Genomic DNA, 1,130,368 nt, shown 5'->3' with positions numbered 1-1,130,368 from the left:
GGCTGAGCTGGGCACCAGAGCCCTGGCCCCAGAACCTGACGTCACTGTTGCTCACGCCCCAGCCAAGACAGCTATCCTGGGCAAGCTCATTCAGCTTTTTAAAGAAGAATCCTGCTGATTTTTTTAATGAATTGAAGAAATTAATTATAGGCTTGGGATCTGTTAGGTTTATTTTTAGAAATCCAGGCTCTCAGACGCAAATAGCTCTTCGTTCTGGATGGCAAACTGAGGTGCTTGAGCTCCCAGTGGTGGGGGAGGAGGGAGAGGGGAGGAGGAGGAGGAGGAGGAGGAGGAGGAAGAAGGACTGCAGGAGGGAGGAGCAGGGGAGTTGCAGGGAAAGAGCTTGGGCAGCTGGCACAGGTGGCCGCCAGCCTCCATTCCTGCTTTCCCCAGACCTGAATTAAAGCAAACACCTGGATACAATGCCTGGCCTGGGCCACGTGCTGGGTGCAGCAGGATCAGGCAGGTGAAGACCTGTCCTCCTGCAACTGACATTTCAGCAGTGGGCAGAGGACAGGCAGACTCAGCATAGCACGCAGGGGAGTCCCAGCCGTCCTGCGGTGGGCCAGAGCCACAGGACAGGATGCACACAGAGACGGCACACGCCACGCCATAGCAACATGGCAGCTGCACATCAGGCTTCCCTCTTTGCATTGATTCAGCAAACATTTATGGAGCACCAACTGTGTACTTGATTCTCTGCTAGGCATTGAGGATGCATCTAGGAGCAGGATGCGAAGGTTGGAGCTTGCCGTCTGTGGAGAGAGGAGGAACAGGAAGGGGAGGTGGGAATAGTGCAGGAGGTGTGCAGGTGGGCAGGAGACCGACCTCCGCTCTGCCTGTGCCTCTGCCATGACTGTAGCAGAGGGCATGGGAGAGTGGCTTCACTGGTGCACACTGGTCCTGAGCATTGGGCAGCCACATTGGGGTTGTGAAGCAGCAGAGATCAGAAAGGCCCCAAGGCTGCACTGTCTGACCCAGGCCTGTCTGCCTGAGGAGGGAGCTTGCTGGATGGCCCTGTTCCTGTGTGTCCCAGGGACACTCTCTGTGATGTAGGCATGTGGTGGCAACTTTGCTTGCCCGTCCAGCAGGGAAAATTCTGCTGGAGGCGGAGGTCTGGGTGGGCTGTGCGTATGGGTCAGCAACGGAGCCCCTCCTGCTAGGCTGGCCACAGCCTCCCACCCCCCATCTCTCCTCCAACTGCAGCTGGGCATGCCAGCCACTAAGTGCCGGCCACATGCAGAGCCCAGAACAGCCGGCTGGCTGTGAGCTGCCTGTTCACAGGATATCTTGGCACTGTGCTTGCTCCTGGTGGCCGCCAGCCAGGCTGATGCAAAGCTGGGCATGGGGAGGGGACTCCCCATAGGTGCAGGCAGCCGGCGTGCACACGCAGGCTCACCACTCGCACCCACCCACCCCGGCCGTGCAGCCCCCACCCCTGCTGACCCCATCCCACCTCTGCCGTGCAGTGCAAGGTTCGGGAGCTGGAAGAGAAATGCCGGACGCAGAGTGAGCAGTTCAGCCGGCTGTCCCGGGACCTGGAGAAGTTCCGGCAGCAGGCTGGGAAGATTGACCTGCTGGGCAGCTCGGTGGCCTCGCTGGACATCCCCTTGGCCCCTGGCAAGCCTTTTCCACAGTTCATGAATGGACTAGCTGCCTCCATTGGCAGAGGTGAGCGCTGGACCTCCCTGGGCCCTGGGTGGTAGGAAAAGGATGCCTGGCAGCCAGTGGCACTGGGGGAGGCTGTGACAACAGCTGGCCATGGGTGCAAGGACCCCACATGGGGTGGACTGGCTTCGTGCCCAACGCTGAAGGGCATGAACTGTATGCCTATGCCAGCTTCTCTTTCTCCTTTCCTTTTCCTTCCTCCTCTGCTCCCCCTTCTTCTCTTTTCTCCCTTCCCCCTTCTCCCCTCCCCCTCCTGTCCCCCTCCCCCTACTCCCCTCCCCCTCCTGTCCCCCTCCCCCTTCTCCTTCTCTCCTCTCTTCTTCCTCTTCCTTCCTCTCCTCCTCTTTCCCTCCCTCTCTCTGTGTTGAATCCTGGGATCTTGTACATACTAGGCAGATGCTCTGCACTGAGCCACACCCCAGCCCAGCGTGGTCCATGTCCTGTGTCCATTCATCCATCCCAGGGCACTCTGTCCGGCTCTGCCAGGGTGGGGCCGGGAGGACGTGCAGGCAGATGCTGAGTGTTCAACCAGGGTTCCTCCGCCTCTTGCATGAGGTGGTGTCGGCCTGGAGGTGGTGGGCGATCAAGTCTGGGGTGTGAGCCCCAGAGGGACAGTCGTAAGCAGGCCCCCTGACAAGAGGGTCAGGTCCGGGGCCAAGGGGCAGGGAAATGCCCTCAGGCAGAATCCTCCCTGGAAACCTGGAAACCTGGGAGCATCCCCTCCCCCACACTGCCCTGACTGGCCAGCTTTCCTGTAGGGACGGGAACTGGGGTGTTTCCGTGAGATCCCAGGCCAAGCTGCTGGACACTGGCTGCTCTGTTTTCTGGAGCACACACATCCCAAAGCCCTGGAGTCAAGGAAGCATGCGCCTGGGAACCAGCCCCTAATCTCACCCTCTCACCAAGTAGCATGGCAGTGGAGACCTGCCGGCTGTGCCCCTGCGCCCGAGAGAATTCCTAAGGTCTGTACAAGCTGAGAGGCTGCACGGTGACAGCGCTGTGCCCCGCTGGGGCGGCACCAGTCAGCACAGGCTGAGTTCTACTGCATTGACAACCCACCCCAACCTCTGGGGCCTACAGCAGCTCAGGGCTCCGGGTCACTGTGTGCATGTCCAGCTCGGGTCAGGCAGCTGGTTCTGTACCGTCGTGCAGGAGCACCCGAGTCTCCTCTTAGTGTTCCCTGCGTCCCTGCAGGCGGGGCACAGCCTCCCCAGGGGTGTGAGAGCCTCTCCCACTCACTCACCTGCCGGGGCCGTGCTCCCCATGGCCAGGCAGAGGGGCAGTGCAGGGTCCTGCAAAGCGCCCTGCTTCTGGCTCTTCCCCGAGCCTTCTGGGGCCAGTGACCTTGTCCTGCTGTCTGCCAGGCCCCGCTATAGGCATGCAGAGTGGTGGGTGTCCGCATGCAGAGCCTCCTCCCTGGCCGTGGGGTCCCAGCAGGGAGAGCTGGGGCAGGGCGAGGGCAGGGCGGCCAGGGCGGCTCTGCACCAGCACCCTGTCCTGGGTGCCTTCTGCCTGTCACCTGACCGGCGGAGCTTCAGGCTCTGCCAGGGAGACTTCTGTGGCTGCCTTTCCTGGGGCGCTTCGCACGTGGCTTTGGGTCACTTCCTGTTCCCCAGTCCTCACTCAGGTCATGTGAGCAGTCCCCATGGTGTGGCAGGAGAGGCTGGCCAAGCCAGCAGAGCACACCCCGCCCTTGTGCTGGCAGGGACCCTGGGGAAGGGGAACGGTTGCCTCTGGGCTTCACCTCTGGATCTGTCTGAAGTACCCAGCGTGATGGGACACCCAGGCCAGCATGGGTCAGGGCTCAGTCCCCCTTCCAAGCAACCAGGATGGGGCTCCGCAGCCCCGCTGCCCGGCAGGTGGGCCAGGCCATCATCATTTCACTCCAGCAGGGCTCTTGTCAACGGCGTTTCTCAGCGGACAACCTGACCCTTTGGCCAGTTAGGACTCTAGGTCATAGTGACACAGCAAAAACTAACCTGCACCAAGTTGTCCTCTGTGGCTTCAGGTACAGCTTGATTCAGGGGCTCTAGTCACGTCACCAGGGTCCAGTCTCTGTCCCCACGAGTAGGCTCTGTTCCCACGCAAGCTTTCCCGCTCCTGGTGGCAGAAGGGCTGCAGCATCCCGGAGCCCCCCAGCCTCTCAATCCTCAGCCGAGGAAAGGGAAACCCTTTGCGCCAGGGGCTCCCAGGAGAGCCCTCTGATCGGATCTCCCCATCCCCAAGCCACACCCCTCACCACCAACTCCCGGGACTGGGTGGGTCGGAGCCAGGGGTGGGGCCAGACCAGCCCTGCTGGATGCCAAGCCGAGGCCTAAGAGGAAGGTACCTGGGAAGCACATGGCCAACACGCTTCTCTCATCTTGTCTCTTCCCCGCCATGCCCATGTGGGGCCAGGTCACGAGAGCGCTGCTGGACACTACCCTGTGGTTGGTGACTACTCCCCGCTGTCTGGGGGCAAGCCGGAGCTGCTGTCCACCAACCCCAGCTTCCTATCACCGTCGGGTAGCCCAAGATGCAGATTTGAGTCAGACGTGAGTCCTCCTGCAGGGACACCTGGCCTCGGGCCTCTGGGTTGGAGGACGTGGGGGCCCCGCCTGGTCCGTCCAGCCATCCTCCTCCTGCCTTCCCCTGGGTCCTTCCTCACGCCAGGTGACCCTGGAGCCCGTCGTCACTGATGGCTAGGTGTGGGCATGTGAGGTCCACTGTGGTGGGGTGCCCGGCCTCCAGTCAGTGTGGAGGACAGCTCATAGGGAGAGTGTGTGGATTGCACAGCCAGGCCAAGACCCAGCCATGGGGCAGGAGGGAACTGTCCACCCAGAGAAGGACCAGCTCAGAGAGCGCTGGGGCGTGTGTTCATGAGCAGTCCAGATGGGCCGGACTGGCCCTGGGCAGCGGGCAGTGGTTTGAGGCCTCAGGCACCAGGATAGCAGGGTGATGTGGCCCCGCTGCTTCCACATGGAGAGGGTGTTTCCCGGAGGCAAGGAGCGGGATCGCTGTGGAGGGCCACCTGGTGCCCAGTCTCCCAGCCTGAGGAAGGACGCGCCCCTCCTGCCCCCAGGGCTGTTGTAGCAGGTGTCTTCTGGGGGACAGCTGGGGGAGTAGGATTGCAGGACAGGGCCCACCCCTGCCCTCCCTGTCACCTCCTTGGGCACCACCAGATGGAGGTGCCACCTCTAGAGTCCCCGGGGCAGAGGGCAGAGTGGCCTTCGACTGCGCTCCAGCGAGCCAACCCGGCCAGCGTGGCCAGTGTTGCCGCTGGGTCTGCAGCGTTGCCTCGGGACTTTCCTGGGGTTGGGCTTGGGTTCTGTGTAGACGTCCATCCCGGGGAGCGCACAGTGGGGACCCGCTTCATTTCTGGGCTCACGCACAAGGCTGAGGACCTGGGGCTGCCCATCGAGGATGTCCAGTCTGGGCCCATTTTTCCAAAAGCCCATGGCAGCTGCCCAGGGGTTCCTGGGTGTCACGGCACGAAGGGCGAGGCCTGCGGCCCCTAACTGGCTCCTCTCCGACAGATGGATAATGAACGGAACTCCAACACCTCGAAGCAGAGATACTCGGGCAAGGTCCACCTGTGTGTCGCCCGCTACAGGTAAGAGCGAGCTTCTCCCTGTGCCCGGTGTGCGGGCTGCTCTGGGAGGACGGCGATGGGCAGAGCAAGGGCTGGATGGGCAAGCGGGTCCCCAGCACTACTGTCAGTTGTGACACAGACCCGGGGCTACCCCTGGCTCAGAGGCGGCCCTCTGTTCTGGAGGCCAGCAGTCGGGAGTCAGGGTGTCTGCAGGGCCATGGCCTCCAGCCTCCAGACAGGGTACCCTGTGTGCCTCTGCCAGCCTCAGGCCCAGGACTCCAGCTCCTGCCTCGCCTTCACATGTGGCCACCCACAGCAGGAACTGTAGTCCAGGCCCCACTGACCGCCTCCCGGCACCCTGCCCAGGTCCAGGCTGCACCCTGCCGAGGTCACAGCCTCTCAGCGCCTCTCTCCAGGGCCTTCGGCCTTCCCGCCCCACAAGCCAGGGGCAGTGAGCTGCCTGGAGGGAGCCTTGTGTCTGGGGGGAGGGCTTGCTGCTCCCACGCTGCTGCCTGACCTCAGCCCCCAGGGCCCAGCAGGCGGGCGCGCAGGGACCCGTGTCGGCCCCCCTCCTGCAGGCCCACGCGCCCAGCGGTCCTCTCTCCGGCCCAGGCTGTGCCTGAGGCCGCCCTGGGCCTCTGACTCCCATCCCAGGCAGACACCGCTGTCCTGGTGGTGTGGGCGGCCTGAGCCCCCAGCCCGCGTCTGCGCGGGAGCCTGAGCTCAGGGGCAGGTGTCCAGCCCCGGGCCCTGGCCCTTGCCCGCGGATCCCCAGCGCCCGCTGCCTCCTCCAGCCAGGGCTTTTCCAGCCACCCTGGTGCTGAGCTTGGCCTCCTCCTCTGCCGGTGGCAACCCTCTGACTTCAGGGCAGGCCCATCCCCGAGGTGGGACCCCAGGAGCTCCCGCTGCCCTCCTGCCACACAGACTCCAAGGTCGAGGCCACGGCGTGAGCGGAGGCTGCTGAGCGCCAGGGCCGCGGTCGGGAAGAAGGCCGCGTTTCCAAGTTCTCTGCTTCCTAGTCACTGAAGAAGTGGCTTTGAGGGCCGGTGTGGGACTTGCCCCCGTGGCAGGCGGGGTGCTCTCTCCCTCCAGTCAGCAGGCTGCCCGGGAGTCCCCACGCTCCAGAGGGGCCTGGCCTCCCGCTGCCACCATCTCCTCCCTCCCACAGGGCTGCCTCCGCGTCCCTGTCCCCTTCAACCCAGGATGGCCCACAGCAGGGCGACTCCAACAGCCCAGGGCCTTCCCCACCCAAAATCCACCACTGTCAGGGCAGCCACCACTGTCTTCAGGCCCAGGAAAGGGCTCGCTGCCTCAGTGCCTTGGTGCCTGCTGCTCCCTCCCCAGGAGTCCTGGAGCCACCCCCGTCACCCCGTGGGGAGGCCGAGTCCTTCCTTGTGCAGCCACACCGTCACGCTGGCGGATAACCTGCACGGACGTCGGGCTCTGACGGCCAGGGACAGACGCGAGGGCCAGCAGGCCCCAGAACCGGCTCCCCCGCCACTGCTCAGTAGGCTGGGCCGTGGGCCAGGAGCGGCCCCTCACTGCGCCTTAGAAAGCCGGACGGGGCCTCTGTTTTCCTCACTGACACGCGTGGGCACCAGTCCACCCTCGTGCGCCAGGAGCCGCTGCACCGCATGGCGCTGCTGGCGTGAGTCAGGGTGAGGCTCGATCCCCAGCGGTAGCCACGTGCTCGTGCTCGCTCGTCGAGGTCTTTCCTGTTGCTGAGTTAGCCTTCGAGTAGGAAGCGCCAGGGCAGCTCAGTTTGACTCACGGTGGCCACGACTTTGATGTCACCCGCTGTGTGTTGAGGACCTGAGAACGTGGCACTCCCACTTCTGGGCTGGGCCAGGAGGGGACATTGGTGTGACTGGCAGGGCACTTTGGTAGTCACACCAGGACTGGAACAATACCCAGACCTTTAATCCAACAAATTGAGATCCTAGGATCTGTCTGTAGGAGGAGATGGGAGAGGCATGCGCAGCAGGGTTAGCAGGCACGCTAGATGTCGTCGTGGGAAGGTAGAGGACACACCAACACCCAGCCTCAGGGAACTGGCCAGGGGAAGCCTGCTAGCCGTTCGGTGGAGTACTACACATCCACTAACCGGGACCATGCTCTGGTCCTGCTCCGCGAGGTGGAAATGCACTGTGCATCGCGAGGGGAAGAACGAATGGATCGCTAAGTGCACGTCTGACACGGCCTGCCTGAGCGTGGCCACGTGTATCTAGATCTTTGTTTGCTCATTAATTTGGAGGTGCGTAGTCGTGGTGGAGGGCAGATGTGCCGCGTCAGGATCCATCGCCATGTTTGCGTCCTCAGATGAGGAGCCCTGGGTGCCATCCAGCTTCGCCACCCTCCCCCGGCACGTGGACGAGCCTGTGCACCTGCCCTGGGGTGCGGGCTGTGCCCTCGGGGACGGGCAGGACTGTGAGCTGTACCCTGTGTTTCTCCTGCAGCTACAACCCCTTCGACGGGCCCAATGAAAATCCGGAGGCCGAGCTGCCACTCACGGCGGGAAAGTACCTCTACGTGTACGGGGACATGGACGAGGACGGGTTCTACGAAGGTCTCTGTTGGCACCAGGCCACTGGGGGAGCCTGGCCAACCCACCCAGGCCTGCAGGTCCCGGTGTGCGCGGGCTGCCCAGCCGTAGCTCCATCCCTGCCGAGCAGAGTCCTCGGTCCCCTTCCCGACGGAAAGGCTGAGTGGTCTCCAGCTTCCTCCCCAGGAGAGCCTGGTGCTGGTGCTGAGCATGGTGCTTTACCATGCTCGTCTGGGAAGAGCCTCTGGCAACCGCAGGCCCACCCAGGGTTGATGGGCCCTCCACCACTGTGGTCCTGGGTACCCCTAGGGGGCAGGTCCAGGGCCCCCGAGCACACAGAGCGGGCGGACAGGAAGTGGCACCATCGCCTGGGGCATGTGTCCTCCCTTCTTCCCAAGTCCCCGTGGGTGCTCCTGGTGCCCAACCGCGTGGTGCTGTGGGCAGTCGCTGCACCGTGCCCGCAGGCATGCCAAGGGCAGGCCACCCTGCTCAGGATGGGCAGGCCCCACTGCGTTCCACCCGGATGGGTCGGATCTGCGGTTGTGGAACCTGTGGACACAGAGGCTGACTGTGCCCCCAGGATCTCTCCTCCTCATCCTCCTGCCCCAGCCTCTGGGCCCCAGGCTGCGTCCTCCAGCAGGCCAGAGCCGTCCAGGTGGCCTCACTAGGAGTGGCTCCCAGCACCTGCAGAGAGCAGGCCCACGACCCAAGGCTGTCACTGTGCTGGCGTCTGGCCCCCTCCTGCCTGATTTCTCCCTTTCATGCGCTCCCCCTCCAGTTTGGGGTCAGGCGCTGTGAGCTGTCCACCCAAAGGGTGTCACCTATTTGGCTTGGGGCCACGCACAGGACACCCCATAGTTCCATGAGCAGCTCTCTCTGGTAGACATGAGCCTCTCCAGCACAAGTCCTGATCTGCCCACTGCCGGCAGAGATGGGCCTGGGCATGGCCGGCCCTGGGCAGGGTTCCCCAGAGCTGATAGGAGCACCTGGGCTCATTTCTGGGTGCTCATTTGCAGGAGGTTAAGCTGTCAGTGGACGTCATGAGCACTAGCCCAGCAGGCAGTGACCCCTTTGCTGTGGACTGACTGTGAGGCAGTGCTGTGGCTCTGGAGGCCCCTGAGTTGCACCCCAGTGTGGACACACACTCCCAGCCCTGTCGCTGCATGCCCAGTGGTCACATGAGCGCTCCAGAGGCCTGGCTCAAAGCAGGTTGCAAAACGCAGGGATCCATGGTCAGGGAGACAGTGGATCTTGCTTTTCCTCTGTGCCTCAGTTTCCTCTGCTGCAGAATGACAATGGTCAGAGTGTGTACTCCTTAGGGTAGCTGTGAGGATAAGTGAGGTGACATATATCAAGTACTTGTAAGTGTGCCTGGCCCAAAGTAGTTGCTCAATAAATGTTCACTGTCACCACCAATTATAATCATCATCATCATGACCGTCTCCACCACCATCACCACCACCGCCATCACCATCATCATCAAACTATCACCATCACCATCTCCATCATCATCACCACCATCACCACCAATTATAATCATCACCATCATCACCATCTCCATCTCCACCGCCACCACCACCATCATCATCATCATCATCACTATCACTGTCATACCATCACTCTCAACACCATCACCAACATCACTATCACCATCATCACCATCTCTATCACCATCACTATCACCAACATTATCACTGTCACCAACATTATCACTGTCACCATCAGCATCTCCGTCACCTTAACATCTTTACTACCACCACCACCACCACCATCATCCTCACATCACCAACATTGTCACTATCACCATCGTACCATCACTATCTACACCATCACCAACATCACCATCATCATCACCATCTCCACCACCATCACCACGACCACCATCATCATCACTATTACCACTATCACTATCAGCGTTTCCATCACCTTAAACATCTTTACTACCACCACCATCATCATTATCATCACTATCACCATCTCTATCATCACCACCACCACCACCACCACCACCACCATGTCCACCATCATTTCCATTACCATCATCATTACCTTCCACCCATGTCAAAATAAGGGTATTTCATAGTCTGTCCTCAAGGGAAAGTGTTGTTTACCTTGGGAGCCACACCCTAGGTCAGGGGCAGACACAGAGAATCCAGGTGCATGGAACAGTCGTCATGCTTTCCCCAGGCCCTGTGACCCGTCCCCTGAGGCAGGAGGTCTTCTGGAAGCAGAATCCTAGACTCCCTGGTCACGTGACTCTGGATGGTGCCCTGTGATGGCTTGGGGGACACAGTACTCTGGGCTGCGAGATTGCCCAGGCTTCCTCCTCTTCAACCCCCTCCTCAAACTTGTCTGGTTCCAGGCCTCTGCTGTGAGCGGACTTTTGAGCTGCTGATGAAAAAGTTAGATTGCTGCACAAAATAAGGAGAATACAAAAGTACTCTGTGGCTTTTTTTTTTTTTTTGCCACTCAATTTTGAGGTGGCTCTGACACCAAGACCATCACTTCACTTCAGTAAATGAACAGGTGGGAACTCACTACCTGTTGCAGGAGCAGGAATCAACCTTGGATTCCTGCTCACACGATCGTCAGGAGTAGGAGGGTCCACTTCCTCAGTCACCCAAAGCCATGGCTTCTATCATTTGATCAGTCGTTGAGCAGATATTCGCTGAGCCCCTACTGGGCACCAGGTGTCACTCCAGAGCAGGCCCCAGGTCCCTGTCCCCACGGGGAGTCAACATACATGCCCAGATGAATGGACATCGTAGCCAGATTTCAGTGAGCCTCATGGAGAAAACTGGACTTCATGGTGGAGCTTGCTGTAGATGAGGGAGTTCCTGTGGGGCAGGAGTGGTGTGTGCCGTGCACCTCGGGGCCCAGGGGCACAGTGCTGATAACTGTCCTTGCACCCCACAGGGGAGCTCCTGGACGGGCAGAGGGGTCTGGTGCCCTCCAACTTTGTGGATTTTGTCCAGGACAATGAGTCGCGGTTGGCGAGCACCTTGGGGACTGAGCAGGACCAGAACTTCATCAACCATTCCAGCCTCAGCCTGGAGAGCGAGAACATTCTTGACCTCCACTCCCCGACTCACACAGACTCGGGCCTTACTGACAGCGGCGGGGGGACGCTGGACGTGAACATCGATGACATTGGAGAAGACATCGTGCCTTACCCTAGAAAAATCACCCTTATCAAACAGCTTGCCAAAAGTGTCATTGTGGGCTGGGAGCCCCCGGCCGTGCCACCCGGCTGGGGGACAGTGAGCAGCTATAACGTCCTGGTGGACAAGGAGACACGGGTGAGCCTGGCGCTGGGCAGCAGAACCAAGGCCCTGATCGAGAAGCTCAACACGGCGGCCTGCACCTACCGCATCTCCGTGCAGTGCATCACCAGCCGGGGCAGCTCGGATGAGCTGCAGTGCACCCTGCTGGTGGGCAAGGATGTGGCCGTGGCCCCGTCCCACCTGCGGGTGGACGACATCACGCAGATCTCCGCCCGGCTCTCCTGGCTGCCCACCAACAGCAACTACAGCCATGTCATCTTCCTCAATGAGGAGGAGTTCGACATCGTCAGGGCCGCGCGGTACAAGTACCAGTTCCTCAACCTCAGGCCCAACATGGCCTACAAGGTCAAGGTCCTGGCCAAGCCCCACCAGATGCCCTGGCAGCTGCCGCTGGAGCAGCGGGAGAAGAAGGAGGCCTTCGTGGAGTTCTCCACGCTGCCCGCAGGTGAGCCACATCCTCCCTGACCGTGGGGTGCTGCAGAGTCCATGTGGCCTCCGCGCCAAGCCGACTGCAGGCACGTGCTGATCCAGGAGGGGACTCACTCAGGGCCCCGCCAGGGACTTCTTCCTCGCCTCGAGCCAGAGGCCGGTCCCAGTCAGGAGGAGGCCAGGAGTGGCCCTCCACCCTGTGCCCACCCCAGGTGGCCTGGGCAGAGTCTGGAGGGAGGGCCCGCTCCCATCCATGGGGCTCCTTCTTTCTCCTGGACTCAAGTAGGCGCATGTGGCCGGGTTGCAGTGCCCTGAGGGTCGTCACGGAAGCCGCCTGGTTCTGGCTGGCTGCACCGTGCCCCGTGGGCTGCGGACAGGGAGCTGGGCGACTGCCATGAGAGCTGGCGGCGGTGGGCACAGGAGGCCTCCCAGGCAGGCGGCAGCCCCACACCCAGGCCAGGGGAGGCCTGCGGGGCAGAGGTCGGTCCACAAACAGGCTGGAGCGGTTTTGCCTGAGGCTCCTGGCTGGCCAGGCTTGGGGGGTCCTGCGGCCTCGCCTGTGAACATGAACTCCTTCCTTTCCTCAGCATCACCTTTCCAGCCTCAGGCCAGGCGGGTGGGCGTGCCAGAGGGCGTGTGGGCGTGTCTGAGGGCATGTGGGCGTGTCTGAGGGCGGGAGGGCGAGGGCAGCCCCTCATGCTCCATGACCAGCTCATGTCCCCCGGCTGCCAGGGCCAGAGTAACGGGGACGAGGAGCCCCCTTTCCATTGGTGCCCTGGGACATCTCACGGCCAGTACTTGGGGAGGAACGAGCCCTCTGGGGAGACGGAGTGAGCGCCCTCCGCAGTCGGGGCAGGGCCGGGAGGGGCCAGGGACGTAGAGTGTCCGGCGCAGAGATGTGTGGCAGGCACGTTCTGGAGGACTGGAGGAGGCCGGGTGGAGTAGCCATGGGGCGTCCAGTGTCTGGGGAGAGGTTGGCCCTGGAGAAGGTCCAGTTGGAGTAGGTGATGGCGTCCAGCGTCTGGGGAGAGGGCGGCTGGGACAGCCAAAGGAAGTCACATTCCCAGAAGTCATGGAGACCAGGAGAGCCCGTGCTTTAGAGTCCAGTACAGGGCTGGAGGCCCGAGGGCCAAGAACACCCAGGCAGGAGGTATGCTGGGTGAGGCCACCCTCACAGGGGCCACCGCTGTTGAGTCACTGACCTGCAGGAGCGAGGTCACCAGCTCCCTGGGCCCACAACAGCCCAGCCCCATTAAGCTAGTGTCCACCTTCACCGGCCCTCCCAGGCCTGGTCATTGGGCCTTTCTAGTGCAGCCAAGGAACCAAATTTTAAATTTTATCTAAATTCTAATAAATGTGAACACCAGGTGCTGCTCCGGCTACCACCTGGCAGCATAGGTCTAGGTCAGGACATGAGCTGAGCCCAGAGGTGGGAGGTCTGGTGCTTCCAAGGGGACGTGGGCAGAGCAGTCTAGTGGGGGAGCGCGGAATCCACAGCAGAGGCCAGACTCGAGCTGTGTAACTCCGGGCCTGTGCTTTACCTCTCTGTGCCTCACAACCCTCTCCGTGAAGCGGGGCCAAGAGCAGTAACAACCTTATTGACTTTTCGACTGAGGAATCGGGAGGTGGGGGGAGGTGATTCCTTGACCTGGACAGGCTAGCTCCAAGGGTGGGATTCAGGATTTCTGCGGGGTTATTGGGGAGAAGAGGTCTGCTTGTTCTGTTTAGATACCCATGACGTCTTGAGTGGGTAGCAGCACTGGTCCTCCACAGCCCACTGGGTCCTGTGTGCCCACTGGCCGTGCTGCTGATCCAGGTGGACGGTCCAGGGCAGGCATGGGGTCTGTGCGCGGGTGCCCAGGCGGGTCCTCCCGTTCTGCAAGCTGTTTCTGCTGGCTTGAGCTCTGTCGTGCGCATGCACTTGAGGAGACTGTGTGGGCGGAGTCCACTCACCCCAGGTGACCATTCTCTTTAGCCCCCCAGGAGAAGAATGGCCCAACCCACACACCACGGAAACCCCACCAGGAAGCCTGGCCAAGGGCGGATTTAAGAGAGGTCCAGCCCCTCCTCTGGCAGGGTGAAAGAGGGCCAGCTGGCTCTAGTGCTGAGCTCTGCTCAGCCCTTGGGATGCGTTATCCAGGTCTTCTGCTGGTGGTAGAATGGACCCAGGCCTTGCACTTGCTAGCAAGCACCCTGCCACTGAGCCACTCTCTAGCCCTTTCCTTAAAACACAATTTGATTTTGAAGTAGGGCCTTGCAAAGTCACCGAGGCTGGCCTTGAACTTGGATCCTCCTGCCTCAGCCTCCCCAGTAGCTGGGATTACAGGTATGGCTGCTGTGCTGGCTGCATTTTTATATGTAGCTGAATGAGACTTGCTGGAATTTTGTTGTGGAGGCTTCCATTTGTTTCCGTGGAGTTGCTGGTCTACCTGGGGCATCTTATGAGGGCTTTGGTTTCAGTACCAGGGCTGTGCTGGACTCACGTGGGTTGGCAGAATCCCGTCATTTGCTTACATCTGGTGTTTTAGTAGTATCGGTATTATTTTGTATTTGATAGAATGCACCAGTGAAACCAGCTAGATCTGGTGTTTTTTTTTGTGGAAATGTCTTATGTTCCAAGTTTGAGTTACTTAACAGGGTTACTCAGGTCTTTTGCTCCCCATCTACCAGTTTTGGGTGTGTTTCAAAGAATCTCTGCATTTCCTCTGGCTGGTGTGTTTAACCCTCATGAACTGGTCCCACTCTCAGGACCTGTCCTTGAACTCTCTCTGGAATGTGTGGTGAGGTTTCCTCTCCTCCTGGGTCACACCTGTCCCGTGTTCCTGATTCCATCAGTGCGTTCAACACCGGATCTTCTGCTCAGCGAGTTTTCTGTTTCTCATGATTTTATACTCATTGCTTTCCATCCAGTCCCTCTTTCCATGTTTCCTACGGATCCTGGGTTGAACGGGCTTTTATTCTGCGAGAAGTTCTCTGACCATGGCTGAAAACCATCCTTTTCCAACCTGGGGCTCTGAACTAATGAGTGCCATCCGTATTCCCAGGCGCCGTGTGCGGCTGTTCCTCCTGCTACCCTTCCGTTTAAAGTATGCGCTGGTTTCCCGCGTCAGGCCTCACAATGCTGTCTACTCGGTTTCTAAAGCTTGGAGGGTTACAAAGAAGCTATGTGATGATCATCAGCTTCTAACTTAATTGTTTTAGGATCAAGTACTCGGGATGGGCCCTCTCTTGACGTGACCGAGCGGTGTTGAGGGCCTGCTCTGGTGCCCAGATGAAGCTGGAGAGGTCTCAGCTCAGAGCTGGTGCAGTTGGGTGGCAGATCATGTTATCTGGCAAGCTCTCCAGCTCTTCCGCCCGGCCTGGCATTGGTCGGCGGCTGCATCCGCTCTTGAGAGCGACTGCCTGCTTGTCCTGGGTTTCCTGGGCTTCGCTCCACACCCTCTGGAGCTCCATCTTTAGTGGGAAGCCCGTTTGAAGCTGTGAGGTCTCCCGAGGACGGGCTCCTTTCTGGTGACGAAGCATCCCTGGTCACTCTGGCGTTGCTGCCTGTCTCGAAGTCTGTCGTGTCATATCCTGCGGTCTCTGGGCTTTCTTATGCTTGGTGTTTATGTGTATCTTTTCCTAACCATCACTTCCAGTTCTTCGTTGCTTTATATTTTAAGTGCATCTGTTATAAAGAGGCCGTGGTTGGGTCTTGTCCTTATGGCCCCATCTCTGCCTTTCCATGGGAGTGTTTGGTCCTTCACCTTTAGTGTGACCACGGATGAGCTTCATTGACCATCCTGCTCTGTTTTCCATGGTCTGTTCTTTTTGGGGTGACTGAGTAATTTTGATATTCCATTGTCTTTCCTCATTTGACTAATTGGGAAATAACACATTGTACATTTTTTTTTAAAGATCGCATTACGGAATGTAGCATGAACACTGAGCCTATTATAAGTTACCTTAAATTAATAACTGCAGAAGACATGTTTGGGTAACCCTAAGATGGCGGCTGGCGTTGAGCTAAGAGGTGGTGCATAATTAATGTTAACACGGTGTGATCTACTTTTGCCTGATTAGTTAATGTCTCCTCTGTGCTAGTGGTCAACAGATAGTCCTCATTCTTTCTTGATTGGTACCGAGGGGCGTGCTTCAATTGTGCTAATCCTAAGCTGATTGGCTGCCTTAGGTATATAAGACACACCTATAGGAAGCACCGGGAATAACTGGATAAGCAGCTAGCAAAGAGGATAAGCAACGGTTAAGCAGCACCTCTGAATGATGGCAGAACGCAGGTTGCAGATTGCAGAACGGAGAAGCAAAGCCACACCTCTAGATAGCAGAGTGAAGAATGCAGAATGTAGGATGCACCTTTAAGAATAAGCAGCAGAACTAAGAATATATAGATCTCTGAAAGTGTAGTCTCTCTCTTAAGCAAAGTCTCTCTTTCTTTAGGCAAAGCCTCTCTCTCTTTCTCTCTCTCTCTCTACCTCTCTACCTCTCTCCTCTCAAAGCCTTTCTTCCTCTATAGGCTGGGGAACAGGTGAACAAGCAAGAAAGCAGCCCACTAAAGAGAAATATCATAGAAGTAGCTCAGTTTCCAGTCCACCTCCGATAAATACCCGCACAATTGTTGCTTCAGGCGGTAACAAATTGCCGCGGGCGGCGACAAATAACATACCATTGTTTATCATGAAGAAGAGACCAGCAGGAAGGACAGCTGACTGAACTCAGGAACGGTGAAGGCCAACAACAGTGGAACAGCGTTCTCCAAGTGCTGAAAGAAAAAAGCTCTGATTCCCATCCAGAGAAAATGTGTGTTAAAATCAAGATCAAAACATGTGCCGTTTTAAATGAATTCAAGCATACTGTAAGAAATCCTAAAGGAAATGCTTCTTATGGTTTGGATCTAGAAACGTCTACTGAGAGGCTTGTGCTTTGAAAACACGATCCCGTGCAGAGGGGTTCGGAGTGGAGCTTTTAGGCGATGGCCCGAGAGGAGGCCGAACCTCATCACAGAAGGGTGTGGTGGAGGAAAGCTGCTCTGCTCCTGGCAGCCAGGAAGCAGAGAGCGCAAGGAGCGGGGACGGGTGTAACACCCCAGCTGCACCAGTCACACCCGCCTGCCTACAGGCACCACCCAGTCGGTGGCTCCTTAAGATGATTAGTCCATCAAAAGTGCTGATCCCCGGGGAGGCCGCCCCTCTCGCCTCTGAAACCTCTGAAACCGTGAGCCCCAAGTAAATATTTCCTCCTGGAAGTGAATTCTTGCCGGGCATTTTTGTGACAGCCACGAGCAGCTGACTGAAACGACAACATCATAACTCCAAGTGCCTCTTTTCTTTTGTCATTGTTTTTATACGTTTTGCTTTTACACATAAGCCCCTCGATACACTGCAGTGATTTCTTATTTAAATGCTTACTTGTCTTTGAAGAATTTGAGAAAAGGGTTGTATGTTTTGTTTATGTCGCGCTTTTTAATCTCTTTTTCTAGGTCCACATTTTCATCCGATATTGTTTCTTTTTGGCCCTGAAGCATTTCCTTTAGGATTTCTTACAGTATGCTTGAATTCATTTAAACGGCACGTTTTGATCTTGATTTTAACACACATTCTCTCTGGATGGGAATCAGAGCTTTTTTCTTTCAGCACTTGGAGAACGCTGTTCCACTGTTGTTGGCCTTCACCGTTCCTGTGTTCAGTCAGCTGTCCTTCCTGCTGGTCCCTTCTTAATATTTTTAAGATTTTCTTCCCCTATCTTTGATGTTCTGATGTTCTCATGCTTTTATTTTATTTACCATTTAAAAAATCAATGTAGATTTAGGGGTCTCAGGTAGTAGTTTGCTTCAAAATTTCAACATATTTTTGCTGTTTTTTTTTCTGCCTTACTCCATTTCTCGTTGTGAAACCCTGATGCACACAAGTCAGATTGTTTGAAGTTGTCTTATAGATCTGTGATTATCACTGTTACATTTTCTTCATCGTGTTTCAGTTAGGGTGATTCTTTTTATCTGTCTTCAAGTTCATGGATTCTTTCCTTTGCAGTATTCAATCTGCTGCTGTTGAGACCATCAAATCAGTTTTCTGTTTGTATGTTTAGTGACTTTACCTTTCTAGGATTTTCATTTTGTTCTTTTTTAGTTTTCTTATTACTCTTTGATTTTCTATTTATTTATCCATTATACCCATCCATCTTTTCCTGTACATTCTTTAACTTTTTGCAATAATTATTTTAATGAATTTTCTGATTTGCTAATTGCAACATCAGAGTCATCATGGGATAGCTTCATCTGACTCTTTTTTTTTTTTTTTGGACCAGCAATCGAACCCAAGGGTGCTTAATCACAGACCCACATCCCCAGCTCTTTTATTAAAAAATTTATTTTGAGACAGGGTCTCATAAATTTGCTTAGGGCCTCTCTAAGTTGCTGGGGCTGACTTTAAACTTGGGATCCTCCTACCTTAGAGGAGGAGGGATTACAGGTGTGTGTTGTCATGCCCAGAAGGACTATTTTTTTCTCTTGATTATGTATCACATTTTTCTATTTCTTTGCTTGCTAGACATTTTCATTATGAACTGGATATGGTAGGTTACACATTATAGAGACCCTATATTCTACAATTTTCTTACAGAAGTGGAAATTTATTCTAATAGTGAAATTACTTGTGGCATATCTAGATCCTGTGAATGCTTGTTTTAGGCTTTATTTGGGGATTTGTGACCCTTAGTCCTGGGGCATGATCCCAACTGAAAGGTGTGGTGTGGCCCTTCTGGGGTTCCAAAGGGAAGTTCAGTCTCCTCTAGTTACACAGGACTTGAACTCCACTTTTGTGCCTAGGACTGGAGGCAGTTGAAATGCGTGCTTCATCCTTTAACTTGCGAGCTATTTTCTCCCTGTTTCCTGGCGTCCTGTCTTTCTGTGTGTGTACAATTTAGGAATCAACTACTCGTTTGAGAGGGTGGGTATAAGGCTTTGGGTTTCATCCTTCATTGGGTCTCTCCGTTCTCTGGGGTTTTTCTCCCACGTTCCCGTCTCCTGAGTCCACCCTGAGCACTCACTTCTAACTCCACAGTCCAGCACGATCCCTGCTCTCTAGTCGGGTTCTGTCCCTCTACAGATCACCTGGCCAGGGCCCTCAGGAAAAGGGCCAGTTAGGAAGGGACTGCCTCGTGGTTCCCCTCTGAGGGTCAGCTCACGTGGCCTCTCCTGTCTCTGTCCCCAGCATAAGGCAAGCGCTGGACGTGTTTGTGAGACTTGGGGGGCACTTGGTTCTCTCTCCACTGAGACGGGCTGCTCTCTCACTGCTGGGTTTTGTTTTGTTTTTCCATTTTTAAACAAGTAAAGGCCATTAACTCAACTCCAATAGGACCCCTGGTGCGTCTCAACCACGAATGCCACCCAGTCAGGTGGACGTAGGTTGGGGAAGTTAGGGAATGCTGTGTCCTGTTGTTGTCCCCAGAGCCCTGCCGAGGGCTCGTCCCAGGTGGATTGGAGACCCAGAGATCTGCCCCACACTCAGAGTGGTGCCCGGTGGCTCATGGGGAGGGGAGGCAGACTGTACTGAAGGACCACAGAGCAGGCAGTGGTCAGCAGGGACCAGTGACCCCCTGGAAGAGAACAGCCTTGGCTTCCGTGGCTCCCACCTTGGTTGGTTGGAAAGATCCACTGACTGACAACCATCAAAATAAGTCATCTGACTAAAAGGATTATTCCTCCTGGAAAGATCTCCCACTTCTGATTTGAGTCCTCAAATCACGAGGACATGTGAGGCAGCTGCTGCCGTGGCCAGCGTGTGGGCAGCACTCACTGAGCCGGGGACTGGTGGACCAGCTTCCCGTGCAGATGGACTCAGACCTCAATTCCTAGGGCTGGTTGTGCTAAGGAGGACACGCGCCTGATCCTCAGAGGCTCGACAAGGCGGAGGTGACTGCTTTCCTGTCGCAGCCTAAGGCAGACTCCTGTCCCTCTTCCCTGGTGGCCCAAGGCCAGGCGTGGCCACTGTGGCTCCAATGTTCCCAGTGCATCCCCCAAGTTGCTCCAGAGTCCTTCCCACTGCTGCGAGCAGACAGGGAGAGAGGATGGAGATTCACGTGCAGAGGGGTCTTCATGGGGGGGTTGGTCACTTCTGCCCACCTTCCAATGGCCATGGTGCCTGACTAGAGCAAAGCAGTGACAAGGGTGTCTCGGTGAACATGACCCCCAGCCCTGCAGGTACTATCTGGTGTCCATTTCACAGGTCAGGTAGTGGAAAGAAAGGAAGGCTAAGAAGTCCATGGACACGCTAGTGACTGGCAGATCCATGGTCCTGGCCCAGGCCTTGGGCCTCTGAGTCCTTCTCCTCCGGGCACCTCCCACGTCCAGCCGGTTTCTAGGGGGTGCAGTCTGTTCAGCGGGGAGTGAGGGGCAGTGGGAGCGGAGGCTTGGCCTGCCAGTCATGTCCTGCGCTGTCCAGGGAGGAGGGGTTTCTGCTTCCGATGGCGAGGGGGTCCTAGAGACCCCGGCACAGCAGAGCCCGGTGCATCGCACAAGCAGGCCACAGGTGGTGCTGGCAGGAAGGAGTCCACGTCCAGCACTTGACAGCAGCAGGACTTGCTGAGCCTTAAGTCCTCACATGCAGAAACAGCAAGACAGCTGGGAGGACTGGGCGACGTGAAGCATTCAGAGTGAGTGGCGGATGGTGGCGTGGACATGTTCCCCGGGAGGCGGCCAGCACGCTCCTGCCCAGGCCACAGCTGCTGGGCATCAGCCAGGCCCTGCCTCACAGGCCCCGAGGTCACAAGCACTCCTTCCACAGTGAAGCCCCCTGCACTTTCACACAGCCTGGGGAGGGGGCTCCCTGTGGGGGGCAGCGGGGAACCGCAGGGCCATGCTGACCAGTGGCCCATTTGTCAGCCAAGACACCTCTTGAAGACTGACAAGTGCGGCTCATGTGTGGACACGAGGGGAGGCCTGTTGGCCTGGCCACTGGGGAACCTGCCGAGCTGGACTCAGCTGACAATGCCCTGGAACTCAGGGCTCTGGGTCTTGCCCACCATAGTGCAGGAGAGGGACATGGAAAGGCTTCTAGTGCTGCTTCTGAGCCTGAGGAAGAGAGAGAAGGAGAGGGAGAGAGGGAGGGAGAGAGGGAGGGAGAGAGGGAGGGAGAGGGAGAGAGGGAGGGAGAGGGAGAGAGGGAGAGAGAGGGAGGGAAAGAGAGGGAGAGAGAGAGAGGGGGGGAGAGAGAGGGAGGGAGAGAGGAGAGGGAGAGGGAGGGAGGGAGAGGGAGGGAGGGAGAGAGAGAGAGGAGAGGGAGAGGGAGAGAGAGGGGGGGGAGAGAGAGGGAGAGAGGAGAGGGAGAGGGAGAGAGGAGAGGGGGGAGGGAGAGGGAGAGAGGAGAGGGAGAGGGAGAGAGGAGAGGGAGAGGGAGAGAAGAGAGGGAGAGAGAGGGAGAGAGGAGAGGGAGGGAGAGAGAGAGAGGAGAGGGAGAGAGGAGAGGGAGAGAGGAGAGGGAGAGAAGAGAGGGAGAGGGAGAGGGAGAGAGGAGAGGGAGGGAGAGAGGAGAGGGAGGGAGAGGGAGAGAGGAGAGGGAGGGAGAGGGAGAGAGGAGAGGGAGGGAGAGGGAGAGAGGAGAGGGAGGGAGAGGGAGAGAGGAGAGGGAGGGAGAGGGAGAGAGGAGAGGGAGGGAGAGGGAGAGAGGAGAGGGAGGGAGAGGGAGAGAGGGGAGGGAGAGAGAGGGAGAGAGGAGAGGGAGGGAGAGGGAGAGAGGAGAGGGAAGGAGAGAGGAGAGGGAGAGAGGAGAGGGACAGGGAAAGAGGGAGAGGGAGAGAGAGGAGAGGGAGAGGGAGGGAGAGGGAGAGAGGAGAGGGGAGAGAGGAGAGGGAGAGAGGAGAGGGACAGGGAGAGGGAGAGGGAGAGAGGAGAGGGAGAGAGGAGAGGGAAAGTGAGCGGGGGGATGAGGGGGGAGACGAGGAGTTTGGAGAGGGAGAGAGGAGGAGAGAGGAGGGGAGAGGAGTGAGAGAGGGAGGGACAGGGAGAAGAGAGGGGAGAGGGCGAGATAGGAGAGGGAGAGGGAGAGGTGAGAGCAGGAGAGGAGAGGAGGAGAGAGGAGAGCGGGAGGGATGGAGAGAGGAGAGGAGGTGAGAGGATGAGGGAGAGAGGAGAGGGAGGAGAGGGAGAGGAGGAGGTCAGAGGAGGAGAGGGAACGAGAGGAGAGGGAGGGAGAGGGAGAGAGGAGAGGAGGAGAGGGGAGAGGAGAGGAGGAGAGAGGAGAGGAGAGGTAGGGAGAGGGAGAGAGGAGAGGGAGGGAGAGAGGAGAGAGGAGAGGGAGATGGAGAGAGGAGAGGAAGAGAGGAGAGGGAGGGAGAGAGGAGAGAGGAGAGGGAGATGGAGAGAGGAGAGGAAGAGAGGAGAGGGAGGGGAGGGAGAGAGGAGAGGGAGGGAGAGGAAGAGAGGAGAGGGAGAGGGAGAGAGGAGAGGGAGGGAGAGAGGAGAGAGGAGAGGGAGATGGAGAGAGGAGAGGAAGAGAGGAGAGGGAGGGACAGGGAGAGAGGAGAGGGACAGGGAGAGAGGAGAGGGAGAGAGGGAGGGAGAGGGAGGCGGGCAGATGGACGGAGGGTGAGGGCCAGGGAGAGGGAGCAGAGGGGAGCCTTGTCTTCTGCTCAGGTCCCCGAACCCCTCCAGTCAGCTGCCTCCCAGTCAGGTCTCCTGGGCTCCATCCCTGCAGGGCCTGGGCAGCTGAGGAGGGGCAGGTCCTGCAGACAGAGCAGGGTCTCACCCGGAGGCTGAGCACTGCAGCTGGAGCAGAGGAGCCGTGTGTCCTCTCTGCACACTTGACCAGGCGTGGTCTGTTTACAGGTGAGACGGGTGGAGTGCGTAGTGGCCCTGTCGGGCTGCGCCCTGAACGCGTCTGTGCCCTTCTTTCCCTCCCAGGCCCTCCAGCACCCCCCCAGGATGTCACTGTCCAGGCGGGGGCCACCACAGCCACGGTCCAGGTCTCCTGGAAGCCACCTGTGCTCACTCCCACTGGACTGTCCAACGGGGCGAACGTCACCGGCTATGGCGTGTACGCCAAGGGGCAGAGGGTGAGTTCACTGGGGGCTCCCCCAGCAGGTCCAGCTCAGTGCGGGGGCCCCTCCTGGAGGGGACACTTGGGAGTGTCCTCTGCCCCCAGGACCCTCAAGCACTGTCGGACACCTCGGCACCTCCAGCGCCCTGCCACCCGTCAGCGCTCGGCATGCCCAGTCCGCGCAGCCCCTTCCGCGGGCCCACTTCTCCCCACGCAGTGTTCAGACGCCGCCTCTCAGGCCTCCCGGTCCTTACCTGGCTCACCAGTGTGGACAGATGGGTGCTTGGCAGGCTGACACTGAGGCCAAGGGCTGGCGCCTCTCTGAAAAGCTAGCAGGACTGACACCCAGGCCGTGACCTGAGCAGCAGATGTGTCCTGGCGCAGGGGAGGGGACCAGGGCCCCGCGACGGGGGAAGGCCTGAGAGACCTGTCCTCTGAGCTCCACTGTCAGGGGAGGACCCATGGGCCTGACGGGCGTGGCCTGGCGTGAGGGCCGAGTCCGTCCCCCCACAGCTGCCCCACGGGACCCCAGCCCTGCCCAGGCAGGCTCCTGCAGGGGAGGTCCTGCCTCCTGCAGCTGGGGGTGGCCGAGCTGGACACGGTAGCCCCATCTTTGCCACATGTCTGCCGGGGAACAGCTACTCTCTGTGCAGGGAGAGGGTTACAGGGGTCAGGGTGGCCTCTGAACTGGCCTTCTGTGTCTGCAGGTGGCCGAAGTCATCTTCCCGACGGCGGACGGCACCACGGTGGAGCTGGTGCGCCTGCGGAGCCTGGAGGCTCAGGCCGTGACCGTGCGGACCCTCTCTGCCCAGGGCGAGTCGGTGGACTCCGTGGGCGCTGCCATCCCCCTCGACCTCCTGGTGCCTCCTAGCCCCCACCCGAGAACTGTACCCCCACCGAAGCCATTACCAAGTGCCCCCGAAACCAAAGACAAGCGCCCAGGCCCCCACACCACAGGGGAGGAGCCCTGGGCACAGAGCCGGGCGCCTGCCCCGCTGCACGGGCACACACTGGAGCCCCCGGACATGCCAGGCACTGGCCCCGGGAGGCGGTCCCCTTCGCCCAGCCGCATCCTCCCGCAGCCGCAGGGGGTACCAGTGCCCACCACCGTCGCCAAGGCCATGGCCCGCGAGGCGGCACAGAGGGTGGCCGAGAGCAGCAGGGTACGTGAGGGCTTCCCTGCCGGCTGGTCCCTCTGCTCCAGGGCCCCTGCCCAGGAGGAAGAAAGCACGTGGCCCCTGCACACCCAGAGCCATGGCCACAGGTGCAGGAGAGGGTGCCACGGTCAGCCGTCACCCTCTGGGGTGTCCGGGCCTGACCCTGAATTACAATGTGTTTTGCTTCTGCAAATATGTAGCCTGGAACCCCTGAGGTGCTGGGCACCTGCCTGTCTTAGGAGGCGCCTGTGGAAAGTCCAGAAACAGGCCTGATTTGGGGGGGCCTCGAGCTGTCCACTGGACACCAGCAGGGCCTGTCTCCCTGGACTGGGCATGGCCATGGCTCACATCAGAGTCCCACTGCCATGTGTGTCTGAATGCACACCGCACACCACACGTCTCTGCGTCCAGCGTGCATGCACACACACCTGCATTCAGCCGTGCAGACACGCCCGCGCTCTTGTAGGGGTGCTCTAGGCTGGGGGTGGGGCGCGTGGGCCGAGGCTGGTCTGTGCCCCAGACGATATGCTCCATGAGACGTGAAGGGTCAGGCGTCAGCCTCCTCGGGCAGTGGACCTGGAGCTGCGCTGGCCGGTCTCCTTCCCCGAGTCTCTTGGGTGCCACCTGCCAGGATCCTGGTGTTTGGGGTGACCCCAATTTCCCTTTCAAGGAGGCAGGAGGGCCATGGGCAGGTGTGGGCACTCCAGGGGGCCTGTGTGACCCTGGTTCGCTGGTGTTAGGGCTGGGACATGCCTCCTGTACCCACCTCTGGGCTGGGCAAGGCCAGGGAACTGAGGAAGGGCCACCCCCGAGGTCAGAACCCAGCATCGCAGGTGTGCAGGAAGAGCACTTCCAACGACACCCGCCCAGGAGGCAGCCTCGCCCGCAGCGGTGCCCTGGCCTCGGGCGCACTGGGCATCGACTGTCCCATGGCCTCTCCTAAGTTCAAGGCTGCTGACACCTCGAGAACTAGGCCTGAACTGGAGCTGGCTGAGCGATCCCCCAGGGCGCAGCCTCGGGGCTCCGGGCTGCAGAGCGGGAGCCTCCTGAGCGGGACTTCTGGGCAAGGCTCTGGGGGTCAGGGTGGCTCCCTCGTCCCAGCCCGAGCCCAGCTCTGCGTCCATGGGGCCTGCAACAACCTCCAGGCTGCTTGCAGACCGTGTCCTGGCTCACACTAAAGCCAGTGGGGTGACCAGTGGACACAGGGGTTCTCGCTGGGTGCAGCCACCCCAGCAGAGGGAGAGGTGACTCGGCCCGGCTGGGTCCGGGGAGACGGGGCGGGTCCCTCCCACAGTCCTCGAGGGCTTGTCTGCAGGCTGCTGCGGGGCCTGGTGCCTGGCAGGCGTGTCCCTGGCTCCCACCTGACCAGCCCCAGCCCATCTCTGCCCCCTTCTCTTTCCAAGCTAGAGAAAAGGAGCCTTCTCCCCGAGAGGAGCAGCGTGGGACGCTGCGCCAGCTCGGACGAGGAGGACGGGCTGGCCTCCCCCGAGCTCAGGCGGCGGGGCGCCTCCGTGGACGACTTCCTGCGGGGCTCCGAGCTCGGCAAGCCGGTGAGTCTGGGCCGGCCGCTGGGGCCACTGGGGTTTGGCGTTTGAGTCAGCGGTGGCCTGGTGTGGACAGCCTCACTCCAGGACATTCCAAAAGCCTGACCGGAAGGCCTCCCCACCCTGCCCTGCCCATGCTGGAACCTGGTCCTGGGCAGTTTCCTGGGTCAGGGCAGGGCTGGACTGGGCACTGCCTGGTCTCGATTTAGACAAACCCTACCCTTTGTGCTTGCTTCTGTCAGTTGGGCCACGTTTGCTGGACATCTGCTCTGTGCTGGGCATGACGGGAGAGGAGAAAACAGCACCTGGTACCCCTGCCCCGAGCGGGGCCTGGCAGGTTTACCTCCAGCGTCCGCTCGTGCGCTCTTGATCAGAATTCCCCGAAAGGTGTGAGGAGCCAGCCCCAGACGACAGGGAGGAGTGGGAACAGCTAATAGCCCAAGAGCCCCAGCTGGGTGCCCCACACACTCGGAGACCGGGGCCCAGGACCGTCACGTCACGGCCGCAGCGAGGCAGACAGCAAGGGCGCCGTGTCCACGGCCCAGCCTGGGGCTCGCTGCTGGCCACGGCTCCCGGTGTCAGCCAGTCACCAGCTTCTCCCCTTGAGTCTTCATGACACTGAAATTCCACTTGCGTTCGTTTAAGCAGAAGGAACAGAATGCCCAATAATGACGAAGGCAATAGACGTCTAGTCACAGCGCATTGCAGGGAGTCAGTGCAGCAGGACGCACGGCTCAGGTGCAAGGGGCTTTGGGGCCCGGCTCTTCATGCTCTTGACCCTTCTCCTGTGGCTACAAAGTAGCTGCCACAGCTCAATAATCACACCCTCATATGGTGACACCTCAAGGAGGAAGGAAAGCATAGACGGAAAGCAGACTTCCCACTACATCTTGCCGCATGGACTGAGGTCACAGGCCCTCCACCAGAGGACCAGTATCCTAGGAGCAGCTTGCCAGGGATGATCTGCTCCCTTGGGGCTGGGATACTGGTACTCAACAGGGGAGAGTTAGACTTCCTAACGACCAATGCACTGACCTGCCAGAGCCACCAGCTAGGTGACTCGCACCGACTTATCACAGACCTGGAGGCTGGAGGTCCAAGATCAAGGTGCCAGCCGAGCTGCTCCCCTGAGGCCTCCTCGTCCTCTCCTCATGTCCCCGCAGAGCCTTTTCCAGTACCTCTTCCTCTTCTCTTAAGGACAGCAGTCAGATGGCCTCCAGACCTTGTTTGAGCCTCATCACCTCCTCAGATACACCACTGGTGGTTGGGGTCTGCACTTGTGGGTTTGGGGCCCCCAGTCAGGCCACACGAGGGCATGCCATGGGCGTCTGCCACTGCTGTGCACTCTGTAGGTCTGTGTGCACTTCGCGTGGCAGTGTGGCACACCACAACCTGGAAGCCAGTGCCACTTCCACCCCACATGCAGGGACACCAGAGCCCAAGGCCCAGTGTCTCTGTTCAAGGCCACGAGCTGGCCCTGGCAGAGCTGGTCTGCACGTCCCTACACACCGTGACTCTCCACCCACCTGAGTTGTCACACCCACTAGCATCCACTCAGCAAAACATAGGGGGCCCACCTCACTGCTGACCAGCGTGGCCACCATGGGGGGCCCGAGCCCTCAAAGTACAGCAGGAAACCCGGCTGGACTTCCCTTCCGTGAGACGAGCTGTGGATTCGACTGGGTTTTGATTCCAGCTTAGGTGGTGTGAATTTAAGTGGCCACGCCCATGCCGGCTCCGTCATCCATAGCTGCTCTGGGCCTGTTCTCATGGGTAAGGGTAGAAGCCTGGCAGACCCTGGCTTTCACCTCCTTTCCTGGCCGACCAGGGCGGGGAGGCCACGGCCCACAGGTTCCTAGTGTTTCTTCAGATGTCTTTTCCTTCCCTTTTCAACAAAGAGCGCGGTTCCCAGACTCTGGCTGAAGTCTAGTTGCCTTGCTTCATGTGGTCTTGACCACAGGGCAGGTGACCCTCATTTTCCATTTACAGCCGAGAGCTAAAGTTCTCTTTGAAAAGAACATTCAAGCACGTGTCCCTTCAAGGACACAGTAGTGAATCACATGGTGGCACGGGGCAGGTTGGGCCTGCAGCCGACGGGGACGGCGGCAGGGATGTGCCCTCTGCGTTGCAGAGGCTCCGAGGATGGCAGAGGCCCATCTGTAAGGGAGACGTGGCTGCAGGGAGGCCCCCGTGGCCACCGTGAGTGGCTGCCAGTGCTGCTGAATCTAAGTGCCCCTGAACTGGAAGACACGCCCATCCACCCTCCTGCGCTGTCCCCAGGCTCCGCCCATCAGCCTAGCCTCTATCGCTGCCTCTATCGCTATCGGGGGGCCACTGGGGCCCAGGCCTGTGCGGCTCTCTCCTGGCGGGCTGGACCGCCGGGCTGTGGGGCACCTGCCTAAGCCCCCAGTGATGTCTCCAGCTGTACACACCCCCGGGCGGCCCCCAGACAACCCCCCGCTGGACACTGATCAGCGTGCGGCCTGGCCCCTACGGTGGGCAGAGCTGCAACCTCCGGAGCCAGCCTTTGTCCAGCCAGTGGGTTGGAAAGGCGGATGGACCCACGAGTGCTGAGCGTGTGCTGTGAGCCACGTGGGCTCCGGCCGGGCCGGGGCCAGGTCTCTCCCCTCCTGCCAGGGCTGGGGTCGCCTCCCACGTGGCTTGGGTGGCTGTCCACGCCCAGCCTCTCCCCCACCTCGAAGGCGCAGCACCTGACAAACCCCTGCAGCCACGGCTGCGAGCTCCGTGATGTGACGGGGGACCTGGGCCAGCTGCGGGGGCCCACCCGTAAGCCTCCCCTTCTCTGGCCTGCAGCCCCACTGTTGCCATGGAGAAGAGTACCACACGGAGAGCAGCCGCGGCTCGGACCTCTCGGACATCATGGAGGAGGACGAGGAGGAGCTGTGCTCTGAGATGCAGCTGGAGGCCGGCGGCCGGCGGCGGCCCAGCGGCACCTCCCACAATGCTCTCAAGGTGAGTGGCTGGCGGAGGGGACACGGCGCCCTACCGCAGTCCCCACCGCGCCACCTGGTCCCTTGCTGGGGCTGCCGGGCTGGCTCCCCAGGCCCTCGCCCTGCAGCCCGAGCCGGGGTTGGACTTGCTTCTCACTATTGAATCTGCAGCCGGGAGGCACCTGTAGCTCCCACCCCTTTGCCAAAGGTCTGGGTACAGCGCCTGGGGCACCCATGCTGGACCAGGAGTGGAACTGGGAGCAAGAGCAGCCTCTGGGTCAGAACCAGAGGGCAGGGGCAGCTGCTGGGGCTGTGCACAGTGTTGCAAGGGCAGGATCAGGCGGGTCCGTGTGGAGTCCAGGGAAGGGCCGGCATGGGGGACAATCCCGGGTCTGTCACAGAAGACCCTGAGGGAGGACAGACTGGAGGCTCCGCTAGGAGGGAGCGCAGACCCCTCCTGCAACGAAGCCATGGGAGGGGCTGGAGGGGGCTAGTCCGTGGAGAGTCCACCCGTGACGCTCAGGAGCCAGCAGGAGACCCGTCTGCCCTGCCTGGGGAGGTGTTTGCCGCCGCCGCCGCCTTTACTGGGCCCCAAGCCCAGCCCGTGCACTGTGTCCGCTGGGCAGTGCAGGTAGAAGGCCTTGTGCATGGGGCCCCCAGGAGAGGCAGGGAAGGCGTGGCCCACACCCTAGCACTTCCCGAGCAGCAGCTTTGGGACCACTGGGCCTTAAGAACAGAAGGGCCTTGCAGAGCCTCCGGCCGCCTTCGCCTGGGCGCACGGCCTGTGTGTTGAGCAGTGGTCAGAAGGCGGCTCCAACCCAGTGGCCAACTTGCCACCTTCCTGTGTAGACAAGGCTAAGACCCCGGCAAAGGTCCCCTGGGGTGTCCTGGCGCCAAAGAACCCGCCAGGCCCCTGTGCAACTCCTGCATGGTGGTGGCCTATACTGTTCCCAGCAGCCCAGCCCCAGGGGGCACCTGGAGCAGGAGTCATGGTGGCTGGGTGCCCAGTCCAGTGTCCCACACGCCCCAGGGCAGCTTCCGGGAGCACCCGAGGCGGCCGGGAGGTGTGCCCCTCCTTTGGGTGGCAGAGGATGCTGGGGGGCTTCTCCCCTCTGGAGGTCACCAGAGAGCCAGCAAGGCCCTCGCAGAGCCACAGCTCAGGTGCAGGGTGGTCACGGTGGCCGGAGGGGCAGGTGGCCGCAGCCTTGCTGCATGTGCCCACTCAGTGACTGGACTCCTAAAAAATTTTGGATTTCTGGATTCTGTTTGGAAACTGCCAGACACAGGTGGAGATCTGGACACTGGGCTCACGTTCCCACATGGCAGCAACTGGCTGCCACCAAGCCAGGTTGCCTGATGAGATCAGGCCTGGGTCTGTCCCCGGCCTGAGCCCTGCTTGCTCATCCGGTCCCCGCTGGCCCTGGAAAGCACTGGGCAACCCTCCCTGTGCTCCAGGTGGCCCCTCACCCTGCTGTTGGTCACAGGCCTATGGCATTAGCAATGGAGAGAAGCAGAGGCCCCCTGCCCGCCTGGCATGCAGTGGTGCCAAGCACAGTAGGCCCTACACCAGGAAAACCCTCTGCACCGAGCTTGAGGAGCCCACAGCCCAGTGGTCTCGGGCCTCACCTAAGCCCCCAGAGTCCTACAGTAGGGGAGACAAGGGTCCTGTGGCAGGGCCAGGTGAGCGACCAGCAGAGAGGTGGGTAGAAGTGTCCTCCAGCAGCAGGGCCGTCCAGCAGCAGGAGGCGGGGGCCATTCCCAGCAGAAGGAAGGGAAGTCGTGCCGACAGGGGGCCCGAGCCCCGTGAGTGCTTGGGAAGCAGCCCCTGGGTGTGGGGCTGCAGCAGAGCCAGAGGCCTGTCCTCTGCAGTGACAGCCTGAGGCTGCAGCGGGCCCTTCTCTAGCCACAGGCAGGGCGCAAGCCTCCGGAGCCTGGCCTCACACGGCTTTTGCTTGAGCTGCGGCGGTTGGGGCTGTGATTCAGCAGCCAGGAGCCGTGGTGCACTGTGTGCCCAGCCCAGCCGACTCTGGTGGGCTCGGCACCCGTGGTGGCCTCCTGGGTCTTCAAGGATGCAGCTGCGGGCAGCAGGCACAGGTCTGCTGGCACTCTGGGCACCCACCGTGTGGAGCACTGCTCGGGGCTGGGTGTCCCTGCCACCTCCCTCCTGGTTCACCCACATGGCCTCGGCTCCTGACGGCTCGCCGACTGTCCCATGCGCTGTCCCACTGTGGCTGGGCGTGGACACTCCGTCTGCTGCGCTCCAGAGCCTGCGGGCGTGCGGCCCCCACCTGGCCAAGACTAACTGTGTATTTTCTCTCCCTTGGCCTCGCCCATGGTTGCTGTGGCGACTCACACCCGCCCGTAGGAGTGCTATAAGCCTAGGAGCCCGGAAGGCGCCTCCCGGGGACAACCTGAGGTCCCCCCGCAGCCCCACCGCAGTAAGCGGCTTTGCAGTATCCCCGAGGTAGCCGAGGAGGACACAGACCACTGGGAGCCGCTGCTCAGGCAGGGCTCCGGCACCGCCAGGGCCAGGGCGCTGCTGGCTGTGCTGCCCGGGCAGGCGGTCCCGCAGGCCTCCTGGCCCCCTGCCAAGCACAGAGCCCCTGGGGCCCACCTGGAGGACCTCCTGGAAGACAGAGGCTGTCGGCCCAGCCGCTGGGCCACCAGGAGCCCGGACAGCGGCCTGGACTGTGGCAGTGAGGAGGAGGAACCGCGGTCCAGCTTCAGGAGCTCCCCGGCCCAGGGCTGCCCGGGCCCCCACCACTGTCCCTGCAGGAGAGGCCTGAGGCCCCTGCTGGCCCGGCGGCGGACACTGACCCGGCAGAGCAGCATAGAAGAGGACTTTGGGGAACAGGTGGAGCCCAGGGACAACAGCAGGAGCAGTGACGCGCCCCCCCGCCCGGAGCGGTCCGTGCCCAGGCAGCACGGCTGGGACGAGGCCGCCGAGCAGCGAGACTCGCGGGGCGTCTGGAGGAAGGGCGTGGCCGTGCCCGACAGCAGGGCGGCTGTCCAGCAGGCACAGCCTCCTCCCAGAGTGGCCGATGGCCCCGTGGTGTGTGAAGTGAACTCTTTCCACACGCGCTTGCCAAACCAATCCCTGATCATTCTTCCGTTGGCTTTTCGCTTGGTTCTGATTTGGGGTGTCCATCCTGGGGTCTCTCGCAGTGCTCCTTGGTTTTCCCTGCACCTTTGATTTGTTGATTCCCATCGCTTCCGATGCTTGGCCATGCCGGAGATTTCTTTGCTTTGCTTTAGAGTAACGATTCCTCCCCGGAATCAGAGATGATCACGGCTGTGATTACAAGGACAACTGAATCTAAATTTTAATTAAGGGTTAGCTGAACGATGAGCGTCCCAACGTCTGCACATTTTTTTTCTAAAATGGACTTGTTTAGGACTCCCCATCTTGCTGAAGGATTTTTTGAGGGGGGTGTGTTTTAGTTGTTTTTTGGCCTTCATCCATGATTTTTTGTAAACGGAGAACAGCTATTGAAGCAACTCATTTCTGCATATTGTTTTCAAGTTTTACTTTGCTTTGTCCCTCTGGGTCCACCGGTTCCAGAACTAATTTTCCATTACTAGCCATGGACGCGTCCCCTGCCTGGTGGCCTGGCTTGCTCGTTGGCTTTCTGGGTCAGGGGTACATTCAGGGCCTCGTCCGTCTCCGTCACGTCCATTCAGGGCATTCCCTCCCACTGGGCATGCGGTGGGCCATCAGCACAGTGCCAGGCTGGGTCTGGGCCCCACACGGGGTGCCCACACCTGGCTCTGCGGCAGCAAGGCGTGGGCCGCCCCTGCCCCCACCCCCAGAGGCCTCGCTGGGCTGGGCTTGCTGAGCTTCCCTCTGACCCCCAGCGTGGAGGTGGGCTTCCCTGCGAAGGGAACCTCTGGGGGACAGCCCAGAACCAGGTCAGTCTTCAGACGGGGGCCGACCTGGCCGTGAGTTTCCAATCCTGGCAACAGAAGTCTCCGCCCGAGATTCGGAGCCTCACTTGCTACGTCTACCCAGGTGGGACGTTGGAACCACAGAGCTTTCCCACTGGTGTGGCAGCCGGGCGCAGGCGCGTGGAGGCCGGCCTCCGGAGAGCCACCGTCACGTGGTCTGACACACTGGCTCAGCGGCAGTAGCAGCAACGAGGACCCCACCCACAGCTCATTTTTGCCCCCGCCCCACTGTGGTGCTTCAGACGCGACTCTGGTGCAGGAGAGAGGCCTGTGGCCAGGCTGCTTCCTCCCGGCCATTCAGCTAACCTTTCAGTTAAAAGCTAAGTTTAGTTGCCTTTAGAGCTTCTGCTTCCGATTTGACTATTTGGCTAACTGCTCTCTCCCTCCCATGCCGGTGAGACTGACCACCTTTCTGTTTTGTCTCCAGATTCTAGGAAACCCAGCGTCTGCTGGACGGGTGGACAGGGCGGATCACGTGGGTCGGAGGTTTTCCCACGGTGGCGCTGGTCCTCAGAGGCCCCGGCCGACGGTAGCGCCATCTCTCGGTTAGTGACTGGGGCTGTCTCTCTCTCTGCCCACCACACACCGACTGCTGTCTTCCATCTGAGCGTTTCACACGCTATTTAGGGACAGCATTTTCAACTAGACACAGCAAACCACAGTCACCCATGGCGTGGAGGAGGTAGGAAGGGCACCTCGGGGCAGCAAGCCCCCGCAGTGCTCTCGGCACTCCTGCTGGCCTCTCCCTGCCTCCAACAGGTTTTCCAAGTGGCCTTGGAGGGACCGTGGGCAGCGGCTCTCAGGACACTCGGGGCCAAGGCCGGGACAGAGGAAGAGCAGGCGGTGGTGCGTGCCACACTCCTGTAGAGGCGCCCGCAGGGGAGAGAGGCCTGGGTTCCCAGACGTGCTGGCAGTGGGCAAGAGGTCGGGAGAAGAGGCCCGCGAGGCCACGTGTGCTCCCGCCTCCCCAGGCTGCGCCCCTCCCTGCCAGGCCTCCCACCCTCCTGACTCCCCCTGGGTGGTCTCCATATACATGTGCTCCAGGGCAGAGGGCCAGAGGAGGGGTCCTCACTGCCCAGGGAGCGAGGGGCCTGGCTCTTCCTCCAGCCCGTTCACTGGGCTCTCTTCCCGTGGAGGTACCATGATGATCTTTGGTCCAGGGTGTGGGCTTGCTTAGAGGAAAAGAGGACGTTTGGTGAAGGCCGCATGACAGGCCTTCGGTATTCTGTTCCCCAAAATCAAAGCCCGTGAACACCGTGCGTCCGCCTCGGCCTACGTGACGCCTCACGACCCCGAGCCATCCGATCAGCACATGGGTGCTCCACATGGCGGGGACGGCTCTGGGGAGCACTGAGGCAGCCTGGTTCCCTGTGCGTTTGCTCCTTGAGCGAGTTGTGCGGACCTGTCCGGAAAGGGCTGAGACAGCCCTCCTAAGCACCAGGCGCCTGCCGAGCTGTCTGCAGTGCTCCCTGCGACCCTCCCGTTCTGCCGTGCTCCCCGTGGCTGGCCGCTGAGCCGTGGGTGAGGTGGGGAGCATGCCGTGTCCATGTGCAAAGAGGGTCAACACAGCTTTGCAGAGGACCGCTTCCGCCAATGTCCCCCCAGGAGGAAGGGAAATGCCTGGGCTGCTCACTGGAGGACGCCCTCCAGGACAGCGGTCATCCCCCTGCAGGGCGGACGCACCAGCTGGTGAGGTTCTAGCCCTGGTCTCACATACCAGGGACAGAGGCCCGGTTCCTCCCAGGGCAGGTGGGCCATGCCCACTCCATCCAGGCTGGACCAGCTGCTAGCGGTGCTTCACCCCTGTCCAGTGGCCACTGAGGATGCCAAGGCCTCCTGGTCAGTCCCAGCCCTGGAGAGCCAAGGCCCAGGGTATGTCCAGGGAGGCCACCAGTCTCCCGTCTAGCCAGTTCTACAACACCAGGGCTCCCTCTCTCAAGACCTGCCACGCGGTCACATCGTGCTGATGATCTCGGGCCCAGGTCCCACCCGCCTCCCAGGAACAGACAGAGGGTCGGCGCGGTGGTCCTGCCGCCAGGCAAGAGCCTTCCGTGGAGAGGAGTCTCCTCGCTGGATTCTGTGCCCCATGCCTCCCGGCTGTGGCGGCCATACTTCCTCGCCAGTGAGTCTCTGGCCTCCCCGATTTGAGGGGCTGCACTCCTGTGCAGGCAGAAGCGGGCCGTGGGCACCTCCTGAGGCCGACTCAGCCCCGACCCCTGGGCTTCCCACCGGGTCATGCCACACAAACTCCATTCAAGGTACAGAAGCACAGCAGGTGATGGGCAGCACGTGCTGGCCAGTCCATGGCCAGTCCTGCCCCACGGGCAGCTTCTGCAGCTGCAGCTGTGCCCGCAGACCCCCTAGCTCTGCGTGAAGGTTCCTCCGTAAACCCAGTGGCTGTTGCCAGCTCTGCACCAGCCTCCGGTAGCGGGCGGGACGGGGCTGGGCCACCACCCACTGGGTGCCGGTTTGGGCTCACGTTTAGTTCAGAACCAGCAGAAAAGTATTGCTGGGTTTTCAATTTGACGGATCAACAGTCAAAACAACGTGAAGAACTTACTAACACGAGTTAAAAGAGAACAAAACAACTAAACAAAAACAGTGACAAAGCACAGATCACCTGGGGCCCCTCGGGCCCGTGTGGAACCGAGGGCACGGCTCACTGCATCTGAGGTCTGGGCTCCCTGCGCCCCCGGGCATTCTAGTTTTAAACCCAGTCTTTTTGCTGGGGAAGAATTCCGCTCACTTGGTCACCTCCCTGTCCCACTCCCTCATCAGAGGTTGGGGACAGCAGTTGGCCAGTTGTTCCCAACCCTCCCTCCCGGCAGCTGATCTGAGGCCGCCTCACGCACTGGTGATCGGGACAGCCTTGGCCCCAGGGCCCTGTCTCCCTGTGAATCTGTATCCAACCGTAAACGCTGCCACAGGTCCCCACAGGTCCCCACAGCCAGCCCTCGGTCACCCAGCCGCAGGAGCATGTGAGGCCTCCCTGTCCTCAGCAGTTCAGTGACAGCGCTGATGCTCGGCTGGAGGTGGCTTGGCAACAGGGATGCCCTAGGTCATGCGCAAGCCAGCCCATGCTGCGGACCCGAGCACTGTGGATTCCCGTGTTGCAGGCGGTCATGGGCCAGCTCCCTGCAGTGGACAACTGCATACCCAGTGACCTCTAGCGGGACAGCACACGCAGTGTTTCAGAAAGGGTCGGATCTAAGAGCTGGGAGGTGGGCAGAGTGGAACCCCGTTGGGCTGGGAAATCGGCCCGTCACCACACTGGGGACCGACTTGCTGTCCACTCAGATAAGTGAGCAGCTGGGTTCCCACGTGGAGCTCTGGCCGAGACCTGCACGCGTTGTGAACTGCCACGCTCCAGCCTCGTGGCCTGTGGAGCCCACGGCCCTGCGAGGGGCAGTGCTGTGGCTCTGCAGGGGCTGCGCCTGGGGGCCGAGCACCTGCTCTGGCGGTCCACTCTGGTGGACCCTGTTCTCACTGCTCCAGCTCCAGGGCACTGGCCAGGGCGAGGGAGGTTGGGTGCTACCAGCCGGTCACGTATCTGGAGATCTCCAGGTCCCTTTTTGTCTCCAGTTGGGTCAGTGTTTGTAAAGGCACAGGAGCCAGGGCCCAGCCACCCCTGTGACAAGCCCATGCCACGGGTGACTGCCGTTCTGAGTTGCAGGGCAGTCACTGGCCTCTGTTGACCCCATGTGCTCCAGACGAGTTCGCCGGGCACGACCGCCTCTCTCCAGACTTCTACGAGGAGTCGGAGACCGACCCTGGAGCCGAGGAGCCCCCGGCCCGCATCTTCGTGGCTCTGTTTGACTACGACCCGCTCACCATGTCCCCGAATCCCGACGCTGCGGAGGAGGAGCTTCCCTTCAAGGAAGGACAGATCATCAAGGTGGGAAGGCTGCCCGCAGAGAGGAGTGCTGCTCAGGCAGGGGCGGCTCACGGCCGGGGTCTGCCCGGAGCAGCCATGAGCCTGCCAGCCCTGGGCGGCGGCCCTTGGGCCTTTCGGGCCTGTGGCAGGCAGCCTTGCATGCCGTGTGTGGCAGTGTACACGGGGGTGTTCCAGGCCACCCCGGGCCGGGCGCTGGTTTGAGCCCGCGTTTAGTTTAAATGACGTTCAAAACCAGAAGAAAATTCTCACTGGGGCTACTGGATTGACTGACGAAGCGACGTGCAGCACTTTCTACGACTTGCTGCTGGTGGCCCCCAGCACACCTGCCTTCTGTGGCCTGTGAGCTCTGGATTCCTCAGCCTGGTGCTGCTGGGAAGCTTCAGGCTGGACATTTAGACAGTGCGAGCAGATGGGTAGGTGGGCGGATGGGCAAGCCCTGCCGAGAGCAGAGGCTGGGCCCCGGACCCTGCCCCCAGCACCGCAGACGCCATGTGCTGCTGCCTGGTCCCCTGTCCAGCCTGCTGCTCGGGAGATGGGGAGGAGCTGGGCGCACTTGCGGTTGGACCCCGCCATGGAGAGGGAGGGCCTCGCTGTCAGTCAGACCGCCTCAGAGGCGGCCAGGAGGCCTGGCGCCTGGCTCCATCTCCCCATCCTCGCTCACAGAGGGCCCCTGTGCACGCTTCAGCGCCCACTTCCTGGGGCTCTGCGAGCCGTCCGGAGCCTGGCGGGGACGCTGGCTCTGGAGCCCAGGTCACGGGGAGGGCCCACATGCTCCCACAGCCCGCGTGTGGGGTCTGCGTAGGAGACATGGTGCTTTGAGAGCGTCTTTTATGTTTGACGGGGTAGGACTCCGCTGCACGTGGGCTGACGTCTTCCTGGCCAGCCCGGCACAGTGCCTGGTTTCCTACGGCTCCAGGTGTACGGCGATAAAGATGCTGACGGGTTCTACCGCGGGGAAACCTGCGCCCGGCTCGGCCTCATCCCCTGCAACATGGTCTCAGAGATCCACGCGGACGACGAGGAGATGACCGACCAGCTGCTGAGACAAGGCTTCCTCCCCCTGAGCACACCCGTGGAGAAAGTAGGTGAGCTGGGCTCCCCAGGGCAGACGCGTGGCCTTCGGCACTGACTTTCCTCGGGCGAAACTCGCTCTGCAGACCAGGGCTGCTATCACGCTGCCTGCTCCAGGGACACACTTGTGCAAACACAGGTGGTCTCCTGGAGGGAGGAGCTGCGACCCTGCCTGCGGCCCTCCGCCCCCGGGCACATCGGGACTGTGCCTGCAGCCTGCTCGGGACCTGAGGGACTCCTGAGCTGACGGGCCATGTTGGAAGCAGATGGGCAGCTTCCCTGGGGTGTGCATTTCTAAGGCTGGCCAGGCCTCTCGTCCTCAGCTGGGTCTGCTCCTCCCAAGGCTGGGGGCGCCTGCCCGTCCGTGTGGCACACCATGCTCCTCCCCTTCACCCGAGCCAGCCCGCAGCAGCCTGAGGCGTGGGCAACGCACCACGACCCTCCCCAGCCCTCGCCGAGAGGGCCTCCGCTGGCGCTTTGGCACGGAAGGCCTGTTTTGTACCATCTGTGTTTAAGGTCTGAAACGTGACAGCTTCCAAATTAACTTCTTCATCAGACTTCAGACACGAAAGCTGAAGGTTCACAGATCATACGGGTTTTAAGGATGATCCCAAAGTAAAAGAAACAGCTTCCGCCTCCTTGGCATTAGTGAACTCGTGGTCCAGGGGTCACACCTGGGAGTTGAGGCTGCGCGTGAACGTGAGGCCTGGGCCCGGCTCCCTCTTGCTGTCCTGGTCTTCCCTGGCCCCTGCCCCAGCCTCCCAGAGCCAGCCCAGCAGGCACGCCATGGAGGGACCTGCCTCGGTCCGTGGCATCGCGAGGGTGGAAGTCTCCTTGTTGTGTTCCACCCTCCCACATGCCGCCAGGCAAGGGACGCAAGCCAAGGTGTGCCCTGGTCCGGGGACACCGGCGAAGCCACCCCGGCAGGACGGCTGCTGCTAACTTGGTTTTGCTGTCGTGGCCACAGACAAGCAGCAACTTGGGCTCGGGGGTCGTCCCCAGAGCAGCCCTCAAACCTTCCCTCGCCTGTGGGCCTCCCCACCCTGAGCTGGCCACACCACTTAGCTGCTGCCCAAGAGCGGCCCTGCCAGGAGAACACCCCTAGAGCAGGACCGGGGTGCCACGCTGGCACGCCTGCTGAGGACAGCGCTGGGGCCGTGCCCGGGCGCTGAGCTGGTGGAGGGCGTGGGCACATGAGCTGGTGCCACGCTGGGGCCACCACCAGCTAGAGTGACCTCCCGACACTCAGGGTACTGAGCTCGCGCCTGTTATGAGGTGCCATCTAAATAGCCTCCTCTTCCCTGTGGTTTGCAGAGAGAGGTAGAAGAAGCGGCAGGCGGCGCTCCGTGTCCACAAGAAGAGTGGTGGCTCTCTACGACTACGACCCCAGGGAGAGCTCGCCCAACGTGGACGTCGAGGTAGGGCCTGCGCCCGTACCCAGGGGAGCCGCCTGCCCCCAACAGGGTGCCAGCCACCGCAAGCAGGGCACCCGAGTCAGAGCCAAGGGAAGCCATAATCTCCCAGGGAAAACATGGAAGCCCCACAGACAAGGCAGACCCATGGCCACAGCAGACCCATGGACAAGGCAGCCCCATGGCCACGGCAGACCCCAGAGACAAGGCAGCCCCGTGGCCACGGCAGACCCAGAGACAAGGCAGCCCCGTGGCCACGGCAGACCCAGGGACAAGGCAGCCCCGTGGCCACGGCAGACCCAGGGACAAGGCAGCCCCGTGGCCACGGCAGACCCAGGGACAAGGCAGCCCCGTGGCCACGGCAGACCCAGGGACGAGGCAGCCTTGTGGCCACGGCAGACCCCAGAGACAAGGCATCCTCGTGGCCATGGCAGACCCAGGGACAAGGCAGCCCCATGGCCACGGCAGACCCTAGGGACAAGGCAGCCCCCATGGCCACAGCAGACCCCAGAGACAAGGCAGCCTCGTGGCCACAGCAGACCCAGAGACAAGGCAGCCCCCATGGCCACAGCAGACCCAGAGACAAGGCAGTCCCCATGGCCACGGCAGACCCCAGAGACAAGGCAGATTCCATAGCCTTAGTACCCCCACTAGACACAGTAGCCCCCCTAGACACACTTTGGCCTCTGTGGCCAAAACATTCTCTCATGACCCCATACCCTAGTAGTCCCCAGGGACAGAGCAGACCCCAGCAGCCACGGCTTCAGTGGCCCCTGCTCAACTGTGGTCTGAGAAATTTCAGGGTGAAGGATGCACAGCGACAGCGCTGTTCTCAGCGTGGGCCGACTTCCCGAGGCCCTGCGCTGGCCCTGCCGGACACAGCCTGCCGTGTGCCACTGGCCCTGTGCTGCTGAGGGACCACACTCAGTCACCACTCCCTGTAATTCCTCGGTCACAGTGCCGAGCGGCACACTGAACGTCACCACAGGTGGGCGCGTCGGCAGAGCCGGCCTGGGTGGGCCTGTGGCGTTGCAGCCCTGGCACTGGCCGGAGGCGCAGGAGTGGAGGACTGCTCTGCTCGACACACCCAGCCCTGGACCCACGTCTCCCTGGGCCACCACAGGTAGCAGTTTGGGGTGCATGTCCACAGTGAGGTGTTGTTCTTCAGGAGAGAGAGAAAAGTCAAAGTCCGTGTGTCCGCTGAGCCCAAGCCAAGCCCCCTGACAGCAGAGTCCATGGGACAGGGTGGCGGGGGTCCCCGCTTGGTGAAAACAGTGGAGGCCCTGGTCTTCCCAGGCTTACGGCAGGGGTCCTGCGCCCCATGGGCACGACTCGGTTCCTCGTTCTCCTGTTTAGAAGTGGAATCTCGATGGGTTGGTTAGTTTTTGGTAGCCTCCACTGGCTCGTCCCTCGTCTCCGTTTCCATGGTCTGAACGTGGGGGACGGTGGTTTCCCGAGGACAGGGGCCTGTGTTCAGCATGCCTGCCTCTGGGCCGACACACAGCAGGCACCGAGTTCCCAGCACCTTGGAGCGGGAGTCTTAGTGCTCAGCCAGGGCATATCTGTGTGGCTACCCTCGCTCTCAGAATAGCCCCCACGAGGCCAGGCCTCGGTGTCCAGGTGGCCAGCTTGAAAGCTGCATCACCAGTGGACAATGAAGCACTCTTGAAGCTCGTCCAGGAATAAAGCCCTGCCAGCATTTCTTTCTAGGTGGACATCATCCTGAGGTGTAGAACTTTCTAGAAGGCTGCGGGCTTTGTACCTGGCTTCCTCGTGTGATTGAAGCACAGTTCTCAGATCACCAAGAGCTTGTTTTCAAAAACAACTTCTTGTAACAAAATGCTGTGCACTTTATGTTCTCTCTACAGGCTGAACTTACATTTTGCACTGGAGATATCATTACTGTTTTTGGTGAAATCGATGAAGACGGATTTTATTATGTAAGTGTCTCAAACATCCAGAAGCACCATCTCATTTGTTTTGTGCGTTTTTTAAGGTTTGCCTCTGCCCTTTCTCCTAAGACCATCACTCTTAAGCAATATGTTTAGGTTAGCATTACTACAAGCTAGAGAGTCTGCCTAGCTTGCTTGCTATTTCTTCTGAGTTGCAATAATACAGAAAGTTGGTTCATCGCTTCTTTTTTGGTTAATAATGGTGTTTTCTGCATAGCTGAACTATAGACAAAATAAATGCATTCATATTCTGACATTTTAAAATTGCCATCATCCAAATAGTTACATAATAATTTAATGTTCTAGACTATTTCATAGGTGATAAAGTAATTTTCGTATATGGAAGGTAAGAAACAAGCAAGAAAGAACTCAATAGACAGAAAAAATCCCAGAGACTCTGCACTCCCCCGCACCTGCAGCTGAGGGTGGGCAGTCCAGAATCCCCGGGACCTCTCCAAACACCCCCACGCTACCTCACGTACTGGGCTCCTTCCTTCTCTGGCCCTGTGGCTATTTCTCTAATATTCCCCAGGGAGAGAAGGAAGGGATGCTGGGGGAGGGGACGCCTCACCTGATTGAGCCCATGGTCACCTAGGGGTATGTGGTTATTTTTAAAGCACTGGATTTGATTTTCTGGCATTTTCTTCAGAAGTTGTTTGTGTTCCAGAAATGATACTGATCTGTGTTCTCTGGAATCTCTTTGCTGTGGCTTTTATTTTCAGGATTATTCTAGAGTTACTAATTGAGCTGGAGGGCTTCCCTCTTCTTTTTTCCTGGGCTGTGAAACAGATTAAATGATTTTTGGAATTACTATTAGTGGAAGGTTATTAGACTCTGCTTAAAGACCTCCTAGGTTCACTATCTTTTGACAATGTATTTGCACAGTTTTCATTTGCTTGAATGGTTATCTTGAGTCAGTTTTTAAGAAGCTGCACACCTGTATGAAAACATATCTTCCATCTAGGTTTTCAAACACGTGCACAGACTGGACCAGTAGGTGGCCTGTTGCTGTCCACTGGGTACTTGCACGGACAGGAGCTTTTCACCTGAAGGCAGCAGGCCAACCCCTTTGCGTCACTCCCTGCGTCTTGTGAGGAAGCAGAACTCCATGTTGTTGAGACCATTCTTTTTAACATAGGGTCTTACTATGTTGTCCAGGCTGGCCTCTAACACTTGGGCTCAAGCCATCCTCCTGCCTCAGCCTCCTCAGTGCTGGGCCACACACCTGCTAGGGACCAGACGATTCTGAACTGGGTTTGGGCACTTGCAGGACAGGCTGGTGGTTGGAGGGACTAGGAGAGGTGACCATGGCCTCCCAACCCTGTGTCCTTGTGCCCAGCACGCAGCTGGGCACATACATACATGTGTGAGTAGAAAGGCCTGGAAGGATGGATGCCAACCAATCCGGGCAGCAAGCTGAGGTGGTGCTGGCGGACGCCTTCCTTCCCTGCTTGTCAGAATCTCATGGTGTGGGAGGGCCAGCCTGAGCCTGGCCCCTGCCCTTCCTGCTCCCAAGGTCACGTCCTCTGTTGGTCAGTGTTCCAGAGCTGTGGGACACTGAGTCCTCCCAGGGGGTGCTGGGGTCAGCCAGGCTGGAGGGTCACTGGAGAACCTGCTTGGCCGCTCCTGCTCTCCAGCGAATCCAGATCCCTGCGGGGATGGCCTGTCCTTGAGCCCTTGAGCTCTGCTGAGGCTGCTCCTGTGACAGGCACCCTGACCAGGGTAGACCCACCATGCTGCTCTGCTGTGTCCAGGGGGAGCTCAATGGGCAGAAGGGCCTGGTGCCTTCCAACTTCCTGGAAGAAGTGCCTGAGGACGTGGAAGTCTACCTCTCTGACGCCCCGTCCCCCTACTCTCAAGACGCGCCCCCGCGCGCCAAGGCAAAAAGGGTAAGCCGCCCCCCGTAGCCTCTCAGGCCCCGCCCCTGCCGAGTGCCCAGGTCGAGCTGGCACCGCTGTTTCTGATCCTGGGCTGGAAAGCATACGCCCTGGATTTTTTCCCTCCTGCCCTTCCATGGGGGTCACGCCTACCAATGCTTGGTTCTAAACCTTCTCTCACACAAAAGACCCTGACCTGGACCCCCAGGACCACCCTGCCCCACACGACAGGTGCACATGTCAGTTGCTGGAGCGAGGCTGGGCAGGGACGGTCACCCGCCCGCTTAGGAGCCCAGGCCTCCTAGGGAGGGCCGAGGCCTCTGCAGCGCATTCGCTCAGAGGCCACGTTCACCTCTAGTGTCTCATCTTTACTTTACGCCATCACCGCAAGTTCTTATCTGTCATGTTTTACGTCTATATCTTTATTTCTTCGTCATCTGCTTGGACACCGAAGAAGAGCGTTCATTTCACACCCTAATCAGGCATGTAGCCTTCACGTAAGTGAGCAGCTGGAGACCCTAGAGATGCCGACTTAAGCTACCTAACGGACCAGTGCGGTAGACTTAAGCTCCACTGTGGCCTAGAGAGGAGAGAAATATGTCTCAAAGCCCTGGACCTAGCACTAGGCACCCTCGGCCTCAGTTCAAACAGCTGAATCCGTAGTGAGACGCATCAGCTTTAACGATCATTTCCTGCTATTTTCATTTCGAGCATTTGAAAGGCCGACCTTGGGAACATATTTCTTACGAGCCGATTGATTGTTTACATAAGTTCCAGCGTCTGCTCTTACTCAGAGCTGCGTATTGCATTGTTAGCCACCCCTGGAAAAGCACAAGCTATCCGATATGTTTACTGTAGAAGGTTTTTCCTAAAAACAAAAACAAAAAGCACCTATAGTTCAAGGTCAAGTAGAGGAGCAGTGCACAGAGGGGAGGTGTGGGCACTGGCCCGCGTGCTAGCACCCCACCTCCACCTGAGGAGCAAGCATCCGCACAAATGCGGCCAGGCCTGGGTACTAATGCAATAGTGCGCAGCTCAGAGGGTTGCACTGGGCGCAGGAGACGGTGACTTCAGGTGTGCTTTGGGATGCATCCCTAGGTGTTTTCCGCTAGGACTAGACCTTGATTCTGAATCCAAGCAAGCTTGAAGCCCTTGGCCTGTCCTCTTGCTGCTGCACAGTGGGGCCCACTTAGTGGTGGGTTTGCTCTGGGGGTAGGGAACAGGGCGGTGACAGAGTCACGCAAGCCGGGCTCGCACCAGCTGCAAAAGACACCAGGCGAAGTGGCCGCCTGTGCGGTGGAGCAGAGCCCACTCTCCACGGTGCTCTCCTGAGCACCTGGAGCATCCACACAGCAGAGTGCCGCAGCCTAGACGGGGTGGAGCAGCGCCCTCGTGTGCAAATGGCAGAAGCATGAACAAGGGCCTTCGAGCTTTCTTCGATTGTAATTAAGGTTCATTTTAGTTTTTTTTCTTTCAACCTGTGTGCCATCTCCAATCTTTCTACAGTATTCTAACTAACCCAAGAACATCCCCAACATCATCAGGGTTTTCTATAACTAAGTAGTTTTCAAATGCACCCAAATTCCCTGTAAGAACTTTTGCTTTTAAGACAACTGATGGGTCCTTGGCCAACGTGGCTATCAATCTGATTTAAGTGACTTCCCTGCTTTTAGTCTGAACTTACCGTCAATTATGAGCCAGCTTTGTTTGCCAAAGCGGTGGCCACCCCTCTCCAGTGCAGACGGAGAGCTGACCCCAGCCAGGCCCTGGCGGGTGCTCGGGGAGCGGGCGCCTGCTGCTCTGGGCACGTGCAGGCTAAAGCAGCGGCGGGAGCCGGGGCGCGCGCGGTACCGAGTGGATTGCTGTTGTTGGCCTCACACACTCAAACTGTCACAATGTACCTACTAGGTTCCTCCTGAGGGTTCAGGGACAGCAAGGAGAGCTCCATCCCCCACAGCCCATCTCCATTCGGGGTCACCTGCGCCATCTATGGGTTCTGGTAGTCCTGGGAGAGGCAGGGAAATGTCCTCAAGAAAGAAAAGGGGGCTGCTTTCCAAAGGCAAGAGGCTGCTGGCAAAGCTGGGCGCGGCGAAATGACTCCTGTGCTTCTGGACAAAGGCCACGTCCCCGTGGTCTTCCTTAATTCCAAACTAGGGCTCTCACAACTCAAGCACTTCCTAAAGCCCAACCTCCTCCCGACACCAGTAGAGAAGAGCTCTTGTTCCACCACCACCCTAAGCCGCCGCAGGAGCAGAGGGGCGGTGGTCCCCTTCCCTGCCAGCGCGGCTGAGCTTGGTCTGGCCCAGTCTGGCTCAGGAGGTGGGCGGGTGTCCTGCTGCCAAGCAGGGCCCGGGCTCCGGGCGCCTCCTCCCCACCCGTAACCCCAGCCCTGTGCGTTTGCCTCCCACCCGGCCCCCCAAGCCCCCGCGCCGGCTCGCTCCGCGTCTGCCTTACGAATGCACGTGGTCTGTACCGTCTAATAAAGCAGTGTGTGCCGGTATCGTTGTCGTTCCTGGTCTGCACCCCACCGCCCCCGGCAGCCAGCCCCACAGCTGCGCAGCTTCAGGCCCTGTCCCCGTCTTTCCAAGCCAGCCGGCAAACACAGATGTTCACTAGCGAGCATTCAAAACAGCCAGGGCGGGCAGTAGCTGCCTGGTAAAGCCCAGTGCCCACATTGGCTTCCACGTTACGTGGTGTGGCACGTTCCTGCTACTCCCATTACTCGTCAAAGGCCACACCCCACACTCGACAAGGAACAGCACACACAGCTCCCACGTCACGCTGTCCACACAGAAACAGGCCCATCCCGCCTGCCGGGACCCGTCCTGGGCCACCTCCATGTGGCATTTCCAGACTCCCCGTTGCTGGCAGATGTATTTGATGGCCACTCTTTTGTAACCCTTGTCCTCTTGTAGATGGTTTTTACTCTTTATACAGACTTTGACTGCCTTTCTTTTGTAACTGATGGAAGGTTTATAAACGAATGACCGAGCTCTCCCCGTGGTGTCTTCAAAACAATCTTGTAAACTGTAACTTAAGTGTGTAGATTAAAAAGAAATTGCTCCACGTGTGGTTACATACTGTGTGGGTGTGTGCATGTGTACAGCTAGTGTAAAATATTTTCTAGAAATAAAATTTGTTATTTTGTACGATGCTGTCGACCGTCTGTGCTGAACGCTTTCTACCTCGGCGGGACAGGTGAAGTCCTTGCTCCTACACACTCGAGATGCACTCTCCAACCTCACCTTTTCTGGGACTCTTTGAAGGTAACGTTAGCCTACGTTTGGGGGTCCCCCGGCAAAAGCACGGTGTCAGTGATCCTGGCAGGGGTGCGCCAGGGCCGCCAGCATGGACGTGGGAGAAACGCTCATGTCGACAGGTGTCCCCGCTCCCGATGGCCACTCTGGGACACAGGAGCTGTCAGGGCAGAGCTCCATCAACTGAACCCAGTAACACTCGACTTCCCAAGTATACACAATGTCCCCAAGAGCCTTATTTTAAAATGTTCCAGATACCAGGAATGGTTTGAATTAAGAGCTGAAACCAAGAAGCTGCAGCCAGACCAGAGCTGCGTGGTTCCAATGCAGTGAGGCTGCGCCTGGCACGCCCGGAGGCCACAGGGTCGCACGTCTGCCTGCACCTTCTGCGTGGCTGGAGGTGCTAGGAGGCTCCACATGGTTTCTGCCCGTCACCCACGCAGCCAGGACGTGTTTCTCCAAATCGCTTGGCAGTATTTTCAAATCCCCCAATGTCCAAGCAAGCAGTCAGGCCCATGTCCCAGGAGCATGACTTCCCTCTCTATAGTGACGGGGGGCACCAGTTTCCTGTGCAGGGCACAGAACGGGCTCAATCCCTTGCTCGTCCTCCTGTGACCCGAAGTCACAAGACGGTGGAAACCCCTGTGCCAGCTGGGTGTCCTGTTGCCGGGAGCCCGACCTGCACCAAGGGCACTGGAAGGAGCAGGCGGCCGGGTGCTGCCACAGTAGCCGTGCCCCACAGGCCATTCAGAATACCCTGCCGTTCCTGCCCCAACTTCAGAGAGACAATTTTCACTGGATGACCAACAGGTATTCAAAGTTCTCAGTTTTGACTTTCCTGTCTACGTTCAAGATAATAAACTGCCCCCAAATTCATTCAGAGTTACTGGGAACTGAACCCAGGGCTTCCTGCATGCCAGGCAGGTGCTCCACTACTGAGTTAAAATGTCACTTTGAGCCAGGGCCTAGGTCACCCAGGCTGGCCTCCAATCTGTCTTCCTGCCCAGCCCGTCACTGGGATCACAGGCACACACCACTGTAGCCTGCTCCCCAAATTTCACTTATCATCCACAGCTTTTCTATTCTATTGCTAATATGTTCAAATTGTTCCCTTATCGACTCAATACTCTTTCTCCATCGGTGTTCTGAAGAGTTGTTATAGTTAAAAATAAAAAAATCAAAAGAGAAAACAGCCCCAATAGACCATCCACTCCGAATCTTCTCGTCTATCTGCTCATCTCCTGGGGCTCTGAGTGAGCAAGGAGGCTGGCAGAGGAGGACTTGGTCCTGGGGAGTTCTGGTACCTAAGGGAAGCCTGCCAGTGGGCTGGCGGCCAGGCCCAGACCTCGGCCCAGGGTGGAGGGAAGCAGCCCTCTGCTGGCTGTGCTGGAAGCCCCGCCAACCTCAAGAGGAGGAAGGCACTCTCTGAACATCCTCAGGTTTGAAACAAGGCCCGTTCTGTGTGCAGCGCAGTTCCCGGTGCGGGCTGCTGGTGTGCTCCCTCATGGGCCACTGCCTGTAGCTGCACCAGGGATGACGGGGGCCTGGGTCACCAGGACAAGGTCTTATGACAAAAGCTACATGTCTGAAGAAAAACAGCAAGTCAAGTGTGCAAGTAAAATTCACATAAAAATGCAAAATAAATGCAGCCGTGTGTACAGCCCTCCCTGGAGGTGAACTCCTGAGCCGAGTCCAGGTGGAGATTTCTACCTGCTGTCCTCCTAAAGCCCCGTCCAAGCACGCCAGCTCCGAGCTGGGAAGTAGCTAGTGCAGTCCCACCTCACTGGCCGAGGCGACTCTGCACTCCCCGCTGAAGCAGGATCTGAATGTGAATCTCTCTAGACAGGACACAAGCCCCCAGATGGGGAGACCTCCCACCTCTGTGGTGTCCCCATGTGGCCACCCGACTCTCTAGACAGGATGAGTGTGTGTGACCTTTGACTGAAACTCACGTCTAGGAATCCAACTTAAGGCAAGAAGGGATCAGGCAGGCATTTAAAGCCCAAGAACCCGATCTGAACGTTAATTACAACAGGTGACCATTAAATCAACAGACACCCAGGGGCAGCCTCGTCAGAACACAAGCCACGGAGCTGACCGGCTCCAAGTGCCTGCACATCTGTCCCTCCCCCTGGCAGCAGAGCCCCTTCTCCATGGCCTGCTGCCATAGCTGGGGTGCCCTCATCCAGTCTGGGTGGTTGGTGTCAGCTGGCCCGACTCAGTTTGCAGACTGTTTAGAAAAACGTGTATGTCGATAAAGCACAAGGCTGCCTCGTCCTCGTGGACAGGGCGGAGGAGAGCCGTGCTCTGGATGGCAGGTGACGGCCATCTTCAGAACAGCTGCTCCAACTCTCCAGCAAGACACGGGGGACCAGGTGGCAGTCTCCGGCTCCTCTTCCTCTGGGTGTGCTTAAGGAGCCAGCGACACTCGCCATGGCACACTGCCATTCCCTGCCCGGGGGGCAGTGGCTGCATGGAGGATCGTGTCCTCCCTGACCACCCGCCTCTCAGCAAGCACTTCTTTACCTGGCCAGCCTCCAGCCCTGGACAGGGTGGGCAGGGGGGAGGGAGCCCCTCGTTTGGAGGTGCAGTGCCTCCGGGAGCTTCGCGGGAGGGGTAGGGGCAGGCTGGGGAGCGCGGGGCACCTGTTGGGCACGGTCTCCACTGAAGGCGCCTGGGCTGTGCAGGAGGGCCACTGGGAAGGAAGGGGGTGCTGGGGACACCTGCTGTGTCCCAGGTAAGTGCTGTGGGGAGCAGGCGCGGAGGACTCTGGTCAGCAGAGGAAGGCCAGCAGCAGGCCAAGCCCAAGGCGCAGGCCCTGTGGGCGACAGATGTGAGGTGAGAGGAGCAAGGCGGGAGGACAGAGGAGCCTAGTGCCAGGACAGCTGCTCTTGAAGGGTGGGATGCAGGAGGCAGCGACAGTATCTCCACGTCCAAGAGAACGAGAAGCCAATGGGCAGCGGTAGCCTCAGCAGCACACCAGCCACCTGGCCCCTCTACCTGCAGCTCTGCTTTCTGTGGTCCAGAGACATGAGATGGAAAATTCCAGAAGCAAACAACTTCTATCACAGTATACTGTTGCACTGGGCAGGGGCGCGAAAGAGTCCCATTTCTGAATAGTGAAATCACGGCTTTTGTTCCCCTTTGTAATTTCAGAAATTTCTGCAGTGAAATGTTACTTCTATAACAAGTAAGTTAAAGAAGCCTTGCCAGAAACTAAGCAGCTCAACAAAGGTCAGGTGAATCTCAAGCCACCTGGGGTAGGTCTCCAGGACCCCACGGGTGTCAGGTACCTGGGGCGTGTTTGGGCACAGGTGAGTGGCAGGCGCCCTGCCTCTGGGCTGTCCCACCGACCACCGAGGGCAGGTCTCTGCGCTGGGCACCAGAATGTGGCTTCTGTGTCCAGAGTGGGCACATCCCACACTCACGGTCCACACGAGTCAGATGCTCAATCTTCAAAACCCCCAACAGAGGGGCTCTCAGATTCAAATGTTAAAGTGTCCATTTGACACTCAAGAAAACAAAATCACAAGCCAGAAACTGGGAGGAAACCACCTAGCAGAAGCCCCTCCTGGCACCCGGCCTGTGCTCCCGCCTCTGTGGAGTCTCCCAGAGGAGCAAAGACGTGTCCACAATAAACCCGAACAGAAGCTGCCCAGTCTGTGGCGAAGCCCCGAGCCTGAGGTGTCCAATGCCCACCCACGGGTGGGGAGCGAACAGCAAGGCACCCGCAGGATGGGTCACCACTTGGCCCACAGCCCAGCAGCAGCCCACACAACACATGGCGACCTTGGGGAAGGCAGGGGACAGGCTGGGGCGCGGGGGTCCAGGTGGCGAGGTCCTTCACGAGGAGTACGCAGGGGCCTTGTGTGCACGGGAGGGCCGGGGCATCTCCTACCACTGTGTGTGGCAGGTACCCGCTGTTCGCCAAACTCATCGGGTCAGGGTCATTTATATACGTAAGATAAACCTCAACTCAGGTGACCTTAAGCCAAGGTGACAGCAGGTCACCTGGGTAAGAGAACGGAGCCAACGTGGCCAAGGTTCCCGGCAGTGGCCAAAGAGAAAGCGCAGGAACAGCAGCCAAACTGCGCCCCTCTGGGCAGAGGTGGCGAGCCACTGCAGCTTGGCCCGGGGCTCAGGCCTCGCGGGCAGGAAGACGGACGGGCCAGGTGGAGAACAACTGCACAGAAGCCACAGGCCAGGGTGGAGACAGGAGGGACGGGCACCTGGGGCCTGCCTTTCCTGCCCACTGCCTGGCGTCCCTGTGAGACTCTGTCCAGGTGTTCCCAGGCTGAGGTGCTCACCTGGCGAGTACTATGCAGCCAGGATTCAGGACCACGGTGGTGATGGAGCCCTCGGGGGCCATGGAAGGAGCACCAGGGGCTGGCGGGCTGCCTGGGTGGCATTCCTACACCAGGCGTTGCCTCTGCCCTGGGGAGACAGCAGGGAGCAGAGCGCACCTGTCGCTGTAGTGGCCCCAGGACAGGCTGGGGGAGGGTCCCGGGTCAGGCAGGCAGCGAGGTTGGGAGGACAGAGGCCAACTGGGGGTGTCTGTGGGCCATCTGCACAGGTGGGCCCGGGAGGCCACACTGCGTGGGAGCACGGGCCGTGTGCGAGGCCACAGGCAGGCGTCCTGCAGCAGCCAGGTCAGTGGCCACAGGGCCTCCTATGCCCATTCTCCTGAGCGAGGTGGGATGCCACCGTGGGATGCAGGCAGACGTGTGGCTCTGCCCACGTGGGCAGAGTGGGGAGGCGGGAGCAAGCCCAGCCAGGGCTCCTTGAGCTGGTGAGCAGCCAGTGGCAACGGTGGCTTGCGGGTGAGCGGGAACCAGCTGCCTGAGGACGGGGAGGAGCCCAGGGATGGCTGCAGTCTGGCCTGAAGGTCACAGGGCGACAGCTCCGGGGTGCCAAGCTGGCGCAGATCTGCAGAAGTCACAGTCTCCAGCGCGACAGGCCCAGGCACCGAGGCGGCTGGGTGCTGTGTGCCTCTGCAGGGTCCTGCGGGGCCAGACTCTACGAGCACAAGGGATCCAGGGGCCGACCTGCCTTCCTACCCCACCACGGGGGCATCCTCCTCCTGAGGACCGAGACTCCCACTTCCACGTGAGCACCACGTTGTCACCTCATGCAGGAAGGCCACCAGGGTCCAACCAAAGTCAAGACAAGAGGGACAGGAGCCAGGTCGTGCTGCCATCTTCCCCACCGTGTCTGTCCAGGGAAGCCCTGGCTCTAGGTCTGGCTAGAGCTGGCCGTGGTGCCCAGGAGGCGGCGGCCACCCACACCCCTGGCTGAAGACCCCGGGCCCATTCTGCCTCTTGCACCCACATCTTCTCTGATACCGTGAGGAACCACGGCCATTGTTTCCAGAAATGTCCCCACCAGTTTGTCCTGGGTCTAAAGACGGAGCTGTTGCCCCTGTGGAAGAACATCGCATCACCTGAGAACGGGAGCTTAACACTCAAGCTGCTGACTAGCCGTAAGTAAGCCAAAAATCAGCACCCGAGTTCATTCCTGCAGTGATAGGACTAGAATCCCCTCCTTAGCAGCGGCCTGAGGACCTTTCACCGCGGAGCTGGCCCCAGCCGCCTCCTGGAGCTTCCTCCTGTGTCCGTCTCCAACGCTCGAGGAAGCTGGTCCTAGCCCACCACAGTGCAAACGGCAGTCACCAGCTTTCCTGACAAAGGAAGAGAAGTGTTTCCCAGGGCCCGTCAACGCGACCGAATCCTGGAGGCACCAACGCAGGAGACCCAGCCAGTGTGGTCCTGACGAGCACTCACTGAGCCTGAGCCACGAGTGGACCTAGGCCAGGCCCACGCGGCACCTGCCGTGTCTGTGGTGGTCCCCGACCTACGCTCTGTTTTATGTCTCCTCTTTGCAAAGGTTGCTGGGAAGAACTACCAACACAAGGATGTACACACTGGCTGGCCCCACCCCGGCCTGCAGCTGCCACCTGCTCCTGGTGTGCAAAGCAGTGGTGTCCTGTGCGCCACGGCCTCTCCCGCCGTCCAGAGGCAACAGAAGAACACGCTCCCCAGACAAAAGCGGCACTCCTGCTCAACTAGGATGGCGAGCACTTTTATTTTACAACAAGTAGCGTGATGTCCTGGTTGCAAAATGAAAAGTAGTCATATGGATACAGAACTTCACTACGACCCTCTTCTGCTAATGAGCTTTAAAATATTTCTTTGGATGAAAATTTAAAATTTTCCAACTTTTTTTTAACCCCCATATTACCCAACTCCAAAAAGAAAAAAAAAAAATAAGCATGTTTAATCTGCGTAGGTCACTCAATGGTAGCTTTTATCTTTAAAACATGAGACGTCAGAAACCCCAGTAAAACCTACCTAGACTGTACTTAGTACCCTGACTCATGCTTCTGTCCTCCCTTGGGTTCAAAACAAATATTTCAAAAATAAAGCTAACACTGGTTCACAGGTAGCACCTGGTCACTCCCGAGAGTGCTCCAAGCACGCCCACCCTTAGAGAAAGTCTGCCGACCATACAAGGTGCTTTATCCACATTTTTTTGAAACAAATCAGACTTTTGAGAAGATAAAATATAAAATCTTAATTTTTACCTATAAAATAAAGAAAAATTTAAATAGCAATGCTAGAAATAAAACTCTAGATTTTCTAACTCCCTTCTCAAGTTTCATCTAGAAAAATAACATCTTAAAAAAAAAAAAAAAAAAAAAAAAGTAAAAGCTTAAAACCCCAGAGTTGCAGCGGGAAGCGCGTCGGCCGCGTCAGAGGTAGTAGAGGCGGTTGGAGAGCGAGAGGTTGGGCTCCCTGTGGATGCTCTGGCCCACCAGGAAGGCCAGCTTGTGTGCATACTGGCAGGGTGCAGGCACGCGGATGACCCCCTGTGGCGGGGACAGACGCCGTCACCGGGCTGCTGCTCTGGCTGTGCCCTGCCTGGGAGCCTGCCCGCCCAGCCCACCAACCCTGATGCTCACCGGCCAGTTGTAGTAGATGTGGCAGAGCTTGTAGGTCAGCCGCTGGATGTGGTCAGGCTTCAGACCGCTGCTGTCGTAGATGACGTTGTAGTGTGTTGGGGACACGCTCCCGCTCCTCACAGCCTGGCTCACGATGAAGAAGTCATACCTGGAGGCAGGAAACGCCAGCAAGGCTGCCGTCTTTGCAAGCCAACGGAGCAGCGGCCACGTTCTTATCCCAAGAGATCCTGCCAACTCACACGACTGGATGGCGCCAGCCCCAGCAGCGGCCCTGAAGCCCAGCAGCAGGCCACCATGGGAAGGCCGTTCAGGGCGCAACTTCCTGAGCATCTCCAAGACGCCCGGCGCGGCGGGGAAGCGGAGGGCTGGTGGCAGGGCTGCTACTTCCCAGACACCATTTACCTGGGACCGTTCCTCTCTGGCTGTCCCCACGACTATTTAACAAAACTACACCTAATTTTAACCATGAAGAACTTAGAGTGCAGTTTAGGAGGAGCGTGTGAAGGACTGTAAGCAGAACTGGCGCAAGGCCAAGTGAGAAACAAAACCAAGCAAGTGTGGGAAGTCGACGTCAGGCGCTTCCACATCTGCCATCAATGACGTCATCCAGACCTGTGGTCTGACTGGACGGTGACGGAGGAAGGCTCTGCGATGGCATGCATCCTCCAGCCAGAGGCACCGGAAGGTGGGCGCGATCCGCCACAGACCGTCTGGGCTAGGAGGGGGTCGGAAACGCTGCGGCTCCCACCCGGGAGCAGAGCAAGGTTCAGCCTGAGCTCCTCTCTGAGCAAGTTCTGTTCCGAGTGCCGTCAACAGAGGCCAGAGTCCAGCCAAGGTGCCCATCACGTGTGCCCAATGGCACCAGCAGGCCGAGGGTCTGAGCCCTGTGTGGTGCAGCGCATGGAGCGTGGCCTCCTCCAGGCCCACCTGAATTTCCCTGCCTACTCGGGCTTCAGCCTCAGAGCCGTTGGGCTAGAAAACAGGGCCGTTGGCAGGGCTGCAGAGGAGCCTGTGGGAATCTACCAGCCAGGTCAGCCTCAGCCTGACTCTGCTGCCTGATGAGGCCCCTCTGATAGGGTGGCATCCTCCTGAACCACCCACAGCACCTGCCTGAGAAGGGCACGCCCGAGACATTTCAAAGTAAAAGCCATCCGCTGTCACGTTAGAGTCTACTAGATCGAACAAAATCTCTATCACCACCGGTCCATTATTGGTCCAGGCGGAATCAACATCCCTTACTCAAAATACCTGGGGCTAGAAATGCACCTGATTTTGGGTTCCAAGATTTTGTTGGGACTTTACCAGCTGAATGCCTCTCATTCAGGCTTTGGGATACCCAGCAGTAAGGGTCATGCCTCTACCCAAGGTCCACACAGCAGGGTTCCATGCTGTGCGAACTGCACCCGGCCTGGCTTCATCCAGGTCAGGGCTGCCTTCTTTAGGACCGCTTTGAACGCTGCCTGGAAAAGCAGAATCCTTCCCCTCCCCTCCCGTAAGGGCTGCCACCAGCAAGCACACGGCTGCTTGTGGGTACACTTCCCGGGGAGACAGACTTCACCAAAAACGAACGCCGCTCTGGACCTGCCAGTGGGCCTGCCCCGCAGTCTCGGGTCCCGCCGGCTGCCGCGGCCTCATGCACAGCATGGCTGTGACACGCCACACCCTTCCCCTCTGTACCGGCTCGGGCGAGCCCTTTGACCTTCAGGAACTGCACACATCACGTTATCTAGGGGTTCTTGTCCTTAAACTGTTTATTTGGTTAATGCCACAGATCACGCTATGGGCTGGGTGCAGGTGTCCCCCGAAACCTCATGGGTGGCTCCGCAGGGACGCTCAGAGGTGAAGTGACTGCAGGATTCCTCCATTGACGGGCTAATAATTTGAAAGGACCGCTGCGGGCAGGCGGGGTGTGGTGGAGGCGGCCAGTGGGGCACACCCCTGGGGACTGGCTCTTGTCCCTCTGCTTCCCAGTTGCCCTCCTCTGCCATGATGCACTGCCTCACCCGGGGCCCGGAGCAATGGAGCCAGCCAACTACCAACTGAGCCTCTGAAAACGTGAGCCAGGGTAAAACTTCTCCCCCAAGTTGCTGTTGAGCACTCTGCTCACAGTGATGCACAGCTAACATGGAGCAATGCTGCCCCAAGGAAGCAGGCGCAGAGGACCGCACGCAGGTCCAACACTGGGGAGCCCCAGCCCCGCTGCAAACGTCGGACCAGGCTACCTCAAGAGCAGGCGTCTGTGGGAGGACAAAAGCATGACCTGGTCCAGTGGTGGGACCCAACCCACACCCCAAAGAGGCAGAGCGGCCCAGAGCACTCACCACTCAGGGCGGGTGACCTCCACGTCGATGACCGTCCCTGGGAGTGGGTTCTGAAGTCTTCCCCCAGACTGGGCGAAAAACCTGGCATTCACGCGCTTCTTGACCACGATCACCGTCAGCCTGGGGCTTTGGGGTGGACACAATCACAATTAGTGCGTCCTACTTCCAGGGCACTCCCTTGTGACGGACATGTCCCTTGCCCATCTTCCTCTGGACAGGACCGGGAACCAGAGGTGGATGCAGGTGGAAGCAGGCAGCACGGTGTGCCTGGGACTGAGCGCAGGCAGATGAGGTGCCAGTGGACCTGCCACGTCCAGCGGATCGCGGGGCCCAGAGGACGTTCTGCCTTGGGCACTTCCTACTGTGTGGAAGACACCCTGGTGCTGGCGCCTCTGGCGGCAACTCATTCGAGCAGCCTCAAGTCTCAGCTCTCAGTCTTCAAGACCACTAGCCCTCAGCACGCCGGGGCACGGGTGTCGCAGGTGCTCTGGTCACTGCTGCAGAGTCCTCACACTCCTGCCCGCAGCGGGCCACACGGAGCACCCAGGCCCAGAAGCCTCCCTGTGCCGAGGGGACACCACTGGCTGGATCACCACCTGAGGACCAACCCTGCCACGTGAGCCTGGCCTGGCCCGAGAGGACCCCGTACACGCAGTCCATGCAGGAGTGAAAGGTCACGCGGGCACAGAACGCGGCTGTACCTCGCAGCGTTGGCGAGCGCAGGACGGAGGGCGAGTGCGCGTCTCTGGGGCCTGGACACCTGCAGCTTCCACGCTGCGGGCTGACAGGGTGCTCGGCACAAGCACCAGGAGCACCCAACTCCCCAGCTGCAGTTTCTCCAGTGAGAGGCAAGCAGTGAAGGAGTCCCCAGCTCCCTGGGGCATGCACAAGCCCCGCAAGAGAACTGCTCGTCCAAGTCAGACCTGACCGAGTTTCGTCACAGCAGCGGGTGAGCAGGACACTGAGAACCACCACCTGTGCCCACAGAGCTCTGCGACTACCTGGTCCTGCCCTGCTGTGGTGGCTCTGCACACAGCACCAGGCCCAGTGAGTGCCGTGTGCTGAGAAGCTGTGGCCCATCTCAGCCCTCGAGCCTGTCCACCCTCGAACCTGGCTGAGAGCAGGGTCTGTGGTGACTGGGACAAGTCAGAAAGGGACCCTGAGGACTTGAGCCCCCAAATAAGCACTCGGCTCAGCAGCTAGCATGTGGGTGAGTGACGTCAGGCATGTGACGCTACAGTTCAGGAAGCGTGGAACCAGATCCAGGTCGGGCGACTGCTGACATGTCATCAGACCCTCCTGTCACTGACAGAAGGCCGGAATTGACACTCCCCCTAAATGGCAGATGTCGTGGTTCCAAAGCGTACGCGAGAGCCTGACAGACTGTTTCTCAAAGTGAGAAGCGACCCCAGAGGCTATCTTCCTTTCATACACAGGTGTGAAGCTCTTTCCTGGAAGAGCTGTCTACGTTTTGTGAGCTCACGGGCTCTGTGGCAGCTGGGCTGCCCTCCCGTCCTGCCCACAGGGCGATATTCGTCTCCGGAGTGCCCTCCACTGTGGCCTCTCCAGCACCTTCCATGGCAACTCCAGGGCAGTGCCCAGTGTGCTAGTCCCAGCAGAGACCTGTGCCCGTGAGCCAGGACAGGGGAGCCACGCACTCCCAGCAGGCTGCACAGAGCGCCTGAGGAAGCGCCCGTGTGGCAGTTACTTATCTTTGCCTGGGGCAACACGGTTTCAGACAAAAGGGGCAACTCTGCCAGAGCAGCGCTGGACTGGTGGCATGCTTACTTGTAGCCTCGACCCACGGACTTGAGGCAGTCCAGGAACTGTGGGACCTCGTAGTTGACCAGGGTCTTCAGCTGGCCGTCGCCCACACCGTCCCGGTACACGATGATGCGGCTGGGCATGTACTCGTTGCAGCTGTTCCAGGCCCGCAGAGCCGCTGCAGGCAAGCAGGGAGCCTCAGGAGCTGGGCGGGAAACGCACCCCTGCACAGCCCGGGGCCACTGCTTGAGGACAGAACATGGGCGCGAGGCCTACCTTGCAGGCACACCTTGAGCCCGTCCACCAGCTCCTGTCCCCGGTCTTGGAAGACACAGCGCGAGAACCAGCTGTTTAGGGACAAGTGAGAACTACCATTGCAGCTTCTCCCTCTCACAGCTGCTCCGTGGCACTTGTTCTCAGGGAGTGGCACGTCTGCCACCTCCTAAGGGGACCTCCTAAGGTCTCCTTATATATGCATAGGTGGCAAGTCACCCCTCCAGTTAGAAATCAACCACGCAATCCCCATGCAGGGGAGAAATCAGGAAATAAGCCAGAAATCCCGGACGTGCTGAGGCTCACCCTGGCCACTCCCAGGGCACACTGCTGCCCTGTCCTGAGAAGCCACCCACGGGAGGTCCTGCGCCAGGGACGCTCACAGCGACCCCTCCTGACACCCCTCCTGATACTCAGGAGGGCACCGAGGGCAAGTCTATGGAAACGCGCGAGTGGTAGGCCCTCCCCACGCTGGGACTGTGAAGTCACAGCCCAGTGGCCAGTCAGCATGGCTGAGCACAAGAGTTCTGAGAGGCCACCTTCAGTGAGACACGTGCAAGCCAGAACGTCTGAGCATGGCATGGAGGGCAGCAGAGGGCAGGCGCCGCCCGTTCCTTCCCCCACTGAGAGACGACCAGGAGGAAACAGCACGCATGCGGCCGTGGTGCAGCCCAACTCAGGCTCGCTCACCTGTCCTGTCCAAGTAACCCTCCTTGTGGCGACCAGGGCCTCACTCACCGGGTCATCCCTTCGTTGATGCTGGCCACAAATCCTGCAATTGACCTTCGTCCAGCTGTGGTGTCATGGTAACAATCGATGCCAACTATCATCGCCAGCTTCAGCTTTAACATGAACAGCGCGGCGTTAGAAACAACCAAACATCGCAGCACGGAGAAATGCCCACTTCGCACCTCACCCACAACTCACTGGCATGTCCACCCTCCAGAGCTCGCCGCCCATCTTGCAGTTCATCTGCAGGGCAATCTTGGTGGCGATGGCCATGACCGTCTGCTGCTTGCCCAGAGTCCGGGCCACCACGCACTGGCTCGGGGTGGGGCAGTCTGTACATAAGTACTTCTTAATGGCATCGTATTTGTCCTTCCGATTACTTGACAAAAGACAGACGACCTAGAAACAAGGAGACCGCCTCGTCACAAACAGCCCAGAAGCCTGAGGTCAGGCCTGAGGCCGCACAGGACAGCAGGCTCATCCGCGGCTGTGAAGGCCACCTGCGCAGCCTGCTGGGCCTCTGCGAGGGGCTCATCAGCACGACCCAACGGCGTCCAGGCCTGCGTGTTGCTCCCAGCTGAGCGATGGTGCCGATACAGGGCAGAGCTTGCAAAGCCACCGGCGTGGCTACTGGTGGAACACGCTCAGACGCACGCCCCGAGCCAGGCAGCTCCAGGACCTGCCGGGAGGGCTCGGGACGGTGCACGCCGTGAGCGCTCCCAGGCAGTCAGTCTACTCCTCCAGCTGGTCTAGGACCATGGCTCGCCACCCTGAAAGCTCCAGTTCGTCCGACCCAGGCAGGAGCCTTCCTGGAAGTCTGTGGGCTGTTCTGAGGCCAAAGTGAAGCACCACATCTCAATCCCCCGCCCAAGTTCTGGGCTGAATCCAGCTGGGGAGCTCGCTTGTCTCCTCAGCACAGATCCCAGACCTGGTTTTCCTAGTCCTGCAAAGGTGCCGCCTGCCAGGCACTCGATCCTCCAGGTGACACACTCTCACATGCCCGTGGCACCCAAGGACGAAGCAAAGGGCTGACAGCCACGCAGAGGATGCCCCACTCCTGCGCCAGGGGCCCACCGGGCCTCAGGTGAGCACCCCAGGTCTCATGCTGCCAGTTGCTGGTGGCAACCTACAGTCTTGGCAGACACAGGGCAACCTTGTGGGATGGTATCACCAAACTGCTATGGTGGCCACTGAGTTCACAGATCTGACCAGAAAGTAACAGCCACTGACCAACTAGATCCTGCATGGCAGCCACTGCCAGAGGGCCTGCAGCAGCTGCCTCGGACTTGACAAGGCAGGGACCCAGCAAGACGATGGGCACACCATGCCAGGTGGAGGAGCCCTTGGTTCGAGGGACCTTCTGAAAAGAGTACAGGACACCCCTCCCAGGCCTGGGCACACGTGTGGAACTCCTCAGGGGGCCACCGCCTCCCGCCTCCCCTCCTGTTCTGGGGGGCAGGGGTCCAGTCCCCGACACAAGCCTGCTTCCCACAGGGGTCAGGTGCCTGGACTGAGACACAGCCTGGCGTTTATGAAGGCCATGCTCTCCGTGCCGAACAAGCAAGAAACCCACACAGCATCCATCGCCACAGAACTTCTGGGGGCAGGGGACACGGGCAGAGAGAACTTGCTGCAGATTTCTAAGCCAAATATTTAACAGAAAACATACAGGTAAGAGAATAGTGTGTCTGGGTGTGTGTGCAAGTGGGTGAGCCACAGGCAAGGAGTCCCACCCAAGACAGGCCACAGTGCAAAGACGGAGATGTCCACAGCCAGAGGACCCTCTGCAGTGTACGCCAGCGCCTGCAGCCCAGTGCCTCCGTGGCCTACGGTCTTCCAGCCAGGAAGCGGGATGATTTGCCTTTTCGTGGGACTTGGAGACAAGAAGCACAAGCAGGCTGCACTGAGTGAGTGGGCCCGGCTGGCTGGCACCTGGGGGCTCTCAGTCAATGCAGGACAGGCCACTGTGGGCACTGCCTCCAGTGCTTTCAGAGGTAGAAATGCCACCCAGGCACTTGCCAGGGTCATGCCCGTGGCCGGGTCAGGCATGTGTGTGGGGGAGTCCAAACCCAGAGCTCATGCTGATGGACCCTGTTACAGATGGCAACAGAAGCAGGAAAGCCAACACTGGTCTTAAGGGCCCCACGTCCACACCGAGGCAGGGCCTCCCCGGTCAGTCCTCTGCACTCCGGAGCATAACCCGTGCTGAGGCCACACCACTCAGGAGCCTGACCAAGGACTGCTCCGCACCTTTCCAGGTCACCCCAAGTGCTGGTCACCGGCCACGGGCAGGTGGGCAGGACGCTCAAACCAAGACCAAGGTGGCGCAGCTCAGGAGTCGGCCCGAGTGCCCTCCATGCCCTGGTGGCCTCGAGGTTGCCCACTTTCGGGACCTCTAGGAGCTGCAGGCCGCCCCTCGCAGCCCCGCCCTGTGCTGCGTAGCTCTGCTGCCACTGGTGCCCAACAACGCAGCCAGCTGGCTTTGGGTCTCTTCCAAATCTTCTACGACGACGGAGGCCTCTGAGTTGGAATCAGCTCAAGACGGCCTGCTTCCCTCCTCCCCTCCTGGCCTCCCAAAGCACGGGCCACATTCCCAGGCGCACAGCTCAACGAGCCTCGCTCGGCCGACATGTGGAGGGAAGGGCATGTTTCGTGGCTCGCCTGGGGCCCAGTGCTAACGCCTGGAGGCGGAGCGCCAAGCTCCAGGACTCTGACCTCACTGGAACACGCCCCTTCCAGAGCCCCCGGGGCCCCTCGGCCACTTACTATCTGAGTATCTGACGTGACCTTTTGCTGCAAGACCCGCAGGTAGGACTCGGTTCTATCATCCACTTCAATCCTGCAGTGGAAGCACACAGGCCGACATTCAGAGGAGGAAACACAGGCACCACGCACACACGCGTCCTACAGGCTGCAACTCGCCACACATCTCTGCAGGTGAAATAAAATGCCCAGGACGCCTGGAGGCCTGAGGCTGCCACATGGAAGCAGGTGGAGCCTGAGCGACACCCGTCCCTGGGTGTGCACCCAGGAGCCTCGGGCGTCAACATCGCAGCGAGCTCTGGGCCCACGCCTTCGGTGACGACTCATCACTCTGGGTGGACGTGACGTGACCCCTTACATGATTGCCTTTTTCATCTGTATGCCCATGGCCGGCGTCACTTTGAACAGATTTTGTATCAGTGAGTTGGCGGCTTCGTAGTTCCTCCGCGTGTAGATGAGCAGCCAGTTGTCCAGGGGCTTGACACTGATCAGCGGGGCACCCCTAGTTTCTTTGGACCAGTCTGCAAACTGTGGATTGTAGTCAAACTAGAAGAAAGTTCAGAGATGCTGTGAGCCTGCTGTATACTCTCCCAGGGACAACCAGAAAGTCCTCGTGATTCTGCCACAGCCACTGTGACCCTCAGGCCACCATGCTTGAGCTTCAGTCTGCAGTAGAGGAAAAGCCCCATGGCCCGGAGGACAGTGGCACCTGTCTCAAGTGACCCATGTGCCTTGTGAGCTCCCCAGGCACTGCCCGGGCCTCAGGGGAACTTGCTGCCTTCTCTGCCAAGGACAGGCGTTTTCCTAGTGAAGAACACTCAAAGGCAGGACTTGAAACTCACCCTACCCGAGTGCCCACACTGAAAGCACTCAACACAAGAGCTGCCAGCTGGCAGGGCAGCAGTGGCCTGGGGCCACGCTTGAGGGGAATGCCCTGCGCCTTCCACTGCCCTGCCTGCTCCCCAGGGTCCTTGCAGAGGGACACATCTTTACACGGTTTCTATAAGGGACACCAGAAACTACTGCATCTGCTTTTCCGTTAACTGAGAACACCATTCCCTGCTGCATCAGACAGCAGGAAGGGTGGAGTTGGCCATAAAAAGATTAAAACCTTTTGGAATTTATAATACTTTGATTATATAAAAATCCTCTGGAATACTTGCTTTGCTTTCTGAAGGTGAAAGGCACCACAGTATGTGTGTCTCCAGACAAACCGTCCACACAAAGTCAGATAGATCTGGACTGTTCCATGTGAAAAGTGGCCTCAGGGGTGGACCACGTGAATCCAGCCAGGTGACACTACTGTTCTGCACCTTGACCAAGTAGCTGGGGTCACTAGAGAAACAGCCAAGTCCCCTGAGGCCAGGTCCCAGGGCTGTTGAGTGCTCTGGAGCATGCAGGTTGGAACACTTGGGCAGCTGGTGACTGCCCACCAGAGGGCCAGTTTGGCACTCAGGTTGTGCCTGCTGGCTTCACTGGTCTGTCCCGAGTCCCACTTGGCCCACCACTTTAAAAACTGCCTTACTGTTTTTCCACCCTGGTGAATCTTCTCAGCTTGCAAAATTCGTCCCGAGAAAGACAGTAAGTTGGAGTCGAAGCTCAGGCCCCAGTCTCGAAGCTCCCTCTGCACATTGTCATCTCTGCGGAGGGAAAGTAAGCTCCTGCTGACCTGAGTGGACAAGCAGAGCGCAGCCAGGGCTGCCTCGGCCTATGTCGCGCAGGGCAAGCTCCTTGCCCTCCGTTCGGAACCCTGAGGCCCTAGCCCTGCTGCTCAGAGCAAGCCCTGCCTGGAGCACAGATCTGCCCCGCCCCCTCCGCCGCCCCTGTCCCCAACAGGATCAAGGTGGGAGGCTTGCTCAGGAGAAGCCAGGCAGCCCTAACCCTGGGGACAGGCAGCGGCCGCCCCAGGCACCTACTTGTGGATGTAGTCGATGAGGCGGCCCACCTCCCGCTGCCGCTGCTCCGGGGTCAGCCGCGTGTGCACCGCCAGGTCCTTCATCACGTTGAAGTCGTTCCGCATCTTGTCCGTGAGACCTGCACACCAAGGTGGAGGTGAACTTCCTGCGCTGAGCCCCGCAGCAGGGTGGACATGGGGGTGCCCAGGAGGGGAACCACCCACCTCAAGGGGGTTTCGAAGAGGGCAGCAGGTGAAGGAGCCTGGGCAGCCTACCTGTGAGGTAGCAGAGTTCCGGGATGAGCATGGCGGGGCCGGGCAGCGTGCCCCCGGGGCCCCTTCTCCTCTTGGGTTGGCTGACCAGGACTGGCTGCTTCAGGTCGGTGATCTCCTGGTTATACTGCTGCTCGGGACAGGAAGCAGGGAGGTGTTCATGTAAGCAACAGAAAGCAGGTCACGCGGTGCCAGAGGTGCGACTCTGGCTTAATTAAGGGCACAGCCAAGGGCAAGTGGGGGTGGCTTCCAACACAGCCTGAGCACATGCTTCTAGCGCTCCTGGGACTAAGCACCTCCCCTCTCCCCTCAAACTCGAGTTGGCCAGACAGCAGTTCTGAGCTCAGCGGAGTGGACAGGCAGTGCCTGGTGGTCACAGGACACCCTGGTGGGAGTCTTCAGGAGCGCACGGGAGGAGCCCTAGCACTCAGGTGCTTCTCAGGCTTCCAGTGGAGAGTCGATCCCTGGCTCCAGCTTGTGAAGGAACAAAGCACTGCTGCGCACAACTCCTAGCTGCACAGTCGGCATGCAGTGCTCTGGCCCGGCCTGCCTGGCCCCCCAGGCCCTCCAGGAGTTTAGGCAGCTCCTTCCTTTCATGCCCGAGTCCCCACATCTTTAATATATAGCTTCGTTCAGAATCCATTCTCATGAAAAATCCACACATCCCACTGAGCAGCCCTGACTGTCCTCAGCGGCCCAGAGGCACGTCCCCGGCCTCATTCCTGACTGAAGCGACCAGGTTCTGCTGGCCCCACTGCACCCGACACCTGAAGCACAGCCTCACTTCGTTTCAGATTCCTGGCCATGACAACTGTCCAAGGCCCCCTCTCTGCTGCTCCAGTGTCCTCTAGACTTTCTTTCTCCCCAAGTCCACCACTCACCACTGCACTGCATGTCCACAAAGTCTCAAGGCCCTATCAGGCATCCCACTTGGCCCTGTCAGTCAACCCTGCTGGCAAGAGCAACCCCAGCCCAAGTCAACGGAAGCTGAACCCAGGGTCAGCGCCAGGGCCAAGCAGGCAGAGCACAGCAGGAGCGACCTGGCAGAGCCTGTGGTCAGCAAGCGGGTGGGGACCAGTCCTGAGGACCAGGCAGCAGGAAGGGCCTCCTCACCCCTAGAAGGGGGATGCCAGAGTGAAACTGCCTGGGAGCAGCGGCAGCAGTGGCTGTGGCTGAGCCCGCAGCTAGGGAAGGGGGACACGGTCACAGGGAAGAGGCCTCCCGCAGTACCAGGGCACAGGTGCAGAGGTGGGGTGGCCCTCTGCAGCACTGGGTATGACCAGAGTCCCTGCGGGGGCACAGTCCCTGCACACGTCAAGCGGGAGTGGGGCGGCACGCGGCTGCTTGGGCAGACCTTGTGCAGCGCCTGAGACACCTGGACACTTTGGACAAGCAGGCAGCTTAGTGCAGACGCACCTGGGCTGGGCCAGACAGGGCAAGGACCCCACCTGCGGCCCGCGAGGGTGACCACCTGGGGTGCCCCCAGGGGACACAGCAGCAGTGCTGGCATGCAGAAAGCCATCCGCTGATGGTGCTGTGGTGCAGCACACGTCCCCCTGGTCTCACTTCAGGTGGGCACCTGCTTTCCAGGGGCTGGATGTACACTTGCTGCTGACATGCCCCGACCATTCCCGTCCCTGACAGTGACCAGTGAAAGGCACAGCCCAGTCCTCTCAGCCACCTCTGACCATGAGGATCCACATGAGTGCAGCTAGGACTTCTCAGAAAGCCCTGCCCTCCCCAGGCCCTGAGCTCTGGTCACAGTAGGCAGCTGGAGACCATTCCAAGGCCACTGGTCACGCACCTTCCAAGCAAGACACACGAGAGCTTGTGTGCCCAGACTTTCAGGAACAGAAAATATTCTAGTGACGGTACAAAGCAAAGTCTGCTTTAGCACTTTAGAGACAAGTTTTCAGGCACCAACCAATAGCACTCTAGAGACACCTCCCTGTACTTTTAACAGTAATCAGCAGCAGGCGGCCCTCCGCAGGTCAGAGCGAGCTACTGCTTGCAGCACTCCCGTGGGAACACTTCTCTGCCCACCAGCTGTCTTTCCTGCTGCAGGCACGATCGTGACCATGCCAACACTACCCCACTTCATAAGGCTGCATCAGGAGATCTCCCAGAGACCTGAAAGGCTCATTTGAACCTTGTCCACATGCGAATCCAAAGCTAATTAGCACAGCTGGTGCCAGGGTGGACCAGCTGTCACCCCTGGGCCCCAGGTGAAGCTGGTTCAAGTGCTGGCTACAGCGTGCAGGATCCAAGCAGGACATCTGCCATTCGTGCCTCTCCCATGCCCAAGTTCCGCCACGGTCTTTCCTTCTGCTGGAGAAAGGAAGCCGGGTGGGGTGCTTCCCATCAGAGCACCACACTGCCTAGTGAAGGAGGCGTGGTGTGCACGGTGACGGGTGGCCGGTGACGGGGCCGCGGGGCTGCATACCTTTCGGTAGTACTCCAGGAAGCTGACCTCCGAGCCATCTGCCTTCTTGAAGGTGCTCTTTGGGTTCTGATCCCAGTCGATATCGTCCACCCTGTACGTCTTGTTATTGTACCTGTGGGATGAGCACGGAGGGTGGGCGTTCGGCAGACCAGACAGCCTGCTTCTCTAGCACTGCCAGGCTCCTGGTGGCCTTACCCAGACAGGGGACAAGTCCCCCTTCTCCCCCGTCCCCACTCGCCCTCAAGCGCTGCAGGCCTAGAAGGCCACGTGCCTGAGACTCGCACAAGGGTCCTTCTGTGCTGCAGGAGCAGCCTTACTTGGTCAGGACGATCAGCCCTATCAGCTCTTTGGACACTTGTTCTTGGAACTTGTGCTCCTCCGTCTGGTGGTAGAGGTTGAACATGAAGTCCAGCACGGTCTCGCTGCGCAGCACCTTGTGGCTGACATCTGTGCACAGCATGATGTTGTTCTCGTACTGCAGGATGGAAGTGGTGAAGCCAGGCCAGATCACCAACCTGCCGAGGACAGCGCGGTCACGGCGGCCTGCACGCCAGCGCCCTCCCGGCTTAAGCCGGGTTCCCAGGTTCCGAAGAAGCCTGTCTCTCCAAGGCTTCAGCAGCGCCACGTGCTAGTGATGGCGATCTCTAGGTTCCATTTCAGGAACGCTGATCAGGTGCGTCTTTACACTGGCCCATCTGCTGGAAGTGCCTACGTCACCACAACCCGACCCACCAGGACCATAGCCGTGACAGCACGGTCACTTCCACCTGGGGACTGCGTCACCTGAGGGCAGAGCACACGCCCAGTGCAGGACGGGCACTTAAGCTCTCCAGTGAGATGAATGCCACGTTCGTGTCCTTAGGTCCAGGTGCTCCTGGGGCGTCCTAGGCACGCCAAGTTACGTGTCCCCCAACACGATGTGCACCCTTACAGATCTTTTCAGACAGACGCCACTCAGTCTGTGCAGAGAAACGTGGGGCTTTCCACGTCATACAAACCTATGATTTGGAATATCAATCGGGTCACTTGGGTTGTAATAGTTCCGTCCAATTTGTTGCAAATTCATGATTTTCAAGAGCCTGGAAGTAGAAAGTGAGAGTTGGAGAAGCGAGGATGGACGAGCTCCTGGCGAGCCTGGGAAGTGCACGCTGCTCTGGGGGGACTGGCATGCTCTCATGTGCCTGGGACCCCACTGGACGAGCTGGGAAGTGCACGCTGCTCTGGGGGGACTGGCATGCTCTCGTGTGCCTGGGACCCCACGGCAGGGTCCTAATGCTTTAGACTGGGGAAAGATCCCAGGACACATGGATTGTGTGAATTCACATCTGCATGTCCATCAGCTAAGTGTCACTGGGAGCCAGCTGTGGTGGTTCACGTGCATGCAGGCCTCAGCAGCGGAAGCCTGAAGTCAGGATGCTGACCACACAGACCTCTGCAGAACTCTGCCACCCTCGATTAGAAACCAATGACAATTCAAAACAGGGGAGATTTCTACGAGCAACTTTAAAAGTTATTAAAAATCCCATTTGTTAAATTACAAATAGCCCATTATTCTCATGCCAACTTCAGCCTTTCAGATTGCTCTTCACCCAAAAAATAAAATCTCTGCAGCATGTCCTTATTTTGGATTTGGAAAATACAGCATGCACACCAAAGACAAAATAAGGAGCACACCGTCATCTCTTGCCACGGGAAGCTGTGTGGAGAGGCCTCACCCAGCCTCTGCCAACCAGAGCCCACCAGGAAAGGGTGAGCCCTGCCCAGCACAGGCTCAGGCAGTCAAGGACCCAACGTTGACACCAACCGGGAAATGCAAGGCAAAGGACTGGCTTGAAGCAAATAAATTGCACATGGTAAACCACAGAGATCCAGGTTTAACCCTGGGAATACTGTAATCAGTCACTCAGGACATTAAATCAGGTGCAGATCAGAACCTAGAACTTTGGAGGTCTTGACATATTTTTCATATACATTTCTTCAAATGCTCTAATCATTCAACTATCCTCTCAAAAGGACAGAACTCTAAAAACACATTTTTTTTGTTCTCTGCTTATTTGTTCTAATTAGTTACATGATATCATAAAAACACATTATTTTAAAAACTACCTGAAGTGACATATTTGTTCTCAGTCTGTTCTCACGTTTCCCACATCTGGGACAATGGGATGAAACAGTTAAACTCATGACAGCTCAGAGACGCTGCTCATCCCAAAGTGGCAAAACCCAGGTAACCAGGCACACGTACTCCCTGCACACTTCTTCCAGCTTTCCTGTGTGCTTTAAATCCTTTTTTGTAAATCACTGAAAAAAGTTTATTAACACTCACCTCCTAAAAATGATGTTATAAAACTGCAGACAGGTCGGTGATGTGGGCGGGAGCTCATTGGTCAGCGTGATGGTGATCCGGACATGCTCTCCGTTTCGGGTTTGGCTGAACACTTCTGTGACCTGCAGCCAACCGGGTGGGACATACAGCTTCTAATTCTTAAGGACACCAAGCCTGGGTACGTAGTGCCTCTGTAATAAGGCAACCCTACAGTAGCCACTGATGGACTGATTGACCATAGTACCAGGGACAAGCCCATGGCCTCATGTGCATGCCAGGCAAATACTTCACCGCTGAGCTCACACAACCCCAGCCCTAAAAAGTACACTTGTGAATGGAACGTTTAGAAAATGGCTAGGAGGAAGTGTGACTGGGAGCCCCATCACAATTTGCTGCAGTCCTTTAGTTTTTGGTGGACAACAGACAGGAGACCCCCAGGGTCTCTACAGAAGCCCCTATCTCCCTCTCCCCACCCAGACATGTGAAATAACCTTGTGCTGTAGTCTTTTAGGTAAAAATAATATTGTTCCATCAAAAGCATGACACCTTCCAATGAGATCTTCATGCTGGAAGAGGAGTGCGGAGCGGAGCCTCCTGGCCTCCATCAGCGGGTTGTAGTCGATGTGGTACTGGTATAGGGCCCACTGGGGACGGGAGGTCAGCCGGAAGTGGTTGGTGCTCAGTCTCACTATGATGCCCGAGGACCCTGCAGAGCCAGCCACACTCGGTTATCCCAAGTCCAGGGCATCCTGCCCAGGAACCCAGCCTTCTGAGACCAGCGTTGGGAGCAGTAGCTTCCAATTCCAGAAGCCTGGACTTGGCACCACCATCCTACGTGTTCGGGAACAAAACCTCCCTGGACCCAGGGATTCAATCAGAGCTGCCCAGCTGTCTCTAAGGCACGGGGCTGGAGGGGACCTAGGTTCCACCTAATGCAGTAACATGGCGTACGGTCCAGGACGCCCCAGCTACTGTATCAAAGCTGAGGACCTTGCACCAACAGTGAGACAGTGCTTCCATTCGCTGCCTTGTGCCTGGACGGTGGCCTCCTCAAATGGTCTGGCAACGCACCTGTCCGGGACTCCTCGACATGGCCCCTTCTGCAGTGTTCTCCCTACGCACCTGTCTGGGAATCCTCGACATGGCCCCTTCTGCAGTGTTCTCCCTACGCACCTGTCTTGGACTCCTTGACATGGTCCAGGTTCTGTCTGGTGTTCACACCGAGATCGTGAAAGTCTCTGCGCCGCCCTCCTCTCTCTGCCAAGGACAGCTCCTGAAACCCAGCTGATATCTGGAGCTCTTGAAGAGAGGAGAGGGAAGATGGCACACCCGGACACCGACGGTCAGATGTGCCTGCGTCTGACGACGTGCCTTCCCACTGACGCCTGGACGCACACCTCTGCGAGGAGCCCGGGCCGTCCTGGGGGCCCAACACTGGCCTCCCCTGCCGCCTGTCATGCTGCACGGAGCCATGGCTCTAAATCTAGAGCCTGGGCTGGAGCACCCACATACAACCTGTGATGTGTACCTGCTCGCCAGGAACGTGGACCTGCTCTTATGGGGCAGAGCTATGCTAAAGTCGGCCGGCTCTGATGCGATCGCTAAAAATCACTAAGCACACTGATGACTGATTTGACATTTAATCCTTCTGCCATCACCACTGTGGCCTTGCAAGTCTACTATACTCTTTGTTTTCAAGGAGAAAAGAAATTTGGTGCGCCCAACCCACTCAGGCTATGCAGAGATCCTTCTGGAGCCTGTGGGAGCTGCCAGAGCAGCAGCTACCAGGGCCAGCACCACACGCGCGGCTCCAGGCTCCCTTACGCTCCCACCTGCAGGCTTGGCTGTGGCTCCTGCTGCTCCTCTCTGCCGTCCTCGGCCAACCAAGTCCCCCTCTGCTGGTGGCTGCTGAGGCCTCTGCTGAATGTACCCTGGCTGCTGACTCTGCTTATATACAAAAAAGGAACCACTCTTAAGAGTTCCAGGACCAGTCCTTAACCCAGTCCCAGCCATTCAAACACCACCTACCTACGTTAGTAACCAAGTGTTTTTAAAAAGAAACACCTTTAAGGAAAGTCAAGGTTGAGAACCAGTTTCTTGGTTGTGCTCAGTTCTCGGCTTCCTCCCAGAACAAAGCTTTTTTGGGTATTTATTGGTTGGGGATCAGACCCAGGGCCTCCGAGGTACTAGGCAAGGGCTCTACCACTGACCTATACTGCAGCCCAAGCTGGCCAATGGTCTCTAAGGACCTTCTGAGACGGAAAGGATCAGTGCTCACCGTGGCTGCCCCTACGTGCTGTGCTGTCTCCTGACCACGGGCCCTGCCCCGGGCTCGGGCTCTGGCTCGACCAGTCATCTTCTCTGGAGAGAAAATAATTGTGAAGACAACGATCAACATACCTAAACATGGCTGGCTGTTTTCTACATCACCTTACACTTAAGACCCTAAATAAGCTCCCGGGTAATGGCACAGGCTTGCCTCTTTCTTGAGGCAAGACCCACTCCTACGTCCTGCAAGGTGGCCTGGGTACTGCACCAGGTGGGAGGGGCGAGTGGAAACGCGTCCGAAGAAGGCTGTTTCCAAGAGAATGACCGGACAGGCTCGGGAGGGGCAGTGTCCCAAGCACGGGGTGATGCCGTGGGCTGCGGGTGCTCCACTGGAGTACTCACACCCTGGTATGGTCTGCCACCACCTGGCGTTTGCGGCGTGTTTCCAGCAAGCCCCTGGGCTCCTCCTCCTGCACACCTGCTGCAAGCCAGGTGCCGTCTAAACTGAGCACACCCACACCAAACCCTTTTCCTCCTCATCTGCGTCCCACTCCTGCAAGGACGTGGCACCCTTTGTCTCCCAGAAGTGACAGGTCTGCATTTCTAAGCTGCTCCTCCAGCTGCACTCATGCTGGCTAAGAGCTGCTGTGGGCAGGCGACCAGGTGTGGGATGCATCACCCGCTCACCCCCACGGAGAAGGCACAGCACCAGAGCTCCAGCAGCAGATGGGTGCCTGTGAGCAGAGCACACACTAAGGCATCAGTTCCCACGCGGGTTACACAAGGCAACCCGAGCAGAGGCCAGCACATTGCAACTAGGACCGAATCTCGCTCTAGGCGCTTAGCTGCACTCACAACACGCACATGCTCAACTCACACGCTGCGAACAGCCCCTCCTCCAACGGCCTCCATCAAGCCTCTGGTCCCCTACACCATGGCTCACTCTGCCTTTCTAAACCAGAAGAGTCTGGCTCAACCCTGAAGCAGGAGCTCAGAGGCGACCCTCCCACACCTTCCTCAAGGTGCGTCCACCTGCTGCAGCAGCCACATCACCTCACGCTACCCAGCTTCCCATTCATCCCTCACACCCACCTCCACACAGGGGGCTCACCATAATTTGGTCCTCCTCACCTAGTCCACCTGGCAATAGTCACACAAAACACCTCTTAAAGAAACCCACACCAAACCAGCAATGAATTGAACTGCCCTCTCAGTAGGGAATACTCTTCAACAGGACAGCAGTCCTCAAAGTGGTCTGACTGGCCATGTCTGCAACTTGCTGGAGACATGAACTGTGTGTGTGTTCCCGATTCCAGCCTGAGCTGGAACCCTTTGCACAGGTCCAAGCATGAGCAGCGCCACACAAGTGTGCCGTGTCCAGCTTACCCGGGGAACTTCAGGTTTTCAGCTTGGTCCCCTCTCGACTACAAGGGTGGTCCAGTCTGGATGCTGGTGTAGTCACTCCTAAGGAAAGAAGTCTGCTTCCAACAACCACACTAGCTAGAGCACATTTATGTCAAAATGATTTCTATCTGGCAATGTGACTTTAATTTAGAAACAAGAGGCACACAGAAAACACCACTGCGGTAGGTGCTTAAAAATAGTCACACGGGTAGTTTTGTTACTTTTTTGCCACAATAAAAAAGGACAACAGAAATGCTGCTGTAGCTAGTTTTGGACTCCACCACCAGTGGAATGAGAAAGCACAGCAAACCCTCCGGTCCAGCCACACAGCCTCCCGCTTTGTCCCCCTACACTCCACCCTGCGCTCACCGGCTCACCCGGGAAGCCTCCTGCCTCCCAGAATGTTCTAAGGTCACCCCAGCAGGGTCCCCTTTATGCCAATACTTTTCTACTTTCCAGCTCTCCTGACCCCCAGTCCCAATAAACCATAAACTCCAGGAGAGCAAAGCCTTCCCTTGCACTCCTTTGCCTCCCTAGCCTAACAAGGAGTCAGGACCACGCAGCTGCGTTGGATAACCCAGTGTGGAAGCACCCACAACCTCGCCGGCACGGTCCGCTGCCTAGCTCAGGCCCACTGTAGTTTCGCCCTATCCCCAGGGTGGGTTCCTCAACCCCCTCAGGATGGCGACGGAACAAAGGGCAGGTGCAGAGCCCCACGGGGTTCAGACAGAACAGGTGGTGACAGGGGAGCAGGTAGAGAGGGGTCGGACGAGGGGCAGGTGGAGGTGGGCGCACAGGGAGAGGCAGGGTGCAGGTGGGGGTGCTGGCACTGGGAAAGGCGGGGAGGGCGCAGGTGGTGCTGTGGGTGAAGCCACGGTGAGGGCACAGGGAGAGGCGGTGCAGTAAGGTGGCGGGCGACCAAGGCGGTGGCATGGGTGCGGCGCGGAGACCCGCCCGCCCGCGGCCCGCCTGCCTCGCTGGGTGAGACGCCGGCCGCAGGCTCTGGGCGCCGGGTCCGCGGCCGCCTCGCCGCCGGGCGCGCAGCCGGAGGAGCAGGGCGCCTGGGGAGCGCGCCGCCTCGCACCTGCCGGGCCGCACCGCCAACAGCCGCAACGGCCCGATCCCTCCGCCGCCTCGCGCCGGGGCAGCCTCGCTGGGGACCCCGGGCTGCGCGGCGCCGCCCTCCTTTTCGGCGGACGGACACGGCCTGGAGCGAGCCGGCGGCGCACGCACGTGACTCTCGAGCCAACGGCGCGGCGCGCGCCGCGCCCTGATTGGCTGCCGCGCGGGTGGCGGTTTCCCGGGGCGGGGCTACTGGACCCGCCCGGCCCCGGGCCGAGCCGCGGCGCACGTGCCGCCCTGCTTGGGCGTGGAGGTTGGGCGCAGGTGGGCCGCGGGCGGGCGCCCTGTGGTCCAAGGGTGGACTGGAGCTTGGGCTGGCCCTTGAAATCACGGGCTGCGTCGTCCATCAGAAACGGGGACGTTTGTCCTCAAGGAAAACAAAACCGCAGTGTGCGCCCAGGGTGCCCGGAGGCGTGTCCCTAAAAACAGCTCTCCAGATCCTCGAGGTGTGGGTCGGGTGCGTGCAGGCTGCCCAGCACCCAGTGCGCACGTACCTGCCGCAGGATCACCTGGAGGGCTGGGACGCTATTGAGCGGAATCCCTCAGGTGGGACTCGCTAAGGGCCTGAGCAGTTGCAGGTGAGCTGGAAGAAGCTAGTCCGGATCCACCCTGAGCGAGGTGCCCTCCTCACTGAGGCAGAACCATTCCAGTGAAATCTTGTAAAACAGAGCAAGCTTGTCACACTAAGTGGGGCTGGTGTTAATTAACCTCGCTAGTTAGCTTAACTACGGAAGGAGCATAGGAGGAAGTACTGGTTGAGTATTCCTTCTCCAAAATGCTGGCAAACAGAAATGTTTTGGATTTGAAATTGGGGGTGGGGAGTGATTTTGGAATGTTGGCACACAAATTATGAGAGATTTTGGTGATGTCGCCCAAATCTAAACACAAAAGTCATTTGTGTTTCACATTCACCTTATACACAGGCAGAAGGTAGTTTTGTACAGTAATTTTGGTGTACCTGCCTTTTGTCTGTGACCTGTCTCGTGAGGTCAGGTGTGCAATTTCACACTTGTGCCATGTCAGTGTTCAAAAGATTTGGATTTTGGCTATTTTGGATCTGGGGTTTTCAGATGAGGGATGCTCGGTCTTTGTAAAAATATGATCTCCTCTGTGGACTTGTTTTAAAGCCGCATTCATGCTGCATATATACTGTTTTACATGTATACTTAAGTGTGTGTGTGTGCATGGGTTTGGTCTGGGGAGTGCCAAGGGCTCCCTATTCTACAGGCTCCTTGGGAACCTAAAGGGGATGGACTAGATTTCAGTCGATGCCCACTCTAGACTGAGTGTAAAACTTGCTGGATGAACTTTGAAAACTACAAGTTCCCAGATAATCCTGATGTGGTAGGTTTGGGATGGAAGCTAGGAATTTTCTTTTTAAAAGTGATGCTCTGAGCATTCTTATACTCAGAGAATTCTGAGACATTTGGGGCAGGATCTGAGATCCTGGAGTCATTCACACTTAGATAAATGATGAGAAAAGGCAAGACACTTGAAGCCAGGAGCAATTTGAAAAGAAAAAAAAATGGTTTCACAGGTGTTTTCACTTTTCGGATACTGAAAGGCACCATTTGGAATAAATACCATATGAAGATGAACTTTTCCAGGAAGGACTAAGTGTTGGTGAAGATTTCTATAAGCTGGCCAGCAGATGGGGCAATAGAACAAGAAATGGATCAGGGGTAAACCAGCTCTTTTCCCTCTGTTTATTTTTTCTACATGCCTTAAGTCCTTGCAACTACTAAAGACATAGTACTTGTGTGAAATGGCACCAGAGCGTTTGTGTGTGATCTAAAGATGCAAAAAGTGCATACATAGCAGGCCTTAGGAAAGACCACTGTGTCTCCTGGTGGTGCAAACATCATGTCTCACAAAGATCACTCAGCATTTAGAAAGAAAAACTAGAGAGAAATTGGGAAGACATTGTGGCTTAAATTCTTTTTTAGTATATAAAAAAAATAACAGAATAGAACCCTAGCAGCATCAATTACTGGGCACAACTGTGTTTTCGCCTGGAAATTAAACATGCATACAGCTTCTTCCCCAGCTGGGTGAGCAGAGTGCTCGTAGGGTCGTGAGTGTGGGCAGGGGTTGGTGGGAGATGCTTCAGGAGATGAGGATGCTGGAGTCCTGAAGGAGGGGTGGGTATTGGAGGGCATTCCTAGGGGTTCCCGGCATGACCGCACTCCATGGTTGAAGCAGGCATGTAGTGTCTTGGGATCTGCATGTGATGTGTCACAGTAGGAGCACGTGGCGCAGGTTGGGTGACAGGTGAGAGAAAGACCAGGTTCTAGAAGTTGACCAAGAATAAAGAAGCATCCAAACTGCTGAGCCCGCCTCTCTGGTGCTGTGAATGCACTCTGCCCTCTAGTGGACAAAGAGGAGAAGGGACCCAGCCCTTGGAGGGGAGGGCAGGTGACTGCATGGCCTTCACTGGCTCCTGGCACAGGGAGCCAGGCCTCGGCTTGCTAAGTGTACATTACTTCATTGGGTCATAGGTCATCTTTTAAATTTTTGAATGAGGTGAATGGCTGAATTCGGTCTGTGACCCCTCTCCCCACTCCAAGTCTAGCTGTCCTAGGAGCAGCAAGACCCTGGCACAGTCCCTGCTCATCTGTACTCTCCTAGTCATGACCACTTCCCACACCCTGGAGGCCGCTTCCAGGCCTTCACAATCTCCAGAGCCCTGACCTAGGCCACCCCGCTGCTGTCCCCTCCCTGAGAACACGGAAGCTGTTGTCAGGAGCTGCCGTGCCATCTGCCCTGGCACCCTGAGCCCCTCATCTATGCTCTAGACCCTTCCGCTCCCTCAAAGGTGTTCAGGCCTCCCTGAGTTCTCAGCCCCTCCTCCACTGGGGCTGCTCCTTGCCCATCAACACTGTGTGCGTGGCTGTCGTCATCTTAACAGGAGAACCAAGTCTGAGGCATCTGTCCATGCACGCTCATCACAGCACTGTTGCAAGTGCAAGCTTCCCCGTGTCCACTGCCTGGTGAAGGGGCGAGCAGAACCTGGCACTGCCACACAAGAACATCACAGCCCTAAGGAGGCAAGACACTCTGACCCAGGCTCAGCATGGGCAGACCTGAGGCGATCAGGCCGCATGAAAGAAGCCAGCCACAGGTGGCCCAGATCCAGGGGTCCCACTTACAAGAGGTGCCCAGAATGGTCAGATTCAGGAGACAGGAGAATGGAGGTGGTCAGGGCTGGAGGAGGGGCATGGGTCATTGTTTAGTGGGGACAGTTTTGGCTGCACAATGAAGCGCTCTGGAGATGGTGGAGGTGATGGTACCCGCGCTGCTCACTTAGCACTGATTACAACGGCAAACTCGGTGAATCTCTTAACACGATAAGGAAGACAACAAAACCGAATCAAAAACCCTCTCGCCACTCCTTTCCCCTCCGAGTCCTTCTGGAAAGAACGTCCGCTAAGCCCCAGCTCCTCGTTCTCGGCCTCCTGCAGTCTGGTCTGGAGCCCTGCAGAGGCCCTCCTGGGCCCCGGGAGCTCGGTCTCCAAGCCCGGAGCCCACCTTGCGCACTGGGCCTCTGGCGGCTCTCCCGGCTGCACCCCGCGCACGCCGCGCCCTGCGCCTCCGGTGCTGGGTCCTTCTTCCAGCTCCGCGCCCCTCTCCTGCTCTCTCCCTGACGCTGGTGCCCCAAGGCAGAGGTGCAGGTCGGCATCCCCGGAGCCCCGGCCCGCCCTAACCCACTGCGGAGGCCCCGGCCTGCGCCCGCGGCCGCCGTCCGGGTCCTGCCTGGAGGCCCGGCCAGGGTGCAGCCCACGCCTCTTCTCCTCCGCCTGGCTCGCCCACTGCCGGAATCCGGTGTCCTCAAGTCCGCCCCTGGCCGGGTCAGCTCCGGGCTGGGTCCGCTGTCTGCTCCGTCCGCAGTCACTCCTCAGACGTGCTGGTGCCCCAGCCCAGCAGGCGCTCCAGACCCGGGCAGAGGCGGCCACAGGAGGCGCGGGAGTCACTGCTCGCGAAGCTGGTTTTACTGAGAATGGGGAGGTAGGCCGGGCGGTTCCTGGCAGAGCCTCTCCCTGCGTTCCCCAGGGCCCGTCGGGTTCCATCGCCAGCACTGCCAAGGAGAAGGGGGAAGACATGCAGGGGAAAGAACCAGTCACGCTGATTTTCTGTTGGCGTGTGGTGTTCACTTGTGATCCCAGTTACTTGGGAGGCTGAAGCAGGAGGACTGCAAGTTGGCCTCAGCAATTTAGTGACACCCTGTCTCAAAATGTGTGGGTCATTAGGAAACCAGGAAGAGACGGTGGCTCCCTGCCCTGACTTTGAAGTGTGTGATACCCAGGCCCACACCTGCCAACCAAGTTGTGTGAGGGGACCTGATCTGCAGTGAAGCCAGACAGCCAGCCTTTGCACCCTCACAGCTGAAGACCCCTGGGTACAGAGGCTGTGGTGCTCACCCTGGGGTGTGGGCCAGGTCCCCCAGGAGCCAGTTGAATACTGGAGCCCCTGGGCCTGAGAGACTGCACCTGAGGCCACCTGAGGCCATGTGGGACCAGTGTCTCCACTTTCTACAGGCTGGGTGGGCGAGTCTGATGACAGTCAGCTCAGGCGGAACTCTGCTGAACATGGCCCAACTGCACTTTCAGAGGACAGCCCTTGATGCAGAACTGACATTCAGAACTTGGTTGGAGACACATCCAGTCTGCACGAACATGTGACCTATGTTGGTATACTTCAAGGGCAACTGTTTTAAGGCAAACAAGTACCCTAAAATCAGTGTTTTTGTTTTCTTTATCCATCACACTCATTGGTCTTTATGATTGTGTCCTTCCTTCATGGACGAGGTTGCATTGACCCTGGAGGTGGAGGGGTGTCACGTGGTGTGGTGAGCAGAGTTTAGGCTTAGCATGAGATGAACCTTGAACTGAGTCTATGAAATCGGTTGGTTATTTTTATTTCTGGGTTTTGTCTTGAGATCAGTATATTTTAACCCTTAGAAAGGTGGAGGCTGAGACAGCTCTGCAGAAGCCCACCTGGGGGTGCATCCATCTGTTCTGCATGGACAGAACGGCAGTCAACACTACTTCCCAACCCACCCAGCCTCATGTGTTGAGAAGCAGCTGAGAGCCACTTCAGCCAGCTTCAGCCTGGGGTGGTTCCAGCCGGCAGCTGTCGGAGCTACACAGAAAGGGGGTGTTCACAGCCCCCAGCCTGGCTGTTTCTAAGGGTAAAAAGTAGCCCAAGATGAAGCAGAAAGGACAGGTATACACCGGCAGTGATCATCCATCCTCCTCCGCTGCTTTGACCACCTTGGTGAAGAAGACTTTCATTATTTACTAAGACTATTCCTTCCTTCTTTCTTTTTTTGATGTTCTTGCTGTTCTGATCGTTCCCTGGATATATACAAATTTGTTTCTTTTTTCTCATTTTAACAACAGTAATTTTCCTTGTTTTTTGAGGGTTGTGGTTTTTGTTTTTATATTTTTGTTTTGTTTTTCTTTGTTTCTCTTTCCTTTCCTCCCCAACTAATAGCTAAATTATCTTGTTCTCTCTTTCTGCCTTTCCTTTGTTGTTTTTCTGTAGCGCTTGCTACATCTCTCCTGCATTTTCTTTTCTCTTGACTGTGTTTTTACCTTTGGTTTATATAACTCCTGCCCCCCCGCCATTCATGCGGTTGTAGTCATTACTGCTCTGGACGGCAGAGCAGACACTGCTGTTTATTTTAATGCCAGATCTAGTTCATAGTTATTTGTCGTTTTGACCATTCCTGTGTTTGTGGTGATCCATGATGCAGGAGTCATGGGGGGCAGTGGGTATTTATTTTAAGGCGGTGTGTTGTTATTTATTTTAAGGCTGTGTTCGGTTATTGCTCTTGTTTGTTTCCCCTTTTGCTGTGAGGTTTTGGGAACCTACAGGGACACTACAAGTTCATAAGGTAGAAACTCTACAGCTGAGCTAAACCTAGCCAGAGATGGCACATCTTGATCCACACACAAATTAACCACATACACTCAAACTTCAACTATACTTTGATACAAAGAATAGAAGAGACACCCCCCCCCCAAACTAGCAATCAAGACCCAAGTAGAAACATCTGGTAGGGGGAGTCCTTTAAGTCCTACTCATGGACATTCACTGCTTCAGCAAAAACCTGATTAACACAAAGACCATGGATACCACATCTATGAGGGATCTCAGACCACTCTGGGAAACTTTAGCAACTGAGGACTGCCCTAAAAATGGCTCACACATAAGAGTGGAAGAGAAGTCCATCTCAACAGATGCGTAAAACTCAACACAGGAATACAAAAAACAAAAAAATAGGGAACATGACACCACCTAACGTTCATAATTCACCAGAAACTGACTCCAAAGACATTGAAGTGGATGAAATACCAGATAAAGAATTCAACAAGAATGATTATAAAAATGATCAGTGAATTCCAAGATAATTAAGGAAGTCAGTACAGGATAGGAATGAGAAATTCAATAAGGTGATAGAGATATTGTAAAGGAACCAAACAGTTATATTAGAAATGAAAGACAAATCAAAATGTTTAGTTGAAAGTCTCTCTAATGGAGTAGACCATGTTGAAGACAGATTTCAGAGCAGGGAGACAAATGTTCAGGCCAGCCTTGAACATTAAGATGATATTAAAGAAAAGAAAATAGTAACCATGACCAGAATATACAAGAACTCTGGAACATTAAGAGAACAAATTTAAGAATCACTTGAATTGAAGAGTGTTGTGAGACCCAGGTTAATGGCATGGATAATCTTTTCAGGGAAATTATAGAAGAATTTTTTCTTTTAGAAATGAGAATGAGAAGGACATCCAGATACAGGAAACATTCAGAACCCCAAATAGATACAAAAGATACAAAAAGAACCTCTGCATGACACACAATTACAATGCCTAACATAAAGAACATGATAAAAATTGAAAAGCCTCAAGAGAAAAATGTTAGGACATATTTAGAGGCAAGCCAATCAGAATTACTTCTGATTTCTCTGCACAAATTCTAAAATTCAGAAGGACATGGAATGAGGTGTCCCAAGCCCTGAAAGAAAATAACTGTCAACCAAGATTGCTGTATCTAGCAAAGCTAATGTTTAGAATCAAAGGGGAAATAAAAAATCATGCAAATGCAGAAACTAAAAGAATTCATGACTACTAATCCAGCACTACAAAACATACTTTAAGAAGTAGCTCACACAGAAGAAATAAAAAGCAAACCCCAAAACTTTAAGCAAATGAGAAACATTTGAAGAGTAGCTAAGCAAATGAGAAACAGGTCCAATTAAACATTGTAGAAAATCAAAATGGCAGGAATTCATAAAACTTCTTTCTATAATAACACTGAGTATAAATAATCTCAACTCTCCAATTAAAAAAAGACATAGGCTGGCAGAATGGATTTGAAAATAAGAACCAACTATATATTGTTTGTAAGAGACTCATCTTACAGGCAGAACCAGTCACAGGCTGAAAATGAAAGGATGGAAATTGATACCAAGCAAATAGATTCTGAAAACAAGCAGTAGTAGCTACTCTCATATCCAACATAGTGAACTTCAAGCTAAAATTAATCAGAAAAGGCACAGAAGATCACTTCATACTGGTAAACGGAATAATACAACAAGAATATGCAATGATAGTACATATGTATGCCCCAAATGTTGATGCACACAATTATATAAAACAGACCTTACTCAGATTAAAGACTCAGATAGATCCCAGTACGATAATCCTGGCTGATTTCAACACACCTCTCTCACCAATAAATAGGTCATCCAAAGATAATGTCAGTAAAGACCTTTCAGATCTTAGAAATATTATAAATCAAATGGACTTAATAGACACCTGTAGACGATTTCATCTAACAACAGTTGAATACACTTTCTTTTCAGAAGCTCATGGAATCTTCTCCAAAATAGACCTTTTTTTTAGGCCAGAAAATAACTCTTAGCCTATACGAGAGAGAGAGTTCTTTGCAATTTATTAGATCATAAACAAATGAAATTAGAAATTAATACCAACGAATCCTACAGAAACTATTTAAACACGTGAAGATTGACCAATACATTTTTGAATGATGAATGGATGATAGAAGAAATTATGGAGAAATTTAAAAATTCTTAGAATCAAGTGACAATTGTGAAACAATATATCAGAAAGTCTGGATCACTATGAAGGCAGACCTCAGAGGAAAGTTCATAGTGATGAGTGCTTACATAAGAAAATCAGGAAGATCTCAAATAACCTAATGATGCATCTCAAGCTCCTGGAAAAACAAGAACAAACCAATTCCAAAGCCAGTAAGAAGAAAGAAATAATTAAGATCAGAGCCAAAATCGAAGTAATTGAGAATAAAAAACAATACAAAGGATCAATGAAACAAAGAGTTAATTCTTTGAAAAGGTAGATTAATAAACACTTAGACAAACTAACCAAGAGAAAAAGAGAGAAGAACCAAATTAATAAAATAAGAGATGAAAAAGGAGAAATCAACACAGACACCCCAGAAATCCAGAGGAGCAATAAGGACTATTTTGAAAACTTATATGCCAATAAATTGGAAAACCAAAAAGAAATGGATACATTTCTAGACATAGAAAACCTAAACAGATTAATAGCTACCAGTGAGAGAGAAGTAGTAATCAAAGTCTTCCAACCAAGAAAAGCCCAGAACCAGATGGATTCTGTGCTAAATTTTACAAAACCTTTAAGGAAGAGCTAATGCCAATGCTCCTCAAATTATTCCATGAAGTATAAAGATATGGGACACTTCCAAATACATTCTGTGAAGTCAGTATCATACTCATATCAAAACCAGATATGCACATATCAAGGAAAGTTATAGATCAATATACCTGATGAACTTAGATGCAAAAATCATCAATAAAATATTAACAAATCATATGAAACAACCTATTAAGAAGACTGTACAGCATGACCAAGTTGGTTTTATCCCAGGCATGCAAGGATGATTTAACATACACTAATCAATAAATGTAATTTGTCACACAAGTACGATTAAAGGTAAAAATCAATCATCTCAATAGATGCAGAGAAAACCTTTCACAATGTTGAACACCCATTCATGATAAAAACACCAAAGAAACTAGGAATAGAAGAAATATACCTCAACATCCTAAGGGCTGTGTACCACAAACCCAAAACCCACATCCTAGTGAATGGGGTAAAACTGAAACCATTTCCTTTAGAATGTGGATACAAATCAGTATGTTCACTCCTATGTAATATAGTGTTAAAAAAATTTTATCCAGAACAATTACACAGGAGAAAGAAATAAAAGAGATAAAAATAGGAAATGAAGAAGTCAAATTATCACTGTTTGCAGATGAAATTCCAAAAAGCTGCACTAGAAGACCATTAGAGCTCATAAATAAATTCAGCAAAGTAGCAGGTTACAAAAGCAACATACAAAAGTCAATGCTGTTCTGTACACCCATAATGAATCTGCTGAGGAAGAATTCAGGGAAAAAGTCCTATTCACGATGATCTCAAACAAAATAAAATACCTAGGAATAATCTAACCAAGGAGGTCAAAGACCTCTACAATGAAATCTATAGAACATTGAAGAAATAAATTGAAGAAGACACAAGAAGATTGAAAGGCCTCCCGTGTTCATGGATAGGCAGAATTAATATTCTTAAAATGTCTCTACTACCAAAAACAATATATGATACTAGGCAATCCCCACCAAAATACAAATGCATTCTCCATGGAGCTAGAAACAGCGGTCCTAAAACCCATTTGGAAGAATAAAAGACCCAGAATAGCAAAGCAATTCAAAGCCAGGAAAGCAGTGTTGGGGCATCACAACACCTGACTTGGAATCGTACCACAGAGCTAGAGTAACGAGAACGGATGACCCTGGCATGAACACAGACACAGACGGACCCACACACCCACAGCCATCTGATCCGTACAACACGGCCAAAAGCATTCGCTGCAGAGAAGACAGCCTCTTGAAGAAGCCCTGGGAAAACTGGTTATCCACGTGTAGAAGAATGAAACTGGATCTTACCTCTCACCCTGCACAAAAAACAACTCAAAATGGATCAAAGACCTGGGAATTAGAACAGCAACTTGAACCCCTGGAAGAAACTGTAGGCTCCCTCACTCCAGCAAACAGACACAGGCAATGACTTTCTCAACAGGACCCCCAAAATTTCAGGAAATGACACCCAGAGTTAACTACGGAACCGCATCAAATTAAAAAGCTTCTGCACAGCAAAGGAGACAATCAGGAATGTGAGGAGAGAAACTACAGAATGGGAGAAAGGTCTTTGCTAGTTACTCTTCTGACAGAGGATTCATTTCCAGAATATATAGAGAATTCAAGAAACTTAACACCAAAAAGCAAAGACATGTGACCCATTAATAAATGGGCAAATGAACTGAACAGAGACTTCTCAAGAGAAGACCAATAATTCCAACCTCGGGGTTGTCATAAAAGTTAAATGAGACATGACACGTAGGACACCTATAACTAGTCCAAGATGGTCGTAGGTGCTCGGTAATCTCCGGTGTGGAGCTAAGCATGGGCCTGCAAACCCGAGTTTACACACAGCCAGAGTCACGTTGGACGTCTTCCTTCTAATGGACTCGAAGCCCGTTCGTCTGGTAAGCGACGCGGCTGGGACACTCCCTGGGTTAGGTTTCGTTAATGAGAATGAGATAATGCAATCTTAATTGGGTTGAAGTTTATCTTTTGCACTTCAAGGGGTTTCAGATGCAAATCAATGTGCTGAGCAAGAATGCGGAGACTGACTTAACCTACTTAGAGAAAGCCCGCTTGCAAGTAACCTGCCTGTGTCCTGCACAGGAAGCCCTGATGGCCAGCGGCTCTCGACCCCGAGGTGGCCTGTTTGCACACTCATGGTAGCTTATCCCGTTGCCTTGGAGTCTTGAAATCAGTCAAACTGCTTCTTTGAGAAAACATTCCAAAAATCAAACCCGATCCGTACTTTATGCCTTTAAAACACTCAAGATCCATAGTGATGCCGTAGACCGTTTGGGAAACAGCGGGACGCGTCCGTCCTTTCAAGAAGCCAGGCTCCCGGGCTCTGTGCTCTCCTGGCCGCGGTGGGTGCTCAGGCCTGTGGGCCACTCCTCTCTTCACACGGTGGTTGTGCTGCGCGACTTTTCAGCTTCCATTTCAAAGACTCGCGCTCCGTGGGTTCACCCAGGGCGGAGAAGCCGTCTCCTGCTGGATTGGAAGCGGCACTCCCGTGGCGTGCGGCCTCCCCTTCCTCTTGGAACGTGGCGAGCCTCGGTTCACAGAGGCCTGGTGTGCAGTCCCAGGGAACGGCGCGTCGTTGTGGCTCCTCGTGAGCTGCGGGCTGCTTTTCTGAAGCAGTGGGTCGCTCACGTTTGCCATATCCAAGCAAACGTGGCCCTCCCACAGCCTCCCGAACGGCCCGGGGCATCACCCTTCCGCAAGAGGTCGAGGACCCCGGGACAGAAACCAGAGTGGCCCGTGAAGGGCAGGGGCCAGACCTGAGCTGGCCAGAGGAGGGGCCGTCCTTGCTGGGAAGAGCTGTGGGAGGGTCACGTCTCAGTTACCTTACAGGTGGGAGCTGTCGTGATTAGATCAGATTTTGTCCTGGGGAGAGGTTCACGTTATCTGAAAGCTTACACGGAAAAATAAATGACGGCAGGTAGGAAACAGGGCCCCGGGGACAAGTGTGTGGCTCCCCAGCAGCTCGGAGACTTGCTTCCGCAGCCCCAGACCCCCCCGGCAGAGGTGGAAGCCAAGGGGCAGAGGAGAGGAGCAGGCCAGGGAGGGCTTCCCCTGGTTCCTGGGAACGAGGCAGAGTCTTTACCTGAGCGGCCGCTGCCACCAGTGCAGTGTCCAGGGAAAGCCACTATGCTTTAGCCTCCACTGCACTGAGGCCGAGTGGTGGCGGATCGCCGGTTCACATACAAATAAAGATGCAAACACTCAAGGGAAGCTTGGGAGAAGATAAATCGAAATCACTGATCAAGTCGGTTTTTCTGAGCTAGACAACCTAGAAACTCTACGAGAAAAGACAAATCTACTTAGAAAGCTAAGGTACAGGTACCTCACATAAAGTGTGTGAACAAGAAATGCTTTGGGGACAAGATCTGGAACATAGCCACGGGGCTCAGGCCCACGACACACAAGCCCTCGACCCAGCACGGCAGCAGAGCAGATGTTTCAGGGAGGACGAGAAAGACTGGCCGGGAAGACAGCCACCACCCCAGCAGTGGGTGGGGTTCAGAAGACGGCAGCATCAGGGACAGAAGTGGACCACGGGAGGACACACAGACCAGATCCAGAACTGCCAGTCAGAGCACAGCGGCCTTTCTACACACGGAAGCCAGATGCCAGGGACTCCCACCCGGATGGCTGCCACCAGCTCGTCCAGCATGGGATGGAGTAGAGACATCTGGGGTGCGGGAGGAGTCCATGTGCTGCTTCCCCTTCCCAGAAAGCCATGGAATGAGTTGCACCAAGTGAATTCAGGAATCGAGCATAGGCGGAGAAGGCTTCCAGCCAGGACACCAGCTAACGGACGTTCCCGGCGACAGCTGATGGGTCTCCTGTGCCGGTGGTCAGACAGCAGCAAGCCTCCCTTGGAGCTCACTGTCCTTGCACAAGCCCATCACTAGCCAGGGGTGACACATCCCTGAGATCAGTGAGGGCAGGTCAGGAAGGAGGAAGAGGACCTCAGACGCTGGTCGGGTGCCCCCCTGTGACAACATGTTTACATGTGTGTGTGCGTGTGTCAGCCTCCAGGTCTTACACGTGTGTATGTTGGCCTCCAGGTCTTACACGTGTGTGTGTGCGTGTGTTGGCCTCCGGGTCTTACACGTGTGTGTGTGTGTGTGTGTGTGTGTGTGTGTCGGCCTCCAGGTCTTACATGTGTGTGTGTGCGTGTGTTGGCCTCCAGGTCTTACACGTGTGTGTGTGTGTGTGTGTGTGTGTTGGCCTCCAGGTCTTACATGTGTGTGTGTGCATGTGTTGGCCTCCAGGTCTTACACGTGTGTGTGTGTGTGTGTGTGTCGGCCTCCAGGTCTTACACGTGTGTGTGTGTCGTCCTCCAGGTCTTACACAGCTTATGTCCACCTGGCCTCAGGAGGGGCTCTGCCCACCTGGCCGTTGTCCTTTCCACATGTTGGTTCATGCTGCTCTCTCTTCTAGAGAAGACGGGGTGGCCTAATCAGGTGGGTGGGCTGCAGTCCCGCAGGCAGAGGCCGCCCACTTCTGTCTTCGGGGCCCTGGGGTCCTAGTCAGACTGGCCGGGCGAGGAAATGAGGTCAGGCTCCGGAGCTGGGAAGACAGCAGTGGCGCCCTCTATGGGCAGGTGCCCGGTCCTCTGTGTACAGAGTCCCCAGGAGGACCATAAAACTGCTGGCCCACCCAGCATGGGCACGGGGCACGTGTCTTTCTATGCACCAGCAACGAACCAACCAAAAGCCAAAATCAAGACAGCAAACCCAATACAACAGCAGCAAAATGGTAGCCTGATCAGTAACGAGCTCACAAGTCATTCACAAAGCTCAGGTCTGAGAACTACCAAGTGCTGAGAAGAAATCAAGGAAGGCCTGAGACGGAAGTGGGCCAGTGTTCACGTACCAGGAGACCTCGCCCCGGAAGGCTCCGGGCTGAGCCACGGATCCAGCGCCCGCCCATCTGGACGCAGCTGTCGGCTACACAGAAAGGGACAAGCTGACCCGAAAGTCACAGGGCCACACAGGAGACCCAGCATGGCCAAGAGGGTCTCAAAAAATCAGAGCCAGGTGGGCGGCCTCATTTCCGAGTTCAAACCTTGCTACGCAGCGACGGCCACGAAGGCATCGTGGTCCTGGCACAGAGAGGGACGCAGCCAACAAAGTCACGCCGAGAATTCAGCTACCAGCCCTCACACTTGGGGCCAAGCGGTTTTTGACAAGCGTGCCAAGGCAATTTGATTTTTAAAACAGATTTAGTTTTTGAAACAAACGACCGACCGTGGAACGACTGGAAGGAGGCTGGACGGCGGCTTCCTACCACATATGGAAAGGGACTCTGAATGGGTCCCACCGCGCTGTAACAGCTGCGCCCTCAGACGCCTTAGAACACAGGCGCGGGCTTCCTGGCCGTGGGGTGAGCAACGGTTTTTAGATCTGGCAACAGAAACGCGAGCAGTAAGAATGAAGGACAACCGGGACATCATCAAAGTCTCAATGGTGCTTCACTGGCGCTGACGTCATCGTCCTGTGCCTGAGGACAGAACGGGAGAGAGTGTTCACAGGCACGTTTCTGGCTGTGGTCGCAGCTGGAACATGTAGGGAGCTCTTCCAGCTCAGCAGTCAAAACCCCGCGGGCTCGGGCAGCAGCCCTGCGCAGGGACAGAAGACCAGCGCACGGCAGACCAGCCACCACGGGCCCCGGCAGAGCCGCGTGAAGGGGAGTCCAGCCCCAGCTCCAGTGAGGGCGCTGCCCACCCTGGGAAGGTCGAGCTTCCGCAGGAGCGTGGACGGCTGGCCCCCCACGCGCTGCCGGGGGAGTGAGACCCAGCGGGACCACCCGGAGGTCCCTCATTGGCAGACAGAGGGTGAGCGGCCCAGTAACTCCGTGCCCAGGGCCACACCCGAGCCAGAAGCCGCACCCCACAAAGCTGCTGAGTGACGTGTCAGACGGCCGCGTGGGCAACGCTCACGAGGGGAGATGACCCGGCCGACCCACCCGACAGCCAACTATGCAGATCCACTCAGCGGAATTTCCTCCAGCAAGACGGGAAACAAATGCTCCTGGACCTCCGAAGGCCGAGGAGGCTGGACCCTTACCAGAGACCCCGACCTGGGCAGCGTCCAGCACAGGCATCTGCAGAGGCAGAAATGAGGCTGGGAAGGCCTAGAGCTGGGGGCAGAGGCGCTGTGGAGACTGCGGCACTTGCAGGTGCCTTGGGGTGGCGTTCCCAGGATACTGAGTGTGTCAGAGCCAATGCTTCACCCTCAAGTCGCGAGCTCATGGGTGATGGTGTGAGGGCTTCGTGGGTGATGGTGTGAGGGCTTCGTGGGTGATGGTGTGAGGGCCTCATGGGTGATGGTGTGAGGGCCTCACGGGTGATGGTGTGAGGGCTCGTGGGTGATGGTGTGAGGGCTTCGTGGGTGATGGTGTGAGGGCCTCATGGGTGATGGTGTGAAGGCTTCGTAGGTGATGGTGTGAGGGCCTCATGGGTGATGGTGTGAGGGCTTCGTGGGTGATGGTGTGAGAGCTTCGTGGTTGATGGTGTGAGGGCTTCGTGGCTGATGGTGTGAGGGCTTCGTAGGTGATGGTGTGAGGGCCTCATGGGTGATGGTGTGAGAGCTTCGTGGGTGATGGTGTGAGGGCTTCGGGGGTGATGGTGTGAGGGCTTCGTGGCTGATGGTGTGAGGGCTTCGTGGGTGATGGTGTGAGGGCTTCGGGGGTGATGGTGCGAGGGCCTCATGGGTGATGGTGTGAGGGCTTCGTGGGTGATGGTGTGAGGGCTTCGTGGTTGATGGTGCGAGGGCCTCATGGGTGATGGTGTGAGGGCTTCGTGGTTGATGGTGTGAGGGCTTCGTGGGTGATGGTGTGAAGGCTTCGTGGGTGATGGTGTGAGGGCTTCGGGGGTGATGGTGTGAGAGCTTCGTGGTTGATGGTGTGAGGGCTTCGTGGGTGATGGTGTGAGGGCTTCGTGGTTGATGGTGTGAGGGCTTCGTGGGTGGTGGTGTGAGGGCTTCGTGGTTGATGGTGTGAGGGCTTCGTGGTTGATGGTGTGAGGGCTTCGTGGTTGATGGTGTGAGGGCTTCGTGGGTGATGGTGTGAGGGCTTCGTGGGTGGTGGCGTGAGAGCTTCGTGGTTGATGGTGTGAGGGCTTCGTGGGTGGTGGTGTGAGGGCTTCGTGGTTGGTGGTGTGAGGGCTTCGTGGGTGGTGGTGTGAGGGCTTCGGGGGTGATGGTGTGAGGGCTTCGGGGGTGATGGTGTGAGGGCCTCGTGGGTGATGGTGTGAGGGCCTCGGGGGTGATGGTGCGAGGGCCTCGGGGGTGATGGTGCGAGGGCCTCGGGGGTGATGGTGCGAGGGCCTCATGGGTGATGGTGCGAGGGCCTCGTGGGTGATGGTGCGAGGGCCTCATGGGTGATGGTGTGAGGGCTTCGTGGTTGATGGTGTGAGGGCTTCGTGGGTGATGGTGTGAAGGCTTCGTGGGTGATGGTGTGAGGGCTTCGGGGGTGATGGTGTGAGGGCTTCGTGGTTGATGGTGTGAGGGCTTCGTGGGTGATGGTGTGAGGGCTTCGTGGTTGATGGTGTGAGGGCTTCGTGGGTGATGGTGTGAGGGCTTCGTGGTTGATGGTGTGAGGGCTTCATGGGTGGTGGTGTGAGGGCTTCGGGGGTGGTGGTGTGAGGGCTTCGTGGGTGGTGGTGTGAGGGCTTCGTGGGTGGTGGTGTGAGGGCTTCGTGGGTGATGGTGTGAGGGCCTCGGGGGTGATGGTGCGAGGGCCTCATGGGTGATGGTGTGAGGGCTTCGGGGGTGATGGTGTGAGGGCTTCGTGGGTGATGGTGTGAGGGCTTCGTGGTTGATGGTGTGAGGGCTTCGTGGGTGGTGTTGTGAGGGCTTCGGGGGTGATGGTGTGAGGGCTTCGTGGGTGGTGGTGCGAGGGCCTCATGGGTGATGGTGTGAGGGCTTCGGGGGTGATGGTGTGAGGGCTTCGTGGGTGATGGTGTGAGGGCTTCGTGGTTGATGGTGTGAGGGCTTCGTGGGTGGTGTTGTGAGGGCTTCGGGGGTGATGGTGTGAGGGCTTCGTGGGTGATGGTGTGAGGGCTTCGTGGTTGATGGTGTGAGGGCCTCGTGGGTGATGGTGTGAGGGCCTCATGGGTGATGGTGTGAGGGCTTCGTGGTTGATGGTGTGAGGGCTTCGTGGTTGATGGTGTGAGGGCTTCGTGGTTGATGGTGTGAGGGCCTCGTGGGTGATGGTGTGAGGGCCTCATGGGTGATGGTGTGAGGGCCTCATGGGTGATGGTGTGAGGGCCTCGTGGGTGATGGTGTGAGGGCCTCATGGGTGGTGTTGTGAGGGCTTCGTCGTTGATGGTGTGAGGGCTTCGTGGTTGATGGTGTGAGGGCTTCGTGGTTGATGGTGTGAGGGCCTCGTGGGTGATGGTGTGAGGGCCTCATGGGTGATGGTGTGAGGGCTTCGTGGTTGATGGTGTGAGGGCTTCGTGGTTGATGGTGCGAGGGCCTCATGGGTGATGGTGTGAGGGCTTCGTGGGTGATGGTGTGAGGGCTTCGTGGTTGATGGTGTGAGGGCCTCATGGGTGATGGTGTGAGGGCCTCGTGGGTGATGGTGTGAGGGCTTTGTGGGTGATGGTGTGAGGGCTCATGGGTGATGGTGTGAGGGCTTCGGGGGTGATGGTGTGAGGGCTTCGTGGGTGATGGTGTGAGGGCTTCGTGGGTGATGGTGTGAGGGCTTTGTGGTTGATGGTGTGAGGGCTTCGTGGTTGATGGTGTGAGGGCTTCGTGGTTGATGGTGTGAGGGCTCATGGGTGATGGTGTGAGGGCTTCGGGGGTGATGGTGTGAGGGCTTCATGGTTGATGGTGTGAGGGCTTCGTGGGTGATGGTGTGAGGGCTTCGTGGTTGATGGTGTGAGGGCTTCGTGGGTGATGGTGTGAGGGCTTCGTGGGTGGTGGTGTGAGAGCTTTGTGGTTGATGGTGTGAGGGCTTCGTGGTTGATGGTGTGAGGGCTTCGTGGGTGGTGGTGTGAGAGCTTCGTGGTTGATGGTGTGAGGGCTTCGTGGGTGGTGGTGTGAGGGCTTCGTGGTTGATGGTGTGAGGGCTTCGTGGGTGGTGGTGTGAGGGCTTCGTGGTTGATGGTGTGAGGGCTTCGTGGTTGATGGTGTGAGGGCTTCGTGGTTGATGGTGTGAGGGCTTCGTGGGTGATGGTGTGAGGGCTTCGTGGGTGGTGGTGTGAGAGCTTCGTGGTTGATGGTGTGAGGGCTTCGTGGGTGGTGGTGTGAGGGCTTCGTGGTTGATGGTGTGAGGGCTTCGTGGGTGGTGGTGTGAGGGCTTCAGGGGTGATGGTGTGAGGGCTTCGTGGGTGATGGTGTGAGGGCCTCGTGGGTGATGGTGTGAGGGCCTCGGGGGTGATGGTGCAAGGGCCTCGGGGGTGATGGTGCGAGGGCCTCGGGGGTGATGGTGCGAGGGCCTCATGGGTGATGGTGCGAGGGCCTCGTGGGTGATGGTGCGAGGGCCTCATGGGTGATGGTGTGAGGGCTTCGTGGGTGATGGTGTGAGGGCTTCGGGGGTGATGGTGTGAGGGCTTCGTGGTTGATGGTGTGAGGGCTTCGTGGGTGATGGTGTGAGGGCTTTGTGGTTGATGGTGTGAGGGCTTCGTGGTTGATGGTGTGAGGGCTTCGTGGGTGGTGGTGTGAGGGCTCATGGGTGATGGTGTGAGGGCTTCGGGGGTGATGGTGTGAGGGCTTCGTGGTTGATGGTGTGAGGGCTTCGTGGGTGATGGTGTGAGGGGTTCGTGGGTGGTGGTGTGAGAGCTTCGTGGGTGATGGTGTGAGGGCTTCGTGGCTGATGGTGTGAGGGCTTCGTGGGTGATGGTGTGAGGGCTTCGGGGGTGATGGTGCGAGGGCCTCATGGGTGATGGTGTGAGGGCTTCGTGGGTGATGGTGTGAGGGCTTCATGGTTGATGGTGTGAGGGCTTCGTGGGTGATGGTGTGAGGGCTTCATGGTTGATGGTGTGAGGGCTTCGTGGGTGATGGTGTGAGGGCTTTGTGGGTGGTGGTGTGATAGCTTCGTGGGTGATGGTGTGAGGGCTGCGTGGCTGATGGTGTGAGGGCTTCGTGGGTGATGGTGTGAGGGCTTCGGGGGTGATGGTGCGAGGGCCTCATGGGTGATGGTGTGAGGGCTTCGTGGGTGATGGTGTGAGGGCTTCGTGGTTGATGGTGCGAGGGCCTCATGGGTGATGGTGTGAGGGCTTCGTGGGTGATGGTGCGAGGGCCTCATGGGTGATGGTGTGAGGGCTTCGTGGTTGATGGTGTGAGGGCTTCGTGGGTGATGGTGTGAAGGCTTCGTGGGTGATGGTGTGAGGGCTTCGGGGGTGATGGTGTGAGGGCTTCGTGGTTGATGGTGTGAGGGCTTCGTGGGTGATGGTGTGAAGGCTTCGTGGGTGATGGTGTGAGGGCTTCGGGGGTGATGGTGTGAGGGCTTCGTGGTTGATGGTGTGAGGGCTTCGTGGGTGATGGTGTGAGGGCTTCGTGGTTGATGGTGTGAGGGCTTCGTGGTTGATGGTGTGAGGGCTTCGTGGGTGATGGTGTGAGGGCTTTGTGGTTGATGGTGTGAGGGCTTCGGGGGTGATGTTGTGAGGTTTCATGGGCGATGGTTCGAGAGCTTCCTGGGCGATGGTTTGCGGGCTCGTGGATGATGGTGCGAGGGCTTGACCAGCCGTCAGGAATCCTGAGCGGGTGAGAGCAGAGGGCGAGCTCTGCCAAGAGACGCTGAGCAGCCTCCCACGCCTTCGCCGCCCCCATGGTCCTGCGGATCGGCATCCCACCTCCGCAGCGCAGCTCTGAGGACGCCCCACTCTGGTGGACCACGGAGAGACGCGTGGGGGGCGGGGCCTGGGTTCCATCTCAGCGTCACAAAAAGGAAACGAACGAAGAACTCACTTTTCCATCCAGGAGAAGCGTGTGACGTCCCGCCAACGGTCCCTGCTGCTCTTGGGGCAGCACTCTGGGTCCTGTGCGGCTCCTCTGAGGTCCTCCCTTCATCCCCGCCGGCCCTCAGGGCACCGCCTGCTCTGGCCTCTGCCTGGCTTCCCCGCAGCTCCCTGCTCACCTGGTCTTTGTGGCCTCAGGGCTGCTGTGAGTTTCCTTCCCTCTGCTGGACCCTTGCCTGCCCCCAGGTCCCCTCAAGCCGGGTGACACCACTGGCTGGCCGTAAGCCCCAGTCCTGGCCCAGCCCCAGCCCACCTGAGCGTCAGTGCTGGACGCAGTTCCTGGGCCTCGGTGTCCCCACGTCCCACCTCGCGCCTTCTCTGCACCAGGTGCCCTGCCCAGTCTCTAGGGTGTCAGGTGGTCCTGACGCACCTGAGAGGAAGCACCGTCTCGCCCCTGCCCAACGGCGAGGAGCTGGCTCAGAGGGCACACGCTTGGCCTTCCACGGTGTGAGTCTGGGCTCCCGTGCGCTTGGGGTGCACGCTCCCGATTCCGAGTGAAGAGTCTGAAGAGGGCGCGTGGCTGCCTGTCTGAGCCCGAACCCCGCAAGCACGTCAGCACAACGCCACTGCCAGAGGAGTCGAAGCTCACAGTCATTCCCAGGAGCAACACGCGGGCCTCAAGCACACTCCCCGCCCAGCGGCCTCACACCCGGGCTCCTGTGAGGAGCACCGATGCTCCCCATGGCGGCCTTTCCCCCGCGTGCTCCTGTGATTTGCGTCAGGTCCACTTCTTTTCTTGGCGATCCTTTGGTTTCCCAAGGAGATTCGATACACTGAGGAAACATAGTCCTGAACACCAGGTTGGCCGCGGCCGAGGGTCAGGCAACTCGTGCTGCTCAAGTCTGGCCCTCAGAACTTACCACAAGGGCCCCAAGCGTGCGTCCCTCTCCAGGTGGAAGCGCAAGGAGCAGCCAGGACAGGCGAGTGCGGCCACCGAGCGCCCACCAGGCGGAGGAAGTGGGCGTGAGTCCTGGTGTCTCGGAGCCACCCACGCGGTCATCGAGGAACCACCCGGGGGTCCCTGTCCATCGTCAGAGAAAAGGGCTCCCACGGCTGTTGGCAAAGCTCCTGCAAGCAGTCATCCCGGCCTGCTCTCGGGCCCACCTCTCCCCTTCCCGCCTCTCCCACCTCGCGGCTCTCTCCTGTCCCTCCTGTGTCCCCGTGCACACGTTTGGAAGCAGAGCCTCATGTGCCTCGTGTGCCTCGTGTGCCTGCGCGTGCGCCTGTCACAGGCTACGAGCCTGCAGATGCTCTGGATTGAGGCGACATTAGTCACTTGGTATTTTCCCCTTTGTGCATTTTATATCCTTTGAGTTTTGTAGACAGACTTTCCTTTTAAAGTGATTAAAATGAGAGCTTCTTTCATCTTAGAAACAGGCTCCGCCTGCCACACAGGTGGAGTCTGCGGGCCAGGCCCGCTGGGTCCAGTGTTCCTTGTGAGGGCAGGGACCATCCCCCAAGTCACAGCCTCTGGGAACCTCTGGAGGCATGACCTGCCCGGGCCCAGCTGGCCAAGAGCAGGCGGGATGTCCCACCTTGACTTCTGGCCCCAGGCCCTCAAGGAGCATGGACGTGGGACCTGAGGGGCGTCCAGCACAGAGCTTGCCCCGGGCATCTTCCCCACCGTGGGGAGTTTTATTATGTTTTATTACGGGGAGTTTTATTATGGCCCAGGGAGCCTGCAGGGGCTCACAGGGTAAAGCAACATAAATATGATTTGAGAATCATCTGAGCTCGGCTTTGTTGGGAAGACAAACAGGATTATCAAGGCCCTTTGCAATGTTGTTTAAATGCCCTGCGAGGGGGAGGGGAGGAGAGAGGCGAGCTGATGAGAGCCAGACCTGCCCACTGCAGCAGGCTGCTCGAAGGCCGGGGTGCCCAGGGGCCCCGAGCAGGGCTGCAGCCGCAGACGTGGACCATCTCTGCTTGAACCCACTGGAGGGTGTCTCCTGGCTGCTCCCCTGCACAGGAACCACAGACTGGGCAGCACGTGGGCCACCTGTCCCCACGCCGGGCAGCCATGCCTTGGGGGAGGCCCACACATCCAGTAATCTTCTCTTCAGTTTTCGCTTGCCTGGGCAGCTTTGGTGGGGAAGCAGAGCTGCCGTGTGGCCTCGCCATGCATCCTGCATGCCACCACCATGCGTGTGCCGTGAACACGTGCCTAACTCGAGGGTCCGCGACAGCGGCCCTGGAGTCTGTGCCTTGGCAGGGCGGGGTGGGTGTGCTCAGCGTGGTTCCCAGGACTCCTGCCGAAGCCCCAGGAACTTCTGCAACCTGCTGCCTCGTACGGAACTTCCCCAGACCGGCCATGGCTCCCTGCGTGGGCTCCTGCAGGGAGCAAAAGCCGGAGCTCTGGAGGCCTGGCTCTGAGGCCTTCCCCAAGCCTGGGCCTCAGTGTGTGGGGGGTGCTCAGCGTGACCCCTTGCCATCCGCTCCCATGGTTGCATAAGCCACTTCCTGCGTGTCCTCTCTGAATGGATGGGACAGTGCAAAGGGCAGCAGACACCCGGGTGTTTCCAAAGGCACATCCGATGTCCAGCGGGGGAGGCGGGAGGTGGGCGGCTGCGATGCTGGGGACCTCGGAGGAGCGGCCGGGCTGCAGAGGGCTCCGCGGCTCGCCGTTCCCCGCTGCTGTAGGCTGCGCCTGCTGGACAGCACCTCGGGCTGACTGTGCAGTGAGACCCAGGCCCACCTGCAGCCCAGGGCGTGAGGGGGAAGGTGGTCCCAGGGCTCCGGGCCCAGGAGCCACGATTTAGGGTCGCAGAGTCTTTACGTGCTGCCGAATCAAGAGGTGTCTTGACGCAGCCTGGTCCCGTGACAGGGCCAGGGTGACGGGTGTTGGAGCTGCAGTCCGGTCTGCACTTGATTCCTCCCGGGGACCACAGCCCTGTGCTCCGTCTGTTCCAAGAGACCTTGAGCCAGAGCCTTCGTTTCTGAGGAGAGCAAAGTGTGAAGCCGCAGGGAGGCCAGGGACGGGAAGGGACTGCTCCTGGCGACCTGAGACGGAGCAGTCTTCCTCCCAGAGGAGCTTCAAGGAGAACTTCTGCCTTTCAGTGACGATAGGTCTGCAGCAGTTGCTGGGCCTGGTGTGGTGGCCTCGCACCCGAAAACGGGTGGACTCGGGGTGCCAGGCCTGGCTGCCAAGCCCTTGCCTTCGTTCTCTCTGTCCTCACGTCCACAGGGTCAGTGTCCTGTGACTAGCTAGAGAATGGCCACCCGAGGGCACACAGAGACTGTCACTCACTCAAGGCCGCACGCCAGGGAGGCTTCACGTGGAACCCTGTCCCTCCGTCTCAGCGCCAGCTACGCCTTCTGACTCCCCTCGTCCCCTGGCTTAGTTTACGCTGCGTGTCGGGCAGTAAAACTCAGGTGACAGGCCAACGGACGCACGAAGCTGGGTGAAGGCAGGGGCTCGCTGGACGAGGCAGCCGCGCGTCAGCTCAGACCGCGGGCTGGCGCCCCGTGGGGAAGAGCCTTACACTAAATGCTCAACACCAGGCCACCAGATGCCGCTCTGGCCCGCGGCGTCCCGGCGAGGCGCCGCGTTCTGGGCAGTGTCGGGAGTGTCGCTGAGTCTGTTCTCCCAGCGCCGCCTCTGAAACCCGGTGCTCACCCCTCCGGTGCCGTGGGACGGCCCCCCAGGCAGCCGCAGGCCTGGAGCCGTCCTCGTAAGAGCAGGAAGCACCCCGAGCCACAGTCAGGATGAAAGAATCGACCCACCCTCAGATCTCAGCTGTGAAGTCACAAGGCACGGCCACTCTGGTCACAGGAAAAGGAAGGTGACTGGGGCTGCGGCTGGTGGCGGAGACGCCCGCTTCCGTCCTCGGGGCTCCTGTTGGGGAAACGCTTCTTGCTGCTGGAGACAAATCTCAGCGTCCTGAAACACCGGTTTTGTCATTTTCAAAAACCCGAGAGGTGACTCGGGTCCCGCGCTGAGGTTTAAAGGTCGCTTTCCTAGCTGCCGTGCTGCTTTGCGCACTGGCGTTTGGACTGGCCGGATTCCGGGCACTCCTTACTTAAAAGAAAGGGGGTCCTGAGAACAATAGGGGCGTGTGAGCCCACAGGGTGCAGAACAGCGCGGCCTGTGCGGGTCGAGGGGAGGGAGGGTGGGATCCAGCCTCGGGACAGGCTTCGCCCCCGGGAAGGGTTGGCGGGGCCAGGATGAGGGACGTGTCAGGACTGGAGCCACGTGTGGCTTTGGTCTTTGCTGCGTCCCAGACCTGAGCTTTTGGGGGTTTGTTCAGTTCCTAAGCCTCCACGCTGCTGAGAGCATGGGCCCCAGCTGGACCCGCATGTGGGCCGCCTGTCCAGGGAGCGTCTCCAGGCTCCACCAGCGTGCTGGTCTCACTGTCGCGGGTGCAAGGGGCACTCAGGAGCTGGGAAGACCCAGGGTCAGCGTGCTGCACACTGTGCTGGTCGGAGCAGGTGCAGCTGATCTGCTGGGGAAGAACAGAGGCAGGCAGGGACAAGCAGGTGCCGAGCAGCTCCAGCAACCCTTGGTCATGCTGCACCTGACCTCTGTCCTGCTCTCTCCCAGCCGCCACGGCTCACCGCGGGTCGTAACGTGGAGGGCGAGCCTTGTTAGCTGGCGAGGCAGGTTTATAGGGCTGGCCGCTAACCCCAGGGTGACACAAATCCACGCTGTGCTCCTGCGGCCTCGGAACACAGGGGCACCTGTCCTGGAGGCCGATGTGCCCCTGGAGTGCCAGGGACACAGGCAGGCCTGGACGGGAAGAGGTGGACCTGTCTTCTCTCAAGGCTTGCGGTGGGTCTGGGAGCTGGGGAGGAGGGCTCTTCCAAGATCCCCGAGGGAGGCTCAGGGTGTGCAGATGGCTGCAGGCGCAGCCCCCACCGAGCGGGACCCTGGGGAGGGGCTTGCAGGACGAGTGCATGCGGTGAGGAGGGCTCAGGCGTGGGGAGGACGTCCCAGCAAGCCCGAGGCGATGGCAGGCCTGGGACCTCGGGCTCTTGCGGAGACACCCAGGAGCTCCAGGTTCCCTTCCTGTGCAGGGAGTCTCAAGGGTATCGAAGGCGACGGCGACGGAGCCTGGACCCTGTTCTCACACCAAACGCAGCCCGGCTCTCGGTCACTTTGCTCTGGAAGAGAGAAGTCTATCTTAGCCACTGCTCTCCGTGCTCCTGGGGCCTGCCGGGCTCCCGTGAGCTCACCAGGAGTGCACGCAGGGAGGGCCCAGGCGGCAGTGCTGGGCGAGGGGCAGGTTGCCCCTGGCCGGCAGCAGGGAGCCTCACCCCGTGGCCCAGGAAAGCAGAGGACTCCCAAAGGTGGCCAGATAGGAGTGCTGAGGAGCCAGCCAGGGCTCCGCGTGGAGCAGGGCAGGGTGGGAGTAGAGGCCTGAGGTGCCCAGAGGGAGCTGGGCTGCTCCGTCTCATGGCAGGGAGCCTGCAGGTGCGCGGCACGGAGGGTGCGGGCGTGGTCCCAGCTGTGAGGCCATGTCTTGGGTGTGAGTGTGAGTGTGTGAGTGTGTGTGTGTGTGTGTGTGTGTGCACAGCAATGAGGTTTGGCTATGGCTGTGGCTGTGAGTTCATCTCATGTGTATGTGTGAGTGTGAGTGTGTGAGTGTGAGTGTGTGCACAGCACTGAGGTGTCAGCTATGGCTCCAGCCATGATTCCATCTCTCGAGTGTGTGTGTGAATGTGTGTGTGAGTGTGTGTGTGTGTGTGTGCACAGCACTGAGGTGTCAGCTGTGGCTCCAGCCATGATTCCATCCCTTGAGTGTGTGTGTGAGTGTGAGTGTGTGAGTGTGAGTGTGGTTGTGTGTGCGCACAGCACTGAGGTGTCAGCTGTGGCTCCAGCCATGATTCCATCTCTTGAGTGTGAGTGTGTGTGAGTGTGTGTGTGTGTGTGTGCGCGCGCACACACAGCACTGAGGTGTTGGCTGTGGCTCCAGTCATGATTCCATCTCTTGAGTGTGAGTGTGTGTGCGTGTGTGTGCACAGCACTGAGGTGTCAGCTGTGACTCCAGCCGTGATTCCATCTCTTGAGTGTGAGTGTGAGTGTGAGTCTGAGTGTGTGTGTGTGTGAGTGTGAGTGTGTGTGCATGTGTGTGCACAGCACTGAGGTGTCAGCTGTGGCTCCAGCCGTGAGTCCATCTCTTGAGTGTGAGTGTGAGTCTGAGTGTGTGTGTGTGCACAGCACCGAGGTTCGGCTGTGACCCAGCTGTGGACCGGGAAGCGTGGGCATTGCACGGACCACCCGGGGGTCTGGGAGAGCGGCCCCTTCTCCCGTGGGCCTTGGAGAACCACCCGGGCAGCCTCGGGGTTCTGAGACCGCCGTGCGCCAGGCTCTGCCCTCAGCAGCTGACCGTTTGGCCCTGGGCCTGGCCCACCAACCTGGGGAGGTGACATGGATGAGGCGTGTCCCTCCAAGGCCCCTCTCGCTTGTCCTGGCCCAGGAGCTCAGGGTGGCCCTTTGGAGACAGGGTCTTGTGGCGGTCACCGGTTGAGACAAGGTCATCACCCAGCCGACTGGTGTCCTTGAAGAAGGGAGAGACCTGGGTGCTGCCGGGCGCACAGGGAGAATGTGAAGAAGGCAGAGACCCAGGTGATGGGTGAGCGAAGGAGGCCTGGGCTGCTCTCCCTCACGGCCCTGGGAGGAGCCACCCGACCGACACCTGGACTTGGACTCCGGCCTCCAGGCACAGGACAACGCCTTCCTCAAGCTGCCCAGTTGTGACACTTCATTATGGCAGCCCTAGGAATCTAATCCAAGGGGGTGGTTACTGCCCCTTCGCAGTCACAGAGAGGCTATGTGATCTGCTTTGGTCACACAGCAAGTGGGAAGACCAGGCTTTGTCCCAGGGCAGCAGGAAGCCCTTCATTGTGGAACTCCTGGGAAGCCGCTGCAGGCTATCGAGGGAGAGCAGGGCTCTGGGCCAGCCTCAGGTTGGGGTGGTTCTGCTGTCCCAAGGTTTCCAGGAACAGATGCTGTAGTCCGAGACGCTGGGTAGGAAAGCTCAGTGATCAGGCCAGAAGCCCGGGCGGCAGAGGGTCGGGGAGAAACACAGGACTGTGTGGAGCTGGAACGTCACCAGGACTTGAAAACTCGTGGTGTAGACGCATGGAAAAAGATGGGATCCTCCCCAGCTTGTTTTACGCAGCCAGCCTGACCCTCATTCCAAGAGCTGACAGTTCAAGGAGGAGAATAGGGATCATTCTGCCTTGCAATTAGAGAACTCTCAAATCAAATTCAAATCAAATTCAGCTAGAAAATCAAATTCAGTGCTACGCTGAAAAGATAAGGCAGCAGGCCAGTTGAGGCCCATCTTGGGAATGCCAGGGTAGCTCGCTGTTCAGAAACCGCTGGCAGGATTCATCCCGTGAGTGGGCTCAGGGAGGTCAGCTCCAACTGGAGGCGTTGGGACAACAAAGTGAGGTGGCCCTGAAATAGCATTTGCCTAACCTCGAGGCGACTCCAAACAGCAGATCCACGTGTGCCCAGGGGAACCAGCACCAAGGGTCTTAAATATTACTGTGCACATCTGATCATCTTCCAGCTACGGGAGAAGGTGGGAAGCAGAGCAAGAGGTGCTGGCAGTGAGGATGAGCAGGATGTTCTGTCCAATTCCAGGAGTCTTGGTTCTGGAGTGGGGAAGCTGGTCCTGCCCCCTGACCCAGCACAGGCGTCTGCCTCAGCCGCACACACAACACGCGGGTTCTCAGGGGCCTTGGACACTGGTCCTGCCCAAGCCCAGACTCGGATGCTGTGTGCCCTGGAATCCTGCCCACACTGCACCAGCTATGCACCTGGCCACTGGCTTGGCTCACCTGGAACCCAGAGGTGGCTTCCTGCTGGCCCAGCAATGGCAGATGCCCTGGCCTGAGCAAATCAGGGACTTCTCTGCTTGTAAGCACATCCTCTCCCGTGGGGTCCAGGCCAAGCCCAGGAGAGCCTCTTTCTTGCCTGTTCTCTCCCATCCTAGGGCCCCCCACATTTGAAAGTTAGTTTTTATCATTGTTAACAATTCTTCATATTAAACCTTCCTTGTTTAAATCTCTGTGCCGTATCTGTCTCTTATCGTACCCAAACTAGAACAGCAAGTAGTGTGTTTTTAAAAAGAATAAAAGGAAAAGGCTTGTAAACTGTGTTGCATAGGTGTACGAATGCAACTTATATTTAGTAAAATGCATTCAAAACTCAAAATCAAATATACACGTGTTGTGTGCCACTGAGCATTCTGCTCATATACATGTATACTTGCTGTCAAGGCAGAGGGCGTGGGCCTGGGCCTGGCCAGACTAGAACGGGCACACCAATGCCAATCAGGGTTTTTAATGACTTGTTCAGAGACAGCTAGAACAAGAGTAATTCATTTAAACCTCTCTAACTTTCTCTAAGCACATGGTAGGTGGTTTAAATAGGTAAAAGTAAACAACAACGCCACAGAGAAACTAGAACACACCCTGACCCAGGTCCACTTGGCATTGCTATGGCAAAGAATCCCCTTCCGAGGATGGAAGGGGTCGCCCTTATGAGGAGTTGGGAAGCCGTATTCAGGACCACGTAGGTGCTCAGGCCTGCCACAGACTCACGGGGCACCGAGGGCAGATTGAGACGCACGTGGCAAACTTGGAGCCGTACCCTGATAACGGCTCAGCATCTCAAACGTGGGGATCTGTTGTGCCAGGGGAGGAGTGGGCAGCAGGCAGAGAGCTGCACAAGAGACAGCGACATTCAGACACACAGCAGAGCTGGGGACGGGGCCAACACAGGGCTCACGCACGATCACAGACTGTGGGAGGTGCTGGACGATCAGGGTCCCCGTGGGGTGCGGGGCTCTACGTGTCAAAGATCTTCAGAATCGCAAACCTTTGAGGTGCGAATCCTGCTGTGGGGACCTGGGGGCAAGGAAGTGGCCCCGGGACCCACGAACAGGAGTTCTGTACAGTGCCAGCAGACGGAGGCTACGTGAGGACAGAGATGGCCACAGTAACTGCAGAAGCCATGCGGCTCCTCCGGGTGGAAAAGTACTCGCAGACAGAAGGAAGCCCACGCCTGGTGCCAGCAGCCTCGGCCACGCCGTCCAGGCCTCGAGCATGCGGGCGGCGGGGCTCCCCCGGGCCCTGGGTCCTCCTGGGATGACCTTTCTGGGGAGCCCTTGCAGGCTGTCCACACCCACGTCACGCTCTTGCCTTGACCCAGGGGGCAGCAGATGTCAGACCCTCCTCCTTCAGAAGTCACCCCGCCTCCTGGGAGTGGCAGCCAGACCCTGTCACAGGATTGTGGGATGCGTAGCCTTCCCCAGACTCAATGAGCGTGGCAGAAGGTGCCGGCACATGGAGAGCGTTGGCGGGGGTCTCCCAGAGGAATGTGGTCACCTGGGTGATGGTAAGAAAGCCGCCAGGCAGGCAGGCAGGCGGGGTGGGAAGGGCTGGGGACTCAGCCCTGGGGGAAGGGCGCACAGGCTTGCGGGCCCAAGCCGCCGTCCAGAGACTCGGATTCTGCAAAGCAAACTTGGATCTGGGACTGTCACTGGAGTGTGCAGCCAGGCTGCAGGGCCCTTCTGGGTCTCGGAGACGGAATGGGAACGGCATTTCTCCACCCAGGATCATCTTGTTCTGAGCAGATGAGGTCAGCAATCGGCTTTGAATCAATCAGGACCAGCAGGAGGAGCCTCACCAGGGGTCCAGGGAGGATGTTCTAACCCAGGGATCCCCGTAAGGTGGGCCCAGCCAGGGAGCAGCAAGAGGGGTTGAGGCCCCACGTGAAGAGCACCGTGGGCAGGCCTCCATCCCCAGGCCTGCCGCAGAGAGATGTGGTCAGCCGCAGGGGGCGGGCAGCCCTGGGCACGCTTGCTCAGCAGGGACTCCTGGTGGCGGGGCAGGCCAGACCCTGGGGTGCACTGGAGGAGGGGTATGGAGAAGGCCCCGACCCCAGTCCCCTGCCCTCCACCTCCGTGGACTGATCCCACGGGAACAGAGCCACGGAGCCTGGGCAGGCCTGAGGTGGGAGCTGCATCTGCCCCAAGTGGGGGCCACACATCTCAGAAACAGGGGCTTCGCAGATGGAGGCGAGTTGCCTTCGACTGAGGTCCAGTCCACGGGACAGGAGGCTGCATCTCCAGACCACATATCTGATAGGAGGAGCATATCCAGGACATGTGAGGGGCCAAATCCAAGGCCTGGTGCCCCATAAGCAGAGCGGGGAGCCTGCAGAGAGGCACCAAGGGACCACGGAGACAAAGGTCGTGGTGAGGCAGCTCCAGGTGGAGGCAGCAAGGACAGCCAGCGGCCAATCCAGACCAAAGCAAAAAGGAAGGGCTTCACCAGGGCCTTGGCCAGAGCCTGTCCTGCCAATGCCTCGGTCAGACCTGTGGCCTCCAAAGTGGCTGTAAAGCCACCTGGTTGGTAGTAATTAGTCTCAGCAGCCCTAGGGCCGTGGGGGGATGCCCTGGCGTCACCCTCCCAGGCACACTGAAGGGCTCTGAGGGAGGGCGGGAAGGGTGGAGGACACCCAGAGAGCCGTCTTCTTGTAGCAGTGGAGGCCGGACGGTTTGCTGCAAAGGGCTGAGAGTGACAGAAACTAACTCTGGCCAACTTAAGGAAGAGGCACTGAAAGGGAGCTTGCAGCATTGCAGGAAAGAGTGGAAAATGATGCTCAGAGCTCAGACACAGGACCGCAGGGGTCCACCCTGGAGCAGGAACCCTGGGGCCAGAACTTTTAGCAAGGGACCCAGAATAGCCAACATGATCTTGTAAAAGAATGACATATTTAGAGGACTCCCATTTCCCAATTTCGAAATGTATTACAAAGCTGCAGTCATCAAAACAGCAAGGCATTGGCATTACCTAGACAGACAGCCCGAGGGAATGCGCTGGGAAAATGAGCTGTCACATGTAAAGTCAGCGAGTGAGCTCTCCACAGGTGCCAAGACAGTTCCAAGGGGAAGAACAGTCTTCCACATGGGCGAGAGACAGCTGGACACACACGTGACAGAGTGAAGTGGAATCCCTACCTCACGCCATGCCACACAAAACTGACCACAGGACGCAGACACAATTACAGACTCAGAGACTCACAGAAGAAGTAAGTCTTGACCACCTCGGAGAATGGGTGGCTTCCTGATATGACACGCAAGCTCAAGGGGTAGAGAAAAAATAGATAAATTTGTTTACACCCAAAATTTTAAAAGATATTGTGTTTCAAAATATACTGTAAAGAAAGTGGAAAGCCAGGCTGGGTTTGGGCTCAGTGGTAGAGCACTTGCCTATAATGTGAGTGAGGCTCTTGGTTCAATCCTCAGCACCACGTAAAAATAAATCTATAAAAAAAAAGGTATTATGTCCATGTACTTAAAAAATAAATTTTTAATTAAAAAAAGTGGAAAGTTGATCTGTAAAACTGAAGGATGCATTTGTAAGTCATATATCTGATAAAAGAATTATATGTAGGACGTATAAAATACCCTTACAATTCTTCAATTAAAAAACACAGCATTTGAAAATGGACAAAGGGTTCGAACAGACATTCTACACAGGCCAATAGGTACATTAAAAGATTCCCGACATGTGAGTCACTAACCAAAACCAGGATCAGTTTTATCTCAACCCTCTAGAATGTGTCTAAGGAAAAGACAGACAATAGCAAGTGTTGGCAAGGCTGGGTGAGTTGGAAGCTCACACAGCCTCTGATGATGAATTGGCGGGGCCACTGGGAAGACAGAGGGTTAGGCTCACCAAGAGCTTTGTTACCATACCACCCTGCAACTCGACATCTAGCTAGACGCCCAGGAGGACTGCAGGCATGTGCCCGCTTAAAAATGTGCCCCAAATGTCCACAGTAACCCTAAAGAGGAAACAACCCGAATGTTCATCAATGGACTAGTGAATAAGCAGGAGTGGTACATCGTACAATGGGTCACTATTCAGCCTTAAAAAGGGACAGAATGCATGTCCACAATATGGACAGGCTTTGAAAGCCAACTGCCAAGTATGGGAAGCCAGGCCCAAGAGACTGGGTGTAGCCTGGTCCCATTCATGCCAGCCGCCTTCAACAGGCAGATCCCCAGGCACGGGGAGAGCAGGCCCGCAGGGACCGTGCAGCACCAGCTATGTGCGTGGTGTCTTTCCAGGGTGGTGAGCACGTCCTCAGACGGGAGCTGGTGATGGCCATGGACACAGGCCCCCCGAGCTGCAGGCACCGGAGGATGGGAGTTGTGGTATGGAGACATAGATCAATGGGTTCACTCCAAAACCTCCAGCCCTTTGAAAACAGCTCATGTCCTTGCGATCTCGCCCAGATCCCTGTACTTAGTGAGATCATCTGCAGGTCCCGGAATCTCCGGGGAGGATCGACTTGCACCCTGGTGCTGGGCCTCACCGGTTTGGATTCACGTTGGGTCGCTTGTGCTGATTTTCCCTTGGGTGCCGTGGGGGGAGGGGGACTCCCTCTCACTACGGTGACGTTTCTTCATGTCACATTGACAGAAACACAAGCGTTGTTTGAAAACCAATGACGCTGTCTGATTCTGTCCTCTGTGACTATGTCCTCACGCCTCAACTCGTTATCAGCTCTCAGCAAAGAAAGGACGTATTTTTGTTTGTGAACTTCAAAGGCTCTTTTTAGAGAGTTTTATGCCGCGCACAGGCTATCCATCTTTTTTAATACCTCTGGCTGGGAATCGATCGTCTAACGTGATCTATAACATCACGTGGCATAATAAAGATCCGATCTCTGGCTCTGCAGAGGGGGATGAAAAATTTGTCACCACAGACAGCTATTTGTCAAAAGAACACAAATTAAGAACAAAAACCTGCGTGTCTCTCAAATGCACGGCTCGCGTGGGGTGGAGGGCAAGCGCCCTGGCGGGAGCTGTCCTCCTGGCTGGGACCACGGAGCCGCAGTCCACAGCGGCGCGAGCTCGCAGAGCTGGTCAAGTGTGGACATCCCTGTGGGCGCGTCAGGACTTTTGAAGTGGCATAGATTCCAAAGCCTGGTCAGTCGTGTCTGTGGTCACTGTGGAGGTTGCAGGAAGAAGGCGACCACCTCCCTCTCTAGGAGCCAGATACTCGTGACCCCTGGAGCCCAGGTGCCCGTGGGCCCTGCCCCTCAGGGCTCCGTCTGCCCGCCTTCCGGGGAGAAGACGCGCTTCCCGCTCTCCCTGTGCTGAGCCACGCGTCCTGCTGGTGAGGGCCGAGCTCGGCTGTGGGCGGGTGATGTAGTCCAGGGTGGGAGCTTTGGACACGGTTCCCAGCATGGCGAGAGACAGGAGGCCTCGCGCACCAGCAGGACCTGTGTTTGAGGGAGAATGGAGACCAGAGGAAGCAGGGAGGGCTCTGTGGTTTTGGATGGTGTGGCCAGGGAGGGTCACACGGAGGTGACACCAGAGGAAGGCCTGCTGGGCAGCGTAACCACAGGGGGCACGAGGGCCCAGTCCAGCAGGGAAAGAGCAGAGACATCAGGCTGTGCCCTGTGTGTTGAGAAAGGAGAAGGGCCCGGGCGGCTGGGGGCAGAGGCTGCTGAGGGCCTTGGAGTCGGAGGAGGGGGCTGGGGTGGAGGGCTGCCACCCTGCCACCCTGGCGCTGAGCGTGTCCCAGGGTCTGTCCTCCGGTTCTGAGTATCTCCCCTAAGGCAAAGGGGGCAGTGGACACCTGTCCCTGAATGCCCCGTTCCCCAAACCCAGCCACGTCAGGGAACGGCGAGAGCAGGCCTGGCTGGAAGGTCCGTGCGCCGTCTTGAAGGGCACAGGCTGGCTGTGTGCCGGGAGCCGGGCAGCTGGTCTCATCTGTGGACAGCTACTTTCTGGCTCGTGCACCAGGACAACTGCTCCTTGGGATGCTGGTCAGACAAGCAGACTCAGCTGGTGCTGACGGCGTCCCTGCCTCTGCTGCCTGACTCTCACACCCCTACATGGGGAGGGGCACAGAGTGGAGGGCCCTGGATAGGATGGAGCCGCTCCTCCAGCCACCACTGGGCCGAGCACCAGGAGGGAGAGGAGAGCTGTCACCACGAGCTCTGCTCGGAGCAGTGCTGACCTCTCAGGAGCTTTTCCCAGTGACCGACCGTCTGCCCTGCTGCCTCCAGGCACTTTCCTTGGCCTGTCTGCAACCTAGCCCACTGCCCTGGCACACCTGGGCGTGGGCGGATGCTCTCTTAGTAGGAGTGGCCTGGAAATGGCAGGGCACCCAGACCCCCAGTTGTCCCCTTTGGTGGCCAAAGAGGTTCCTCCGGGACCAGCATCCCTGCCCCTCAGGCAGCACAGGTGGAGGTGGAGGTGGAGCTGGGTGCCCAGGGCTGTCACATGTCCCCCGTCTTGTCTTTCGCCTAGAACTGCAGCCTACGTGTGGGAAGGTCAGGGCCCAGCCCAGGGGAGAAGGTCTGCAGGGGCCTGCTGTGCGTCTGTCCTGGGAAGTGCTGGAAAACGCGGACCCCACTTTGGCTTGGACAGAGCCGGCTGCCCCATGGGGTGCTGACCACCACAGAACTGTCACGCCAGCAGGGAACCGTGACTGGCAGGGAGGAGAAAGCCCCCTGAGCGCAGCCGACTCCCAGGAGCCGTGTCCCAGAGCCCAGAGGCCTCAAGCGCCTCCTGGGGAGCCAGGAAATTAATATTGTGGGTCACGACCAGCACTTCTTACGAAAAGCGAAGTAAACAGAACAGATCAGAGTGCAGGGCAGCCGCGTCCCTCTGCCAGGCGGGGCTGGCGGTCACAGGCAGGGTGCTGCCAGACACGTTTCTGACTGCTCCTGAGGTCAGAAGGGTTTGGAAAAGGCCGATTCGATGGGTGAGGCCCGTGCGCAGGGCAGGGGAGACCCTGGGCTGGGCCCACTGCAGGTCTGGGCCCGAGCTGGAAGCGTGTTGGGTGGAGACGTAAGCGAACCTTCTCGGGGAAATCCCGGGGAGTGGGTTTCACTGCGAGTGTGTCATTTTGCCTGAGCACCCCTCCCCACCTCACGGTAACTGAAAAGAACAGGCTGCAGGGAGAGCCGTTGGCCCAGGCGTGCAGGAGGTCCCAGCAGGAGGAGAAAGTTCTAGAGACCTTCCCTGTGTGGCAAGGGGCTACCAGGAGCGATGAGATGGCGTCCTGGGACTCGGGGACGGGCTTCCAGGGGTTCTCACCTCAGGGTGCTGACTGCTGGCGTGGGCGTGCTCAGCAGCGGGCGCCACCCCGCCTGCCCTGGGTTCTGTGCCTGTGCGTGTCACCCGCACCACAGGGGGGCCCGTGGTGGCTGCCTCTGCCCTGAGCGCCTGGGGACCTCTGGTCTTCACCCCTGAGTGACGAGGTGGCTGTGTGGGAGCTTTCATCTCGCATCAGGCTCTGCGAGCCACCCAGACGCGACTGAAGACTCAGGTGCACACGCTCCACTCCGCACGGAAACACCAGGTCCCCTCACCCGAGGGGCTGGGGCGTCTGAGTGGTTCCGTATCCACAGGGGCCCTGGCACCCGAGCCCACAGGTCCAGGGGACAACATAATGGCACAAGATGAAGGCCGTCAGTGACAGAAGTAATAAATAAGTTCAATCAACTAAACATTAACTAGCAAACAAGTCCGAGAGGCTAACGATTGGGTTTTAAAGACCGAGTCCTGGTCTTTCCTTCCTGGGACCTGGGTGCCAACCTGGAACTGCCAGGCTGCTGCCCTGGGTGGCAGGAGGAACAGCCAGGGCCGCAGCTGCCTTGGGATCAACCTGCGGCACCTTGCTGGCTGGAGGCTCCCTCCTCCCACCTCTGAAACCGTCCCGGCCTTGCCCTGCATGGAGTCGGGGGTCCTTGTCGGGCGGCAGCTGTTGCATGGCTGTGGTGGCCGGGCCAGACTCTGACCTGGTCTCGCCTGCTCGTCTCTTCACTACCCGGCTGAGCTCTGAGCCGTCAGCACGTCACAGGCTGAGTTTGGTCCCAGTTGAAATGTCATTGGAAAACCACTCTGGCTTGGTCTTGGGAGGTGGCCTCAGTGTGTCCTCCAGTCGGCAAGGTCTGCCCCGAGAGCCATGACCCAGGCCCAGGGTTTCCTGCCAGATGTCCACGGGCCTCAGGGAACACGGAACAGAAGACAGCACACCCGGATGCAGCTGAGACAGCCGCAGAGGACTGGCTCCCACGGCTGATCTGCGTGCGGACTGAGTTCAACAGCAAGACGGGTCCAGCTTCCCTTGGCGGGGCTGCTCCCTCTTAGGGGTCTTCAATGCTATCGGCAGCTAGTGAACCAGCCCCAGGCCTTACAGGTCTGAACAGCAGCTCACGTGACCTCTGCTCGGGCAGGGCTTGGGGACAGCTCTTCTCTGCCCGGTGGTGTCAGCTGAGCTGCTTGCCCGGGCCAGAAGGTCTTATTGTGTGGTGGGCAGCTCAGCCAGGCTGGGAGCTGGGCGCGGGCCTCTCCACGCGGGCCTCTCTGCAGTCTGCTCTCGCTTCCCGAGAACACAGCGGCCGAGGTGCAGACACAGCCTCCAGAGAGACAGGAGGCAGACGCCAGAGTCACTCCCGGCATGTGCTGCTGGCCGCGGTCACAGGACCACTGTCAAGACATGGGTCCTTGCCTCTTCCTAAAAACAGTTTGGTTCATGACGTACAAGACAGAAAATTCACCCTTTTAATTATAAATCCAGTCGAGTGTCAGTGTATTTACACGATGGTGCGACCATCACTACTCTCTAATTCCAACATATTTTTATTATCCCTCAGAGAATCCTGTCCCCCGCCACCCCCGACGCTGCCGCAGGGACCAGCCTTGAGAACCTGGTGCCCAGGGGAAGAAGACGCACTGATCCCGTGTCTGCAAGCGTCTAGAATATGCGCGCACACAGTCTCAGGAGGTAGAAAGCAGTTTCCAGGGGCTGGAGGGTGTTGTGGTTTAGATATGAGGTGTCCCCCAGAGCACGGGTGTGACATCATGCAAGAGCGTTCAGAGGTGGCATGGTTGGATGGGGAAAGCTGTGACTGAGCTGGTGGATTAATCCACTGAGCGGGGTTAACTGGGTGGTACCCACGCCAGGCGAGCTGTGCTGGAGGAGGTGGGTCACAGGGGCATGTCTTTGTGGCTGACATTTTGTCCTTGCTGAGCAGAGTTCCCTCTCCGCTTCCTGGCCGCCATGAGCTGAGCCGATTTCCACCATCGTGTCCTGCCTCACCTCAGGCCCAGAGCTATGGAGCCAGCCAAGCATGGACTGAGCCTCTAAAACCCCGAGCTATTACAAACATTCCCTCCTCTAAATTGTCCTTTTTGGGTCTTTCGGTCACAGGGATGAGAGTCTAACTAAAACAGAGGGAAAGAGCGTCCAGTCCTGCTTTGCTCCTCGTGGCCGAATAGCCCTCGGTTGCCCGGATGTGGCCCGTGGTGCTCCGCGCTCACCAGGGGTGGACGCTTGTGTGTTCCGCGCTGTGCTGTGGTGAATGCTGCGGCTGTGAACCTCCAGGCCCACGTTTTTGTGTGGCTGCAGATCTTCAGCTCTCTGGGGTACGCGTACCTGGAGAAGTGGCTGCTGATTTAGGCGATAGCTCTGTTCAAGGTTTCCAGGAACTGAGGCACTGCTTCCCAAAGTGGCCGCATACCCTGTAATCCCACCAGCAACGGGTGGAGCCTCTGACTCCTCTAGGGGCCCGTGTTTATGGTCAGTCTTTTTGATCACAGACACTCAAATGGGTATAAAATAGGGTCTCCTTGTCTCATAGTGGTTTTGATTTTGATTTCCCCTGGGCAGGAAGGGTGTGGCTGGAGGAAGTGGGCCGGGGGCGGGCTATCTTCCGGCTGTTTGTCCCTGGGGAACGAATCTCCATGTTTAAGGGTGCTGAGCATCTTTCCAAGTGCTTATGGACCACGTTTGCACCTTTGAGGAAATGTCTCCTCAGAGCCTATGGCCATTTCTTAACTGGCTTCCTCATCCTTCATTGTGGAAGGGCGTGAGACGCCGTGTGTTCTAGACACCGCCCTGCTCCTTAGCTCTGCCTATGCAGGGGCACGGTCAGTGCCAGAGAAGCTGCAGGGAGCAAGACGCCTCCCCCCTGTGGACTGTGCACTGTCCCTGAGAGCCTGTGTCCGCCAGGGGCGCTTCCGTCCGGCAGAGCTGGTCCTGGGACCCTGCTTCCGTTGTCTCCCAGGAGCCGTCAGGAGCACCAGCACAGCGAAGCTCCTGAGTCCTGTGGTCCTGCACCCGCGTCGGAGCTCTGAGCCGCAGCTCGGGCCGCCTCTGGGCCCCCGGGTGCGCATCCCCTTGCTCCACAGGGCCTCGGTGCTCGGGGGCAGCGGCTCTGCAGGGGCCATCCCTTGCTTGTGGCCGTGGCGCCCCCCGCCTTGGGTCACCGTTTCCTGATTGAAGTCCCAAGATGAAGCACCTGCCATGGGCTCTGCTGTGATCCTCAATCCTGGCTCGGTCACGTACGGCCAGTCACTCCACCCACCCAGCCATCGCTCCCCTCTCAGGGCTCGGTCTGCACAGAGGCATCCCTGTGGTACGCACAGTAGGTGTGAGCTCCCTGCGTGGCACCGGCCTGGATCTGGCTGCTGCGCCCAGCCCTGGGGCAGCATCTGGTGCACTGTGGGCTCAGTAAACGCAGGTCAAGTTCATGAACGATTCCTAACTCCAGAAAGAGGCTATCTACTGAGCCGTCAGAAGAAGGGACATCCCTCAACAGGGGGACCCGCCCAGAGTCACCCCTGGAGCTGGCACCCCTAGGGCGAGGGCACGCTGGAGCCCCCCACAGGATACTCTCCAGGTCACATGACGCCTCTGGCTGGACTTCTTACTCATGACCAGAAAAAAGAGACCTCTTCATGGGCCCTGTGCTGGTCTGCCCAGGTGCTGTTCAGAAAGCAGAGACTGGGCCTCAGCGGTAGCAGCTCACGCCTCAGTTCTGGGGTGCCAGCTGGTTCTGCCCCGTGAGGGCTGCCTCCCAGCTGGCACAAAGATGCCTCCCACTGTGAATCCCCACAGGGAGGGCGTCTCTGGCCTCTTCTGCTGAGGATGCTAACCCCCCCGTGGACCCCACCCTGGTGACCTCATCCAGAGGCGCCCCTCCTGGCATCCACACAGGGAGCTGGGCTGCAGCAGAGGGGGCAGTGGGTCCCCAGCAGGCTCTCTCCACCTTTGGGGGTGCCGGCGAGCAGCACGTTCCAGCCTCCTTGCCCTCGTCCTCCTGTGTGACGGGATCGGTCCTCTGGATGCCCCGGCTGCTCTGGGGCAGGAGGCATCCGATCAAATGACAGGTCCCTGCAGCTCGCGGGCTATGAGGCTGGTGTGGAGGCAGTGGCCCTGGCGAGGGAGGCAACAGGCCGGCTGTTCACGGCCCACTCCTGAGTCTCCTGCAGAACAGATTGGCCGTGAAGCCCTTAAAGGCATGGGCACTTCCGTGAGAGCAGAGATTCTCTACTTCTCACGTGTCAGCCCTTTGGAAAACCTGAATATTTTTAATTGTTCACTTTGCTTTCCTTGAGGGAAAAAAAAAAAAAAAAAAAAAAGCTCTTTCTTTTTAATCCTCTGGGCCAAAACCCAAAGATTTGTGTCCCCCTCCAAGTGGGTTATTCCGTGGGCTCATCTGAAAGGCTAAGCCTTTGATCATGTCCAAGTTCAGGGTGTGACTGTCCACCAGGCAGGGAGAGGGCAGAGAGGACATGCCCTCCAGCACTCCCAGGTGCCAGTCAGGCGTCTTAACTGCAAGCAACAGAAAGCCACCTGGCCGATTTAGTCAGGGAAAGGTGATTGGCTAACCCACGGACAGGACGTGGAGGGGTGGTCACCAAGGCTGGGCAGGGGAGGGAGTGCCCATGGATGCTGGAGGGCAGCAGCCATGAGGTGCTTGTTGTCACCAAACGGCCATGACGGCACAGTCCGTGTGACGTGTATTTCCCCACGATTTAAAATAAACCACTGCACAGACGTCAAGCTTTGGGACGGCCGTGTGAGGCTCTGCTTCCCGTGCAGGCGTGAGGCAAGCCTGGCTGTGGCAGGGCCTGCACACCCCGGCGCCCTGCCCGTCTCCGTCAGGTGGACTTGGAGCCATCCCCAGAATCTCAGAGTCTCTGTGCTGCACCTCTAGCTACAGACCAAAACCTGGCGGGGCTGCCTCTGCGTGTTGGAGCCTGGGTCCCCTGCCTGCAGCCAGCACCAGGGGAGAGCAGACGAGGGTCTGCAAACCAGCCTCTCTAGAGGCCTGCCGCAAAAAGTGGGATGTTCCTTAGAGCGAATGGGGTCAGATGCAGCACTAGACTGTGCTGGTCATCGGTGCTGTGCACCCAGTACATCCACCTCCCTTCTCCCACAGGGCACAGGCAGGTGGGCTTCCTGCTCTCTGGTCAATGAAGGATGGGTGGAGTGGCTGGAGAAACTACTGGTCAGGAGCGTTGAGCCCAGTGTGTGTTTCCCTGGGTTTTCTTCCCTCTGACCAGTAAGCCGGCTCCGCCTGTCCCAGAATGCCTGCAGCTAATTCCCAATGACTCTGACACAAATGAGATATAAACTGTTTTCTTGTAAGCTTCTGACTTTGGGGGCTTACTTGTTACTGCGGCATAACCTGGACCATCTTGACCAACACGGGCCCAGAAGAATCATGGTGTTTGCTGAACACAGTCTAAGCTTCCAGTTAGTTGGAGAACTGCTAAGAATAATCTTTTGCTGGTAAAGAAATGTCAACTGAGCAATTTGTCACTTCTAGTTATTGCAAATGATTCATGTGGTGTTCCACAGGAGTAATAAGAGTAGCATTTTAATGATCGTCTTCCCAAATTAGGATGCGGAGGATGTGAGACTGACATACTGTTTTCAGTAAAGACTTGCTCTGTGTTTTTGTGACATGATGACCACCTGTACCCAGCAATGGTGCTTGCAAGGCATCTGGGGGGTGATCCCTGCAGACCAGAGTAATCGTGCTTGCTCTTCAAGCTGGGTCGCTGGGGAGGGCTCACCACTGCCATCCTGGGAGTTCACAACAGCTCCTCCTTTAGCTGTCCGTGTGGTGTGTCTCCTGGACACAGGTCATGGGAGGCCCTGCACCTGCAGGCAGCCCTGTGCATTGTGGGTGCAGGACACCATCCTCCTTCACTTTCCATCCTTCCCGTTTCCAGGTCCAGGAGGACAGGCTGCCTCTGATGTGCAGCCCCAGAGGACGTGAAGGAGAAGCTGAGAGTCTTATCACAGTGCTCTAGCGTCCGGGTTCTGCTCCCCGCTCCCCGACGGGGAGGCTGAGACAGGAGCACCCCGTGGACAGCTCTGGAGGCAGGTGCCCATCAGAGCAGGGCTGCTGCTCAGGCCCCCGGGAACCCGGGTGCGCTGCACGGTGTACTCACGTGTGTGTGCGTGCTTTGTTGACAGGGACAAGGTCTCCGTGTGCACCTGGACTCGCCTGCAGAGCACTGGCGCGGAGGCCAGGGACCCTGTGAACCATGCGCACAGACACGGAGACCCTGAGCACTGCACTGCTTGTTCTTCACACCTCCAGGCCCGTCTCACAGTAGTGGACACTTAGGTCCACTGTGCCTGGACATAAGGGCTTGGTGAGGACAGCTCAGATGGCATCATGGCTATGAGAATGGCCACATGGCTTGGTGGCTGAGCCAGTGCCTGAGCCAGTGTCTGGTCCAAGTCCCAGCTCGACCACCCAGGAGCCACGTGACCAAAGGGCCAGGAACCGACCCCCCAGTGCTTCCGAATCCTCATCGTGAAACGCATGAGGACTTCCAACAGCCAAGCGTTCTTCCAGATCCCTGGCTTTTCTGGGCCTAAGTCCTCACGGCACTGGCAACTGCACTCTGCACAGTAGGAGGGGTTTCTTAGCTCTGTACCCAGGCCGCAGCGCACACACACGTGACCCCATTTAGCCATGTGGCCGCTTGGCACTGCCCCGGCTTCCCAGCTGAGGGGTTTCCACGAGCAGGTGGCGGCTCCATAACAGTGCTGCCCAGCCTGTGGGAAAATGCAGAAAGGCGCCCACAGAACCAGCCACATGTGCACCCGGGAGCCCAGGTCCTCCTCCAGCCCCGTCTCTGCCTCATCTGAACGCACCCTGCGTTCTTTCTCCCTCTGGATAGCAGAGGGGCCTCTGTGCCTCCCACGGAGACCCTCGCTCTTGTCAGCCAGGGTCAGGGTGGCGACCTTGGTGCCTGGACGTTTCAGCCAGTGGCCGGTCTGGCCTGAGGCTCTCTCTGGGGTTCTGGAGACACAGGCCATCTTGGAGGCCCTGATGCCCTGGGAAAGTCTAGCTGCCAGCAGGTTGTGCCAGTCCAACAAGTTTGACTCTTGTTTACACAGACGTTTATCACCGGGGAGCATTCTTTACAGATAGGACGGTCTAATTGCAAAACAGGGCTTTACCGAGCCCCGTAGATGCTAATCATGGGAAATCTGTCTTCGCCTTCTGTGGTGCTGGGGTCTGAGCCCCGGGCCTCGGGCACGCTGGTTGAGAGCTGGACCACTGAGCTCTAGCCCCAGCCCAACAATCGGAAATTCGGCAGTCTGAGTATTTTACGTTATTTCTGTGGCTTGGTAATATTGGTAACATCACAAATAATCTCTACGATCACCTTGAAATTCTTAGAGTGTAGGAAACATTCAGCCAGAGCAAGACACCCCTCCCTGACACACACGTATGGCGTATGCCTCAGCCACGTCACGCATGTCCATCTCGGAGTGCTGGGCAGCTGCTGGTACCGCCTCCGTTTCTTACTTTTGAGGGTTGACACCTGGGGCTGTGTTTGAGAAAAGCCCGGAAGACACAGTGTGTCTGTGGCACCCTCTCCCCAGTGGGCTCCCGACACCTGAGGACAGCTGAGACGGTCTACTCCCAGGTGATGACCTCACAGGCTCCGGCTACCGCAGCAGAGCACTGGTCCCCAGCAAAGCCCAGCAAGGGAAAAAAAAACCACCCCTCACCCCTCACTCTTTCCTCCCCTGGCCCCTTCACGAGGAGATGCTGGGAACTTTCTAGATTAGATGGCTCTTGTCAAGAATTCTACAAATTGCCCACAAGTAGACATACAAGATCTTCTCTTGAGAGGCTACCTCGATGTTTTAAAGAATTTACTTCCAGAAATGCATCCAACCCTTTTGCGGTAGAACCCATTTCTAAATGGAAGCTTCATCACGGAAGAGGTCAGAAGGAGCCACAGGGGTTAAAAGCTGTCGTGGAGTTCTGCAGAGAAATAGGCGTCTGTGTTCTGCAGAAACAGAAAGAAAATGGCCCGTTTTCCCCCAAACACTGCTGCACAGAGCTTCCAACTCTCAGAAGATGGCACAGGCTAGCTGAGCACATGGTCAACGCCACCCCCGAGGTGGGACCAGAGCATCCTCCCCTCTCTGCAGTCCCTCAGTTCATCGTAATTTTTGGATGCCTGGGCTCACTGAACTGTAGCTGCTGCCTCTTGGGGCAGTCTCGGGGCCTGCCCAGGGCACTAGAGAGCAGTCTGCTTTCCAGCCCACAGTAACCCGTCCCCCTTGAGGACTGGGCCGTCCCCCGTCTTGATCCTGGCCTACTTCAGAAGGCTTCTCCAGCTTCCAGTAGTGCACAGACTTCATCCAACCAGAAACAACCCAGGCGGCCTGGGGTCAGGGAAGGGGAAGCTCTGCAGAAAGGGCCCCTTTACCTGCAAGTGATGAGCGTCCAGTGCACAGACCTCAGGTCGTCAACTCCCACTTTCACACTGTGTAGGTCCACAGGACACCACTGGCTCCCACTGGCCACTTCTCCTGTACTGGAAGATGCCTGTGAGCCCTGCTAAGCCAGCATCCCCACCCACAAGCAGAGCCCAGGCCTGGCTTCTGGCTTCTAGGTCCTTGGCTTGCTCCTGACGTCACATTAGGAAATAGAGCTGTGGGTGCTTTTCTGCTGAGCACATCCACTTGGCCGCGCTCTTTTAAATAAGGAAGTAACACAGGGAAACACGAGGGATTGGAGCCCTGGTTCTTCCCGTGGAGGCCGCTGGGCGTCCGTTTTCTTACATCAGCATCAAGATCCATGCTGGCCTGCCCTCGGCACATGCTTCTTCAGCCTGCAGAGAGGGAGGCCGTGCCCAGAGGAGCCCAGAGTAGCTGGCCACAAGCAGGACAGAAGGCCCCTGGAGGGAGGCCTTGCCCAGTGGAGCCCAGAGTAGCTGGCCACAAGCAGGACAGAAGGCCCCTGGCCTTGCCCGATTCTGGCTCCCCGTTCTTCTCTGTTTATGCCCCAGGCCCAGCGTTTCCTCCCAGGAGAAACCCGGCAGTGTGCGCAGACACCGTGGGCAGTCCCAGCTCGAGGCGGGCCTGTGGGTGTCTGGCGTGTGGACTGGCGATAGCCCGATGGACTCCTGCAGCACAGAGGACGAGCCCGTGTCAGAGTGGTGTTCCGAAACGTGAACGGCCCACCGTTGAGGAACCTGGCTTGCGCCTGACGCCCATCTCAGGGGACCTCTTTGAACCTCGATCTCTTTGAATCTGAGATCTACCAAGGACTCACTCAAGCCCTGACCAGCCCTGTAAGCCCCCTCTGAAGCCCGACGGTGGCTCTCATGTCCTTCCCACCGCAGAGACCAGGCGACCCTGTGCCCTTACTGAGGCCACAGACTACGTGGTCGGTCTCACTCTCAATGTACCTTGAAGCCCCCAGGAGGGAGTGACCCTCGCTGTGTGATCAGTGAGGCCAGGCTAAGGTCCCTGCTCGCCCTCGCTATCCTGAGTGGCTGGGGTGCCAACATCACGTCACCTGACGGAAGTGCAGAACCCCCACCCTCACACACCTCCCACGGGCTCTGAGTGCGGGATGCCTCAGAGTCCCAGCGATTCCTGTGTCCTAAACTGGGGGAGCGCCATCGTGGGGGGCAGACCCCGCCCTCCGCCACCAGCTCCAGCCCGCCAGGTGGCCTCTGTCTGTGTGCCTGGCCTGAACGTAGTAGGTACACGGCAAGTATTCGTATGCCCGGTGGGTGAGATATTTCATGTCAGTTGATTTTTTTTTTCCATAGCAAATAAACCCCAGGTCCTCCCTTCAGAGTGAGGGACAGGGTCCAGGGAAGCACTGTTCCCGCCAGCCTCGTTTAGGCGCGGATGAGCCTCCACGGGCAGCCGCAGGTCTAGCTTATGACCTTCACTTCCGTTTCTGACGGAGGCCAGGACGGAGGCCCGCACTGTGCGGGATGGGGGAAGACACTCCACAGAATTCCTGAGCGCGGATCGTCATCGCCCCCGTGGGGGCATTTGTTCAGGGGTCTCCGCGTCAGGGGAGTAGACGTGGACGTGGACCTTGTGGTGAGACGGCCTGTGCTTCCAAATGTGCCGAGGCGTGAGGAGGAAGGGGACTGACCAGCCCAGAACTCTCCCTGTATCTTCCGTCTTGAAGCAGCGGGCGGCGGGCCATCTGGTCATCAAGCTGTCCCCTCTCCTCAGACGGTTTTCAAAGCTCTTGGACTGACCTTATCTTCACTTTCTGGGGGAAGAAATTGAGGATGTGATGTGGCCTCGCTCTGAGGATCCCCGAGCTGAAGCCCTGACCCTCCGCCCCAGGAATCCTCTGGAACCCGCTCCCCTCCTCCCGGACAAAACCAGCTTCCAGCAGCTTCCTGTGCATGCAGCTCCCCGTCCACACTCCCACATCATCCAGGCTGGGGAGGCAAGGGGAGCACGGGCTGCGGAGGGGAGGAGGGATCCCCGTCTGTCCTCCGTCCTGGATCACATCTGAGAGCAGCCTGAGCGTTGGTTAAACAAGTTGAAAGAAAACCTGCCCGTTAGGTGCTATTCAAAACAAAAATGCTGGGGGCGGGATCAGCAGAGACCCAGTCCTGCACCCGGCCCCCCACCCCCACCCAAGGGGCCAGCGGCCTGGGGGAGGGGCTGGGCGGGGCGCAGACTTGAAAAGGGAAGCCCAGCCTCTGCCGCTTCGCGGAGCGAGGAGGGCTCCCCCCTGCAGGGCAGTTGATGAATAGTCCCCAGCCTCAAGCTGGGCCGTCTGCAGCGCTGGGAGGCCAGGCGACTAATCCAGGCCGGCTCAGCCACTCTGAAGGCAAATGAGGGGCCCTTTCCACCCAGCCCAAGGGGAGGATTAGAAAGGGCGTTCAAAGCCCCAGAATGTCTCACTCCTCCTTTCTTTCTTCCTCCCCCCTTTATGTTTTAAAGGGGCCAGAAATATGGTTGGTTATTATCTCAAGTTATTGCTACAAAGAATTTCGAAATTAAAAGATAAGCATGCTGAGGAAGCTCAGTAATTTTCATAAAAGGGGACTTAAAACAGATGTGCCCTCTCTAATCGGAGCATGCTTGAAAAAAATAGGAATGCGTTTTTAGCATAGCAGGGGAAAGTCACATGGGTCCACATTTGTCTCAGACTGTTCCTGGGTGTGGCCACCCCTGGGCACTGCAGCCCCGATGCGTTAGCTCCACCACAAATGGCCAGCAAATGCTTTCATCTCCCCGGCCTGGGCAGGGGACCGCGCTGCATGCCAGATCTTTGAGCGACTAGATAATTTCATTTTTAAAAAATTTGTTGAGCAATTTGCCACTCAGAACATGCCGATGTGCCAGAGACCGCTGGCGGTATCTGTGCAGAAATCCAGGTATTTGTCCACAGCGCGGCCCTGTCTGCCTCTCTGCTGGGGTGTTCCATGTTACCTCCTCTTGGTCACGGGCAGGCTCACCTTGAGGCGCTGTGTGCTCTGGATTTTGGTTGTGGAGGCGGCAGCCACGACTTCAGCCCCAGTCCCTTCACTCACCAGTTCTGGGTCATTTCTGACCAAAGCTGGAGGGTTCTCTCATCCTTAGCCGCTCAGTGCAGAGGACATGGAAGGGGCCCATCCTTGGGTCCAGAAGAGGAGAAGCTCAAGGCCACCAGACCTGCTTTGGGGCTTAGGACCAGTCCAGGAGGCCTCCGCCTGACCTCCAGAGGCCCGACGCACCCAGCAGAGGTACTGCCTCCCATCCCGTCCCGAGATTCTGCGGCGTGATTGCTCCTGTTTTTCGCAAGACCCCTCAGTCATTTTTTCCTTTTTTGGAGGAGGCCCTGGGGATTGAACCCACGGCCTCCTGCCCGCTGGGCACTGGCTCTGCCACTGAGCCACAGGCAGCCCCGTAACCTCACGCGAGACCCTTCCCCACAGAGAGCTGCCAGCCACCCCCAGCTCCGTGTGGCCTCAGTGGACACCCGTGAGCATCTAGGGCTTTCCTCAGAGGGAAGCCTTCTTCCTTTCTCTCTGCCATGTTTTAATTTGGAAAATCAGTCTGCTTGGTTGTAGAGTAGGAGTCACAGCATCTCGGGCTCCTGGGGACTCCTGGGGGCTCCCTCGGTCCCCTGCTTTCCCACCTGCTGCGTCCAGACCTCCAGACCCGACACTCCTCTGCAGAGGGCGTGAAGGCCGCAGGCGCCCGGGAGGCTGTGGGGTGGTCTGTGTTTGTGTTCGCATGTGAGTCGATCACCTGGGCATCTGTATTCCTCCTTCCTAATCTGTGTTTTAACACTTAAAATACAGTGACCGTCTTAAGCAGGCAGAACCTGCACAGGTAGCAAATCCAAAAGGTTCCAGGTGAAGAGTAAGCTGCAATTTCACCCCAGAACGCTCACCTCAGGCCTCTCGGGGGTCTCCTTGCAGAGATCATCTTGTCTACACAAGAAGACGCCTATCTGTCCATCTTAGGCATGTCCTACCAGTTCCTCCAATAGGGTCATGGGACAGCGGACACCACAGCACCCCTACCTTTAGTCCTGCAGATTTTATCAAGCCGTACTCTGAAACTGTCAGTTTTAGAAATTGTCTTGAACCTTCGAAGGCTTGCAGAGGTGATACAGCAACTGGAGCTTGTAATAAAATTTCTGAGTGCTACCTAGGATGCAGGACCAGAAGTCCACGTCCACCTCTGTCTTGATCACACCAGGGTTCTCTTCCCGAGGTGGTGGCTGTCAACACGACTCCTTACCATATTCACTATTCTTTCAAGAACAGACCACCCAGGACCGTGAAGCCACCCTGCGTGGTACTGTGAGGGTAAGACAAGCCACACGCAGCTGTCCCAACCCAGAGGACACACAGCACTAAGAACCAAGCCCACGTGGACTATGGCCTCTGGGAGCTAATGACTTGTCTGTGGCTTGGTTTTCTGTCCCAAGTTTTCTCCCCGGGGTTCGGTGGGTCTCCCTCCCTCTTCCCAACACCCCTGCGGGTCAGCGGTGGGAGCCGTCCCGTTTGGGGACACGAAGCTCAGCGTGGTGCGTCGTGGTGCTGCTCCTCGCAGGCACGGTTCTCTGAGTCTGTGTGATCTCGCAGTTTAATCCCACTGACCCGCCTCTGTTTCCTAACTGACCTGCAGTGTAACAGCCAGGAGAGCCGGGGTGCCTCTGGGTGTCGCCAGCGGTTGGCACGACGCCCACTTCTTAGGCAAGCACGGTGTGCCAGTACTGTTGGCTTGTTGTCTTTGTTCCTCACGGCGAGGAACGGGACAGCGCTAACATTCCCCACTGGGGCGGAGGAGACTGGCACTGGGAGTCAGGGCGTGGCCCGCGCTTGAACCAACCCGCAGCCGGATGGAGCCCAGGCGTCCGTGCCACCCGGGCAGTGAAGCTGCTCCGCATGGCGTAGAGGAGACGCACCACCCTGTCTGTCCAGACCCAGAGGACACACTATGCTTAGAACCGACCCTGAGGTGGACTACGGCCTCCGGGCGCGATGATGTGTGGACGCAGGTTCTCCCGTCGCGGCAGAGGCGCCAGCCTGGGGGGTGTTGAGGGAGGGAAGCCTGGGTATGCGGAAACAGGGCCTCATTGGTTCCTTCTTGACTTTGCCAAAATGAGACGGTGTCCTGAAAATAACGCCTGCTCATCTGAGAGAACAGCAGGAGCCACCGGGACAGGGCTCGGGCGGTCTTCTGGGCAGGCAGGCCGCATCCAGAGCAGGCCCCACTCCACACTCCCTTCCCAGTCATCGATTGGAAGGAAGGGGAGAGGTGTGACGCTCTGGCCTTGCACCGTGCGGCGGGGCTGGAGGTAGCACAGCCGTCTTCCCACCCAGAGGCCGGTTCCAAGACCCCAGCGAGGACCAGGCCTCTGCGTGTTGTGGTTTTTCCTGCACTTGCAATCCCACGGCAGAGCTCGGCCTACAGAGGAGAGGAACCACAAACCGACGGAGCACAGGAGACCCTGACACTAACTGCCACGGAGGCCGTGGCCGGCCTCTCCATTCACTGTACCGCGCTCAGCCTCACCTTCCTGGGGTGTGAGAGGATGTGGCCTGTGTGGAGGTGAGTGAGGCCAAGGACCCTGGCATCAGGACGCAGGTCAGACCCCTTCCTAAGAGCTTCTGAACACAAGCTCTGTGACTCCACGACAGAGCGCCTGATAACCAGGTGGCTGCCAAGTGACCGACCGGAGGACAGCATACACGGTGTGGACACCCTGGGCAGAGGGGCTCACGTCCTGGGTGGGAAGGAGAGGAAGGGCACGTGATCTCGTCACACGGATGCAGGGTGGTATGTAACTTGAAACACATGGAGTGCTTATTTCTGGAATTTTCCATATACTGTTTTCAAACTGTGGCTGTCTCTGAGTAACAGGAACCATACTTGGCAAAACCCATTAGAGGGAGGACTGTGTATGGGTTTCTGAGCACGGCGGATGACGATGCAGCGTCCATGGTTACTGCTGTCACTAGGGGGACGTGCTAACACCCTGGTACATCAATGTCCATCACTACTTTTGAACTGACCCAGGGGCTATGTGTTTTTACCTGCTTGCTCCAAATGCAAACCATTTGTTAGTGGTTTTTCTAAAAATTCACATAGCTGAGGAACTTGACCGTTCAGGGGGCTCCGAGCCAGGGGTCCTTAAAGGGAGAACAACTTTTGTGTTTCTCTTGCACTGCTCCTCTGCATGAATATATGTTGATGATAATATTCGATCATTGTTTGGCCCGAAATATCTATTTCTTGTTCTCTCGTCTGCCCAACACCACGAAAAGAATGTAAGGTTTGAACCATATACCACTGTCTCCTGAACAAGGCAGCCCTGGTCCTGCTCTGAGAGATTGGTGTCCTCTGTGTAGAGTAAGAGCCGTCCACAAATCTCAAGGTCTATCCCTTCGAGGACTGGGGTCACTTATTCTCTCTGTGCACACCTTTACCAAATCTTGTACAGACTTCAAGCAGTCTCTGCGCGTGATCACGGAAACCAGGAAGGCTCTCCGTAGCTTAGATGACTCGTGGCTTATGGTTAACTCCATACCCAAGTTATGTAATGCGGAAGATGAAATGTCTTTTGATCCTGTTGATCTGCTGTGTAGATGGCTTTCTAACAGCTGCTGCTGAGGACGATCAACTTCATAAATCAAGGTGAGCGTGCTGTGCCAAGGACGGAGAAAAGAAAGGAAACCAGCGCCCACTTCCAGCTCTTAGCTGCTCCGTCTCCAGCGAGGCCATTAACATCTGTGAACCTGTGTTCCTGCCTGTAAGCAGAACAGCCTTTCTCTAACTTCCAAGACTCGGAGGGTGAAATGGGGTGCCCGTGAAATCTCGGCAACAGGAAAGCTTCTCCTGGGAGAACGGTGTTCTAATTAGTGCATGAAGGTCCCTCGGGTCGTTCATAAAGCCGATTCCTGTCCTCCCAGGGCCCCACCGCATCCACATTGCCTCGACACTTGCGGAGTGAGACAGCCACATCCGGGGGAGGCTGCCGAGCGCTGTTGTTCCCAGTGGATGCTCCTGGGCTTCAGCAGGACCTGGACAGTCAGATGGACGGTCTTCTACCTGGCAGACCGAGGCCCTGGGTCCAAGCAGTGTGTCCCAAGGGTGGACCCAGGAACACAGCCCCAGCAGCCACCCACTCTGGAATGGGGAGCTCTGTTGTGTCCACAGCAACCACCCCGCTCTGCCCAGCGCCAGCAATGAGACTCCTGCAGGTGCAGATTGCCAAAGCACAGTGCCTTCTCTCCCCACGTAAGGAGGCCTGGCCGCGAGATCTGGCCTTCAAGACCGTAACCCTGTCCCTAAACATGGAAATTCCTGATGGGTATTGTGCATTAGGATTTGGTGGGGGATGGGTGGGGGATGGGAAAGGCGCTTTCACTTACCCATGTGATTTGTAAATCTCTTCCCTGGTCCCCGGGTTGCAGCTGGGGGGCATTTTTAGGTTCATGATTTAAATTCTGAGCAATTCACACCATTTAGTAGACTCAGTCATCGCTGCACGTCATTCTTGCTCCATGGCTTAGTGATTGCTTGAGTGGTCGGTCAGTGTTTGGCTGCTGAGTGTGGCTGGCTGCGATTGGCTTGGCGATCGCTCACAGATCACACTAACTCTACACTCTGATCTTCGTCACTCAAAACAGGCTGTAAAGCAAGCTTCATTTATGGAGGCTCTGACCCTCCGGCCAGGAGTGTGTGCATGCTGTGAGCCAAGAGGTGACCGCTTAGGACCTTCACAGATTCCAGCCATCGACCGTCCCCAGCACAAAGGGAATAGCGTCAGAAATGAGTTTAAATAGCTTAGAGTGATACTATCATGTATGCCTCTGAATGTGTGTAGAGCTAAGGTTCTTAAAAAAATTTTCAAGCATGACTTTGAAAAGAAATGAAAACTCCTATACTAGAAATCTCCCGGTTCAATTAAGTGTTTTATTATTCATGGTGAGCCCATGCTGGCAGCACGAGGACGGGTATCATTCGAGCAGAAAGGTTCATAGACATTTTGAAAGTCCAATTTCCCTTTTGCTATAATGGTGGGCATTAAGAAACTGGATCCGTACTGAGCCGGGATGGTTGGAGAGGTGAACCTGAGCCAGGTTATGCCAATAATTGCCAGCCCCCCAGGATTCCAGCTCAGAAATTTTTGTATGTTCTCAGGAGACAAAAATGAGTGATCATCAAAGGCAGAAGAACCCAGCAGGACTGTCATGAGCCCGGAGTTACAACTTAGACATGCAATAGAAAATACCATCCGCACCTCTCCAGTGCATCGCTGTAGTAATTAAAAACTTGATCCCTGCTGTTTTATCATCTCATTAGCAATGGGGCACAAGACTTTTATCCTTGTTTGTCAGGAATCAAACATACCAGAGGAACTCTGATTATAAATTGATGAAAGTAAAGTTAAACTTTTAAATAAGAGAAGTGACTGTTCACTATGTTTTTTTAAAGCTGATTAAAGAGATCTATTTTTTTTCCTATAAAAGCAATATCTCTGTCCGGCCCAGAAGTGTGGAGGTCATCTCCAGGATCGCTACACGCCATGCATTCCGCAAAGGGGGTTTGCTTTGTACGCCGCTCTGATGTAAAATAAATACCAGGTCTGAGAAACTTCCCGCGAGCGCGACGCAGAGCGCGGCCTCCTTTTCCAGGCTTTGGGTGAAGTTGAAACACCTCCGCCTCCCAGTCCTGGGGCGGAGGTGGCTTTGACTCAGGGCGGCTGGCCAGCCCACGTGGAAACCTGGGCGAGCTTTCTGCTCACTGAATAGCGGGGGCAGGTGAGCCACCTGGGCCTCCCCAGGCAGCTAATTTCTCCAGCATTGGTTTAAGAACATGCTTTTCTTTGGGTGCAGAGAATGCTGTGCATGTGGGCGCAGGGCGTCCTGTGGCTGCGTCAGCCGCACACCTGGAGACCGGGCAGCCCAGAGTGGAGGAAGGGGCCACGGTGAGGCCTCCACAGAAACGACTGCCGCCCGTGTCACCCAAGCCTCCTGTGTGCCGTGTGCCCCGTGCTGGGAGGGACAAGGCTGAGCTCCAGCTCTCCAGCAACTTTCTTCTCTCTGAGCCCAAGGAAGACGGTGGCCGAGGTGCCTGAGGAATGTCTGTCAAGGCGACTTCACGAGCAGACAAATGTAGAAAGGGAGCACTCGCCCTCGGCACCCCGATGTCTGGCTGGGCCAGCCCTGTGGGCATCCTGGACGTGGGAGGGTGTCAGCAGCATCCCTGGCTCTTCCCACCAGAGCCTGCAGCCCCCAGTGGTGATGCTGAAAATGTGTTCAGACAGGGCCAGGCGCCGCGGGACCCCAGATCGCCCCCGCTGGAAGGCCCCGCAGGAAATGTCCACAGCATACCACCCCCCACACACGTGGAGCATGGACCTGGTGGAAAAGGACTGAATTCCGAGCTGATAGAAAGGTAGCTCCTGTCCTGGGTGAGGGGAGGGACCCTCTCACCCTTTCAGCTCCTGTGTCCTGTCACTCCCAATCGGGAAACAGGCGCTCTGAGGCTGGGAGAGCCACGGCCACCCTGTGTTACAGGTTTGGGTTTATAGTGTTTACTCTGCCTACCCCTTGGGCAGCTGCCCTCAGGGGCCCATGTCCTGTCCGGCCACTCAGGGACAGCGCGAGTGGCAGAGCTAGGAAAGCCGTTCTCCTGCCTCAAGACTCAACGCTGCTGCCAACCTACAGAAGCACCGTGAGGTGACAGCGCCAGGTCTGGCGTGGACCAGCCGCGGTGTCCTTTCAAGGTCACAAATGCCCACTGCCAGGCTCTGAGCCAGCCTGCTGTGGCGGGAACGGTGGGGACAGAGCCAGGACAGAGCCCTGCCACAGACGGCAGCCAGGATGTTGGCAGCAGGTTCATCCTGAAGCCACTGACCCAGCATGGGAAGAAGACGGGACCACGGCCCCTCAGCCACCAGGCGCCCCAGGTCTCCTGAGGTGCCTTCCTGGGACGGTTTCAACAAGGACCAAAGTCCGCTGCTCCTGAAGCTGCAGGAAATGACAGGCGACTCGAAATCCACCCTGAACACAGCTTGTCCGCAGGAGGGTCACACGGCCTTTCTCCTAGACGATTTTTGGACGTTTAGTGCTACATGCTCATCAGACTCTTGATAACGTGAAGATCAGACATGTCAAACGTCCTAACAGAACGCGGGCCTGAATATTCTGCGACATGAAGCTCAGCAGAGGATGACAGCCGAATCCGCCGCGCAAGTCGCAGGGCTTGTGGGAAATGTGGGGTCAGGCGTCCCCCGAACCCTCGCCAGTGACGCGGCACAGAGCCGGAAACCCTGGAGAGGCGGGTGGCTTGGCGCAGGCCGCCAGGTCCACAGGGAGCACGGCAGCTCACCCGAGCGAGCCTTGCGGTCTGACCCTGGGGGCCTGGGAGGGCACCACGGCGCGTGGGCACCAGGGAGTGGTTGAGAGCAGAAGAGTGGATTTGCGTGAAGAAGGACGTGGCTCCTCTGGGCGAGGAGCACACCCACTGGTGTGGCTCTGTGGAGGGACCTCGGCCCCGAGACGAGGCCAACAGGGATGCCCATTCAGGATGCCTTGTCCCATGGAACCTGGCAGAGGCCAGTGAAGAACCCTAGCCGGTCCCTCCCACCTCAGGACAGAGGGCGGTTGGGTCTCCCTCACCCTCCCGGGGCCCCACTGCCAGGTCAAGGCTCCTGCCCCGTCCAGCTCGCCCTCCACTAACCCAGGGCTCGGCCCTCAGTTCCTGGCCCCTGGTGGCTCCGCACCTTGGGGCCCGCCCCCTGCAGGTGCCGGCCTCTGGGTCTGCAGGCCGCACCTGCCCTGGTGTCCTCCTGCTCTGGTCACTGTCCCAGTCCTGCGCACTCACTGGGCCCCTCCCGTCAGCGGCAGCCGCCTGTCTTCCTGGGTTGGCACCAGCCCTGTTCTGCCCTCTCCCTGTCCCCGCACCTGTGGGCGTTCTTCTCCCGTCAGCCTCTAAATGACGGCCACTGGATCTTGATAACTGACCCAGGCTGTGGTTGTCGCTACTGGCACCAGAGCTACACCCGGCGTGCCCAGGAATCTGCTAGGCGAGCTGTGTTCTTCCCTGTCACCCTCTGCCAACGCGACGCACCCCTCTCCACCGCCTGGAGGCCACTGCTCTTCAGAATGGCCTCTGTTCTTCAACCAGACCCGCCTGCCTCTCACTGGAGGCTACTCCACACTTAGTCCTGGTTGGCTACTCCACACTTAGTCCTGGTTTCCCGCTACGGCTGCAGGAAATCGTCCCAAACCCCCAACAGGATGCCCGGCATGGCCTGGGGTACCCAGTGCTTTCCTGCAAGAATGTAATGGAGGGTCCTCTCGTCCCTCAGGCCCATTCATGCACGTGGGCCCCATTGTATTGTTAGCCTCACGAGAAAAGGGACCTGCCCACGGCAGGTTCTCTACAAGCCCCTGTTGAGAACATGAAAGAGGGAGCCGCTGGGATTTCCAGCCAGCCCGCTGACCCTCAGCCCTGTGCCTCGTGTTTCCAAGGGTGCGAGGACCTTCCGAGGCAGAAGCTCCAGGGTTCGGGGCTCTGTGTGGAGCAGCTGGCCGGGGCTCACAGCTCAGCCTCAGGCTCACAGGAGAGTTTGCTCAATGGCTTCACATTTCAGACTTGTGTCCTTGGAGCTCGTGATGAGACTCCCTGATGGTGTGGCTCTGGTCAGCTGTTGAAGTGCGTCTACCTGGGAGGCTTGTTTCTGGAACCTCTAATCAGTTGAGTTTCTTCAAAGGTTAAGCAGGAGCAAGCTAACCTATCCGTCTTACGAAGGACTTCTCCATTTAGAGAGAATACTTCGCAGAGTCCGTTTTTGGCCAAAAAACCCAAACAAAAACCCACCCATTTTTCAGGTATTAAAAATCATTAAAATGTGGCACTAAGGTGGGACAGGTGGGCTATTTGGGTAGTTTAGTCAATGAGCGCTTTCTTGTAAAAGCGGTGGTGTGCGGTGCCTGTGGCCCGGGGAGGTCTGGTGGGGGAGTCCCGGGGCCCCCCAGGCTGGCCTGGCTTCTGTCCACAGGGAACAGAGCTGTTCCGTGACTGTGACTGTGCACTGTGTCGGAGAGTCTGCACCAGTACCTGAACAGAGGACGCATTCAGCACTGCCCAGAGCTGCCCTGAGTCCAGCACCAGCCCACGCGCTCCTGGTGGCAGAAAGTGGAGTCGTGACTTCCTTTGAAATGCTGGACCATTTCCTGTGATCCCCTGACTTCAAGCCCCACCCTCTGCTGCTCCTTTAACGCTGGATCCCTCTATACCTGGGCGAGGACGCGTCTTCACCTGCTCGGCGTCTCCCCCAGGAGACATGTCCACAGCAACACCCTTGCAGTCACAGGATGTGATTCTGTAACACAGTGACCAGAGTGGGCAACAGGACACAGGACTTTAAATCAATTCTCAGACCTCCATACCTGTGAGAAGAAAAAATGAAATAAAATGAAACCATCTCTATTTGGAAACATAGGTGGTGGGGTGAGTAGAGGAATTTATAACTAAATAAACCCAAGGATAAAGGTCTTCCTGTCAGTTGTTCTGCATTCCAAGAAACTTTCTCATGCAAAACTGTAGGCCAGTCACTAACACTAGGTAGAGGGAGAGTTGTACTAAAACTAAACCCTTATGAGGCTGCATTTTAAAAAATTTCATCTTCTTTTTTTTTATTTAAAAACTTTGAATTTTATTTGTCATAATGAGTTGTACGTGACAGCAGAATGCATTTATGCATTTTGATAGATTGTACATAAATGAAGTGTAATCTCTCATTTTTCTGACTATACCTATTGCAGGATCACATCGGTCATGTTTCTGATATAATGACCATGAAGGATCTCCCGCTTGCTCCAAAAATTGGTGTATTTGGTAAAACAATGAAATTGTTTAGTTGAAAACTTTCATTTTCCTATCCAACCTCCTCACTCATCACTCCACACTGTGATGAGAAGACTGATCTCTGATTTAACATAATTAAGTAAAGGTTTTGCTGCTGTAACAAAGAGACCACAGGATGGGTTGGCTCAGGCAAGAGGCCAGGCAAGAGCTCCACAGGGGCCAGAGAGGTGATGTGGAGTGGACACAGGCCTCCCGTCCTGGGCAGAGCTGGCCGGGGCAGCAGGGAGAGCTGGGTATGGTCTCCAGCTGGGAGCCTGCCCCAGGTCTGCTCCACATACCATGCACACTTTCATGTGGTACAAGCTGGCCCCCTTTTAGAGGAAATAATACTTTGCATTTGTGATCCTTACTCTTAAAGCTGTGACCCACGTGGTTCAGGCTCAACTGCCAGTGACCACCAACGTTTGTTCTTCCACTCACTGACTCACTCACCTGTTCCCCAGACGTTATCTGGCCACTGGGAGGAGCTGAGGGACAGAGCATGCAGGACCTCCAACCAGGAAGTGCCTGGAGGTCGCAGGATCCAGGAGGGCTAGTGATGGGGAGCAGGAGGGGAAGACGTCGAGAAGGAGCGGGTGGCCAGACTCAGGGCCCCAGCTCCCCCCACAGAGCAGAACTTTGCTCTGCTGGCCATGGACATCTGTGATAATGCGCATGGGCAGGTCCTCATGTGACTTGCCTGTTGACTTGGAAGACCTGCAGGTGCAGAGTGATCAGTGAGGAACCAACTGGGACCTTCTGGGAGGAGAGCCCTGGAGGGTTCCAGCCCCCGACCCACTGGCGGGGGCGGCCCCGCAGGCAGCACCAGCCTTACACCGCCTGCCCTTGCTCCAGGCCTGCCTGTGCTTCTCTGAGCTGCCCTGTTTGTTCTCTACACAGGTGGGCTGTTGAGAAAGTCACTGGGCCCATGCGTGCGATAGTCAGCCAAATCCCGCGGCATCCCTCTCTTTAAAGGCTTGTTGGAAAGGCTGCCATTCCTGCTTCCTCATCCGCTGTGCTCGACAGATGCAATGGCTGTCAGTGACAATGACAGCAATTGGCAGCACATACTGAGCCCTCAGCATGCCGGTGCTCATTTGCCTTCGGGGAGCCCCGGAGACGGTCATGGTCCCCATTAACCTGGCGGGAGCAGCAGCCTTCAGCCGCTAGCAGCTTGCCAGGCTCCACAGAGGAAGGCCCCTGAGCCAGGTCCATCAGGCTGGGGGATGATGCACACAGAGGGCAGAAGCCCTGAATCACAGAGGCCGTGAGCTCAGGGCTATTCTGGGACAGTGGGAACACTGGACCCTCAGTCCCTTACTTGGGGTGTGAAAAAAGTGACCCAGTAAGAATGGGGAGCAGCCTCCCTGACAGGGCAAAGGCACATGGCACCTGCCTCCTGGCCTCGCTCTCCTTCCTTGATTGACGGCCTCCTCCTAAGGTGGCAGGACACTGAGGTCAACCTACCATTCAGCTCTCGGGTGAGCCAGGTGCTCAGGGCCCTCTGCTCTGCTCTGCCCAGTCCTCTGTGCTTGCCAGACGGGACTCCCGGCCTCACCAGCCGGCCTCACCAGCCTGCAGAGCCCAGAGCCCTGCCACTCCCACCAATTAGCTTTGCTTCAGGATAAACAGCGGCTCCCTTGAAGGAAACTCGTCCTCCCAAAGCACAGCAGGGCACGCCCCGAGCCCCAAGCAGGTGAGAGATTCCTGGCGTGGGCGCTGTGCCTGAACAGTGGACGGTCACTTTCTTTCCTGCAAATTTCATCCTTACGGAGACCGCCAGGAGCCCAGATGCCGCGTCAGGACGGGGCGACGGCACAGGGGCGGAAAGCGGAGAGAGCACAGGAACAATGATCCTATTCTCCACGCTCGTGGGGCAGAGGTTTCTCTCTCTCTCTCTCTCTCTCTCTCTCTCTCTCTCTCTCTCTCTCTCTCTCTCTCTCTCTTTTTTTGTAGCTGTTCCAATCTGAGAGAAACAGGCCACAGCGCTGCGTGCTGGCTGAGCCGGTCTCTAAGGGCCACACGCACGACGCCCGGCATCTTTTACGTGGCATGTCCCCTGTCAGTGAGCGCCCGACCCTTGTGCTTTCTTTGTTTAAAAGCAAAAAAAGCTCCTACTTAAGCAAAAGTCAACCGCAGCCTGGTACTGTGCCAACAATATTAACCAGCTTCTCCTCGGAGCCTTTGAAGTTGGCGGGGGGCCCACGCTCGTGGTGCAAGGAAAGAAGGATACTTTAAGTGATTCCTTTTCATCCCTTTAACTTAATGAAAGATTAATGGCCTTGTTATTTTTGTTTCTGCTCCTTTTTTCCCTTTAATTTCCACCCCCCTCCCTTGTTGAAATGGAAAATCCTTCCCCATAATGGTTTTCTGGATCAGTGGGTTTTGTGAATGTAACTCCTACCCCTTCACCACCATCTGCAAACTGGGCCAACGACTCCAGTCCCAGCCCTCCAGGTGTCTCCCAAGGAGGGGCTCTCGGTGAGCCAGCAGGTGGGTGGCGGCCAGGGGGACTGGGTTTATGCAAACACAGCCCCTCCTTGGACGTGGGCTGGGAAGCCTTGGCAGAGGCCTGTCCTCGGCTCCCTTCCCAAGCCAGCTCTTCTCCTGTCTTCCTACACAATTCAATGGCAACTCCCACTGTACCTGCCCCAGAGGTGGGTGCCTTTCTCCGTTCCCGCCCGCGCCCCTCCCACACCCGTGTTCAGCCCATCCACAGAACCTGCACTGCCAACCTCCCTGGGGCAGGCAGAAGAGCCTTCCCCTCACGTCCACTCCCGTGCCCCGGGCAAGGGATGGCCGGAGCTCGGCTCTGCCTTCTTCCTCTCCTGTCCTCCTGGCTTTCTTACTCTGCAGCCTGGTGACCTTTCTAAAATTAGGGTCACGCCACCCTAGTCTGAAGGTGGCTCCTTTGGCTCTCCTAGGAGAAAGTCTTGACTCCCCAGGGGCCTGCGGGGCCCGCGGGGCTGGTCCCTGCCACGCTGCCCCCTCCCCGTGGTCCCTGCTGCTTTGCTCCTCAACCTCCCCAGGAACCAGCCCTGCGGGAGATTGGGGGCCCCCAGGGACACCCCTCTACCCGACCTCTGGTGCCCAGGTCACTGTCTCCCTGCACCCACTTTCTTCCCTTCAAAACATTCATCTCTGTCTGAATGTGCGTGCTTCTGGGATCCGGCCCCTACAGGAAGGCAAGCCCGTGGAAGCGGTCACTCGCTCCGAGCTGTCCAGCTGCTGGCGCTGAGAGCCCACTCTGCCAGGCGTCTGCTGGGTGGAGAGGCCCGGCCGGGGGCAGGACGACATCCCTTGGCCTTCCTGGCTGCTCTGATACTAAGGCACCCACATATTGTAAACTCCGTTCAACAGCAGAGCCCCAGAGGACGCCAGAAATGGTCTCAACTGTTTGGCCAGCGGGGTCAGCAGGGTCAGGGAAGTGGATATCCTTGTGAGAACATAAAGGACATATTTTGCGTGTGATCACAGGTCCCAGGTTCGCCCAGGTGGACATAGTTGTGCATTTACTTTGTACCTGGCCAGTTTCTGCAGACTTAGAGGCTGGCATCCATGAGACCCAGCAGAACAGCCCAGAGATGATGCCTCTGGGGCTCACTGGCGACACCTCTTAGCTCATCACTGCAGGCGGCAAGCCAGCACATTCGCTCGTGAGCTCTGTGTCAGGTAAGCTCTGTGAGCCCACAGCCTCTCCAGCACACCTGCCCGGGGGGCCCCGCCCAGGACCCCAGGTGGTTGGAGTGCGTCGTGGTGCCGACCTTTTCCCTCGGGTGCATCTCCTATTTTGTGGGTGCCTTCTGTAGGGAGCTGTCCTCCCCAGGGTGTTTAAAATCCTCCTCCTGGGCTAAGAACGTGTCTTGATCGCCCCAGCTTAAGAGTGTGGCCCATGCCTGTCGATTAGGAGCTCTTCCATTGGAAAGAAGAAATCCTGCAACTCCGAGCGACACCATCTCAGTGGAGTTGACGTGCACAGGCGAAGCTCAGCCACGCGGCTCCTGTGTGGCGGCAGCTGCTGGTCACGTGACTGTGTCACATACGTGCGGTGGAACAGTGTCTGCAACAGCCTGGCTTTGCCCAGATTCCTGCCTCCTCAATGATCCTCTTGTCTTGGCCAATTGTTTGCTGTCGAAAATCCTTAACTCCATTGAAAACGCTGGATCGCCAGTCCTTTGGCTCCCTAACTCTAGCTTGCGATTTCCAGGCCCGCGTTCAGTGTTTCATAGCAGACACGCCTGTCAGTCACTCCGGGACCAGAGTCTTGGATGCGAACACCTGACGGAGATTGTCCTAAGAAAGGGCTATCGCCTTGTTCCCCACCAGACGACAGATGGCATGTGTGTGCCTCAGCCCACCCTGGGAGATGCACCCAATGCCTGTGTTAGACACACTCCCTTCCTTAATAACGCAAGTTGATTTCAGACCAGGAATCACAGTCGTCTAATGCTTACTATGAAAATTAAACGAACTTTTCTGCCATTACACCAAGCAGCCAGCTTAATAAATCAGTAATGAAAAAGAATAATTTATTATGGCTTGTGAATTCTGACAGCTCTAAAAAGATGTCCTTCCTCTTCCCCCAAAGGGAGAATGGAATTTTCTTTTTACCTTCAATGCACTGGCATTAAGCATAATTTTTCTGTCTGTAGGACTTGACTGTGGAAGAGGAGAAGGGATTAGATTCTTACATCACAACCCATTTTGAGCAATTACAATCCACAAGTGATCCGTTTCATCCCTCTCCCCCAGGGCCAGGAGACAGACTCTCCCGGCCTCGGTTCCCGTGTCCGCACTGCTGTGAGCTCCTGGGTAGCTGGGGCTCTGGGCTGGGGCTCCACCCATCTCCAGTGCCGTGAGGGCCTGGCCTGGTCGCACAGGGAAGCTCTGCCAATCGAGTGTCATTGGGACGTGGACGCGTTGCAGCCCCGTGGCCTTCGTGCGCTGGAGAGTGAATAAGCATCCTGCTCTGTATGAGGCCACACCACCGCTCACCACGGGGCCTGTCTGCACCACATCAGTTCCCAGCAGTTCTCAGCCCAGGGCAGGGTGCAGAGCAGTTGGTGCATAGAGACCAGGAGGCCGAGAGTGGCCTCAGCGGGAGCCTTGTAGAGTCAGGTTGGACATTAAGTTACACAAATTCAGAATTAAATAAAATATCCACAAACTGAGGTTTAAAAACACAGAGTCCCACTTCCTGATTATCCTATCCCACTTCCCGTGAAGGACAGATCCTCGAGATTCCGTGCACCACGTTCACAGGGAGGACAACCCCCACGGAGAACTGCGGTGTCTCTCTGCAGCCTACCCAGGGACCCATGGAGAGGGCGCGTGCTAGCAGCCAGGTTGGTACGTTTGCTGTTGTTTTGCTCTTTCCCTGAAAAGCTGGCTGATGAACTTTGGCTGGCACACCACTAGCGCGGAGGCAGAGAGAGGCCTCTGCTTATAACTTATAACTGTGTGAGGTCAGCACTTGCATCTGAGCCCAGTAAAATCATTTATTTATTTCAGCCATCTGTCCCCCAGTTCCCAGAACAGAAGACTGAGTCAGCAACAGAGAGGTGGCTTCTGCTCTTGGAGAGCTGGCCTGACCGTGTGTTAGGTCCCCAGGTCTGACCCAAAGGCCAGTGTGTTAGAGCGCTCAGAGCCACATTAGGGTGGACGGCCATGGAAGACGCCCAGCGCCCTGACCCGGGTGCTCGATGACACAGCACAGATAGAGCTTGCTTCTTGGTGCTCACCCACGTGTGATCCGCAGCCCACCCTCGGCTCCAGACGTGCGCTCTATGAGAGCAGAGACTTTGACAGGACGTATTATTCTTTTAATGTTTTGCTGGACTTGGTCTGCACACATTTTGTCTATGAGATTTGTATTTGTATTTGTATGTAAGTTTGGCTCATGACTTTTTTGGGCAAAAGACTTTGCAATTGTCGTGTTTTCTTGATGACACCTTAGCAATCGGAAATGTTCTGTGGCCTCTGGCTTTAAATTCATTTGTCTAAAGTTAACATTGTTTTCTTCTCAGGCCTTTTATTTCAAAATGTTTCTCACTGATGTGTCTTTTGTGAGTAGCAGGTAGCTGTGCTACTCTTGGAGTGGACCTTTTGTAGGGGAATCAGCTACATAGCATTACATCACAATGTCACTACCTACGCGGGATACTTTCTGTTGTACTTTTTGTTTATTTTCCATACCTCCTTCTTTTTTTAAAAATCAGTAGAGCTAGGCAAGGTTTATTTATTCCATTTACTCAAAAAAATCCTTCGGCAGTTATACATTTTATAAATTCTTTCTGAGAAGCACTTTACATTTTTAATCATATTCAATGCTGTGCTTCGGTTAATGTCTGATAGTAACAACGAAGCAAGACTCCGCATGCTCTCCTGTCCCCCACACGTCAGCTGGCTGCCCTTGCTGTGGCGCCCCTGGAGTGGCCACCAGGGCGGGAGGGAGGGAGGAACAACGGCTCCCTCCCTCTTTCCATCAGACACCTTGCTTGGAAACACCCAACTGGTTTTAACAACATTTAAATAATCTCTCTACTTATTTCTCATGGAGAGCGAGCCTTAAAATAGATATTATAATCTGTTTCCAAGCTGAGGGAATTACGGCCTGGGGACATTAACTCCTTGTGTGAAGACACCCTCTGGGTAAGGAGAAAAGCTAAGGCTGGTGTGTCCCTCAGTTTTTGTCACCGTCACAAAGCACCGGCGGTAACTAGCTCATGAAGAGGAAGGGTTTGCTCTGGCTGGGTTTGGGAGGCACCCGACTGGCCCCGTTGCTGGGGGCCTGTGTCAAGGCAGCACGGCCTGGCCGGGGACGTGGCTGAGCAGACTTTCACATCACGTGTCAGAGAGCACAGTCCCCTTGGAGGGCACCCGTGACCTGAGGCTCCTCACCGGGCCCACCTGTGAAATTTGCCCACCTCCCACTGAAGCACCTGAGGACCAAGACTCCAGCAACGGACCTGGGGACATTCAACTCCTGAACGGGAGCAGCGGACTCCTCAGGTCTGAGCCCTTTTCTCACCCTGAGCACCGTCTGGCGACTGCATTACTCCCCCCCCCCGAGGGAGCCGCTGTCAAGAAGCTTAGAGTCACATTCAGGTAGTTCTGATGATTTTATTAATTAGCCCCTTCAAAAAATGTCCATTGAGTCTCCATAGGACACCAGACACCATGGCCAGTTCCAGACACAGAAATAAATACAGAGCAGTCCCTGCCATTAGCACGTCCAGCCTTGCAGACGTGGGAGCCCTCTTTCGCCGGGCAGTCCTGGCTGGGGCGGCTCTGCCTCCAGGTGGTGCCTGTGCCTGCTGGTCAGCAGGAAGCCCGGCCTCACACACACCTCTGCGTCTTCTCAGCAATGCTGCAGGAGGCTCCCCGGGGACCCCCAACCCGGACGACACGTGGAGAGGCTCGGCTGCTCTTCTAGACTGTTCTGGGGCCAGGGTGGTCTTCCGTCCAGCTGTGTCCTCTGGGCAGGGTGAAAAGCTGGTGAGAGGAACACCAGCCCCTGTGGGCGCCCAGATCCCTCTGCTGCTACTATTCCTGGAGACCAGGAACCCCCCTCAGCATCCCCCGCGGATGGTGACAGCCACGAGGATCCTTATCCGAGACAATCTCTTCCGCCGCGTCTGCCAAGTGGCTGTTTTCGTGGTTTCTTTTAAATGTGAGGATTCATTTAAAACAAGTCTCACCTGCCCGGCTCGGCGCCTTTTGGACATCTGAGTGTGTGCACGTACCTTAAACTCCCTGAACTCTACCTCCCTCCTCTGAAGGGTCCTCAGCTCACAGTGTGGTCTGGAGCTCAGCGAGGTCTGTGACGCCCTCAGCACGTGCGTGGTCGATGGCGAGCGTTCCGTCGGGGTGGCCGCCAGCGCCGAGATAGCAGCACTACTGCACGTTCCATGTCGGCTGTCTTGGAATTCAATCTTGGGTGATTCCGTGCGTGAAGGAAGAAGATTCCGTGGTACTGGCCTAAAGTGAACAGCGAGGCTGCTCACAAGGGGGACCGGTGCCTGGAGTGGAAGATGTCCCTAAAGGACACCCCAGGACACTGAGGGACGGCAGCCTGCCTTGCTCCCGGCTGCTCAGAGCCAACACCTGCGGGACCTCCCGGAGAGAGGGACCTGCCCCTTTCCTCAGCGGAGACAGCCGGAGCTAGGAATCCCTCCCCTGGAGCTGCGTAAGTCAGGGAGTGCAGACCAGCCAGTCCCCAGGAATGCCAGGTCTGGGAGCAGGGGGTGGGCTGTTGCTGGGGGCTTAAGTCTTGTCAGCACTCTGAGAAGTGGAAGGCCCGGGATGGAGTTTGGTTTTGTAAGAGCGAGATCCCAGCGGCTCGGCGCTCCCCGGAGGGCGTGCTTCCCAGCTTCCGGCTGCAGGGGTCTCAGCAACTCGTTGGCAGCATCCCTGTTTCTAGGGCCTGCTTGCCAACACAGCCCTGGCAGGGCCACCTCTAAGGGAAACAGCAGGGGGAAGACTGGACCCTGAGCTGAAGACCGTGTCCAGCCCTGTGTCTCCTGAGCCGTCCTCCCGTCTCTGGTCTATGAAATAGGGGAATGACCACGTCTTATTTGGAAAGAGGCCTTTGCCGAGGTAGCAGGATTGAGGCCTCACCGGTCAGGATGAGCCCATTCCAGTGACTGGTTTCCTCGTAAGAAGAAGAGAATTTGGGTGCAAAGACCCCCGGACCCTGAAGGCAGAGGGTGGAGCCTCAAGTCCAGCAGCCAGGACCACCAAGGGCAGCCCTGGAGCAAGGCTGGACAGGCTCTGTCTCACCTCCAGAACCCAGCCCGTGGCTCTGCAGGTTTGGACTCCTCTGTGCTGCAAGAATACGTGTCTGCTTTCAGCCACAGTCTGTTCTGCGGCGCCTCGTCCAGCAACCGCAGGGAACCAACCGCGTGGCCAACGGCCCCACGAGGTGTCTTGGTGAGGGTCGATTCAGAGCCTGGTCCCCATTGCAGCTCCCAGTCGACACCAAGGGGCCTCGGGCACCTCTGGGGGTTCTGAGTCTCAGGGTCCTGGTCTGAAAGCAGGAGGAATCTCCACCTCCGCCTGCCGTAGTGTGTAGAGCAGTGAGTAAGAGAGGAATGGAGTTTGGTTCCGACAAGTGGATTTTATTCTTGCGTTGCACACTCAACTCTACGTTCCTAAAAATAGCAAGTCACAAGTGCATTGAAGAGTCACTCCCTTGTTCACCTAGAGTCCGATCACCATGGACTTGCTCAATGCAACGTCTCTTAGCCAAGAAGCCAGTCAGCAAGACCAGGGGATTCTTCTCAGCCGTAGCCTCTCTCAGCTCCTCGGATGTCTTTGGATGTCCTCGGGTGTCCAACAAGCTGGAGGCTGGGTGGCAGTCTTCACCGCAGGAGAGGTGGTCATTCATCTGGCCTCGGTGACAATGGTCAATCAGCAATCAGTGATGGAGTGGACAGCAGCTGGGGCAGTCAAGAGACAGAGCAACGTGGAGTCCTCTGGTCACAGTGCTGCTGACAGTTTGCTCCCGAAGTCCAGGGGTTTAAGTAGCGATTTCAGCCCAGTCATGCTCTGGTCCTCATGATAAAGACCAGAACACGACTAGACTAGGAGCCGCCACTCAAATCATAGGTAAAGGTCCATGTTGGCATTGTTCAGGAGTGTCATCCCGCCACACAGCAAGTTTGTCACCAGACGCCTGTTATGATTTTAGTTTTACAAGTCCAGGCAGATACCAAATGCAGCTTATTATTACTGCATAGCACACGACTATAGCAATTCCTTGTCTCATTACATAGGGAGGGTTCCCTGGGGGAGGGCGGGAATGGAGTCCTGCGGAGGAGGCCACTGCTGGGACTCTCACATAGGAGAGGGGTCTCCTGCATTTGGTTTCCCCCGCGTTTGCTATCTGGGGCCGTCACAGGACCCCCCGGCAGTAATCACTGTGACTCTGAGGCGCCCTTCTGTGTGTGACCAGGACATCGTGCAGGTCACCAGGCCGCTCCTCCAGGGAGAGGAAACGCGCAGGCAGGGGCTGAGGGAGGCCGCCTCCTCGCTGTGGCCCCGTCTGGCCCCTGCCGTGAGGCCCCTCGTAGGAACAGACCTAAGCGTCTCTCCCAGACTCCAGCTGGAGGGAGGGCTGGCCCCAGCCCGAGCCAGCAGGAGTGGAAGCCCCCGTCCCAGACGCGGAGAGCGGGTCTGTGGCGCACCTGAACCCTCAGAGGCCGCTGCTGCCTCCCTGCAGAGGAAGGAGCCGCCCGGATAAACCGGCATTGGCAGGATGCCATCCTCTGGAGGGGCCCGGGGGCCGGGGGGCCCGGGCTTGGAGGCTCTGCGTCCCAGTCAGGTGCATCAGACGGCGAGAACCCACCTCAAGCTGGCCTTGGAAATCAACGGGGAGGTGGTCGGCGGGCTCCAAAGCCCGGGTCCCCGCCTCCCCCAGCTGTGCCTCCTTGAGGGGAGCGGAGGGCAGAGGAGCAGGGACACTCCTTGGTCTTCCTCCAGCCGCTGTGGTGCTCAGCTCACAGAAGTCCTCAGACTTCTTCTCTCACCCTAAGAAAAGGACCGTCTGATCTATCGCCACCATCACGCTGTGGATCAATCCGACTTACGAAGCACAAGCGCGTCCATTCAGCAGGTGCTGACTGAGCACCTGCCTTGTGACAGGCTCCGCGGCCTCCCTGAGGACACGGTGCAGCGAGACACAGATGCCAGCTTCCAGAGCTGACCTCCCAGCGGTAGACAGAGGCCCCAGCCCAGATCCACGGCAGACGGGCAGCTTGCCAGGCAGAGGAGAGCCAGGGACTGCGGGGTCAAGGCAGGATTCTGGGCTATGGGTGCAGAAGAGGCCTCGCGGGAAGGTGAGGCTGGAGCAGAGTGTAGGACGCAAAGGGCAGAGCGGGAGGGATCCAGAGAAGAGTGTTACTGAGGAGGAGGCAGCGTGTGCAGAGGCCCCGGCTCGCCTCACTCGAGGATGGACGGGGACAAGACCAGAATCAGCACAGGAAAGCAGGAGGCCAGGCCCAAGGGGCAGGAAGAGGACGGGGAGAACCTGGAGCCTGGCCAGGAAGGGCATTGGCTGAGCTGGGGGAGGTTACTGGACAGGATGGAGCAGACAAGAGATGGGAGGGGACTGGGGTACCTATGGGGTCACCATGGCTGCCATGGAATGGGGGAGTCAGTAAGAGGAGGGGTAGCGAGGCCAGGCGGCAGGCTGCTGCAGGGACGCGGGGCGCATGGGGCCTGGCGGCCGCAGAGCAAGCAAGGTGGACTCCCGCGTCAGGTCGGCCTGTGGCGAGTGGTCCTAACACGCGGTGAGTTGAACGTGGCTGCGGGGTTCCTGTGGACGCCCCAAGCCAGTCCACCTGCAGCCCAGGAAGGTGGGGCTTCCGGCCACTTGTTGGTTGAAGAAGGGAACAGAGCTGTAGGCCAGCCCTGAGGACCAGAGTGACCGAAAAGACACACAGGCCCGTGTCCTCCGGAAGCAGGTGCTCGGATTTGCCTCGGGGCCCAAGGCCACCCCAAGTCCCCCGTGCATCCGCTGGCCCTGACCTCTGCAGTAACCCTTCTGTCTCCTGATCCCGGAGGAGGAAAAAGGGGTCCAGGACCTGAAGGGACGTCCCTCCCAGGCGTCTGTGCATGTTAACGTCCATGTTCACTCCAGACCCAGGCTGAGACCACTGCCTGCTTCATGAGGAAGTCATGGGGGTCGCTGCCACTGAGGGAGAGCCCTGAGAGGCTCACAGGCGCCCAGGTGCGGCATGGCCAGCGAGCTCTGGGCTTCTGCTCACCTCTCCTCCCAGACCGGCTTTGGCCAGGGGATCGCATGCCGCCCCTGAGGAGGGGCTGTGCAGGAGCTTCTCTTTGCAGCCCCGCCTAACTTCACGGTAACGGGCACACACCACCACACATCCTGCAGCTCGGCCTGAGGTTTTGATACATGCGTGGGTTGCCTGATGCGCAAATCTGAGCAGTCAGCAGATCCAGCACGTTGGAGGCTTTAGCGTTTCTCTGTGGCGAGACCATTCGGAGTCCTCTCTTCTGGCTCTTTTGAAAACTTGACACCTCGTTGGCGACCGTCATCACCCACCATGATGCAGACCATGGTACTTGACCCTCCTATCCACCTGGAATCTGGAACTCAGGAGCCTGTTGATCAACCTCCCCCTCCTGTTATGGCTCCAGCCAGTGTCTGCCTGAGGCCTCAGGGATAAAGGTCTGGTGCCCAGCATGGTGCCAGGGAGTCAAGGCCTCACAGTAGGTCCTCAGGTCGTGGTGTGCACCCCCAAGGCACTTCCTGGGACCCTCTGCTACAATCGCTCTTTACCCCCTCACTGAAGATGTGGATATTCACTCACCATGTGCTCCTGCCAAAGGCCCAGAGCAACAGGGACTGGCCAATACTGTACTGGCCCCTCCAGAACTGTGAGCTGAACTAAACCTTTTCTCTTCACAAGTCAGTTTCCTGAGGCATTTTGTTACAGCAACATGGGCTGACTGACACATCATCTCTCCCTCCTGTCCACTCTGCTCAGTCTGTGGTAACCATCATTCGCTCTCAGACTTTACTGTTTTCCTACTCTGTGTGAGTGAGATCATGTGCTTTTTGTCCTTCCATGCCTGGCTTGTTCCACACTGCACATCCCATGTTTTCAAACAAGAACTCCTGGACTTTTCAGCTCTCACCCCCTGCATCATCCACACACGCACCCTGTATGGAAAGGCTCTGTGCAGATGGCATATGAAACTCGGCCAGATCATGAGCCCAGACCGGGGCATCCTGAGCCCCAACAGCTCCTGCATTTGGTGAAAATGTGGCTTTTGCAAAATGGGCTTTGTCCCCGGCAGCATCTGGGGTCTGCCTGACGAATGAGATCTCCCAGGTGGGTTTTCTGTGGGTCTGCCTCCGTGGGAAGGGCTTGTCTCCTTCCCGACTCCTTCCACAGCCCCTGGTTTCCGTGGAACATGGTGGGGGTCTCATGGCACGGGGCCCTCTGTTCTCACCCTGTGGCTCTGTGAAGCCTCACAGTGGCCCTTGCCTGCCCTCGTGCCTTGTGCCCTGGGGGCCGGCCCTTCTCCTCTGGCTCATGTTCCACCCTCTCTTTCCGTGGGGCACCCAGTCTTTCCCGTGCCTTTCAGGGGTGGGTGTGGGTCAGGATGCAAGGCTCTTCCCAAGATGTCCCAGCCGGAGGGGGCAGGCAGGGAGGAGCCGGAAGAGAGCCTGCGTCCTTCTCACTTTCCAAGTTGGAAAACATCTTACCGGCAAAGTTAATGGAAGAGGCAAAACATTTAAGAAAGAATAAAGACGGGCCATGTGCTTTCTCCAAAGAGAGAAAAAATAGTGATCACACTCACACATGCACACACCAAACACAGACGCGCTCACAGACACACGCACACACAGACACATATGCATACACACACACACATACACACAGATGCTCTCATAAACACACACATGCACACAGACACCCACGCATACACACTCACACATGCGCACGCAGACACGCTTGCACACACAGGCACAGACATGCACACACAGACGAGTGTGCACACAGGCATTCCCTGACACACCTCTGGCCTTCTGTGGCCAAACGCAGTCTAACCCAGGGCCAGCCTGCTGATTTCCGGGAGTGCTTGATGCTGCTGAGCCTCTTGCTCTTGGAGCTTCCTCTCCTGGATTTCCAGGTCACTGTCCTTCCTCCTGTCCACGTGTCCTTCTCCAGCTCCTCTGGCCCCAGGAGTCCCCGAGGTCCTGGAGAGTGTGCCATGTGTTCCCAAAGCCCCACCCACACTGAGCTTGGCTCAGCTCCAGCCAGGCCCCCTGCACAGAGGTGGCTTCCCAGGCAGGCCCTGAACACGGGCCTGTCTTCAGCACCTGGGAAGCACAGGTCTTCAGTCAAGTTCACCACATGCCCGCGGTCCACGCCCGGCTCCTCTCCTGGACTGGTGACTTCCTCTCCCCAGTCCTGACCTCTGTCCCGGGTGTCAGGTCTTGTCTGCCCCTCCCTGGACCTGGCTCAGCTTCTTACCTGGACTATTTTAGACATCTGACAATCCTCCAGGTAGTCATTTATCCTCCTGCCAGTCGATCTTTTGTTCCAGAAGCACGTCCCGAATCCTCAGGGAGAACTTTTCATAAGTATATACCAAGCATTTCCAAATGCGCCATCTCCTTTAGCCCTCCAATAAGCTGTCAAGGTCTGCATTCTCGAACCTTTCCATTTCACACTAAGACCAGGGAAGCCTCTTGCCCAGGGCCCATAGCTAGTCCCAGAAAGGCCCCAATTAATATTCACGCATTTCTTCATTCTTATTTATTTACATTCACAGATTGTTTCTATTTATACTTCTATTCCCAGAGCTGTTTGTATATTGATTTAAATGAAGAATTCTTCCTTCACTGATGGAGCTGTTTAAATTTTACATTCATATTTGATATTAACAGCTCTTGCCCTGTGCACCAGGAAACCAGACTCATCAAATGTGTTCCTGTGATGGTGCTTCTGATCAAGACAAAACACCTTAAATAAATAAGTTGTCTGGAGACCAGAAACACACGCAGCACAGTAGTTAGTAGTTCTCTGCTACTGTGGGATGTTGCCAGAGGGTCACATGTGCTCACGCATGCATACATACGTGCATCTGTGATGTGCGCCACACACACACACACACATGCACACACACCATCACGTGCACGCACATACCTATGCATACACACACCTCACACACATATTTATTCACACAAGTGCACATACCTCACACCTATGCACACCTACCAGTATACACACATACACATGCATGGCATTGCACACACACATATTTATTCACACGGCACACATGTGCACACACACACACACTCCATCACACATGCACACCCATGCAGACACACACCACACATGTCCATGCTTCTGTATACACGTGCACACAACCACATGCCTCTCCTTCTACCTCTCTGTATGTGCTGCTCTATCCGTGTGCATACAGTGGGTGCCCGTCTTCACATCCCCCTGGCTGAGGGGTCTGTTCCTAACATTCCAAGGGTGTTGTCTAACGGTACACAATCGGGAATCACGGCTTTTCAGAAGCACAGACGTTTGTGGAATACATTAGCTGTGTTTGCATGTTCTAAGGAAGTTTGTCTTTGTGGTATGTATTTTACACGTCTTTCTGGTATGTAGTACATTGACAGCATGGTATAGACACAGAAAATCACATTAAGACAATGTATTGCCTAAGGAAAAATCACAACCCAAACCTGCAGCTGCATCGGACGGAGAAAGAGACCCTTTCCCCTGCTGTCCAGGCGGCTGGAGTCCAGGCACAGCCCTGCCCGACTCTGGAAGTCACAGCAGGGTCTTGTGATAATGGCTTCCTGGCTCTCCTTTGTAGTTTTATCACCCAAGTGTGCGTCTCTAAACACTGCGGTGTGGTTGGGTCCATTGTAATGTGACTCTCAACTGGCATATTGCGACCTCATCCCTTTTCCTTCTCTGCGTCATTTGCTTGTTGAGAAAGATGTGTGGGCTGGTTTCCTGAGAGCGGTCTCTCCCGAGGTGCCCTGACCCACAGCTGGGCTCTTCACTTCCTTGTGGTCCTCGTGTCCTTGGTGGTGGGTGTGCTCCTTGGAGCGTGGACAGCTCCTGGGCCCCTTTTCCTGGATGTCCATTGGCAGCAGTGGGTCTCAGCTTGGAGCTGCCCCTGCAAGATGGTTTTCGGGGTTGACTGGGGCTACTCAGGGGGCCTTCCTGGTCTCATCTGCTGGCCTAGCTGTGCTTCACCTAGGGCCGTGCATTCAGCTCTTTCTCTTTGCTACTGATGCTCAGAGTAATTCATGAGCTCAGCATTCAAAGGAGCAGTTGTTTGGGGAGCATCCTGGTGGCTTCACAGATTTAAATGCTTCCCGCTTGCTTCCGTTCCCGGGGGTTCCTGTTCTTGCTGATGCTCGGCTTCCCTCACCTGGCTGGTGGAATCCCGGCTGTTGGCGCTGCGGGGTTGCTCACTGACTCTGGGGGACTCTGGTAACTCCTCACGGGAAGTGTGGCAAGTGCTCCAGACCCATCCCACGCCGTCCAAACCCATACCTGGGACCTGCCTTCGTCCGTTTCTAAAAAAAAAAAAAAAAATCCTGTTTTCTTATTTCTGTGTTTCCACTTTATGTCGCTGGAAATAGTTCTAGATCACAGTCTGCATGCTGGGGCCGCCTGTTCCTAGCATCTGGGGTGAATTCTAGGCCTCTCCAGCAGGTGCAGCTAAGAAACACAGGTTTCCGTGCTTAGATCTGTAAAGAAAAGTGTCTTGCGGGTCTCGTGTGTTCTTCCAGCCCTGCTTCGGATGGCAGGAACGGCCGTTTTCCATTCTGCGCTGGGTCAATGGTCTCCCACACTGACGCCGCTGGGCTCCAGGTCACGGTGTGCAACCCTGCTGACCTGGGATCGCACCGCCGCGTCTGCTTGGTTCCACACCACCCAGGTCTGTTGAACCGTTCCAGAATAACACTAATGAGAGTCTGAAGCTTTGCCTGTGGCGCCCCGTCTGCTCTTGTTTTTGATAGCTGTCCTCTGCTGGGTCGGGATCCACAGGGATCACATGCTGGGCTGACCTCAAGCTCTCCTGATCACCCACCTGCAGGGCTGGCCCCGCCCCCCAGCAGCAGGCCTTTGGTGGTCCTGCCTCCGTGAGGCTCCTGACCCATAGACTCCCAGGAGGGACCCTGAGGAGCTACGTTCCCGGATTTCCTACAAGCTGCTGTAGAAGTCAGTTGAGCTGGATATAAAATCCCTGGATTACGTGTTCTGTTCTTGAACAGCAGAAATGTTGGGATTTCAAAGTTTTATGACCCTTTGATTTTCTTTTATAAGTGACTTAGTATTTGTGGGTGCATCCTCAAAGTAGCTCACTCTTCGGGAGAGTAGTCTTGTTGTTCTGCGTCGGGTTTCTGAAGCACGGGACGCGTCCCTTCCATTGATAGCGTCAGTCTTGAATCCCAGGAAATGGTGATGAATGATGATCACAGTATTTACTCTCCTCCCTTCCCTGGGGACTTCGATTTTAGTTCATTACATCTGCTTTGCCCATCGGCTCGTGTGTCACTTGCTCCAAAAGCGTTTTTGAATTTGTTCCTTCACGTCAGGAACGTCTGCTCTTTCACCCTTGTGTCTCTTAGGACCTTCCCTCGTGCTCATTTGCTCCTGTGCCTCTTCCATGTGCCTTTCATTTCTAAGATAAAAATACCTTTATTTTGCAGTATTTCCTGCCTGCTGCCCGCCCTCTCATTTGGAGTTTTTCTGATGTTGAGTTATATTTTTCTTTTTGTCTTGTATTTTTAAAAAAGAACATTGCGGACGATAGATGGATAGATGATACGTGGATAAATGGCAGATGATAGATACAAGCAGATAAGAGGACAGAGACTCAGGCAGGTAAACAGGTGCAGACAGATACTCATGCACGTGAGTATGTGTGTCCGTACACACTCTCCAAATAGAGAGCGAGACGTGCACATGGTGTAGTTCTTCTGTTGCTTTGTTTTGCTCTGGGCTCTGGGGATTAACCCAGGGGTGCTCTGTCACTGAGCTACATCCTCTTGTTTCCATTTTATTTTGAGGCAGGGTCTCACCAGCCAAGAACTTGGGATCTCCCTGCCTCAGCCTCCCAAGCTGCTGGGATCACAGGTGTGCCCCACCTTGCCCAGCAGGACGAAGTGTGCTTTTGATCTGCCACTGGAAATAAAGAAAAATCGGCCCCCTTGGTTCCTCAAGTTTATCGCAGGCGTGTTGTTGAGGTGGGGATGGAGGAAGGGCAGGGAGAGGAAGTGGACTTTCAGGAGAAAGCTGGCGTTGGCATTAGCGGGGCGGGGAGAGACTCCAGGAAGGTGTCTGAGGTTGCTGTGGGAGAAAGGAATGATTCGGACATTAAAAATTTCTGAAATAAACATCCAACAGCAAGTCCAGGAGATAGAACCCATGGGAACTCGGGCGCAGGGCAGAACACCAAGAGACAAGGGGGAGCCGGCCTGAGGCCTTCTCTCTGCGGCTCAGGGTCCAGGTCCTGGGTGCAGCTGGGTCCCCCGTGGGCTCTGCAGGCAAAGCAGTGATGACCACAGCACAGACGCTACTGGAGAGACGGCCCAGGTTTAGACTTCCTGGTCAACAGGGGGTGACGTGCCCGAAGTCAGAGTGGGTGTTGACGTGACAGGGGGCGAAGGCCACTGGGAGGACCGGTCCAGAGTCGCGCGGTGCCTTCCACCTGCAGACCGCTGCGAATGACCCCGCGGGGTGCACAGACTCGCGTTCAACACCCTTGGGAACACACCCAGAGGCGGACCTGCTGGATGCCATGGTGCCTCCGAGGGGCTGTCCCACTGCTCCTGGGGGTCCTGGAGGTCAGTCGTGGTGCCCAGGGCTCCACGTCCTCACCAGCACCACCCTTTCCTTCCTGCCAGCTGTCCTGGGGGCTGGAGACCGTGAACATGCTGTGACCTTCACAGCTCTGACAGTAAACGTCCTCGCTGGCCATCCTATGGCACCAGGCGAGGGCAGCCTTGCTGGTGCCCAGGAGACCCTTAGAATGTGGCTGCTGCATCCAGGGAGGGAGGCCCGGGGCTCTGCCTGTCGTGGCCTTGGGGCGGCCGTGGCGGGACCTGACCTGACCGTTCACGAGGAGGCCCTTCACCATGAGGAGGTGACTCTAGGAGAGCAGGGCGTGAGGAACCCAGCTGGGGACACGTCCCCTGCGAGGCGGCTGTGGGCACGTCCTGCTGGCCTTGCAGTGGCCGAGTGACCCACTCCCGGAAGAGGAGGATGGCGCTTCCTTTGGGAGGAAGGAGGTGGTCGGTCCTCTCAGGCAATGGCAGTTTTCATGGTGGGGACAGAGCAGATGGTGGGGGCTCATGTGCTGATGGCGGGTCCCCAGCGTGGTGCCTGCTCGGAGGAGGGGCCTCGTGCCCAGGCCTGCCCTCTTGCTCTCTTGCCTTCTGGCCACGAGGGGAGCAGGTCTGCTCTGCCTGAACTGCCTACTGTGACCATGCAGCAGCCCCACCAAGACGCTGAGAGCCACGAGCCACCTGCCCTGGCCTGGACCCTCCGAACCCCAGGCCACACAGCCTCTGCCCGTGGGTGGAGGGTCGGCTCCGGTGTCGGCCGGGGCAGGGAGCTTTCCAGGAGCTTGCCGGGCTGTGGGGCCAGGCCTCCCGCCAGGCGCCTTTCTCCACGGCCCCTGCCAGCCACGTCTGTGCCGGAGGCTGCCCATGTTCACACCGTGGGCAGCAGAGGCCTGTGGGGCCTCCCAGGCAGACACAGGGCTGAGACAGGCTTTCAGAGCGTCAGAGAGTTTCTTGCCCACAGCCCTGGGATCCAGAATCAGCAGTGGACCCAGCAGCCAGCAGAGGCCAGCGTGGACCTTTGGGGACACATAGATACAAACGATAGCACGTTCTGGTCTGCCATGACTGGAGATGACCTGTAGCTTCATGTTCCGAAGTTGAAGGACACTTGACCCTCTCATGCTCTTCCCTCTCATGGGGAGTCATTTCTGTAGAAATGGGAAGCGTCCTAGGAGGACAGAAGATGCCACCCTCCTGTTGTCCTCTAGGTGGCAAGGGGTCCCCTTTTGGCCCGTGTGCTGTTGTGTTTGAGTCCCTGTCACAGCCTCGTGTCCCAGGTGGTCTGAGGATGTGACTGAGCACGAAGTCGGGCCCAGTCCTCCCTCCCCTGCTGTTCTCCTCCTCTGACCTCCGAGGCTTCTGCAGCCTCTGCGAGTTCCCACTGTGCAGAGCCTCTGGCCAGGCGGGCAGTCACACTGGGTCAGGGCCGGGCCGCCGTGCAGAATTCAGGAGAGAAATCCAGCACAGAGAGCTTGGCGGCTCTAACCTGCACAGCCAGCGTTCCCAGGCGGCTGTAGAATAATCATCAGGGTAATGCAGCTTTCAAAAAAAGAAAAAAAGGAAAAGTGGCATCATTAGCGCAGGGATTTTGTTACCTTTGTTTGAAAACGGTGAGTCGGCGGACACAGCCCTTTCTTCAACGCCATCTGTGTCCAGGAGCGGAGAACGGGCTCCCCGCGCGGGAGGCTCCTGCTTCTGAGGGCCTGGTCTCTAGCCCTGGGATCCAGCTCTTCATCTCGAAAGCCCTTCAGACTTGAGCCAGGGCGTCTGCCCTCCGTTACAGCCCAGAGCAGGGTTTCTGAAGTAATTGTGCAGCTGTGGCCATTTTCCCCTCTCAAGCATTTTCCTCGTGACCAGCATCTTTGAAGTGGGCAGCAGGACGGTGCCAGAGAGGGCCGCCGCCTCCCAGGGCTGGCTGCAGGGCTGGCCGTGGCAGAGCTGGGGACCGTGCCTACTCTGACCTGCCAACAATGGTCCCTGGGTCGCTGCATTGTGTGCTGGCCCGGCAGACGGGCCTGGGGAACGGCAGGGCCTCGGCCATGTGGTCACCAGTCGCTGCTGGGGTGGACCGGGGGGTGGAGAGCGAGGCAGGCTGGCGGTGAAGGAATCCCACCCACCCCACGTCCCAGGTGGAAGCCATCTTACAATGGTTCCCCAGAGCTCTGCGACGTGAGGGGTGTTGTTCAAAACCGAGCGCCAGAAGAGAAGGGAGGAAATTAATAGCATCTCCCGAAGCTGGAGTTCTGAAGGGCACAGACGAGTGTGGCGACACCCTGCTGCTGTTATTTCTTTCTTTGTGTTTAAAAAAAAAAAAAAATTCTCTCCTGACTTTGAAAGTAGCTCCTGCTTTTTTTTTTTTTTTTTTTTTTTTAAAAGGGGGGAAAAATCAAAGCCCAGCAACCATTTCTTTCTGACAATGGAGAGCGTTTTCCCCGGGTGCTCGGCCCATCCGGAGCAGGCTGCTGTGCTGCGGAACTGCAGCAGGCAGGGCTGTTCCCACCGCAGAACTGCGGGCAGCCAGGGAAGAGCGCCCATCTGCAGTGGACTCCGAAGCCGCCTCCCTCCCCGGGGCCCACATCCCCGCCCACCCGGAGACCCGCTGCACCTGGAGACCCTGCTGCAGGCATTCCACAGGCGAAAGCAAAAGACCCGGGGTGCGGGGTGACCCAGGTGCTGCACGGCTTCTGTTTGGCACACGCACAGTCTTGGCTGGGCTCTTGTCCACCTGGCATGCCAAGGACAAAAGCTCAAAGGAAAGGAGCCCCCGTCCCAGCCGACTACCTGGCTGCGCTGCCCTCACCTGCTGGCCAGCACCAGGACCAGGCTGGCTACTCCGCATGTGCTACCACTAGCAAGCCTTCTTCTCATGACGATTTAGAGAGCCGCGTGTTAGCAGGTTGTCCCGAGTTCTACGGAAGAGCCGAGTGGGTGGCCACGTGCAGGGCCTGGCAGGGATGCGGGGAAGACATCCACCCAGAGCCTCTCCCGAGGTTGCAGCCCCCGCTGCTGAAGGGCCACCCCTGCCCCTCTCCTGGGCCTGGGTCCGCAGGGCTAGGTCCAAGCTGCCAGTGTGTGATCACTGTCGGGCTTTCTCTGCAGGTTGGGGAGCACACAGGAGGTGAGCACCGACGTGACCGTGACCACAGGTGCGCTCCCGGGGCAGGCCGCAGCCACGTTGCTGGACGGCAGGCGCACTGGTGGGCAGGCCCTGCTCTCCTCCCCACACTCAGCACCACGCCCAGCCCCAATCCTGTATTTTTACCTCTGCAAGAGGAGATCTGCAGGCAGGAGGCACTCACTTCCACGAGCTGCCTAAAGATGGGATCTGAAGAGTTGAGGGTCCAGAAGAGAGATCGCACCAGGCAGTGCTGGAGGCCGTTAGCCGAGATGGACTCGTAGTGCGGTCAGGGAGGATCAGGAACTCGTGGAGGGGAGGGACCCTCCTGCACGCCCTCCTCAACACACACACACGTCTGCACTCCTGTGTACACACCACTGATACATGTGCACACGCACGTGCATACACATGTGAGCACCATGCACACGTGAGTGCCGGCACGTGCACACATGAGGTTTACACATGCACACAACTCTCTGCCCACATACACCCTGTCATTCAGGTGCGCTTGAGTACACGATGCGCACGTAGGCACACACACACACTCATGGAGGTGCACGCAGGTGTACAAACATGCACTCACACAGACACATGCATGCTCCTGACCTTGACCATTTCATGTCCTGATCTAGGGCTCCCACCCACTTCCTGCTCTTCGGGGGTGCGTTGGACGGGGGAGAGTGAAGGACCAGGTACTGGCCGGGAAACTGTCCCTTCCGTTCACCCTCCATTTTAGAGACGTGACTGACCCTCTCGGGGGTGGGGGTTGGCCTGGACGCTGGAGGCCGGGCCATCAGGGCTCAGAAGGGAGCTGCCAGCTGCCCTCTTATGTGGTTTATCTGTGTTTTAAATAAAAGATTGAATCAGAGCTGACGTTTCTGAAGAGCAGCCTGATAAATTATTAAGCAAAAGAAAGTCCTTCCACTAACCACCATGATTTCTTCACCAGCCAATTTCGTTTTTTTTAAATCTCCGAAAGATCTTGTCTCTCCCGTCCTCGTGCTAGGTTTCTAGAACTGTTGAGAAGGGACGCTGCCTTCTCCTTTGGGGGGCACCTGCGGCAGGCTCCCAGCCGGAGGGCGGCCTCCGCGTCCGCTCCACTCCGTGTCACGGCCCTCTCCCCAGAATTTCCCCTGTGCTTTCGTTTTAATCTTCCTCCTTGAAAGGAAGGAATGATCTCTGTGCTCAGACGGCGTTCCTGACGCCCCCAGCTGAGAGCGAGTGATTATTCCCACTCCACGGTGGCTTTGATAAGGTTCGAGGGCTGCTGTTGGCACCGCCGCCGGCCTTTGTTCCACTGAAGTTATTTTCCTCCTTAGGAAATGGAGACCGGTGGCGGGACGACACCAGCCAGGGAGGGAGACACCGACAAGTTATCAACCTCTAAGAGCCACGGCCAGGAGGAACCAGGGCTCCCGACAGACGGTCGGAGGGGAGCAGAGACCTCCACGCTGGACCGGGCCTTGGAGAGGGGCAGGGGTGTGGTGCCCCGGGGGCTCCGGAGTCTCCGGCAGCTTCCTGGGCTCCACACTGGGCACACAAGCTGGTTTACACTGGTGGCGTCTGAACTGGGAAGGACCAGAAGCTTTCCTGCTGGGCAGGCAGAGGCAGCCGTCCTGGGAGCCTGGCCAGGCAGGTTCTGGGGCTGGACGACCAGCCCCCAGGAGGCCCGAGAGCGGCCTTTGGAGACCAGGCCTTGGCATAGGTAAAAAAGGCCAAGTGAGGTTGACAGGGTGGTCCCGCTGCAGAACAGTGTCCCTGTAAGAAGGGAGGTCGGGACACGGACACACGGGGAAGACCACCCGTGGACACAGGAGGAGGTACATCTGCAAGCCGAGGAGAGGGGCCTCAGGAGGAACCCGCCCGGCAACACTGCCCTTGCAGCCTCCCCGTCTCCAGACCGTGGGAAAGTGGATTTCTGTCGTCCGAGCCAAGGGGTCCACGGGGCTCTGCTGCGGCACATGCAGTTGACGGGCATGGCAGGCGACCAGGAGAATTTAACTTCAAAAGTTTCTTCCACTTTAAAAACTATAAAGGACCTTCCACACCCCGCCCCCCAGGGTCCTCATTTCGCTTTTCCACTTTGGGTGTAAAATAATGGCTGACACGCAGTCCAGGACCAACCAAAGCAGCCGCCGCACCTCCAGGGAAGGAAACCCCCAGGCCCAGGGGCCCAAGGACCAGGGCAGGGGCTCCCGTGCTAGGCTTGCCCTGCGCTGGGTGTCAGGACCTCCCGGGCAGGAGCAGAAGGCCTGAAGACAGAGGAGGCAGGCCCAGCGCTCGCCACCTCTGCCTGGCTGGCAAGCCGGGGTTGGGGCACCGGGCAGCCCCGCCTCCCCGGCCAGCGCCTGATGGGATGGGGTTCCCAGCCTCTTCTCCCCGCGCCCTGGCTGCTCAGCACCCACTTGCTCTTCCCTCTGATTCCGATCCTGCCACGGGCACTGGTAGAATTAGAGCACTGATAAGAAAAACTGGGCCAGGATTTAAATTAATGCTTTTAGACAAATATCCGTTCCATCTCCAATTCTGATGCTAATTACATTTGTGGATCAAAGACCGTGCGCTAAAGTTTTGCTTTTGAAAAACAGGAAGAGATTTACTTTCTTGTTTGATATTTCCATGGGACTTGATGGGGGTGGCTGGCGGGGGTGGAGGACAGGGAACCTGGGAAGGCCGGCCTCTTCCTGCTGCTCCGGGAGGCCTGGGAGCGGGGGGGGGGGGGGGGGGGGGGGGGGGGTCTGGAAACAGCCCTTGGAGGCTGGGACTCTGGCTCCCTGGGCTCCTTCATCCCTTGCCCCTGAGCCCAAGGCGGGGGGGTGGGGGTGGGAAAGAGGGCTCGGGACGCACATGGGAGAAGCCGTGGGAAGCTTGAGTGCGTGTTACCGAGGGAGAGACGCCAGGTCAGAGAGGCCACGGGCTGCGAGACCCGTCTCTGTGACATTCTGGAGAAGAGCCAGCTGTGCCGACAGTGCAGGATCAGTGGTTGCCAGCGGCTGGGGAGGGCCCCGTGCCCAGGTGGAGGCTGCAGTCCTGTAAAGGTGGGCGTGTGACAATCAAACACCTGCAAACCCACCGGGAGCCGGCCCCCATGAGCCAGGGACCTGGGGGACTGTGAGGCCGTGGCGTGGGTTCCGGGCAGCAGGCACTGCCTGGCCGGCACGTTGGCAGCGGGGGGCTGTGTGCATGCTCAGGCAATCTCTCTCCCTTCCTCTAAGTTTTTCTGTGACCCTAAAAACAAGAAAAAGGAAAAAGCCTATTTGAAAGGGGAAGAGAAGGGCTGATGGGATCCCCAGACCTAGGCAAAGCTGCTTAGGGCTGAGACTGCGGTCCACAGCCAGCACAGGGTGTGGGGGGCGGTGTGGAGGGGAGCCAGGTGAGGCCGCAGTGGGCGGGGAGGAGGCCTTGCCAGCCAGCAGGGCGTGCAGGGCAGGAGAGGGGAGGCAGTCAGACAGAAAGCCCCAGAGGCCGGCTTCTGAAATCAGGCTGGGTGGCATTGGAGTCAGGAAGGAGGGGAGTCGGGAGAGGCTGGGGGAGAAGAGTTGCAGGAGCGATGGGCAGCGCTCTCCCTGGCACAGGCCGCCCTCCTGCCTCCCGCTCCCAACTCCACTCCACCCAGCATGCCTGTGTCTACCCGCAGGGAGCCACGGAGGGCGGCAGGCGTGTGCGTGCGTGCCTGGGTTTACTCGATTCTATCTTCCCCGCCTCCCTTCTCCTGGCCTCACTGCCAGCCAGATAGATCATTCCTGACTCATCCGTTCGTTGGGTGGATAGTCACGGGGCAACTTAGAGGGCAGGTGGACACTGAGCAAGTAGGCCAGCAAACACCCACCAAAGGTAGACCCCGTGGTAAGGATAAACGCGGCGACAGGGTCGTTCCAGGGGGTTGGCAGGAGGTGCCCCTGGAACCAAGGCCGAGACAGTCTCCCCAGGAAGATCGGGGGCCCATGTGCTCCAGACAAGGGATGGAGCAGGGCAAGACCAGGGCTGGGATGCCAGGGGACACACCCAAGAGCCCCCAGCCAGAGCCTAGAGCAACGAGCACGAGGTCACAGGAGATGGGGCAGGGCCACCCTGACACTCAGGCCAGGTTCCACAGGAGTGGCCGGGTCCTGGCGAGGGAGGGGCTTGCCTTTCACCCTGTGCAGAAAGCCGTGGGGCACGCAGCTGAGATCCGGCTGTGGACAGCCTCCTTCCCAGAGGGGAGCTCAGCAGCCTGACTGGGTGGAAGCAGTGTCAAATACATGCAGGGGGGCCTGGAGCCCTCTTCCCGTCCCTGAGGCAGCCTGGGTTCCCAGGACAGTCAGTGGCTGGGCTCCAACCTGATGCTTTTACTGGCACGAGACGTCCTGCGTCCCTTTGAGATCTAGGGATCCTTGGCTCCAGGCGCCTGCAGGTTGCTGAGCACACCCGGCGCAATCAGAGATGTCAGTGGGTGGGCCCCAGTCCTGCACCCTGGTGGCCTTTGGGAGATGACAGGTAGGCCCTGGGGTGACTAGAAGTTTCCATTGCTGATTGATGGGGAGGTAAGATCCGCTCATCCTGAGCATCCTTCCTGGCGCAGAGGGCCACCAGCTGCCCACCACCAAGTCTTCCTGACCTCTCCCTCCTCCGCCTTTCCTCGACATGACAGAGAGGGCATCCTTCCTCTGCTGCCCAGGGCCCCCTGCTCCACCAGATCCTCTCCCTCCCTGGGGACAAGCCCTGGGGGACTGCTGAGCATCCCTTGTCTTGCACAGGCCGTGGTGGCTGCCTGAGTGCTGCCTCTCCACGGGGCTGCGTGGGCTCAGGCGCCATCGGCCTGCCGTCCACGCAGCTGCCCATCATCCACCCTTCAGTCCACTTGTCCGGCTGCACCACTGTTCACACATTGAGCAGATCTCAGGACACTGGTCACTTCCATGATGCCCAAGCCAGTGGTCACCCTGAGTCTGCATCTCACTTGAGAGTCCAGCGACTTTCAGATGCTCCTCCTTTTCCAATGCTCTCTGCCTCCTGTCTCCTGGCCACTGCTGCCCTGTGCCTCGCTGGGCTCCCCTGACCCACCAGGTCTCTCTGGACGAGGCTGGTTATCCAGTGGCGTTGGTGTGTCCTGGGCAACCTCTGCAACCCGATGGAGCACCCTGCAGGTTGAGATCTGGCCCTCTTCCTGAACTGAACGCGCAGACGACGTTTGCCCCAGCTGCCCACTTAGCCCCTGTGGCCGCTGAGTCCAGGCTCCACCGCCTCCTGCTGGACTCCAGTCCCAGCCTCCTGAGACGTCTCCCTATTCCCCACGTGGCCCTATTTCCGGTCTTCTCTCCCAGGACCAGCTGGGATCCCCATTGGCTTCCCGCTGTTCAAGAATGTGATGCCCCCCTGCTGTGCCCACACTGTGGGGCCTCAGGTTGCCCCTTGCCTCCTGAGGCACGGCTCAGCTACCACACAGAGTCCGGTCAGCCTGGCCACGTAGCACACCTGCTTCCCCAGGCAGGGCCCCCAGCCGCTGCCTGCACGCTGGAATAGAACTTTCCAGAATGTTTTGACATCTCCTCCCCCTGAGGCTCTAACTCACTTCCTCTGAGAGGCCCTTTCCAGACACCCCAGAGAGCCTGTCCTGCCCTGCCATGGAGGCCTCTCCTGCACTGCTCACTCAGAGTGTGTTGGGTCCTTGGGGAACATGCCCGTGTGCGGTGGTGGCATGGAGCCCCCCCCCGTCCTCCCTGGCCCCGGTGGGCTCCTGAACCAGCAGGAGCGGTAGGAGCACCTCTCTGCCTCTGCTTCTCCACACACTCCCTGGTTGCTTCTCTAGGGGGAGCAGCTTGTGCCTCTACCAGCCACTCAACAAAAACCAGCCAGCAAACCTTCAGGAGATCTGGCAAGTGCTGCCAGGCGGTACGGATTAAGAGATAAGATCGGCCTTTCCCTCCGCCCGGGGCTCACAGTCAGGCTGGGAAAACAGACGCCCGGGCAGGTAAACCTGCCACCGAGAGGCAGCCAGCGTAATTCACCCAGGCTGGGGCGGGGTCCCTGCTGCTTTGGACGGTAGAAGGAGGAGGGGGACTTGGGACCCCAGTCGGCCCAGGTGCGTGGCAGAGGAGGTGCCAGCCCCGGGATGGGCGTGCAGGAGGGTGAGGCCCCGATCAGACTTGTCAGCCGTGGTGCCTGCAGGACATCCAGGTGGAGAGCACAGCAGACGCTCAGAGACCTGAACCCGAGCCCCAGGAACAGGCCAGGGCGCAGCTGCGGAATGAGGCCAGGAGCCGAGGCTGGAGCCCCGGGGACACGGCCTCTCGAGAGCATTCTTTCAACTTCAGAATACATTAAGTTGGGGGGATGCTGCTCAGAAGGTTCAGAGCCCCCCGCCCCCCCGTGACTGCATGCGTCAACTTGTAACAGGAAAGAGGAGCGAACCAACCAAAGCCCAGGGACCCACGAGCTCCCGACCAGGCCGGGACCAGACGGCAGCCTGCGGGGCCCTCGCTGGCTCTGCCTTTGCCTTTGTGTTCCTTCGAGGCACAGGGATTGGGATCCGATCCTCTCCAGCGTTCCCGCTCCACAGTCATCACAACTGGACCACAGAAAGGCACCTCCCAGACGCGTCCCCTCTCCTCCGTGGCCCTTGGAGCAAGGTCCCCCTTCAGTGGCAGCCCCAGGCACTCTGCAGCTCCGAAACCCACAGCAGGAAGTGACGGAAAGCAGTGGGGCTCCGGAGCGGCGGGACAGATTCGCACTCCATTCCCGTCACTCTGGCTGTGTCCACTTGGCCCAGCGGACCCCCTCCCACGGGCCGCGTCGTCCCGGGATGGGAGCTGGGCTCCATCGGTTCACGCTGTCCCCACTCCCCTTTCTCCTACGAACATACACGCCCACCATGGCCACCCTGTGTGTCTTCATGCGCCACAGCCAGGGAGACCAGGACCCGCACAGCGCCGCGTGGTCCCCGGACTCAGGAGCCCCACACGCCAGGCGCCCAGGGCAGCATCAGCCCCGTGCCCTCCACCTTTCCTGCCCCTGAGAAAACAAGCAGGTGCTGCTCCTGGGGACTCGCAGTCTTGGCGCTCGCAGGTGGCTTCTGTGTCCTTGCTGTAGATCTCCGCGTACTGAGAGCTCCCGCAGATGACCCCCAGGACGCGAGAGGGGGCACATAGTTCTATTCCGAGGCTCGCGGGGTAAACATGTCGAAGGTGCGGCGCTCTGCCCCCCTCGACCACGTGGCTCCTTCCCCAACTCCACGGACCCCAGCACGTCCTCTGGAAAACACAGCTTGTGGGCAGGAGACCGTGAGCTTCCTCAAGAAGAGAGCGAAGGCCGAGATGGCTCCTGGCTCCGATGAGGGAGGGAGGGAGTCATTTCAGACCGCAGGTCCTGGAAACAGAGACGACAGCTGTGCAACTGAGTGCCAGGCGGTGGGCATGCCGAGCGCCGTAGGGTGGAAGAGGCCAGGCCCAGACCACAGTCGTGTGAGCGGGTTGCCCCAGGGCTGGAGAGTGCGCGAGGTCCTTCTTGACCAGAACTCAAGGACGGGGTCCAGTGGAAAGGGCACAAGAGGAGGTAGGACCTACCATTCCCCTCATCTCCTCTCCAAGCCCCCGTAAGGGACCGAGGCAGGCGCTCAGGTTTGCAAAGGGAAGAGAACAGCCATTTCATCTGGGAGGATGTTGTAGCCACACAGGGAAGATCCATCAAGATAAATATGACCACACCTGTCACTCCACAAATACACTCCCTTAAGCAAGTAAAAGCAATCTGCAAGTGAACAGCTCAGGGCTAGTAAGGCACACAGAGCTCAGGGACCTGTGGAGTTGAGGGCTTGGATGTTGGACATTCCTAGAGAGTGGACGTGAACTTCCCAGCCCAACAAGGCTGCAAGATCTCCAGCCACCCCTTCTGCATTCCATGCCTTCCACCCACGAGGAAAAGACAGACTATGCAGCTACCTTCAAAGCAGACCTCATAGAAGCAGCCGCTGCCTGTCCGCCTACATCTGAGTGGTCAGGAATAGTCACAGGGCACCCCTTGCTGCCCACGGACTGGGAAGCAAACTGTTCTGGTCAGCCAGTGCTGCCCAGGACGTGTATTCAAGGACGTGCTGCTGCGTCTGGCCAGGGGGCTCGGTGACTCTTTACAGAGCAGAGCCCGGGCTTCACCCGCACAGCAGATCCTGTGGGTTAATGTCTGTCAACCATAGGAGAAAAACTCAGAGGGGTGTCAGTAATGACCTGCAGTTGCGGGGAGCCTCTCTTCCTAGAGGGAGCCCACGGGGCCAGTGAGAAGCAGCACGGGGCAGAACACTAGCTTTTGACACTCCTTGACCCAATGTCCCGGCGTTGAACGCAATGTCACCTGCATCGCAACAGGAGGGCCGTCCAACACTGCGCTCCTGGGGAGGAAGGCCCCAGCTCTCTCCAAGAGGCCAAAGTGAGTCCCAGGAAGCCCGTCATCCAACCGCGGTTTACAGAAAGCAGAGAAAAGCATGACAGGGCACCTCTGGAGGCAAGCCGGGGAGACGCCTCGGGACGCAGGAATCTGTCTTCTCCCCAAATACTGAGGCCAGAGAAGGGGGCGTGGGGGTCTCGCGGGGAACAGATCCCGGAGCAGCCCAGCCCATCTCTGCGAGGGAACTCTGTGCTCCTGACTCAGCCCAGCAAGTGGGAAACCAAAAGGTAAAACGCAGACACACCACCTGACTGCAGCCCTTCTGCAAGGCCACCGGAGGCCACGAGCTGTGACTGATTTTTTTCTTTTTGCAGTTGGAGATTTCGGGCCCCAGGCTGATGCTGCACCACGGGGCTCCGCCCCCGTGACTCCTCTTTTCATCTTCCCTCTGACTCGCTCCTTCTCTATGAAGCTGGGGCTCTCATGATCCCATTCACCTTCCTGAATCAAAATGTTCTACAATAAATAAACATAAACAAATTAAGTTACAAGACAAAAGCTACTTTCTTTTTCCGAGTGGGGACCTCCAGACAGAGCCTCTGGTCGTAGGTGGGGCTTGAGCCCAAGGTGGACGGTTCTTGCCCATGAATGGCATCAGGAGGCCTTTGACACACACTGGAGGGATGGTCGAAGGTTCTCTGTTGCTGCTGGTGGTTAAGCGGAGAAGAGCCCGGGTCCAGCCCGGTCTCCTGGCTGGCCTCCTTCCACGGTCTCCTTCAGGGAAATGTTGGCAAGTTAAGAAGTCCCCAGTACAAGCCCAGATAGGTGATTGACCTGTAGAATGGTCTGACACGCGCACTGAGGAAATGGCAGAAAAGGAGCTGGGCCAGGAGGAGGGGCAGAGGAGGCTGTGGTTTTTAATTTCTTTTAGTTGTAAATGGACATGATGCCTTTATTTTACTTATTTATATTTATGTGATGCTGAGGATTGAACCCAGTGACTCACCTGTGCCAGGCAAGTGCTGTACCACTGAGCCACAACCCCGACCCCAAGACTGATTTTTTTGAAACAGGAAATTAACAGAGTATCTAACACTGACATAATAAGATACGCTAAGACGGGATTTTAAAAATGGAAATGGACTAGAAGAAGTAGCTAAAATAATTCAGTGTGCTTTCTTTTGAGAGCAGAGATGGAGCAGGGGTGTGATAAACGGCACTGGAAATATTTTTAAAATTATAAGCACTGGGTAAGCACTGTAAGTTATATGTATGTTTTATGCAACTCCAAACTTCACTTTAAATAAAGTGATAGCAGTAACAAAGAAGAATAGAGGGTGGTTAAGTCTGTCACGAGAGGAAAATTCCTAGTCTGCAAATGCTTTTATCAATAAAGTGAGCGAAACAAATAAATAAAATATTTAACTTAATAAATGAATAAAAATCCAAGAAATTAATGAATAAAACAAAGAGAAGTCAGGCACAGTGGTGCACACTTTTAATCCTAGTGACTCTGGAGGCTGAGGCTTCCACAAGAATCTCAAGTTCAAAACCAGCCTCAGCAACTTAGCAATACCCTGTCTCAAAATTAAAAATAAAAAGAGCTGGGGATGTGACTCAGTGGTAGAGCGACCCTGGGTTTAATCCCTGGTACCAAAAAAAAAAAAAAAAAAAGGCTCATTGGATAGAAAAAAATTAAGGAACTGAATTGATCTATGAATTTGGATAGATGTGATAAGGTAGATAAACTACTTGGCAAACCAGAGAGAGAGAGAAAATACCAAATTTTTCAGTGATATAATAAGAAAGACACTTAGAGGTATGGAGGAGATTTTAAAGACAGCGTGGAATGACCTCTCCTGCCTGTAGATGCTTGTTATCCGGGTGAAAGCCAGAGTTAAGAGCCAGCAGTGGGATGAGCCTGACCTGACATTCTTGCAAATATATATCTCACAGTCAATCTCACCATCACGTGTAGCCACAAGACTCTAATTAAAACAAAAACGACTCTGAGCAGATAGCAGAAAGATCCATAGAGCAGAGCAAGGGAATGGGGGGGGATACTCTACTGGAGACTGAATCAGAGCAAATTCTATTCTGTGCTTTCATAATTATGTCAAAATGAATCCTAACATTAAATGTAACTTAAAAAAATACAAAGGAACCAACAATGAAAAGGTAGAATCTGAATGGATGGTAATGATATGGTAGAAAATACAAGGCTGTCCAAATGGCACCACTGACCCCGGTAGAAGCAGGTAAGTCCCGTGTGACTTCAACTATTTTGAAGTCTAGGGCAAGAAACTAGGAGACTTTCTAGTACATTCTTTAAGAGTCATACAATCCTGACACCAAAACCCAATAAATAGAGCAATATGTATATTTTTAAAAATAAAAGTATAAATCCAAGCTATTATTAAAAATTTAATAGAGAAAAAAAATCTTTCCCTTTAAAATTTATTTGTTTACCATTCAGTTGGATTTTTTTTTTAATTGTTGGATTTCTTAGTGCCTTTAATATATTAAAAACAGAGAGTTCCAAAAGCTCTTGAGCAACTGAGACTCCCTGGGCAAACTTGCTAACGTGTCTGCCTCCAGAAGTAACCCTTAAGTATGATCTAATAAAGTCTGAGCATCTGAATTGACAAATAGCCCAGATAATTTTGATTCAGGTAGAAACAGGGTGCTAATGAGCCCTGTAACTCTGTAAGAGGAGAATTTATGACGTGGTACTTCCCAGAGCAAGGGAGCGAACGACCTGCGTCAGAGCTCCCATTAACTAACACCTCCAGAATCGCGGGGCTTGACAAACTGTTTAAGAAATACTAGTGAAACGCAACCGCTTTGCAAATAATAATCAGTAACATTCAAACTTCACAACCGGCAAAGTACAGCCATCAGTGCGTTAAAGGACCATGTGCCATAACAAAATCGCTCTTACTCCCAAACTAAAGGATGAATTGACACCAAGAAGGCTATTGACCAAATCAGTTAGTAAGCACCTTTTGTTATCCTCTGTCCATTAACCAGTCACCTCAAAACACGTATTCCTCGGAGTTTCTACTGGGTAATTTGGAGTTTGGCCAAGTGACTGCAGCTGGGAGTGTCCCTACCTCAGCCAGCCCTGGTCAGGGCTGCGCATTGAAGGCTTCCAAGATGGCGCCTCGTGTGGCTCTAGGCAGATGGCCTCACCCGGGCCATGTGGATCTACGGGGCTCTGAGGGTCTTCCCCACATGGCTACTGAGGCTCCCAAGTACGTAACTCAAGATGCACGGTGTGGCCTCACTTGGGAGGTCTCACTCCCTATTCCCTACATAAGTGAAGGAAGATCGGGTGCCTGTCAGTCATCCAACATATGGCCACTGCAGTATCCACCTCCGCTTCTGCTGCCATATGCTGCTCTCCTCCATGAAGACGAACGGCCCGCATAGCAAGCCTGCAGGGTGCTGGGATGGATCCTGGGGCAGGCTGCTCAGGTACCCTCCAAGAAGGGCCCCTTGCTGGGGGGCTGGGGCACCCTTAGCTGAGAGCTCTCAGCCCTTCAGGCCAGCACAGACCCAGCTGCAGGGCCTCTCGGCCCTAGGGCAGCCCACGTCCCAGGACCTAGGCGCCAATCCGTGAGGGACTCTAAAGACCCATGTGATTCAGTCCACATGGGACAGCCGTGGGAGGGGAGCTCCCTGTGGGTTCTGCCCACTCCCCATCCTGTCCTCCTCTCTGGAGGCTCATCACCAGCGTGCCTCCAACAGAGCGCACCCTGCCCCTCAACTTGGCCTTGCTGTCAGCCTCTGGGAGGCCACCCTGCAATGCTTTAATAAGCATTAAGATTTTAAGCCTTTTAATTATCTAACACTTACACAGCATTTACTAGGGGCAGGGTCCTGTCCTGTGAGCTCAAAAACAGCAGCTTCCTCCCTCAGCCGTGCAGAATGGAGCTGTGCTGGGGGGCGGCACACTTTTCCAGGGCTTGGGTGTGATCCGTGGTAGAGGCTGGCTTAGCCCATGTGAGGCCCCGGGTTCCATCCACTGCACCGTGCAACGTGAAAGGTAAATATGGCTTCATTCCAATGCCTCCCTCCCAAGCCGGCCTGGCCAAACACACCTTTGCCAGCCAGCTCTCTTTCATCACCCTGACTTTGCAGCCCAGGGCATGCTGGGTGGGAGAAGGGACGTCCCAGGAGCTGAAGGTGAGTCAGGTCCTGGACCCACTCTTCCTGTCTGTCAGCCGGAGTGGGCTGGGAGGGGGCTCACAGAGCACCGAGCACTGAAGAGGGGCTGGGGCAGCTGGAGGAGGTGCCAGAACCTAGCGGAGAACCCTGTGCTGACCGGCCCGTCTTGAGATGAGACCTGGAGTAGGTGGTGATCTTCCCTAAGCGTCCAGGTGTGAGCATGCTGCAGGCCTCAGGGTGCCCTCCTCCCTCACCAACTGGCCCACAACTTGCCAGGGGCGTCCACAGCCCAAAGCCCCCGTTCAGAGGCCTCAGCCCTCTCTGATCCAGACGTGGACACTGGACCGGACAGGGTCACACCTGCTCCCCCTGCGGCAGGAGCTGCCCAGTGATGTCCCTGGACACCACAGTGAGCTGTGAGAAGGAGGCTTTCTGCGAATTCTGGGGAAAGGCCCTTTTCTTTAGGCAGTGGGGATCCAGTCCCCCGCCTTGCACGTTCTACATACCTGCTGTGCCTCCGAGCCACCTGCCAGGCCCAGGCCCACGCCTTCCTGCCACCTGTGGAGCTCAGGGCCTCAGAGCCGGGGCTGGGTGTCCTCCTCTTCCCACAGCCTGCGAGGCCTCCAGGCAGACACAACAGCCGAGAAGCAAGAGACCAAGGATGGCCACACTCTGACTCTGACCTCCACAGACGCTCCAGCCGGGGCTACCTCTGCCCTGTGCCTCCAGGCACTGGGAACCCCTGCGGCCTAGGCCAAGTAGTGGGGAGGAAGCGGCCACTTTGACAGGAGACCACGTCCAGTTCGCTCTTCTGAGCAGTAGCTGGCGGTCCCTGGCACCTTGGCACAGGGCTGTCGTCAGCTCCGAGTTGAATCCTTCCCCATAAACGTCTGTGTCAGTGACCGCGGTCTCCACAGCCCTGACCAGCAGGACCCTGTGCCGCGGAACCCACAGGCCTTCCTGCACATGCTGGCCCTGCCCTGCGTTGAGTTAGTGTTCAGGCGAGGCCAGCGTGTGATTGGGACCCCGCTTCATTACAGACCCTGGAACCGCAGAGGGGAGGAGCCGAGCGGATGAGGAGGCCAGGAGAGCAAGTGGGGCTCAGGGTGCGGGGGGGGGGGGGGGGGGGGGCTGGAAGGCAGGGCCATGAGTCCTGCTCAGCGGCAGGTCCCGGGACCCTGGTGGGTGCTCAGGAATACTTACCAAGTAAGTGGCCAACAGAACCACCAGCTACGCCACACCTGCAGGCTGGCAGTCCAGCGCAGGTCTCACTGGGCTCAGTTCAGGATTCCTGTGTCTGCCTTTCTGTCTGGGGACTCTGGAGGAAATTCTCCTAGGCCTTCCCGGCTCCTGGAGACCTGCGGAATTCCCTGGGTTTCGGGCCCTCCCCCTTCAGTGCTGGCCATTGCTCATGATATTCTGCGGCTCCACCTCCCTCCAGCTCTCCCCGTCTCTCTGCCCTTCTTCCAAGGAAGGACCCTGGGATCACAGGGGACCACCCAGATAACCCAGGACAATTGCCCTGTTAGGTTGAATAATTTGCCCCCTTGGTTTTTCCCGTGGCCTCGATTCCCCTTTGCTGTGTGACCTGATGTCCCCAGGTTCTGTTCTGTAGGACACCCAGGAGGGTGGCTATTTCGTTGTTCTGCTGACCACAGGTGAAGTTCTGGGCAGTGGATGCCTGTGTGGAACGCGTCAGGAGCTGCAGCACTGATGAGACTTACGATGCATGTCCTGCCGGTTGCTCTCTCCTTCAGGCATGTGTGAACCCTATAGCCAGGGTCAGCGGAAGGTTCTAGACCGGGACCCTCGTCAGCAGACAGGTGAGGAGCAGAAGCCCTCGAGGGGAAACCACACGAGGAGAGGAGGGATCGGGCGCCTTGCTTGTGCCTCCTGAGCTGCTTGGGTTTGAAGGTACCCTGTGGCTGCCCTCCTGAGCCTGCTCCAGGTCGGCAGGTATGGCAGCAGCGGCTCTGGAGCTGAGGTCATCGCCAAGCTGTCATGCACCGTCACTTCTCCCGACTCCCAGCCCGGCTTGGGGCTTGAGGCTTTCCCAGGGTCTCTGAGGTTTGATTTTCTATCTGGGACAGGGACCATGTCAGGGGCTCTGCCAAGGGGATGCAGGGCTGGAGCTGCGTCCTGGCAGGGGGGTCCCAGAGTCACGGGGTCTGACGGAGGGGCAGAGGGCAGGGCCCGGGGTGGCCAAGGCTGCAGGTACCAGGAGGTCGCCATGGTGATGGCAGGGGAGCAGGAGGTTTTGAGCTGGATGTTGGGGCACGTGAGTGCCTGCAGATGCTCGGGAGGTGGCCCAGCCCCACCCTCCCAGCTCTAGCCCACAAGGCTATGTTGTACCATCCCCCTTCCCTCTCTGTGATCTGTAGCCCCCCCACTCAGTCCCTGTCGACCACTGACATCCTGGGAGCTGGCCCCAGCTTCCTGTCTGACCGTGGTCAGTCGAGTCCCCAGCTCGTGGCCACCCACAGCCTCAGAACAGGCACTTACTTGAAAATGGTTTTTGCAGATGTGCTTAGATAAATGGAGATGAGCTCGTACTGGATCAGGGTGGACCCTGAATCCAATGTGCTGGTGTCCTTTACAGAAGCGGAGAGACAGACACACAGCAGAGAAGGGACTCGGAGGCCAAGGCAGGGGTCTGCAATCCGAGGAGCCTCCGGGAGGAGCAGACCTGCCCACACCTGTGCAGAGCCCTGGCCTCCACCCCGTGAGAGGCAGGGCTGTGCAGCTGTGTAAGCATCCCATCACTATGTTCTGTTACAGCGTCTGCAGGTGACTGATACGCTCTAGGTCCCATGGCTGACTGTAACCCTCAGAGCCAGAAACATCCAGGCGTGCCCTCAGCCCCAGCCTGACTGACCTGCCCCCTGTACTCCACTGGACATGACCTTTGCTTCACCTGGACCTGCACGTGGGGTCACCTTGGTCTTCACGGTGATCAGATCTCACCTCGGAGAGCGTGTACCTGTCCTCCCAGGCTCGCTTGCTCTCCAAGTATAACGCTCTGTCCCTCCGTGAAGTTTTGGACCAACGGCCCAGGCCTGTCCTGCCCATGGGCTCTGAAGGGTCTCCTTCCAGCTTTCCTGGCCTTGATCTCTGTGGCCACACGCTTGCCACTCCTGAGCTCTGACTCTGCAGAGCGGCGTGGAGGTTGGGGGGAGCAGGGATCATCGTGCGGAACACGAAAGGAAGGAGCCCCTCCCCAAGGCCACAGTGCACGGGAAGCCGGGCGCTGAGGGTTCTCGGTTCAGAACGTGCCAGGAGGGGCCTGGACGACATCGACAAGCACCTTGACCCGTTGGTTCTGTCCATTTCCTTCCCTGTGTGGGGGAGGGTGGTGGCCCTGGATGTCTAAGCGGCATGACGGCGTCACGCCCTTCTCGGAGCACAGACCACGCTGCACCTCACCACGTACGCCCTCTTAGCTGGAGTGAGGACGGCCTTCCTCAGAAGCACCCCTGGACCTTGGCACGGCTCTTGCCAGCCAGACCTGCTCAGTGAACCCAAGCTCTGCATCCGGGGCTGCTGCCACCTTCCTGGCCTCAGGGTACCTGCCCTCTCTGGCCTCGTCCAGGTAGGATGGGGCAGTGCAGCAGCGTGGAGTCTCACCCTCACGGTGGTCACTGCTGCACACTCCGGCGGGGCTGGCTTCCCAGTGGCAGCTGTCCTTCCCTCACTCACCCCTGGGTCCACCGGGTGGCACCTGTTAGACGCCGCATGATGCTCCCTTACTCCTTCCTACCTCTGCCCTTCCCTCCTGCTAAGCAGCCATCCCTGGTTCCAGCCCCACTGGCCCCCACCGGGACTAGGAAGGCCCAGGGCTTTGCCGTCCCATGGTGCCTTGCTGGTGTCCCGCAGCCTGCTCTTCTGTGATGGAAGGGTGGCAGACTACCCCTCCGAGCCCTCTCTAAGAGGTGGCCGTCTTACCCCCCTGCCCCTGCCTCTCTGTTCCCCAGGGGAAGTACGGAGCTGCCCGTGCCCAGCAGAGAGCCCCACGTGTGAGGGCATCCACATGCACACAGAGGAAATGGACGTTTCTTGCTGCGCCTTTGACCAGACCAAGGCTCAGCCTCACTCGCCCCGGGAGCCTCTGTCCCGCCCTCTCTGAGCGTCAGGGCGGTCAGCACGCAGAGGTCTGTGCTCCACAGAAGGCACTGCGATCAGCGCCAGGTTTTGCTGCCCGCAGGTCACCAGCTTCCTCTTCCCACAGGGCTGTTTATGCCGTTGGACGGTCGGCACTCAGAGAGACCCTTCCCCACACCTGAGCCGACCGGCCCTCATCCACCCTCTCCGCGGCTTTGATCCCTTTAGGATCCTGAGCGAGCACTTCAAGAGCGCACTATAACATCAGAAGTGCCTCCAGCTTTCAAGGCCCAGCGAGCCTCACGCAGCGACCTGAGGGTAAAAGGCGGCCACCCTCGGGTGGCTCCGCCCACCGCGTTTTCCCAGCCTGCAGTTGGAGTGGGGAAGTCAATGGCAGAGACCCCTGACTGAGCCGGGAAGCCCCTTCGCTTTTGCAGGCATTAAGTCACCCGCTCTCCTCTGCCGTGCATTGGAACTGAGGTTCTGTGTCCTGGCAGCTTTGGGACACCGTGGGAAGCTGACGGTGGCTGGTGGGGTTGAGGGCAGGAGTGGGATGGGCAGGGGTACTTCAAGGTGCCGAGCTTCAGTTTTGCAGGAGGAGAGCTCTGGGGTGGCCGGTGGCAGCAGCGTGACCGTGTCCACACTGCTGAGCCACTCACTGAACACGGTCAACATGGAGGATTTTATATGACACACATTTTTACCACGATTAAGAAAAACCCTGCTGTTGGTGATGCTGTGCGTGTAACAGAAGCCAGGGAACCCAAAGGTCACTTCCACCCAGAGCTCTAAGTCGCTCCTCGTCATGGGGGCAGTCGAGAGGGGGACAAACGCCTGAGGCCAGCGTTTCTCAAAGCGTGGCCGAATCCGAGAACTGGCCCTGCCTGGGCTCTGTCTGCTCACCTCCAGGCCCTGCCCAGACCCGGGACTCAGACCTTGGCCGGGGCTCGGCATCCTGTTTTAACCTGGCCCCTGGGGATACTGAGGCCCACTCACGCTGGGCCCTGTCTCTCTCAGAGCAGCACCAGTGTCTCGTGGCCCCCGTGGACTGGCCTCTCCAGTCCTGCAGGGAGGGCGGCTGCCAGCCCTGCGTCTAGATGCTCAGGAATGTGAGCAGCAAGCAGCACAGAGGCCTCGCTGTGCACCAGCCCTGGTCCAGCTTCCTCGCGGGCCTGCACCAGTCTCCCGTGGTGCTGCCCCAAGGCTCAGCGTGGGCAAGGCCCAGGTGCCCCAAGCCTGAGGCTGCTCCAGTCACACAGGCAGCGCCTCCAGGGTTGCACTTGAGCCAGTTCGGGCAGGTCTACCCCAGGGCTCAGATGGGGCGGGTTCCTCCAGGGAGCAGGACTCACCTTCTGTCCAAACAGATTTACAGGAAAGCACTTGTCCCAGAGAGTCGGGATCTGTCTGTGTCGTCCTAGGTGAACTTCCCCTGGCCTCTTGCTGCAGGGTCTTCAGGCCTGTCTGCCTCCTGTGTGGCCCCGAGTCTGCTCAGGGTCTCAGTCCTGGCAGGTGGGCAAGGACCCTTCCCAGGGGCTCTTACAGGCCAGGCCTCACACTGCCGCCACACACACACGCACACTGACACACAGACACAGTCACACACCCACTCACATGCACACTCACACACAGACACACACACACAGGCACACCAACACACATGCACACTCACACACAGACACGCACACAGGCACACCCACACACATGCACACCCAAACACATACACACTCACACAGACACACTCATCCACAAATGCACTCACACACATGAACACTCACGCACATGCACACTCATGCACAGGCAAACCCACACAGACACACCCACACACAAGCATAGTCAAACACAGGCACACACAGAGGCACACTCATACACAGGCACACTCACATGCAGGCACACTCACACATGGACACACTCACACATGGACACATTCAACACACATGCACACTCACCCACAAATGCACTCGCACACATGCACACCAGGCCCTGCTCCGCCCACTCACGCACACTCATGCACAGGCAAACCCACACAGACACAATCAAACACAGGCACACACACAGGCACACTCACACACATGCACACTCACACAGAACCGTATTAGTCGCCACTAACATTAGGAGGTAAGTAACCTGCAGGGCCTGGTTGGGCAGAGGGACAGACAGGAGGCAGGGGGAACCGCAGGGAGGGTCTGCTGTGCGTGGTGGTGCCCTGAGTGCATCTCCTCCCCTTTTGCAGCCTGGGGTCCACCTGCCCCGCTGCAGAGCTTTTGGGATCACTTGCGTCCTTCAGGAACACAGGCGCTTCAGGACCAGTGCTCGTGCAGGTGAGCCCTGCTCTCCAACGCTCTGCTCCTTGCTCCTGCCGCCTGGTGGGTGTCCCGGGACCTCTCTGCGTGGGTCTGGAGCCTTCCTGAGTGAGCAGCCGCGGGTGCCCGCCTGGCTCCTTCCTAACTTCGCAGGCTGCGAGGGGCACCCTGGTCCTCTCACCTTTGTGCACAGTTACTCCTGGAGGTCCAGGACCGCGGCCCTGTGGGCGGCCCCGCTTGACCCCAGGTGTCTGCCATGGAGCACGGTGTGCCGGTCCTTCAGGTGGAACGCGAGTCCACCCGGTAATCTTATCACTGATTGCCTGAGAGAGAATGTGGCAAGGATTTCCACGGTTCCAGTGCGGACATGAGTCATCTGCTCGTGACATTTAACAAAGAGCACACGTCAGCCTTCCCACTGCTGAGGATTATTTTTAATGGCAGCGTGAAGTGGAGAGGGGTCTTGATTGGAAACTTTTAGAGGTAGCGGGTACAGGGACCTGGGGACTCAGGAGGTCCCTGGTGGCACTGGGAATGGAAACCAGGACAAGGGACAAACATGCTTGAAAGAACCTTCCTCTAGGGCCTCCTAAAGCTGCAGCTCAGCCCAGAAGGCTACAGTCACTCCTCGAGAGTCAGGGGCTGCAGAGGCAGCAGGAGCGTTCGAAGACAGCGGCAGGGTCCCTGCCACCAGAGAGCTGGTCCCCAGCTTTCTCTGGTCTCCAGCTTTCTCTGGTCCCCAGCTTTCTCTGGCCTCCAGCTTTCTCTGGTCCCCAGCTTTCTCTGGTCTCCAGCTTTCTCTGGTCCCCAGCTTTCTCTGGTCTCCAGCTTTCTCTGGTCCCCAGTTTTCTCTGGTCTAAAGCTTTCTCTGGTCCCCAGCTTTCTCTGGTCTCCAGCTTTCTCTGGTCTCCAGCTTTCTCTGGTCCCCAGCTTTCTCTGGTCCCCAGCTTTCTCTGGTCTCCAGCTTTCTCTGGTCCCCAGCTTTCTCTGGTCTCCAGCTTTCTCTGGTCTCCACTTTCTCTGGTCCCCAGCTTTCTCTGGTCTCCAGCTTTCTCTGGTCCCCAGCTTTCTCTGGTCTCCACTTTCTCTGGTCCCCAGCTTTCTCTGGTCCCCAGCTTTCTCTGGTCTCCAGCTTTCTCTGGTCTCCAGCTTTCTCTGGTCTCCACTTTCTCTGGTCCCCAGCTTTCTCTGGTCTCCAGCTTTCTCTGGTCTCCAGCTTTCTCTGGTCCCCAGCTTTCTCTGGTCTCCAGCTTTCTCTGGTCCCCAGCTTTCTCTGGTCTCCACTTTCTCTGGTCCCCAGCTTTCTCTGGTCCCCAGCTTTCTCTGGTCTCCAGCTTTCTCTGGTCCCCAGCTTTCTCTGGTCTCCAGCTTTCTCTGGTCCCCAGCTTTCTCTGGTCTCCAGCTTTCTCTGGTCCCCAGCTTTCTCTGGTCTCCAGCTTTCTCTGGTCCCCAGCTTTCTCTGGTCTCCAGCTTTCTCTGGTCCCCAGCTTTCTCTGGTCTCCACTTTCTCTGGTCCCCAGCTTTCTCTGGTCTCCACTTTCTCTGGTCCCCAGCTTTCTCTGGTCCCCAGCTTTCTTTGAGTTGCTAACGGGTGAGTTTCTTTGGGCGTCAGCCTCCTGGCCCTGCTATAGAGGACGCCCTGCCTCTTCTGAGACTCCCCTTCGCCTGGTGCTCCACTTCCTCTTTCTCAGGTCTAACGCGCCGGGCCCAGGGCCCCGCACCTCGCCAGCTGAAGCTGCCTTTCTCCGAGGAGCCGCGCAGCAGGCTCAGCTCGGGAGCGGGCAGTGCCGCCTGACTTCCCAGCACCCAGTGAGGCAGGACGTGCCCCCTGCTCCTCGTGTCCAGAAGGCCAGCTGCACTCCAGATGCACCCGTGGCTTCTCCCTCCTGGATGCTGATGGACATCCTCCAGCTCCAGGGCTGTCCGTGAGCGTGCCTGGGAGGGGCCCAGGAAGTGGGTCAGGACGGAGGCGCTGCTGCCCCCACCCCCGGACTCACTGGCAGAAATAGTTCTGAAGATCTGAGGAGCAGCTGGCAGGGCAGGACCTCTCCTGCTCCGCCCAGACCGGGCGCAGGTTCCAGCCCTGGCTCTGCAGGGTCTGGGCTGCCGTGGGCTGGCCTCTGCGTGGCGTCGCTCTCCAAATGCTGTGTGGTCACTCTGAGCTGGGATACAAGAGGTTGGCTGCACCAGCCTTGGGCCTGTAGATACACCAGGCCCCGGGGCCCAGAGACCAAGTAAGGAGATCCGAACAAGTCAAGCCCAGTGACCCAATGGAAATCCTCTTGTCCACGGAGGAAACTTCTAGAGGGTTCTCGTTTTACCAGATCACCCAGTTTTCGCTAGTTACTCCTGATAGTCAGCACCTTTAGGGCTGGGACACGGCTCAGAGGTAGCCGGTTTGCCTAGCATGCACCAGGCCCTGGTTTAACCCTCCAGCAGCACCGCGGATAATTAAAACTGAACAAGTCCCTAGAACGGGGGAGAGACGGGAATGTCCTGGGTGGCTCTGCTCGCTCACCCCAGAGCGTGAACAGGATGGCAGGTGTGTGAGGGGCACATGCTGTGTGGCAGGCAGGGCCGAGCCGCTCGCCTGAGACTCCTGTCCCGTAAAGCCTCTCTGGAGGTCGGGCCTTTATTGTTCTATGACTGCACCCAAATCAGACCCAAGGAGATTTAAAAATGTTTTAAAGTAAAAATGAAAGGTTCTCAGATAGTGAACTGAGTCTCCTGGAGCCCCAAGCCGGCATGCGGGCGGCCAGGCCGGTTGGCACTCCCTCCCTCCCTCCCTCCTTCCCTCCCAGGAGCACAGCGTCCATCTGTCCGGAGCCCTGCTGTGTGCAGTGTGGACTGGAGGAGGCAGGAACCCAGGCGGCCGCCTCCTGTTCAGCCAGAGCACAAGGGGGCTGTGAGATCCCAGAACCAGGCTCTTCACACGGACATTTCCCTTTTGGAAACATAGTTATTTTGCATTTTAAAATGTTTGCTAGCATGCAATGATGTCATTATTTTCTAAACAAATATTTTAAAAACTCTAAGTGTTAATTCTCACCAGATATGTGATGTGACCAACATGAAGAAGAATTTCCTGGGGTCCCAGCCATTCCTAAGACTAATGCTTTCCCAAGCGGCCCCGGGAGCACCGCACTCTGTTTTCTGTGGCCTCTGCCTCCCCACATGCACACACACAGAGATGCACACAGGCACGTAGACACAGGTACACACACACACACACACTACAGACACACAGGCACACCCGATGGAACACGCATGTGCACACACGTGCACACGCGTGCAGGACGGGTCCTTCCTGGCTTTCTCCCTTGCGGCAGGAGGTGGTCTCCTCCCAGAGGGTCCATGCAGTGCCGCGGTGCAGACAGCCAGCCTTATGGTGAAGCCAGAGTCCAGTGCTTCAGAGACACAGCTACTCCAGCAGACCCGCCTGCCCCATTATGACCCTTCCTGCCCCTGCCTTGGTCCAGGTGAGCCGTGGGGAGGAGCCATGGAGACCACCCCACAGCTGCCTGTGTTTCCCTGTGCCCAGCCTCCTACTCAGTGTCGGCAGCCCTGGGACCCTCCAGTCTCCCAGCCTGAGCAAGAAGATGGAGCAGAGAAAGGCCGTCACCAGCACTTTGCCTACAGGGAACAGCTGTCCCTGAGCCACCCCGGACTGGGCACCATGCCGAGGGAGGTGTGCTCTCCAGGACAGAGCACAGGAGTCACCTCGAAAGCTTAACTAAGCACCTTGGTTGTGTGAAAGTAGAAACACAGCTTCCAAACGTCTCCCATAAGCCAGAAACAGACGCTTCAACAGCAGCCGTGGGATGGCAATCGAAGATGCTCAGGATCAAAACTCACTGGACGTGCACCAAGCGGCTGTCATGGGAAGGGTCGCTGCCCAGAAGCAGTTCCTGAAGCATGGGAGGAAAACAGCAGGTTGACAAAGAGACCACTGAATCAAGAGCTGAGCTAGGGTAACGAGTGGTCCAAGGAAATCCACACCAGGTGCTCACACTCCAAGGGCGGAGCGGACGTGGCGCAATAAGTGCAGGGCAAAGGAGGATCCAAAGTAGGGCAAGAGAGGGAAATCACAGGGACAGAAACCAATCAGCAACGAAAAGAACCGAGACGATTGATTTCTAAACATATTTGACGAACACACACACTTGCCTGCATTTTTCAAATAACGTATGAAACCAGGAGGAAATCCAAAACATCTTGGAGTCACACAACAAAGAACTCAAGTAGATTTGCATGTTCTTTAGGAAGGATTAGTCTACTAAATTCTCAGCACTGCCCGTGAACTAATAAGCAGAATACCTTCTAATGTCAAATTCCCATGGCATCGTTACCTGGCAAAGCGTTGACCTTCAAACACCTGCCCAAGGATGACAGAAATACGGGAAGGGAGAACACGGAGGAGGACCGCCCTCACTTTCCCCAGGGTCTCCACCAGAGTCGAGGATGGAGCAGCTGCCAGGCAAAGTTGCTGAGTGAATAAAGCAGAACTCGAATCAGCAAATAAGTCGGAGCTTCCACCAAGCCGCACCCACTGAGACTGCGTCACCCACGCAGGGAGCCAGACCGTGACTTAGGTATGCACATGGTTTGTTTATGTGCAAAAAATGTCAAACTATGTGGGAGAATGATGTCAGAATGATAGGCTGATTATTTGGAGAAAATTCAAGCTGTATATGCAACGACTACCCCAAAAGATTTTGCAAAAAATATTCCAATGGTAAAAAAGTAAAACCGTTACAGTCTTAGAAAAGCATTTAGGCACTAGGGGACTTCATATATTGACATGGGAACACACTGATCGATTTAACTTCATTGAAATTCACATTAAAGTACCGTCTCCATAAACCCTTGGTCAGTGCTGGGGACGCAGCTCCGGGGAGGAGTGTTGCCTGGCATGTGCCAGGGGCTGTGATTGAGCAAAATGAAATGAACATGGGGGCCCCCAACGCTGGGAAGAGTGGGGGAACCGTTTTGGGGGCCAGCGGGAGGCTCAGGACGGCCTCCCAGGAGGCCGCACGGCCAAGCAGGCATTTGAAGCCACCTGACAGGCTGCTGGTGCTCAGACCCCAGGACCTCGCGGCAGCACTGGGGACCATCCCAGCTCACGGCAGCTGCATGGCTGGAGAAGAAGTAAATAAAAGCCAACTGAAAGCAGCAAGCCTCTTCCAGCCAGGGGCCGACTCGATGGAGGGCGGAAGTCGTTTGGTGGAATAAATGAAAGTCATTTAGACTCATGATATATAAACCCTCAGTAGTTGGCACAAAATAGGGTTCAAAATATGTAATATCGGGTGGAAGATGGTAGAAGAGAATGCTAATGAGATCCCAGAGTGGGGACAGCTGTCGGCCTGCGTGTCTGTCCACCATGTAGAAGTGGCCAGGGTGGTGGGCTCCCTCTGCCTGATTTCTAACTGGAAGAAGAGACACTGAAACCAATGCCTTCTTTTCTCACCCTTGTCTTGGCTGAGGTCCTGGAGGTGGTACGGCTCTGAGGAACATTACCTAGGTCCTGCTGGGCCCTGGGGACCTGAGAGACCGGTGGTCAGTGCTCCTCTCCATTGGACGGGTCGGCTGAGGGGAGTGCAGAAAGCAGAGCCCAGTGGAGGCAGCTGCTGGGCCCTGAGGTCCTCCAGGACGGGGCTGTGGCACAACCTTCTTTAGAAGAAGCATGGAGGAAGCTCCTTAGCCGGCGGCGCTCGGCGAGCTGCGGAGATGCTCCACCAGGGCCTTCCTGGGCTCCAGGGAACTCAAGTCCTCCGCAGGGTGTGGGGGCTGCCAGTGGAAGGTGGGAAGGCCCTTCAGCCTCTCTGGCAGACAGAGGAGGCTTGATCCAGTCCAAGCCTGCCTTCCAAGAAGAAGCGGGCAACCCTGGAATTCTGCTTACGGGACTCCCGCCCAAGGAAAGCATCAGGGACGAGCAGAAGGGTTCCCTCACGTGAGGATGAAAACTACCACCTCATTTTAAAAAATTATGAACAAAGCAAACTCACACAGAAATGGAAGGATGGTTATCTGTGGGTGAAAGAATTTGGGGGATTTTTATGGTTTTATTTTCTCTACATTTAAAAAAATTGCTTTCTACAGAATAAAAACCTGCAGTGCAAGTAGCTTAACATGTATTTCAAAGTAGTCTATCCTTTAATTCTGCTTAATTGGTTTTCCTTCTTTTCTTTTCTCCTCTCCCCTCCCCTCCCCTCTCCTCTCCTCCCCTCCCCTCCCCTCTCCTCCCCTCCCCTCCCCTCTCCTCCCCTCCCCTCCCCTCCCCTCCTCTCCCCTCCCCTCCTCTCCTCTCCCCTCCCCTCCTCTCCCCTCCCCTCCTCTCTTCTCTTCTTTCTCCCCCCAGGACTCCGGGTGAGGTGAGTTGCTGGGCTGCCACTTATGCAGGTGCATTAACTGAAGACAAGATAGGGTTTCACGGGTTCCCACTGGACTGTCCATTTAGCTCCCAGGGCAGTGATGGGGAGCCTGGGTGGCACCCATAGACCTTGTGGGGCACAGAGTCTATCTGCTCCTCACCTCCTTTTCATCTAAGCCAGTGGTTCTCACACTGCCGTGGCTCGCGGCTCAGTGTCTTCAAGTGCTCATTACAGATGCTCAGCCCTGTCCTGTCCGGGGAGCTGGCTCTGCGACCAGCTAGGCCGAGGCTCTAACCAGGTCCCAAGCTGGCCCAGACCACGCTGTGGAGCCACAGGCCCAGATCATCCGGGGCATGGCCGCAGAAAGACCCAGCAGCCCTGGAGGTGTGCACAGAGAGTCACCAGTGCAGGGCGTAAGAAAGCTGTTCCGACTTTTGCCCCAACAAAGGGAGAAGAGAAAGCAAACGCGCAACCGCCGGGGCCCAGGACAGGCCCCTGGGCTCCCTTCTGATGAGCCGTCTCAGGTGCAGAGGCTTGCAGAGCGCTGCCACCGAGGATGCGGGCCACCCCGCCAAACCCTCGGGAGGAAGGCGGCTGAAGGGTCAGACGGGCGCTCCAGCGAGGCCCGGCTGCTCCTGAGGCTGCCTTGGAAATACCAACTTCTTAAAAATAGATTCTGGCAGCTGTGCCCTTCCGGCATCCTGAGCAGTTGCCAGCTGGCCAGGCGGGGGGCGGCCGTCAGAAGAGACCTCTCCCGTGCCTCACACGGTCGGGGCCTGTCTCTACTGACTGGGCCCCAGCCAGGCGTTTCCCGGGCCTCCTGCGTACCCCTCAGTGCCAGTGCTGGTCATTCTGGGGGCTCATCTGCCTTCCCTTCCTGGGAAAAGAGCAACCGGCCTTGGGGGGCCATCCATTGTGCTTCCCTTTGAGGAGACCCCAAGGATTCCCATCTTCCACTCAACCCGGATGACATCACCGTGGCTTGGCCGACAGCAGAGTCTCATCGGGATTCCCCAGCCACTGATATAAGGCACTGAGGGCAGCAGGACTCCTGTGGCACACAGTCCAGGGTGTGGAAGGAGACTGCGTGGTGCCTGGCCCCAGGTCTGGCCTCCAACCTCCTGCTGTCCGCCTCCCTGAGTGCCCTGGGCTAAAGATGTCTGGACGCTCCTTCCTGTTGGGCATTCTCAACCTGTCAGCACGGAAGCAGCTTTGAAGCCCTCAGGACTTAGCTGTCCCTGCCCTCACATCCCTGTCCCTGATTTCCTGGGCTCAGGATGATCAGGTGTCCACTGGGACAGCTCTGTAGCCTCTACAGGCATTGGCACTGAAGGTCCTGGACCCGGAGCAGAGAGGACCTGAGGCTGGCAGCCAAGTTCTGGTGAGCAGTTGCTGGAATCTGAGGTCAGCGTTCCAACAGGGACGGCGCAGCTGCTTCTGTCCATCCTGGACGCCTGAGTCAGCGTAGGAGTCAAGCCCTGGAGGGGCCGGGGCAACACCTGGCCCCTGGGTTCTTTGGACTCTGCGACACGCCTCCCCGGGCTCTCCGAGAGGCAGCCCACCTCCAGGACGCCTGTAGCTGGCCCTCCTGCCATCCTGGTGGCCTTCCCCGGGAGCAGGACCGGAGAAGGCCCGTGCAACCTCACAGGAACATGTGTGCGACTCCTGGTGTGGCCAGGGGTAAGGGACATGGCCGGCCGGTCGGCCAGCCCCAGGCAGGCTCGCGGGGCTGAGACGAGGTGGTGCAAGTTGGCGTGTGGCCTGGGCAGAGGCTGGAGGACAGCTGGGTGAGAGCAGTGGTGGCCAGCATCGCACCCCTGGCCCTGGACAGGACCAACAAGGAGGGCTCGAGGGGGAGCGGGGGCTGGGAAGGCAGCGGCTGTGCGTGGCTAGCGGCTGTGGCTGAGGCCCTGTTCTGAACCCACGCCTGTGGGTCCCACAACCTGTGAGGCCAGTCTTCCTAGAGGCCAGTCCTCCTCCTAGAGGCCAGACCTCCTCCTAGAGGCCAATAACCCTCCTAGAGGCCAGTCCTCCTAGAGGCCTGTCTCCCTCCTAGATACCTGTCCCCCTCCTAGAGACCTGTCCTCCTCCTAGAGGCCAGTCCCTCTCCTAAAGGCCAGTCCACCTCCTAAAGACCTGTCCTCCTCCTAGAGACCTGCCCCCTCCTAGAGGCCAGTCCCTCTCCTAGAGACCTGCCCCCTCCTAGAGGCCAGTCCCCCTCCTAGAGACCTGCCCCCTCCTAGAGGCCAGTCCCCCTCCTAGAGACCTGCCCCCTCCTACAGTTCAGTCCCCCTCCTAGAGGCCAGTACACCTCCTGGAGGCCAGTCCCCCTCCTAGAGACCTGTCCTCCTCCTAGAGACCTGTCCCCCTCCTAGAGGCCAGTCCCCCTCCTAGAGGCCAGTCCTCCTCCTAGAGACCTTTTCCTTTCCTAGAGACCTGTCCCCTCCTAGAGGCCAGTCCTCCTCCAAGAGGCCTTCTTTTACCAGTGAGCCACAGAACTGCTCTTCACCCTGCCAGAGGCCATGCAGGTGCCCAGAGGAAGCCTGTCCACGTCCCTCGTCACCTAAAGCCTGCTTCATTGGGTGGGTGGGGAATGTATGCGTGTCCGTGAGCTGCGGGGGCAAAGGACCACCAACCGGGTGCCTTAAAACACCAGAGTCATCCTCCCACTGTCCTGGGGACCTGAGCTTGAAGCCAGGGGATCCCCAGGGCCTCACTCCCTCTGGAGGCTGGGGGATGCGCTCCTGGTGGCTCCGGCGCTTGTCGCTGGCACACCAGCCTCCGCCGCAGCCTGGGCACCTCATTCCCTTGGTAGGAGTCCTCCCTCTCCAGTCCTGGCTGGAGCGCCCCCACCCCAGGTGATACCATCCAGGATCCTTCCCTAGGATGGCTGCAAAGACCCCATTCCACACATCTGGGGCACAGCCGCAGAGCCGGTGGGGCCTGGGCATGTCTGCAGGGCCAGTGTTGGGACTGGGCCGGCTCTGGGTGCTGACCCCGACAGGGCTGTCTCATTCAGTGTTTTGCAGAAGAAATAAATGAGTCACGAGAATCCCAGGAAGGACTGCAATGGGGAGAGGCAGCCGAGGGGTGGGCCTCCGCCCAGCAGGGGAAGCCGGGTGGAGGCCGGCAGGATGCCAGCACCCTTCAGGGAGCTGTGTGGCCTGTCTTCTGCAGGACACCCTGGGAAGAGCGAGGCTGGCCTGGGGGCTGAGGGACAGCTAAGGGGAGAACCTGGCCTCCCCCAGCGGACACTGTCTCAAAGGAGAGGGTTTCCTCCTCTCCTGACCTGTAAAGTCTCTGCACTGACACTGCTGTCCACTGACCAGGCCTACCTTCCACCTGGCAGATGTTCCACCCTGAAGGGAAGAAGGGGAAGGAGAGGAAGGAGGGGAGGGGAGAGAGGGGAGGGAGGGAGGGGGGAGAGGGGAGGGGAGGGGAGAGAGGGGGGAGAGAGGGGAGGGGAAGGGAGGGAGGGGAGGGAGGGGAGAGAGAGGAAGGAGGGGAGGGAGGGGAGGGGACAGAGGGGGGAGAGAGGGAAGGGAGGGGAGGGGAGGGGAAGGAGAGGAAGGAGGGAGGGGAGGGAGAGGAAGGAGGGGAGGGGGGGAGAGGGGAGGGAGGAGAGGGGAGAGAGGGGAGGGAAGGAGGGAGGGAGGGGAGGGAGAGGAAGGAGGGGGGGAGAGGGGAGGGGAGAGAGGGGAGGGAAGGAGGAGGGGACGGGAAGGAGAGGAAGGAGGGGAGGGGAGGGAGAGGAAGGAGGGGAGGGAGGGGAGGGAGGGGAAGGGAGAGAGGGGAGGGAGGGAGGGGGGAGAGGGGAGGGAGGGAGGGGGGAGAGGGCAGGGGAGGGGAGGGAGGAGAGAAGGGAGGGGAAGGAGAGGAAGGAGGGGAGGGAGAGGAAGGGGGGGGAGAGGGGAGGGGAGAGAGGGGAGGGAGGGAGGGGAGCAGAGGGGAGGGGAGGGAGGGAGGGGAGGAGAGGGGAGGGAGGGAGGGGAGCAGAGGGGAGGGGAGGGGAGGGAGGAGAGAGGGGAGGGGAAGGAGAGGAAGGAGGGAGGGGAGGAGAGGGACTCTGCTGACGCCCAGGCCTCTCAGCAGACCGTGTCCAGCTCCAGGGCAGTCGTTGGTGGGAAACCCGACAGGCCAAGGCAGGTGCCTTAGGCCTCGGTCCCTCTTGGCTTCTAGAAGAGCCCTGTTCTTGCCCCTCTGTCTTATCGTGGGCATTGCTGTCTAATAAAAATAAACCTGCTTTTTTCCCGAGGGCCAGGGAGAGGAAGGCCAGGCCGTGGGAGCTCACACTGCCGTTGCTGCCCCGTGGCCCAGGCACAGAGCCTCTTTCTTTGCTCTTGAGGTTCCTGGCTCCCCACTCTGCCTCTCCTCTAAACTGGGACACAGAATTCCTCGGGGGGCTGGAGGGCCTGTCTATCCGATGCTCAGAGACCTCGCGGCACCACAGGGTTCCTCTCCCGGCAAGCCAGCAGCAGACCTTCAAGAACCCTCCGTGGGGGTGAATTAAGGAGCCCAATCCACTCGCCAGAGCTCCACAGGAGCAGGTGGCCGTCCGCAGAGGTGCTGGCTGTGTGTCCCCAGTTCCACGTGCCGACGCTCTATCATAAGGGTAGTGCCGGGGCGTGGACCGCGGGGGTGCCGAGGTCAGGATGGGTCAGTGCCCTTGTGAGGAGAGACAGGAGTGGGCCCCTCTCCACAGCAGCGCTGAGGAGCCGCCCTGCGGGCAGTGGGCACTCGAGAGGAGAGAAGCGGCCACAGGAGGGAGTCAGGACCCGCTCAGGACTCCCGTCCACTATTGCAGCACGGGTGGACGAAGACAGGGGTTCATCTGGAGAGAACCAAACCAGGAAGTCGAGAAGGAGGCGAGAGTGCCTTCCACAGAGCCCAGGTGCCAGGCTGCGGTGCTCAGGAAGGGCTGGTATAGGGCCAGCTCCCTGCAGAAAGGACAATAGCCAGCGGGAGCCGGGTTCAGGGAAGGAGACCCCAGAGAGGGTCACCGGAGCACAGTGGAATGCTCCCGCCCCATCGCCCGTCTCCGGCCGCTGGGTCCTCCCATGGACCAAAGCCGCCCCAAGGAGGCTGAGGGGCCCTGGAGATCACAGGTCTGCCTCCCGGAGTGGGCAGGGCAGGGAAGGCCGCCCTGGAAGGCACAGAGAGGAGCTGCACAAGCCCCCTCGGCCCCCTGGAGCCAGCGGAGGAGTTGGCGATGGACCTGGTCCCGCCCCTTCTTCCTTCACTCATGGTAACACAGGGACATCCAGTCGGTACTAAATAACCGCCTGCCACTGCCTGGCTGAGCCGGCAGCATGCTCACCCATGCCCTCTGCACTGGTGCAGCCGAGGAGTGCCGCAGACCGACGCGCGCGGCTCAGGGTTCTGCAGATGGGCTCCACAGTCAATGCCAGCCTCAGACACGCAGAAAGCTTCCTGCTCTGGTGACAGACTCGTTCCTGGAATAACAAGCTCACTCTGGTGACAGCGCCATCAGTCCATTCATGAGCACGAAGCCCCCGTGGCCATCGCCTCCTCCCGTCAGTCCCCTCCTAGTGCTGCTGCGCTGGGGACCAAGTTTCCAACACACACTCCAGAGCAGGACCCAGCACCGCACCCCTGTGAGCAGGAGCTAGAAACGACGACCAGAAATAGAGGCCACCAAGACACGTGTCCATCTCCAGCAGCGCTGCCGCGGAAGGTGGTTCAGAGGGACAGTTTCTGCCTCTGCTGTGGTCGGGGGGGCAGCCACATACCCTGTAGGTGGTGTCGCCGAAGATGTGTTCCTGTGGTCAGTGCCACTGTCCAGAGGTGGACATGGACTGTCTGGTGCAGCCACTTGGGGAGCTCTGCTGCTCAACTGTGGTCCTTCTGTGACTCAAGGAACCCCGAAGCACACGGAGACCGTAGGTGCTCCCAACCCCGCTTCCCACAGCTCTGGGGGCCCATCTGCAGTAATGATGGGCTCCTGAGTTTTTCTTAACAGACATCTTGGTCCCGGATCATGGGACAGTCCCCTAGCAGCGTGGACCTGAGCTGAAGGGCCCACATCTCTAATTCCCTGTCCATGCCCAGGATTCTGTGGCCTCTCCTGGGTCCAGGGCCGCCAGAGACTCTGCTGTCCCTGCGCTGGGATAGGTGCAGGCCACCATTGCCACAGTTGCTGGGACAGGTCCTCTGACGGAGCCCTGGATGTAATGAGCCTCGGAGTTCCTGGACTCTTAATCTAAATAAGAAACATACTGAGGACCATGAAAGCCACAGTCCTCGCTTTGAAATCTCAATTAAAACCAACACAGAACCAGAGTCGCGCGGCGTGCCCGTGCAGGACCATCTCCCAGAGAGAAAATGAAAAAAAAAGAAAGAAAGAAACTTGAACCTTAAATTAGAACCACCCTGTCTGCCATCCCTCCACCGCTTCTTTAAAATTAAATAAATCTCGCGAAGCAGGGACGGGGCACCGAGAGAGGACACAGGTACGCCCGCCATCTCCGCATCATTTTTCAAACGATTTCGGTCCTGGCAAGATGCCAAAGCGTGTTTTGACACGACCCGCCCCCTCGAGTCACAGCCTCTGTGGATCTGCAAGGAAATCTAACCCGTATGTTTCTGATTCCTTCACACTGAACTCATCCAGTGTCGCCACGTAAGAGCCATTTGAAGTGCGGGCCCTTTGAGGCCTCTTTTACGAGGCCTTTTAAACTTGCCTCCCCTTGGAAACAGGAAGCCAGGTTTTCCAGGAGTAAACAAACTCAGCCCATAGAAAGTGCCCCTCGTCGGTCGGTCGGGTGGCCTGGAGACCAGACCCTGAGCCTCCATGGCTCCCAGCCCGTCAGCCCATCTGGGGAAACCGCTCCCGGGAAGCAGCCTCTTCCAGGAGAAGGTCCTCATGCTAGAAATCAGCACACGGCCGAGGACAGGGACGGGCAGTCCTGACGGATGGGGATGCTCTGTTCTTCCTGGGCATCGGGCGGCGGGGAGAGGACGCCCCGACCTCTGCCCTCTCTGGGGAGCTCGCTGGCACCCCGCCCTGGGGTCTTTCCACTCCTCTGATGGAACCCGGTGGGCTCTGACTCTGGCTGTCAAAGGCACCTGGCGGACACAGGCCTGGGCTCTCCTCTCCGTCTCCGGTGCTGGCTCTGGGACTGACCACTGAGGAGACCCTGGAGGATGGGTCCCACATGCTACGGGGACAGACATGAAGGGACACCGACAGGAGGCCAGATACGTGAACAGAGGAAGAAGTGAAGTGGACCCCTGCCCCAGGCCCAGCCATCACCCAGGTGGCCGGGACGGTGCCCAGCCAACTGCGCCAGAATTCCCAGCTCACCAAATCACCATCAAAACCAAAGGCTTCTCTCAGGAGCCTGAGCGTGGGGGTCTCTGCTGTGGGACAGATTAGCGGGACACCCTGGGCCAAGCCCTGGCCCTGGCAGGTCCTGCAACTGTGCCTGCCCCCGCGGGCTGCAAGGAAGAGGAGACCTACCAGGCTGAACCCCAGAGGACCTGTGGCCAGAGAGGCGTGTAGCTGCCATCTGGCGCTGTTTCCTTCACGGTTCAGGATGTCACCATGGTTTGGATTGGATTTTCCTTCCTTTTTATCTGAAGGGCAGGGATTGAGCCCATGGTCCCTTGCATGCCAGGCAGGTGCCCTCTGGCTCAGATTTTCTGAACTCCCTGCTCCTCCCGTCAGGCCGGGCACCTCACAACAGCCCGACTGGCAGAGGCACCACAATCCCGACACCCCAGCCGCGAGGCCCGAGCAGGAAAGTGTCCTTGCCCAGCCGGTGCTGGGGGCTGGACTCGCCCGACAGCTGCACGTCAGGAGACGGAGGGGTGGGGTGGGGTGGCGTACCCCACACCACACAGGTCCCTGGACAGAAGAGGGAGACATGGGCTCCAGCTGGCGGCCAGCACATGCGGCTGGTGGAACTGGTGTGCAGAGCACGTGTCGCTCTGAGTGAGGCCGGCAGCCCTCTGGGCTCTGCCTGACTCCCTGGGGGACCGGGAACGAGGGACATGCCCCTGGAAAGTCGCCCATCAGAACTCAACCCGCAGGAGGCCAGGCTCAGGAGGTCAGCTGCATTCGCCGTCCATCACCCGTTCCAGGGACGAACCAGGGAGATGAGAAGCCTGGAGACCCTCCACCGCGTGGGGACAGATGGGCTTGTTAGGCACAGAGGCCACGAATACACCTACCAGGTGGCAGAGGCTTGGGAGGGATAAGTCACAGGTCAGACGCCCAAAACAGGCATCGGACGGAGCCCAGGACCAGCTCCCGACAGAGGAGCCAGCTGGGGCGACCGACCATTGCCACCCTATCAGCCACCTGTCCGTCTGTCACCGATCATTTTCCATCGTATCACCACCTGCCCTCTACCCCTCGCCTACCATCCACCTATGATCTATTTGTGTTCCTAAGGTGGATCATCCAGGTATCGTTGATTTATCATCCTGCTATCTGTCCTTCTATGCTCCACGCACCTCTCTGCCTACCTAGAGTCTATTTATCACGCTGCCACCTCTCCTCTTTCTATCTATTCACTTCCAAAAACCAAAACGCTGAGAGTTTTAATAAGAAGGTAAAGATTATTCATGATCCCAGCAGATGCCCACGGCCACTCTAAACTCTTTACGTCTTCCCGAGAACATAGACACGTTCCCGGGAACACAGGAGGCCCTGCGTCGCCAGCCTCGCAGCCTGCTTTGTCAGTCAACAACAGGGCAACCTCGGCATGCCTCACTGCAGATCCGTCCGGGCACAGCACGCGCAGAAAGCGTGCACCCGTCCCTGACCAGGAGGGCCACGCGGGTCTGCCTGGCTCAGTGCCGCCCGCCTGCTGGGTGGGGAGTGTGGCCCGTGTCCTGGTTGACAACGGTCTCCTGACTGCCTGGTGCTGAGCGTAGGACCCACCACCAGTCACGTGAACGGGCAGCTCGCAGGTGGCATGTTCAGGAGGTGGAACTGGGATCGCCGGCCCAAGGTCACGCATGCCGCAAAGGGCTTGCGCCCTGTGGCCACCCTCCGGAGAGGGCGCCCACTCCATGCCTCGTGGTGTGGTGAGGGAGCCCGAGTCCCACCCTGGAGCCAGCTGAGCCTGGCAGGACCAAGTGCTGGTGTGCTGGGTGGCCTTCGGCTGTCATAGGGCAGGAGCAGCCCTCCCCAGGGTGACAGGTCCTCGGTGTCCCTGGGATTCATGTGGCCTGTTCATGGACCTGGACAAGGAATGACAGTTTTTGCCTTTTGATTTTCTTTATGGGGATCAAGCATTTTTATTTTTAATCGGCTGATTTTAGGCCTTACAGAACTTTACGTCTTCGCAGAGCCCGATCGCGAGTCCCTAGAACGGCTAGGTGGAGCAGACCTTCCGACATCTTCCCAAAACACTCCCAGCCATTTCTTCCTTTTCCATGAGAGAGCGAGACAAACGTTTCCCCAGCGGGCTGCCATTTTTAATTAAAGTGTTTTCCGCGTGGGAGGTGCATTTGGACGGAAGTCGTGAGGGGGGATCCACTTTTGCTCTCCCCCGTTCTGAAAGGACGCTCAGCACTGTGATCGGAGAACCCACCCTTCCTTACTAACGCAAACGGCCTCCAGAAGCACCTGGGTCGACCTTGGCTCGCTGGCTCCCCCGCCTGTTTCCACGCCTGCCCTGTGATGCTCCCGCGACTCTCAGGAGGAGAGTGGGCTCCGCAGTCTCAACCTCCTGTCCTCATCACAGTGACAGGATCTGGGTGCGTGTGTGTGTGTGTGTGTGCACGCATGCACGCGCGCGCTATTTGATCCAGTTTGAGGGATTTAGTACCCTTTTGGGGACCTCCCCAGACACAGGCTTTGCAACAGGCTTACTACACTTAGGAAGTAATCGGGCCACCTGGTCCCAGGCACAAGGTGTGATTTTCCGGTCTTCTGAACCCGTCCCTCGGCTCCTCTGGGACACGGTGACGCGGGTCTGAAGGGCCGGCACGCCCCTCTGGTCTGCTTCTAGGCTGCTGTGCTCCTGTGGGCACCGCAGGCGCCGGCCGTTACTTTCTTCCCATTTTCCAGCTCTGCTGGTACAGACGGCGGCTGCTGACTTTGTCCTGGATTCCCATCAAACGCTCCTTGGTGCTTTTCTCGGCTGATCCTTTCACTCCCGTCTGCTGCAAGGAACCGGTTTCCAGTGGCCTCGACGGCTCTTTTCTCTTACTTTAGTGTCCAGCACGTCCAGCGTAACATCCAACAGTGACAGACAGCCCTGCTGGGCCTTAGTGAAACTGCCCTTTGTGCCCATTAGCATGGGCCATGTTGGCCTGGCTGTCCAGGGTCCCTAGGGCGACGCCCTTGGTGGACATTCTTGGAGAACGGAGCCACCCGCAGCCCCTTCCTTATGAGAACTGAGCCCAAGGCAGCCTGCTCTGGGGACATGGGCAGGAAGAAGCCAAGTTATTTGGCCAAAAGTTTGAAGGATCCAGAAAGATCCGGGAAGTACATGGTACTCAACTTCAAATGTACAAGGGGCTTGGAAAGTGAATTCGACTTGCAGTAAACACACAGCAAAACAAACAGAAAATAGTCACAGGAAGCAGAGTCCAACTCAAAGCGAGAAAGATATTTTTGATTGAGAGCCAGTACAATACAGGACACCCACTTGGATGGGGCCTGACACACGCTCATGTAATTATGGTCAAAGACAGAGCAGAGGAGTTTAAACTTCTGGTGGATGGCCAGTTCAATCTGTTCACACGGGACCAGGAGAAACCACAGCACAGGGATCACCTGGGAGCCTGGTACAAATGTAGACTCTCGGATCCTACCCAGATCCACCTGCACTTTAGCAAGGTCCTCCAATGAATCACATGCACAGTGAAACTTGGGGAGCACTGGATTAACTGACTGTGTCAGATATACTTTTTAAGTGTCACAGGACACCTAACCTGCTGATGCTCAGGAAATACAGGCAGTTAATTACCTTGCATAACAAGAAGCCTAGAGGTGCAAAAGCTTAATGAAGTCATCGTAAAGTTGCTGTTTCCAGTTTTGTGTCCGTCATCTCAGAGATTGGGATTATTGCCTCATGGTCACAAAACAGTTGCAGCAGCTCCACAGATGACTTTCACATTCCATGCAGGGAAAAGACGGCCTTCCTCACATCAGTCTTTTCCTAGGCCTTCCCTCCTGCCATCTGCTCAGCCCCATTCTACTGTCCCCCTCAGGAAGAATCACCTCCCACCTCACTGACCAGATCAAGGGGCATGTGCATCCCTTATGCAAAGATTATCTTGCTTGGCAATTTTTGTTTATCCCAAGGACATGTGCAAAGCTTTAGACTGGGAAAAAGTACAGCCATCAGAGGGCAGAGGTGCTGGAAAGTAAAGACGATGTGTGTTCAGCTTGCTTGAGGCCTCTTTCCTCTCTCCTGATTTTTCTCCCAGTGCTCTCTGCTCGCCCAGGGGGAGTGCCCAACACTCGGTCACCACCGCAGCCCCGGGTCTTGCTGAGCAGAAGCAGTTGTGATGGTGTTTCCTTTCCACAGAAGGAAAGCTCTGCACTGACCTCCTCTATCCAACGGCCTGTGTTGCGTCCACCCTGACCGGTAGAGGACAGCAGATCAGAATCCCGGACTTGCCCTACCTGGTGTTTCCTGCCCTCGATGCCAGGTTTGGAGAGGAGGTTGGAGCTGCTCCTGACTTAATGGCCCTTTAAGAAATGCCGAGCTGCGGCGGACCCTCTCCCGCCAGCCTCCTGCCACAGGCTCCGTCCAAGGCCTGGCTGACTCCTTACCCTGGGGGCAGAGGACGGGCAGCCTTGCAGACAAGGATGCTGCTCCAAGTCAGCCAAGCCCGGGTTGTCGGAGAGGGGACATGGAGGTGGGCAGGCGGGGCTGCCCTGGCCCCTGAGCTCCACTGCCTGCCATGGGCTGCCCGGGCCTGGGGCAGCGGCACCTCTCCGGCCGGTGACCCTGAGCTTCTGCCTGAAACGCTTGGCACGCAGCTGGTGCAAACTCTGAGGGGTCTCCCTGCAAGTACACGGTCCCCGTGGTGCCCTGGAGAGCACAGAGCGGGTCTGCAGCAGCCCTGCCTGGCCTCTGGGACAGAGGCGGGCGTGGCATAGGACTGTGTGGGACAGGGACACCACGGGCCCTGGAGGAGAGCCCGGGGCCCCTGGGTATGTTTTTAATTGAAAACGTCCTACAGTGATAAGGCACAGCGTGTCCACTCTCGGGAAGTCCCACGGGACTGCACGGACAGTGTGTCGGATCAGACGCTGTCATTTTCCTAGGGACGTCCCCGGTGACGGCAGCTCACCTCGGCAACTGAAACCCGTTCCTTGCAGATTTCAAACGCCACCTTCCCTCCTCCCTCCAGCTTGGCCTTCACACTCTTAATAAAACATGAAAAAGCCCCCGCACCACGTCGCCCGAGCGTGTCCCCCGCTTCCCGAAGTCTGACCGCTTTTCCTCATCTCCATATTACAGCCACGCAGGCCGTTTGCGGGGAGAGGCGTCTGCACGTGAGGTCTGACTTCCCAGGAAGTCGGCTGTGATGTGCTCGTGTTCAAAGGGAACGGCCGAGGGTCTTCCCCGCCGCGGAGGCCGGGCCTGCCTTTTAGACTTGAAAGGTCCGTGGGCATTCTCTGAAAGCGAGCACGCATCGGGAAAGTGCTTCTGCACCAGAAAGCCCAGCCTCTTCAGAGATCCGGCCTCATTAGCGCCGTGGGCTTGGCTTTCTTGGGGGGACGATAAACATAAGAGTAGCAGAAGCGTATTGATCATGTGCTGGAGGCCAAGCGGCCGCCCCGGGCTTTATGCAGGTGACGTCACGGGTCTCACCCAGGTGCCCGGGCACCGCGAGGGCTGGCGGTCACAGGTGCAGACTGAGAACAACTGCGCCTGCAATAATGGCTCTATAAGCACCATGCCCACCTCCTAGGTGAAGACCGGGCAGGAGCGAGCCGGGGCCTGCCCACGGTCAGCACGGGGTAGCCCCTGATCCACTGCCACGGGGCCTCGGCGGGTGGGACGGATTTCCAGCCCTGACCTACATTCCACCCCATGCCCTGTAAGCGTGAGGCCAGCTTTGGCGTTGGTCTGGTTCTCGGCTGTGCTTGCTCTCAGTTGCCCCACGGACTTCCCGGCCTTTCTCCCCTCTCCCGGTTCTGAAGCAGCCTCTGCAGGGTGCTGGTCGAGGGCCACGCACCAGCCTGGAGCCGGCTTCGACCTGGCTCGGTGACCCAGGGCTGGGCATGGCAGGCAGAGGGAAGAGTCCTCCTCACTCTCTCTGCAAGAAGGGGCTTGCAGCGCTGGGGTCCTCCTGGGTCAGGCCTTTTGACGTCAGAGGAGACCCTGGACGCCATCTTCCTCTATCCTCTTAATGGACAAGTGAGACCAGAGCCCAGGTGGTTGGGGACTGCTCTTCATGGCACCTTCAAAGTCTGCCTGACCCTTCTTTCTGCTGCCTCCATCCCCTGCACCTGGAGAGGGCCTACCGGGTCCCCCACCTACAGCCCTGATCTTGTCTCCACCCAGGCCCACCTGCAGGCCAGCTCGCTCCACACGCAGGAACCAGCCCCGCCCTGTGATGCTCCCTGGCCTCCCCCAGCTCCCTCGAGGCCAGACCTGGGTTGGCTCTGCCTCCTAAGCCTGGTCCTCTACCTGCAGGTACCCTGCACAGCCCTGAGGAGGAAGCACGCAGCCCCTTCTGGCACTGGCTGGGTGGTCTCTGCCCCAGCCATGTGACCTTGAGGGGCAAGGGCAGAGCTGCTGCAGAGATAAAGTGACCCCACGCACATCAGGCCCCCCAGAGGCAGGAGGGCGGGGAGGTCAGAGCCACAGCCCAAGGTGGCCCTCTTGGGTTCCCGGCTTGCTGCCCTGTGACCTTGGCAAAGGGGCTGCACTTCATGTGCTCCAAATTCCCCATCCCTAACAGGAAGATGAGAACAGTGCCACCAGCTTTGGCCGAGGACAGAGTGAGCACCACAAAGTCCTAGTTTGCACATTCCCTCATTTGCGTCCTGGACAACTACTTGCTGAACTGGGGGTCCTGCTCTGGCTGGCTCCTATCCTGGCTTCACTTTGACTTACTGTGTGACCCTAGGAAATTACTTAACCTCTCTGCGCATCAGGGTCCTTGCACGTGCAGTGAACTGACAGGAGAGTGCGTGGCACACAGCTGTGCTGTGGCTACCTGTGATCACTGCTGCCCGTACTGTGGTTATAGTCCCGGCACATGCAATGTGCTCTGCTCTGTGCGGGGCACACATGCCAGGCCCAGTCCACGGTGGAGGCCACATTCCCTGCCATAACCCTGCTCCAGCTGGCACAGCCCCCGCCGCTCCCCGGCCTCTCCAGGAGGTGCCATGAGGGCACCCAGGCTGAGTCTGTGCCTTGCTTGCGTTTCCGGCCACAGTGTGACTTCCCTGACTCAGAGGTCAGCAGAGGGTGTGCTGTGTGGGTCCCTTTGCCAGGCTGCCAGTGCTTGAGGCCACGGTTCCCAGCCCTGGCGCAGCCAAGGCCGCGGCGGGCTGCCGGGTAAATGCTGCAGATGGCTGCGTGACCTTGGGCAGTCACCTTCTCTGGCTGCTTCTAACCATGATGTCACCACTTACACCTCTGGGCTGAGTGGAGTCTGAGGACAGCAGAGTGCGGTGGTGTTCTGCTTTGGTTTTCTAACATTTGAGCCCTAGTGAGGCTTCTCCTAAAATGCAGGGTCTGCTGTGATCTCAGGTCAGATTTCAGCTCAGCTCGGCCCGTAGGAGGGGAGGGAGCTGGAAGCAGCGTTTGAAGTGCGTCAGCTGCCCCTTCTCTGGTCCCTGTTAGACCAGCCCCAGGTTGGCAGCGCTCGGCGGCGGCATCTGTAAACAAGACCACCTTGGCTTCTGGGGTTGAACCACCGAGGCCTTATCCAAGCTGCTGAACGGGTCTGCCTTGGAATGGATGTTCAAAGCCTGTGCACCTGAGCGTGGGAAGATCTGAAGTGGCTGGGGACCCTGTAATTTCAGAACCCAGTGGCTTTGGCGAGCCGTCCTGCCTGCAGGCTCTCGGCAGCACCTCCTAGGTTATCTTTCTGGATCTGGCGAAACCTCTGCAGCATACATGCCGTTTTCCCTTGAGAGTTGCCAAGAAGGAACATTACTTGCATGCACACGCAGACACGGTGATTTTTCTGCTCCACACGTAGTGTCGGGGTCAGGATGGGAACGAGCAACAGTTTTTTACTCATGGACATTTTTAACAACTGTTTCCACTCTTGGTCCCCTGGAAGTTGTCCTGGGCTTTGGACTCACTCGCTGTGCCTGCCTGGTGGGCGTTTTCAGTTTCTGGAGCTTGATCCCAAACCTGCTCCAGCATCCTCCTGAAGCAGCCCCCACCCCATCTGGGCCTTGCTGATGGGGACAGGGTGGTCTTCTGTCACCAGGCCCTGTTCCTAATGCGCTTCAGGACGTGGCCCAGGCTGCTTCAGCTTCTGCCCAGCTTCGCAGTGCCTAGTTAGTGCTCAAAGATCTCAAGGGCTCCTGCCCAGGTCCAAGATGTGAGCCAAGATATGAGCCTACAGAGAGCTGGGGGTTTTCTGCGGCTGTCCCAGTGCACGAGGGCTGGAGCGTGCCCTTGGGTCCTTCTGGTAAGAACCTGGGACCAGCCCTGCCCTGCCAGCAGAATGCGGGCCTGCTCCAGCTTTTCAGTTGCCAAGCTCTCCTGGTAAACACCGGGAGGACTGACCCAAGCTGCCCCACAACGCCCTGCTGCCAGGCCATCCTGTCCAGATGGGAGTTTGTGCCCTTGTCCCCGTGGCCCAGAGCGGCTGTGAGGTGACCTGCTTCAGACTGAGGTACACAGCTCTGTCCAGGTGCAAACCGACCCCAGCAGGTCAACGGAACACCACGGGCAAAGACCTCGTGGGAGGCCAGTCCAGGCTCATGGGCACACGGGAGCTTGGCAGGCAAGGCTGTCCTTGAGGACGTGTGTCACAATGGAAGACCCATGTTCAGCCACCTGCATGAAAAGCTTCTGAAACTCGGCCTGAGCAATTCTGTCAACCTTGGAGATAACCAGGAATCTCCAGCTATCGGGGCACACTCAGAACGTGCCTAAAAAAGTAGAGGGAGAAAGTTTTCTGTTCTCACCCCACAGAGAAGGTAAAGCTCACCAGGCACAGGGACTACTAGCAGCAAACTAAAGAACGTCTTTTATTTTTAATAAAATAGTGGAGCATGAAAAATCTCATATATTACAGATATACACCGGCAGGAACCCCCCTTCCCTGGCTTGGTAAAGAGAAAGCACTAGACAAAGTTTTGTCTTTGCTGCCTAATGCTGCTTGATCTATTCATGGGAATCATTTGTTTAACAATAGAAAGAGTCAATAAGCCCTTTGGGTACTTTTGAATGATCCTCCTCCTCCTCCCCCCTCCTTTCCACAAATTAGTCCAAACGTGTATAACATTGGCTTGGTTTCCATTAAAAAGCCACAAAATGTAATGCTAAAGGGTTTCCAGGGCCCAGCCCCTTAGTTCTTTGTTAGGAGATTTCTTTTGTTGTCTTTAAGTACAGCAAAATACTTGTTTTTCTTTTTATTTTCATGGAAAGAGAAAAAAAAATTGTATTGCACATCTTTGGATCCACAAGTTAGGTTTGGGGGAGGTTTCTGTCTTGGAAAAAGACCTTCCATGAAGCTGGAGACTGGAGTCTATTTTAAGGGACTCCAAAGCCACCCGAGTATAAAGACTGGTCAGGGTCCTTCCTCTGCACAGGTCTTGTGTCCCACACACAACCTCACTGGGGGTGGGCCTCCTCTTTAATCTGTAAAAAGAAGTTGTCTGGCCTCTCCTTTATACGTGGGTCGCAAAGCCAGCTCCAGCACACAGATGCGCATTTGTGGAAGGATCTGAACAAAAGTTTTCTGAGGGCTGAATCAAGGACTTTACCACCAATTAGTTACACCGGAGGCTACTGAACTGAGGAGCGCCCTTCACTGAGAAACAGAACAAAACAAAACCCCTGAAGTACATTTTTACTTTCAGTGTGTCCTGGTATCCTGAATTTCGGGGTTAAAAACTTTCCATTTATTTGCATTTTTTTAAAAAAAATCCCTTTTATTTAAAAAACCAACCAGCCAAAACCAGAAACTGCACCCTGTTTGGGTCCTGCCTGCCCGCCCGCCCGCCGGGTCCTCCCCGGGCCCTTTATACACAGGCAGGAGGCTGGGCCGGGATCTCGTATTTCCCAAGATGAGGTTTCTGGGGGTGCTGAGCTTTTTTGTAAATCCCAGCACTGGCAATGACGCTGGCCGGTTTCCTGCGGCTCTTCCTCTTCAATCTGCGGCTGCAGACCTGCTGCCAAGACTGTAGCGTCTTGGAAGTCCAGATCCACACTCCACTGGTGATGCCCACCACCAGCAGCATGGAGACCTTCACCATGAAGATCTCCACGGCGGGAATGGAGGCGGCCATCAGGCAGTCCAGCGCCTTGGTCTGGTTGTTCATCCTGCACTTGTGCTGGGAGGCCAGCATCTTCCAGTAATCCATGTTGAGGCGCTCGTACAAGTAGCAGGCGATCACACAGGTGGCCGGCACGGTGTAGAGCACGGAGAAGACGCCGATCCTCACCATGAGCTTCTCCAGCTTGTCGGTGTTCTCTCCGCCCGTCTTCATCACCCTCCGGATGTGGAACAGGGCCACAAAGCCCGAGAGGATGAAGGATGTGCCGATGATGAGGTAGCAAGCCAGGGGGACCAGCACGAAGCCAGTGAGGGCATTGACGTCCATGCTGCCCACGTAGCACACCCCGGTGAGCTCGTCCCCGGCCACCCTGCGCATCACCAGGATCAGGATGGTTTTCACCGCTGGGATGGCCCAGGCCGCCAGGTGGAAGTAGCTGCTGTGGGCCTCAATGGCCTCGTGGCCCCACTTCTTGCCAGCTGCCAGGAACCAGGTGAGCGTGAGGACCACCCACCACAGTGAGCTGGCCATGCCGAAGTAGTAGAGCACCAGGAAGACCAGCGTGCAGCCGGTGCTCTCCAGTCCCTCCTGAATCACGTAGAGCTGCCCGCTATCCCTGTCGCAGGCGATGCTCTCTGCCCCCGCGAAGAGGCGGATGATGTAGCCCACCGAGTAGACGCAGTAGCACATGGAGAGGAAGATGATGGGGCGCTCGGGGTACCGGAAGCGGGCCGGGTCGATGAGGAACGTGAGCACCGTGAAGGCGCTGGAAAAGAAGCACAGCACCGACCAGACTGCCAGCCAGACCACCGCGAAGCGCTTGTCGGCGCGGCTCCAGTACACGTCCACGCCCGGCGCGCAGAGCGGCGCGCACGAGGCGCTCTTCTCCACGTGATGGAACTTGCCGGGGTTGTCGCAGCCGGCGCGCCCGGAGCCCCCGTCTCTCAGCTGGTGCTCCTGCGCGCTGTGGGGCCGCTGGGGCCTGAAGAGCGGCGGGAACATGCCGGAGCCCCGGCTGGGCTCCTCGGAGCCGTTGTTGGGCGCCTCCATGCACAGGTAGTTGGGGTCGTTCTTGTTGGGGAGTTTGCTGCAGTCCAGGGAGTCGGGCCACTTGAAGTTGAACTGCTCCATGATGGGCGAGCACTTGAGCCGGGCCTGCTCGCACATGACCCGGCAGGCGGGGATGGGCGTGGAGACCTGCTCGGTGCACATTGGCGCATAGAGCGAGCACAGGAAGAAGCGGAGGTGGCCATGGCAGCCGTACTCCACCAGCGGCGCAAATTCGTGCAGCTGGATGGCCGCCTCACGCTGGTTTTCGTGGCCCATCAGGTTGGGCATGCGGGTCATGTTGTAGCCAATGTCCTTGCACATCGGGATCTCTATAGGCTGGCACTTGCTGTCGCCAGGTCGCTCCATGTCCATGGAGCTGATGGCGGCGCACGAACCCATCACCTGCAGCACCAACCACAAGCAGGGACGCGGGCGCTGCATGGTGGCGTCCGAGGTGCCCTCGCGGGAAAGTCCGCGCCCCTCAGAGTCGCCGCTCCGGGGCACGGGCTGCTGGCCCGGGCTCAGCGCCCCTGCTCTGGCTCCCGCCCATGCCCGCCCAGCCTGGCCCGAGCGCTGCGCACAGCGCCCCCGGCCGTACTCTCCGCGCCTGGCCTCCGCGGAGCCGGGTCGGCGGGGGAGGGGAACAAAGTTTGCAAACAATACCGGGAAGCGAGAGAAGCAGCCGGAGCTCTCCGAACGCCGCCCCGCGCGGGCTGCAACTCACTGCCGCGGCAAACTTTGGCCTCTTCTTGGCGCGCCCGGCCCGCGCGTCCGAAGAGGGCGGGCGGCGCGGGCGCACGGTGACCGGGCCAGCTCGCGGCGCCCTGCGGCCCGGCAGCTCCTCCCTCCCTGCGCCGGCCTCGCCGGGCCCAGCCAGCAGCTGTTGCGAGGTTTGTGTCCCGGGATGAGAAGACTGGCAAAAAGGCAAAGGGGAAAAAAGCCGAGCGGTGACAGGCCCCGCCCCCAGGCCGCCGCCCCGCCCCTCCGCTGCTTTGCATGAGAAAGCCGAGCGCCCCGGGCACCTCCGCGCGCCGCCCCGCCGCCCGCCCGGGCCCCGCGGGGGCCGAGCCCCCAGCCGCCGCGCCCGCCCGGCGCACCCGGCCCGGCGCGCGGAGCCCTGCGCGCGGAGCCCTGCCCGGAGGTCCCGCCCGCTCTCCGCCCTCTCTCTGCCGGACTCCCAACTTTGCCTCCCGCCGCGTTCTCTGCCTGCGTCCCCTTCCCCGGGGGCGGGGAATGGGCCCTCGGGATTGTCGCGGGCACCCCAAGGACCGCCGAGGTTACGGGAAGTTCGGGGACCGGCGGGAGCCGGGGTGGGGGTGGTCCGCGGCAGGGGGTCGGGGGTGCATCCTCCCCTACTTTTATGGTGGGTCCCAGGCGGAGGGAGCTTTCAGAGAGAGGTGGGATTTGCGTTTTATGGCTTAGGCCATAAAGCGGCCCCTAGGCTTGTAAACCTGCCCGCATCTTCACGAGACCGGGGTTGCCAGCCTGGGGCGCGGGGCTTCGGCTCCGGGGAGGGGTTTGCTTTGAAATTTCTAATAGGCGAGCGAAGGGGAGGGGGAGGGGACCTGGGAATCCAGATTTTAGGGCCGCTCATCCGAGGTCGCCTCGAAGAAGGCGGAGGGGAGGGAGGGGAAGCCAGGGCCGTGGGACTTGACTCACAGTGACCCGCCCGCCCGGGCGGCAGACTCGAGGGCCTCGATCCGGGCAGGGCTGGCGGTTTCTCAAGGCGGCTGAGTTTATTTATTATAGGAAGTCATTCGCTCCTCGGTGTTTATATTATTTGGCGAGTGGTTCGCCCGGCCCGGAGAGACGTCAAGAGGATGGCGGGTGAGCTGTACGGAGCCGGTTCCGGCCGGGACCCGGCGCGCGGAGCCCAAGGCGGAGGCGCGCAAGGGTGGTTCTTCCAGAGAGAGGAGCGGCGGCGTCCCCTCCTCCCGCTTTTGCCTCCCCGTCCTTCGGTTTGGGCCAGTTTGTGCTAACGACACTCCGGACACAACGTCCCCGTTCCCCGCGCATAGGGCGTGCGCGATGAGCATCCACCCCAAGCCCAGGGTGCCCAAGAGTACACCAGATGCTTCGCCTCCTCCTGCACTAAAGCTTGGATAGACATCCCCCAGGGGGTGGCCGGCTCTCTCCCCTAACACGCCCTGGAGGTCCAGTCTTTGAAGTGCTTCCGGAAACCCCCCACCCCGCCCCGACCAGGATTTGGTTCATCGCCACCTGCAGAGGGGTAGTTGGAGGACTCGGTGGAGACGCACCCAGCCTTCTGTCCCTCCCGCGCCCCCGAGGCTCACTCGGGTAGTGTGGGGTGTGCGCAGTCTCGGCTGGGAACCGGTGCCCGGGGCTGATCCTGCAGCTTTCCGCAGCGTGGGAGGAGCTGGGTGGGCGGACCCCGCGGGGGTCGCCGCGATTCGGCCAGCTGCCTCCAGGAAGCGCCCGGGGAGGGCGCAAAGCCCGCCAGGCACCCCTCCCGCCTGCCCAGCCTGTCAGCAGTGGCAGGACCCGGGCACTTCCTCCAAGAGGATAGGCTCCTAATTAAAACAAGGCGTGCACTTGTACATATGCAGGAAACTTGGGCGCTTTCATTCATTCCTCAGACCTATGAAGCTGTGGCTTGCTCAGGGTTCCAGAATTGCAGGCAGGTGTTCATGCCCCATCGCCCGCCGAGCCCTTGGCCCCGGTGCCCTGATGTCACGGAGGCGCTTGGGGAGCTGGGGTGGAGGGCGAGTGGCCCAGAGGTAGAAGCCAGTGCCTGGCAACTGCCCCGTCCCGCTGTGTGGGTTCCCCAGGAAGAGCGCATGTGTTCAGAACACTCTGCCATTTTAAGACGAGAGTTGGCTCAGATTTTTTATTTAGTAGTGAGCTAGTTTCAAAACCTTTTAAGTTAGAAAAGATTCATTGGACCTCACGTGGCTTTTCTAGAATTTTCCTTGCAGAGGGTCTTCCTGCTCCAGTTGGAGGGGAAGAGTCAAGTCCTGGGAGCCGGAGTGGCTCTTTGTGAGGATGCCTCCTAATTGATCCTTTATGTGCTATTTTTATTCCGCCATGTTCAGACCCATTATTTTAGCCGCTCGGATCCCTTTCTTCTCTTCTGTTTTATAAAAATGTCTGTAGAAGCTCTTGGTTCTGCCCAGCAGAGATGGAAACCAACAAAATAGACACTATTATCGAAAAATGGGGACTCTGAGAAATCAGCAACTGGGAGATAACTCTGTAACTAATAAATGAAAAGGGCTTTTGATGGCTCCAGCTGAAAAGATATTTTATTTTATTTTTTTTTTCCTGTGTGTGGGATTTGAGATGTGTGACTCCGAGGAGCAGCCGGGTCCCCTGCTGCTCAGCCCTGGCTGCTACCGGCCCCCCTCTGGTAACTGTTATGGAGAATTGGGAGGAATTTTATGGCTGTCTTTCCCCTCAGCTCTTTTTTCTTTTGTCTTCTTTGAAGAATGACTTTAGACATTTTATTTACATATTTAACCATGGATGAAAGAGGGACAAGAAAGCATGGGGGCTGTCGTGGGAATAGTGATATGTTTAAATTAATGGAAATCTTATTAGGCCTCTAAAAATTTGAGCAAAGGTTTTTAATGAAACTTTATAATTAAACATGATTTCAAATAATGTGCAGGGGCAAGGAATATCTTTTGCTCCCATCCCCTAAAAATATATATATATATATACATTGCAGAAAGCTACCCCTGAGCCTTGTGTGCCTCTGAGTTTCCCAAGTGTGCACCAGGGAAAGTGAGAGACTTTTGCAAGAGACTATTTCAAGAGTCCGGCAGTGTCTTGAACAGGAGCTACCTGTTTTTTTGGAGGAGGAGGAGCGTTGAAAGAGAGGCCCAGATTCAACCCGTTTAAACTGGCAGAGTCAAAAGTATAAAGTACTTGGACACGGGTATTCCTGACAATCAAAGTTGTATCTTTGCTCACTCTGTAATAGTCAATGGAAATTATAAGCCCTGCTTGAGGTTTTCTAAAATGGGATTAGAGAAAACCCCAATAATCTCTTTAAGATAAAAAGTACTGGGACATTCAGCAATAAAGAGGAATTAAACCCTGAGCTTAGCATGGTACACGCTAATTGCAGGAGTAAACTCGCGGGGTATGAGCAGAGGTTAGAAAAAGAAATAACATCCAGCGGGGCTTCCCCCGACCCCCGCAGCCCTGGAGAATGGTCTTTCTTGGCACTTTCTGGCCTGGCGATTGGGTTGTCTTCTCCTGTCATCTTTAGGCAGGTACCTTTGCTGCATGTCCTTAGAATGGGGTCAGCAATGTGTGTGCTAACGATCGCCTGGCACACAGGGGCATGGTGGCACTGGGCATTTTCCCTGACCACATGTTAAGTTTCTCCAGAAACTTATCAGATCGATAACGTGCGTGGAAAGTTCAAATGCTGCTCCCCCCCCCCCGCCCCCGCCCCGAGCGCGGGGTTCTGCTGCCTGGTAGTGGGACTTGGCGGAAACCACCAGAAAGGCGGTTGCAGGCCCAGCGAATTCAACAGGCACAAGTTTTAATCACACCTAAAAAACGCTCCTGGTAAGATGTTGCAGTGGGGGGGGGGGACAAGAAACAAACAAACCCCGCATCGCACCGTAAAATGGATGAGCAGAGCGGCCCAGGCTGCTGCAGAACAATTTAGGCTGCTATTTTAAGGCCACTTCCCTTGAAATGTGGATTGAAATATTACCAAAGGTTCCATGGGGTGCATTAGTGTGAATTGCAAATCAGAGCATTTCTTTAATCCTCTTTCAAGGCCCGGCCTTGGCTCGCTGGCGTCCACGGGCTCCCTACTGCTTCTGGTGCAGAAGGGACCATTCACGGGGGCAGCTTCTCTCCTCTATTCCCACACTCCAAAAAACAACACCGCAGACAGACACCCTCCAACTAAATTAGATTAGACTGCTTCTCTTCCACAGTGCATTAGCCTCTTCACTGCCTGAGCTGCGCTGTTCAGCTCCTCCTCCTTTAAAGACACAGCGCTTCTTTTCCGGCAGCAATTGCAACAACGACAAACAGGACCGAGAAAAAAAAAAAAAAGAAAAGAAAAGAAAAGAAAGGGATAAAGCACTCAGATCTAAGTGCCTTCAAAGCACAAGGACGTTATCTGTTTAAAACAGAAAGACCAGGTGGGTGTTTGCTCTGGAACACAAACAAATGGATCCTCAACAAGCTGGACCCTGTGAAAAGCTTGTAACTAGTACTCCAGAATGCAGCTCCAGCGGACAGCCTGCTAGAGGTACATGCCCATCATCTGCCTTTAAGCTGCCCTCTGGGCCACCATTGTCCTGCTTCTGTCCCCCTCCTCAGCTGCTCAGGCACTGGGTTCACTGCCCAGCATTCCATCTGTTTCTTTCTGCTTTACTCCTGGGCTCTGGGATCTTTCCTTCCTGTCCTCAGATGTGGGTCACCAGCAGAGGGAAGTGGAGCCCCTGGGCCCTGAACAGAGAGGGGGGAGGCCAGCATCAGACAGGGACACTGTCCCTTCAGGGACAGCCTCCAGAGCCTGGCCCTGCCTCAAGCAGGAGGAACCAAGCCCCTGCAGCCCCACCCCTGTGGGTGGGTGCTGGTTGGGAGCCCCCTCCGCCACGGTCACATGACCTCTGCCGGGCGACTTTCAGTGTCTGTGCCTCAGTGATTTCACCTGAAAATGGGACCAGCTGGGCCCCCACCTCACGGGGCAAGTCAGGGACCCTGGGGGGACACGCCCGGGGCTCAGTGGAGCAGGCTCTATGGTGAAGGAGCAGTGAGGGGAGGCAGCTGCGTGGTGCGGGAGCCGGCAGGGTTGGGCCACAGGGACAGAGGCTGAGCATCCCGAGAGCGGAGGGTAACTGAGCAGAGCTGGGGCGACGTGGGCCAGGCTGCCTGGGCTCTGCCATGAAATGAGAATCCTGACTCACTGACCATGAAGCAGGCGAGGGAAGGCCCCACCACAGACAGGACCCAGGCCCTGGGCGTCCTGGCTACAGCCCCAGGCCCAGGGCTGCGGTGGGCCAGGCTCCAAGCTCCTCTCCCCACAGCCTGCCTCTCACCTGCAGGCACACAGGAACATTTGTAGCTAACCTGGACTTCAGAAAGGGTCCCATCTGGGTGACCTGTCATGGTGTCCAGCCATGGCAGGATCAGGCCATGGCTGTGGCCTCTCCTGCATTCTCCTGGATACTTTGGGTCACTGGTGTGTTTGGAAAGGACCATTTAGCATCAGAAATAGTGGGGAGAGGTGTGTTGGTTTACCTCTGGCCTCAGCTGTGTGACCTCAGATAAGGCACTTAACCTGTCTGTTTCTTGTGCTATAAAATGAAGATAATAACAACTCTCTTGTGAGCTTTGGGGTAGAAGCAAGACAACTCTTCTCAGTGCTTAGAACCACACAGCTCGCTAGCTCTGTGGGAGCGACTGGTCCGCAAACGTTGCCTTTCCTTCCTTAAGTTCTTCATTTGTCTCCACTGGCCAGAAGGGAGCTGGTTCACAGCAGCATCTCTGGCAAGTCTTTTCTTCCTGTGACACCGAGGGGCCTTCCTGGGTATCCTCAGCCCTAGAGAAACGCAGTACTGATTCCTGGGCCACCGCACGGTCCCCAGCGGTCAGCTGCAGCGCCCACCGGCCCCTCGTGGCCTCGGCCTGTTCTCTAGTCCCCGCCCTCGGTCTCTGCCGCGCATTTCCTAGCGGGAGGGCCGCCTCCGTTCGTGTGGCCCTCTGCTCCGTCTCCCTTCTCCCAGCAGCAGCCCCGAGTTGGAAGGGCAGTCATGTCCACAGCAGGACCTGGGCAGGCCCGGCTCCAGCCCCTGCAGCGACTGGACCAGCGAGGCTGGAAGCAGCACCGGTCCGCTCAGCCTCCGGCGCCGCGCCCTCTGGGCCCGCGCATGCGCAGCACATGCGTGGGCCAGCTCTGCGGAGGGGCGAGGGTGGCCGGGGCCCCTTCTGCTCGTCCTCCCAGCGCGCTGGCCACTGCTCCAGGCAGCTCGCGCGGCACACCCTCAGTTTATGTCGCATTTGCAACGTGTTCGTGTCCACTCCTCGTCCCCCGAGTCTGTCCCACAACCACCCGCTCCTGGCAAGCGCTGGCCGCAGCCCAGGGAGGGTCCGCGGGCTGTGGTTTTCGCTCTGGAGGGAGGACGGCCAGCGGAGGGCACCAGGGACGCAGGGGCTGTGGTCAGGGCGGGGCGCCCTGGAAGGTGCGGGAGGAAAGAGCCGCAAGGGCAGGTCTGCGAACCTTCTGGAACGGCTGCCCGGAGGGGTCCCCAGAGGCCAGCCCTGAGCAGCCCGGTGCCCTGGGGTGCTTGAGGAAGGACAGCGACGGCTGGACTAAGTGCAGGAGGGACAGTGTGCCCAAGCAGGTGTGGAAGATGAGTTCGCAGAGGTCGGGAGAGCACACCAGGCCTCACAGGCTCACTTTACTCTGAGTGAAATGGGGAGCTGTGCGGGGTTCTGGAGAGATGTGGGCCGTCATCTGACTTGGATCTTCCCAGGATCGCTCTGGCCACCGTGTGGAGGACAGGTGGCAGTGGTCAAGGGCACACCTGAGACCCGCTGAGGGACGCCATGGTGCTGGGGGGACAGACTGGGGACTGGGACCTCAGAGGTGGAGCAGGCTGTGGACAGAGGGGCTGGACTCTGTGAGACACCCAGGAAGCAAGCCCTGCCTGCTGGGCCCGCGGCTCCTGCAGAGACCTCACGCCTCTGGTCCATCCGGATGGTTCCGAGAGGTTGGGCATGCATGCGGCCTCCACTGGAGAGCAGGCAGCACTGGCCTCCGTCCACCAAGACCTGCAGGTGGCTTCATGTGGACGCCTTCGGAGTTCTAGGTGGGACGGCCTCGGCTGGGTGGGGGGCCTCGGGTTGGCTGAACAATGAGGCGTCTCCCTGCACAGGGACACAGGGACAGAGGCCCAGAGCTCCTACGAACAGCTGCCGCCGCTGAGCTCCCAGCTCCCAGCTCCAGGTCCCACAGGGGCGCCCACATGCCATCCCCGGGCTCAGGAAGGTGATCTCACTGGGGAAGGGCCAGGTGTGTGTCTGCATGTCGAGGATCTGGGGGTGACACCACTTTGCATTATCTACGCGGGCCTGAGTCCAATGACAGGCATCGCCGTGACAGAAAGGTGGACGGAGGTCGGAGAGAGAGAGGAGAGCCCACGTGGAGAGACAGGTGTGACCGGGCCCAGCTGGGGCAGCTGGAGCCACCGGGAGCAGCAGGGGCAGGAGGACCCAGGGACACCGCGCAGCCTGGAGGGCACCTTGGTTCTAGGTTTCTGGCTTTGGGAGCGTGAGAGGACACATTCTGTTGCTCGTTTTGTCTGGCCGCAGGCCCTGAGGTCCTGGGCCCCCTTCTGCGCCAGGACTCAGGCCCGGGGAGTGGCACCCAGGTCTCCCGTCCCTCTGCTTCACCAGCCACAGCCTGGGCTTCCTGAGGTGGGACCCAGCGCCATCCTCTGTTCCCAGAGATGGTGCTCCACGCTTCCTCAGAGCTCCCGGTGCCGTGCCTGCACTGGTCGACGCCGGGCTGGCTGGGAGTGCGCAGTGCCCCTCCTGGTTGCGCTCCCTGAGGATGCGTGGTGGCTCGGCCCAGGAGGGCTTCCTCTGTGCCCTCAGCTGTCGACAGCATGCAGGGTGGCGTCCACACAGAAGGTTCTGGGTGGTACCTTCATGAGGGCCCATGGCCGGGAGGTGCGGGTGGGCAGCAGGGAGGGAGGAAGTGGGAGCCGCTCCTGCCGGGCTCTGGCCCAGGAGGCTTCTTACTTCCTCTGCCTTGATCCACCCCGTGCAGCGGAGCCCTCACCACCCCACACCACGCACGGGAAGCTGAGGTTGCCGAGGTCAGAGAGGCCGCTCAGGGGACAGGCCCAGAGCTCCAGCAGGCCCGAGGCTGCTCCTGCTGCCTCCAGCACCCGACAGAGGCAGGAGCCAGAGCTGGAGGAGGGCACCAGGGCAGGGCAGGGGCCAGTCCTTGGGACAGGGCCGCCCGCCTGTGCTCACGCGCCCCCTGACTCACAGCGGCCCCCCTAAGTGAGATGCTGCGGCTGAGTTTGCTGGGGCAGGGGCGGAGCCAGGACCTGCAGGCAAGTCGGGGCCACGGCCTGGAGCAGACGGTGGGAACAGAGACACCGCGAGCCCCAGGGGAACAGCTGCCAGGCAGAGAGCCGAGCAGTGTGACCCTCGGCATTAGGCTTCAGCTTGACCCGGCTGCGGTCCCCGGGTCTTCAATCGGACATGCCTGTGGGTACCCCTGGGATGGACATCTCTAGCTGGCCAGCCTTACGTACAGGAGACCATTCTTGAAACTGGGCACCCACTGGTGAGGCAGAGCTCAGCCTCGCAGAGATGGAGGCTGTGCCCGGTGACTGCCAGGACTTGAGACCTGCCAGCTGCCCCACGGCACGGTGGTCCTACTGTGTGTCCCGACGGCTCCTGCCTCTGCACAGACCCTACTTACACAGGGTCGAGAGGCTGGGGTGAGGTGGGTAGGTTCCAGGTGCAGACGCACATCACAGGGGTCAGGGCCCCGTTTGGTGGGTGGGTGGCTTGCACAAAGTACCCAGCTATGAGGGGCGAGGGCGCTGCCACTCCTGATCCCTGTGCCCTGCAACGGCCCTGCCCTGGCCCTCTTCTACTTGGCACAGACCCTTGACACCAGTTCTGCCCAACTGTGGCCCTCAGAGGTCCCCCTCCTGCAGAGGCCACTCCAGTGGCTGCGCATCAGGTCTTCCGAGCGTGTTCCCGTGACACAGCTGTGTGTCCTTGTGGGCTCCTGACAGCATCCGCAGCAAGAGCTGACCGCGCTCTGCCCCGGCACCCGCGACTGTTGGCTCTGGCTAGTGCTTTGTGTGTTTGTCAGCTGACGCCTCATAGTTGTTGGAGTTACCGGGCTGATGCGCTACTGGGATTGGTGTACACGTCATGCAGTGGGGAGCATTTCCATCATATCGAGTGCTCCCCGCTCCTTTGTGATAAGACCATTCAGAAGCCCTGCTCTGTTTTGAAACACACTCGACATTATCGCTGACTGCTGTCACCTGCCGTGTGACAACATCTGCACTTCTTCCCATCTGATTGTCAGGTTGCCCTCACGGCCCCGCTGGCTCCTCCTCCCTCGCCCCTGCCTTCCCCAGTGATACCTGCTCTTCTAGCCTCCGCTTCTATCACTGTATATCGTTGACATATTAGTTAGGGATCTTGTTCATAAGTGACAAAACTCAACTCACACTGTGTCCGGGAGTATAAAGGGTAGAGCATCAGGCAAGGCTGGATTCAGGAGTTCAGACGCCACACAAGTAGTTTGCTGGCTTCCTCTGCGTGGTCTTCTCCAAGCCTTTCCCACAACTGGGCGAAGGAGGCCCCAGCAACCCCCAGATGAGAGCCTCACCTGGAAATCAGCAGTGAGAAGGAACTTTGCCACGGGGTTCAGCAGAATTCTTGGGGAGCAGCGTGAGTGACCCCGTTTGGCTCCTTGGCTCCCTGCACACCAGGCGCCGTGGCAGAACCCATTCTGGCTGCCCAGGTCACAGTCTCGGGCCTTGGCCGTGTGGGCTGGGGCGTGTGTGTGAGGGGGGCATGCACTGAACCTAATGCGCACCCTATGGAATGTCTCAGAAGGACGAGGGACGCCATCGCTGGCAGGAGGAAAGGGATTCTAAGGAAAGCATCGTGGTCATCACCACTCACCACGTTAGTGATCATGGGTATTAAGGCAAGTTTTGAATCTCTGCCCAGGTTGGTGTCTGGACAGCGTCCCTCGTGGGGAAACACCCGAGTTAAGATCTGAAGGACAGAAACCCCGAGTGGTAGATGGTCAAGCCCAGGAAACCACGAGGAGGCAGCTAGCTAACCTCCCAGGACCCAGGGACAGCTGGCCGGCACCCTGTGCTCCTGGGAGTGCATCTGGGAAGGACGCCCAGCCTCGCCACAGGACTTGGATGGGCCCTCATCCCTCAGCTCCTGGAGGACATGTCACCCTGGAGTGGCTGTCCCCACGCCCTGTCCCAGTGGCCGCCTCCATCCCCACCAGGCCCCTCTGCCCTCGGCCCTGCTGGACCAGCTTCACAGCCCCCATCTGAACTTGGCCCCTTCTGGGTTTCCAGGAAACCTGTGCGTGGAGGGACAGCCCCGGCGCCCAGGACCCATCAAGCACCTTCACAGCTGCCGTGACACGGGGCAGGCCCGGGTGCCGAGGGCTGGCCCCTGGAGGCTTCCCGGCCCACCTCCACGCCAGCCGGGCTGCCTGCCAAGGAGCACGCCTCAGTGCTGAGTGCGTGGTTGGCTGCTGGGCCCTGTGGCACCAGTGGGGCGCCGTTCACCATGGACTTGGTCTGCTGGGGTTGAAATCCTCTGACATTTAAAAGAATTACTTTGAAACTGGGGAGTGGAGCACCCCCAGCTTTGTCACGGTGCACCCGCCAGGTTTGCTCCGTCCCTGTTCACGTCGTTCGCGGCTACTTATGGGCAGCCCGTGGGTGCACTCGCCTGGCTGTCCGCCCTGGGCCACCAGCGGCCTGCAGCGAGACGCTCTGTGTCAATCCTCTGGTCCTGGTGCCCGGATCAGAGCACAGGAAACACCCCTGCACCGCCCTGTCTGACGGGAGGGTGTCCTGCTCACCAGCCGGTAGGGAACAAGCTTGGGTCACAGAGGCGGGTCCAGGGTGGTGTCCCCAGCGCCTCCTAAGGTCACGGAATGGTTCTGCCACTCCGAGGTGGTCCCGCAGTCCTGATCTCCAGAATCTCCTGGGACGGCTTGGACCTGGTCCTTCAGGCAGCAGGAAGAGGGAGCAGATGTCCCTGTCACCCAGGGCCTGGGGCCTGAAGTGTCCTCTGCAGATCATGCTGTGCTGCCCTTCCGTGCAGCACGTCAAGAGTGCAAAGCGTGTGGCCACGAGGCCTCGCAGCCTACAGCCTCATCAGAAGCCATCGGATCTGCACGGTGCTACCGCCTCATGAAACCTGTCGCCAAGGGTGGACCCTCAGGGCCCAGTGGACACACACGCAAACGCCCAAAATGCGGAAGGCGGGTGCCTGGCTGGAGGACCTGAGGCCTGGCTCTGTGGCGCCCGCCCACGCACTCAGTTCCAGCCTCTCGGTGGAGAGGGTGCTCTCACGGAGTCTGAGCACCTGTGGAACTTCCTGGCTCCGGTTCAGTCACGTCTTCCCAGCAGCAAGTGACCCCAGCAAGCGGCTCAGCCCACAGCCCTGTGGTTACCAAAGAGGCGGTTTCCTGGTGTCCCACTGCCTACCTCCGCCACTCAGACAAGAGGACCAGGGTGGTGAGCTTTGAAAGGACCGTCCTCCTGCTGGAGACGAGACGGGGGACTGGGTGAGGGAGCGTTTCTGGCCTGAGCACCGCGTGCAGTGGCTGGGGTCTGAGGGGCCGTCCCGCCATGCTGGCCGCAGCCCCAGGGCCCCTGCGCATCTGAAACAGGACAGCACTACAGAGGTGTGCCTGGGTTTCTGAGACCGTCGCGCTATAATAATCTTTTTCTGGTTAAGTATTGAAATTACATTTTGGCTTATGGGGTTAGATAAAGTAGGTTATCATCATTATTTTGCATATTTCTTTTTGTTTTTTAAAAAGTTACTCTAAGGTTGGGCGCAGTGGCGACTCCAGAGGCTGAGGCAGGAGGATCACGAGTTCAAAGCCAGGCTCAGCAACTTCGAGAGGCCCTGAGCGACTCAGTGAGGCCTTGGCTGGAAATGAAACATAGAAAGGACTGGGGTGTGGCTCAGGGGTTAAGTGTCCCTGGGTCCAACCCCCAGCACCAAGAAACAAATAAACAAATAAAAAGAAAAGAAAAGAGAGTCGCCGCCACAGCACTCCGTCACCCGCCGCGAGCCTGGCTCTGCGTCCCCCCGGGACGGCGCCAGTCAGGACGGCGGGCTTGCCGCTCCTCACAGGTTTCCTTTGCTCCATGCCGTGTTTTAAGCGGGAACCGTAGTGGACTTTGAATCAGCCCCGTGTCCAACGGGAGAATCAGAGCTTTGGGGTTGTCGAGGGCTCTCGGATCTGGCCGGGGCCTGGCTGAGGCGCGCAGGGTGCCCCTGCTGGACTTCGGCCTCCAGTCCTGCCTGGCCTCACTGCTGTCCTCCTCCCTTTCATGGCCTGCAGGGCCTCTGGGCAAAGAGGGCCATGTGAGGCCCACGCCCTGGCCGTAGGAATGTCTCCAGTCATGCGGGCCACCCCTGCAGGAGGTCAGATGCCAGGGCAAGGTCACTGGGGCAAGGGCCCCGTTACCGCCCTGAGAAGGCCTCTGCCTTGGTTTCCTGCATGAAGCCCGCGTGATTATGCGGATGCGCAGGAGTCGCAGGCTGGATGGCTGATGCAAAGCCGGGAAGAAGCCCGGAGCAGCACCTGCGGTTTTCCTGCCCCAGCTGAGTGCAGCCGGCCCCCTGGTGAGGCGGGTGTGCCACGGGCATGGGAAGCAGCCTGCCTGGTTCCCATGGGCCAGGGGATGTGCCAGGGGCCGTGCCAGGGGCTGTGCCAGGCCTGAGTGTCGTCCCCCAGGAAGCCAAGGGGTGGCGGGAGGAGCCCCACCCCAGCCCGGGGCCTGCGCACAGCTGGACCTGCATCCTGGCTGGGCCCTGTGCTGCCCCGCTGGGCGTAACTAGTGCTCTGTCCTCAGCCCTCTCTTTGAGGTCCCCACTCAGGAGTACTCCCAGCACTGCCGGAGGCCAGGCAGGGTCCTGTGGGCCCAGAGCCATTCAGCTCCCCCCAGAGGGGAAGGGGCCTGCCCAGTGGGACCTTCTGTGAGGGGAGGAGCCTGACGGGAGCCCAGGCTGCCCTGGCACGTCCACTGGGCACCCTTTTGAGGGCAGAGTGGGAAGGCAGGGTGACCTCTCCCTCTGCTGCTTCTCCTGCTATGGCCGCTTTCTGCCCGGAGCCTGTGGGCAGCACGGGGGGCTTGGGTATCCTGAGGCTGACCCTGTCCCTTGTGCCTGAGATCAGCACAGCCCAAAGCAGGTGGAGCACAGAAGGGACTGAAGTGCCCACTCACCATTGAGAGAGGCTGGGGACCTCCCTGCCTCCATCCAGAGGAGCCCCAGGATGCTGCAGTGCTTGCCCTGGGCTGAGATCAAGGCCAGAAGGCAGAAGGCAGGACCTGCTGCAGGTGGGCTGGGAGGGGCAGCTGGCCCACGGCACTGACGGGAACTCTCCCTGCCTTCTTGGTCCTTTCAGAGGCTGGCATGTCTGTGGAGCCAGGCCAGTGCTGGGCGGTCACAGGCTCAATGGAGCCAGGCCGGTGCTGGGCGGTCACAGGCTCAATGGACAGTGGGGCAAGGACGCAGCGAGCAGAGTAGCCAGCTCTGCTCACAGACGTGAGCTCTACGTCCCCCAGCCCTGCGACTCCAGGAGGTGGACCCCCAACCACTGCCCCATCTGACGGCCCAGAAGACTGAGGACGGGCAGGCCAAGTGGCCTGAGCTTCTGCTGGGCAAGGCCGGAGCAGCTGTGCAGCCTCGCCAGAGCCCCATCTGCCGCGGTCTGGGCTCCCGGGGGAGGAGCCCCGAAGGGACCAGGCAGCTTCAGGTGGCAGGAGAAAGGTGGCTCGGGCAGTGTCTGGGCACCTGAGAGCTCACTGGGCCTCAGCGGACGCTGGGACTGGACTCTCCTGATCCCTCGGGGTCCAGAAAGGAGGTGCCAGGAAGGAGGTGGACGGCTTCCCTGCCTCTGCCACCCAGGGCCACTGGGGCCTTGGCCCTCCTGCCTGGTGGATGCAGCTTCACTGGCAGGTGGCCTCAGGGCGCTGGCCAAGGCCACACTGAAGGTCTGATGATGTCAGCAGGAACAGGACCCAGGGTGCCGGGCCGCCCTCCTGGGCCCCCAGGTCCCTCACGCCTGGCTCCGCCCCGCGGTCCTGCGTGTGGACGTCTGAAGGGGCGAGTGCTTCAGGGGTCCTGCCCCGCGGCTCCTGGGTCCACAGGCACAGGCGTGGCTCAGGGCCCTGGCCTCCCTCTGACCACGGGGGGAACGTGTGCTCACTGCAGGAAGCAGGAGGCCCAGGCGGAGCGAGCGTGGGGTGCGCCTTCCACAGCCTGGCTTGCCCTTCACTTTGGGAGTCGTGAGAATCCCTTCCTGGAAGGTCCAGTGTAGGAAGGTCGCTGTGGCTGCTGTCAGCTTCCCACACGTCATAGATTTTAATGGATCCCCTACTATTGGACATTTAGATAATTTCCAATTATTTTTTTTTGCTTCTTAGTTTCGTTTTCTATTTCCTTATCACAGGACATTTTAGAAAAGCAGTCCAGCTTTGGTTTTGGTTTTGTTCCCCTGTAATGCTGGGCCACTGGGGTTCCTGGTCGTACAGCAGGAGGTTGACTTTTGGTTTCTGGTTTGTTGCACACCCAAAAAATCCCCATTCCAAGTCTCAGTTTAGGGTGCGGAATGCAAGCTAGCTGTTCATCCAGTTTTTGGGTTGGGCTCAGAATGTGGGAACGGGTGGGCTCCATGCCATCGAAGTTCCATCTGGATGGACAGGTTTCCAGAGGTGATGTGAGGTGGAACAGAGAGGTGGAGACACTTACCCAAAGGCACACAGTACAGTGTGCCCAGAATCTTTCCTCCCCCAGCCTGTGGCTTTGACACATGTTCTCTCGTCCCAGGGAAAGCCTGCAGCCAGGTCTCTGACCTGCACATCATCCCTCTGGCGTGTCTGGAGAGTCTTGGGCATTCCGGAGCTCCCCGGGGCCACTGTCAGGAGAGCTTGCTCCACCTGCAAAGTCCTTTGCACCTGCAGCTGAGGCTTTGCAGCTCTTACAGTTCCACTGGCGGGAGGAACTCGGCACTCAGCCTCTTTATGCCTCTCATTTACACCTGCCACCTGGAAGAGGCTGCCCGCAGACTGGGAGGACTGTCTCGGAAGACCTCCCTCCATTCCCACAGACACGTCTGAGACCCGAGTTCAGCAGATGTGACTGGAACCTGCAGAGCCCGAGGGACTGGGGGGTGCAGGGACAGGTGCTTCCCTGGTGTTCAGGGGCCTCCTCGTGAGGATTACGGGGTTGTTTGGTGGGAAACGTCCCTTCCTGGGGTGGGGCAGGCATGGGGGCAGGCACAAAAGGGTCTGGAAGGGTTTTCTGGGTGGTCTGAATGCTGGGACAGGGCGGGGAAGCACGGAGCTGCCAGGAGGACTCAGGAGGGTCAGGGACGTCCATGGTGCTGGACCCTGGGCCCGGCTGGGTGGCAGAGTCTTGGGCTGGGGTCACCCATCTCCACTGCCCCCAGTCTCCCCTCTGATGTTCTGAGCTGGCCCCAGCACTGGATGGACAGCCAGCCTGTTCCTGTCTCCATTGCTCTGCACCCTGCTGCCAGCGTAGGCCTGGCCACACGACCTTTCCCATGTGCTGGCTCCACAACCCTGCGTGAGCTGGACAGCCCGTCCGCCCTCTGTCCCTCACCTGAGAGGACAGCTGGGTGCCCACTAGGCCAGCTGTGGTGCCATGGGGTAAGCACATCCTGGCCTCCTGCTCCACATGGTCTGTTTCAGATGCAGTTGTGTTGGCAAGTCAGGGAAGGAGGTGGCCCTGGAGCTGTGTGCTTCCTGGGTCAGCAAGGCCTGCACAGGGGAAAGCAGGTCTCCTAGGAGAGGGCTGCTGCACAGAAAGCCTGCATGCACAGGTGGGCCAGGTCCTCTGGAGAGATCACTGTCTGTCTGCCATCCATCCGTCAACCTAACCATCCATCCACCTGTACATCCATCCACCCGTCTATCCATCCATCCACCTGTCTATCCATCCACCCGTCCATCCATCCTCTATCTTTCCATCATCTATCTACCCGTCTATACATGATCTCTTATCTGTCAACCTATGTGTCTATCTCCATGTCTCCATGTCTCTGCACAACTGTCTTTGTACCTTTCTATCTACATGGCTGCCTAGATATCTTCTACCACTTACCTACATCTCTGTACCAACCCTCCATCCATGTCTACCTCTCTACATATCATTTCTCTATGCAGACATCTTTCTACCTGTCAATCATCTATTGGTCCGTATACTTACCCATCTTTCCACCTATCTATGATTTATCTATGTCTCTATTTTCTCATCTTTAGTGACCTGTCAGTCATCTACCTGTCCACATACCCACTTACCTATCTGCATGTCTGTCCGTATCCATGCCCACAGCATCGTGTGCATGTCTGCCCTGGCACCTGTTCTCTGGAGATCCATGCCTGGGACAGGCAGGTGGCAGTGGGGAGCAGTGAGTGCCTGGCACCATGTCCAGGCACCAGGAGGCTTTGAAAAATGACAAGGGAGGGGGATGACTGCTCAGGGTAAAATTGGGAACATGTTGAAATTTCTTTTCCTCCTGGTCAGCCACACTGGGTTCTGAAACTGAGCCCAGGGCAGGCAGAGCCCCTGAGACGTGGCTGTCCAGGGGAGGGTATCCGTCCTGCAGCCGGGTCCACAGGGAGCCTCCGCTCAGCCCTCCCTTTCTGCTTTCACGCCCAAGCTGGGATACGTCAAAGCAGAGTCGACGGCTCAGCGCCAAAGTTCCAGCAAGCCCTGTTTCTCCAAGACCCTGAAGCAGGTCGCATCCCTACCCAGCACCGTCCCATTCCCTGAGACACGTCCAGGCCAGGACCCACCGTGGGTCTCCGGGTGCCAGAGCCCGCTGGTGGCTGGCCTGCTCTACACCTCCTATGACTAATGGCCAGGGCCATGGAGCGTTTGAATCACCCGCAGAAACACCTCTGTCACTGGGTTCTGCGTTGGCCTGGGCCTGGCACCCGGCCCAGGGAAAGCTGGTTTTCAGAGTGGGCGTGCCAGGAAGCTCTCGGGTACGGCTTGCTGCCTGCCAGCGGGCCAGGTAAAGGCGTAGCTGCCCCTTTTGAATAGCACTGCCCCACATCCAGTTCCTGTCACATTCACTGCTGGCCCTGCTGAGAGGTTGGGTCCTGGCTGGGAGGCTGTCCCAGCCACAGCTACGCCCTGGCCCACAGACTGCTTCACGGTGCTGACACCCAAGCGTGCTGCCCCTCGGGAACCTGCCTTGGGCACCTGCTCTTGGGGAGCTGTTCCTCGTTGCCTGTAGGTTTCTGCCAGCAAGAGACTCTGTGCGTCTGACTCGGGATCACGGCCTGAAGGCTTTGCGGACGTGAAGAGGGCCAAGCAGCACCGTTTGCACAGGTCCATTTTGAGGCATCTGAGCTGGGTCCCTTCAGAGCCAAGAATCCTCCTTGTTCAGGGGGAGACCCCTCCCTAATTTTATCTGACAAATTCATTAGTCCCCTTGGGCTGCTGTACAGAGCACCAGCAAGTAACTGGCCCCACGGAAGGTCATTCTCCCAGCATGCCCAGGACGGTCTGGAGTGGAGGCCTGGCAGGCCCCCCGACGCCTGGGAGGAGCGCGGCTGCTCGTCCTCGTCTTGCTGGTTGTGGCCTTCCTTGTCTTGTGGCCCCATGGCTCCCGTCTCTGCCTGCATCTTCACCGGCCTCCTCCCTGCGTATCTCGGCCACTCTTCCTCTCGAGATTGGCTCGAGCGCCTCTGAACCAGGCCTGCTTTGGGACTTCAATAGACCTTTCAGGAACAGCGTTCAGCCCAACACTCAACCGCGTCTCACCCCCAGGTGACAAGGCAGGCTCCGTACTCCAGTTGAAAACCCGGACAAGAAGCACAGGCGCAGACGGCAAGGAAGATGGGTCCTGGGCCACGACGCCTGCGGGCCCGGTGGGAGCACACAGGTGGGGGGCGCCCTGGGCCAACAGTGGCCGTCCTGAGAGGCACGCTCCTGCCTCCACCATCTGGAGACACTTGGGACGAAGCACACACAGGCTGATACGTGACAGCTGCCTCCCATCCTGGGGCGGGGATGGCGCGGGCAGGCCTTGCGTGGGCAGCAGCCGGCTGGCCGAGCAGAAGCTGTGGCCCCTCCCACAGCAGCTGGACCAGGAGCGAGGTGACCTCATGTGTGTGTTTGGTGACCGAAAGGAACTCCAGAACTTCAGGGGGACTGAGGACTTGTAGGCAGGGTGAACTTGGAAGGTCATTTTGGTTTTCTTCTGACTCATAATAACAGGGAAACTGAGGGTGACCTGGTGGGGGTTCCAGAACCTTCTGTCATCAGAATAATGGACCCCCAAAGACCCTGATCTTCAGGGTCTGGGAATTCGTTTCCTCGGGGCTGGAAGGACTTCACAGAGGCACAGAGGGATGAGATCTGCATCCCATCGGCCTGACTCCACATCCTTAGAGTTGAGAAATTTGGAGGTGATTACAGATTCGTAAAACATAATACAGATCCCACCACCCTTCGCCCAGCGTCCGCAATGACACCACCCGTGGGCCAGGCTGTGACACAGCGTCACACCCACCACTGTGCTCCTCCTCCTCCTTTCCTCCCCAGGATACCACACTGACTTCTGTGTCCTCCAGAAAGGTAGCTCTGTTCCAACTTTGAGTCTGAGGTCAACCTGTCTGGGTTTAGTGACGTCCATCATGCAGAAAGCTGCTGTAGAAAGCCTGCCATGGGGCTGAGCCAGTCACCCCACAGACGCTTTGGTTTCACAGATGCTTTGCTATCTGGGTCTCATCCACTCATGTCTGAGGCAGGCTGAATGTCACAAAATGGCTGCGACACCACCACTCACCTCACATGCTCTTCCATCGTGGGACCCTCCCATCAAGAGGAGGTGCATGTGGCCCTTGAACTCGAGGGGGCTTGTGCCTGGAGGAAATGAATTGCCAGGCATCTGAGGATAAGGCAAAAACAGCGAAGCAGCTTTCCCCCGGTTCTCTTCAAGTGCTCACCCTGGAATCCTGCCGCCATGCTGTGAGGAAGCCCAAGCCAACCCGCATGGACTGGCCACGTGGAGAGGCCACAGAAAGGTGGGGTGGGGTGGCCCACAGCCAGCTGAGGCCCAACCCACAAAAGACAGCAGCAACCACAAGACACATGAGTCAAAGCCCTCCAGGGGACCCAGCTGCCAGCCACTGAGTCACCATGGTGACAATCCAACCTGGCTGTGCCCTGTTCAAATCCTTGTCCCATAGAGAGCCCACGCACATCACAAGACGGTCATTTTCTGCCATTTACTTGGCGTATTTTCTTAGCTAGTGTAGGAGCTGGAACCTACAGTGTGCCAGACACCACACTCTTGGTGAGAGTCAGGGGATACAGTGGTGGGTGGGACCAGGTGCAGGCCATGCCCTCTGGTGCCCCCATTCCAGTGACCACAGGGGCCCATGGGTTGTCAGAGCTCCGGTCCTCCTCATGCCAGCATGTGCTTTCCTTTCTGTTTTATTTTATTTTTAAAAGAGGAGGGAATTTGGACTCCGTCCTCTTGGGGCTTTGATGCTCTTGCCAAGTGAGTTAGCCAGGAGTATTTCGACAAGCTGTGCCAAGGCAGTGTCGCCTCAGCAGAATCGCCGTGACTCACTTTCTGCTTTGCGCTGAAGGACCGTGTCCCCTGGTGCATGTGTGGCCCTCGGTTCTGCCGGGTCTGACCTGGAGCGAGCTCTGGGGGCTAGGCCCTCTTCTCTGAGGTCCTTGGGGCGCCGCACCTTTGGAGCCAATTCTGAGCCTCTGAATAAGGCCTCAGGGTGGCAGGGCCAGCATGAGCCCCTGATGGTGGGAAGGAGGGAGTTGGCTTGGGTGACAGTCTCAGAACCTGCTGTGGAGGTGGACGGCAAGGGGCGAGGGACCGGCCTCACTAGCCGCCAGCCTTGCCTGGGACCCCTCTCTCTCCTGCCCCGCAGAGGCCCTACCCACTCTGTTCTTAGCGCCCTCCCAGAAGCCAGTTGGGGATGGCAGTGGCAGATGGAAAAAGCCGATTATTTCCCTGGTTTAAGGCCAAGACCCGGGTTTGCAAACTCTAGGAAAACAAACACAAGGGCCAATGTTCCCAGTCCCAGCAGGACAGAGAGCAATCAGGAGGGATTCCAAGAGGGCAGCCGCGGCATGGAGACGGCAGAGGCAGAGGCCGAGGAAGACCCAGGGTCAACAGCCCGCGTCTGGACCCCAGAGCCTTTCCCGTGGGAACCAGGGACGAGTAGTCCTAGTCTCGGGAGGGCACTGAGCAGCAGAGTGGGAGTCACTGGAGGGTCCTTTGTGCAACCACTGCTCCACCAAGGACCACAGCGCTGGAGCACTGCACTCCAGTACCACTGTGGCAGGTGCTCCCTCCGACCCTCGGAGTCCTTTTCCCCTCTTCCAGCAACAGAATCCTAAAGGTCCTGAGGAACCTCCCCTCCCCACCAGACGCCACCACTGGCTGCAGGCAGAGTCACGTGAGTCAGGTCTGGCCAATCAGACGCTGTGCCTTCTGGGCCGCAGTGATTGGTTCGGGGATAGGCACGTGGCCCCATCCTGGCCAATAGCCTCAGGCTGAGCACTGGGTTCGTACAGGCGGGAAGGGCTCTTTCCCGGGCTGGCGGCCTGGAAGGCGCAGCGAGGATCCCGCAGCGGGGACCCGTGGGACAACCCCCGGCGGGACACGCTCCGCGGGGACCCTGCGCGCAGGAGAGTGCGGTGGTGCAGAGGCGAGCGGCACCCCCGCCCGAGGGCAGCGGCCAGACCCGGCCTGCCCGCGAGGCCAGCGTGGCGCGCCTCCTAACGGCCTTGGCGGTGGGTCGCCGTCTGAGGGCGGGAAGGCCCCGGCGGAAGCCTGTCCGTCCCGGGAGTGGCAGGAGGCGCCTCGAGGCAGCCCTCCCACCGCCGCGGAAGCCCAAGCGGCACCGCAGCCCGGGCGCTCACGGCCCAGGGCCTGCGCACAGGCGTGCGGAGCAGACTGGAGCTCCCAGGGCCATTCCGTGCGCATTGCGGGGCACCTGGCCTCCAGAGGCCCGGGCAACCCTGGACCCCATCCCCTTCCTCCAGTGTCAGAGACTCCGGCTCCCATCTCTGCCCTCCCGTCTCCTGGTGCTTCTGCTGAGAGTGGCTCTATCCAACTTACAGCACTTCCAGGGTCAGACCCGCAGGATGGTCACTGACGGTCATCAGGATGCAGAGTGCCGGGTCAAGAGTGGGCGCAGCTTCCAGGGTTTAGCATTTGGAACGGGGCGGGGAGGGAGGCTGACTGCCTGCCAGCTGCGGTCCTGTGATTAACAAGCTGGCCGATATTGTGGGTCTGCTGTGCACTGTGCTACGGGTGGAGAGCTCACGCAGTTGGTAAAGTTTAAAAGAAACATTCCAGAAAGCTTGATGCCACCTTGGCTCCTTAGGAGGGTCCCATGCTGACTCCCACCTGGGACTGAAGTGCTTGCCTGCTCCATGGTGGCCTTGAGCTCCAGGTGACAGACAAAACAAGAGTGCCTTGTCTGCCTCCATTCCAGTCCACTCCAGTGTCACTGTCCTAAGGACGTTTGATGTCCTCTCTGGTTTAGTCTGAGGTCAGTGCTTCACAGACAGCAAGTGTCCAGCGACTGCCCAGCCAGCCAGGCCCAACTTGTGAAGGAGGTGATGCCCAGAACCTGTGAACCTGTGGTGCCCAGAGGCGATGCTCTGTGCTTCCCAAGCCTGGGGCATACAGGCTGGCACCTGGTCTTGGGACTGAACGGTGCTTTCAGAACTTCAGACCCCACAGAGGAAGTCCTCCCTGAGGCCAGAACCACGGAGAGGCCACGTGGGAGTCACCAGCCTATGACCCTAGCAGAGCCACCTTCCAGCCAGGTGTGAGAGAGGCCACCTGCCCTGCAGAACAGACCTTCCCAAAGGTAAGCCCAGCCTCTCCAGCGGGAGCTGGGAGTCCTGCTGCAGACAGGCAGGACGGGAAAATGTTGGTTTCTAGCTGCTGAATTTGGTGATCATTTGCTCACATCAACCGACGACCTGCACACTAGGGTTTAGATGTATGTGTGACGTGTGCGTGTGTGCAGGTGCGTGCATTAAGTCAGGAGTTGCGGGGAGTTTTCATTTTTAACTCCATGGACAACAGCACACCCAGAGCCTGCTGTAAGAAGGCAGCGAATGGGTCCTAGGAACTTGGACTTAACTTCTCACGGAGTCTAAGACCCCACTGTTCTGCTATTCCATGTCACCTCAGACTAAACCGTGACAGGTCCCCTCAGCTTGAGAGATGTCAAAATACAAAGAATATGTGTCTTAGAACTAGTGAAAACTAATTTTAGTTTAGAATTTACTCACCAGAGTCCAAAGATTCACATGCACCAGTGATCCCTGGGGGAGCCCTGGACAGTCCTGGTGCCCTCCAGGCCTGTCATTGCACACCTTCAGTGGCCATGGCGGCCCCACTGCCCACTGCTGTCTGCTCTGACTCACGGCTCACCTATTTGGGTTTCCTCCTCTGCCAGATGACCTGATGGTAGCGCTTGCTCCCTGGGGCTGCAGGGAGGGTGAGGTAGGAGGAGGCTCCAGCCCTTTGCACTTTGCCTGGAGCCCGCAGTGCGCAGGAAGTGTAACCATGGCAACAAAGATGCGTTTCCCAGTGGGTGTTTCTTGTCCAAGCTGAACTGTCCTGGGTGAGGCTGGGCAAACACCCTGCCTCACCTTCATAATCACCTTCTGGCCAGGGGGCTCTTCATAATCTTGGCCAGGTCTATGGAGGGACAGTGCTGTGGTCTGAATGTCTGTGTCCCTCCAAAACCTGGTGTTGTGCCATTTATGAACCGGAAAGTGGGCCCTCAGCACACACCGAATCTGCCTTGATCGGAGACTCTCCAGCCCTCAGAGCTGTGCAAATGCGTCTTGTTCTTTCTAAGCCACCCAGCCCCTGGGAGTTCCCGTCTGCACCCAAACAGACTCAGACTCAGTTTGTGGCCCTCCCCTCTGTTTTGCCTTTTGCCTCCTGGTTCTCTCCTGCTTCCCTGCTCTGTTCTCTGCCTTAAGTAGGTATTGTTAAACTCAGTTGGTGAGTGACTTAGAAATGGCTTCTCAAGACCAAGGTAGAGTTAGAGGTCATTTTCCATGAGGGCATGTCATCATGTTTGCTTTGCACTGTCCCCAATTACTCAGGCATGAAAGCCCAGACCCCTCACAACTCTGCAAGCTTCTTAAGACTACTGGATGACCTTCAACTGGCCCAGGACAGTGGAACATTCTAGAAGCACAGTGTCACTTGAGTGTAAGGAATGGTCTGCTGGCATGGCGAAACTGGACCCAGGTGATGGGAAGGCTTGGCAATAAACATGAGTTGAACTTCCTGTTAGAAAGTGGAGTGTTTGAAGTAGAGCCTAATTTAATATTTGTGACAGTGTGAAGAGCAGACACTGATTGTCCTGATGTGCAGAGGTGGCAGCAGACCCACAGTGTGACATGAGAGAACACACGTGACAGCACCTGGTGAGCGCCGTCATGGTTTTTGAGGTCATTATCACTGCTGTGGAGTTCTTTCTTCTACCACCCAGATTCCAGCTACCCAGAGGTCTCCTGGGAACACACACAGGGAACCCCGTGGGTGGTCTGGCTGTGCCCACCTGTTCTCCAGATTTTTCTTGATGGCTCCCAGTCTCCTGGAGCAGACTGAATGCCCTTCTACCATGTCCTACTGGGAAAGGCAGCTACAGAATTCTGCCTTAATAGATTTGTATCAGAATTTGGGGCCTTATTGTCCCCATTCAGAAAAAGCTCTGATTTAAAAATCTCTGTTCCTTCGTGTTAACATGCCACCACAAAGGCCGTGGCCATAGGGTCCGTTTCAATTTTGCAAGCAAACCCTGCTCATCAATGCCCAGGCTGCCACGTTTCCACTTTGGGCAAGAGCTCCCCACTCATGGGCTTTGGCCCTGTAAGTTAATTGACTCCCCATGGTCTGTTCCAAAGGCGTTCTTGGAATATGGATGGGTGTTTTAAAAGTTAAAGGTTTCTCTTTCTAAGATGGAGATGAAATGCATGAGCATGAAACCATGGCGCTCAGCAGGCTGGCCCCTCTGCTGCCCTCCAAGCCCTGGGCTCAGGATGCTTCCTTGGCTGTGGACTCCATGTGGACGAGCCACGGGACAGTGACCTTGCCTTCCTGCTGTGGAGGCTCACTGCCTTTTGCATGGACTGTCTCTCATTTCTTCCTGTGACTGGGCACACTACACCCATGTCCATCTGCCTGTCCCTGGCACTGGGCTGCCCCCCAGACATCACATATAAGAAGGGAGATCACATACTGCTGTGGGCTTGGGGGGGGTCCTCTGCAGACCTGCTTTCTCACCCCCATCCCCAAGGAGGCTCTGATCCACCCATGTTTTGGGGACTCAGTTCCTGCTTTCCCAGCTGACCACGGGATCTGCTGGTGAACCCAAGACAGGTCCCAAGAGGCGTCTGCAGATGCAGAGACCCAGGATGCCCCTCGGGTCTTTCTGCCCCGGGAATAGCTTTGTGCTTCAGGGGCAGCTGCAGTAGCAGGTCCTGCCCCTTGTGACTGCTTATCCCGAGCTCCAGGGCTGAGGCCAGGTCAGCCCCAGGGTAACTTGTCTTGGGCTGCTCCCAGATGCACAGGAGCCAGGGAGGGGGCAAACTCGAGACAGCACTGCAGAGGCAGGGGCAGTGCAGGGCGCTGGGCGCTGAGCGGAAGCTAGGGCACCTTTCAGGGCCCATCTGGAGGAGCAACGCCATCAACATAGCCTGGGCACGTTCGAGACTTTGCAGTGTCAGAATTTATTGAGAACCACAGTGAATTCACAGCCTACATCACTTTCATCCTCACAGTCCACCAGTAATGCTGGTGGTCCCTTGGCATCATAACCAAGGCGATTACTAGCTCTGCTCCCTTCCAGTCTTAGTATCTATAGCGCTCAAGTCACATGTCATATTTGACACAATGGTAGACAGGTTTCAGAGAGACTGAGAAGAGTCAGGGCAGGGCTGTGTTCGCTGTGCCAAGAGCTCAGGCAGAGACAGTCTAAGGCAGAGTCAGGGAGTCACTGGGGGCCCTGTGGCATGTGACGTCAAGGACCGGAGAAGCCACCTGAGCTGATGCTCAGGACAGAGTTGAATGTTCATCTCTGTGGAAATTATCCTGTGCAAGGCTGTGATGGAAGACCAGGTGACAGGGTCAGGGTACTGCCATGCCCAGTCTTGGGAGGTTCTTTTCAAGGGTCTTAGGTAAGGGGTTTCATCTGGTGAGATTCATCTGGTAAGCTCCTGCTTCTGATGCTTCTGAAATAATTTGGGATGCCCCCGTGTCCAGATGCTCCTGAGCATGAGTAAGTCCTTTATCAGCTTGTGCCTTGTGGGGCTGGACAGATAGTGGTAGTTCATGTGTTCAAACAAGGTGAGAAACCACCTACCTTAGCACCTGTGCTGACATGGAGTAGCTCATGGCAGACTTCTGCACAAAAGTGAGTAACTAAGGGTTAGGCACAGCCTGAGAGCTGCTGTCCTACACACCATGAAGCCACTCAGGGCAGGCACAGCCTGAGAGCTGCTGTCCTACACACCATGGAGCCACTCAGGGCAGGCACAGCCTGAGAGCTGCTGTCCTACACACCAGGAGCCACTCAGGGCAGGCACAGCCTGAGAGCTGCTGTCCTACACCATGGAGTCACTCAGGGCAGGCACAGCCTGAGAGCTGCTGTCCTACACCATGGGGTCACTCAGGGCAGGCACAGCCTGAGGGCTGCTGTCCTGCACACCATGGAGTCACTCAGGACGGGCACAGCCTGAAAGCATGGAGTCACTCAGGGCAGGCCCAGCCTGAGAGCTGCTGTTCTACACCATGGAGTCACTAGGGCAGGCCCAGCCTGAGAGCTGCTGTTCTACACCATGGAGTCACTCAGGGCAGGCACAGCCTGAGAGCTGCTGTTCTACACCATGGAGTCTCTAGGGCAGGCACAGCCTGAGAGCTGCTGTTCTACACCATGGAGTCACTCAGGGCAGGCACAGCCTGAGAGCTGCTGTTCTGCACTGTGGAGTCTCTCAGGGCAGGCACAGCCTGAGAGCTGCTGTCCTACACCATGGAGTCACTCAGGGCAGGCACAGCCTGAGGGCTGCTGTCCTGCACACCATGGAGTCACTCAGGACGGGCACAGCCTGAGAGCATGGAGTCACTCAGGGCAGGCCCAGCCTGAGAGCTGCTGTTCTACACCATGGAGTCACTCAGGGCAGGCACAGCCTGAGAGCTGCTGTTCTACACCATGGAGTCTCTCAGGGCAGGCACAGCCTGAGAGCTGCTGTTCTACACCATGGAGTCTCTAGGGCAGGCACAGCCTGAGAGCTGCTGTTCTACACCATGGAGTCACTCAGGGCAGGCACAGCCTGAGAGCTGCTGTTCTGCACCGTGGAGTCTCTCAGGGCAGGCACAGCCTGAGAGCTGCTGTCCTACACCATGGAGTCTCTAGGGCAGGCACAGCCTGAGAGCTGCTGTCCTACACACCATGGAGTCACTCAGGGCAGGCACAGCCTGAGAGCTGCTGTTCTACACCATGGAGTCTCTAGGGCAGGCACAGCCTGAGAGCTGCTGTCCTACACCATGGAGTCACTCAGGGCAGGCACAGCCTGAGAGCTGCTGTCCTACACACCATGGAGTCACTCAGGGCAGGCGCAGCCTGAGAGCTGCTGTTCTACACCATGGAGTCTCTAGGGCAGGCACAGCCTGAGAGCTGCTGTCCTACACCATGGAGTCACTCAGGGCAGGCACAGCCTGAGAGCTGCTGTCCTACACACCATGGAGCCACTCAGGGATGGCACAGCCTGAGAGCTGCTGTTCTACACCATGGAGTCACTAGGGCAGGCACAGCCTGAGAGCTGCTGTCCTACACACCATGGAGCCACTCAGGGATGGCACAGCCTGAGAGCTGCTGTTCTACACCATGGAGTCACTAGGGCAGGCACAGCCTGAGAGCTGCTGTTCTACACCATGGAGTCACTAGGGCAGGCTAGCCTGCTCTCCGAACATACCTTGTGTGCAGTGGTTTTCTGGGCTTAGGGTGCCTGTCATGTTCCTCCTGATTGGTCTGCCAGGCCTCAAAGACACACAGAGGGCTCCTTTGGGGCCCCTTTTGGTAGGAGCCCTCCGTCCGCATTTCTAAGCCCCAGCCCACGCTCCCCACAGTCATTTGGTGGCAAGTTCTGTCTTGTGATTTTTAAGTGAAAATGAGAGAAACAGTTTGTCAACAGCCTGGAATTCTTTTTATCTCCTCACCTCCTCCTTAATCGCTTTGGGGGAGTTTATTTCTTTGTGCATCTGGGGGTGCTGGCTCTCATTTCCTCCAGCCAAGTGAGAATAAGACATTAGTTTTTGCCAAAACTCGCTGTGGGAGCTGCCAGAAGGACACATCGGAAATCCGTGCTGAAGAAACTCTTGGGAAACATGCAACAGTCCAAGGGAAGCATGGCCGGGCCAGGGTACTTTCCTCCAGCTTCACCCTCAAGCCGGGGCCTTCTCTCACTCCCACCTGGCATCCTCTCCCCCAGTGCTGCTAGAGGGAGGGTGTCTACGGGCACCTGCTGGAGCGCCAGCCAGGGCTGTGAAGAGCGTGTGGGAAGCAGGGTCGGGCGGTGTGTGGGCGGACAAGTTTGGATGGGCTTCTGTCTGGGTGGCCTGGTACAGTGTCAGGGCTCCCAGGACAGTGATTCTCATTTGCAGGGTCCAGAGGTAGGAGCCGCTGCCCACTTTCCACAGAACGCAGGACCCTCATGCCCAACTGCTGACCAGCATCATGACCTAGTGGGTAGGGGCCCTGGGCACCAGTGTCTCCTGGCTGCTACAAACACAACCACACAAGTGCGTGCCTAAAACAGCACACTTCCTTCACAGTGCTAGCTGGCAGGCTGGAATGAGCTTGGAGGCAGGGCAGGTTCTTCTGGGGTCCTGTGTATGACCCCATCCTTGAGCCACTCTGACCTCCTGCTTCTGTGTTGATACAGTCCAAGAAAGTCTCCCATCTGTAGGCCATGTGAATCTGGATCTCCAGGACAAGGACAGGGACCTCAGACTCAAAACCTCATGGACAATAGCCCATCAGAGAGGGGATGCTTCCCTCAGTGGGAACTTGCCCCTGCAGCCTTGGCTGGGGGCAGCCTTGGGTGTCCAGGACAAGGGTGGTGGCCATGGAGCTAGTGTCTGTCCCAGTGCAGTTCCACGGCCCCACAGGGCCTTTCTCAGGGGGCGCTGTCTTGGGGGGTCTCACTTGCTCTGAAGGAATCGTCCAGCAAATGCTGTTAAGGCGCCCACAAGAAACCATGTTGGCTTCGCAGGAGGACGAGGCTTCTGAAGCGTGAACACCTCACTTCCAGAGGCGGGAGTCCCTGGCTGGAGCTGAGGCTGATTGGAAAACAGCAGTTTTCTTCAGGGGGAAAAAAAAACCCAGCAAAGCAACCCTACTAGGCTAGCCACGGCCTGGGCAGGCAGGGCCACCGTCCTGGGACTCGTGCTGTGCTTCAGACATGCCAGAGGACCCCGGGAATCTCCTGCGACGCTGAGGAAGGCCTGCCACAGCCCCCACCACTCTCTGCCTGAGGCCAACAGTGCCCCAGCCCTTCTGGAACACTCTCTGTAGCCATGGAGACCCGGACCCCTGGTGGGCTGGTTCAGAGCCCCTCCCTCCCCCTCCTGCCCCCACCTGCCACCAGATTGATGCCAGAAAAGACTCCTCCGCAAAGGAGGTCACCCTGAACGGGCCAGAGGAGAAGCCCCCGTGGCCAGGCTGCGCGCTCAGCCTCCGGGAATGGGAACGTCTACGGCAGGTTCATAGCCGTCTCAACAGCACAGTCGCACAGGATGAGATGTGTGGTGGGCGGTCTTCCCACAGGCCAGAGCTCTGTGGGTCAGATCATGCAGCCAGTGGCTCCGGACCCCCATGCTGGCAGGCCTTCTCGCCGAGGACCAATTCTCGAGAAACCCGGTGTTCTGTGTTGGCCGAGGTCATTCCAAGTCCCCTGCTTCTTGAGTTCAGAGAATTGAAGCGTGGGAGTGTGCAGCCCCTTCCAGACCCCACGCTGTCTTCCAGTAGACTTCGTGGACTTCAGAGGGCAAAGCGCCCTGGCCTCCCTGCCTCCCAGAGCAGGTCCTAGACCCCGTGGCACCTGCCTCTCCACATGGCCCTGTGGTGCCCGCAGGGTGGCAGCAGGACAAAAGTGCAGTGACCCTGGACCACAGGGCCAAGGCCCTCAGGGGCCTCCGCTTCAGGGTCAGAAGCCCCTGCAGGGGCTGGAGGGCTCTGCTGGCCTGTGCACCAGCCCAGCAGGTGAGCTGGGCTCTTTCTGGCCTTGGGAGGCCAGCTGCTGAGAGGCAGCCCAACCCATTGACTGCTGTTCTTTAAAGCCATGAGCCTCTCACGGGTCAGTGTGGAGGAGGAGCCCACACAGCCGGGGTGGAGAGGGAGCAGATGGGCACAACTCTTCTGGACAACTTGGCCCAAGCTCTGCCTGCCCAGGGCAAGAGCAGTGGTGCCCTCCAGCCATGGGGCTACCCAGTGGTGTCAGCTGGGGTCCCTGACAGTCAGCTGTGCCCAGGAGTCCAGCAGAGTCCACTCTGGAGCTGGACTCACAGTTGACAGCCCTCCCCTGCCCCTGCCAGGGAACCTCCCCTTAGTGATGGCCTGTCTCCAGGGACCTCTGTGCGGGGTCTGAAGTCAGCCCCTCTCGGAGACAGGCAGGCCAGACTCTGGCTGCTGAACTCGGATTAAAGTGGGGCCTTGTCCTGAGGGACTCTCCTGCCCAGCAAGTGGATTCTGCCTCTGCCCCAGCTGGACCCATCCTGTGACCCCTGAACGTGGACCCAGTCTGCAACACTTGCCGATCAAGACCGCGGAGACCGTGCAAAGACTTGGAACTCATGCCTGAAGGCCTCCGATCCTATTAGAAAGTGACGTGGGCTGAGGGGAGCTCATACCGTATCATGTTTTATTCCATTTAGACTCAAACTGTGTAGGGTTGGAATCGTCTGGCCCTGAATAGCAGGGTTTGCTCAGCCACGGGGTCAGACGCAGCTACCCAGGGTCTGGCCATGGCAGGAGAGCGTGGGAACTGGAGGGAGGGGATCCAGAGGCTGCCAGCCCACCACTGCCCCAAGCACCAACACTGACCGTTCCGTGTCCTTGTTCCAGGGGACAGGCCCGATTACTGCCCCAACTTTGTAGAAAAGGAAACAGACCCAGAGAGCTTGAGAAATATGCTCAGAGCTGCAGTGTGAATGGCGGCCAGTTTTCAGCCAGGAGTCCACCTCTGAAGCTGTAAGTCCTGTCCTCCTTTAGCTGTGACAGGGTCACACCCAGCAGGTACATCCACACTGGAAAACTACTAAGTAGAAATACGCTGATATAATTCACTACAGCCAGACGGCAGACCAGCCAAGGTGCCATTGACTGATGAGTGTGTGAGAAACACAAGCACCAAGGAGCCCACAGACGTGAGGGACACGCGCACCACGGAGCATCACAGACGTGAGGGACACGCGCACCACGGAGCGTCACAGACGTGAGGGACACGCGCACCACGGAGCGTCACAGACATGAGGGACACGCGCACCACGGAGCGTCACAGACGTGAGGGACACGCGCACCACGGAGCCCACAGACGTGAGGGACACACGCACCACGGAGCGTCACAGACGTGAGGGACACGCACACCACGGAGTGTCACAGACGTGAGGGACAGGAGCACCACGGAGCCCACAGATGTGAGGGACACGCGCACCACGGAGCGTCACAGACGTGAGGGACACACGCACCATGGAGCATCACAGATGTGAGGGACAGGAGCACCACGGAGTGTCACAGACGTGAGGGACACGTGCACCACGGAGCCCCACAGACGTGAGGGACACACGCACCACGGAGCGTCACAGACGTGAGGGACACACGCACCATGGAGCATCACAGACGTGAGGGACAGGAGCACCACGGAGCCCACAGACGTGAGGGACACACGCACCACGGAGCCCCACAGACGTGAGGGACACACGCACCACGGAGCATCACAGACGTGAGGGACACGTGCACCACGGAGCCCCACAGACGTGAGGGACACATGCACCACGGAGCGTCACAGACGTGAGGGACACGAGCACCACGGAGCGTCACAGACGTGAGGGACACGAGCACCACGGAGCCCCACAGACGTGAGGGACACACCACGGAGCGTCACAGATGTGAGGGACACGAGCACCACGGAGCCCCACAGACGTGAGGGACACGCGCACCACGGAGCGTCACAGACGTGAGGGACACGAGCACCACGGAGCCCCACAGACATGAGGCACACGAGCACCACGGAGCCCCACAGACGTGAGGGACACACGCACCACGGAGCGTCACAGACGTGAGGGACACGAGCACCACGGAGCGTCACAGACGTGAGGGACACACACACCACGGAGCCCACAGACGTGAGGCACACGAGCACCACGGAGCGTCACAGACGTGAGGGACACACGCACCACAGAGCGTCACAGACGTGAGGCACACGAGCACCACGGAGCCCCACAGACGTGAGGGACACCAGCACCACAGAGTGTCACAGACGTGAGGGACACGAGCACCACGGAGCGTCACAGACGTGAGGGACACACACACCACGGAGCCCACAGACATGAGGCACACAAGCACCACGGAGGCCCACAGATGTGAGGGACACCAGCACCAGAGAGTGTCACAGACGTGAGGGACACGAGCACCACGGAGCGTCACAGACGTGAGGGACACGAGCACCATGGAGCATCACAGACGTGAGGCACACGAGCACCACGGAGCCCCACAGACGTGAGGGACACACGCACCACGGAGCCCACAGACGTGAGGCACACGAGCACCACGGAGCCCCACAGACGTGAGGGACACACGCACCACGGAGCCCACAGACGTGAGGCACACGAGCACCACGGAGCGTCACAGACGTGAGGGACACGAGCACCACGGAGCGTCACAGACGTGAGGGACACACACACCACGGAGTCCCACTCGGCCATAGAGAAGAAATAAATCGTGGCATTTGCAGGAAAATGGAAACTTGAGGCCACAATGTCAAGCAACATAAACCAAACTCAGAAGGTCAAGGGTGTAAGAACCCAGAAGCCACTCTAGACACGGGAACTCACATAAGAGAGTTTATTAAGAAAACAGGCAGAGCGTCTCCCGCAGGGTGAGAGAGAAATAGAGGAAAAGAGAGAAGGAGCAAGAGCGCGTGTGCAAAAGAGAGCGTGAAAGCCAGGAGGAGAGAGCGTGAAAGCCAGGAGGAGAGAGAGTGGCTGGGAGCCATTCTTAAGCAGTGGAGTTCCACAGGCTGACACAGGCCACTAATGGAGAAGGAGACTCAGGCCGACTGATGAACCACAGCCAGCCAGGATGTTCACCGACAAGCTAGGCTGTAAGTTGGGAGGCGGGGAAATGGCTGCAGCGTCAGGGGTGGAGGAGCAGCTTTACGTTACATTACATTCCCCCGTTTTTGTTTTATAAGAAGATCTTTTGCTCTCCAGGTCTCTCCCCCTTACCTCTCTTTCCTGCCTACGTGACTAGGCCTGGTTTTGCAGGTGAGATTAAAAAGTAAGAAGTAGATGGGGCAGGGGGAGGGCCAAAGTGATTCAGCCAGGCGCGGGCCCAGGGGGCACCAGTTAGCAGCTCCTGGCCTGCAGTCCTTGATAAGGGCAGGGGCGTTTGGTGATCAATGGGCTCCGGAGATCCTTGACATTCCATTATCCCAGGGGCAGTCTCCAACTTCCAGACTTCCAGAGGCAGATGGATTTTGTGGACTTCATTTCCTGGATTTGACTGATCCCCCATCTCTACACTAACTGCCTGTCTCCAATTCTGGCTTCATTCACCCCGCTAATTTTAGGAACTCCTTTGCTGTAGGGAGAGGGGGGTGATGACCGCTCTGGCTGCTTCAACCTGGAAGAGGGCAGCATGGGGCAAGCAGTTTGGAGTTCCCTTTTTAGAAATCGGGTCAATCGAGGGGTCCATGGTAGAAGTCTGGCTGGGGAAGAGCAGGTTGTAAAGGCATCTGGGGTGGGTGCTTCTATGAGAGAAGAACAAAAAGACATGAGTACTGAAATGAGATTAGTACAAGATAAATGTTGCAGCATCTGGAACATGCCAACGCATATCATAAAGATGACAGAAGTCAGTAATCCCTCACCAGGGGGTGGAAGAACTGAGAAATTTTTCCCCTAACAAGGCCTAACAAAGGCTGGAGAGGACAAGGCCTTTATTTTGTGAACTTTAACATTGTCCAGGTTATATCCGACAAGTGTACTAACAGTATTTGTCGTCTCTTTCCTGTTGAAGAAAAGTCCTAGAAAAAAATTGATGTTAGACATTTTATAAACATCAACATTTTATTAGTTTGACCACCTAGAGACTTGTGAGTTAATTTTAAAGATGTTTTACTTTTATTAATTTACCCAATTTAAATTGAACCTTTTTAAATCATGTGAATTAAAAGTATTTGGATCCATTCTTTAAATTTCAGTTTTATGTGTGCTTATATTTAGTTGCACACAGACAGACAACATATAATACGAAAGCAAAGGCCTTATAACGTTTATCTCCATGGCAATGTAACAGATATTCAAAAATAACTCGAGTTGGATAAAAAGAACTGATCAAAAATCATTAACCTAGGTATGTAGGATCCAACTTGTGAGCTCAAAAAATGTAGCATTTAAGAAAAACAAGAGTCCTAGGCCATTAATTATAGCAGGAGTGAGTGAGAAAGAGGAGGGCAGAGAGAAGGGGTGAGAGGGAGAGACAGAGTGTTCTGTGTTGCAGCCCAGGAGAAATTTAAAATGGACATTTTTTAAATTCAATCTCAGGTTGGTTCCTTGCTGAGCCAGCTGCAGTCTACATTCCAATGAGGCTTCAACAAGGCTAGGACGGGGAATTGCCTAGGTTTTTTAAACTTTTTCCTGGTTGGGAATCAGGTCAGGTTTGGATGCAGAAAGTTAGGAAACATTATCTCCCACTACTTTTGAGGAATGGGGCAGCTATATCAGACTCCTTACTGCGACATGCCATTGACAGTTGGGCTGGTTAGGGCTTATCCCTCCACACCAGCCACCTCCTGTGGGGTGAATATGTGCCATGGGACCTTGTGGCAGGAGGACTGGGTGGGCTGGGCAAGAGAATGGAAGCAGAAACAGAACAGGGCAAAGATGAAGAAGCAGCGGCTGGAAGGGCCTCTGCCGCGGTGGACCAGTATGGGGGTGGTAGATTAGCTGAGTTGAAGTCAGAGGAGGAGGAGGGATTAAGAGGGGGAGAAGAAGCCAAAAGGAGGCGTTCGAGTTTGCAGAAAGAGCAAAGAAGCACAAGAAAGGAAAGACTTGAAGATAAGGACTCCCTTTCCGTCTGCCCACTCGCTCACAGAAGCCGTGTGCCATTACGAGGCCATTTTGGATTGATTATCTAAGGGGCATTGTGGCCAAATATCATTACACGAATGAATAAGTTTTGATGGCTTTCAGCCGGGGTCAGGCGAAGGGGTTCAAGATTGTCCAGTAGACACCCCAGGGGTGAATCTGCCAGAACGGAGGACCCAGATCCCATGGTGGAGACTCATACAGCCGAGCCAGTGTCCAGGGTGTCCTGAGGTCACAGACTAGTGGGCTGGAGACGAGAAGGCAGCACATGATGGGGTCGTCACACAAGCATCAGTGTGTGCCGGGCAAAAGCCGAGAGAGTTGAGGACCTGACATCAGGGTTTGCGAGAGCGAGAGCGAGTGCAAAGAGGAGCCTCAACCCTGAGAGAGAATCTCCACCATAAAATCAGGAACCCACCGTCAGATAAGGCCAACGAAGGGGGCAGCCGTACCTGCAAACGTCGTGGCTGGGGGAGCCCCGGTCCTCAACCGCCTCAGGGTGCCGGACGGTCAGCGGTCGCGTCTCAGGTCAGCGGGGGAGCGTTGAAGCCGACCCAGGGGATGACTCCAATCTGAAGGCCGGTGGTGGATGTGGAGAGTGTCCGGGCGAAGGGACAGTGAGCCCAGCGTCTGGGGGTCTGGGCGCCGGATGGGAGTCCTCCCACCTAAGCAGCAGTAGAAGAGCCCCTCCGAGTCACAGCACCAGTGAGGGCAGGCAGAGACACGCCGGGCGCGGGAGCTCGCGCAGGAGGGTTCACCAAGCACCAGGCAGAGCGTCTCCCCGCGGGGTGAGAGGGAAGGAGAGGGAGCGCGTGTGCAAGAGAGAAAGCCAGGAGGAGAGCGAGTGGCGGGGGCCGTTCTTGAGCCGTGGAATTCTGCGGGCTCACGGGACCAGTGACTGAGAAGGAGACTCGCAGGCTGACTGATGAGCCCCGCCAGCCAGGATGTTCACAGACTGACAAGCTGTGAGCTGTAAGAACTGTAGGCTGTAAGTTGGGAGGCGGGACATGGCTGCGGCATAAAGGGCAGGGGAACTATATTATGTTACAAAGGGTCACAAGTTTTCTCTCATGTGGAAAATAAGGAGGAAAAAGGAAAAGGTGGGGGTGTCTCATGAACACGGAAGGGAGCTCAGAGAGTAGAGGAGGCCCGGGGTTGGGAGGGAGGAGGGAAATGCCAGGAGAGTGACATTGCCAATCACGTGTACAGATGCCAGATACAGAAAATGCGCCGGTCACAAAATCACGGGAGCGAGTCAGCCACCCAACTGCCAGTGCCCTCTCTCAGTGACCCAGCTCCTCTCCGCTCTACTTGTCTGCCTAGGGGTCCTGCTGGCTGTGAGCTACTGCCAGCTGCCCTGCCCAGCATCTCAGGAGCACATCCCATCGCATGTCACTAGCCCCGGGAAGGTCCAGGTTAAAGGGTTGAAGTCAGCGGGCGTAGTGGGCACACCTGTAATCCCAGCAACTCGGGAGGCCGAGGTAGGAGGATGGTAAGTGTGAGGCCAGCCTCAGCATGTGAGTGAGGCCGTGTGGTCCCAGACTCTGCGGCGTGCCCTCTGTGTCACCGCTGCTCCTCTGTACAAGTCTGACGGTGCCACCTGGAGAAGTCACATCTGGGGCCTGGTGTGGACGCCCGGCTGCAGCCTCTCCCTTTCTGGGTGAGCCTTCACCCTCTAGCTGATCCCGGCCCTGAGCTGAGCCCTTCCTGGTCCTCATCCTGCCCGCAGACAGCGCTCTTGGGGAGGCCCGTGGAGGATAGGGAGGACCTCGCTCAGAGCCCGTGTGGCCACCACTGGGCTGCTGGGCACAGCTTCCCCTCCCTCCGCCTGTTCTCAGGTCTCCAGCGGCGCCCAGCCTCCCACCTGGGCGCAGCCCCTGTGTGCAGCCTGTGGCACAGCAGGCTTGGGGGCTGTGGAGGTCCTGGGTGGAGGCCCTGTGTGGGTGTGGGCTGGCCCTGCAGGGCACACGGCCGGGGCTGGGGCTGTGCAGGGAACGCAGGCACGCCTGTCTTCCCAAGTCTCTCCAAGCGGCTCTGTGGTGTGGGCTCAGGGAACCCAGGCTTCCTGGGTGTAGTTCACAGACTCAAGGGGACATCCCAGGGACAGCAGTAGAGGCCGCGTGGTCTTCTGTGACTTCTTTGAGGTCATGAGGTGCCACTTCTGCCAGGCTTCCCTAGAGAGCAAGCACACCCTGGACCCAGGGCAGGGCATTGCTTTAGGATGCAGGGTGGAGGTAGGTCACCAGTCAGAGGGAGGGTGGGCTTTGCAGTGTCACGGTTCCCAAGGGGGGCAGCAGCCACCCTGCAGGCCTCACGGCTGTGCAGGGTGTCAGGAGGCAGAGCCTCTGTGGTGGCCAAGGAGCAGGGCCGCGATCAGACTCGGACTCTGCCAGGTGGTCAGCATCTCCAAGTGCAGCGCGAGGCCGGCCCTGCTGGGCTGGTCCCTGACCAGTAACTTGGGGCAGTGTACGGGGCCTGAGTGCGAGAGGCATAGGGAGGAGACTGGGTGCTGGGTAACTGGAGAGAGGCCTCGGGGGCTCTGCTCTCCAGGCACGGCTCGCCCTGGGCCCAGCCCTCAAGTCAGGGAGGCCCCGTGTCAGAGCAGCAGAACAGAGCGAGCAGAGCAGCCCACCTCTGATGGGGAGCCTGGTTGCTGGAGGCGCTGGGTGGCCATTGCTGGAACACGGTCTGCCCAGCCATTGACCCCAAGGGCAGTCAGTGACAGGCATCTGCTCCCGGGCTCCGGCTCTGCTTCCCAGGAGGCCAGCTGGGGCAGGACAACTGAGCTGTGGACGGGAGAGGCGGGGTAGGCTGCGATCCCCAGACCCAGGGTGACTCGTGCCGAACCCAGGCAGCCCCGTGGCCTGTGCAGGCCTGGATTGCAGAGTGGGTCACTTGGCCAACCCTGAAACGGGTGGGGCAGCGTTCAGGGCGTCAGCTGCTCCAGGGCCAAGGAGGGCACGGAGGCCGAGCATCGCTAGGCTAGTAAGAGTGCTAAGTGGACAGAAGGACAGTCCTGGCCCCTTGCCCTTGGAAGCTGGGTACCGGGTGCCTGGGTAGCCATCGTCAAAAGATGTGCTCTGCAGAGACACTTGGGGTCACTGGCCTCTCCTTGTGCACTTCCCTGGTGTGAAGACTTGGGACACGCAACACCTGCCCCCAAGCGTCACAGGGTCAACAGAGGCAAGAGGGCTGCGGGCGGCTGTGAGTGTGCAGTCTGTTCAGGTTCTTTGCAAAGGTGGGCGCCTCACCAGCTCGGTCATCAAAGTCCCAAGCTTGACCTTGTGCACCCCGAAGAACTGTCCACCTTCAAGTGAATTTCAGTGCGGTGGTCAGCCTCAGGTCCTGAAGAAGAGAGCCACCCAGGGACACTGTCCACCTGTTGAGCTGCTGATGGGATCGAAGCAGCTGCCTCCATTGGGACTTGACAATGTCAAGTCTTAACGACTGACCATCTCCAGCTCTGTCTTCCTCCCTCTGTCCTTCCTGAACGCAGGGCCACAAGGACCCGCGGGTGCCTCATCTCCAACAGCGTGCAATGGCTAGAAAAAAATCAAACAACCTTGCAGAGCCCAAAGCAGAGGGAAAACCCCGGCGGCCCCTGCCTGTCCATCTGTCAGCCTGGGGGTGCAGAGTGGGCGTTCAGAGGGAGGACTCGGTGGCTGCTTCTCCCGAGCAGGGGCTCCGTGCTGGGTCTCTGGGAGCTGGTAGAGTGCCCCTTAGCAGCAGCAGAGGGTGAGGATGGGCTCTGGGCTGGTCGCCGGGGGGAGAGGGCTCCTGAAACACAAGTTGAAGTAGGAAATGGCGGCTGCCGTCAAGCCCACACACCAGCAGAGGCCGAGCCGGAAGGACTCCCTTTAGTTCTGCAGCGCGTGGGACGGGCGCCTGAGGACAGAGGAGAGCCGGGGAGACGTTCGTCTCGGGGTCCTCGCCTGCTGTGACCTCAGGCAGCACTGTTGACCTGAACGTCTGCCCTGAATTGGGCTCTTCCTTCTCTTTTTGGTTGCCAGTGGGCAGAGAGGAGTTCTTCCAGGGGCATGAGAGGCAGAGGCAGCTGTGTCTGCAGCTGGTTTGGAAATAACATTTAAAACTGCTGTGCTGGTGGGTGAGGGGCGGGCAGTGGTGGTGGCAGGGACAGTGGTGGGCATGGGTGCGTGCTATGCGAGCCACCTTCACTGGGGTTGAAAGTGTTTAAGTGTGCGAGGTAGAGTCCTGTGAGCAGCCGGTGCCGCGGCCACACCTCCCAGAAGCGGCTGTCCATGTCCTATGTCGTAACGCTGGCCGCTCAGCTCAGCAGCTTTGAGAACACCACGTCACGGGCATGCATGTCATGTGCCAATGGAGTTTTCATATGGTCTGTGGCCTCAGAACGCAGGCTGAGGCTCGCTCCTCAATGTCACAGGAGCGAGAGGCGGTAGAACCTCTCAGAGGTCGGGTGATTCAGTCACTGTGCGGACCCCCCTCAGAAGGGACTCAGACCAGACTCAGCGGGAGTGAAGCACATCTCGAGGTAGTCAACAAAACCTCTTTTCTTTATAACTTCCCAGCCTCGGGCATTTGTCATAGCAGCACAGAATGCACTGAGACATGTGCCTCTGTGACCCAGGATGGTGGAGGAAGGCCTGTGCACTGGAGTCCTAGTTAGAGGATTCTGACGTCTGCATCCTGCACGACGTGCCCAGAGCAGCTAGGTGGATGGACAGGGGCTCACTTCTAGTGTCGCGAGAGAGGCTGAGGGTCTTGTCGTCGCCTTCACTTTGCAGACGTTGCATGAATTGTGCAGAAAGCACCTGCTGGCCGCCCCCCACGAGGAAGGGGCTGGGGTTGGCCCGCAGCTCCCATCTTGGTTCTGCTGCTCGTTGGCCATGGCCTTGGGAGGTTCTCTCCTGGACCTTCAGCATATTCTCTTTCATCAAAACCAGTTAAACCAGCCAGAGACCACTCGAGCTGGTGTGGGACTTCAGGCAGGCCAGCGGGTGAAGGGCGTGTCTGCCCTGGGCTGCGGGACGTGGCCGGCGCTGCTGTGTCTGCTGTGCTCTCCACTCGGCCCAGACCTGCCTCTCATGGCTCCTCGGCCCCCACGGAGGTGTTGCCGCTCCCACTTCTCTGCCTCAAGTCAGACCAGGCCTGCAGCCCCTCGGGTCCAGTGCCTGATGTCCAGCACGAGGTGCCCCGGCCCAACTGGGGTGCAGTGCCCCTCCTGTCAGTCAGCTGCTGTCAGAAGGGGGCTCCGTGGTGTCTGAGCGTGGTGAGAGGCAGCTGCCTGCTGCCACCACATGGCACAAGAGAGGGAGGCTGGACCCATGTCCCTGTTGGTGACGGTCACAGCCTCTGTTCCTTCCAGCTGTAAAATCCAACACTGGGCAACACCTACCTCGCAGGGCTCATGAGAGTGCCCATCAGAAGGCCGGGTGTGGCTCAGGGCAACAGAGCAGTGACTAGCCACCCTCAGAGTCAAGTTCTGATCCGGCCGCCATGGAGCACCTGGGTCCGCGTGTCCTGTGCAGTCCTCCGGTTATCTGTTATGAATGACAGCCGACTCCAGAACGTGGTGCACCAGGCCCCGGGGCAGGGTGGGGCTGCCTCTCAGCTCCGCGCAGCCTCAGCTGGTGGCCCCAGTCCTGGTGGATCCACCCCGACGCCCCTCACCTGGGAAGTGCGCTGTAGTGCCTGCTGGTCGGGAGCCCCGCTGGACTGCAGTTGGGGGCCTGTGCTCCCCCACCAGCCCTCTCTGCCAAGCTCCGCAGCTGCCCGTGGCCTGGTGTCCCAGGCCAGGTAAGAGACCCCGTGAACGCTGCCGGTCTCTTGTCTGCTTGTGATGTCCAGCCCGTCACCAGTGTCAGCTCATATTCAAGGGAAAGGGAATTTCATCGAGTCTCTCATGGATGCCCGAGCTGCGCTCTGGAATGCCGATTCGGGAGGGCTGAGCAGGCTTCTGGCAGCAGCAACGAGCAGACCACCTTTTGGAAAAGGACTGCATGCATCTGGTGCCGGAGCCACCAGCACCAAGGAACGTGCGGTGAGGGTCCGTCTTCTCTCACCCACCCCAGCCGCGCCAGTGCCTCCTCAGAAGCGACCGGATGCCCCTTCCTCCCCTCGGAATTTGTGGAGATACTTTAGGCACATACATGCAAGTGTTTCATGGGACCGGATGCCTACGTATGAAGAATGAACATGTCTGGAACTTGCGCGTGGCACCTGTGTGACCCGTGTGCTGTGTTGGTCTCCTCTATGGAACAGACGTGTGTCCCTCCCAGTCAGCCTCCTCAGAGAGACGACCAACAGGACCTGCGCACACCCAGCAGTGTGGCAGGGTCCAGCACCTGGCCGCCTCCTCTGTGATGCCACTCAGCATCCAAGGACAACACCTGGAGTGAGGTGGGCTGGCCCGCTGTCCGAGTCGGGCCCTTCAGGTGAGCATTGAGGGCAGAGGCCCCTGGGAGGGTCGACGTTGGCAAAAGCCCAGAGAAGGCTGAGCGTGTGTCACAGAAGCCTTCGTCTCTGCCACAGAGCATTTCAGTCGCAGGCCACGATAAACCACGGAAAGCTACTTTATGTGCCACGGTCACCCCTGAACTGGCAGAATGTCCCCACCCCATTTAATCTAAAGACAGAATCCATCAAAAACACCTGACAGCATCCAGATGCCTTGAATCCACTGTGAAATATCTCGAGGTCTCAGAGCAATTTAATGCCCTATGCAAGTAAAATAAATTGTGTACAAATAATTCAATAAGCCCAGGGAAGTGGGGGGAACATTAAGCATGTCACAGATGGCACCTCCGGGCAGTTCATCAAAGCAAGTTTCGTAATGTAACGAAATCCTCTTGCGTCCCGCACAAAGGCCTTCCTGTGTGATCCCTTAATACCCCGCTTAGCGCTTTCTGGGGACCTGGCTCCTGGTGCCGGAGCTGCTTCCAAGCATTAGCTAATCAGTCATCAAAGGTGCTTTTCATGCAGGCAGGCAGCCCTTGGAGTCCTCGCTTGGCCACCCCAGAAGTGGCCGTGGAAGTGAGGGACTCTCCCAAGGTCAAGGGCAAAGGTCACAGAGGGGTCCCAGCGGAGGGGGTCCTGGTTTCCTCTGCTCCCGACATGGCTGACGCTGTGGCCTCTGCTCAGCCAGCTGGCTGCAGGAAAGGAGTCCCAGGAAGCGGGCAGCTACCCTCAGGGCTTAGCTGCATCTGGGACAGTGATGTGTTCACCAAAACACAGCTGCGAGGTCACCGTGGCTCCCTGCCCTGGCTCTGTGGACGCACCCCTGCAGGAGGTGCAGCGGAGCCAGCCCCTGCCTGTCCCCCGCCTGGTGTGGGTGAGCTTAGCCACACCTCCCATGGCATCGTGGGAAGAGAGAGCAGGGGCCAGGGGGGGACCTCTGGCAGGCACAGGCAACCCAGGGGGGCCCATTGTCCATCACGGGGAGCCAGGAGGGGCCAAGCCCTCCCACCTGATGCAGAGGAGGGCACATGCCCGACCCCTCCCCAAACTCAGGCCAGTCCTGATGAAAGGCCTCAGACCCCCCGGCCCGGGCACTAGCTGGGCATTCCAGCCAGCACTTCTGAAATGCCACAGGGCACCAGCTGGGGAGGTGCGGGAATGACCCAGGGCCAGGGGCCGTGGCAGTGCCGGCTCCCCACAGGACCCTGGGGCAGGAAAGATGCCCATGGGAAGGCAGCGGCCTGGAGCAGAAGTGAGAAGGAGACGGAGGTCCTGGGACCCAGGCGGCCTCTCCTGTCAGCTCTGACAGAGATCTAGTGCGCGTGGGAGGCCAGGGAAGGGTTGTCACCTGACAGTGACAGTGACGGGGACCCTGAGCAGGCAGCCCCCACCTGGAGGGCACCTGCACAAGGACCAGGTGGCCTCTGAGTGGACATCCTGGCCTCTGCCTCCAGTGCCACTCAGGCTTCACCCGGGCACCAGGGGCCCGGGCACCAGGGCAGACCGCGGCCTGTGTGGAGAGCCTCCACGGTTTTTATCTCGGGTGGCGTAGGGAGGGCTGGTTTGTCTGGCTCTGGGCTTGACTCTCGGAACGAGCGCACAGGTTCATCCTGCACTCGCTGTTTGAAGGACGTCCACACGGAGACGGGGTCGCAGGGCTCTCCTGGCCCGCTGGACGGCAAACAGGAGCCTGTGACGAGCCAGTGCTGCTGAAGGAGTGTGCAAGGGACTCTCGTCCAGCGCTGGTGGGGGTGAGCTGGGAAGCACCTGGGGAGGCCCTGGTGACGTCCACACTGAGCAGAGGGTGCCCCGAGCTGACCCTGTGGGCGTGGGATCTGGGCGCCTGGCTGCTTGGTGGAGGCTAGACAAGTGCTCTGTCTGGGTGTGGCCGTGTTCCCTGGGTGCGGAACCCTGAGGACCTGGAGTGCGAGACAGTCAGGGTCTCTACGCTTCTCTGTGTGCTGCACTTTAATCAGAAGTCAAAAATAAAGGTGCCCAGATCTGAGCATGCGTCCACTGTCCTGCTCGCCACACAGGAACAGAGCACAGGGCTCTGCCTGCTGTCTGAGCTCAGCCGGACATTAGTACCCCTTGAAATTATTTATATGTTCTTCAAAAAGGCTGTGACTAAAGTCAGGAATTTTTATGACTGTGATACCTTTACAGTACTAGATTTAAAACTCAATATATTTTGTTAATTTCTTCAATTGGGTGAACAAAGTATACAACATAATTATCAAGTTGTGTTTTTGTTTTGTTTTGTTTTGCTTTGTTTACTTCTTATTTGCAAAGACTTTTTAAAAATCCCTGGAATTTAAATAATTAGTGATCAGGTTAGGATAAAAGCAAAAAGCGATCTAAGTTAACCAGGTCACTGAGCTGACCTGGGAGAACACATGGTAGGATCACAGATGCTGCATTTTCTGGATCCAGCATAAAGGTGAGGGGGAAGCGGAAAGGGCACTGGGCTGAGCAGCAGCCAGCAGCCCAGCTAGGACCAGCCAGGGCTGCTGCAGGATCAGCACCTGGGGTCTCCTCTGGCGCAAGCCCAGGGCCACACTGGGAACCCTTCACCAGTGCCCAGCCCAGGTTGGACTGGACACTGACACCCAAAGTATTTGCATAAAACCTATAGGATTGTCCGGGACCGAACTCGTGGTCCCGAGCATCAGGGTCACGCACGAACCCCTGCGCAGGAAAGCCACCGACCTCTGACCCCTGCCCCAGCAGGCCCTGCTCCCTCCCCACCCCAAAGCCGAGCATGGCCTTTATCTCTGCTGCTCTTTGATAAAGCAAAGTCTCCTCTGATTTCTTTGTGTTTCTTCTGTGTCGCACAAGCCTTTTACATTATTAATAAAAGTTTCGAATTCAGTTACTTTGCTCTTGAATATGAAAGGTTCTCTTTGGGGGACTTTGAAACACGAAGATGCAAACTCTCCATTAAGGCACTTAGAGATGAGGCCTCCTGCTCATCCTCCTTTGAACACCCAGAGGTTTTAAAAAGCAAGCCCGCCCACGGGATCCAGAGTTGTATTTGCACTAAAAGAGAACACCAGAGATGGCCTGAGAGCGCCCGTTGTAGCGTGGGGTAATTAAAAGTTTACTTTCTGTACACGGTTGCCATGGGAGCTGTGTCTGGTCACATGCCTGAAAAGTCACAGAGGCCACTGGGAATACATCCAGGCAGCCAAAACCCATCTGGGGAGGTGTCTCTAAGAACGTGTGGCCTGAAAGGGGCGGGCGGAGGTGGGAGGAGGCTCAGGCGCAAGGCCTCCAGAGAGTTCCTTCCACCTGGGCCGCTTTGCCTGGCGGCAAACTGGGAAGGATCTCTGACTTCCGTAAGTGCAAGTCTAGAGCTGCAGATGGCCCTGCTGCCCGAGGGAGCGTCCACACTCAGCATTCACCAGAGACACGCTGTCCCAGGCCCAGTGGGATGGTGCTGCCCCGTGCACGCAGGTGCAGGGTGCACGGCAGGTGCTCTGAGGCTGGCAGGATGGATTCTAACCTGGGAACCGCAGTCAGGCTGACTCTGGCCCAAAAGGCCTTTCCCATGACTTTCCACCAAAGGCCAGATGGACAGTAGCTCTTACTTGGTTCCCTGCAGTGCCTGGCTGTGCTCCTCATGTTGTGGGCGGCTTCTATTTTGAGAGTCTTAAACAAGGTAGCGTCTGTAGCCCCCTGTCTGATGAGTCTGTCCAGCTGCCACAGCCTGGGAGCCACACCAGAGGGTGAAATCCTCACCCCATGGGAAGTCATGAGGAGGTGGGACCTTGGGAGGTGACGAGGTCACAAGGGTGGAATCCTTGGCAATGGGATCAGCACCCTGAGGACACTGCCACCTGCCACCTGGGGGCATTCCCAGAACTCCAGGCTCCACCCTCATCTCTGGTTAGCCCCGGACTGGGGAACTGTCTCCTTTTGCGTACCCAGGTGGCCTGTGTGCCCCGTCAGAGTGCCTGGGCCCAGGCTGCCCAGCCCTTGTCTGGACTGCCTCCCCTCAAGGCTGCTCTGCCTTCTGCTCCTTGACAGAAGCTCCTCCAGCTTTAGCCAGGGACCCACCTGGATGTGAGGCCCTCACTCAGCAGGCGGGAGTCTGCTCAGGAGAGTCTGGGGACCCGCCTGAGGCTGCAGGGCCAGGCAGGGCACGTGGAGACCCAGGTTGCACCTGAACTGGTTCTACTTGAGGCCTGACAAAGCCCTGCCTTCTTGAGTCGAGTGCCTTCAGGAAGAGCTTGGCCAACGCCAGGTGCAAAAACCATTTGAGTGTTTTATGGGGCGCCAACAGGGGCAATCAGAGCCCAGACAAGCTACGTGGAGGGTACTGCCAACACTCTAGGCCAATCAGAGCAAATGATAGACTTTTACTCAACCCAACAATCAGAGATCTTTGCAGGAGTCTTTAATTACCTCGTAAACCACTGACCATCCAAGCCCCAAGCAGTCCGCGGCTCAGAGCCTGTTGTCTGTGCGCCCATTCCGGCTTCCGAGCGTGGCCCTCTGATCCTTGCTGATTCGGGGCCTGAATCACCCCTGCTGCTCTGTGCGCAGTTTTGCCAGCATGGCCTCCTCCAGAACCCAGCACCCCAAGAATCTGTCCTTGCCCAGGCATGGTGTCAGCCATCTCAGCACCCCTGGAGGCAGGACAGGCCCCTGGAGCCAGCACCCTGAGGCTGCAGCTCAGAAGCACTGCATCATCTCCGAGGCCAGCGTGGAGAGACAGACTGGACTCCAGGTCCTCCTCGCTGGCCCTGGCCGGCTGCAGGGCGTGCTGGCAGAACGGCCCCATGGCAACAGCAGCTCTCTGAGAAACCCTTGTGCAGAACCAGCCGAGTGTGCCCTGGCATGGGCTGAGCTGAACTAAGGGGTCTCTGGGGCTCTGTGCTCAGTGTGGCAGGAACCTGACTCACCTTGTCAGAGGTGGCCCACTCACAGGCTCCTGAGTGCAGGTGGTGGCTGGAGGGGACTGCAGGGGCTGAGGCTGGTGCCCACAGAAGGGCAGCCTGCAGCCCCCAGTCCACTCGCAGATGGGCAGGAGGGTGTGGTCCTCCCATAGAACCACAGCTGCAGGTGACTGTGGCAACTCTAGGCTGAGCAACTGCTATCGATGCAGTGTGTCAATTTCAGTGGTTTAAGACTGGCTCAGCCCTCTCCTGACTTCCTAAAAACTGCACCCCACATTGGCTGTCTCTCTGTCACCTCTTGTTCTGTGCCTGGGCAGCCTCTGAGCTCCAGACCTGCACCAGCTCCAGGTGGGTTCTCCAGAGGCCAGCCAGTCTTCCTGCAGGCCCGCCCAGGCCAGGGACCAGGCACAGAGCGTTCCTGACGCTGAGTTACCAGGAGACAAGGCTCTGCTTCTCAGATCCTGCTGCTGACTGACGATCCAGGGACCCTGTCCTTCCGCTCCTGTGTTCAGGTCAAAGGAGACAGTGGCACTCAGAGGCAGAAGGTACTCTGTCCCACCCGTGGCTGTGCTAGATCCACTCTTGTCTCTTGTGCTAACTGGACCCCCAGGGTTCCCAGCCAGAGCTCACAAGGACACCACTGACCCTCCTAAGGCACCTTCTCCCTGCCCCATCTGGGGGGAGATGGCAAAGGCACCACCTGCCCATCCCCCCAGGAGTCCCAGCACCTAGAAGCTTCCTGGTGCCTCTGTAGGCCCTTGCAGAACAGTTGCTACCCCATGAACGAAGGGCTCCTTGTATATTTGGAAAAGAAAACTTGAGGATGCTCTTAATGTTCTGAGCAAGCAGAGGCCTGAGTCTGGGCCCCTGGACCCCAGGACAAACTAGGGCAGGTGTTGCTGGGCAGGGTGGGAGTGTTTGTGGACCTACCTCATTGAAAGGCCTGACATCAGAGGCCCCTACCACACCCCAGCTGCCAAGGGTAACGAGTTGCCCTTCTTCACATTTCAGGTAATACTTCCACCCAAAGCAACAGCGCCCAAGTGTTTGGAAATGGTTCCCCTGCCCGAGGGACCCCTGGAGTATGGAAAGATTTTGGTATCTACGTAGTTGTTTAGTTACTACTGTTGCTACAGTTATGTAAAAGTTAAGACACTAAGCTTGGCAGAATTCACATGGAGAACGCAGATGATTTGTGAATGCACCCCAGGGGATGCGCTTGGGGATCAGTTATGGATCAGAGGACCTGGTGGGGTGTGGTGGGGAGGGCAGCAGGGGGCTGCGCTGCTAATGGCTCCCACCCCCTCTGCCTGCAGTGAGCCTGAGCCCTGGTGCACTCCTGGGTGCCAGGCCCTGCTGGGTGTGTCTTCAACATTAGTTCCTCTGCTCTCAGCCCCGGGGCCTTCCTGCTGTTACCATCCTGTGTGGTTCACAGAGAGACTGAGACTTGGAGGGCCAGTGATTGACCAAGGTGCAGAGTTAGCAAGTGAGGCCTGGATTCAGCTCAGAGCCAGGACTTGGCTGACCAAGGAGGGAAGAGCTGAGCCTCCCGTGGCCCTTCAGGAAAACATGCGGCGAGCTCCAGTGTGGTCAGGAGGCAGAATTCAGTTTCCCAGGAAAGCGGGCCAGGGTTGGGTTTTGTTCTTGCTTTTAACTCAGGGCACACGCTGGGTTTGCACGTACACTTGGAGCGTCATGTCAGGAAGACGAACAAACGGCCTCTCTCCAGAAGAGAACGTGCCCGTGTTCATGGGTGTTTCCTCCCGTGTAAGAATCCCCTAGTTCTGCATCTGCCTGCACCATCTGATTCTAACAGACCTCTTTCAAAGATGGTATGAATCTGAGCTCCCCAGACACTGCAGAACGCCCTCTGCCATCTTACCAGCCACCTTGATCAAAGACTTGGGTGCATCCTGGGCAGCAGGCCCTGGCGCGGTTGCATTCCACGCACTGTGAGACTCAGGTGCTCGCTTTTGAGGATGTCGGTTGGCAGAATTAGTGTCCCCACATGAGCTACGATAGACAGGGACTTTAAAAAACTGACGATGCTTTACCTTTAGTACAAAATATGAGTCACGTAAGAACCTATGACACTGAAAAGCTTGCAGCGGCAGTGGCAGCGGCCGTGCACACGGACGCAGAGGGAAGCAGGATGGCGTTCAGCGCAGCAGACGCCTCTCTCGCTGTGCTCCTCCTTTGAAGTGAAGGCCACCTCTGTGCTGGGCGTAGCGCAATATTGGGGACCGCTGTGTGCTTGACCATCACAAGAGGGGTGCTACAACTTGTGGCCCGCAGCTCCAGTGCCGTCCACGGCATCACCACAGTCCCTGGTGGTGACCGACTCTGGACGGAACCCCCAAGGAAGCAGGCTGCTGGCCTCCCTCCTCCCACGCTGTACCTAAAACGCTGGGTGATCATCATCGTGGGTTGAAATTGTGCTCGCAGGCTTGGGGTTCGTTTGAAGGTGGGCTTGGTGTGGGGTCAGATGGTCAGAAACAGGTCTTCTCTAACCATCTGCATCCTGCTGGAGAGGACTGTCCCTCATGGCCTCACTTACACTTCTGTGGCTCTCCACGGTCGGTCCATCAGCCCCTGGGCCAGTGTGCGCTGCGTCCTGCGGCCCTGCCTAACCAGACCTGTGGACTGCAGTTACGGCTCTGACGGGCAGAGGTGGAAACCCGCCATGTGGACCTGGGAGCCAGGCCCGCCAGGCCGTGGTCAGAGTTCTGGCTCTCCTCCTGTGCCACCCCTCACGGGCCCCTCCATGGGCACCCCACTCACATACCTGAGCTCCCTTCTCCCTCCTTGGTGGCTGGATGCCCACGCCCAAGGGGCCAGGATAGCCAGAGGGTGGACTATCACTGACGCGCCTCGTGAAGAAAACAGAAAGGGTTTTCCTCCGTCAGGTGCAGGAGCCAGTCATGCCGCAAGCTGTGGACTTCGGAGCCACTTCTTTTTGCTCCTATTTTGAAAAAGGAAAGTTTTAATGTGGGAGATTTTGCGTGGCTTGAAGCTTGCCGTCTCATCGCTGCAGGACACGCTTCAGTGGTGTGAAAGCGCGCTCGGGGCGCTGCACAGCTTCCCGTCCGCCCATCCCCAGGATGGAAGCCCGTCCCCATGACACGCGTCCCCTGCTCAGCCCCCGTCAGTGACCCCACTCTGCTTCCTGTCTCCATGACCGGGACGACAGCAGGTCCCTGGTGTGGCACTAAACAGCGTGGCCTCTTTGCAACTCGCTTATTCTACTGATCATCTTGTTGCCAAGGTCTGCCCCTGGGGTGGCCGGTGGCCGAATCTCCACCCTCTTCTTAAGGCTGAATGGTGCCCAGGTCCAGGAGCACAGCCCGTTTGTGAATCTGTGGCTCCGTGTCGGCGGATGCTTGGCTGGCTCCGGGCTGCTGTGCACAAGGCTGGCTCAGACCTCTGCTTCCGTTGGGGTGCAGGTCTGGGGGAGCCCTGGGTCCTGTGGCCTTCTGCTGCTAAGGCACTGCCATTCCTGTGCCTGCGGGTATCTGCAGCCTGTGGGGTGTGGGCCCTGGGGTCACCTGGGCTCAGAGCCCACTTCACTGTGGGGGACGTGGTGGCCCGAACAGGCTCCCGGCCTCCCTGCCTCTGTGGCCTCAGCCAGGAAACGGGTTTTACCAGTGCTAAGTCTGGGTTGAGCCGAGCCTGCCCTGTTTGCTCCCTGAGGGGGGGCCCTTACTTTCTCCCATTTTGGAGTCTGGGGCATAACGTCACCAGGTATGAGTTTTGGGAAGGTGAATGTGTGTTTATAGGAGGTGAGCTTTATTAGGTGTGAGACCCAGTGAGTCTGAAACTACGTGCCCCGCATCTCTCCAGACGAGGAGCATCTCATCATTCCAGAAACTTCCACTTCTGGTTTCAATCGAGGCACCTCCGCCCCTGCAGCTGGCGCCCTGTCCTCTGTCCCAGAAGGTCAGGGAGTGAGTGGTAGGGGTGTGCAGCTGCGTCTGGCCGGGTTCTCAGGAGTGTTCCTGGGGTTCCTCCACCAGAGGAGCGAGCTGGTACTCAGCCCCCGGTAAACAGGAGCACACAGGAATGTGGCCATCCTGCAGCGGGCTGCACGGCGAGCTGCTGCTGGCTGCTCTGTGGCCTCCCTGGGAAGCTGTGTCTGGGGATCTGGGGTGGCTCCAGCTTGGGGCCACCGTGGCCCCCTGTGCTAGTCTGTGGCGTGGGCTTTCCTTTCTCTTGGGGTCACGCCCAGGGGAGGAATCGAGGACTTGCGTGGCCGCTTCTGTTTGACTTTTAAAGAACATACACTCAGTGTAATTTCCAGGCCTGGCGAGCAGTCTCTCGGAGTGGCTCCTGGGGGCTGCATCGTGTCCCCCCCATCTCCTCACGTGGAAGCCCTGATTCCCAGCACCTGGGGGTGCCAACGCCGGGGCCAGGGGCTTCACAGAGGCAGTCAGGGTAGAAGATGGCTTTGCACTCGGGCCTGACCCTAGCTGACGTGTCCGTATCCACGAGGAGATTAGGACACAAACACCCAGGTGCAGACACAGGGGTCCCGGGAGGCCCTGGGACCTCCGCACTGTCCCTCGCCCGCCGTGGGTCCTGGCCACAGCAGCCCTGGCCAAGCAGAACCGTGGACTTTCTCCTGCACTGCAGTGTGTGGAGCTCCGGGCTCTGGGCTAGTGCCCGGGCCAGGCCCGTCCCGCCAGGCTGGTGTCCGGGCGCTGCCTCCCTGGGCTCCTCCCTTTCTTTCCTTTTGTCTATGATGATGTTTGAGGGAAACTTCACATTGCAGGAAATTCACCATTTAGAAGTGTTCAGTGTGGTTCTTCAACGTTCTCATCACCCAGAGGGGAAGGCACCCACGGAACGCCCGACCCCGCCGCCCAGCCCTGCAGCCGGGCTGCTGCTCTGCAGATGCACTTTCTCTGAACGTATACCAAAGTGCCCACTGGTGTCTGGTTCTCTTGCAGCCCAGTGCCGTCATTTGGTTCCCTTTGGCTGCTATGAGGAGCAGCCGCCTTTTAATTTGCAGTCCTCTGGTGACTAGTGATGCTGAGTAGCTGTTCACAGGCCTCCCAGGCCAGGTGTCAGCTGTGCAGCCTTGGCCAGGTCCCTTCACCTCTCTGAGCCTCAGGGTTCTCATCATGTTTGCAGAGATGCCCTCCTACCCTGCAGGGTTATTAGAGGGCAAATGAGGGACGCCCCTGGAGAGCCTGGCACTCAGATGCCAGCTGCCCGGTGGATGTGCGGCTGATTGCTACCTTCTCTTTGAGCCATGCAGAACTTGGTGGAAACTCTGGGATGTGTTTAAAGGGTCTCCTGTGCAGGCCTGGGCTCAGGGCAGTGGTTTGGAAGCTGGGATCAGGAGCTCATGGGCCCCTGTAAATCAGGCTCAAGATGGACAGGGCACCTATAGGGGCTGGGGGCGAGGGGAGGCTTCCCAGGCCTGGGTCTCTAGCAAACTCGGCTCCACCCACTGTTGCTCCCCCCCACCCCCCGCTGTGATCAAAACTGCTGCCCAGATCAAAGGTGGGGGCCGGGATGTGCTGAGCTGCAAGGAGTTGAAAGAAGGTGCTAAATACAGCATCCAGGGGCTCCTCCTTCCCCCTGCTGGGTGGGGGAAGCAGGAACAATAGCTGCCCCTGCTGCGCTGGACACCAGGGGCTTGGTTTTGATTCAAGCAGCCAGTCGCCTTCCGCAGGGCCACAGGGTCCCCAGTCTGAAACGGAAGCAGGGGGCACTTCCTTGCTGGACACACCGTCCTGTCCTGGGCTCTGGAACAATCCAGGGATGGAGTCAGCACTGCTGGGAATAAAAAGGGGGGACTCTAACCACTGCTTCTCAGCCCTAAGGGCGTCCATCAGCGAATATCCTACTTGAACTTGGTAGACCAGCAGGCGGCTTCCACGGGGCTGGTCATGTGCTGAGTCCTGGTTGCCTGGATGGGTTCACCTGCGAGAATTCTTCACGCTGTGCAGGTGGACACGGAAAGTCTCATCCGAGTCAAGGCCATGCACATGCAGCCTGCTCTCTCCTAAATGCAGTCAGCTCAAGGTCCACGTGTGCAGACACGCAGGCCCTGCCTCGTCACCAGCTTGTCTCCAGACTCCAGGTCTCCAGGCCTCTGGGCTGCTGGGCTGCTGCAACTAAATGGTTCCACCCAGGCAGGGGCTGAGGATGGCCCCCGGAAAGTTGTAGGGCTTCCGCAGCCCCTGATAGCTTCCTGCCAGTGAGCAGCCAGGACGGACGTGAGGCAGTTGGAAGGCCTAGTCACCTCTCCAGGGCTTTGATCTTACTCGAGGAGAGCTCCAGTCTGTCCCCGGCAATCTCTGCAGTCGGGACATGAAAGGAGAGGCAGCAGAGCAGGAGCAGGGCAGGAAGCACACGGCCAGCCTGCGCGCTGAGCTGGGGCCTGGCTGCTGCATGCCACAGCCTCCGGAAGCTTCCTTCCCTGTCCTCTCCAGATGAGGCCGGAACACCCAGGCTCTGGTGTGGCTGCAAACGCCCGGGTCCCTCCTGGGGGCAGTGGGGTCCTTTCCCAGCCCTTAGTCATGTAATAATGGGAAGCTCGGGGCCCGGGGCTCTTCCTACCAGCTGCAGACTGGGCACGTGAGGAAGAGCATGGAGGCCGGGAGCACCTGAGCCCTGGGCTGCCCCGGGCTTGGCCTCCTCTCCTCCTGTCGTGCCCACACTCTGCTCCTCGGCTGGGAGCGTGGCTTGGAAGTGCATCTGTTTCTCTGCCGGGCTGGGAGGCTGTGGAAGGTCCCATCCATGGGCACCACTTCACTGCTGAGCCACAGTATCCAAGGCTGCCCAACACACCAGGCCCCCCGAAGAGCCCCTGGGTCTGAGCAGCTCTTCTTGTCACCTCCAAGTGGGCGACATCCTAGACTTGGGTGGGGTTGCATGTGCGCCCAGCTTCCGATGTCCCCTTCCCCTAGCAGGGGACAGGAGGCCTGAGTGCTCCTGGACATTCTAGGGGACCAAGGGCAGTTTCTACTGCCCCTGCAGGAGAGGAGTCTCATTTACCCTTGCTTCCTCTCCCACGTCGGCCCCTCTCTGAGCAGCTGACCAGCAGCTCAGGGTCACGGAGGGCTCTGTGCCGGCCGTTCTGGGCAGACCCTGGCCTCCCTGCTGCAGCTGCAGGAGCAGGCGACCTCAGGGGGCACTTCACAGTGAGGACACCATGATCTCCGACGAAACCTCGGGTCACACAGCTGGGAAGTGAGGGGCCAGAACAGGGGCCTTGGATCTGGCTGAGTCACAGGAGGAGGGACGGCTCCCAGGGTGGGCACCCCTGCCCGCGCCCAGACTCAGGAGGACGCCCTGACTTTCTGCAGCCATCCCGTGGCAGGAGCCAGCTCCCTGCGCTGCCCGCCCCCCGGCAGAGTGCAGGAGCAGAGCCTGTGGGCAGCGACCGCCCCCCAGGGCCCTGCCCCGCCCCCCTCAGGCTCTGGAGGCCAGGGCCACACTGTCAATCTGGAGGTCGACAACCTCTCGCCGGAAGCGCCTCCGGTGGTCCAGGTTGGACACGCCATGCTCTTGGCTGCCCAGCCCCCCTGGACACTTGCACACTGATCCGAAAGATCTCTAGCCTCTGAGTCACTTCCCCAGGACAGCACCTCAGGCTTTCAGAGTCCTTTTCCCTGTGGCTGGGTCACAGGCAGGTGCCCACGTCAACACACCCCTCGAGGAGTGACGGCTGGTCGGGGGCCTGGGGGACAGTGCTGTGGTTCCAGGGTTCCCGGTGCCCGCAGCTCCAGCTAGAGGACCCTGGGAGCTGCTGCTCTGGGCCGCCCAGCGGGCATTGTTCTGGGAAGCTTGGCTTCAGGCCTGCCTTCCTGCCTGTGGATGTTCTAGGGGTTCCTGGACGTCCTGTCAGTGACCGCTTGCTGCCTGCCCGGCCAGCACCCGTCTGTCGCCGAGCTGAGAAGGCTGGTCGAGATGCCCCCAGCATGCCTGCCGTCCTCGGGGCCCCGGCTCTTCCTCCCCATCCCAGGTGGTTCCCGGGTCTTTCCCAGGAAGCGGGAGCCAGCTCTGCATACAGGCCGCATCCCCGCAGTCCCGTGCTTGGGCCGCTGGCCTCCCAGCTCATGCTGCAGCAGAGTGCACCCCCCCCCCCTCAAGCCACCCTACTGCTCTTGGCCCTGCCATGCAGGAATCTGGAGTGCCAGCCAGGACGGGCGCCTCAGGGGTCGATGGTAAGGAGGTCATTCCAGGGCATGGGACACATGCAGATGTGGACCCAGTTCCTTAGGAGGCACCGATCCGTGTCCCTCGCAGCGATGTTCCCTACAGACTGGCACCACCCGATGCCGTCACAGACACGTGCCCACACACGTGACTTGTACATGCCCACGCACTGCATGCAGGCCCACACATGTTATTTCCACACACATACGTGTATTCACACACACATGCTCCTTGCATGTGAGCACACACATGCTGTGTAGAACATATTTCACTCAGGAGAGGACTGGTCATAACGCACGACCATACACTAAACATGTGCACTTAACACATGATCCAGAAGCATCCTCTCCTCTGTGGGGAGAAAGTGAGAAGACGCTTGTCTTACAATCTCGTGGGGTTGAATCAGAGACTTACACCAGTTTTGGAAATTCCTTGCAGGCGTAAATAGCAACACTACACAAGTACCGGTGCGTATTTATTTCTCGTCTGCCGGACTTTACCAGGCCAACCGAGAACTTTCTCTAAAAGCAAAAGCCACTCACGAAGGTCTCACAGGAAATGAGGCGTGGGCACCACCCGAGCTTCTCCGTTGGTGACAGTGCTGCTCACGGGTAGTAAGACATGCTGTGCCCAGGGTCCTCGCAGATCCTGACTTGCTGTCTGCCTCACAGACCAGAAGCCCAAGGCTCGGAGAGAGCCAGGGCTTTGCCCAGCGCCGAGCCTGGCTGCCAGGCAGGCTTTAGACCAGCCAGGTGCCTTCTTTCTACGCGGGGCCTGTCCTTGTTGCGCGCAGGCCTCGGGCTGCACAGGGTGACTAGCTCAGGGCCGGTGCCTTTTCATAGGTGGATTCTAAAACAAGGGTGTTCTGACGTGACCCTTGGAAGTTCCTGGTTTTCAAAAAGGTAAAAGGAAGGGAATCCATCATGCACCTTCTGCTTCTGAATGGCATCTTTGGCAAAGTTTCACGCCACACTTCACAACTCCCATCCCTGTCCCCCTCCAGCAGTCCCTGCAGAGTCCTGCTGGGCAGGAGCGCTGTCCTGGGGCAGCCCTGTTCACGCTCAGTGTGGACAGCACTTCTGACCGCGGGTGAAGGAGGCCCGAGGAGGGCCACTCACTGTGGCCAGCCAGCCAGGAGGGACCCCGGAGGAGTCGGGAGCCCTGGGTGAGGGGTCTCTAGCTCGCCTTCGTGCTGTGGTTTCCGGCCTGCCCGTCCCTGTGGCATCTGGGGGGTTGTGTCTTTGGCAGGAAAGATGAAGTGCCCTGCACCCCCACGAAGGGTTTGATTGGCACCAGAGTTGGAGCCCAGTGATGTGTGCAAAACTCATTATTGCATCTGGGCCCGGAATGCTGCGGGCCAGCCGCCCCTTTCTCTGACTTTCCCACACATTTCCAAAGGGCCTCTGTGTCTCTGTGTTGCCGTCAGCTCCCAGTGGAGCCAAGTTTCCAGAGTGATGTTTTTTTCGTGACCTCAAGGGCCAGGGAAAAGGTGTGCAAGTCCTTTGCCCTCTGTTATCTCTGGATTCAGGAAAATCAGGGGCCCAGAGTTGGGGAGGGAAAGCGGAATGCTCAGCAGTGACAATGACCCTGCTCACTGGGATTTTCTAGAATTCGGGACCAGCTGGGGAGGAGGAGAGCACATGGAAGGGACAACCCAACGGTCCCTGTACTTGCTGCTCTTAGGGTTGCCTGTCCACATTGCAAGTGACCCACCACAGGCGATCCTGGAGAGGCCAACCGTGCTAATTCTGGAAGTTGTTCGAGTTCTGCTCATGCACTGAGTGTGGTGCAGGGCGGCTCCTTGATGCAAGTGGGCCTGAAGGTTCATCTTCACTCTTCTCTGTGGAGCAAGGGGACACCTGTATTCAGGTCCCCAAGACACTGCTCACCCACATTTTGGTAAAAGCTCAAGATAGAGCGAGCTCTTGTAACGAGCAGACCACAGAACCCACAGCACAACTCTGAGCTCTGTGTCTCCTTCATGCAACAGTCTGTCCCAGCAGCAAGTGGGGTGCTGTGCCCCACGCGGGCCTGAGGCACCCAGGCTCGGCAAGGCTCATCCCCTGGGGCACCGGCATTCCAGGAAGCAGAGGGGTGCACGGGCATGAGAAGGTTCAAGGGGGTGTTTGTGGGCCAGGTCTGGTCACTTCTGCTGGCCAGGGCTCAGAACAGGGCTAACTCGCATCTTACCGCACAGGGGGCTGGGCAGCGCAGCCGTCCACAGGCAGGCGGAGGTGGGGAGGACCTCCGAACCAGTCTCTTCAGGAATTCCCCCACAGCGCTCAGCCCTGTGAGTCCACATGCCAGCTGCCCCGCCTCCGCGGACCCAGGCGTGGGCATGTGATTCAAACCCGGCCAGACCGACTTCTTTTCCCATGACTTTTAAATTTGAGTGGCATTTGCCAGGACAGATTAAAATAACAGGGATTTAAGCAGATTATTCCCAGGGGCAGTGGGTGAGGCGTGGAGGCTTGCTGCTGCAGAGCCCCCTGGGAGACACCTTTGTGCCAGCCTGGCTGCCCGCCTCCCGCCCCCAGGGGAGCTCTCTCAGATGGTTCCTGTCCACGAGCTTCCAGGTTTAATTAGACCAAGATGTTGCCATGAGCAGCAAGCCAAGAATGCTCCTGACACGGGGGTGAGCGCAGGATCCGGCTGACCCGCTGGGAGCTACGTCATGCCGACAGAAAGGGGGCCACACCACATCTCAGTGTGGTCACCCCCAAGTTCCCTCTGGGCCTTCCTTGTTGGCAGTCTCGGAGGCCTTGGAATAGGGTTTGTAGGTTGCCGAATTCTCCTGGGGCAGACAGGATCTTTGGCTTCAGACATGAATGGCGCAGGGATCAGGTGTAACCTGTGGTGTGTCCCTGAAGTATCTTGTGTCTGCATGGTGACAAATGGCCCCATGCACTTATGATTCTGTGAGGAGTGAGCATGAGGAGCGGGCCAGACACCCCAGAGAGCTCCGGTGTCGCACCAACACGAGATGTCCTTACTCTGAATAAACCCAGTAGGAGACACTAACAAGGGTCAGTCAGGACTTGACTCAGCAGGCACGCAATCAGAATCAAAACACAGTCAGCTCTGAGGTGGACAGGCATCCTAGGGCCAGGGCCAGTTAGTTGAGACCGACTCAGGGTGGCCAGGACACTGGGGGGCTGCTGGATGCTGGGCTGTGGGCCAGATCTGTCCTCAGTGTTCCACTTACAGGCTTTGGAGTTTGAAAAATTGGTGAATTTTAAAAACCAAGAACTTTCAACCAAACCTTCTGACTTTCTGTCCCACCCCCCAAGCAATCCGAGGTGCCACTATGCCACTTGCTGCCTAGCGCGCGTCCTGGCAGAGGCCGGGACAGCGCCCGCCCTCTGCGAACATTTGCGTGATGAGGTCTCTGGGAGGCATTTGCAGGGTGGTCCCTCTCGGGGGCTCTGAGCCCATAAGAGGCGGGACACTGTCAGCCCCCCGGACACCAACTGAACCTGCCCCACCTGCTCCTGCTTGAGGCTCACTGGCTCTCCTGGCCCCTGTCCTCCAGTGCATGGGAGGCCACGGTAGGCAGGCGGCTGGGAAGAGCACGACTGGGCGTAATTACCACCTGGAGCCAAATTGTTCTTAATGGGCTTCCCAGCCCCCCACGCCCACCCGCTCCCCGGGGAGGCCTGCCCACCTCCGGGCCGTGGCCTGTGCTGTGCTGGCGAGGACCGGGCTGTGCTGCTCACCGCCAGGATAAGCATCAGGGAGGTGCCCGGGTTTCTACTGTTCCCAGGGGCCCTCCTGGGCAGCCCAACAGGAAAGCAAAGGCGATTCAGGCTGATGTGGGACGGTTCTCCAGGGCGAGGCCACTTTGCCTGTGAGCCGGCTTCTGAGCAGTGCGCACGGCGGGCCACCTGGACAGCGCCCCTGAGGGCAGCTCCCGGAGGCGCGGGGTCCTTCTGCCCCCTTTCTCTCACTTCTGTAAGTGAGTTTCTGAAGCCAAGGGTATTTGTTGTCGAGAGCAGTTGCAGCTGCCCCCGAGCTCGCTCCTGACTCCGCGTCGGGGCTTCTGCCCTTTCTGCCTATGCTTCCTGCTGACCACTGGCAGCCTTGGAGCCACCCCCTGCCCAAGGGCACGAGGTGCTGAGAGCGGGCCGTCCCACCCACGGAGCAGAGGCACAACTCCAGGGACCGCGGGGCCACCGCCCAGGACATCGTCCTCCTGCCCAGGAGCCTGGTAGTTGGGAGCAGACTGTGATAAAGGACGGTGGGGGTCAGGTGCCCCAGCCCTGACCCACGAGTGGACGACTGGGTGGGGCTCCCAGGAGCAGGCCCCTGGGGTGTAGGCTGTGCCTTTGACCTTGGACTTGGACTTCTGACACGTGGCGACAGGATGCAGCCGCCTCCCAGCCTCGAGGACAAAGGCACGGTGAGCTTGGTGGCATAAGGAGGAACCATCCGTCTGGCCTCGCGGGAGCAGCGCTGGGAGAGTGGATCCCGAGGGATGGGGCAGAACTGGTGCTCAGGCCTAGCCCCTTCCTCCTGTCTGGTCCAACTCCGCCGGAGGACAGATCCCGGAGTGCGCGGTACAGGCCCTGCTGCTTTCTGCCCTGAATTTGGCCCAGGTGGTCATAAGCGGGCTGCTGAGGCCCCCGCCCTAGGTCTGGAACCCTCAGCTGGAGGCCCGGCCGGAATGAGACCGGAGGTGCCCCGGCAGCCTGTGCTGCCCTCTGCACGGGGAAGTCACAGGCCTGTGGTTTAAGGGTGGGAGACGATGACCCGTCCCTGATGGGAGGCCGAGAGCTGCGTTCTGCTGCTTGACTGCCCCCTCCCCCAGCCCTGGCTTCTCCCTCCTTGGGGTGCAGCTGTGGGGTCACTGGGACTCGGCCCTGCGCTCTGCTGGCCCTGCGCCCTCTGCCTGCCCTCCCGTGTGGCGGCAGAGTGCAGGGGGTCCTGGCTCCTGGAGCTGGGTGGCTCTGGGTAGGCACGAGTGTCCCGCTGTCCCCCGAGGAGCAGCCCACACCGGCGTCTCTGCCGCTGTCTCTCTGTGGACTCATCCCCACCCCACTTTTCTCGTTTTCCCTGTGCCTGCTGGAGGGACCTCTGCCAGCCACTGTGGGCACACCTCTTCCCACCCCTGTGACCTCCCGGAACATCTCCAGCCCCGGTGTACACACATGGAAATGGGGACTTGCCAGGGGCGCGTGACAGCACGGGCAGGCTGGACACTGCCTGCGGTCAGCGTGTCCACGGGGCGTCTGCCATCTTACCACCAGGTTGTCCCTCTTCCCTGTGCAGTTCACACCCTGCAGATCTTTCTTCTCCCTGATCAAGATTCAGTGGTGAGGGTCTTTTGAGAGTATTGTCCAGACCTGTTTAGTCCAGGGGCAGGACAAATGGACAAGGGGTTCAGAAAGCAGACGCCTACAGGAAGTCTGGAGACTGCTCCAATGGTCTGTAACAACGACCCAGGCCAGGCCGGGCGTGGCGCGCTCTCTCTGCTCAAAGGGAAGAGCAAACGGATGCGTCCTTGCTGGGCAAAAGCGGGGGGTCGCGGAGCAGCGTCCAGCCTGGGAGTCTCTGGGGACTGCCCTCTGTCTCCAGCCAGGTCCCAGTGCCCCGCTGTGCGCACAAGACCAGCCCTGGCTTCCTGGAGCCGCAGTGAGCTTTCAGTCACACACCAACAGGCAGGTAGGGACTTCCAGGACAAGGAGACAGGAGGAATCAGACCAAGCTGTTTCCAGCCAAGGTTTCCAGAAGGAGACCATATCACCTGCACCAGCAGGAACCAGGCCGGGAAGTGCCTACAAAGCACCTCACTCCCTGGTGTGCGGGGTCCCGGGCTTCTCAAGAAAGCTGAGGCGTTGACAGCCCCTCATCCGCTCCCGCTGGCCGGCCACGGAGCCCCTTCAGAGTGGCACAGGCATGAGGCTGTGCTGCCCCTCCTCCCAGGCAGGGCCCAGATGAGCACTGGTCTCACCCCTCTCCCTGGACAGCCTGTGGACCCGGGCGCGAGTCCCCAGCCCCGACAGTGGCCCTTCACGCTCACGCTGCCCCTCCCCAGGTCCTCCGCGTCCATGCCCCAGGCTCTGACGTAGGAGGCCTCTCTGCTGCTTCCACAGTGGTTTGTTCCCACACCGCTAAGGGTTCCGAGTGGTGGACAACCACATGCCAGAGAGCCTGAGACTGCTTCCAGCCCAGCAGGTGGCCTCCCTGGACCGGCCACAGTGCCGCATCTCAGGAGGAGCTGTGCCCACTTGCATCCTCTGGGCTTCCACAGCCCTTCCCCACCCAGTAGAAGAAGGTCACTCGCTGGCCTTTCCCCATGTCTCTTGGATCTTGGTCCCTTGGTAACATGGACTCAGCTCCCTAAGCAGTTTCTGTGCTTTCCCAACACACCTGTCCCAAGTCCCTCTGCTCTTGCTCTCTCTGGTGACATGGACTCTGCTCCCTGAACGGTCTTCCATGCTTTCCCAATACACCTGTCCCATGTCCCTCTGCTCTTGCTCTCTCTGGTGACATGGACTCTGCTCCCTGAACGGTCTTCCATGCTTTCCCAATACACCTGTCCACTGTCCCTCTGCTCTTGCTCTCTCTGGTGACATGGACTCTGCTCCCTGAACGGTCTTCCATGCTTTCCCAATACACCTGTCCACTGTCCCTCTGCTCTTGCTCTCTCTGGTGACATGGACTCTGCTCCCTGAACGGTCTTCCATGCTTTCCCAATACACCTGTCCACTGTCCCTCGGCTCTTGGTCCGTCTGGTAGCATGGACTCCGCTCCCTAAGCAGTCTCTAGAGCTTTCCCAATACACCTGGGCGTCTTTGACAGCCCCTCTTCAAGTCGTGGAAGGGAGTGCCTATCCCTTCAATGTGGCCTGTACTGGGCCACGTGCTTGTAGGACAAGAGGGACGGTGGGGGTTTGTGGCATCTGAGAGCAGGTCACCCATGCCAGGGCAGAGACCTTGCTATCTTTCTTGGATCCATCACAGTGAAGAAACCAGGTGCCACGTCATGAGGATACTCCGGCAGGTCCTTGGAGAAGCCCAGGTGGCAAGGTGCCTTCTGGTCACAGCCTTGTGAGTATTCCATCTTGGGGACACGCCTTCCACCCCCTGCTGTGGCCCAGTCTTGGCCAACCTCACAAGAGAAGCTGGTCCGGGACTGAACTCCTACACAGCTGTGGCTCCCGGATTCCTGGCTCACAGAAGCCAGCCTGTCACTTGGTTTTGGGGTACCCATTTGTGACTCAGCAGTGGATAACCACACAAGACGTCCACTCTGTGGACGCCCATGTTGGTGACTGCTCAATTTCCTGACACTCCTTCCTTTGCTGTGTCCGCCACACGTTTGTCCCCTGGGTCCTTAGCCACTGAAATGGGCTCCATGGAGCTCTCAGCACCGTGCCAGCGTGCGGTGGGTCTCAGGCCACAGTGGACCATCTTCACGCCAGGGTTGGTCCCCGGGCCGGCCGGGTGGCAGGGCCGTGTCCCCAGGACTATGCTGGTGGAGTGTGCCCGGCGGGCCGAGCTCCTCCTGCCAGGCTGCAGCCACCCCCAGGGCTCACGCTCAGGTCCCCGCCACCTCCACAGGGAGCCCGTACTGTCCTCCCCCTGCTGGGCTGCCGGGTGGACGCCCATCATCGCTGCTCCTTTCTCTGGTCCTGTGAGGACTCGCGCTCCTGTGGGACACCAGCGTTTTCTCGGGTGGCCGCGTCACGTTTGCACCCAGGACCTGTGGACGTGCTGACGGATGTGCAGAGGGCAGGGTCCTGGGACGCAGGGGACCAGGAGGGTGGAGGTCATCCGCTCTCCCGTCCACCCTCCCGTCCGTCCTCCTGCACCTGCGGCCATGGGGAAGCGCGAGGCTCCAGAGTGAAGGCGTCTGGGTGTCCTCTCGTGTCCGGCACCGAGCTGGACGCTCTCGGTCGCCGTGTTGGGTTTCTGTGCTGTCTTCACTCACTCCCGGCGGGAACCGGGGAGAGCCCTGTGGAGGCTGGGTGTGCTCCCCACAGGCGAGTCTGTAGAGGTGCCCCAACCCTCGTGAGGTGCCTGGTGCACAGTGGGCTCTCAGGGTGCTCCACGTGGCGAGTTCTCACTGTCGTCCCCGTCCACCAGCCTCCCGCTGACCCTTGGTGGCGCTCCTAGGTCCCCAGAGAGCAGGGCCTTCCCTCTTGGCCCTCAGCTCCCTGCATGCCAGGCCGGCCACCTGAATCCCGCACAGAGCTTCAACATCGGGTGCAGCAGTGGGGAGGTGGGATGGCGCTGGCCTCATGTCCACTCCAGCCGCTTCTCTCATGTCCAGCCCTGGAAGCCCCAGCCCCACATCCGGGAGTCTAGTGGGTACCATGAGCATTTTCTAGCCCTCCCGGGTCAACAGCTGTGCGAGGGCAGGAGGGGCGGTGGCCCGGCGTCCGTTGCCTGCCCTGGAAGGGACTGAGATCTCTAGACCTGCTGGAGCTTCCTGCTCAGCGGCCCTTGGGCTCTGCCCACAGGTGAGCTGGCCATGGTGGCTGGAAGCAGAAAGCTGGGCTGCAGCTGGCCCAGGTGGCCATGGGGCAGAGGCGTTGCAGCCCTTCCGAGGCTCACAGGCAGGCGGTGCCCCGCGGGCCGGCCCAGCAGGGCGTCCCCCGTGGGTCTGCAAGTGTGCACACCAGCCGGGATCCTGGCTCGCTCCCGTTGGGTCTGGAAACCTGGCCCAGCAGGGCGTCCCCCGTGGGTCTGCAAGTGTGCATGCCAGCCAGGATCCCGCGCTTGCTCCCGTTGGGTCTGGAAACCTGGGCAGACCCCCAGCTGGTTGGAACCAGACGCCCAGCAGGTGGAGGCACCAGAGACCCCTGAAAAGGCCATGTCAGCCAGGTGTGCCCCTGGGCAGGCGCAACTCACTGCCAGGAGACCAGGGGCCCAGATGGCCCCAGGGCCTGTGCACTGCCCAGAGCCCTCCCTGGTGGAGGGGGCCTGACCTACCCCTTGTACACTCCTGGAGGAGAGGGGAGACAGGCCACAGAGCAAGGCCACCCCATGCTGGCACTGCCTCTGCAGAAGGGAGGGTCCTGACGGAGGACACCCATCTACAGCTCTTATCCTTGAAGTACCTGTACTACCCTGTGCAGGTATAGGTATGTGCATGTCCACAGACTTGTGTGCAGGTACAGGTGTGTGCAGGTATATACAGGTACAGGCATGTGCAGGTGTGTGCAGGTGCAGGTGTGTGCAGGTGTCTGCAGGTACAGGTGTGTGCAGATGCATGCCCATAGACTTGTGTGCAGGTGTGTGCATGCCCATAGACTCATGTGCAGGTGTGTGCAGGTACAGGTATGTGCAGGTATGTGCAGGTACAGGTGTGTGCAGGTGTGCAGATGTGTGCATGTCCACAGACTCATGTGCAGGTGTATGCAGTTACAGGTGTGTGCAGGAGTGTTCATGTCCTCAGACTTGTGTGCAAGTGCGTACAGGTACTGGTGTGTGCAGGTGTGTGCATGTCCTCAGACTTATGTGCAGGTGTGTGCATGTACAGGCATGTGCAGGTGTGTGCATGTCCACAGACTTGTGTGCAGGAGTGTGCATGTCCATAGACTTGTGTGCAGGTGTGTACAGGTACAGGTGTGTGCAGGTACAGGTGTGTGCAGGTGTGTGCGTGTCCACAGACTTGTGTGCAGGTGTGTGCATATCCATAGACTTGTGTGCAGGTGTGCACAGGTACATGCATGTGCAGGTGTGTGCATGTCCTCAGACTCGTGTGCAGGTGTGTGTGCACAGGTGTGTGGTGAGGGGAACATACGGAGGATGCCAGCATCTGGCTCAGCAGACACAGCCCAGGGTGCACTCTGCATGGCCTCCTGTGCCCAGCGGCCCTCCCTGAGGTCCACGTGGAGCCAGAAGTCCTGTGTTCCTTCTTGCTGTGTCCCAACTAGGCCACTTCCATGCTGTGTGACCCTGGCGGGTTTCCTAACCTGTCTGTGCCCTGACTTCTCCACCAGCCTCCTAAGGTGGTCACGGCACCTGCCTGGAGGGGGGCCAGGAGAGGCCTGTGCAGCCGGGTCCTGGTCCCCCGGGTCCTTGCTGCCTGGGCGCCCTGCGGTGGCCGTGGTAGAGGGCCCGCGAGGCGCTGCTGGCGCTGTGCCCTGGCCCTGGCCCCAGCTCCTGTCCTCCGCCCCGGGTCCCCTCCATCCAGAGGAGCCGTGTCCTCCCTCCCTGGCCTCATGCCTCCCCGCCATCCCCGGGCCCTTCCCTCATCCTCAGCGGCTCCCGTCTCACACGCGAGGTTCCCGGGCAGCTGCCCTGTCCGGTCGCCCTCCAGCAGGCACTTGAGGGAGCACCTGCCGCGTGCCGGGGTCGGCGCACCGCGTGGAGGCTGCGGGTCGCCCGTCCTTGCCGAGCTCCTGCTCGGGTGCTGCCCCCGCTGGGCAGGAGAGCAGAGGGAATCGCTTGGCCACACTCGGACTCCAAAGCGTCCACATTACCACGTCCGCAAGGGTCTCTTGCGGCCCAGCCACGCCCCCACGCGCAGGCTCACCTGTGGCTGCGTCCACCACGCGAGGGCAGAGTGGAGTCCCAGCAGAGCCCGCATGGTCTGCGAGGCCCGCAGTGTCGGCCACTGCAGCTGGAGCAGGGGTTGCCATAGCCCGAGGCGTCGGGCACACAGCACAGGAAGTAAAGAAACCTGACTGCCGGACCGTCTGGCCTCAGAAGCCAGTCGGGGGAGGACAGAGGCAGGCCACATGGACACCAGCAAGGGGCAGCCAGTCCAGTGGCAGCCAGCAGTGAGGGGAAGGTGAGGTGCAGGTCATGGCAACCTTAAATTCAGTGGCCAGCAGAGCCCCGCTGGGGACCCGGAGGTGCCACTGATGCAGACCTTGCGGAGGACACTTCCCTGGAGGTGGGAGAGAGGCACCAAGCCCTGCAGGGCGGCCAGGGCCTGAGGGGACAGGAGGCCTCCTGCTGGGAGAGACCCGGCCAAGCCCAGGCCCAGGGCAGGGAGAGGGGTCAGGGTGAGGTCCTGGGGCACTGTAGGGGCCGAGCTGCCCTCTGAGGTCACTGGGAAGCCACTGGAGGCTTTGGAAAAGCCGTTTCCTCAGGTGCGAGTCACACAACTGACCACTTGAGAGTGAGGATTGGTGGGTCTAGCACGAGCAGGGGCCGCCCAACCCGCCCTCGGGTGCCAGTGCGCCTCACCCACGGGAGCCGGGGCCCTGGCAGCCCTGCCCACGCCCTCCTGACACCCTCACTCACCCAGGGGCTTCCGAGGGACGCCGCCTCTCCGCGGTCACAGGACACCTGGCTTCCGTGGCTCTTCTCCCTCACGGCTGTCTTCCTCACATCTGTGCTGCCTGCATCCTTACGACCTCTCGGCACCCTCGCAGGGCGCGCCACGTCCTGTGGACCCTCTGATGAACTTGGGCCATGTCCCCTGGTGCCTGCACCAGAGCATTTGGGGCAGAGAGTCCACAACTTCTGAGGTGCGTTCTAGCAGGTGCCCTGGGGCTGCGGCCCTGGACTAAGAGGGTGGCCAGGAGGGCCGGAGCCCAGGGCAGGGACCCCTCGGCTGCACCAGGCAGGGCCAAGAGGGCCGGAGCCCGGGGCAGGGACCCCTCGGCTGCACCAGGCAGGGCCAGGAGGGCCGGAGCCCAGGGGCAGAGACCCCACGGCTGCACCAGGCAGGGCCAGGAGGGCCGGAGCCCGGGGCAGAGACCCCGCGGCTGCACCAGGCAGGGCCAAGAGGGCCGGAGCCCGGGGGCAGAGACCCCACAGCTGCACCAGGCAGGGCCAGGAGGGCCGGAGCCCGGGGCAGGGACCCCGCAGCTGCACCAGGCAGGGCCAGGAGGGCCGGAGCCCGGGGGCAGAGACCCCACGGCTGCACCAGGCAGGGCCAGGAGGGGCGGGGGCAGCCCGAGCGTCCTCCATGTGAGGAGGCCTGGGAGGCTGGTCAGCCATTCTGAGGTGAGGCCACATGGCTGGAAGGGCTGGGGCGCTGTCTGCTCTGAGCTGGGCACAGGCAGGCAGGAGGTCCTCAGGGGCAGACGGTGAGTTCACCCAGGACGTGTGGCCTGGAGGGACACCTTGCAGCTGTCATGATGGACACAACACTGACCCTGAGTCCAGGGAGAAAACCCCGTCCTGACCCAGGGCTGCGCCGGGCTTCCGGGAGCACAGCAGGCTGCCCCGAGCGTCTCGGGTGTGTGGACGCCACTGAAACACGCTACCCGTTGTCGCAGACCCGGGTCGGAGCGGCCCTGCCCAGGCCAGGCGGGCTCGGCCGCCAGCTCCACGGCACCCAAACTGGCCCCGTCCCCAAGGCTGCCCGCTGGGCTCCAGTCACAGCAGACGCGCCTCAGGCTGTGTGCCTCAGCCAGGTGACCACCTGCCACGCGTCTGAACACCAGCCCTGCCACGCGGTCGCTAGGAGCCTGGGGGAGCAGGGAGAGAGCAGCAAGGTCAGGCTCTGACCCTGAGCCCGGCGGCGCTCAGCGACCAGGCCAGGCCAGGGCTGCCGTGCCCTGCGGGTGCCCAGGACGGGAGCTGGCCACAAGGTGCCGTGGGAGGCCGAGCTGGCCTGGGCTTCATGGTCCTGGGATCCCAGCTAGGAAGGGAGGAGGGGCAGGTTGGCAGGGTAGAGAGGCCTGGCCAGCAGGGTGGAGCAGGACATCCAGCGGAAGCCGGCTGAGGGGCCGGCCAGGGACGGCAGTGCGGCCTGGTGGGCGTGAACTCACTCTGGGTTCTGGGAGGGCTGATGACCTGTGGCTTCAGTGTCCCTCAGCAGGGTCCTCTCCCCTGCATTTGGGAGGGACATAGCTCGGGAGGAAGGATGGAGACGTGAGGGCTGGAGCCACGGAGACGGGGAAGAGCCATGTGACCTCCAGCCAGGAGGAGCGCGGGCCTGAGCTCCCGTGGACACCCCGGTCACTGAGCCTGGGGAGACTGGGCATCAGTCAGGGCTCAGCACCGGAGCAGAGGCACCAGTGGTGCAGTGGAGGGGTAGAACCCCGGGATCCGGTGCTCATGACGCAGAAGGCCTGGGCCCCAGCACTGCAGAACCGGCCCCTCTGCACCCTGAGGGCTGCTCTACCACCTTGGCCACCACCAGGGCCAGCGGGACCCACACCCTCAAAGGCCGGCTCTGGGCTCTGGGCTTATGTCCACTGTGAACAGCAGGCCCCGTGCATGCTCAGGACGCCCCCCACGAGCCACTTTTGACCTCTGAATCTGTAGGCCTGATTTAAAACGGCGAGGGCCACAGCAGCGCCTCACGGGCGAGGCAGGTCACGTAAGCACAGTGCCCCGGCCTGCATCAACAGGGACCTGGCACCTCGTGCATGGCCGCAGACTTCTCAGCAGAACAGGCTCCGCCTGTGATCCGCTTTTCCTCCAGTGAACCGGTGTTGGGGCGGGTGTGTTGGTGCCTGCGTTCATGAGGGGTGACGACAAGGATGCCTGACGCGCATGGCTGCTCTGCCCTCGGCACGGCACCGTGTGATTCACCATGTTATTCGTGCAGACAGTGTAATGTTACCACCCTGCGTTGTGCTCAGAAAGGTGCCTTGTGCAGTGTGCAACCTGCTCAGCTGTACTCTAAGGCCTTGAATGCAGAAGTTCAATGGGATACACACAGGGGCAGATGCTGCCCTGCAGGCCCTCAGGTTAAAGAGCAAGCACATGGCCCTGGGGCAGGTAGTGGGGTGGCCACGTGGACAAGGTGGCCCTTACCCTAGCCTCTGGTCAGGCAGGTGGAGCCTGAGAGTTGAGGGGTGGACATGCCAAGCTGGGAAAGGACACAGAGGGGACTCCTGTGGAACAGTGTCCCCAGGGCTGAGTCTCAGCTGTGGGGCTCTGGCTGTCACTGTGGCACCAGGGGCCAGGATATGAAGCTGGTGCCCCTTTCCAGTGGCAGGTGGGAGCCACAGCAGGTGTGGGGGTGGTCCACGCTGCAGAACAGCACCTCGGCGAGGCCTGGGATGGCTGGTCCCCAGCCTGCCAAGCCCCCAGGACTGGTGTCTCCAGGTGCTGAGGCCAAGAGGAAGCTCAGTCAGGGGCCTCACTGCGGAGTGGTCGGGTCCATGTGGCCCAGCGCGGGTGTCAGGCAGCGGCCGGACAGCGTCTTTTTCCCTGAGCACCTGGTGCCCTTGGTGTGGCCCCCGTCACCTGGGGACACTCCTGGGAGGGTTCCAAGGGGCCACGTGCCCCTCTGGCCCCTCCCCACAGTGTTTGGGGCTGGCCAGGGTCAGCGCACCGCTGCCCGCTCCTGGCTGCTTCAGCGGGAGGCTGGACGTTCCCATCCCCCAGGCCTAGTGTGGAATGAAGTTCGGACAGTGGTCGCTGGACCAGCCCAGGGCAGTGTGCCCTGCTGCAGGGCGGGGGTGGAGGCCTGGGGTCTGCGCTGGGCCTGGGGGTCTGCGGGACCCCAGCCCGAGGAGCGGCCCCTGGGAAGTATCTTGCTGCCCCGCGCCCCCTGCTGGCCACTGGAGAAGCTGCCTGTCCCGGTGGAGCTCACTCTGGACCGGTTTCTGCCCCACCAGGGGGCGTGGGGTGGAGAAGACTCGGTGCCAGGAGGGAATTCAATCCGCAGGCCGCTTCTGGGATCTCACCCAAACCAGACGGGTAAAACGTAAACTGGGCTCCCGTCGTGTTTGAAGGGACCACGTGGAACTCCCGTCCAGCCAGGACCACGGAAGCAGTGGCTGCAGTGTCCCCTGGTGGCCCCTCCTGGAGCAGGCCAGTGTGGTCCGGCTGCCAGGCGCGGGCGGCGTGGCGGTCCCTCCCGGGCTGGGCTGCGCTGCCCGCTCCCTCCCGCAGGAGCCACTTGGAGCCTTGATAGCTGCGCCCGCCGGCCCCTCCCCCGCGGGAGCGTCGGCGCCCGGTGACGACCTCACGCTTTACAGCTCCTGCCGGTCCCATGAGCACAGGAGATTTTCCCAAATGGCCCCAGTTTAAAAAGAGCGGTGGAGACGTCACATGCCCGTCTGGCGAGATGCAGGACGTACCAGGACCGGCTGGGCTGGTGGACGGCAGGCCGCCAGGGCGGGGGCTCCAGCAGGAGGGCCGCCCGTCCTGCTGTCCGGCTGCCAGGTCCAGGTGGGAGAGGAGGGGACACTCCTGTCGGGTGGGAGCCAGAGGCTGCCGGGCTGTGCTCAGCAGCTGCCACCGTGGGCTGGAAAGGTCAGCTCTTCACAGGGGCCGGTCAGTTGTCACCAGGGGTCGACTTCAAATGAGCTCACGGGACTTCACGGATAGGAGGGGGAGCCGGTCAGGGGAGCCAGTGGGCCGTGGGGTGTCAAGTGGAGCCCACTCAGGAAGCCGGGCCCTGCCCCTGCGACTCTTCTGTGTGTCTACCGTGTCCAGAACGAAACCCACAGACGAACCAGCCACAGAGCACCTTTGGTTTCCTAAGTCAGAAGCAAGCTGGGCCGGCTGCCCACGGCCTGCAGTCCAGGCTGTGTCCTGCCTCAGGGCCGCCCGGCCTGGGAAGAGCAGCCCTGGAGGACCTGGGCAGGGCTGGTGGCCTGGTGCCCACACAGGACAGGCAGGCTCAACACCCCCTCTCCCCTCCAAGGAGGACCAGGACAGAGATTGCCTTTCAGACTGTCCGCTCAGGCCAAAGCGCCTCCTGGGGGTGAAGTTCAAAGCGAGCCGGGCGGGCTCTGTCTGGGGCCCTATTTGGCATGGGGATTTGAGCGGATTACCAGGCCCTTGTCAGGCAGGCGCGGGTACCAGGGCCTCAGGTGCAGGCGGCCTTTGATAAACACCAGCTCTTTGGGGCCCAAACAAACTGAGGACAAGCCAGCTGGGCTTCCCGGGAGGGGGCCGGGAGGGGGCTGACCCTTTCTTTCCAGTCTTAGGAAAACAAATACTTGATATTCCAAAGGCTGAGTAAACTCATTAAAGGGATCTTGGACTTCCCGCCTTTGCTCTGGGATGGAGGCTTCTGTCCAGCTCTGGGAGCAGGAGGCCTGGGGCGGCCCTGGCCCTCCGGAGCAGAGGTGGCTCTCCCAGGCCTGGCTGCTCCCCCCTCTGAGCCACCAGGGCTGCTCGCTCCTGCCCCGCCTGCCCCACGCCCCCTTCCAGGCCATCTGACACTGACCTGAGCGGACCATCCCTCACTTTCCCGCCTCTGGCCACAGAGGGGCACGGGGCCCTGTGGGCCCTGTGGGCAGGGGCCCTGTGGGCAGTGGGCAGCATGTTGCTGGGAGATGCGGACATGGCCTTGCTGAGCACATGCTCAGACCTTCTCTTTCTCCCGAAGGTGCCGCTTCCCTGGCCTCTGATCCTACAGACCTGGCAGCTCAAATAGCAGAAAGGGCGGCCGTCCTTCCTCTGCACAGGCACAAATGTCCTGTGGGGCCCCTGTCATCCCGGGACAGGCCTGACTTAACCTGGTAGCCTTGACTTAACACAGCCGCCTCTCCAGAGACCCGGGGTCCGCGTGCTCTCGCGTTCCAAGGTGCTGGGCTGGGCGCAGCCTTGAAGGTGGGACACCGGCTCAGCCTACAGAGGGGGTCGCTCGCCAGGTGGCCAGACAGTGGCCTGGCCAGGATGCAGCCTGGCACTGCCTCCAGAGCCTCCCTGGCCACTGGGCCCCGTGGCTTCGCAGGAGCCTGGACAAGCTCCCTGCTCTTCACAGCTCTCACTGGCAGCCCAGGCCTCCACACGGGTCTGTCGCTGGCCCCACACGCATTCCTGTTGGCTCCTGCTCACATTCCCAGCCTCCTCCAGCCTCCTCCGGCCTTCTCAGCTCACCAAGTAGATTCGCCTTTAAAGATGGGCTTGGGTCCCACAGGAGCCCTTCAGTGGGCATTCACAAGTGCCAGCAGCAGTTTTGAGGACCAGCAGATGCCTCATGCAGATGGGCCACACGCATAAGCAGAACACAGACCCGCCAAGGGCCTGTTGCCCACAAGTGCAGATGCCCTCCGGAGGGCTTACTGGAGGAGGAGGCAGGGTGGAGTCAGGGCTGCACGTTCCAATGCCTACAGTGCCCTACGGGTGAGGTGGACAAGGCACAGCCGAGCAAGGAGCATGGGGCCCCCAGAAATTACGGCCTCTGCTGAGCCTCGGCCACGTGCTGCTCGCAGACAGTCAGGCGTCTCGCAGTCGTGGCCTTCGGTGGGCATGAGGTCCCTCGGCTTCCAGGTGTGGACAGGTGGTGGGCCGTGCAAAGTGCCCGTCAGCCAGCATGTCCGGCAGGCCGGGTTGCGACATGAAGTCTGGGCAGAGCTGGCTGGGTGAGACCCAGGAGTGGCAGGCTGTGCTGGAGGGAGGTCTCAGCCTGGTCCTCCACACACTCGCCCCCTTCCGCAGGGTTCCTTCTAGATGCCAGCTGTGTTCAGAGCCGTGTGTGCCACTGCATGCCTGCACACGTGGACACACGTGTGCTGTGTGCAGTGCCTGTGTACATACATGCATGCTTGTCCAGGAGTGTGCTCATATCTGCACATGTGTATGCCACACGCCTAGGTGTGTGTGTGTGCCTGTGTGCACGTGTGTGTGTGTGCAGTGTGCTCACATGTGGGTGTGCCTGTGTGTGAGCATATGCACGTGAACATGCTGGCAGCATGCGTGCATGCAGGTGCATGTGTGTGGACATGTGCACATTCATTGTGACTGCATGTGTTTGCAGGTCTGTGTGTGGACATGTGCACAGACAGCCTGTGTGTATGTAGGTACTTGTGTGGACACGTGCACACTCAGTCAGCCTGTGTGTGTGCAGGTGTGTATGTGGCCGTGTGCACAGACAGCCTGTGTGCAGGTGCGTGTGTGGACGTGTGCACACTGAGCCATCCTGTGTGTGTGCAGGTGTGTGTGTGGACGTGTGCACACTCACTCAAAGGCATGTGTGTGTGTACATTCATGCGTGGGCTGTGCTGTGCCTGCCTGTGTTCCTGTGCACGAGTGTGTGCGTGCATGTTCGTGGGTGGTCACTCTCACGGGGTGTCCGGGCGTGCTTGGCCATGTGTAGAGGGTCTTTCAGCCTCACCTCTGGGAGGCGGGACCCATCCTTCCTGGGCAGCACCCGTGCAGTGTGGGTGGATGGAGGGAGCCGGGTGAGGAGGCTTGAGGACAGGGGGCCAACGGGGACACCAAGATTAGAGGGGCTTGCAGGGCTCACGTGGGGCACAGCGCAGCAGGCATTCTGCCTGCCGACCCCGGGAGGAGGGGTGAGCTGGGAGTGGAGTCAGGAAGGCCCTGCGCCCGCCGGGCCGGTCTCCTGTGGAGTCCAGTGCCAGCTTCCAGGCCCTCAGTGCAGCGCCGCCCTCTGGTGGCCGCAGGGGGACACTGCAGGCTGCCCTTGGGCGTCTCTCCTCGGGTCTGCCCAGAGCATCTGCCCTGTGCTGAGTGCTTTCCCGGGGAACTGGGGCACCTTCTGGGAAAGGTACTGACCCACATCTGCCTGTCTGCATGTTTGTGGTTTCGGGTTTCGGAGCCCAGAACAGGCGCAGAGGCACCTAGCCAGCAGGGACTCTGCACCCAGCTGGGCCAGCTCACAGCCGCCCAGCCAGGAGCCCAGGGTCGCAGCCCAGGCCTGAGGGCGCAGCTCTGTGTCCCGGGTCACAGTGCGTCTGGACTGCTGGGCTCAGGGCCAGGCTCGGTCACCTTCGGACAGCCCTGCAGTCGCTCTCGCGGCCTTGTGCACAGGTGAGCAATCCGACTCGCGGAGACTGAGCTGCGGGGCCGGGTGGTCAGGAGGCCATCCCCGCACGGCTGGCCCTGTGCTTGGCAGCCTCAGCCGCCTCCATCAGCCTCGCTCCAGACCCTCGTCTCCTTCAGCCTAATTTCTGCCACTGCCCGTGAGCTGCTGGACCCAGAGATGGGCAGGAGGATGGAGACTTGGGCCTGGGTCTGGCCCCACGTGTTGCTGGAAGACGTTTAGTGACAGGTTCTCTGGGGGAACCTGCATGTGACACGTCACACACGCACACAGGGATGTGTCCACACACAATCGATTTTGGGGACACAGACCGTGTGGCACAAAGAGTAACCAAACACAGCATCCTGTTTACTGCAAACTCGGGCCTCATGGGCCCTTCCTGGTGGCTTTTGCTAAGCCCGCATCCTCCCCGCATCCTCCGCCATCCTCAGGGGCCGATGGGCGGGAGTTGCTGGGATGATGTCCTCTGGGGCCCCACCCAGGTTCCTTAGCAAGGCTAGCCTCGCCCGGCCTCCATGGTGGATGCTGCCAGGCTGCTCCTGGGACGGGAGCACCAAGCCCTGCCAGGGACCCACCTAGGGCAGGGGAGGGGCTGGGTGCTTTATGAGCTGCCCCGGGACCCACCCTCGAGCTGGCCCAGCACCAGCCCTGCCCCTGCTGCCTCCTTTCCCTCCACTCCCAGCACACGCTGCCCTTCCTCCCCGGGATCCTCCCGAGTCCACTCTGGGGGCTGATTTGGAAGTCGCTTTGGCTCAAAGGTTGACAGGAGGCACAATCAGAGGCCCTCCTGGGGGTGGACAGGCTCAACCCAAGGGAGGCAGCTTGTCTGCAGCCAGGGAAACTGACCTCCTCTCTGGGGAAACCTGACCTTCCCTGCTAGTGGCCCCCTGGCTTAAAGGTCAGTCTGTCTCTGCCTATGCCTGGCCCCAGGCCAAGGTCCTTGTCTCACACCTGTCCCCCTCAGTTCCTTGAGCTCGTCACACTCCATCCAACCACAGGACTTTTGCATGTGCCATGCCACCTGCCTGTCGGATCTCCCCGTCCTCACAGGCAGCTTCCCCTGGGTTTAGACTCAACACAGTCCCCACTGGGCCCCCCTGGCCAGGTCCTCTAGTCCCCATTCCCTCACTGGACGGGACAGGGAGGGCACGACGCAGCCCTCGGGAGCTCCCTCTGCTTGGTATTCGTTCTGCTCTGGGTTGCAAGGTGGGCGCCAGCTGGTCATCATGTCCTTCCAGCACCTGGTGCTGGTTGTGCAGGACCTCTGGCTATCTGGACACCTGGGACCCCCGCCATCTCTGCCACTCACTGTGGAACCTGCTGCCAGCTGCTGCTAGGCCAAAGTGTCCTGTGGCTGCCGGAGCTGTTTCTCCATGTTGGCCACTGTCAGGGAGTGCCCACGGACAGCAGCCTCTGACCCCAAGTCCTCGGTCCCCTGCTCCACCATGCCCCAGCCCCCGAGCCCCTTCCTGCGCTCAGCAGAGTCCCCAGGCAGGGAGGCCATTGCTGACCTCCGGGCCTCTCTCTCTGCCTGAGTCTGTGGTGCAGCCAGGTGGCATGTCCCTCCAGGTGCTCAGCACCCCGGGCCTCACTGAGCCAGTTCCCGGCGGGGGCCTGACATACTGCCCGCCTCCAAGCCTGCATGTCCAGGGATGCTCATTACCTCCCCAAGGTTGCTGCGTGCTCACGGGACGGGAGGAAAGGCCCCCAGGCCCTGCGTCACGACCCATCGCTCCTCCGGAGGGGAGGGCCTTGTCCTCCACACACTGGCCGGCAGGTGGGGAGAGGCCAGCGGAGGCCTACTGCTCTGCGGGTCCCTCTCAGTGAGCCTTGGAGCCTCATCCCAACCAAGTCCCTCCGCAGGATGGACGGGTCAGGGGGGCCGAATCCAGGTCACCACCAGTTCACAGCACCCGCGGCCTCCCTGCGGGAGCTGGGCGCCCACCCCACTGCCCTGTGCCCCATGGTGACCCAGAGCCTGGGCCAGGACTGTCTTTGCCTTGCTCCTCTAGTGACCTGCTCTCCCTGGGCTTGGAGGGGGCTCAGTAGCCAACTCCTCTGCCTCTGTATTTTGGGTGGAAATTGGTCATGATCCTGTCCATCAGGAGGTGGTTGAGGAGCCCCCCAGCCGGGCCGGGAGTTGGCAGGACGGTGGGCCAGACAGGCGTGATGTTCTTAGATGCCACCCTCTCAGGCAGGAGAGGAATGACAAGATGTGAGCATGTGCAGGAGACTGATCCAGGGGCGGGGCACACTGGGAGGAGCAGGCCACCAGAGTGACCACTGACTAGTGAGGTCCAGATGAGCCCTGCAGAGAGCTGGCCGCTCTTTCAGGGGAGAATAGAGGAAGCCTCACTTCTGTTCACTGCCCTCTTGACTTGGAGAGGTGCATCAGCTAGTTTGTTACTATTTCAAAATGCCTGAATTAATCAACTTACAAAGAAAAAAAGGTTTATTTCACTTCAAAATTCTGGAGATTCCATTCCTGACCACTTGACCCTGTAGCTTTGGGCCTATGGTGAGGCAGCACTACAGGGGGCGGGGGGACCAGGTGCTAGGAAAAAAACCCCTCCTCATGGCCAGGAAGCAGAGAGAAAGAGGAAGAGACAAGGGTCCCACAGTCCCCCTCAACAGCATGCCCCCAAGGATCTAAAGACTCCCTCCAGGCCCCGCCTTGTAGAGGCTCCACCCCCTCACAATAGCGCCATCCTGAGGACTAAGTCTTTAGCACGTGGGCTTTTGCTGGACATTTACGAAGTCAACTCAAGTACCCATGAAACAAAACGGCACGTCCACTCTTCCGTAGCACCAGGGACTCGTACTGTCTTTTCAATGAAAGAGAGAACCGTCTGGGACCCCAGAGAGTCTCGACGGGCTTGCAGCCTAAGGAGCCGAGGATCGGCCGCAGCCCTGCAGCTCACCAAGCCGAGGCTGTGGCAGGCAAGGGAAGAGACGCTCCCAGGGGCGGCCCGAGCGCAGGGTGCCACTGTCTCCCATGTCACCGTGTCCTTCCGTGATGAGGAGGCGACACACGCTGCAGAGGCTGGGTTGGGCGCTTGGCCTCAGGTGCACGAGGGCGAGGCTTCTTTCCAAATGCAGGTGAGGGGGCTGGAGGGGCCACAGCGTCCCCTGCGACGGTGCTCCTGCCTAGCAGCCCCTGCATCCCTCTAGCGAGGAGGCTCCATGAGGAAGGTCAGGGGCGAGTGTCCTAGGGATCCAAGTGGGACCAATGGATCACAGACACGGAGGCCCAGGGCTTCCGAGGGACATGGCCAGCCAGTGCTGCCCCTCCTTCTGAGGGAGCCGTGGACCTGGGGGCCACTCAGTGCTGCCCCCTCTGTGGTCAGTGGGCCACCTGATTCCACCTTGTAGCCACAGCAGTGCTGCTGGACCCAGACCTGCCCACTTAGAACTTCCACGGGAAGGGACAGTGACGGCCCAAGTGTAGACAGTTGATAGAAGCCGAGCAGCCAGGCCACGGAGACTCCATCCTCCAGGAGTTAAAGCCACATCTCCACTGGAATTACAGCAGATCCCACGAAGCTTGGCTACTCAGGGAGGGGTCCGGAGGGGTGTCTCACTTCCAGAGAGGGTGCAGCTGCCCAGGAACAAAGTCAGCAAAAAACCCCCGAGTGCAACTGGGTCCTAGTGACTCTGAGCACCTTGATCCAGCCACAGCTGAGGCCACTACCCCGGACTACCTGTCCTTAGCCTTCCTTTTTCTCGAGGGGCTTGTGTATGTGGTTTCTCTCTCTTGCAACTGAACTGTCCTTGAATACCTGGAAAAAGTAAGCACCTGGACTGTGAGCCCCGCAAAGGAAGATGATGTCCACCTAAAGCAAGCAGGACGACTGACGCCATCTGACTTCCTCCTGGAGATGATTTCTTGATCAGGTGATACCTCAGCCCGTGCGCCTGGTTTTAGCAGGAGAGAGAAGGAATTTGGGATGAGCCAGGGACACTCATTGAAGCTGCTCCTGCTCCTGTTCCCTTCAAATCTCATCAAGGACACGGAGCACGCTGGTCTGACACTGAGAGCTACATACACAGTCCAGGAGCTCCGGACCAGCTGGATATGGGGTCAGGACAAAAACACCATCAAAATCATCGGGAGTCCTTGATCCACCAAATTTAGAAAATGCACCAACGGGCTGCAGTTCAGGCCAGAGAGCTCCAGTGCCTGGTGACCCCAGGGCTCCTGGGAGCAGCAGGGGCTGCAGAACTTCCCGGAAGTGCCTAGGCCACAGCCGCTGCCCATGGATCCCGGATCCATCAGAAATATGTTGGGGAACAAAAAATCTCCTCACTGTACATGAGTTTAAGGTCATTTTAAGGTGGATGACTAGGGAGACATTTTGCAATCAAGATCCTGTGCTCTCTAACTTTGCCAGAAATCTGCATGCTATCATTGTTAGTTAATCTGCTAACCAAGAAAGATGGTAAAACTGCAGAGCCAAGAAGGAAAAGCACGTTGGTTTCAGAATTCTGTTAGAACCAGTCTGTTATACAATGCTAGCAAAATTGCCCAGCCCCTGTCTGCCATCGACCAGGAGGCTGATTTGTTGATTTGTTGCTGCAGTTACAAACCCGCTCTCATGGACAAACCCAGGTGGTCTACTGTTTTTCCAAGCACTTTGTTAGAGGACCTCCTTAACCGCCTTTTCAGGGAAGCGCACCTTACGTGGGTCCCTGGCTCCAGCCGTGCTGCATGGCTTCAGCTTGGTGCAGGGCTGGATCCACGAGGTGGCGGCTCCCAGGTTAGAGTCGTGGGCTGGTGGATCCATGGAGATCCACAGAGGGTGCACTTCCCCCTTTAGTGACCAGGTAGAGTTTCTTATGATGATCATTCCATACAGCATAATCTTGTAAGTGAAGATCTCCAAGTTCAGGGGCCTGGGGTTGAAGTGAGGAAGCCACTCAGCAAAGGAACCAGATTCAACAACGGTGCAAAAAAATCCACGACACACAAAATGCCAAATTCGAGAAAGATGCTGCTGCTGGGACCCACTGGAGAGGGAAAAACAACAAAAACACCTCCAAACCCTGCTGCTGGGCACATCCCAGGGCAAGCGATTAGAAACTGCAACAGTTTTCACCTGCGTGTGATTGAGGCCACGGCTGGTCTAGGAACTGGCACCTGCGCGCCTGTTCCGAGAACGGCCACCAGAGGGCAGCACCAATACGCGAGCCGCAGGCTCGGTGACTGACGTCTCTGAAGAGATGCCGGCCGGCTTCCCTGGCAGCTCGCGGGGGTGGATGGAAACGTGGTGCCATCGCCCCGTTCTCCCACAGCAGTAAGCTCGAACCCGTTTCACTTACGACTATTTCACAGTTATTCTGGTGCTTGTGCGCCACGCTTGGTGCCGGTAATTAATGTAAACACGAAATGCTCGGCGCTGTGCGTGCAGCCCCGTCTCTGGCTCTGCCTGTGCTGTGTGGTCTACGGCCTGTTGATTCCCTGCAGAGAAAACCCGAACCTGGCGTGGAACCCGCCCCCTGCTGCAGCGGTCCCTGCCGCTGACTCCACTCCTGGGGAGGCGGAAGGGACTAGTTTTCGTGTTGGCTCCGAGCCTTCTGCAGCCAGGGGCGCACAGGGCGGCTCGGGGAGACAGGGAGGGGACGCCCGCCCACAGCCACCTGCGCACCCTGTGGCTCCCCTCTGAGGCCTGGCGGTAGGTGTTGGCTGACACTGGCTGCTCCCTGTCCACTGCGGGGCATCCTGAGCTGCCCCGGGGCTTCTCCCTAGTGCTCTTGCTCTAGGATCCTGGAGGCAGGTGGGCTCTGCGGCTGGAGAAGAGCCTGTGGCTGCGGAGAGAGTGGTTTTTTCTTTGTGTTTTTTTTTTTTTTTTTTTTTTTTGTTTGTTTGTTTGTTTTGTTTTGTTTTGTACTCTGGATTGAACTCAGGGGCACTCGACCTCTGAGCCACCTCCCCAGGCTATTTTGTATTTTACTTAGAGACAGGGTCTCACTGAGTTTAGTGCCTCGCTTTTGCTGAGGCTGACTTTGAACTGGTAATCCTCCTGTCTCAGCCTCCAGAGTCACTGGGATTACAGGTGTGAACCACCAGGCCCAGCAAGAGTGAGGCTTTTGCCTGAAGAAGCCACAGCTGCCCAGGTGGTGAAGAGTAGGGGGGACACCTCAGTGGGCAGTTGGTGGGGGATCTGCAAAACTGGCTTTGTGAGGGCAACAGTGTGGGCAGCAACCTTGCGGAGAACTGCAAGATGAAAGTTGCCGCCATCAGGACGGTGGGTTCCAGGTCCCCGGGCCCCCAGCCCCTGCAAGCAGGAGGAGTGGGTGGGTTCCAGGCCTCCAGGCCCCCAGCCCCTGCAAGCAGGAGGAGTGGGTCGTTCCAGGTCCCCAGGCCCCCAGCCTGTGCAAGCAGGAGGAGTGGGTGGTTCCAGGTCCCCAGGCCCCCAGCCCCTGCAAGCAGGAGGAGGGCAGAGGCAGGGCTGCTTCTTGGGTCTGCAAAATGTGGCTCGGGTTTTTTCCCAGTGCAGGTGAAGCCAGGAAGAGTTCTGGGTGGGAAAGTGATAAAAGCCCATGGATTTTCGAGAGGCCTTGCAGGCTGCTGGCGGGGGGGGGGGGGGGGGGGGGGGGCAGCCACCAGATGGGACAGCGCCTCAGGAGATCAGGCGCACACGGGGTCTCCACGCCTCACAGTCCAGTAGCCAGAGCTCACGCCCTCTGTGCACCTGGGACTCAGGTGCAGGGCCCCTGCCACCTGGTCTTCCTTCCATGGCTGCTCTTCCTCTACTGCTGTCCCCTGCTCTCCAAGGCCCCAGGCAGCCGTGACGGCTAATCCCCGTGTTGGCTGGGGTCAAGAGGTGCCAAGGTGGTGTCTGCGAGGCATTTCCAGGGTGGGTGGCTTTGAGTCAGAGGACTCGGGCCAGCAGACCCTCCCACCCCCACGCCACTAAGAGCCCAGTGAGCAAAGGCAGAAAGGCGGGCTGGGCTCTCGGCCTGACGGCTTGGGCCAGGCATCCGTCGCCTCTGCCCAGGCCGCAGGCTGGAGCCCACGCCTCTGGCTCCCTGGTTCTCAGGCCTTCAGGCTTGGATTGGAGAACGCCGCAGCCCTCCCGGGCCTCCACGGTGACGGGAGCCAGCTCCTCACCGTCCCCTCTCCCCTCCCTCTCTCCCTCGGTTCTGTCCCCTGGAAAGCCCTCCATTACAACAGCTCGCCGACCAGGCCAGGGCACAGGGTCCTGGGCTGCTTCCTACCCAGCTGTCCCACAGGTCTGTGGCCTAACCTGACCCTTTGACCTCGCTCGCAGGCCTCGCTGCCCTGTGACTGGGAGGTGCCGTCCTCAGGGAAGAGTTGACTTCACGTTGACAAGTTAGCATGGGGGGACGCTCTGATGGATGGTGCGGCTCTCCTTCCCAGACGTCCTCGCTCTCCCTCCCAGGCAGGTAGGCACCGGCCCCTCGCAGCTGAAGAGGAAGACTGGAACGTGCCGGGGTGGGACTTTCAAGAGCCCAAGCCTCAGGTTACAGGGACGTCAAGGAAGGAAGGGGAAAAATAGCCACAGCCCCACCCCCACAGAGGAGAGAGGCTCCCCGGCTGTGGGGAGGCAGACCCTGTGCTGGGCAGAGGCCACTCAAGCTCCTCAGGAGTGACCCCCTTAATCTCTACACCATGAGCTCGGGGGACCTGGCCAGGCTCTCTTGGGCAATGCCAGGTACCGGCACAGAGACGCCATGCCAGCCATCCTCCCCAGCATGGGCCAGGATTTGGGAGTGACATCCATCAGTGCCCAGCGACTTGGCTCAGTGTGCCCAGCCACCTCATGTGTCAATCACAATCAAGGGGCACTTACTCCGGGGAGCTGGGCTCCAGGACAGCAGAGCCACAGTGGGAGGAGAGCCCCCAATCCAGACCCTGGGGCCAAAGGGAGCCATTGGCCATCTCCCTGTGGTGAGGGCCATCAGCAGCCTCCCACCCGCCAGTTACTAGCCTTCCCTGAATATCAGGTGTTGAGGGAGGATCCTGGGAACAGGCGGAGTCAGGAGTCGTAGGAGCGTGAGGAGCAGAGCACAGGGCTCCGCATGTCCCCAGTGTGGAGCTGGACACGCACAGATCCAGATGGACATGAATGGCCAAGCAGAGGCACCCCTGAGTGACTGGAGTTGGTCACCTGGACCTCTGGCAGCAAGTGCCCTCCGTGGACCATCCGGACCTGCAGATCCGTAAGTCACTCCTGCATGGCCGTGGCTTTCTTCGAATCAGAGCTGCGGTAGCCGGAAGGACGGTGGAGGGCTGTCCGGGGACCCGGAGGACTCTTCCCAGGGGACGCTAGTTTTCCGCTACAGCACAGTTTTTCTATCCAGGCAATGAGAGAGTCAGCGTTGGATCAGTGACCCCACATGACGTGCTTACAGCTGATTCTACGTCACTCTCTGCAAGGAGCTTGTCTGTGGCAGGCCCTCAGGGAGCAGGGACAGCAGAAAAGGGAAGGACACATGAGCAGCGGTCATTTGTTACCAAGACGAGGAAGCCAGGGGTCCGGGGGGTTTTCACAGCAGGAGCAGATCAGGAAAGGGGGGAAGCCACTTGCTCCCCGTGCTGCCTGGAGACACTGCAGAGCAGTCGCCTGAGAAGCACCATGGGTCCCCACCACGTGTGCCACCATCCCCTACGGGGAGGACGTGCTAGTGCCCCTGCATGGCAGCTGGCTTGGGGGGCCTGGGGGCCTGTGACCACCCTGACGTGCTGGGTTCTTCAGGAGGACTTACCAATGAGCAGCCCGCCTGCTGGCACCCATTTCAGATGTGAGTTTTGATCAGCATAGGCTCCTGAGTAACCACGGCAACCATTAAGGCCCAGGAGACCCTCACCCCACTGTTCCTGCCTCTCTCCCTCCCCCTGCTGCGGAGACCCCCCCCCCCCCGTTCTCTGCCCCCATGGACTGGATCTTCCTTTTGCAGAACTTTACACTTTGGGAATCAAAGAACCTGTGATTTTCTTTTGCTCTGTCCTCTTTCGCTGCAGGAAAGGCTCTGGGTGGTCAGGTTGGCGTCTGTGACTTCCTCCTTCTCAGGAGGTGCTTGGGGTGGACGACTCTGGTGCTGCCCTAGCTGGGAGCCTGCTGAAGCTGAGGCTCAGTGGGCTGCTGTCCTCACTGTGGGCCTGCTGCTGGGCGTCCCTCAGCCCCCGAGCTCCGCGGCTCTCTGGGAGGCGCCATCTGCCTGGAGGAGCTCCCGCTGCGCTGCCTGGTGCTCGGCTCACTACCCCGGGAGTGGGACCCGCAGTCACTCTAACTTCGTGTAGGGCCGAGCCACCCGCACAACAGACCTGTTCTGGGAAGACCAGGCCCGCGTTTTACAAGCTCAGGGCATTATTTCACCCAGAGTCAGCATCGGGGCTGCTGATGGATTGTCCTGGCATTTCTGAGCGTGGACGTCCCCAAGCTCCAGAGACAGCTCTGCAGGAAGGATGAGCCCCACCGGCTCTGGCCAGATGGTTCCCCGTTCGCCTCTTGCAGGTGGCTTATCGAACGAGGGCTGTATTTTCAAGTCTCGGGAGGCACGATGACACCAGAGGCCAAATGGCTTCAAATGCGTTGTTATCAGAGGCAGAGATGAGCAGTCCGACACCCCAACTTCTGTGGGGCGGGCTTACGCTGGGTCACCCTCCCCGAAGTGATTGACAGGCGACCGCTGGAGGGGCACCCCCGTACCCCAGGCACAGGCTCCCGGCTCAGCCTCCGAAGACGCACTGCTCTGCAAGGCCGAGAAGTGTCGCCCGAAATCATTTTTATTTTTGGTCTCCTGCTGTGGTTTGCGTGAGCAGAAGATCCAAACCACCTCCTGGCTTTGATCTATGAACTCAGTGGAATTCCCAGGAAATCATCCATCAAGGAAACGACACCGTATTTCACTGTCCAATCATCACAGATTTTACACTATGATTTTTTCTTTTTACAAAAATGTGGAGTGTGACCATTCTGTGAAGCATTTAAACAAAATGTGCCAATATTACTTAAAAATCATTTATTACCAAACTGCCTGATGAAAGATTAGGATGCGTGGAATGTGTGTGAGTACACATTCACTCAGTGGTGATGATCAATGATCAGGAGGGAACCCTCTTCAGAAGTTCACGGAAGAGTATCTCAGACCACTGCAGGAGAGCGAGGGTCCAGGCGGTGACTGCAGGAAGAGAAGCCCTGGACCAAGGCGTGACCGTGCCCAGGCCTGGTCTAGGTGGTGCTTCTGTGGCAGGCTTCAATTTCCTTTAGGTTATGAATCAAAAACAAACGAAATCCCAGGGAGCAGTTTCTTTCATAATCTCACAATCTCTTCTTACAAATGTTATTAGTTTTTGTAGGTGAATCTTGCAAACTTTGCACATTATGCTTTAAGTATTTGCAATTTTATTAATTACGTTTCAGGAGTGTGCTCGATGGCACAGTTCAATGGAATAGTCTTGTGTTTAAAGACGACTGTTTTCTGAGCTTTTAACCTACGTAAGTAACTGGGCACTGTGGTCTTCACAGAGGACAGCAGCTCAAGTCCTCTCAGACACCCACGTCACGTGACGAGGTTGAAACGTCAACCTTGAAACTCTCAAGTCTGGAGCAGAGCCCTGAATCCCACACACCGGCACGTTTCCGGCTGGGATTGCAAGTCTGATCCGCAGAGACACAGGACCACGCAATTGTTCTCATAAGTAGCACAAACCTAACACTGTGGTTCCACCACTTCATCGTTCCACGTTTAATTGCCAGTCTTCCTAAGGCTGAGCGGCACTTCCACGCCATGGAAACAGTGACGTGGAGGATGAACTTGGACTCATCTCCCGGCCTCTGAGTCATGAAGTGGCATTCACAGGTGCAAAGGGAGGCCTCTGCGTGGCCCGGAGAGACGCCTGTGCTGCCTACCCTGGGCCCTAGGCCACACCTCTGAGGGGTCTCCTGGGTCCTCTTCCCTGGATTCCAGTCACCTCTTCACCCAAGGGCAGCCTGGGGCTGCAGCTACCATGTCCGTCCAGAGTGCTTCATCTGGAGACCCAGGGTCACCACCCTGATTCCTACTCCATTGGGCTTTCACATCTGCCTGTCAGGAGCTTCCCTGACCCCACAGAAGCAGCACCTGGCCCTGCTCACACAGGCGGGCAGGACTCTGGACGCTCAGGCTACCCGAGGGAAAGCAGAGGGGCAGGCGGCTTCTCTTCCCGCCTGCCCCGCTGAGGTTCCCGCCTGCCCCCTGCCCAGGAGGGGAAGCTGACCCATTGCTCAATGCAAGGCATGGACATTTGGTTTTATTCCTAGTGAGTGCCTCAGAAAGTGCTTCCCTGGCTGGCCAGCCTTCCCCCTCCCCCTCCCCTCCCCCTTCCCCTTCCCCTTCCCTCCCCTCCGTCCCTCCTCCCCTCCTGCTATTCCATGGAGCTCAGTCAGTGAAATCACAACTCTTTTTCATCCCAACTAAGAACAAATATTATCCATCATAATATTAGAAACAGAACTCTGTGTATGTCCTTGTCCTTGTAGTTCCTGTAACCCATCCGACCCACTCCCGGCCAGGGTGCCCACTCTGGAAGGCCCCTGCTCAGATCTCTGTCCGATGCAAGGCCTCAGCCTGGCCCCAGCCACCCTCGGTCCAAGCTGGGCTCCGTGCCCAGCACCGTGGCAGCTGGCCCAGGTGATTCTTGATAGAGGGCTGTCTTCTGCCTCGTGGGATCAGTAGCTTCCCGGTCTGCATCCTTCGGAGGCTGACAGCAGATCCGACCCATCTGGCTGCCTCCAGACCTGTCCACTGTCCCTGGTGGGAGGGCTTCTGTGCGGGAGGACAAGCGCTGCTCCCTGCTCGGCCCGCCCGTCTGCCCTGCACACGCCCCTGGCTGGGTTTGCAGCCAGTGCGCCCCGGCTGCTCCTGTGCATCTCTCCATTTCCTCTTTCCTCCTCGAGAACGTGAACTCGCCCCTCTGGGAAGCCGTCCCTGGCACCGTCAGGAACACTGGGGGATTCTTTTGGGGACACAGTAGCACCTGTTCCTCCCCTGGTGGGGACTCTGCCTATCCTGTGGGATCCAACGGTTGGCTTCTCCAGGATCAGTCTCTGAGCCCCTCCACCCGCCTCTGGGACCAGGAAGCCGAGCCACAGGGCTGGGGAGAAGGATCCTGCACCGTCTGAAATGAGTCCCGTTCCGGAAAATTCTCCCAACCTCTTCACCCTCATTCCCAGTGGCAGGGACGTCAACGAGAACCTGTTTTCTTTGCCCATCATCTTGGCACCGAGCAAAGATCAGTAAGGGCCTGGGCTGACGGGGGTGGACAAGCCTGCGTCTGTCCAGGTGTTCTCAACGGCTACGATGTTTTGGAAGACTGATTTTATTCACTCTTGGTCCCAGAAATCCTATTCCTAGGAATTTATAGTACGGATAGCTTTGAAAATGACCGGGGACATTCTCTGCAGCTTTGCTCAAGGTAGCAAATTATGGGAAGCTCCCCAGATATCCATCAGTGAGACCAGATCACGGGCACGTGTGCGCAGGGGCACGCTCTGCAGTCATGAAGGACGAGACGGCTCGGTTGTGCTCAAGACCCTCCGGGAACAGCCCTCCGTCACCAGGGCGTGTGTGCCGTGCTGGGCTATGACTTGTCTTGGGAAGGGGAGCTCTGTGCACAAAACTTAGCAGACCCAGGACGTTCCTAGGGTCCCTGTAGAACCTGGGACTGGAGTTGCCACTGCGGGAACACCCACGGAGCGCTGGGAGAAGGGACTTCCTTTCCGTCCACTGTTTAAACAGACTGTTTTTACACGAGGGGCTGGCGCCAGTTTCTAGAAGATTATTTCTTCCAATCTTGCCCGGGGATATTCACTCTCCCAGACAAACTTCATTCATCCGTGTTGATGTCTGAAGTTTGAAATCGTATTTTGTGACCTGGGTCAAATGATAATTTGCAAAATTTTGTTCCATGCAAATTAGTTTGAGACTTGCATTTGCTGAGGGTCGGTTTCCTCTGATGCCACGAAGCTGATTAGGGCCCCTTTGAAAAAGTGTGTTCATTTATTTTAATTGACCAATAAAAAAGTCACTCAGTACACTGTGACCACAGAGCGGATGACGCCTTCACTGGTCCTTTCTCTGAGCTGCGAGTGTGTGAAGGAGCCCTTGCTGAGAGGCCCAGCGCGGGACACACCTTTCTGGGAGAGGTTGGATTGAGCACAGTCTCCCGAGGCCCTGAAGCCTGATTTCCATTGCCAATGACACTTGGGGTCCTGCCTTTACCCATCATCTGTTTTGGGGCTCCACCCTTGTGCGTGGCTCTGTGGCCTTCCTGCTGACCATGCGCCCCTCTGGTCATCCAGGGGCCTGGATCCTCCCTCCCCACCTAGGAGGCCAGCAGGCAGCCCTGGACGGGTGCTCACACAGATCTTGCATGAGCGCAGGCAGGGTGGGGGCCTCAGTGGTGGGAGGCTGCTGGGACACCCCTGCTGGCGCAGCCCCTCCATCCTCGCCTCCTGGCGTCCCGAAGCCCTGGCTCTTTCGCAGCCCACCAACGTGTGGATCTCCAAGTCCTTCCTGAACGTCGTTGGCTACGTCCCCAGAGCCCGTGTCTGTCACCAGAACCCGGAACGCAGGGATGATGCCTTGGGCTGGAGTCACAGCAGAGCGGAGGCAGCAGCAGGGGGCTCTGCAGGGCACCGGGGCTGGTTAGTCCCGCGACGGCCGCGGTGGTCACCAGGCTCCTGGCACCTCAGCTCCGCAGCGAGGCGCAGACTGCAGGCCCTTCCACACCGACGCTTGGCCGGGGCGTCCTGCTGCCCATCTCGGCAGATCCCTCGTCACCGGGTGAACGACTTTCCTGTCCTTCATGACCACCGTGGAGCACGGCACTGGGTCAGACGCTGCTCGCATGAGCGTTCCCTGCTTCCCGGAGCCGCCCCGGCGCTCCGTGGGTCGGCCACACCTGGGAGGGCTCTGGCAGACAAGTAGGCTCTCTCAGACTCACGGCCACCTCTCAGTCCTCACAAGTCCGCAGGAGGCCGTCACTGGTTCTCAGCCAGCGACGGACGCTGAGCTGCCTCCAGGTCGCCCAAGGTCGTTGGGTCTGGCAGCTGGGATGTGAGCCCCCCGGGGCAGCCTCGGAAGGGGTCCCCGCGGTGGGATGTGAGCTGGGTCCGCACTGCAGACGGGTTCGCTTGGCTCATGTGGAGTGTAGGCAATTCTCACTCCAATATGTGCAAATCAGAGATTCTCAACTGAAAATCAATTTCCAGCTTCTTTGAAAATTGGAATGATCTGGCACTTTCTGTGCATGTTGCCCAAGAAGCTGGGTCTCAGCTGCTCCCTGAGCATGGCCCAGGCCCAGCATGCCGGTGGTCTCCCTGGAACCAGGCCCGGCTCAGCACCATCACTGGGCTTCCTCGACACCTCTTATGATAAGGACTTCTTTACCTCCATGACCCCGTCAAAGCTGAGACCCAGCTGCAGTCCAAGAGAGCCGGCTGCTGGGAGAAAAGGGACAGCACCTCCTGTGCAAGGGAGCCCGTTCCCGGCGCTTCAGGTGCCATCCAGGGTCTGTGTGCAAAAACACCTGGCCCTGCGTTACCTTACGTTGCTTGCCTGGCTCCTGCGGGCACTCGCCTCTCATCCTAACTGTGACCCCTTTGACTTAGTCACTAATGGAAAGGGGTGGCTTTGGAAGAGGGAAAGAGTGGGAGAGGCATTTTACGACTTACCAGCCTTTGAGGACAGATTTCTTCTCAGCAGAGGGCACAATGAATGGTCGAACCCCTGGCAGAGAGACAAGCTGCCAGTCATCATGGAAAACCCAGCAGTCACTGATGCCGACGGTCAAGACCTGGAGAACCCTGTAGGATATGTTGGGTGAAGACTGTCACACGGGATGGTGATGGCGATGGTGGTGGTGGTGACGGTGATGGTGGTGATGGTGATGGCGATGGTGAGGGTGGTGGTGGTGGTGGTGACGGTGACAGTGATGGTGATGGTCATGATGATGGTGGTGATGGTGATGGTGGTGATGGTGGTGGTGATGGTGGTGGTGATGGTGGTGGTGGTGGTGGTGATGGTGGTGGTGATGGTCATGATGATGGTGGTGGTGATGGTGGTGATGGTGGTGGTGGTGGTGATGGTGGTGATGGTGGTGATGATGGTGATGTTGGTGATAATGGTGACGATAGTGATACTGTGATTTGATGGTGGTAGTGGAGATGATAGTGATAACGCTGATAGTGATGGTGGTGATGGTGACGACGGTGGTGATGATGGTAGTGGAGATCTACCAGGAGCTCTGTCTGGCCTCTGGTTTTCCTTGGTATTGTTACAGTGTGACCTGTTCGTTTGCCCCATTGACATGGTTGGCGTGGAGCTCATGCTGGATATTGTCTTCTTCGATCAGAAGAACAAAGCCAGTTGTAACGAGCAATAATCATCTCTAGATTGATTATTTTCCAGGGGTGCACTGATGCCAAGCTGGCCTCAGGGGAAGCACATTGTGCCCCCAGAGAAGCACAGGAGGAGAGGGCGGGACAGAAGGATTCTGGTCAGTGACGTAGCCCACAGCTCTTGTGCTGTAGGAAACGTGGGGAGGAACCACAGGACCCCAGCGATGGAACGTTCACAGTCCAGTTGTGCCAGGGCAGTGGGGCAGGTTGCCGAGCCACCAGGGAAGACTCCGGAGAAGGGAAGTGATATCAAAGGACTTGAGAAACCTCTCTGAGCTTCAGTGTAGTGGGGACAACAGTGTCACCTCACAGGTAGACTCAGGTCCAGCAGTGGCAGGCTAGATTCACGCGTCACCAGACATTCCAGGGGTGACAGGCAGGACAGGCCCCCTGCTCTGCGTGACCCCTCAGCGCCTCAGAAGGAGCTCCTCAGTCCCTGCAGTGCCTCATCGGGGTGGCTGCAGGAGCACGTCCCTCTCCGTGCCTCCGGTCCCTGGTTCCTGCGGGGAGGGGGGAGAAGTTTGGCTGGGAAGCAGCGCACTGGGGTTTGCTAGGTTTGCTCTGCTCCTGCCTGAGCGGCATCCAGCGAGCAGCTGTCCTCACGAGCTGGAGAGACAGCAGCTCCTGACAGCCACACCTGCCGCACCCTCGTTCCCAGCCAGTGTCCTCCAGATGGTGTGATCGGGACTTTCTGGCCTGACTTCCTCCCTCCCCCTTACCCTGGCTAGGGTCTGGGTTTTGGGAAACAGAAAGGGGCACTCAGGGACATGGTGTTTTCTGTCCCACTCATCTTTACGGGTAACATGGGATGAGCACCTGCTGCATCAAGTTGGCCCATGGCCTCCCACCGGCTTCCTCTGCCATGGTTTTGGCCGCTAGCTGTGGTCACAGGGCACACAGAGCAGGACAGGCGTCTTCCAACAAGAGGCACTGAAGCAGAGTGGGGAAGTGCACACGTTCTGGCCTTGGGTTCACATTCTTCATCCTCTGGTGGCCTTAAGTGAGTCATCAGCCTCTCTGAGCTTCAGCTCATCTGTGGAGCGGGGACAAGTGTCACCTCACTGTGCTACAGGTAGATTTGGGGCCTTGACATGAGCACAGTGCTCAGAACATTCCTAACATACTGAGCACCAGGGAAGGGTTGGTACCATGCCAGCCTGGCAACGTGCAGCCAGGCCACGCCAAGATGCTCGCGCATGAGACTGAAGTTTAGCTTTGGGAGGCTTAGCTCAAAACAGGTGGGAAATTCTCCAGTGGTGCTTTAGTCCAGTTAGATGGCGAAATTACCGCACTCGGGACGTATTGGGTTAAATAAAACGCTCAATCAAGATGACGCCCACCTGTTTATATTTACTTTTGTAAACGCTGGTGATGGAAGAGTCCCTCTCGACTCTGCGGTTTGCGAGGTACTCCTATCAGGCAGGGCTGCCGCCAGCAGGGCAGAAGGCCTTGGTGCCAGGCTGGCTTGTGTCCAGGGAAACTTGGGAGCGTGGTGTGGGGCTCCTCAGGGAGCGTTCCTGAGGGCCACCTCGTCACCGGTAGGGGATTCTTGTGACCCTCACGGGAAGCAGGGAGGCCTCAGACCTGGGAGTTGTGTGCACCTGCGCTCGGTGAGAGCCAACGTGGTGGAAGGACGTGACAAGGTAACCCTGACGGCCTCTTTACTGCTGCCGTGATTGTCACTTGGTCCTCACAGTTGTAGTCTGCGATGTCCTTGTCCTGCCCAGAGAGCCGTCTGCAGAGCAGGTCTGAGTGATGGGCGGCTGCAGTACCCACGAAGGCCACACGGGGGTGCCGTCGCACCGCGGCTCTGCCTCCAGCGCCTGCCTGCACCTGCGCAGGTGCCTCTCTTGGCCTTCTTTCCCCAGCTCCTTTGCCTTGGCCTGACCTTGAAGTGTCCTTGTCCTTCAAGGTGCCACCCTGTCCCTTCTTTCCCTCCTTTCCTCTCCCCATGCCCACCCCCTAGCAGTTCATTTCAGGATCTGAGGGCCACAGATGCAGGACCCTTGGCAGAATCCAGCACGCTCAGCTCTTTCCTGTGTCCTGCCTGCCGCTGCCCTGGGAGGAGCCCATTCGGCACTGCTGAGCCTGCACGTCGTGTCCTGGTTGGTGTCTCTCCCCTGAGCCAGGCTGGAGAACGTGGCAAGCTCACTGTTGATTTTTATGTGGTTTGCACCGCGATGGATTCGAGGTGCCCACCGTGCTGTGATCTGACGTGCAACCAGGCGAGCCGGGGGCCCCGTCCTTTGCACTGGATCTGAAGGTGTCTCTCTGGTGTGACTCACGTTTACGATCAAGGGACTAAAGTCAAGGGATCGCCTGGACAACATGGTCCAGTCATTGAAGGCCTCAGGAACACCAGCGGAGGCTCCCGGGGAGGAGTCCACCTCAGGGCGGCACCACAGGACTCCTGCCCGGCTTCCAGAGACCGCAGTCTGCCCACGGTCGGTGCGTCCTTCCACAGTTGGGTGGTCCACTCCCAGGATCAGTCTCCCCCCTCCCATTACCTCTCTACCTCAGTCCGTCACCTGTCTGTCCATCATCTGTACATCAATCATGTCACTCCATCCACCACCCATCTAGCCGCTGTCAACTATCCCCCATCCTCTCTCTCCACTCCTTTCTCTCTGTCTCACCACACGAGTCCTCGCGGTTCCCCTCTCTGCAGAGCCCTGGTGGACAGAGGGATGTTGCCACTCTCCCCCAGGAACCCGTGTGATCAGGACGCTGAGCCACGTTGCTCGCTGTTGGCAAACCGGCCCTGGCCCCTTGGAAGAGGATTTTGAAGGAGGTGTGTCAGTTTAAACCCGCCTGCACGAGGCGCTTTCCTGCAGGGATTCAGGTTGTTTGTGGTAAATTCTGCACAGGCTTTAAGGACTGGTGGAGGCCCCCAGGTGGGCAGCAGGTACCGGATTGGCCCACTCCCTCAGCTCCTGGCTGTCAGCAGACAGGTGCTCTGGGAGGCCGCAGGGGCCTGCGGCCAAGCTCAAGGGCAGACGTGGGGGGCACCCCCTCTGCCTTGGTGCTGCCCCCGATGGGCTGGCCGTCTGTCCTCTGTGACTGGACCCCTTCCGGCCGTGCCACGAGTCTCACCGGGTGCTGCTCCCAAGGCTAATCCCGGTGGTGGGAGCGGCTTTCTGAGCACAGATGTCCTCGCACCCGGCGTCCCCTGCGCTGCGGGGGGCGAGGTGCAGGCTGTGCACGGGGGAGCACCTTGTGTTCTTCTGCTATTTGAACGTTCGCCTCCTCCCAGCTCTGCCGCAGCTCTGGCTGGAACAGCTTGGGGAAGCGTCTCCCAGCTCTGGGGTCCACATTCTCTTACCCGGATCCCTACCTCGGACGAGTGCCCCCAAGTGTTTTGTTGGACGTATCAGGCAATGTCCATCAGACATGGCCTCTGATGCTTTGCTTGATACGTTTTAAATCCTGTCAAGTGGCCCGTCCCTCACGTTAAGCACCGTCAGTGTCTCTTTGTAGGAAGTGCTGTGGGGTGTTGGCGGGGCCTGAGGGCGTGCCTGTGTGGCAGGGGCTCACCTGGTCCAGACCCACCACGGGCCTGTGTGGCAGAGGCTCGGCCTGGTCCAGACCCACCAGGGGCCTGTGTGGCAGGGGCTCACCTGGTCTAGACTCACCACGGGCCTGTGTGGCAGGGGCTCACCTGGTCCAGACCCACCAGGGGCCTGTGTGGCAGGGGCTCGGCCTGGTTCAGACCCACCAGGGGCCTGTGTGGCAGGGGCTCACCTGGTCCAGACCCACCATGGGCCTGTGTGGCAGGGGCTCGGCCTGGTCCAGACCCTCCAGGGGCCTGTGTGGCAGGGGCTCACCTGGTCCAGACCCACCATGGGCCTGTGTGGCAGGGGCTCGGCCTGGTCCAGACCCTCCAGGGGCCTGTGTGGCAGGGGCTCACCTGGTCCAGACCCACCATGGGCCTGTGTGGCAGGGGCTCACCTGGTCCAGACCCACCACGGGCCTGTGTGGCAGGGGCTCGGCCTGGTCCGGACCCACCACGGGCCTGTGTGGCAGGGGCTCACCTGGTCCAGACCCACCACGGGCCTGTGTGGCAGGGGCTCGGCCTGGTCCAGACCCACCAGGGGCCTGTGTGGCAGGGGCTCGGCCTGGTCCAGACCCACCAGGGGCCTGTGTGGCAGGGGCTCGGCCTGGTCCAGACCCACCAGGGTCCTGTGTGGCAGGGGCTCAGCCTGGTCCAGACGGGCTCCTTGGGCGGCTCTGCCGCGTCCCCTTCCCTCCTGCAGACAGAACGCCTGCTGCTGTCCCGAGTGTTCTGGGGAGGCGGCGACGGCTGGCCAGCCGCCCATCCTGCAAAGCCTATTTATCGCACACAGATGCAGGAAGTCGAGTTGATGAGCTTGGCTGGGAAGGCGGCGGTGGGAGCCGTCTCAGCACCACAAAAGGGAGAAAATGAAGCTTTCTTCCCCAAGAAAGGGCGCTGATTGGACTGTCTGTGGACGGCTAGTGCTGCTGCCAAGTGACGCCGAGCCTGGCGAGCAAGGGAGGGGCCGGGCCGTCTGGGACACGTGGCTGTGGGCTTCGCGCAGCCCGCGCCAGCCCTGGTCCTTGCTGAGTCCAGGGGAGCGTGGGTGGGTGTGGGCGGGCCGGGGGACCCCAGAGGCAGAATGAACCCCCCACCTTCCCACCAGGTCCTGCTGGAGCCTGGGGACTCGTGTGCCACGGGGATGGAAGGTACTGGCCCTGGGTCCCCGCAGCCGCCATGTCTCGCGCATGCGACTGTCCGATTCAGAAGCAAAAACAATCAAACTGGCTTAGGAAAATGCCCCTGGATGCCGGGTGCACCACCCTGCAAGGGCCAGGCTCCTCTGCTGGCCACAGCCCAGGTGGCCTCTTCACACGCACTGCAGTGGCTGCGGGGACCGGAGGCTGCTGGGCCAGCCAGGGCCCCGTGCTCACGTTCGAGCCAGGACTGTGCAAACATCTCGGCGCCTCAGGGGACAGTGCCTCCAAGGGAAACTGGGTGCTCTGTTTTCATTTGGGGATAGCGAACGAGCTACCCAAGCCAGTGCTTCCGAGAGGCTCAGGAGCAGTCCCGGAGCTAGCGGAGACGGCAGAACCGGGGCAGGACCGCAGGCCCCTCCATCCTGGACCTGCTGGCAAGACTGCGAGGGTGTCATGAGCAGCCCCAGAGGAGTACTGGGTGGAAGAGAGCCTTTCCCGCGAGCCCCAGGCTGGGGCGGTGGCCGGCTGGCACGGTGCTGGTGACAAGGATCTGGGACGCTGCCTGGGTTCCTAGGTGCCCAGAGCGCCTTCAGCCCCAGGTTTCTCTGGAAACTGCTCGGGTGGCTGCAGGTTCCAGTTCCCAGCGTCTCTAACAGGGTCTGACTCTGCTGGGGTTGGGGTCTTGAGGACCCCCAGCTGGTGCCAGTCTGTGGCAACATGGGAACTCTCCCCAGGGGTCCTGGGAGCCCGGGCCTGCCTTCTGCCGGGGACATCTCACCCTCTCACACTGGACCCAGCAAAGGGTGTTTTGAAATTGGGTTCTCCTGCAAGAGGCGAGCCGGGGCTCCAGGGCCTCTCCAGGCGGCCAGGGCTTAGTCGCTTCGTGGTGCTTCCAAGCGATCACGAGGGGGCCGCTCCTGCGGGAACGACCGAGCTTCCGCGGCACTCCAAGGGGCAGAGCAGGGCGCCTCCCCGGGTGGCATTGGCCCCCCATCCTCTGAAGCTGTTTTTGAGGTGCTGGGCACGGGACCCACGTGCCTCCCCTGGACGTTCCGTGTTGCCTGACCCTCCTCCCAGGCTGGCCAGAGGTCCTGAGAGGTCCTGTTTCCTGTGTTCCTGCTCGGGTCAGTGTCTCCTCCGCAGTCCCTGCGACCCGAGTCGCATGGCCCCAGCCCTTCTTGGCCGACTTCTTCAAGGGTGCTCTGTCCACGGGGCTGCCTGTGGACAGCTGCGAGGGAGCAGCAGCAGGTTGGCCTGCTCAGGGTGCCCGGCCGAGCCTGGTGCACACGGTGGGAGGAGCGCCATCACACAGGGAGGAGGGAGACAGGCCAGCAGGGAGCAGCCATCCCGCGTGGGCAGGGAGGGGCAGACTCACGACAACACTGTGTGTGTCCACAGCTGGAGACAGTGCCGTGGGGAGGAGCCGTCTGCGTGTCAGGGCTCGGATAGAAACGGCACATCCACGGGGCACTTGAGCCTCTGCATAGGACGTAGGTACAGCAGGGACCCTGCTGGGGTAGCGACAGACCTGGCCGCCCAGAGAGAGGGGCTGGTACCAGCCAGGCCTGGGCTTGTGCGGCAGAGGGGAGGGGTCAGCCGTGTGGAGAGTGGCAGCCTTCTCCGCGGGCTGAGGGGTGGTGCCCTGGGGAGGGAGCGTGGGGGTCTCCCCCTCCCCGATCACCCCCACACCACAGCTCTGCCTTGTAGTCCAGGAGGCAGGACCCACCCTCAGGCCCACTTACGAGGCTCCCAGGGGTGAGGAGCCGCGACTTCCAGCCTTGCTTGCTGGTGTCGTCTTTGGGGTTGACACCAAGCAGCCCGAGGCAGCGTGCAGTCAAGCCCTGCACTCTCCTGCCTCTGAGGCACACGTAGCCCCCTGTGCACATCAGTGTGCCCGGCCAGGCTGGGGCACTGTCCACCCTGATGCCTGCTGCCCAGAGCAGGCAGAGAGCTCACTCCTGCTGTGTGTGAACCAGAAGGTGCCTTCGCTCTTCCTGTGCAAAGCGAGTGGAGATCTACCAACCCCCAAACAGGCCACGTCCCTCAGGATGTGCCCACTGTCCAGCTGCTTCCTACGAGTGGCTTGATGACCACTGGCTGCCTTCTTTTTCTTATGTTCAAGTGCAAACCCCTCCGAGCTTCAGCTGTGGTCCATACTGGCCACAAGTCATCTTCCACAGCTTTGTCTCTGAAGATCACAGCACTGACCACTCTAGTGAGCGACGACCAGGAAACCACCAGCCCTGGGAGCTGGTCTGCCTGCTGAGGACCGGGGAGGGGAGCAGCCAAGGGGGAGAACCCCTAGGGGGTTGAGAATAGAACAGAACAATCCACAGAACAGAGGCCCAGAAAGACACGCACCCTGGTGATAATTATTTTGAATCTGGGATGGACACTCCCTGGTCTTCAGTTACCTGAGCTCATAAACTAGCTTGTGGGTTGGCCAGGTTGGGCTGGGTTTTGTCAGTTAAAATCGAAAGTGTGAACAGTAGAGTGAAACAGCCATTATTACCTCATGTGCATGTATCACTGCATGACCCGTGTGACCCTGCAACCTGTGCAACCAGGGCACGGGGGATCGCCCCATCGATGTGTGATTTATCAGAACGTGTGAATGCATTTTATTCTGCTGTCATGTACAACTCATTGGAACAAATATAAAAATCTAAAAATCTGAAAGTATCACATCTTGCTGGACGTTCTTGGGTGTGGGGACAGCTGTTGTCATGTATGTCCTGAGAGAGGTCCCAGCAGAGGGCAGAGCCTGGCAGAGAGTGCAGACTGAGGGTGGGAAGACAGGCCCAAGCCACCCACAGATGCCCAGCCCTCGGCGGTCCTGGAGGGCACCTGAGCTCATACATGATTGTTCCTTGGAAGGTTGTGCAGCATGGAGGTCCTACCTGGGCGGAGGAGAGCAGGTGCCTGAGGAAGGAAGAGCGTCTCCTGTGGCCCTGCCAGGCTGAGCTCCCACACAGGGTGGGGCAGCTCCAAAACGCCTGGGAGGTGGATCCCAGCACCAGGACCAGACTCGCTCCTCGTTGACATGGGTTCTGGAACTGCTGGAGCCAGCTCGTGTCTGCTGCTCTGACCTCTGAAGGTCCACTCATGAGTAAAGCCTGGTGCAGGGCAGCTTCCTGCATCTCAGAGGCCCATGACTGCCCCACACAGGTCACCTCTTACAATCCTCGCGGGACTCCACAAGGCGAGGGTCACTCTCACCTCCGCGAGCAGACGAGGAATCTGAGGTGCAGGAGGACGTTCCTGGTGGAGGCACTTCACAAGGACGTGGGCCTCTACGTCACACAAAAGGCATTTTCTCCTGGCTGTTTTTCATGTTCAAGGTTGACGATTTTACTAATATTTCCATTTTCAGAATTGGGAAGAGGAGACGCTGGGGGACACATCCCACCCTGCTTCACAGCATTAGAGGTATCTTCCCACAGACTGAAGAGGCAGGAGCTTCGGCCATGGGCTTAACATGAGGTCAAGGCAGGAATGAACTCACCCAAACCCTCGCCAGGGATCTGCACACACCAACCACTGGGAGAACCCAGGGGAAGGCAGAGGCCAGGGGTGAAGTTCTGCGCATTGGCAATGGATGGCTGAGAGGCGGATCTTTTCTCCCATCACCCCCAGTTCTGCAGGCTTCTGCCTGGCCAGCAGGGAGCCCCAGACAAAGCTCAGGCAGGGAGGAGAGCTAGGTTCCAGGAGCTGATGGGGAGCAGGGAGCAGGGCAGGCTGAAGCATCTGCTCTCGGGCACCCAGTCCTGTGCTTGTGTCCTGCCCCTTGTTTCTTTGTGACATCTGTGTTTTGACTTCTTTCTGCACACCTAATTTCTCCCTGTCAACATTAACCATCTCCTCAGTCATTCCAAGGCCAACAAAGCAGACCCTCTTCCCTCCATCATGAAGCTCCGTGGGAGGAAATTCATTGGCGGAGCTATACCCAGGTGCCCAGGGGTTTGGTCCACATGAAAAACGATGGCTGGGTGTGAGGACAGATTCGAGGACGGGGAAGGAGAGCCAGTGTTCAGAAGAAAGGGGCAATGTTCTTAGACAAGGGCAATCGCTTGGTAGATGGAAGTCTACATCCACATTGCAGCTTCTGTAGGGCAGGCTGCTTTGTGGGGGCGGGTGGCAGTGGATAGCTAGTGCCTGACTTTCCTGTCCTTCCGCCCTTCTCCCAGCAGGAGGACTTGTTTACGTCATGGAATTCACCCCTTCTCTCTCCCGCTTATCCGTTCAGGGCACTGGATGGGGCCAGCACCGCTCTGTTCCAGGAGTGGTCATGTGACTCACCCTTATCAATTAGAGCCCCCATTCCTCTAAGGACAGCAGCTGGTTCAGGGACAGGCCTGCAATCCATCAGAACCAAGGACAGTGAGTGGATCTAGGATTTGCTTGTCTTACTCCTATGGAAATACCTAGTCTTACATTTCTTACCACACTGCACTCACCTCTCCCAGACTTAAGCTGGGTGGCTTTTCAGTTGGAGCTATTGTCTGCCATCTTGTCACCATGTAGAAATGAAGGCCAAGTGGGGACGGGGGGTTGTAAGACCTACAGGACTGAGTCCTGGTGACATTGTGGGTGCTCCTGGATCAAGTGGCTCTTGAAGCCAACCTTCCCTGTGCTTTTCATTAATAGGCCTAATGAAGTTTGAACTGCTTTCAGTCTTTATATCTATGTAACAAAAAGGGTTCTGTGATTCAGCTTTTTAAAGACGTTGACTAGTTCACCTCACACTTACTGAGCAGGCCTGAATCTGTACCTCTGATCACATTCGCTCTCCTTGATAATCCTGTAAGTTGTTTTATTTGACCTTTCAACAGATGTGGGAATGGGGCTCTGGGGAGTCAGGTCCTCTATCTTGTTCCCATTCGATCACTCTGTCGTGCATGCCCACTATTTCTAGTCTGTATAAATCCTAATGTGTTGTCCTCGTTTAAATGTGACTTTCATGAAATGGCTCCTTGACACTGCACATAATGATCCATGCCTGGAAGAGCAAAATGTGTGTGTGTGTGTGTGTGTGTGTGTGTGTGCGCGCGCAGGGGAACTGATTGCAGATTGGCATTTCTCCGATCTCTGATTTGAAAATGTCCATTTTCATCTTCAGCATTGATTCAGCTGTTCATATCAAGTGGCTTTCAAGGGGGAAAACTGGGGCCGTGCTGAAGTCCCTCTCTGGGGTCAACACAGGTGCAGGGCTTGGATCAGTGAGGCACAGAGGAGCCTCGGAGGGGCGGGGGGATGGTGGGGACATGGACTTCCTCCCCACTGTCCCTGCCAGCGGCTGGCTGTCCCACCTCGGGTTTAGTAGGTTCCCCTGGTGCAAAGTCTTCCCCTGCTCGTCAGCAGCTCGTGACCCCAGCTCTGACCTTGAAGGGCCCCACAGAGGCTGCGCTCCATCGCCTGCCGCTGGGTGCAGGGTGGGGGCCGGCGGGCAGCACCTGGGGCCCGGGCTTCTTTCTGCCTCACTCACCCCTCCGTCCGCGTTCATGGTGGTTTTCTCCTTCAGCAGATCCGACTTGCTCAGAGAAGCAAAGCCAGACGCTGGGACTAAACGGGAGGATGGGGCCAGCGCGCAGGGAGCTGTCCAGCCTCCACAAGGAAGTGACTCACCACCGTGGAGAGGTGAGTGAAGGAGGTGGGGGCGGCGAAGTCCCGCTGGACGGGTGGGGAGGGCGGGCACAGCTCCTGGATCCAGGAGGAACTTGGGGCTCTGGGTTGTGGCCAGGCAGGGGGAGGAGACCCCCAACTTCCCTTCCCTCCAAACCCTCAGGCTCCTGCGGCGACTGCGCTGGACAAACCTGACGGAACGCCAGAGGCTTCGGCCATTAGACCACAGCTTCCCACGGACCCAGGTGGGTGGAGAAGGGCGAGGGGGGACGCCGAGCAGAGGGACACAGCAGCGAGGGCTGGTGTTGGTGTCACCCGCCAGTCATGGCTGGAAGGACGCAGGGGCGCAGCCTGTCACCTGGAGGCGTCTGGACCAGTGTCACTTTCAGGGCCATTTTTGGGGTCCTGAGGGCCCCTGTGACCCACCGTGAGGCCACCTTTTGGTTACGAGGACAGACATGGAGGAATTCTCTGAGGTCTTTCAGACCTATTTTCAAACATGCAATTAAAAAATTGAAATAACTCCCAGACTCTACTTATAAATTAAGAAGTCTCATCAAAATCATATGAATTTTAATATTTAATGATATTAATTTAATACGTAAGTGCTTCGGTCCGACTTTGCCAGGAGACAGAGAACCTTCCCCCCTTCAGAAAGGCTCTGGGGCGGGCGGCGGGCGGGGGCAGCCTGAGAGCCCCGCGGCCGAGCCCGTCAGGGCGGAATCCCCAGGTCCTGAGCGATGAGGCCTGAGGGGGCCGGGGGCGCACAGCCCCACCTTCCCCGCTAGAGGACACAAACTGGGATGGCAGCCACTCTCGTGTGACCGAGGTGATGCTAGGACGCAGGCAGGGCCCTCATCCTGGTGACGGAGCCGCATCAAGAGGAGCAGGGGCCTGGAGGTGGCCGTGGGCTCGGCTGCTCGCAGGCAGCTGCTGGGGGCTCAGGAGGGTGGTTTCTGTTTATTCGTGAAGCCATTTGTACCTGGGTGCCCCCTGAAGCGTGGAGCATCCCTGTGGTGAGGGCTCTGGCCACCGCGCTGCCCTCCTGGTGCCCCTGCTTCCCACTGCAGGTGGCGCAGTCCCCTCCAGCCTCGGCACAGGCTGGGCGCCTGCCACCCGGGGCGTCGAGTCTCCGTCAGAGGCCATGATTCAGGTGGGTGGCTCGTAGGCCACCCCAGGCCTCCCTGACTTCCAAGGCCCATGGACTTTGCAAGGTGGACCTTACTGTGTGACGTGGCTCTGGCTTTCCTGGGTGAAGCCTCTGGACAGAGGGCAGGTTTAGGGCCTCTGGCCTGGTTCCTGGCGCGAGCTTAGCAGCAGCCCCTGGTTTTCTCTGGATGCCCCTGGCGCCCTCCAGCGCTCAGAGCAGCCCAGGCGGGGAGCGCAGCCCGCGGGAGGGCGCCTTCCTGTCTCCGCCCGTGTGGCCTGAGCAGGGCCCGGTGGGTTCTACTGGTTATTAGGAAGGCGAGGGGATGAGCCCACCCTCGCACCTGTCCACCTCGCACCTGTCCACCTCGCACCTGTCCACCTCGCACCTGTCCACCTTGCACCTGTCCACCTCGCACCTGTCCATCCCGCACAGACTCCGCCCACCCTCGGCGATTCCCAGTGGGGTGCTCAGGGTGTCTCCCGGGACCTCGGGTTTGCAAAGGCTCTGGGGTCCTTCGGGTGTAGCCCTCCCAGCATCTCCAGGGGCTTCCGCCTCCTTCACAGAGGAACGGAGCCATGCCGGCCGGTCCTGTGGTGCCCCACGCCTGTGAGCCCAGCGCCTCGCCTGGCCTCTCCCATGTCCCTGGTGGCCTGGGCTCTCCCTGCAGGCACACCTCCTGCTGGGGCGCAGAGAGCGAGGTGGCGGTTGTCTCCTGGCCGTCCCCAGCCTTCCTCCTCCACATCTTCTCATGGGTGTGTGACCATGACTAGGCCTCCTTCCCATCGCTCATGGGTTGAACAGTGTCCCCAGACCCCAAAGATGTCCTGTCCCACGCCTGGCCCCTGTGGACATGGCCAGAGGCACACAGGGTCTGCCCAGAGGTCACTGGGTTGAGGAGTGGTTGGGTGGCCCTATGCAGGGTCACTGCTGTCCTCACAAAGGCGCCAATCTGGTCACGGGGCAGAGGCAGGTGGATGGGAGACAGCGTGAAGATACGGGCTGGACATCATCCAAAGCTGGGATGCTCCATCCATCCGGAAGCCGGGGAGGCCTGGGCCAGCTGCTGGACGCAGCTCTGCCCACACAGGCCCTCAGACCTGTGGCCTCTGGGATGGAGCCGTAAGTTCTGCTCTCCAAGCCCCGCGGCCCGACCCAGGAGTCTTCCTAGGAAGAGGGAAACTGGCGTCCTCTTCCCCACTGCCCGGTCCCTCCCGCGATGCTGTCCTGCGGTGACTGGCTCTCTCCCCTGTTTGCAGCTGCTGTTCTGAGGCCTCCCCTCTTGGGTCCCATCAGGGCGGCCAGCGCAGGGCTGCCACCTCCCTTCCCAGAGTCCAGCCCAGGGAAGGCCTGGGGAAGGAGCAGTGTCCATGGAGTCCTGCGGGGAGTGAGGCAGGGGACTGAGGGTGGACAGGGAGGACCCTCTGGGCATGGGATGCCGGCCTTCGCACAGTGCCTGGGGCTCAGGGGCTGACCGCACAGTCCCGCTCCCGTGCACGCTCCCGCGTCCAGCGCCGGCATCCCCACACCCCTGTGCCACGCTCCCCCGGCAGGGCCCACCCTGGGGCTTTCTATGGGCCGCCCTGCTGCAGGGACCCATGTGCTCTGGGCCTGGCCGGCTCTCCTCCCTGGCCTCTTCCCTGCTGTGGCTCAGGCTGGATTTCCAGGGAGCCTCCCAGAGCCTGAGGAGGGACGGCCACCCCTGTGCTTCCCTCCCACCCCATGGCTCCTCTCTTCCTCTCCTGGCCATTCATTTGTCCCCTACGGTCTCATGAAAGAAAATGGCAAAGAGGACAGGGCAGCCTCCTGGGGAGAAGGGAGTTTCAGGTCAACACCAAGCGCCACTTCCTGACTCAGCACAACTGCGTCTCCTCTTTACGGCGGTTTTCCATCCGCGCTGGTGTGGCTTTACCAGCCCACATAACGGGAAAGCACTCCCGCGCCCCATAGAACCGGACGTTATTGACGTTCCAGGGTTTCAATGTGGCGGGTGGACGCATACTGATCATCACAGAGCTGTTCACGGGGACGGGAAGCAGGTTAATTTCAGGTCCTGGGATGACTCTGGGCAGACGTGGGTGTGGAGCTCAGTTGCTGGCCCGGAGACACTGGGGGGACCTTAGGTGACCCCCTGGATGCAAAGGCAGAGCGAGGTGGGGAGGTTGGTTCTCAAGGGACCTGTCGTGGACCCACCTGCGTCCTCGGGGAGTCTGGTGGCAGAGAAGTGGCGTGTGTATCTTTGGGTAAGAGTCCACTCTGTGTAGTTTTGCCGATGCATTGTGAAGGGAAACCACAGAAGCAAGGGCCAGAGAGGGAAGCAGGGTGGGGAAGGACTTAGTTTAGTGGTTCTCAGCCCCAGCCACGCCGGGGAAGCGTGGAGCAGAGTTCCGAGATCAGGATCGCACGGCATCCGGTCCCGGGGACTTTGCTCCTGTTCTTTTGTGGTGGTGCCTGGAATCTGAGTTTTTAAAGACTCTCTGGGTCATTTTGATGCATATTCTCCAAGTCGAGAGACAGAGACCGACCTTTCCCAAGGAGACACCAAACGTCCAGGCCCACACCGGTCTCTGCATTCCTGGGTAAGGTCCAGATCCTGTCCAGTGAGATTAGGTGGACACCACGCAATCCGTCCCAGGCTTGGACCTCCAGGATGTTTTGAAAGTTGCTCCCGCCCCCCTTCTCACTATTGGTCCATGCTTGGAAGCCTGGAAGCCGTATGCTCTGTAGGAAGCAACTTGGACCAGAACCCAATGTGGAGGACATCTGTCCCTGGACCTGGTGGCTTACACTAGATTGTGATGTGCGTCCCCAACACAGGTGCTTTGTGTTTAGCCCCTTGTCTGTGGTAGCAGCATTAACTGAGACCAGGCTTGAAGGGGAGAAGAACTGGGTGTGTATCCAAAGTCCTTCTTCACTGCGTGTAAGGGCCCGTCTGCGCTGCTGTGGTTAGGGGGGCAACCCCAGCCTAACACTGGTCTTCACGTGTGACATCCACCACGAGAACCTCATTCTGCTGGGTGGCGAGGAGTCCCAGATGCAGGGCGGGCAGAGGGAGGAATGAGCCCCTCTGATCCTAGGCGGTGCTGTGTGTCTGCGATCACCAGATCTCGGTTCAGATCCTGCCTCGGGCTGGCTCGTGGTGCCTGCCTCTCCCTGAGCCTGTTCATGGAAACAAGGATAACAAGCTCAGCCGCTGGCAGGATCGCCGTGAGAAGGACACAGGACAGTCACGTAGAGTGCCCTGTGCAGGGTTTGGTTGTTGGTGCTCATCGTTCTAGTTCAGAGTGATGGGGGCCCAGGGAGGCTGACCGTTTGTGTCCTGCTTGGGTCTGGCACATTGGGGCGGAGCTCTTGGGAAACCCCCATGGCTTCCCAACACACCTCAGCAGGCACCGGTTTGTCTTTGCTGCTGGCCCTGATGTGGCCGGCTACAGCTGGCTGGCTCAATCTGCCCCCAGACAAAGGCTCCGTCCATCCACAGCATCTAGCCATCCAGGTCTGTCCGTCAAGAGACATGTCCGTGGAGCCTGCGTGCGTTGCGGGTGATCAACAGTTTGGCTAATGATGGCAATTCTAGACTCCAGCTCTGGCATCTACATTTCTCTGTGGTCCCAGGATGAGCGTTTTCCATCTGCGAGATCAGTCATCCCAGGAAGCAGCCAGACGTGCAAAGGCACATTCTCCATCACGCTCGGCCTGCTCAAGGTTCTCTGGGAAAGCCACGCGAGTGTGTGGATTCGGGCACACACACAGTCCTGAGGGCACTCGAGGGTCACCCTGGACAGTCTGGTTGGGCTTTTTGGCCTCGTCGCTTGTGGGAGATATTTAGATGTGGAAAACAGTCTTGTTTCTGTTGTTTTCCCTGTTTCACCCTTTGCTCAACGCTGTCTGCATCGTCAGTTAAATTCGTCGGTCTGAACCAGAAAGGTCGTTTCTACTTTGAGAACACAGAACAGCCACCGCACACAGCTTTGTGGATTTCCCATGTGAACACTCAGTTAGTCCCACACCTTTATTGAGAAATGTATTGTTGAAATGTTATTGCTACTTTGACTTAGAGGGATAGAGTCCCACCTCTGGGAGGAAAACGAAAGAAACCGTGAATTTTGAAGGGTACTCAGGAAAAAAATATTCTTTAAGTGTTTGGATAGATTGGGTTGGAAACTTTAAAAAGTTAGTGTTATTCACGTTTATAGGATGGACTCATAAAAGGGGGCAATTGGCATATTAGCAAGAAATTTAAGTCAAATACTTTTGAAATATAGGGTAGCAGACCCACACCTACAAGAACCAATGAGGCCAGGTAAGTGGGTTAAACTGACAGGGCTTTGGCAGTAGGGAGTGGTGTGTCTGTGGTGAATTAGAAAGCGCATCTCCAGAGGGGGCGCTGTTTCCTCAGGTGCAGCCAATTGTTTCCCAGGGGAAGAACCTGCCCGGCTCCATCGTCCGGTCTATGAGAGGACCTAGGGCTTTCATGTGAAATCTCCCATTTTTTAAGATATTGCAAATAAAAACAGAGTGACTACATCGTGTGGAACAATGGGATATGTTTGTGAGCTGGAGCTGGTCTTTGAGTACTTATGTATGTAGAGAAGGCTTAAACATTGACTACTTCTGGGAGAAACGGTATTTATAAGACAAAGGAAGATTCATTTGCTTGTCCCTTGTCTGCCTCCATGATGGCAGAGACAATGAAGGCGGTGCTGGTGATGATGGAGATGATGGTGAGGTTGGTAGAGGGATGGTGGTGGTGACGGTGATGATGGTGATGGTGATGGTGATGAAGACGGTGGTATTGGTGACAGTGATGGTGGTGGTGATGGTGATGGTGATGGTGGTGATGATGGTGGTGATGGTGGTGATGGTGGTGATGGTGATGATGGTGGTGATGAGGATGGTGGTATTGGTGATGGTGATGGTGGTGATGGTGATGGTGGTGATGGTGGTGGTGATGGTGATGGTGGTGATAGTGATGGTGGTGGTGATGGTGATGGTGGTGGTGATAGTGGTGGTGATGGTGGTGGTGATGGTGAGGGTGGTGATAGTGATGGTGGTGATGATGATGGTGGTATTGGTGATGATGGTGGTATTGGTGATGGTGGTGGTGGTGATGGAGACAGATAACTGTGAAGATACAGTTAATGCTAGTGAGGGAGATGGTGATGAGCTTCTGCTCCCAGCCTGTTGCAAGTGGCAGCACTTCTATCACCAAATTCCCAGACACTCCTCTTCCCCCACACGCTCTCCTTAGGTCATAGGACAATGTGGAGGGCCATCTACCCTACTGCACATTGTCAAACACGTCTACATTCTCTGCCTCCAGAATGAGAAAATGGAAGCTTGGTGAAATCTTTAGGGTCACAAATGGAAAATAAAACACAATTCTGGACCCCAGTTCTCTGGCGTCTCAGTCCCGTTCCTTCCTGTGATCCCTTGCTGCCTCCTCCTCCTCCTCACCCATCTTCCCAAACAGTTCTCTGAGCAGCTGGGAAGATCCTCATCATCTTCCTCTGTTCGTCCCTGGTTCCGGGCACACTCCTGCCAGTACCGAAGTCTTTTCTGAGCGCCTTGGCCATGGTTTAAAGTGTGGCTGACCTGACCCCAAGAGGAGCTGTGACCTCACCAAGAACAGTGCTTTCAGCGACTTCAGGGTTCAAAGCCCCAGCTGGGACCATCCCACATGTGGGGAAAGGCTCCCTGCCGTGCACGTGCGGATCATCCTCGTGGGGTCTCAGAAGGTGGAGACATCCGTTTCCATGGCCACCTGTGTTTTTGGTATCACTGTGCTTTGCATTTTATTGTTTCTAATCAGAAGCAAAACATTAAGGTCCTTTCGAACTCCCAGCCTCTGACAGTCCAAGTGCCAGCAGAGTGACAAATGGCTCTTTGGCTGCAAGGCATTTCCAGCGCATCTGTCAAATGCTATTATGCTTTCATAATGGCGGGGAATATTCATCTTTTGGAGGAACAGTGCGATCATTCTAGCCTCTGAATTATGAAAAGTGACAATTTTTCTCTCGTGAATAGTCATCTTATGGTGTGACACACACAGGCACAGAGCTGACTAATTTTATAAAATAAGCAAAACACACCAAAAAGCCGTGCAGCTATTTCCTGGGCTGCCCTCCTCCAAGGATTTCCTGTGTGTCACAGTGAGAGTAGCCTGAGCCGGGCTGGGGGCCTGCTGGCTGGGGTGCAGCATGTCTGTCTGGAGGGCAGCCTGTGCCTGGAGCAGGAGTGGAGCCTCACCGGGTCCCAGGAGCGCGGGCTTCGCCTCTACCGGGGTGGAGACCCGTTGCTTAGGCTGCCACGACCTTTCCACTCTGATTCGGAAACATTGGCTCTGCCAGATGAAAATGAGTGATTTACATTTTTCTTCCTGGAGACTTTCAGAGCATAAGTCCATTCAAAATGGGAATTTGTAGGCAAAAATTGGTATGAGAAAGAAAGTAATATGGCTAATTTTTCTCCGAACATTCTCTGCTGCTCCCTGTGGGAAGACCTCCACCCCTGTTCCTCAGATGTCAAGCACAGTCGTGTGACTCTCCTCGGCCTGTGGAGTCTGGAGAGAAGAGAGCGGGTGGGTGCCAGGCCAGGCCCAGAACCACTGCCCTCCCCGAGTGGCAGAACCCTGGCAGGCAGGCAGCTGACCCCTGAGAGCTGGATCTTGGGAGGAGGGACTCGGATTTGCTCTCAGCCCTTGATGCTCTTTGTTCCTGCAGCACTACGTAGCTGAAACTGACTGGCACAGACCCCGCGCCTGACCCCCTCCAACAGCAAACCCCACTGGGCGTGTGCGGGGTGTCGCCTCCCCTCCTGGTCACCGGAGTGTCTCCAGGGTGACTTACCTTTCCTCCCTGATTTCTCTCTCTCTCCTCCACTCATGAGGCCTGAGCCGAGCCTGAGAAGAGAGAAGAGTGGCTGTGTCCCTCAGGGACCCTGCGGCAGCTGGACCTCAGGCGACTCACAGCCCAGAATACCAAAGGCCCACAGGCCCTCCTGGAGGGGAAGGGTGTGCTGTTTTGTAAGTATGTTCTAGACCAAAATTCATTTTCCCCTTATGACAAAAACCAGTCCTGGTAGATGGATCAGCAGCCCTGTGTGCTGGGGGTCCGCTGGGGGTCGTCTCTCATCCTTCAAGCTCCAGTTTGGACTGCTGGAGCCTTCCAGGTTGATGGGGTCTCTCTAGGGGGCCCAGCTGATGGAGTAGATGGGCCGCGTCCCCTCTGCTCCTCAGCCTCCTCCATGCCAGTGGGGCTCCCCAGGGAACTCCTCCAGGGAGCCCTTCCTCCTACAGGACGCAGGCTCCGGGGGCTTTCTCTGAAATCCCAGGCTCCTCCCAGACTGTCCAGCTGGGGAAGGAGAGGCGTCTGGGCCTTCCTCCTGGGCCTCGCCCTCCATGCTGGTTTGAGGGCAGGGACACCTCCAATTCCGTCATCTAAACACTCCCAAATGTCAAACTCTGAAGGAGGACGACACACAAGGCTATGAGCGTCTGCGGCATTTTCTCCTGCTATAGCGCCTAACTTGCCCAGGGTGACGCGGGACTTATGTCCACACTCTGGAAAGGAGAGGGTGCCAGGGAAGACAGGGAGCGCGGAAGCACGATCCTGCCACAGTGTGAGACAGCTCCCCGCGAGACGGCAGCGTGTGACCCCTGGCTCACCTGTCTGCCTCCCAGCGGCGGGCTGGTGACGCAAACAGGCAGATCAGGTGTGCTGCCTGCTGTATGGCACTCAGCCGGCCCACGGTTACCAGATCACTGGGGCTGCTGCGGGTCACCCACAGCTGACCCAGTAGTCACAACGGAGACCTCACAGCCGTGAGCAGCTGTCTGGCCTTTTTTGGTTTTGTCCTGGGGTTGAACACAGGGACTCTTAGCCACTAAGCCACAGCCCCAGCTCAATCTTCCTTCCTTCCTTCCTTCCTTCCTTCCTTCCTTCCTTCCTTCCTTCCTTCCTTCCTTCCTTCCTCCCTCCCTCCCTTCCTCCCTCCCTCCCTTCCTTCCTTCCTTCCTTCCTTCCTTCCTTCCCTTTCTTCTTATCTATCTTTCTTCCCTCCCTCCCTCCCTCCTTTCTCTTTCTTTCTTTCTTTCTTTCTTTCTTTCTTTCTTTCTTTCTTTCTTTCTTTCTTTCTTTCTTTCTTTCTTTCTTTCTTTCTTTCTTTCTTCCTATTTAATCTATCTATCTATCTATCTATCTATCTATCTATCTATCTATCTATTTCTTCCTATCTATCTTATCTATCTATCTATCTATCTATCTATCTATCTACTATCTATCTATCATCTATTTCTTCCTATCTATCTTTCTTTCCTTCTAACTATCTATCTATCTATCTATCTCTCTATCTATCAATCTATCATTACATTTTTCTTGTTTTTGACAGTTCACGAGGTTACTTAGGACCTGGCCAAGTTGCTGAGGCTGGCTTTGAACTTGCGACCCCCTGCCTCAGCCTCCAGAGCTGCTGGGATTAGTCGTATGCCATTGTGCCCGGCCTGTCTGGCCTTTCACAGGTAGTTTGTGGGCTCTGCCTTGGGAGCAGCTTGGCCCACCGGTGTTCCCTGTGGGGCCGGGCACAGGCACTAGGTGCCACAGACTGTGAGACCTGCCCAGGCTGTGCCCCCAAGTCAGCCAGCCCATTAGCGTGTGTGGTCGCCTGTCCTCGCCAATATCAAAACTCCTCCATCACCGTGGAATGAACCGGCAGAGCTGAGGCTGGGTCGGTGGTGGAGGAGGACTGGGAGGGACCTGGGGGCCGTTCTGGGAGACTTACACTATGGTGGAGCCTCTGTCGCTGGCCAACACCTTTGGCCCGGCACCATGAGGCTTCCTGACACACGTCTTCAAAATAGGACCAAAGCATATCCAGGCTGCGAGAGGACGAGGGACCAGCCACCTGCCCACCAGGAAGCTGCCCCAGGTGCAGGAAGGTGGGCCCAGCGAGGCCCCTCCCCACCGCCCACCCTGTCTGCATCTTGACCTATGGGCACAGAAGAGGTGGCACTGCTCTTAGTGATGAGAACCCGGACCTGGGGGAAAATAGGCGTGTGCAGGTCTGTGTATGTGTGTGTGCACGTGCATGTGTGTGTGCATGTGTGCATTAGTGTGCAGGTATGCATGTGTGTGCATGCATGCATGTACATGCGTGCGTGTGCAGGTATGTGTGTGTGTGTGCAGGTGTGTGTGTGCATGTGTGCATGTGTGCGCGAGTGTGCTATGTCCAGGGGGCCGTCCTTGCGTCCTCCTCTGCTTTCTGCTGTACTTCACCCAGGTGGCGTGTTCATTGGTGCGCTGGAGCTACGCTGGGCAGCAGGCACAGCCCATGGCCGCAGGTGTGGGTCCTGCTCTGAGGGTCCCTGGGGAGGCAGGTCCCCATGGTTGCTCCAGAGTCAGGGGCTGCAAGCCCAAGGATGGGTAGGGGGCCAGGAAGCAGGGGCGGCAGGGGAGGAGAGCAGAAGAGCCTGTGAGCTGTCCAGAGGTGGCTTCTGAGAGTCTCAGGTGCCCTGAGTGGACGGTGGTGGAGGAGGCCTCTTCCCGGTCAGTGCCCAAGGCCCTGGTGGATCTGCAACAGCAGTTTTCAGAAAGGAAAAGCAAGGAGGCCCAGGAGAGAAGCGGCACATGGATCTATTTACCATTCGGGGGCCCGTATCTCTTTAAAGACAGGAAGGCATTAGGTCCCCTTCAGATGCTCAGTGAGAGATGTAGCCATATGCTTGACTTGTTTTGATCACTATTATCAAACTAATTGCCCATTTTTCTAGATTTCTGGTGTTATCAATAGAGTGAATTGCCTGTCGCCTTGTTTATAAATAGACCGATCAGCATACTGGACCTGGACTAGGAATTCTGTGAGCATCTTCTCTTCTCTTCTGTCATGTGGACTTTTCGTCCTCACTTCTCACGATCCTAGAAGGTCAAGTACAGCTCTTTCTTCTCTTTCCATCGTAGTTCTTACAAAAAAAGTCCATCTCTCCCACATTTGGCCCCCTCCACTTTTTATTTATTTATTTATTATTTTTATTTTTTTGCGGTGCTGGGGATCGAACTCAGGGCCTTGTGCTTGAGAGGCAAGCACTCTACCGACTGAGCTATCTCCCCAGCCCACTGAGCTATTTATTTTTGTACAGAAAATGTTGACATTTTCATTGAGCCCTATGCTGGACCTTCTGACACCTAGGGTCAGAACCCACCATGTTCTGGCCATACCAGACCTTCCCTCCCAATGTGTGGCTGACGTTAGAAGCCCCAGGCCTGTCCTCCACTCTCCGCCCTTGGAAGGGCTGGGTAGGCGAGACGATGCCGTTTTCCACACGTAGCCACGTGACCGTACTACCCATTGCCTGAATAACTAATTCCATATTTTCTAATACCCAGTTTGTGTTCAAATTTCTCTAACACATTTGTTTTAGTCAGCTTTTTCGCTACCGTGACTAAATGACCTGACCAGCACAATTATAGAGGAGGAAAGTTTTATTTAGGGCTCACGGTTTTAGAGGTCTTAGTCCATAGAAGGCCAGCTCCGTTCCTTGGGATTCGGATGAGGCGGGAGAGCGTGGTGGAGGGAAGCAGCTCACATCACAGTGATCAGGAAGCAGAGAGGGATATAGCTCAGTTGGTAGAGTGCTTGCCTTGCATGCAGGAGGTCCTGGGTCTAATCCCCAGCAACACCCCCACAACAAAAAAAGACAGCAGAGAGAGAGAGACCCCACTCTCCAGATACAAATATATACCCCAAAGCCATGCCCTGATTCCCACCTCCTCCAGCCGCACCCACCGCTTCAGTTAATCCCATCAGGGGCTGATTCACGTGCTGGGTTGAGCCTCTCACAGCCCAGTCATTTCTCCTCCGAACCCTCCTGCACTGTCTCACACGTGAGCTTTGGGGGACACCTCACCACATTTGGGGTCTTTAGGGAGGTGGGGACGTCTGCAAACGCACTCTCTATTCTTTCACTGACATCCTGAATTTATAAGTTACTGCTCTGGTATAAAGACATGGTACAGTTCCTCCAACTACCTCTCCTTCCCTCGGGGCAATACCCAAATCTATGTCTCAGTTACTGCTCTGCATAGCAAAGTGACCACAACATTTAGCACCTGAAAATCCCTTTTTATTATGCTTATGGGTTGTGTGGGTGCAGAGTCTGAACAGGGCTCCCCAGGGTCTCGCCTGGGAAGACTCCTGGGGAGGCACTGAAGTTTCCCAGCAGTGGAAGCCTTGTCCAGCCTCGTGTCTGTCACTGGACAACGTGGGCTGAAGCCCTGGAGGCCTCTGCAGGAAGCCTCTCCCCACAGCATGGCGGCCGTGGGCAGTTGGTTTCTTGGTGGGGCTCAGACCTCCAAGTGTGGGTGTTTGAACAAAGAGGCCTTGAGAAACCTGCCTGGGAAGTCCCAGTGTCACCTCTGCGACGGAGTTAGAACCCCCTCTGTTATGGTGTGGCTGTGAGGCGTCCCCAAAGGCTCACGTGTGACGGTGCAGGAAGGTGCGAGGAGAAGCGAGTGGGTTGTGAGAGCCTTGGTCCCGTCAGTGAGTGAGTCCCCGACAGGGACTCACTGCGTGGTGCCTGGAGGCCGGCAGGTGCGGCTGGAGCAGGCGGGCATCTGCGTGGCTTTGGGTGCGTGTTCCTCTCTGGAGAGCGGAGTCTGCTTCCTGATCTCCGTGTGAGCCGCTTCCCTCTTCCACCATGATGTCGAGGAATGGAGCCTGCGCTCTGTGGACGGGGACCCCTGAAACTGTGAGCCCCCCAAAAACTCTTCCTCCTCTACAGTTGTTGTGGTCAGGTGTTTAAGTCGCCGCAGTGCAACAGCTGGCCAACACACCATCTGAGCCCAGGAGACAGAGCCTCCGCCCGCCACGGGGCGGCCCTGCCGGGGAGCTCGCGGGAGGGAGCGCGGCCGTCTCTGGAAGTGGACCAGCAATGCCCAGGGGTTCCGGCCCAGTGGACGTGCTTGGTCGTTTCCACAATCCCGTCGCCTTTTCCGAGGCCTGTTTCCCTCCCCATTCCTCTGGGTGTTGTGTGGGCGCAACTTGAGAACAGACCGGTCACCGCTGAGAAGTCCACAGTGGAGAGTCTTCATTAAGCCGGCGGCTGACTGTCTCACACGATGCCCCAAAAAATGGCTACTGGGAGAGCAGCCCCGACCACAGGGTGTAGGGGTTCTTATACCAAAAACCACATCAATCATAAGTGTCTGTGATTCAAAATTACAAGCTGACATCATGAGATCATCAACAGAGGGGGAAGTGGGTCAGAACTTACCTAGGTACAAACTAAAGAGTGGCTACTAACACCCACGCAATCACTGTTCACATGGTACATTGTTTAGGAGCAATAGGATCAAAAGAGCAATTCTTACTACACAGGAGCTGCCATTGTATATTATTAAACATGTCACACCAAGTAACTGAGGATGGGCACAGAGGCAGGGTGTTCCCATGGGAGAAGCTTATTTCCTACATAACATGGAGTCTCAGAGCAGAATGGAGTCTGTTTAGTCATTTCCCTTAGAGTCTGGCCTAGAACATTCTCATGGAGCCAGAGCTGTCAGCCCATCACATGGGGACTCCTCAGACCTTGCTTTCAACCCTTTCTGGCGGACACACGCTGCCCTCTAACAAGCCCTTTGCAATCCAGAGTGGGAAGTTTGACTTGTCCACCTTCCCATGTTTCCGTGGAAGGGTTTCTAGAAATGTCTTGGTGTGAACCAACCTGGTGGCTTCCCTCTGGCCCTGCTCCCCAACCCCTGGGAATTCCCCCAGCTGTGATGGACTCCAGAGGGAGGTCCTTGGGTGGAGCCCCGCAGGCCACCCAGGAGGGGTCCACTCCAGGACGGGGCGTTTCTGCCCTCGCCCTCCGTCTCTCAGAAGCCGCCTCAGGTAACTGGCTATCGGGACTTTCTGCTGCTGTCAGTCTCGTTGGCATTGCCGGTGAGTCTTCCTGTGGGCAGATTTCTCTGTAGGATTTGAGGCTTTGGAAGTAAACACATGAACCATCTGCAGCTGCCATTTGGGCGGCATCTCCCTTGGGTGATAGTGAGGAACTTCTGTGTCCTTTTCTGAGGAGCCGGTACTCTGGAACAGGCAGCAGAGGCTCATGAGAGAGGCTTATGAGAGAGGCTCACACTAGGCCTGGAGAGGACGCTGCTGCCATCCAAAACTGAGACGGCAGCTCAGGCTGGAGCCGTCTATCCCAGGCCCTCAGCTGGCTGGCGCCACCGTGTCCATGCTCTGCCCACAGGTGCCCATGCTGCAGGCCCCAGGATGAAATTGTGCCCTGTGATAAGGAACAGCGGGGCAAGGCTGTGGGGGACTAGGCTCTGCCTTGTCAGGAACGGGTGGAATTCCACGGCGACCTTGCCAACAGTAGGTAAGAAAACTACCCAGCCATGAGAGCATCACGTGACGTTAACTCTGCCCTGCAATTGGGGATATTCAGAAAGCCTGGGCCTCGGTGGTAGGTGTGAAGTAATTACAAGTTCTTTCAGAAATAAAGATCAATACAGCCAAATGCACCTGGAAGCAAACTTGCCCTCAGTCCAGCCTGTGACAAGCCATGGGAACTGCCGGGGAGAGGGAGGAGGGCGCTCACGGATCAAGATGAGCTTGCCCCCAACGGAAGGGAGCCCGCCCGAGATGGGCGCAGCCTCAGCTGAGACGCACTTTATTCATTAGTGAGCCCCGTCTTCCATTTGCTGGGGAGGGAAGGAAACCAGGCCAGTCCCGCTGGCTGATCTCTGTTCCTACCACGTGAAGTGGTTTCACTTCGGCTCTCCATCCAACTCATCCAAAGCTCTGCAGGAAGCTTCGGAGTGATGGAGACTCAGGACCTCCTCCCCACCAGGTCCTGCTGCGTCAGGTCTGCTCCCGAAGCCCCGCTGTCACGGCAGGTGTGGCTCTGGATGCGAGGAACTTTCTTCCCCAAACGCCCGCAGCCTTTTCTAAGCAGGAGGCTGCGCTCAGCTTTGGCTCTCAGGAGCTGGAGAGCGAGGGGCCCTGGGATGCAGATCGCAGGGCTGGGGTGGCGTCTGAACCTGGCTCTCCGTCGAGTCCCCCGCCCCATTCTGATTCCCATCGTCTGATTTGTTAGAGCGGCTGAGCTGCACGCGGTCGCAGGGTCACTGGACTGGTTTGGCAGTAGAGACCTGCTTTGCCTAATGGAAGCTGCTCTGCGGCACTGAGCCAAGTGCCCTGCCTAGGAGGAAAGCGTCCTGGTGAACGGCTGGGAGGGACGGGGCTGGTGGTGCCCGGCAACAATCCTGCCACCCCACGCTCCCTGGGAGCTGCCCACACCTCCACTTGCGGTCCTCAGCAGCTGGGCTCTTTCTAATTAGCCTTGTCATGTCCAGGCTGACCTCAATTTCAGCTCACCGTAGAAGACAAATGGGTTCCCTCACCCCAGCTGATGGCTCAGCCCACCCTCTGTACCATGATGGAACATGCTGGAAGCAGAGGCCAAGGAACAGAGTGAGGCTGGCTGAGAGTGGAGGCCAGCCGTGCAGCTCTCCTTCACCGTCGGGCAGGCTGAGAGTTCAGCTGTGCGTCTTCTCCAAGCCTGTCTGATGCAAGCCCGGGGACGTGGCAGTGAGCTTGGCTAGCTGAGGGACTGACTTCAGAGAGGACGGGAAGCAAGGAGAGGGGCAGCCCCGGGCCAGGGAGGCTGGCGAGCTGACTCTGGGTTCCCAGGGGGGCAGCTGGTGTGTAGCTATTTTCTGATCCAAACCCTAATCGAGCTGCCACTCAGTTTGTGGAAAGAACTGCAGCAGCGAGAACCTTTGTTCTGTCTGGTCGGAGGTGGAGCCTCACAGAGGAGGCGCTCCAGATCCACAGAAGCAGCAGGGTTCACTTCCATTGCCCACCGTGTCCGTCGCGCTCCTCGGTGACGGTGGCTCAGGGCACTCGGGCGTCCGTTTTGCAGAATGAGCTTTTCCGAGTTGCTCGTGTTCTCGGGGTCCCAGCCCTCCCTGACGAAAGCAGCACAAATGGTTCTACTCTCCAGCTTCCTTCCTGCACTTCGGTTCTGCAGCGGGAGGTGCAGGACTGGGCTGACTCCCTCCCACCGAGGATGCCCCGCATGGGGCTGCGGGGGGCTCCGTGGGCATGTGCTCTGGAAGGTTCTTAGCCGTGTAGCCACTTGTGCCCTTTGCACGTTCTCCTCTTGCTTCAGTCAGCCCACTTCACCCACGGCTCACACTGCAGAACGGGTGCAGGTGGGGTGTTGCACGTCCTCGCTGTGGACAGCAGAGCCGCTTGACCCGTCCTGGTCCCTGTGTGGGTCGGCGCACGCTGGGTGTGGCTCTGCTGGAGCGTCTGGGCTCCTGCAGGTGCCCGGGTGCCATCGGGCTGCTGGTACTGCAGGATGCCCTCTGGCACTGAGTGCCTGCTTGCCTCGTAGACAGAGGTATGTCCTGAGGGTCCTTCTTCACTTCCGTCGGCTGGTCACAAGGTGCTGGTCCCTTGGGAGCTCATGCTCGGTGGCAGGAAACGTCCTCTGCCACTCTAGGCTTTCAAGGAGAGGTTCATTCATTTATCCATTCAACCTGCTTTCATTGAGCACCTAGTGTTTGCAGGCTGACCTTTCTCTAAGCATTGTTCCGATAGTGGGATGGCCTCCACTGATGCTCGAATACGTTTTTGCGTGAAATGCATTCACACAGACACCGGCTTCTGCTCCAAGATCCAGTTCACATGTTCCCTAGGCCAACTCAACGGCACGTTGATCCCTGGTGTTGACACCGTGGAAATTAACTTTCTCGGCCTTCAGAAGGTGCAAGATCAAGGTGTTGGCCTGCTTGGCTTCTCCTGAGCGTCTTGCCCTGCCTGACAGGTGTCCAGCTCTTGCCGTCCTCCCTAGGCCTGTCCTCTATGCACGTTACTGCTTAGAAGGACCCGGTCCTTGGATCAGCTCTGCCCTTGCTCCCTCACCTGACCACAGGCCCCGCCCTTTGGTGCTCCCGCCATACACGGCGGCCCTGGGGCTGAGGCTTCACCGGGAACCTGGGTGTGGGACGCAGTGGCGCCTGGCCAGCACTTCTCCAGGCCTCTCTGGACCTCTCCCAGGCCAGAGGGCCACTCAGAAGCGCTCTGACCCCTGGCTTCTCAGTCTAGCACCCAGGCTACCAGGGAGCCTCCAGGCTGACTTAACATAGGACCCAACACCGCATCGTGCCCTCACCACCCCCCCTCACCAGGGCCAGTGCCTTGCCTCCTCTTCCAGGAGTGTCCCCTGTCCCCATAATCCACATAGCAAAGAGGCCAGGGTGGTGGTTCAGACTTGAGAAGCAGACCACGGGACGGCCCGTCAGCTCAGCAGAGGCTCAGACACCTGACAGGGACCAACAAGTCCCAAACAGACGTGCCCTCTCTCCTCCACCTGATGGTGACACATGTCCCCAAACAGACTTGAACTCTCTCCGCCACCTGATGGTGACACACGTCCCCAAACAGACCTGCCCTCTCACCTCCACCTGATGGTGACACATGTCCCCCAACAGTTCTGCCCTCTCACCTCCACCTGATGGTGACACACGTCCCCAAACAGACCTGCCCTCTCACCTCCACCTGATGGTGACACACATGTCCCAAACTTTCCTGGCCTCAGTCTACCGTGGTTTCAGCGCCATTACCTTGGTCTGCATGCTGAGGTCCTGCTCAGCCTTCACACTGGCTGTTTTTCTTACTGGGTGTCGCCCGCCCCTGCCTGGTACCATGCTCTTGGTGCCCCTGTTGATCAGGATGACCGTGTCTCAGCAGGCGCTCAGTCTGGGGAGAGCCAGCATCCCCGCACACCTTTTAATCCCACCGGACACCAACTAGCAAAGTGGCCAGGTGCTCCAGGCTGCCCGCAAGGTGCCCACTGGCCTGTGCTCTGGAGCTGGGCAGATTTCCTGAGAAAGGACAGTTGACGTGAGGGCTGGAGGAGGAGACCCAGGGGCACTCAGCCACCACAGGGCACATGGCCCCTGGGGCAGAGAGGTGAGACTGAGGACTGCGGTGGAGACTGAGGAGCGGTGGCAGCCGTGCGCGGGTCCTGGCCTGGGGCTGGGCGGGGCAGAACACGACTCCAGCTCATCTAGACTCCGGGTTACGAGTGTGGTGGGCGAGATCTCCCGTCGCAAGTCCAGGAGGAACTCCTCCCCAGCTCCTTTCACAGCCAGGGGCTTGTGTCAGTGCAGAGTCCGGGCAGGCCCCAGGGAGCCCGACCCAGAGCCGGCCGCCTTCCCGGGGAGGGAAAGCCTAGGTAGCAGAAGCCGGCCCTCACCCTAAATGCCCCTGTTAGTCAGCGAGCTCACCCCATCTCGAGTGGTCCTTTGCACAAGCTGAAATTTACGGGGGCAGGAGGCCTGTGCACGTCCTGTTACCCTCCAAACCTCTCTTTATTTATCTTTCTTTGTACTGGAGTCTAAACCCAGGGGTGCTTTATTGAGTTGCATCTCCAGCGCTTTGCGTTCATTTGTTATTTTTTTATTTCGAGACAGAGTTTCACTAAGGTACCCAGGCTGGCTTTGAACTTCTCCTGCCTCGGCCTCGCAAGGGCTGGGGCCACAGGCATGCACACCATGCGTGCTCATCCTCCAAACCCTCAGAGTCTGCGGTGACAGTCCCAGTCTCATCTCTGATAGTGATCATCTGTGTCTTCTCCCTCCTTCTCTATTCTTGTGAGTTTGTCAAGTGTATGGATTTTCTCCCAAAGAACCAGATCTTGGTTTCACTGATTTTCACGATTGTTTTTGGTTTCAATTTTCTGCCCTTTTGATTTCCTCCTTCTGCTTGGTCTGGTCTTACTCTGCCACTCTTTCTGGCTACCGAAGAGCGGGTCATTGATCCGAGGCTTCCTCTGCTGTTCAGTTGGTGCTGAGTCTCACTGTCTGCACTCTTTAGCTGCACACCACAAATTCTGATGTTGTATTTTCACTTCACCCAACCGGTGTGCTTTTATAGCTCTTGAGACTTTCTCAAAAAGATCGTTTGCACGTGTTTATTCCACGTGCTTAGAGACTTCGCTGCTATCTTCTCTTACTGATTTCTGGCTCGAGTCCACTCTGCTCAGAGAGCACACTCAGGATGATTCCCAGTCTTTTAAACTTGATGGGGCTCATTCAGGTCCCAGGAAATGGTCTGTCTTGGAAGTTGTGCAGTGGGCTTTCAAAAAGAAGACAAAGGGAACTGTTCCTGAGCAGGGTGTTCTATACGCATCGACGATGCATTTGGTGGATGGTGCTGTTGGGTTTGCCGTGTTACCAGAAGTTCAGGTTCTTCTCTGTCTTTGCTGTTTTCTGTGGTGTTTCACTCGGTGGCAGCTGTTTCCTCTGACTTTGTCCTGTGTGCATGGTGGCTACATTGTTTGGTGTACACAGGTTTAGGAGTTCTATACCCTCAGGCTGAATTCACTTTCATTACTTCCCTTTTCCTCTCTCGTAAATTTATTGTCCCAAAGTCTGGTTCTTATGATTTGACACAGCCACACCTGCTTTCTTTGGATCCTTTCTTTGACACATCTCTTTCCATCATTTACTTTCAACTTATTGCGTAGTTATATTTGAAATAAGCTTCTTGTTGACGTCGTATATTAAGTAATTTTTCAAAGTCCATCTGCCAGTCTGTATTGATTGGTTATTTTATTATTATTATTTAGTATTATTTAGTTATTTAGTATTTGTATTACTTTAGGTTTACGTCTGCCATTTTGCTTTTCTGTTCTCTGCCGTTTCCTTCTCCTCTTTCCTGACTCCCTATGGATTTTGTGAATGCTTTCTAGAATTCCATTTTGACTTAGGCATAGCGTGTCTGAGTGTATTGGCGGGTGTAGAATTTTAGTAGTTGTGCCAGATGTTTCATTTTTATGTAACTTACCATGGTCTGCTGGTTTCACAGACCTTGCTGCCCTTCAGTTCTTCCGAACCTTTTACTCCTACCCCATGATACAATCATCTTAAATATTTCCTCTACACGCAGTGAAATCTGCGTCAGCACTGTGCTCCCGGCCTCGCTTATCAAGCATGATTCAGAAAAGTCGAGAGGAGGGAAGCCTGTTGAGGTTGCCAGGCTCCCTTTCCATTGTCCTCCTTCTTTCCTGGGTTCCAAGACCCTCCCTTTCTCGTTTCCTTTCTGTTTAGCGACATCCCTTAGTCATTCTCTTAGAATACTCTCCTGGCAACTGTTCTTCCTGGCTGTGCATCCTCCGTGAACATCTTGATTTTTTCTCATTTCTGAAAGAGATTTCAATGGAGTTAGAACTCCAAGTTGACAGCTCTTTTCTTCAAGCTCCTTGAAAAGCATCCGGCCTCTTCCTCTGCTCTTAGCTCTTTCAGGTGAGTAATCTGCTCCTATTCAAGAGGAGCTTTCCCGTAGGGAAGGCGCCATTTCTTTATCATTGCTCTCCGGATTTTCTCATTGTCTTTAGCTTTCAAAAGTTTAGAGATTATTACTTCCTGGGGTGGAGTTCTGTAGACTTTGCTGTTTGGGTTCAATCAGTCTCGAATCTGTAGGTCTTTCTTTCCTTTTTGCCAGATTTGGGGAGTTCCCAGCTGTGATTTCCTGAAATGCTAGGTCAGCCTCAGCAATTCTCTCTCCTCCTGGCATCTGTAGAGACAAACCTCAAATCTCTCGTTAGAGACCCAGCACGTTCCTGGGGCTTCTTTTCTTTTTTAAAAGTCTGTTCTGTCTTTGATCAGACTGGGTCGCTTCTCTTTTTTGATCTGACAAAACGGAACACCAGTCACACAGTCTTGAGTCTCCTCAGTCACCTCTTCTGCCATACACTGTGCCTCTTCTCTCAGTCACTGTACTTTTCACCTCTAGAATCTGCTTGGTCCCTCCAGGCCTCCTCTGAGTCACCCGCGTCTTCTGCTTCTTTGCTGATGCTGTTGTCATTTGCCTCAAATGCACTTTAAAAGACATCTTGGCATCTGTAGATGCTGTTCTCATCTGGGTTGGTAACTCCCTGGTTTTCAGTGTGACGGAGGACTTTCTGGCTGACACCTGCTCACCTCAGGCATCACGTGTTGGGGCTCTGGATGGCACTTTTAGTTTGGAGGGCTTCCTGCAGTCATTCCAGCATGGAGGGTGGGGGAGAGTAGGTGCTGTGACTGTTGGGGCTTCTTGCCATGTCTCCTCTGAGACCTGGCCCCTGGTTGGGGCCTGCTGGGTAAGGCTGGCAGTTGGGGTCTCCTGTAATCTGACACTGACCTTGCTGGTACTGCTCCTCATGTGGCCAGCCTCTTTTCCCTGTGATGTGGACAGGGCAGGCTCCCTTCTTGACGGTGGGGAAGGCCCTCAGCTCAGCAGGGGGAGGGTGACGTTCTGCTGCCTACAGCCTGGCTGCAGGGGAGTGGGGGTCACAACTCTGTGGCTTGTGACTTGAGGATAAGGCAGTTATCTCAAAAATTTTGTCCTGCGAGCCTGCACCTTTCCTGGACCCTGGCTGGAGACTGCAGTTTTCCTGGGGGCCATCTTTGACTGTACACATGGTGTCTGGGTGTTTGGCTTCCCTGGCATCCAATCTGGTATATACTCAATGGACCTCACTGTCACTGTTGTCTGTGGGTCTCCCAGGGCCTCCCTCTCCATCTTCCCTTGGTGCTCCCCTTCAGAGTCCTCCTCCTTAGCTTCATTCATTAAACCCATGGAAGTCAGCTGTGCTTAGCAGGATGAAAAGGGAGAAGCATATCTGCTCCATCTTTCCAGAAGGGCAAGTCTAGAAATCTAACATTCAGAAAACACCAGGAGCTGCAAACAGTCCCCTCCTCTGCCCTGCCAAGTCCCCTCTCCTGCCCAGCACCACTGATGCCTGTCCTTCCCCTGCTTCGTGACCGGCTTCCCTCACGTGGGGAGACGTGCCTACTCTGCACTGCCTCAGTGGGCGCGCGACCTCTAGGTTCTGTCCCCAGCTTCATGGAGTCCCTGCTGCCCCCGCACTGCCAGTGTGTGGCCGTGCCACCCTGCCTTCCTCCTGCAGGCTGCCGCTGGTGGCCCTGGGAGCGAGGCTCTGCCTCTCCCGGGCTGTAGAGGAGCAGCCGTGGCCCGGCAGCTGAGCGTGCATCTGGAGGCTGCAGACTTTAGAAACGGCTGCCGTGGCGTCTCCGGCGCCTGCGAGGGTGGCAGCACGCCTCTCGCTCGGAGCCTGTTCGCAGCCTTTCTATTTAACAAGGTTTATTTTTAAAGCCAATGTGCTCCTTTGTTGTGTGCTTCTGTTGGCTGCTTGGAGCCCCCTCTGAAGCTGGAGGCACCCAGCAGGGAGGCGCCGCCTCATGGCCTTGCTGGACCCAGCCCTGACCCTGGAGTGGGCCGCGGGCTTCCACCCTTTCCCAGGCCGTGCCTGAGGTTTGCATTCACCAGGGTCCTAGAAGGGAGCGGACGGCTTGTGAGACTGAGGTGGACACTGCCCATCAGGAGCATCAAGAGAAACCAGCCGGGCCTGGAACGGTGCTGGGTGTGGGCCGTTGACCCTGGGTGCCAGTGCCCTCCATGGACCTGAAGGGGCAGGGGAGGGAAGAGGTTTCCAGGGACAGGAGAGGAGGCTGTGGGGAGAGCATCACAGGGCTGTGGCCTTTGGTGCAGGAACCGGATGGCCCATGGCGACCAGCAGAGGTAGGTCAGCCACAGGTTCCCTGCCCACATGCAGCACCCTCTGGCTGCCAGTGGCCAAACCTAACGGAAAAGCAGAGTCTACAGGGGCTGCCGAGAAGCTCGTGATGCTTCAGAGCAGGTGGAGATGAGTGGGGAGGGGACCGGGGACAGCGATGTCCAGCCCTTGCAGCTAAGGGAGCCGAGAGCCTCCCAGTGCTGCTTCCTGTGCAGAGCAGAGACCAATATTCTCATGGGCACATGGCCTGGTGCTCAGTCCTCTGTCACCTCCGACCTCCTGTCCCGCAGGGCCTGGTGCTCAGTCCTCTGTCACCTCCGACCTCCTGTCCTGCAGGGCCTGGTGCAGGGTCCGGTGCTAGGGTCTTCTGCCGTCTCTGACCTCCTCTCCCACGACCCCTGTGCACACACTGCTGGGCAAACTGGCCTCCCAGATGTCCTAGGACCCGCCCCCCGTTCCCAGCCCCACGCTGTCTTCCTCCCATTTCCTCCAGCGTGGCTGTTCTCGGCCAAGGGGAGGACCTTCGGCAACGCTGGAGGCACTTCTGTGGCCCTGGGGGGTGTCGAGGGTTGCTGGTGGGTAGAAGCCGGGGTGCTGCCAGCCTCTTGCCGTGCCCAGGCGGCTCCTGCACAGGGTGGAGCTCTGAGGCCCTGCGTGCGCCTGTCCCTCTGACGCTGGGTCTTGGTGAATGTCCCCTCCCCAAGCATGGCTCCGGCCGTCTCATCTGAGCCCCCCACCACACTGCCCCTTTCCAGCGTGTTTTCTATTTTCTACATAGTGCTCATCACCTTCCACGGAGCATTCTGTTAACCCTGGAATGTTCTCTTGAGAGGGCAACCTTCCTCCGCAGCCCTGTGGCCTCTAGTGGGAGAGGAGCACTGGCAATGTGCAGACACTGGGAATCGCTCTTGGGTGGATAAAGCTGGTCTTCTCTCCCCACCTCTTGTTTCTGGGATGGATTCTGAGCTTCACAGTCACCTGTCCAGGAAGGCCAGCTGGACCCGAGCCCAGCACAGACGCGAGCTCCATCGACGAGCTCTACCTGGACCCACAGAGCAGAGTCCCACTGGGAGCTTTCCTCAGAGACGGTTCTCTTGTTCGTCCTCGCTGTACTTTTTCAGAAAACAAGACGGCCGCCTCCAAGTGCAGCAACCCGACTGCTCTTCTGCTCCTCCAGGTCTGCAGGATTGCTCGGAGCAGCGGCCTCGGTGCTGGGGGCTCAGTTGTTCAATAAGGAGGGGCAGCGTCCTCCTGTCCTGCCCATCCCCAGGCTGCATCTTCCCGAGGATGCTCGACCTCCGGTTCTGTTGCATTCACGGGACCCTCTGGAGACGTGTCATTAGGGAACACGGTGATCTAGGCAGCTCTCCCCACCACCGTCCCCTCCCCTTCCTTTCATTTTCTAGAAAAGCACACAAAGAACGTGTTTCCGAGATGTTGAAATTCCTTTTGTGTCCAACTCTTCCACTATTGGCATAATTCTACTTCCAGAAGTGATCTCTAGTCTCTCTGAAAGAAGTGCGATATTTGAAATCTTTATCTCACGATGAATAAAATAGAACTCGAAGCCGGCGTCCCCTCCACGTCCCCTGCAGCCTGACCCGGGCGATGAAGCAGCGTCTCTCGATGGAGGTCACTCTTGTGTGACTTCATCTTAAAGTTCAGCCTCCCGGGGTGCGTGTGGACCCCAGCCGGGCCGTGAGGGGTCGTACTGTCCCTTTCACATGGGAGATAACACGAGGGGCTTCAGTCAGCACTTGACAAAAATCACAGTGAGGTGAAGATTGGTCGCTGCTGGTCTGTTCTCAGCAGGCCTCCTGGCTCTGCTGCCCCATGGCCACCTCACATGGACAGGAGTGAAGAAAATGTGTGTGAACCATCTAAAATGACGTTTTCTATAAATGAAAGAAGAACCCCAAGTCTAAGAAGACTGGAGCTGCAGGTTCGTGAGCAGTGTGCTCCATTTTCTGGTCGGGGCCTCAGTCTGGGAACAGTCGGATGAAAGCGAATCAGTGTGCTCCAGGTAGGAATAAGGCTTCCTGAGGACTGGGGTCTGTCCTGGCAGTAGGAGCTGCTGGGCACAGGTGAGGGAGGTTGTCACAGTGGACGGAAGGCCACCGTGGGGGCTGAGAAGAGTCCACCCTGGATCCACTGGGAAGCAGCAAAGAAGGCATGCCCCGAGGTTGCCCAGATACTGCTGCAGCCTTGGAGACCCATGCCAAGGTCCACCAGCAGCTGGGATGGTCCAGGAGGCCTGGGGCCACGGCTGATCTTTGCCCTGCACACACGTGTGCAGGTTCTGCTGAGCCTCAGAACCTTCTGCTTCTGCTGTGCCCCTGAACTGTGCCTCTCCCTCAGGTGCACTCTGACCTGGAGCCCACTCTGGAAGGGGACACTGGGACGTGGGGCCCAGCCCCACTGGGGCTGAGACTACTGACCCACCAGGACGCTCCATTTTATCTTACAATGGACGACACTTTAGATTTAAGAAAATGTAGGTTTTCCTGATGAATAGAATGGATGTTTCAAAATTAATTTTTTTAATTGAAAAGGAGAATGTTATCATTACCCAACTTGACAAGCTGTGTAATGTTTTATAAATAGAAATCAACCATAGAAATCATGGCAATGGAAACTAGTTCCTACAGATGCCTCCTGTTGCCTGCCAAGGACGGAAGACGAAGACCTGCCCTGCCTGTGTTCAATGGGTGGATGAGCCGCCTTAGCGCCAACAGAGACTCCGGCCTTGAAGTAACGAGAGGGCTTTCCTAGGAGAGAAGAGTTGACCATGTCATGCAGTCATTTCATTTAGCACTGGCTTAGGAATGGCACGCCCCAAACTTCCTTTCAGGATTTAGGAAGAAAGGGAAGGTACTCAGAAGCCAGCTTCCCAAAGATCAACCCTTCTAAGTGACCCCAGGAGGGAAAAGGGTCACAATGAATGCAGCTGAGTGAGTGGCCTGTGGAGGTGAGGGGTCTGTTCTCTGCTGCTGTAACAAAACACCCAAGACCAGGGAAGTTATGAAGAATAGAAGTTCGTGATACTCGTGCTCATGGGTGCCACACAGTCCAAGAGCATGGTGGCAGCATCTGCTTGGCATCTGTCGAGGGCCTCATGCTGGACACTGGCGTGGGGGGACATCATGTGCTGAGATAGGGCAGCATGCCAGCTCAGCTCCCTCTCGCCTTTTCACAAAGTCATTAATGCCACCAGGGGCTCCACACCTTCACGACCTCACCTAATCCTGATGACCTCCCAAGGGCCCCACCGCCAAATACCACTGATATATGAAATGGGGTATTAAGTTTCCAATGCATGAACTTCTGGGGAACAATCCCAAACCACATCAAAGAGTACTCCTATTGTCTCCTGAAAAGAAACAGAGATCTGAGTTGGGGTGCTCAGCAGGGACTCCTTGGAGCCGACTGCTGTGTCAGCGATTCAGACTCAGATGGGCAGTGGATACGGCTCTTACCTACCACACTCACCCCAGCTGCCTCCCGCTCTTGTGTCATGGGCGAGAGGTGCCTTTAACACGGACCAAACATGTAGTGTCTTCCCATAATGTCAGAATGCATCAAATGACGTGAAATATTCAGCAACATTGGGTTCTCTGATACTCACAGGTCATCTGATAGTCGTAAGCCCAGCCAAACTTGATTTATCTCTCTCTCTATACACATACACACACACACACACACACACACACACACACACAGACATAGAGAAGGGATAAGAAAGAGTGGACACCATTGTTCTGCACACCATGGAGTCACTCAGGGCAGGCACAGCCTGAGAGCTGCTGTCCTACACCATGGAGTCACTAGGGCAGGCACAGCCAGAGAGCTGCTGTCCTACACCATGGAGTCACTAGGGCAGGCACAGCCTGAGAGCTGCTGTCCTACACCATGGAGCCACTCGGGGCAGGCACAGCCTGAGAGCTGCTGTCCTACACCATGGAGTCACTAGGGCAGGCACAGCTAGAGAGCTGCTGTCCTACACCATGGAGTCACTAGGGCAGGCACAGCCTGAGAGCTGCTGTCCTACACCATGGAGCCACTCGGGGCAGGCACAGCCTGAGAGCTGCTGTCCTACACCATGGAGCCACTCGGGGCAGGCACAGCCTGAGAGCTGCTGTCCTACACCATGGAGTCACTAGGGCAGGCACAGCCAGAGAGCTGCTGTCCTACACCATGGAGTCACTAGGGCAGGCACAGCCTGAGAGCTGCTGTCCTACACCATGGAGCCACTCGGGGCAGGCACAGCCTGAGAGCTGCTGTCCTACACCATGGAGCCACTCGGGGCAGGCACAGTCTGAGAGCTGCTGTCCTACACACCATGGAGTCACTCAGGGATGGCACAGCCTGAGAGCTGCTGTTCTACACCATGGAGTCACTAGGGCAGGCACAGCCTGAGAGCTGCTGTTCTACGCCATGGAGTCACTCAGGGCAGGCACAGCCTGAGAGCTGCTGTTCTACACCATGGAGCCACTAGGGAAGGCACAGCCTGAGAGCTGCTGTTCTACACACCATGGAGTCACTAGGGCAGGCACAGCCTGAGAGCTGCTGTTCTACGCCATGGAGTCACTAGGGCAGGCACAGCCTGAGAGCTGCTGTTCTACACCATGGAGCCACTCGGGTATGGCACAATCTGAGAGCTGCTGTTCTGCACAGCATGGGGTCCCTCAGGGCACTCTGCACATGCCCTCCACTCTCCACCTGCTCTTCTTCTCTGTACTTTTATTGACATTTACAGCATAATTTCTCCCCATTCCTCTGTCAGCAGCAAGTCTGACAGGCGGAGTTGCTGAGTAAATCTCCATTTCGACAACTCCATTAAAACCTTCTCTCCACAGTCTGCTCTGAAGCTTCCCCAGGCCCCCTGGAGCAGGAACATGCAGATAGTAGACCAGCCGGAAGGGACAGACCCATTCAATGCAGCATGGAAGCCCCTCCAAATCTGAGATGCCAGGGAGCTGAGCAGGGAAGGGGGTCTGTCTGGGCCTCCTTGGAGGAGAGAGAGGTCTGTGAGAACTTCTCTGCTGGAAACTGGGTCTTGGCCTCAGCTGAAATAGGAAGGACTGAGCGTTTCTTCCTGGCTTATGTTCAGAGTGAGACTCATTCCTTTCCACCTAAAGCTCAGATGTTCAGAAAGAGCAGATGTCTTTGAGCCCTTCTCTTGCAACTTTTAATAGTTTTCTTCTGTCATTGTATCTTTCTCCCACTCTCCTTTTCTCTGCTTCCTTCCCTTCCCCCATGATTGTTTTCCTGTGGCCTAAGGTTGCCACTCTTGTAGCCAAGGCCTTGTGTGATCATCCCCCAGAGTGGGGCAAACTGCTCACATTAGTGGGTGGGGCATGTGACTTGGTTGCCATGGCCTCTGATCCAAGGGGTGGGGCCTTTGGCTTAAGTGGGTGGGGCCTCTGAGTAAGTGGGTGGGGCCTGGTTTCCTTCTCACCAATGAAGACAGCAAAAGTGAGGGACATGTCCCCTTGTGTGACACTATACCATCCACCTTGCATGACTGTGGCTTGATGAAACCAGGGGCCACCTTGGGGGTCCAGGAGGCAAGAGCCGAGGAAGGAGGACTCTGCCACCAGTGGCCTGGGTTTGGCAGCAGCCCCTTCCCCCTGAGCCTTTGATGCATCCTCAGTCTGACACTAGCACAGTCCCAGGAGGCACCAGGTCCCGCCCAGGCCCTGCCCACAGGACAGGAGGTGGCATGTGCAGGTGGTGTGAAGAGGCTGAGTCTGTGGCGGCTTCTACTGCAGCAGTCGACCTGCCCACACGGCACGCCTCAGTGGCCCCGAGACGTCTCCAAGACCACAAGCTATACCGGACCTTCCTTGCATGTGTGGACGTGCTGGCCCTGGCGTTCCCTGGCCCCTCTCACCCAGGTGTCCACCCTGAAGTCAGGACTGGTGCTCGCTTCCTGCCGACACTGCACTCCCATAAATGCTTTGTTTCGGGCGAGAGCTCTGGATAATTTGTGGGCCACCTTCACTTTAAAGAGCATTTCAAGCAGCTGCTGTCCCTGTGGAATAAGCTTGGTTTTATAAATGGACTGTGTTATAAATCAACGAGCCCGGCTCTTAAGTACACGGGCTGATTTATGGAGGTGACGGACGGGAGCACCATCGAAGCTCATGATTAAATGCAGTTCTCCCCGGGAGTGGAATGCCATCCCTCAGTGCCCTGCAGTTCCAGCCCATGTCACTTGCCACTGCCTCTTCTTGCTCTGCTACACCTGGGGGTGGGGACCCTTGTCACGGGCTGGTTTTCTCCTTAGACACATTTTGTTCATTGCTCAGCTTTCAGGCTGCCGCGTCAAGGCGATGCTGCTGGGCTGGAGTCTGGTGCTGAAGCCCATTGGTTCCATGACGTGTGACAGAGACTCTCCCTGCAGAGGACATGCCAGCGTGGTCCTTTGGGGTGGAGCAGAACTGTCACCTGGACGTTCCTGCTTGCCCCTCTCCACCGTGTCTGGGGCCCATTACAAATGGCATTCATAGCCTGAATTTTCTCTGGGTTGGATTGGCCCATGAGGTGCTCTGGCAGGAAGTGGGGGTGGGGGGACTGTTGGATTCACTCCGCGGCTCTGTCCCCACAGGGTCACTGAGGGCTGACTGGATGGGGAAGCCCCACCCTGGAGCCAGCCAGGCTGGCCTCTGGCTTGGTGCCAGCTCTGTACTCTTGCCTCCACCCCCGTCAATGCCCTGGCCCTGCTCTCCTCAGGCTCTGTTTGGACGGGGCCGGCTGTGCCCTCAGCCCCAGTGGCTGCCCCGTCACAGGCCCCCTGCAGACACCTGGTCTCCTCGACACCCCACTCTCATCCCTCCTCCTCCTCCTCTGACCCTCCTTCAAGCCGAAAGTCTCTGCGTTCAATCCTCAGACAAGGAGAAGAAGCAAACAGGAAACTTCTTGGATTGTTGAGGGTCCACACTGTCTACTCAGAAGGGAGGGATCCTGGAGGGGCTTCGCCACAGCCAAGTGCTATGTGGGCACCTTGGCATTGGCAAGGAGGGCCACGACCCCAGGACAAGGTGTGCCTGCAGATGGTGCCACAGGCAGACCCACCAAGACACCGTGTCCCGAGGAAGGAGGTGGAGGAGATGCTCTGCATCTTGGTGGCCATCACAGAGGAAAAGCTCTGTGGACACAAGACCAGAGGGCAGCCGACCTGGGCCCGGTGTCCCACTGTACAACTCCCCCAAGGAACCTGGCACCAAGGTGGACAAAGGGGATACCACGTGAGGTGGGCAGCTAGCACTTGCCAAGGCTTCCTGTGAAGAGGCAGCCTCGTCTGTGGCCAACACTTGCTCTTCCTGAGTCCAGGAGGACTTTCCATGTGGGGTCACTGAGGCTCAGGAAGGCCGCAGAGCTAGGAAGTGGCAGATGGGGGTCAAACCCACAGCCTGCCCCAGGCGCAGCTGCCTCCACCGTCACTTCCTGAGCCAGACCAACCTGGTGACACAAAGAGAGAGCTGCTTCCTCCACACCGCCTTCCATGGTGCCCAGCCAGGGCTGAGCTGGTGAGGCCAGGGACACTCCTCAGTGCCCCTGAGAGCTCCAGGTCCTCCCCCTCCTCCAGACCGGGCAGCAAGTGCTGGAGGCCCCTGCAGACCCCATCCCAGAGAGTCGTTCTCCCTCACGCGGCCTCCGCGTCTGACTCCTGCACTGCCGCTGGCCGCTGGCGCCTCTGCTGACCTCTGCCCAGCTCTCACTGCCCGCCACTCCCTTGGCTTTGCTGGTGCCCTGCTGGCTGTCTTCGTCAGACGGAGGCTTGTGGAGGGCAGGGGCCCCTGCCCGCTCCCCCAGTCCCACTCCCCTCCCAACATCTGGATCGGTGCTGGGAGGCGGCAGGAAATCAATGAATACTTGTGAAATGAAGGCATCATCCTCCTTACGATCAAGAATCCCGGATGCATCACAGGCACGTGGCTCTCGGAGTTGGAAAGGACATTCAACTTCCTTCCGTCGCCCTTTCTACCCAACACACTGGTCCAAACCTCCATCCACTGTGGAACTGGGCCCCTGATTCTGCTCTGACTTTAATTTCGCAACATCTAACCAAGCAGCAGCTGCTGTCCTGCCAGGCAGAGAGCTAAGCTCCTAGTGATGTGTCTCTTGGAGCCTAAGCGTCTGTCATTTGTCACAACTTGCCCAGGCTGCCGATTTTTACAAATAACTTGGAGTGAGAGAAAGGTTGAAGTCTGGCCGTCAGCAGGTCACTTGACTGCAGAGGTCAGCTTTCCTGGAGAAAGGTGTGCTTTCTGCAAAACATCCTTCCAGGTGCCAATTAGCCGATCTTCTCAGCATTCATGGATCGCGTTTCAGTCCTCAGAACCGCCACTCAAGAAAATGGCAATAAAAGTTAAAAGGATTGTGAGCCTCAGGTGCCGGGAGGGTACTGGAAACAGGTGTCTTTTTACGCAGCCGATGGGAGCGCGGATGGGAGTTTTAAAAGCAAACACCAATTTCACTTCTCAGAAGTGTCTGCGGAGACACCATCCCTGCCCCAGCTGAGGCTGTTCAGCGCACGTTCATAAAGGAATTGAGAACAGCTTAGCTCGTTTGCTAGCAGGGAAATGTAGCTGGCAGTAATGAGGTGCACCTATCGGCAACAACGTGCAAATATTTCCAAGGCATATTGTTGAATAAAAGAGTCGAATAATAATACTGAGAATGTGTTGGCTTTCCGGGAAACACGGAACAAACTTGAAGACCTCAAGCTTTCTGCTCTGATAAGTTATGCAAGTTTGTGTAGTCCCAGGAGATTCAAGAGCAGCAGAGACCCGGCCGTGGTCTCCTGGGTTTCCAGGAGCAGTTGATGAGCGGGCCCGCCTTAGCCGGGAGCTTCAGTGCCTTCCATGCCTCATGCATTCCTGGTTCAGTCCAAATCGAATCAGACCATCCTGTGGTCATAAATCACAAAACCAAGCATAAGTGCGTAGGGACGATGGCAATGTCCACCTTCAGAGGTGACACTACCCTTTCAATTTTCTGTGGGATGGAGTTTTTTCCCCACGACACCGGGGATGGCCGGGGCTCTCTGGAAATCAGTCTGTCCGTGCAAGCGTCTGGCCACACTCCTGGAGGGCTTGGTGATCTAAGTTGGTCCTCTGTCCCCTGAGAAGAGCTGGAGACCAGAGGGAGCTGAGCGCTGCTTGTCTTCTTGCCCTCGCCAGGCCCGTCTCCTCTGTTCTGGGAAGAGCAGGTTTCTCCTGGGATCAGCTGAGGCCCACAGTTCCAGGAACGGCCATGCTTTCATCTGCCCTCCTCCGCAGATGACTGGCCCACGGGAGGGTCAGTAAACTCAGTCTAAGCCACCAGAGGACGTCCCAGTGCAGAATCATCCTGGGGAAGAGCCGCCATTCTGGGTCGTGGAACCACTAGCTATAAACTTGGGTTGTGGGCAGCTGTACAGTCCACTTAGCAGAGAAGGCGGGTCCAAGGCGAGAGAGAATAAATCTGGTGTCCAGGGGCAGGGGCAAGGGGCGGGAGGAGAGCCTCCTGGCCTTCCACTGCCCGTGTTCGCGTCCATCCCTGGTTGAGTTGTCCACCCCCTGGGTCCATGACACTAGATCCCGCATTTGGCAGCAAGGAGTACCAATGGGTTCAAGGGCTGTGGCCGGGTGGAGCGGGTTCCAGAGCTGTGGAAGCAGAGAGTGCTGGGAGTCCCCAACCCTCCTCTCCTCCCCAGGGCGGCTGCTGGCCTTGCCTTGGAGCCCCCTGGGGCCAGGTGAGACCATCATGGTGGCTTGAATTGGCCCAGCCTTTTGGGCAAGAAAGGCTGTAAGAGAAGCCAGCCAAGCTTAGCATGTCCACGGTCACTTCAACCACCAAGATGTTCTGTGTTCACGAAACACGTGGATTGTGGGTTAAACCGGGGCCACGGGGAGAACAGACCTGCGTCTCTGGCCTGTTAACCTGGTAACAGGAAGTTCCAGAAGAGCCCCTGCTGGCCTCCTCCTTCTCCAGAACTTTCTACTGGCTCCTAGCCCCTCTGAAAGGTGGACCTAGGCCACCAAATATGAGGCCACCTGTCCATGGATGCAGTTGGCCATCAAACCTGGGAGGAACCCATCCTCAGGCGAGGCAGAGCTAATCAGGCCCCTCGCTTGAGAGTGCAAGGCGACACGGGTCAGGCCACCCAGAGGTGGTCCTTGTGGGTCCCCCGGACTGGGGCTGGTGATCTCTGGAGACTTAGGGTGTGCCCATGTGTCGAAGGCCTGGACCCAGCCTGTGACCATCTGGAGGTGGTGGAACCTTTAAGAGGCGGGCCCCGCGGAGGGAAGCATGGTCACTGGGTGTGGCCCGGAGGCGCCTTGGAGAGGCTGGCCTCTTCTCCTTTGCTGTGAGCTGAGCAGCTTTCTCCACCACGCTGTCCGCCGTGATGTCCTCCCACAGTCCCCAAAGCGCAGGGAGCAACGCAGGGACTGAAACCTTGGAAGCTGTGAGTCGGCGTGGACCTCCCCGCGTGTTAGGTTGACTTTCTCAGGTATTTTGTCCTGGTGACAGAAATCTGAGTACCACGGGGACGGGAGGAGGAGTGAGACCCAAGACGTCATGTTGTCCTGAAAGAGGGAGCAGCTGGGGTCGGTGCCAGCTCCCGTCAGGGCGGGACAGAGGGGTCGGCCTCTTGCTGGGGCCTCCACCCTCCTCTCAGAGGCTGCCTCACTCGGGTGACTTTGGGCCCGTGAGGTGGCCTTGCCTCGTGAAGTCCTGCTGCTGAGCCGGCGGAGTCCTGCTCCTTGCAGGAGAAGGGCCTCTGTGGGTCAGGGGCTTTCAGCACCTGGCTCTGTGTCACTGCAAATCCTTCACGGTCTCTGCAAGAGGACCACAGGTTTCCTTTCTCCTCGTTCAAATGTTTCCTTCTGTCTGGATCCGCAAAACAGAAAATTCCAGAAGAAAACACAAGTCGCCATGACACCGTGGCTGCGAGACTGAGGGCCGGAGCCACCGCCTGCCGTGCGAGGGGCGCGCGTGTCCAGCTGGCGCTCTGGGCCCCAGGGGCAGGCCTGCGCTCACCGCCCAGTCCCCCCCAGCACCGGCCCCTTCGTGTCCTCCCGGTCCTCAGCACCCGCCCTGAGCGGTTCAGGTTCCTGCGTGTCCCCAGCACTGGGGCCAGGCTGCTGCTCCTCTGCTGTGTCACCTGCTCTAGGGAGACCAGCCGTTTACAGAGAGCCAGTGGGAGCTCCTTGGGGAAATTCCTCGGCCTCTCTCGGCCTCCGTTGGCTCGCCTGTGAAATGGGAATGGCCCCGAGGCCTCCCTGGGCTGCTGTTACCGTCTGGAGTGGCAGGGGAGGTTCTGAGCAGAACTCCTGCCGGGAGGAGGGTGGTCCACAAACACAGCTAAGCCACGTGCTTCCACGACCACGTGCAAGCCCGCTCCCTGGATTCTGTTCCAGAGGCTGATCTAGGGGGACCAACTTTGCTGAGAGCCCAGATGAGGGTTTTCCTGGGAGCTCGCAGGCTAGGTAGAAGGTTCAGGAACAAACCAGCCTGGCTGATCACCCTAGATCGAAATCAGGTTTGGGTTTTCAAAGCCGGCGTGTGTTAGTGAGTGATCCCTTCTCTTCCCAGTGGTAGGAAACAGGCTCCAACCTGCTCAATACAGGTGAGTCCCTTTGTGCGTTTATCGGAAGCCCAGAGAGCGAGGCTGTGGCCGGGCCGGCGGGGCCACAGGCTCCAGCTCCGGGTCCTGGCTGGGACACTGCACCGCTCCCTGCCGCGCAGGCCAGCTTTCCTCTCTGCTGGTCACATGCTAGAAAGGCCCCCGGGATGGCAGGATCGGTCCTGTGACCCTGGTTGGTTTTCTGCAGTCTCGCTAACGTCAGCATCAGGGGAACGAGCTCTGCTCCCCGAAGGGCCTCTGACAAGGGCTGAGCCCAGTCGCCACTCACCGGTCCTTGTCCTGCGCTGGGGCCTGAGCCAGTCACGGTCTGAGCTTGAATCCAGTGTGGAGATACCAGGCTGGGCCTGGGAGGTGACGTCCTTCTGGCTGAGTCCCTCGAAGTGGGGCTGGGGGCGACTGGTCCTGGAAATCACAGTCGGGATTCTGTTGCCAGCAGAAGCAGAGGGTGCTGGGGGAGGCACAAGATCAGGGTCCTCTGCCACACTGTGGAATAGGCCTTCAGGATCCACTGACCTAGGAGTCCTGAGGGACCCTGTCCACCTGCCTCTAGAAAGACGGACCCCGATCAGCCCGGACCCATGTGTCCAGTGCCCTTACCATTTGCATTCCTTTAAGATCTGGTTTGCAGTCGCCTATAAATAATAAAACTGTTGTTACCTTGATCCAGTCAGCTTCCGGGGTACCTGTCAGGACTCTCAGGGACTCAGCTCTCCGTAAACAGGCCTCTTTGTGCCTGACTGGTGGCCGAGTGCCTCCTGTCCCTGCCTCCTTGGGCCCCCCGACTGTTCCTGTCCAGGAGGCTTCGCCTGGCCCCAGGGTCTGCCCTGATCTGCTGAGACCTTCCACTGAGAACCCAGCTCCCCACCCTCATCTGAATCCCCTGCTGACTCACCATCCTCAAGGCTCTGTTAAGACACTTCAGCAAGAAGGCCTTGCCTTTGACCTGTGGTCAGCTCCCTCTGAATCACATCCTCCACTGACCCCTCTCTCTGCTCTGGGCTATAGACCTCCAGCCGCTTCTGCTGTTAGAGTTGAGCTCGGCTCTCTCCTCTGTTGCAGTGGCCTTGAATAACATCTCCCTGGCCATTTTTAACAAGTGTCAGGATAACTTTTTCCTTTGACACTGACCATCATCTATTAGTCTCAGGCTTCCTTGTGCCGATGTGAACTCTGAGCTCTGTGCTGATGGAGTCTTTCCAGGGCACAGGAGACCTGACTCAATCAGGCTTCAGCAGAAATGAGGCTTTCTGTGGTTCAAGATCTGAGTCACAGGGCTCACCTTCATTGCAGGCATGGTTGGATCCAGGACTCTGAAGAAGATGCCCTCGGGCCGTAGTTCTCAGCACACCTCATGACAACAAGATGGCTACAGAGCCACAGGGCCTGCACGCTCTCCCCTTCGAGGCAGAAGAGCTGCCACATTTCCAAAAGTCTGGCACACGCCTCACCCTGTCTCACTGGCTGTCCCTGGATCGTGCAGCAGGACAGGTTTTTGAGTAGGAGAAGGTGACGCTGATCAAGCGCTGCCTCTGCTCACGGGGGGCCTGGGCATGGCTGCTGGAAATCAGCTGCACACCGTGTGCCAGCAGTAGAGTAACAGACCCTGCGTAGAACAGGCAGGACGGTTGTGAGCAGACGTCCCAGCTGCCTGGCTCACAGGCACTTCTGGGAGCTCCTTGAAGGGGGGTTAATAATGCCCCCAGAAGATCAGGATCTAGATGAGCACATCACAGCCTGAGCTCTGGGGACCCCAGGGAGGGCCAGGAAGACCAGCCCATCTGCACAAAATGTCCCTTTGCCTGGGCGCCAGAATCCAGATGTCGTGCACTCCAGAGAAGGCGGTGGCCGGCGGCAGCCTTACTGTCACAGGCTGCTCTCTGGCTTCCCTGTGACTGGGGCCCAGCCTCAGTCACTGTTTAACCAAGATGGTAAATGATGACAGGAGGCCTGGCGTGTGGAGGCCCCTCTGGGCAGGTCCCCGGGAAGGACGTGTGCGGTCGGGTCGTGGACTGGGCTCCCGTCTGGCCTGCACGTGGAGACTTGACTCCTTCCAGAGGGCTGCTCGACTCCTTCTCAGCTGACTGCTTTCTCTCACTGATCAGCTCGGGGCTGCTCCCGCCCAGTGACGAACCCGGGGTGTGCACGCCTGGGGAGCTGAGGGGTCTGCTCTGAGCACCTGCAGGCCCACAGAGAGGTGCTCCAGGGGGCTGTGAGGGGCGGGTGCTCAGCTGCTGAGTTAATCAGGGGCTGCCGGGGCAGGGGTGGCCCTCTGGTTCTGGACACCTTTGCTGTTCACGGAAGGGAGGCAGCGAGCCAGGGAGGCTGGAGGTGTAACTGGCTGCCCGGCTCTGATGGCCTGGCCTGTAAGACTCTTGGGGGTGCTGAGACCTGACCAGGATGCCAGGGCACATGGGGACACTGCTCTCCAGGAAGAACCTGGCCGTCTACTGGGGGAGTGCCACACACTACCGGGCAGCTGGTGGAGAGTGGCAGCAGGGCCTCTGACTCCTCACAGGACCAGCCAGGTGAAGGCCAGGTGGGCACGTGCCCCACCCAGGGCTTCTCTCCAGCAGAGCTGGAATTCTGAGTCCAAATTCAAGAGCAGCATGCCAAAGCCACGTCTCCGACTCGGCCACTGCCCACGCATCAGCGGAGTGTGCCCTGGAGCTGGCCCCCAGTGGGCGCCCATCCCAACAGTTTCTCCTGTGTGACTCTAAGGTTCTCTCACTTGACCCCAAGCCCACCTCACACTCCGTAAGGATCATGGGTGACTTGTCCTTAGCACGACCTAGAAATGTAAAAACTGCCTTCACCTTATCACGCTCAGCTTATAAGAATGTTAGTTAAACAACCCAGAAAGATGCTGTCCATAAGAGCTTGCTGAATGAGCCTCTTTGGGGTTGAGGATTTGGATTGGAGGTGCCTCAGTTTGACCAGTTGGGGAAGAGAATGAATCACAAGTGAATTGGATCAGTTACATAAATCAGAGGCCACTCTGCAGGTATGCTCCGGTGCATGTGGTGAAGTCAACCAGACCTCAGCAGGAAAGCAAACCATCAGCAACTAAACCGGTCACCACGAGATGGCTGAACAAAACGTCAGGCTTGGAGGCCAGGACCAGCGTGGGAGCCTGAGGGCTGTGGACGAGGGCAGCTCCTTCCCAAGGATGGGGTTACCTGCATCTGCTCCTGTCTTTTGCTTAGTGATCTGAAAATGCTCTTTATACATTGAAGTACTAATGGTCTGTCGCAGGCCCAGACGTGCCCCAGGTCACCTCTGCCTCGGCTGAGCCTGCACATCCGGAGGCCGTTTGCCAGTCTGGGGTCTGAAAACGGCATGTGAGTCCAGTCCGACCTGCAGGTACTTTTTTCTGGTATGGTTTCTTTGGGGCCCTAGTCCAGTCCAAAGTCCATTCGGATCAGACATTCGTCTTAAACCTACCTGCCCTTCCCGGCAAGCTCCTACCGCGTCTGCCGCTCTTCCTGGAGCACGGCCAGCGGCCGGCGGAAGAACCCAGGACTGCTCTGAGGAGCCCAGCGCATGAGAATTTCAGGGCTTGGTTGTCCACGGGCGTGATCGGAAGGCAGCGGGGAGAGAGCTAAGCCACATCTCAGTCGCCAACACTTGGCCAAATGCCGGCCGTCCCTTCAGAACGGCCGTGGCGGCTGCTTCGATGATGGCTCCAATGACGCTTCCGATGCTAAACCTGAAAGCGGGGCCTCTCTCGTTTCTAATGGTGACCCTGGACTCCCGCCTTGGAGACTCCTCCCCGGAGCACACCTTAGCCTTCTCCCCTGGAGCCTCGCCCCTGGACCCTGCCCTGCCCCGTCGTCTGGCTTCTATCAAAACTCGGTGGCTCCTGTCACTTGCTGGTTTCGTCTGCCTCAGCCATGAGGATCAGCTTCGCCCTTCAGGGAGTCCATGGGGGAGGCTGCAGGGCTGCCCCTGGAGGCGCCCGAGCTCTGCCTCCGAAGGTCAGTGCCATGGTGAGGTGTGTGTTAGGGCTTTGGGATGAGGCGCTGACCCTGGCTTCTCTGGACGGGACTGAAATGCCTTCCCAAGTCCCTTAGGTAAGGAGGCTGAGGGAGACCACAGCAGTAGACACGGTGGCCCCCAGAGCAAGAGATTGGAGCGATGGAGAGGGACCCCCAGACTGAGGAGTGCAGATGGCCTCCAGAATCTAGGAAGGCACAGAGGTGGATGCCAGGGGCCCAGGGATATCCAGCCCTGCTGCCATGCCATGATGCCCACTGGGAACTTCCAGCCCCACAACTGCAGAATACACTGGTGGCGTGCCAGGCACAGTGCCATCAGCTTGGGAGGCTGAGGCAGGAGGATGTCAAGGTCAAGGCCAGCCTCAGCAGTTTAGCAAAAAACCTTGTCCGAAAAGAAAAAAATAAAAATTTTAAAGGGATGAAGATGTGGCTCCATGGTGAACAGGCTCTGGGCTCAGTCCCTAGTATTAAAAAAAAATCCCAACCATGGCATTTTAAGCCACCAGGTCTGTGGTAACAGGTTGCAGCCGCCGTACTGAAACACACCACATAACCCATTTATGATCTGTGAGAGAACTTTCAGCAAAACCCCACTCCAGAACTACTGAGCGGAAGAGGCCAAACCCTCTGCCGGCACCTGCTTGACTCGAGCCACGGAGGCTGGGCTCTGTCTCCTGCGGGGAGAGGGCGCTCTTTACATTTCTCTTGTGAGGACACTTCCCCTTGGGCGAGAAGAGGGTCTCATCTGATGCCATTTCTTCAACATGTAAAAACTGGTGAGATAACGACCTGGGTCAGCCTGCAAATCACAGGGACGCCCGACCGAGTGCAGGGCAGGACAGGACAGGCGGGTGGAGGGCACTGGGTGCCACCCGCAGTTCCGCACTGGGCCAGCTGGGGTTTGTGTATGCGCGGGTGCCATGTGCGTGTGCCCCAGGTGGCAGTGCCAGACGCCTGTCCTGGGCAAGGGCTCTCCCGGGGCTCCTTCCCCTAAGCAGCCCCGGCCCCAGCTGCACAGCCAGGGGCCACCATCCGCAGCGTCCACTGCCCCGGGAAGGATCGTGCTGCCAACTGCTCCCCTCTGGGGGCCGCAGCACAGCAGGTCCTTCTGGCTTTAAATGCACCAGGACCCTCCCTTTGAGTTGGAGATTTCAACAGGCCGGGGCCACCCCCTCCCTGGAAGAAGGAACACAGGGGACGCTGAGCACGTTTCGCACAGCCACGTGGAAAGGGGGCCAGGCGCAGTTGGGCCCAAGGCGGCACCGGCTGCACCGTGAATTCTGCTGAGCCAGGCGGACAGTCGTTTCCAGCGACGTGCTGGCTCTGGACTCGGATCCCGCAAGCAGCCGGACACACACTGGTTTCTGCCTGTGCAGCAGATTTGGGAGTAATGTGCCTTGTCACCCACTTTGAGGGTGACTTCCTTTCCCGTTTTCCAGGAGGAGCATCCGTCTTCCAGACGCCCAGCTCTGCCCTTGGCCCTGGCTCTCTTAGGGCAGAAGCACTGTGTCTGTGCAGATGACTTTTCAAGCTTGTGGAAAAGTCCCTTTCTGGCCACCGTCACAGTGGAGTGAGTCCCGGGTACAGGTGATGCTCTGCTTCCCGGCATGAACATGAGGAGAGGTGAACACCGGCACTCACCGAGGGACTCGAGGGCGGATGAAGACCAACTCTCACACATAACGGGCGGTTACAACCAGTATCTATTATTTTCCTTTCATTAGATAAATAGTATTAAAGAGAGATCCTCAAGAAAATTCTGCCAATGCCGTCCTACTTGAATGTATTTTGAGCTCAAGTCTCAGGCAAAGTTTCATCATATGCAAATCACCATCATTATGCAAATAAGAACACCCTCCTCACCGCGCAAGTGTGAAATGGGTGTTTGTTTTGATGGTGATGAATTATCTTCCCCTGGAGCAGTCCGCAGCGTGCGACCTGGAAGTCTGTGTGGGGGTTTGTGTGTGGTGTGCAGACATTTTTGCTGGTTCCAACATCGATCTCTTGGCAAGGTGGGCAACGTGGGGGTCTCTCACTTTCCTGGCCTAGAACCTCTGATCTCCGTTGGCGCATTACTGGAGCCTTTACTGCAATCGGCTGTTCGTGCAGCAAGACCACAGGATGCTTTCCACCACTGGCCCCAGAGGCTGAGGCTCCCCTTGGTGGCTCGCCTGGCCAGTTCCCTGCTGACCCTCATGGTCTTCTGAGTTCTTGGCTGGGAACTGGATGGTTTCTTGGAATCCCACAAGGGAAGAAAGCCACACCGGTGGTGGGACGTGCTACCATCCTGCTGTCTGGTTGACCAGCTGAGTTCTCAACACTAACACATCACCAGCAGCTGACACTTCCTGATGAACACTGGGCGCTGCCGACCCAGCCCATGGTACCTCACTCAATCCTGGCGAGCCCTTCCAGGAAGCAGCTGTCATCAACCCGGCTTCCTGTCTGAGGGGACCTGACCCTAGAGAAGCTTCCAGACTTGCTCGGGTCATGTGGCCAGTGAGGCACAGACCCAGGTTCCTGCCTCCACAAAATGCTCTGCTACCCATGCACTACTGACAGGGACTTGACCCCAGTCCAGAGGGACCCACGGATACTGGGTCAAGGTACAGGTGGGGCACCTGTCAAAGAGGAAAGGCGGCAGAGGGGAGGCACTTGGGTGGAAACCTAAGTTCCTAGTTCTGCATCCTGCAGAATCTAGGGCCCCACCGTCCCCCCAGCAGGGGGACAGAATCTCTCCCTTACGCACTGGGACGGGAGAAGGGAGGGCTGCTGTGGACCAGCCATGATGACCTCGGCCTCCAGACCAAGGATGCTGTCAGGAAAGATGGCGGAAGTCAGTCAAGAGAGCCCTGCAAACTGTGGCTTCTGGGAAGGCGCCAAGGTGGTGGAAAGGAGGTGTGAGTCCCGCTCTCTGACCACCTCCACCCAGGGCGCTCTCCTCTTCCCGTCCACCCCAGTCTCCTCCCTCCACCGGCAGGTCCAGGTCCACTGATTCATTCTAGGCTCCAGAGGGACAGGGCCGTGGACTACAGTCCCAGCCTTACGGGGTGCTCCTTCCAGGACTGGAGTTTTTCCCTAGGGCTCTCATTGCAGGGGGACATTTCATCCATGGTTGCTCAGTGTCCTGCCTTTTCTTTTGAAAATAGCAGCCTTATTTTCTTGTTGAGAAATAACCATTTTCCAATTTTTAAGCCATTTCCCCAATTTTCTTGACAACCTGTTCTTTCTAAGAACACCGGGAGACAGCCATGCTCCTTTCCTGGAATTCACAAACACTGACAGAAGAGCCGAGAGAAGAGGGAGTCCGTGCGTTCCAGAAAGGCCCAGAGAGAGGGCCCTGCATTTTCCACTCCCAGATCCTGGAGGTGACCCTCCAGAGGACGTGTCCTCAGGCTTCCTGCGGACCCTGGGAACATCTCACGGCTCCTGCTGCCTGGGTCTGAAGCGGCGCCCAGCACGCCCTCCCTGGTAGCCCTAGGCAGCAGCAGCAGGACACCTCCATGGGACAGGGGCTTCCAGAGTGACCAGATGTCAGCGAGGACATGAACCCTGTGAGTGCCAGCGATCCCTCACTCCATACCGCGACAAGGCAGGAAAGAGGCAGAGAAAGAAGTGCCAGCACCGCAGGGTCCCGTGTCCCCCCACAGCAGCACCTGGGGAGGGTCAGGTGGCCAGCCGAAGGTTCCTGACTCTTCCTTGGACCTGGGCATTGGGGTGGAGAGGGAGTGGCCCAGCTTGCTGACCTTCACTCCTCTGTTGCCCGGTTCTGGTGCCACTCAGGCTAACGGCCCTGTTGCCCTCTGGCTCTCCTCAGCCCCAGGCAGGCCGCCATCTTGCATTCTCTTCTCTGACAGTTGAGGGGTGATACATCTCCCTTGGTTTTATTTCTGGGCTCATGGTTGGAAATGCAGTTAGACACACCTGCTCCATATTGTCCATGGCCCTGACTTGGGCCTCCTACCCTCCCATCCACTCCTTTCCTGAGACTACGACTTATTCCCTCATTTCCCCCCTTGGACACGTGGACATCTTTTCCATCTTTAGGTTTAATCCCTGCACATTGTGTCGGGCAGTCAGGTTGCTTTCTCTCTTTTCTGCTCCTCACTTTGGTCTTGTTTGTCCTGGGTTTTGGCTGCCAGCAATAGGAAACTGCCTCTAGCTCACACTCTAGCTCAGTCACAACTTATTGATATTGTCTGGGGTTCCCAAAATGCTACTAAAAACCCAATAATCTGGTTTAATACACTTAACATACAACTCAGTGATTCCATTCCTAAGATTTACCCAAGAGAAATGAAACAGGTCCCCACACCAAAGTGTACGTAATGTTTGCAGTACCATTATTCAAAACAGGCAAGTTCTAGAAACAGTACACACTTGGCAATGGGGAACAAATCAACCAAATGTGATTTATCCATACAAGGATACTAATCACCACTATGAGAGTGAGATACAGACACTGGCTGCAGAATGTATGATCTGTCAAAATATATGAATGCATTCTACTGCCATGTACAACTAATCAGAACAAATTAAAAATCACAAAGAAAATTACACTAAGTGAAAAAAGCCATGGAAATCTATACACCACATGATTGCATGCATATGAAACACCCAGGAAAAACATAGTTAAGGAGACGGAAAGCAGATTAGGACCCCTTGGGGCTGGAGTGGGAAGGGAGTATGAATGGACCCAGGTAAATATTTTGAAGTAATGGAAATGTCCACATCTGGACTGTGGCGACGTTGATACATTCTGTACATTAACCAGGGGATGTGCATGTGCAGTGGATGACACTTACGGTATGTAGATCACAGCTCAGTAGAGTTGTCTGAAATGCCAGGGAAGGAGCATCAGAAAGCACAGAGCTGCACAGATCTGGGTCTCTTCTCTCAGGCATGGGCCCACTCCAACCACCCCACATCTCTTCTTTAGAAGTTCACGTTCCTGGAAGACAATCTGACGGACGCAGCCTGAGTCAATGCCTACCAAAGTCACTTGAGATAGGGAGTGAGTCTCTTCCAGGGAGAAGAGACCCGACTGGAGAGGGGACAGGAGGGCTGCTGGTCACTGGCTCACAGCCGCTGCTCACTCAGGCCCAACCCGAGTCCTGCCAAGGGTGTGTATTTCTGAATCTGAGTCTCCCGAGATCCTCCAAATGTGAACACATTTAACAACCCTCTCCCCGTGGCAGCCCTAGCAAGCTCATAGTCTCCAGTTACTTATTCCTTAGGGAAAACAGGATGTATTCTACCAAGAAAAAACTTGGTTATATCTTAACCATTATTTAAAAAACTTATTTAAAAAACTTTTTTTGGAGGTGGGGACGTACCTGGATTGAACTCAGGGGCACTCCAGCAACTGAGCCACACCCAATTTTGTATTTTGTATTTTTATGTAGAGACAGGGTCTCACTGAGTTGCTTGGTGCCTCACTGTTGCTGAGGCTGGCTTTGAACTCGTCATCCTCCTGTCTCAGCCTCCTGAACCACTGGGATTATAGGCATGGACCACCGGGCTGACTTTAAAGAAACTTTTATTGAGGCTTGATGGACACATGAAAGTCTGTTCATATTGAATGCAGACAACTCAGTGAGCTTGGCGATAAGTATCCACTCAACAAAACTCAAGTTTTGTTTTGCTTGTTTCAGGCCTTTTCTACCTTTGCACCCCTCAACCATAAAGCTGATAGACTTCTGAATCCGTAAGAGCTGGCAGCTCTGGAGTTTCACAGTGCGGAGATACCGAGGCAGGCAGAGCTCACCCCAGACGGAGGCCCCCGGAGCGACAGCGAGGGCCCTTGGGTACGGATGGTAGGTGCGTGGTTGCTGTAACCTCCGCCTAACTTGTGGTTCATCATTTCATCGGCTGAAAGCACCGGTGGAGAGGTCCGCTTCCTTTGTGTTTCCGAGGTGGAAGGAGTTATTTCGGGTCACAGCTGCACCCCAATCCTCCGTGGCTCTTCCCTGAATGAGTTTAGGTTCCTGTAGTCCAGGACTTAGAGTCCAGAGCGCAGTATCCTCCGCGAGCAATGATTGGCTCAGGCTTGGGCACGTGATCCCAGCAGAGCCAATCAGAAGGAGGCCAGCCTTGCAGACAAGACATCTCTGGGCGGGACTGGGGAGGAGGTGGGGCGAGGCTCCCGCATCCCCTGCGGGAGGAGGACAGTGCCTGCGCCTCACCGCCACCTCGGGAGGCAATGGGCTCTGCGACAGCACGTGCCCTGTGGTTAAGCAGGTCGCAGCCAGATCTCGGCCTTTTGGGTTGTGGGGTTAATACACGACTTTCCTCTTAGGCCGGCCGGGGTCGGGTTGTGAGTTTCTCAGTGAAACCTTTCGTGGCAGAGTGAATGCTGGATGCCCGTCTTGAACAGCGTGCTTGATGCAGAAGATGGATTTATTGTTTAAATTGCTTTAAATTTTTCATTTTTGAGTTGCTCTGAAGACGCATGTTAAGATTGGAGGGGCTTTTGCTGCTTACAGCCTTCCCCATGGGACTGCTGAAGGGCAGCCGCGTGTTTGTTTAGGAAACAGGAGTCAGCCCCAAAGCAGCAGCACAGACCTGAGCCTTTCACCCGTATTCATAAGTGACAGTAAGCTTGATTTTTCAAGACGCAAGAGAGAAGAGCGCGGCTTTAGAAGAAAATATCGTCTCATTTCCCCCGGGATGTGCTCTGCTATTTCTCCCTTGTACTAATTATCACAATAATAATTAAGTAGTTAATGGCACCGTGAGGGTACTTTATTATCACTACTTATCTCCTGCTGGAATATTAACTGTAGTAAGTCGCCGTTTATGTAATGCAATGCACTGCTCTTTCCCTTGGACAATGTAGGACTTCAAAGACAATTTAGTGCAAGAGGAGGAAACGGCTCAGACGTGAAGTGGCTCAGCTGAGTTCACACGTCTGGTAAACCGCCGGCTGTGAAGAGCCCTCTGCTCCGGGGCCGCCGCAGGGCTGTGGTGGAGATGGTGGTGGAGCTGGGTGGTGACGGGCTCTCCATGATGCTGGATGGTCTTGAAGGTCAGCCTGAAGAAGACCAGGACAGGCCTGGGCGTCAGCCCAGTCGTTCAGTCTGATCAGGAGGGGCGATGATCTGCGGGCGCCCCGGCCTGGGTGGTGGAGGACAGGACGACCCTGAGCCCGGATGGTGGCTGGCGGGGGGCGGGGTGCCTGCCACAGCAAAGGTGCGTCTGCAGGGTCCAGGTCCACGCGGTGCCGTCCGGGGACAGGACCTGGCACTGAAGATGCTGGGAGAGCTGAAAGTCAAAGGGGGCTGGTGAGGAGTCCCGGAGCTGCCTCCCCTGGCCTGGGGCTGGAGTGACAGACAGGAGGAGACTCGGGGGGGCTCAGATGGTGGAGCTGCCTTGTGTGACCGTACTGCAGCTGGGGACACTTCCCACCAGAGGACCCTGCAGAGGGTGCTCCTCCCACCTCCATCCTCCCCCAGCCCCCGTGGGCCACCCTGGCAGGAACCTGCGGCCTGGGGTCCTGGGCAGGGTGAACCAGTCTGGAGCCTTGCTGAGTGGGGCTGAGGCAGCACCAGGGCTGGACGAAGTGGGCAGGGGGGAGAGGGACCACACAGGCACCGGGGCCTGAGGCTCGAATTCACCCCTCCGCTTCAAAATCAGGGTGTGGCGGAAAGAGAGCAATAAAGGAAAATGTACTTTTAAAAACCTGGTTAGCACCCAAAGCTTTTGTTACTATGTAATAATTAAGCAGGAAAAGAAAATGTGTGTCCGTGGTCCTCCATTATTAAAATATAAACAACGGCCCATGGAACCTGAATTTCCTTCTTTTCTTATTAGCTGAGGGCTGTGAGCTTTGCCATGCAAATGTTGTTTATTCAACACATTAGGCAAAGCAATTCAAATTATTTATTAATGGTGCTTATTTAATTTGATATCTCGGGAGCTCTCTGTGCATGGCTGATGTCATTTGGAAACAGACTTTTGTTTCCCAGACTTGCTCATTTTAAGCAGATTTGAGAGTGGATTATTCAGGGGGTTGATTGATTTGGGGGGCGTCTGGTTGGGTTGAGGCTGAATGTCATTTTCTGCTCCCTTATTAGGATGGCCAGGAGTCCATTAGCTGCCCCTAGAGGAAGGCCAGTGGGCACCTCATCCCTTTGGTTTATGCTGTCTAGATTCCTTTTCATTTATGGGAATGGCTTTGAAAAAGGTGAGTTCACAGATGCAGCATGATCGACATGTGGCCTTTTAGTCAGTGGAGACGAGCATGGATTGTTTATTACATAGGAACTTTCTAGACTGGAAGCTGCTTGAGGGTAGGGACCACGCTCCAACTCTCCTTGGAAGAACACGGGTTCCCCCTTGAGGGGCGTAAACTGTTCGCCAGAGGCCGTGCTGTGTGTTGTACACTGGAGGGGCATAAACTTTGCATGAGACACTGCTGTGTGATGCACAAACAGGATCTGATCAAACCCTCATGACAGGATTGTGAGTCAGGGATCAGGAAGCAGGTGCAAGGTCACAGTGGGACCCGCTGGCTGTGGCCATTCCAGATATGTCGTCCATTAGCGGCCTCCCCTGAGTCTAGCACAGCCTCTAGCGGTCGCAAGTTCCAGGTGAACCTGACTTTGTAAGTGAGCAGAGATTCCGGAGCTGCTCCTGGGGCAGTGCGCCATGCTGACCACAGAGCCCAGCTTGCTTTCCGTGCCTGTGGACCACTGGATGATGTGCTAGTTAGGACTCTTGGTTGCGAACGACAGGAAGCTCAATTCAGACTGGCTTAAGCAAGAGGGCAGTGTGCTCATGTAACTCAAATTTGGCGGGAGTGTGGAACTCGGGCGTGGCTGGACGCAGGTGCTCACAAGGTGGCTTGCTCTCGCTCCACCTCTGAGGTCTCCGTCCTTCTGAGTTGTTTCCTCCTGTAGATGGCATGTCCCCTCACGATGAAGGGAGGGCAATCCGAGCTGCTGGATCTGCCTCCCAGTCTGGGGGTCTGAGTTACAGAGCCAGCTGCTTCCTTTTCCCTCCCTCCCTTCCGGAGGCTGTGAATGTCACCTTTCCTTGTCCATTGCACACACAGAGGCCTCGGCCACGGTGTTCTGGGGTGAGGAAACAGACCCTGCCCAGCAGGCGGGTCACCTAACGGACCCCTTGGTCTTGGACACCTGGCTTGCTCTCAGTCCCCTTCTCCCTCCTGAGCACCCTCCATCTGGTCTGCGGGAAGTCCATTTCCTTTGCCCTGCTTGTCTGGTTTTCTCCACTGCTGGCCCAAAGACCCTCTTTTGCTCTGGGTTGACCCCTGACTGCCAAGGAAACAGGCTTTGTTCTCCTGAGTCCGCCCCTGACTCTGCCTGAGCCTCCTCTTGCCTCTTCACAGGGAAGAGAGTTCTTGGCTGTCACTGGAGTATCAGCAGGTCATCAGGAGGTGGGCCAACACACCGGGGTGCCTGCCTCCGGCCTGGGGCCCGACAGGGTACGTGGTGCTCAAACCCAAAGTCGGGGCTCTGGCCCAAGGAGCTGGGGCTGCAGCCACAGGGGGGGCATGGGAGCAGCACCAGAAGCCCACAGGCAGGAGGCGGCAAGGCCGGGGGAGGTGCCCAGAGGGCACGTGGCACTTTTCTTTCTGGTTCTTTTCTTTTCCGTAATGGACATCAAATTTACATAAAATAGAACTCTGAGTTTTAAAGTGCACAATTCGGGGCTTTTAGTACGTTTAGAGGCTGTGCAATCACCCCCACTGGGTAATTCTATAACAGCGTCACCCGTACCCATTAGCAGTGGGCTCCGCGTTCCCTCCGCTCAGCCCTGTGGCCGCGAATCCACCTCTGTTTCCGTGGGTTTGCGTGTTCTGGACACTCGTGCAATGGGCCCCGGCAGCACGTGGCTTTTGTGCCCGGCTTCTGGCACTCGGCCCCTCGGAGTTCACTCCCGGGTGGGGGCTCTCGGTGAACACAGCTTCGTCTGGCTCCCCGCCCCACCTGTTATTTCTTGCTATTTTAAGTTTTACTTACTCAGTTAGGCCTTAGACTTGATTTTAATCTATTTTTTTGTTTTCTGTCTGGGGCGCTGTGCTTTTCTGAGTTTAGCCTCATCTCCATACACACTCATCCAGGTACCACGGGTGCTTCTTGGCAGGGCAGCAACATAGACGCAAAAGCTCCCATAACATCCTCAGTCACTGAAAGAGGAAGCTAGTAATCCCAATGTCATCCTATAAATTCTCAAGCCAAATTGGTCTTGTTAGCATGGGAAGAGCTGTGTTTAGTCGGAAGTGATAGAAATCTGGAGATATCTGTCTTCTATCCGGTCTGTCCATTCATCCCTCCGTCCATCCACCCACCCATCCATCCATCCATCCCCAGGAATTCCTCCTGGAATCTGCAGGCTCCAATCGGCCGCAGTGCCTGGGGTGGGAGGCCACCGTGTGCTGCCCTCGGCACGTCAGTCCAGTCTTCTTACTGGACTCCTCTCCTGCTGCTCAGTTCACGTAACAGATGGAGGACACTGTGGTTCCTGAGACGCAGCCTGCCTGAAGATCCAATCCCAAATCCCAGAAGCTTCATGCTCTAGAGTCCAGCTTAGGGCAGGTGCCCACAAGTGATCCAACAGTGACCGAAGGAGGTCAGACAGGCTGCCAGGAGCCCCCCATGGGAGAAGCAATGACAGGAATCTTGTTCCCGGGCACACAGAGCCGAAGATGCTCAGCAGAGCTCCCGGGAGGGGCTCAGGAGGCGGGTGTGCAGGGTGGGGCTGGGGGAGACTGGGAGAGAAGGAACCAAGCACGTTGGTACTGAGAGCTTCTGGGGGTTCCTCCTCAGCTGGCAGAAGAGCCGCGGGGCACCCGCTGCGCCCGTTAGCACCTGAGGCAGGAGGGGTGAGGGTCAAAGAGAGCCCACGTTATTCACAAGGCTCCCTGGGCCAGCTGGTCAATGCTGGCTGCTCTCATAAAGCACCTTTTCCAGAATTCTCCATATGGATTAAGAGCTCCCAGGGTGAGAAGCCACTTTTTTTCTGAAGCGAATATTACCTCCATCCTACTTGCCATGGAACAAGGAATAAATAAATGCAGTTGGAAACCTAAATGCATAATAAATAAGATAAAAACGGCAATAGCACCCAGTTTACCTTGTGAGTTACCTACTTGTTTTAATGGAAGCTATTTATCGTAGCCTTTACCAGCCTTGTGTCCAATCAGTGTGGAAATCTGAAGACCCCACCATGCTACTGAGGACACCTGTAGATTTGTCAGACTAAATACAACTGTTAAAATTCTGCACGGGGATCTAGAAGAAATAGCTGTATTTCTGCCATAGCACATGAAATGACTTTGATTATAGTTCCATGAAATACAAAAATAAGTTATTGTCATGCACCCGGGCTGCATGGCAGCAAAGAGCCAGTGACTGGGAGCAAGTAGTGGCAGGAAGCCTGAGGGTACCTCTGGGGCAGTGGGTCAGAAAAGTTTTGCCTGGGTTTGAATTGGCTCTACACCCCTGATCATTCACGTGGACTACGTTTTCAGGTGGAATACGCTCAGCGTAGTCCACAATTATGATTTCTCGTGATTCAGATGTATAATGAGATGTGAGGGTTGCTGCCTGGGTGAAGAGCCGTTAGCCCGCGACCTAGCCGACACTGTTTTAAGTCTCTTCGGAAGCGTAAACACACCACCGTTGGTACTGGAGCAGTTGGTTAATTCCACAGGAGAAGGGAACAACAGACTTCCCTCCCTCACACCGTATAGCAGGATGAATTCCAGACCGATTGAGAGTTGAAGCTGAGAAAAGGAAGCCACAGAGATACCGGTGGTCGATGGCCATCCTCAGCAGGACAAGAGCCTTCCCGGGCGGCTGCCATGTTATTCCCAGCAGGAGGAAACGGGGCCTGGAGTAGGGGTGGCATTGCATCTGGAGGGAATGCAGGGGATCGTGTGTTTGAAAGTATAATCAGCAAGAGATGGGCTGTGGGCTAGTATCACTGAGATAACGTTCATTCTCGGCAACACGTGTTGATCAGAAAGCAGGTGTGATAAGACAAAGCCCTTCGGCACGCAGGAAGTCACCTTGGCTCTGCCAGCCCGGATCTCGCTTCTCTAAGCTTCCTGGGCTCGGATATTCAACCAAGTTCATCCTGGAACATCAGCCATTATTGGTTGACTTTTGGCTGTAATGGACAGGCCCCAAGCTTAGCAGGTATAGGCTTCTTCTCTTTTACAGAGTAAGTTCTCTGGAGGCAGGAATTTGGGGGCCGTGGTTCAGCAGTTGAAGCGTACTAGGGCTGATGTTCCCATCATCCTCCTGGCTTCTCCCTTTGGGTTGCACCTGCGTGAATCGTTCTCAAAACACGATGAAAGGGGTCAGTGCAAGGGTAAGATCCCATTTGAACGACGTGTCCAGAAAGCAGACACAGAGTCAGATAGCAGACCAATACCAGGGAGGATCCTCAAAACTAAAAACCGCCAGGGTCAGTCAATTTGGTTTCGCATTAATTCATTCACCGCAAGTTTACTGAGCAGCTGTTAAGTGACAGTGAACCGTGGAAGGCACGGAGGCGGCCAGGACGAGGGGCTCATGCTCTGGAGGAGAATGCCGCCGGGCTCGGTGTGTAGAAGGCCCGTCCAGGGTGCCGTGGAAGCGCGGAGGTGCTGAGTGCTGGTCTCGCTGGGGAAGCCAGAGACGCCTGCTGGACGTGCATGGCGCCTCCCTGTGGTCCTCAGGGGCAGCCAGGGACGGGCCCTGTTTCCACACAAGTACAAGAAGAGGCACACGGGAGTGGAGCCAAGAAGGAGTCAAATCCGGAACCGAGGGAGTGTGGCAAGGTGGACTGCAGAGAAGGCAGGCTCCAGAGACACCCGGGCACCATCCAGAGGGTCCCCGAGGGCCACCGAGGAGCGGAGGCCGGACAAGCACGTGGTATTGGTACTCTGAAGCATCACTGGGGCGATCGTGTGGAGGCTAAGGGGACAGGCGGGGGAGGCGACTGGGTGAGGAGCCGGGTGGCACGCAGGCGGAGCCCAGGGCGTGGCGCTCGCTGGGAACTTACTTGTGGGGTGGGGATAGGGAAGCGTCAAGCAGAAGCAGCGGGGGAGCAGTAGGACCACTGGCAGACAGGAGGCTCTGGAGGAGGACCGAGGGCACGTTTCTGGAGGCACCATAGGAAGTTTCAATCTCGGCTGTCTGAGGATGTGCGGCAGGAAGCGTGGGATCCAGCCTGGGGCTTGGGAGCCATCCCCTGGACAGGGATGCAGCCAGCTCTTCGTGGCTCGTGGTTGAAATCTTGGCGTCGATCAGAGGCCGCGCAGTGTGGGTGGAACTGAAGAAAGAGTCGGCTACTGAAGAGGCTTAAAAGGCGAGGAGGCCAACACTAACGGAGAAGGTATCCTAACGGGAGAAGAGGCGAGTCCCGGTGAGAAGACCGGGGATCCCAGCGCAGGAGCAAGGTGGGTGCTGCTAATGGCCACAGAGAAACCAGGCAGACGCGAAGCTGAACCCGCCCCGAGATTCACACGGGCTGCTGGCGACGCCAGGGGAGATGATTCCCACAGACAGACGGGGTGAAGACAAATGGCCCTGAGCCACGGAGGAGCATCCACTTGGTATCGGCAGATGAAAGACATTCCCGACAGCCACCACAGGTCCAACGATTAAGGACAAATAATGAGTTGTGCCCCAGGACCAATTAACCAGTGACCCTTCTGCCTCGGAAGATTGGACAGTGGCCACGCTTATAGATCAATGGCAGAATTAGTAACCGAATTGGAGTATCTGTGGTAGTTAGCAAGGTAGCCTTCGGAGCCCAGGGCACGGGCTGCCCCTGGAGGAGCTCAGATACTGGTGTGCAGTCACGTGGCGAGTCCACCAGGGGTGTGCACACTTCCCGTCTTTCTAGCCATCCGCCCTCGCTGGTCCCAGAGCACAGGAAGCCCTGAATGCTGATCCTTGGAGCTCTCCGGCTGTTCACCCTGCCTCGCTGTCCTCTCCCTCTCCCTAGGACTCCTCTCTAGGGTGGATGAGAGAGAACCTGTGCTGCTGGTCCTGGCTAGGTGAAGTCCAGCTCGGGGTGGCCACGCAGAGTGGCAGTTCGCTGCCTTACCTGATAAGGCTGCTTAAAGGCCAGGCCTGGGTCTGCAGCCCAGAGCAACTTTCCTCTGGACTCAGCTGATGCTGGCTTCACCTCTCAGCAGGTGGGGAGCTGCTTACTGGGTCTGGGCCCATGTGTTCTCAGCGGGGAAAACCAGGGTCTGCCTCTGTCTTCTGGCTGCACCCTCCTGGTGGGGGCTGAGTGTGGCCCCCTTCTTAGGCCTCCATTCTCTGGACACCTCATGGCAACCCAGGGCAGGGGTGGGCCAATGTGGATGTACAGTACAGAACACACAGCCAGTCCCAGGGCAGGGCAGGGCTTGGGAGGACTCATGGGGCAGGCGCAGGAAAGACAGCTTGTCACGGTCACCCCAGCCCGTCTCCCTCCTGGATCAGCAGGGCCTGCTCAGATGTGCCTGCAAGTCCAGGCTCTCTCACACCCCGGGACCCAGCCGTGCCCAGACCCAGAGGCCTCCCCGCTCTGACCTCTGTCTGCAGGGAAAGCACGGAGGCACACCTGGGCTGAGGCTGGCCCCAGGTCCGGCTCCCCTAACAGGGACGGGGACTCAAGGCATCTGTGTGATCCGACACGTCTGCCCCAGCAGAAGCTAACAGACCTGGCTCCCCCTCAAGACCGGGGCCAGCCACCACGAGCCCAGTGCCTCCACCTAGAACTCAGCCTGTGGACCCTCGTGTGCATGGAGCCCTGGCCTGAGCTGCCCCTTGCCCTGGCTTTGCTCTGGAGGTGCTGTGCCACCTGTCCTTGTCATGGAAGGCTGTCCACAGATGATCGGGTGTCCCCGAGGTTTCCAGGCCCGAGGGACCCCGCGCTCCCTCTTCCCTCCAGGACTGTTGTCCTCCCTGGACACCATGTGCTGTGGCTTCCACAGCCACATAATGACTTTTCTTGGTGAAACCCCTCCCTGCCCTTGGCACCTGTGCTGTGGGTGGGCTTAACACTTCCGGTGGCCGTCTAATTCACCCAGAAGGACCCCAAAACCTGGGCACAGGGAGCACGTAACAGCGGGCCTCCCACTTGCTTCCAGTGAGGTCAGGCTGGCTGAACGGCACACAGCACCTTTCATCACGGTCTCAGAATCTGTGGGAAGCCACCCCAGGGACGGGCTGACCCCCCACAGGCTTCGGGATTTGCAAGCCGTGGTCACCCAGTGCAGGGACCAAAGCACCTGGAGGCTCACAGAGGCCCAGGTCCCGTGTTCGGGGCCTCAGTGGAGGGACTTGTTACTTGGATGGTGTGTGGAACCCCAGCATGGGGCCTGGCCTGGGCCAGTCTCCCTGGTGCCTCCGGCAAGCAGGATGGTCCCTGCTCCCACCGAAGTTGCCCGTGTCCCTGCTGCCCAGCCTGTGGTCACGTGTGAGAACTTCCATGTGGGTTCAAGGCGATGGCAGCCACCCGTGTCCAGGTCGGGACGTCCTTGGAGACCAGGCTGGTCTGCGGGGGAGGCTGATGGAGGGGAAGGAGCCACGGCCTCCTGGGATGGATCCTGGGAATGAGCAGGGAATGAATGATCCTGGGAAAGGCCTGTCCCCTTGCCCACAGGAAGCCTGCCTTGGGGGAGGATGGGAGGACGGTGGGGGGTCGGAGACAGGGGAGACGCCGCGGGCGCAGGACCAGGGACCCGTGAGGGCCCCTCCCAGCCCAGGCAAGCAACGCCCTTCCTGCGACGGTGACAAACGCAGCAGTCACACCGTTTCAAAATGGTAAGTCTGACACTCAGCTCTACGGGGAGGTGCAACAACCCGAGCGCACAGCCCAGAGTGGGGCTGGCAGCGGCTCGCGACCCGTCAGCGCTTCCCCCACACGTGCGCCGGGAGGAGCCCAAGGCAGCGCGGGCAGCAGGGCTGGGCAGGCCTGGGCCACGCCTCGCCTCCTCCCCTCTGACTCTGTCTCCCTCTCCCCTCTGACTCTGTCTCTCTCTGTCTCTCTCTCCCTCTGTCTCTTTCTGTCTCTCTCTCTCCCTCAGTCTCTCTCTTTCCCTCTCTCTCTCTCCCCATCTGTCTCCCTGTCTCTCTCTCTTCCTCTGTCTCTCTCCCCTCTGTCTCTCTCTTTCTCTCTTCGTCTCTGTCTCCGTCTCTCCATCTCTCTCTCTCTCCCTCTCCTGTCTTTTCTCTCTCTCCCTCTGTCTCTTTGTCTCTCTCTCTCCCTCAGTCTCTCTCTCTCTCTCTCCCGTCTGTCTCTCTCCCCTCTGTCTCTCTCTGTCTTTCTCTCTCCCTCTGTCTCTGTCTCTCCATCTCTCTCCCCCTCTATCTCCCTGTCTCTCTCTCTCTCCCTCTGTCTCTCCATCTCTGTCTGTCTCTCTCCCTCTCCTGTCTTCTCTCTCTCTTTCTCTCTCTCAGCCCTGACACTTTTTACACAGAAGGAAAATTTTAACGTAAAAGAGCAGGTTCTTATTTTAAACTCCGGATGAGTGAAGTTAGTTCGTAGGAATCGTGGCGCTGACTTCTTGCTTATTGATGCTTTTGGAGATCTAGTGTGAGCCTAATACCTCCCAGACTCTGGCTTTGGAGTCCCATCCCCACAGAGACAACCTCACTTCATGCTAAGAAAATCTGTACTTGGCCTCCACCCTGCAGAAGCCTAATGAATTATTGATAGTCAAATGGGGACCCAGAGGAGGAAACACAGCATTTTGTGAAGTGCATTCCCGGCGTGGTTGGAGGCAGGCACTAACGCTGCTGGGCACGCAAGTAATTCTACGCCAGTCCAGCAAGTTCTGTGATAGTATATGCTACTTTTTTTTAAAGGTAAACTGAGACTCAGAGAGGCTAAGTAACTTGGTCAAGGGCACACAGCTCTTAATTCGAGCCCTGCCAGAGGCTTCACTCTAACCACGCCGCAGCACTGTCTCAGAATTGCACTGGTCGAGAGAGAACTGGGAAGCCATCAGTCCTCGTGAGTTCCATGTGGACTCTTGCAGAAGGGAACCAAATCCACTAAAGACTAGCCACGCGGCTTCTCCCGCCTCAGTTTCCTGTCAGGGGAGTGGGGGTCTGGGCGCCTGAGCCGCAGGCTTGACTTCAGCGGGCACATTCTAGACAGTGGCCCTGCCCACAGGTAGGCCTCGAAGAGCCTCCTCCCAGAGGCCAGGGTGAAGGCAGCCCCGGGACCAGGTGGGGCACAATGGCGGGGAGGGCGGCCGCCGATCCCTCACTGGTTTTGGACATTTACAGGGGCCTGCGTTGGCTAGCGGGTTCTGAGCAGGGAGAACGGAGCTGGGCACAAGACAGGAAAGACGTGCTTCTCAGTGATCCTGGGTGGAGATCCGGAGGTCCGGCGGCACGTTTAGGTGTGATTCTCGGCCCGCAGGAGAGAGCAGGAGACCCAAGCACCTGCAGTCGGGCAGCCAGCGGGAAGCAAGGGCGCGAACCATGGTGGTGTGCGACACAAGGACTTCCCAAGAACAGGGAACCATGGTGCAAAGGCCCTGCGTCAGGAGGGGCAGCAGGGCCGGCCGGGGGTGGGGCAGGACGAGAGCCACAGAGGGTCAGCTAAGAATGACGAGAGCCTGTTTGTGTTTCTCCAAACTTAACCAAGTAGAAGAGATGACCGACTGGAGGATAAGCAGAGCTGAGACCCGGGCAAAAGGGGTTCCCGGTATGAGGAACAGGCCGCTCAGGCACGCTCCGGTGGAGAGTGGGCTCGCAGGGGCTCCTGGGCCCGAGGGGTGAGGACACCGTGCAGCCTGAGGCAGACCAGGTTGTGCTCTCCCTCTCCTGCTCTGCCCCCTCCGTGGGAATGTGGTCTGCTGCTTCCAGGTCTCAGGTGACTCTTCCCTCCCGGCCCTCCACCCTCGTGCACAGGTCCCGAGTCTGTCCCGGTCATCCTGGCCACGGGGCCTCGCCCTGGAAACCCAGGGTTCCAGCAGCTGCAGCGAGGAAGATGACCCAAGGGCTGCTCTTGCTCAGGAGCCCCTGCCCCGGTGGCACGCGTGCGATTGGCCCTAACTTGGTGAGCACAGTGTCTCGTCAAACTAATATTTTACAGGCTAATTTTGGAAAGCATCTTGAAATATTTGACAAATAGGCTTGTTTTAAGCACAGATTTCTCATAATGGAGTTTCCAGAAGTTGTTTCCAAAGCAGTTCCAGCACAGGAACACCAGATTAAAAGAAAAAGACAAGACAAACCCAAGCGCTTGGATCCCAGTTCACCTGAGACAGCTGAACAGCAGCCAGGCCCTCGAGGCAGCCACAACCAGGTCCGGGGCCGCAGGCCGCCCCTCATCCTGGCTCGGGTGGTAACAGGGTGCCCGAGGCTCAGAGTCTGTTCTAACTGGTCCTGACCCTGGCAGGAGCGTCCCACGGGCCTCCCGCCTCTAGCTCCTGGGCAGAACCACATTCTCCCAGGGCAGGCCCAGCTGCTCCCTGGCTTGGTCTCCCTTTCCTGCCACTGGAAGCACCCTGCGCAGGCCCCAGGGAGTAGGCTTCTCACTTTCCCTGGAGAAACCCAGTTGATGCTGGAGAGCTGGCACTGCAGACTGGACATCTGTGCTTCCCCAAGTGCCCCTGTGGAGATTCCCTCCCAGTGTGAGGGTCTTAGGGGCCGGGCGGCTGGGAGCTGATGGGGTCAAGGGGTGGCCCCTCATCAATGGGATCAGTGCCTTCATGAGAGACCCCAGAGGGTTCCCTTGCCTCTCCCGCTGGGTGAGGTCACTGCAGCTGGAGGCTCCTGCAAGCAGCCTGTCTGGGAACGGTTCATTTGTGGAATGTGTGCTCTGAACAGTGGTGCTGGGTGCCTGGGGCCCTGGAAAGCCATCGGCCGATTGGCAGATCTTAGGGAGCCACCGAGGGTGAAGGCAGCGAGGGCCTCCTGATAGGAAAGCGACGCTCAGTGCTTGTCAACGCCGTCACGTTTTCAGCTGTGATTTTAGCAGCACAGGACGTTCAGCTTTGGCCAGGACACCCAGCTCACTCCAGGGGCCCAGAGCACACTTCCCTGGAAGGTGACGCTGCCTGGGCCTGGTCACCGTATTTTGTCGAAACAAGGTGGGAAGAGACGTTGCAACTTCTAGAAATGTCATCCAAGGCAGGAACTACTGGGTGCACCTGTGACCAGGGAGCAGAGAGCCCTGTTCAGGAGGGGAAGACTGGTGCCTGAGCTGCCCCCTCCGGGCACTAGGGGGCACTGCAGCTCCACCAATGCTGTGAGGCGCAGGCTGTGCTCTGGCCAGCGTCCCTGCTCCCAGGCTGTTCAGGTGGAGCTGACGGTGACCGTCCTGTCTCCCGGGCCCCTTCACAACCATTAGACCCATTACAACCAATGATCTCATGATGCACAGTTCACTGTTTCAGGGTGATCTGAAGTGATGGTTTCTCCCTCAGAGGCACCAGCATGACCTGTCCCTGCACATTTTCGGACCCAGAGAACTCACCGCGATGGTCGAGTCACTGGAGACTGACGTCTCTCAGGTGATCAGCCCCAAATCAGTTTACGAATAATTGGCGATAGGTAGTTCTACGGGGTTCTCCTCTCCCGGGATCTCATGCACAGCACTCCACCTGGGCGGGGAGGTTAGTTCCGTAAAGAAATCTGAGTGCCCACATTATTTACCCGGTGCACTGGGAGGGTGTTTGCCAAGACAGGAGCTAAGCCAGAAGGTTCCTACCCCATTAGTTCAACGTGTTCGTCCCACACAGCACCCTTCAATCACTCCGAATGGGGCCATTGAAAGCACCCCCAATTTCAGCTTTGAGGCTGCTACATATTGACCAGTAACAATGACTCGTGGGCCTGACTTTCTCCTTGGTGTGGGCAACTCAGCAAGTGGCCACTAACGCCGCTCCCTCAGCGGCCACGCGAAGGCGGCTCTCTGCGCAGCGTCTGTTCCATGAACTCTTTTTCTTTCATTTTTTTCTTTTTTTCCGGACAAGCATAAGGGAGCTACTTTCTCAACGATAACAGCAGGATGGGTGCATCTGATCACAAGGTCCATGCAGTGGGTAATTCACTTTCTGACAAAGGCCTCTGTCATCCAAGCGCTCAGCCCCTCAGGTCCATTAGAAAATTTGATTTTAAATGGACAGAAGAAATCAAGCCATTTGGTGCTCAGCTCGTAGGAGTAAATTGACCCTTTGGACTGATGTCAGATGTGGACTCTTGATGGGAGGCGGCTCGGATGGAGATGTGCCTGTATTCTCCCAGGCGCGTGACCCCCTCCAGGAAGGGTAGGCCTCTGACTTTTCTGGGAATCTGACTCCTGGCTGGCGACCCCCTTTGTCCCCACTGTGTGCTGACCACCCCTGCAGGGTCCTCTCCATCACAGTGGAGGTTGGCCCTCCAAACGGACAGGCCCCACTGTTGAGAGCACAATGACATGCTGTCCGTGGGTCCAGCCTGGACTTCTGTGCTGGCTGCCCACCACCTCCTTTTCCACGTCCCTGAAACCAGCAGCAGCTGGTGCGTTAGACGGGGCAGGGAGAGAGGAGGTCTTTGGGCAGAAAGACCACAAAGTGGAGGGCGAAGCAGAGCAGGCTTTGTGCGCTGGGCCGAGCAAAGATTCAGCCTCGCGACGAGGTCAGGTTGCTCTGCGCGCTCAGTGCCGTCTCTGGGGCTGACTGCCAGCCCAGCGGCTGCCCCACCCAGAGGGCACCCAGAGGCCTGGGCAGGTGGCCCTGGGGACAGTAGAAGCAGGGCCTCTGGTGGGGAGTCTGCCGGGGGCGTGTTCCGGGACCTTCTGAAATGTGAGTCAGCCCCCCTGACACCTGCTTCGAGCGTCCCTCTGGCCCCTGAGCCTGGAGGAGGCCCTGCGTCTTCTGCCTGCTGCCAAGACCCCGGATCCCCCGACACACACACCGCCAGCCTGCCTCCCGCCTGGCTGCCGGGGACAGCCCCACGGTCTTCCTGAGACTCCAGGTTTTGTCGTAGCTCACGCAATGTACTTTGAAGGCCCCAAGAGATAGCGTGAGCTCTTGGTGTCCCACTCCTTCACTCCGTGCCGATGGGGTAGCCCGAGCGCCTGGCAAGCTCGCAGTCGGTGGGGGCTGGTGGAGCCGTCAGGGCCACACAGACCACCCTCCTGTGAAGGCCGCCGGGGCCTCCCTTTCTCCCTCCACCACCTGACCAGTCCTGGGAGAGGAGAGTGAGGGCTGTTGGTTTATACCTAGTTCTGCCCCAGCCCTGCTTCCTGCTGGGCAGTGCTGAGATGGACAGGTGCGGCGGGGTCAGGATGACTCGCTGTCACACCCCAACCTGCTCAGCCTCACGCCGTCTTATTTCGTGCTCTCCTGAAGATCAGTGCAAAGGAAGTTCCTGCTGACTGAGGGACGCCTCCTGCTGTCACTCTGCGGTGGAGGGAGGCCCTGGCCTTCTCCCTTATGGTGACTGCTGCTGTCCAAGGTGGATGGGAGAGCTCGGAGGGCCACCCTGGAGCACCCACTCTCTCGGCCGGCAGCCACTACCTCCTCCCACCCACAGCTGGGCCACGGCCAAACTTATGACCCCTCAGGGCCAGGAAGGCCAGGGTGCAGCATGGCTGTCTCTCAAAGGCAGAGAAGTGGTTCCAGGGAGCATACCGCAGGCCTGCCCCAGGCTCCCAGGAGCCGCGAGTGAGAGCCCCAGGCTTGCTCCTCGCAGGTGGTGTGTCCTGACCTCCCAGGACGTCCTTGCCCCTGGCCGTTGAACTCAGTGGCCTGATCCACCAGAGGCAGAGGCGCAGAGGTGTCTGAGGAGGCCTGGGGAGAACTTCAAAGAAGACCACCACAGCCAGGCACCAGGGCAGGGCGATCGCCAGCCTGTTGACCTCTGTGGGGGACACTGTTTCTCCAGGGCCCCCTGGGGCCACCTGGGAAACTGCAAATAGTCTGGCACTCTGGGAAGCAGGGAAGGTGGAAGAGGTCAAAAGGCTGGTGTGGTTTAGAGTGTGGCCACCCAGAGGTTTGGGGACTCCACAAGAATTAATTTCCCCTGAGTGTGTCCTGCGTGGCCGGGCAGGGGCTCTGCGGGGCTGCAGGCCGAGGGTGCCTCCAGTCTACAGCAGCTGCACCATCTTGAACACGTGGCCGCTTGGCGCCAGGCAGGGGCAGACACTCAGGTGGGCTTTCCACCTTCACAGCGACCCCTGCACTTCCACTGGCACTTGGTGGGCCAAGTGCAGTAGTTCCTGGGCTCGGGAGTAAAGGGCAGGTGCTGGGGAAGACCTCGAGGGGTCGGGTGGGCTCCGGACGTCCTGCCCTGACCTCGCTGGAAAGGGCGTGGGCTGTCTCTCCAGCTCCTGTCCACGGACATCAGCGTGCCGCTCCCGCCCTTGAAGCGCATGATTGACGGGCGCAACAAGTTCCTAGCCGTTTCAAGAGGTTGGGGACATTGAGTAGAAAGGGAATTTCAAGAAACTCCCTCCTGTACCTTCAGGGGAACTCAGCTGGCCACGCCCACTCATCCCAAGGTGTCCAAACTCTGTTTCTCATCACACGGACTCCTGGAGAGAGGGCAGGAGAGGGGCGCGCCTGGCCAGCAGAGACAGGCATTCCCCAGGCCTCAGGGAAGTGTAGGGCCTGAGTCAGAGGGGACAGGGAAATGCTAAGCACGTGAACAATCAGTCCAATGCCAGTGCGTCCTAGCTGATGGCCAGCACGGGTTGAGTCTCCCTCTTGTTCAAAAAACAAGGATATTTTCAATTGTTCAGCCATAATTCGCTGCGGCTCGGCCTCTCCTGGGTGCAGTTGGGATTTGTTACACAGTGCTCTGCCTGTGAGCAGCCAGGAGCCCACCAGCCATGCCCCTGCCACTCTTGAGTCCCAGCAGGGGTGCAGGGACAGAGGCTCCTGGCCACCTGCACCAGCTCCTGCACAAAGTTGGTCTCTCCTGAAACTGCTACAGAGAATATTTTTATCTGATTGGAAAACAACAATAAAAACTGCCTGGTTGTAAAGGCCGCATCCACACAGCACGAACAATTAGTGCTATTTAATTACCGACAAAATTAGGTTTACAAATTGATTTATGGCCCTGCTGATGAAATGCATATTCCTAGAAGAAAGCAAGTTTCTTGCAATTAATTTGAGCGAGACAAGGCAGGCGATTCTGTTGGGAAGTTGTCCCAGAGTCAGGGGCTAGAGCCAAGGACCTGTGCACCTCAGAACTTCTCCAGGTCTTTCTAAGGAACTGCCTCACCCACAATGAGTTGTGCTAATTACCCAAAGAAGACAGGATGTGCAAGCCCAGACATGGTTCTGCAAGGAGTGGGGAGCAATTCTTATGTCTCATTTTAGCCACAGACCAGGTATCTGGAGTGGCAGGTTCCCAAAAAAGCTTCCACACCAGAAAGTAGAGAGAACTTCTGTCTCGCCGACGACGCGTCATGAAGAAATAGTCTAACAGTTTAGGCAGTCTGACAGCTCGGAGTTAGAATCAGGCAGTCACTTTTTATCTTAAAGACGTTGTGAAATCCTGTGTGGCGACAAAAGGCATGACTACAATTTAGGAAAGACAACAGTTTGCTGTATAAAAATATTGTTTTTAATAAAGCACGGGGACCCTTACCTTCTAATCAAAAACTCTGATAGACTTGGTTGCTCAGGAGAACTGACTGGCCGTGGAATGTAAAGGACCTGGACCAGGCACGAGAGGCACAGGCTCTCCACCTGGAACCCTGGGGAAACTATGCAGGGAGCGAGCCTCAGTCTCCCCAAGTCGGCGAAGGAGGTGGGGAACCGACAGGGGTTCCCAGATCCCAGCCTCAGACAGGGGTCCACACTGCACAGACCCTCCAAGAGCACGGCCTTGAGTCTCGCCTGGGCCCCTGTGTCGGTGCTGGGGATGGGCCCAGCAGGTCCGGTTTTAACAAGCTGCTGCTGCTGGCTTCACGTCAGAAACCACAAAACAGACAACCTCTGAGGGTCTCTGAAGTATCGCGTCTCCAGAATTTTATCAGAGAAAGACACAAAGAAAAAAGAAAGTTCAAGAACTAAACAAAAAAGACAGACATTCAGAAAAATACGTGTAGGATAAGGAGCAGTGCGCAGCTCAAAAAGACACCCTCAGAAGGACAATCTTCCGTAGGGTGGCTCTGGATTCTCTGATCTTCCTGGAAACTCCCAAAGCTAAAAGCTCTTAAAGCTTTGGTATATTTTTGCAACTGAGGCAGGTAGAATCAAATGTCTGTTGCTCCCTTGCCTGATGGTGGTGACTCTGTTCCTTCCTTTAATTTTTAATTTTTATCTTGAGACAGGGTCTCACTAAGTTACCCAGGCTGGTCTTGGTCCTCCTGCCTCAGCCTCCTGAGTAGCTGGAATCACTACTCTGCACCAGGGTCCGGCTGGGGTGACCCGCTTTTCCTACTGAGGCAAATTCATCTGGTTTGACTTGGTTGCTGTTGGTTTACAAGTCTTTAGAGAGACACTGAGCTTTCCTTTGCCTCTCTCCGATTACTGCTCTGGTTAATTCCAAGGCTCCCTGGGAGCAGAACAGTCCTTGGGCTAGAAGTCATAAGGTGGTGCCCAGGGATCTTGAATGGGGTGTCTGAGTCACTCAGGAAGGGATCAGTGAATAACCATGTCTGTTCCCTCCTTGAGGCAATGTCCTCCCCACCTACGGATCTATTCCCTGTTCCCAATGGGCCAGCTTGGGAGTCAGGATGGAATTCTAGGGACACTGACTTGGAGTTCATTCCAGGATAGGGCTGAGGGTCAGTGTAACCTCAGGGGTCACAGGGTTCCTCACTTAGAAGACACCCAGTGCTGGCGAGGGCTCCTCTGCAGACATCCACATGCCCACGTCTGGAGAGGATCCACAGCTCCCCACAGGCGAGGGACCTTCTTGCAACCAGAGGTTCTGGACGGAGGAGGAGCAGAGGCCCTTCTTGACACCTCTCTGAGGAGGGGCAGCTCTCTCTCAGGCCTCCAGGCGGCGGGTGTCCACCACCTCCCAATAGCCCTTTCCTGTTTGCGCACGCAGTGAGGGTGACAGGGGGCGGGGGCGGGGACCAGGGGAGGTGGGACTGACTTTGCGGATTGGGGCTCACAGCTGTCACTCTGAAAGGGTGGGGCTTTTTAAAAAAAAGACAAAATTTCAAGGCAAAACCCCCAACACACACAGGGCACTGTCGCGATCGCCTGCGCTCCGGATGCAGTCTTTGTGGAGCGGGGCCACCGCGCCTGCTGGCGGGCGGCAGCTGCGGTGCACAGCCGCGTCCCCGAGCCAGCGGTTCCTCCTCCGCGCACATCTGGCGCGCCTCCCCCGGTCGCCGGCTGGAGCCTTGCGTCTGCGGAGTCGGCCGTGCGCTCGGCGCGCATAGAGCCCCGCAAGCCCGGGCCCCGCGGGGCGGCGGCCGGGGCCGGGGGCGGCTCGGGGGCAGCTGCACCCACCAAACTTTGGGCGCCAGGGAGCGCGCGCACAAGCCCCGGGGCGCGGCGGTCGCCCAAGATGGGGGCTGCGTGCCAGGGCGCCCCCGGCCGCCCCGCGCACAGGGCCACCCGCCCCGGGGCCTCCGTGCCTCTTCTGCCTGAGCCCAGGGCTCGGCAGCCCCGCCGCGGAGCCGACCATCCTCGCACTCGCTAGCCAGCCCCCGGCCACCAGCCCGTCCGCAGCCAGCCCTGCGCCGGGAGGCGCCCTGCTTGGGCCACCGGGGCCCCTCTTCACTTGGGTAAACAGGAATGGAAAAACCCCTCCCGGATTAAACATTTTTAAAAATCCCGGTGGGGGTGAAGGAGGGGGTGGGGCTTGCCTGCGCGCGTGTTGAACTCGGGAGAGCAACTCCAGAGCCCGCGCGGTTGTCGCCTCCCGGCCAGGAGATGGACAGCCAGGAGGAGGGCGCAGGGCGCCTGGGCTGTCCCGGACCCTAGCCGCCTGCGCCTTCACCATCCAGCCGGGCTCCGATCCTCCAGGGTTTTGGAGGCAGCTCTTCTTCACCTAGGCGGTGCCGGAGGAAGCGGAAAATCTGCACTCCGGGTCTCCAGGATGTGCCCGACTGAGATGGGGACGCTGTGGCACCTTTGGTCCCCCGTGCTCATCAGCCTGGCTGCCCTTTTCTCCAAAGGTGAGGACGCCACCACCTCGGCCCGGGGACTAACTTTGCTTGGAGTGCGTGTGTGGGAGAGTGCGTGGCTGTGGGCGTGGGTGTTCGCGGCGGGTGTGTGCAGGCGCGCGTGCGGCAGGCAACGTGCTTGGCGGCCCCTTGACTGCAGGTTCCTCCCTTGGAGGACCTGGCTAGGATACCCTAGGGAAGGCTGCAAAGGAACCCGAGGGAATTGAGCAATGTTGCCAGAAGGACAGTAAGAAGAAGGTTGTAGGGCCCTAGATAGAAAAGGTGGCCGGCAGAGGGCTGACCGAGGACAGGAAGGAGGACTGAAAGGAGCTGTAAGCTCCTTGGAATTTGGAATTGACTTCTCTGCAGGCACCTGTCCGTTTAGAAATAAATTTGGAACAGTCTTGTCATGTGGGAATTCCATTTAGTACATGGAGGCTGCTAAAAAGAGGACTGGGGTCAGCTCTGAAGAAGTGGTCCTGAGTTCCTCTCCCCAGCCCACCCAGAGATCTCCGCACGTGGCCTTGGGAGCCACATTCCCTAGAGGTTGACATTCCAGCCACCCGGTGCTGGGGCCCCAGCATCCCTGACTGAGCTTAGAACCTCCAGACCTTAAAGTCTTGCTGGGAAATTGTGTGGTTCTCAGAGCAGATTGTAGAAAGGACCAGCTGTTCTTTCTCTTGTGATTGGGACTCTCTCAGCATGTGTGGTTTGCCCCATGAAGCGCCCCTTTCCTACAGAGACACATACTGGGAGAAAGCGGAGATGCTTAGCAGTCTAAAGCCTGTGCTGGCAAAACCCTGTAAACGTGTCTTTCAGTGATTATTTTCGGGATGAGATCTCTCTCAGAAACTTCAGAGTCTACAGTTGTGGCACAGTGAGTGTTTTTCTATTACGTGAATTCTCTGTTCCCTGAGTTTTTCCAGTATCATCCAAGCTCTGTTGCTTTGGATCAGGTAGATTTTGAGTTTACCTGCTGGGCTTTTGTGCTGCTACCAGTAAGAAAGAACATCTTATATTCACCCACTCCACTGTCTTCTCAAGTGCAGTTGAAATGGACTCAGGTCTCCCAATTATGTGTTAGAACAATCCTGAGGCCCAGAGCTGGTGAATTTGTGCTGTACACAGGAAATCAGAGAAGAGGTTGGTGAATTCTGTGAATCCAGTCCAGGCTGGCCTGAGGTTTAAAAAGTCCATCCCACGCCACAGCCTGTCTGGCAAGGACAGCCAGGACTGGTGGTCACCAGGTTTTATAATAAGAACGGGCGCCCCTGCTTTCATGCTGCAGTAACAAGATTTTGTTAAGAAAGGCAGCGGGTAGCTTTGCGAAGATGACCTGACAGCTGTGTTTTTACATAGTTCCCTTACAGATTTATTAGATCGAGCAGCGAGAGAAAACTGAATTTCCCAGATACATTTGAACTTTTCCAAGTGGAAGCACTGGAAACTTCCCCAAGTGAAGTACTGTAGATGTAGAAGCCTTTTCTTTAAGGGGCCAGAAATCAGCTTGTGCATGACACTCTTAAACGCAGCAGATGACAACTTCCATATGTTGACTCTAGAGAACTCAACTCAGTCAGACGGTTCAAGAGTGGCTCAGTTGTGTGAGGACTTCCCATCGTGCTCAGCACCGCCAAGCACATGGTAGGATTTCAGCGATCTTGTACACTGTGCCAGAGAACACCGGCAAGGCTCACACCCGGGACAGGCCAGTCCTCCCCCAGCACATTCCAGTTCCTTCCCTTCTGAGATTCTGTGGCCACGTGAGAGCTCTGATCAGCCTGAAACCAAGTGTTGGCCATATTTAACAGGGTGCTAGTCAGAAGTAAATGCACGCACTCTGAAATGCATGATTTGTCTGGGGCTGGATGAAAGAGGGGCATTGCTGTCGTTAGTTATTGAATACCTGCTTCCGCATGTTACGGTTTTTACTCCAGTGTCTCTGTGCATTCCAAATAAGAATCTTGGGATAAAACAGAATGTGCACTTGAATACCAGGCTAACACCCTTGGACTTGATGCATGTTTAAATTCCATGAGCAGAAAATGATTAGTCACAGAGCAAACCTATCCTCATGTAGCTGTTTTAGGAAGACAAATACAGATAAAAGGAGGTTCCTTGCACTTGCATCTCTTTGGGACCTAGGAGTTGTGTTATGAAGGGAAGTTTTACCAACCCCTTGTCACGTGTCCCCAAACTTCTGTGCAGAATGGCCATTCATTAAGTTGCCTGGAGGCTTGTGTCTCTTTGTTAAGTTCCGGTCTGTTGGGGACTGATGTAGGTCACCGGTGTGCCAGCCAGCAGATGGTTAAGGCTTCTCTGTGAGCTTCCTGGGTGGGGGCAGGTGTCAGGGGGGTGAACCAAGAAGAAAGTTCAGCGGGAAGACTGGAGATGAGCAGAGAGCAAGACGACTTTTAGATGCAAAGCAGGAAGGTCACGGCCTTGGGCTGCTTGTGGCCATCTTTCCCTGCATGCACCCTTCTCAGGCAAATCCTAGTGAGAAGCAGCAGCTCAGGGACCTGTGACCCTGGGAGAGAAGCCGTGGTGCCTGTCCCAGGCCTGCTGGCCACGAGGGCAGCGAGTCTCCTCCCCACGCAGGCTTTCCCTCCTGGGTCCACTTGCCTTATTCTCCAGTAGCCCTGGGGGACAGAGAGAGCTTCAGTTTAGAGTGGCAGCTTCGCCAGGGTTCTTAAGGCTGGGAGAAATACCAGGAGGAAGTGTGTGTGTGTGTGTGTGTGTGTGTGTGACTTCATCGCTCACATTCATACCCTGTCAAAATTAAAAGTCTGAAAAAAAAAAAAATTAAAAGTCTGGGGGATGGAGAGACCGCTAAATTCTTCTTTTTTGCTGAATTAAGGAATTAAACAAAAATATAATTATATTAAAAAATACTTAAATGCACAGAACTGTAGAATTTCAAGTTTGAGATGTTTAATTAAGTTCCATCTTTAATAGCCAAGAAACAAATGAATAAACAAAATAAATATTCCAAAAATACATTATTGTAGAATCTTACATTGCCCTATATTCCCAATTCATCATTTACGAATCATGTATCCATCCATCCATCTACTCGTCTATCCATTCATCCACTCACCCACTGATTGATGCATTCATCCACCCATTAATCCATCCATCCATCTTCCCATCTGTCCATCTTCCCATCCATCATCTACCCATTAATCCATCCTTCCATCTTCCCATCCATCAACCCATCTTCCCAAACATCCATCCATCCAATGTGGAAGGTTGTGTGTTTTCAGTGACCACAAAAGTGGGCAGAAACTACTTCCAAGTGTTTTGAAGACATGGGGTCAGGCTGCCAAGAGCCCCTCAGGCTGGAAGCTCAGCGTAGTCGTTCGCCTGGATTTCGGAGTGCACAGTGCTCCTTGTTTAAGTCGTGAGCACAAACCTCAGTGGTTCAGCTGTCCCTGCTTCCTTTTCTCTTCTGGTTCCTCGTCTCCTCCCTTTGCTATTTTGTAATGATTACTCCCTTCTGATCACAGTGTGACCCTAAGTCATGTCGAACACAGAGAATATAATAGGAGAAAATCCAAGCAGATCTGGTGACTGCCTCTCAGAACTTGTGGTGTGTGGAGGAGACAGAGAAAAATGTTATTTGCACAAAGAGAAGAGAGGGACACCAACCCCGATGGTGTGTGCTTGGAGGGACAGCATTGTCTCTGGAGGCAGGAACGCCAGCGTTCGGAGCACCAGGGAGAGGGAGTGCAGTGGGCAGTGGGGCCTGTCTGGGCTGAAGCTGGCCAGTGTGGCTGGACTGGGAGAGGGTCGTGCTGCTGTCTGAGGGAGAAGATGGGAGGTGGCCTGACAGAGCTGGTGGACAGGGGTCAGCACCCACTGCTCCCTCAGAATTGTCCAGCTGGGTGGCAAATCCGATGGTCACTGTTTGACGGGCTTTATGAGGAGCTGGGCCACTGTGTTAAGAATCAGGGAGGACAGGGATGACTAAATCAGAGGGTGTCTACGATTCCTGTGGGGCTCTAGCAAATGGCCACAGACAGGAGGACTTGAAACCACAGAAATTCTGCAGGCCACTGGGCCCACGTCCTACACTGGGCTGAGCCCAAGGTGTCTGCAGGAGGGCGTCCTCCCTGCCTCCTGCAGCTGTGGGAGCTGCCAGTACTCCTTGGCTTGTGGCCACCTCAGTCCACCCGCAGGGCTGCTCTGCCATCTCCCCTCCCCCCAGGTGTGGCTGTGTGTCCCTCTCCCCTGCCCTTCTGGGAGGGGGCATGGATTGCAGTTATGGCCCATCCTCGCCATCATTTCCTACCAAGGTCAGGGATGTTCACAGTTTCCCGAGACTCACAGGAGGTTGTCTTGTGGAGGTCGGGGGGTCTTTTCCAGCCCTCCTCAAGGGTCTACCTCTTCAAACTCTTTTGTAGATGCTCTTCAAAATTCCCAGTTCACCTCGGGGCAAGCAATATTTATCTTCCTTTCTATCTTTGATTCCTCCTTAGCATAGCGCTGTGGACATCACAAATGCACAATAAAAATTTTAAGTGTGCTTAAGAGTGTAACATATTGCCTGAAGAACCTCCGCCTGACAGTAAAACGGCCTGACGCTGTCTTTTCCGGTAATTCAAAGTGCTGCAGGAAACGCTCCGCTCAATAATAAGAACGGCTGGGTTTTTGAGTGGTTATTGCATGGCAGGCACTGTGCGGGGAGATTTATGCAGATGAGTTTGTGACTCTGCAGATAAACCAGTGGGGCAGCGAGGTTGAGGCTCAGAGACGCTGCACACCTTGTCCAAGACCCGCGAGGAACCGGGGGTGGAGGCTGAGCTCTGGCCCCAGAGGCCCCCATCAGCCAGGCTGGGCACAGTGGCAGGTGTTGCTCCTAAGGGTACCGGTTGGCCAGGCAGGAGCCCATGGAGCTGGCCTGCTGAGGGTGCAGTGGGTCAAGGCTCCCACGCAGGCCCCTCAGAGTCTAGTGGTGGTGGACACTCAGAAGGTGTGGACCAGTGAGTAAGTCAGTTTCCTGTGGTTTGATTTTCCCGGCAGCAGCTGGATTAGCCCCTGACATGGACTGAAATGTAGAGGTTAATTCCAGGGCTGTTGTGTGGGTCACAGAGGTCCCCGGGAACGTGGGATGTGTTTGGGGTCTCCTAGGCTGGGCCACTCAAAGGGCTCGCACACATGCCTGATGAATGGTGGCTCTTGGGCGTGTTTGTCCATGCACTTCCCTGACCCTCTGGGGTCCTGGGAAGCTCAAGACGAGAGGTGGCCCCCAGGAGTAAGAGTAGCTGGCTCTTTAGTAGCCACCCGGAAATGGCGAGGGAGGAGGGAGGAAGGTGGGAATGTAGACAGACAGGCCTCGTTCCTACTTGCAGAGGAGACGCAGTCCTGCGAACGCGGGGAGTTCACGTTTCCATGCCAGACGGCCAGCCTGAGGGACGTACGGAAAGAACACTGTGGGGGCTCCAGCAAAAAGGACAGGAGACCAGCTTGGAGCGGTGAAATGAGGCCAAAGACTCAGAATATTTTTATGTGACTTTGTCATTTCAAAAATCTGCTGTGGGAAGAATAAGGGAGCAGCCAGCAGCCAGAAACCAGGCGTCTTCAAGACTGCTCTGCAGGGCCTATTTAGGTGCCCAGAAGGCACAGCATTCCCGGCTCCCGCTGTCCACAGGCTCAGGGTCTGTCATGGAGCAAGGCCCTTGAACCTGAACAGGACCCTGTGCAGACGCTGGAGGGAGATTCCATCCCGTGTGTGTTCTCAGCTCAGGGAGGGTGAGTGCGGCCGAGGTAAAGGCCATCTTGGAGAGAGGACTTCATTATCACTTTCCTCCTCCCTGCTGCTGTCTCTGCCTCGAGTGTGAATGGAAGGAGACTGGGCATGCACTTCCAAGGCAGCCGTCCGTCGCGAGCAGTTCTGAGTCACATTACTTTTTCATGGGAGTGGCTTTAAGTTGTCATGTTTATGGGACTCTGTGTTCACTCCTTAAGGCAGATGCCAGTTGGATTTCACTGCTCCTTGCTTCTGTTTTAATTATGGACCAGGCCAGCCATGTGGGTGAGTTTGTGGGGGAAGGCAGACGTCATAATAGCTGGGGCCTCCTGTCTCGGAACAGCTGCATTTGGCCATCACTCACTGGATGCGCCCAGTGCCCTCTGAGCCCTCATGCGCAGCCTGGAGCATGGCCCTGCATTGAGGGGCACCAAGGCGCAGGCCCTGAGGTGGGAGCCCCCGCCAACGGGAGGATGTCTTTGTTTTTTGAGCACAGTTGTATAAAAACAGGGCAGACCCCTTAACCATCATGTCAGTTTTGAATGTCCCCAAGCAGAGGCTGCAAGACCTTTGTAGGGTGAGCAGCAGGGTCTAAGGATGAGGCAGGTGGGAACTGCTGACCCTAGGGTTCTGGGCCTGGGAACACCCCAGCTCCAAAAGCAGCTTGGGCTTCCGGAGAGAGAGGAGGGGGAGGAGGACAAGGAGGAGGGGAAGGAGAGGAGGAGAGGAGGAAAAGAGGAGGAGGAGGAGGAAAAGAGGAGGAGGAGGAGGAGGATTCATGGGGAGGGGGAGGGGACCACCGTAACGAGCCACTGGGTCACTCAAATCAAACTCATGTCAAAAACCTGTGTAGCCAGAGCCTCCCACAACTCTTTAAATTGAGTTAAGCTTTGGCTTAAGATCTTTTTCAAGTGTTGAAACACAGGTTTTCCTTTCGATGAACTGTGGAGGAAGTTTCCCTAGGCCTTAGATCTTGGGGAGAACTGCCTTTGTCCTGAGAAATCACTTCTGCCTCACCCCTAAGTGAGGTGACCTAACTTCCTAAGTGGTCCCGCGTGGGTCCTCGCTGTGACTAACAGGCTCCCGAGCACCGGCGGCCAGCTGAGTGTGGATGTTCCAGCTTGGTGTCCTGAATAGGCTTTGCCCTGGCTCCATTTTGTTCCCCTGCCCTTGATCTTCCTCCTGTCTGCTTCCTTGCCTGGTCATCTTATCCCACTGCTTTTATTTTTTAAGCTAGTTCAAATTATTTGGAAGTGAGGGTGGGAAGAAGCCACCCCCTCCCTTGACCCCTTCAACCCCTCAGCCTCCCTGGTGGACGCTGCTGCCCTCTGATGCTCCCACTTCTGAAGCTCTGGTCCCTCGGCCTGACTGGGCTCTTGGAGGGTGAGGGTTTCAAGGATGGGAAGGAAAAACTAACAGTCCGAGAACACCCTGGAGATCAGCACGGCCCCGGGATTTCTCCGGAGGAGCGCTTAGGGAGATGGCCCGAGGGAGCACCATGTGGAGCTGGAGACGTGGGCTTCGAGCTCTGGAGGGACAGCGTGCCTGTGGTGCAGCAGGAAGCACGCAGGTCAGCCAGCTGGGACGACGACCCTCTGTCCGGGACCTGCGTGTGGCGTCCCTGTGGTGGAACTGCATCTGAGCAGCAGGTGCGTGTGTAACTTGGAACGGAGCTTCTCCCCTGAGTCCCAGAGGCCTGCTGCCTGGCTCATCCACCGAACATTCAGGCTCAGTCCCAGGACCCACTACCCTCCCAGGGAAAGTCACAGGTATTGGAAACCAAGAGGTTGTGTCTGTTCAGCCACAGCTTTGCAGCCCCTGCTGCGGATGTAGTGCTTCAGGCTCAGAGGACTTAGGTGTCATGGCCAACTCCTCCCTCACGAGGTCACCACTAGGTGGGGGAAACCGAGGCACGGACAGTACGTGTGTCTCTGTCGAGCCGTGCAATACTGACAGAGAAAAGTTTCATTGTGCAGGAAAAGGAAGGGCTGGGTGGACGCCGGGAGTTCCCTCTCCACCAGCTGTGCTGGGCCCTGGGAGCTCACAGCACACTCTGCCCGTCGGAGGTTCATGGGATGGCGTGAGGGGTGCAGAGGTCTCTGTGCGCCCGAGGACCCGGCTGGGTGCTGGGAGCAGCAGCAGCAAAAACCAGCCCTCTGACCCCAGGCCCTGTCGTCTGGACCGGCGGAGTCACCGGCTCTTCCTCTTTCCAGGAGGGGCTGGCCTCAGGCGCAGCCGCCACCTTACGTTGCTTGTGCACTCTGCCTTGGTGCGGCTGCTGGAGGTGGAGCACCCTGGGCTCCGGAGAAGCCTGCGCACCAGGTCCAGAGGACCCTGGCTCCTTCAGTCCAGAAAGGTCCACTGGGAAAGAACGGGCACTGACTGGAGCCCGGCGTGGGACACCATGCGGGTCACTCGTGTGGACATGGGGAGGGGCCGTACCAGCATTTTGGTGTGATACTGTGGACAGAGGGGCAGTGGATGCTGATGCTGCGTGGTCAGCCAGGCAATGACACCCCTCTCCCAAAGCTGCTGCGGTTTTAAACCAAAGATCCAAATACTCAAACTCCCTCCGATTCTCAGCCTTCAAGGGGATGCCACGTGGCTGCCGAATGGCGATTCCAGTGTGGCGTGTCTCCCTCTCGCAGAAGCTCCTCCATCCTTCGATGCTGATTTAAATGTAATGTTAGCTTTTGTTTCCAATGATGGTAATTTTTCATAGTCCTTAATTGGATGTGAAAACTATGCACAATGGAGATTGCTGTTGTGAATAAATATTTGCATTATGTGCTGTTAAAAGCAAGCATCAACACACCAATTGCTTGTTTTACAAGCATTCAATATTTTGAATCGGGAGATCCGCGAAACTGCTGAGATCTGTGTGCAGGGGGAGAGAGCCGCTCATATCCTATTATGTACATTTTTGGGGCAGCGTCAACAATAGGAGGGAATGCCCAAGGTTTGGATGTGCCCACAGATGGGTTCTGCCTTCTAAGTTCTGCATATCCAGTTCCAACATAGTGTCTTGCTTGACGTCCTTAATTAGGTAGCGCACACTTGCAAGCTGGTTTTTGCCTGCGGTTCAGATAAATGTAGCCTCGGAACCATGAGAAGAATAGTTTCTAAGACATCCTGGTCTTACGGACAGCCTGGCACTTACGCTCTGAAAGGACAGAGCATCTTGTGCGCTCTGGGTCAAGAGTCGCGTTTCGCTGCCTGCCTGTGATTTTCCCAGAATTGTTCTGCATATGTTATGGAGATTTATTTTCTTGATAGGAAAAGGACACTATCGTTGTAATTCTTTCCCCATTTAAAAGCACAGCATGCACATTGAAAGGCTGTGAAGCAGGTAAGCAGCAGGCCAGGGAAACCGTGGAGTGACGTGTCATCGGTAGGAAAGAGCAGCTGGAGGCAAGGCCTTCTGCTGACAGGGGGCAGGATTCCAGGTGGCGCGGCCGGGGTCTGCAAGCACCTTCATGTCTTCGCCACCAACACCTTGAACACCTTGTGAAGCCACAAGATGGCCTTTCAAATGTGGGCTTTCCGTGTCTCTTGTGTTGTGAGTGGCGCCGGCTGCTACCCACGTCCACCTCCAGGCAGGGAGGGCGGCCATCTGCACAGCGGCTCTGGTGGCCTCTCTCTTCTCCCTAGTTACCGCAGCCTCTGGGCTTGGATCATGGTATTTCCTAGAGAGAGGGACAGTTCTCTGTACTCGGGGACCTTCAAAAGGGGGGAGCAAGAGGCAGACAAGAGCGCGGGCACCCTGACCAAGGTGTGGCTCTCCGGGCTAGTCTTCCTGACCCTGGCGACGTGAGCACCTGCCGTTCCTTCTGGGTCACACTTACTGTCGTGTGAGGCTTACCTGTGGTTCCCAGGAACGGCCGGGTTGTGATTGGTGCGGCTTTGTTGCTCTGCGTGGATCTCAGTGGCCTCCTGTCCTGGTGTGAGGAAGGAGGGGGTGCAGGACCTTCCGAGCTCCGCGTGGAGTGGGCGTTTCCCAGGGCTCGTTTCCAAATCGTGAGTGTCTTTGTGTGCTGGGTCTTGAAGTTCACCCATCCAGATGGCCGTCCTCAGTCACCTGTCCGATCTCGGGCACACATGACTTGTTCGACTTTAAAGAGAAAGGACGCCTCTTCCAGCTGGTACCGCTCGCGGCTTCCTGTGGTTGAGGAAGCAGACTTTATCCTGTGGTCCACTTGGCATGTTTACAACAAAGGTAGTTTTTGTTCTAAAAAGACATTTATTTATTAAAACATGATGCGTTGATGCTGTTTTGCATTTTGGTTGTGTAGCAATCTACTGCGATCATGCCCACTTGAAGAAACTTTTGAACACTGAGACTCACAGTGAGAGGAAACTTCAAAAAGCTGAACATGGGAACACACAGAAGATATCGTAAAATGAAATAATGGCGTGATGGGTGCATTACTTTCAAGGTTAAAAGCACATTATGTTAGGATGAAGTTCTGTGGGAGAATGGGAAGGGAAATAGGAGTTCCAGGAGAAAAAGAATAAGTAACATTTCTGATTGTTAATGAAGGCTTTCTTGTGGATTTTATAAATGGATGGTGGTGGGTGTCAGCCATTCTGTTATTTATATTCCAATAGATACATTTAAAAGAGTGATGTAACAGCTAAATTTTAAAATGTCAAGATTTACAATACACCAGAAACTTTATCCTTAGCAACTATTGAAAGTCTGATGAAAAATATCAGAAATCACATTTACAATGTGCAAGTGGGTACATCATTTTGAAAGTTTCGTTTTCGGAGTAACGGGGGAAATAACGTCGGTTACATATTCAGATCACCTGTGGGATTTTCCACCATGCCCAGCCCACAACACAGCGGTGAACAGTGGACGCAGGATGTCCTAGGGGCAGCTTGAGCGTCCGTGCTTCTGAGACGTGTGATGGTGTTTGAAGAGCAGGCAGCAGAGCCGTAGGGAGCCATTTGTCCGTGGGGTTGGAGCAGAGGCCGTGAGCTCCGGCTGCCACTCGGATCCCAGGTGGGGAGAGTGTGAGTCGGCTGCATTCGCCTTTAAGTTGCGTGGGTTCTGCAGATTTCAACAGCGGTGTGTAGTCTTGTAACCACGTCGCACCCAAGTTACAGAGCGTTTCCATGACCCCCGGTTTCCTCTTGCCCCATGCGCTGTGGTTTAGATGTGCCGCGTCCCTCAAACGCTCACGTGTGAGACCATGCAAGAAAGTTCAGAGGCGCAAGAGCCTGAAACTAATCCGAGGATTGATCCCCTGAGAGGGGTTTGCTGGGTGGTAACGGTGGGCAGGTGGGTGCGGCAGGAGGAGCAGGTCACTGGTGTGTGCCTCTGGGGTTTCTGTTTAGTCCCTGGTGAGGGAGCTTTCCCTCTGCTTCCCATTCTGTACTGCTTCCTCCACCACGCCCTTCGGCCGTGAGCCGCCTCACCCTGGGCCCAGAGCACTGGAGCTGGCCAGCCATGGACTGAGCCTCTGAAACCACGAGCCAAATCAAGCCTTTCCCCACTGCGTTGTTCTTGTCAGGTGAGTAAACACCATCTCCTCCCCTCCTCCTCCCCTCCCTCCTCTTCCTCCTCCCCTCCTCCCCTAGTTCTCCTCCTCCCCTTCCCCCTTCTCCCTCCTCTCCCTCCTGTTCACCCTCCTCCCCTCCTCCTCCTCTCCCTCCCCCTCCTCCTCCCCCTTGGTTTTATGCTAATTTTGGGGTATGGACCCACAGGGGTCAAGAGCTACGTTTCGCATAGGAATGATAAATTGTTCCAGCATCCTGCACCCATCTCCTCTTCCTTTCATTTGGCTCCTCCCAGGATGCTATGGGAACGGCGTCATACTACGCAGCCTGTTGAGCTTGGCCACTCTCATCCGGTACAACACTCGGCATTCCTCCAGCTGCTGGGTGCAGCAGTTCATTCCTCATTACCGAGGAGCACGCAGGGATGTGGAGGTACCCGGGTGTGTTTGTCCCTCACCAGATGAAAGGCGCTGCGGTTGGGAACGCTCTGCCTGCTGCGGATGAAGCCACTGCCTGGTTTGGCGTGAACATATGTTTTTATTTCTATGTGGGTAAATACCTAGGGAGGAGGTGGCTGGGTCGTATGGGAAGCGTGTGTTCCACATTGTAAGATCCGCCAAACTGTTCTGCAAACGGCGGGGCCATTTGGCGCGTCCCTCCGGCAGCGTGTGCGTTCCAGCTGCTGCTCATCCTCGCCAACACTTGATGTTTTCACGCTGGAACTTTGCTTTAGCCATTCTGGTACGTGTGTAATGGCCCCTCATTGTGGCTTTCATTTGCATTTCCCTAATTACTAATGGTGTTAAGCAGCTTCTAGTGTGCTTAGTTGCCATCTGTAGATCTCCGGAAAAGTGTTCAAATTCTTTGCTATTTTCAAACAGGCAACTGATGTGGATTGTCTTCCTATTCAGTTTTGAGAATTGTTTGTATACGATTCTTCTATCATATGCGTGATTTGAAAACATTTTTCTCAGTATAACATCATTTATTGAGCTGCAAAGCAGACATTTTATTATGAGAAGGCCCAGTTCATCTTTTCTTCTTTTATGAAATTGCTTTTGTTGTTGTATCTTAGTTGGCTTTGCCAATTCAGAGGTCACACAGCTTTATTCTTCTGTTTTCTTCCAGAAGTTTAATAGTTATAGGTCTCTCATTGAGGTTTATGATCAGTTTTATTTTAATTTTTGTGTGTGGATCCACATGGGTCAAGAGCTACTTTTTGACATAGGAATGATAAATTATTCCAGCATAACTTATTGTAAAGACTGTTATTTCTCTTTTAAATTGGCTTATATTTTTGTTGGAATCGTTTGAACATAAATGGTATACTCTGGACTCTATTTTGTGCCCCACAACCCCATCATCCAGTCTTTCAGCTAATACCAGGCTGTCTTGATTAATTTCCTTGACAATACATCTTGAAATTAGATAATGTGAATCTTCTCATTTTATTCCCTTTCAAAAATGTTGTGACTATGTTCTGATTTGAAATATGAATAGTGGAGCTAATATGCCAATTTCTTAAGATAAAAATATGTGCTGGGATTTGATCAGAACTGCTTTTAATCTGCAAAACCCCCACCTTGTTAAAAATGAAAACTGCCATTTGATGAGTTCTCTAGTCCATGAACATGGTATGCCTGTTGGTTTATTTAGATCTTCTTTGATTTTCATCATCACTGTTTTATACTTTTCAGCATATAGATGTTGCACATGTTTTTTACATTTATGCCACAGTGTTCCAGATTTTGGGATGCTATTGAGAATATATCATTATTTTAAAATTTGAATTTGTATTTCTGCAGTTATGTAGAAATTTCTTTATTTTTTATATTGACTTTGTATCCTAAATTCATATATGTTAGTAAATTGTCTTCGCTGGGAACTTAGGAATACTTCCCCTGGATAATTGGGTCCCTTGTGAATTGTTTTGCTATTTACTTTTCAGTACTTATGTCTTCATCCCCTCCCCATTGCTCCTATCTGTTGCACTGGCTAGGACGCTGGTGTGATGTTAAATAAGAGTGAGAGAGTGTACATCCTTGCCCTCTTCCCAACATCAGAATTCCATTTGACCCAGGAAGTATGTTAGTTGAAGGTCCTTTAGATGCTGTTTGTGAAGATGAAGTTGTGATGTTTTTGATGCTGAGAGCTTCTATACACATGGTGTTGAAGTTCACAAAATTCTTCTATTGCCTTGGTTATGATGACCATGGTTTTTTTTTTTTTTTTTTTTTTTTTAGGTAGTGGATAAGGTGGATTCCATTGATTTATTTCCAAATATTGAACTACCCTTGTACTTTGGTGCAAACCCAACTTAGTCATGATATATCATTCTCTATGTATGTTGCTGTACTTGATTTTGTAAAAGGTGTTGGTATCTAAATTCAGGAAAGATATTCTCCAGAAACTTACTTAAGCCCTGTCTTTGCTTTTGGTGACACAGTAAAACTGGCTTCACAAAACAGGAGGAACAGTATTTCCTCCCCTCTGATGTGTTTTTGGGAAGATATTGCATTGGCTCTAGTAATCCTGGAATCTGTTCATAGTGGGTGAACTTTGGTATTTTGTGCTTTTTAATGCAAAAGGGTTTATTTTACCTAAATTGTCATACATTTGGAAAAACTTGTTCTAATGTTGTTTATTGGCTTCCTGTGCCTTTCAGACCTGTAGTGATGTCCCCTTTGTCATTTCTACTATTAGTAATAGCTCCTTTCTCTCTTTTTTCCTTGGTCAATCTGCCTAGAGGCTTATGAAGTCACTCCATCCTTTCAAGGAGCCAGCTTTCCATTTTCTCTGATCTCATTTATTGCTTTCCTGTGTTTTGGTTTTGTTGATGTCTGCAGCGATGTTCTGCATTTCCTTCTGTGGCTCTGTCTTTGACTGCCTCCGCCCATCCAGCTCTTTGCATCCAGCTGGGGCCATTTTGGAGACTTTTCTTTTCCAACACAGTCCTCCAGGCTGTAAATCTCTTGGGGTGCTGTGTTTGCTGTATCTCCAACCTTTCATGGCAAGCTTTTATTTCTGGCTATTGATGCTTGCTTTTCCTCATGTCCCTTGCAACTTCCTTTTATTATTTTATTTTATTTATTTATTTTTTTGGTACTGGAGATTGAACTCAGTGGCACTTGACCACTGAGCCACCTCCCCAACCCTACTTTGTATTTTATTTAGAGACAGGATCTGGCTGAGTTACTTGGTACCTCACTTTGTGTTGAGGCTGACTTTGAACTCGCCTGAACCTCCCGTCTCAGCCTCCTGAGTCGCTGGAGACGTGAGTCACTGCTCCCAGCTTGTGACTTCCTTTTTGGCCCAGATATTTTTCACGTTTGTGACTTATTTTGAAGTGTTTGGGGATTTTCCAGATATCTTTCTGATATCAATTTCTAGTTTGCTTCCTTTTGGTCAAATAACATACCTTGCAAGATGTGAATGAATTTACATTTTTGAGTGTTTGTTAATATTCCAGACTGCTGTCTGCCTTGCTGCACACTCAGGGTGCTCTTGAGGAGAGGGCGGTGTTGCAGCCACTGGGAGGGATGTTTGAATGTTGGAGAGTTCCCATGAGCCTCCCTGGTTGGCGACTGTCCAAGCATCCTACATCCTCCCGACGTTCCCTTCAGACTGCACGTTATGGAGACGGGCCTGGCGTTTGCAACTGTAATCGTGGATTTTAATGTTTCTTCTTAAAATTCCGTGAGCCATTGCCCATGTATTTGTAAGCTCAGTCATTGGTGGTGTGTGTTTAGGACCGTTGGTGTTCTGGGCAGAGTGACTTCTCTATGAGCACGTAACGTGCCTTTCCTGGTGTTGTTGCTCACGGGGAGTTTGTTTCCCTTGTGTTGTCGTACCCACCTTGGTTTTTTGCGGTGATGTTTGGGTGGTATATCTTCTCCATGCTTCCATTTTTAACCAGTTAATGTCTTCATAGTGTTTCCTGTGGACCTTAGGTGACTGGGCATTCCCATTCCACAAACTCTGCATTTTTTTTGGTGTGCTCAAACCATTTCTATTTCATGTGGTTTTACGTGTCATTGGGATTGAATCTGTCACATTCCTGAGTACATTTCCCTTGTTATTTCTGTTGTTTGTGTTCCTCTCTTTTCTCTTAATACTTTTCAGTAAACGGACAGAGTTTATAATTATATTTTATCCCTACTAATGGGTTATTATTTATTTGTTTTTGGTACCAGGGATCGAACCCAGGGATACCACATCCCCAGCTCCTTTTTTATGTTTTATTATAGACAGGGTCTCACTGAGCTGATGAGGGCCTTGCTAAGTTGCTGAGGCTGGGTTTGAACTTGTCTCGAGCCGATGGGATTACAGGCGTGCACCCCCACACCTGACTGGGTCATTATTTATATATTTAAATATCACTGCAATTATTTCCCCAAGATGTTTCTCACAGACCTTTCCTTTATCGCGATCTAATGTTCAGACACTATGACCTCTTCAGGGGTCATGTAGGAACCCACCGGAGGTGCGTTTCTAATTCCTCCCTCTCGCTTTTAGGTTTCCTGGAGGAGGGAGGACAGTTTTGATACGCCTGGTCTCCGTTTCCAGTCCTGCCCACTCAGCTCTGTGGTAGAGGGCCTCCCTCCTCAGGGCAGCAGGGGCTTAGTCTGTGACTGGAGGCTGCGCTCAGCACGCTCCAGGCTGAGGGCCCTGCCCTGCAGCAGGTGGACCTTGTGGACGGAGGTGGAGACGTTAGAGCGAGTCCCTGGTGCAAACCCCAGGGCCACGTGCAGGCGCCCGGCAGATCCCAGAGGGTCGTCCTCACCACCTGGCAGCTGCAGAGGGCCCGGCTCACAGCCACATGTGCCCGCGTGTTGTGTGTGAGCCGCGTGTGCCCGCGTGTTGTGTGTGAGCCGCGTGTGCCCGTGTGTTGTGTGTGAGCCGCGTGTGCCCGCGGGTTGTGTGTGCTGACAGGCAGGGCAGGCCACCGTCCTCAGAGCTCCACACCAGCTGCCCTGACCGCAGGCTCACTGTGAAGCAGCCTCCGTGTCCTGGTCTGTCCCGTGTTTCAGGAAGGGCCCCCGCTGAGCACATGGGGCCTCCCCCTGCCAGGGAGAGCCTCGCGGAGGCCGCTGCCCCTCAGCTGCCCTCCCGACGGGGCTGCCTGTACAAGGAGTGTGCCTGATGGAGGTCGCGGCTCTCCCTTCCGGTCCGCCCGCTCACAGCGAGTCTCCGACCACGGTAGCAGCCTCGTGACTCCTCGTCCGGTCTCAGCTCCAGTCCGGTTTCCTTCTCCAGGTCTGAAGGGCTTGCTTCTTACCTCACCTCATGCTGGGCTGGGCAGCATTTGCCCCATCGAGGTGGGCACGGGTCACGCTTGCATGCTCAGTCCCCGTTCCCACCCCTTCTGGGGAGCCGCCCTCCCCTGGACCAGTCCAGGGCCAGGCTCAGCCCATCCAGAGGTGGAGACCCAGGAGAGAGGCAATGGGTACATTCTACCCGCCTGGCCAGAGTGGGTCAGGGATAGGTACCTGATCCAATTCCAGATTCCAGGCAAGGAGAGAGAGGCTCACGATGTTTGTTAGTCATGTTTTATGGAGACAAGCAGCAGAAGAGATGGGACATGCCCGAGCTGTAGGGAGCCCCCTCATAGACGTCGAGAATGAAGCTGAGGCTGACACAGAGAACCAAGCAGGAGGGTCCTGTGTGAGCTTGATCCAGCCACACCTGAAGCTGCCACTCTACCCTGGAGCTGTTCCATCACATGAACCAACAAGCTGTCTGTAAATTTTAAGCTGATTTAACTTTGGGTCATTTGTGTTGAAGTGTCCTAACATGCTCATGATAGGAGACGAGGGGTGACCCTGGAGGACGGAATCAACAGCACACCCTGGCCATTGTCCTCACTCTCTCAAACCAGCCTGCAGGGGAATTCACTGGGCCCACTAGAGCGCTGGCAGGGCCCCAGCCGCACCCGCCAGGCGCCTGCACTCCCGCAGCCCTGTCTTCCTCAGAGCTGCCCGGCCTCTCTGAGAGTGGTGGGGACAACCCGGTGACCACGTTTCGCATTTATTATGTTTTAAAGGACCAGAGAAGCAGGAGAGGGCTCAAAGGGCGCCACCCAGTCGGGTAGGCGCCTGCCTCCCCACCCGGGCTCAGGCTCTGCGCACACACAGAGGGCAGGTCCCTGGGGAGCTGTCTGCGGACAGCGCTGAATGCCGGTCTCTCCCGCGGGTCCCCTGGACGCAGAGGACCCCGCTGCCACACCCATGGTGTCCTCCCCGCAGTGACCTGTCTGATGGGCTCTCAGCAGCGGGCACAGACTCATGGGCTGCCGTGGTACACGGGTCAGGTGGAAAGGGAGAGCAGGGGCCGGCCCCAGGGCAGCGGCGACTCCAGCCACACTGCCAAAGCCGGCGGCTCACGAGCTCTCCCTGCGCCCAAGAACACGGGTCTGTCGCAAGTTATGTGAAACGCTTCCTCAGGAAAGAGGCTCTCCCTCCCAGAAGCGGCTGCGTTCTGCCGGTGGCCCAGCCTGGCGGCTGTGAGCGGGTTTGAGGCCCCGCTTCCCTGCGCCTCGGTCTCTGAGCCAGCCAGACGCAGGCCTCTTCCCCAGGCTCACGCGGTTCGGAGCCGGGGAAGTAGATTTACAAAATGCGGTCGCCCAGCCCCCGCGGCTCTCCAGGGATCAGCGAGATCCCGGGGTCGGTTTCTGTGACAATGCGGCGACCGCAGCCTGCTCCTCGGCAATCCTCTTCGTTTCCGCCCTTATTTGGGTCGCAGTAAATCACAGAAATGGCCTGGCGCGGAGGCCACGCCGCCCTCTCCCTCTGCATTTGGTTGATCACAGTCAGAAGGATGCGTGGGCTCCAGACAGCACGGAGGACGGACAGTTGACTCTGCGGGTCGCCCCCTCACCCGGGGCCTCCTGGGCACAGGCTGCCGCACTGGGTCCTCGCGTCCCCCTTCCCAGTGGAACCACCAGAGGCCGGACATGCAGCTGGCTTGGGGTCCCTGGGCAAGCCCCCGAGGCCTGGCTTTCCCTGGGAGGGTCGCCGCTGGGTCCTCAGGGAGCCGCGGTGCCTGATTCCTGCTGGGAGGGTCGGCGCTGTCCCCGCGTTTGTTGTGAGTAGGAAGGCGCCATTCCTGCCTTCTTCAGCCCGCAACCTCTTGAATTTTGCACGTGGTGCATCCTTTACTGTCGGGTCTGCCGACGGGGCGGAAATCGTGCTGCCCACTCCAGCAGGGACGGCCAACGTCCTGTGAACATCCTGTGGGCCTGAACCACATGCCTTTGGTCTGAGGTCACAGTGTGGGGACACGAGGTGTTGGAAACGGCGCGTGGAGGGCGGCTCGCGGACTTTCTCAAAAGTCATGGTCTGGCCTTTGGAAGCGTGTGACCCAACCTCGGTGTGCTTCCGAACCGCACCCCTAGCTTCTCCGCCCCTGGGGACCTGCCTGACCTTTAAGCCTCCGCACACGGGGGAAGACGTGTCCTCCAGTGGCTCGCATCCCGTACACCGTCCCCAACAGAGAGGCTGCAGAGACGGCAGCAGCCTCCCTGGCCATGCACATGGTGGCGGATGGCGGTGTCCTCTGGAGGCCAGGAAGCTCGCCTCCTGGTGCTGGGAATTGCTGCCACCTCGTAGCCTCCTGTGCTCCCTGGATTAGGACCTCCATGCTCTGGACTCCTTCCTCAGGGAGACGGGAATGGAACACGCCAGCGGATGGATCCAAGCCTCTTCTTGTGACCGCTGTTGACACTGCGAAGTCACTAAATGAGAAGCTGATCTGGTTTGGTCTTTGATTGAAGATGCTTCAGGTGCTGGGCAGGGAATGTTCTGGAAGCACCGAAGAATGGGACAGCCTTTGGAGTGTGTGTCTTTGAGTCAAGACTCTGAGCCCACTGGAAAAGGTACAGCCTCTCAGGTCCCCTCTAGCTCCTGGGCCCTGGCCTGTGGAAGGACACACCCAAGTGGGTGGCCAGGGGGAGTTTCAGTGGGGCTGGAGGACTGGCCTCAAAGGCACTGTGCCCTGGGAAGACAGCTTTCTGACCCAGAGCTGCCCCGTGTGCCTTGGTGAGAGTTTCATAGACACTGGCCCTCACACCCACACGGCTAATTGTGAGCTAAAGAGATTAATGACAGACTTGCCAGATTTACGGGTGGGTGTGTTCAGGCCGTTGTGAGCTGGTCTCGGATGCCCCAGGACAGAGCCCACGCCAGAAGCCTTCTGCGTTGCTTCCACTAGGACTCACGTGGATTCCACCTGGGAGTACATTTCAAGTGCTGTGCAGGGGCAGGTGACAGACAGCCCAACCCACACTGGCTGGGGTGGAGTGGGACATATGGCCTCCCATGACCAAAGGCCAGAGGTGCCCAGCTGGACACCTGACGGCTCTCGTGCTGGCCACCACCTGGTGGTTGTGTCTGGCGTTGGTTCTGTTCTTTGGTGGACCTGACCTCATGGTGCTGAGATGACCCTTAGCTCCAGGCTAGCACACTGTCCTCCCACAGCATGGGCAGGATGGAGAGAGATGGTTCTCCTGGGGTTTCCAGAGAGCCCTGGGCTTTGCACACGGATTGGGGGCTGACTGAGTGCAGCATGGGCTGATGGACACTTGGTCCCACGGCTAATGTTCCTTGGCCTAAGGCTCACACTGAAGCTGCAGAGGCTTGGCAGCAGCAGACCCCATTACTGCTGTCCAGCAGGCTGATTCACAGGGGACAGGTGTGCCTCAGAGGGCCAGGATGCTGGGGACGGGGTCCCACTGTCATCCGTGTCTCTCTGTTGACTTCCAATGCCAGCTGTCACTAGACAGGTGCCTTACAGCTCGGTTTGGTCCTGACTCTGGCCCCAGAGCGGGGGCAGACCCCACAGGCCCAGGGATGGGGTCCCCAACAGGGCTGTCTTCTCCCAGGCCGCCTGCGCTTGGGCCACACTTCTGACTGGGCTTCCCCCGTGTCCCTTAGGTTCAGCACTTCTCCCAGACAGCTCAGAGCTCACCAGAAGCCCGTCCTTATGATCACTGTTCAATTAGAGAGTGTGCAAGTGGGAAGAGCCCCAGGGCAGAGCTGGAGAGGCCGGTCCCGGCCTGGAGGAGTAGAGCTTCCTGCCCTCCACTCATGGAGGGGACAACACTCTGCCAGCTTGGACGTGCGTAGGGGCTCGCTGGGCCCACGTCTGCACGTGGTCTCACCACCCTGCCTCTGACATTGTCCCACTCCCTCCCTGGAGACGGGGTGGGCTGAAGCCTCCAGGCCTGTCACCACAGGCTTGGTCTCCAAGCCCTGCCATGGTCACTGTCGTAGCCCATAACCCAGGTGTGGCCAGGGGCTCCGGTGAACAGCAAAGATGTAGCACCTGGGGACTGACAGGGTGTTCAGAGCTCTGTGCCGGGACCTGGGGACAAAGGATGGATGTGCTGTACCGTACCTGGGGTGTGGTGTGGGGGTAGACAGGGCTGTGCGTACGTGTCCCCGGGGCTGGAGCAACGTCTTCTCAGGGGCTCCCCCCGATTCTGCAGGGCCAGGGAGACCATCCGATTGCTGCTCGCTTGGGACTTTCAGGCCTGCTCCAGAGAAGTCTTCACTTTTTGTTGCTTTCTCTCTTTATTTCGACACATAAAACTAGGCTGGAAAGCCCAGGTTGCTCCGCACTGCTGGGCTTTCAGTGGGTGCCGGGAGGCTTTGCTGCCTGCCCTGGAGGAACCCGCCTTGTCGGACCAAAGCCCACAGCCTCCACTAGGTGTAGACACAGCGGGCGGGTGGAGTGATGTGGGAGCTGGCCGGCGGAAGACAAGGTCAGGAGAGCACGGTGGCCAGAGGGTCTGCCTGCAGGGTGTGCCTGCCCAGCACATTTACACTGCAAACGAGCAAAAAAAAAAAAAAAAGAAACCCAGGGAAAAACACCGTGATGGCCCAGGAAGCTGCTCAGTGCCCAGTGCCCAGCCCCAGGGTCAGGGAGAGCCGTCCTGGCAGTCGGTGTCTCCTGACGTGTCTTCTGTGGATCGCTGGCCTGCCCTGCCACGGGTATCTGCTTGCCTGCCTCTGCCCCTGCCTCTGGACCTCCAGATGGGGCAGCTCTGACCTCACTCCTCTGCCACAAGGTAGCCAAAGTGCTGGGCACAGGAGGTGGGCATCACTGTGTCCTGAGCAGCTGGAAAAACAGACTTCCGGACATGGGCTCATTCCAGCCCTAGAACCTTCTCCGAAGTCCCCACCTTGACTTCTGCCTGGTTTCAGTAAGTGACCTGGGTCTGCAGAAGGCATCTCTCGAGGTCGAGGGGCTGGTCACTCAGACGCTTCCCTGTGTGATGTCTGGCCTGGGGGTCTCTCCCCGGGTGATGCCCTTGGAGGTCCGCCTGGGTGCTACGGGGTTGCTCTCCGCTGTGCACACAGGATGCACTTGCACAACTCGAGTACGAAGGTGTTGGCCAGAAGCTCCTCAGACGTCTGGAAGCACTCCAGAGCAGCGTCCTTGAGCGTGGCAGGTGCACAGTGACTCGCACCTGCCCAGTGGCTTTTGGAGAACATGCAGTACTGTGCGGACTCCGTTTCACATTCATAGAGCATTTCATTGCCCCCCAAAGTAACTTCTGCGCCCTGTGGGCACCCCATCTCACCTCTGACCCCCGGCAACCATCGTGCGCCATGATAGCTTCGTTTTTTCTTAAATATGGATCTTTCTATTTTAATTTTCCAGCTTTATTGAGGCGTAGTGGACAGTGAGCCGTTGGGTGTACTGTGCACAGGCAGGGTGGCGGGCGTGGCGGTTTGAGGTCTGTGCTGTGACTGACCCTCATGTCCAGCTGGTCACAGGCCCATCCCCGCATGTGGCCCCCAAGTCTGTCCTTCTTCTTTCATCTTTTTTGTGGTGAGCACACTGCAGATCTGCCCTCTTAGCGAGCTCCAAGTGTAGGACACCACGCACGTCAGATCTCCAGAACTCCTTCATCCCTGGCAAATGAGACCTCATACCCTCTGACCGCAGCCTCCCCTCCTCCGTCCCCCGGCCCAGGCCAGATCCCCTGCGGTCTGTGTCCTGTGGGTCCAGCAGTCTTCGATTCCATGGAGACGGGAGGTCACACAGTAGCCACTTGCCTTGTTTGGCCTGTTCCACTTAGTGGGAGGCGCTCCAGGTTCACTCACGCCATGGCCGATGGCAGGGTTCCCTTCCCAAGGCCGAGCCGTCTGTGTGTGTGTGTGAGAGAGAGAGAGAGAGAGAGAGAGAGTGTGTGTGTGTGCTGTGTGAGTATGAGTGTGTGTGCTGTGAGTGTGCGTGTGTGTGCGTGCATGTGTGTGCATGTGTGTATGAGTGTGTATGTTTGTGTGTGAATATGTGTGTGCATGTGTGAGTGTGTGTGCATGTGTGTGTGAGTGTGCATGTGTGTATGAGTGTGAGTGTGCATATGGGTGTGTGCATGTGTGTATGAGTGTGAGTGTGTGTATGAGTGTGAGTGTGTGTGTTTGTGTGTGTGCGTGCGTGTGTGCATCGCACATGCACCGTGGTTCTCTCAGTCATCCAGCAGTGGTGTGCACTGGTCTGCGCTCCCTGGCTGCAGGGCCATGCTGCGGTGGGCATGCCTGGCTGGACGTCTCCGATGCCGACTTGGATTCCTTGCACACCCCTGGTGGGGAGCCAGGTCCTGTGGTGTTCCGGTGTTGGTCTGTGAGCCTCCTGGCCAATGCCATGCTGGTTGCCCCCATGCTGGCTGCCCCGCCCAGCGCTCCCCAGGCCCCTTGCGCTGCCTGCCCACAGCCTGGGCATGGAGGAGGGTGCCCGGCTGCTGCTGCGGTGGACTTACTGCTGATCAGTGACGATGACCTTTCCCTGGACCTGTGGGCCCCTGCATATCTTCTTCTGAGAGACAGCGTACATCTAAACACAAGTGTGTGAAATCTGCGGCCCAGTGAGAGGAGGGCCCACCGAGCACACCCGAGCCCTGGCGACCCTTTGCTGCTGAGGCCGGGCTCTGAAGCAGCAGGACAGCCCCGTCCTGCCACCCTGAGTAGAGACTGTGCCGCCGCGGTGCAGCTCTGGCCACTCCCCAGGGTGCAGACCAGCTGCTCCCCACTGGCTGGGACCCGCAGCAGCCCTGCGCCAAAGGCAGATGGTCAAAGCCTCCCTGGAGGATGCCCTGGAGGTGCTGAGAGCAGCGCCCCCGCAGGCGGAGCCCGGTAATGCAGAACATGGCCTGCGCTCCTGGCCTATGCTCTGGAGAGCTTGGCTGCTCTTGGCAGCCAGGAGCTTAGGACACGCCAGTCAGACCACTGCACTCAACACGCAGTGGACAGCAGGTGCTGGAGTTGGGTTCGGGAGGAGAAAAGGCAGCGGGACGGTCCTGAGCCAGAGGCTGGAATGACCAGCATCTGGAGCTGGGGGGACGCTGGCTTGGAGGAAGAGCCGGGACCTGCATCCTGGAGGGGCCAAGGGCAGAAGGGCCGGGGGAGACCAGTCTCTGGGCACTGCCGCTGGCCTCCTGTTCCCCCTCAGCAGATGCCAGAGGTCCTTCTGAGGGGTGGGGAGTCCTCAGAAGGCTCTTGGGTTTGCAGAGTCCAGTGAACCCCAAGGCTCTTCCTGAGTGAGGCGGGAGCCGACTGCGGAGGGCCCTGTCCTGGTCTCCTCAACCCTGGTCCCTTGGTTTGTCATCCTCTCCATTATCGGGGCCTCAGGAAGTCGTGGCTTTGGCTTCCGCCACGTCTCCCTCCTCTGCTGGCTCTTGGCCGGGGCAGGTGTGGGTGGGAGGCGAGGAGGCTCTGTCCGAGTGCCCGGCCTCCCCTCTGGCAGGGGAACACCACTATCCCCGCCTGTGCCCAGCATTTTTCCCGGGGTTTGGGCCACCATCTTGGTCCTGGGATTGTCCTGGGAGGTGCTTCCGTCCCCTCTGCAACCACACTGCTTCCAGAGTGCGCTAGACCAGGGCGCGTGCCACCCGCCTGCCCACTGTGCCGCCTGCTGTGTCCTGGCTGGCCGGCTGGCGGAGGCACAGAGCTCAGGAAGAGCTGTTGGGATGACCTCTCAACAGGCAGGTCTTTAAGCCCGGCGGGGTCGCAGATCTTGCCCAGGGTTCCGGGTGGGGAATGGTCCCACGAGTCGGTGCCACCGTGTACGTGTGGGGTTGAGGAGGTGAAGTGGAGCCGGGGCGTGGCGTGGACTTCACCTTTCATTGCTGCATGATTTATTTTAATCTTTAACGACAAACTCGGCGCCCTGGTTCAGCTCCGGGGATGTTTGGAGAGGATTCAGAGGAACGAGGAGGCAGACTCGTCCATCACGGGTTCTTCCTGGGGGACGCTTCTATTGTCAGGCGTAGTCCACGCCTGGGACGGTGCCTGGTGACCCCTGTGCAGCCCACACAGGCCTGGAGGTGAGCGCGTCCTCACTGACCCCGGTGTGCGGTCAGACGCCCCTGCTGCCCCCAGAGGCAAGCGCCGGACTGTCCTGGCAGTCCCTCCCCTGCACATAGCCCCAGCGACAGACCCAGTCTTCAGAGGCCCTTGGGGTGATGACTGAGGACATGCAGAGCACGGCAGGTGACGTGAGCAGGCGGGTGCTCCTGGGCACCTCCTGCTCCAGGCCCGGCCGGCAGCAGGGCAGCAGCCTGGTGGGGTCGTTGCCAGCCACCGTGGACCCTCTGACAAGGCTTCTGTGGACAGCCTGCCCCCAGCTGGGGCCCGGGTAGAGCTCCCGTCAGGGTCAGTTCCAGTCTGTACCTGTTTTCCTCTGGCCCACGAGTGAAGAACAGTTTTGATATTTCAGATGATTAAGAAGCTCCAAATAAGAGTTTTTTATGGTGTGAAAATTATATGAACTTCCAATTATATGACCTCCCTCCCTCCCTCCCTCCCTCCCTCCCCCCCTCCCTCCCTCCCTCCCTCCCTCCCTTCTTTCCTTCCTTCCTTCCTTTTCTTTTCACGGTACTGGGGACTGAACCCAGGAGTGCTGTATCACCGAGCTACATCCCCAGCCCTTTGTATTTTTATTTTGAGATGAGGTCTTGTTAAGTTGCCAGCTCAGACCTTGAAGTTGCAATCCTCCTCCCTCAGCCTCCCAAGTTGCTGGGCAAGTACAAATTTTTATGAAATAGGGCCATGCTCTTGCATTTATGTGTTTGGCTCCTATTTGCTACAGTGGCAGAGTTGGGTAGGTATGGCAAAGATGCAAGGCTCAATGGTTCACAAACCCTAAAATACTGGCTTCTTAGGCCTTTTATGTAGTTGGCTAGCCCCTGACAGACTATAGTGTGAATGTGTCCACGAGAGTTTTGCAGTGTGCAACATGCACAGCTGTGTTGAAGCAGTACTGTGTACACATGAACAGGTTTGTTTAAAAATATTTTTAGCTGTAGATGGACACAATATCTTTATTTATTTATTTATTTTTATGCCGTGCTAAGTATCAAACCCAGTGCCTCACACATGCTAGGTGAGCGCTTTAACACTGAGCCGCAAGCCCAGATATTTAAAAAAAAAAGTAAATGCTATCACACTGTAATTTATTTCATCACTGCTGATATTTTGGTTGTCTCTGATTTTTCACTATTACCAATAACGCTGCAGTAAACATCTTTGTACCTTCGTACTGCCTTCTGCGTGTTACTAAAGGTACAATTATCTCCCATCGAGAGAGGTGTTAATGCTGGCATGTGCACAATTTAATCAACAATGTGGCGACTTGTGGTAAATGAACAATTTTTCAGTGTGATATTTCTGATGGCAGCCCCAGAGAAGAAAGAAATCTGCTCTGACTGGTTTTAAAAAAAGTCCTTAATGAGTCAGGAGGTTTTTAAATTCTAAATGTGAAAAGCAAGTCAACTAATTTCCAAATAATTGGGAAACGATCCAACATGGAGACAAATAAAGCTCTCCTCCTGCTTGGATCAGCTTCAATGCAAATCTGACCCTGATGAGCTTTCTGGGGGCCGGACCCCCACGGGCAGCCACCTCCGCCTGGTCTACACCTGCGCTGGGATTTGGACAGAGGAGCCAGCGCTGGTGGGAATATGGAGCTGGCCTCTCCCACCGAGCAGCGCGGGTGGTGCCCCGGCTCCGCCTCACCCCGCGCTTGGGTCTGCGCTGCTGCGTGCACCAGTGACCGCCCAGACCCGGTTTTCCTCCTGCTGGAAACTGCTAGAAACATAAAAAAGCCCAGCTGCTGCTATTTCTTGACCAGATTTTTTCTTAAAATAATCTAATTAAGAAAAGTATTTATTTTGTGTCTTCACGTGAAAAAGTCCTCTGTGCATGTGGCTGAGCAGGAATGTTGGTGACTTACAGTTGGTGACAATTGAGGATGTTTTCCACGTTTTCTGCCTTTTGTTTTTAATCGTGGCCGGGCGCCACGCAGACGGCAGACGGTGTGGTCCAGGCCCGGGCGCCTCTTCCAGCCTCGCCCAGGGTGCAGACCGTCCCTCCTCTCTCCCAGCACTGGGGGCCCAGCCTATAACAGCCTGGCCTTCACTTGGAGACTCGGTGCATCCGCGAAGACTTGTTCTTCCTTGAGGTCTGGGAAACGGTCTAAAACCGTGCTGTTCCCGATTGATGGGCCCTTCACACACAACCCGGAAAGCAGAGCCACACAGGGGCCCAGGAGCCACCCCAGGCCCTGGAGGGCGCTGAGACTGCAGGAACCTCGCAGGGCCGGAGGGGATGCTCCGGGCCACTCCAGGTGGCCCTCTTCCATGGGGAATTCCCCACGAGCTTAAGAATGAGTGTGGGGTGCACAGTCCCTGGGGGCAGCCTGAGCCGCTCCCAGACAGAGCCACTGCGGAGCTGAGGGCGAGTTCTTAGGCAGAGTCAGGCCATCTCTGGGTCACACGCGCACTGTCCTCTTCGGCCCCGGCTCTGCCAAGATGAGCGTGAGCAGGAGACGCAGCTCTGCCTGCGGACTGGGGCCCAAGGGTCCCTTGGCAATCCCGTCAGACACCTCAGGACCCGGGTCTGGACTCAGCCTTCACACCTGACCGGGGAGCTGCGGCCTCGCTGTGGGCTCCGGCCAGAGAGGCACCTTGTGAGCCGCTGCCAGGAGCCCCACGCGTGGCCAGCCCACTCTGATTCGGTTCCTCCTGGAGGGAACGGGAACAGGATGCCAGCCTGTGCCCGCCGGGAGCCGCCTCTTTGCTGCCCACCCCGCCCGAGTGCCCCAGCCTCTCTGAGCCACAGCTGGCGTTTGTGAGCCAGGAAGCCCTTCCCTCCGCGTCCATGGCCTTGCGATTTAACCTGTCTGTATGTGCGCATCCCGTACAGCCGTGTCCACGCCCTCTCGCAGATTCGGATCCACTTGTCAGCTTGTTATCCGCATAAAGGGAGGAATTAGCGCTTTGTGGAGTCCACGCCAGGGCACCCCGAGGTTTTTGTTTCCGTTTTTGGCTGACCGACTCAAACTCAGGAGACCTGCTTTTTCCCCTAGAAGAACAGTCGTCCGGTTTTCTGCGTGTGTTTGTTTGGTAGTTAGTGTACCTCTTAGGAGAGCTTGTTCGTGGTCTTAATATTTGGAATGACTGAACATTCAGACTGAAAAATATCAACATGGGCCATGTGAGCGTGGAGGGTGACTGCTGGTGGCAGGCTGCTCCGTGGGGCTGGGAGGCGAGGCTGCATGAGGCCCAGCCTGGAGACACAGGGTGCTGAGGCCTCGGGGCCCGAGGCTGGCCCTGCCGCCTGTCTCTGGCGCATTTCCCTTTTAATCGTTGAGTTCATACTCTTCCACGACTGGATGGACAGCCAGCCTTCAAGTGACAATTTGCAATGACGGGGGCTGTGACCAGGGCAGTGGGTGATATTGAGGGAGGCCAGTGGCAGCAGGAGCCGCCTCCTCAGGGCGGCCTCGTCCCTCCTGACGCGCTGACTCTTGGGGGCCTCAGAGCCGCTCTGCCTGGAGCTCAGGACCCCCAAGAGTCGTGGCCTCCCTGGGAATGATTGACACGGCCTCTCAAAATCACTTTCACTCTTCATGATCCACGTTGAGTAGTAGGAGAGCTTGAGGTGCGTGATCGAAGAGACAAACCCAGAGGCGGGTCCAGGTGCCAGAACTTGCCTGGGAAGAGAACGTTGATGCTGGGAGGGACTCTTCCACCCAGAACGCGGGGGTCCTTGTCCAGAGTCATGTCGACTGTTTACCTTCTTAAGATATTTCTCTACTTTACCCCAGAGAAAAAAGAATGGTTTTTGATTTTCACATCTTGCCAGTAGGATCCACTTATCAAAACAAGACATTTCATCTCAGGACCAGGCTAAAGTGTTTATGTGCCAGGAGACAGTCCTCGTTATGTATCAAGGGATGAAAGTCGTCATCTCTGTGTCCCGGCTTATCCACGGTTTATTTCAGGGAAGATCCTTCAGGGACCATTTGCACCTAAAATCTGTACAAAATCTCTATGACGAACTTCAAAGGGGCCCAAGGGAGGTTGTCTTCGAGTATTTCAGATGTCAAAACACAAAGGAAAGGCCCGCAGCTCTGAGGGAAGACTCTGTGCAAACCAGGTGACCCCCAGGCCTGCTGGGGGCTTCGTTCCTGCCCGTCTACATTACCGTCACTCGAGAGCCACAGAGGCTTCTGTTGTGTGTCCAGAGACCCCCACATCAGACACCCCGTCCCGTGAAAAACGGCGATCTGGGTGACGGAAGGCAGGTTGCCTTGGAGGGAATTTCTGATTTGGAATCTATGATTTTATGAACATTTAGCACACCTGGAGTTCAAGGAATTTCAGTGAGATTCTGTTTGTAGGTTCTAGTGTATCAGGGAGAGAATTACTTGCCGTCTCTAAGACTCGTTGCTTTGTAAATACACTGGAATGAGAACTCACTTATGTGGCTCAGCACTGACCAATTAATTCTGGAGTGCCAGCCGTGTCCCCAAGGCCCCAAGGACCATGCACACAGGATCTGCCAGGCGAAGGCAGGATCGGCTCTGGTGGGCTGGGAACAAATGGCCCTGAGTTTCTAGGGCTCCCGACAGCAAAGGTTCGTGGCTTTTTCCTCTATGTACCCCTGAATTTCAGCTGCAGGTTTTGGCATGTGTCACTCACTTGGGAACCCAGGTTGCTGGAGGGGACATGCATCATCTAGAACATTCTTGGTTGCATGCGGAGGGAAAGCGTAGGTAGCAAGAAGTGACCCATGCTCATTTCATTCCCTCTTCATGGCCCAGAGGAACCACATGGCCGTGCGTGAGCGTGACCCCGGGTAGGGAAGTGGATTCCTCCCATGTGTCTGAAGGAGAGTGAACCGGATATTATAAAGGTCGTTACACTGTAGAGGGAAGAAATGCAGGCATGTCAGGTCACGTTACTGTGGACTCTGAAGGACATGGGCAGGTGGGCAGAGGACGGGAAGTGGCAGAGTGTGGTGCTGGCCAGAGGCAGGGGATCGGATGCCTGTGAGCTGGCTCTGGTGCAGAGGTAACGGCCAGCGGCCAGCACAGCATCTGCCCCTGGCACTCCGCACCCTGCCTGACACAGTTAGGGCTCAGAACACACCTGAACTCCACTTCCAGCTGAGATCAAGCCGTACGATTAGATGAAGTCTCACACGCACACACTGGGGGTGCAACCCAAGAGTGGAAAACTGGGGAAAGAGGGCAGCGTGGCCACCTGTTAGACAAAAAGAATCGACCCCAGGTTAGAGGATGGAATCGATATCCTGTCAGCATCCCTCGCGGGTCTTGGAGGTGATGACCTCAGCTGGGTCCCTCCTGCACAGGATCCCTGGTCCCACGCGGGTGGTGGCTGCATCCTCCCCACAGGGGTGTCTTGGGCTTCCTCACCGCATAGTAGTTGTAGGGTACTCAGACCCCTTCCATGACCCTGTCTTCTCCAGGGTGCGTATTCTAAGAGACAGCAGTAGGAGCTGCTGCTGTCTGACGGCCTGAGCCCAGCAGAGCATCACTTGGCCGTGTTCTGTAGGTGGTAGAGTTTCCCAGACCAGAGGGTGGACAGGAGGGCAGAGAAGGTGCAGTTACACAGTCCGCCAGGGTGCACGCGCCAGGTGTGCCTGGTGTGTGGAGCATCATTTGGCCCCAGTGCTGATTTCAAGCCCTGGTAAAGAGAGAATGAAGCAGATCAGGACTGTTGTTATAGATCCATCAGGCTTGAGAGGACCAAGATTGTAGCTTCAGGTCTCAAAGGCAGCCACGCCTGCCTGAGGTTAAAAGCCAGTGAGGAGGAGAAACCTCAGAGCTGAGCCCCACGTCCTGGTCTCCTGTTTCTCTTGAACTATTTGCTAATTCATAGCAGCAGTTGAGATTCTGAGGAATTGGACAGAAGATGCCAGCTGAGAGGCTGCGAAGCCAGGCAAGAGATCTCAGCAGCCTCACTACACAGGTATTTAAGAGAGATGGCATGAAGTTCAGAACCTGTGAGTGAGATGGGCCCCTGAAAATCCTGGCTCTGAGCTGGGTCCCAAAGGGCCAGAGGTTAGGAAGAAGGATGAACCAGAAGTAGATCAATTCCCACAACATCCCAAACTCTATTTCAGGACAGGTCAAGCACACAAGGAATCAGGATCATCTCCTCTTGCCCTAATTGTCTGTTCAAAGCAAAAATAAATCCTCTCTGAGAGATGTTAGCATAACCCAGAGTGTTCTCAATGGTTCATGTACATTGTCTAGCATCCAATCAAAAATTACCAGGCACAGCCAAAGCCCAGATCAGGGACAGGATCAGAAATAGACCCATGGATGACTCAGTCACCAGAATTTTCAAAAGATTTACAAATAACTCTAATAAATATATTCAAGAAAATGAATAGGACAAGATCAGAGTATCAAAATATATGCAAAGAATCAAATGAAAATTCTAGAACCAAATAAAGCAACTGAAATTAAGAATGTATTAAATTGGCTTACAAACAAATTAGGGTTAGGTAGCTGGACTACAAATCAGTAGGAAATATTCTGAAGAATAAAGAGGAGAGAGAGAGAGAGAGAGAGAGAGAGAGAGAGAGAGAGAGAGAGAGAGAGAGAGAGAGAGAGAGAGAGAGAGAGAGAGAGAGAGAAATGGAGGCAGAGATAGAGAAAGGAGAGAATTTTCCAGAATTGGTCGACAACATAAGCCCCAGACTCAAGAAGCACTATGATGTTCAAAGGCAATCATAGGTGGTTGAAGGAAATGTCAGGACCAATGATAAGACACCTGATTTTCAAAAGAAATAGTGAAATCTGGAAGACAATGGAATGACATTTAAAATGGAAAAAAAGGCCTCCCCAATCTAGTGTTCTATTTTAGCAAATATACTCCTCAAAAATGAGACTAAATAATGATATTTTCTGACAAGCAAAACGGGAGAAAATTCATCATACCAGACATTTAGTGAAAGAACTTGAAAAGGTGATTTTCAGGTAGGAAGAAAATAATCCCAGAAGAGAGCGTGGAGTCTAAGAGGGGCTGAAGAGCCAGGTGAGTGTGGGGTAAGCCACGTGCAAGTCGATTGCACAGACGGACGACTCCGTGGACCTTGAAGGCTTGTTGGAGTTGAATTTTGCTAAAAACTCTTTGTGGCACAGCGACTTCACTCTTGAGAATCTTTCAACCTGGGTGAAATATAATACGAAATTGTTGCTATGTTTTGGGACAGACAGAGGGTGGCCCCTCTTAGGATAGGGCATCTGTAGGAAGTGCAATCTGCCCCTAGACCTCCGAGCCGGGAGGAGGCGTTGGGTGATTAGCCATCCCTGGGCCGCCAGCCACAGCAGAATTACTTTACATGCATATTTTGCAAATGTGCATTTCAATTTCATGTGCATTTCCCTTGAGTCATTTACATTCATCTTCCTTCTTAGATACTGAAATATGACGGATGTGGAAAGCGACTGCTTTTCCCAGCTCTCTGCGCACCAAGAGTGAATTTGTTCTGGGAAAACAGGAGAAGGCGGCGCTTTATTGATTTCTCTAGCTGCTTCCATGGGAGGTTTCCTCCGGGCTCCTGGCTTCCACGTGGATAGGTGATTATAGGGCACAGCGGTCACCAAGCATTTCAGAGTCCCTCCTGTCCCATGAATTAGATGACTGTCCTTTTCCAAATGGATAGTGCTTACTGTGACTTCCACTGCATGAAGCTGAGATGAGGAGGACTTTATGACTCACAGTCCTATTGTTATTGGTCCTTGAAGGACAAGGAATTCCAAGACTCTGTTGAATTGCAAGTATTGATGCCAGTCCTGTGGCTGCAGACACCCACAGAGACCATAGAGGTTTCTAGAAGGGCAGTGCTACTTGGAGGTGCATCCAGGGCTCACAGGCCTTCCTCAGAGTCCAGCGTGCAAGGTTTTCTTTCAGAACTGGCAAAGGTCCTTGTTTCTTCAGAGGAGGATCAGGTGAAATTGCTGGGTGTTTTTAGAATGGGAAAGGTAGTCTGCTTTTGTATCGCTGTGACTGAAATGATTTAGAGGAGGGTAAGTGGATGTGGGCTCATGGTTTCAGTGACCTCAGTCCATAGATGGTGACTCCATTGCTCTATCCCCAAGGTGAGGAAGCACATCATGGTAGAGGGCCCAGCAGAGGGAAGCTGCTCAGCTCATGGTGGGGTCAAGGGGCAGAGAGAGGAAGAGGGAAGGGGCTGCAGGGAAGATGCACCCCTCCAGGGCAGCCCCCAGCCAGGCCCCACCTGCCCACATTACCACCCAGTCAGCCCATTCACACCTGAAGAGGCTGCAGCTCTAACCACCCAGTCATCACAACAAATAGCTTCCCCCGGCATTGGGATTGCCCACGACTACTTCAGGAGAGGTCGGGGGTCCAGGAGGTCATGGGAAGGGTGGGAACATGACTGTCCACACACACTGCAGGATGCGTCACCCTGTGGCAGGTGACCCAAAACCCACCCCTTGCTTCCTTCTCTCCCCATCTCCCTTCCACCTCTCAAGGTTGACCAGCGCGTAGGTGGAGTTGGTGGGTTCCTTCATTCCAGGTGGGATGTCAGCTTTTGAGGTTTCACTCGTTTCCAGATACAGTGAAACGCACATTCCAGTTTAAAAGCCAGAGCCGGTGCCCGCTCCGTGGGACTCGAGGGGTCTGGTGGATTCTGGTGACGTGAGGGAGACAGTTGCGACGGCCCCTTCCATGTCTGTTAGTCTACGGTTGTAACCGTTTGGTCATGGCATTGTGTTTTCGGTGGCAGAAGCAGTGTCTCTGCACTGAGCCATCTGAGAACATGGAAGGACACAGAAGTGGCCACGCTGGCTCTGCTGCCCGTGGCCAGCGCCTCTTGCCTGGCATCTGCTGACCACAGAGCGGCCTAGGTGACTGCCAGCCCCAGCAGGGCCTCCAGCGTGGCTCCCCCTGGCTTCTCCTGCAGGGTCTGCGGGTCCCTGGGACCCTGCTCCTTTTGGATGCTATCCATGGCTCGGGCCCACCCTTCATTTCCGTGAGCCTCGTTCTTTGTGGTCCCGCCTCCTGTGTGTTCAATTCGCCGGTTGCACTTCCCACACAGTTGCTACGACCTCTGGCCTGAAATTGCGTCATGATTTTAAAATATTGCATGAGAATGATAATGCGGTAACTGTTTGAGAAATGAAGTATTTACGATGAATGAAGTGTTTCTGATCCTCAGCAAGCTTTCTGAAACATTTTGATCTGTTACGTGGTTATATTCCTTTTTGATTCAAGGTTTTTCACTTTCTCTTATTCTGAGAAAGTCTCTGTGGCTTGACTGAGGGACGCTGATGGACAGTCTTGGGTGGTTCTCCTTCTAGAAGCGCTTCTGCAGTCCGGGGTTTGAAGACGCCCGGGCAGTGCTGGGCCGGGCCCTGCAGGGTCCCCGAGCCTCGCTAGCTGAGCAACTGCCAAGAAAGCCAGGCGCTTGGAGAAGGGGCTGGTGGGCAGAGGAGTTGATGAATATTAGCCATTATTATTGTTAGGGCTTAATTTTCATATGCATTGTTTTAATTTGAATAAAGAGACGGAGACTCTTATATGGTGGAATGGCCCCGAGACTATAGTGTGGGCAATTTGGGGGCGATTCTAAATCCACCTGCCCATCCTGGTTGCTTCTGCTACTTCCTCTGCACTGCTCACTCAGGAAACTCGGTCTGTTGAAAGGAGAGGTCAGAGGGCAGGAGTTTAAGAAATGGTTCAAATGAAAATCCCAAATAACATTAACATTTCCATGCACCTCATTATTATGATAGAGGGAGAAAGAAATATAAAAGGTAAAATTAACAGATTCCTGGCTGAAGTTCATGGCTTTGAAAAAAGTGTTCTCTCTGAGGAGCATTTGGGCCAAGGGTTGATTAAACTGGGACTTGATCATCTCCCAGCCCTGGAGGAGCGGAATGAAAAGTCGTGCGATCTAATTAGGCAACCTGGGTGGGCTTTGAACCCCCCACCTGTGGTGGTGACTTTTCTGTTTTTAATTTTAGAAATGGATTTCCAGAAGTACGCGAATAGCTTTTCTTTGTATTGCGGTTCTGTAGTCTCCAAGGAAGGCAAGCTGAATACTTTCCCCGAAAACTTTTGGTGACTGCGTTATTGAAATTTGGGAAACAGCTGTGCCCACACGTGTGCACGCATGTGTCGTGTGTGCTGTGCCACGTGATGCCGTGAGCACATGTGGGTCTTTGTGAATGTACACACTGTAATGTCCATTTACAGTGCCCGGATTGGAACCTCTTTCTTTGCACTCTGATAAAGCTGAGTAAACTTAGCCTGAGCTATCGTGGGAAGCCCCACGGTCTTTTAACCCAGAGGCAAACTCCGTTCATGAGCATTCTTGCCTTTAGTGACCACAGAGACCCTCAGGGGCGCCTGTCAGCTGCTGTGCTGGAGGGCTGTCCTGGTTAAGTGCCACACAGCCTCACTGGGTGGGTGCCTTTGTGGTCCTCGGCTCGGGAGAATCCAAGGCACTAGCCCTTCCAGAGGTTTGCCCAAGGGCAGGTGAGCTGGAGGCCGTCTGCAGTGGCTGGGCAGCCTGACCTGGTGGCTGCTCTGCTGGGCTCAGGAAGATTCCAGCAAGTTACACAACCAGCTGAACTGGAATGTTCTTTCCATTTGTGCCTTTTGAACAGTCTGGAGTATCCAGATGGATAAAAAATAATCAAATAAATATAAGAAGCAAAGAAGTATGTAAAATATAAGAAAACCAGACATGTCGTTTTCTCTAAGTGTGATTCACTTCCTGGATCGACTTGGCTGGTTCGTGTCTCCACTGAGAGCGTTGAGTGAGGAGCCGCTGGACATTGCTGGGGTCCAGGGGCCTCTGCAGGCCCCCCAGGCTTGGCCTGCTATGGCGCCGGCCCTCAGGCAAGCCTGTGAGCGCTGTGGCCAGGCCTTGGTGCAGGAGGCCAGGTTCTGGGGCTCTGCAGGACGTGGCTTCCAAAGAGGGGGCGTTGAGCCCTCTGAGCCCGGCCTCCACGCGGTGGGCACCGGGAACGGGGAGACAGGGCGCTCTGATGTATAGTTTGATTTTAATTTAAAACTCTTTTCAAACTTTGGGGCTCTATTGATTTTGATTTAAAACTCTTTTCAAACTCTGGGGCTCTATTTTATAGTGCACCTCCTCCCCTAGCACAGCAGGGGTGCTCCCGATGGACTCCTCCATCAGCAAATGTGTGTGTCGGCCGCGTTGGGATATTTCTTACTGATTGTCTGGTGTAATGAAGAGCAGAGCCGCTGGCCAGGGCGCTGGCTTGCCAGGCGTGTGCGCCAGGACTCAAGGTGCTCCCCAAGGAGTCCACCTTGACTGACCCTCCCTCCCCGGCCTCCGAGGCTTCGCTCCTACCAGGACGGCCTCAGACAAGACCAGTGGGAATTTTCAGGTCCAGAACTCTTTGTAAGCCCCCACTCTCCCCCTGGGGACCTTCCAGGTGTCCCGCGGGGTTTGGTTCAGCATTCGCAGTGGTATTGTACTGTGGTGACTCTCATGGTGACTGTGTTAAAAAATGTCCTTGGTGCCATGGTGACATAGGGGTGGGTTGGTTCTGACATGTTCCCAACCCGCGTAGCAGGTTCCCCACCTCAGTCTCCAGTCTCTGCTTCCCTCCCGTCCTCTCTCCCTGACCCTCTCGCTCAGTCTGCTGGTCTTCCCTCCGTCGTTGTCTTTCAGGTTGGAGTGTCATCGTCACGCAGAAGCGAGTAATTCTTCGTGACGGGTCCGCAGGTGCTCATGGCCTACTTGGTCGACTTCATCCGCAGGTCCTCCCTTTTCCCGTCCCTCCTCCCCGCCCCGTCACCTTCCTCTACTCCACTGATCTCCCTTCTATCTCAGGAGTCTGCCTTTATTTCTCTCTAGTTTCTGCCTATGATAGAAAGACCTGCACCTTTCCAAGCCTGGCTGATTGCACTCAGCACCACGCTCTCCAGCTCCCGCCGTTTACAGCCAAGGCCATCATTTCCTTCTCTGGGGCTGAGTCAGACTCCACGGCCACATTTTCTCTGTCTCTATCTGTTGCTCACCTGGGCTGGGTCCGCACTTGGCCACCGTGAATTGCACAGTATGCACATTGGTCTGCATGAATCATATCTGTGCTTTAGAATCACATGCCTGATCTTTCTCCAAAGGCATGTTCCCAGAGAGGGGATTTCTGGGACCTCAAATGAGTACTTTAAAAAGATGTTTGATTTTGAATTTAGAAAATCTCATTCTGCGTTTGCCTCCAAGAGCGACGGGGGTTCTCCCTGTTGGCCCCAGGGTGAGGGACTCCTGCCAACAGAAGGTGTTACGATTAAAGAAGAGAACACTCTTCAGCCTGTAGTTTGCAAGTCTTCCGTTCTGTTAGGCTAAGCAATGAGCTCGTTTGCTTCCTTGCTTTTCCTTTGGAGAATCCCCTTTTCCTAATGCCTCTCTCTTTATTTTTAATGTTGGGATGCTCATCCATTTGGTTGATTTCTGAGAGTTTGTTTTCCATCGAGGACAACCTCTGTCAAACGTAGCACAGACCCTTTCTGCCCAGGTTAGCAAACAGTCACAAGGCCGCATCTGTGTCAAGCTGACCCTGCTTTTCCCCTCTTCCTTTGAATTCAGTGGGTGGCCAGGAGGGTGGTTTGAAATCTGAGCTGCAGGGCATCAGTGCAGGAAGGAACTCCCGCATTTGCATGCCGTCTGACAGAGAGGGCTCTGTGTGGCTTTGCCTCCCTCTGTCCAGCGGGGAGACACTGCAGGGACTCCAGCTGCATGCAGGGACTCCAGCTGCATCTGGACACTGCAGTCTCTGCCCTCAGACTTCCAGGAGGAAGGTGGGGCAGGGCACCCCGTTCTCAAGCCCACCTGGGACCAGTCCTGCTTACCAATTTTTACCTGGGCTGAGGAGTGATTTAGGAAAGATAGTATTGACATCGGAGCTAATAGCAGCTCACACGTGGCTTTTAATCCTGATTTACAACCACGGTAAAGACCAGGAACCCCGTGTATCCATTTCCGTAATGAGGACAGCGACCGGTCCTGAAAGGCATGTCAAGTGATCAGATTTTATTGTCACATAAAAATGTCCCAGGTTGATATCTTTCTTTGGTGGGACCACTGTTTGATTCCAAACCGGGACAATTGCTTTGTTTTTAGTCTGAGGAGGGAGACCCAGAAGAGATGCCTTCCGTTGCCCTGTGTGTGTAATAATTGCATGTGACGGATGTGTGGGACGAGCTTACTGGGCTTTAGGAATTCTGCCCCCACTCTGTACATTTTACTTGGCTTTTTCATTTGCAGGTGGCACAAAACCATTTCATGTATATTTCATGGGTTGGAAGAGACAGGAAGTCCAAGAATCACCGTGATGTTGTAGCCCATTCATTCTGAAGGAGATGAGGGCCGCAGTTGGAAAATGAATTGTCTGCTTTTATGTTTGGGGATAAAAATATTAACATCAAATCAAAGACCTCAAACGCTTCTCATTTTGCGGGGGGAAGCTGCTGTGCAGGTCTGGAAGGACCGGGCAGGAACAGGTCCCCTCTGCTCCTCCTCCTCCTCCTCCCCCAGGCCTAAGCGTCCTTGCTGGGAGTTCGCCTCACTGAGGAGTTTGAAACAAAGCACTTTGCTTTTCTTTTACCCAATTCTGCCATAGGAAGCGTTAGAAAGGCCTTGTGTGGGTAAACTCAGCAACTGAACAAAGAAATTGCACCTGGGACTTTTGTACTGCAGGATGGCACCGGCCTTGTAAATAACACCCAGGACCCACATCTGAGTCTTTCCAGGTTTATTTTCCTTTAAAAATAATATCCTTGAAAATAAATTCTCTTAGGGAGATGTCAAATGAGAAAATTGCCAGAAAGTATTTGCTACGAATGTGCCTATTCCAAATACAGCAAGCAGCATCTATTTTAAAAAAAGTAGCTATTAGATTTCAGCAGCATGTGTGTTGCTGATAAGTTACATAATTTCCTTCCAGTATATTCCTTTAAGCAAGACTGTGGTTACACACAGTGCTGCTGTCCATGGACAATTAAGGAAAACGAGAGTCACGGTGTCTGTCGCCTAGGGAGTGTCTTGAGCCCAGTTCCTGTCCTTGGAGGTTAAGAATGGACCGCCCACTTTTCACCTGCTTTGGAATCAATTAAGGAATAGATTTGTTAATAGTTACCTTAATTAGTCTGCTCATAGCTGTAGCTACAAAGAGTCATCTACAAACCTCCCAAATCTTTAGATTCCTAGCGATCTCAGGGGAAGGACATTGCCTCAGCTGCTGTGGCTCAGGAAGCGTGAAAACGTCCACGGGTGGCGGGGGTTTCCTATAGCCCAGTGCCATCTTTTTCTGTGGTCTTGGGGACCCTGTTAATGATTCTCCGATTCAGGGAAAGTGTTTTACTTATGCACATAGGAGGAAAACCGTGTCAGTACATTGTCGTAGAAGCATTATTTTTGCTTGAGGAAGACCTGATGTGTACATCCTGACACTTATGAGTTATCTTACATTTATCTCATTCTCCCAATTATCATTCCTGAGTCCCTGAGTCTGTCTCTCTGTGTCTGTCTGTCGTCTGTCTCTCTCTCTCTCTTTTACACACACACCACACACACACACACACACACACACACACACACACAGCCTCCATTTCAGCACACATAGCAGTTAGTTTAATTACAAGAACCTGTTAGTTAGCAAGGAGCAGTTTCCATGCATAATGTGAAACAATGTCTGGGTATCAAGACCCTGTGGATAGAAAACTCTCTCTTGCCTTAGGGACCCTGAGGCCATGAGGTCTGTGTCCCAGTTGCCTGCAGAGATTAGGGAGGACCACTGACCCCGTGAGCAAAGGCAGACATGAGGTGACCACTGGGGATGACAGCGCTCTTCTAAGGACTCGGCAGGCTCAACATCCTCGCTCAGAGGCTCCAACACAGCCTATTAAATATGTGCAACGCACTCAGGCTTCACATTAAAAATGATTAATGGGTAACGACTCAGCAGGTGCCTTGAACTGCAGGCGATGTGTTGGCGCAGCTCTGGGAGAGTCACTATGCGCTGAGTGCCAGGGTCCAGACTCAGCGTGGCATGTTGAACAGGGGATGGGCACGGGAGGGTAGGGGCTGGGACACCTTGCATGGTAGCTGCTGGCGCGGGAGGACTCTGCAGCCCTGGAGGGTCCTGGTGGACTTGGAAGTGCTTCAGCAACCAGGGGACTGGCTGTTTCTGCCCTTTCCACAGCCGATGGTGTGTATCACCTTACCGCGGGGTGCTGAGAAAATTTGGGAACGCGTGTGGAAATTGGGTGCACAGTGAATGTCCTGCCACCTTTGACTTGACAAGTGTACATTTCAAGGATTTTGCCTTTTACCAGCCCACACGATTGCTTTGGGTATCACAGTCTTTTGAATGACTTATTAAAAACCTCACATGCAAAACGTCCAGTTAAGCTAAGAGTTTGAGGACACCGGTCATTAGCCTCAGGGGGCTCACTTCTTGCTTTCTTTCCTACCCTCCCCTGTCTCCCAGCCCTGGGTCTGTCTCTCCTGGCAGGTGGCACCTACTCTGTTGCATTCAGTGTTGAGCCTCAGCTGTGCACGTGTCTTTGTGGCAGGAGGGACCGTTGTTCTGCAGGTGTTCTGTGTGCTTGGAGGGACGCTCTGTCCTTGGTTGGGTCTCTACTTGATGCAGATGAAGGTCTGTGCTGTTTGCTTCTCTGGCTCCATTACATTTTCCATTTTCCATCCATTTGCCCTTCTTTTCAGTTCTTGGCAAACAGCACAGAGCTGCAGAGCTTATAGGTGCCACCCCTGCACCCCACTTCCTGTGGCATAATGTGGCCCAGGGCACAGCCTGCTGAGAAGGGAGCCTACGGCTTCCACTTCTGATGGTCAGATTCAATCTGTTTCACATGCTGAGCTGGCCCCGGCCGCCCCGGGCACGGGGCTCCACCTGTGGTTCCCAGCTCTGTGTTCAGGTGCACAGATATTTGGGAATGACAGTCGAGACTTGGGAACGAGTTATTTTATTTGGTTGAGAAGCATTTGTTGTAGGCACACACCGAATGGCTGCATGCCGGCAGGAGAGAAGTGCAAACCAGGGCGGCAGCTGGGGACACGTCTGTGGGGAGGGGTGGGGACTTGGCATCGGCAGAGTTTTATTCCCTACGGAAAGCACAGATCACGCCACACACGTGAATGAGCAAAAGGAGAAGTATCTTCAACGGAGGAGCAGGAGAACGCGGTCTGCGTGCATGAGTGTGGTTCGCCGGGGTCCCTGTTCAAGGCTGCGTGCTGGCCAAAGTCACACGTCAGCACTAGGACAGTTCAACTGCAGGGCCTAGAGTGCCAAGCTGGGCTGTGCTTGCAATATGCCCCTGACCCCAGGACGACCTGCCCTCCAGTGTGACGTCCTTAATATCAAGGCCTTGAAACTGCCAGAGCCGCTTGTCCTTTGCAGGAGAGGCCAGTGTGAAGGATCCAAGACGTCAGGGGTGACTCTGCTGTTGACCAGCTGGGGTGCAGAGAGCGGGCGGAGCTCCAGGCCCTAAGTGCTGGTGCCTCTGTGGGGAGCAGAGCGGGAAGGCGGGGTCGCTGGCTTGTGGGGATTCGGGAGCCTGCCTGCAGGACCTGGGGCAGGGCCTGGAGTCACGGTGATGGGCAGGGCTGAACAGGTTCCAGCGGGCCACGAAGCTTGGCCCTTTCTCCTGCAGGGGCTGATGCCGGGCCAGAGAGGGGCAAGGATGGCAGGCGTGTGTTTCTCCAGAGGAGCGGGAGCCACAGACACGCTTGGTACGCTGTGCCCTGATGTTTCCTGGTGGTGCTGGGTGGAACTGAGGACTGTGTCGTGCTGAGCCACCCTGGTCCTGCCTGATTCTCCCAGTGCCCCTCTGGCAGAGCAGACAGTTGAAGGTCTCATCCTGCCCACAGTTGTGCTTCCCTGTTGAGAGCAGGGACAGTGAGCTGGTTCTCTAGGGCTGGTGGCAGGCACGTGATCACCAGCCCTCTGCACACATACGTGCGTGCGCTCGACCACACGGGAGTCTTGTGGGGTGCCCTCCTCCTCCCAGCCCTTGAAAACCCTCAGCCCCGTGGCTCGGCCCCTGCCTGAGCAGCGCGCAGACCTGGCTGAGGCTGCCTGGATCTCGGTGGGCAGGCCAGCGCTGAGGACTGAAGCGGGTCTGACCACGGTGCAGTCCCCACTGAAGGGACCAACGGAAGCTCACGCAGAGCTGGCCTGCAGGCCTCCCAGAATGCAGAACCACAGGAAGGAAGCCCTCCGCCATGTACGGAGGCCACACACCGTTTCCCCCGAATCAGCCTGCTGCCCGCTTTACAGACGACTGGTCCCTGTCCAGGTCCCCAGCTGCGGGGCACCAGAGCGCACCAGCCACACTCCCCTGGCCTCAGGCCCCAGCTGTCATGCCCGTCACCTGTCACCTCAACCCCTCTTCAGAGGGGGCTCAGGGCACAGTGTGGTCACACAATGCCCTGTGCAGACGCTGGGAGTCCGCCCTGACCGCTCAGCACCTGGCAGGCTGCCCCCGAGTGAGGCCACACTCCCATGGCTACTTCGTCAGGGGACCTGAAAGGTGACATCCTTAGAGCCCGGCTGAGTCGGGATTGAGCCTGGCTCAAAGCTGGGTCCGAGTCCGGGGACAGGGAGAGCGCTGGGCTTCTCAGAGGGCTGGCCAGGTTCTTGGCCCTCTCACCTCTGGCCTTTCCCATGAGAGTCCAGAGCCAGCTTGCCTCCCTCCTCCCTCGCCTCTGCCTCCTCCCTCTGTCCATCCTTCCCTCCCTGGCTCCGGAGCACAATGGTGCTGGGGACTCAGTGGCCTGTCTGCAGTTACCCTGGCCACTTCTAGTGAGGACATCTCCCTGCCCCTTAGAGGCGAGAAGCACAGGTAGCACTGCTGGAGAATCCTACCCATTTCCCCACCCGGGAAGAAGGCTGTCTTCCCCGAGGGCGGCTCCCTCCTCCCTCCTCCCTCTTCCCTCCTCCCTCCTCCCTCTTCCCTCCTCCCTCCTCCCTCTTCCCTCCTGCCTCCTCCCTCCTCTCTCCTCCCTCCCCCCTCCTCTCTCCTCCCTCCCTCCTCCCTCCTCTCCCCCTCAGCCCCCTCCCCCTATCCCCAGGGAGGACAGAGGTCTCTGGGGACTGACCCACCTCGTCTGCAGTTTGGGGAGCTCAGTGAGAACCGTCCTATCCACCAACCTAGTGGAGATGGCTGTGGTATCGGGAGGGACAGATGGCAGCCCCGAATGTTAATAGATATTTTGAGTTTATCTGCTTGGATAAATTAGAATTGTTAACATTATTTATAAAGATAATAATTACATAATTTCTAAATTCACAGAAATAGTTTGGCTTAATGATTTCTAAATGCACGTAATAGGACATTAGGCAGCTTTTATTAATTCTATTTGTGTATTGAGAAGCAAGACTGAGAATCCCGAATCTTAAATATGCCCAAAGAACAAGTGAAAGAAAACTCTCTTGTCCGGAGAGAGGGTCTCCGAGCCCCGCTGAGGAGGTCACTGCACGGGACCTTGCGAGGACTCACACCTCCCAGACCCCGCTCGGCCCACGTGGCTACTGGGGGCACCTTTGCAGATCATTTGCATACAATCATTTTCCTGCAGTGAGAGAATATAGTTATTAATGCTCCCCCTGCAAACTCGGGGAGCATAAGCTTTCATTTACAGAGTCTGTCTTTAGGGCACACTTCATTTCACTTAGAATAAATTATCATACATTTATCATTAGTTAGCAAGTTATTAACATTAATATAAACAAATACATGGCACATTTCTTCAGGAAGATTACGTTTTTAATCACTTAGTGAATGTAGCAGGCGGCTTTTACATATTTTATTTTTTTAATGGATGTGCTTTCTCAGTTTCCACACTCACATTAAAATCATAATTCCTAGCACTTTGCATCTGTTAGCTCAGAATGCACTTAATTGAGGTGAGAGGGGTTTAAAAAATTAACTTTTCTCCTCCACTGACAAACAAGAGCCTCCTCAGACACCGTTTTACACCTGGGACTTGCTGTGATCTGCTTCCTAAGGACGGCTCTGTCTATGGCAGGGACAGAATGCTTTAAAATTTAATTTAGTGAAATGTCACAGCAGGAGACGAAGCATGCTGGGTTTCCTTGGAGGTACCTGCTTAGAACATGGTTCTAACAACTGATAATTAGGAAGGACAGAAATTACCCTGGACTCAGCCTAATGAACCACAGAGCTAAGGCATCTGTTCCTGTTTGCAAGTTCTGTTCTTTGCTTCTGTGAGAAGGCCAAGGAGGAGTGAGCCATCATCTATGCAGCTGCTCCTGCCCTTTCAGCCCGAGTCCCAGGCTCCCCAGCCACATCCCAGCAACGATGTGCTGTGGGATTGGGGCTGAGAGCCTGGACCCTGCTATTTGTTACTGGGGTGCTGTTGGGCCAGTGGCTTCACCTCTTCAAGCCTCAGTTTCTTCATGAGCAGAACGTGTTCCTCTTTACTTACCTTCCATCTAGCTGCAGGCTCACCTCGGAGGTGCTGTGCCCACTGCCTGCCCGTGGCCCTCTGTGGGTCTCCTGCTGCGGCCCGTCCAGGTGGCTCTGTGCCCACAAGAGCAGGTCAGACCCCCTGCGTGGTGTTTGTTTTACGTTTTGGTGCTGGGGATTGAACCGGGTGTGTTGACCACTGAGCCACATCCCTAGCCCCCCTTTTTTTGGGGAAAGGGTCTTGCTACATTACAAAGGGCCTCGCTAAGTTGCTGAGGCTGACCTTGAACTTGTGGTCCTCCTGCCTCCGGAGCCTTAGGGATTACAGGCGCACTCCATATGGCCTTTAAACGTGATTTGGGGGGTGATCCTGCAGGGTGCCGAACAGCGCTCCCGGCAAGTGCTCATCCCAGAGAAGGGACTCAGCTCCGCGCTAGTACGAAGTCAGGTTCACAAAGTCTGCTTCACTCCAGAAGAGACACCTGTGGCCTCCAGGGGTAAGACGGGCACCCTTCTGTGCCCTTACCACCCAGAAACGTGGGAGGCTCAGGAGCCACGAGGGTCACCTTTGAGTGAATTCTAGCCCCTGGGCATCGCGTGCCCCTGCTGCTGTCCCCGGAGGCAGTCTCTGGTCACACTGAGGCATGGACCCACACAGGCCCTCCATGGGCCACTTCACCCACAGAGGATTCACTGCCCCCAACCCAGCACTGGCCACTATGACGGCCCTTCTCATCGTGGTCACTCAGGAACTCTGGCCAGCGGAGGGTCCACCACTATCATGAGTGGCAAGGAGGAGTCAATGAGAGTAAATTTGGTCCAAAATCAATTGGCTTTTATTTGATGCTGATCACACAATTATTTATAGTTTTTCTAACTTTTAGTCACACTAATGTCACACACAACTTAATCACTAAATTATTATAAGCCCCGAATAAGCAAGACTCACTCCTTACTGAGACCCGTTCCTAAGGTCCACTCCTGTGTGGCGTGTCTTGAGTCGAAGGGCAGCGACTCCCAGAGGTCAGTCAGGAAGCCAGCTCAGGAGGTCTCGCTGGGGAGCTCCCTCCGGCGGGAGTCCTGAAGGCGAGGACGGTTGGATGGTGGAGGAGGGCGGCGAGGTCTCGGGCAGGATGCACACGGGCAGCTCCACAGTCACCTCCACAGGAATGTCTCCGTCACGGTCAGGATGATGGATGGTCCATCAAGCAACGAGCAGGTCCGCGAGTCCCCTTCAGGCTTGGCGCAACACTGGCGTCATTGGTGTAGATCGGGGACTGGAGCTAGGCTCATCCTGAGTCCTTTTAAACCCTTTTTATCAGACCCTGCCAGCCGGTCTTGGTCTGAGGAAAGTTAGTTTTCTTACTCCGGGTCAGTTGCATGTGTCTCCAACTTGGGGCAACGTCAATCTTACCTTGGGGCAACACCACATCATTACCTCATTACAGCACAGAGCACTCAAGTTATTTTTTTGCAAGTTACACAGCACAAGTTGTTTTTTTTTAAGTTACACAGCACAGAGTAAACAAGCTGTTTTTTTGCAAGTTACACAGAATGTCACACATTTAACTTTGCTCCTTACAACTGTGGTACCTGCTCCTGGGGTCACTGAGGAGTCGCATGCTGGCTCCGGAAGTGGGGTGCAGGGGTGGCACCTATAAGCTCTGCAGCATCTTGCCAGGAACTGAAAAGAAGGGCAAATGGATGGAAAATGGAAAATGTAATGGAGCCAGAGAAGCAAACAGCACAGACCTTCATCTGCATCAAGTAGAGACCCAACCAAGGACAGGAGCGTCACGTGCTGCCTCCTGAGTCCACAGGGCCAGACTCGGACCTGGGGGGTGGTCTCGAAAACCCTGACACAGCTCTCAGCTCCTCTTGCCATCGCTCGTTCTCCCTCCAGCCTCAGCTCAGGGCCTGTCCCCAGAAGCCCCTCCCCTGGCCGTGGTGCTGGCCCCCGCCATGGGGTCCTCTGATGTATCATCTGTTTCCTTTCTCACTCTGGAGCTGGGTCTCCTGCTGTCTCTGTGTCTGCTTCCCGTCTCCCCCGCTGAATTGGCTGCACATCCGTCATGTGCACTGTTGCCTCCTGGCCCCGAGTGTGGTCCCGGGACATGGGAGGTGGGCAAAACCACTTCTGATCATCTATCACCAGCAGCCTGGAGCACACTCTTCCAAGGGCAGTGGGTGCCATTACCTGCTAAATCCTTGATGCACACGTGTGGTCAGTGACCAGCATCCTCTGGGGCGTGTTAGAGATGGAAAGCTCACCTTTCTTCCACTTCCAGGGGAGGCGCTGCATCTGAGTGTAATAAGTGGGGGGTGGCGCAGCACTGCCCCAGGGCCCCTGGTTGTGGTTGCAGGGTCTTGTTCACATTTGGCTCCTGCCTACAACCCTGTTCCTGCACTTGCATCTTCCTTCAAAGAGATAGGGTCTTTAGACCGGCGGGCAGCCCAGCGTCCTTGGGAGAAGTCCCGCCTGGACCTCCCCTCTCCTTTTGGCAGGGATGGTGAATGGCACAGTGTGAAGTCATGGGCAGGAGGAGCTACTTCGGTGTCTCTGGGTAGCTCACTGGAGCTTCAGGATGTTTTGCCACCCGGAAGGCCCATCCATCCAGCCCTCCAGCCCTACCCTAACCGAGGTGGCTCTTGGTATGTATGTTCCCAAGAAAACCCACTGAAGTTCTCCAGGAGGCCAAGCTGTGCGGGGCTGAACACACCGGAGAGATGCCAATTCACAGGTTTTGCCATAGGGCCCGAGGATCTAAGAAGTCCCACAGTGAGAAAACCTGTCTCCACTCCTTGAACCTGATGTTTCTCAAGCATTTTGGGTCATGGGATGCTTTTCCTATGGAACACAGAAAGTTAGAATCAGAAATGTCACTGCTACCTGGTTAATTTCGGACCCATTCTTAAAACAGCTGTAGAAGGAGGCAAGGCAGGAACACAGCCTGGAAGGAAGAAGAGAGAGAAGGTCTCCCAGACCAGGCCAAGAGGCCAGAATCATCTTTGCTACTTGCCAGATTTATCAGTGCTTGACCTGAACCTACCGTGAGCCCCTTTGGGTTTATTAATTAAAATTCAAGAGTACATCATTCAATCTTGAATTTTCCTCTAGGTTTTGCATGCATATTAATAGTATCTTTTACCCCAAATCTAAGCCCATTCATGGTGGAACCATTACATATATTTTGCAGTTGAAGCACCCAAAGTTCTACCAAAGGTATTGGCCATAAAACCTAAAGGGGTGAAGTTTGAAATAAATGGGTTTCTGGTCTACCTCCACTTAAATAAGAACACGACATTCAAAGAAACTTGTGGCTACCTCTGAGCTTGAGATATGTATAATGCTTGGTGAAATATCCAGAGTGGACCCATACCAAGTGTAGGATACGGATCTAGAAAAGTCTCCTGAAAAGCTCATGAGCCACAGTGCAGCCAGATTCACAGGTGGGCTTATATGCAGCAACTAGGGCTGTAACCTCAACAGTGATCAGTCTACTTGATAGGTCAGTACTGTGAGTGGACTACTGGGTAGTGACTGAAGGTCACGGGTATGCCCCTGGGGATTCTACCTTGTCTTCCTGGCTGCCAGGAGCAGAGCAGCTCTCCTCGGCCACACCCCTCTGCCATGATGTTCTGCCTCTCGCAGGTGCAGAGCAATGGAGTCAGCCAATCATGAACTGGAACTCTGAAACTGAGAGTCCCAAACAAACTTTCCTCTCTGGGTTGTTTCTTTTTTTTGTTGTTGTTGGGTATTTTGGTCATAGAGATAAAAAGCTGACCACCATAGAAGGCAGGGTTGTCCTGGCTCTGAGTCCCATAGTGACCCCACTGTGTTGGCCCCCTGCCTGCACGAGGCCATTGGTGGTCCTGCAGTGCTGCTGGGAGGTACTCATGGATTGGTGGTGGCAAAGGGCTTTGGAGGGACACACGTTGGGGGGGGGGATGCGCACTATTTCCAATGGCTGGCCCTGGATTCCTAGGAGAGGGAAGCAGTCTCCTCTGGAAGATTTTGGCCCACGGTCTCTGCTGTGGCCACCATCTTGGAGGCGGAACAGAGCTGCTCTGTGGGAGGGAAGTGGGTCACTTTGGCTCAGAGAGAGAAGCCGAGAGGGCAGAGGAAGCAGCACAGAGCTGGGATTCCTGTGGAAGAAGGCCAGGGGTTGCGCCGCGCACCAGGGGTCCTTCAGCGCATCAGGGCTGGTGCCGCCTGTGGCTGCAGGCAGCTTGGACCCCACTCCCTGGTCTCACCCAGGCACTGCTAGCATGCTGTGGGTGCCCTGGGTGGCACTGCCTTCCGTTCCCACGGCGAGACTGCGGAGAACCTCGGGGAGCCGTGAGGCAACGTGCTGGCGGTAACGGCAGTGCTGACCGCTGACTAGCGCGCTGCCCCGGGACCGGGCGAGCCGCGGGGTACCTTCCAGAACAGTCAGGGCTCTGCTCAGGAGCGCAGAAAATGACAGCGGGCTCCTGCGTCTACACAGCCGCTGGCCTCTGCACAGGCAGGGCTTGTCCCACGGGCCTGAGAAAGGACGTACGGCCACTTGAGCGGCTACACACAGAGGGACCGAGGGCGTGAGCTGGCCTGGCGGGTCTGAAGCGCTGGCGTCTCGCCCCCCGGCTCTGTTCACTCGGTCGCTCTCCTTATGTTAAGCAGATTCGGTTTTCCAGTTATCTCCCGATGTTGGGGAGAGACGGAACCGACTGCCAGGCCCCTTCCAGCTCTTCTCCGTCCTCTTTCGTCCACTTCCTCATCAAACACCGCGCGCTAACGGCGGTGTTGGCAGCACGCAGCGGGCAGCCTGAAAAGGTGTGAAGGACTGTCCTTGTCCTCAAGGGATCTGTCCTCTAAGATGCGTCCTGGGGCTTGGTAGGGAAGCTCTTCGCGTTCTCTTCCAGGGCTTCCACGGCGAGGCAGGGGGCCGTCCTGGGCAGGAGAGGAAGAGCGGATGGGCCGCTGTGTGAGTGTCAGCCTCTCCCGGGACGACGGTGCGTCCACGCTCTGCCCTGAGTGTGATGTCCGCGTCTGCAGCATGGTGCTGTGTGTGGAAGGCAGCCGCCCCGTGCGCAAGAGGCACATCCTCCTCACACCAGGCTCTGTGCCAGGCACTCGGTGTTCACGACACTCACCCGCTGGCTGGGGTCTCCACGTGGGACCGGATCAAGCAAACCCCAGGCTGAACAGACAGGCTGAGCGTAAGGTGCCTTGACGTCCCCAGGCTGCCGAATGCAGAGAGCAGGTGTGTGCACTTAACACACCTCTGGCACTTAGTAGGTCTTCAGGAAATGCATGAGACGAGGAGAGACTGAGGTGCTGTGAGGCAGCAGGAGTTTCGCTGTAGGTAGAGGAGAAATGAGTCCGGGGCCCCATTGTCACGCCTGGTCCCCTCTCGAGCCTTCTGCTCCACGTCGTCCATTTCCGTCCTCCAGAATGTCAGCTCGCTGTTAAACGGACTCCTGACCAGCCGAGCGCTCCTCTTGGGTAAGCTGGATGGCCGCAGTAAGAGCTGAGTCATCCTTTGAATAGGAAAACAAGGCGTCTGTTTATGTTTCTGCTTGAGACGGTATTCCAGAATTTTTTTGTCGTCGAAAAACTGTCTGTATTTTGGAAATATCCATCATCTGCGCGCCTTTTAGCAGACGCCGGGTCGGGGTCTTCCTCAGCTTCTGGGGGCAGGGTGCTGGCAGCGAGCCTGGCACCTGCCTCAGAAGCGGGGCTGCCCGGGAGTCGGGCAGCCGTGTGGTGGCGAAGCAGGCCTCTTCCCTCTCCCCCTTGACTGGTTTTCATCCATGTTATCTTCTTTTTAGAGCCTCAGACATAGGATCGGCTTCTTTCCTACTTGACTCTCCTATGGGTGCTGTATTGTACTTCCGTTTCCTCTAACACTGAGACTTTCTCCAGGACGAGATGCACAGGCACACAGGCCCCCGGTGAGCAGCCCCCGAGCCTGCGAGGGGCAGGGTCTCACCTGAGGGGTGGGAGGCTTCGTCTCCCCCCTGGGGGCCAAGCCAGTCCTTCTCCCCCTCCCGCCCCGTGCAGATCTAGGATCTGAGTAGCAGACGTCCACCGCATTGTAGTAAGTGAGGTGTGTAAGGAAGTGCTGGAGTTCTTGTGGTAGTCACCTGTGCACAAATATTTACATCCTGGCGTGCTTTTCTACACTCTCAGAACAGACAGAAATGGCCCTAGGAAATGCATTTTGAAGTGTTGATGTGAAACTAGGGCAGTTTTTTAAAAAACAGCTGGTCCCAGGCACCTGCTTGGCAGGTGTGCTTGTTAGGAGTGATCAGCAGGGGCGAGCGCCTCAGGAGCTCCACCTGTGCGTGACTCCACTCAGGAGCGGGTCTGCCCCCGGGGGCGGCGGGAGGGAGACGCGGGGACACATCCAAATTGCCACTGAGGATCTGCTGTACAGCTGCTCGTTCAAGTGTCTTTGGCTATGTGGATGCAGACGGGAGCTGAGCCTCCTGGCACTTTCTAGATTCAATGATCTTTCATTTGTCTCTATTCGCCAAAGGAAAATGGCTTTAATTTCTAATTATTTAAAAAAAAGTCATTGAAGACAATTAAAACAGGCAGACGGTTCAAACTCAGAACATAAACAGTACTTAGAACCCCAGCACTCAGAGAAATGAGACTGAGTGAAAACTAATTTGGGGGAGACTTTCCTTTGGCATTGGTACAGACAGGTGGGCCCACATGCCTTTTCAACAGAAATCAAGTTCCTTCACAGCTACTGCATGTGCACGTAATTTAAAGGAAATGCTGGGGTGTGCTGACTGAAAACATTGGCCCCAGGGTCTCCTGGAAATGCTGGGGTTCCCTGCAGGGTGGGATGGTGCCGGGACCTGTAGCTGTGGGCTTGGTTGGGTTGCGTGTCCTGTGCACGCAGGCGGTTCTGTGTGGATGGGGAAGGGGCTGTGTCTACAGGGACACAGCTGTGCGGAGCGCTGGGGGCTGGCTGGCTGGCGGTGTCTGGAGAGCCTCAGACACTGCTGTGAACGGGTCTTCACCCAGCCCTACACTCCACACTCCGTTCTGGAGGGTTTTTTATTTTTTATTTTTTTGAACTGAGAGCTAAATCATTCCCTGAACGGCTGCATATTAACCCAGCCATGTTCATGTTAACCTTTATTTAACAAATGCCCTTAGGTTAATTACTGCACCATGGCCAGCCTCCTGTGTACGCACGTCTTCACAGATTCTTACAACAAATATTCATCAAGCGCCTAGAATGTTCTGGGAGCGGATTCCAGCCTCGAGGGGTCTTGGGCTGCTTGGGGGATTGAGCACGTTTTAGAAAAGAGGAAAGGTCACTGTGGATTGAAGGGAGCAGAAGGACGCTCTGGTCGGGAATAAGGCGTGGCGAAGGGCCTTGGGACAGGCTGGCCTGGAGCCACCCTGGGAAGGTGCCAGCTGTGCCAGCCGTGCCAGCCATCAGCCGTGAGTGGCAGGAGAACAGCATGTGCTGCTGGGTAAGTGCAGCGTCCTGGGTGGAGGAGGAGCTGGGTGCGTCTGTGGGAACAGGATGCATGGCTGGTGGAGGCTGGTCAGGAGGGAGGGTCCGGCCAGCGAGGTGGCAGGGACGCCTAGCAGAGGTCAGCCTGTTGCGTAGGAACCCTGTGCCGAGAGCTTCAGATTCTGTGCCCGAGGACATGTTGGCTGTTGTTCCAGGGAAATCAGCAGCCAGCAAAGGGCTATGAGCAGGCAAGGGAGATGATTCCACTCGGGCCTTCTGTCCAGTTCACAATGAGGCTGTGGATGCAGGAACTGGACAGAGGTCAGGGGGACTTGAGGAACCAGTGACATGTTTTTGCAGTGGTCCACAAAACTGGACTAGCGTGTTCACTGTGGCTTTGCCCAGTTGGGCAGGTTTGAGAGTGTTCAGCAGGTGAAACAAGGAAGACTTCCTAATGGATGAGAGGGACAGTGGGTGAAGGACATCAAGAGTGACTCTGCTCTGAGCCAGCATTGCTACATGTGCCATGTCCTGCGACGGCAGGAGGTGGACGAGGGCACAGACTGGGAGGGCGTGCCTGGGTTTGTTCTGGATGGCTGAGTAACTGTGATGACATTTGAATGGCTACGAGGAGTAGGGGAATCGACCCCTGCAGACATACCCCTGGGAGGCCAGGACACGCTATTGAGAGCTAAGGGCGGAGCGCTGTCCCAGGGAGAGGGCAAATAGAAGGGAGCAACCTGGCTGCACTGCAGAAGATGATCCGGGAAGCAGCTGAGGGGAAGGAGCAGGAGCTAAAGGAAGGGCCAGCGTTTGTGGCCCCGGGTTCCAGGGGAGAAGGCCGTTTCAGCACAGGGAGAGCCAGGAGTCAGACACTGTCCACTCCTGCAGACACGGACGAGTGGGCACCTGGCGAGGGCAGCCAGGAGCCTAGTGTTGACAGAGCAGATTGGTGAGGAAATGGGGACAGCTTCCAAGAGGGTCCTTGAGGAAGAAGAGGACCAAGAGTGACCATGGATGAATGGGAAATGGAGTTCTTAAAGGTGCAAAGTGGCAGAACGTGGCTGTTATCAGTCGGGTTCTTAGATGACTATGAGATACTGCGTCCTGGCCAATTCAAGCACAAAAAAGCTTTCTAGGAAGGACCTTATGCACCTTGGAGAACCTGGCCTGGGGGCTGGAGTCCTCGTGCTGAAACTGCGTGGCCAGAAAATGATTCTTGGTGGTCCTGCAGAGTCCCCTTCAGTGACGGTGCCGATGATGGGGAGGTAGAGAGGAGAGGTCGGGAGCGGATTTCCTGTTGAGCCCACGACCAGCTGGGTTTAGGTCTGTGGCAACAGTGCGGCTCCAGCGTGGATCTACGGGAGTGGACAGCTCGGCATGGGACCCTGCACAGGTGTGCTGGCTTCTGTTGCTCTAACACACACAAGCCCGCTACCTGGCAGTGGGCCAGCCGGTGGGGAGTCAGTGTGCTCAGCTGGGATTTCCACCCGGGGTCTCCAGGGCTGAATCAACCTGCCAGGCAGGCTGGCCCCAGGAGAGAATCTGCATCCAGGCTCTGTCTGGCCATTGGAAGAATCCTGCTTCTTGAATTTGCAGGACTGGGGGCCGGTGGCCTGGCTGGCTGTCACTGGGGGTTACTTCTACTGTTAAAAGAAGACAACCTTGCTTGGGTCTTAAGATGACGTCTCACACCTATCTGGCTTCATCTTTGGCTCCCCTGATGACATTGGGTCCCCCAGGTGATCCAGCAGGATCTCCCTGATCTCAGGTCAGTCCGTCAGTGGCCTCATGGCACCTGCCTGGTGGGCTTCGCCCCCTGAGGGGCATGTTCCCAGAAGCCACGTCTCCTGTGCTCACTATTCCCTGTCTCTGGACTTGGGTTAGGGGTTTTCTTAGAGTCCCACTTCTGCAAAACAGGAACAAATAAAGGGCCCCAGAGCCGAGGTGTGGAGGTCCCCATATGGGTGTCCAGGTCAGGAGCAGAGCTCGGGGTTGCCTGGAAGCCAGGAAGGGCCCAAGGCCTGGGGAGGCTGCCCGGCTGCGGGGCTGGCTGGGTGTTGGAGCCTGCAGAGGGCTTCAGGGGAGGGCCGGTGCCTTGACCGCAGTGTGCGCTTTTACGTCAACGAAGGCCCTTTTCCAAATGTCCGTGATCCCCAGTACAGTCCACACATTCTCCTTCAAAGGTGGAACAAACTTGTGGCTGACTGCTCACTGACACCGTAAGTTCCTTCAACGCCATGGACGGAACCTCCTGCCGTTGCCCGTGACTGGTCACCCTTCACAGAAAGGCACTCTCGAATCTGTTTTGTGTTGACAGCCTCCTGGCCGAAAGGGCTTACCACATCCCGGTTTTCCCGTTGTTTGGTGGGGTTTCCTAGGCAGGCAGTGCCACCGATGCCCAAGAGCCATATGTATTCTCCCCTCTTTACAATACTGATTTCTTTTACGTTGCTTGGGACTTAATGTTTCTCTAGGAATAATTTTGATTTAGCTCGAGTTGATCTTCCGACATTGCTCAAGGTCATTATCAGTTAGTTTGTCCAACCTCTTGCTTAACAGGTTGAGCTGAAAAACTGATAAATGTTTAGTGTTTCTTTATGTAGAGAATGGCACCGTCCCATCAAAATACCACACAACAGACCATGTGGATTTCTGAGTACGTAGGTAAGAACGATCCGAGGCCATCTTACATACGCAGTGTGGGGACAGCTGTTGGCTCCACGTGCTCAGGAGCCAGCCCAGCCGTGCCCGAGTGTGGAACCCCAGGCACCCGGCCCTCATGCCCTTTGTGCAAACGTCACACACATATGACCAGAACAATGTCACCATCACTCAGTGACTGACGATCCAAAATGAAGAAATGGCAACATTTTGAAAGATTTTTGTCTTTTAAAAAATTTTAAACACTATTTCAGATTTGTTGGTAGAGTGTCTTAGGTTTTTTAAAAAATATAAACAATTATTTTGTCTGTAAATGTTGATGTTTTTTCTTTGTCGGAATCCAGGGGCCTTACCCATTTCCTTGGCTCCCGCCTGTCACTCGGCCCTCGGTGCAGGGACTGCTGGAGGCCTCGGCTCCTTCCTGAGAAGCCAGTGCATAGTGCTCTCACCCTCAGCTCTCCGTCTGCTGAGAGGTCCTGCAGGTTCCGGGCCCAGCCTCGCCTCCGGGGTGGGTGGCTGCAGGCCTTTCCTTGGGGAGCCTCTTGATAGTGCTCTTCATTTCTCAGATGTTTGTTCTTCTGTGTTGTGATTGTAGCTTTTTCAGAGCCATTTTTAGAATCTGAACACTTGCCTTTCCTCCTGATTTTCGGTTTTATCAGCCTAGGGTTTGCATCTGGGTTATTACCCTCCTGACGGTTTTCATCACTTACATTTTCTGCATCTATTTCCTAGATCAGGCTAACTGGAGGCTCATCATCATTTATTATTGGTCTTTTGTGTGTGTGTGTATGAGTGTGTGAGTGAGTGTGTGAGTGATTACACCCAGGGTTGCTCAACCACTGAGCCACATCCCCAGCCCTTTTTTATATTCTATTTAGAGACAGGGTCCCACTGAGTTGCTTAGAACCTCTCTAAGTTGCTGAGGCTGGCTTTGAACTCGCCATCCTCCCGCCTCAGCCTCTTGGGCTGCTGGGATTATAGGCGTGCACCACAGCGCATGTGGAGGTCAGTGGAGTCGGAGAAGCAGAGGACCTGGTGATGGTGGCTGCAGTTCCCTTAGACAGAGACCCTAGAGCAAACTCACCCGACTTCTTCCCAGGGAGAGGTGGCCAGAGGCAGCCTCCCAGCCAGGCACCTGGCCTCTGCCCAGGCCCTGTGTCCCCCTCGCCCCTAGCCACCCCAGCCAGCCTGCAGGTGGCCTGCTTTCCAGTGTGAGCCAACACGGGCTTGGAGAGACCAGGAATCTCTGAGCAATTGGCTCGACGCTTGTTTTCTCCTATCTTTTAGTAACTCATATTACTAGATTATGGTCCAAAAATTTATTCTATTCCAGTTTTTCTTCAAGAAATATTGATATTTCCTGTGGCCAATTTTTCTAAATGCATTTGGACGTCTGAAGGAGTGTATGCGCTGTGTACTTTGTTTCAGGTGTGCAGAGGGCGATTAGCTCACCTTCATTACTCACATTGTCCCCAATGCCCCTCCTCCGCCGGCTTCCGCCCTCCCTCGGTCCCCGTGTGAGGGTTCCCACCTCTGCGGGGTCTGGCCAGTGTCTCCTTCCTTCCCTCCCTGTCCACCTGTGCTCCAGGTGCTCTGGCCCTGAGCCCGGGGCCCTTGGAGGCCTCGTCTCTGCCTCCTCTGGAGCCCTTGACTCTTGGTGGGGGAGGCAGACTCCTCTCTGGGGTCCTCTCCATCTTCAGCTTCTCCTTTGGTCACTGCTTTGACTCCTGAGTGTCCCCTGCCCGCCTTTGACTCCCCCCTCACCATCTCTCCGCCGGGGGAGGTTTAGTTTTTACTCCACCAATCTGGGAGTGTTTGCTTTTTACTAAAAAGTTTAAAAAGTGTGTCACGGCAACCCGGGGTCCCCGTGTTCCATGCCGGCCTCTGCTTTCGAGCCCCGACTGCATGGGTTCTCCTGTTCCCATGACTGGAAGGAAGATCACGGGTCCTGCGGCAGAAGGGCTGGGAGGAGCGGTGTCCACGGGTGACGCGGCTCTGTCTGCCATGTTGATGTGATTTAAATTCCCTTCATCATTAGCACAGTGTTCAGCTCCCACCTAGCTCCTTTCAGCGGAGGATACAAGGCGCCTTTGCCTAAATATAGTCCTATATTTTGTAATGACGTGGTGTTAAATAAGAAGCCAAGACCGACATACGAATTTTGTCAGCAAAAATAATTACATTCTTAATGTTTTTCTTATGCTAATTCCCAAGACTTTGTGCTGCTTCGAGTTCATTGTTCAGTCTGAACCCGCACCTTTAGGTAAACCCTCGCGGGGTGCTGGGCACTGAGCAGCGTTATCTAAGAGCGGAGATTGCTTTAAAAGGAGTAATAATGGAGCCGCGGCGCGTAAGCAAGGGCTGTGGGTTGTTTATCAGCTCCCGCTGGATCCTGATCAAATGGGGCTCTTCTCATCAGCTCCGGCCCAAGCCGCTCCGAGCTGCCCAGGCACCACCCCGACAGGACAGGGGACTGGCTCCCAGGTGGAGACAAGGAGGAGCAGAAGGCAGGCTCCACCCGTCCACAGGCACATCCCCTCTCCACAGAGACTGCGAAAGCCAGCGCCAGGCTGTGGCCTGAGAGAGAACCCTGGGTGTCCAGGCTTGCAGAGTGGCTGGGGCTCGGGTGGGAGGGTTGCTGGAGAAGCCTGTGGCCTGGGCCTTCCTGGAAGGACTCATGTGCCTTGTGGCCTCTCTGGAGAAGGCTGGCTGGGAGCCATTCCTCCTGGGCCTCACAAGCTCACGGCCCGCTGTGCCCAGGCAGGGATGGAGGGGCAACAGGGCGGGTCCAGGCTGTGCAGACGGGCTGTGCCTTGGGAGCCACCTGGTCCAGGCTGCAGGAGGCTGATGGGGCTCCAGTGATTGGGTCTTTCAGTCTCGTGTGCAGACCGAAAGGGCCATTCAGAAACCCGTGTGTCCATCCAATCCCCCTCCCCCTCTTTAAACTTGGCAATTATTTTAAGACCTTTTGGCCTCAGGCCAAAGCTTGTTCCAGTCAGCCTAGGGTGACTGGGCAGGCCACTCCCCGGGCCTCGGGTCAGGCGAGCCCCCGCTGCGGGCTTGCAGCACCCCTGCTCCCTCTGGGTCAATTCCAAGGCAATTCCAAGGCCGGTGTCGGGATTCCTATCCAGCCTTACAGAGCAGGGGTCTCCAGGGAGTCCAGCCCCAGGCTCAGTAGACACTCGCAGAGGGAGGAATTCTTTCTTTGCCGCTTTAACTCTTGATCTTCTTTGCTTTTTATTCTTCCTGCCCCGCCCCTTAGTTCAGCTTTGCGGGACTTCACGCGTTGGGAACCCATGCCTTTCCCTGTTCGGGATCCCCTCTTTAAAACCTTGAAAGAGTACAGTCAAAAGGAGGACCCAAAGCCGCTTCCCACCACCTTTCTGTTCACAAGTGACTCATTTTAAAGTCATTGAGCGTCTTGACGAGTGAGCATAGATATGTGTGTGTATTCTTTCTTATTTACCAAAGAGGAAACCCTTAGCGGTGATACATTCTCTTTCTAGATAAGAACATCAAACATTTGCTGGAATGCCGTGGTAATTTTCTCAATAATCGCTGCAATTATTCTGCAGATGATGTGGGACAAAAGATCCTGCTCATGAATGACAAGGATCTAGGAGGGACTTAATAAAAATTCACAAAATCGAAGGAACTGGTTAACAAAACTCAAATCTATAAAACATAAAAGAAAGCAGAAAAAGAACACATGCACACTATCAGGAGGCTCCACAGCACACCACACGGGTCTCTGAAATTAATCCATAATCTTATCTTTCTGATCTTCATAGCAGCGTTTCTGAGGGTAACTTGACAAAATGTTCCTGAAGTTTATCTAGAAGTAGAAATGAATAGAGTAAGGTAAACATTTAAAATAAGAATAGCACTAAGTGCCTGCCCTGGAGGATATTTAAATACACCATAAAAAGTGATATTCAGCAGTATAGGCCCAAGAATGAGGAGTTGAGTGGAATGAGATAGAAGATCTAATCTACATGTGTACCTACTTATGTATTATATCTATTTTAATGTCTGTGAATAAAGTAATACCTTTTAAAAGTCTTGATACCTTTTTGCTTACCCACAAAATTGTTTCCATCTGTTTAAAACAGCCTGGTCAGAAGGGAAGCTGCCACCAGGGGTGACGTTTCCCAGACATTTAAGTGTACGTGGGGTGGCTTCACAATCAGCTGGTACCAACACCTGCAGGAAGCAGGCGAGACAAGGACTGGGAGAGGCGATGGATGGTGAAGCACAGCACGGAGACTCTTGCCACCTTCCCGTGGAGGCAGGACACACGGGCAGCAGGCAGGCTTCACTCCCCCTGGTACGGGGACCAGGTCCAAGGAGCCGTCTCCAGCAGGCCGAGAAGCTGCTCCTGGATTTCTGATCAAGGAATGGGAAGATGATGTGAGAGCTCAGAGGGGCTTTGGGCAGCCCTGGAGGCACCGGGCAGCCTCTCCTCTCAGCCCCAACTCGCTGGGGAGTTATTCATCCCGTGGGGAAGGACGGGGCCTGTGTGGAGGTGCGGACTCGAGGTGTTCTGCTCCTGGAGGGGAGGGTGTTGTCCAGTGCGGAGACCTCCCGTGGAAGGGGCACCCCCCAGGTGCCGTGTGCGTGTGTGAGCACCGTGGTTTGGCGTGTCTTGCCCTGGAGGAAGTGGGGTAGGTGGGCACCGCCCCTCTGGGTGCCGGGCTGCTAGTGCAGCCGTCTTTGCCCTTGGTGCTTTCTGGGTGCTCTGCTTTGGAAATGCAGAGTCATGTCTGGACGCAGCCCCAGGGAGCTGGCTCCACTCTCCACTCAGACGACATCCTCTCAGGCTTCTTTCTAACTTTGCTCTCTGGAAGGAAGTTTCTAGAACCTGATCCACCGTCCTGGAGGAGGTGCAGGTTCTTGGGCAGTGCTGTCTAGGTCCCTGCTCTCGTTGGCCTTGTCCTCTCATCTGGCCCGGCTCCCTGCTGCAAGGACCCGCTGCGGTTTCTCTCCCATGTTAGCCATAGCACCTGGCCCTCGAGGGCAGCTTCTCAGAGGTGACTTCTGGGTGGAGAACCAGGGAGTGGACCAGTGAAGGAGCGGAGGAGCCCTCGGTGGCCACTCGGATTGAGCTGCTCCTGGGCACTCTTCTCTGTTGCTTTCTGTCCCCTGTGTCCCATGCCACCCTGTGCATGGCTGTCCTCCTTTACCAGGAAGAGAACTGAGGCTTGTTCAAGGTGCTGTGGGGGCTAGAGGTAGAGGGAACCGGAAGAGCGGCACATCCGGCCAGGCGGGGTGGCCTGTGGGCAGCACCTCTCTGTTGAGATGCTAGCCTTGCAGGAGTCCGGAGCTGTCACTCCTGCCGTCCCCCCAGGGTGGCTCCAACATTAGCTTTGGAGTGTGACGGCTCCCTGGGAGGTCAGCCCTCCGGTGCGTCACTGCAGGGTGGCTCGCGCCCTGGGCGGGGCGTTGTGGGGTGAGCTGGCCCCAGGTCCTCTTTTATTCCCTGCCGTGTTCAGCAGCCATCAGTGGGTGCCAAGTGGCTTCTGAGGATCAGATCTGGGGACCGTCTAACTGCTGGGGGCTGTTAGCATGTTTGCCTTCCAAATTGATTATTTTAGAGCCAAGTTTCCAGGCATGAATGGAGAAGGGACTCAAAGCCGGCTGCAATTGAGAGATTCACTTGGTAATTAGATTTTGAGAAACCATAACCTTGATTCTTGGAAATGCATAGGGGGGCACAGATGGGTGACTGCGGAGGTTAATTCAGTCATTCCTACCCAGGAGTAGGGTGTCTGTGGTTGGAGGGGAGACATTCTACATTAAAATATGTTTCTTTTGTGTTTTTAAAGTGGTCAGAGTTCAAGGCAGTGGCAGCCTGTGAGCCACTGGAAAGGTCTCCCCACCTCTTCCTGGACAGCGAGTCAGGATGAATGGCTCCCTTCCTCCCCCCTGCTTTGTTCTAGAAGCGATATTTGATTTTTAAAGTCATAAAACAGATTCTGTAATTTCGCATGCCGGACTTCACAGGCATATATTAAGTGCGCCCCGTAATTGTTAAAGCCCAGGTTCTTTTGTTCTCACTCTGCAGGTGGATTTCACGACTTTCGTTCTCATTTTATATTTGATCAATACATTTGCAGGCCTGGTTCCTGAAGCGACTCCATGATAACACAGGCTTCGGGGACTCTAATGAGATGGGGTGCTGGCCGGGCTCCCCGTACCCCGCCCTGCCTCCCCTACAAGATGCTCCTAATTTGATAGTGTCTTGCTGGGTGGCCGCGTGCCAGCTACTGAAATTAAAGAAACGTACGCGATTACATTAGACTTACCACACCTCCAGTGGAGAGTGAAATAGAGATGTCGCCGGAATACGGATGTGGCAGAAGGGAAACATTCAGACTCTCGGCACTTTTGACTCCGTGACAATTGCCAGCTTGGGGAATTTCTTTCCATTGAAAACCCTTCCAACCCCTATGAAGCATCTCTCCAGTCCCGAGACCCTGCTTCCTGTGGAGGGTGGGAACAGGGTGGCCACTGGGGGTCGTGGCCGGCGTGGGAAGGGGAGTCTGCACGAAGTGTGGCCCTGGTCAGCCACCCTGGTGGAAAGGTGGGTTGCTTCTCAGCAGATTTAGAGGGACTGTAGCACAGTGTCCAGGGACGAGGGGGGTGTGGCTCCTTGTTTTGTGGCGGTAGGACAAGAAGTGGGGCCAGGGTCTTCTTCTCCACACCCCCAGCCCGCAGGCTTCTCTCTGGGTCCCAGCCTGGTCTGCACTCTGACCCGAGCCGTCCTCTTCCTGCCTACTCCTGGCCACCTCCTGACTGGCCTCCTGGTTGGCCTCCTGGCCCTCTACAGTCCTCTCTATCTGCAGCGAAGGTCTTTCAAAGCATGGAAGTCAGAGGGCCCTTGACCTGAGCAGAGCCCTCCCTGGGCACAGCGGGCGTAGCGCTGCAGAACCTTGCGGAGGCTCTCTGGAACGCATCTCCCTCTCTCCCCCACGTCCATCTGTCCAGCATCCTCATGATGTCCACCTCCCTGCCTTCTCTCTGTTTCCACATAGGTCAAGGTCCTGTCTTTCCCTCCATCTGCCTGGAAGCTCACTGGCTCTGTCCACCCATGCCAGCCTCCTGGCCGTGGGTGTCCACACCAAGTTCTCCAAAGGCAGGTTGGTTCCACCAGGGGCAGAGCCCCGTGAGGGTCTTCCCTTGAAGGACGTTGGCACCCAGCACGGTGTACAGCATGAGCTCCTTGCCCAGAGCCCGTGTGCCCTGCGGGCGAGCCAGCCAGGCCCTGCTGTGGTGCGGACTCTCCCTGCTACGCTTAATGATATTTTGCTTCGTATTTTGTTGTCCAGTCTCTGAATCTGTGTCCGGTCCATGGTGACTTTCTTCCGCTGTGCTTGGGATCTATATCTGTGTCTGTATCTTTATCTTTGTATTTATTCTTCTGATAATTACGGTTATTTCTTTGAAAATCAGCAGTGGTGCTGGAGGCCCATCGACTTGCCGTCTTGATCTCTCACGGCGACACGGGCGATATCGAGCTATGTGCTCTTGAGGATGGAGGCACCGGAGAGTTCCACTCTCACGAAGCTTCCACTCCATCCGGAAAGCTCCGGGGGGCACTCGTCAGCGCACAGGGAGGGCTGGGCTGAGCTGGGGATCCTGCAGCTATCCCCGCGTAGGGGGCTTCCGCAGGGCCCACTGTGGGGTGTCCGGGCCCGGTTACTCCCGCCGTGGAATCCTGAGCTGCTCCATCAGAGGCCTGGGTGTCCCTGGATCTCAGGTGTGTGAACTCCCTGTCCTCCCAGGCTGCCAGCAGGGCGGTGGAGTCCAGGACTCCCTTCCTTTGGTTCCTGATGTTTCTGGAGTGTGCTCTGAAACCTGCCTGCCGCTGCTCGTGGTATCTCCTTCCCGAGGGCATTCCGGGGCACGCTCTGTGCCCTGGTGGCTGCTGCCTCCCCTGCTCTTACTCCGGCCTGCCGAGGGCTCTGGGAAGAAGCAGAGACAAACCCGTGGTCCCCAGATGCTTCTGGAGGGCTGGGGAATTCCTCTCCTGCAGGAAGCGGCCCTCGTGGAAATAGATGAGATTGACGTTTCCGGAAAGGAATTGAGTGTGACTGCTTCTACTTTCTGGGCACCTGGGACAAAGGCATGCCACCCTCTCAGGAGCTCAGATTAGACGACAGGGTGGTAGAGACCCTTGGAGTGCAGCCCGTGCATTTACAGAGGGGCAACGGGCTGCGAGGGGAGACAGTGTCCTCAGGTCACAGGACTGGTCCTGGGCTGAGCTGGGGCCAGCTCTGCGGAGGGGAGGGCCCTGCAGCTGATGGGCATCCCAGGCCAGGCGTGTCCTTGGTTGCAGGCCACCTGGATTGGGAGGGAGCTTTGCCAGGCCACCTGTGGTCACCCTAAAGCCCCATGTGCCCCTCTTCCTGACCTGCCCGCCCCCCAGTGCCTCCTGCTGGGGTTCCTCATCACATGCAGGTGCACCTGGCCAGCGTTGCTCTTCCTCCTGGCTAATTTTATAGAGCAAAGCGGGTCCCCGGGCGTTAGGGCGTCTCCTGCCCTGGAGTCTGGAGGGAAGCTCCTGCAGGCTGGTTCCCAGTGCAGACGGGGTGCCTTGCTCCTCCCAGTCCACGTGTCAGCAGTGAGACTTAAAACCAGAGGAGGACGCGGGAACAGGTAGGGCAGATCCTGCCGTGGTCCTGCTGCCACGCGAACAATAGCTAAATGAAATTGGACGTTCCATAAGGAAAGCCAGTGAGAAGTGACTTTGCTCCAATTCCTGGAGGTGTGGGGCAGGTGCCTCTTCCTGTCCCGGGGCCGCCCTGCCTTGCCCAGAGTCAGATGCGGCACTCAATGTGGCAGCCACCCCGAGATGCCACATCCCTGCCCTGGGCTGTTCTCATAGGTCAGGAGATGTGTGGGAAGCTTGTCCTCTTCAAGAGGCCTTCAGGCCTGTAGAAGGGCTGCCCTCTGGGGCCCCGGGCAGTTGGCACATGTGTCTCCTGATGGATCGGTGGGAGCCTTGCGCCTTGTGGCTCCGGAGGAGCTGTGGTGTGTGATTCTAAGCCCAGGTTCCTGGAAGAAAAGACCCTGAGACAAGTTCATGTTCTGCAGGGGGCAGGGCAGGCGGCAACCCAGGCAGGAGAGAGGGACTTGAGGTGGATGGGGACCCACCAAGTGACAAGGGACCAAGGTCACGGCTGCAGGGGAGATTGCACAGCTTGCCTGGTGCAGACAGACCCATTGGCCCTTCCCGTCCTCATCACCAGGAGTTCAGACCCACTGGCCCTTCCTGTCCTTGTCACCAGGAGTTCAGACCCACTGGCCCTTCCCGTCCTCATCACCAGGAGTTCAGACCCACTGGCCCTTCCTGTCCTTGTCACCGGGAGTTCAGACCCACTGGCCCTTCCTGTCCTTGTCACCAGGAGTTCAGACCCACTGGCCCTTCCTGCCCTCGTCCCTGGCATGTCTGGATGACTCCCAGCCTCACCAGGCAGCCACCCTGAGGGCTCAACCCCACAGCCATGTGCAGGGTATCCCTGGAGTCCAGACTGGGCCGGGGCCACCACAGCCCTGCAGGTCCACCCGGTGGACATGGTACCTGTGCCGAGGCCATCCCATGGGCCGTGGACACTGGGCAGTGGACTCAGGGCTGTTGTCCAGCGTGAGTCTAAGAGAAAGAGAGGCAGGAGCAGCCAGCTGTAGTTGGTGGAAGGAGGCCCAGTTCCCGCCCTCACATGAGATGGAGAAACTCTGGAGTTAAGACTGGATCTTAACATGGAAGCCGGTGACCAGGAGGCTGGTGGACGTTGATGGCAGCAGGAGTCAACACGCTGCGTAGGCCAGCCGCCCGGCTCGCTCACAGCCACCTCACGAGGGGCACACTGCCCAGCTTTAGCCTTTGCTTTGCATCTTTGCACCATCAATGCCTGGAGGGTTAGACGGGAAGCCGTGGCCTGTCCCTCAGGGTGCACGGTGGGTGTGACGTGGAGCACTGGGGACCTGCTGCCAGTGCACGGACCCTGCAGTGGCCCTGGGCCTCTGCACTGCACCCACACTGAACACAGGCAAGGGTCCCTGTAGCCTGGGAAGTCAGGGCCGAGGCTGGCCCTCCAGTCACTGGAGATTGTCCCCTGCCCCTAGAGGGGACCTAGCCACACACTGCACCTTGCTGGCTTTTAATGCGAGCTTTCAGAAGGAAGCCAGAGACACGGGAGAGGTGAGAGAGTGATGAGTCAGGGCTCTCTAGAGGAGCAGGATCAACAAGAAGTATGAGTGTTGGCTTCCACGACCAGCAGCCGGGTAGCCCACAATGGCCGTCTGCAGCTGGAGAGCTGGAAGAACCAGCAGCTGCCAGTCCAAGAGGCAGAAGCCCCAGAACAAGAAGGACCAACAGTGCCACCCTAGTCCTAGACCAAGGCTTCTGGAGACTCCCTGGAGCATCCCTGGAGAGTCTGCTCTGGGAGAGTGAAGAAGTGAAAGTCCGATGTCCTCAGACGATGGAAGCAGCCATCAAGAACCCGTCCAAGAAGAGCCGAGCTGCATCTGCCTCTGCTTCCTGTTCTTCCAGCTTTTGTTCCATCCAAGCCCCATCCTATTGGGCGGAGCTACCCACGCTCAGGGAGGGGCTCCCCTTCATTCACTGTCCCACATGCCAGTCATTCCTAGACACGCCCTCATGGACACACCTGGAGGCCTGTCAATCATGGGCACCTCTCAATCCAGTGAAGTTGAGGGTTCAGATTCACCATTACAGGGAGAAAAGGCGAGGTCATGGCGTCAGGACCCGCTGTCCGCAGGCCTGAGAGGGCTCCCTCAGCAGCAGCAGGCCAAGAAAGCACCGCTCCCTTTTATTGGCCTTTCTTATGAGAATAAATAATTCTGGAAAATATGAGTGAAAAATAAATGGATTTTAAAAGTTAATTAAAAAATCGAAGAGAGGAAGATTTCAAAAAGGAGGCGTTGACGGCCATAGACTCCACAGGACCCAGAGTGAGATGGGGTCTGGACTTTTCCTCTCTTTTGAAATCATGTTCCCACCTAACCTTCCTCGAGTGATCATCCAGCCCGCAGAGTACCCTCGGGATTTCCAGATGAGTTTTCCTGCAAAGTGGCGGCTACAGGCAGTGGCGGAGCCTCAGCTACCTGCCCGCCTCCCAGAAGAGGCAGCGCAGGTGTGGGCAGAGGTGACCAAGGACAAGTGGCTTCAAGGTTGCGACTGGCGCTGGACTTCAGGTGTGAGTTAGGACCTCTTCATCGTCCAGCCGGGGCTGACCTGGGCTGCTGGCCCAGGAGCACAGAGGTGGGGCGCGGCCAGAGGGCCCACGGTAGGCAGGGTGGCCTCACAGAGGCCTCTGGCTGCTCAGGCCTCCCACTGACTTCCTCTGCCCTTCATCTCAAATGTGCAGATTTGGACTCTGAACAAAATTCGAAAGCGAGGACACGGCCACCCCAGGAACGGGGAGCACCTGACGGGTCTCGATTGAGAAGGCCCGTCTCCCAGCCGCCACGTCTCCACCCTTCCTCTGGACATCGTGTCCCTGCGGCGAGGAGGAATAACCCCGGTACGTGTCTGGCTTGGTGGCACAGGATCCCGCCAGGTAGAAGCCATTCCACGCTCCCTGACCAGACAGGGAAGTGCGAGAACGCCGGCAATGGTGGAAAAGCGACGCGTTAACAGTGAAATCCTTCGCAGAATTGAGACAGGGTCGGTGACTGTCACTGAGCACGCGCACTCCGAGCATGGGACCTTTCCTCCCGCGTGACACCACCCTGCCCTGTGACCCGCGTGGATTTCATTGACCTCCAAATGCTGCTCCAGCCAGGTACTCTGGGCTCTCGGGCTGTGCATTGGCAGAGCCCGGGAAAGACAGTCCCTGCTCAGAGTCCTGGCCCTCGTCCTGAGGTCCCCCCCGGTGCTTGAGGGCCCCAGAGGGTGCAGTGTGTCCCGGGCAGACCATGCCATCCGTTCCAAGTTCAGGGAGACACTAACAAAATGTCTCACCTGCTACGCCTGCTGCAAAATGAGACACAGCAGGAGAACCCGGCTCTGGAAGATGGCCAGGGCGCCCCGTGGCCGAGCTGAACCAGGGGGCAGCCTGTGCGAGGGAGGGAGAGAAGGTGGAGGGCACCGAGGGGCCAAGGCTACGGACTCCACACTCAGCCTCCTGCTGAGAGGCAAGGCTGGGGAAGGAGTGGAGGCTTCGGGGCCTGGTTCCCAAGGGGCACCTGTGCTTCCTGTGGCCTCACTCTCTTCCCCGGGGATACGGGCACTGGGCTGGTGGCTCCTCATGACCTCCGCAGGCACCGTCCATTTACCTCCCGTGCCGCCCGAGCAAGGTGCAGTCCCTCCACACGCCACTTGTGCAAAGCTTCAGAAAGGACCAGCAGCACGTCTGGACCCACCTGCTGCAAAACAGCCGAGGCCCGAGGAGCCAGGGGCGGGAGCGGAGGCTGTGGTCCCAAGCCCCCCATCTCTCCTCTCCGCCGGGTTACGTGCCTAGAGTGCTCAGAAGAACAGGAGCACCTCCAAGGTGGTGGTGAAGACTCAGGAAGGGCGCCCTTCCCAGTGCGGGTGTGGCTGCCCGTCATCCCGCAGGGTCCTTTCTCACCTTCCTTCTTCACTAAGGTCACTCTCGAGTTCCCACTGGGCTGCTGGACACAGGCCCTGCTGCTTCAGTGAGGCCAAGTAAGTGAGCTCTGGCCCACCTGACCTGATGCAAGAGTGAGAAGCACATATGTAGCTCCTAGGCCTGTCCTTTAAAATAACTGTGTGCTCCTGGGAACTTTGCTTTCCACTGGCTGCCATAGAGATGTGATGGCAGGGACTAAAGCAGCCACTTTGGGTCCCGAGTTGGAAGTCACACGTGGAGAGTTTCAGAACTGCCATATGAGCCCACGCTTTTGAAAATGATCTTTAATTGACAAAAACTGTATGTGTTCACTGGATAAAGCATGATGTTTTGGAATATATCAGTGTCACTTGTTTTGGGTTCCTCAACTAATACATTCAGAAATATGCCCACAGCTGACTGTCACCCGAACCTCCCGCCTGCCTGTCATTCCCTTGCACCCCAGAATTTACCTGGAGCCCATAGAGCTCAAGCTGCCTCTGCCTGCCAGGGGCAAGAGACCACAATACCCGGGGCTCCCACCCTCCGTGCTTGTGGAAGCTGGTGGACGGTGCTCCCGTGAGCACCCGAGGGTCTGCTGGCATGCTGCCGAGCTCCCAGCTGAGGGGCCCTCACCCCGGGAGTGTGGTTAGCAGCACCCCTTCGCTATAGATCAGAGAGAGCAGCACGGCTGCCTGTGTCGCCCTGTCCCCTCCCACGGCTGGTCACAAGCCCAGCCACCCGGGAGCCGGCGGGTGCAGTAACTTGTGTGGCGAGTGCCAGGGGTACCCGGGGTCTCTGTGGAGAGGCATATCCTGGTCCAGGGAGGCAGCTGCTGGACTCTTAGTTTCCCGGTGGCTGCCATCAGGGAGTGAGGCCCAGGTTCCCTGGATCGTCCTCTGTCCCCAGCAAGGCGCACAGCCTGGTTCTCTGAGAAACCTCCGACTCTTAGAGACCAAGGACCAACCTTCACAGTTTCAACCACCTGGGGCCAAATTACTAAATACAGAAATAAGCCGTGAGCTGAGTTAGCTCCGTGGCTCCCCCAGGAGCCCTGCCTGCTACGCTGCCAGGGCCCAGGGCAAGAGGGCACTGCTCAGTGCCCTGCGCACAGTAGGACCAAGTCTTTCTTTGACCCATCGAGCCGAGCCGTATCTTGCTGGTGAGAATGGGTGCTGGGGTCAGGGCAGTGAACCCCGGGCTGGGCAGGGGCTGGACACGCGGGGCGGCGGGGAGGACGGCCCAGGAGGAAGCTCTCTGGGCTGGGTCACTCTCCCTGCTTGTTCTGGGCCCCACTCCTGGCCGCGGCGGAGGGGCCGGCTGGAGTGTCGTCGGCGAGGAAGGTGGTGGGGATTCCTGAGCCCAAGGCTGTGGAGTCCCACGGATGATGGACCTTGGGTCTGAGGCCTGCAGCACAAGAGCTGGGAGTGAGTGGGTGGGACCCGTCCTGGGCAGAGGCCTCTGGTCCTCTCTGCTGACGTCTGCTCCTCCTCCTTACAGACTAGGTGCCAGTGTAGGCTGGGCACACGCCCACCTGGAATAGAAGCTACATTTCCTGCCATTTCTTGTAGCCGGATGCAGCCACTGGACTCTGCAAGGAGAAGTGTCAGAATCATACTTAAAAAGCAAATATCTCTCTTGGTGTTCTTCCTGCTGGCTGGGTTCGGGATGTGATGTTCGGAGCCGTAGCAGCTACTGTGTTGCGCATGAATGCTAAGGATGTGGGTGGGACAGATGGCTGGGGTCAGGACCCCGCTGCCCACGGCTGCACAGCTGTGGCTCTTCCCAACACCGAGCACTGAGCACCAGCTGGCATTGACACCAGGGAAACGGATCTTTATCTTTCCGAGGCCACGGTTCTTTCTTTGTTCGCGGGGCTGCTGTCCTTGCCCCTTGGCTCACTCTTCCAAGTCTGTGGCTGGTGCAGGTCCTCTGGACACCTCCCTCCCCAATCAAAGTCAGCACCGTGCAACAGCGGGAGCCCCGAACGCAGCACGGGCAGCGCCCCGCCTGCCCCCGACTCCAGCCCAGAGTCAAAGCAGCTGTTTCGTGGTCACCAATTCTACCGGCTGCCGCAGTGACCGGGAGCCAGCTCCTGGAGGGCTTCCCCTCCTGGGCTCTCGGTGCCCATCGTGTGACAGCTGCACTAACTGGGTTCTGGTGGGGCCAGCTGCTCCCGTGGGCCTCCTGGGAGACAGAGCAGCCGGACACCCATTCTCCAGGGGCTGCTCACCCATGTGCCGCAGCTGGTGGACTCCAGGTCCACCACGTCATCGCGCGTTCCCGGGACTGGACGCAGAGGCCGCCCAGTGTTTGGTGGCCAGGAGGCATGCTGGCTGCTCAGTCAGGAGAACTTTGTGACGTTCCGATGGCAATTCCTGGTGATTTTTTTTTTTTTAAGAGTAGGAGGAAAAGAGAAAAGGTTTTTGTTGGTTTGTCTTCTTTGCTGATTGTTTTTTTCTCTCTGATTATTAGAAATTATATGAGTGTAATAGGGTGATTTTTAACCTGTCATTCTTAATTTTGTTTTCCTTGCATTAAAACAAAAATAAGTTTGCCTGAAATTTTCTTTTCTCTCTCTCCTTCCTTCCTTCCTTCCTTCCTTTGCACTGAGTCCCTGGCTTCGCACATGCCAGGTGAGCAAGCTTCTCTCCCGCTGAGCTATGCCCCCAGCCCTTTACATTTTATCTTGAGGCCGGGTCTCACCAAGTTGCTGGGGCTGCCTGGAACCTGCCGTTCTCCTGCCTCCGCCTCCCCAGGAGCTGGGATCAGGCGTGTACCACAGAGCCGGGCTGTGTCTGAGGCTTTTCGTTGATTTGGAATGCTCTTGGCACTAATTGATGACACTCATATTTCTTAAGAGGGTGCTGAGACATCGGCAAGTCACAGGAGGAGAGGATCGTTCCCCGGAGCGGTTCTGTGAAGACCCCCAGGGAAGCAGGCTCTCAGGTCTGCTGCTCCTGGTGTCCCCAACAGCTGGGAAGAGCCAGCCAGGCTGTCCTGGCCCGGCACAGATGCTGTCCATCACAGTGGGGGGCCGGCTGCAGGGGAATGGAGCTCACAGGTGCTCCCGCCTGCTGCACACCAGGTTCTGGAAAGGTTTAAATTAAGTGGCAGGGTTCAAACTCTCCATGCTGTCACGTAGAGAGCGTCCCCGTTCTGTGCGGTGACCAGGGTTGAGCCTGGCCTGGCCTGAGGCAGCTGAGGTGCTCATTCTCCCGCTCTCCAAGCCAGGCATGGCCTGGACCCTGGGAATCTGGCTCCCCATCCTGCTGAAATGAATGTCACATGAAATCACAGTAACAAACCTCACAGATGGCACTGTGCCCTGGGAAGGTGCACGGTGACAGACCCAGCCGGTGACAGCTCTCGGCTGCTCTCCAGGGCTTTCCACAGCAACTAGACCAAGTGGGGCCAATATCTAGAGCACCTCAGCCCATGCAGAAGGCGTCCTGGAGAAGGTGGACATGCCAGTGTCCGAGGGTGCGGCTGTTCTCCTGATCCAGAGGTTAGGTATCGATAGGACCCGCTGAGGAAGGAACAGGCTCCTAACGGAGGAGGACGTCTGATTTTCCTCTTTGGAAGGAGGGACATTTTTCTGAAGCCTATTATCTAAAAATGTAGCTACAGACCTGACAAGTTATCCTTGTTCCTTTTCTCCTAGTTAAGAAGCCAGGACTTGCATAAATGATTAAGGAACACAGTCTTTTTGCTTCTTAAGTATCCAATTTAAATATGTTTATCAGCAAGCATGCTGCTGCTTGAAAAAAATGGATTAAGCTTTTCTTTTTTTTTTTTTTAACCAAACAGCTAATGAAATCCAGGCAGAAAGGTAGGGCTGTCCTTTCTCTGTGGCGCGTGAGGAACGAGGGGTAAATATCCTGCCTCCTTGGTGGTACAGTGGTCCTTCCCCGCCCCCCGTTGCTTTCTGCTCTTCCAGCTCCCTGCAGTCGGCAGGGTCTGAAATTCCAAATGGAAAGTTCCCCGAATAAACGATGTAGGGGTTTCCAGCTGCACCTCCTTCTGGGTAGTGTCCGCTCGTCCTGCCTGGAGCGTGAATCAACCCTCTGCCCAGTGTGTCCTCCCTGTATAAGCTACCCCCCCCCCTTAGGGCTCCGTCGCCATCTCAACTGTCACATCGGCTCTCACAGCATCACAGTGTGGTGTTCAAGTCACCCTCATGTCACTAACGGTGGCCCCAACTGCAGGATGACACAAGGAGACTCAGGCACTGAACATGGAAGGGCAGGGTGACTGGCACCGTGTGGTGGTACCGCGGGCACCAGGGAAGGACGTGGGCTTCTGTTCTCTCTGCAGGCGCAGGTGTCCACTGGCGGGCTCGGGAAGTACCCCTTGGATAAAGGAGCCCTTGAGGCCCATCACTGTCCTTGAGAAAAGCCGATCAAGAGCCCTGGTGGGGGAGGGAGGGGGCAGGAGACCTTCAGCACTGGTGGAGTAACCGGCTGATCACAGCCCCAGTCGCTTCCCCTGAGACTTCGAAGGGCCTTCACAGCACCTGGTGCCTCCTTGGTGGCAGCCCTTGGACCGTCTGCCTGGCAGAGGGGTTGGCACAGGGCCTGGAGCCCCTCAGGCTCCGGGTCACTGAGGACGCCCCGCTGCCATGACGCCTGGCAGCCTGGTCTTTCCCACCCACGCTTCCCAGGGTTTCCGTTCACGCAGCGGAGGGTTACCGTGTCCGCGCTGCTCGGCGTCCTGGACTTGTTCTACTCAAATCTCCGGCACAGACTCGTTACAGCTCACCGTTTAGGCTCATTAGTTGCTGCATCCTGGTTTCTTCCCAAGGAAGAGGACTTTTGTTCTCCGTTGTTGAAGCAGCACAGAGCCGGGCACTGGGGGTCGGATAGGTGGGTCCGGGGCAGGCGGGCAGATGGGCAGACGGATGGGTAGCGCCCCTTCCAGACGGGGCACAGGGTGGCTGCGCGGTGGTGGGGAGGCCTGATGGGTGGCAATGGTAGGAAGGCTGTTCTCACTGTCCTCAGGGACGCAGCCTGGACTGGAGGTGGCCGGTGCTCAGACCAGGGCAGGAGAGACCACAGGGTCACCAGAACCGGCTGGAGTTGTGCGGGGTGGCGGTGCCGGGCAGCTCGCCCTCGGGCCGACCTGGGAGGAGCCCGCGGAGGCGTGGCCAGCGGCAGTGCCACTGTGGGCCTTGCGGGCCTCCGCCCTCCTGCCTGTGCCGAGATGCGCATGTGCGTCCGCCTGCTCCGCCGCAGGACCGGCCGCTCCCCTTCCCTTTTGCCAACTGGCCTCCGTTTCCATCACAGAAACGCTAACAGAGGCAGAAGTGTGACAGCCGCGAAAGTCCTGCCGCCATGCTGGCCGCAGGCGGGGCGCGTGTGCGTCTCGCAGTGTCCCCGAGGACCCTCGTGCGCGGGCTCCCAGGACGCGCACGCCGGGCCCTGGCTCGCTGCGCGGCCTTCGCCCCCACGGAGGGTTCGACGAGGCATCGTCCTCCGAGGCCCTGGTGCCGCAGCGTGGGGTGGGGAGGGCGGCGAGGTCCAGGGGTCCCCGAGTGAAGGCTAGGCGGAGGTCAGGGGCGGCGACGCCTGCGACCCCGGCAGCGCCAGGGCGGGCGGCTGGACTCCCCGGCCTCAGGGGAGGTGGTCGCGGGATGGTGCTTTCTGGTTTCTAAACAGAATACTTGGAGAAAGGAAGCGGGCCACGTCTGTGCTCTGTCCAGGGCCTCCGGCCCGCGTGGCCCTGCGCCTCCTTCCTGCAGTGCAGCTGCGTCTTCCCCGTGGCTCTGTGTCGTCGGCGCCTCCCCAGCCTGCAGATGGGGAAACTGAGGCTCAGCCATCCCTCAGCCCGCCTGGCTGAGAGGCCGGTCGGAGTCCCAGCAGGCTGCCTCTGGAGGCCGAGCCCGCCACAGCTGCCTGCGTCTGACATTCCCTTCTCCTCTCTGGCTTGCCCCACATCCATTTTCTTTTAGCCATTCCAGGATCCGTGGGCTCTCATGGATCTTCCTCAGTCAAGCTGATTCTGCTCTGACCAGCTTTAGGGGCACAGCTCAGGCTGTGGGTATGTACCCAGCAGCCACAGGTGCCATCTTGATGTGGCAGGGAGAAGTCAGCTTGTTTCACCCCAGGGCCTTTGTACCAGTTTCTCCTGTGCCTAGAACATTCTGCCACATCCACACCTTTGCTCATGGCCCTGAACTCGGATCTCTCCTCTGAGGGAAGGCTGTTCCAAGACCACAGACCAGGCCACCATGTCCCTGTGGTCCTTCTCCCCTGTGTTGCTGCCTGCATGACCCTGTGCCCTCTCTGGCCTCCTGCCAGCTGCTCCCCGTGCCAGCCTGCCTCCCTCTGCTGTGGGGTGTCTCTGGCTCATCATGGAGCCCTGGCACCCGGTTGTGGGTCACAGGGCCTACAGTGGGCTTGCCAGGTTGTGCTAGACTGAGTGATGACCGAGGCTTTTTTCTTTGATGATCCCGTGAGGACAGATCCCCCAGGAGCCGGCTCGCTCTGCCCAAAGGACCCTAGTCTGATATGCACCAGCGCAGAAGTGGCGGGTGTCCAGCGGGGCAGCCTGCGTGCCGTTTGCTCTCGCAGACCCCTGGCTTCCTCCCCTCCTGGATGAAAAGAGCCCTGTTCCTTCTTGCTTCCTCCCCACGTGGGCCATGAATCTGTGCGCCCTGTCCGCGCCTGCGTCCTCTCCGCTGCTCAGCTGCTGAGGAAGATGAAGGTGCAGAGCGAAGCGCCAGCCCTGCTTCCACCCTGGCAGGCCGGGGCCTGGGATCGGCCTGGGAGGGCGGCCCCACCTGCCCAGGCTGCAGCTCCGCCGCCTCAACAGCCCTCTTCAGACAGGATGTGCCCCTGTGGCTCCTGTTCTGCTCTCAGAAGCGTCTAGATTCTGCCACGGGGAGGCAAAAGCACAGCGGGCACAGACAGTAACCCACGGGCTCCAGGCTGGGCACGTGCAGGAGAGCCGTGCTCCAGGGGTCTCTGTGGACAGGGCCGCTGGACTGATGGCTGTCAGGACCCGAATGTGAATGTGGCCCTGCGAGGAGCCCTTTTCCCAGCACGGGGGGCTCGGGGCGGGAAGGAAAGTGCACATTGCCTTTGCTCAGAATCTGCAGCTCTGTTCCTCCTCTGTGAGCCTCTCTCTTTTTTTTTTCCCAGAGAAAAGCCCCCAGCTCCACGCTATATATGGAATCCAATTCATTACACTGAAAAAAACACAAATTGTTTTCTCACCAATGTTGTACTTCCTTATTGTAAAAATCTCCAATTATACAAATTGAATCTTTGATGCATATGCTAACAAATGTAAATTGTACGGGCATGAAATTACTCAAAAGATCCTGTTGGCGGTCCCCCCTCCCAATGCTGAGCGAGATAGGTGGACGATTTCTCGCCTAGAAGTGGTGTCCAGTGCACCAGGGAAGCAGCAGTCCCCTCCCAGGTCGCTGCCCAGCCCCCTGGGGATTACAGACTCACCCTTCAGCCAGGGGCTCCCGGGCGTCTGCTGGCAGAAACTCTGCTCTCAGAAGGACTTAGGCTGAGCTTATGGCTCGGGTGGGGCAGCCTTCCCGTACACTGGCCTGCGAATCCGCAAAATGAGGGTGGTCACACCCATGGGGCTGAGCAAGTGGCCCAGCATGGACAGCGTGGCTGAAGTCTGGCCGGGTGTGAATGTGGTGGGTGGCTTTGTTGTGATTCGTGCTCAGAATCCCACCGGCTGCTCCAGGTGGAGCGGGAGAAACTTCTCACCTGTGGATTCCCCGGGGCAGTGCGCTGGGTGTGGTGCTGAGTACCAGGATCACCCGATGACTTGACGTCCTGCTTGCCCTCGAGACCTCTTGGTGTCCAGGAACCCAGTGACGGTGGCATGAGGAGCTCTCGAGATCACGCTGCAGCAGGTGTTTGGCCTGGTTTTGCAAGCAGGCCAGCGAGCGTGGCAGGATGAGCAGCCGGGTCGTCCACATAGCGAGTAGGGAGGGTGATGCATGTGGCCACGCTGGGAACCGTGGCCCACCCTACCACCATCGCTACGCTCACGTCTCCCGATTCGCCCAGGGACCATCAGACCGAGCAGTGTGCCTGTGTTCTCTCCCTTCCTCAGCCAACATGGAGAACCCTTGTGGAAGGCCGTCAGCTGTCCACCCTTCAAGGACGAGGACACCGAGGAACGGAGCAGCTACCTCACCCAAAACCAGCAGCAGGCAGGCCTGGGCACCAGGTCCCAGCCACCCTCTCAGGAATAGTCCTCACAAAAGCAAGGCCCGTCACCTACCTGGCCTGGGGACCTGGAGAGCCAGGGTGGAGCTGTCCTTAGTGAGCTCCATGCTGCTAAGTGCAGCGGACGCGCGTCCTGGGCGGGGGGAGCACATTCCAGTGCGGCTGCCCAGCATGGACCGGCTTGGGAGCCCTGAAGGAGCCCGAGGGGGCAGGTGGTGTCCTGGGGCCTCGGGTGGCAGTGAGATGCGAGTGCATGGAACGATCCCCGGGATGATGACCTTGCTGGCCCTGCGTTCCAGTTCCGTGCTGACCGATGGACAGTGTCCAGTGGGTTTGTGAGTTGGACGCACAGGAGCGGCCCTGTCCTCAGCAGAGCTCCTGCTGCCTGCTCTAAGAGCCAGGCCAAACTCCTGGAGGGTGCTCGGCGGCCTCCTTCCCGGGTAGAGCCCCAGTGCTCCTCCACAGACCCACGGGCTCTGGGCAGCCGAGCACCTGACCTTCTCAAGCTTCCTCAGCCCACCCAGGCGGGTTGACTCAGCAGAGGCTCTTCGAGACCTCTCGTCCCCTGCCTGGGTGTCGGAGGGCTGCCCTCCCTCCTTGGACCAGGCCTGATGTCCTCGCGGGTCCAGAGGGCTGGACCTGGGATGGTCAGGGGCCTGGTGAGCGGCAACGGCTTCCTGCTGGGGCGCCCCTCCCTGCCAACAGCCCCTCCCTGCCTCTCCAGCCCATCTGCAGCCTTCTGTCCCCTGTGTGCTGAACCCGGGCCTGTGGGAGAGGTTTCCAAAGACAGTTGGGAACGTGTGCGACCCCCTTACCTGGTGACTGGACATGAGCGGCCAACGCAAGCTGCAGCTCACTCTGTCCTCAGCCGGGCGGGCAGCGTGCTCCGTCTTCACCACCCACCTGCTGCAGACGGCTCTGGCCTGGAAGGCATCGAAGGCACCTTTGTGGCTGGTGTCCGGCGAGGGTTCCAGCCTACCCTTAGCCTGAGGGGCGCAGTGTCCGGCGTCTCTGCGGCTGCTGCAGGCCGCGAGATCCCCAGCTCTGTGCCTGTCACTGCTCCGCCCTCTCTGGTGTGCTGACTTCTCCCTGTCCTGCCCCTCCCAGGGCTCTGTGTGGCTGGTGCCCCCGGCACTGTTCCAGCAAGAGAGCAGACGTGTTCTGACCACAGCGAGATAACGCCCGTACCCGTCGGGACTACCACAGTCTAAAAGCATCGCGAGCGTTGACGGGCCCCCTGTGTCCTGCGGGTGGGGGGTAAAGCGGCCCTGTGCACATGTGGAGAGCAATGTGGCGGCTTCTCAAAAAATTAAAACACCTACCATCCGTCCAGTGATTCCACGTCTGTGGATGCTTCCGGAGGAAGGGGAACAGCATCCACAGATACATCCAGGCCCCTGTGCCTCCAGCGGTGCTGCTCACGGCATCCGACCGGTGGATGCAGCCCAAGTGTCCTCTGATGAGCTTATTTGTCCATGGGGTGGAATATTACCTAGCCTTGAAAAGGAAAAAAGATTTGCACACAGTTGCAACCTTCCTGACCTGGGACCATGTGCTGAGTGAAACCTGCCAATCACACCAGGCAGATACTGCAGGATTCCACATACACCAGGGCCCTGCAGTTGCCAGATGGTGGAGATGGAGTAGACGGGGTGGGGGGTGCAGGGGGTGTGCCAGGGGCTGGGGAGGGTGTTCAATGGAGACAGCACTCCATGTGGGCAGATGGAACATGTTCTGGGGATGGTGGTGGTGATGGCGGCACAGTTTGGGCACTATTGAGTTGTGGGCTCAGAAATGGTCGAGATGGTGAATTTCATGCTGTATTTCATCACAATTTAAAAGAAACATAAAGGAATGATATAAATGCAAACATGCACACGTGCACACACGTAAATTCTCCTAAGAGGTCCCTGTGCTGCTGTGGGGGTGGTGCTGGTCAGCATAGGGCGGGGCAGGCGGGCCCAAGGCCTTGAGGCAGCAGCAGCTTCACTTCCATCAAGCCCAGCCTCCTGCTCACCAGTCAGGGACCCACAAGCAGCCTCCATCTGAGCACATCTACACCTTGTGCTGGGAGAGGAGCTAGACGGCCTCAGGTGGGAGGCTGAGCCTCCCAGCCAGCAGCGCACAGGGCCCTTAGCTGCCGCAGCCGAGGCCGAGCCCCGTGCCCAGGGAGTGCGGCCTAGCCCTGCCTGCAGAGCGGAGCCTGGTGAGCAGCCGCCCCAGCCCCAGAGCCCACGCCCTGGACTGCAGAGGCCCTGCTGGCTGACTCCTGAGAGCAGGGCGCAGCCAGGCCTCCGTGCGACGTGCCGCAACGCAACGCCTGCTGCAGGGAGAAGAGCGTGTGGCCCTCCCTTGGCCCCGCGGCTCCGAGGCGTTGGATATGCACCCAGTGTGGGATGCGGGGTGGAGTGTGTCCGTGTGTCCCGTGTGCGATGGGTGGAGTGTGTCCTTGTGTCCCGTGTTCTGCTCCTTGAAGGGGCCCCATGGCTGCCCCACAGGGTCGCTAACTCACTCCTGCCAGCCCTGCATGGGGCGCCCTCTGCACTTCAGGCGTCTGGTTAGTGCTTTCCTTCCAGCAGGAGGAGGCAACACCCCTGTGGCTGGACTCGCAGTCCCTGGTGACGCGTGACCTGGGGGCCCACTGAGGTGACTCAGTGAAACCTGCCACCTGTGCACACAGAAGGCTCTTCGGTGTGGAGGGCATGAGCTCCTGTCACGCGGGACGCGGGGGGACCAGAGGACCCAGGTCAGCAGCAGACCCAGGAAGGCCGCCCCGCGCTCTCCCTTGCCTGAGCTGAAAGGCTGGTCTCAGAGAAGCAGAGCCTGGTCCCCAGAGGCCGGGGAGGTGGGGACGGGCCCTGGAATACAGCTGGGTGGCACGAGTTCGGGGTCCCTCTGCACAGGGGGCGAGAGCCGCTCACAACAACGCCCTGCACGAAGGAGCTTCAAGGAGAGGTTCTGGGTCCTCCCACCAGGAAGAAATGGCGAGAGTGCGAGGTGCTGCAGGAGCCGGTCACGCTGGCTGATCACACTTGCACACAGGTGTCACAGTATCACGCCGCAGCCCTCGGATATGCTCGGTTATCAGTTAAAAATTCAGAAACTGAGCATGTGTTAGAAAGATCCTATTTCGTTCATGAGGACAGCAGGGGGGAGTTCTGACCAGTTCAGAAGAAAATCCAAGGGCCAGCGCGACTGTGTCCGGGGGTTGGACCGGTAGATGGGACCAAGGCTGGGAGGGCGTGGCCTGTCCAGGCCAGGGCGGCCGCGGGTCTGCAGACGGGATTGCTGCTTGTCTGCCCAGTGTCTCTCCTCCCAGCACTGTGAGATCCCTCCTCAGAGCCAGGCGGCGGAAGAGCCCCTGGGCCCCCCGTGTGCCCTTTCCCCTCAGAGCACAGAGACCCCTGCGGCTGAACCAGGTCACATGGCAGGCCAGGACCAGGGAGCCCACATGGGGATCACCAGGACCAGAGCCCACAGGGACGGAGACTTCGCCCCAGCAGAGCAAACAGGGTGGGTGCGGGAGCCAGCCGAGGCTGCTGCAGCCCATCACGCCAAGGCAGGTGGGCAGGTCCCCTGGTCACACGCCCAGGCCACGTCACCTCATGGCACACACACACCCCCAGGCCGTGCACAGATCACCAGGCTTCCACTGGGGATGCGGCATCGATTTTTTAGAAACTGGCTGTTGCCAAACACCCGAACCAGGGGACGCCCAGGGAAAGACCACCAGGGAGACAGAGGCCTGCGACCGCCAGGCTCCCATTAAACCGTGTCCATCGTGTGGAAGGGACTTGCTTTCCAGCCCCTCTGGTCCCCGCAGGTGAGTTCTCAGGTGAACTAGGGAGGAGAGAGGACACCCCGGGGCTTCTCAGCTGCGTCCCCACCTGCATGGACAAGGTGGGCCGGCTGGCTAGCCTTCAGAGGAAGAAGGAGCAGGATGGGGGTCGGGGCTCTCCGCGGAGCGGGGTCTCTGTTGGTCTGTGCATTCTCCGACAGCAGCGCCCTGCAGGAGGCCTTCCCTGCTCAGCACCCAAGGTCCACCGCAGAAGTGCAGGCAGAAGCACGTTTGAAGAGGGTGATGTGGACGGGGAGGGCGGGCACCCCAGGCGTGCGGCAAGCAGCTCAGGCAGCCTGGAGGAGGGCTGGGAGCTCAGGGTTGGTACAGAGCCTAGAGTGGCCGACGTTTGGAAATTAAGAAGAGCCGGTAATCTTCTGTCTTGCCTGTAGTCCCTCAAGTTCTAGAAGTTGAATACGATTGTGAACAAAGACGTCGCCGGGGCTGGAGCTAAGTGGGGCAGTGTGCAACCTCCGGGTCAGAGCAGAGACCCTGGCCTCCTCTTACACGCGCGCTCCCCAGCAGTGAGCCCGTGCCGGGGTTAGCGGGCTCTACCTGTGTGCATGCCGGGCAAGGTGTGGGCAGCACAATGGCGGAGTTCAGGCCCGTGTGTGTGCTTGCGGGGCACAAAGCATCTTGTGCCGCTTTCTCAGCTGCTGGCCACCTGGAAAGGCTCTAGTGACCATGGCTTTCACTCCAGCTCCCCAAACAGGGATGAAGCAGTTGGTTCGCACAATGAATGGCTAAAGGCTCAGACAGAGACGGCTGGCTCCAGCGGTGGGGCTAGGCCCCGGTCAGGAGAAGTTCCGCGGGACCGGCTCTGGAGGTTGTGGCCGTGCTGAGTGTCTGGAACCATCGTCCTGTCTGCCTCACCTACCGGCTCCCGACGGCAGAATGCTAACGGCCACCGGACTGGAGGCAGAGGAAGGCGGCCTCAGGTGACCCACCGAGCCGACCTGGCTCTCAGCAAAGGAGACTCCGCCTGGGGTGGTCGACACAATACACAATAGAACCCCAGTCGGAGATTAAAAATGATCTTTTGGAAAAGTACCAGTGCACTCAAAAAGCAAACAACCATGCAACGTGCCCATCTTGGGCCCACAGAGACCCTCAGCTCTTGCTGCCAACAGGCCGGGGGAGCTGGTTCTGAACTATCTCAGGCCATCACGTATCTTCTCGGGCCCTCGGGTGTTTTGTTTGCAAATAACAGAGAACTGAAACGGGCTTAGACAGAAGAGTTTATGGTCCACGCCATTGACACGTTAGAGCTGCGGGCTTCAGGTACAGACCCGTTCTGCATTCAGGTGGACGTTCTTCCCCATCCACATCACCGTCTGCGAGGTTTCTCCAGAGTGCACCAAAGGCACAGGGCTTGGCTTGAGGGCCGGAGGCTGAACCCCAGGGTGGCTTTGGCTGGGTCTGATTTTATGTGTTTTTATTACTTTTAAAATTTACTTTGAAATTAAATATGATTTGTTTGTGAAAGGATGAGACACCTTTGCTCTGATCTACAAAATCCAAGAGAAGATCACTTGGTGTTTCACACGTCAGATGCACCAACTGCCACCATTTTGGTGACCATCATTCTGTCTCTTCTTAAATATTTACTGTGGCTTTTTATTTATCTGGGATCATAAATACTCACTGGCCATCTTCATGTGTGCATTTCCATGTAACTTTTAGTCAGTATAGGACAGGTCGTGCTGCAGTTATAAATAAGCCCCAATATTAGTAGCTCAAACGTGAATGTCTTGATCATGCAGGTTTTTGTGTAAGTGCTTAGTGGGGACTCTCCAGAGAGGAGCTCTTCTGAGCTCTGACCCTGTGTCTGGATTGTGTGTTGTGTGGTCTTCATCTAGAGCAGATGGCTTCCGAGGTCAACATGGGAGGGAAGAGTGGAAGAGTCACAGGCAGACAATTCAAGGGCCAGAAGTGGAGGTGGCTCTTACCACCTCTGTCCATTTCATTGACTGAAACTCATCACGTGACCTCACCCAAATCTCAGGGGTTGCAGTGAAAGGTACACTTGCTGAGATTCCCAGAAGAGAACGTGGTAGAGGTGGCAGCCACACTAAATCCTCAGATGTCTGCTGGCAGTTGGACGCTGTGGTCATCCTTGTATTCTCACGTTGGCTTATTAATGGAGAAGGACTCTGCTTCCAAGGTGTGTCTGCTCGGGGGGCATCGGGACCCTAGCTGGTGCACATTGACATCTGCCTACCCCTGACTCTCCCTGTAGGACAGATTCCCAGATGTGGGATTGATAAAGATCAGAGCTGCAGTATGTTGAATGACTGGGTGTGTCTGGTCCAGCCCGTTCTCATGCCCTGAGAGCAGAGCCTGACGCCAGCGGCTGTGCAGAGGCCCTGGGATCTCCAAAGCAGCTTCCGCCCACCAGGAGTGAGCTCACTGGCACCTCTAGTGACTGGAGGACAAACTCCAACAAATTAGTTTCACAATTTTGTCTAAATGAGTCGTTGCCCCGTGGTAACGGAGCTCAGGTCTGAAGAATTCAGTAAGGATTGCAGAGCAGAGAGCTGCCGAGGCCTGGCTGCCTGGTACTGCTCACTGTGCACGTCTGTGGAACTGGTGGGTCTCTTCCTTGGTCCTGAGCTGGGGAGTGACAGGGTACCGAGTTGATGTTCCAGTCCTGTCCTCCAAAAGCAATTAGGAGCAGAATTTTCCAAGCCTCAGGCACCCCAATGCTTTAATTCTGCACCCCTCTAGAAAATATTGAGGTTGGAAGGGTTTGTGCAGAAGCTGCAAGTGAATAAAGCTTCAAGCCGGTTGGGAGAGCCGTGGGCACCACCTGGGCACGCCATGCAGACATGCCTTCCCTCATTGGGTGCAGACACCTGTCAGGAGCATCCACTGCAGGTGCCTGGGATGCTCTGGGGACACAGAGGGGACAGAAATGTTGAGATGCCCCAAAACTTTATTCTAGTATTGGAAACAGATACAGAGTTAGAAAAATGCATTGATGATTAATTTGAGGTGAATTAAGGGACAGTCAAAATTGCTCTAAATGCTGAGGAGAGTAGTCTTGAGCAAAGGGACCATCCTCCTGAGCGAACTCTCTTTACAAGGAGTCTTAAGGAACATGTAGGAATCCTGCGAATTGAAGAGGGAGATGAAATGTCACACAGGCCTAGAAATAGCATGTGCAAAAGGTCTGGGGTAGGAAGGGGTCACTGGAAAGAAAAATGAACAAACAGCATGGTAGACAGCAGAGGGCTGAGTGAGGGGTGTGTGGAAGGTCATCGGGTCTGAAGGAGGCTTTTTGAATTTCTCCCAAGCTGGGGAAGCTGAATATTTTTGAGGGCTTTCCAGCCAAGCAGACAAGATCATATTTGCCATTAGAAGAAACAAAAATTCACTGTTGCATTGAATATTTACTGGGAGGACCTGGAGGGGCACTGAGCGGCACCCCAGGCAGCGTGGGGAGGAGCAGGCAGATGGAAGAGGGTTGGTGGGGCAGCGGATGGAAGGAAAGGGGGCGGCCAGGAGGAGCCTCAGCTTTCCGCCCTCCACTACGTGAACACTGGGGAAGGAGCAGGTGCAGATCACGGGTGGCTTTGGGGAGCCAGCAAGACGTCCAAATGGAGCTGGTGCGTAGGCTGCGGGATCCAAGGGTCCAGAGCTCGGTGGCAGGATTTTGGCTGAGGATCTGAAGCTTTGAGTCACTGGCATATAGATGGCATTTGAAACCACAAATACATAGAACAAACTAAATTGGCAACCTTTGAGCAAAGTGCCCCCTGCAAAAGCCTCGGATTCAAACGGGAGAAGACGCTTCCCAGCGGGTTACTATTCCGTACCGGGTGCCACCGTCCCACGGACCCTGTTTGTGTTTGAAATGACGACAGGCCCTGTGTGCTGTGAACCGGGTTCGTCTGAAGCACTTGTGTGATGTGAAAACTTCAAGGACAAACTGGAGAGCAAAATGGAGGGGCTGAACTCTTTGTTTTCATGATAACTGCTGCAGACGATCTGCCTTTAGCTCGTCGTGTCTGCCATCCGGGGAACTGGTGGGCCTGGAGCAGCAGCTTCTGACGGAGAAGTGATCCAGCAGGACCCAGAGCAGGAGAGACAGTGACCTCCAACCGGAGGGGAAGCAGCCAGCCTGGCTTTTGACACCCCAGGGGGAGCGGACGTTGGGCTGGGTGGGTGGCTGACCAACAGGCTAGGTTTTGTTTATTCTCACACCGAGTGGAATTATTCCCTAGAGCATGAGTTCCTTTTTCTTTTTAAAGTTTCATTTTTAATTGTGGCAAAACAAATCTGATAAAATTCCCTCTCGGGACCATTTCTAAGGGTGTGTCCCTGGCGCTGGGAATACTCAGGGCGTGGGGCCGCCTACCACCCCGGTCTCCAGCTCGCACGCCGCAGCCCCGCCCCCTGCCTCCCCAGGCTGGCCCGTTGGCCATGGCTCTGCTTTTCCTGCGTGACTTTGAACGCTTGGGGCATCTCGCATAGGGAAGGGGCGGCCATGTAAATGTGGAATGATACCCTTGGGCTGGTTTGCCCCCCTGGGGGTTTGTTGTTTGATTTTGGGGCCAGGACACCTGGCATGAGACGTGAGCACCGTCAGGTATGCCAGAGGACAGTGCCTGGTGTTGAGGCCGTGACGTATGGCAGAGCTCACAACCCGCCCGCTGACCCTTGGGGGCCGTAGCTCCTGCCGCCCTGTGCCCCTGCAGCTGCCTCCCACCCTCTGTCTTTGTGAGTCTGTTTGAGAGAACTCATGCCTGGGACTGCGCGGTACCTGTCGCTATGCCGAGGGACGTGAACCTGTGCAGATGGACACACCCAGGTTCATGATTCTACTCAGACTGCAAATCAGACTAAAGCAAAGTCATGGGTATTTGGGGATGTAGTGTCACCATCCTAGAGATTCATTGTCTCCATTCAGCCAAGAATCCAAGAGCAGGACAGAGACAGCAAGCAAGCAGCGGGTGTGTGGCACAGCAGCGGAGATCCAGGCAGACTTCTCTGAGGAGAAGGGCGGAGTCGGGAGTCCGAGGGGAGCCCTGGCCTGCTCTCCCCTGGTCTCTGGACCCCCCTCCGCTCCTGGTCTCCCGCCGTCCGTGCGCTCCTCACTGTTACCGATCGGTGCCCCCGGGGTCCACGCGTCTGTTTTGGCTTTCCTGTCGGGGCCCCCTTTACGGAAGGGTCTGTCTGCTGGGGTCCGGCTCCTGTCCAGAGTGCGCCCACCAGGAGACCCTCTGCACGCTCCTGTTCTGGCCCTGCCCCGGCCCCTGCCTGGTCATCCTGCCTGGCCATCCTGCCTGGCTGCCGAGGCCCTTCTGCACCTCCCTCAGTAGGTGAGTCTGGGTACACTAGGGAATTTCCCCCATGTTTTAGGGGACATGGTAGGCAGGACAGGGTCCTGAGGACTCTGCACTCAATACTGACTCTGTTTTCTTTCTTTTCAAATTCAAATTCGTAAGCTAATGACAGGGTGCTAGAGGAAGTACTCCTTTCCTCCCCAATAAAAGGCAGAAGATCACTGGTACCCTGAGGCCAGACACGAGTATTGGCAACTTCCTCTCACTTTCTTTTCCCCGGAAACCTTCCCCGTGTGGTGGGCACGAGGGGCTGCTGCTCCTGGCTCCGCCGGGCCTGGTAGGCCAAGGTGGCCCTCCTAGCAGCTGGTCGCATAGCAGGCTGGTCTGGAAACATCTCCCAGGGCCGTGTCAGAGTCCAGTCTTCAAAACTGTAACAGCATGTTCCTCACCAAATACAACCCGGACACACGTTAAGGCCTCCATGTGCCTGTCTGTGAACGAGGGACGCACAGAGGTGGCACGGCTGCCCAGGGAGACTCGAGGAGTGGGGTCCGTGGGAGCCACTTGCCGGAGGGTGCTGGACTGAGTCTGCTGGGTCAGCGGCACCCTGGCTAACGTCCACGGGTGTTGAGCCGTAACGGCTGGTGAGCACGGCGCTCCCTAGCGCGGACTCCAAGCCAATGGTGGGCGACTCTCCGAGGTAGCTGCGGCATCCTCGGGGAACCTGCTCAAGGTGACTGGAGGACGGAGTTCCCTCCGGCTTCGTGTTCGAGTTCAGGTTAGAATTTCTTCCTCCACGTTATCATTCCAGAGAGACCGCCAGGTGCCTGTGGCCTGTGTGTGAGACCAGTGGGGGCATCCCGACCCGTTTTGCTAATTCCTAAACGCATCACATGCAGCCTCGGTCCCCGCGCAAGCGTGGCTGAAATGCCTCTCCAGGCTCCAGGTCCTGGTGAAGACGGGCTGCCGTTGAGGGCGGAGCGGCTGTCCTGGGTAGCCCGTGTGATCCTGCAGGCTCCTTAAGTATGAAGCGCTTCAGTTTTAAACTTACTCTTTTGGAACTTTCTGGCTACCTTGGGTTCCTTGGGCGGTGTCTGGCCTCAGCTCAGGGGAGGGCGCTCCTTTGCTTTGCTCCCTGGACCTGCGCCGTGGCCACTGTGCACCTGGCGTCTGCTGTGGTCCGTCTTCTCACCTGCGCAGCTGAGGGTCCAGATCTCCTTGCTCCTAATGGTCTCCTCACCAGGCCCCCTGACTCCAGGGGCACAGGGACTCTCCTCTCTTCCTTCGGGGTCTCGGGGCTCTGAGGGGTGTGGCCTCAGTTTCTCACGGTCCCCGACCTGGCAGCCAGAGGTGCTTACCGCTTTCTTGCCGTACAGAAGGGGGCACCCTGAGAGTTTCTGAGACCTTAGATTCTACACAAAAATGTAGGCGTAGGTGCTGCTTTGGGGCTCCCAGCACATCCAGGATGGTGGCTGAGGAGGGAAGATTCTGTCTCTTCTCTGCCCAAACTTCCCTTGGAGGTTATTGGCAGGCAGGCTGGGGAGCTGCCCCTTCTGGGTTTCTTTTTGGCATTGACTTTTCTTGTTCTTCTTTTCCTATTTTTTCCTCTTCCTCCAACCAGAGAATCAGTCATCCGTCAGTGCACACGGGCATGGATTCTAGGATGGATTCTAGGATCCTCCTGTGGGCACCGAAATTCATGTCCAAAGAATGGCGTGGTATTTGCCTGACACCTACACAGTCCTCCTCCCAGACGCATTAGTCATCTCCGGACGACTCCTGATACCTGAAACAAAGCAAACCCGCTGTCGTGTGGGTGGGCTGTGGCGTTCAGGAGCAGCCCGAGGAAGGATCTGTCCTGGCTCAGCATCGTAACCACCTTGAGGGGGAGGCTCAAAGGAGCGCCCCAGGGGCTGAGGACCCGGCGGGCAGGGAGGGGGCGGGTGGGTGTGCCCACCATGGCCCCATTCCCTGATTTGGCGCGTTATGGGAATTCAAGGTCTGGTTGTTTTGAAATTCCTAGAACCTCCCCCACAGATTTTGGATTGGAGGTTGGTGGAATCTGCCTGCTAGAAGCCTGAGGACGCGGAGGGCCGGGTCTGCTCTCCAAAGCTGGAACGTTGCACGTAGCTTTGGGAACCTCTTGTGTGGGACTGGGTGGGCTTTTGGCTTTTAAATATCAGAAGCCGAGGGTTTGCCTTTGCTCTTGAGCTTTGCGTTGTGAAGTGAGGGGCTTTTGAGGCTGGGGGAGGGGCATCAGGAGGAGCAATACAATGAAAGGTTTGGGCATAAAGAAAGGAATGATGGGGGGATCGCTTCGTGCCTGAGAGGTCCCAGCTCAGCCCGCACGGGGCTCCGTGTGCAGGCGCCTCACTTCAGACGCCGAGTGCAGATGTGCCTTGTGTCACAGAAACATGCCAGAAATGTGCCATTTCAATTTCCTTTTGTTGGAATTGGTGGGATTTAGCGTCTCGTTTCCAGTGCCTGCCGACTAAGGTGTGATGGTGGATGGGTGCGTCTTTTTTCAATTAACTCGTCAGTCCCCCCTTATTTTCAGGGAGTTTTTTTTTTAAAGCATCTTGAGTCATCCTAAATAAATAAGTAAATTTTTACTGGAACTCTCTGTGATTTGGAGAGCATTCAAAGGCCTGGCCACAGAATTCTTACTTCAGTCGATTGGATTAAGTTTGGCCAACTTTCTGACGCCCCTGCGGGTCTGTATAACGTGTAGAGGTCTCTGCACGTCACCCTGCAGTGTGATGCACGTCACCCTGCAACCTCTGGGGCTCTGTCCAGATGGAGGATGGAGGCAGGGCCCCTTGTGGGAGGCCCTGAGGGAGCCGCCATGCGTGGGTCAGAGGGACCCACGATGGCGCTGTACTGACCCCCAGCCACAGCCCTGGCGCAGCCGGGTTTACAGTCTCCTATGTTTAAGCACCGTCCGCAGCCTTTTGGAAGATGGTGCTTCACTCAACCTGCCCTTAGGCCCTGATGCCTTGCCCCCTCCTCCCCGTTGCTGAATCTCATACACATCATCGTTAGCACAAGAGAGTGGACATCTGTGACTTTGCCTAATAGCCAGCGAGTGCCCTTTCTTCCAACACCCTCTCCCCAAGCTGCTGTGGGGACCCCCTTCCTCCTTTGGATGCAGTCTTGGTGGAAATATCAAGGAAGGCCCCCTTCTCCTAGCCAGGGAAGCCAGACGGGACCAGTCCCCGCTGCAGCCGATGGACTGTCCACAAACGGTGAGTTTGTGCACCTGGGGAGTCTTGGAGGTGAGGGGGGTCCTGGTCCTCACTTCTGGAGCCCCATAGTGCTCAGGTCACTTCCCTGCAGGTTCAGTGTGTCCAGTGACCAACCCCAGGGCCTCTGGAAGCTCCCTCCCCGGGCAGGGTGGCTGCCGCTGCTGCTCTCTACATGGGGCTGGGGTCCCCCAGGTGGACTCTGAGAGAAGCTGCAGGTTTGTGGATAGTGCAGGGGGCTGGTCTCGCACAGCTGTGGGGCCTTCCCTGCCCTGGGTTCTGGTGCAGAAAAGCCTGACCGGCAGACTCTGCCTCCTGACAGCCCTGCTCTCGAGGTGTTGAAGAGTCTGGGCTTTTCATTCAAGAGGAAGATGGACATGGTATGACAGAGCCTCTTCACCCAAGTCTCCGGTTCTGGGGGTTTCTTACATCGGGGTGTTTTGGGCTATGTTCCAGTGATAGTGTGCACACATGGAGGGGTGTGTGTGTGTAAGAGTGTGGACACAAACACTTAAATAGTGACTTACTTAGTGTCACTGTCACCCAGTACCCCTCTACCCCGAGGATGGGATTTAATCTGCTAAACGTCTTCACAGTTCAGCAAGGACAGAGTAGCTGCAGCGGGCGTCTCTCTCGTCATCATTTTAGAGGATTAGGACTTGGTTAAGCCAAAACAAAGCCTGCGACGTGCTCCACAAGAGTCGGAGACTCTGATGAGCCTGGTGTTGACTGAGATCCAAGAAGGCGACAGGGCAGGGAGGATCAGAGTTACTGAAGTGGGCGCTGTTTCCAAGAGGGCTGTGTGGAGGCACCTCAGCTTGCCCAGGAATCTTCTGAGCAGAGCGGAGCCCTCCCGGCGTTAGGAGGAGGCCTCTCATCCTGCTCAGCTGCCCAGACATGGCCTCAGCAGGCCGTTGCTGTTTCACACAGCAAGGCTGCGGTTCCTGGCAGCAGGTCACCAGGGTGATGGGGAAGCCCGTAGCCTTGGCTGGGGGTCCACAGGAGGAGGTGCCCCCAGTGGCCTTCATGCCTCACCCACAGGTCAAGGCAGGGTCCTGAGCCGATGCCCGCCTACCAGCTGTGACCACAGGCCTCCCAGAAATAGGAGAGAGGGCCCTCACAGAAGGCATCCCTGACGGCCCAGCTGCTGTCCTTGTGGTGACAGACAGCACGCTGTCCAAGACGGGAGCGGGGGCAGGAGGCCGCCTCGCTCCTCTGGGCCTCAGTGTACTCTTGGTTTCTGTGACCAGGACACTAGGAAGGGAAGTGAAGAAAAGGCCTGTGGATTGGAAAAGTCACCTTCAAGCTGACTTTAGGAACAGGTGACAAAGGTCAGCAGAAAGTCCCTGAGAACCTGCGGCTGCCATGCGCTAGGCTCACACGCTCTGTGCTCGGGGAGGGGACGGGCCCTGGGACCCATGGTCACCAGAAACTCAGAAGCCTACCCGTGGGCCTTTGGAGGAGCTGTGCTGCCTAGTGGTTAGCGTTGGAGCTGTGATGGTGCCTGAGGGTGAGACCTCCGGCCATGTGGCTCCCACAGGGACACAGGCTCTGGCCTCCGGGGGGTGAGCTCAGGCTCTGCACCCTCTGCCCACGACGTCACTTACGGCTGGGCCTGAGGTACGTGTGCGTGCGAGCGCACAGACAAAAGCAGTGTGGGGACATTCCTAGAGCTCAAATCTGTGACAGTCATAATACTGGAACGGTAACGACAGCCACCCAGAAACTGTGGACAGACGGCATCCTGTCCTCTTCCTGCCTCCCGTCTGCTGCTGTCCCCATGTGGTCACTCCCTGTGCGTCTCCTTCGTTAGCCTCTCATTAGTGTCCCTCCTTAGCTCACAGTCATCAGTGGAAAGGCCGAGTCCGGCGGGGGACATGGGGGCTTGAGGGCACAGGCACCAGAGGTTAAGAATTTGGTGAAGAGTCAGCTTCTAAACTGCCCCTGGCGAAGGACCCTCTTGTATGTCCTAGTCTCACAATGAACGCCTGTCCACGTCCAAACTCTGAGTGACGGTGGAGGAGAAGGTGCTTCGTGCCTCCCTCGGGGGCACAGTGTGGCCTGCAGCTCTCCAGGAGGTCTCAGGGCCTATCACACTCTTTAGGTTCCTCATCAGATGTGAGTGGGTTTTCCACTCCTGTGATGAAATACCTGACATAGCCGCCTTATGAAGACGAGAGATTCCTTCTGGCTCATGCCTGGTTGGCCCTGCTGCTTTGGAGCTTGTGAGAGCCCATCATGGTGGGAGTGCATACAGCCAGTTGCTGACCTCACGGGGGTCGTGAATTGAGAAAGAGAGGAAGGGGCAGGCGCCCCGGCCCCCTTCCAGGGCACAGCCCAGTGACCTGACCTCTCACCAGGCCCCACCTTCTAATGGTCCAGCACCTCCCAATGGTGCTATGCTGGGGACCAAGCCTTCCTCACACGGACCAAGCTTCAGATCCGAACCCGCCACACCCCTGAGCCCTGGGTCCCTGCTGGACGTGTGCTGGGAACATCGCCAGATCCTTTTGCTCAGCCGGGCTCACTCTGCTCCCGTGAGCCCTGCTGCCATCACTCAGCCCCGTTCCTGTCCCACGCAGCCCTGGGTAGTGAGCTGGAGCTCGCGGGCTCCCTGTCCCTCCCTCCAGGTGAGGGGCCCTCAGAGCCTGCACGGCTACATCAACCTCAGCTGCCCTCCACGTCCACTCCCGCTGGCTTGGGATTGCCATTCAGAGCAGACCTGGGCTGTCCTGCTCTCCAGCCCTGCTCGGCCCTCACAGGGGACCTTCCCGCCCACCTGACCATGGGCGGCCCTCATCTTCTCTCTGACCCGGGTGCCCTGGGGCCCCACGCTGCCATCCGCACAGGCAGGGCCAGTGCTGCGCCTGTGGCTGGGGCTCGCGGCCTCCTCCACGCCATTGCTCCTTCTGAACCAGCCTCCGCCTCTCAGAGGTGCCCTTGCTGAGCCCCTATGCAGGTGCCTGGGAAGCCCTTGAGCTCTTGCCGTCACGGGGGTGGCGTTATGACGAGGGGTCAGACGATGTCCACGTAGGAAGCACCTGTCTGTACGCAGTCTGTCAGGTGGTCACATGTGCTGGGTAGAAAACTAGCGGCGGGAGGCAAGGCGTGTGTGTGTGTGTGTGAGAGAGAGAGAGAGAGAACCGGGGGGTGCGTCCTCCTGAAGGAGGCCATGGGATGGGCTTCGGAGACTCCCTGGAAAGCCAGCTCCAGCAGAGAAGGCAGATCGGGGGCCCACACTGGTCCAGCAGCTGGCCTCTTGGAGTTCCTGGGAGGCCAGTATGGCCAAGGGACAGAGCATGGAGGAGAGCCATCGACGAGCCCCAGGAAGGAGTGGTCAGGACTCTGACCAGGCAGGGGTCCAGCAGGTGCCGAGGCACCCCACGTGGGGAGAAGGGGCATTGGGTGGCTTTCAGGAAAGGTGGAGCCGTGGGGCTGGGCGAGGTGGGAGAGGCCCAGAACAGTCAGGGAGGTTCCTGGGTCAGGTGGAAGGAGAGAGCTGTCGCCAGTGGAAGCGTGGCAGAGGCCTGGGGGAGCCCAGTGGGCAGTGGACTTCCTGCACGTCCCTGCCGCCGCGTGGTTCCTTCAGGACGTGAAATATCTCACCCTCTTCACCACATGCCTGAGACTCCGGAGACCTTCAAGAGAGGCCTAGGCACGTGGTGCAGTCTCCTTCCCCACCAGGAACAGCTGCGCGTGCGCCATGGTACCTCCTGACCAGGGGAGAGGTGCCTTGTCCTGTGCTGCCCAGCGTCCAGCCACTGCCCACCCACGCCCTTACGGGGGCTCAGCGCTCCCTGACGTATTTTGCGCCTGATGACATCTTCCCACCTCCAGTTCCACCTGCAGGTGGGAATCGTGGTCTCGCTCCTCACTGTCCTTCTCCTGGGGCCCCAGCTCCGCTGCAGCTCCGCCCAGTCCTTCCCACGCAGCAGTGAGAAGAGAAATCACACCGGCCTCCAGGCTGAAGCCCCCGGAGGGCTTCCCACTGCCGTGAGACGCAGACCCTTGTCTGGAGGGCTCCCTGGCGGGACCTGCCTCCCGCTCCCTCTCCTGGCTGCCCCGTGCGCCTTGGCTTGGCTCCTCTGACTGGACAGTTCCCACCAGGTTCCCCAGGGCCTTTGTGAATGCAGCTTCCCCGCCCGCCTGCGAGGGGCCTTTGACCGACTGCGAATGGGATCCTGGGGAGCTCCTGCGCTGTCCTGTCTTGTCTGGTGGCCCGGTTCCTGGGTGAACGTCCCCTCTGAGAGGCTGAGAGCCTTAGTTGCCACAGGGTTGCCCTGGGGTCCTCACTCCGCAGGGCCGGGTGTGTCTGTTTGCAGGCGGGAAGACGCCACACGCTGAGCACAGTATGTCACCCGGACTCTCTGCAAGTGGGTCCCTCAAGTTCCGGACCTCCAGGCAGGGACAGAACAGAGAACGTTCTTTAAGGTGGTGCTGATGGCTGGTCCTTATTAGCCCTATTCACGAGCCTGACCCTGTCCTCACCGGGACTGAGACATTATCTCATTTAATCGACCGGCCCTGTGAGATGCTGCTGCTGTGCTTTCCATGTGAAACGAGGGAGCGGGTTTGGAGCCAGGCCTGTGGGCTCCCTCGGCCTCCAGCAGCCGAGCCAGAGGACACATGGGAGATGGCTACACGTCGGGCAGGTCACCCGTTACTCCCCCAAGCTCTGCATCCAGGTGGCCCTGGGGTCCTGCAACAAGGCCCAGGCGGGTGCAGATTCTGAATGAGACACTGTCACAGGAAATGGTCTCAGATGAGCAGGTCCCATGTTATGGCCAGGGCCTCCCCGACGCTGCCGGCCAGCCGGCCTCTGAGGGCAGTTTAGAAGGGGCCGTGGCGCGGGCTGCCCTGTCTTCCTGCACGCTGACCGCCCTGGGGGACTGGGCACCCTCCTGCAGGGGGCTTTTCTCATTTGTCTGCACAGGACATGACTGGGCGAGTCCCAGGCAGTGTGCAGGACACACAGGCCAAGGGCTGCTCAGGTCAAGGCCAGCGCCCGAGAGAGCCCTAACCCCTCACTCACCCATGCTAGACGCCTGGACGGCTGCAGGGCCGCAAAAGATGCCATCTGCACACACGGGGCTGCTCTGTGCCATCACCCAGAGACATGCGCCCTCGCAGTAGCAGCGTCAACTTGCTTCTCCTTGCTGGGGGCAACAGGAGGTCTTCCCCCTCTCGCCTTCCATAATCAGATAGGAGGCCTCAGGCACCCGAGAGTCTGGAGTGGAAGCTACAGCAACAGTACCTTCCTAAGAGCGAGGAAAGTCCCTCCCTGGCTACCCCAGCTTCGTCTCCTTTGCAGGGTGAGACCGGTGTACAGCGACGCTCATCTACTGGTATAGCTGACGTTGATCGAGTCCCTGGCAAATGCTGGGCGTGGTTTTCAGGGTGACAGCGGTGAACATAGAATAGCGGCCATTGCCTGGGTTTCGAGATGAGGAAGGAGGCTGCCTCTTCCCACCTGCAGCCGTGGACCCACACTGGCCAGGCCGCACGGCTGCAGATACCTGTCTGTTTCCCAGGGCTGCTGATACACACCCCACGGGCTTTCAGCAGCACACTCGCCCTCTCTCTGGCAGACAGTTCTGGAGGTCGGAAGCCTGAACGGGTCTCACTGAGCTGCGACCTGGATGTGGGCAGCTGCTTCCTCCAGGAGGCCCAGGGCCCAGGCCCCCACCTTGTCCCAGCCCTGGGCCGGGGCTCCCTCCACCATCTTCCAAGGGCAACCCTCCCGCCCACGCTGTCTTCTCTGTCTGCTGCTGCCTCTGCCTTTGAGGGACCCTGTGTCCCATTGAGCCCACCCGACACCAGGGTCACCTCCTCATATGGAGACTCCCAACAAGATCTGCAGAATCGCTTTTGTCATAGAAGCGAGTTTTCCCCAGGCTTCAGGACGTGTCTGGGGGAATCTTTGCATCCACCATGATCCCTAAGAACACACAGGACTTCCCAGGGTGGGTCAGAGGCTGTCAGCATCTGGCCCAGAGGTGTTGGGTTGAGACTTGGTCACCAGGGCGATTTCACCCTGGAGTCGGGGGGCAGTTAGAGAGGAGGAAAGGTTCATTTGAGGGCTCACGGTCTCAGAGGCCTTAGTCCACAGCAGGCTGGTTCCCTTCCCTGGGACCTGAGGTGAGGCTGGGCTTCCGGGAGGAGCGTGTGGCAGAAGGAAGCAGCAGCATTATCAGGAAGCAGAGCCTCCTCCACCCTGCAGATACAAAATATGTACCCAGAGTCACACCCCCGAAGAACAACTCCCTCCAGCCAACCCAACCCGCCTCCAGTTTCCACTCAGTCAATCCCCCAGGCATTAACTACTGCTTAGGTCAGGACTCGCCCAACCCGACCATCTCTCCTCTGAACCTTCCTGCTCCGTCTCACCGTCAGCCTTGGGGTCACCTCACATCCAACCATAACAGTCCCAGAGCGGAAAACCCTGTCCTGTGTCAGGTGCATGCAAAGAACATTCTGGCTTAGAGGGTCCACGGGGAGGGCTGCTCAGAGCCAGCAGGATGTAGGCCAGTGCAGCACTCTGTCCTGTGGGGCCGTGTTTCCCGCAGCTGTCGGGAGTAGAGCCTTAATTATCAAGAGCTGGGAAGTCCGATGCCATTGGCACAGCCGACCCCGCTTGATGGCTGGCATTGAAACTCCTTATTTGTTGGTGGTCATTCCAATGTCCCCCCAAGTCCTGTCACCTTGGTGAACTAAGAATAGCAGAGACTCACTGACCATCCTCCTGCACAGGCTCTGCATGCTGCATCCTCTGAGATAAGTAGATGTGGAGGGTCTAGTCTGAGAACCAGCAACGACCCCAGTCGTGGTCCTGGATGGGCTGTCCCTGGAGGAGGATCCGGTCAGCTGCAACTACTGCCATTGTCTTAGGAGAGCCACACCTTAGACATCCAGGGCCCTCACACCTCGAGGGCTGTCCTCACTTTGGAAATGAGCTGCATGAGTCTCACCAAAGTCAAGGACAGAGCTTAAATCGCATTTCCTAATTTCAATTGAATGACCTTTGCACAAACACTGGCTCCTGATTGCCCCGTGGTCCTCCAGCAGGAGCGTGCCTTGCAAGCCTTGCCAGCCAAAAGGCAGCTGCGCCCACTGCCTCCCTTCTACCCCTTACTGTCCAGGGACCACCACGCGCTCGCAAGCCCCTGGCATCCTGCACCCAGGTGCCAACGCTCTTGGAGGTGCTGTTGGCTGGCTGAGAGGCGGTCGAGATCTTCTTTCTTCTCCTACCCTTCCTTCCCACTGGGCAGCAGGCGGGTAAAGAATGCATCTTTTCTAGAATTGTTCTGTGATAATAGCGTCTGTTCTTTGAAGACAAATACATAACGTGCCAGGCGCTGATTTTCATGGATCAACACATCCAGTACAACAGCCCTAGGAAACCGTTGCTCTTTGTCCCCACGTTGGCAGATGCAAAGGAGAGAAGCCAAGGGAGGTTGTCAAAGGTGACAGTGAACCAGGGCTGGAGCCAGAATCGGAACTGGGCAAGCACCCTCCTCTGCCTCATGAGTCCCTTGTGTCCAGACCCTGTTCCTCAGGGTGGCAGGAACAGGATCTGAGCCTGTGCTTTGCTTTGTCCCCAAGGCCTGGTTTTAGTTCTGGGGAACATGCATGGTGTGCCCAAGAGTGTCTGGGGGCATCTGATTCTTCCTGCCATTGTTCTGCACCCATGCATTTGTGTGTTTTTCGTTACTGTAACACAATACCTTGGGCTGGGTGAGTTACAAAGAAAAGATCATTATTTTTACTCATGAACATGGAGGTCCAAGTTCAAGTGGCTGCTTCTGGTGACACCACGGAATCTCCTGCCAGCCTGGCTCTCCTTTCTTGCTAAGCCAGGCCCTCTAGGCCAGGTACTGTCTTTACAGATGGGGCAGCCTGCACGATGGTGGCAGGCACCAGTGCGGGCAGCCACTCTGCTCCAGGGGCAGCTTCTGCCCTTGACTGCCTGGCTACAGAGCCCCCAAACCCAGGGGGAGTGGTCTGATGCAATCATCTGGGACGGGTGGTGCCCTCTCCAGGTAGATGGCTTCTGGTTTCCACGGGAAGGGGCAGGTGTGCGATTTACCCTGGGGCTGACAAGTTTCTGTCTTGCCACCATGGGGGTGGGGTCCTCCCTTCCTTGCGCATCTCTGGAGTTGTTAGTGTAAAGCTGCATATCAGATGCTGGGTGCCTGTGGTCACCTCCACAGAGCCAACTCTGTCCCTGTCTCCCTCTCTCTCATTTCTCCTCCCTCCCTCCCTCCTCCCCTCCCTCCTTCCTTCCTTCCCTCCCTCCCTCTCTTCCTCTCTCCCTTCCTCCTTACCTCCCTCCCTCCTTCCCTCCCTCCTTCCTTACCTTCTACTATTCTTATTCCTCCTTTTCCCTTCTGCTCACCCTCCTCCCCTCCCTCCTTCCCTCCCTCCTCCCCTCCCTCCTTCCCTCCTTCCCTCCCTCCCTCCTCCCCTCCCTCCCTCCTCCCCTCCCTCCCCCTCCCTCCTCCCCTCCCTCCTCCCCTCCCTCCTTCCCTCCTTCCCTCCCTCCCTCTCTTCCTCTCTCCCTTCCTCCTTACCTCCCTCCCTCCTCCCCTCCCTCCTTCCTTCCCTCCTCCCCTTCCTTCCTTCCTCCCCTCCCTTCTCCCCTCCCTCCTCCCCTCCCTCCTCCCCTCCCTCCTCCCCTCCCTCCTTCCCTCCTTCCCTCCCTCCTCCCCTCCCTCCTTCCCTCCTTCCCTCCCTTCTCCCCTCCCTCCTCCCCTCCCTCCTTCCCTCCCTCCTCCCCTCCCTCCTTCCCTCCTTCCCTCCCTCCTTCCTTACCTTCTACTATTCTTATTCCTCCTTTTCCCTTCTGCTCACCCTCCTCCCCTCCCTCCTTCCTTCCCTCCTCCCCTTCCTTCCCTCCCCCCTTCCCTCCCTCCTCCCCTTCCTTCCCTCCCTCCTTCCTTCCCTCCTCCCCTTCCTCCCCTCCCTCCTCCCCTCCCTCCTCCCCTTCCTTCCCTCCCTCCTTCCCTCCCTCCTTCCTTACCTTTACTATTCTTATTCCTCCTTTTCCCTTCTCCTCCCCTCCTTCCTCCCCTTCCTTCCCTCCCTTTCATCTTCATTCCTGAAATTGACCCTCCTCTGTCTGTGCTTGACGAGGGGATGAATGAAGGAGGAGGATAATGGTTATTTTAATTCCGTTCATTACACGGTAAGGAATAACATGGCCACTTAGGTTTAGCAGCAAGATTTCTAATCTCATTGATTTTCCCTGGTATTTGGTAGACATTATGGCTGAGACAATTTAAATAAGATTTTGAAAAATGAACGGAGGCATCATTTAATCTACTTAACTTGTTCAGTAATAGCCGATCAATACGGTGCATTATTGGCTGTAGAAGTGCTCTGGACTTTGTTGCATGATGGATCACCTTGTAGATCATCACGGGGCAACAGTTTTCTTTTCATTTCTGTTTCCTGGGTTGAAAGTGAGCTCGGACAACAGCTGCAGACCAGAGAACGAACTTCTGGTGAAGCCGTGGTGCTCATTTCACCCTAAGAATCAGAGGAGGGAAGCTGCCCTGGGCCTCAGGGGCACCATGAGGAGCATTTTTAACGTTGATCTTTAGGTGATTCCCTTTATTGCTCTTTGTATTTTATTTCCCAAAATACTACTTATTTTGCTCATAGCAGAAATTGCTAGATTCTTTGCATTTGAAGCGGATGCTGCAAATTGAAATATCTGCGTGTGTGTGCCTGCAGGCACGCACGGACCTGGGTGAGACTCATGGTTGTCAGAATAAGGCGATGGCAAAGTCATGTGGCAAAATACGTGCGATGAGGCGGCAGCGCAGGAGGGAGAGCAGGCGAGGGATGGCGGGCGGCCCTGGACTCTGAGGAGATGTGGGAAGAGGCCTAGGCTCCTGCAGAGTGAGGACCACGTGCCTTCTAGATGGCTACGGCTATGGCTATGGCCAGTTACTGCAGTGGCAGAGTGTCAACTTGGAGGTCCTTTAAGCCAGGGGCTGTGAGACACCGAGTTCTCAGTGTGAAATGTCCAAGTGTTGACGAAGGACCAGGAAGTGTCACAGCGACCTGTGGCCAGGCCCTGTTGGCTGGGCCCTGCCTTCTGTGACCAGGCCCTGGAGGCTGGGCCCTGCCTCCCTGTGGCCAGGCCCTGTTGGCTGGGCCCTGCATTCTGTGACCAGGCCCTGGAGGCTGGGCCCTGCCTCCCTGTGACCAGGCCCTGGAGGCTGGGCCCTGCCTCCCTGTGGCCAGGCCCTGTTGGCTGGGCCCTGCCTTCTGTGACCAGGCCCTGGAGGGTGGGCCCTGCCTCCCTGTGACCAGGCCCTGGAGGCTGGGCCCTGCCTCCCTGTGGCCAGGCCCTGGAGGCTGGGCCCTGCCTCTCTGGATCTACGGTTGTCAACCTAGTGCTGTTTTCTCTCGAGGACATCAGGCCACGTGTGGCTGTCACACTTGGAGGGGCTGCGAGTGCCTTGGGTGGCAAAGGCCCAGGTGTGTCTGCACATCCTGGACCACACGGCATCCCGCGGCAGGTGAGCCAGCCTGGAGTGTCCTCAGGGCTGCAAGGGATTTAATGCTGGGCTGCCAACCCTGGCGCACTGCTACCTCCTTGTACTCGAGGCTCCGTGTACCTGGAGCAGAGAAGCAAGGACCCCTGCCATCTGTTAGGACGCCATCCTTAGTGGGGCTGTGTGCTGAGTGCCCAGGTGGCTCCCACCCAGCGGGCGCTGCTGCGGCTGAGGGCGTCCTGCTGGTCCTGCTCTGAGGCCACTCGCCTCCTCTCCCTGGGCCATGTCCTGGATGGGGCGCCCCTTCCTCCCGGATCCCTCTGCAGTCCCTGGAACACAGTGCGGCCAATTTGTTTCAAAATCATCCAGCATTTTATATTATGTGTAAAGTGCTTTATGAAAATACGTGGGGAAAGCAATATTTCAGACACCAAATGCATTTTTCTCTGTGTAAGTTGTATTTCTAGAGTGGGCACGGTAATATTTATTTCTGCTTATGTGAAACCAACATCAAGGGAAAGTAGTTTCCATGTACCATAAAAAAGAAGTATCACAGTGTTATAAATGAGAAATCTATAAAGGAGGTGACTTTCGTAGGGCACATTTCTCTTTAGAGAAACAGCAATAAATACAATTTGTTTTTAAGATTGTCTGTTACCACAAAGCAAGGAATAATGGAAGCCTAATAACCCCACAGGCATCCTGTGGGTGTCCCGAGACGGGATGGTGACGCAGTGCAGGGAGAGGCCGGGAGTGCAGTGGGCTGCGCCCCCTGGGCTCAGAACATGGCTTCGTGGAGCAGGCAGGGTTCCAGAGGGTGGGCACGCCGCGTCTCCACCCTGTTTTGAGGGTCAGGAGGATGCTTTGTGGGGTCAGGGTGGCTAGGGTGATGGCAGCTTTCTCAGGGCTAGCCCCGGAATACTTAACGGCTTTCTCAGGCTAGCCCCGGAATACTCCAGGACTCCTGGTAGATATACTGCATCAGACCCTCAAAACCATCTGATTTAAGTGCTCTGGGTTATTAATGGTGATCTTGAATCCTCTGATTAAAACAAAATTACACTGTAAGATTAGGACAGTACTATAAAGGCAATATTTGGTTACTCCAGAAAATAGGAAATAAAATCAGCAAAAATAAGAAAATCAGCAATCAAAAATTCTATGCCTAATGAGAACCTACATCTATAACAAATGTATCAACTGAAATGTAACACCCACAAAGAAAACAGCACAGCTCAGTGGGTACAATGTAACCTACTTGAGATGAAGAGACAGACAGGTCCTTGGTGTACCAGAGTCTGCCCTCACCCCTCCCAATAAGTGCCCTTGATTCCCAAATGGGACCACCATCCTGATCATCCATTTGCTTTGCCAGTTTTTGAATTTTATATAGGTGATGTCTTGTATCATATACTATTTTTATGTGGTTAGGCATGGTGACACCTTGATTCTAGCTACTTAGGAGACTGGGCAGGAGGATGCCAAAGTCAAGGTCAGTCTCTTGATAAATAAAGAAATAAATAGGGCCGGGAATACAGCTCAGTGGCAGCATATTGCCCTGGGTTCAATTCCCAGTAACACACACACACACACACACACACATTGCCATCCAGCCTACTATGTCAAAGTTTGGCCTAATTTATTACTGAGTTTTTAATTCTGTTATTGTTTTGTTTTCTTAGCCATGTTTATTTGCATAGATATAGAGAATCCTGCATGTTTGTTTCCAGATATGTAACATTGTTGTGTATTTGTGCATCTGCAAAGCATTTTATAGCCATTATATGATAATGCCTTTTATACATTATTTTATTTTGTGTATATGCACAAAGAAACAATAATATCATGCATGTGTAATGTTACATTATATAGGATGTATTCTAAATCTTACAGCGTGTGATGCATATCGTGTTACATACATAAAATGTGAAGCGTTCCCATGCCCTTTGTGGTTTTATTCTAAGGTATTGTTTGGATGACTGCCTCGTTTGCCTGAGTATTGTGTTTTATTTGGGGCAAGTACCCATCACACAAGGGCCTTATGAACGCTGGCGTTGGTGGGATGCTGGACTGAGTGGTGAGTGTGGCCGTAGGAAGCTGCAGACTGCCTGGGTGCTGCTCTTAGGTAATTAAGTAGGAGATAATGCAGCCAGTCAGAGTGGACCACAGGGGACCTTACAGAGTTACATTAACTGGTTCCTCACTGCTGTGTGCTTAGGTGGTGCTGCACAACTGCTAGGAATTTCGCGTATGTTTTTCTGCGTTTCAGTATTTTGGGTGTGAACTGTCCAGTCCTTCCCGATTGAGCCTTCAGTTGTCTTTGCTGCTGTCTGGGCGGACGGCAGGGTTATATCTGCTCCAGCGTCTCGTGTCTTAGGACTGTGGGACAGCATTGAAGCTCAGTGCTTTCTGTCTATGATTATTAGGTGAGCTGACTTTTAGAGACTCACTTTCTTTATTATTCGATTGTCTCTTGATCTTTGTGAGCGGTCACCCCTGAGAAACAGGATTCTTCATGCTGCTAATCACCTTTCGGCCATTAAAAAACAACTTCTCCCATACTTTAGAGCCGAATCCTTGCATATACATATATACGGATATCAATTTCTTCATATCTAAATAAATTTATGCATGTAAAAATTTATATAAACACGATATGTATCATCCATCTATGCCTTTATATAAAGATAATAAATATTATTTGTGTATGTAAATTTCTCCATATAAATTAACTTTCGAATTAAAGCAACTTCCATTTTTTGTTAACGTGCAGAAGTGCTTTTTTACAGTAACCAGTGTGTCCGACTAATATAGGGTGACCTATATTAGTCACGGTTCAGGCAAACTTGGTTGGGACTGAATTCCTGGGGCTGCGGAGATGCTGAGGTATGTGCCGCTCCTGAGGACGAGTAGTCTAAACAGCAACTCCGGGAGGATGGAAGGAGCCCCGGAGCCCTGGGGCAGCTGCACAGGGGGCTGAACAATGACAACTGCTCCAGAGTTTAGGGAACTTTGGGGCCGCAGTGGGGTGGGGGCCTTCCTTCCCCTGAGCATCCTCCACCGTCAGGTCAGACACAGGTGCGTGACTGGAAGGGGAGGACGGCTCCCTGGGGGTGCCTCCGTGTTGGATTCGGGATCCAGGCTGGCTGGCGGGACTGCCCTTCCGCCCGTGTGGGAAGCAGCGCCCTGGGGGCCCGGGGCTCTCCAGCTGGGGTTCTTCCCTTCTGCAGCGGAAGGGAAATCAGGACAGCCCGCGAGTTACGAGGCTGGAGTCATAAGGCAAGCACGCGGTCCAGCAGGTCTGGCCTCCCAGCTGCCCGGAGGCCCCTCGTCCTCTGTGTGGCCTCGCTGGCCCACAGTCCTGGGCAGGATGGTGGCGATGCCACCCGGCCCTCTGTCCCCTTTGCCTCCTTCTCTGCCCTGCCCATTCCCCAGGGTCTTGACGTGCCAGTTCATGTCACTCTGCCCCTTTCTTCCCCAGCATAGTGGCCACACACAGTGGGAAAACATGTGGCTTGGGAATCGCAGGTGTGGCAGGGCTGGACAGGGCGCAGACTGTCCCTGCCATGCTGGGCAGCAGCTGTGTGGCTGAAGGTTGTCCAGCGAGCAGAGGCTGCTGGACCCAGCTGCTCTCTGAGGTCAGAGCCACCATCCTGGTAGTCCAGGGACTCTGCGGTTGGTGGGAAGCTCCATCAGCACTAGGGACACGTTTCAAACCTGCAGAAGCCCCGACACCGGGAGGTCCCCAAGGCCACAGGCACTCAGCTCCCTCAGGACGGCCAGCAGTGCCTGGCCCTCCTGCCACGCTGTCCCTCGCTATTACTCAGACTCGCCCAGCGGGTTCTCCACTCTCCCCTGCCTCACTCCTGTCTCCATGCAGGTCCGTCCTCAAGGCCCCCGTCACTGAAGGGCACCTGCTGCCTACACTGTGGAGCACAGCTCCTCCCTCCCTGTGCGTGCTGCTCCACCGGAAGCTGCTTTGTTCTGTCCACAGCACCTTCAACACCTGAGACACCGTACGCGTCTCCTTTTCTTTCTTAAACATATTTCTTTTGGTTATAGACGGGCTCAAGTCCTTTATTCTAAGTATTTATTTTTACATGATGCTGAGGATGGAGCCCAGGGCCTCGCATGTGCAGCAAGCGCCGCGCCACTCAGCTGCACCCCAGCCCATGCCTATCCTCTGGCTGGCTGTCTGCGCTGTGAGAACGGTGTGTTCCCAGAGGTCCGGAGAGCGGGTCTTCACTCTGTGTGGCTTGGCAGACGTTCAAACATGAGCCCAGGGAGGGAGGCCGGGAGGAGGGAGGCAGGAGCAGCAGGTGTGGGCAGGAAACGTGGGGAGGTGGGGCTGTGTGAAGCAGCCTTCCTGACCCTGCCACTGAGGCCTGAGCGCAGAGCTGTAGCCAGCTGCAGTGCAGGGCACGGCAGGGCGCCCAGGCTGGACAGGGCCTTGCTGGAGGCCCCGGCAGTCCTGGTGAGGGTGGACTGTCCTGTAGCTGCTGCACGGAACCCTTCACGGCTTTAAAATCAGATGAGAGAGAAAAAAGAGCACACTGACTGTAGACAACTCGTAGCTGCTTTGTCCCTGCAAACTGGACTTCTGGACTCCATGCACCTCAGAGAAAGAAAGGCCCAAGCTGAGGAACTAGGAGAAACCAAAGATGGTCTCCTGTAGCTTTCCAGTTTCCAAAGGCTCAGGTCCTGGTGATGAAAGCTGTTTAGAAGGAGTTGAATGGCAGTTGTGACCCTACACCACACTGTTCTACCCACCAAGCCTCCTTAAACACACCACTCCAGGTTGTGAGGGCGTCAACGGCGTCCTTAAGTAGCAAGGTGAGCGTCACAGGGCGGAGATTCTGGAGCTGGGTTTTGAAGCATGTCTAGGAGATTTCCATGTAGATGTTCGGGGATCTACAAAGACCTGGAGCCGAAGGAAGGCAGTCTTCTGAGAAAGAGCAAAGCTTTTCGGTGTGACTACACTCGCGATTCTCAGCTGGGAGGGAGTTGGTGCCCAGGACGCTTTTGGCTACGTCCGGGGACATTGTGATTGTCACGACTGGGTGCTAATGGCGAATGCTGAGCAGAGGCCAGGGCTGAGGCTGTTTCCTAGGAGGCACCAGACAGCCCTCTCCCAACAGAGAATCACCCAGCCGAAATGCCATCGTGCGGGGCTGAGAAACGTTAGCCTGAGCCATGGCACATGTTCGGGGGGAGCTGGTCACGCTTGCCCAGGGGTCAGTGAGTGACCCTGCAGTCCAGAGATTTTTCAGAAAAGCAGTCATAGCAAACGTGCTCTAAAGGAGGCCCGAGGGCTGGTGGGACTGGGGCGAACTAATGCATCGCTGTCCCCTACTGGCCCCACTGCCAATGGTCAGTTTGCACCGAGAGTCACAGGTTCGTCAGATCTTGCACTGGTCTAGAGAAAAGCCTATGTGAAGATTTGTCTGTGAAATCTTCCGCTTCATAAATACTGGCGTTAAGAACCCATCACACATTTAAATAACACCTTGCTTCTGCTCGGCAAACTTAGCTGTTTTTGTGTTTTTATTTGCAAAGTTGAGTGAAATAAGCTTTGCAGGGCTCGTGAGCCTTGGGAGTGTGCCGTCTGCGGTGGATGGGGGAGGGCTTGCAGAGAAGGAGCCAGAAGGCCCGGGGGGCTGACACTGCCACGGTCCTCTGGGGCTTCCTCCTAAGCCTCGAGTTTGGGGAATGACGTTTTCTTCTTGGAATGGTCGAGAACTGACTGGCCAAGTGAAGGCCGCCTTGAGCTTCAACAATGAGGACGTGAAGGGGAAGGAAATCCCAGAGGGGCCCCTGTCCCTTCCACACGGCCAGAACCCGAACACAGGGAAACAGAAGGGACTCCAAAAGTTAGAAGGGCCATAACTTCTCAGTGCTCAGAGAGTCTACCCCAGCATCCAGCCCGGGAAGGCCCACCGAATCTGCTTAGGATTTCCAGTTCACTGCCACCGTCACTGCGCCGTGTCAGGCTACCGGAGTTCTTGCAAGAAAAAGTGGCTGATTGCTGTAGAAGGAAGAATTTCCAAGCAAAACTCAATGGAGTGCCCATTAATTCTAGCTTCTCATATTACAGAGAAGAAAATATGCTGCTCTCACTCAGAAACATAATTTCTTGGTAAATGAATTAGGATCCAAGGGGAAACATCACCTGTGAATTCCTGTCGTTGATAACTCTCTGAATAAAGCGCACTTCACTGTGTCTGTCCTGGTGTCACCGGGCCTGCTCTGCCGTGGGTCCTCCCCGGGCATCTCAGCATTTCATGTTCTTAACCACAGCGTCTGTGCTCTTGTGCTCTGGGTGACGCGGGCCTGGGCATGCCCCTCCTCGCCCCCACCCGGTACCTGCAACAGGCCACAACCTCGTTTTTGATTCTATCTTTTGAAGTTTTTCCCATGCTATACTATACAAAAGAGATGCAGAAATAGAGACAGCAGAGTGGACCGAGCAGAGGTGCAGCCTGCAATCAGCAGAGAACAGTTTCCCCACCGGGAGGGCTGGCGGAGGAGCGGTCAGCATGAGCAAGGTCGCTGCCGCGTCTTGGTGGGGCGCGGCCTTGGTTAGCGAGCTTAGCTGTTTGGTTTTTTCCCCATCCACTCAAAATACATGCCAGGGTTTTGAGGCGGCTGGTGCAGATGCTCCTGCGTGGTGCCTAGGAACCCACCGCGCTTGACTTTCCGCGTTGGAGCTGTGAGTCCTCCTAGAAAGCGGTGCCAGATCCTGGGGGGCTGCCATCAGGAAGCCGGGGCGGTGGGACCCATGGTCACTGTAAGCTCTCGCTCCCTCTGCGACCTGAGATGAAGCTCCTTCACATTCCGTTTTCAGGCTTCATCTTCAAAGCACCAGAGCAGGAAGATTCTACTGTCCTTAGAGACCTTGACGTGAGCTTGAGGTCGTGTGGCCCAGGGAGCCGCCTGTTCTAGCTGCATGTGGGGGTCGCCTGTGAATTGGTGAAAATTCTGACGTCTGGGACTCATCAGCCCGGTGTGCATGGAGGGTGGTCGTTGGTATTTATTTAAATGGCCCGACGTGTGGCCTCTACTGAGACTCCCTGACCTGCCCCGTCCTCTGGTTTGATGGAGCCGGGGCAGAGTGGGAGTAGAACCCTCCTCTCAGCAGGCAGGGTGGCTCAGAGGGTCCGAGGCCCTCTCTGGTTCTTCCTTGCCTCCACTGCCCCCCACCCAGCCCGAGCTGCCTGCGACTCTCTGGGGTTCATTATCCTGGATGCCTCCTGTCTGATCCACTCTGTGCTGCAGGGAGAGAACCACAGATGGGAAACCTACGGACACTAGAAGTCCATTTGGCCAGTGGCTCTGGAGGTTGGAAGTCCAGGCTGGAGGGCAGCTCTGTGGTGGAGGGTGTCCCAGGGCTAGAGTGGACACAGGGCAGAGCAAGCTGAGCTTGCTTTTATCAGGTCCATGTCCTGGGTGACACCTGTCCATCTCTGAAGTCAGAGTCCTCTTGTTCCAGCCGTCCCCTGGGGTCCCACCTCCGAGCACCGTGGTCATGGCCATCACCGCTCAACGTGAGCTGTCTTGGGGGACAGTGGCACCTCTTAGCCAGTGGCTGCCTCCCTCACCTCTGCACTGTCCTCTAGGTCGCAGATTCTGTCACGTCACTCTCCAGCTCCAGACAGGCCAGGGCTTTGAAGCCCGCATGGAACGTGTGCGGCAGGCTTCACCGAGCCTCAGGCCTCTCGCTGCCTGGCCGCTCTGCCTTCCCTCACCATCACTGGCCACTGTGTGCCTGAAGCTGAGGCTCCCCAGTGGAAAGCATGTCCAGCAACGTGGCTGGCCACCGCCTGCTGCACTGGGCCTCTGTACACATGCCACCTGTGCAGCACTGTGACCTCGCTAGGACTTGGCCTGCGGTCTTCCTCGTGGCTGAGGTTGTTTATGGAGAAGGAAGGAAGCAAATCAGCAAAGGGAGCCCAGTGGAAGCTTCCAGAGCCCCCTCCCCATGGCATCACACGGGGCAGACTTCATTGCCATTGCTGCAGCCGTGACAGACATGTGAAGAGTCACTGGACAGAGAGAGACTCGGGCCCAGGGCTTGGCCTTCTGCCTGGCGCCCAGGTCCAGCTCCCAGAGGCAAAGTAGGTGCCAGCCTGCAGCACGAGCCGAGGATCCTAAGCACAGGGAGACACTCCCAGCACTCGGGAAAGCCGTAGCGTAGGAATCGTTGGCCACCACGGCCCCCCCACCAGCCACGGCCAGCCCTGGGTCCTTGCTGAGTGGAGCAGCCTCGGGCCCTCCTCCCTCTCCCCCTTCCTCACACCCATCCCCAGCAGGTGCCTGGGCACGTCTGTGTGGGGGTGTGCACACAGGTGCTGTCCACCTCCAGGAAGCCCACGGGTCCACCTTCTCCACAGTGGGCGCCCAGGAGGACAAGGGCTGCTTTGACTCGGCCCCAGCCCAGTTCCTGGCACCTGGGGGTGTTTTGGGCCAGCTCATCCCCCAGCGGACAGCCAGCGTGGGAGCTGCGTGGCAGCGTCTCCTGCCTTATTCAAGTTCAGGGACATTGCCAGCACCCACTGGAACCGGTCACAGGAAGAGTGCTCACACCCAGCAGCTGGCAAATGCTGGACCCCCATGGCTGGGTCGTCCTCTGCCTTGCTGGGCAGCAGGCTTCTCTGTGTGACACCTGCAGGCACAGAATTAATGCTTCATTGGATGAGTGACGGGGTTCTTGCTGTTGGTGACTTTCCTGGTTTTCACTTTTATTCTTAAATGGACTTTGTTTTAGTTTTGCTCAGCTCACTAGAGAGCGCCTGTGTCGCAGGGAATGAGGAGCAGCGGGGCTTGCTCCTGCTGCGTGGCTCCTGGCCCCGGATCCACAGGAACACTCGGGGACCCAGGCTGGTGAAGCCACCTCTGTCCTGGTCAGTCAGCTCACACGTGGTCTCCATGGCTCCTGGAGTAGGTGAGGGACAACCGCAGGTCCCACGGGCTCTTGCTGACCTGGAAGCCATCGGCAGCTCACGGATTAGAAGTCAGGCACCAAGTCCCAACCTGCCTGGAAGGGAAGCTTCAGGTGACTACTTTCCTGTGTGCCTGGGTGGACTCCTGTAACACCTTGCAACCAAGTGGAGCATTTAAAACAACACTCATTTATTAGCTTATGTTCTAAAGGACAGAAGCCCAACCTAAGCCTCTGGGCAAAGTCAAGGTGACCCTGGATGGTGTCCGTCTGGAGGCTTGGGCGCCTCACTTCCTGCTGTCCTCCAGCTCTGCAGACTACTGTGTGCTGCCTCGGGGCCCCAGCTCCACCCTCCAGCCAGCAGCACAAGCTCCCGTCTCCCTGTGACACCTGCTTCCATCCCCCTCCTCCTTCCTTGACCGACCTAGCTGCTTCCCTCCTGTGGGGACCTTGTGAGTCCACGGCAGCATCCAGACCTCCAGGACGACCCCCATCTCAGAATCCTGAATGTCTCGCCTCTGCCAGCCCCTGAAGCTGCCTAGCAGTCCACCCAGCCTGCCGTGCCAGGAGAGGAAGGCCCAAGCTCTGGGGTTCCGCCCGCTTGGTCTTGTTCTCACCATTGTGCTGTCCTGGCTCCCAGAACCAGCTGCGGCTCTTCTCAGAGTCACTTGGAGAGACTTGGGCAGGGCTCACGAAGGAAAGAAGAGGAACCGGCAGGTCCAGAGAGCAGCGTGGTGAGCTGTCCCCTGAGCATCAGCATCCAGTGGGAACAGGAGCCAGAGAGGAGGGATGTGGATAGCAACGGAGACCATGGGATAGCCACAGCCGAGCCCCAGAGAGAGCCGCCATGGCCCCTTGTCCTCCTCCCCGGGCAGCCTGGTGCATTGCTCCTCAGCCACACTGGACCAGAGCCCAGAGAGCAGAGAACAGCTCCTGGGTGCAGAGCAGCGTGGGGAGGGTGCAGCAAGGGCCTGTGGAGGGTCATCTGGACCAGGGTGTAGAGAGCCGCCTGCTCTGGTCCACAGAAGACGCTGAGCTGCACCATCCTGAGTAAGTGGAGCGGCCGGCAGTGTTTGGGACGCACCGGAGATGGGGACACTGGCGTACCCTCCTTGGCCCGGCGGTCATGACAGAGGGGTTTCTTTCCAGCAGCTCCGCGTTGGCCAATGTCATTTCCACAGGCCACACAAGCCCTCCTCGCTTACCCGCCGCAGAGGAGCCCGAGGAGTAGCCACGCTCTGTGCAAATGCCTGGCCCCAGCTGTCACCCGGCTCTGAGGAGCCGTGATTCCCACAGCCACATGTCCTCACGCTGGGCGCCCAGCCGCCTGATGCCAGTGACCACAGAGCCGGGATGGAACCTGAAGGAGCGACGGGCTGTCCTGGAGTGGGGCGGACCCAGAGGGGGCTCGGCCAAGGGGGCCAGTGTAGAACTGGCCTCTCACGTCCAGTGGGCGGCGGAGGGAGATGTGGAGAGGCCTCCTGAAGGTGCCCTGTGACGGTGGCCGGGGAAGAGCCAGGAGCACTCAGGTCCACTTCTCCAGGGGCACGGCTGAGCCCAGGCTCCTGCACGTGGCCTGGGGGGCTGTCCATCCCTGGGCCCCGGTGGCTCCACCGTCCACAGGCACATGCTCACTCACGCCCTGGAGCCTGCGCCCCTCTGGGACCCCGGGGAGCACGGGGACGTGACTGGAGTTAAGTCTGCGCTGCGCGTTGGGAAGGATCTGCACGAGCAATGAAGCTGCCTACAGAGATTAGGAAACGAGGCTCCTGGGGCCGCAGTGGTGAAGGGAGGCGTGGCCCAAGCCAGCAGGGCTGGGGACAGCACAGAGGGGCGCCTGCTGGCCTCGCACCTGGGGAGGTGCCCCCGCCTGCACTGCAGCCCCCTGTGCAGAAGTCCCCTGCCCAGGGCGCTGCTGTCCCCCTGTGCAGAAGTCCCCTGCCCAGGGCGCTGCGGTCCCTCTGTGCGGAAGTCCCCTGCCCAGGGCGCTGCGGTCCCTCACCGTCTCAGAGCTCCCAGCCCCACCGGATCCCGGGCCTCCAGAGAGGCCACAGAAGCCCCAGTGGATGGGCTGAGCAAAGCCCCAGGAGTGCCCGCCATGCTGCCTCCGCTGAGCCCCCGTCAGGCCCAGTCCTGGGTTCCAGACTTGCTGGATACAGCGACCCTCCACTTTCCGGAAGGACCAGATTGAAGTTCTCACCTTTACGCCAGTGACACAGGGACATTCCTGGGAATTTAGAGAAAGAGACAGTATCGAGGGACCTGCCCTGCTTTGGCGCCCTGTGAGTCAGGGCCAGTGTGGCCCAGACACAGCCCTCCTGTGGTGACCCTCCTGTGCTGACCCTCCCGTGGGTGGCCCTCCTGTGGTGTCCCTCCTGTGGTGACCCTCCAGTGGGTGACCCTCCTGTGGTGACCCTCCAGTGGGTGGCCCTCCTGTGCTGACCCGCCTGTGGGTGGCCCTCCTGTGGACAGCCTCCTATGGACAGAAGGTCCTGGTGTGGCCCTGTGGCTTGGCCATGCAGATGACTGAGGATTTGTGCGGGCAGCTGGGGTGGGCGCCCGAGTCCCCGTGTAAAGGTGGGATGAAGACATACGTCCTCACGATCCCTGACTGTCCTGTGTCCCCAGAGCCTCACTCCTTGCCCGCCAGGAGTGGGCCCGCCAGTGCCTGCCAGTGTCCCGCTGGATGCCAGCAGCCAGCTCCAGCCCGGGCTCTGTGGGGTCCTCTGCGCCTGTGGTCCCTCCCCGCACAGGTGCGGCTGGCCTTGCTTCTCAGCCTCGGCCCCAGGAGTCTGGAGGCACGGCTGCGTTCGGAGCACCTTCCTGCCTCAGGCAGCTGCTGTGTGTGCTGGGTGCCTGGGCTGGGACGGTGCACCCCTGGGCCAGACAAAGGCGGAGCCACCGCGCCTTGGCCATGTCCCAGGTGCCTCCAGTCTCTCACAGTCCACAGGACAGCGGACAGGCTGTCTCCGACAGTTACTTGATCAGGTGAATTTTTCGCCTTTAAATGACTGTCAAATTGTCGAGTGTAAGTGATCATCCTCGGTTTGCAGTGTTGATCCAAGAGAATGCCCAGGCCAGCAGCACCGGGCCCGTCCAGGCCTGGGACCTCAGGTGTGTGTCAAGGTTGACTATTGAGAAACACAGCTGCCAGCACAGCACGGTTAACAGGGATGTGCACTTTCTACCTCTCCCTGAGTCTCCCGGCCAGTGACTCAACATGGAGTTTGTAAGAATGATGCGTCCCCGTGGTCTTCCCTGGGCATCAGCGGGAGCCCTGCTGAGTCACTCTGCTACTTGAATTCACGGCATGGTTGTAATTTCCTGATCTGGGAAAGACACCGTTCCTGTGACGTGGTTCGGCTGACTCCGCGCGTGTGGCACGTCTGTGTGCGTCCCCTCCGTCCTGGGCAGCTCCCAGACTCTGGTCTACCAGAAACTTCCCGTGTCCTTGGCTTTGATTCTTTGTCAGCCCATGGGAGACTTTCTCCTGCTTGGTTGGATAAGGCCCACGTCACTGGTGTAAAAGCTGGACAGCGGATTCCAGCCACGGAACAGCTTTGAAGGCGGCAGAAGACAAGCAATGGCAAGTTCCGGAAGCTCTCATGTTGGACTCTTGGGGGCTTCAGACCAGGGTGAGATAAACTTGTCACGGAGCAGGTGGACAGTGACCAGCCATTGCGAGTGGCCAGCTTCTGCGTCAAGCCGACTCTGCTGGGGCGAGGCCTCTGACGGGCGCTCTCCGGGGAATGGAATTTGGGGTGCTGCTCTCCAAATGTCCCGGCGCCTAGTGTCAGGGACTCAGCCTCCCACACAGGGCTGCTCTCCAGAGGGGGAGCGAGCGTCCTCTGAGGGGCTCAGGAGGGGTCCTCTGTGAATGACCATCTCACAGTAAAAACGAGATCAAGGTGTCCCACCTCCATTGCTCGCATGGTTCAGGACTTGGGGGACCTGTGGGCGGCAAGCGGTGCTATTACCCGGAACAATCGGCGGCCGCAGTCCTGTTACACCGGGGCTCCGCGGCCTTGTTTTCCGTTGGAGGTGGTCATCTTTCCCACTGTTGGTGGGACGGAGCCCTGATCCTCCTGCTGCCCTTCACTGTAGGTCCATCCAGAGGGCGCGGCGGCCTGGGGGGCTCCTTAGGAAGCCGGGTGGCCATTTCTGCCAACGTCAACCTGAGCAGGGCGCGGGCTCCTGTGTGCGGAGCCTGTCGTGGGCCAGCCCACGCCGCTGTCCCCGTAACAGGCAGGGCCCAGGGCCGTGTAGGCCGGCATTTCCTACCTGTCAAGGGTGACGCCCTACCACAGTGCCGCGGGGGCTTCGAACCAAAGGCTGCTGCTTCCTTCTGGTCCCCCCCGTGAGACGCCGCTACATAACGCAAACACAAAACTGCGAAGCCACAGGAGGCAGGGACAGCAGCCTCAGGGGCCCAGCTCAGGCTGTCAGACTCCAGGTGGCCGGCTTGCTCGCTCCTGTGCTCAGAGCCCCTTCCTTCCCTGCCCTGGACTCGGCTCAGGGCGCCCTGGCTGGATCCTTCCCCGGGGGCAGGGGAACCCCGAGCTGGCGGCTCAGCACTTCCCCATGCCTGGCCCCAGGCCCCACGTGACCTGATGAGTGTGGACACAGGGCTTCGACCGTCAGGAGAGAAGCTGCTGGTCACTGCCCTGGACCCTGGCAGGGGTGGGATGCACCCGGCCTGGGGGCCGCAGCAGGAGGAGCCCCCATAGGGAATCCTCGGGGACGGTGGCAGGCGCTGCTCCCACTGTGGCCCTCTGGGCCCGCTGGTTGAGAGCAGCTAAGCTCCCTCCTTCCTGTGCTCCTCAGATCCGGTGTTCCGGCAGGTTCTCCAAGGGCGGCACTTTTGTTTGTGGGGGATGACGTTGCCGGCTCACGTGTGTGCAGACTTTTAAACTGAAGCATGAAGTATATATGTGTAAAGTACAGGAGGCTGCAAAGCAGTCGCTCAGAAGTGCAGAGCGACAGGCTCCCTGACAGGCCAGAGCAGAAGGCGCTCCTGCTCTGAGCCTGCAGGCAGGGCCACTTTGCTCCTCTGTGCCGAGGGAGAAGGCTTCCCGATGGGAGGGATGTGCTTCCCTTGCAGGACCTCCCTGCATGGTTGGTCAGGCTGTGAACTGCACCAGAGCTCCTTGGCAGGGATTAATGGAGCTGTGGCCGTCCACGTTCCACTTGGGCAGTGCTTGTTGCCGTGGGACTGCACTCTCTGGGAAAGCAGGACATGTTTTCGGTGGTGTAAGGTGTCTGGCATGCTAGCTGCAGGTCTGGCAAAATCCCACCCGAGTGCTGCCTGCTGCAGTCCCACCTGCAGATGCTGAATGCCTGGGAAAAGCAAGTCCCAGGACCACCTGGGGCAGTGCCCCTCCTCAGAGTGGCCCTTGCATCAATCATGGTCTCATTGCTTCTATAACAGATCACCACGAACATGGTGGCTTAGAATGGCGCAGCCTGATTATCTCCCAGTTGTTCAGGTCCAGCGGCCCCTTGGCCTCCTACGTCCCCTGCCGGTCACTCTGCGCCCACCCACTCGGGTGCCGTAGGAGAAGCCTCCTGTCCTGTGGCTCTTAATCACATCTGCAGTCTGTTCACCGTGCACCATAGCACGTCCGCTGGCTGCGGGGACCAGGATGTGGCTGCCTCCAGGGTGGGCCTCATTCTGCCAATTGCGCCCCTCCGACGCCGGCTGTGAGACCGGGAACACAGTGATGTCTGGAGCTCCTGGCCAGGTGCCCTTGCTCCCCGGCAGTGGCCTCTGGAGACCTGGTGCTCTGGCTCAGCTGCTTCCCAGCACCGCCAGCGCCGTCCCGGGCTCCCCGGCTCACCAGACGTGCGGGGCCCTGTCTCCAGGCACTGCAGCCCCCGGGGCCTCTGGACTCTCCAGGAGCCGGGGTTGGTGTGCTGGGAGGCTCCCCAGTGGCCTTCCGCAGGGAGACGGCCACTTTGGTCCGTCTGAGCCTCCGCTTTATAAAATCGCATTTGCCTCATGCTCAGACTGCGGGCGACCCTGGAATCGGCCCTGGGCTGCCCCATCTGCGTGGGCCACTGGATTTCCGTGACCAGGAAGCGGTGGGCCGGGCCTGCGGCACCTGGGACGAGCCGCAGTCTCTCCTGGGAGCCTGTGGGCGCAGCGTGCTGCAGCCGACTCTCCTGTGCCTCCAGCCTGATGCTCATGGCTCTGGCCACGGCGCGGCTTCGGCCCGTCCCTGCTGGATCCCCGGTGGGGCTGTGGCCGGGGGTCCCCACTGTGGGGAGCTGGGTAGCCCTGGGTGACGATGTGGCCCGGTCCTCACAGCCTGGGCCCTAGATGGGGCCCTGGGGTCTGTCTTCACCCGCCACGCGGGCCATGTCCTCAGGGAACTGCTCGTGGGGACTTCAGGCAGATGCCGTGACCTACTCAGAGGGTCGTCAAGCAGCACGTTTCTGTGCCGCGTGGAAACATGGTGTCACGTGTGCGGGCCGCAGGCCTGGCCCCTGGGGGTCTTCCCTCCGCGGAGGACGGGGTGAGGCTGAATCACTGCCGCCTTCCTCAGCCTGGCCAAGAGCGCCGGCCCTCCCGGCCCCTCCTCCTCCTCCCGTAAGCATGGTGTGGGGACCAGACCTGTCCAGGTGACCTGGCCCTCAGGAGATGGGGAAGGGTGTGTTCTGGGAGCTGTTTAATCCCTGACTGATTAAACGTCAATATAAACAACCTAAGAATCAATGGCCTCGACACGCCACTGATTTGGCGCCAGCACCTGATGAGGGGTGTCCCGTGCACGCTGAGTGCCTGTGGGCGGCCGGCGCGGAGGCGTTGGGAGAGGAGAAATCACGCCCACATCAGTGCTGGGTCCCAGAGCAGCCTCCGCCCCACCGCACTCGGCCTGGTGTCCTCGGGCCAGTCGCCAGCAACTTCACCCCAAGTGACAGAAATTGTGTGTATTCGTGGTGCAGCGTGGCGTTTGGTAGCTATAGGAACAAGCAGCCGGCATGGCCGTCCCCTGCAGCCGGCCACAGAGTGTGCTGGGAACACGGGGCCTGCCCTCAGGTGGCGGCGTGCTGAATGGCATTCGTCTGGCCTCCCGGCCTCCTTGCCTCCACCCATGACCGCGGGGCGCTCATGCCGCACAGCTGCCATGTGCCTTGACAGGCTCATCCGTGGAGCCCCCGGGGCTCAGCTTGCACCCACCACCCCTGGGCCCCGAAGCACTAGCCATGGGGACACTGGACGGTCACACGGTGGTGGGAAGTGGGCGGGCAGGGGAGAGGGCAGCCGAGAGCGGGGCACTCGGCAGCAGGACTGGCCCCAGGAGGCCCACTGGGTGCCTGGCCTTCCTCCCAGCAGCGCGGCTGCATTTCTGTCTGCGAGCTACTGAGCGGGAGGCCGGTGAGCGCGCCCCGGGCTGCTCCTTGAGCCCAGCCTCTCAGGAGGCGGACTCCTTGCTGGACCAGTCGGGGCCTGTGCTCCAAGGGTCAGGCGGCCTGTGTGTGAGCGCCAGGTTTCCACTCACCAGGTGTGATCTGCATCACACCAACGAGTGTGTGTGTGTGTGTATGTGTGGTGTGTAAGTGTGGTGTGTATGTGTGTATGTGTGTTGTGTATGTGTGTGGGGTGTGCGTGTGTATGTGTGGTGTGTGTGTGGTGTGTATGTGTGGTGTGTGTGTGTGTGGCGTGTGTGTGTATGTGTGTATGTGTATGTGTGTGGTGTGTATGTGTGTATGTGTGGTGTATGTGTGGTGTGTATGTGTGTGGTGTGTATGTGTGGTGTATGTGTGTGGTGTGTATGTGTGGTGTGTATGTGTGTGGTGTGTGTGTGGTGTGTGTGTGTGGTGTGTATGTGTGGTGTATGTGTGTGTGTGTGGTGTGTATGTGTGGTGTGTTTGTGTGGTGCGCGTGTGTGGTGTGTATGTGTGTGGTGTGTGTGTGTGGTGTGTGTGGTGTGTATATGTGTAGTGTGTGTGTATGGTGTGTGTGTGGTGTGTATGTGTGTGTAAGTGGTGTGTGTGTGGTGTGTGTGTGTGTGGTGTGTGTGTGGTGTGTATGTGTGTATATGTGGTGTGTGTGGGTGTGTGTGTGTATGTGTGTGCTGTATATGTGTGTGTGTGTGGTGTGTATGTGTGGGGTGTATATGTGTGTGGTGTGTGTGTGTGGTGTATATATGTGTGTGTGGAGGGTCTCCTCCTTGTAAAGCTGGCGCCCTTCCCTGCATACTGGAGTGACTGTCCCCGAGGGGGTGTCAGGCGGCTAGTGGAAAGGCCCGCCCGCCCGTGGCTCTCAGGCGGCGTGGCCATGTGTGGTGTCTGCAGACTCTCACGCCCCTCCGGTGGCCTTCACGGTCACGCTCAGATGCGCGTCCCGCGTCTTCCCGCACCTCTGCCTTAGGGGCCTTTTGTGATGCCCAGAGACACCTGTGCGTGTTAGGACGGGGCTGCGCGTCCTCCCGGCTCTGGTGGGGCGAGGTCAGAGCTGCTGCTGAGTGCCGGTCAGCCACAGGACAGCCCCGGGCAGCACCGCCTGCACACGGAGGTCCAGAGGCCTGGAGGCCTGGGTTTCCTCACCTTTCCGTGCTTCTGGAGTGAGCTGGGATGCGAGAAGACGCAGCTAAATGGGACTCGCGTACCCCCTCCCGCCCGCCCGCCCCCGACGCAGATGGAGGACCAACCTAACTGGCCACGGGGCTTCCCCGCCCTGCTGGGCTCGCCTGGGGACACACGCCTCTGCTTGGCCACCTTGCCTATGCTTACTTCTCTGCCTGAACGTAAACCTGTCCTGTTGGAGACCTCAGCCTCCTGAGGCTGCTGGTCCAGCCCCCGGGGGGCCCCGTCTCCCCTGTGCCCAGCACAAGTGTCTGTCACAAATGCCCAGTGAGAGCAGGACAGGAACCAGAGCTGTTTGCAGGTAACTTCACGGCTCGCCCTGGAGTGGCGAGCTCCTTGACTAGACCTGCACAGAGCGCGGAGGTCCAGCCGCCGTCTTCCCGCCTGTGGAAGCCGCGGAGCACGGGGGTCCCTGGATCCTTCAGGGTTTGAGAAGGTGCGGAGGAACGAGCACGCGCTCTCTTCTGGAGTCGTCGGGACAATAAACTCGGTGTTTCAGCAGTGAACTCAGAACGGCGTATATGAAGCAGACGTGTGTGAGCCCACGCACAGGCCCACGCCCCTGGGACCCCACAGCACCATGTGTTGGTGCTCTTTGGGGGGAATTGACTTAAAAGGGGAGGGACAGCAGAGGGAACCCGCCACCTAAACGGCTCCTGCAGGGCCTCCTGGCTGAGTGGTCGCAGCCAGACCGTCGGGGTTGATGCCTGGTCCTGCCCTACCTGCCTGCAACGAGCCGCGTCCCTGGCCTCTGCCTAGGGTCCTCCCTGTGCCCTGTGGGGTTGCTGGGGGACGGGCTCCGGTGTCACTGTAACATGGAGGACTGTTCCAGGGAACACAGGCGTAATTGGACGGGGAGAAGAAAACTGTCATTGGCTGCACACCCAAGAAAGCAACCCAACCGCAGCGCCAACGAGGGGTTCCCTGCAGACAGGAGAACCTCCTGCAGTGGGAGTCTGACCGGGGGTCCAGACGAGGTGGCCGTGTCCCTGCTGGAGACCTGAACCAGGGAGAGCCTGGGACCCCCAGGGCCAGGGCAGCAGTGCACGAGGTCAGGGGTCAAAACTGGTGAGTGGCTGGCAGCTCACTGTGGCCAGAGCAGAGGTCAGGGGCAGGGGAGCAGCGGTCCCGAGGCCTGGGAAGGGAAGGGGGAAATCCTGGGCAGTGTGGAGGCTGAGCTAGAGGCTGAGCTAGAGGCCGTGAGTGCTCTGCCTCCCCAGCTTCCTCCCAGAGCTCTACACTTTCACGGGAGGTTCCTGGTCTCCTGGGTTTCTCGCTGTGCCAGGTGGACTTGCTTCAGTGGGGCAGGGGTCTCCCTGCTGGTGCTGGAAGTGGCCCACTACCTAGTGGGGTCTCCTGACCTCCACGGGCTTTCCCTTGCTCTTGGGGCTCTCTGGGCAGGGCCAGCCTGCCCTTCATCGTATGTCATTCCCATGGTGACCAGCAGCCCAGGAAGTGGGCACAGGATGCCCGGGTGGTGGATGCAGGCAGGGAGACCTGCTGCTGGGAAAGGCTCCTGAGGTCCGGGTGAGGCTGCTGCCTGGGGGCCGGCTTTTCTCACGGTGCTCAGTTTGGCCTGGACTCATTTTGGAAGCTCAGGGTGACCTTGCCACACGGCTGTCCGGCACCCTGCTCTGCCGCAGAGACAAGCCAGCAGGACCCTGACTTGTGGGGCCGTCGGTGTGGCCTGGCCAGCTCACCCTCCATCCTGATTGAATTCAGAGGCTGTTGTCCCCCAGGTCCATAGGCCAAAGTCTGTGCGTGCTCAAGTCCCCGATAGAGCAGGATGCACGGACGGAGAAGTGCCCACTTCCTGCTGTGCACTGGAAGTCTGCCCGGGTCACAGGTAATGCCAGGTGTGGGGGCCATGCTGCACGAGGAGCTGCTGGGCCAGACACGAGGGGAGAGCGGCCGCAGGAAATCGGTGCCAAGTTTTGCTCTGCATTGGTCGAGTCCGTGGTGCAGCCCCCTGGGGTGTGGGGCCCGCCTGCCCAGCGAGGGCCGTCGTGTGGCCCGGTCAGCTCTGACGAAGGCCAGGCAGCGCTGTCAGGCCCCCTGCTGCCTTCTCTACAACGCCACACCCAGGGTTGCCAGGCTTGGAAAATCAAAATACAAGATACTCAGCCACTTTGAAATCCAGAAAAGCAGCCTAAGTTTTGTACTGAGTTTCGGTTTTATTGTAAGTGTGTCCTCTGGGATACTTCTCAAATGGCAGCTGGGTCCCCATGTTCATCTGGAAGCCCTGGCAGGGCGATCTTCCCCGAGTCCCAGGCAATGCCTGGGGACATCTGGAACCCAGGGTGGACAGGCTGCGGCTCAGATTTGGACTTTTATCTATTACCACGTTCCTTTGGTGATTCCCGTGGGGTCCATGCAGGGGTGGGGTCCTGTGCCCAGGTGGCCAACTGCTAAGAGTTACTTAGGGAGGCACGGTCTTCTCAGACTTGTCACCAGCTCACACAAGACCTCTGTGAGGCCGCCAGGCTGTTCAGAGACCTGAACATGTCCCTGTGCTCAGCTCCATGTTTACAGCCGCGGTTCCGCGATTACACGTGATTATGTTTCTTAATGGGTTGCTAATTGAGATTAACTGCGCGTGGCTGCTTTTGCTGTTTGACACTCCACGTGATTTTATGTGGTGTGCTCGGGTTACGGCCGTCACGCCGTGGTTGTCCCTGGCCGGCGGGAGAGCCACTGGGCCACGCCCTGCGGGGGGGCCACGCCCTGTGGGGTGCAGTGTAACTGCTGTTAGTTCTGCAGCAGGTGCTTCTTTAAGCGGTCAGCACTGGGTGCAGACGCCAGGCACAGACACTGACTGGCCTTCTGTTGGATGCAGCTGTGGGGCTGCTGTCCCTCCAATGGAATTCTCGGCCACCTCTTACTGCCGTCCCGCTTTCCTGGATCAAGTCAGAGGACCTGACGCTGTTGCCCTGGGACCCGGTGATTAGTGGCTAGTTAACCTTCGAGTCCTCTGTGGTAGGGTCCAGATGTGCAGCTGGGCGGTTCACGACCCTGCTGCTGATTTCACGTCCACCCACCTGTGATCTCGCCATTTGGCTTTGGCAGTTCCCACACAGAACAGTGAGTTGGCAGGTGGCGGGTCCCGGGGGTCGTGGTTGGGGAGTTGGGTGGGTTGTCACGTGGAGGTGCTTGTCTGATGGATGGAGGCCTTTTAGCCATCTCTCCGCACGGGAGTCCCGAGTCCCCTGGCTGTGGGATTACGTGGCGCTCTTAGGGGATAAAGGGATCAGGGATTCTGATTACAGTAATGCCGCGAAGAAGACAGCAAATAACGCCCTAATGGGAAATGTAATCTGCTCGTGGAGACATGAAAAGCATAATCCATTTGCAGATGCACTCGTTCATTCCTTTGTTTATTAAATATTTATCGAGTGCCTGATGTTTGCCGGGCACTGTGCTGAGGGCACCCACTGAGCATGGTGGAGAGAAAGGCCCGGTGCCAGGCCCCCGTGTATGGAGGTACTGCCAAGCATTAAGCTCTGACAGGGACGTGTGGGCACGGTGGCAGGACTCAGCTGGGGACCAGGACCCAGAGTCACAGAGTCTGGGAGCGGATTCCAGAAAACGTATGGCACGTATGAGGCAGGCAGGGGCAGGGGGAGCAAAGCCTGGCCACCGCGGGACCCCTGGGGAAGAGGCAGCCCAAAGCCTCAACCCAGAGTGTGAGCGGAAATTTCAACCTCTCCTGGCCTTTTGCTGAAAGCATGTGGGCATAGTTCAGAGAAAGTCTCCATCAGGAGTGAATTCCAGGAAGCTGGGGTGTCCTCTTCCCCAGAGGGAAGAAGCCTCTTGTTGCAGATGTGATACTTTGATTTCTGGGATAGAAACCCGTATTTATTAGGGTGAACCTTACGAAATCGCCATGCGGGCCAGTTCAGAAAGCCCAGAGCTCGGCACAGTACGGGCCTCAGTGGTGAAGTCTAGGCTAAGCTACCCCAGGACTGACCTAGTCACGCCAGCTTCCTGTCTAGAAGTCAGCTGGAGGCCCCTGGGCACCCTGCAGTGTCAGGACGGCTCTGTGGCTCCAGCGTGGGGTCAGCCTGGTGCTGCTGACAAATCCAGAGAGGCCGAGGGGTCCGTGGCTCACCTGCCCCTGGTGCAAAGCTGGGCACAGCCCCTCTCTGAGTTCTTCGCCGTCCGCTGAGGCAGACTCAGGGGGCTCCACCCTGGGGAAAGTGAGCTCCTCGGCCTTCCAGATAGGCGGCATGGAAACCTCGGGGCCAGTGTGCAGGTTAGCCAAGGGCCAGTTGGTGGCCGCGTGCGCGGCTGGTGGAGTCTGGCCCAGACGGTGAACATGTGCACCACACGTGTGTTTACTAGCGAGGGGACAGGAAGTGCTGGGTAAAGCGTCCTCGGCGTCACGTGGGTGGCCAGCGCTAGCAGGGCCTGCAGGCCTGCAGGACTGGGGTGACTAACCCTAAGCTCCTGTTCCCTCCCGACAGTGACAGAAGGCCGCGGGACCCTGGAGAGCACCCAGAGGTTCTCCCTGCTGCCCACCTACCTGCCGGTGACCTACCACGTCCACAACGCCGACGTGTCCTTCTTCCTGAAGGAGTCCAACCAGGACATCATGCGCAACTCCAGCCTGCAGTCCCGGGTGGAGTCCTTCCTCGTCTACAAGTCCAGGCGGCTGCCGGTGCTCAACGCCACCTACGGGCCCTTCTCCACGCAGCAGCCTGTGCCCCCGGACCTGCTGCTGCCCTCCAACCCCTTCGGGTTCTCCAGCAAGTCCTCCCTGAACTGGAAACTGAAGGCCCACGTCCTGCGGGAGAAGATCTACCCCAGCCGGCCCAAGGTGCAGATCCTCTTCCACATCGTGGGCAGAGACTGGGACGACCACAGGGCCACGGAGAGGCTGCCCTGCCTGCGGGTCTTCGCCTTCCGGGAGACGCGGGAGGTGAGGGGCGGCTGCCGGCTGGGCGGGGACCTGGGGCTGTGCGTGGCCGAGCTGGAGCTCCCGGCCGGCTGGTTCAGCCCCCCGACGGCGGTGGGCCGGCGGAAGCCCCTGGAGCAGCCCGCGGGGAGCCCCGTGGAGCTCTACTACGCCGTGCAGCGGGGGGCCGAGCGCGGGGACTGCGCAGGAGAGGACTCCAGGAAGGGCACTGGCACTCAGAGCGGCCACAGTGACATCGATGAGACGGGGCCCCCTTTGCACCGAATTGGGAGTGTCTTCCTCCACCAGACCCACAGCCCCCCGGCCCTGAGGGAGCTGCGCTTGGACAGCAACGTGGCTGTCCACTACGTCCCGACCACCGTGCGGCAAGGTGCCGTGCTGACCTTCCCCGTCTCCATCTCCAGGAACTCCACGGAGGACCGCTTCACGCTGAGGTAAGCCGGTGGCCGCGCCCTGCGCACAGCGCGGAGGCGACCCTGCTCGGGGAGCCAGGTCGAGCAGAGCCGTGCTGTGTCCCTAGAGCGCAGCTGGTCCGCAGGTCTGCGCGAGGTCGGTTTTCCTGGTCACGTAGAGGCTGGCTGGATCTTTCTGGCAATCTGGTCGGGAAACCACTCTTGAGTAGAGCTTTTCCAGGCTACCGCCAGGCGGCCAGAAGATGCTGGTGGGAGGCCTTGCTCCTCTGAGGGCTGTGAGGTGACTCGGCAGTGGCCGCTTTGCGATGGTTAAGTGCCTCCATTGAAATGAGGCTGCAGACACACCATTGTCAGAGGGTAGAGAAGACGGGCTGCCAGCGGGTCTGCTCTCAACTCCAAGTTCTGATGACACCATGGTCCAACCTCCAGGCTGTCCTCTATCTTTCCCTGGAAATAGAGCTTAGTGTTCAAAAAGGAAGAGCCTAACAAGGGGAGAGCGCACAGTAGGACTTTTGGCAAATCTTGTGTAAGTCCAGGGCCCAGGCCTTGAGGACGGTACCGTGGGCTTTGGAGGGCGCGCTCCCTCTCTCCCCGGAACGTGGTGGACGGAGGAGCTCCTTGCTGTAGGTGGACCTGTTTCCTTTAGAGCGCTGCGCAGTGCGGGCAGCTGGGCCGAGGCTGCCACGTGGAGCGCGCAGTTGCCTGGAAGTCTCCTGGCCCTGCAGCGAGCTGACCTCCCGAGCTGGGCCATACAGTGTGTGTTACGCACTCTGAAAACAGGAGTGCAGCTGCCTGGGAGACACACTTCACATGTGGGTTTTAGGAGCTCATCCGGCACGGGTCTATTTCCTCACCCCTCCGTCTGGGCTGTGGAGTGGGTTTTCCTTCATGTTCTGTTCAGCGGTGGGGGAGTTTAAGGAAACGAATCTCCTCGCCTCTCTGCTCGTACCCTGCATGTTTAGTGCTATGGATCGTGGCCTTGGGTTAGGAATGGCTTTTTAATTTCAGCTGCAGAGACAGATTCAGAAGAGCATTAGTGTAATGAATGCACGTAGCTTAGCCCCGGAAGGTAAAGCCTCTGGCTCGGGCTGACGTGCCTGTCAGGACAGGCCACAGGGCTTTAGGGGATGTGAGTCCCTGTGGGGGGCTGGGATTTCCCCAGGGCTTCTTCTGTCCCTCTTTGGACATGGAGTTGCAGCTGCTTACAGGCCCTCCCCTGGGCTGCTGGCGGGTGTTTTGCTTTCTCAGGTTCAAGTGTTCCATGATATTCATTGTAGAGACAGCTGTTTGTACAGAGAGATGTTTTGCTGGAAACCAAATGCTTTGTATACGGGAGCTCTGCCTCCCCCATTCCACTGTCCCTCATGCTGGTCCACTGCTGGCTGTTGGTCCAGGGGCAGCCTGCAGCCTGGAAGTTTTGGCTTTCTGGAGATGCGGCCCACCTCCAGGCTCTGTTGGAAAGAGTTGTAAGCATACTCTGAATTTCACAGACAGCTCTGTGTCCCAGATTACTGCACAGTAAACACGTCCCCTGGAGCCCAGAGGCAGCTTTGCCTTGGCAATCTAACAGATCCAAAAGAAATTCACTTTGCAGGGCCACAGTCTAGGGGATCCAGACCTTTGCAATTTTGGAAACAAAGACATTCGAAGTGTCGAGGCCCCACACTGAGGTCACGGTCGCACAGTTTTGAGTGTGGAGCAAGTGTCTTCAGAGCCTGTCAGTCGCAGATGCATAAGAATCAGTCGTTCTTCCAGACATTGGAGCATCATCTCCTGAGCTTGTGTTCAACTTGGTAAGATGGTTCCCTGTTTCCCAGAATTTGCATTAATAATGCGCTTGCTGCATACTTAAGATGCTCTAATTTTGAATGAATCTTCTCTGTCTATGGGACAGCTAGAGGTAAATTTGGACCTGGCAATGCTATTAACCTTTAGTTTGAATTCCAAAATTAGAAAATGATGCACCGCCTATCTTTTTAGATGAAGTCAGTTTGACACTAATTTAGCATAGCTTTCAAATGTTTGGAGCTGTTGGATCCCCGCCACCTGGCCCTTGGCTACAAACCACCCTGCGGGATCCCACCGAGTTCTCCTGACTGCTTTCCTGGGAATTGTGACCTGTGTCTCTGATAGTTGTGTGGACGGTGCTGATACGGTCCAGAAGGGGCTCATCTTTGGTAGGTCAGGTGTCAGTAGGACGTTCATTGCCACCAGAGGATGGCCGAGTGGAGAGGGGACCAAGTCGACTGCCACCCGTAGGAGGGGCCTGTCCACATTCCAAACCGAGGGCTGACGCACAGGTGTACTTTGGACTCTGTGGATGGTGACTGACCACCTCTGCACCCCTCCCAGGTTGTCTGTGTGCCTGTGACCTCAGGGCAACTCCATGACTGGCTCACAGAAGGCTGGCTTCTGTTCTAGGAGCCACGGTGTAAATGAAGGCAGTTTTTAAAATTCGCTCTGTGTGTGCGTGTGTCCTTTTGAGAATGAAAAGTCCTGGATGGGGCTGTTTGTCCTCTGATAAAGTCTGTTCTATCTTTCTGCTCCTGTTCCAAGGCCAACATTCACAGGAGAAAAGCAAAACCCTTTCATTCCTTAGACATCTAAGGATCCCTTTTAATATCAGAAGATGTTTTCCTTCTGGTGAGCAGCTGAAGCGTCCCACGGCACCTGGCCCTTTCTTCCAGTACTCACCGGACATTCTTCATCCGTTTCCCTCCCCCAGGAGCGCCTGGTTCAGAAGCACCTGGGACCTCTGAGCACACCTCCCTGGGTCTGGGGCATGGTGAGGACTGGGGGTTGGGGGGCTCTTTCTTCCCATCCACACCAGCCATCCCTCTGTTCCTTTTCCAGCAGGGAGTCCCTTTCAAAGGAGTTCTGGTCCTCAGATCTGAATGGGAGGCTGGAGCCAAACATTTGCCCGGCTTGGTTACCTAGCAGCCCAGAGAACTCTGGTGGAAGACCTGGAGCCTGGGACAGGAAGCTCGGATGGGTAGGGACTTCCCTCAAAGTCAGAGGCCTCCTTAAGTTCATCCAATGAAAGAATGGACGGATTCCTCACTGCTAGGGAAGGGAGCGCTCTCTGAGGTCCCGGCAGCTTTAAACGCTGCGTGCCCTGGACGTCGTTGAGTGCCTTGAATCCACCCCTGTGATCAGATCTAAGAGGGCTCCCAACAGGACCTCCTCAGCCAGGGGAGCTCCTTGCAAAGACGCATTGCCTAAAGCAGAGAGCAGGGAGAGAGGAAGGAGAGTGTTTGACAGGAGGGGCCCGAGTCTGGGGCGGAAGAGGCTCAGAGGCTCTCTGGGGGTAGGTGGCTCTGCAGCAGATTTTGAAGGAACTGACCCTGTGTTCGGAGACTGGCCCTGGGCCCGCTTCACTGGAGTGATGGGTCTTTGTATCTGCCTTGACTCCAGGGAGGACCTCTTCCTCAGTAGAATGAGCCCTGGGGTTCCCAGCCATGATTCTAGGTTGAGACCATAACCCCACTCGGCTAATTTAAGAAAATAATGATCAGCGTACGCGGAATGAACACCACGTGCCTCTGGATCACCTGGAGTGGGTTGGCCCAGCAGTGTGGGTGCTGGTTGAGGATGGATGTGGGCCTGGTCCACAGTCTGGACACCCTGAAGCCCTGCAGTGGCCCCTGTCTCACGTACTCACCTGACACGCTGTGCCTCTGGGGGTGGCCTCTGGCCCACATGCCTGCCAGGCGGGGAGGGACAGCTGTGCCTTCCTTAAGAGGCGGCTTCCTCAGTGCCATGCACAAGGACACAGTTCAGGGGACAAGGCCTGCCCTCTTGTGATTCTGGAGTGCCGTTATGAAGAGGGCCGAGGGCATCTGCAAGCCTGTCAGTGCCCAGTGGCATCTGGACCTTGTGGGGCTGGGCATCCCTCTGGCGTCTAGCGGGGACCCTGGGAGTCGCTGGAAGTGGGCTGGGTAAGGAGACGGTCCATCCACCCAGCTTCTCAGTGAAGCCTGTTTCCAGCAGAGTGTTCCCACGTGCCGGGGGAGGGTCACCAATAGAGAGGGACAGTCAGTGTCCAGTGCTGGACATGGCCCCGTGGAACCTGGGCCTTACTCACCTTCTCCGGGTTTGCACTGATGGCCCGGCGCTCTTCAGGGTCTGGTCAGAGCCATGGTGACACTCGGGATCCTGCCTCCTGCGCACCTCCTGCTCCCCTGGCCTGGATGGGTCGCACACCTGCTGCTCAGGGCTTTGTGGAAGGTCCCCCCACTGGAATTCACCTGAGGCTCTTCTCACGGTCAGACAGGGAAGGGCTTTGGGGAGGACGACCACAGTGGCTCAGGGCCACTTCCTCCAGAGCCTGCGGAGGACCCGCACTCGCGATGGCTCGGTGGCCTGACGGAGGCTGGTCCTCAGCCTGCCCTGCCGCCTGCTTTCCCTCTGCCCCCCACGGAGCTCTCTTTGGAAGGCAGCAGCTTCCATCCCTGAGGGGTCCTGCTGTGACATCACTGTGGACAGTGGGTGCCGCTCCCAGGCTCGCCCCGTGCACTTATTCCGCGAGGCGCTCACCCAGTGAGGTCACGGCACACCCGTGTCACACGTTGGGCCACGGTGCAGTGTCGTTTGGCTTAGTTTTTTGCTCTGCTCCTTCACTGGCTGCACGGGATGTGGGGCAGAGGTGGCAAAGCACGCGTCCTGCCCGCTCTGCACAGTGGCGTCGGGCGCCTCCCGCAGGGAGCTGCTCTTGCCCTCGTCCTGAGACGGTTCTCCGCCTTACCAGTTTGCTGGGGTTATCATCCTGCCTTGTTCTTTTCCTGTCATGGTTACGGTTCAGCTATGAAGCGTCCCCCAAGCTCCTGTGTGAGACAGCGCAAGAATGGTCGAGGGTGAGAAGATCCGATCACGAGAGGTGCGGCCTTTCGTCCACTTGAGCAGATAACCGGGTGGTCACTGTGGGCGGGTGGGGTGTGGCTAGAGGAGGCAGGTCACTGGGTGCCTTTGGGGTTTATATTTGGACCCTAGTGAGTGGCACTCTCTGCTTCCTGGTGACACATCCTGAGCTGCTTCCGCCAACACGCCCTTCCACCATGAGGCTCTTCCACATCTCAGGCCCAGAGCAACGGAATCGGCTGACCGTGGACTCTGAAACTGTCAGCCCAGTAAGCTTTCCTCCTCTCAGTGGTTGCTGTCGGACCTTTTCGTCACAGTAAGGAGAAGCTCACTAAAAGAATCATGATTGCTGCTGGAATTTGTCAGGTTTGTTTTCTGTGCCAGTGATATGGAGGCACTTCTGCAGCCCGTGGATGGGGCCTCACCCTGATCGACGTGGCTGCCAAACCAGCCTGCTTGCCCGCGGTGCTGCCCACTTTGGTGGTGTGCAGTTCCTTTTGTCTCCTGCTGGACTCAGTTGTCCAGTGCTTTCTGGAGATTGTTTGTATTTACCTTAATAAAACATGTGGGCCTTTACTTTGTTCTTTATTTTTTTCTCATAATGTCTTTGGGTGGTTTTGGTATGGTGGGCAGAAAGCCTTCCCTCTGGTTTTGTTTTCTGGAAGTGACTGTGTGGAGAGAATTCTCTCTTCCTTAATGTTCGGACGATTTCACCAGTGGTTCCATGTGGGCCTGGTGACTTCATTTTGGTGAAGGTTATTGTTGTTTGTTTAATTTTTTTTTTGGGGGGGGGTAATAGAAAGGGCTTCTCAGATTACCTGTTTCTCCTTGTGTGAGTTTCATTACTTTATGTCTTTTTGAGATTTGGTTTCTCTCATCTAAGTTATAAAATGTGGAACTGGAATTATCCATTGGACTCATTACTTTTGTTTTTGTTTTCTGATTTTATTTTTAATCATAAATTAGAATATCATAGTTGTATATGTTTACGGAGTGCGAAGTTCTGATTGATGAATACTATGTGGACTAATTAACTCATGCTAATTAACATATCCGTCACCTGGAATATTTATTGTTTCTCATGGCGAGAACTTGTGAAGTTCACCCTTAGCAATTTTGAAATGTATGATACATTGTTATTTACTACATCCACTGTGTGTAACACATCTGGAAGAAAATAAAAGTTATCATCCTTGCTTGTTCCTGGGGTGGGTAGTGAGGACCCTCTTTCACTTGCTATTGAGCTGAGCTCCTCCCTCTTCTTCCTGGTTAGCCTGGGGAGATGTCCATCAATGTGATTGATCTATTCCAGAACCATGTTCTGGTTTTACTGATCTTCTCCATTGTTTCCCTCTTCTCTATTCCAGTGATTTCTTCTCTAATTCACATCATTTCCTTTCCTCAGTCTGCTTTGGGCGTCTTTTGCTCTTCTTTCTCTGTTCTACCAAGGTGAAAGCTGTTGGTTTTTAATTAGGCTACTGTTTTCTGATCTTTCTTTTCTAATGCATGCATTATTAAATCCTCTAAATAGTCCTCTCAACACCGCTTTACTGCAGCCCACAGTTTTTGACGTTATGCTTTGATTTCAGTTTACTTTAAGATATATTCGAATTTGTCCTGAGCTTTATTCTTTGATGAAGTGATATTTAGAGGTGTGTTCATTAATTTACAAGTACCGGTTGGAGTCACTGCCTCTCTTTTCAGTACCGATGGCTACTTGGTCACTACTGTGGTCTGAGCACAGCCTTTGCTGGGTTCTATTCTTTTAATTCAAGGTTATGTGGCCTGGAAGGCAGTCTCCTTGGAAGATGCTGTGTGACCTTGAGAGGAGTGTGGACAGAGTATTCAGGGTCAGTCAGATGAACTGACGGGCGCAGGTGTCCAGTTGCTCCGAATCCGGGTTGGTTTTCTGCCTGTTTGCTCTGTCATCACTGTTGGAGAGGGTGGAAGCTTCCATCTCCCATGGAGGGCTGGGCTGTTCTCTCTTGGTTTTATCAGAGACTTCCTCATGTGTTCATGGGCATTACTAGATGCACGCATTGAGGAGCATCAGCACTTTGGGGTCATTAAGACTTTGTCAGCACCGGCTGTCTCCTCTTTACCCCTGGGGACTTCTCCTGTCCTGCAGTCTGATTAATCAGTCTGGAGATGATGTGGGCCCTGCACTTTTCTTTTTTCCTTGGATTTTTGTTGGCATAGTATTTCTTTCTCCATTCCATTACTTTTACCTGATAAGAATCTTCAGAGTGTCAGCGGGTGTTTGGTAAATATGGTAAGTCAAATCTTAGTTTTAAATCCACGTTGATGATCTCTTCTTTTTAATTTGGTGTTTTAGTCCATTAACATTTAAAGAATGTTGATATAGTCGGATTAACATTGAGTATGTTTTTAACTGTTTCCTACTGTTCTGTGGCCCCGCCCCTTTTCCCACCATCTCTGGTTTCAGTATTTTATGTGACTATATTTTAATCTTCTCTTTTAATGTATCAATTATACTTTAAAAATTAGTTGTTTCTGTAGACTTTTCAATCTGTGTTTTTTAACAAGTCAGAGTCAGTTTCCTAACACTGGTCCACATGTGGTGCAGGTAGCTGAAAACACACTTCCAATTTTCCCTCCTGGCCTTTATGACATCAAAACAACTATTATTATAACTAATATTGCTTTAACCCATTTTGTTCCATCACCTCAGACATGGAAACTTGTTAAAACTTAAATCAAGCAACAAATATACCACTTAATAATAATTAGGTTTCTAGAGGTCTTTGAGAAAGTAATAGGTGAAAGAATAGAGCACTTAAAAATTCGTATTTATGTAAATATAAGAAAGTATGTAAAGTATATGTAAACTCTAGATTGTGATTTTCAATTTATTTTAGTGCACCTGTATCCATTTTGTAGAAATAACTTGAAAACTTGGAACTTACTAGGTTAAGAAAATAATATTTTTTCTTTCTTTCCTTCTGCTTTTTCTTTTGGTATGGGGCCTCCGAGTCCTGGGGTCACGGGGTCCACAGGCAGTTAGGAAGCCACACCATGGCGCCTTTCTTGGGTCCCCCCCGAGGGCTGCCTCTGGATCTGGGCAGCGCTGTGCGGGTCCAGGAGAGCGGGCTGCTTTTCACTTTGTGTGCCAGTCCTCTGAGGACAGGAGCGGGGCCTCCAGCCTCTGCATGTCAGGGCTGACCCGGTTCCTTCAGGACAGTGCTTCTTAACAGCCTTTGGTGGGCGTTACAGAAGCGCAGTTGGAATCAGAAAGGAGAACTCGGCCAGCGGAGGCGGAGGGTTCCGGAGGCAGGGGAGGGCCTGGCAGGAGGATCTTGAACTCGCGGGGCCCAGAGCCATGCTGGGGGCTGGGACGCTTGCAGCAGCAAATGCTTTGGGACAGGAAGCTGCCCCTGCAGGGGACGGTGCTCTGTTCTCCATCACTAGCTCTGACTGAAGAGTCCAGGGACGAGAGTCATCGGGGGGCCTGGGGCACATTTCCAGTCCTGGCCACACCAGAGAGAAGAAAATCTGACGCCTTCAGTGACCCAGCAAGAGCTATCCTCTGTGTCCACCACGATCAGTCCCATGTGGGACAGCGACTGCCCTCCTTCCGGAATCCAGGGCGCTCTCCAGAGGAGGGCGTGGAAGCTGGGTCCATGTGTGGCACAGGTGACGTGGGAGACCATGTCGTGACAGCTATCTACTGCAGGCTGCCCGAGAGGGCACGGCCATTAGGTTGTCCCGAGGCAGCGGGCCTGAGTGTGAGCATAGGTGCCTCTGACCTCAGGGTCCCCTTTTCCAGTCTGTGTGCAGCATCACCTGAGATCCCCTGAGACCTCACTGTCCTGGTGCTGAGAAACTCCTGGGGCAGGTTCCGAGGAGGCCGGCAGGCACGTGGCCAGCGGTTGGCCTGTCTGGAGTCCCCTGGGACTCCAGCAGTGGCACAGACCCTCTCCAGGGCGTCCCCTGAGGACCTTGAGATAAAGATGTTTGGAAGGATCGGTTTTCTTCTCCCTCCTGGAAACTGAGAAGTGGGACCCTTGCCCCCGGGCGGGAGCAGCAGGGGCTTCGGAGGCCTTGGCCCACAGCCCTCTGGTGCTTCTGCAGGCAGGGGTGGGACACAGCCGGCGCCTCTGGGAGGTCCGGCTGTCTGTCCATGGGTGATGAGGAAGGAGGTGAGCGGCGGGCAGGGAGGGGTGGCCCTCCTCACCCAGTCCCTGGGGCCTTCTGGGCGGGTGGTGTGGGGTTTGGTTTTGGAAGGCAGCGAGGCTGCGCTCCTGAGAATCTCCCCGTCTCCTCCAGCTGTGGGCGCCAGGCTGGTTTCTGTGAAAGTGATCCACAGCGCGTCCAGCGTTTTTATTTCTTCTTATTATTAATTTAGCTGTGTAGCGACAGATGGGCTGTTTTGCATCTGAAGTTGGTGGTGATCGTGGCCACGCCTGCTGCAGTCTCTGGTTTCATGCTCCGTGACCTTGGACCGACCTTCCCAGGTGTCTGAGTCCCTCCTTGCAGTCTGGCCCCCTTTAGAGCACGTGGTTGTCCTTTTCTCAGCCTCCCTGCAGGCCGTGAAGGAAACAGGCTTTGGCCCGCCAGGGTGCCCTGCTCTCGTGGGCAGAGCACGGCCTGCACTTGGCTGAGCTCCGGTAGGTGAGCGCGAGGCCAGAAGACTCAGTCTAAGGTGCTCAGTTCTACTTGCCACGCACCCTGGGGACAGTGCCGTGTGCTGGGGGGGGGACAGTGCCGTGTGCTGGGGGGGATGGTGCAGCGCCATCTAAGTCGAGGAAAGGAGTGGGGTGGGCTTCGTCCCACGTGCACCTGTCCCTGTGGGTCTCCTGGGGATGCCCGCCCAGCTGTGCAGCGTGTCCTCTTCACCTTCTTCCCCTTGGGGCCTCCATGGAATACTCGTGGGTTGCTCTCCAGAGGGGTCCTCGGGGGCACGTGTGGCCGCTGACCACACAGGGATGGCCAGGGCTGCCCGCAGGGCCATCTGTGCTGGCGCTTAATTCTTCACACACATTCGCCCTCAGCGCCGTCCTGGATGTGGGTACCGACGTCACCAGCGTTTGTCAGAAGAATCCAAAATACAGAGGGCAGACCAGAGGCCAGGGCCTGTGGCTCGTGCCAGCATCGCCCTTAGGATCCGAGGAGCCGTCCTGGCCACCTGCCGACTCACCCGGGGCCCGGCCCACGTGCCGGGGAAGCTCCTCTTCCTGTCTGGGAGGTCAGGCGCGGGCACAGTGACTCCGCAATGCCATTTCAAACAGAAGTACTAAAGATACCGGGTGACCTAAAACGTTCCCCTGATTCGACGTTGACTTGTTGGGGGTGAAGCTGTGCTGGGCAGTGAAGGTCACTGGCTGGCGCCTCCCTGAGGGATGGGCTGTGACGACGGTCTCAACAGGAATGTGGCTTCCTTGGGCCCGCACCATCGCCAGAACCTGCAAGTCCACCTGTGCCACCTGCCACAGGGCCCCAGGGACATCACTCACCACACTCGGCGCTAATGACACCCTGAGGAATGGCATCTTCAAACACACAGGGCAGCGTCAGCCCACGGGTCCAAGGGAGAGAGCATCCGGGGCCCGCAGTGCCCGTCGGGGCTCCACACTGAGGCTCACGAGGAGCAGAGTGAACCTCGCTGCACCAGATTCGGCCTTCAGGAGACGATCCGTGTAGACGTCCGAGAAATACGTCGGGGATGAGTTCAAAAGCAAACGGACCCGGAGGCCACTTTGAAGTGAGCAGTGTCAAGTCATTTTGGAAGAGGGCTGCTGTCGACACAGTGGAAGGCCCATCTCACTGAAATTACGCAGAACGAACAAAGAAGGACCGTGGTCAACGCGCTTCGCAGGGCTCCTCTTTGATGGCGCGGGGACACATCTGACCCAGCACGTTCTAGTGTGAGCCAGGACTCAATGTCCCCCACCCCAAATCTGAGGGTGTGAAAAGCAAATTGATTTTTTTTTTTTTCTTAAGCAATAAACTGGGTCAGCGATGCACACCTTGAATCCCAGCTCCTTGCTAGGATGAGGTGGGAGGGTGGCCAGTTCAAGGCCAGCCTCAGCAACTTAGAGAGACCCTGTCTCAAAAGAAAAACTAAAGAGGGCTGGGGTGTAGCTCAGTGGTAATGTGCTGCTGGGTCCAACACCTCGGCCTGAGAGAGAAAGAAAGAGAGAGAGAGAGAGAGAGAGAGAGAGAGAGAGAGAGAAAGAAAGAAAGGAAAGAAAGAGAGAAAGAAAGAAAGAAAGAAAGAAAGAAAGAAAGAAAGAAAGAAAGAAAGAAAGAAAGAAAGAAAGAAAGAAAGAAAGAAAGAAAGAAAGAAGGAAAGGAGAAGTACCAGTGTCAACATGCGAAGTTGAGGGCAAGGCAGCTAGAGCCCGAGACAGCGGTTCCCAGATCAGCTCAGGGCATGGATTCCACTCTCCCGCAGGCCCCATCCAAGGGCAGATGAGGGTGTGGTGGATGGCAAATGGCCGCGTGTCAGTGAGTCTCCCCACTGAGGTCTGGGGCCGAATCCCCACTCCTGAAAGTGCGTGGCTGTGGTGCAGATGCGACGCGTGAAATTCCTGGGGCTGATCATAGAAAGCCTGACCTTCCACAGCATCTCTGGCAACACGTGGCCCTGGGGGCCTGGGCCAGTGTGGAAGGGCTTCGGCTGTCCTGTGAGACCCCCAGAGGGGCCCTGAGGCTGCACGGAAAGGAAGAGGACCAGTGAGCTCGGTCCTTCAACCTGTCCTGTCCACCACCAGACAGAGAGGCTGTCTTGGATCCTCTAGACCAGACCAGCTGAGGAACCAGCCACGCCCACATGGAGCAGGAGAACCACCAGCTGAGCCCTGCCTTCTTCCTGATGCACAAAACTGTGATCTGTAATAAAACCATGGCATGGCAAGTCACTGAGTTTGGGGGCAGTTGGTTAAACAGCAGTTTCAACAGTTAACTGCAGTAGTAAATCGGAGGCACTAGTGAGCCACACAGGCAGGAGGACAGGTGAGAGCCGGTGCAGAGCTCACGGCCCATTTGCTGTCACCTCCTCCCCGCCCCCCGACCTTCCTCTGTGCTTCTCAGGTGACCACACCTGCCATGTGCAGATCTGACTCCCCACCTGGCCCGGCTCTGGTTCTGATGGGTGTGGCCATGGGGAGAACCTCGTGGGTGGGAGGCCTGTGTGTGGCAGAGGGAGGGTCCCTGCTGTGCACATGGTGCCCCATCTATCACGGGTCTGCTCCCTCTGCAGCTGCCTGGGTAGCCCAGGTGCCTGCAGGGCCTGCCTCCTGCTCTGTCCTTGGCCCTCCCTGTGCCCATCAGCCTGAGTCACATCCTGCCTCCAGTCCTCCTTCCAGCAAGCTCCGCCCTCTGTGACCAGCGCCACACTGGGTGCCTAGGGGAGGCCAGTTACAGCGTGAGTGCTGCTCCTGGACTTGACCCTCAGGACCACCAGTTGGGGAGATTGTTCTTCTATGGAAAGAGCGGCTCAGAGAGGCCACCAGCGTTTCTCAGTTCTGCCAGTCCCAGCTGGGGGCCAAGGCAGAGGGCCAGGCACAGTCTCAGGTGGAGTTCAGCGTACAGAAGCCTAACAAGTAGGATTACACGCAAGAAAAGGACACGCTCTGCAGAGACCAGACCAGCGGAAACAAGGGGCAAGCTGGTGTTTTCCCTGCACTGGGGGAGCTGGCCTGGGTGGCCTTCCCTACATCGTGTCTCCGCACCAGGGGCAGCCGGCCTGGGTGGACTTCCCTACATCGTGTCTCCGCACCAGGGGCAGCCGGCCTGGGTGGCCTTCCCTACATCGTGTCTCCGCACCAGGGGCAGCCGGCCTGGGTGGCCTTCCCTACATCGTGTCTCCGCACCAGGGGCAGCCGGCCTGGGTGGCCTTCCCTACATCGTGTCTCCGCACCAGGGGCAGCCGGCCTGGGTGGCCTTCCCTACATCGTGTCTCCGCACCAGGGGCAGCCGGCCTGGGTGGCCTTCCCTACATCGTGTCTCCGCACCAGGGGCAGCCGGCCTGGGTGGCCTTCCCTACATCGTGTCTCCGCACCAGGGGCAGCCGGCCTGGGTGGCCTTCCCTACATCGTGTCTCCGCACCAGGGGCAGCCGGCCTGGGTGGCCTTCCCTACATCGTGTCTCCGCACCAGGGGCAGCCGGCCTGGGTGGCCTTCCCTACATCGTGTCTCCGCACCAGGGGCAGCCGGCCTGGGTGGCCTTCCCTACATCGTGTCTCCGCACCAGGGGCAGCCGGCCTGGGTGGCCTTCCCTACATCGTGTCTCCGCACCAGGGGCAGCCGGCCTGGGTGGACTTCCCTACATCGTGTCTCCGCACCAGGGGCAGCCGGCCTGGGTGGACTTCCCTACATCGTGTCTCCGCACCAGGGGCAGCCGGCCTGGGTGGACTTCCCTACATCGTGTCTCCGCACCAGGGGCAGCCGGCCTGGGTGGACTTCCCTACATCGTGTCTCTGCACCAGGGGCAGCTGGCCTGGGTGGACTTCCCTGAACCATGTCTCCAGTGGCTGCTCGCTCTGCCCGTGTCTGGCTTGGAGTTGTTTCTGGTGGAAACTGCCTCTGCCTGAAACTCAGTTGCCTGCCTGACTCCTCTGCTGGCCTTTGCTCCCCTCCATGATCAGGGTCCTCTTCTCTCCTGTGCGTCCTCCAGGCCACAGTGACCAGTAGCCATGCCCCTGAGCTCCTGGTTCAGCTTTTCCAGCCGTTTTGCCCTGGGCAGGTTTGCCGCCCTCAGCCTGGCTGGCAGGCTGGGCTGGAAGGTTCTCTGCTGTCTTGGGAGTGCTCTGAGCTTGCAGGACAGTGAGCAGCAGCCCTGGAGGCCCTGCTGGGTCCTCTCCTACCTGTGCCAGCCCAAAATATCCCCAGGTCATGCCAAGGTGTGCCGGGGCCCGGTCACCCTTGGTGGACATCACAGCCCTGGAACCTCTTGGTCTCGTCTTGGAATGAAACGGTGGGATTCCAGGTCCTGTGAAGTTTCCGTGCTTCTCTGCTTCTCCTTGTGGATCAAGCTCTTCCCCAGTGATTTCTCCTTCTTATGGTGTAAAGCCTCCTGTGACTTGTGAGACAAGCAGGTCCCACCTTCCAGATGCCATGGAGGGAAAGGCAAAGAACCAGAGGGAACGGTGTGTCCAGAAACCTTCCCCTGCTCACAAACAATCACCACAATCTCAGAATAGCCCCAGTCAGGTCTACTACGAGGCATGCGGCTCCAGGTGGGAAATCTGATGTCAAAAGAGAACGCAGGGACTTAGAGTTGGGTCTCAACATAACTTCAAACCAAGAGCAATACAAATAAGAGAATAATTTTGCTGTGATGGATGTGATTCTTGGGATGAATGAGGTCAGGCTGCTCTGCTGAGGGCAGCTGACCCTGCAAGAGGAAGCGATGTTCCTGACACTCCCCAAAGTAAAATCTGTGTGAACGAAGACCACGTTTGAGGTGCATTGATTCTTTCTCTTTGCCAGAAGGGCCACCGCTGCATCCTGCCTGGACTTCCAGCACATTGCTCAGAAACCCTTCCTTTGGGGAGCCTATTCCAAACCTTTGAGTCCTCAAAATTGATACCTTCTGCCATTTTCCATGACTTCAGGGAGATTTGATATAATTCTGCTCTTCAAACTTTGACCACGTTACAGCCAGGAAGCTCGGGGTTGGCATTTCAGACAAGTGTATGTGGAGCAGAGCAACCCCGTCACCTGGGGACAGCCAGCAGGAGTCTGAGGGCCCACTGATGGACCACTGTCCCTGGGCCTATATCCACATCCCCTCTCTTCACAGAAAAAGGGGAAACCCCCCTTTATTCCCAAAGGTGCCCTCGGGTTAGACGAGGTCCATTTTATAGGATCAGCTGGTCTATTTCTGTGCTCTTGAGCCTTTGGTCTGACGCTTTAGGAACTCAGGCTGGTGAGGTTTGATGCTGGGTTTTGCTGAAGAAGCAGGAGCCACGCTCACTCCGTCAGGCAGGGAAGAGCCAGGCCTCAGAGGGCGGACTCGGGGGCGGCCAGCACAGTGGCAGGTCGGCGGCTCCCGCTCCTGCGTCACTCCGAGCGCCACCCCAGCTCCAGGCGGCCTGCACTGCTGTCGCCGTCCCTCCAGCCCCAGGAGCTCAGCTGTGGCTGATCCCCTGTCCTGGGGCCTCAGTTTCTTTGGATTCAAGAAGCAACCGTTTCTGGTCTGTCATTCTGTCAAGCTGCAATCTTTTCTGGCCTGTAAATTGCTGACGTACCAATGCAAGAAACAAAAGTGATATTTTTCCGAATTTGAAAAAGCTTTCTCATATTGAAAAACCTCAAAATGTCTGCAGAGAGGATGGGTAATGGGTCCCAGGTGCCATCCCTCAGACCCAACAGTCACCAACTTCTGCCAGTTGGGCGACTTTACCCCTCGCCACTGATGCTTTCCTTGGATCGACTTGAAAGACGTGCTGCTGAATGAGAAGCCAGGCTCTCCAGGCTGCACGTGCTGAGATTCCAGCTAGTGACTCTCCGCCAAAGTCAAAAACAGTGGAGAGCCGGCCCCCGGCTGGCAGGGATTAGGGTAAGTCTTCGTCCCCTTTGTTGCTTCTGTGACCAAAAGACCTGAGAAGAACAATTTTAGATCAGTAAAAGTTTATTTGGGACCCACAGTTTCAGAGGATCAGTTCATAGATGGCCGAACCTGTGCTCTGAGCCAGGTGAGGCGGCACGTCATGCGGAGAGCCGTAGAGGAGAAGGCAGCTCAGGACGTGGAGCCAGGAAGAGAGGGAGGGAGGGGGAGCTCTAACCAGGACAAAAATACAACCTCACAGGCACGCCCCAGTGGCCCGTTTCCTCCTGCTACATCCCACCTGCCTATAGTGACCACCCAGTTTATCCATTCAAGTGGATTAATCCACTGCTTAGGTTAAAGTGCTCACAATCCTTTCACCTCTGAAATTTCTTGCATTTGCACGCTTGAGATTTTGGGGGGGCACCTGTGTCTAACCCATAACAGGGCAGGGGAGATGTTTCCGTTACCAAGGGGGACACGGGCGGGGGAGCGCCTGGGAGGTGAACTGCGCTGGATCCCGACTGTGGTGATGGTCACAGGAATCGACAGGTCGTAATCCCAGACGAGGGTCCACCAGAATGTGGGTGTGCATCCATCCACCCATACGCACGTGGACCTACGCAGATGGCGTCCTCGTGGGAGACGGTGAAACCACCCGAACGCAGGAAAGACCGAAACGGATACGTCCACGTGGACAGCACCGTGCAGAGCTGGAACCCCGTCCCCCATCGCCTCTCGGTGACCCGGCCTATTGCAATCGGCCACCCTCGCCCACTTGGCCTCTTCCTCCCTCCTCAGTAGACAGGCTCAGGCTAACCCGTGGCTGATTTTAAGAGTGAGGGAAGCTGAAGCCAGCGTGTTAGCGTACCCACCTTGGAACACTGCCTGCTCACACAAAGTCCAGTGCTACCAGGAGGCTGGCCATGGGTGAGCGGCCTTGTTCAACCCAGCCTCTGCCATCCCACAGGACTTCAAGTCCTTCCCCTCTGGCCAGCAGGCAGGAAGCCAGAGGGGGAAGGTGACCAGGAGGTTGCTATGGTCCTGGAAATATGTTGCTTTTGCCTGTAGCCCTTGGGCCGACACGTCACTGACTGAAGGGCCACAGACACGGGAGGCCTGGCTGGGTCAGGAGGGATGAGATGGGCCTGTGCCCGGATCTCTTGTCCATCCTCATGACTGGACACGTGACCCTCAGAGGCAGGTGGAGGAGCCCACCTCCACCCTCCACCCTCCACCGCGACCTCACGGGTGGCGCGCTGTGTCCTGGACAGGGGATTCTGCTCTGGAGCTCCGGGGACACCGGCATGGGAGGCTCAGCCCAGATGTCACATCCCTGTATGTGGACACTTCTTCCCTGGGGTCTGGTCCTCTGTGTGGCTGTCTCCAGCAGGCCTGGGACTTGCAGGAAGACACGCCCTTCACCAGGTTGTTCTGTGCGACCTGCTTGCTCGCCCGTCCTCCTCTGGAGGTCTGAGGAACTATGATTCCACCTGGACGTGTGAACCAACCGTGCTCCCAAAGTCCCTTCCCGTGACCGTGACCTCTTTTTGGTCCGCCTGCCCCTGGGCGGTGCCTTTTCCTGAGGCCTCCCTCCCCGTGCCCTCGCCCCACCTCCCATCCCGCTCCAGCCCCAGCTTGCTGCCCTGTCTGAACACGAGGTGGCCCTGCCTTCCCCACGTGGCTGTCCCTGCCTCAGCCCCTGTGCTCAACACTCCTCCGGGGCAGGTAGCCCCTGCTCTGAGAGCATGCGGAGCCGTCCCTGCCAGGCGGGGACGCACGCCACCACCTCGCCACCTACAGAAGGAAGAGCGTCCAGCCCACGAAGCAGAGGCGCCCACAGCTCCTCCCCTGCTTCTTGTCCCCGAAACCAGTGAACTCCCCAAATCTGTGATGGGTCTCACACGTGGCTCCTGTCCTCTGGCTTTGAAATGTTACCTATTATCTTTGGTAGGAATATTATGAAACAATATTTTTATATATTCTCTCGGTATTTGCTGTGTCTTTGTTCTCTCTCTGTCTCTCTTGCCAAGAGACATTCTCAGTGACTCTTCAGCCCAACATGGGAACTTTAGAAATATTCTCAGGATTTTTTAATAAAAGCTTCCAAAGGCAGAATTGTTTTCCCCCTTAGCTTTTGCGAACAGTGAAGAAATCTCGTTCAAACTGCTGCCAAATGTAAATGCGCGTCTCCCCCGAGTTCCCCAAGTGCGGCTCTCTCCTGCTGGAGCTCGGCGGCAATGTCGGGAGCCCGTTCCAGGAGGGCCGCGGGCACGAACTCTGGAGGAGCGCCTGCCACAGAATCCAGGCCTGTTTCTTTGCAGAGCTACTGGGAGAGCTTTGCCAGGTGACTTGCTTCACACGAGCAGGAGAGGTTCAATGTCCCTCACGACGCCACCCTGCAACCTGGTTGGTCCTCAACTACAAATAAAGAAAGTCAGTGAGGTTTAGTTTTGTGGGTTTTCTTAAAATGAATAAGAATATGGTAGCACTTTCAAGTTCCTAAGTATTAGGCAATAAATAAATCAAAATGCTTCTGAGCCTCTATTGTGTCTATCGCTGTGTATAAAATACACGTCACGTATGTTCGAAAAAGTGACCTCATCTTCGTGTCTGATAGGTAGGGAAAGACAAAAGAGCTACTCTCTGCCCTTGAAGATGTGTGTTGTCTCATTGCAAGGTCTAGAAACGTCGCGGAAGCTGCACCTGCTCAACACGGATGTGGCAAATTACCCCGCCTATGGAGGAGGTCGGATTTCAAGTAGAAAATTAAAATGCTTTTGTGACTAAAAGACTCAAAAGGCCCCATGCTCCCCTCCTTGTGCGGGATGCCACCTTCCTCCCCTCCCGCCCTGCTCCGTCTCGCCCGTGCCCTGGCTTCCCGCATTCCACCCGCATCTCAGAGGGCTCCTGGTGCCTGCTGGTGAGGCCAGGCTCCCCGTGAGGCTGGGTGGGAGGCGAGGAGCCCGAGGCGGTTCCGAGGGGTCTGCTCAGGGAGGCACCTCTCATCTGCAGCTGGATTCTTTGACATGGGAAGAGTAAGTCGTCGTTGCAATAAGCCACGTGCAGGCTCTTGCGAGCAGCCTGATGCAAGTGGGTTATTTCCACCTGTCCTGACTGGAGCTCGGCCCCAAAGCCAAGATGGTGGATTCCACCCACACGGGTCCTCAGCTTTGCTGTGTAGCAGGTGGTGGGCTGGGACCCAGCTGCTCCTTGTAAAGAACTCAGGGAGGAGCGGGAACGGGAGCGGAGGGCTCCACGCGGGGTGGGCCATGAAGTCGGTCCCCTGTAGCACTGTGTAGGCCATGAACGTAGGCCCAGAGTTAGCTGTGCCCTCGTCCTCTCCAAGGGAGCAGAGAAAGGAAAGCCGTTGCCAGCACAGCCTGCCGCTCCTGCAGGACATCAAGGCCAGCCCAGTGCCAGCTGCCCACAACGACCTCACCTGCAGGGGCACGGGCTGCGCTGGTGCTTCTGATCCGACCACACTTCCCAGTCTCCATGGCTCCTGATTCCCAGGTCTGACCACGTGTGCCCGGCTGCCTTGTGGTGTCCCTGAAGGCCTGGCCAGCCACACTTGATTCTGCTTGAGGATGCCATGTGACATTAGCACTGGTTTGTAGATCCTGATCTTAGTAGATCAATCAAAAAGGTGTCTATTTTCAGAAGGAAAGAGATGGAACGTCGCCTAGGTCTTCACGAGGTCACCTTGCTGTTGAAGACTCCACACCAGCGTCTTCCTACGTGAGTGCAGGTCTAGGCTGATCCAGGAGGAGCTCAGGCTCTGGGCCACACGTACAGCAGCCCCGTTCCTGTGGCTGGCCAACCGCGGTCTGAAAATATGAAATGAAGACTCCCGGAAACAAACAGTGCACCGGTGTTGAAGCGCACGTCCTTCTGAGCACTATGGCCGAGTCTCATACCCATCTGCTCCTCCCAGGAGGAGACTGTCCAGCAAATCCAGCCTGTACACACAGCCACCTGTTGGTCACACCCACACCTAGTTACCAGGTAGACAGATGGCCACTGTGTCCCACAGCCTGTGCTCAGTGACCCTCACTTTACTCATTGATGCCCCAGGGTGCAAGATGGGGACACTGACAGTCAGGGTGTCCAAGAGGAGCTGAAAGCCTTCCCTTAGTGAGACGGCGGAGGTGCCTGGAGGCGCCTGGAGGGAGAGAGGCCACGTCCACAGGACTTTATCCTGTGATCGTCCTGTTTTATTAGTTCTGTTGCTGCTCTCTTGCTGTGCCTGAAAGTCAGACTTTATCTCAGGTGTGTACATGCAGGAAAAATCACAGTGCACATGTGGTTCAGTCCAGTCCTCAGTGCCAGCCACGCCCTGGGGGCCTTGGGAGGCCCACCATGGGATGGGGCTGCTGCCTGTGCACGTGGACACCTGAGTAAGCATTCACCTTGGTCCCCTTTCTGTCGGCCCTCGTGCCTTGGTCAGATGTGGCACAGGGAGCAGCGGGGCCCTGGGGGAGGACGCCTGGAGGCCGGCCCCGCTCGCCAGCCTGGGTCTGAGCCAGCGTCGGATTCATCCAATGGCCCCTCTGTTGTTTGTCTATGGCAGCCGTTTGGGCTTTATGACCGTATAATAAAGAGGAGGCCGATTCCGCTCTCTAATGGGGCTGTGGGCACTAATAGGTGAGCGCCGCATTTGCAGACGCCACATAACCGTTAGGCCTTTCCTTTCCCATTTCCGAAATGTGTTCTGCACATTTGAAAATTAGGCCTTCAGCGAGTTCCTCTCTATTTGTTAACTCTGGGGGCTGCGGAGGGACAGTCAGCCCAGTGGCCCTGGTAGCTTCATGTCTGTGAGTAAGGACAGGCCTGGGATAGCCACCCAAGTGCACCCTCGCCCTGGCTGCCAGGGCCTGGCGTCCTTGGCTCGTAGAACCCTGTGGAGGGGAGCCTGGAGGAGTGGACGGAGGAGCAAACAGTCAGCACACACTGGGTGGTGGTCCTTCAGGCACTGGTGCCCCGCCCCTCGGTCCTGATGTTCTGGGCAGTGCTGTCTAGTTGAGAAAACACAGCAGGAGGCGTCTCTCGGGGGAGGCCCGGGCCTCACCCAGCCCTGGAGGTCAGCGCCGCTGGTCTGCAGAGATGCTGTTTAAAGAGGCAAGGACTCGAAGCTAAGGGGGGCGTTGGGGGCAGGGACACGGCCTTGAGGCGTGTACTGATGAGGAAGAGCGAACCCCTTAGGTCAAGGGGTTCCTTGCAGTTCTGTGGGAGAAACGAAGAGGAAGCCATTCTGAGTGACTTGAGGCTTTGTTGGTGGACGTTGCTCAACAGCTGTGCCTTCTGACTGAGCTCCTAGATCACCAGCCGTTTCCTCCTCCTCGGAGGCTTGCTGCCCGATGTCCTGTAGCCCGTGCTTCCTCTCTGAGCGGGTCTCATTCCACAGGTCAGCTCCTCATGCTCCCCCTGCCCACCCTCCCCAGACTCACCCCCACCAGGCTCTGCGTTCCTGTGTGGCCTGTGACTGTCCCAAGCTGCTGGGGGTACCTTCCACTCACATGGGTCCCTGGGGCTCTCTTCTGCAGCTCAGAGCCCAGCCCTGGGCTGGCGAGGACCAGCGCTGTCATGACCATGTTCTGAGTCAAAACCTGAAGCATGAGGCCACACGCAGGTGCCAGGCCTCCTTTTAAGAAACCAGCGCTGTCATGACCATGTTCTGAGTCAATACCTGAAGCATGAGGCCACACGCAGGTGCCAGGCCTCCTTTTAAGAAACCAGCGCTGTCATGACCATGTTCTGAGTCAATACCTGAAGCATGAGGCCACACGCAGGTGCCAGGCCTCCTTTTAAGAAACCAGCGCTGTCATGACCATGTTCTGAGTCAATACCTGACGCATGAGGCCACACGCAGGTGCCAGGCCTCCTTTTAAGAAACCAGCGCTGTCATGACCATGTACTGAGTCAATACCTGACGCATGAGGCCACACGCAGGTGCCAGGCCTCCTTTTCAGAAACCAGCGCTGTTCATCTGGAAGCTCAGCACCTCACGCTTCCAGTGACCCGTGTCCCACAGCGTGTCTAGTAAGCACTCGCGTGGACAGGTGGCTGCCTTCGGTCACGGCTATTTCCCTGCAGAACATCGCGCCACACGCCCGGGGGCCAGTGCTCTCCAGGTGAGGGCAGGTGAACGCCGGTCCCGCCTGCTGCCTCTCACTGCAGAGTGCCTTGTCCCTTCAAGGGGAGGCTGTCCTCTGAAATGGCAAGTGACCTTCAGCGTTGTGTTAACGCCTCACACTCAGGAGGCAGTCTGACTGCTCTTTGTCAACCCCTGGCTCCTCCAGTTCCACACGGGAGTGATCATTTGGAGCAGAGGAGCAGTGGCACCTGCTCTGCATCCGCGAGGCCACCCCTTTCGGATCTCACCTGCCAGACCCCCACTCTGGCCCACCTGGTGTGGGTGAGCCAGGCCCCTGGAGTGCGCGTCCCTGCCCTGCCAGCAGCTCTGGGTCCTGAGGCCCTGTGGGCACACATGTCCACCCCTGGGAACATCTAGTCCAACCCTGAGTGTGGCCATTTAGTGACCACCTGCCTCTGCTGCAGACTCTGATTCCTGGGGCCTCAAAGCCCTGCCTTGCCCTGCACCAGCTAATCTCACACTAAGGCAAGCTTGGGAAACCTCGTCGCTGGCCTTTCCAGGGACCTGCAGCAGGGCCCACACTCTGCTGGCAGGAGGGGAGACAGTGCTGGAGGTCAGGGGCCCCAATGTGGTGGCTCTGCTGGCCGTGGGCTTGAGGGGAACTGGAAGAGACGTTGTGCACTAAGATGGCGTCTCCCCAGCTGCTCCTCTTCTGTAGCCGAGGGGCTGGGGAAGCAGGTGGCCCCGCGTGGTCCCAGGTGGCCCCGCGTGGCCCCAGGCTTCCCGTTCCTCCCGTGCGCTTTGAGTTATTGCCTGGTCACTGAAGGGCTGCAGCAGCCCCTTCCCTGAAGCAGCCCGGGAAGAGGGCGCTGCTTCCCAGCCCAGCAGACAGGTGGCAGCTGGACAGTAGCACAGGGAGGACTCTGCTGCGGAGGACAGCAGAGTCATGGACCCCACGCTGCCTACGGTCACTCTTGTGTCCTGGGAGGAAGGGTGAGCATCCAGAGTCCTCCTGCTGCAGGACAGAGGGGAAGGACATGAGGAGCTGAGATGAGGACACGGGAGGTGGCCTGTTTGGGACAGGGGTGCCCATGGGAGGCTGTGTTCTGCAACACCTCTTCCACCTCTCAGAGATGTTGGTACCCCTGTGAGATGTCAGTCACCCTCAGTCCTCAAGTAGCTCCTGGGGGAATGAGAGAGAGAGAGAGACAGAGAGAGAGACAGAGAGAGATAGAGAGAGAGACAGAGAGAGAGAGAGAGAGAGAGAGAGAGAGAGAGAGAAACACAGAGAGAGACAGACAGAGACTCTGGGTTGGCCAGAGCTGGGCTCATGTCCCCTGGTCCTGGGAGACGGGCGCTCACAGCAAGGGGTGGGTCTCAGCAGTGTGGCTCTGGAGCCTGCAGTGACCTCCAGGGCTGGCTGTCTCAGGTCTCTGACAGAAACCTTGGAGATCACGCACTCTCAGTGGGGCTGAAATCGCCACCAAAGTCATAAAACAGGTTCTTGGGGGACAAAAGCAAACCCTCCTTCCTGTAGGAAGCATAGACGTGTCTGAGGGACAGATGCCCCGTGGGGCCGGGAGGAGAAACAGGACAACACTCCTGGACCAGGAGGGTCCCACGGGGCAGAAGGCGAGGAGGCGCCCAGGATATGCACGGACCCGGGAGCCACCTGAAGGAGCTCCCAAGACGCCAGCTGTGGCCGGGCCATGCCCGTTTGCCTCCAGGGTCCCCCCGCAAAGACACACAATCACGAGCAGCACGTTCATTGGACAGCCCCAGCTGCGGAGCCTTTTGCAACGTCTCTGGCTGGCGCTACTCACACCTGCTGGGACCATCGAGGGCGAGGGGTGGCTGAGAAATAGTCACAGACAACAGGACCCCAGGGACACGGGACCAGATGTGACGTGGGGTCCAGGATGGGTCCCTGGAGCACCAGCGGAGAGTGGAGGAAAACCACGGACCTGAGTGGCACGCGGATGTCAGTGGGTGCCGCGTCCTTTGCTGTAACAGATGTGCTGATCGGCAGAACGCTAGGTGCGGGATCCCCGGCCGGAGAGCGGCACGTCCTGTGTTGCGCTGGCCGTTTTCTGTGGCTCCAGACTTCTGATGAAACGACAGGGCAGGACATGGATGCAGACTCAGGGAGCGGCCGCTTGGTCAGTGGCCGCGTCGGTGGCACATGGCTCCAGTCCTGAGGTGGCTGCAGCTTTCGGATGTGAATTGTCTTGTCCGGGTGTCCTGGTCCGTTTCTCCCTGTCAGTTCCAAAGAAAAGTAGTGAAGCAGAATCAGCCACAGGGACCTGGTGGCTCCATCCCTGCACAGGACCTCTCCTGATCGTCCTCCTTGACCGTCCACTCTCTGTGGCATGGACTGAACTCCATCTGCAGCCTTGGTTCTCCTTTGCCCAGTCACAGACGCTCACAGGTCCCCAGACCCAGAAGTGGACCTCGTGGGGGCCAATCCCCTGCCTGCCCCCAGTGCTCAGAGCAGAGACATGCGTGGATGAGACTGGGAGCCCCACAGCGGACGCTGCTGGACAGAGTGGGGCCCCCAGTCACCTCCCAGGATAACGAGCAGCTTCTATCACCCTTCTCTCTGGAGAGAGCCCAGGAGCCGTGGGTGCTCCTGCTGGATCGGAAGAAGATGCGTGTCACTAGGGTCATCGCTCAGCTCCGAGACACTGCTGAGGTGACCCGTGCCACTCACGGCTGATCTGAGAGTAGCAGCACCCTTGCTTTGTTCTCGGGGCAACTGATCAGGTTCCCATGTTCACGAGCTCCGGAGGCTACCAGCTGAGACTCCACCAAGTGACCCTTGAAGGTACAGACCGTTGGGATTCAGAGACCACGATCGGTGTTGTATTGCAATTTGTTGGAGGCCGGTTTCCCGGCTGAGGCCCCTTTCCTTGAGCTGGCGGTCCTGTCAGCTCCGTTGCGGCCCTGCGTGCCCAGGGAATGGCGGGAGATGGGCATCTTGATGGTCTGCAGCGTCAATGACGAGCTGCTGAGCTAACTTTGCCCCCACCTCAGCGGCCCGGCTCATCTGGGCTGCTTAGCCCCGCGGTGTCTGTGGTGCTGGAAGAGCCACTTCTTCTGCGGCCTGTGGCTTCCCGTCCTGGCATTTGCAGGCTCGCCACAGTTTAGATCCCAGGACGTTGGTGTCTCTTTTGCTGAATGTGAACTTTTATATCCCCCAGTTTCTGCCCATGACTAGTTAGTGCACCTCTCCACCTGGTGGAGGGGGGAGATGCAGGGGAAGCAGACTGAGGGGGACCTCTTGTTGCCTAGTTGAGCCGAGGGAGCCACAGATGGACACGGCCTCACGTAACTCCCCTGCCCCGTGGTGCTGAGAACCGTTCACAGAGACCTGGAGAGAGGACCCAGTTCCACAGGGACCTCGAGATTCTGAATCAGGTGAACAAGGCTGTGTTTTCTGTATCCTGGCTGCTGCCTCCTGGCTGAGTCCGGGGTTAAGTCTTCAAGATGATAACGAACACGCTGGCACATCCAGAAGGAAGCGGCCAGATCTCCATCCCTGCCTGTGGCCGAGGAACGAAGGAGTGCCATAGCCAAAGCCCATCATGTGCATGGGGTGCAGCAGTGTCCCCAGCTGTGGAAAGAAGATGGCGGTGTGCTGTGGAGTCCTGGGAGTCAGGATGGGTGGACTTCCAGCTGCCTCTCCCCCAGCAGTCCATGGACAACTGTAGGTGAGGCAGCAGGAACTCAGGATGCTGTGTCGGAGGCACAGCTGGCCTGGGCCAGGAGTGTTCCGCAGAAGACGGGCAGAGTGTGGGCAGGTGGCCATGCAGCGAGGCAGCGCCTGTGCTGTACGGAGCCCCAGAAAGGACACCCAGCTTCACGCGCAGAAGGAGCCAAGCTTGAGATTTAGACCACACGAAGGTGCCATCACGTCCTCTGGACACACCCGCCGTGGTACGGAATGGGGGAGGGGGGCCCCAAGGCCACCTTCCAGGATGGATGCTGCGGTCATCTTAACAGCCGTCGGGTTGCAAGTAGGAGGCTCAAAGATGCACTTGCCAAAGGACCCAGGTTTCTTATTCCAGAGGAAGCTCTTGCTCAGATAATACAGGATAAACATCAGACCGTTCCCAGTAGTATTTTAAAATAGCAAAACATTGGGACAACTCGCAGACCAATCAAAAAGATGCATAGGTAGTGAAATGCTCAATGGATGTATAATAATCATGAATAAATAAAAGAATGAACTGCAACTGGGTCGACATCACAAACATGAAAATACGGGTTGCCGCCTATAATGTGGTATTCTTCATAATATTTAAAACTTGAAAACCGTACGCAAGCATACAGATACGAATATACTGTTGAAAGTGTGTAATCATATCAGTGTAAATGTCAACAGAGTTTAGGGTAGGAAATAGCTCAGGGTGGGCATATCAGAGGTTCATGGGGAGCACACAGCCAGAGAGCCCCACTTGATTTTTAGTAGTTATATTTCATTGCATTTGCATGTTAGGTGTAGGGTGCTCATTTCACATGTGCAGATGTATATATACACACACACATACATGTGTACATATCTCGTCAGACATAAGATAGTCTATGCCTTATTTATTTTATTTGTATACATATTTCTATACCTTGTTGTGTGTCTGAAATATTCTGAAAATCAAAAAAGACTTTAAATGAACCAATTTTATTTTTAGATTCAAGGATTCCCTGGATATCAGGAAAAGATGCTCACAATGATCGTAATCCTTTTGTGCAGATGGTAGAGTATTCCCTATCACATGAGGAAGATGGTTTCCACCTCATTTTACGCTTTTTAAAATGCTTTTTAAGGTGCTTCCTGGTGCTAGCCTGGGTTCCGCTCCACTTGGGACTCGGGGACAGCATTCTGTAGTTAGTAGTGCAGTTCTGTTCTGATGGAGATGTTCTCTCCATCTCTAGCTGGAGATGGATCTCTAGGAGACAGTAAGGACTTGGAAGCCAGTTTAGCGGTGACGCCTCGTTTGTCTTGGCTGTCGGAACCCAGCGCCTGGCATGTTGCTCCCAAGACTGGACTGTGTGCAATTTGGGAGACTTGCCCACTTTGGTGGGCGTTCCATGTTCATTTTTAGGTTTTAACTTACTGACGTACGCATTTATTCACAGAGCAGAACTCTGCTGTCCGTGGTACTTGAGCAAAGCCCGGAGTTCTCTGAGACTCCACTTGAGTTTCCCATTTGCTAGCTGTGTTGTTATTGAAATCAGATCCTATATTAATGAAATACTCATGTCCAGGCATGACCTTGGCAATTTGTTGCAAATAAAATTGACTGATATCACAGCTGACCATAACTAGGTACATCCTCCAGGGTGAATCCAATTATCGACTAATAAGTACTTCTCCATCACAGGCCGTGTGTGGTACAGCCATATACGTGACACAAGAAAGCAGGCAGTGCCTGAAACAATGCGGACTTAGCTCCCAGCGAGCAGAAGGTCTTGTACAAATCAATGAGAAAAAGCTACAAACACAGTGGAAAAATTATCCCAGGACATAGACAAGCAATTCACAGGAGAAGATGCCAATAAGCACATGAAAAGATGCTCAATGTCTCTGGTAATCAAGGAGACACAAAACCTGAGGCAAGGTCCTACATTTATCATATTGGCAAAAAGGTAGCGCCTGACAGGAAGGGGTGATGGGAACTCTCATACTCTGCAGGTGGGAGTGCAAATTGGCATAACCATTTTAGACAGCAATTTGGCAATATCCAGCTAAGCAGAAGATGTGCTTCCTTCATAACCGGCAATTCTTCTGCTAAATGCATACCCCAGAAGACGCCTTGCATCTGAAATCAGAGGCAGCTACACAAACCTTCACTGACTGTAATAGGGAATTATCACCAACAAGCCAGCCCGTGTGCATATAGTGGAGCAGTATGCATGAGTTGCATAAACTGAAGTCACCACATCCAAATGGGCAGCCCAAAACAAGACAGAGGTACAGCAAATGAAGCAAACTGCAGAAAAATCATGTCCTGACACTGAAGCGATTTCAAAACACCAGACGATGCAGTGCGGTAGGTGTGCACAGGTGTGGTATGTGTGCACAGGTGCAATTAATATTGAGATGGATGCCCGTTTTTATGATGATGTTGATAGTGCAAGGCGTTTGTGTGACATGCATGCACATGTGCACACATGTGTACCTAGAAGTGTAAGTGGGGGGAGTGCTATGCACACGTGGTCACATGCATTTGTGTAACACACCACAGAGTGGTGAGCACTGGATTAGACTGGCTACTCTTGGGGAAGGACAGGGTACAGTGGGTGGGTGGATGTGCTTCCCTGGGCCACTCTGTATGTATTTTGTGTCCCTGAAATGTCCAACTGTACCTCCCTTACCTTGAGGAGCTCCAAGAGGCTGCTCCGCAGGAACCCAGGAAACGCTATCAATGTGACCGGAGAGGCCTGCTGGGCAGCGGAGAGGGAGGAGCCAGCGTCCCGGGATGCCACATCCCCTTGACAGAGTCCTCCTCCTGCTGGACGCTCAGCAGGGCGAGTGACACCTGCCCAGGTGGCTGTGGAGACTCGGTGGGAAGCGGGCCGTGTCATCTCCGGAGCAGGGAGATGGAGCCACGCCACCCAGACAGCCACGGATAAAGTCAACAGGCGGAGACGCTCTTTGCGTGCTACGATCCGGCATACCTGAGTTTCCTTGGCTCAGACACGGGATCAATAGGAAGCACTGACGACTCTTTCATCTCTTTATGTGAGGTCTTTGAACTCCAGTGTTGGTTTCGCATTGTCGGTATGCCCCCTGAAGACCAGTCACGTGTCCAGTGCTCTGTGGCCTCCTGGGGCTCCAGGCTGCCATTCGGGGCAGGCGGCCCTGGAGGACGTCGCCGTGTGGATTAAAAGTACAGGCATTGCTAAGGGCGCTAAGCATAGGGTGCCCTGGCGTGAGTTAGGACGCACTGGTTGGCTTGACTGTGCGTGGTCTCTTCCCCAGAGTGACCCTTGAGTGTGGAGAGATGGCCTGGTGCCTTAGGTCTCATAGGCCTGGTGGTCATGGTGGCCCCGCATGTGAGCGCCGTGCTTCCCGCTGGTGACAGAAGCCCAGGCGCACTTCAGGTGGGCACCACGTCTGTGCCAAGCGCTCACTCTCTGGTGCCCAGGGTCACTCCATCCCTGTACCGTGTGGCCCTCACAGACTGCTCATCCGTTAGGGCTGCAAGACACAGGGACAAAGGATTATGGGCAAGACAGGCCACGAGGGAATGTGGACGAGGGGCAGGGGAATCTCAAGAGGGAGGGACTCAGAGCAGCAAGGATAGCTAAGAACTGTGTCCGTCCACTCGTGCAGGCCAGCGAATGCTTTCTGGAAAGTGCAGCTGATATTTTGGCCTAGGGGGCTATGCGGTTTCTCCCTGGCCAGGCAACCCTGCTGACGGGTGGAGACGGCGCTTCCACGAGTGGCCGGGGGCTGTGCTCCCACACAGCTTGACTCATGAAGGCAGGAGGCGGGGGCCTGGAACTCTGGGGGCTCCACCTGTCCACACTGCCCAAGCGGGGTGACCGCAGGGGATACGGGGCACGATGCATAACGCCCAAGCCCGCAGGGAGACGGCAGCGCCTCTCAGAGCGGCTCTCTCGTCCGTGGGTCACGTCCTGGAGACGTTCTTGATCCTTGCCAGGTGTATTTAACATTTCCTGGGATTTCAGTGTTTTCTGATTTTAGCAAAGACAGGCGTTAAGAACCGACCTCGGCCCAGCTCGGGCCTTCCTACGGCGTCTCGGAGTCTCACTCTCGGGATGAGGTGAGGTTTCTTTTCAACCTACGTGGGTTCGTCTGTCATGAGGCGTCGACTTGACGACCTGAGATTTAGGAAACTCGTCCTCATTGAGTTTCCACGTTTTACGGGAGGTACAGAAGAGAAACCCCGAGGGCAGGGTTCTGCCCCGCGCCTGGGCCATGCGGCTCAAAGGCATCAGCCAGAAGGTCGGGCCAGGATCTGGTTGGTTCCAGGAAGCCAGCAGGAGGGATGCCGGTTCCTGAGAGAACGCAGGAGCGAGAGGCTGGCATGAGGTCCCTCCTGGCTCCGCCCTGGGGCTGCACAAACTTCCCAAGCCCCGCTTCTTCTGCACCCAGCGCAGCCTCTGGGCTCCCTGGGGCTGTCACCTCCACTACCACGTGGTCTTCACTACGGCCCTTACCCTGTCTTGCTGGGGGTCTGATGAGTTGGTTTTCAGCAACCACAGAAATAGGGATTCAGGGGTATTTTGCTCTGTTAGAAGAGGCGAACGAAAGCATTTTGTTCTTGCAGCTGTTCAAAGGCTAAGATAAAACCTCTCCTTTATATTAACACACTCCCTCTCTCAGATGCAGAGCCCTCCCCTTCAGACCTGCCGACTCATCAATGAGTCCCTGGAAAGGCACAGCCGCCTTCCTGGGGGCCCTCGGCCTGCTGGCAGCGCCGCCCTCCCCTCCCTGGGTTTCCTGCGTGGTTCAGGGCCGACAGAGCTGCGAGAGTGTGCTCTGAGATGCCTTCTTCTGTACCTGGGGAATTTCCTGATGTGACACAGCTCAGTAAGTCACAAAATGAGCCGCTAGGAGACATTTGCACTTTTAGAATCTGAAAATAGAATAACGTCTTTAAGATGCGCGGCCGCAGGCCTGGCTTATAAGAGGGAAGCGTCTTTCCAGCCACCCAGTTCACCTGGGGGTGGGGCTCTGGAGCGGAGCCCAGCACCCCCTGCTCTTGAGGGCCTGTGACAGCCTGGGGGGAGTTACACGGCCTCATGTCACTCAGCCCTGGACAGAGGGATGGAGCACCTGTCCACATGTCAGGATTGTCCTGATGGATTCTAATCTGAGCCAGATGGAACAGGGGCAGCTTCCTGTGGGGTCTCGGAGCAGGCTCACTGGAGGTCACAGGAAGTGCAGGGCAGGGCCTGGCCCAGCCTCAGGAGCTGTAGAGATGCATGGGCCTGGGGGGCATCCTGGCCTCTCCTGGCCTCCTCAGATGCCAGCCTCCCGCTGCTTGCAGCTTCCGGGTCTCATTCAATGTGCACAGAGAGCTGGCATGGGCAAACTCCGGATGCGGAGATTCAGAGGCGAGTCAGAGGGACAGGGAGCCGCCCTCGGGGAGCTGGGCTCTGGCGGTAGAGAGGATGAACTGGTGCAGGAACAGTGGGTGTGGACCTGAGGTTTGGTGTTGGGTGGAGCAGCGTCTCCAGATGGTCTTTCACGGTGGCTCCCTTAGGAATGAGCACGTGCATGTGGTTCTGGGGCCAGGTGCAGGCTGGCCAGACTGGAGGTGGCCATCTCCCCAGTTCTCTGCTGGCCCCCAGGCCAAGGGTGACTGACACCCTCCCTGTGGCTCCCCTGGTTCTTTCCACAGCAGCTCCCTGTGACTCCCAGGGTGACCATGGTGGGACAATGCGGTTGGGAGGAGGTGATGGGGAGCTGGAGTCACCTGAAGGACATGGGGCAGGCGATAGGGAGCTTTGTCTCCAGGAGGAGGGTGGGGCAGCAGGAGGGTCATTGGAAAGGAAGGAGGTCCGCACAGCAGACCCGCCTGCTTTGGGAATTCCGCTCATGCCTGTGTGTGCGTCCACGGTTCCTGTTTCATGCAGAGGAACCTGTGGCAGCAGGTGGTGTCATGTGGCTGGAGGGCATTTCGTGTGGCACCCGCAGTTTTCTCTATTACAAATACTTTATAAGTGCAAATCACTGCTCCAGCTGTCTGATCTGCTTGCCTCAAATCTTGACATGGTCTTTTATTGTTCAAAAAAATAGAGAAAGAGAGTCACTTGGAATAGAGGGAGGTGCAGGCCTGACCTCTTGACCCAGGTTCTCCTGGAAACCATCCTGGGGTATCACCCGGATGCCGCTTGACACGGGGAAAAGCCCCTGGAGGGTCCCAGGTCCAACTCACAGTTTGAAAGCTCTGCGTGGTGTGAGCTGTGCAGAAAAGGTCTGCAGAGCGCCCGGGGTGCAAATGCAGGGTGGGGGGAGCTCCCCAGAGGGCGGGGCTGGGGGTAGATGAGCCGGACAGCATGGAGAAGCGAGTCGGGCTGGGGGCCCAGCATGCACAGGCCTGGCCCAAGTCCCAACACTAGAAATAAAGACAGAAAAGGAAGGATGCAAGGTAATGGGGAGCCCCACAGTGGTGGCCATCGACAGCCCAGAGTCCAGCAGGATATCCTGTTCATGTCCCTATTGAAACCTGATTTAAAGACATGTTTCCTGATTTAATCTCTCTCAACCTTACAACCTTTCTCAAAGCCTCGAGACCTGCCAGCCCAGGCTGAAGTCTGTCCCTCTGACTTTCGGTCGTACTGATTGGATGGGAGCTCTCTCTGACGCTCCACCCCCCGGGTTTGTGTTTGCCACTTGAAATGCCAGCCTTCCAGGTCCTGGTGAATCTCTGCTGGGTCTCACGTGTCCCTGGACTTGCACTCTAGCTTAGATGCGCAATTGTGCGAGTGCATGTCACACTGGACCCCACGGGAGCCTGGCTCACGCACATCACACCGTGCTGGGCTGCTCCCTGCCCAGCCGGAGGACATCATGTAAAGAGAAAACCACGATGTAAAGAGAAACCAAGAATCCCCTCCTTCCTTTCTCCACGTGCCTTCAGAGGGTTCGGGAAAATATACCGTTTCGTATCAAATGTTTGGCAGTGAGAAAGGAAATGAAACTCTCAATTGCCAGGGGCGGCTTTGGCTTCCCGTTTATGAGTAGACTCATCCAGGCAGTGGGGCAGAACCTAGAACAGACAGAAAGTCAGGGGGACAGACTTCAGCCTGGGCTGGCAGGTCTCAATTCTTTGAGAAAGGTTGTACGTTTGAGAGAGATTAAGTCAGGATTTCATCAGACCCGATGCCTTCCAATCCATGGGGACGAAGCTCAAGGCAGTGACGCTGGGCTTCCCGGTCTTCATGGGTTCTCTCTCACATTTACGTGGTGGTCGAGGAAATCACCCTCAAACCCAAATGACTCTGGCTCTGAATAGCTGCGACTCCGTGGGGCTCTCAGTAGGACCAGTGTGAACCCCAAGTGGGGTTAGCTCACTGCCCCAGACGCAGCTACTCCAGGGAGCGTCGCACACGGGGCCCTCCCCAGTTCTGAAGCCGAGAAGCGCCAGGGCTGAGGTGCACACAGCGAGGCAGGGCGTGTAGCTCCAGCTGTCCTTCTGCTCCATCCTGTCACCCGGACACTTCTAGGAACAGTAATAGGAGGTCTCTTCCAGTCCCCGGCTGGAGGTCTCTTCCTGCGCTGTTTTGGTGACAGAAAGGTTCTCCAAGAAATATCCGTGCCGGGCGTTGCTCTAGGTCCTTGCGTAAAGAGGCGCCAGCTTCATGGCTCCTGTTCATGTTTCTGACCTCGGATTTTCAACTGAGGCGAAGCAGCCAGCAGCGTTGACAGGGAAGGGTTTTGCCCAAGCTCAGCAGCAGGTCTGAGGTGCGGGTGGAGGACCAGGTGCCTTGCTGGGTCCGCCGGGCCAGGAAGGGCTGCGGAGCGTGAACCTCGTCTGGGCTTCAGTCCCAGGTACTTGTTGCCTGAGGGGCCTGGGACATTGCTCCACCTCATCTTTAAAATGGGCTGATTGCAGTACCAACCCCGCAGATCCGTTGCGGGAACTGGGGAAAGACTGCGGGCTTGCAGCAGAAGCACGGCAGGGTCAAGTGTCCGGCAGGAAAGGCTTACTGCAGGCCGTGGCCACGGGGCGAGAGGCCGGGACGCAGCGGCTCCCTGCAGGGAAACCGGGTGGGAGAGCAGAGGAGGGACCCAGGCCCTGGCCTGCCACCTGGCCTGCGCAGAGGAGAAGCAGACGTCCCGAGTCCTTGAGAAAGGGAAAGTCTCAAGCTTGGAGCCGGTCCCCACCCCGAGAGGCTGGGAAACGCTCCTGTCTCTTCCCATGAAATTCAAAACATTTCATTCATGAAAGTTTCAAGACAAAAGCAAGATTCACGAGTTTAGTTTTCACTGTATACTTTGGGGACAGAGTACAGATTTAAATATAGCGTGACTGAAAACATTAGTCCCTTATAGGGGACAAGGTTGACATTGTAAAAGGCAATTTTTTAATTTTTAATTTTTTAAGAGACAAAAATTTTTAAGAAAGGAGATGACATTCAAGGGAGAATGTGGTCGACTGCAGAGGGAGACAGCTTTAAAAAAAAAGAAGAAGAAGAAGAAATTCATTTGAAGAGCGACCCAGGGTTTTACCTAGGTAGTGTGAGTCTCTGCGCCCAGTGGCTGGAGTTTGGGGATGTGCGTGCTTCCAGTTCACGCCGAGGACGCAGCCGCCTCCTGTGCCGGGTCCTTACGGTGGATTGAGAGGGAGCTCTGTGCCTGTTACGACTTTGACACCATTTAATCCATTCTCCCTGATGAGCAGCCCATGAGCCAAGCCGCCCTTATAACTGAGGAGCGTCTGACCTAAGTATCAACAGGGTCCCTGGGTCAAAACGTCCGTTCTGAATGAAGGGAGGGTCCGACCAGCCTTTTGAACCCCGTCGATCTCCGTCTCCTTCTGTGTCCATGTCTCTCTCTCTCTGCTTGCTGTCTCTGTCCCTCTGTCTCTCACATACAAACGCCCCCTCCCCACAGACACACCTGCATCTGTACAGTCACCGCTCATCACCTGGGGAAGTGTCAGGGAAGAACCAGATCACAGGACCTGGGACAGCGGTCTTTGCTCTGACAAATGGCCCTCCAGACCTCTAACCGTCTTCTCTGCCTCGCTTAGTCAGTCAGCACCTGCTGTCACTCTGAGCAGTCACGCTGCACCCCAAACCAGGACTGTCCTGTGGCCACTGGCTTCGGTTGTAGCTGGTCCTCGGGACGGGAAGGTGCCGACGTCCCTGGGTGCTCAGGACTCGAGCCCCCGGGGACTTTCACAGGTAGCCTCCATTCCTTCTGGGCTCCTCTTCCGCCTCTCTCAGCATCCCTCCTTTGCCCTGTGACTCTGTGTGTGTGTGTTTGTGTGTGTGACTTGAACACTCAGCACTGTGGAGACAGCAGCAGAGAGCATTGTAGACATCAGGGCTAAAAAAGGGAAAGAATTAGGCTTATTGATTTCCGTATGTTGAACCAGCCTGCATCCCTGGGATGAACCCCGCTGGATCGTGGTGCACTATCTTCTGAATATATTTTTGTATGCAATTTGCCAGAATTTTATGGAGAATTTTTGTGTCTATGTTCATGAGGGATATTGGTCTGAATATTCTTTCCTTGATGTGTCTCTGTCTGGTTTTGGCATCAGGGTGATACTAGCCTCATAGAATGAGTTTGGAAGGGCTCCCTCCTTTTCTATTTCATGGGATACTTTGAGGAGTACTGGTGTTAACTCTTCTCTGAAGGTCTTGTAGTACTTGACTGAGAATCCATCTGGTCCTGGGCTTTTCTTGATAGTCTTTTCTAATTGAATTTTTAATTTTTTGTTCTAATTGGTGTACTTGATAGTAGAATGCATTTGGACACATTGTTCACAAATGGGGCACAACTTCTCCTTCCTCTGGCTGAACATGGTGCAGAGTCACACCAGTCGTGTGATCATACGTGTACATAGGTGATAGAGTCCGTCTCATTCCACTGTCCTTCCCATTCTCACCCCCCCTCCCCTCACTCCCCTCTGCATAATCCACAGCCCCTTCATTCCTCAGTATCCACTTATCAGAGAAAATATTTGGCCTTTGGCTTTTTAGAATTTGGCTTATTTCACTTAAATGGATATTCACCAGCTCCATCCATTTACCTGAACATACCATGATTTCATCATTTTTTAAGGCTGACTAATATTCCACTGTGTATATGTACCACATTTTCTTTATCCATTCCCCTGTTGAAGGGCATCTAGGTTGGTTCCATAGTTTAGCTATTGTGAATCGAGCTGCTATAAATATTGATGTGGCTGCAAATATTTTTATTTTATTATTATTATTATTTGTGGTGCTGGGGATTGAACCCAGGGCCTTGTGCATATGAGACAAGCACTCTACCCACTGAGTTGTATCCCAGCCCTGGAAGACTTTTGGTGGTATTTTCTATTTCATTACTTGAAATTGATCTGTTTAAATCATATATGTTCTCCTGATTCAATTTGGGTAGGTCATGTCTCTAGAAATCTGTTGATGTCTTTAAAATTTTCTATTTTATTGGAGTATAGATTTTCAAAATAGTTTCTAATTATCTTCTGTATTTCAGTACTTTCCATTGTGATATTTCCTTTTTCATCACTTAGTTTAGTAATTTGGGTATTCTCTCTCCTTCTCTTCCTTTGTGTGGCTAGGAGTTTATCAATTTAATTTATTTTTTCAAAGAACCAATTTTTTGTTTTGTCAACTTTTTCAATTATTGCTTTTATTTCAATTTCATTGACTTCAGCTCTGATTTTAATTATTTCCTGTCTTCTAATGTTTTTGGTGTTGATTTACTCTTCTTTTTCTAGGACTTTGAGATAAAATGTTAGTAATTTATTTGTTGACTTTTTATTCATTTAATAAATGATCTCAATGCAATGAACTTTCCTCTTTGTACTGTCTTCATAGTGTCCCAGAGATTTTGGTATGTTGTACTGTTATTCTCATTTACCTTTAAGTATTTTTAAATTTCATCCTTGATTTCTTCTGCTATCCATTCATCATTCAGTAGTGTATGATTTAGTCTCCAGGTGTTAGGGTAGCTTCTATTTTTTATTTTATCATTGATTTCTAATTTTATTCCATTATGATCTGATAGAATGCAGGGTATTAGCTCCATATTTTTATATTTACTAAGAGTTGCTTTGTGGCATAAGTTAGGGTCTATTTTAGAGAAGGATCCATGTGCTGCTAAGAAAAAAAGTGTATTTGCTCGTTGATAGATGAACTATTCTACATATGTCTATTAAGTGTACATTATTGATTGCATTGTTTAGTTCTTTGGTGTCTTTATTTTAGTTTTTGTTTGGAAGATCTGTCCTGTAGTGAGAGAGTTGTTTTAAAGTCACATAGAATTATTGTGTTGTGGTCTATTTAATTCTTGAAATTGAGAAGGGTTTGTTTGATGTACACAGATGCTCCATTGTTTGGGGCATATGTATTTACGATTGTTCTGTCTTGTGTGTGTATGATTCCCTTCAGTAGAATGAAATGACCTTCTTTGTCCCTTTGGATTAACTTTGGCTTGCAGTCACTTTATCTGATACGAGGTGGAGACCCCTGCCTGTTTCTGCAGTCCATGTGAGTGACAGGCCTCTCCCCAGCCTTTCACCTCCTGTCTGTGGATGTCTCTGCCTATGAGGTGAATCTCTTGGAGACAGCGTATTATTGGGGCTTGTTTTTTAATTCAATCTTCCAGTCTATGTCTTTTGATTGATGAGTTTAGAGTTTAGGCCGTTAACATTCAAGGTTATTATTGAGATATGATTTGTGTTCTCACTCATTTTGGTTTATTTCCGGTTTTTAATTTGACTTAGTTTCTCCTTTGATTGACTATTCCTTTGGTGTGTTTCCTCCTTTTGCTGGTTTTCACCTTTTCTTTCTCTACTTCATCCTCATGGAATATTATATTGGGAATGTTCTATATTGCAAGATATCTAGTTGTAGCTTTCTTTAATTTCCATGTATCTTGGAAGGTTATTATTTCATCCTGACGCTTAATTTTGTTGGATTCAAAATTCTTGGGTGGCATCCATTTTCTTTTAGAACTTGAAATAAAGAATCATAATTCATCACATAAATTGAATTAAAAACAGCACCTCTTCGTGTTCAAATCACTAGAAAAACTAAGGATAGTAGGAGCATACCTCATATGCTAAACCCAAGGCCAACATAACTCTTAAATGGGGAGAAATTGAGAGCATTCCCTCTAAAAACTGGAACGAGACAAGGACGCCCTCTTTCACTACTTCTATTCAACATCATCCTTGAAACTCTAGCTAGAGCAATCAGACAGGAGAAATAAATTTAATGTATACAAATAGATAAAGAATAACTCAAACTATCACTATTTACTGATGATATTGTTCTATATTTGGAAGATTAAAAAAATTCCACCAAAAATCTTCTAGAACTAATAAATGAGTTCAGCAAAATAGCAGGATATAAAATCAATACCCATAAATCAAATGTGTTCCTATACATCGGTGATGAATGTACTGAAAGAGAAATTAGGAAAATGACCCCATTCGTAATACCCTCAAAAAAATAATAAATTATTTGGGAATCAATCTAACAAAAGAGGTGAAAGGCCTCTACAATGAAAACTACAGAACACTAAAGAAAGAAATTGGAGACGATCTTAGAAGATGGAGAAATCTCTCATGCTCCTGGATATGCAGAATTAATATAGTCAATATGGCCATACTACCAAAAGTGTTAAACAGATTTAATGCAATTCCTATTAAAATCCCAATGATGTTCTTCATAGAACTAGAAAAGGCAACCATGGAATTCATCTGGAAAAATAAGAAATCCAGAATAGCCAAAGCAATCCTTAGCAAGAAAAGTGAAGCAGGAGGCATCACAATACCAGGCTTCAAACTATATTACAGAGCTATAGTAATAAAAACAGCATGGTATTGGCACCAAAACAGACATGTAGACCAATGGTACAGAATAGAAGACACAGAGACAAACCCACATAAATACAGATATCTCACACTAGACAAAGGGGCCAAATACATTCTCTAAAGAAAAGATAGCCTATTCAACAAATGGTACTGAGAAAATTGGAAATCCACTTATTACAAAATGAAATGAAACCCTTTTCTCTCACCCTGCATGAAACTCAACTCAAAGTAGATCAAAGACTTAGGCATTACAACAGAGATCCTGCACCTACTAGAAGAAAATTTAGGACTAAATCTTCATCATGTTGACTTGGGACCTGACTTCCTTAACGTGACTCCTAAAGCACAAGAAGTTAAATCAAGAATAAATAAATAAATAGGATGAACTCAAACTAAAAGTTTCTTCTCAGCAAAGGAAACAATCAATAATGTGAAGAGAGAGCCTACAGACTGGGATAAAATCTTTACTACATGCACCTCAGATAGAGCATTTATCTCCAGGATATATAAAGAACTCAAAAAAACATAACACACACACACAAAAAAAAAAAAAAAAAAAAAAAAAAAATAACCCAGTCAATAAATGGGCTAAGGAACTGAACAGACTCTTAACAGAAGAAGAAATACAATTGATCAACAAAGACATGAAAAAATGTTCAACATCTCTAGTAATTAGAGAAATGCAAATCAAAACTACAATTTCATCTCACCCTAGTCAGAAAGGCAATTATCAAGAATATAAGGAATAATAAGTGTCGGCAAGGATGTGGGGAAAAGGCACACTCAGACATTGCTGGTGGGAATGCAAATTGTTGCAACCATTATGGACAGCACTGTGGAGATTCCTCAGAGAACTTGGAATGGAACCACTACTTCACCCAGCTATCCCACTTCTTGAGTTTATGTCCAAATAACTTAGAATCATCTTACTACAGTGACACAGCCACACCAATGTTTATAGCACCTCAATTCACAATAGCCGAACTATGGAACCAACCTAGGTGCCGTTCAACAGGTGAATGGATATAGAAAATGTGGTGTGTATACACAATGGAATATTACTCAACTTTAAAAAAGAATGAAATTAGGGCATTTTTCAGGTAAGTGGACGGAGCTGGGGAGTATCATGCTAAGTGAAATAAACCAGTCCCAAAAAACCAAAGGCCAAATGTTTTTTCTGATATGTGGATGCTAACTCACAGTAAGGGCTGGGGGGCTAAGGAAGAATAGCGTTACTGTAGATTAGGTAGAGGGGATTGAAGGGAGGGGAGGGGTCTGGGGGTAAGGGGGGCCATAGAGTGAAGCAGACATTAACACCCTGTGTGCCTGTGTGACTACATGTCCGATGGGATTCTTCATCATGTACAACCAAAGAATGAGAAATTATCCCCCATTTATGCATGATATATCAGAGTGCATTCTACTGCCAGGTAAAACTAATGAAAACTAATTATTTTTTTTTTTTTTAAAGAAAAGGGAAGGAATTGAATAAAGAAGCCAGGGGAAGAGAGGAAAGGGAGGACCATACTACATGCTGTCCACATCATTGCTGAACTCGGGCTCAAGGCCTTTTAGAGCAAAGGGTTTGGAGGTGGACATCAGAGTGTGTGGAGGGGCTGGGGCAGCGGGGAAGGGGTGCAGCAGCAGACAGGACCTGGGGACACTCTTCTTTATAAATACGTGTGAACACCTGGCATGGACACTGCAGGGGAAAGTGTTTATTAAAGCTGTTGCTTCTTTAGAAGCTCAAACTCCTCAATACAGAGCCTGCAAAGCCCAGAGGTAACTTTTCTTATCTGACTTGGTTTTAGCTCCCAGAAAGTTTTAAGATAAGGAAATTGCACAACAGAGAGTAGAGCTTCAGACGCAGTCTCTCAGGTGTTAATGAAACCACAAGGCAGATTCCAAAAGAGGGGAGACCCTTTTCCTAACGCTAATGTGTGCGCCTGGAGACCAGCAGGAGGGCGGAAGCTCTCTGTGAGACGCGATGCTTTCACGGACATTTTTAATTAAAGAGTTTGGACTCAGACATGCCGGGCTTGCGTTTTCCTTGTCTCTGATGTTTTAGTTTAGAACCTAAGTGGTTGATCTCATGAGTAATTTAGCACAGTCCAAAAAGCGATCTGAAAACACCGAGTTCATCCCTAAGATTTGGATGGAATGGGGCTCCGGAGACGAGCCAGGGAATCCAGAGCCTTTAAATCGCGCTGCTCTGGGGGTGATTGGAGACCCCTGCTCTGTGCCAGGCCCTGAAGTGAGCGTGAGGGCAGGTGCCCACCCTAGGGACCCCAGGAGAGTCCCGAGAAGGCCTGTTGCAGGATGCTGGTGAGAATGTCATGTATATATATCTCTCCTCCTCTTCACTCTTGCAGGAAAGAGTCTCTGAGGTCACTGGCTGAGCCTCTTTGGCCTGAGCATTTTGAAAGTTGGGCCAGAAGCTCCACAGCCCCCCTTTTCTTCCCGTTGCTCCTGCGTTCCCTGCGGAGAGCACATGGGCGGCTCTTTGGCAGTTTGAAAACGGAGGCTGTGGGGCGGGGCCGCGGAGGGGGAGGGGCGACTGCATGGCTGGGGAGGTGGCAGGGAGCTCCGGGGCCTCAGCAGCCTGCCCAGGGCTCCCTGCCATCCATCACCATCCACCAGGCCCAGGGGTCATTTGGACGTACTTCAGTTCCCAGAGAGCAGGTGAAATGAATCCAGCTGGGGAGGGCTGGGTGCAGGCGAGGGAGCACAGGCTGGTGGAGCCCCTCCCTGCCGTGCCTGGCGGCTCTGAGTCCTGGCAATACAGTTCTGTTTCTGGGCCTGCTGTTCCCAGGTGACAAATGTTAAAGCCATAATGAGTTTTCCTCCCGCCTGGGCATTGGCCAGGAGAGCCACAGATCAGCTCTCCCTGCCCATCTTCAATATTTACCTAATTTGGACCACAGTGAGATCAGGGGCTTTATATTGTTTCCAGGATTTAAATAGATAAAAGTTCTTTGTAAGAATTGGAAACTGTATCACTTTTGCAAACTTCGGACTTGATTGGTTTTTTACCAGTCCAGCGATGGTTTATCCATAATGCATAAGAGTTATGAAACCCAGCAAAGACACAGGGAAAGTCAGCCCCTGTCCGCAGGGCGACGCTCACCTCCCGGCGCATCATTTGCTTTGTCTGTCACATGGTGGTAAGATGCCGCCTGTTGTGTCATTGGGAGAAAAGATGATGGCTTTGTTGGAATTGAAACGTTGGTAGTGTCAAATGCAGAAAAATATCATTGTAAGCCCACTTCCCTCCTTGCCCCTGAGTGGGGTTGGTAGCCGAGCAGACAAGGCTGTGTCCCAAAACGAGCTTGTGATCTCCACAGGGCAATTTGCAGGGGGACATCAGGGTGAGGAGAACGTGGAATGGGAAAGAGAAGAGATGTCCACGTGGCTAAGACACGTGGACACGTGGCTAAGGGGCATCTGCTGTCAGCAAGGCAGCGAGGGTCCCTGCTGCAGGAGGGGAGGTTGCGGGCAGGGACCCCAAGCCGAGGCGGCAGTCCTGCCTGGTGGAAGGAGTCTTGAGACGTCCCGGATGCGTCGGCAGGGTCCCTCCCGCTGAAGCAGAGGAAGGAGAGGGGCCTGGCGAAGTGCCTGCAGTGGAGAGTCCCATCTACGGGGCGGTGACCCAGGGGCCCAAACACTCCCCAGCAGGAGGAGGACCGGAAAACCAGGGGCAGCTGGGTGCTGATCATGTGGTCTGCAGGGCTGAGCATGGGCCGCAGGGCGAGTCCTGCGGGAAGAGGAAGAAGCAGGATCATGAGCGGATGTGGAACTGAGGGCGAATCTCATCAGAACCTGGCCGAACGTTCCCTTCTTATTTTTCCTCCCTGAAGACATTCAGGAGAAAATTAAATCCCAGGCTTGCTGTCACAGCCAAGCTAACGGGATGGTTCTGTGTTCTCTTTCCATCTTTGGCCCCGGGACAAGACTTTTATGGAGTCACAATTATACACAAACACGTCCAGCTTTTCAGTTTGTACACAGGCATTGCCCAGGGGCTAGATTTTATTCCTAATTATGATGTTCAGGCCCTCTAATGATCTTAACAAGTAGGCACCAAGCCCAGCCACTCGCGAGTCTCAGAGTGTCCTGGGCTCGGAATGTCCTCCTGCTGTCCCCGAGGCCGCAGGGAGCGTCTTCCTGCACGCACCCCTCGGGATGGCTTCTGTGTGTGCGCATGTGAGAGTAGCGGTCTTAAGGAATGAAGCTCTTAAGCGCAGCTCGGAGTATCTGTTGCGTTTTAGAGCCGTGCTTATGTGGAACTTTCTTTCCCTTTTCTATCTTCCGTCTTCATGTTTTAATTTTTTTAGGTGTCCCATAGATATGGGAACAAAGGTGTGAGTTTTCCAGTGCTTGGTCCATTTTACTTGATACATGGGTTACATGATAGCATTTTCTTCTTTTTAAAGGCTGAATGGTATTCCGTGGCGTATACATACTACATTTCTGTGGATGGACATTGAGCTTTTGTGAGTAGTACTGCAATACTCGGGTAGTAACTGTGTAGTATACATCGCAAAAGACAGTAAATTTCAAATGTTCCCATCGTAAAAGTGTTTGAGGTGATATGCTCATTAACTTGATTTAATCATGCCATCTTGTATTCATAGATTACATCGGTTCGTACCCCGAAATACATACAATTATAATTTGTCACATTGCAAAACAATGTTTTTGAAGGAGTGAAGTCAAAGGAAAAAAAAAAAAAAAACCCAGAAAACAAAACGAGGGATTCTTCTTTAGGATGTCAAATTCGCACCCCTCTGTCTGTCAGTCAGAATGACAGGAGCAGCTGCCCGCCCAGGGACACTGCCATCTGACTGGGAGGCAAGACTTCAGAACCTGACAGCCGACTTTGCCTCCGGATGAGCTTTTCCCAGCTACGAGTGTGCCAGACACTCAGCAGAGGTCCTCAGTCGCCTCCTCTCTCCCACCCCATTCCCCACCCCAGGCAACGTCTCTGCTTTCCCAAGTAGGTGAGAAAATGGGTCCCTCGGTTTGGATGTCTGGGATGCCTGACCCCGCACCAAGGATTCCCGCACTAGCTTTGTTAACACGTGACTTGTTTCCGTAGCTGTGCCTGGTCCATCTCTCCGTGGGGTGGGAGCATCCTGGGCTCCTCCAGATCCTTGGTTTGGGGCCGACCCCAGCCCTTACCACCGAAGGCCGCGTAGCGCAGCTTCCTGCGCCTGCCAGTGAGGCGGGCAACCGGCAAGCTGAGCGCGTGCCTTGTGCAGAGGCCGCGAGGCTGCACCCAGGGGCTCCCAGCATCTGGAAGGGGTGCCTGGCTGTCAGGCAGCTCCGGTCGGATCCCAGCCTGCCTTCCTTCCGCTGGTGAGGCTTCGGGAGAGCCGCTGACTCTGCTCTCCTCCTCTGCCTGCTCTCCCCCTCTGGACAGTGGAAGGGTACGACGCGGCCACGTTCTGCCCCAGGGTCACCCTGAGGGCCACCCAGTGGACTTCTCATGTTGCCTAGCACCCACGGACATTCAGGAACACCAGCTGTCATCAATTACAGTCGCAAACTCGGAACGTCGCTCTTGGCAGTGACTGGGCCGGCTCCCTGTTCCTGGCTCTATTTGCTCTCCTCCCAGGCTCCAGAGCCTTCCTCCTTTGATCACCCCGGAGGCTCCCTTCTACAGACGCATCAAGCCCGCGCCCCCTGGTTTTTCTGTCTATGAATGCAAGCACCCCATTTTCTTAGTCGTCCTGATGTTCTGAGCCCCATTTGGTGGCGAGGTGCCCGCCTGCCCGTCGTGGACTTACTCTCCCTTCCTCCAGGTCCAGCCGCCCTGTTTCCATCTGTCTGTTTCTCTCAAACAACCCTCATGCAGTCTGTGCCCCCAAGTGGGGCGCCTTTGGATTAAAACTGGGCAGTGCCCATTCATGCAGCAGGACAATGGGGTAGGGGAGCCAGGCCTCCAGGCCACGGGACATCTGGAGGGTCCGCATGCCGAGGCCACATGTGTGCGAGCTCTGCTGAGCTTGGTGCCTGTGAATCCAAACACTGCACTGTGCAAGCGCTGTCCAGCCAGCAGCCAGAAAGTCCACGTGGGCATTCCTCCCACGCCCAGCTCCTTCTTCCACTCTGAAAATCCAGGGAGCAACAAACTCTGCTGCCCAAGACATGCGGAGCTTTCCCAGGCGCACGCTCCCCCGCTCACCACTGTCTTTGCTAACAGGTACTTCTATGCAGAGCAGGTCCTCAACACAACCCAGATCATCACGTGGTGCCAACCGAACGCCAGCAGTGCCTCCCCAGGGTGGCCCCATGGCAAGATCTATCCGTTCGCGGGTTAGAGGTGGAGTCTTGCCCGCTGGGCTCACCGGTCAGCAGGGGAGTTTTGAGGACGATTTTGTGATTATTTTCTTCCTCTTGCGTTTCCTGAGCCTCTAGCTCGAGTGAGAGGCAGCAGAGAGACTTGGTGGGAGGGTCACTCATCCTAACTCCTTGGGGCACGCCCCCCCCCATCATGCTCCAGGCAGAGAGGAGCTGACAGGGCTCAGGAAGGTGTTCTCTGGGTCAGAGGCCATCTCCCCGGGATGCGCCTGGGGCTGAGCTTAGCAGGACTCAGCAGTGGCCCCTCTGTGGAGACTGCAAATGTGGGAAAGAGAGAGCATGGGAATCAACACAAATTCTTCTGGTGAGTGCCCCCAGGAGCGGTGACTGCTGGTCCTCTGAGAAGGTCCAGGGGAACTGATGGGCTGGAGGAGACGCTGTGGACATGATCGAAAGGGGAGCAGGCGGCCATGAGGAGACACATGAGGCCCGAGGGGGTGAGGGCTGGCGTGGCTGGAGTGGACGGGGGAGGGAGGGAATCGAGGAGGACATGGAGAAAGAGATGGAGAGAGACAGCAACAGAGACATGGAGAGAGACACCAGGAGCTGAGGGAGAGCCAGAGGGAGAGATGAAGGGAAAAGAGAGGCGGAGAGAGGGAGGGAGGAGGGCAAGGGAGAGGCCCTGGAGGAGGACACAGCCAGTGGGGGCAGGACCTCCGGGGCCACGCTCATCATGGAAAGCGACTGTGGCTTTTTCTTGAAGCCCCAGGAGGCGAGAGCAGGAGCTTATCCATGGAAAAGTTTCCAAGCCCCTGAGCGCGCCTGCTTCCTGCCCACTGCCCGCTTCCTGGTGGGACCCCATGTCCCTCCTTCCCTGCTGAGTCCCCAAAGTCCAGCACTGCCCCGCACATAGCAGGCGCTCAGCGCGGACACACAGATCCAGCAGAGTGAGGCCAGAGGCTCTGTCCTCCGGGCGCAGGAGGCAGGGCTGCAGCGTGGACTTGGGCAGTCGGCCTAGCTGGAGCCTTCTGAGCGACTGTCCTGCGCCCGCAGAAGTCGGTGCTCCGGAGTCACCGTCTTCCCACGGTTCTCTTGGCCACACTGACCTTGCTGATCGCTCAACGTGGTCAGCACCGCTTTGTCGCTGTCTTGTCTCCTTTACCAGATTATTTCGACTGGGATGTGTCAAGCCGAGGAATCATAATGGGAAAACAAGCCTGAGTCATGGAAGGTGGCTGATAATAACCTGTCCCTCCTCTCCATCAGGGAAAAATGCCCCCTTTGTCTGGTATTAGTCACTTTCATTGTAGTGCCAGATGGGCCTCCCGTCCCCGTTGCTGAGGAGCAGGGCTCTGCTGTGCTCTGGATGGTCCTTGGGGCCAGTGAGCATCTCTCCTGCTGATCCTGTCCAGTCTGGAGATCGCCCACTTCTTCACTGCTAGAACATCAGTCACGTTGCTCTCTCACCCAGTCTCCATTGTTCTGGTTTCTGTTATTTTTAACAGGTGGTTTTGAGTGCAAACAAGTGGGCTGTTTACAGTGAAATCCATCCAGCTCATGCTGGCTTTCCTGGCTCCGCCATAGATTGGGACCAGGAGTCTGAGCCTTAGCAGAAGGCTAGGAAGTTACCCTAATGAATCCTGTTCCCTAATAAAAACCACTATCAATTAAACCACCACCACCACAAAGACATGAGCCAGTGTAACAGTGCTGCACCAAAGCTTGCTCTCAAATCAGGGAAAGTCTCAGGGAGGCGTGTGCTAGCAGACACACAGACCTATCGTGCTTTCTTCCAGAATCGCCTGCAGCTTGGTGTGAGCCTTGTATTCCTAAACTGCGGGGTAGTTTGGCACTGTTTCTTTGGTTATGTTCCTGGGAGTGTCGAACATCTCAAGAACCGAAGCAAAGCAGGGCACCCCAGTTTGGAGAACTCTGCATCTGCGTCTCTTGCCATGGAGCCCTGGACCGAGCAAGGCCCCAGAAGTGGAGCAGGCTGGAGCCCACTTAGCTTTCTCTAACCAGCGTTTTTTAAAATTAATAGACCATGGAGCTTTCTTGCTTTTAGTTTACCACTGATTAAAATTCCATTAGGAACCCGCGTTCTGGGGAAACAACAGGAAAACAGCCGTCATCTGATGGGTTCGTAAGCGCCGCACGACACTGGCTGCCTCTGTGGGGCTAGACTTCCCAGCCTTAATTGGAGGAGGAGATCTTCAAGTTCAGTTGCTTAAAGTCAGACAGAATTATTTATGTAATTCTCCACAACAGCAATCAGTGCTAAACACCCCAGATAGAGGCTTCAAACACCGCCTCGGAGTGGGTGTTATTTAAATGCAGCCACACAGGTTGAGGGATAAAAAGATCCCGTGGGTGTAAAGTAACTAATCGCGTTGAAGCAAATAAATCCTGCCTCTAAATCATGCAGCTGCTGCGCAGGGCTGTCTCCATATATCCCGGGTTTGTCAAGTCTCTCTAAGGCTTTACGGATGGCGTCCACCTGGACCACTGGAGACACGGCCATGGCCTTGCTGGTCAGTGGGTCGAAGCCATCTGCAGAACCCACAGGGTGGGAGCAGGCTCTGGCAGTGAGCATGCTCCTCCCAGAGACGGGCCGCGGCCACCGCGGGTGCTGGAGAGCCAGCTCAGGCTGGGGAGCCTTTGCCTCCGTTCTCAGGCTCCCTGGGAGTTGACGAAGGAGGGACCAAGGGTGGAAGGGGGGGAACAGGCTGAGAGGACGATGCCACTTGATTTGGGGAAGTTGTTCTCTGTCTTTTTCTTGGAACTCTAAAACAATGTCGGTCACCACGAGCTGGCGGCCTCAAGAAGGCCAGGGAGAACCAAGAAAGATGAAGGACCCAAGACCCGTGGGGGAAGTGCCAATGCCGGGGGAACATGGGCAAAGGGTGTGAGCGGGCAGGGTGGGAGTGGACACGGAGACGGCAATCGGAACAGGAAAGACCACCAACGTGAACAGGAGAGGTCAGGGACCTGACACAGCTTCGGCCTGTCAGCTGGCAACCAGGAGGACCTCTGTCCACACCAGCAAGAGCCCCAAGTGTGGTGAGGTGGCAGAGCCCAGTGTCAGGAGGTGTGGAGCAGTGGAACCGCCCAGGTAGAGGGCACAGCTGGGGTGTCCCTGTGGCATCCTGTGTCCCCAGGAAAGCCCACGTGTCAGGCAACACAGCCATGGATGTTCAGAGGCGAAACGGTGAGGCTGTGAGGGCTGTAACTCAAAGTGGATTAATCCATTTGATGGATGAGTGATCTGAGTGGATTACTGGGTGATAACTGGACAGGTGGAACGGGGCTGGAGAAAGTAGGTCACGGGGATGTGGCCTTGGGGATTCAATTTTTTCTGGCTCCTCTCTCGCTCTGGTTCCTGGCTACCATGAGCTCAGGGGATTTCTCTCCCTTGACCGTCCGCCATGGTGTTTTCCTCTTCTCAGGCCAGCGTGTTACAGTTGGCCAAGCATGGACGGAGCCTCTGAAACCATGAGCCCCAATAATCGCTTCCTCCTCTAAGCCATCCTCATCAGATACTCTGGTGTCCCCGGGAAAGCTGCCATACTGTGACGCCCCGTTTGTCCCCTGCCTCACCGTCCTGTGCCCCGTGCCCTGCAGGTGCCCTCAGTGGGGTGCAGGGATGGGCATGCCTGCTGCGGGGTTCTGGGCTCTCAGCCCCTGGGTGCGTTAGCAGGAGCACAAAGCAGAGGGGAGGTGCGTGCTGGGGGTTTTCCAGGTGTCCTGCCTGCCTCCTTGGCTGTCAGTGGCCGAGCCGTGGCTGTGTCCTGCCCTGCTGGTCTTGCTGGCTCTGGCTAAGCTCTCTCCCCACATCCTGCTGGTTCCCAGAGCTCCTGCCCCGACATGATCCACATCCCGCACGGGCCTCATCATCTCACCCGCATCTCTGTGAACAGGTTTTTTCATCGACTCTTCTTGATTCTTCCAGCTGTTCAGATTTTTCCTGCCAAGTCCCCCAGCCCCTGAGCCCACTCTTCACTAAGCAGAGACTTTGCCCTGGAACCCTAAAAGGCAGGAAGGAGGACATTCACCCAGTGCTGCAGTGGCGGAGGGGCAGGGGCCGCCTTGCCCACCCAGACGTGGTCAGCGAGGGTGCAGTGCACTCGGGATGCCGTCATCGTCAAGCAGTGACGGAAAGGAGACGCGAGGAGGATGCTCGCTCCTTGGCTTAGCCACCCAGACACTTTCTGTAGCGTCCCGCAGGCAGGCCACGTGCCGGGTGGGGACAGAGGAGAGAGACTGTGAGAGTCTTGCCTTTTAACAAGCCAAGAGTCCAGCCCGAGAGACAAGAGCAAGACATTAGAGTGGGGTAGGACTCGGGGGAGGCCAGGAAACAGCCCCCTCTGGCTCCCCTCTCTGATGTCTTTCTTTCTACTGAGGAGGAGCACACACTTCCTCCTGCGGCTGGGAAGACGCCACCTCCTGCCTTGACTTCTATTTGCCTGTATCCAGATTTCATCCCAGCAGCCGAGACAGTCCTCACACCCTTAGCTGGGCCATGTGCCCAAATCTGAACCAATCCCCAGGGCAATTGAAAATGGACTGCTAGTGGCCGCTGCACATCATATGGTCACTCCCAATGGCCAGTGGGGCTACCACATGACCACATGGCCACATATCTGTCCCAGTATGTGCATGCAGTGGAGAGAGGATGTGGATGTGAGTGCAGGAGGCCCAGGGTTCTGGGCGACTGGGGAAGAGCGCCGGCGGATGAGAGGGTGGGCGGGGAAGCTGGGACAGACACCGTCCCTGTGGGGGCAGGAGGGCCCCTGTGGGGAGTGGCACAGGAAGGCAGCAGGGGCCTGGGGGACACGGTGGCAGAGGGAGCAGTGGCAAGGTGCACCTGGAAGGGCTGCAGTAGGATCGATGGGCAAGGGGAAGGGCTGCGAGGGACACAGGAGGGACGTGGGTCCTCACGGGAGGGGTTTGGAAGCCTTGTGGGCATGCACAGGGCCTGCTGTGGCCTCACACTGTTCAAGGCTGTCTCTGGAGGGGGGCGCTGGAATGGGCAAGAACAGGGGCAGAGGGCAGTGATGTGGGGCACAGACCCCGGCCAGAGCAGGGGACAGTGCTGGACGGACAGCTGCAGTGCCCTGTGGTACAGGTGGCCGGTGGTGAGCCTCACAGACTGAGCTGTGGGTTCAGGACCAGCAGAATGGAAGATGACCCCAAGGATCTGGCGGTAATATCGGGCAGATTGCCTTGGTAGGCTGAGCAGGTTTGGGGACTAGAGCAGACGGATTTGTGTGGTTTGGATCCATGGCGCCTTGGGCTTGGGCTGTTCTTGGGGTCCGGAGATCTGACTTGAGTGAGTCTGGGTGCCTTCTAGGGCTCTGGTCGTGATGCCTGGTGCTGCTGTTCTGCGAGGGTAATACTCTCGATTTTAAAACAAAATGTCCTTTCAATAATTCCATATGGTGCTTAAATTCAGAGGAAAATAATTACCGAAACTCAGTTTGTCTCAAAGAAACCTGTTAAATGAGTTTCATTAGCACTATGGATTGAGACCTTTACACCAAATGTCAGCGGATCTTTATGTTTAAAACACCAAAAACAGGGACTCTGTAATGGGGCGTCGTGAGAAGTTAGTTGAGCAGATGAGATTGCAGAGATGCCTTTACTTTTGAAATTCAATGGAATTTAAATGAAGGTAGTTTGACTGAGGGGGATAATCAGAGGGAGAGCTGGTGGGCTACTGGACACTTGAGTACCATGGAGCAGGGATCTGTGGACACTGGCTGAACTGGGTACCCGGCGGTCTTTATATTTAATCAGGTAATAATCAAATGCACAGACTTTTTTGGGGGGGAGGGTTCCTGTGGAGATCTGTACTAGGTGAGGGACGAGTGCCACAGGTCAAGGGTAGGTCTCAGGTGAGATGCAGGTGCCACAGGTGAGGTCCAGGTACCACAGGTAAGGGGCAGGCACCATAGACAAACCCCAGCAGGTAGGACTTGTTCCTTGTAAGACGTCATGCTTCCAAACCCAGTTAAGAGGCAGCTAGGCACATTCTGCTCCAGGATGCATGTATGCAAATCTGTCTGTATGGGTGTTTAAAATAGTTCAAATCCATGCGCTTTAGTTATCAGAAGGATGTGAACTCTTAAAGGAATTTGGGACCCACTGTGGAGCAGACTTGAGGAGTTGCAAGAGACCATGTAGCAGGCAAAGCAAAAGCATTCCTGTCTGGCTGGGTACAGGAAAGGCTAGGGAGCAGGCTGGGGAGCTGGGCTGGTGGCTGCTACCTGCCCAGAGCACGTGCAGAGAGAGGCTGGGAAACTAGAGCTTCCCTGGGTGTGTCAGGAGGGAAGCAGGGTCGCTGTCTGTGAGGGCAGTGTTATTTGTTATTTGATTTTTTATTTGTTATTTGATTTGTCTGTGCTTTAGTAGTTTTAAAATTATTTTAGACCTTTTTGAGAACTAGAGGGTCCTCGGCAGTGTGGGGCCCGGGATGAGCAGCGAGCAGGCCGCCTGGAGAACTTGGGAAAGACCTGCCGCCAGCCCAAGTTCATGGGGTCCCCGGGCCTCACTCAGCAGGTCCCCCATATTGTCCTCCGCCTGCAGAGGGACACTGCAGGGGTAGCTGTGGCTCTCTCCAGTTTGCAGATTTTGGGAAAGTGAGGCTCAGGGAAGGGATGAGCCCAAGGCCGCAGCACTGGGAGGCGGGAGACAGTACCAGGCTGGACATCTGCAGTAAAGCCGTCTGCTTCCAAAGCCACCTCCTGTCCTCGATGGCCTGAGGCTTGTGTTTTCTCACCCCAGGGTGATGGTATCAGGAGGGGGCCTCTGGGAGGTGATCAGGTCGAGAGGTGGGTTCACGAATGGGATCAGAGTTCTGGCGTGAAGGAGCTCCCGGCCTGGTCCCCGACCCGAGGACATGGGGAGAAGTTCCCTGTAAGAGCCAGGACGAGGCCCTCTCCTTATTCTGTTTGATTCTGTTTCATACCCTGAGTCTGCTGGTGCCTTGATCTTGGACTTCCAGCCTCCATCACTGAGAGACGGACTAGCCCCTGGTCTACGGTGCTCTCCTGAGGCGATTGGAACAGACTGGCGCCTCTCACAGACAGGTGGCTGGGGACAGGTAGGGGAGGGGGTGCGACCTGAGCCTGCGTCCACAGCCTGGGCTGCAGGTGGAGGACCCCACCTCCTCTGGAGTGAGCACCACACACCATCCTCTGGAGCCCTTTAGCTGGCTTCCATCCCGCCGTCCAGTGGGCCAGATCCAGATGACGAAGCTCCCAGGACCCTCAGCCCTCCCTGAACTGAAATAATTCAGGTTCTGCTCCTGGACAGAACCCACATTTCTCTGTTCTGTGTGTTGGTGCTGTGTGACAGTGGACAGTGGGTCCAGCCTCAAGGTAGCCATTGTGTCCTCACACGGTGGGCCTTTACACAGCACTGAGGGAGCCAGCAAAGTGGATTCCCCTCGCGTCCGCAACATTTAAGTGGATGTGTTCTGGTTCCAAGCGATACAAACTCTGTGGGGCTGGTCTAGTCCTCAGGGTTCTCAGACCAGAGAGGGGCCCAGACCTAAGAACTATTTAAAATCACGACATGTCTCATAACGGCCTCAGTTCTGATGGTGTTTTCCATCCCAGGATGTCTGGAATTCCTGGGTTTGCCTGGGTACGACCTGCCAACCGAGAGCAGCCACCACGTTTGGCGAAGCCCACAGGCGTGGATTCCAGCTCTAAGCCCCTCCCCACAGGCTGGTTTTTCTTGCTTCTTCCATCTCTTCAGACTCTGAAGGCGTTTTTGAGTGTGTGAGGGCTGGATTCTGCTCTGCTCTTTCCGGCAGTCTTGTACAGTCCTTCACAATGGCAAAGGTGCTTTAGAGAAACGTTCTTGGAATTCAAGCTCGGGGACTGGCCCTGTGTGAACTGGGAGGGGTGTTTGTTCCCCGCCCACCGGGCACCAGCCAGTCCATCATCTCCTTCCTTTGAACCCAGCTTGGTTAGCTGGGGTCTCCGGCTTCTTTCCAGGCAAGGTCTGAAGTTAGGAGTTGTCAGGCCAGCTCGGGAAGAGCTTGCTCTGGGACCTTTGCTCATGTGCGAGAAAGTGGGTCCCTCCCTGGGCAGGCGACCATGGCCGGTGTCTGCTGTTGGCCACTGAGTGCTCCCGACTTAGCGCGCTAGGGTTTTAGTTCTGGAGCCAGGGTGCCGCCGACTCTCGACTTCCCAGGCCTGTGAGGCAGCTGTGGCCACCTGCCCCCACCAGGGTGCCCTCCCCTCCACTTCCAGCCTCCTTGATAACGCGGGTGGGGTCAGGTGAGTAGGTTCGGGCAGCTCGAGTCTGGTCATGGGCACCTCAGCATAAGTGCGCCTCCATCCTGTCTGCCCAGCCCCTCTCCAGTGCAGGTGTTCTCTGTGACCCTTGGTTGGCCCAGGGATGGAGCAGGTCGCTAAGCAAATGGACAGTGGGTGCTTCCCCGACCCTCATCAGACCTGTCTGTTAGCATGGAGTGTGGGGTTCACCTCTTATAGCACTCAGCCCAAATGTTCCAGACCGAGCCGTGAACAGGGAACCGAGTTCAGGTGCTGCCAACACAAACCCTGAACCACCCAGTGACCCAGAACCAAGCATCAGGTGCAGGAAACTAAAGGGGGACGCTGGCAGAGACTTTGTCCCACAGGGGTGATGGCTGGTTAAACGACCCTGAAATGACAGGGGACAGGCACCCCGCCTGTCGTAGCTCTGGGGGCGAGGTTGAATATCAGGGCGTTAGCATTTTATGTTGGGCAAGTGACCAAAAGTGAGAGAGGAACAGGCTGGGGTGCTGGGTACCTACTCAGGTCCTCCACAGCCATTTCAGATGCTGAGAAGGGGGACAACAGAAAAGGAGAACCTTCTAGAAACCAGATCCAAGGTGATGGAGGCTGTGGACAGGTGGGACCAGGCCGCACCCTGTGCAGGCAGCAGGCATTGACCACCCAGAGACCTGCACCAGCCGTGTGTCTCGGGGACTCGTGGCCTCTCTCTGCCTGTTCCCTCAGGGTGAAGTCCAGATAGTAGAAGCGTCCCTCTCACAGGGCCTTGGAAGGGTTAGAGAAGCGCATCCAATCAGCTTCGCGCTATCTCTAACACAGGGTAAAGGCTAAGAAAAATAAGGAGACCTCAGGGGTTGTTAAGCCAGCCTAGTTTGAAGCTGCTGTGGATTCGGGGGGCTCCTAGGTGCACCCAAGACCCTGAGTTGGGGACTGAGGGACAGCGCGGCCCTCCCGGGAGCGGCTGGACTAGGCCTCCACCCTCTCCACCAGCATGTTTTGTGGTGTCGGACTAAGGCACTTTCGTCAGCACTTAACCTAATTGCCCTGTAAATCCTGCGATTATATGCTGTTTACCTCCTAATACGTCCTTGGAACAAGTTTGTGATTCACTTAGGGGAGAAGAGCAGCCTTCCAATCGTTTTTCTCTGTTAACATCATTGATTACTTACCGGCTTGCTCATACGTGTGGACAGGCTTCTGTGGACTGAAGCCCTGGGCCCTCTGCCCTGGTTCAGGGGACGGGATAGAAGCTTCCTCCCGGCAGCCCCGCCTCCCTAGGAGACAGGCTTCTAGAAAGAGAGGCTCGGTTTCCGAGTTGCCCTGAGGTGCTCTGGGACTGGGTGGTGCTGAGAGAGGACGGGAGGAACTGTAGGGCAGGAGGGGTGCCACACACAGCTCCTGGGGAGACTGGGGTACAGGGCGAGGACTGGATGGCTGCATGCCTGGGCCAGTGCACAGCCCACTGGCTCCCCACACTCACTCCCCTCCTGAGGGAAAGGGGCCTGCCAGGTCCTCACCAGCTGTCCTCACTCCAGCGCCCTCCAGAGCAGATTGAGGGACAGGCCCACTGGGTATGTGCCCTGGGGACCTTGCCCGTGTCTTTCATCTCTGGGTACTGTCCACTCCTGGCCATAGCAGGAGCATGTCCCTGTGACCATGGCTTCTAGGGCAGCACAGAAAGCTGGAGCAGGGGACAGCAGACTGCCAAGGGGCCCAACCAGGGGGCCAGGTAGGAAGCCTCAGATGCCCCTCCATGTGACCTGAGGTGGCAGACCCTTGAAGGGAGCCCTCTCCGCAGCCCAGCGCAGTGGTTGGGGAGCGCCAGCCGCTTCCCGTGTGTTCTGGTGGAGGACGCTGGGCCATCGTGGTCGACTGCCCTGACATCGTCTCGCTGTCGGCTTCCTCACCTCCTCAGAAGGCATCCAGGAGGCCACCTTTGGAGAAGAGGGCTGGGCTGGGTCCTTCCCAAGGTTCTTGGGCAGGGCCAGCTGCTCTTCCCTCCGCCTCTCTGCCCTTGCTCTGGCCCCTGCCACCACACCCTGCCCTGGGAAGGCTGGGTGCTCCTTCTACCAGAAGGAGACTGGGAGCCTCTACCAGAGGTTCACGGGATGGCTCCTGAGCCTCCAGGATCTGCATCACCTGGGAACTTAGGAAGAATTTGGGGGCCCAACCTGGACTCACCAAATCTTGAAATCTGGTGGTGGAGCCCACCGTCTGCTTCAGCAAGGGGGCCCTGGGTGTATCCATTAATAGAAGCAACCTGCCCTTCTCTGGGGCACATAGTCTTACCTGTAAACTCAGCATACGGTTTTCCTTTAAGAAACAAAGTGGAAGAAAAGGGAAATCTTTACAGATTTCAAAGGAAAATTGATTGCAATTCCATCCAGCCACCAAGCTGATCTCATTAACAATATCAGTAATCTGTCAAATGTGGCTGTGGTTGTGTGAGGCCTGTCTCACGAGCCGCTTCCTTACCGTTCTGGTGACAGGTGAGTCTTCGTCCATCACCTCTGTGCTCCATCTCGGCAGAGGAAAGCAACCCTGGGCCTGGGCAGAATGCCGATGGGCTTGGACAGGCCGTCGCCATGGCCAGATGGGGTACCCGTCCTGTGGAGGTTTGGCATTTCAATTGTCTTTGTAAGCTCCTCTGCTCTGCTCGCTGGAAAGCCAGCGCATCGCAAGTGAATAAACAGCATTCTTACTTCTCCTGCTTCGGGGTGAAGAGCTGAATTAAAACTCCTAGGAACACACTTCACTGTCCTTCACAGCGATTCCAGTCAAAGGCCAGGGAGTCGTTGGTGATCATTCTGTTACACGCTACCTGTTCTCCCCACAGCAATCAATATCTCACAGACTCCAGCACAAACAGCGTGCATCTGCCGGCCCCCCACCGCCAGCACACTTGCTGGGGCTGGTGCCGTTATCTGCTGCGTGCACTTGAGCAGTGGCCATTCTGGCCTTGGAAAGGGTCAGTGGCTCGGTGCATGGATGCTGGATCCAGGCCGTGAGACGCTCAGGAGCAGCCTTGGCCTCTCTGTAGTTGCGGTGGGGATCTGGGTGCTCGCGGACGTGGGGAGGACGTGCAGGGTGAGGAGCCTGAGTCGTCTTGACCTCTCTGTAGTTGCGGTGGGATCTGGGTACTCGCGGATGTGGGGAGGACAAGCAGGGTGAGGAGCCTGAGTTGTTTGGAGATGGTCTCTGCTCAGCCATTCATTCAGAAGCCAGGCTTCTGTTTGTTTGAGGAGCACCTGGGCATAGGAGAGGAGTAACCTCGCACGAAGAGAAGGAAATTGTGGCCCTGGCTCCTGAGGGTGACCTCTGAGCCCTGGGAAGTCCTGCCTGGTGTCTCTTTACCTGGGGACCTGGGTCATGCCAGTACTCCCTGCTAACAATGTGATTTACGGTGGGGACTTTGAACCACACAATGTCCACTCTGTGGCTAGAGGAGTTGAAGGCTGACCTCAGCTGTGCAGGTGGTCACCATGACAATAGGACTCCAAGTCACCATGGGGTAGTTACCATGACTACAAGATACCAAGTCACCATGCTGGTGGTCACCACGACTACAGGATGCCAAGCCACCATGCAGGTGGTCACTGTGAGTATAGAATGCCAAGTCACCATGACTACAGGATGCCAAATAAGCTTGTAGGTGGTCGCTATGACTACAGGATGCCAAGTCACCATGCAGGTGGTCACTATGACTACAAGGATGCCAAGTCACCATGCAGGTGGTCGTTATGACTACAAAATACCAAGTCACCATGCAGGTGGTCACCATGACTACAGAACCCCCAATAAAACTGAGCATCATGCTTCAGGTCAGCCTCCCAGGTTGGCTGTCCTCTGAATAAACGAACACACACATATCTCAGCTAAGCAATAAGCAATCTCTGGCAGACTCCCTTGGGAAAGATCCCTGGAGCCTCCACATCTGGTCTCCCCTGGACCCTCCGGGCACCTTTTCCCATTGTCGATCTGCATCTGTATCTCCTGTGATGGGCGTGTCATTACTTTGATGAGTTCAGGGAATTCTGGCAGATTGTTGAACAGGGTGATCTTGGGGACCCCCAACTGCAGAGTGAGTGCCCAAAAAGTCAGACTCCAAGCTATAATGGAGACCCCGAGGCTAGAGCACCCTTTGTTTCTCTCTGTCTGAGACAGACAGGAAAGTCACAAGTGTGGGAGAACGTCACAAATGCTCCAGCAGACACAGAGCCCACCTCTCGGGGCCGCTTCTGTGGACAGAGCATCTTGGAATAAGGTTGTGTTCCTGAGGTTTCTGTCCATACAGGCTCTGTTGTAGAGGGTGCTTGAGTCAGATGATGTGCACAGGTGTGCAAGGCAGGCAATTAATATACCCAAATTTAATTTAATTTCTCTTCCTCATTCTCTAGTTTTCTACTCAAGTGGCAGAAAATTCAGCATCATTGTTACTCAGCCCTGAGTTTCCCTCATCTTTCCCCAGAAGTAGCTCCCACGTCTTGGTCCTTGCTGTCGGGCCTGCGCTGGGGCTGGAGGCTGGAGGAGGACTTTGGTGTGGCTAGTTGTCCATCTTGTCCAGTCTGGTCCTCAGCTGTCCATTTGCCCGTATCAAACAGTGTCATCACCAGGTGATTGCCAGGTCCCTCTCTCACTGAGCTGATCCACGTCATCTCAGAAATGTGGGGGTTTTAGCTCCTTCCCACGTCACCAGGGTCTGTGGCAAGGCTGAGCTCAGCAGCTGCCCTGTTGCGTCTTCCATTCGCGTTCTCCAAACTGTGCTGGAGGAAGTCTCAGGGGGTCTGTGGGCTGCTCCCCACACCCTCCCAGCTTCCTTCGTACACACAGGGGAAACTCAAACGGTGTTTCCAAAGACTGCCAGGGTTCCGGTGACAGCGAGGAACTGATGTTCCCCCATGAAGACATTTCCTAAGACCTTGGGGAGCTGGGAGCTCCATCCAGGTGCTGGGTGCACACAGCCGAGGGGCCTGACCTTCCCGGGCTGGATGGCCTCTAGCGGGTGCGGCAGCAGGAGGTCCTGGCAACCGTACTCCTTGCTGCTGGTGCAGCTCTGTGGTCTTGGTGCTGCCTTCTTGGCTGTTCTCCTGGCTTGCTGTTTCTGACTTTTTAGCATTGAGCTTGTTCGCCTGGCCCTCCCTGGCTCCTCACAACCGTGGACTGCAACCCGGGCTCGTGACCCATACGAAGGCAGTGCATCGCAAACCCCGTGGCAGCTTGGAATTCACAGTGGGAACTCCGAGCCCAGACTTTCAAACGTGTTTGGTCATCCACACGTTCTCTCCTCGCCGACCATTGCGTACCGACCCCTCGGTTCCCACTGTCGGTTAAAGGCTGCTTAGAGACTTGGAGTCGTTACAAGGGACTGAGAGGACACTGAGAGCCATGGATCCATGCAGGAGAATGTCGGATCACACAGGTCCTTCTTATCCTGGGAGTGGGACAGATGAGAGAGCCTCCGAGTCATGTCGGAGATTTAAAGTGAGGTGTGCTGGTGTTCTCCAGAGAGAAGCTGGCCTCTCACTTGCATTCTGCATATATATGTGTGCATGTGCGTGTGCGTGTGTGTGCGTGTGTGTACACACACTTTCAGAGCTGAGTCAGTAAGATAGGAAGTTTGCAGTTCCATGGTGGAAGGCCACGTCCTGGGGGGGGGGGGGCACGTCCTTTTTATAACTATGCCCTCCACATTCAGAGGTGCTCAGTCACACGTCCTGGTGTGCCCGTGTGCCCTGTGACGAGACATACGCTATAAAATGTGTGAGAGACAACCTGAAAGTAGAACGCAGATCAGTACATTTAGAGCGAGCCACGTCAGGGCCAAGATTCGTATTGCTGTCATATTTTTAAGGGCGAATGATTTATTTTTATAAGTATCTATACTATGAAGAGCAAAATACAGAAAGGAACCAGCTGTTGCGCTGGCAGAGGGAGAGAGGTGCTTTCTCTAGATCCCTTTCTTCTGGCTCTTGGTTGCCACCCCTGCCCCAAGGCCGAGGCGGCTGGGGTCAGAGCTAGTGCTTCAGCAGGTATGCATTGTGTTGTCTAACTTAAGGCCAGCCGGCCGCCTGGAGCTTGGAATTCATTTGCAGCTACTCAGGCTGAGATGAGGAGGAGGACAGGAGGTCCCCAGCTTCCGCATCTGAGCAGGATGAGGCTCCAGGCACAGAGACTATGTTCTCCTCCATCTCTGTCACGTCCCCTTGCTTAGGAGCATCACCATGATTTGCACCTAATTCAACTAAAAAGAGGTACTGAGTCTAGAAGTTGGGTCAGGTCTGGACACAGGAAACCTGTGGCGTTCTGAATGGAAAAAAAAGAAAAAGGCCTGCACCCCCACTCTCTCCAGCAACCCTGCTCCCTAGAAACTCCCGGCCACCGAGTCCTGCGTGCGGATGTTTATAGCAGATTTATTCATGGTCACCAAAGCTTGGAAGAAGCAACCCAGACGTCCTTCAGTGGGTGGATGGATAAACAGACTGTGGGACTTCAGACAATGAAGAATTATTGAGCTCTGGAAAGACGAGAGCTGTCAAACCATGAAGCTGTCCCTGGGAAGAGGCTGCATCCTGCCCGCCTCCCGCTGGGCGACTCTGGAAAGGCAGTTTCAGCCACAGTGAAGGCCTGGTTGCCAGGGTGAGGGCAGAGGGGTGCCTGGGTAGAGCCGGGGGCGTTTTGGATGGGGACCATCCTGCGTGGCAATGTGGGGGATACGTGCCCTCCACATTGCTCAGAGCCCACAGAACGTGCAGATCCAAGAGTGACCTCCTGTGAACTGCGGCTTCAGGTGATAATGGTGTGCCAGCTCAGGCCCGTCCCCGGTCACTAGGAGGTGACTGTGTGGGGAGGTGTGCAGACCGTGCCAGGATGCGTGGGTGGGCTCAGGAGGTGTGGGGGGAGCCTCCTTTGCTCAGTTTTGCTGTGAGCTTAACCTACTCCCACACGTACACTCCGTTTTCAAACAAGTCCCGTGATCATGCGACTCAGACCAATGACAGACACAGAGTGGTCATAACTCGGGGCAGGCTCCTGTCGTGGGACCTGAGGGCCGGCCTGAGCCACCTTGCTGTGCCTGCACTCCCGAACCCTGGCTGTGTGTCTTTCTCCTCCTCCGTGGTCTTTCCCTCCTTTCTCGCCCTTTCCATCCTACGCTGGCTCCGCTCCAGGACTGGCATAAGACGCTGACGGGCAGGCAACCCTTCTGCTGGCTTTCAGGACCAAATATAACAGAATCATCCATAGTTGTGTTGGTATTTCTGTCCCCTGGTATCAACACTAGCTTCGAGGGACACTGTTTTGGAAAAGGTGAGATGCCGGGCTGGGGGTGGATGTCCTGTGTCCACGACCCGCAGTGTGGCCCTTGTGGCTGCACCCTGGCCTCCAGCTTCCCCCTGCCGCCCGCTCCCCAGGTGCGTCCAGGCCTGGTGGTGGCCCCGCAGCGGCTGTGTGGAGGGAGCACCGGCCCTGCCAGGCCTGCTGAAGGAGGCCGTGAGTAGACTGCATTGAGGAAGACGGAAGCAGATGCTGGCCCTCAGGGAAGCCACCACGGCAGGCCCAGGCAGCGCGGCTCACCCGTGAGTCGTAAACACCCGCACTCGGCTGATTCATGACGGTGGACGCTTTTATGCTGTTGAGGTTGTGCTTGCATGCTGACGGCTTCAGACCAATTACACACGCTGACTGGTGAGACAGACCGTGTGATGTCAGTAATCATGCTTTGGGTTTGAATTTTTTTTTTTCCTAGAAGGCTATTTTGTGCATGCAGACTATAGAGCCACTGCTATTTAAAGCTTCTGTCATTTGAAGTCACATTTGTTATGACTTCTGCCTTAGATTACAAACAAGGATGGTTAATATCTTCCCTGAGTTGTGTGAGTGGTGGATGTGCTAATCCTAAGTGACAGGTGCCTCCTCGTGCTGGGGAAGCAGAATGGAGGATGGATGGTCGGCGACACTGGGAATTTCAGGGGTGGCACCGCCTTCAAGCTCTACTGGTTCTGGGATTTAAGCTGAGCCATGGCTATAAATCCTGTTCCTCCTCTCAGCTTGGCTTCCTCTCTCCACCGTCATGTCAGCTGGATGTCCTTTTTGGAGAAAATATGGCTGCCAGCACCCCATGCTTGCCTCCTGTCCCCAGCACTCAGTGGACAGAGATTCTCCCTAGGCCCTTTCTGAAGTCTGGGGTTTCCAGTGACTGGATTGGTTGCTTCAGGTGTCCATCTCTGCATTAGTTATGGCTGATTGGCCAGACTCAATCAAATGCCTGCCTAGGCCTGGAGTGGGGTCTGCCCAGAGTGCACCGAGACCTGGGTGCAGGAGAGGCGGACATGCAGGAGGACGTGAGTCCACGGAAAGTGTGAAGACCAACGTCTGATAACCACTGCCAAAATGTGGGTCTTTTGAAATCAGCCTGGTGTCTGCCTGGTGTGGCTTCTGTACATGTGTATTGTCTCTATTTCCCTGCTTGGTGGCACTTCTTTGGTTTGTGTCCGTCCTGATTACAGCACTTCTTGTTTATTTTCTGCCACAATTGCAGTGAGTACTTAGGACTGAGGCAACAACCACAGAAAACAGAAACCCAGGAGATCTGTCTGATCGTGCAGCACAGGTGGGAAGCTGCCCTCCAGAGGGACGGGTGGTGGTTCTGCTCGGGTCGGGGAACAAGAGGAAACCAGACTGGGTCCTCTCTGACGTCGGGCACGACCATCAGAGGCCAGCCTGCGACAGCTGCATGACCAGGCAGGACGGGCAGCTCCCGAGTCCCTCGGCACACATGTCCCTGGACAGCCTGGAGGGAGCAAAGAGCGCCATGCAGGCACCTTTCACGGGGAGACCTGGGTTGAAAACAAGCCTGTGCCTCAAAGACCCTGTCCCAGGGATCAGCCTATGACCAGGTGCCGGCCTCCTGCTCCTCCCCGTGTGAATGTGTCTGGGTCGAATGTAGGTTTTCCCTCCCTTCCTTCCTCTCTCCTCCCTCTTTCCCTTCCCTTCCCTTCCCTTCCTTTTCTTGCAGCTCCTTAATGACTGGGTCCTACTCTTGAATTCTTTCCTATATTCCCGACTTTTTATGTCACACTGAATTTCATTGTCTCTGGTCGCATTCAAGTAGCACTTTTAAAAATTCACGCTTCAGTACAGCCACCCTCACCCCCATGAAGCGTCTCTAAACCCGGGACCCAGCCTGAACTCTGTAGGAAATTCTGTGCTTGTCTGAGCCACTCCAGTGGCCCAAACCAGGTGGGAAACAAGCTCCTGTGGACAGTGGCCAGGACCGCATGGCCCTGGGACATCTGGTGATCTGCAGAGAACGGCTCAGGCCAGTGAGGATGTGAATGTAATGTTAGATTTTTATTTTTCAAAGGATTTCTCCCGTGTTCGTTCAGGGGAATGGCATTTTATCCTCAGGTTGCCCGAGGGCAGCTGCTTGTGTGAGGCGCGGGGAGGTCACGCTCCTTCCTCGGGCTCTCCCCTCCGTGGCGCGGTATTTGCTTCTGGGGAACCCTAACGGACCCCTTGTCTTTAAAGTCATTTTCCCACCACCCTGGGAAGCTCTGCTTATGCAAATACTGGGTGCTCATTACAGGAGAGTAGGCTCCATTGTATTCAAAGTGCCTTTGTAACTCTTCAGGACCTGACAAATGTTGCATGACTTCTGGTCACCAGTGTAGGCGAATAAATGAAGCAGGACTATATCACTGTTTTTATTCACATCCACCCATTGAGATGGTACAGCTGAGCCAGGTGTGGTGGTGCACGCCTGTCATCCCAGCAGCTGGGGAGGCTGAGGCAGGAGGTTCGTGAGTTCAAAGCCAGCCTCAGCAAAATCGAGGAGCTAAGCAACTCAGTGAGACCCTGTCTCTAAATAAAATACAAAATAGGGCCGGGGACATGGCTCAGTGGTTTAGTGCCCCTGAGTTCAATCCCTGGTACCCACCTCCCCCTGCAAAAAAAGAGATGCAAAAAAACTGTTGTCTGCCGTCTTGATCGTGTGTGCACAGCGGATATGATGCCTCTGATCACATGCGTGTGCACATGCACATACTATCCTCTTCAGGGCCATGAAGAAGGATATTCCTGAACTATTGCAGTTGCCTCCTTTCATCTAGCTGCATCCATTCCCTGCCAGGCTCTCACCTTCCGCAGAAGACCCAGCTGTCTGTGATCAAGATAGCAGATGCTGCCTCCCTTGTCTACACATTTCCAGGTGTCTCCACTGAGCCCACGATAGGCTCTCCAGGCCCATCCATCCCCTACCTCCACGCCTGCCGGGTCTGTCATGCTGTCACACCTTTCACCAGCAGGTCAGCCACACTGATCTCTCTTTTGTTCTTGAAAGTCTGGACCTGTACAATATTTGGGGTCTTGGTGACCATTGCTCCCTTTTCATGCAACACCTGTTTCCAAATTCTTCCCAAGGATATCAGTGAATTACAGCCAAAATCCCTGCAGAATAAATATTCACAAAACATGTTCAGCCTATAGCATGGGTGTTTGGGTAGCCTGTGTGTCTCTGGGTGGCTGAGCGTGAGCTGCGGGCTGGCGGGTGCAGGCTGGGCTCAGCTGGGTGGTTCTTTTGGTCTCCACTAAGCTCCGTCCCTCGCCCTCAGTCGTTGGCTCCCCTGAGTGGCTTTGCTCCACATGCCCCTATCTTGCTCCTTGGAGCAGTGGCTTTGTACACAAGTTTGCTTCTCTTGATGGTAGCCAAAGTGCAAGGGTTCACGTGCAAATGCACACGACTTCCTGAGAATGGGCTCCAGGTCATACCTGCCCCCCTCTGCTGACCAAAGTGTGTCTCGTGGGTTCAATTCAGAGGCAAGGTGGGAGAAATGCCTCCCAAAGTCTCATAGCCCAGGAGGATGAAGGATTGGGTCTTTCATTTCCCACTCCCTCCCCTGGGCTGGCATTTTCTCATTCAGTTGTCGACTTGCTTGTGACTCCTCACAGAAGTGTTCCCCGTCCTGAACTAGCATCCTGCTGGGGCACCACGCAGCATTTCTGTATTCCATTTTCTCAAGTTCTCTGGTTTGCACGCACACTGTCTCCGTCCCCTTCCCACTAGATACAGGATTCACAGATGTCCCCTGGAGACCTGACGCAGATGCAGGACTGGCACCCATGGTGTCGCGCACCAGATCGCAGGTTTAAACGCCAGCTCGTTCCACCTTGGGTTTTGCATATTATCTGATTTCACGTAGAATTAATCAGGAGCGCAGGCTCCCCGTCAGGATCTGCTTTTTAACATCCTCCGTGTCTGAGAGTGAGATCTCTCCCTCTCATCTCTTCCTGTGTTAAACAAAGCCATCAGCCCCTATAAATTCCTGCTTTGCTCCCGGCCCTGCCTGTCTGCGATGATAAACCCCGAGTCTGCTGCACAAGGTATATTTGCATTGCTTCCATTCCTGTGTGCAGGGGGAGCGATATGTCTACAAACTGAGCAACAGTCCCAGTTATCGGAAGCCTTTTCGACAAGTGTCAATTAGGTTCCCGCTATGTACATATGCCGTGTTAGAGACAGAAGTGAGAACAGAATAGAAGACAGAGTCAGGGCCTGCTGCAAGCAGCTTGCAGAACAGCTAAGGAGGCGCCTCAGCAGGAAGAGGCCAACTGCACAGTGAGCTCCCAGCCTGTGGGTTCAATGCTGCATGTGCGTGCCGCAGGTGCTTCCCGGCTCCAGAAATCCTCTCGTCTTAGTGGAAAATCATTTGGGCTGCCTTCTGATTGGAGGCCATACTATCAAACATCCTCTGCATCTCAGCTCAACGTGCAGCACGTGACCCTTCCTGTTCATGGTGGTGCCAGCAGCCGCTGAGGCGAGGGTCTCATGGTGACGGCGTCTCCCGATGGCACCAGAACAGCAAGCAATCGCCCTGGATTTGGAGGTGGTACTAGGAAGTCTCATTTAGCAGGCATGTGTGTGTGGAAGTCACCTTGACTGACCACTGTGCACATCACGTAGAGGCCAGGTCATTGTCCCAGGCGAGGCCAGATGCCTTCTGGGGTTCTAAGAAGAATCAGGTTGTGAACACTTTTAGGGTGTGCTCTCCGAACCCCGGGAGCTTCTGGGAAGTGTCCTGTGCTTGTGGCACTCGGCTCTCTCGGTCTCCTTAGTGTACCCTACGGGTGGATGTGACCTGTGCTCACGTGCTCTTGGCTTGAGGGGCAACACAAAAGCCTCAAGCCAAATCCTTTGCTTGTTAGAAAGCTTTGGCACTCTGTCCCAGGGGGCCCAGGGGCGCTTACCTCAGTCTTGCACTAAATAATTCACAACAGAGGGTTGCTTGGTGCCCGGATGAGACTCAGTCAGTGGTGCATTGCAATCAAAATCTCACGATCTTTAAAGACCCAGGAGATCTTGAGGAACTCAACCATTTTAGCAAAATACAGGTGACGGGAAGAGGGTTCCTGTGGCCTCAAGCCCAGCGACACCCCCAAGCACCTCCTGGTGCTGGATGTGGTGCAATGGGCACTTCACTCCCTCCAGGTTCAGGTTCCCTGGCCTCGAGTATTGAGTACTGAGCAAGGAGAGGAAAAGCGTCTCCCGTTCAGAATTCCTTGGCAAAAATCACTGGTCTTCCCCAAAGCCGAAATACTGCCATATTTTATGCTTCTCAACCGTGGTTTCCTCTACCCCACCCTGCCTCCTCCTCTGACTCGCGCCACACATCCATTTCCAGCACACTTAAATCTGTCCAGACCCTTCCTGTTGCCGGGGTCTGAAACCTGATTTATTTCTTTGACAAATTAGATCACACTGGATTCAACCAATGTACGAGGCCAGTTTTCCTTAGTGTCTCCCAAGCTGGTCATGGAATTTTTATGGTGCAATAAAACATCTAGGGTCAGGCAGGGTTCCCCATCTTCCGTTTCCTTGAGTTGGTATAATTTTATCAGCAGGCCATTAAAGCAAGTTTGCTTCGCCACAATGGTGTGAGGAAGGAAAAAAAAAACAAAGAAATGGTGCAGGATCTGAGCAGCTTTGAGCTCGTAAGTCAGAAAATCGGTCTCCAACCACTGAGCTTCCCTGACTGCTGCATGCTCTCCTGTCTGAGCAGGTAGCCTTTTCTCACGGTGACTGCTTTTACAAAAGGCATGTTTGACTGTTGGAAGGCCTGAGGCTCACAGGGCCCTACAGCATCTTTGTTTCAATATGGCTGTGGCTTAGGATTTAGCCAGCTGTTCTCTCCTGCTTTCTCCTTCCTCTTCCTCCTCCTCCTCCTGCTTCTCCTGCTCCCCATCAAGGTCGCTGAATCCAAAGTACGCAGATTTAACACCGTCCTCTTTAGGGCATCTCCCCGGACCTATTTCTGAGCTCTGCCTTTTACCATCTTTTTCAGAGACTTGCCTTGGCCTCACAGGCCTCAGTCACACTTGCTCTGCCTTGCCAGCGTTGGCCAGCACAGGAGGCTGTTCTGCGTCTTGCTCTGCGTCCATTAAGAGTCCCTCTTCTCTGGCATTCCATATCAGGTCCTGCAGAGCTGGCTCATTCCTTCAAATGGGAATTTTACTGGGCAGAGATGCCATCGCTTATTCCAGCAGTCCACTAATAGGATATTTTTAGCTTTCTCCCAATCTTCATTGCATATAATCCTGTTAAAATATCTGTGCATACATAATTTCATACATATGGAAATGTATCTGCCTAATGCCTAGAGGTTGGGCGGAAGGAAAGAAAGATAATGCTGGATTCTACAGGGACATCAGATTATCTTGTGAAATGGAAGCTTTCAGAAGTGGAAATAATCTCATCATATCTAGGTGAGGTGAAAGTAATAGTTCAGCCACTGTCTGTAATTTGGGAGTGACTTTGGGATGTTCTGTGTTGTGGTCCCTCTAGAGAGCTGGTCAGCAGAACCTGGGGTCAGAAGACTGTGCTGCCAATCCTGAGTCAGCTCTTCCTGGCTACCAGAATCAGGTGGGTTTGACTCCAGTGCTGCCCTGCAGCTCAGGTGACCCTGGCACATACGCCTTCAATCGGGTGGCTCTAGATTCAGTAAAAGATGGCACTTTTCAGAGGAGAGTATAGTAAATAATTTTACTTTGGAAATAATAAAAACCTTTATTAGTCTCCTTTCAAATATGTGATTTAGACAAATTTTCAATTTTGTCAGTGCAAACTCTCCAGGCTAATAACTTGGTTGGTTTTCCTTAACAACTTTTATTGTTGATGCTGGGTTTCAAGGTCAGTGTGGAAATTTAACTTAATCTAAATCATCTTTAATTTCTTAAGGAAAGAGATGGTTTTTTAAAAATCATCCTATTTATCCTTGCCTTGATTTATTAGGCAGTCAGAATTATTGAATGTGCACCAGATCTTTCACTCTTGATCTTAAAGCTTCCATGTCTCAGGCTTTCCCTTTTTCCTTTGAATGACTTCTAATTAAATTACTTGGCAAATTATATCTTTAATTGTTGCAGAAGGAGGGGGATTTTGTCTGGACTCTCACTGGGCCTTCAGTGACAGGCTCAGAGCAGACCCTGCGGGAGCGTGTGGGTGACTTTGTAGCCCCGTCACTGTTTCCGAGGCACTGAAGCCAGTCCGCTCTGCGTGCGGATGGACTGTGGCATCATCCCTGTTGGTCTAGGTGTGGTTTCAGAGAGGGAGAAGGAAGCGTCTGTGTGGTTCTCTTTTCATTTCCTTCTGCGCACAGTGGTCCTCAGAGCTGGAACGTACCTGTTCTGTGATAGGCATGATTCCTGCCATGGGGACGTCGCCACCACCTGCACCTCAGGAGGGGCATGCAGGTGGAGTGTTACCCTGCACAGGCTAACGGGAGCGTACCATCTGCGGCCCTCTTGCCTGACCTGTCGGGGACCTGAATAATGGCCCTTTCCTTCACCCTCACTCCTGGGTCTTCCTGCGCTTAACTTTGGACCCAGGTCTCTCTGCCCTTTGGTTCGGAGGTGACCTCCCCTCGGCCGTCCTGCAGTGTTTTGAGAGGCCCAGACTTATGCTCCTGTCCTCCCTCACCATCTCTCCACCACGTCACCCGACCACCTGACCGCGATGGCCAACGCCTCAGCCTCTTGCCTCCTTTTCTGCCTGGGCCATGCTGGTGATGGAGTTCCAGCCCACAGGGACGTGCCTGTGGACAGTGTGTGCAGTTCCCTACCTGTGCCATGGAGGAGGCAGGGCCCTGGACGCTCCTCCACAGTGCTGGCTAGAGCGGGTGTGGCCCGAGCTGTCCTGGGTACGCGCAGGCCAGCCAGGCTGGTGAGGGCAGTAGGAGAGGACCAGACCTACAGCTTACGACGTAGGCTGCTTGCACCCTGCGGCCTGAGAAAAATAAGCTGCTCTCTTATTTAAGCCACTATTATTCTTGGTCTTTATCCTACATGATCTGCTCCTTGCCTGTCACACATCCGGTGAGCAAGGGAATAGAGTTCTTCAAACGGGCTGCCAGGAAAGGGTCACGAGGAAGAGGGGCCAAACGTGAACCAGCACTTGGGGGAACTGACCACCCAACAGTGTACTTGGGAGGACAGTGAGAGGGGGCCGCTGTGGGAGGAGGGCCTTTCCTGGTGATGCTGTCAAGACGCTTGGTGGAGGCAAGGGAACTGGAAAGGTCGGCTTTGCCGTGGCTGGGTGCCCGTGTGACCACCCTGCACAGCTGTGTCCACAGAGCGTGGCAAGCTGCAGGTCAGAAGCCGCTCATCTGGGCCTCGAAAGTGAGACAGGACCCGGAGAAACATGTCTCAGCCAAGGCACTCGTTACGGCGGAGACGTGGACAAATGGGAAGGGGCTTACGGGGCAGGAAAGAATTACAAAATGAGAAGAGCAACACGGAGGTCCTGAAGGAAGTGATTTATGGAGTGAGATTAAAGGAGCTGACTGTGCATCTCCCAGGTAGGTGGTGACCGAAGGGGAACAGCAGAGCGCACTGGAGAGAGGAGCAGCCGCCTCGACCAAAGTGTCGTCTCACAGACGCTAACATCAGAAGAGAGGTTCTCAACATCTGGAAAGATGCGCCAGTTGCACTGATCTTGCAGCAGAAGACTCACTGCTTACCTGGCTGGATCCTCCTGGTGGGACGGAATGAATCCTTTAGCGTCGAGGTTCAGTAGCTGCTCAATGAGGGACAAACCATCTGTCAAGATCAGCTTTGGTCCACCTGCCCACGAGGAATCAGGCAGAAAACCAAGCCAGGTGGCTGTCCTGCAAATGTGTGCTATCTGGTCAGGTGCTCCTCCTCTGTGGTGGTATTTAATCACGTGGGGTCTCGACTGGGGCTGGGGGAAGAGACACCGAGACGCACAGCCAAAAGCTGGGTTGATCTGTGTGTGGAGCGTGAGTTCTGGCACACATAGTGGGTGCCACTCACCCATCCCCCAAAAGAAAGGCCTTCTAGGTGGACTTTCCTGTTTGTTTACAAAGAGCACACCCCACAGTGGAACACTAGTCCATCTGGACTGATGGCCTGTGAGGTGGCCAGCCATGGGCAGAGAGGACTGTGGGATGCAAGGCTGGACTTGGAGGGCTAAGGCTGGATGTGACTTACGTGACTCCCAGGACATTCAGGAGGCAAAACTCATTCGACGTCCCCAGTCTAATTGCAAGGGAAGCTGGAACGCATTCAGGGTGTGTGCGTGGAAGGTGGAGAGCTGAGTGGCCACCTAGCCCAACCTCGGCCATGGCACAGCAGGCTCGGGCTGTGCTTCCAGACGCGCTCATTTCCAGAGAACTATGTCTCTATTCTTATTCCAGCATAATTTTGCTTTAATTACCATTATTATAATTCTGACATATGGTAGGGTTCATATTTCTCTAGTTCATCTTCCCACCAAATATTCTTGTCTTCCCTCGTGCAAACTAATTTTTAGATCATGAAGATGTGCTCCCTCACACACAAATCCCATTGGCATTTTCATTGGCAATACATTAAATTTATCCTTTCGTTGTAGAGAAGCATCAATAGTTGCATATTATTCATGCTTTCTGCTAGATGCCTCTCCATCAAAAACAAAGAAAACAGCCACAATTCTAATTTGAAGCCCTTTAAAATAATTCCAGGAACATTTCATGTGGTAAAAATTACTTAATAAAATTTAAAAAAAAATAGAAATGGGCTTGGAAATCCACATCAGCAACCACTGCCCACTGGTCCTTAGTGCATTCGCAGAATCACTCGAGACAGACTCTCATGTGTCAGTGGCCACAGCAAGTGCCTCGGCCCTGGTCAGCCCTGCACAGGGACGTGGCCTGTGTGTACCAACAAGTGACAGAGCCCTGTCAGCTGTGTGGGCCGCTCTGTCAGATGCTCTGAGAAGCTACTGATACTTCTTACAGAGTCCTGATTTGTGGCCCCGGACCTACAGATGGACGTGAGGGCCCAAAGACATTCATTTTCCTCCCAGAAAACCCTCATCTCTGCTCCGTGACACGTGGGCTTTACAGTGCTGCGACACTCGGGGCACTTTCCCGTAGATTGGGCCAGGGTTTTGCTAAAATGTTCTGTTCACATTAGTAGCAGATAGGCCTATCCTGCAACTTATGAGAATACACGTACCTATTCTATCGTTCAGATGGTTGCCTTTGCTTCTTTAATACAGCTAGAACTCCGTCTCCTCTCTTTAATTAATAATGATCATCAAGTTGCTGCTTTACTGAACTGGTCCTATGTGCTGGTGTCTTTCTGCTATATTTACCTGCATTGAGTCACCCTCAAATCTATCCCATAGCGTTAGCATCATTTTGCAATTGAGGAAACTGAGCCCTGTGAAGTTCAAGTGAGTTTCCCAGTGTTGCGAGCCACCACCAACGCTGGCTGTCCCGCACTCTATCCCTACGCCAGGTAGGGTCCCTCTCTTTGGAGGCAGTGCACACGCTGAGAGCTCTCTCGCTCTTCCCGCTGCGGGTTTCCGACTATGTTGTTGAATGCCTGGGGGAAGCCCTGACCTCTTTGTCACTATCCTGCACCTCTTCACTCGAGACTGAGGCTGACATTTGACATCACGCTGTGGTTGCAGCTTGGAGCATGGTGCCCCGCCTAGGCCAGCTCTTCGGGCCAGCAGGCGAGGCCAACATGGGGACAGCCCAGGAGGTCTCGTCATACCAACCTGCTCCAGGCCTGTTCCCTGGCCGAGGCAGGCCACGTGGCTGAGCCCAAGGTCTGCTGGTGCTGGCCGTCCCATGGGGGCTCTTCTGCCAGGGCAGATGCACTGTGGCCAGGGATGGTGCTCTCACAAGAAGACAGCTTGCAAACAATGTTAAAATCAAGCTGTGTTTTAGCCACAAATGTCATCAGACATCAAAGAATGACCTAAATCAGGAAGTTTGGAAAAAAAATTACCACTAGCCAATCTTTCCTCAATGTCTACCTAGTGTCAATTTAAAGGTGGAGATTTTCATGCCAGGATCCTGCCTATGATTTGAAATTTATGAGGCTCAATGTTAGACTGCAGCAGTATAATTGGCATTTTGAGAAAAAGGTCCAGGTGAGCCATCTTTAAGGAATCTCAGCCTTTGCACTGCAAGGTTTTAAGTGATGCTCCACATGAGGTACACATCTCCTGCAAAATGAAGCTGACCCAGCCTCCAGGACCGCCCAGCTACCCCACAGGGCTTGTGGAGACTGCCTGGCATTTCCGGGCCAGATGCCCCTCGGGCCCTGTGGCAAATGTCAAGCTCCATGACCCCAGGTATGGATGTGCTCATGAGTCCCACACAAGTTGGCTGGACCAGGAAGGTATAAACTGAAGGTTCGCGCTGTGTCTTGTCTCCTACCAAGACTTTGCTCACCTTGAAGATATCACCTGGTGCCCAGGTGTGTGCATGCCAGAAATGCCAGGAAGATAAGGGTGACTCTTGGGGCATCCCTGGCCAATGGGCATCAGGAGCCCTAGGAAATGCTCCCCTCCCTTCCTGAAGCACATGGCCCTGCAGGGACTGGTCAGCCCCCTAGGGAGACAGGTGACTCCGGCAATGCCTGCCTCCTGAATGGCCCATGGATCATAGCTTGTGCTTCTCCTCCTGCACCTGGAGATCACATCTCTAAGTAAACCACCCATCTTGAACCCTGTCTTGGACTTTTGGAGGAATCCAGGCTAAGATGTCTCCAGCTGGGGAAAAAAAAATCCCTGTAAATTTTTGGAGCACAGGAAAGAAAATGAATTTAGTTGAAATCATTGCAATTTGGTTTTGTAGGAATACAGTCAATGAAGGCAGTATTTCCCTCTTTAAGGCAGCAAACAAGTGGATGGGATCAGCACTCATGGTGAAAATTATTTTTCTTGGTTGTTTCTATTTAATGTCAGGGAAGCATTCATTCATTTATTCTTTCAGCAGATTCAACACCTACCACTAAACATTTCCCTGGATGATGGTTCTATGGTGACAGGAGGACAGAGTCCCTGTGTTGGTAACTGTGTCCTTATGACTGGGCCACAGGGCAACCCAACCCCATGTGTCCCCAGGGATGTCCTGGGAAGATGCAGAGTTCACCTGGGCTCCCTCCCAGCTGCTGGCCTCCCTGCTGTGGGTGTGCATGGCCCCGTCCTCCAGGACAGGCAGAACAGAAGGCAGGAGCTGGGGCAGGTGCTGCCTCGTGGCTGGAGCATCCTCAGGGATCTTCTCCTGCCTCCACATTCATGGTTCTCAGTTTTTCAGACCAGAATGGACACCACCTGCTCTCTGGCTCTCCACCTCTGAGTATGACACAGACTTTCCTGTCTCCAGCTTGCAGATGGCAGAGAGTGGGACCACTAGCCTCCAACATTCTGTGTGAGCCAACACCTTCTAGTAAGTCCTTTCCTGGAGGTGCATTGTGCTAGGGTGCTCCAGAGAAGCAGACCAACATGGTGAATAGATAATAGATGGTGGATGGATGGATGGATAGATGGATGGATGGATGGATGATGGATGGATGAATGAATAGATGGATGATGGATGGATGGATAGATGGATGGATAGATGGATGACTGGCTAGATGGATGGATGGACGGATGGATGGATGATAAATCAATGATACATGGATATCAGTGGATGGATACACTGATAGATAGATGTGAGACATAGGAAGAGATTTATCTTCAGCATTAGCCCATGTGATGCAGGGGCCAGACACTTCCATACCAAGCCATCCGCAGGCTGGAGACTGCAGAGCTGTGGAGTACTTCCACCTAATTCTAAAGGTCTGGAGTCAGGGAGCAACAGTGTACCTCCCAGTCTAGAGAAAAGCCTGACAACCAAAGAACTGCAGGCATAGTTTCCAGGGTCCAAAGAACCAGGAACCAAGGACTCTGGTATCCAAGGACAGTAGAAGACAGATGTGCCAGCTCAAGAAGAGAGATGAGGAGAATCACCTTCCTCTGCATTTCTGTCCTGTCTGAGCTCTGGGGGATGATGCCCATTGTGTGGTAAGGGCAGATCTTCTGTACGCAGTCCATCGATTAGAGTGCTGATCTGCTGATCTCTTTCTGGAAACACACTCACAGACATAGCTGGAAGTCATGTCTGCAAGTGCTTGCTTAGCCCAGCCACGCAACACACAGGTCAGTTGATCTGTGTCCATTGGCTCTGGAGAACCTGACTGTGTGATCCTCATTTTCTTGGAGCATTCACCTTCTGTGAATCTATATCAATTATAAACTCAGGTAATTGCTAGGTGTTAGAAGCCGCAGTGAAAGGCACCCTGGGCAATGTTCCAGAGAAGGGCTTTGAGTAGGTGTGTTAGGATCATGGCGGACACAGCTACGCATGTAAGGCTGACACATCACCCTGAGAGCAGGAAGCACAAGTGGCACACATGGGCCCCTGGCTGGAACTGGCTCACAGATGTGAGAATCGGCGGCCTACACGATATCTAAAATGTGTCTTTATGTGTGTGTAATTGACACAATCTCCAACAAATCTATAGACTTCATTCAAGAAAACCTGGATTTTCATCTTTCACTGAAAAAGCAGAGCTGATGACGTCAGGTCCACCTAGTCCTGGTAGCATATGCCTCCCGGCATTGGCAGAGTTCAGCCATGCCCGTGTGTTTGGATTGCCACAGATCCCACGGCTGCCTGTGCCCGTCATTGCCCAGTCCACTTATGTCCCCAGCCTGGTCACCTTCCATGGGATCCCAGCTCGTTTTCATCACCAACCAGCCCCTGTGATGCTCTTGGTTTTGCCATTGCCGTGAAGCATGATCTCCAAGCTATCTAGGGAGATTCCAGCCTGCACACAGGCAGATGGCCTTGACCATTCCAGGCACAGCGGCTGGGCCATGATGGGGCTCTGGCCGTCCACGTGTGGAGCAGACTTGCTGGGGGAGAGGGGCCTGGCACTGAGGCCCCGTGGTAGCCCTGAAAAGCCCCCTCACCTCCATGTGGCAGAGGTGAGACTGCACCACCCGGCCAAGGAGACAGTCAGCAGTGTCCTCCTGGGAAGCGCTGCTGGCCTTCTCCGGCCATCTCAGCAGCAGCCGCTGCACAGGAAGCAGCCTGCGTATCTGGGTCTCATTTTCCTTGGTGTCAGGGTTCACAGCCTTGTCACTGTGACCACTGGCTCCCTTGGTTGGAGGTCTTTCTCATTTTCTTCACCTTGTATCCATCATCTGTCACTTGGTGTCTGAGAACATAAGGGCATGTGACTCTCAGATTCCCAGATTGCTCATGGCAGCACCCACTGTGACCACGGGGGCTGGGTTCTTGGGTTTTCCTCTGGCCCTGGTGCTGATGGGCCATGTGCACATGGACACATCCCTGCCTTCTCTGAGCTTCGGCCCCTCCCCACTCAGAAGGCCTTCCTGACTGCGAAGCTGGCTCCTGCCCGCTGTCAGTCTGTCCTGACACGGGGCTGCTGGTTGTGAAAGCAGCCTGCCATGCCTTTGGCTCTCACATGGTGGCCACTCCTGCTAACAATCCCTCCTGCCCCCTCTGGTAGAAACGAATCCACATCCAGGTGCACATCATGTTTATTATTTTTTGCAATGTTTTCTTAAGTTTTGAAGCTTTACTATGTGCAAAGATTGATTCAGAATAGAGGGGGACCTGGCATGTCTGTCTCCCCCAATATTGTTTTATTAATGAGATCACAGACCCGCAGTCATGTTGATCAAAGTTTACACTTAGCATCCAAATTTGCATCTGCAGGTTCTGCAATTAACATTTCACTCCTGTCTGCCTCATCACCTATCCATCTACTCACTGTCTTTGCATCTATTAATTTTAAAGTAGTTGCAAACTTTCTTTAAAGTAACTTCTCCCATCTGTGTCAGCATGCATATCATTGACCAATGTTCAGCATTTGTCGATAATTCTTCTTAATATCCAACCTGCCCAAAATCGAATGCAGAGATCTTAAGTGTACAGTTGAGGGGCTATGACAAATGCATACTCCTCCTGAGAGAGCTCATTCCATGGCCCTGGGAAGTCCCTGTGCCCCTCCCCAGCTACTGCCCATCCCTACAGCCCCCAGAGGAAGTCATGGTTCTGTTCTTCCCGGCACAGATTAGCTCTCCCTTTTCTAGAGTGGTTAGATCCCTCTTTCCTGGAGTATCTTATATGTGGAATCATACAACCTCAGCTCTTTTACTTGGTGCTTCTTTTGCATGGAATGATACTTTGAGACCCATCCGGGCAGCTGTGTGCCTCAGGACCCCTCCCTTCCACTGCTGAGCCGCTTTTTACCACGTGCATTCGTACATCAGCAACCCTTTATCTGCTTTCCTCTTGTCGACTCCAGGCGGCTTCCCTTTGTGGTCCATCGTAAATAAAAGTCACCCTGAATACTTCAACAAAAAATATCTACGCCCAGGCAGACACACCCTCCAATAACTGAGAGGTGGAGTTTTGTTTTAAAAAGCAGCAGTGGAGAATCTGGACCCTGGAGTCTGTGAGCTCTACGGGCAAATCCCACCTACCAGTGCTGATGCTGGAGAGTAGCGAGCGCCATCCTCGTCTTCTGAACTGCACGTGGAGGGGCCGGGGCAGAGCAGCTGGGGCTGGATGACGGGTGTCGGGAGCCGTGCCTGGCAGGGAAGAAGGCAGCCTCACCTTCCTCTGCCATGGTCTCGTCTGGCCTGCAGGAGGTCGGGAAGGGTGGCGCTAGGTCTCTGGGGTTGCGCTCTGGTGTCCCTCCTCCGTGCCCCTCTGCTCTTTCCTTCTTCTTATCCCTGCCATGCAGTGACCCTTGCCAGAGATGAGTCAGGCCCTCGGGCTGGAACTGGAGCCCCTTCTGAGCTCTGGATTTGTAGAGGCTCAGCATCCCCAGGGCGACCCCCCAAGAGTGGCACCCAGGACGCCATCCGAAGCCAGTCTGAATGACTGGTTTTGATTTGTTTCAAGGTATAAGAAGTACTCTAAGGGCCGCCTTGAACAACGTGTCTGTCCCATCCACTCCCTGACCCGACCCCATGTCAGCAACGTATGCGGTCAGCACCCTAAGAACATTTATCTTTTAAAAAATTAATTCAATTTAATTTTACATTGCTTCCCATCAGACTAATTAAGAAGGGGAAAAAATACTTCAACAGCATCTAAATCAGCTTTCTGCAGAATCTGAGGAGTAATTACAGTTGACTGTCCAGGTCCGGGGCTCCTCACCTGCGGGTTCAGCCAACTGTGATTGAAAAAGTTTTTGTAAGTGTCTGCACCACAGGCAGGCAGATCTTTGTCCTGCTGTTATTCCCTAAGCAACACAGGAAACAACCGTCCACACAGCACTTCATGTTATTAGGCACCGTCCTTCAGGAGAGATGAGGATAGGATGGGGAAGGTGCACTGGTTTAGCTACCCCGCCAGTTTGCTTGAGGGCCTTGAGCACGTGGGTTGGGGTCTGTCCTGGAACCAGTCTCCCAAGGACACTAACCAATGCCTGCGTTTCGACAGGGAGGACCAATGACCTGTGCTGCCCATTCAGGAGCAGACCCCTCTGAGGTCAGTGCACCTGTCCCCAAACTCCCAGCTCCAGATGCTGTTGGGACACTGAATCTCATTGCTCAGGGCTGTCCTCCTGGGGTGGGCAATCAGACACAGCAGAACATCACCTCCATACTGCTTTCCAGAGTGGCTGCACCAATGTGCAACACCACCACCAATGTATGAGTGTGCCTTCTTCCCCACATCCTTGCCAACACTTACTATTGCCTGTGTTCTTAATAATAGCCATTCTAATTGGAGTTAGAGGAAGTCTTAGGGTGGTTTTAATTTGCATTTCTCTAATTATCAGGGATGATGAGCACTTTTTCATATATTTGTTGATCACCTGTATATCTTCTTCTGTGAAGTGTCTGCCCATTTCCTTAGCCCACTTATTAATTGGGTTCTTTGTATTTTGGATGTAAAGGTTTTTAAGTTCTTTATAAACTCTGGAGATGAGTGCTCTGTCTGAAGTGTGTGTGTGGAAAAGATTTTCTCCCACTCTGTAGGCTTTCTTTTCACATTATTGATTGTTTCCTGTGCTGGGAAAAACTTTTTAGTTTGAATCTATTCCATTTATTGATTCTTGCTTTTATTTCTTGTGCTATGGGGGTCTTGTTAAGGAAGTCTGGTCCTAAGCCAACATGAGGGAGATTCAGGCCTACTTTTTCTTCTATTGGGTGAAGGGTCTCAAGTTTAATTCCTAGATCCTTGATCCATTTTGAGCTGAGTATTGTACAGGGTGAGAGATGGGGGTTTAGTTTCATTTTACTGCGTATGGATTTCTAGTTTTCCCGGCACCATTTGTTGAACAGTCTATCTTTTCTCCATTGTAAGTTTTTGGCACCTTTGTCTAGTATGAGATAACTGTACTTATGTGGGAATGTCTCCGTGTCTTCTGTACCATTGGTCTACCTGTCTATTTTGGTGCCAATACCATGCCGTTTTTGTTACTATTGCTTTGTAGTATAGTTGAAGTTCTAGTATTGTGAAGCCCCTGTTTCACTCTTCCTGCTAAGGATTGCTTTAGCTATTCTGGGTTTCTTATTTTTCTAGATGAATTTCTGTTTCTATGAGAAATGTCATAGGGATTTTAATTGGAATGGCGTTAAATCCGTGTAACGCCTTTGGAAGTATGGCTGTTTTGGTAATATTAATTCTGCCTATCCAAGAACATGGGAGATCTTTCCATCTTCTAAGGTCTTCCTCAATTTCTTTCTTCAATGTTTTGAAGTTTTCATTGTAAAGATCTTTTACCTCTTTGGTTAGATTGATTCCCAAGTATTTTATTTTATTTTATTTTTTTGAGGCTATTGCAAATGGAGTTGTTTTCTTCATTTCCCTTTCAGACGTTTCATTGCTTGCATATAAAAATGCTTTAGGATTTATGCATGTTGATTTTATAACCTGCTATTTTGCTGAATTCATTGATGAGGTCTAGAAGTTTTCTGGAGGAGGTTTTTGGATCCTCTAAATATAGAATCATGTCATCAGCAAACAGTGACAGCTTAAGTTCCTCTTTTCCTATTCGTATCCGTTTAATTTCTTTAGTCTGCCTAATTGCTCTGGCTAGAGTTTTGAGGACAATGTTGAATAGAAGTGGTGAAAGAGGACATCCCTGTCTTGTTCCCGTTTTTAAAGGGAATGGTTTCAGTTTTTCTCCATTAGGAATGATGTTGGCCGTGGGCTTAGCATAAATAGCCTTTACAACGTTCAGGTATGTTCCTACTATCCCTATTTTTTCTAGTGTTTTCAGCATGAAGGGGTGTTGTATTTTGTTGAGTGCTTTTTCTGCATCAATTGAAATAACCATATGATTCTTATCCTTAAGTCTATTGACATGATGGATTACATTTATTGATTTACGGATGTTAAACCATCCTTGCATTCCAGGAATGAATCCCACTTGATCGTGGTGCACGATTTTCTTAATATGTTTTTGGATACAGTTTGCCAATATTTTGTTAAGGATCTTAGCATCTATATTCATCAAGGATATTGGTCTAAAATTTTCTTTCCTTGATGTGTCTTTTCCTGGTTTGGGTATGAGGGTGATATTGGCTTCATAGAATGAGTTTGGTAGGGTACCCTCCTTTCCTATTTCCTGAAATAGTTTGAGAAGTATTGGAATGAGATCTTCTTTGAAATCTTGTAGAACTTGGCTGAGAATCCATCTGGTCCTGGGCTTTTCTTGGATGATAGATTTGTAATGGCTTCTTCTATTTCATTACTTGATATTGATCTGTTTAAATCATGTATGTCCTCCTGGTTCAGTTTGGGAGGAGCATATGTCTCTAGAAATTTGTCAAAGTCTTTGGTTGTTTCTATTTTGTTGGAATACAGCTTCTCATTATGTATCTCAGTGGTGTCTGTCGTGATATTTCCTTTTTCATCACGAATTTTAGTAATTTGAGTTTTCTCTCTCCTTCTCTTTGTTAGTGTGGCTAAGGGTTTGTCTATTTTGTTTACTTTCTCAAAGAACCAACTTTTGGTTTTGTCAATTTTTTGAATTGTTTCTTTTGTTTCAATTTCATTGATTTCAGCTCTGATTTTAATTATTTCCTATCTTCTACTACTTTTGTGGTTGTTCTGTTCTTCTTTTTCTAGGGCTTTCAGCTGTAATGTTAGGTCATTTAGTTGTTGACGTTTTATTCTCTTCCTGAATGCACTTCATGCAATGAATTTTCCTCTTAGTACTGCTTTCATAGTGTCTGAGAGATTTTGATATGTTGTATCATCATTCCCATTGACCTCTAAGAATTTTTTTTTTATCTCCTCCCTGATGTTTTCTGTTATCCATGCTTCATTCAGTAGCATATTATTTAGTCTCCAGGTGTTGGAGTAATTTCTGTTTTTTATTTTGTCATGGATTTCTAATTTTATTCCATTATGATCTGATAGAACACAAGACAGTATCTCTATTTTTTTTTGCATTTACTAAGGGCTACTTTGTTGCATAACATATGGTCTATTTTCAAGAAGGTTCCATGTGCTGGTAAGAAGAAAGTGAATTAGCTCGTTGATGGATGGGATATTCTATATATGTCTATTAAGTCTAGGTTATTGATTGTGTTATTGAGTTCTATGGTTTCTTTGGTTGGATTTTGTTTGGAAGATCTATCTAGTGATGACAGCGACAGCGGTGCGTTAAAGTCACCCAGAATTATTGTGTTGTGGTCTACGTGATTCTTGAAATTGAGAAGGATTTGTTTGATATACAGTGATGCACCATTGTTTGGGGCATAAATATTTACTATTGTTATGTCTTCCTGATTTATGGTTCCCTTAAGCAGTAAGAAATGTCCTTCTTCATCCCTTCTGACTAACTTTGGCTTGAAGTCCACTTTATCTGAGATAAGGATGGAAACCCCCGCTTTTTTACTGGGTCCATGTGCGTGGTAGGTTTTTTCCCATCCTTTCACCTTTAGTCTGTGGATGTCTTTTTCTATGAGATGAGTCTTTGGCAGGCAGCATATTATTGTATCTTTCTTTTTAATCCATTCTGCCAGTCTGTGTCTTTTGATTGATGAGTTTAGGCCATTAACGTTCAGGGTTATTATTGAGATATGATTTGTATTCCCAGTCATTTGGGCTTATTTTTGGTTTTTAAGTTGGCTTGGTTTCACCTTTGAGTGGGTTTTTCTCTAAGGTAGTTCCTCCCTTTGCTGACCTCCATTGTTGTTTTTCATTTCCTCCTCATGGAATGTTTTGTTGAGAACATTCTGTAGTGCAGGCTTTCTATTTGTAAATTCTTTTAACTTTTGTTTATCATGGAAGGATTTTATTTCATCTTCAAATCTGAAGGTTAGTTTTGCTGGGTATAGGATTCTTGGTTGGCAACCATGTTCTTTCAGAGCTTGAAATATGCTGTTCCAGGCCCTTCTAGCTTTTAGGGTCTGGGCTGAGAAATCTGCTGATATCTCTACTGGTTTCCCCCTATGTGTATGTTCCTTCTTTCATTTGTGAGTACTCCAGACACCTGCAAGGACTCCCTGCTGGCCCCCACAGAAGCTGATGCTGTGGCTCTTGGGGTCTGCAGGCTTTGTGGAAGGGGAGTGACTGGGAGGTGGGAGGCCCGCTCAGATCCGCGTCCTCCAGTGGCCCATGGGCACCACAGCCACCAACACCACGCAAGTGCACCTGCAGGCACCCAGGGCCCTTTACTCCACTCTGCTGGCCGGAGTTTCACCCACCCTAGCAGCAGCCTTCATCAGCATCCACGGTAGTTATAGGGGTCCTCGCCCCTCTGGTGGGGTGACTGCAGGAGCGGGTCCCAGGTGCTCCCCAGTCCCAGTGGCCTGGCCTGCAGTGCCCACAGTACCACCCCAGCATCGTCCCCGCAGTACTGGCTTAGACCTTACCAGTGAGTCTGGATTTCCCTTTCACCAAGCTCTCTACCCGAGTCCCTGTCTCGGAATAAATGACTCAAGGGAGCTAGCATTACGGCAGACACGGTTGTGTCACTGCGAGATGCAAGGAGCCACAGCAGGTGTCATGCGTCCGCAGGGAACTGGACCCCAGGTTTGAGTGGCAGAGAGGCAAAGTTGTGTGGCTGGGTGGAGGTAGACAGCGGGTGCTGCTCTACCTTAGGGTTGATGGTTCGTGAGAAGTTCAAGCAACTTCTGGATGAGTTTTTACTACTTCCGGCCAAAGTCATCCTAAGTGATCCATAATGCTTGCTTTGGTCTTCTGGATCCTGCCATTGAATCCACTGAGTCATTTCTGGGTGATTTTCTTGAACCAACAGCAAGATACTTAGATTCGTTCTGTCACCCCATGACCTTCCTAAGGATCTTCTTTAGGGTTAAGGGACCGCTGGCTCATGGGCCTCCCTCTAACGTCCCTGCCTACTGCTGAACAGGGACTTGGATCCATCCACCTTAACAAACAACACTCGGTGTGACTTGCTGGGTACCTGCCGCCTGTGTGCACTGTCCCCGCACCACCAAGAACAGCTGGGCGAGCTCTGCCCTGGACACTTGCCCCAGCTGGTCTCAGCAGCCAGCATCTCACAGCAGAGCTCCCCAAGCCGAGGCTCTTGATTTCATTAGAATCGCTTCACAAAGCTACAGGGTCGGCTTCGGGGGTGTCGCATAAACCGGCATGTCTGTGACCTTGAGCACTACTTTTACTTTCTGCTTATGCCTCTTGTGCATTTGGAAACTCAGATAAACTCGCGTTTACCATTTTCGTAGTCTTCATTCTACAGTGTGATCCATAGGACCGCGTTGCACTTCTTCATCTCCGTCTCCCCCGCTTCTTACTTTATCTGGCACATGGTACTGTCTCAGGGAACATTTAAATCACAGGTCCATCCCAAAGCTGGGCAGTGCCACAGTGCCCGTCTGGAGAGCCTACCGGATTATTGTACCTGGGTAGTGTAACTCTGTCCCGTGTACAAATTCACCACTAATTTGTCCCATCGTTGCTGTTCTGGGCAGCTGGCCTTTCAGTGTGGCCGCATGGTAGACAAGTCGAGCTAGTAGGCCCGAAGATCTCTATGATTTTGTAAGCACAAGAGAACCCACTGAAAACCTCACCAGTCAGCTTGATAAGTCTGGGTCCTTTCTCCCTCCCCCAGGCCAAATAATTTTGTCACTCTAGTCTTTCCAAATCTCAGGAAGATTGCAAGACCTTTAGCAGCAATGGCTACCGGATGATCTCACACTACAATCTCTTGGGCAGTGGTTCTCAAAGTCTGGGCACTGGCCGGCAGTGCTTGCTGGACATGCCAACCCTCCCTCCCCACCCAGAGCTACTAACCCAGGGGTTCTGAAGGCGAGCCCACCTTTCTGGGTGACTCTTCTGTCTGCTGGGTGAGAAGCTCTGCTGAACGGTGGACGTGCTGCCCCGTCTTCGTGCTGAGACTTTCCAGGAGGGTCCGGTCACTGTGGAAATCTGACACAGCAGGCAGGCTGGTTCTTTCCATTCCTGTTGAACCAGACGGTAAAGCCAAACATTTCCGATGCCCTTCCTGTAGTGGATTGGAGATACAAATAAGATAACATAAAATGAATCAGCATACAATAAAATAAGGAAACGAACGTAAGAATTTGAGGCGCTCGATAATGTTTCAAATATTTAAGATTTTTTTTTTCTAAGAAACAAACATCTTAGGAAATGACCTACCTTTCCAGGTATTTTCAGGAAGGGCTTCTGAGGGAGGAGAACAGACTACTTTGAGATTTCTTAAAATCTCATTTTTCTTAAAATTTCATGGCAATGACGATTTGATTAAAGTCAATGTCTAGAAGTGATCAGAGAAGGTTGTGTCCTAGAGCAGGGCCCCCTGTGTCCTCCGGGGCACATTTGCCTCCCACGGAGTTCCATCTCCTAGAGTCCCAGCCAGAGTGGACTGAATCCTAGGGCTGGGCTTTGGCCAGAGTCCCTAGACGAGGAAGCCTCTGGGCAACCAGGGGACACATTCTCACTGACCTCAGGGGAACGTGTGCCTCACAGGACTGGAGATCCAAGGGCTCGGAGGCTGCTGGAGGCTCGCCAGCCTTCCCCACAGTGTCCGAGGATGTTGCCTTGGACAAGATGCCCCCCTCAGCCTGCAGGCCGGGTCCCCCCCACAGAGTTCCGTAGTAGACACCTCGTAGAGCCCATAGTAGGAGAGGGGATAAACTAGTATTCCCCCTTCAAAATATCCTAAAGCATGTCCTTGACTCCTGTTCTCGTCAGCGACAGATTCCTCCCTGAACCACCAGACGCAGAGATACGCTGATGACTTACACCTGTGGCTCTCAAACTTTGGTCTCTGGCTCCTGGTTTCAGTCAGCTTCTGGGTGTGACCAAAAGGCCTGGCAAGGACAATTAGAGGAGGAAAAGCTTCAGAGGTTCCGTCCATGGTCAGTGGACTCCATAGTTCTGGGCCTGAGGTGAGGCAGGACTTCTTGCTGGAGGAGCATGGTGGGGGAAAGTTGCTCAGGACATGGCAGCCGGGAAGTCACCAGGGGCAAAATAGGAACCCCCAAGCCACACTCCTAGTGACCCACCTCCTCCAACCACATCTACCTGCCTGCAGTTACCACCCAGTTCATCTCTGTCAGTGGATTGATTAGGTTCTAGCTCTTAAAATCTAATCATTTCACCTCTGAGCTTCTCTCATTGTCTCACACATGAGATCTTGTGGGACTCCTTATATCTTAAACCGTAATAGCCTTTAAGTATATTGGGGTTCCTTTCCCCAAAGAACGCAAAACCAAACTTTAAAGAAGGAACTACTTTAAATGTAGTTTCTACCTATTGGTATTTACTATATTAGAAATAGAAAGACTTTTATAGAAACTATATTAGAAATGTTTAAAATGTATATTTATGAATTCATTCTGCAAAGCTATCTTGCATGTTAGCATAAGGACTATAACTTTTTGAAAAACAATTATATTTTCAGAAAGAAAGGAAGTGAGAAAGGGGATGCCACCTACATTTTGGTAAATTTCTGTAATGTCCAACTTAGGAGACACCAACTCAATTCTCCTAGCTACCTCTGCATTCAAACCAAGGCAATACGCTGCTTTGTTGGTATGTTGATGGACTAGCAATCTCGAGTATGTATAGGTAAGATGGCTATTTTAATAGTCATCCAGATCACTGTCTTTTTTATGCTATCAGAACTTGTATAATATTATGTGGTGGCTTCTTAAGACGCTTGATATGTGGACTCTCAGGTGGTGTCAAGGAATCATGGTGCACGTAGCATTTGGAAGGGCTCCCTAACCAAGCGTGGTTCCACCATGTTGTGAGCTGGTTCTTGGGAATATACTCATTGACTCCCGTGTAGGATTCACAAGCTATTGGGGCCTGCTTCTGTATACACTACGACAAGCTCACATTCCGTCTTAAATATCAGCCCTCGTCATCAAAAAGGCTTATGAATACGGAGAAGCTTTCAAAATCCCAGTGGCAGATACTACTTTTCCAAAATTCCCACTTTTGCTTAAAAGCCATGCTGCGGTCGTGGGTAGCAGAGACTGGCAGTTGTCTTCCCAGAATGGTCAGCTCGGTCTCATGCGTTCGTTCCTGAGATAATCTGTCAAGTTCCCAATCAGACCAATGACACTTCACTGTCATGTTTCCAAGGAAGGCAGTGCCCCAGGGAAAGTAGCTGGGTGAGGCCCTGGGATGTCCACGCAGCTGTCCCTCAGCCACTGGAGGTCATCTCACGGTGCAGGTGACGCGGCATCTCGTCACTCAGACTGCTAGGGCAACGTGTGTTCCAGGACGGATGTTCAGCAAAGACGATCGTTTTTGCCGATTCCTCGCAGGGTCTGTAGGCGAGGTGCGCTTCTCAGGCTGCATGTGGGCTGTGGCCGGGAGTCCGGCTGCTTCTGGCAGCAGGGACTCTGGCTGAGGAGACCACGGTCCATCGCCAAAGCAAAAGAACACAGTGACCTATCCAGTGGACGTCTTGGCTTTATTATGAAAACAGTGTGACTTTCCAGAAGCACTGACAGTGCCTGGGGACCCCTGGGGTTCACAGCAGGTCCTGGGGGGACCCTGACTTAAGCTATCGGGAACCCCTGGCGGCTAAGGGGAGGCTGTTCCCACAGGAGCCAGGTTGTCACTTCCAGTTCCCTTCAGCTTGCCAACTGTCACGTGCTGTGGCCGCTGTGCCGCTCTCCCACGGGGCTCCTGGGAGCCGGGCCACATGACTTACCAGAAAACGCCTGCCTCTGCTTCAGTCAGTGAACCAGCGACCTGGATTCCACGGCCAGAGCTGCCACTGGTTGGCATTTAGACTCAGACGTGTCCTCAGCTTCTCCTCAGGTCGGATGCTGCTCACCTGTCACATGAGGCAGGTCACTAGGTGACCACTGAACGGGCTGCACGCCAGGTTCACCAGGAGAAACATGAAAATCCTCAAAATGCACATTATACCTGAAACATGTCCAAAGTGTACAAGCAGCCTTTGCCCCTCTTCAGAGACACAGGCCACCTCCTGCCTGCTGGGGTTTGCTTCTCCCCCTGGCGTCCTGTTCTTCACCTGCTACGCTGTCCCAGGTCAGGACAGGTGCTCACCTGGCACTCCCTGGTCCAGCCACATCAGTGTCCAGGGCTGTCCTGCGGTTCCTACGACACACCCGTCATTGAGTATTTGCTCACAGGTGTGAGACCCTCTCAGATGGTCACTTCCTGAGGGTCTGCTGTCTCTGGTTGACCCTCCCTCTCTCCCCATGCGCCCAGGGCCTTTCCCAGCCGGGCTGCCCTTTCCCCAGGGCCTGGAATCCATCTGGAAAGGACAACTTTATCTGACCTTTGATGCTCGGCATAGGAGGAGGCATTCAGTACTTCAGATGCTTCAGAATAAAATGTCAACCAGAAAAATAGATCTCTCTGCTTTTTTCTGTACCCTCCCCCACAGGACAGCTGCAGCATGCCTTGGGTGCCCAGCTCCTTCTCTGGGCATGTCCCTCCTCCCTGCTCCAGGAGGCTGGCGGGGGTAAGAAGAGAGGGAGGAGAGAAGAGAGCCCTATGTGTTCCCAATAGCTCACAAATGCACAGTCCCCAAAACCAGAGCACCGGGGGTCAAAAACACCCAGCAGAACAAACATTGCTGTACATCTGGAGAGACAGACATCTGTGTCCCTGCGGCCCTCGAGCAAGGGCTTGGAGCTTTCACAGAGATGCACAAGGGAGGACGGAGCATCCTACGCCCAGGTGTTGCGCTGGAGAGTTAGAGCCTGCAGTTTTCCCTGGTGCCCATTCAAGCATCCCCAAGGCAAGCCACCCCCAAAGGATCGTCAAATGTGGCGGCTTGGCCTACTTGAGCACCTGCCATGCACGAGCCCTGCTAGAGGCCAAGGCTGCGTTGATGAAATGCACAGAAAAGGAGCTGGTGGTTCCCACACTGGTCCCACGTCATCACGAACCAAGGAGGTCAGCCCGACAGAATCATCTACAGACACTGTGGGAGCAGGGCGCTTGTTTAGCTGGTTGGACTGAAGGAGAGTAAGGCAGGGGAGTGCCCAAGAGGACTTTATACGAGCTGAATGGAACCTGGGGTTTATAAAGAGTGTGAACGTCCTGCTGGACCAAGGGATCATGTGCGCAGGGCACCTGGCTGTGCGGTGGGCATGGGGAGCAGGTGGTGAGGAGCATGGTGGTCCAGGGCTTGGTCACCTGTGATGACCCTGTGGGCTGGGCTGAGCGTTTTATTACCATCTTCCACATCAGAAGCTGCAGAGGCATTAGGGTCCCATGGCCAAGGGCCAGGACACGACAGGTTTTGCTCTTCCGAGAAGGCACACTTCTCTTCCTCAGATGGGCCTGTTCCTATGGATTGTCTATAACTGGACAGGAGGCGTGGCTGCTTGCTGGTAGGGCGTGGCCCTCCAACTACCTGGTCTGGTCCTAGCATCCTTTCCCTCCCAAGGGGTGAACAGTGCCCCAAACACGTCGAGTGCTACGATGGAGGAGTTGACAGACTCAATGCCACTGTTCAAACACAGAATCTGGGGACTTGGATATTACCTGGCCTCCACTGTTCAGTTGCCAATCAAGGTCAAACAGATTACCCCCACTCAGAGGCAGGTGCATTTGGTCCAACTACCTGAGATTTTGATAATATTCCTAATCCATTGAAGCCAAGTACTGCATGAATTTTACAATTAATAAATATATAGTGTGTCCTATGAAATACTCCACTGATTCACCATAAAACACTTATTCAGAAGGTTTTTTAAAAACACCATGAGATGAAATGACAGATCTGTATCTGGAGAGAAAGTCACTCATCTTTGGGTTAATTTACAAGGAAGCTCTGCGCGCGCCTTGCTTCAGGGGAGTGGACAGTGTCCAGAAAGCCAACACTAACGCAGAACAAGCAGCTCTTATCCTGGCTGGGACCAACTCGGCTTCTGCCCTTTGGATAATTAAATTTATTTCTGAACACCTCCTGAGATTTATATTTTTAATATCTCTATTTGAATGAGGCTTGTCCTAGAATGGGTACAGAATGCTTTTCTTTCTGAAATGCTAATTGGGCAGAGAACTCAGAGATAAACAAATTGATTTAATTTTAATCTGCTTTCATGGCGATGCATAATGATAACTGGTTTCTGCCTCACAGGATTGGAAACCACAGCCCTTAATAGGAGTTTGTGGGTATATTATGCAGCTTTAAATAGCTTGTGTAGTGCTCCGCTGCTCTCCATGAATTATTCTGACTCCAGCAGCATCTCAGGGGCTCCCAACACTTGTCTGCTTCAGATTTTCAATCAGGGAAACTATTAGTGTGACATGAAGAAGCTCGGAGCCTTCCGTGCAGACGACGCTGGACCCAGGCCTGAGTGCAGAACCCGCTCTGGAGCAGGCGTCTGCTGCCGGGAGAAAAACAAGGTGTCGGGTGGACGGGAGAGTCGGGCTCCCGCACACAGGCTGTGGGAATGACCTGCACGTAGTCGGTGCAGGGGTTGGTGGGGTGGCTTAGGGTGCTCGTCCTGAGTTAGCTTCAAATGGAAAGGGGGCAGGTGCAGCCTCACGTCAATGAGCTTTTATCCCCCCAGGCAGCGTCCCTCCTCAAGAGGCGTCCCCGAGCCCTGGCCAGAACCACAGCCTCTGTTCCACCCCTCCTGGCATGGTAGACTACCCGCTCTACCGAGCACCACTGTCCACATGAGATCCTGGATTCGCCGTCTGCCTCCTGCTGTGGCCGTCGCGGCCATCCACTAACGCCCACGGGGCAGGGAAGCGGTGTCCCCCGTCACCTCGACGGTGGGCTGTTCAGATGAAAGAAATTTAGAGTGGCACGCGGGGGTCCCATCTCTCCTCCAGGGCCTCGCTGGGCTCTGAGCAAGGCCCTGACCTCAGCGAGCATGGAGCAGGGGGCAGTACACGCTCACCCTTCAGTCCATGGGCGTTGTTCCTTCCCACAGCAAAACTCGCCCTCACCTGCTGACCATGCCTTCCTGGCCAGTCAGCTCCATGAGGGTGGCGTGGGGACTGCTGTGTCCATGCCATGTCTCCAGTGGCTAACAGCGGTAAATACACTCCTGTGTCTTAGGAAATGTCCTGCATCTCCCACGCAGTGCTGGTGGACAGGGAGCTGAGCCCACTCTTGGACATCTGCACACTTCCCCACTCTCCCATGTCCGCCCGCTCAAGCTGCACTGAGTGCAACAAGCCTCAAAGGTGCACCAGGATGCTCCTTCTAGAAAGTTCCATGCATGGCTCTGGCCTCCACATCCCCATTTCCCAAGGCACTGTAGCCCACTAGATGGTCTTGTTATTTGAAGCCTGCACCCAGGTTCCCTCTGCGTATTGCCTGATTTTGCCTGTGGATGTCTAGCATGAACCTTCCTGTGTTTCTGGACTTACATGAGATCCACATGACAGAGAGCAAGGGTGCACGTGTTCTTGTCACATCAAAAACTTTTATAAGCCTGGGAGCTGTGGTGTATGCCTATAATCCCAGCAACTTGGGAGGCTGAGACAGGAGGATGGCAAGTTTGAGGCCAGTCTCAGCAACTTAGCAAGCCCCTAAGCAACTTTGCAAGACCCTTTCTCAAAATAAAATATTAAAAAAGAGTTGGAATGTGGCTGAGTTATGAAGCTTTTAAGGCGGATTCAGTTTGTAGATTCTGCCTAATGGTCCCTTTGGGGAGTCTTCCAGCTCAGAGTTCAAGGCAGAATGACTTACAATAAACAGTTTTGATTAGGGAGTGAGAAGAATGCCAGGCTAAGTCAGCTTTAGAAGAGGAAGAGGAAGGAAATCCAAGCAAAGGTTTACCACCCATGGCCTCAGACGTTGCCTCGGGGTCAACTGTCCTGTGAGGAGAGGATGCGCCCTCTTCCTACCCACAGGTAGCAGAGGCTGGCGTTTGGGGTGTGTGTGGCAGCTGTGCTGTGGGTATTCATCTGCTAGACCTCTGGTCTCCCTGGGACCCCAGAGGGGCTTCTCAGTTAGCAGAGGTCTTCAGACTGGAGCATGTGTGTGCCTCGTGTCCTGCAAAACCAGCCAAGAGTATATGGGTGTCAGCGGTACTGTTTTCTGTCTCTGTTTTTGTGGATTTTCTTATTCTTAAAATTGACCTGCCTAAGACAATGCATGCCTTCATGTTTCCCATGACCTTCTTTATTTAGGAAGAAAGGAAGAGAGAGAGGAGTGGGGGGGGGGGGAGAGAAAGGGAGAAAGGGACAGAAAGGCAGGAAGTTAGGGAGGGAGGGGAAAGAGAGCAAGCCTCAGCCATCCAGGGTCGCCTCCCTGGGTCTCAAAGCCTGTGGCCCAACAGCCCCCGCAGACCCCTTCGTAACGTCACCGTCTCTGAGAAAGCGGGTTACTCTAAGGGGGGTGGATGGGGCCTTTTGCAAGCCCCCTATTTCTAGTTCTTTGCTTTCAGTGAAGTAGCAGGAACCGATGAAATTGTTCCTTTCTCAATCACCACTTCTGGTGTTTTATCACAATGTCATTTGTCACACAGGAGCTCACGGAACTGAGTGACGTTGCAGTAACAACATGGGCCTGACTTAGCCCTTCTCAGAACTCCATCCGTAGGCTGAGCTGCAGGTCGGCGCAGACACCCCGTCTCCTCGCCTCCTCTGCTCTGTGACCTGTGTCCTGACGGGGGAGGAAGCCCCCAGGGGAGGACATCGCTGTCAGGTCCCTGTGAACAGCACCCTCTCACCTTCTCTTCTGCGCCCCAGGGGTCAGGGTCAGGGTCCTGGGTGATCCTGGGTCAGGGTCACCAATGACAGGGTGACGCTTTGCAGGGCAGAGAAGAAACCGTATGACCTGTGGCTTCACAGAGGTTGCTACTGTCCCCAGGAGGGAGAAGGCAGTGGCTGCTGATGCCTCATCAGAAACACCATCGACTGGGAATATTCTAGAACTGCTTTAGTTTTCTGTCCACATCGGACCCTGTGAGAGTATTATACTCCCCTGACCCTATGACTTGGCCCATAGCCGTGTGACTTGCTGTGGCAAAATATCCTGACTCACCTGCAAAGAACCATTTCTGAGCCAGCACGCATCCTCTGTTCTCTTTCTTTGGGAAACTCTAAAGCACCAGGTAGCGCTGGCAGCACCCTGAACAGGCTCCCCGGGACGGTTCCCTCTTGTCACCTGAGTCCTCATGACTGCACAGCTTCACTCTTCGCTGTTTTAGGTCCCTGAGGCTCAGGCTTGGTCAACGTTTCAGCGTGGTTTAAACTGATCTGACTACATGACTCCATGTCTGTTATTGATCAATGCATTTCCGATAATATGTTGCTGTTTTATGTAGAATAATTATTCCCTAAAGCAATGGCTTTATTCATTTTTTGCTTAAGCGTGTGCTTAATATAATTGTCATGAAATCTCAATGTGGGATGATTTTTAAAACAATTTTTTGAAAAACCGAATGGACACACACTGCCTACCTTTGAGAATAGGACGGGATGGTTTGATGTGGACACACATCCTAGGTGGTGGCTGGAGCCCAGTGAGCAACCCTCCCCATCTGCACTGTAGCTTGGGCCCCAGAACTTGTGCATAGTGTGAGTGGAAGTTTGTACCCCTGGTCCACCTCCCCGGACCCCTCCTGTCTGCCCTGGAAGCTGGTATTCTGCCCTCCATTCCTGAGTTAAGCATCTGGGAGCTGGTGGACACCAGGAGGAGCAAATTTGAACCTCTGCACAACTTCCAGTTGCAGAGAATGACAGTCATCACCCTAAAAGACCTAGAAACATAAAAAAGAGACTACAGGGTAAAATACTGTGAAATTCAGAAAACAGGAACGGAAGCTCCAGGAGAAAAAAGGAGCCGATGTAAAATCTAACTGTGGTAAAGAAGAGACGGCATATTTTTTTTCTAAGTGAATAATGGTGGGTATCAAATCACCCTGGTATTTAGATTCCAGTGAATACTTTGAAACGAAGGATATAACAGTTTAATTTTAAAATGTCAATAGTTACAATATACTGAAAATCCCAACCTTGGCGGCTTAGAAGGGAAAATTTTAAATGTCAGCTTCAAACTGGGTCTGGGGATAGAGTTTTGTCAAAATGATTCTGGAGCCTGGCTGTCCAACAGGATTGTCTGTGATGATGGAAATGTGCTACACGGGCGCCGTCCAATGCCCTGGTCCCCATCCTCGCGAGGTTCCTGAACGGTTGCTATGCAACCCAGAAGCTGAACTGACTTGGTCTTATTGTAACTAATTTAAATCTGGGCAGGTCCACGGGACTCTGCTGTCGCCTTGCGCTGTGATTCTCCTAGGCAGATACAAGCAGGGCGATGGGGTGGTGGGACCAACAGGAATAAAAGAGGTCCAAGTAAAATTGCAACATTGTTTCCATTCACTGCTTTGAAAGGAGGAAGAATGATCACAGTGATGTTGGAGGTATTTTCTGCCAATTTCAACCTCCATTAAGACCACCCTGCCCGTCTCACTAAGCGGTTCTAGGGGATGAAACGCTCCCTCTGCAGAGGAAGACGGGAGAGGAACCCGCGATGTCTTCAAAGCCTCTGCCTGAGCTTGGACTGATGGAGCAGTCCGGGCCCTCCTCTGCCCAGAGCCGATCTGGCTCTGGAATTTAGAGATGTCTGTCTAGCTCCCTCGGGCAGCGCTCTCTCTCTCTCTCTCTCTCTCTCTCTCTCTCTCTCTCTCTGTCTCTCTGTCTCTCTTTCTCATCTACAGAGAAAAGTCTAAACAAACCTGAAATGTCAGAAAATCTGCTCCGGTAAATGTGCATCGCGAGCTCTGGTTTTCTCATTTTTCGCCCCTTGCGTTCCTCCCACCAGGCTGCAGGGGTCTGCGGCGGCTGAGCAGGCACAGGAGCGAGGCCTGTGTGCTGAGGAGTGCCCCACTCTCCCGCTTCCTCCTTCAGTTTGAGAGCCAACAGCAACACGTGAACTGCGGAGTGTGAAGGTGTCCAAAGGTCTTTCGTCCTCCGACGACCCATCTAATGGCTCTTTAGACATCGAGCCTTTGAGGTGCAACGTGAGCTCCCTGGCTAGTTAATTTTGTTTTATTTTTACAGACCGCATTGTGAGTCATTGTACACCCCTGGGGTACAACTTGTCATTTCTATGGTTCCCTGGCTGTTTTAACATGACACAGGCTCTGCTCAAGGCAAACTCTGCTGGGCGCCTTGTGGCCAGGAGGTCCTGGTGGGGTGACTCTGCACCTGTGTGCCCATCCTCTGTCCCTCTGCAGATCTGTTCCTCCAGAGCTCCCTCCTGCTCAGGGTGTCCTCAGACCCGACGTGTCCATCCTGGGCTGCACGCATCTGCACACGTCCAGGTCGGGCAGGATGCAGCCGGCTCCAGGTGAATGCCGCCGTGCCATCGAGCTCCAGTAAAGAACACGACTGAACTCCATACGATCAGCTTGGCGTTCCAGTTTGGAAAAGGGGCCTCTGCGATGGATTTTGCAACGCACTGCGCTTCTTCCTGCCATGTTTTTACCGACATTGTTTTATCCTGAGAACTGGCAGGATATTGGTGTTTTGGAAAGAGAGAGAGACAGTAAGATAGCTGGGAGAATATGCTGCTTGGAAGGCTGGAGTTTTAGGCCCCAGGGGGCTGGAGAAGAGGATTATTCAGGGTGAGCGGAGGCCTGTCGGGTGGGGAGAAAGCACCAGGAAGAACACTCCAGGTCTTCACGTTCCCAGAAACCCGGGCTTGGGGACGTGTGGGTCCAGCCCAGCTTAGCACTCGTGTCATTGAGAATCGGCAGGAAGCTGGACTCAGGGCTCACCCTGCAGATGCACTGCAATCCTTTGGTCTGCAAGCTGCAGAGGGGCTGATGGGACTCCCCCAGGGCCGGCCTCCAGCTCCAGCTCTCAGTAAAGAAGAGACCAAATTCCACAGGTGGCCCCATGTCCCAGGCACCTGCATGAGGGGCACCAGTGGAGGGACGGTGGAACTAACTGAGCAAGGAACGAGGAGAGAGGAGGGAAGAGGGTGCTGGGGAGCATTGCAGGGCTGGGGGCAGGTCACGTGGTGTCCACGACTGAACTTGGCTATGCGTGGGGCCTCAGGCAGCCACAGGAAGCTACGATGGTGTCCTTAGGAACAGAGGGTGCTATGGATTTCCTTCCTGGGACAGCATTTCTGCCCCATATTCTCTCCCTGTCTTTCCCTAAACTTCAGCTGCAAGCGGCTAGACCCCACAGTGGACCATTGCATGAAGCTCTTCTGAGGACCCCAAACCACCTGGTGGTGCCTCCCCCGAGTGCCCCTTGATTAAAATCACTTTTAGGAGAGGAAAATATTACTCAACAATTCAGTGTGTTATTGGAGACCCCAGGCCACCAGCCAGGTCAGGGGGACATCCTGGGATCAAGGATGGTCCAGGGCCTGGGGCGCTGGTGTGAACCCCGGGCTGGGGGAGCGGGAGGTGGAGCTGGGGCTGTTTTCAGCAGCAGGGCCACGGGAGGGACGTGCCAGCACCCAGGGAGGTGTGGAAGGACAGGGGCTCCAACAGGGCCTAGCCTAGGATACAGCAGAAGTATGTCCAGCGGGTGGGGAAGGACACCGGCAGCCCAGGTGGGGGAAGATCACTGTGCAGCGACCTGTGCAGTTTGGGCTTCTGCTGAGATGGGGTCTGCCTTCTGGACGTGTGGAAAACGAGGGGCCAAGAGGGGCTTTCGCTCCCGTGTGGCTGCCTGTGTGCCGATGCCTGGCTTGGGGACCCTCGTGGGTGAGGAACCTGTGGTGGGACCGCAGAAGCGACAGCCGGGGTGTGCGCGGTGGGGGGGCTGCCGAGACTCTCTCCTGGTCTGCGTGGGGGGGAGGGCGAGGGCCCATGGCTTGCTGGGCCCCGGAGAGCCGACTCCACGTGTCCCCTCCCAGCCTCACCGGGCGGCCCTGGGAGGCAGATGACCCATGGAAACTGGCCGGAGCTGCCTAGCAGCCTGCTGCCGACCCCACCCCCACCTGGGCACTCCCCGTCCCCTGCCCCGCCCGGGGACAGCAACGCCCCAGGGGAAAGGTTTCCAGTTGTCTAGCGGGTCGTGGTTTCTCCTTGTGGGAGCAAGAGGACTGCCACGCAGAAGCCGGGGCTGACAGAGGAGGGACACAGGGAAGGGGCAGCAGCCGGCCGCAGTCCACGGGGGAACGTGGTAGTCCAGGGTTGGTTCCCATGACCAGAGACAGGCTGCAGGAGCAGAACGGAGAGCCCAGAAGCAAGGACAGCAGTGGTGACGGTGACCGATGGGGGCGCACTGGGGCCACCAGCAGTGACCTAGACCAAGGGGATCCTGAGACTCTCACAGGGGGAAGGGACCCACCTGAGAGGCTGCCGTGGTGGGGCCACTAAGGTGGGGGCGTGGACCCTGCAAGCAGCGGTGTCCCACAGCTTCACTTGTGCCCCGAGGCGCGGACTCAGAGCTGCGTGTGGCCCTTGTGGGATCTGGACTGTGGGTGACCTTGATGCCAGAGTCAAGAGGTGAGGTTTGTGTGTGGGAGTAGCTGATCTCTAAAAGGACCGACGGGAGGCCGCAGGTAGGAAGAGGGTGACGCAGAGACCACACCCACAGGGATCGAGGATGTGTAGACAGCTGGATAATCAGCTCATATGTACGAACGCATAGGTAAGGGAAGACTACAGGTGGAGGATGATAATAAGTCTAGCTGGACGGTGGGTGGATAGGTAGATACGTGAATGGAGGGATGGATGGATGGATATCCGCCCGGAGAGTTAAGACGTTGCTTCCTTCTCGCGACGTTGGAGTCGCAATGTTTCCTACCTACTTGTGTTTAAAAGTTCACACTGCAGCTGTGCAGGCAGGACCTGGGGGCACCTCCCTCATTTATCCCAGCTGTGTTTCTTCCTCAACAATGTTACTGTCGGCCTCAGCAGAGCTGCTCTCCCAGAGCCCTAGGAAGGAGTTTAGAGGGGACGAACTTGGCAGCCTTCCTCTGAGGACGTCCCAGCCTCCCGAGGACTGCCATCCCGGCTGTGCACGTGCACATTCTCCGTGACACATTCTTCAACCCATGTCGCGGGGTGTGGAGTCCTGTCTTTCCCGTCTTGGGGTGATAGTCCCTCTACTAGAGCCAGTGGCCCTGACTCAAGAGCCACTTAGGCCCTTTGTTAATTCCCAGAGCAAACACAGGAGTCCTTCCGGGGACAGGCAGGTGGCCAAGTGAACAGAATTAGACCAGAGCGTGTGCAAAAACGGTAACTGTGTTTGGAGATGGCTAGAGGACGGGGGACTGGGGCAAAGTGACGAACTCGGGTACCATTTAGAGGGGGTGGGGCCGCTGATGGGTGCTGTAAGCGAGGCAAGCCCAGAACCATTGTACTACGCTCCAAGGCTAGCCAGACCTGATCAAAAAAAAAGTTGATTTTTAAGTATTTGTTTGAATTGTCAAAATGGAATGAAACCATGTCAAGAAAAAATACTCATAGTCCAGGTGACCTATGAGCCCACCATGAGGGTGGACGCGCCTTCTGAGCCGAACCATCCCCTGCTCAGCACGCTGTGGCTGGTGCTCACTGCCATGGGGCAAAGCGCCCCACGCTGCATGCCCTTTGGTTGGCAGGCCCTGTGGGTCCAGGCTGGGCAGGGCCACAGAAAGGGTAGAAGCCTGGGCTCAGTGACACTGGACCTCGGCAGCAAGGCTCAGTGTGCAGGTCCACAGCAGCCCGAGGCCTCTGAAGGCCACCCCCAAACGTGCCCGCCCGCGTGCTGCTGCGCACAGGACCTCCGCAGGGCCAGCAGCACACTGGCACCCAGCTGCCCTCCATGGCGGGGCTTCCTCACCCTCTGGTGGCCTCGGACTCCTCACGCAGGGGCTCCAAGCTCCCTCGGCAAATGCCGCAAAAGGGGCATGGAGGCTGACGTGGTCACCTCCTGGCTGCTGGGGCTCAGAGCGGCACGTCCACCCTGGCCACAAGCCTTCCCCTTCCTGGTGGGAGAAGAGCCCAAGGAGGTGGGCCCTGCTACAGTCAGCTTTGCACCCTGTCCGTGGAGCAGCGCGCATGGGTGACGCCCGCGTGGTGCCCGGGAAGCCGGGTGGGGACCTGAGTCAATCAGTTAAAATCTGCGAGTCCCCTCTTATTTACTCACGCGTCTGGCCTCACCTGCTGGGTTCCCTGTCACCTACCACCCGCTCTGCACTCCGCTCTCAGCTGGCGTCATTACTGCAGACCAGTAGTGGCTGCGAGATGGTCACTTCAGGGTCCTGGAAAGCGGAGCAGCTGGCTGCCGAGGAGCAGCGCCCGCAGCACGCGGGCCGCCGAGTGCCCTGGCACTGGCCACGGGGTTGTGTCGGAGTGGGCTGCCCAGCCGGTGGTGCCCGGGTGTCAGGCGGGAGCTGGGGCTCTGGGGGAGTGAGCGTGTCAGGGGGTGGTGGAGATGGGGTGGAGCAGGCCCTCCTGGACTGAGCCGCTCCACGAGTGGAAGCAGGGTGGGCCTCCTCCCCGGGGGCTCCCCAACCTGCCCCAGCAGCAGCTTCGACTGTGAAAAGAGGAAAAAATATCCGAGTGGGATCCTAATTCATTCGTCAAAATAAGATGTGTTCTCTGCTCTGTTTTCTTTGCTTTCTCGTCTAGTGCTGAAAAGTCTGAACATTTGCCTCTTTTCTGCTTAAAAGGTCCTGGCGTGCGGGGTCCGCCTGGGTTACGCGCACGGGTCCTCGTCCAGCTTTCGGTTATGTGCTTGTGCCCCATTTGGAAAAGGGCAGGGAAGGTCATCCCTCAGAGACACCAGAGAGCAGGTCGTGCTGCGGGAACAAGCAACCCGGGGCTCGGCACCCTGAGGCCTTTGCTGCCTTTGTTGGTCCCCAGCCAGGATCCAGGCAAATGAAGCGGCCACCTTCTAGAACGCTCAGTCAGCCCTGGGGTGGAGACCTCAGAGCCTGCCCGAGGTCTCCAAGCTTCTGCAGGTGTGGTGCGCATCCCGCCAGCTCAGGTTTCACGTGACCCTTTCCAGCATCAAAGCGGGAGGGGATGCAGGTCCTGCCCTGTGTCTGCAGGAGGTGGTGAGAGGAGCCCAGGGCTGCCACAGTCAGGGCCATGCTCAGTCCATCCAGGGCCTCGTTCTCAGCGAGCCCGACAGTTCACTCAGGGGATACAAGGAAGCGCCCAGGGCTGTGACCTTCTTTCTAATCTTGATTTTCATTTGCAAAACGAGGCAGGTGGTCATTTGCAGAAATAATGTGTTTTCCGAGCTTCTTCGTGAGCGATGTTCCTCCTAGCCCTAGGCATCCCTTCACCCAGGGTGGGAGATGGTGGGGTTGACATCCACACCCCAAAGCCAGTGTGGGCACATCAGCATGAGGATGACCTAGATGTCTCTGTGTACCAAGTCCCCATGAAAGTTTGCCCAGAGCTCCATAGGGACAGGAAAATGGTCCCACAACATACTGCGTGAGAGCAAAGCTCTTGGCTGTGTGATCTTGAGCAGGTTAATCACCTTCTCTGTGCCTCAGAGAAATTAATCTATAACATAGGGGAAAAACTTCATCCCATAGCAGCTTTTGCAGAATGACACCAGTTTTCAGACAAGACCCCTTGATGTGGTGTAATGATTTTTCACTCCCCACACTCACACTGTTGGAAGTGGTATTTCAGCATCAGCCTCAAGCTGACTCATTCACCAACATACTTGTCTGCCTCTTTCTAGTTGGAGAGTATCATATATATTTCCACGTTTGGGTGGAAATTGCATGGACTGCAGGCTGCGCACGGCACACAGACACCCCTGGATGTGACCTTGCTGTGGGCGGAGCCATGCCCCGCCATGTTCTTGTCCTTGTCCCTGTGAACCTGGCCTTATTTGCAGATTGACTTAAGATGAAGTCTTAAGTCATCTGGATCACTGTGGGCCCTAAATCCAATGATGATGTCTTCATAAAAACCTCGTGAAGACGGATATGCTGGGGGGACGGCCCTGGGAGGACAGAGGGAGGAGCCGAGGCCGTCTCTGGTCGAGGGCCACCTCGGGTTGCTGGTGACCTCTGGAAGCAGTGAAGGGTTCTGCTGTGCGGTCCTGCCGGAGACCTTGCTTTTGTGCTTCTGGCCTCAGAACTGTGAGACAATAACTTTCTGATGCTTTAAGCGACCCAGTTGGTGGCCATTCGTTTCCAGGGCAGGAAACTCACTTAGCCCCATATGTTCTAATTAGCATACCAATGCGCTGCAGGAAGATGAGGGCTCTGAGCTGCTTGCAGAGCCGTCTTCCATACATACGCTTCAGATTCTCCTTCCATACACCTACCCTGTCCACAGCCTGGCCAGGGGTCCCTCTCTGCTCGCTGTGAGCTGATGGGGCTGAACTCATCCATTTGCATGCTCTGAAAATGGATACGAGCTTGAAGCTTCTAGGGAGTCGCCTATTTGGACTGGAAATCATGATAATTTTTCCCATTAAAATTAATAATATTTCAGTGAACATATTTATTTAAATATATGTATATATTTAAAAGCATTTCATTTAGCAGCAGGGTTTCAGGAATTAATTAAGGTTGTTACTTGCCTCATCTGAGAAAGCATAAGTAGGTGTTTGAGAAGTTTTTTTGGCACATTGTAAGGGTTTACTAAATAAAATAAATAAGCTTGTGGTTTACAATGGCAGGATTGAGCAGCTGGGCATGGGAGAAGTCAGGCCAGCGAGAGTCCTCACCAGAGTCTGGGGATCCTGTGGTACTAATGACCCCCCCAGTTATCCCAGCTGCAGGCTGCACAGGGGGATCCAGCAGAGCACCCATCGCACCCGTATGGGTCAGGTTCTCTAGAGGAGCAGGATCAACAGGAAGTATGAGTATAAAAGGGGGTTTATTAGGTTGGCTTCCATGACCAACAGCTGGATCGTTCACAATGGCGGTCTGCAGCTGGAGAGCTGGAAGAATCAGTCGCTGTGCCGACCAAGAGGCGGAAGCCCCAGAACAAGAAGGACCAACAGTGCCACCCTAGTCCTAGACCAAGGCTTCTGGAAACTCCCTGGAGCATCCCTGGAGAGTCTGCTCTGGAAGAGTGAAGAAGCGAGAGTCCGATGTCCTCAGATGATGGAAGCAGCCATCAAGAACCCGTCCAAGAAGAGCCCAGCTACATCTGCATCAGCTTCCTGTTCTTCCAGCTTTATTCCATCCAAGCCCCATCCTATTGGGTGGAGCTGCCCAGGCTTAGGGAGGGGCTCCCCTTCAGTTCCCTATCCCACATGCCAATCATTCCTAGACACGCCCTCACGGACACACCCAGAGGCCTGTCAATCATGGGCACCTCTCAATCCAGTCAAGTTGGTGATTCAGATTCACCACTACAGCACCTCAGTGGTTTGTAGGAGCCACCAGCTCAGACAGCTGATGCCCAGCAGTGAGCAGACCCCTGGGACCGGGCAGCTCCCGCTTCTGCTGCTCCTGGTCAGGTGGCCACATCCCTGCTCATGCTCCTGATCCTCCTGCTGGGGAGAAGCAGAGGCAGTGCTATCAGATTGTCACCAGAGCAGTCGCCCCAAGTACTTGGCCCAGGATGGCACAACCCCCTGGGCTCGTGGTCAGCTTTGTTCCCACCTCACTGTGAAACAGGAGCTGTGAGAGAGGAAGAAGCAAGGAAGCCACCTTGCCCTGCACATCGTGACGAAGCTGCTGGGACAGAGAGTGGTCCACCTCCTGGAAGCGGACGGTGGTGACGAGGGGCGGAACGCAGGAAGCAGGGTGGTACCAGTCGGTGGGCGTAGCTTCGGTTACGCAGGCAGAAGACCTGTAGCTCTGGGGCACAGGACGTGTGTGTGTGTGTGTGTGTGTGTGTGTGTGTGTGTGTGTGGCCGACACTGTTGCATTGTGTGCCTGAGAATCTGTCACCTGATAGATCTCATACCAAGCGTCTGTCTGTCTTGTGCTGCCATCTCTGCACACCTGGGCCTGGTGATGGGTGGGAAGCAGACTCCTTTCCTACAGCTCTGGAGCCGGATGCCCAAGGGCCAGGGCTGCAGCCACCCATGGAGGCAGTCAGGAGGGCAGGAGCCCAGGTGTGGGCATTAGAAGGGGGCTGGACACGTCCCTTGGTGGGGAGCCTGCTGCCAGATAACAGCACCAAGCTGTTCCTGAGCACAGAGCCCTCGTGGCCCCACCACCCTCTCAAGGTGCAATTCAAAGCTGCCACATCCGGGGTTGAGTTTCTAACACGGGAACTTAGGGGGACCTCAAACTCTAGAGTGTTCTTATCATGATAAAACAAGAAAATAAGAATAAAAACTTAAAAATGATGCAAAACAATGGCAATAAAAATTGCAAAGAAAGGCCAGTGGGGAACGAGATCCTTTACCTAACATACATGGTAGGCATGCATCTGGCTTGCTTCAGGCATGGTTGGATCAGGGCTCAATGCCACTGGGCTTGATTCCTAGCTCTTTCCACAGGGTCACTTTGAGAGCTTTTTCTTTGTGGTGAAATCCTCAGATCTCACACCTCAGATCTCAAGGATCCCATGGGGTTAAGGATGAGGAAGATGATGGGGTAGGGGCTCGAGGGAATTCCTGAGCTTCATCAGTGTGATTAAATCCCATCACTGTGACCAGAAGGAGAAGCTCCTCATCTGAGGTCGTCCTTGCTGGATACCTGTAACCAAGGCAGTGGAGTACCATCAAGGCAGCCATGGGTCCACAAAGCTACAGTGTCATAAAGGACGCTGTGTGAGGCCGCAGGGTCCGCTTCTGACTCAGGAGTCCCTGGGTCCCCACACTTCTCCTGCTACCTCCCAGGGAGCACAGAGCTGGGGCCACCACCGCGCAATTGACCCGTGTGCCACAATAAAAAATATTCCAGGGGGTGCTGTCTGAATCTGGAGGCACCTTTTCATGCCCCCTGTGTGCACTATTTATGTTTCTTCTTTTCTCTATTCTCTTTTTCTTCAAACTGAAAGCCTGCCTTTGAAAACGTGCACACAGAAGTGATTCTTGTTGAAATACGAGGCATCAAGACAACGCTGGAAAAAAGCAAATAGTCCTAGCAGATATTAAAGTATGTCAAAAGCTATGGGGTTTAAGATGTTTGGGTACTTGTGCAAAAGAAGGCAGATCAATAAAGGCAGGAGCAGAGGCCAAACGCAAGCTGGAAACATGCACATTTATTATGTGTTAACGATAGCATTTAAACGAACGAGTAGAACGGGTGAATCATCTAGTAAATGGTCGGATAAGAACCACACAGGGGAATAAGGTTGGATCTCTATCCACTTCTCAGAATACAACGAATCCCAGAAGATTCCAGGGGCTGACTTCCGTAAACATCAGCTCCATAATAAACAATGAAAGCCGGAGCAACAGAGCAACTGAGGAACGGACAGAGGATGTAATGAGCATTTAAGGAAAAAGGAGATCAAATATAAGTACACGGAAGAATGTTCACCACCACCCATGCCTGATAAGATACGAGACCTGAAGAGATCAACAAGGCAAGAAAAGCCCCTCAAAGGCGCCGTCGGTGTCTGCAAATGTGCAAATGGGCAGCCTCTCCCTGAACTGCAATTTGGAAGTTCTGTAGCAACGGAACATAGGCATGGAGATGCCCGGACCTAAAATGCCTATGGGCTGTGCCCTGCGTAGACACTAACACCCTTGCAATACATGTGCATTCCATGTGTATACCATGTATGTACCATATACACATGTAACACATGTGCACTGTATGTGTGCACTACATGTACTAGGCACACATAATGCATGTGCATTGTCCGTGTGTGCTATAAACCATACACACATGTAACACATGTTCATTTTATGTGTGAACTATATGCTATACACAAATGCAATACATTTTATGTGTGCACTATATATACCATACATATATGTAATACATGTGCATTATGTGTTCACTATATATCCTATTCACATATGTAATATACATTTTGTGCACTATATATATCATATGCATATGTAACACATGTACATTGTATGTGTGCACTATATATTATACACATATGTAATACATTGTGTGTACTATATATACTATACATGTATATAATATAATAAAGTACATTGTGTGTACTATATGTCACACATATATGTAACACACGTGCATTGTATGTGTGCACTATATGCCATACACATATGTAACACAAGTTCATTGCAGGTGTGCACTACATATACTGTACACACATGTGACACATGTGCATTGTCCTCCACAGACAGGGCTTCTGCTGGCTCGTGGGGTGGGATCGCTCTCTCCAAAGCCTCCTCAGCAGCCATGTTCCTCAGGCTGGCATGGTCCCAGCTGGAGAGCAGTCCCCACGGCCCCATTTCTCCTAGTCCTGTGTCTCTCCTGAGCCAGCGCCTGCAAGGAAACTGCCCTTTTGGAACTTTCTGGTTTGAAAATGGCAGAGCCATTGTTATTGTTTGGATACGAGGTGTCCCCCCAAATCCCTGTGTTAATGCAGTAAGGTTCAGAGGTGAAGTGGTTGGATTATGAGATCTGTACCCTCATTAGTGGATTAGTAATTCATATGGCCTGAGGGGTGGTAACGGGAGGCAGGTGGGGCAAGGCTGAGGAAGTAGGTCCCTGAGGCATGGCTTTGGGGATTATATTTTGCCCCCGGATCTTCTCTCTCTCTCTCTGCTTCCAGCTGCCATGACCTGAGCATCCTTTCTCCACTAGGCCCTTCCACCATGATGCTCTGACTCACCTTGGGCCCAGAGCAATGGGCTTGGAAGACCATGGACTGGACCTCTGAAATTGTGAGCCCAAAGTAGACTTCTCCTCCTCTTAGTGTTTTTGGCCAGGGAGTTTGGTCACAGCGATGCAGAGCTGACTAACAGCCACCAGACACCTTGATCCCTGAGAGACTGAGTGGAACAGAGCCTCACACTGACCTAAAACCCCAGCAGTGCACTTCCACAGGGAAAGAGATGCCACTCCTTGTTTCTGAAGTGACCAAATCTTAGGAGCACTGTCACAGCAGCTTAGACCACGCTTACCATACAGTGGCTAACGGAGGTAATCACGTCTGACTCACATAAAGAAGGAGGGAGGCTGGAAAGTATCTCAGAGGTTAAAGGGCAGTGGAAGAGCCAGGTTCAGAAACACTTGCATGTGTCACTTCTAGGGGACCAGAGAAGGGGAGGGAGGGGGGACCAGAGAGGCCTCACGGGCCACAGGGCCGGCTGGCTTGGGTCACCTGTCCACCTCTTGTCCAGGGTGGAGGCGTGAAGCTCTGCACTGGCAATTCCATCCTCAGGATGCAGGTTAACTGAGGGCAGAACATGTAACAGGATGTGGGGACCTAGAATGGGGACAAAAGTAACAGTCGGCGATGGTTCTGCATCCAGGCTACTAGCTGCTCCCAGCTGTGTCAGTTATGTGCCTGGATGCTCGGAATAGTGTGTGTGTGTTGTGGAGACACTGTGTACATAATATCAATATTATACTTAATACCTGTGCGTGCACACTCATACAGAGTCTGCACACTTAGCTCCATTGTGTTTTAAACACAGCGTACCCGTAGCCCAAGAAGGGTACCTAGCAATCCACGCTGTGTGCAAGCTTGGGGGAAATGATGGCCTTCCCCCATCGCCATGGTAGATATATTATTAAGTATAAATCTACAGCAGAGCGTCTTCGGAAATCAAGTACTCTGTTTATCTCTGTGTAATGAGGCTGTCAATGTAACCTGTATTTATTGAACCACAAGTAGGTTATAAAACTTGCATTAATGACTGTAAGTAACTCAGTTGTCATAAACAAAGAAGAAATTAGCATTTGGTTCAGACCCAGTGGAGCCAGTCTGCCCGCATCCTAAGAACTGCTGTAGTCTTCCAAACACTGCCCCATACCGCCCTGAGATGAGCGTTCCTACATCATTAACACCAGCAGCTGTGCTGGGCGAACACCGTCCGCCGTCCCCGAGGAGTGACTGCCAGCTGCTGGCAAATGCTCGCGCTCGACACCCACCGGAGGCACACGGACCCCTCTCCAGCAAGCTGCCTTCACTGGTCACCTAAAGCACGCCCTGGCAACATGCCTTCTCTTGGGAAGAGACCCTGAGCTCATGAACGGCAATTCCCAGCATCCTGCACTAAATCTCAGAAAGCATTTGCTCTTAGAGACGCTGCCCTGCGGGAGAAGCTCCAGGTAGCTACATTAGAGCAATGGCAGCAAGCGTCCCGCCGGGGTTACACGAGCAACCTGTCCCTTCTCAAGAACTTGAAAACCTTTCACTGGGGAAACTTTATCCTAACTCCAAATGACCTACCGTAGAAATAAAATTTAAGAAAACCATAAGCCCATTATATGTCAGGAAAGTCCCATGCACTGATATCTTCTGTGTAATAAAATGATTGCCAAAGTCTGGCTGATGACCCATTTGTTTCAAGCAAATGTGATTCAGTAAAAGTCCAGTGCACAGTAATAGTCATGGCTATTAGAATTCATCTTAAGCTAATAGTCGCTGTCCACAATGAAGAGACAATGAACACTGTTTTTTGTTTTTTGTTTTTTGTTTCTTTTTAACCAGCGCGTCTTGGTTGCCCACAATATACCTGAGTTCCTGCAAAGTGGGCATTGTGACTCGGGGCTGAGTATCAGGAGGCCTGTGCAGGCCGTTCCCAGCTCACGAACGGCTGCGTTTAGAGTGTGCGCCGGCGCGTCATTACCTCAAGCACACAACATGCAAGTAGAGCCGGCACCAAGCTCACTTTCTAAACTGCTCTCTCTGGTGCTTCGAGCCACCCATGGAAGCCATTCCTCCCATCTGCACAGACGAGTCGATGAGGGCATGTGCTCGAGCCCCAGCATCGCCCCAAGTTCAACACGTGGTTAGGAGAACTCACAGGACTCAGCAGGTGTCACTCGCTGCTAAGACTGATCACTACGCGGGGACACAAAGCACATCCACAGAGGGAAAAGTCACAGAGCTGAGGGCGGGGGAGACGTGCTGCCCGCACCCAGCACGCTCTCCAGGGCAGCCCCAGGACACCCCAGCCCACAGTGACAACACCTAAGTCCACTCGGGAAGCTCACCCGAGCCTGGAGTCAGGCCCCACTGGGGACCGACGGCCTGCACACTCTCTGCCTGGGACGCAGACCCCATAGGGCAGGTCAGCGCTGGCTCCACTGTCCACATACCTAAGCCCAGAGCCTCCACCCCTGCCGACGAGGACCAGGGGGGACTTCCTGAACCCCAGCCCCTGGAGGCCAGCCCTGGCTTGGGCCTGCCGCAGGAGGACTCTCCTGAGAGTGTCCTGAGTTGGGGGCAGGGGTGCCTCCTGTGTTCTGCAGGCTCCCGTCCCGGGAGTGTCACCTTCTCCCGCCTTCCCCCAGGAGCAGAGGCCTCACTCTGATGGTCATAGCAAAGGTTCAAGGTGCACGCTCTGCAGCCTGGAGACCCGGAGCGTGGGGTCAGTCCACCCTGTGCTGCCTCCTGCCCGGGCACATCAGTGGCCAGGCTTCCAAACGCTTTGTGATTTCCACAAAGGACAAGAAAGAGGGGAAGGCAGGGGCCAGGACTCCTTCAGACTCGAGGGCCAGCTCGCAAATGCAGCAGTGCGGTGACCCAGGAGCCCTTCCCACACGCTCACGTTCCACACCTGCTTCCAATTGAGGTCTCTTAGGGAAGACTAGGAACACTTGAGGCCACCAGCTCTGGGCTCCCTTCTTCCTCCTCAGCTTCCCTGCAGAGAGCAGAGTCCCTGGTGCCTTGGAGGAACACCTGTGGGCACATCGCCTACCCCTCCCTGGCCGGAGGGGGAGATGGCTAATGCGTGCTGCGAGGCCCTGGTAGAGTCTGCTCTTGTCTAAGGCTGCATAGATCACACAGCCAAGGCTGAGTAGTGGGCGGTGTGAGTGGAGTGGCATCACCTGGCCCTGCAGCGGCCAGCTCACTGTGAGGCCAGTGGAGCCCTGGAGGCCTGAAGGTCAGATCCTGTGCCCTGCTGTGAGCAGAGGGGACCCCAGGTTGACCGCAGTGGGCATTTGTGAGAAGGAAGCAAGATGAGGTCCTGGTGGACTTGGAAGCACATCCAGGTGCGGTCAGCCCTCCAGAACTAGGAGTGAGATGACGTGGGGGACACGGGGATTGGGCACGGCGAGGGCAGCGGCGATGGGCTGTAGAAAGAGCAGAACCCGAGAAGCCAGGCAGACCCGTGCAGACAAGATGGGTGCCCGCAGGTGCCCAGGCCACCATGTTCCCTCCCGTCTCAGTGCCCGCGTCCTCGCGGTGAACCTGGAGCATGGCTAGGGAAGTGAGAGAAGGAAAGGAGCGTTCCTTCCTCACTCGCCGGCACGCGGGGCCTCCCGAGGAGGATGCGTCCTCATTAGAACCTGCACTTTTGCATTTTTAGCTCATTTCCTTTTTCAATTTAGTTTTCCCAGCGTAAAGGTCTTCAGGCAGGCGTGTGTGTGTCTGTGTGCGCGCATGGTGTTTTAATTAAAGGCGTAAACCAGCAGGAGCTACTGCTTCCTCACGTCTCCGGTTTGCTCCAGGCCAGTGTCCAACCACGGCTCCTTATTAAAGTTAGGGATGCCTGGGAAGCACTCGGGGGCGGGAGCAGGGCCATTCTCGCTGAACTGCCCCTGTGCGTGAGCTCGGGGCTTCAAGGCAGCAGCCTGAGAACCAGCTCACCCCTCCCGCCAGCAGCAGGCCCGGGACCCCCGAGCCGTCTCAGACATGCGCCTCCTGTCTCCCACAGGGCCAAGGTGAAGAAGGGCGTGCACATCGTGGGCGTGCGCGCCAGCAGCCCCTCCATCTGGGATGTCCAGCAGCGCGTGGAGTACGCTGGGAGGTACGCGCCTGCCGTCGTCAGCTGTCAGAAGAAGGCTGCCGGCTCAGAAGACAGGTGAGTCCAGGGCCTCAAAGCCCGCTCAGCGCCTGTGGCAGCGAAGGCCGCCTTTCTCCAGATTTGCCGGCTGCCGTCTGGACCGTGGCCGTGTTTGGTGGGTGTCCTGGGTGCCTGCGGCAGGACAGGCAGATTCCTTCCCCAGGGGACATGGGCGCTTATTCACAGTGGCCCTGACAAACCCCAGCACAGCTGGGGCACCTACAAGGACTCTCCCCACAGGTGGAAGGACCCACCCCAGATGCTACACTTCCCCGTGACCTCCTGCTAGCCTGTGTCACTCGGCGAGCCGAGAGTCTGGGTGTCTGGCAACGTGGCCCGTTTTATAAGTGTCAAAGGCCGCGACGCAGTCCTTTCTGTGCAGGGGGACCACCCTCCCCGTGGTGCAGGATTGAACCTGTGAGCGACCGTGTTTGTGAGCAGGCGTTTCTGAGGAAAGGGGAACTATCAGCTGTGGAATCGGGGAACTGTGAGTCACTCTGGGGGGAAATGAAAACCTGAATCTGTCTCAGATGCCCACAGATTAGAAACAGTCAGTTCCCAGCTGGGCAGAGAGAGACGCGGAGACTCGGTGGTTTCTGATTTATTCCGCTTTCCCAGAACCTCATTGTGGCTCTGGAGCATTTCTAGTCTGGTCACATTTTTGTCACTTTTAGATTTCTTTTTGCTCTTTATAATGCTGAAAATGTGAACAATAATGAAAGGACGGATCTGGTTATGGAACCCATTATTTCTGGAATGAAGTTTTAAACTTCATAGCTCCATGTTTGGAAAATATATTCATTTTTCATTATTTATTATAATATGGAGGTAATGAATCTCAGTTGATGGTTATTACTATTTTTTCCTTGATTCATTGCCGAGGAGCGTGTGAACCCAGGTTGGGGAGATTTGAACTGAATTCCCTTCCGTGCCTTTTGCTCCATGTTGGAGCTGAGACTCTGGGTCCTCTGCAACCCTTGCTTGTGCCCTTCCTCTTATATTTGAAGATTTCTTTCTTCCCCCTGAAGATTCGTTTGTTGAGCCAATGAGAAGAGAAAGAGGCAGTCTGTGTTTGAGTTTTGAGTTCTGTCCCGGTGGCCACAGGGATGAATTTGGTGACCCCACACATGTGCCTGTGCTGGGGCCAGCAGGGGGCTGAGGGGCCTGGGGTGCTCTCTCTACAGAAGGCCTCCTTTGTATCATGTAGCTGCAGAAAGTGGGAGAGGGGGACCGATGGACAGAAGGATGGAAAAATGAATGGATGTATAGATGGATGATGGATGGGTGGATGATGGATGGATGGATGATGGACAGTGGATGATGGACAGTGGATGATGGATGGATGGATGATGGACGGTGGATGATGGATGGATGGATGATGGACGGTGGATGATGGATGGATGGATGATGGACAGTGGATGATGGACAGTGGATGATGGATGGATGGATGGATGGATGGATGACAGATGGATGAATAATTTTGGTCTTTACCAGAAGAGGAGGGGGGAAGTTTGGGGGAAGGGGTTTCAACCAGTGCTCTTTTATTTTTATTTTCTCTCATGATTTTTTTTGCCATTTACTGTCTTGAGTGATTCGCATTAGCGGTTGTGATGTTGTCTGCGAATTGCAAAAGGACTTTCTGATTCAAATTGAGTTCGTCTTGGGCACAGAGGGACGAACGGACCTCTCCGAGGGCGACTGCTGTCCGTGGACGCGCGAGCCTCTTTTCTGTGCACCTCCAGATCCCATACCCCCAGAGAGTCTCTAGACACACGTTTGCCTCTGGCTCTTCTTTAATCCAAGTCAGTGTCTCCTCTAAGAGTCAGGGTCCTGACGGGACACCCAGGGGCCACCAGAAGGCCTGGTGTCCTCGCACCAGCCACCTGGGGAACCTTCCTCATCCCTCACAATTTCCAGTGTCGGGATTGGAAACTTGCTTTCAGAGTAAGACATAGAAAAAGTGCGATTGTACGTGTAGCGCATTGTGCGTGTGTATGCTCATAGAAGATGCTGCCTGTGCACACGGACATGTGTGAGAGATGGTTCCGTAAGCCTAAGTGCTCCTACATGCACATGGTGTATGTGACGTGTAAGTTAAGACACACGTGCTGGGGGGTCATTGCAGGCAGGCAGGCACTGCTTGCTGAGGGAAGTCCAAGGTGGTGGCCCTTTGGGTCTAGGAATCCAGGCTGGTTTGCAACCGGGTCCCACGGCTTCTGGCACATCAGGTACACACAGGGCTGTCTATAAATGTTTGTTGAAGGAATGTTTGTGGAAGGAGCCCGGGGCCCTGCTAGTGGATGTAGTGAGATAAAATCTGCATGCACCCTCTCTGAATGACCTCTGACCTACCTGTTTGAAAGAGGAAGTGCCTAGCAGTGCATTGAGACTCCTTCCAGGGACACAGAGACGGGCACGCCCATGGGCAGAGGATGTCCCAAGAGGGCTGCACACAGATGGCAGCTCCTGAGGAGCCGGGGAGCCGGGGAGGCTGGAGGTTAGTGACTGAGTGCAGGGAGCCGTTGGGCTCTTGAGGACTTCCCTGTGTGCGCACGTTACCTATTTCATAAGATGTACACAGCAGAATAGAGACTTTAGAACACATGTACTCATATGTTCAACTGTTATCCTCGCTTGAAGCTTCCATTTTACTTCAGTTAGTGATAATTCCATGAAGGGAAGCCAGCCCCAGGGCGGCCAGGAGTGAAGGGCTGGGAGGAGACCCACCCCCTGTAAGGACAACTAGGAAGCGTGTCGTCCAGGGGCCGTTACCCTGGGGCTGCTTTGCTTCCTAGGTCCTTTAACCGTCCTGCATGCTGTGCTGTTATTCTTAGTGGCCGCGTGGTCACCGGGATGCGCCGAGGCTCTGTATTGACGATAATCTACTGTGGATCAGGAAGTCGCGTTAATGAAGTTAAGTCCCTGTGACGGGAGTAATTTTGTGGATTAAGGAGACGCTTTGGTGGGGGCGACGAGTTCAGCCGGAGTGAGTGCAGGTCTCTCATCTGCCCTGACACGCATCTTCCTCGTCTGAAGGGTCGGGTTGCGGAGCATCTCCTCCCGACTGGGCTGACGTGAATGTGATTGCGGCTCTCGGATCTCTTTTGACAAAGCAGCACCAGCTCCGTCTGCAACAGACAATAATCACACTCTGTCCCTTGAGTTCCATCCTGCGTTTCCGAGTCTGGCTCACCTTGGCCCTGCTTCCACTCGGGTAAACAGGTGGCAAGAGGCGTCCTGTGCTTTGCGTTCTCCCAACACCAGTGTCGCCCAGGCTCACCACGCAGACCCTGGGTGACGTCAGGTGGCACGCAGACCTGGGAAGGGGCAGAAGCTGATGCTCTCCATCCCCAGCAAGGCTGCGGGGTGGATGACATCCGTCCCCTCCAGGCACCATGTGTCTAGAAAGCCTCAGTCCCTTGCAAATGTCTTTCATCTCTTTCTCAGAATCGTCATCTGCTTATTCCAAGCAGTACCGACTTTCTGCTTCCCATAGGTAATTAATGGACTTCATTTTAAAGCAAATGCATTTTAAGGAATAGCATGAGCTATCATAAATAAAGAGTAATTGATATTTAATTGGTATTTCAGATCCAACCGGATACAATTGAAATCTTGAATATATAAATATGGGATGACTACGACTTGCTAAACAAGCCTCAAACTACATTCCTTAGGATTAGGATCTTTTTTTTTTTAAACCAAATAAGAATGGCTTCAATAGGATAGAAATTTCTCTCTCACATAAAAGAAGGCATGGACCAGACTGGCCAGGGCTGCTAAAGCAGCTCCTCTGTACTGTTAAGGTCCCAGACACCTGTCACACTAACTCACGGCTGGCAGCCTCATAGATAAGATGACTATGGGGGTGCCAGTCATTGCATCTGCATTGCAGGCCAAAGAAGAGTGACAGGAAAGGTCTTTGTGGGGACAACTCTTCTTAAACAACTTCTCTGCTGATCCCCATGTTCTCTCTTGCTTCTCATTGGTCAGAATGTGACCACATTTCTACACCAGACTTCAAAGGGGTTTGGGAAACCACTTGTGCAGGCAGCGTGCCTGATTCAGAACCATCATCCCACCCGCAGAAGAAAGAGCCGACTGGGTGTGTGGGGAAGCCACGAACCTCTGTTTCAGCAATTTGTAGAGAGGAAATGCTGCGGAGTTCCAGTGGGAAAGATGAAGGAGGGTTGGTGGTACCTCAGGATGGCCTCCTGCTCCCAGGTTCCCATGGAAACCCGCATCAGCACGGCACTGGAATGGCAGAGCAATGTTGGCCAAGGTGCAGATTGCAGAAGGATGCGAGGCCCGTCTCTGCTGGGCCTCTGTGATAAAGACAGGGCCAGGAGTGCCAGCAGGGACCCGGGCACAGGATCAGGAACAGCGCCTAACACGGGCAGTGGGAGGGGCCGCTGGTGGGCATGAGCCTGCCAGAGCCAGCAGGGTCTCCCTCTGCATGGGTGACTGCCAGGGCTGAGTGGCCGGGGGACCTGCGTGCATCTTGAGGCCTGCTCCTGGCAGGGTGCCCAGAGACATGTGGATGATTCACACAAGTCAGGGGAAACCTCAAAACATCACAGACAGAGCAGGATTTCCTGCATGGAATAGAGAGGATTTCAGAACTTGGTCTGTCTTCTAGATTCAAGCTAAGCCTTCTTCCTTCAAGGGTCGGCCCACACTTGCTGTGTCAGGCGCTGGAGGTGGGAACGGAGGAGAGAAGCTATACTGCCTTGGCTGCTGGATTCACTCCTCCAGAAAACCAGGTCGGCCTGGAGTGTAAACTCCAGAAGAAGGAAAACTTGAGAAGAAGAGGAGGAATCCATGGAAGTAAGAAAGGGCAGTTCCCAGAGAACAAGGAAGTGAGGAGAGCCAAAGACCGAGAGCAGGAGGGGTGGGGTGTGGCCTCAGGCCCGCAGTCCCACCAGCCAGCGCGCACCCAGAGGCCTGCAGGCAAGCGCCCCACCCCAGTGTGCACACGAGTGTGCCTGCAGCTCCAGTCAGCACGGCCAGGAGGGGCACACGACCCCAGCCTAAGGACAAAGCACCAAACCAGCGTGCCCACAGAATGGAGTATTACCCAGCAGTTAAAAGGGAGAAGTGCTGCTCTCCCTGCAACACGGAGGGCCTTGGAAACAAGCACCCCAGGCATTAAACCAGACACGTGGACCGTGCATGCACGTGTCCATCTAGATGACAGGCAGATTCATAGAGAATAGGCAGATTCGTAGAGATGGATGGGACTGCTGAGGGATGTGGGGTTTCTTTGGGGAAACTAAAAATACTCTAAGATCAGGTAATGGTGATGGACCTACAACTACAAATATATTAAAAACTACCGAATTACACACTTTATGTGGTGACCTTCCCCGCACATGAATTACATGTTAAAGCTGTGATAACAAAGTGCTCGATGACAGAAGAGATCGCTAGCTCACACGGGTGTGGCTGATAAAGTGACCCCAGGGCGGGACAGTGGCGGAGGCGTCCAAGCAAGCCTGGGGACATCAGCCTCGAGTGCGTGTTAGCTGAGGGTCTTGTTCTCCCATCTTCGGCTCAGCGTGCGTGTTTGAAAATTTCCTTAGTGAGCGGGGATTGTTTTTGAGTTAGAAAAAGATGAGATACGGAAAACTGAAGGAGAAAGAAACCAGTGTCCTTGCACAGTGGCAATGGAAATGGTTTCCGGGGAGTCCTGAGTGTTCACTGATTGGAAGACGAGGGGAGCGACTGCTTGGGGACGTGGGTTCTGTCCCGAGGCCCGCCCAGATCTGAGGCCAGGGAGCAAGGATTGCCTCAGGCAAGGACTGCTTGTCAGGGAGATGCTCCTGGTGATCTAAAGACGCCCGGTGTTGCTGCAGAGAGCCTTCCTGACCATGCCTCTCGGTGGCTGCTCAGGGCCACAGGCCTGGGGTGGGACGTGAAGGTCCCGAGCGTTTCTTTTCTCAACTCTGGTAATGCTTTGGTTAGAGGTCACTTTCCAGCGACCTGTCGAGAGACTTCAACTCTTCCGACGTCCAGAAAACAAGACTCAGAACCAGCAGCAAGCCCGGGTCGGTGCATCAAGCTGCCAGGGAGGTGTGTCCTTCCTTGTGGGCGACTGTGGCCTTTCCGTCCCTTCAGCAGCCACAGTGTCCTTGCCGCTGGGCCGTCGCGGACACACCTGCTGTATGGCGGGGATTCCCTGAAGGAGAGGAAAGGACAGGGACCCAGACTCGGGAGCACAGGGCTCGTCCTCCCGATTCTGCTGCTCCCCGGCTGGCCGGAAGGTCAGCAGAGGGACGCCCAGGCCTGCCTGCCTGCTGCAGGAGGAGCCCCCTTCCTGCTCTGCTGGGGACCACGTGCGTCACACGCACATACCACGTACCAGTCCAGCACCACAAGAGGACCCGGTGGTTCTTCTTGTCCCCGTGCCTGTCATTCCCGAGTCTGCCCCGACCACGGACCATGCTGTCATCGTCAGAGGTAAGTTGAACCCCCATAGCACGAGGTGAATTGCCTGTGTGGAGGACGGTGACGTCCCCCGGTGTGCTCGGACTCAGAATCCCTCCCTTCCAGCCTGTTTGCATACCGTCTGCTGTAGGGCCCAGCGACCTGGGTCTTGTTCCCTCTGCTGCTAGTTAGGTATCATTTCTCCTATTTATAGTGGCCAGAAAGGAGATGGAAATAATAAAAACATTTTTTCTGAGGATGAGGGAGAACAGAATTCTTACGCACTGCAGGAGGAATCGTGAGCTGCTTTGTCCACTGTGGCAAAGTATTTGTCACTATCTGGCTAATGAAATCAAAGACGCACCTCCATATGGCCCTGCCATTGCAGTTCTGGGGACATCTGCTCCAGATAAACGCCCTGCCACAGATGTGGGGGACATGCGTGTGGGTGCTCATTGTAGCATTTGAAAATGTGCAACAATAAAAACCAACCTAAGGGTCCCTTAGGAGGTGAATTAGTTTTAAAAAAGGATCCTTCATCCTGCAATATGTATAATCAGAAAAACGAGAGACTGCACTGTCTTTGTGTATGATCCTTCAAAATGTATAAATGCACTCTACCGTCACGTGCAACTCATGAGAACAAATAACATTTAAGAAGTTAAAACAGGCTCTGCCCAGTGATGGAGGATGACCTGCCTCTGTGAGCAGGTTGTCATCTTGACCCGAGAGTGGGATTTGGGGCAGAGGGCAGGGAAAACAGCGTGACCAGTCACGTAGTCACTTGAGGAACCCCACAGGACGGTGTCGCTTCGGAGAGAAGCACTGAATTAGTGAGGAATCGGGGAGGCCAGGACAAGCCCTTCCTGGAAGACACAGATGCAGGACACCTGGCAAGGAAAGAGCCCTGGATCTTCTGCAGGTGGCCCGAGTCCGCCCCTCTCTGCGCGGGCTGTGGACCCTGGCTCCTCTGCCAGCCGAGCCCCAGCAGGGAGGGGCGACGCGTCCCACAGTGATGCTCAGCTAAGCGGAGTCAGGAGCCCAGCTCTCCCTGGAACGGTGGCCACTTCAGCCCGGCCCATTCACCCTTTCCTGACACTCCTCCCAGCCGCTTCTGCGGCAGCAGGAGGGAATGGCGCCTTGCCTTAATTTACCCTTGTTTTGCTTCACTTTTATTACATCCATATATTTGGTATTTAATAGCTCCCATTTCCAAGTAGGGAAACCAATCTAGAATTAAATTATTTAACATCCACTTCCCATGGGAAACAGCAGTGAGTTACTGCTGCGGGTCTTTGCGTGGAAACTGCCATGGCTGTTTGATAGGATCTCCAGAGCACCCTAATATTAAAATACAGACTGCGTGTTCCGCTGGAGCTACCAAGGCAGCATAAATAATAACCCAATAGCAGCCGTGATTATACGAGGCCGCTCGCTGGTGTTCATCACAACGCCTCACAGAGGCGCCCAGACGCAGGAGGTCGCCGCTAACGTTTGGTTGCTGTGGAGTTGTCCTTGTGCAGAGAAGACCAACCCCCTATTACTTCAGGGAAAGAAAAGCACTGGTTGTTCATGGGAATCACCAAAGACGTCTGTGTTGGCAGAAGCTTCCAGCGTGACCCTCAACGTTCCACGCGGAACGTCCTCTGGGCTGCTGCTCTTCCTCATGCGCGTTTCTGAACTTGAACTTTGATGCGGGGGTAGGGGGGTGGCGCTCCTACACACAGACCTTCTTGGCCCCTGTGAGGGTGGAAATCTCCAGCAACCATCCTATAAGGGAAAATACATGAATATCCACACATTTGCCCTGTCTGTATCCACAGGTGCCTGTCTACAGACTACCTCTCTCTTCCCACAGCATGCCCGTAGGCCACATGTAAAACGCATGCACTACAAAACATCAGAGTGTTTTTTTATGTGCTGAGGATGATAGATATTTGTAGTCGCTGGGGTTCTGATGTGTTCATCATCAAGAGGTGGGTAAACTGTGCTCCTCCTGAGCACCATAGCTATTTCTCAGGGAGGGGACGTGTGCTTGGCCAAGGTGGGTCCCTTTGGTGGTTGGGGGCTCCCCAGGCCTTCAGGTGAGCCTGACAAATGTCCTGCCGGCCCTGGTTTCCATGGCTCAGCCCGATGGAGCAGATGCTGTGTTTGGGTTGATCCGTTTCTTAAGGGCCTGGGGAGCAGTTTAGAAGATAATAGTGTTTCATGGAACATTAGAGAAAGAAACAAAAGATTATAGGATCTATCCAAAGAAGCCTTACTTACAATCCCACTGCGAAAAATACCATCTCACTTTGAATGTTCTAGAAATCTCAATCTGATTGTTCCCTCGGACAGGCTCGCTTATTTTATTGCTTAAATATACAGGTTGGGCTTTATGTCATTTCTATAAGAGGCTTTCTTCTGACAGCTTCCGGCATCCAGTTGTGAGCCCACAGGTTGGGAGTCCCCGCGACGTCCTAGTCTTTTAACCCTGTTACACGTAACACCAGCCCAAGAAACCAGCAATGAAGGCGGGGACCCTGTGTGTCGACCTGGAGCTCTGAGTACGAGATGCACACAGTGCACTTAGCTGAGTCCCAGCTGGCACTCAGGGGGAGTGAGAGGTGTGTCCAGGTGCCCACCTTCACTGCAATCCGGTTCTCCAACACCTCTACCCCAGAACCGCTTTCCTCGGGCCCCTTTATACTGGATTCCTGTTTCCGCCCCAACTCCAGGCAAGCGTGGTCTCTTTTCTGTCAATATAGTTTTGCCTTTTCCATGACGTCCAAGTGTCCGTCACCTGGTGAGTGCATAAAGTCCTGGGTCCTGGATGCTGCTCAGAAATGAAAAGGGATGGGCCAGCAGGTCACTAAAAACACAGAAAAACTTCAAAAGCGTGGTACTGAGCCTAAGGAGCCGGCCGCTCGCCAAGGCGTGTGTTAGGACTCTATGTTCTCGGGGTTCCCCTGTCTCGTTCCCAGTCAACGAATTTCCCCTTCTCACTGGGATCCACTGAGTTACTGAGCCCCTGGCTACCTCCACTTTCTTCTGAGTTACTCATTTATTTTCCTTTTTAAAACATAACCTTACTCTTTTGCAAGTTTTAAAAACTCTGCTTTGTGATCAGAGGCAGGAGAAGTGGTCCATTAGCCAGCCATCCTAATTATAGGAAGGAGCAAAAGCTTTTTCATCTCACTGTTTTGAAGAGGTTTGTTTCTTTAAAGATTCCAATCAGTAAATGCAGGCGGCTCTGGGTACTTAATCTTTGTCTTACAGGCAGATCCAGTTTTTCTGCTGTGGAATTAAGAGGCCGGATGACTTCAATGCCCGTGGCAAGGCCGGTGACCTCCTTCACTATAATGTGAATGCTAAAATACCCCAGAGAAGCCGAGTTTCTCCTTTGTGGACAGAATACCAATATAAGATGTAATTGTTTCAGGATCGATTTTGAAACGTGCAGAGAAACTCAGCTGGGACTGTGCGTAAGAGTCCTCCTCCTGGCTCGGTGGACATCGGGTCTGGGGCTTCTTTGTCTGCAGCCACTTAGCATCCGCCCTGCACAGTGTCTGCGCCTGGGGGACTTGCTAAGTGCATTCCGATCACCCTCGCGGAGGCCCGTGATGTGTGAGCTGGAGCGGCATTTTATTTCATTTGTAGGTGCTTCTTGTAACAGATCCGCAGGGAGAAACCCTGTGTGGAACCAGTGAAGGGAAGGAGACCCCGTGTGTGTCTGCAGCGGCCACGTGAGAGGGTGATTGAGTTGTATTTAATATTGAGAAGTGAAGGTGTGTTTCCATGTAGGTAGCCTTACAGTGTGCGCCTAGATTTCCTGAAATCTTTAAAAGATGGAGGTGTCATGCAGTGCAAATGGCGGAGAGTGGCCCTGGTCTCCCAACGCTCTGACGGTAGCATGTTTCATGGGGTCTGCTGCATCTACGTCAAGATCACCCCTTCCTATAAGTCCTTTGGCATTTGCTAGTCAAAGGGAGTTCATTTTATCACAAAGCGAAAGCATAGGACGCTCTGGATTCATAAGTTAACTGCAAACATCAGACGGTGGAGGAGATCAGTCTCGTGGAGTTGCAGGTCGAGTCTCCCAAGGGCCACTGGTGCCTGGGGGGCAGCAGCCCTTCAGCAGGTCTGCCAGGACTGAAGTCCGGCGCTCCAGACTGAGCCTCAGGGAAGCAGAGGGTCGGGGTCAGGGGCAAGGGTGTGAGGAGCTTTATTGTATTAAAAAAAAAAAAAAAAACACTGTTGAAACTATGACTTGTTGAAACTATGAGTCACCCCAAAAATGCCAGCTGGGGAGTTCCCTCCAGGGATTGCCCCAAACTCCTTGGATGGTGCCCCTTGGGGTCCCAAAGCGCTGAACGGCAGGTGACCAGCCCCAGGTAATTCTCAGGAGCCCTTCCATGCAGGGCGCTTTGGGGAATGCAGAGTGCTTCCCAGGTGTCCCTGGTGAGGGAGCTGAGGTGGAGCTGCTCTGACCGACGGGGGACTTCAGGGGACTTGGGCTCAGGGCCTGGGCTTGTTTAATCACTTTGAGCAACGTGTTTGAGCTGTCAGTTTGGGCAACAACCTAACAGCTTCATCAGCTGGGATTGTTCCCTGGTACTGTCTTCACTCTGGCAGGAGTCCACCACTGCAGGGGAAAGCTTGTGGCCCGCCCAGCCACCGGTGGTCAAGTCGTCTGCTCTCTGAGCCAAACAAAGAAAGCAGGTCGCCCGGGCCTGCAGTGATGACTGTCGAGCTGGATGAGGCACCCACAGAAAGCAGAGAGAGAGAGAGAGGTTGTCTGTCACCTCTATCCATCTATCAATCATGAATCATCTATCATCTCTTCATTCCTCAGCATCTACCTATCATCTGTCTGTCTGTCTGTCTACCTGCCTATCTCCCACGTTCCTAGAGCCCCTAACAACTTGCACACTGCTTTGCCCCAGTGGCTCCTGGCAGTCCCCGAAGAAAGGGTCCTTCCTTTCTGGTGCCCTGGACTTCATCAATAATCCTGTGCTGCCGTACCTCTTTTCTCGGAATAACTTCTTTAATTTCATAAAATACAATTCGTAGACCGAGGAATTCAAATACATTGAAATACAGTTTTCAAAATAGATTAAGAATTGCAAGGTGGCCGATTCTCTGCATCCAGAGTGAGACTTTGGAAATGAGGCCCAGCTGCAAGTCTCGGGTGCTGAGGCTGCAGATGCGTGCCAGGGAGGGCTGACGGGAGGCACCTGTGACCTTGCAGCGTGGCGCAGAGACCCCGGGACGTCGCAGGTGAAAAGCCACTGTCCCCACTGCCCGGCTGGCACGTTCACGTTTGCAGGATACGCTGGTTTCAGAGGCTAAGAGGCTCAGAAAAATAATGATGCATTTTTTCCCCATGCAAGTTTATAGACCCCTGAGTTCTAAATCTGTACACACCAAATTAGTGACCTTTTCCTTAAAGAAGCCCCAGTGTCTTAAAATGGGGTAAAACACAGATAAAAGCAAGCCCATCTTCACCCTGTGGAAGCTGAAGCTTCTTGAGGCCCCAGCTGGGAGTGTAGATGTGTTAAATCTTCGCAAATGTAACTGTAAACAGCAGGAAAACTCCGCAGAACTTTCTATGCGCAAGAGCAACAGGTTTTGCCCAGCATGCGTGGGAGTCAGGGTTACATCCCCAGCACCTCAATCGATCCATCAGTTGATCAATCAATCAGTCAATCAATACGATAAAGTAAAAAGAGGAGGAGGAGCTATATGTCCACAGGTGCCAAGATTCACTGAAGCGTTTGCTAATCTTTGGATGTTACACACTAGGGATTTGTCTTCAATCAATAGTCAGAAATAGCCTGGTTTCCACCCTGGCATTAATAATAGAAAAATTTGAAATCCCCTAACTGCTAGGAAGAGAGGAATGATCAAACATCCTTAGCAGATTTACATAGCAAAATGTAACGGAGCTGATAAAATGGTATTGGAAAAAATTTCCTGGCCTGGAAAGATACTTTCAATTACTAGTCTGTTAAAAAGGCATAGAATATAACGTATAGATCAGCAAGCTGATAAGTTAATAACCATGATGTAAAGCACACACGTGTGCATATGTAGACACACACACATACACACACGCCCAATCTCAACACGAGACTGAAAGTTAGATAGAGCACAACTTTAATGACAGAGATTGTGGGTGATGTTTTTACTCCTGAACTCAAACCATCACCTGTTTTGTGACTGCCAAGCTCTGGGCTGTCCACCTGAGAAGAGCAAGGTCAGACAAAGCCCAAGTCCACCTGTGCTGTCACAGGGTGGAGCCTCCTCCTTCCAAGCATGGACAGTTTCCACGTCTTCTACAGCAAGCAGGCGTTACTTTTATCAGTCACAAAAGGCATGTCTTGGAGTCTTAATTCTCCTGTCACCACCATGGAGAAACATAAGCAAAACTGGGGTTGGTGTGACCGTAACCATTGAGGCATTAGGAACGAAACTGTTGGCTCTCCATGGAAGAAGAGCTTTCTTTGGAAGTCATTGCCTTCCGATGGTCAGGCAGTGGAATACATCAACACATTTTTGTTAACATTGGGAGCACAGTGCTAATCTCTCTTTGCTTTGGAGTAAGAAATACCTGAAATGCTCATAAGCTACACCACACAAGGGCTGACTACCCTTTGGCAAGGTAAGTTGAAGGCATCTATTGCATTACATAGTTAGCTTGGGAGACACGGTGAGATCATGCAAAGAAGAAAGGCAAGCAACCCATTTTGAGGTGGTCGATGGCATGAGAAGTTGGATTTACTTTGAAAGTATAAAATATCATCCGAAAGAAGCCGCGCATGATTTCCCTGTTCCCTGGTCCTCCATGCCTGCCACACAGCCAGCTGCCTCCAAACTAATTTCAGAGTGACCTTGTGATGGGGTTATGAGCCTCGGAAATTGTATCGGAGGCCTCAGGCAGGATTTATGGGAAGATGTGAATTGAATTTTGCATGGGGAGGAAAATTTCATTTAGTATTTATTGTCAAGTACTGTTTTAACTTGGGTCACTGAAACGGCCCAACACCCTTGAAGCTGGTCCTCCTGAGTGGCCGGTAGCTGTCCCAGGGAACAAACCCACAGTGTTCCCCCACCCCCACCCATGGCTGGGGCCTCTTCATCGTCCTGGTTCTTTATCTTCAGACATTCCCTCTTCATTAAACGTTATGGCCCACTTCAGAGCCCTCCAGTCAGGAATTGGAATTAATCCCTCACATTATAATACTGTACAAATGAATTATCTTGAGGGGCGTCTCGCATTTGCTGACGGACACATGCAGACTAGCCTCTCCAAGTGTCTTACTCTGCTTACTCTAGACCAGCTCATTTGGCAAAAACATCACCCCCACGTTATGGAACATGAAACCGAGGCCCAGAAAAATGTGGGCAGCTGAAATTGTCCCGGTGGTGGACTGGAGAACGCCTCCCACCCCTGCCACCTTCACCTGACATGTGTCTGTTCTGGATCCTGCAGCCTCTGAGTAAATGCCTCACCCGGTACAGCGGCCTTGTGGGTGTGGGCGGGGGGCCCGGTGAAATCCCAGGGGTCCTCATGAGAGGGGCGGAGGCAGACCTGACTGCAGAGGTAGAAGTGACGGACAACTGAAGCAGATCCGGGGAAGGGTCCTGAAGCGGAGGAGAGCAGCTGGCCTCTGAAGGTGAGGGCAAGGCAGTGGCTTCTCCCCTGAGGCCTCCAGAGGGAGTCTGCCCCGCCAGCACCTTGACTTCAGACTGGTGGGCCTCCAGAGCAGGGACAGGGCGCCTCTGAGGCGTCTCAAGCTGCTGCCTTCCTGGCAATCCACACGGCAGCCTCGGGAGCTGTATGCATCCCTCGTTCTTCCTCAGGAAGGGGAGGACCAGGAGTCAAGACCCAGGGAGGCGGGTTCAGAGCCCAGCTCCTGTCGAAGGCTGTGCCGAAGGGCCTCTGGACTTGGGTGGGCCACGTACTACCTGGGGGTTCCTGGGGCTGGTGACAGGATCTGGGCCACGCTGCAGCCTGGCTTCCTTCCAGGTTTCACTGGCCAAGACTATATGGCCACCTGATGCACCAAGGGCCTCGCAGGGCTCACGCTGGAAGCCATCCAGGATGCAGAAGCCAGCGCTCGGGAGGCGCTTGGGAGGCGCTTGGAAGGCGCTCGGGAGGTGCTCTGCTCCACCGGCTCTAACTCACTGTCAAAGTCATCACCTGAGAAAAAGGAACACCTTTGCCTCATCCAGAGCAGCAGGGTCTGTGACGGACAGCCGTTGGAAAAGAGAGATTAACAAGAGAAAAGCAGTGAGTTCACCTCAGTGAAGGTGCACGTGACCTGGCAGCCTTCAGAAGTGAAGACCCCGAGCCGGGACCTGCCTCCGTAGGCTTGGGTTCGTGGCGAATGGGCGTGTAGACATGGCTGCACCTGGCAGAGATGACCTGAGGTTACTCATGGGACAGAACCGAGCAAGACCCGCTGTGGGCGACTCTGCTGGGCCCCTGGGCATACGCAGCACCCCTGTGGGAGGAAATCCCATGACCTCGTTTTAGGAGGGAGATGTCAGAGCATTTCTTCATGACAGCGCTTCAGGGGGAAGGGAGGGTGAAGGTCAGCGTGACCTTGTGGGTTCTGCAGCTCAGGGCCTGTGCTGGGAGCATCTCCTCCCGACACCGTGATGGAATGCGGTGATTGGGCTTTACGAAGCCCACGAATTTGCAATGTCAGGTTTCAATCCGACGCCAGCACTCCGGATGTGCTCGTTCATTCCTATCTACTCTGTCTGTAACTGGCACCTGGCGGGTATTTGCACAGCAAGTGTTTCCTGAAATGAATTCAAAGGACCAGGAAGGGCCAGACCATCAAGCAACCCAGCATTCCAGCTCCCAGGGGCGGCCAGCAGGTGGGCTCCTGGCTTCTTCCTGGGAGGGTCCGTAGGTGTGCAGATTAAGAGATAAGTGAAGTAAAGTGAGGGGTTTGCACACGTGGTGCTCAAACATCGCTCGACAGCGTGGAGGTGGGGCTCTGGGGCATGCGCATGTTAATGGCCTTGTTAAAGGGTCCCATGTGCCACGGAGCAGCCGTGGACGCTGGGGCTTTAAGGACGTGCGCCTCTCGGGATGACTCAGGAGCCGTCCCATGAGAGGCAGTCCTGTTTCCCGTCGCGGGAACAGCTGGAACGTCCCTAATCCGTCCCTCATCACAGAGCCTATTGTCTTCCTTGTGACCACGATCCCCCACAGGCAGGGCGCCAGGGCTGGAGGGTGGCTTCGCTGCCTGAGGGCTCCAGCTTCAAACGCATCCTTGCCATCCAAAGGAGGGACTAGAAGCCAATTCCAGCCAGCTTAGACCCGAGCCCACCTGGAGTAGTGGCCTGGCAGCAGGGTGTCCTATTCAGGGACTGCACAAGAGGCGTCTGATTGACACCAGGCACTTCTTTAGGCGCTCAGGATGCAGAGGCGAATGGAGGCGTCCTATGCCTTCCTGAAGACCATGCCCGGGCAAATCGCTTCATCTCCCGAGGTGGGCATTCTCTATTGAAGTTCTCGGAAGCCCCGACGTTCTGCACACAACATAAAATCCCAGCCCTTCAGGGTCAGGAGTCAGACCATAATGGGACGGCCGCTGCATTGATTCACAGGGACACTGCTCCTGGGACAGAGCCTCACACTTTATTTCTGTGCCGGCTAGGATTCTCTGTCTGCTGAAAGTGACAGAAAGCCTAGCTCCAGGGGTTTACTTGAGATAAAAAGGAAGAGGTTTGATTGGGGTGGTGGTGGTGGTGGAATCAATGGCTCATGGGACACAAGTCTTGAAGTGGACCTTGTGCCTGGCTGATGCCGTGGTTTCAGGGAGTGTCTAGAAGCCTCTGGCACCTTGCTTTCGGAGGTGGCGTCTGATTGTGGTGCTCTTGGACATGGTCAGACTCAGGCACTTGCCTCTATGTCTAGGGTGGCAGCAGAGGAAGGATGTGGCCCTCCCGCAGCCCTGAGCTCACTCTCAGGTCCATTTCCACTTCCTCTCACTCTGGGACAAGTAGCTGCCATGGCTGGGGACACCCAGGGCCTGTGGAGGCCCCTCTGGGAATGCACAGAGGACTCCAGCCACAGTGGACACCCACAGCCAGCCTCTGAAGAGACAGTGCAGCGTGGATGCCTGAAGGAGGGACGCTGAGCCCAAACCCTATCTGCCCCCAGCACCGGAGCCTCACACCACGAGGACAGCTTGTGCTTGCTGGGGCTTTGTCCCACCCTGACTCAGCTGGAGCTGCACAGATGTCATCCCTGCCCAGCATCTCTGCCACCAGGCTCTGGCCTGAGCTGGCTACATTCTCGGAAAGACTCGTGCTGTGGAAGATAAACTGCTCACAGCAGACCCGAGGTCAGCTCACACCATTCTCAAGTCCAGTAGAGGAGACACCCTGAGGTCTCTGTCCAGTAGTCCCTCCAGTATTCCTGTGCTTGACCCTGGACCTCTCCCTGGACAACCCTGTGGCCAGGACTCAGCCATGGGCTGAGACCCAGGAGTAGTGTCAGAGCTGCTGACGTGCAGGAGGCCTGCAAGGGGCAAGCTCCGTGGTTCTACTACCAATTGCGAGAGACCTCACGATTGCCCGAGAGGCTGCTACGTGTCAGGCACAGGTGTGAGTCCTGGTTTACCTCAGGGAACAAGGACGACTGAAGAACATTCCTGTCCCCTGGGCTTGTATGGCAGTGAGCAGGAATGGGTTAAACCACCGTGCATCTGGCTCTTGGTCCCACCTCCATCCTGTGCAGCCAGGGGACATCACACAGACACCTTTCCCCTGAGCCTTCTTTTCCTCCTCTGAAGCATTAAGGATGATCTGTCTCCTCTCTCCCGGTGCCTAAGGATGGGATGAGGGACGGGTGTGGAGACACAGTCTGGGCCACAGTGCCACTGTTCTCAGTTTGACAGGCAAGAGAAAATGCTTGCAAATTCCAGTGCTGACCAAGGATCAGCCTTCAGAATAGATGACAAATGACCCAGTTAAAAACCAATGGACAACATGCTTGAACAGAGGGGGCACAGAGGGAGCCGGGCGGATGGCCAGTAAGCTTAGGAGGAAACCCCAGGACCCTCAGGTGTCAGAGAAACGCCATTTAAACTGGGAGATGCCATCACACTACCAATGCCAGGAGGACGCCAAGTCGAAAAAGACCAGCAAAGAGGAACAGACACATTCACGGTGGCCTTATTCACCATCGCCTGGTGCCCGCCGTTGGGTGGGCCACTGAGCACCAAATGGAGCAGGGCTGGAGAATAAAAGGGAGTGAGGTGCTGGCAGACGCGGCGTAGGTGAATCGCAGGAAAAGAAAGACACGGTGGAGCGTGAGGAGCCGGACGTGGTCACGCTGTCCTGCACGAGTGTGCAGTTCTTCAGGGCCAGGGCCGCCAGGAGGAGGGCAGCCAGGGAGCAGCTACCTGGAGGCGGGCACCGAGGCAGCAGGAGCCGGAGGACCAGGGCGGGTGGACAGACGCGTCCCAGGCTTTTACACGAGGGTCGGCATCGATGGAAATCACCCACGCCTGCTTCAGATGGGTGCTCTTCCACACGCAAGTTGTGACCCGGCAATTTTGATCTGCGAAGTCAGTTGATATTTAACGATGGCCTCCTTGAGCTCCAAGATCCCAGCTGGCCCTCTGGAGAGGAGTGGGGGACCAGTCCTGGCCGGCACAGCTCCTGCGTTTCCAGAGCAGCGAGGAGATCTCGCCTTCAACCGGCTCGACTGCTCAAGGCTAAGCCCAGGACGTGCTGCGCAGGCTAAGTCCGCAGCTGCCACGGGGCAAAGCGCAGGCCAGAGCAGGCCGCAGATGCGCCATGCGTCACCCACACTGCTTCAGGGTCAGACTCCACACTCACAGGCAGACTCTGCCTTCCCACGCGGTCACGAGGCCTGCAGGGCCGAGGGCCGGGGCCGGGGACCACGCTCTCGCAGCCGCCGCTGGGGATGGCGGCTGTGCGCCTGTCCCTGCCGGTCCCTCCTCACCCTTGCAGCTGAAAGTCCAGGTTCCCTCGGGATGTGGATGGCAGCTTGTGTTCACAGGTGCTGCACTTTGTGCAGCGTCTTTAATTTTTATCCCAGTCCTGCCACACACGTATCCTCACTTCCCTCCTCAGGGGAGCGAACACAAGGTCAAGGAACCGAGTAACTTCCCCAAAGGCGCTTAGCCTGCAAGTCCTAGATCTCGAGCTGAAACGGTCTTTTTCTCTGGCAGTCCTTCTACTGGCAGGCGGGAGGAGGAGGAGGAGGAGAGCGATTATTTAAAGAATAAGGCTGATTGTCATTGTCTGTTCTTTTGTGCTCTCCTGCCCTAGACTTTCTAGTGCTTCCGCTGGCACACAGTCAGTGCTTAATTGTTGCTGGTATTGCTGTTGAGCCAAACGGCTTCTCTCCTCAATTATGCTTCTTTATTCCCTTCACACTGACCCTTGAAAAAAATTCCTAAGCGTTCAATGGGTCACAGACACTGGAAAGAGCTTTGCCTGACAGCAGCTGAACTCAGAAGTGACCCTGACCGCCCTCTTATTCTCGCTCCACTGACCCTGCGCATGTGGGCTCATAGGCTCCACCAGGACCACTTGCTGTATCACACCATCGGCAAAGCCGATAGGCCCCAGGTCAGATGGCTGGAGTCGTAGGCTCAGGAGCACACAGGCAGTGACCACATGGAAGCCACAGGGCCAACTGGACGGTGGACCGAATGCAGTTCCTGGAAGGGCCAGGCAGAGGTGGAGTGTTAGCATGGGAACCATGGCCTGACTGGCGAATTGGCAGGAGGTCGGGAACCTGGGAGATACAGAAGCACAGGAGTCGGATGGTGGACAAGGGGAGGGAAAGAAGAGGAGAAAGAAGGAAAAGAGGAAAAAAGGAGAAGGATCTAGAAATTAGGTTCCAAAGATGAAAGGAGAGAAGAGAGCGATTGGAACTCTGGAAACTCTCCTGTCTTCCCGCACCTCAGTCCAGCCCTCTGCGTGTTGTCACATCAGTAATCACATTTAGAGGTGCAGATTGCTGGGGTGTCCTTCAGGGGGTGGGAGGCCTGTGGGGTACAAGTGCCATTGCTCTGAAATGCACTGTAGATTGGAAATTTGTGAATAAGATATTTAAGATGTTAAAAGGTCCCCATGCGTTTACCAGCACCAGCTTCTTTGCCTGCCATGCCCTCCCCTTCTGCCTTTCCCTCTCAAAATGTGCCCTGTCTCTATTTTTCAGCTTAACTGTTCCCGTTTCTGGGAATTCTCAGTCCCCAGCTGTACACAGAGATAAAAGGACCTGGCCTGCCTGTCTGCTCCCCAGCTCTCTGCCCGTATCTATTTACTTCTTTGGATTTTATCTCCCTCTGTAGACTCCTGGATTCTATGAGTCCCTCTGTGGCTCTTTATGTGTGACACAGAAGTATTAAAGGCAGCCAAGAAACACTGAATAATAGAAAATCACTCCCGTTTAGCCTTGGCTGCCTTGGAAGAACGTGTTTGCTGAATGCAACCGAGTTCTGAAATCGATGCCCTGTGGTACCAGGCCTCTGTTGCTTGGGTTGACTGTTGTGTGTTTATTGGGCAGCTCTTATGTGCTTTGCCGCAGAATGATTACCAGGGACAGAGGAGTGAAGAGGACCCAGGGTTCCTGCCTTGGTAATCTTATGTTCTGGTGGGAAAAGAACTTGAGAGCCTCTCCCCCCAAGATCTCTCAGTTCATTTGTGTGAGGGGAAGCTCACCTGTCCTCTGGCTCCAGGGGAGGAGGGGCCTGATCCAAAGCTAGCTAATTCCTGGGCCCTGTGAACTGTTCTGTGGATGGGTGAGTGATATGTCCAAGTTCAGTGAATTTCTGAACCAGGTCTTGTTCAGAAATTAAACTAATTCTTCCTGCTCTTTCAACTAGCAGCTGATGGGAGGTCAGCTTGGATGTGCTAGCAATGGATTTACCCCAAACTGACACAGCTCTGCCTGGGAACAGTACTCCCAGAGGAAAGAAGGAGCTGTGGCCACACATGTACACCTGGATCTAGCCGTACCTGGAGTCAATCTTTCCCTACATTCTTTGTTTCCATGAGCCTATAATATCCTATCAGGTCCTCGGCTGCATACTGCTTCCCAGGGGCCTGCAGTCTCTGGAAGTCTCTGGCAGTCCCAGGAAGGGCTCTGCTAAGCAGCTTCTCCCTGGACCCAGGTCTCCATGCGGACTATGCTTACCCTTGCTGTTTCATGCTCTCCCTCCTCATGCCTGATTGACAGGCCCTCATCTGATGCTCAGCCCACAGGATGGCCCACTGTTACTTGGATTGAGAAAATCACAGAAATTGAGAATCGGGATAGCAAAGACTGAGACAGATGCTGTTTTACGGAGGGAAAAGCTGAGTTTGTAACTTACTGAGGGTTTCGTTCCACACCTAAATTGTTAAAAGCCAGTTCGTATGACATCCAAGATGGCAAGGAGCACAAACACCAGCCTGGGCTGGGCCTCGTTGAGTCTAAGATCTGGTCCCAGCAACCTGTCGATCACCCCCACCAGCCCCTGGGAACCTCCATTCTTTCCACTTCCCTGAAGTCGGATCTTTGGGATTCTGTGATCCCTGATGTGGGAGCATGTGAGACGGCATAGCCTCTGTCTCTCTGTGGCGGAGTCCACCTGCGTTTCACAACTATCAGGGTCACAGTCTCCTCGGGGTGGTCCTGCTCCCCTGGGCCTTTCTACCTCCCTTCCTTACATCGTCTACCGATGGACTCTCAGGTCGAAGTCACGACTCAGGACCCAGTGCTGGTGCCCCCAGCACAGGAGGGTATGCGTCACCACGGTTACCTACTGAGTGACTCAGAACAGCAGGAAGAGCAGACTCTCAACCAACGTCTTCCCCACAGAGACGTGAGACGCGTTTGAGGAGACGGATATGCTGAGCGCCACGTTCTGACCCTTGCGCCAGGTGAGTCTGTTCCGTGGAGAGGTGCAATTGTTGTGACTGGGCGTGGTGGCACCAGTCTGTCATCCCAGTGGCTCGGGAGGCTGAGGCAGGAGGATCGCAGGTTCAAAGGCAGCCCCAGCAACTTAGTGAGGCTGTAAGCAACTTAGGGAGACCCTGTCTCAAAATAAAAAATAAAAAGGGCTGGGGATGTGGCTCAGTGTTTAAGTGCCCCTGTGTTCAATCCCTGGTGCTAAAAAAAAAAAAAAAAAAAAAAAAAAAAAAAAAAAAAAAAAAAAAAAAAAAAAAAAAAGAGGTAAAACCAAATAAAATAAAGTTTTCTGCTAAAGTTTTATGGTTCTTTCCCATATATTCCTTTGAGGATATTCTGGAAATCTGAAGATTTTAGAGTTTTTAAATGAGAAATGAGCTCATCTCTCTGATATAATCAGGTTTCTTTTTTTTTTTTTTTTCCCAAAGAAAAATTGCGAGCTGGCTCCCCAAGCTACTTTCCTTGGCAGCCTCAGCAATCATGAGCGGTGAGATTGTATTTCAGGGCTGCCTAAGTCAACCTCCTTTGCCGCCCCCCTGCCCCTCTGATCTGAGGAGATGGTTCTTGAGTCTTTCAATCTCTGTGGGATGGTTTCTGCTCTGGCTGTCATTTTAAGTGTGAATTTCCCTGTAATCCTGGAAGCTTTATTTCATTTTGTGCTCTTGGCGAGAGCCTGGGAATTTAATTTGGCCCAGCGCTGCAGGTTCTGTTCTCTACGTATGTTTGTGCTTCGGGGTAGACACAAGGCGCTGCAGCGGCTCCCTCACGCACAGAGGAGCCTGCGGGGAGGATAGGAACGAGGGGTTCCGTCGCGATGGAGGTCACGGCGTTTCCAAGCCGAGCTCCTTATCTGCCCCGTTTTCTTGTCATCCGTTGGCATCTCTCGGAGCTCATCGCTGTCCATGTGACGTCCCATCGAGTACCCTCCAAGGACGGGGTCATCGAGGCAGGAAGTGAAGGAACACAACACAATCCAGATACGGGTCATTTGGCTCTTCCAGAGCCGAATGTCTAGTTTCATGGATTTCAGAGAGAAATCCGGCAATTAGGCATCTTCTTGGTGACCCGTGGTGTGACCGCTCTCTGTCCAGTAGGAAGAGGACAGGCGGGAAGGTGGGGCATCGTGTTGAGGTTTGTTCATCAAGAGGTGAACCAGGCACTTAGTTGTGGCGCTGTCTAGAGCAGCCCACCTGCCTCTCCAGGGAGGCCCAGACCACCCACCCTCCAGGGAGGCCCAGACCACCCCCCTCCAGGGAGGCCCAGACCACCCCCCTCCAGGGAGGCCCAGACCACCCGCCCTCCGGGGAGGCCCAGACCACCTGCTCCCTCAGGGGAGGCGCAGCCATCCTGGCAGCAGCAGGTGGAACAAGAGCATCAGCAAGAGCAGAGCGTGCCCTCGCCAGCCTCGGCTGCACCCTGGAAGCCACCAGCAGGCAGAGCGGCTTCCCACGGGCTCCGGCCAGCTCTGAGGCAAGCGGGACAGGGGCGCGGAGGATGGAGTGCGGCCTGCCTCCCGGCCCGGGGCATGCGGCTGTGGCTTGCTCTAGGACGGAGAAGCGGCAGGCACCGCCATCCGGGCCAGGATGACTCCCGACGCCAACGGCTCTGCCCAACTCGTCTCTGGCTCCATGTTTCCTCCGGCTTCCTCCAGATTCACCCCAGGGCTCCTCTGGAGTGGAGTCCCAGTCTCATGTCCAGCATCACGGGTACCTGGGTGCGGCTCTTTCTGTTTCCTTATGTTTCCCTGTGACGTCACCAGCAGGGGAAGAGATTGGCCCTGAGGCCGTGGGGTGGCAGCTGCCCTAGGATCGGGCTGCGTGTTCCTGTGGCTGCAATAAGTGGAAGACGGTGCGTCCTCCCTGCCTGGCTGTGCCTCATCCTTTATCCCGCTGGCCAAAATCCCAAATCCGCTGTGGACTCCGCACTTCCATGTGGTAGAGTGCAGGGTGCCTGGGCCACACTCAGCGTCACATCCGTGCCTTTGCGTTTGGGTGCCCGTCACTGAGGCTGTGTCCAGCCCTCTAGTCCAGTGAATGTCTGCTTGGATCAAGGCCAACCGTACCCTCTTTCCAGGGATGTCGGCTTTACAAATGCAGAGGCCCCCTTGCCGGGTAAAACCGAAACCTTCTTCCTGGTGACTTTATGGGATTCTGTCCTTGGGTGGGAGACACCACACCTCAGAGACCACTGTTCCCCAGTGCAGCCGTCTCTTCTGCTAGGAGATACACCCCATGGGGCAGGGCCCGGGTTCTTCTCTTCTTCTCCCAGGACCCCCGTAGCTCTAGAATTGCACGGTGCCCTTGGGAGGGAATCCACGGTGCTTCCAGGTGCTGAGGACACAGGCAGGTTGTGTCCACTGGCTGGCGTGTTGGTCTCAGGAGAAGCTGGGGAGAGCGGAGAGAGAAGCGGGTCACGCACTGGGGAAGAGAGGAGGACGGAGGCCTGGACATTTGGAGCACATTTATTCCCCTCGTGTCCCGCCAGGAGCCCCCAGGATGGTCCCGCATTCCATGTGGGACCTCCATCTGCCCACGCAACATTGAAAAGAATTCTTACTTGCTCAGCGACCCCGTCCACTGAGAAGGGAACAGAGGAGGACCTTAACGGATGCATCCACCCGAGCCCTTGGGCTGGCTCATCTGCCCAGAGTGTACCTGGATTGCCTGCACACACCGCGCTCTGGGTTCTGGCCCCCTCGAGCAGAAGAGTTCAGAGGAGCAGGAAGCTGTGTGGAATGCGTTAGCATTGTAGCTGCTCGAATTTCGGACAGCCAGGCCTCCAGGACACCCCTGCTGTTCCTCTGTCCCAGATGCCTGGAGACGCTTATCCTGCAGAGAAGTCACAGAGCACGACATCTGCACGCCCTCTGGACTCTGCACTCCCGGGTTCACGGGGGAAGGTGAGCCGTGGGCAGGGGCCGTAGTGTGACTCCTTCTCTTACATTTTCACCGCTTACAGGGAACACAGCCACAGCAGGGCAGTTTGTCAGTGTTGAGACTAAATAAGAGGAAGAAGATGTCCCAGCAGGGGTGCTCTGGTACGTGCTCCAAAAGCCACCGGGCAGGGTCCCTCCTTCCAGCCCTGGACAGACGTTTGCCATCTCCAGATCACGCGCCACCTTATTGAAGGGAACACGTGAGAGGTTAAGGGAAGAAACAGACGTGCAGATGCCCCAGGAGACTGTTGGCCCTAGGAAGTCACTCCTGTCCCAAGGGTGGGTAGTCAAGGTGACAGAAGCCGTGTCCAGGAGGAGAGCGGTGAGGAGGGGCCACTTACCGGAACTGTGGCAGAAGGCAGCAGCGGGGTGGGGGATGAAGCCTCCCGCTCGCTCTGTTCTCTCGCCAGGCGCTCCCATGGCAGAGTCCAGTGGGGAGGCCCCTGGTGTGACCCAGCAGCATCGTCCCAGGGGGTTTCTCCTGGACACCAGAGCAGATGGACCACGAATCCAAGGAGACGGAAAATGAGAACAATCACCTGGTTTTCAGGGTTCTTGGTCCTTCTGGTCTGGCCTTGGTGGTGTCCACACTGAGAGCCACCAGTGGTGGCAGGAGTTGTCCCTGTCCTCTTCCCACGGGTTCATACTCAGCTGCAGCAGGAAGAACAAAGCCGCTGGACTCAGCACCCTCGGCTTCCTCCACGGAACCTCCCTGCGTGGACTTGTGCTTGCCTCCGCCGGAAGGGTGTCCACAGTCCTTCTGGACCTCGGTTAGCACTCCTGCCTCAGCCGCCTCCACGCAGACCACGCCGTCCTCACCTGTATGGCCTCCTAAACTTGGACTCCTTGCACACCTGGCGTCTGGACCTGGCTGGTGACATGGCCCTTCAGCAAGCCAGCCGAGGCCCCAGGGGGGCTTCCTTCCCACTGTCCCCTGAAACCAGTGCAGGAGGCACACCTGACTTCTACGTTTCTCCTACGGGTCTGAGTAACTCGCCAGGGGCACATGCGCCTTCAGACTCACCCCCGCCGCCTCACACACACTTCTCCTGTGACACGTGGCAGCTCTCATTCTCCAGTAGCTCAGTAGGCTTTGCTCTGAAATTCGCAGGTGATCACTCGCAGGGCCCTTCAAGACGAGCTTGGCCGGGCGGATGCTGTTCCCAGGAGCTTGCTGAAGGTGAGGGGCACAGGAGCAGATGAAGGCAGTGAGCCTCTCCACACAGATCTCCAGGCAGATCTCCACCCCCCAAAAATAAACATGCATGTATTGTCCCCCTCCTGTTCATACCGGGCTTCTCAGCCCCCAGGTACTGAGTGGGCTGCCTGTTTTACGTTAGGAGGGGACCGTGTTCTAACCCCTGGGTCTAACAGGGTATAGACGGCAGACCCGGCTGTCCCCACGAGGGCTACCACAGTGCCTTTCTCCAGGCAGTGGCCGGAGGCCTCCCGACCAAACAACCCGAGTTTCCCACCTCTAAACCCTTTCTGTGCTCCATCAGTCTTAGGTTAGCAGAGCGAGGGATCACGCGTGGTCCGTTCTGTCCCCAAATCTGAGGGGCGTGGTGGGGATCCCCAGGGAAGAGCGAGGGCAGGTGACTCGAGGCCCCTCTGTCCAGCTCCTACCTCCCTCCTGGGGTCTGCTGACAGGGAGCCCTGGTCACAGCCGTGCTGCCAGCAGAGTGTGCCCGGTGCTGACGATCACTGTGCAGATGTGGAAGGGTGGGGTGCGGGGTGCGGGGCACGGCTCCCGGCTCTGCGGCCATCTGCACTGAAGAGGCGTGGAGGTCTGCCTGGCCCCCGCCTCTCCTCTCTGTGGCATGCATGGTAGCCGCTGGGGGAGGCCCCAGAGAGACCTGGGCAGGGGTATGTGAGGTGGGGAGAAGGATCTTGGGTGGCTGGCTCAGCACCCTGAAGCAGTCAAGCCTACTGATCATTTGATTCCTCGAGGTCATCGGTGAGGCTCCCAGTTGGTTGTGCTCCCCTGAGTGAGTCCCTCTGGACGATCCACACCTTCCCATCCTCTCCAGCTAAACTCCTTACTCCTTTGTGAAGAAATGAAGCTTCTCACTGGGCACCGTGGCACATGGCTATAATCCCAGTGCCTCTGGAGGCTGAGGCAGGAGGATCACAAGTTCAAAGCCAGCCTCAGCAACTCAGTGAGACCCTGTCTCTAAACCAAATACAAAATAGGTCTGGATGTGGCTCAGTGGTTGAGTGCCCCTGACTTCAATCCCCAGTACCCACCCCCCATAAAGAAATGAAGCTTTTCAGCTCAGAACCCCACACCTTGTGCCTGGCCAACCCCCTTGTTTTCTCTGGATGGGGCAGTCGAGGTTTCTGGCGTTCAGTGCCTAGTTGGCCCTGCCTCTTGGCTTGCTCCCAACTCGAGCATCTACCTGGGCAGCACCACTGCAGAAGTGAGTGTCCACTACTGAGCACAGGGGACACTTCTGGAGGGCCTGGGGTGCCAAGAGGACCAGGATGACTGAACCCGGACAAGGCGAGGATGAGGGCAGGCAGGAGGCAGAGGATTTGGCAGAGACCAGGCTCAGAGGCCCAGAGGAGGGCAGCACTGGGCTCAGCGAGGAGAGGAATGTGTGCTTTAGTTTGGAACGGGAGGGCGCAGCCATTCTAGAGTAGATGAATAGCAACCCGAGGGGTCCAGGAGTGGAAGTGGGGAGAAGGCAGCGATCAAAGCCACAATGCCTGCGATGTGCAAGCCGGCCGATACTGCTGCGCATTTCCTAATCTGGAAACGTCAAAGATTTCCACACCCTGTCAACACGGCAGCCATGGGCTTGTGATGTTAAGGAAAGCAGCTGCGTGCCTCATGCCAAAATCGACGTGCGCCTCCGGCGAACCCGATTTCCGATGCAGCCTGTTCCTGGGGGGAGGCTCCTCTTGTGGGGCACCTGCGTTTTGGTGCCAGAGGTTCTCAGATCCTCCACTCGGCCGTGGGCTTCCTAACCTGGTAACTTCTCTGATCTTGAATTCGTCCTAAAGAAGGACTGCACTAAAGACAGACGCAGGAGCAGCGCCTGCTCCTGCTGAGCGTGGCAGGGCATGTCTGCCCACTGTCCCTGGTTCAGCTCAGATGTCCAGCTGTGGGGGTGCATCTCCCAGTTCTGTCCGGAGTGAAGGCGGGCGTGCTGGGGGGCGCAGGGGCTGCTGACTCACCGTCCATCCTCCGTCTACCCCTACTCCCAATTGGATGGTGTGAAGGGCACTTCTCCACGTCCTAGGCCATCTGTGGCCCAGCCCCTTAGCACACCACACCTCATTTTGAGGTCAACTCTACTTCTTGTGTCCACGTCTCGATTTCTTGCCAACCCCGCTAGAACATGGGATGCCACTTTTCCATCACCTGACAGGTCGACGGAGTAGAGCTGTCGCCAGCCAGTCGCGCTCTGAGGGAGCGCTTCAGGTTGTTTCCCAGACACAGCCGCATCCTGACCCCAGCTTCCTCGCCGGATCACCTGCCTCAGAGTGAAGAGGTCAGGGAGGTGAAGACTTACCTCACCTTGGACTTCTTGATCTAGTTGCAATGTGTACGTATTATTGCCTTGTTCATTGCCTGGGGCATTGCATCCAGCAAACATCTAAGGGGTGAATGCTGGGCTTGGTAGCACATGCCTACCACCCCAGCAGCTCCGAAGACTAAGACAGGAAGATCACAAGTTCAAAACCAGCCTCAGCAAAAGTGAGATGCTAAGCAACTCAGTGAGATCCGTCTCTAAATAAAATACAAAATAGGACTGGGGAGGTGGCTCAGTGGTTGAGTACCCCTGAGTTTAATCCCTAGTACCCCCCAAAATTATTAATGTCACCCTCAGGGCTATTTTAGGTATTAAAGTGCACTGTTTTAATCAGAGGGTGTGGTGCCTAACATATGATATACCCAATAACGGTAGCTGTGATAAGATTTTTCCATTAACTTGGGCTCTTTGGTTATAAGTTATAGAATCGCAAGTCAAACAAAATCAAACAGGAGAGGCAGAAACAGCATGAGAGAGAGAAGGAATATCGGTTCTAGGATCTGCAAAGTGCTCCAGTATGTCTAGCTTCGGGTCTGGCTGGATGCAGGTGCACAGTTGCTGTGCGGGGACATGGCTCCTCGGCTTCTGGGCTCTGTGCTTCTTACGTCCACTTCTCAGGGCCAGCGGGCTGCATGGGCCTGCCCGGAGAGCGGCCCCAGGATGAGGGCAGGCTCTTTCACAGCAGTGCAGCAGAGGTCGAGGGCCGACCTCTCTGATCCTGCCTGGTGCCTGCCTCCCACTCTGAACATGGAAAACGCCCGTGTCCAAGCTCTGCTCGTGGGTTGACCTGTGCGGCTCGAGGGCAGTGCAGCTCCATGTGACCCTGAGAGTGGAAAGACAAACTCCCCAAAACCTCCAGGGTGCCACTGTCCCCTAAGGCGCACTGTCAAAATCCAACCAAGAGGAGGCTCCCGGGATCCCAACTCTGATCACAGGCTCACTGCCTTCTGTCTGCACTTCTGAGACAGCAGAACTTGTAACTGGCAATGCAGCCGAGAAAAAGTCATCAGCGTCTTCAGGCCTGGGGCACGGGGTGGGGTGCAGTACGAGGCTGCCCGTGGCACATTTGTGCCCCAATCAATCTATCACAGCGTTGAATGATACCATGTGTAATTAGGTATTGTCTCCGCTATGTATTTAAGGGTACTTATGTTCCATCACTTTGTAGACAAATCTCTTTCTTGATTTCCTCGCTTTGTGCTGAAAAGTTCTCTCATGTTTCCTTAAAATAAAAATTAATTGCTTTTCAGAGAACTCTATAAGCAAGATGATGTGTCTCCCAGGAAGTGCTTCACAATCAGTCAGTTTCCAAGGACTGCGTTTGTAACCAAACTCGTCTTAATTGGCTCGAAACTGACATTTGCTAATTTTCAGTACTAATTTTAACTCCAAAGAGAAAGAAAAGAGAAGAGACAAAGAACAGAGACACTCCAGCTAAATCCGGGAAGTTTTTTCAGCTTGACATTTTCTCAGGCCTCAGGGTGAGTTTAGTATCAACGGCTGCATCCCGGGACCCCATGCTGGCCGTGGCTCCTGCTCTGGAGAAGGGCCTCTACCTCACATGAAAGCCGAGCAAGTACTGCTTACTGACAGCTGCCCACCCAGAGAAGGTTTCAGACCCAGTCTCCTTCCAGTGTTGGTCCTGTTGTCTATAGCACATGGTTTCCATGGTTACCAAGGGCGTCCCTGGAGGAATGGGAGCAGAGCAGGCAGGGCAAGGGGAAGTCAATCGGGACAGGTCTGGAGATGGCAGGGATTGTCCCTGCAAATCCACCGGCCACATCTCACCTCTACGGCAAGGAACGCAGGTCAGGACACGTGGTCTAGCTCTCTGCAATGGATAAAGGAAATGGGTTTTGGTCAACAGCCAACCCCTGCTGGGGACATGCGTATTGTAAAATCAGCACATGTGTCGAGGAGACCGTACAAATGGATGAGCAGGAAGACGGTCCACATGTGTTAGGGACCTGCAGAGCTCACAGAACTCTCCGCCTGCGCTCTGGCCCTTGTCCACCAGCACCAAGCCAGTGAGTCCCACCTGCAATAATAGCAGAAAAGAAATTCAGTCTCAAAATGACCAAGTTGCTAGAAATTACACATCTAATAAATTTAGAGTTGGAACCCCATGTTTTGAGCACAGTCCAGGATTCAGAGCCTGACATAGATTGTTCTTAAATGACCAAGGAGGGTCACACCGTGAAATGTGTGTGCTGGGGCAGGCAGGAGATGGACTTGGGCCTACAGAAGCTACAGCGGGCAGCAGTGGGCAACTGGCTCAGAGGGAATGGGAGCTGAGAAGCCCGTCCGGCCAGTGGTTGCTCTGGTGGTGGGGTCCAGGTTTGCCAGAGGTGCTCTTCCATGAGAATGAAACTCAGAGAAGCAGGTGAAAGTTTCTTCTTTCTGTCCATCTATGTATCTATCTATCTATTGGTGCTGGAGATCAAACTCAGGGTCTCATGGATGCTAGGCAAGCTCTCCACCACCAAGCTCAACCCCCTCAAATAGCACCATTGAGGCCAATCCAAACACATCTGTGGATCTTCTGCTTGCAAACTAGCTCAGATTTTGAATAAGTAATTGTTGGCATTTGTCATAAACCCAAGTAGCTATGCACAGGTCTGTCCCAAATAGTTTTGCAAATTATGTCCAGAGTACTGGATATAAGTAGAAGATTTTTGAGTATTTTATATGTAATAACTCTGTACCAAAAAATAAAATGAAATATTGAGTAATATGGAATTGACTGAATGAATTATAGTTCCTACATTTAACAGAAGGCAATGTGGCCATTAGATATGATGATAGATTTGAGAAGATACCTGGAATCTATGAAGACCAAATCCCTTTCATACAGAGCATGCTGAAATACTCCTGAGGTAGATGGACTTGGCCTCTGTCTCCATCGAATGGGAATGGTCACACTGGCCTCGCCCTTGAGGTCCTGGGGAGTGGAGGACTGAGAAAAGCGGCCCCACCTGGCCAGCCCTGGCTGTGGGGCCCGGGATGCATGCATGGACAGGGTGCATGGGCAGCGTGTCCCAGGAGCAGCCCCAAGACGGGCATGTGAAAGCAAACGTGCTTTTTGTGGAGATGCCGGAAGACACCTGTGGATAAGGAGGCAGGGGTCCAGGATGGAGCAAGCGAAGGCCGTTTCCAGCACGTCGCTGGGCTCTCGCCCCCATGGGGAGGCGGAGGGCTGCCCCCCCGGGTCGGGGAGGAGGCTGGGCCGTGTGTCAGGCCCAGGGAGCTGCCTTCAGCGGCTATGACGGGATCAGGGGGTGAATACCTGCCCTCCCCCACCCTTCCCTTGGGTTTTCTGAGCTGCTTACGCTGCCCCTGGAGACCCTGGTGACATGTGGCCCAGCCGCCCACGCCCGTTCCCTCCCTGCAGCGCACCATCTCCTGGCATCTTTCCCTGCTCTCAAGCTCTCCCTCAGCTGCTTACCTCATGGTCTGAGGGCACCTGGGCACTCAGGTGCTGCCCAGCAGGGGTGGCAGTCTTCAGGTGACTGTGTCTCTTTGGCCCCAAGGGCATCCTGTGAACTGATCAGGTCCTTTAAATGCAGGCCTGGCCCAGGGCAGCAGCTGCCACTTAGCAGGAACCCAGCAAGCGACTCGTGTGCTGTGATTATTGTCAGGATACAAAGCACTGTTGAATAATGGCCTTTCGTTCCTTCTCACACGTGCCAACTGTCTCCAAAGAATGGGGGAAGCTGTGTTTAGGGTGAGGGTAGTTCATGAGCATCCCTGGATGAGCTCGAGAGTCAGGCTGCCTCAACCTTCCCAGAGACGGGACAGACGGTGGGGAGGGAGGAGACCCCATTCTTTCCATGTTAGGCCTTTTGAGACAGTGACACAATGTATATGTGTCACTCCAGAGGGGTCTTGGTGGCTTGGGTCCCGGCGATCAGCACATGTTAGGGCTAACAGACGGGTCAGCCCCTACTCGGGAAGCCCCTGGAGAACTGGATGGCTTTTCCTCAGACAAGCAGGAATCTCTGCCACCTTTCTGATGCAGGGGGTGATATTTTATAGCAAATGAAATTGCAGAGCAAAAGTGTTCTTGAAGGAGGTCGATGGGGACTCTTGCTCTGACCCCAGCTCTGTGCAGGGTTTGCGGTCGCACCCTGAGAAGTTCACGGCCGGGTGCGCCAGGCACTATAGCAGGTGCCCAGACACCTTTGAAAACCGAGGAGCGGAACACGGTCGATTCAGAGTGAGTTCAAGGTTGCGAAGAGTGTGCTCACCTGGGTCGGCAGGTGCGCACGAGAGCATTGCTGAGACGGGCAGATATTTTCATCAAGGATCGCCCAGTGGCCGGAAGCTCGGGAGTGAAACGCACAATCCCACCGAAGCATCCCCAGAACCTTGCGAAGCCACAACTCCAGAGCCCGAGGCCCCAGCTGATACTTGTGTCACCAGGAAGTGGTGTGTTGACTGGGCATTTGGCAGGAACCCAGCACAGCAGATTCCATGAAAAACCTCTTGCTCTTGCTCACTCCAAATGATGTGCTGGGTTAACTGGATGTTCAGATTAACCGGCTTTTAAAAAAATTCTTACAAATTTTGAAATGACACAACTTCAGTGAAATGCAGTTAGTATTAAATTATGTGACACTTATCTTAATCTGTCATTGAATCAAATGTCACAAGATTTAAATATTTTGAGTTCATTGAGAATATTTTTATGCATATGCATCAGACACCAGGGGTTCTCAACCTTGGGTGGACCTGACAGCCAGGGTTCCCAAACCCTAACATCAGGTTCCGTCCAGGCTAGACACGGCTCCCGGGCAGGGGCTCCGGCTTCCGTATTGCTCAGTCTTCTGGAAGGCCAGGAGGGGAAGGTACATCTGGAACCACCGTCCTGGGTAAAAGAAAGGAGGAGTCAGGCACATGGGCACGGATGTGTCCAGGGTCTGTTTCACCTGCGTCTGTTCCTCCACAGAAGGAGCCTGGTGACAGGTAGCTGACAGCAGCTTTTATTCTTTGTCACTTGTTTAATGAGAATGAAAACAATACCCGCTTTTTAAGACCTTCAGATCATTTGAATTTCAGGGTGAAGGGAATTGTTGAAAGTTTGATCATTTAGCATATTCCACACCACACACACACTCACACACACACCTGTGCACACACACACTTGCACCTGTGCATATACGCATGCACACACACACCTGTGCATGCACACACACACACACACACACACACACACACACACACCCCACATGTTCTGAGATAGAGCCAGCTGTTGGCCCTTTCTGTGGAGCATGCTAGAAGCACAGCCAAGTAGCCCTATTCAACTATTCAACGAGTCGTGTAGACCAGGTGGGAAAAGGTTTTTTACTGAAGTAAAAGCTTTTCACAGAAGTGACCACAATCTCAGGTGGCAAAAAAATGATGTTGCATTTAATATCAGTAAGAGACTCTGGCAAGTACCCTAAGATTTATTCTCAGAGTTGGTTTGAAATGAGTAGATGAATTTTCAGATGCTGATATTGGAAACAGCTACTTTGCTGTGTGTTTTTCCCATTCAGATTTCCTTAATTACCAGTGCATTACATGTACTGAGTAAATTGCTTTAAAAACGCATATAAAAATTCAAACGCCTCCACCTGACCGGGTCCGTCTTTGGTCCTCCTGACGTCGTCATCTTCCAGTGTCTCCGAGGCTCCTGGAAATGATACACTGTTTCCACATTGAGTCCTATTTCTAGAAAACTGGGCTCTGACCTGGGCTGTAAGGGGCTCGCCACTTCCTAGGTCAGGGTTATGCCTTCAGACTGGGGACGGGAGAGTTCTCTCCCTGTAATCCTCACACCATCTCCAGGGCAGAGACAGGACAAATGACACAGTTGTTCCTTGATTGGTGGACATTTGGGTCGCCTCGGGCCTTTCACGGCTCTGCACACAGTGATGAGCCACGCCAGTGGAAAATGGCTCCTCTCTGCTCCTGGGTGGCCGAGGGCCTAGCTGGGGCTGCGTGTGTGGCTAGGTTGGCTGAACCAGCTCGGCTCGGCCATATGTCAGGGACTCTGCTCTGACTTTCTGGGGGACCCTCAGTTCTCCAACAGACGGTCTCTCCACATGGCCAGCTTGGAGGGCCTGACAACACGGCCGCCTCAGCTTTCCAAGAGCAAGTGGACCAAGAGGGGGACAATCTCTAATCGAGCCTCTGTCACTCAGCAGAGCAAGTCACGTGGCCAAGCCCAGTGCTGTGTGTGTATGGGGGCGGCATAATGGTACCAATATCAGGAGGCGCCATTCACGGGGCCACCAAAAGAACAAAAGAAATAAAAAAAGTCTTCCTTGGTCAGGGGACGCATGTGGTTGTAATTTTTATAAATGCTGCCAGATCACTTTCCCAAAAGGTTGTGGCAATTAACATTATCACCAGTAAAGTATGAAAAAGCTCATTTTCTAAATCAATGCTCATCGTAAATGTTAATTTTATAAACTTGACAATATTATAGCTGAAAATTATCTTTTAAATTCTCATTTCCCTCACCATTAGTAAGATGGAAAAATCTTTTCATATCCATGTTTGGTAAATCATAATTCCTCTTGTATGTTGTTTTCTGTTTTTCTCTGTTTATAGGGTTGTTTGCACTATAGTTCAGTGGGCTCTTTCTGCATATTGAAATCTGCCTTAGGTTCTCTTCCATTAGGCACCTCCTGCTCAGGAATCCTACACAATCCCAGCCCTGGATGCTTCCTGCTCTTCTGGGCTGAGCTCTGAGAAGCACTTGCACTGGCCCTTCTGTGTGTGTCGAGTTGGTAGCTCCTGACCTCTGCGTCCATCATGGCCCTTGGTGTCCACGTGGCCGCTCCCAGTGAGGGAGCCAGGCTGTCTCCAACCCTGCTACACCAGGGCCTCCTGCCTGTCCCCTGGTGGTCCCGTGCAAGGCCCCCTCCGCAGCACATCTCGGGAGGGATGCAGGCCGCAGGGCAGGCCTGGTCCTGGAGAACACACGGTGCTGTTCACCACGCTCTCAAGCACTTGACGTGGTCTGCTGTCTACCTCGTGCAATGAACCCATATCCCCCGGACGCCTCTTGTCCTCCACTCGCCCTTAGGACACGGTTGAATGTGGTATTTTAAGGAAGATAAGAATCAGAACTAGAAGACCATGTGTCACAGAACCTTCTCATCCCTGCAGAAAGGTCCAGGGGACAGCGCCTCCCTGTGCTCTGTCTGCTGGAGGTTCCTCAGTGGGCCCGAGGGTCGGTGATGGCCTCCTTTCTTCTACCCGTGCCCTCTTCAAGCGGAGTCTTCACACAGAGGCTGAGAGGTGCTGTGAAGACCTACTGTGTCTCTGCTTGGGCCCCCCAGTGGAGGCCCCTCAAGTCACTCGGGCAGTGCCACAGTCTCTGCAGTGGCTGATGGGGCTTACAGTCACAGCCCAGTGTTGTGGCGAGATTAAATCATTCACCAAGTCAGTCCTGAAGCAAGACAGGGAACTTTTATTCACCGGTGGGTGAAAGGGTAGCGAGCAGGTCACTTCTGCACATTTTGACCCCCATCAGGAGTTAGAGCACATCTTTTATAGCCCAAAACCACAAGCAAAGCAGGAAGCATGTCAAAATAACCCAAGGTACATTGCACAAGAATCCATTGCACAAGAATAAGAGGAACATTTCCAGCTGCTGTGCACTGGAAGAGGGCGTGCTAAGCAGGAGGTGGTTACGGAGGCAGGGTTTTCACAGGGGAAAAGTTTCTTATGTGAAATGGGGTCTCAGGGTAACATGGACTTTGTCTGGTCAAGGCACATGTGGTTTGGCCCACACGCCGGGTTCCTCAGAGCCTGTTCCCAGCTCTCCTTGTTCTGTCAGCCTGCCGTCTTCTCACCCACCTTGGAATTAACTTAGCGTCCCCCGTTCTGCAGCCCCTGGGGATGCTCTCTCCACGGAGGAGGCCGCGGCTTGACCTCTTTTCATTTTACTTCTCGCTCTTCCCCTCACTCCTGGTCCTGGGTGCTCAGCACAGAGCCTAGCACACGTGAAGCTCAGTAAGCCCTTACAAGGGAGGGGAAGTCAGCGTGTCCACTCTGGCCTCACCTTCCAGAACCCAGAGGCCCTCAGCCAGCCAAGGAGCACATCCATCTCCTGCTTCCTGAGTCAGCACACTTCCGCAGGAGTCTGTGGCCTTGAATCAAAGCAATTCTTTCCTCTTTCTCTCTCATTTTCTTCTCTCTCTCCCTCTCTCCTTCTCTCTTTCTCTCTTCCTTTCTCATTCTTATTTAATCTATGCTTTTCCTCTTGGTACAAGCACCTTCTACTTCCCTAAATGCGTAGGGAACAGATCTCCTACCAACAAATGAGGAAGCCGTGACTGGCTGTCACAGAGATTTCAGACAACAGGGATTGGCCCAAGTGATCACCCTGTGCTGTTTTGGGGAGACTAGGGTTTGTGTGTGACTACCAGAGGCGTTTACAAGGAATAGCCCAAGTTACGCTTCTCTTGCATTCGAGGTTCATGCAAGCAAAGTGTCCCTGGCGTGGCCTGCCTGGATCTGCTCAGGGGCTCCTTGCACGGGCCTCCATTTTCCCTGACTTGAACACCCTGCCGCGCACTCCAGTCCCTGCAGCAAAGAACGTCATGGTAAGAAGCTGCTTGCTGCGCCCTAGATACCTAGGTACGTGGGCTTCCCTAACTGAGGGAACGTTGGCTCAGCACAGGACTGAGCAGCAAGCGGCATTGGCCCGTTCCAGGTAACGGCAGGGAGATCCCAGTCAGAGTGACCTGGCCCTGGTCTGCACACCCACCACAGTCCCCAACGAGGTGCAGAGCCCAGAGTCAGAGATGAAGCCTGGGGTAGGGGCATGTGGCACTCTTGCCATGGACCCAGAGTTGTGTGGACTCTGGCTGTGGGTCACCTGTGGGATAAACCCTGGGAAGATGTCCCATCGTCCCTCGCTTCTCAGACTCCTGACTTCCAGCCCTGGCCCTCCTCTGCACCACATGGACATGCGCAGGCATGCCTGGGGCGTCTAACTAAGGGCTGCAGCCTTTTGTTCTCCACACTATTGCCGCTGGTGTTGGGTCGACAGGAGGGACCCGAGGGTGAGAGCCCCGTGTATGTGGAACACTCCCTCTCAACAAAGAACACCTCCTGTGTCCCCACCATCCCCAAAGGCCCCACAAGACACCAGTGAAGGAGAAGAACCTGCTGGTAGATTGTTGGTCCTAAAAACTGACTCCATTCCATAGAAATATGAAGAATTTTTGCAAAGTTTTACCATAGATGGAATTTCTAAGGGTTGCGATCCGTGGTTAAACCAAGGAAAGACATATCTTGTTTCATCCATAACCTTCTCAAGACATTTTCAACATTACAGAATCTTCCAGCACCTCCCACCATGGTGTCCGTGCGTACCCGCCCCCATCAGTGCACCCGCCTGAGTGGCCCCATCCCACACCAGCTGGTCGGGATGCGCATCAGATCTGTTCTAACTTGTTCATTCTGACGTGGTAGCGTCCTTATATTTCTTTTGAATTATGTACACAGATAATCATGTTATCTACGGACTTCATTTTGGAGATAAAAGAGGTCAAGACAACATATTTGTCACAAAATAGTGGCATTGGATTCCACCAGTTTAAGGAATTCTAGATTGAAAACAAATTTCTTTTCAGGACCTGACCTGGTTAATTTTCCATCTCTCCCTGAAGAATTTCCTTCCTGTGGCCCCTGAATGAGGAAGCAGCTTTGGAGACAGGGCCACTCTTAAGGATACTGCTAAACAGAGAGCCGGGTGCAGAGGAGGCATGCACAGGACGAGGGACGTCACGTCAGTGGCTGTCCCCGCTCTGCCCAGGGCCTCTGGGTGGCTCCAGAACCCCAGCTGTTTCCAGCTCTGTAGCCTCTGCTCTGCAGTGGAGGCTGGCTTGCCCTCCATGCCTCAGTTTCCACGTGCTGTTTGCCGATCACCCTAGCTGTGTGCAGACTTGCCTTGCCGTCACCTCTGTCTCAACTGCTGCTCAGGAGCCGAGGCCCAGGTTGCCCTCAAGTGTGCACTCCCTGCTGCCTGCACATGCTCTGTTGGCCTCCCCAAGGCTGGGCATCTGCAGGCCTTGCAGGCACCTTCGCATGCTCAGTGGCTGTCCTGCTCTCTGGGGCACATGGTGGACCTGAATCCACATTCGCAGAGCACACGGTGCAGAACCAGGGTCTCCGGCACCTCTTGTCTCTCATCTGCGGCTCTCAGAGCTGTGGAAACTGGAGCGTGTTAAACCTCCTCTGGAGGTCTGAGTTGCTGGGAAATCTCCCCAAGGGACCGATCAGGGACCAGAAGTGGACAGGATGGAGCAGAGCCCTTAGTCATTGGCCATTCCGTCCTCCCTCTGCCCTGCCCCACTTTGCCTGAAGGGTGCCTGCGGGTTGATGCTTTTGGCGGGGGCAGCCACGTGGACAGGTACTCAGCTGTCCACAGAAGTCACGAGAGGTCCGTCCAGCCCTTTCCCCCATCCAGCCTGTTTCTGACAGTGGGTGGACAGAGATGCCAAAGGATGCTGGGTGGGGCCAGGACTCGGTGCCAGCAGCCTCGTTGCAGCAAGGCCAGTGTCCTGCTTCTGAATCCCAGCAGTGAGCCGCTCCTTCTGCTCTCAACTGAGGATGATTAACCTCTCCTCACCCCGATGCGCTGAGGTGAGGATTAAGTGCAGTGATGTTGTTAGGGTGCTGTTCCCGTGTTCCCGGGCACCCCCGAACACAGGAGAGGCTGTGGGCACACTGTGCTTAGCAATAGTGAGACTGCGGCCTTGGGTGGGGAGACTCTGTGTCCCATGTCCCCTGTTGTAATACAGATGCCTTTACAAGGATTAGTTAGCATCCAGGAAATAGTCAAGCCACCCGTCTACCTGAATCAGTACAAGCACTGGACCTATTCAGGGGACAAGGGAGGTTTTCAGAGGGAACAATAAGAGGCGATGTCCACTACGCACCGCGTACTTCCATTACTATTGCAATTACGGGTGCGTTTTACTTGGGCAGAAGAGTGGGGTTCCCTGAGAATTCTCTGCACATGTATGACGCGGCTGGAGGGGGCCCTCCCCCCGTAGCCCCGTGCCCCAGTCCTCCTCCTTTGTCCCCTCCCTTCCGACCTGTCCCTCCTCTACTGGCACGCTCTCTTCCCTGGTTTGTGTTCCTAGATTTTACATATGAGGGGCAACAGTGTCGCTGGCTCTTTGCGGTTCCAAAATCCATGGATATTTGTCACCACCTGCAGCAACAACTTGCACGGGTCTTATGGGTGGTGGAGTGGAAACTGAGGCACTTCTATCTTTCTCTTTAGTGCACTGCCTTCTTGCTTGTTCATAGAGGATAGAGGAAATGAGGTTTACTTGCTTTGAGAGGAGAGAGAGAGAGACTTTGCTTATCAGAGAGAAAGAGACTTTGCTTAAGAGAGATTTTGAAAGAAGGACAGGCTTTGCTTAGAGCTTAGAAGAAGAGAGACCTGCCACGCCTTAAAGTCCTGCATCCTGTGAACTAAGGGTACGTCTACCTAAGGTGCCCTAGTGAGGCGTCTCAGTTCTCTGTTCTGCGATCTGCCTTCCGCCGCTGCCTGCTAGCTGCTGTGCCACTTTTCCCTACTAGCTGCCGTCGCGCGTTTCCTAGCTGCTTTCATGTTTGAGTCTTCTTCTACTGCTTTTCTGCTAATGGCCGCTGTAGCGTGTTTTTCCCTCTGGCTGCTGTCACGCGTGTGTCTTTCTTCTCCTGCTTTTCTTCTGCTAATGGCTGCTGCCTCTGTCTCGCTCCGCCTACGCTTCTATCACCTCCAGGAGGCGGAGAGCAGGGCCACGCCTCTTACGCAAAGATTAGGCGAGACGCTCCGAGCAGGCAATTAGTGCTGGAGAACACATGAGCATACATTGTGTGCGTGGACGAGAAAATCACCTGAGTGTGCTTATGTCAATCAACCTCCTCGCTGCTGATGTGATCAGGCGCCATCCCGGCGCCGCCAACATGGCACAGCCCCCGACAAAACAGGACACCTGTCTTCCTGAGTCTGGCTTTCTTCACTTAACATGACTCTCCAGCTCCACCATCTTCCTGTGAATGGTGCTGTTTCCTTCTCCTTCGTGGCTGAATAATCCTCCACTCTGTATCAACAGCACATTTTCTTTCTCCGTTCATCTGTTGGTGGGTGCGCAGGCAGGTTCCCCAGCTTGGGTCTGGTGACTAGGGCTGGGGTGACTGTGGGCGTACTGGCGTTTCTACAGCAGGCTGGCTTTGGTTCCTTTGAGCAGATACCAGGAGCGGTGCAGCTGGACCATTGGTGGGGACATAAATTAATGCAGCCCCAGCATTTTTAAAGCCCCTGTGCCGTTGCTGGAGTTCACAGACCACCAAGTGAGGCAGGACTCAGGCCTAAGCTAGACAGGCTTAGTGTTGATGGTACAGGGACATGTTTTCCCACTGCAGGTGTTTAAGGAACTAAGACACTCACTAGTGCTTTAGTGAGCACCTAGTACATGCCAGGCACAGTGCTGGGCATATGAGAACAGTGGTTAGTGAGAAAGTCCTGACACCGGGTCCCTGAGCTCACGGGCTGGTGGCCCCCTGCCCAGGTAGTCTTTAACTCAGGAAGGAGAAACTCAACTGGGCTTCAGTCATGAGGGACCCACAGAGCAGACCATGTGACAGACATGAGCAGAGCTTATGGTCAGCTCTCACGGCCCGTGTCCTCAGGCCCCGGGTTCCACCCGTCTCTGCCCGTCTGGGTTCTCACGATGTCGACTCCGCTCTACTTCTTTCTTCTTGCTCTGCAGACCACCTTCTCTGGTCACGTCTTGAAGTCCTGGGAGTCCGTTGTGATGATCTGAAATTCTCACCACGACTTGTAACCTGCTTTTCCCGGGACCGTATCCGCTTGAGGCCATGTGTATCTTGGAGGAACAACCTGTTAGGAAACATTGATTTCTTATTGACACAGAAGTGGTTTTTAGAATTGTACACATAATGGCGTGTCGTCATGTGCCGTGGAATTCCTCAGACGCAGCCTCTGCAGGGCTCGCCACCCTCATGGGGCAGAGGCTTTGAGCCAGGCGTGCATTCCATTCTGGATTTCTATCAATGTGACCTCGGGTCAACCACTTCTGTGAGCAGCAATCCCTCACCTAAAAAACAGGACATCAATTACCACCGCACAAACAATACCCGGTGTGACTGGCACTCAGAAGACAGGGCTTAATAAATGGAATGTCTGCCATTACCAGCAAGAGGACCCCAAAGTACCTTCTAGAAAACTGTATTTCCAGATGTACTGGTAGGTCCCCCAGTTGCTTAAAATGCATTAAAAAAACACTTAGAAACTACCTTGGTAACTTCACAAAGAAACCTGCTACAAAATCCAGCACCCCCAGTGGAATTGTCTTTGAAGTTAATAATCCAAATGCATTCATCTTATATGACCATTCCCCACAAACAAATTGCTTTTATAGTCAAAACTACAAATTTAGACCCTGGGATCAATACCCCCATTTTATGAGCTGTCTATGGAGAGACCTGGAGAAGCTCCCTGCTTGATTGCCTGGGAATAAAGATTGATCAGCCTAATACCTCCCCACGCATAGATTCTAGCTTGATTCCCATACTCTACATAGGCTGGGCACCCTGGCTCCATCCCTCTTCAGAATCACATAGTCAATACCCTTTTCTGCTTATAAGGCCTTATAAGGTCTTATAAGGCCTGAAGGGGAATGTGACCCCGGGAGAAAGACTTTGGCAGGAGCAAGCGACTCACAGAGGTTGACTCTGCATCCGGCAGAGACCTGAGGCTTCCGTTTCAAGTTTCCCAGCACGACATCGCAAGCCCTTTCCTGGGACTCCTCTTGTGGGGTGCTTCTAGGATGTTGATCTTCAGCAGAAACAGCAAATGACAAAATCGAAACCACGTGAACACCCCAGCCAAAGTTTGCGCACGGTGCCTGCTGAAGCCCTGTTTCCCGTACGCCTGGCTGCCCCAGGTGAGGCTTTTCAGCAGCTTGCTGGGGCTGTCCTGGGGGTGTGGACAGGGCCAAGCAGCCGGGATGAACACCCCACAGCTGCTGTCTCCCTCGGTGCCGGGGGTGCTTGTGGTCATGCTTGTCCCACGGGGCAGGTGCCCAGTGGCTGCTTAAGTGGTGGACAGATTGAACGTTCTCTTCTGACCTTTATGTTCCCAGTCACCCTCTGGCAACAGTTCACAAAACAAGTAGCATGCGCTGCAGTCGCCTGGAGGACTGGTTAGAACAGATTGCTGGGCACCCCCAGAACGTCCCATGCAGCAGGACTGGGGAATTTTCACTTCTAAGAAGATCCCAGATGATGCTGAGGTACCCCTGGGGCCCCCGAGCACTGCTGTCACATAGTTGGGACTTACTTCACTGTTTAAGAGTCTGCAGAATCAAAAGGAGAAATGTCTAGCGTTATGGAAACCCACAAAAGGGAGGTGATTTATATTCTGGATTTGGGGAGCAAATAAATGGCCGCTGCCCGGTGGAGGGAAGCAGCAGCCGTCTGTCTCTTCCCGAGACGGAGCAGACGGATGCATCCTCAGGGCACAGATGGGTGTCCTTTCTCCTGGTCCTAAGTCTCTTCCTGGTGGGCCAGCCCTCTTCACCGAGGTGGAGAGAGTTTAGCTTTGTCACAGTGGCAGTGTCTGAGGTGACTCGGGTTGGTGACACCACAGGACTGCGTGTGTATTGGGCGGCCTGCTGGGGACGCTTGGGCTTCCTTCAGAGAATGTCCGTGAAGCCGCACCCAGAAGAGAAGGCAGAGCGTCGCTTCCACCGGGAAGAGGCCGGATTTTCAAGGCGTGACGCCCAAATCGATTTATGTAATCGTAAAGATAAAGCGGAATCACGTGCAGCAGGCCCTCTCGGCTCGGAGTAATTAGGAATGGATGGTTGTCGGGAGGAAAAGTAACTGGTGAAGTTTTTTATGTAAAATACTGTTTTATGAAGTGTGGAGGGAGCCAGGCGGCTGCTGAGGGCGATTGCAAAGGAGCGTAAACACGGAGATGAAATTGGGGAACTATTTATGGATCGACTTACATGTTTGATCAATGTCTTATGACTTCCAGTTTGAAAATGCAGAAAGGTAAAAACAAACTAAAGAAACCTATTGACTTCGATCTCCAGGGACCAGGCAGCCCCGAGCCTCTGCAAGGCCAGAGGTGAGGACAGGTCTGTTTGTTGGTGTGACCGTCTCCAGGGGTGCAGGCGAGAGCATCTTTAGGTCCCCTCTGCAGTAACGGGCACTGCCAAGTGTGGGCCAGGAGGGCAGGCGGCTGGGGTCCCTCCTGGGAGTCTGCAGCCATTGCAGGCGGAGCAGCCTCGCAGGCCAGTGCCCACACGGAGGTGGAACCCGCTTTCTCTATAAAAGAAAGAGCAACCTCTCTAAGTCTGAAGCCAGGGGGGAATAAAAACAAAAAAAGTGCAGTTTTGTGAAATGTCTCATAAGGACAGTCCTTGAAGAAGCCCCTGCCTTGTCTCTCGAATGCCAGTCCCAGAGGCAGTGTGGCTGACCTGGAGGAGACGCCTGAGCAGAAGACAATGAACAAGCGCTCCGCCCAGCCGCTCCTGAAAGGCCCGCGCCTGCCCTTCGCGGTGCGCCCAGGCTTCCTCCTCGGCTCCTGGGCCATGGAAACGCTCTCTCCGCCTGCCTCTGCAGCCTGCCTGGCACACAGCCGCCTGACGGGTCTCAAGGCAGCACGACTGCAGTCCTGCTTCCTTCCTTGCGAGCAGCCTGGGGTCTTCCTTCACCTTCCCTTCAGACTCGCGACGCGGGTCCACACAAAGGTTGCAGCACAAAGGCGCGTCCCAGGCGTGCTTCCGTGCCTTCCTGTCCCCGTCCCCACAACGTGCCCGAATTCCTCCAGGTTCTCAAGCCACGAGCAAAAGCCGTGACCTCTACACGCCTGCTCTGCTGTCCCTTCAAATGCCTCTGATACCGTCTCATGTTCCCCCCGCCTCGGGTTCTGAAAGCAGCACCTGCTTTCGTGCGAGCCCAGTATCCTTCCTCTTCTGATAACTGCGTCCTGCGTGAGCCAGGGACCCTCCCCCGTCAGTCTCCCCCACCTCCCTGCTCCAGCCCAGGAGCGGGTGCAAGCACATGACTCGGGCCAATCAGAATTCTCAACCTGTGGGCTGAAGTCCTTGGCTGCGAATGTCGTATGACTTACTGTGGCCAGTGAGGCCCCGTCCCAGCATGCTGACTGGAACTTCTAGGAGGCCTCCCTCTGCAGAGGGGGATGCTGGAGGCAGCATCACCTGAGCCCCACCCGCGCCCCACCTGTGGATCAGGACCAGGAGAGCAGGGCCAAGAGCAGGTCCTGAAGACACCCTTGCATGCAGACCCCCATTAATTTCCCAGTTACCTGATCCAGTAACCATGTTTCTGTCTAAGCCAGAGCTGTGCCATTGCTATTCCTTCAAAATACTTTGAAAAGCAGCGGGCATGTTCTTGATGCATTTTACATTGTGTTCTCGGTTATCCACTGAGCAGACATTTTTATTAAGCATCTATTATGGGTCAGATCCCATATCCAGCACTGAGGGGAGGCTCCTGCCCCTTCAGGATGACGCATCAGCTAAAGGGAGAGTACATGTTTGCAGTAGTGCAAAGTAGCTCCGTAGCCACTTTGGAGAATCTATCTGGTTCTTGGCCCCGGGACTCTCTGAGCAGGATTCCTGAAGATGTGATGTCTGAGCTGAGTGTTGGAGGATGAATGGAATTCCCCACCGAGCCAGAGGGATGGGTAGAATGAGCAGAGAGACTAAGGAGATAGCCTGGGCACAGGTGGGGTGCTGCCAGAAGACTGTCCAGGGCTCCCCACTGACCACCAACGCTCCTCTAGGAAGGCGCTCCCAGGCCACATGCATAGTAAGCACTGTGCAGTGCGTGGGTCAGTGGATGACCATCCTGTTGCTGCAGGTGTGAGTGACAAAGCATCCCCTCCGGTGTCACAGGGATCCTCCCTGCCACACTGCCTCTCTGGGGACCCGCGTGAGGGAGGAGACACATCATTTCTGCAGAAAGTGATGATAATAACGAAGCATGATCAGCCGTGATTGATACTATGCGTCTGGGGCTTGCCGAGTGCTAGGCCTGCATGAAGCCCTCAGACTGTGTTGTCCCGCACTCTTTAGCTGATCCTGTGACGTGGGCACCGTGAATATCCCTGTTTTGAAAATGTGGGAGTGAGGCTGAGGGAGTCACATAACCTCCCCGAGGTCATCAGTGCCTGCTGAGAGGCACAAGAGAGCTCGGGGCGTGAGCCCAGCAGGGCTGCGCAGGACCAGCACCCTCGTCCAGAACAATCTGTGGGAAGCAGCTGGCCAGCGTCAGCTTTCCTTTGTGGGTCCCTTGGACCAGACTTTCTAAATGAAGGATTCATCTGAGATCTCAGGGGTTTGTTGTGGGTTCTGAGAACTTCTGAACTGGGTCCCCAAACCCGGGGTAGCAGAGCCTGACTCTGTCCTTGCCCACAAAAGAAGGAAAGCCCATGACGGGGCTGAGCTCGGGGCGCACATGCCACTCCGGCAGGGCTTGGCATCAGCGGGTTACTCCTCCCTCGCCTTGGCCCCTGCTCACAAAGTCCCGAGGGTGATCAATCTGAAATCATTAGCTGGACAAAATGATTCGTATCACCATGTCCCAAGGGTGGCCACGGTCTAACTGCCAGGGCCATGTTTGTGTGCGGACTTCTGTTTAATAAGAGGGCTCTTCAGCGCCATCGTAACTAACTGGGCGTGTCGCGCTCCCACCCCACAGGAGCGGGCTGAAATGGCCGTGTGAGGGATGGGCAGCCTGGCAGCTTCAGCAACAGCTCTGTGCCAGCGCAGAGGCGGAATCCCCTCCCCAGCCCTGCGTGACGTCTGTCTTCCAGACCTGAAACTCTAGCTCAGGTTGAAACGCGGCTTTCTCCAGAGCTCCCGGCCCAGTTTCAGATGAAGCCAAGCGTTCTCATCTCCATGTCTCCAAGGTCTTCTCTGTGTCGCTGGCATGGTTTGGACCTGGACTGTCGCCGGAGCTTCCTGTGTTCAGAGGTGGGGCTTTGGGAAGTGAGTGGATTAATCCATTGATGGAGCCCTAGCTTGGAGGCGTGATTGAGAGATGGTAGAGGCTGCAGGCGGTGGTGCCTAGCCAGCAGGTCACTGAGCGCATGCCCTGGAAGGGTGTGTCTTGTCCCTGTCCTCGGCTCTCTCTGCTTCCTAGCTTCCATGAGCTGAGCTGCCCTCCTCCGCCATATCCATCCGCCGTGATGTTCTGCCTCACCTCAGACCCAGAGCCATGAGGCTTGCTGACCGTGGACTGAACCTTTGAATCTGTGAGCCAACATCAACCTTTCCTTCTCTAAGCTCTTTTTCTCAGGATCCTCCAGCTAACACCGCTTCTGTTCCCATGGAACACACCTCCCAAGGGCTTCCTTAGCCCATCTCCCTGCTCTTCCTGCCAATAAGGTGAGGCTCAGAGCACGACACACCCCTGTGATCCCTCCAGAGGCTCACTCTGCCTCTGTTGCTGATTTCTTCTTTCTCTCTCTCCTTCTCTCTAAGGATTCCTGGCTGTGCAAGGCCTTAAGTCACACTGGCTCTATGGCCGAGAGTCTTACCTGTAACCTTACCTGTACCTTACCTGTAACCTGAGCTGAGCATGCCTACCTGGCGGGATTCGCAGCATCTAGTGAGGAGGCCCTTCTGGAGTCCCTGGCTCCGTCTCATTCCTTCTAAACATATTCATTTGGGGTGAGGAGATACATGTCTGTGTGTGGGTGAGGCTTGCAGGCTGTTTATCTGTCTGTACTGATTGATGGATCATCAATTATCTACCTACAGTTATACATCCATCCATGCATCTGCCCACCCAGCTGCCTGTCTGCCCACCCACCCTTCCACCCACCTGCCCCCTCTCTGCGTCTTTCGACCACCTGCCGTGGGTCCCCTTTCTCGCGTTGGTCCCCAGCTGGGCCCATGTGTCTGTTCAGCCTCGCCAGTATCTCGAGTTTGTGGTGAAGAGGAATGACGAGTGTGAAAGAGGTGACGTTTGGGGTCAGCCCACTCCTGGGACCAGTAGCAGTTGCTCTCGGCCTCCGCCTGGTTTCCTTTGCTTGCACACCGCATGCCTCCCCCACCTGCAGGCCAAACCCGCCTCCTACTCCAAGGACCCTGGCCTAGTGGGCTCCTCAGCCCCTTGAGGGCTTGCCCGGCGTCCGCGGGGACCTCGGGCCAGCAACCCACCTGGGCGGGCTCCAGGCCCCAGGCTTCTCCTCCTGAGCCCCGCCCTCCACCCTGGGCGCAGGTTCTTGACCTGCAGTCTCTGCTGCTTCTCTCTTGACCCCTCGTCCATCCAATTGCTCCTCCTGCCTCTGCTCTTCATAGCGCGTGTTGCCCAGAGCGCCCACTCCACCGTGACTCAGCAGAGTGGTGTTGAACTTCAGCCCCCACCCCATGATTCTAACCCTGCTGGTGACCGACACCAGAGCGTGAAGGGTTTCTAGCCCTCCTGCAGTCCACACGGCTGGGCAGTGCTTGCATATCTCACCTGACCTGGTGGCCAGGGCGTGGGGTCCCACGTGCCCTCTCATACGTTCCTGGTTCTCCATGCTGGACAGTCACATGGTCACCTGATGGGAAACCAGTTCTGCATCACCTGTGCGGCTCTCCTGGTTTCCTTCTCTTCTTTGTCAGGCTAACGGAGGCACGCAGGGACTGTCCATGGACACACGAGGGACTGACCATGGACACACGAGGGACTGACCGTGGACACACACAGGGAGTGACCATGGACACACGAGGGAGTGACCATGGACACACGCAGGGACTGACCGTGGACACACGCAGGGACTGACCATGGACACACGCAGGGACTGACCGTGGACACACGCAGGGACTGACCGTGGACACACAAGGGACTGACCGTGGACACACGCAGGGACTGACCATGGACACACGAGGGACTGACCACGCACACACGCAGGGACTGACCACGCACACACGCAGGGACTGACCATGCACACACGCAGGGACTGACCATGCACACATGCAGGGACTGACCACAGACACACGCAGGGACTGACCACAGACACATGCAGGGACTGACCATGGACACATGAGGGACTGACCATGGACACATAAGGGACTGACCATAGACACACGAGGGACTGACCATGGACACACGAGGGACTGACCACGCACACACGCAGGGACTGACCACAGACACACGCAGGGACTGACCATGGACACATGCAGGGACTGACCATGGACACACGAGGGACTGACCATGGACACATGAGGGACTGACCGTGGACACACGCAGGGACTGACCGTGGACACACGAGGGACTGACCGTGGACACACGCAGGGACTGACCGTGGACACACGAGGGACTGGCCATGGACACACGCAGGTACTGACCATGGACACACGCAGGGACTGACCACGGACACACGCAGGTACTGACCACAGACACACAAGGGACTGACCACGCACACACACAGGGACTGACCACTCACACAGTGATGACCACGCACACATGCAAGGACTGACCACACATGCACACAGGGACTGGCCACATACACATGCAGGAACTGACTACGCACACAGAAACTGACCATGCACATACCCGGGGACTGACCATGCGTGCACACAGGTGCTGCCAGGCATACACATGGACACAAGACCCAATCCCTGCTAGCAGGCCATCTGCAGAGGTCCACGCCTTGAGGCACTCCTGCTGCCCAGTGTGACCTTCAGGAGGAGCTGGATTCCTTTGAGGGTGACTGATTCCTGGCCCTGTTAGGACGGCTGTCCACATGCTGAAAAATAGGGTCTCCCTGCACTCCCAGGCCACTGGGGCTAGTTGCAATGCCCTTCACAGACAAGGGATGGGACCACAGAGTGGACAGGGAACTTGCCCAGGATGCCAGGCTAGCGGTGCTAGAAAAGCCCAGCTCTCTCAGGGGCGTGAGTTGGTGCTCCTGCGCAGGGCCCTCCCACCCCGGCACATCTCAGGAACCTGATCTGCTTCCACAAGTCCACGAGCCTGAGAGAAATTAACAGAGGGACAGAAACGGCAATACAGTCATCACGTGAGAATCGAAGCTTCGTGACCCCCGTGGAGATGTCCCTGGTTCCAAGAATCCATAGACATCCAGTCAAAAAACAAGAGCAAGGAAGAGGCCAGCATGGAGGGAGGAGGTGGACACGGGGCACTGGGGATGGCGTGAGGAGCGGGGCCTCGTGAGCCACGTTGTGACATCTGCGGTGGCCCTGTCGGCTGCCAACCACGCGTCACCCTTGCCGATGAAGTCGGGTGGGTGTGTTTGCACACACACACTCCGCCAGTCCTGGGACGACGTGTCAAAGAGCACACACCTGGGAAGCAGAACAAGCCCCTAATCTGGCAGTGTGGACGCCTGTTCCTCACACTGCTGTCCATCTGGACGGGAAGTGCCCTGGGACGTTGCCAGGGACGCTGCTCTGAGTGGGTGGGCCCAGTTTCCGCACGAGCGCTCACACTCTGCTCGGCTACGCGTGAGTGCGACTAAACTGAGCCTTTCCTCTTAGATTTACTTTATCTACCCACAATAACCACTAAATATGCAGAATTTGGAAGACATCAACGTGTTTTAAGAAAACCTGTGCTCTTAAGAACTCCCGAGGAGTCCTGGGAAAGTCCATTTCTCTTTCACAAACCTCAACTATTCGAGTCTGTCGGGAACTCGGGAACAGCCCTGGGTGCCGAGCCGGCTCTGGTCACCTGCCCAGGGCCCCTCATTTTACTCTTCTCTTGTTGCTTGAAACGTGTTTCTGCGTCCACAGTGGGGATCCCCCTGCTACGGTCGTCCTGCGCTCTGAGATGAGGCTTCTTGGAAGGGGGTCACTGTCTCCCTGTCACCGGAGTCGATCAGCACCAGGACAGCTCCCGGCTAGAGACCCAGGCTCGCTAGCCGTTTGAAAGATCGGAGGCTGAACCTGCACCACTGATGATTACGAGCGCTCAAAGGAAGCATTGCAGGAGAGAAAAAGGAGTCCTGCTGCCACTGACCACAAGGACCACTCCCCAACTCTGACGACCGAGGGGACCCTCTTGAGAAAGCTGAAGGACTGCCCACTGACCTGTGCTCACCTCAGGTGCCCTGCCGAGCCACCCCAGGACTGTCGCCAGGCAGGGCTCACCGTGAGCCAGGGCAGCAGGAAAGTCACAGGGACCTGCAGGGGACACAGGAGGGTGGGGGGCGTTTCCGTGGCCATTACCACCAGCAGAGCAGAGATGGGCTCACTCTGGAGACACTGGAGGGTCCAAACCCAGAACAGGAAAGGAGCGCAGGCCCTTCCTGGGACATTGAGAAGAGCGTCTTCTCCTTCCAGTGGGTGGAGGGTGTGTCTGCAGTGCCTGTGCGGCCCTCCAGGTCCTGTGGCCCAGATGCAGCTGGTCCCAGTTGCCCTCTCCGAGCGGGGCATGGACTCTGCACTCGGTGTTGATCTATGCATACGTCCCACCATCTCGGCATGACAGGGGCAAGAGCTGGCGCTGTCAGGGGCTCATCCAGGCTGCGCCCCGTAGCTGGCCGCCTGCTCCCTGGACTCTGGCTCTGGCTGACGGTGGTGGTTGGACCCCTCAGGACTAAGCTTCCCAGCAGCTCCTCCAGGTCCGTTCCCCTGTGCGGTGCCCAAAGTCTCGCTGTGTTAGCATCCTCATCGGACGAATCCGCTGAGCCACTTGAGATCTTTAAGTAGCCAAGGCGGCCACGGGAGTGACTTCGGCTCTGCCTCCCGCCTCTGGGACTGGTGACCCCTGGGCTGGAGCCTCATCTAAGAACATGGACACGAAGCCCCCCTCTGGCGTGGCTCGCCTGGCTCCTGGGAGGCCTTCACGGCTTCCACGCCAACTGGTGTGGACTGGCAGGCTGAGAGGTGGCCAGGATGGCTGAACTTTCACTCCAGTGTTAGCACAGCCAAGGACCCAGCAGGGGATCCGGGACACCGACAGCCCGCTGATCACTCATGGTAAGGAGAGCAGATGGAGGACTCAGTGAAGGTGTGGCTTCCAGGGACAGGCCCAGCGTCTTGGTTCCATGAGAAGGAGCTGTATCCTCATACCTGCCACAGGCAGACATGGTCCCTGCAGGACCTGCAGGCCCAGGATCAGGGTCAGGAAGAAGGGGAGGGGCGGCTGGTCAGTATTAGGCCGGGGTGTCCCTGAGGTGGGGTCCCTAGAGAGGGAGAACTGGGCTCCTGGCTTCCCGTCCACTTCCAGTGTCGACTCAGTCCTGACTGCGAGGGCCACATAAGAACAGTGAGGACAGCAGGGCACATTTCCTGCGTCTGCAACTGGGCCCCTGGCCCTTTATGAATCCTTCATTAATCCTCTGGAGGAGCCTGACATCGCCCCTAGTCTGGACATGAGGAGGCAGCGTCCACGGTCATCAGGTGCCATGCTGGGGTCTCACCTGGGCTCTCCTGGACTCCAAAGCCTCCATTTCTAACCTCCACAACCCCTGTCTGCCCATCCCTGAGTCGGATGGTTCTGTCTGCTGAACACCTGCCCAGCTCCCCACCTCTGCCTGCCCCTCACCCAGACCACTGAATGGCTCTTGTGAGTCCCCTGCCTCCACCGTCCCAGCTCTTGAGTCCATTCAATGCGAAGAGCAATCACCCTTCAGCACGCCTCGGACCAACATCCCTGGCCCTGCAGCGACAGCCAGGCTCCTCACCTCCCCACAGACCTTGCGTGGGGTCCGAGCCCACCAGGCAGCCCCTCCCAGACACTGCTCCAGGCTCTCTGAGCCCCCCGGCCCCCAGCTTCTTCCAGAACACGCGGTTTCAAGCCACGGCACCTCTGCACGTGCTGTGGCTTCTGCTGCGGTTCCTCCATCCCCGTCGTTGCCATGGAGACTTCCCGTCCACACCCCGTGCAAAGGCGCGCTCTGCTCCCCACGGAAGTCTCCCCGCTCCTGTGAAGCTTCCCGACCTCCCTGCCTCTTTCTGCTCTCCGGGCTCAGTCATCAAAACGCACGGCATGGCCCAGTAGACACCTGTGTCCCCCTTGACCTGGGCTCCTTAGAACACGAACTGGGTCCAGAAATCCTACCCTGCGCAGCCCTGAGCACCACCCACCAGAGGCGTATTCGATTCTCCTCGGTCACAGCTGGGGGCAGAGAGGCCGGGGGAGGATGCGCGGCCTGAGCAGGAGGACCTGGGGTGCAACCAGGATTCTTCCCGGCGCCGCTCGCTCCCTCCAGTCTCCAGGCCGACCCCGCCATGCTCCGCCTGTCTGGGCCCACTCTGAGCGCTGGCTCTGGGAGCCCTTGGCCAGCAGGGTGCTGGAGCTGGCGGGGTTAAGGATGAGTTTGCCGGCTCCGTCTGGTGTCCCTGCAGGACCGCCGCAGGGCCAGACTGGACCGGGCTCGCTGTTGAGCCCTGCAGGCTTTGGGTCATGCACACCCGCTGTCTGTGTGTCTGCCCGCCGCCATCCTGAGCTCGCCGAGAGGCAGGTGGGAGACTTCTCCAGCTGGGCTCCTGAGCCAGCTGCTGGTCACCTGGCCCGGTGTGTGACAGGAGCCAGCTGCTGGTCACCTGGCCCAGTGTGTGACAGGAGCCAGCTGCTGGTCACCTGGCCCGGTGTGTGACAGGAGCCAGCTGCAGGTCACTCTGTTCTGCCATCAGCATCAGCAGGAAACAGCTCCAGAGACACAGAACCTAACCTCAGGGAATTCTGTTCCCAGTTGAGGGACAATCCAACTGGACCCAACCCTACCCAAGGGAAAGGCGAGGGGGTGACAAGCAGACACAATGCCCAGAACTGGCAGCACACAACACAGTCCTCGCACCACACAATGCACACACACAGGACACGTGATACCTACACAGCATGACAAACAGCACACACAACACAACACAGTATGCACATAATGCACAATACAACATGCAACACGGTTTGCATACAGCACACAAACAATACACATCATGTAAGTAGCACAGTACACAACGCCCACATGTACACACAGACCAAAACAGTATAAACACACAACATACACAGCCTGGTACCCACATAACATACAGAAAAACCACACAACAAATATACAATATATACAATAGTACACACAACTCAGTACATGTGTAATATGCACACAACATGCACAACACTCGACACATGCAACCCACACACACGCACACTAATGACAGTGGTCAGTTCAAGAACACCTGCAGGCTCAAGCTGGCCAGGACAGGCAATGAGGCTCGGGACAGGACCAAGGGCGCCTGGGCACAGGTTCCGCGAGGCTTTGTCACTGAACCGAGAAACCCTGTCTACACTGTGTTCTGGCTTCAGCGAGTTGGAGGCTCCGTCTTTTGTAACCAGTGAGTTGAAGCGGTCCTGCCTAGTCAGAGCCGCTTTCCTGAGCACGAGGCAGCTCAGAAAGGAAGGGGTGCTGGAGGGCAGGCTGGGTGGAGGAAGCCATGAGCCTGAGCCACAGCGGAGAGGCGGCCTTCTGGAAAGAGAAGCTGCTGATCCCAGTGTCTGGGAGTTGCCACTGAGGTACCGTCACCACGGCTGGAACCCTAACTTTACCTGGACGCGAACGGGATCAGCTGAGACCTGGAACCTGTCACAACCCGAGTGTCACTGTGATTTGCGACGCAGGCTCAGGGCCTTAGCAGCGGCGGGCAGCACACACTGACAGCTGGGGCAGCAGCCTGACCCGCACGTCTTCCGAGCACAGGGAGAATGGCACCCGCCTCCACAGCCGGCTCCCGCTTCACCCACGCGCCAGAAGGTCAAGCTGACGTGTGTGGCTCTACCTGTCAAACTCGGGTGTGGCTCAGGGTTTGGTCCTGGTCCTGGCTGTCCTGGCGGTCAGCAGAGAGATGTGCCATCTCTAACACCCGCACGCCGTTCAACGCTTCTAAGACAGGTGTCCTTAGGAGCCACCCCTCTCAGGCGAAGTCCACTCATTCTCCTGCTGCTTCGGAATGTGAGCCACGTGGAAGGGCATAGGGATCCTCCAACACGACTCCTCCTTTCTGTCTCCGAGGAAATGGGGAGCCGGGATGGATGCGGCGGGCTCGGAGACAGCATTTAACCTCTGCAGCGCGCTCCAGGAACCCAGACTCCAGACGGCGCAGCCTCCCCGGCTTCCGTCTCTACGGCAGGTGCTCTGCGCTCACCTGATAGCCGCCTGCGCTTCAGCCTTGCCAACCAGGCGTCCGAGGTGGCTGTGGTCCAGCAAACCACCTTCCCAGACTCCGGGCAGCTGCAGCAGCTGAGAGACCTGTTCCTGCCAAAGAAATGCAGGCAGAAATTTCCAGGAGGAGCTTCTAGAAGTTTGGCGTTTTCAAGCCTTTGCTCTCTGTGCCCTCCTGGGCTCTGTTGGCTTCAGGAAGCTGCTCTGCGCTCATGGAGCCAGAGGTCCTTCCTGGATCTCCTGTTACACGTAAAGAACCCCAGCACATGCCTGTGGACAGGCTCCTGATTTTTGACACCTTTAATGAGTCCGCTTCGCCTCTGTTTCGTTACCAAAGTTCTCTCTTTGGCTTTGCATATTTTAGCATAGACTTCTCTTGGTTGTCAAATCTGCTGGTTGGACTGCCTCATAATTTACATGATTGATTTCCCTGAGATGGCCACTAATTAATACCAATGCCGCCAAGCCTCTAGTCGCTGTCACTAACGCTTGGTCCGCAGGCGTCAGGTACACAGCACGTGTTCACAGGGGAGGGTGAGCGTGTCACGGGTTCAGCCGTGTAGTAAGCAGATCTGACTTGATGACGCTCCTACCTTGACCGACAGCCGCTCATCAGATGCCTATGTGGCCAGCTGGGTAGGTCCTGGCAGGCTTTTCTGGAGCACGTCTGTGAAAACCTTCCTTCCAGCCTGGATGGCTTCCTGCCCCTTGCCCACACTGGGAGCTTTGGTGTTGGTAGGAAGCCTGTGAAGCGTGGCTACCTGAGGGGTCCAGCTGCGTGCACCAGAGAGAGGATTTCAGTGCATCAGGAAGCAAGGACGGCAGGCAGTTGCTCAATCGCCAGAAGGACGGAGAAGCGGTTCTGGGCACTTCCTTTGCTGGCCACCCCGCTGGATGCCAGGTGATTTCTCTGCCAAGTGCTCATGCCTGCCGATCCCGGAGGTGCAAAGCAGCCCGTGGTCCTGGCCGCCTGCTGATGCAGCTACTCTCCCGGCATTCATGATCACTCCTTTCCAGAACATGGCCTGGCTTGCTTCTCACATCTAAAATGGAGTGCATTCACCCCTCTTAAAATCTCACAAGGGGCATTAGCTTTATTTACCTGAGGATGAGACAGCAAAATCAAGGCATCAGTGAAACTTGCTTGGAGTCAAAATCATTTTTGAAAATCCCCTACCATGAGACCAAGATCCACTTTCAACTCATCAGACACCCCCGCTTGTCCTTCAGTGCTGAGCCACTGCAGTTCCTGGGTAAGCCCCTGAGAAAGTGGCCGCCACTCACGGGCGTGGGAGAGGGCGTGGTGTGAGAGGCCCACGTGCTTCTGAGGACTTTCGAGTACTCACGTGTGGCATGCTGCAAGTTCCCTCGAGGTAAGTGGCTTGGAAATGGCACATCCGTGGCTTCCGACTCACACCACCCCAAGGTGCCGACAGGCTTAGGGTGGTCAGGCCGGTGCTCAGCAGCACCTGCTCTTGAACACGCGTCTGTGTAAGTGGAGACCCGTGCCGAGACCTGCAGTCCAGGGGCTGCTGACCCCAGCGGCCTGGACGTCTGCAGTTCTCAGAGAGAAGCACATGGCGCCTCCTCCTCCTGGGTCTCCGGAATCCTGCAGGCGTGATAGAAACCACTGCAGCCTCATCTCCTTCCACCTGGTCATCAGGGGCTGACCAGGCTGTCATTCACTCCTTGATTTAATGCCAGCAGGGCCGAGGCTGTCTCAGAGACCACCCAGCTCTTGTCAAGCTCCCTATGAGAACGGTCACTCTCCTGTCAAGCACCCTATAAGGATGGTCACTCTCAGCAGTGGCTGTTGGAAAGGTGGGGATCCCCGAGCTCACTCGTTCTCTCGGTCAGAGCCTGGGCAGCAGAAGGGGCAGGGATGTGTGCCGGGTCTCCAGGTTGTGTCCACCCTTCCCTCCCTGCAGCACCATCCGGCCGTGGGCCAGGGTCTCACGCCACAGAAGACAGCAGACAGGGCAGCCAGCCTGGGTGGGCAGCAGGATCTCCGCCTCCTGCTCCCTGCTGCCAGGGCAGCTGTGTTCAGTCAGGACACGTGTGGTTTAGTAGTTTCGATCGTGCCGAAGTGCTCATTGTGTGAGTGTGGCTGGCGTTGTGTCCAGCTTGAGAATAATGCAGGAATTAATATTACCTGTCAGCCGTGGATAAGTCAGGCAGGTGAGGCAGAATGGAGAACCCCCGCCGAGGCGGGTGCGGCGCTCAGCTTTCTCTCCCTCTGCTTCCCCAAGGCTTGAAGTTCTTAAAAAGTCCTGAAAACACCTTGCCATTGATTATCATGGGCTCTGAGGAAGAAATTTAACCCTCCTCTGAATTAAACATGCCCAGCGCCTCGCATGCAACTGTAAAGAATGACACGTTCAAGCACCCAGCGCACAGCCAAGCGGCAGGCGCCCGTCTGTCCAGTACCCGCACGGTCGCACAACATGCTCAGTTTCACCGCCTGATCCTCAGGATGGGTGAAGGTGGCGCTCATGGCTTTCTGAAAGCTGGGGACACCCACAGATGGTCACGCGTAGAAGCAAGAGGACCCACCTGGGTGGAGGGAGTGGCCGGGGCTGGCAGGGGTGGAGTCAGGGCAGAGGCAAGGTCTCCGCGGAGGCCGCCTGCACAAGTGTGCCTGTGTCTTGCTATGGATCTAGGAAGCAGGCTGGGCGGGCAGCATGCAGACCAGCTGTGGGGCGGTGGGCAGCGGGTCTCTGGGCCAGAAAGGTTCTCTCTTTGGTTCCTCTGCAGTCACCATGGCTGCCTCGGGAGGAAGACCCTGGGGTCGCGGCTCACTTTCCACGGGAGCCGGACAGGCAGCAGAGCCTTTGGCAGCCGCAGTGTGCGGCCGACTTGATAACAGGGCTGCGTTTCTTCTGGGCTCTGTCTGCGGCTGCCTCCTTGTGAAGTCTCGCCACGGCAGCTTCACCTAGCGGCAGTGCCATGCAGCTTCCTTCCAAGGTTAGGTATGTAAGTAAAGAGAGCAAGTCAATTTAAGGGGAGTGTGACATTTGCATAGAAGCGCCAGCGGCGGGCAGGTGGATCAGACAGCGGACACCAGGGAGACCGAGGCAGGAGACCAGCCTGACTGCCTCCTGAGATAAAGACAGCTCGAAAGAAAAATGAAATGGGCTAGCAGGCCACGTTTTGAATAGTGTTGGAAAAGCAAATCGAGCAGGTGACCCAGAGCTTCCTCTACACAAGGTCACTTCTGTGGCCTTGGGGGAGGAGAGGAGAGACAGGGAAAAGGGGGCCTGGGGCATGTGAAGGGCAGGCTAGTACCAGTGACCCTGGTCATTGTGGACTTCACCGCCGCAGATCAGCTGCTTCTGGGGTTGGGAAGATATTTGAATAATGCGAGGTGTCGTCCGCTCGGGGCTTTGCTGTGCGCTAATAGCGTGCTCAGTATCAGAGGCATTGGCTCCCTAAGACAGTCACTGCCAGCCGGGCCTCGCGGCCAGATGAGTTGATTAAAACTTGGCAGGCGCAATTGTCGTTTCTAATAAAGAAATCACCACCGCAGCATTTTTCCTCCGTTAAGTAACAGAAGGAGAAATTGCGAAAAACCAAAGTCTGAAATATATTGTTGACAGCAGCTTTTAATTTCCCACTTTTAATCAGTTTCACGGGGCACCTGCTTTCTCCGCAGCATGCGAGACAGTTATGCCGGGGGGATTTTCATTGCTCACCATCACTCAGGAGGCAGGGAGCGTGCGGAGCTTCCAGAGCCCGGGTTGGAGGGATGTCGCTGGACAACAGGGGACATGAAGAATCAGTTCATAAATAGGGGTTCCGTGTGTGCGGACCCAATGCCTCTAAGCCCCAGAAAGGAGGAACCCTGCCCGCTCGCTGCCGACCCCAGCTTCTGGGACGCCATCTTCTCATGGAACACCGTCCAGGGACGAGACAGGGTGTCTCTGCATGGGGCTTAGCAGGGAAGCTGTGGCACGGTCTGCAGGGAGCAACTCACGGCCCCCGGGAGTTGAGCTGGGCAGAGCAGAACCCCAGTGCTGTGCCGGGGTGCCAGTGTTCCTGGGTGCGGAGGGGAAGGCTGAGCAAGCCAAACACCCCCGCCCCAAGGCCACCCCCTCTGTGTGTCCTCCAGCGTCCCGACACGTGACTGGGGAATGCAGAGGCACAGCTGGAGCCGGCTCTCCCTGCCTCTGCCACTCCTCCTCTGGGGTGGCTTCCAGCCAGGCAGACCCCTCTGATTCTGAGGAAAGACGGCGTTCCTCAGTGTAGAAGATTCGAATTGTGCGATTTAGATTGTGCGGCCAGCACGATAGAACTGAGGACAGCTGCTGTGGATGAGGAATGCCGAGCAGGTGGTGGACGGGCCTGGCCTGCAGGCTCCTCCCTGAGTTTCAACTTCTGCACCAGGGCAGGGGCCGGAGGGCAGGGGTGGGGAGGAAAGGTAGGAAGCCCTGAGCAGGAAAGGGAGACATGTGGAAAAGAAGCCAGGAGGACTGGGAGAAGAGGCTGAGGGAAGGTGTGGAGGGGAGAGAGGAGAGACTCAGGAGAGGGCGGATAGGCCAGCCAGGCAAGGGGGCGTCCATGGGAGCAGGTGTCCTGCGCACCCTGAGACCAGCTCTCGGGGACGAGTCACTGCTCACAGGCTTGGCTTCTATCTCCTGTTCACCTTCAGATCAGAGTGCGGGGAAAGCAGTTTTTGACGGTATCAGAGTTGGATTTAGCAGTTCAAATCCCAGAGCTCTGCAGCACCCAGAGGTCACATGACCTGGAGGTGCAGGAACTGGCCTGTCTCAGGAGGGCCTGCCCAGGCAGTGGCCCTGAGGCTGAGGTTGGTCTTGGGAAGGGCTGGTCCTCCCTGGGAGCAGCATGTGAGGCAGCAGGACAGTGAAGTCCAGTGGGCTCAGCAAAGGCCTTGGCCATGTGCAGGGGGTCGTGGACCTGGGGAGGCCCCTGCAAAGACCCTGCTCTGGGTCTGATGCCAGCCTCCTACCCCACACTGATGGCTAAGAGCTTCCCTGGGAGGGAGCACGGCATGGGCCAAGTGGCTCCGTCCAGCTGGGGCCATTTCCAGAGGTTTTCCATGACACATACCTGGGCAGTGTTCCTGGCATGCAGCCAGGGCACAGAGGTAAAGAGTGGGAGGGACGTGGGGTCATAAGCAAAGTGCCCTTGCCTCCTTCCAGGGGAGGGAAGCCTCCCGCCTACCCCAATGTGACTCGTGGGTTGGTGATGGGTTCTAGCACAACCCCCTGCTGAGTGTGTGTTCAGATTTTGGCTGTGCTTTGAGACTTCAGTCCACTTCTGTACTGGCTGCACCCAAGACTCCAGGGCACGAGGGAAGGAGAGCTGGGTGCATACTCAGAGGGTGCCGCCGCCACCTGGCAGTTTCCCGCGTCCTAGGTCTGCCTTCTGGGCAGTGTTTCATCCCCTGGCAGGTGGGCAGCTTGAGAGGCTGCGCCAGGGAGCGCCATTACAAGAGGGGAGAAGCTTGGGACTCTCTTGCAACGCAGGATCATTCCTACTGCTTTCCATGTCTGAAGAGGTTCTTTTTCACTGGTGAGTAGAATTCTTGTTTGAGTCAGCTCTTTTGCTGCTGTGACTAATGGACATGACCAGAACAGTTTTAGAGGAGAAAAAGTTCATTTAGGGGCTCACAGTTTCAGAGGACTGGGTCTATGGACAGCCAGTTCCATTCCTTGGGACCTGAGGTGAGGCAGAACATCCGGGCGGAAGGGTGTGGCAGAGGGAAGCGGCTCACATGATGATCAGGAGGCAGAGAGAGACCCCACTCTCCAGATAGAAAATACACACCCCAAAGGCACACCCCAGTTCCCACCTCCCCAGCCACACCCTGTCTGCCTCCAGTTACCACTCAGTTAATCCCACTGGGGGATTCACTCACTGACTGGGTTAAGGCTCTCACAACCCCATCGTCTCTCCTCTGAACCTCCTTGCACTGTCTCACACGTGAGCTTCTGGGGGACTCCTCACATCCACGCCATGACGATTCTGTTGCATGGATATATCACAGGTGCTTATTCAATCACTTGGTGATGGACATTTCTGCTTATTCCAACCTCTGCCTTTTACAGTAAACCTCTTGGAACATTCTGGTACAAGTGTTTCTGTGAACACTTGGATTACTGCACAGGCACGGAGTGGTTGTTTGAAGAGGTGTGTTTTGTGTATGTGTTCGTAGTGCATTCTAGTTACAGGTAACAGTGGGCTCGTGTTGACATAAATCTGCATGCTTAAAATAATTCACAGCAGACCCCAGCCCTTCCTCTTCTCCTCCCCTCTTCTCCTTCTTCTCCTCTTCTCTCCTGGTCTTCCTCCAATTTCTTTATAGTTGTTTTTTGTTGTTAGTCTACAGTTATGCTTGAGGGTGAAGTTCACTGTGGTATATACACGCATAGCCTATTTGGTCAATTTTATTTCACAGTCTCGCCTCACCTATTCCTTCATCCCTGTCCCACCCAACCCTTTCTCTGCTCCATGGCTTTCTATTCTCATGGAATCCCCCCACCTTTCCCTTATTTTGCTCTAGGTTCAGAGAACATTCAACTCTTGACTTTCTGAGCCTGGCTTATTTCCCTCTGCTTGATGTTCTCCATTTCCATCCATTTCCCAGCAAATGCCACTCTTCTTTATGGCTGAGTTAAACTCCCTTTCTGCATTTATCTGTAGAAAGGCCCCTCAGTTGGTACCATAACTTGGCTATTGTGAATTGTGCTGCTATAAACATTCATGTAGCTATATCAACATCATATGATGTTTTAGTTTTTTGGCTAAATATCAAGGAGTGGGATAGCTGGGTCATATGGTGGTTCCAGTCCTAGTCTTTTAAGGAATCTCCATCCTGCTTTCCGGAGTGGTTGTACTAATTTGCAGTCCTACTGGCAATGTATGAGTGTATGATTTTTCTCATACCATCTCCAGCGTTTATTAGTGTTTGTATTCTTGAACATTGTAATTCTGATTGGAGTGAGATACGATCTTACTGTAGTTTTGATTTGCATTTTCCTGACTGCTTGAGATGCTGAACATTTCTTCATATAATTGTCAGACGTGTATTTTTTCTTTTGAGAAGTGTCTGTTCAGTTCTTTTGCCTGTTGATTGATTGGATTGTTTGCTTTTTTTGTGCTAAGGTTTTTCAGTTCTTTATTCTTAAAATTAACCCCTGTTAGAGGAGTAGCTGGAAAAGATTTTCTCCCATTCTATAGGCTTTCTCTTTACACTCATAATCATTTTCTTTGATGTGCAGAAGTTTTTGAATTTGATGGAGTCCCACTTATTAATTCTTGGTTTTATTTTTTGAGTTTTAGGAGTCTTGTTAAGGAAGTTGGTGCCTGAGCCAATACGGTGGTGTGTTGCTCCTGTTTTCTGAGAGCAATTGCAACGTTTCTGGTCTAATTCCTAGGTCTTCGATCCACCTTGAGTTAACTTTTCTGCAGGGTGAGAGATAGGGATCTAGTTTTATTCTCCATCATATAGATATCCGGTTTTCCCAGCACTGTTTGTTTAAAAGGTTCTTTTCTCCCATTGTCAAATGTAAGATGGCCGTATCTGCGCGGATTTGTCTTGGTGTCTTCTGTTCTGTTCCACTGGTCTTCGCGTCTGCTTCAATGTCCATGCCATGCTGTTGTGTCACTATAGCTCTACTCGACCTGCAACTACAGCTCCGTAGTACAACTTGAGATCAGGTACCCTGTTCTTCCTGCTCAGAATTGCTTTGGCTCTTCTGGGTCTCTTATTTTTTTCAAATGAATTTTAGGACTGGTTTTTCCAATTCTGTTAAGAATGTCATTAGTATTTTGATGGGAATTGTATGAAATCTATATTTTGCTTTCAGTAATATGACCATTTTGACAATATCAACTATGCCTATTCAGGAACATGGGAGGTTTTTCCATCTTCGAAGGACTTCAATTTCTTTCTTCAGTGTTCTATAGTTTTCTTTGTAGAGATCTTTTACTTCCTTGGTTAGATTTTTCATTAGCATTTTATTTCATTTTTATTTATTATTTTATTTTATTTTTTGAGGTTATTGTGAAGGGGATGGTTTCCCTGATTTCTTTCTCAGCAGAATCACTGGTAGGACATAGGAAAGCTATAGTGCTGATGCCAAATTCATTTATCAACTCCACAAGTCTTGTTATGGAGGTTTTTGAGGGTCTTCTCGACATAGGAACATGTCTCAACAAATAGTGATGGTTTGATTTCTTCTCTTCCAATTTGTATTCCTTTAATTTCTTTATCTTGCCTGATTGTTTGAATAGAGTTCCAAGAACTACATTGAATAGGAGTGGTGAGAATGGACATATTTGTTTTGTTCCTGATTTTAGAGGAAATGCTTTCAGTTTGTATTCAGTATGATGTTGGCTTTGGATTTTCATCAATGGCCTTTTATAATGTTGAGGTAAATTCTTTTTGTCCCTAGTTTCTCCAGTATTTTTAACATGAATAGCACTGGATTTTATCAAAGGCCCTTTCTGCATATATTGAGATAATCATATTATTATTATTCTTAATTCTATCTATGATGGTGAATTACATATATTGATTTGTGTATGTTGAAACAACTTTGCATCCCTGGGATGAAACCTACTTGATCATGGTGCACTGTCTTCTTGATGTGTTTTTGAATGTGGATTTGCTAATATTATATTAAGGATTTTTGCATCTGTGTTCATCGGGGACATTAGTCTGAAGTTTTTTTCCTCGATGTGTCTGGTTTTGGTATCAGGGTTATACTGACTTCATAGAATGAATTTGACAGTGTACCCTCTTTTCTATTTCATAGAATAATTTGAGGAGGTTTGGTGTTAGTTCTTCTTTAAAGGTCCAGTGGAACTTGACTGGATTAAAAAAATAAGATCTAGCCATATATTGTTTACAGGAGACTCACATTACAGGCAAAGACTTGCACAGGTTAAAGATGAAAGGAGGGACAAAGATGTACTATGTAGATGGAGACCGAAAGCAAGCAGGGTTAGCTACTCTCATATCAGACAAAGTAGACTTCAAGCCAAAATAAATCAGAAGAGACAAAGAAGATCCCTTCATACTGGCTAAGAGAATCATCCAACAAGATATAATGATTGTAAATGTTTATGCCCCACATGTTAGTGTACCTACATACATAAAGCAAACTCTTCTGGATATGAAGAATCAAATAGACCTCAATACTTTAATACTGAGTGATTTCCACACACCTCTCTCACCACTAGATAGGTCATCCAGACATAAACTAAGTAAAGATTCTTTTTTAAATTGTTTTTATTTGTTCTAATTTGTTATACATGACAATAATGCATTTATACATTTTCAGAGATCATATATAAATGCAGCATAATCTCTCATTTTTCTGGTTATACATATTGTAGGATCACCTGGGTCATGCAGTCATATATGTACATGAGGTAATAATGTCTGTTTCACTCTACTATCATTCCTACCCCCATATAGTAAAGATTCTTTAGAACTAAAAAATACTGTTAACCAAATGGGCCTAACAGACATCTGTAGAATATTTGATCCATTGACAACTGAATTCATTTTCTTCTCCGTGGCACACGTAACTTCCTCTAAAATAGACAGTATTTGGAAACCTTAGCAAATACAAAACACAGATAATTTTTTTTTGCATTGTATCAGATCATAATGGAGTGAACTTAGAAATCAATGACAAGATAAAAAACAGAAACGATTTTAACATTAGGAGATTAAATATTGCTCTTTTAAATGAGGATTAGGTCATGAAGAAATCAGGAAATAAATCTTAAAGAAACTCTAAGCAACAAATAAGAATAGAGATACACATACAAGATCTCTGGCACAGTGGCTAGGCAGTTCTAAGAGGAAAGCTCACAGCCCGAGGTCATTTCTATCTTGACACTCAGGCTTGGAGCTCTCTCCCAAGCATGGCCCCACTGATTATGTGGCAGATGCAGACGAGAGTTTTAGAGTGCTGCTGGCTCATGTATCCTCCACACCTTCCCTGCTGTGCTCTGAATCACCAGGGAACGCGGGGTCGATGGCTGCAAACTTCATTTCTCTGTCCTTTGCCCACTGGAAGCTGGAAAGTTTGATCAATGAAAAGCAAGGATAGGAGTTTTGAGGGCAGGGAGAGAAGCAAATCATGGCCTGGCTCTCTCTCTGTCTCCATTTGTCCCCCCACTTCTGTCTGTCTGTCTGCCTCTGCCTTGGGCAGCAGCTCAGGCAGTGGTCTTGCCTCCTCTTTACCTCAAGCTCCCACCAGTCTCTGTCATGATTCCAGCTCCAAGAAGATGGCTCTGGTTCTGGTTCTGGTGAGACCAGCTCCCACCATTGCCTCCATCCCTAGAGAAGTAAGGTGTTTCCTGCCGTCATTGATTCAAGCCCTCTTATGGCTTCTATTCTTCCAAGACCTTTGGAAGTTTTCACTAAACCATATTACACGTCCAGATAAGCACACGTGCTATTTGTACATCTTAATGAACATCAACATCGTTTAAAGTAGCGTCCTGCTTTAAATTCACTCCGTTAAGCTCCAGAAAATAGCTCTGTTTTTCTGACTGGACGCTGGCTCATAGGTCATTGAATCTGTAAAAGTGCTCATCAAAGCTAGACAAATGAAGACCTCAGAGATAATTGGTAAATGGCGATGGATACAAATCTCAATCTAAAACTCATGAGCACAGGCTTCGCATTCTTTTTCTGTAGCATTCTGAATTTCCATTTCAGACCTCCACTCCATTGGTTGGTCGCCCATCCTCTCAGTCAAATTGCACACACTGCTGCTGCCAAGCCAGCCTCCCAGCCTGCTCGCATAATTGTCTCTAAGTTTGGAGTGGCTTGCTGTTACCCAGGGTGTGAAGGGAGGGTGGTGGCCATTTGGATTTGGCCAGGGAATAGCCAGCTGAGGTCTGCTGCTATGTCTGACTTCTGCCTGGGCTTGGATCATGGACATGTGCAGGGTTTTCTGAATCACAACTCATTTCCATCAATAAGTTGCCCCCAAATCGAGCAACCTGAGATGCATCCTCGCTCCCCAGGGACACAGGAGAAGCCTGCTGTCCATCAGAGCCTGGAGACACCGCACTGTGGAGCCTGCCTGGCCTGGCTGTCCACACAGCCTTCTCCTCTCCTCTCTTGAGTCCAGTCTCCCTGTCTCCTCTCTAAATCTCTCATGGCCTCTGACATCCTCTCCCTGAGACAGGCAGCTAGGACTGGCCCTGAAGTCCACACTAACAGTCTCTGTCCTTCCCTGGCTTTCCTTCAGTAGCCAACGCTGCCCCTCAGAGGGAGCAGGATGGCTGCTGACGTGGTCACGGGGCTCCGTCCATCACTTCCGTGCTCGTGAGTCCTTTGTGTGTCCGCTCAGGGTGAGGTTTGTGGCAGCGAGTGTAGATGGCCAATGACCTGACAGTGGAAGCCTGCCCAGAGTCTCGGTCCACCCCGGGCCTGGCCACCTTCCCATTCTGGGCTGAAACCAAAGCAGCTCCGACTGCCAGACACCCTGGGAGCAGGAGGCAGGGACCACAGGCAACAGCAGCTCCTGCCCACAGCATCATCCTTCGTCTCTGCTCCAGCCTCACGGGCCGGCTCCCGTCCACACCTGACACCACAAGGCAGGAGTGGCCTTCAGACGGGGTCCAGCACATGCACTTCAACTTCCTGTGCCTGGAAGCAGCTCAGCACAGTTTTCCTTCATTGAAGATGAGGAACAGGCCAGAAAAAAATAAAGTCAGAAACAGGTTTACAAAGAACGAAGAGTAGCCCCCACTGGAGCCGTCGAGTGGGTGGGAGGAAGGGGTGCCGAGGGCCGCAGGGGTCCCCGTGAGGGGCGGGCACAAGCCTGGACTGAGCCTGCTTGGGTGGGTCTGCCCGTTAGTGGGTGCAGCCCGGGTCCACCTCAGGCCCCTGCTGCTCTCCAGGGCCCCGAGGAGGCCGCGGCTGCCAGAGCCCAAGCTGGTCAGCCCAAGCGCCTTCACTGTGGGGCATTCAGCTTCCGTGCCCGTCTACACAGTGACCTGAGGTCCCGAATCCTGCCTCACATTCCTTTCCACCGAACTTCCTGCAACCTGTTTGTGTGAGGAAGCCCTGGGGACGGGACGCCCGCCGCGGTGGTCTGCTCGTAGTCCTGGGCCAGGCATCCACCTGGAGAGGACCAGGAGGAGGCAGTGATCAGCAGTGGCCAGCAGCCTCCGCAGAGGCGGGTCTGCTGAGCGCCGCAGGAAGGGGCTTTCGGAGCAGACTCGGTCCCGGGCCGCCGCCCTCGTGTGCTCGGTGAGGCCATGTCTAAGCTGGCCCTTCCCCTCGACTGCAGCCAGCGTCTTTCCAACCTAACCGACTGGCCACGTGGGGACATTCGTGGGCACTGCTTACCCCTGAGTTGTAGTGAACAGCAGTGCAGCCGTAAGCGCGGGGTCATCGATCTTCCATTTCTGCAGTCGCCCCCCCTCCAGCCAGAACTCGGCTCAGAACACGGCCCTCGCCCTGCAGGTGCCATGCCTTCCAAGCGGCACCGGCCCAGCCCACGGAGACGGCCACTCTGACCCCTCCGACCTGAGGCTGCTGTTTCCTGACGTCGACGGTCATGCTGGTGAAGCCCGCAGTGTGCGCTTGTGCCTGACTTCTCATCAGTCATGTCCGCGCCACGTCCCTGCACTCCGTGTGACCTTGTGGCGGGATGGCGGCCACCAGTCAACACGTCAACCCTAACTGGTCCTTTCTGCCGATGGGTGTCCGGTTGCCTCCAGCTCCGAACTGTTGGGAACGAGGCTCCAGGGAGCCTCCGGCGTGTGTTTCGGTGGGTGTGAGTGTCTCAGGAGTGGGGTGCCATGCCACATAGGTGTGCCCAGCCTCAGTGCCGCCAGAGTGGTTGCACATATCATGCCCCCCTCAGCGGACACCAGATAGTGTCCAGGGTCTTTTGTTGACATCTGTTACCACAATGTGGGAAATGTTCTCCAGCGCAGAGGGGAAATAGTCCCTGGTGGCACCTCTTCATGTGACCCTCACCTCCACCAGCAGGTAAATACCCTATTAACTGAGTGGGCAGCATAGGCTCTGCCCTCGTACCCCAAAGATTCAGACTGCAGCAGCCTGGGGGCAGGCGTGGGTGGCCACGAGCGGGAAAGGGGACTCTTGCTCCCTGGGGGTGGGGTGGGAATAGGGTGTGGCCACCTGTAGAAAATATGGAACACAAGGACAGGACTGTTGTGTGACCCAGACACCCCGAAGGAGGCAAAATCAGCACCTCACAGAGATACCCGCGTTCCGGCGTTCACTGCAGCCGTGAGGTGGACCCAACTCAGACGTCCGTCAATGGACAGCTGGATGCAGAAGTGGTTTAGATGCACAACGGGATGCTCTTCAGCCCTGAAAACGAGGGAAATCCCGCCATCTGTGACAGCGTGGGGGGGACCTGAAGCTCATCTGCTGAGCGAAGTGGGCCAGCACAGAAAGAGGGACACCTTGTGATCCCACTCAGTACCTGGAACCTGAGGACACCTTGGTAGGAGAGAGAGTAGGGCGGGGGCTGTCAGGGCTGCCGGCAGGGTCGGGCCAGGGTGGTGTGGACCCAGAACTTCAGCTAGATGGGAGGAATGAGTTCCAGAGAGCCGTCTAGAACATAATGCCTGCAGTTAGCAGGAACGCACTGCACACTTAAAAGCTAAGAAGAGAGCAGATGTAAATGTCCTTACACAGAGAAAGGGGAGGCGGGGGTCGGGGTGCACCTGCTCACTGGACCCCTCCACGATGCTTACAAGTGACCCAGCGGCATATTCCACACCATATGCCCACAGGTATCCAATTTTTAGTTGTCAACTGAAATTTTACAAATAGATTAAAATGCAGTGGGTCTAGTCAGAACATCCTTCTCTGTCCTGAACTGTCCTGAGCAGGTAGCGGGGCTCTGCTCAGGGGGTAGCCCAGGGCCCCAGCCTGGTGGGGGGTGACCTGTGGCTTTGAAGTCCTTGGAGCTGTTTCCTTCCCAACAGGCAGGAAGGGAGACCGACCTCCTCTTTGGCCTGCAGGGGAAGGGATCTGTCTTCAGTGAGTGGATCCACCCGGCCGTGGCGTCTCTTCTTTCTCCCTGCAGAGCCAGACTGCATCCCTGGCCACAGCAAGCTGCAAGGGGTTCTGGGAAGTGTGGCTGGATCTGGTAGACGGGTCCCCATCGTAAATGCCTGGGATTTTATTACTAAAGCAGTAGACATAGAAGGCAGACGTGCCTCCATGTGGCCTGTGCCTCCAGTACTTTTTCTATGCAGAAAACGTGATAGGTACCTACATTTACCCTGTGCTTGGTTTGGAGCTAAAGTGGTCCCAAAAAATCATGTGTGTAGGGCTTGGTCACTGAAGCAATGTGGGACTTGGGGAAGTAAGTGAATCCTGAGGACTCTGACCTCTTCGGTAAGTTAATCCATTGGAGCTGAATGACCACCGGGAGGTGGTGGAGACGGGAGGCAGGTGGAGCATGATTGGAGGAAGTGGGCCAGTGGGACTTGTCCTCAGGGACCATATCCTGTCCCTGGCCCTTCTTCTCTCCTTGCTTCCCAGCTGCCTTGAGCTGAGCCACTGTCCCCTGGCACACCCTTCCATCATGATGCTGTGTCTCAACTCGGACCCAGAGCAGCAGAACCAGGTGGAGCCCTGCCTGGGAGGTGACCCACGGGAATGTGGACTAAGTTCTGCATTGACCCAAGAACTGGCTCCATGGCTTGGGCCACCCTGTGCTGATTCACAGTGCACACAGATGATGCGTCTTTTTACGTGTGCGTCATGCAAAAAGAAAAGTCTGCAGAGAGGGCGCTGTCCTGCCTGATGATCCACTCAGAAGCAACAGTTCTCAGCTGGTTATGCTCTGGGGAAAGAAGCTGGAACTTCTTTGACTTGATGAAAAGGAGCTGGCCTGGGAATGTCACTCCAAATAGCTGCTCTTCGTGGACAACGGCTGAATCATACCACAGTTCTCACGTGGTAGCCACGGAAGGGAAGGCTGTCGCTACTGCCAGGTCCTATGGCCCATGAAAAGTTGGTTCCTTCATTCAACACATATTTGGCAAGTGACCGCTATGCACAACATCTGATTTGGGTCACTCGTGGATGACATTGGACAATACTGGCAAAAATGCTGCCCTTGTGAAGCTGACATTACACTGAGTGTAAATAAGGTTCATCCACCCCGTGACGGGTGACGGTGGTGGCGATTTGGAAGGTGGGTGAAGCAGGTGAGGAAGAGCGTGTGCTCCAGGTGTGGTTTTGCATCTAGTTGAAGAGGAAGAAACATCTGGAGAGTGGCATGCGAGATCCGCGTGCATGTGGGAGAGGAGCACTGGACGTGGGGAGTGCAAGGGCAAAGGCCCTGGGGTGAGGGGTGGTTGGCAGGTTCAGGGAAAGCCAAGGATCCCCCAGGGATGCAGCAGAGTGGTGGAGTGAGAGGAGGTAGACCAGAAAGTAGACAGGGATCAGCCCAGATGCACCTGGGGAGGCAGGTGGCAGGGACCTGGACTTTAACCAGAGAGGGATGGGAAAGTCCTGAAGACTTCGAGCACAGGGTCCAAGGGAGGAGCAGGATGCCCAGTTGGCTGCTGTAAACTCCAGGAGGGCTGATCTCAGCTTCCCCAGGGGCAGGAGAGATGGAGATGGTGATGGTGGCTACGACCTGGTCAGCTTTGTGCATCAGGGCTGGCCATGTGATTGGCAGTGCCTACAAGACACCTGTGCACTGTGCACGGAAATCGGCAGGAGACAAGAGGTACTCCGTGCAGCCGGATGCTGGGCTTTCCACCCAGATGGGAAAGATGTGGCTTTGCCCTGAACGTACCCCGAGAGAGAAACAGAATGTTTAACGGAGGAGGACATCCTGGGGAGTGCAGAGATGCGGCCCTGGCAGAGGGAAGAGCCTGAACTCCAGGCGCCCTGGCCGCCCCTGTGGGGCTCGTCCCTGGATCTCCTCAGTGTCTTCTACCACTAAGAGGAGGCAGGGGCTGTAGCTTCTCTGAAGGGTGGTGGCGAGGACTAAATGAGAGAGTGGTCAGAGGACAACAGCCAGCCCCTGCCCGGGGCCGTGGTAACGCCAGTCCGGCTCCGCCCCTCCCTGGAGCTCCGCCCCTCCCTGGAGCTCCGCCCCTCCCTGGAGCTCCGCCCCTCCCTGGAGCTCCGCCCCTCCCTGGAGCTCCGCCCCTCCCTGGAGCTCCGCCCCTCCCTGGAGCTCCACACAAGGCAGGGCCTGAGCTGCGGCGTGGCGACGAGCAGGTCTCAGCTGCCGTGGTCGGCGTGTTCCGCTCTCTGGAGACTTTGCAGTGCTTTCTTATCATCCTAAGATACCTTTGCAAGGGTTGGATCTCTAACTTCCTATAATGTATGTAGCACAGTGCTCAGGCATACTGCGTCTTCAGACAGCTAGTTCTGCCTTCTTTTGAAATTTAACATTGAACAATTTTAACTGATATATAGAAAGATAAACATCTTACAGGTCCGTGGGGTACCCCGTGGGGTCTCGAGTGGTACACACTGTAACGTCAGGGTCAGGCAGAAGTCCCATCTCAATCGCCTGTTCTTCCTTGTAAACATTCAGAATCCTTTCTTCCTGCTGTTTGGGATGGACGGTATGTCATTGCTCTGTGGCTTCTTCCTTCTGTCCCCTGCAACTGAGTGCCCGAGGGTGGCCCTGCAGCCCGGCCTGGCTCTGCCCGCCTCCGCTCACCACCTGCTCTGAGGCCAGCCCTCCCACCGAGTGAGCTCAGGCAATGCCTGTCTCCCTGTGCCTGGCTACTTCCGCCCAGCACACTGACCTCCAGGTCCTGCCACGCTGTCCCGGATGGCAGGATGTCATCCTCGCTCTGGAGAGGAGCCTTCCAAAGCTTTGTGCACCACATTGTCTTCACCCAGCCCTCTGCTGGTGTTCTTGGGGCGGGGCTTGGGGCTGTCTCCATTCCCTGGCCATTGCGCAGTGCCACAGGAACATGCTCATTTACTGTCTTTTGGAGACACGCCCCAAGGGTACTGCCGGGTCACAGCGCAGTTGCCTCTAACCCCTTGAGGAAGCTCCCTGTCTCCATGATGGCGGCAGCTTGGTCCTTCCCCTGCAGTATTCACGGCTCCTGTTACCTCGTGTGCATCTGGTGAGAGCTTCCTCTCTGGAGTGAGCAATGGTGAGTGAGGCTGAGCCTTTTCCTGCACCCACTGGCCAGGATGCCCACGGGGTCTCCTGACACTCGACAGCACACTGGGGTCACTCTCCAGGAATGTGCCCCCAGGCAGCCAAGCCCAACCCGGGTACTTGGCTGCTTTGCTGAGAATAGTGCCCACCTCCCTGGCTCCCCTGAGCTCGTCTCTATAAGAAGACTTTCCTTTCTGCAGGTCTCCATCACACCAGCTGCAGTTGGCAGGGGCTGGAGAATGGAACTAAGGGGCAGGGGGTCAGCGATCACCCAGGTTTTCTGGGGGACTTGATAGGGATTATGTAACGCTCAGAATCAACCCCAAGAGAAGGTGACTTTGTCCCCATTTTACAGAGGAGAAAGCGGGGTGAGGGGCTTCCCGATGGTACACAGCTGGTCATGAAGCAGAGCTGGGCCGAACCCCAGATGTGGTGCAAGTGGTAAAAGCCACCGTCCTCCTGGAACAGTGACGGCTGACAAGCCCCTCCACACCCGCCTGCAGCCAGAGTTTCAGCGGTGATGAAGGACCTGCTGATCTTCCGCCCTCGTGCTTGGAACTGGAAGGTGGAGGCAGGCGTGCACACAGCTGTCCTTGGCTGATGTGGCTCTAGACTGAAGCTGTCTGGAGCCAGTCAGTGTGGGACAATGGCTTCCACCTCCCAGCCTCCTTGGTGGCCTCGGCCGCAGCCCCTTCGGCAGGGTTGCTCTGGAAGTCCCTCCTTCACCCCGACTTTGAGCCCCCTTCTTCAGCACTGGGGAGAACTGTGTAAAGCCATCCCCTCTGTTAACCCCGCTCTGCCTCCCTCGGAGAGAGGTCTCCAGTGTCAGCTGTGCCGGGAGAGACCCAGTCAGGCTCCTCCAAACCCAGGATCTGCCATAGCACTCGAGACAGGATTCCCAAAACCAGGACCAGACCGCCTCTCGGGATCTGGGATTTGCAGCGTTTGTGCTACTCGGCACAACCAGGTGGCAAAATCCACACCTCTTCCACCGCTTCCCGGAGTCACATTTTCAGAGGAGACATCTGCGGCTAGGTCCAGACCCAATCTGGGAACCGTCCAAGCGAGATTAAAGCGATCGCCGTGCCCCTCACCCTCGCAGTGATGTTAACTTGTGTTCTCAGGAGTGTTTTCTCACAGAGTAAGATCTAGGCCATCAAAAGTAATAGCTTTTCCCTTGAGAAAGTGCCCAAGCCCTGTATTTACACAAAAGTCCAACACTTCCCAGAAGCCTGGTGCTGGTGGATCACAGCAACTGGGCACCTGAAATGCTGGGAACTGGCCATAGCTCATGTGTTCCTCTGCCCGGGAGAGCTACACGGTGCCCCAGGGCTGGAAACAAATAGATAAATAGTAATCGAAGTTTCTGGGTGGATTTGCTCTGGCATATATAAACAATAACATCCCTCACCTGCGTGGCAAAGGAGGCTAAGAATTCTCAAACCACAGAGCACGGTGCTGCACACCTGTAATCTCAGCCGCTCAGGAGGCTGAGGCAGGAGGATGGTGAGTTCAAAGCCAGCCTCAGCCATAGCAAGGGGTAAGCAACTCAGTGAGCTCCTGTCTCTAAGTAAAATACAAACTAGGCTGGGGCTGGGGCTCAGTGGTCAAGGGCCCCTGAGTTCAATTCCTGGTACCTGCCCTCCACCAAAAAGAAAAGAACTCTCGAGTCTGCACAGGTGAGCGACAGAGCTGCAGAGCGGGATGCAGACGGAGGCCCTGGGTTCTCATCATTTCAACTCCACACTTGGCCTCAAAGACTTTGGTTTCTTGTTGCCATGGCTGTTGGTAAAGGAACGTGGGACTGAATATTCTAGAAATAAGATGTATTGTGTGATGACGTGTTTGCAAAGTGCACCTGGATGCTGAGTCACCTGATTACACAGCGATTTAAAGATGGCCCCACTTGAAAATGAATTTATAAACGCTGGAAAGCAGGGGCACGCTCTTGCCCTCTGAGGACCGCAGGGTCGGCCCTCCATCTTCTGGGTTTTGATTTCTGTTAGGCTTTGTTTGCCGTCTGTGTCCTGTTTGTTTTCCCTTTTTGCTTCGCGGATTTTTTTTTATTAAATAGATGAAATCACTTACGATAATAGATTTTCATAGTGTGTGATCATCCCATGGAGACCCTCCTGATCATCCTAGAGAGGATTGAAAGCACCCAGCAACTGCGGCAGATACGATGGGAGGGCGTATGGATCTGCTCGGCAGGACTCCGTACCTGCAAATCTGTTAACACAGCAATTAAAGCCCAGCGTCCCTTGAAGTGGAATCAAAGTCTACCTACTGCATCGCGGGACCCAAAGACCCTTTGTTTTATTTTCCCTTCCTCAGGAAATTTACAGGATTTACTTTCTTCTGTGAATACAAATACTTTTTCTTTAAAAATGCACTTTAATTTTACCTCTTTTGCCACAGAAACTGGGGTGCACAGTGCCTCAAAATGACCTGGCCAGCCTTGTCTGACGCTCCCTTAATATTGGACTTCAAATTCTGAGAGAGAGAAGAAAGGGCGGTGTGTTCATTAACCCCCGCCCCGCCTGGCCGGCCCCTGCGTACTTCTCTGTCTCCTGACCCTTGTCTCCTGGCCCTCTTTGTTCTTTCCCCCAAACGTAGCCCACGTGGATGATCGACGTGGCGGCAGAAGTGGCCAGCACTGATGCATCCGTCAGGCTTGTACTACTGCAAGGTAACTGAGGCACACAGTTTTATAAAAGAAGAAGGTTTATCTGAGACAATGGGCCACAGTGCTGGAGTGTCAAGGGCATGGCACCTGTGCTGGCCGTTTCTGCTATGGTAGGGGACAATGTCAGAGCAAGTGACCACATCTCAAGCCAGGAAGCAGCTAAGGACCCTCTCCAGGCCCTACCCCAAAGGCTCCGCTAACTCCCAACAGTGCCACCTGAAGACCAGGTCTCTGCCCTCTGGTTTGGGTTAGGCAGCTGAGCTCAGTCCCACCAAGAGAGCCTTTAGTGCGCCCGGCTGGAGAGGCTCTGTCCTCCCGCTGCCTGTCTCGGAGCGGGATGTACCCAGAGCCCTCGGAGGTCCCTGCGAGCCCCAGGATGTACCCAGAGCCCTCGGAGGTCCCTATGAGCCCCGGGATGCACCCAGAGCCCTCGGAGGTCCCTATGAGCCCCGGGCAGCACCCAGAGCCCTCGGAGGTCCCTGCGAGCCCCGGGCAGCACCCAGAGCAACGTCCCACCCTTCCTCAAAGCATCAGCCAGGAGTCTCCCCGCACCCGAGCTCTGTTGGGCCCGTGCCCAGGCCTGGTGGCACAGGCACTCCACCTGCCTCTCCCTGCCTTGGTCTCCAGGTCTGTGGAGACGGACGGTGCAGCCGCTTCACCTGGTCTTTGTGGGCTCAGGAGTCTGCTCAGGGCAAGTGTTTGGTAAATGCCAACTGAGTGCCCCCCTGCCATCGCCACCGCGGGTCAGAGACTGGCCTCTGTGGATGGACTGCGATGGACAGGAGGCTTCCCCTGCAGCGTCAGAGGGCCTGGGGTTGATGCACGGATTGTCTCGGAGGCGCACCACTGCGTGGTTCGGCAGCCACGGCACGCGGGTTGTGTCTCCAAGGTCTTTCTGAAGTGTGTGGGGCCATGATGTCCGTCAGTTAGAACCTGCAAGAGCTGAAGCCTCTGTGATCACTGAAGCTACAGTAGGAATCGGAACAGCTCAGCGTGCAGCCGCCCAGCGTGGGGAAACAGGAGCCCGCAAATACCGCCAAAGAGGACGGTAAGGGCACCGCGCCTCTGGAAACTGGAAGTTTCTTAGAGCATCACACACAAAGCTGCCTCCTGCAGTGCAGCCCTTTCCACCCGGGTGTCTCCTGGCGAGAAGAGAACACACACAGTGACCCCCAGCACGCCACCCACGGTGGCCCCAGCCGGAAAGGACAGGCGGCAAAGTGAGTCATGTCCACCCCACTACTGGGTCCTGCTCTGGTGCCCATGCGGGGGCCTCCAGCCTCTTCCTCTGAGGAGAGACGCAGGAGGCCTGACGGTGCAGGTCCCTCAGGAGAGTGACAGAGAGCACGTCAGGCAGCCTGGGGCTGGGATGGAAGAGGGCCTTACAGAGAGCGGGCCTGCGCGGTCTTATGGGTCAGTGGACAGGCCGAGCCTCGCCCGTGACGATTCCACAGGCCATCCTCGTAAGAAGCCATCTTTTCAGACACTCAAAGTGGTTGACCTGGATGATAAACTCAGCAAACTCTTAAAACTCATGCAGTTTCAAAGTGGGGAATTCCTCTTTCCTGTGAGCATGAGTCCTTCAAAAACCAAGGGAATCTCAGGGCGAAAGGAGTCATCACACAGTGGGTGAAGAATGCCTTCCCAAAGCTGAAATCAGAGACCTACATCCCTGTGTGAACATGTGAGGCCCTGGTGTGAATACCAGGGTCCTGGTGTGAATATATGGCATCCTATTGTGAACATGCAGGGTCCTGGTGTGAATATATGACATCATCCTATTGTGAACTAGCAAGGTCCTGGTGTGAATACCCGGGGCCCTGGTGTGAACATGCACGTTCCTGGTGTGAACACCTGGGGTCCTGGTGTGAATGCTCAGGGAACTTGATGTTATAGCAGCAGAACTCCTACCTGTGGAAGTATTTTCCAGATCCTCTTAGTCATAAGCAACAAGACTTACAAATTACTTCTTGGAAAGTAACCTGACCACACACAGAGATGCCTCTAGATCTCATTAGAATTATTAGTATTCATTTAAATAATTATTTTCATGATATGAAAAACTAAGTGTGAATATTCAACTATCCTTACTATCTTACATATATGCTCATAAAAGATTAAATACCTCTTTGCAGAAATGACAACAAATGGCCTAAATTACTTTATGTCATGTGCCAAAATCATCAAGTATTTTCTCAGCCAAGGTGCCCAGGAGACCTGCCCCCTGGAGCTGTTAGGGACTGAAGGAATTCCAGCCTTCAGCTCTGTCTGTGCTTAGCGAGTTGGACCCATGCCCTAAATTGCTCTGATTGGAAAACTTAGTTTTGAAATCGGGACGCAGTGGCATCCGCTTTCCTTGTCAGAAGCTGGGCACACTTCCGCAGGTCCAGCCACCACGAGGAGAAGTGCCAGAAGCTCGCGTTCACGAGCCGCATGGCAGGGATGTGGCCGGGATGTGGCCCCACCGCAGGGCCTTGGTAGGCAGGGCTTCCCTCCTGCCGCAGTTGCCTGCTGAGCAGTCCCGAAAAGAGGACCCCTCCCTTCCCTCCAGTGACCACCGCCACCCACAGAAGCTGCTCTTGAAGTGAAGGCCACTTGCTCACCCCATGCCAGAGGAACCAGGCACCGCAGCGAGAGAGCGGCCCACAAGTGGCCTTCTGTGAGAGGCGGCGCAGACCCCCACATGTGGCCGGCAGTGACCACGGTGCCTTGGCTCTGGCAGCTGTGTTAGTCCACTGTGGCTTCTTTTCCTCCTTGGTTTTACTCTTGTTTGTCGAGTGCTGCTCTTGCTTATGTGCAGGAAAAGGAAAATTAAGGACATTATCAAACAGTAAATTCAGACTTAAAATGTCATGTGTACGTCTCGAGGAATGGATTAACTTATTTTTATCCCTTTACACAGTCTTGCGTATTCTTCCCGATGCATATGCATAGGTTGGGTTCTTTTTAACGTATCTGCATAACAGCACAAGAGTTCTCTCGTGATTTATTCAGCTACTCACCTCTCGGCAAGCAGGCTCTTTTGGTATTTTCAGCAGTATGGATGTTGGGCCCCTGTCCTTCCTTACTGGTTTACTTCTGTAGATGGATTTCCAAGTGAGATTTATGGCTCAAAGAATATGTGAATTTTTGATGTTGACTCACGTGGCCAGATTAATCTCCCGAGGGCTACAGCCATCCGTGTGCCCAGAGAATTTGCAAAAGCACCAGCTTACCCCAGTCCTCCCTGACCCAGGTGTTGGCCTAATTCTTGCAATCTAGCGGGAAATAGTCCTTTGTGGTTCCAGTTGGGTTTATTGTCCCAGATGCAGAAGGACCTTCCCAGGTGCCCGCTGGCCTTCAGCATTTCTGAGAGCTCACTGCCGCCCTTCCTGGCATCTGCCTGCAGAGCTGCCAGCCTAAATCCTGTCGTGGGCAGTTCTCCCTTCCCTTTGTGGAGACATCGGCCTGACATCAGAACTGCAGCAGCCTATCCCTCTTCTGGTTTCGTTTGTGGTGTCTTTCAACACCCCAAAAATCCAAATTGTGCGGATGTTCTTTTTAGTCTCCAGCTTAAGAAGTTTCCTCATACCCAAATATGTAACTATCCTCTGCAAAATGAGCACCAGGGGCAGTGGGAGGTGGGAAGGTAGAAAGGCATATTTTCACATTGCTTATGTTTGATTAATTGCCATGGGCACAAGCTGATTTTATGATTAAAAATATACTTTAGCTGGGCAGAGTGGCACACACCTATAATCCCAGAAGCTTGGGAGGCTGAGGCAGGAGGATCACAAGTTCAAGGCCAGCCTCAGCAACTTAGGGAGGCCCTAAGTAATTTAGTGAGACCCTATCTCTAAATAAGAAATGAAAAGGGCCGAGAGTGGACCTCAGTGGTTAAGCACCCCTGGGTTCAGTCCCAGGTAGGAAGGAGGAGGGGGGAAGGGAGAAAGGAAAGAAAAAAGAAAGATAGTTTAATAAAAAGTGAAAATGGTAAGATTTGATCATGAAGGGACAGGAAAAAGAAAATTCTCTTTTGGAATGTGGGGTTCCATGGACCTGCTCTGTATCTTCATTGTTGTGATCACTTGACTCTACATTTGTGAAAAAATCATGAAACTACACACCTAAAGAGTGGATTCTATTCCATGTTCACTTAAAAGTGAAATTACTGCTGGGCACAGTGGTGCACACCTGTAATCCCACCTGCCTGGGAGGCTGGGGGGGGAGGATTGCATGTTCAAGTCCAGTCTCAGCAACTTATGGAGGCCCTGAGCAATTTAAGGCGACCCTATCTCAAAATAGAATATCAGAACGCCTGGGGATGAGACTCAGTGGTCAAACACCTGTGGGTTCAATCCCTGGTGTCTGCCTGCCCAAAGAAGTAAAATGAGTAAATGTCAGAAAAAAGATTCCCCACTCTTCTATGACTCTAGCTTTACCCCAGTGACAAGACATGACACCAGTTCAAAAATAACAAAAAGACGAAACATAAAAGATTAGCAAATCAGACCAGCAGAGCCTTAAAACTACAGCCCGCTAGAGTTTGCCCTGGAGTACAGCTTGAGAGGAAGTCAGGTCAGACCATCCGGTCAGGATCAGCAGCTCTGTGGGGCAGGATTCCTGGTCTTAGCTCTGTGCTGTTTGGGAAGAGGCGCTTCTCTGCTGCGGGTGCTGGGAAGGGGTTGTCCTGGGAGCCCAGGATATGTAGCACCCCCGGGCTCCACCGCTGCATGCCGTGGTGCCCTGTCCCAGTGTGTCAAGTCCCCAGACACTGCCACTATCGCCAGGGGCATCTCCCCCGGGGAGAACTCTGGGGTGGCATGGCTGATTGGCAGAGTAACCGGGCCTGGGACTGGTGATCGGCTCAGCGAGTGAGGAGTAAGAAAGCCTCAAGGAATTCAGAGCAGCTTCTTTGATTTTTAAATTGATGTGCAAACTGCAGATCGTGCGACCAGTGGGGATAGGGAGGACTCGCCAGGCAGAGACCATCAGTCACAGACCTGCTCCAAGCCCCTGCCCCGCCAGGAGACTCGCACCAGAACACAGGACTGGGAAGCTCCCCAGTTAATACACCAGTGCTGGGTGTTCCGTGCCCACACCCAGAGGGGCTTTGGGGATGCAGTGAAGTTTGGGTGATTTTTGTTGGAAAAAACGGAGGCAGAAAATGGGGGTGAGCACGGGGGCCTCACCACCTGCTGGGTAGGGCTGCGCCCCACGGAGCCAGCTGTGGGTCACTGTTTGCATTCCACCTTCCTGCAGGCCTTCCAGAGAGACGGCCGCCCCTTGCCTGCAGCGACTGTCCTGTTGGTTGGAATGTCTACCCTGTCGTTTTGGTCATTTGTCCAACTGGGCCTCGACGTTGCTCTAAACTGTAAACTCGGCTTTGCTGTTTGAAGATGACTTGGGAGTGGGCAGCACTCATCTATGCCCAGCATGGAGCCCGCGGCGGACAGTCGTGTGCACAGTGTGATGGACGGTTACTCTTGCCAATGGCAGTGGCCGGGTCCATAAAACCAGAAAGTGTCACAAGTTGAAAGGAGCTTCAGGATGCTGCTTGTAATACTTACAGAATGTGAACCACAGGGACCGTCACTGTGCCATGCTCCCGCCAGGAATGACGCCGCCCTCCCAGCTGCTCCCTAGCTAGAGCTGACCTCAGAGGCCGGAGAGCAGCAGGAGGGCCGAGGTCAGCGCTGGCCACTTGGAAGAAGCAGCCCTGGTGCCCCTGAACAGTCCTGTACTCTAGAACCCCCAGTCCACCGTGACCTCACCCAGCTGCTCATTATAGCTGTGAAGGCCCCCTTTCCAATTAAGGTCACTTCTTTTTTTTTTTTTTTTTTATTGTAAACAAGTGGGATGCATGTTGTTTCTCTGTTTGTACATGGAGTAGAGGTGTACCATTTGTGTAATCATGAATTCACATAGGGTAATGGTGTTTGATTCATTCTGCTATTTTTTTTTCTTCCCCCCCCCACCCTCCCACCCCTCTTTTCCCTCTATACAGTCCGTCCTTCCTCCATTCTTGCCACCCTCCTTAACCCTAACCCTGAACCTAACCCTAACCCTAACTCTAACCCCTCCCACCCCCATTATATGTCCTCATCCACTTATCAGCGAGATCATTTGTCCTTTAGTTTTTTGAGATTGGCTTATCTCACTTAGCATGATATTCTCCAATTTCATCCATTTGCTTGCAAATGCCATAATTTTATCATTCTTTATGGCCGAGTAATATTCCACTGTATATATATGCCACAGTTTCTTTATCCATTCATCAATTGAAGGGCATCTAGGTTGGTTCCATAGTCTGGCTATTGTGAATTGAGCTGCTATGAACATTGATGTGGCTGTATCTCTGTAGTATGCTGATTTTAAGTCCTTTGGGTATAGGCCAAGAAGTGGGATAGCTGGGTCAAATGGTGGTTCCATTCCAAGCTTTCTAAGGAATCTCCACACTGCTTTCCAGAGTGGCTGCACTAATTTGCAGCCCCACCAGCAATGTATGAGTGCACCTTTTTCTCCACATCCTATCCAACACCTGTTGTTGCTTGTGTTCTTGATAATCACCATTCTAATTGGGGTGAGATGGAATCTTAGGGTAGTTTTGATTTGCATCTCTCTTATTACTACAGATGGTGAACATTTTTTCATATATCTGTTGATTGCTTGTAGATCTTCTTCTGTGATGCGTCTGTTCATTTCCTTAGCCCATTTGTCCACTGGATTATTTGAATTCTTGGTGTAGAGTTTTTTGAGTTCTTTATAGATTCTGGAAATTAGCGCTCTATCTGAAGTATGAGTGGCAAAGATATTCTCCCACTCTGTAGGCTCTCTCTTCACATTACTGATAGTTTCCTTTGCTGAGAGAAAGCTTTTTAGTTTGAATCTATCCCAGTTATTGATTCTTGCTTTTATTTCTTGGGCTATGGGAGTCCTGTTAAGGAAGTCTGATCCTAAGCCAACAAGGTGAAGATTTGGACCTACTTTTTCTTCTATAAGATGCAGATCTGGTCTGATTTCAAGGTCCTTGATCCATTGTGAGTTGAGTTTTGTGCAGGGTGAGAGATAGGGGTTTAGTTTCATTCTGTTGCATATGGATTTCCAATTCTCCCAGCACCATTTGTTGAACAGGCTATCTTTTCTCCATTGCATATTTTTGGCCCCGTTGTCTAGTATGAGAAAATTGTATTTATTTGGGTTCATGTCCATGTCCTCTATTCTGTACCATTGATCTACCTGTCTATTTTGGTGCCAGTACCATGCCGTTTTGTTACTATTGCTTTGTAGTAGAGTTGAAGATCTGGTATTGCGATACCCCCTGCTTTGCTCTTTCTACTGAGGATTGCTTTGGCTATTCTGGGATTTTTATTCTTCCAGATGAATTTCATAATTGTTTGCTCTATTTCTGTATGGTACATCATTGGGATTTTAATTGGAATTGCATTGAATCTGTATAGCACTTTAGGTAGTATGGCCATTTTGACAATATTAATTCTGCCTATCCAAGAAATGGGAGATCTTTCCATCTTCTAAGGTTTTCTTTAATTTCTTTCTTTAGTGTTCTGTAGTTCTCATTATAGAGGTCTTTCACCTCTTTTGTGAGATTGATTCCCAAGTATTTTATTTTATTTTTTTTTTTGATGCTATTATGAATGGGGTAGTTTTCCTAATTTCTCTTTCTGAAGATTCATCACTTATGTATAAAAATGCATTGGATTTATGATCATTGATCTTGTAACCTGCTACTTTACTGAATTCACTTATGAGTTCTAAAAGTTTTCTGGTGGAATTTCCAGGTTCCTCTAAATATATAATCATGTCATCAGCGAACAGGGATAGTTTGAGTTCTTCTTTTCCAATTCGTATCCCTTTAATTTCTTTGGTTTGTCTAATTGCTCTGTCTAGAGTTTCAAGGACGATGTTGAATAGAAGTGATGAAAGAGGACATCCCTGCCTTGTTCCAGTTTTTAGGGGGAATGCTTTCAGTTTTTCACCATTTAGAATGATATTGGCCATGGGCTTAGCGTAGATGGCCTTTACAATGTTAAGGAATGTTCCCACTACCCCAATTTTTTCTAGTGTTTTAAGCATGAAGGGATGCTGTATTTTATCAAATGCTTTTTCTGCATCTATTGAAATAATCATGTGATTCTTAACTTTAAGTCTTTTGATGTGGTGAATGACATTTATTGATTGCTGGATGTTGAACCAACCTTGCATCCCTGGGATAAAACCCACTTGATCATGGTGCACTATCTTTTTAATATATTTTTGTATGCGATTTGCTAAAATTTTGTTGAGAATTTTTGCATCGATGTTCATTAAGGATATTGGTCTGAAATTATCTTTCCTCGATGTGTCCCTGTCTGGTTTAGGTATCAGTGTGATATTGGCTTCATAGAATGAGTTTGGGAGGGTTCCCTCCTCTTCTATTTTATGGAATAATTTGAGAAGTATTGGAATGGGCTCTTCTTTAAAGGTTTTGTAGAACTCGGCTGAGAACCCATCTGGTCCTGGACTTTTCTTTGTTGGTAGGCTTTTGATGACCTCTTCTATTTTGTTGCTTGAAATTGATTTATTTGAGTTGTGTATGTCCTCCTCGTTCAGTTTAGGTAATTCTTATGTCTCTAGAAACTTGTTGATGTCTTCAAGGTTTTCTGTTTTGTTGGAGTATAGATTTTCAAAATAGTTTCTAATTATGTTTTGTATTTCACTCGTGTCTGTTGTGATATTTCCTCGTTCATTCCAAATTTTAGTGATTTGAGTTTTCTCCCTCTTTCTCTTTGTTAGTGTGGCTAAGGGTTTATCAATTTTGTTTATTTTTTCAAAGAATCAACTATTTATTTTGTTAATTTTTCCGATTGTTTCTTTTGTTTCAATTTCGTTGATTTCGGCTCTGATTTTAACTATTTCCTGTCTTCTACTACTTTTGGTGTTGGTCTGCTCTTCTTTTTCTAGGGCTTTGAGCTGTAGTGTTAAGTCGTTTATTTGTTAATTTCTACTTCTTTTGTTGAATGTGCCCCATGAAATAAATCTTCCTCTAACTACTGCTTTCATAGTGTCCCAGAGATTTTGATATGATGTGTCTTTGTTCTCATTTACTTCTAAGAATTTTTTTATTTCCCTCCTGATGTCTTCTGTTATCCATTCATCATATAATAGCGTATTATTTAATCTCCAGGTATTGGAGAAGTTTCTGTTTTTTATTCTGTCATTTATTTCTAATTTCAATTCATTATGATCTGATGGAATACAAGATAGTATCTCTATCTTCTTGTATTTGCTAACAGTAGCTTTATGGCATAAAATATGGTCTATTTTAGAGAAAGATCCATGTGCTGCTGAGAAAAAAGTATATTCGCTCTTTGTTGGATGGTATATTCTATATATGTCCATTAAGTCTAAATTGTTGATTGCGATATTGAGATCTGTGGTTTCTTTATTCAATTTTTGTTTGGAGGATCTATCCAGTGGTGAGAGAGGTGTGTTAAAATTGCCTAGTATTATTGTGTTGTGGTCTATTTGATTTCTGGAATTGAGAAGGATTTGTTTGACGTACATGGATGAGCCAATGTTCGGGGCATAGATATTTATGATTGTTATGTCTTGCTGATTTATGCTTCCCTTAAGCAGTTTGTAATGTCCTTCTTTATCCCTTCTGACTAGTTTTGGCTTGAAGTCCACATTATCTGAAATGAGGATGGATACTCCAGCTTTTTTGCTGTGTCCATGTGCATGGTATGTTTTTTCCCATCCTTTCACCTTTAGTCTATTGGTATCTCTTTCTATGAGATGAGTCTCTTGCAGGCAGCATATTTTTGGATTTTTCTTTTTAATCCAATCTGCCAGTCTATGTCTTTTGATCGATGAGTTCAGCCCATTAACATTCAGGGTTATTATTGTGATATGATTTGTATTCCCAGTCATTTGACTCATTTTTGTTTTTTGACATGATTTGGTTTCTCCTTTATTTGGCTATTCCTTTAGGCTAGTTCCTCCTGTTGCTGATTTACATAGTTGTTTTTCATCTCTTCCTCATGGAATATTTTGCTGAGAATGTTCTGTAATGCTGGCTTTCTTTCTGTAAATTCCTTTAGCTTTTGTTTATCATGGAAGGATCGTATTTTGTCGTCAAATCTGAAAGTAAGTTTTACTGGGTATAAGATTCTTGGTTGGCATCTGTTTTCTTTCAGGGCTTGGTAAATGTTGTTCCAGGCCCTTCTAGCTTTTAGGGTCTGGATTGAAAAATCTGCTGATATTCTTATTGGTTTCCCCTGAATGTAATTTGATTATTTTCTCTCACGGCCTTTAAAATTCTGTCTTTATTTTTGTATGTTAGGTATTTTCATAATAATGTGCCTTGGTGTGGGTCTGTTGTAATTTTGTGTATTTGGAGTCCTATAAGCCTCTTGTACTTGGATTTCCATTTCATTCTTCAGATTTGGGGAATTTTCTGATATTATTTCATTGAATAGATTGTTCATTCCTTTGGTTTGTTTTCTAAGCCTTCCTCAATCCCAATCATTCTTAAATTTGGCCTTTTCATGATATCCCATAATTCTTGTAGATTCTGTTCATGATTTCTTACCATCTTCTCTGTTTGGTCAACTTTGTTTTCAAGATTAAATATTTTGTCTTCAGTATCTGAGGTTCTGTCTTCCAGGTGTTCTATCCTATTGGTTATACTTTCTATGGAGTTTTTAACTTGGTTTATTGTTTCCTTCATTTCAAGGATTTCTGTTTGTTTGTTTGTTTGTTTTTTCAGTATCTCTAACTCTTTATTGAAATGATCTTTTGCTTCCCGTATTTGCTCTTTTAACTGTTGATTGGTGCGAGCATTTAATGCCTGCATTTGCTCTTTCATCTCTTCCTTCAATGCCTGCATTTGCTCTTTCATCTCGTTTGCTTCCCTGATTGTTTTAAATATGTACATTCTGAACTCCCTTTCTGACATTTCTTCTACTGTGCTGTCATTGGATTTTATTGATATAGAATCTAGGTTTGTTTGGGACATTTTCTTCCCTTGGTTTCTCATATTGGTCAGATGTCAGTGGGACTCTGCAATATTGCATATTTCCTCTATTGGCTTACAGTGTCCCTATAGATTTCCAGTATATCACCTCCCAGCCTTTAGTAGCCTGAAGTCTTGGAGGAACTTGATAATGCAGTGCTTCCGAAGAAAGCTGCCCCTAGCCCGCTATTGGTTCCAAGGCTTGGAGCTGGCTCTGTGTGGAAAGGCTCTCACTGGGTGGTCTGCTCCGAGAAGCTGGCCGTGAAAGGAGCCTGCCGCCGGAGGGAGCAGGGCTGCTTGGGGAAGTCCCTGGCTGCCCTGTCCTGGTCCCTGAAGCTGCCTGTGGGCCGGAGCTCGTCGCTGGGTCTGGGACTTGGAGGTGGTTCTGTGCAGAAAGGCTCTCACTGGGTGGTCTGCTCCGAGAAGCTGGCCGTGTGGAAGGCACCCACTGCTGGAGAGAGCAGGGCTGCCTGGGGAAGACTCTAGCTGCCCTGCCCTGCTCTGAGAAGCCGCCCCTGTCCGGGCCTGCAGCCCAGGCCGAGCTTCTCCGGTGGGGAAGACTCACCCTGTGGCTCTATTTTAGTCCGAGTCTCTCAATGCCTCCCTTTCTTGAATCCTGGGTTCTGGAGCAACAGGAGATGCAGTCACCCTCTAGTCTGCCATCTTGGATCACCCCATGGAAAGTTCCAATTAAGATCACTTCTAAGGTCCCAATTAGACAGGAGTATTTGGAGGACAGCATCTGCCCCATCTGGAAGGGAAAACGAGGGTCTTAAGCCAAACAGAATCCACTAGGCCAAGAGTGGCCCAAGGTCAGCCAGAGACAGAGAGCTGACCTGCAGGGCGCACGTGGGCTCCAGCAGGGTAGGAAGGGGCCTGGTGAGCTAGGGGCTTCACCTGCGGGCAGCTCACTGGCGTCACCCCCAGGATGGAGCTCAGGATGGATGGCACCCCTGCTCTCTGCCACACACATGCTCCTTGATGCCACCGCAGAGTAGGTGGCTCTGTGTCACCACAGGAGTGTCACAGCGGGAGTGTCCCAGCAGAGGCTCAGAGGTGGGCCTGGCTGAGGACGAGCAGCATCTGCCCGACCACCTGGGCTCTGCAGAAGATGGAGCATGTCCGTGCCTCTGGGCCCGAGCTCACTGGAAAGGCGACCAGCCTCTGCAGGCCCGGCAACCATCCAGGTCCTGCACTGGTGTCCCCGGGAGATTCTCCAAACTGTGGGAGTAAAAATCATCTCCTGCCACGATGTCTCTCCTGTGGGAAGTGGTCTGGGCATCAAAACCACTAGGAGCCACTGCCTCATACCTGTCAGCAGCTGTGGTCTAAAAGCAGAGATATCAGTGCTGGGGGGGACGCGGAGACAGGGAGCCCAGCACGCCTGCCGGGCGTCAGTTGGTACAAGAGCGCAGGGCTGGCGTCAGATACAAAGCAGAACCTCCACGCCATCCCCCATCCCACGCTGCTGTGGGAGGACGTCTGCCCGCCCACGTTCAAGGCAACAGCGGTCGCCGCTGCCAAGATGCAGAAATAACCTGAGTGCCCATCAGAGGACAAATGGGTAAAGAAAATACACCTGTGCAGGCTGGACCCCTGACGCCCTTAGGAAAGAAGGAGGTCCTGCCACTTGGACGGCTGGAGGAACCGGGAGGACAGGTGAAGTCGCTCGGCACACACTGACGCGTGTGTGGGATCTAACGAAGCTGAACTTGAGTCCAAGCCACGGGCAGGGGCTGGGCCGGGGAGGGGAGGGTGCTGGCAGGGCTTCAGCTCTCGGGCCCAGGAGGAGTAAGCTGTGGGGACTGAAGTCCCGCCAGAGGCCACGCACAGCGGCTGGCGGGACTCCAGGGCTCTGGCCACATGGCCATGCTCACGCCTGTGCACAGATGACCACCGGGTGAGTGAGGAGGTGCCAGCTTGGCCTTGGCCCTCACCCACCTGTGGGTAGGCGGAAACCCTAGGGAGCATGCATGAGATCCGCAGTTTTAATGTGCCAATTATACTGTCATGTTCAACTAATTAGAACAAATAAAATACATTTTTTTAAAAAAGTTATACTTTAGCACAGCTGGAGAAAAGGCCTCTGTGTGGATACCAGCCTTCCCACGTAGTCCGTGAGGATGGCAGCCCGGCGGCCACCCTGCAGGCCACCCTGCCTCCCACCTGCAGCTGCCGAGGACTCGCGGGCGGTGCTTGCCAGCCACGGCGCACGCAAGACCCACCCTGTGCCCTCATGAGGGTGTCAGTTGAATGGGGCAGTAGTCACAGTATCCAGTGTGCGATCTCAAATTGAATAAAGGCTGAGGAGAAGTCCTGATGGGGGGCAGGAGGGAGCATGGCGGCATCCCACGTCACACGCAGCCGGGGGCTCCAGGGCGGGAGCTGAGCAGGAGCTGGCCTTCAGGGGGGCGCACCTCGGACACTCACTCCCTCATGGGAAGCACAGGATGCCCTGTCCTCAGAGGCACCTGCAGGGTGTGTTCCGGCCCCAGGGAAGGTTCCAGCCTTGCGATTCCCTCAGAAAATCTCGTCTGAGTCCCTGCTGAGGGATGACATCGCTGATTCAGGGCCAGCTAAGGTGCTTCTGACGATGACTCATGTGACTTTCCACGCGAGAAATGATCGCTCTGTCTGTGTACTTCGGTAGCTCCCTGTCCAGACCTCTGTGATGGGATTTCCATGTCCTTCAATGTCTGCCTTCAAGAGCAGACAGAGTGTGAATTCCCCAGGTCCAGGGCAGGGTTGGTTATTCAGTTTGCACCCGACCTTGGTGGAACTCGGGGCCTGGGGATCCTGGGGACCCTCAACAGGCCTGTGTGAGTAGGAGGGCGCTTGCTGGAAGAAGGGGCGCATCCAGTTCTCTCCATCACCCCAGCTCTCCAGGGAGAGGAACTGCTGCACCCTCCCAGGTGAATTTTACACCCAAACCGTGGGGAATGGCAGAACGTTCACTGCATTGAGATTTTGAGCCTTGAACTAATAAGATTGAGCCTTTCTATGTAAGTTTTCAACCTCAAGCTATTGGATACTGAAGAAGAACAAAAAGTGTATGAGTTGTCATTTGGGTCTCCATGGCAGAGACCGGACTGCGAAGCAGTGTCTTCTAATAGATGATTGACAACAGCTAGGCCAGCGGAAGACACCCCCCCGCCCCAACACCAGCCCCTCCCTGACGGAGGCTGGCCCGGCCTCCACTCTTCCACACTGACAGCAGGACTTACTTCCCGCCGTCTCTGGTGTGCCTGCCCTGTGGGGCAGAACCAGGCCTGGAGCACCACCAAGCCTCACCCCCATCCTTCCTCCTCTGGAAGGAGTAAGGGGACGGAGCAAAATGGCCAACCCATTGCTGGTGGGGAGGCCAGGTGGACTCCCCCCACTCTGAGAGTGAGGAAGGCATCCTACCATCGCACTGTGGCTCCGAATTCAGAAAGCAGAGGCCACATCAGCAGGAGGCCGTAAATAAACAGGTGTGGGACGCAGAGAGCACACGGAGGGGCGCCACGTAATGGAAGAAAGCAGGCACCGGCCCGGGACCCCCACCGAGTGAGGGGGTCAGAGCAGTGGCCCTCAGAGAAACGGGCAGGTGCAGAGCTGTGCGGAGAAGATGAAAGAAAGCAAGTTTCAAGATGAAGTCGGATATGGAAGCAGAACCAGGAAGTAGCTACAAGGAGTAGAACTGATGGCTGTTGGCGGCAAGATAGAGAATGGCAAGCATGTTCTTCTTACTTTTTAACCTTTAATTATTGTGTATGTCACAATCATAGAAGCAATGATTCAAGATTAAAGTGTGAAATTAAATAGCTTCACAATCTCTAATTTAATTTTTCTTTGATCATTGAAAACTTCATCAGGTTCCTATTTGCCTCCAGGTCATTACATGGAAAAATGTATTACAGCCGTATATTTAGTAGAAAAAGGAGCGAGAACAGTTATCAAATAAGTCTAGTCAACAATAACCTGCGGAACAGATGCATGCTGTATAAAGGCATTCTGTTGGCATGTACAACAAATGAGAACAAATAAAAAATCAATTGAAAATTTTTTAAAAAGATGAAATAGAAATGCAGCAAATATTCAATTTCTGCTAATTAGTTAAATAGGAAAATAAACACGGAATCTGTCCTTGTACTTTAAAAACTCTTCAGATTCTTTCCTTTTACGCCAATTTGACGTCTCTTTCTGGCTGTAGAAACATGTCCACTTCCTCCTATTTTTTTGGTCCTTTAATTATTAGCACTAGCATTTAATTAAAGTAGTTACACAGAGGAATATCTTACAAATAGACACAAACCTGTTTGTGGTTATTGCTGTGTGAATGGAAATGGAGAGAGTGTGGTCTTCTTGGTTCCTGGGTGGTCACCTGAGCTGTGACGGCCTGCGTGGGTCATCCCCCAGAGCCCCTGCAAGCCCCCTCATGGTCAGGGGTCAGTGTCTCAGTATCCGACATCATCACGGCTCAGGAGCAGTTGAAATCACAGGTGCGCACTGTGCAGACGCTACGGATTTACAAGACAGTTAGTCTCCATCCGTCTGGCTTACTTCCACAGGCACAGAATAATCATTTCCCAAACCCCGTATTAGAGGGAATATTGATCTGAGGGCAAATCTGCTGTACTGGAGAAGAAAATGTACTGACCTAAGTACCAAGTGTGAACCGTGTGCTTTGCTAGGCTGTGTGATAAGCCACCTCCTGTCGTTCTGCATGACATCAAGCGCTGTGTGTTGTTAGCAGCTTTAGGACACGTCCATCAGGGGCTCATGGAGACCGGGGAGAGAGGAGCTCAAACCCAGGGGTTCGCAGCTCGAGACGAGGTCTGAGTGGCACAGGCCCACCGTCATGGGCTCTGCACAGGCCAGGGCTTCACAAGCCGCTCAGTCAAGCCAATGGCGGGGCCGGAAACAGAGAGAACTCTGTGGGGAGGAGGGCCTGGATCTGGGGCCAGACAAACCATGTGATCTTCCCTTTCTAACCTGCCGCTCTTGCCGCGTGGATAAACACTGTACTGCGTTGCCCAGTGTGGAGACCCCCGTCCACCTGTGGCCATTACTTACATAGGCGAGAAGTTCAGCCCCTTCTCCACACCTGGCTCACGCTGCCGTGTTGGACAGCACAGGTGCTGACCGTCCTCACGAGACAGCTGTTGGACACAGGTGTCCCAGGAAGGGCAGAGACTCTGCTTCCAGCAGAGGAGGGTGGTGCCGCACGGAAGCACCTGGGCCGGAGGTGAAGCTCCCGGGAACACTGACATTCCAAAATCAACTTCAGCGCGTGGTCGCCTCAGCGGAAGTCTGTGTCCGCCCGTGTGGCGCAGTGGCCTAGGGGACCCTGCAAACCACACACAGGCGCGTGCCTCTCGCAGAACGGCCGTGGGGGCTGCTTTAAATTCCCACAGCACTGAGTAACAGGAAGATTCTGGAATCCTAGGAGGGATGGTCTGGTACCAGGGTAGACTGTGGAATGGGAGGGAGTGGGTTTGTTATTTCCCTCCTCGTGGTATGGTAGGGGGACACGCGTTTGGAGCAAAATATCTGAGACTGACTCCTGTCTCTGACACTTACGTGAATTTCCAACAAAAGTATTCTTTAGAAAAGAGGTGGAATCCTTATGTTGACGTCCCTAAGACGCTTTTCAGATTTATGGCATTGTATGTGGAAAACCACCCCAATTACAATTCCAAAACGCCGAGAACTTTTAAGACAGCAGTGGGGGGGAACCTGGGCTTACCATAATGCCAGCGTCGTTTCCTGGGAACATGTCACCCTGTAAAAATGCAGGTGTTTAGGGGAAATCTCTCCCAGGGAGTTGTGGCCACAGTCCCTGGGGGGCACCTTCACCCACTGATTCCCGTGTGGGAGATACTGCGGCTTCGCCTCCTCACCCAGGCTCGTATCTGATGTTCAAGGAGCTGAAGTGGAACCGGTTTTTTAAAATGTAGGAAGTATAAATATACCAAAAACATAGGCTTGGTTCTCAAGGGAGTGACCTCATAATTGTAAGCAAGACCTGCAAGAGCCAAGCAATAAAGCAACACGGTATAAGTAGTTTTTAAAGCTATGGACACAGACTGAGAGGACAAACCTTGAAAACTAACGCTCTGCGGATGCTCCTGAACGAGTGAGCGGCAGGGTCAAGGTCAGGCGTGACACCGTGTCTCAGCTCCAGTGGCAGTGACCACCGTGTGCTCCGTGACAGCCTAGGAGGGTCTCTGAGGCAGAGGGTCCTGTTGGAAAGGCAGGGGTCGGGCTTGCTCAGGCCAGCTGGGGACATGTGAGGTGGAGGGGAACGGAATAGTTCTAGAACACAGCGTCACGGTCTGCATGGTAAATCCGCGCCTGGCGAATGTTCTGAGTATGGCGCGTGATCCTCGAGGGAATATTCCACGGAGTTTGTTTACGTCCCTTGGGGCTTTGATGCGCAGTTTGGAGGATAATGAATTGGAGACACGTTCTCAATGGGAAATGGGGAAATCACTCAGTTCCCGTGACTCTCCACACCCCAGCACCCCCTTAAGAACCAGGGTGACGGTGCCGTCCAGTCCAGTGGTTGAAGGGTCAGAGGACAGGGAATCCCCGTAAAGAGTGAGCCCTGGCACCTCAGGGGACCGTCCCTGTGCCAGAGCCCACGCCCAGCTCCTGGCTCCCAGCAGCAGGTTCCCAGGTCTGTGTCTAAGCTGGAGAAGGCTGTCCTGCCAGCGCCCCACGGGCCTCAGGCCTTAGGGGCGGCTTCGCTGGGGCTGGACTTGGATTTGGACTCTGCTCCCCTTGTGGGTAAATCATGGGCACCCCCGGGGCCCGGGCCGGCTGGGATCCAGGTGGATTCAGACCAAGCGTGCTGGCGATGACCCACTCGCCTGTGGACCCCTCTGGAACCCCCAGCCCAGCAGGGGACTTGGTCCCTTCTTGTAGTTTGCTTTTTCTCCTTTAAGGGAAATAACTGCATTGCTTTTTCTGATTGTGATTTTTATTATTTGTTTTATTATTTTATTATTCTTAAATTCTTTCGGCTTCTAAAAAGGCGTGGCCCTCCCTGGGTGAGCAGGGCCGGCAGACTGCCCCCTGCCGCGGGGTCTCCTCTGCTCCATGGCACATACGCTCCAGCCAGGGGGCGTTTGAGCCGCGTCCTGGGAGCAGGCGCCTCGCCTGAGCGATGTTTACCATTTCCCACGCCCTGTTAGGCTCCGCAGCGCGAGCCCGAGACCCGGAACCAGGCAGTACCACCATGAATGGTGTGTCCTCCAGTTGAAGGTGTGGCGCTTCCCGCCCCGTGTGCAGAGGAACGCCTCCCCTTACGTCACAGAGTCAGGACAGCAGAGGAGAGCCTCCAAGCGCTGGGGACATGGCCGCTTCCCAAGCGCTGGTGAGTCGCTCACCTGCCTGACTCACGTGAGCACTGGGCTCCGGTGTGTTGTCCCGGGATGGGAGCGACTGAGAGCTTACAAACACATTCCCTGAGTGTGTTCTCCCAGAGGGCCCGCTGAGTGCCCTCATCACGTATCAGTGTCCTGTGGTCTCCTGTACGTGTGATGCCGTGGCGTCAGGCAGATCCCACCCCTGGCCTTTCCTCTCTGTCTTGCTCTGTGTTTATTCCCGGGAGACGCGAAGAGGCTGGGCACAGGATCCCTCTGTGTGACTGGCCTCTGGACATGCTTGAGAGGTGTTGGGACAGGTGTGCCCAGCTCGTGCCTGTGAACAGGCATGAGATGTGTGAACTCTAGTCCAGCACAGCGATCCTGCGTGTGTGGTGTGCTGGGTGCATCTTCTTAAAGGAACGTGGACCTGAGGAGTCGCCCTGAGCCCAGCTTGTGCCCAAGCCCCAGAGCCCAACCTGTCTGTTCTGGTCTCAGGGACAGCTCCTGAATCCATCCACCATCATCTCCATTGCCTGTCCCTGGGCTGTCCCTGGGCCAGCGGCAGCCTCCTGGCCAGTTCCTTGCTCTGCCCTGGGCCCTGTGACCTGACCACAATGGAGCCAGAGGGGCTCTCAGGCCTGTTCACCTGGCGACAACTAATTGCTGCGAGCATTCCCCACATACTCAGGGGGCGCATTCCACGCCCCCCCCCGGGAAGCCAGACACTGCAGCCGGGACCAAAGCCTGTGCACACCGTCGGCTCCAGGCTCTGCGGCAGTGCCACTCAGGCCGGGGTCAGTGTGTCCCTGCAGGGTTTCTGCCGGGCTGCCTGTGCCGTGGTCTTGCACGCCTGGCTGTCCACAGCTCAAGCGAGGGCTCCAAGACGGCAGGCGCTGGGGCGTGAACCGCTCCGGTGACCCGGCGCTCCTGAGCGCGTGGGCTGTGCTGGACAGAGGGACGACCCGCGAGCCGGCAGGACGGTGGCCTGGGACGCATCCTGCCACCCGGAATGGCCCAGTTCAAACTCGTGACTGGGTCGTTTCAGGAATGTTTTTTCTTTCGCTGTTTTCAGACCACAGGTGACTGGAGCTGCAGGAAGTGAACCCCGGCGGGGCGGGGCGGGGCGGGGCGGGACAGGGTGTGCTGGGGCAAGATGGGGTAGGGCGGGTGTGGGGCAGGGCGGCCACTGCCTTTAGCAGCTGTGGGGTGGAGCAGCGAATGGCGGGTCTGTGCTCTGGCCTTAATCAGGCAGCTTCATGGGTGGATGGTGACGTTCAGTGACACCTCACTGGGGTCCTGCAGGTGGGGGAACATCACCCAGGGCCACCGTGGGGAAGTGTCCCCGAGGGCTTAGTCCTGGGCGCACAATTCTTCTGTTTTGTGCAGCCAGACCCAGATAAATCCTGTATTTTTTCCTGCTGACTCACCAAATGACCAATGCGCTATGAATCACACTCTTCCCACGAAGATATTGGTAGCTTTCCCACCCAAATGGAACAGCGCGCAGTGAGCTCACACACACACACACACACACACACACACACACACATACACACACACACACACACACACATACACATACGCACACATACACACACATATACACACACATACACACATACACACACATACACACACATACACATACACACACATACACACATACACACACACGTACACACATACACACACATACACACATACACACACATACACACACATACACACATACACATACACACACATATACACACACGTACACACACACGTACACACATACACACATACACACACATACACACACATACACAAACATACACACACATACACACATACACACACATACACACACATACATACACATACACACATACACACACACATACACACACATACACACACATACACACATACACACACACATACATACACACACACATACACATACACACACATACACACACACATTCACACACACACATACACACACACATACACATACACACATACACACACATACACACATACACACATACACACACATACACACATACACACATACACACACATACATACACACACACACATACACACACACATACACATACACACACATACACACACACATTCACACATACACATACACACACACACATATACACATACACACACACATACACACATACACACATACACATACACACACACACACACACACACATAAATCTTGGCATAAAGATCATATGTTTTCCTCAGAAGTTTTCTCCCAAGTGAGGACCAAGGCTTCGAAGCCCTTCCAGCCTCTGATTGGGACCTCCATGTTGCAGAGCCTGGACCCCGAGGTTCCTTCCTCGGCTCTCTGAGGCGAGGCAGATTTCGCCCTCAGAACCGCCTGGGCCGTCTCTGCTTCCAAGGGTGGCATGGGCGAGGTCCCCCGCCGGCAGGCTGCAGGGCCCCTGGGACCAGCGTGGGGCACCTGTGTGGAGACCCGAGCGTCTCCGAGGAGTGATGCCTGCAGTCTTGACCTGTCCCCACCCTCTGCCTGGCCTACGCACGGTTCTGCATTTGGAGCCCTGCTCCTCGATCCTGGAACTCAGGCTCTGTCTGGGGGCCACCCCGCTGCTCTGCCCTGTTCTTGGAACAGGCCGATGGAGGCCCAGGTCTCCTGCCCGGAGTCCTTGCACACGACCTGAGCGCCGTCCTTTGGCTTCTGCACACCCTGGTCTGTGCTCACGAGCCTGCTCTGATCTAGGCGCTGCCCTCCACGACCTCCCCACCCTCGGCCTGTTGCTGGGTGCCACCCGCTTTCCCCACGATGGCTCTGGAGCCAGGTCTCTCCCTCCCTGCTCTCCAGCATCTTTACCTGTACACCTTTACTTTTGCATATGAGTTTATAATGATCCTTCTCAAATTTCCCGTGAAAGCTTCCTGGAATTTGGGGGAAGCTTGTCCCCTTTACCAGATTTAGACAGGTTTCTAGATGGTGGGCGGAGGGAAGGGCAGCTGGGGAGAACAGACGGCCGGCAGCGATGGAGTGTCCTAAGAGGCATTCTCTGTGGAGAGAGCAGGACTGGTCTCGGGCAGTGACAACAGCAGCTGTCTCCCAGGCAGCCCGGGCTCTGCGGAAGCCCTCAGGGCACAGAGGCACTCACAGAGGACCTTCCTGTTGACATGTGTGTGCAAGGGCAGAGGCCGGTGTGGAGCAGGCTGCTCCTGCACCTCTGAACCAGAAGACCAGGAGAACATTGCCAACGTGTTTTTAAGGTGAAGAGCAGGGTTGCTTTTCTGCCTAGGGCTTGGAAGAAGACAGGAGACATTAAACAGATTCCCCCACAACCAATAAGTGTGTATCTGTGGCACAGGCCTGCTGGAAGCAAATCCTAAATCGCCGTCTCAGGCGGGCAAACCTTGTGACGCTCTTGATCTTTCTCTGGGTACCTTTTAAAGTTTTGGGAAGGTATAAAATAAGACAGAGATAGTAACAGTTATATAGACCTATCTCACCTCCACAAAATTAGCAAGAATATACTTGGAACATTTGTTCTTCGGTTTTTTTTAAGAATAAAAAATGTTCGGGTGTAAAGCCATCATTAAACATGTCCCACCTTGAGGGAGAGTGTTGGACGTAGCGGCTTTAAGAGTGAGTCATGAGCAGTGAGCCAAGGAGACGAGGTTCACCTCCAGATCAGAGGAGCCCAAGCTGGGCCTCTGGGCAGGGGGCAGGTCTGTCCCACGGGCTTCCAGAGTTGCGGGTTCCTTCTGTGGGGCTCACGGTCTCCTGGGACCTGCCCACGTGGCAGACGTGGCCTGGCACCATCAAGCTTTGGAGCAGGAGGGGAAGAGAAGCAGCAGGGACGTGGGGTCCCCCGCTGCACGACCTTGGTGCTGTTGTGGGCCAGGGCCAGAGCAGGGACCCTGCACCACCCCAGGTGGCGTGAAGGGAACATGGTGGGCGTGTGCCAGGGCTTCAGGGCTCTACAGGAGGACAGGAAGGAAGGGGCCCCTGGGCGTCCCTGCCACGGCTGCCTCAGTCCCACCCCAGCCCCACTGCTGCCTTGGCCGTCCGCCCTCAGTTGGGTACATCTTTTACTTTTGCATAAGTTCCCCTTGTTTTAATTTTACATACTTACTACGAGTGCATGTCATTCTTTTTCTTCTATTGGATTTTTGAGGGTTGTCTGTACACACATGCAAGTAATATTTCATTTCAGCATGTATTTTAGCTATTTCTTACCCCTTGGCCTTTCTGGATGCTTCTGTGGCTTGCTGTCCCAGAGGGCTCCCTGTGCACCTCCCAGCAGGACGTCACCAGCTTCTGGATGTGCGGGTTGGCGCCTAGAGCGCCGGACCCCAGGTCAGGAGCCTTCTGTCTGGCCAGGGGCTGGCGACTTCCTCTCCCAAGTGTCTTCACCAGCTCAGCCACCCGCCTGACCTTAGCCATTCCTCGTTCCTGCTGCCTCAAGGGTGTCCAATGCTGCGGCCACTCCTGACCCCGGAGCCTTTAAGTCCCCATAGAGCACTTTCCACTTGCGCTCCGTGGTGCGGCCTCTGAGATGACTGGGGCTCTCGGCCCTGGGGAGGTTGGCCTGGGGCCTGGCGGGTGGGTGGCCTTCATCCTCAGCATCACTGTCCCCAGCACTGTGTTGGTGTCTAATACTATTCTGTAAACTCACCTGGCCATTGCACCTTGTAGGACTTCCAGGTGTTTAGCAGGCTGTGTGGCCATCGCCACAATCCCGTGCTGGGACATTCCCATCGCCCCACAGATCCCCGAGGGCCCGCCCTGGCCACCTCCACTCCCGCCGGGGGCCCTGATCTTTCCGCACATTGGTCTCCCTTTCTCAGACGTTCCCCCCAGGTGGAAGCATGCCGCAGGTGGCGATCAAGGTCGCCGTGCTGTTTCCTGCTGGCTCAGGGCCAGGTGCCGCCACACACATGTGAGGCGGGCACACCAGGCCCGACCTGCCTGCCACAGCATGCTCCTGGGGACCTTCCCGGGTGTCCCTCCTGTCTCCCCCAGGCATGGGATGGCTGGCCTTCAGGCGAACTTCAACTCACCTGCCTCCACAACCTCAGGTGGGACTTGCTGGGCCATGCCACCTTCCCCTAGTGGGATCAGAGAGAAAGGCACTTACTGTCCTTTCCAGGCCAGTTGACCTCAGCCGCTTCATTGAGCAATTGCGGCGAGTGCTGGGGCCCAGGGCAGCATCTCCTGGGGCGAGGCGGGGTGCCCCTGAGAGCACGTCCGCGTTCGTTCCAGTTCCTATGGGAAGGCGGCCGGGCCGGAGGACCCTTGGTGTTTCTGAGCAGAGGCGTGATTGACAGTAGCAGCTCCGCCCGGCGCCCGGGAGGCCAGCTTGGCCTTTCCACCTGTCCCTCTGGGAAGCCGACCACGTGATCAGCGGCTCCCCATTCTCAGCCCGTTCCGGAAAAGTGTGCAGCGCCACCAAAACCTTCGAGGACGGAGCTGTTTGATTCGATTGGTGATTTCGCCTTGTTCATGAGGACACGGTGTCGCTTTTTAAGATATTAATTTTAAGGGACGATCCTGTCGGGAAGAATGTTTCTGCCCGGGAGGGGCTGGCGTCTCCTGAGAGCCTCGCGGAGCCGTGGCGGAGTCCGGTTGAGACCCACCGCCCGGCACCGCGCGGGGCCTTCACCGCTCACACCCTTGTGCACAGGTTGCCGCGGCTCTGACGCGCTTTGAGTGATGGGTGTCACTTGTGTGAAGCCTGCTGGCATCTGCACCTTCTGGAAGGGACTTGCTTGGCCTCAGAGGCCACAAACTTCCACCGGTACTGAGAGCGGCGCTCGGCCCTTGCTGAGATGCAACCCCCAGCGGCTACGTGAACTTTGCTCCCTTCGAAAAGAAAACCCCAAAGGGCTGCAGACCCACACTGAGCGTGGCGAGTGTGTCCTCCTAGGCCTTAGCGGACACTGAGCCTTGTGGTCAATGCAGACACTTCTATCCTGGGAGGAAAGAGGGACGAATTCCCCAGAAACTCCTGCATCTGCCTGTGAGCTTTAACACCTGTCCCTCCAGAGACGAGTGAGGTTTTCAGAGGTTTTGCAGCGCTGGTGACAAACTGGGCCTCCTGCACGTTCCACTGCTTCACACTGGGCCACCCGGGGCCACACCCCCAGGCTGCACTCCCAGCCCTGTGCATTGTAGCGGGCACCCTGGGCAGCGAGGGCGGGCCGCCCAGCCACCCATTCTCTTGCTCATCCATCCAGTGAGCACACACGCTCAGCCTCCACCATCACACACTGGTGGTAAGGCCTGGCGCTTGTCCCCAGGAGCTTGGGACCCACCAGAAGTTCACAGCCCTGGGCTGAACGTGCTTCGACTGGCCCTGCAGTGTGGATTGAAACTGTGTTTATGATGTTACGCAGGCTTTGTTTATAAAACATCAGGGACTTTCATCTAAAAAAAAAATCTGGGCTTCTAGCATCTGGAAAAAAACAGACATAAACATATATACATATTCCACTCCCTTTCCTGAAAGATCATCACCTCAGGGCTGCGGAGAGTACCAGCATTATGGTCAGCCTTGTCTCAAGTTTTCCTTACATCTGGCCGTGTCTCCTCACTAGTACCACCTGGCTGCAGGGTCCTGGAGGCATTTGAATTTGCCACATGGGGTGTAGGACAGGTGTCTGCCACGTGGGGTGTGGGGCAGATGTCTGCCATGTGGGGTGTAGGACAAATGCTTGCAAGCGGGTCAGCACATCCCAAGGGTCTTCAACCCTGTGCGCTCCAGAATGCACCAGCTGAGGGGTGCAGGGGTGCTGCTGTCGGGATGAGGAGACCTACCCGGGGATTCCCTTCAGCGTACATGGATATGAGCTCCCGTCTCCAGCGAGTTCCTGGCAGTACAACTGCAGCTGGCCCAGGAGCCACACCTTGTCCCCTAGCCTGTGCAGCCCAGGGGCACCCGGAGAGCACTCAGAATTCCTGTAGAAAGGAGGGTCGGAGGAAAGGAGCCAGCATGCGGGTCTGGACACCCCAGCCCATGACCCTGACTCCCCAGTCCTGACTCAGACGTCTCGGGCAGCACTGCAGGCTCCACCCCGGCCCAACCTGATCACAGCTGGCTTCAGGGGGCCCAGGGCGGCTGTTGAAATATACAGCCCTGGTGATTTAATGTGCGTCCTGGGCAGGTGGGCAGAGGACTGCTGGGCATGGGGAGGACAAAGGCGAGTCCCAGTCCACAGGGCAGGGGGAGAAGAGCAAGGGCTGTCTGGGTCTGGGGGAGCTGCCGACAGGCACGGCACCCACTCCCGAGACCAGCCTCCCTGTCCTGCGGGTGCAGGGAGAGCTCCGCAGCCTGCACAGCCTTCCCGGTGTCCCTTCCTATGCTGCCGCCTCACCTCCCAGTGAGCTGTGGCACTCGAATTCGCTTTCACCCCCAAGTGTTTAGAAGAGGCAGGGCAAGCTCGCACTACTCCATCCTCCCTGGGGACGCTTGCCTGACGGTGACGGTGACATCGCCATCCTCCTAGCCTGAGTCTGGGCGAGGCCTTGGGAGTGAAGGACTCCGCCTGAGGGAAGCGTGACATTCCAAGGGTGTGCAGCACCTTGCGAGGGTGTCCTGGGGGCCGGGACGCAGCTGCACCCAGGACAGGACGGCGAGGTCCTGCCGGCCCAGCGGAGGGAGGCGGAGGCAGAGGGCCACCTGGGCACCACGGGAGATGCTGCTGCGGTGAAGGAGAAAGGCGAGGGACTCGTGAGCAAGGAGAGGCAGTGCCCCGGTGGATGGCGGGTGCTGAGCGCTGGGTGTGCGTGTGCGTGTGGATCAGCTCGTGCCTGGTCACTGACCTCGCGCGAATCCACGGAGGGACGATACTGAAAGCCATGTGTTGTAAACAAACAGACCAAGACATGGTAAATTTAAGTCACTTGCCCAACACCCACCAGTACCACGGAGCCGGGATGAGAAGCTAGCATGGACCTAGGAAGGTCACCTGAGCAGCCAGTAGACCTTCATGTACAGAATCAGATGGGGTCCCAGGGACCTGGACCTCCATCCCGGGTGTGGACGACGTCCTGGAGGAGTCCACATAGCCTAGAGGGGAGCCGGCAGGACAGGCGGAGGCTATAACCAAGGTGGATCTCTGCCACGTGGTCTTTCTCCTGCCCGTTCAGCCCCCACCACTGTGACCTGCGGAGTTTCCGAGGTGGGCTGGAAGCCACAGTGCAATGGCCACACTCAGGGACAGGGACGGTCACGGGGCAGCCTCTCCCAGAGACCAGGGACCATCAGAGCTGCGGAAGAGGAAGGACGCCCCAGCCATGCGGTCAGACTGCCTGTCTTCAGGTCTCTGCCCTCTGTGCTTCAGCCCTGGACCTTGGACGAAAACTCGCCCCCTCTGCCCGAGCTGCTTCGTCTGTCCTTGGGAGAGCAGAGGTCCTCCCTTCAAGGAGCAGCAAATGCCTTAAGCTGCGGAGGACCCAGCAAATGCTCCGCCTAGGCCAGCCGGTGCTCGAGTTGGCGTGGCATCAGAGCTAGCACGAGAGTTTGCATTAGCGTGGTCTCAGGGTTCCGTGGCACTGGGCTCAGTACTAGTATGGCAGCCCTGGCGTTGGCATCAGCCTCAGGTTTAGTGTTGGTGCTACTGCCTGTGCTGGTCTTGGTGGTCCTGTTGGTGTTGCTGTGTGCTGATCAGCTCTGCATCACGCCAGCCAACGTACCCGACCAGCACCACTGCGAGGAGGAAAAGTTTGTCTTGACTCACAGTTACAGAAGTTCAGCCCATGGCTGGGCGACTCCACTGCTCTGGGCCTGAGGGAGGCAGAGCATCATGGCGGAAGAGCATGCGGGGAGGAGAGTGCTCTGTCATGGAGGCCAGGAAGCAGAGAGAGGGAGAGAGGAGGGACCAGGGAGAAAATGACCCCTTCCACGGCATGCCTCCAGGGACCTGCTTCCTCCCACTGAGTCCCACACCCAGGAGTCCATCCAGATTTTGATGCATTAATCCACCATGTGCGTCAATCCACTGATGAGATCAGAGCCTGCGTGGCCCACACATGGCCTGCAAGCCTACCTCTGACCTTGCTGTGCTGGGGACCAAGCCTTCCACATATGAGTTTCAAAGGGAAATCCAGATCCCATAACGGCGTTATAGTGGGCGTTAGTGTTGGTGTTGATGCTGGTGCCACTAGTGTTGGTGTTGCTGTGGGTGGGTTGTTGGTGTTGGTGTTGACATTGGTGTTAATGGGATTGGCAGTACTGGTATTAGCATCGGCGATCGTGTCGTTGTGTTGGTGTTGGTGTTAGTGCTGGTGTTGATATTGGAGTCGATGTTATTGTTGGTGTTCGTGTGGGTGTTAGTGCTGGTGTTGATATTGGTGCTAGTGGAGGTGTTGGTGTATTAGTGTTCTCCCAGGCTTAGAAGTACACCACCACCCTGTTTTCATTGCCTGGTACAGTAGCAGTGGGCACTCTTTTCACTAATTGGCCTAGAGAATGTTCTCGGTTCCATCCCAGTGCCAAAGGTGCTGGTATGAACAGGACCCAGGAGGTGTGGATTCCATCAGCTGGCTGTTCACACTGGCCTGCGTAGTTGTTTAAGAGTGTTCCTCCTGCCTGGCTGGTTTGTAGAGAAGTCAGAAGTAAGCACCGTGGAAGAACTGAACCTTGCAAAGTGCCTGTCTCCAGGGCAGCCCTGTAGGAGGGTCTGATGCTCACCCACAGGCGCTGGTCCCTCTGAGCCCCCGTGTTAGACGTCAGTGTGGATCCCAGCTCTTCCCTGGTGGCTTTCTTTGGAGAGCGGCTAGTCTGCCCTGGCAGTTGACTGTGACTTGCTGCTCTCTAAAAAGCAGTCATAAAATATGTAGCAGGAGGTATTGTTTGCCTTCTGCACAAACAATTCCAGCTCTAAATTATTAAAACTAAAGATAAGATGGAGAGACGTTCCAGCAGTTAATCTTGTCTTCTTATTCTCTTGTCAGAACATGGGAGGTTTGATTTGTGTTTCCAGCTCGTTCTTGCTGCATAGTTAAGGGAAGAAGGAGAGCTCAGTCTTGTTCTCTTAAAAATCGCCCAGACAGTCAGGTAGCAATTCCCAGGCCTGTGGGCGGCGGGAGGCACATGAGCAGTCTGCTTGTTTTCAGGTCACTGGGAATAACCAGGACGCAACAGCGTTTTTCCCTTAATGTCCGAGGAAATCTGTAACCCAATGTGCTCAAGAAGCACTTTCAGAGTGTGAAATGTTCGTCAGGATGGTGGGATGGGCCAAACCATGGTTTGGGAGGGTATGTGTGGATTACGGACAGTTTGAGACGAGCGAACTGCTTCAGACCCTGTGTCCCGTCGTGCAGGGCTGCCGGGTTCTGCTCCAGTTAGACAGAAGGCGGATTCCTGGGTGGATCCTCAAAAGCCCTCAAGCAGGATGATGCATTTTGAGCCGAGGCATCACACCTGCAGGCTAAACAAGCGGGGAACACAGAGGAGTCTGGCCCTCAGCACGTGAGGCCTGGAGGTCCTGTTGCAAGGGCCACCCGGCCTCCGCAGGTCTGGGGCAGGCCAGAGAGTCTGTGCTTCTCAGAGGCCTTCGTGACACTGGCCATGGCTGTTGTGCCGCCAGGTCTGCACTTGAGGAAGAAGTAGCGTGGACCTTCCTTCCCTCCTTCCATGGTGGAAGCTCGGGCGCACAGCCTGCTGCTCCACTTCGTCAGCCGTACTTGGAGCCCGAGTACCTGAGCGTAGTCATTCATTATTTTTCAGCAGCCCATGAGTAACTCTGAGAGGAGGTGAAGAGATGGCTTAAATCTGCAGGCATCCTTCCTCGTCCTAGTTCCTTCCAGAGCCGCCCCAGCAGCTCCCCGGGGCGGGGCCGCTCATGGCTGGTTGTCTCTTGTTGGTTTTGAGCTCTCAGTCTTGTCGAACCCACTCTTGAGTTTCATTCGGCCTCGGGGCTTTAGGGGGTGGACCTGGCAGCTGGATATGGCCCCTCCCCTTTTCAAACACAGGCTCTGCTAATTCAGATGTGCCCCAGAGACTCAGAGCTCAAACCGGATCTGTGTCTTCTCTCTGCTTGTGACGGGTGTGTTGCTCGAGCTTCCGCAGCACGTTCTCGAGTCCTCCTTCCTTACAGGTTGTATGTTTTTGCGATTTGATCCTGGTTTTTGGCGAGGGTCTTCTGCGCAAGACTGTGGCTTTCAGAAGCTGGCAGGTGCTAGGTGACCACAGCAGCCTCTGACCCAGGGTTCCTCCCTGCAGGATGCATGGTAGCATCCGCTGCGGGTGGCTAGTGAGTCAGACTCGGGGACTTGGCCTTCTGTGTTTTAAATTCTGCTTGTCATTCTGATGCACAGTGAAGACAGAGGACCACTGTTCGACCAGTGGAGACCTTGCCTTCAACAAAGCTTGTCTACAGTGTTTTCTTAGCAGTTAAAAGGACAGGGTTTGCTTGTGTGATAAAATGGGCATTACCACGTCTCCATTTTAGTGCTTCTAAACCATGCACTGTGGGCTGGTGGACGCAGCACTCTGTCCTTCCTCTAAGTGACTGGGAGCAACACTTACCAGAATTCCTCTCAGGGATTGTTTCAGAATATGATATAGGTTTTCTCAACCAGCTGTGCAAATTTGGATTTGGAGCTGGTCCCGTGGGGAGAGAGGCCCTGGGGCCCCTGCATCTGCTGGAGCAGGCAACTCTCAAGGTGGGCAGATGTGTTGGGCAGCCTGCTGGTCCCCATCACTACCTGGGCAGGGCCAGGAACTCTGGGGTGGCTCAGATCTGTGGGCTGGCTTTGGCAGTTATTCCTAGAAGCTGGAGGCTCAGTGTCGAGTCCGCTCCGCCCTATCAGTGATCCCTCATATCATCATTACCCTGCAGTGAACTCAGTCGCCCTCAGGAATTGAGCCCCGACCTGCAGCCACCACACACTTCCCAAAGAACAGGAGAAAACAGACGGCAGCATGACCAAGCCAGAAAGGAGAACTAGACCCGCCCTCGGACCCATGGCCCTCGGGAGGATGGACCTCAGTCTACCCACATCTCACCAGCTTTGTGCACGCCACTCTCAAAGCCCGCCTATCTGTTAAGATACCAGTTCTCTAAATTTCTTGCATGGTCAACGAATGTGACCTACCGGTGGTGTGACATTGGCCTTAGTTTATCACTGTCTTCTACCATGAGAGGATGCACTTGCTTTGGAAAGTGCTGATCTCCAGGTCTTGGCATTCAGACCCTTCTTCTCTTTCAGCTGGTTCTGTGGTGTCAACATGTCCTTTACACTTGAGATCCAGTACTTGGTGGGTCTGTCATCAGGCAGTCAGGATTGCCAGTGGCTGGGCTGCTCTGCTTTGCAAGTCACTTGCAGGCCACCCTGCTGGACAGCTCCTGGGCCGGCACCATCTTCCAGTGTGATGGACAACTAACAATTACGGTTGGCGGGAGCAAGCGTCTGAGCTGCAGGTATTGCCGAGAGATGCTTTTCCAGAGATGATTAGAGTAATACGTGGTAATTGAGTGCCCCATGTCAACCTAATGGACTGGAAGGAATTTCACTGCTCAAAAAACTGTGATCAGATGTTCTAATCTTGATTAAAATGGCTACAGCTTGAAAGGTGGTAAATTTTAAAGAAAGAGCCTTGTAAACCAGCTCCCGAGTTTATGTTTGATTACCAGAGAGAAGTGGGAGGATTTGATATTTAAATGGATTGCTGGATTTAAGTTCACTTTTGGTAGCAAAATGGAAATTTCAATTGCTACTGAAGCTTAATGGGTTTTCACAATGCTGGTACCACGAGCAGCTTTCCTAAGAACTCACTTGCATTTAAGAGCTCAGTGGTTACATTCTGGACAACACTCAGAAGACCGGGGTGCATGATGGCAGCAGAAGGTGTGTTCTGGAATGCCACAGAACAGAGCCCCACAGGGTGAACTCTGCACATGCTTGTCCATAGGCGATGGAGCCCACTGCAGGACTCACACACGGACAACCAGTCGGTGGGCAACGGTTGAATGAAGCATGCCGGACACTGGGGTGGAGGGTCCCTGCAAACCCTCTCCACGACGAGCCCAAACTGGCAGGATCAGCCCAGTCCGGGGAGGCCGGAGTGGCTGTTAGTGGAGACAGGAACCTCCGGGGTGCCTTACTCTCCTGTTACTTGTTTCAGATGCTGAATGCAGGAGGAATCTGTCATGAGACGGTCCAGGCTCACTCAGGCAGCCTGGGTGCCCCGTGGGTGTAGGCCTCACGTCCCGAACTGCAGTGGGAAAAGTGGAGAGGAGAGGGCAGCCTGGGTCAGACTGGCAGGAGTTCCACCCGGCTTCTCACTGAGGCAGAGCCTGCAGACAAGTAACCCCACTGTGACCCGCCTTCTTCACGTGCAAAGCGGGAATTAGGCTGATTGGATAAGTGGAAGGCAGAAGAGCTCCCAGGATTCTCAGAGGCAGGGGCCCTCCTGGAGCGGAAAGGACCCAGCCCCCTCCTCGGCTCTTACCTCTGGCAACTCCACCCCTTCCCTGTGCACCTCCCGGTCTGTGGGATGAAAGGAGCAGGGAGTCAGATGCCAGTGGTTCCCAGGAACAGCTTGGCTCAAGAAGAAAGCACAGGCCGCGCCTGAGTCCAGCGAGCTGGAGGTATGACCTGTGTTCCCTGCGCCTTCCGCCCTCCCTCATGTCCCAGGAGCACTGTGACGGGTGGTTCTGTTTACTGCTGGGGCCCTTCCTCTACTTAGAGAGAACACGCAGGTGATGTTCTTCACAATTACCTAAATGGCTTGTTCAGCTCTTCCCAAACGATGCATCAGTCACTTTACTTCTATAAAAAAGATAAATAAATAAAAACCTAATTTAGCAGCAAGAAGGAATGGACAGCTGGTATATGCAGCTGCTGAGAGGATGTCCAGGAAGTCAGGCCCAGTGGGGAGAACGAACCTGCTCTGGAATTGTACTGTGCATCCCTCCACATGACACTTCGGAAGTGCGAAGGTTTGGGTACAGAGGAGGGGGTCATGGCTGCCTGGGCCTAGGGACCGGAGGTGGGAGGCAGGAGGAACTGCAGGAGAAGGGCTGTGTGAAGCGGCTCATGGGCAGAATGTCCTGCTCTGGGCTGTGGTGATGGTGGACACGCCGCTGGACACAAGCATACGAATTCCAGGAACACTGGGCAGCTGAGTAAGGCCTGTGACCGAGTCAATGCCACCCCCAATGCATGCTGCACATAGGCCTGCTGGACGCTGCCCGGGGAGAGCTGCTGAGGGTGCAGGTCCTTCTCTAAGTGCGCAGGAAACTGCAATTATCTCAACATCAGTCGCCAAAGAAGTACTTAATTATCAAAATGATAAAGCAGAGGTTTTGTTAATTATTTTAAAGCCATTTTCTATACAAACAGGTTTTTTTCTTTTTTGGATGATATGTTTGGTTTGCTAAATGAATCCCGAAGATAAATGGCAGTCCATTCCACATTTCTAAAGCATCCTTCGTTAATTGCATCCCACGTAAATGGGCGTTGTTCTCAGCATATTGTATCGGCTCTGAAATGACACGGACGGCTAGATGCACTATTATTTTGATTGACAGTAAGAAACAGGCCTTTTGACCTATGACACCGTATTTCTTTTTTGTAATTTTCACATGTAATGAAAGAGCTCCTTTACACCCAGGATTGTTAACACCGCTCTTGTACGTATGGAAAATGAGAGAGAAGCAAGTAAATGGTGTGGGCACTTCCTCCCTCTTGACATTGAGGCCACTTTCCTGAGTCACCTCAACTCTGAGTCCCCGTCTTTTCAAGCACTGCCCTCTTCCCCACAGGAGGAAGCGTTGTGTGTAAAGGCTCCCCCAAGGGCCTGCAGAAGTCCCCCCAGCTGAGGCCACTCCACCACGGAGTTAGGTTGTGGCGCCCTCTTGATATTAGCAGATGCCAACAGAAGATCTCCAGTCGGCAGCCAGGACTCAGGTTCCCGCCTCCAACGCTCCTCCAAGTGGACTGCTGCCTACAGTGTCCACTACAATCACGCTCACCCACATGCAGAGGAGATCACTGTGCCAGCTGCAGGAGGCTATGGTATAAAAGAAGGCCCAGCATCCTCTTCTCAGACCCGATGGGATGGGGAGGATCTGGGCCTCTCTCCCAGGAGCCGTACCATTCTCCAGGCCCAGGGATAGGGTGGAAAGGGGCGTCTCTGGCATGGGGAGGCCAGCTAGGGTTTGCACTTGCACTGTGATACAGCAGTCTGGACGGCTCAGGTGGGGTGGGCAGGTGTCCTGCGTAGATTCCTCACCCCCCAAGGTGTTGTGCTGGGCGGTGGCCTGAGGGAGATGGCCAGGCCATGAGAGTGGCCCCCTTCTTGGGATCAGTGCCCTGTAAGAGAGGCAGAGAGCCACCTTGCCCCTTCCACCTCTGAGGGCAGGGAGAGAAGATGAACCAGACAGCGGCTCAGCAGGCTGGGGTCTGCGGGAACTTCAAGCCCCAGCGCTTGAGACATGGGCTCCTGCTGTTACCAGCCATCAGGATATTTTGTGACAGCAACTAAAAAGGAGTAAGATAAGGGTCTGTCTGCAGCTTTGACTCCAGGGAAGACGCCTCTCCCTTCCTGTCGCCCCGGTTTGTGAGTGAAGACTCGCCCTGCTCCCTCCTGGTTTCTCCCAGGGAACTGACTGTGGCTGTGGAGCTGGCCACAGTCAGGGCCACCGCGTTCCCTGGCTTCATGGCTGGCTCAGTTGCAGGGGTGTGTCTAGCTTCCTGTCAGTGTGGAGCCTGGTGAAGGAGGCTCTTCATCACGACCCCGTTCTCCATTGTCCTTTGGTACCTGTTGGCCGAGGACAGGTGCAGGAGGATGACTGGCAGGGGTCTCTCCTTCCTCCTCCTCTTACAGAGAACCAACTCCCAAGCTGGTGGTTGAACCACCCACCATATCCAGCCCACGTGTGGGTGTGATTGACAGCAGAGCTGTGGCCAATCCAGATCTGGAGTTGACAATATGGAAACACGGGCCCTCCCCAGAATGCTTTTGCCTTGTTTACTACCCATAATCAGGCTCATTAAACATAATCCACTGGTGGCATTGGAGGTACAGTCTCAGGAGACCTATCTGATGAAGAGCACCAGCCTTCCGGGTGATTACTCCCCAACCACATCCAAAGATACGTTGGGATGGAAAATAACTCCCGGAGCCTGTGTTGGCTGTGTGCGTCTCTGACACGGCCTGAGGGTTATTTTGAAATGTGTGGCGTCAGCCCCAGCTGCTTCTGTTGACTGAACTGTTCAGGTACGTGAGCTCCCGCTGGAAAAGCCAGTGGTTTCATTTTACAATGACTCCGCTCTGCCTCAGTGGCCGAGCCTCCACTGCTGGTGGCCCTTCCATTCAGAGCGTGTGGGAACTGTGACCAGATTTGCTTTGGGGCAGACGGTCCTGAGATGGAACTACCCAGATGTGAAGGGAGCCCATTATTTAATTTTCTGTTTTAGCCAAAGCTCTCCATCTTTTAACCATCTCTGAAATTATTCATCTCAAGTTCCCTCTAAACCTTTGATCAGCTCCCAAGAAATCTGCTCCTTGCGCTTGGGAACTTCAAAGTGTCCTTGCGTGTGTGGCCTTCAGTCGGCTTTAGGAGTGCTGCGTGACGAGACCGCTCCTGGACGCTGGCATTGCTTTAGTCAACCTGGAGTGGCCTCAGCAGCCATGGGAGTGGGCCCCAGGCTGGGCCCGGACTGCAGGGTCCCACCCTGGATTCACTGCTCTTAATTCTACTCTCCTTTGAGGCCTGGGGCACCTAATTGTTCTCCAATGATTCCTGAAGTTTCGGTTTGAGAAAAGGATTATTTCAATATGGTCTGCAGAGCGAACAGAGGCTGTCATTAAATATCTGTAAGAGGGATATTTGCAAATCTTTCAGGACAGCAACAGCAGAAACTGACCAGCTGCTGCAATGATATGATGTGCCGATTTTGTCCAAAGATGATCATCAGAGGTCGAAAGGACCCAAGACAGTACTTCATAGTTCATTTAGACCCTGCTTCTTTCCACAGATGACTTTGAGTGACTTGATGACCATGTTTAGACATAGGAAAGAGAATGATTAACGAAGAGAGCGTGCTCATGGGAGGATAATGTGGATGGAAACTAGAAAAATCAGTCAGGATTCAGAGTAGAAACGCATGCCACCTGGTTCTGCTGGTGTGAAGGTAGACCAGATGTCTTCCTCAGTGTCCTGTGTCCTGTTTTCTCAGATGTCCTTTGGCCCATATGGCCTTCGATTATCACAGCTTCAAGATGTCCAGGCCCCAAAAGAAGCCTTGGTATGAGAGCTTCACAGCCATGTGCCCCAGGCCCGGGCTTGAGCCACAGAAGGTGGTTGTCTCCCCTTCCAGAGGCGAGACTCAGCCTAGACGTGGCTGTCTTCTTTCTCTGTCTTCACAGGATCTTTCCTCTCTGTGTCTGTGTCCTCATCTCCTCTTCTCATACGTCCTCCACCAGTCATGCACATTAGGACTTTCTAAAAAGGTAAACTGAGGCACGATTGTAACAAAATACTTGAGCAAACAGTGATTGGTGAATGGTTAGCTTCCAACCAGGCTCAGGAGCTCTGCTGAGAGAATACCACGGAACCTGGAAGGATGCACATGGAAGCAGAGCGAAGAGCGTGTTGGGTCGGAGGAGAAAATAATTTGCTTTCTCACAGCTACTCGGTTGCCCGATGTGGCCCGTCCTGTTGGACAGTCTCTGGTTGTGGTGTTGTAATCCTCTTGGCTACTTCTGGGTGTCGAGCTATAATTATGTTTCTCTTTGATAAACACATTTACAAGACATGACCCGAGTTTCACTTGTGTTTGCAAATTAAGCCAACTCACCCGTGAGGCCTGAGCAGCTCTGTCTGCCCAGGGGTCCTGATGGCCCAGCATCCACTTTATCGGCCTCTGTCAGACCCCGGCTTGTGTCCCGACCCTGGTGTCTACCTTCCTGTGTCTTCAAAGGCCTCATCTCCAAGCGCTCACATTCTAGGTGCGGGGGTTAGATCTTCAGCACACACATTTGGGAGGGACCCAGTATAGCCAGTAGCACCTCCCATTCAAAATGGGACTGTTCTGGTTCCCCCCAAAAAGTCCCAGCTGCCTCAGTGGCCCCAGGTGTTCTAGTCAGCTTTTTCACTGCTGTGACTCAAGGATCTGACCAGAACAATTGTAGAGGAGGAAGAGTTTATTTGAGGGCTCACAGTTTCAGAGGTCTTAGTCCAGAGAAGGCCGGCTCCCTTCCTCAGGATTTGAGGTGAGGCTGAGCAGCACAGTGGGAGGATGTGGAGAGGAAGCAGCTCACATTGCGACCAGGAGGCAGAGAGAGCGCGTCTCCACTCTCCAGATACGAGATACAGACCCCATTGCCACGCCCCAATTCCCACCTCCTCCAGCCACACCCACCGCTTCAATTAATCCCTCCTGGGATTAACTCACTGCCTGGGTTGAGACTTTCTCAACCCCACCATCTCTCCCCTGAGCCTTCCTGCACTGTCTCACAGGTGAGCTTTGGGGGACACCTCACATTCAAACCATAACACCACAATTATCCCTTGAACATGAACATCACATTCCCACCCTCTTCCCAGCCAGGCCTCGGTCTCCACCCTATATCTAAGCCATGGACGTCAACTCTGAGTGCTGGTGGGTGCCCAAGTGACTTCAGAGTGATGACCGCCAGTCAGACCCAGGCTGATTTAGCATAAGATCCTGGGGACTGTGACTCAACATCGTTCTTGAAGCTCTCAGGTGGCCCTGATGTGCTGGGTGAACCGAGGAGGCCACCTGGCTGTCACAGGGACACCTTTAGAATCCAGGTGCCCAGCAGCATCTGGCCCAGTGGGGTCAGAACTTCTGGGACTGAGACTCAGTCGTTGCAGTCTCGGCTGCCCAGCCGAGACCACTGTGCCTGCAGGCACCAGACGGCTCCTCAAAGGCACATTCTCCATGTTTTGTCCCCAATACAATTCCCTGCCCCAGGCAACTCGATTTCTTTGCAGCTCAAAACCAGTGACTCTCAACTGAGGCTCTGCTTTGTAATCATGAGGGGAACCTGCGTAGCCATCGCACACCCTGAACTGTGTCCCAGTGTGCTGACCTCACAAACCACCTTACAGAAGAAACACCAGTTCTGCTGCGGTGTAGACACAACCACAGATGTTTAGCCTGAACCGTAATATCTCTCTGCTGCGCTGCCTGTAAATTGCTCTGTGTGTGCTGATTACGGTACTGAATCGTTTATTGAATTATTGTAAGTTGAGCATAGTATAGTTGATGTGATTAATCATCGTTCACGTGGCAATTGGCATTGAATTTGCCCTGACAGAAATGACGTGAGGAAACAGAGCCGCCCTGCCAGGCAGGCCCCCGGAGCAGAGGACTGGGGCTGGGCTGCGTGCCACTGGAACCCCCTGGTGCACCAGCCGGGGCGGATTAGCCTAGGGCTTTGAGGCCACTCCCCCTCACCTCCCGCAGCTGCTGCCTGAGCATGCCGGCTGGTGGCCTCCTCCAGGACAAAGCATCTCTCCACCTCTGCTCTGACCTCATGCGTGGCTCCCTCTCCCCAGAGGGAAACCTCCCCACAAGTCCAAGCACGGTTCTGGTTGCATTTAGGGCTGCCCAGATAGTCCCCATCAAGATCCTCAGCATGGTCCCATCTGCAAGTCCCTTTGGCCACATCAGGTAGCAGTCAGGTGCTCTGTGGGTCAGATGTGGACAGTCTGTGGTCATTTTTCAACTGACCACTCTGAGTCTTAGGGAAAGAAGTGTTGGAGCAACAGCCAGTCCAGGGGAGACCAAGTCCCACCTTCCGTCCATTTTCCCTGAGCACCTGTGACCGAGGGAATGAGGTCCCCCCAGGGGGCAGAGGCCTTTCCTCTTGTGCTCACTGCAGATGGCGTCTGCAGCGCTACACGTGGAATGAAGAATTGGCTTTGAGGACGAAGACCCTGCCATTCTTGCATGTGCTCATGGTGAGCGAAGAGGCGGAATTCAGTGCTGGAACACAGAAATCGCAGCACTGCTTTCCTGGGAGAGGCAGTTAGTTAGCCTCCTTCTGGTCCCGCTGAGCCCTAAACGATGCCCGATTGCGACTGTAAGCGTGTGCTGGGTGTCTCCCAAATCCTTCCTGGCTTCACGCGGGCACAGGCCTCAACGCTGGGTATGAAGTCTCTCACTCCATCATCAGTAGGCCTCACACAGCTGTGCGTGTGTGCACAATGCGATTCAAAGAGCCCACAGGCACCCAAAGAGAGTCACAGTCTTTGGCCGTGTTATAGTTTAAAATCCATGGGTTAAGGGGTTAAGGGTTCCATAACATAACTAGTAGCATGGCCAGGATGCTGCTCTGCATGTAATTGACTCCAAGTTCGCTCTGCCCGCCACTTCTCCACTCCTGTGGTGGCTGTCTCACCTGGTGGGTGCCTCACCTGGCGAGGGAATGACCCTCCCCACTGCCAAGACTCTGGGTGACTGATGTGAGTCAGTGGGGTTAGTGCATGGGCGTTCAAAGCCTGAGATCAAAGATGTAGTTGGCTCCCTGTCCTTCACATGGAACTTGTGATGAACATTTCTGTGGGTTGCATGAGAAAAGCAAGTTCCCAAAGTCTCCTCCCCTGTGGCTGTGAGTTTTCCGTAAATCGCTCATCATACCCCAAACCCAAAAGGCAACTTTGACTCACAGTTGATCTTTAATTATATTTAAATCACAAGGCTTAGTTGAATGTATTGACATTTATACCAAGAAATTAATTGACATTCTATTAACCTCAGCCAGCAAATTAATTCCTCAGCCTCAGACCCCAAGCACTTGAAGGCTGGAACACAATTATGTATTGATCACAGGACGTGGCGTGCCAGAGTCACGTGGAGTTTACAGCAGCAGAATCCCCTTTCACGGGAGGAATCAGCTAGATACATATTTGAATTATTTTTATCACAAAAGAATAAAACATCTGAGCCTCTTGGCACTTCCATTTTTCATGTCAGAGAGGAATCGAGGAGACTATCGGCAGATGCAGCACTGATCGCCACCGTCTATTAGTGATCCCTTTCGATTTTCAAAGGAGACGAGAGCGTGTCTGTCTAGTCCTATGGACACATGCTGGAGGGTAGGTCAAGGAAGAGGGTCTCTGCTCCTCACTTATCTGGTGTGGGCTGCCTGTGCTTTGGGTTTGCATGTGATTTGGCCATCCAGTGCAGGAGCTGGGGGCATAGACTGGCTTCCCAGTGGAATAGGTGGGCAGCTGCCTCTGAGGGTCATGCAGTTGCTTCCCCCGCAGTGAGACCCTAGCACCCTGCATCAGACTGACCTATTCACGTCCCTCTTCCTTTGACCTGCCTGATGACAGCCTGCTTATCGAAGTGCAGAGAGATCCCTGTTTAAAAAAATGTCAGATGGGGTCTGTAATGGTGAATCTGAATCATCAACTTGACTGGATTGAGAGGTGCCCATGATTGACAGGCCTCCGGGTGTGTCCGTGAGGGCGTGTCTAGGAATGATTGGCATGTGTGATAGTGAACTGAAGGGGAGCCCCTCCCTAAGCGTGGGCAGCTCCGCCCAATAGGATGGGGCTTGGATGGAACAAAAGCTGGAAGAACAGGAAGCAGAGGCAGATGCAGCTCGGCTCTTCTTGGACGGGTTCTTGATGGCTGCTTCCATCGTCTGAGGATTTTGGACTCTGGCTTCTTCACTCTCCCAAAGCAGACTCTCCAGGGATGCTCCAGGGAGTTTCCAAAAGCCTTGGTCTAGGACTAGGGTGGCACTGTTGGTCCTTCTTGTTCTGAGGCCTCTGCCTCTTGGACGGCACAGCGACTGGTTCTTCCAGCTCTCCAGCTGCAGACGGCCATTGTGAACGATCCAGCTGCTGGTTGTAAAAGCCAATTTGATAAATCCCCTTATAATCATACTTCCTGTCGATTTGCTCCTCTAGAGAGTCCTGACTCATACAAGGTCTAAAAGAAACACCGCTACCAGATACAGCAAATGAAAAAACAAACTAAGAGCTCGAGAGCCACGTCTAGTGGGCACTGCGTCCCTCCTGTGGGTGCCAGGGTGCAGCCGGCACTGCAGAGACAGACCCCTCTGGGCCAGGGTGTGGATGCTCAGCAGCTGAGCAGCCTGGCTGCTGCCCTCCTTGCCGTCTCCGCCTGCTGTGATCCTGGGTTTTCCTCCTGCCACATCCAGGGCTTCAGCACAGACGCTGAGCAGAGCCTAAGGAGGCCCCTACCTGTTCATGACCTTGAGACACGGTCCCAGCAGCCGCAGCCCTGGCAGGGACGCTTATGTGGCTGCAGCATACGAATTATTGATTTTTTTTTTTTTAAGAAAAAAACTCCTTCCCCCTGCAAAAAAAAAAAAAAAAAAAAAAAAAAAAGAAAAAGGTATAAAAATAAAATTTCTCTCTCCAAGTGAATATGTTTAAGAAAATGTCACGAGGTGGAGCTGGAAGATCCAGCTTTATTTTCTGTATGTGTCAGTCGCAGAGGCTCCAACTTGCGTGGAAATGCTTTCAGATGGAGGTGGGCGGGGACAGCTCCGAGGATCTGAGGACACTTGCCTTCAGTTAGGATCTCGCCTTCCGGGTGCGGCTTCTGATTCCCCATCCCTCCCCTCCAGTCTGGGCTCCCTCGCTTTAATCCTGGGGAGCCCCCTGGCTGAGGACAGCAGGTGTCCTGTGAAGAGGTCACTCGAGGTGGACACAGGGCTTGCTGTCCTAATAAATATGGGAATAATCAAGGTTGGACTGGGAACTTAACGTTTAAAAAAAAATGAAGCTTAAAGCCAAGAAGATGAGGTTATTTCATCTAAAATACCTCAAAGTCATGATCGGAACTGTGACTTAGTCTTAGACAGGCCACCAACATGGATGGGTGGGAGAGGGGGCCTCTCAGAAGTAAGCAAAGCCGGCCTTCCGGGGTCAGTATGTTTTTTTAATTTTTGATTGGTTCTAAAGAGTTGCACATGACGGTAGATTGCATTTATACATTTTGATAGATCATACAGAGATGGAGTGCGATCTCTCATTTTTCTGATTGTCCATATCGTAGGATCCCGTTGGGTCAGCTTTGAAAGAGTGGCCTGGGGCTTCATCAGCCTCCCCCCAAAGGCTCGCCTCATGCGGCCACCACCTCACAGGCTCCCAAGAGCCTAACTCCTCACCACCGAGGATTCTCCTTCTCAAACACAAACGTGCTCAAGGTGGCCTCTCCGTGGTTGGCCGTTGCTTCACGTGTGAGTCACGTAACACAGTGGGTCCCGCCAGGATCTCACTCGCTAACTCTACTGTGTGAGATCTTTAAAAAGACGGCAGATGTCTCTGGCTGCATAAGGTGTGGTGTGGTGTGCAAAGCACAATGCCCCCTGGTAGCATTATGATGGACAGGCAGGGCACTAGTGCCCAGTAGGGAGAGACAGCCAGAGGGGTCTACCTTCATGGCGGCCACCACCTGACACAGGCTTAGATGCAAGGACCTCCCAGATCTGCTCAAGCCCTTCCTCCCGTCCAGTTTTTCCCTTGGCCCTTTCTCGCTGCAGAGGAAGTGGTCTGTGTGTGCCCACAGCTTGGTGGTCACCAGGCTCAGGGAGTGTGTCTGCAAAAGATCTCATGTTGCAAGTCTGCAGTGGGCTCACCGGGCAGGACGATGGCAGCACTGTCCGTGGGAGCACAACCCTGTCCAGGCTCACTGCGTCTCCCTGCAGCCTGTAGCTTCACCTTCCTCCCTGGTCGCCCGTGTCCTCCCTGGCCTGCCTCCGGTCCATTCTTCACACTGCAAGCACAGCCATGTTTTATGCCCCAATTCTTTGTCCAAAGCCATTTGGAGGACTCCTGTTTCTGTGTGGAGAGCCTCAGTGTGCCTCTGCAGGTGGGGGTGACCTGCTGCACCCCGGGATGCTCTGAGCCCAGGGAACTGCATCCGAGTCCATGGACGAGGTTCTCCCACTCGAGGATTGACAGCGGGGCTGCAGCCTTATGGTCTAGGACCTGCCAATCAGCCCCTGCCTGTGGGCTGTCCAGGGAGGCACCGTGTGCTGATCACAGGCTCCATGTCCATTTTGCCCACAGGCCATGGAAGGAAAGAGGCAAGACCACACAGCAGGAGGCAGCCGGGGGAGGGATTGCTGGGCCAAGAAGATGGCAACTGGGTATCCATGGGCTGGGGGAAACCCCCACCCCCTGGTGGAATGGCTTCACAATGGTGGTCTGCCCTGGAGAGCCCCCTGCCACCATCCCCAGCACAAACCCACTCACCACACCCTGGTCAGATGGAAGGTGGGTCAGGTCGCATGGCGCCTGTCCCACTTCACACCGTGAGCACAGCAGATGGGCCCTGGGCCCTGCCTGTGCCCCAGCTTCCCACTAACAACACGCTTAAAATTGATCAAATTAGGTTTTCATGTAATATACAAATATGCCCCAGTGAAACTTCCATTCTTTATAAATAATTTGCATCCATTTTTAAAACGTATGTATTAAAAAAAAAAAAAGTGCAGCTGAGCCTCAGGAAAACTCCCGCCCTCTTCTGTCCCTCTTCTCCTTCCGTCCTCAGGGAACCCAGAGATCCCAGCCTTGTTGCCGCCGCAGCTTCTCTTGGAAGGCGTTGGATGTGGTTCGGCTGTCATAGAAGTGGGGCTGGTGACAGATGCTCTGTGGAACGGGGGCTGGTCCCACATGAGGAAGAGTCACCCCTGCTCCGTCTGGCGTTCAGAGTTGTGCAGGGATTTGAGGGGGCCCGTAACTCCTCCGTAGAAAGGCCTTTGTCGTGGCCGTTGTGGCTGTTTCGATGGAGACCATTTGTACTTTTATGACCCTCTACGCACAAGCCTGCTGCACCCTGATTGCTCTGGCTCTTGCAGCGCCTGCCCATGCAGACTTCTGCCCGTTCACTTATTTTCCTGATCTTCTTACCCAGATTCGTCTCAGGTCAACTCTTAAATCCAAGCCTGCTCGTTATCAGGGGGAAGAAGTATTTGCCTACCTCGTAATGTCTTCCAGTGAAATATTTACGCACTGAAATAAGTGCCATTTTATTATGTGCAAAGGTTTAGTAATTTCCCATTTCTCTTATGCTAGAGGCCAGGGACCGGCCAACTTTTCCTGTAAGGACAGTAGGCAATGTGTGAGGCTTTGTCTTCCGTGGGCTTTCTATGCTGCATAATCATTTTTAGAAAAATTTAAAATAGGAAACCCATTCCAGCTTAGAAACGGTGCATCCACAGCCACGCTCGGAGCCGGCGGCTGCGGCGTGTGCTTGGAAGACACGTGCTTTCCTGGCTCACTGCTCGGCCGCGGCTCACGCCACAATGCCAGGCACTCTGCATTCCCCAGACGTCGGGGGTCTTCGGTGTTTGTGGGTCCTCCTGGTCTCCCCTCCACGCGGCTCCTGGCAGGTCCCCTGTCTGCCAGGCACTCTGCTCCCCACCTGCTCTCCCAGGACACAGGCCCAGGCTGGCTTCCCAGGGGAACTGTCCTCCACCTCCCTGGTGACATGAGGTTCCCTGGGGCAGGCTCTGGTCTGACCCATGACCTCTGCTGACGCTCGCTGACCTCCTCTTGTGAGCCCACCCTCCCACTGCCCAGGTGCTACACCAGGGTGGCAATCAGTGGGGAACTCTCTGGAGTTCAAGGACGTCCCCTGATTAAGCCAGTTGCCACTTTCCATGGTGTAAATGCTCCTGCATGGCCCTTGTCAGGCTAAGGGCTGCCACTGCCTGTGGAGATGGGCAGGGCAGAGAGGGCCACCCGGGCCATCAGAGGTGGCAATCTCCATGGCCAGTATGAACTCTAACCCTTCAGAGCCCAGAGCAGACCCCGACACAGAGTAAGAGATACAGAACACCATGGATTGCTGCTTGATCAGCTGATTGATTGGCTGCAGCCCATGCTGGGATCTAGGCCAGTGGAGCCCATGCTGGGACCTGGGCCAGTGTAGCCCATGCTGGGACCTGGGTCAGTGGGGCTCAGGTGGAGAAGGAAGAGACGCAGAGCAGTGGACTCCAGCTTCCCCATCTTTCTTTCCAGAATGACTGGTCACCAGAGAATACGTGAACAGACAAATTTATGGTGACAAAAATCTCATTATAAAGTACATACATTAAAGGAGTCATGCATATTTTACTTCGTAATAAAAGGTTTTATACTGAAAATGCTAATGAAAAAGTTAGAAAAAAATATGTCAGTAATGGAATACTTTAATAGTGTGATAATGTCCAAGAAGAAACAATTTGTTTGAGTAATATCCTCATTTTAATCTTGAAAATGAGATGTGAAGTTGGGTTGGGGGAGGCAGCAGCTCTTCCCTGTGGGAGACGTCAGGTAGCCAGAGCTGGGGCTGATGCAAATTTCCAAATCATGGTTGCGGGCGGAATCCCACAGCGGTGTGGGGATTCTTCTCAGGTGGAGCCGGGGCGGCCTCGTGCCTGGAGAGCCGCCTCTCCTGTCTTCAGTCGCCGCGCCTCCCGTGCCCAGACTCTTTCAGCGCTGTCGACCTGTCTGGGCACTCTCCTTATTTTACAGGTCCCTTACAAGCACACACGAGGACGAGGAGCTCTGTGCAGGGCAAACAGTGTGAAGGCACAGCCCAAGGGAGACCACCGTCAGGGTCCGGAGAGAAGGGCCCAGCGACAGTGTCTCAGCAAAGCCTGACTTCAGGTGATCCCACGGGGCCACCCCAGAACTGTGAAGCAATGCCCTTGACCTTCACCCCACTGGAGGGGGGGCTGGGCTCTCAGATTCCTGCACAGTGGACTCCGCTTCAGGGACCCTTGGGGACACAAGCTCTCCAGCACCTCTACCTCTGTGCCCTTGAGGACAGGGCAGCTCAGAAGTCTCAAAAGGAGCCCCAGGAGGACAGCTGCATGTTCTTGGCATCTGAGGCAGAGCTCAGAGTCCAGGGTGTGTGTGTGGGAGTGACAGAAGGGACAGGAGACTTGGGTCCACCCAGCACCGTCGGTGGGAGCGGTCAAGCTAATGACGGTGGTCTCTCACTCCGAGAACCTTTCGAAAACACTCTGGATTATTCAGAGCACATCTTAGATTATGTTCTAAGGAGAGGGTCTTTCCCAGCCTAGATTAGCTCTCTGGCTTTATTTCTGCTTCCAGAGACTTCACGGATTTCTGCTTGAGAGTACCATCTGGCCAAACCTGGGTGGGACATGGAATCGCACTCTCTGCTTCCCCCACCCACCTGCACACTACCCGCAGGGCTCTCGGGCACACGGATCCTGTCGCCCACGGGGGCGGCAGCAGAGTGAAGCCTGGTCCTCCGCCTGCTTTTTAAGGACCCACCATCGTACACCGGCTTTCTAATCTGGAAGAAGATGCGGGTAGCTCTGAGAGGGGCTGATGGGCATCTGGAGTGTTCTGCTGTAAACAGCTCCCCACACGCAGGTGGGTGCGACGTGGTTTTTGATCTCTCCAAATGAACGGTTAAGCTTTCATAGCTCAGGTGCTGTTTTCCATGTCTCCACTTTGATTTACAGAAACATCACAGGACTTGACGAGCTGGCAGAGGACACTAAAGGCAAAGTTAATTTCAAAGTGTCTGGTTACAAAAGCGTCCCGCTTTGCCTGAGCAGAGTTGTTTTGATGCATCCAGATTCGGATTCCGGGTCTGGAGCGAGCTTCGTGGAAGGCACAGACCTGTGTTCCTAGGGGAGGCGGAAGTCGCTCTCGGGTCTCGTGCTCCTGAGCGCTGGAGAGAAGGTGGGGGTAGTCCAGGGTCTGGGAGCGGGCGTTCTGCAGGGAGAGTGCCTGGCTCCCTCACTTGCCAGCCGGAGACCTGGACACCCTGGTCTTCTTGGAGCTCAGCTTCTCATCCTTAAATGGAGAATCGTACTATTGTCCTATTTGTGGGAACGCTCTGAAGATCGCGAGAGAAGACATCAAGGGCTCTTCAACCCACGCGACACATGAAAGAATACCCAAAGCCGATGGTTGTATCGCTCCAAAGATAGAGGCTGCAGAGTCCTAAGATAAGACCTGAGGGAATGTTGTCCTCTTCTGGCCCTGCGTGCTGTGGGGGCGCCCTGGGAAGCCTCCAGTTTGGTGTGTGCCCTTGAGCTCTGAGCTGGGGCCTCGGCAGGTACGGTCCCTGTCCACACCTGAGCAGAGCCAGAACCTGCTTGCTGGAAGGGTTGAGTCCCTCCTGCCGGCAGGCTCGACTTTGTCTCTTGAATGGAGCCCTCTCTAGTGAAAAGGCTTGGAGTTTGAATCCAGCGTCCAGAGGGGCCCAGGTCAGGGACAGTTGTTGGGAAGTGGGAAGAGCTAACCACGCTGAGGGATATCCTACATCGTCCTGTGCAAGAGGACCAGACAGCTAGCAGATGCCTCCACGGCGCCAAGCGGGGTGAGGTCTCTGAGGTGGGTAGGAGGCTGCCCGTGCCCGTCCTTCTTCTCAGGGACGCGCTGCTGACCACACCTGGAGCTACTCCCAGGAGAACACGTGCTGTCCGCCCGTCTTCCATACCAACCAGTCCAGCTTCGCAGCAACGCTGCTTCCCAGCACAGGTCCCCAGACCCTGCCCGTTGCAGCAATGTTCCCTTTCTGTTTCATCTTCTCTGGGGTTGAAGCAGGGGCGCTCTACCACTGAGCTACACCCCTACCCATTATGTTTTTTTCTAAGACAGGGTCTTGCTAAGTTGCCCAGGCTAGCCTCAAACTTTCAGTCCTCCGGCCTCAGCCTCCTGGTGGCTGGGATCACAGGGGAACACACTATGCCACCAAGGTGCAGGTTATTGGACTCACGGATGGGAGAAGAGCGGAGGGAGCCGGGGAGAGCGGGCCGTGCCTGGGAAGGTGGCGTCTCAGTGTCTGGTTTGCCCACCTCTGCCCCTGGCCGGCGCTGTGTTCCTCCTGACTCCCACTCACTTACCTCTTCAGCGCAGGGCCTTTCTTCTTCCTCGATTGCCTGCGTGTGCAGATTTGATCCACCGTGTCTTCCTGATCTGCTGACTTGGCGCACTCTTTCTGGAGCACACAGTACGTCCCAGGGCACGGCCATCTACCTGGACTCTGCTTCTGTGGTTCGTGATTCCAGGTGTGTGTTAGAAACTCCAAGTAAGAAAGTCAGAAAGGCAGAGGAAGAGGGCAGAGGGAGGGAGCTGACCTGGCTTGACCCAGAACAACCGGAGCTCTGTAGGGCTGGTGGCCGGTCACCGTTTCCTTTTGAGGTCCCTCCTAGGCAATGCTGATGCAGGTCCAGGGGGACAGTCACGGCGCTGACAGGGCACAGTCTAAACTTCTAGCCAGCCTGCCTATTCATCTGCAGATGGCCTTCTGGGAAAAACCAGAAGCTGTATTCCACGGTAAGTGCGGGTTGAAAGATGAACACGACCACGCCTCTCAGGACACACACAGATGCGGGATCCTGTTCTTCCCCTCAGAGTCAAACACGACAAAATGATAATGACTGCCAGATACGCAAGCTTTCTGGAAGCTCTCAAGTGCTGTCTATTTACAAAAGGGTATTCGGATTTCCACTGATGTGCCAGATACACACCATGAGCTATTCCAAGCTGATCGGCGCGTGCAGAACGTGTCAGGGAAACTGTCAGGAGCTCGGTTCACAGCCCCGTGCAGCAGAGCCGCCGAGAAGCCCCTCAGGCGGACCAGCCTTCAGGAGAAGACACGCGCCTACGGTTCTGCCCCAAGTTAAGGTGCACGGCCTTCTTGAACTCTGTGCTGGCCCCCAGGTAATCTCAACTTGGAGCCCTCCGTCACCACATCCGGAGAGAGGACTCAGCTCAGAGGAGACCTGACCGCGGGCGCATTTGGGCCAGCAGAGATCCAAGGGAGAAGGGGATCTAGCAGCACGGACCCTCCACCTCGGGATACAGGAGCAGCCTCAGGGAGGTCAACCGGGCTCCTTAGCTGCGGGTGAGCTGGAGTCCCGGAAGCGCTGCCAGGTGGAAGGAGCTTAGCAGGGAGAGACCAACAGGTATTTACAACGCAGCGAGCGCCAGAGGCAAGGATGGGCGTGGGGTCCAGGAAAGCCCAGTGTGCCCACGGGGCAGGGAGGTCCCCACCCTTTGCTCATTCTGCCCCACAAACGCTCCTTTCCTGTGACTCAAACAGTGAGGGGCAGCTACGCACAACCTTCCTAGAGATTTTTCCATTTCACCCTGGGACAGCCATACCAAAATTCTTATAAACTGTACGTGTAAAGACGCAGGTGCCTTCTCTGCACCTGGGTCCCACATTTCTTCTTGTCGTGGACAGTGAGTCCACTGAGGGCTCCAAAAAGACAGCAACATGTGACTTATGAAAAGCAGGGTGTGTACCTGTGTGTGTGTGTGTGTGTGTGTGTTTGCATGCGCGTACTGTGGAATATTATTCAACCAGTACAAAGGTACCTGCCCTTTGCCACAGGTGGATGATCCTGGAGGACATTGTGCTAAGTGAAACGAGTCTGACAAACTCGTGCACCATCTCACTTCTATGAGGAACGGAGGGAAAGAGAGTCTACAGAGACAGAATGAGAACAGGGAGCCCCAGAGCCAGAGGGACAGGAGGGCCAGAAGAATTAGATTGGCAGACATGTGGGATAAACTCGCCCAGGTCTGATGCCCAGCCAAGGCCACAGTAACCAGGGTGTGCCGTGCGTGTACTTCCCGTGGAGGGGCCCCTGGCACGTCCCTCACCTCACCCTGCACACGCCAGCCTGTTGGGGGGAGGGAGGCTGTCCCACCTCACTAAAACCCTTCGCTGTCTGTGCGTGCCCCACAGCACGTTAGCCACCCTGAGCACACACAATGGCATTCGTTTTAAAGAAGAAAAAGAAGAGAAAATGGGACTATCCATGTGCAGATTTATCCACAAACACAAAATGGTGGTGGGGGGAAGGGCCCCGCCACTGGTGAGCTGGGTCTCCAGGTCCAGTGCGGCTCGCTTCCCAGAATGAAGCTTCCTTCCCAGGCCGGTGCGAGGTGAGCCTGCAGCATCCACAGCAGGGGCATCGTCCCGGCCTGGCTGCTGTGCGCGACTGCTCCGCGCGTCTGTGGTGAGGTGGCTTGAGCGGGTTGATTCCTGCAGCCGGGGCCTCTCTTGGGTCTTGGGAGGCTGTTCTCCTCCCCCCTCTTCCTCCTGCCCTCCCTCTCTCTCTCCATGTACTCCCTCCCTCCCTCTTTCTCACGGTCCCCTCCACCCGCAGTACCTCTTCCCTCGCACTGAGAAAGAAGGCCGCTCCCCAGCAGCCCCCGCCCCCGATCCCCGAGCTCTGTGCCGAGAAGGCTGTTGAGGGAGGGCTACGATGTTCCCGTGGCTCTGCCACCTGTAAGAGGGTGCAGCTGAGACTCCCGAGCGACCCTTTTGCAAAGTTGTAAACTTGAGTCTTCAGGATGATCTGATGGGCGGAGGATGCTTCAGCCAGGGAGGCCTAGTCAGCCCCTCTCAGCGCGCCTTCCGTGAGTCCTCGCCCCCGTCTTCGCTCCTCCTCCAGGGGTGGCTGGCATGATACTGCTTTTTTTAACCAGTCATGCAGAATAGCAGGCGTTGTGTATACCAGACTATCAAGAGGTGAAAGAGGTAGCCAGTGGACTCGGCCAGCGTGAGGAGTTGCTGATCTGATCCTAGTCGTTAGCTTGTACTCCTTTCCAGGTGCAGGTCTGCAGGATCCCCAGCTGCCTAGACTCCGGTACTTGTCTCCATTACTCCTGCCTCCAGGTAGCACCTGGCCACGTCTCCTTGCCCATCAGCATGGAGCCCTGGGTTCTGAGCTCTTACCCACAGGCCTTGCTTCCGATGCTCTGAAATTCTCTCACCAGAGAGAAAGCAAGGCCTCAGACCCCCATAGAGTTCTTTGCCCCCACCTCAACCTGGCTGTGGCTTTGCAAAACTGAACGTAGGTAGCATAGAGGTTTCTGAGCGGGAGAGGGAGTCCTCTGCGCAGGCGGGTGGACAGCACTTAGGAGGTGCAATGCTCTTTGCCCAAATTATCTGCAGCACCCGGCCGAGGCTTCTGTGTGTGCAGCTCACAGAATCAGGGAGTCGGGACCCTGGAGCGCTGGGAGTGAGCCCAGCAAACACGGCAAAGCCCATTTCGATGGTGTGCCCCTCCTAAATGCCCCGTGCGGGTGACACAGGCACAAGTTCCCGGGGTTGCCACGCTCGGTCCCTCACGCTTGCTCTCTCCCCTCTCCAGCGCGGGCGGCACCTCCTACGAAGTCATGCAGATCGACGTGGAAGTGGAGGAGCCCAGTGACCCGCCCGCCACACAGCTGGTCACATGGCAGGTGGAGTACCCAGGAGAGATCACGTCTGACCTGGGAGTGTCCAAGATCTACGTGAGTCAGAAGGACTTGATCGGAGTCATCCCGCTGGCCATGGTAAGAGCACCTGCCTCGGGCTGTTGGTACAGAACTCCGGGACTCCGGGACGGGGACGTGCCGCGCTGTGACCCAGGCTTGGTGGGGAAGGTCAGTGAGCAAGAGCCAGGCTGGGGGGAGAGTAGACCGTGACGCTTGCCGCATCAGCCAACTCTGGAAACGTGCATTTTTAACTCCAGGTATTCAATTCGAGTGTCTTTGTATGAAAGTCGTTGCTGCTTTGATGTCTGCGTGTCCTGCAACGTACATGGTTTGGGGAGTCCAGTCGCGAGCAGCGGTGCAGGCCGCATCCAGTCGGGTGGCCACGCCTGGTTGGGTGGAGGGCTGAGGCCTCCGTCCCTGGGCATGGCACGTGACTTAGATTCTGCTGCGAGGAAGTCAGGTGCGTGGCCTTGCCAGCAGAGGGGCTGTACCTGCTGCCGTCCTCCTCCATTTCCCTCTGAGGAAACTGAGGCCAGAGAGGCGCTCACCTCGGTGCCCAGGGCTCACCCCTCTCCGCTGGTCTCGGCGAGCTTCCTATAAAGCAGAGCAACACAGGCCAGTCATGGTCTCTGCTTCCGAGCCCTGCAGCCCCCACTCCATGCGGCCTGTTTCTCTCTCTGAAAAAGGTGGAGAGAAGCAGCAGCTGCTGGCCAGGCACCGTCAGATGGAGCAGTAACTGGAGGGTCCTCGGGAGGAAGGCAGCCCGGGCACCCCAGCTGTCAGCTCTGACTGCGGTCACCCGCGTCACTGCAGCCGGCGGTCAGGGTGAGCTCTTCCAGGAAAGGGCCTGTTCCAGCCCCGTTTCTACCCCTGGGGTGCCAAGCAGCTGCGGGCACTGCTGATTCTTGAAGGGCATGGATGTTCTGGGTTCCAGTGCTTTGGGTCTGGTGCGTCTCCGGCAGGGCTGGCTGGGCAGCTGCGGTGGGACAGGAGTGAAGGCGGAGCCACGCCTGCCCCGTCCAGAGCGCCCTGCGTCCTGCTCCCTGGCTTGGGGGAGGGCTGGCCAGTGTGGGGGTGGTGGTCACCTCGTTGTGTTGCTCTGATTTTTTGCTCTGACGTTCATTGACGGAGATTTGCAAGCAATCAGATACGAATCCCAGAACGTTACAGAGAAGGAGCCCATCCTCCAGGCCCAGCTGAGGAACAGAGGGGCAGAGCGGCGGGTGGGCTGTGTGAAGCAGCGGGAAGCCCCCGAGGTGGCCCGGAGTCACATGGGCTGATGGGGTCTGCAGGAATCGCTCTGGCTGCACGTGGAGAATGAGTCAGGGGCCAGGCGACCTCAGAGGGCTGAGCCGTGCTCCCCCAGCAGCTCTGAAAGAGACCTCACGCCGGGTCTCGGGCTCATGCGTCTCCTCGGCACTAGATTTCCTGTTGGAATGGGAGCAACCCAGGCTTAGACGAAGGCTCCAGGGACTTAGGGGATAGCATCCTATGGCTGAGTGACCCCAGAGGTATTGTCCTCATCTCAGTAACTCCAAATAAATGACAGACACGTCCACACTGCAGCAATGGAAAGAGGGCGAAGGAGGCAAGGAGTGGACACCATCTCTTGCTCAGTGCGCCGCCTCTGCTCCCATTCCACTGGCCAGGGCCACAGCCCAGTGTGTGGATGGGGGACTTTCCCATGCACTGGAAATAGGTGTGAAAGAAATTTGGGGATAAACAATGACTCCAAAAAGTCCCCCAGATAGCTCCATGACACCACCGCACAATCCTACAACATGAGCGATTTTTCTGTTACGAGATACCCTGTGGTTTATGGGTTTGGACAGAATCCTTTGCCTACCTCTCTGAGTCCTGGAGGTAGACTTTTAGAAATACCTTTTTATCCACGATATGAATCAAAGGGTCTGCAGTATTGTAACGCTTTTTGTAACAGTTGCCACATTGCTTCTGGAAAGTAACTAATTTACAGTTCCACCTGCTGAGTATAATGATACCCACTTCCCTGCAACTTCACCAACACAGAATATTAAAATTTAAAACAGAAAATTTATTAAGCAAAAATTATATCTCTGTGTCGTCTTAATTTGCCCTCCTTGGGCTACAATTTTTATTTCCTTATTAAACATTTGTTCTTCGCCTGTTTTATTTTCCTACTGGGGATTCAACTTCTTATTATTCCTTTGTTGTAAATCTTTTTATAAAAGGGGAAAAAACCCACATGCTATTTAATTTACCATCTTGACCTCTCTTTTTTTAAAAAAGATTTAAATTTTTTTCATTTTAGTTGTACGTCACAGTAGATGTATTTTGACATAGTATACATACATGGAGTGTAACTTCCCTTCTTGTGGTTGCACATGATGTGGACTTACACTGGTCTGTACTCACATATGAACATAGGAAAGTTACATCCAGTTCATTCTACTGTCTCTGCCATTCCCATCCCCGCTCCCAATCCAGTGAACCTCCACTCCTCCCTCCCCACCTCCTGTTGTTAGTCAGCATCTGCATATCCAAGAAAACATCCAGCCTTGGGCTTTTTTGGGGGGAATGGCTTATTTCACTTAGCATGATAGTCTCCAATTCCATCCATTTATCAGCAAATGACATAATTTAATTCTTTATGACTGAGTAATATTCCAATGTGTATACGTACCATATTTATCCATTCATCTGTTGAAGGGCACCTAGGTGGGTTCTATAGTTTAGCTATTATGAAATGAGCTGCTATGAACATTGATGTGGCTGCGTCACTGTAGTATGCTGATTTTAAGTCCTTTGGGTATAAACCGAGGTGTGGGATAACTGGGTCAAATGGTGAATCTTTTCCAAGTTTTCTGAGGAATCTCCATACTTCTTTCTAGAGTGGTTGCACCAATTTGCAGTCCCACCTGCAATGTATGAGTGTGCCTTTTCCCCCATATCCTCACCAAAATTTATTGTTACTTGTTTTCTTGATAATTTCCATTCTGACTGGAGTGAGATGAAATCTTAGAATAGTTTTGATCTGCATTTCTTTAATTGCTAGTGATTGTTTTTTCATATATTTGTTGACCATTTGTGTTTCTTCTGTGAAGTGTCTGTTCAGTTCTTTTGCCCGCTTACAGGTTGAGTTATTTGGTTTTTTTTGGTGTGAAGTGTTTTGAATTCTTATGTATCCTGGAGATTAGTGCTTTATCTGAGGTGCGGTTGGCAAAGATTGTCTTCCATTCTGTAGGCTCTCTCTTCATATTATTGATAGTTTCCTTTGCTGTGAAGGTTTTTAGTTTGATAAAATCCCATTTAGTGATTCTTTAAAAAAAATTTTTTTTAGTTGTAAATGGACACAATACCTTAAATTTTTTTTTATTTTTATGTGGTGCTGAGGATTGAACCCAAGACCTCACACACGCTAGGCGAGTGCTGGTGCCATTGAGCTATGCCTCTAGCCCTCCATCTATTGATTCTTGATTTTCTTCTTGCTTTAGTAGTTTGGGGAGGAAGCCAGTTCCTAAGCTGGCATGATGGAGGTTTGGGCCTACCTTTGCTTCTGGTAGGCACAGAGTCTCTGATCTAATGCCGAGGTCCTTGATCCACTTTAAGTTGAGTTTTGTGCAGGGTAAGAGGTAGGGGTTTAATTTCATTTTGCCTCATATGGATTTCCAGTTTTCCCAGTTTTCAACTATTTGTTGAAGAGGCTATCTTTTGTCCAATGAATGTTTTGGGTGCCTTTGTCAAGTATGAGATACCTGTATTGATGAGGGTTTGTCTCTGTGTCCTCTATTCTATACCTTTGCCTACCTGTCTATTCTGGTGCCAATACCATGCTGTTTGTGTTACTATAGCTCTGTAGTATAGTTTAAGGTCATATTGTGATCCTCCTGCTTCACTTTCCTTGCTGAGGATTCCATCTTGACCTTCTGTGCATTGTTCTGTGGCTTCATGTGTGATCATGTTGCTGTTCCCTGGATCTCTAGGACTTCTCCATCTTGAAGGACCAAAACACTTCCCCCTCCTCCTCTGACATGGGAAACACCTTTCTATATGTCCGTGACCTGAGCCATTTGATTGACATGTAGCACACAGCCTTACCCATTTACTGTTCACCTGCTGATTTCACAGGTTGCAATTTTTTTAGACATGCAGAGGGCTTTACCTGCTTGATTTTTTTGTGTGGACAAATCCACTGACCTTTTCCATAACAGAAAACACTCTTCTTCCACTAATAACTTCTAGGAGGAAAGAGGGACCTGTTTTATTTGTTTATAAAATCTCCAAGTATTAAAATATCCCAACACAGCACACATAGGCCAGCAGATCTGCGACCTTCAGGAAGTGAAGCCAAAGGCACACTGGATAGCACTGGACGGTTATGCAGGACGGAGGACATGAGGTCAACTTGGACAGCCCATGGCCTCCCCTTCTAGGTGGACATGTGATTCCACCTCCAGGAAGCTGGGATCTGAGGTGCAGCTTCCCCTGGTGTCCGGGGCCACGAGGGCTTTCCCATTCTCTTACCCGGTCATTCATTTTGTGAGCTTTCTTGAATTTTTTCCAGGTTAGGAGATGGACCTTACTCTGTCCTGGGTGCAGTGTGGTTTTTGCCTACGTCAGTGACCCCACGGTGACCCCACATCTCAACTGGGAGCCGAGGCGCCTTCTCAGGGGGGCTGGCGTCCTCCGTGGGGACACAGTCGCTCTGAGGAGAGAGGTCTCGCTCCGTGGTGGCTCCTGGCTGTGGCTGCCACGCGGTTTTGGAGCTCTGCCGGGCTGTGAGGCGGCTCCCATGCCTGCCGGGCCATCCTTTAAAACTCGGTCATGAGTGCCCTTCATCCCACACCCAGCGAGCGCGGTCTCCGCTCCATTCGGGAAGAGTTGTGGGGTCTGACGCGGGTGGCTGTTGCTGTCAGTTCAGCCAAGGGAAGCAGCGGCTCCTGGGCCCCTGGGCTCCTGGGACGTTCTGACCTGGCCCTTCCGCGGCAGGCCCCTGACCAGTGCATGTTTTGTCTTGTGCCTCAGCTTTGACGCCGATCTTTGGCTGTTACTGCTGAGCTGGGGCTTGCGCTGTGCCTCAGTCTGGAGGTGAGGTGGGGACAGACTAGCTTTGAATTGCCCTTGAAGTCAACAGAGGGGAGCCGGGACCCTGCAGCAACTGGACAGCATTCACACTGGCTGAAGGGCACAGGCGTGTTTGCCCACCTGGCCCTGCACATGCCTGGGAGGCCACGGGTTCTAGGACCAGCCACATGCTCCTCCCCGTGAAGCGCACCTCGGATGTTCACCAGCAGGAACCCACGTGCTCGCCCAGGCCCTGGCCCACCCCAGGCCCCTGATCCCAGGGCTCTTCCTGGGTCCTGGCAGCCAGGTGGGACCCGTGGTGGCCCTGCTGTTTCCCTGCACACAGGGAGGACGCAGGCTGCATCTGCTGTGGAGACCCTGCCTCGGGGAGCCGTGGTGCCAGGCAGCTGTCTCTGCATGCCGGGGAAGCCACAGTGTGCACACAGATGTGTCCTTGATCCTTCAACAGTTCATTTTATCCTTGGACCTTCACCCAAACCCAAGCCTCTTCCCGCAGAAGCAACCAGGCTCCTGGGCACGACCTCGGGCTCCCATGCTTCTCCTTAGCAGGGGCCGGGGCTCCCCAGCCCCAAACCCAGCCCACAAGTGGGAGGCATGCTGGCCAGTCTGGCCCGCCTGCTCTGACTCCCCGGAACACTGAGTTCTTCCCTTGGACAACTCCTGGGCTTCCTCTTCCTTTCTTATCTCACTGTGTCCTCTTGACTCTTTCTGGTCAGCGTCCTCCTGCACTGTGAGCCAGGAGATCTTGCCCATCTCTGTCCACCTAGCAGACAAAACTTTCCCACTCGTTTATAAGCACACGGTCCTAACGTCATGAACTTTCTGACGAAGTGGACTTTGGGTTGCGCTGGATGGAGTGCATCTCCCTCCTTAAGTGAGGGCTGCATCCCCCCATCAGCCACTCCTCCCCTCAACCCCCAGGACCTCAGACCAACGGCCAGGCACACTGGGCACGCTGCTTTGGGCACCCCGCTTCCACGCTGCTGGCCCTTCCTGGCCCCCCCGGCGTCTGCATACCCTTCAGGAAGCACAGTGGCTGCCCGGGGCCCACTCCTGGGAATGGTCCTGAGTAGTCCCCTCCCCCCTGGAATGCAGATGGTCTCTGGAGAGAGGGCGGCTGGGTCCCCATCGCCTCACAGCTTGAAGCCAGCACAGGTGTGGTGCTGTGACAGTCACCTCTGAGATCAGGACGAGGGAACGGGCCCAAACCGTGGAAGGGGACTTCCTTTCCTGCCTCCCGGCATGAGTGTTCTCTTTATGTTGACATGGAAGCAGACTCCTGGCTCTCCCGGTCCGACTTCGCAGCACCCTCTCCCGTGTCAGCCTGCTAATTAACATGCCAGCTCCCTCTGTTGTCTCACTCAGACTTTTTGAAAATTCAGCCGCACAGGGAGCACACCGCCACCTCGTTTTCAGACGTTCTCAGCCAAGTGCAAATTAAGATGCCGCGACAGCCCTGGAGAACCTTCTCTGTGGAGGCGCCTTCTTTCCTCGTGTGCTGTTGAGTGGCCACTGCTGCCCGAAACAGCACTGGGCAATCACCGCACGCTCGGCGCTCACCAGGTGCCCGGCAGGGCTCGCTGGTCCTCCTCGTGTTCATTAAGTCCTGGAACCCCAGGATGGCCCAGAACCGGGGGTACCGCTCCTGTCCCACCCCACAGTCGGGGGAGACACAGAACTTACAGCCTGGCTTTCCAAGCTGCCCGGCCTGCGCAGTGAGCTGAGCCGAGGCTCGAGTGGACGGGCTCCAGAGTCCGCACTGGTAGCCAGTCCACCTCCTGCTAGCCGGAGCAGGAGTGCCAGCTGCCGATCCGTGCAGTGTGCAGAAAAATCCTTGGGAAATGCAAATGCAGAGACGCGCACTCACAAAATAGAAATGGAGAAGTCTCGCTGAAATAAGGAAATCATCTGAAAATGAATTATTTATGGTGTGCACAGCCGCTGCCGTCTTCCCAGCCCCCTCGCTGCCTCTGAGCCCCCTAATGAGTCTCCTCTCCAGAGGCGACCGGTAATGAGCGGCGGCAGTGGCTGGGCCCCAGTGCTGCTGCAGGTACACGGAACCCTTGCTGTCGCCAACTGCCGCTCGGCTCTTACGGTCCCGCTGTGCACAGCCAGTTGCTTGCAGTGAACGAATGTGCGTGATGTGACTCATTTTGTAGGCACTACAGAAACACAGCCAACGGTGGAATTGTCTACACGTGTCCCCCGGCACTGGCCCCCTGGGCTCGGGGTACAGCCAGGCACACGTATCGTTTGGCGAGGCAGCTGATAAGCAAGTGAGAAATAACGGAGCAAGACGATTTCAGAATCCGCGTGTGCTTGGAGAAGCAGAGCAGGGTGCTAGGAAGGAGGTCCGCTCCCTTAGACGAGGTGGTCACTGCAGAGGGGACATCTGTGCCCAAAGCATCCAGCCTGGGAGGATGTGAGATGAGACCGCTGTCTAAGTAGATAGAAGGAAACGTGGAGCTGAGGCCCAAAGCATGGTCAACTCGGACAGTGGGAAAGTCCCTGAGGCTGGGGACGCTGGGTGCAGGAGGCAGTGCTGGGAGATGGAGCAAGTGGTGGGAGTCGGGGACACAGACCCTCACTAGCCAGTGCACGTGCCGGGGATGGCTGATTGCAGGTGTCTAAGCCTGGCCTCATCTGCGGACTAGGTCACAAGACTCACTGCGAAGGCCCCGAGGAGAACGTGTGGGGGCAGGTCACGGGGACATGAGGAGATCAGTGTGGAAGCCGATTTTCTAGGCCACAAACAAAGGTGACAGGCCGACCAGGTGAAGTTGAATGGAGGTCTTGGGGTGGGGCAGCAGCACCTGCTTCTGACTGGATGTGCAGGTCAGCTTTGCCTTGCTGTGACCAAAGTACCTGATGGGAACCACTTAGACGGGGAAAACCGGGGCCCGTGGCTTCGGAGTCTCTGTCCATGGATGGCTGACTCCATGCTCCGGGCCCGGTGGGGCACCCCAGCAGAGGGAAGCTGCTCAGCTCATGGCAGGGTTAGGAAACAGAGAGACGGGGAGAAGCCACAGGGAGGATGCACCCCTACAGGGCAACCCAGTGACCCACCGCCCCCAGTCCCAGTCCCCTGCCCACAGTCACCACCCAGTCAGCCCCTTCACAACAGGACGGCCCGAGGAGGCTGCGGCTCTCACCACCCAGTCACCTCCCCTCTGCATATTCCTGCATTAACCGGCTGTGGGGGACCCTCGTATCCAAACTCAACACTGGATGAGGAGCTGCCTGAACAGGAGAGGTCAACTCTGAGTCCAGACTAGCCAGCACCACCTGATGGACTGTCCGAGATGAAACCTTGTTCTGTGACCTCAGCCATCCCGAGTTCCGGAAATGCAGAGTGCGACTAAAGAATAGAATCTCTAAAAGCAATAGAAACCTCAGTGCTCATCATGCTAGTGGCTCTCAGATTAGATGGTACAGCTCAAGAATTACATCTTGGGAACTCAGGAGGTCATGCATTTGCTGAGATGTCAGCCTGCACATTCCCATCTGCTCTGTGATCCCTCGTCCATCCTGTCCACCCCGTGTCACGCCCCTTGTCTTTCCTTCCTGGTTGGCACTGAACAGACCGCTTGCCTATTGGCTTCTGCCTGGGTGCAGCCAAGGTGAGAGAGAGAATAGGAGGAGAGCAGATGGGAGCTTCTCCCCTGCTGGCCACCACTGGTCAGGGACCACATGCTCCTGAAAGCACCAGCCACTGTCAGCAGGCTCCCCTTGAGCCCCAGCAGCAATGCCCGTGAGGCTGCGCTTCAGGTAAAGCCCTGTGTCCACCCGCACCTGTGGCCTCCCACTCCCACCCCTGCGTGGTGGTGCAGGTGTGGGAACACGCTTGTCTTGTGATTGCTCCTGCCCCCAAATGCGTGGACCCAGGTACTTATTATTTTATTATAAATTGTTTTATTTGTAATTCAGTTAAAATATTACCTTGTTTCTCTCGGCATGTGCATTGGTAGATTACAGTAGGTTCTTATTTCAGAGCGATAAAGTGCGTGCTGCTTTCTTACAAAGATACTTCTTTCATGAAGGGAGCTCTCACTCAAACGGCTGGAAGCAATGGGGTTGACAGTCACTCTCTGGGAGGGGACAGATGGGTGCCCGTTTCAGCCTCGCGGGGCACACGGCCTTTGTACAGCAGCAGAGCAGACAGCCACGGTGTGTGAGCAAATTGGTGCTACGGAGTCCAAGGAAGCCTTGTGCAGGCACCGCAACTCAGATTTCATGTGACTTTCATGAAATAGTGACTTCATGTGACTTTCCCCAAATGAAAGTCATTTCATGTGACTTTCCCCAAATAGTGTGCCGCTTTGATGTGTTTGATCGTAGAAAAATGTGAGAGCCATCCTCAGCTGTCTGTCTCACAGGACCAGGGCTGGCAGGCCCTGATCCACCCACCCCTGACCTGAGGGGCATGTAACGGTCTCAGCCACGCCTGCGTTGCTCCTGCCGGGGGTGGGACAGTCCCTCAATGATGCACATGGATCCAACGTCTGACCTCCTGGGAAGAAGGTCCACTCACAATTTAAAAATGAAAATCAGATGCCAGTGTCAGGAGAAAAGTGTGTTTTCTGCAGTGAGCGTCAGAGACTCCCCCCCATCCTCTCCAGTGGCTTCTGCAAGGATCCGGGCTCCCCTGGCAGGTGACCTGAGGCTGCTTCTCCCGGCTCCCTCAGTCTTCTTTGGCCATCACAGGTTTGTGACTCAGCTTGTTGTGGCCCCTGCCCAAGCAAGCCCTCGCCATGTGGGACACTTAGGTCACACGAGTGCTCCATTGCTGAGGTCCCGGCTGGCCTCATTCACATGCGGGCTTCCTCCACCCCAAACCTGCCTTCACGTCCCTCACAGCCTCTGGCTGGCATCACAGCCCACGTCCTTGGCAGCATCCACTGGACTGTGTCAGAACCTGTTCTCTCTCCGGTGGCTAATGACCTTGAGTTGACCTCGAGGAGCCGAGGGTGCTGCAGAGAGGAGGGGACTGCCAGCCCCAGAGAGACCCCACCTGCCACCGCGGTCGACCCTCCCCTCCGGGGCCGCCTCCTCAGATTCAACCAACCAACTGCAGAGAGAAGATGTTTTTTAAAAGAAATGTAACTGTATAAAAGATGCAGAGACTGAGGCTTCTTGTCATTACTCCCTAAGAATGCAGTGAACCTGTCACAGAGCGCTGACCCTGAACCAGGTGGAACAAGCCGTCTAGTGTCAGAGTACGTGGCGATGCTCGCGGGCACTGTGCTGTCCAGGGGACGGGAACCCCTGTGGAGCCAGTCCCTGCGGATGCCACCGGAGGACTGTAAGTCCCAGCCTCTGCTCGCCCGGAGCCAGAGTTGCCCGGCTTCTTGAATCGCCTTCTAAAATCTCTCGTCCAGAATCTCAGCAGAGACCTCCCAGCGCTAGAAACGCCTTTCACAAAGGCTGGCTGGCGGGGAAGATCTGTGTGTTCCAGGTGCTCACCCGCCAGCACGCCCACCGTCCGCTGTCTCCCCGTGAAAGCCGTACTGTGCACAGGAGAGACCATCTGAATCTAAGCCCAAAATTTTGGGAAACCGCTAGGTCCATATAGCTTGCGTGAGGCGGCTGTGCAGGTGGTGTTCTGTGTGGTGCGGTGAGGACCCTGGGCACGCAGCCGGCCTCAGCCTCCTGCTGCCCCGTCCAGCCTCGCCTCTCCCTGCAGATTCTTTGTTCCTGGCAAGTCCGCAGCTGATCAGTTCTGCACGTGAGCAGGTGCCCGCGAAAGGGCTTTGTCGGCTGGGTTCACGCCTCTGTGGCGGTGGGACCCCAGTGCAGCCCACAGCAGAAGCTCAGTAACCACACTGGGAATGAGTCGGGAGCAGCAGCACCTGCAGCCCTGGCCTGAGGGTTCACAGGGCCAGTCAGGGGCCTCCCTGCACCTGTCTTCTCATCTGTGCAGAAGGGACAGTGTGGCCAGGTCCACTGCATAGGTGGTGGGAAGGTTTGATGAGAGGGAATCTAACACACAGCTCGGCAGCTGTACAGCGAATACTCTTGACATCTTAGTTATGGTCACCGACATGGCCGTTACTACCAGTGCTGGGTTATTATTAGTAATAACATGTGAACACGTGAGGACTAGTCTAATAGCAATATACTACTGTTAACAACAATGTCAGCAAAGAAACACTTTATGATATTAGCACTGAAATGTTGAAGCATTTATTACTTTCTTCTAGAAGCTTTCTGAGGAGGGAAGGAAAAAGTGAACTTTGAACGTCCACTATGGATAAAAAGACTAACTGGAGAGCCCTTTAGTAGTCGGTGAAGGAGCCGTGTTCTAAATGGGCAGACTGGACCCCGATGCTAGGCACACATGAAAGGGTGAGGGTCAGTCTGTTAGGATGCTTTCAAATTCAATCCCAACTGGCTTATGCAGAAATCAGAAATTATTGGTACATTATATATGATGGGATTCATTTGGCTACATAGAATTGAGTGCCCCAGATAGATAGCTTTTATGACCATGGTAGTTTCTTTTGCATTTAAAAGAAATCCAGAGACAGGATCTGAGACTAACAGTTGGCTTCCTTGTCCCAAGGGACCCAGGATCCAGGTGGATGCCCTCTCTCTTCCACATGACTACATTCTCAAAAGCACCTCATGATGCAGAATGACTGTTGAAGCTCTTGCCATCATGTCTGAGTTAAAGGAAAGGAAGGAAAACACAAAAAATTCACATAGTCGCAGGGTGAGCCCTGTCAATATCCTGGAACTCTCAGGTGACATCCTGCTTGCCGGTCACTGTCCAGTACTCTGCCACTGGCCATCACCATAAATGCAGTAAAGTCTGAACTGAGCCCAGAGGCCCCTATGAAGGGATGTGTGCTGCAGGGCTACGGGAAGGCTTCACCCCATTAAGATGAGGCTCGGTCAGTAAGGAAAGGTGCAGAGCAGAGCTTGGTGGCCACCGGCACATCTGCCAGGCACACGCACCTGCAAGTCCCCAAGGCTGCCCGCTTGCTGCTTTGCTCCTGGGAGTCGTGTGGGAGCATGTGAGATGCAAGTCGCTTCCCCGACGTCCCTCACCCCCATCCATCCAGGAACCAGACTCACCCTCAGGTCCACCCTCCTCTTGGTGGAAAATGCTGTCAAACCTCATTCATTTCTCTAAAGCCAGGAGAAGAGAAATGTTTCCCCCAAGAGACAACGTCTGTGCCCTTTGGCAGGAGGAGGAAGAGAGGGCGTGAGGAACCCCGCTCTCTGGCTGTCCTTTGCCTGGTGGAGGTGAGCGGACACAGGCTTCAAAGACCCCTCTGCAAAGACTCGCACCTCCTCTGGAAGCAGCCGGGCACGCAGGGCTTCCCAAGTCTGACGGTGTGCCTGCAGAGTCCACAGCCTCCACCCACCCGGGGCACTCGGCACGAGCATGCACATCTGTATTCTTCAGTGAAAATCAGGACTCCGAAGGGAGGCATCCTGCAGCTGGATAGCTGGTGAAGACCTCAGGTGGACATCTGCTCACGTTACGTAGGAGGTCGCTCGGCATTCACCAACGAGTGACTCACAGTGCCTAAGGGTGCAGAGGACTCGTGGTTCAATGCAGAACAGGACGCCAGCCCCCGTGTGCTGGTGATTCCATCTCGATCCAAAAGTCAAAACGGCTTCCTGGTTTTAACTTTTGGATCGAGATGGAATCCCAGCACATGGAGAGAGAGAATTTTCAAATATTTTGAAACTCACATATTAAAACAAATGTGTTCACAAATGATGGTATTCTCATAGGGAACTTATCTATTTTTTCTTTAACACAAAACTTATCGACAGGAAGTATTCTTTTCCTGACAGATGCTAAGAACTCTAAAAATTCCAGTGGGTGCTAAAATACGTACTTGGATAGAGTTAAAGGTCGGTCCCTGGGAGGTGATCATTCCACAGATATTTTATTAATCTTTGCTTGGTGATTGGTGCTCACGCTGCTTTTCAGTGGGGGCACCTTAGAAAAACGACAGCATTTGTCTCTGCAGTTTGTATAAACCGGTCTTTCCAGTATGCCACCAAGCCCCTCATCACGCTTCTAAACAAAAGTGGTTCTCTCAACCTTCCTTCTGCTTTAAGGAGGAGACTGCGGATGTGGCCCTGGAGGACTCTTCTCCTGTCCCCTACGTGGTGGAAGGGACTATCATTCCGGCACCCTGCTCTTCTCCCTCCTCCCTCCCAGACTCCTCCCTCCCCTCTGTCCCTCTCCCTGTCCTCCGCAACCCAGTCCTGAGCTTCCCGTTCCTGATGCCACACTTCCACATGCAAAGCAGATGTCTCACCTGGCACAGTGACACGTCCCAAGGGCACCAACTGCAGGTGCACCAAGTCCAGGGCTGAGGCTCGCTCACACCCTCCACTGGCTCCCTTCATGGTCGAAACAGCTGGAGCAAGATGGTGCCTGCTCACCTTCAGCCCGAGAAGGGGGACACCCTCCTCCACCCTCCTGGAGCCAGGCCTTGGTCATTCTGTGCCACAGCAGGCGTCGCTGGCCCTGGGCTGGTAGCCGTCACAGTCACCTGAGGGGACTAAGGCAGTTTCCTGCACCAGGATGGTGTCGCCCAGGCCAGCTGCGATCGGGTGACCTGGGCATCCGTGAAGCACAGTGTCGGGAAGAGCGGACCCCTGAGGACCAACTGGTCACTGGAGGAGGGGACACAGGCTGTCTGGGAATCCTCAGCAGAAACCGCAGGGCAGCCAGGACTATGTGGGGTGCAGGGGAGGACGCTGTCTGCCTTTCCATTCTCTTTACCAGACAAATCCTGAAACCTTCGAAGAAAAACCCACTTCCTGCAGAAAAGGTGACGGAAAAATCACAATGGCAGGTAGGCAGGTGAACAGGGCTCTCCGTTTTTCTATGAAACGATCCTGGGTGTCTGCGGACGTTATGATCACATCTGGAAAGAAGCAAAACTTGCTGCCTCGGGCTCTTCAATTATAAAACAGGAGCTGCACAGGCAGGAACAGGAGGAGGGGACTCCTGGCCTGGGGCAGCTGTGCCCAGGGCTACATGACACCTGCCCTGGGGGCACCTCACCGCACAGCTGGGGACTCGGGGCTCACTGCTCAGAGCTGCTGGCTGCAGAGCGCATTTCCTTTAACTGCCGTGACAGACGCGTGCGAGAAGGTGCTTAAAGTGTTCTGTGTGTCTTAGGCGCGTCCATCTCCTGGCAGCTTCAGACTGGGGACAGAGGCCACCGGTCCTTAGGGATTTGCCACCATGTGCGTGTACAATAAGCCAGCACGTGGAACAGCAATGGATCATCAGGAAAAGTATTTTGCCAAGCAGGGTAGCAGAGACCTGAGAGGCGTGTTTGTAAATCTTTTATTTCCATTTTGGTAACGTGCCTGGGTAGCTGGTTCATTATTCACTTAACAGGAGTGTTAGGTGTCACACGCCCCTTACCATATGTAACAGATGCATCTTTTAAAAACAGGAATGAACGTTTGGACTCCTTTCTGAGACGGGAGACAGTGGCAGATCCAACCTCCTGGAGTGTAACTCTGGGCACAGTACGGGGGGTCGGGACCCTTGTCTTTCTAAGAAGTTGTCCTGGGCATTACTGGGCAGATCCTGACTGTCCAGTCTGGAGGACACCCTGCCCTCCTGCTTGGAGGCTAAGCAGGGAGTATCAGTGTCAACCGAGGTCAGCTTGCATGGACCTGCGTGAAGTGCAGCCTCCTCCCTGGCGCCGGGGCCGTTGCCTGTGACAGAACTGCAGGCTGCATGGCCAGCTACCCTGGATCTCTAAGCAATGAGCATGGCGGTCAGTGGCATCTCAACGCAGCCCTGTTCCAGTGACTCCACCCACCCCCAGCAAGTTAATGGGAGAAAAAGGGCCAGAAGCGTGTTAAAGAGACAGATCCACCAGGGTTGTAAAGACCATTCTGGAATAAAAGCTACTTAGATAATTTGGCATCTGCATGATGATAATGTAATTACTGAACTAGTAATTAGATAAACGACCCCACAGTGGCTTCCCTCTGTACTTACTAACAACAAAAAATTATTATCAACAACCTACAAATAATATTAAAGAGCCACCAACCTTCCAGAAAGAACCAGGGGAAGGCGTGGGACAGGCTCCAAAAGGAGCTGCCCACTAAAGCAGCCCAAGCCAGGACATCATTGTGAACAGCCAGCCTGCCGAGGGCTTTGCGGCCGTTCAGGCAGATGCAACATGGTACAGAAAGCTCCAGAGTCTTTTTGAAGGCTGAGCAACCAGAGGCCCAGACAAGCCCCTGGGTGCCCTGGAGACTCAGGTCTCTGCTCTCCACGCACCTACACAGCTGATCCTCAGCAAGCTCCCTTGCAAATTTTGACTAAAAGCTACAGTAACCGGCTTCCCTTTCAGCAGTTTAAAATGGTGCATGTTAATCAATATCTGGCTGCAGCCAGCCATCACCTCTTCCAGGCAGATGAAGACCTCTTCCCTGGGATGCTTTCACTCTGTCAGATGGCCTGCACACGTGTGTCCTAGAATAGCCCAGCAAGAAAGCCTGAGTTACGGCTGCTCTTCTGTCCCCAACCTCGGGCTAGTAAATCCATCCAACCCCTAAGTGGTGGATCCATGGACGGCGCTTTATTATTCATCTGAGAATTAACTAAGAGGCATTCTGCTCTTCCTGAAGGATCAATTTATTTTGCCACTATATTCAATTTATGATTTCTAAACGAGGCAGCGGGTCACTGATCATTTTAAAGGCAAGGCTGGGTAGGCAAGTACTGCCTGTGCTTTGATATGTGGTCCAAAGTGGTTTCTGTGGCAGAGCAATGGAAGGGGATTAATTAATGAATGATGTCCTCCCGTGGATGGTTTGGAAATTATCTACAGAATGTATCATAAATTCAAATTATGTTGTTTTCATTTGAAGAATCCTTTGTAGAGCTTCCTCATTCATCCTTGTGGATATTCTACAAATATACAAATCGGGCCTGGCATGCACTGGGTGGGGGAGGAAGACTTGGTAAACAAAACAGGTGGATCCATGGAGTTGGCACGCAAGGGCTTGAAGGACAAAAGAGGCATCCGTCCTGTGAAGTAGGGGATGTGATGTGCGATGGAGGCTCTGAGGAGAGAAAGCCCTAGGTAGCCATGTGGCCAGAACTCAGCTTCCTAGGGAAACTCATCTGGGGGAATCCCCAGAAGCCCCGGTGTTTCCCAAGGGTGGTGGTTAGGAGCTAGGAGTGTCCACAGATGATGAGGAAGGAGTACGGACTCAAGGTTCAAGGTCTTGGGGAGCTGAGCTTGCCCTGCAGGCAGGCAGAGCACTCGCTGGTGCAGACAGTTGGAGTCCAGAGAAACAGTGTGTGCAGAGAGCAGAGGGCGGCCGGTGGCTGCTGTAGGGACCGGGAGTGCTGGGGACTTCCCTCTGGTGGCCCTGGGGGCACAGACAGAGCTCAAGCAAGTTCCATTGGGTCTGATTTCAGACAACTGGGTGTGCGGAGGGAGAGTGGACGGAGGGCTTCTAGGGGGATGGAGCACTTGGCTTCCGGTGAATTCTGAGAAGTCCGGGGATAGAAAGGGCGTGGCACTGGGCACCCGCCTGTCGCTGCCTCTCTGCAGGCACGGCCCACCCGTGTGAGTGCCTTCCCCTGGCACATACGCTTGATCCTAGTTTCCCATCCCACCTCCAGTCCTCACCCTGGCTCCCCTGAAGGGCTGCCCTTGACCCTTGTCCTCCAGCTTGGGAGCCCCCTGTGCTCCCGCTTCCGCCTGTTAGAAGGAACAACGTGGGTCCTTGGCCTTCTGTGCCCGGCGCTTCCACGTGGCTTAACGTCCTCCGGCTTTATCTGTATGTGGCAGATGGCGTGATTTCATCCTTGAACTTCACTTAAATCCTAGGTTCACTGCCCCCCAAATCTCGGGGCTTGAGTTAGCAAAAAGCACGAAGCTCATGCTGCATTGTGGTATTTGTGCTTCGTCTAGTGTGCTGTAAAAACAGCCCCAATCACAGAGTGATGGCTGATGGTCGCGACAGTCGATGGCCTACCCTTGTCAGTGACAGGAGCTTTAGAGTCTGTGGATGATACGGACCCTTAGTTTCCATGGCGTGTTCTAGTTTCTACTTCTAGAAACTCTCAAAAATCTTTCTGCAGGAACATACACGACTTTGGAAACTAGTAGCACTAATTTTAAAATGAATTTGAATAGTACCTCTAAGAAAATCATGAGTTAGATTTGGAATGGCTAAATTTGCTTAGGCAAAAAAAGAAAAAAGAAAAGAAAGAAAGAAAAAAAGAGTCTTTTGATCATTGTCAAAAGACATTTTGCTTCTTAATGTCAAATCCTAAGGAATCTGAAGGAGCTTAAGCTCAACCCTCATCCAGTCCCTGAAAACTGTCCCCCTACCTACCTGGTTCCTGGCACTGCCGGTATCCCAGCCTTCGCCTAGCCAGCAGGGTGCTGGCCCAATGTCTGCAGCCTGCCCAGCAGCACTAACCAGCCTTGGGTGCAGACAAAGAAGAAATGGTTCTTATTGTCTGGTTTTTCTCCGCACCACAATTTCTCCGGATCAGCATTTCCCAAATGGGCACGCCATGGAACACTGGCATTCTGAGCATTATTGATTTTGTATTTTAAAAAAGTGCTCTTGTGAGAGCAAGAAATGCTGGGTCAAGCAAAGCAGCCAGCTTGTGCGGTGGGCCTCTCAGAGCCGTAAATAACGCTCCTTTTCTGCAGGAGGGGATTGAGCCCTGTGAGCCGGGAAATCCTCTTCCCAGCTCCTGAGTCACAGCCGCCAGCATCTGTCATTGCTCGGGGACTGCATTTCAGGGTGGCGAACTGGCCTCCGAATTCTAAGGCCAGCCCCTTTTTTGCCCAGGAAAGAGAGGACCTGCCGGCAAGGACTGAATCGTGAAGTCAGGTGGGCCAGGGAGCCTTGTCCAGGGGGGCTGGTTCTCTGGCCTCTTTTTAGCTCTGGGACGTCCCTGCTGGGTCAGCCAGAAAGAAGGTTTCTTTTCATCTCTTCATCTGTGAATGTAATAATGCCATTGAACTCTTTTGCTTTTGCATGGATGTTGTAAAAATAGATATCAGTGCAAATGTGCTCCTTAGCTTTTGGTAACCGAGGCCTTGTATCGTTCCAGCCCTTACTTTTACCCCTGTTATGATAAGCAGGGAAGCTTTCCTACGGGGTGGCCCTGGGGTTGCTGCGCAGGACTCCCCGAGTTGCATGTGTACCGACAGCTGGCCGGGGTGTGTCACTGTGCTGCCAGATCTGAGGCCGCGTTTGCAGAAGCCTTATTTTGAGAAGGCACCCAGGGAGCTGGTAACAAGTCTCATTTCGTGGCTCTAATTGTGATTCTCTCTTGCTAGCTCTCTCTCTGCCTTGTATCTATAATTTCACCCAAATTAATATTTATTTGTATTAATAATAGCAAACCCAGATGGATCCTCACTCCAGACCACGCGCTCTTCACAAAAGACTTTGCAGAAACTTGCCGTTTATAGCCTTCCTAATAACCTGTGGGCACCGGCTATTATTATTGCCACTTTAATGTGGAGTCAGTGAGGCCCAGGGAGACTTGGAAAGGCCTCCCCAGTCCTAACTGGGGCAGTGCAGCTGCAACCACAGACTCTCCCCCAGCGCCTCCTGCCCATGTGGTGAGACGCCCAGTGAACCGTCCCTGGCCAGAGGTACACCTGGCACACTTGCCTCGCCTCCATCTTGTGACTGGTGGTGTGCGTTGTCCCACTCTGAGGGTCCCGTGAGGCTCTGTCAGAGGCCCAGGGACCCTGCAGGCGATCAAGCGTGCACTTCCCAGAAGTCAGAGGCGTGCCCTGGAGGGCGTGGAGCTGAGACGGCCGGTGACAGGGGCCGTGGCCCTCGGGCTGAGGCTTCCTCCGCTGGCTTCCTGGAGTGCAAACCAGGTTCCTGTTCAGGTGCCTCTGGGTACTTGAGTCGATAGATACCTCAGGAGCCGCTGGCAGCAGCTGGCCCTGTGGCTGCTTTCGGGGGAATGGCGGGGAGCTGGGCTGGGGCAGTCTCTGCTGTTCGCTGGAGTGCGTCCTCCAGGAGGGGCCGGCCCTGGGCAGCTGTGGGATGGACGCATGCTCCTGCAGGCAGGGGGTTGGCAAAGGGCTCACCAGTGGCCATGAGACTCAATGACAAGAAAGGCCCGCGGCATGAAGGCTGAGTCAGGGCGTGCCAGCAGACCTCACGGCAGCCGAAAAGCCCGGTCTGTCTGTCCCAGGGTGCAGAGGGGCTGCTGCAAGATGAAGCCGGGGGGTTTGGTTGGGGCACAGGGGACCTTTCAGGCCATGATCTGGAATTTGCATCTTCCCGGAAGTGTGGGCTTGTCAGGCAGGTGTTCCTCTTAAAAAGATGGTGCCAGCCTCCGGGTAGAAGCCAGCTGGAGGTGGGGAGCCACAGCGCTGCTCAGAGGCTGTGGTGGTCAGTGCCCCACGTCCACAGGACGGGGCTTGGGATGCAGAGAGCTGGGAGCACTGTTACTGGGTGTGGGAGAGGTGCCTCCAGAGGAGACGGGCATGGAGTCCGTGGGCTGAGCTTAGAAGAACCTCCTCAGCCCCGTGGGAGACGGTGGTGCCCTCCACCCCTTGAGGCCTGAGCAGAGCAGCAGGGCAGAGGGCCGTGAATCTGCTCCCGGCACTGCCCCTTGAGCTGGGTCCTCCCACATCGGAGCTTCTGGTTCCGGAGCCTTCCAATGCTGAGATTTACTCCGGCAGCTCCCTGTCCCCAGGTCCCAGTCCTGTAGGCTTGGACCGAATTACACACCCAAGCTTCCTGTGTGTCCAGCTCACGGGTCACACGACTGCCCAGGCTCCTTCATTGCAGGAGCCCACACCCATGATGGATCTCTGCCTCTCTGTCCCTCTGTCTACCTGTCCACCCATCTCCTCTCTGTCCGTCAGTGCTGCTGGCCTGTCCGCTCTGGAGAACCCCCACCTCCGGGGCCCTCCCAGGCTCTGTGGAGTCCTGCCGGGTGGTGCTGGAGGCCGGGGTGGAGACGGAGCGCCCGGGCCTCAGGACGTGTCAGCCGTGGGGCCGTCTGCACAGGTGACGGGTGGGCGTGTAGCGGGGAGAGGACCGGCACTGGAGCAAGGGGCAGGGGTGCTGGTGCTTCTTCTTCAGTCTTCTTCCGTCGAGCAGATGCAGGCGCCCCTGCACTGTAGTCAGGAAGGCATTGCTAGCAGTGCCCGGCCTGCTGCCGTCCCACAGGGCACCCAGGTCTGCCGTCCCTCATTCTGTATCGGCACACCTGCCTTGGTCTCAGGTCGGGTGGCGGTTGGCCAAGGGGACGTTGGAGGACCTGGTAGGAGCAGAGGCTGGGAACGCACCTGCAGGGTGCACTTCTGCCAGCAGGTGAAGACTCCCTGGGGGCTGTTCCTCCCCGAAGAATGAGGGACTTGTGCAAGGACCCCAGCTGCACCTGGGCTGGACCTGGAGCCAGGCCTCCACTTCCTGAGCCCCCTGGACTTGCATCACCAGCTGACTGACAGCTGGTGGAGGGACCAGCCTTGTTGTCATGGGACAGCCGCTTCCTGACACAGAGCCCTTTCCTGCACATAGGACGCAGGGCAGACCAGGCTGCTGGACGTGGGGAACCGATTCTAGCTCTCCTTACGCAGAGATCGCAAGCCCCGAAAACCCCTGGGATTCGCTGAGACTGAGACTTCCGTCCTCTAGGTAGAGGCTGTGGATGTTAGCGAGACAGAGTGGCCGGCCTGCGGATGGCATGTCCCCTCCAGCGACACCATCACCTGAAACAGTTAAGCGTGGAGCGTGAAGCCACCGAGTCCTGTGTCGCCGCCCACTAGACCCTGGTGCCAGGCATTTGACCTCCACAGACCTCAGTCCCCCCCCCCCCCCCCGTCCAGGAGGCTGTGGCACCCCCCCTGGGCTTGGGGAAGCGGGTGAGTTTCGTTGATGGGCAGGTGAGGTCGCCTGGACAGGCACGGTGCATTGGTTGCGTCATGAGGCGGCTCCGCCCTGTGGTGGCGGCTACTCCCTGGGCCGGGGCTGTGCTTGTTGCCGTCAGTCACTCTCACGGCAGTGACGGCAGCGGTCGGTCCTGACTGGCTGTGCGCTCGCCCCAATCTGTGCAGGAACATTGGCATCTGTGCTTTCGAAGCAGGTTTGTTGAGGAAGTTCCTCCGTGGGCCTCTTGTCCTGAACGTCCCCAGCGGGTCCTTGTTCCACAGTTAGGAACACAGGGAGCAGTGACAAGGGACCTGGCACCAAGCCCCACACTACATGTGGGTGAGCGCGGCTCTCAGGGCTAAAGGGGACTCAGACATCTCCGACGGGGACCAGCCAAGACTAAGTCCTAGGGAAGAGGAGCCTCGGCCAGACGCTGGAGCCCGTGTCCCTGGAGCCAGGGCTGAGCTCCTGGGAAGAGGCCCTCCTGGCACGGAGTGGCTTCTCCACGCGTGCCTTCTGCTGCAGAACCGTGCAAGGCCTGACCAAGACGTCCCCTTGCTGAGACGTCCCATGCTGGTGTGCGTGGGCTCCTAAGCCAGGCAGGTGCCCGGATGACCTGCCGTCACCATGTCCGCACCTCAGCAACAAGGGCTGAGCTGACGTCAAATGTCCTTTGACCCCAGTGGGTGCATGACACTCCTGTTTGTGTGACTCTCCATTCTCTCCTTCGTGGGGACCTGCTGGCTACTCACCTTGCTCTGCAGGTTCAGAGCTCCCCATGCCGGGCTGGCCTAGCGGGTGTGGGGTTTGGGCCCTGCACCTGCCTCTTTACCAAGCAGCAGGCCGGGCGCTCCTGGTGGTTTGGAGAGGCTCCTCAGAGCAATCTCATTCTAAGGACTCCAAAAGTGCAGACGTGCACAAAAGAAAAGGTGCGAGATTTTATTTCCTCTTCCTTTTGCACCTTTTTTGTCAACCTTTTAAGTACTAAAGATATCTTTGCGTGTTTGGCTAATTTCACATTTTGGAAGCACAGGAAGGTGCCAGGGTTTGAAGTCAGCACGTGAAGATGATCACAGGGGAAAGCGGTCAGGGCAGGTGGCTGGCTGGAGAGGCTTGACTTTGCAGCACAAAAGGCTCCTGGAAAGACAGCATCTTCTTCTTCAGCTCCACAGTGAGAGCATTCTGGCGTACTTGGGGACGCTGCCTTTCTGCTCAGCAGTGAATTAAATCTAATACCACTGGAAAAGTGAAAATGACACTTTATTGTTAATAGTGTTCACGCATTCCAAGAGCTAAAAACGGTGACTATTCACTGGTTTGATGAGAGGTGAGCTGGAGACTGCCAAGAGTTGGCACTTAGAGAACATGCTCTGAGCTGCCTCAGCTATCTGTAAATTATTCATTTAAGTTGTTCCAAGACCAATTGTTTTAGGAGAAAACAGGCAAATGTAAGACATTTAAAACTTTTCATTGCAAATGACAGAAAGTCCAGGGCAATGGTATAAGACAGGAAAAGAGATATTTATTGACTTTCATAAGAACAAAAGTCTACCACTTCAGGTATGGCTTGATCCAGGAGCTCCCACGGTACTGTCAGGACCATTTCTGTGCAATTCACATTTTAGCTGTGGAGCCTCCTTGAACTGTCAACCTCCCCAGAACTCGGCCAACATCTCCTGGCCTGCAGGGCTGCGATGGACTAATCCCGTTGACTCTGAGAAGCCAAACCCAAATCACGTATCCACGTCTGGAAATTTTTCATCAGGCACTGGGCCTGAAAGTGGCTGGGTTAATTGGGTTCACTGAACGGAAGTGGCGGGTCCCATTTCAAATCTGAAGAAATCAACGGAGTGGCAAAGCGTCAGCTGACGTCCTTGACGTGGACCGTTTTTCCAGCCCATAGCTAAGACCGGGTGGCCCGGAGCACTTGACTGTGAGCACTGAAGGAGACCCCTCCCTGGGAGTCTCGGGTCTAGTCCTGGCTCTGCTGCTGGTCCACCAAGTGACCGTTCTCCTTTGTGGACTGTTTGCCTCTGTAACTTGGCAAATGGCTGCTCTGCCTGGGCTGTCGGGTTCTGAGGTCCCTGACCCTCCTCCAGGCTCCCTAGTGGATACTGGCCGCTGTGTCTGCCTGGCATGTCCCTCTTCTTCCCCTGGGAGACAATCTAGGGCCCCTGGGGACATTAGGTATGGCCAACGCCTCCCCGGAGGCGTTCCTTCCTCCGACTCCCAGAAACCTGAGAGACTGTCCTTCCCGCTTCCCCGGAGAGTAAGTGGACTCAGATGCCCAGACCCTCCTGAAGCTCTCTCGGCTCGGCCTCTGGTGACCTTCCAGAGTGAGGCAGGAAGTGGCTTGAGGGGGAAATGCAGCCCTGGGAAGCTCTGGGCAGTGGGGAGCTGCACTTCCACCACTGACCTTGCCATCACTCCTGCGGGCCTCCAAGGCGAGCCTCTTCCCTCCACTGGGACTCCGAGCCCAGCCTCTGCGGTGGGATCCAGGCACAGCGCCCCCACCAGTGCAAGCTGGCCGGTTCTGGGTCCCTCCCAAGACTTCCAAGCCTGAGAGGAGCCGTGGCGCCTGCAGCCCTTTGAAGGCGGTTCTCACTAATGGCAGAGGCGCGAGCCAGAGGCTCCGGTGCCCTCCTGCCTGCTCACGCCCTTCTGGAGACCTGCTCCTCTGTTATTCTTTTGATGCAGAGTCTACCCATTGCCATTCCTACAAATCCCAGCTTTGAGTCAATTACCCCAAGTCGCTTTCCACTGCTTCTGACAATGCCTGGCCCCCCACCCACTGTGAGCCTCCAACAGGGCAAAGCCCCAGATGGACTTTGGAAATCTGGACTGAAGAATTCATGGTCCTTCTGCATCTTTCTGGTGTGCTCACCCCCGCCTGGTCTCTGGTCCCTGGCAGGTTCTCAGCCTCAGCTGCCGGGCGGCAACACGCATACCCCTGGCCCTGAGGACTTTGGTCTGACCCTGAACAAGTCTTTCCCCGGTCCAGGCTGCTGTCCCGGGGCTTCCTGGTTGACTCTGAGCCAAACCTTCTCTGGTCGAGCTTGACCTAGCTACGAGAAGCAAGGGGAACCAGCACCCTCTGGGGAAGCGTTTGGCCAGTGTGCAATGGAACCAGTGCAGGAATCCCTCCAGGTAGCTGCTTCTGAGTGGGACTCCTCTCAACAGCCTCCCAGCTGACGGGCAAAGTCAGGTCGGCTCTCCTGCTTGACACCCAGGGCGGGCGGGCTCGGCACCCAGTGCTCGCTGCTCTCCAGCCCTGCCTCACTGTCCTCCCGCACCCTGGCTCTGGGGCTGCACCCCTCACACAGGACAGAGCCGCCCTGGCTTCAGGCTCTGCGAGGAGACAAGCCGAGCTACTGTTCCTGGCTTAGCAGTAGGCACCCAGCTCACCCCCCAGAGCTGGCAGACTTTTCAATCCTAGGAAGGACGACGGAACAGGGAACTTGGGTGAAACAAAAATACAGCTTAACCCAGACCTGCTGCCACCCCACCCAGGACAGGAGCAGGTAGTAGCTCATCTGCTGATCACAAACAGCAAGAAGGCCAGGTCCTCTCGTCCTGCCTGGAGAACATCTAGTTGCTTCTAGAATGGAAGGTAAAGGTGGCTTAGATGGGACCAGGGAGGAGGCTCCCATGGGGACAGACATCGTCCTTAGATTAAAACACCTGTCCTGCCATTTTCCATTCCGCAAGTCATTCAGTCTCACTGAGCAGCTCTTTGCCAGGCCATTGGGAGATTTAGGGGAGAAGACGCATTCAGAGTCCCCAGCACATAAACGCCATCAGGAGAGCAATACTGTGTTGGTCTGGACTTGTGGCTAAGCAGGTGGATCGTTCACACATTTACAGCCGTATCACTTGGTGTTCTCCAGAGCAGACAGGCAGTGTGTGCGCATGTGCAAAGAGAAGCTCGGGGTGAGGAAAGGCTCACACAGTTAGGAGGCCAGCAAGTCCAGAATCTGCAGATGGCCAGCAGGCTGCAGAAGCAGGGGCCCAATGTTCCAGAGTCTAAAGGCCACCTTCTGCAGGACCAGGATGAACCGAAGGTGTCGAGAAGTCCACAGGCAGTCAGCTGGAGTCCCCTCCTGCTCTGGGGACACTGGTCTTCCTGTCTGATCAGACCTTTGACAGACCTTGAATGAGGACCCCCACATCATAAGGCAATTTCACCAAGTTAAATGTTCAACTTGTCTAAGAACATCCTAACGGAAGTGTCCCCTAAAATGTTTGAACAAATATCCGGGTACCCTGTGGGCCCAGGTGAGTTGATACAGAAATGACCATCACAGTGCTCAAGGGTGGCTGTTCAAAAATCCCACCAAAATGAAGAAAAGGAAAGAGACTGGCACCAAGGATATTTCAGCCCAGCGTTGAAGGAAGGAAAGTGGATTGTCACCAGGCAACTGAACACACAATGCAGAGACCGCAAACCACCTGCAGAAAGGAGGTGCATTTATTAAAAGCCAAGACCGTAGGCGTCTGGCCGACTGCAGGTTGGGGTGGAGCGCTGGACTCCCAGCCCTCTGCTCCGGCCCTGGCCTCTAGCCGCCTGTCCCAGACCCCGGCTGCAGACGGCAGGTTTGCTGTCATGGGACGGGCGGCTGCAGCTGTGGCGTGAGGCCTTCCTCATGGGGAGGCAGCCTCAGAGGGTCTGTACTGTGCCTGGAGGATTCCTCATGTTGGTGGGCTGCATTTCCTGTTTCAACCCCAAATCACCAGAACAGGAAGGACCAGCCATTGACGACTATCCCAAGCTGCACTGCACAGTTTCACTCCACAACACATCTCATCTAAGGACCTTGGACGGCCATTGATCACAATCCCCACGACTTATATCCCAGGCACTGAAGGTCCTGAAGGGCTCTCTGAGTGGCGCTGGAGAGTCAAACCTGGGCTCTCGGACCCACTCGGTTCTGTTTACGGGAACGTCGGTGATCCTCTGCGCCATGCCGAGCCGTCAGGTCAAGAGGAAAGGGGAGCATTCGAATGACTTTTCCATAACACGTTTCCAGATCCTTCCAGGTGCATAGAACTCAGTCTCAGTGAGTGCGGGGCCCCTCCCCTCCCCTTTCCTTTTGGGTTGTGCCGATGTTCTGGGAAGTTCCAGAACATGCTTCCCACGCACAAGGACTTGGGTGCTGCTCCTCCACGCGAGCTGCTCCAGGATTCCCGCTGGCCTCTGGCTTTGGGCCTTGGACCCTGGGAGGCCCTTGGAACACAGAGCTGGTCTCTCCCACCCACCTGCATGTCCCGTGTTCCTTCAGGCCCTGACGCTCTTCTGGACGCTCCCAGGTCCCTCCTGAGCACTGGAGCGTCATTCCACGGCACCTGCACTGCCTGGGGCACAGGAGAGCCAGGTGCCACTGAAAGCGACGTAGACCAGGGAGGTTGCAGCCTGTCCTCAACTCTGGGGGCTCTGACATCCTGGGAACTGTCCCCCAGATGCAAATAAGGGGGTCCTATGCCTGCAAGTCCCAGCTGCCCTCGCTGGAGCTGAGAAGAGACCTCGCCAGCCCTGCTGCCCACTCACTACCCTCTCCCTGGAGTCCGAGGACCCCCTGAGGAGGCTGGGCGGCTGCTCCTGACACACCGAGTCCTTCCCAGGACCTCAGCACCTTCTTCTCTTACGGTCTGTCCCTCTGGACACCCGAAGCCAGGAAGGGACTTTTCTGTCCTCCTGCTTTCTCCTGCGCTCGCCGGTCTCTCCCTGCAACCCACCACATCTGCGGCTGCATTCTTGACGACTCTTCCATGTGCGAGTCTATTCCTCTGTGACCTCAGCAGTGCCAGCCGGGCTTCCTGGGGCACTTCCCACCATCTGTGATCTTATGGTGGCAGGCTGCGAGGAACCAGGGCAGGTGTCCACATCTGCAGCTCCTGGGGCTGCAGCCGGTCAGGCTGTGTCCCCTGGTGCCTGTCCTCATCCTCCTCTAGGTGAGGGGCTCTTCCTAAGGATGTGTCTACCCGTCTGCCCCTGAGGCAGTTGACCAGAAGGGGACCTGGTGTGGCTGCCCCTCGGAAGCCTTTGGTTTTGGGTTTGGCAGTGGCTGAATGCAGGGGTCAGGCAGGCTGGGGAGGGGGCCATGGGCAATTCCCTCGTGAGGGCTGCATTTGGGGACTAGGAGAGGAGCCATCGTGAAGCCCAAGCTTCCTGTCAACACGACAGGGAGGGAGCCTTGGGGGTCTTCTTTTGCTGAGGATGAGTTTACTTTGCTAGCTGGAAGGGAAGCAGTAAGGAGGCCAGGCGAGGCTGGGCCTGCTCTCCAGTCACACTTCCTGCTCCCACCATGCTCCTGCCTCCTGGACTCACAGAGCAGAGCCTCCTCTCCCATCCCTCACCTGCCGGCCTCTGTCCTGGCCACTCTCCAAACCCTTTCACCTCAGCTATTTGATTCCATCGAGAAGCCCTTTGTCTTCTCCCCAAATGTGACTTTCCCTCTGACCTTCCCTGGCCTCCCAGCCTCCGCCCATCTCAGGAAGTACCTTTATTTCCCTGAGCCAACTTGGGCCTCCGCTTGTCCTCAAGCCCATCCCCCAAACACTTCTCCCCCAACCCCATGGCCACCGAGGGCTGGAGCTTCAGGGAGCCTAGATTCTGACTCTCTGGCCTGTGCATCCTCCACCTGCTGTGCAGCAGTAGAAGTAACGACCCTGCATCTCGAAAGCCAGCCCAACCTGGGGGAGGGAAGAGATGGGTTCATCTCAGCTTAGTAGCTCAGACCCAGGCACAGAGGCATCTAGAACAAGAAGAACACAGACTGTGAGATCGTCCCAAGGATGGGTCGCCTGGGGAGGTCACAGACCAGAGACTCTCCTCTTTCAGAAAACCCCGCAGAGTGAGGTCGTGCCTTGATGGCTTCTAGCCTATACGCTGCCTTTAGATACCAACTCCTGGAAGATAAAACTTCATTATGATGAATGCAGCTATGAGCAGGTATTAAAATTAGAGATGCATGATGATGAAACAACCTAGAACAATCGTGCAGACGTCTTTCCTGCAGCCACACCCCAAGGATGGACGGGGACCTCGGAGGAGACTGCATGCATAACTGCACCCAGAATTTCCCGGTCTCTCTCCAGGGTGCAGCCTGATAGGTCTTCAGCTTTCCAATCCATGAGCACACTTTGCTGAGTTGGCCACGAGCACCTGCCTACTCTGCACTCTATGTGCAATTTAAAGGACATTTTAAGAGTAATGAGCCTACGCAGTCTCTGCCTTTAGCTCTCACTCTGGACTGATTCCACCCGGGAAAGACGACTTTGCCACACAATACACAGAGAATCTGGACCTACCAGATTAATGAGGGCCACATAAAAAGGCAGCTTGGCTCTGGATTTACAAAGCACTTAGTTGAAGGCGACACCTTAACAGGCGCCTGCTTTCATTGTTGGCTCTGATTGGACAGACGGCTCCTGAATATGTTGTGGTGTCTGTATCAGTCAGGTTCTCTAGAGGAGCAGAATCAACAGGAAGTGTGATTATAAAAGGGGATTTATTAGTTTGGCTTCCACGACCAGCAGCCGGGTAGTCCACAATGGCCGTCTGCAGCTGGAGAGCTGGAAGAACCAGCAGCTGCCAGTCCAAGAGGCAGAAGCCCCAGAACAAGAAGGACCAACAGTGCCACCCTAGTCCTAGACCAAGGCTTCTGGAAACTCCCTGGAGCATCCCTGGAGAGTCTGCTCTGGAAGAGTGAAGAAGCGAGAGGCCGATGTCCTCAGACGATGGAAGCAGCCATCAAGAACCCGTCCAAGAAGAGCCGAGCTGCATCTGCCTCTGCTTCCTGTTCTTCCAGCTTTTGTTCCATCCAAGCCCCATCCTATTGGGCGGAGCTACCCACGCTCAGGGAGGGGCTCCCCTTCAGTTCACTGTCCCACATGCCAATCATTCCTAGACACGCCCTCATGGACACACCCAGAGGCCTGTCAATCATGGGTACCTCTTAATCCAGTCAAATTGATGATTCACATTAACCATTACAGTGTCTGAAGGACCCCCTGTGGGGCTCCCCCTACGCTTCCCGACAGCCTCCGCATCAGAGATGCCCAAGTCCGTTCAGGGTGGACTTCCTCCTAAACCGTTTCCTGCTAGGCCTGGTTCCATGCTCCCGCGCACACGTCCACATACCTCAAACCCATGTTTGTGGCTCTGTTTCAACACCAGTGGCTTCGTTCTGGGGTTGCTCTGTGGCCTGCTGTCTGTTGTTCAGTAGCAGTTCTTGAGATCTTCTCCTGTCTGCACACAGGGGACAGGACCGCGGTGCAGCGATGGCCCTCAGGATGGCGCTGGCTCAGCTGCAGTGACATGTCTTTGATATCTTGGTGTCTGTCTCAGCAGAAACTCATTTCCCACTCATGTGGCATTGACTTCAGATTGGCAGGGTGCTGGTCCACTGGCAGGGTACAGGTCCACTGGCAGGGATCCTGGTCCACTGGCAGGGTGCTGGTCCACAGGCAGGGATCCTGGTCCACTGGCAGGGTGCTGGTCCACTGGCAGGGTGCTGGTCCATGCAGTGACTCAGACATCCAGTGTGTTCCACGATGCTCCTGTGTCAGTGCACAACTGCAGGATCGGCTTGGGTCGGGGAGTGGTGAGAAAGCACATGGACTGTTCATTATTTGCTAACTAACCATGTTGAAATAAGTCGACACTGAAATATATATTACAAAACTCAGAGCAGAGATCCCTGCAGCCCCTTCACTAAGCTTTCCCAAATGTTCACGCATCACAAAACCAAAGTACGATGCTCAAAATCAGGAAGTGAAGGTTGATCTGCGCCCAGTGATGAGCACCTGCCTGTTCCACCTGCACCAACTATGCCCCATGCCTGTTCCTGGGGAGCAGGGTGCAGTCCGGGGCTGAGCTTGCTCACGGTGCCTCTTTCCTTGACCTCCTGGGTGCTTGCTCACGGTGCCTCTTTCCTTGACCTCCTGGGTCCGCCCTCACACTTTCTTCACTTTCCAAGGCCTTGTTTTTGTGACGTGGGTTCCAGCCAGTCCTTGCAGGGATGGCTCCTCCTCTTTGGCTGGTGTTCTCTTGAGAACAAATTCGGATTGTGCCTTGGTTGCGATTGCTGCTGCTGTTTAGAATCGAGGCAGGACTCGCCAACCCGAGACCCCCCTCTTCACACCAGTCTGAGGGCACACACCCCGGCTCCTGTGGGGCTGGTGTCAGCAGCCCTTCTCCTGGAACTGCATGCCTGTCTGCGCTCCCTGTGCCCCCAGCCCCAGACTGTGTGCCCGCCATGGCGCCCATGGCCTCTCCGCCGTTTCAGTGATCAGGAGCCACACGGTGTGTGCCCCCTCTGGGGCGGGCTCCTCCTCTGGGCCACCTGCTCTCACCTTGACCCTGCTCCTGCACGTGGCAGGATTTCCTCTCCTGCAGGCCGAAGGTGTCCCACCCGGCGATGAGTCCTTCTCCTTCCTCGGCGACATCCAGGCTGCGTCTGTGGGCTGGCAGGGGGAGCATTCCACGTCACGCCTGGCAGCCCTGCCACCTCTTCCAGGAGCTGATTTCATTTGTCCTAATATTTTTCAGACATGGCCACACTGATTCACATCGTGGCTGTGGGATTTTTCATCCTTACCAAGAGCGTCCGAGGGTTCGGTTTCTCTACAGCCCGTCAGACTCGCTGCCTCCTGCCTCGGGGGTAACTCAGCCATCCTAACAGGTGCTGATGTCCCTCTCCCTGTGGCTTTTGTCTGCATTTTCCTGACGATTGGTGGAGAGCATCTTCTCACATCCCTGTGACCGCATGTCCGTCTTCTCTGGAGAAATGGGCATTCCGGTCTCGGGCCATTTTCAGTCGGGTTAGTGGTGAGGTTTTACTTTTTATGTCTCTGCCTGCTGGTTAGTTAGTTTTGGGCTTTGCTATTGAAGGTTGAAATGTCCTCGTGTATTTTATGAATGGACCTCGTACGTAACAAGATTTGCAAACACTTCCTTCGCGGTCGCAGGCACGCCCCGACCTTCCCCGTGCTGTGCTAAAGCCACAGCTGTCACAGGTCCCCGGCCTGTGTTTGCTGTGCTGCCTGCAGTTCTGGGGCCGGATCCACACAATTGTGGTCTAGGCCAAAGTCACGGGGAACTTTCCTCCCTGTTTTTCTCTGAGAGTTCAACAGTTTTCAGTATTACCTTGCATCTTGAGTCCACTTCGGGTTGGTTTTGTGTGTGTGCTGTAAGATAAGAGCCCAGTTCCTTTCTTTTGCCGGTGGATACCCAGTTCTGGAAAATCCCTCCGGAGCCAGTGAGGACTCCGAATAGAGGGAGCAGTCTTGGGAAGCAGCAACTTCCTGCTCTTGTCATCGTGTTCCGAAGCTCCAGTGAGGGCAGAGGCACCGGCCTGGCCTGAAGACAGGCAGAGACCTGCAGGACAGGTAACTCCAGGCCCATGGTCAGTGGCTCAGGGCACCCGAGATTCACTATGGCGGAGAGCAGCCTCTCCGGTGGATGGTACTGGGCAGCCTGGAGAGACAGAAGTCAGAGCCTTTGGCGTGAGGATCATGGGAATTGTGCCAGGGATTCTCAAGGCATCCCATGAGAACCTGGGTGGTGTTTGGGTCCTGTGAGCCTTTGCTGAGGACAGTGTCTCCTGACTTCCCCAGCGGGGCTCTGCACTCCTGGGCCCTGAAGCGAACTACCTACGTCCCCTGTTGCTGGCTGTGTTTGCCCACTGAGTTAGCTTCACTCCTGCTTGGGAGCAGCCTCATCCTGGTGTTTGCTGAAAGGTGAGTTTGGGATTCCTTCCTCCTGAGCCTCTTAGGAACTGACTTTTGCATTCATCATGTATTCAAATCAGCTCTGAACTTGAGGTTATGGGTCTCATTCTGTGGACTGCAGCCCATGGCTGTGGGATTTTATTTCCTAGCTCCCAGTATTCCAGGCGTGTCCATTTGCCACCTTTCCAGTTGACCTCTGTGTCCACCCCACACATCGCCACCCTCTCCTAAGCACGTGTTTTCTGCCTTAAGAGGTCCTGGCTCCTCATGTGTGTTTTCTGCCCCACACTGAAATCAGCCATTTCTCCAAGGGTCCATGTCTCCTTTTATTGGAAAAGGTCATTTGGGCTCAACTCCTGGGTGCTAAGGGCACACACTTGCTCCTAAGGCTTCTAAGGCTCCTGGGCCCTGCTCACATTCCCGATTGCCCACCACAACCTGCTCCCAGCCTGAGAACAAGGGAGGATGAGGGGCCTTCATCTCCAAGGCCCCAGGAAGAGGGGAACGGGGTGAGGGCAGAGGACCCTGCCCAGCAGAACCCGCGGTGCTCCTTCCTCTGTCTACGCATCCACAGGCCATGCTTCAGCCTCAGGCTTGGACCGGTCTCCCTGGCCACAGGCCCAGTGGACTGACTACCCACGCCTGTCATGCCCACAAATGCCTCGGCTCCACCCTGCAAGGACCGCAGCAGCCCCGATGGGGCCGCCAGGCAATGGCACTTTCTCAGGCAGCAGACCTGAAACTGCAGGCACACTCAGGCTGGGGCTCTGAGGTCCTCCCAGCTTTGCCGGCAGCAGTTTCTCCCATGTAAGGATGGAGAGCAATGGCGGCCTGGTCCGTCTGCTGCTCAGAGCCCGGCTGTCTTATTTTTAGTTTCACTTCCTTCCTAATGAATCTAAAACCAGAGAAACTTTCTCTCCAGAATTGGACTCTGAGGAGGCTGCTTTCCACAGCCTTCTATAAACTGTCCATTTAAAATAAATCTTTCTTGTGAGTGCGGAAAAAAATCATGGAAGCATGATTTTTTAAAGCCTCTTAGCTGAACCAAGAGAAAGGTGAGGCTGTGCGAAGTGACCGAGGAAGTAAGTTCACCTCTGCAAACGGTGACCAGGACGCTGGGCTGGGAGTCTCACCTCTGCATCTGATGGACTGAGAGGGGCAAGAGGGAGTCTGGGAGGGAAGACAGGAACCGTGTGAGGAAATGACATGTTTTACAGAGATGGGGGAAGAAAAGAGCGACTTCCGTACCTGTAGTTGAGGCAGCTTGATTTGAATGGAAATGACGGCGACATGTCAAAATAGAAACTTATTTGAGAAAATAATGGTGGGCGAGCACCTCAGTGGTCTCTTCTCTCCGGTGTGACGCACAGTGGTGTTCTGCCCTAGACTTGCACACCAGGGCATCCCTCCTGCACCAGGCCCAGTGCCTCTCAGGGAAGTGGCCTCAGCGCCAGAGGGACAGACTCCATTGCTTTTAAAAATAATCAGTTGAGTGGAATTCACATAACACAGAGTCAGCCATGGAAGAGAAGAGACCAACACAGAGGCATCGAGCACATCCACAGTGCTGTGCTTCCAACTCTGGTCTCTAGTTCCAGAACCTTCCATCTCTCCAAAGAAAAGCCAACCCCAGTGTCTGCTGCCCCCTCTCCCAATGCCCAGCAGCTTCCACTTGGCTCTCTGTCTCTGTGCATCTGAGTGCTAGCATCTCATGTGAGTGGAATCCCACCATGTGTGGCCCTCTCTGACTTCCTTTGCTAAGCCTGATGTCGCTGAGGTCCATCCATGTTGGAGTGCATCAGTGCCTGATTTCATTTCTGTGGCCGAATGATACTCCTGCGTACCTAGTGCTGTTCTCTTACTCTATTGCTCTATTGATGGACAACCAGTCTGTTTTCACCGAAAGCACATGCACAGGCGTACTTGTTCCCATGCCTGTTCTCCGTTATTTTAGGCCCACGTCTCAGAGTGGAACTGTAGGGTGATGGCAATTCTGTGTCCCATTCTACTCATGCTGAAGTCCAGAAGCAGGAGGTCATGGTTTCCTGGGTCAGGGGTCCACCAGTCTGCCAGTCTGTTCAGAGACTCCCTTGGGACTGAGTCGTCCGTTCAGCTCTCCACTGCGGAGAGCCTGGAAAAGCACCTTGCAGTCATCTCTTGTGACTCTGGATTGACTGGGCTAAGCTGGGCACGTTCATACTCCAAGTGATGTGGTAGGTGGGGCCTCAGTCATCTGGGGACCGAATTAGCTGGAGGGTCCACCGTGGTGTCCTGCCCTCACGTCAGCTGCTGCCTGCTCTTGGTGGCTGTCGGGTGATGGGGAGCCTCCAAGAGCTCTCCTGGGTGGCCTCAGAGGCTGGGACTGTCCTCGGGGCACCTAGAGGGAGCATCAAGTGGGAAGGAGAATCCTGGAGGCCTGGATGGGGTGGCCAAGGGTCCCATGGTGGATGTCCCAGGGCAAGTTCATGCTCCAGAGCTGGAGTCTGCTCCTCCCCTCTGTGTGCAGAGAGGAGGCTGTGGGGCCATCTTTGGGGTCTGTTTGGACGAGTCACCTCTGTGTTGGAGGAAGTCTTTCCCACCGCGTGTTGCGGGCTGGGAGCCGGGAGAGCAGAGGCAAGCAGGCTATTCCTCTGTGCTCATTTGCTTTATCTCCCTGTCATAAAAAACAGGGCAATTCCATTTTCCAAGAGGTGCTTTGAAAATCGCTCAATACTTCGGGAACAGTGTCTCTATTAAAGACCCTTTATCACACCTCTGCAAGCGTGGAAGGAAGTAAGAGTGGACACAGAATGGGCATTGGGGGCAAGGTTCTCTGAGGACCACAGGTGGGAAGATTGTCCTCCTGTCCTGCTGACATGCTGACCTCATTCCCTCTTTAGAACTTTTAGACTTGACACTCCACCAGATTTCGCCTGATTGCGCCATTTGCATTAGTAGGTTCTCAGATCAAAGGTCACCTCTGTGGAAAGTCTGTCCCCAGGCTTCCGTCTGAAGAAGCCCTCCCTGTGGACGCCAGCGTCCCCTGTCACACTGGCCTCTAGCGCTGGCCAGGCGCTAAAAACACCACATCAGCACAGCCGACTGGCACAGTGAGGGGGTCAGGTGACAGGAAGCCTGCAGTCAGGGCTGAACCAAGGCCAAGCTCCATGCTCCCTGGCTGTGCCCTGGGCGGGGTCCCTTGACCTCCCTTCCATCAGCTCACACTTGTGCAGTTTGGGGCACCCAGAGAGGCTGTCCCAGCAACTCGGCAGGCGAAGCCTGGTACTTCTGAGAGGGTCAGCACCTGGGACGCACTGTGTGCCGAGGTCGCTGCCATCCTGGTCTGCCTTGTCCACCAGGCTCTGGCCTCTGTGAGAGGGACTGCTTTTCTGACGTCACTGTTGCTAAATGCCCAGAACCGAGAAGATGGCCTGGTTTATAGTTGATGCTCATAAATGGTGTTTGCTGGGTCCTGGGCTTCCTGAATAAGCACAGAAATGAGCACTTCACAGCGCTTGCTGGAAAGCTCTCTCTGATGATTCTGGAGCCATCTCCCTGTCAACTTGGAAATTGGGCTCTGTGTGCACCTGTACCCCGGGAAGTGACATGCTCTGGCCCAGATGACCAGACCAACAGACATGGTGTCCATGAGACTTGCACCAAGGTCTCATCTGGCCTCACGGGCAAGACCCACAGGGTGGGTCCCTCCTTCGGAGCCGCGCTTTGGCCATGCCAGCCATGGACTCTCATGGTGTGGAATGCTTTCGGGGTCTCCTGGTGGAACCATCCTCTCAATAACCCAGAGGGGCAAGAAGGGTACCTTTCTCTGATTTCCGAATCTCCACCCTAACTTCCACTTCCTTTCGCCTCCATCCCCTCCCTCTCTCTCAGGTCATCTGAAGGCTGAGCTTGCGTGTCCCCAGGGTGGTGTCTAAGCTCCTTTCTTACTACCAGGCCACGCTGGGCTGGGAGAGGCCATCCTTCCCACTCAGCCTTCAGTCGTTCCGACTCCAGATCACAGCTGCTCACCTGCACCACGGGCTTCTGCAGACACGTCAGCTCCTGAGCCACACGTGCCTGGGCCTTGGACTCCAATGTCACTTGGAGCTGCAGGGCCTTCAACTTGGCTTTCATGAAGGTACTCTTTATGCTTCTGCTGCCGTCCGCAGGGATGCTGGGGTACTGTGCGCTCTGCTCGGGACAGATCTGAGCCGTGAAGTGTTCCCTCCGCCACATGTGCCCAGTCACACCTGCAGATTCCACCCAGAATCTCAAGCTGTAGTGGCCTCCTCAGCAACGCTCATGGTTGTGCCAAATCCCCTGCACGGGTCCTGCAGGTCGGCTCTGTCTTACGTTGGGTTTTATAGGAGAGGCTGGATGAGTCAGTGTGTGTGATTGACAAAGGTGTCCTCAAGAGCCTGTCAGGACGGCAGGAAGGAACTAGCAGGTAGCAGGCCCAGACAGAGGTCATGCAAGACAGTGGGCTCAGGGACATCCAGCCCCCACTGGCCCTGAGTGCTCTGCACCCTGGACAGTGCTGCTCCGCTGTGCCCTGATCACAGAGGCTGCTCCGTTCTCCGTCAGCCAGGCATTAGAGGTCTGGGGTGGCTTGGGGCACATCCTCCGGGTAAAACCAGCAGAGGCAGCTCCGGGGGCCATAGGCAGTTCCTGGGAGATGGGCGAGCTGTCGGCTGCCAGTGTCCAGGCTTCCCCATGGGTGCCGACCGGGCAGGGAGAATTGTCCTGCTTGTCCAATGAGAGGCTTTCTTACCTCTGACAAGAGCTCCTGGCCTCAACGGGCACCTTCTGCACACAGTCTAGATTAACCACGTCACCCGAAGGAGCACAGCAAGCCTGTCCCTCCGCGGCAGTCAGGACCAGACCCATGGGAAGAGCTGACTGTGCACATCCACCCCCAGCTGTGGCGCGAGCCCGTCCCTGCCAGCCTGTCCTTGCCGCGTGGAGGAAGGAGTCTGCTTTTGACTTAGGAAAAGACCTATGGAAAAGTCCGCCGTGGGGAAAGGTCGAGAGCCTGATTTTCTGTCTTCGTCTGGAGTGAATCCCGGGCTGTGAACCCACTGCACACGCAACCGGTAGTCACAGTGTCCTGCCGCGTGTCTGCAGTAACAGGGTCAGCGTGGTGGACACCGCAGCGCGTTTCTGATCGGGGCCTCGTGCTGCGTGGTCCCGCCCGTCTCTAGCGCCTCTCGGCAACCTCACCACGAAACAGGAAGGCAGGCGAGAGGGGGACCCACACCGGCCCTCAGCGTGCGCCTCTGCCGTTCCTCGCGTCTTTCTTCCTCGAAATAGAGCCGCGTGGTTGGGCCGTAATTAGAACATTAAATACTATGGTTTCCCTTTACGAAGCCAGCAGGGTTTTCTTTGCTGTGAAATGAGTGGTTCAATTAGCCTCCTACTAATGGAGAAAGTGTAATTAACATTGTCTGGAGGCTGATTTTCATTTAGCCCGCCATTCCTCATCCGCCGAACATCATTCTCGGGAAAAGTCAATGTGTCACTTTTATGAGCCTAGTTTGCACTTTAACACCGGGAAAATTAATTCAGGCTGCATTAACGCACTTAACTCCAGATACAATGGACTGATCGGCTCTGTCCTTTATGAAGTGTCATTTAGAAGCGAATTGCACGCGGCCGCGTGAAAAATGAGCTCATCGCCCCACACTAGTGCTCTCGACTGTTCCAAGGTGAGCAGCAGCGGGGGGCAGCAGCCGGGCGGGACCTTCTTCCCGTTTCCACTCGGGAGACCAATAGCTCCGGAGCAGGATCCCCGGGGAGCGCAAGCCCGGGAAGCTCCACTCTGGTTCATTCCTAAACCTCCGCAGGGAGGGGGCACCTAGGTTTGGACATCCCACCCCTGACAGGCCCAGCGCAGCCTCGAGGGGACCCTCAGCCCCTGCGCGAGGGGCGTGGAGCCTGCAGCCCCCTCTTCTCTCCCAGGGTGACAGTTCAGCAGGGATGCTTCACGCCCACCTCGGTTCCGTTCTCTCTTAAGTGAAAAGAAGTCCTCGTCCCTAAGAGGTCCTGCAGGGAGCCTGGGAAGCGCAGCAGTGGTCCTCGCCACAGCAGGCCTTCCCTGCAGCGTCCACTAAAGGGACACCTACCTAAGGGTCCCTGCTGCGCTGACTTTCAGCGCCGACCGTTCCTCTGCGCCAGGATCCTGTGTCCAGGGGACACACCCTTGAACACCCACGGATGGCAGCGGGTTCCCGTCCAGTCCTGGGTGTCCATGTGTCACCTGAGGTTTGGAATGCTGGGCTGACCGAGCTCCGAGGACTCCCCCAGGTGGTTTCAGTTGCTCTCGGGACCTGCCCCAGCGGCTTTGCTTCGGCCCGTCTGGGGGCGTGTGCGTCTCTGATCTCAACGGGGCCAACAGAGCCTGCCTGACCCCGTGCTCCAGATGGAGCCACTTGTAACCCCCCTGCCTCAGGTCCTGCCTGCGGCCGAAGCCTCTGCCTCTGTTTTTGCCCAGGTTCTGGATGATCTGGAGCTGGCAGTAATGGATTTCTTAGAAGAAAAACATGATTTTAAGAAATTCCCCAGGAAAGTGTTTATTTTTTAATCTTTGTGTTTGTCAAAGATGGTGTGAGGATAAGATTGGAAAGGGATATTAAGACTTTAATAATGTATGGTAATAAGATATGCATAAATCATCAGGGCTAATTCACGGTATTAAATTCTAATTGCCACTTATAAGTTCAATGTTTCATGACATATTTTAAAGTTACATCATAAAATATGCATGATTTTTTTAAAGCAAAATTCTCTTTATTCCTCCCAGAAGCAAAGGCCCCAGAGCTCTTCATTTGTGCAGGGCCTCCTGAAACCATGCGTTCTCGGGCTTTCTCAGGAGGAGTTCAGGTGCAGTCGAGTGGCCACTTGACCCTGGATGGTCAAGAGTGTTGTCCTTCTCTGAAGCCAAGCATGGCTGAGACTCTGACAGAAGTCAAGGTTAGAATGGGGTCTCGGAGTGGTTGGCTTGAGGTGAGATCATTCTCGTTCCCTTCTGACCAATCCCTTCTCTTCTTTGGAGAATTCCTTCCCAAACTTTCCATCAACCTTCTAGATCCCGGGCAGTTGCAGAGCAGCCTGACCCAGGAGCCACACATGTCCCCCAGCTGGCGTTGAGCCACTGTGGCCAAGAAACATCTACCCCGGATCCCCTCCCAAGCATTGACTCAGCCATGCTCAGGCCACCTGTCTTCAGGAGGACACAGTCCATGACCGGCCCCTTCCTGCTGTCCCTGGCCTATGGCCAGCTCCCTGATCTCTTTCCAGCACAGGTTCTCCCATTGCAAAGGAAGATGGACAACTGGAAAACTGATGGTCAGGACTGGACTCGCTTCTGTTATAAGGAGCTTGGGGTTTAAACGGCAATCCCTGAATGAGTGGCCTTCACAGCCCAAGGAGCCAATCCCTGGGCCAGCACTTCCCAAATTTCAAAGAGTGAGTGGCACCATGATCCATGGAAGAGGATTCTGGAGCAGCCGTGGGGCTTCCCGAAATGTTATTTCTTCATATCATGTGATGACGATAAAGAAAACGCACAACAGCAAAGGAAGAATTCTGGACATGTTTATGATTTCCCAGTCCAATCTTTCAAGAAGCTTGGTGAGAAACTTTAGTTTGCATGCCTGGTCGTGGCTTTAAATACTGGTTTTATCCTTGAAATGGCCACATCAAATCTCTTTAAACGATCCTTTCAAATTCTTGATAGCATCGATGAATGGGAGGTGAAGAATTTTTTAAATCACGTTTACAAGCCTTCGAAAACGTCAACTGTTGAAACTGCATCCTTTTCTTTCCTTGACAAATTTAATGTTGGAATTTTTTGTGTGTGATAGGAGGAGTAGCTCTCTAACCAAATAGAACTTTTCCATATCAAACATTTCAAAATAATGAAGAAGCCCTACTCTGACAGAAATATCTCCGAGTTTAGATCTTATGGAGCAGGAGAATAAATTTCTCCTTCTCAAGAGACACGTGGGTATACAAGAAAAATCCCTCTAGCTAAGAAAATAAGATGAAATCGGGGGAGATGTGCCTGGAGTTCCGCACAACCCTGCCTCTCTCTCCCCTACGCACATTCGCGGACCCCAAAGCTCACCTTTCTATTGTCAAAGCTCCTTGGCACCATCCTCTCCTGGTAGCCTCAGAATCCTTTGCCTTTGGACCGAATTAGCATCTCTTCCTGCAAGACTTTGGACTTGAGTCATCTTCTTGCCTTCAAGTCTCAGACAGTGGGAGAAGTGACAAGCATGCTGCCGCTAGTCACCTGGCGCTGACACATCCAGACTCCCTCAAGTGAATAGCAATGGCTTTATTTTGCATAATGAAGCATGATCTACCCAGAGTGGTTTGCATAATGTAAGAACAATACATCATTTTGGTCTTGTCCTTAATTCTCACGGCAGTGCATTAGGTAAACAAATCGCATGTCCTCTTACTTAAAAAGTTTGCAGGAAACCAGGAGGCCGAGGCTCACAGCCCACATTTTCAAACAACAAGCTCTTAGTGACCGTCCAAAGCTACGGGCGCAAGTCGGCTGTGATTCATGTGTATGTCCCCACCTTTGTCTGGTGCTGAGAAAAAATGTAAAAGCCACCTCCACAGTGGCTGTATGCCTGGGACTGATAAATGTATCACACGCCTGCATGACTTTATCTGAGGAACAGATTTTGATAGCTCGCTAGGATTTAGGTCAGTGGATAATTCCACACAAACAGCAAATCTTAATGCTATTGACAAAAGAAGGGACACAAATAACTGGCAAATTCCATAAATCCCTGGCTTGTAAGTAGCTCTCTTTTCACGGATTTATCGTAAGTGTCCTTGAAAGCTATCTTAAAAAAAAATATTTATATGCAGACTTTCCCCAGCTCAACGGTGTAGTTTTCAGAGTTGCTGATAATAGCCCCCCTAAAAGCTGCAATTCAACAAAATGGTGCTTTGAGTAACGAACGCTTTATCTTTGGGCAACAATACCAAAAGAAACCTCGCAGGGAAGGATGGGGGACAGTGAGCTCAATGTGGTTCTCCTGAGTGGGCAACTCTTTGAGAATGTCCCTTAGGGCCCGGGAAGGTGGGAATATGCTCTAGTTTGGGGAAAGAATCTTGCTGGTGTTGGAAGAGGGGCTCTTTCCCCCGAGAAAGCAGGAGCCTCGCTGTGCAGGGCAGGCCCAGCGTGAGCGAGCGGCCAACACCCCTCAGCCAGCTGAGGCTGCCCGGGGCCACACAGCTACATCGCCTGTGGCCCTGGATTTAACTCACCCACAGCCCACTCAGCTGGCCTGGCAGGGCAATCCCAGGACCTCAGGACCCCTGGCCCTCTCCTTTCTGAGTGTTCCAGCCCTTCCATGGCTGCTCCCCCAGAGCGGGGACCCCCACCTTCAGGCTGGGCCTTAGCAACCTTCAGGGGACCTGGGACCTAGGAGGGGCCAGAAAACAGATGCCGAGGAACAAGAACATGAGCCACACAGACCTGGATCTCCTCTATCTCCTCCTGCCACCCCGACTGGTCGGGAGTTGCTTCCCAGCATCGTCTAGAGTGGTTCATCGCTGGCCCTCGACTCTAGGGAGAGCTGAGTTTTCAAGCACATGACCTGCGCTCTTAGTTCTTTGCAGGTTTGCGAGCGCCGCAGAAATGAGCCCACACTGGGTAGTGGAGAGATGCTAGGGCTTTGTCCCCCAGCATCGCCCCTCCTGATTCCTCTGGTGCTCGGTGGTTCTCTGTTCCTGTGTCTGCTATAGGTTTCGTGTTCTTTAAGTGGACTCAACTGTTAAATCAATACATTCCTAAAGATACTTTGTATCACTTTTATTCCTGTCTCGCTCCAGTCAGCACGGCAGTGATTAAGAATACAAACAGTAGCAAATGCTGGCAGGGTGTGGGCAGAGGTGTGCTCATCCTCTGCAGGTGGGAAGACTCTGGAAAGCAGCTTGGAGCATCCTCATACACTAGGGACGGAGCCACCGTGAGACCCAGCTCTCCCACTCCTCAGCATCTTCCCAGAAGATCTAAAGTCTGCATATAGAGCAATACAGCCACATCTGTGTTCACAGCAAGTGCACAATAGGTATGTTACAGAAGCAACCAGGTGCCTGTCGAGAGACAGATTAAGGACTCGTGGTAGATGCATACAATGGAGTCCTACTCAACCATAAAGAAGCACGAAATCATGGTATTTGCTGCAAATGAATGGAAATGAAAAATAGCATTCTAAGTGAAATAAGCCAGACTCAGAAACTCCAAGGGTGAATGTTTTCTCTCATATGCAAAAGCATATGATATCATAAAGCATAGAATATCATAAAGGGGAGATCAGTGACACAGAAGAAGGAGATCCAGAGCAGAGCAGAGGGATGGGTAAGGGAGAAAATGCAGGAGGAATTCTTAAAAAATCATGTCATGTGCATACATACGTGGGCCCCAGGGAACTCCACCTGTATGCATAGGTAGAAAGAACCAATCAAATACAAATAAATATACCACAGTTTCTTTATCCATTCATCAATTGAAGGGCTTCTCAGTAGGTTCCACAATCTAGCTATTGTGAATTGAGTTGTGGAATATATACACACAATGGAATATTACTCGGCCATAAAGAAGAGTAAAATTATGGCAATTGTTGGTAAATGGATGAAGTTGGAAAATATCATGCTAAGAGAAAATAGGCCAAGCCCCCAAAAATCAAAGACCAAATGTTTCCTCTGATAAGTGGATGATGATATATAATGAGGGCAAGTGGCAGGAGGGAAGAGAAGAACAAAGGCACTTTGGATGTGTGGAGGAAAATGGGGTGGGAGGGGGTGGGGGACAGAAAGATAGTAGAACAAAACAGTATTACCCTAAGTACATGTACGATTATAAGAAGGGTATGAATCTGCATTGTGTACAACCATAGAAATGAAAAGTTGTATCCCTGTTTGTGTATGATGAATCAAAATGCAGTCTGTAGAAATAAAAAAATAATAATTAAAAAATATATTATATATAAATAAATAGGCCAACTAAAGGAAGCCTAGTAGAACAGAGAAAGGAGTAGGGGAGAGAGGAGAGAGGAGGCAGGGGAAGGGAGAAGTTGTAGCATGTAGGAGTTTGTTCGGATCAACTCAACTACTATGTATAACTGACGCTCCAATAACAAATAAATAAATAAGGAGAGAGAGAGAGAGAGAGAGAGAGAGAGGGAGAGAGGGAGTGCATTATAAAGCAGACACTGGCAGAGCATCTTCCTGCCAGGAGAAGCCCATTGCTCCTTGGGAAAGGAAAGCAGGCAGGCTGACTGGCAGTTTCCGGCATGGGGAGGCCACCCTGGCACCAGGCTGGCGTGACTGGGCAGAGGAGCAGAATGCTGCTGGAGGACAGCACAGGATGCCTGCATCTCGCTGTCCCTGGAGGTCAGGACGGCAACCGTGAGCCAGACCCCAGCCACTCCTGAGCCGACCCGGGAAAGTCCAGACCCCCGCAGCCGGCTGCAGAACCCCCACTGGCTGCAGCAGAGCCGTCCGTGGGCGGAGAGGAGGGATGGAGCCTCTCCTGATTCCTAACCCAGCCCACGAGCCTGCTGGCGCCTGGGAGCCTCCCACTTCCTAGGGGAACGTGTTCATTTCAAGTCCAGTGTCTGTTGCCTCCCGTCGGGGAGCAGAGGGCTTCTCTGCCTGCACGAGAGCAGAGTAGGTCTCGATTAGGGATGGTTTTCATGGATCTTCGACCTATAAAATATGGAAACATTTTTGATGCTGAATTAGAAGCCAGGCAAACATGCTCTGTGATAGGGTCGTGTCTTGGGAATAAAGAGACTCCAGCTGGTTCAGAGCCTCCTAGGACCACATTGTTAAAACCGGCGGAATTTCAGATTAGGAACTTAATTAATCATGTTTCCAGTGAGTACCGCTGATGGAGCTCGTAGCCGATCCTCCCCAATTACAATCAAGGCTATTGATGGCCTGGTTCGCTGGCGGGCCAGAGAAGTGACTCCCGGTAGGACGTGCTACAGATTACTGCGGGCTCTGCGGGAGCGTGGCTTCTGCCCAGGCAGGTCTGCAGTGGCCCAGCCCCTGCATGGCCAGCCACCCCGGGAGGGTCCCAGGGTCATCCCCGACCCAGCAGAGTGGCCCCGTGTTCTTCCTCATACCCTCGCTCCGGGAGGCTTCCTCACCTGGCATTACCACCGCGTTTTAAGAAGTTCCCTGTGGTCTCTCCTGAGAAATGAGAGGTCTAAGGTTTCTGTCAGATTCTCACAGGACAGGGCTCCTGCCTGTGGCTTTCGGTTACGAACCCAGAACAACAATCTGCTTGTTAACCCAGGAAGGCTGCCGCCCAGTCTCCCAGAGTGGCTTGTCAGAGAGTCTTTTCTTCCCCCCTCACAGTATCACTCCATCCTGGCAAAACAACAGGCTGTTCATCTTCTCCAAACCAATTTCACAAACGGTACTTAAAAGCGACAGCTTTGGGGGAAGTGCATTCCAAAAATAAAACACGAAGATCTGGATGTGTCCATCCCAGGCATTGCAAGGTGCTATTTTTTGCTCTGCTCGTATCAGCAAAGGCTTTGAGGCGGCAGACCCCGGAGCCGCCCTCCACGCTGCAGCACCCTGCCTATCAGAAAGCAAAGCCCACAAAGCCCCGCAAGGTTCTCAAAGCTGCTTTTCAACCCATGCGCGTTGCTCCTTGTCGTGACTGTGATTATCTGCGATGAATTCCAAGGGGATGCCAGTGTTTTGATGTGACCACGTTTGAGGATGAGCCATCATCTGAGGGCACGGCCGCCCTTTGTTAGCGGAGGACGTAGAAGCCCAGGCGCACGGGCACCAGAGGCCTGTTTCTCTGCCCGGACTTGAACTGCGGGCCGTGTGATACCCATCCACTCCCACCCTCTCCCATGTGCACACTGGATTCTGCCTGTGAAGGATGCACCGCACTCCTGGAGACCAAAGGAAAGCCTCTAACGTGAAGGGGTCGCGTCTGTCACGGGATGGAGCTGCGTCCGGGCCTGACTCAGTGTCGCTGTGGCTCTGTGCTGTTGCCCTGCGCCGTTTTCAAGGGAAACGTGCTGAGGTCTCGGCACAGGCTAATGCCCTCCTGCGAATGGCCGGTCAGCTCCCGTGCAAACCATCCGAACACCTTCATCTTCCGAGAGGCATCTTTGACCCCCACGTGGGAGAATCTAAACTCAGGAGGTACCCTGTGTGCACTGGGGTTTCCACGGCAACCAGGGCAGCCTCGGAGGGCAGGGTCTCTGGTCCTGGCGTGGCCACTTAGCGCTGGTTAGAGGCCCAGCCCCTGACAACACCTACCCTTCCAGCAGAGACACGGGGAATAAATCACTGCCGGAAGAAAAATGAGAAGCGGACGCAGGGGCAGCGGGAATGACCTCCTCTGCCTACAGGACACTGTTCCAGCGCCAGCGTCGGACTTAACAAATTGCAGCTCTGAAAAGCCCGACTTGTCAGGCTCCGCTGAGACCCTCTCCCCGCGACTGGCTTGATTCTCCTGCTCTGATGTGGTCACCGCTGTCTCTCCTCACCTGATGCAGCCCCCGCTCATGTCGCTGCCTCTCCTCCCGGGACCTCAGTCACATCTCCATCCGTCACTGAGGGGCCGTCGCCAAAGCCCTGGTGTTCCAGAGCGTCTGCTAACAAGGCACTGGGTTCTGCACACAGCAGGGCAGTGAGCGCCAGCTCTGCTCCCAGAGCGCTCTGCCTGCGCCTGGCCACATGCTGAGGCACAGGGCGAGCAGCAAAGGGAGGGGCGGACGCAAGCGGACCTGAGCCGGGGCAGCCAGGCGTTCTCATGGCCCACGTCGGGCGGGAAGTCTCCAGGCTGGCCCCTTCTCTGCTGGGATCAGCCTGTCCTGATACCCACCACCCAGTTAGTCTCTGACGGCTCCGGTCTCCATGAATGACAGACGTTCAACCAACCAACTACTTCTTGGCTTTCATGACTGTTTGATTCAGCAAATATTTATTGAGTATCTACTCTGTGCCAAGCACCGTTGTAGGTCAGAGAAATGAAACGGGACCCCGGCTGTCCAAATTCCTGTTCCCTGGGAACTGGCAATGTCACTGGGAAGACAGAAGGAAGGAGGGAGGAGGAGCAGGAGGAGGAGGAGCAGACATCCGAGCAAGGCCTCCAGGAAATAACCTCAGGCAATGCAACAGGAAGGACCGACTTAGGCCGGGTGGTCTCAGAGTTTTCTCCAAAGAATTGCCACACGAGTCAGAAGACCTGAGCGATGGAAAGAGCGGGTTACACAAAGGTCAGGGGGCAGCCTCCCAGAGACGGGCGATCTGAGGGCCCTGAGTGGCCGCCAGCACAGTGCTGGGCTCTGCACCCTCAGGGGCCTGGCTCTCAACCTGATTGATTCTGCAGAGCCCTCCCCCCTTCACTCCCCGCTTCAGTGCATTTGGCTCTGTGGGGCAACCCACTCCCAGCTCATGGGTGGTCATGTGACGCTGGCCTGGCCAGTGAGGGCTTGTTTGCCTTCGGCCATCACCGTTGGTCCAGGGATCACTCACAGGGGACCCCAGCCAGGGAGTTCCGAGTTGATTCCTGGGTGCCTTTTCCCACCGAGGTGTACCTGCCGCGACAGCGCAGCCAGGACCCGGGGCCACCTGAGGCTCACGGCCTCACAGGGGGCCTTCGGCTCCTGTGCCCAGAAGTTCCCCCTCCTCTGACCTTGGGGTTCAGGTGCCAACAAGTCCTTCTTCCTCCCTCATAGTGGGCTCCACCTGTCTGTGGCCTTCAGCTGGCGCCCAACTGACCACTGACCTTCCCCTCCGCCTGCTATCAGGCCCTCATGTGATTTCAAGTGCCCCCTGCTGGTGCCCTCTGTGGCCCCCCCCAGATCCAGTGCACGTATTTGACCCCTGGGTGACAGCATGGCCTCAACTGCCCTCCCGCGTCTGCAGGGGGCCTCCTCCTGCTGACGGGTCGGGGGCAGCTGCCTCTCCCCTGCCCTCCTTTAAGACGCACGATCTCCTTGAAGCTGTCCTGGTCACCGTGTCCTGCTGGCACCTTGCTTCGACTCACCCGGTATGCTGGCCAAGACTCATGGTCACACTGCCAAGGTCCAGACCCCAGCTCCCCAGGCCGCCCTCGAGGGGCCTCAAGCCGCTGCTTCCTGTCTACAGCGCGATTCCCGCCACCCGGGAGCAGGGGTGCTGTAGCAGGGTGGGAACTTAGCACCTCAGCTCGGCCTCCAAAGTGCCAGGGGTCGTGGGCCCACCAGAAAACAGAAGGAGCGCGCAGGGCTCCCTCAAGCAGAGCCTGATGACGGGGTGGGGTCTCCACGCAGGGCGTCAGGACTCGCTGCCCGGTGAAGGGAGGGAGGCGGCTCCAGCCCAGGAGAGCTGTGTGCAGAGGACCACGGCAGCCAGGCCGCAGCAATCCTGCGGGAAGGACCCGAAAACGGAGACCCGCCCTCGGCCCTCATTCTCTCCCGTCTCGTGTCCACTGCTGGAGCTCCCCACTGGCCAGACCCAGCTGGAAACAAGAGGCCAAGGGAGCCACTGGAGGCCACGCTGGGCAGCCTCCCTGGGGCCATCAGCAGGGCAGGGCGGGAGGGGCGGGCTGCAGGGGAAGGAGCCAGGCACGAGCACCTTCTGCAGCCTTTGGTGCTGTGCAGAGCCAGCCCGAGCTGTGCCCTTGAACTTGGCACCCACTCCTCAGCCCATGTGTCCAGGAAGGAGGGGAGCCCCAGGACAGGGCAGCGCACCGGCTCCCCAGGGTCCCCACGGCCAGCGCTCCTGTTCTGTGGGCCGAGCTGCCTTTTCAAAGGGGCTCAGTCACCGATTGACATTCAGATCTTAGGAGAAACAGAGTTGGGGGCTCCCCTGAGGGAGGGGTGGACAGCCCGGGGCCTTGTCGCCCTTGGCCACGGGGCTGGTGCTTGATGTGGCCTCTGCTTCGTGACTCTGCGGCTCTCATCCTGCTCTCCACGGGTTCCCTCTGCCTTCCCAGCTGGTGGACCCTGGAGTCTGGGACACCTGTCTCCACCTTCCAAGTGCCTAAGGCTCAGGGTTGCTGGGTGAGTCGGCGATGTGCCCGTTGGGTTATGATAGCACTACTAAGACCCCGCAGCTGACGTCCTGGCTGGGAGTACAATCAGCAAATTCATTGGTGACGCCTTTGCACGCACTAATATTTTCAAAGCTAATTGCTTATGCAATTAAGGCTGTTGCCTTGATGGAGGATATTACCCCAGAAGTCAGCCGGTGCTCTGCTTCACCGTTCATCCTTTCAACGAAAGTCACGGGAGCAGCCACGACAGACGGCACACAAGGGCAGAGCCAAGTTCCACACAGGGACAGGGCCGGGGACTCCCGGGACCCCAGCCCACCCCTCCCTGCCCGAGGATGCGCCCACCTGAAATCCCCCTCTCCTGCATCATCAACTTCTCTATTTCTACGATCAAGAAAATACAACCGAGCGTCCTCCTGGGGCTCAAGTTGAAGCCCTGGGCTCTGGGGCCTCAGCGTGCGACTGTGCTGGACGTGAGACCTGGGAAGAGGTGAGGAGGGGAGATGGGCAGCTAGCGTCTCCCTGAGCCAAGATGACCGGCGTTCCTAGAAAAGACGGCCATGTAGGGACCCTGGAGACAACGCCATCCAGCCAAGAAGAGGTCTTGGACGTCAGCCTGGCACCGTGGACTGGAGCTTCAGTGTGCAGCCCGAGTCTGGGTGTTGGCTCTGCAGCTGTCGCTGACGCCTGGCCCTTCGCAGAGGAAACAAAAAGCTCCCTCAGCCCCCTCTTCCCGCAGCCATGTTCTATGGAGGGGTTAAACAAATGTCCCCGGTCCCCAGCTCAGGGCTCCTGCTGGCCTCTCGCAGTTGACGGCCAGTCCTATGGCTCAGTCTGTTCCCCGGCCACCACAGGTGTCCAGAGGGCTGAATGTGGGCAGCCGCTCTGCTCCTGCCCATGTGCACAGGGCACCCTCCAGCACTGCGTGGCTCCTCAGCCAGCCATCGCCTCTCGGCTTCCAGTCTCCTCCTGCAGACGCTCCTTCTTGGTCCCCTTAGCGATGTCTCCTCAACTCCCAAATCCAGAGTGTCCCTTAAACATGAAAGTCGGCTCACGCCATTTGTACCCTAAAGTAAAAAGGAGCAAGCTCCTGCACCCTGGGGCTGAGGCCATCGGGCCAGGCCCCTTCCCGCCTCATCCTCTGCACCTGGCTGCCAGCGGCTCCAGGTTGGTGGACGGACTGGCTATGGCTTCCGCAGCACACCCAGCCTGCTCACCCCTCAGGCCTCCTCCACAGCCCCCTCTCACCTGGAACCAGTCTCCCCAGATTTCAAAGACCTGTGCTGCAGCATCCCCCTTTACCGGAACCTTCCAGATGGACTGATTGGTTTGCTCATTTTCTTCCTCTCTGTTCACAGTAGGTTCTTTGAAAGCTGGAGACCAGCGTCCAGTGCCCTGCAAGCCTAGAAGGGGTATGTGGTGCCCAGGTCCCTGAAACCCCAAAATGCAGATGAGAAAATGAGCGACTGGGACAGACCACAGGGAACGGGCAGCACACCCAGGGTGACCACAGCAAGGGACTTTGAGCAGGACGGACACTGAAGAGTGGACACAGGCCTGGCCTTCCCTTCCCTTGGCAGATGCCAATCTGAGCTAAGTCAGGACAGTTGCGTAACTTCACCGCTCAAAACCATCTCTCCCCCTGGGTTTCCATTAGTCAGGGTGGATTAGCAGATATTTGGTCCTCAATTCAAGGAAAAGAAACTTCTTGGCTCGGAGGACGACTTTTCTATTTTTGCAGGAAAGCTCAAGAAGAGTGTCACCCAGTGTGCGTGAGCTCTTGATAGTGATGATAACGTGATAACCTTTGATCGAGCGTCTGACCGCGGTTCATCTACGAGCCATCTGCTCTAACAGACTCACTTAATCCTTAAAACCACCCTGTAAATTAAGTGGCATGTAGCCCAGTTCTACAAATGAGGGTACTGAAGCTCAGAGAGTTTGAATGACTTGCTTGAAATCAGCCAGCCAGCAGGGATTAGCCAGTAATTCAAGCACATGTGTCTAGTTATGAGCAAAACGTGCCCTAGTCGGGCAGGGAGTGGGGAGCTGCTCATCCCCCTCCTGATGGGTGCATGGGGACCACTTTCTTTCATCACAGGAGGAAGGTGACCTGACCTGAAATGGCTCAGGCAGAAACAGCTCATGGACTGTGCATCTGATATAGATTTACATGAAGCAGTACTGAACCGGGAGTGTCTGACTTCAGGTGCGGCTGCACCCAGGAGCTCGGGCAGTGTCGCCAGGCTCTGCTCCCTCTCCGACCTCAGAGTCGGCTCCGTTCTCAGGGCACTGGGAGGCTGCTGCAGGCGAAGCTCACGTCCTCCTAAACTCACAGCAGTGCAATTCCTAGGGACCCATCTGTCTCCTTATACCTGCACAGGACGCATGTCCACCCTTAGACCCCTCCTTGGAGCCAGAAGAATACAAAGCCTGAGCTGGCCAGGCCCTGTCGCATGCTCCCACCTGGACTAGACCAAGGGAGGGGGAACTGTTTCCTCAGCATCAAACCAGGGTGCCGTTGGCAGAAGAAAGGTGAGCAGCTGCATCACCAGGAACTTGCAGGTGTTTCTCTCACTCCGACAGCTCCCCCGACGCAGGTGAGCTCAGCTCGGCAGACCAGGCAGGAGCAGGCTTTCTGGCCTGGTGCTGGCACATCAGTGGGGGCCCTCGGAGTGTGTCCAGGAGGCTGCCTGCTGGTGGCACCCAGGACTCCAGGGAGCCTCAAAGCCAGGATTCCTGAGCAATACAGAGAGGGCAGGTCAGCGGAGGGGACAGGGCCCGGGGCCTGGGGCGAGTTCTGTTGAGGCCCAGCGCCTCTCCCTCCTTAGAGAAGAGCACTCCCTGCCCTTAGCAGCCTGGTGACTGCAGGATGGGCCAAACTGAGCACTTCACACCCCAGGACAGAATGCTGGTTCCCAATCAGTGCCCGTGAGAGGCAGGGAGGAACTTGCCAGTGCTTCTGAGGAGGGCGGCCTCTGCCTCAGTGTGCTGTGGGAGGCTGCAGTCTGCGGCTGCCGTGGCTTGGGGCAGGCAGGGGCTGTGTTAGGGGTAGAGCAAGCCACAAAGTTCCCGATGTAAATTCAGGGAGGCAACAAATATTTTATGTCCCATGCGATTTTGCACCGTCATTATACTAAAAATGATTTGGTATTCATCTGAAGTTCTTGTAGGCTTCCTGTGTTTTTATCTGCTCAGTTTGTAAAACTCTAAACTGATGCTCTGGAAGGCCGAGCTGTAAGGTGGAAATTAATCCGTTCCCTACGGGGTGACCTGGTTTGAGCCACTGGATCAAGCCTTGCCTGAACACATCAGTCGTAAGAGAAAATAAATTCCCTTTTCGGTTTAAGTGTGAGTTTTCTGTGGCTCACAACTAAGAGAGCACTGAGGAATGGGCATGGACAGCCTGGGTGAGAGGGGAGAGCTCAAGGTCAGCAGGACAGGACGCAAGCTGGCCAACCTGTTGAAAGACATTCACAACTCGGAGGGAAGGGGGTGGGTGGTGGGGGGAAGAGAAGGGGACTCAGAGAAGTGCCCTCTTGGGGAGAAGAACTAATCCCCTAACACCCAGCCGTCCTTGCACGTCCCAGACGCTGCGCTGAGCTCCTTACAGGCATAATCTCATTTAATCCGCACCCCAAATCTGTAATTTAGATACTCTTCTCTATCCCTTTTGATTATGGAGGGAGCTGAGGCTTAGTGAGATTAAGAACTCGCCAAGGTCCTAGTAAGAGCTGGAGCTGGACTGAGCCCAGGCCACGCTCCACCCTCCTCCTTGGCCTCCGTGCCCTTCTGGTGGACACCCTGAAGCCCCTCAGCTGCTTCCAGCCCACTGTTTTCCCGGCCACTCCCCCGTGGCTGGAGAACACATCTACCTGGCCACCGCATTCATCTTCAGTGAGCCCAGAGGGTCTCCGGGATGCATCCCCAGCCGTGATCAGTCCAGGGGATCCACATCCAAACACCCATGACTTCGGGTTCTGAGTTTCCCTGTGTTTTTCTTTTCTTGGAGTGTTTATTTTTCCTGTTGACTTCTAGTTCCTTTCAAGGAGGTTTTGTAATTCAAATGGCTTCAGTAGGAAATTAATTTTTCACAACTAATTAATTATTCCCATGGGAAGACTAACTGGATCCCATGGACCAGCAGCATGTGGGCTGTTAGGAGTGGCTGAGTCTGCAGGAAGGTGGGTCCCTCCCAGGCCACAGGGGAAGTGAAAACCAAGGATGCGTCCCTGGATCTCTCCCTGGCCTTGCCGCCCAGGGCACCTGCCACGCAGGAGAACACTCCCTCTGGCCTTCAGGTCCGAGTCTGGCTGTAGTGCTATCAATCTCACTGACAGCACGGTTAGTCTAGAAATATTTATTTCTTTGTTTTTCTGTAACTCAAGTTAATTACTTTTCCAAGACCCGATTTTTTATGGGTTGGCAGGGAAATTAACCTCAGTGCCTCTTCGTTTCTGAGGTCAGGGGAGAGTTTGCGGTGCCGGCTTTGACAGGAAGACGCACCTGGCCCTCGGCCATCACCCTGCTGGGCTGCTATGGGCTCTGGCTTGACCCGCCCAGCCAAGCCCGGGAGCCTGGTCCAGTGTGGAAGCTGGCCTCGTCTGCAGCTTCGCCACCAGCCCCTTCTCTGGGCGCTTGGCTTCCTCCTCAGCCTTGGCAGGAAACTCGAGGGAAGGTCAGCTTCTACTCTCCATCCTCCAGCATTCGGAAAGCTGCTCCTCCACCCCAGGAGGTAGGTCAGAGCGGCTGCAGTCCCTGCTTCAGCCCAGGGTGTGTGTCTGGATCCTGATTCTCCTTCTTTCGCAGGCTGAGGTAGCATGACTACGTCCCAACTTCTCCTTCACAGAGAAAATCCTCCCGGTTCTTAGGTTCTGCAAATTCAAAACATAAAAGCCAGAAAGGCTCCCAGCTAATCAGATAATTATTGAATATGGTGGCGATTTGAGTGCATTTTTATTACTTAGAGTAAACTAAACTTTTCTAACAAGTGCAACCTTCAAGCCCAATAGAAGTTTACTTTTCATGTGCATAAAAGTACAGGGTGGGTGCCGGTCCCAGGGCTCTCCTGTCCCCTGCTGGTTTGGAGGCCCAGCTTCCCTCCCATCTGTGACCCACCATCCCCTATTGTGTCTGAAGGCCCAGCAAGTCCTTGCAGCCAAGGTGGAAGGTAGCCCTCTGAAGGCCCCTGTCCAGGAGACCCGCGGTCCTGCATGGCCCATGCTCAGCCCTGCGGCCTCCCAGCAGTGCGGTCTAGATGTGGGGAGGTGGGAGGGAGAGGGGCACAGGCTCTGCCAGACCCACCCTCCATGCTTCCATGCCGCTTGCCAACTGCTTATCTTAGTCTTTGAAAAGAAACGTTTGAATACGTTTTGCAATTTAGAGGCTTAACATACGACGCGATGGGGAGACTGCCGTGGGAGAGCAGAGCACTTCAGGAGGCCCTAGCCAGCCTCCTACACCAGCAACGCCGTGGGTCACGGAACAGCAGGAGCATGTTGCTGGCGGGTCCCCGTTCCCGATGTCTGCCCGAGGGCTGTGCAGGACCGTGCACGCTGCACCCTGCACCCCAAAATCCATGGGCCAGGAAGCGGACCTGCAGAACTGATGTGACTCTAGGTGATTCTGCACCTGCTGCCGTGAACTACTGCAGTGAGCTATCTGTGGCTCCTCCACCCAGGAGACCCCAGGAGGAACGAAGTGGGGTCTGCTGTCCTCCTGCGGGTCAGGGAGTAGGAGCGGGAGAACAGCCTGCTCCGGCCAGGCTGCCTTCTCGTCTGTGGAGGGCACGGTCACCGCCCCAGGGTCATTCGTACTGCTGGCCCATGCATTTCTTGGGAAACGCGGGTCACTCTGTCACTAAGTCACATCAAGTCACCCCAGGAGGACCTGGGCAAAGGACCCGTCGTTATTATACCTGCATAGGTGCTTCGTCTAAGAGGGAGGTCAGCTCAGAGCGTGCGTGGCCCCTCGCCTGCCCATGCAGAGCTGTTCTGTCCACCTGGATCCTGTCCACCAGGCCAGCAAGGGGACCGGCAGAGAGGACTCATGTGGGCGGGCAAATCAAAATGAGGTCCCACTCCACCCAATTCACACAAATAGCGACCCATTTGACTCTGCAGGTAAGCCAAAGGAAGGCTCCCGAGAGCTTGGAGCAGAGATGTGAACAGGTGCACTTCCAGAGGGGCAGCTTCGCAGGGTGAGGATGACACACATCACTCGCGCGTCATTGAGCACATGCACCCTGAGCCCCGCGGGGTCTCCTCTCCATGGGTCAGGGACGTGGGCAGGGTCCTGCCCTCTGGAGGTCACCTGACCCAGTGTCAGCCGGGTTCTCAGGTGCAGGACAGCTGTGCAGCCTGGCAGACAGACAGAAGGACCTTGACTGGGAAGACACTGGGTGGCTCACAGCCACCGAGAACCTCTTAGTGGCACATCTGGGACTGGAGAGGGCATCGGTCTGGGTTGCTAAGAAAGCTGACGGCCACTCAAGTCAGGATGACGTGAAGAGAGTGAGCAGAGATTTTGGCAAAGATGTTAGCGGGGCATGACCAGGACAGGAGCCACAGCCCTGGGACCTGAGTGGAGGAGAACGGGTGACCAGGCTCAGGAGACAGTGTGTGGAGGCAGCTGTGGAGACTCAGTCAGAGGAATGGGCCAACCAGAAGAGGCCCCGCAGGAGGCGGGCAGGGCCAGCCCCTAGATGGAGTCACCGGGGAGGCCGGCGCACGTGGGGCCAGTGCAAAGGACCCCAGCCACCTGTGTTCTCCCCTGACCTTCTCTGACCCTTCCCGTTGCTGAAGCCAACAGGACAAGGACTCCCTACCAGAGACCATAGTCACTGACCTGCAGGACCAGAGCCAGGGGCTGTCCGTCTGGGCAGGAGGGTGGGAGAGGGCCAGCAGAGGCAGCTAAGGAAGATGGGCAGTGAGACCCCAGACTCCGCCAAGCCGCCAGCACCTTCCCCAGGGTGACACAGCTATCACCCCAGTGCCCGTGACCTGTACTCCTCCTAGTGCCTGCTGTGGGAGCCTGTGACTGGTCCACAGTATGGTCACTGTGATAGCTGCAGGTGCTGGGAAGCCTGGGGGCTCCGGGTGGGCAGCCCAGGAAGGGTGGAAGGAGCTCAGGGTGTCCAGTTGTAAGTGTGGGATTCTATTTTTTTGGTCACCACCGTGCCCATTCGACATTCTTGAGCATTGCAAAGCACCTACTACAGGCCAGGCCACAGGCGAATCCCCAGGTGGCGCTACCGTGGCCTCGCCATCCTCTGAAAATCAGTTTCAAAACAAACATCCTGATAAGAATCCGAGCCCTGCTCTCACGGTTTGGGGGCCTTTCTGCGGCCCGGAGGGCAATCTGCTGTTCTCCTCCGGCACGCTCAGCGATCGCCACGAGATTCTGACTGGATTTCATGGCTGATGCGTCAGAGCGGCCTTTGTTCTACGTGTGGAGTGGAGGTTGCGGGGAGAACCGCCTCTGCCGTTTTCTGATCCCCGGGAGCCCACAGTCCTTTCATGACAGCTGAGTTAATTAGCGTGGGATCAGCAGGTCGCGTCAAGTTCATTATCACCAAGTTGACGGAGAAATCGGCCGCCCAGGACGGGCCTCGGCATCACCGGAACAGACACCATTTCCTCCAGCAAACCCTCCAACAAACACGGATTCCTCTGCCCTCATTCTTGGCCTCCATATGGAAGGCTGAGAGTGTCCAGAATTACTGGATGTTTCCCCACAACGTGAACGCCCTCTGCCCTTTCTTTGCAGAAGGACCTCGGCAGAAGTTCAACTCCTGACACCAAGATAGAGAGAGATTTTAGATCTGGCTCGTTTTGTACGCCGAAGGCCTGGAAGGGTCCAATCTGCCATCTCCTTCCCCGCCAAGCTGCACGATGCTTTCCCAGCCTGGCAGGGTGAAGGGATGCCGGGCTGTTACTTCCTGTCCCCCATGAGCTGACCCCTCACCTTGACTGCAGCCTCCTGTATGGGGAGAGTGGCAGCACAGAGCTCGGGTGGGGGACCTGCCCAGGTCCTCGAGGTGATGTAGTTACTCCAGGCTGTGCCATGTCCATCCTTTGTCCCAAGGCTGTGCAAATCTCACCAGGATGATGCGCATCAAAACCTGGCTCCTGTCTTCATGAAGACAGAGAAGCCACAGAAGGATCTCAGCCAAGAACGCACTTGTGAACTGGGCTTCTGTGGTCACCTAAATGCTGGCCAACGTCGTGTGGTGTCCAAATTCAGAGCATGGTCTGCTTTACGGTATATTCTCCAAGATGGGCAGGATAGTGAGCCCTGAGAATTCCAAAGGCCAGAGCTGGAGATGCTGAAATTTGGTTCAGATGACCCTTAAAAACGTCATCATTTTAAAATAGATCCTGACGCTTACCGGCTGCAAACAAGAGGCCCGAAATGCAGCAAGACTCCGAGGAACCCCACATTTGAAGAGTGGGTGAGATATAAATTGGGAGCAATTGCTACATTTCCCAAAGAAAATGTGTGTGTTGGCTTCCAGATTTTTCACCTTACCAATTTTCTGATACGCATTTTTAGAAAAAATAAATGAGCTACTTAGAAGGCTTTTGATAGACCTTTTTGATTAAGGAAGAAGAGACATAACAAGAAAACCCATGTTCCAGCTCATACGGGTCCATACCTTTGGTGCCAGCTTAAGGAGCAGAAAGCGTTGGTTGGATGAGGGTATGATTGGTTATGGACCTGGAGAAGGTCCTTGGATTCCGGGAAGCGGGCAGACCTGGCCGAGTACTGAGGCTTGCAGCTCTGTCCTGTGGCCACAGCAGGTAGGAGCCATGTGGCAGCACTGGGTCCCCATGGGCTCTGCTCCACCTGTGGCCTCCCAGAGCCTTGGTTCCATTCATCCCTCAGTTGCAGCTTAGGGCTCTTGTGTCTCAAAGAAAAAGTCTCTCCAAGGTCCCCTCTCTCCTCTGGGCCATCAGGGCGCCTCTCTTGGTCGCTCTCAGGATCAGTCACTTAAGAAGGTTAGGTCTTCGTCTGCTCCTTCTTTTCCCCTCCTGAGTCACCGTCTGGTAAAACACCCTCAGAGCTCTGCTTGCAAGCCACACGCATCTGAGGCAGGCGAGCTCAGGAGGAGACGGGCCCTACTCTGGTGGGTCCAGGCACTGGTGAGATTCAGATTGCGGTCTTGGCACTGGGGCAGCTTCTCTCTGCATGCGGGGACTTGCTTTGTGGGATGGTAACTTGAAAGCTTTTGGGAGCCACTAGATGCTCTGACGTTTCCTGGAAGAACAAGCGTAAGAGTGACTTTGCTCTTAAGAAACGGCAGTCACGCTGCTCCTTAGAGTTTCCAAGTCACCTCCTCCCTGAGAGGTGCGGAGATTACAGGTGTAAACCCAGGCCAGGTACCTACTTTGTTTACTCAAGAAAACAAAAGCAATTGAAATGAGAACGTTTGAACAGTTAATTAAAATTTCAGGATGCAGTATTAATGGAAGAGATTACCTAAGGTGTATTCTATCTGTTATTAGCTAAACCCATAAAAATTAATCAAGAATCATTTGCTATTTGATATTGGCATTTTATTTTTCTCATTCTCACTAAAGGAAATCCCATTAAAGAATCTAATTTACTTGGCATTACACTCACCTTTACAAGAATTGAAATCAAATCTTGCCAGATCATAATAGTAAAACTAGTAAATTAATGGTGGAGATGAAGCCCCAGCTCGGGAGGGAATAAGCCAAAGGCCAAACTCCGCGGTTGATCTAATCTGGTTGCAGAAATACATTTGCTCAGCAGTCGCGCATGTGTTTGACGTCCGCGACCCCCTGCCAGAATCCATAGCCCACACACGTCTGCACAAATATCACCTCCGCACGCGGAACGTGCAAATCATGTTTGGCCTGTGGTTACAGAAAACATTGGCCCTGTTCACAGATCCAAGTTCCAACTTTCATCAGTGCGAATGGGAAGATTCTCATCTTTAAAATGGAATCTGAAACACTCCAGCGAAGATGACCGTGATAAAGTGCTTCCAGTCACACCAGAGCGGAGGGCCCGCCTGCTGCCGGGCCTCCGAGCAGGAACCTGGTGGTTTGTACTGCAATCTAGTTTGACCTGAGAAAGCAGAAGTGTGTGTGAGTGTGTATGTGCGTGTGTGTGCACCTGTGTGTGTACCTGAATATGCATGTGATTGTATGTGCTTGTGTGTGTATGTGTGTGCCTGAGTGTAAGTGTGCATGTGAGTGTGTGTGCATGTGAGTGTGTGTGCATGTGTGTGTGCACCCGTGTGTGTACCTGGATATTCATGTGATTGTGTGTGCTTGTGTGTGTGTATGTGTGTGCCTGAGTGTAAGTGTGCATGTGAGAGTGAGTGTGTGTGCATGTGTGTGCACCTGTATGTGTGTGTGTTTGCGTGTAGCTGTGTGTGTCTGAATGTGCATGTGTGTGTGCCTGAGTGTGCCTGTGAGTGTGGGTGTGTGTGAGTGTGCATGAGTGTGTACCTGTGTGTGTTCCTGAGTGTGCATGAGTATGTGTGCCTGTGTGTTCCTGAGTGTGCCTGAGTGTGTTTGTGCTTCTGTGTGTCTGTGCCTGTGAGTGTGGGTGAGTGTATGTGCCTATGTGTGTATGTGTGTGCCTGAGTGTGTCTGTGAGTATGGGTGAGTGTGTGTGCCTGAGTGTGAGTGTGAGTGTGCATATGTGTGTGTGCCTGAGTGTGCCTGTGAGTGTGGGTGAGTGTGTATGCCTGCATGTGTGTGCCTGAGTGTGAGTGTGCATGTGTGTGTGTGTGCCTAAGTGTGCCTGTGAGTGTGGGTGAGTGTGTGTGCCTGCGTGTGTGTGCGCCTGAGTGTGCCTGAGTGTGAGTGTGAGTGTGCATGTGTGTGTGTGTGTGCCTGTGAGTGTGGGTTCATTCACTTTGCTTCTCTTGTAGCTGGGGGTGGCCCAGCAGAGTTGGAAGCTGAGCCTAGACTTGTAGCAACCTGGATCCAGCGGTGCCTCCCTGCTGGGAAGCGTGGGGATGCCAGTCCCACTGTGACCAGACCCAGGGTTAGAAACCCTGCCCCTGGCTGCACTGGAGCTTCTTCCAGCAGTTGGATTCCTTCTTTTTCGTATCTCTGGCTCCTAGTATCTGCCACGACTCACTAATAATTAAATGGTCCAAGCACTGGTCCTTAAAAAGAAAATCTCTAGAACCATTTCTGAAAAGAAGGAGAGTAGTTATGACTTCTAAAAATAGAAGAGAACGAGAAGCTGAAAGAAGTAAGGAAGGTGGTCAAAAGCAGGGGAGGGAGTCAAATCAGCTTTAAAAGCAAATAGAAAGGCAAAACACCTGAAGCACAAGAGAAATGAATTCAAATGTACAGGGAAGACAACCAACGAAGGCAATTAAACTCTGCAGTCGAAAGACCCATATCGTCAGGGAAAAATACTCTAGAAAGATAGGGACATGAAAAGACTGACAATAAAAGGTTGGAAAATTACATATTAAACAAATCCTAGCCAAAAGAAAGCTGGTGTGGATCTATAACCATCAAATGAAATAGACTTTAAAGCAAAAGCATAAGATGATATAAAATGGTCACCTCCCGGCCTCTGCGCACCCATCTATCTACATACAAGCCTTCTCTATCCTCTCTGCGTACATAAATATTTAACCATGGATGATATCCTTCTGAAACTCTACTCTGCTTTTTGTTTGGAAAATAACTTTATGAGACAGAAGGAAGAGTTCTGTAGAACTGCTCAGTGGGAGAAACCACAAGTCTGAGGAAACAGGCCAAGCGCCATTTGGAATGGCATTTTGCAATGGCATTTTGGAATGGACTCTTGTAATGGACATCACTAAGTGGTCCTTTGCAAAATGTCCGGGCTCAGTGGGCCAATCCTCAGGGAATCTCTTGCAGGAGTCTTGAGAATAGCAAGGCCGGGGGGATGCTCATGTGAGTCTGGAATCTCTTCCAAGTCTTCATCTTGCACTTACGGGCACCTAGTGTGTGCCTTCCATTCAGCAAATAGATTTGGCCACTTACTCTTCTCCAAGGGCTTAACTAGAATAAAGACAAAACATAAACAAAATGCAGTTCTCTGCCTCCAGGGAGCACAGAATCTGGTGAGGAAGATAGATTTTAATCAAATAATTACACAAATAAATATAAAATGCTATCTGTGGGAAATGGTCTGAAAGAGAGCCACACGGGCCAGGGGGCCATGGAGGAGGGTTGCCTGAGAGAAGTGGGAGGGTCCTTCTCCTGGAGAGTGATGCCTAACCAGGCGAACGGGAGGTGAGCAGGGTCCCAGGGGAGGCAGGGTGTTCCGGGAGGAACAGCACATGCAAAGGACCTGCGTCAGGAGGGAGCAGGTGCAGGGTCATACAGAAACCAGGACAACGGAAGAGCAGAGAACGGAGAGCAAAGAAGAGAGTCCCACCAGGTGTGTGTGGGGAGGTGGGATTGGGCATGTCCCTCAGAACCTTGTGACAGGGTCTCACTCTTCCAAGAGCACTGGGAAGCTGCTGAAGTTGGTTTCACTGGAGGGGAGAGGGAGAGACTGGCACTTGGAAGTGGGGAGACCCATTAGAAAGCTTTCTGCTGTCAAAACACAGGCAGGAGAACGGGCAGCGTGGGTGAGGCACTGTGGGTTGAGAGGACTGGTAGATATGGAGAGCAGGGGACCACGGGCCTGCAGGATTTGCAGGTGGAGAGAACAGGACTCGGTGATGGATAGAGAGGCAGGCAAAGGGGACGGGAAGCACCTGCCAGGCTGCAGGTTGAGCGCGTGGGTAGAAGGTGTTGTCTTTCTCTGAGACAAAAACGAAACCCAACTGAAGTGGACCAAGCTGGCAGTGGACGATCACCCCTGAGATGTGCGCGTAGGTCGTAAGACCCTGGGACAGCGCAGCACCCGCAAAGGTGAACGCATCGCGGCATCTTGCAGAGTTCAGTCTGGCAGAGAGGATACCTGTAAACAGGTAGCAATGAGAGGGCTGAATTTGGCATTCAAGATCACAAAGCTTTGCCTGGTTTTTTAATCACACACACACACAAGAAATCACTCTGCGAGCTGACCCTGATGACCTGCTCATTCTTCTGCTATGTGGAGTTAGAGTTTGGGAACAATTTCTGGTCTAGGTTGGTTCTTCTCTTTTGGGCCAATTCTGAATTTCTTATTCACCCAACAGAGTTCTTCTGAGAATCCACCGTAGGTGAGCCACTTCAGTCTGTCTCAGATGCAGCGTCTACTTCGTATCCGAACTATTGCCACCCGGGGAGAAATTCAAACCAATTGACAGCAACTCAAGACTAACGCTGCACAGCTTCAATTACCACTAGGATGGGAAATGGAAGGTATCCATGGCGACGCAGAAGTAAAGCAGGGAGACAGTTTATACATAAAACAAACACACGCTCTCAAAAGACCCAGAGGATGCGGAACGAGTCTTAACCGTGGTTCTGTCCACACGTGGGATCACCGCTCCTGTTTCTTCTTTATGTTTACACACATTTCCTGAATGGTCCACCATAAACCAGGTTCATCTTTTATCCCTAATGCAAGAAAATGGCTATCTATTTGGTCTGAGAGGTAAATGTCATTTGTTGACCATCTAAGAGCCATTAGGTTGTTTTTACCCCGCCAAGAGAAAACTGCTTTTGCTCATACATGGCACAGAAAGATGATCGGGAAATCTGAGCCCAGACCTGGGGGACTAAACCCACAACGGTTTCGAGCCCAGAGTATCAGTGTCCGAGGGCTGCTGCAACAAATTCCCACAAACTTGGATAGCTTGAAACAACGGATTTTTTTTTCTTTTGCATTTCTAGAAAAAGATGTCTGAAACCACAGTGCCAGCAGGACCTTGCTCTGTCCCCAGATCTTCTTTGCCTCTTCCCAACCAGCAGTCTCTGGCCAGAGGGGCTTCTCACACTCTGCCTCCGTGGTCACACAGCATGCTCTCTGTTTCTGTCTGCCTCCAGGTTTGTGTGTCCTGACAAGGACACCAGTCCCTGGATCGGGATCTTAACTTGCTGACATCTGCAAAGACGCCGTTCCAAGGACGGGCACCCTCAGGCCCTTGGGTTGGGCTTGAGTACCTTTGTGGGAGCACAACTTACCCAGAGGGCTTTGCAAGCTCCAGTGCCCAGAGACACCCAGAGCGCCGCCAGCAGGACCCACAGACAGAGCAGAAGTCCAGTGGTCACTGGGCTCTGGGTGGCTCCAGTGTGCAGCCAGGTCTGAAGACCAGGGGCTTCTCCTGTTAGAGAGCCAGCGTCCTGAACCAGGCTACGCCTAAGACCCATCTGGAATGCTTCTGAAACACGGGTCCCTGGGCCTGGCCCCTGGATCCTGATTTTCCTACGGGGTGTGTGCTGGGTGTGGGTCGGCAGAGGCAGCTGGTACACTCTGCTGGGGCGATCGCAGTGTGGACCAGCCTGGGGTCTGCTCAGTTGCTGTCCTCTCTGCACTTGGTGTGTGGTAGAGGAGGGCTGGGCCTTGTACCCTCCTCTGGCTAATGGGACCACCTCAAGGGGAATTTCGGAAGCTCCTGGGAAAGGTTCTGGACAGCCACAAATGGCCTGCGGGGAGTCCTGTCAGGGGGCTGCCCCCTCCAGGAAGAGGAACAGAGGAAGCGAACGAGGGTTCGAAGAGGCCCAGCTCCTGCCCAGGTACACGGGCCCTGTGGACGCTGTGTGTAGGAGCACACAACTGCCCACCCACCAGCTGCCACCATAGGATAATGTCCACTCAGTAAAGGACAGGTTCAAGGGGGAGATATCCCTGAGTTTCCATTTTGGGGGTTCTTTGAAGATAAGCGTCAGGAACCCCGACAGCCATCTTGTGACCATGAGGCACAGGAGGTGAGACAGTGAAGAGGGCCCAGGTCAAGAGCAGCACCTGGTTCCTAAGAATGCGCTGCGTTAACTAACCCTGCAACTGCGCCTTACACTCAGTTCCCTTGGTGCATTACGATTACACACGGGAAAGGAACTCGTTGTGACATGTTCCAACAGCCACATGACATAATTCGGCCCAGAATTATGGATGGAGAGGAAGGCAAAGGGGACAGGAAGCACCTGCCAGGCTCCGGGTTGAGCGCGTGGGTAGAAGGTGTTGTCTTTCTCTGAGACGAAACGAAACCCAGTTTTGTTTCCTAGCACCTCTTCTTTCCTAGATCCTTTCCTCCTCCCTCCCCTAGTCCCCTTCCTCGACTCCACTGGTCTCCCTTCTCTTTGTCATGACAACCCCAGCATCTTATTTCTTTTTTCTTTATCCATCCATCTGTTGAAGGCACCTCGGCTGGTTCCATAGTTTAGCTATTGTGAGTTGAGCTGCTATAAACACTGATGTGCTGTGTCACTGTAGTGTGTTGGTTTTAAGTCCTTTGGGTATAAACTGAACAGTAGATAACTGAGTCAAATGGTGGTTCCATTCCAGGTTTTCTGAAGAATCTCCGCACTGCTTTCCATGATTTAGGTTGTACCATTTTGCAGTCCCACTAGCAAAGTATGAGCAAACCCTTTCCCCACATCCTCGCCAACACTTACTGTTGCTGGTATTCTTGATAATTGCCATTCTGATTGGAGTAAGGTGAAATCTTAGAGTAGTTTTGATTTGCATTTCTCTGATTGCTAGAGATGCTGAACATTTTTTCATATATTTGTTGATCAATTGTAGATCTTCTTCTGTGAAGTGTCTGTTCAGGTCCTTAGCCTATTTATTGATTAAGTTTTTTTTTTTTTTTTTTTTTTTTTTTTTGGTGTTAAGTTTTTTGAGTTCTTTATATATCCTAGAGATTAATGCTCTATCTGAGGTATATGTGATAAAGATTTTCTCCCAATCTGTAGGCTCTCTCCACATTATTGTTTCTTTTGCTAAGAAGAAGCTTTTTAGTTTGAGCCCATCCCATTTATTGATTCTTGATTTAACGTCTCTCTCCTGAGGGGTCTTATTACGGAAGTCAGGTCCTAGGCAGATATGGCGAAGATTTGGGCAAGTTTTTCTTCTAGTAGTCGCAGGTTCTGTTCTAATGCCTAAGTCTTTGATCCACAGTGAGTTGAGTTCCATGCAGGGTGAGAGATAAAGGTTTAATTTCATTTTGTTACATGTGGCTTTCCATTTTTCCCGGCACTATTTGTCGAATAAGCTATCTTTTCTCCAGTGAATGTTTTGGGCACCTTTGTCTAGTGTGAGATACCTGTATGTATGTGGGTTTGTCTCTGTGTCTTCTATTCTGTTCCATTGGTCTACATGTCTGTTTTAGTGCCAATACCATGCTGTTTTTATCACTATAGCTCTGTAGTATAGTTTGAGGTCTGGTGTTGTGATACCTCCTGCTTCTCTTTCCTTGTTAAGGATTGCTTTGGATATTCTGGGTCTCTTATTTTTCCAAATGAATTTCCAAATGATTGTTTTTTCTAGTTCTATGAAGAATGTCATTAAGATTTCATTGGGAATTACATTAAATCTGTATAACACTTTTTTTTAGAATGGCCATTTAGACAATATTAATTCTGCCTATCCAGGAGCATGTGAGGTCCTTCCATCTTCTAAGGTCTTCTTCAATTTCCTTTTTTAGTGTTCTGTAGTTTTCATTGTAGAGCTCTTTCACCTCTTTTGTTAGATTGATTCCCAAGGGTGTTTTGTTTTGGGAGTCAATTGTGAATGGGGTAGTGTTCTTTATTTCCCTTTCAGTGGGTTCATTACTGATGTAGAGAAATGTATTTGATTTATGGGTATTGATTTTATATGCTGTTGCTTTGCTTAATTCATTTATTAGTTCTAGCAGGTTTATGGTGGAATTTTTGGATCTTCTACATACAAAATCATATCATCAGCCAATAGCAATAGTTTGAGTTCTTCTTTTGCTATTCATATCTCTTTAATTTCTTTCTTCTAATTGCTCTGGCTACTCAGTTTCAATGAAATGTTGAATTAAAGTGGTGAAAGAGGGCATCCTTGTCTTGTTCCAGTTTTTAGAGGGAATGCTTTCATTTTCTGTCCATCTAGAATCATGTTGGCCTTGGGTTTAGCATACATGGCTTTACCGATGTTGAGGTGTGTTCCTACTCTCCCTAGTTTTTCTAGTGTTTTGAACATGAAGGGGTGCTGTATTTTTGCCAAATGCTTTTTCTGCATTTATCGAGATAGTCATACGATTCTTGTCTTTAAGTCTGTTGATGTGATGAATTACATTTATTGATTTCCGTATGTTGAACCCCACTGATTCGTGGTGCACTATCTTCTTAGTATGGTTTTGTATGTGAGTTGCCAGAATTGTGTGGAGAAGTTTTGCATCTATCTTCATCAGGAATATTGGTCTGACGTTTTCTTCCTTGATGTGACTTTGTCTGGTTTTGGTACCAGGGTGAGATTAGCCTCATAGGATGAGTTTGGAAGAGTTCCCTCCTTTTCTATTTCGTGGAATACTTTGAGGAATATTGATGTTAATTCTATTTGAAGGTCTTGTAGAACTTGGCTGAGATCTGCCTGGTACTGGCTTTTCTTAATTGGTAGGATTTTAATGGTGTTGTCTATTTCATTACTTGAAATTGTTCTGTTTAAATCGTGTATGACCTCCTGATTCAGTTTAGGTAGGTCATAAGCTTCGACATAGGGAAAACACTTGGCTTAGCCATAGCTTTCTGAGTTGGGCTTATTTCACTTAACAGAATGCAAATAACATAGGTTAATTCTTCTTTAGGGTTGAATAAAATTCCACTGTGTGTGTGTGTGTGTGTGTGTGTGTGTGTGTGTGTGTGTGTGTCTCACATTCTCTTTATCCATTCATCTATTGACCCACCTAGGCTGTCAGTAACTTGACTATGGTGAACCATGCTGATCTTAACAACCAAGTAACCTCTTACCTCAAACTTTATACCTTACGTTAAAATGAACAATAATCAAGCTAACAATAACAGGTTTGGCGTTAGCCTCTTCCTAGTCACTAGACCTAGAACAGTTGTAGGAAGGCATTTTCACTGAGAGAATTCCACAAAAAGATCTAGACTTCTACCGGAAGGAGGATTTACTCTCAGAAAAGAACTATAAAATGGAAAAAAAAAAATTTTAAAAAGTATTATATAAACAAATGGCATTGTAAAAACTGAATATTTATATGGTAAAGAATGAAGCTTGTCCCCCACATTACTCCATATGCAAATTGAATTCAAAGTGGCTTAAGGACCTACATAAGACCTAAGACTATACAAGACTTAGAAGAAAACAGGAGGAAAGCCTCATGACAGAATTTGGCAAGAATTTCTTAGAAACATAAAATTAACCATCCCAGCATCAATATCTAAAATATGTAAACAACTCCTATAATTACAAATAAACTATAAAAAATCAATTTAAAAAGGGCCAAGGAATTGAATAGGCATTGTCCCAAGGAAGATCTGAAATGCAGCCAAGAAGCATGTAACAAGATACTCAGCATCACTAATCACTGGGGAAACTACAAGAGCCATCACTCAACACCCATTTCAATGGCCCCTGTGAAAACAGAAAATGTCTAGAAGTGTTGGTGAGGATGTGGAGAAATTGGAACCAATGGTATTGTTGGTGGGAATGGAGGATTGAGTGGCAGCTGTGGAGAGCAGTTCATGGATGAGGTGGAGGCAGATCTGGCACGTGATCCAGCAGCTGCACTCGTGGCTACATATCCAAGAGCTAAAAACAAGGCCTTCGAGAGACTCCCTGTCCTTAGGCACATTAGGCAAAACAACAGAAGGTGGAAGCCACCCAAGTGTCTATCGACAGGTGAGTGGGTGAGCAAAATGTAGTGGAGACATCCAAGGATAGCATCCAACCTTTAAAAGAAAGGAAATGTGGGTATATGCTTCAATGTGGATGAACTATAGGTCTTATGCTAAGAGAAATCCCCCTTCTCTCTCTCTTTTGCACATGCACTCACACACGCAGACACATACACACATGCACTGCATTTTCCCACTTATGTGAAGTGTCTAGAATAGTGAAATTGATGGAAGCAGAATGTGGAATGGTGGTTGCCAGGAATTAGGGACAAAGGGAAAGGGAAACTCTACATGAAAACATTAAGATGGTGAGTTCTGTGCTTTGTGTATTTAATCGTAAATAAAAATTTTAATCAATAACCTTGATGAACCTGGATGCAAAAATCCTCAACAAAATACTCTTAATTAAAACCCAACGGCAGATTAAAAAGATATTCACCAAGATCAAGTGGGCCTCATCTCAGAGATGCAAGTCTGTTCTTAAAATGGAATACCACTCAACAATAAAAATGAATGAATTATTGACAGGCACAAAAACAGGGCTGAATTTCAAAATAATTTTGTTAATTAAAAAACATTCAGGAAACAGTGCATATTAAATTATTCTATTAGTATAAATATCTAAAAAATGCAGACTAGGATGAAGAGAAGATCAGCAAGGAGGTGTGAAATGTCAGTATCACCAAAGGCCACAGGAAAATTTAAAAATTAATGCATTGTTTATTATATTGATTATACTGATGGTTATACTAGCATAGACATATGACTTTTAAATTATGCCCTTTAAATAGGATTGGTTTTATTGTACAAGCACATGTGTGTATATTAGCAAACCAAAATTCAAGCAAACCAAATCCAGCACTACGCACATATTCAATAGTGAAAAGTTAAAAGTTTTCCTCTAAGATCGGGAGCAAAACATGACCCAAACTCACATCCACACCAGAAAGAAGTAATATAGTCTCTGTTTGCAAATAACATGACTCTATATATGAAAACTCTGAAGACTCCACCAAAATAGAAAAAATGAATTCAATAAATCATAGGATAGAAACCAGCATACAAAAGCCAATCTCCTTTGTATACACCAACTATGAAATATCTCAAAAATTAAGGGGTAAAATAATTCTGTTTACTAGAGCATCAAAAACAATAAAAACTTTTGGAACGAACTTAACCAGGTAAAAAATTCTGCACACTGACAATAAGACACTGATGAAAGAAATTGAAGGTGACGCAAACAAATGCAAAGATAGCCCATGTTCATGGATTGAAAAAATTAGCATTGTTAGTATGTCCATAATACACACAGGCATTTACAGATTCAATGCAGTTCCTATCAAAATTTCAATGGTCTTTTCACAGGAATATTTAAAATCACCCTAGAATTTATATGGAACCACGAAGACCCCAAATAACCAAAGCAATTTTGAGCCAAAGAACCATTCCAGATGCATCTCAGTGCCTAACATCTGACAGATTGTGAAAGTTACATCAACTTCCGTGTGATCCAGCAATTTCACGCCCTGAAAGTAAAGACGTAAATCCACACAAAGTCATATAACTGAGTATTCAAATCAGCATTGTTTAAAATAGCCAAAAGGAAACAGTCCAGATGTCTTTCAAGAGATTGAATGCAAAATCAAATTGTGATATTGCCACAAAGTGAAATATAGCTCAGCCATAGAAGACTACTGAGACAAAGGTCACCCTCAAAACCATCATGCTGAGGGAAAGAAACTGTCATAAAAGAGAATATATTGCACAGTCGCACAGATGTGAAAGTCCCAGAAAATGAAAAACCAGCGTGGAGAAGCCGGAGATGGACCTGAAGCCAGCCCTGTGGGGTGAGAGAATATTCTAAAATGAACGGTGGTGATAGTCGCGCAATGGAATAAATTTAACAAATCTCACTGCCCGTCCATTTTCAATAGGAGAGCTTATCGCATGTAACTAAGACCTACATAAAGCCGTCATGAAATGCACAACATGGCAGGGGCTGATCTTTTGTGGGAAAAAATCCAGTGCTCCACTCTCTTCTCAAAGATGGAGGAGAGTGGCATATATTCAAGTTTTAATTTGACTAGAATTTTTATTAAAATTAGGCAGTAAAGCTCACTGTGCTACTCTTAATGAAGTGTCTCAAATATGGCTTAAATACACATTTAATGTACATCTGATGAGATTCCTTCGCCAACTAATTATTAGGCATGTTTAATGGAGTTTAACGCTGCATATGCGATACATAGTCCTTTTTGCATAGATTTATCCTTATCAGAAGACTTTTAAGGTAATGGATTTCATCCACATAGATTGCCTTTGTGAATAACAATCACTCTGGTCTCCATAATAATAGTACTTATATTTCTATCAGTTATTAAAAACCTATCCAATTAACATGCATGTCATTACCGTTGGTCTTCTTTATGGATTTATGATTTTGTGTGCTTGCAATATTTTATGGAGATTTTTAAAAAGCAGGAAATGCACTTCACTTTGGGAAAGACGCCGGCAAAAATCTTAGTTCTGTGTTTGGGTCTGGTGAGAACAAGTCTCCAGGTCATTCTAAGTCAGACTTTGGAGAAGTGCAACTTTGGGGAGGGACAAGATTTGAAAGCAAAAGTCAAGTCCAGATTTATTTTCTGGAGCACAGAGCTGGCATTAACATAAATTCTCTTGGAACCAGTCTGAAAAGATTAGCTTTTTAGTAGTTGCTGCTGAGCCGCGGGAGAAGGAATGGGCAGCCCTGTCTTGCATGTTGCTCTAAGAATATGTGACAAGACCGGTCACGTCTCTCCATAACAGCTTCTCAGCTCCCACCCTTTCAGGTTTGCAAATGGCCAGCAGCCCATTCCGCCTGCCCACTCCCTTATTTTAAATTCCATGCTTTGGTTTCTGAGCACCCTTCCTGCTTTGCAGCAAAGAAGCGGGCTGTGTGTCTCTTATTTCTCTGCAGTTCTTTCTCCCTGGGCCTTGCTTCCCAGGGGAGCAGCACCCCAGCCCTACAAACCTATCTATTAATTCTTCTGACCGACTCAACTCCTAAAGTCATGTTCTGCCACTTCCGGAGGTCTACCCTTCCAAACCTCTGTTTCTGCTCATATCAGATTCAGTGGCTGAGAAAAAAATCTGTGCAGTCCTTATTAAAAGATTTGATTTGAAAGCAATATCACACTTGTACTTTTGGTGAGATTTTCTTTCTGTTTTGCTTAGGACGCTCACTCCAAAATTGGGCCAGTTGTGGTTTTTTAAAATGCATGGGCTTCACTGTTTTTATTTGAATCCTCTGACCCTCGGAAACAGGCTCCCTCATAGGAAAATAATGGGTGGGCTTCTGAAGTTAGCCGCTCCCCCCACGTCACCTCCGCATTTGCCGCCTGGTCACTGCCTGAGTCGCTCCTGCCTGCCAGGAAGCTTATTTTATAGCTCAGGACGTCCCATAATGAGGTAGGAGGGAAGAACTTCCAGAACTGCTGTAGTGGAGCCTGAGTTTTAAGAGGTGAATGACTAGGGAGGGGTTGAGCATCAGAAGGGAGCGTAGCTCAGGAAGGAACAGCCCTTTTCCAACAGCTGGCACATCACGTCCCCCTCCATGCAGGAGCTGCGTGGGGCCGTCGATAGGCCGTGGTTCTCGATGGGTGGGGACCAGCGAGAGCGTGGTCACCCCACACGCGAGGTCACCCCACATGCCCGTGGTCCAGAGCAGGAGGCCCACGCTGAATGAACCAGACAGTAAGATTGTCTGACTGTTTCCAAGGGCTGGCAAAGTGAAAGGGAGGCATTGGGGGTGCCAGGGTCAGTTTAGCTGGGCCACAGCTACAGAAGTGGCTCCGTGGTCAGAGGACACCCCCAGGCTGCCACGTTTGAAGTGCGAACGTGGAGCTGCGGCCTGAGCTGGAGCCTAGCCTGGCGTCCTGGCTCACGTGCAGCACGGCTAGGGGCCCTGGACCAGCACTGGCCCGCCCTGCCGTCGGGCTCACCCAGGGTCTCCCAGTGGCCTCTGCGCTCAGGGCCCTCCCCTCCCCAAGCCTGCTTTGTGGAACCATCACTTTTAATTCTCCTTCAGCATCAAGCAGCAAACCTGCTGCGGATCTGCCCCATTGGCTGGGCTGTTTGCGCGCACACGTTTATGGGTCCAACTGCCTATTAGGATCATCGGGGAAGATGTTCGAGCTCCCAAAGCCCAGGCTGCAATCCATCAATTTGATTCGGAGTCTGAGTGTGGGATCCAGCACCAGCATTGTTTAATCTGCCCCATGCGATTCCAACCTGCAGCCGAGTTTGAGAACCCCAGGGTGAGAATAGTGCACAGAGGCATAAAAATCACCAGTGTCGGATCTCCACGTGAGGTGACATTCCGCAATCTGGATTGAGACTGGCTCCTCAGGGGCCCAGGACCTCAGAGACAAGCATAGTCCGGCTCTGAAATGTCCGTGCTTTCTTCTGTAATTATTAGGCTGTTGGAAGGAGTTAGGTCCCCATCTCAGCCTGCTCGCTCTGAGCTACATGCAGCCAGCTGGGGACTGAACCGTGACCTTGAGCTCATTACCACCCGCTGCCCCAGCTAAGCCGTCGCGTGGCCGCTGCCTCCATGGCTGCACACAGCGGCGGTGCTCCTGCCAAAGCCTGGTTTAATTGAGGAAAATAAACAGATAAGGGCGGAACACCAGGAGGGGAGAGGAGGGCCTCCGGGCAAGTGACCCTTGTCCCTGTCCTTCCTCTGAAAGGACATGAAGTCTGGCCCCTGAGACACGTGGCTAATGTTTCACCTTCAGCACGACTCGGTCCCCCAGTTCCACAGAGAAATGTGAAGACCTAGCGCCATTTCCACCCTGCCCTGAGCTCCCCACGTGGACCCAGCTATCCATGAGAAAGTGGGCACACTGCAGAGCGTCTGTTGGAAATGGAAAAGGAGTAAAAGGGAGCTCGCCCTGGGCTCAGCATCAGCACCCAGGAGCCCCGAGCCGAGCGACCGACGCGCAGCGCCAGGCGGCCGGGGCGCTGCACGCTCCCAGGCTCAGCTCTGGGTGTGGTGCCGGACACCAGGGTAGACTCGCCTTCTGGAGCTCCTGTTTTGGTGGCCAGCAAATTGATAGGGAAGACGAGGCTGCTTCCTGAGTATGCCAAATCCCACGGGCAAGCAGACGCGGGGGGTTCCAGGCTCTTTCACGACCACCTCACGTCCTGGTGGCCAATTGCAGGTGCTATCACTGTGTGCAGAGGGCAGCCAGGAGCATAGTGCAGACCAGAGCACCTGGGAGCACGTGGCAGGAGGAGCAGGAGGAGCAGGTGCCTGCGGCTCCTGGGTCTGAGCCTGAGCACCAGCGGGCTGTCGGTTCCGTCTTCTCCGTCTGGCACACAGACAGGGGACCAGGTGTGCGAGGCATCTTGAAACCCGGCACGCTGGCACACTCCTGTAATCCCAGCTACCCAGGAGGCTGAGGCTGGAGGATCACAACAGTGAGGCCAGCCTGGGTAACTCAGTGAGACCCCATCTCAAAACAAAACAAAAACAGCTGGGGATGTAACTCGGTGTCAGGGCGTTTGCCTGGCATGCCCGAGGCCCTGGGCTCAATTTCTACTACTACAAAACAACAACTGCAACCTGCATCCTGAACCCAGTGAGTCTGAGACCCCCGCCCACAGCCGGGGAGACACCAGGTGGTCAGTGAAACCCAGGGGCCTGGGCTCTCGGGAAGACTTGGAGTGGAGACACAAAGGTGGATGATCTGGACATCAATGTGCCGGGCCTGGCGGAGGTCCCCTCCTAGGCCGTGGTCTGGCACAGTGATGCGGCCCCTCCCGCCCCCAAGCACCTGGGAGTCTCACTGCTTGGCTGAGGCAGGGTCTCTGTAACTCCGCCAGGTGAGAGCAAGGCCAGGGCCCGTCAGCTGACAACAGAGTTCACAGTGGAGAGGAGCCCATGTTCCTTAGGGCCTGCAGCCACCTCAGCTCTTCCGCCCCATGTGGTGTGAGGGCCACCTAACCAGTGGGTTGGTGTAATGGGGACAGAGTAGCCCAATGGCCGAGGCTGGGGAGCAGCAAAGAATATTGAGCGTGTTCCTCCCAGAGGCCTGGGAAGGTGGCCGCGGCAGACACCCTGGGTCAGTGTCTCAGGCCTGAGTCGCTGCTTGGGTGCCTGTGGCTGGTGGAAATCGCTGCAGTAATGTCGCTCTGCCTCCCAGACTGACCCTCTTCCCAGGCAGTGCAGGCCGGACGCTCAGTTTCATTCTTACATCAGCCCAAGAAAAACAATGCAAAGGAGGAAGCACCTGAGGTGCTCAGGGCCACCCTGCGAAGGCCTTTCCGAGCAGGCCCAGCCGGCCCACCCCACCAGGAGGGCTTGCTGGCCTCCCTGAGGGTCGCAGGTCGGAGGAGGACCGAGACGCTGAAGGAAACCCACTTGTGGGGCCCCCGTTTCCTTCCGCAGGTCCCGGGCGGCCCTTTGATGTTTATTAATTTTTCTCAGCCCTTTCCATACCAATCGAATTAATTCCTTAGTTTCATGTAGCGTGAAGCTGATAGGCTTCTCTCCGCCCACGGAGAAGTCGGCCGCCTTTGACAATTGGACATGCGTCTTTCTGTAGCGACACACGAGGGATCAGAGCCCATTTGGTTAAAGGCTACAGGCGAAACTTCACCTAGTTTCAAAGAGGAGCACTTCATCCATCAGGAGAGGCCTATCAGCAGACCTGTGAGGTATTCCTGCCACGTCTCCTGGGCTGCCGTTGGGAGGCTGCGAATGAAGAAGTTTCTCACGGGCAGCGTCCACAACCCCATGGTGGTCAGGCCGCCATGTGTGCTGAGCGCCCAGGGCGTCCTGTTGGGTCCTCAGACTTCTCTCGTTAGTGAAGCCGCTGACTCTCTCGAGGGCTTCCAACGCACGGCGTGCACCGTGCTTTCAGGAAGCAAAGTTAGAGGGCTAGCTGAGTGCTGAGCCCGGGTCCTCCCGTCTCCTCTGGCCTTCAGCTGTCGGGACTGGACAGGTTGCTTGCTGCATATCACAGATGCTTCCAGAAGCCTCTAAACAAGAAACCTCCAGCAGAGTCTGGACCCCCACCCCAGTCAGAGGGGACTGGACCTCGATGGCCACTACAGCATCCAGCTGATTGGTGCCCCCACAATGCTTCTCCAGAATAAGCCGGCAATCTAGATTTTTTTGCCCATTTCAGTTTTTAAATATGGTGATCCTCTGAAAAAGAATTAAATCTGTTTGGTCCAAGCAAAATATTTCCACGGGCTGCTTTCGGTCTGTAGCACATTTGTTTAGTTTATAAACCCTGATGTCAACAGCACGGGAAGAAGCCGTTCCCTTCTGGAGGATTGCTGTGCCCCATGAAGGAGGCGCCCACACAGGCTGGGCACACCCCAAGCTGGCACCCTGTGCAACACGAAGCAAGCCAGGCACAGAGGCCCCCAGATGGCATGATGCAGTGCACACCAGACTCAAGGAGCCGCCAGCAACTGTCTGGACTGGAGGCTGGCGGGTGTCAGGATGGCTACAGGTTACAGAACTTCTTCCCAAGATTAAAAAAAAAAAAAAATTAAATGTTTTTTAAAAAGCTAATATTAACTGTGAATAGTCTTCACGTATCTGTGAACATAACTAATGGGCTGCGTATCTTACATGAGTGAATTGTGCAAGATGTGGACCATTTCAACAAAGTGGTCTCCCAAAGAGGCCAGGAACAGACACCCTCACGTTCTGAGTGTGAAGCTGAAGTTCTCAGCGCCCAAAGTCAGCCCCTGATCTGTGGGTACCACTGATCTCCCCTGCACCCCTAGAAACACCAGTTCAGAACTAAACTCAGGTCGGCTTTCTATCACCCTGGCCTCAGTGTGTTCTCCGGAACACAGCACACCCTCCTTTTGGACACCCCAATGCCCCAGGCTGCCGCCTGAAGACTGAAAGGCAAGAAGGCCTGGCCTTCAGCGCCGTCTCGCAGCTGGTGTCTGGGCTGTCCAGCCAGCCTCAGCCTCACAGGGAAGGTGAGGCAAATATGCTGACTTCCCCTCCTCCTTGGAAATTCCACTTGAAAACAGAAATCTCAAGGATGAAATTGGCTTAAAGTCTTAAACTCCTTAAATGTGCCTTTGTCTTATTAGCGGGAAGGAGGCTCTGCTACCATTATGTGGGGGGCGAAGGTTAATCCCAGCCCCTTTCCTGACAATACACCAGCGGGGTGCCGGGGACTCATGCGCACAATGCAGCCAGCGCCTCTTGGTGAGCCCCTGGATGCCAGGGGCGTGTCAAGGCAGAGCCTGTCTTCCTACACTCTCCCTCTACAGCTTCCTGTGCCGGCTAATGCAATAAGTAGGAATCCACACCTGGCCGATCCTGGAGGGTGTGGCCTGGTGGTGAAGCAGCTTTCTAAAACCCAAGCAGAAGCAGCGGGTGGGCTCTCCCCACAGTTAGGAATTCCTTCTCCAGGGGATTTCAGTAATGCCATCTAATCAGCCTAAGGAGTTAATTAAACAGCTGTCACTTAGCTCCTTACTTCTGATGCTAGATGCTAAGTAAGATTTGAAATTAGTTATGCAAAATCAAGACGGGCTTCTGTGATACTGGGAGATTTCCCCCAGCAGCACTGGATACAGAAAACAGATCCCCAGGGAGCTGGGGTCCCGGGTGGGAGAGCCAGAGGAATAGCTGGGGTCCTGGGAAAACACCCCCCTGGCCGAGCACAGACAACCAGGCAAACTTTCACAATCGGCCGGCTGGGACCCAGGAGCCCCAGCTCCCAGGAAGAGTGGCAAGTTGGCACCCAGAGGTCAGCCAGACCGTGCAGTTCTCTGTCCAGGCTTTGCTGGGCTCTCGGGAAAGGCAGGCCAAAGTCAAAGTGAGCACTTCCCATCAAAGTAGTGATTTTCGGCTCCTCCGGAAGAATGAAGATGGGGCGCTCCCGTTCTCCATTCCTAAAATGCAGGGACTGCTGAGCTAAAGATCCCTGTGGATCTGGAGGCAGTCCTGCCCATCCGGTGACCGTCACCACCTCCAGGCCTCGGAAGAGGACAGAGTTGGCTCCCTTGACACAGGACATGGTCACAGTCAAGTTGGACGAAGACAGTCCAGTCCCTTGTGATACCCACAAGGCACAGCCTGGAGGCCCTGAAAGCCCCCAGGGTGGGTGAGAGCCCAGAGCTCCTGACCCTGCCCAGCTGTGTCCCTCCAGAGGTAAACGAGAGGGGGATCTGCGTGACGCGAAGCTGGCCAGAGGCGCCCTCTTGTATTTCTTTCAGTGGCTTTTGCTGGGGGTGCCCAGAGACCCTGTAACTAGTGCTTCCCATACAGGACGGCAGAGCCCCATCCTCTGCGGAGACTGGGGTTCCCTTGTGAACATGGACGCTAAACTAACACACGACCAACATCACCTTGAAGGTCCCTCAGGCCAGCTGTGAATGCAGCCCACGCTCCCGACCTCCAGGCGTCCTCTGGCACTGAGGATCATGCTCCTGGCTTGGCACAGGTGCCCGTGCTGCCTGAGCTTGGACCCTGTGTGGAGTCGGCCTCTGCTCTCAGGAGTGGGATGCTCACGTGGAATGGCTGTGGGTGCTGGGAGCCCTCAGGGCCTGGCTCTGCGTCCAGAGAAGGCTCTGAGCTTTGTCTCCCATCTCTCTGCTTCCCTCCTCCTTCCCTTCTTCCCAGACTCACCCCCGCCTCTTCCCTCAGCCAAGAACATATTGGATCCGTGTAAGTCATCGTCTGCATTATGATGCTACTAATAATAACATCACCAGTGCTGAGTACTCTCACCACACGCAGGGCTCAGCTCCCCACATCCCAACAGGAGCTCCGCGGGGTGACACACTTTGGATCCTGCTTCCCAGACCAGGACACTGAGGGGCAGGGACTATGCAATCCTGTAGCCAGGAGGGGTCAGAGCTGGAGGCTGAGCACAGGTGCCACCGCCAGAGCCTGCACGCTGACCCAGCCGGGGTGGGCTCGGTGTCGCCTTCTGTCAACGGCAGGAACCTTGGCCAGGGGCTCACAGCCTGGCCGAGCTCACTTCACTAGCGCCGGGGGTTTTGAGGGCTCGCAGCCGCCAGGCTGGGCTCCCAGGGCCCAGTTTGGCTGGACGCCTTGAAGCCTGGCAGAGCCAGTGAGGAGGATGCCCTCAGGCCTGTGGCAGGTCGTCATGTCCTAGGACTTCTGCCAGAGAAGACCTCACACCAACCCCGTAAACGGAGCTCATAGTGCCCACTGTACAGATGAGGAAACCGAGGCCCACTCCCGCACCAGTTTGCCACAGAGCCACAGAGCTTGCAGGAGATGTGGCTCAGAGGCCGGCCCTCGAGCTCCAGAGCCAGGACTCTGCACGGCACCCCCTGCCTCCATCCTGCACGCTGATCTTCCCTCCTGGGGAGACGATGGCAGGTGGCGCCTGAGTCAGGCCTGGTGCCTACTGTTCAGGATGCCTTTTCCACAGCCAGCACCACGGGTACAAGGACATGATGCTAAGTTTCATTCACACTCCAAGGTACGTCTGCGGCGCGAAGCCAGTTCTAGTCGCACGAAGCCCGTCCACGGTGGCGTCCACCCTGGCTGCTGATGGGAGAAGAACGCTACAGTCCTGCCCACAGGGTGGGGTCCGGCTTCCATCCACGCTGCTGCGTCACCTGACGTCTCTGTTCCTCTGTGTGTTCATTCGCATAGACCCCCTGTCTGGTCCAGGAGAGTCTCAGTGAACAGAGGGCAGCAGAAAGTTCTGGCAGGTGGATCCCAGAAGAAGGCAAGGTCAGGGAAGTCCTGGGCAAAACTTCACCCTAACTCAGCTTGTGGTGCAGGAGGATCCGGAGCTGGGGAGATGTCATGACCAGCACAACCAAACTCTCAAGTCCAGCAAGGGAGAAGGGGGACTGGAAAATGAAGATGCACAGACACAGATCTTGAAGATGAAGCCTGGATCAGGTGGAGCCTGCTCTGATGGAGATGCAGATCTGAAGAGTAACTCCAGCAATCTTTATTTAAATATCAGGTTAAAGACTACGCAACCGTTATTCTTTGTATTCAGGAAAGTTACGAAACCAGAACATCTAGTAGCTGTTCCGCAGCTGCAAGTGCAGTGTTGGGAGCTCGGTGTGGCTCTCAAGAAAGTCCACTGTTTAAAGTTAGTGTAGGGCGGGCGGAACTGGAGAAGCCAGTTGTTCACACTGTGGCGTCGAGCACAGGAGTTCCTTCCTTCCGGGAGCTGGGTGCCTGAGGTCAAGGTCAGAGCTGGCAGGACTCTTGCACAGCCTCCTCGTGCAGGGCGTTGCCACGGCAGCTGAGCACCCTGTGCCCTTGCACAGGAACAGTCCCAGGCACCAGGCGTGCCGCAGCCACGAGGTCATCAGAGAGCCCTGACCTCAGTCACTGCTCCCCCACCCTCCGTCACTGCTCTCCACAGGGAGACTGTCATCGAGTGGCCCCAGCATGCCCAGGAGGCTCCAGGAGAGACCCAGCCCTCCAGGGAGCCCTGCAGCTGTGCTTCTCAGCTGAGAGCAGCCCCTCACCACTCCAGGGGACATTTGGCAGTGTCTGAAGACATGCTGGGTTGTCACAGCCAAGGCTGGGGTTGGGGGGGACACAGCTGGCCCCCGGTGGGTCAAGCCCAGAGATGCTGCCAGCCCACCTCCTGCACAACACACCCAACAACAAAGAGCAACCCAGGCAAAAACACCCACTGTGCGCAGGCTGCGGAGCCCACTCCCTGCTGGGCAGGCGTGTGACAGACACACTCTGGCCTTCACCGGGCAGCTTCAGCGTCTGAACAAAGCAGGAGACCTCCTTAGGTCGGAGCACGATGGCCACACCCTGACCTCCAGGGCCTGAAGGGGAGGTTAGACGGGAGGGACACCAGCAGGGGATGGGCAGGCCCGCGTTCTCGTCCCCCAAAATGGGCTGGGGCTTGCTGGGCGGCTACAGCTGTGCAAGGACCCACCAGGGCAGAGCGGCAGGAGGCCACCTCTGTTCTTACGGTTTCCTGTAGTGGACCTGGGGTGGACCCAGGTCAGCCGGCGGCTCCCCCGAGGGGTCTCTCATCCAGCGCAGCCAGAGGGAGGCCGGCAGTCCCCACGAGGCCTCCTGCGTTCCACGTTTGGGCTTCTGGGGGGTCTGCCCTCCAGGTCAATCGTGTGGCCTCTCCCTGTGGCCTGGGCATCCCACCGAGCGACAGGCGTGTCTGCCTGCTCAGGGATCAAGACATTCTGCCTTGCCCCAGTTTTATTGAGGCATAATCGACAAATGAAATCTTATCCAAGTGTCCAGCACGATGCTTGGGTTTCCCGGTGAAGGGCCACCTCATGGAGCCATTACTGCACGCATCACCTCACGCATGTGGCTGGCGAGCGTTTAGGGTCTCTCCCTTCTCGAGGTGCAGGCCTGTTGTACGTCTGGGATGTCCTTCTCAGCTACATCCCAGGCCGCTCCCTGGATTCCCGGGACTTCTCCAGCCCACCCCTGTAAGGCCCCCGGCCCCCGCAGCTACCCTCTCCTCCTTCCCGCAGGATTTATTCTTTTGATCCCACGTGTACCTGAGACCATGTGGCATTTGTCTTTCGGGTGACATTATCTCCTGATTAGAGGTGTTTCCTTGACATTATAAATATCACAGCTGAAGAAGCCAACCAAGAGCAGTGTGCTGACTAAGGGGAGGAAGCGGGAGGCGGGAGGGAGGAAGTCCCACCTGTGACACAGAAGCACGTGGACCACGTCCACGCTGCTGTGTGCACGGAGCCCAGTGCAGCACTGTGTCAACACGTCCTCCTGAGGACGGACAGTGGGCTGGGAAGGGCTGCCTTCTGTGGCCTCTTGTTAGAAACTCCTTGGCAAATGCAGTGTTTCAGCAAGAGCAGGGGCAACCTTGGTAACATGGTGACATTTGCAGTTTTTAAAAGGACGCCCAGGGGTGTGCTCCAGGGCATGGATCACGTGAAGGGCACGGGAACTGACCCAGCCTTGTGGGCTCTGCCAGGTGAAGTCGGGCCATTTCCCCGATGTGGGAGCATCTTTCATTTGATTCCGGCGTGACTGCAAAAGACAGCCGCTGTCCACGCCGGCCGGAGCCATCAGACCCAGGAGCTGATGGACTTCAAGCAATGGAGCTATACACACATCTGCATGGGATGCTGAGGCCAAGCTGCCCCATATTTTCCTCCCAGGGTGTTTGTGGCGGTGTGGCAGGATTGCCCATGAGGTGGGGATTTCCCTGGGCACCGCCAGCTCCTCCTGTGTAATGTGCTGTCAGTCAAAGATTCGTCCCACCGTCCCTGCAGTGGTGGGTACTGGAGGGAGAGAGAGCAGAGAAACGAGCAGAGCCAGGGCAGTGGCCAATCACTCTGCTGTTAGGTCATCGACCTTTGCTGGGAAATGAACTGAAAAGCCCTAAGGAAGCAGCCACAGTGAGTGAGGCCTGTAGGGCATCGCCTAGGGCACGCCAGGAGCACCAGGTCTCCAGACGCGCAGGCTGGGGACACTCACCTCAAGACAGGGAGGTCGGGCGGCCAACCGGAAGGGCCAGCCTCCTGCCGCGGGGAGGTTTTGCAGCTGAGCAGTTCAGCGAGGCTGGGGGTGGCCCCGAGTTCCCTGCCTGAGTTTCTTCCTGCAGCTGGAGTGCTGTGTACTCTTCAGGTGTGGCCACTTAGGTGGCAGTGAGGAGTAGCTCCAGCCACACTGACGTATGGCAAGGAAAGCATTCTGCTGCTCCTGCCACCTGTCCCGTGCTGGTCCCAGGGACGCCTTCACAGGCAACGCGGGCACCCAGGCTGACAGCTGCCGCCATCTTGTATCTGCCCCACCCCATCTTGTATGTGGGCCACCCGGGCTTCTCGGTCACCATGGGGAGGGAGGAATGGAGGGACAATTGAAAGTTGGCAGGGAGTGGCGTGTTTGCCAGTGCCTTGCCGCCAGCTGGACTCCCCCTGCAGGCACCTCAGGGCCAGCGTGATGACCCGACGTCTCTTTGATCCTCGGTACCTGTCGTATCACCTGTAGCTCTTTGTTTTAGTCTGTCATTTCCGTGTAGGATCTCTGAATAATGCATCTCACGGCAGGAGGAGAAAACCCTTTCCCGTGTGATCTGCGCCTCTGTCTTAAGCAGCGTATTTATTTTCCCACGAAGCCTGAGTTGGCACTCCTGTCTCCCTCTCATGTTCAATGACCTGGACTTTATTCCACTGTGGACCAAGACTCTCATGTTTCCATTGCTTCGAGGCGTTGGGAGGTAGGGTTGAAAGCAGAGGGAAAATAATTCCAATCCTTTACCAATGAATTCTAATTACACAATTTTAAGAGAATTAATAGAAGAACCTTCTGTACTGCAACACCAGGCTTTTCGTACTATTCTGGAGCACATAGTCTTGATATGTGTAGTGGGAATCCATTGTTGGCAACTGTCCAAGATTCCTCAGGACAGCCTCCACTGTTCTGGGCCCCTCTTCCCTGGCAAATTCCCCAAATCCACTCCACCCGGTCTCCCTGAGAGGGAGGGCTGTGGGGGGGCAGGCTGGTGGGCCCCGCCCCACCCATCGGATGCACCTGCTCCGTATTTAGCTTCCGCCCTGGGGAAGCATGCACTTTCCTGGCTCAGGTGCAGGAGAGACAATGAGGTTCTAGAACCATCTCTCTGATGGGTCAGCTCTGTAGTTCTGATAGACTCAGCAGGTCCCTGGCAGGCCCAATCCGTAGTTCTGACATCGACCTTGGCTGGCATCTCTGTCCCATGGGTTTTCCCGAATGCATTCGTTTCTGTTGAAGCAAGCTGGAGCGGATTCTGTGGCGGATTCTGTGGTCTGCAGCTAGATCCCTCGACGCTCATGTCCTAAAACTCCACATTGCCTCCAAGGCCTTTTGAAGAATGGGCAAACACGGAAGAAATGGACATGTTTTATCTACTGTTGGTTGTTTCTTTTGTGTTTGTTCTAATAGGCAAACGCAGTCACGTCGGTGCTATGTTCTGATGCATGTGTTGTTAGGTGACCGGGACCGTCAAGTGAGACCACCTTGCGTGGTCCATGGTTGACCCGAGCGTTAGTGTTGCCCAGTATATTCGGCAGTAAAATGTTGCCAAAGCATCAGAAGAAAATAAGAAAGCTACTAAGTATAGTCAGATCCCAGCTGTGTTCCCTAAGCTTGTCTGGCTCCCCAGACAGTCAGTCCTGACAGCGTAGGCCTGGATCGGGGTGGGCACGTCCCCCTGAGGCCTGTGGGGTCAGCACTGCCGGTCGGTCTAGTCCTGCCTGATTGGTGAGGTGGCAGGTGTGGTCTCTTCAGGGAGCTTGCCGTCTTCCCTGGCTCCCAGCACACACAAGAGCTGTGCTTCTGAAACCTGCTGTGTGAATTCCCGTAAATGCCGGCCACCTGCCACCATGCAAATGAGAAGCCAGGTGGGATTCTTTTTCAAAGACACTTACGCAATACCTGGCTATCATGGGGGATGTGTCTCCCCACAGGGGAGCAACTGAGGGACATTTCTGGAGCCCACGTATCAACCCCCTCAGCCTCCTACGTGCTGGGCATTTCTGTGAGTGAAGACTTGTCCTTGCCTCACCTGTCCCCACCTCAGGTCGTTCCACACGGCTGTCCACCTGGTGCTCCTGGGCTTCCCTGGCCTCCTGGAAGCCTGTGCCCAAGCTTGCAATTTGCAGACCCGGGGACCCGCAGCCCAGGAGCAGAAGCGGCTGCTGGTCAGACAGTCCCCGGAGGTGAGGCCTCTGCAGGGTGAAGCCCGCTGGGGCCCTGTCCCCACTGCTCCCTCCCTGCCTCCCTGGCCTCCTGCAAATGAACTGCTGCTTCACAGTCCTGGTCCCAGGCTCTGCTTAGGCAGCATTCAATTTGCAAGTTGAACAATTAGATTGATAACTGTTAAGCAAGAACTGAGATTGAAAATGGCTAAAGAAGTACAAAGCCTGCATCTCAATGGGAGCTTCAAGGAAACCTCACAAACCACTCTGCTTTCATCTAATTACCTTCCAGGTCAACGTTACTAATTAGGGTACTTCGTAAGCAAAGTGAAGTTTTTGAAAAAGGCATTTATTGGAAGGATGCGGGTGGGTGTCCGAGGGAAGGAGGCAGGAAGCTGGACCAGCAGGCCTCAGGAAGGCAGGGGCCAGGGAAAGCCAGAGCAAGGCCCCAGGGCACCTGCAGGCTGCTCAGGGCCAAAGGGGATCCACCGCACTCCAGGGAGAGGGTCTGACATGCCTGCTCGCTCCTTGGCCAGTGTCCTGCAGGACTTATGCAAGGACAGGCAAGTTTCCCGAAGAGAAAATAGTGAAGCTTGCAACATGGACAGCCTCCCCCGTCAGAGGCACTGTCCTCCCTTAAAAAGATTAAAAAAGGTCATGGGGAAATTCTTCTCGATACAGAACTCAAATCCCGTTTGTTCAGAGCGGACCCCACTCTCTAGGCCTCACTAGCACCCCCACCCCCGTAGGAAACACCCCTTTGCGTACCTCCTCCAGACACCTGTGTGCCAGGTAGCTTGACGTCTACCTCCTTAAAGAGCCCGTTCTCAGTTTCATCTCCGCAGACCTAGGTGACATTCTTTTTCTCTTCTCTGTTTTAAAATTAATTCTAAGAGTGAACATGAATAAATGTCAGTGCTGGTACTTGGAGCAGAGAACCAGGACACAGACACACGAGGAAATTAAAGCAAAAGGGGTCAGCGCTGACCCTGGTTCCGCCCGTCATCCTCCGTGTGATGAGCAATCCGCCCCGTGTGGAGGCAGAGTCTGCAGAGCCCCAGGCCCTTGCTCCCCACGCCCCTCCAGGGCAGAGCTCCTCCCCGGCCCGAGGGCCACCCTCTGAGGCAGGAGCAGTGGGCTTCACCTGCACACAGAGGCCGGGCACAGGCGTTGGACCCTGGCAGCTCCTGCAGCTAGTCTATCAATACCTCGGCCCCTCAGTAAGCAGCCGCGGTGTGTATTTTTACACTTCCTTGGTGTGTATTTTACAACTTTTCCCTGCAGGGGAATCCTAATAGACCTCAGTGCACCGAAGTGTACGTGCGTTTACACACACACAGAAGATGACGCCTTTCGCGGGGGATGTCAGCCTCTGCCTCCTGCATCCCCACCGGCTCCTGGACTTTCCTGAACCCCTCAAATGAATTGCTCTGGAGCCGCTTCCTAGGATCTGTTTCCAGAGGGACCCACACTAGACATGGGCTATCAGCTCTCTAGCAGAAGGGGGAGAGTTGCTCTTTCCCTGGAATAGACAATAATGTGTTTGGCTCAAGAAAATGCCGGTGGCTTCACCGTAGGGCCACGACCACCTCAGGAACGCGACCCCAGCCTCTGCTTCTCTGCCCCCTCCAGCCTCTCAGGAGCCCTGAGTTGTGCCATGGTGTTGCCAGGGACCCAAGAATGCCACACGGCACATAGACGGCCCCGTGGCGGCACGGCAGCATGGGGACTTGCCCGCAGGAAGGACAAATGCGTGCTCGAAGGGTCTGTGCTGGTGTGTCCTGGGCTCAGGACAAACCTGGTCCAAGCCTGCGTGGACCAGAGTCACGCGTCCACTCACTTCCTCTGAGAGTGGAAATGGGAGGTGGGCTTTCCCCTCCTGGAGGCCGTGGGAAGGGGCCTTATATATGGAGTTTGCCCCATCATTTGTCACTACATTTTTACCCAAAATACAATGAAGTCAAACTGGGCCCTCAGGAGAGGAAGCAGGAAGCGCGGAGGCCGGGACCGGAGGCCGTGGCCAGAGGCCTAAGTGATTCCGCGTGAGGCGTGGTCTCTAAGTCGGGGGCGCTCCCACCCGGAGCCCGTCTCTTACAGTTGAAATCCAGAGAAACCCCACGTATTCGCATCCCAAAGGTCGAGCTCCTCCCGTGGAGGATGCAGGACCTCGCGGTAAGAAACAGAAAGTCGGCTCAGCGTGATGGGCTGTGCACCCGCAGGCTGCCACCCCGGGCACTCGGATGCCACGGAGACGCGATGCCTGGGACTCCGCGGGCACAGCCCCTGCAGCTCCGTCCATCACAGGGAAGGAAGCACTCAGGGCGAAACCTCGCTGTGTGTGTGTGTGTGTGTGTGTGCTCCTGTGTGTATGTTTGTACGTGTGTGTGCATGTGTGTGTGCTCCTGTGTATGTGCTCCTGTGTGTGTGCTCCTGTGTGTATGTGTATGTGTGTGTGTGTGCTCCTGTGTGTATGTGTGTGTGCTCCTGTGTGTATGTGTATGTGTGTGTGTGCTCCTGTGTGTGTGTATGTGTGTGTGTGCGCTCCTGTGTATATGTGTGTGTGCTCCTGTGTATATGTGTTTGTATGTGTGTGTGTTCCTGTGTGTGTGTGTGCTCCTGTGTGTATGTGTTTGTATGTGTGTGTGCATGTGTATGTGCTCCTGTGTGTATGTGTATGTGTGTGTGTGCTCCTGTATGTATGTGTTTGTATGTGTGTGTGCATGTGTATGTGCTCCTGTGTGTATGTGTATGTGTGTGTGTGCTCCTGTGTGTGTGTATGTGTGTGTGTGCGCTCCTGTGTATATGTGTGTGTGCTCCTGTGTATATGTGTTTGTATGTGTGTGTGCATGTGTGTGTGCTCCTGTGTGTGTGTGCTCCTGTGTGTATGTGTATGTGTGTGTGTGTGCTCCTGTGTGTATGTGTGTGTGTATGTGTATGTGTGTGTGTGTGTGCTCCTGTGTGTATGTGTATGTGTGTGTGTGTGTGTGTGTGCTCCTATGCGTGTGTGTGTGTGCTCCTATGCGTATGTGTGTGTCTGTGTGTGCACTCCTGTGTCTGTTTGTGTGTGTGTGTGTTCCTGTGTGTGTATGTGCTCCTGTGTGTGTGTGCGCACCCTCTGCACAGGTGTGGCAAGCCACTCTGGGGGTGTGCCTGCAGCCATACAGAGGCCAGGACCCCAAGGTCTGGAAACCGTAGGAAAGTGAAGGAAAGGTTCTGGACGCTTTGCCTGGCCTCTGGCTGGTGGTGGAGGGCTGGGTCGGAACCACCATGTGCAAGTTTAGACTTACATGCGTCTCTAATGCACGAGTGGACCCAGGAGCCCAGATTCCTGGGTTCGAACTCCACCTTCATTACTCAAGCTATGTGGCTTTGGGCAAGTTATAAAAGCTCTCTGTGCGGCCTATGAAACGAGTTGCTGGGATGGTTGCTGGGAGCTTTGGGAGGCATGGAAAGGTTGCCTGGCGGTGGGAAGGTTTGGACTCGCTATCGACTTGACTCGCTCCACACCCGCGCTCCTGCCCCTTCCCTGCCATGTCCTCCCTGCAGAAATCCAGGGGAGGACGGACGATGACCCCGGGCCTCCCTGGCCCCTGGGCTGGTACCACCCCAGGAGTTCTGAGTCTGCACAAAGGCTGGGCCATGGCCACCTGCGCAGGTGAGGTCCGGGCCGCGGGACTAGGTGTGACGGAAGCTGTGTTTCCTCTTCCAGGAGGCGGAGATCCTGAACACGGCCATGCTCACGGGGAAGACCGTGGCCGTCCCCGTGAAGGTGGTCTCCGTGGAGGACGACGGCACGGTGACCAGTCTGCTGGAGTCCGTGGAGTGCAGGTCCTCTGACGAAGACGTGGTGAAGGCGAGTTGGCACCCTGTCCCGGCAGCATGACCGCTGGCCCCCCCACGGGCTTGGGGCCCCAGTCCTGCCCCTCGGGGATCCTGCCCCTCCCGTCAGGGGTCCTCCCAGGCCCCAGGCAGAGCAGAATGAGGGGCTCCCCAGTCTCTGGGCCGGCTTCGCCTGACCTTCCTGTGTGCCAAGTGCCGTGGGCGTCTTCCTGGCCCCTGGGGATGCAGGGTGGGCTGCAGGGACCACCACACTGCTGGCGGCCACCTTCCACCCACCGGGGCTGCCAGGGGCAGGGAGGAGGAGCGCAGGGCTGGCTGCCTGTGGCCCAGGATGATCTTGCAGCCACGCAATTGTGTGGTCAGTGGAGTTTAGTGTACGGTCACCCCGACTTCGATTCCCAAACTGGCCGAGGGAGACAAGGAACCGCCCTCGGTTCCCTCCTTTCCCAACCCTCCCACAAGATTCTGCCTGGCGGAGTGAGGGACAGGATGACCGCCTAAACCCCATCCATGCCTCCTTCCCTGCTGCTCCTCTTCCTCTTTTTAAATTGAATGCACACGTGACTCAAGATAAAGGCAGGCGGGAGGTGGGCGGGGCCGGATGAGGCCGCTCTGCGGGACCTGGTAGCAGGCTTCGGGGCAGCAGAGGAGAATGGGTTTGTGAGGCCACCGCCCAGCCCAGAGCCCGGCTGGCTGACAAGCCAGGAGGGCCTCCTTGAGGGAGCACCCAGCAACTCGGGGAACCAGGCCCTGGAGGCAGAGTGGGCCCCGCTGCTTCTGAACAGTTGGGACCCTCACCTCTCTGCCTGGCAGGGAGCGAGCTCCCGTCCCACCCAGAAGGCCATTGGCAGACGCAAGCCGAAGCCCCACCAGGTGCTGGGTCCTATGCTCCATGCCAGGGACACAAAACCAGAGGCACAATCCTGCCCTTAAGAGCTCAGCAAGAAGTCAAGAGTAGGGGAGAAGCAAGACAGTGTGAGTCCCTCCATGATCCGCCACTGCAACCGGCTTGTTCCGGAATCTTCTTCTTGTTAAACATGGCAGCTCCTTCCAGTTGCTCTGGTCAAGGTCTTGGTTCATCTTTGATTTCTTCTTTCTTTCTCCCATATCCAACCTTCAGCAAATCCTGTTGGTCATGCTTCAAAATACATCTAGAATCCAACCCTCCTTCCCCAGTCCAGGGCCCCACACCTCCCCTAGATCAAGGTGACGGCCTCCTTGCTGGCCTCCCGGGTCTCCCTTGCCCACCTGCCTCCTCTCGAGCAGCCGGGGTGCAAAGTGCAAATTCAGAGGCCCTCCGTGCGTCCCTCCCACCCCAGCAGAGAAACAGGGGCTCACAGCAGGCCGAGCACATGAGGGCTACACGCTGCCTGCAGGCCCCTTGATCCCGCATGCCCCTCACCTCTCCTTCCTGCTGTGCCGCAGTCTTCACAGCTGACCTGCACATGGGCTGCCCTCCCGCCTCTGCTTGGCCTCTCCCCCGAGGCGTGTGGGTGGCCTGCTCCCTCAGTCCACCTCTCAGCAGGGCCCCCCTGAGCCACTGTGTGCACAGCTCGGGGACACTGCACACCTCAGGGACTCTGTGTGCACACCTGGGGGCACTGCGTGCTGCACCTCCCCCTCCCTGCTCCAGTGCCTGCGTGTTTGCTTATTTCTTCGCAGGTGCACATGTGCATCTTTGCACTAATCTATTCATCATCTGACTCTCCTTACTGGGCCGTAAGCCCGCTGAGGACAGGGTGCGTGGTGGAGGTCGCGGGTGGCTGCAGAGTGGGCGGGGCCCCTGCCAGCCTGCTGGGAGCTCACCTGCCTTCCGTGCAGGAGAGGCCCAGGCAGACTCAGCAGAAGCTGCCACCCATCCTTCTTATTTTTGATAGTCTTTCTGTTTTTTTACTTGTTCTGATTAGTTGTACATGGCAGTAGAATGCATTCATACATTTTGATAGATCATACATAAATGGAGTGTGATCTCTCAGTTTTCTGATTGCACATATTGCAGGATCACATGGGTCATGCAGTCACACATTCTCATGAGGTGATAATGTCTGTTCCTGTTACTATCATTCCTACCCCCACAGCCTCTTCCCTTTCCTTCACTTCCCTCTACCTGATACAAGATAACTCTATTCTTCCCTAGCACCCCTGCTTATTGTGAATTAGCTTCCACATATCAGAGAAAACATTTGGCCTTTGGTTTTTGGGGGGTTTGGCTTATCTCACTTAGCATGATACTCTCTAACTCCATCCATTTACCAGCAAATGCCAGAATTTCATTCTTCTTTAAAGCTGAGTAATATTCCATCATCTATATATACCACATTCTCTTTATCCATTCATCTGTTGAAGGGCACCTAGGTTGGTTCCATAGTTTAGCTATTGTGAATTGAGCTGCTATAAACATTGATGTGACTATAGTGTGCTGATTTGAAGTTCTTGGGATATAAACTGAGAAGTGGGATAGCTGGGTCAAGTGGTGGTTCCATTCCAAGTTTTCTGAGGAGTCTCCATACTGCTTTCCGTAGTGGCTGCACCCGTTTGCATTCCCACCAGCAGTGTATGAGTGCACCACCTCATTCTTAACGGAGGAAGTTGTCCGACGCCCTGCTGGAGGGCTCTGAGCGGCCTTCCCTCCCTGTGGTCCCCTGCCGGCAGGCTGAGACCCCGCCGCGCTGCAGATGCCTGCGGGCCTTCTGCCATGGACTAAGCATGGTTCCCTCACAGCCGTGCTTGGGGAGCGAGCACATCCTGCGCAAGCTCGCGGCTGTCTGCTCCTGGAGACGTGTTGGAACACTCTGTGTAGATTTTTCTCCTTGATGGTCAAAATCAAGAGTAGCAGGGACTCAGCTCCTGAGGAAATGGAGAGGCATAGAAAATGGGATAAAACAGGTCAGAGATGGACCGGCCTGGCCCTGTGTCCGGGACTGGCCAGGAACTGTGTCCACTCACATGGATGCGCCACCCAGCCAGAGGGTCAAGGGCTTCCCGGTGGTGGTGGCCACCTGGTTTGCAGGTCAGTGCCTTCCAGGTTCCTAAGGGCCACCAGGGTGAGCTTTGCTGGCTCCCCTCCTTTGCTGTGATGGGAAGTATTGATTTGGCGTCTAGTTCTGTGACTGAAAAGAGATTGCTGTGAGGAGAGGGAAACATTGACGCAGGCCGTTCGTCATTCGTACCTCTGAACATTCAGGATCACCAACAGAAAGCGTGTGACTGGCACGGAACTGTGGGATTTTCCTTTGGCAGTCCAACTTCGCCATGTCCTGCGGGGCAGGATTTAGGAGTCAGCTCTCTGCCGGTGAGCCTGTCTCCACGGCATGCTTAATGTGGATCTGCGTGTGCCTGCTGCGACCGTGGGCCCCACTTACATCAGGGAACCTCACTCACTGAGACAATGGTGCCTAATTAGTGCCCAGCCAGAGCCACGTTCCTGAACCTGGGACCAACAGAGTTGACGTCACCAGGGGAATTGGAGGCAAACGTGTGTGTGCGTGTGCGTGTGTGTGTGGCCCTGTGTGAGTGTCATGCACTCCAAAGGGGGCCTCTGTGTCCAGAGGGGGCCTCTGTTCTTGGCCCGTCAGCATCTGTGGTTCCTGTTGCGAGAGCTGCCCTCAGAATCTCCATTTCAATTTCAGGGTGACTTATACGTGCTTCTGCCGTCGTCCCCCAGGGGAAGGTCTTTGATCCGGAGAGAGAAAGTGTTGGAAGTTGTAATGAGTGTTTGTGACTGAGATGAAAACCGAGCTTCGGGCCCTTCCGAGTGCAGCTAGGGAGGACAGACGCCTCGCTGAGGAAAGCGGAGCCACAGGAGGCGCAGGCGGGCAAGATTCCTCTTCAGAGCCTCGGGTTCCTGAGCAGCGATTCTCTCGGCCAATCCTGCAGCCGGGAGGGCCCAGGGGTGCTGCAGGCCAGGCCTCTCCGGCAGACGGAAGCCCAGGTCGGGCAGCAGGGACCAGGCTGCCCCGGGCAGGATGGGGCGTTGGTGAAGAGCAGAGGCGCGGCCCAGCCCTGGGGAAGGTGCTGTGAGGTAGGACGGAGACCCCGTGCAGAAGGGGAAGGCCCCACGAAGGCTCCTGGTCATGAGGCGTAAGTGTGAAAACCAGCCATTCGGGAGACGTCACGGATGTCTCGGGCACTGCAGAGCCAGCCAGAGCAGAGACATCCTGTTCTCATGAGCTTCCAACTGGGGGGCGGCTGGGGACGGTGGCTGCCAGCACATGGCTCCCGGTGTCCTGTGACGTAGCTCAGACCGCAGCTTCCTGTGTGCGGGCGCAGAGAAGACAGGCACACACACGTGTAGCTCACCTCATGCCGCAGTGCAGTTGTGCACACGCGTGTAGATACGTGTGCGTGTCCTGTCTCATGTCTGTCCTCTTTCCGTAGGGAAAGGCTGTCATTTCCTGTGTGTAATCTCAGTCTCCTCCACAGAGGAGAGAGTAGGAGACATTTTCTCATGTCTCATGTCCAACCCGTACTCCGTACGTGTGACTGCGCGTGTGCTGCTTTACACACGTGTGTCCTACGTTGTCTGTGATGGTGCCATGATGGTGCCACGCGCCCGCTGGCTCTTCAGGGGTGTGTGTGTGCCCACACGTCTGGGTACTGCACCTCAGTCATCGTGGTCATTGAGCGTGCTAATCACTGCAAAGCTGACTTTGAAAGCAGGTCCCATGGGCAGTCGTGAGCGAGTCTTGGGAACCCAGAGAGGAGAACAGCTCTGGTGATGGAAAAGCAGGTGCAAAGTCCCTGAGGCAGGGAGTCCTGGCCTGAGAGAGCTGTGGATGGAGGCAGGGCGGAGCTGACCCGGGCGGAGGCTGCAGCCAGGGCTGCCCTGTGGGCGGACGCCCTCTGACGGAAGGCAGGGCTGGAGCTCTGGGCTGCTCTGCTGGAGGGGCCTGCTGCTCACCCCGCCTCTGCTCCAGAGCCCCTCCGGGTCTGAATAGCTTCCTGTTGCTGCTGCGAGACCTTCTGCAGATTGGTGCTGTCTTGGCTCCGCAGGTGGGGCGCCCAGCACCGGCTGGCTGGGCGGAGGACCTTGGGCACTCTTCCTGGAGCCCAGGGGAGTCGGTGGCCTTAGTCTCCCAGCTCCCGAGGTGCCGCCTTCACTGGCCTGCGTCTCCTGCGTCACCGAGCCAGCCGTGCGCTCTGGCCTTTCTCTCCCAGTGGGTGTCCCTCGCGTCCTCTCTGTCCCCCTTCTGCTCCTCAGGGCTGTTGGATAACACCTCCTGAATGACACAGCAACTGCTGACCTCGTGCCCCTCGGGCGGGCAGCAGCCCTGCTCCATCCGCGACCCTCACCTGGCTGCGGGGCGTAACCCTGGCCTGTCCTCGGGGCGTGGTGTGCAGACTGCAGGTACTCACCAGAGCTCCCAAGGCGTCATGGCTCGGCACAGCGTGCAGGGATTCCCCAGGAAGTCTGCGGTCCTCCGGGGGTGCTCCTTCCGGCCTCGGCTCACCCAGCCGGGTGCCTTCGCGCATATGCCATCGGCTGGAGGGTGGGCCCATCTAGGACGGCCTCCTTCCTTCTGCTGCTTGGCAGGCCAGGGTGCGGAGACTGGCCACATGAGTGGCGGCCCCCACAGGCCAGCTCAGGCTGTCCGCCCGGCAGCAGTGGGGTCCTCAGGGAAGGGTCCAGAGGGCCCGAATCTGCCCAGCCTGCTCTCAGAACCAGCCCAGTTCCCTTGACCGAGGGCTGTCCCAGTGCCCAGGGGCAGGAAGCAGACCAACGCGTGGTGACAGAGCCGCTCGGTCCTGTTGTGAAGAACTGGGGAGGGCGGCTGGCGTGCAGCTGCTGTGGCCATCGGTGATGCCACATGCAGGGCGCACACCTGAGGCTCATGGCACGGGCCTGGGCTGGGCTGGCATCCGGTGAGTGCCAGGGTCCATCTTGCTGCTGGAGACCCAGCTGCCGCAGCAGGGACGGGGCTGTGAGGGGGGCCAGGCATCAGGAGGCTGCTCCAGGAACGGCAGACGGGAGCCGAGGAGTCCTGAACTATGCGGGAGGCGGGGCCTGGACGGGGCGGGGCAGCTGGGAGCACAGTGGGGACCTTCAGCCGATGCTAGTGGCCAAGGCCGGGACTGGAGAGGACACAGCCAGACTCATGGGTGACACCCTTTCCCTGGGCAGAGTGGAAAGTGGGCCATCCCCCAGGACAGGAAGTGGCCGGCGTGTCAAACCAGACACGCAGCGGCCAGGACTCCGGTGCCCAGGGAATAACGCAGTCGGTGGGGACAGCCAAGCTGTGACCACAGGCAGGACCTACTCTAGTGCGTTCCTCACCCTGGGTCACTTGTGAGAATTCAAGGGGACGTTCTTAGTGATTCCTGGTGCAAAACCACCTTGGCCTGGGCCAACCGGGACGTGTACTGCCCATGAACGGCCAGGGAGGACCTGCCTCGTGGGCAGCAGAGAGTCTGATGGTGGGGCTGGCACGTGCAGAACCTCATCAGCAAGCCTCGATGTGTCCTCTGTGGTCATGGGCCCTGCGTGGACCACGCAGCAGCATCCCGCTGAGTAGGAGCCGGAGTGTAATGCTGTTCAAAGGAGCAGGACCCCCGGGTACAGCCCCGAGGGGCCTCGGCTGGGCTCTGGAGGCCGAGTTGCCCACAGAGCCGCGAGGCTCTAAGGAAGTACTGCGTCCTGAGCCCTGGGATGCGGCCATTTCTAAGGTGCCACCGCACAGATGACGAGAAGGCTCTCCCTGGTCGCTTTGTGTTGTCGTGTTGTTTATTAGGATAACACGTCAGCAAACCCAACTGTGATATTGTGGATAGTTTTTCTTAGGACCAAACTACATTCAAAAAGCAGTTGGTATAAAGAAGAGGTTAAAAAAAAAAAAAATGGTCGTGAACAAAACTGCAGGTGACGCATGGACGGGTGACATGTATTGAGGTCACACGTGACTTTGTTAAAGTGGGGGCTGTGGCCGCCAGCAGGGAGGGCAGGGGCCTCTCTGGGGACGCCGGGAGGCTCCATTTCTTGACAGGTAGAGTTGGCTCACAGGAAAAGGGAGAGCAGGGTCCAGGCTGGCCCTGTGGCCCCGGGAGGACGGCAGCGGCGTCACCTCCGTGACCACGCGGTGGAAGCTGCACCTCTCTGTGTGAATGGCCGGGGCCCTGGCCTGTGACCGAGGCTCAGGTAGGTGGCGAGTTCTGTTTTCGGGTCTCAGGATCTCACCTGGGGACTGGCACCTGATACGCACATTCTGCCCTGAGCTTCACCCCACACTGTCCTAACTTGAAAGGAACAAGAAAGTGACGAGATTCAGACTTCGTCTCTGACCCCCTACCCTGCTGCACAGTATCCCACCCAGCACCCAGGGCCTCTTTGGCCCTGGGCTCCTGCCTGGTACCTGAGCATGTATTCGACAAGCTGAGGTTTGCTGCTGCAACAAGCAGCCCTCCCTGTATCTGGGGTGGCCTGACAGCAGGAAGAGGTTTCTCTGCTGCTTGACAGTCCAGCACCTGCTGTCCCCACCGTCTTCCAAGCTGGTGGCACCTACATCCCCTGGACTCTGCTGTGGCCAGCTAGGGAAGCTGAGAGAGGGCGGAATCACACATGGGGGTCCACGGCCAGGCCTGAGGGTGGCACACTCTGCTTGCTTCCCCGTGGCTGGGACATGCGTGGTCTCACTCACCTGGGGAGGAGGGATTGGGAGCAGATAGCAGGGAGCCAGGAGCAGCAGATGGCTGACTCTAAGGTGGCGCTTGTCACTCCTTATGAATCATGTTCTTTGCTCGTGATCTCCCTCTTCATAATATGTGAAATATCTAGAATGTATTAAGAATTTAGTTTTATGTTAGTTTTATGAATTCTGAACACTCATAAAATGTTAGGATCATACAAAATTAACTCTGAATAAGTGAAATGGTCTGGTTTTGCCCTGATTTGCAATGGCTATATGAAGTATTGAGTCAGCATAAGAGCATCACTTCCCCGCCAATGACTGCTCTGGTCCTCGCACGGTTCTGCGTTGCCGACGAGGACACTGAGGTGCACAGAGGTCAAGGATGTGCCCAGGTTTGAACCCAGGCAGTCTGGCTCAGGAGCAGATCAAGGAGACCTCTGATGAACCATGAGACAAAGGAAGGGCAGCCAGGGGTGAGGCAGTGAGGAGAGGCTGTCTGCAGCACGGAGTGGGAAGCTCAAGGCCCTCTGTCCTTGGAGGGCATCTGGACCCTTCTCCACTAGGGCTCACCTGAATCAGGTGGCTGGGAGATGGGGTCCGAGGCTCTGCCCAGCAGAGGCAGAGAGAGGCAAGGCTGAGCTACAGCAGCATGAACTGGAGGGACAGGGCGTAAGCCGCAGATGTGCGGGGGAGCCTTTGGCTACCCACATTTTAAATGTCCAAGGCTTCTGCACACTCCATAGGTGAGCAGGTGACATCCCGGATCATCTTCTCGGGCAGAGGCCCCCCAGAACAGCAAGAGGCTCCTGCAGAAGGCTCTGGCTCGCTCCGAACCTCGTGGCTCTGCAGCAGCCAATCAGCAGCTCAGTGCCAGGGTCTGCGGCTCCGGGGCAGCTTCCGGGCAGGTCAGAGGAATTAAGGTTGAGGCAGCTCAATTGAGAGGTTTTCCAGAGGCTGAAATGACCTCTCGAAAACAAGAATGTGTTCATTGACCTGCGTGCACCAAACTTCAGGGCAGAGTGGCTTAAATTCAGTGTGAAGAGACGTGGGTGACGGCTAGGGGGTATGCAGTTGATGCTCCTGGAGGATAGGTAGGTAAGAGGACAGACGGACACGGACCTAGACCGCAGACAGTAGACATAGGTGGCCAGGCGCTCCATAGGTAAATAGGTGATAGAGGACAGACCGGGTTCCATTCAGAGTCAGCTCAAGCAGTCCCGGGAGAACAACTGATCTGAGTAGCCAGGCAGGAACGCCGGAGATGCTGGATTCTCTGCTTGGGGCGATGGATCTTCCCTCTCGTGCCGACACATGATCAGGCGGTTATCTGTGTTTGTTTCATTTCGTTTTGTCTTCAGAAGTCCTTCGGAATGGAAGGGTGGTTCTTTGCTCTGTCCTCTCCGCTCTGGTGAGGAGGGCAAACAGAACCTTAGAGATGCATTCCACCGGTAAGCGGTCCTCGGTGCCCCAGGTGGCCCGCCCGCCCCCTGTCTGCTTCTGTGCCGCAGCAGGGATGGGCCCTGGAGCCTCTCTCCTCAGAGGCAGAAGTGGGCATTCTGGGTTCCAAGTTCAGCTTTGAGTTCAGTTCAGAGAATAGGCAGTAATTTAAAAAACAAATAGGTCCAGCCCAGGTTCCACCCGGCTCAGCTTAATTGGCTTCAGACTTGAAATTCAGTGCAATGATTTCCACCTGGGTTCAGATGGGTTTGTCTAGCAAATGAGTCCCACCTCTGCTCAGCCGGGCCTGGGCTCGGTCAGCTCAGGCCTCGCAATTCCCAGCCTCAGAGCCTCACGCTGAGACAGGCTCCTCCCCACCTCCTCCAAGCTGTTTATTATAAGCTCATTTACTTGCTTATAATAAACACGGTCACAGAAAAATTTGCCTCCAGCAAAGGAAAAGTGACCACCTTTGCTTACTGAGAAGGGACGAGGGACCCGGCCTTGGCTTCAGCCGGGCACCAGGAGTGTCGGGGGTCTGCTGCACAACAGCACGTCCCCACCCAGGGGACAGCTGGCACTCAGCTTCGAGAACTGTCCCTCTGGCCAGACTCTGGCCCCGTGCTGCCTGAGGAACGGACTCCTCAAGAGAGACCAGAAACCCAGATATTCCAGCAAAATCTCTCATCTTCTAAATGATGGCAGCAAATATCTGCCCGAAGAGGTCTCATGGCTGTCGACAGTCAACCTGGGGCCTGGACAGAGCTGGCCAAGTTCCTTCTAAAAGAGAAGGAAGCACTCATGGGCACAGGTCAGGGGAGCCTCTCTCTCTCTGAGACAGGACGGTGCCCCAAAGCGTGTACGATGTGCCCTTTGGCTACCGTGAGCTTTGGCTTTGGGAAGTAGAGCTGAGACCTGGGGAGCAGCAGAGAGGCGCCCCTCCACCCTGCAGGATGGGGTGCCACGTCCTCTGACATCAAGGACGCAGTCAACTGGCCGGGTTGAATGTTACTTTGGCTGTTCCTCATTAACTGGGCCTCCTAATGGTCACCTCCCAATGGTCACCTCCCACACTGACCCTGCATGGCTGTACCGTCAGCCCTGGCCAAGGGGCTGCCAACAAGACAGCCAAAGTCCCAGGGCCAACATGTGAGTCAGGACTTGATCTTGGGGCTCCTAGGTGACCTGTGAAGAGGCCGTCTGTCACCCTGAGAGCGAAGCTCAGCCCCCAGCCACGCTGCGTCCACCCACCCTGGATGAGTGCCTAGGAGCCAGCAGCCAAGCCTGGGGTGGGCAGAGTCACTGGACTCTAGGGGACTCCTCCCCCAGTGTGGGAAGACCACGGGGCAGTTCCATTCCGTTCTGCGATGACACCTTCTATATGGCACTTTGGCTCGCAGAACCCAGAGATCTGGTCATTCTAGATGTTTCCATGCAGGTGTCTCTTTAAAGATGAATGTGAATCTGTAGTGGGGAAGCCGGGATGAGGGGAGAGGACGCGTCTCGGGGACCGGGCAGGTGCAATCTGCAGCTCTGGTGACTGACCCGGTGTTGGGGGTGGAGGAGGAGGAGGGATTTCAACGGCCTCCAGAATTCTGACTTGGGGGACAAGATAGTCCCCTCCATGTAGTAAGAAAAGGCACCGGGGATGGGGGAGCTCAGTCTGCATGAGGGAGAGGCAGCCCCCTCCCCCAAATCTTCATCTCTTCTCCTGGGCCCCTGATCTCCACCATGTCCTGTCCTCCTCTCAGTCTTCTTGCCCCACAAGAAGAAGGAGGAGGAGGAGGAGGAGGAGGAGGAGGAGGAGGAGGAGGAAGGGAGGGAAGGAAGAAGGAGGAGAAAAACAAAGAAAAAACCAGAGTCCTCTCCACAATCCAGAAGGCCAACATTGCCTGAGCCCTGCCCCTCCCCAACCCTGGCTCCTGGCCATTCCAGCTGTGCTGGCCTCTCTGTGTCTTCCGCATGCCAATGCTCCATGAGCAGGGGACAGTGGAGGAACTTGGGACTTTGCCCCCGTTCCTGTCTGCAGTGCTTGTCCCCTGCCCGTGGAAGTGACCTGCTGGTCCATTCTTGTGGCTGCACCTCAGCTCAGGTGTGGTGGATTCGTGGGTGTCTCCTGTCCTCGAGAAGGCCAGACTGTCCCAGGGTTCAGGAGTCGCCAGAGAGAGGGCCCCAGTGCATGTGCGCTTCATGACCTCTACTTGGGTCATGCGTGCTAATGGCCCCTTGGCCAATGCCAGACACCTGACCAAACCCGAGGTCAAGGCGGGAGATGCAGAATCAGCCTCTGGGTGGGAAGGTCAGCGATGCCTCCTGCCATTGTGAATGCACGTGGCACTGCCTGGGGACAATCTGAGGCCATGTTCACAGTCATGTGACACTGCCTGGGGACAATCTAGGGCCGTGTTCACAGTCATGTGACACTGCCTGGGCACAATCTGGGGCCGTGTTCACAGTCGGCCGAGCCGTGCATGCTTACGGGATTTTTCAGCAGCAGTATTGACTGCAGCCGTTCTTCACCCTCTTCAAGTCTTGTTTAAATGTCACCTGACACTGGCCCTGCCGTTCATCTTATGTGAAATCTGATGTGCTTTCCAACATCACTCTCAATCCCCTTCCCCAATCGATTCCACGCCATGTATCATTTTCCACGTCGATGTAAATTGCTTCTCATACCGAGTGTTTCCAAGCGCCCATCCACCTCCGTAGAATTCACACCTCTGGAAAGGCCGCCTGCATGGGTTCCACTGGCTGACACAACCCGGGCAGGGCTCCACTCAGCAGGCGCTCCTGCGGCCCCCAGTGAGCGCCGGCTACGGTCCTACAGGTAACAATGAGCTGGCTCTACCTGCAATCCCACAAAACACATTTAACGTCACTTTTTCCTGTTCTCCCATCGATTTTTCATCGCCTGAGACTTTAACTTCACCAATTCTTCCAGCGTGCTTGGCCAGGATGCCCGGATGGCAGCTTTAGTTCACAGGCTAAGCACACCTCACTAAACACACCTCGGTGCCAGCTGACCACGACTCGGTGCCGGCGCTCTCCTTCTGGCAGCTGCGGCTGGCCAGGCCTGTCCAAGGACGTGGTTCTGTTTCTGAGCTGCTCGTCACTGACCCTGGTCCTTGCTCCTGGGCCGAGCAGTGCGGGTTTCCTCTGTTGGCTGCCCTCGCAATGGAGTGACCAATTGTAAGACATGTGACATTCTCTCAGAGGCACTGGCAGAAGTCTCAGGGTGGGTTCTGACTCTGTGATTCTCTGCCGCCTTGCATGGTGGAGAGAATCACAAAGCCAGGGGTAGAGCTGTTCTCATCCCGGGAGGCTAACCCCTCTCTGGAGCAGGATGGGAGACTGTGTTCCGGTGTTCCAGCCTCCCCTCCCGAGGCCCGTCTTCTCCGGCCTTGGCCACTACGAGGGAAGACATCCTAAGATGCCTGGGCTCAATACTCTGGGTCCCAAAGACCAGCTTTGCATCCCGGCGGTGGCTGCTTCCCCCTGCTCTTCTACCAAACAGCTCATCCTCTGTGCAGAATGGGGCAGTGGAGCTGCACTAGTGGGAATCTGCGGTGTGTCCACTGCCTACGTGATCTTAAGGGGGAAATGCTTTCAGAGAGGCAAGGGTCAACTAGGGCGATTCACCACTTGCAGGCTCGGGAGTCCCTGGGCACAGGCCAGAAAGAAGCCAGACTCCGCTCTCCCCTGACCACATCCCTTCCCTTCCCAGAGGCCCAGGGGGTGGCTAGGTCCATACCAAGGGATCCCAAGCATGGGCCCTCCCCAAGGATCCCACGTTCCCCCAATGGAACCAACAGATCCCCTGGCCGGGAGGGAGCAGGGCTGGGTGGGAATCGCAGATACCATATAGCTTCGGCCGGAGCCATTCCCTGGAGCCTGTAGGCGTGACCCGGACTCTGAAAGAGCGAGATGTAAGAGTTGCCTTACAACCTGACCCCGTAGGAGATTCGCCTCTTCTGCACCCAGAGGTGTGTGGGGCCTGAGAGCAATAAATCTTGTCAGGACTTGATCAGGACTGGTCATCACTGATCAACAGGGACATCAGATCACCCCAGTGAGAGCAGCCGTCATCAGAAAGACAGACCCCAAGTGCCAGTGAGGACATGGGGAAAGGGTCCCAGCACACCCTGGAGGCAACGTCCACCCGCACACTCACTGAGGAAGCAGGTGGAGCTTCCAACAGTTACACCTGGAACCTATGTGCAGGCCAGCAATCCCACCCCTTGGTATAAATCCCGGGAAATGAGATCAGCACGCCCAGGAGGCACCTGCTGGCCTAGGTTCACCCAGTACCAACCACAGCAGGCAAGCGGGGGCAGCCGAATGCCCATCAGCAGATGAACGGAAAAGGCAGCTGTGGTACATGCTCACCAGGGAGTAGCACGCAGCCTCGCCAGCGGGTGGGAGCCCGTCTTGCGCAGTGAGGGTGGACTTGACGGACATCAGGCTCGGCGGGAAAGCAAGCACGGGAAGCTTCCTCACGGTCTGACTGGCACGAGGGATCTAAATGACCGACCCACAGAACAGAGCGCAGAACGGTGGCTACGGGGCTGGGGTGGGGGAACCCCAAGTCCCACAGGTCCGGCCGGGAGGAGGAAGTTCAAGAGACCCCTGAACAACGCAGCAGCTGCAGTTAGTAATGTGCTGCTTGTTTGAAAATCACTAAAAAAATCTTTCCAGTGTTCTCAACACCAAACCAAACCAAACAAAACAAAACACTAGGTTTGTGGGGTGACGCCCCGATAGCCCGGTCCAGCCCTTCCATGGGCTCTGCAGGGGCAAGTTTTGTCAAATCAAACAATTACTGAATTTAAAAATCAGTGTAAAAAGAAGAGAGTTAGGTGGGCACAGCCACAGCCCCTGCAACAGGAAAGGGTTTGGGGAGCCAGTCGGGAGCAGGGAGAGGCTGCTGCCTTAGGAAGAGCTCACTCACCCGGCGCCCTGCCTGCCCACACGGCTTCTCAGAGATTCCCGCCACTCAGAAGCACTTGCGGGCAGATAAAGGAATCGACGTGCGCACTGTTAAATGGCGTTGCCGCATGAGCAATGAAGTGGTGGCACCCGGACCTGGCTGTTGGCACCAAGCCCTGTGCTCCACTTGCTCCAACAAGGAGGAGAGTCACTACCTCATAAGGCCCAGATGTGACGCTGGGTACGTAGCTATGCAGCCAGGCTAGTTTTTACTAAATTGCATTTCTGTGTTATTTCCCTCTTGTCTTGAACCACGACAAAATTACGCCAGAGTTCAAGCAATATGGAGATGGTCTTGCCTTTCTTTAGGACACCTGAAGAAAAAAAAAATGACAAAAAATTTATGACTTTTCCTCACATCCTCAGCAATGCAGACTGTAGAAAGAACTGAGCTTTGGAAGAGTGGACAGTCCCTAAGGGAGGAGCTAAAGCTCCCTCCTAAGGAGCCAATCAATGTACTCGTCATTGTGGACACTCATAAAAATAATCATAAGCATTTTGTCTCGGTTCCTAAATGGAAGTGACAAGTCTATGAATGAGCTGCAAAAATGATATGATCGAGACAAAGCGATCCAAGAGGAAATCGAGACTTCAGGAAGGAGGTGACAGGATTGAACAGCAGCACAAATATAAATCACAAAAGAAGATTGGCTCAATGCAATAAGCAAGTCCAAAGCTGAAGGTGTTAAGAAGACCATCCACTCTTCAGATGAAGGGTCCCTCCACCTGGAAAGTGTCGGTAGAAAAGTCCAGGCTCCTCACAAAAAGAGCCAGCTGATAAAGGCTGTTTCCGCTGATCTGAGAAATAACCCCATTGGCTGGGAACATCCTGGTTTATGCATTTGAGTGCAATACAAGAAATACATCTGGGAGCAAAAAGTATCATGCCCTTCATCTCAAAAGTCATTTTTCTTAAAACAGTCCATTTCCAAGACTTGTTGGAGCCTCTCCTGATTAATCTACCCACAAGTCTCTGCTGGACTCATTTGCTCACACCCCACGCTGCCATCCACACCCAAGTCTGGTGGTGAATCAGTTGCTGCTGCGACGAGCTCATCTTTTATTTATTCACAGTTTGCATATGGCAAGAGCTTTGGGAGCAGCTTCCCTCTTTGCCTCACCCCTGACCTGGAAGGAGCAGCTCTAAATGAGAAAGGGCTTAGGAGAATTCATGATTATTCATGGAGAAGCCCGACCACCGTGGACCCAATTAAGAACTGGCTGCGGTCCAGCATGGCGTCCCAAAGTCTGCACGCGAGCACCCCATGGCAAGCAGGAGGATCGTAGGTGGTAAATAGACCTTCCCGAGATACAATATTTGGGTATTTGTTCAATGTGTTAAAAATATAAGTAACACATCAAAACTAGGATTGCAAATATTTTCCTTAGATGGAGGTTAAGGGTATTTTTGTAAAAAAAAAAAAAAAAAAAAATAGATAGCAGAGCTTGTGAGGTATTGAGACACAGACCAGGCAGAACAAGAACATGGTGTATACTGGTGACTAACCTGGAAAGTCCTGCACCTGAAAACACTTTCCTTCATTCGACAAGTGTCTCTGGATACCCACCTATGTGGATCCCACTTCTAGACAACAGAAATGCAGAAGTACATAAAAACACATGGAGTAGCTCTTCTCGTTGTGTTCTAAAAGGTGGATATTGATTCAGGATGGTATCGGATGACAACAGCAGAACAGACTGGACATGTTCATAAAAGAGGGTATAATTCAACACCCTCAGGGTCAGACACTGGCAGTTGTAGACATGGCTATGTTGCAGCTCCATGCTGTCAGGACTCCAGACTAGTTTCCCAGACAATCCGTTGACGCTACTCACAACATCCTCCTACCACCGTGTCTCACAGTTATGTTTGCTTCCTGGCCTCAGAGAGACAATATGTTCAAAACTCTTGGTGGATAACCAAGTGCAGGATGACTATACTCTCAGCAGTTCTCCAAGTACAACCCTGAGACCAGCATCTCCTGGGAAACTGATAGTGATACAAATTCTTGTACCCCTCCCACAGCTACTGAATCAAAATCTCTGGGACTGAGACCCAGTAATCTGTGTTGTAACAAGCTCTTCAGATGACTCGTTTATATGTTTCTCTTTAAAAACCACTCCTTTAAGAAAATTCTATTTGAATAAAAAGCAGCCAGGTTTCAGCAAAGATGAATTTGAAATGCAGATTGCCTGTACAACACAAAGCAGGGTTGAGAGCTAGGGTCCTGGCTCCTCTCTTGGCCTCAATCTGCATGTTGACTCTTCAATGGTGATGGCAGTGGGTATGGTTTGAGAAGAGGTTTGGATAGTTTGGTGGGTCTCAACCAATAGCAATTCCCCACTAGGGACATCGGCAATATCTGAACACTTTTGTGGTTGTCTCCAAAGCAGTTCGCGCCACCGGTCTCTGGAGGGTAAAGGACTAGGGTGGAGCTAAACAGCCTTTGATATATAGGACAGTCACCAAGTGAAGACTTCCCCAGCTCAATATGCCTACAGGGTTGAAGGCCTCTGAGTTAGTTGAGCTGGAAGGCACAGCTCAGCTCTGGGAGTCCCACATACACAAACCTGAAAACAGTGCCCAGTGATGGAGGCTGGACACAAAGCCACCTCTTGTGTGGCCACACTTATTATGAGATTTGTCTGGACTCAGAGAGCCCAGAGAGCCTGGGGGAGGATCAGGGTTTCCAGCAGTGAGGACAGAGGGGCTGCTGACAGGATGAGCTCCTCAGATACTGCAGCTCACCTATGGGCACGTCCACACGGAGGCCTTTATGGAGGTGGGTTGTAAGTCAATAAATCTTTAGTGGTAAGACAAAAACACAGAGCTGGATTGAGGAGCTGAGCGGATGCTCTTAGGTGGAAACCACTGTCTCAGAAAAGCTGGGCTCATACTGAATTTGTTCCACAGGGAACATTTTCCAGAAATGATCATGATTTCCCTCCTACTAACTCTGAATCTGTCATTTTATCACAGTGAATATAGCTGTAGTGTCCACCTGTTACAAAAAACCTTGACTATTTTGGAGACCACTCAGAGCAGAGGGAAAAGGCTTATTTTCAACATCTTTCTTCAGGAGGCTCACTCCTTCCACCCACAGATATTTGGGGAGCAGCAGCCCCCTGCCTCTTCTGCTCAACACCGTCCCCCCAGGCTCTGGGTAAAAGCTTGTTCTGTGCACTCAGAGAGCTCGCCTACTGAGGCCAAGCCCAGGGCGAGGCCAGCTCTCAGAGGGCAATCTGCAGTCGAACTCTAAGTTAGACTACTTTGGTGTTTAAGAGACGTGGCCCTGAAGATCTGTTGTACTCAGCGTTGTGCAAAGTGGGTGGAAATAAATTCCACAATGCCTGAGGTATGTGTGAGGAAGTGGGCTTTCGTGGGGAAGGCATGGAGTGAGAGAGAAAAGGGGCTCCTGACCCTTCACTGCTGCAGGGACAGATATGCTGGACCAGCCCTGGGCCGCTGGTGCCGAGGAGGGAGCTGCAGCACAAAAGCACCCTGCCGCTTGGTAGACAGTGGGCGCAGCAGGCTGGTCACAGATGCCCAGTGTCTAGGGAGGTTATCAGCCCAGTAACTAGAGACACGGGGCGAAGAGGAAGCAGCTGCCCCTCCTACCAGGGCAAGCAAGCGCTGCGCTCCAGAGCGGAGCCCCTGCTGGAGATGGCCAGCCCACTGCTCCAGCAAAGCGGGGAGGCCACACAAGTGAGGTCAGCTGGCTCCCCACCCGCTCAGGCGTGGTCTCTGAGATGAGCAAGCTCGGAAGCCAGCACGCTCTCTGGAGTTGACAGCTGTAAGAAAAACAGAAAAAGTGGGTCCTTTGCGCATCCTGGAATGGCCTGGGCGTTTGTGCGCCAGGACACCCAGAGACTCACGTCGGGCTCCACAGTCCACCTAAAAGCATGTTGATTTTTGCTTTTGCTTCTGTGTTTTGGTAATCAGGTGACGTGGGCCAATGCGCAGTGTGTCGATATTGGATTAGCTGCCCCCAGGGAGCCCCCGCCCTGCATCCGTGAGCTAAGAACCCCCGTCAGGCAAACCCGTTCACCGGGAGGCCATTGCTTCTGCTGCTTGTCTAGGCCCCGTTGGCCTCTGCACTGGGGATGCCTGCTTTAAAAATCAGAGACAGCTGGGCACCGTGGCGCACACCTGGGATCCCAGCTGCTCAGGAGACCAAAGCACAAAGATGCCAGATTCCAGGCCAGGCTGGGCAGCTTGTGGAGACCCCATCTCAACATAAAATAAAAAGGGCTGGGGTGTGACTCAGCGGTAGAGCAGCTCTGGGGTCGAGCCCCAGAACCACAGGTGTGATTGAACCCTGAGGACTCGCTCTGTAGGGGCTGCTCACCCCAACGAGCCGTTTCCTCACCCATGACATAGCCGCCATTTGGAATGGTGGACGTGGGGATTAAAATAATGTAACAGGCACAGTGACCAGCAGGTCAGAGGTGGAGGAGATGCACCGGCCCCTCTTTCTGGCCTGACTTCCCGTCAAGGCCACCCATAGACTCCAGGGGCAGGGGACACGTGGACCTCTGATGTGATCCTCAGAAATCAGCCTCCAGGGAAGGAGCGGAGGAGTGGCTGGAACGCAGGAGGCAGGAACGCTGCCCTTCAGGCAGTGAGGGCTGCAGGTGCCCAACACGCCAGCCACGCCACTCGCCAGCCGCAGGTCAAAAGCCACCAAGGCTGCCATGGGACACTCGCCTCCTGAGGGCACGCCTGCCGTAATGGCAGGACATCTGGGATCCGCCGTCCACAGCCCCCACCCTCTGTGTTGTCCAGGGACGCCAGAGCCTCCCACGGTGGTACAGTGACCAGCTGCGGGCACAGGGCACAGGGCACAGGGCCTGAACAGCAGCTCGCTTCTCAGGGCTAGAGGCTGGAGTCTAAGACCCAGGGCCAGGGTGGGTCCTAGCAGGGCCTTTCCTCCTGGCTTGCCCTCTGCCCTGCTCACTGTGTCCCCACTGGCCTTTCCTCGGGTGTCCCTGTCTCTTCCTTTGAGGACATCGCCCTCTCAGGTAGGACCCCAGCCTGAGGACTTCACTTGACCGCCGGCCCCTCCATAAAGGCCTGGGCTTGGGCATCTCACTGGCGCCCGGGAGTCAGCACACAGGTCGGGGCGGGCAGCTCCGCCCAGCCTTCACCCGCTGTTCTCCAAGGCAGAAGTGGAGCCCTGTCCACGCGGCAGGACCCTCGGGCCTCTGGCCTGCGCTGCTGGAGAGCGCCCGGGTCATTCTGCACCTCCCATGAGCTCAGAGGCCTCCCGCCCCAGCAACGAAGGGCGCCGCAGGGACAGGGCTCTGGAAGACTGCGTGCCCTCGGAACTGTGCCCACCCAGCCCCAGCGTCAGGGTGGCGCGACCCTGACGTGGTGAGGTGGGCCCTCCAGGGACCTGTGGCCACCGCGTGTAGCGCCAGGGGCTTGAGGGGCAGATCCTCGGCCGGCTGGCTGCGGGGCCTGTGTCGGGAGCCCGGCTGGACCAGCACGGGGGTCCTTCTCCTTCTCCCCCCACAGCTCCTCGTCCCTCCGGGGCAGCACCCAGCGCTGAGCTGGCAGAGACCCTGGAGCTGTGGGAGGCGCCCAGCCGCCGAGGCTCCCTGTCCACCGCGGGGGCGGCCCTTCTCCTTCCCGCCCTCCTCCCGGTGGCACCTGCTGTGCACCCGCTCCTGAGTCCCAGCCTCCCCTCTCGTCTGCCTTCCTGTCCTGCACATTCCACCACCCTCTTCAGGAGTGTCCGCCCCAGACAGAGCCAGGAAAGGGAGCTGGCCTTCCACACAGCGCAACCCTCCAGCCACTTGCAGCTCCGTACGGCCTTTCCTCGGCTCGGTCTCCCGAGTGGCCCACTGCACTCGCAGGGTCCCTTCTGCTCCAGTCACTCAGGGGCAGCCGCAGCGGCCGCCCATGGCCAAGTGGGTATGGCTTGGTGGGCGGGCAGAGCCTGCGGTCCCTCTTCCCCTACATCTAGCTCGAGCTCAGAGGCATCAGACAGAGTTGTTCCTCTTGTTCTCTGGGAACCTCCTTCCTGGGGTTCCTCAGAACCCTGGTGCACCTTTTCTCTAGCGGCTGCTTCGCGGTGGCTCGCCACTGGGGGAAGACAGGTGTTCCCCATGCTTCTGCCTTCTGCTCCCGCCGAGGGTCCCTCTTTCCCAGGGATTTCACACGTGTGCATAGATTCAATTCCCTCCTCCAGTCGATCTCTAACCAAGCGACGATTCCCTAATGGGAAATTCCGATCACTTTTATGTTCTGGCCTCAATCGTCTATGCTTGAGAGCAGCTGGCTATCGTGTGTAAATTCAAGATGTCTAAAGCCACAGGTGTTATTATTCCTCAATACCTGCTTGGCCTACCTGTGTTTTGCAATTCAAAAGCAAGGAGCTGCTCTTCTTCTTCTTTTAACGTGTTCATTAGGGCATTACGGTGATCATTCGACAGGGGGTTCACTTTGACATGGTCACGTGATCACGGCCCCAGGGCCTCGCTTGTCCTCCACCCCTCCCTCCCCACTCCCCTCCCCTGCCTCTCCTGGCGTTCGTTGATTTACTAACTGCTTTTAAACTGGTGCTTCAGAGACGTCATGAAGCTGAGACTCCCCGTGGCATTGTCACACGTGCCTGCCGCCTAGTATGCAAGTTCCGCTCCATGTTCCTCCCTTTCCCTGTCCCTCAGTCCTCCCCCGCCACCCCCTCCACTGCTCCCCTGATCTCCCTTTGCTCCCCTTATTTCTCTCTAGCTTCCTCATATGAGAGAAAACAGCCGACCCTTGACTTTCTGAGTCTGGCTTGTTTCACTGGACGCGATGCTCTCCAGCTCCACCCATTTACCAGCAGAACCATCATTTCATCCTTTTTTATGGCTGAGTAAAACTCCACCCTGCGTCTCTACATTTTCTTTATCCACTCCTCTGTTGGTGGATCCCTTGGCTGGTTCAGTACTTGGTTATTGTGAATTGGGCTGCTATAAACAACCAAGTGGCTGTACCCTTATAGTTTGCTGATTTTAGATCTTTTGTATAAAGACCAAGGAGCAGGATACAAAAAAACATAATAAATAAATGGGCAAAAGAACTGCACAGACATTTCTCAAAAGAAGCAATTCAAGTGGTCAACAAAAGACATGGAAAGGTGTTCAACATCACTGGCAATCGGGGGAATGCACATCAAAACTGCGCTGAGGTACCATCTCTCTCCAGTCAGAATGGCAATTATCAAGCACGCAAGTAATAGAAAATGTGGGCAAAAGGCACACTCATCCATTGGCTGGCCTGCAAATTAGTGCGACCCCTCTGGAAAGCAGTGTGGGGGTTCCCAGAGGACTGGGAATGAAACCTCCCCCGACCCAGCTGCCTGCTCCCTGGTGCTTTTCCCTAAGGAACCACTCCTTTTCAAAAATGTCTTAAATTTGTTCTAATGGGTTGAACACGACCCGCAGAGTGCGTTTATACACCTTGACAGATCGTGCATACGTGGAGTGTCATCTCTCAGCTCTCTGATCGCGCATGTTGCAGGATCACTCGGGTCACGCAGTCACACGTGTACGTGAGGTAATAATGTCTCCCCTGCCTCCACTGCCCTCTACCTAACACAAAGCAGCTCTCTTCTTCCCCATCCCACCCCCTTATCGTGAACGAGCATCTGCGCGTCAGAGAGATCATTCGGCCTTCGGTGTTTTGGGTTTGGCTTATTTCACTCAGCAGGACGTTCTCCAACTCCATCCGTTTAGGAACCACTCTCCATGTGTCCCTCCTTTTCATTTTCCCCTTATCCCCTGCCGTGGACACTCACGCTCAGGCAGACAGTCGATACTGAAGTCTCCACGTGTTACTCACTCCTCCTCCCCTTTCCCTCTGTTCTAAGCCACCGCCTCTGCCAGGTGAATGTCTCAGGTGCTCCCTGGGGAATTTGTTGGTCTCCAGTTACCCCTTTAGACCATCCTCCACCTTGACTTTCCCCTCAGAATACAAGCCTCACCTGCCGCTCTCCCAGGCCTGAGGAGCTGCTGGACCCTGCCCTCGCTACCCACCACCACCACACCCTCTTTCTGCAGCCAGCTGAACTCTGCTTCCAGCTTTCCCTCCACACCAGGACCCGTTCCCTGCTAGACGATCCCCAGTCGTACAGCAGGTACTTTGACGGCTGGGGAGGAAAAGCAATGGAACTATATGTCAGACATTTAAATCCAAGATTAATTATGATTATCTGAGAAAGTACATTGTGTCCTTAATAATCATTACCATTTAAAAGTGAGGCAGGCATACGACAACAGATGGTTTGGGCTTTTATTTTCAGCTAACATTCAGTTTTTAGGGTGGAATTCATATCTGCCGATGTATTTTTATAAACCCTGTATGTTTCATTTGTATTTTTCAGCAGCCGTGGTTTCTATTGGGTTGGCATTCTGTTCCCAATTCATAAAAATACGTCCATGGCTTAACAGAGATTAATTGAAGTGTAAAATCCAGTGATTAAGACAGCGTGTCTAGACTAACAGCGTGAAGTGAACACCATGGCAGACGGATCTCCAGTGTGAAAGGGGACACATGGGGCAGGGGTGGAGGGGAGGGTAGTTAGGAAATTGACAGTGACGCCCCCAAAATGGATTTCATCAAATTGACAGAAAGCCCTGAAAACGCCAGCCTCCTGCAGCAAGAGCCGAGCCGGGCCTTCTGCACCAATCGCACGTCGCAGCTGAAGGTAAGGAGAACACGGCTTCGTCCTCAAGGTCACGATGCATGTGCACCTCCCATCCCGAGGACACCTGGAGTCAGAAGCCTGCAAGCTCAGGAGCAAGTGGAATGTCCCCCGCTGGAGGGGGCCGGCTCAGTGTTGGTGAGCTCAGCGTCGGTGAGCTCCTGAAGCAGACACTTCGGTGTGGAAGGCAATTGCCTGCATCTGCACGTGCCAGCAATTGCCTCGTCTTGCAGTTGTAAGGAACCCTTGTGTGTGTGTGCTTTGTACAAAACGGCTCTGGTGTGTCCACACGCTGTGCGTGCGTGAGGAGGAGACGCAGATGACCTGAGATGTGCTCTTTATCTTGTGGTCAGTGACGTGCGTCCTGCTCTTGGAAAGAGTGAATATGCTCAGAGGTGTCCTGAGAACCGGTCTGTTCGGTGGGGGCCACAGAGACAGGCAGTGCTTAGATAACTCTGAGAAGGCAGTTGGCATTAAGAGCCACCCAAATGCTCTGGATCTGGGGACATTCCAAACATCCCGAACTGTTAGAGCCAACAAGCTCTAGCCGCCTTCTCTAATGAGTCTAAGTTAAAAATACAAAGAAAGAACAAGAAAAGGACCAAGTGGGTGAGGAGCTGGCTCAGGGTGCCAGCCAGCTCTCGCTGAGCCAGATATGGGTGCGCTGGGGAAGGAGCACCAGCAGCAGGAACCTCGTAAGTATCACTGTGGTGAAGTTTCAGAGTTCATGTTTTATTTACGAATCGACTCGCATCCAGTCAGCAAGCACCCACTAGATGATCTGAGGGTGCCGGTGTGAAACGGCCCCCAAAAGCAAGGTGCCGTCTTTCATGCAGCCCTGTCAATCACATACCGAGCTGGGTGCTCAGGAGTGAATACTTGTTGATTTCATGAATAAATCAATGTCATCTCATCATGGCCCCCTAATATAAATTGCAAAATTCACAAGAATTAACCACATTTTCCAGTTTCTAGCGGAGACAGCAGTTCTTAACGGGAATGGCTACAGGGCCCCGGCTTTCTGGCCCTGATGGCCTCTCTCCTTGCCCTCTCCTCCCCTCCCCCCTGCCTGCTCCACAGAGCCACAGTCCCAAGGAAGTCCCTTATCTCTTTCCCTCCACCCCCCTCAAACCATCAGGTATCTTAGTGCGGTCTATGGACCACTGTCCTCCTATCAAGCTGTGCTCGGCTGACAAAGACCAGGTGACGTGTCCCCAACTTTGAATACAAGGCTAATTTGTGATGTCCCCAGATCTTCAAGATAAAAACGTAACCAGGCACGGGGTCCCTGGTGGAATATGTTGCGTGTGCTGTGGAGTGGGAAATGCTTCATGGAGTTGGCCTATGTCATTAGGCCCCGAAACACTGTGGGTGGAATAATCGGGGCGTAGAACTCTCCCCCACCCTCTCAGCAGAGCCTGGAGCGCTCTGTGCCCAGGGCACCTGACCCAGCTGCCCGGCTGTTATTTGCTTCGGGTGTTCAGGCAGCAGCCTCTGACCTCGCCATTCACAGCCTCCGCCACTCACAGCCTCGGGAGCAAGTGCACCCTTACATCCCTGCTTGGTGAGCCCGGGGCCTCCGAAGGGCCCATGTGCGGGTCCCTCTCACGCGCATACCATGTTCCTTCGTGCCTGGGACACGGCTGCATGCCGAGTGGGCACAGTGTGCACAGACCGGCAGGAGGACAGGAGCCACGGCCCGGAGTTCCACAGAAGAGTTTAACGTTTGGAGGGCTGGAGGGACAAAGAGGACATCACGTGACATGGAGAGACCCCACGTAGGAAACCCCTGCCACACAGGGGCTGTAAGGCAAGTGAGGAAGAGGAGGCCAGAGCCCAGGAAACTCGGCAGAAGCCTCAACGGTGGAGGACTCGGCCCCTGAGGGACACTGTCCAAAGCTCCAAAGATAGAGGGGGGGGAATCCCTACCTCCCGCCTCCCAGCCGCACAGCCTGCCTGGACTTCACCTGCAGCCAGAGTGTGAGGAGGCCCTGGAGGTGGGTTGCAGAACCTGCATGCAAGTTCCCATGAAGTGCTATCTGCTGTGTCAAAGGGCTGAGCAAGCCTCTGTCCCGGAATGCAGCTTATTCCCAGGATTGCGCCCTGTCCCCGCTTCCGGGGAGCCCCGGGTCACCTTCTGGTGAGCAAGGCACCCTGCAAGACTAGGTGGAGGTTAGGTTTGCTTTTGAGTGAGTGGATTTGAAAGTACATTGATTCTCAGGTATCACAAGGTCCATATTAGCTAAGTAATAGCACTAACGGCACATGGATCTGTCAAGGCGATCTTCAAATATTTAAAGAAGGTACCAGAGGAGCATGGGAAATATCAGAGCAGGGGCAGGCAGCAGCCCTGGAGGCAGCTCACTCACCGGCTCCTCCTTGGTTGCTGGGTAGGAAGGAAGTCCAGGGCAAGGGTCTGCCGAAGCTGCAGGGGTGGGTGGAGTCCTGGGGAGCTGTGCCTGCCTGCCAGTCAGTACAGAAATATTCCAGAGTGTTTATAACTGTCATGATGATGTTGGCATTTAGCAGCTGAATGTCACTCCTGGGTATTGTGAGCTTTGTGATGGCAGCTTGTCAATAACAGTGGTTAGGAAATGACGTGTGTCAGCGAGGCAGGACAGAGCTGGACAGCACTGGAGATGCTGAGAGTCAGAAGCCAGCTCTCAGCTGGCCTCCTCCTCAGGCCTCTCTAGTGCTCACTGGGTGCTAGCCCAGAAGGGGACAGTTCCAGCCAACGGCAGCGGCTGGGGGACCCCTGCCTCGTGTCCTTGCAAAGTCTTTAATAACAAGCTGGGGCTCATGCCCTCCCCAGCCAAAGAAGGGGTGTCCCCTGGGCCGTCTTCTCTGCAGGGGAGTCTGTGCTCTCCTCAGATTCCTCTGTGCAGCTGAGAAAGGATGTGACTGTCTGGGGGAGCAGCTCTGGGGTCTGGTCACCGGCTCCCTCTAAGGGACAGATGCCGGTCTGCAGCCACGCAGGGCAGGGCACCACCATCCAAGGCAGAGAAGACCCTGACCAGCCTCCAGGATGACACAGACAGGAGACAGGGTGATCCCAGGGAGCCCCCGGAGCCAGACACTAGCTGAGCTGTCTTGTTCCAAGGCCACAGCTGAGCCTCTCAAATGAGCAGGAAAAGGAGACACGAGGAAGGACCCGGAATTCTGAAGTAAAGTGAAAAGCCTGCTGCAGCCTTCCAGTCTCTCTGAGGCTCAGCCCTTGGCCTCCAGGGCAGGGGCCTTAGCAGGTGCAGGCCTGGTGGGAGCCCAGCTCTGGGATCAGCCTGCTGACCACCCAGGTAACTCTAGCACATTTCCTGTCCCCACCAAGCCTCAGTTTCCTCTTCAACACAATGGGCTAAAAAAGAGCCCATCCCTGGGTTTCTTCCCTGAAGACTAAATGAGATAATGTGTAAACAGTAATTTATAAAGTGATTATGATAATATAGTTCTTTTCATTAAAAATTATGCAAATAAAAGTAGATGATAAAGATAATTTGCCGTGCACAGTGCAACATACTTGGCATAACTGAGTACCCTGTGTGAGCTCTCAGGTAACATTAGCCCCCAGCCTCACTGGGCTCTGTGCCTCCCCAGGCTCTGTGCCCCCCCAGGAATCCTGGGGGACTAGAGGAGTGACCCTCTCGGGTCCAGTGCATTCTGGACTGAGCTCCCCGGCTCTGAATATATATGAAGATAGACTTGTTGGTGACATGTCCTTCCTCCAGTGTCATCCCAAGCTCATACGGTCTAGAGGAAGCCGGGCTGTGAGAGCTGAGGCATGCCTTGTGCGCCAGGTGGAGGTCTGGTGTCGCCATGGAGGAAGCAACAGCAGCGCCCCGCCTTCCTCTCTAGAATGATGTAGAATCCACTAGAACACGTGGGAACCAGGCAGCAGAATCACAGCACCCAAACGATCGGTGTCACCCTCCGCAAGGCCGCTTGGAGCAACGGCGTGGGTGAACCGGTCGGGAGGGCTGCACTGCCCGAGCCCGGATCCCAAGCCCTGGAGCCAGCCGTCTCTCTCTGGCTTCTGCAAAACTGTGTGTAGGTTGGCAGGACCGGGCTGCCACTCCACCTGGTTACTCAGAGCTCGGGGGCCTCACGCTCGGAAGGAGTTTCAAGGTCTGGGGAAGAAGAGACCAAGGAGGGGCTCCCGCCCTTGCCTGCCTCGGCCTCGGCGTGCGTGACACCTCACTCTTTTGCTCACCATCAAGTTTCCCAAACCAGTGAGGCCCCGATGGAACCAGGGCTGGGACTGGGACAGGCATTGTTCCCCAGGACGGAGTCCACTGGGCTCTCTCCTCACACCTCTGAACCTGTCAGCCGGTAGACCTTCCTTCCTCTCCTGAGAGGAAGGCTCCCCAGGACGTGCGCCTCCCAAATGCTTCCCCCAGCAGTGGAGTGAAAGTCCCTCCCCCCCAGGGAAATGTAAGGACTTGAGAATACGCTTTCCCTCTGGGCACAGTCCCCAGACCCTCAACTTGGCACACCAGACCACGGGTCCAAGGGCACCGCAGAGCTGAGCACAGCCACAGGGAGCAGCATGGGCCTGTGGAAGGGCAGTGCACCTGAGCACCTGTCTCTCCACCTCAGCGCCAGTCAGCGCGCTGGCCTCTGAGGGCCGTCACCTACTAACCATGTCACCTGGGCAGCTGCTTCCATCTCAAGTCCAGACCTAAGAAGGCCACCTACCCCAGGTTGCTGTTGGGAGCAACAAGATGGCACTCAGCACCCCCACTGGGTTGGGGTGACCTCTAGTCATGCATGGAGCAGCCAGGATCTGCATGAGTCACGGGGACATGAGAGGCCAGCTGGGATGAACCCAGGACCCGAGTGCTATGGCGTGTCCAGCCCCCACTGTCCCCAGGTGGAAAGGCCCTCCTCCCTGGGATGGCTGCTTCTTGCTGGCCACCAGCTCTGCTTTGTATCTGTGGGAAAATGATATGCACAAGTCAGGAATTGTTCCCTGTGCTCATGGGCACACAGAAGGTCATTGACAAAGAGAGGTAAGCTCTTCCCAGAGAGAGAAATGAGCCCAAGAGCTTAATGAACTGGGGAAGCCAGGGCCTGCTGCAGGAGCAGAGGTCAGCCTCCCTCATGGGCTGGGCCTCGCCTCCTTCCATGGCGCTCTCTGTCTTGCACACTGTGGACACCAGGATCCCCGGTGGGCCTCCCCGTACCTGGGATCCACGGGAGCAATGCTCTGTGTGGGGTGAGCAAGGCAGAACAGATGGAGCAGCTGCAGCCATGCCGTCACCCCATGGCCCCATGGCCTCTGCTTCATCCTGCCAGCCAGCAAATGCACAGGGACCCCAGGACCTGGGCTCTGCCTCTGCACCCTGCAGGATAGAGGTACAGCCCCCCAGTTTCCCTACCAGTGCCTGGTCGTCTGTCGTCTTCCTCAGCTTTGACCCGAGCCGTTGCGGGAATTTGGGGCGAGCGTCTTCTGCCTTGTTGCTCACACAGAGAGCACCTGCAGAGGCGGCACCTCTACCTCTCTGAGTCATCCTCCTGCACAGCTGAAGAGACCCCCGTGGGAGGACACTTCCCTGCGAGGACAGGGGAGCTGGCCATATCTGTGGCTGCCAGCCTGGGACCTGGGGTTTTGCAAGACAACCTGGAGGGTTGGAACCCACTAGAGATGGTCCTCCTCGGGGGAGGGGCTGGGCGAGGGGAGTGCTGTGCACGTGGGGAAGCCTCGTGGTCACCATTGAATGCACCTGGCGGGTGGGTGGTCTGGTGGTCTCCCGCCTCTGGCCCTTCTCACCTTCACCAGCTCCTGGCCCCGCCCCCGCCTGCAGCACCAGCAGCGTCTGCCTCAGTCCTTGACTGGCCTCCTGCCTCCCTCCCATAAGGACCCTGGTGGTCCCAATGGGGACACCTCCCCATCTCGAGATCCTCGACACGCTTGCATCTCTGAAGTCCCCTTTGCTGTGGGACAGAGTCCACAGTTTCCAGGGACCAGAACAGGAGCCGTTATTCCGGCAAACACCACATTACAGGTTTTCTCTCATTCCGGAGCCGAGACGGGGGACCGGTTTCAGAACGAGCTGCACAGGAGTCTTGGGTGCACACGTGGGAAGACAGAGCTCTTCCCCGCTGAGCCACAGGTTTGGTGGAGGGAGACCAAGGTGCACAGCACATCCTCAGAGCCACCACCTGCCCCGTGGTGGGGAGGAGGCTGGAAGGAAGCCAGGTGTCTGTGCAGGTTGCTAAGTGACTGTGGAGAGGCCCCAGGGGAGCCGTCGCCCTGAAGGTGACTCAGAATGACCAGGGCGGGAGCAGAATCGGGGTGGGGATGGTGGCACGGTCTAATTGTCCTCTCCAGAAAGCTCGTCTCACGCAAGAAAATAGAAAGCAACTGTAAGTCACTAAAACGTGGATAAGTCAGAAGATACCTCGACCAGCTGTCAAAAATGACAGGACTAACGAGGACCAAGCAGCTGCCCAGAGTCCTCGGAGGTGATGCCCGAGAAGGATGCCACGTCCCCTCTCCTGTCCCAGCTGGGGACACACACCCCCATCTCATCCCGAGGAAACCACAGACTCCCCCTACGTGGGGCCGTGCTGCCGGGCAGCGGTGGGGGAGCCCGAGTTCCCCAGCTCAGTGCTGTGAAGGAGAACGGAAGGCCAAGACGCCGTCCAGGCTGAGGCAGCAGCCCGACAGCTCCGGAGCGCTCCCCAGCCGGGACGGGGTCTGGAACCTGGGGCAAAGGGAAACAGCAAGCCTGTATTGCTCCACTGACAAAATCAAAATGTAGAGGAGGATTAGATAAAATCAAAGAAAATGTTTTGCTTCCTGAATTCCTAACTGTGCTGGGTTATGTAAGCCAGCGTCCTTATTCCCGGTTACGTAAGAGAGTAAGAGCGTGGTGCTTACATAAGACGGTCCTTGTGCTCAAGTGTTGTCTGAGGGTAAAGGACCGAGACGTGTGCAATGCACTCTCAGATGGCTCAGAAGTACCTTTATATGAGAGAGAGAGAAAGAGAGAGAGGGAGGGAGAGAGAGAGAGGACACACAAATGATAAAGCGAATAAAGCCAAGCAGCCAAATACTAACAGAAAGCACAGTCCAGTCAAAAGCCCACTGGTCTTCTCTGTCTTGTTACTGCAACTTTTCTCTAAGTATGACATTATTTGCAAATAAAAACATTATTTGAACTTCCGACCTAAATAACAGAGAGAGAGAGGGAGAGAGAGAGAGAGGGGGGCACTAAGGGAAAGGGCTAGGGGTCCTGAGTTGAATCGAGTTGTGGAAAATTGTGATCCACGAACGCGTGCTGTGGAGACCGTGGACGTGTCCGGGAGGCTGGGGAACAGGCAGCTTCTAAAGCAAAAGAAGAGAGTGTGAGAGGTTTAGAAGCCACAGGAGCATTGACCACGGGGGCTGTGGCCGGGAGGATGTCCGCTGGGAGACCGTGAGTCTGCCCAGCTGCCCTCGTGACTACCACACAAACTGCAGCGTGCAAAGCACGTGGCAAGATTCTGGCCACAGGCACGTGTGTGTCAGAGCCCTGAGTCCTGCCACGGGCGTGTGGGAGGGAGCCCCCTCAGCGTTTCGTCTTGATTGGAGGCTTCGGTTGGCGTGGACGTGAGCGACCGCATTCTGACTTGGATGAGGGTGGGTTCTGGAGCCTGGCTGCTGGGCCCAAATATCAGCAGCACCCCTTTGGGAGCTGTATGATCTCTGGCCAGTCTTTAACTCCTCTGAGCTACAAGGTGAGGACAGTAGCAGCATCTGTCTCGTGAACTCAGATAGACTAGCTCATGGGAAGCCCTTGGGGGCACTGGCTCAGCACGTCCCCACCACCTGCTGCCTGCGGTTACTACTCCCAGAGAAGGTGAGGCCCAGGCTGAGCCCGGGGAGGTGGAGTTTGCATCTGGTGAGACATTGCAGGAAAGTGTGCAAAGATTTGAGCTGGTGGCATATCCAGGGAACCCACGCGGGACAGGACAAGGCAGGAGCCACGCTGGAGGCAGGCACAGGGCGGACCGTGACGTCCTCCGGCCCGTGCTGGAGCCCCTGGTCTTCGCCGTTCTGCCATGTGAGTGACACAGGGACCACAGAACGTGTTCCAGCGGTGAGCGAGGTGGCAGCAGCTGCAGTTTTCAGGGATGCTCCCTGCTGTCATGGTCGGAGTGCATCCGAAGAATCCTAGCGACACTTGAAGGAGCCAGCAGGGAAGCTCTGGAGGAGCCGACTGGGAGAGTGGCAGGGAGGCTGGACAAGAGGCACCGGGGGGACATGGCAGGCAGCCAGCTGGATCAGCGCAGGTGGGCCACAGCTCCGACACTCGGAGACAGACAGGACCCGCTGAGAACGAAAGGAACTCAGGCCGGGATCTCCGGCACCACCCAGGGACTGTAGTTGTGGTGGGCCGTGCTCGAGAGACCACCCAGGAGGATCTTCAGTGTCCTCACCACACACAGCGGCCACTCTGAAGTGGCGGCCAGTTCATCATTTCACTAGGTACACACACCACGACATCCTGCCAGGCACCAGGAACACTTGATGCTGGGGAAGGACGTGACTTCCCAGGCTTCTGACTCAGAAAGAGGAAGGCGGGAGGAAAATAAGCGTGGAAGAGGTTTGAAACCGAGCAGCTTGGGGTGCTTCTGGGATCCGGCAGGCTGTTGGCTGTGCATCCAGAGTGCAGGTAAAGGACCATGGTGGGGGACAGAGACTCGGCTCCCTCCCTGAGGGCTGTGACTTCAGGACCACGGAGCCACTGTGGGCAGAGTGTGGAGTGCGGTCGGTTCTGCACCTCTGACAAGTCGGGGCCTCTCCAGAAGACGCACCTGCCACCCTGCGTCCCCTGGGGCTCCCTCCACCAGTGAAACCAGTGAGTGGGGCATTTCAGGCTGCATGCATGGAGCCATTGTTGAGGTGCCGGCTGCCTCAGCAGACACTCACCCGGAGTGAGCGGGAAGGCAGAAGCAGAAGAGCCCGGAAAGGAGGGGAAAGGGCGTGAAACAGACGCGCCTCCCCTGCACCGGGTCAGCCCCGGCTTCCGAGACCTCAGCTCTGTGTGTCTGTAGACACGTTTACTGCGTGTCAGCCAACAAACGTGTAAATATGTACACAATGACTCGTGTACACGTTCTGCCACACAAAGACACAAACGTGCCAGGCAGGGTGGCCACACCTGTAATCCCCACCACTCAGGAGGCTGAGGCAGGAGGATGGCAAGTTCCAGGCCAGCCTCGGCCACTTAGCAAGACCTGACCAACAAGAAAAAGTAGAGGGGCCAGGGATGAGACAGGGGGTAGCGCCCTGGGATCAACCCCCAGTCGGAAAAAAGGAAGACAACCGTGACCGCATACCCACTCAGACGTCGCTGACGCCACACCGTGGATCACAAATTACCCCAACGTGGCCCCAGACAGACTCACTCACGTATTTATCATCCTTGGATTTGGGCTGCTCCCTCCTGCTTGCTTGGGTGCCCCGCCTGGAAGCCAAGCCTGGCTGGACAGCCCTGGTGCCCACTCGCAGGCCTGGCTCAGGGGCTGCCTTGGCTCCCTGCTGGGCTCCACCTGTGGCACCCAGGCCCCTGAAGGACAAGCCCTTACCCAGCCTCGGCTCCCACCGTGCTTGCTGATGCCCTGTTGGCCCAGGTAGAGGAGGCGCGGTGTGCAGTGAGCCCAGAGCCGCACAGGCAGGAAGCACACAGGGTCCTGAGCCCGTGGCGAGCTGTGAGTCTCTGGCCCTCAGCTCTGCGCATCCCTCCCTGGGTCGGTTTCCAGGTCTCCTGGGTGGGGCTGTGAGCTTGCCCTTCGCCCCATGCGTCCCTCCCTTCCTCAAGCTGAGGATCTGCCGGTAACCACTGAGCTTGGACCCGGGGAGGGTCCAAGCAAAGCAGGAAGACATCTCAGCCGGAGGCCGCTGGCAGCTCTTGGAGAGGACCAGGTTCCAGCACCAGGAACGCTCCACAGCGAACCAGGCAGCGGCTCAGCTGTCACCAGACAGCCCCAGTGGAGTGGTCCCAAAGTGGTCCCAGGGCTCCAAAGTGGCCGGGCCATCAAGTGCTGCCCCTGAGGAGAACCGCCCACCTCCTTGACCCTCAGAGGAGCCAAGAACAAGGCGGATGCCCCAGAACCTGCCGGGAGGCCTTCCTCTGTGCAGTCTCCCTGCCCTGCCGTTCCCTCTTCTACAGGTTCAGTTACCCACAGGCGCACACGTAGATGGAGAATTCCAGAAATGAGCAAGTCAGGGGTTTCAAGTAACTTTTATTACAGTGCGTGGTCAAAATCGTTCTAGTTCATCCTGGTTGTTGGTGCTCACCTATTATCCCTACTTGGTAAATCAGCCCACCTGATAGGCACGTGGGTGCAGAAAAGCACCACACGGGGGTCTGGAACTCCGTGGGCTCCGGCCCCGGGCGCTGGAACACAGGCCTGGGATGAGGGCCACTGCCCGACACTGCCACGCACTCAGACGCCACAGCTGACAGCACAGGTTCTGGCCCTGCTGCCCGCCAGGTGCCAGAGCGCCCACGTTGCCTGGGCTCCCTCGACCCTCTCTGGCACTAGACTGCGACTTTTCCCTGACAGTGGTTGGTTGAGGGACGGCCGTGTCGCTGAGTTGGTCCAGTGAGACTCAGTCTCCAGCTCAGAGGGTGCTGTTGAGCATCACCTGCAGCAGCCCTGGGCGCCTTCCACCACAGGACAGTGCTGGGAAGACCTGTGGCCAGCAGACAGCAGAGGGACGGCCTTGGGGACACGGCGCCTGCCGCATCCAGAGCTGAAGGGCCCAGCTCTGACCACCGAGTCTCCCCCACCGCTCAGCGCCAGCCTCACCCTCAGGGCTTCCCTGAGCAGCTCCCCACTCTTCTTAAGAGTGAGTTCAAAACTTTTGACTTCAACGGATTTCACAAATTAGGGTCAAGTCAATTGATTTAAATATTGATCACAAGCTTAATCAATCATAATTTTCTAAACATGCAATTAAAATCACAAGACTCATGTATCTTCATAAATGCTTCCAACACCTGGGGAAGCAGGCGAAACGCACAGTAAGCAAAGAATAAATACGTGAGCAAGCCTTGAGCACCACAGTCCCTCCCGCAGCCGGGGGTCAGGGTACCATCCGGGCTGCAGCGCCGGGAGGCCCTGCGCCCGGCCCCAGGGCAGGTAGGAACCCGAGACCCGCGGACGCGTCTATTCTGCAGTTGCATTCTAAACACAGGTGAGGGGATGTCCAGCTCATTGCTCATGGAAGATCTTTCCGGTTTGCTTTGTTTTGTCCTTAAAACAGCCTCGTCTTCCCCGTCAATTGGCACTTGCTCCGACAGTCTTGGGCGTGGACTCCACTGTGGGCCTCTTTTTAATCATCGTGCCGGTCCTGCTTGGCCTATTTCAAGTCCACCAGCTTTCCAGCCTGGATCACCAGCTCCAGCTTTTCCTGCCGCTGCTCCGAGTCGCCTCCCTCCATGGGGCCCCCAGGGAGGCTCCTCCGCCCGCCCGCAGATTCATCCGCATAGGACACGCTGCTTCAGCTCCCGTCAGGTGGACAGTGGCAAAGATCACCTTGTCCACCTGTCTGGGCACTTTGCGTGTCTTCGGCCTCACCCGTTTGAAATCTCAATCCAGAGGAATGAAGACCTTGTCACCTACGCCATGACTGTTCCAAAAGTGCCGCCATCGTGGGTTCCAAAGGTCTCCGTCACAGACGCCCCGTGTGCCACGAGGCGGGTTGGCCAGGAGCTCACCCTGGTCGCCCCGGGAGGTGAACCACGCAAAGGTCTCCCGCCGCGCTGGGAGCGAGCACTGCTGTTCGCACCTGTCAGTTAAGAATCAAGAGAAGGAGACTTAGGACTGAAGTCAGGCAGCTGTGGGGACAGCAGAGCAGCGGGGGCTCACCGGCCAGCCAGGGGCCACTGCAGAGCCCAGACGTGAGAGCCCCTTTGCCTGCTGCTGTCAGTCAGCGGAGCGAGGGACCTGGGGCAGAGCAGGGCTCTTGCTGCATCCCGTGGACCAGCCCTCTGGCCCATGGCCGAGGACGCTGTCCAGCTGACTGCTAGACGGCCGTGCTGGCTGGTGGCTGAATAGCTGGAAAATCTGCACTACCCTTGTGTGCAATGGAAACCCACCCAGACACACACACAGACACACACACACACACACACACACGCGCACACACACCCCTTACCTCTGAAGTCAGCAACTTTCTGCTAGAAAAAGAAAGAATCTGGGAGCCAGGAAGCCCACCCTGAGCAGCAGGCAAGGTCAGGTGGGCTGGCGCAGGACTCTGGGGAGCTGCCCTGGTGCTGTCTTCCTGTCCCTGCCTACTGAAAGTGACACACCAAGGCCACCTGGTCACGGGGCGGGAGGACTTAGATGCCGGCCTGGAGGAGGGTCAGGGCTGCTGGTCCCAGCGAGCAAGGCCCAGGCCGGGGTGAGTGTGAGGGGCCTCTGCTCTCGGGGGGCCAGGGCTGAGAGGAGATGCGAGGCTGGACCAAGGCGGTCCGTGCCCACGGTTCCCAGCCCCGGTGAGGAACCAGGACGATGTGGGCAGCCCGTTGCTCAGCTTGCTCAGTGTCTTGATCTCCAGGTCAGAGGCAGAAAGTTCCAGGCTGCTCTCTGGTAGCACATTCCTGTTCTTACAGACCTAAAATAAATAATATAATGAAATTAGCTTTTTGTTCTGAGTCAGGGGTTGCAAATTGAAGGTCCTTGGGTCACCTTCAGCCAATATACACGGTGCGTTGGCCTTAAAGATTTTGGGCAGTGGCCAACATTTAAAAGTCTGCAATCGTTATATTAGGATTCATGTTAAAACACGAGGTATGACTTCTCGTGGGAAATGGACTATCTGGCGGCACACAGCTTTGATCCAGCTGCAAAAGATGACCCTGCAGTGCCCTCCTTTGACCTAGAAGGGCTCTTTCTTCCTCCATGGTCATTTGAGTTTGTAGCCCCCAAACTAAATCAGAATTTTTAAGAAAATTCATAAACAGAAAGGAGCTATCTTTGTCTTTATGACCCAATCAGGGTCACACGTGACGGCAAGAATCGAACACTTGTTGCACTATCTGAAAATAGCAACATAAACAAAGCAAAACAAAACAAAATTTGATTGATGACTCAGGACAGGGAAGTCAGGGCCACTGCGGCCGCTTGGCAGTGTTGACAGGGAGCCAGGCTCTTCTTCTCCCTGCAGAGCTACCTGGACTTTCTTCAGGATGCCGCTTGCCTCATGGTTGCATGTTAGCTGCCACAGCTCCGGCCACAGGTCTGTTTCCTGCTTGAAAAATGAAGCAGGAAGGGGCAGAGCCTACAACAGGAAAGCACAATGGTCTCAGAAACCAGAGGTGCATTTCCCACTCTCCAGATGGGGGTGCACAGCACCACCACCTTCACAGGGTGCACCAAGCATCAGGTATGGAGAAGGGCCAATGCAATGTAGGATCCACAGTCATGAAAGTGTGTGCGTGAGTCCTACCTTGACCATGTGTGGCAGTCACCACCTGTGTGATAGAGGCCTCCTGACTCTCCGTTTCTTACTTGGTAAATGGGGGTAGTGAGCATACCTGTCCTACGAGATCTTCAAGGCTGGTACTGAGTTTATGGTTATGAAGTAATCTGCTCGGCACCTGGTCATGACTGACAAAGATGGTGTAAAGCCGATGTTGATGATGATGGTGGGGATAATGGCAGACGATGGAGGTGATGGTGATGGTGGTGGAGATGGTGATGGTAGTGAGGTGGTGATGATGGTGATGGTGGTGGTGATCATGGTGATGGTGGTGGTGATGATGGTGATGGTGGTGGTGATCATGGTGATGGTGGTGGTGATGATGGTGATGATGGTGGTGATGGTGGTGGTGATGGTGGTGGTGGTCATGGTGGTGGTGATGGTGGTGGTGATGGTGGTGGTGGTGATGGTGATGGTGGGGATAATCATGGTGATGGTGATTGCTGGTGGTGATGAAGGTGATGATGATCATGAAGATGATGGAGTTGGTGGTGATAGTGGTAGTGATGATCATGCAGGTTGGTTTTCATTAAATAGGGACAATGGGCTTTTCAAGTAGAGTTCTGAAGGTAGTGTCCGCGTGTCCTCTGATGTGGTGGCCTGGAAAGCTGCACCAGCTTGGTGGTAGCATTTCTAAGTCTGCCTACGCTCGACCTGATCATGATAAAACATCAAGCAAACCCAAATTGAGGGCTATCTATATAATAACTGTCTAAACTTCCAAGGTCATGAAGAAACAAGGAAAGCTTGGAACACCGTCCCAGATTGAAGAAGACTAAAGAACCTTGGCAGAAAAAGACCCTAGGTGATCTGGTGGAGCAGAAAGGGGCGGGGGACAACAGCCGCATTTGAGAATGCTGGTGGGCTGGCCGGTAGGTTCTGATGACTTTCCTCAAGTCAGCGTGCCCTGTAGGATTTGGCCTTTGGAATCTGAGTAGATGATATGCAGGAGGTCTCTGGCTATCTTTGCAACTCCCTGGAAGCCTTAAAGTACTTAAAAATTAAAAGTTTAAAAGTTAAAAAAACAGTGTGAAGTATAGTGTCGAGAAGAACATCTGCTGGCCTCCGGGGCCTCAGCTCTCCAAGGCTGTTTTGAGGGCACGCCTCAAAATCATGTGTGGAAGTCCTCGTCCCTGCCTCTTTGAGACATAGCCTTGCTCGGGACTCGGTTCATTGTGGATGAGCCTGGTCAACTAATTACTGGTGGAGAGTGGGCCACTGAGCCAATGTCCTGGGTGTCCTTCTAAAAAGCATGCCATGTAAAGAGAGAGACCCCCCCAGGGAGAAGGCCCCGCAGACTCACAGGCAGAGGTGGGGTGGTGGACCTGTGTCAGCCCTTCTCTGCTGTGACCAAAACCCCCAAGGAAAGACTTACTGTGGCTCTGGGTTTCAGAGGTCTTTGTCCACGGTCAGCCAGTGCCATTGCTTTGGGCCCGAGGGGAAGCAGAGCATCATGGCAGGTGGGTCTGGCTGAGGAAGGCTGTTCAGCTCATGGCGGCTGGGGAGCAGAGGGAGAGAATTAGACCCTTCCAGGGCCCACCTGTGACCTCCCGACCTCCCGACAATGCCCTCAAATAGGCACCTCTCAGTGGACTCACCTCCGATGAGGTCAGGGCCCTCGGGATCCACACTTGCCCAAAGCCCCAGCTCTGGATATCACTGCACTGGGGACCAGGCCTTCACCAAAGGAGGCTTTGGGGACACTTCAAATTCAAACCATGACAATCTATAAGCCAAGGAGCTAAAGATCACCGCAGCCCCCAGAGGCCAGGAGAGGCCCAGGACCACTCTGACTCACACCCTCTGAAGGATGCACCTGCCGCATGGAGGCCTCAGGCCTCCAGCCTCCAGCCTGTGAGACAATGGAGTCCTTTGTTCTGAGGCATCCCCTGAGGGCCCTGTGTACCGCAGCCCAGGGAGCGCTCACTCACCCTTTGCTGTCCTTTAACAGTTGACACTCTGAGCACCAGTGTCAAGCTCAGATGAAGCGTGCTGTCCCCCTGTGGTGACCGTCACTACGACCTGTGGTCAGGGAGCAGAGGCCGCCTCCCTGCGCCTGCCCCCTCCACTGCCCTGTGTTTCAGTCAGCTTTTTCAGCTGTGACGAAAAAACCCCGACAAGAACAAATGGAGGATGAGGTTCATCTGAGGGCTCAGAGTTGCAGAGGTCTCAGTCCACTAACGGCTGACTCCATTCCCCGGGGCTCCAGGTGAGACAGCATCATGGCGGAAGAGTGTGGAGGAGGGAGGTGGCTCACAGGATGAGCGGGAAGCAGAGAGAGACTCCACCTGCCAGACACAAAATATACCCCAAGGGACGCCCCAATCCCTGCCCCTCCAGCCACAGCCTACCTGCCTCAGGTACCGCTCAGCTACCTCCAGGGGATTGACTCACTGAAGGGACCAAGGTTCTCACAGCCCCATCTCTCTCCTCTGGACCTTCCTGCACCGTCTCACACATGAGCTTTGGGGGACCCCTCACATCTAACCACAGCACCCTGAATGCCTGTGCTGGAATTAGCCCCAGGACCTTAGATTCCCAGGATAAAACCTAACTGTATCCAGAAGTCATCCTTCAGTCTCTGGCTCCCCGGAGCCCTCTAACATCACCCATGTCATTCAGGACTTTGAGTGACAGAAATAAAAGGAAAAAAGAGGGTTCTCGCCCACGGGCTGGCGACAGAGGCCTCCAGGGCTCGTCCCCACACCTGGTCCTGGCTGCTCCCTCCCGTCTGTGCTCACCTGAAGGCCTCCGTCCCCCTCCTGCTCCCCTGAGGGCTCGTGACCACGAGCGAGCTCCTCCGCTCCTTTCCTCTGTGTGTCCATGAACAGAGGAGGGGAGCGTCTCCTGAGAGACCAGAGCTGAAACCAAGCATCCGGGACGGACCCCGGGTGGGTGGTCATCAGCCACACCACAAGGGGAGGCACCCAGGCTGTGGCTTAGCACCAGCGCGCCCTTGAGCAAGGTGGCGACCTGGGCCTCCCGCCAAGGCTGGGGTCCTCGGTCACTCTCTGAGTAACACTGGCCACAATGTCCTCTTGGCGCTCCGAAGCTCTGATTACTAAATGGGAAGGATAATGCAAATCGGCCCAGACGCTGGGCAGCTGGCTTCTCTGACACCATGCACACGAGGCCCTTGGAACAATGCCTCGCAGTGCGGCGAGCTGAATCACCCCACCCCGTCCGGTCGGGGGAAGAGCTCTCTGAAGTGAAGACATTGACGTGAGGAAGAAAAGAAGTCTGAGCCACAGCGTGGGCAGAGGCAGAGCCGTGAGTCACGCGCCCACCGCCGTCCCAGGCTGCTTCTCCACAAGTGTGTCCTTGAAGCAAACAAACATCTCCAGAGGACGGTGAAGAAAACCCAAGGCACATGTAACTCGGCTCTTAGAACTTCTTTCCTTCTAAGTCGCCCAAACCCCAACTCAACACCAACAAAGGTACTGTGCTGGTTCCTATGAATCCCAAAATCTAGGAGCATCAGGCGCTGCTGGATCCAGGGCTCAGGGACTTTCCCCGAGATCTCCATTCATCTCTTCTGGAGGCATCTTCTTCCTCGGGTGGGCCTTGCCCATGAGGAGACAGGAGTGCTCTCCAGCAGATCCCAGCTTTGTACTCCTCCGGGTGATAACCCAGAGGGCAGAGAGCTGTGTCCACAGCACGCCATCCACTGGCCAGGGTGTGACGTACGTTCCCTGAGTTGCACCGCAAGCCCCACCGAGCTAACTGGGGAGTTGGAGGGATGTCCTTTGCTCTGCAAGGCCTGGGCCAAGTGCTGCCCAGCGGGACCGAAGGTGAGGGTCCTTCTCACTCCAACTCCATGGACTCAGTGGGGAAGAGCAGCATCTGAAGAGAGGCAGAGCAGAGGCTGCAGAGCCCATGGCGACTGGAGTCCACCGGCAGCCTCATGACCACAGCCGGCCAGACCCGCTCTGGGCCTCTGGGTAGTGGTCACCAAGACACCAGGATGAAGTTCCTGGATCAGGAGGCAGAGCGGGGTCCCCAGGTTCCTCGCATCCCCTGAACAGCAGGGGCATCTTCTTCTTCAAGGCCCAGTAACGCTCCGTTGTGTGTGTGGACACATCTTGACTATTCATCCCCCAGTGGACCCAGGGGAATGGGGACTTGCCCAGCTGTGCAAAGTTCCCTTTAGGCAAGACGAGGGAGCCCTAGGGGTTTGCTGAGCAGCATTGTGCCTTTAGCTAACGACACGGTGGCAGGCACTCAGAACCATGTTGAGGGCACCCCCTCGCCAGGTATTCTCACCACCTTTAAAAAATAACGCTGGGCAGAGGGTGTGGAAAGCGAGGAGGAGGGTCGGACAGGCTCGCCCTGCCGCGAGGCCAGGAGGCCTCAGCAGACCCACGGGGAACCCAGCCTGGGCTGCGGACAGAGGAGGGGCACACAGTGCCTGCCCTGACCTGGAGGAGCCCGCGCCCTGGACGGGACGCTCAGACCCAAGGTGAGCGCACCTGGAAGGCAGTGGAGCCTCCTCTGCCCAGCAGCAGGTTCTCTTGGTGGGACACCAGCTGTGACACTCTGTGGCCACCATAGATTGAGGCTGCGGGCCTAGGAGCCCGGAAACCCCTTCTTCCCACTTCAAACATTTACAAAAGTTGCATCTTTCCATTTAGACACACGAAGCGAGGCTTGGACATCAAGTCAGGGACGTGGCCCCAGTTCTGGAACTCACAGAAACAGCAGGAGGGTGGCACGGGGTGGGTGGGACAAGAGCTGATCAGAGGGCGCGTGCTGGGTAGTCACGAGAGGAACGCAGGCTGGAGACCAAATGCACCGCAAGGAGGCTGCGGGCAGCACACCATGGCGCACTTGGAATGTGCCCAGACAGCTCTCCAGCGCCTCACGAGGGAATCCTGCCCTTGTTCTCGGGTGCCCGCTGCTCATCCGCACCCTCCAGAGACCATGGGGACAAACCTCTGCTTCGTCTCTTCACTAGAGGGCTCTGGAGACGTGATGGGGCTTTGAACCTGCGGAAGAAACAACTACCCACAACTGACTGTTCCACTGTTGTAGTAGGTATGAGGCTGCACTCCGATCTCCTCAGCCGGAACCTTCCCTAGGCGTGTAGGGATTTAAGATGATGGATGGATGGATGGATGGATGATTGATAGATGATAGAAGATTGATAGATAAATAGATGCTAGATTCTCCTTCTGCACAGATAGGTGACTGGCAAACATATTTAAAAGGAAATCTATTTTTTATCTTTTTAGAGCCATTGATTGCACTGATTTTTCTTTTCTTTAAAATGCTTTTTAAATTATTTTTTGCAAATAAAACTGACTGTGAGGTGCAGGAGGAAGCTTTGAACCCAGCTCCGGGGTAAGGAGAGGGTAGGGTAACTGCTTGTCCCCGCACCTCTTTGCAGACGGACTTCAACAATTTAGGACGGCTAAATTTAAAAATCACTCAAGGACAGCCTGGCTGAAAGGTCAGTATGCGTGTCCTCCTGTAGAAGTTTGGAGGATATTAAGAAAACACTTGCTTTTAATTTTGGCAGCCCAGCCAACGTTTCCGAGAGCGAAGACAGTGTGCTCTTGGCAGGAAGTCGGCTATGAGAAGGAGGGACTGGGTTGGCAGCCCCCGGCTCTCGGAGTTGGAGTGCTGGATCCGAAGCAGCCCGGCACCCAGGGCTGAGTGACGAGCTCATTTGCATGACTTTTTTCACACTCAGCATTTGCTGAGTGTGCTGGGTCCTCAGTCCCGACAGGACAGTGCACATTTAGGGTGAGTTTTGGTTTGTGTTGTTTTCCTCCTGTGACAAGCACCTTTGGGTCCCCAAACCAGGAAAGAGCCCGAGACTCCTACCCCAGCCGTGTGCGTGGCCATGTGGCACTCGAGCACACGCGAGAGGACGCTCCTTCCCAGGCTTTGCTCCAGTCGCTCTGCGATCCGCAGGGCAAGGTCTTGCACCCAGGTCCCCCAAGCGAGGGTTAGGGTCGTTACTACCAAGCAGGCCACACAGGGAAACCCCTTGGGAGCGTTGGACGCCCAGGCCAGGGCCCAGTGCCATGGGTCCCTGCGAGAGTCTTGGCACAGGCACTGCGAGAGTCCGGCGGGAGGCCGAGGCGGTAGAGAAGCAGGTTGGTCACTGAGAGTCCGGCGGGAGGTTGAGGTGGTAGAGAAGCAGGTTGGTGGGCTCAGCCTGGCCACAGGCTCATCGTCAGCCCGACTCTCAGTGCGCCTCCCATCCAGACTGCAGGGAGCCATGCCTGCCAGGTGCCCGGATCTCAGCAGGGCTGCTGCTGGGCCAGACTTGGTGGCACCTCCAGAACCTGCCTGTGGCCCCTCCCTTTTTCTTCCCAGCGTCACGTTTCTTCCCCCCGCGTCCCCATCCCTGGCCTCGGTCCCTGGATCAGTTTGTTCCTTTGGGATTTTTAAATTTCCCTTCCTAGCATCTAAATCCCATGAGGGAAGAACTAGAAGGTGCTTGTGGCCAGGAGCCCCCCAGGAACCAGGCCGGGATGGGCTCAGCAGCAGGACCGTCCCCTGGGGCACTCTGGGCTATACTTCTGTAGAAAGCAGGGGGACTCAGAGTGCTCAGAAGGCCAGTCTGCTGTCCCCAAGAGGGCTCTGCAGCCCCTCACTCCCTGCTCAGGGGGCTGGGCCTCCATACCACAGGCTGATCTCCTTCTGGGAAGGCATCCTGGGTGAGGTGTCCCAGAGGGGGCTGCCAGCCGGGGGTCACCTCACTGCAGACTCGTCCCTGGGTCTTTTGCTCTGAGGAATGCATAGGTGGCCTTCCCCTTCCATCCTGCCCGGAACCGTAGGTGAACATGGAGCACGCCATTTTAAAGCATGAGCACCGAGCTAAGGCCCGACTGGGGAGCGGCCGCTCAGAGTCCCTCAAAGGCAGGTTTCCTTGTACACCTGGCTCCTTGCTTTCCTTCGGCCACGGCCTGCACCGAGCTTGGCTCTCGGCAGCCTTACAGACCTGCCGGAAGGTACGGCCGGCTGCGCACTGCCTGGTTTAAGCCGCTGCAATAGCATCAACCTCAGCTGCCCTGCAGGCGCCCGGACTTGGGGCCAGTGAGGCGCTCTGCACCCAGAGGCCTGGGGTGCTTGGGCACGGTGTCCTGCAGCTTATCAGACCCCGAGGGAGGAGAGAGGGCCTCTTTGGATGTGAGGGACTGGGAACATCAAAAGCTTCAAGGAAGTGAGCTCTCAGCATCGCTGTGGCGGGCGGGCCTGGAGCCTGTGCCGCGGTTGGCTTTGTGAGCCGCTGTCTCTCTCGGCCTTCCTGACTGACAGCAGGAGAGCTGTTCCTTGTCACTAAGTGGTCCCCCTAAGGGGTGCTCTGAAGGAACACACCTTGGTTGGGATGGAAACATTCCCATAGACGCGTCCTCGACTGCAGGGCAGCTCAGCCCACATCCCTGGAGACCGACCTCCTTCTTCCCCTCTGGGTATCTCAGTGTCCGGGTGACAGGGCTGTTAGCGCGAATGATATTTCCTTTCATGTGCGGCGGGGCCTCATTTGTAACTGCCTCATGCTGATAATGAGGAGAAAAGCTCTGGTTAATTTTAAAATCTTGTGCTACAAAGATGCATGGAAACCACCTGTTATAGACGCTCTTATCAGACTCTGGAAGCCCGCATTAAAGCAGCTCCCTCCGTGCATCCCTGCAGCTGCACACGGACCGTCGTGTGATCAGCCAGTCCGCTCACCCACCGCCTGACAGGGCCACTGTGTTTCTCTTCACTGAGCCAAATCCTAAGCCTTAGGTGGAGGCTTGCAGCCCCGAGTGGGTTTGCGCGTGAGATGTCATCAGCACCGGTCAGACAACGATGGAACCAGCGCGTCCCTCGGTGGCTCAGGACGTCTGTCTCTTCCTTCCATCCTCAGCACGGGCTGGGAGGCCCAACGAGCCCAGAAATGCAAAGAACTCGTACCAGAAAAGGACACTAAGGGAGGGCAATGAGGACCCCAGTGTCACAGGGCCACCGGGACACCTTGGCTGGCTTTGGAATGCCAGGGGCACCCGAGTGTGGAGATGAAGGTACGCAGAGCTGCACGGATGCCTCGTGGATCTGACTCCCCGTGTGCTGCCCGGTCTGATTTTAAAGACACGTACCTGGAGGGGCTCACTGAGCAGAAGTGACGAGCGCGCTGGGGGAAGCCAGGTGGAGAGGTCTGGGGCCCAGCCCAAGCCCCTGCTCTGACAGAACCCCCAGAGCCTTCCCTGGCAGAATGCCTCCTTCCGTGCGCTGTGTTAGCCTGGGGGAGACGGGCAGCGGCAAAGCACCTGTGACCGGGGTGCGACAGGAACTCAGGTCAGGAAGGGGCCGCCTGCTAGTGCTCTGCAAAGGGTGCTCAGTGACCGGCCCAGGTCCTGCACGCCACCCTGGTCCTCACCTAGAGGGTACAGACGTCAAGAGGGAGCACCGAGGAATGGCGAGAGCAATCAGGCCTCCTCGCGCATCCAAACACATTTTCATCGCATTCTGCAAAAGTGTTTGTCTGTGCTGGGTTGCAATTTTTAAAAATACACACCTTGTGTGCGTGGGGGGCATCGGGGGTTGAAGCCAGGGGTGCTCTGCCGCTGAGCTACATCCCCAGCCTTTTTGATATTTTATTTTGAGACAGGGTCTTGCTACGTTGCCTACGCAGGCCTTGAACTTGTGATCCTCCTGCTTCAGCTTTCAGAATAAAATATTAAATAAATAAAGCTTTCTCTTCCAAGGAAGCCTAGAAAGCCCACACAGGAGACTGTGTTCTCGTGCCAGGACAGCTCAGTCCCGCTGAGCCCGCTCGCCCCTTCTGAGGAGGTGGAAGGAACCCAGACGAGTCTCACTTTTCTTCTCTGGTCACAAACAGCGCCTGTGAGCAGTGTCTCCAAAGTGTGTTTAAGAGCTGGTCTAGATCTCCAAACATGCATGTGCGTGATTCCTCTGGAAACCAGACGCTTCCGGAAGCACAGCACAGCTGGAGCACGTGCGGATCAGCGCCTCTCAGGTCTCCAGAGCAGCTTGGCGCACCACTGATAAAAGTCCCGCCCTCGCCCTTGTCCGACGTGCTTCACCCCAGAGGAGAGCGCGCCCTGTCCTCAGGCTCCAGGCTCAGGGCAGGGGCATCTCGGGGACCTTATTGTGGATGATCAGAATCTTTATTTCATTCTCCAGCTTTTTATCTTGAAGATATTCTAACCTAACAGGTAGAGGCAGAGACACCTGCAATCTGAGCTGTGCCGTATGCAAGTCTGAAATGAATTCTAAATCCAGCCTGGAGTTTTGGTGCCGTCTACCCTATTGCTCTCCTGTTGACATGTGCATAACAATCGGGCAATCGTCAAAACCAGGGAAAAGCGGGCCACACCCTATTTACTTGTCTGAGCTACCGTCTGAGCTACAGGCCGGTGTCCACTTAATCTCCCTTTCCTGTGGGAGGATCCCATCCGGGACCCGCCCGCGTTCAGCTCCGGCATCTCCTGGGTCTGAAGTTTCGGGAGCAGTTGAAATAGCTCCTCCCCCTACACTGCCCTCTCTCCACGCCAGGGCCTCCCTTGGGCTCAGGCGCTCTGGGCTCCTCGCTGCGCTGCCTGTTCAGAGCCGGCCAATCTGAATCCACTGTGGGCCAGCTTCTGATGTCACCACCACTGCGTTGCTCCGGTCCCGGGGGCTCCGGGCCTCTCCCCCACACGCAGGGCCTCCTTGCCTCCCTTGGTGCTTGCTCATGTGGCTCTCACCCCTTGATCCAGTTTCCCTGGTCTCCTCCAGACTCCCAGGGGCCTCCTGATCCTCGTACCCCTGGTTTAAAGTCCAGCCCGGGAACACCATGTCCCCGTGGATGCGCTGATGGGCTTGACGTAAACACGCCACCTTGTTGGGTAGGGAAACGCCCCACGTATCCCACAAAGGCTCAGGGTTAACATCTGTTCATCACAAATAACATTAACGATCGACTTTAAACTGAATAAGTAAATATACTTCATTAAGAAGGAAGGAAGGGGAGAAGGAGGGAAGGAGGGAGGGAAGGACGGGTCCCAGTGGGCCTCCTCCTGGGTGTCTTGGGCCCTCCTGCTCCGTGAACTGGGCAGCAGCTCTCATCAGGGTCCTGGCCCCTCTCTCGGCCCAGCCAATGGTGGTTCTGGGGAGAGGAGGCTGCGAGTCTCGGGGGGCCTGGGAGGACTGCTCTACGGGACGCAGCCGCTGTGTCCGGCGCTGGGAGGGGGACGCTGGGGGGCAGGGTGCTCCTGAGTGTGGAGCCGCCGGCTTCCCTTGGGTTCCTTCCCGAGCCCTGAGCTCCCGCGGGAGCCCCACCCACACCCAAGCTCTTACTGCAGAGGCGGCTCCGGGGCTCGGGCCTGGCCTGCAATGGCTGGGACACCCCCGTGTCCCCTGGCCTGCTTCATTCAAGAGCGCTCCACAGAGATCTTTCTGGTATCAGATCGGCAGTGCCAGCCGGTTTGCTCTGAAGGGGACTGCGCACGTGGTTTCATCCCGTGTCCTCTAACAGACCCGCGGGCCGAGGGCCGACCCACGCTGCACCTGCTGGCCCACTGGACATCCGTGTCCCTGCGTCCCTGGAAACCGCAGCTTTCAGGGCCGGTCCCCGGAGCCTACGCTGCAGACGTGCAGGCGCTGAGCACAGGGTGCAGGCCCCTTGCTTCCCAGGGCCACAGCTAGGGACACGTGCTGTGGGAGAGTCAGAGGCTCCAGAGCCACAGGAGGCCGCCCTGCAGAGCTGAGGCTGCAGGCTGCAGGAGAGCACCCCAGACTCAAAGCCACGCCCACCCCTCCTCCATCCTCGGGCTTAAAGGAAAACTGTCCAGGGTCCGTGATCTCGCCGTCCGTCAGAAGTGCGACTTGGACTCTCGGGCTCCTGAGCCCTGGAGGCTCCCGAGAGGCACAGACTGTTACCTCGAAGGCAAAAGCCCCGAACGTAGAAATCCGGCCACTACCGAGGAAAAGAAAGAGAAATCACACGCAGTGTCCCTGGAGAGGGCCCTGGGGGACAGCGGGCAGGCGCAGGGCGGGGCCAGGAGGGCGGCGGCTGAGAGCTGCCTGCACGTGCCTCTTGCTGTTCGCTTTGACACTTTTAGTCATTTGCCAGTATCAACTTTCCATTTTTTATGACAAAAATTAATTCACAATTGAAAAGAAAATCTCCAGTGAGGTATTCAGACTTTGAAAGCAGATATGAAACATTCATAAAGCACGACAGAGCTTGTGAATCACAGAAAACAAACCTGGGGCGAAGGCACGTGCTGGCTGCTCGCTGGGCCCTGCGGCAGGGCTGGGCCCGGGTCCCGCTCTCCTGAGCTCCCTGGGGTGTTCTGAGTGAGGCAAGGGGCAGACCCCTGCTCGGGTTCCACCTGACCGGAGGCCCTTCCTTGGGCTCGCCGAGCCTTGGTGCCTCCCTCTGTGCAGTCATGGTAAGAACGCTCTGCTGGGGGGTTTGGTGAAGATTCCGGGACTCAATATGAGTAATAAATGCTGCGTTTCCTTGAGCCAGTGTTGACCCCTGTTTACCCAGGCCCACAGTTTCCTCCCGGGGCTTATCTGTGCTGGGCAGTCTCTGCGTTTTGGCAAATGCATGATGACAGAGATCCTCTGTGGCAATGCAGAATGTGGTCCCTGTCCTGGTCACCTGCCTCTGCCCTTAGCCTCCTCTCCGTGGACCCTTGCACCACTGATCCTGATAAGGGCTCTGCAGTTCTGCCTTTTCCCAAACGTCCAGGCTGGCTTGGGAGCTGGTTCCTTTTCACTGGTGAATAGTATTCGCTAGCATGGAGGTGCCACGTGTGTCTCTCCATCCAGCACCGGGAACCAGGCAGCTGGGTGGGGGACGCCTGCAGAGCAGCTGGGCCAAAGGGGCCAGGTGTGCTCGGGCAGCTCCCAAGGCCCTGACCACAGGCCGCGGGCGAGAGGCCCCCACAACAGCCCCTTTCCTAAATGTTATTTTGACCCACAAATAGTGACCATGTGTACAGTGGGCACAGTGTGCAGCTGGACGGCCTGCAGACTGGGCTGACCTCTCGGGGAAGTGGGCCTCTGGTCCCCGTCACCGCGTGGTGAGGACGTGAAAATCCCCCTCCTTGCTTCCCGGTCACCACGTGACCCGACTGCCCGACAGACCCCTCCTGGCATCTCCCTCCCCTGGCCTCCCACCCCGCCAGGGCCCTGGGGACCACGCTCCACCTGACCCAGGACATCTAGGCTCCCAGATGCCCCTGTGAGTGAGCCCAGGGTGCGTCCCTGCTGGCCGCGTCACCTACCCTCACATCCCCTGGCTCCTCTGTGCTGTGGCCAACGCCAGAGCTTCCCGAGGCGGACGCTGCGCCAACACCACCCTGTTATCCATCTGCCCCTTGACGGGTGTCTTCCCATATCGAGGTTCTTGAGGGGGAGCCGGTGGCCCTCCTCCTGCCCACGGCCTTCGGTGACGCGCAGGGTCGAGGTAGAGAGCACAGGCCTGCAGGGCCCAGGCCACGCTGCAGGCAGACAGGATGCCATCGCCAGCGTGCCAACTCAGCCTGGCTTCAACAGCGCCATTAGCGTCGTCCCCTACTCACAGATGAGAAAACCGAGACCTGGAGGGGCGAGCGGCCCCAGGTCACAGAGCAGAGAGAGAAGGATCAGAGGCGTAGCCTGCACAGGTGGACCAGGACCTCCCGGCGCTCCTGCCCCTCTGCTTACGAGGAGTTGGCCGTACCCGGTCCAGCAGAAACAGCGTCCCACTCCTGGTCCTGGTGCCACGCCATTGGGAATTGATTATTGAACACTTGTTAATAACGGGCAGTCCGAAACCCGCGGGGGTTGAAACAGACCGTAAAAACTGGTGGGCGGGGAGCCGGCGAGTGGGCAGACTCCTGGTGAACTAACGCTCAGGAGCGGGAAGGCGTGCGGGGTTCCGCTGACTCCGGCTTCTCTCTGTTCAGCATGGTTCATTACAGAACGTGGACGACAGCAGACCCAGAGGTTCCAGCGAGGTCTGCAGTGGACTGAGCAGCAGGGCTCTGTGGGAATCCACCCTGGAGCGAGTGGCGTCCAGCTGGGCAGGGGTCCCCGCGTCCGCAGAGCAGAGGACCTGAGCAAAACAAGCGGCTCGGCCCTGTCCTGGTCCCCAGCAGCCACAGCAGCTGGAGGGCCATTCGCCTGGGCCCTGGGCAGTGTGGCCTCCTGCCTCCTGCCGGACCTCCCAGCTCCACCAGACCCGCTGGGGCGTCGATCTCCAAAGCTTTGAGACCCGAGTCTCCTCCCTGAGCCCAGCAGTCACCAGGGAACAGGATGAGCAGCTTCACAGAGGCCCACTGGCCAAAATCAGGAGGAAGGATCCCTTCTGGAAGGTTCCCTCAGCACCCCTCAGTACAGGCCTCCAGAGAGCCTGTGGGGTTGGTCGTGGAGACCCGGCACATGAGGGCCACACGGGGGGATGGGGCTGTCCGCAGCAGTCAGGATGCAGCCTGGGCCTCAAACCGCCTCCTCTCTGATGGCAAACACGGACATGCTGGGTTTTAGATCTAACTATCATGTTCTAAGGAAAAATAAGTTCTTCACAGCTGAAGCAAAATCAGTGCAAGGCCAAGCGCTCAGGCGAGGCCTGATCCAGCCCCCGTAAGCCAGCTGATGCCCGGCCACCCTGCAGTGCAGAGGCCACTCTTATCCCCGTTTGCAGATGAGGAAATGAAGGCAGAGAGCTGGGGCGTCTGCCCAGCCCTGGCCACAGAGCCCGCCTTGGCCCCGGCCCTGCCCAGAACCTGCACTCGGAATCGCTGGGCCGAGGAGCCTTTTCCCACCCACCCCAAAACGTGGCGTCAGCAGCCAGGGCTGCCCCATGCTGAGAAGCCGGGTGGACAGGAGCAAAGGCAGCACCCTGCTCTCTCCACAGGAGACGCCAGCCTCGGTGGGACATTCGTGGGGCATCTTTCCCTGGAAACCTGTGTCTGGAGAAACCGAGGGAGACCCCTGCTCCTGGCTCACAGGGAAAGAGCTGGGAGTCCATTTTGTCAGTAAATGCCAAGGGGGAGAAAGTCTTATAAATCCCCATTGCCCTGTGCTTTACGGTCATCAGAAAGCAGAGGGGGAGCTCATTTCCAGAGAAGCTGAGCAAGATGGGCCCATGATCTGATGACTGAATGCTGTTTTCAGTGTTATCAAGAGCTGTCTTTCAGGACTGCCATGTGTGGTTGAACAGGTTGTGCACTGCAGAACTCTGGTAGAAGGGTCACTTTCATACGGATGCCTCGGTCTGGAGGAAGGAGCCCCCATTCCTTCTTTCTGACGTAAAACATTGAGCAGTGATTTGGGTCTAGCCTTGGGCATCCACTACCTAGAGGCTCTACTGGCAGGGCCAGCCTGGCCGTTTCCCATTGCCTGGCTGCAGCAAGCTCAGAAGGGGCGCTGACGATTGTTTTCATAGACATGGACTGTTGTGCGGTGCTTGTGCTGATCACCAAGACTGGAGGTCCAGAGAGGGCTGGTGGACACTCAGCGGTAACAGAAAGGCCCAGCTTATCCCCGACCCCTGCTCCCAGGGAGTGGCTTCTTCTGTCACCTGGACACCCGACCCTGAGGCACCCCGTGCCCACCCCGCCCGCCCTCCCAGGGCGCCGTGGAGGACGCTGCATCCTGCACCACCCATCCCACCAGGGGCGGGTGACTGTCCTCTCACTTGCCCTCCATGCTCCCTGGGCCCCTGCCAGGACAGCTGCTGTGGACACTGTGTGACTGTCCTGCTGGGGCCAGGCAGAGAATGTCCGTGTGGTGTGCAGACACCCGGGCTGGACCTGCTCTGGCCCGCTGTGCCCCTGGGCAGGGCAGTGGCGCCTGGGCCGGCTGGGCGAGTTTCCAGGAGCGTGTTCCCCCTGCGGTGTGGGGGCAGCCCTGGTGCTCGGCGAGGTGCTAGGTGTCCTGTGCCGGGGACTGTCCTGCGAGCCCTGCCCACGTCCTCCGAGACTCCATAGGCTCCAGGAAAGAGCTGCCGTGGTCTGCGGCCTCGTCCTTCGGGACGACGGGCTCCGGGTGAGTCTGTGACCACCCCGCTGGGCGCCTCTTCCCCGCCACCCGATGTGGCAACAGCACCGTGGTTGTCCGCAGCCAGGCGGCCACACCTACGCGCGCCACGAGGCCGTTTCCAGCGTGGCGGTGTAGGAAGCAGCGTGCTCGCAGATGGGGCGTTTCAGGTCCACTCGCTCTGCCCAGGTAGAGCGTCACGTTATTCTTAATCCCGTGGGGCCTTGTGGATAGGCACAGGGTCGCTCATCGCAGCTCCGCATGGTAGAGAGAAGTCGTGGGCATCGATGGAGGTGCAGGCGGGACAGGCGGAGGACGGCTGGTCAGGAAATCCCGTGCCGTCTTATCACTGCCCTTAGGACTTCAGGCAAAGCCTCCGGCCGTCCCCGTCCCCACCCGTTCCCTCAACCAGCCTTTGCTGTTGAATAAACAAGCCCTGCCTGAGGCCTGCCAGCGCTCAGGGACGCGGGACGAGAAACGCACCCGCGCCCGCTTCCCGGTCCTCACCTCGGCTGCCTGCTCAGTGCCCAGAGCATTTTGTGATTCGAGAGACAAGACCCACCGCCAGGGTCTCCGGAAGCAGTCCGTGGCTTTTCTCTCTGGCAACTGTGGAAAGCTATTCAGGAAACAGAAGCAGGAGGAGCCGTTTCCAGCGTCCACAGCCCCGGGGGTGACTCCAGTTCACAGCAAATCGTCACAGGCGGAGGAAAGGAGTCCAGAGATTCCCCCACAAAGAAGTGACTAACGCTGAGGCTGACGGACGTGCCCATCACCCGACGGACGTGCCCATCACCTGATGGACGTGCCCATCACCTGAGGGACGTGCCCATCACCTGACGGACGTGCCCATCACCTGAGGGACGTGCCCATCACCCGACGGATGTGCCCATCACCCAACGGACGTGCCCATCACCTGAGGGACGTGCCCATCACCTCACGGACGTGCCCATCACCCGACAGATGTGCCCATCACCTGAGGGACGTGCCCATCACCTCACGGACGTGCCCATCACCTGACGGACGTGCCCATCACCTGACGGACGTGCCCATCACCTCACGGACGTGCCCATCACCCGACGGACGTGCCCATCACCTGATTTTATCATGGCACATCATACAGTTACTGAATTACCTCTGCGTATCCCATAAATACGTGTGAGTATCGGGTGCCAATTAAAACGCGTTTTTAAAGTGCAAAAGCTTTTATAATATTCTGACGATTCTTCTTCAAAGGGGGAAAAAGTCATTTAGGAAAAGGCTTAGAAAAGAGCCAATAGTCCAACACCTGGCAGCAGGAAAAAGTCAGTTTCCTCGGCTGCCTTGGGGGCTTTCCCCTTCCCTCTTGGCCTCTGTGTTGGCACCGGGTATGCATGTGTGTGAAACCTGCATGTGTGTGCACGTGTGTGTGAGTGACATCAATGGTGACGGAGCGTCCCCCGCAGCCTGAGAGAGGACAGCGGTCTGCACGTGACACTCCCTCCCGCTCCTTGGGGATGAGGCAGTGTCCAGAGTGCAGGGGAGAAGGGATCAAAGGCCCCAGGCAGGACCACGTTCCGTCTTCTCGGTCTCCACCAGGGCCCGGGCCACCCAGGACCTGGCTGGTCAGCCAGCCCCCAAGTCCAGCCCAGAACCAGGCCAGGGCTGGACTGCACTCTCCGGCAGGGCTGGGGGAAGGGGAACTGGTAGGAGGATGTGCACCTGCAGGACAGGTGGCCAGGCCTTCTTGGAAAACGCCGTCTGCCACGTGCGTCCCTGCCTGAGTCTGAGTCCTCCACGAAGACAGAGGACCTGGGGTTGACGACCTTCCAGGAAGACGGGAAGGGCGGACGGGCTCGTGTCAGCAGAGACTGGAGAACCCCGTGCAAGGACGTCTCCCACCGTGCACGCGGGTAGAGCAGCGTGCCAGGAAGCCTCCATGGACCTAGAGTCCCGGGCCACAGCGGAGGCCGTCCTAAGAGCTGGGCTCTTGGGGCTTAAATGACCAGATCGGAACCAACCCCGGCAATGGCGGCCTCCTCCAGGGTCCTTTGGCCTTGTCTGCAGACAGCTTTGTCACCGACTGGCCTCGATGCTGCCGGCTCAGCAGGGAGGGGGCCAGACGCCCTACCGTGCAGGATCCGTCGGCTGCATCGGACATCCAGCCCCAATATAGATGCGGCTGAGGCCAAGAAAGCCTGGTCTGAGTGCCACCCAGGAGCTGCTGGGTGGTCGTGAGTGGCCTCCTGTTGGAGCACCGTCTGGAAGGCCGCCGGGCCCGTGACCACACGGTCAAGAGCAGAGAGCCGTGTGCGGAACAGCTCTTCCTCTGACTGGAGAGCACGGGAATCCCAGAGCGTCCCAGGAAGGCGACTGTGTGACGTTGGAGGAAGGTAGGCTCTCTGGCAAAGGTGATTCCAAAGATGCCAACCTCTGCTCCTTGTCACTCATGAGAGGCCACCGTGGTGGACAGAGAAAGCCGCCGGCTTCCTCCCAGGAAAGCTCCTGCTCAGCACGCGGAGGCTGGGTGCAGAGGCCCCAGTGGGGAGCTCTCTGGGCTCAGGCCTGGGCCCCTATGCCTCCGTCCCAGTGGTCAGCTGTGGCCACCTTCAGGAGAGCAAGGCTGACCTATCCCCTCCTTCCCTTCTCCTTCACAGAAGCTGCCATCTAACCACCTTCTCTCTGGTCCTGCTGCCCAGCGGGCACCACAGTCCCAGGGCAGCACTGAAAGAGCAAGAGGGCAGCCAGGGCCAGCTGGGGCCTAGACCCCAGGCCCGGCGTGTGGCCGTGTGAGCTCGAGCACGCGACTTCATCCCGCGGTGCCCATTTCCCATCCGCACGGTGGGTCGGAGGAGCCCCGTCTCATCGGCTGCTGAAGAACCAACCCAGGTGCCACACGCGAGCTCGTTTCCAGAGAGCCACGTCCCCGAAACCAGCCTCCACCAACACTGCCTCCACGAGGCCCCAGCCAGCCTCCTCTCCACCTGCCGGCAGTTTCTCCTGAGACGGGAAAGCAGCCTCAGAGACAGAGCAGACATTCTTCCTGAGCTTGGCTGCCTGGCTTGCTGGGCTCGCGCGGGGACTTAGAGGCACGAAGAGCAGACGTGGGGTGAACAGGCTGGGCACCCGGGTCCACCCTGCCCACTGCAGGGGCCGCTGTGCTGGACTGGGGGTTCCAGTGGGTGCGCAGATCTGGGCTCTTGCCACAGAAGCGGGCAAACCCCGTGCCTCTCCGGGGGACCCGCGGCTCCGCTTCGCCGTGGCCATGGGTTCCTCTCCGACGCTCCCCCAGACACATGGGGCAGCTGGAGGGCACACAGTGAGGCCGAGGTTCGTTCTTAAACGTTCGCTTTCCATCTCTCTCCGTCCCCGGCCTCACTTCTGTCACCTGGGACACTGCGGTGGCTGTCACTGTCACCCTGCCGTCCTGGCTCATCCTGCGGAGCCTTTACTTGTGGTTCTGATAACACAACAGGAGCCGCCAGGAAGCCAGCAGGGGCTCGGCTGGGGACCCCCCGGTGGCTTTTCTGAAACCTTCAGCTGGGTGAGGTCAGCCTCCTGGGCCCTCGGGGTCCACAGTTCCTGCTGGCCCACATGTCTGCGCCCTGAAGCTCCACTGTGCCCCGGCCCCTGTCACCAGCGGGCGGACCCTCCTCCTCGGCCTTGGTCACAGCCTCCTCTGTGCTGAGTTCCTCTGTGCTCCTGTAAAACCCTCTGGTGTCATGGGCCCGCTCTGCTGGCAGGCTTTCGCTCTCAGGTATGCGGGAGGCTGAGCGGGAGAGGCCGCGGGCTGGCGGGGCCACAGTGGAGCACTTGGGTGCCCGCATGTCAAACGCGCCACGGATTAAAGCCAGCGCATGTTGAAACAGCGAGCAGGGACATGCAGCGATGAACACGTCAGAGGCTGACGTCGCTAAGCCACAGGCTCCTGAGCTATCAATAAGCAGTGTTCAGAGTTTCTTTAAAGCCTGTCTCGGGTGTCCTAGCCCTCCTGGTGCGCAGGCTGAGTCGCGCTGCCAGCCATTCCACCAAGTCTCCCCGCGGGGCCTACACTTCTGCGCTCAGGCTCTTCCCAGCCTCTCCTGCCCCCACCAGGCAGGGCCTGCAGGCCACTCTCCCCTCCGCACTTGGAGGAACGTGGTCTCCTCGGCCACTCAGCAGGGTCCTGAGCCTTAGGAGGGCGGCTCCCGAACCCAGGCTTCGGGAACCGTGTGGCCTGTGACGGAGCCGTCTGCCCACCATGCGGACTCCAGGCACGTTCCTGGCTCGTTCTGAGTCAGGAGAATCAGGCTTCATCGCACCTCCACGTCACCTTCTCCGCCGTCGCCTCTCTTGCTCCCTGGGACGGGCGGCCTTGGTCCATTCTCCTTAGTCATGCAGCCGTCGGGCGTGGGCACGCGTGGTGTGGTGGTCAGGATGATCCGGGCCGTGCGTGCGGAGCCCACGCCTGCTGCCCGGGTGAAAGGCCTTCGGGGGGCACGCCGTCTGGGATGTGGGAACAGCCCGGTGATGGCTGCCCTGCTTCCTCCACGCCCCTTAAGTGCTAAGAGGGTCCCACCCTTTATAAAGACGAGGACGCGGTAGGCGCTCGGGCACAGGGGCGTGCAGGGCTGGCCGCGGCCCGAGGCTGCCTGGCCACTGAGTCTCTGCGTCTTCCCAGCACGTGCCCCGAAGGGGCCTCATATCCCGGCCTCGGGTGTCTGTGAAATGCCAGCAACCATGGTACCTATGTCCTGGGGTTCACGCGCATCAGGAGGGATGATGCCTGGGGCCCCGTCCCCTGTCAGGGCTCCACGCCTGGGGACCCTTGTGCTCCTCACCTGAACTGCCAGGCAGGCAGGGACACTCTCCTGGCTCCAGGGCCCAGCTCCTCTTCTCTGGATAAGCTCCTAAGACTGCCTCAATGGTTTGGCACAGATGGTGACCTTCTGAAAGGACATGTCCTTGCCTATCACTCCAAGGGCAAAGGTCAGAAGTGGGTCTCCCAGGGCCAGGGTCAGGGTGTCTGTCTCGGGCTCCCTGTGAGACCCCCGGGTCCTGTTGTGGGCCCTCCCTCCACCTCCACGCTGGCGGCCTGCCCATGGCCCTGCGCCCTCCTCTGCAGCTGCCACCACATCTGTCTCCCACAGCAGCAGCTGCATGGTGAATGACCACCCCAGCAATCCAGGACATTCCCACCTCAAGACCCTCCACTGGCCGCAGGAGCCAGGATGTGGACGCAGCCTCGGTGCCCGCGAGGGGTGACCGGAGAAGGCAGGTGTGGCACATGTGCACAATGGCACGCTGGCCAGCCTGCTAAGGAGGGACATCCCGGCATTTGTGACCACGTGGATGACCCTGGGGGACCCGCGCTGATTGAAATAAGCCAGACCCAGGACAGACAGCAGGGGATCTCGCCTGCTCCTGCATACGGGGAGTCAGACGCTGGACCTTGAAGAGGAGGGTGGAGGTGGGGTGACCGGGCTGGGTGGAGGGGTCGTGGGGAGTCCCGGGTCAGGGGGCACAGAATTCCGGACGAGTAGCCTTATGGGATTGGCTGCAGCAGGGCCATGGTGGTTAACAACACCGTGTCGTACGCTTGAGGTTCCCAGGAGAGCGGCTGCCGACGACCTCGCCCCACGCGCACACGCACAAAGGCGGCTGTGGGTTGTGGCCGCTGGATCGTGATCATCGGCTCGTGGCTCACGTCTGCACCAAGACTTCAGCTTGTACCTTAAATGCCTGTGATTTGTGTGATTTTATTTGCCGATTACTGACTTGCCAGGGAAGCCGGGAGGGAAGATCCTCAGCTGCGGTCACCTCTGCAGAGGCCCAGACAGCTTCCACCATGGCGGCACCTGCCACGGGCCTGCAGGAGCGGCCCCCGGCCATGCTCTTCACGGGGACTCGCTCCTCACAGCCAGGGCCTGACCGCCCACCCGCTCACCCGGCCTTGGGCTGCGGGGCACTGCGGAGGCTCACAGCCCGTCTCTCTCCGCCCCCTCCCAGGTGTCCGACAGGTGTGACTACGTCTTCGTCAACGGGAAGGAGATGAAAGGCAAGGTGGACGCGGTGGTCAGCTTCACCTACCAGCACCTGAGCAGTCCTCTGGAGGTGACCGTGTGGGCGCCCCGGCTCCCTCTGCAGATCGAGGTCTCAGACACCGAGCTCAACCAGATCAAGGGCTGGAGAGTCCCCATCGTCTCCAACAAAAGGTGAGCGTGTGAGCGTGTGTGCACACGTGTGCTGTGTGAGTGTGTGCGCACGTGTGCTCTGTGTGTGTGCACGTGTGCTGTGTGTGTGCGCACCTGTGCTGTGCAAGTGTGTGTGCATGTGTGCTGCATGTGTGCACACACGTATGCTGTATGAGTGTGTGCGCACGTGTGCCATGTGAGTGTGTGTGCACACGTGTGCTGCGTGAGCGTGTGTGCGCACGTGTGCTGCATGTGTCAGTGTGTGTGCACACGTGCGCTGTGTGAGTGCGTGTGCATGTATGCTGCATGTGTCAGTGTGTGTGCGCACGTATGCTGTGTGAGTGTGTGCACACGTGTGCTGTATGAGTGTGTGTGTGCACGTGTGTTGTGTGTGTGTGTGCGCACGTGTGCTGCGTGTGTGAGTGTGTGCACATGTGCTGTGTGAGTGTGTGCGCACGTGTGCTGTGTGTGTGCACGTGTGCTGTGTGTGTGCACACATGTGCTGTGTGAGCGTGTGCACACGTGTGCTGTATGAGTGTGTGTGTGCACGTGTGTTGTGTGTGTGTGTGCACGTGTGCTGTGTATGTGAGACTCCCCAGCGGAGACCCACTCGAGCACGCTGCAGCTCAGGGAGCAGGGACAGGACCCCGGGAGCCCTGTGGCGTTGTAAGGTGTCTCCGGGTCTCTGCTCTGAGGTGCTCCCTGCTGGCTCCGACCCCAGCCCTTGGACGTCCCACCCCGCGGGAACCTCTGTGCCTGCCCGCCACCCTGGCCATCCCAACGGTCCAGTGCTCTCCGTCCGTGTGTGTCTGAGCCCCGCAGCAAGCCATGAACTCCTCCAGGGCTCAGGGGTCCCCCTGGCAGCCACAGGCATTGGGCCCCAAGTAAGTACCCAACCCACCCAACTGACTCTTGGACAGGCCGGCTCGGGACAGCGAGGAGGAGGACGACGAGGAGAGGCGGGGCCGCGGCTGCACCCTGCAGTACCAGCATGCCACAGTGCGCGTCCTGACGCAGTTTGTGGCCGAGGCGGCCAAGCCCGGGGGCCACCTGGCCCACCTGCTGGGCTCGGACTGGCAAGTGGACATCACGGAGCTCATAAGCGACTTCATGCAGGTGGAGGAGCCCAGGATTGCCAAGCTGCAGGGAGGGCAGGTCCTGACCGGGCAGGAGCTTGGGATGACCACCATTCAGGTAGGAAGCCCCAGGGGCAAAGGCCGCAGGTGTCCCTGTCCCAGCCATCTGTCATTCCTTAAAGCAGAGTCCACCTCCTGGACGTCCTGGCCTCAGCTTCCCATCCCTCCATGACATGGCTGCCACCTTGGCCAAGTCCCACCTCTGGCCCAATTGGTACCTAAACATGGTGGGAAGGTGGGGGCCGTCATGCCAGTGGTCCGGTGGGCAGGAGCCTGCTGCTGGGCAGGGTTCCAGAGAGGGCCTGCGGGCAATGCAGATGTTTCAGAAAATCAGAGCATCGTGGCTGTGCAGAGCGGGTGGTCCACCCCACAGGAAGCACACCTGGGAGCAATCTGACTTCCTGTTCCCACCCTCCCTTGCTCTGCTCCCCAGATCGTCCTTCTGCTCCTTTATTTATTTATTTTACTGGGACTTTCTACACACAGAGACAGGCGCCGTTCCCTGTGGCTGGCCGACATGGGCCTCCACTGTGAAGCCGTTCATTCCTGCCCTTCCCTGCCTCCTCTTCCTCTGCTCCCTGGCCTGCCCTGCATATCCATGACATCTGATTCCCCCACTTGGCTGTCTTTCCTGTCCTTGGCTCTTTTTTATTTTTTAAGTTTATTTTACATTTATAGCATTGGGGACAGAGCCCAGGACCTTGGAGCTCAGTGGAAGAGCACTTGCCCAGCAAGTTCCAGGTCCTTGGTTCAAGCCCCAGTGACTCTGGGGTTTGGGAAGAAACGTTTGTACAAAGGGCTATGCTGGGGGGCTGTGCTGGGAGGCTGAGCTGGGAGGCTGTGCTGGGAGGCTGTGCTGGCAGACCTCTGCAGGTTTGGTGGTTTACCCCCAACTGGGAACAAAGGATGAGTTCATTCCCTAACAGTGCCCCTCGGAGGAGGAGAGGAGAGGTCCTCGGGTAATCTGAGGTTTCTGAATCAGCTGCCCTGGGACTCCCTGGGGCTGCAGCTGCCCTGGATTAAGACGTAGCCATTCTGGAAAACCAATTGGTTTTCCAAAGAAGAAAACAGTCGTCCCTCCCTTGGTATCCACGGGGTGGTTTTGAGGGTACCAGATTCCACCCTGCTAGTCGCTTACATCACACAGCAGGGTACGTGCCTGTAAGCCGCGGGCACCTGCCACTCGCTCTGCCATCTCGAGATCACTCCTAATGCCTAACGCAGGGCAGAGGCCGTGGAATCAGGGCCGTACTGCGTCCTTCAGGCAATAAAGACAAGGGAGAGTCTGTACCTGTTCTGCTCAGACCCAGCTGATCCACCGTTGGCTGACTTTGATGTGGAGCTGGGGACGTGGGGGCCGCCTAGAAGGGTTCGGCTGTGGACCGAGAGTCACATGCACAATCTCTTGAAAGGGCCACTGTAGACTAAGGAGTTGAAAGACCCAGTCGCTGAGGCCTGGAAGCTGGACCAAGATGAGTGTTTGGTATGAAGCACCCACTTCAAGAGACAGCTGAAGGGCAGAGTGAATGACACCCTACTCAGGAGTCGGTGACGGGGAGGAGGAGACAGGCCAGCTTCCCACAAGTGGGACATAGAAATAGGCCTCTGCTCCTGGGGCCTGGCGTCCACCCCTTATCTACTGCCACCAAGTCCTGACTATGAACCCACTCGCCCACGTCCTTCTGGGGATGCAGGCCCTGCAGTCGCTGCCATTCAGTGTCACCCTCGGACCCAGAGGCGGGAGGTGACCTTCGAGTGGCTACCTGGGGCTTTGGTCCCGGGACACTGCTCGTAGCGGCTCATGATCATCACCGGGAGCCTGAGGAGAGAAGAGGGTCCAGGAGCTGGGGAGGGCAGCCGGACCCCCTCCCAGGAGGCTAGGCATGCGCAGGGCAGCTGGGCCAGCCCTCTGTCCCCGGGGCTCTGCCACCACTGTCCATCAGAAGCAGGACTTCCAGCTCAGCCACACTCCCAGCTCATGACAGGCGTCCAGAGGAGAAAGGGCCCGGGGACACGGAACCAGGGCTGGAGGCCCTGCGCCCACGCGTGTGAGAGGGGGCAGGAGGACTTTCCGGACTCAGGATCCCCAAGGCTGGGCTGCAAACGCCCGGCGCTGGGAGAGCAGAGGGGTGCGTAGACCACACGCCCTCTCAGCTGCGCCTGGGTTTCCCTGGGTGAGAGAGGAACAGACGCCCGACCCAGCTCGTTAGGTGATACGAAGGCTTTTTAGAAAAAAGTCATTTAAGAAAAATACACAACGTTGAGCAAGTAGCATGAGTCCCAGTACAGCGGCTGTTCCTTCCCGCTGGGGCAGCCGCCGGCCAGAGGGCCAGCAGAGCTTCCCTCGGCGGGGAGGGGCAAGCCCATGTCTCCAGTTGAGGTCCAGATCTAGAAGAAGCCCCCGTGGGACAGGTCACTTCCCACTCCTCCTCCGTCTGACCTGGTCCCCCACTGTGTGGGCAACTCGGTGCCATGGGGCAAATCCCTGGGGCCACACAAGCCCTTTCTGACGCTGCTGCTCTGCCCTTTAGATCCTGTCCCCTCTGTCGGATGCCATCCTGGCTGAAAAGACCATCACTGTGCTGGATGAGAAGGTGACCATCACAGACCTGGGGGTGCAGCTGGTGACAGGGCTGTCCCTGTCCCTCCAACTCAGCCCAGGGAGCAACAGAGCCATCTTTGCCACCGCGGTGGCTCAGGAACTTCTGCAGAGGCCCAAACAGGTGAGTGGTGGGTTGGAGACACAGGTCAGGTGGGTCTGGCACCAGGTGGACACCTGGTCAGACAACTCGTGCAGACTGCAGAAGGGCTTCCTAGAAGAGGGGGACATACAGCGGGTTTCTCACCTGCCTACCCCACATGCAGCGGGTGGCTGCTCCCCACATGTGTCCCAGGACCCTCTCCGAGACAGGAAGGCTGCAGCCACCAGGACACAAATGCAAACGGGGAGCACCCTGCCACCTGCGCGACTGTTGCCGGCTGTCTCACGTGCGTATTGCTGCTCTGTCCGAGCAGACCTGACTGGACACAGCAGGACCTCGCCAGTCATGGAGGGACGGGGCAGCGACAGTCTTGGGAGTCCCCACACCTGCACCACATCCCTGCAAGGAGCCCGGCACCAGGTCTGGGGACCGGGAAGGAGACAGAGGCTTGTGCCCCCAGTTCAGTGCTTAGCTCGCGGCAGAGTGGACAAGCGTGCTGAGGCCCATCAGGATTTTCTTTCTCGTTGTTTGAAGCCAGTGTGCTCACAGAGTGTGTGCTGTGTGCTTGTGTTGTGTGTCTGAGCGATGGACATATGCGTGTTTTGTGTATCTGTGGGTGTTGCATGCGTTGGTGTTCTGTGTACTGTTTTGTGTCGTGAACGTGACTGTGCGTTTGTGTGTGGCTGTGTGTGTGCTGAGTGTTGTGTGTACGGATGTGAGTGTGTTGTTACAATGGTTTCCAAAGAAGACCGTTTACAGGGGCCTTGCCAATGGAACAAGCCCCTCCCCATTCAGAAGTGGACCGTCATCATGTCTTAGAGACAGTCTCAGGGACGGCTCGTCCTCAGGCGGGAGGCTGGATGGCCTCCTGCCCTTGGAGATTCTTCTGGAATCAGTCAGGAACCTCTCTGCAGCTCTCCCTCAGCAGAGGAGTCAGAGGCTGGACCCTTCCCCGGTGCTCCAGCTGAGCTGTGGCCTCTCAGAGCAGGACAGTGTGGTGGGCCAGGCTCAGCCGCCCCGTGTCCCCAGCCTTTCCTACCCCCCTACGCGCCCTGTCACACGTCAGTGGGTCCCTGAGCCCTTGGCTATGGTCCTCAGGTGCAGGGTTTTGGACTGGGAAGCATTTGAAAGTGGACGATGCCAGTGACATATGAATTCTTGGCATAAAGCAAAGGTCGTTTTGTCCAGGAAGCGTGCTGGCCAGGATGGAAGACTCAGAGAGCCCAAGAGCCACCACCAAAGCTGCTCCCCCTCCTAATGGAGCAATAGGATCAGGGCCGCCAGGCGGGGGTTGAGGAAGCACTGAGACACAGCTGGAGAGGGCCGAAGAGCTTATCCCTGGGGCAGGCGCAACTAAGCACGCGGCTCAGATCTGCTCCACGGTTGGTCGGGTGGTCCTCAGTCCCCAGGTGGAACTCGGCTCTGACAGGTAGCTCCAAGAAATCCACTGCTCATTTGAATTTCCTGCCGAGACTTCATGGCAGAACAGAAGGTCCTGGCCATTCAGGCCATGTCCAGCAGCCTTTGCTCTGACATTGGTTCATGCCAGTGTCTAACTAGAAGTGTTTACTGCCTGAGCTTGAGGCCACCAGCTGCCTCCAAGCAACCTGGCTTGTTACACCCCAAAGCTAAGGTCACCAGCATCCAGCTGACTTCTGCCGCAGTCAGGAGCCCTTTGGTAGAAAGGAAGAGAAGCCCCAGCCAGCTCGACCGCAGGGAGAGGGGTGAAGATTGGGGCTGTCTCAGACCCAGCAGGGAGCTCGGCGTCTCTGGGGGCCTAGGTTGCACTTCCTCTGCCCTCCTTCCTCCTGTGGATGAACGCCACAGCCGCACTGGCTCACGCGTGATCCACGATCCCTCCAATTGCTCCGCTCCTGATTCTAGATCGACTCCCACTGCCCGGCTCCCATCTCCCCACAGCTACCAGCCTCCATCTGGGAGGGAGAGGAAGAGGAAGGACAGATAGCTCGGGCCGCTGAGGCTGCGGCTCTAACAGCAGCTGGCTCCTTGCTTCAGTCAGCTGGAGTCAGGTGGCAGGGCCGTGTCCTCCGTGTCCTGCTGCTGGGCTGGGGCGGAGCAGGCTTTCCCGGTGCTGAGGAAGGAAGGAGCGATGGCCTGCCCATCACTGCCAAGCAGAACGGCCCCTGGCTAAGACGAGAGACCGGCATCAAATCAGGTGGTCTCTGAAGATCTGCCTGCTCAGACTCAGGAGGAAGTTGGTAGAAAACAGCCAAAGAGGCAAGAGATGGAGGCGTGCGTGAACCGTCCGCCTCTGCCTCTCCCAGACTCCTGCCGGGGGGCCCAGGGGTGGAGGGAGAGGAACGGTCCCCAGCTAGCACGCTCCTCTGTCTGGCTGGTTTAACTCCGTCCCCACCCCAGCCAAGAGTGTCGGCAGGTGAGGGCCACCTACTCCTGTGGACTAGGAGGAAGAAGGCGGGCCAGCCCCACCAAAGCCTGCAGCCTGGCGCGCGTCCAGCCAGGATCTTTGATCTTGGACGCTCATCTTGAGGCAGTGTAAAAATAACATAGCGAATATTTTCCTTTAAACAGGAGACCCCGTAAGCGATCCCACTAAGCAGGGACGCCCGCCCTTCGCATGCGGTTCACTGCTGTGCAGAGGTGACCATCCTCTCACATCCCAGGAAAGCACACCTTGCTGCGCACCAGCCCACATTGTCCTTTTGTGGGTTTATTTTGATTGTGCGTCTTCGTGGGGCTTCATCCTGCCTGGCCTGGGTCTATCTGACCTCTCTGCACCGCGGAGAGGTTTCCTCTGCTCCGTGGCACCCCTCTGGCAGCTGTGTCCCTTTACTGGGACCCGCCAGTGAGCTTTCCAGAGCTTCCCAGCCTGTTCTGATTCACCTGTTTTCCTCAACAGGAAGCGGCCATCAGTTGCTGGGTCCAGTTCAGTGACGGCTCGGTCACGCCCTTGGACATCTATGATGGGAAGGACTTCTCCTTGCTGGCCACATCCTTGGATGAGAAGGTGGTCTCCATCCACCAGGACGCCAGGTTCAAGTGGCCTATAATCGCCGCAGAAACCGAAGGACAAGGAGCACTGGTCAAGGTGGAGATGGTGATCAGCGAGTCCTGCCAGAAGTCCAAGCGGAAGAGCGTGCTCGCCGTGGGAACCGCGAACATCAAAGTGAAATTTGGCCAAAACGATGCCAACCCCAGCCCCAGTGACGGTCGACACGTCGGGACGGGGATTGACCTGGAAAACGACACTGAGGACCGGAGAGCCAAAGCACCCTGGCAGGAGCCGGGGAGCCCAGAAGGCCGGAACCTCGGTAGCTCTTCCATGGGCCTCATGGAGGGAAGAGGAAGCACCACCCAGAGGTCCACCCTCCAGAAGAAGGACGGCCAGGGGGGCCCGCCAGACGGCGGCATCCACCTGCAGACCTTCCCCGTGGACGTCACCAGCTTCCCAGACCCGGCCGACCTCCCCAGGAGCAACGTGGAAACGGAGAACGACCCGGCGCAGGCATCCAAAGGGCTGAGCGACCTGGAGATCGGGATGTACGCTTTACTGGGTGTCTTCTGCCTGGCCATCCTGGTCTTCCTCATCAACTGCGCGGCCTTCGCACTGAAGTACAGGCACAAACAGGTGCCCTTTGAAGAACAGGAGGGCATGAGCCACTCCCACGACTGGGTGGGGCTGAGCAACCGGACGGAGCTGCTGGAGAACCACGTCAACTTTGCGGCCTCCCAGGACGAGCAGATCTCGGCCGTGGACCGCGAGCTGGACGTGGAGGAGAGCAGGTACCTCCTGGGCACGCTCGCCCAGAAAAGCACCAACGGGCAGCTGCTCGCGCCCGTGGGAGCCACGCTCGCAGCCGGGAGAGACCAGAGAGGCGAACCCCCAGCCTCCCCTACCTCGAAAAGGAAAAGAGTGACGTTTACCACCTTCACCGCCCCCTCTCTGGACGACGGGTGCCCCGAGGGGGGCACCACCGTGACGAGCAGAGAGGACGACATCAAGTGGGTCTGCCAGGACCTGGACCCCGGGGGCCGCCCCGAGCGTCAGGGGTACATGGAGCGGCTCCGTGAAAACGTGTGAGCCGACCTGGCCCCGTCCACACCACCTGCAGCCTCCAGCAAGGCATCAGGACCAAGGAGCCGGTGGGACAGGAGACGGGCGGCAGCGTCCACAGAGCCTCAGGAAGGGCCCCGCTCAGCTGGGGAGGCCCAGCCAGCGTGGAAGCTCACATCCCGGCCCACCAGGTCTTGCTCAGGGGAAGCTTCCCTCAACCTGCCCAGAAAGGACTCTGAATCGCTGAGCTTCTGAGCGTTTCCAGGAAAGGGTTTCCAGCAAAGCGTTTCCAGCCTCTCTCTTTAATCCAAGAAGTTTGGGTTTCATAAAATCCACATGACTCCAAAATTCAGTGTGACAGAGAAGAGAAGAGAAGCCAGATTCGGGCGGAGCGCGCCCGAATCCACGGGAGAGTGTGCGCTCGCCCAGGCGCGGCCTACCTGGCTGTGAGCGTGAGCTTCTTCGACAGGCGCAGCCCTGAGCAGGCACCTCCCGAAGGCCAGGCTGAAGCTGCCTGGGTTGTGACAGACCCAGGCAGGTGCTGGCGAGGACAGAAAGGCCACCAGTACCGTGTGACAACCTGCCAAGACAAACATCACCGCTCTTCCCAGCCACCCAGAGCCATCCTCACAGCCTGAGCCGAGGACACCGGGCACAGGACCTCTGTCAGTCCCAGGACCTGGCTCCTTCAGCAAGTCTGCTCTCTGGCTTGTCCTCCTCCCTGCCTCCCCACCTGCCAGGGCCCGCGGTCACCTGCGTCTGGGACAGGGAGGGCAGGGTCCCGCGTGTGCTCGGTATCCCCCCTGGGGCTGTGTCGACTCCAGAGCAGCCCAGGACGTGCTCCACCTGGAGGAGGCTGGTCCCGGGGAGTAGGCGGTAAGCACAGTGAATTTCGCACCGAAGGAGGTGGGCCTTCCCTGCTGCTGTTCGCCTTGGCCTCCCGCCAGCCACCGGCCATCAGGCTGTAGAGACAGACCGGGGTCCCAGTGGCGTGAGCAGGGTGTGCGGGGCAGAGGCGGAGGCAGGGGGCTGCACAGGCCTGTCAGCTCCGGGATGGGGGCAGGAGGGCGGCTGCCACCAGGAGGAGGTGTCCCACCAGCACGTGATCCTCCGTCGGCTGCTTAACGTCAGAAGGACACTTGGAAGGCTCTCCAATGGAAGACTGGGGGACAGAGGGCTGGGGTGAGCAGAGGCCCTCGGCCCTCTCACATGGAGAGCCGCAAGCTGGCGCAGCCCGCGGGGCAGGAGCTGAGAGGGTGGCGGAAGCACAGAGGGTCATGCTGTCCAGCAGCCCCCTCCCCTCTCTCTCTCTGTGTTTTTAACTGTGCCATCTCCCGTCTGTCTCTGTCTCTCTCTGTCTCTGTCTCTCTGTCTCTCTCTCTCTCTCTCTCTCTGCCCTCTCTCTTCTTCCTCTCCTCCTGCTGCTTTTCTCTGTGGGCCTCTATTTCCTTCCCCTCCTTTTCTCTGTGGGCCTCTATTTCCTTCCCCTCCTCAGCCTCCTCCTCCTTCCCTTCTCTCTCCGGGCCGCACGGTTGAATTCCTGTGATGTGACACCTGTGTCCACTCCGCCGGGCCACCCTTTCAGCCCCAGCACCCCCTCCACCTGTGGTGCTAACAGTCATCTCTGACCCTGGGATCCCTGCAGCCGTACATCACCTGCACCTGTCCCCAGTTTTCTTGCCTTGTGTGGTGGGGTGACTCGCTGTCACCTCTTTCCCACGAGTCTTTGCCCTCCACCCGGCTTACGTTTCTCCTTCCCGTGTGACGTTCCGTTGACTCCTGCAGCGGCCGCTCACTCCCACGCCCATCTACATGTAGAATGTCTTGTAGATTGTAAGAATGTAATATATATTTATAAACCTGCCTCCTGTAAATATAAAACGTGCGCTCAGCGGCATGGTGGCTGGTGGTTGTCCTTCTGCGCGCTGACCCCTCCAAGGGGCTGGCATCGGCTGCAAGTGGCTCTCCCGGTGCGGTGGCTTTTGGCGAAATGAGAATGCAGATGTGGGGATCCAGCACAATCCAATTACACCCTGACACCGTGTAATGCCGCTCTCGGCATTGAGGGGCTGTTGACACCTGATGACAAACGGCATTGTGTGCTGAGCGTCTCTCCTCCAGGACCGGAAAGGATTTGCAAATAAATCACACGTGTAATTCCCTCCTAAAAGCATGCTGAGCGATGGATGGCAGGAAGCCGGCGTTGGGCGCTCACAGAGCAGCTCTGCTGTGAGCGGGAGCCAGGAGGTCGTCTGTCCTTCTCCAGCCTGTGTCCTCACCTGCAGCACCCTGGGCCAGGTTCGAAGGCTGCCAGGGAGACCCCTGTCTGGCCTGCAGCTGGACGGCGCACCCAGAGAAGACAGTGGAGCCCCAGGATGCACGCCGCAGGCAGGCAGGATGTCCGCCTCTCCACAGCACTTACCGAGCAGCTGTGTGCCCGGAGCAGCTGTGAGCACCGCACACAGCGGAGGTGGCCACAGCCCCTCTGAGGACCTCCCCACAGGGGGCGGGCGGGCACTCAAGACAAACAACTTTTGGATAGCCATCAGTTTTACAGAAGGCAACAAAACGGGTTTCAGGATAGAGAAAGGTTGAGCCCACATTGAGAATCTTGGTCCGTTCACTTAAAAGGATCTTGTTCTCTAGTCTTTGCTGCTGGTCCAGACCCTGTGGGAGGGGCTTCCGCTGGTTGGACAGAGCAGGGGTGGGGAGCCCCCACCCGGGCCTCCCTGGCCGTGAGTGGTCCCATGTGTCCCCGTCTTGCGGGTCTTCTTCCCGTAGAGAGCCGTTTCTCCCCAGCTGTGACTCCACCCCAGAGGGAGGAAAGCAGGTGGAGGCAGAGGAGACCGAGCCCCAGACCATTAGCGGAGCATCACGTCAGTATCTCCCAAACAAACAGGGACGTCCTTGCCTAAAACCAACCGAAAGTGCCCCTGTGACAGGTTCCCCAGTGTGATCTGTGTGCCCAGAATTCAAGACAGTGCCGCCCGAGGTCTTAAGGAGCTGAAATCCCTACAGGGCGTCTTTCGAATGTGAAGAAAGTGAGGCTTCTGTTTCTCACAGTAAGTGACTGTCAGCTCACTTATGCCCCCTGCGGGCCGGGCCGGGAAGTACAGAGTCTCCCATCCGGGCTGGAGGCCAGAGCAAGCAGAGGACCGACCTCCTCCCACCACCTGGGGAGGCTGGTTCCGAGCTTGCTCTGCCTCCAGCACAGGCCGGGAGGCCTGCTCTCTGCCTCTCGGATTCCGATGCAGGAACGTGACCCTAACAGGACCACAAACTGAGCAGTAGAAACACACTTCCTGCAGACCTGGAGCCTGACGGTCTGACAGCGGTGACAGTTGGTCCTTCCGAGGGTTTTGGGGGCAATCTGTCCCCAGCCTCTCTCCCAGCTCCTGTGGTTCACTGGCCATCCCTGCTCTTCCTGGCCTTGTAGACCAGCAGCCTGAACTCCCGCCATCTTCCCCTGGCTTTCTCCCTGTATGGCTCTGTGTCCAAAGGTCCTGCTTCATAGGAATACCAGGCATGGTGGATCAGGCCCCCCTACACCCTTGTGACCACATCTTAACTAATTGCACAGCGAGCACTATTTCTAAACAAGACCACATTCTGGGGACTTGCTCATCCTCAGTCCAAAATATGAGTTTGGAGAGGACTTACCCACAGTGTTGGCCTTTGGTAGGAAGGTCCTGGGTAGTGGCCGCTTCAAGCGCCAGCCTGGGTACTGGGCGGGTGGATTCCACGGTCTTCCAGGACTGTGCCACCAAAGCCCGGCTTCGCCCCATTCCTCACCCATTCTGCACAGGACAGCCTGAGAGTGCGAGGGAATGGTTTGCCCAGGTGCCCCGGGACAGCGCTGAGCTGAGTTAGTCACCCCTGTGGCACTTCCCGGACATCTTCAGCTCCTCCCACCCTCACTGTGGTTGTGGCCCAGCAGATGATGCTCAGGCAGGGGTGTGGGTGGCCAGGGATGGTCTCCCAGGAGAACTGTGTCCTCCAGCCAGAGTCTTTGACCTCCTAGATGATGCTCCAGGTGAGGTGGAGGGAAGAGGTTGCAAAGAGGTTCAGGTGCAGCTTGACTTGGCTCAGAGGCGCCCCCGCCCGGCCATCTGGGCTCATCATGGCTGCGGCGCACCTGCCTTACCTCAGCCCCTGCGGGATGTGCACGCGGGGAAGAACTAGCCTGTTCAGCAAAGCCTTGTGCATGGGGGAAGGAAAGATGTGCACCAGGTACACCCTCTATGTATCAGGTGGCGGGATCAGTTTCCTAGGCTGCCATATGGAATTTCCACAAACTGGGTGCCCCAAAGCAACAGGACTGCATCCTCTCACCGTCCTGGGGGCTGGAAGTCTGGAGCTGGGGTGTCCTCAGGCTCCTCCTGAGACGGTGAGGGAGGGTCGGCTCTCCCTGCTGCTGGTGGCTCCTGGCTGTGCTGGGGTTCTGGCCGGAAGATGCCTGGCTCTCAATCCACTCATCTTCTGCCCCGCCCCCAGGCTTTCTCTGTCCAGGTTCAACATCTTCTCACGAGGATGCCTGTCACTGGTGTGGGTTCACTCCAATCCAGTGTGACCTCATCTTGCCTCTGTTACGCCTGCGAAGACCCCAAATGCACGTAAGGGCAGCGTCACACGTCCTGAGAATCGGGATCTTAACCTCTGAGGAGAGGGCCATGATTCTACCCTCCCCAGGGAGAAAGCAGTCCCCTAGCTTGCTATTTGTTTTAGGGACAATCTTTTCATTGCAAGGGATTAAAAAAAAAGTGAGTTTAAGAAAAAGAACAGGAAGAGTAAGGGACCGAATGCCTTGTCCTGGGACTGAACGGCAGAGGTAGCTTTGACCCTGACCGCGATCTACTTCTCTGTCCCCTCCTCTCCAGCGGTCAGCTCCGTGTTTTCCAACAATCGCAGAGGGAAGAGAGCCTGCCCTGCCCCTTCAGACTCCTGTTCAGACTCCTTCCGGTCAGGTCAGCTAGAGTCTCCTGCTGAACAGGTGTCTCACCCCAGCCCTGGAGCCTGGGAAAGGGAGAGGGCAGAGGCCCGAGGCAGATTCAGGATGCTTCTGCCCTGACTTGGGAAAACGGAGGCTGGCTTTGCAAACCCACAGGTCCCATTACCCACCACGGTTACGTTCCTATGAGGTTTGCTTTCTAGATAGATGGGTTTGTGGGTGGGTGGATGGATGGACAGATGGATGGGTTTGCGGGTGGGTGGATGGATGGACAGATGGATGGGTTTGTGGGTGGGTGGATGGATGGACAGATGGATGGGTTTGTGGGTGGGTGGATGGATGGACAGATGGATGGGTTTGTGGGTAGGTGGATGGATGGACAGATGGATGGGTTTGTGGGTGGGTGGGTGGATGGATGGACAGATGGATGGGTTTGTGGGTGAGTGGATGGATGGACAGATGGATGGGTTTGTGGGTGGGTGGATGGATGGACAAGTAGGTGGATAAATCCATGCAGGCATGGATGAGTGGGTGTTGGGTGGATACCTAGATGGATGAATAAATGGATGGATGGTGGTAGATGAGTGGATGTATGCCGGGATGGGTAGGTGGAAGGGTGGGTGAGTGGGTGATGAGTAAGTGGGTGCCAGATGGAGGGCTAGGTGGATGAGTGGGTGACGGGCAGGGTCTGCAGACACAAGCATCGAGAGCGGTCAACCACCTCGTAGGCAGCAGGAAGCCGACCTGCTCCCAGAGGATTGATCTTACGTCTTCTGGCTGCTCTGGCATATGGGCTTGGTGCTAGCACCTTTCACTGAGCCAAAAAATAAATCTTTGTTGATCACTTCAGAGGAGACAAAAATCCGCCAGATGCACTCCCCTCCCCCAAGAGACATAGAAGATAAGGTCCCTTCTCATCTCCCTCCGTAGAAACCTTGCTGGACGTTCAGGGTCCTCTGCAGAGGACGCCGAGTGTGAAGGAAATATCCCCACCTTCCAGATCGACCTCACCCTCTGGAGCCTGCCCCAGGGACTCCACTGATGCTCCTTAAAACCAGCATCTCCCGTCTACAGCAAGCGGGTTTCCCCTGGATGCTTCGTCTCCCTGGGAGGAGGAAGGGGGCTCCTCTTCCTCTGTAGGCCCCAAGGACTCAGGACACACTGGGCCACTGGGAGCTGTGCTGGAGAGTTGGGCTCGATACATTTCCCAGCCTGCCTTGCAGCTCAGGTTGGGGCTCCCAAGGAGCTCTGAACAGGAAGTGTGGACCATAGTGACCAGGGCCACTTCAAACACCGGTCGTTAAGGCTCATCGTGAGCTCTCCATGCCGTGACATGCGGCATCACAGGCGGATCCCTGAGTCACTGCAAAAGGAGCGTGGCCCTGGGGAGAACCCCCTCATCTGTCTCTTTTTGACAAGGCACAGACCTCTCTGTCCTGCCCCTGGTGTTTTGGGTGGCTGTTGCTATAGCAACACCTACCCTGACTGATTTATACAATAGTTATTGATTAGATGCTGCTTGGTTTATTGAGTAGCTGAATCCCTACGAGCAGGTATTCAGGTGGACTCGGGTGTGCAGGAGGGCAGATCCTTGGCAAGCTGGGGTATTTTTCCCCTTAAGGATCAGCAGGCCCTGGACGTCAAGGCAGACCTGGCCTGTGAAGCTGATCACATGTGTCATCTGGAGGGAGGAGAGGTCCCCTGAGGTCTAATTGCGATTCTTATTACCCACAATGGTGGGACTTGCTGGCTGGTCCCTCCTGGCTGGAGAGAGCTCGTTAGTGAGCTGAGAATTGGCTGTCTGCTTTGCTCATCTGTGGCACTGCTGCCCAAGGGCCTGCTTTCCCCAGCGGCCTTTGTGCTGGCTGGTTCTCCCAGCTGCCCCGATGACCTTTCTCCCTCTGTGTTTTGGGGCACAGATATTGTCACAAGGATGAGATGCTACAGCTCTGGAAAAGCAGGTTCTGCTGGGTTGCACCTCCCTGCCCATCCCAGGCTCCTTAGACAAGACAAGCTACTTAAGGTCAGATAACAGCAGGACTGGCTCCTTCTGAGAGTGGGCATCCTTCCAGCTTGAACCTCAGTGAGGCCCAGCTGCTCAGAGGAAGCGAGGGTTGCCATCCGTGCTCTGTGCTCCTGCAGCCTGGCAGTACTTTCCGATGCTAAGGTCTTATTCTGCAGCAGAGAGGGAGACCCGAAGAGCCATCTCGTCTCTCCGAGCTTCAAGTTCATGGCTTGCAACGTGGAGAGGCTCTCTCGGCCAGGCACCCCTGGAAAAGTGCTGCATACTTAGGCAGCACAGCAGTCCCCCTGGCCGGGCGGTCCTCCGGGGCCAGCCCTGCCTGTGGCCGGAAGCCATGCTGCCCTTTGGGACACTCCTCATCTCCAGACCCGAGGTCAGCTTTGGTTTGTTTGCGTTCCCTGGTGTCCACCTCTGTGCTGAGCCCCCAGTGTGGATCCGGGCCTCTGACCCAGGGTTTGGTCAGATCAGATGAACCTTATCATGCCAGCAGACCAGGCCACCCCGTTAAGATGCCAGGAGCCCTCACAGGATCATCAGAGGACAGTCACCAGGCAGTGTGGACACAAGAAGAGCAGTTAAGACAACAGCCGTAGCCCTTGGGGACGGTGGCCCTCCTGAACTGGGCCTAGCTTGGCATGGTCTCCTTCTGCTCCTGAAGAGCCCCCCGGCCTCACACTGTGGGGAGGCTGGGCTTGTGCACTTCGCAGTCTCTGGCCAGGTACCAGCTTGAACCCTGTAAACTTTGCCAGAGGATGATGGTCTTCCAGCTTAGAACAGGTGGTGAGTCCACACCCCAGAATAGCAGAGACTTCTGTCCTCCCAGCGGGTGGACAGAGTCCTGGGAGATGACATCACCAGCTCCTTCTTCGGTCCTCATTCTCTTAGGAGAACGTGAACCTGAGGATACCAAGCCATCGCACGAAGCTCAATGGCCCACCCAACTCCCTCTTCAGGTTTCCCATTGTCCACTGTCTGGATGGCTGTTCTGGGCCCCTCTGTCCCAGTGGGCAGGTCCCTGCCGGTCCTCTTGCCTGGCATTGGTTGCTGCTCAAGACCCAGCATGGGGAAAAGCTCTCTGCTCTCCCTGTGGGTCTCTGTGCTCCCGAGGGGCAGGTTCCTGGCCAAGACTGTCACTTACTTTCTACCACAGGGAAGAGAGTCACCCAGCCTGGGGGCCCCTTGGAGCTCCACTCTGGGACCCCGAAGAGAGAAACTTCCCAAGTTACCTTTTTTTCCATGAATATATAAACACGATCTAAATCCTACCTGTTTAAAAAGGCCTCAAGGAATATGTGAAAGTCGCAGTTTTTCCTTAAGCATTTGAAAATAAGTGGTTTAACAGCAGCCAGGGTAAAATCTTCCGAGTCCGTGGCTGGGAGGTCTCTCCAGTGGTCTTGCAGTGAGTGGAAGGCCCCTCCCTGCCACAGAGGAGGAGACGGAAGCCTGACCAGGCGGAGGACGGGGTGGGGCAGCATCCACGACGCCCCTTGGAAGAACATTTTCCCCATGCGTGAGTCCCCGTGGCTCCTAGGTGCTCCTCTGGCAGGGCAGCCCTGGGTCAGCTGACTGCGAGCTGCTTGTTATTCGCTGATACAGACCAGAACGGTGAGCGATTTCCACCTCCCACGCTTTCTGTGGCCAGAACCTAGCAGTGGCCCAGCTGGTGGCTCTGGCTCAGGGTCTCTCCTGAGACTGCGCTTGGCTGAAGGTTGGCTGGGGCTACCGTCATCTGACAGTTTGCTTTGAGCTGGAAAATATGTTCCCCGTGTAGCTCGCTTGCACATCTAGAAGTTAGTGTTTGTCCTCAGAAGGAGACTTTGCAGCTTGATGTCTGCAGAAAGTTACTAGAGTGTCCCCAGAACTTGGTGGTCAACATTCCCAGTGTGGCTGACCCTCAAGACTACAAGCAGAAGCCACGATGCCCTGGACGACCCAGCCCTGCATGCCCCACACCACGACCTCCCAGATCTTCTACTTGCTGCACCGACTGGCCCTACGACCGTGGGAGGCGCGTGTAGGACTGAGCGTGAGGAGGTCAGGATCGTGGGTGCCATCTTGCAGGTCGATGCCCCCACAGTCCAGGGCAGACTCTCTTTAAGTACCAAAGAAACAACCTTCCTTGGGTGACAGGTGACGCCCAACAGCCCAGCAAACCCCTGAGGAAAGAAGCAACATCTCTCCAAATGTTTCCAACAAAATCCAGAGACTGAGCTCCTCCCTGACCCACATTCACAGGGGACAGGGACAGCTGTGGTCACTCAGGCTGCGAATCGGGGCCCACTTGTGTAGCAGTGGGGTAGCACTGCCCGAGTCCCGTGGGGTGAGGTGGAGGAGGGCACTTCCACATGGACAATTTGACTTTAAATTCCATAGGAAAGGGGGACGAGGACCAGGTGAGATTGGCCACTATTGACCCCGGGCCCAGGTTCCTCCCTCAGCCATGCGGCCTCTCCACAGGGAGGAGGCTGAAGTGGAGAGGCTGGTGCCGAGCTGTTTGTCTGCAGGTCTGCCCCAAAGTCGGACAGGAGGCCCACTGGGCACCGCCTGTCCACTCTCAGGTCCCAGGCCAACAAGCCTCAAGGTTAAAATTCAGAGACAGCGTCACCTCCAGAGGATGAGAGGGTCATTGCGAGGGGCTCATTCCTTTCCCCCCGACTTCTGAGATGCTTCAAAGCATGTGAGGGTTTTAAAAACGTTCCCAGCCCATCTCGCTGCCCCTCCCTCAGATCACAGAGACACATCGATCAGCACAATTAAAATTTTCCATTTGTTGATGTAGACCGGGACAGACAAATAGCCTATCAATATATAGATCTTGGCAAGGGAGATAATCCGTTACCAGCAGCTATTAATCACCTGCTGCACCTGCCCGAGCGGGCCTCAGCGACTTCCCACGGGAGGACGTGGTCACCACAGATGCTTGTCTGGCTCTTCAGGCCCCCAAAACGGCAAAGGAATGTTTGAGCTACGTGGGTAGCAAATGCCACAGCCACGGATCATTGGCTTCAACCACCACAGCATCCAATCCCTCTCCCGCGAACACCCCAGGTTCCCTGGCGATGGCGGCACTGCCGTGTGTTCCTCGTGGGCAGGAAGGCAGGTGCTGACCCTGTGCTGTGGGAGGGGTCAACTGGAAGCCCCTCCACTCAGACCTTCTGCTGCTCCTGCTGCCTGCCCAGCAGGAGGCGCCCGACTTGAGCTCATCCACCAGCAGCTGCTTCTTCCTGGGCCATCAGCCTCCAAACGAGGGACCCAGGGACAGGAGCCGATGAAGCTTGTCCACCCTCACGAGCTCCTGCATGGACCAGCTCTCCAGTGTCTCCCTTCTCTCAAAGCCACCTGCTCCCTGTCGGTCCCTCCCTCCCAGCAACACTGAGTTCCAGCAGCCTTCCAGAAAGTTCCATCTTACTAGTGGTGATGAGAGTCCAGGTCCTGCTCGCAACCCCACCTCTCACTTGACTCTACTGGTCTTTCTACCTGACGCTGCCTATAACAAAAGCTCACTCTGTTCTCCCGCGTGACACTGGGCCGCCATCAGATGGGGATCTCTGAGGCCTGACATTTCAGTACGGCCCTGACTCAGGGAGCAAGCTGCACTTCCCCGGAGAAGGAAATGGACAGCTGGTTTCTGTCTCAAGCAGAGGTTTAGAAGAGACGATGGGAGGCTGGCCCTGGCTCTGCTCCTGTGCAAAGTCCTCTCCTGTGCTTGATGCACCCATGAGTCACAAACACGGCACAGTGAGGGACCGTGACCGCGGGTGACAGAGAGGGTTCAAACAACACTGCAGTGCGTTTTGCAGACGTGGTCTCCCCTCTCAAAACCTCTCCTCACACTGTGCTCAGCCTCCTCCTCCGGGGACATGGGAGGACAGATCCCAGGGGACGAGAAGAGGGAGGCAAACCACAGCAAGCCGGACTGTGGCCCTTCCCGCCGGGCCTGCCCCAGAGTGCAGCTGACCACAGTGACTGGGCCGACAGGAGAACCAGGGCGACAGAGGCTGCCGCACCGTGTGCACGCATAGCACACATGTGTGCAGCCTGTGTTCCTTGCACACGCCTGACACGCACATGCAGATGGGCCGCACACGCGGGGACCATCTGCCCTCTGGTTCTGGGAGAGGTATGCACACAGGTCCACGGCTCGCCCTCCCTTGATGCTGTCCCCAGGGGTGGGGGCCTGAGCAGCAGAGGAGAGGAGGGGCAGTCACCTTCGTGGGTGCTGCGGGGTGGAGGACTCAGCGCGGGCTGCAGGGTCTCAGGGATGAGCCTCTGAACTGGCGGCCACGGCCACCCCACTCTGCAGAGGACACAGCCAAGACCTGGGAGGAGCAGGCCGGGGCGGTGCTGGGTGCGCTCTGCCTCCTCCCGCCTGGGGCCCTTCGCCTCGACCTCCGACCCTCAGTTCCCGCGATGTGAGGCAGAAATGGTGGCACATCTGTCTCAGGGCTGCAGGGCGGATGGAGTGGCTCGTGCCTGGACCAGCAGGCCCTTCTCACCCTGGGGAACAGCACCGGCTGACCGAGACGTTGAGAATGGCAGCACAACGGACGGTCTGCTTGGGGCGCCTTCGCAACACGTGGACCGGAAGTTCCCCTCCCGGGCGTGTGAGCCCCGGGATCTGGGGCAGGGCCTGGGAGCGGCGTCTCCAAAGCCCCCTCCGTCGATCCTGGCACACAACAGGGCTCGGGAAGCGCCTTCCAGCTCCCAAGTGCTACACCCACCTCTTTCACTTCGCGCTCTGCCCTGTTATCTCCAGGCCAGGAGCCCCAGCGCGGTCCCTTCTCCAGCCATGAGTAAGCATTACGACGTGCTGTCCTTCCAACGTCCCGTCCTGATCAACGGCTCTCCTCAGCACCTGGCGTGGCTAGGCCTGAGCTGGTGAGCTCTCAAGGTCAAACTGGGCCCAGAGGCTTCTCCAACGACAGCACGGAGCTGCAGGCGTCTGCCTCACCACACTGCGACTGCAGCTGAGGCAGTGCAGCCCCTGCTTCCCGAGCCCGGAGAAGGGGGACAGGAGCTGCACCCCGCGGAAAACACCAGGAGGGCTGCGGTCCGCGGCAGCGTGGGGACAGTCACCGGCCCTGGACACTGCTGCCTCCAGGGACAGATGGGCGGGCTTCAAGGAGCAGAGCCTGTATGCAGTTGCTGAGATGCCTCACTGTGACCCCCGGAGAAAGGCCGGGGTCCCCTTTGGAGGACGACGGGCTGGTCCCCCACAGTCACACCTCTGCATTTTACAGATTGAGGCCTGCAGGTCTTTCCGAAGCACTCATTGCCCTGCAGGGACAAAACTCTAGGAAGGAGCTAAAGTCCTACAGCAGGAAGCTGCAAGGGAGTCCTGGGCCTCCAACCCTCCAGGGTCACTAGCAAGCCCTCAGGGGCTGCCACGGGCTCTGCCAGTCCTTCATAGGTCCACTGCGGGCCTCTAAGCTTCTGGTCAGTGTGGACCCCACAGTCCTGCAGTATGGACTGGGTAATGGACTGATCACACAAAGGGGCTCCAATTCTCCCTCTGTTTATGCCGTTTTCTTTGTTTCTTTTAGATCAAAATATGTAATTGACCAAGACCATGGATAGTCTAGGCCAGCACTCTGCGGGGTCGACGTAGGTGTGCGTGTGGAACGACTTCCTGCGTGACTTTCCACTCTTCCCCTCGGGGCCTGCAGCACACCTCCCTACCCTTTGAATCTGGGCTGGCTGGGCACTTGCTTCAGTCCACAAAATGTGGTAGAAGGGACCCTGTGTCAGTTCCACCGCTGGGTGTCGAGCCCTTTGCAAGCCCAGTTCATTTTCGGAACGCTCTGCTTCCATGTCGACAGGCCCGGCCAGCCTTCTAACGCTCGAGACGCACAGAACAGAAGCTCAGCGGGAGACAGCTCAGCCCAAACCTGCCAAGTGGACCTGGTGCTTCACCCACCACGTGACCACAGAAACACTTAAGCCCAGCCAAGACCAGAGCTGTCCGGCCAGCGCACAGTCCATGGGGCCCGTTGGTTGACACTGCTGGATTTGTACTTCACGTTATGCACCCATCGCTAGTCGCGCGCTTGTGTGAGGCCACCATGTTTCCCTGATCTTTGTAGGGTCAATGCGACGCCCCGCTAGGGCTTAGGCTCCAGGGCCACGGTGACCACGGAGTCTTCTCTGGGCGTCTGAAGCCATCGCAGTAATCGGAATCCTGGAAATGCCCAAGCGGCCCAGGTGCAGACTGCGTCCTCATGGAAGTCGCCGTCTCTGGCGGCGGCGTGGTCTCCAGTGCGAAGGCTGGAAATGCGTGGTAAAGGGCCGTTCCAGACGGGCTCGCCCTTGCAGTTGGCTCTGGAAAAGTCACCTTGGGTGTGGGCTGAGCCGCCACCCCTCTAGCGGGAGTGCCTCACCAGGGCAGCTCCGAATGATGCATGTCAGCAGGAGCTCGCGGGAGGGGAAGGAGGAACGCTTCCTGTGACGCAGACGCTCTGGTGGATGCAGCCCAAGCTGCAGACGGAAGGACGGGCCGGAGGACTTCTCGGTGAAAGTCCGCTCACCAGAGCGAAGCACGAGAAACCGTTGACGGTGGAGAGCTCTGGGGAGGACACGAGGTGGGGGCCCGACCCTCTCACCAGCGTCAGCAAGCTGGAGAAGCCGTGCCTCGGTTCAAGAAGAGCGGGAGCAGGTCCGAGCGCGCACCCCGTTCTGCCGCGGGTGAACCCTCGGGGACACCGAAGTCCCGCGCCCTGGTCCCTCATCTCTAAAACAGGGAAAGGACAGCATCCTCTGACGGAGGCGCGTGAGGAGCGCTCGTGCCGCAGGCTCTGTAGCTAGAAAGCGCCCGGCAGACGTGTCGTGGATGTCCAGCTGCAGACAAGTCGCCCGCCCCCGTCCACGTGGGCGACGACCACGCGGGAGACAGACGCAGCTGCCCCTGACCCGAGGCGCGCGGGTCACCTGGGTGTCACCGTGACCTTGCACGTGTGCCTGGTCACACAGTCCAGTTTACGTGAGATAAATGGTCCCTTTGATCCTCAGAGCAGATCACACGGTGGCTGATCCCCAGTCTTTCAAGGGGCATGTCAAGGTGGCAAGGGAAGTCTCAGGTTTGGGCTACGCTGGTGGGAATGCTTGCCAAAGATGAGCCGGGGTTCTGGATGGCTCCCTTCTCCACACCCACCCCCAGTAGAAAACCCAAGTGCCTACGGAAGCCAGGCAAGGAATGCGTGCAGGAGCCACCGTGCCTGGTGACGTTTTCTTCAACTCAGCGACACTCTGCATTGTAAACGGATGCGCAGGATCTTCACTTACACAGAGAAGTGCCCTCGTCACCATTATTCTAGAGACACAAAACCACTGGCTCACTTAGCATGATATTCTCCAATTTCATTCATTTGCCTGCAAATGACATAATGTTATTAATTTTTATGGCTGAGTAATATTCCATTATATATATATATATATACCACAGTTTCTTTAGCCAATCTCAAAAAAGCAAAGTACGAATGATCTTGCTGATAAGCGGATGATGACACATAATGGGGAGTGGGAGGGGGGCAAGAATGGAGGAAGAAGGGACTGTATAGAGGGAAAAGAGGGGTGGGGGGTGGGGGGAAGGAAAAAAATAACAGAATGAATCAAACACCATTACCCTATGTAAATGTATGATTACACAAACGGTACTCCTCTACTTCACGTATAACCAGAGAAACAAGATGTATCCCATTTGTTTACAATAAAAATAAATAAATAAATAAATTTTAAAAAATAAATAAATAAATGAAAAACCCTGGCTCCTGACACTCCCGTGTGACCCACGTGAGCACCAGCTTCGCCGTCTACAGCAACGGACGTCGAGGGCCAGCGTCAGGAGGGAGAAGAAGGGCGAGGGACTGGGGACAGTCCCTTAGAGGAGGCCACACCCCCGACACGAGGCTGGTGCTGAGACAAGTCCAGCATCTTAAAAGGCTTTTGGCCTTTCAGAAGGATCAGGAACGTGCAGCATCTCTGTGAAATCTCTGGGTGTGCGGCGCTGAGGAGCCGTTTGACAAAAATGTTGGGATTGTAGTAATAAAGGGGGTTAGGCATTGACGGCGGCTTAAAACAGCAAGAAATACGAGAGACCAAGTAGCTGTGCACGGAATGTGAAGCCACAGCATCAGACATGGACGATGAGGAGGGACTACGGCATCTGCGCCCAGAAAGCCAGCCGCTGGGGACGTGATCTATGGAGACCCAGCAGCAGCAGTCACCGCTGCGCCACACTGCACGGAAGGACACCAGGGAGCTGCCCAGGAGCCCAGAGCACCGTGAGCCCGGTCGGGGTGGAGTTTACAGATGCAGGAATTTGCAGGTGCCGCATTTTCCCATTAAATGATACCTCAATTGATACAGTGATTGCAGAAATCATCGAAACCGTAAACCACTTTATGCGGATAAACAGGAAAACTAGAACATGAAGGATCTATTGAGCACTCACTATATGCTGCGAGCTGGCCGGGGGTAGTTCCCACGTTTCCTTCTCGAGGACACGGCCGAGGATGACCCTCTGGCTACCCCTACTCTGGGAAAATCTAGGGTCAGATGGGGACGAGACCTCCCAAGGTCACACAGCTCCTGAGCAGCAGACCTGTGACAGGCTGGTTCCAGAAGCTCGGGCTGTAGACACCTGTGAGGTGCACGCACACACTCGAGGGGACACACCCAGCCTGTGCCCGCACAGCTCTGCTGCAGACAGGGCTCACTTAGTTCCTTCGTTGTCTGTGTTTGCTTTTTGTTTTGGCAGGGGGGAGGGGGTTGTTGTTGTTTTGATAAAGCATTCAGATAATCGAGTGAGGTCATGACTTTTCAGAATTCAGCTGAGTTTTCCATAGCTTAAAACAATGCACAATCCCTGACATGTAAATCTGTAGGTTAAATGTCTGTGTGAAAGTCATCCGATTTATTGCTGCTTCTTGCTCTGCCAAATGGCCTGGTCTGGTTGGTGATCCTGCATTTACAATGCCAAGGCTGTGCCCAGAACCCACTCATCTGGTGTTATGGTTTGATGTGAGGTGTCCTCCAAAAGCACACAGGTGAGACAGTGCCAGAATGTTCAGAGCAGAAATGACTGGGTTGCGAGAGTCTTAACCCAATCAGTGAGTTCATCCCCGGATGGTAATGGTAGGGTGTGGCTGGAGGAGGTGGGCACTGGGCTGTGGCTGCAAGGTATATATTTGTATCTGGCCAGTGGCGACCTCCTCCTCTCTGCTTCCTGAACATCATGGGAGCTGCTTCCCTCTGCCACACTCTTCATCCATGATGTTCAGCCTCACCTCGTGCCCCAAGGAATGAAGCCGGACTTCTATGGACTAAGACCTCTGAAACAGGGAGCCCCTAAATAACCTTTTCCTCCTTTGCCATTGTTCTGGTGGGTCTTTTAGTCACAGCAGCAAGAAAGTAGACTAAAACATGGGGTCATTAATGCAGGAGGCCCAGATGGCTGCAGAGCTGTCCATGGTGCTGGCTGACCAGTGCCCACACAGACAGGGAGGAGTTGTCTCTGGAAGGAGGAGCTGGGGATCAAGACACCTGGAGAAAACCCGGCTTATATTTCCAAACCTGCCAGATTAGGATGAACTTGGCCAGGCTGGGAAGTTCCACTGGGGAAGTTAGCAAGGCAAGATCAGCCACCCAGGAGAATGGAGCCCGAGGCTCGGTTTTAAAAATTAAAATGAACTTTCAGAGAACGCACTTTGATGCAGGAGTCTCCTCGAAGTTTCAAAGTCTTTAATAAGTGCAAAGGATATAGCTTTGCGAAACATTTACAGAGGTCTGGTCAGAAAGACCTTCAACAAAGGCTCCTGAGTCCCCAGGGGAAATGGGCATGTTGGTGTTCTCCACGCTCAGGATCACAGGGAATCCCACGAGGGGCTCACAGCCTCCCGCGCCCTGAGCTGAGTTATGCTGAAAGAGCTACATACAGAGGGGCTGTGTCATCACGAGCACTTTTCTTGTTTCAAAAATGACTTCTAGACCTCACAGGGCATCTTCAGTACAGCTTTAGAAAAGCTCCCAAGTGGCCTGCAGAGTATGTCAAAATGGCGGAGCAGAGCATGTGCACAGTCACACTCCAGCTAGTTAACAGTTTCTCTGGACAGAAGAATCCCACTTCCAGGAGCCGGAGAGGACCAGGCTCAGCCAGCATGTAAAAGGCCACTGAGTCATCACAAAAAGCAGCAAATACCCTCTCCATCATCCTCCAGATAAGTGATATGCCGGCTCGTTAGTGATCCGAGGGCGTGGCGTGTGAACACCCCACTGGATTGACAATCAACTGTACCCCCAAGCAGACCGCTGCTCACGGCTACACTGCAAGAGACTTCCCCGGTCTGCAGGTGGTTTGGGATCCTCTTGAGCGTGGTGGTTGGAGTGTTTTGGCGAGGGCACAGAATGCAGCGCTTAAAGGGCGAATTCGAGAACCAGACTGCTGAGTCCAACCCTGGCCCTTCCCTCTCTCTTAAATGACCTAGCTATCATCTCTCTGCTTTGGCTTTCCAATCTCTAAAATGGGAACAGTCATGAGAAACATAACTGTGCGCTCATAGAACAGCATCTGGCACGTAGCAAGAGTCCACCCAGGTTGCCGAACGCTGCTTTTTATCTTTGGCCCTGAATATTTGATATTTGTAAGGTACCTTGCCTCTTTTTTCAGGTTTTTTTTTTTTTCGGTGCTGGGGATTGAACCCAGGGCCTTGTGCTTGCGAGGCAAGCACACTCCCCATTGAGCTATCTCCCCAGCCCTTCTTTCTTCAGTTTTCAAAATTAAAATTCAACTTTCAACCACAAGCCACTTAGGAACCTAAATAAAGTTCATTTGCTGCTGCAAAGCTAGTGGGAGAGAGTCAGTTTTCTTGGTTGCCAGCAACAGACATTGACCCACTTTAGGAAAGAGAGTGGGGACTCGGGGATTCGGGACTGGGACTAGGTGACATGGGAAGTGAATGATAAGCGGGGAACTGTGGAGATGGGAGGCTGGATGCCACCACAAAGCCACCAAAGCCGCTTCTGTGCCTGTCACAGTGAGGCCCACAGCCCCACCTCCCTGCACATCTTCTTGTCCAAGAATCAGAGTTCCTGGGGAGACTCTGCTGGCCAGGTCCAAGTCACGTGACCACACCCTGCTGCGCGGGGTCTCACACGCAGACCTCCCTAGAAGGATCCCCAGTGTCACACCGTCAAGTCACCAGAAAGGTCCACACGGTGGCAGCCCCTGGCTTCCCCGCAGCCTTCTGCAGAGGACAGGAGAGTTAAAAGCCCAATACAGGCCCGCTGCTGCCTAATGACACCAAAGCAAAACTTGGACTCAATTTGTCTTCTTCCCTCCTCTCCCACCCCTTCCCAGTGCCTGAAATTCAACAAAGCAATTGAATTCTGGTCTCCTGGGAGGTAAGGTGTTACCGCGGCCCTCTAACTCAGCCACCTGTCTGGACTGTCTCTGGTGTGTGGCTCACACAATGGCTATTGTTGTAAAAGAAGACCCAGGATGAGCGCTGGCATTATGCACTTCATTTATTTTGATATAATATTTGGAGCGACTTCATTAAATTTGCTCAGAACGGCCTGTCGTTTTTGCCTTTGCCGGCGTCTGTTTCATACAGATAATAAGACACACAGAGGGCGAAAAAAAGTTTCCTGTAGAAAGGGAGAGGAATGATTTAGCTTGATTTATAGATCAAGCTTGGCCTTTTCTTCCTTCTCCCCTGAAAGACTCCAAATAGCAGGCAACACTTCATTAGTGAGCATATCAGTGCCTTGGGTTCCTAAATGGCTGAAGCAATTAAGCTATTGTTCTCTAAGATGGAAGAGGCTGGGTGTACTTTGGGAGGAGTTTCATCCAGCTCCAGCCAGCTCTGACGGCGGAAATGCTAAACAGGAAGCACAAGCCGGGGACCTTTAGCTTTATGGTGTGAGAGACAAAGTCTCCAAGTTCCAGGAAGTCCTGCTTCTCAGTCTAAGGAGGCAGCCGGAAGGGGAGGGGCGGCCTCTTCAGATGGCTCTTCCACGCAGTCCATGAATCTGTCTCGCTGCCTTGCGGAGAGACTCTTGATAAACCAAGCATCCTTGAATTCAATTGAGTTCAAAGGTCCAAAGCCCCAAGTTGACAAAGTGAAATCTGAGACCAAGTTAAAACAGTGGGGTCCCATCTAAGACGATGAGCCGGAGTGACCGCGCGTCCGAGGGTCAGCTCGGGCAGCAGCCGGGCCTCGCCCTGGTCCATCCCGACAGGCTGGTCTTTGCAATCTGTGCCAATGGAGAGAGCCGGTCAGAGGGGGTGGCACTTGCCTGTTGCTTTGCCGTTGGCAACGGTTCCATCTTTTTCTGGCACTGGAAGCTCAGATTTGCTTTGGAGGAGCTACTGTCCCCAAGGGACGCCGTCTGGTGGGGCTGTCAACAAAGATGACTTAGTCTGTTCCGCTCCAGGGATGCCGACATCGGTGCCCTGGGGAGCAGCCACCAGTTTCCGTGACCCACACCTGTCCTGCAGCTGTGGCCTTGCTGTCCTTTTTAGCCTAGCTTTCAGCTGACATTTTCTGTTTTACAAAATACTCCAGCCTTTTAATGACATCCACCCATCTTTCGGTTCTTCAAACTCAACCTCTGGCATGGGCAGCCAAAGAAGCTTCAATGAACCCCCAAATATGAGTCCCCCGATTTTCTAGAAATAAGTCAGTCCAGGAGGAGATGACGGAAGTGACGCTCCACGGGTGAGCCCAGCCCTCCACGGGAAAGTCTCCCTGAAGTAACGCGTCACGGAGGCGAAGACAAGGTCCTGATGGGATTGAAGAGCCTCTTCTTGGAGAGTCAGGAGGAGTCGGGGGAGAACTCTGTGCCCAGGAGACTCAGCCTGTTGTAACTCGTCTGCCGAAGATAAAATGCCGACTATAACAAGCGTGGCCTCAGAGAAGAGTGCCCTTAGACCAAAGAAAGTGTGAGACGAGGTTAGTGACTATCTACCCGGAACTGGGCAGAACCGTTGCTTGTTCAGTGAAGTGTACTTTCCACGCCTTATGCGTGTTCTTGGGTGCGCTCTGTCCGTCGTTCTCTGTTCTGTGTCCTGGAGAACCAGCCCTCAAGTCCCCCCGACTGTCCTGAAGCCTACATTTATCAGGACTCTTGCAGACAGTTGTGAGTGACAGAATCCTGGTCAGATTGTTTCAAGTAGAGCAGGGAATTCGGAAGCACCTGTAAAGCAGGCAGACTGGGCACCCGAATGGCACAGGACCTGGGTTCTCCCTGCCCTCTGGCTCAGCTGTCCTCTGAACTGTCCAGCGTGGCTCTCGACAGGCTCTTTCAACATGGCGACCCCATTCGAGGGTCAGGCTCCTTCTCACTGGCTGGCTGAGTCACACGCGCATCCTTGAGCCAGTGACTGAGGCCATTAAAATGGGGCCTTCTGATTGGTCAGGGAGGACACCCACCTCCCACAGGAACCTGGAGGAAGAGGGCAGCTTCCCAGGAGAGCCAGGCCGCCCTGACCAGGAGGGGGGGCAAATTCAGATGCCCCCGGGGCTCCTTTCACAGAAGGGAGGTCCGTGGTTCTTTTCTGAGCTGCCTTATTAGCAAATGTTTCTTTTTATTTATAAAGAATTCTTTTAAGTTGGGAAAATACACATTATTTTGTCAGTCTGACCTCCCTCTGTCTCCCCCACCTATAAAGGGTTCCCTGAAGCCCACGGGGCCTTAAGCCTCCAGAGCTGCTTCGGCCTCTCTCCTTGCCTCCCCAGCGGGCTGCACGCTCACACCGAAGGCGCGGCCTCCTTGGCTGCCCTCTTCCCACCTGCCTGTCAGCCCTTCTGCCCAGTGGCCCAGCTCCGCCGACCTCCTCTCTCTTCCAGAACGTGTCCTCATCTGAGCCGGAGAAGCCCAGACATGCATGCCATGAGGCTTGGGAGCGGAGACGGGACGGCGGGAACAGAACAGAAAGGATCCCGTCCTGTGGGAGTGGCGGGTACCCTGGGGGCAGAAAGGTTCTCCATGGGAGGTGTGTTTACCTTCGGCTTGCTTTCCACGATTTCCACAGGCAGTGCTGGAGCTTCTAAGAGACCTGGAAGCGCTGCCCCCGGCATTTATGCCCAAGGATGAGCCTTACTAATCTGACACTTCCATACTGGGGACAAGGTTCGTCTTCCCTGTTTGTTCTCCACCCAAAGTGAGGGGCTGGCTGTGCCCTGGGGGTCCTGCGAGCGCAGTGCCCGTGGGCAGCAGGTCCCGCTCCCAAGCCCCCTCACTCCCTCGCTGACTGGCTCACTCCTTCAGCAAGCGTCACTTGTGACCAGAGCCAAGCCCTAGAGGCACACGGTCCCGGTCAAATGAAGCAGATGGATAGCTCGCAGGTGGGGCCATATGCAACCTACCCTCGGGGAGACTCAGATGGGGCAGTGCGCTGGCTTCCTGGGTGGCCATAGCCAAATGCTACCAACAGCAGCTTGAAATGACAGGAATTTGTTCCCTCAAGGGCTACAGCCTCCAAGTCGGACACCAAGAAATGGGCAGGGCCACACCCGCCCCCGAGGGTCTCCGAGCCCCTCTGCCTCCTTCAGCTCCAGTGGCCCCAGCGGCCCTGGGTTTGAGGCTGCATCACCCCAGGCTCTGCCCTGGCACCAGGGGCCTCCTCCTGCGGAATTCCATCCTCTCTTGCCAGGATCCGTTGCATGGGGGCACCCTCAGATTCCAAGACGATTCATCTCTGGATCTTTGACCAGTTAACCTGCCGAGACCCTGCCCTCGAAGACGTTCATATTCCAAGGTTCCAGGCAGACGTGACTTCTGGGGGGACACTGTTCAACCACCACAGGCAGGGACCTCCCAGCAGGAGACAAGAGGGACAGGTGGGAGAGGGATAGGACAAATCACGAATCTCTCTACAGCGCTCAACTGTGCTCGGGGTGGTATTTAAGCTAAAAAAAAAAAAAAAAACTCAAGCTAAACCAAAATCCCGCACCTGAGTCTTCATGAGCACTGGCAGCGCAGGGTAAAGTTGCTTGCCTGGCAGCGTCTGGTGCCAGGAGGTGCACACTCAGTGCGCGCACACACACACACACACACGTCCACGCTTTGCCTGTGGTGCAGGGAAAGCATCCAGATTCGGAGAGCAGGGGTCGCAGAGGATTCACCGAGCTCTAGAGTGCTGGCAGGCGAGGGCGGTCGCCTTGGCTCTTGGCGTGGGGCAAAACCCCAGAACGCCCTGCCAGCAGCACCCAGCACAGCTTGGAAGGTGGCTCCTCCCTGGACAGGGCCACCGTTGGCGGCGTCTGCAAACACCCAGCCCTGATCTCAGCCTCCGATTACCACGCCGGCTTGGATCACCACCCCGAGCCCCTGAAAGCGGGTTGTGAGGACCGGCCTGTCTGTAGCCGCTCTTCCCCGACTGGTTTCCACAGACCAGGGAGAAGGCCCCGGACTCTGCGACACTCCCGCAGCGACGGGCAGGCCCCTTGCGCCCCCAACAGCACAGTTCTCCCACGTGACAACACGGACGCCCTGGCAGCCGGCGGCCAGACGCGCTTTCTCATCCTAATTCTCTGCAGCCCACTGCTGCTCGGAAGGCGCCCTCCGCGGAGTTACTGCAGGGACCATACATCATGTCCTTCCGCCGTCGGCCCGAGGCTGGCGGGCCCCACGTGTGCAGGCTGGGAGTCGGGGACCGGGTCTTCGTTATTCACTGATGCGGGGGCGACAGGTCCTGGCCTAGATGCGGGGAGCAGCAGCACCCAGGAGCTTCTGGGCAACGCTCCTGCCAGCGCGCCGACGCCCGTCTGGATCCCCTTCTCCAGGTGACTGTGGGGCGCGGATGTCAGTGTGGGCCGCTTCCTCGTCAACAGCATCCAGACCTGCGGGCGGCTGGGAGCCGAAGAAGACCAGGATCCACAGGAATGGGGGGCTCCTCCTCACCTGCAGGATGGGTGCAGAGGGCCAGGGCCAGACAGCAGCCGGTACCGCTCACAGACGTGCCGACCACACCCACCACGCCCCGGCCTCTTTCCAGGGGGAGACCCAGAGAAAGTGGCTTCGCAGTCCAGACCCTGGGGCCAAGAGGGTCCAGATCCACATCTGTGCTGCTGAAGGACGAGGAGACCCCTGCCATCTGTGCATCAGAAACTACGACCTCAGGGGTCGAATCCCCGGCTACGGTCTCCAAGGGCCATTCTTGGTACACACTTGGTGCTCACTATAATCTCCAAGGCCATTCATGGTACACACTCGGTGCTCACTGCTGTGAGAGAGAGGAGAGAGAGGAAAGAGAGGCAGAAGGAGAGAGAGAGAGAGAGAGGAGAGAGAAAGAGGGAGAGAGGGAGGAGAGAGAAAGAGGGAGAGAGGGAGGAGAGAGGGAGGGAGGAGAGAGGGAGGAGAGAGCTCTCCACAGAAGGGGTAGTCATGTCAGGCTCCAGCAAGGAGGGTTCATGGGAGATGGACCAGATTGAAGCTGGAGAGTTGGGAGCAGAGGTCCAGCAGTGGGGCACGCTGTGCTCAAGGCCAAACAAGGCGGTGACTCGGGTGTCCAGCAGCGGCCAGTCGGGAGACAGTGCCCTCCACAGGTTCGGGGATTCCGCAGAGAGGTGGGACCTGGATACGGGACCTGCAGACGGGCCTTGGAAACGCTGGCTTGCGGCAGAAGAAGCCACATTCAGAAGGGCAGGCGTCGTGTGGCTCACCCATAGGAGGTTCCCAGAATGTTCTAGGGAACTAGGATCATCGCAAGGACAGAACCAGACCACTGGGCTCCAGGATTGCTGGGCGGGGAGGAGGAGGTGCCACCGTGTACAGGTGCCGTCTCCCTGGGAAGGGCAGGGAGGGGACAGGCAGTGCCATGAGCGGGTCTCAGGCTACTGGATTCCGAGGTGACTTCTCTGGTCCCAGGAAGATGCCAGCTCCCAGGATCCAGCTCCCTCCAGACCACCCCCAGATCCTGCTAGCGCTCCTCTAAAGTCAGCCTGTGACCAGCGCGTCCCCTGGGGCCTCCTCAGAGCTGGCAACAGGGTGGACCGCAGAGCTGATGGATCTTCTTCCCGCTGAGGTGTGAGCTTGTGGGTCAGAATAACTGACCTCCTCCTACTGCAGGGAAATGAGGCCTCCTTGACCCCTGGAGGCCAGTCACGTCCCCAGTCCACATGCAAAGGCGACGGCGGCATCGCTGCGCTGGGGCTGTGGAAGCGGCCCTGGCGAGGGCACCATATCCTCGGAGATAATGATGGTGCTTAAGGGGACTTTTGACCTTGCTAAAAATACTCAGCCACAGTGTGCTCGGCACGGCATGCACTTAGCAGGTGATCTGATACAGACTCCAAGCCAGCTGCCGAGGTTCACCAGGGGCCGACGGCCGCTGTCCACCCCTCTGATGCATCTCCATTCCACCCCATCAATGTCCCCCTGGCCCTCACACTGCTGCCTGCAATGCCTGCACGTGGCCAGACCCTCTCCTACCCCACAGGGAGGGAAGAGCAGGAGACGAACCTGTGAGACTCCACTTGTCTGCCGTGTCGCCCAGCCTTCACCAAAACCCAGCGTCTTTCCCTCTGGGGAGCCCGGCTCAACTGAAATTCCCAGCATCCCTTGCAGTGAAGCAGAGCCAAGCATAATATCGGGCCTGTGGGCTGTGCTGGAGGTGACGGGTGCCAAGGAAGGCCTACTGGTCACTGTCTCTGTTTGTCCCCACCCACCTGCTGAATGAGGAAGCCCAGGGGAGGACTGGGCATGGTGGAGAGATCCTGGGACCCTGATCACGCTGGGCAACAGTCCTCCTCACACCAGCACTGACCCATGCATGACCCAGACAGGCACACTGAGCTCGCAGGCAGCGTGTGCCTGGCCTGGCCAACGCAGCAGCCCTGACCTGCTCTTCCGAGTGTTGTGCGCTGAGCCACCCGAGAGTGCTAAGGTGCCTGCACTGAGATGCCCTGCAACCCAGACCACCGGCAGGGATGTGCCCCCCGCTCTGCCAGGCTGTGGGTGCTTGCAGCTCCTCAGGAACCCACTGAGCCGCCCCCGGGCACAAGGCACCATGATGGGGTAGGTGCCCCAGGCATGTGCAAAGCCTGGACAGCTTCTGTCTCTCCCCAGGAGCTGCACTGCTGTCTCCAACTCGGATTCCATCAGGGGCGATGCACCCAGCCATTTCGTCCCCACAACGAACGTCCCTTCTGGTGGCTTTATCTTCTGTTTTCCCCAGCTTAATGGAGGTATAATTGGCAAATAAAAATTGCACATATTTAAAGTGGACAGTGTGATATTTTGATGCATGTATATGCTGTGATAGCCTCGCTATACCCTCACATAGTCCCTGTGTGTGTGTGGATGTGTGTGTGGATGTATGTGTAGAACACTTCTCTCTCGGCAAATTTTAAACATAGGTCATTAGAACTATAGTCCCCATCCTGTGTCTGGGGTCCCCAGAACGTGTTCATCTGATAACTGCTAGTCTGTGCCCTTTGATGAACACGTCCCTATTTCCCCCATCCCCACCCTGGCCACCACCCTTCCGTGGAGTCCAACTTTATAAAGTTCCACACATGAGTGAGACCGGGCAGTATTTTTCTTTCTGTGCCTGGCTTATGTCACTGAACAGGTTCCTGAGGTTCATCCGTACTGTTCCAAATAGCAGAATCTCCTTCTTGAGGATTTTTAAAGCCTGGATCATGTTCTCGTGTGTGCTTATGAGAGAGAGAGAGACAGAGACAGAGAGAGAGAGAGACAGAGAGAGAGAGAGAGAGAGAGAGAGAGAGAGATCTTCTTCATCTGAGTATCCGCTGGGGGTCTCTCAGACTGACTCCATTTCTTGACTGTCGTGAAGTGTGTCACACTGAACTCTGGAGACCCCGTGTCTCCTGACACAGTATTTCATGCCCTGGGGCTGCACATCCAGGAGGGAGATTGCTGGACACCAGACAGTTCTCCTGGTAATCTTTGAAGGCTCTCCATACTTTCTGTGTAGGCTGTACCAATGGCATCCCCACCAACAATGCACAAGGGTCCCTTTCTCCACACCCCAACATCCCCGCCGGCCTTCTAGGGGGTGCGAGGGATCTCGCTGTGGTTTGGGTTTGCGCGTCTCCGGTGGTCAGGAGTGGTAGGCGTCTTTCCATATTCCTGCTGTAAGTCTTTGTTTGCTGGAGTTCTGTGCTTTCCTCCTAAGCCCGCTGGCCTGGAACGAGGAGCTTCTGTTTCACACACAGCCCCTCTGAGCATCCTGGGTCCCACATGGAAAGGGAGGCCGTTGGGGGCTCAGGCAGCAGCCTCTCCCTGGCCGTCTCTGGGTGGAATGTGAAGGGAAGCTGGGCGCTGAGCCAGCTGCCCTGGGGCTCCGGTTCTGTGGGTGGAAGACTCCACCATCTCCCATCTCCAGCCGCCTCCCCGCGGAGGAAGCCTCGTTGCTGATGTGCCTCTGCCGTCGGTTGCAGGACCCGTTACTGGCTGCCCTTGTGTTCTGATTACGTGGTAACCGGTTCCTTTAAAAAAAAAAAAAAATCTGGCCATTTTGGAAGGATGTGAAGAGCAGAGGAGGAACAGAAAGCAGGCTGGATCCCGCTGTGCGCCAGACACTGTCAGGTGTTGAGAAAGTGAGGAGCAAAGAAATACGAAGTCCTTCCTCCGGAGGCTTAGAGGCTAGGGGAGCACGGCGGGCACAGATGCACATTATGAGTGTGTGTGTGTGTGTGTGTGTGTGTGTGTGTGTGTTAGAATAAGTGCCTAAGATTAAACGGGATAGGGGACTAGAGTTCCCTGGCTCCCCGGCAGCAGGGGGTCCAGTGCCTGGGGCCGTCAGAGGGTATGAGAAGAGACCTGGAGGAGGAGGAGCACAGAGCCATGAGGACCTCAAGCAGGGAGACTCCTGCGGGACAAGCCGTGGCAGAGGCCTGTGGAGGCCAGAGCTGGGACGGAGCCAGCTAGAGGGAAGTGGCCTTCCAGAGGGCACGCGTCGAGGACCGTTCCAGTCTTGAGGGATGGCGTCACCTCCTCGGAGAGCAAGGGGAGCCCAAGAGCCTTCTGAAGACAGGCAGGGCTCGGATGGTGTCCACATACACTAACGGGATTCAAGAATGGAAGGAGGAAAGCCGGTCGGGAGCCAGTCTCCATGACCCTGGGAGGATGTCAGCAGGAGGGCGGTGCAAGGTGACTCATTTCCCGTGGATTCCTCGGTAGCGGGTCGAGAGGGGATGGAGGAGAACAGGCGTGATGACCCAAGCAAGAGGCAGGGTGGGGAGCCGTCTCCAGCTTCTGACACGCCTGGAGGGCTTGAGGATGGACTGACAGCACCCTTGGAGAGGGCCAGTGGCGGGAAGGTGTCAGGCTGGGCAGCTGGACAAGCGGAGCTGCCATTGACGGGTGGGCCGAGAGCAGCGTGAGCAAGCCAGCGCGAGTTCTATTTCAAACATGCTAAATCGAGAGGCATGCTAGCTGCATGAGGACGGATCCAAGAAAGACGTCAGACGTGCAAATGTGAGTCCAGGGTGGGCGTCCAGGCAGGATATGCAGATTAGGGTGGGCAGCCCACAGAACTTCTGCACCAGGAAGGAAGAGAGCAGAGGAGAGAAGGAAAGAGAGATCCTCTCGGGAAAAGAGCTAGCTTGTGAGTCAGGGAAGAGGGAAAGAAGGCGAAAGACAGGAGGGGTGGAGTCCTGGGAATCCAAGGAAGAAGTTGCTTCAAGAAGAAATAAATGATCAGCTGAGTCATCCGTCTGTTCAAGGTGGACTGAGATGGAGACAGAGTTGAACAGAGAATTCAGGAACATGGGGATCGCTGGTGATCTAGAGCTGGAGGGCGGGAGCAGAGAAGCTCAATCCAGGGGCCAGAGAGAGGTGATTACAGGGGCAATTTCCTGGGGTGTGCTGCTGCAAAAGAGGCCAGAGGAAAGGTGGTATAGAGATCTTCCTGAAAATTAGATATGGTGCATGTAATGTGCCCATCCAATGGAGAAGGAAAATAATACTACTAGTGCTGTTAGGGACAGTTTCCGCAACGATAGTGTCCTCAAGCGGCTGACAGATGGGACGCTGTGTCCAGGAAGAGGGATTTGCCTTCAGTCAGAACACAGAAATACATCCACGGTGATCAGATGGAACGTCTCTGCAGGCTGATGGATGCAGCCCTGGGAGCCTGCACACCCCTCGTCTCACTATTGCTATTTTTCTTAGTGAACAGGAAGCAAATGGCTTAGGGAACCATAAAGGGATTGCTGGGCTGCACTGAGGATCCATCACAGTTAATGGTCAGAAATTTAGAGGGAGACCAATAGGAGAGGGTGGCTGTTTTCACCCGCTGCCTGGGTGCAGGTGTGAAATGAATGGATCGCTGTATTTTACCAGGCCTGGTGCTTTCACAGGTGGATCTGACAGATGGGGAGACGGCCAGGAGAGCAGAGGGCTGTTGTGTGCCTGAGCAGAGCGGGGGCAGGGTGGGGACAGGGGCTGGACTTCTGACCAGCTCAGCCCTGCTCCCAAGAGGAGGGCTGAGGAGGGTGAGGAGGAGGTGGACGGTGGGCTGCAGGTCGGGGGGCAACAATCAAAGAACAGTGGAATTTGAAGAACGGGAATGAGCTGCAGAGATGGTGGTGGAGACCGTAGCACGAGATGTTTGAAACTGAGAGTGGGGTGGGCGGACTTCATTGATAATGTAAAAATCTTCCAGAGGACCTGATAATGGGTACTTCAAAGTATTTCTGTGTAAAGGCCAGTGACTGTTATTGAGGGTCATGAATATGCTTTAGGGCCCTGGAAATAGGAAGTTAATTCTTACTCTTTCTCACTGAGGAAGTTCAGGAAGGTTTCACGCATGAGGATCTTTTCTGCTAGGCCTGGAAGCAAAGGCAGAAACTTGGTGTGTAATCGTGCGTGAAAGGATTCATCTTGCACGACCAACCCCTGGGGGCTGCCTGTACGTCCTTGGATGTCCTTACTAATAAGAGTGTCTTTTTTTTTTTTTTTTTTTTTTTTTTTTTACCTGGAATCCTTTACCCACACCAGGTAGCCAATGCAATTCATGGTGGATCCCCTGGGACTTGCAGTTTTGGGTTCAGCCTAAGGAGGCACTGGGGGAAGATCAGCCATGAGGGTGGTTGGCCACATCTACAGGACCAACGTCCACTGAAAGCTGGACACCTAGGCTGAATGAGCTTCTCTGCTGAGGACAGTTCACATGGTGGCCACAGGCTGATGCCGGGAGCCGGAGATGTCCACCTGACCACGGTGTGCATGCTGGTCCTGGCCCACCCTGCACCCTTTCACCAGTGGTTCTGGTGGGTAGCCTGGTGCTGCGGTGCCCTGTAACTCTCTAAGAGCTTCGCCAAATCCTGGAATCCTAGTGACTCACTGAGCTGGGCGTGTCTTGACAATAAGGTACGTCGGGTACAGGCAAAGACCAGGTATTCTAGTTAAACACTTGCTGTGGAAACCCAGGAGACTCAGCAATGCCACTTTCACAGGAATAGATGGTGCCCAGAAAGGAAAAAGGAAGCCAGAACAGATGGGGAAAGTTTCGACCTGACTCCACAATATCACGAGCATAAATTAAAAAGTAGGTTGGAATACCATTTTTTAACCTAACAGATTGGTGTGATTCCCAAGGCACGGAAGCACGCCGTGTTGGTGAAGCTGCGGGGAAGCGGGGACTCACACGTAGCTGGCGGGAACATAAACTGACGCGAGTTCCATCTGGAGGGATCTGGCAGCAGACATCACGATCACTAGCGCACACCTCTGACCCTGCTGCCGGCGTCTGTGAATCCGCCCTTCCCACATACGCACGCTCGTGGAGTGCATGGGCGCACGGGCCTTTATTGTGGAATTTTACGTCGCAGCAAGAGATGGGAAATAACCCAAGTGTTCATCAGCAGGGAACTAGCCGAGGGACTACGCTCCGCTCTCTACTGGAATGCGTGACGAAACGCTCTGAATATAAAAACAAACGATTCCTCTGTGGACCGACACAGGAAGAGGAACAGCAAGTTCCAACAGAGTCTTATGGCAGGCCACTCCCTGGGTAAAAAAGTGGGGACATCAAAATACACATTCTAGTGGCTTCCGTTTGCATGAAGTTATGCCGTGATGATCCACGGGCCATTCATAAAGGCCACCCGCGGTCTGGAGGAGCAGGGAGGAAGAGGCCCTTAGATGTCACTTCTGTTACCACGTGAATGCGCTGCTTATTCAAGGGTTAAAGTTGAAAAGAAAGCAATGCCAGTGTGTTAACCAGGGTATATTCTGGTGTGCTTCTAGAAGAACAGGAGGGGGTTGGCTGGACAAAGCTGTTCCCTGGCATTGGCTCCACACCCCTGTGTAATCCCTCCCCTGCTGTGGGCACCACGCACAAGACTCCCTTCTCTCAGATGAAATGGGGCAGAAACCACGGCCAGTTGCTTGGGAGATTAGGTCATAAAAAGACTGTAACTTCCATTTTGACCTTAATCGTGTCCCCTCTACCAAATCCATAGGTTGAAGCCCTAACCCTGGAATGGATATGTTTGGAAATAGTATCATTAAAGAGACGGTAACTAAGAATGTCACTCCTAGTCCCAGTTGGACCAGTGCCCTCATGAGATGAAGGAGAGATGCCAGAGCTCATCCGCACCCTCTCTCTCTTCTCCCCACCATAAGAGCACCCAGCAAGAAGGCAGCGATCTAGACCACCGGCAAGTCAGGAAGTGAGCCTCAGCCAGACACGATCCTTCTGCAACCTCGATCTCAGACTTCTAGCTCCTGAACTGTAAAAACTGACGTTTCTGTTTTTTAAGCCACACAGCCTGCAGCGTAAGTTACGGGAGTCTCGGTGGGCTAATGCATCACCCGCTCATTCTTGGATTGCTTGCTGTGTCCAGGTGACGTGGGAGGCCTGAGTAACAATCGGGCCAGTCAACAAATGAGCTTGCTCATAAGCCTGAGGGGACGCACCCCTGGCCAGCGCCATGACTGCAGCCCTGAGCGGCCCTGAGCAGGGCAGCCCGGCTCTGCTGCTCCTGAACCCACATCTCGGCCTGGAGAGAACAGGCTCTAGCTGCCTTCCGCTGCTGTGTTCGGGGACATTTGTCACATAGCAATAGCTGACCAACACATCTGCATCCCAGCCTGTCCCACAATGTCTCCTGAAACAGCTCACTGCCACACTCTTTCTGCAGGTCGAGCATGGTTTTGCCCCGGGGCCTGCTCAGGACGGCTCTTGAGGCCATGGTCGAGGGTTGGCTAGGGCTTCATCCCACGGCTTGGCGGGGCTGTGGGTCACTCAGGGCTCAGAAGGACTTCCATTCCTTGCCGGCTGGGAAAAGGCCTCAGCTCACGTTCCTGTGGACCTCTCCCTGGAGGGCTGGGAGTGCCCAGAACAAGGCCGCAGCTTCCCTCAGAGCTGATGGCCTGGCTGTCAGTCAGTCCTACTGGGGACGTGGTCAGCCCACTTAGCACAGCTGGGACCTGCCCAGTGGTATGGATTCCAGAATCAGGCAACATTGAGGACCTTGGTGGACACTCTGTCGCAATATTTGCTACAGAACTGCAGGCATCCAGCCCATGCGGGTAGAGATGAGCACAGAGGGCCCCACAGGGAAGGGGCCTGGAATGGACACTGTTAGAGCTTAGATACAGGCCGTCCCCAAAGGCTCACGTGGGGGACAATGCAAGAGGGTTCAGAGGTAAAAGGATTAGCAGGGCGTGGTGGTGCCCACCTGTAATCCCAGTGGATTGGACCGCTGAGGCAAGAGGATTGCAGGTTCAAAGCCAGTCTCAGCAACTTAGGGAGGCTCTAAGCAATTTAGCAAGACACTGTCCCAAAATGAAAAGATACAACAATAAAAAAGGACTGGGGTGTGGCTTAGTTGTTAAGACCCTGGGTTCAACCCCTGGTACCAGAAAAAAAGGACCCTTCGTGAGAGCTGCAAGTGACCCGTGGATTATCCCGATAAGGACTAGCCGGTGGTAACGGTGGGCAGGTGGGTGTGCCTGGAGGAGGTGGGTCACTGGATGCGCGTTTGGGGTTTGTATTTTGTCCCTGGTGGGAGCTCTCTCTGCTTCCTGGTGCCACATCCTGAGCTGCGTTCCTCCACCACAGCTTCCCGCCATACGCTCTGCCTCACCGCGGGCCTGAGCACGGAGTCAGCCAGCCGTGGACTGAGCCTCTGAAACTGCGAACCAAAATAGCCTTTTCCTCCCCACGTTGCTCTTGCCAGTACTTGTGGCCACCACATCGATAGAACTGACCAAAACAGACACTGAGCATTGGGCTTGAGCCAGATCGGGTGACCACTGCTGCCCGCCTGGTGGACTTCCTCCCCGTCCTCCCTCTGGGCGTTTCCTCAGGACCTGTGAAGGGGGAGCAGTCAGCACGGCGATAGTGGACTGAAGGGCCCCGTCTGCCTCCTCCTAGCTCAGCGTCCCTTGGTCAGCCCCTGGAGACCCGCCTGACGTCATCGGCCTGCTGCATGGCACTTCCCAGGACGTCTGCGGCTGCTTACTCAGCATCCCTCTCGGTTCGCTGTAGCTTAGTTCCACTCTGACTTTGGGTGAGCGTCAATCTCGAAGGTTCACAGTGCGTGATCCCATCTCTGATCAGCCTCGAAAGAACAAACCAACCAACAAGCCCTGGGGGTGCAGAACTGGCCGTGGGCTCCAGAGCTCAGGAAACAGGGAGTGACAACCCAGGAACATGAGGAAGCTTCCAGAATCCGGGGGGAGTGAGGCACGCGCTTCTACCCGGGAGCTACATCCTGGAACTAAACGTGGAGGGAAACAGAACTTCGCTGTTGGGCTCTTTTTTAAGCAAACGGGTTTTTTAAAAACTGTCAAGACCCGTGGTGTGCGCGTGGCGTGTCCTCCAGAGCTGCCCCCAGGAAGAGACTCGCTGGACCGCAGGGCATTGTATCGTGACCCGTCACCGCTGCTGCCAAATGCCCTCTGGAGCGGCTGTACTACACGGTTTCTGTGCAGAACTGCAGACCTACAGGTCACAAGTCCTAACGCACCTGCGTCTGTGCCAGACCGCTGAGCTTGCTCTTGCCCTGGTCTCTCAGCGCAAAGCAGGGTGGGGAGGACAGGAGAAAGCTCATCAGGAGGCACAGACAGCTCGGGTCGGCACCTGGGGGTCGGCACAGGATGTGGGAGGCGGTGAGAGAGCAGCAGAACTTACACAGAGAGCTTGGGCCAGCGAGCAGGGGCCAGATGACGTGGCATGACTTACCTGATGTGCCCACACCGGGGGGCAGAGCTGGGCTCCCGGCTGCAGAGGGCCGTCCTCTGCCCAGGATCCCTCATCCCACACTCAGTGCTGGGCCTGGTACCCAGAGGCGAGGACAGCAGCCCACGCCCCTCGACTCTCCGCCATGCCTTCTGGGGAAGAGGCAGAGTGTGGGCAGACGTTCCATTTTCTTGACAGAGGTTGAAATTTTAAATTGTTCCTAATAAACGCACAGATCAAATTACAACCCATGCATTAGAAGTGATAATATCGTCTGAAAAAGACAGCGAGGTGGCCCTGTGGTGGTGGTCCTCTGGGGCCCAGCCTGAAGTGCTGAGAGGACGCCGTCTCTTGCTTAGCACTCTGTGAGGAATCATACCAAATCCCAGGGACCTGGAATGGAAGTGTTTCCTTCCTGCTGTCATGTAAGACTGGAGGTCATTAACTGCAGTTGATTAGTTACAATGTATTACAGTGGCTTGTCCTTTCCATAATCATTGCTCAGTCCTTGGCTCTGCTGGCCTGAGTCGCACTCAGATGGTGGTGCTGGACTTGCTCAGGGGTCTGTGGCCAGCTACGCGGCGTGGGCTTGCCTCACTTGCAATGAGTCCTCTGTGCTCCACAAGGCCCAGCCTCCAGCAGCTGGCCCGGCCTGGTCACGTGGCCCCAGGGGCCTGCCTAGGTTTGCAAGGAGAGGTCCAGGCACGCAGGGACTCCAGAGCTGGCCGACCCTGGCTCTACAGCTTTCTGCTGGCCAAGGTGAGACCATGTGCCCCACCTGGGGACGGGGACATGGGCAACAACATCAGAGTAGCAGAGCCCAGGCGGAGGAGGTGGCCAGGCTACAAACAGGGCCCCCTGCCTGGCCACCACCCTCGCTCCGTCCCCGTGCTGCCTCTGCTGCCGGGCACAGCTCCCAGGACACTGTGGATTGCTGAGACCAAAGCCAAGGTGTGGGAAGAACAATCAGCCTTTCCAAAGAACCGTTAGGTGGGCATATTCTTCTCTGACGCCTGACAAGTTCACACTGTTCGGGCCCAGTGTTAATCATGGTGGCTGCTCCCACCCACGCAGTCACCCAAGGAGGCTGGACCCATCAGCCCCGCAGCGAGGGGAGCCGGCCACGCCCTGGCGGAGGAGGGCCCGAGCTTGCCCCGTCCCTGGGTGCTACTTACCGCGGAAGTCAAGGATCCTGAGGTGGGTGGAGGGACCCCGGATTGTCCCGATAATCAAAGTTTCTCTGACAGGGGGATGGAGGCCCAGAGCGGGAGGAGATATGAGGACAGAAGCAGAGGTCAGAGAGGGAGAGAGCAATTGGAAGATGCCCTGCTTCTGGCTCTGAGGACGGAGGAAGAGGCCGGAGCCAGGGACTGGGCAGCCTTGCTCATGAGGAAGGCCAGGACCTGATCGCCCCTGTGAGCCTGCAGCAGGGCTGTGCCTGCCACAACTTGGTTTCAGGTACTGTCTGGTGAGAAGCGTGCGAGGTTAAGCCACCACACTCCTGGGGACCTGTTGCAGCAGCAATAGGAAACAAAGGCAGATGGCCCCGGGGGACAATCCTGACCAGCAGTGGTCTCCACCTCTCCAGTCCCAGGGGGAGGAGCATGGTGGAGGCCATGCCCACCCAGGCCAGCGCGCACAGGGTGAGTTTCAGCTGTCCAGCGACGCCTCCAGGGGCGGCCTGGGCTCTCTGGTCTGCACAGTGGGCCTCATAACAGCTCATGCCTGGCAATGGACAGAAGGAGAAAGTGAAGGAACACACGGAACATGCTTCCCGTGTCCCCGCTCAGAAGAAAAGCAGGGTTGACCTTATGTGAGATCACGCCCTATGCCCGGGGACCGTCCACCAATTCTAGAACACACAGTGGCTGGTGTTAATATCACACATTCCCAGTGCCAAACAAGTCCAGGGGCAGGAGGTGTGGCCGGGCTCGCCCAGGCCTGGGTGCAGAGGCCCCGTGCCCTCTGGAGAGATGGGAGCGTGTAGGCGTGGGGCCAGATGGCACGCCTACACCTGGATGGACCACTGAAGTTAAATGAAAGTTGTTCCTTCTTCCTTACTGCCCCAGGACCTCAGTAACAATTCGGGCCTCTCTGAGCTGTAAGTGACCTCGGAAAATGCTTCAGACCCCACTGGATGTCGGTCGGAGCCTGATGAATGAAGTTGAGATGATAATCTGCCTTTTCCAGAGAGGTGATTGCGAGGTAAACCTGCTTTACCTGAAGGGGCAGACATCGCGTTTACCTGGAGTCCTGGTAAACCTGGAAACGTTTGAAAATCTCTCTGGCACCCAACCGTGTCTCCTGGTGTCCCAAAAGGAGTATCTTTGCTCAGACCCTGCAAGAGCTCGCCACAGGGTGCTTACGGTCCCCTCTGGCCTCTTTTCCTGAGCCCTCCCCTACGGCACGGTCAGGGCTGTGCAGAAGGAATGGACATCGTCCAGGTGCCATGCAATGCAGAGCAGTGGCCAGCGGGATTGACAGCCAGCATGGAGCTGGGTTTGGAGCCACTCTTGAAGGACAGTCGGTACTTGGGTTCTTGCAGAGCTAATGAGAATAGTGATTTTCCTGTAGGACATGAAAGAGAAGACTTATTCCCTGTTGTGCAACACCAGGATTAATAATTCATTTAGCAGTTAACCGTAAGCCCCCGTAATGAGCATTCGGGTCTTTACTTGACACCATCACACAGACTCTAAAAGGCTCCTGGAGGCCACCCTAGCCACATCGACTCGGCATTTTTATCACCGTCCATTTCTCGCCTTCAGAGTAAGTTTGCAGAGAACAGAAACCCCAAATAACAAGCAGTAAACTCAACGGACTCTGCTCACATAACAGATGCGGAGAGATGGGCAGCCCAGGCTGACCTGGTGACTCCACAAAGCCATCAGAGACCCTCTGCCTCAAGGTCGCCCAGTGTCCCTGCTGCTTTGATCTCGCGGCCCAGGACAGAGTCACATGGACAGACCTAGCTTCAAGGAAGCCAGCACTGCACTCCCTCTGTCTGAGAGTCTCCACCCCAGGGAAGTCAGGGTCTGAATACAGGGGAAGAGGGAGGGGACCTCCCCTGGCCACCAGCCATCTTGGCTGCACCCTAATCTTTCCCTGCTCAAGAATGGCCCCATCCCCCACCCCCAGCTGCTCAACCCAAATCCCAGCCTGTGTCCCACGGCTGACCTCCGTTACTTCCATGTGTACGCTAAGGGTACCCCCCCTCTGTCCTACCTCCAAAAACGCCCCACGCCTGTCCAGTTCTCTGTGTCCCCCGCTGCTGCCCTGCACAAGTCACCGTGGTCATCCGCTCCCTCCTGCCTGGGCTCTTGCTGTCCTGTGTCCCCTCTCCTCGCAGTGGCAAAGTCTGACCCTGTCACTCTTCTTCTTCCTGGTCTCCAGCAGGGGCCCCTCACTCTCCAGGGGAAACCCAGAGCACCAGGTCTCCTCACCTGAGCCTCACGCGATCCGTCCTACCTCCACCCACTAGCTCTTGAGCTCCACCCACGCGTCCCTCCAACACCCAAGCCCCCTTCCATCTGCACCTCCCTTCCCCATGTGGCCAGCTCTGCTGGTGGCTGTCCATCTACCCTCACCTTCCTGGGTTCCCATCTGGATGCAGACACCCCCCTGGTGCTTCTGCACCGCCTGACCCAGCAAGCCTGTCCACTCCCCCGGGGCGCCCAGTCGCTCTCCCCCGGCTGCATCTTCTTTGCCACGTTCACCAGCACTGGAATGGTCTTCCCGAGATGCCTTACTCACCAACTGCCCACTGGGGCCACCCTGCAGGCAGGGCCGTGCTGGGCGGGAAGTCATCCCCTTGGTGCCTGAAGTGAGTCTACCACACGGACTATGCCTCAAAGCTGGCCAGACTTGGACGGGCTGCAGCTGGAAGTGGACAGTAACCAGCCACTGGGGGAGAACGAACAGCAGCAGTTGGACCTCGAGAGCCACGGAGAGCACCGTGCAGCTGCTGCGTTTGGACCATGCCCCAGACACTGGCCCGGCCTCTGCGTAGGGCAGTAGAGAGTGCTGCCCACGTCCAGCGGCCGTCCAAACCAAAAGCCAGGGAAAGACGACCCCGGGAAACACCCGACAGCTTAGTGCGAACCCTCGCTCTCACTGAGGCTGAAACGGCGGTCAGGGCGGGAGCCCCCAGCCGTGAGGACCCTTCGCCAGCTGCTGCTCTGTTTTCACAGGCCTGTCGAGGATGAAGAGAGAGGCGCCCAGGGGCTTTCCCATGACCCACCGGTGGAGACCCAACCACAGGCGGAAGGACAGAATGTCCAGGACGGATTAGGCTTTTCACTTCCGATGTTCTTGAGCTGTTAATGCCGCGGTTCTGAGCTGGCTGGGGTGCGTCCTGCTCCTTCAGGGAGAGCTGCTTGCTTCCTCCCATGCGGCTCACCCGGCCTCCCCGGGGAGAGAGGCGCAGCCTCCTCTGCAGGGTTGACATCCTAGTAACCGCGGTGACTGAATAATAAAGGGAGGGTAGCTCTGGGAGCTCAGAAAGCACCCGCCTTCGGCTAATTTGGAGCTCCAGGGAGGCTGGTGGCCAGGTCTCAGGTCAACCTCGAACCAATGCTGCCACTAATCTACGGAGACCAGGCGACATCGAAAGGCGGGGTTCCCCAGGGCAGGGTCTTGCACTTGATGGGCTGACCAGCTCGTTTCAGCGGGGTAAGAACCTCATCGCCACACGGAGCTGGCTACTAAGCACCCTGCGTGTCCGAGTGGAAGTTACGCCCGGCCTCCCTCCCTCGTCACGTGCTGGTCCCCGCGTGCAGGGACATCTCCGCTTTTCACCCTGGGCCACTGTCCCGGGGCCCGCTCCTGTCTTCTGGTCAACTCAGGTTCCGCGTCGTTCTGCGACCGTCTGGCTGAGTACTTCTGAGAGAAGCCGCCGCGGGCAGGAGCCCCGGGGGCCCCTGAAGGAAGCTCCACCTTCACGTGGGTGCCGACTTCTGGCCTCTCCAGAGGACGCCCAGGGGAAAGGGGCCACGCTGCCAACCAGTTCACCCCAGGACACCCCCTGCCGTGTCTCACCAGCTCTCCGACCCGGCGGGAACTTGAGAAATAGTCCCGAGGGTGACCAAAGTCACCAATGAAGAAGTCAGGTTTTTCCCCATCGTTTCCTCGATTATGTCTAAAACATCATGTTTCAGTCCATGAAAACAAGAGCCACCCCGCAGCCCGCGGCCCCCACCCAGGCAGAGGCCGCCATCCTCACCAGGACAGAGGGCACGGGCGGGCGGCTGTCCATCCTCGTCAAGCAGAGTCTCTGTAACGCATTTCTAAGGGCTGCTTCCGATTCCATGTTATAGTCACGCATTCCTTAATTGACTAATCTGTTTTTTCTGAATATTTGCATTGTTGGAAATCTCTGGCTTTTGTAACTAATGCTGCGATGCCTTTATCTTCTACATAAATCTTTTAAATCACCCCTGATTACATCCTTGGGGTAAATTCCTAGAAATGAAATTGTCACATCAAAGGTTTTAAATTTTTAAGGCTTTTGAGGATGCACATATTGGGTTATACATACATATATATATTTAAATTTTTATTATTCTTATTCATTATTCATAATATACATTTGTGAGCATATTTTATAATTTTGTAAATATTATCGCTTCACTATTTATGCATTTGCAAGTCATTATGTGCTATTATAAATCATATTTACCAAATATATCGCTATGTGTGAGTTTAAATGTTCATATATTTAGGTGTTTTACGGCTATCCATTGTATTCCTTGAACGGGGCTAGCTGCTCAGACAGATGCTACGTCCTGTGTGCTGCGCTGCAATTCACAGCCCCAAATTACAGGTTACCCACGCCCCGACGGCTCATGGGAACAAGGTGGCTTCGGAGTGCCCACGTCCTTCAAGGGGACTGAGTGCTCCGTGGGCCCTGCCTTCTAATTCCACACAGCAGAGAGCAAGCCCCGTGGCCCCGTCCCTCCAGATTCAGTGTGAACACCCCTGCCCCCAAGCCTGTACCCCCACGCCAGCCGTGGCTCATGAAACCTACCGTCCACCCGCATCCACAGGGCAGGAGACTCATGTGCCCTGAGAGCTGCAGGGGTGCCAGGCATTATTCTCCCAACATCCAGGCCCTGGTTGACCTTGACTTGACTTGGCTCAAAAGAGGTTTATGTGCTGGTGAAGTGAATCGTGAATCGTGACCCCCCAAAGGATGTCCCCCAGGACCCAAGCACGGGCGCTGTTTGGAACTGGTGTCTTCGTGAATGTTAAGGAAAGTGGGGATCTGAGATGAGGTCGCCCCGGGTGGGTACTGCATAGGATGTGTGTCCTCCCAAGACAGAGAAGGGGGAGACAGACACACAGGGGGCGCCAGGAGCAGGGTCCGACGTCTTCCGTCCTCGAGGCAGACACTCTACCCTCTGCCCAGAGACTCATGGAGAGGGTGCAAGGGCTCGCTGGCCTGTGGCTCCTGGGTGGGTCCCACTGGGAGTGAGGAAGGAGAGGCTGCTCCTCCCTAGGGGCCGGGGACTGGGGGTGCTTGGGGTCCTCTGCACACAGCTTTTCCTTGGACACTGCCTCCCACCCTGCATCGTTCTGTCTGTGAAAATACTGTGTCCCCTGCAGCTGCCCCAGGTGTGCAGACTTCCCCGGGCTGTCCTGCGCTCTGCCCATGTCTGTGTAAACACTCTTTATAGGAAACGCCTCTTGAAGATGGAGTGAGCTGCCTATTTCCAGGAAACCCTGGCTGACACAGTTGCTGGGAATGGGTAGCTTTACATGCACGTATCCTGTTTGCTTGTGTGTGTTCAAAATTCTGTATGACGAAGAGTTTAACAATACATCAAAATAATTTTTTTCCTAAATAAAAGAAGGGTTATAGGAGAACCCTTCTTTTGTGAGCATATTTTATAATTTTGTAAATATTATCGCTTCACTACATGAAAACGCAGTCTGAGGTTGTCTGCCCTAGTTACCACCCCTCTCATTTCCTCATGACTGCAAGCTGGCAGCTGAGGCTCCAACCATCAGGCCTGAGTTCTGGACAGGAAGAACAGAAAAGTCCAACTGTAAAGTCCCTGCTTCTCATATGTCGCTCCTAACTACTTCTGTTCAAAACATATGGGCCAGGGCTGTGGCACAGACCAAAGGAATGTGGTGCTTGTCCCTAGGTAGTTTGCACCTGCACAAAACTGGGATTTGGTTGCTAAGGAAGCAGAGGGCGGACACCTGCCAGTCTTGGGTGAATGACGGCAGGGCAAGAAGATCTAGCCAAGGCTGAGCGGGCAGAGGAATGTACTCGGTCACCAGCTGGGTCGCAGCCCCAGCGCTGTACGCGTGGCCCAGCTCCCGGCGAAAACTCCCACCTCACCCGTCCTCACCTGTGTGTGGATATGCCAGACTTGGAATGTCCCAGACTTCATCTCGAGGCCTCAGCCTCTTTGAGTGCATGCCAACCCACGCGGGCATGAGCAGAAAGGACAAGTGACTGAAGAGACGGGCCGACCCACCAGAGCCTTTACGCTGTCTCCCCCAGTCCCTCTCGCCTCTCTCGTCGGTGCATCTCTCACGTTTCTTTCTGCCTCCGAATTGTCAGGGAAAGGCCCCGACTGTCTGTCGTGGGCCACCCGTTCACCTGGACCAACAGATGTGGGGAGAGGAAGGGTCCTGAACGAGCATGTGTCCTGTCCCCGTCCGCGGTCTCCCTCTGGGGACACACCTGTCTTCTCCATGACGGCGAGACAGCTTCAAACTCTGCCGCCGATCTCGGCACGACGCTCGCCTCTCTCTGAGGCCCAGGACGCGCTGCCATGGCCACGTGACTGGCCTGGACAACCCCATCTCTGTGGTCATCTTCTAAAGCTGCTGCCGAGTCGCTGACCTCGGTGGCTCCTCTCCTGCTTGGTTTTCCCGCTGGTTTCCTTATTAACCATTTGCAGGATTATGCTTTTGACCTTTTGAAATTCTATTTGTGACCTCACTCTGTGGCACCCCTGTGGATTGGGGACAATTATTAGACAAGGGTGGTCGAGGGCCCGCAGGGCGCAGACCCCACCCCTAACAGAAGCGTCTGCACCCAGGGCTGGAGTGGGGGAGGTGGGGCTGGACCCCGGAGGTGCCGGCAGGAGGGCAGGACCCAGGGCCTCTGCCTCCGACCTCTCCCTGTGGACCGGCGGAGCCAGAACCTGCCTTTATCGTAGGGTTTTCTCAGAATGAAAGTTCAGAGGGATTTTGCATTCCCCGAAATTCAGAAGATTGTCTCGAGATGATCTCAAGCAAGAGCAAGGTGCCCTCACTCCGGAAAGTTCCGCAGGGAAGGGGTGGATTTCCTGGGGATGGGTGCAGGGTGAGAAGGGTCAGATTCTATCCTGGGTCTGCCACCTCTTGGGTTGGTCCCAGGAAGCGGACCCAGGGAGGGAGACGATCAAAAAGGAAAGGAAAAGCCCGGGGGAGTAGCCAGGGTGGTCAGCTGGTCCAAGGCAGCCTCCAGAGCTGGGCGCCAGGGTGTCTGGGGGACTGGCCTGGGCTCTGCAGCCCCTGGTGGGTACCAGGAGGTTCTGATCAACTCTGGCCACCCAAGGGAGGGCTGCCCACTGACCATCCTTCTGAGCAGGTGGAGGGACAGACACTACCGCCCTCTGGGCAGGGTCTGGGTGGCCCCCACAGAGGCCCCAACGCTAGGTTGATGGCAACTCTATGGAGCCTCATTCTGCTGAATGGAAAAAAGGAGTCTGGCGAATTTCGAGGAGACACCCTATCCCTGCAGCTTCCTGGCCTCTTCCTGCCTCTGTCCTCCTCCATGTGAGACATAGCAGGACAGCGCCGTCCCCCGAGCAGCGCTCACCTGGTGGACATCAGCAGCTCTCCAGCACAGGCTGAATCAGCCCTCGGGGCCCGCAACACTGTGGCCTGACACTCAGAGCCTGATGGCTTCTCTCCAAGCCTGTGCCACGCACTCCTCACCCTACGCAGGCCAGCAGTGTGCCTGGGTCACCTCCCCTCGGCCCCTGCCTCCCTGTTGTCCCCCTGGACTCTGAGATGCAGTGTGCAGCCCAGGGAGGGCTTTCCAGAGGACCCCACCCAGGGGAACCCAAGCCACAGCTCCCTGCCCTGCAGGCTCCACCCTGAGGCCATGCACGCCCGCCCTGGTCATCCCCGGACCACTGGGCACCTGCCCTGACTAACGCTTCCAAGTCCCCTGTGCTTCTCCTTTGCTAGCAAGGCAATAAAACTTCTTTGTCCTTTTTCTCAAAGCCGTGTCCTCGTTACGGGATTGGCATCGGGGACAAGGATGGAGCTTTCGGCAACATAGCCGTCCTGGACCAGTGTACACCTGGGCTCATTGCCCCAGGCCCGGGCGCTACACAGCAGGGGGCAGCCCTGTACCCAGTGCTGGTTAAAGTGACCCAGACCTGCCAAACCCACACCTGCTGGCCCTGCCTCTGCCATTTCTTCCTAGAAGCACAGAGCCCGAGGCCTGCCTCTCCCCTGTCTCCTGGTGGACTCTGCCACTTGCCTGTGGGGCCCCCAGTGGCTGCTTGCTCCCTCCTCTTGGAACTGGGAGTCACAAACTGCCATCGACTGGCAAGTGTCCCTGGCAGCAGCCTCACTTTGCCTCCAATAACCCACAGATCCAGCATGCTGTGGGGCAGACCAGATGCTGACCGCCCTCCTGACCCACAGCAATGCCACTGGGCCCACCCTCCCAAAGCTCCAGGAGGAGGAGAGGGGCGCTGTGCCCTCTGACCCAGACCACCTCTGGTCATTGCCCCCGCAGGACAGCAAGGAGCACCGGGCTCCAGGCCTTACACCCACCCCCTCAGGCCTGGGCAGCCCTTTGGGCCCAGGTACCCCGACGCCCCTTGGCTTCCTTTCCAATCTGCCGATCACAGACTGCTGAGCCCTTCTGGACGTGCAGATGCCATCCAGACCCTGCAGGTGGACCCTGAACCCTCTTCCTCTCCACAACCCTGCTGTGCAATGCCGGCTTTGGTGTTCAGGAGTGATCGCTGTCCTCTCTCCTGACATTCAAAAGCCTCCTCCAAAATCCAAGGCCGGGCCTTTGATTCTTTGTCATCCCACCTCCGCCCTCAAAGGCAGCAAGCTCAGGAAGGTCCAATTTTCACAGTGAATTACCTGCATGTGTCTGCTGTGTGCCTGCAGAGAATACGAGCAGCTAACGCATTGGGAGGTCACTCTGCCATCAAGAAGTGGACGCATTCTGCATACGATAGTTGATGAGGCTTATCCAAACAGTGGTCATTTCCAGAGGACTAAAAATGGCCCCAAGACCCATGGTCTTAATGTATTTAACACTCAAAATCCCTCTTGTGCTTCTTTCATTAAGCAATGAGCTCAAAATAAATGTGCAGATATTAAGAATGATGACCCTTGGACCTGGTGGAGCATCTGTCTGACCCCTGTGTGTGAGAGGGAAGAGAGAGACAGAGGGAGGCCAGGGAGAGCAGGCTGCCGCCCTCCAGTGGCCTGTGTCCCACACCAGAGCTGCTTCTGCACCCATGGAGACCCTGACCAGTCAAGGCACCACAGCCCTCGAATACAGAACCCGACCAGACTCCCCGAGGAGACTGTTCAGAAGCATCCTCACAGGCTGAGGACCATCTCGAATGCTCTGGCCAGAGACGGCAGCCTTCCCTGGGGCCAAACCAGGCAGGCCTTACCTGCGCGTGAGCGGAGCGCATGTGAGGCCAGACCAGCCGCCGGGCCCAGGCGGCTCCCTGCGGAGCGTGGCTCCAGCTGCGGACCCGCTGGCTGCCCCTGGCTTAGGCAGGCAGAGCGCTGGGGCCTCGGCAGAGAGCAGGGTGAACAGTCCGGCTGTCCAGGGAGGGTCCCTGGAGCCAGCCTCTGCAGGAGGATGGGCATTTCAGAGCCTTCCACGTCTTCCAGGGGCGGGTGACGGTCAGCGCTGCCAGCGCTGCACCCGGTGGGTTTGACTCACCTTTGCTTTGTGGACAGAGCTGGAGCCATGGCCCTGTTTCACCAAGTGCAGGACCCAATGGTGGCCTTGTAGGTCACTCTGTCCATGAGAGCCGAGCGCACGACCACCAACCACAGAGCCTGTATCTCACAGACACCAGGAGAGGCAGCTCGGGGAAAAGAGGCGGGAAGTCATCTTAGCAACCCGGAATCCTGCAGAGCTTTAGATGTGAAAGGTGCTATCTCTAAAATTGAGGTATTTGCCCCAAATCTTGAGGAGAAATCTTGCCTACTGCCTGGACTCTGGCAAACATCCACCTCCATCCTGACTTGGAGCAAGACTCAGCACTTTCCACGCCAGAGGCTGCGTTGCACACGCTGACGCTGAGGGCATCCTCTGTCTTACGGACGCGCTCTGCCGGCTCAGGGCGAGTCCACGGCCTCCCCCGGAAGGGGCTGCTCTTTCATCTTGGCTAAGGGGACAGCTCGTGCCATCCAGCAGAGTTGCATGAGTTTTTGGAAAGGTATTTCCCTACACCTGGGTCTGAAAAGACAGGTCGGTTGTAAAATAATCTAGCGCGGATTGTGGCCACCCGCACAAATGAAGTCATCCTTTGTACCTGCCCTGCCATCGTATTCCTTTTGCCAGAAGCTCTTCGGAGCCTGTGGAGTCCCTTTGGAATTCCACGTGGCATCTCCAACGGAGTCTGTATTCTGAGAAACCTTGCTCTGCTCTCCTGACCCTTTACCCCTGCTCTTAGGCCGAGGTCACCGGCCCTCTGACTGAACACCCTGTGGAGCATCGTCTATGCCTGCTGGAACCCTGGGAAGTGGCCCTGCCAGGTGGGCGGCTGGTTTCTTCACTATCCACAGCCTCAGAAGGTGCATGGCCCAGCCCTGCCACACGCGCCTGTGGAAAGAACACAGGAGTGACCAGCAGTACCCAGAATGGAATACGCCCCAGGGCACAGGGATGCTGGCCCTGAGCAGAGTGGCTTGGGAGGCCACGCTGGGGTGTTGTTCCTGACCAGACCCCAGGGGCTCCAGCACTCTCAAGCACGGGGTGACAAAATCCGCAAGGCTACATGAGTCCAACCATGCCAGGCCCTGGGCAGCGGGGGACAGTGGTGCCCTGCGAGGTCTTAGTCCTAGACGCTGCACACGACGGAGCTCCAGGCATCTGTCCCTCACATACATCAGTGTTTGTTCTAGTGGGCCTCGGGCTCCCGCACCCCTGCGGAACAGATTCCGAGGTGGCAAGGCCCAGACACCCAAGTAACAGTGTCCGAGCTTCCTCCTGCGGGTCAGCCACAGGAGCGCGGAGGGACCAGAATTCTGCATGCGGCCAGCAGCTTTGGATTTCATGGTGCCATCTGGGGTGGTGCTCCGCCCGACACACAGGACATTTAAGGTGGCATAGCCTGATGCTGGGTTTTTAATCTAGAAACAGCGAAGTCTGAGACTCTCATCGATGCCTGGGGCTGGCGGAGAACTCCTAGTGCAAATGAGCCTTCCGGGAGAGGAGGCGCGCTGCGTGTGGCCTTGAGGGGCAGAGGAAAGGCCAGTGGAAACTCTTCCTGGCCTTCAAGTGTATCCTGCGGTGAAGGCAACCAGGCTTCCCGCACCTGCTGCAGGATCTGACTCGTGGCTCTCTGTGGCTGCTACACTGCAAAGACCCACAAAGCACACCCCCCCCCCCTTTCCCAGTTACAGATCCCTCATCCTCAGTCAGACCCAAGGCTCCTTGCAGCAAGGTGGGGACATGCGATAGAAGTGAAAGTGGGAAAGACAGGTCCCTGCTTCCCATATTCCTGCCTGGAATTCAGGCATGATGGTGGAGCTTAGGCAGCCACTTTGCACCATGAGATAGGGTTGGCCACCTATTGAGGATGAAGAAAGAATGGGATAGAAGCAAGGTCATCTCTAATCCCATGGAAAACCACACCTGCCCAGTGAATCTCTCTATCCAAGAGAAGATGTGCTTGTCTCTTGCTTAAGTCAATGTCTATTGTGGAATTTCCCATCTGCCATGACCAAATGCAATCCTACCTGAGTCCTCTGGCTCCCCACCAATGCCAAGTGGGTCCCTCCTATTATGGTCACAGATGGTTCAATGTTAAAATGCAACAACACAAAGTAAGTGTGCTGGAAACTAAAATCACAAATGTTGCCGGGGACACAGAAGTTGCTGACCCTGCTGGAGTGGAGGCTGGAAGCTCCTGGCATTTGAACTGCAGACCTGCAAGGCTGGGCAGCATGAGGCCAGGGCGGAGGGAAGGAGGCGAGCAGGTAGGCTGGTGAGAGACCGCGGCGCAGGAGAAGGCCCAGACTCTAAGGCAGAGCAAGAGTCCAGGCACACGCAGGCCTTGGAGAGCTGCTCGTCTCCTCTTGGCTGGTCTGGGGGAACCCCTCCACATCCGGTTAAACATAAACAGATCTAACCTACTTCATTAATCTTGGGATTCATCTTTCAGCACAAGTCACAGTCCAGTCTTTTCCTAGAACATCCTTGTTTTCCATGAAGTTCTGCTTCCTGTTTCAATGGATCGCACGATCCTGCGGTTGCCACAGGACTGCACTTTGGACCTCTGGGGAGCCTCGGCCCAGCCTGCCCTGGAAACCTGAGGTGCTTGGTCCAGGATGACACTGAGTACCAGACTCCACGAAGCCAAGGTTGGGCACTGCCACTTCAAGTGTGCCTCCTGGCAAGGGCTGGCTTTGGGAACAGAGGTCCTCCTGTATGGTCCTCCCACATTGGACCCCTGACACTCCACGAGGACATTGGGATTAAAGAGCTGAAGTGAGAGTGGAGGAGGGGAAGTGTGAGGAAATCCAGGAAGGAGGGAGCCGTGGGGGGTCCTGGAAACCTGGGTGACAGCCGATTCGCCACACGGTTCACGTGTTGGAGTCCTAATCCTGGAAGCAGTAGTGTCAGGAGGTGGGGCCTAACCTGAGATGCTTGGTCATGGGCCACCCCTCATGAACCAGCTATTGCCCTCATTGGGGGAGTAGGGTCATTACCAGGAGTAAGGTCAAAAAAGGCCAAGTTCAGCCCCCTCTCCCCCTCCCTCCCTGACTTTGTGCTTCCACCACAGAAATTCTTGCTGGTGGGAAGTTCCTTGATTTTGAACTTTCCACCCTCAGACCTGTGAGCCAATAGATTTCTGTTCCTTGCACATTAGCCAGCCTGAGGTCTTCTGCTACAGCAGCAGTAGTCAGAAAGACACTGTCCCTGTCTCATAGGGAGCTGCAGATGAGTGGCAGGTGAGGCAGGTTCAGCCATCAAGAACCTTCCATGGGAAAAGGTCACATAGCTGTGCAAAGTATTGCTATGGAGGCCACCATAGGGGTATGAGGGACACTTGAAGCCAAAATACCTGCTGAGAATTCAGATGTTCTTAAAATTCCACTCAAACTGTATAAGGCAGGGCAGATTTTTACATAGAGCTGTGGCAGTTAATGCAGGGTCATAATGATACAAAGCTAGCACAGAAATTGGTACCAGAGGTAGGGTGAGCTGTGATTAACCTGACCATGTGGTTCAGAAGTCTTTGAAACTGATTTGTGGGAGGAGATTGGAAAAGTTAGAAGACACAGACCAGAGGAGCCTTAGAATGTTGTAAGCAGAGCTTGATGGTCAATTCTGGTGAGAGTTCAGAAGCCCAGACTGCCGATAGGACTGAGGACAGTAAATACTGGGCTCATGAGACTTGAGAGGGGAAGGAGGACTCTATTGGAAGTTGGACTAGAGTCCATTCAGGTTACATTCTGGCAAAGAAGTTGTCTACATTTTTCCCCTGAGACTTTGCATGAGATTAAATTCAAAGGTAATGAACTAATCAGTTTGGTGGAGCAAATTTCAAGGCAACACACCATTCAGGTGGTGAAATGGATAATGCTGGCAGCTTTTAGCCAAATTAACCATGATAGTCAGGAGCAGAAACCACTACAAAAAGATCTGAAAAACTTGCAGTTTGGTTAGAAAAAATGCGGGTAAAACTGTGGCTAAAGAAGTTGTAGCTATTAAAGAGATTACAACCACAAAAGAGATGATAAGTACTTTATAGAGACAATAGATGCTTGAGAGCATCTCAGGAATTGGCAAGACCTCACACATTGCAGGCTTCAAGTTGTAAAATTTTAAATTAATTTAAGAAGAGACTGTGTGGGCACACTGCTTGCACAGCAGGGGTTCAGTGGGCTAGGAAGTTGTTTCACTGTGCTGAGTCACCTAGGCACTCAGAGGTGGCTGCTTCTGGAGTCCAGGAAGACTTGGCTACTGCTTGCGATGGCAGCAGACCTTGACATCAACCACATGGTGCTGGTTCTGCAAAAATGCAGGATATTAGAGTTAGATGGTCATGGAGGCTTCCGCTGAGATTTCAAAGCAAGGCCTGGGAGTCCAGGAAAATATATTAGAGTCAGAATCCCTGTAGACAGCCTGAGAATATGATGCATGAAGATGTGAGGAGAAAGCTTCAGTGGAAACCCTCAAGATTAAGAGATGCCATTACCCTGGAACATCTGCAAAAGAAAGCTGCAGAAATCAAGTAGAAACAAGGCAAGAGGGAGACCATGGGGGCTGCAACCAGCAAGGACAAAAGGGCAGAATGCCACACTATTATGTCCCTCAGACACTCAGGTGCTGGGCACGGAGCTGCAAAACTGTATGCCCAGTTGGATTTCAGTCTTGCTTTGGTCCCATCCCTTGCTTCTATGCCCCTATTTCTCCATTTGGGAAAGGGAATGCCTACCCTGTGCCATTACATATTGGACATACACCACTGACGTTTGATCTTACAGGGCCTCAGAGCCAAGAGCTGTCCTGAGTTTCAGATGATGTTTTGGACTTGGACTTTTGGGCAATCCTGGAACTGTTAAGACTATAGGGACTCTTTGAAATGGACTAAATATATTTTGCATTGTGAGATAGGCATGAAGTTGTGAGAACCAGAGGTAGAATGTTAAGGTGTGGATATGTGGTGTCCCCAGAAAGCTCATGAGTGAGGAAATGCAGAAATGTTCAGAAGTGAAATGATTAGATTACAAGAACTTTGATCTAATCACTGTTTGATCCATTTAATGGGCTAACAATTTAAGTGGATTAACATGTGTCGACTGTAGGCAGGGAGGGTGTGGCTGGAGGAAGTAGGTCACTGGGACATGCCCTTGAGGACTGTTGCCCCTGGCTCCTTGCCCTTAGCTCACTCTGCTTCCTGGCTGTCATAAACTGAGCAGCTTCCCTCCACCACGCCTTTCTGCCATGACGTTCCACCTCACCTTGGGCCCTGAGATATGGAGTTGGCTGACCATAGACTGAACCTCTGAAACCATGAGCCCAAATACACTTTTCCTCCTCTAGGTTGTTCTTCTTGGGCATATTGGTCACCGCAACAAAAGCTGCCAAGATACCACCGCCCTGTGAGAGTCAGGGAGGGTATGAAGAGAGAGTTCAAGGAGAAGCCGTGTGCACACCCTGGCCTTGCGGACTCCGAGGCCACAGTCAGCAGGGCCTCTCTGCTCTGTCACGAGGTCATCAGCATCATTAATACTGACATGGAAGTGTTTTCTCTCCATGTTTAAAAGAGATACTGTCTTTAGTTACATCTGAAAATTTATCCTTAGTCAATCAAACACAAACATGAGCAAAATAAAACATACACAAAATGTCTGAGCAATAAAGTGAACAGAGAATGAGACCAAAACCATCCAGGACTCTTATGGAGAAGTGCTGCTTTTACATCTATCCTTTGTGCTGCAGTCTAGAACTTAAAGTCCCCCATGCAGTAAAGACTTGGTCCCCAGCTTGGCCATATTAGGAGGTTGTGGAACCTTTAAGGTGGGGGGCCTAGTGGAAGGGCTTTCTGTCAGTGGTGGCATGCTCCTGGGGGGTGGTTGGACCCTGGCCTCTTCCTCTTTATCTTTCACTTCCCAAACATGAGGGGAGGGGTTTGCTGTAGCACACACTCCTGCCACGATCTGCCTCCCTGCCACAGGCCCTAAGCAATGGGGCTGACACATCCTGGACTGGAACCTCCGAAACTGTGACTGAAATAAACCTTTCCTCTCTGTAACGCTGTCCGCTCGGGCATTTATTACAGTGGTGGAAAGCTGACAGACAGGGCGTGGTGTAAGAATGTGGCAGCATTTCCAACTCCTCCCGATTAGCTGTGGGGGTATCGCACTTCCTGTGAAGGTGCAGGGGTTGGGGGCGGGGGGACCCGTTCCTGGCATAAGGCTGCTCACGAGAAGAATAAACGGCGGCTATTTTTGTTCCGCAGATGCTGACACTTTATTAACTTAAAGCCTGCCCTTCCCCACAGTGTGCCGGGGAAGAGTAGCTTAGTGGTGATGGCCCGGTGGAGGCCAGGCACCTGCCAGGTCGCTCGGGGAGGAGGAGATGGGCGCTTCAGGACAGTCGGTGCTTGATGAACAGCAGCACCGTGGGACGGTAGCTGAGCGACGTGCCCTAGCCGTGCCTCTCCTTAGGGCGGCCCTGCTACCCCCAGGCTCAGGGCTCAGGCCTGGCTCTCCCTCCCTCCTGGTACCTGCAGGGTCCAGGGAAGTGGGCCATGCTTGGCCACCTCCTGAGGAGGAGCCAGAGGAGCAGAGCACTGCTCTCTCCCCCTCGGCCTCCCTGGAGAGGAGAGCAGCTCTCTGTGACCCAGGTGCAGGGCGAAAGGGCCAATGACACCGTAGGGAATCAAAGCCGGCTGCTGTCCTCCCCAGGACGGGGCGAGGCTGCTCCTCCTGAGGACGGAATGCTGGCTGTGCCTTTCTTAAGGACATGGTGGTGGGAAGCAGGCGCCCAAGTTGTGCCTGAGATGGGAAGCTCCAGGCCTGGTCCTGCCCGCTCCGCCTCCCTCCAGAGCCCAGGCGGGCTCCTCGCCAGACGCTTTCCAGGAGAGCACCCGGCCACGGTCCTCCATCCCCTCCTCAAGGTGCCAGCTTCTGGCTCTCGAGGGGCCGAGGGGTAGCTGGCCCCCGTTGACGGTCAGGGACGTCAGTCAGGCTACAGCGAGGTCAGTGCTCAGCGGAGGTCCTCCCAGCAGACACAGCAGCTGAGGTCATGGAGCCGACTTCAGGGAGGGTGAGCTGACACAGGGAGGCCCCGTTACGACGACCACTGGACAGAGCCTGCGGTGCCCTCGTGCTGTCCCATAGTCCCCGACCCATCGGATACTCAGCCCCGGCTCCCTGATGCTGGGAGGGGAAGGACGGCTCCAACTGAACCCAGAGACCTCCAGCTCAGGGCCACCCAGGTATCCTCCAGGCCGTGTCTGGGCAGCAGGAGAGGTGGACAGGGCCTGGAGGGCAGCTGGACCTTGTCTACACACAGCTGGCCTTTTGACTGCACCAGTCTCGAGGGGTGGGAGGTGCAGAACCAGATCCCGCAGGGCTCTCCAGCAGCCGGATGCGGGTGGCTGCAGCCAGGCCCCACGGGCCAGTCAGGGCCGGGATGCACTAGGGGTCTGCACGGTGAGCATCTCAGAGGAGGCCTCTGCCATCCGCAAGGAAGTCCTAGAACTGCTGATGGAGTCCTCCCGACAGTTCCGGAAGGCCCCGGAAGGCCCCGTCTGGCCGTTGGGCCCGTCCTGTGCTCCTCCAGCAGCCGACCCAGGTAGATGTGCCTGGCAGCCTCTGCGGTACATGAGGGCGGGGGTGGGCGTGGGGTCACAGGGGTCCCTGCAGGTCCAAGAGAAGGCCGAGTGGTCCTGGCTGGCCTGCTGGGTGCCCGCCAGGGGTGTGGACTGAGGAGCATGGCGGGCGCGGGGGGTGCGGAGCTGGCCCCTCAGTCCTCCGCACACCTCTCCAGCTTCCCCACGAGCTGCTGGTAGGTCTCCCTCTCCACCTGCCAGGAGTTGTGCCTCCTCACGTACTCCCGCCCCTGGGCCACCATGTCTCGCTCCAGCGCAGGATCCCGGATGAGCCGCTTTGCCAGCTGAACAAACTCCTGCAGAAGAGGAAGTGGAGGAGGAAGAAGGGGAGGTGAGGGGGCTCACACAGGTCGGAAAGCCCCCGCCTCGGCTCCTGTTCTGCCTTCCATCTGCCGCCCCCGCCCTGGAGCAAGGGGCTTTCAGGAGGGACTGCAGTCAACACCAGGCCTTGGGATTGAGAATAAACGTGTGTGGGCAGCAGGGGTGCACGCCGTGATCCCAGTGACCTGGAGGCCCTGGCAGGAGGATTGCAAGTTCAAAGCCAGTCTCAGCAACTTGGTGAGGCCCTAAGCCACTCAGTGAGAATCTGTTTCAAAAAATAAAAAGAGCTGGGTGTGGCTCAGTGGTTAAGCACCCCTGGTTCCATCCCTCGTACCAAAAAAAAAAAAAAGAAACATGCATATGCATATCTGTATAATCTGCCTGTACACAAGGGCACACGTACATATGTACACACGTGTGTGCATGTGCACAGACACATCCTACATGCACAGATGCCTCCGCCTGCACACAGGCACATACACGTGGACACATGCATGCAAAGGTGAGAATCCTGGGAAAAGCTGGCGCACCGGGCATGCTTGTGTCCCTTTCTTCCCTAACCAACGACAGCTACGGCTCTTTCTGAAGCCTCAGGGGCCACCATGCCGGCCTGAGCTCAGCCTGAGATACAGACGTGGTCTTCCTGGGCACCAAGCCTCACACGCTGTGCACAGCGCCACCACGCTGCCACCCTCTGGCCTCCCAGGCCATGGGGCTACCCTGGGCTCCGAGAGCATCTTCCCACCGTGGGTGAGTGGCACCTGGTGCAGGAGAGTTCTAGGCTTCAGGCTTCAAATCCTGCACAGCTTCACTCTTTTGTGTGACTATGGCATGCTGCTTAGCCTCTCTGAGTCCCACACTGCGGCTCATCTGGGGAGGGGCAGAGGATACTGGTTGGGCCACCCTGCCTGCATGGAGAAGGCACGGAGAGCGGAGCCTGGCACGATTCTGCCTGCCGCCAGCCTCTCTGGTTTAGGCCCGACCTGACCTCAGGCATGCCGCTCACGGGGCCCACAGGCTGGGGCGCTGGGGAGAGGGCTCCCGCGGTCCAGGGCTTCCTATCAAAGCCCTTCACGGTCAGCAGCTGGAATCGCCTTGCTATTAGAGAGGACCTGCTGTTTGTCAGGCATGTAAGTCACCAGCAGAGCACTTGAGCCAGGAGCCTGGGCTAAAGTCACATGCCATCCCCGCAGCTCAGTCCCCAGCTGCAGATGAGGGGAAGGCAAAGCCTGGTCCCAGGGCACCGCGAAGATGAGAGGTCCCGGGGCAGAGGACTCGGGCACACTCTCCTCGCCCACCCCTGCCCCCGCCCACGTGGACTCCAACAAGGCAACAGTGACCGAGAGCAGCAGACAAGGCTCTGGGGCTTAACAGAAGCGTCCGGGTCCTCTCAAGATCATAGTAGATTAAATGTCCACGGCCTCTCTCAGCTGTGAGTAAACAGCGACCTTCGCCAGAACGGAATCACATGTTGATGTGCTATGGATCCGCTCTGCGGAAAGTGGGCGATCTTTCCGTGATAATACGCGGCGGGCCGGCGTCTGAGGCATGAGAGGCCATGGCGGGGACATTACTCACCATGCTGCTCGTATCTTTGATGCATCTCTGGCTGAAACCCACCCCTGCCTATTACTGCCGCCAAACGTGAGGCCATCTGACAGCACCGTCCGAATGATCGTTTCCAGGATAAAGTCGCGATAAAATACTCGTGCTTTCTCCTATCAGCAAGGAAGTCTGGAGAAACAACCTCGCCAAAGCCGGGGCAATCCTGCGCGGTGGCCTCAGGAAGCCCTGGAGAGGGAGGAAGGCCCAGGAGAGGAGGCCCGCTGGGCCGTGGGGCCTGCCCGCTCCAGAATGGGCTCCTATCAGGCCAAAGCAGGAGCGCCTAGACCCAGCCTCTGGACAGTCAGGAACCCCTGGACTCGAACTCTGTCCCTTGCATCTTGGGGAGAGAGCAGCACATGGTCCAGGGGCCCCAGGCGTCTCTCGGCCCCTGGCTCCGGCACGCCTCCCGCAGACGGCCTGCTTCCCCTGCCGTGGACACAGCCGGGCAGGCAGCCTCCTTCCACCACGGTGCCGGGAGCTTTGGGAAAGCGTGCAGCTCCCACGCTGGCCCTCGGGTGTGCTGGCTGGAGAGCGCCAGGGTGAGCGCCCCCTCAGCTGCTGGGCCACGGCCAGCACCATGGGGTGCCACCCTGGACCATCCAGCCCCGGCCAGCTGCCGGGGACTGTCCCTGGGAGAGTGGACCAAGCCAGTCCAGCCAAGCGCCACCTGGGGAGCCCAGCCAGGCGGCTCATCATGTGACTGTGAGCGGCTAAGGGGGTAGTGGACCTAGGCCACCAGGCTGGGCAGTTCCTGGTTACACAAGAGCTGAGTTGGGCCCTCTTTCCTCTTAGAGAAAATGACCCAGATTTAGGTAGACGCTACCTCTCCACAGTGTGGTCTGGGGAGAAGGCCTGACCCCAGCTCTTCCCACGGAGGCGTGGCGGCAGACCACACGGCGACTCCCATGACCCACGTCTGTGACCTGAGACTGGCCTCCAACCGACGGACGCGGAGCCAAGGTCAGGGTAGTGACGCCCTCAACTGGGCCGAGACGCGTGGGGAGGGCTCTGCCTCGGCTGGCGGGAGAGGGGCTTCCTGTGCTGCGTCGGGGCCCCTGGCAGCTCCTCAGAGCTGAGGGCAGTTCCACCCAGCAGCCAGCCAGGGACTGGACACCTTGGCCCTGCGGTCAGAAACCTAATCCACCCAGCCACAGGCTCAGGCTGGAGGAGCCGTGCCCACCACCCTGGAGTAGCCTCACCAGGTGGGAGACCCTGAGCAGGGAGCCCAGGCTTGCCACAGAGTCCTGTCCTGTCCTGCCTGGGACAGACGCAGGGCCCACGTTCTGGCGCCGCGCTGAAAGGCTGCCTGGTTCTAAGGAGACCCTGGGGGACACTGAGCCCTCAGCGCTGGTGCGGTCAGGATGCCCTGATCCGCCACTGTCTCCCCTCTGGAGGAAGAGGCCACACCCTGAGGGCCAGGCCGGGACACTCAGAGACAGACTCGGCCAACGGGAGACATCGGGCTGGCTGTCCCTCGGGACCTACCGCTGAATGCCTCGACCTAGGTAAGAGCGGAAAACCTGGCGGGACGCGTACGGCAAAACCAGGGCAAAGGCGGACTCGCCATGGGTCACCCGCAGCCCTAGCCAGTGCTGGCCCCCGAGCCAATCCACTGACAGCAGGTGCTTACTGAGACCAGCTGCCTGATGCTGACCCACGCCCGGAATCCACCTACGGAAATCAGTTATGAGCAGCCGAGGCGCACGGACTGGATCCCTCACCACAAAATCCCGGAGTCCAGCCCTGAAGGGAGAAAGCTCAGAAAGACCTGTGGACACTGCTCCAGACCAGCACCGGGACCCCGCCTGCCCCCAGGGGCCCATCGGGTGACGTGGCCCGTGCCGACCACCTGCTGGGTGACAGGGGCCTGCTTCTGGCTGGCTGCCTTTGCTTTTTCCCAAGAGAAGTCTAAATTCTGGATATTTATGAAAAGCACCCATGTTAATTGAATACCAGCAAGTGATCCATTTAGAGAACACGGCAGACAGAACAAAACCCACGTGTGGGCCACACCGCGCTCTGGTCCACAGGGGCGCCAACCCTGGCTCAGGTGGCACATTCGGGAAGCTGAAAACCACGCGGAAGGACCAGGCGCCGTCCTCCAGGAGCTGCCCCTTCTCAGGGTGGCCTTCCTGCCCGAGCAGTCCTGCTGCCAGTGGGCAGACTCCTCACCGAACCCCGGCCTGGCCATGGCCCCGGCCCCGAGGCTTCCCCTGCATCCCGGGAGGACAAATAGGACTGGTTTCTCGCAGCGTGAATGGAGGCCTGGTCCAGGCCTCGGCTCTGGAGGCCAGCTCCCCGCCCGACCGGGCTCCAGGTTCTGACTGAGCAGAAAGCACCTGTGCTGCGCCATCCCTGGTGACTCTGAGCAAGTCACGCAGGCATCTGCTGGCCAACTCCATTGACCAAAAATCACGTGGCCACTGAAATAGCTTTAGGTTTTGGAAACTGCAAGTCATGAGATGCAAACTCTGAGAATTGGCCGTCTAGGGAAGGGACATGTTTTTCCCCAGACCATTTTACTTGTGCACGACACCATCCCAGTGGTCATGTTTACGGCACTGACCAAATGGCCACCGTCAACAGCCACCACGGGTGAAGGGAACACATCCGTGTCCTGACTGCGTCTGCCTTGGCTGATCCCGTGAGGACTCTCCCCAGGGCCTCCTTGGGAGAACATGTGGCCGTCCCCTGGATTATTCAGCATAAACCTCCCGGACATCTCTTAAGGGGCAGCAGTAACAGGCAGGCTGAGGATGGTGGCATTCAGGTGACCTCCATGCCATGGTTACGTCAAAAACAGCTGCTAGGGTCCCCGCAGGTGGCTGAGTCCAGGGACCCGCCTGGGGGCTGAGCAGCAGGCCCCCTGTGCTGACCCCTAGAGCTAGCCGCAGGGTGGGGCCTGAGCAGTGGGAGGCTCTGGCCCCACCAGGATGTCCCCGTGGAGAGGCAGGGTCTGACCCTCCTCTGCCACTGTGGACCCCAAGCTGACCACCGGGGAGGCTGCAGTGGGCCCTGCTGGCTGACGCCAAGCCGGGAAGCTCCAGGCCCAGGCCGGTCATGGGACAACGCTAAGCTTGTGTCCAGTGGGCATCACACAGACCCGGCCCGGCCCTGCCTAGCAGGAGTGACAGGACCACTGGAGCCTGGCAGGCGAGGGGAGGCTGGGAGGCAGGGGCGGAGGCCCCTAGCTCACCTCCAGCCTCGGTGACGTGACCAAGCTCCTGAGCACTTCTTTAGCCAAGGAGCACAGGCCTCGGGTGGGGACAGTGTCCAGCCAGAACCTAGTAATGACAACCAGCAGCCTTGGGGCACCTGCATCTGCCATCTCTGGCAGGGCCTGAGGCGGCCCCAGAATCAGCCAGCCAGTATTTCTGAAGCAGACGTGGGAACAGCCCCTGGAAGCAGGGGCCTCCATACCGTCCCGTCGGCTCAGCCGGAGTCCTTGCCCAGTGGGCACGGGCCCCAGAGGTGCTGAAAATACAACAGTGTTCAGGTGCTGTTTGGACTTGGAATTGCAGAAGGGCCGGGAGGGGCGCTGTTCCTAGGACCCCCACCCCACGGAGACAGGACGGCGGGCACTGACGGAGAAGCCAGACGCCCTCCAAGCTCTGCTGCCTCTGAGCAGGGAGCAAAGATGGCCGGCCACCGCTCAGGTGGCGGAACCGGAACCACCGAGGGCGCTAAACGGGCCAGCTCTGTCTCAGCTCTCCTGGTGCGCTCCCACAGGTGGACATCCAGCCATGATGTCCCTGGTGCTACTCTGGAGTGCTCAGGCAGGGAGGGGACGCAGGGGAGAAGAGGCACTAGGGCCCCAGCTGGGGGCAAGGGCGCGGCCTCCGTGGGAAGCAAACCTAGAATTAAGTCTTTCTGGGCTTCCCCGGGGCCTGGGGAACAGGATGCTAAACAGCATTGTCCCGGGCAGCTTCCGCCAGGCCTGGATAGAACAGGCAGGCGGGGCGGTCAGGGTGGGTGTGCAGCTGCCCAGGGCCTGCAGGCCCCTGAGGAGCGTCTCCCTGCTGCAGGGCCAAACCAGGTTGTCAAAGCTCACAGGCCAGCATGGAGCCACCCGCAGCCCCTTCCAGCCACTGATCACCAGCCTCCTTCACAGCAGCGTCCACAAAGCCCCCAGCTGACGGCACACAGGAACTCCTGCTCCTCCCGACCATAGCCACCAGCTGTGCCCTCGGGTCACACTCAGAGGGTGCCACGGGACAATGGCCACCCTAATGTCCTGTGAGCCTCCTGACCATCCCCGAGTTTATTCCACACCCAGCCCCAGGCCTCCACGGAGAACCTGCCCACAGGCTACGCAGGGACGCCCCCAGGCGAGCTGGCCGGAGGAGGAAATGAGAATGGACGCAGGCCAGTCCTCTTCAGAGTCCAGGGAGATGGCTCCTCCAGCCCAGGCTGAGGGCTTGGTTCCACAGGAGGAGAGAGGAGACGGCTGGGCACCAACCCAGAGGAGGAGGAAGGGGAGAAAGCGGGAGGGAGGAACACGGCCAGAGAAGGAAGGACCCTGGGCCCCGAAACTTCCGCTCAGATTCTAAGGACCAGCAAGAGGCCCCGCGGGGGTCCTGGCCGCATCTGGAATGGGCGCCCACTATCAGAATGGGACTTTCGCAGAGGGCTGGTCAGGCTGGAGACCAGACCCACAGCGGCCGCAGCAGAAGGCCCGCCGCCATGGGCTGCTTTGAAAACCAAGCAGTTGAGCTCCACCTGGTGCCAGCCGCATGGCCACCACCAGGCCCGACAACGGCCCTGCTCCCCAGAAAGTCCGCTGTGACACCGGTGCTGTCCATCGCCTCCTCGGGGGCCCAATCTGCCGGGGAGGCAGCTGGCCGGGTGAAGAGCAAGGGAATACCCGCTAATGGTGGCGGTGCCAGAGGTGAACAGGGTGCTGGAGAAGAACAGGGCCCTGCGATCGGGCAGTAAGAAAGGCCTCCAAGAAAGGGGCCAGAGCCCGGAGGTGGTAGCAGTGGAGCTGGCAAGGGGCCGGGTCCTGGCCAGAGCAGCTGCGGGGAGGCCACAGGCAGGACAGGTGCTGGGCCGAGGGTGGGGCAGCAGGGCCACACGGGAGCCTGTCCAGCAGGCCAGCTGCCTCCTCCATGCAGTGGGAAGCCCGGAGGGTACAGGTCCTGGGGCTGCTGGGGACGTACACAATCGGGCTAGAGGAGGCAGCCCACGAGCCTGCACCAGACTGGGCAGGGCCTGGGAGTGTGGGGAACACCATAGAGGCAGGTCCGCTCTATTGTGGAGACAAACCCACATGAGGTGGGAACTGAGGGGAAGGGCCTCGGAGAGAGGGAGGCCCCAGGCGGTGATGGAGGCTGCTGGCCGCCCCGCCGTCTGGGGCAGCGTCCCCCTGGCTGCAGCCCGGAGTGTCCTTGCAGGCCACCTGCCCAGTGCCTGCAGGTGCTACAGTCATCCCACCTTCCTCTGAGGTCCAGGAAACACACCAGGCCACCTGCTGGGCTGGTCCAGGGAGCAGCCTGAGGGGCTGTGATTCAGCAGGTGGAAGCCAGAAGCTGCCCAGCCGGCCTGGGTGTCCTTGGGGGCTGTGGAGCCCTGTAGGTCACTCTGAGTCTCACCTGGCTGCTCCCAAGTCACAGGTCAACTGCACGCACTGGCCACGCTCAGAGCAGTGCTCAGCCAGCTGTGCGGAGCTGCCCTGCAGCACCGGGCCGGGCGGGGCGAGGGCCCGGTGTCCCCAGTGGGAGGAACACACTTGCTCTCTCCCTGGGGCCAAGAGCACTGCAGATGAGCAGGTTCCCCGGCAGCACCGCCCGGGCCAGGCCCTCGTGCAGTTCCAGGCCTCGCAGGGGCCACACAGGGCCAGGCCCTCTCACAGTGGGGCGCAGCCTCCCTTTGCTGAGGCGAGAGCCCCACCTGGTGGCTCAGCCCTGTTCCAGCTTCACGTCCCCGAGTCGCAGCTCTGCGGACCACGAGGGGCTTCCCTTCCCCTCGCTGCGCCACTGTCGCTCTGACCCAGGGCCAGGGCCATCCGCGGTCAAGCAAGAGGCTGGGGCCTTGGAAAGGAGAAGCCCCTTCTCCCCGAGGACAAGGACAAGCAAGTGTTGAGAGGATCCATCCTGAGGACTCTTGGGTGGAAAAGTGCCACCTCTCCTCCACCAAGGGGACCCGGAGGGAGAGGGAGGAAAGCAGAGAGCAAGGGACAGAAAGACAGACAGAGAAGCAGACAGGCGGGAAAAGGAGAAGACAGCGTGGTAAAGAGAAACAGAGGAAGAGACAGGGACAGAGGAACAGATTCAGGGGAAGCCGCAGAAAGAGGCAGAGGCAGAGGCAGAGGCAGAGGCAGAGGTGGCAGCGGGCAGGCAGAGCGCACAGGGCGGGCAGCTGGCAGGCTTCTCCAGTGCTGAGTGCTGGCTCTAGAACCAGATGCCTGCGGCTGGGCCGGGCTGGCAGCTCTAGGGCAGTGGCCCAGGGCACAGGACACAGGACAAGCCCCTCTCTGCCTGTCCTGAAGACAAGGCAGGATAACCGGCAAGGTGCTGGCACACAGGAAGGCCAGCGGCAGCCCCCGCACTGTCCCCTCTCCTGTCCGTCCTGCATCCGCAGCCTGCCACCTGCCAGGTCCTCTGAACACCAGGAAGGAGAAGGGCGCTCCTCATTATTATCATTGACTGATTTAAAATTTAAAATGGGTACTTATTCAGTTACTCAAAAACGGCTATGTATTTGGAACAACTTGGAAATGCGGATCAATTTTTTTCAACCATAAATTCTATGGAGCTTAGACGCAGACCAAGTTTTTAATAAGAAGCTAATCTCCAAATTGAGATGTGCTGGAAATGCCAAGCACACACAGCATTTCAGAGGCTCAGTATGAAAAGAGAATGCAGATACTAATATTTTTAATGTCAATTCTAGCTTGAGCTGATACAAGTTTAAATAGGCTGAGTTAAGTCAAGTGGATTATGAAAACAGAATTCTTCCATTTCTTTTATGTACTTTTCTTAAATATGGCCACTTTAAAAATGGGACTTGGCTGGACTCGTTTCTGCTGGACGACTCCACTCACACAGGCAGCCCTTGCAGCCGGTTGCATGCTCCAGGCAGGCTCCCTGCAGGTGGCTTGCGTCAGGTTCAGCAAGCCTTGCACCCTCAAGTCTCTGGGTTGGCCCAAGAAATAGTATGCTCCCCCGACTTGCAAATACATGGGGACACATTTGGGATTAACTTCCCAGGTGGTTCACACTGTCCTGAGCTTCCTCTGGGTTCCAGTGGAGATCCGCTCAGTACCGGAGGTCACCACATCTGGGGTTTTGCACGGATGAGTCCAGACACTGTGGGAAATTTCCTGATCAGGGCCGCATTTAACTTCTGAGAAATCTCATGGTAGTTTAAAAAGTTGAAAGACGCAAGAAGGAAGTAATGTCTCATGTAATGTCGGTCGACCTCCACCCAGTCCCACAGGGAGTGAAGTGAGTGTGAGGTGGGGCATTCTCAGACTGACACCTGCCTCCCAAAGCAGGCCCGGGCTGGGCCGAACCTGATGGCCACCTGCTCCTCAGCACCAGGCTCCTGTGCCGCAGAGGATGACCAGCCTCCTGTGCTGCAGAAGATGGCCTCCAGCCCTGAGCTTCCCCTCAGGGGAGGGATGAGCCTCCTCTCCTATGTTTCCTGTTATTCCTGCAAAACAGGCCATGGTCCCGTCTTCCAGAGGAAGGGACCAGCGTAGGATGAGAAGGGCTTAGGGATCCTTCAGATCTCAAGTGGGGAAACTCCAGACCTGAGCCACACTCAGCCCGGCCGAGAGCTGGAGGCTGTCTGTCCAGCCCGCCTCACGTTTTCCAAACCACCGACTATCAACGCCATCACTGTTCAAAGAAAAAGAAACTGGGACACGGCGCGTACTCCGCAAACGTCAGCTCCCGGCACTGCAGCTATCCCCAAATTCAGCTTTCCCACCGTTGTCTACAACACAAACGGAACTTCCCGGTAAGCTTGAGCTACCTGCCAAGAGTCTGGCCAGGAGAATATGGATGCACAGTTTCTATTAAATGTCAAATGGATTTTAATTCTGAAGCTAAAACAACACAGGGAAATAGTGCAACTCTTTTCTTCTTAAAAGGCAAAACCACGGATTGAGGCAGTCATGGGGAGTCAGCGTTGAGTGGGTTGGGAAAGCCCAGCTGCTACTGAAGTCTCCAGGGGTGAGGGGCGCAGAAGAGCCTGTTCTGCTGCCGCCGCACCGACTCCAGCTAATCAATTGTTTTAGCTGGGTCAGGAGGAGTTCCTCAGGAGCTCCCCAAAGCCCACTCCCCTTCCTCCCAATTCCCTTTATCTTGATGCAAACAGCTGCCACCCAGGGGGCTCTTGGGTTCTGGTTGGCACAGGTCACTGCTAACACACTGTGTGTCGGGGGCACCCAGAACACCAGGAGGCAGGCGTCCTCCCCCCACTTCACAGGAGCAGAAGGAGCTGCCCAGTGGCTGCAGAGGTCCACTTTCAGGGGAGGGGTGAGCTGAGAAGAGAGGGGGCCAGGGCGCACCAGTGGCTGAGCGCTGATCCCGCACGGCGAGGACACCTGGGGCTGGGCAGAGGGTAGAGGGAGAACAGGGGAGCCGCAGAGCCTGGAGTGGCAGGCAGGGCTGGCCAGGACAGCTTGCTGACCACTGCCAAACCAATGGACATTCTCCGGCAGGACACCTAGGGCGGGAACACCACTATCCGCCCCCTCTGGGCCTTGGGGAGTCGGCTCCCCTCCCCAGAGCAGCACCTACTCAGATTTCCAGCAGTTTCTAGAGGAAACAAGGATCCAGCCGGGATTCAGGGAAAAGGGACCCCTGTGTGTGTCCCCCGCAGGCCCCACGAGCACCCCCAGGGGCCTCCCCTCCTCTCCAGGGAAGCTCTTTCTCGGTCAGCCATCCTTCCTGGGGTCCCTCCTCACGCCGTCACAGTCCTTTCTCGGGGTCCAGTCCCAGGGGGCAGGACCACAGTCTTCTGTAGCCAGCTGCCCTGGCATGGCGCACACTCCTCCTGTGCGACGGGTTGACAGATTTGGCTCCGTGGAAGCATTACAGGCCAGACTATGTGGCAAGGACTACACAGACTCCATTTTACCCTGAGACTCCACGTCACGTAGGAAATGCTTCTCCCATGGGAACCCCGCCTCTGCGCCCATCAACAGCTGCTTAGCGTGCCTTGTTTGGCAACACGAAATGACGAAGTAGCAATTCTGGTAGAATGAAAAATGGTTCTCTTTTTGGTTCCTATTCTCCTAAGCACTGTACCATGTCCACAGTGATGTCAATGGCGACTGTCTAGATGTTAGTGACCACTCTTTAGTTTGTACCTGAGTGAGGTCATTTTGACCCACGTCCCCCTCTGCTAGTGATTTCAGATCCCAGGATGTTAGTTTGTGATTCTGAATCCTAGCAACAGACACTTATGATTGACGTACTGACCGATGGTAGGAAAACCCCTGCAACCCTACGCTCGGGCTGTTCTCCCAATAGCCGTTTTGGGGGCGTTGTGCGAGACAGCCAGCCGGCCGGCTTAATAAAGACTCTCAGATTGGGACTTCTCGGTCTGTTCTTAAGTTGCACCCCACAACCCCCAGGCTTCCTCCTGCGCCACTTCTCCAGCTGCCACCAAGGAGGGCTTCCCAGGACGCGCACTTATGGCCTGAGGTTTCTGAGGGTCAAAGTGCAGCCACGGCTGAGCTGAGGCCAGCTCCGCGCCTCACGGGACTGAAATCCAGGTGGTGGCTCCAATCCTGTTGGGAGCCGGCCCTCGAGCCCTCGAGCCCTCGAGCCTGCTGGTCGTTGGCAGGATTCAGTTCCTTGAGGCTGTGGGAGGGAGGCCCTGGTTCCTCCTGGCCGCTGCCTGGGAGCTGCCCTGGGCCCCTGGAGGCTGCCCAGGGTTCCTCTCCGTGAGGCCCCTCACTGGCCTAGACCCTGCCCAGCCCCACAACTCCTGCTTTGACCTCTAGACCTGCATTTAGAGGTCAGATCCTTTTATGTTCGTGATCAAGGCATATTAGCTAAAGCAGAACCAGTAACCAGATTTAGCAAGTGTCCCAAGGGTGTTATGGCTGTTCACACCATTCTTTATATTAAACGCCATATGTACACTTAACTCACAGGCTGGTGGTCTGCTGCGGACACTCCCTGATGGATGAGACGCTGGTTCCAGAACACATCTTGAAATCCATTTGCCCATGCTGGCAGCCCCCAGCAGGCCACGCAGGGTCTCTGGGTAGGGATAGCACAACCCTGATCCCAGACATGTTTAAAAGGGGCATCTGCTTTGAAGCAGGAACTCCGCCCGTGCTCAGTACAGCTGGATGGGACTGTGCAGCGGACAGAAGCACCTCTGTGACTCAGCGTCCAGCACCTGCGTCAGGGTGCTGGGCAGCCCGGCACCTGCTGGCGAGGCCGAGAGAGCTATTTCTTCAACATCTCTGCAAAACTAAGGCAGATGGGCTGGGTCAGAGCAGGCCTGACAGGCTCTGGATGGGGCAGAGGGAGGCCTCTGCCAACTCCTATGGGGCAGGAGCGAGGAGAGCGGGCGGGTTCTGCCAGGCTGGGTGGCCATCACAAGGCCCCTGCACTCAGGGTCACCAGGAGCAACGGCCTCCTCCCCCTGTTCTGCCCATCTTCCACTTAGGAGCATCTGCAGGGGCACCGTAGAGGGACTGGGCACTGAATTTTGGAAGATGGGAATGGTCACCGCGCCAGCGTGCAGAGCTGGGCCTCGGCTGGTTTCAGGAGACCTGGGCTGTGGTAAAAAGCAACAGGCCTGGGTTTGCAGCCTCCACAGGTGAGCGCTGACAACGCTCCACGCTTGCCTGGCTCCTCGTTGTCACCACTGAGGGAGGACCTCAGCACACACGTACCTGTCAGACAAACCAGGGCCCCTCCCACCTGCCATGTCCCTGCAATGGGCACAGCCAGGGTGTCTGCTCCAGAGGATGCCCGGCCCTACAGCCCTCCACCCCGGAGCTACCTGCTGCCCACTCGTGCTGGAACCTGGGAGTGAGAAGAGGGACCTGGGCTTATGTTAGGGAGAGGGACAGCTTGCTGGGACCACAGCCTGCTGCAGGACCCTGGGAGGACAGAATTTCCCTAAGCTACCATCACTTCTAAGAATAGCTTCCTGCTTTTCTGAACCTAGCATGTGCCTGGATGGTCACGAGCAGAACCTGGGTTTCAGATGTGCAGACGTGAAGGACAAAGCTTGGCCTGCGGTTCTGACGCCCCACGGACAACCACGCCCTCCCTTCCCACCAGGCCCTGCTAAGGCCTGCGCGTCACCACACGGGCGCTGCCACGACTCTGAGGCAGGTGTATCCTTCACGCCACTGGTCCCAAAGGCAAAGCGGTTCTTGGAGACTTGGGCCACTCGGCCGGAGTGCCAGGCCTGCACGGGATCCAAGTGTGTGAACGCAGGCGATGCCCCAGGGCCCCCTGCAGAGCCGGCAGCTGCACCTTACCCGGGCAACGCCTTACACACCCCCAGGGCCGTGGCACACACCCGCACCCAGGTCCCAAGGGCGGCCCTCTGTGCCCTCTGTCGGCTGCACGCTTGGCTGCTTCCCGATGCACAAGCGTGCTGGATCATAACGTAAGGGAGCAGCCTGCCTCACCTTTGTTTCAAGGGACTAAGAGTGAGGCACCGGCCCTCTTCTGAAAGGCCCGGGCTCTGCCAACGCGAGGCTGTGGCTGAAGACGCCCCAGTTCAGACACCAGAAACCGGAGTGCGGGGAGGCCAGCTGGCCTGCACAAGCCTGGGCCAGCGGCTCAGTGGCTGAGCCAGAAACGGAACGCAACTGGCCCACGGCTAACGTCCCTCATTCCCTTCAGTCCCACGTCCCCGCAGCTCTCAGACGAAACAGAAGCCGCGCGGCACACAGGGCCCCTCCTGACCCTGCCAGGGACACTGAGCTCAGGCAGACACGGAATCACAGCCACTCTCCACGAATGCAAGTGGAAACTGTGCGGCCGCCAGCAACGCCGGGCAACGGCTCACCTGGGGGTCGGCGAAGAGCAGACCGGTGACTCCGTGCTTCACCAGGGCGGCATTCCCAGGGATGTTCCTGGCCAGCACCGGAACCTCCAGATCCATGGCCTGAGGAGACAGGGGACACGGGGCACGGTCATCCTAAGAGCTGGGCGGCGAGGTGAGCCGGCTCGGTGGGGCAACTCCTCGGGTTAGCAGGCCTCTGGCGGTGCGCGCAACAGCCCTGCCTGCCCGATGCCCTGGGGCAACCCTGCACTTTCAAATGGCGCCTCCATTTCAGCTGCTCGCTCTGTTGGGAAGCCTGGGAAATGACGCCATCCCTCTTCAAACGCTCCCCCGACGCCCCTTCGCCCACCCCGTGGAGCTCCCGCTGGGGCCCCTGCCACTGCTTCCCGGTGTGTGGTGCTCCAGGGCGGGCACTGTGATGCCACAGGACCCCGGTGGCCCTCCACCACGCAGACCCAAGTGGGGGGAGTGAGGCCTGGCGAGCTGGTCCCTCAGGCGCAGCCGTCCCGTGCCAGCAGGTCTGGGGTTTGGCCTGTGACGCCCACGGTGTGGCAGGAGCTGGCGGGGAGACCAGCTGACCTCCCTACCTAGGGAGCCTGACCTGGGGGCCTAGAGTCGGCCTGCCCCCAAGACGTCCACCCAGCTGTCTACACCGAGCCTCCTGCAGCTGCTGTCTCTGGCCCAGCCCAGCTGCCATGCAGGGGCCTGTCGGCAGGCAAGAGGGACGCCTGGCACGCCTGGTGCGGAGGAGAGCAGGCTCGTCCAAAGAGCAGAACTGGGCTTTTGCTATCAACGAGCGTGTCTTAGAACGTCGCTGCCTGGGCACTGAACTTCCTGCAGTGAAAGCTGGTTCTCAGGCTGTCAGGAAGGCAAGGCGCCTCATCTCCACTGCTGGGCCAGGGCATCTGCTCCAGAGGACACGCTCCAGCAGGGACACCGCCCAGTGCCGGGTACACGCATGTGCAGAACAGGCCCCGAGGCCCCTGCACGTGGCCCTTCACACTCAGAGCGGCTCACGACGAGGTGGCCTCTTGAGGCAGAGTCTGGGACTCACCTGGTTTCTGGCTCTGCCTCGCCCATTTCTTCCCAGCACCCTGAGTCTAGGACCCAGGCCAGGGTGGCTCAGGAATACCCAGGAGGGCTGCTGCCAGCTCCTGCCTCCTGGCCGTCCTCTGAGCCCACTCGCTGCCCAGCTCTGGGTGGCCAGAGCTGCCCCAGCCAGGACACACCACCTGCTGCTCGGCCAGTCCCACAGAGTTCCTGCCCAGCTGGGGGTCTCTCAGGTCCTCTGCCACATGACTCATGTCACAGAACAAGGTCACTGGGCAGCACGGGTGGCCACCGTCTGGAAGGGCCACCTCTCGAGTTACTTATAAGGGGACCACTTAGCCAGTTTTTCTGCTGCTGTGACTAAAGGACCCGACCAGCACGACTGTAGGGAGAAGAGTTCATTTAGGGCTCAGGGTTTCAGAGGTCTCAGTCCATGGAGGGCCGGCTCCATTCCCTGGGGCTTGAGGCGAGGCTGAACATCGTGGCGGAGGGAAGCAGCTCACATCACGGAAGCAGAGACTCCACGCGCCAGATATACACCCCGAAGCCACGCCAATTCCCACCTCCTCCTGCCACAGCGGCCTCCTCAGTGGCCACTCAGTTGACTCCACCCGGGGTCAACGCACCACTGGGTCGAGACTCTCACGACCCGCCGGCTCTGCCCTGGACCTTCCTGCACCGTCTCACGTGAGCTCTGGGGACGCCTCACATCCAACCATAACAGGTGCACACACCTAAGGACAGAGCCCCGGGATGCACGGCAGGAGCAGCAGAACCAAGAGGAGAGAGGGGCCGAGTCGGCCCTCAGGTCCCAACGCCGGGCCTCCACGGGAAGGAGGGGTCACGGCGAGGCGCCCGCCCCGGGGAACACTCCTCACTCCTGCAGACGCGCTCCCTTCCCGGGAAGGGCCACGTCACAAAACCAACGACAGGAGGCTTAAGGGGAGGTCACTCAAATGCGGTCTCTGGCCTCGTGTTTGGGAACCAGGGAGGAGTGAGCGAGAGGGGACCCAGGGCTTGAGGGACCAGAAGGGACGCACGGGGTGCAAGCATGGCCGTGTGGGAGTGTGAGGCTGTGTGTGTGAGACTGTGTGTGACTGTGTGTGAGACTGTGTGTGACTGTGTGTGACTGTGTGTGTGAGGCTGTGTGAGACTGTGTGTGACTGTGTGTGTGAGACTGTGTGTGACTGTGTGTGACTGTGTGTGAGACTGTGAGACTGTGTGTGACTGTGTGTGTGAGGCTGTGTGTGTGAGGCTGTGTGAGACTGTGTGTGTGACTGTGTGTGACTGTGTGTGTGAGGCTGTGTGACACTGTGTGAGGCTGTGTGTGTGAGACTGTGTGTGACTGTGTGTGTGAGACTGTGTGACTGTGTGTGACTGTGTGTGTCAGACTGCGTGAGACTGTGTGTGAGACTGTGTGTGAGACTGTGTGTGACTGTGTGTGAGACTGTGTGTGAGACTGTGTGTGAGACTGTGTGTGACTGTGTGTGACTGTGTGTGTCAGACTGCGTGAGACTGTGAGACTGTGTGTGTGAGACTGTGTGAGACTGTGTGTGACTGTGTGTGAGACTGTGTGAGACTGTGTGTGACTGTGTGTGACTGTGTGAGACTGTGTGAGACTGTGAGACTGTGTGTGACTGTGTGTGTGTGAGGCTGTGTGTGACTGTGTGAGACTGTGTGAGACTATGTGAGACTGTGTGAGACTACGTGTGAGACTGTGTGTGACTGTGTGTGTGAGACTGTGTGTGAGACTGTGTGACTGTGTGTGAGACTATGTGAGACTATGTGAGACTGTGTGCGACTGTGTGTGTGAGGCTGTGTGAGACTGTGTGAGACTGTGTGAGACTATGTGAGACTGTGTGAGACTACGTGTGAGACTGTGTGTGACTGTGTGTGAGACTGTGAGACTGTGTGAGACTGTGTGTGACTGTGTGTGAACTATGTGAGACTGTGTGAGACTGTGTGACTGTGTGTGAGACTGTGTGTGACTGTGTGTGACTGTGTGTGTGAGGCTGTGTGAGACTGTGTGTGAGACTGTGTGTGAGACTGTGTGTGACTGTGTGTGTGAGGCTGTGTGAGACTGTGTGAGACTGTGTGTGTCAGACTGCGTGAGACTGTGTGTGACTGTGTGTGTGAGACTGTGTGTGACTGTGTGTGACTGTGTGAGACTGTGTGAGACTGTGTGAGACTGTGTGTGTCAGACTGCGTGAGACTGTGTGTGACTGTGTGTGTGAGACTGTGTGTGACTGTGTGTGACTGTGTGAGACTGTGAGACTGTGTGAGACTGTGTGTGTGTGAGGCTGTGTGTGACTGTGTGAGACTGTGTGAGACTATGTGAGACTGTGTGAGACTGTGTGAGACTACATGTGAGACTGTGTGTGTGAGACTGTGTGTGAGACTGTGTGTGACTGTGTGTGAGACTACGTGAGACTGTGTGTGACTGTGTGTGTGAGGCTGTGTGAGACTGTGTGAGACTGTGTGACTGTGTGTGAGACTGTGTGTGACTGTGTGTGAGACTATGTGAGACTGTGTGTGACTGTGTGTGAGGCTGTGTGAGACTATGTGAGACTATGTGAGACTACGTGTGAGACTGTGTGTGACTGTGCGTGAGACTGTGAGACTGTGTGTGACTGTGTGTGTGAGACTGTGTGAGACTATGTGAGACTACGTGTGAGACTGTGTGTGACTGTGTGTGTGAGACTGTGTGAGACTATGTGAGACTGTGTGAGACTACGTGTGAGACTGTGTGAGACTGTGTGAGACTGTGTGAGACTGTGTGTGTCAGACTGCGTGAGACTGTGTGTGACTGTGTGTGTGAGACTGTGTGAGACTGTGTGTGACTGTGTGTGTGAGACTGTGTGTGACTGTGTGAGATTGTGTGTGAGACTATGTGAGGCTGTGTGAGGCTGTGTGTGTGAGGCTGTGTGAGGCTGTGTGTGTGAGACTGTGTGTGACTGTGTGTGACTGTGTGTGACTGTGTGAGACTATGTGAGACTGTGTGAGACTGTGTGTGAGGCTGTGTGAGGCTGTGTGTGTGTGAGGCTGTGTGTGACTGTGTGAGACTGTGTGAGACTATGTGAGACTGTGAGACTGTGTGAGACTACATGTGAGACTGTGTGAGACTACGTGTGAGACTGTGTGACTGTGTGTGTGAGACTGTGTGTGAGACTGTGTGTGACTGTGTGTGAGACTATGTGAGACTGTGTGTGACTGTGTGTGTGAGGCTGTGTGAGACTGTGTGAGACTGTGTGACTGTGTGTGAGACTGTGTGTGACTGTGTGTGAGACTATGTGAGACTGTGTGTGACTGTGTGTGAGGCTGTGTGAGACTATGTGAGACTGTGTGAGACTACGTGTGAGACTGTGTGTGACTGTGCGTGAGACTGTGAGACTGTGTGTGACTGTGTGTGTGAGACTGTGTGAGACTACGTGTGAGACTGTGTGAGACTACGTGTGAGACTGTGTGTGACTGTGTGTGTGAGACTGTGTGAGACTATGTGAGACTGTGTGAGACTACGTGTGAGACTGTGTGTGACTGTGTGAGACTATGTGAGACTGTGTGTGACTGTGTGTGTGTGAGGCTGTGTGTGACTGTGTGTGAGACTGTGTGAGACTGTGTGTGACTGTGTGTGACTGTGTGAGACTGTGTGAGACTGTGAGACTGTGTGAGACTGTGTGTGACTGTGTGTGACTGTGTGAGACTGTGTGAGACTATGTGAGACTGTGTGAGACTACGTGTGAGACTGTGTGTGACTGTGTGTGTGAGACTGTGTGTGAGACTGTGTGTGACTGTGTGTGAGACTATGTGAGACTGTGTGTGACTGTGTGTGACTGTGTGTGACTGTGTGAGACTGTGTGAGACTGTGTGAGACTGTGTGAGACTGTGTGTGACTGTGTGTGACTGTGTGAGACTGTGTGAGACTGTGAGACTGTGTGAGACTGTGTGTGACTGTGTGTGACTGTGTGAGACTGTGTGAGACTATGTGAGACTGTCTGAGACTACGTGTGAGACTGTGTGTGACTGTGTGTGAGACTATGTGAGACTGTGTGAGACTGTGTGTGTGAGACTGTGTGTGTGAGACTGTGTGAGACTATGTGAGACTGTGTGAGACTACGTGTGAGACTGTGTGTGACTGTGTGTGAGACTATGTGAGACTGTGTGTGACTGTGTGTGAGGCTGTGTGAGACTATGTGAGACTGTGTGAGACTACGTGTGAGACTGTGTGTGACTGTGTGTGAGACCATGTGAGACTGTGTGTGACTGTGTGTGTGAGACTGTGTGAGACTATGTGAGACTGTGTGAGACTACGTGTGAGACTGTGTGTGACTGTGTGTGAGACTATGTGAGACTGTGTGAGACTGTGTGTGACTGTGTGTGAGACTATGTGAGACTGTGTGAGACTGTGTGAGACTGTGTGACTGTGTGTGAGACTGTGTGTGACTGTGTGTGACTGTGTGTGTGAGGCTGTGTGAGACTGTGTGAGACTGTGTGTGAGACTGTGTGTGACTGTGTGTGTGAGGCTGTGTGAGACTGTGTGAGACTGTGTGTGTCAGACTGCGTGAGACTGTGTGTGACTGTGTGTGTGAGACTGTGTGAGACTGTGTGTGACTGTGTGTGTGAGACTGTGTGTGACTGTGTGAGATTGTGTGTGAGACTGTGTGAGACTGTGTGTGAGGCTGTGTGAGGCTGTGTGTGTGAGACTGTGTGTGACTGTGTGTGACTGTGTGTGACTGTGTGAGATTGTGTGAGACTATGTGAGACTGTGTGAGACTGTGTGTGAGGCTGTGTGAGGCTGTGTGTGTGAGACTGAGTGTGACTGTGTGAGATTGTGTGTGAGACTATGTGAGACTGTGTGAGACTGTGTGTGAGACTGTGTGACTGTGTGTGACTGTGTGTGTGAGGCTGTGTGAGACTGTGTGTGTGAGACTGTGTGTGAGACTGTGTGTGACTGTGTGTGAGGCTGTGTGAGACTGTGTGAGACTGTGTGTGAGACTGTGTGAGACTGTGTGTGACTGTGTGTGTGAGACTGTGTGTGACTGTGTGAGATTGTGTGTGAGACTATGTGAGACTGTGTGAGACTGTGTGTGAGGCTGTGTGTGAGAGACTGTGTGTGACTGTGTGTGACTGTGTGTGACTGTGTGAGATTGTGTGTGAGACTATGTGAGACTGTGTGAGACTGTGTGTGAGGCTGTGTGAGGCTGTGTGTGTGAGACTGAGTGTGACTGTGTGAGATTGTGTGTGAGACTATGTGAGACTGTGTGAGACTGTGTGTGAGGCTGTGTGAGGCTGTGTGTGTGAGACTGTGTGTGACTGTGTGTGACTGTGTGTGACTGTGTGAGATTGTGTGTGAGACTATGTGAGACTGTGTGAGACTGTGTGTGAGGCTGTGTGAGGCTGTGTGTGTGAGACTGAGTGTGACTGTGTGAGATTGTGTGTGAGACTATGTGAGACTGTGTGAGACTGTGTGTGAGACTGTGTGAGACTGTGTGAGAGACTGTGTGTGACTGTGTGTGACTGTGTGAGACTGTGTGTGTGAGACTGTGTGTGAGACTGTGTGTGAGACTGTGTGTGACTGTGTGAGACTGTGTGTGAGACTGTGTGAGACTGTGTGTGAGACTGTGTGTGACTGTGTGTCTGTGTGTGTCTGTGTGAGAATGTCTGAGACTGTGTGTCACTATATGTGTGTGAGTGTGACTGGGTATCAGTAAGTGTGGCTGTGTGTCTCTGTGTGACTGTGTGTCTGTATTACTGTGACTGTGTGTGAGTGTGAGTGTGGCTGGTTGTGAGTATGGTTGTATTTGAGTATGGCTGTGTGTGACTGTGACTGTGTGTGTCTGTGACTGTGTCTGTAAATGTGTGTGTGTGTGACTGTGTATGAGTGTGACTGAGTATCAGTGTGGCTGTGTAACTGTGTGTGTGTGACTGTGGGTGTCACTGTGTGTGAGTGTGACTAGGTATCTGAGTGTGGCTGTGTGTGTAACTATGTGTGTGTGTGTCACTGTGTGTGTCTGTGTGATTGTGACTGTGTGACTGAGTGTGGCTGTGTGAGTGTGGCTGTGTGTGACTGAGTGTGACACTGTGTGACTGTGTGACTATGTGTGACTGTGTGTATGTGTGTGACTGTGTGTCGGTGTGTGTGGCCGTGTGTGATTGTGAGTGTGCCTGTGTGTGTGTGGCTGTGTGTGACTGTGAGTGTGCCTGTGTGTCACTATGTGTGTGAGTGTGACTGGGTATCAGTGAGTGTGGCTGTGTGTGTATGTATGTGTGTGACTGTGTGTCTGTGAGTGACTGTGTGGCTGTATGTGACTGAGTGTGACCATGTGTGACTGTGTGTGTGGCTGTGTGTGTGTGGCTGTGTGACTGTGAGTGTGCCTGTGTGTGTGGCTGTGTGTGGCTGTGAGTGTGCCTGTGTGTGTGGCTGTGTGTGGCTGTGAGTGTGCCTGTGTGCGTGCACGAGCGTGACCACACCCCAACACCAAGAGGCCTAGAGGCAGCTTCCCAGTCCTCCAGGCTCACCTGGCACCCAGCTCTTGGTTTTCAGTGATGTCTTCTCTAAAAGAAGGTGGCGAGGTCCAGAGCCGGTGCAGGAAAGGCCGGCCTGGGAGCTCCTGAAACCCTGTGCGTGGACGGGCTTCTGCTCTGTGTCCCTGACCTTTCCGTCCCTCACAAGAAGGTGAATTCCTCAGGAACGAGACTCGGTCTGCTCACCCTGGGTCTCACGGCCCCACCCCGACTGGCCAGCTCCTCCTGGAAGCTCAGGGCAGTAGTGCTGAGGGACAGGACAAATGTCCGCAACCCACTGCAGCCTGCTGGTCATCTCTGCACCTCTAAACATGGGGTGTGCTCAGACAGGCCGTGTCTGGCCCTAGAGAGTCGGGGAATGCGCGTCCCCTTCTGGACACACTGTGGTGCAGGGGGGGCTCTGGGGATGCGCGTCCCCTTCTGGACACACTGTGGTGCAGGGGGGGCTCTGGGGATGCGCGTCCCCTTCTGGACACACTGTGGTGCAGGGGGGGCTCTGGGGATGCGCGTCCCCTTCTGGACACACTATGGTGCGGGGGGGGGGGAAACCAGAGCCAGCTAGGAGCTTGGGACAGTGAGTGGGTCAGTCCTGTCCCCAGGGACTCCACTGGGGACAGAGACGTGTGCCGTGTCAGAACGTGACCCCCTCCTGCTTGCCTGGCCCACCTGGCCCCAGTCCCCAGAGCTCCTCCACTCACAGGTGGACAGAGGCTGAAGGCTTCACTCTAGAACCTCTGCCCCTTCGCCTGGTCGGCGTGTGGCTGCCTCCTGCAGAGACTGCCTGAACTCAGGAGAGCAGGCCTAGGAGACTCAGTGGCCGGGCTGCCGGGCAACAAGGGAAGCCCAAGTGCGGAGGGGCAGGCGCAGCCTGTGCGGGTGGCTTGCTGAGCTTCCGGGCAGCTCGGGTACAGTCCCTAGCCCCTCAACCTGCTGTGCCCAGCCAATCACCCTGGCCTGTCCTGGGGCCACTGTAGTTCTGAGCACACCCCGCCTCGTGCTCACATGTCAGACGGTATGTCACTGAGCTTCGAGGGCTTCTCGTGGGACGCAGTGGCCTTTGGGGGCTATTCTTTGATGCCAGGACTACCCAGGATCTTGAAAAAGACTCCCCTTCCCTACAGCTCCCTATACCCCAAATAAACGCCAGTAACACGCTCCCAGCTGAGACCCCAGAGGACACCCTACACTTCCTGAAGAGGGCAGGGCATTACCCAGGTACCCGCAGACGCACGCTTTAGATCAGTCAGTCAAACCGTCACAGGCACAGTTGCCTTGGAGACAAGGCTGAGGGTCCCCACTAGGGCCTACAGGCTCAGAGGTCAAGGACTGACCCCTTCCTGCTCCTGACTTTGGAACTAAGCCTCCTTCCTCCCAGGGGGCAAAACTGTGCTGGACAGTAGAGAGAGAGGCCGACACAGGGGCAGTGGCATGCTGGACAGGAAGACAGGGCAAGAAAACGGCTCTCGGCGTCCCTGTAATGCAGTTGGGTGCAGAACGCGGCCCTCAGTGCCGCTCAGACTTGGAAGGAGCCGTGGGTTTCAGGACTCGCCACCTCGCTGCCGCAGGAACCTGGAGTCTGTCAGCGAGAAACGCGTTCCAGCCAGCGCACGTCTACACGCTTCCACGGGAAGGGAGCAGATTCCCAGAGGTCGGGGGTCACCTCCTCCAGAGGCACGATTCCCCGCCCAGCGATGAGCCGCTCTGGCTACTGAATCGCTCCTAACGAAGCGCACCCGCGCTCACCCTCCACAATCAGTTCCATTCAAAACCCTGCGCCCCAAGGTTATTTTGGACTTTTGAAGAGAAACACAACATCCACATTTTAAGGCCGTCAGATTGCCAACAGCTGCCTTCCCTTTGAAGTAAACGAGGTTTGACAGCAATTCATCTGCAATGAAGTGCTGTGTGTGCTAGTTACGAAATCACTCCCGCTCCACTTTACCTCTCCTTAAGAAGTTGAGAAAAGCGTGTATTTCCATACAAAGAGCCACTCCGCGACAGCTCTCAGGGCGCATGCTAAGAACGCACATGTTTAAAGCTAACATGAACAGGGGCGCGTGCTGCTCCAACGGCGCGGCTGAAGCGCAGTGGGGTGCGTGCGACTGCCAAGCACAGATCGGGGCGCAGACACCTGGCTAGAGCCACTGCAAGTTCACACTCTGCTTTCAGAGCATCTGGACGCCACCTCCCGGGCCTGGGGACTGCTCTCTGAGGTTTCTATTCCCCACCCCCAACGATGCCAGGTTAAAAGAAAACATTAGGCCTCCAACTCTAAACCGTTCTTAAATTTAGGGAGAGGTTTCTTTTCCCCTACTTCATCATGTGATCTGAAACCTGACTTTGAAGATTGGACCCTTTGTCAATAAGTTGGGTGCATTCGAACAGCATCCAAAGGAACAAAGGGTGACCTCTGATCCTGGGGACAAAGTGACAGCGTCTGGACCAGGCAGACGCTGCAGAGAGGAGTCCGGCTGGAGAGAAACAAGACCATAGCCCTGGCCCGAAGCCCCGGGAAGCCGTGTGCAGAGCCGCCTTCCTGGGGCGGGTTCCATGGGCCGCCACCAAGCCATGCGGAGCCAGGAACTCTATGCCCCCAGTGTCCGCGGGGAGATGGGAGCGCCGGGCGTGCCAAAGCACATGCACTCATGAGAAGAAGAAGGCACCGGCTGCTGGTGGACACAGGAGCGCACCACAGGGGTCCTGGAGGTGGGAACCAGCCACAAGCAGGGAACCCTGTGTCAGGCCCGGGACACAGCCAGCTCGGGGACTCCGCGTGAAGTAGTGACGCTGCTCTGGTCACATGCCCTTTCCCAGAAAGCTCAAGTGACACGAGGTGCGTTCGGCAGTCACGATACACAGTGGATGCAGGGCCAGCGCCCTCTCCTGGCACGTGCGCTGCCCAGCAGAGCTCACCGGGACCCCCAAGCTGAGCCCTCCTGCAAATACAGGGCTCTGGCGGCTGCCTGCAGGGCCGTGCTGCAGATGTGCACGCAGCCAGACCAGCGAGGGCCAAGGCACATCCCTGAACACTAGAGAGTAGATCCCACCTGTGTCCACCTGGCCACCGTCCCCTCCCCGGCAGGGGCAGAGCACAACCCCTCCTGCTCACCACAGAAGAGCAAGAGAGAGAGGGAGGGAGAGGAGGCTGCTCGCCAAGAGCACCTCGTCCCGCCTCCCGCCCACCTTCCCCAGCTCCGAGGCTAAGGGACTCAGGGCGAGGGAGGTGGCCCCGTAATGGCTGTCTTTCACTTTGCAGCTGGTGGGGAGCGACAGCAATGAAGTGATGCTTTGGAGTCGCAGACTGACCTGCAAGCGGTTTCGAGCTCCGCAGGCGAGGCTGCTCTGCTCCTTCAGCCCTGAGAGGTCTCGTCCCGAGAGGTGTCACTGACGAAGACGTCACCTCCACCAGCTGAGGCCTGGGGACCCGCCTCACCCCATGCTGAGCCCCCGGGGCCCACGGTTACCTCCAGAATCGCGGCCGACATGCCCTCGGAGACAGAGCTGTTCACCAGAGCGAAGCAGTTCTTCAAGGCGGCGTGCAGGTCCTCCCGCCGCATCTCCCCCATCAGCCGGACCCCGGCGGCCCTGAAACCAGAGCGGGAGGGCGCTGCGTCCAGCTGGCCCGGGGAGGGGCTGGCCACGACTCCCGAGGAGGGACGCTGTGTGTCAAAGTGGGCAGTGCAGGGTGGGCTTTTACCCACCCTGGGGCAAGGATGCACAGTGGGCCACACCCGGCTGACAGAGGGACCGAAACATGGGCTTCCACTTGGGACGGGCGGCGTCCGCAAGACACACCCTCAAACACAGAAGGTCAGAGAGCTGCTCTGCCCTTGCCTTGCTACGACTTAGGAAAATAATGTTTTTCTAGTAATCTGACCTTTCTCTAAATAATGATCTTATAGACACCTTAGGTTCTTGGCCTATCAGTTTCCTTGCCTGGACAAGGAGGCCAAAAATAGGGTCTCAGGATGGCGGGAGGACTGAAGGGCGTGGTCCCAGCCAGGTGCCGGCAGCGTGCACTGCTGGCTGTCGTTGGCACCCGGGTCCTGCTCCCGCCAGAGGCCTCTTCTCCTCCCTTACCTCTTCACTCTGGCTTTGACTTCCCTGGTGAACACTGGATCGACCTGGAGAGACAGACAGACAGACAGACTCCTTCAGCAAAAGCCCGAGGTGGACACAAGTCCCAGAGACCGAGGCAGGCGACACAGCCAGACTCCGCCGCCCCGAAAGGAAAAAGGAAACTACGTCCGGAGTCTGGCCAGGAGCCATAAGAACGGCGGCAGGAGGGCTACCAGGACAGGAGAGGGGTCCCATCCTACGTCTCCCACGGGGGACAAACTGGGCACTGGACAGGCGTGGGAGGCCCCAGGCGACTCAGGGAGCCCTGCAGCGAGGCTGCTCGGATGCTGCCGGCACAACTTCCTGCAGAACGAGGGGGTCCTGGGACGGGGCATCTGAGGGACCCAGGGAGCCTCTCCAAACACGACCGTCAAGGCAAGGACACGTCCATGGGCTGAGGAATGAGTGACGAAACATGTCCACCTGCACAAGGACCTACCAGCCAGGAGGGGGCAGGCGGGGGTGTGCCGAGGCCGCGGAAGCTTGGAAACAAGCGCCCACCCGACGGGAAGTCCCCCAGGTGTGGTCCCACCATGCGAAACGCCCTGCACAGCCCGATCCTCAGGGGCAGGGGGCAGACCGGTGACCAGGGGGTGCCGTGGCACCAAGTCGGGGTTGCTGGGGGCGGGAGGGGAGGTGACAGCCTGAGGGTCACAGGACACCCTTCTGGGGTGGAGGACACAACCCGGAATCGGGGGCGGCGCTTGCGCAGCTGTGTGGGTGGGTATCCCAGCAGGGCCACGCTTTGTGGCCCATAAACGCCATCTGGAAAAGTCAAAAAGCCCAGTGCAGACCTTTCAGTCAGTCACGACCCAACACCCTCGAGTCTGCCTTTTACTCCTTCTCCACGTCTCTCAGGAAGACGTCCCTTGGGGCAGGGGCTGGGCTTGTCCCGACGTGTCCCTGGAGACTGATGCTTTTAAATAAAGGCCAGAACAAGGGGCGATATTTTCAAGCTCGTCTACCATCCCAATGACATCTACTCCTTGAAGACAGGACGTGGGTTTTAAGCACTTGCGTAAGTGTGCAGAGGCCAGAACCCGCCTTCGGGAGCCCCTCTGGACCTCGGTCTCCTCATCCGTAACACGAGAGCCTAGCAGCAGCCAGCGTTCCAACGCTGCCCCTGCTCAGAACTGCGCCCACCGCCGCAGGAGAGTGGAGCCCACTGCTTCCTCTGCAGGCCCTCTGAGCGTGTCCGCCACACTGCAGAGGCAGTGCTGCGGAGGCGCCAGGCTCACCGGGGTTCCCCCCGCATTCTCTAGGTTGGGACGGATGCATCCCCATGTCCCCGCCTCCAGGACAGCGTCTGGGACACCACTCGAGGGGGGCAGGACTTATTATAACCTTGGCACCAGGTGACCCGCCCAGGGCGGGCCATGAACGTGGCTGAGGCAGGGTAGCCAGCATGCTTCTAACCTCATGGGATTTTCCCCTTACGACAGCTTACAGAGAGGAAGCCCCAGAGGAAGTCGATGCGCATCTGCATACACTAAATCAAAAAGGAGGCCTTCCGGCGAGGTGGACCCCCAAGCGCCTGGGACTGCAGAGGAAAGGAAGCCCCGGGGGTGGCCGGGACATCACCACACCCGGGGAGCCAGCCCCACAAGCCGACCAGGACCAGCTGTGCGGGTGGGTGGGCTCACGTGGCCGCATCCTCCCCACCCCCCAGGACGTCCTCCCCGCACCTGCTCCTCCTGATCGAAAGCTCGTCCCAACCCGCCCAGACTGCTGTCCTCCCCGACTCCCTCCGTGAGTGGACCAGCAGCACGACTTTACAACAACTGAGAAAATCTCAAGTGTAGGCGAACATGTCATAAAATTCTAGACTGCCTCACAGATGCCCAGCGGGCGAGGGGTGAGCCGAGCTCGCACGACCGAGTCCTCCTGGGACTCTGGTGCCCGGGGAGGGGGACAGCTCCGGTTCCTGTTCTCATTCACACCCTCCACGGGGCGCCGGAAACAGCGGACCAGCTGCTCTGGAGGACGCCAGGCTGTCCCTCTGGCTGACACAGCACTGCTCCCCAGAATCCTGCCTGGACCCTCCTCTGGTAGGAAGACGTTTCCTGTGTGTGCTGAACCCCGACTGTTCCGACTCCTGGGGTGCCGGGCTCACCCCAGGTTCTCGATGTCAGGTTCACTGCCATCCCTGGCATCCCTACGTAGGGCTCAACACCAGTCGGGGTGGGGAAGCTCACGGTGGGGTGAGCAGGTCTCCACAGAATGTGGTCACGAGGGAAATGGGCAGAGGCTGCCTCTGCCCTGACCCGCAGTCCTTGGGAGAGGACCTGGACAGAGCCATCTGGTATAAAGCAAAGCTGTGCACTCGTGAACACCGAGGAACGCCCACCTGTGCAGTGGGCATGCGACCCATCCATGTGGCCCTGCTCACGGTGCAGCCCTGCATCGTATCCTGGCACAGCTGCCAAGGAGCTGGTGAGCAATACAACGTCCCAAACCCCCATCAGGTCCTCCAGCTTCTCCCTCCGGGGTGGACAGAGTCTGCTCGGGGCCTTTGCAGCCCAGGGCGTGCACCCCACATCACCATGAATTGGCGGTACCAGACTGCCTCCAACGGGCATGTGGAAGGATGCAGAAGCCTGAAATGATTCCTAGAAGGACTCGTGAGCGGCTTACTGTTTTCCACCATGACCTGTTACAGTCGGTGCTCTGCAGCCTCGGACTCCTGCACTGAGTCCTTCACACGCAGTAACTCAGTCCTTGCAACAACCCTGCTATCGTTGTCCCCTTCCGCCCATGAGGACGTGAACACTCAGAGAGGCCGTGTGACACCGACAGAATCACACAGCTGCTGGAAGCACGCTAGGCCAGTATGCAAATTCAGGCAGTGACTCGGAAGCCCGGATTCTTAAAAACAAGCTCTCCTGCCTCTCTGGTTTCTGCTCAAAGTGCTCCACCAAATAGTTCAGGAAAACTTCACATGGCCCGGGGAACACTTGCTCGCTGTTCCCCCTCTGTACCTATGTCCCAATCTCCCCAGCGATGTCACCCCGTGCCCGCAACCCACGCGTCCTCTGAGGTGCAGGCAGTGCTGCTCGCCTAAGACAGGTTCCCTGTCACCCTGCCCAGAGCAGCGTCTGCTCCAGCTCTCCTGCCCAGCCAGGCTGGGGTCCTTCCCTCCCCGGAGCCCCTTCACCATCTGCAGGCCACGCAGCATCCACACACCCTCTAGTGCCTCTGCCAGGTGGACCAGCTCCAGATCGCCCTACCTTTCCAGCACCTGGTGTTCAGATTATATCGTGAACAGCTGGCACGTCATGACCCCAGCATCCAACAGAGGCGGCAAACGCGCCCAGGAAGGCCTCTGCAGATTAACGCTCACATTAATATTTTACTTATGATAATTTTTAGCTAGAAATCCCTCTTTTGAATTTTATTAGCATGCTTCGGCTCTCGTGATTACGTGTTCAGGGAAAGATAATTTGTCAATCTTGTACGTACTCCAATCTTGTACGGCCGCTGAAGGACCTGGTGCTTTAACCAGAATTTAGCTGAAGGTCTAACAACACTGAGATGCAACTACAAACCGCATTAAGTTTCGCCGGGTTTATCTTCCACATCAGTTCATTTTCAAATCTCCGAGGGAAGCCAAGCGGAACAAAACACAAGATAAAAAGAAAAGAAAGGGTGGATATTTTTATTTAATGAAAGCACATGTTATGAAATTTTTAAAGGCAAATTGTTGCAAGCAGCAGAGAAAATTCTCATTTCCTCCTTCCAAGTTTGTTTATTTTCTAGCAAAATATATTGTTTCTGCTGCCGGGCTTTGGGGAAATAATCTTTGATATAAGAAGTCACTGTGGAAAGTCATTAAGCTGTCACGTCCAAACCCAGTGTGCTCCCTGCACCCCTTAGCAAGGGGCCCCGGAACGCGCCCACACACCAGGCCCCTGCCGGGCGGAACCACAAGCTTTGCTGGATTGTGTGAACCAAGATCAAAGGCAAGTTCAAGGGAAACCCAAGCCAAGCCCAGGGTGGCACCTTGGCCCCCAGAGCAGAAAGGAAACGTGGGCACCAACTGGATTGGACTTAACCCCGGAGGCTGCCCACACGCCAGGTGCTGCTCCCTTGCTGGGACCTCACGTCAAACTGAGCGCAGGTACTGCTGCCCTGGACAACTTCACTCTGTAGACAGACTGAGGCACGGGGCAGTCAAGTCGTGAGTGCCCAGGGAGCTGGCTCCAGGCAGTGTGGCCCGCCACCTGGCCGCACTGCTCATGGCAGAGACGTGGGGGGCCCAGAGGTGGCAGCTCATACACCAACTGATATGGGACAGTGACCCAGTGTTCCAGAAAGTTCTTGCCAAGGAATCCAGAAAACTAAACACGTGTTGTAAATCATCTAAAAACTAAAATGGGCACTGGTACGGCCCAGTCTCCCCAGCAGAGGAATCTGCCCGCGCGGTGGGGACTGATCATTTTTTAAAGCCATCTAAGGATGTTCACGCTGCAATTTTGTAAGCAGTTGGTAGAGTAGGTAGAAGCCGAGTAAAGGGCAGAGCGAGGCTATTCCGAAGAGAGCCCTGGGAGCCGGGTGCCTGCCTCTGGGCTGGCCACAGGACACGCTGGTTCGAGGTCCGGGACACACGTGCCCAGCCCCGTACTGCCTTGGTGAGCTTCCTGCAGCTGGTCTCGCCCGCTCAGGTCTGTCTTCCCAACCAGTGTGTGCTGCAGGCGGGTGGGCAGCAGGGCTGGCCTGCCCACTGGAATATGTCCAGAGGCCTGGAACAGTGGCCCTCCCTCCTGGGTGAGCCCCTGACATAGCTGTGGAAGTCGATGACGCAGATTCCTGACCAAGACCCAGACCCACAGAGAGAACCATGGACGTCAGCGTGTTCATAGGTCACACGTGACCAGGAAGCACAGAAAGAAACCCGGCCTCCTCCAGCCTCCTCCAGGTCTTCGTGTGGTGGGCGTGTCCCTGAAGGTGGCCCCTGCAGGAGAGGCAGTGTCCTGTGTGCCCAGGTCACTGCCGAGAGTGTGTTCCCTCCATCTTCCAGGAGAAGCCAACCAGCATGGGATTCCCCTGGTGGACCTAGGAAAGTACCCAGTCCTTTCTTTGCTGATGAGAACACCCGACCTGTGCGCACATCAACGTCTCTTTCTTTGTTGTTGTTTTTGCTTCGACTGCATAGAGTCCCCGCCACCCCTCCTGCCTGTGCCGGGTTGCCTCTGGGATCTTCCTCACCTCTTCCCCCCGGAGAGGGTCCGGTGAGAGGAGCATCAGCCGTCGGTCCTCTCCTTCCCAACGGCAGGCTGTGTGGCCCGAGCTGGGGCATTCTGACGCCGTCCTCCTGGACACTGACCCTGGAGAGCAAGCACAGGTGGGGCCCTGCCCCTGGGGCAGCCTGCAGCCAAGCTCTCCTCCATCGGACATCCTGCCCCTCTGCCTTTGGGGTTCTTGACATCCAAGCTGGTGCTTCAGCAGCCCGGCCGCTCCTTAGCGAGCTCCTGTACTCTCACGCCCTCTGACTGACCTTGGCCAGAGGCTGCTCGTCTCTGGAGCGTGCGGTGGAGGCACATGAGGGAGCTGCTGCAACTTCTCCAAGGGGGTCAGTCAGCTCACGCGGGCTCCGTGCCGAGAACAGACACCACCGCCGGGCACGGCGGTTGTCCCCCTCATCAGGCTGGGCTGCTCTTCGTGACACAGGATCTAACCGAGTTGACGTGCTTTTGCAGAGGCACTGGAGGTGACCTGGAAAAGCAAGGCCCGCAGAGCGCCCAGCTCAGGCCTCAAGAGCTGCCCCTCACTGAGGTCCAGAGCTCGCCGAGAGACACAGACCAGAAAGGGGAAGAAAGGTGCACCTGCCTCAGGGCTCAGACGCGATTGTGAGGCCCAGAGCGGACGTTCACTCTGCTGAACGCCGGCCATTGCACAAGGACTCTAACGTGTCCTCGACGGGACCTCTTTCCTGCCCCTTCTCCATCTGCCTCCAGATCATCAGTAGGTGAGCCCCTGACACCACGGCGGGTGTCCAGACTCAAGTGTGAAACCAGGTCCTGGATCCAGAAGTGATGTTCGACTGAATGCTGGCCTCTGAGAATTCAGAGCCGGCTGGAAGTCTGACAGGGAGGACAGGGAGTGGGTGTGAGCTGAGCGGTCGGAGGACATGCCTAAGATCCCACGGAAGCCCGCAAGTGGGCCTTCTCACAGGCCATGTCCGGTCCCCCGCCGAGTGGCCGAGGCCACTGCAGGCCACACAGCAGACCTTGAAAATCAATTTGAGGTGGAAATGAGAATTTTCTAACTGGACATGGAAAGGCCTGTTCTGGAAGCGTGGGCACCTCTACCTACGCCAGAGGCCCCCCAACCCATTTCCATGCAGGGCTAACGCGCCTGCGGTGTACCTGACGACAGGATGCTTGCTCAGCGAGCATCGGGGACCCCCAAAGGCTTCTTTAAACGACCAGACTGCAGGAACTGCAGGAAGTAAGCACTGTTCTGCGCAGCTCCTCTCCCGCTTGGTATGAGGGCGACCGGCAGGCTAGCCCCTGCCCGGGGACACGCGTGCACCGCATCTCCACCAGCTTGTCGGGGCGGCTCTGCCTCCCGAGAGCTGCTGGGGCCCATCCCCACCTTTCCTCAGTGGATCAGCTTGGAAACTTGGAACTGAGCATCATGAAAGCATTTACACCATGGAAATCGGCAAATCAGGCCAAATAAGGATTTCGGGCAGTAGGCCCTGCGGGTGGGCAGCTGGTGGCCAAGTGCTGGGGCCACGGCTGACACGTGAGGAGGGCATGGGGCACAAGCCCAGCCGAACTGCCAGAGGATCCGAAAAGTCTGTTAAATCCTAAAGACAAGCCAGGCGTGATGGCACACGCCTGCGATCCCAGCCACTTGGGAGGAGCTCAAGCACGAGGCCAGCCTGGGCAGCTCAGCCAGATGCTGTCCCAAAAGAAAAAGAACTGGGGGTGTGGCTCAGTGGTAGCGCATCCCTGGGTCGAATCCCCAGTACCAGTATCTCTTAAGGACAGAGAGAATCGGGAAGGACACGGGGTCAGCGGCTCAAGCCATTCTGTCCGCTGAGGGGATGTGCTGGTCTGCTGGATGTGCTGTTGGTTTTCCGCCTGAGATTGGAGAAAGATCTTTCGAGAGGCAGAACAGAGGCTTGGCTTCTGCGGGAGGGCCCAGTGAGGCCACCTATCTGCCCCCAGAATCAGACCTGGAAGATTTGGTGTCAGCTGCCATAGCAGGAGAAGCCGGCACTTCCCAGGAGGGCTCCAGGCAACGCGGACCGCCCAGTGCTGGGGCTGCTCTCCAGGACTTACACGCGACTGAAGATGCATTTCCATTTCCCAGAGGGGTTTTAATTACAGATGGTGAAGTGCCTCGCAGAAGAGGTGCTTCAGAGCCTCGAGCGGTTCCTGGCAGGAGCTGAAGCGCTCTCAGCTGCGAGGCCTCTCCCGAGTCCCAGGGGCTTGCTGAGGAGCCGCCTGTCTGGCGACTGCTCTTGCTGCCTGCTCCTCTGCTCTGCCCCGGCCCACTAACCTGCCCCAGGGGCTGTGTTGAGTGGTCTAGTGGGAGTGGGCACCCAGGGACTTGCCCGCACCTAGTTTGCCTGGCAATGGCAGTGGTGTGATGCTCTGGGGACGGGCCCCTCCACTGTGGCTGTCAACTGCTGGGCCATCAGCCGGCCCCAAGCTGCCATCTGTTCCCTAATCCTGGATTATCGAATCCCGGTCAACATCTCATCAGGCAAAGCCCTCGCAGTCCTTGCTCAAAACCAATCAGTGATTGCATCCTTCCAGAACTGCAAGGAAAAAAGGGAAGAGAAATGCGCGCGCAGGGCCCCGGGCGTGTTCGCGAGCTAGGCGTGAGCAGGTGCCCTGCATGCGTCCTTCCCAGCACCAGAAAGAGGAAGCTCACACAGTCTCGTGGAGCAACGACACACACAGCCACACCCCACGAGGCCTCCCATGTGCGCTGCCCTTGGAAGGTGGCGCACGGTCCTGCCCGTGACCCCAAACCCTGCTGTGGCCGGATTCTGTCCCTCCCAGCTCACCCCAGCTGCCCGCCGCCTCAGCCCAGAGCCTCGGGGACGGCCCAGGTGGGAGGACCGAGAAGCTCTCTTAACACTGATCATTCCCTCAAAAGCAGGCCAAGGTTGGCAAGGAGTGAACATTCCGGTTGGCAAGGAGTGAACATTCTGGAAGGACACGGGGGAAAGGCCACGTCACATGGTCACAGCAGTGGCTGTGTCCCTCCTGAAGGACTGCTGCTGGGCTGGGAGCTGGGGAGCAAGGGGGTCTCTCTCACGCGGTGGCACCACCCACCAGGCCCCCGCCTGTGGCTGTCTGCAGGTGTCCCATGGAGGAAGCGCCACAGAGGAAACAGGGAGCCCGGGCCTCGTCCCTCTGCGTCCGGGTCGTGCCCGCCTCTTGCCAGCTGTCGCCCACTGCACACCACAGGTGACCAGTTTGTTCCGAGCCTTAGCTGTCTGCACGTCTTCCCTTGATTTGTCCTGTCTGCAGCTCGTCATGACTGTGGCTTCTTGAACACTTTTCCTGAAGTCCATTTGTCTTGTTTTTACAGGAAATCACCACAGGTGGAAAGCCAGCACCACGTGCTCCAAGTAGAATTTCATCATGAAAATGTAAATGTTGAAAGTCTTTTTTTTTTTCCCCTCGGTACCGGTGACTGATCCAGGGACACTCTACCACTTTACCGCTGAGCCACATCCCCAGCCTTCTTATTGATCTATTTATTTTAATTTTTTGAGACAGGGTCTTGCTGAGTTGCTGAGGGCCTCGCCAAGTTGCCGAGGCTGGCTTTGAACTTGCGATCCTCCTGCCTCAGCCTCCTGAGCCTCTGGGGTCACAGGTATGTGTCACTGTGCCCAGTAAGAAAGTCGTCTTTTTAAGTTCTCTCTGGGTGCTATCATGGCTACTCCACAGGTCCAAGCCTGACGGCTTCTCCTGGGTTAGCAAGAACTTCAGCATCAAACCAGGACTTTTCCTTCTAATCATGTCCTTCAAACAGAAGGCTGGAAAGAGGATTCTTAAAATAATAACGTTCCCACTGTGGGACTTCAGATCAATCAGTACACCAGAAATCCTCTTGTTACCACCAAAGTCTCCCACCTTGCGTGTGTGCGCAGAGGTGTGTGTGTGCATGGGAGTGCGAGCTATACCAAACAGGCCACGTGGATGTGGGGGGTCCTATCCTAGGTGGCATGCAGTGTGGCTGCCCAACGTCCTCTAGCTTCTCTGGCCTCTTTGCAGGTAAACTAATTATTCCCCAAAGACTTTGAGGATCCCGAGTCCTTAGGGAACCAGGAAACTAGAAAATCCAGCTGAGGAAGAGGGACCAAGCCGAGCAGACTCGGGGAGCTTGTGCCGAGTCCGTTCTCTGGAGTTCTCGGGTGGCCCCGAGGTACAGAGGGTGGAGCAGGCGTGACATCACGCACTCCGGGTCCCCGCCCACACCGAGGCAGCAAGTCCCGGCAGAAGCGGTTCCCAGGACTCTGCACAGCCCTGCGCACGACGTGACTGTCGGTCCTTCCAGGCTGCTGCAGCATCGTGCCATGGAATAGGGGCTACAAACCAAGGGAGCCGCATTGTCACGGTTCTGCAGTCTGGAAGTCCCAGGTCACGCGGTGGAGGACTTGGAGTCGGGCGAGGCTGCTCCCGGGCTCACAGCCGGTGACTCCTTCCCGGGTCCTCACTGGGGGGTGACGGGGAACAGCTCTCTGGGGCCTCGCTTAAGAGGCACTGAATCCCCTTGACCCAAATGCCACACCTCCAGACGCCACGGCACCGTGGGGCAGGAATTCGGCACAGGAATTGGGGCTGGGGGACACCAACACTTAGAAGAAATGGGGTCGCCGCTCCCGGGTGTTGCCTCCTTCTGGCCAGAAACGCTAAGTGTATTTAATTTTCCAATCTGCTTGGAGCAACTCTAAGTTCATGTTCATGAAGTGGCCAGGGTGGCCAGACTCTGAGTCCTGAGCACAGAAAACTGAGCACAGGACAGAGCAGGTGACTGACCCGCATCTGTCGCGGAATGACGAACATCCTGGAGTCTGCGGGGACGGGAGGGATGGCTCCAAGGACTCCACAGGACTCTCTTCCCAGACAACGGCCACCAAGGTCACCTACAGACCTCTCCCCGCCCGTGTCCCTCATGCCCACAGACACACACCAAAGCCACTCAGTCTGAGCCTGGGTTGAAGAGAACAGCACCGGGTTCATTTCCTAAGCAACTTAAGAGAGTTCTGACGACATGGTGGGCCGTGCGCACCGTGGACTCACTTCTGCTTCATGTGACTTTAGGTCATTTTCTCTGTGAAGGACCCGTCTGTACTTCCATAAGAATTTAAGGACCCTCTCCTTTGCAGCAAATAGGCGGCTGTAGAGATTAATCGTAGTGACCTTTGCAATAAATTAGCTGCAAGGATTAATTGCAGTTGTGATGATCTTTAACCTTGGTCTGGTTTTCGTGGGTAAAAGATAAACTGACTTCATTTAGTTAAAAAGAGAAAAAAAAGGCCCACTGATTAGGAGAGTAATGCAAACTAATTTTTAGAAAATACATAAAAGAGGGTAAAGAAGAAAACAGAGAAGAAATAACCGTTCACCGCACACAGACTTACTTCAGGACCCACGATTACCAGGTAAACACTGGGTTCTTCTTGATGCCATTCTTGGGAAGGAAAACAAGGGAAAAGAAAAAAATATTTTTTAAAATGGCTTCAAGTCACAGCTTTAAACACAATTAATAAATATGAATTACTCCAAAATACAGATTATTTCTTATTACTATACCATCATTCATGATATTAGCCAACGTAAATTACATTTATTGAGAATTATTCATCTGACATTTTATACTTTTAAATAAGATTCTTTTCCTACTGTCTCATACATTATCCATATTTCTAATTTACCAGATCACTAGGGCTAAGATGCCACCAAAACCCAATACGGGATTTTAGAATAAACTCAGGAGTAAATAGATCAACTCTAGCACACTGGTAAACCTGTCGTGCAAACAGGCACGTATGGAATCATTTTCTGATGGACAATTTTTAGCCTCGTAATTAGTTGTGATTTGATGAGTTCCTCGGCTCCAAGGACAGAGGACAGCTCCACACTGGACTGAAATCGCCGCAGCTCCATCGACCCCATCAGCCGTGTTTCCGGTTCTTTCTGCAGTCACAATCTGGAAACAGTTCTGCTCAGGTTGAGCGCAGGAGGGGACAGAGGTTCAGACCCTGATGAGCGAGCAGCGTCCTGACTCATGAGGGCCCTGCAGGGGTCTTACCTGAGAAGGCGTCCAGTAGGTAGAGTGGGTCTTTGACTTGCCTGAGCCCACAGACCAGGAGGAACACGTGCAAGCTATCCGCACCTTGGCTGATCTCTGCAACACAAGCGGGAGAAACAGTGGAGAGGGCCCGCGGGAACCTCAGCAGCCCGTCGCTACTCCGTGACTCCGAAGCCAGAGGCCGCCACCCTCAGCTGGCCGACCTCCTCCTGGCTTTGCCCACCTTCCTCAGGCCCCTCTGGGGGCCAGCCCAGCTGAGCTCGGCCGCTGCAGTACACTTACCTCTGCTGCAGCTAGGAAGGGCCAGGCCAGGAGAGCTGACCCCACCCTACAGACAGCAGAGCCACGGCCCCGGGGAAAAACTGGGACCCGATTCCAGCTGGGAGGGCTCTTTGCTTTCCAGCTAGGAACAAGGTCTCTGTGTGAAAGTTGGCTTTAATAGGTACCCGGGTATGGGAGGGCCGCGCATCCACGCGCACACCTGCCCACGGGCTCGTGAAAGAACACAGGACGTTAGATCGTCGCACTGTGCGTCTTTCATATTACATTTTCGATGTGTCAGGCCTCCATGAAGCTGGAAAACGTTCAAAATAAAAGAATACGTTCACACGTTTTTAAAAAGGCAGGCAGGCTTGGATTTGCCAGACGGACAGCTGTGGTGTGAGACGTCCACAGCTCTCCCCGCCGCGCCGCACCCACTCCCCCAACCTCTGGCTGGCCTCGGAGTGCTGGAAGCTGCAGTCACCTCCACGCCTCGGCCGTAGGCGCCTCGTGCTGTCCATGGACCCACAGGCCTGGCACACCTAGGGGCCCTGTAACCGGCCCAGCAGCCTCCTTGGGAATGAGACTGTGAGGAGAGGCCCATCCCTGCTGGGGAGGCCCCAGACCTGTGGCCAGGCCAGGCGGGACCCCCTGGCCCTCAGCCGACGGCGTACGTTGAGTGAGCCCAGCAGACTCCTGCGGAGCAGACCGGAGCTGCCCCAGCTGAGCCACAGAACAACCAAGCCCACCCACAACATCACGAGAGATTCACAGGTGGTCCTTTCAAGCAGCACATCCTGACACCTCCCGATGGCTCCGCGATAGCGGGGACCCGACTCCATGGCGATTAACAACTCCAACGCAGGCCACCTGAAGCTGGCACGTGTGCAACCGGCCCAACTGGCCGTAGGATCCTGGGTTGTCTTTCCTAGGAGGGGTGTTTACCCACCATTCAATGTGAACCATGTCCTTCCGTCTGTTTTTCTAAGTCCTGAACAGAAATGCAACGAGTCTGACCATGATAAGGTGGATGTACGCCAGAGAACAGAAGCCCCCAACCCTAAGGAACGTGTATCTAAACCTGGAGACAACCTTGACCAACACTAACACTGAAATGTCTCTTTAAAAAGCCTTAAAAGGTCTCACCTGAGCTGAGGCTGCACCCCAGTGGTAGAGCGCTTGCCTAGCAAGCCTGCGGTTCTGGGTTCAATCCTCCACACCCCAAAACAAAATGAAAGTTACTGTTGCCTCCGAACTGTTCAAACTTTGAGATGTTGAGGGGTTTATGAAAGCATCTCCCCAGTACTCTGGATATCCTGAAATGGCTTCAGAACGCAACCCTAGCCCTGGTTTGAAGTCTGAGCTAGAAGACAGGCGTAAAACCTGCACTGGAGGTCAGAGGAGTGGAGGGCTTGCCCGTGGGGGATACTGGAGTCCGGCCCTCCTCTGGGGCTCCCCTTCTGAGTTCCCAGCTCTGCTGCACCACCCCTTCTACCAGGATGCTGGGCTTCACCACAGGCCTGAAAGCGGGGGAGGCAGCCAATCATGGAGGAAGCCTCTGGGAGATCTGCACCACCGAATCCGGGAAAGTAAACTCAAGTGCAGAGCAGGCAGCCCCCGGAGGCGCGGCGACAGCAGAGGGCCAGGTGCGGGACACCTCTGAGCATCAGCTGGAAGGCCCCTAGCCCCTAGCCGGGTCAGGCGGGCCGTCTGGCCTGCTCCTCCCCTGGCCCAGGTCCTCAGAAAGCTGGCCCTGAGCAGAGGCGACCCGCAGTGTGGAGAGCTGGCAGAGAGTGCCGCACCCGGGGGGTCACACACGCTGCATCCTAACCCGCACTCGGGGTGCACGGAGCGCCCTGCACACCCCGAGCCTGCTGGCCACCTCGAGGCCCTTCAGCCGACTCCAGGCGGGGCTCCCACGTGTCCTGTCCTGCTTCACTTCCTGTGAACTGAACTGTGTTCAGGTGCACCTGCTTCACGGCTCATGAGGCTCCTGACAAAGACCCTGCAGGGGGCGGAGCTAAGCCACGCTCCCACCTCTCCCCCATCTGCTGTTAACTCCAGACGTCCTTTTACGGCTGAGTTTCCTCTGGCACCCAGGCTGGGCGGAAGTCAGGGAGTCTGCTCCTCGCTCATTCACCGTCTTCCCGCCAGGGGCATTTCCTGCAGGATGACATTTTTATCTTCAAAACAATGCCCCGTGGCTTGCACGGGGACCTGACGGGCTGGGCACGCTGTGCTTGCCCATCCTGAGTGTGACGGCGCCTGCGTGATCGGAAGCCCGCTGACCAGCCCCGTGCCTCAAAGCCGGCCGCTCCCGTTCTCTATTTTACGGGGATTATTAGGAGAAAAGAATGCAAGAACTTCAGGCAAGCATATTAGGCTTACTGAATTGCAGCTGAAAAATCTGGTTTTGTGGCTGTGTAAGAATAAAGAGATCTTGTAATACCAATTTTCCATACAAAAACACAAGCCGGTTTTCTTAGGAATAGCTGGAGGAAGAAAAGGGCCACCTGAGCCTAAGGCCTTGCAGGGTCTCCATTTAGAAATGCAAACAGTGTTGGCGGGCACGGTGGGGTGGGGGCTAAATAAACAAGCAACGGGGAAAACAAAGAAATAGGGAGGGGAGGCCCGGGCCAGCTTGGGCTTTCCTAGTTTGGGGGTCCAGCAGCCCAGCCCATGAGGAGCCCTGGCCTCCGACTGTTAGCTTGGGCAAAGGAGCAAACGCCGCAGAACAGTGTGCTGAGTCGTGACCTTTAAGATGCACCTGGAAACGCACAGAAAACCCCCAGGGCCGGCTCACTAACTTGGGGTCCACACCTATGCCTTCCGATCAGAACAGCTGCCACAAACACGTGCTGCGTGTAGCCCGTTAAATTCTTTACTTGGTCTTGGTCGATCCGTGCAAACACGAATCCTGCTGGCATCAAGCTGGTTTAGTGTTTTCCAACAAGTAGACTTATTGTCACCTGTGACTGAGAGGAGTGGCATTGCCTGGAAACCTGACACAAGCTGGAAGAGAAGAACACAGGTAAGGCTGGCCTCAGGCCACACCTAGGGGCCACACCTGTAATCCTACTGGCTGGGGAAGCCGAGGCAGGAGGATCACAAGTTCAAAGCCAGCATCAGCAAATTAGCGAGGCCCTAAGCAACTCAGCCAGAACCTGCCTCTAAATTAAATACAAAAAAGGGCTGAGGACGTGGTTCAGTGGGTCAAGTGCCCCTGGGTTCAATCCCTAGTACCCAAAAAAGAGAGATTTTGGCCTCCGATGTTGCAGAAACCTACTAGCCTCCTATGAGCCTTCGTGACTAAGCAGATGCCCAGCTGTGTAGGCGGGGTGTTCAACCTATCCCGGATCTACAGGTGAATGGTTCATGAGTGTTCAGAAGGAATTTGAGCGCTGTCTGCCTCAGGTCTCTGTACCTTCTGTCCTCACCGTCAGACGCTCGTGGAAGTGACAACAGCCACCAGTTCCAAACACTCCAGAGGCCAAGGAAGGATAAAAGAGGGAGGACCAGGACTGTCCATCTCCAGAGCCAGAACAGGACAAAGACGAACAGAGGTGGACAGAGAGGACGGCTGGCCGTGTGACCCAGGCGCAGGTTGAGTCCACCGCCCGAGGGCAGCATCTGGGTCAGTCACCCAGCCACTCCCGGCCTCCGCAGGCAGAGGGAGGAGCACCAGGCAGCTCCGACTGCACACACTAAGAGGACCCTGCCGCCACGCTGGGCCCGGAGGAAAGGTCTGCAAAGGGGCATTTAACCCTCCAGGTGTCTGCTCATCACCGGTGGCAAGACCAGCGCCAGTCAGGAGGCCGTGGAACCTGGACACATCCTCCTCCTTTTGGAGATCATGACTCTCAGTCACGCCTTCCCCGTCCCGTGACATGCTGAAGATGAAATGCCCTCGGGGGGCCATTCAAAGTGGGCCGCCGGTTCTGAATAACGGCCCCCTGGCCGACGTGATGGAGCGACTGGCCGGGGCGGGAGCATCTGTAAGCCCGGGGCAGTCCCTGCTGTCACTCGGACGCGTGAGCGCACTCCGGAATTCATTTCTAATGAAACACCTGGGGATTCTTCTCTGGGGAAACCGGTGCGGACGCGCAGTTTGTGGTGGGGGGTTTGCAGGACGGTTTGGGGTGAAAACGAGCTGCCTTGGCGTCGGCCGAGGGAGGGCGGTGACTCTTGCTTTCCCAGCCCCTCCCTGGACCTGTGACTCCAGCTCTCCCTGCACCAGCAGGTGGGTCCCTCTGGACCCCTGGAGTCCCTCACTGTCACCTCTGGGGAAAACACATTTTCACTTCAGCAGAAGAATCCTTAGGCCTCAAACGGCAGGCGGGCAGCCAAGCCCCCCTGTTCTCACTCCTTGAGCCGGCGTGCCCGGCTGGTGGCCTGTGAGGAAGCTCTTTCCCAGTGCGTGCCCTGTGGGCCTCCCCTGCCGGCCACCACGGCCTGGACTTAAGGACACTGTGCAGCAAATCCTGCTGGGATGTCAGCCATGGAGACAGCACCCTCAGCTGCTGTGCTCAGGTGGGGAGGGCGCCCTCCCGGCATCTCAGGTGGACCCCTTTCCAGGGGGCATCTCTCCGGAGCTTGACCGGCACAGTCTGTGGGTGGGGACCCTCCCGAGAACGAGGGCAGGCTTGCGAGACGGGGCCCTGGCCGCTCCTCCCAGCTCACCCCCGGGGCCGTGAAACCCAGCGGCCCAGCGAAGGGTGGAGTCAAGCAAGTCCATGGCGTCGGCAACCAAGCCACGAAGGAGCTGGAGCTCAGGACGCGAGGGTGAGGTGGCGGGTGACGTCAGCAGCAGTTGACCGCACTTCCGTGCGTATACATTGGCAGCAAGCAATTCGAGAATGCACTTCTTAAGTTCATAGTTGTATCAAAAGCAATGAAATACCGAAGAGTGATCTTTTAAAAGACATGAAAACTCTGCACAAACCCCTGGGAAGGTGAAGTGAGAGACAGATCCAGGTCCCGGGCGGCCCCGCGTCTCCCTGGCCTTGTCCCCACGTGCTGCTTCCTAGTCCTGCGCCACCCGAGCCGGTCACTCAGGCCGGACGAGCTCTCCCTCGGAGCTGCCCCTGAGGAGCTGCGTCCCCAGCCGGGAGAAGACGCGACAGCTTACCTGAGCGCTGAAGAAAGGTGTCCCAGTTAAAGGCGGTGTTTGGTGACGTTGCAATTCCTGGGTCGGAGGAACCAGAAAAAGAAAGGTTGACGTAGGTGAGACTCCGAGACACCGCGGCCTGTTGACGTTTTGGTTCTTATGAACCCACCCAGCCCCAGTCCCACTGGGCCCCGTTCACCGTCCAGCACGGGAGGTTGAAGGTGAGCCCATGGTCCATCCCAATAGCCTCCGGCCCCCGTCCACTGCCAGGCCAAACTGCCAGGCCAAACTGCCTCCGGGTTGTGCCGCTCTCGAGTTCCCTAGGAACCCTTGTAAAAGGTGCCTGCCACGTCGGTGCCTGCCACGTCAGCGTCTGACCCGAACACCCCACGTACGATCTTATCTTTATTTAAAATTCCTAATCCCAACCCTCACCTGTCAGGTCCAACCATCTGAATTCTATCCTCAGACAGATGTGCTAAGTCTGAATCTCCCTTAAAAAGCAAACCTGTAGGATTTAGACTGATTCACAAGCAACATTCAGCACATTTTTTTGAGTGAGTTTTGATCTTTTCCAATATTCCTTGTCTACCACGTTCCAGTCAGACAATGGCACGTGGCTTGACAGCAGGAAGTTCCTGAGGTTTATAACGTGTGGCTCCAGTCATCCTACCACTTCTAGAACCCACTTCTGCAGTCATCCTCGGCTCAGAAAGGTGCTCTCAGGCCCATCTGGCAAGAGCCCTCTGCCAGGGGACCTGGGCAGGGACCCAGGGCAGTGCCTCCCCCCACTGCCCACAGTCCTGAGACCTGCTGGCCAGGCTGGTTCCTGCAGCCCATCCAGCTGGAAATGGAGGTGCCAGAGCTGAAATGGGTTCCCCAGTGTGGCGTGGTGTGGCGTGGCGTGGCGTGGCGTGGCATGGCATGGCGTGGCGTGGTGTGATGTGGCAGCACTGCTTCCTCCCTGCACCAGCCTCTCCCGGCTGTAAACCAGGCCACAGCCAAGGCAGGGACACCCCACGCCCTGCCTGCCCCTGTGCCCACACTCTCTTCCACACAGGCCAGGTGGCACCCCCTTCTCAGCGCAGACTCCAAAAAGGAGCTGATTTGAAAAATTGTTCTGCTGCTATAAACAACCCTGAAACACTGGAGCCGTGTTACCATGGTAACATGACGTGCAGTGGGGAGGGCCTGCAGGCAGGTGCGGCCTGGTGTGCAGAACCAGGAGGGGGTCCCAGCCGGCCTGCATGCACCCCCGGCCTCACACCTGTCCTCCCCGGACCTCCTCTGTCCACCCAGGGTTGCACAGGACAGGGTTCTGCAAGAGTAACTACCAGCCCACGGGGTTCCACTGGGGCTCCAGAGGCCCCAGAGGGGCAGGCGGGGCCAGGGCAAGAGCAGGTGGGCGACCTCCTTGTTCTAAACTCACCACGGGGGAAACATACTGCACCACCGGTGGAAAACATTGGGCGGCCTGCTTTTTAATGATTCCTCATCATTTCTCCCAACGGTCCTATTCATTTTATATTCTGATATTACAGACCAATGAAAATGTATTCATCCTGCTCATGACTCTCAGTGAACATCAGAAACCATATTGTCTCCTCCGAATCTGTCTCTGAAGGACACACCCTTTCAAAACAGTATCTGGGACTTTAGAAACTCTCACCTTGACTTTGGACGTAGATCTTACCCTTCGCGTGTGGCTTTGGAAAAGAGGAAGAAAAGAAAAAAAGTGAATTTGCTCATCCATTTTATACTCTTGACAAATAAAATCGCAGTCACTTTTAAGCCCTGTTGGAAAACATCTCTAAGGGTCCACCCCGCGGAAGCACACAGGCGACGGCTCTGTAAGACACGGGGTTACGTCAGCTGTTAATGGTGTTGCTGTTACGATGGCAGCGTCTATAAGGCAAGAAGCACGAAAGAAGTCCCTGAAATCAGGATCGAGGCCATTGTAGGATTTTACAGTTACTATGTTAGTGGCACAGTTAGGGACGCTCAGCCAGAGGACATGCCACCACAGAGCTCCTGGTACACCCCTGTCCCGAGCCGAGGGAAGCCTGGGGTGGGTGGTTTGGGGCTACACAACCTCCGGTGGGAAAGCATATCCCCTCCCTCGGGACAAAAGAAGGAAAGAAGGAAAAAGAAAGAGGAGAAGACAGAGAGGAGGAACCCACGGAGGGAAGGGGCCTGATATGTGGGCAGATTCCTCCCAGCAAGACAGGACAGGTGAGCCTCAGACCCAGGCCTCCCAGGCCTCGGGCTTCCAAGCCCTTCTGTGGGTGGCCTGGGCATTTGTGCCCAGGGATTAACTTACTATTGCTCGTGGTGTTTTCTGGTGAAACTGCACAAAACCACTAGAGAAAAGAATCCATTTCCCAGTTCACTGTGCAACAGTGTCAGGAATCTTCTAAAACTCAAGTTGAGGCCAGGGTGGACGCAGGAGTGGAGAGGCCCACCCTAACGGAGGAGGGGCTCCCACACGGATGCCCACAGTCCTCTTAGTGACCAGAACGTACAGTCATCTGGGGATAAATGTCCCAGTCGTGTGCCTTTCCGTCCTGTGACCTAAATGTTCCAGACGATCAGATGAAATGACCAAGCCAGCTAGATGTCTGGAGGTCACGGAAGCCACAGCCCTGTCCCTGTGTGTGTGTGTGTGTGCAGGGGCAGGTGCAGCCCTTAAAGTAACGTGGCCCTGGCCCAGTAGGGGGATGCTGGCTGGAGCCCCAACTCGGCCTGCAACTCCAGGAACAGGCAGTGGAGAGAGGCATGGGAGAGGCAGGCTGCTGCAGGGGATGACCCTGCCCAGGCCTGGCCTGGCCAGGCAGCCTCCGGTTTCTGGTTTGCCATGAGCATCCCACGCTGTTTCCCTGAGCCTACAGGAGACGTGAGTGCTGCTCTCAGCCCACCAGGCAGAGAGGCGCATGCCTAGTTAGGAGGCCCTCGTCAGGAGGCCCCAGAAGGAGTCTCAAAGCTCCTTTCTCTCCGAGCTAAAGAAGGTATTAGCTTCCAAGGAAACGCCGGGTAACAGCAATCATTGAAGCTGGGAACTGGAGTTGGGACCCCTGGAACATTCCTTTTGTTGAATTCCTCACTATAACACTGTAGGAAACAGGACCGGACAGGAGGCTGAGGGCTTCGGCCTCAGTCCACCTCTAAAACAGCCGCTCAGGGCCTCGGCCAGAGCGTGTTGAAGCTCCGCTGACAGCGCATCAGAAGGCATCTTGGCCCGCGTGCGTGCACACGTTTGACAATAACAGGGCCAACACAGCCCTGGGTAGATCTGATGCATGAAGGACTGGAAAAACAGAATCCATAGTCTTGCCACTCCATGCTTAGAAATATGCTTTGCAAGACGTTCCATTCGAGAAAGCTCCCCTTTCTACCAAGAAATTCGTTTAACTGGTATGTCAATGCTACAATCAGAAGGAACGGGTGTACGTGGAGACTCCTGGATTTAACTGCTGGTGTTTACAAATCTTTGAATATCATTTCTCTAAAGCCTATCGAGAGCCTGAAAAGATAAGTAAGTAAAAAGTCTAGCACAGACCGCTACAACACTGCCACAATGACATTTTGGAGATCTTATCTAAAGCAAATCAAGAAAATAGAGCTACAGTATAAAAGAAATCTGGGCCCGGGCTATGGGTAATCACCCTACTAAAAGAAATCTGGCAAAGGCCAATTGGCTTATATTGATTTTGAAAGACATTTTCTATATTAAAATGGTACAAATACAAATTAGTTTTCTTTGCTCAATATTTATTGCTTCTTTTGTCCTAAGATGAGTCAAAGTCCTTGTGTATCACTTGTCTTGCCAGATGAGCTCATCGAGGCCTTTGATTTTCTTTCTAAAATCAAATAAAAAGAAGACAGAGTCTACTTGAGGTTGGGATGGGGAAGACGCTCAATTTCAGCACCTGTGAGGAACTGTTACTGAACTTAGCCTATCATTGACTGGACATGGAAAGCCAGTGTTCTCTCGGACGGGCACGTGAAATAGGCGGGACTTTGTGACACCAGCAAATGCTCACTGGGGTCTTTTTGTAACGGAACAAGGGCGACCACAAAAAGACTCTCCATTCCTGGGCTAAGGCAACACAGACGCTAATCTTCAGAAGGGAAGCCTTTTGCACATGGAAACCACACTAAATACTAACCTCGCAGTAGATGCATACTTGAATCCTCGACAAGAGGCAAAAATAACTTTTATCTTGGAATTACAATACAGCTTCTGACTGTGACTTTATCAAAAGTCTGCATGGGCCGCGGCTGCCGCTCAGTGGTAAAGACTTGCCGGGCATGCACAAGGGTCTGGGTTCCACCCCAGGACCACCACAACCACCAGTAAGTACACACAAAATAATTACAACTGTCTAAAGAAGATCAAGGCCCATACATACAACATTCCAGAAAATACAGCTACGCCACAAAACACATATAAATTGGGCATGTCTCTGGGGATATGGTGTTTTCTTCTCTGTCTGAACTCTTTTCCGTGAAAAATCTGTTGCCAAGCAAGAAAAGAAAATAATATTTTTTAAAAGGAGTGCCAGGGACACAGCCTTGCCACTGACTCCTGAAACTAACCTGCGGAAACATTTTCCAGGAAAAGAAAACGGCCCAGCTGGGGCCGGGGCTCGGTGGGGGGGCACCGTCCCAGCAGGCCTGGGGCCCTGGGTTCCAACCAGCACCACAAACGAAGAAGACATCCGAGGTGAGGGGGGATCTCGTCCTACCCACCCAACATGGAGCAACCGGGAGAAACGGAGCTGGACCCACCATCCTGCACAAGAGCCAGGGTGAGGGCACGGCGCCCAAGGCAGGGGCAGGTCAAGCAGAGGGGCTGTGGGCAGCAAACCAGAGAGGACTTCTGCTTTCCAAGCAGCGACATCTCTGGTGGTGACCGCTGAAATCCGCTGCTGGGGTGTGCTCAGAAGCGTGCCGCCCGCCCTCAGCCACCAAGGAGAAGCCACGCTCCCACTCTCCCCGTCCAGAGCCAGTCGCACAGCAGGTGAGCTCCAGGTCTGTGCTCTGGAATTGATGAGCTCCCCCCATACTTTGGGGGTCACTTTAAAGCTTCTCGGTTCCCAGGCCTCTCACATGGCGGGGGGTAAAGGAACGTTTGCGTTCCCTCAAGAAGGCAGGAGGAGAGCCGATCTTCACAGAAGTTGTTAGAATGACTGGCTTCCAAGATGGCACTAATCCCCGGGGGGTCTCACATGGAGCCCCATGTGGAGGGCAGCCCACAGTGAGGTCGCCCCCCACCGGATGGCGATTTCAAGTCTCCGCGGTGGTGGGAACCGTAGCAGGAGTGGTGTGTGGCCATGTTCAGGGGCAGCGGCGCACAGAGACCAGCCATGCAGGAAGAGGAGGAGCACCAAGCAAAGGGACAGCAAGCACTCGCTGCGCACGACAGCACTACTTATTGGGCAGCTAGCCCCGGTTAGGTCAGCGTGGACACCCCCAGGGGTGTTTGGGCTCACCTGTGACATGCACCGTGTGTGACAGTCCCTGAGATCTGCCTCGCCTTCTGCACTCTAATTTCCAAAAGAATCTCCGTGAGCTGACGTACACGCTGGAAGTAAAGTGGCGCCTTAGCTCTGGCCCCACACGCCTCTGGGGACGGTGTTCTTCCTTACTCGGCAAGGAAGGTGACGTAGGGCCCCGAAGGTGGCGACCCAGGTTTCCAGACGGCAAAGCACATCACTCACAAGGCAACAGCACCAGGAAGCTCAGCTTCACGCTGACCTGGTCCAAGCGAACCCAGTGCCACCCTGCCTGTCCCCAGGCCCCTTACGATGCTGGGCTTTCTCAGACGCAAGAGTTTTACAAAGAGTGTGATCGATGCTGGGATACAGATAATGTCCTCTTGGAATAATTCTTGGAGAGAGCGTGACCACAGCAAGAGGTACCTGAGCTCTAGGAAGCCATGTCAAAACATCACCACTGCCTCTGCTGGGGCAGGAGGTACCACTGGGCTGGACATCAGATTCATGATTTGTTTTTGGTGAAATGTTTACATTTTTTAAAAAATTTGTTGATTAGTTACACATGACAGTAGAATGCATTTTGACACATCATACATAAATGGAGTATAACTTCTTATTCTTCTGGTTATACATGTAGAATCACACCAGTTGTATAGTTATATATGCACATGTTAATAATATTTGATTCATTCTACTGTCCTTCCTAACCCCAGACCCTCTCCCCTCCCTTCACATCCCTCTACCTACTCCAAAGTACCTCTATTTCTCATCCCCCTTTTTGTGAATTACCATCCACATATCAGAGAAAACATTCTGCCTTTAGTTTTGGGGGATTGGCTTATTTCACATAGCATAATATTCTCTAGTTCCATACATTTACCTCAAATGCCATGATTTCACTCTTTTTTAAGGCTGAGTAATATTCCATTCTGTACCATATTTTCTTTATCCATTCCTCTGTTGAAGGGCAACTAGGTTAGTTCCATAGTTTATCTATTGTGAATTGAGTTGCTATGAACATTGATGTGGCTGTGTCACCATAGTATGTTTAAGTCCTTTGGGTCTAGGCCACGGAGTGGGATAGCTGGGTCAAATGGTGGTTCCATTCCAGGTTTTCTGTGGAATCTCCATACTGATTTCCATAATGGTTGCACCAATTTGCAGTCCCACCAACAATGTATGACTGTACCTTTTTCCCCACATCCTCGCCAACATTTACTGTTCTTATATTCTTGATAATTGCCATTCTGACTGGAGTGAGATGAAATCTTAGAGTAGTTATGATTTCTATTTCTCTAACTGCTAGAGATGATGAACTTTTTTTCATATGCTTGTTGATCAATTGTAGATCTCCTTCTGTGAAGTGTCTGTTCAGGTCCTTAGCCATTGATTGATTGGGCTGTTTTTTATGTGTGTGTTGAGTTTCTTGAATTCTTTTAATATCCTGCAGATTAGTGCTCTAGCTGAGGTGCACGTGGTGAAGATTTTCTCCCACCCTGTAGGCTCTCTCTTCACGTTACTGATTGTTTCCTTTGCTGAAAAGAAGCTTTTCAGTTTGAATCCGTCCCATTTATTGATCCTTGATTTTACTTCTTGTTCTTCAGGAGTCTTGTTTAGGAAGTCGGGTCCTAAGCCGACATGATGAAGATTTGGAACTACTTTTTCTTCTAGTAGGTGCAGGGTCTCTGTTCTAATGCTTAAGTCTTTGATCCACTTTGAGTTTTGTGCAGGGCGAGAGGTTTCATTTCATATTGTTACATATGGATTTCCAGTTTTCCCAGCACCTCTTACTGAAGAGGCTGTCTTTTCTCCAGTGATTGTTTTTGTACCTTTGTCTAGGATGGGATAACTGTAGGTATGTGGGTTTGTCTCTGTGTCTTCTATTCTGTACCATTGGTCTACAAGTCTATTTTGGTGCTATTACAATGCTGTTTTTGATACTACTGCTGTGTATTATAGTTTAAGGTCTGGTAGTGTGATGCCTCCTGCTTCACTTTTCTTGCTAAGGATTGCTTTGGCTATTCTGGGTCTCTTATTTTTCCAAATGAATTTCATGATTGCCTTTTCTATTTCTATGAAGAATGTCATTGGGACTTGGATAGAAATTGAATTAAATCTGTATAGCACTTTTGGTAGTATGGCTATTTTGACAATATTAATTCTGCCTATCCAAGAGCACGGTAGATCTTTCCATCTTGTAAGGTCTTCCTCAATTTCTTTCTTTAGTGTTCTATGGTTTCCATTGTACAGGTATTTCACCTTCTTTGTTAGATTGACTCCCAAATATTTTTTTTTTGAGGCCATGTATGTGAATGGGGTTGTTTTCCTAATTTCTCTTTCAGTGGATTCATCGCTGATATATAGGAACATAGTTCACCACATCAATAGACTTAAAGACAAGAATCGTATGATCATCTCAATAGATGCAGAGAAAGCATTTGACAGAATACAGCACCCTTCATGCTCAAAACACTAGAAAAACTAGGGATGGTAGGAACACACCTCAACATTGTAAAGGCCATCTATGCTAAGCCCATGGCCAACATGATTCTAAATGAAGAAAAACTGAAAGCATTCCCCCTAAAAACTGGAACAAGACAGGGATGCCCTCTTTCACCACTTCTGTTCAACAGAGTCCTGGGAACTCTAGTCAGAGCAATTAGGCAGACCAAGAAATTAAAGGGATACGAATAGGAAAAGATGAACTCAAGCTGTCAGTATTTGCTGATGACATGATTCTATATCTAGAAGAGTCAAAAAAATTCCACCAGAAAACTTCTAGAACTAATAAATGAATTCAGCAAAGTAGCAGGATACAAAATCAACACCCATAAATCCAACGTGTTCCTATACATCAATGTTCACATTTTCTGGTGACCGTCTTGTAATTTTGAGAGAAAACATCCTGCACTTGAATGAGAACTGCGAGTCAGATTTGCTTTTGCATGTGTATTATGTGCCGCAGCAAAGGGTCAAAATCCCGTACAGGAGACCTCCACACTGTCCGCAGTGCATGGCCCACAGCTGGAAACACGTAGTGGATCAGATTCTCAAAAATGCCAAGTCAAGGGCAAAAGACCACAAACCAACAGAGGAGCGCCACCCCAAAACAGGACCACGTGGGCAGGAGGGACACATGGCTGCATGGCCTGCAGACCTGGCGAGGAGCCCTTGGGGACAGAGCACACACGATGTCTAATTAGGGCTACAAACAGCAACACCAAAAATCAACAACTTGGTCCTACGCAGAGGCACCTCGAATTACAACCATAAAACCCTCTTTGTGGAAATCCAAGTGGGTTCACCGTGCACAGAGCCAGCTCTCAAGGGATCACAAACAGCCTCCGAAGTCCCAGCTCCACGAGGCCACTCTGGCTCTCTGAGGCTGGCGCTGACTGGGGACTGCACGGACTCCTGCTGAACACTGTTCACGTGTGTCCCCATCTGACGCCGTGCCTGCCTGCCCCAGAAGTCTGGAGGCCACTCCGCCCTGTGCTGTAGGGCTGTGCGGACAGGGCCGCGGCCGCGCCTGGGACCTGCAGGCTCGACGGCAAACGAGCACAAAGCACCTCTTGGTCTCTCCCGCACCGACTCCTCGTGGAGAAGAGATTCTGGACACAGGACGTGTGGTAAAGAATTTGTCCCGAGCCAAAGAAAGCCCCTGGCTTTGCCCTCGGCTGCTGGGAGTCGGGAACCTGAGAGCTGATAGGACCATCTGTGTCCAGGGCAGGGACCCAGGTGGGATCTGGGTGGGGTCGGCCACACCCAGGCGTCCCAGGGTTGGGGTTGGCCGTGCAGAAAGGCCCACCTGTTGATTTTGAGTGAGGAGGGACTTGAGGTCGAGTGCTGTCAGTCAGCCCGGAGACCGAGTCCAAGCCAGGGGCAGGGGCAGCCGAAGGCCCGGGGAAACTGGGGACACTGGACTCAGGGGAGCGTCCCTGGTTGGCCAGACTCCACGTGTCCTGTCACAAACAGATGTCAGGCAGACCAAGGGTCTGGACTTGGTCAGGCCTGGGGACTCAAAGGACTGCACAGGGAGGAGAGAGAAGCACTAAGAATCTTAAGCTGATGTCCTTCTGGTTGCTTTTTAAATGTAGCTGCCGGAAAGCTTTAAAGCACATCCAGCTGCACGGCGTGTCTACCGAGCAGCACTGGCACTCATGGCTCCGGGGCTGCTGGTGCCTTCGCTTAATTACCTTTTCAAACGCAGCTTGAGACAACCTAAGTTTCACTCTGGCCTTTAATGCTCAGAACTACTATTACCTACGCAAACCCCACGCGTGAACATTCTCCCTTCTGCAGTCACAAAAGAAAGAAGAAGCCAAAGCCATAAATTTTTCTAATCTGGGATTACTGAAATTCAATTCCGGTTTGATAACAACTAGGTAAGATTAACTAAACTGCAGCCTGAGCCGAGCCTGCTCGCTGGGATAGAATACAAAATCAAAAACCCAGAGCAGGCAGTTCTGTCAGGAAGAGAAAACGTGAACTGACCACAAACTCTTATCGCTGCATAAGAACCCTCTATACTAAGTCTACAGTTGATTTCTGACAAAGAAACTAATCAGCCACACGTTGCTGAGCTGTACTTTATTGAAAAATCCACCCACTAAAGAAGTACAAAAAGGAGTAATAAAAAGAACTTCACATTCACATTTTACAAGTCCGTCCTTCAAGCCTCAGACACAAATTGATCCCTTTTTTTACGAGCGATATTATGGTACATCTCACATCGTCACTGGGGCCACGCCACTCTTGCTGCCTTCTGGTGTCCCTTCACCTGCGTGCCCCTGAGCTTGGAGGAGGACCCCCAGGATTGGAGCGGGCATGGCAGGGCTGACCACCACAGCCAGGGAAGGGACCACCCAACTCTGAGATGTGGCCTTCTCCTTAATGAAGCAATCTCATGCGGGCTGGCTTCCACTCTAATTTTTGCTTGAAAATTCACATTTGTCCGTGGCAACAAATAATGCCACTCATTTTTCTTGAAGGGACTGGCGCAGTCTGCTGGGCGTTAAGAGAATGTCTGGCGGACGCCCACGTCTGAGCAGCCGTGCTCTGTCCCCAGTTGGCCTCCAGGGGAAACATGGCGTCCAGGGGAGGCCGGCTCAGCCTGCAACTCGGCCAGCCAGGGAGGGCCTCTCCTGAGGGCCACGGTCACACTGCCTCCACGAGGTGGCCGAGGCGCTTTGGGCTTGCTTTCTGTGTCCCCGCAGGACATGCACCGGGGGTTGAGACCTGAGGTCGTCATCGGAATCGCCTCGTGAGGACTTCAGTGACGCTGGGTAAGTGGGTGGTGGTGACGGGCAGACTCCCCTTGCTGCCCCCACAGTGCAGAGGACAAACGTCACCTTGGCATTATCATGAGAGCAGGACGGACCCCCTTACGGGGGCCGAGAGAACGTCCAACTGGGACAAGGATAAGCCAGAAGCCAGAAAGCTGTGGGCCCTTCTGGTTTTGTTGCCGATTCTGAGCTGAACAACCCATGAATGTGCATAAAAAAGTTCTTGGCCTGGCAGTTTTGGGTGTGGAGTGGCACCTGTCGACGGGAAGGGTGTTGTCCCTTTGCAAACCCACAGGCGGGCAGAGCTGGCCAGTGAGGCTGGGACAGGGACTGGCTGCAGGCCCACCACCAGGGAACAGCTCTGTTCACGGGAGGAGGCTGAGCGTGGCCTCTGGGTTCAGTTCCGCAGGCGCCCGCTCTCCGCTGTCTTCCCCACCCCGGCTGAGAACTCGGTCAGTCCCCCAACAGCTCACTCCCCTGCCCCCAGTCAGAGGAATATGAAGTCAAGAAGTAAATTAACTTGCGGGTCTACCCAGTCCCAACTCTTTAAAGCTCTACAAATCAACAGTCCACCCTGGGAGCCTCCCTCTGCCCCTGAGAGGTTGTTACTCTCAGGTATACGAGGCGGCTGCAGCATCTACCGCGCAGCCCCTAAATCTCCCAATCTGAGAACATAAAAAGAAAATAGACGAAACATTAAAAGCTTTGACGACTGGGCTATTTTGCAATTCGGTGACAATATTAAAAAAAAAAAAAAAAAAAGCCGTGTTTTGAGAGTATCTGCACATTAAAAAAAATCAATGTACAGGAATCATAATACACGGTCGTGAGCCCGGAGGCCCAGTCCAGGGACCCTGTCAGCTCCAATCAGACTGCGTCCCAGCCCTCCAGGGCTGCAACTCCCCAGCACAACCCAAAGAACAACACAAGACAAACACGTACCCACTGCGTCTGCGCCATCTCCCTCATCGACTCCGTGAAGGCGACAGCAAATCTAGCAAATGAGCAAAAATAATGGGGACAATTAGGCCAGAATTCAATTAACGAAACTGTGAAACAGCTCCTCGGAACAAATTATGAGAGACAGGGTAAGGCACCGAATTTAAAGTGCAATCAATCTTTATTACTTGTGGTCACTGGCCATTAGGTTCAAACTCTATTCACATCAAAAAAAGTTGTGTGTGGAAGAAGTAAACCAAATGATGCTCAAAACTCCCCATTTTTCTTGTTAATTCCATGCAAGTTCAGAGAAGAAGGGATAGAATTAACCACAAAGCCAGGTGCAGGAGAGAAGCAGGGCCCTTAGCTAAACTCTCCCTGAGACCCCAGGGCTGTGGGGATTGAGGAGATACCCAGGGACGCCTACGTGTTATTTTATCTTGTTTATTTACGTGTTTATTTGGTACCAGGGATTGAATTCAGGGGTGCTCTATCGCTGAGCCACATCCCAACCCTTTTTATTTTCATTTTGAGGAAGACCCTTCCTAAATTGCTGAGAATGGTTGGCCTCGAACTTGTGATCCTCCTGCCTCTGCCTCCCAAGTGGTTGGAATTGGCCACCTCGCCCGGCATACCTACATTTTCCTACACTTAGATGCTTCTTCATAAACATGCCAGGGGCTCCCAAGCTAAGAAGAGGAAGATAAGCTGTTCATTAAGTTTTTCCTTGCTGTGAAGTCCAGGAATAATAACAGCTACCTCTTCATGGAAATGTAGAACACATTCCTAGGTGAGCTGATATAAAAATGTTCCCTTCTGCCAAGTTAGATGAGAAATTCAATCACAGTTCAAAGGGCATCCATGAAGCTACTGCTGTCCACACTGGCACCACAGCTTCAGGAGATGCTGGTACACAGCCAAGGACCAAGAAGACAAGGGCCAAGAGTCCTGGAGGCCTTCATCCCAAAGGGTGCCTGGAGTCAGAAGTCTGGGAGGCCAGGCTGTGCACTGGAGGCCGCCCATCATTCCAGGTGGGCGGGCAGGGTGCCCCCTCCCAGGGTGCCCTGGTTCCTCCCACCTTGAAGAGAACACTCTAGAAGCGTCCAGCCCGAAGCCCTGGGCCAGGAAGGAACTTGAGAAGAGCACTCCTTTTGTGAAAAATATTAAAGCAACTACCTTTGCACCTTGGTTGAACATTGGATTTACCCATTTTGACATGGGATTCTAGTTGTCAAAAATATTAGTACGCTAGACTACAGCTCAGGAAACCAGTGGAATTACCAGTATCCAGCCAGTTTTGACCTAAAACACAGCAGAGTCACATAGTGCTATTTTCTAATTATGCTCCTTCACTTCACGTCAGCTCTCTTTCCATCATTTGTTTAACAACACTTTTCCTGATATGTACCTGGATGATGCTCCTCCAAACAATTTCCCCAATTTTTCAGATACTCTTCATTTAATTTTGATATTTATGAAATAATTGCCCAATCATTACTATAATATCTACCAGCTGAAAAGTTGGTGCTAAATTCAAATGGAACACTATACTCTCTAGGAAAAAAGGGCTAACACATTCAAAAAATGTTGGAGCTACACCCTACGGAAAAAATACACCCACGTAAAAAGTGTTTGCTGGAAAGCAAAACGGTCACCTTAAAGTGAGATAAGCCCCAGACCTGGCTTCATAGAACAGTGGCTGCGGGCGTCTGCCGAGAACTCTTCAGTGCCTCGCCCGCTAACATCAATCGATAGCCCCCAAATAAAAATCAACATGTGTCTTAATAACAACGCGATGAATGATATTAATGATGGTATCATTAAGATGGATTCGCCCAGTAGTCGCTTTGGTGAACAGAATCATTCTCCTTCTTTAAGACCGCGTTGTATAAACCATGTCGCTCCAGAGGTCGTGAGTTCGTGGAGTGTGAGGACCACCCCGAGAAAACCTGTAGGCTGACCTGAGGCTGGCGGGGCCTTTGTCCACCGGGGGCGCTCACGAGCACGTGCCCACCGTGCCCGGCTCCCTTGTTAAGAGGCAGCATCTCCACCGCACCTGGGCTGGGCGAGTCCTCAGGGAGAACAGCGTGCCTGCGCTCCGGGGCCTTAAGGGGTGTCTGAAGACTGCACCCAGGTTGCCCAGGGAGGCTACCTGAGAGGAGAGCTCTGCCCCTGGGGGGTCCCCGCTCCCCAGGGCTTGCCGGCCGGCAGACGTCCGATGAGCTACAGAGAACTGACAACTGGCGATTTATCGGGCTGAAAATCGATTATCTGGTTTTCTTTTGCTTTTACAGTGACATGGTGATTCAGAACAGTGGGAAGGGACCCTCAGGCAGTCCCTGGCTGTGGGGTTGCTCTAGACGCAGGTGAGCCTCTCTTGGGGCAGCCGGTGGGTGCCTGGGAGGCCCAGTGGCACAGATCCCGGCCCCCTGGGTCCCCCAGCGCCTGCCACCGCCCTCAGAACGCGCCCCCAGCTCAGCCCTCTGCCTTGGGGACACACTTCTTTCCATTTAACCTCCTCTTTTTGTTAAAATTTGCATGTGACTTCAGAGGACTTCTATGGCTGCTCTTGGTTTGGTTCTTTTTAAAAAAGTTCTTTTTATTTGTCCCAATTAGTTGTGCATGAGAGTAGAATGTGTTTACAAACCCTGCATAAACGGAGGGTGATTTCTCATTTTTCTGCTTGTACATACTGTAGGATCACACCAGTCTGGTTCTTATTATGCATTTGTTAGGCAAGGAAAATGGAGCGACTGACTTTTTCCCACTGAAACTTCCCAATTTACTCCAGGTTGTCGTGCAAATATCGCTGCTGCTATGGTTTGGATATGAAGCGTCCCCCCCCCCCCCAGACTAGTGTGTCGGGGGCTCTCCCTAACGCAGCCACGTCCAGAGGCGGAGTTTGGGGGGCGGTGAGAGGGAACAAGGGCTCTGACCTCACGGGTGGATCCACTGATGGATTCATAATCCGAACGGACTCTCGGGAGGGGCAGAAACTGTGGGGACAGTTGAAGGGAGCTGGTTGAAGGAGGGGCTCTTGGGGGCATGTCCTTAAGGACTTCACCTGGTCCCTTGCCAAAACAAATCTTCCTGTCTTCAAGGGGTTCCTGTCAGGTATTAGGCTCAGTGATGAAAAAGCTGACAACACAACCTTTTTCTAAGTATGCCTTGTTAAAAGACAAAGCCACAACCAATTTAGTTCAAAGCTTGCAATGGGCTTTTGTTAGATTCTAGAATCAGGAACGCCTCCGTCTGTAAACAGGGCAAGGGTTCTGATGAGCTGGGTGGTGTCGGTCGGCTGGACAGACAGAGGGAAAGGCCCAGGAAAGCGGAGAGCAGCACCATGGTACTGAGGGACCCCAGGAAAGCGGAGAGCAGCACCATGGTACTGAGGGACCCCCGCAGGGATAAGGAGCGAGGACTCCCTTTGTACACAGGCTCGGGCTGACTGGAATCCCCCGCTCTGGGAGAACTGGTCCATGTCACAGTTTGTCTGGATCACAGGCACTCAGCACCACCTCAGTTTGGTCTGCCCCTGGTCCTGGTGAGGAGGCTGGTCCCAAATAATACCCCATGTCAGCAACTCGGGAGGCCGAGGCAGAAGGATCTCAAGATCAAGGCCAACCTCACAACTTAGCAAGGCCCTAAGCAACTTAGTGAGAGCCTGTCTCAAAATAAAAAATAAAAAGGGCCGGGGATGTGGCTCAGCAGCTAAGCGCCCCTGGGTTTAATGCCTGGGACCGAAAAAAGACCAATACCTGGTGCTCTTTGTTGAACACCTGGGCAGGAAGGCTGGGGGAGTGATTCCAGCTGAGGTGCTGACCACCCACCTGGGGGCAGAAACACGTGCAGGGACACTGGTGGCTGAGTGCCTGCAGCTGCTGTCCACATTCAGCAATGGGGACAGGGGCTCGTCCCCCAACTCCCGGGATCCCTGCCCCGGTGCTCCCAGGGCCACCTTTGAGCAGCACCCCACAGCAGACAGACTTATGTCCCTAGTGCTCACGGGATGGCTGGGAGTGACAGGACTGAGCGGAAAGACTGAGCCATGGCTTGGGCATTCAGCAGGGACCTGCAGAGCTCAGGAAGTGACAGACAGGAGCCCTGCCAGGAGCGGATGAACCTGAGGCAAAGGGCACCTAATTCCGGGGCTGATAAAGCTCGAGTCCGCCTGTCCTCCCCTGAGAAGTAGTGGCTGTCTTTACTGAGGGAGGAACATTCCAAGAATGCTCACCCAGCGCTAAGTGCAGGATAAGGGCCAGGAGTCCTGTACCCTGATGATTTCAGGAAAGACAAAACCGGGCCCACGAGAGGGGAGAGCCTGGGAAGCTGGTTCCCGCGGTCGGACGGAAACCGCCCAGACAGTGGCTCTTCTTGGCCTGTCAGCTAATTCCATCCACCTGGGTCCTGGGCGGGGCGGGAACTTCCCGGGGGTTACCTGGCTTCCTGGAGGACTCTTCCCATCACTTCCTTCTTTTCCCTGTGGTTAGCGTCCTCATTTAAATCTGTTCCACCGAAGATGATCCCAAAAGGGATCCGATGACCTGGGAAACGGTGAGGGGAAGCAGAATTTAGCTTTGGAAAGGCCCCCAGCAACCCACCCGGGGGATGAACTATGCTGCCATTTCCAGAGCAAGGGGCTGCGCCTGGTTGTCCGGGGTTGTGCAGCTCTCCTGAGCAGCGGGGCGCGTCTCAGCGCCACGGCCGCAGGCTGAGATTAATCTCGGGACACGCCCACCAAGGTTGTCCCCGACTATTTTTTTTTTCTAGTTAATTTGCTTTAAAATTTAACGGATGAAAAATATCGTTAGCCACTACCTATCAAAGCCAAGTTCAGCATTCCTGGGAAACGAGTTCATCTGCGACCATGGAGGTTGGTGACAGAGAGAGAGGCGCCCCCCAATTTAGAGCTGTTGTTCATCATCGTGCCAGCCAGCGGCTGGGGGGACATGAGAGACATGATCCCAACCAAGTCCCCGAGGAGCATGCAGCACAGCAGGGGAGACAGATCGCAGCCACGGGACTGGAATGGGAACCAGGGGCCCGTGATGCCGAGTGCACACGCAGGGGGGACCTTGAAAGGACAGGCACAGTCTCCCAATGGAGGCAGAGGGTGAGGCCGTCCCGGGCTTACACAGTAACCCCGTCATGAGCACGAATGTGTAGGCACCAATGTGCACAGATCAAGTTCGAGTGATGTGCTCCTCAGGAGCGGCTCCCCTGCTCCCCAAGAGGACTTCCCAAGGTCAACTAGAAGTTTCCAAAGCCCCTCTGTCGCCGCCCACAGCAACAATCCCGCGGATATTTGTTACCACCTGCAGCAACAATCTCGCGGGTATTTATCGGAGGTGGACTGGAACTGAGCTACTTCCATTATCTTTCTCTTTAGTGCGCTGCTTTCTTGCTTGTTCGCTAGTTTATAGAGGAAGAGAGGCTTACTTGCTTTTAGAGGAAGTTTTAGAGGAAGACAGGCTTTGCTTATAGAGGAAGTGCCTAGAGAAAGAGAGGCTTGCTAACTTTCAGAGAGGCTACTATTATCAGAGGAGCTATTTCTTAAAGGTCTGCTGCTGCTTCTTAGAGGTGCGTCCTGCATCCTGCGAACTTCATTCTGCGAGCTGCAACCTGCATTCTGCCATCTGCCATCATCAACCCGCAACCTAGAGGTGTCTGCTTAGTCCTCCGCCCAGCGATCTATCAGAGGTGCTGCTTATCCGAGGTGCTTCCTATAGGTGTGTCTTATATACCTAAGGCAGACAATCAGCTTAGGATTAGCACAATTGAAGCACGCCCCTCGGTACCAATCAAGAAAGAATGAGGACTATCTGTTGACCACTAGCACAGAGGACACATTAACTAATCAGGCAAAAGTAGATCACACTAATTATGCGCCACCTCTTGGCCCAACGCCAGCCGCCATCTTAGGGTTACCCAAACATGTCTTCTGCACCTCTCCAGCCTGCAAACCCCACGACAGGCCAAGTCTAACTGGAGGTCTCCCTGGGATTTCTCACACAAGCTGACCCCTTTCAGTATTTAAGGGAGGGATGCTGAAGTTTCCTTGTACTGAAGGGATCATTTTCATCCTGGAAATGAGCAGACTCCATCTTTCTCTGTCTGTCTGGGTGACTCTCACCCTAGAATTTCACTGCTAAGACCAGCCTCAAGATGCGGAGCAGAACAATAATGCAAATGGGTGCCAAGAAGGAACTAGCAGAAGCAGAATCTGAGAAACAGTCTAGCTGAACACCAGTAGAAACCAGCCTTGTTTCAGGAGCTGTGTGTGTGTGTGTGTGTGTGTGTGTGTACTCAGAAAAACTGACAAAATCTGCTAAGTGCAGAAAACTAGCTAGCATGCATCGGTCAACACCATATGCGTGTGGTGATGATAAACACGTTTCCCCGTGCATACTGACATCTGTGCAAAGACACACAGCACAAGCTGCCGTGCCTGTGGGAAGTCCTGCCAGACTGCAGGTCCTAGTGGGGTGGTATTTACATGCCCTCTCTGATGCTTTACACTGTTGAGTTCCTTCCGTGGACCTGTGTGAACTTTCCCAAATACAGACAGACAGACAGAACAGCCTAGGCAGCGGTTCCCGGGGCAGTGGGTTCAGGTCTTGAAGACGCTGGAGTGGGCGGATGTCATCCCGTGTGGGAGGATGTGCGGGAGGATGTGCGGGTCTCTGGTGGGTAGAACAACTGCCTCAGAAACCTTCACATCCTAATTCCCAGCACCGAAGGACAGGCCACAGGGAAAGGGCGCCGTAGGGCAGCCAGGAGAACTGAGGTGGCAGGGAGCAGCCTGGAGATGGGAGAGACCACCCTGGACTCGCCGGGTGGCCCATGGGGACCTCAAGGTCCTGATGGGGAGGAGGGAGGCAGGCATGGGTCGACACAGGAGCAGCCTCAACAGCGGCAAGAGCCGGAGGAGGGGTGGTCAGGAGAGAGGAGGGCCCAGGGCCTCCGGAGTAGGCACAGACTGCTGAGCCCCCGCAGCCGAGGCCTCCAGGGTTCTGGCCACTGGAACTGTGGGCGATATACGGTGTCACCGCACCTGTCACAGCAGCTTCAGGAGGTCCATGCACCCTATGCCACCAGGACGTTCCCCTGGTAAAGACTCCTGTTGAGGGAGGCAAAAGAGCAGAGCGGAAAGCCTTTTTCAGCACCTGAAAGGCTGCTCTGGAGGCAAGAGCACACTCGGCAAGGAAGGCCCTGGCCTGGCTGGCCCAAAGAGCCCCCAGGGCAGTGGTGGAGGAGCGGGCTCAGCTCCAGCCAGCCCTGGGCTAGAACCGGCTCCGCCTGAGGACGCGCGGCTTAGGCAGGCACCCAGTCTCTGAACCCCCCCTCTCCCTGGAGAGGGAGCCGATCCTAGTTAGCTGGTTAGCTGACAGGTCGCTGAGATCTCAGGACAGACTGCACAACACACCGCGTTCCCAGCAGACCCCGCCGCCGAGAGCCAGTCTCACTGTGCTTCGTACCAAAGACATTTCAGATGCACCAACCAGGGAGTCTCTGAACTGGGTCAGCTCTTAGAAGAACCGGGTGTGAGCTATTTATTCACCTGCTTCTCTTATTTCTTAGTGCTCGTGCTAATGTTAAGAAAACAAAGCCTTAAATAGGTGGCACATTAGTCTTAATAGCACGACTTTAAAAAACTCACCCATAATTGTAATCGATAAATTCTAGAAGCCCTTCTGGACCTTTTTTCTTTTTCTCCCCTGCAGCATGATGTATAGAAAGTGTACTTGCGAAGATATTTTTATTAGTGTACAGGTTTACAGTGTTTTGAAATACGTGCCCATCGTGGAAAAGCCGGATCGAGCTAATTAACACACACGGTACCTCGCAGACCTGTCATGGTGTGGTAGGGACATAAAATCTGCTCTCCAGCCATATTCAAGATACAACCCGTTGCTGTTAACTACAGTCAACTTTCTGTACCACAGATCTCTCGAGTCTTCTCCTCCTGACTAAGCGAAGTTACAGGGTTTACCAAGAGCTCCCCAATGACCCCACCGCAGCCCCTCGAACCACCGATTCACTCTCTGCCTCTGGGGACCCCACTTTTCAGATGCACAGGTAAGTGGGCTCCCCGGGCATTTCTCTTTCTGTGCCTGGCTCCTCTCACTTAACAGAGCATCCGTCAGATTCGTCCAGGTGTTTGCAAACGGGAGGGTTTTCAAGGCTAGAATCCCACAGGTACATACACCACATTTTTCTTGATCGTCCATCTGCTGATGGACATTGAGGTCGATTCTGCATCTTGGCTATTGTGACCGACGCTTCAGTGAACATGGGGTGCAGATATCCTAAAGAAAATAGGGTAGGCCCTCTCCAAAAGTGTATGCAGGGGTCTACACACCAGTACGTGGCTAAGAGCTGAGGGGAAAACGGAAGACGCAGCCTTCCTTGACCAACCGTACTGTAGAAGAGCATTCGAGGACAGAAGAGATGGTCTTAACGTCTTGTTGGGCGAACGTAGATGTAGCTGAATTATGATATGGCTGCCATTTGTAAAATACCCACGAACTGCAGAGGGAGAAGCCAGAGGTTGGGATGGAGAGAGAGCCGGGCTTCACCTCCTCCACTTCCTCTGCTCAAAGGTAGAGCAGGGGCTGGAGCAGCAGGTGGTGAGCCTCCTTCCTGCTCAGTCACCTGGCCCTGTCTGCTGCCCTGTTGGGTCCAAGCCTGAGCATGTTTCCTACAGAGGAGGGCTTCATTCGCGAAGGCAGCCAGCATCACACAAACTGGCCAGTTGCCTCTCGCACGCCGGTTAAGGCCCGTGAAAGAGAGGCCAGAAAGCAGGGCGGCAGGGCTGTCACGGCCGGAAGGCAAACAGCCACAGGCTGTTTAAACACTCGACAGGCTGATTGCCACGTGGAAGAATCTTCCACAGACAGGCCCAGAGGGAGCACGACTTCAAAGCTCATACTCCTACAGTTCTCTGAAACACGCGCGCTAGGCCTGCAGCCTCTCTGCCGTGCCAACTCTGGGGTGCTAAGGCGCTATTTCCACATATTCATCCTGGCAACTTTATTTCCCTAGTCATGCCCTCGGCAAATACTGATTCTAAACAGAAAAGCGACCTTGCGCTTGTCGGGGTTGTTAAGGTCCTGCCTGTATTAAACACACACAGCCATGGGCACCTGGCTGGTTTGCATCCAGCGATATGAATCGGGAGCTGACAAATGCACATACCCTCAGAGCACAGCTAGAAAATGCTCAAGCAAATGAGATGAACCAAAAGAACAGGCAGACATCTGTCCATCAATCCGCTGTTTGTAGTTGAGGCAGGGGGTGGGAAGAGGATGCAATCCTTGGACCTCAGAGGAAATGATCTTATAATACTGCCAGGCAGGAACAAGTGACTGAACGGTGAGTCTGATGTGACAACCCACCCTGCACAGGGAACGTGGTGGGAGGGTCGGCGCAGCACTCTGGCGATTTCTGTGGTGCTCAGCACGTTGTCACCAGCCCCCAAACACCTTTCGAAGGAGTTGCAAGTTTACGTGGAAAGGGTGCATCTTTTTTGCTAACTTGATTTTGAGTAAAAAGGTACGGCAAATGGAACCAAATCACCCACAGACACTGGTCATTTCTGAGTAAAACTGCAAGGGCCAGATTTTCTTCCTTTGCCTTTTTCTGTGGTTTCCAAATCACCTACCGATGTGGTTTTAGAAATCAGTGAATTCATGTATTTAATAAAGGACTATAAAAGTTTCATGGCGCATCCATGGAGTGGAACTGTTGGCCAGGCAATTAGTAACGGGTGCGGCTCCTCCTAACGTGCAGACCCGGCCCGGAGCCCCTGGACACGGGGCCTGTGGAAGCCCCCAGGCACTGGACGCTCTTCTCACGGACCAGGCCTCCCTAGCTTTGCAGGCTATGGTACTCGGTTTGACTCTTAAAAACCCCTGGGCAGGATGATGTTTGATTTCCACAACGAGAACAATTAGCAACAGATGAACAGATAGAAGTTGAACCAATATACTCCGAGGGGTGATGCCTTGGTTCTTAAAATGTGTGAGGTTGTGCAATAACATTGATTTGTCCTCAGGTTGGTCTTGGGGGGCAGGCCTTGCACCCCACAACTCTTCAGAGAAGCAAACCTAACTTTTGATGTCTTCGTGTTTGTTGAAACAGAGGTCAAGGAGGGTAAAATCGAAAAGAACTAAAGTTTCAAAGAAAAAAAACAGCAATTTGACTAAAGTGAGGGGGAATAGGTCCTTGCTCGTTTGCTAGCAGAACATGAACTGGAATAACCTTTCTGGGTAGCAATTTGTCAGTGTCAATCAAAATTAAAAAAAAAAAAAATACTGCCCCTTGGCCTACAAGTTTACCTGGGAATTAGTGCTACTGATAGCTCTCATAATGAAGTGAAGACATTTAATCAAAGGCACTGCAACATTGCTTAGAACAGCAAAACTCAGACTTCTAATAAATATGTGCATTCTTACAGTGGAATTCAGGTTGAGTAAGCCTAATCCGAAAATCCAAAATAGGAAATGTTCCAAAATCAGAAGCTTTTTGAAGTCACAAGATGGCAAATTTCAATTCTGACCTTATGTAACAGATCACCAACGAAAGGCAGGCACACTACGAATACTCTATAAAATTACCTTCAGGTCATTAAATAAGGTGTATAGGAATCCTACACCTTGGGACTCATCCCCCAAATGTTTCATTATGGATAGGCAAATATTCTATGATTTAAAAAGTCTGAAATCCACAACACTTCTGTCCCAAGCATTTCAGAAAAGGAACACTCAACTGATACCTCACAGCCACTGAGAGCCAGGCCGATGTAACCATGCAATTTTGAAAGGAATGTATGGAAATGTACAGAATAACCCTGCTTGTAGTAATACAATATATTCCATGTGTGTGTAGGGAAAGCAACTTGCAAGAAACGCTCAGTATAATTTCACAGACAACAATACATCGCGCAGCCGGAAGAACACCAGACTCTGTGGAGGGGCTTGACAGCAGCCAGGACCACCCGCAAGAGGGGCAGAGCTTCTGGCTCCAGGAGGGAAGTACTCGTGACCCGTCCTGGGATAAACCTCGGGCTCTGCTAAGTCCTACTGCACGGAGAAGAGAATTCAGGTCCCACACTTGTTCACAGAAAAACCCTCTCTGGGAGTAACACCTTCAGAAGCAGGGTGCTCGCTTCTGGAAAGCAATCACTTCTGATAGTTGGGGGTCCCAGAAACAGGACAGCAGATACGCTCTCAAAAGTTCACGTGCTAAGACGCCTGTACCAAGACACGCCCCGCAGTGGCTGAAGTAGAAGAAATTCAGTTTAATGTCTATTAACTGAATTCTTCAGACCACAGAGGTAGAGTTGCCAGGGAAGGAAGTTCCCAGGGACACAGACACCCCATCTGTGTTGTCTGAAGGAGGGGCATCTACACAAACGTGAAAAGGCCTACGTGGTGGCCGGTCTCCAGGGGGTCACCACCTCACACACACCTGGGTAGGACCATGCCATCAGTGCCAGGTAACCAACGGGGCTCATGTTGGACAGCTCCTGGGGTGGGTGGTGGAAGACAAAGTGGCTGCATCTTCTCTCTTGGATTGCTCTCTCTGGGAGAAGCTGGCCACCATGTCTGAGGAGAGGGGCACAGCCCGTGGAGAAGCCCATGTCTCCTGCCCACCAGTGACAGAGCCACAATCATGGACATGGTCCTCCAGCCGCCCAGGGTGACCACAGCTCCCCAGAGCCCCTGGGACAGAATGCCTGGCCAGGCTGCTGGCAAGCATGTTGCTGTGAGCAGCCACGTTTGGGGGTGACAGGTTGCACAGTAGTAGACAACCAATGCAGTAGATGTACTTCTAGAAGAATCCACATGGGAAAATGGGAACTGGCGGCCTCAGGGGAGGACGAATGAGGTGGCGGGGATAAGGGGCAGGAAAAAGATCCCTTCTCACGCCACACCCCACGGTCATGCTTGACTCTCAGCTGGGGGACTGTTTCACCATGCACGCTTACAATCTCAAAAAATAAAAAAGAGCACAAGAGTAGAATGTACCAATGGGGGAAGACAGCATCCCAAGAGGCTCAGCTTCCCATGCGCAGCAGCAGGAGAGAGAAGGAGGAGGACCTCACCTCACCCTCAGCGGTGAAACTTCAGAACATTCAGGAAACTTCACACATTGTGCTCTCCTAGCACAAGTGTTGTGGATAAAGGTTTTCTGCAAGTGACTGCCCTTCCCTGAACACCCAGCATAAAAGGCACCTTCAACACCATCAAAGCCTACCAACCACAGAAAGCCCAGGACCAGACCAGTTCTCAGCCAAGCGCTACAAGACCTCCAAAGAAGAATTAACACCAGACTTCTCAGATTATTCCATAGAAAAGGAGGGAACCTTTCCAAACTCATTTTATGAGGCTAATATCACTCTGATACCTAAACCAGACGAAGACATCAAGGAAAGAAAACTTCAGACCAATATCCCTCACGAACACAGACACAAAAATTTCTCAATAAAATTCTTGTAAATTGCATAAAAAAAAATTAAAAAGTGCACCATGATCAAGTGGGGTTCATCTCTGGAATGAAAGGTTGGTTCAATGTATGGAAATCAATAAATGTAAAACATGACATGGATAGATTTAAAGAATCATATGATTATCTCAATAGATGCAGAGAAAGCATTTGACAAAATTCAGCACCTCTTCCTATTCAAAACACTAGAAAAACTAGGGTAGTAGGAACACACCTCAACATTATAAGTTATTTATGTGAAGTCCATGGCCAACATCATTCTAAATGCAGAAGTATTGAAAGCACTCCCTCTAAAAACTCGAACAAGGCAGGGATGCCCTCTTTCACCACTTCTATTCAACATAGTCCTGGAAACTCTAGCCAGAGCAATCAGGCAGATAAAAGCAATGAAAGGGATATGAATAGGAAAAGAAGAACTCAAACTATCACTATTTGCCAATGACATTCTATATTTAGAAGATCCAAATAATTCCACCAGAAAACTTCTAGAACTCATAAATTAATTTGGCAAAGTAGCAGGATATAAAATCAATACCCATAAATCAAATGCATTTCTCTACATAAGCAATAACAACAACAAAAAAAAAACAGAGAAATTAGGAAAAGCACCCCATTCACAATAGCCTCAACAAAAATAATTGGGAATCAAGCTCACAAAAGAGGTGAAAGACCTCTACAATGAGAACTACAGAACACTAAAGAAAGAAATTAAAGAAGACCTTAGAAGATGGTGCTTTTGGATAGGCAGAATTTACATTGTCAAAATGGATATACTACCAAAAGTGTTGTACAGGTTCAATGCAATTCCTACTAAAATCCCAATGGCATTCTTCATAGAAATAGAAAAAGCAATCATGAAATTCATTTGGAAAAATAAGAGACCCAGAATAGCCAAAGCAATCCTTAGCAAGAAAAGTGAAGCAGGAGGAATCACAATACCAGACCGTAAACTATACTATGGAGCAATAGTAACAAAAATGGCAAGATATTGGCATCAAAATAGACATGGAGATCAATGGTACAAAATAGAAGACACAAAGGAAAACCCACATAAATACGGTTATCTCATATTAGACAAAGGTGCCAAAAATATACTTTGGAGAAAAGATAACCTCGTCAACAAATGGTGCTGGGAAGACTGGAAATCCATATACAGCAAAATTAAATTAAACTCTATCTCTCACCCTGCACAAAACTCCACTCAAAGTGGATCAGAGACTTAGGTACTAGAATAGAGACCCTGCGCCTAATAAAAGAAAAAGCAGGCCCAAATCTTCATCATGTCGGCCTAGGACCTGACTTCCTTAACAAGACTCCTAAAGCGCAAGAAATAAAATTAAGAATTAATAAATGGGATGGATTCAAACTAAAAAGGAAAGCAAAGGAAACAATAATGTGAAGAAAAAGCCTAAAGAATAGGAGAAAATCTTTACCACACATACCTCAGATACAGCACTAATCTCCAAGATATATGAAGAACTCAAAAAACTTAAAATCAAATAACCCAACCAATAAATGGACTAAGGAACTGAATAGACATTTCACAGAAGAAGAAATAACAATCGATCAACAAACATGAAAAAAAGTTCATCATCTCTTGCAATCAGAGAAATGCAAATCAAAACTGCTCTAAGATTTCATCTCACTCCAGTCAGAATGGCAATTATTAAGAATACAAGCAACAATAAGTGTTGGCAAGGATGTGGGGAAAAGGGTTCACTCATACATTGCTGGTGGACTGCAGATTGGTGCAACCGCTTTGGAAAGCAGTACAGCGATTCCTCAGAAAACTTGGAACGAAACCACCATTTGACCCAGGTATCCCACTCCTTGTTTCTACTCAAAGGACTTAAAATCAGTCACATCAATGTTTATAGCAGCTCAATTCACTATAGCAAAACTATAGAACCAATGTAGGTGCACTTCAATTGATGAATGGAAAGAAAATGTAGTACATATACACAATGGAATATTACTCAGCCTTAAAGAAGAATGAAATTATGGCGTTTGTAGATAAATGGATGGAACTGGAGAATATGATGCTAAGTGAAATAAGCCAATCTCCCAAAACCAAAGGCCGAATGTTTTCTCTGATAAGTGGATGCCGATCCATAGTGGGGGATGGTAGATTGAGACAGACGTTATCCTATGTACATGTATGAAAAGAATTTTTTAAAAAAATCACTGTCAAAAACAGTTAATGTAAATAAATAAAAGTTAAAAAATAAAAAAATGAAAAACGGCACCTTCACCAGGCCACCTAATTCAAGTTTGGGGACAGTCCCTCCTGGCTCAACTAACACAGAACACCTGTCCTGCCCGCCTCGGGGGCTGTGCTCTCAGGGAAGCCAGACGAGCTAGGAGAGTTACAAAACCCACTACCTGCAATAAGGTCCAGAGTGAAATGGGAGAAAACAAGGACAATGTGCCATCCTCTGGTGTCCCAGGGAGCAGCCCGCAGGGCTCCTGAGGATGAGAGCATCCTCTCCGGGCCGTGCTGCCGCCGACCTCACTCTTGATGTCGGAGAGCGCATCCTCCGCCACCCTGTGAGCCGGTCTGCAGCTCTGCATCAGGCAGAGATGTCAATCACTTCTGTCCAGTACAAAAGAGCCCCAGCGTGTGCGCCCCAGGACCGACTGGACCTTCATTCCTTTTGCAACTGATCTATTGATCTCATTCTGACATTACGTCCTAAATCGCCTGTTTAAGCCTAGTTCTCACAAAGGGTCTACGTGAGCTTCAGCATCCTAGCGGGTTCCTCATTAATTAAGCTGAATTAAAACCTTTCATAATACTCATGATTAGAAAAGAACTCCATTTTTAGCTTTTGAAAATTATAATTTGAAATAGGAATACACCTGAAAGAGGTCAGGATGGCACTGTTCACACGGCAAAAAACAGTTTCAAAGTCCATTTGTTCTGTGTTGGCATAGTGACCACGTTTTAGAAAATTGCTCAGTAGAAAAACAAAGTGAAGAGCTCATTGAACTCCCTCCATCAGTGAACAGGACAAAACAGGGCACACGGTTGTGCACATTCTGGAATTGCAGGTGCTCTTGGCTTACAGCATTTCTACTTTGAATTTCACTTTAAAAGAGTGTATTTGTCAGCTTTTTCATCGCTGAGACCAAAAGGCCCCAAAAGAGCAATGTAGAGGAGGGAAGGTTGATTGGGGGCTCATGGTTCAGAGGTCTCAGTCTGTGGTCGGCCGCCTCCATTGCTCTGGGCCTGAGACGGTCAGCAGAACATCACTGTGGAAGGGGAAATCCGCTCAGGACACAGCAACCAGGAAGCAGAGAGCTCCTCTCACCAGGAACAAAATATAAAGCCCAAAGGCACGCCCCCGGGGACCCACCTCCTCCAGCCACACCCACCTGCCTCCAGCTACCACCAAGTTAATCCTTCCAGGTGGATCAATCCACTGACTAGGTTACGACTTTCCTGACTTGATCACTTCACCTCTGAACTTTCCGGCGTGGTCTCGCACATGAGCTTCTGGTGGCTAGCTCGTAGCTAAACCATCACAAAGAGCAAGAGGGTCACCTTGCAAAAGTCTGCCTCCCCTGTAGAGGTGAAGAGCCAGGGCCGCCTCCAACTTCTCAGCCGCAATGAGGTCTGCGATTTCAGAGGGGCTTTCAAAGTCGAAGGCATCTTTCAGAAGGCACTCGTGTCCAGCGGCTTCCAGATGGTCCCTAGGTCAAAAATAGAGAGACAGGAGAAGATGGGGGAAAGGCTGACAGGCCACGGGTCACTCCCATGATTAGGATTTTAAGTCGATTCTATGAATAACATTTATTTAATGAATCGCCCTTTATAGGAAATTGGCTTTCAAACATAGAAGGAGGCTCAGGTCTTTGACAACAGCATTCATCCCCCAGGCCCTGACACACTGGACTGCAGCCAGGACCAAGGCCAGAGGGCCAAAGGCTAATGCAGGCTGGCTGGGCACGCTTCAGACATGGCGTCCACCCCGCCATCTCCAGCGACATGTGCTGATCAAGAGAGTGCCTTCTCTGTTTCTTTGATCCCACATTTCACTTTTTTCTCCTGTCCCTTCGTTGCGAATTGTACCCCAAATTTGTCTTCGGGCCTCTGTTACTCATTTCTTAAAAAGGACTTCAAAAGTCACATATTATAACTTCAAAAACTACTTCCTGGCTCTTCCATTCTACCTTCAAAAAGAGATCCCTTTCAAACAGGACTCTTCCTTCCTCCCCGTTTTAACTCAGTTCCTGGTAACATGAATCACAGATACAAATCTGGTAAGCAGAAGAGAACTGTCCTAGATGGTACCAAAAGCAGGAATAAGATAAAAAGACAAATGAGAAACTGGGAAATAAAATCCTACTACTTACAACACATTTGAAAGAGGAAAAAAGCTAGTTTTCTTTATATGTAAAGAACTTTTATAAATCAACAAGAAAAAGCCTGATAATCTAATGGGAAAATATAGTTGGGCATAAAATTGCATTTCACAGAGAAACAAAAGCAACTGGGTTTTTAAAGAAAGGAATTGGAGCTTGACTTCTTCACCTTTTTAAGGTAAATTATCTAGAAAGATCCAGAAGTCTTCCTAGGACTTTGTGAGATCAACCCTCCTGCACGTTCTTTGTGAGACAGATTAGTGCAACCCCTCTGAAGGCTCTGCAGGAACAAGCGGCAAATTCAAAACACAACCTTCTGCCAAATGAGTCGGCTTCTGGGGCTTTATTCCAGAGGTGCATTTAAACTGTGTGCAAAAGCAGGTAGCCAGGAACGGCTCTGCTGCTGGGTTTGAAATACCAGAAGGATTGAAAACCACCGCAAGACCCTGATCTCCTGCCACTAAACCAGGGCCCTGGGGTCACCACCCTGGGGTCAAAATGAACTCTAGAATTCCTGCTGAGCCAAGTGGTGAGTCCTCTGGGTGGTCTCCGTGTTGCACAGAGCATCTCTCCAGGGAGACCCGGGAACAAGGGCAACGTCTGTGCAAACGGGAGGCCGCAGCGGGAGGCAGACGTCCCTCCACGCCCTTGTCCTCGTGGGTACTTTCACCGTGCGCACGCATCGCGTCTCGTATTATTTGGGGCGCGTGCAGGTGTCACTCAGTGCCGCGTCTCTGCCCTGGTGGAAACCCTCAAGGCTCGCCGGTGCCAGTTCAAAGAAACCGCGTGAGAACGGGGTCCCCCTCTGGGTCCAGCTTACTGAGTAATTGACAGCCAAGCGCGTCCCTACTGGGGGTCCAAACACCCGCGCCCAGCTCAGGCGGCCACCAGCCGCAGCCCACAGCCACGCCCGAGGCCGCCCTGCCTTCCCCGCACAGGACGGCGATTCAGCGGCCACCGGGCCCCACCTCCCACCCGGGACGCTGCGACCAGCTCCTTCCGAGGGGGCGCACAGCCCTCCTGCGCCTGCACACCTCCGCCCCGCTGGCCGTACAGCCCTTCGTGCTGCAGTTACAGGAAAGGTAGGCTTGCACTTTGGGGCTCTGGTTACACAATAAGCAAACAGGTGGTGATCAGGCGCACTCCAGATGACCCTCGGAGGTTCTCCCAAATCACCCGATGGCACGACGGTCAGAAACGCGGGTCCAGCCGAGCGGTTTTCGTTTGGACTCCAGCAATGGATCGTTACTTCCTTATCCAACAGAACGAACTGGCCGTGTCACGTTTCGGGGGAATGTTTCACAAAATCCTCAATCAGAACAGAAGACGGAGGACGCAGAGGAGGAGGAGGGACATCAGGAGGAGGAGGAGGGGAAGGGGAGGAGGGTTAGCAGGGCTGAGAGCGGGAGGATGAGGAGGGAGAAGGAGGGAGGAGGAAGAGAGGTAAGAGGAGGAGGCCATCTTGAGCTTGACCACTGTGATCCTGCCAGGTTTGGATGTGGCTTGGGGGTCGTGACCCCCGGGCGCAGGTGTTGAAATTTAATCCTGAAGTGAAGCACTGAAGGTGGAAACTTACTCGGCTGGGTGTTTAGAAGGGCTTGGAGGCCAGCGGACTCCCTGACACGGTCAGGTGCGGCCCTCATGATGGAGTACTGGTAAATTTACGCAAAGAGGAAGAGACCAGAAGGCACACACGTGTGCTCCCCGTCTCTTGGCACACGATGCCCTGAGCCTCCTTGGGACTCTGCCAGCAAGAAGGCCATCAACCGCTGGTGGCCCTCAACCTTGAACCTGCATGAGTGTGAGCTAAGTAAACCTCTTTACAAAGTTATCCAGCCTCAGGTATTTCCTCACAAAGCACGAACTAGTCCGGATCATAATGTGACGGAGGGGCTTGCACTGTGGGAGCCACGCAGGAACAAAGGCCTGGGGAAGGATGATAGAGCCAAGTCCTGAAGCTTGCACCCACTCTGGGCACGTGGCGAGACCCCACCCACGTCGCAGGCGAAGGCTAACTTCCCTGCCGCTTCCTTCCTACCATGCAAGCTGAATACACGCTGCTCCAATGGCAGCATGCAAATGAGGAGAAACCAAGGCCTTAGGATGGAAGTCGGCCCATGCCATGGAGGCACGCGATGTACCTCCATGTTACCATCTTCATGGTCGCATCTGATCCTGCCATCGACGTTCATCAATACTGCCCCTCCCCGCCAGACTCTGCCGCCTTTGTAGATGTAACTGGCCAGCAGGTGGGGGGAGAAGCCTGCTGCCCGTGTGGCTCCTGCTCACTGCGGCCTAAAAACCGTTATCATGCAAAGAGAAGAGGTCAACATGCTTGTGAGCAGAAGTGAACAATTGCTATTCCATCTTCTTAAGACTCTACGAAACGAGAAGCTGAGAAAGCCCATTGATAAATAGAAAAGGGTTTGACTTCTTCTCAGAGAGTCCATCCTTGAGAGATTCATGACCTCTGCAGAATCCACACCGAAGAGCACAGTAAGGGAGGCTACTGGCGGGACAGCGGGACACAGGATAAGAAGCCATTCCTGATCTAGCAAACCTGTTTTAAGCAGCCTTTTGACACTAACTTTATGACCTCATAAATATTGTAAATAATTCTTTTAATCTTAATCCTCTGTGGATTAACGTTTTACCCTCATTTCTAGTTGACTTACACTGCCTTGAAGTTGCTCTACCTTTATTCCTTCTGTCAAGCAATAATTCAGTTCAGCTAATAAATTCACGAAGCACCCATTATGCCCCAGGAATTCTATTTCTTCTTTCCTAAAAGAAAGCTTTCTTGAGAAAGATTCTCCAAAAAAAAAGATTAAGAGACTTTGATCATTTGTTTGTCAGTTGCAGGAAGAGAAGAAATGATCTGCGCATCCCTGACTTCAGATTGGACAGCACTCTGCCTGCCCGCACCTGCCTCCGCCGGCTGGCAGCCGTCCTCCATCTGTGCGGACGGCAAAGCTTAATCATGTCAGTGTTTGCCCTCGGGGAATTTCCACAAACTTCCATGGAGGATTTTTACAAAATAGTAAGAACCATCCCACTGGAGCATGGAAGACCACTTACGGTCCATTCCAGATCCCGTGCCCTGCAAGACCGAGATGGGAGACAGGGATGTGGCCATCCTACAACAGTCCCTGTAGTGGCCTCCACGTGTGAGCGCCTGGCTGGCTTTCCACAGCACCTGCTGGGGAGTCTGCGCCTTCACCTGCAGCTGGCCTGGAGCAAGAACCACCTTCCTGCTGCAGACGGGATGCTGGCCGTGCTGGGCTGCACCACAGTGCTCTCTGAGCAGTACTTCAGGAAAGAAATCGGACTGGTCTCGGAACGAGAAAAATCCTTGTGTCCATGTGGGCAAGCCCAGGAGCCCGTCCAGAGAGCGAAGCGGAGAGGGCAAGCCCAGGAGCCCATCCAGAGAGCAAAGCGGAGAGAAGGCTGCCCTTTACCTTCCCATGGATTAAGTGAGGTGACGGCGACCCATCTGCAGAACGTCGCATTACCTGGGTGTTATCTGTGTGAATGCTCTGTAAACTCTTAGCAGAGAAAGAGAGAGGGAAGTGGGGATCTGCCTGGGTTCAACCACCAAGCCCACCTGAACTGCACCTGCTGGCCTCCGAACCCCTCCCAGCAGCCTGAGACCACAGCTCAGAAACCCACCCCCTCGCCTCCTCGAGTAGCCCGTCCTTTCTGGGTTCCTCTTCCCTTTACAGCAACATCAAATATGCTCCAGGCTCTTGAAGGGTTTCCCCAGCAACCTGCCTCCTGCACCCCCATTACCAGGATTCTCTGCTCTGAGGACTCCTTGAAGGGTCCCCTGATGTCTCCACCCTACTTCTCACTCTGGCTCACTCCTGGGCCTCCACCCCTGTCCCTCCCCCACAGTAAGGCCAGGCAGCATGGCCGCTGACCTCTAGGATCCAACTCTCGCTCTGCCTCCTCACACCTTGCGGGACAGACTCTCGGCAGTGCCTGCCTGCAGGGCACCTGCCTCGACTGGAATGGTCCTCTCCCTGGCCTACCTGCGTCTTCTGATCCTCCTGGTACCTCCGCCTGTGATCCTCCATCTCCTCCCAGTCACGCCCTCTCCCCGGTCTGACCCACCCTGGGTCTCCTTACGAGGCCCCCTCTTCCTCCACCTTTCAGTACAGCTCTCTGGGAGCGAGGTACTTCCCCTTCCCTAATTCAGCCCCTCACACTGAGCCTGGATGGCTCCTCCCGTCCCTGGAGGGGCTCTTTCAGGGTCTCCCATCAGGGATCCCTGACCCTTCCTCCCTCCTTTCACTGAGGTCCTTCCAAGTTTGCCATTGGTACCCTCCCCCCTGCTCTCTTACCTGTTCCCAAGGCAACAACCTCCACCTCTCACCTGCTAAGCCCGTGGCTTTAAATCTAGGACCTCCATGTGACAGGGACAGCACCTGGCTCACCTTTTCCCTCCCTCTGCTCAGTCACCTCCTCCCTGGGGACCCCATACATTCAGCTCCCTCTGCCACAGATGCTGCTCCCAGCCCCTCTCCCTCTTCGCCTCACTAACCTTTAACACCTGAGCAGAAAAAGTGGTTTCTGCATGCACAAGAGCCCACCGCAGCACATCCATAAGGGCCCAGAGTGGGAGTGATCCAAATGCAAGTGAAACTGTATCCACACAATGGAATGTTGTTCACCATGAAGGAATGAAGTGCTGATAGATCATGCAAAGTCCTGGCAAAGGACCACACGCTGTGTATGTCCAAGCATATGAATGATCAGAACAGGATAGGTGGTGACCAGGGTTGGGCAGGAAGCGGGTGACTGCTGATGGCTTCAGGGCTGCTGTTGAGGTGCTGAAAATGTTCTGGAATTGAGTAGTGGTGAGGGTCACATGACTTGATGAATATGCATAAAACCACTGAATTGCACACTTTAAAAGGGTGCATTTTAGGTGATGTGGAGTATATCTCAGTTTAAAACCAAAAACTGCATGTTTCGTCCCAGAGCCCTGAACTAGGGCTGGGCACGCTGGGCCTCCACCACCCTGTATGTAATTATCTGCATCGTCTGTGTTCCGGGCTGGAGTGCTAGAACCTTCTTCCAGATGACGGGGCTTAGCCCCGAGCTGAGGGCAGAGGGCTGCCTCGCAGGCTCCAGCACATGATGAAGTTACTCTCCCTTGGAGACAGACGCTCAGCAGACATTTGCTAAATGAAAACAGGCACTGACCTCCGACACCTTTTCCGTAAGGGGAGATGAGATCGCCTCTTTCCCTCCCCCACTGGACGGCCACGATTCCTATGACTGTCTACAGAAAAACCGGGCAGCCCGAGAACCTGCCCTCCTGCCTGTTTTGTTCCCAGCGGAATTCAGCAAGGCAGGAGCAGACGCTGCTGAGCTGGACGGGACCTGGGTCCTGCACTCCGCTCTGCCCTTCCGCCTCTCCCTGCCTCCCGTTGTGCTCCTGTGTCTGAAGGCACTCACATTCAATTCCCACAGGAGCGGTGCCTGCTGTGGCCCAGGTGGAGAAAGGGTGGAGAGTCTGGCTCTGGACACAGGATGTCCGCACAAATCCAGGCCAGCACTTCCCACCCGAGGCTGAGCGGCCCGGCTGCTCCTCCCAGCCGGGGAAGCCCAGCTGGACAGAGGGTGAAGCGTCTCTGGGATCGTTGGCCAGGGATCTCTGCCTTAACTGCTGGCCTCTGCCGGTGCTGCAGACAGTCGCCCAACAACACCCAGGATGCAGTGGTGGGTTCTAGGGCCACTTTATGTACCAGAGCAGGTGGCAGCTGTACTCGACCCCAGGCAATAGGGGCCATACTTGGTTTAGAAGATCATTTCAAGGCTTCTGAAGACCAGCCTCCTACTCCAGCGCGACAAGAGGCAGCCTTGGGCGCTATGGGTTCACCCATTACCAACTCAACAAAGCCCAAGCAGCGTGCGGACGTGTTTCTACGCTCCTTACCGGTGCCCTCATTTCTTCTCCAGGGTTCTACTCTATTTTTTAATGTACCAGAGTAAATTTTAGTTTTAAGCTTTGCCCTCCTTTCATTTTTAACTTCGGGGCTAGGAACTATCCTGGGTCCGTTCACCCAGCGCCATGCGGGAGTGTCAGGTTCTTCTGGCAAACACTGACAACCTCAGGGGATCACAGGCGGGACCCGCATGTCCCCTCTCCACACTGACCGCAGGTGTGCCCCACAATGAATGCAAGTCTCACCCAGTTCCAGCCACGAAACGGTTACAGCCTATTCTGTGGGTGCAGGCGACTCCAGGCCTACAGTGTCAAATAGCACCTGGCAGCCTGGGTCTGCCTTCTGCTGGGTCACAGGATACGTCTCCTGCAGTGGGAAGGAGGCCAGGGGCAGCTGCTTGTCAACCCAAGGGCTCTTCTGCAGGAGAGGCCCACACCATCTTTCCAGCAGCCCCCCATGTCTTTGATGTCCCTAATTATTCCTGGAATGCGTTGCTCTTCAGATGTGGGTTCCTTAATATTCTCAGGGCCCTAGCCCTCTGCAGAGTAGGCGCCAAGCCGCTGCATCGACAGCGTCAACTCCCAGAGCCACACCTGGCTCGCCCAGAAGAGGGTGGGGAGAGATGAGACCTCACAACATTCAGGCTTTTTACCCAGAGTGCATTCTTCGTCTCTGCCACCTGCATCTTTTAAAAAGTGGCTAGACAGTGGAGGCCTGAGCCTCCTGCAGAGACCCTGAGTGCCCAGGAGTGCCCACTTGGTCCCAGCACCTGCCCTTCACTCCCCACATTTGACCCCGAGCACTGGTCATCTTGATTCTTAAATATGCCGAACCCGAAGGCTTCCTCAGGTCCCCACCTTCTGTCCCTCCATCTGTAGCCACCGTGACCTTCCCGTGCGAGCCTCCCACGGCCGTCCAGGGCTGCTCTTCCTGCGCCTGTGAGAAGGTGCTTCCACCTCTCCAGCCACATCCCCCGACCCTGCCAGGAGCACATTGCTCAGTCTCAGCACCACTGACGCTGAGACTGGGCTCAGAAAGCCATGCAGGGAAGCGCCGCTCCAAACCGGCTTCAGAAGCCAACCTTTCTCTGCCCTCCGTCCCCCTGGCTCCTCCCAGCTTCTTCCCCTCAAGGCAGCCATGACAACTAGAATTTCTGTGCCCCATGGCAGGTCCTCAAATCTAGATCTTATTTCTCCAAGCCAGCCAAAAAATCTAAAAACATGAATCTTCCTGTCTTGAAACGGGCCATCAAGAAATTCTTCGATGTCTGTGTTCACACGTTAATTCATGACCAATGTAATTTCACATCACGTACAACCAGAAGAACGGGCAGTTGTACTCCACGCATGTATGTTACATCAAAGTGCATCCGACTGTCCTGTGTAAGTACAAAGAACAAATAAAACAAGAAGTCCTTCTATCTGCCGTGTCTGACTGAAGCCTGTAAGACGCCACCCTGCCCTGTGCCTGGAAGGATGGTCTGCTGCCCCGAGGCCAGGGAGAACCTGGACAGACAGGGCCTGCTGTGTCCCCCTCTCTGTCTTGTACCACTGGATGGCAGCCTTTGTGCCAGTCATGTGTCCCCATGGCTGTCCACGCTTCATCACACCTAAGCATGAAATGGACATTCACTGGGTGCACGGGTCTTCAACCTAAAGGCTCCCCGATATGTAAGACATGATCCATTAAATGTGTTATGCTTTCCTCTTGTTGACCTGCCTTGTTACAGGGGTGTTGGCCCCGACCCAGGAGGAAGGGGCGGCTGCCTCCGGTCCCACCTGCAACAGGCTCACTGTCTTGTTGAGGTGGCCCTGCGCACTGCAGGCTGTGCAGCGGCAGCCCCAGCCTCTGCCCGCTCCATGCCAGTAGCTCCCAACACCAGGTGTGGCAACCGAAAATGTCTCTCGGTATTGTTAAATGTCCCTGTGGGGACGGAACTGCTCCCTCAGCCTCGGCACACCGAGATGGTGTCCCCACTCCCATGGAGAGTCACTGCTCTGGAAGAGTCTCAGCCCTAGGGCGGCACGACCCTCGGTTCTTAGAAGGGTGCTCTCTCCCACCATCCTACTGCTCCTCCATCTGCATCAGACACCCTCCTGATCCCTTCCCTTCCCTTAGTAACGAAGGCCCGTGTTTCTCTAATGGTTCACGTGTACTAAGTGTATACTATGTGCCAGACACTATTTAGAAACACTGAAATGCACAAACTCATCTGACCCTCTTAACAACCTTAGAGTTGGGACCAGCACCCCCGGCTGATAAGACACGTAGCTGCCTGGCTAAATCCTGCAGTGTTTAAGCAGCGGAGCTGGAATTTGAAGGCACCAAAAGGCTCTCCCTGACCTCCAGGCTGCGTGGGTCCCCCACCGACATGCTCCCAGAGGACCTTCCCACATAACCGCAGCTGACACAATCGAGCATCACCATGCCTGAGGCACAATCTAGGAATTTTAAGAAATGGGGTCTTGCTATGTTGCCTAGACTGGTGTTGAACTCCTTGAGCTCAGGCGATCCCACTGCCTGGCCTCCCAAGTAGCAGGGACCACAGGCGCGCACCACCACTCCACCCAGCACGGCGTTAGTTACGGTGACACACTTGGGTGTGCCTGAATGGGACCATCACTTATTGTTCTCATCTAACTCAAAGGTCCTCCTCTGCTAAGCTGACAGGACTCCAGTTACTCGTTTGGGGGTTCCCTCCCTGATTGCACAGGGTCGCTTGAAGGTCACCAAGGTCTTCTGCAGAGGATAGTTAAGGACTGCCTCCAGTTCTCTCTGCTCACCCTGATTGCCTCTTAGAGAATCCCCATCACCATGGGAACCTCCCAACCCTTCCTTCCCAGGATGCCACCATCACATCCTCGGGAACCTAAGCTTTCCAGGACCTATAATGTCTTCCAGGGACTTCCAAAATCCTTCCTGAGAGAAAGGAAGACAAACGCTGGCTCTGAATAGACACCAAAGGACAGATGACAACTGCACAGTGCACAGCCAGAAAGCAGCAGGAAGGAAGAGTAATCGAGAGACCCTGCACTCTGGCTTATGCCTACCTTCTCCAGGACCTGCCTGCCTTACCTGCCTGGGCATCCCCAGGTCCTCCAAGGGCAACCTCACAGGGGCTGGGCAAACCCGCTGTGTGAAGGAACCAAGGGATGAACAGATGGATTTAGGAAGAACAGCTCTCTTTCCACTTGACCTTCAAACTGGGGCAGAAGTAAGGTGTGGCCTTTCTGATGGTTTGAGTACAAGTCCTTGGAAGATATGATTTACAGTTTTAGACAGGAGTTGAAGGAGTCCAGAGACTGTCACCCCAAAATGCAGCACCCTCAGGTCGATCGTATCAAAGCAAGGAACCTGGAGAGCAGCAGAACTCACATCTCCTCAACACGCCTGGGCAGGCTTTGCACGCACCCTTGCCTTGTACTTTGGCTATATTCGATATGCCAGAGGCAATCATTACAATCCATTGTCTGTCCTGTGGACCAACGACATTGTCCCAGCCAGTGCATGTCCTACCGAAGTCGCCTGAAGAACTATAATTTTCCCCATTGCCTGTTCTCCCCCTCCCCTGTGGAAAGGGTTGTACACACTTCTGGATCACACTGGGCTGGTGGGTAGTCACCCTTTATGATTGCCTCTTTGAACCAGGTAAATCTGCGTGTCTCTTCTCTCTGTCAGTTGTCCAGTCATTCTTGGGAACCTTCAGAGGGTGAAGGGGAGCCCTTCTCTCTGTCCAGAGAGCCAGATGTTAGATGACAGGCACGTACTGCCTATGTTCCTAAAGCACCGTCTGTTCTCCACAGCAGGATTCAGCTGGCTCTGGCCTCTCCCTCTGACCTCATTCCTAGCTCCTGTCCCCAAACTGCCTTCAGTGACCCTGCCTTCAGTGACCAGGACTCTCAGGTCTGCCCCTACCTCAGGACCTGTATTCCTGTGTGGTCCATCCTTCCAGGTCTCGGCCTCCTCTGGGTTTTTAGATTGACTGCCACCTCCTCAGAGAGCCCCCCTGGACCCCACTATCTAACGTGGCCTCCCAGCCTTCCAGGAACCTGTTTTCTTAATGCTGCACCACCCGGAGGTTCCTCCTTTACTTCTGTTCCCCAGTGCTCCCTCCAACAGAGACCCCAGGGGCTTTCTTCCAGTCCAGCCCAAGGAGTGGATGGAATATCCCCCAATCAAGTTCAGGAGAAACTCATACAATAAAAACCCTAATTGTAAATTCCCCAAGACAGATTCCTCCATGTGTCATTTTCACTTACGATCTTTAGGAGAACTGTAGCTTTTGTTTTGTTTTGTTTTTAGCAAAAAGGGACATTCAAGAGTTGGTGGGACCCAACTGCTCCTGATGAGGAAACGACCACCGAGGGGAAGTAAATTGGAAGTGTCATGAAGCATGTCAGTTGCTGGAAAGCGGGAGGGATGGCGAGCCCTTCCACTGGTCCTGTCCGGCCCGTCCAACCTCTGCGCTGGGCCCAACCCCAGCTCCTTCCCTTAGTAGAGACAACCCAGCCCGCCCGCCGCGACTAGGCCAAGGTGGCCTTGAAACCACCTGGTCCTGTCTCCGAGCTTAGGATCCAGCGACCAGAAGACAAAGAGGCAAAACACAAAGCAAGACAGCTGCCGAGGAAGGTAAGTATCAAGATACCCAGGCGAAGCGTGGGGACGATGGGGACAGAGGACGCTGAGGGAAGGACAGCCGTGCAGACGGGAGCCAGGACCCTGGGAATCAGACCTGACCCAGGGGCAGGGGCTTGCGAGTGGCGGCCCTCTGCCTGGAACCCTGGCCCACCCGAGCCGCGCGCCGCTGGGCGTCCCTCGGGCTGTGTCCAGAGCTCCCTGGCGGGGAGGCCGGCCCTGAGCCTCCACTCGCAGGCACCGCGCCGGCACCCCTGCCGGGTCCCACGCCGCGTCCCTGGCCGGGCGCTCACAATAGAGCAGGAGCAGCGGGCCGCGCGGAGCCCGGGCCCGCCAGCCGCCTCTCCGCCGCCAGCGCGCCCTGCGTGGCCGCGAGCGCCGCACACCCCGCGCGGTCCCCGCGCCGCGCGCCGTCCACCTGCGCCTGCGGGGCGCCCAGCCGCGCCGGCCCGGCCGTTTGCGCTCGCGGCGGGGCGCCGGGTCGGCCCGCTGGATGCCCAGGCCCGGCCGCACCTACCGGACACGCTCGGCCGTCACCGCGTTGCCGGTGTGCGGCCGCAGCACCGCCAGGAACAGCAGCCGCATGCCGCCGCCGCCCGGGCCATGGACCCGCTCCGCAGCCGCCGCCCGGCCCGGGGCGGCGCTCGGCCGCTCCCGCCCGCAGCGCCCCAGGCCGAGCCCGCGCCCGTCCGCTCGGGCACCCGGAGGGGATGCGGGGCGGGGAGGGGCCTGCGGAGAGGGGAGCGGGGCGGAGGGGTCCGTGGGGAGGAGGGTCTGCGGGGAGGGGCGGGGAGACAGACGAGGGGAGGTCGGCGGGGAGGGAAGGACCGGAGGGCGGTGGGCAGGGGCGGGTCCGCGGGGCGGGAGGGCGGGTCCGCGGGGAGGGTGCGCGGGCCGGAGGGGACAGCGTGCAGGAAGGGAGGGTCCGTGGGGAGGGGCCCTAGAGGAAGGAGGAGCGGACAGGTGGCCGCCCTGGGAAGGAAGGGGCCGCCCGTGGGGAAGGGGAGCCAGGTCCGAGGGTCTCAGGCAGCTCCATTCCCACAGGGATCAGGGCCCCTCGCAGCCTGCACCCTCACCTCATCCGCTGGCCCCTTGGTCTTGGGCTCCCCCACCCCAACTAGAACTGTGAGGAGTAAATTTCTGTTGTCTATAAATCACTCCGTCTGTGGTATTTTGTTATAGCAGCAGAAATTGATGAGAACTGCCACGCTCCTGGGTTTCTGGGATTAGGACACGGACTGCCATTCAGCCCGCCACAAAGGCCCACCAGGGAGATGTCTGCATCTATGAGGCCCCCAAAGGGTCATCCGGGACCCTCTCCACCTTCCCTGACCCTTACCCTCTTAGACCCTCTCTGGTCCTGATCCCACCCTGCTTTACAATATGGGGCAGGAGGCCCTTGGCCTCCACTGGGTCATGTCCTCCCTGAAAGCTAAGTCACTCTTCCTATGACCTCCGTGGTGCCCAGGGCAACACCAGGCATGGCCAGCCCACTCAATAAAGGCTTGCTTAATTCCGCTGAATCACGGAAGGTGCCCTGTTGTGCTGTCTTATCCTACGAGAAATCATTCCTGGTTCTTAGTGGGAGTCAGTGCTAGGAGAGGGTTTGCTAGACTGAAACCCACCTTCAGATGTTCTGCACACACCTGTTTCATCAGGTGAGAGTCTGAAAGGCCTTTTGGGGCCCATTACTTACACATTCATTGCTTCAGTGTACTCATTTGTAAAATGAGAAGACCTATAAACAATATCATAGTTAATTAGCTCATTTTCATGAAGCCTTTTATGATTCTCCCGTTTAGGTAATAAAAAATGACACGAAGGCAAACATGTTACCATGGTGTAGGTAGAAAAAACTGCTGGGGTGGGGGGTGTCGATGGAACAGAACAGGTTGTCAGCACCCCTCGTGAGACCTCCCCAAAAGCTTTCAATGGTAGGGTCGTCAGATACACGTAAAGCAAAATCTGTTTTCTCTCTGATCATAGTATTTACTGACTATTTTTCTAGTTCCTCGCACCAGGAAAATGAAACTTTATTATCTACCCTGTATAAAAAACGATCGTTTTCAAGGGAGTGCACTGTGGGCCTCCTGGCTTTAGAAACACCTCTGAGATAGACATCAACTCCTGCCGTCTCGCCCCCTCTGCAGTAGCGATAAGCGCAGCGCGGTGCGCCCGTGTCCCTACAAAGGGTTTTGTCTGTGCCCCATTGTTCCTCCCTGTAGTACTGAAAATTACAAGTGAGACAGAGATGGAGGGAAAATGAGAGAGAAGGAAGAGGGACGGAGACAAAGACCCTCGTTAACAAAAGACGCGTGTGGAACTGTGGTGTATGCGCCCGGGTTAGTTTCCATTTCCTTACTTCCATTGACAGAACTCCAAAGTGACCAATGCAAAAATAAATAAATAATAATAGAAAATAAAGGGAAAAAAAAAAAAAGCTGTTGGTCTGAAAGCAATTACTTCCTGCGGGTTCTGCTTAGTTAGTGAATATGAAGCTAATGAGAAATGAGTGGTTCTTCTCTGATGGCTGACGGGCAGGCAGTCAGGGCTTTCAATCCCACACTCCGCTGATGACTGGGCACAGCAGGCTCTAGATTTCGGCAGAGATGCTCCTCCCAAAGATTCCCTCCCTGCCAGCTGCCACAGCCAGCCTGGCCACATTTGGCACGGCTGCAAGGATTCCGTGCCAGTCACCTAAGAGTCCTGGCTCCAACTGAGGACCTGTGTCCTGAGCTTGCTAGAGGTTTACTCTTGGGGAGGACAGAGGTCATCTGATCTGAGCCCAGTAACAACCTGTGGCTGGTGGAGGACCTTCTTTAATCTTTTTAGTTATTAAGTAAAACATGTTTGATAAATTCATATAAGTGGAAAAGAATGGCAAAATCACACAAAATCCCACTGCCCTGAGATCCACCATTAATACTTAGTTTTCCAGGCTTTGTATATATGGTCACAAGGACATTCTGATCACTGGGTGGCGACCACGTGCCTGACCCCGCTCTAGGCTCCATACCGAGCTGCTCAGTGAATGCCCCTGTTCTCACCTGTAGATTCTGCTGTTCTCACCCCTTTCTATGTGGACGTCAGAATCTGACACACCTGAGTTCTCCCCCAGGTAATGGACTCTACATTGTTTCTTTGACTCTGCTACATGGACACAGGGTTTTTTTTTTTTTTTAAACTTTTGTTCAGTATTTTTGGTCATTGCTGTTACAAAAAATAGGAACACTTTATACTGTTTCTGGTACTATGATCTATTTTACTTCCTAGTTGTGGCAGGTGAGTTCTGACATGGCCCAAGAGTTACCATCTCCTGTTGTGCACACAACTTCTCCGAGTGAATCAATCAAGCGCCAGCCCAGGGGCTGCTGGGAAGGGGCAGCAGAGGCGAAGACGATTTGAAGATATGATCTGAATTCCCAAGTTAGTTGACCTTAAAATAGGAAGATGCTGCAGACTGAGTCTTATCTAATAAGCATCCTTTTAAAGAGACTGAGCATTTTCTGGCAGCAGAAAGACTCAAGTATAAGACAGTCTCTGCAGCCAACTCTGACCAGGTGGGCCATGTGGCTGGGATCAGGCCCCCAGCTGATGGAGCAGGGAAATGGGCAGTTCAGTCATACCTCAAGGGACTACATGCTGCCCCAACAAGAGCCGGGAGAGAGCCTTGAACTTCAGAAGCATCTGCCTGGCCATCAGCTGGACTTCAGCTTTGTGAACTTGGAGCTGTGCCAACACCCAGACTTCTGAGCTGCAGATCTCTGAGGTAACAGATGGATGCTGTCTTAAGCACCAAGGAGGTGGTAATTTGTTACATGGCAATAAAAAACTAACATGGCAGCATATCATGAACTCATTTCTACCTCCCCTCCTACATCTACAATATGATCTGAATGGTCACATAGTATCCCAGGCATATGCCTGCCCTATCATTTACCAATACCTTCCGATTGTGCATCTTTGCTATTTCCAGCAAACGCTGTGATGAGTATTTTACAGTTAAGTTTCCTGATGTGGAATTGCACATTTAAAATGTGGGCAAATATGCTTTGGGTACAAATGCTGAATTGCACTCCAGAAAAGTTGTAGCACTTTATCTTTCCATTGGCCATTTAGGAGCTCACCTGTTTCCCAAAACAGTGCCAATGCCTATTATTTTCAAGTTAGTGACAAAACATATCTCCTCTTCACACGTTTAAATTACTGGTGTATTTTGATTTGGTTCTGTGAAGGGCATCTGTATCCTTATCTGTTCTGTGTGCATGCATGTATACACACCGATTGTATTGGATGGACTTTTTCAATTTCAAGTCACAAAGTCACATCTGCTTAACTAAAAGGAGAATTTATGGGCTTACAATTGAAATATCAGGAAGAAAACTACTTTTGTGTGTGTGTGTGTGTGTGTGTGTGTGTGGTGCTAAGAATTGAACCCAGGGCCTTGTGCATGCAAGGCAAGCCCCCTACCAACTGAGCTATATGCCCAGCCCCAAGAAAGCTACTTTTAGCTATGATCAGAACCAAGACCTACATGTTGTCCCTTTGAAACAAAAACCTTTCTCTCATCTCGACCAGATTCTTTCAGGTTGCTTAATCCTTGGGTTTTATAAGATGGTCCCAGGCAACTCCAAGCATATGCCTTTAAAATCTTCAGTCCCAGCAGAGAGCAGATTGTCTTCCTTCTCATTACAGAGTAAGTCCCGATTAGCTCTGACCAGCTTGCATCACGTTCCCATCTGTGAACCAGTCCTTCAGTTCAACAGGCTTAGTGCTGATTGGGCAGACAGGTCACACACCCACTTGTGGACATGGGGGTCCAGCCAACCCCTTTCACCACAGGCAGCCTTGGTGAACCAAGGAAAGCCCAGGTGCGGTTCCCAAAGAGTGTTAGGTTCAAAAAAGCGTGCTCCTCCGAAGATTTTGTACTTGCCAACTTTTTCTCCTCATGCTTTTATATCTTTGGTTTCTTCCTTTTAGAATGTAATCCATTTGGAATTTATGTCAGAACAAAATGTGAAGCCTGTTTTCCCCACATATCCAGTCACTTTTTCCAACAGCTTTCACTGAACAGTTCATTCTTCCCCAGGGACCTGAAACCCCTTCTTCATCTTGGGCTGGGTTATTTCAAGCTCATGTACTAGTGCTTGTCTATTGTACCCACCACCATGGATGGCTCCTGTAGGCCATCCCCAAGAAATGAGCGCATTTACAGCTACCAATGATCTATTTTATGATTACATATAGACTGAGATTGCTTACAAGATATTTAAAAAGTGGCAGTTGGAACAGGGTGGGTAGGTGTGGATGCCCACTGTCAACAGCTTGCCTCCCTGCCATCGAAGCAGAATTCATTTCCCTTCACTTACTCTCTGGCTCTCCCTTCTTCCACTGTCCCCTCCTATTGGTGAATGCCTGCCATTTGCAGATGTCTTGTGGGTTTTTAAAACACAGGAGAAAAAGTACCCAAGAAGTAGAGGTTTCTACTTGCAGGGTCAAAATTAGTGTGCACACACAACAAGTCAAATCAGAATCCACCTCCCTGACCATACGGTCTCATATCCTGTAAAAACAGACCCAGGGCATCCGAGGGCTGAACTGTCACACAGCCCCACATGGCTTTGACCTGGGCCCAGGAATGTGAGACTGATGCTGTTCGCCTGCTTGGCCCTGTTTACCACTTCATTTTCTGGGATTTTTCTGCTTCCACATGACCCATGACTGTGTGCCGTGTCCTGATGGGTGAGGATGAGCTGGACCTGTCTGCACTGCTCCCCAAGAACTGGGCAGGCAGAGGTGCTGGCCTGCGGTTGAGCTCTCGTGAGGTGACCTCCTGGGTAGGAGTTCAGTGGGTGACGGACGGATGATGCAGGATCCATTGTGGCTGCTCAGGAGCCAAAGCTTTGGGGAGTGGAAATTGCATCAGGAGAGGCACTATCCCGCCGCCAGGGTGCACAATCAACAGACATGTGAGGCAACGGGCGCACACGTCATGGAAAAGTCAGTTGGGCAAACCCTATGGGGTTTCCGAATTCATCACAGCAAACAGTGTCCCCTCTGAGCTCTGCAGAGGACAAGAATAGGGAACAAGACAGTGCTGGGAAAACGAAAGCCAGCCATGCATTTCCGATTCCAGTGCATTCTGCAGGGCCTGGAGAGGAGCAGCCACCTGCAACAGCTTGCTTTGAGTCAATGCTGCCTGCCATGGGTTTAGGTCACTTATTTATTTGATTATTTTAGTTGCAAAGTACTCACATGATTACTCTCCCATATACTCCAAGTATATTCCTAGTACACCCAACAAAGGGGTAAGTCAATTTGCATAAACTCTTTAGACACCATCACTGGGGCTCAGGACAGGAGCCACAAACTCAGCGATTACAGGATCAGGCAGAAAACTCCAAGATTGAATTGGGCCTGGCATGAGAGAAAATTCAGGTTGCCCTCTCTTGTTCCTATTTTTTCCACGTTTTGAGAGGATCATGGTAGGTGGCTTTTGGCTACAAAGAAGAAAAACCTCTAATACAGTTGCTGAAACAATGTACACTTATTATCTCTTATTAGCTAGTGTTTCCCAGATTCTTCACAGTGCCACGCACTGAGCTGGTTTCCTCCTAACTGGCTCATCTCGCAGTGTCCAGCACCTGCTAAGAGCTATTAGGACCACCGGCCTCCTAGTTCACGTCCACCCTGGAAGTAGGCATCCCTGGCAGTAGTGGAGCAACAGTTCTTGCCTCAGTACAGCTGGTCAATCATATCATGTGTCCAACAACAGGCCACAAGAAAACAAGGAAATTCCTTGTCCTGAGTGGTTAGAGACTGGGTTCTGTACCAGTCATGGTGAAGGGACATGGGCAGAGCCCTGCTGCTGACCAGTCAGCCAGGGGCAAAGGTGAGCTTCTTCTGAGTTACAGGACTGGCTGGCGTGCAGGGGTGGAGTGAGGAGGTCAGAATACATCCCTGAATGGAATCTGGATTCTGTCTGGAGGAAGAGAGTGGGTGTGGATGTTGGGTAAGTCATCAGTCTCACCCATTATGCAACAGCTGCTGTGTTGGCCACTGTGGTCAACACTAGTCACATGTACCCACAGACGCTGAAGCATGGCCAGTGTGACCAAGGAAAAGAATCTTTCATTTTATTTAATTCGAACTAATTAAAGTTCGGGTAGCCCCATGTGGTTAGTGGCTACTACGTTGGACCATATAGACATAGAAAATGATTCCTTACAGTGGCTGCAACCCGGTGCTATCGAACTGTGGTCAAAGGAGAAGGCAGACGCATTCTGACGTCCGCCGCAATTGACACACGCTCCCAGACCCTGGTAGTATAAATGGCAGGTGTTTGTTCACGCTTCTGCACTCCAGGTTGAGGCTTGCCTGTGGAGCTTTCCCGTGAGCCTCGAGGGCTGTTTGTACAGCCACATTTACTTGGCACACTGGCTGGGATGCTGGGACAAAGACCTCCTCACCTCGTTGCTGTGGATCTCCCTCAACATGTGACCTCTCCAGCAAGCCAGGTGCCTTCTAACACGGTGGCTCAGGGCACAAGGCACAAGAGCGGAGTCGGTCAGACGGCCTCAAGGCTTGGGCTCCTACCTGGTCCAGGACTCTTCTGCGGCATTCTCTTGGTCAAAACAGGTCACAGGTCCACAGGTCTGTGTGCCTCTGTGACCTGCTGGGACCATATGCAGACTTGAATGCCATGAGACATAGTTCCTGGGGCAGGGGGCACTGGAGTGACAGGTAACCGCAAGCCCCAGTGTTGCCACAACTCCCATTTTTTCCCCATCAGGACAGCAGGAAATCCAAATTCATATGTGAAACCCCTCCAGTAACTTTTAGTTCATTTTCTTTTGGTAACAGCTTCACTGAGACAAGCTTCACACACCATAGGATCTGTCCGTTTAAAGAATGCAACTCAATGGCCTTTAGTCCAGTCAGAGTTGTACAGCCACCACCACAATCGGTCTTAGGACATTTTCATCACCCCATGCCCTTTATCAATCATTTCCCAATCTTACTTCCACCAACGTGGCAACCATAGCACCTATCTGCAGCCTGTCTCTATGCATTTGCCTACTGCACACATTTCATATAAATGGGATCTTGAAGCTGGATGCAGTGTCAGCTGCGGAGGCTCACAAGTTCAAAGTCAGCCTCTGCAATTTAGCAAGGCCCTATGCAACTTAGTGAGCCCCTGTCTCTAAACAAAATGTACATATTAAAAAAAACAAAAACGACTGGGCATGGGGCTGAGTAGCTAAGTGCCCTTGGGTTTATTCCCCAGTACAATGAATAAATAAATAAATAGGATCTTGCAGTATGTGTTCTTTGCTCATTTTGCCCCCCTAAACATTGCAACCAAACTGAAACATTTTTGCATGTTGGATTTGTTTTGCAATCTCAAGTTACCAAATATAGGACCTTGGGACACTGCTTACAATGCTTGGTATAGATTGAACCTGGAGACTGCTCCCCTGACATTTTTTTTTTTTTTACTTAGCATTGGATTTCTCAAATGAGATCACCCAACCAGGTATCTGCTACCATCCAAAATGTATATCTTTAACTGGGCAATGATTCAAATCAAATTACTTCACTTTTATTCCATATTTAATGTTAACTCCATTCTAGACTTTGCTTGAGCATGTAAGGACTATCAGAACTAGAAAAATCCTCAAAGATTCTGTCCATCTACTAGCTGGAACTTGGAAGGAATACTGGAACTAAGAATCAGTTATAAACAAGCCTTTTAAGTCAGAGTTCCTTTACCTACGAAATATGTGACTCTGGGCAGAAATCTTGAGGGTTTTGCTTTTTCCATTAGTGGGCTTGGGTACTAATATGAACATAAGGTGTTCATATATCATTTACAGTTCAACAAATGATCACTCATTCAGTTAACTCCAAATGTGTTTATTATTGGCAGGAGCTATAGACTTCAGGAATATGACCACCAAAGATCCCAATCCACTCAGCTTCAAAAACAGCCCTAAGTGGTTTCATAAAATAAATGCTTATGAATTACTGTGGGGGGAAAAAAAGTACAGGGAGCACAAACGACATAAAAATTAGGGGAGTTGATCTCGTCTGGAGAGTTAGGAAAGCGACATTCAAGCTGACTGCTGAAAAACAATTAGTATTAACAGGTGGAAAAGGCTCAGTTCTGGCATCAAACTATTTTCTCACTAGCTATTTAATAAACACATATGCCTGCTTTGTGCCAGCACCAGGCTAAACATCAGTCTATAAGTTTGACATTAAAAAAAACTAAAGATGAAGCATGCTACCTAAGGGGCAGGATTACTTATCCCTGATGACCTACTGCGGAACACACTTCCAGGTAATGGCTCCCACCTAGCCTTGCTGAAGATAAGGATGAAGGATGGGGAAGTGGTCTTACACCATCTGAATCAGTGCAGCTCTGGGTCCATACCAACCCATGCTTGGAGCCACTTGAAAGGCACTCTGCCACTGCACCAGGTGCTGCTTTCCTAGGTGCAGGGCTTGGGGACAGGAGCAAGACAGCACTGATCTCTGCCAGCACGAAGCCTGGGCCTGTGGGAAACGTGCAGACTGGGGAGACAGACAAATCAAGCAGCAGGTTCTACAAGGGGTGATGGGATGGGAGGGCCTGGGCAGCTTCTCAGGAATGACCGCTGGGGACCAGGGGTGTCTGCGGCAGTCTCGGGCAGACCTGAAACAGGTGGGCCTGGTTGTTCTAGGATGGTGGCTCTCAGTCCGGGCAAGCCGGCCGCTTAGGCTGCTGGGGCGACGTCCGGGGACGTCTTCTGCGGCCACAGCCTGGGGTGGCGGGGGTGGAGCTGGCATCTGGCCGGCGGCAACGCCGGGGCGCTACTGAACACCCTGAGCTCGCCGGCCGCCCTGCCACAGTCGCCCAGCTCAAGTCTCCACCGGGGCCGCACGGAGAGCAGGGCAGGGCAGGGCCGGCCTTCTGCCTCGTCTCCCCCCCAAGCCCCGCCCCGCCGACCACGTGCTCCTGCGCACGCTCAGCAGCCAATCGCAGCAGCGCGCCGGCCGCCTCGCGGACTTCCGGGGCGGGACCGGAAGCGAGCCCGCCCAATGGGGCAGTGCGGCCCGTCGGTCTCGCGAGAGGGCGACGCGGGGCCTTCCTGGAGCGGCCGGCTGCCGGAGCGGCGCGACGCATGGAGGGCGCGGGCGAGAGGGTGCCGCTGCTGGGCGCGCGGCGGGCGGCGGCCGGGGCCTTCGCGGGCCGGCACGCGGCGTGCGGGGCCGTGCTGCTGACCGAGCTGCTGGAGCGCGCCGCCTTCTACGGCGTCACGTCCAACCTGGTGCTGTTTCTGAACGGCGCGCCGTTCAGCTGGGAGGGCGCGCAGGCCAGCCAGGCGCTGCTGCTCTTCATGGGCCTCACCTACCTGGGCTCGCCCTTCGGCGGCTGGCTGGCCGACGCGCGGCTCGGCCGGGCGCGCGCCATCCTGCTCAGCCTGGCGCTCTACCTGCTGGGCATGCTGGCCTTCCCGCTGCTGGCCGCGCCCGCCGCGCGCGCCGCGCTCTGCGGGACCCCGCGCCCGACGCGGGTGCTCAACTGCTCGGCGCCCTACCCCAACGGCAGCGCCGCCTGCCCCGACGCCGCCGCCCGCCGCTGCGCGCCCGCCACCTTCGCGGGGCTGGTGCTCGTGGGCCTGGGCGTGGCCACCGTCAAGGCCAACATCACGCCCTTCGGCGCCGACCAGGTGAGCCGCGCCGGGCCCCCTCACCTGCGTCTGGTGCCCCGAGAGCCGGAGCGGGTAGCCGCGCACTCCCGCACCGGGCTGTGCACCTGGCACCTTGGAGAAGACAGCCCGCGAGCAGATAGCCGTGCCCATCCCACTGTTTCACATACCTAGCGTCTGTCCTGTGTCCCTGCCCCGTGCAGAAAGGACGTAGGAACAGGGAGCCTTCCCCAGGGCAGCTTCCTGCAGCGCAGGGAGGCTCAGGAGCATTTGGAAGAAAGCTGCATAGGCAGGTGTGATAGGTCCTAGCAAGGTGGGGTGGCCTAAAAGAGAAGGGGCTGCCCTCTGTGGAATGACCCTTTGAATTGAGACTTGAAGGATAGACATGGTCGCTGCTGTTGAAGGTTTCCCTACAGGGGGGTCAACTAGTGCAAAGGCCTTGGGGCCAGAAAACAAGGGCAAGTCCCTATCACTACTGGACTTCCTTTACAAATGAATGGGCGCACATCTTTGTTGTTTTAAAGGATTTGGGGTGGGGTTGGTAGGAAAGGCCAGGTGAAGAGTTTTTGAGTTAGCCTCCCACTGCTGCCCTAAATCACCACCGCCAAGAATGAGGTTGGAGTCATCCAGAACTTTGGGTGGGAAGGGAAGTGCTGGCAAATGGTCTGGGTGCCAAATCACACCTACTTCCTCCTTTTTGAGGACTTGCTTGCCAAGAATGATTCTCACATCTTTAAGTGGTTGGAAACAATTTTGAGACAGGTGAAAAAGGTGAAGTTCAACTTTGATTCTTCATTAATAAAGTTTTATTAGAACACAGGGCCATCCATTCCTGCCCTCATATTCCCTGTGCTGAGTCTGTTTTAACAGTGGCAGAATTGAATAGTTGCTATGGAGACAGTGTCTTCCACAACCTAGTTTCAACTCTTTGCCCCATCTCAGAAAGATCGCAGGTGTCTGCTGTAGAGAGTGGGCTGAGTGGTCAGTGCTGTCAGCAGGGGTTCCAGGCCAGAGTCTTGCAACTGACCAGTTGAGAGTGGAGGCAGGGGACAGGAGTTGAGTGGGTGGGTTTAGAGGTTTGGGGTGGGTAGGTAGTGCTGGTGAATGCCTGGAGCAGTGGGGAGGATGACCCCTAGGGTCTGCGCTCAGTGGCTCTGATGCCCGTTCCTTGCTGGCGTTTACCGTGGCTTAAATTGCCCAGGCCCTGTTCTGAGTACTTTCTTAGTCCACATGACACCCTGCTGGTCGAGTGCCTGCTTCATAAATGAGGAAGCCGCGGCTGGAGAGGTTGAATCATTGGCCCAGAGTTTCGCAGCGAAGACCTGGCTGAGCCAGGCTCAGGAGCTTTCCCTTGAGTCCGAACAATTACTGCTTCTGTGCGAGGCCGTCCATGCAGTAAGGAGATGCCTCAGGAGGGAATGAGATGGTGGCTCTTCTGTGTACTGAATTCTGAACCGAGTTCTTTATACAATGCTTTACGCTATGTGGGAGTCTTAAATTCACCTTATAGGTGGGTAAGTGGAGGCCCAAAGCTTTTCCTGTGCTGTGGGTAGTGAGTGGTCAAGCCAGGGTTCGTCTCAGCGTCCAGCACTGATTTCCTAACCTCTAATTTGGCCAGGGCACTGAGGCTGCTTCTGGGCCTGGTTCATGGCCTTGGCCCTGGTACCATCCTCCCCCAGTCCCAGGCAGAGGTGCGAGACTGGGAGCCAGGAGCCCCTTTGCCCTCCGTCTTCAGGCAGGGCAAGTCCAGCATGGGCGATTACCGGATGCCCTTCCTGGGTGTGTTGTGTCTCTCCTCACAGCCCTTGTAGTCTCATGCTGTGGTCACGCCCCTCACTGCTCCTGGAGTGCGCAGGGCCTCGGGGTTTGAACCTAGGCAGTCTGAATTAAAAGTTAATGCTGTCTGGTTCACAGTAGATCAGAGTTTGATGTTTCTTAAAGGAGCCAGTGAATGGTCCTGTGGAGCTTATCTTGAGTGATCCCAAGAACATGCACTCTTTTGATCCATAGTGTGGAGATGTCTCATCTAAAGCCACCTGGGAAGAGGCTGGCCAGCTGGGAAGATGCTCTGGTGGGAGAGGGACCCTGGTAGAAGGATGCCAGGGAGACTTGACTGCCAGGTGTAAAGTGGTGGGCTCTGGAGGGTTTCTGGCAGCCATGCTCTGTGGACACGTGGACGTGAGACTGTAGCTCACGCATCAGGTGGTCATGCTTTGGCGTTACAGTTCTGGTGTGCTGATGGCATTGTGATCGTGTAGACCCTTGTGGGAGATGCTTATGGAATCTTGGGTGCTATAACTTATTTCTAAATAGTTTAGACAGAAATATCCTATGTTTTCATTAGAAAAAAGAGCTATCTGAGTAATGGGTATAGAGAAGCACATTTTATGATTCTTTCAACTTTTCTGTAAGTTTTAAATTTTTTTAAATGAAAGGTTAGGGGGTGTCCATCAACTAATGAAAGAATGAGCTACATGTAGTATAGCCATACAAAGCAATATCATTGGGCCATAATAAAAGAAGTGCAGTGCTGGTGAATCTCGAGCAATACACTAATTATCTGGAGAAAGCCAGACATTGGGTTCCGTGGATGTCCATTTATGTGGAATGTCCTGCACAGGAATGTTAGGCCAGTGGTTGTCTGTGGCCAGGAAGGGCCTGGGAGTGAATGCTAAAGGAAAGAGGCTCCCGTCGGTGCGAAGGAAGTGGGGCAGCCTGGATGGTTGTGATGGGTTACGCGGGAACCATGGACCATGCTTTAGTGGGTGCATTTGATGTGAATGATACCTCCATGGGAGATGTTGGGATTAGTACCCCTAGGCCAGGGGCTTTGCTCCATGCCAGTCTTGGCTGGTCTTGGTGGGATTTCCGAGGCCCCTTGTGGGTAGCTGCACTGCTGTCCTCCAGTGCAGGTCGGCTGCCCTGGTCCGCCTTCTCATTTAGAGGGAATCTGCTTGCATTTTCAAGTTATTCTTTCTCTCATGGGCCTCTTTATCTCCACACAGGCCCCTGGGAAGCATTCTGGTTTGAGAGGTGAATGGGGTCAGGCTGTGTGGCTTTGAGACAGAGTTTTGAGAGTGAATGTGTAAGCTGAGGAGCCCAAGGGGGTGATGTATTTTGATGTACATCTTGCCAGCCTGACATTTCCCTGTGGCTTACCCTTTTTCAAAGATCAGGATCATTCCTGATGGGTAAATCCAGTATTTGAAGAGTTATCTGAAAGAGGAAAATCTTACTGTGCCAATGGATGAAGATGGCACATAATGCACTTTTATTTATTTATTTTTGGTAGACAAAAAAATTGCCCTCCTGTGTATTTTAAGGAATTTTCCCAAGTCAGCCAGCTATTTAACCTGGTATTCAATTCTGTGTTTTGAGCCTTACTTCTTCAGATTGATTTTGGTGGTCTCCTTTGACCAGGCCCATAAACAGCTTGTCACCCTGGCAGGGCACGTGGCAGCGGCACACACGTGTCGAAACAGCATGCTCCTGTCAGCCAAATGCCGGAGGCTGGTGACATGCCCAGGGCATCAGCCAGCATCCCCTCGTGGCCAAAGTGGCTGGTGTGTGATTACTTGGGCCTCAAGAATGGACTCTGGTTATGAAGTAGTTTTGGTGGATGACCCTTGGAACTTGAAATAAACTGACCACAAGTTCATCCAGAAAACGGGCGAACGGAGTAGTAAGGTTAGGATTCTGCTAGGCTAACTGAATGTTGACTTGTTCTTGCTTCACGTGAAGATGAAACACGTCTTAAGGATGGGATTGTGTGCAGTGCCGTGGTGGGTGTGGAAAGGCCCCAGTACCTCATGTAAATTGTCCGTATTAGATTTGGTGTGTTTACTGGCCTCTTTTAAGTTTACCAGTTGTTTTTTTTTTTTTTTAACACTTTTTTTCCTGTAACATTTTTCAGCTGACATTTTTCTTCTTGTCTATCTCCAATCTAACATCATGCCCACTGTTTAATAAGATTTTAAAGGCATTGTGCCCCTGTGGAAGAAAGTCTCAGTACACTCTGTTCAGTCACAGTGCTTGAATTTGGTTCAGAGCCTCTGTTTGGAGAAAAGTTCAAACTCTTGAGAATGACTGTGGTTTATTTAAAATCCAGGCTTTTAATTTGAGATGATATAACCATATAATTAACTGAGCCTGTTACTGCCAATGCAGTTGGTATGCTTAACCATTTGGACTTAAAAGTAATGGCTTTTGACCAGCACTCAGTTTTAACTATGTGGTTTGCACTTCTACTTTAATCTTTTTTTTTTTTTAAAGTTTTAAATTTTATTTGTTCTAATTAGTTGTACACAACAGTAGAATGCATTTATACATTTTGATAATCATATATAAATGGAGTGTAATCTCTCATTTTTCTGATTATACATATTGCAGACTCACATCAGTCATGCAGTCATACATGTATGTGAGGTAAAAATGTATGTTTCACTTAATCTTAAAAACAAAGTAGTGCTTAAAATACTACATCAAGCTGGGCGCATGGCCTTCCCTGTCATCTCAGCCACTCGAGAGACCAAGGCAGGAGAATGCAAGTGTGTTTGGATTTACCTGCAGTGTGTTTGGGGGCTGAGCCTTTGGCCCAGTGCTTCAGGCCACTTAGATCAGTGAGGCATAAGTGCTGGAACTTACCTGCACAGCTGTGTGGTCCTGTGACAGTTGATTCACATGCTGTAGAATCTGTTGGCATTTGGAGAAATCACCCTAGAACCAGCCCAGTGCTGGTGGTAGGTAAGTGTGGAGCACTTCTGTCAAGGGACCCTTTACTGTATCTGCGAACACCGCTTTGATTGTGTTGCATTTCTTAAAGGCTGCTGACAGCAGTCTTTAGCATTTCATGGTCCTCGTTTTTCACCTGTGAAGATTTATCACAGACCAGCTGATGGTGTGGCTACACCTGTAGTCCTGGCTACTTGGGAAGCTGACTCCTAACTTGAACCCAGAAGTTCAAGCCCAGCCTGGGCAATACAATGAGACCTTGTCTCAAAAAAAGGAAAAGAAAGGAAAGATAGATAAAGGAATAAATTCCTGTCACACATTTTCAAGTGGTTTTCCTCCCTGTTATTTTAGGTCAAAGATCGAGGTCCTGAGGCCACTAGGAGATTTTTTAATTGGTTTTACTGGAGCATTAATTTGGGAGCGATCCTTTCACTAGGAGGCATTGCCTACATTCAGCAGAACGTGAGCTTTTTCACGGGGTACCTGATCCCCACAGTCTGCGTCGCTGTCGCCTTCGTGGTCTTCCTCTGTGGCCAGAGTGTCTTCATCACCAAGCCCCCGGATGGCAGTGCCTTCACCGACATGTTCAGGATACTCACATTCTGGTGCTGTTCGCAGAGGCGCGGTGGACGCCCCAGCAGTGGGTAAGTGCGCGATTCTCATCTTGGGCTGTTGGGACTGTTCACTCACTGTCACCAAAACAGCTGCTAATTGATGTTGTCATGTGCTGGGCCCTGGGCTGCATGGCTGGTGAGTCCTGTCTCCTCTAGCCTCGCATCTGCTTGGCAGGGCAGCGGCTGTGCACTGTTGTCCCTTGTGAGTCCTGTCTCCTCTAGTCTTCTTCTGCGGGTGGGGTGGGCATGCAAAGCTGTCCCCTTGTGAGTCTGGTCTCCCAGCCTTGCAGAGCCAGGGTGGGAGATGGGGGGAAGGGGGGCGTGCAAGGAGCTCGTGTCCAGCGTCTTCCACTGCCAGTGCAGATGGAAGCTCCTGGCAGCTTAGTGGCAGACCAGAAGTAAAAATAGGATTTGCCCAGGGCATAGAGGAGACAGAATACATGCTGGGTGCATGATATTTTATTTTGAAGCATCTTGAAATACATTAATGAACATCTAAGCCACTGCGTATGTTGTTGGAACCTTTCTATCAGAAGTGAAACAAGCAGTCTGTCAGATCAGCAGGTGCTCTCTTGTCCAGGGGCCACGTCAGCGTCAGCTGCTCCAACAGAAGGACTGCAGCAGAGCTTTGAGATGCGCTTTGGGGAAACCAGGTCTCCTCTATTTGCAGGGAACTTGCCCAGCTTTGTGCTGATTGCTCCGTGAACTGGGGTTTTAAATCAGAAAGTCCTGTGTCCTGGGAACCCCTCTATGTCCCAGCGCACTGTGACAAGTGGTCACCAGATGCAGGGTGATAAAGAGAAAAGTCTAGAACTCAGCTTAAGGAGGCACCTCGGACATCTTTGCATTATTACTTGCTGAGAGACATGTAAGGTATACGTGTGGTGAAATCATCCCTTCAAGCTCTGCATTTCTGGAACAGGAGAAACCCAAGTGGTGTGACCATCAGGACTAGAACGCTGTGTCCCTGGACGAGTCTCTGGGACCTTTATGGTCAGCCCCTCAGGGCTGCTCGGTCAGCCTGGATCCTGGCAGCTCTCTGTGGGCCTTGGGGCCGTGCCCTTCCGCAGGCTGAACGTCTGCCTCAGTGCCTGCCGTGTCTTCTCTGTGCTTGCAGCCTTGATGACCGAGGGCACTCCTGCACGTGTTCGTTCTGAAGCTGCACCAGAGTAGCCCTGTAACCAGCCTTTTTGCTGCAGGCACACTGTCTGTGCTTGATTCTGGGCCCTCGTGTGGTGTCTGGCAGACGCTGTTCTCAGTGGGCCTGTGGGAATGCTGGTCGTCCTCACAGTTTTCAGACCCCTCGTTCTGGACTTCAAGTAGTGGAAGCACACTAAGGAGTTTCTAAAAACCAGGGTCACCCTGCTCAGCAGCAGCAGATGCTAGCTTTCTGTGTGTCTGTGTGTGTGTACTGGGAATTGAACCCAGGAGAACTTACCCACTGAGCCACATCCCCAGTCCCTTTTTTGTAGTTTATTATTAGAGGCAAGGTCTCGCTAAGTTGCTGAGGCTGACTTGAACTCAAGATCCTCCTGCCTCGGCCTCCTGAACCGCTGGGATTATAGGCAGGCACCGTGGTGCCCGGTGGTGATGCTAGCATTTTGTAGGGTCTTATTCATGTGACAGAAGTGGTGTCTTGGGTCTTAGATGTTTATTCTGTGAGCTGCTATCCTAGGCAAGATGCATCCCTCCCAGTCAGCCCTCACTGTCTCCCGTGCCTATGTGACCTGGCAGACTTCTGCCAGAGAGCAGCTTGGCTTCAAGGACTTACTTGGGTTTTAGTACCAGATGGCACGGGGAAGAGGGTTTGGAGTTACTTTTACTTCAGAAACTGCTTCCCTTTAGGTCTATGCTTGGAGCCTCTGTGGACAAGAGTACGGATAGAGGGCTCCTTGGAGAAAAGTTGGTGGTTTAAAGAACTGTCCACCTGTGCTCCTTGTTTGAACAGGGTTAATGACCTTGCCAGGCCTGCCTTCCCTTTTTGCATAGTTGAGATGGACTGGGAGACCAGTGAGACTTGAGCAAGGTGATGCTCAGTCCCTGATGGGGCCAGTCAATAGTAGCCACTCGCTTGAGCCCAGGGAAGTAGGGTGCACCTAGTTTCTACCTGTGAGACTCTCGACTTCATCAGGCCCCACCCCAGTTTCTGGTCTGTGTTCTTCTGCTTCCCAGATGATGCGGTGCCGATTTTAAATGAGCGCTGAAGGTCTGTTTAAATGGCCTGAGCGCTTCCTTGAGATCCGCCCCTCTTTGAGTTGAGAGTCCTTCGGAGCTGGTGGCCCTGTGCCCTGACGGTGCACGTGCCCCTGGGCTTCCGCGGCGGCAGTGGGCTCTTGTCCGTGTTCTGATGTTACGCGTGACCGTGGCGTCACGTTAGGTCACTGGATAGTTCACTGTGTGAACCATGTGTGCTGCACATTGACTTGGCAGTTTTTAAAATGCTTAAGTGATAAGAAGTCAAAGCAGCACAGCCCGTTAGTAACCCGCATGGGAAATTCTTCATGCAAAGTGTATTTGTTGTTTGGAATGGAAGTGATTTGGGAAACATACTTAGCATGATGTGTAAATCACTGGTAGGATCCAATGAGGTGCATAAAGACCTCAGGTTTCCTTTTTGAAATAAGAAAAGTAGTAAGTTGTTTCAGTATCCCCAGCGCCCAGTCATAACAGCCCTGGGCATACAGTAGGTACTCAGTAAATACTTATTGAATTGATTTAGTTGTCTTTACCAAAATTTGGTTAAAATATTAGTTTTTAGCTTTTTGATTTTCTCCCTATTCTGAATGTCTAGATGAAACCTGTCAACTTTATAAGATAAAAAATAATTTAAAATAGTGGCAGCTTAGTAAAATGGGACATGAGTTTATAAACTACAAAGCAGACACTTGCCATTTCTCCTCGAGTCCCGGAATTGGGAGCTGGTCTTAAGATAATTGGCTCCTGGTATCTTTGACTTCAGAGAACTTGTGCAGCCCCTTCTTCCCCCAGCCTTAGGGCATGCTCTGTTCAGTTTGGGAGCCGGAAAAGATCTTGGAGCTGTCTAGAGGGACCTGCTCATTTTATAAAGCACAAATCAGCCGATGGAGAAGCCAAGGTGCTGGTGTGGGGACCCGGGAGCCCGGCTCTGTTCTGGACTGTGATACCGTGGTGCGAGGGTGACATGGAGGTAGGAGCAGAGGGGCAGTGATGTGCTGCAGTGGCCAAGGCTGCTCGGATTTGCACCCTGCTGCCAGGCCTCGTAGCTTTGTGACTCTGACATATTTCTTGTCCTCTCTGTGCCCCAGCTTCCTCTGTGAAATGGGCCAGTAGGTCCTGGAGCACTTTCCGGGCTCATGGTCAGGGCAGGTAACCCAGTGCTCAGGGGTCCAAGAACAGGAGCCCTCCTGTGACCCTCCCTGCCCTCATTCTAGCATTGCCCTCCTCTGCCCCCCTCACCCAGGAGAGGACACCAGTGTGGTCGTACTGAGCGTGAGTCTGGGTTGCCAGCCTCCACATGGGCTAGAAGAGCTTAAGTGGAAGTACAGGCAGCCTGGGACTGGGGTGTGGCTCAGTGGGAGAGCGCGTGCCCAGCACGTGAGACACCCTGGGTTGGAATCTCCGCTTGGCAAGGGAAAAAATCCAGTCTAGTACCGTTGCTTTTGTTTCAGATATCAAGAATCTGATGAGCAGATTGTTGGATGGAATCAGACGAGCAGATTTGGATGGAACTACTGACCCTTAGCACGTAGCCTGCTGAGCAGGGTGACCAGCACTGGGCTAACACGGGCCCTCGAACTGTAGTCCACTGTGTCTCCGACTTGCTCAGTCTCTGAATCTCAGTAGCTGCAGCCATGCCCTTTGTCAGCTATTCCAGCACCTTTTGCTACATTTAGAAATTATTAGATAGGTGTGTAGGGTTAATAATAGAATGAGTTAAAGCAGATTCAATTTGGTGAGCTGGTTTCCTACCCCAAATTTAAATTGTTACCAAATAATTGATTGCCGGGGGTGGAGGAAAACTAACTCCTTCATTTTGTTTCCCAAAGTGAAGGCATTGGAGTCTTTCAGCAACCTTCTAAACAAAGTCTGTTTGATTCATGTAAGATGTCTCGCGGAGGGCCGTTCACAGAGGACAGAGTGGAGGATGTGAAAGCCCTCGTCAAGATTGTGCCTGTGTTCGTGGCTCTGGTCCCTTACTGGACAGTGTATTTCCAGGTGAGTGGGCCTGCGGCCGGATGGCTCGTTTCCCAGGCGCGCTGCCCTCCTGTGTTCTGCCCAGTACTGATGGGATTCCGCCCCCCCCCACCACCACCCCCGTGAATCTCTTAGGCTCCTTTGTTTTTAATTTAGACTCATTTTGACTGCTTTAAATATTTTGAAACCCTTTTCAGAAAATGAAGCTAAGAATGGGTGTGCTTCTGGTTTTATGGACCCCTCCATTAATTTAGTTTCAATTTGGATAACTGCAGTTCTTTTCCAAAATTATCTCGAGGATTCCTGTGAAGACCAAATAATTGACCTGTCCACTTCACACTTGAACCACCATCTGTTCTCAGAGTTGTCACAGGGTCTCCCACAGAGGGTGGGTTTGCGGGGAGACCGCTGCTGTCCTCGGACACCATGTTTGGTTCACCTGTAACAATTCTGCTTTCTGTGCCCAGATGCAGACCACGTATGTTTTACAGAGTCTTCATTTGAAGATTCCAGAAATTTCAAGCATTACAACCACTCCTCACACGGTAAGATCATTGAACTGCTCTGAAGTTGACAGTTGGGGTTAGGTAATAGATAGACCCCTGCTGCATCAGGATCCGTGACTAGACTGACTGTGTTCACGTTGGAACCAGCCTTCACATCTGATGGAGCACCCACGCCTTTTCATCGGCCAGGCCATTCGTGAGATTGGCTTGGCGACACCAGTCATGTGTTAATTAGTATTCTTACCTGATTCTGTCCCCCATCAGAGCACAGGACGAGAGATCCTTTTAGAAACACGTGTTCCCAGTTCAGTGTCTGCTTTCCTGGGTTGCACTGGGTGGAGACGGACTGTGCTCTGTGCTGTCAGGGAGGCTGACCCTCCTGTGTTCTGACCAGTTCCCAGCAGCCTGGCTCACCATGTTTGACGCGGTGCTCATCCTGGTGCTCATCCCACTCAAGGACAAGCTGGTGGACCCCATCCTGAGGAGACACGGCCTGCTGCCGTCCTCCCTGAAGAGGATCGCTGTGGGCATGTTCTTCGTGATGTGCTCTGCCTTCGCTGCGGGTGAGCAGCTCTCTCCCCCCTCGCACTGCTCTCCTGAGGTGGTGCAGAGTGTGTGATCTGCGCATGTTGCTCAGGAAGTGCATGTGCTTCAAAAGACTGCCTCCCAAGCCTTTTCTAGAGATCATTCTCCATTTTCTGATTTCACTGTGGAAGTTCCAGTCTTCTTCCTGAGGATACATCATCAGTTTTCTAGGACTCAAACCATGGGCTCTGAAAGGGGCTGTCCTCTGCGCCTGGTTTGGATTTGGAGTAGAGGTTGCTGCCTGGATGCCTGCTCACTAACTGAAGAGTTCTGTGATTCTCACAGGAGAGTCCACCTTCAGTGACCAGCCGCAGCTCTTACAGGCTTCAGAGCGTCCACAGTCCTTTGACTTTTTAATAGAAATCTTTGTGAGATCGTTTCAGGCTCATGGGCCATGCTTCTGCCCCCGACACAAGGAACCGATGCCTGAGCGTGCTCGTCCAGGGAGGGGTGTCCGCCTTTTGAAGGGCTTCTGTCCACTCTAGTTCCCATATTCTGAGACATTGTTTCTCTTTTTGCTGGTAAAGCTGTCCTGTTGCTGATGTTTTAAATTTGCTTTGAAGCATCCCTCCTTCACCAGTGTTCGAAGGTTATTGAACCATAAGATAACGCAGTTATTTGATGGGGACTCTGCGGCCATGAGGACTGGGAGCTCCTGTCCTCTTGCTAGGCCTTCCTCTGGCCAGCCGAGGAGCCTCAGGGTGTTCAACAGGTGTAGGGAAGTTGGTCCTGAGGCTTAGGAGATCTGGATTCAAGAAGCCAGACATTGTAGAAGGCTTGCTTTTTCTTTTGAGCACACAGTTAATGACAGTGAGGTCTGAGTGAAGCTTTTCCTCAGTGCTTGGAGCTCGGAGTCTCTCCAGAACTGGTGCTGGGGACTAAGTGGGGGCAGCCCTCTAGGGGCTCCTCCTCCAGAGGAGCAGGCTTGTCGTCCCGCTGGGTCTGTCCAGGCCCAGCTTTGGCCTCAGCTCCCTTCTCCCTGGCTGGGAAGCCCTCTCTGCTCAGGCTCAGGGACGCTCCCCGTCAGTCTACTTGTCCGCATCCTCCCTGGTCCCCTGGGCAGGTTTCTGTTCCTACTGTCGTGGTGGTCACTGCAGTGGAAAGCCTCCTCTTTGTTTCTGAAGTCCCTGCAGCTGGGCGAGCTGGCAGTCGGGCAGGACTGCTGGGGCTGCCTTCACGGGCTGCTCCTTAGTTGCCCTCACATGGTGCCGTCAGCCCCTGCTGTCCCTGGACTCCACTGGTGGCCTCGGGCTGTGAGAGCATCCTGAGTCTGAGGCAGAATCACCTGAGTGCCTCTTCTGGTCGCGGCTTTCATGACCGAGAACTAACCTCTGATCGGTAGCGAGTTTGTGAAGTCACTGAACAGTCAAGCGATGGTCTTCGACAGACAGATTCAGCCATCATCTTTGCCAGGCAAGCATGGCCACTACATCTGTATTGTCTTAGGACACTTTCTGTGTATAACTGAATGCATTTTGAGGGGACAGAAATGGAACAGGGTATCAGAAAGTCTATAATCATTTTCCTATATTATATACTTAACATTTTTTCATGTCAGCAATTACATATTGAAATCATGCTTTTTAACATACTCCCTTTTTAATGTTATAGCATTTTAAAAACTCTGTCTCCTCTTATGATGGCCGGTCCCAGTTTACCCGCACAGGGCTGTGTGTGCACCTGCACGTGCATGTTCCTGTTTTCTTGGGATACAGCCCTTGGTGATGGGGAAAGAGCTCTGCCGGCTCTGACTCTGGTTTATGTCACCCTTGCCAGTGCTGATGATTTTTTTCTGTCAGTTTTTTTTTTTTTTAATCTGAAGTGTTAAAAAATGTTTTATTATTACTTCACCATATTTTACTAGTGATGTTTGAAATTCTTTCTCACAATTTCTCAGCCATTTATGTTCTTCTGAGTATAATTTTCTTTTGTACCCATTTTCCATTGGGTTTTCTTTTTTATGTTGATGTGTAATAGATCATTATGGTTTAAGGATTTCTAGATTTTCTTCTACTTCTTTGGTACCAGAAATTGACGCGGGGCGCTCAACTATTGAGCCTCATCCCAGCCCGTTTTTGTTTTTTATTTGAGACAGTCTTACTTAGTTGCTTAGGGCCTCACTAAGTTGCCAAAGCTGGCTTTGAACTCATCATCCTCCTGAGCTGCTGGGATTACAGGTGTGCACCCTGGGTCCAGCCTACATTGTATTCGTAAGACCATCTTTCTTTTTTGTTTGTTCTTTTGTTTGTGGTAGCTCGCCAAGTTTCTCGTACTTCTTCACGACAGTCCTGGCTGCTTGTGTACTCTTGATGGCTCTTATTTTCAGTTCGGTGGATTATTTTCAAACGATCCCTCTTCATCTTCCAGTAACGTCATTTCTTTCCCGGACTTCGTGGTAGTGACAACCCTTAACAACACTTTCTCCGCTGGAGCCAAGTGCAGCAGCTCTTTCCAGCAGCTGGCTGGTCACAGCTCACCCTGTGAGTTCAAAATGGCGTTCCGGGGGTGGCGAGCCACGAGCCTCCTTCGGGTCCACTGTGGCTGTGCAGGAGTGAGCGCTGAGTCTTTCTCTGGGCGGGTATGCGGGGCCTCTCCTGCCCTCTCTTGGGCTGCTTTCAGCACCTGCAGCGCCTGTGGAGCAAGCCATCTGCTAAGAGGGCCACGTGGCCAGGGCTCCTTCAGTGCAGCACTCCGCTGCCGTCCTCGGCGTGGGTCTGTGGTGGTTTGGGGGGCTCTGGTGTCTGGACCGCACAGCTTCAGGGGAGGAGTTGGTGAGCCCATCGTTGGTCTCCTTTCCTGTAGGCCTCAGAATGTTTTAATGAGATGCGAGTTCTCTGTTGCCAGGGAGTTCAGGTGTTTGCCTAAAATATCCATCCGAGCCCATTACCTCCCTGAGGTAATTTGTTGGTAACTTTTTAAAAAAATCTTTTCTCTGATTTTTTTTATAGGTTTTTTTCTCTTAATTCACTTATTTTTTTAAAACAATCCCTACTAAATGATTTTTTTTTTGAGTTTTAAGAAAATGTGTTAGAGATAAAAATAGTCTTCTAAGTAAATCTTTAATTTCCTTCCTCATTTCTAGATTCACATACTCTCTTTTGTTCATCTTGCCAGAATTGAATGCTTTTTGTTTCCATACGTCTTGAATCATCAACTTAACGGTCACTATGTTTAAGGCACTGAAACCGTTTTATTAGGCTTTGTGTTTAGACAGAAGAGGAGATTCACTGGCAGGATCTCACAGAGTGAGCAGAACCTGCTGTGATTTGGACGTGGCGTCTTTGGGCTCTGCCCTCTAACTGAGGAATTAAGTACTTTCCATTGGGTTTGTTTTTCTGTTTTTTTTTTTTTTTTTTTTTTTTTTTTTTCTTTTTTTTCTCATTCAGTTAAATTCCTCATTCACTTTTATTAATTTTTTTTCTGTTTATCTGTGAAAACATGTTAATGCTGAGCATTTGCCTGTTGTCACAGCCCTAATGGGGACTCATGCCCTGGTGTCTTCGGTCTCTGCTCTTTTCTCTGGGTGTTGGATTTGGCTCTGATCTCCTTCCCCCATTGCTTTGTTGGTGGGTAGTAGCTGTGCGACCTCAGGCTAAGAACCATGCCTCTGCTCCGAGTCAGTCCCCAGCGCTTCCCTTCTCCCCTGCTGCCCAGTCTTTCTTCCTCTGCTGACCTTCCTGCTCCTGACTTTGTTGGTCTTTCTTCACTAGTGGCTTGTGGACGCACGTGGTGGTGAGAGTCCCTGGTGTGGTCATCCGTGAGCGAGCACAGGAAGCGGGGTCCGAGTCCTTCCACTGGTTTTCCTACCCACCCCTCCTCTTCCCCTGCGGCGTCCTCCTCGCTGCTCTTTCCTCTAGTTTGATGACCTGCCCTGCCCCCGTTTCTTCTCTCTGCACCACCCCCAACCTTACTTTTGACTAGCTTCCACGTACATATCAGAGAAATTACTGCACCTTTGACTTTCTGGGTCTGGCTTATTTCACTCAGCATGATGATCTTCAGCTCCTTGATTTCCTTTTAAGTCCGAGAGTAATTTCAGAGAATTTTTTCATTTACTGTTACTGATATTTTTACCTATACTTTTGCTGATGATGGTTCATTTTGCTTTGGAGTCTGGTGAGATCATGGCTTTATTAATTCCTGTTTTGGGGTTTTGAGACTTCCTTTATGGCCGGCTAGACGTTCTAAAAATGCTTGTCAGGTGCTGAGTAACGTGATTCCTCTGTGGGAATATTCTGAAGTACATTACAAACCAGACTTTGTGCAGTGCTGGGGGTGGAACCCAGGGCTTCCTCTGCGGAGCCACGTCCCCAGCCCAGTCACATCTTCAGTAGAGCAGTCCTAAACTCCAGTGTTCTAAGCTCCTAGGGGCTCCACAGATGAGCGTGGAGGCCAGGAATGAGCCAGTGGGTCTGTGGTGACCAGGAAGCCACAGGTCCTGACAGCACTTTCTAAGGCACTGCGCAGGCTTAGTGACGCCTGTGTGTTACAGCGAGACCGTGGTGACAGGGCTGTGCTGTTCGGTTCTGCAAACCGTCTGGCATGGAGACCTCAGGAACCTCTGTTGTCTCCAGTCTGCCTCTGGGTTTGCACGTGCAGCCCTCCTGCCAAAGAGAACCTTACTTTTTATGGTCTGCTTGTTCTGAGAGGCTGGGGCAGGTGTGTTTCAGGCAGACTCTCAGTGTTTCTAGCAGCTCCAAAGTCCTTTGCTTGTCTTGGGAGTGTGGGGTTCATGTTTTCTCTGGATTGCACACATCATTGGTAGTAAGACGCGATGGCTCTCTGCGAGGAGGACCCAGCTCAACTCTGCGGGTCATCTGAGGCTCGTGGGGTCGCCTTACTGCAGCTCACTGCGATGGTAGGCCAGCTGCAGGGCCCCGCGCACCTGCCTGTTGTGGGCGGTTGTTCTTGCCTGGTGTTTCCCCTTCTCTTGTTTCTGACTCCGTTGCCTGCTGCCCCATGGCTGGCCTCCTCTGTTGATGATCTTCCGACCTCGTTGCCTCCTTGTGTGTGCTGTTCTGAGGTGCTGCAAGCTCAGGACTCGATGGAGGAGCTTGGCCCTTCATTTCTAGGACGACCCTGTTGGCCATCGTGGCACAGGTGTTCCTGATGGAGCTGAGCCAGGCTTGGCCGGGAGGCCTCTCTCTGCCCTGGGTTTGGGGAATGTTTGTTTTTGCGGGGACAGTGCAGTTGAGAAATGAACTGGGCACATTTTGGAGTCCAGATCCCGAGTTTATTTCTGGTCTTCCTGGAAATTGTGTTCTGGTCCTTTCTTGTGCTCACGTTTTAAAAGGAATGATTTTAATACGCTCATTGTGTCGTCTTCTTGCCATCCTCCCTCATATCATGTTTTTAAATAAGCATATTTCTGCATAAACATTGAATATCAGGGTCCATTATTCTATTTGCAATTAAAAGTTCTTAGATTAAAAAAGAAAAGTGGGCAGGATCCTTTTTGGTGGCCGTAGCTGCAGATGGATGTTTTAGACTCCCCGGGCGTATGCGAGCGGCTGCCCTGTTCTTTGTGCTGCTCTTGGACTTGTGCTGACGGTCACCTGCACCTGCAGCGAGTCCTCTCCTGTGTGGGCAGAGGTTCACTTGTGCTTGGTGCAGAGGTTCATCCTGCCCTGTGCAGGGCGGCTGGCGTCACTGTTAGCAGTGCTGTGGTGACCCTGGCAGTGCCGGGTGGCCTTAAGGCTGTCACGGTCGGGAAGAGATCTCAGCATCTACCTGCAGTTAGGTGAATCGACTGTGGTCCTCTCACCAACAGGACCTCACTCCCCTTTAAAAGAGACGAAAGAACGTGGACGAGCAGCTTGGTACCCGAGGACTGAAGTAAACGCATCTGTCTGTAGGACGCCGTAGGCAGCCGTGCACAGACTTGGGACGGGGACTCTGAACCTGCAGGGGAAGCTGAGCGCTGCAGCTGCCTCAGCCGTGGGTGCGGTGGCTGCCGTGCTGGGCACTTGCCCTCCTGTGGCAAGCAGAGTTTCTAGTTTAATGACAAGTGTTGATAAATACCTGCTACACTAACCCACTTCTAAATTCTAGGAATCCTAGAGAGCAAAAGGCTGGACCTCGTTAAAGAGAAGACCATCAATCAGACCATCGGCAAAGTGGTTTACCATGCCGCGGACTTGCCCATTTGGTGGCAGGTGCCCCAGTATGTGCTGATCGGCATCAGCGAGATATTTGCAAGCATAGCAGGTATGTTGTGACAGTGTCCGTGGTCCCTGGTACTTCTGTTCATTGTCAGAGCCTCTGTCACCTGGAGGGAGCTATGGGTCATCCCCTGGCTGCTGAGCAGTGCTGGGCTGTGGCAGTGGATCCTGACCTTCCTGCCTCCTGTGTGGTGCCCCAGGGCTGAGAGGGAAGTCGCTCCGGCCAGGTGTGCTGCTTCAGCGCCCTTCGCCGAGTGCCCTCAGCCCGAGACGTGAGCTGTGCTCACTGCTGGGTGGTGGTGGTCAGGTCTGGGTAAGGCAGCAGAGCTGGTTTTACAACAGCAGGCCTCTGTCCCCGTCAGGGGGAGTCTGCAGGGTGCGCACTGGCATGTTCTGGTCACTGGTTGGAAGCAGGAATCAGTGACACCCAGAATCTCGAGTGGTGGCCAGGATCAGGAGGCAGTAGGGGTCCTCGCACCTGAGAGTCTCATGTACCACTGGCTGATAGGTCTATGAGGGGGTGCATCTCTGCAGAGTGGCTTCTATTTAGGATGCATCCCATGTCTTGAGTCCAGTTACTACAAGCATCTGAGTATATAGGTGAGCCTGCTGGAGTTTCTTTAAGACTTCCCTTTGAAATAGAACCCTGGCCAGGTACAGTGGCACACACTGGTAATCCCAGTGACTCAGGAGCCAGAGGCAAGAGGAAGGCAAGTTCCAGCTCGGCCTGGACACCTTGGTGAGGCCCCGTGAAATCTTTAAAGGAGCTGGGGATGTAGCTCAGCGGTGGAGCACTTGACTGGCAGGTGCAAGACCCTGGGTTCCGTTCCCAATGCTACAGAAACAAAGAAACAATATTTAAGGAAATTCCCCAGTTTATAGTGTGTGTGCTTTTTAAAAGTCCTTTACTTGAGAATAAGGAAAGGTGTTTCTTTGACAACCTCTTTCCATGGGGAACTAAAAGTCCTAGGAGCTGGCGTCCCCATGGGTGTGACCCTGAAGTTGGAGAGCGTTGCCTGCTTCCCTGAGTGCGTTCAGGAGTTGTCCTGGTCGGCGGGGTCTGGGAAGCAGGCTGGTAGGGGAGGGAAGCCGCTGCCTCCCGGGCCCCAGACCCGAGAGCTGCCTCCCCGCACCAGGTGAGGAGAGCGCCCACCTGGTGGTGGTGCCCTTCCACACGGCCTCCCTCTTCCCCCAGGTCTGGAGTTCGCGTACTCTGCCGCCCCCAAGTCCATGCAGAGCGCCATCATGGGGCTGTTCTTCTTCTTCTCTGGCGTCGGGTCCTTCGTGGGCTCAGGGCTGTTGGCACTGGTGTCCATGAAAGCCATCGGGTGGATGAGCAGCCACGCGGACTTTGGTAAGAGCCAACTCCCTGTGGCGCTGCAAGGGATCCCGGCATGGCCGCTGGGCGTGAGCGAGAGGCTGTTGTCACCTGGGTGTGTGGCAGAGCCTTCTCAGGGCACGCGGGACCCCTGCCGTCAGGAGTATCCTCTCTCCAGGGGCTGTGGCCAGCCAGCCACGCCCTGGTGACCACGGTGTGCCACTGCTGCTTGGAGAATCCTTGACGGACAGATCGCCGTAATTTCTGGAACTCTTTCTGTGGGGAAGTGAAATCTGTATCTCAAGTTCTCTTTATTTCACTTGGTTTTGTATATTTTTTTTCTTCTCCTGACAATACTTGCGTTTTCTGATGTGTAAAGAAGGGTAGACAAGTTGCTCTTTGTTTTTAGTAAACTTGTTATTCGTGATCAGTCGTAATGGGGTTTTGCAGTTAGTGCCAGTGCTGGTGGCATCTTGGGTTCTGGACAGAATCACTCCAGAGATGGGAGTCTTGCTTCCTGCAGCTGTGTGGTGGCCGGGGTGGAGCTTCCCTCTCCCCGGTGGGAGCGTGCTGGCCATGGGCACAGCCTGTGGCCTGTCCTCTTCCGCCTGCAGCGCCTGCTCTGGCTCAGAAGCACCAGCCACTGTGGTTTGTAGTCCCCTGGGAATCCGAGGGCAGTTCCGGGCTTTTTTCTAGTAGTTGTGGAGGCCCAGAGCCCTCCTGAGGCTGAGCTGAGGCTCCTGCCCCGTGAGTCCTGGTGGAGAGTCCAGAGCCCCAAGCTGCAGTCGTCCTGGTGGTCACAGTTGCTGACTGTCCAGCGCCGTGTGCTGGTTCTGAGAGTAGTGGGCAGCCCTGGGCGCCTCTTTCCCTCTCAGTCCCCGTGGAGCCTCGCAGCCTTGGTGTACAGGGCAGCACGGCCCGTGAGCCCCAGGGCCGCAGGTGGTGTGAGAGCCGAGTTCACGGAGGGCTCCTGAGGGCTCCCTGGAGGCCGGCTCTGGGCCCTAGGGCCAGCTTCCCGCCTTGTGTGCCTGTGTCCTGGGGAGGGGCTTGGTCTCCTCGTGCCCGTTGCTTTCTGGCTGGACTCGGGCCTCAGGGTCCCCCAGCTGTCCTCTCTCACGGGTGTCGTGAGCCTCCACCCAAGCTTCCCGTCCTGGTTTGCATGCACACCTGGGCTCTGCGGAGGACCCCCTCTGGCTTCCCACCTGCCACAGGGCAGGGCACCCGTCTGTCCTGGCTTGTCCTACTCTTCCTCCGTGGCCCTAGGGGAGGAAGCCAGCCACCAACTGGTTTAGCTTTTCAAGGTGGAGGAGGAAGTCACCGTCCATAAGGTCTCAAGACCCAGGTTTGACGGAAGAGCGGCCCAGTGTTTATCAGCTTGTCTGCCCCGCCCTCCTGCGGCCCTCCTGCGGTGCTCCTTCCAGTGACTCATCTAAGTTGGAAACAGCGTTCCTGCCTGGAGCGCTGTCTAAGGTGTGCATACAGCTGATGGGCTTCATGCCGGTCCTGTCTGGCGGCCTTCTGTGCGGCCTGCCGCCCGGCCCGCCAGAAGAGCCCAGGGCAGCCCCCTGGTGGCTCCGGCCCATCTTCCAGCCCGGCGCTGCTGTCAGGGAGCGCTTGATTCCTCACTCTTTCTCCGCATGGGCTTCGGTACCACAGCTAAGTCACAGCTGCCTGTTTCCCAGCACCCTGTGGCCGTCTGCAGTGTCCCAACACCCCCCTGCTCATGAATTTTGGTACACTCATTTTTGAGGGGCTCAAAAATGTTATCTTTTAAAACAAAAGCCCCCTTTCCTGTCTTCATATGCATTCATCTTCTGTCTACAGAGAGGCCAGGAAGGCCCAGGGCAGCGGTGCAGGCTGGGTGGGGCACTGGATTCTGTGCATTCTCCAAAGATACCGGTCCTGTGAGGCTTGTGACCTCTGCCCACAGGCTCACGTCACATGCAGAGGCCGCACAGCATACTTTCTGCTTGGCCTGCCAGCGTTGCACTCTGAAGGGTCTTGGGCACATAAACGACCTTGTCCGTACTTTGACTACTTGGTCGCGGCAGCGTCGGTTGCTGCTCCTGGATTGGGAGTGAGAGCAGGGTCAGGCCCCGGGCAGATGGCGAGTCTCTGCGCACAGGTGCCTGGGCAGGCAGGTGGGGCCTAGTCCATTAGAAGTTCAAGGGATCAGCAGTTCTCCTCCCAAATCCTCACACCTAGGAAACTGTTTTCCCCAGGCTTTGTGAATCGGCACTACCGTGAACACGCGTGCGTCCCTGCTCATTGTTACCTTGGTGACTGCCCTGTTAGGAATCCTCGTGAGCCCTGTACGGAGAGGAGGGCCTCAGATCGCCCCACTTAGGGCCTTGAGGAGGAAGGGAGGCTCACTCTCTGAGGGGGGTCCACCAGCGCCCTTGAGCACGTCCGACAGCGCTGCAGCTCCCTCTGTGTGGCAGTCAGGCCTCACGGTGTCGCTGGCTGGGTACCCTGTTCACCTGTTTCCCCGTCCCTTCGGAATGTGCTGGAGCTGCTTCTCAGCTGGCATCAGTTGGTCTAGGTGGGGCCCTGTCTGTGGGCCTGTGGGGCAGGCGTGCTGCCCTGGTGGCATGTGTGAGAGGTTCGGAGTGGCTGAGCCGACGTCCTGTGCTCCCCAGCACACGTTCGCATGCCTGTGTCAAGTGGTGATGTCAGCCAGGGCTTCGAAGGTGTTCTCCAAGGGGAGACGGGGGTCTTCTGGGTTCTGGGCTGCGTGCAGGGACGGCAGCAGTAGCACCCGCAACCTCGGAGATCTTTGCCCCCGGAGCACGTACGCGAAGGCTGCAGAGTGGAAGCCCAGCACGACAGGCAGTGTGTGCGCTGTGGCCCGGTCCTGCACTGTCCTGAAGGCCACAGTGGCTTGGGGCAGCTGGTGTTCGGCGTGCGAGTGTGTTACGCTAGTCAGGGATACTGGTTTATCAGCCAGGCATCAGCGTGAGGAGGCTGATGCCTGACCACGTGTAGGGATTCTGAAAACAAACTTTGTGTTCCTGTGGCATGTGGACTGTGTGTCCCCTGTCTGCCACGGCTTACGAAGGGCATGTTCTAGGATTTCCCTAGTGACTGCACAGTGGACAGAGCTCACAGCCTGAGAGGCTGCTCCTGGCTCTCCGTGCTGGGAGATGCACAGGTGGCGGCCGGGAGCACAGGCGAAGCAGCCAGGCACCCTTCAGCGGGACGGTGGCTCTGTGCTTGCTTGGCCTGAATGTGGAGGCTCCTCAGTTGGTCCACGGTGACAGAACACCCGTGGAAGAAGGCTGGCGGGAACGCGACACGCTGTCCCACGTGTGCCCCTGCTGGCGAGGCAGAGGAAGCCCATGTTGTTTTACATCAGTCAAATTTTTATTCTGAGGAAAAGAAAATTAACACATAAGTGTTCCCTTTCCTCCTGCTGCTGGCTCTCCGAGGCTGGCTGTGGCCGCCCTGGCTGTGCCTGCCCTGGCTTTGCCTCCGTCCTTGCCTCTTCCGCTGCTCAGATGGAGCTGGCTCCAGGCCCGTGGGTGCTGGAGAGCTGTAGCCAGCCCTGGTCACTGCCGCCTCCCTCCTCGGCCAGGCATCTTGCAGCCTCCTGTCTCGGGTTGGAGGTGGGAAGGAGGAGTAGGAGGGCGCAGAGCCCTGGAGGGGGTGGCTGCTGCTCTCCCCTGAGAGCTTGAGTCACAGGGGGTGGGCTTTGTGCTGTGGCCACAGTTCCTGCAGGTGGGGGCCCGTGGGCTGCGCTGGGAGCCCAGGTGGAGGTCTGACGGCTCTCTCCTCCCTGCAGGCAACATCAACGGCTGCCACCTGAACTACTACTTCTTCCTCCTGGCTGCTATCCAGGGGGCCACCCTCCTGCTCTTCCTCATCGTCTCTGTGAAGTACGACCGGCAGCGATCCAGAGCAGACGGAGTGCCTGCCAGCGCCAGGGCCTGACCGGGAGCCACGTGTGGTTCTAGACTGAGCACAGGACAGGGTGGGCGTGCACTGAGGGGTGGGCTGGTGGGGCTGGCCACCTGGCTTCCTGTGCTCGCGCGTTGCCTGGGCCAGTTCCCCTTCCCTCTGCCCAGTGGACTGGGTAAGTGCCTTCCTGTGTTCTGCCTGCCGGCACGCTGGGCCCTCCTGGAGCAGAAGGCAGGTTTTACGTACGTCGCTCCTGTCCAGCAAGGCCTCTTGGTCCCGAGCTGTTGGCTTTCCCACCAGAACATGCAGGCTGTGGGTGTGCTGGCTAGCTGCCCGCTTTCTTGAATATTGTCTCTCCTTCCCCATAAACCCTGTGAGTGCCCTTTTAAAAAATTAATAGCATTTACTTCTGCTGAGAAGGAGAGCGTGGCCAAGTGCCAGGCGGTTTGTAGAGCCCTGTCGTGGTTCCTTCCTGAGCCACCGTCTTGCCATCGCCATGTTCTTGGTCAGTTGGTAGTGCGTATTTCATCTGCGGCTTCAAAAACACTTGTTTCTTACACAGTTGTGACTTATTTTTAAGCAGGAGCGTGTATCAGTAATTACTGGGCCCACGTGTCCTAGCTCAAGCTGCAGAGCAACTTGCAGGGTATTTAAAGCTCTGCCCAGACAGTCCCAATGGCTAGTTTTATTTTGGGTATGAGTGAGACAAGGCTGGTTGTGCTTGGCTATGGGTAGGACGTTCTGTTAACAGTGCTAGTGTAATGGAAATAGTCGAAACATGAACCTGAGCAGTGGGCTTGTTGCCGACTGTGTCCTTAGTGACAGATCTGGGGTTCTGAGTTTGTCCACTAAACTATTCGCTGTGTGTTGCTGTGTTTTTGGTACGATTTTATTATAAAACCATCTCAAACATGAGACCCAGCATGAGTTCTCAGAGTGGTTTGTCCATGTCCGCCACGGGTTCCGCCTCTACGTGCAGATTTTGTGAGGATTCATGATTCCCACCTTCCTGAGTCAGGTCAGATGGAAATCCCTGGCGAGGTCCCCTCCTATCTAGCTGGGGGTCTCCAGTCCCCCACAGCCCAGGAGTACAGGGGAGCCAGCCCCCCACAGCCCAGGAGTGCAGGGGAGCCAGCCCCCCACAGCTTAGGAGTACAGGGGAGCCAGCCCCCCACAGCCTGGGATTAAGGACATCTTGGGGGACGCCATCCTGCATGCCCTGGCCAGCTGGCAGCCGGAGTACCATAGCTGGCTGCTTCCACAAGAGGCCATGGCGTGTGGTCACGGGCCCTAAAGGAATCATGCTGTGAAGATACGGCGGTCCTCCAGACCAGCTGTGCTAATGGCCATCAAAATCAGGATCTCCTAGACAGATGCAGATGTGAAGTTCCATGCTTCAGATTGCTGATAAATCGACTGTCTCAGTACAGATACGGGCTTGAGCAAGAGCACCAATTAAGGGAACTGATCAGGACCCGTGGCACGGTGACGTCACCCGACACTGCGCAGGGCACCTCGACCAGGAGGCGAGTGTGGTCCTGCCACCCTCTCTCCTTGGTTTGGGTCCAGGGCTTTGATTTTTCCACACCCTGAACACAGGAGTGTTTCGTTCCTGGATCAGGAAAATCGCGGCGGGCCGTGTGTCCACTGAACGTCAGACGCTTGCACAACCCATGAGTGTGATCGTCCAGCACTGCTACTCGGGCCTAAACTAGGGTCCTGTCCCCAAGGTGGCTTTCTGTCCCCTCCCTGCTGCAACTCAAAATCCATCAGGGAAATGAGAAAGGAAAGAGGAGCTCGGACCCTCGCCAGATGCTGGGGTGGAGGAGCCTGGGCAGGGCTCACCTGGTGGCGGCCCGCCTGCCCCAGGTCCCTGGCACTGTTGCTCTTCCTCCTGTGGTAGAGCTTGCTTGCTTTTTGGGTGCCAGCAATAGCCGTGGGGTCACATGGAATAGGCACAGAGGCAGGAGTTTGGGGCTTGCGTGTGAGCCATCTTGGTCGGTGATCTGGCCCTGCGGTCTACGGGCACTGGGGAAATTGCCACCTCTGCTGCTGGGGTGGTGTCTCATTTCCTTTGTCTTCCAGACAGTGGTCCTTACTGCAAGTCCTTCCTAGGAGTGCAGCTGGGGAGCAGCCGGGTTGAAGGGGGCTCGGGCTAGGTGTGGGAGGGACTGCGCTTCCACGCCCTCTGATCCCCAGCACCGCACCCCGTGCTGCAGCCCCTTCCTCCAGGTGTTCTGGGGTGTTCTGGGGGCTCCCTCGGGCAGGACTGATGTACCATCCCCCGGTCAGCTTTGACTGGAGGGCGGGAGTAGGGCTCTCTAGGCCTCCATCCCACAGGGGGGCCCCTCTCAGGCCCTCCTGACTCCATCCCACACGCGTGCGCTGGCCTGTGAGTCCCTCTTCAGATCCTCGAACCCCGGAGCTGTAGGATGAACTGCACTGCAAGCCACCCGGCCCCTGGTGATTGTTCCAGCAGTGGTGTTGGGGGCTCATCCATGGAGACTCTTTGAGCAAGAAGACTTCACGCCACGCTCGCTGCTGTGTGGTGTTCTCACAGCTGGAGAAATAAGCGACCGTCTCACCCCTGCAGGTCACTTGGAGCCCCTTCCTGAGCCTTGTTCGCTTGGAGCCACCAGGGACAGTTTCCCACTCCAGCTCCCCCGTTGACAAGAGGGTGTTGGCATCTTCCATATGGAAAAATCCATGAGCAAGATATCAGAATTTTATGTCATGTTGACTTGTGGTCTTCCTGATTCATTTTCCCGAGTTGCCACGATTACAGGTGCTTGCCACTGTACCTGGCTAACTATTTACCTTTGAGGACTGGGGATCCAACTCAGGGGGGCTTTACCACTGAGCAACACCCCTAGTTGTTTTCTTTTTTTTCTTATTTTGAGACAGGGTCCCACTAAGTTGCTGAGGCTGGCCTTGAACTTAGATCCTCCTGCCTCAGCCTCCTGAGTCACTGGAATTACTGCTTTGTCCAGCTGATGACAGTCATGGCAGGATCAGCTGTGACCTCTGAGTCCCTGCACATGCCCAGGATCCCCGCCAGCCAAGCAAAATCTATGTCTTGAGACGAATTATCAGTGGGCAGTTTATGTGAACCCACCTTTATGAACCGGGATTTGCAACTTCACTTGCATTGGAGCCGTTGGTCTTTCCTGAGCTGGAAAGGAGTAGATGTTTCAGGGAGATCAGGGAAGGTGCCCTGTGAGTTCACATCCGGCATTCTACATTGTAGGCCCAGAGCGAGCTCAGTGGACCTGAGGACTCCCTGCTCAGTGCTGTTTAGGGCTTAGATATTTCAGAGGCATACACCAGCCCCAGAGCTCAGCAGTTTTCTATCAGCCTGGACACCGTGCCAGGTTCAAGTCGTCACTCACGGTGGGTCGTGAAGCCACTGGGAAGGCAGAGGAGGCTTGGCCTGTGGTGAGTCTGCAGTGTCCTCACCTGACACACCTGGGCTGCCCGCAGTGTGCCGCGGGGCGGGCGGAGGCAGTGCGGCACCCAGGAAGCCGTCTGACTCTCCTGGAGGTCACGTTTCAAAGCGGACAGTCAGCGGAAGCAGGCAGGGACACTGAACGCGGAGGGTGCTGGGAAGCCCGGGAAGCCTGGAGGTGACGTGAGCGGTGTTGCCCCAGGAGAAGGTCTGCCTTGGTTTCCTCCCAGGGACGCCTGCAGAGGTGGAGACCAGAAGCCAGCTCGTGAGTATGTTGAAGGCAGCGTTAGGAGGAGCCGAGGCAGAGGCCCCAAGTCTGGGGACAGCTTGGTGTGTGGCAGGGAGGCCGAGAGGTGAGCATAGGACAGACCTGGAGGCTGGCTGTGCTCAGCCCTTCCCAGGCCCTGGGCAAAGCGGGGGCTCCTCCCTCGAGGGCCTGCTGCCTGGCCCTGCACGCGGAGCTGCAGGTGGTTTGCACAGGTGGAGTCCCCTGGAAGCCTCTGACAGAAAGACTGAGGGCAGGAAAAGTAGCCAAGATCACACCCGGTCCCTGGGCCACCTGGGCGGAGGGATGGCGCCCACAGCTGAGGGCAGCTCCGGGGTCTCAGACCCCTGGAGTGGAGACGTGGAGTGGAGACTCGGGCCAGGTTTGTCTTGAGCAGGAGGCCCACTGAGACCCACTGCCCCGGGCGGTCGGGGTCCCAGGAGAGCTTGGCTCTGAGGGAAAGCCCGCCTCGCCCTCCTGCTCCCCTTCTTGTCTGTCCTCCCTGCGGCCCCTGCCTCCTCCTGCTCCAGTCCTCCCTCCCTCCTCTTCCTTCCTGCTCCTACTATCCTACTCTCCCCTCTCCTCTTCTGTCCCTTCCTCTCCCTCCCCCTTGCCTCCCCCCTCCCTCCCCCTTGTCTCCATCCCCCCTTGTCTCCCCCTCCCTCCCCCTGTCTCCCTCCCCCCTTGTCTTCCCCCTCCCTCCCCCTTGTCTCCCTCCCCCGTCTTCCCCCTCCCTCCCCCTTGTCTCCCTCCCCCCTCGTCCTCCCCCTCCCTCCCCCTTGTCTCCCTCCCCCCTCGTCTTCCCCCTTCCTCCCCCTTGTCTCCCTCCCCCCTCGTCTTCCCCCTCCCTCCCCCCTTGTCTCCCTCACAGCCCACAGCCTCGCCACACTCAGAACCCCAGGGCCCTGGAAGCTGAGGGGTCTCTCCCCAGGTCAGATTCTGCAACAGTTGTACGTTGGGGACCTGCAGGACGAGTTTATCTGAAGTGAGGCACGATTGGAACCATCACTCGCACATGAAGCAGGCCTTAGCCTTGCCTGGGAGTGTCTGGCCGCGTCCCTGCGATGGTCATTGGCAAGTGAGCTCTCATCGGGCTCACGGGGAGGAGAGACCCTAAGGCGCCCACAGGAGGTTGGAGGCCCCGTTCATCCTCCCGCCCTTCTCTGCGGGGCCTGAGTTGAAATGCCTCAGACTCTGGGTCACACTCTGCTGGTCCAGGAGCCCAACTTCACCACCACAGCCTGGAAGTCGCCACCACGCATGAGAGTGGACGTCAGGGTCGTGTCCCACAAAGCTGTAGTCACCAGGACGGGCCGTGTCCCGGTAGAGCCGTGGTCACCAGGATGGCCATGCCCCAGTAGAGCTGTGGTCACCCAGGACGGGCCATGCCCCAGTAGAGCTGTGGTCACCAGGATGGCCGTGCCCCAGTAGAGCTGTGGTCACCAGGATGGCTGTGCCCCAGTAGAGCTGTGGTCACCAGGACAGGCTGGGTCCCAGTAGAGCTGTGGTCACCAGGATGGCCGTGCCCCGGTAGAGCTGTGGTCACCAGGACAGGCCAGGTGCCGGTAGAGCCATATTCAGGAGGACTAGCTTGGGCCCGTGGGCACTGCCAGCGCAGTGGGACCTGTGGGGCTGGGCCTTGGTTCCAGGTGTCCTGTCCGCCCTCCGTCTTGCTCTGGACGGCCGCCTTTCCTGAGGGGCAGCTTGGTGGCTGTGTAGCCGCAGTCCTCCTCGAGGCAGGCCTGGCCTGTGCCACTCAACCCATCATGCCTCTCGTGGTCTCTGCCCCGAGTCCTCCCCCTAGGTCCCCGAGGGGCCCGATTCCCCTTCCACGCCTGGCCTCTGGCCTCTGGCCTCCGGCCTCCGCTTCTTAAGTCACGTGAACCCCCCAAGACAGTCCAGAAACGGCGAGAATCCTGCCTGAGTTGATGTTGGCCAGGGCGGGTCAGAGGACATCACTGGACACGTATTTTGAGAGCATGGCCACAGTCTTCATGGGGATACTTGGAAGGACTGGGCGAGGCAGGAGCTGGAGCAGAGTGGGCGGGGCCGCGGCCCTGGAGGCAGGGAGTTTCGGGTCGAGGGGACGAGGTGTGGCTGTGAGGTGGGCCCCAAGCTCAGGTGTGAGAGCGCGGGAAGGGTCAGAGGGGAGACGACTGGTCGTGAGGGTCCCGACCCGTCCAGTCAGTGAGTTCGTGCCCTGAAGAGGTGGGTGTGGCTGAGGAGGTGGGAACTGCGCGTCTCCAGGTCCTGATTTGTATCTGGAGAGTGGAGTCGCCCTCTCTCTGCTTCCTGATCACTGTGATGCCCGCGGCTTCCCTCTGCCACTCTCTTCGCCATCATGTCCTGCCTCCCCTCGAGCCCCGAGGAGGGAGCCTGCCTCTGTGGACTGAGGCCCTGACACCGTGAGCCGCTGATACCGCCGTTCACTGGTGCCGAGTTCTGCTCCTTCTAATGTTGAAGTCTGAACCTAGAGAAGCAGCCAAGGCAAGCAGATTAAGCAGGTCTTATCTAAAGGTGATAATACAGACTTCTCCAGGGAGGAAGAAGGGGGCCATGGCTGATGTTCCAAAGTCCCAAGAAGTGAGCGCACCCTACATGTTTTATAGGTGAAATTCTCTTTTGTTCTCCAGTTCTCTCCCCGCTTATCTCTCCTTCCTGCCTACCTGACTAGGCCTGGTTTTGCATAAAGTGAGAAGCCATGGGCAGGGGGAGGGCCAAGGTGATTCAGGCAGGCAAGGGCCCAGGGGGCGTTAATTAGCAGCCCCTTGTTTGCAGTCCTTGATAAAGGCAGGTAAATTTGGTAATCAATGGGCTCCGGAGATCCTTGACATTCCATTCTTCCAGGGGCAGTCTCCAACTTCCAGAGGCAGATGATTTTATGGCCTCCATTTCCTTGATTTGACCCGATCCCCTATTTCTACACTAACTACCTGTTCCCAATTCTGGCTTCACCGCCATTAACCTGGCTCCGCTACAGTCGCTCTGATCGGGTCCTTTCAGTCACAGCAGCCAAAGAGCTGACTAAGACACAGGGGACAGGAAGAGAAAGGAGGCAGGGAGGCCCTGGAGGCCAGGACCCTCCACTGGGACCCTCCACGGAGCGGCCCCTCCTGCAGGCGGCCAGGGCCACGTGGTGCCCTGAGGGCGCTGGCTGTGGGTCATTCAGGAGGAGGTTGCAGGAGTGTGAGTCCCGCCCCTCTTTGCGTTTCCTGTGGCTTCTGTCAGAGGTTCCAGGGGCTCAGTGGCTGAAAACAGCAGAGATCTGTGTTCTTACACTTCTAGAGGCCAGGAGTCCGGGCTGCGTCCCTTCAGGTTCACAGGCTGGACTTGGAGTCCCGTCCCCCAGAGCACGGGCGTGCTAGGAAAGGGGTCACTGCAGGCGTCATTGGTTCACGAGGTCATCAGGGCAACAGGGTGTCCCCACAAGAAGAGCAGATGTGACCCAGCAGCTTGCACGGGGAGGACGAGGCACCTGGGGAGACAAAGTGCCCACAGACAGCCAGGAGCGAGGCCTGGGCAGGAGCCCCGTGCCCACCCCAGAGGGGGCCCAGCAGGCTTTTGGACTTGGCCTGGCGTTCGGACTGGTGGCTTCAGAGCGGAGACAGCAACCTGTAGGCCGAGCCGCTCACATGGGGCACTTGGTTCCCGCAGCCCCGGGGACCCACATCTTAAGTCCCTGTATCAGCAGGGCGGCTGCTTCCGAGGCTCCAGAGAGGTCTGACCCTTCCCCGTCCCCTCTGGCTGCTGCCATTTCTTGGCCCAGAGCCACCTCTGCCCCCTCTGTGACACTCCCTGGCCAGCAGTCTCCTGGGGGCCTCATGAGAAACCCCGTGACTGGCACCACCCAGCCCCTGCCAGGGACAGTGCAGGGCCATCTCCCCAATGGAGGTCTTTGCCCTAATCATGCCTGCAAAGTCCCTGTGGCCACATGCAGTGACACGTTTACAGGTTCCAGGTTCAAATGATGGCTTCCTCAGAGGGCCAGTATGCAGCTGGCTTCTCTGCTGGGATGGGCAGAGTCACAAGACGTCACATACCCTGTGTCCCCAACTGCAAGGACTTCCTGTCCAGCACTGAATGGGAATATGAGTGGGAAGCTCATCCATCCGGTGTGAAGCCACCTGGATTTGTCCTGTCCTGGACTTGGTGACCCCTCCTGGTGACACCACCATCTTTAGTAACATCTGCCAATCCCAGAGGGCCACCTGGAGTGGAGAGAGCAGAGCGTGGGCCTTGTGGGAGCTGGGATGGAACACACGGAGCAGGAGCGGGGGGAAATCCGCTTCCCTCTGGGGACAGGAAGGCTCTGAACATGTGTGGGATTTTTGTCCACAGATGAGAGATGTCCACGTGGAGGTGACTTCCTGTGTGTATTGTGCTCATGCCTGTGTGCGTCTCTGTGCATGCTGCGTCTCAGTGTGCACCTGTGTTCATTGTGTGTGCATGTGTGCGCGGGTGCCTGTGTCTGGTTCACGTGTGCTTTGTGTGTCTCTGTGCATGCATACGTGTCTCTGGACACGGGTACTTGTGTGCATGCTTTTTTCATGTGTACATCTGTGTGTTTCTGTGTGTTAACGTGTGCATAGTGTGTGTGTCTGTGTGCAGGCATCTGTGCATGGATCACTAAGTAGCGGTCTTGGGGACAAGATTCGGGGTATTGACGTTGACCAGCGTGTCACATCTGGCTTCTCCCTTGATAGTAGCAGAAGGCCTCAGCTGGAGGCCACGGAATGACCTCCCAGAGACCAGCAATGCCGCTGTCCTTGACCAAAGGCCAACCCTCCCATCTTGATATCTTTTTGTCACCTCCAGCCAAACTGCTTCATAATAAAAAGAAAATTACTTTATTGTGTGCAGTCCTCAAGCTATTCCTTTTCTTCCCTCAAGAAATTTTATATGCTCTTAACGTATGGAAAGCAGGCGTCAATGGCCCATAATCCTTTAAAATGAGAAATCGTATATTTTCCTTCCAGCGATAAAAGTCTCGCTCTGCATGGAGAGAGCAGCCAGCCGCCACCTTCCCTTTGGTCTCCATGTGAAGGTCACTTGTTTGCTGGAGAAGCCTGTTGTCCCGCAGGGCAGAGCTGAGCTCGGGGGCTCTGGGTCTGGAACCCAAGGACGTGACTGTGAGGCCTGGAGGGCTTGACTGTGGACGTCCCCAAAGCCCTTGGGGTCCTTCCCCCTCACCAGGGTTGGTTAAAAATAAGGAGGACCAAGAGGCCCAGGGAAACCCGGGGACACGGAACCAGGGCAGCCCCAACAGTGTCCCGGGGGAGGCTTCCGGAGGGCTGTCCAGGGCTGTCTCCGTGGCTGAGCAGATGTCCCAACTGCAGCCTGTTCTGACTGGCCAGTCACGTAGGTCCCAGCTGCCAGAGGCTGAGGCCATGGACACGGAGCCCGGTGGTCATCCACGCCCGTGGACGTCCTGTGGCCTGAGCTTGGCAAGCGAGTCTGTGCTCTGGCCATCTCCGGCACCTTCAGTCACTCTTCCCTGTTCCCACGTCCCCTCCCCACTGTGCCCAAGCAGCCCCAGGAGCTTTCTTCCCTGAAGATGGTTAGGTGGTTTGTTGTAAAGGAGTTGACTCTTCATCAGATCCTGAAAGAAAGCGTTTAAGACCATTGCATGTGCTCTCTCAGTTCTGGAGGTGAAAGGCGGAAATCGGGGTTCCTCCACCTCAGCCTCCACGCAGGCTCTGAACCTCCCTCTTCTTAGAGAGACATCAGCCACTGGTGTGTGGCTGATGGTGGAGCCCAGTGGGGTATGGCTTCACCTGAACCAGATCATATCTGTAAAGATCTGGTTCTCTAAGTTCACGTCCTGGGGTCCTGAGGGGATATGAAGAGAAGGGGGATCGCTGTCCAGCTGAGTCCTCGTGGTGATTGTTCACAGAGGATGCGTGAAGCTGAAATCATGCATAGCCAAAATGACCTTAAAGCCCCTCTGGGACACAGGACAGGGTGACCATGCCTATAATCTAAGCTACTCTGGAGGCCAAGTTAGGAGGATGGTAAGTTCGAGGCCAGCCTGGGCAACTTAGGGAGACCCTGTTTCAAAATAAAAAAATAAATAGACAGGGGCTGTGGCTTGGTGGTAGAGTCCCTGGGTTCCAGCCCCAATGCCATAAATAAACAAATGAATAAATAAACAAGAAAAAAAAAGCAACCCTCTGGAGAAGAGAAAAGGGCCTCCCATGTACATCTTTCTTCGTGAGGGAGGGACTTCTCACACACCCCAGCAGAAGCCTCTTTCTTGTCATTGACCAGCACTGAGTCACATGACCCCGCTGGCCAGCTAATGGCCAAAGGAAGGGGATCGGCCCTCGTGGCTTGCACACTCCTGACTGACCCCCGGGACTGGGCACTTTGTGGAAGCCTCCAGAACCTCGCCCGCGGCTGCCAGGCCTCAGGGTCTGGCAGGTGCCGGTACACAAGCCCAGGCTCGCCTGGTGGGAGAGGCACGGCAGCCACCATGTGCCCCAGCAGGCAGCGAGCCGACTGCAGGATGTGAGCAAGCTCGCTCTGGATTCCTGCCCCGCAGCCACCCTCCCCATGACCAGACCACGGAGCAACCAGCCAAGGTCAGCAGAGCCTCCCCAACAGACCCACCCACTCAGGGTCAGTAATTAGTGTTGGCTGCCCGGCCATTGTGCCTGGGGCAGCATGTGACTTTACAGCTACCGTCAAACCAGCCTGTAGCAGCCTCACTGAGACAAAGCCACAGGCATCACAGGTCACCCTGATGAGTGGCTCTTGGTGCATCTGGAGCTGGGCTGCCGTCCATCAATCAACTTCAGAGCATACTGACCACTTAAGGAAGAAGCCCACTTCCCATCACTGACCACCCAGGCCCTGGAGCCCTGGCGTAGGCTCTGTCTGCGTGCATTTGCCTGGTGGACGTTTCGCACCAACGGAATCATCCCAAATGCTTTTATACATGTCATAGCTATGGTTTTATGTGACAGGCGTTAACGTTTTCAAAGTTCTTCCACACTGTAGCAGAGCGACCTAAGTTTTTCCTAGAGGTACCAGTTATTTATTTGCTTCTTGATTCTCTCCCTAGTAAAATGCAAGAGCCACGACCCGTGGCTGGCAGCCTGCTCCGTGCCAGAGCTGAGCTTTGCATACGGTGCACTTCTTAAAGGAACAGGGATGAAGGGATGGGTAAATCCCTTTAGGTAAGGAGTTGGTCCCATCTCAGATGTCCACGGACGTGGATGATCCAGTGACCGCTAGACCAGCCCCACCCCCGCAGGCCACTGCCAAGCATCCACCAAGCCAGGGTCCAGCCCGGCTGCCTCTTTCTCCAGCCGGGTATCTCGGGGTTCCGGGCTGTAGCAACACAACACTCTTCTCATTGTTGCTTAATGACAGAAATATGTCCTCTTCTGCCTCTGGCAAAATCCACTGTGGGCAGCAAGAGAACTTTCCTGCGATGTGACCAGCCTCACCTCGGATGCAAGACGCCTCCCCGGCTCACGCTTTCCAGCCGAGGGGGTGGACAGGACCCAGGAGGCCCTGCCCGCTCTGCTGCCTGTCTGTGATCCACCGTAACTCCCTGGTTCCCGGTGGGAATGGATTACAAGGGCATCTAACCTGGAGTCTCCATAAACCTGACAAGGTCTTTCATTTAAAGAAAAAAATGTCCTTTGCTTTCAAAGTCACTGTCGGCTGCAGTGGGCGCACTGCAGTGTTTACAGCCGGCAGCCTCTCCCGTGGGATTGGAAGAGTCTTTAGTGGCATTATTTGTCTTGTCGGACTGGGGAAGAGAGAGGCCTGGAGTGAATCTCCTGGAAAAGCAGCTGTTGGCCGGCATAGTTGCAGCTGGGCTGACTGTAGGGCCATGGGGGTCAGCAGGCAGGACCTCCAGATTCTTCCCAGCACGCTTTTGGCCAGTAGGGCCTGCCCGCTCAGGAGTGCTCACTGGCAAGGACAGACATGGACCTCCGGAGAGCCACTTGGTGCTGACACGCCACCCCCGCTTACGAGTTTGGATCCCACGCACCTGACTCACACCTTATCCAGGGCATTGTAGGGGTCAGGGCCCAAGGACACAGTGTGAAGGAGGGTGACGGCAAGGCCAGTAGCCGACGAGTCACCCAAATTGGAGCTGGAGCCAGCCCTGGGCAGTAGAGAGGGCCGGGTGGGCAGCCTCCTGGCCAAGTGGGGGGCATCAGGTGTGCTGGTTCCTCCAGCCTCCAGGACATGTGGGGTCCAGCTGTGGACACTGGGCACAGGAGTGCCCTCATCCTCACCCCTCTGTCACCGTCTAGGGGTGCTGGGTTCCTAGTCTCTGGTCAGGAAAGAAATGTAGAGCAGGACGCAGAGGGAAGCAAGCAAGCAGCGGGCTTATGGCAAAGGTGACAGAGATCCAGGCAGGCTTCTCTGAGGAGAAGGGCCGGAGCTGGGAGTCCGAGGGGAGTCTCGGCCTGCTCTCCCCTGGTCTCCGGAACCCCCTCCTCTCCTTACCTCCTCCCTGTCCCCTTGCTGCTCACTGTCACTGACTGGTGCCCCCTCTGTCCTCGTGTCTGGTTTACTTTTTCTATTACTTAGGAGCCCGAGTTTGGAAGTGTCTGGCTGGGTCTCCACTCCTGTCCACGAGCACTGTCCTCAGGCAGGAGACCCTCCTTGCTCCTCTGTTCTGGCCCCACCCAACCCCTGCCCGGCCATGCTGCCCTGGCTGTCCTACCCTGGCTGCGACGACCTTCTGCACCTCCCTCATTTCTTTGCTTTATTTGTGGGATTTAAAAAAATGTCTGTTTGTACGTTGTGTTTGCAAACCACACTTGCTTGCTGTAAATCAAGCAATTAAAAAAATATGCCAAGTGGAAAATGGAGTTCGCCCCGCCCCACCCATCAGGAGGCCGTCCTGGGGCGATCTGTCCCCTCTGAACGCAGCAGCGCTGGATGGATTCACGGCTCCGCACAGGTGCCGCTCCTCACCTCACACGCAGGCCGCAGCTTCCCACTGCTCTCTGCTCTCGAAGCATCAGTCTGTAACCCAATGCTTTTCAGCTGCAGGGAAGCAGAGTTTCCGGCGCCAGACGATCACGGAGCGTCCTCGGCTTCCACAGGTAGCAGCGCTCTGCCCTGCTTGTCTTATCTGTGCACCTCTCTTTTCAGAAATTTTGAATTTTGGAAACATTTATGCACAAAAGTAGAGAGAAGTGTGTGCCCCACCCTCGTGTCCGCTCCCCACCCTCCTGTCGGCTCCCCACCCGGTTCCAGCCTCTTCCTGCAGAGCGAGCCCAGCCCTGCCACTGCGCCAGAGCCCCGCTGCCCTCGGGCCCCCTCCAGCCTGCCCGCTGCCCCTCCGCCCTCCGGCCCCCTCCAGCCTGCCCGCTGCCCCTCCGCCCTCCGGCTCTGGGGGAAGCAAGCCCTGGGTGTCCTCTGTAACCGGGGGACTCCGGCATCTGTTTTTCCTGAGGCAGCTCCATTGAGGTGAATCCGCACAGCATGCAGTTCCCCATCGCAAGCGAGCCCTTGTCATTCTTAGGTTCTCAGAGTCTCCAGCCCCCACCCCAACCAGTGAGTGAGCGCCTCCCAGGAGGGGACCCCCTCCCTGCCCGCCCCTGGCAGCCATGATCACCTTCCTACCTCCGTGGATTTGCCTCTCTGGACGTTTCCTGAAAGTGAGTGGAACTGCATAACCCCTGGCGTCTTTCACCTGACGTCATGTTTCCAGCTCGTACTACCGTCTTGGTCGGCTTTGTGCTGCTATCGCAGAATGCCTGAGACCTGGTGGCTTATAAACAGTAGGAGTTCATCTGGCCCGTGGTTCTGGAGCCTGGGAAGTCTAGAAGCCTGGTGCTGGTCTGGGGAGGCCTCCTGGCTGCATCCTTACGTGGCAGAAGGGCAGGCGAGCACACTCTCCCTTTCTGGAATGGACCCGGTGGAATCCGCACTCATCCCCAGTGGGCTCAGCCCCGCCCAGGCCCCGCCCAGGCCCTGCCTCTCAACACTCTGGCAGGGGCGGAGGGCGGTTTCCAGCCCCACCACCTCACCGAGGCCCCGTGAGAGGCGCTGAGGGCACACCTGCCCCTGATCACGCTGAAACCCACCGACCCGAAAAGCCCGGAACATTCTGCTTTACTTTTCCTTCTGCCCCATCCTCAGTGCCACTGAGCATCTCTGCAGGGGTTGCCCGGCCTCTCGCCTCTCCAGGATGAGGAGGCAGCGGTGCGGAGATCTGGGGTGATCACTCCTTGGGGAGACACGCAGCTGCAGATCCCAGCTGTGCTGCGACACTCAACTGGAGATGTTCCTGACAGTTCGGGGCTCATTCTGTCCACCAGGTAAAATACGGCCCCAAAGCCGTCAGTCGGCCACATGCAGGTCTCTAGGGACTTTGTTCTAAGTTTATGTGACTACTGATGATGTTTTTCATGTAAGGGACGCGTAGTTCTTAAAATTTTGCTAATGATCGGGCTCTCCAGTTTTTTTTTTTTTTTTTTTTTTTTTTTTTTTTAATATTCATGTAATGACATCACACATGAGTTACAACCTAGACTCCAGTACTCAGCGTAGTGGGGCACTTGTGAACCTGGATGGAAGAGACGGGCAGGACTCCAGAACCCTCCGCCATTCACCCCCGACCACCCTCCGTTTCCTACCCGGGTTTTGAAAATGTGTTCAAAGGTGGAACAACAGGCCCGTGGTGGAGAGGACCGGCCCAGGTGTCTGTCTCAGCAGGCGTGGGTCAGGTGGGCTCATCTGGAAAGCCCGACAGTCGCCACGCGTTTCAATGGAGATCCCGCTCCTTCCTGAGCCTCGTCTTATCATGTCTTCTGAGCATGTAGTAATAACACTTAGAGCTTTTCTTCAAAAAAAAAAAAAAAAAAAGACATTTTTCTCAACGTGACCAAGTTAATGCAAAAGACACCTTTTTAACCTTCCGGTTGACTGCTCTCCCGCTTCCCGGGTGAGTGGTCCGGGTGTTGCTCGCCTCCTGCGCATTTTATGTAAGGAGGCTTCTGTTCTGTCCAGCCAGGTTCCCAGGGGGCACCTGAGGAGGGTCTGGAGAGGCGCCAGGGAGCGTGGAGGGGGCCGGGCCCAGGGCTGTGGTGAAGGCGAAGGCGTCACTCCAGGCGGTGGCGGAAGAGCACGGTGACGCAGGAGAAAAGCTCCGGCTGAGCCCGGGACGCCTGGTCTCCTCCCGCACTTCTGGCGAGGGCGGCTTGCACGGGCAGGCGCCATCCTGCCCTGCACAGCAGGGCCTGCGTCGGCTGTCTGGCTCTGTTTCCTTCTTCATGTCATCTTGGGAAGAGCCTTTCTCAGGCTCAGAGCACGTACGAGTTTCTTATTGCTGCTGTAACAAATTGCCACAAACCTGAGTGGTTTAAGGCAACGTGGGTTTATTATTTCACCAGACTGTGGGTCAGGGGTCCCGTGGGCTGTAAGGACGGAGTCATTCCTCCCCGCGGCTTTGGGTAGGATCCCTGTGCTTGTCTTTCCTGGCTTCAAGAGGCTCCAGCACCCCGTGGCTCCTGGCCCCTGGTCCATCGCCCCGGCCAGCAATGCTGTGTCTCTCGGAGCCTCTCCATGGAAGGCCGTCCTCCTCTGATGCAGGCTTCTGCCTCCCTCCTGCCCTCGGGCCCCTGTGGTCATGCAGGGCCCACCCGCTAATCCAGGATGTTCTCCACACACCAGCTCGGGGAGCGTCGCTCGACCACACCGAGAGGGCTCCTTTGGGCGTGCAGGTGACGTAGTCACAGGTGCCAGGCTTGGTGTCTGGACGTCTTCATTCTGACGCCCCCAGGGAGAGTCCCGCTTTCCTATCTGGGAGTCGGAACCCAGATCTCCAGGCGCCTCGGCCCTGCCCTCGCCCTCCTGCAGGGGCAGCGGTGGTGTAGCCAGCGGGGGGGGGGACGCCCCACTCCACGGCTGCCGAGGTCGGAGCAGGCCCCGGCCACCCACGCAGGGCGCAGGGACAGGAGGGCCTGGCATCGAAGCCCGCAGTGCTCACGAGTGTTCTAAGAACGTTTGTGTTGACTACGACACGAATACAGGAAGCCGGGAGCGGAGCAGTGCCAAGGAGGCCAGGTCACACTACGCAGTGACGGGGAGGCTTTCCGTTCAGTGAGTGCCCGGCGAGCGTCCCTCCCAGGGGCCTCCAGTGCACACACACCTGGCGCCCAGCCTGCGGCCAGCCATGCCCGCCGCCAGCGGCAGCGCAGCCGGGACCCCAGGGCAAGGGCTGTGCCTCGCGCAGCAGAGAAGCCGGGTCCTGCCTGGGGTGAGAGCGTGCCCAGCAGTCTCCGCAGGCACCGTGACCCTCCCAGCCACCCACAAGGCCATCTGCAGGAACACGGTGTGTCAGGGGCCGGGTCCTCATGGCAGAATGCCCCGGGCCCTCGGTTACTCCTCTCCAACCCCACGGCCCCAGCTGGCTGGCCGGGCTCCCGGTGCCTCCTGGTCTCCAGGGGGACTGAGCAGGGAGCCCCGCCTGGTGCTCCTCTTTTCCTTGTGCCTGTTGGCTGGGAGGGTCTAGCCTCGTGGAGGGAGAGGCCGTGGCCCCCCTCAGTGCCTGGTCACGCGCTGCGTGCCCAGCAGATCCCGGGCCGGAGGAGGTCCCTGCGCTCGGTGGTCAGGGGCAGCCGTTGGCCCCAGTCAGCGGGGCTGCCCTGTGAGTTTGGGACGGTGACTTCGGTGTTGCCTCGCCAGCCTGGTCGACGTCCCCGTGTCCTGGGAAGAAGCCCTTGAGCTCAGCGCGGTCAGCTCTGACACGCGAGGTCGGCGCTGTGCCCTTCCTTACGGTCCCCAGGCCTCGCTGCCAGGGCTGGGTCCTCGGGCGTGTGAGCCGCTTGTGCGCGTGCGCGCTGCAGGTGCGTGGGCTCCTGGGGCCTTGGCAGCAAAGGAGCCCCCAGGTCGCCGGGCGTCTACCGTGTTCTCCCCCACGACGTGGCACAGAGTGGGTCCCCGAGTCCCGCTGGGGTCCCTTCGTGTTCTTGCCTGGCGAGGGGCTCTGCTCCACCCGCTCCCTGCTCTCAGCAGAAATGCCAGAGGGAGCCGCCGGTGCCAGCGTGGACAGGGTCTGTGGGGCCCCCAGGCCGCACAGCTACTGATTTGCTTTCCGCTTGGACAGGCGGTTATCCGCTCTGACACCCGATCCTGCGGCAGCCCGGAGCCGTGGCCTGAGTGGCTCTGCAGACTCCTTATCTCCACCAAGCACTTGGGCTCCCACGGAGGAGGGCGAAGGGCGGGAGGAGGGGCTGCCAGGTTCTTCAGGACAAGGTGTCCACACGGAGGCCCTGACCAGGGGAGGGGCAGCGTCAGAAGGCAGGCTCGGCCCGCTCACTGCTTCTCAGCCTCCCGGCAAGTGCGGTGTCCACGCAGTGTGCATGAGCAGCACCGGGGGCCGGGCCACCCTCACACCCCTGCCCCGGTGCCTGCTGGGGAAGGCAGGCAAAGCCAGGGAGCACTGTGACGAGGTGCTCACCAGGGAGCCGAGTCGGCCTGGAACACCCTGCTCCTTACGCGAAGCTGTCCGGAACTGCTGTGCCGCCTTAACTCTGCCCTTCCCGGTTGGTATCCATCCTGCCTTTTTTGTGACAAAGCCGTGTAACGTTTCCGGCAAGGGATTTGCCCCACTTTCAGTCCGTGAGGCTTCTCTTGGCTCTGGAGGTAGACGTCGGACCCAGCAATCTGCATGCAGTAATCCAAAGAGACTCAGTTCTAAGCATTTTGTTGGAATGGTCGGGGGAAGAATAGTTCTTCACTGGAGGTACTGAGAGGTTTGGAAGCTGCCTCATGATGATCACTTTCGCCTGCTTGGGGACGAAGTTAACATAGAGAGAACTAGAGCCAAGAGACAGGCAGGAGGACACAGTTGGGACCTAGTATGAATAAGCACCTGGATCCAGCTGTACCTGAAGCTCCCTGAACTTTTAATTCCAGCTAGCCTCTCCCCCTATTTTTTTTTCCTTAAGCCACCTTGAGAGTTATTTTTCTTATCTCTTAGGACCAAAAGGACCCTGCTCCACACAGAAATCACGTAATACTGTGTTTTCCTCCAGGTCTCTTTCTCCCCCTTTTCTAGTTTCGCCCTGTCATTCTGCTGTTCTTACCTGTTTTCCCTTCCCCTCAACGTTCCAGCTCCCTCCTGGTCTCCTCACATGATCACAGTGCACCTCACACGGCAGAGCCCAGGAAGCCATGAGCACCGTGGTCATCAACAGCACTGAAACCGAGACACAGGGAGTCCGTCTGGGCAAAGCGGAGGCTGCGCAAGGCCTCCTGTGCAGGCACCGCCGTGTCCTTCTGGAAACCAGTGTTCCTTGGACAGACGGGCAGGGACCGCAGGGCCCAGGGGGCCTGGGACTGGTTTTGTTTTGGCTGGCTGAGGTCTATTCACCCCCGTCTGCGCTCCCCGGGGCCGGGGGCATTGTCCTCGCTGCCTTTCTTTGCTCCTGTCAAAGCGTAAGTCAGTGATTCTGGAACCCTCGGGTCTGAGTGGACTCCTGTACTGTCCCTGGCCTTTGAGCAGCTGATGAAGGTCCTGCTGGAGGGAAGTGACCGTGCCGGTTTCCGCCCCTGCCTCCTGCCTCCCACGGGTAGAGCCCTCGCTGAGCCCAGGGAGCCACCACCTCCTCCTGCTGGGCAGGGTGCAGCTGCCCTTCCTGTTTCCTGCAGGACTCTGGTCACAGAGCGGCAGATGAACTTGTCCCCCAGGAAAGGCACCATGGCACTTAGAACAGAAAAGGCGCTGTGCCCCTTTATGTGGACTCGATCAGGAGGCGGCTGCTCCAGCATAATCAGGGCACGTGAACATCTCCGTGAAACACGCGTGTGACATCGGGCTGCGGAAAACCCGAGGAGGGGCCCTGAAGCCCACCAGCGTCTCCGTGGCAACGCCACTTCACTGTCAACACCGTGGAACCTGGGGCAGCCTGGGCCGCGCCCTGGTCATACCCACCCCTGGCTGGAACCTGCTTTCGTGCCTTGCTGCTGGACAGGCCACCCGACTGCCTCTTCAGACACCCCTTCACAGAGCCCCTGTCAGGGGGCCGGGCTGGCTTTCCTAGTCAGAGTCTCAGACCCACTGACCAGCCGCAGGAAGATGGGCACCTGCTGCCCAGGGCGTGGTCCAGACTCCCGTGTGGGCGGGGTCGCTGGCTTGGCCATGGGGTTGGTGGGGCCCAAAGCAAGAGCATGTGTGGTGATCACATCCGACATGTGGGAATGCCTAAAGTGACCAAGGGGACCTTACTTACCTGGCCACCGCTGCCTCGCCCCAGCTCAGCTGGCGCCCAGCCGAAGACCTTTCGCTCTTGGCAGGCGAGGCACGGCACTTGGCCTTGGTCTGCAGACCTTCCTGGCCCTCCCCAGTCCCTTTCGTGTACGTGGACAGGCCTCACCAGCCTGCCACTATGTGGCCACCTGGCCCGCAGGAGAGGGCTCTGCCCAGAGTCCTGCAAGCAGCTGCCCCCTGGGCTTCTGTCCAGCGAGAGCCCTTGGGAAGCTGGTCTCAGGGTAGAGGCCCCTGCAGGCCTCAAATGAGCCTAAGCCCACTGAATTCTGGGTCCACGTCCCTGCAGAATGGTCAGGAACAGGGAGCCAAGCCTTTGTGGTCATGTCCTGCTGGCCTGCGCTATCTGCCAGCACTGTCCTGGGGTTGCTGTCTCTGGAGGCTAAGTCCACGGTCCAGGTGTGTGCAGGCCGGTTTCTCTGGGGGCCTCTCCTTTGCTGAGAGGGCTGTCTTCTTGCTGTGTCCTGACCCAGTCTCCCTCTGCACCCACATCCCCTGCCTCCTTTCAAGGACAAGTTGGACAAGGCCCACCTACTGTCCTTTCTCCACGTGGACCCTACCCCCAGGGCACGGGAGCCTGAGAGCCTGGGTCAGGGCCTCAGCCCTGAGGGAACGGAGGTCAGGCACCAGTGGCCTCCTTGACAGGGTGACCGACAGCACAGGGACGGAGTCGGGCAGAGCAAGGCCCTTGAGGGGACCTCGGGCACCCTGCCCTTTTAACTTGCCCTCCCCTGAAGCTGGCTGCACGTGTGCAGGTGCCCAGCCCTCGTCCCAGTGACCCATGACGAGCCGTGCTCTCTGTGACACATGCTTTCTTCCGAGGCCCCCAGGTGTTGGGCGCGGTCCCTGGCCCTCTGCCCATACTAATGGCCATCGGTAGAGTTGGGCCCACTGGCTGGCAGAGAACTGCAGAACCGGTTGCTAGAATAATCACTTCAGAACTAAAGAAAGAAAAAACATCCCGCCAGTGTGTTGGCGGGAAAAGCCGAGTTCCAGCAGTTTCTAAAGGAGAGTGCATTTCCTTCGGCAGGGAAACGCAGGGAACCCTCATTTCTGATGGGAAAACCCTTCCGGGTGGATCCCAAGCTTCAGAGCTCACAGGTGGCCCAGGGTGCGCTGAACCCAGGGTGACTTCTCTCTCCTCTCTGGTGCTTTGCACGTGTGCACAAATTGGCAAGCAGTGGGCTTTCCTGCGGGCTCCCGGCAAGGCAGGCCCGCCCGGCAGATCCGCTCCTGGCTTGTCAATTGCAGGGCAGGTGCCGAGGTCTCTCCATGCCTCCGGGGCTTGGCCTCCTTCACCCTTTCCAACACCAAAGAGAAAATGGCAGTGCTTGCTGTACGCAGGTGCCCGAAGATGACCCCCGAGCTGCAGGAGAGCTTGCAGGCCCGAGCCCCAGGCGGGGGTCCGGTCCAGTCTCAGCAGCAGCGCGGTGACAAGCAGGAATGGGTGACCCTGCATCACAGGCCCTGACGCCGGCCTCAGCTGAACACTTAAAGGGCCATGCGTGAGCCGGTGGGTGCTGGGCCCACAGGCGAGGGGACACCCTCCCGCTGGGGAAGGCAGGCTTCTTCCTGCTTTACAGCAGAGCAAACTGAGCTCCAGGCCACCAGCTAATCGCCAAAGGCCCCTGAGCTCCGAGTGCCAGCCAGCTGACTTCACGATTCAGTGTGGTTCAGGTACTCATGTCATGTCGCCCTCACACAGGTCCGCTGCAGAACACCCGTCACCCAGGAAGAAAACCTAGGCCTCCAGCTGTCCCTTCCGGATGCTCCCGTCTCACCGGCCCTGAGAAATAGTCAGCGTCCCATGTGGCTCTGTTGTGATTGCTTTCTTGTCACTTATCAGAATGTTTTCAAGTTTCCAGGAGGGTCAGAATCGGGTGGTATTTACAGCTGAGCATACTCCGTTGGAGCGTCAGTCACATTTTGTGACCCATGACGGACATTCAGGCCCTGCCCACCTTTTGTCTATTATGAATCAGGCCCCTGTGCACATCATATGTGATTTTTGCATGAGCACCTGCCTTCGGTTCTTTTGTGAGTAGAGCTGGGGTGGACTCTGAGCCAGGGTTGAGCCAGGTCTGCCTGCCACCGTGTAGAGGGCCACTAACTGGGGAAACAGACCTCTCCTGCCTGTATAGTAGCCGAGGTAGCATCTGGTTGGCTCCCGGATGACTCTGTTGGCCTGACTATCCAGATGTGGCAACTGTCCTTCATTCCTTTCTCCACGACTTTCAAGGCAGATGTGACTTGGGACCCTCTGTGGCCAGAAGCTGGCTCTCAGGTGAGTTCGGCTCTTCCCAGACTGTTTAATGGGGCTGCCGTGGCTACACTTTGCGACGCCTTTGGATGAAACTGTTTTCTCTGCTGTCCTCTCCCTGCTGCTTGGCCCTAGCTCTCCGTGCACCTGGCTTGACCCAGGGCCAGGGCCCAGTCAGGTCTGCAGCACAGGAGCTGATAAGGAAAGCAGAATCTCAGTGCCTTCCACACCTGCTCGGGATCAGCTGCAGTGAGCAGGAGCCACGGGTGGCGATGGAGAGGCGCTGGCCAGCTGGCCTGGCTCCCGGGACTCCCAAGGCAGGAGCAGAGAGGCAGGGCTCCCGGCTCCGGCTTCCTAGATGGGAGCTGCTCAGACCTGCCCAGACTGTGGTTTACATCTGGCTGGAGGAGCGTGTCCGGCAGCCCCGCGGTCCCCAGCTAATGAGACAGACCCTATGACCTGCTCCGCAGACACAGCCGGTCGCCGATTCTGTAAGGATCCCGCAATGCCGTGGACACAACGTGCAAGCAACAGGCTGTGCTGTGGGAATTGTGGAAACAGCTTTTTTCTGATTCTTGGAGCGTGATTCATACTCATTATAGTAAATCATGAAAAACTGAAGCGTGAAGAAGAAAGTAAGAGTGAGCCCCACACAGAAGGGACTGACCCCAAATCGCTAGCCTTTCTCTGCAAATGTCTGCACACACACAAGTGTGTGCCTTTAAAACACCACGGGGGGTCCGATAGGGAGCACTATTTTGTGAACTTTCCCTCAAGTGAATCTTTAAAGGTTTTTTCACATTTGCAGAGTTTTTTGTTTGTTTGTGTTTGCATTCAAGTTACCAAAGAAATCCTGGTTTGTGGCAGACAGAGTAACTGCCCCAAGAGGCCCAGGTCCTACTTCTAAGACCCGTGGCTATGTGGCATTTCGAGGCAGAGGACCTGCAGCTCAGCTGTGACTGCATCAGGAGGTGAACAGCTGGCATTGAGAAGGGTAGCCACCCTGCCCTGTGTTGTCAGGTGTGCGTCTCAGGCAAGAGAGAGTCAGAGATGTACCCGTGGGAGCAGAACACCCTGCGGAGAGACGCCAGCAGTCCTGGCTAGCTCGGGAGAGGACGGAGTTCAGAGGCAGAGGTCGTGAAGATGAGGAAAGGGTCCCCAGCCAAGGACCAGGGCAGCCAGCAGAGGCTGGACCAGGCCCAGGACCCAGAGTCTACCTCGAGCTGGCAGCAGGAACACAGCCTGGCGGACACCCGGTTTCAGCCCAGCAAGGACCTGTGTTGTACGTCTACCCTCCAGAACTGAGAGATGGTCAGTTTGCACTGGTTTAGGCCACCAAGGTGACCGTTACTTGCTACAGGAACCACAGGAAACTACTTGTGGTCTTAGTTTTAAAAATGCAGAAGAGTTCTTAGTGAGAAGAATGAGAAGGAATGTTCTTTGGTTCATTTGCAGGGCGCTCCCCATCCGTGTCCGAAGCCCCCTCCCGAAGGGACGGTTTTCAGCCATTTCTAATCTGGGCTCTTGGGTGGCCATCTGCACAACACTTCCTTTTCCTCTGCTGCGCTCTCTGCTTTATCAGCTGTCGGTAGTCTCTTGGGACTCTGGCTATCAGGGATGTCACTTCCCGCTCCCCCTGACCTCCCTCTCCGGCTTTCCTTTAAGCTGCAGATGGCCATGTTTTTACTTTTAATTCTTCACTTGGCGCACGCGTATGAATTTAAATAACACGCGGCAATCGCTACTCCTAATCTGCCCGTGTCACCTTTTATCTGTGATGCTCACAGGACAGGGAAATGGGAAGCTTCATGTGTTCCGCCGCTTGCTGCTGCTTTGGCAGCCTGCTTCTCCTCAGGTGACACCAAGTTCGTGCAGATTTATTCTTTGGCAACACTGACCCAAAACTCTGCTGTACCTGTAAGTGGATGCTCACAGCTGAGAGCGAACACAAAATCAGCACGTTATCCTGCAAATCAGGACCTTTCCGCCATCACAGAGTCCCACAGTTTTCCTTTCTCCCATTCTTCCTACAGGAGCCGGATGACATTCGGTAATTAAGAGTGAGCCGGTCTCCGCGCAGGAACATGCGGCATCCCCAGGACGCCAGGTCCTTCCGCTTCACTGGGCGACGACTTTCTTCCGTGGGTTCAGGCGCACCTTTCCTTCTTAGAAGGCGTGTGTGTTTGCATCCGATGGTGACGATGCTCCAGGGTTCTCCTCCTGTCTCCTGAGATACAGCCCGGTGGTCTCGCAGACCCTCTTCAGGGAGGCCTGGCTTCTTGCTCCTGCCGGGAGCCGTCCCTCTGCCTGCCTGCCGCGGGCTGCGGTGGCTCCAGGTTCCTGAGCGGGCGTCCTTTCAGCTGGGCTTCATCCTCCCGTTCATCCACCGGGACCCGACTCCCAAGAGGGCAGGATTTGAGGGTCATCTTTTCTTGTCTGAAAACGGCCAAACTCTGCACCCGCCCTGGCAGGACCATGCACCTGGGTTAAACGCCTGGCCCTGAAGGGGCTTGTATTGGAGCTGGAGGGAATTCTGCGTTTCTCTAGCACCGAGAGTTGCAGATGAGCCGTTCCATGCAAGTCGGATGCGAACTTCCTTTAGAGCGAGTTTCTTCTCTCTTGGAGCTTTTAGGCTGTTCTTTAAAGTTCCTCCGTCTCAGGAGGCTGTCAGGGGAAGGTGCCGGAAGTCCGCTGGGGTCGCGTGTGCTGCGCTCTTGTCCTCGAGCCCCTTGTCTCCCCACGGTCCTGCAGGCTGGGCTTTATCATGCCTTCGCTGTTTCCCCTCTGCCTTGTGTCTCTCCCCGAGCGCCTCATAGTTTCTGTCTTGCTTGATTTTCTGGGGAAGTTCTTGCAGCCCCCGACTGGGCCTTTGGTGTCAGCACGCCTATTTTTCACGGCAAGAGCTCTGGTCTGCGTGCTGCTTCACGCAGTTCTTGTCTTCCGGGTGCAGCTGCTCTGAAGGGTCGCTGGGTCCCCTTCGGTGCTCCGAGCTCTCTGATTCCTGACTGGGGATAGGTCTGCCTGCCTTTCTCCACAGGTCCCCTCCCCTGGCCGCGGTCCTTGCACATCCTGGAACATTCCCAAGCGTTCTGCACATTTCCCAAGCGTGCCAGTTGCTTTCCCGAGGACTCCTGACATTTAAACAGCCATCGGCCCTCTGGGCACGTCCCCTCTCCACGCCCTCCACACACAGCAACTTCAGGAAACATTGGGACAGAAACCATCACTGACTCGGGAGGGGACCGGTGACAGGCTGTTTCATTTGCAGCAGCTTGGGCCTTCTTCAGCTGATTCTGAATCCTGGCCATTTCTCCTCTGGTCAGCTAGCAGCTCAGGAGCCAATCGCTGGCAATCCAGATGGAGTGGGGAGCAGCTGACCACGAGAGAGAAACCCCCGGGCTCGCTGGCGTCCTCCTTAAGAGCTCCTCCTCTCCCTGCTCCTCAAGCCCGAGTAGCCTGGTGCTCCTGGGACAAGTCCTGAATCACCTGGCCCTCCTGAGAGTGACAGATCCATGGGACATGTGACTCCATTCCACAGAGAACAGACACAAATCAGGACCAGACAGCGCAGAGCGAATTCTACAAACCTTCAGAAGACGCTCAGCGACGGGGAGAGGGGCTTCAGCGAAGGGGAGAGGGGCTTCCGGCAGCTGCTCTTTCTCTTCTCTGGCCTGTTCTTGCCCAGGCGTTAGGAATTTCTACTTTTCATCAAATTGTTCCAAATGAAGAGAATTCACTGAACCTCAGCGGCAGCCCCTGAAAGTTCTAAAGCAGACTCTTCAGAGATGCAGACCAGGCGAGCCAGACAGGAAGCCACATTATTTGCACATGCTTAAAAAAATGCTAACCTGCGTGCATGGATTGGGGTCAGGGGTAAATGGGACATGGTGGCAGAGGAAGCTCAGCCCGTCCGGTTCAGTCACAGAGCGGGGCCGTTTCCTGTGGCTGATGTGGCATGCACCACCCGCTGGGAAAGCTGTCTGGGAGCTCTGGACACCAGGAACCAAGGTGTCCGCAGGGTGTGCTCCCTCAGAAGGCCCCGGGGAGGACCCCACCCGGCCTCTGGGCTTAAAGCCACACCACCACAATCTCACGTCCAGCTCCACAAGGCCGTTTCCCCCTGCTCTCTGTCCTCGTGTGGATTTAGGGTCCACCCTACTCCAGGATGGCCTCACTTCTTCCACTGGTTATATCTTCAATCACCCTATTTCTAAAGAAGCTTACATGCTGAGATTCCGGGGGGATAGGATTTGGGGACACTCTTCGCCTCAGTCCCTCTGCCAATTCCTACAGCTGCTTTCTCATCAGCCAAGAGCTGCTTTCCTTTCTCCCTTCTTTATTGTCACAAAACCCCCGTGTCCAGCAGTGTGTCTTTGGTGACGATCGATGCACTAGCGTGTATCTGGTGTGCTCCAACCTGTGACCAGGTCGGGTCCTGGGGTCTGTGTTTCCCCCACTTGAACTGGGTTGGCTTTTGGTTCCTGGGATGCAGTGCTGCTGCTCCTGAATGGGTTCTGGGCTGGCGGTGCCTGGGGCCTCCGGGGCGCCCTGCACATACCCTTTGCCTTGGTACTGGGAGCTGCCAGGCGCGAAGTCCATCCTGGCCATCCTGATGTCATAAGCCTCGTGGGGCCACCAGGTACCAGAGAAGCCAGGCGTTCACATCTCCCCAGCTGCGTGATGTGGAGCTTCAGGGTGACCCCAGCACGGCCCATCTACTGAACCCTCGGGAGGGATTCTCAGCCAGAACCCACTGGCCGAGCGGCCCCTGATTACCAGCCCCAGGAAGCCACGGAGACCACGGACACAGAGACGAAGCGTGGGGGTGGCTTGCTGTGCAGCGCATGGGTAAGCAGGTCACTGCCCACCCAGGAGAGCTGCGGCTCCGCTCCCCACGCCCAAGGCCGGCCGGCTGCCTGGCGATGTGGCCTGGCCGCCTCCTCCTCCTCTGAGGCCAGGCCCCAAGGAGAGGCGTCTCCGAGGGCAAAGAGCCCCTGCCCTGGGGTTCTCCTGTCCTCTCATCAGAGCCCCCCACCCTCGGGCACTCCAGCAGGTGTCTTGAGGAAGAAGAGGGCCTTCCTTCCTTCACGTGGGGCAGCCTTCACGTGGTTAGGTCTTCTGGCAGCCCTGCTTCCAGGGCAGGTAGCGGCGGCTGCGCAAAGTGGAGCAGTGGTTTCCAGAGTTCCTCAAGGCTGGAGCCTGATCAGCTTGCAGGCCGCCTGGGACACTAGAGGTGACTGCTAGGCAGGCCCAAGGAAGCCATCAGGCCTTCTCTGGAGGCCAGTCTGTCCTCCTCCATGAGATCCCCTCCCTCCTTCCTTTCATGGACCAAGCCCTGGAGGTAGCTATGCTCCATCCTCACAGGATGGCGTTACCCGAGGGGACTGTCTGTGTAGATCCTTCTCAGTCGGCTCTTCACGAGGGCAGTGTCTGCACACACATGGCCTGGCTCTTAGCAGACAGAGGCGTGGCTGCTCTCGAGGAATCTCTGTTCTGGAATGTGGGTGCCCCTTCCTGTTGTCTGCAGATGGCAGAGATGCTGCCTGCCTGCTGCTTCCCAATTGCCTCCAGCTCAGAATGACCCTTCCGTGAGAGTCGGGCACTCTGGGGCGGAGTACTCTGAATGTCCACTCCTGAGCTGAATGCGGGGAGTCTGAATCGAGATGTGCTCTCAGTACCTTGCACGTGGCATTTCAAAGCCTTGGTGCACAAATGCACAATGTCCACCCACGAACCCTGATACTGACCACACATTGAAAGGGTGAGAGTTCAGGTCAGCTGGACTGAGCAAAGCATCATTAACATAGATCGTACTTTCTTTGCATTCTAATATGGTTTCTGTAAAATTTAGAATCACCCGCACGACCGTGTTATATTACTCTTGTGCAGTGCTGACTGCAGATGGCCCTGTATCACTGGCTCCGTGCACAAGTCTGGCACATTCACTCAGAAGCTCCTGCAAGTAGAGCCCAGGAGCCCTGCAAGGGGACAGGCCAGGCGTCTCTCCTTGCAGCACTTATGGTCTATGGGTAGCACCACCCTTGCCAGGGGTCCTGAGTATTAGGAGCTGATGGACCCAGGCTTGTGAGCACACCAGGGCTGGTGTGAGCGGTCCTTGGCAGGCGTGTGCTCTGTGTGAAATCTGGACGTGAGTTTTCTGAGGGACACCGACAGGGGAGCAGGCCACGAGTCTGAGCCACACTCCTAGGTTTTTTCATTCCTTGGCCATCTGCCCACCAGGGCCAGCCCGCCTGCCGGGGCACACGTGTGAGCTCTGGCTGCCTTGGGGACAGAAAGTGTCTGATAGCTGGCAGGCTCCACGATCTCATCAGCTACCCAAGAAGATGCTCAGCGCTTTTCCAATGGCCGGATTCAGGCTGGGTGTGGGGTTGGGGAGGAAGGAGAGGGTCCTCACTGGCAGGCACGTGGAGACGGGCACCAAAATCAGGGCTAGCCTCTCTGTGGCTGACTGGTTCCCGGGTTTTATTCTAGAACTGAAATGGGGTTTAAGCTCTTTTCTAAACAGTGGGGGCAAGTTCCCCAATTCATGATGGAGGTCGTGACCGGGCAGCTTCTCAACAGCGGGGAGTGGCCAGCTTTCTGCAGTGCAGCCCCCCCCTCCAACCCCCACAGCAGCAGAGTCCACGGGGCTGGAGAGCTTGGAAGGCCTGCGGTTCCAGGGCTTTGTCTCAGCACTCGAAAGCTGCTTTTGTGCTTTAAGTAGGAGAAAAGTTGTGTCTTCCTGTTTCCTTGCCTCTTTCTGACTCGGGGAGAGCAGGGAAAGCTCGTTAATAGTCCCTGTTTATTGAACACCCGTGGGACGCGCGGGGCGAGGTACTTGGCTTGCGTAACATTTTTTTTCACAAGGGGCAGTGTGGTGTGGTGGTGAGGGCCAGGGACCCGGCTCTAGGCTGCCCTGCCCTCTCCCGCTGCTGGGCTGCCAACCCTTTTCCTTCTGCCTTACCCCAGTTCCACCCTTGCTTCTTTGCTCAGCTCTGTCTCAGGAAATTTCACAAGGATGTGGCAAGAATTGATGAGCGAAGCTGAGGCGTGGACACAGAAACCACGCTCCTCCTCCGCCTCCACAGCCTCCCAGGCCTGAGAGGGCGGCCTCCCTGCCTGCAGCTCCCGCCTACTCTGAGTCAGATCTTTCCAGAAAGAATGAGGAGCGAGGCCCTCACCCCCTCATCGCCCTGGGGTGGGAACGTCTTGACGGACAGTCCACGCGTCTGTGTGAGAGCTGACGTCTCCTCTCTAGGCTCCAGGTCATTGCCTTGCTGACACCAGCATGGAGACTGGTCTCCTGAGGGTCCCCTGAGCTGGGCTTCACTGAGGGGTAAGCGCCCACATGCAGGGACCTGTCACGCCTCTGGCCCCGAGAGCCCTGTGTCCCTTGCTCCACATTCAGACCTGTTCCCGAATATCGTGCCTACGGCAAATCACATCTGGACACGCCTGGTCCGTGTACTCCACGAGTCCCTCTGTGGAGCAAGGCTTTGGGGAAGGTGACTGGTCCGACCTCGGGGAGGAAAAGAGTTCACGCGGTGAACACAGGTCCAGTTCTTCAGCTCCAGACTTTGAGGTCTGCATCTTAACTTTGCTACCGTGACCTGACCTCTCTTAATCAGACCTACCTAGAAGCCCACGATTTGGACTCGCTCAAGAACAGCCTGGTAGAGGGAAGTGGCCTTAGCTCCACCAGGTTTTCTGCAGGCCAAGCAAGGTGCAGCCACATTGGAATGTCCCTGTGGCCCCTGGAGCAGCCTGGGTGGAAAACAGAAAGGACTGAACCCGTCAGTGTTGGGCTGGGCAGACGACCTGGACAGGTACAGCGCCCACCCCATGCCAGGACAGTGCCAAGGCACTACTTTAGTTGGAACTGAGACGCATCCTGCAGGAGAAAGGATGAAAATCTGAATTGCTTGATAGTGAATTCTTGTTCCCTAAGGTGAAAGACTTAGTAAAAAATTGTTTCAGTTATGGAAGAAGAAAATGACAATTATATTTTTACCTACCTGAGTCTGGGGTCTGAAAACCACTCCCCCAGAAACAAATGTTCCTATTTTGAGGCTTTATATTGGGAGCCCATAAGCTTTTGTGAGAGTCATTTACGAAGAAGCAGAAGAGTCTGGAAACCTCCATGTCCGCCTGCAGCCATGAGCGTCCTGGATGTAGGTAGTGAATGGTAATTTAGGAAGGAGGAGGGACACCTGATTTGGCACTTCTGAACTGTGACTGGGGACCGATGACGTTCCTCTTCCTGTAATTGACCTGCCTTTGTCAGCAGGAGCCTGATCACTGTTTTAGCATCGCCTTGAACCCCGTGAACCCCAGGACTCACATTTCTTATGTAATTATAGGGTCTGTTGCAATTTGTGTCTATTTTCCTGGTGTGAAACCTCATCCTCTAGAAGACTGTTGGATTATGCCAGTCAAAAGGAGTGCTGGGGAGAGGAACCCACTCGTGTGAAACCAGGGAGCACCACGCAGACCCCACCCCGCCCACGGAGGCAGGGCGGGCAGGTGAGCAGCTCCCACGAGCGCCTGCCTTCCATGGTGCTGTAGCTGGGAGAATTCCTGCCGGCAGATACAGCTTGATGGACGTCACCTTGTAATCATTCAGTCCTCACCTGGGTAAGTGGATGACTTAAATACCCGTTGATCATGGGGAAAAAAAAAAACACCCAGGATTCTTTTCCTTCTCTTAACCCTCCTGTGATCCCCCGGCAAATCCTGCTGGTGCTGTGTCTGATTGAATCTGCTTCTCAGGGAAGAGGAGAGGAGAGGAGGTGATTTATTTGGGACAGTCTACCAAGAAGTCACCAACTGGAAGTGGGAAGTGAGACAGTGAGGGACAGAACCAGAGTGTTCATGAGCATGTCACCTCTGTGGGCAGCTCAGTCCTGCGGCACCCTTGGGGAGGTGGGTCTGGTACCAGTAAACCAGCTCTGGTGTGCTAGGCTGAACCTTGTTCCCACCCCCTCCAAATTCATGTCACTCAGAACCTCAGAACATGACCCTCTCTGGAAACAGGGACTTTGCGGCTGTGATTCATCAAGCCAGGTTAATCAATCACACTGAATTAGGCTGAGTCCTGAGTCCAGTGACTGGTGTCCTCATGGGAAGACAGAGGGTGACAGGGAGAACGGGGGAAGCCAGTGCAGAGGTGGCAGGTGGGAGGGGGGCATCCAGAGTCAGGTCCTGCAACCACCAGGAGCTGCAGAGGCCAGGGAGGGACCCCGCCCTGGGGCCCCGCTCTGCTCACACCCTGAACTCAGATTCCCGGACTTTGGAACTGTAACAGAGTAGATCCCTGCAGTCCCAAGCTTGGGGTAATTTGCTAGGAAACTAAAGCCTGTCGTGTTTCCCAATTCTGATGGCTAGCCCGTCCTATCACAGCTGATTTCAAGCTACTACCAGGATGTCACTGAACAAGAATCCGGGTAGAGACGGACGCAGTCGGATGTCGTGAGCTGGCCCTGCAGGCTACAGCCCAGCCCAGGGCGGGTGGAGCGCAGCTCAGGTACCCCGCCTGAAGGACGGACGCGAATGCACGCCGTGTCTCCTGCTGCGTGACAGGTCTGTCCCCATCCAGCTGTCTACCACACTAAATATCTACCATCTCACCGTTTCTGTGGGTCAAGACCTGGGAGCCGTGCAGCCCGTGGTCTGACTCGGCTCTTGTCTTGCTGTGCTGAGGGTCTGACGGGCTGCGGTCAGGAGCCCCTCATGGGGTGGGCTTGTCCACGCGATCTGCAGGAAGGAAGCCACAGAGCTCTTCGTGGCCAGTGTGGGGACGCAGGCCATTGCCCACCTCACTCCGCTCACGCCACGCCAGCCCTACGCAGCTGTGGCCCCCTGGGATCCCTGCCTCCTGGCCGTGGCTGCTCACCAGGTGGGGACTGTGCTGCCACTGTCTGGCCGAGGCCACCGCAGCCTTCCACTGGCATAATGCAAGCAGCCCTCTCAGGCGTCCGCTGGTGTCCCCACTCCTCACACCCTCGATTCAGAGGGGCCCTCCCTCTGGGAGCCACCAGTGACCTCCTGTGATGCCTACTCTCCTAGCCAGGCCCGTCTGGGCGGCCACTGTGCCCTCCGTGACCTCACGGCCTCCTGCCCCAGGGCGTCCATGGTCCCCCGACACGGTGGCCCTCTTGCCACACACGTGGTCTGGGGTGCCCATCCTGCAGCCTCGGCTCATTCCCTCTTGGGCTCCCTGCACCAGGGTCCCCCTCTGCGCTCTCTACGGGGCCGAGCATCCACTCCGCTCCCTTCACGGCCGAGCTTCGCGCCCTCTTGCATCCTCGTTGACTTGGTTCCTGTTTGGCTTTACCTCTTTCCTTCCCCGGGAATTCCACATTCCACAGACCCGGCTCCCTCTCGGATCGTCCCCTGCCTCTCAGACGGAGGTCTCGTGGGTAGCCTAGCTCTGTGTGGTGCTGAGTGGCTGAGGACTGAGTGTCCGCCCCGGCCCTGGGCTGTGTACTCCTCGCCATCGCCCCTGATCCTGGGAAACTTGGCTGGCCGCAGCCCCTCCCAAGTGATGCTGCGCTGGATCCCTGCTGCCCTAACTCGTTAATCACAGACCCAGCAGCTGGAGACAGCAGGCAGCCCTGACCTGGCGGCTCGGGAGACAGGGGCGCATGTGCAGGGCCTGGCCGTCCTGCCTTTCAGCAGTGGCCTGTGGCTTCCGTCTTTGTGGCCCGTGTCTGCCCGTCGGTTGTGAGGTTCACAGATAACTGGGCTGATTGGCTTCAGGGAGCTCCTCTGTTATGACCCAGCCCTCTTCTCTGCGGCGATGCGTCCTGCCTCCTGAGGCTCGTCCAGCTTCGCCGCCTCTGCCGCCGGTTCTGACTCTTTCACTACCAGCTTCTTTGGTTGGGGGTTGGAGTTTGAGCTGGTGTGATCAGTGTGTGCCTTGCTGGGCTTCGAACCCTGTTTCTCTGTCTTCGTCCTTAGTTACCGTGGCCCTGGTTGCCTTTGGTCAGCGCGGCCTGATGGCCACGTCTTTCTCAGGAGCCCCCCGCCCCGTAGGTGAGAAACTGTGTCTCCCAGAATCGCGTGTGGTGCTGGGGTGGCGCCCGGGCCTCACAGCTTCCTAGCCGAGGGCTCTGCCGCTGAGCCACGCCTGGCCCCAGAGCTCCCTCTGGCTGTTTCCAGAGCAGACACTTCCGAAGCGAACCCCCTGGGAGCGCGGGAGGGAAGGAGAAGCCCTTTTTCTCTGGAGGAGGTCCCCCATTGGAGGAGGGGTACAACGCCAGCTCTCGCTCGCGAGGGTCGGAGCCTCTGAGACCCCGACTCAGTCATCAGCCACCCGACTCCCGGCTTCCTGGGGCCGCTCAGGCCCGCCCGCTCCCCTGAGGACCACCCCCCAGGGTCTCGGCTCCAGCCCTGGGCGCTAACGGGTCCCTCTTGCCTGTGGGCTTTAGGCTCCAGTTCCCTCTCTTAAGTGCCACGAGAGCAGCCACGCTTCGGCCTCCCTGTTCCTCTCCCCCTGCTTTGTGATCCCCCTGCTCATGGGCCATCCAGATGCTGCCAGAGGCTCAAGAGAGAACTGCATCTGACGCACTTGTCTGTCCAGCCCAGGGGCCCTGCTGTGCGCTCTGGGCCGCTGCTCCCAGCTCAGTCTCTGAGCCCTGCAGGCTCAGTCGTCAACGTCTGGAGAGCGGGCTGGTGGCAGGAGTGGGACTCACCTGGTGCGGGCCCAGCGTCCCTGGGACTGGTGCTCTTTTGACGGCCGCGGCTGCCCCCTGAGGCCTTGTGACAGCCCTCCTCTGGCTTCATCCTCTGTGTCCTGGAGGAGCCTGGCTTCGTCCTCACTGGAGTCTCACTGGTGTTTAAGGAAGGTCTGACCACCGGTGGGAGTGGCCACGGGTTGCATGATCTCAGCCTCCCTTGGCCGTGCGGCACTGGGCGATGCTGGGATGGTTCTTGTTCACCCCGTGCCTCGCGCCTCCCCGGGTAGGTGCATGGTGATGGCTGTGCGGGGCAGCTCCTGGCTGTGCCTCTCCCCAGCAGAGGCCTGCCGTCCTCCACCACAGGCTGCAGAGCTTCCCCTGGTTCACGATGCTTGAAACTCAACACTTGCCCCTTGATCTCAGAAAGAAACTGAGGACATCCCTGCAGTGCCCACAGAGAGAGTCTGGTCACTTTAAAAAGTCTCTTACGACCTTCGTTCACGGGCTACTGTATAAACTGGACAGATCACTCCAGATTCACGCTTACAACGGGAAGCCTTCCAAACCTGAATAGAAACATGTGACAGTCGCCTGCAAGGTGACCACCCAGGGGCCGTGGGCGCGGCGGAAGGCTTACTTTCCTTCTTCATTTCTCCTGCGTTTCTTCACCTTCCAGCTCTCGTGTAGCGAATCTGAGTCGCCTTTATGTTGGTCGAGTTCCATTTTTAGCACAGGACCGTACACATGGGGCTTGTGCCACACAGTAGATAAGGACACAGACGCAGGGACACAGCTGGGCCTGGACGCCGGCTCTGCCACCGGGGTCTGTGGCCCCGGGAAGGACGCTCTTTCCCACCTGGAATGGGTTCACACCTCCTGGGGATGAGGTGGCCTTAACTGGAGGGCATTTGACCCTGGACCTGGCACAGAGTGACGGCTCATTTACTGGACTTTTTTTTTTAAAATTATTATAGTTGTTGCTATTTCCTTTTTCAGACCCTCACATTTCGGAAAGACCAGGAGAGGAATGGTGGGCTACATGGGGGACGTCTGTCCACAAGCAGGTGTGAAGGGAAGCACAAGGGAGCCGCCACCGCCAGCGGCTCAGTGACCCAGCACGCACCCGCAGATCTGTGTTGTCCCGACCTTCCACCTCTGCCTCCGAACTCTGACCGCGAGCGGCCTGAGGTCTGGCTCATTGTTCTGACCTTGGCGTGTGGCGCAGGCTGGGCACACAGCAGTGTCCAGTGACCATGTGCCAAGCGGCGTCCCAGGCCAGCAACAAAGAGATGTGCCCTTGCGTTTCTCGATTTGCACAGGGAGGAAGCCCGTCTGCCCAGGCTCTGTGCTGTGGGGTCCCTGCTGCCGCCCAGGGTCCTTGAGGAAAGCCAGGGCCTTTCCTGGGGTGCCCATACCCGCCACACCTGTGGCCTTATTTGCAAAAGGCAGACGACGCACGTCCTTGGGAATAAATTGGGGGTCACGTGTGGCCCAAACTCACCTGGTGAGGACCCACTTTCCCAAAGGGAGTGAGCGGGCGGGAACCACGAGTCCTTGAGGCTGATCCGGTTTGCTTTAGGGTCTGACGGAATCGGGGCTGCGAGCGAGCGCACATTTGTCTTACTTAAGCTTGCTTTTCCAAGGAGGAAACTGACTCGATGTGACTGGGATTGTCACCCCTCACCCCACTTTCAGGAGAGTGTCCGGAAAGATTCCAACGTCCGCTCCTCCGGGCAAATCGTCGCAGACAGAAGACACAGCAGTGGCTGGTCAGGGCTGGTGAGATCGGGCCTGGGACATGGCAGCTGAGGGGCACAGGGCTTCTCCTTGGGGTGATGGACGTGCTCTCAGACCGGGGCTGTGATGGGTGCCCCGCTCTGTGAACAGGCTAGAGACACCCAGCTGGACGTCTTCCTGGTGGGTTCCATGGCATGTGAACCGTGTCTCCATAAAACCGTCATGGAAAAACAGCAACGGGCAGCAACGATGGCCCTGCCCAGACCCCGAGCCAACGGCGATAGCTCGGAAGGAGGGGAGAGATGGACCCTGCCTCCCGCAGGCCGCATGGCTCTCCCGCCAACCAGGTCCACGCGTGGCTCGCAAAGTGCAGGCCTCAACCAGCAGCACCCGCCGCACCCCTGCAGGCTGTTAAAAAGCCTCCCGGAGCCGCCCAGTCAGAAACCTGCGACAGGCCGGCTGTGGTGGCCGGGATGCGGCGGAGGGCAGGCGGAGGTGAACGCGGGGCCACCTTCCCTTATTGGCAGTCGCTCGGGATCTTTCAGGAGCAGAGGGGAGAGGCACATGCACGGGTCCCCTCGGCACAGGGAAAACTGACCGGCGGAAGAAACACGCCGGAGACGCCGCGTGGTCAAGCCATCGGGAGCACTTTAATGACAACTGGCATTGCAGGTATAAATAAATATCTTCTTTCCGTCTATAATATGTGCTACAAATATACTTTTAAAAGGTCCAAACAAGCATAAGAGGCTTCAGGACCCTTTCTCAGCTACTGACTTTAGTAATAATAATAATAATAATAACAATAAAAAACCACCAGTAGCCATCCCTGGTATCTCTGTGAGCCTCTCCCTGCTGTGAACATGAGGCTCGGTCAGGACGTCTGTCATCCACAGCCGCCGTTCGGAGAGTCGCAAAGGGGGTTACTTTACCCGGTGCAGGTCTTCCGTGCCACGTGCCTGTCACTTTGGATGAATGCATTTTGCGATGCGCGGCTACACGGTTACGCTGCTCGAGAGCACAGTGACGGACTCTAACGTAGATTCCATCTTTTGCGTCTATGCCGGTACACCCTGCCCGACAAGGTAGGCACAGCTGGAAGCCCCCACCCCAAACGGTTTTCATCTTGGGTCCTTTTTCAGCAGTGGCTGTGGTCTGACCCAACCTCCCCCTCCCAGGGCTCTCTGTGTGGAGGGGGCGTCCAGGATGGGCTCTGCTCTGCTGAACAGGACCCACCCACGGGCCTTGACCCTGTGATGTCGCTGGTGGGGTCCCCGGCAGCTCCCCGCCACCCCCAACAGAAGGCGTCGAGAGCTTTCTCGAATTGTCAAGTCCTAACATACAACAGCAAAGCCGGAGGGACGAGGAGACGCATTACAGTCACAGCGGGAGGACTGGGGGGACTGGACATTGTTGCTAAAAAGCCCTCTGATGAAGAGAATATAATTTATATTTCATTTAGGAAAAATATACCACTCGATCCTCAGAAATCAACTTTAAATATAAATCAAATGTGAGCTGGATGCAGAGAGGAAATGCGCAGGAGGAAGAGGTGGCCACGGCTGAAGCGCAGAGTTCCTCAGTTCTGCCCCGAGGCCGCCTCTGCTGGGGGAGGCGTCTCTTCCCTGGCCCAGGCCACAGTCCTGGGGAAAGCGGAGGCGGCCGCGGAGCTGGGAGCATCCTGCCGAGGGCCCTCCTTCTGTCTTTTGCTCCTTTATTAGAAATATAAACATCATTATTTGTCTCTTTTTATTTGTCTTTTTGCTTTTTTTTTTTTTAACAAATAATTTTTGGTAGCTCGTGTGTGTTGGTAAGACCCCTTTCCAGCATTTCTGGCTGTACCCTGCCTCCCCCAGAACCAGAGGAGTTTCCAAAATCCACCGTCAGCAACTGTTAAGAAAACTCGTGATACAAAAGTGTCCTTCTGGGCTTCAGAACTTCCCACTGGGCCTTAGGGAGCCCAGCCCGTCCCACTCAGCCTCTCAGGATGCCCTCTGTCCACCGGGGACCTGCAGGAAGGCTTCGGGGCCAGGCTCGTGGCTGGAGGACCTACACCTTCCCCTGGAGGTCCTCCAGGGCGTCTTTGAGCTCCTCGGGGGCCCCCACATCCATGTCCTGGTGCACCCACGGGATGTCCTCCTTGGCCCCGAGGATGGAGTTCACAGTGGGGCAGCCGCTGTCGGTGGGGCAGATGGGGAAGGTGGCGAACTTCACCTTCTTCCGCTTGGAGGTGGGCGAGTGTGGGGGCTCCTGCTGCTGTGCCTGGCCCGGCCTCCTGGAGTCCACGGGCCGGCGCCCCTGGCCCTGCTTCTGGGAGCCCCCGTTGAGGAGCAGGTGGTGGCCCTCGGCGCAGCCCCCTGGTCCACGGTCGATGACGGTGGTGTGCTCCTCCGGGGGCGGCGCGGTGTCCCCCAGGGTCCCCAGGAGCTCCGCCCCATTGCCCAGCCACACCCAGTCGTGGGAGTGGGTCACAGAGGCCTGGCCCTCAGGGGGGACTTGCTTGTGCCTGTACTTGAGGGCGAAGGTGGCGCAGTTGATCAGGAAGACCAGAATGGCCAGGCAGAAGACGCCCAGCAGGGCGTACATGCCGATCTCCAGGTCGCTCAGGCCCCGGGGCGCCTGCAGCAGGCCGTTCTCCTCCAGCCCAGCGCCTGTCCCGGGGAGGCCCAGCTGGGCTGGGAAGTTGGTGAAGTCGATGGGGATGTTCTGCAGCGGTGCCTCCCCGGGCCGCACGCCCCCGTCCAGCCAGCGGCTCTTCACTGCCCTGCCGTCCAGCGGCGACCTGGCCGTCGTGGTGGCCCTCCGCAGGGCCCCTTCCTCACGCTCAGGGGAAGGCCCATCCTGGCCAGGACTCTCGTCCTGGCCCTTCCGACGGTGGCTGGCGTGGTTCTTGGTCTCCTCCTCGTCCGTGTCTCCGGTGGGGCTGGGATCGGCGTTGTTCCGTCCAAACTTGACCCTGACGTTGCCGATGCCCACGGCCAGGACACTCTTGCGTTTGGATTTTTGGCAGGCCTCTGCGATGGTCATGTCCACTCGGACCAGCGGGCCCTGCCCTTCCCCTTCGGCCACCACTGTGGGCCACCTGGGAGAGCGGGCGGGGGCGATAGACACCACAGCCTCGTCCAAGGAGGTGGCGGTCAGGGAGAAGTCCTGGGTGTCGTAGATGTCCAGGGGTGTCACCGAGCCGTCGCTGAACTGCAGCCATGTGCTGACCACAGCTTCCTGCGGGGAGAGAGGCAGTGAGCACCCCCGGGGAGGCCCTTCTCTTAGATCTCCCCACCAGCATGATGCCCCAAACAAGGAGCTGGACCCCAAACCCGGACCTGGTGGCTGATGAATCTGGGGGAGAAGACAGGTTTCACGCCAGGGTGGACAAAGCACCCTGACTCCCTTGATAGCTGGGTGCGGCCCTTCCCAGGCTCTTCCCAGGCCCCACTTCCGATCCCGATGTACCTGGCAGAGGCTCAGTAAGCAGAAGCCCAGCCTCCTCCCTGGCACCCGTGGCCGCAGCAGAGCCCAGACCAGGCTGGACACTCGGAGGCAGACCCTTGTGCCTCCAAGGCGGAACTCCCCAGGGCAGACCAGGCCCTCACACTAGTGTGGAGCCTGTGCCCCGGGGCAGGGCGCCGTCCAGGGGAATGGAGGCCGGTGGGGAGGGGCTGAGGTCCAGCTCTGCTCTGGGGGCCAGGTGCTGCTCACAGGTGCTGCTCTTCTCTTTTATGGCTATGCTTCCTACTTGGTGACGGACTGGCCAAGTGCCATAGCCCTGTGGTCAACAAGATGCAGGCCGCAGGCGTGGCCGAGGGCACTGCTCACTCCTAACCACTAGGCTGGCAGCCCCGGAGAGCCAGCGCCAGCCCACTGTCAGCCCCACACAGGAGGCCGCTATCGGCCCCTGCAGGGAACGTCACACAAGGTCCTCCCCCGACCTCCCTCTTCAGGTCAGGCTGATCACAGTGCCCTCCAGGGCCCCCGCCCAGACCCTGCCCTCGCAGCCCCACCAGGCAGCCCGGATGCCCACTGGAAATCCAAACCCCCACGGGATCCTGGGGTGGCTGTGGCATCACCTCTGGGCACAGAGTGGGGACTGCGAGGGCAGATGTCATACCCAGGAGAATTCCTTGGGAACCAGCAAAGCCACCGAGCTAGGAGGCCATGGGGACAAGACGAGAGAAAGACTGTCCCCCACAGGCGGACGGCGTCCACCCCAAGAGAGATGGGCAGAGGAGCAGGCTGAGCTGAGCCCAGAGAAGGGTTGGGAAAGGTGACCACACGAGACGAGCAGACCTCGTCTCGAGAGCCCAGGAGATGAGACGCTCAGGAGAAGAGAGCAGGAGGGAGACCCCGGGGCGAGGCAGCGGGTGGGAGGCGGCAGAGATGGAGGGCAGCTGCAGGGCTTCTAGAAACAGAGCAGAGCGGCGGAAGCCCAGGGGCTGGCAGGACACAAGGAGACCTGTCACGGCTGCTTCCCGACGTCAACTCCCCAAGGCCTCGTCCATCCCAACCGGCCCAAGTCCAGAGCACAGGGCAAAGGATCCCGGGCCGGCTTCACCAGAAGCGCAGTGGCTTACTGAGATCATTCCCCTCCCCACGTCGTTTCAGTTCCCTTTGTTGGAAAATCGAAATGAGTATTAAAATCTACTCTGTCTTTAAAAGAGAACGACCCCTCCAGCTTAGAGGCCGACAGCCGGGTGTCAGCGCGCAGGACCCCTGGACTCGCCTGTGGCCCACCTCACCAGCCTGCTGCGTGGCCAGGCCTGCGTCCTTCCACCCCCATCACGGCCTGGCCGGCCCCGAGGCCCCTCCGAGTGGCCGGCGCCTCCCCAGGGACTTCGAGTAACCTGTGTCCCTGGAGAGCTGCCTGCTCCCTTCCCGTCACCTGCGGCTAATGGGCTCCCTCTGTCAATGGCAGCACTGAGCCTCCAGCTGCCCCCGCTGGTGAAGACAGATGGGCCGTCGCAGGAGGACAGGTGTCCTTGCCCTGCCCTCGGAGGCCACGGCCAGTCCTCCTCCTCAGGACTCCCGCTGCTGCGAGTCGCTCTGTGGGCGCGGCTTCTCTCCCGCTGTCCTCCTCTCTCACAGAGAAGAGCCGGCCACTTTCCTGCCCCGGGGACCAGGGCGGAGGAGCCAGGCTGGGGCCAGCGCACTGCGTGTCCTGCACTTGCTCCCGTGGAGGCTCTGGGACCGTCTGGGGGCCGGCAGGACGGCCAGGAGGCCCCTGCAGACATGCTGCTGGGACCCTGACCGGGGCACGTGATGGGGGCTCTGCCACGTGTGCCCTAGTCAGACAGGGACGGAGGAGTCTCAAGAGCCTCACAGCAGAGGTCGCATGGGAGGCCGGGGTGAGGATCCCGCTGCTGGTGCCAAGGGGACAGGGAGCGGTAGTGAGAGTGAGCCGAGAGAGGCCCGCAGACCCCAGCTGCCCAGAGGGACCTCGGCCACACCGAGCGAGGGCCACTGCACCAGCAGCAGGGTTTGGGGCTACAGGTCCTTCCCCAGATGGCGGGGAGAAGCCAGCCTTGCCACCTGCTGAGCACAGTGCCCAGCGGGGCCACCAACAGACCTCGGAGCCAAGGCCTGGCTGAGGCTTTGAGCTGCTGAGTTGGTGGCGCCTGTCACCTAGAGGGCCGAGTGAGCACTGCCCCTGGTCCCCACGGCCTCCAGGGCCAAGGCAGCCCAGGGCGCCAGAGCCTGCACCCTTCACCCGGGACGCTGGCCCCGGCCCCGTGGCACTGCAGCCTGCAGCCATTGTGCCATTTCTAGACCTGTGTGCCCCCCAGACCCATGCTGCCCGCTGGCACCTTGGACAGCGAACGTCCTGCATTCCCGCAACTGTCCCCCTCTTTGGGACACTATGGAGTCCACTCAGGCACCTCAGGAACAAGGCCCCTGTTGCTAATCCCTGTGGGTACACTGCCTGTCCCAGCTGCCATGGAACAGAGCCACCAGGGAACAGAGCCACCGTGGAACAGAGCCACAATGGAACAGAGCCACCATGGAACAGAGCCACCATGGAACAGAGTCACCGTGGAACAGAGTCACAGTGGAACAGAGCCATCGTGGAACAGAGCCACCGTGGAACAGAGCCACCGTGGAAGAGGCCCACTGTGGAACAGAGCCACCGTGGAACAGAGCCACCATGGAACAGAGTCACAATGGAACAGAGCCACCGTGGAACAGAGTCACTGTGGAACAGAGTCACAGTGGAACAGAGCCATTGTGGAACAAGCCGCCGTGGAACAGAGTCACCGTGCAACAGAGTCACCGTGGAACAGAGCCACCGTGGAACAAGCCACCATGGAACAGAGCCACCGTGGAACAGAGCCACCGTGGAACAGAGCCACCGTGGAACAGAGCCAGCGTGGAACACAGCCACAGTGGAACAGAGTCACAGTGGAACAAGCCGCCGTGGAACAGAGCCACCATGGAACAGAGCCACCATGGAACAGAGCCACCGTGGAACAGAGCCACCATGGAACAGAGCCACCGTGGAACAGAGTCACCGTGGAACAGAGTCACCGTGGAACAGAGCCACCGTGGAACAAGCCACCATGGAACAGAGCCACTGTGGAACAGAGCCACCGTGGAACAGAGCCACCGTGGAACAGAGTCACCGTGGAACAGAGGCACCGTGGAACAAGCCACCATGGAACAGAGCCACCGTGGAACAGAGCCACCATGGAACAGAGTCACCGTGGAACAGAGCCACCGTGGAACAAGCCGCCTTGGAACAGAGCCACCATGGAACAGAGCCACCGTGGAACAGAGCCACCGTGGAACAGAGCCACAGTGGAACAAGCCGCCTTGGAACAGAGCCACCGTGGAACAGAGCCACCGTGGAACAGAGCCACTGTGGAACAGAGCCACTGTGGAACAGAGTCACAGTGGAACAGAGTCACCGTGGAACAGAGCCACTGTGGAACAGAGCCACAATGGAACAGAGCCACTGTGGAGCAAGCTGCCATGAAACAGAGCCACAGTGGAACAGAGCCACAGTGGAACAGAGTCACCGTGGAACAGAGCCACAGTGGAACAGAGCCACCATGGAACAGAGTCACCGTGGAACAGAGCCACTGTGGAACAGAGCCACTGTGGAACAGAGCCACAATGGAACAGAGCCACTGTGGAACAGAACCACAGTGGAACAGAGCCACTGTGGAACAGAGTCACAGTGGAACAGAGTCACCGTGGAACAGAGCCACCGTGGAACAGAGTCACTGTGGAACAGAGCCACTGTGGAGCAAGCTGCCATGAAACAGAGCCACAGTGGAACAGAGCCACAGTGGAACAGAGTCACCGTGGAACAGAGCCACAGTGGAACAGAGCCACCATGGAACAGAGTCACCGTGGAACAGAGCCACTGTGGAACAGAGCCACAGTGGAACAGAGTCACCGTGGAACAGAGTCACCGTGGAACAGAGCCACAGTGGAACAGAGTCACCGTGGAACAGAGCCACTGTGGAATAGAGTCATCGTGGAACAGAGCCACCGTGGAACAGAGTCACCGTGGAACAGAGTCACCGTGGAACAGAGCCACAATGGAACAGAGCCACTGTGGAACAGAGCCACTGTGGAACAGAGCCACCGTGGAACAGAGTCACCGTGGAACAGAGTCACCGTGGAACAGAGCCACAATGGAACAGAGCCACTGTGGAACAGAGCCACTGTGGAACAGAGCCACCGTGGAACAGAGCCACAATGGAACAGAGCCACTGTGGAACAGAGCCACTGTGGAACAGAGCCACAGTGGAACAGAGCCACCGTGGAACAGAGCCACAATGGAACAGAGCCACTGTGGAACAGAGCCACTGTGGAACAGAGCCACAGTGGAACAGAGTCACCGTGGAACAGAGCCACTGTGGAATAGAGTCACCGTGGAACAGAGCCACCGTGGAACAGAGTCACCGTGGAACAGAGTCACCGTGGAACAGAGCCACTGTGGAATAGAGTCACTGTGGAACAGAGCCACCGTGGAACAGAGTCACTGTGGAACAGAGCCACTGTGGAGCAAGCTGCCATGAAACAGAGCCACAGTGGAACAGAGCCACCGTGGAACAGAGCCACCGTGGAACAGAGTCACTGTGGAACAGAGCCACTGTGGAGCAAGCTGCCATGAAACAGAGCCACAGTGGAACAGAGCCACAGTGGAACAGAGCCACCGTGGAACAGAGTCACCGTGGAACAGAGTCACCGTGGAACAGAGCCACAGTGGAAGAGGCTCACTGTGGAACAGAGCCACCATGGAACAGAGCCACCGTGGAACAGAGTCACTGTGGAACAGAGTCACCGTGGAACAAGCCGCCATGGAACAGAGCCACAGTGGAACAGAGCCACTGTGGAACAGAGCCACAGTGGAACAGAGCCACAGTGGAACAGAGCCACTGTGGAACAGAGCCACCGTGGAACAGAGCCACAGTGGAACAGAGTCACCGTGGAACAGAGCCACCGTGGAACAGAGTCACCGTGGAACAGAGCCACCGTGGAACAGAGCCACCGTGGAACAGAGCCACAGTGGAAGAGGCTCACTGTGGAACAGAGCCACCGTGGAACAGAGCCACCGTGGAACAGAGCCACCGTGGAACAGAGCCACTGTGGAACAAGCTGCCATGAAACAGAGCCACAGTGGAACAGAGCCACAGTGGAACAGAGTCACCGTGGAACAGAGCCACAGTGGAAGAGGCTCACTGTGGAACAGAGCCACCGTGGAACAGAGTCACCGTGGAACAGAGTCACCGTGGAACAGAGCCACAGTGGAACAGAGCCACAGTGGAACAGAGTCACCGTGGAACAGAGCCACAATGGAACAGAGCCACTGTGGAACAGAGCCACCGTGGAACAGAGTCACCGTGGAACAGAGTCACCGTGGAACAGAGTCACCGTGGAACAGAGCCACCGTGGAACAGAGTCACTGTGGAACAGAGCCACTGTGGAACAAGCTGCCATGAAACAGAGCCACAGTGGAACAGAGTCACTGTGGAACAGAGCCACCGTGGAACAAGCCGCCATGGAACAGAGCCACAGTGGAACACAGCCACCGTGGAACAGAGCCACCGTGGAACAGAGTCACTGTGGAACAGAGCCACTGTGGAGCAAGCCGCCATGGAACAGAGCCACAGTGGAACACAGCCACCGTGGAACAGAGCCACCGTGGAACAGAGTCACCGTGGAACAGAGCCACAGTGGAAGAGGCACACTGTCAACAGAGCCACGGTGGAACAGAGCCACTGTGGAACAGAGCCACTGTGGAACAGAGCCACAGTGTAACAGAGCCACCGTGGAACAGAGCCACCATGGAACAGAGCCACCGTGGAACAGAGTCAACGTGGAACAGAGCCACAGTGGAAGAGGCACACTGTCAACAGAGCCACAGTGGAACAGAGCCACTGTGGAACAGAGACACTGTGGAACAAAGCCACAGTGTAACAGAGCCACCGTGGAACAGAGTCACCGTGGAACAGAGTCACTGTGGAACAGAGCCACAGTGTAACAGAGCCACCGTGGAACAGAGTCACCGTGGAACAGAGTCACCGTGGAACAGAGTCACCGTGGAACAGAGCCACAGTGGAACAGAGCCACAGTGGAACAGAGTCACCGTGGAACAGAGTCACCGTGGAACAGAGTCACAGTGGAACAGAGCCACAGTGGAACAGAGTCACAGTGGAACAGAGTCACCGTGGAACAGAGTCACAGTGGAACAGAGCCACAGTGGAACAGAGCCACAGTGGAACAGAGTCACCGTGGAACAGAGTCACCGTGGAACAGAGCCACAGTGGAACAGAGCCACAGTGGAACAGAGTCACCGTGGAACAGAGTCACCGTGGAACAGAGTCACAGTGGAACAGAGCCACAGTGGAACAGAGCCACCGTGGAACACAGCCACCGTGGAACAGAGTCACCGTGGAACAGAGTCACCGTGGAACAGAGTCACAGTGGAACAGAGCCACAGTGGAACAGAGCCACCGTGGAACACAGCCACCGTGGAACAGAGTCACAGTGGAACAGAGCCACCGTGGAAGAGGCCCACTGTGGAACAGAGCCACCGTGGAACAGAGCCACCGTGGAACAGAGTCACAGTGGAACAGAGTCACCATGGAAGAGGCACACTGTCAACAGAGCCACGGTGGAACAGAGTCACCGTGGAACAGAGCCACTGTGGAACAGAGCCACCGTGGAACAGAGCCACCGTGGAACAGAGTCACCGTGGAACAGAACCACCGTGGAACAGAGTCACAGTGGAACAGAGCCACCGTGGAACAGAGCCACCGTGGAAGAGGCACACTGTCAACAGAGCCACAGTGGAACAGAGTCACCGTGGAACAGAGCCACCGTGGAACAGAGCCACTGTGGAACAGAGCCACCGTGGAACAGAGCCACCGTGGAAGAGGCCCACTGTGGAACAGAGCCACCATGGAACAGAGCCACCGTGGAACAGAGCCACCGTGGAACAGAGTCACAGTGGAACAGAGCCACCGTGGAACAGAGGCACCGTGGAAGAGGCCCACTGTGGAACAGAGCCACCGTGGAACAGAGCCACCGTGGAACAGAGCCACCGTGGAACAGAGTCACAGTGGAACAGAGCCACCGTGGAACAGAGCCACCGTGGAACCGAGGCACCGTGGAACAGAGTCACAGTGGAACAGAGCCACCGTGGAACAGAGGCACCGTGGAAGAGGCCCACTGTGGAACAGAGCCACCGTGGAACAGAGCCACCGTGGAACAGAGCCACCGTGGAACAGAGTCACAGTGGAACAGAGCCACCGTGGAAGAGGCACACTGTCACAGAGCCATGGTGGAACAGAGTCACCGTGGAACAGAGCCACCGTGGAACAGAGCCACCGTGGAACAGAGCCACCGTGGAACAGAGTCACCGTGGAACAGAGTCACCGTGGAACAGAGCCACAGTGGAAGAGGCCCACTTTGGAACAGAGCCACCGTGGAACAGAGCCACCGTGGAACAGAGCCACCGTGGAAGAGGCACACTGTCAACAGAGCCACAGTGGAGCGGAGTCACCGTGGACCTGCCTGCAGGGACTGGCTCCCGCCTCCCCCTGCTGCCTGCCTCCTGTGCAGCTGGTCACCGGAGGAACTGGGCTGAAGCAGGAGTCTGACTGAGACAGGTGTGCCTGGGGAGCCCGCATCCTGCGTGCCCATGGCACAGAGGGGCCCAGAGCCCTGTGCCCGTCCTCATGGAAGGAGCTGACTCCGAGGAGCTCTACTCCGGCCAGCTGCCGCTGTCCTCAGCTAGCGACGTTGTTCATCCCAACTTGATCTCCAGCACCAGTTGGCCAGGCCACGAGGGGGAGGGTGGCACCGTGAAGCCCTCCATCCCACATCCTCCTCTCCTCCAGGTCAAGCCTAGTGACCGCGGTGGAAGCAGAGAGCCCCGTGGGAGGGCGGGTGTCTCCCCGCTCCCTTTCCCTGTGCCGCCTGGCTTCCTGCCCAGCCGAGTCTCCACGCAGGGGGCCATGTTCCCTGAGCACTTACTGCGTGCCCACGAACATGGCGCTGGAGAAGGCCTGAGCCTGCCTTCCAGGAGGAGAACCCACAGGTTGGGCGCACGCACGAACATGCAGTGGCTGCAGATCACACCGCGGCTGCGGGTGGAGCAGGGCTGGTGGCCCAGGCACGGCGGATGGGCTGGGAGGAAAGGCAGAGGGAGCCGCGGGCCCCAGCTGGGTCTGAACATGGGACGCAGAGACGCTCGGGAAGCTGGGCCACGTGCTCCAGGCCAGAGCCCGAGAGGCTTGGGAGGGGGCACCCACATGCTGTGGGAGAGGCCGGGAGCTGTGGGAAGGCTGGTGAGGAGGCCCGCGTGGGGGACCGTGGCCTCCGAAGATCAGTGGGAAGTCCCTGCATCGGTTACAGGTGGGGGGACGTGGGCTGACCCCCGGCTTCAGAGGCTCACTCTGCCCACCGTGGATGGGAGGGGCAGGGAGAAAGAGCACCCGCCAGTCCCTCCCGGAGACGCTGCGGGTGGCTCGCGCCTGGTCTGGGTCCCACGGGCAGCTGGGGGACAAAGCTCTAGGGCTCAGGACCTGAGCTCCGCCTGGACCTGCGGCTGCCGACGGGCACGGTGCTTCCTCCTCCCTGATCGGGCAGGCGGCCCGCCCCACTCCGCCCGCCCCCCGCCCTGGCCCTACCTGTTTGGGGGTGTGCAGTAGCTCCTCGGCCGTGGCCACAGCGGTGATGGCCTTGCTGTGCTCTGCACTGGGGTGGAGGCTGACGGACAGCCCAGCCACCAGCTGGATGGCCAAGTCCATCACTGACACTTTGTCTTCTAGCACAGTGACCGTTTTCTCGGCCAGGATGGAGTCCGACAGTGGGGACAGCACCTGGCAGGACACAAGGAGCACCCGTCACGGCTGCTTCCCTATGTCAGAATTCCCCACAAGGCCTCTTCCATCCCAACCGGGCCTGAGTCCAGAGCACAGGGCAAAGGAGTCACACGCCCGTTTCACTAGGAGCACTGTGACTTACTGAGATCAGTCACCCCTCCCCATCGTCTCGGTTCCCTTTGTTGGAAAATCGATACGAATATTAAAATCTATTATGTCTTTAAAAGAGAACGACCCCTCCCGTTTAAAGGAGGGGCCCTGTCCCATGCACGACCTGGTCAACTGTGCAGGGGATCCTGTTGACGAGACTCATGAAGAGCTGCACAGAAACTGACTCTGTGCAGCCTGAGTCAGATTCTAAGTGAGCTACGGAATCAACTGGGGAGAACTGGACCATGACATTCCACACTTTCCACCCCAGCGCAGTGTGTCCTGTCGGGACACTGATCTCTCCCTCTCCCACGAGCTCCACGGGGTGCAGATATCCAGGGGAGATGGCGGACTGGACAGGTCGCTTCCACACATGGTGCAAAGGTCAAGAATGGCATTCCAGACAGGGGTTGGTCAAGGCAACCTGTGGGGTGGAGGCAAAGGCCGTCCCCACCCGCCGTCTGTCCTGAAATGTCCTATGTGTCTTTTGAAGCACAAGATGGGATGTGGATTCTGAAGAGCTGGATGTCGCCCAGCACAAAGGGATGGCAGTGTCCGGAAGCAGCAGAGGAAGGGAACTGCAGGCTCCAGCTGCCCCCCTGCAGATGCACAGAGGACAGGAAGGCCACCCCAAGAGGGGCAGGCAAGTGACTCTGGGGGAAGCTACTTGGGGGTCTGGAGGCCGTGTAGACAGGGAGGCAGCCGCGGTGTGGGCAGCATGGGTGCCGGAGCAAGACGGGAGCGCCAGGCGCTGGGTCGTGCTGCCCTTTCTGTGCCATTTGGAGGGGGACAGGAACTGGCCACAGTGACCTGCCCACTGGGACCCCCGTGCCCCCTCCGGGAAGCACGCTCCACCCCACCACAGACGTTCCTGGCTGCCCTTCCTACCTGGATGGTGGTCATCCCCACCTCCCGCCCGACCAGGATCCTGCCGTCCTGGAGCGAGGCGATGTGAGGCGCCTCCAGCTTCATGAAGTCCACCACCAGGTGGGTGATGTCCAGCTGCCAGCCGGGGCCCAGCAGGTGGCTGGGCTGGCCCCAGGGACCGGAGCCCTCGGACACAAACTGGGTGAGGACCCGCACGGTGGCATGCTGGAACTGCAGGGCACAGCCGCGGCCCCGGCGCTCCTCCTCCTCCTCGTCCTCGCTCTCCCGCGTGGCCCTGGGGGAAGGAGAAGCCGCTCTGGACGGGACCAGGAGTCAGCGGTGCCCACTGGGCCTCCCAGACAGGACATTCTGCACCGGCCCCAGGCCACAGGCAGCCAGCTCCACCCTGAGCGGCACAAAGGGCGGGGCCTCCTTCTGGAATTTGTTTATCAGCAGATTAAGACTTAGGGCTGATGCGTACCAAGCACACTTCCAGGTGTACTAAGTGTCCCTTCCCAGGATGGCTACTTAAACGCAAATGAACGCAAATTAAATGCACTCAAAGCCCCAACTTTTCGGTCACACTACGGTTCAAATACTCTGGCTGCCGTGTGGGCGGCTACCAGATTGGACAGCATCCCTCTAGGACAGCCCACCGCTGCGGAAAGTCCCCTTGGACAGAGCCACTTGTGCTCTTGAGCTGGGCCAGGCCCCCAGGTGGGCCCGCCGTAACCTGCAGCCACAGGCCTCTGGCTATCCTTACGTCTAGATGAGGCAACAGAGAGGTCAGGGGTCTGGGTCAACTCGTGAAGCTGGCCCGCAGCACGCCTTCCTTGGCTCGGAACTCAGTGCCAGGTGTCCTGGTTCCACATGGGACACGCCCATTCTCTTGGCCTCTCTGGAGCCCAGCGTGATCTGGAGGACGGCCGTCCGCCCCGAGGGGCTGGTTTCTCTCACGCTCTTCCGGTAGGACTGTCTGACTTCTGCGTGCCTGGCACTCTTCCTGAGACACCGTCTGGGGCCTATGGGAGGACCCTGGTGCCTCAGAGCCGCCAGGAAAACAGTCCTGATGGCCCAGCAGGAATTCCAAGGGAATTCCAGGCAGGAAGCCAGGACCTCAGCCACAACTCCGGCTTGGCTGAGTGGGAGCTCAGAGCTCCCTGAGTTCTGGACCCCACGCTCCTGCACAGGACAATCCAGAGTCACAGAATAGATAAACTAGAGGCTGTTTGCAAACAGTAGCCCATCCTCCAGTATAAATGCAATTACATTTGATCCAGTAATTTGACCTGCATGGAGCGTTTCAAGCTTAGAGATATTCACAAAACACAGGAAAGGGCAGATGCTTTCCTTAGAGAAATTCAATCCAAACTTAAGTCCCCTGGGGGTTGAAGGCCTAGAAAAATGGAAACATTTGAGGTGACATTCGGGGACCCACTTGCAAGACAGCCTCGCCAAACCCACGTGAAGCAAGAGGACATCTCAGGCTTGATGCAGACCCGTGGGTCCAGCTCTGGACGGCTCAGCCTTGAGCAGCTTGTGGGTCCAGCTCTGGCTGGGCCATCCCAAGTCCTTGTCAGGATTAGGGGACGTAAGAGTTGTGGGAACATCAGTACCTACTACGCGCCAGGTGCTGAATGGCCCCTTGAGTGTTAGGACTCTGCGTATAGCTGTCGTTATCTTGGCTCCAGGACACTTCCTCCACCCCAGCTCACCTCTTGCTGGCCACGATGGGGACCCTCCAGCCCTTAATCTGGCTGAGCTCGGTGTCAGAGACCTCGATCTGCAGGGGCAGCCGGGGCACCCACACGGCGATGCGCAGCGGGGCGCTCAGGTACTGGTAGGTGAAATTCACCACGGCCTCCATCCTGCCCTTCGTCTCTTTGCCGTTGACAAAGACGTAGTCGCAGTGGTCAGACACCTGCAGAGGCAGAGGGAGAGGGGATGGAGATGTCTGCAGGACCCTGCAGACCACTGTCTTCAGCTCGTTCCATTTCCTTGGAAAGCACATAAGCTTCCAGTTCCTCAGACAAGGACTTGGCACAGACGGGTGCATTAGAAATGCCCCTTCCTAGGGTGAGGGTGATGGTTACAATGCCAGGAAGAGCCGGGTTCTGCTCTGGCCATCAACGAACTGAACACAGAAAGAGAAGCTCAGTTGAATTATGGAAAGATGACATGACCCATCTCCTAAAGCCAGGTGATTGGGTGCAATTTACAGGCCCCTTGTGCCTGTATCACTTCCTAAACTGTGACATCCTTGAAGGCAAAAAGTGCATCATCTGCATCTCCAGCCCTTGGTTCGTCATATCAGCTGCTCATGAAGCAGAGCTCAGCAGAGCGGATGGTGGATGTATGGAGGGATGGAGGGATGGAGGGATGGAGGGATGGAGGATAGGAGGATAGGAGGATAGGGGATGGAGGGATGGAGGAATGGAGGGATGGGGGATGGAAGGATCAGGATGGAGGGATGGGGATGGAGAGATGGGGGATGGAGGGATGGAGGAATGGAGGGATGGGGGATGGAGGGATGGAGGAATGGAGGGATGGGGGATGGAGGGATGGAATGGAGAGATGGGAGATGGAGGGATGGGGAAGGAGGGATGGGGGATGGAGGATGGAAGGATGGAGGATGGAGGGATGGAGGGATGGGGGATGGAGGGATGGAGGGATGGAGGGATGGGGGATGGAGGGATGGGGGATGGAGGGATGGGGGATGGAGGATGGAAGGATGGAGGATGGAGGGATGGAGGGATGGGGGATGGAGGGATGGAGGGATGGAGGGATGGGGGATGGAGGGATGGGGGATGGAGGGATGGGGAAGGAGGGATGGGGAAGGAGGGATGGGGAAGGAGGGATGGAGGATGGAAGGATGGAGGATGGAGGGATGGAGGCATGGAGGGATGGAGGATGGAAGGATGGAGGATGGAGGGATGGAGGGATGGGGGATGGAGGGACGGAGGGATGGGGGATGGAGGGATGGGGATGGAGGGATGGGGGATGGAGGGATGGGGATGGAGGGATGGAGGGATGGGGATGGAGGGATGGGGATGGAGGGATGGGGGATGGAGGGATGGGGATGGAGGGATGGAGGGATGGAGGCATGGAGGGATGGAGGGATGGGGGATGGGGGATGGAGGGACGGAGGGATGGGGGATGGAGGGACGGAGGGGTGGGGGATGGAGGGATGGGGATGGAGAGATGGGGGATGGAGGGATGGGGGATGGAGGGATGGGGAAGGAGGGATGGAGAGATGGAGGGATAAGGGATGGATTAGATGGGTGAATAGATGACCTGATGGAAGGATGGATGGATGAATGGATAAATCAATGGATGGATAGACAGATGAATGGAAGGACAAACAGATTTGTGAGTAGGTGGACAAATGGTTGACTAGCTGGCTAGATGGATGGATGGAAGGATGATCAGATGGACGAATGGATGAGTGAGTAGATGGAAAGATGGATGAATGAATAGTGGAAGGATGAAAGGATGGATGGAGGTGGGGGAAGGGAAGGAGGGTCAGATTTGTGGAGAGCCAGCCAGATGAATGAAAGGAAGGACAGATGGATGAAAAGAGCCCTCCCTTTGTGGGGGTGCCTCAGGACAACCCTCAAGGACTTGGGGTTGAGAGGAGAGAGGACATGGAGGTGAAAGCAGTGAAACACAGGAAGTCAATTTGAAAGCCCCTAGGACGCCTCAGGCTGCCTTTCCTAACCTCCCAGGTCAGCGACTCCTTGAGAATGCACAGGAGGCTCCCCTGCGCTAGAGTCGCTAGAGTCGCACATGCACACGTTGAGCTTAGCAACCCGAGTTCACGGAGCCACCACGTGGCACTCACCCTGCTAAGCTATCATTGCCGACTCGCTTATCTGCCTGCTAGGCTGCGTACTCTGGAAGGAGCAGATCCCTGCTGCAGGTCTGGACCCCACCAGATGACCTCCAGAGCACTTCCGGGGCCGAGCAGTGGGCTCCCGTGATCACACCCTCTCCTTCCCACCTCCCGGGGTGGCGGGTGGCCTCTCTGGGCCGATTTTCATCTGCCATGCACAGTTCTGTTTGCAGAGGCAGCTGGCGAGGGCGGGGCAGAGAGATTCGCTCCATCTGCTGGGGTCTGGCAGGGAGCAGCTGGGAGGGACACGTGGAGGTGGCTTCTCACACATGGTCAAGAGGCGTCTCAAAGTGTCCCCGAGGTGATGAAGGATGGAAACCAATTTTGGCTGCTGCCCCAGACTGGCCACTAGCACATCAGCACTGCCCCAGATCTGGGCAGAGCTAGCGTAACGGCCGGCAGGCGCCCGGCAGGGATCTCCTAATCAACGATGCAATTCCCAGACATCGGCTTTCTCCTCCGCTGCCTGTCTGGGTGGGGGGAACCTGACCCCCGAGGAATAGACGAACAGTCGAGGGGAAGGCCAGGGGTTCGAGGTCGCAGGGCACGGCAGAGCCCTGTCGCTGCCTGTCCGGGGGTGTCCTAACCAACAGGGGTGGTCTCCGGGTGCATGGTCACCTCCTAAGTGACTGGCAGTGAGGACCGTGGTGCCCCAAAGCCAGCCGGCTCTGCCACAGCAGGAAGCAGCCTCTTCTTGGTCCCGGGTGGGTGGGCTGCCTGTGGGACCCTGCCACACTGATATGAACCATCAAGGCTGATGCATGGGGGCTGTGAGGACCTGGAGGGCAGGGCTGGCTCATGGAGGTCCTGCCTGGGTGGCACAGGGTCATGTGCCACAGTCTGGTCTCTCAGCCTTGGCACCTGATGGTGTCCCCTGGGGAGAGTCTGGGGTCAGTCTCCAAGGAGGAAGAGAGGCACCTGCCGGCCAGCCTCTGCTGTCCAGGGCCTCCTCCACCGTCAGGGGACGTTGGGGGGCTGCTGACTTGCATCCCAGCCTCTGCTTTCCATCAGGGGACGTTGGGGGGCTGCTGACTTGCATTCCAGCCTCTGCTGTCTAAGGCCTCCTCCGCCGTCAGGGGATGTTGGGGGGCTGTTGACTCGTATCCCTACAGGTCCCCAGTCTTGGATGTGGGAGGATGGCAGGGGTGACTCTCCCTGGAGGCTGAGGCTGCCAGGCTAGTCCACCCTGGGAGGCCACTGCTGGCAATGATGAGTGTCCCCTGCTTCCCATGGTGACCGGTACCCCCTCTCGGCATCGTCGTCACTGGGTTCCGCATCTTCGATGGCACATCTTGCTGATGATGTGCCAGTCCTGCTGCTCAGCACCTCCTTGCGGACCACTCAGGAGCCCTCACCTGACCCGTGGAGACCAGGCCGCCGAGGAGCCATCACCCCACACTAGGTCACTTGGAGGGAGTGACAGAGGAGTCCTGTCTGTGGGCTGCTGGTCAGGGCCACACACAGGTGCCGGTTCCCGAGAGCGTCCCTGCCGGGTGAGGGCAGCCTCCTCCACCTCAGCTCCGTCACGGGCTTCTCTGTTGTGCAGCCATGAGTAGCCACCACTGGATGCCAGCAGCCTCCGCCTCACACGATGCTAAGCCAAGGAATGGACGGCAGAGAACGCAGATCCACAGGGACAGAAGCAGCTCAGTGGTTGCCCGGGGCTGGAGGTGGAAAGAGCAACTCACCCCAGCAGGTGACACTAATGTCTGGGTCATGGAGACGCACGAGCTTCAGGCCCCCAGGCCAGGGCTCCTCTCCTGTAGCACAGCAGCCACGTGTGCCAGTGTCACTGGCCCTGTGCATGGCCCTGTGGCGCTGGCTTAGGCCTCCGCGTCTGTCTCAGAACCGGGAGGCAGGAAGGTTCATTTGCCTGCACTGAGCGAAACCTCCGCATCTTCAGACTCCACAAAACTGAGCTCCCGAAGCCCGAAGCAGAGAAGCACTGACCGGACGCCAGCTCCCGCCCCATCTCCTCCACAGCGACCGGTCGCCGCCCTCAAGCCGCCCTCCTGCCCGCCCAGCCCCTCCACGACGCCCCGTGGCTCCCGACTTGAGAGGCTGTGCTGCTCCGCCCACGGCCAGCGATGCCACCTCCCCGTGTCTCAGGGGCAGCTCCCAGTCTGAAAAGGCCTCTTCCCTAAAGACAGATCGCATTCCGGGAACATGGCCCCGGGCTCCTTGTCAGCATCATTGAAGGGCAGCCAGGGTCGCCCTGGGTGTAGCTCTGATGGACTCTCTTGCTGGGTCTTGTTCTCCCCTGGTTTTGAAGCTAAAAATAGATTCCTTCTCTCCGGAGAACTGGCTGGAGTCTCCTTCCAAGCTGTCACTCGCCCAGCGGAGTGGCCCCGTCCCCGGTCCTGCCTCCCCCCGTCTCAACCACCGCTCTACTCCCTGCGCCTGTGAATTTAACTCAGGAGGAGGTCAAGGGCTCTCTCACAACACGGTGACCACAGTCAGTAACAATGCGCTCGCTTTTAAAAATGTTTCTGAGATCCTTTCAAGTGTTCTCATCACAAAAAGACACGTGAGGCGACGCGCAGGAGGGTAATGAGCTGAGAGCTGTTCCGCCGCACACGCGCATTTTCCAAAGCCACGCATGGTACCTGGTAAATAGGTAGAGTTCTCATTTTTCCATTAAATAAATGCGGAAGGAAGGGAGGGAGGGAGGGAGGGAAAAAATAAAGAGAAACCTAGATGAGCAGAGTGGTAAAATGAGGCAGGACCGGGTGGGACCTGGGGGGTGGGCTGGGCGTGCACAGACGGGTGGACGACCCTTCTCGGGGCGAGCTCCCCCAGAGAGCGGAGCCCGGCTGCCTCCGGAGCCACTTACTTTGATGACACCCTCGTCGGCAGACTTGCACTCCACCAACTCCGAGACGTCCGCCACCGCGCCGTTCTCCTCCACGGAGACCACCCTGAGGGGCACGGCCACCGTCTTTCCCGTGAGGATGGCTGTGTTCAGGATCTCAGTGTCCTGCCGAAAGAACCAGACGCACAGGATCAGGGGGTCTCCGTCCCTGGGATCCCCCAGGTAAGCGCCAGGCTGCCAGGTAGACAAGACACCGGGGGCATTTGTTTAGGAGGGAAAAGGCCGAGCTGTGAGATGGATTCTCAAGAACACGTGATGCTTGGTCCACGCCCGATCCTCTTCCCGGCTTCCCGTGACCACAGGTGCCCTCTGTTCCCCATCAGCCAGGCTGTGGTGTGAACCCCAGAAACGTCCCTCGGGCCAGCAGGTACCGTGGCGGGTCCCACAGTGCCCTCTTCTCCCCCTGCAGCAGCAGATGTCCACCATCTGACCTCAGAGCCTGGACTACATCCAGGCTGGTAAGAGGGACTTGCAGGATCTTAGATGGGGACACCATCCTGGGTGGCCTGATTCTAGCATCTCCCTAGGAGGGGGCCACGAAGGTCAGAGGAAGGAAATGGGTCCCAGGGAAGAGGGCTGAGGTCAGGGACATGGCCGTGACCTGGAGCTGGTGTGGCTTCCAGGGACAGAGGCAGGGTGGTGCTCCCCAGAGCTGCCGAGGAGCACCACCCTGAAAAGCAGCCCCCGAGGCTGGTCACGAACCCCGACCAGAGCTGTCAGACCCTCAAGTCCTGTGACAGCGCAGCAAACAGGACGGGCGGCAGGCAGCTCAGAGTCCCGGGGAGGCTGGAGAGCCCCGCGCCAAGGTGGGACCCGGTCACCACTGAGGACCTGGGAGCAGGGAGCCGGGCGGTCTCTCCAGCGAGGCGGCCAGGATGCCTCCCGCCACCCACCTGTGCATCGCCCTGCCTGAGATCGTCCTGGGCGGGTGTCTCTGCCTTCAGACTCCCTGTCTGCACTGCACGGAGGCTGAGAGGGCTGGGCCCCAGGCTTCCCTGACCACACGGATTTCAGGGCACTAACAGCCACGGAAAGAACAGGTGACAGGAGGAAATGCCTCCCTCTGGGACAGGCCAGCAGCCCTGTGGGGAGGTCCCGGGTTCACGAGCCGCTCTGCTGAGCAGGGAGTGCTCACTGCCTGGGGAGCACCGTGAGTCTGGGATCTGCACTCTCCTCCGTGAGGAACGACACCGGCTTGCGTGGCCTCCACCCGTCTCCTCCTCTTGGATCTCCTGTCATCGCTGAGAATCTGTCTCACTCAGTCCATTTGGACCAGAGCAAAATTCCACAGACGGGGCGGGTTTCGAGCAACACACACTTGATCCTCTCAGCTCTGGAGCCTGAGGTCCAAGACCAAGATTCAGGCCTGGTGAAGGTGGAGTTAGTGTGTGTGTGTGAGTGTGTGTGAGAGTGTGTGTGTGTGTGAGAGAGTGTGCGTGTGTGAGTGCGTGCGTGTGTGTGTGTGTGTGTGTGTGTGTGTGTGTGTGTGTGTAAGTGTGAGTGTGAGTGTAAGAGAGAGAGGTTGGTGCAGACACAGGGTTCTGTGCGACTGGTTGCAACTCCCGAAAGCTTTTTAGTAGAGGCAGTTCACTGGAGACCAGGACAATATTTAAGCGCACACAATTGCACTGTTTCTGAAACCCACAAGCTGTCCTGTGCAGGGGCTGCTGGGAGCTGGTGTGCCTCCCTTCCCCCCGTCCCTATGGCTGCCCAAGAAAGCTTCTGCTGCTGACTGCCTACCCCTGACCCAGCTCCTTCTGGGCAGTGGAAGCTCAGCCTCTTGGAGGGCAGACCTCCGAGAGATTCCGGGCTCTGGCAAATTCCAGCACCTGCTTCCCACACAGCCACGGGGCCTTCGGAGGTCTGAAGCCCTGGTGTCGCCACCCAGAGACGTGTCACTAGGTGCTTCCTCCCACCTCTCCCTCCACTCCCCCTCCTTCCCTGCCCACACCCGGCAGGAAGCTGCTCTGTCCCGCTGTGTAGTCAGTGGCACAGGGCACTGAAATCACGTCCTTTCAAATTTGCAAAGAGCCGGAGGCTTTGGATTAAACACGCCTTGTTGTTGACTCTTCCTCATAAATGCTAATTGCTTTGGCCGTTTTAATTTTTAAATCAATAAAGAACATAGAATTGCTTCTGGAGCGTGAGACTCAGGGCTGCAAATCGACTAAAAGGCCACCTGGGACGTGACCAGTGGTGGTCCTGGGGTCTTGACCCCAGGGGCGGAGGAGAAAAGGGGTGGACCTGGGTGACAGCACCCGGGGGCGGCTCAGCCCGGAGCAGTCAGGACGTGTGTGGAGCGGGAGGGCGGGCGCTGAAGGCCAGCTACAGGGACAGGGAGCTGGTGAGGGCGCTGGGCAGGGATAGCTGCAGGGCTGGGGAAAGGCTTTGGAATTGGATGGGGTGACGGTCGCGAACTTGACCAAGGCCGGACCTCTGAGGAGGGTACTCTCAAGAGGCAGGTCTTACGGTGCAGGAATGGTATCTGAGAAAGAGGAAGAAGGGGCGGAGGGAGGGAGGGAGGGAAATGGGGGAGGAAGGGCAGTGGAGGGAGGGAGGGAGAAGGGAGGGAGGGGGGAAGAGAGGGAGGACATGAGGGTGGACCCACCAAGAGGCCCAGGCCAGGCCAGACTGCCTCTGACTCTGGGCCTGCAGGGAGGCCTTGGAAAGCCAACTGGTGTTCACCTTGGAAACAGGAGGAGAGAACACAGTTCACGGCACAGCGGCCAGACACCTGGTCCAGGGCCCATGGAGCAGCTGGTCGTGTGGTCCTCAGTCCTCAGATGGGGAAACTGAGGTGCAGGGTGGGGTGAGCGGCCACAGTTCAGCAGGGTTGGGTGTCCACCCAGGACGGTATGTGTGTCCTGACCACATCTCTGGCTGGCAGGTCAGGAGTGAGGACAGAGCTTCACCTGCGTCCCTGGCTGTTCTTTGCCCTCTCCAAGTGTCAGCTCCCTCCACTGGACTGGAGGAATACCTGGGGGCGGTCAGATCTGGTGATGGTTGGGATGCCCCTCGGGCAGGAACAGGCCAGGGCCTCAGGGCAGCTGGTGAGCCTGGTGAGCCTGCTGGGGCGGGAGTCGTGGGGGTGGAAGTTCAGACCTCCCGCAGGGATCTCTTTGCTCCTTTGAGCTGTTGAGGGACACCTCGTATCCAACATTGGGGTGTGTCGGGGAAAGAATGGAAAATAAAGTAAAAACAAATCAGTCATTTTTTCCTTTATAAAGGAGAAATTGAGGCCAGTGTCTCAGTCAGTTTTCTGCCTCTGTGATCAGAACACCCAACAAGGGCAGGTTAGAGAGGGAAAGCTTCTTTCGGCTCGTGGTCCCAGAGGTTTCAGTCTGTGACCGACTCCACCCATTACTCCGGGCCCAAGGTGAGGCCCAAGGTGGTGGTCATGGCCAGTCTGTGGTGGAAGAAAGTTGCCCAGGACATGTGCCAGGAAGCAGAGAGGGAAGGAGGAGAGGGGTCATAGAGCAGGTCCCCAGGCCCCCAGTGACCACCTGCCTCTGCCACATCCCATCTGCCCAGTCACCACCCAGGAAGTCCATTCAAACTGGATGGGCTGACTAGGTCCCCGCTCTCACAATGCCATCGCTCCCCCTCTGAACATTCCCGCATTTGCACGGAGCTTTCGGGGCACACCTCATCCAATTCACAACATTCTGTCCTTGGCCCCCAAAGTTCATGTCCATCTCACGGTGCAAAATGCATTTATTTTTTATTTTTATTTTTTTGCAAAATGCATTTAGCTCATCTCCAAGATCCCATCGTCTTGACAGTTCCCGCATTTCCCCAAAGTCCAGGTCCAAAGTGTCCCCTGAGACTCAAGGCAGACTCTCGGCTGTGAGCAACAGCAAGTCGCATGTACCCATGTACGTGGTGGAGTGAACACTCCCGTTCCAAAAAGGAGGCACAGAAGAGTGGGAAGAAGGGATGGAGAGAAAGACCAGACCTAGATCTGGCTGGAAAAACATACTCGGCAGTTCCTCCCTGGCATATGGGTGCACGGTGGCAAGATGTGCTGTTCACAGGGTCTGGGAAGTCCCACGCCTTTGGCCTTGCTGGTGGTAGCCTGCGTGGCTTTTCTTCCAACCTGGCTTTCTCTGCGGCCCGTGGCTTTTCTCAGCAGACGTTCCATGTTACTGGCACCTGTTAGTTCCCAAGGTCTCCAGCACTAGCTTTACCTTCCAGCATCACACATCACCCTCTCAGGCTTTCTGAGCCTGCCACAATTTGCCTGCCCTTGCAGGCCTTCCTTTAAAACCTCAGTGGAAGCCTGCACGACCCCTTAACCTTAGCCTCCTGTGTTCCTGCAGAACTAGCACCACGTGGATGATGCCAAGGTCTGCCACCTGCTTGTTCAGTACCTGGGCTTCCTGGGATCCTGATGACACAGCCTCTGTGTGCCTGCATGGCTTGGTGTGGACAAACAATGTCCGAGGCCCTCTGTGAAATCAGGGTGGCCCCACAATCTTTTCTCCAAGGAAATTTTCCTTGTATACCCTTGAGCCTGCAAAGGGATGGTCCTGCAAAGTCCAGAGATACCCTTAAGTCATCTTTCCAGTGTGTCTCTGTGCAAAATACTTAGCATCTCTTTAGAGGCTGTAATATCCTTAACAATTATGACTTCCTTGGCTCTAGTTTTATATACACTTCTCTGACCAAACTGCAAATTTTATAAATCCTGCAGCTCTGCTTTCTGCTCCCAATTCTCATAGTAAACCTGTCAGCAATATCCATGCCACCACCTGAAAGCTTTGCTGCTTTCAAATTTCCTCCAACAGATTAATGAGTCCATCACCTTTAAATCCAGCCTCATGCAGAGTCTCAGGACATGGGCAAAATATAAACAAGTTATTTTGCCAGAACATAATACAAATGGCCTGTAATACAATTCCTAACAGAATCTTCATTTTGCCTTGAAACTTGGCGAGTACAGTCCACATTCTTCTCAGCACTCTGGTCTTCCGAGCTCTCTCTAGAATTGCCCGTTCAGCTCCACTTACAACATTCTTTATCCTCTCTCCGTCCTACATCTCCACTCTCCCAAACTCCTCCCACAAACTGGCTCCAAAGGCTTCTGAACCATATCGTCAGTTTGGTCACAGCAATAACCCCACTTATGGTACCGATTTCTCACTTGGTCAGCTTTGTGTTGCTGTCAGCAAAATACTGGACAAGATCAAGTTAGAGGAGGAAATCCGTTGGTCTCATGGCTCTGGAGGTCCCAGTTCTTGGTAGGCCTCATGCATTGCTCGGGGCCCAAGGTGAGGCAGAATGTCACGTCAGAAGCGTGTGGCAGAGCAGAGCCGTCCACCTCCTGGCAGCCAGGAAGCAGAGAGAGGGATGGACAGGAGGGGCCACAGGGAAGATGCATCCTTCCGGGACATGCTTCTGGTGACCCACCTCCTGCAGCCTCACCTCACCTGCCTACAGCCACCACCCAGTCAGGCCGTTCGACCCAGGATGAGCTGGAAGTTTTTGGCTCTCACCACCCAGCCATTTCACCACCGAACATTCCCGCATTAGGCAGGAGCTCTGGCAGACGCCTCCCAGACAAGCCGCGTCAGCTGACGACTTGCAGATCTCCCTTGTCCCATTCTCTAATCTTTTCCCTCAATTTCTCTCCCCAGAAGCAGCTACCCCACTGAAACGTGGCGTCTGATTTTCTGACATATGATTTACCTTACCCCATATCCACGTCTACACAGGGAAGGAAGGCTTCGTCCTCTGCCTGTGTAGACAGGTCCGTGCGCTTCACATAAATCTGCCACACTGACCCTTCGGCACCCCTTCTCCGGCTCAGCTCTGCACCCTGGCTTTGAAAAAGCAAATGCGTGCAGTAGAGACATCTCAGGAAAGCGCCTTTAAAAAACAGCTCATCGAGACACAATCTGACACCTTAAGACCCGCCATTTAGAGGGCGCTGCTCGCCAGGGCAAAGGTCACTTTACCCTGGTCCAAAACAGTGCCATCGCCCGGAAGGAATGGCCGTGCTCTCCATCCCCCTGCCCAGCCCCTGGCCACCATGGCCTGTTCTGTTTACGGGGGCTCCCCTGTGCTGGACACTTCTGGTGAAAGGAGTCATAACGGGTGTAGCCGGCTGTGGTCGGCTTCTTCAGTGCCACTGTCCAAGCGTCCCTGGGGTGGCAGGTGGCAGAGCTTCCCCCCTTTATTGCTAATAACCTTCTCTTGCAAGCAGAGCCCTAATTTCCTGGGCCCACGTGTCGCGTGGGCTGTCCCCGCCCTGGGCTGCTCTGCCCAATGCTGCTGGCGACACCGGAGAGCAGTGTTCCCGGGGCCCGGGCTTCCGCTCTCCTGGGCGAGCGAGTGGGCCTGCGAGAGTCCTCTTGAAAGCCGGGTGCTGACACAGATATCTCGAAGTGGGACGCTCTGTCCACGACTGCTCTACGCTGGCCAAGCAAGAATGGCCCTGAGGCTCTGTGACCCCCTCCTCCAACGTGGCCTGTGCGCTCAGTACTGTGCCAGGACTCCCCGCCTTCTTATGGGGGCACTTCATAAAGGCACGGAGGTCCCCATAGAGCTCTGCTCAGGGCAGAGGCGAGAAGCTGATGCCGACCGCAGCCTGCTGTCCTGTCCCAGGGCCCCTCTGCTCACAAGCCCGTGGGAGCCACTTTTCTCTGGCTTCCGTGAATGCTGCTCTTTGTGACTCTGGGGACGCTGGGTTCCGCCTGCGAGCATTCCGAGAATTCTGAGACGGTGTCTCTGGCTCCTGGCCGCCTTCCGAGCCACTTCTTAATGAGTGGCCCTGCCAGATGACCCTCTGTGGACACAGGCGCTCTTCGCCAGATCCTGTGTCTCTCTGGAGTTTTAAGCAGGGGTCCATGGGATACCAAGAGGCTGATCTGCCCATTTCCCATCCAGGGGCACAGGACAGCACCCTTGAGCGCAATCTGTGCAGCTGTGTGCCTGGCACCCGCCCACCGCAGCCAACAAGGAACCCCTGAGACGGGGGGTGAATGGTGCCTGGTCTTCCCTCTGTTGAGTCCATGTTTCTTCATCATATATAAGTGTGTGTATATATATATATATATATTTTTTTCTTTTTTTTTTTGGTACTGGGGATTGAAGTCAGGGGCACTAGACCACTGAGCCACCTCCCCAGCCCTATTTTGTATTTTATCTATTTAGAGACAGGGTCTCAGGGAGTTGCTTAGCGCCTCGCTTTGAGGCTGACTTTGAACTCTAGATCCTCCTGCCTCAGCCTCCCAAGCTGCTGGGGTTACAGGCATGTGCCCAACTTGGATCGTATTTTGAGTTTACCTTCCACGCAATAGACAGGGCCAGTCCTTGAGGCCTGAGCGGGGGACAAGGCTGTGCCCTGCTCTGCTCACACGGGGGAGCCGAAGTCCTGCAGCACTGGACCTGGGGCCTTGAGCTCCCACTTCTGGCCCCCACACTGCTTTCCAGGGACTGTCTGTGCTGCATATACTGTTCCTCCTGCCTGGACAGCTGCTCCCCAGACATGCACAGAGCTTCCGCCTCACCTCCCACCCCGTCCCACCCTGCTCCCCCCTCCACAGCTCCCAGCACACATGCCACAGGATTTCCCTTCAGCTTTGGGGCCACTTGGGCCTCCCTTCTGGCTGGAGGCACCACAGAGTGGAGACCTCAGTGTCTCTTGTTCACTGCTCCACCTCAGCACCAGGAACAAGGCACCTGGGACACAAAGGAGAAACGTCTGCAGATCTTCTTAGCTGCAGTGCTTCAAAGTATTTAGGAGAAGGGAATTGGGGTCACAGTACTTTTAGAGAAGGGTCTCAAATTAGGAAAAGGGATCCTGGCCTGCTTCCCAGAGGAGCACAACCAAGACGCTGGGCAGAGTGGTCCCAAAGTACCAGTCTTGGAAAGGAGGTGGGGGCGCAGGAACCGTGGTGGGCTTGGTGCACGGAATTGTGCGGGGACCAGGAAACCAGGTCCTCTGGGGCAAGCTGCAGGCTCGGTAGGGCAGTGGGAGATCCAGGAGCTTTAAGAAAACAGCGCCAGGGGTAGAACCCCTAAGTGGAGGTGGAAATCAGAGCCAGGTGCAGGACAGCGAGGGACAGCTGCACAGGCTCCAGCAGGGTGGCGATTCACACCCAGCGCACAAGCTCTGCGGGCCACGCCCTCAGGCCCGCTCCTTTCTGATTGGCCAATAGTACCCTCTGGTTTGCTCTGATTGGTTGGAGCCTGAGCCACTCTAGCTGGGCGGTGTTTGATTATGAGCCCTGTTTGCAACCATTTTAATGGAAATTTCAGGTACCAAGTGAGATTCTCTGTGCAATTTCTCCTGTGTGCTGAGTGACCACCAGGACCCCTTAATCAGTGGGAAGTGGTCCAATCATGATCTTTTAGTGAGTCTCTTGCAAGGGTCTTCGTGGGTCTCCTTGGGGCATCTGGAAGGTCAGAATACAAAAGACAGTCATCCTTTTTGAACGACCTACAAGGGTCCCTGCCTGCAGCTTTTCGGGCAAGCGCTGCGCTGACTGCATTAGTCACACGGAGTTAAAAGCGAGCGGGCCTCATTCCTCTGCCCTCCCGCATGTCGGCGTATCTGCCAGCGGTCGCCGCCACGGGAGGAAGGCAGGCGCTCTGCAGCGAGCCACTCAACCCAGCCATCCTGGGGAGGCGCAGCGCCTCTAGAGGGGCAGCCAGCAGGCTGCCCTCCCTCCCGCAGGACGCTGCTAACAGCTCTGCGGCTCGCAGTAACAGAGCAATAATTCTGGGTCCCTCAACCAGGCACACCCAGCGCCCATCTCATTTACTTCCAATTCACCCACGGCCCAAAGCAGGGGTGCAGGAGGCGAACTTCACTTATCTGTCAATTTGCTCCTAATGCAAGATAGAGACTCTATCCCCAAACATGCATTTAAAACAAGAAAGCAATTCAATTTCGGCAGGCACCATTTTCAGAAGGTCCAGTGCTGTAACTGAGTTATTAGAGGGACCATCCTTTGGGGCGGCCCATGGAATAAGTGGCACCAATGTCCCTGAGAAATGTCCTTGTTTGCAACTTAGCCAAGGAGGCTCCAAAGTTGCAGTCTGTCTCACTCTTTCCCATTTCTCCGCGTCACTTCAGTGCTTGAACACGCTACTGCTACCCACTCGGGTGTCCTGAGGCAGCCCCAAGCGCAGGGCTGCTCCGACAACCGTGGGGAGAAGGGGCCCCTGGAATCTGTGCTCCTCCTGCCCCTCGCAACCCTGTCTTGCCAAGGGCACTGCGTGAGACATTCCTGCTGCCATGCACCTCTTATCTTTCCTGAGCCAAGGGAAGAGGCCACGTCCCAGATGCCTTGCAGCCGTTGACATGGGAGGACAGATGATGGGGTCCCTTCTAGGCGGAGGCAGGGAGAAGCCAGAATGCCAGCCTTCTGCTCTCTCCTGAGAGTGTGAATCAGGTCCAGCGTCTCAGGACAGTGTTAGAGGAATGGCTGAGTCCCCAGGATGGCTGGCTCCACACTCTGCTGAGGGCGCTGAGTACCTGGCTGCGTTGAGCCTCTGCTGTGGAGCCTGCTGGACACGTGCCAGCAGAACACCAGGGCAGCCAGGCTGGCATCCACCTGGACGCAGGGCAGCTCCCCAGCAGGCACACTCCAGGGGACGTCTGCTGGGCTCCACCAAAGGTGGCCCTGCCAGGGACACCAGCATTTCACAGAGAACCCCAGTGAGCTGGAGATGCTTGCCAGAGGGACACAGTGGCATCGGTGGGCCCCAGTCAATGACCGGAGCTGCCAGGGAGGGGATTTTGAGGTGGGCTTTCTTGGTGCCCTTAAAATCATAGTGACCGCTTTATCCCATGAAGACTTTGGCTCATAAGCACAGAAATGGGCAAAAGGGAATCTGCCGGAAGGGTCATGGGCATCCTGCAGCATTGGCGGTGGTGTTTGGGTGCAGGCTGGGCACCATGCTTGCCCCCGGGCAGCAGGGCTGGTCCACGTTTGGTCAGGGAGAGGCTCGCCACTGCACCCCATGAGTTGTGTAGTGTTCTCACATCACACTGGCCGAGACTCACAAGAGCGCGCTGGCCCCGCTGAGGTGGTGGCCAGCACTGGCGGGCTGGGCAGTGTGAGGGGCTGGGTGGACGAGCCTGCGCTGGGTTCTGGGATCCCCAGCTCCGTGGACCTCAGCCCTCTGTGGGTGGTGGGCTGGACACGACCTCACCCGGGTCCCAGGCTTGGTCCAGTGTGGCTGGAGGCACATCAGCCCGGCAAGTGCTCTCAGAACCCAGGGCTGGCCCGGGTGGACTCCAGCGATGGCCAGGGCGTTCACAGGTCCCCAGGCCCAGGTGATCCCACCGAGCGTGGTCACGTGGAGGAGGACTCTTCCCTCTCCACATTGCCGGCCCCAGTCCTTCCCGAACCCCAGGAATCTGACCTGGACATTCCCAGAGACTGAAAGCCCAGCATCTGCCTGACCCACAGTGGTGACACTACCCCCTGGTGGCAGAGACCAGAAACACAGTGGTCCTAGCAGAAGCAGCACCCAGCCCACAGGGGACGGGAGCAGAACGCAGGCGACTCCGGGCACTGCCCACTGGTCGAGGTCCGGCGGGGTGAGGCGCTTGCTGTGAAGCTCAGTCTGGGTTAGCAGGACGCAGCCTGGGCATCTCCCCCACGCGGGATGCTCCCTGCCTCTGCTTTTAGCGCAGCCCGGGCTGGTCTTGCTGGTCTTCTTTTGTCACTTGTCACCCTTGCTTGGTGAGGCAGGAGTTTTCCTGTTTGTTGGCAGGGCTGTCCTACTGTCCGCCTGCCCGTGGTTTGCCCCTTCTTTATCGCCCACTGTGGGCACCTGGGCTGGGTGAGGGTAGCAGGGCTCACCTGCCTGCATCCGGGGCCAGGTGTTCTCCATTGCACACCTGCTGACCCCCGGGCAGCGCAGCATGCACGGTTAACGCCCGGAGAAACCGCGTGTCCACCGACTCTTCATCTCCTCCTTCCCAACACCGCAGCACGGGCTTGCGCCCCTCCGCATACGCCAGCTCTGCACGACCGGTCCCTTCGCTGGGAGGCGGCATTTCCCGGTGACTGAGGATGCTGAGCATGTCCCTCCTCCTAACATTTTGGGTTAAAATTAATGAGCATTGTAAGTCTCAGTGTAAGTTCATGTTTCGATATTGCATTTATGTTTCTCTAGTGGCTCGGATTCCTCAAATCCTTGCTCCAGCACCTCATTTAATCTCTGTGGTAAGAGAAATGGAAAAGAACCAGCTAACAGGACATCGGGTTGGCTCACGACAAACGGAAAGAGAGGAAGAAGAGAGAGAGAGACGGGGACCAGGGCAAGTCGGTGCAGCAAACACCGTAACGGCATTTTTGGGTGGCAATTTAAATGATCAAAATACACATCACCGGGACTATTGCACATTTCACCCTCCTCAAGATTCCTTGTAAAATTAGGACTCCTTTGGTTTCTTTTCCTAGTTTTTAGAATAACTTTTACCAGCGACCTCTTCCAGCCAAGGCGGAGCATGTCTCTTGAGGTGGCGCTGGCTGCGGGGCCGGGGCTGCTGTTGTTCTCTGGACTTTCTTGCCCTCTCTGAGCGCTCTCCTTGGCCCAGGGCTCCTGACCCCTGGCCCGACTCTCCTGAGCATGCCTCCTGGGAGTCTGACCACACCCACGGGCCTCCGAGACAGCAGTACCCCAGGCGCCCTCGCTGCCCTGGATGGAGCCGCGAATGGACTCAAGGCTTCTGCGAACTAGCAGAGACTCTCTCCAGCTCCCCATGCCCGCTTTGCAGATTTAATTTTGAGCACAAGCAATAATCCCATTGCAAAATCCCTTGTCCTACACGGAGTTACCGACATACTAGACAAATAAATGCCTGGGGAGAAAAGCAGATCTTGCTTCTTTCTTTCTAATGATTAAAGGAAAGCAACAAGCTCGCTGGCTCCGTGGTTTTAAAGGCGAGTTTAAGAAAGGAGACATCTCTGAGGTCGAGGAAAGGTGCTGTCAGTAACGCGGAGAGAGCAGGCAGGCGAGAGTGGCATCCCTCGCTTGCCGGTAGGGCCTCCTTGGTGTCTGCCGGGCTGGCCCAGGTGGGAGTGGAGAGGGGGCAGCCACCGGCCGATCGGCTGTGCTCACTGCACCTCCATGTCCTTAGCTTTGAAAGAGGGAAATGATAGCACTGCTCTTCTGTGAGCTGGCTTTGGCTGCTGTAACAAATGACCATTAACTCAATAGCTTAAAGAATAGAAAGGTACCTTCTCACAGCTGTGTGGGCAAGTCCTGTGTGAAGGTGTGGGTGGGCCTGTGCACTCATGGGAGGCTCCAGGGCTGGGAAGGACCCTCCCTTGCCTCTGCCAGCTGCTCCTGGCCACCAGCAATGCTTGGTGCTCCTCAGCTGGCAGCATCTGCGTCCCTCCTCCAGGTATGTCTCCCTCCGTGTCTTCTCCTTTTCTGTTTCTTATGAAGGTGCTTGTCATTAGGGTGTAGGACCCACCCTAATCCTGGATGATCTCATCTCAACCCTTGAGAACTTCTGCAAAGACCCTACTTGCACATGAGGCCATATTCGCAGTGCCAGGTTTAGGGCTTGGACGCACCTTTGGAGGGACGCATTCAACCTATCACAGCTCACAGGATGCCGGGAGAATGTGCCTGTGCTTCTATGTTTATGGGAGATGCTGGATGTGGGTCAGCTGGTTGTCACGTGGGGCCTCAGCATGGGCAAGGCCTGGAGGCCAGAACTGGCAGACTGTGTAGAGGGGACGTCCTCAGTGTCAGGCTCACATCCAGGATGTCGGCTCCCGGGTCTGGATGCGACCGATGACTCTGTGCCTCCCGCTGAGTGATTCCTGTGCCGTCTCCTCCTTTCCCCAGCCCAGATCTTGGAGCAGTGTGGCATTTGTGCGGGCAAGCAAGCTTGGCTGTAGAACGTTTTAAAAAATTAACTTGATTAAGATACAATTCTCGTGCCGTACCTTTCATCCATTTAAAATGGGAATTCCAGTGGTTTTTAGTAGATTCACAGATCGTGCATCCGTCTCTACCATCCGTCTCAGAACACTTCCATCAGCCCACAAAGAAATTCCGCAGCCCCTGGCTGTCCCCGCCCGTCCTCTCAGCCCCAGGCGGTCTCTGAGCTGTGCTGTGGGCTGACTCGTTCCACAGTTCCGTGCACATGGGGCCGAGAGACGTGTTTTCTCCTGACTGGCTTCTTTCATGCAGGGTGACGGCTCCCCAGTTCATCTTCCCTACGGCAGGTGCCGGTGCTTCGCGTTACTGCAGAATGACGGCATCCCCTGGAGCTGGGAGGTGCAACCCTAAGTAGAAATGTGAACTACCAGGGCCGCCTCGCCGCACCTCCATGTTCCAAGCGCTGCTCTAACTGTGCGCATTATTCCAGTGGGAACGCCTGCGGAGGCTGGGCAGCCAGGACGAAGGCGAGAGGACGCGGAGGGACTTGAAGGCTGGCTCTCCCTGCCTGGGGACCGCGGGGCGCAGCCTCCGTCCACTCTGCTGATTGCTGCCTCTGGGGCTGCGGGTGCCGGATCTTCTTCTTCTTTCCAGAGAAGCCGGGATCCAGGCCGGCCTGTGTGACTTCCCCGGCTGATGGAGACACAATGGACAAAACCAGCTGCAAGCCAGAGGCGCCATGCGCGAGCAGCAAGACCATCTGAAGGCAACCACAGGGGGCATCGCTTCCTGTCTGCGCCCTCAGAGTCAGTTTGGGAGGAACGTGGCCACCTCATCTTGGTTGTCTGGATTGTCCCAGCGTTAAAACTGGAGGCCCCACATCCCAGGAGCCTCCTCAGTTCCAAGGTAACTGGGATGACTGCGAGGCCACAATTGGTTTGTAGGAGGGTCCCTCTCTGAGACATGGTGGCTGCTCACTCTCTGAGATTGTATGATCACCATTCCCATCTCCATCTCCATCATCCCCAGTTCCATCATCTCCATCTCCATCACCATCATCATCTCCATCTCTATCCCCATCTCCATCATCCCCATCTCCATCATCTCCATCTCCATCACCATCATCATCATCTCCATCTCTATCCCCATCTCCATCATCTCCATCTCCATCACCACCACCATCTCCATGTCCATCATCTCCATTCCCATCTCCATCATCCCCATCTCTATCACCACCACCATCACCCCATCTCCATCATCTCTATCATCACCACCACCATCACTATCATCACCATCTCCATCCCCATCATCCCCAGCTCCATCATTATTACACTTTCACCACCATCACCACCGTCATCATCTCCGCCACCATCATCACCACCATCACCACCGTCATTTCCATAACCACCACCAGGAACATCAGGGCTGGCATGTTCGTTGGCCACCTCTTTTCCACCCTTCACAGTCAATATTTTCCGGTTGAAGGTGAGGCAGTGACATGACAGGCTGGGGTCAGAGACATGACGGTTGTGCCCCACATCCACCCTTTCCAGGCTGCGTAGCCAGGACACACCAGCCAGGTCCACAGGCGTGAGGACGCTCACCGTCAGGAGAAGGCAAATGGGCTCCGAAGCCATCGAAACAGCTGCTAGGAGATTAAATGAATAGGAACGTGAAGCACTTCATCCCCACGAGGGCCCGTAAGAAAGAGGTCCCGGCTTGGCCGCAGCACTGCGCATCCTGCGGCACCGCACGCTGGCCAGGCTCAGGAGCAGCTCCTGCGTGGCACTGCACCCAGCGCAGGGAGGCGGACAGCAGAAAGCCTGCTTCAGGAGGGGCGGCCAGGGGCTGCAACTCAGGGGTGACGAGTTCCAGTGGCGCCCACCAGCAAGCCCCAGAGACGCGCGGGTGCCCACGGGTTGCTGCGTGGAAACATGGTTAAGGGAGCAGGTCTCGTGTTGAGTGCCCTTAACGCGCGCCGAGTGTGCGCACACGCACCCTCCCCACCGGAACGGGACCGCAAAGGGACTCCAGCCGTCAGTTCTTCGTCCCTGTGACCAAACACCTGGGGTGATCAACGTAGCGGGAGGGAAGGTTGATTTTGGCCCTGGATTCAGAGAGTTCAGCCCTGCTGCTGTGGGCCAGTGGCAGCACAGCACACCGTGATGGGAGCTCAGGGTGGCAGAGGACCGGCACCTCGTGGTGGCTGGGAAGCAGAGAGAGCCAGGATGCAGACAGGTCCCACCCTGCCCTGAAGGGCACGACCCCAGGGACCTGACCTCCTCAGCAGAGCCCAGGGTGGATCTGCCCGGGGTCACATGGAGGGTGGCCAGACCCAAGCTCTGGGCCCTGGAGAGACAATGTGTGTGTGTGGCTTTGGCGTCCTTCTCACGGTCTGGTCAAGAGAAAACAGGCTCAGAGAAGGGCCTGGGGAGCCCGGGACTCGCCCTGGCTAATGGCACCGCCCTGGGAGCTGGGGCCTCTGTCACCCTCTTTAGATTCAGAGCGGCTCCAGCACCCGAGGGTCCCTCAGCCCGGGAGGCGGGCTTGCTGCAGGCTGCCTCCGAGAATGGAGGCCGGTGTGGGGCTGGTGTGCAGCCGGGTGGCCGGGACCCTCGGAGGGAAGGGAGCTTGCCCCCATGTGGGTTCCGAAGGCAGAAAGAACACTTTTCCATAAAATAAACGGCTGTGCTGATTTTGACCTTTCAAAACCCCATGACAAAATCCATATGGAGGCAAACAAAATCTCATTGTGTCTAGCGGTTCTTATATTAATCTATAAAGCAAAATACCGAGATTAATTCTCATTCAGATCCGCGCCCACCTAAGGTTCCCGAAAATGAGATTCCATTACTGATTCCCTTTCATTTTTGCTTTCCAGGATCTTTGGAACGCGGGTGTGGGGCTCTGGGGGGTCTCCTGCCCGAGCACAGCAGGGGTTCTGTGAGCGTCCTGCTGACTCCTGTTCCCACCCCTGCAGTACCGCGAGCGCTCTGAGGGACTGAGTCGCTCTTCATTTTTGTGACTGACACATGCACCTGGCAATCCCGGCCACCTTTAGGAAGGAGGAGGTGGCTTCTGCTCTGCACCTGTCAGGCAGTGACACTTGGGAAAGGAACTGTGTGTGTCTCGTGCACTCACTTGCTAATAAATCCTCTTTCCAAGGGTCCTTCAGAAAGAAAGAGAAAAGGGACATCAAGAATCTGAAACCACTAACAACAGTCCCTCCAGGCTCTAGCACAGGCTAAGCAGAAATCCAAGGCCTTGTTTTGGTGCTAAAACCTAAAACATTAGCAAAACTGATGAACAACACAGATAGAGGGCACCAGTTTCCCTGTCACTAAGGATAGTAGGCTTTACTTGGTTTGCAGATAAGTTCAGGAAGGGTTGCCAAGTACAGCTGGGCGGCTTCTGCACTGCACAAGGGCTGTACATGAACCAAGTTGGTATCTACACAGCCAACTGGATTTTCTGAGGGAACTCAGGTACCATGTGAGAGGGGCTTCTTGTTTGCACTGCTCCGGACAGCGTTGTGGCCCTTTCCTCAGGACCTAGCGCATGACAAAGAAGAATTATACACATGATTTCGGTCACCTCTTCCAAGACAGAGAAGCACTAAGGGCCAGCTGCCTTCCTTCCCAGCTTCCTTACTGCAGACGAGCGACTGACCAGGCGGCAGGTGAGCAGGGCACCTGCAGGGTCTGCACCTTTCCTCCCTGAGGCCAGTCAGTGTGGCCTCTGCCCGCTGCCAGGGACCCTGAATTTTGAGGGGTTGGCTTGTGACACAGAAGAGACAGTGGATCTCGCTATCCCACTCCTCAAGTCCCCACGCTAGGGACACACACGTACCCAGGTCTGAGCAGCACCAGCCACGGCAGCGGGACATGGAGCCAGCCTGGGCGTCCACCGGCGAGGGGTGGACGCAGGACCTGGGGTGTGAGGGGTGAGCCGCGGAGTTCACGCTGCTGTGGGAAGGGCGGATGAACGGACGTCCTGCTGGGTGAGGCGGCCAGTCTCAGGGACAGAGTGCTGCCTGCCCTGTGTGGAAGCTGGGGAGAAAAAGGGAAGGCAGGGCCTGGGGGTCTCAGGGAATCGAAGGACCGCCGAGGAGAGGGCCAGGTCAGCGGTGCCGAGGGGAGGTCACCACGCGGAGGTCAGCAGGCCTCGTGGGTCCTGCACCGGAGGCTGTGTGTGACCAAGCCGCTCTTGGGGACGCACCCCTGGGGAGCGGTGGCCGGGAGGGCTCAGGGTCCTGGCTGGGAGCTCCGCCCCTCCCCTCGGCAGGCCAGGGCTCCCCGACCCTGTGCTCCCCTCCCGGCCCAGCGCCTCCACCCTCCGACTCCACCAGCTTGACCTTAGAGGCCTGGCCTTCGCGGAATCACGCTGTAAAATGTTTTGAGGTCGATTGATAGAAGCTGAGCCCGGCCGAGCACTCTTATCTGAGAAGTGATCGGACGTCGCTGAGACCAGGCTGAATGCACGGGCTACCCCAGGCGGGCCTGATCCAATCCAGGCGTCCACGGCCCGCTGGCCCGCACACGCGTGTGCATGCACACTCACGTGTGTTCTGGAGCTTTCCTCCAGAGCGCCCCCAGGTGGCAATTGCTTACAGTCAGTTAGGAACTTGTTCTCAGACCCACGGCCTAAGGTGTTTGAAACGGTGGCCTAATTACGGGGCGGATGGTCTTTGATGTCGCCTCGGCTCTTGCCCATCAAGGAGAAGCCCCTCTCCCCTCAGGCTGGGCGGGTGGAGGCCAGGGTTCACAGAGGGTCCATGGGGCGGAGCTGGACCAGGCTTGGGTGGAAGGACCACAGTCCCTCCCTGCGGGAACTCGACCGGAGAGGAGACGTATGTGTCGCATCATGCATGCAGTCCTGCATTCGACAGCTCCTTATTGAGCGCCTACTGTGTGCTGGGCACCACTACAGTGCATACAGTCCCTGCCCTCTGGGGGCTGACATCCGGTGTGGACACTCAGACGCTGGACACATGAAGGAACATGCCATTTCCCATCTGTGAAGGAAAACTTGGGCCAGACAGGACCTAGTGACAGGCTTGCTGTTCTAAATGAGGAGGAGGTGGACCTGGGCAGATGTAAGAGACTTGGCCAGCGTGGGGAAGAGCCCAGCATGGAAGCTGGGAAGGGGCACAGAAAGCAGGTGCCAAGGCCCTGGGAACACCATGGGCAGGAGGCAGGTGCCAAGGCCCTGTAGCACCACGGGTGGTGAACTGGATGGGAGAGGAGCCAGCCAGACCTCACACTCCTCTTAAAGCACAGCAGGAGGCTGTCTGGGACAGTAAAGAGAAAGAAGTGACGAGGCCGTTCAGACGAAGTTCAGACGCGGGGCTGTGAGGATGGAGCAGGAAGACCAGTCAGGCCAGGAGGGAGAAATCTGGGTGTGGCTGGCATGGCCTGGGGGCCCCTGCCTGCGAGGCGGGCAGAGGAGGCCGCCGCCCTGCTGGTGCTGAGGCCCAGGGAGACCTGGCAGGACCATCAGAGCGCGTGGCGGGACCAGGCCTGCTGCTTCACGGCTGCCCTCAGGTGGCGTTTCGAGCCCACACAGGTAGGGGGACATGCCAGGCTCCATCGGGAGGTGAGAGACCCCAGTGTAACTTCCCACAGGAGTCCAGGGACTCCGGTCCCAGGGCTGGGCTCGCGCCCTGCAGGACACTGTGAGGTCCTGTGTCCTTCTCACCAGGCGACTTTGTCACCTTCCAGCGGGAAGACAGGAGGGTGGTCACCCAGAGACCCTGCCTGGCAGGTGATGACTCTGCACTGAGGGTGGCCCTGGGTGGCAATGGTGTGGCCCCGGGTGGCAGTGGTGTGGCCCCGGGTGGCAGTGGTTTGGCCCCGGGTGGCAGTGGTGGCAGGCGGATTTCCCGGCGGGCTGCCCCTTTCCTCCGAAATAATTCCCAGCAGCCTGGGAATGTGGACGGATATTTCCGCAGCAGTGGTCGCGTCCTCATTGGAAACGGATTCAGGAGTCTGCTTTCACACCTGGTGAGGTGACATTTCCTTTTAAATACAAGTAGGAGGCCCGGCGCAGCGGCACACGCCTGTGATCCCAATGGCTCAGGAGGCTGAGGCAGGAGGATCGCGAGTTCAACGCCAGCCTCAGCAACCTAGCAAGGTGCTAAGCCACTCAGTGAGACCCTGTCTCTAAATAAAATAAAAAGAGGGCGGGGATGTGGCTCAGTGGTTGAGCGCCCTGGGTTCAATCTCCAGGACCAAAATAAATAAATCTAAGTAGGAGCTTAAAATGAAACTGATTCCAACTAAAGTAAAGAACAGCTAGCGTTTCCCGAGAGCTTACTCAGTGCCTGGTTAGGATGTTTTTAGTTCATTTTCAAAACAGCCCAGAGAGGAGGTACGGAAGGATCCGCAGACCAGAGCGGGTGACAGGGCCATGCCCTCAGTCTCACTATTGGACAGCTGGAGACCTGGAGAGATGTGAAGTTCAGTTACTAGAGGAGAAAGCAGGGGCAGAGGCCCTCAAACCCGAACCTGGGCCGGGGCAGGAGCGAGCAGGGCAGCGAGAGAGAGAGGGGAGAGCCCAGAGCACACTCCCTCGGCCCCAGAAAGCAGACCTGAAAACGCACAGGCGGGGCGGGGTCAGCCAAGGGGAGCCAGCAGCTTAACCCAAATGTGGACAGAAGGCTGCGCTGCGCAGGACAGTCGTTTGTGGAGCCTGCAGTTGGCCAGCTGCTTGACAGGAAATCACCTTTCTGCCCTGGAGCCTGGACGGAGACGGAGCAGACACCCAGGATTCATGGGCAGGGGCAGCGAGCTCAGATCCAGGCGGGTGGCCGTGTCTGTCTCCGGCAACAGAGATGCGTGGTGCACGGACTCTCAGCCCCAGTGGCGGGTATTTGGACATGACTGGACGTGGCCTCAGTTCCTGGCAGCAGAGGGAAGCGGCACCTTTGGTTCATAGCCTGGGGCAGGGGGAGCTGGAACCCAGAGATCCCGCTGAGTCTCTTTCCTGGTAGCAGGGACAGTGCCCAGCAATCGGTGCCAGTCAGGGGCCAATTCTGCACCACCGACCCCCACAGAGAATTCGTAAGCACAGGTCCTGTGACTGCAGACAGCCATCAGGCTCTCGGCCACTTTGAAGAGGGCCCTGGGGAGGGAGCGGGTGCACAGTGACCCGCAGCAGTCCCAGCGAGCTGTGCACAACAGAAGTGACCATGCACACATCCTGTCCTCCCAGTAGCTGGCTTCAGACTCCTGGTCTGACAAGGGGAAAGAGCGGGAGGGCAGGCGCTACACCTGGGGGCGTGGCTCCTGGGCCCCAGCACCTTTGGGGGGTCCGAGGCTGAAGGGTGAGGGACATCATCTGAATGTCGCAAATCCCGATGAAATCCACACCAAGACTCAATAGGACTCTCCTTCACTGTGGCCTGGTTTGCTATAAATAGCTCTAACATCAGCTTCGATCATAGAAGCCACTCTGGTTTGACAGCTATCCCCCTATTATCCAGCATGGCGCCTTCCACCCGTTTGATCATATTTCTTCTCAGGTGTCACAGCATTAACTGGAATCGTTCTTTGTTTTCCTCCTACACGTTCATGATCCCTCCTCTTAGCCCCTCTTCTCCCTCTTACAGGACCCACCATTGCCTCAAATCTCCATCATCCATCTTTTTCTTCCTTTGGCCATGGTGTGTATTATTCTTTTCTATCTTTCTTTTTTCTATCTTTAATAACTAGTTTTTCAGCCTATTCCAGAACATTACTACAACTTTATACCTGGATTAGGGCACAGTGGAGAACATTATCAACAAGTTTTGTTTTTTCCTAAGGCTGATTACTATGAGGTTCTGCTCTGAATTGATTGCACTAAATAGAGTTTGGTGTCTTCTCTCAAAGTGATGCTAATATCAGGAAGAGCAGAGGACACACATTGGGTAAAATTATCCAATTGCCCAGTGTGGGGCTCTTAAGACAAATAAGTTCATGTAATAGTTCCTTGCATAAACGAAGAAGCAATAACCACCCCTGTAGATGGGTGACATAAACACAGTACTGAAGACAAGGGGACAGGCCACCCCCACAGCCCACAACACTTCAACAACCAATCTCACAGTGGAGGAAATGTCAGAGAAAGAGTTTAGAAAATTCAGTTAAAATGTTCAAGGAGCTAAGAGAAGGAGTAAGGAATGAAGTTAGAAAACACTGGAAGTGAAAGATCATGTCAATAAAGTGATAGGGATTCTGAAAAAGAATAAAATGGAAATTCTGGAAATGAAAGATTCAATAAATCAAAATAAAATTCCATGGAAAGCATCACTAATGGATTTAACCACTTTGAAGACAGATTCTCAGACCTTGAGGATGAAGCACACAATCTTGAAAATAATGATGACAACAAAGAAAAGATGTTAAGGGAAAATGACCAGAGTATTCAAGAAATCTGGGACAATATTAAGAGATCAAATATAAGATCATTGCTATAGAAGAAGGCTACAAAATACAAAGAAGAGGAATGCACAATCTTTTTAATGAAATAATAGGAAGCATTCCAAAGCAAGATGAAAATCCAAATACAAGAGACATAAGGAACCCCAAATAAGCAAGATCAAAACAGATCCTCTCCCAGACACATTATAATGAAAATGTCTAGTATACAGAGTAAGAATATAATTTTTAAAGCTGCAAAAAATAGCAGATAACATTTAGAGGTAAACCAATTCGTATTTCAACTGATTTATCAACCCATCCCAGAAGGCTTGGAATAATTTGTACCAAGTCCTGAAAGATAATGGGTACCAACCATGTTTATCATATATAGCAAAATTACCTTTCAGAATTAAAGATGAAATAAAAACCTTCCATGATAAGCCAAAAACTAAAAGAATTCATAATGATTAATCCTGTACTATAAAACATGTTCAGTGAAATATTTCATGTGGAAGAAATAAAAAATAAATATTAAAACCCAGTAGAGGGATAAACTGCACTAGAAAAACAGTCAATTATAAGAGAATCAAGTTTAAGGTAAGCATTAGAAATATATCAAAATGGCAGGAAATAAAAATCATCCCTCTATAATAACATTGAATGTAAATGGTCTGAATGCTTCAATCAAAAGACATAAATTGCAAAATAGATTACAGAACAAGATACAATAATATGTTGTTTATAGGGGCCTCACCTGACAGGCAAAGACATCCATAGACTGAAGGTAAAAGGATGAGAAAACATAAACCATGATAATGGTGACCATAAGCAAGCAGGGTTAGCTACTCTTACATCAGGCAAAGTGAACTTCACACCAAAATTAATCAGAAAAGGTTCTTCAGATCTAAAAAAAACACTGCTAACCAAAGGAAACTAAAAGACATCTACATACTATTTAATCTATCAACAACTGAATTCTCTTTTTTCTCAGCAACACATGGAACATTCTCTAAAATAGATCATATTTTAGGATATAAACAATCTTAGCAAATATAAGAAAAACAGATAAGTCCTTGCATTCTTTCAGATCATAATGAAATGAAATTAGAAATCAACGACAAGATAAAAAACAGAAACCTTTTTAACACCTGGGGATTAAGTAATACTCTTTTGAATGAGGAATGGTACCAGAAGAAATCAGAGGAAAAAGTTTTAAAAATTCTTAGAATCAAATGAGAATAGTTATAAAACATATCAGACTCTCTAGGACAGTATGAGGGCAGTTCTAAGAGGAAAGTTTATAGCTCTGAGCTTGTACATTAAAAAACAGAAAGAGGCTGGGGATTTAGCTCAGTTGGTAGAGTGCTTTCCTCACATGCACAAGGCCCTGGGTTCTAATCCCCAGTACTACAAAAAAAAAAAAGTAGAAAGATACCAAATAATTAATCTAACATTATATCTCAAGACCCTAGGAAAAGAAGAACAAACTAGTTTCAAAATCAGTAGAAGTCAGGAAATAATTAAAATCAGACCTGAAATTAATGAAATTGAGAATAAAAAAGCAATACATAGGATAAATGAAATAGCAAGTTGGTTTTTTGAAAAGAGAAACAAGATCAATAAACCCCTAGTCAAAATAACCTAATGAGAGAGAAAGAAGGCCAAATTTATAAAATTAGAAATGAAAAAGGAAATATTATCACAGACATTTCTGAAATAGAGGATCATTACAAACTAATTTAAAAATTCATACTCTAATAAACTGGAAAATAAAAATGTCATCAGTGAATTTCTAGACACATAAAACCTGTGCCCAGACTGAACCATGAGGATGTACAAAACTTAAATAGACCAATATCAAGTAATGAAATTGAAGCAGTCATCAAAAGTCTTCCATCAAACAAAAGCCCAGGACAAGATGGATTTTTCAGCTGAGTTCTAACTGACCTTTAAAGAAGAACTAAAGGCAATGCCCCTCAAATTATTCCACAAAACGAGGGGGCAGGAACACTGCCAAATTCGTTCTGTGACGTCAAGACCACAACCAAACAAGGACACGTGGAGGAAAGTAAACTTCAGATTAATATCCCTGATGAATATAAATGCAAACATTCTTGATAAGATGTCGGCAAACTGCATTCGAAAACACATTAAAAAGATGGTGCGCCATGATCGAGCGGTTTTCGCTTCCATACAAGGTTGGTTCAGCATATGTGAATCTATAAATGTAACTGGCCACATAGAGTTAAGGACCAGAATCACATGATCATCTCAATAGATGCGGAGAAGACATTTGACAAAATCCAGCACCTGTTCATACTAAAAATGCTGCATGAGCTATGGGGATAGAAGAAATGTATCTCAACATTACAAATGCGATATACAACAATCCCAAGGTCAACATTATACTGCATTGAAAAAACTGAAAGCATCTTCTCTAAAAACAGGAAGAAGACAGGATGTCCACATTTACCACTTCTATTTAATATAATTCTTGAAGCTCTATCAGAGCAATCAGGCAAGAGAAGGAAATAGGAAAAGAAGTCAGATTATTTGTTTGATGATGACAGATTCTATGTTTAGAAGATCAAAAAAACTCAAGATTTTAGAGCTGATAAACAAATTCATCAAAGCAGCAGGAGAAAAATATCAACATGTATAAATCAATCTCCTTCCTATACTCCCCCGCAAATATAATGAATCTGCTGAAAAAATTAGGGAAACTATCCTATTCACAATAACTCAAAAAATCTTTAAAAATAAATATAACAAAAGGAGGCGAAAGATCTCTAATGTAGAAACTATAGAACACTGAAGAAAGAAATTGAAGAAGACCTGAGAAGACGGAAGGAGCTCCCACGTTCTTGAAGAGGCAGAATTAATATGGTCAAGATGGTCACACTACCAAAAGTGTTACACAGATTCAACGCAATCCCATCCCAATGCCAACGACATTCTTACAGAACTAGAAAAAACAGTTCTAATATTCATTTGAAAGAATGACAGACCCAGAATAGCCAAAGCAATCCTGAGCAAGAAGAGCTGGAGGCCTCACAACACTTGATCTCAAAGGATACTACATAGTTGTAGAGGAAAAACCAGCGTGGTGTTGGCACCAAGCAGACATGAAGACCAAGGGAAGAACAGAGGATGCAGAGACAAGCCCACATACTTACACTCATCTGATCCTTGGCAAAGGTGCCCACATACATGTTAGAGAAAAGGGAGCCTTTTAAACAAATGGTGCTGGGAACTCTGGAAATCCATATGTGGAAGAACGAAGGTAGGTTCCAATCTGTCACCCTACACGAAAGTGAAATCATCGTGGAGCAAAGACCTAGGAATCAGACCTGAAACTCAGCAACTTCTAGAAGTCAATGTATGCCAAACACGCCGACTTGCAGAGGTGTTGGTCTGATTCCTGGGTCTTTGGTCCACTTTGATTTCGCCTTTGTGTAGGGTGAGAGATCGGCTTGACAGAGTCAGCAGGTCATGTTGGAGGTGGAAGGCGGGGGTGAGCAAGGCTGGTGGCAACCCATGCCGCTCCCCTTGCACCTGTGAGCTCTGGCTGACCTGGAGGCTGGGGAGAGAGGCTGGCTGACCTTCAGTCCTTCCTGCTCACTTTTCTGCTCCGCCGTCGCGCTTTCCATGTTGGATGACCACGAGTGTATTTTATCTTTTTTCAGTCTGTGTTCTCCGTCGCCATTTCTCAATCATCTCCAATTAAGTCATATGATCTTCAGAACTGGAGCGCCGTCTACTGTCCAGGTGAGATGCGCAGCTCCACGGGAAGAGTGAGCTTGGAGAAGACCCGCCTGTCACTCCATCCCACGCTGCCTTTCATGGAGGCCACCAGAGTTCAGATGAGGGTGGTCACTGTCTGAACGTCAGCAATGCTCACCGGTGAGCACGCTGTGTGGCGGGGGTGGGGGGGCAGGGTAAGCTCTCCTTTCTCGCATAATCAATGGATAACCCTGCAAACATCACCACCAAGTAAAACAGCTTCACATGCATCATAGTTTGCTTTTTAGGCAAAATTCTGGGCCAGTTTGATGGAGGGAAGGAACATTTTTCATTTTAATTTCAAAGTCAACCTCCGGCTGTGATTCTGAAACACTTATTTTCCCGCAGATTTATTTTTTCAACTGAGCAAACATCTTCCAATTGCTTTGGAGCTCCCCAGCTCTCCTCAGAGGCTCAGAAGGTCCACACGCAGCATCTTCTGGTCGCACAAGTAAAGTGCGGATCGGGGTTGGATCCTCTTGAAAATTCTTGAAACGTCATTTTCCCATTGTCTATAAAAATGGCACTCTCCCATCCTGTCAGAGGACATTGCCTGGAGCTCCGGGGAGCATCCCCCTCTGTCTTCTAGAACTCAGGGTGTCACAGCGCGGTCCCTGACACACCCGAGCAGCTCAGCCTTCCATCATCTGCAGACTGATGTGCGGATCCCAGCATCCTCCGAGGACCCGGGCCTGCGGACACAGCTGGGTTCCTGCACCTGGGTCTCCGAGGCAGAGAGTGCCGAGGGACGTCCCTCGGTGGGAAATCCATCCCTGGATCAAGATGCCTGGTAGGATTCCTTGACCTCTCTCATCATCACGAGTGTAGGCAGAGGGGAGAAGAGGGGCCCCAGTGGGGGGTCTCTCACACCCACATCTGGGCGATCACCGGCTGTCTGTGGAGGAGCCTAGGGGAGCAGGAGGCACCTACCCTCCAGTGCCACTCAGGTCCTGGCAGGGATGAGCTCCCTCCCAGGCTGTGACTGGAGGGCAGGAGCTGACGGCCACGGACACCAGGGTCTAAGGGCAGCCAGGCACCGCGCAGCAGACACTGTCCCAGCTGGGGCTGTTCCTACCCCAGGCCTCGGGCCGGGGAGCCCAGGGACAGGAGATCCGCAGAGGACACGTTGCTGCCCCTCCAGCCGCAGTGGAGGCCTGGGATGTGCCCTGGTGGCAGGGTGCCTGGTGGCGAGGTTCCCTCCCTTGCAGATCTGCAGGGAGTTAAAGCCAGGAGTCAGCAGCACCTTGTTCCCTCTGCAGGTGACAGAGGAGACCCTCCTCGCTGCCTCCTAGATTCTACGGGGACGGCTATGCCTCGCACAGCCAGGCTTGTGGGGAGAAACAGCCCTCCTGTCCCTGTGATTGTCACTGGGTGGCCTTCTCTGTGTCTCCACGTCCAAACCTGTCTCCGAGCAGCACCACCGTCACTGGATTTAGGGACAACCCTAATCCAGTATGATCTCACCTCAACATCAGGACACCTGCGAGCACCCTGCTTCCAAATCAGGTCACCATCGTCACCTCAGCCTGGGTCGGGACCGCACGGTTGGAGGCAGGACCACAGCGTGCCCTCTACCCTCTGCTCACTGGCTGAAGCCATCTGAAGCCGAGGGCATCCCTGCCCAAGGCAGGCAGAGGGAGCCCCGGGGCAGGTCGCCCAGCCTGCTCTGTTCTTGCTGCACACTGGGCTCCGAGGACCTGGTTCACCCTCTAGAGTCTCCAGGTCACTCGAGAGGCAGGCACTCAAATTATCTTTCTGCAGACTTGAGATCAAGAGCCATCACTTAAACAGCCCTAGTGATTGATACTTTATTTTTAATTTCATTTTATGCAGAGAGTGAGGGATATGTCCTAGGAATTTCAAAAGCTCTTGTAAGGAAAGCCCCTGGCCCACACGATTCTGGGTGAAGGAAGGGGACTTCCTCTTGCACCTATCATGGCAAAAATGAAACTCTTCAAAATGCCAAGTAAACTCACCACATCCTTGGAAACTCAGTGTAGGTACGTCGGTCCTGGGTGACAAGGCCTCTTTCTATACCTGCCTAAGTGAGGGGTGCCGTTGTCCCTAGGCTAAGCCCAATATTTAGGTCTAATGTTTAAAAAATTTTAATAAACCCTAAGGAGAGACACCCAGGAAATGCAGGTGGAAGCCTGTCAGACCCACCCTGTCCTGCCTCTTCCACCTGCCAGCAGTGGCCGGTCACTACCTGGTGGTGTCTTGTGAAATGTCTGCCTGGTTTCCTGTCAGGTCACCAGTGCAGCTGCCCTGGGCAAGACGGGTCTCTCCTGCTCAATCCCCCTGGACAACCTGTGCCCGGCCCAGGGAAGAGCCGGGCTGAGGTCCAGTGAGGGCCGCTGCTCCCTTCTACTCAAGGAGACTGTGTCCCCTCCTCAGAAGGCACAGAAGTGACCACACAGAACATGCCTGGTCCCTGTGGGCTCCACTCACGATGTGAATACTCTTCCTACGTGGCAGACTGGATGCCCACACACTCCTTCCCGCAGTGGGCACTGCCCAGGCAGACCCCATGCTCAGAAGCAGCCAGGTGGCTGAGTGGGTCTCGGTTCTTCACTAAAGCAGCACCAAGGGGCCAGCAGCGCCTGCACAGACAGGGCTCTGCAGGACCGACAGCCCTGTGTTCCCGCTCTTGACTCAGTGGGTGTCAGAGGGCAGCTCAGTGGGCAGGGAGGCCTGGACGGTGCTTGGCCGCAGGAGGAGGCCTGGGCAGGCCTGCTTTCACGGGCAGCATCCAGTTCCCCTCTGGTGCTCCTGCCTTGCAGCTTGTGTGGTTTATTTTCTTTAAAATGAACACCAACTTGGGGAATCCACTTAACTTTTTCCAAGACCTGGCCAGCTGTCTTCTGGCTGCAGACATGCAACTCAAGAGTTAGTTTCTCTGGCAGGTTTTTTTATTTTTAAATTTCTCATCTTTTAGTGAGAAAGTTTTCACCATTATCACTAGCTATTTCCAACGAAAGTTTAGTTTTTGGCTGGTTATAAATGTATTAATGCTCAGTCTTGAAAAAAAAAAAACTCTGAGATGTAATTACTCTTTTCATACATCAAAGAATGGAAGCCCCAAAATGTTTTTGTGAGCCTCAAATGCTCAGAAATCACAGAAAAACAGAAGGATGTTCCCCCAGGTGGGCCCATCTGCTGTCCCCTACTGGCACAGTCCCGGTGTCCCAAACTGCATGGCACAGTTGTGGATTCCAGGGAAGCAAGGTGGTGTCACCTGGGCTCCATGCTGGTCCTGCAGAGCTGCCTGCCACACCGGTGCCCTCTGAGGTGAAGCCAGTTGGAGCTCACATTCAGCAGCTCGCAGGGGAACGGATTCGGGGCACCACATTAGTAGGCATTTCATCTTGCCTTGAAGGCATTGCAAGACACAACAACCATTTTACTAATCTCACCGCAGCAAGGATTCTTGTTTTGAAAACGGGCCATATTAACATCTTATGTCTTTATAATGGTTTTGCTTTTTCAACCTATTTGGGTGTCTTATCTTTCTGAAATAGGTGGGTTAGGAACGGAGGACGCACATGCTAACTGACGCTGGTGTGTGTCAGGATGTAAGTCTGCAAACCTTCTCTCTGGAGGGCCAGAGAGTAAATATTTCAGGGTGGTGGGCCAAGAAGCAAAGCTAGCATAGTTAGGAGCTATATATAAGCTTTTAAAATGCAGACATTTAAACACTTAAAAGCAGTGAAGCTACTGCTAGCTTGCATGGAGGACAGGCAGTAGACCACACGTGACCCAAGGTTACAGAGGACATGACAAGCCAAGAGGGATCCTTCTCCAACCTCAGGGTATGCCAGTACTCATGACAGGCAACGCCTTTGGCATGGACACCTGGCGTCCTCTTCTGACCAGTGTCCATCCCCACCTCTCAGTGGAAACCAGACTTTCCCATGACACCCACACCCACCAGCTCTCAGGCTGAGTCCGCGCCTGCCCTAGGCTGACCAGTTCCCCGGGCCTGGCCAAGCAGAGCATTGACTTCAGTGTGGCTTCAGGTTGGCAGGTGGCCTACTGCTCATGACGATAATCAGAGCCGGCCCAGGGACGCGCATGGGAGATTGGCCGTGAGGATTTTTTTTTTTTCCTGCTGAATGTAATATTCTGAGGTCGCCAGCACGGCATTGTCGGGGCCACCTTGTGACTCTAACGGAGTCACAGAGCGGAGGGGGGAAGAGAAGTCACAACCCCCTGTGACAACATCATTAGGACACGGGGCCCCCAGTGAGGCCTGCGGCCACAGTACCGACACAACCCCGTGACACAACCCGTGAGGTCAACACCTGGCCTGGACCCCCTAAATCCCGGGGCATGCAATTCAAGTTCCAGAAATGCAGCCCTAGACCTGGCAGTTCTGTCAGCCAAGTTTAAGTGGCTGGGTTCGTAGCCCTTGATACCCAAAGACTTTCAACCCACCTGTTCCCGGTCAGCCTAACACAGGCTGCATGCTGCCCGTTTCATTCAGCACAGGCCCCTAAGTCGCTGAGCACAGCAACCTGCCGGGCGCGTGTGGCATTGAGATCTGCCGGCACAGTACACCTCGGGTCCACTGCAGCCCACGGGGGCCTTGTGGAGCCCCTGCTGGCCAGTCTCCTCCTGTCTAGGGCGCTGAAGGAGCAGAGTATCCCCCACGTGTGGAGTAGGGAGCAGGAGGCCCCCTTGGGGACTGCACGGTCCAGGGCTGCCTGGCTTTCCGTGAGTGCAGTATAATCAAGAATGTCATCTGCTGCTTCAGGTCCCCAGGATTCAAGGTCACCTGTTGACACAGCACAGCCTCGCCCACCTCCACTAATGTGCAGTGTGGCCCACAAAACTTCTTTATAGAAAAGGAACAGAAGAAAAGAACGGGTTGGATGCAAAGAAGGGCTGGTGGGTATGGACCAGGTGGCCTGCGTGGTGGGCACCCCGAGGCTGAGCTCCTACAGTCCAGAGCGGTCCCTCCTGGACTGGGGGACAGTGGGGGGCTGGGGCCGGCACCCCTGGGGCTGCGTCCCACACCTCCTGGGCGGGAGGGGCGGCCAGGGCAGCACACCTTACCATGGCCAGTGGCACGATGCCCACCAGGTCCTTCTGGCTGATGAAGATCTCCGATACCACCACGTCGCTGTTCCCCTTCCGCGGGTATTCCACCTGCCACGTGATGGGCTGCGTCCCCGAGAGGCTGCTGAAGCTGGCAATTTCAAAGTTCATCTGCACAACCTCGCTGAAGGAGCTGCTGCTTCTGGAAGGAACAGAGGGGAGTGGCGTCAGCTGACCTCCTCAGAGGACCCTCCCTGACCCCCTCTCCGTCGCCATCTTAGACTACGGAAACAAAGAGGAGGCCGGGGTCTGGTGGGCATGGGCCACCACTGCAGCTCAGGGCGGCGGGACGGAGAGCAGCCACACCTGTGGGCCCGGGAATCGGGTGTCGTGCACGGGGCTGCATCAGCACAGCCTCAAGGAGCCCTGGGTGGGCTTCCCAGCTCCTGGGATGAAGAGATAAGCCAGTGGGCATCCGAGAGGCCACTGAGCTAAGCAGGCCCTTATATCCAGGGTCACAGCTGCGGCAGACACCTCGTCACCTTCACCACCCCACCTCCTTCCCAGCTGGTCCCTCCCTCTCTTCCTGGTGACTGAGAAGCTTTTCCCACTCCCAGCTCCCCTGTAGCCAGATGCAGGCTCACAGCAGGTCCACCCGGCAGGCCCCACTTGCCCAGGGCTCAGGGATAGTGGGGGTGGTGGGATGGCAGCGGCGAGGGGCTGGCACTCCCTGGAGAGCTGGTTCTTCAGGACGGCTGTGGGTGCTTCTGGCTCCCTGGCCCTGGTACTCTCAGCAGCTGGTGCTGGTGGCTCTGCAGAGCCTGGTCACTTCATTCTGTCTGTTACCCCTGCCGCCCTGGTTGTGGCTGGGAGGTTAATACCTTGAGTGCAGTGGCTCTCCCGGTCTCCCAGAGGTCCTTCAGATTGCCTCGTGTACTTCAGCAAAGCCTCTGTGCTCAGAAGGACTCCTCAGTGGACAGCCTGACGATACTGTATGGGGGGCGGTGGGGGCAGACGGACGTTTAGCAAGCTCGGTCAGTACATTTCCAGAGCGGGTCCTGGTCCAAACATGAGTTTTCAGAGGACGAAACCTAGGCCTAGAGAGGAACAGTGGCTTTCTCCACCCTCACAGCACGTGCAGCATCACATGGAGCGCTGTGTCTCCGCTCCTCAGCGCAGGGCTCCCTGGCACCCTTGGCCGTGGTCAGACAGCACCTCACAGGCACCACAAGACTTTCTCAACACAGGGCTCGGCCAACTGTGTCCTTTGACCAAACCCAGCAGCTGCCGACTTTGGCAAGTCTCACTTGATTGGCGCAGAGCCCTGTGGGGTCATTCACGGTTTGTCTGCGGTGTGTTGGTGATGTAGAGCGGGCAGGGCATCCCCTAACATATCCCGAAGCATGCGCCAGCTGGACCTTCACAGGGAAGTCTGCGGTCGTTGCTGGAAGCTGGGGAAGGGACGGGTTCGCGCTGTCCACAGCTGTTCAACCACCAGGGCTCAGTAGAACCGCGAAGGAGGGTGTCCCAGGCACAAAGCTGGGTTTGCACCGTCGCAGCCTTGAGGGACAGGCTGGGGGTGCCTAAACAGTGGGCCAGCCATCAGCACCATCTCAGGCTGGCATCTCAAGGGAAGGCCACATGTCTGCAAGCAAATTCAAGGGGGTTTTCCATGCACCTCAAGGAAGACACACCAGACATGCTCGGCAGTGGCGTCCTGAGCGCGCTGGTGCTGCTGTGGAGGTGTGCCGCCTTTCCCTTTGCCGGGGCGAGAATCAGCCACAAACGCACCTGCTGGGTCTTCAGGGCTTGCTCCGAGCCGAGGGCTGGTTCTCGGCTGCGTGCACTTGGTGCTGTGCAGCGGCTGAGCTGGAGGTAATGGTCGGTTGCTGCACCAGCCTGGGCTCTGGGTGGATCTTTCCTGAACTCTCTGAATCTGAGGTGGGCCCAGAGAATCCTGATGTATGAAACGCCAGAGATCCCTCAGGGAGGGAAAATAGACCCGAGGTCTGGACGGTCCATTCAGGCCGCAAATCTCAGGAATGAGCTTCTGGTCTTGGAAAATGAGGAGTCTGGGGTTTCCAAACTGGGAGACGTGCTCTTTCTCCAGGAACCAAAGGCCCTGGCATCTGAGCCAGCTCGACTACCTCCAGGGCATCCTCCTCCTTGGCCTGGCCCAGCTGGGCTCCCCCTCTGGTCACAGGCACTCCTGTGTTTCCAGACCTCTGGTTCTCCTAGCGAGGACACCTGGGCTGCAGAGTCTACAGCACATGCCTACACCTGGCTGCATCTGCAGAGTCTACCACCACGCGCCTACACCTGGCTGCGTTCTCTTACAGCACTCTTTTGTGGGTATTGCCGCAGTGGTGGGCCATCCCTGCTGCAGCTGGGCCCAAGGTTGGGAATGACCGCCTGACTCGGAAAGAGAAGGAAGCAGTGCTTTTCTCTGGCTTTGAAGGATTATGTTGTATGATTTTTGTGAGCAGTGAGGTTACTGCCCAAGGTGGGTTTTTTTTGGTACTAGGGATTGAACTCAGGGGCACTCGACCATTGAGCCACATCCCCTGCCCTTTTTTTGTATTTTATTTAGAGACAGGGTCTCACTGAGTTGCTTAGGGCCTCACTAAGTTGCAGAGGCTGGCTCTGAACTCACCATCCTCCTGCCTCAGCCTCCTGAGCTGCTGGGATTACAGGTGTGTGCCACCACACCTAGTCTCCCAAGGGGTTCTGTTCAAGTGCACACAAGAATAAAACGAAGACCCTACTATTAATGAGATTCACTGTGTGCCCCGGACTAGACCAGGGTTCACATACACATCATTCCAAGCCTCACTAAAACCCTCAGGGTGCGGGGCTGACAAGACTCCCAGTTCACATCAGTGCCAGAGCAGAGACTCCTGGGCCTCTGTGGCCAGGGATGGGTTTGCATCTCCTGGATCCCCAGCCACAGATAGAGGGCAAAAACTCTGCAGGTCCCTGTTTGGAACATGCAAAGTGCCCCCTGGGGCTCTCACCATTTGTGAGCCAACTAGGCTCAATTTTTGTTTCAGAATAAAAAAAAAAATAATAAAAAGTTTGCAGTTGGAGGAAATCTCTGGCTGTCTAACAGCTGGGCAGAATTACAGGCAGAGGGACATCAGGACAAGCCCCAGGTGCAAGGCAGGGTGGGACGTGCTTGTTTAGAACATTGACATCAGACTCTCAGGGAGGGAGACCTCAGACAGACAGGAGGGACTGTCCTGGGTTCACAGGGAGCCAGACGCACGGGTGAGAAGAGGGCAACCGGGCTGACCGGGCAGAGACAGGCGCCTGGGAGGCTCAGGAGGAGCCGCTGACTGGGAACAGGGCGATGCAGACTCCACGCCTGGCTGGTTCACTTCTCTGCACACACGCGGCGTTCTCCTCTCCTCCATGGCCACGCACCGCATCTTCTTCGTCTCGTAGAGGATGTGGGACATATCAATTCACAGGGAAGGAAACTACTGGGAACTTGTGGCCTGTTGGACAGGAGGGAGGCCGCCTGGTGCTCGCGGGCCGGCTGCGGGCCTTCTAAGAGGCCACCCTTCTAGGGGACCGTCCTCCTAATGGGCGGTCCTTCTAGGGGGCGGTCCTCCTAGGGGGCGGTCCTTCTAGCTGCCTTATGGGCACAGGAGAGAGAAAGATGGTTCCAGAGAGGCTGTAACAGTCCTTAACCCTTCAGCCCTGATGCAGCCCAGTCGACAGCTGCATTTGCTGCCTGGCCTGGGAACGCCAGCGGCCAGCGTTTCCTCCACATCGCTGTCTCAGAGGCCTCCATCTTTCTGGGTACCCTTTGCAGAAGTGCTTTCACTGAGGTGGAAGACACCTGTCCTGAAGAGGGTGCAGCGTGATTTTCCAACTGGGTCCCCAGAACTCCAAGGGGGTGGGCAAGAGATGAGCATGGCTGCGTGGGTCCCCAACACCACTGGGTCCCTACGTCCTCCTGTTGCAAAATAAGAGCAACTGCAGTCTAGGGGTTCAGGATATCTAGGAGGCATTTATTTTAAGGAATGAAAGAGAAAGAAGGAAGGATGGGACGAGGGAGAGAAGAGGGAAGGAAGTGAGGGGGGAGGGGAAGAGAACGGGGCAGTGGGAACCAAGACTGGAGGCAGGGCTCTCTGAGGGGGAGAGTTGGATCCAGGGTGTGTCTGAGCGCCAATCCTGGTCTCCCTAGCTTGCGGCTGGGTGAGCGAGGACACCCCAACCTCAGGGTCTCCATTTGAGGAATGGGCATTGCTAATCCTTCCCATTTGGTAGACTTGACGTGAGGATGAGCTCATCACGTCAGAGTGCGGCACCAGCAGGCAGCAGCACTGGCGACTGTTCTCCATTCAGCAGGACTGGTCTGCACGCTCATGCCTGGGACCTGCCCGGCACGGCCACCATGCCCACCCAGGGGCTCCCTGAGAGCAAGCCGCAGCTTCATGGGGACTCTGGCTGGTCTCGAGCTGGGTTCATTCAGATCCACGTACTGAGCATTTACTCATAACTGTGTGTCTGACGTTGATGCTCACAGTGCTGGCAGGTGGGACCAGGGAGGAGGCAGTTCCTGTGCAGGTGTGTCTGTGGTCCACTTTCCACTGTCTCTGCGCAGACCCAGGCCTCACTAAGAGTCTGTTTAGAGCAGACTGAGAACCCTCCACCCAGCTTAGGTGGGTCTCGAGACACTGGTGGAGTGATAAACGGGAATTTCAACACATGTGTGACTCCAGAGCATCCAGGAGCCACCCCTTGCTAAAATCAATCATGTATATATATTGCAGTAATTCTTGAAAGAGATTTTCAAAGTCGACTTAACAAAGCTCTTACTGAAAAGCAAATAAATTCCCCCAATAGTCGCAATAATGTTTGGGTCACTGAAAATTCAATTTACCAAACCTCTTATCTAGTGGACTCTATCTGGTAGGAAAATGGAGTCTGGGGCCGTGTTTACGAGCCAGAGGGACTTTGCTCGCCACTCTGGGGTAAGGGGCTTTCTCCTCACTGAGAGCCACAGAGAAAGGACGGTCACAAAGGGGAGAGCAGAACCTTGGAACAGGGGCCGCTCTGGGAGGTCAGTATGGTCCACCCAGGCTTCATGTAGTTCCTTCTGCTTCATGTGTATTTGACAAAGGCGGGGACATGTCCTTCCCCTGACCCCAGGTCCACGCTGATGGCCTGGGTGCTCTGGGGGGTCTGGGTGCTGAAGTGCGTGGGCTTGAGCTACAAATTGCAAAGCAGCCACAAACCCCTTGATCCAACTGCGAGAGAAAAGGAAACTGAACAGAAGCTTCACAATCACCAGGAAGGGAGGAGGCAAGAAATGGACGAGGGGACGATGGAGGTCTACGAAGCGGGGCCTCAGAGAAGCCCAGCGGGAGGGCACAGGGCAGCGGGGCCCAAGCACACCTCCTGCTCTCTCTCTGCACCAGGGATCCCATCCCGAGTGCTGAGCAAGGACGTGCTGGCTGAGTGAGGGGACCTGCTGCTGTCCACTGGGCGGGGCAGTCAGAGGGAGCCCCCTTCTTTCTCTCCCACTCTCCCCAGTTACTAGGCAGAATTCCAGGCTCAGGACAGCAGAGCCTAGGAGGACCAAAGCCTAGGAAGCCTGCCCGTTTCCGAGCAGTTGGTGACATTCGGGGTCTGGACTTACAAGCAAACAAACAACCTACAAACAAACGTTTTACTTCTCTCCAGAGAAGCCAAGCCGAGCGATCCATTGAACAGGAAATAAAGGGGAAGAGGAAGAAAGAGACTGCTTTACTGCAAATTATATGGATGCCCCTGGCATCCCTTTAAAGCACTGCGGCCCCTTGGAGGGGCTGAGCCTGCCGTTACTCTGAGTCTGGCTCCCCCGTCCCCTCTGTTGTAACTACTAGAAGTGGGGAGACCCCATGGAAGGCTGTTGAGTGGTCTCAAATCCTGCTCATCTCTTTCGGGGTGACTTTTCTGCGCCTCACAGCAAGAGCTGGAGATGCTTTCTCCTCCCCTGGAATCCAGGCTGGCCTGTGTCGCTTTGGCTGACAGAGCACAGTGAAGTAACACTGCAGAACTTCCAAGTCCCCGCGGCCACTACCTTTCTCTCTAGGAGCATTGTTGTGACATTACTGGGGACCATGTAGAGAGAGAGGCCCCTGCCATCCAGCGCCAAGCTGCTGGGCCAGATAAATACAGTTCCACCGGGGCACTTGCCTGGTGAGGTTCTACTCAGGAGAAATAGTGAATGGCGATTTGGAGTCAGGAAGTGCTGGGGAGTCTATCAGGCGGAACCAGATGGAGGTGTGGCTGCCACAGTTCTTTTGAGTAGGGTAGGGCAGAGGCTGGGCAGAGCTCGGGTGCCAGGAGCAGGGAGGAGCCAGAAGCCCACCCACTCTGCAGCCCACGGGGGCCCGACTGGTGCAGAATGCAGTGAAATGTTTGTCCAGGCCCAAGGACGTTTTCTGAGGTTGCTGAGGGGACAGAGGCAGACCTCCACCTGGCTTCAGTGTCCTGCAGGAGGACGGGTGGAGAGTCAAGATGGCATGGACCGTGGACAGAGACCAGCCGAACATGGCTGCTCTGTGAAGTTTGGCCTCAACACCCACCACCCTGGCACCCAGGAAGAAATTGCAGGTTCCTGCATGGAGGCCATCAGCGAGAAGGCCTGAAGGTTCCATGTCCCCTGCAGCCCAGTACCATGAGGCTTGTCCAGCTGGACCAAGGTTGGGGAGAACCCTGCAGAGCCCCAGGGGCCAAAATGACCGAGTTTCAACCTGCAGTGCCTTAGCAAACCTGGCATGAACCCGGTCGAGTTTTCTGTCTGCAGGAGGCCTGGGAGCTTGGGGAGAGGCTGAGGAAGGACGGTGGAGGCCTGGAGTTGGACCTGCTGTTTTGCACACTGGGGTGTCTAGATGGGAAGCTGAGCGTGCCGGTTCACGGTGCCCAAGCAGCAGCCACCCGGAGCCCGCCCCAGGGCCCACAGTGTCTCCATCTCTCAGATCCTGGGGAATCCCACCTCCACGCTGCTTCCTTCCTGTCCCCATCACTCCCAGCCGCTCCCACCTGGTCCTTCTCAAACACACCAGTGTCAGTCCCCCAACGCGTCTGCCCTTGCTTTCCTCCACAGCTGGCTCCTCACAGCACGCACCCTGCTGTTCATGACGCGCTCTTCCCATGATCCCTGCCTGCTGCTGGGCGCTCACCAGCCCCTTCACCGCCACGACCACGTGGCACACTCTGCACCCCTCTGCACCTGGTGGACCTGTGTGCCTCCTTCTCCAGCGCAAGCTCCGTGACAGCATGACATGGCCCCTACCATCGCCTCCTGGGTCCGTCACCGCTGTGATCCATGGGAGGCGCTCAGCAAATGTTTGTTGAACCCGTGATGAGTGAGCAGTTGCGCCAGGAGCTGAGCTCCCTGATATTCACACTTTTCTTTCCTTCCACTAGTCAGGTTAATATTAATTTCTACTCAAGAGGGGAGTCGGAATCTCTGCTGCCTTGGAAGGAGGTGCAGGCGCATCCTTGGAAGCTATCAGCTCCCCCAGAAGCGTTGAACCTGTTCCAGGAGCAGAGCGAAAGGCAGAGCCCTCTGGAGGCTTTCCAGCACAGACACGCTCCGAGGTCCCCCACTAAAACTTCGCATTTTCCAAATATCACAGAAGACAGACGCTGGATCTGCTCCAAAGCTTGCTATTGAATTTTATGCCTGTTAAGCTCTACTAAATACATAATGAGGAGGCTGAATTAACTATGCAAAATTGTAATTTACAGTTAATGTTTGTAATTGATGAGCTGCGGGTCTCTGTGGTAGCACTAACTGCTGAGATGAGAAGGCTTGGAAGGGGTAAAGGAAAGTTTTCACTTGGAAAACAGAAGGCTTCCTCTGCCCGGTTTCATGCCCATTCATCCATCATCCAGCCACTGGGCACTGACCAAGCACAGATTGGTGCCAGGCACATGTCGGAGCTGCAGAAATGAGCCACTGTGGGCCGTGACACAAGCGGGTGACCCCAGGAGTCCCCAGACACCTGCTGTCCACTCCGGCTTCGTTGCTACAGGCACGGTGCGGAGGTTGTCCAGTGGAGGCAGGTCACCAGCCGGGGCTGCTCTGCCCTGGTCCCTTGGGTTCCCTTCTTTAGCTCTGACTGCAGTGACAATTCCAAGCAGGTTGAGAAGGCTGTCTACTCATGCTGAGCCCCTTCTCTTTGAACCTGGGGCGCAGATCATGAGGACACTGGAAGAACTTAAACTAACGGTCCCTCCCGTCTTATTTACGATCCTGCATCCTGGTTGATGGCAGATCGGCCTGCTGGGCTTGAAGAAGATACTAGGGTTTTTTAAAAGTGGCCTTCCCTCTCCCCTTCAGATTCCACGGGCAGGGTTTGGGCCTTGATGTCCCTTTTCGTTTTTGGCAAAGCTTCTGAGGATATCCTGTGGGCCGCTGGGGTTAAGAAGCACCGTTTTGGGTTTGGCTTTGCTTTGTTTTTAAGGGCGTAGTATCACATATGAAGGTCTTGTTCTTGCACCCAAATCGGCAGCAAGATAAGAGAGACTCACTCCAGCAGAACTGCAGAGGCAGGCCCTAGTGTCCTGGCCACTGTCCCTGCCCTGGGTCTCCTGGTGCCATGGACAGCCCCACAGCCAGAAGCACAGAGGCCCCGGCTGCTGGACGCTGCTTCTGCTCTTCTGTGCCTGGATGAGGAGGCCTGCAGGGGGTCACTCCAGTCACTGGGTGTCCCTAGTGCAGAGCAACACGTGGGCGATGGGGTGGCCGGGGGGAGAAAGGGGAAGACACTTCCACTTCCAGGGGGAGGGACGAGGTCAGGGTGGGTGTCAGGGGGACGCGGGAGCTGGGTCCTCAGCCAGAGCTGTGGAGCTGCAGCCACCGAGGACAAGGGCCGCTTCCTGAGACGCCCTGGAAACCGAGGGCTTCCTTCCTCCACCCTGCACTTGCTCAGGGCCTCCCTCTGGCTAAACAGAGCTAATGGCCAGTTGGCAAGTTTGGTCCCTTGTTATAATCCAGGTGACGAGGGACCCAATTATGGCAGACCCTCCACCCCACCACCATAACCCAGTTAGCAAGGGACCCTGGCAAGTTCAGTTTGCAGGTTGCAGAGTGATGGATGGACACCCAGTGGGCCCCTGGCCTGCGCAGCCCAGGCTGACTCCCACCAAGTCCCTGCGCCCACTCAGCAGGGATAGGCCCACTGCATGTGAGGGCCGTGGCGGGAGGGTGGTCCAGTGCCATCCCCAGCTGGGGTGACTGCACTGGGGGGCTCACAGAGACGCCCCCAGACTTGAGCTGAGACCCACACAGGGTGGAGTCCACCAGGGAGGCACCAGGGTTTAGGAAGGGCCTTTGTGTGGAAAGACCCCTGGGGACGTGAGACGCGTCCTAACACCTGGGGGAGCCAGCTGGGGGCCGGAGGGGCTGACACCCCTGTCTTTGCCGGTGTGGCAGTGGGTGGGGTCCTCCACACTTGGTCCTCCAACATGTGTTCTATAAGACATTGTTAATACCGTCCAGTCAGCATCTTATCTTTAAAAGTCTTTTAATTAAAATGAGATAAAACTTGGAGAAGACATCACATGGGGAAGACGCAGACTCAGGGCCTCGCTTCTCCCTGGCTCAGCCCCTTCCGGTTCCCCAAGAGCAAGGAGCTGGGACAGCAGGGTGTGGGGCTCCCACGGAAGGATCCAGATGCAACTGGATTAAAAGGCGAAGCATCAAGGACTGCCCAGACTGGCCTCCCAGACAGAACTCCCTGGGGGTGGGCGGTGTCCTGGGAGGAGAGGGCAGGGAGCGGAATGGGAAAGCTGGAGGAGGAGCGGGCGGGCTGGGTGGACCCCAGGCTCCCAGGGCTGGTGCGGGAGGCTGGGACTCAGTAGCGTCTGGAGTGCGGCCCGGTGGCTGCCAGCGTGTCAGTCCTGCGGGGCTCAGCAGGGGGCTCCGCTGGACCTGGCTGCGGTGGCTCCTCAGTGGCTCTGTGGCTTGAACTGAGGGTTGAAGTCCGTGGCTGTCCTCCTGCGGAGAGGAGGGGCACCCCGGCCCCTGCTCACAATGGGTTCCTCCTGTACCCCCGGCCGCCTCCACCTGGCCTTCGGTCGTCCTGCTGACTCTGCCTCCAGATTCATCTTGAGTCTGCGTCTCACCGTCTGCACTGTGACACATTCACCCCCAGCCCTTCGCGTCTCTCCCTGGGTGGCTGTGGCCGCCGTTCCCCCAGGTGGGCCCTGTCTCTCCATGGCAGAGTCTCTGCTGTGAGCAGGGCGGTCTTCCTGTAAGGGACAGCTCCTGAGGCCACCTCTGTCCTTACACGTCTCCGACTTCCTCCCTCAGAGCACCACCCTGGTGCTGTCCCTGGTCACCATGTCCTCCCCCTCCTCAGCTCATCTCCCCTCCGTCACTGGGCCGCTGCAAGGAGCTCTTGTCTGCGCGCCCCAGTACGCCTCACTGGCCCTATTGCAAATCCGGCCTTTCTTTGTTCATGTTTCCTCTTCCCTGCCGAGGGGCAAGCTCCTTGAGAGGAGGAACTCTGTCAGGTCACCGTGGTGTCCCCGAGGCACGATGCCTGGAAGTGCACTTGTTCAGAGGAACTCTGGGGCGCTGTGGCAGAAGGCCTGGCCACACGCCTGACCAGCACTCCCAAAGCTCAGCTGGTCCTCCCAGCAGCACCTACAGGAACCAGGCAACCTCTCAGGAGGACCAAGCGGCTTCTGGGAAGCAGAAGTGCGCTGGAGGCCAGGCAGCAGGAGGGAGCGGCTTTCTGGCAGGGCAGTCGCAATACACAGCCTCTCTGACCAGCTGCAGTTCTGTTCCTCAGTGGGAAGCCGAGGCATCGGGCACCCGGCTTGCTCTCAGGCACCTGTCCTCAATTTCTAGAGGCCCCACGGTGTCAGGGACAGGTCAGGGCCAAGAGTCCTTGCCACACCACCCTCTCCACACGACCAAGTGTGTTGGGTCTGCAGTTAAGGAAAAGCCCCTAGAGGTGACTGGAGGGCGTCCTGAGCAGAACAGGGACAAGCTGCGAAGGACTGGAATGGCTCTGCAGAAGAGGTCAGCCTTCTCCACCTCGGCCGCTCCCCATGGCCACCACAAGGCTTGTGACCACGTGATTGCTAGTGCATGGCCTTCATGAGGAGACGGGCAGCTGGGGCCACCGTGCAGCCCGGGCAGGCAGTCTTTGCCCTGTTTCCGTCCTCCTGGGGACCCCGTGGGACATGCGGGTGCTGGATCAGGACCAGCCCCAGGCACTTCAGAGCTTCCCAGCACCGTCTGTCTGGACAGCGGGCAGGATGGCTGTTGCCTTCTGCTGCCACGTGGAGCTGCAATGGTCACTCACCTCCTGGCGGCTCCCCCACCCCACTTCAAAGTCCCCGCGCCTCAGCCCTCCACCCTCAGGTCTGTGTGGGCAGGGGGCCGAGCTGGGCGCTGTGCCCTCCCAGGTCCTTGCTGTCCGGCGCTGTCCCCAGCCCGTGCACCTGTCTTGCTCATTCTGAAGCCTGTCCTCTGTCCCCGGTGCCCCCGTGACCACCTGCTCTTCACTTCCTGCCCCACACACCCTGGGCCTCAGTCTCCCCTCTCTAAGAGCAGGGTATGAAAAGTGACCAAGGGAACTCAGCGTTTGGCTGTATCACCGACAGCAGAGGTGCTCACCTCACACCTGACACCAACTCTGGGACGCCAGAGCGGGGACCGCAGGCTCCGGGGAAATCCCCACCCCGCAGGCCCTGGAAGCCGCCTCGGACTCCCCCGTCTCTAAACGGTTCCTTGTATTCCAACAACCAGCAGCTTGGCCTCAAAGGCGGCAGATGCCGTGAACAAACGCCTCCTCGGTGAGCCATCACCAGACGCGGGAAGAGGGTCGGGTGGCGGGTGGAAAACTCAGTGTGGGGTCAGAACCACCGTGCCCCTCTCTGTCCCCTGGGAGCTGGATCTCTCCAGCCGCTCTGCCCATTCTGACCCACCATGCTTGCTGGCCAGCAGCCGTCCCTCCCCACAGGGGGAGGACGTGCCGCCCTGCCTGGCTCCCTGGAGCAGCCGTGATGGAGAGCCGGGCGCTTTTCAGATCCACAGCACTGAAGCCATAACTATCTAGCTGAGCCCATCCAAGGGGACCTTCAATTTAGAGAAAGCCATTCTTAGGTGACTTGGAAACAGCCGGAATGGAGAGTAAAGACGCCAAAATGAACCGCATCCTTTGAGAAATCAGTTTCGAGGCTGCAATTTCATTTTCGAGTAAACTCCGTTTAGGGGGACTCCCTGGACCGAGGGCGGTGGGGAATTGAATAATGCTGTGTTCACACTGGAAATGGAAAACATCATCCTGTTGACAAATGGCCTCAATCCCGGAGCCCTCCTCGCACTCAAGTGTTACAAAGCAGCCGCGACAGCTGCTCCTCCCTTCGCTGTCTCTATTCCCAGCCTTGTTCAGGAGGGACTGCAGCGCTGGGCCCTCTGGGCACCGGCTGGGAGGTTTCTAGCTACCTTCATCTGTGGAATGTGGCAGTATTGTTTCAAGAAATGTTTACTGAGCGCCTACAGTATGCAAAGCAGGTTGTGAGGAGCTGGGGACACGCAGAGACACAACGGTTGCCTTTGCTCGTGGAGTTTGGTGCCAGTGTCTGAGTGGGGGCTGGGAAGGTGGCAGGGAGTCGGAGAGCTAGCAGACTGGGACAGGAAGTGCTGCTGGTGGGTGGGAGACAGCTCACCATGCAGTTCCTCAGGTACCACCCTCCCTTCCCCTGGCCTCCCTGTGCCAGGGCTTGGCTGGCACTGTGCACACGTGTGCTGGCGGGGCCGACGGTGACTCTCAGACCTGGCAGAGGCCACGAGGCCCCCAGAGCCTGGAGCAGGTGCTTTGCTTCTCACTCGACCTGATCTTCTGTCTTCTTGTTTCCCTAGCTGGACTCAGCAAAAGCCCGCCTAGCTCAGGAAAGCCAGAGCACGTGAGGTCAGCTCCTGCGGCAGCAGCCGGAGCTCTCCACGGGTCTGCAGGCGCACGCGGGACCCAATCTAGGTGCACCGGAGGGCGCAGGAGAAGGAAAGGCAGTCTCCGTAACCACCGTCACACAGCTCCGCCTTCAGGATTGCCCAGCGGGTCGAAGCTGGTGGGTTAAGAGGAAAAGCAACCTGGACCAGTGCTCCGTGCCGGGAACTTGTGTGGTGCCCAGTGTGTCCCAGCTCCTGGCCCCGTACAGGAGGTGCCACCTTGGAAGAAGTGCCTATCTCAAGGACCAGAGCTGTGACGGCAGAACCGGAACCCAGATCCCGTGCAGATGTCAGACACATCCAGGGAACTCCTCCCACTCTGTCATGAGCTGTGTGATGGATGATGGGAAAGTGTCTCTGGACTGGGAAGGGCAGCAGGGCAGTGAGACATGGCCCTCGGAGGTTCAAGGCCTCCAGAACCGGGAGAACAGCTTCCGATTCAGGTGGGAGCAGAGGTCTGTGTGTCCAGGCTCAGGCTGCATCCGGGGCCTGGCGGGGCCGGCCTCCTGGTCCAAGATAGCCCTTCTCACTAAGTCCTCACAGGCCACCTCCAGCCTCTTTCCCGAGACCCCTACTGTCATTCACAAGCACCACCCTCCTGCCCTAAGCACCAGCACCTGCTGGTGGGGTCCAGCCTAGGGGCGTGGGGGACACATTCCGCCCCTGCACAGGTCCAGGCTGGGTTCTCACAGCCCAGACAATCCACCGCTTGTTAGTGAAGCAAACAAATCAATGCAAACACACACAGACCTCTCTCTTTTCTGTGGGGAGGGGCCCATGAAGCCGCCCACTGTTCCTCACCTGAACTTGACCTCTGAGTCTCCAGACACAGGGACCATTTCTTCATCTTTATGACTGGGTACATGGAGGCACCTGCCTCCCGGCCTTAGTCACCAGGAGCGAGAGTCGGCTCACAGCACAATCCCACAGAGCCTGACCCAACAGAGTTCTTAGGGCTAAGGTCCTGCTGCCGATTGTCCTTGGGCTCAGGACTCCAAACTCCACATGCAGAAAGTACACCAGGCACATGACATTTGGCACGTCTCAGGGCCATTTGTTCTGCCATTTACTTTGCATTTCCTCTGTAATTGGTCTTGCTTTTTTCCTTAGGCTGACATATCCTTGTTTAGCAAAGCATCTTCCATTGATGCATCGAGCTGAGGAGGAGGCCACAGACAAGCAAGAGGAGCCAGAGGGGCCCGCGGGCCTCACTGCTGGAGGAAGCCCCAGGCCACGACTGCTCCTCCTGTGACTCACCAGCCCAGTAGAGGAGGACAGTGGAGGGCAGGTCACTTTCCACCTTGGAATGCGACTGAGTGCCATGGGGCATACGACCTCAGTAAAGTCATCTGCTGTGGTCTGAATGCCTGTGTCCCCCAGATTCACAAAATCCTCAGTCCCCAAGCTGATGAGTGTGGAGGTAGGGGTCTTGGGGTGTAAGTAGGTCATGAGGGTAGGGTCCTTGAGAAAGGGATTAGTGCCTTATAAGAGAGCTTTCTGCTCCTCCTGCCACGAGAGGTCAGGGTGGGAAGACACTGAGCCCTCACGTGGGCTGGTGCCCTGACCTTGGGCCTCCAGCCTCCAGAGCGTGCCCTCTGCATTTCTGCTGTTTGTAGCCTCCTGAACTATAGTGTTTTGTTACAGCAGTTGGAATGGACGAAGGCGTCCCCTTCCACATACCTCAGGAAATGATGACCCTTGGCTTATGTGGCCTCTGATATCTGCTGTCACCAACACCCACGGCAAGCGAGATCACTACCAGGACATAGACTCTGAAGGAAGCCGGGTCACCTGCCCTGACTCTGAGTGATTCTCCCTCAAGTATGCGTGTACAAGGCTGGAAGGGAGGAGCAGGAGCAGGGACTGAAACTCTGAGCCTTGTGGCCTGTGGCTCCACTCTGTCCCCTTCCATGGCCTCTGCGTCCCTGGGTGAGACGACCCAGTGACCCGGGAGGGGCACTCAGGGGTGTTAGTGGGACAGGGCCCCCTTAACACACTGAGTCTGAGCCAAAGCTGCTGAAGGGCCACCAGGACATGCACAGGGCGTGTGAGCCCACAGGACGGTTCCGGTGGGAGAGTGGGGACAGCATCTGAGCCAGGGCACAGGTGCAGCCAGTGGGGGCTCCTTTCCACTGCAGGATCAGCCACGTCTCCTGGTTTCACCTGAGTGACGTCCTGCTTTCGCCGGGCTGTCTGATTAATCCTTGTGAGAACACCTTTCCACGAAAGGCGTGATCGTTCTCCTTGAGAGAAAGGGGAAGCATGGCCGAGGCAGAGGACGAGTCCTTCGTCTTTAAGGAATATTTTTAAAAGACAGCAGTTTGGTGGTTTTATTTGCTTATGTAATAGTGGAAAAATACAAGCTGCAATCCCATTTCACCCTGTAGCTAATAATCTTTTTAACTGTAACAGAGCAGAATTCTAGTCTTGCAAAGTAGGTCACAGGTTGCTAAATATATGCCACCGAATTCATCTTTGTAATACATATTACACATTTATAAAGGCACAACATATGAATATAAATACATGCTATAAATTACTCGTAAGCCTATAGTATGTATTTATTATATGTACGGCTAAAGCAAGCATATTTGGCTATTGCAATTATCTAGTTCTTTTTTTTTTTTTTTCCTGACATTTAAAAAGCATTTTAAAATGTACCACAGGTACCCAGTCACAAGATTCAAACAGTACACAAACTGCAGGGCGCAGGGACCGTGAGTCTTCCCGCATCCCCAGCCTTCCATTTCTCAAATCCCCTCCGAGACTTCCCAGCCTGACGCAGTGAGGGTGGAGCTGCGCACGCACATCCGCGGTGTCCTGCAGGTGGCCACCATCGCCCGAGCGCTCTCCGTCTTGCAAACCTGGTGCTCTGTGCCCCTCGGACACCAGCCCCATTTCCCACTTCCCGTGGCCACTGGCACCTGCCGCTCTCTGAACCTGGCTGCTGTGGGTCCTCCTCCGGGAGCAGCTGGCGCGTGACCCCGGGACGGGCGATGTCAGGGACTCGCCGTCCACCTTCATGCCTCACCTCGGGCAGCAGCCTCACGTGCGGCTGCGGGCTTCGCTTTTCTCACATTGCGAGATTTCTTAGAGACACGGCAGCTCGGCGGGCGCAGGCACAACTCATTTCCAGTGGCCGTAGGACATCCCGTCTAGGACGTCCGAATTCAGGGGCAATGGTTTCCCGTCCCCCTGGGGGCGATGCCAGGATACTGATGCGCATGCGCGCTTGTGGAGGCACCGCAGGGTGTGCCTGGAACCCACGCCCACCCCGCGGGAGGAAGGGGATCCCGGGCTGGGTGTTTTCATCCCGAGCTAGTTGCCGGTTCACCCTTCCCTTACCCTCCAGGCTCCTCCCTGCCTGTTCTGTGGGTCCCAAGATGTCCGGTCGCCTCTTGTGTGTCCGCCTCCCCAGCAAGGCTGTGCTGGGCTGGGCCACTTGGCTCTGGTTCCTGTTCCTCGAATACCACGAGTTTGGGGTGCAATGTTGGCCGAGAAAACTTGAGGCAATACAGGGTGGTCTTCCTGCCGCACCCCTGCAGCCCTGCACCCCTCGTGTGTGGCTGCGCTTTCTTCCACCTTCTCTCCACGGTGTGAAGCCGTCAGCTCTGCACCTCCAGGGACCGTGAATAAAACATGGCCTTCTCTGTTCCCTGCACGTGGATGGTCCTGAACCGGCCCGTGAGCTAATGCAATAAGAAGAGGAGAGGAGAGGTCGGGAGGACCACCTCCACTGCCTGACTCAGCTCCAGCGGGGTCCCAGCAGCTGATGTCCTGGCTGGTCACTAAGTTGGCAAGCTGTGCATTTTACAGACTGGGAAGGAGGTGCAGATCTAAGGAGCCAGGGATTCTGTGACCACTGTGCTGAGAACCCTTCAAAGGAAAGTCAAGGTGAGCTGTGAACTGCTGCCAAGCCCACTGAGCCCACCTGCCCCTCGCGGGCGGGGAGCGGGCGCGCCCCTCCCACCCCGACTGGAGCGGAGGCAGAAGACCGCGCGGCCCTCATGCCCCCTCTGCGCTTCCCTGTTCAAGGACCGCTGTGTTCGGGAGCTCACTGCGATTTGCAAATTAAACATTTATTTTGTTGATTTGTATTTTCAAAAGAAAGAAAAATTGAAAAAGAAAACATTCCCAGGGTGGGAGGCCAGCAGAGCCGCACCTGAGTCAGCTGCCGGGACGTGGGTGGGCGGTGCCAGGGCAGCCTTCTCCCGCCCCTGGCTCTCCAGGCCCTGCTGCCTTCCTCTGACCCCAGCTCCCTTTTCTTCGCCACAGTCCCTGGTGTCTGAGGGCGGGAACCTGCTTGGTGTTCCCCGTGGTTCTCGGGCAGGGGCAGGTTTGCCCCTGGGGACACTTGTGTCCTCACACCGGGCAGGGGAGGGTGAGCCCTGGGCATCTGTGGCTAGAGGCCATGGTGCGGCTGAACGTCCTCCGAGCACACGGCAACCCTGTCACAAGGAATCGCTGTCCAGAGGGGAGCAGAGAGGAAGTCGAGAAGCCTGATGAAATGCAAGAGCACAGGGTGCGGCGTGTCCGGGGGTCTCCTAACTAAAGGCAGCAAGCTGGGCAGGGGCAGGGTGCGAGCTTGCTGATCAGGAGTGGTGGGGACCTCCGCTCTCAGAAAAATCATGCCCAGCTCCTCCTGGAGCCTGGCTGCTCAGCTTTCTGCTTTGTAGAAGAATCAGGGAATTCAGTTGTCGACTTTAAACCCTGCATGGAGTAAATCGCATCCCGCTGGGACTGAGAACCTGCGCGGCTCCCAGCCAGACCCTGGCCGTGCAGACTCACATCTGCCAGGCTGTTTACCTGGGCTGCTCTTGTTGGCTCATTTCCCACCCCTGTGACAATTCACAGTGGTGAACCGATGGGGAACCGAGGCTTCGAGACATCAGCCACCTGACCCAGGTCCGGCAGCCAGCGCAGGTTGGGCTTGAACCTGGTTGGCAGAGCCCCTCCCAGTGCCTGGAAGGTCCCCCTCACCGACCGCCTTAGCTTCTCCCTTTCTCTGACCCTCTCCTTCCTCTGCTTAGCTCCCTGTCCAGGTCCAGAGCAGTTCGCATCCCTCCGGGGAGGCCTATGGATGGACCACGCTGGGGTGACCCTTGCTTCTCTGGATTCACAGCCCAGTGGGGCTAGACAGTCGTTCTGGCTCCTCCCGGCCACTTGTCTCCACCCCGACGGCAGGGTCTGCTTGTCATTCTCCAGTCCCTTTCACTGCCCAGCATGCAGTGCCTACGAGCAGATGGCAACTACCCGAGAGGACTCTGGCTGGCTCACAGACGGGTGCTGGGGGTGGGGCTTCCTTCTTGCGGGACTTAACGGTGCCTCTTCTACAGCCTGATGCAAGGCAGGTAAGGGAAGTCGCATCGTCTTCCAAACCTGTTCAACCAGAGAACCAGGGGCAAGGTGTGATTCCGGAGGAGGTCATGGGTTGACCTTCAGGGCTTGTATGTGTAGACACCTGATCCCTGGTGGACAGCACCATCTGGAGGCGAGACCTTCAGGAGCTGGAGCCCAGTGGAGAGAAGTGAGTCAGGGGTGCATGCCCTTGAAGGGACATGGAGACTCTGACCCTTCCTCTATGTCTCTGCTTTCTGGGCTGCTGTGAGGTAGTAGCTCTGCTCCACGTCACTCTGCCATGATGTTCTGCCTTGCCACGGGCCCATGGCAGCAGGGCCTGGCGACTGTGGAAAGAAATTTCTGAAGCCCTGAGCCAAAATAAACCTTTTCGCCCCTTAAGTTTGCTTATCTCAGGCATTTTGTCACAGCAATGGAAAGCTGATTAAGTAGGCCAGCATGTGGCCACCAAGTGGCATGTTTCAGCAGTTTCCAAGTACCGTGTTGACAGGACAATCAAGATGCCACCAGTGGATGACATTAGAGTGAAGGTAATTCCCAGCAAGGGCCACACAGGATCAATCCTGGGCTTCAGGGCAGTGAGACAGGGAGGGCAGGCAGAGAAAGGGGCCCCGCCCTGGGCCCCAGCTCCCACACAGCTGCAGCACAGGGGCCACGGCCATGGCTGGGGGCTCCTGGTGCTCCCCACTGATGCTGCAAGATGGCGCCCCGCCACTTCCAGGAGTGGAGCTTCCTTTCTTGAACGGCACAGGTTCGAGGGGCAGCCTTCCCCGGGGAGGCGGGTTGGTGTGGCTCGGCAGGCTTGGCAGGGGGGCCCCATGCATGGGAAGTCCCCAGTCACTTCTACTTGGAGTCGTGTTTTCATGATTTTTCCTGTAATTCTAACTGGGCATATCCGATACTTTAAAAGAGAAAAAAGATCCCCATCCTCAGGTGAGCCCAGTGGGGAGAGGAGCTGTTTGGGGAAGCGTCTGCATCTGGTGATTCCTGATGAAGTGAGAAGCGGCCTCAGAATAAGCAAGTGAAAGGGCGTAACAGGTGGGGCGGGAGGAGTGAGCCAGGGCGGGACCCAGGAGGAACTCAGACCTGGGAGAGGAGGTCTGGCTGCTGGCTGTGCCCCTTGGGCGCAGCCCTCAAATGCCAGGGCAGGAGCTGCCACCTAGCTGTGAATTTCACT

The 1,130,368-nt window shown here is 55.8% G+C and overlaps 7 protein-coding genes across 16 annotated transcripts in view; 3 read left to right on the top strand and 4 right to left on the bottom strand.

Moving 5' to 3' along the window:
- RIMBP2 (RIMS binding protein 2) overlaps positions 1–44,729 on the top strand; it is a 126,687-nt gene extending 81,958 nt beyond the window's left edge. The window contains exons 6-22 of one of the 7 annotated variants that reach the window (XM_079152478.1): positions 1,470–1,671; positions 4,066–4,202; positions 5,184–5,260; positions 7,696–7,805; positions 10,698–11,510; positions 22,386–22,537; positions 23,229–23,684; positions 25,082–25,228; positions 28,037–28,195; positions 30,539–31,225; positions 32,546–32,663; positions 35,829–36,013; positions 36,930–37,098; positions 38,399–38,502; positions 40,365–40,436; positions 42,203–42,337; positions 44,234–44,729. In XM_079152478.1, the coding sequence (XP_079008604.1) occupies positions 1,470–1,671; positions 4,066–4,202; positions 5,184–5,260; positions 7,696–7,805; positions 10,698–11,510; positions 22,386–22,537; positions 23,229–23,684; positions 25,082–25,228; positions 28,037–28,195; positions 30,539–31,225; positions 32,546–32,663; positions 35,829–36,013; positions 36,930–37,098; positions 38,399–38,502; positions 40,365–40,436; positions 42,203–42,337; positions 44,234–44,422 (3,912 nt within the window). In that variant the 3' untranslated portion in view covers positions 44,423–44,729. The other 6 variants (XM_079152475.1, XM_079152476.1, XM_079152479.1 and 3 more) reach the window with 6 other exon arrangements.
- A 6,874-nt stretch (positions 44,730–51,603) lies between these two features.
- On the bottom strand, positions 51,604–72,170 carry PIWIL1 (piwi like RNA-mediated gene silencing 1). Of its 2 annotated transcripts, none has more exons than XM_079152485.1 (21): positions 72,083–72,170; positions 69,605–69,687; positions 69,159–69,270; positions 68,500–68,625; positions 67,818–68,032; positions 67,327–67,448; positions 65,999–66,079; positions 65,318–65,515; positions 65,001–65,112; positions 62,561–62,687; positions 62,307–62,424; positions 61,916–62,030; positions 60,749–60,936; positions 60,394–60,466; positions 57,826–58,026; positions 57,637–57,740; positions 56,902–56,972; positions 56,650–56,803; positions 54,862–54,987; positions 52,541–52,688; positions 51,604–52,447 (listed from the first exon to the last, which is right to left on the bottom strand). In XM_079152485.1, exons 2-21 carry the CDS (start codon positions 69,680–69,682, stop codon positions 52,331–52,333), a joined length of 2,586 nt encoding a protein of 861 aa, XP_079008611.1. In that variant the 5' UTR covers positions 69,683–69,687; positions 72,083–72,170; the 3' UTR covers positions 51,604–52,330. The 2 variants fall into 2 exon arrangements, with proteins under 2 accessions (XP_079008611.1, XP_079008612.1); XM_079152486.1 differs by lacking the exon at positions 72,083–72,170 and adding an exon at positions 70,981–71,043.
- A 118,993-nt stretch (positions 72,171–191,163) lies between these two features.
- Positions 191,164–196,723, bottom strand: FZD10 (frizzled class receptor 10). The gene is made up of 2 exons (XM_079150542.1): positions 195,148–196,723; positions 191,164–194,401 (listed from the first exon to the last, which is right to left on the bottom strand). The coding sequence occupies exon 2, from the start codon at positions 193,927–193,929 to the stop codon at positions 192,184–192,186; it is 1,746 nt and encodes a 581-aa protein (XP_079006668.1). The 5' UTR covers positions 193,930–194,401; positions 195,148–196,723; the 3' UTR covers positions 191,164–192,183.
- A 159,471-nt stretch (positions 196,724–356,194) lies between these two features.
- On the top strand, positions 356,195–860,950 carry TMEM132D (transmembrane protein 132D). The gene is made up of 9 exons (XM_079152482.1): positions 356,195–356,902; positions 476,705–477,590; positions 584,557–584,703; positions 708,968–709,151; positions 794,872–795,015; positions 852,152–852,357; positions 853,257–853,530; positions 856,004–856,195; positions 859,053–860,950. The coding sequence occupies exons 1-9, from the start codon at positions 356,824–356,826 to the stop codon at positions 860,232–860,234; spliced, it is 3,294 nt and encodes a 1,097-aa protein (XP_079008608.1). The 5' UTR covers positions 356,195–356,823; the 3' UTR covers positions 860,235–860,950.
- Positions 860,951–911,855: 50,905 nt separating this feature from the next.
- On the bottom strand, positions 911,856–994,166 carry GLT1D1 (glycosyltransferase 1 domain containing 1). Of its 2 annotated transcripts, XM_079152489.1 has the most exons (13): positions 993,874–994,166; positions 981,947–982,095; positions 970,331–970,436; positions 965,896–965,947; positions 959,663–959,716; positions 955,840–955,876; positions 954,192–954,248; positions 948,803–948,898; positions 948,132–948,181; positions 937,481–937,524; positions 936,865–936,985; positions 925,832–925,930; positions 911,856–912,204 (listed from the first exon to the last, which is right to left on the bottom strand). In XM_079152489.1, exons 1-13 carry the CDS (start codon positions 993,939–993,941, stop codon positions 912,043–912,045), a joined length of 1,095 nt encoding a protein of 364 aa, XP_079008615.1. In that variant the 5' UTR covers positions 993,942–994,166; the 3' UTR covers positions 911,856–912,042. The 2 variants fall into 2 exon arrangements, with proteins under 2 accessions (XP_079008615.1, XP_079008616.1); XM_079152490.1 differs by lacking the exon at positions 959,663–959,716 and having other exon boundaries at positions 993,874–994,163.
- A 9,304-nt stretch (positions 994,167–1,003,470) lies between these two features.
- Positions 1,003,471–1,026,345, top strand: SLC15A4 (solute carrier family 15 member 4). Of its 2 annotated transcripts, XM_079152487.1 has the most exons (8): positions 1,003,472–1,004,071; positions 1,009,133–1,009,425; positions 1,013,421–1,013,589; positions 1,014,036–1,014,113; positions 1,014,469–1,014,637; positions 1,020,711–1,020,866; positions 1,022,016–1,022,174; positions 1,025,920–1,026,345. In XM_079152487.1, the coding sequence occupies exons 1-8, from the start codon at positions 1,003,523–1,003,525 to the stop codon at positions 1,026,066–1,026,068; spliced, it is 1,722 nt and encodes a 573-aa protein (XP_079008613.1). In that variant the 5' UTR covers positions 1,003,472–1,003,522; the 3' UTR covers positions 1,026,069–1,026,345. The 2 variants fall into 2 exon arrangements, with proteins under 2 accessions (XP_079008614.1, XP_079008613.1); XM_079152488.1 differs by lacking the exon at positions 1,009,133–1,009,425 and having other exon boundaries at positions 1,003,471–1,004,071; positions 1,013,479–1,013,589.
- Positions 1,026,346–1,061,297: 34,952 nt separating this feature from the next.
- The window catches only part of TMEM132C (transmembrane protein 132C), a 272,078-nt gene continuing 203,007 nt past the window's right edge, over positions 1,061,298–1,130,368 (bottom strand). Inside the window, exons 4-9 of the mRNA XM_079152481.1 lie at positions 1,110,882–1,111,065; positions 1,080,745–1,080,888; positions 1,075,735–1,075,940; positions 1,074,041–1,074,314; positions 1,072,808–1,072,999; positions 1,061,298–1,063,889 (exon numbers count right to left, since the gene is read on the bottom strand). Of these exons, the coding sequence (XP_079008607.1) occupies positions 1,062,717–1,063,889; positions 1,072,808–1,072,999; positions 1,074,041–1,074,314; positions 1,075,735–1,075,940; positions 1,080,745–1,080,888; positions 1,110,882–1,111,065 (2,173 nt within the window). The 3' untranslated portion in view covers positions 1,061,298–1,062,716. The remainder of the gene's footprint in view (positions 1,063,890–1,072,807; positions 1,073,000–1,074,040; positions 1,074,315–1,075,734; positions 1,075,941–1,080,744; positions 1,080,889–1,110,881; positions 1,111,066–1,130,368) is intronic.

This window comes from Sciurus vulgaris, assembly GCF_902686455.1.
Source record: "Sciurus vulgaris genome assembly, chromosome: 8".
NCBI lineage: Eukaryota > Metazoa > Chordata > Mammalia > Rodentia > Sciuridae > Sciurus > Sciurus vulgaris.
Note: the sequence above shows the minus strand (reverse complement) of the source record. Positions and strands in the feature narration are given on the sequence as shown.

Excerpts from the sequence above, each read along its gene's own strand:
- GLT1D1 (XM_079152489.1), bottom strand. The coding sequence starts at position 993,941 with ATGCGGCTGCTGTTCCTGGCGGTGCTGCGGCCGCACACCGGCAACGCG. Across the intron at positions 959,717-965,895 it reads AGATGGCGCAGACGCAGTGG|AGTGCAGAAGGCGAGGCAGA; the intron begins GTACGTGTTTGT and ends TTTGGAAATTAG. Across the intron at positions 912,205-925,831 it reads TGCTCTTCGCCGACCCCCAG|GAGTTTGTTCAGCTGGCAAA; the intron begins GTGAGCCGTTGC and ends CCTCTTCTGCAG.
- SLC15A4 (XM_079152487.1), top strand. The coding sequence starts at position 1,003,523 with ATGGAGGGCGCGGGCGAGAGGGTGCCGCTGCTGGGCGCGCGGCGGGCG. Across the intron at positions 1,004,072-1,009,132 it reads CGCCCTTCGGCGCCGACCAG|GTCAAAGATCGAGGTCCTGA; the intron begins GTGAGCCGCGCC and ends CTGTTATTTTAG. Across the intron at positions 1,022,175-1,025,919 it reads GAGCAGCCACGCGGACTTTG|GCAACATCAACGGCTGCCAC; the intron begins GTAAGAGCCAAC and ends TCCTCCCTGCAG.
- TMEM132D (XM_079152482.1), top strand. The coding sequence starts at position 356,824 with ATGTGCCCGACTGAGATGGGGACGCTGTGGCACCTTTGGTCCCCCGTG. Across the intron at positions 356,903-476,704 it reads GGCTGCCCTTTTCTCCAAAG|TGACAGAAGGCCGCGGGACC; the intron begins GTGAGGACGCCA and ends CCCTCCCGACAG. Across the intron at positions 709,152-794,871 it reads GAGTCATCCCGCTGGCCATG|GAGGCGGAGATCCTGAACAC; the intron begins GTAAGAGCACCT and ends TTCCTCTTCCAG.
- FZD10 (XM_079150542.1), bottom strand. The coding sequence starts at position 193,929 with ATGCAGCGCCCGCGTCCCTGCTTGTGGTTGGTGCTGCAGGTGATGGGT.
- PIWIL1 (XM_079152485.1), bottom strand. The coding sequence starts at position 69,682 with ATGACTGGTCGAGCCAGAGCCCGAGCCCGGGGCAGGGCCCGTGGTCAG. Across the intron at positions 68,626-69,158 it reads AGCCACAGCCAAGCCTGCAG|AGCTCCAGATATCAGCTGGG; the intron begins GTGGGAGCGTAA and ends CCTCTCTTCAAG. Across the intron at positions 62,688-65,000 it reads TCCTGGAGTACTACCGAAAG|CAGTATAACCAGGAGATCAC; the intron begins GTATGCAGCCCC and ends TGTCCCGAGCAG.